The following is a 1,137,546-nucleotide window of genomic DNA, read 5'->3' on the forward strand; positions in this document are numbered from 1 at the left end:
TTTATTATACATTTTAATGTGCTGTACTCTTTTATATATGTATGGTATGTGCGTATGGTTTACAAGATTGTAAACAAACATTTCCGTTAAATATTATGTATCTATGGACGTTGCAAACTATAGCTATTTTTTCTATTGCTAGAGAGAGTCTTTCTTAGTATTAAAACCTAATAAAGTATATACAATACCCTATTGAGCAAAAAATATTTCGTAAATATGGAATAGCTTTACTTACCTGCTTTCATTTTAGCCTACTCTTTGAAAATTATATCAAGATATGTAAGACTTGAAAGTGCCACAAATTTTTAAAGCACAGGGTTTTGAATCTATGAAGCTAAAATAAAATTTACTGGAGACTGAATTTAGAAGTAAAAAATTGTAAACGTTGTTTTAATTTTTATCATTTTCACTAAATGAGTACCCACACATTTCTATTTTTGCATTTTAACTTATGATAAACTAAAAATAATTAATAATTTTACATACATTTGTTTGAATGAAACTGCTTTTTTAATAATTCAATTAGTTAAAAGTAAATGTAAAAACTTGGTCCAAATAAACTTACTATAAGACGATTTACAACAAAAAAGAGTGTAATTCACTATGGTATTTTGTTTTATTTTCATAAAAAAAAAAGCATTCTATAAAAAGTTCAAAAGAATTCGAAAAAACTAGACATAATTTTTTATGAAGTATTTCATTGTTAAGGTTTTTAAAGTAATGTTTACGTGGTACAATACATATTTACTTACTTCTAATGAATAAAATAAAATTTTGATCTCATAATTTCAATCTTCTATAATTCGATCGACGCGAGTTGATAAAATTTAGTGGAAATTTTTAACATGTTAAAAGTTTGTGATGTCTTCAAATAGACACGGTATACAGCGCGTGAGACCTACGACCTATTTATGTATTTTAAAAAAAGTGTGCTTCATATTGTTGAGTAATTTCTGTAAATCCGAGCTTATAGGTTACTAATAACAATAGGTAAAAGTTTTTAGTTAAATTTAGCCTCAAAACAATGGAATCCAGTAGAAGATAAAAATGCTAATAATTTTATGCGATTATACAATACTACTACAATAATATTCTTGGTAAAGAAATAAGGGTTATCTTTTAGATGACTTATGCTATGTCAAATTAGGTAACTTATTGTATAATGGTATCTTTAAAGTGAATGAATTCAGAAGAAAATACAGTATAATAATTCGATGCATAAACAAACTGTTCATATGAATGCGGCCCTTATGGTTAACATCATAAACTTCCTAGATAACAAATAAATATTGATATTCATTATTTTTTTATAACAAAGATATGTATGTAGCTTAGTGACTAAGCACATGTTTTGGATGCAAGAACTCCTAAGATCAATACCTGACCCGTGCAAAAATATTTTGTTCAAATTGAATTTTTATTCAATTGTTATTAATACTTTGTCCTGACTATGAAACGTAAAGATATGTTGAAAATTTTTATTTAATTTTTCGGATTCATTTTCCCTATGGGGACGTATTTGGAAGGTTTTCAAATAGTTGTAGCCAATTTTAAGTTTTGCTGTTGGTATTTAAGAAAATTTAATTTTCTATTTATCAAATTTAAAATAGATATTTTTTTAAGAATACCATGTCAGTTGGATTGGAATCTTGATTATTATCAAAATGTCTGACGAAAGTTATTTACCTAAGTTAAAAATTTTATCTTACTTAGGAAAAAACTATGTTTGGATTGTGGTTTTGGGAATGGGAAGACCGCAAATAAACAATTAAGTTTTGTACTTATTTATAGACAGATGATCAAAAAATCAGTTTACTTTTTGTGCCTCCTAAAAATTGCTTCACTGGAAACGTCGGAAATAGAAAAAAAGTAAATGGCGACAAAATTATCGTTTTATATTCGGAGAAATATGGGTACAGTTAGCACTGCATTTACAGAGAGCATCCATTAAACATTTTGAAATCAACATTTTGTAAATTAGTTGATACCCTGACCCAGTTGATTTTCGCCCGAGGCAAATTATGTTTCTATTTTGTCTTGTTGCTACATTGTTATTAAATATAAGTGTCAGCTAGGAATTTTTCTGTGATGAGAAGGGACTCCTCTACTGATGAAAAGGGCAAGTATATTATCATTTCAGGTTCAGAGTAGGGGAGCTATAGTGCCCTAAGTCGTTATGATTTTCTTATCTCGATTAGTGATTTTCATATTATTAAATAAAAAGTTACCAGGATGTCATTCTGCCGATTTCTTAAATTATAATAGATAATTCGAATACCTTGAACGTTTTTCTATTGAAGCGTTGAATGTAAAAGGATTTTTTAATCATCTGTATAATCTTTAAAGAATGGAAATTTCTTTTTTAACGTAGCTAATTGATTAATCAAAAATTCACTTTGCTGTATATACAGAGAATGTGTCATACATTTTTTTTTTGGGGATTGTTGGCCTAAATAAGTTTAAGGTCCAATAGATTTAGCTAATGAATAATTAAGATAAAATTACAATAATAATAATTTGTGTACAGATGTAAATTACAATATTAGGGTATGTAATCAAGGGTTTTCCATTATGAATGATAAAATTTTAATCTTAAACAAATGCGTATAAATTATCATAAAAAGTGTTCTTATTTGAAAGAATATTTTATGGCGATTTGTGTATAAACTTTACGCTCAGATAGGCGCGTTCGATAGTATTAAATGTGTTTAATTTTAAGAACACTCAATCAAACCTCACGTATCGATGACGTTCGCATGTTGTTAGATTATTTACTGAATCAGTTGATTTAATATTACTTATCAAACGATGAAAAACCGAGTCATATTAATGATATGCTACAATTATAAATACGGTACTGCGATTACCATTTGCCGGATGGCACATATTCCACCAACTGCCATAAACTCTTTCAAATGAAATATAAATATTAAGATATTTTATTCAGGGGCGTCGCCAGTCAATAGGCCATAGGAGGGCAGCTTGAAAGATACAGAAAATGAATTTTAAGAAAAAAAATTTTAAATGGACATTTTGCTAAAATTTCTAAAAAGGGCAAAACAGAATTTTTGCGCTTTTTTGCGTATGTGACTTCATTTGACATATATTTCTTCATTATCTTAAGCAAAACGACCCTCAATAGCCGCGTATTCCGATTACAGTCACGGACCAACCGACTGTTTTTATTCTGCAAAACTTTCTAAAACTTCAATTATTGCTTTTAGGTCGCGAAATAATTTTTACAGTAGAATTTTGATATATTTGAAGGGTGAAAGGTGTTTTATTTCATATAATCAGAGAATCAAATATTAAGAAACATATATTAAGGACATGAAACCTCCTATGCCAAGCTATAGACGGGGCCTAGTCATCGGTCGTTGCGTACTCTGTACTACGTATCAGGCTGTCTAAGTGATTGAAAACAATTGAAATTGTTCATTTGATTGAAAACAAAAGACAAAAATTGAAAACAAAAGGCATACTGATGCGCAGTTCAAAGTACGCAACGACAGACTCGCCCAGATAGGCGCCTTTTTTCCTGCTACCCTCTATACTCAAGTTTTACGTCCTTAATATGTATATATGTTCTTGAGACTAACAAATCTTTAATTAATATTTTGAAAAATTATACAAGTTCAAATATAATTTAGAGAAAAAACGCAAAAATAGTAGTGTTTTAATATTAGACCTATTTTATCATTAACTTACCCGAAATTTGATCGATGAAAATGAAAAATTGAATTCAGTAGAATATTACATTATTAAATCAAATCAGGAGACTTTGAATCATTTTTTGGAAATCTCTAGAGAGAGGCAGCAGCCCCCCTGGCGAAGACCTTGATCTTATTCAAAGCTTGTTTAATTCGAGTTTATGTTCTATCATTCTTAGTGGGAAACCCTTTATAATAATACACTACTGGTACTAAAAAGATTTAACGATTAAACTATCAGATTTAGCCTTCATATAATTAATAAAATATTAATAAACACCTTTATTAAACATAATTTTGAGTAATATTTATGCACACATATCCAATGTAATAAAATATAAACACATATAATATTATGACGGCGTCATAATTGAAGTAATTTACGTATGTAATTATTACAACTATTGAATATAATCGAGGTCACTCACATTATTAATTTTTTTTTCTCAACTATTACATATGTTCTGTTGCCCAAATATTTATTTACCTTTGGATTTTTTTCTTAAAATTGTGCGTTTTTTGTTGTCGTATGGTCGTGAGGAAAAGATGCTTTTAAAAAAATGATTTATTTAATAAATTTTATTTTCAACAAATATCTGCAGAGTCGTAGCCAGAAATTTGATTTAGGGGGAGTCTAAAACAGAAAACAAAATGTCCCCCCCCCAATAATTTTAATGAAAAAAGTCTTCAAATATCTAACACTGCAAAAACAAATAGCATACCCATTCAAATGTAGCATGTTCTTTCTACAAATTATATGGGTAGGTATTAGACCTGTTTCTTAATATTAAGTAGACTAGTTAAAACAAATCAATCCGTCTATGTCGACTAGACTCCATCTGAGTCGAAATTTAACAATTTTGTGAGTAGGTTTTGAGATATCACCTGAAAAAATACTCATTTAATTGTCCAATGAATTCTGCCGTACCAATGTCGACTGAAGATTGCTCCGAGGTATCGTACCTATATTGACTGAAGATTGCTCCGAGGTATCGTACCTATATCGACTGAAGATCGTTCCGAGGTATCACTCTCATATACGTACGTTTTTAGTCAATATCTCAGTAACTATATTCATCCAATCGACAATGTGGCTTGATTTTTATATTTTTGGATTAAAATTACTCTTCTTAATCAATCTCATATTAATTAATTTTAAACATAAATATTGATTTTCAAAAAAATTTTTCACATTATACATGAAATAAATATTTAAGCAATTAACTGCATTACAATAATTAAGATATTAAGGCGTTGAAATTTTGTGTATCAATTACTTCTGTATTTTCAAGTCGATTCTTTACATACAGCATGAAGAAGTCGTAATAAATGTTGGTTTTTAATCATTAAGTGCTTTTAATAATGTTGCCCTTTACATAAAAAAAACTTTTATGAATATTCCTCAAGTCTAAAGCTTTATTATAATCATACCAAGATTAAGAACTTTTTCAGTCTTATTATTTAATAATTTAAATAAAACTGTGCATAAAATTGAAAATTCGATTTAAACTCATTTAAAAATAAACGCAAAACTTAAACCCATTCTAAGTGTTATTACTATAATATTACACGTGATTCACATATAATGGTATAGTTATGATACTTAGAATGGTAATACACCTGATTTTTTTTTTTTTTTATAATGGTTGATATTGAAAAAAATATCAAAAATTTTAATTTTTATTTATCAATTAATAATCCTTTTATTGATCTTTTGTGAAAGATTCATATAGATTCTATCGATATGAATTTTTCACAAAAGACATATAAAAGAGTGATTAATTGACAAATAAAATTTAAAATTTTTGATATCATTTTCATTTTTACGTCATTGAGTACCTTAAGCTATAAATTAATTATGAAGTCAATTTAGAATTTAATTAAAATCAAAAATTGATTAAAAACACTCATATAGCCTCCATGCACTTACCTAATACAGGTTAATCCATTCCTTTTTATGCAAGTATGTTACATTCTCCGTCGACACCACACGAGACAAGTATGCTCGTACAAGCGACTGCTTTCTCCAGAATTACAATAATCTCGAATAGCCATGTGCTTACTTCAACTTTTGCCTTGTCCAGAGGAACAAGAAGATGCATGATTTGTAGGGTAAAAACTGTTAATGAAAAGAAAAACCTATTCTCTTATTGTCTTTCTTAATGAATACTAGATATATCCGCATGATTCACAATAATCTTTTGTCTTAAATTTTGAAAATTGTTTCATTTTCATAAACTATTTCAAATTTTCTTCGAAAACAGTGTTGAGTGTCATGGCGTCTTGAATGATATCACCCTTTGGCTTACAATCATTTTTATGTATGCAAGTTGTTAGCAGCAAATGTAATGTTGTTTACATAGCGCTTGTCATGACGTGAAGTAATTATTTCTGATAAATTCTCAAATGCCTTGCAGCTCAGTTTGAAGAAAAAAAGAATTGAAATGTTCAATTTCATTCAAAAGATGGTTCGTTTCCATAATTTTTTTGATCAAAAATAAAATTTTTTATTCATTTTCATTCTGGGGTAATTTTACCAGGAAGAGATGAAGTTTAGTTTGCATGTAGAGGTAACAAAAACTACCTACATCGTAATATTCTTTTTTCTTTAATTATTTGACATTTAAAATTTATTTATACAAAAATTAAGGAAATAAATATTACAAGAATCTATTTATTTATTTCTACAAAAAATAATGTCCTTCTAAAATTATTAAAAAATTATAATTATTATGAAATACGTACGTTCCAAATAATTAGTAAAATATGTTAAACGCTAATGATTTATTTGTATTTATCATACAAATTAAAACCAACTCAATTTTTTATGTACAAATTTCTAAAAAAACTAATGATCGATGTAGTCACAAGCTAGCGTTAAATTTCTTCACGCGAGTGTAATGCGTGTTTGTGCATATTTGTTTACTATTTTATTAGAATGAGCTAGAATCAATTTTCCAAACTTGTTTTTTTTGTTAATCAAATGGAAACATTTCGCAAATTGCATAAAATTGAGTCATTAAAGTTTAAATTGTTATCAAGCTAACGTGTAATTAGGTACAGCGTATAATTAATTAAAGACCACTTTGTTGCATGGAATTTTAATCAACATTTAAATGTGCCGTATATAAAAGAAAGTCGTTTGAAGGTTAATGATCTTAATAAAATCTTATATTTAAACTCATATTTTTTAAATTCAGAATTTTTTTCTAATCAGTATTTCAAGTCAAATCGAAATTGTGTTAATTTAATAAATTAAGGTTCAATGGGCACTAACTCGTGGCATCAGATTTTTTTAATGAGAATGCCTTAAAAAATTTTTTTTCATTATTTTAATAAGTTATAGAGATTTTTCATACAATTCAATTAATTAAAATTATAATAATAAATAATCGGATTTAACCACTATTTTTCAGATATCCATTAATAACAGAGACCACCCACATCCTTATTTTTAATCTTTATTTTATCTAAAACTGCATCAATATATACAACTAACTTTATGATCTTGTGGGAGTCGGTTACTTGTCCAAGCGACGAAAGCGTGATCAATTTACCGTCCCATTAATTATAACTATAATTGATCAGATTGCCCCAGCCTATATTCGAACCCGCAACCTCCCAGTCAGTAGTCAAACGAGTAAAGTTGATCGCGCTTTAACTCGCACAGCCATTAAACCGGTTCAAATAATTAAAATTTAAATACAATATTGTTGTGATCACGTATGACATGTCATTTGTAGTAAAATAAATTTTATCTAGTTGGCATTTTGCAATAAAAACAGTATTGCCTTTGGAAATATGTAATTCGCATGAGTATTATCTCCAAGCGTATTCGTTGTGTGCGTAGTCATGGTAGGGACAATAAAATTGATGCCAGCGCTTGAAGTGAAAAATTTTGGAGTTAAAGGGTGCTGTTATGACTAATTTGCAATTCTTTACATGTTAATGTAATAGAAATGTCAAATTAAAATTATTGAAAAAAACGAATTAATTAAACTTAATGCATTAAAAATTGTGAAAATAAGAAATCAAATTGAACAAATATTATCTTTCAAATGTAAATTATCATAATTATTTATTTAAATTTGTGAAACAAGAATATTAAATTTTAAATGTAAGTCTTAAATGCAATCCATACAATTATATATGCATCCATACAATTCTATAATTAGAGTAGTGTATCGTTACCATAGAAACGAAACTCACGCACGGAGCGAATATCATACTTCCAATATTTGGAAGAACGAAATACTACATATGCACTTCCTCCTTCAAAATGAAAAAATTCTTATTAATTTTGAGAAGTTTATTGAACTCAAGTTACCAAAATTACACATTCAAAAATCACAGATTTTAAACAAAAGCTAAAAAAACAAAATTACTAACACGCTCTGTTAGAATCATTTGTTGCATCTTTCGAAATTATATAGTTTTTTCGGTTTTTTTCGAAATACATATAAAATTTGATACTAATAGTAAAAATGCTAGTACTAAAATGCATAACCAATTGCCTATATTTTAGAAGTTATCTTTTCTTGATATTTAGAAAATTTGTGTTAACCCATTATGGCTCGTATTTCAAGAAGTTCGTATCACAAATCGATTATATTTTACCATTTCATATTAGGCTCCCATGTCATGTATCCTTAGTGCTCTTCCTTCAGGTACAAAGATTTTATTTCACAAAGTCTTGTGAATCCCTTCATTCAGTATTGGACAAAAGTTATTCCTAATAAAAAGACTAATAACTTTTGCTCGAATTATTTTTTTAATCCCGGTTCAGATTGAACTAAAATTGGCAATAAACGTTTAATAATAATAACATTAAATACTTCTAAATATAAAGAAGAGAGTTCAAAACTCAGACAAAGGAGAATGCAAATGGTTTCCCCATCATTGACAAGAAAAAAAAGTGGAAACAATGTCACTAAACATACAAACATACACGGGAAGTATAAATTGATTGACAAATGTGTTTATTTAGTTAAATACAAAGTAAGCAAAAATAAAATGCATATTAATGAGCCATTGTCCTTCGCACAGTGGGTTGTCTATCCATCAAAAACCTTTCAATTTCATTGTTTGATAAGACTTCTTGTTTATTGTTCTAAAGCTATTTTTAAACTAAGAATATTTTACTTATATGCTAAAAATATTTTCATTTTAAAAATAACCAGAAAAAAAAAATATTCTACGCATTTATTACAAAAAAAATTTGAATGCTTTTGTTAAAATTGAATAGAAACAACCATTTATCGTAACAAAAAATCAATCTCCTTTTTTTTGTGTGACTATCATGTATTTACGTCATCAAGTCATACAATTGCATCCAAAAAAAATATTAATTAAGATTCAATGAATGATCAAATAAAATTCAAAATCTTATTTAACACTCAAACTCCCAATAAAATGCTGTAGAGAAGAAAAAGAAGTAGTGGTAGATTTTAATATTTTACATGAGTTTAAACTTCAGCAAAAATATAGCAGTCTGACATTGCTATTCAACGTGTATTGACATAAGGTTATGAAAATGGTACATTATTTATGACACAAATCAGTCACATTCATTGACGTGGTGTGAAGTGAAAATTAAGTGATGAGGATGTTCTTTGAAAATTAATTTTTTCACGTGTGTTTTCATTTAAATAAGTAATTTTTTTACCTAGGTACGTACAAAAAATTCACTTTTAATTTTATTTTTGAGGTTATATAATTTAAAAAAATCAAATTTAAAAACCGGGGCTGATTTGGATTATGCAACTCGTTTTTTAAAAAATTTCTCTGTTAATTTTTGACCTCAATTCACCTGGATGGTATACACTTTCTAAAAAAAAAAACCAAGAACAGTATAAGTAATATTTATTTTAATGTAATTATTAATCTCCTTGACACACTGATTGAATAAATTAAATACTTTTCGATGCATTTTTCTTTCCCATTCATGATCACAGTTCTCCTGTGTCTCGCGTACAGCATTTTTTTAGAGCTGTGAGTCGTCACGATCCCCACATGTTATTATTATTATTATTATTGGACGTCCGAGTGAAAGTGATTTTAAAAAATTGCTTTGTATGATTGTCATACTCCAATGTGTTATTAAAAAAAATTTCATTTTCAATTCTCTGACATAAAAGTTATAACATTAAATATTGTGTGGAGTGGTAACCCATCGTAATTTTTTAAGTTGTTTATTTTTGATAAATTTAGTAACAAAATTTGTTGTGTAAAGATTACATCACTTTTTTAATTATTTTGTGGTCAAATTCAAATTCCTGTTTATATGTGTAAGTTCTATTATAAATCAACAATTTTTATGCTATATTTTTATTTTGAGCGTGGGTAAAATTTAATAGTTTCTAATTTTCCATAGAAATTGCATCATTGAAAACTCTCAATTAGTCACTTTTCGTTTTTGAAAAAAATAGAAGAAATAAAGTTTAGGAAGTGTCTATTTACATGCTAACGTTTCAACAATTTTCAAAATATAACGAATCAAAATTTTCACCAGTACAATATGTTTGTGTGTATCGAAAATAATAAGCCTTTATGTTCAAATTTTTAGTGTAAATTTTTATGTAACTAATTATCTATAATTAATAAATTCAAGGTTCCTGAGATTAAAAATTAATTGTTATATAAGATAAACAATTCAATTATTTTTAAAAAGCTTGTGTCCGTCTCAGTATTTTTTTAGAAATCGCTTTGGTCAACTATTTCTACTTCATGAATCGGGATAAAGAAGATATGCCAAAGAAAATTATTGTGTATTATAAGACCTACTGGCTGAGAATACAGGGTGAAAATCGTTTGGCATTTGATTTTTGTCCAGCTCAGCTTTAAATAATGCCAGGATTCTTATTACCATTCTCTTCACTGGTAGCGATTTTAGGAATCTTTTCATTTTCCCTAGATTTTTATGTTTTCTATAGTTCTTAAAACTTCCTTCACGGTTTATCCTACCTAGCAACAATTTTAGCAAAAAATAAAGAAAAGCTAGGTCAATGTCACAGACGAGCGTAATTTTATGACCTTGGCAGTTTAATTTATTTTAAGATACTTAGGTGTCCGTCGTGTTCTATAGTACTTTTCTAGTAATTTTTCGATTAATATAACATAAATTCTCTGTAAATAAGTCATTTTCGACGAGAATGAATAGGGTAAAATGATTTTTGTCTTGTATTTGGTTCTTTGCCGCCGTTTTATTGAATCAATTTATATATATTTTTCTACTTAACAAAGTAAATCTGTAGAAATTGAATATAATTTTCTCCAACGTTTAAACAATTTTTAAAAGCGTTAACTTGTAAATAGACATATCGTAAAAATTATTGTAATATTGTTTGCATGTTCGATTGATTGTCTACAGCCTTCTTAAAAAATTTGTTGTAACCAAGTATTACTTAAGAGTTGAATGAAGCATTAAAATATTCTCTTGGGTCACGGTCATCTTCTAATTGAATTGTATCTGCTTAGAAAGTTGAAATTTTGTCATAGATTTTTGTTGTTGTAGAGTTTGACAACTCAAAATGTTATATAAATGTTTTAAATTTGTGTATTTTTAAGGGATGATCTAATAAAATTAATAAAACCAAACTAGACGATAAAAATTGTGTTTGCTTATCAATAAAATGGAATGGAATGGAATTTAGAAACGATTGATATCAGTTTGTGGTTCTGAGAAATTAGCTTAAATAATTCATTTCTCTTTAATTAAATTATAATTGTTTTCATTTAAATTTATATTAAACCCTTTCCAACTCAGTGTAGTCATATGGCAACAAGTTTTCTAACCTAAAAATAAAAAATATTATAAAATTTTGATTCCCTCAGATCACATTAGCTCCAAGTATTCAGGCAAAAGTTTTTATCTGACTGTGATTGGTAAAATTTAAACTTTATCTTCGTTTAAGAGATAGTAGATTTTTACACATTTTGGCTATAGAATTGAACCCTGACTTTTTTGATTTCGGATTGAGTAACTTACAAATTGCATTGTAAGGATGTTATTCTAAAGAAATAGATTTTTTTATAGACTGCCAAGTTTCGGGCAGAAAAAAAAATCAATTTTCTTACATTCTGCCAATGATAGAGAGCATATATACAGGAACAAGCAACAGACAAATGTTTAAAATAACAATCGGAACAGAAAGGGTGCTTTGTAAAATGATTAATATATATTTGAAATTTTGCGAGTGTCTTCCTTTTGACGAGCCTACCAAAATTCTCTGTCCGACTTTTTTCGAAAGCGCTGCGTTTTCAAACGAGCACGATGACGCCATATATAACTATGGATCTGGTAAAACGCAATAGGGAATTTGTCGGACACTATGACAACTTGATAACATTAATAATTTTTTAACAATTTAGCTAAAATGAACTACTTAAGCACGGCATGTTCGAGGTCGTAGACAAGCGCATGGGTGAAGTATTTTTGTCGGACAAAATATTTTGTTTAATAATAATTAATGTTATCATAGTGTCCAAGAATTTACCTGCTGCATTTTTCAAACCCATAGCTTTAGTATGACAACATCGTGCTCATTTGTGAATACAGCGCTTTCGAAAAAAGTCTTATTGTTGAAATTTCAAGTATGTATTAATCATTTTACAAAGCACCTTTTCTGTCCCACGGTTTATATATCCACAGCAAAAACAAACAAATACGAGCAAAATTTGAATTTTTAGATTTACTCTTCGGCACTTGATAAAATTTAAAAAAATTGCCATAAAAAATCATGACACCGAATTATAATCAGTGAATATTTGATATGTTGAATTTATATATTTTTCTCCTATTTAATATAATCCAATAGTTGCCATTTTTAGTCAAAACATTAAATATGGAGGTTAGAGATAAGGAGAACCATCTTGTATGGGAAACAAATCAAAAAAGTATTCAGCGTTAAGCATCAAATTGTAACTAAAAAATCCACCAACATAGCGCTGGGGTAGCAAAAGGTCTTTGATGTAAACTTCTCTATCCTTCTCTAACAACTTGTTTAAATCTTTACCTTATTCTTATTACTTTGTGTTTGATGTAAACTTCTGTATCGTTTTCTAACAACTTCTTTAGATCTTTATCTCACTTATATTACTTTCTTTTAAAACTTACACTTTTGCTACAGCAGCACCATCTTTTTGCTGTTTCCAATGTAAACTTTTTATATACAGAGATGGTCCTCTTTTAGTCTACCCTATATAGCATTATTTAATCACGTGATCTCCTTTTGACCAATCAGTTACAGATCAGCTGTTTTTGACAGTTAATTTTGATTATGACTAAACTAAAAGTGCAAACATATGTTTACATTTTTTCTGTGCACTCTTACACATCTAGGCTAAAAATGTAATAATAATAAAAAAATAAATGTAATAATAAATTATCATAAATATTATATCGATGGTATAATTAATTTAAATAAATTTTTCATTATACTCTTAGGTGTAAGTTGTTGTAATAGAAAATATTTTTGAAAAAGAAATTATAATTTATGATTTCTAATTTTATTTTTTTAAAATATTAATAAATAATAATTTCTTTCACTTTATATTCTTCTGAAATGTCTAGGTTGAATAATATGTACGATTTTTATTATTTAAAAGTTACTTTCTGTTTGTGGTATTGTTATTTATGTTAAAATTTTTCCCTCGTTTTATTAAAGGTTCTGTAGTTACAAATTTTTTAGACTCTACTTTATTCTGGTCCTGATCTTCCCTTTTTGCGAGACGAGATTAGTTAGACAATTTAGTTCTTTTTTTGATTTTCTAAAGTAATATGGATCCAAAAGTAACGAAAATCCACATCATTTCATTAGTGATCGTATAGAGAGATTGCTTTTGGTATGACCCATCCAAACGTCTATGCTTTTGGCGTAGAGAGATTTGGGTGGTGCAAACGAACTCAATGTTTTAATTTTGGATCAAAATTACTTATGTAGGAAGTTTTATCAAATTCCGAAATAAGAAGTTATTTTGTAATTTTTTCAACTTTTTCTGTCTCCAATTTCGATCAAACTTATGTTCATTTAGTTCATATGATGGTGTGATGGGTAGTTTTGGAGATATTGACCAAAATTCAATTCGAAGAGTGATTTTCTCCGATAGTACTAAAAAGTTACCTCTTAAAGAGAAAAAGAATCAGATTAAGCTAAAATTGTAAAAATCATAAAAATTTAGTTTTCCAATTGGAAAAAAATCAGTATCAAATATATTTAGCACCTATAAAACTTGATCTTTTTTTTAAAGAATTAGAGAAAAGTATGAAGAATTGTAACGGAAAATCGGGATTTATTAACGCTTTTTGAAAGTTGATTATTGTAAGATAATCAATAGTTCTGTAAACATAATTTTCTCCATTATTACCTATTATTTTTTTTTGTTTTAACAACTACGGAACCCTCGTTTTTTGCGTATATTATATAAGTGACGACATTTTGCGAATTTTTTTAGTTATTTATCATAATACATAGTTATTACTTTCTTAAAATTTTTTTATTAATAATAATTAAATGTTGAATCACTTTTCCGTAAATAATTCAATTTAATATCTATTGTAATATTTGAGTGCTGGACACTCTGGGAAAAAATTAAATGTTTAAACGTGAGGGCTCAGTGGCGTATTTAAGAGAAGTGCTGCTATTCTGTAATTGAAAATTGAACTACAGAGAATAATATTGTTTAGTGTTGGATAAACGTCTCTCTGTATAACAAACATTCTACATTTACTATGAAGTTATATCGCACGAACGGTAGGCTGTAGGCAGAACGTACTACTATACACTACGGTATGGAAACGCATACATGTACAATATTTATTGGTCCTCTCACAAGTGGTACGATGAATGTTGTATTATAAATACTATTATTTTAGTATCAATACTTCGTGCCTTAAACTAATGAGTAAGGAAAATATTGAGTCATGGTAACGCTTGACTCCACCTAGTACTATTGTCTAGGACTTACCAATTTTTGTAGAGGTCCAGGTCGTCCTCTAGAGTGGTCTATCTACTTTATAGACTATTCGAGTGATAGCGATCTGCCTCAGTAAAGTAATTTAAAATGCTGTATTTAGGCAGATGTGCTCGCATAGAAAATTTAATGATGTTCTAAATCGATGAAATGCTCGAGATATCGGATTTGAAACCGATTTTCGAAGTTTTCCCAAATCGAGTGCTGTTTCTCTATCATTACTAAAGATTTGTTTAAATAGCTCCCATGCATTCCCTTATCAATATGGCAAAAATTAAAAGAAAACGATGAGAATTTGTAACATAAATTCCGAAATCCAATCCAATTGATAGTATAAATGTTGTCTCCAGGAGTGGCATACAATCACTTGTGCGCTTCCTTAACTATTCGAGGTCAAAGATCGCAAAAATCAATTTTTGGAGAATATTTTCTTTTGCCTTCAATCATTTTTACATTTATTATAAAAGTTGTACAGGATAAAATTTTCTATAGGATTTAATGCAGAGGAAACGAAATATTCTCAAAAAAAATATCTGAGGACACGCACACGTAGTCATATGTGAATTTTGGTACAACATTTGTACTATCAAAATAAAAGTGTTTGTACAAATATACAGCTTATTCTGTTAGTTTCCGAGATGAAACCCTAAGATGATTGGACTAATTGTTTTCAGTATGTATTCACTACAAGTATGATTAAATTTCTAAATTCACACACTTTCTAGATTTTGCATATTTCGTTCCAGCACTTAGACTAAAGTGTTTCACGGAACTATTAAAACTATTTAAAAACCTAGGGATTATTGTGAAGCCCTCACATACTCTAATAATTACCTTGAATATTCAGTTATTATATCAATGATAAGAGCGTGTTAATCAAATTGTTGACATTGTAATTTGATTATTAACATTGAAAAAATGACGGCGTTTCCATTTATTAATTCGAAACGGTACAAAGTGCACTTATTGTTGGTTGATTTCAGTACTTACGAACCTACATCAATATTTCATCGACGTTTCATACACTAAACTATAATGTCAGTGGGAATAAAACATGGCCCAAGGAGAACTATTATTCCAATTTTGTGGATTTTTATCCATATTTCTTTAAAAAAAATGTTGCTTATTTATTAAAATATGTTTTAATCACAATGAAAATATTCTTCAAAACATTCTTTTTTAAATCGCTCTAATATTTTTTTGCACGATGCCATACGACATTTTGTAATTATCTTTTAATCCTTCAGCACTCGTGCCAACCTTCGGGAATCTTTAGACGCGTGATTAGATATTTGACACGTGTTCTGCACATGCGTCAAATATTTCGCGTGTTAACTTTGAAAATCGTAACCTCATAATACATAATTTTGTATAAATTTATTTTTTCATGTCCTAGCTAATTAAAAATAATTTAATTACGCGATTATTGATATTTGAGGGAGTAAATATTAGAGTAGAGAAATAATCTAAATAATTAAATTCATTTTAACTAATTTCATCATATTTCTATCACCAACTAACATTAATTTCTTTCTATCATTAAACTAACGAAAGTACACAAACAGATCCGAAAATTTCCGAAGTTAATATTTGTTTGCTTACACGTTTACTCTCGTGATGAGAGAAATTCTCCACATTTATCACAAGAATTGAAAATATATATTTAAAAAAGCTGTAGATACGTTGAAAAATTCATTCTTCGAAAATAGATAAATTTATATGAAGTTAGAAAAGTTTCAACTACAAAAAAATTATAAATTATTTATATTTTAAATCGAGTGTGTTATATTTAACAGAATCAGGTTCTGAAGTTCCCTGAAGAAATCAGGGTCTGCCGAATTTTACCGTAAAAATTTTCTAGAATGAAACATTATGAATTTTTGAGAATAATTAGCTTGAAACCTACAAAGATATACAAATCCCATTCATTTGGCGACTAGATGAGTAGATTTCGAAAGATCGTCGAAAATCTTTCCAAAATATGGGATTACATATATGACTTTGAACGATACTATAAAAAATACTCGTCTAAGAAATTGCTAAATGAATCCAATTTTTGTATATTTGCGTAAATATTAGTTACCCTATGTATACCGAATTTTTTCAAATTCATAAACAAAAGTTTATATTTTTCGTTGATTTTTAAAGGAGTGGGATTGTTTATAAAAATTTAACTTTGAAACAATTTTTCGTAAACATCTGTGTCTTCTCCCGAGGAGGCAAATTAATGAAAAACTTAAGTGTCCATTCTCTCCAAAAATATAAAAGAAAAGATAGTTTTCTAAAAAATACTTCGACAAATTTTCGAAAACTAGTACAAATGGCGACCGGAAAGCAAGATAAAGCTGCTTTTTTGGTATGTTTTTTGGATCCCTTAGAGTAGTGTGAACAACGTTTGGTAAGCAAAATAAAGTTGTACTATCTGCGTAATAGGTGAACAACTGAAAAAAGTCCGAAAATTTGGAGCAAACTTTTTTTTTGCTCGCAAAACTTAGTTTCACACTCCCCTAAGGGATCGATAGGTCTATATAACAAATCTTAAAAGTAGTTTTACATTAAGTCTTGCCTGAAGCATTTTAAGTTACTGAATCCTAATAAAAATTGAAATAATAATATTATGATATGAATTATTTATTTTAAAAATATAATCAATGATGTTTGTAAAGATGAAATGAAAAATATCCGTTTAACCATACAAAAATAAATAATACGTTGTAAAAATCTTTATTATTTTATTGAATAATATATTAAACATATTTTTGTATATATTTGTAATTTTATTAATTATAAATGAAAATTATAAATAGAACAATTTATTATTATAGTCACAGATCAAATGAAATTGAATGAATAAATTTGCAAAAATCTGAATCCGTGTGTGAGGATGGGGGGCTACCTTTTAGGAGCAAAAATTTTTTATGTTAATATTTAAAAAAAAATTTTTTTTTTAACTTGATCTCCACGGATGTTAGAGGAAAAAAAAAGTTTATTTTGTTGCGCTTAATTTGTATATGTCAACGTAATTTGGTAAACTGGTTACCAAAAGTCACTCCAATTAGCGCTATTCAACATCTTCAACCGAAAATTAATTCATTTCGTTATGTTTAGTTGGTTCCAGTCAAGATAGCACGGGTTGGGGTGATTTACAACCTTTTTCTGGAAGCTAAATTTATCATTTAAATATTTATTTTGAAATTACGATCTTACGTTTTAATTTTTTTGATTTGTATATGAAAAAAAAAAAAAAAAAATGGTTATCCAATTATTAATAATGGACAAAAAAATATCAGTGAAATAAATACTTTAAGAGAAAAATTTCCGATTTTTAGATTTCTATAGAAATATCTATTTTGAATATCCCTGAATTCATTTTATCTATTTTATTAGCTAACAAGAAAAGTATAAAGTGCTCACAATAAATTTTTTTAAATGCCGTGGTAAACTGCATATTCTCATTTACAACCCTCTTCTAATTGACGTTACTTTTTAGTTCCAATTATTTGCGACTATTTAGATTTTAGATACTAAATGAATGCAAATTATTTGAAATTCGAAGAAATACAGATAATTACAAGATTTTTATTGTACCCAAACGAAAAAAAGGCTCGGGAATCCCCATGATGCAAATGTGTGATTTAATTATACAAATTATGATATTAAAATTTTGTTATTTTTTGTATCAAACCATTTATTTTTATAAAGTTCATAATTATGAACAGTAAAAATTCATTTCAAGGTCCTATTTTGTTCGTGATTCAACTTTAAGCTTAGGTCATAGAAATAGTATCTTAAGTTGAAATAAAACTCTAAAAATAGATTTAGGGTTTTCTTTTATTAATTCTTTTAATAATTTAAGCTAAAAATTGTAAAATTCTTATTTTTTTGAGTACTCGGTAGGGAAAAATCTGGCGATTCTTATTGATCTTATACAAGGTCAATTAGATCCATAGCTATACGTACCATCTCGCATATATCATTTTGGTTTCGCTAACAACCAATTACCCTTAGAAAGTGGACTTCAAACATTAACCAAGTTGCTTTAATTTTTTATCAACGTATTCATCATCGGATTTAGGAAAAAATAGACCGAAAACAATTTTTGTTATAGTGTCCCATTTTTGAACACAAGGGCTAAAAACTTTAGAACCCAAACAACTCCTCTATAGTCGACAAGCTCAAACCAACCAACTCGTAATTACAACAATACTTTGGGTGTATAAAATTTCGGTATATTTTTATGGTCAATTTTTTCCGGATATATTTTTTCCGATTACCTTCATGTCATCATTTGTAGGAACAACATTTAACAGGACTACCATTTTTCGATTGTTCTCCTTCAAAACCCCTAAATAACTAATTGCGTTAACTGTGTATTAAAAATCAATTAACCTTTTTTTAATCTGCGCCTTAAGACAATTCTATGTTATAATAGATGCTACAAAGAAACGTTTGAATGAAGCAGTATACTTAATAAGTTAATATACAATGCGGATGGGGTTATTGTGTTACAATTTCAGCGTTTTTGGGAAAATTATTCGTAATTTAACCTTTTTCACCTCAGGGTTTTGAGAATTTCATACTCTTAAATTGATAAAAGTATAAATTGAATGAATTTTTCAAAGAATTAATTATGATAAATATGACTTAATCAATCAAAAATATGTCTAAAATATTCCCAATATTCGCTTTTCAGGAATACAATATTGAGTCATTTTTATTTATATTTTAGTCACTGTTTATAAAAATTAAAGTAATTGTTTTGCATTATGTTATAATAAATAATAATTGAATAGGAAATCATTTACTTACAGTCTATGTGACTAGACTTAATGAAGCATTTCATAAAATTTATTACTTCTGTTGAATACATACAACATCTGGGAATACCACTTTTTTTAAAATTTACTAATTTTGTAGACATTTTGGTGATATATAAATCTATTAATTCCTCGAAATGATAATTTTTTTTGCATCTTAAATTGAGGTAGGTAATCTGTATAAAAAATGAAACAGTTTTCTTATAGCTTTCTTTGTGTTAAGATCTCTTTATTATTGTTAGTGAATATTTTATGTTAATTTTAAATCAGTGAATGAATTAAAAAAATGTAAGTGGTTTTTTTGGATACACTTATGATTAAAATAATAGGGTAGCCCCTATATTACTTAAATAACATATTTCAATTCTAAATTATAGCCTCAGTGCCTGTCAGCATAAATTCTTATTATTATGGAGTAGTTAAGTACATCTCTAGCAATTTTTATGTGTTTTAATTTTGCTTAAGGTAGTACGAGCGCCATGGTAAGTTTAGACTTGTGGTTGAAATTATTTGTACCTTATTTTCAATTTTGATGATGAATTTTGTTATAACTTCATGAATGTACACGAAAAATAAGAACACAATTTTTCGATATCTGTCTTGGTTTTCGAAATATCGAAAGTTAAATAATTAAACAAAATTTTCAATTTTCGATATTTTGAAAATTACTCCAGATATCGAAAAATTTTATTTATACTTTTCGTCTTATATTGTCAAGTTATAACATAATTCACCAGCAAAATTGAAAAAATATATTTGTTTAAATTTGTGTCCACTACCGCAGTCATACATTCTTAATTATTCGGGCACAAAGGGTTTATTTTTTCAATTATTTATTAAGGTTTTAACTTTAATTTAAATAGTTTTTTTTTAATTTCCACCGACTAGTTTTGGAGAAATCTATGAAAACATATCATCCATCTACAGTTTTCCCATAAGACCAATGTTAAATATGCATCTTTTAGAAGTCATTTATTTATTTACATAATCAGGCAACTCCCTCTCCCCCTAAAATTTTCAGAATTGATTGATACTTAGTCCAATTTCATATTTAAAAAAAATAAAGACTTTTATCCAAAATTGACTTGGTGCTTGTACATCCTTAACCAAGAATTTTTATTCAATGGTTATTCTCAGTAGAACGACGCCTGACATTAGACAAAATAAAACGTATTTTTTAGAAAATTAAAATTTTCAAGTAATTGGACAAAGGGCAACACGTTTTCATCGATTAAAATAATTTATTATTTAATTTTAATCATCTGATAAAGAATACCCCACTGATGACTATTCTCGTATCGGAAAATGTTATTGGGCTATGCATAATTAAACGACAATAATTTCTAGAGCCATGTTTATTAGTGAGTGTATCTCGACTCTTAGTCTATAACGTATATTAAAATTGAGCATATTAAAATTTATATTTAGAAATATTTTTAATATTTATAGATTTAAAAAAAAATTTAATTTATTCACTTTTGTTGGCTAAATTATTGGAATTCTTGAATAATTTTTTAATTAGTGTTGTAAAAACTATTTTCTTTTAATTTTTTTAATATTTCTTTGAAATACTTTAGAGAAACTCCGTTTTGTCACATGAGATTGGCTAAAAGTACTTTTATCATTCAAGTTAGGAATAAACAATTCACTCGGGTTCATAACGCTATTTTTATATTCCGTATATGAAATATATCAGAGTATATTAAGTTTAGTCCCAAGTTTGTAACGCTTAGAAATATTGATGCTACAAACAAAGTTTTGGTATAGCTCTTCATAAAATCACCTAATTAGACCATTTTCGTTAGTCCGTCTGTCTGTTCGCCCGTGAGTATCATAACACAAAAACGAAAGGAGATATCGAGCTGCATTGTTTTTGCGTACATAGGACATAAGAAGCGAAATTTAGTTCGTAAACGAGTAACATAGGACTATTAGATCCATCTTTTAAGCCATGGGAGAAAAAAATAATTAAAAATATCAAAAATGTTCCATATGTCAAAGTATACAACTTTTTTCGTCAAAATTTTTGCGAAACTTAGCTTTCTTTTTTTTTTCAAAAACTATTCAAAGTTGAAGTTTGTAGATAGCTTCCAATAGTAAGTCTATTGATTTTAAGTTCATGCTAAACCCATCCGATAATTCAAAGGGGTCAATTTTTTATTAAAATTCGTTTCAGAGCATGTAGATTCCAAAAATTCTAAATAGATTTCTTGAAAATTTTCTGGAAAAAATGGCCGTTATTTTGTCCTACATGAATTTTTTTTTAAATTTATCTTATTATTAAAAGGAGGGTTGTAGTATTTTAGAAATTTTTTTTTTTTTTAAAATTTCGATTTTGAATTTGTTGAAACTAACAATGATATCTAATCAAATATTTAATTGAAAAAATCAATTTTTGAATGATTTTTAATTTGTATTTTTTCTAAAAAGGGAAGTTGGAAACATATTATTTTTAAATTTCGACCTTGAATTTGATGAAACTTAAACAATGATATCTAATCAAATTTTTAATTGAAAAAAATCAATTTTTGAATGACTTGAATGCCAATAAACTTTCTGCTAGAAACTATTAAACACACTTAAAAAAAGTATGGGAACGCCACAAAACCTCTAGATACGACTTCAAGTCTGTACCCATGAGTATAAGATAGAGAAGCTCCCATAACTAGCAATTTTAAGAAAGAGTATAGGAATTTCAATGTCTGTGGCTCCTTCGGAACTACAAGCATCAACACTTCATGCCCCATTTCGTATTTGTAGATATTTTTATGAGAATCATCTAGGGTAAATTCATCGTCTGATCTCTGATAGAGTGTTCACACGCTCAAACAAATCAATATTTCTTTGAAAGTAGATTTTCGATTTTGAATTTTCAAAACAATTTTTATAGCTTCATACTATATTCTATATATGGAGATCAAAATTAATATCGTCCTCATAATCATTGTCTCTTATATGATGCTCTGCCACGTGAATTTAATGTGATATAATAAATAATTTTTGACAATTTTAAATTATGTAAATATTTTTTGAATAGGGTCGGATTCAATCAAAAAACTATTTAATGTTTAACTTTATCAAAACAAGTGAAAAGAAACAATTGACTGAGTTAATTGTTGAAATGCCATGCATAGTCAGTGTTGATTTCTTTATCACATAGCACATACAAAAATGTATAGACAGTGTTGATGCGCAATCGTTTGTTTTTTTGACGTCACGTAAATAACAAAAGATATTCACTTTTAAATAGACACACACACAACTGATATTCCTATATTAATACATACTATAAAATTTGCACCTAATTAACGCCCTCGTGGGTAAACAGTGATGTTTAGAAAAAAATGTTTCAAACAAAAGTTTTTTATTATTTTATAAGGAACATTTTTTACATTTAAACTTTTGTTCTATCTCTAACGGTTTACAAGATGGGTCCTACGGACCCAAGACCAAATTGACCTATGATGCTCATTTACGAACTTGACCTCACTTTTTACGTCCTGAGTACGCTGTAAAAATTTCAGCTCGATATCTTTTTTCGTTTTTGAGTCATCGTGTCCACAGACGGACGGACGGACGGACAACCGGAAATGGACTAATTAGGTGATTTTATGAACAGCTATGACAAAATTTTTTTCCTAGCATCATTATTTTTAAGCGTTACAAACTTGGGACTAAACTTAATATACTATGTATATTTCATATATGCATGGTATAAAAATTAAAGTTCTTTGATATTCATATTTAAGATAATGTGCGAGCACCAAGGAAATTTGAAATAAAAAGCTTAAGTTTAAATCAATTCTGAAAACTAGGGGGGGGGGGTGTTGCTCGATTATGTAAATAAATCAATGACTTCAAAAGTAGGCATGTTTAAAATTGGTTTTATGGTACAACGGGAGATGGATGATTTCTCCAAAACTAGTCGGTGGAAATTAAAAAGAAAACTATTTAAATTAAAGTTAAAACCTTAATAAATTATTAAAAACAAAGAAAATCCATTTTGCCCGACTAATTAAGGATGTCTAAGCACGGAAGTGGGAAAACAAGTTTAAAAAAATATATATTTTCAATTTTGCTGGTGAATTATGTTAAATTTGACAATATAAGACGAAAATAACAAAATTTTTCAATATCTGGAGTAATTTTAAAAATATCGAAAATTGAAAATTTTGTTTAATTATTTAGCTTTCGATATTTCGAAAACCAAGGCAGGTATCGAAAAATTTTATTGAAAATAAGATACAAATAATTTCAACCCTAAATGTAAAATTGCCTTGGTGCTAAACAAAGGTTTACCCATTGAACAATTCTACCTGGAATCTGCGTCCTCTTTAGTTTGCTCAAGCAAAACGGTAAAAGAAGTTTTGGAAGCGTAAAAAAATTTGATCGAAAGACATTTTCCATGATAAAATCCTCTCGATATTTTTAAGGATATTTAACCTTACTTCAAGATATTAATGGGTGAAGAAAATTAGAGTTGAATAGTTATTAAGAAAAATTAGCGAAGTATAAAAAATATTAATCTAGTAGAAATCAAACCCTGAATCTGTTCTTTGAAGCATGGAAATATGAAAAAATTAATAACCGATTATTTTACGATTATGCTAATATAAAATATTTAGTGTGGAAAACTTAAAAAAATCTGTTTGACATTTGTCACATTTGAACCGGATTTCTTTATACAATGCACATAAAACTATAAGCAGATGAATAGTTTGTGAATATAAAAGGAAGTTATATTAAAAATTTTGTCCTTCAAATTTTTTTAAGAAGAATTTGCTAATAATTATTCATTTATTATAATTTATATTAATATTTGTATAGAATATATTTAAGAGTGTCAACAAATAAGTACTTTTTAATTATACATTCAGGATGAAAAAGTTTTTATTTAAAATTCTTTTAGAAGTTGAAAATCTTTTTTATAAAGACGATGATTTTTTATTTCTTTTAAATTTTGATTTATTGCCTAAATTTTGGCAGATCGTAATTAGCTTAATGAATTCGTAGGGTCTATAAAACTTTGAAAAACATGAAAAAATTGTTGAATTTATTTAAGACTAGCTTAATACCCGCCCGCTTCGCTGGATTTAAAAGTAAATTCAGGTAAAGACCACCGTGTTATAGCCTTCACCTCCTTTGCTCTCACTTATCCCCCGTCCATAGCACTCGAAAATAGGGATATGGATTGTTTTACTTAGGTAAAATATGTGTACAGTTTTCAATTTTTTTAATTCAATGTAAAATAGTCATAACTCATTGATTATATCAGAACAGATTACCATCAATTGTATTTTTACCATTTTTACAGAAATCTTTAATTTATGGTTTAAAATGATGGCATCTATGAGCACAATGACATTGCAGACTAAATTTAATTAATTTTTTTCGTAATATATCTTTATAAATTATAATTATAGCTCATGTGTTAGTCTGATATATATTATTGTATAGTTTCAATCAAATTCGTTGAGTAGTTCTTGCGCGTAGCGTCACAAACAAACAACCTTACTTTATCATTTATATTATATAGGGCAAGGGCTAGAGAAGAGAAGGACAGAAAAAATTAAAACAAGTCTGTATTTTAACTCTTTTTAAAATTGTTTCATGCATTATTCATTGTAACTTTTTCTCATAGATTTTAACTAACTAAATTCAAATCGGACATTAAAGTTCCACCGTCACGTCTAGTTTTCAAGGAACTCTATCTTTAATATAAGTGTTTGCTGGATAAGGGTTTGCTGGGTAAAGCTTTCATTCTTAAGTTTGATACGTTTAATACTTTTATCGGAAATTCTTATTTTCGTCTGAGGCACAATTTTTTTTTAATGTTGTTGAAATAGTTGAACAATTTATGGCAATTTCAGTTCACGCTCACCATACAAGGATGAATTTCTCTGATACCAAATTAACTAGGATCAAAAACTGATTGAAAAGCAAAATGATGATAATTTGTGGATCAGAATTCGGGGCGGTGTGCGTCTGACCCAAAACACCATCGCAAACTTCTTATTTATCGCTGGGTTTTCACAATTTTTAAGCACATAAAGAATATATGTATAATATGAATTTATACCTAGTCTTCGAATTTTAGCGATACGTAAAAACCCCAATCTAAATAGTTAACTAAAAATATTGACAATATTTCTGTTTATTTATTCTTGAGCGAATTACGTCATATTTGTACGAACTTCTCTCAAAGCAACACGTGCATGTTTAATGAATAAAGATGCTGTTTCATTTCGATGTTAGTTGATTAAATTTAAATAATTGATAAAAAACAGATATTCTAAGATTTCTTATGACGACAACAACGATGATGATGTTTTTAATTTTCGAGGGTAAATGAAAAGAAAAATTTCCAAGAAATAATAATTAATGAAATAAACTTCTGTTCATGAATCTATTTCGTGTTCAATAATAATTATAACGTGAACTTTAAAATTTTCTCGACGTTTCTAGAAAATATATTATAAGTTACGATTAACACCACGTTCTCCCGATGGGTGAATCGTGTTTCTAAAATCGAAAATCAAAATTTTTATAATAAAGGTTTTTTGTCCTACATACATACTTACTTTTGGATGGAGTCGGTTACTTCGTTCTTACCCTTAAATAAAGATTAAAACATAATGATGTGGGTGGCCTCTGTTAGAGACATAAATGTCTGATAAACGGAGGTAAAACCCCCATTATTATTATATACTTACTTTTGCTGAATTTTTCTTATTAGTCGAGAATAATTAACTTCTATCGAATCGAAAAAAAACTTCTAAGAATTTTTCCATTTAGAATTGTATAATCATTACTGTGCTGTAAGAATGCGATCATTGTGGGGCACTCTATATACCTGGTTAAATAAACTGATACCTGTATAAATTGATAGTATTCATTTTAGATTTTCTCTTTTGTATTAATAAAAACTAAGTAAAAACTGTGTCGTAGACATAGTAAAATATAAATAATGACTTCATCAAGATAAAACAAGTGAAAAAAAACAGTTGACTGAGTTAATTGTTGAAATATCCTGTATAGAAAGTGTTGAATGTCAGTGCTTGCACTATTTTCAATGAATAAGAAGGGTTTAAAAACCAACAGAATTTGGTTTTCGAAATTTTCGAAAGTATTTTCTAGAATCTCTCACAACATCACTAGTTAAAGCTAGCTGCAAATTTTCAACTCTCTCTCTCTTTTATAGTTTTGGAGAAAATGAACACCAACCATGATGTAATGTTTCCATCAAAACTTGTTTATTTAATTATAAAGAATATTTTTTATATTTAAAGGTTTAATTTAATTATATTGCTCATTTACGAACTCAAACTCACCTTTTTACGTTTACACCTATACCAAAACTTTGTTTGTAGCATCAATATTTCTAAGCATAACAAATTTGGGACTAAAATTAATATACTTTGATATTTATTTCATATATACCGGGACATTGTAACAGGGTATAAAAATAAGGTTAATAGGCGGCCGATTTTTTTTGCTGGCAATTAATACGTCCAAATTACTGAACCTTATCGTTTTAATTACGGAAGCTTGTTTTAAATTATAGTAAAATTATGCATTTCCTATTATTAAACTGAAACATTAAGAAAAAACATTAGAAAAGTTAAATATTATTAAATAATTTAATTGTACGAATGGCAATGTACATCCCCAGATATACGGATTAAATCTGGTATGAAATCACTAGATTTAAAGCATAAAGGGTTCACCTAAAAATTCAAAAGTTTCGAGTTCCTGTTCTCAGGTTGTTACACCTCGATATCTTCAGTAATTTTTGGGTGATACGCAAAGATACGAAGCGAGAGTTACATTTTTGAGGTGGTCATATTTCTACGCAGTATAGTAATTAAGAACTTTGGACTTAACTAAATATCAAAGTTTTCGCTGATATACTGCTTAAAAGTTTCTTTAGCAACAAATTAATGAAGAAGTGGGCATTTAATTTTTGACAATTCCATCTCTGTATTGTGTAAATTTATCGAGATCTGACTATCATTTATCTCTTGTCTATATTTGGAGAGGCATTCGAAAATTTATAAACCTATCAATTATAAATTATTTTCAATTAATTATAAATTTGGCAATTATTATTTTAAGCATCTCACTGTTTCTTAAAGTGTATGTCTGTCAATTCGGTCATTTAAAAAATAAATTTTTTTTATATTGTTTAATGCGTTATTGTTTTTTTAAATGAACCTATCGGTTAAGTACATTTTTTAATTTACACTTTGATGTCAGTACAGTAGAGTCCCGATAATCTGTATTCAATAAAAACCAATTTGGATTGTAAGGACGGACAAAAGGTGTTCGTATTACTGGACGTTTCTGATTATCGAGTGTTTGGATTATTGAGAGTAGAGTATTAATTCCATTTCGGTTAAATCGCTTTTTTAAAAGAAAATTTTGTGTAAGTTTCTTAAGCGAGACATGCTTTTTCCAACTTTTAAAAAGTGATTTTAAACCTTAATTTTAATGAAATATTTGTGTATAAATTTCATCTAGTTATTTTTTATTTTTTTAAACAAGTGTTTGCGCTATGCAATACGATAGTTGCCTGATGTCGAATTTGCTATTATACGAATAGAAATATAAAACTAGATTTGATACCATGACAAAATTTGAAAGTGAAATTAAGATTGATTAAAAAACGAAGAAGTTGTAAGCATTTAAAGATTGTTGCCCATCTCCTTTTAGCAAAACAAAGTTTTATATGTATTTTATTTATTTATTATGACGTCACTAACCTATATCTTCTTTGTTTAATTAAGAATTTTCAATGTTCATATTTTGTGTATTTCTAAAGTTTTCAAAAACCAACTTCACTTTTCTGCCCATGCAGTGAGAATTCTTCACCTGAAGTGATAAAAAAAAATTAATTAACAAGCCTATTATACCCATAACCTTATTGTATGTCATGCCAAGCAGACAAGTTTAAAAACAATATCTCGAATTATTTATCTTCAAAATAAACGAAACACTTTTTTAATATTTAAAAAATTACTAAAATTTTTTTATTTTTATTTACAGAATAATGGCAACTCAACTATTCCGAAGTTATGGTGAATTTTGTGCTTCTCATCCATGGGAAGTAATCGTTGGCACATTAACACTTACAGCATGCATGCTAACATTAGATAATCAACAGACAGTAACATCATCCTCATCAGCCACAACGAATGCAGCTTGTCGCGGATGTTTTTGGTTACAAGATACAACAAATAGCGGTAGCAGTAGTCTATCATCCGATCAACATAATGCTGCCGATTTAATTGTAATGACAGCGATACGATGCCTCGCTGTACTTTACAGCTACTATCAGTTTTGTTCATTACATAAATTAGGCTCAAAGTATATCTTAGGTGTAGCGGGTTTATTTACAGTATTCTCAAGTTTTGTATTTACGTCAACAATCATGAATTTCTTCCGTAGCGATGTAGCTGATTTAAAAGATGCGTTATTCTTCTTTTTATTATTAATCGATATCTCTAAAATAGCAGCGTTAGCTCAGTTCGCGATGAGTGCTAAAAGTCAAGATGAAATTAAGAGTAATATATCACGAGGAATGGGTTTGCTCGGTCCATCGATTACGCTAGATACGCTTGTTGAGACTTTAGTGATTGGAGTTGGTACACTTTCTGGAGTACGTCGATTAGAAACTTTATGCTATTTCGCTTGCTTGTCAGTGTTAGTTAATTATCTTGTATTTATGACTCTTTATCCAGCATGTTTATCGTTAATATTAGAGTTATCGTCGGGAACTGATTATTCTTACCTGTATAATGATGTCAGCCGATCTCTGTTTTCAACTGTACGGGAAGAGAATCAAAAACCAAATTTGGTTGCACAACGAATTAAGCTAATAATGTCAGCTGGTCTTATGTTAGTACACGTCCATAGTCGGTGGCTGTTAGTAAATGAACCTGCCACTGATAAGACAACAATTAACACCGAATCAATTGAAATATTAAATCAAAACACCACCGAGGAAGTGGTATCAATGCAGAATTGTATTATGAAATGGTTGACAATGAGTGCGGATCACATTGTCATACTAATACTCTTACTTGCATTGGTCGTTAAATTTATATTGTTCGAGGCTAAAGATAGTATCGAAACTAGTATACGAACATCTGTTAGCGATGCATCGATTAAGTCTCATAAATTAGTTCAAACTGATGAAGAAATTCGAACCAATAATGATAGCGTTGTAGAAGAAATATCAACTTCGTCAGAAGAGGAGGTGATTCCGACTCCTCCAGAAAATACGGAGGTCAGAGAATTAAATGAATGTATTAGTATTTATAAATCAGGTAAACATTATGAATTAAGTGACGAGGAAATTATACTCTTAGTTGAAAATAAAATAATATTATTACATAAAATTGAAGATTGTATAAAAAATTATGAACGTTGTGTAAAAATACGCCGGTTAATTTTAACCAAAAAGTTACCAGGTAGTACCCAAAGTGATGTTTTAAAAGGTTTACCATATCAACATTACGATTATTCACAAGTACATGGTGTATGCTGTGAAAATGTTATCGGATACATGCCAATACCAATTGGATTTGCTGGACCCTTAAAATTAGACAATCAAACCTTCCATGTGCCAATGGGGACCACTGAAGGATGTTTAGTTGCAAGTACAAATCGTGGATGTCGTGCTGTTTTCAAAAATGGTATTACTAGTCGTGTGGTTGCCGATGGAATGACTCGAGGACCAGTAATACGTTTCCCAAATTTATCCCGTGCTAGTGATGCAATGGCCTGGATGGAAAATATCCAAAATTTTGAGTTAATCAAAGAAAAATTTAATTCAACTAGTCGATTTGCTCGGCTTATGAAAATACATATACGTATTGCTGGAAGATATTTGTTTGTAAGATTTGTAGCTCGAACTGGAGATGCCATGGGAATGAATATGATTTCAAAAGCTACGGAAACAGCTATTTTATATATTAAACAACAATATTTCCCTGATTTGGAATTATTAAGTTTGAGTGGTAATTTTTGTTCTGATAAAAAACCTGCTGCAGTTAATTGGATTGAAGGACGTGGTAAATCCGTGGTATGCGAGGCTGTTGTGCCCGGTGCAGTCGTTAAATCTGTATTAAAAACTTCGGTACAAGCGTTAATCGATGTAAACATATCAAAAAATATGGTGGGCTCAGCAATTGCTGGAAGTATTGGAGGCTTTAACGCACATGCTGCAAATATAGTGACTGCTATTTATATAGCAACTGGACAAGATCCTGCACAAAATGTAGGCAGTAGTAATTGTATGACGCTAATGGAACCATGGGGTGAGGAAGATTTATACGTTTCATGTTCGATGCCCTCAATTGAGATTGGTACGGTGGGTGGAGGTACCGGTTTAACAGCACAATCATCTTGTTTAGATATGTTAGGTGTAAAAGGTCCCAACATTGAGAATGTTGGAGAGAATGCTAATCAATTAGCACGTATTGTGTGTGGTACAGTTCTAGCTGGAGAATTATCATTGATGTCAGCGTTGAGTGCTGGACATCTCGTAAATAGTCATTTAAAACTAAATAGGAGTAGTACAACAACTAGTACAACAGAGAATTGCTAATATTTATTTGAATAGTTTAATTATTGATTAGTATTTATGTGCGTTTTATAGACACTTATAACGTTTGTTAATTACTTAAAAACTAATTTCTTGTTCTGTTGTCAAATCAATTAAGTGTTATCTATTGTTTTATATTAAAAAGAGAAAAAAAAGAAATATTCATTGTGAACTGAATTTTATTAAAATGACTAATGAAGAAAAAAAAGTGGTGTTGTAAATTTATTTATTTTCTTCAGCTATGTTTGTTTCTTAAAAAAATCGTAAATAAATAATGAATGCACGTTTAAGTGCATTTAAAAAAGAGTCCTTGAATTATTTTATTTCGAACCGAATTACTCTTTTTATCGTCAAATAACAAGACCATACAAAAGTTTCTGTATTCCATCGGAGTGAAATTAATGATTCACCAAATTGACAAAGATATAGCGTGATCGTGACCATTTTTTTTCTCAATCGAACTGGTGAGACAGATACAACAAACTCAGTTTATGGTTTTTTTTACAAGTCGGATATATTTTGTACTCTTGATACATTCATTTGAACTAATAAAACCTTTAAAATACTAGAAATATTAAGGACCTGTACTTCCAAAATATTTAAGTAGACTGAGAAAATCTTCTGGTTTTCTGCGAATACAAGAATAAACGGCAAAGCAAATGATAATGGTGTCCTATGATACAAGCTTATCAAAATCATGCAACAGAGAAGCAGTCATGTTATTTGAGGGTAAAATAGGCTAGTTAGTAAGGTAAATCGAGTGCTCTACTACTTTAAGATGGGTAGGTATAGTTATTTATAAAAATTAAAGAAACAAAAAATTTCATCAATAACTAGACAAAAAATTATTCTAATTTTACAATGAGATATGTTTATCAGATAATACGTAATTTAATTATTATTATGAAGTGTTGCATATTAATCAGAATTCAACCTTGGTTCTTTCCCGTCATTTTCTATTATTCCAAGCAATAATGATAATAATCAGAGAGGTTTTCTGTAGGGTCGTTTCAGTTCAGAGATAATTGTTTGTATGCATTATACCAATTTAATTTCAAAGATTCATAGCAAATATACAGCATTGCGCTTTTTAATTAGGCACAAATCGGCGGCTCTTCGAAATATATTTTTTCAAACTGAAAAAGAAGGTACTCTTTTTACAAAGAAAAAATTGACCCAGGTAATTACATTTTAATGAATAATTTCACTAATAATCTTCCGAAATACTTTTGGACTAAGTGCACCGCTTAAAATTTCATGGCCAAAATAATTTCAATAATTATTTTTGAAATATTCAATAATAATATTTCGTATTAGTTCAAGTATTGAGTATAAATATAGGTACTTTCACAAAAAGAGTGAAAGTTAATTTTCAACTTTCTTAAGAAATTAAAGATTAGAAAGAGAATGAGTTTTCGTTTTATTTATTTACTAAGAAACTGTAAGTATAGGTAAGTAAATAGGTGAGTATCAAATCATATTTTCCGAGGTATTAAAATAATATATTCTAGCATCATACAGACAGAAAATTTGTATTTTTAGCTTTTCAACTTAATTTTTCCCTTCCTACATTCCTTTTTCCCATACCATGACTTAGTGACATTGAAAGTGAACTCTCCCAGTGAATTATTAGTCTTTGGGAAACTATCTCAAGAACATTGTAATCATAAACTGGGAATTGCGCCTAATCTGGAAACAGCATGTTTCATTGTGCCATTCATTTTCAAATCACATCAGGAATCCCGAAAAAATTCTAAACGAACTGCACGGTGTTTTATCTCTTTTAGTTGGACTGAGTTTATCTCTTGAGGTTTATTTTTATTCACTTTATAGATTAATTTTTTCCTAAATTTTTGCAGTTGTTGTAACATTTGAGTTCTGTGAAAATAATGATTTTCTTATAATTTTTAGCCCGTGAAATTTTCAAAAAAATTTTGTAGAACAGCCTAGAAAAATTAAATGATAAACCCACAGGTAACATTAACGCTAAAACTTTTACAAAAATTTTCTTATACAACTTTACAAGGATGGCGGAAGGACGTAAATGATTATTAATTTAATTTTTTTTTAAAGTATGTAGTAATGTTTAGTAAACGTATTTTTACTTAAGAGCGAGGGGGGTAGGGTCAAATAGCATGGCAAAAAAGGATTGCGTGGTTTATGGACACTCCCTAAAAACAGAGCATATAATATGAACCAGATTACCGTAGTTGCCTGATGTCGAATTTGCCATATTGGATATAAAAATGTAAAACTAGACTTGATACCAAGACAAAATTTGAGAGTGAAATTAAAAAACCAAGAGTTATAAGCGCATTCAAAGATTGTTGCCCATTTCCTTTTCGCAAAACAAAGTTTTATATGTGATATCGGGCAATGACGTAATTAACTCATATCTTCCTTTATGTTTAATTAGGAATTTTAAACTTTCATATTTTGCGTACTTCTAAAAATTTTCAAAGATCAACTTCACTTTTCTGATCGTGCAGTGAGAATTCTTCACCTGAAGTGATAAATTTATTCAACATATTATTAGTAAGTAAAAAATAATCCCAAATCTAATAAAATAAAAAAATTATACAATGTTATTTTAAACGTTGAATTTTAATAGGTATGAAAATTAAATAATTCAACAACAAATTATACCAATTTTTTTCTCCTTTAGAAAATTTTGAAAGCATTTTTATTCAAACAATTTAAATAATGAAATAGAGTTGCACAATTTTTTTTTATAGTAATTTCTTAAAATAAAAATATATATATATTTTTTTTGTATTTATTTTTTAAATAATAAAGTCAGTTCCTTAAAAATTAAAAAAAATAATAATAATTCGTAAAAAACAAAGTTGTAATTTAATAATAATATGGAAGTTTTTCGAGACGTGAATTTAGGTATTTTCAATAACTATATTTTGTAATTTTCCTGAAAGTACTCGTTCTAGATGACTACCATCCCAATACACTTTTTTACAACTTTTACAGACGTAAAATAATGGTACTCGATGTAGAATTTCTTCTGGTACTTGCTTCAAATGGGAAAGAAGTTTATCGTCACGGACTGAAAGATATTATTGAGATTATTTGATTTGTTTTAAATATAATTGTAGGAAATTACATACCTGATGAATATTGTTTTGAGTTTAGTGGGGGTCTACAGCCTTCATCGTATGCATAACTGTCTTCGTCACTAGAAAAACCAGTTGCTTCGTCTAACCATTGTGAATCATCGTCGTATCCTTCTGGAGCTAAGTGTTGATTTTGTGAATTACAATAATTCTTTTCTTGTTCTAATTCTTCTAATAAATCTTTTTGTTCAATAAACAGAAAATCGGAAGTGTTGCACATCTAAACAGAATAGGCTGACATTATAATTTTTATTAAATGACAGCAGATACGTAATAGAATTGTTTTTAATCAAATTTCCGATTACATTACACCAAGAATTATCCTCTTTTTGCCTTTTTTTTCTTTTCACGGAAAAAATTAACACCCGAATCAATTCTTCCAATGCTAACTTGCCAACTAAATACTCAAACTAGAAAAGCTTTAATGGCGTTAAGTTCAAAACGTCATTGCATGCAAGAAAATTATTGGTAGAAGTTTTTATTTAAAAATTATTTTTGACTTTTATAGCAACATAAAAAATCTTTTTCAATGATTTTTGAATAACTTACTTGGCATCTTGAGAAAATATCCTTTTTTTCAACTTTAATTCGATAAAAATTTACAACTTCCTTCAACTGTTCATCTATGTTATCCGATTGAATTTGATAACAATGTCCTTCTGGTACATATTGTCGTAACTACACCAAAAAAGCAAGTTTTTTAATTTTCCCACTACTTCCCTTTAAAAGAAAATTATAAATATCAAACCTTATGATAAACAGTTCCTCGTGTTAGAATGTAACGATTTTCCTTATTTGCGATTTTCACACACTCATCGTGATGTGTATACGAATTTAAAATAATCGTATCAATGCCACATTGGCGTAATGATTTCCCAAGACCTTGTACCATTGTATCACAGACAAATCGTATTGTTTTAACTGTATGTAAAGGCATTGATGTGTCTGCCTCATTTACTGGTTGATTCACTACTTTTGATGCAACCGTTTTAATAGCAGAATTTTTTTTTGTCTTTTTCTTAATTTTGATATCGTGCATTAATTTATTACAGATATCATCGAATGGTATATTTTGTTTATGACATTGTTCTTGCAATATGTCGTATATTTCTATTAAACAGTAGGCATCGATAGAAGCATAAACTAATTGTGTTGTACGTAACGGTCGATTTTCCCAATTTGAAAATTGTTCCGATTTATCTAATTTACCACCTAAACATAATTCAACCATACAACTGAGACTACTTCCTCCAGATGTATTATTGTCTAGAAAAAAGTACAATAATTTTAGCATTAAAATGTGCTATGATTGATTGATTGGGACTATTTAGGATTTAAGTCTACCATGGTGTCGCGTGGTCATCGCTGAAAGTCTCGAAACAGATAGATTGGGATAAAGTTACTCAAAGGAGAGTTAAGATAATGACACCATTTTCAACTAAAGGTAATATAAAAACTACAGCCAATCATAGACGTATGATCAGTTTGTTATAGATTGTCAAGTCAAAAATGGAATTATATTTGCTTAACTCTGCTTTGAGTAAATTTAAATTAGGATGAAGAGCAGTGCAACTGAACTTAAATATTTAGAAAACGAATTTAACCATTTTAAAAGGTAGGAGATTTTGTATTCTTACTTGGAAAAGGAAATTGAAACACTTTAGTCTTAATCAATTCTTTCCATAAAATTAATAAATCGATGTAACCAGCTCCTTGCATATAAACATTCGATAAATATGGCAAGCTTTGCTGCAACATACAAATATCAGCTGTTAAGCCGAAACCTAAAAAGCAAACATTTTTAATATTAATTTATTTTTAAATTTATCACTCAATGAATACAATTTTGTTAATTTTCCAGTAAAGTTTAAAAAATAATAAATTTCCTAATAACATGGATCGTACAATTTAAACATTTTCAATGTTTATATTTTGCGGGCAAAATATCCATATAATTAAGCCATTAAGTTACATAGACTGAGCGTCAAACGATTTTAAGCGTGCCAACAGCTGAGGTAATTGCTTGGGTCAAATCCATCATGGCGGCGATGTAGAAATGTCAAAACAAAGTGTTGTTGTCATACTTGCCATTGTAGATTCGTAAGAAAAATTTAAAGCGATACGTGATAAGAACAAGCGAAAACAAACAATTGACTAAGTTAATTGTTGAAATATCATGTATAGGTAGTATAGACAGTTTTGATGACGCAATCGTTTTTTTTTTGACGTCACGTAAATAAAGAAAGATTTCCACTCTTAAATAGCCACACACACATAACTGATATTCCTACTAAAATCCATATTAATACATATTAAAAAATTTTCACCTAATTAGCGCCCTCGTGGGTAAACAGTGATGTTTACAAGAAAATGTTTCAAACAAAAGTTGTTTATTTTTTTATAACATTTTTTATATTTAAACATTTGTTCTATCTGTAACGGTTTACAAGATGGGTCCTACGGACCCAAGACCCCATTAACCTATGTTGCTCCTTTACGAACTCGACCTCACTTTTTACGTCTTAAGCACTCTATAAAAATTTCAGCTTGATTTATCTTCGTTTTTGAGTAATCGTGATGACAGACGGACAGACGACAGACAGACATACGGAAATGGACTAATTAGGTGATTCTATGAACACCTAAACAAAAATTTTTTTCGTAGTATCAATATTTTTAAGCGTTACTAACTTGAGACTAAACTTAATATACTATGTATATTTCATATACATGGTATAAAAAGTTGAGTGAAATCACGATGTTTTATGTAAAACATTTTATGATATGAAATTTTGACATTCAATGTATGTTTTTTGATAAATGTCCCTATATTCTCTTGATAAATGTCTCTGGCTGACCCAAGTTACCTCAGATGTAGGCACACCTCTCATTGTACGGAAAGATAAACAATACTCAGTCTATGTATTTAATGGTCTAATATAATTAACTAGCCTATAACGAAATCAAATTTGTGGACAAAACCTGTATTTACCTAATTTTAAAATATTCACGTTGTTAAATAATTCCGTTGCCAAACGTCTCCATAAATGAGGCACTTGAGATCCTAATATAATTACATCCAAAATAAATACTAAATGTTTTGTAGCAATTTGTACTAATGATAGGGCAGTTTGTGTTAAACCAAAATTTGGTTTCCATTCACAGTCAATTCCAACGGTGGTTATTCCCTGTAAAATAAAATAAATTCAGTTTCTACAGTTCTATTTTTTTAGATAAAAAAAATCCAAAATAATAAAGGAACTTGAACTTGAAATGATAGCATATTTAATAATTTGTCAGCCAGTCTGATTACAGTTATCTCTATTATAAAAATTGAAGTAGGGGTCGTCATTCGGTCGAGTTTTATTATTATTATTATTTTTTTTTTATAACTATTTATTATACTATGAACTTATTCGTGTTGACCTCAAGGGGTACACCAGACCCTACCCACGGCTTGTTTATATAAAATATTTATCATTTGAAATAGATTCAACTCTCATACAACTGTTTTGGAAGAGAATGCAGCCAATGCATTTAGATCATTTTGACTAACAAAAAACTATTGGCAATGGTGGCATCTGTGAATTAATATTTTGAAGATCCATCACAGCATTATTTCCGTTTATACGCGTTTCAACTCGTTGACATGTCTCTATTTCATTGGTACATTAAAAAAAAAATTAAAAAATATTATACAATGAAAAACTAAAAGACTTGAAATTTTTAATTTTGTTTTCTATTTTTTTTACTTAAACTAAAAGAATATTATTATAAACAAACCATTAATCCATTATCCAAAAAATTTTGGAATAATACTTCATCATTAATCAACACAATATTCGAATTAGGTAATGAGAATCCATGAAATGGTGTTGTTGTTGGCGATAAATTCCAACTTTCATCAATTTCATTTTCCGGTTTATTATTAAAATCAACGTGATCTTCTACATGTGCTCTACTTCTACTTGATCCGCTAAAATCGTGAAATAATTTCAAACAGAAATTAAAAATTCAGATAAATAATAAAAATATGAACCTAGATTCAGAATTTTTCTCATATTCACGAAGATTAAATGGCCAAAATTGTCGATCTACTTGAAAGTATAATGCCCAATGTAAGGCATCCTGAATATCATGAAGACTAACAGCATAAACTAATTCTTTTTGTAAATTTGGATTTCCATTGACAGCTTCACAAACCATTTCTGACCAACTTTCATCACCTGTTACAAAAAAAAAAACACTGTACCCAATCTTTTAACAATTAGAGAAAGTAGAAAAATAGTTTACCTAAAGATTGATCAACGAATCGTTTATGAATTAAAAAGTTAATTAATCCTTGAACACGTTTTTGATTCATATTTGGGGCCATATTATCAGGTATTTTGTACATTTTTAATAATCTTGACAGTAATTTACCCATTGGTTTTGGATACAATTTTTCATATTTAACATCTGTGATATTTCTAGATCTGAAAAATAAAATAAGTTTATTTATATCTCAGTCAATCATTAACCGGAACACAGAGTACCATGTTGACTATGCAGAATATATTTTTGAATAGGTATAAAGGTAAGTGGAATTTGATCAAGAATGAAATTTGAAATAAATATTCAGCTAAATCATGCATAAAACAGAAATAAAGTTAGTTTTTAGTTAAATTTAAAAAATATAACAACGTAATTAATTAAAACTTGTTATGCCAATTGACACGATATGATGTCATCAATTTACATTGGATAAATATGGATTGATGACATTATATCACACCAATTGTCATAGTTAGCTTGCTGCCTAGTTAACTGTTCCTATTATATATAAAAAAATAATTTCGATTAAGAATTTACCTAATAAATGATTCCAACATACTATGAACACTTGATTTTCGATTTAGAGTGTTATCCAAATATTGTACCGTTTCAATTTGATAGCGCTTATTACTTTGCATATATTCTTCTACTAATACTAATTTGTCTTGTAATATTAATGGTATTATAAAATCTTCAACAGTAAATTCGTCATTTAATTTTAAAACAATGGCCATTTGACAAGCCTAAAAAACAATAAAATTTATGTCAGTAAATTAAAATAAGATTTGGTGAGAATTTAGTTCGGCATGGTTTTCCGATGCAACCATGTCGGATAAATCACCTCAGATTTATGTCAATTATAGGGATTTATATCTTGGCTCTGATTGGGGAAGGAGATTTAGTCTTGACTCAAAATGGAAGACAGGATGGATTTTTCTCGTACACCTTCCGGGCTAATAAATAGCATGAATATTAAAATTTGATAAAATCTTTCTACTTTATAAATATTATCAAAGATAATAAAGGAGAACTCGGATATTTCTAGTTTAGTAAACAAATTTCAATCTTACTAATATTAATTGAGAAATACTCAAATTAAAAAACTCAATGACCGCAAGAACGATGACCTTAAGTTTTTATATGATTCAATTTTTTATTTATTTTTGTAACCCTTAGATAATTTTTATTTGCATTACTTTTAAGTATAAATAGCGTAAATAATAAAATTTTTACACTAAAAAGTTATATTTAGGTGAACGATTTCGTTTGTACAAACTGCATTTTAGTATTCTGCAAAATTTATCAAAATGAAGTCACCCAAAATGATTCTACAAAAATGGGTGAGTTTTAAAAATAATTTTCATTTATTGTTTGTAATAGATTAGTCCTTAGCCCGTAAAATGGACCGAAATAGGGAATATTCATGAAATTTAAATTTGGTTCAAATATTTTTCTGCCGTAACTTTAATGACTGGACATTTCAACTAAACCATTATTTTAGTACTTAATATCTTTTTAATTACTTAAAATTAATTAATAAAAGTACAAATTCAGTGATGGCATTTAAAAATTTCTAAAACGGATATTCAAACTTTTATACGGACGTGACATCATAGTACAGGCTTGTCAAATTTATTGACATACTGTATGATATTAATTACTTAAATTTTATATAGCATTTCATTAAATTATACTATTCAACGACTTTTTATTAGAAAGTTTAATAATAACGAGTATAAATTCTGTGTTGTAAATTCATTTTTTAAATGTAAATTAAACATTGATCTGTCACCAATTGATAGATCACGTACTTATACGTCATCAACAGACACCGCCAAAAAACTGCGTTTAAATATCTCAAAATTATTCTGTATTTTAAATATTTTATTACACTTAAATACAGCATTTTTAAGCAGTATTTATATATTTTACTTTATTATAACGGTGTAAACAATGAATTAAAAATATAAAAAAAAAATACATGAAAATTCCCTTTTGAGACAACTTTTTCATTTACATCATACTGCGTATTATGTTACTTATATCATTTTTTCATAAAAAACCCATTTCCGATTTAGTGCTTTGAAAAATTTAAAAATACAAAATTTATTTTTACCTCTTTAAAATTATTTATAGATATTAAATATTTAATCGCATCCAATAATTCACTCTTGATACTTTCTAACTGATAAATGCCAGCTAATAATTTAATTAATACAAAATTTTTATTCGCATAAATAATATTGAAACAAGTAAATTTTATTTCTAGTGTCAGTGAGTCTGCAAGTTTTGAGCTCGTTTGTGTTTTTAACCATTTTTCAAATAATTCTAATATAGTATTAAGTAAATTCTTTGTTTTTGAACCTTTACTCTCTGCATAATTATTAACAATTTTTAAAATAGTTAAATATGAATTTGGAACACTAATTAAATAATCATTTAATAATTTTTCAATATGTTGAGGTTGTTTCCCTAAAAGAAAACGATGCAATTTAAGATTTTTGGAGACGTATTGTTTTTTGGGATATACTCTTACATAATGCTAAAGTCTTTTCTAACGTTTTGTACCAATTTTCAATTTCCTCATTTAATTTTAAATCAACTAAAATATTCATACAACTTGGTTTTTCTAATGGTTCTCTAGTTGTAGTTAATATTTTTGAATTTGATACAGAATTTGCATTCCAATTGCCTCGACCTCTGCCATGACGTCTTTGTAGAAAATAGTTGTTATCGACACCCCTTCCTCTGCCACGATTTTTATTTGTATTGGACATTTTATTTTAACAATTTGATGAAAATAATTTAAGCTAAAATATCAATATTGGATCATAAATAGAATTTTAATGTCTAGTTAAAATGAAAAAGTTTTACTTTAGTCCAGTTAATCTGATCGTTTGAAAGTACGGGGTAGTTTGACAGACTTGTTTATGATGTTGATCCAATGAATAATATCAAGTTTGTAATCTCGAACGCGCAACGCAACTTTGTCATAAGTCGAAAAAAAAATCGTAAAAATTTCGGCTTTTTTTATATTTTGGCAGTTATAACTCTAAAGGACTAGTTTTGGATAGTACCTTTTCAGTTTTTTTTTTCAAGTAGACTAAATTGGATACAATATGAGACTAGAAATGTCTCTGTTGACCCAACAGTTGTCGAGATAAAGCCTTTCAAAATTTATTATTTTTTTTGCGAACAACGATTTTATTAGTAATATTCTGTCATTTTGAATGAATTTTGTCCGATTCTTTGTAATTTTCTTTGAGATTTACGAGGTGTTACGAAATATTAGGTTCGAAATTCATTCAGAACGACAACATATTGTAAAAAATTGCGAACGTACAGAAAATTAAAAACTTTGAAAGTCTTTATTTCGGAAACAGCCACCTCGCAAACTATTGGGTCTACAGAAATCGTTCTAAGTCTCATATTGTAGCAAAGTTAGTCTACTTTAAGTACATTCTGAAAAGGTACCAAGAAAAATTAGTCTTTTAGGGTTTTATAATCACCAAAATGTGAAAAAAGTCAAAATTTATACGGTTTTTCGATTTTATACAAAGTTGCGTTCGGCGCTCGAGGTCAAAAAATTTATTGGGCCAACATTATAAACAAGTTTGCGAAAAATTAAAACTATCGGATTTGATGCAGACTGTAATGTATAAAGTTACTGGACTACTTACAATTTTTGTAGATGTGTTTTGATTTATGAAATGATAATCGCTTTTATCCATATTATAATTTGTTTACGATTTTATCACTTTTATATGTTTTGTTGGCTAACATTTTGAGTGTTATCATTTTTGCGGTTTTACACTGAATATATTTTTAACCATCATCGTATGTTTTAATTTTGATATGAATGTTTAACTTTACGTTTCTTTTTTGACTTTCTAGTTGATTTTTGACTGTTCATAAAGTTGGTAGAACGTCAATATTTAATTTTTATGTTTTGGTACAACTGTTTTGCATATACAGATTGTATTTTTTGGAACTGTATATAGAAAATAGGCATAAGTTTGATGCTGGCTATCTTAAACTATCTGAAAAAGTTGAATAATTCGAGAAAAACAATTTGTTTTGAAATGGGAAAAATATTTTGGACAACATAGAAATCTTAAATGGACACCCCAATCATTTGTTATTGATTCGGATGCTCCAATAATAATTTTAATTTATTCGATAAAAAATAATTCTTTATTCGAATAAGTTTTTTTATTCGCGTTAGGAGATAGAATTTTAGGAGAAATTCTATGGAGAGATGAAACTTGATCAAATTTATTCAATTACTTTAAAATTGAATTACTTCAAGCCTGAATTCGGAATTTTTAGGATAGGAAAATGTTGACACTGGCACTGAATCCTATGTTTTCTTGCAAAAAACTTTTATTTTGCGATTGAATCACATAAGTTTCTAGGTTTCAAATTAAAAAACTTGCTCCATGATATCTTTCGTATATTATTTTAGTTGATTTTCAGAAACTACTCGTCTAATTGACAAAGGGGCTCGATTTTTATATTTTTTATGGGTAAAAATCTATCAAATTTATTTAATGACACTTGGTTTATTGGGTAATTTTGAGTAATCTAAAATATACAATATGTTATAAATTAACTGGATGTTAATGTTTTATGGTTTTTTTAACCTAAATAACCAAAAGCCACGAAAGTCTGATTTTTCGATCGAAGTCTCTGAGGAGATCACCTAGAGTTCCGAAAGAAAGAGACACAAAAATTTACTCGATTTTTTGTCATTTTCCTAATAGAAAGGGCACTCTTATCTGACTGTTTTATTTATAGGCTACAAGTTATTTGCAAAATCCATATTATAGTAGACTTCTTTACTTTTCAATGATGTTATGCTTAAGAAAAGCGGGGAAATCGAGTGGCATCAATTTGGAATCATAATGGTAACTCTCACTTCTTGCCTTGTTACATAAAACTTTTCAAAATTTTAATATCTATTTTAAGCAGATTATTTTTATACACATAAATACTTTTCAAAATAGAAAATCGTGTTGGTATATCTAATGCGTCAACTTTTACTTTCGTTTTTGAAATTTTAAATTAATATTATGATAATTGCTTTGATTTGCAATAAAAACACAAGAATATAGCAAGGCAAGGACTATTAAGGTAACATAATAATACTGAGTCAACTTGAGTGTCATATTTTTTTTTTTTTTTTTTAATTAAAATGTAATTATTTTGTATTCACAAATAATTAATCAATTTAACTGTCAAATTAAAATGCTTTTATTAATAATACAAACAAGTTTTTTTTTTTTGCAAAATTTTATTTAATATGTGATAAACTAGGTTCTATATGGTTCGGTGGAATCTTTGTTAGTGATTTTCGTTTCGTTTCTATATTAATGCCATGATAATGATGGCCTTTTTTTTTAAAGATTATGATAATCAAATAGTAAATACATAGATTGGAAATGCTAAATTGTGCTGGGCAGCTTTCTGGCATTAATAAATGAATGAAATAAATTAAATAATTAGATGTATCTGGGCTAATTCAGCTCTTGGTCTAGGGAGGGGAAAATTAGAAATTTATGGTAAAAAATTTAATAAAATAAAAAGTATTTCGGCTTAAACACGTACTTAGCCATCTAAAACAATTTGCATAATAGGGGTGACTTGTCCTTCCCTAGGTAAACCTATTTTTCCATATTTCATCATTTAATTCATATCATTTCCATATTTCTATGTTGTTGTGGAACACCCTTCAGAACACATATTTGAGCCACGTAAGGAAAAACGATAAATTTACTTGCTACTCCCTCCTCTTTAGGTTTTAAATTCTTCATTTAACTCTCCTTAGAAATTTTTAAAATTTAAAAATTTATTTATTTACTAATTACTTCAAAAGTCATTGTACTTTTAAGTGATTAACACTTCTTTAGTGATAACTCATTGAAAAATAATATTTATTAACAATTTTTTTTCTTTTGTTTTTATTATAATCGAATTTGTACATTAATTAATAAAAATTTGTTGCGTCATTAGTTTAAATCGATAAATAGGAAATTGTTGTGCAAAAAATACCAATTACTAAAAAATAAATGATAATTTTTTTATGATAGATACATTTTATCAAAAATTTCTTAATGAAGACCATTATATTGTTTGTTTTTTATGAGAATTTTTAATTTTTATTTAACTGGTTTAATTTAACAATCCTGCCTTTTTTTACTTTTAGTTCTCCTCAAATTTTCTTTAAACTGCCAGGATATCCTTAACCCTAGGGCTGATAGATTATAGAATATTTTAGGAGTTGCAATTTTATATTTTTGTTCTTAATTAGGATAATAATAAGTATTGTAAAGCTTTGCTAATTTACTCCACTTCCTTTCTTCCTTCTTTCCGAATATCTTGTTATGAATGGTGGCGTTATTGTTATTTAGCACTAGTGTCCTTTACAGCTTTTAAATTATCAGACTTTTACGTAGTTCAACACAGAAAATTTCAAAAGTGTGATAAAATTATCATTAATACAATGGAAAATTTTAATAGTCAGATAAAATTATTATTAATAAAAATGTATACCTATGCCATTACATTTTCTAGTTTTTACAAGTAGAATGGACTGTACTATTATAGGCTATCTATTTCTACTACTTGCATTGAGATTAACAACAAGTTCTTTTCCTAATTTTCAAAAGAATTTTAGGAGCTCCACAAATCGAAAGTGGAACTGCACAAAAAAGTCTGGTATTCCTATACTTATGTGAAAAATAATGATAAATTGGTTTTTTCAAATGTAGGCAATCGATTTTACATTATTGCAATAAAATTTACAAGTATCACATAATTAATAGAAGTTCTACAACAAAATAAGTTAATCAAATTTTCTATTTAATTTTACTATGTCTTTTTGATGACGTAAATAAACTAATTTTTTTTTTAGAATCATAGCATGTTGAAAAATTTGTAAATATTCAATTTAAAGATTATTTTATATTTGTGAAAATAATACCATAAATGATCCCATGTAGGTATTTATGCTTCTTGCAGTTTATGAAATCGTTGTAAAATAACAATGAACATGGGAAAAAAAACCCTTAAAACCAAAGCATTCAAGTTAATTTTGCTTAATTTTTACTATTATTTTGGGTTAATTTAATTACCCTTAAAAGGTAACTTACGAAAAGAGATGTTAATTTAATTTATTTTTTAAAGAATTTAATTTAAGAGAGGTACTTTATTTATTTTAATAATTGTAGATAAGACAAAATTTTTGTGTTTATAATTAATTTAAAATTAAAAAATAAAAATTATTTGGACAGACTTATTATTACCTACAAACTCTTAAAATTAATAATTCCTTATTTTTATGAATATTTTAAAGAAAAAACAAATCTTAAAACACTTTCCTGAGTCCTTGAAAATTAAATTAAATTAACATATTTACTAATAATTATTCTATATTTACAAAATTATTGGTTTCGTATCACTAATAGTTAAAAATAATAATTTGATACAATGAAATATAATTTTCTTTCGAGGTCTTTGGGGTATCTAAATATGATAATTTTAATTTGTTGAGAAACTCGAATTAAAAATATCGAAATAAAAAATAATTTCAAGATAGGTTCTCAGTCCCGCATTTAGGGAGGGGGGCAAATCAGGACACATTCCCCGGAAATCGTAATATAATGTGCTTGAAAAAATATTTGAAAACGCCTATAACCGAGTTATTTTGGAGAGGCCAGTCTTGAAAAAAACAAAATATGTTTTTAAAGCAAACAGTTTAATTTAACTGGTTCGATCTTTTAATATTCTGCTTTAAAATAATGTATATTTAGCAAAATTATAAAGAATCAATTAATTGTACTACTAGGCTCGAAAGACACAGTATGAAGTTTTCAAGGTTGACCTCTCTAAAATAAACTGGGTATAGTTGGTTTATGAAAGTATCAGGTTGGATCCAAAGATCAGCATAGATAAATAGAGCCGATCTTACACGAAAATATTCAAAAGACTTGAATACAATTCATTTTTCTCAAGAACTTGTCGTATTTAAAGAGCTGGCAGAGAATATATCGGTAAAGTGATACAGTCTCTGGAGCTAGTAATCGATATTAATGAAAAAAAGTGTAATCGATCTGTTACAAAATCTACGCAAAAATGAATTTCCAGAAGGGTTTCATATTGTTAGTATAGCTATAAGAATATGCTGCACACTAACAACGACATCTGCAAGCTGTGCGCCAAGCTTCAGCAAGCTGAAAATAATAAGCTTTTGTCCTAAATTTGAAAAATTAGTTTATACGCTACTTTAGTATTGATTTACAACAAAAAAGTACCTATTATTAAAAAAAAAAATTATTTTCCTTATGTATTTTCAATTTTGCATTTAAAAAAATCAATTCCTTACTTCTAAAATAGCGTAGAGTTTCATGGCGTTCTGAATGACATCAAACCGTGACATAAAATCATATTTGTATATGCAAGTTTACATGTTTTTTTATTTGTAAGTTTATATAGCCTTTCATATAGCGTGAAGTAGTGCACCTGATTGGTGTTTGCTGTCACGTGACCGGATGTATAATTTTAAAGAATTTATTAAAAAAAATAATAATAATCCTTATATTTTATAAAAATTAATTTTGTGTTTTGTTATCTAGGATTAATCATTATAAACTTTTATCCAACCGATTTATTCTTAATGGACAATAGCCTATTAAAAGTAAAACCTTTCTGCGTTCAACATTGACTAAGGAACGTCTATCTGGCACCCGCGATCCTAGTCATTAAATATAAAACTGCCTTTGAGACGCATTTTGATGAGCTATTAGATACTTTAGCAGAGACGAAAGCACGTCGTGAGAGAGGACAAAATGGCGAATCTTAAAGATTCAGGTAATGTCTTGGTTATCAGTTGTTTTTCCGAGTTATTTACTTCTTATATTTAATTTTATGTCAGATAAATTTAAATTAATATCTAATCGATAATAAAGAGTGCTAATTTATTAAATGGTTTTATTTTCTCGTAAAAAATGCCACCCAATATTATAATTGTGAGATTTGTAAACAATTTATATATCAAACGTTGGAGAGAGGGGTCACCACTATCAAGATCCCGTCCTGGTTAAAAAAATACGTAGATCCGGAACTATAAATGCTTACTATGATTTTCAAATAGATACCTACATTTTTATACTCTTTTTTCATTAATGATATTTTACATTTTAAGTTCGACCCTGGTTAAAATTTAAACATTATAAACTCAATTTAATTATGTTCTAAATTACATATAATTGTAGGAAGTTTTTAGATTGACATTAATACCTAACATGTTCTAAATAAGACAAGTTTACCACAGAAGAGCGTGCGCAAGCCAAAATAAAACCCCTTTTACAATCATATAAAGTAAAAAATTTGTAAATTAAAAACTGTATAAATATTTCATTTTATTAATATTAATTGAGATATTATAAAAATTAAACAACTCAAGGCTACATCGCATCGAAAAAATCGATGATCGTATTGAATTCCACAAAGTTGTTTATTAGAATTTCAATTTTACTGAGGGTTTTTTTCATTTTTTGTCATGTTTTCCGATCAAAGAAATTTAAAGAAACTCGTTAATTGTTATCATAAAAAAATACCGGTTTTTAGTGTGCCACATTTCATAGACAGCTTTATCTTATAATTTATTAATTTTTTCTAAGGTTTTTTTTTTATACCTTTTAATTTCTCTTCTTAGTGAGAAAATTCTGGGAAAAATGCAAATAGTTATGTCATAAATATCGATATTTTCATGCTTTTCATGTTTTCTCTTGTTATAAACTGTAATAAATTTTATTCAAATTAATAAATTATTTTAATTCAATATGAATCACCGATTTTAGTTTATTATTATTATTTGGAATAAACTATTGTAATTGGGTTGTTAAATAAAAAATAATAATCAAATTTTGTATTTCAATTTTTTATCATTTTTCGCCCAGAAAAATTTGTTAAAAGCTATGTATAAATAATAAAAACTGTATATAAGTGAATAAAAATGAATAAAAATGAATAAAATATACAAAAGAATTCGCAGATTACAAACGTTATTTGGGCATAGTGTGTTGAGAAGTAGAAATGTTAAAACACAAAAGCCTATGCACAAATATATACATACGTTGATTAACGAAAATTTTTTCTTGGGGTGTTTTCGTTTCCTTTAGAAAAGTTTTTTATAACTGTATGTAACTTTCAAATTATTATGAAAAAATAAAAACAGTTTTGTTATAAAACCTATAAGCTTATTAGCTTAAGTAAGGTAATATATATTTATGTGAAACAAGGCTGCAAAATGAAATAATTATAATAATATCATGAGATAAATAATAATTAACAGCAATGAAAAGTTATTACAATAAAAAATTATAATTTATTATTTCTATTTATCATTAAATGAAAGAATATTTTTTTCAAACCACCATTCATAATCACTATCATCACTATCACTGCTTTCAGTCAATGGGTATCTGTGTTTCAAAACTGAACCACCATTGTGGGTTTTCAAATTTTTGAAGTTTTGATTAGGATTCAGTAACTTCGAAAACCTCCAGAATAATAATATTTTCTTGATTTTGTTTTAATCGAGTAATTTCAAAAATTCAATTTTCCGGCCGCTATTTTGTCATTTTTTGACCAGATTCGAATTTAGCGATCCGAAAAGCTCCGCGAATATTATTTTCATCCTCATTTATTTTTTAAATTACGTTTCGAGAACTCTGGGGTATATAAGTCGAATTTACGACAAAGCGAGTAGGGAAAAATCACAAACTAATTTAAAGAGCTTATTTTCTTTAATGCAATTGCGAAAAAAATGAGCCGTATTAGATCAAAATCGGTTCATTATCAAAAAAATTAGTTAGCCGACTTTATGAACACCGTTCTTATATCAACAATTTTTCTTTGAAGTTTTGTCCTGTCCACAAACTCTAAGATTCTTTACGATTTCCAAGATTTTCGATGTCCACCGATGAATTAGTATCTTTTTTTGATGTGCTTGTTTTAAAAACAAAGTTCTTAAAACAACGATCCAATTGCCATGGAAGATTAACTTGCATTAACAAATAATTACTTTGTTATTAAGTTGCACTTTCGATTTCATGATTACCAAATAACAAGATGTTATAATTGAAATTACTTAAATAAACAATTTCCCATGGCAGATGTTTAACCTTTTTTTTTTGTCATGGTCACTCTATTATTGTATGAAGGGCCTAAAACTCTTAACCAACCAATTCATTAAATGTTGTATTAAACGTTACGACTGAATATCATTCAGACCACTACTAGTTGAATGGTGCCGTTTAGTAAACAGGCTAGGCTTTTAGTTGAACGGCTTTAAGCCAATTGGCTGCGACATATATATTATTTGCAGGTGTATATATCGCAGATTCCGCAATTGGAGTACGTTTTTTCTATAGCTGAAACAAGGTCTTCTACAAATCCAGTGGTATAAATCGAGAAGCTGTATTTTGTTTAATTTTCAATAAACACATGGGTAGGAGGTATACGCTAATTTGTTCGATCAAACCGTATACCCTCCATTGCAGCAACTAGATAAATCTATAGCATAAACTTTTGTAGAATCATTTGTAAAATTTTATTATAAATAATTACTATAATTTACATTTCTGGTTTTTGTATAATATCTCACAATAATATTTTAATAAATATCTTTATAAGAAAGATTTTAAATAAATTTTTATTTTTATATAAACAACAGTTTCTTATAGTTCTGTTTACCGTCAACAACAACACAATGTAATTTAATTAACTTTAATTACGCATAATTATTAATTATTGTGATTAATATTGATTTCATTCTTGAGGGTATCTTTCAGAGTTAAGTTTACAATTCAAGTTCATTAATCATTATTTATATAAATAATTTTGTTCCTCGGAGTTTTAATAATTAGTTTTAAAAGTTATTTGAATATTTTAAGTAATTGCATCAAAATTATATCGTAAGTAAGAATTTGTGTATTATTTGGAGTGGTAATCGAAATTATAAATGTGAAAAAATAAGTGGTGAATCTGTATAGAACATCCACCTACAAATTTTGATTATAAATTTTATTTTTAATAAACCAAAGAAGTTCTTAAAATTTTATTTAAAAAAAAAAATTGAAATTAAAATCCTTAACAGTCCTAGTATAGATGAAATTAGGAATAGATGAATTTAAAATTGAAGAATATTTCAATTACCTGTAATAGGTAGTACCTATGCGTACTATTAAAGGTAACTGAAATGATAATTCTCGTTAATTATAATATTCAATTTTTCTCATAATTTTACGATTAATATTGAAAATCTTATTTCAAGCAATATTACATATAGAAAATAAAATTTACTACAATATCATTGTAGTAAAGTTAGTTACTACAAAATTCATATAATATTTTGTATGAATTTTGTTTGGGTAGTACTATCGATAATAGACTTTGCATTCAGAATTTAATGAAACTTGTCATAGTTGTCCATTATTATATCATACTTAACCAGTTAAATTTTTAGGGGCCTTCAAAGAACTGAAAAAAAAAATATTTTAACATTGATACTTATGGGAAATCACAGATTTTATTTTATTTCACAAAACTGGACGTTCATATTTTGCCTTCTCTGAAGGCCCCTAAAAATTTAACTGGTTAATAATGGACAACTATGCCAAGTTTCATTAAATTCTGAATGCAAAGTCTATTATCGATAGTACTATAAAATTATTATTTCAAGAAACAAAATTATGGAATCATTAAGGAAAAATTAAGAAATTTTAAAAATATTATTCAGATTTCGATAAATTTTTTATAAAATGTACAAATTTCTCTAAGCGTATAAAACGTAAAAAAAAGTTAGGATTACTGTGTCCGTTCAAAATCTATGGGAATATTTCATCACAATTATTAGAACAATTTTAAATGGGTTCAGAAAACTTATTTTAATTTGTTTTTTTTAAGGTGGGAATGAATATTCTTTAAAATCACATCTCTTATTGAAAATATTAATAATTTTATTAAAAAAATTAAACAAAAATAAGTAAACAACTAAGTATTTTTTAACAAAGGTTTTTTCCGTAATTTGTTTCCGTCATTTTTAAACAATTAATATTTTTGAACGATTTATCATTTTTAAACGATTTATCATTATTTTATCATTTACCACGCGCGTTCTTAAAGGTGATGCAAAAAAAATTGGTAGTATGTAATTTGTTATATAAATGAAAAATATTTTTTAACTAAATTATGTTTTTCCGTGAAATAAATAAAAAGTTTTCCCATATTATTTCCGTTTTTTCCGTGGTGATTTTATTGTTTTAAGAATACAAATTTTACTACACTAATACTAATTTTATACATTCCCTATGTATGCTAATATTATAGAAGTGACTGTCAGTTTGATTGTTTATTTATGTTTGTTTGATTGTCTTTATTTGTTTGTTTATGAATTTGTCTTTCATATCGAAAGCGAGCAAAACATTTAATGTTGAAATTTTTTCTAATTTCAGAGAATGAAATATCCAATAGCAGCATTTTTTCTTATTGTAACAGAATTTTGTGAACGATTCACCTACTATGGTATACGAAGTAAGTAATTTTGGTTGTATTTCGATACCCTTTTAAATACTTGGACCCCTAATGAAGTGAAATTTCCATCAAACTTTTTGTTTCTCTTTTAAGAATTGGTAATGATAAGTTTGGCAATAATGAAAATAAATAAATCCTGGACTGTGGTTCAAGTGCCCAAATTTACCTTTAATAATACCCAAAAAGACAAACGAAAAGTATCATGGAAACGATTTATTACTGATACATTACACTCATAGTCTGATAGTTATCTGTATATTAAAAACTTACTTAGAAGTTCTAATCTCAAAATATATTTGAACGTTAAAGTACATCTTCAAAAAATCCATTCTAGAAACGAAAATATGGATTCCTTTAAAAAAAAAAAGGTCTTCCAGAGTATTATTAAAAATCGACTTATTTTTTGCAGCAATCCTTCCAATATATTTAACGACAAAATTAGCATTCGATAGTAATGTGGCGACAACAATTTTCCACTCGTTTTGTATGGTTGTATATTTTTTCCCAATCATTGGTGCTATGATATCAGACAGTTGGTTTGGAAAATATAAAACTATTTTTTATTTTTTGATTGTTTACTTAATTGGAAGTTCTATACTATTTGGAAGTTCATTAATAGTATTTCAATATGAATGGAGGTATGTATACACTTTCTAATATAGACTAAGAAACAGTGAATTTTTGGGCTGTAAAGTTTCTAATGGCCGCAAGTACAAGCCCCATCTAACCCCAATGTTGATAGAAATGACATTTCTCTCAGAAGATTACTATTCCAAAGTTATTAAATGTATCTATCGCTCCTTACAAGTTATCGGATATACCTAAGTAGATTTCCCCGGAGTTTTAGGTCCTACAATTATGTTTTAATCTTGACTATATTGCAACAATTGCAGTGTTGCCAACATAGAAGTTTAAAAAAAAATTGAATCCGGATTTTTTAAGGGGGAAATGTTAATGGTTTTTTAGAGGATAAAAATATTTTAATAAATACAGAAAAAATAGTTGATATTTAACAATTTTAATATTTTTAGAAAATATTTTAAATATTTAAAAATATTACATAAAACAAGTCCTATTAAATTATTTCTATGCATTTTACAAGTATTTACTTTCTAAATATTATTAATTCACATTATCAAAGATACACTAAAAGTGTGGGCGTGCGATGATTTAGAAGTTTTTAGGGGATTTTGACCTTACTCTTAAGGAAATACAAGTTTAAGTGTTGACAACACCGAATAATTGCAATCCAGTAAATTGCTGCTTATAAAAAGGTAAACATCTCCAAAAACTTAATATTTCCAACAGAAACAGAATCGCGTTTGTATTATTTATATAAATTCATTGATTAAATGTCATGGTCAATATTGGAATTCACATACCTTTGACTCTTTGATTATGAAAAACTTGTATTAATTGAGTTACTATCAAGGTCGTTATCCATAAGAAAGAAAAATATGTTTATGAGATTGAGCTAATTTTCCATTATTTTTCGTGTCCAATTCAATTATTAGATGACGATGTTTATTAAATAATTAATAATAATTAAAAAAAAATGCGTATAGTATAATTAATTTATCAAATCAAGTATGCAAATGAAGGCAAATTAAATTCCTTAAACATTGCATTTATAAATTATACAGTGTGTCCACGTGTAAGTTGACAGAAAGAAAAAAAATTTATTTTTTATATCAATATCTGTAAAAAATTCCTAAACAAATTCTCAGAAAACTAATTTATCTTTTTTTAGTAATAAAGGTGAAAAAAATTTGGTATATCACAATAAAATAATAAAAATGGAATTATTAATTTAGATTAAGTATTGCTTTAAAAATATTTTTGTAAAAAAGAAACAAAATTTATTTTTTAAATCAATACCTGTAAAATATTCCTAAACAAATTTTCTTTAGAAACTTTGTAAATGATTTCTAAAACCTTTTCTCAAATACTATTTGGTTTCTATATTCACCGCTGCAATATGATCGCAATATATAAAGCTACACTTCTCCTAGGATCTATAGCTTAAAAGAACGGTGTCGTTGTATAAAGGCAGAAGAAAAACTGTAACAAATGCCATAGAGCTAAAAAGTATTATGTTTTATTTATGCAAGGCCATCTGAAACTACTATTGGATCGTGTTACCGTTAGGCCATAACTCAATAACATCAAGCTTCCTAATAATTTGCAACCTTCGAACTTTATAGTTTCGGAAAAATCTCTTGATAATTGTTTTGAAAAATAATTTCTATGAATTTTAAAGGTTAATTAACATAAAACCAAGGTGAACCTATTTTAGACCGAATCGAATCAATTTTCGAGAAAGCTACTCCATCTCCCTCTATCACAAAGCCATTGAATTCTTGAAAGAAAAATTCTCGAACTATCTGGTTACAGCGTGACCGAAGGCCAACAATGCGGCCAAAATTCGAAAATTTAAGTCGTGGTCTTATCGACCCTCCTATGGTAAAATATCATGTATTATTTATTATAGTCGAGTTGCATATGGCTTTCGAGAGTTTAAAGATCGCTGATTACAAATTTTATGTCAAGTGTACAGAAATTCACCCCCTTCACCCCTTATAGACCATCCCTGCACAAAAATTTGAAAGGCGGCCAAAATTCGAAAATTTAATTAGATCAGTTCAAAATTGAATCTCAGTGGTTTTTGTGGACGTTGATTACAAATTTTATGCCAAACTTACGGAAATTTACCCCCTTCAATTCTTATCAATCACCCCCTGGGGTAAATATCAAATTCAAGTAGCAGATACTAGTCGCTGAATTTTGTTTTAATCAATAGTTAATACTTTTCTCAGTAACCTCCAATAGGTTTAAAACAGCATCCAACAGCGTGTTATTACTGTTTCAATTAACAACTTGAATTTGTTAAAAAAAAAATTAAAAAAAAACTGTACAATATTGATATTTGTTTACGTATTTCACTAACCTTCCGACGTAGATTACATTTGGTTTTGTTGGATTTCCTTTACTTAAAGCACTTTCACACGATAATGACTTTTCCCTTTATATCTACAATATTGTTGTAAATGAGCGAAGGCCACAATCCGACTGAAAGTAAAGAGGAGAATTAGAAACTCTTTTTTTTCTTCCAATTTTGGCCGGATTTTGGCTTTTGGCCGCACTGTGAGTGTATGCTATTCGGATTTTTTTATCGGATCTACGAGACTACTTTGATTGAAGTTTCAAACCTCAAACTTTCAAACTTTGAAATTTCAAACTTTATGGACACCCTATATATTGTAAAGAAGTGATAAACATAAATCACTTCCTTATATAGGTATATGTCATATTATAATGTTTTTTATAGTTAATCTCTACAACGAAAATAATTATGCCGTCATATGGAAATTTTGTTTGTTGTCATTTGACTAATGATGTTGTCCAAATTTTTGTTTGTCGTGTACTACCAATGATGCCATGACTTTATCGATCTATTTAACGGTGTATACTAGGTTAACTCGGGTTTGAAACAATTACGATATAAAAATAACACCCAGGTACTGCAGAAAAATAAGAAAAAGTACCTGGCTGTGAACAATGAAAATTGGAAAAATTAACAGATTTTTCGAACAATAAAAGTGCCCAGGGCTGGTAGAATATGAATACCTATAATATATCCAAATTTCAAAATCGATAGAGTAAAGTGTACAATCGCAGTGCTTGAAATTCAAATGCAACTTTAACCATTTTTATCTGAAAAACCGCTTTTCTTTATAAACCTCTAGAAGATTCTATCTATCGATTTGAATTGAAATATGTTTATAAGTTGCTTTATAGACATAGAATGCTATATAGATAGACGGCTTGGCCATAATTATGATTATTAATTATACGCTATTTATAATGATTATTTACGATTAAATGGATTAGGTTGTCTAAATTTGGATATATTATTCTTGAATGCTTTAACAACCGAAATTTTTTTTGAAAATCAAATCAAATTCCTTTAAATAGAATATAATAATAGTAATATCAAAAGTGTTTTTAAAACACAAGCAAAACACGCAAAATTTAAAATTTCAAAATTTATTAAAAAAAAAACGCACAACGCGATTAAAGTTAAAGAAAAAATATTTCAAAAATCAACAACACAGGAGAGCAATATTTTTAAATAACGAAAGGAAGCAGCAGTCAAAACTCAAAAGCACGCTTTAAACATATTACAAAATTTCTAAAGAATAAGACCTAATAAAAAGTTTATTTTTTTACCATCGTGGCGCTGAGATCTTAAAAATATACTCGGGTAGACATATTTCCAAGCAAGGGCTTTAAAAGAGAAAATAGTTAAAAATCAAATTTTCTGAAAAAAAAATAAATTTTTAATAAATAATAATTTCTTTATATTCTTTTAGTCGGGTTGCAACTGTTATTGGATTAGTATTAATTGCAATGGGAACTGGAACAATGAAACCATGTTATATCGCTTTGGCTGGTGATCAATTTACTGCACAACAAAGTGTAGAACGTGCACAATTTTATTCATATTTATATTTAAGCGTGACCGCTGGTAGCTTATTATCGAAATTCATAACACCCATTCTACGAAAAGATGCATCATGTTTTCATGAATTGGATTGTTATCCCTTAGCGTTTGGCACAACCGGGATTTTATTAATATTTGCATTTGGTAAGTAAAATTATCTTTTATCCAGGAAATTATCTTGCTTTAGATAAATATTATAAGAAAGAGAATACAAAACATGGAATAGAATTTAGCCTTATTTTCAAACTTCTGAAAAACTTTTGCGAAATATTTGCACATTTAATTCTTATAACATACAGAATGTGTTTTTAAGTTGGCATATACTTGAAACTCGATAAATAATTTTTATCGATAAAAATGTTTCAAGTGAAAAATGTTGGGTGTGTAGGCGCACATCTAACGCAGACATTAAACTTGACCTAGTTTTTCAAGCTCAATGAAAAGCTTACTCTACTCCATAACTGTGGTAATCGATAGATGAACACTTTAAATTATAAAATTTTTATTGATTAAAAAAGTAACATTTTTTGTTTGAAACATTTTTTCGCAAATCTTAAATCTAGGCTCTGTTCGAAAAAAAATTTCTAATAAATCCAATAAAAGTGGTTTGTTTTTCTATAAAGATCATTTTTGTTCAAATTGAATGGACAAACGCACAAAAAGGTAGATTTTTGCTTTCAATTACTGTTTAAACTATTCGGTTTACAAAAAAATGTTTCAAACAAAAAATGCTCGCGTAATTATAAAGAACAACTTTCTAATTTAAAGCGTTCATCTAATATTTGTTAGCTATGAATCAGAGTGAGGTTTTAATTTTTCCTGAAAACTTAAATCGAATTCAATGCCGGTAAAGGATGTGTAATTTTGAAACTAACATTTTTCGTTTGAAGTTAGACGATACTAGTCGAAAACCGAAAGGGTTTTACTCATTCATTTTGTTTCATAGGGTGATGTTTTGAATCAAAATTGGGAAATAAAATTTGTATTTGTATATTTTAGTGATATTTTTAAGTGGAAGTAGTCGATATGTCAAGAAACAACCAAATAAAAAGAAGCCAGTGATATTTGAATTCATAAAATGTGTTAAGGTAATTATTCTTTATGTGTCAGTTTTTAAAAAGGAAATAAAAATTTTAATAAAAATTAACTTAAAATTCGTACCTTCTGCCCAACAAGAAATAATATATGTACTTCTAAGCTATTCCATAAAATTGAAAACCTGGTTTGGATTAAGGGGGTATTCTGGTCTCGAAGCCTAAATTGTAGACATTTTTCAAACTGAAATTATAAAAAAATGAAAAACATTTTTATAGCCATTTTTTCATATGATATTTATTGACATTTTAAATTTAAAAATAAAAAATAGTAACTATTAGTCTAGACCTCAGCCAAAAAAATTTATTTATTTATTTATTTAAAAATATTCAAAATTGAAATTTTTTTAAATCCATGGTTCGGACGATAAAGTGATTTATAAAGAAGATTTCAACAAAATTTCAAAGGAATCGGTTGAGTAGAACTTGAGATATCACGTCAACCATCTCGAAAAAACGCGTTTTAAGTTTGAGAGACAGTTCCGGCAGAGTAACACGGATTATAATATTATTCACTTTGGATTAATCGCCGAACTCAGATCCAAACATTGGACCGTCTTCTACTTCATATGCAAGATTTTGTAAAATTATTTATGCTAATCGAGCTGTTTTGTTTTCTTTTGAAGCAGCAGAAGCTTGTAGTACAAAATAATTCGAATTTTTAAAAATTCGTTTAAGGACATATTCTTAAGAGTCGAACCTTTAAAAATATGCAAAAAAAAATCGATGTCTTCAAACTTCCCTGGTCAAAGACCAGAAAAGTGCCTTAAGGCTAATATGAAGCATGAGTAGGTACTCAAAATACTCAAACCTAATATAGTTGTATTCAAGTACTCAAACGTCGACCCTGAGATCCGAATACCAAAAAATTTTATTGACATGATCAAAAATATTTATATAAAATTTCTATTTTTTAGCATGCCTCAATACAAAAAAAGTTGCATAGCAGTACAGTAGCAAAAGATCACTGGCTAGATTATGCTGATGATAAATACGATAAAGAATTTATCAATAGTGTTAAAATGGTGATACGAATATTTGTTTTATATATCCCATTGCCAGTATTTGCTGCGTTACACGACCAACAAGGATCTCGATGGACGTTTCAAGCAACACAAATGAATGGTGATTTAGGTTTTATCGAATTAAAACCTGATCAAATGCAAGTGGTTACACCAATATTAGTATTTATATTAGTTCCAATATTTAATAAAATTATTTATCCAATGTGTGCGAAAATTAATTTATTAAAACGTCCATTATCGAAAATGTTGATTGGTGGTATTTTAGCTGCGTTTGCATTTATTATATCTGGATGGGTACAGTTGGCATTAGAGGTAATACAAAAAATTGATTCTTTTAAAAATTACTTTTTTTATTTTAAACGCAATTTTCACTATATACTTATATGCAGTTAATTTTAAACGCAATTTTCACTATATATATGCAGTTAAACCATGGTGAAAAAAATGTTTGAAGAAAGAATAAGTCTTAATAAGTCTTAGAAAACTCTGAAATAGTCTTAAGAACTCTGAATAACTCTGAATTAGACTAATCCAAGAACGTTGCGAAATTCATAGTTATTCCTAATACTTTTTCAGAAATTCAAAGAGTTTTCTAAGACTTATTAAGGCTTATTCTTTTTTCAAATATTTTTTACGCCAGGGAGCTAGAAAAATGATCTACATAGGACAAAAAAAATAAGCATTCTGTTTAATTGGTTCATATAAAAATTTTCCATTATATACTTGTAAAAATCCAGGTAAAATAAATAAAATTTTAAAAAATAACAAAATTGAAATGTTGGAAAAATGTATTTCAAAAACAAGTTTCATAGTTTTACTGAATTTAAGAATTGCTGAACTGCTAAAAAAATTATGAATTTCTGTTTAAAAAATGATGCAATATAATTGTTTAAAAGTATAAATATTTAAAAGCATAAGTCTATCAGAGAAGGAAAATGTTAAAGCAGGTTTTTATTAAAATACCATGTTGAAATACAATGTAAAGACAGAGTTGAGCACGCAATCGTTTGTTTTTTTACATACACACTTAACTGATATTCCTCTATAATACAAACTATATAATTTACACCTAATTTTCGCTCTCACGGGTAAATAATGATGCTTACGAAAAAATGTTTCAAACAAAAGTAGTTTATTTTTTCGTGTCAATTGAGTTTACATTTAAACTTTTTCTATCTCCTACGGTTTACAAAATGGGTCCCACGGACCCAAGACCCAATGACCTATGTTGATCATTTACGAACTCGACCTCACTTTTTGTGTCATGAGCATGCTATAAAAATTTTAGATTGATATCTTTCGTTTTTGAGTTATCGTATTGACAGACAGACGGACAGACCGAAAATGAATTAATTAGCTGATTTTATGAAATCCTATACCAAATTTTTTTTCGTTGCGTTAATATTTTCGAGCGTTACAAACTTGGGACTAAACTTAGTATACCTTGTATATTTCATATACATGGTATAAAAAGTAGAAATATATTGAAATAGAAACATTTCACGTAGAGCTAATTAAAAGTAGTTATTGAAATAAATACCACGATACTCGAAATAAAATTGTATATTAAGAAATTCTATTTAAAAAATATATTTAAAAAATATAAAACATATTTAGATCTCACTAAATAAAGATATTTCGATTGCAACCATCGTCAGTAGCTAAAGTTATTCAAATAACACATTACTAGCATTCTTTCAACAATTATAGTAGCACAAAAATAAAATAAAAATACAAAATTTGTCCCAAAATTGAATAAAAAAATTTTTTAAGATCCCCAAACATTTTCCCCAAACAGTTCACAAAAAATTATTTTGTGGGTTTGAAAAATTCTTTTATCGACCGTAATTTATATCTATGAGTTGGATTTTAAATTTAGAATAATTTTTATACCATCTTGGAGATGCTAAGTTCACAGGTCTCAAATATTATTTCTTTTCAGAAAAATTACGTACCACCTAATGCAAATTCTCCAGAATTAAAAATTTACAATGGCTATAGTTGTCCGTTAAACATTCATTTGGAAAATTATAACCAGAGTGAAATTGAAATTAATCCATACGATATGTATGTTTTTAAAGATTTTGAAAAATTACAACCTATTGTTAACTATCAAATTGAAGAATCCGCATGTAATGAGGAAACTAATGGAACTTTTAAGCTGAAAGAAGGGATATCATATTTTTGGCGACAAAATTTCATATTGAATACATCAGAAATGATTGAATTCCGGAATACACTTATGTCTATGAAACATTATTCAAAAATCAAGTAAGTAATATATAGGCGTCATATTCCTAATGTAGACTTATTATTTTTATTGGGATAAATCTACCGGATTTCGATAATCAATTCGGAAAGTTTTGGAAGAAGGATAATTTTTTTAAGTCGGTTTTTTTCGTTGTAAAAAATAGAGAAAAATTTTTTCCGATTTCGGAACGTTCCGCACACCCCTTCGGCACGCTATTTTGGAAAAATTTATCTCCACATTGTTTTCTTTGGTGACGTTCATGAATGTCTCTGCTTCGGATTCTATTGATCGGATTGAGGCCAATATTGTTTGTTTTGAATTTTTGCATATCCTCAAAATCTCAAAACGCAGTAACATCATATTTTCGTTTTTCTCTGATAACTTTTCGAAAATGATGGAATTGAGTCGAAAATTTTGCAAAAAGGTGTAACTTATGATCATAAAAAAGTGTGGTAAATTTTAGCCCAATATATAATCTCAATTTTGAGAAAAACGAATTTTGCTGAAAAATTTCAACAGCTCGCGCAGTTCAGGGAAATCACTCCTGACTCCATTCCTCCCAATTCCCTCTCTGTGTACACGGTCCTGTATTAATGGGTCACTATACTATTGAGGAAATTACTAAAGACGTCCAGTATTGAATTTGGCAATCATAGGCAGTCGTAAATCTTAAAAAAATAGGACAAAAAATAGGCAATTTTCATTTCATTAAAAATAACAATAGACAATAGACATTTCATTAACAAATAACAAAAATAAACTAACCGCAAAAGTTCCGAAAATTTTGTGTCAATTTCTCTAACTCTAATAAATATAAGTTCCTAAATGTTTTAATTTATATTTTAGTGCTTTAATAAATGCTGATAATGGTAATCATTCAATACAAATCTATGAAGGATTAGATTTAAAGATTGTTATTGATTTGGAAAATATAATTTTTGAAACTTTTTTAAAACCAAATACTTATGATTTGGTAATAGACGGAGAGCGTATAAGAAAGTTTGATTTAAAGTCTGATGAAGAATATGTGATAATTATTAATTTTATTGATGCTACTGAGAAATATGTGAGTGCAATAAAATCAAAATTTTATATATACCAAAAGTCTGTTACCAAAGGCATAGAGAATGAACTGTGTGCTCCCTATTCAACCGTATAGTAAATACGGGCATGAAACTATGGGAAAGATAAAGCAAATGTACGGCCAGTAGTTGTCTTTTTCTAGAATTTCTATAGAGCTATCAAAAACCCAGGTATCAGCCGCACAGTCGCTTTGCCTGTTACTAAGATCAAAGAAGTTCAAATTCGTAGATGCTACCGTGGTACAATTAGACAAGGCATGTTCTTGCGCTAATTCACACTCTTACTCATGATTGTTCTCTCTCGTGCTCTTCTCACCAGCCTCCGACATATTGGCGGAAGTTTTATTATTTAAATCTATCAGTGCACATTTCTCTATTTTTAATATGTTACATTGAGTTGAAAAGTGAGTTGTGGGAACTATACTAAAACGTGTCCGTGTCATTAATATACCTTGTCTAATTGTATCATGGGTGCTACCACTTATAGAAGGGAAATAACAAACGGACTTATATTGTTCAGCATTAAGTTAAACTAATAAATAAAGACCAGCCCATTCTTAAATTAACATCGAAATATAACATTGCGATCGTTTTAAGCTTGGGTGCCAAATAATTGGTTCAAGCTTGGGTAACCAGTCTTCCTAAACCTGAGTGCAAGAAAAAAAAATTTTACTGAACTGGATCAATCCTCTAATAAACTGATGGTTTTTCATTAGCTTTAGCCAAGGCTTGAGCAAGGGCTGACAAACCCTTAAGATTGTCATGTCGCTTACTCCCTTTCTGATCTTTTTCTAATTTTTGTTCTCTCTTTCTCTTTCTCTGATTTTGAATTTATTTTTTTCAAGGACATTAAACTACTCAATATATCTAAACCGAATAAGAAAATGCATATTTTATGGTTATTACCACAATTTTTGGTAATGGCCATATCTGAAGTAATGTTTGCAATTACTGGCTATGATTTTTCATATTCACAAGCACCAGAAAATATGAAATCCGTTGTGCAAGCTGGATGGTTATTGAAAAGTTCTTTTGGTAACTTAATTGTAGTTTTCATCGCTGGCATTCGACTTTCAAATGTACAGGTATGCATCGTCGTTTAGAAATAGGAAATTGGATCAAATGATTTTATTTTCAAAAAAAGACCGTAAAAAGCTATTCAAGTTTTAAGAAACCTTCTATTTTTTTACTTTATTTATATTTTGTAATCATAGCAAAAGGGTGTAATAGAAAGGACTTAAATGGCTTGCCTCAGTGTTTTTACTTAAAATAAAATTATTTGAAATCACTTACTTTTCCAATAAGTTCTAGTAAAAGATTAAAAGTTAAAAAATTTGTATTTTTGTTTCAGTCTAACGAATTCTTTATATTTGCAAGTTTAATGTTGTTGTCAATGATATTGTTCTATTTTCTAATCAGAAATTATACATACGTCGAACAAGGCAAAACGAATCATGACGATGTTACTGTTCAAGAAACTTTATTACCCCAGATCGATCCTGGAAAAAATAAGAAGCCTGTAATTTTATAAATTCTTGTACCTAAATAAATTTTTATTTTTTTATTTATTAATTTTATTAAATTTTTTTATTTATTAAATTCCTCATTCTTACCATACTTTTTAACTATAGAAAATTTCAAATTTCATTTTTTAGGTATCTCTTATCTTAAATATTTGAGGAGTGCGCGAGTTTTTTTGAAATCTCTCCAGAGTCGTGCGTTAAGTTAATACGAATTAGTATTTTTTGAGTCAAAATTACCTACTTATCGTAAACAACGTGAACATGGAAAAAAACAAACAACGTACAACGCAAAAAAACATGAACAATGGAAATAACGAACAACGCGAATAACGAACATCGATTACATGAATATTTTTCGAACAGAATTTTAGGCGATATTTCAAAAACTATTTATTCATTCCTGAAATTGTGTCTCTCAAAATCTTATGCGAATTAGTCGATATGTTAGAGATTTATCGAGGGATTTGTTTATACGGGGAATGCCTTTTTTAAGTTGGTACATGCTTGAAACTCTACGAATAAATTTAATCGAGGAAAATGCTTCTAACGAAAAATGTTTCAAAGGCACACATCTGTATACCGGTATCGAATTTGATCTAAGTTTTCAGGTTCAATTCAAACTTAACTCTGATTCATAACTGGCTAACATTAGACGAAAATTTTTTTGTAAACCGAATAGTTTAGACAGCAATTGATAGCAATAATCTATAGGTTTATGTGCGTTTGTTCATTCAATTTGAACAAAAATGGTCTTTATAGAAAAACAAACCACTTTGATTGGATATATTGGAAATTTTTTTTCGAAGACTGCCTAGATTTCGCCGAAAAAATTTTGATAGGTACGTAAAAACAATTGCCGGTAAAACTTTTCAGTCTGCTTTTGCCTAAACTGTATGGTTTGCGGAAAAATGTTTCGAATAAAAATGTTACTTTTTTAATCAATAACAACTTTCTAATTTAAAGTGTTCATCTACCGATTACCAGTTATGGAGTATAGTTAGCTTTTCATTGAGCTTGCAAATCTAGGTCAAGTTTAATGCCTGTTTAAGATGTGAACCAACACACCTAACATTTTTTGCTTTAAGCATTTTTATCGATAAAACTTATTTTTCAAGCATATGCCAACTTAAAAAAAGCACCCTGAACATCGAGATGAACAGTATTTATGTCAAGTAAAAATAGGGATGGTGTCATTACTAAACTAAAAAGTAAAAGCTTGCAAAGTATAGATAAAGTTGTAAATTACTCAAAAAATAAATTGATATGTAATAAAAATCATTATAAATTTCATAGTTACTATATATAAAAAAAACACGCAGATAATATAGGATTAAAGTAAATGTTAGGATTTGTTTGATTTTAAATTATAATTAATCCACTTCCTTTAGAAGTTATTAATCCATTACTAATCCTTAACCCGCTGCATAATTTAATCCGTGCTTATCGTAAGTGCAATCGTATAAAATACACAAGTTTCATAACAAAAAAACAGATATAGGTTTTTAATATTTCCTGCAGACAGTAAAATTTCTATTAAAGAAATACATTCCGAATAAAAAATTAAAAACTTAAGTAATCAAAATTATGATAATTTGTATCTATTAAAATTAATAATAAGTCTTCATGATTGATTGTATGTTATGAAAATTTCAGTAGTAAAAGCGGCGCCGTCCAAAATATTTTCGACGAAATATAATGTGTTGGGCTTCGTAATTCATGATCATAGTTTTATTATTTTAGTCATGTGAGTTATCACGTTGCTAACTTACTTTAATTTGAATATTAATTTAAAAGCAAGTGAAAACAAACAATTGACTGAGTTACTTGTTGAAATACCATGCATAGATGCCAGTGTTGATTACTCTATCACATTACACATACATGTATGTCAAAAATAGATAACTGATATTCCCATATAATATATACTATAGTATACAATTTACGCCTAATTTGCGCCCTCACGGGTAAACAGTGATGTTTACGAAAAATGTCTCAAACAAAAGTTGGTTATTTTTTATAAGGAATATTTTTTATATTTAAACTTTTGTTCTATCTTTAACGGTTTAGGTATAAGATGGGTCCTACAGACCCAAGACCCAACTGACCTATGCTCATTTACGAACTCGACCTCACTTTTTACGTCCTGAGTACGCTGTAAAAATTTCAGCTTGATATCTTTTTTTTGTTTTTGAGTTATCGTGTTGACAGACAGACGGACAGACGGACAGACAACCGAAAATGCACTAATTAAGTGATTTCATAAACACCTGTACCAAAATTTTATTCATAGCATCAATATTTTTAAGCGTTACAAACTTGGGACTAAACTTAATATACCTTGCATATTACATATATGCATGGTATAATAATATCTCTTATAGTTATAATTTATAAATACTTTACATTCCTATATAGATCTCATCGATTAAATCAATACAATTTAATTATGATATACCTAAATTATATAAACAATAATTTATTTAATGCTTTACAAGAATTATTTCTAATTAATTTGTTATTTACTGATTAATATAATTATTACAAATTGAAATTATTAAGCATTTAATTAACAATTTATGAAAAATTTAAATAAGCATAAATTGAAATTGTTCAAGTATATTCTCAATCAAATAAATTGATCTTATCCGAATTTAAAAAAAAGTAAGAATCATCCAAACTTATTTGCTGCTCTTGGACATAGTGCCTGGCATGAGAAAATGGAGATTTGTTGTTATAGGCTTAAAAATTTTGGACTTATTTGCAACAAGTTTTATATTTGTGTGAGCGTAATTCTAAAGTAATCTAATCGCACAAATCGTAAGGGAGATATTAAAATCGCTATGCCCTTTTTAAGTTATGGGGCTTTTTATAATCTATGAATAATAATTAAGAATGAATATTGATTTTTAATTTTATTTTAATAGGAAGATCGTACGATTTTTTGAATTTTTTAAATTAGTGAAAAAAACAATGAAATTTTTGTTTGTTTTGTTTGAAAGTTCGTTGAATTTGATCTGAATCTGTAAGAGTATTGTAATTTATTATAGTATATTATTCTAATTAAAATTTAAAAATATTTATATAAAATAACACAGAAAAATTCTTAATTAAAAATAATTTAAATAATTAATTAAGACAAAATGTCGAGCATAATTTCTTTGTTCAAAATAATATATACAGAGGCGTATTAAATAATGAGCACGCCTTAGCTAATAGACACCTCATCGGCATTCCTTTAGCGGTCATATATTATAAATTTTAACTAATATTTATATAATAACTAGCTAAATTTAAACTTTTATGATTAAAAGCTACATAAAAATAATTTTTTCAATTTTTTTTACCATTGTTGTTTAAAAACTTGTTATAAACAAATACATTGTTTATGAGTAAATCGAAATTTTTTTTTTTGCAATACCTGTCTCGCTTCCTCCTCTATGAGCAATGCCGACTTGGATAAAGAGACACACAATAAAGTTTATAGCACACCATAAAGTTATAACAATTGTGACTTTAACTTAAAATAACTCGCCCATGCCTGAATTCTAATATGCCAATAAATTGTACAAAACATTTTTATAAAACATTCAGATACTAATTAAAATCACTCTGTATTAAACTTTAGCTTTCGTATGTTTGTGGCCGCAAAAATAGAAAATTAGTCGCTATAATAACTTGAAATTTTGGCAGATCGTTGCATTTTTAGCCAGATTCTCACTGTAACAGAAAATTAATTCATTATTAAAGCGATTTGTATCCGTTTCCACACTACCCTTGAGGTAGGATACATCAGCGCGTTTTTTTTACGTGGTATCCCCTATAGGCCTAGTCCACGATCTTTTTCTTCTGTTCAAGTGCATCCGGGTACATTTAAACAGAAGAAACAGATAGATAATTATCCAATTTGTCATGACCGGAACATGAAAAATTGGATAACATTGTTGCAATTCCTAAAAAAAAAACTATATATCACAATTCCTAAATAGTATCAACCTAAATTCGACATCGTCGCTTAATATAATTCACAGGATAGATATTCTTAAAATATAAGAAATAGAAGAAAAATTTAAATATCTCTGGAGAAAAAGTTCGTTTATTTCAAAAAGAAAAGTAATACATACAAATTGCTTAATTTACAATAATCTTTATGCATAAATATTTACTGAGGGTCCATTTGAACTTATACAAATGGATGTATCTGACAAATATAGTACCCAATAATTTCGACGGAATATTCCCTGAAAAGCATCAGACTATCCTTAGTTAGTCGACGTCGCTTCTCAGTATATGGGGCACATCGATTTTACAAATTTAAATTAATATATTTAAAAGGGAAAATAAAAAAAAATTATAATATATTCGTTAATTTACCAACCCAGTTATAAGTAGACTAACCCCAGAAATGAAACTAATCCAATTTGTCATAGGCTGTAACACATGCGAAAAATCGATGTAATCTTTTCTGAAATGCATCAGTCTAAGATAAGTTAGTTAACGTCGCCTTTACAGATAATTTTTTCCATACATTATCTGTCTATATATACCCAACTCATTTCAACAAAGTTGTGATGACTGCGCACTTTGCAAATCCCGTCTCACCATCATCATGAGTTGGATACAGACCCCTATCGAGGTGCTTTCGCTTGAAGACAGTTATTGAAAAAAATTTGATTTTTGACTACACAATTTATCATAGGTTATAACACATGCGGCAAATCGAACGAGTCTTTCCTGAGAAACATCATACTAACCTTAGCTAGTCAACGTCGCTTCTCAGGATATGGGGCAGTCCGATTTTACAAATATTCTTAAAGTCGCCAACCATAAGAATATGTTAAAAATAAAATGATCTTTAAAATTATAAATGAAAGGATATTTAAAGTAAAACTAAGCAAAACATCTAAAAATATATCTGGGCAAAAAAAAGGTTAACAATTGCTTAATTTACAATAACATTTATGCATAAAAAATATATAACAGATTACATATAATATAGAATTTTAAAAAACACAAAAAAAGAATTCCAGAATTACATCGATTCTCCCTAAATAGTATCAACCTAAATTCGACATCGTCGGTTAATATAATTCACAGGACAGATATTCCTAAAATATAAGAAATAGAAGAAAAATTTAAATATCTCTGGAGAAAAAGTTCGTTTATTTCAAAAAGAAAAGTAATACATACAAATTGCTTAATTTACAATAATCTTTATGCATAAATATTTACTGAGGGTCCATTTGAACTTATACAAATGGATGTATCTGACAAATATAGTACCCAATAATTTCTAAATCCGAATAGGGTATTTGCATTTATATAAGAGAAAAGTACATGGTACAAAAAATCCGATTTTCCGAAGTCGATGAAAATTTTTAATATAGGGAATGGTTATAGGACGCCTATAGAATTTACAAGAATAGTATCAAGGATCCTGTATCCTTAAACTCAGGAGAAATATGAACAGTGGAAAATAAGCATAAAAAAATCGGTTTTACACACGTAAACAAAAAAAATGAATTTTTTTAAAAAGAAAAAGTTTCATACAAAAGTACCAAAATGTAGCTGACGTAATTCTGAAAATTTTTATTTTTTATTCATCTTTGTTATATCAATGTCGCTAAGCCTATAAATAGTAATGTGCTATTAAATAATAATTAATTCAACATTTATTATAATAGGTATAATGGGCATATCCACGCGTAATTAAACAATGTATTGATATACTGTCTCCCCTACGCATCCATGGTCGCTTAGTAGATCATAAGCTCATAATGAAATGAAATATCTAAGACTTTTTTTTGTCTGCCATTTGTAGGACTAATAATAGTTGATAATAAAGAATGTGAGTTTCTATAATTGTCGCTCGTGTGTAGAATCGTAGTTCAATCGTTGTTTATTTATTATTTATTAAACAAATATTTGTTATTAAGTCAGCCCCCCATAATATTGATTTCCACTTTTTCCTCTTTATTTAATGTATTTTAAGGAGTTATTGATTGTTCGTTTATGTTGGATAATAAATATTTCACATTAATTAATTTTTTAATTAGGTAATTCAATTCCTTCTCAGGTATATAACTTCTTAACAATCAATTATATTAAATCACATTCTTTCTTTGATATTATATTATTAAAACAAAATTCCGTTCTGTATGATTTGATAGAGCAATTATCAAAGTCGTAGACAAAAAGCTCATAAGCATTTTGCTTTATTATGGACTTACGGTCTATAATGGTTGGCTCTTGTATGTTCATAATGTCATTTAAAAAAATAAGCACGAAGGGAATTAATATTATGTACAATTGACAACAAAAATTGAACAAGTGCAATTGAGTATTACATGTAGGTAATATTAGCTGTGTCAGGGACTTCGCTTGCGTGGATTACAATATTATAGAATAGGGAATATTCATGTATTTTTTTAAATATTTTTAATTCATTGTTTACACCGTTATAACAAACTAAAAAATATAAATATTGCTTAAAAATGCTGTATTTAAGTGTAAAAAAATATTTAAAATACATTAAAATTTTGAGATATTTAAACGCAGTTTTTTGGCGCTCTCTGTTGATGACGTATAAGTACGTGATCTGTCAATTGGTGATAGTTCAATGTATAATTTATACTTAAAATGAATTTAGAACACAGTATTTACACTCGTTATTATTAAGTTTTCTAATAAAAAGCCGTAGAATAGTATAATTTAAGGAAATGCCATATAAAATTTAAGTAATTAATATCATACGGTATTTCAACAAATTTGACAAGCCCGTATTATGATGTCACGTCCGTTTAAAAATTTGAATTTTCCGTTTTAGAAATTTTGAATTTTTCTCACTGAATTTGTACTGTGAATTGTCTTTGGATATCAATTAAATTGATGAAACAAATATAATTTTAATTTTTATCATAATTAATTTATTTCCTAATCATAATTAAGTTTTTAGAGTTTCACAAATGGGACTATGATGGCGGACAGCTTTCAATACGCCTGTAGCTAGAAGCCTTAAACTAAAGCTTCTTTATATAATTGTGTAACAAAGAGAGACTAACTGTAGTTTTTAATGCGAATATATGTATAAATTTAATTTTAAATTGATTTTTTATCCACACTGCCACAATTAAGTTGCCTCATTTTCAAATTAACTTCATAAACCCTATATAGGAAAGAACATAATTTTAAATCTCAAAGTGAAATTTTGAGGAAAAAGTTATAAAATTTTTCGCGTGATTTCCATGTCAAATTTTTACTATCAATATTATGAGGAAACTCATTATTGCGGAAATTGGCTCGAGGAAAGAAAATTTGTTTTAAAATTTGTACAATTTTTACAGATATCAAGAATATAAACTTGAGCTCGCCTCAAATCTCTTTAAACTTTAAAAAACCACTATATGAATCAACGCTTAGAAGCCAAATCTAATGTTTAGAAAAATAAATCTACTTAAACGTTTTCTCTTGTGTTTGAAGTTTACAAAAATGGCCAAATGAATAAGTACCTAATCGTTTGCAATTTTTCTGTTTTTGTAAAAGATATATATAAAAGTGATTTTTTAAACTAAGGTGTTTTGTGTATATTAATCATGGTTTTAACAGTTCAAGGTATGTTCGGTTTAATTTGATTTAAAATTAACTAAAATTTTTTAACACTATTATTAAACCTTTCAACCTTCGTTAATCCACCACTTGTCCCTTTTATCGGCACCCTTATCAATAACTTTTTTTAACGCTAAGCCATCATGGCTCGCTGGGGACCTAGCGAGTATATGCGAGGACTGTACCACTACTGAAATATATTATCACAAAATAAGCAAATTGTTAGACGCCAGACCACCATATTAGTTTGAGTGGATCAAATTCGAAAAAAAGTGTCGTATTTAGTTTTAAAAAATGTCATAAGCACATGCCAAATATAAAAAACAATAAAAAAAAGAGGTGTCGCGAACACTCGGTAGGAACTATGTTCCTTTCACTATAAATTATGTATTTTTAATTTAATTTTAATGTTTTGAACTGACAACCTTCTGCAAGAGGACCCTAGATACACGACTATAAATTCTTTGAGAATACTAATAATATTTCAAGATAAAATAATATAAAAAAAGTGTCAGTAGTTTTTTTTTTATCTTGCTCCATCTGTCAAACGCGGGATAAAGAACACAGTTCCAATAAATATTATAAGCTGAAAACAAAATAAAGTATTAAATTACAAGAAATAATTTTGTCCAGTTAGATTGGTTATTTAATCCGCTGTGGGTCATGGCCTCTAATAAGCTCATAAATTGAAGCAGTCTTCGATCATTCAGTTATTGTTAATCCAATATCGGCCAATCTACATGAATTTTTTCTAAACTTGATGACATTGTACAAGACACGTACACTGATGTTATATTACAGTAATTTTCTGATATTTTATTGAAATCCCATTTGCAGGACTTCCACCGACTATTTGTGGGACTTTTTCGTTATCACTATTACAATTTAATTGAAATGCAGAAGTATTATATTTTAAAAAAATAATTAGATTTTTTTTACAATGCATAAAATAAAGCACATGTTTTAATTTTGAAAAACATTAAGTCATATATACAAAAATTATTATTTTGTTATTTATAACAAAAAATAAAATAAATATTAATATTAATATTAAATAAATAATATTATTGAAATTATAATTTGCAAAATTAAATAAAATTATTAAAATAATAATAATTATTCCACTTGATATATTTGAATAGGTTTGAAAAAAAATTAGTCACCAGAAAGTTTTGTATGCATAACATAACTGATTAATAATAATATCAATTTGTATTATAGGTACATGAAATTATTTGAAAAGAAAAATTTTGGATACTTTTAATAAATGTTGTTAATCGAATCAAAATTTATAATATAAATATTTAAAATTAATTTTGTTATAATAATAATGTCGATGGTTAAGTTTATAAATTCAATTTAATTATTAATACAAATTATTTGGAAATAGTTATGTGCGATTGTCAAAATGTTTATAATACAAATCATAATAACAATAATAATCAAATATCAACAATAATATTTAATGAAAATATGTTTAAAATATCAACAAAATCAAATCTTCAACAACCACAATCGGCTAATTGTAGACAAATTTGTTTAAAAAATGATAAAGGTTAGTGTTGATTTTAATTAATAAATTTATAAATATTTTCTTTTTATTTAATTATATCATCGTCTACGAATTTTTTGTTAGAATGCTAATTTTTGTTTTTGTTATCTTTAAAAAAAATTTTAAAAAGTTACGTGCTTTTATATTAAAATTTCTTTTTATTTTTGGACAATTTGCATGGACATAAATAATTTTTATAAAAAATATAATTATTTAAAAAAATTATTAATAATAGTAGAGGATCTTTTTTTGTTTCGATCCGTGAAGATAATGCAATCTGTGTATGTATGTTAAAGAGACCAAAAAAGTATTTAAAACTTCAAAAATTTATTAACATTAAGAGAAAAAAAAAATTTTAAATACATATAGAAAAATTATTCAGGAAAAACAGGTGCTAGCTTATTAAAATATTATCGAGGACTGACTTTTTTTGTTGCTTGGAAAAATCAATTCATTCAATTCTTACTTTTGAAAAGTAATTGTTTATACGTTAATTTTAATGTTGATTACGAGATAAAATATTTAAATAATTGTAATTATAAATTAAATATTGATTGTAGTATAGGCAAGCTTTCACTCGCATCAATTGTTAAAATCTTTCTAAAATAAATAATTATTTCTAGTCTACTACGATCATTTTTATTTCCGTTTACTTTGAAATATAACGATTTAAAATTTTGTCATCATGTGCTTTCTTTGTGTCCGTTACATATTCCTTGGACTATTGAGAGTTTGCTGATCATTTTTATTAAAATTTGCCTTTTTGGCAGAAATTATATGAATTGAATGACTGTCACACATTTTAATAACAGTACAAATGTCGATATCAACGATCTGCAATTTTGAATTTTATCAAAAATCCATCAAATTACATTCCTAATTTTTGTATTCATATTTTTACTTTATTATATTATAAATATAATAAAGTATGACGATCGAAAAAAAATCGATATCGGGGTTTCAACGGAAATACACGTTTTGAGGGTCCTTGATTCCAAAAAAGTGGTTTTTAAAATATATTGCGTCCGTCGGTATGTCGGTATATCGGTATGTCGGTATGTCTGTTACCAAGTTTGAGCCTTCAATTTTCAACCGATTTTTCTCAAACTCGGTACATAGGTTCAGTTTGGTCATAATTCCAGACGATTTTTTCTTTTTTCCCGAGGCCTTTTTTCAAGGGTACTTTTCTCTAGGACAGGATTTTTGGGGTTTTCTCAAAAACGGCTCTAACGTTTTCGATTAATCTTGGCACAAGGCTAGACCTTAAGGTGTTCCTAGGATTGATATAAGCTACATATCCGGGAAAATTCGAGAAGGCCCACACCCTAAGGAAAACCTTTCTAAATACAAGAAAATGAAATTTTTTAGGGAGAGGCGGAGGGGACAGCAGTGAAACTTCGTATCAGAGTTTATATCAACAAGGTCCTAGGTTTGATATAACTTCCCTCTGGGACCCCTCTCCCTGTAAAATCGTCAAAAGTGGTCAAATCAACCCTACCCGAAATTGATCAAATATTATCTAAAATGTCTTTTTAAGTAGCTTTTGTAACTTGGTAATCTTTGCTTAACTTCACCCTTACCAAACTTCATCCTTCTAAATATTATATTAAATCCAATAAATACCTAAGCCTGTTCCTCATTACCGTATGATTCAAAATATATACCGCTATGCTTGTATCATTATTCAAATTGTTCACATAATAAAATAAATCAAGTAAAAAAATAAATAAAACTTAATTAAGCCAAATTAATGAAGTTAAGAAACTGAAGCTTTTCCTTGTTTTTAAATAATTCTTACAATTGGCTGCTTTCAATAAAAATATTACAAGAATAGTATATCAATTTTATAATATAATAAAGTCTTGTCCGATATGTTTTGGACCGTTTATTATGAGAATCACTCACAATTAAGTATTTACGGATTTTTAAACATATTAGTAGGTAACCAGAAATAAAGAAGAATAAGAAAATAAATTTTTTTAACCTTCAGTCTTAATCGATTTCAAAACAATATACCGTTTATTAAAATGATTTACAATTAAAAAATTTTTAAAATTAAATATTTAATGATACAAATTTTGACTTATTTCAATTATATATTTTTTTTTATTTAAATGTTTTTGAAAAATTGATTATATTCTGTGAAATAAAATTTTATTTAATAGAAATTTATGCAAGATAAAGAGATAATTCAAATTTTTCTTGGAATTACATGTATTTATATAACAAGTTGACTAATTTTACGATGTAATAAAAAAATTATATTAATATTAGATATTAATTATATTGCAAAATAAAAGCTGTCTTCTAAAAGCTGTTAAAAGTTATATTTTATTGAATACAACAAATATCTTAAAGGAAAAAAGTGTTTAATTTTTGAAATTTTCCACAATTGTTTATTAGGTAGTAAAAACTTTGTACCAAAAAAAAAGACCTCTCAGGGAGGAGGTCTAACAACCTTTTTTGGGGAATAGTTGGGGGGTTTTAATCAGTTTTTTACAAATTACAAAAAACTATGTATCAAATAAAAAAATAGTAAAAAAGTTCTAGCTGATATTACTGTGCATATTTTTTTTTACTTTCCAACTTCAAAAGTGACCGAGATGTGCCACTTTTAAAATGGTGCATTTTTGCTCAATCAAATGAAAAAGAATCCGTCTTGTAAACTGTTACAGATAGAACAAAAGTTGAATTGTAAAAGTTATTTCTTATAAAAACATTAACAACTTTTGTTTGAAACATTTTTTAGTAAACATCACTGTTTATTCGTGAGAGCACAAATTGGGAAAAAACTTTGCAGGTGTCCATTTTCTTCAAAACAGATAGGAGTTGAAAATTTACAAGCAGCTTCAACTAATAGTGGTCTCGTGAAACATTCTCCAAGAACAAAAAAAATTCTAGAAATTACTTTCGAAAATTTGGAAAATATTTTTTAGAATTTTTTTCTTATTTAATCAATTTTTATAGGTACAGTCGATTAATTTTTCTAGGATTTTGCAATGATAAAATAACAAACAAATAATTGCAATGTCACGGGCTATTTAAAATAATAATAAATAGGTTTTTTGAACCCATAAACATCAACAATTGTCATTTCTTTTTTGTCACGTGTATAAATTTTTTCACGTGGCAATTTAATAACATCAAAAAACCTTGAAAATAGTGGATAGAATTTTAGGTTTATTCCATCATATTTATAAAAGAAGTATTAAATTTCATATTTTATTATAGTTATAAAAATTTAATAGGATGAATTTATTTTCAGTAACATTAATTGATCATTATTTTCATTAATAAAATTAATTTTTTGAATAATTATTTTTAAAGTGAGTTCAATCATTAGATTGAGTACTATTTGTTAGAAGCGAATATTTTATTGCATATTGCTATTATTTAAAAAATTATATCGCTGGTAGTCTTAGTACTAATGCTTGATACATGTGCAGCCTCGGAAGAACACATTTTGGGCTTTTTAAAAAATAGAAAGTTCTTACCTTAGAATGATCCTAGCTCCGATGCTGGTCATTTCGAGATACATACATTCTATGTATCTTCACTATAGGTTGAAGTATTGTATTTTACTTAAATGTCAAATGAATTAACCGGAGCATTGATTTAAGCTTCAAGCACCAGCTATAGTGGTACGAAAGCTTGTAACGCTTTCAACAGTTTACTTTAAGACACCTTTTTTCATTTTAAGACGGTTGAATTTCGGATGTCTTTCCTTATTGACCTTAGGTAAGGATGAAGCAGGTACGTCTCGCATCAGACGTGTTAAAAATGTGTTAAAAACGCTGGATTTGCGCTAGTGAAGCACACGAATTCTCCCTGGGAAAATAAAATTACGTTCTTTAACTATAAAAGTAAACTACAGCGAAACTTAAATGATTCGAAAACTTTTATCATTAAATATTAGAATGAGGACACGAAAAATGAATCACAAAAACTGTCTAAAAATGGTTTTAGAACCAGTAATTTTCACAGCTTTTTTCAGGGTTGCGCATTAGTAAACGGCGTAATCGCAAAAGCTCTCAGATGATAGACGTATAATCTCTACCTTTACTTTCAATAAAAAATAAATATCTATAACCCAGCCGATCATTATACAGGGTGGACCATTTTATTCTATAATGGCTCGTGTTTTAGTAAACCAATAAAAAAATAGCTTTAAAAAAAGTTGCAGATTTCTCCAGGGTGTTTTAATAATCTATTTAGATCCTAAAATGTAAAAGATAAGAATAACTCTTTAAATTAGAAAGTTGATCGTCATTAAAAAGTTAACGTTTTTTATTTAAAATATTTTTTCGAAAATCGTTAACTTTCGGAGAAAATGTGACTTAAAAATTATTTCATTTAATTGAAAGTAAATACGCTAGCTTTAGAAAAATTGTTTTAAACAAAAATTGTCAAGAGCAATATATGACATTGGTGTCCATAACTTTCATCTGACTTTTTGTTTCAACCTTGACATTAAAATGATTCTGAAAATTTTCCTGGGCTAAAAAGTTATTAACACAAACTATTCGACCTTTATTGTCCTTGATAACTTTTGTCTAAAACAGTAATCACATATTTTTAAGCCGAAATGTCCTCCATCAAACTCTGCAACTTTTGTTTAAATTATTTTTTGATTGGTTAAGTACAAAACGAGTTATAGAAATAGTAAAATGGTCCGCCCTGTACACGCGTAAAAGTTGACAAATTAATTTTATAAAATTATTTGCATATCCAAGGTCTAGACTTAATTTGCTATTACCAAAACACCAGTTAAACTATTTTCTTTTAGTGAAAAAATAATTAATGTAAAATATTGTCGGAAATTATTTATACAAACAAAAAGTTGTTTATTTTTCTTATTAGTTTTAAAAAATGTCCTATAATTGTTTCACGGTCTAGAGTCTAGATCTAATCAAATAATAACATAAAAATAATAATAAGCAAACAAAAATGATAAAAAAAGAGTCCACCTAAACGGTGGAACATCAAGTGTAAAAGTAGATGAGTAAGAACCACGCAAGTATTCACGAGAATGTGGTGATGAAGCTCGCCTGTATTCGTCTGGGTGCTTCGTGCTGTCTTGGATATAAAAAAAAACACATTTTTAGCGAAAAAAACTACTTATCAATATCCCTGCTAAGGGTTGCCTAGAAAAACGAAAGATCTTTAGTAAAAATACCAAGAGTAAAATTTTTTTAAATTTTTCGCCGACTGGTTAACGACTTTTGGTCAACTCGAAAGAAAAAAACATAAAGAATTTGCAGAAGTTGAGCTACGTGCCTCTTTTCGTTCACTATTATCGCATAATACAGGATATATCAGGATACAAGATATATCCTTGTTTAATCAATTAAAAAATAAAATCATAAGACGAAAAGTCCTCTTCTATTTTTTTGATCCGATGAACGGACAATAAGCTATTGATTAAAATAGGCAGCCAATAGGCAGCCAATCGGAAGCGAATTACAGCGCAAGACAGTGGGTGGGGTGGGGAAATAGTAAGAAACTGCGAGAATGGAGCGCGACAGCTTCAACGTTACGCTTGCGAGTACGTATGCATACGTGTGAATGTGTAGGAAGGGACGTGTGTAAGAGCATCGGATCAAAAAATGGAAGAGGACTTTTTGTCTTAGAATTTTAATTTCTACCTGATGCAACAAGGGCGCCCGTTACCCGTGGGACACCGTGTATTTGTTGATAATGGTAATTAACGCCCATCTTTGTTAATATGATTGAATTGCATATCAAAATAAAGAAAATTTTATTGCAAATACGAAGGTATATGATTATCCCAGAAATATCGATAAAAAATGATGTTTACAAATTTTTGGAGTTTTGATATTTTCATTCAAAGTAGTCTTGACCAAATTCTTTAGGCAACTCATTACAGGGATATTTGTTAACATTTTACATAACATAGAAAAATACTTTCATTCAACAAAAATGGATGAAGATTGATCCCAATTCGACTCCTGTACTAAATTGTCTATACTTACTTAAATTTTTCAAAACGTTAATAAACAATATTATTATCAGCTATATTAATCCGAAACAAGTATCGAAAAAGTCACAAATTAAAAATTCTACAATAGATTCCGCAAAAACACATTTTTAAGAAAATTAAACAAAAAACCTTTTTTGCTGTATAGAAAAGAAATAGTTTATAGCAAATACCCATTCATTTTTAAGGACTCTTCCCCGTATTAATAGGGCTGTACGGAACCATAAAAGAATTAAAATAATAAAGCATAATAATAATAATTAATAATTATAAAAATAATATTTAATAATAACATGTATAAATATTATTTAACTATAGCTACTGTATCATAGATACTCAGTGTTGACAATATTATACAATAAATCATATATTATTGGTATAAGATTCTAAGAAAAATGCTTTATAATAAAATTGTACAATTTATAATAAACGCCACTGTTTATTTTAATTCAATTTTGTATTATTTTATATTTATTTACATTATTTTCTTCAATTAACGCTTATTCTGTTAAAATTTTATATTATTATTATTTTGTTTTCATAACAATACAAAAGTTGAATTTTTATCCGGTATGCCATTTTATACATGTTGTTTGTATTCGTATGAATAGCTATGCAAAATTTTTAAAACATTATGATTATGTTTATATCAAATTGACTTTTCGTTATTTGTTCGATGTGCAGTGTTCTTTTCATAACTCAATTACTGGAGGAACTTATGGCAAGCGTTTGGTTAGGTGGAATGGCCTGGTTGGCAGTGTCAACTCACTCGAAATTCTTAGACCAAATGTGGTGCCAATGTTAACCTATTGATGGGCTATTCTGGTCTAGAAACCTAAATTGTAGATTTTTTTCAAACTAAGATTATAAAAATATGAAGAATATTTTTGTGCATGTTAGTTTAAAAAAAAAAAAAAAAAAACTATTGAACGCTTCATTCTTGAGATATAGTCACTCAAAGTTATTTAAATTATTTGTATAACAGAAACAATTATATTTAAAGTGTAAGTAGTGTAAGAGAGATGTCTATTATATACAGAATTACAGATGTTTATTATCATGCTATTTTCATACAGAATACGTGATAAATGGGCAGTCGAGTTAAAGGCATGTTAAAATTCATACTTATTTGAGTGTGCTAAGTATATCCATACGTACATGCCACTGCTGTATGATGTAGTACACTATTTTTACAATATTGTACAAAGACAAATACCTTTAAAAAAATTACGATTCTTTGAACTACAGGCCGGTGAAGTGGGAGCTACAAAAAAACACGTTACCCTGGTTGATACCATTCCAGCCCTTGTAGTAACCCGAAATAAAAAAATTAGAAAAATTCTTAATGAATTTTTTTTTTAAATCCAAGATTCAGAAGATAGAGAGATTTATAAGAAGATTCCCACCAAATTTCAAAGGAATCGGTCGAGTAGAACTTGATATATCATGTCAACCACCTCGAAAAATGTAGTTTCAAGAAAAACGCGTTTTAAGTTTGAGAGAATATTCCAGTAGAGTAACTCGAATAATAATATTACTCACTTTGGATTAATCGGCGATCTCATATCCATACATTGAGCCTTCTTCTATTTCTAATGTCTTGCTAAACTTGCTAAAGTTATTTCTGCTTACCGAGTTGTTTTGCCTTTTGACGTAACAGAATCTCGCAGTACAGAGTGATCAATTCCAACTTCATTTACAAAAAAATTCACTGTATCTCCGAAAATAATTAAAGGAACCTAATCTTTAAAAATGCAACAAAAAAAAATCAATTTCTTTAAATTTCTAGACCAGAATACTGCCTTAATATCTCTTAGTTATTCGCCTTGAAGTAAAAATGCTTTTTTAAAAATTTATAAAAGCTCATTTTTTCTCATCTTCCCCGCTTTCATTAAGATTTGCCGGTAAGAATAGCTGCATCAGATTTCTCTATGATAACTCTAGTAGTCATAGCTCTAGAGTCTAGAGTTATCATAGAGTGTACGTTATTGCCCTAGTAAAAATTCCCTTAAATTGAGTCGTTTTCGAGTAATGATCCAAAACTACCTATGGGGAGAGCCAAGTCACCGAGTTGAAAGGATTTTGCAACAGGTTTTTTACTTTTATTTTCGATTATAATTTAATTAACCACATAAAGATATTATGTTCTTATCATAAATTTAAATTATATATAAATTATTATTATCAATTATACATTTGAAATTTAAACTACAAAACAAAATTAAAATTGTTTGATAACAATAAACGATGATAATTGAATATATTGTTCAAAACAAATTTCTAAGGTTTTCGGTTAGGCCGGCCAGGAAGTGGCAGTGTTAAGTGGCCTATTTAGATCACTTAAGACCACTACCATAATTTCTGATAAGAAATTCTGACAATTTCTGAATGTCAATTTACTTGAATTTTCTGAATAAAAAATAAAATGAATGAATAAAATATATTAAATTTTAAAGGAAATATATAAATATTTTGAGATTAAAAGTATGGCTATCAATCAATTACAACAAATATTTGCCAAATCCCAGATTAATATTACGGTTAATAAATGTTAATCTGTAAATATTTTATAATACACTTAAAATTCTGCTTTATTTTTATAAGCTTGTCTTTTTTTTTTTGTTATTATACTATATGTTTAACTAATTCCTATCCCTATCCCTATACATTATAAATGCGAAAGTAAGAATGTTTGTTTGTTTGTTTGTTTGCTACGCTATCACGCAAAAACTAGCGAATGGTTTTTAATGAAACTGTTCAGCAATATAGCTCATAACAACAGCAACAGAAAAACAAAAAAAAACGATAATGAACGAATTTGTATCTCCACACTTAAGAATTATTCATCCTCTCTTGTCAATATCACCCTTCTCTTATAAATCGTTAGTTTTGAGAATCCTATATGTGTATGTTTGTCATAAGTAATATCTTGAAATCTCTCTCCTAGGTACTAGGGAATATTCATCTATTTTTTTTATATTTTTAATCATTTTTTTTACACCGTTTTTACAAGGTAAAAAAATAAATACTGCTTAAAAATCCTATATTTAAGTGTAAAAAAATATTTAAAATGCATTATAATTTTGAGATATTTAAACGCAGTTTTTTTGGCGCACTCTGTTGATGACGTATTAGTACATGATCTGCCAATTGGTGACAGTTCAATATATAATTTACACTTTAAAAAAATGAATTTACAACACAGAATTTACACTCGTTAAGTTTTCTAATAAAAAGCTGTAGAAAAGAATAGTTTAATGAAATACCATATAAAATGTAAGTAATTAATATCATACAGTATGTCAACAAATTTGACAAGTCCGTACTATGATGTCACGTCCGTATAAAAATTGAAATTTCCGTTTTAGAAATTTTTAAATGCCTTCACTAAAATTGTACTTCTATTAATTAATTTTAAGTAATTAAAAAGATATTAATTACTAAAATAATGGTTTAGTTGAAATGTCCAGTCGTTAAAGTTACGGAAGAAAAATATTTGAACCAAATTTAAATTTCATGAATATTCCCTATTTCCCTTTTTGGAAATTTGCATAGATCACAGAGATTTGAAAATTTTCCGGATTAGATACTATCTCAATTAGAAACACAGACTATTGATAATATTGATCCTATTATACCTATAAAAAAATTTATCAAAAATATTTTATGACTTTATAATTAAATTAAAAACAAAATTTAAAGTTTCATAAGATGATCATAAAAATTGATTGTTTAAAAATATTATTATATATAAAGGATCGCCCAAAATTAACGCAAAATTTAAATGTTTGCCCATTTGCATGGTATTACCACCGGGTGACAGCTGGTACTGAAGGGTTTTTTAAAATGAAAGCTCGTTGAAAAAAAAAAAAAAACGTTTTCAATGTTGGGCAAAATTAATAATAATAAAATTTAAGCAGCTACATCCCACGATTTTCGTATAAACTATGATTGTATGCTAATTCAAGCGATAATCGATCGTTCTCTCCTCAAATTGTTATTATAAAATACGTTTTACGTTGGTTTGCAGTTGATTATACGTAATTATGACGACTAAACGTTTATTTGATTTTAACAATAACATCACATTTAATAAATATGATTTTCACCAGAGGTGTATTTAATGGAGCCTGGGTCGTTTCCAAGAAGCTTCCCTTTGATTTTTAACACGCTTTTTTTCAAAAGGACATTTAGTTTTTACCTAAAATACAGACAATTGTATGAGAAAAAATAGATTTAATTATTATTTATCATGCAAACACCAATTAACGATAGTCTAATCCTGACTACGGCATTTTATTTCGTGTTGTGGCAGCCGCGTATTTCAAGTTTTTTGGGTTGTAAGTAGCATTTTCGATAGGAATTATTAACATTAATATTCCCTAATAAAATGCATAGGGAAACTTGTTTATAAAAAAATTACACGTTGAAGGATAATACGATGATCGAATTTGGTTAAATTTTGACAGAGTTATACCAGTTTAAAATTAGTCTAATATTCCCGATTTAGTCTAAAATTCCCAAAAACATATTTGGCCTACTCTATCTTCGAAATATATGTGCTTAATTAATGGCGTATAAATTAGTCACTTTAAATTAAATTTACAACGGATCTCAAAAAGAGTCGGAAATTTATTACAAAAACTTTATTCGTTCTAAAACATAAAGAAATTCCGACGCCAATTTTCAATTATAATTCAGTTAAATTTATCGTTGATAGAAACGGTCAATTTTCGAATAAAATCCATCAACTGAAGTGATTTGAATCAGTGTAACAGCTCGGATAATTATGTAATTATAATTATGAAATTTCAATGTTTTTTTAAACATATTTGATTTTCAAATTTTAATAGCATTTTGCTACCCATTTCTAAAAGATAGATCATGATGAGCTTACACACCTGAATCCACCTCTGTATTTTACCGTATTGTGACAATATAAAACAATTAATAATTAATATTATCAATTCATTTAAAATATAATCATTGTTCATAAAATGATAACACACATGAAGTTTAATTATCAAATTTATTAATTAGTTAAGATTAATAATTATGATTATTTTTTAAAACAAAATAAAAAAGAATAAAACCAAATTTATTGGCAACACGAGTGACACGAGTGTGGAGTTCGTTAAGTGGCCGTTAAATTTTTTTTTTGTCTTTTTTGAAGTGGATAAAAGTGACATAAAATCCAAGAGAGTGTGTTTATATTTTACATTACAAAAATGATATCAATATCTTGATATTCAGACAAGACATTTTATTTATTTATTTACAAAAATTATTTAACGAATTCGTGAGTGAAATAATGACTTTAAATCGTATGTATTGGAATATATTTTTTACAAATCTTTAACTTTTTAAGAATTTATTGTGAGAATCGTTTATTTAGCGACATCATTAAATACGTTAGGGCAAATTATCCACAAAATTCGTTGAGATCCTTTTTTTTTCAATATAATACCAAGAATATATTTATTTTAAAGAAATTATTTTGATTGAAATATTTTAGAAATATTTTTTTATAATTATTATTTTGACTGTTAATTTTTAATTAAATATAATCACATTTAGACTATTCATCAAAAATTTATCGTTTAGTTCTAATTATAAAATTTTCATAAACAGTTAAATTTTTTCGAAATAAAGTATTTATCGATTAATATTTTGAGTTGAATACAATGTTTTTATTTAATCGATTAAGAGAGAATTTCTGATTTCAAAAAAACAATTTTGCTTATTATTGTCGCATGTAATTAATACAACCGTATTTTTATTTGCATGGTAAATTAAAATTACATCCAGTACAGTTAAAGATGTTAAAAATAAAGGAAAATGAAAGAAACCGCTCGCATTTGTATAAAACCCCATGGAATGTGTTTCTTAAGTGTCAAATATCATTAGTAACGAATGAGTTAGTGGTTCAAATGTTTATATTTGTTAATAAACAATAAATTGTTAATTCAATGGAACGGTTAATGTTGACTTACAAAATTAATAAATAGGCAACTTGAATTACGTATACGTTATGCATGTATAGTAATAGTTTTGCGATTATTTGACAAACACTTAACATTTACGCCATACAAGTTGCCTAATTACTAATTTTTTATGTGAACTTTATCATTGATCGTTTCATAAAATTTGTTAATTAGCAAAATGGCAACATTCGCGCCACTAACTCATGCGTTACTTATAATATTTGACACTTAAGAAACACATTCCATGAGGTTTTATCGAAATGCGACCGGTTTCTTTCATTTTCCTTTATTAGCCGATTTTTTTACCATCTTTTACTGTACTAATACTTTACTTACATAAAACTTAACCATATACGTGTGCAATTCATAGGAAAAACACATTCCCAGAATTCTATGATTGTTGGTCGATGCGCCATTTGGGAATGTATTTTTTTTCTGCTAAATACACAAACTATACTATTTCACCTGAAATATTGAATTTTGTATGTCAGCCTTGATATATCATATTTATCTAAATAATTAAAAAGTGCATCAGACTGTAAAAACAATATTAATTAGTTTGATCTCATCGTCTATCAAATTTTTACAACGATTGAATACATTTTACAAGCTTTTGTTTAGTTTCATCTGTCCGTTGTTTGTAATCAAATATTGCAAATTAAATTCCCGTTACCGATTGAAGAAAGCAATGCATATTTATGGTATTGTGTGACCTAGTTTTCCCATCGCTTCTACCATATTGTTTTAAATAAAAATAATTTTTAGAAAAATTTTCTTATTGTACTAAAAACTAAAAAATAAGTATTTCTGTGAGTCATTTATGACTATTTGTAAAAAGTTGAAGGTGTTCCGAATTCCCGTTTTTATATATAGCCATGTATGAGTGACTCAGAGAATAAATTATTTTCTACTCTTTAGTACAATAAAATCCTTTACCTAAAAAAACTACCTTTTTTGAAAACACACGTATTTTACTCAATTATGATTCTTAGTATATAAAATTATACGATTAATTTGGTTTATTTCTGCTACGATTCGCTACATTTTGCATTTAAAAAAAAAAACTCTAATCGATACAACTAAAAATTTTTTGTTTTTCATTTTAGACACAAACAAAAATAATGAAAAATATGCAGCAAATAATGATAAAACAGTTCAGGTTCGTAAAAGCTTTAACAAATTCGAATTATCATAACCATATTTTCGATGAAAATCATAATAACGGGCCCATAGTCAAGTTTTTAAAAAGCCCAACACCAGTCGTTTGTAGCTAATGATAGCTAATTCGAAGATTCACGTTTTAAGGTATTTCCAGCATGGTATTTGGAGTTCCTATGCTTAAACTATGGTAAAACCCACTTTTAACGATTTTAACGACATAATTTAACGAATTTTTTTTCACAGAGTAAGAATAAAAAGTTCCCAATTTTTAAAATTTACGTCAAAATTAATATCTCGAAAACAAAACAACGTTTTGCTTTTTTTTTTTTAATTCTAAAATCCTTCCTTTCAACTCTTCTACTTTTTTTCAATTTTGTCGAGAGAATTTTTTAATATCGTATAATAGCTGGGAGGACAGTGAATTTTACATCCTTTGACTCTCAAAATCGCAAACTTTCCACCTGATTATCTCCCGATCTACACGACCAAAAATTTTGCAACTTTAGGATCTCACAGCCAATATTATTCCGAGTCTGTGAAAAAAATAGACCAAATCTGTCAACAAGTACTTTCATGCTGGAAATATCTTTAAGGAAATTAATATTCGTTTAATTAATATCATTGGGTCAATATTATTATTAATATTGTCCCAATCGGTATTAAAAAAAATTATTAGCAGGAGGTCTAATTTCATAATTTCATCAGGTTGAAATAGTTTTAGAAATATTATTTTTAAATTTTAATAAATATATATATTTATTTCATTTCAGACAATACCGTATCCGAGGGGTGTTTATTTTATAGTCATAAATCAATTATTTGAAAATTTTTCATATTATGGATTACGTGGTAAGTATTTTATTAGAGAAAAACATTTTTGCAAATATAATTATTTCCAAAATTTTTTTTTATAGCAATACTTACAATTTATATTACGGAAAAATTATTTATGGATGATAATACAGCAACAATCGTATATCATGCATTCACAATGTGCGTATATTTTTCACCAATTTTCACAGGAATTATTGCCGACAGTTGGTTTGGAAAATTTAAAATAATTATTTATTTAATATTTATTAATTTATTTGGAAATCTGGCAGTATTTGGCTCATCGTTTCCAGTATTTAATCTTAATGATAGGTAAAAAATAATTTTTATTTTTTAAATTAGTGTCTCGGTTCCATACAAAAATAGCTCTTGGTAGACGCCACCACAGGTTGAACGCAAGGGCCAAGAAATTCGCTGGTCCGTGCTTACTCGACCCCCGTAGAGGTATGGCCAATCCACAGATCACAGGATGGATGCCATCACAGGGTAAACGTAAGGGCCAAATAACTCGAAAAACCCGTGATAATTCGATCTCATTAGAAAATTTCCAACTCGCAGATCACAGAGTGAACGCGAGGGACAAAAACTTGCAGACTGGTGCGCTCACCTTTCCTATGGTTGTTAGTTTTCTTAATGTATTTTTATGTAATTGATTACAATATAATTAAAAGTTAAAAGTTTTAAAAGCTTTACTTGAAAATACAATTTAAATACTTTTTTATGTATTTTAAGATGATAAAAAAATAATTTGGAAAATGGTTTTTTTATGGGTTTTTGCTACACAGCATTTTCAAATTCACACTTTTCTGTCTACTCGATATGTGAATTATAATTGCTTATAATTAAAATTATTTTTTTTGAGAAAAAAATTGCTTATATAATGTAATTATTGAGTTATTGCTTATATTAATAATTGATATTGCACATGCACATATGTAGATGTATTAAAATTAAAAAATAATTGGGCCCACGCGTTGTAGTTGACATTCATTTCAGAATGGCTTTGAAAAGAGAGGCTATTTTCAAGGTAGTGCCTAAAAACTGTTTCATTCAACAAAGCAGATTATCCGTCGCCCGGGAGCTTGAAAATGCATTGTTAAGGTATCGGATTGTGGCATTTTGTTCTGTCGAGTGTCATATAAATGATTTTTGCATTCAATTATCTTGTAATTTGCAGCATTTATTAATTTTTTTAAAGTCCTAGTCCTAGTGTCTGTAATACATCTTGAAAGTTAAAGATGACCCCCTTCCTGGTTGAGTTGATGACAATGCATTTTCGAGTAAGCATGCCCCGATTTTCCCATTACTTATATTTGATATATATATATACGTTATCGAGTTTTGAATAATTTTTAACAGACAAGCTATTATTGTATAATAAACTAGAAATTAATTATTTCCATAAGTCACTCATACATAACTATCTGTAAAACCTAGAGGCGCTCCCAATCATCTTTGATATTTTAACTTGAGCATCTCACGCTTTTACAAATAGTCGTGTATGAGTGCCTCATAGAAAAAATTATTTTCTTCTTTTAAATACAATAAAAGCTTGTTTCTTAAATAATATATTACACATCTAGAGAGCGAAAGTAAACAATGTCTCAGATATCATGTTCAATGTTGCTCCAAGCCAAGAGTGACAAACATGAGATCTGAGACATTTTTTACTTGCTCCCGTGGTGTCCATGTTATTTTTTCAGCGGACCGAAAGTTGACACTTTCATCGCGAAGGGGAGAAAAATTATTTTTTATATCCCAAGCCGATGGCCTACTTGATTTTCTTTTTTTCTTAATCAATCTATAAGGGTTAAAATACAAGTAACTATGCCAGAATAAAAACAAAATGAGACAAAGCTTTGGTGTCTAAGAGTAGCGGATAAAATGGGTGTTTGCATTCCATACCACCTTTGGGTTGTATAGAGACCCAAATGCACGGGGGAACAGTTCAGTTGTATTGTGTGTTGACATTTGTTTATAAAGCTAGAGTTGTCCAGATAAATGGACCTGTAATGACTAAGTTAAAATATAATTTTCTTATTGTTTCAGTAAAATAATAACATTATTTGGATTACTTATGATATCAATTGGTTTTGGTGGTACAAAACCATGTATTGCCGCATTCGGTGGTGATCAATTTCAATTACCCGAACAAGAACAACACCTAACACAATATTTTTCATTATATTATTTTACAATGAATTGTGGTAGTTTAATTGCAAAATTAGTTGCACCAAATTGTCGTGAGGATATACATTGTTTTGGTGAAGATAATTGTTATCCGGCTGTTTTTGGTGGTTTTACTGCTTTCGTTATATTTTCATTTGGTAACTATTATTGTTTATTTTTTTAAGCATTTTTATCGAAATATTTTCTGTCTTCGTTCCTATCACATGTGAAAATTCTAGAATCTTTAAATCTTTAAGTAACATCATTTTTGCAGACACATATTATTAATCTAATCTCTGATTGTAGGCCAGTTAATAAGGGACACTTGCTAAAAAAATTACCCAAAAAATTATTTTCATTATAATTAAAGCAAAAGTTGTCCATTTTTTCAAAAAAAAAATCGTTTTGAACATAGTGAAAACGTTTCAACCGGCTAAATGACCGTGAAAATAAAACAAAAAATCGTGTCTATTTGTCTCGCGTGTATATATTGTTCCAAAATTTTAAAATCTTTAATAAAATATTATTCCTTTTTAGCATTTTTTGTACTTGGATATGCATACTATATTATTAAAAAACCAACGGAAAATTTATTTGTAGAAGTTACATCTTGTATAAAAGTAAGTATTTACAAATAATAATACCTTAATCGTATAAAAATCATTCAAATCTAATCAATCCAAACATTTGACAAAAAAAATTCTGTGATTTTCCTTCGACATTATAAAATAAACATACTAAGATTAAATATTTTTAGCGTCTATCGTCAAAAAAAAGGAAAAAATAATATACACTGTATAGATAATAAAATTTTTAAATAACATACGATTTTTAATTTGACTAGTATCTATCAAGAGGTCTTGTGGCGCAACGGATAACGCGTCTGACTACGGATCAGAAGATTCCAGGTTCGAATCCTGGCAAGATCGAATTTTTTTTTTAAAAGTTTATTTTATTTATATTATTAAGATTATTTTCCTTTATTTATTTTTTTTATTAAGCATTTTTTTAACAATAATGGAGATTATTTAACATTTTTTTCAAAAAAGACGATTTTTATGCTATATTGTTATACCAAAGAAATGATAAAAAATTTAACATTGACAAGTGAAAACAAGCAATTGACTGAGTTAATTGTTGAAATACCATGTATAGACAGTGTTAATTACTCTGTCACATAACACATACATACGTGTCACACATATATAACTGATACAGCCATAACATACATATTATACAATTTGCGCATAATTTGCGCTCTCACGGGTAAACAGTGATGTTTACGAAAAAATGTTTCAAACAAAAGTTGTTTAATTTTTAATAAGGAACATTTAAACTTTTTTTTAGCATTTAAACTTTTGTTCTATCTCTAACGGTTTACAAGATGGGTCCTACGGACCCAAGACCCAATTGACCTCACTTTGTAAATGTTGCTCATTTACGAACTTGAACTCACTTGATATCTCATTTCGTTTTTGAGTAATCGTGATGACAGACAGACAGACGACAGACGACAGACAGACAGACAGACAGACAGACAACCAGAAATGGACTAATTAGGTGATTATATGAACACCTATATCAAAATTTTGTTCGTAGCATCAATATTTTTAAACGTTACAAATCAGATTCGGATATTTATTTTTTGAGTACCTAATATGTCCGCAGAAATTTAAAAACTTATCTTATATTGTCTGTTCATGCCTTTGAACACATGAAATATTTACATAAAAGAGCGAAATGTCGACCGGAGTAGTCGAAACTAACTCCCCTCCTTGATAGTCACCTAAAAATTTTCAACTCTCTAGCGCAATTTGGAAAGGGATACAATTTCACAAAGACATAAAAACGTCGAAAACGGAATTTTCCCCTGGAATTTTATACAAAATTTCAGATACAACCGCTGCTTATTTTAAACAGTTTTTATTTTATTTTTAGCATGCATGTGTACGTAAGCGTCAATCGAAAAAAAAAGAACAACGTGATCATTGGCTAGATTATGCTGACGATCAATATGATATTAAATTTATTGAAAATGTAAAAATTGTTTTACGAATATTAGTTTTGTATATACCGTTAACGGTCTTTGCTGCCTTATTCGATCAACAAGGATCTCGATGGACTTTACAAGCGACACATATGAATGGTGAAATATTTAATGGATATTTTACAATAAAACCAGATCAAATGCAAGTTGCCAATCCAATAATGGTGTTTATGTTAATACCAATTTATGATAAAATCATTTATCCATTATGTGCGAAAATTAATGTATTGACTGATCCATTAAAACGAATATTTTTTGGTGGATTATTAGCGTCCATAGCATTTGTTGTATCGGGATTACTTCAATTAGCAATTGAGGTATGTATTCAAAAGGAAGCGTTATCCCTGATCAAGGATAGAATATTTGGTATCGAGTTAGATTCGAATTCAATTTGACTTTAAACTTCCAGTCTATTTTAGTTTTTAGGGTCTTATCACAGTAGAGGTCTTTAGGAAATCTGTAGAAATATAATAATTGTTTAATTTCTGTACATAGGCAACTTTTAATACATGTATACAGTTGTCTACTAGAATAAAATAATAAATTATGAAAAAAACGTACTTATGATCTGATCCAAACGAAATTTTTTTTAAATTATTGTCTTTTACTAATCAGTCGTATGTATTTAATTTTTGCATTAAATTTTACTATTGGTAATGGGTTGATAATGGGATCTCTAATATTTAATGGGTTATTGCAACATGATTCCTTATTTCATAAAGGCGTCGACTATTCTTTCTCTGTGCTGATGTCCCCAATGGTGGCTGACTTTGGCAAGTAACAGGTAGCAAAAGTATATAAAATTGAAACTTACCTTCGTCAAAGTATAAAAGCTGAATTTTATATATGGTACCTGGGTATCTACCAAAAGATGTTTCTCATAGTATCTGATCATTTCGATGGTTCAACCATACATATCAATTTTATACATGTTAGAAAGATGGCGTTTTCACCATTCGATCCTATATAAAGAAAAAAAACACAGAATACATGGAAAAAATTAATTATCTACATCGCAATGCCCCGAAAATGTGAAAAAAAACAGGGCGTTGCGAACTTGAGAAATGTTAGAAAGTTAGGATTTTTCCCATTTTACGTGAAACAGGTTTTTGGGGTGGTTTTCCCATTTTCGAAGGGTGGTCAGAAAAGATAACGTTTTCCAAATGCTCCTGTTATTCTGAACCTGTTACACGTTAAATGGAAAAAAACCCGAACTTTCAAAAACTAATAGAAATGAAAAGGGTAATTTATCACATTTTCCAGGCGTTGCGATGTAAGTAATGGAATTTTTCGAAGTATTCTGTTAATTTGACTTTATTTGGGGTCAAATGGTGAAAACGCCATTTTACTAGCTTGAATAAACCGAAATTTATGGGGTAAGGTGTCTGGTAGCAAACCTTCAAGGTTGTTGTTCCCCAAGTAAAATAGATAAAATTCAGCTTTTATACTATGACGAAGATAAGGTCAAATTTTATATACGTTTGTTACCTGTTTGTTACTTGCTAAAGCCACATCCAAACTTCATAATCGGGAATCGTTCTTACCTGTTTTAAGAACAGCCAGTGGCGGATTTAGCGAAATAGGCCCAGTGGGCAAAATCTATAAATGGAGCTTTGATGGTGTCCTTCCATAAAAATTCTTTTCCCCCGTTAGTCTTCGTTAATGCATTGCGAGCCCCCTATTTCGTGGGTCTAAACCCTAAAACTCTAAATCCACCACTGGGACATACACAGGCAAACTTTCAGCTTTTATAAAATAACGGCGGTTAGGTCGTCGCGGGCTCTTTGTCCAAAATACCACTCAATCAAATTTAAGAATTAATTTAAGTTTTGAAGTGAAATTTCTTGAAAAGGGCCAAACTTTTAAATTTTCCAACTTTAGAGATAGCGGTTTTCAAGTACCAATAGGAAAATTTAGCCTACTCTAAATATTTCCTAATGCGTAAGCCCCAGGTACTGTCCTATTAAATACTAAATATTTAGGCAATTTATAATTTCGTCAATAAATAATAATACGTAATTTATAATTTCGATAAAAAGAAAGAATTGATAGATAACGTTAATGAAGACAGTTTAAAAAGTTAAAAAGTCAGTCAATTTTGGAATATTCGTAAAAAATACCTTTACCATTTATTATTTCCATTAAATATATTGTTTAATTTAAATACCTGTTTTATGATATTCCAGAGAAATTTCTTAATGGAAGGTAATGTTGAAGTTAAAAGTGTAAATATGTTATGGCAATTACCACAATATTTATTAATGTCGACAGCGGAAGTTATGTTTAGCGTAACAGGTTTACAATTTTCATATTCACAAGCGCCAAGTAGTATGAAATCTGTATTACAAGCATGTTGGCTATTACGAATTGGCTTTGGTAATTTATTAGTAATTATAATTACTGGAATCAACATAATGGATTCGCAGGTATGTTGTTATTTTATTACTCGCTTCTTTTAGTTTAATAATTTCTGCCCAAAAAACTCGCCCAGTCTGTTTTAGGGGTTATAATACCATTACATCGTGAAGAGGAACACATAGACTCTCTATGGTTCGTCTATGGCCAGTAAAATCGTGTACCGTTGATGTATTACGCTTGTGATATACTCGTTTTTGACACTATTACAACAATCTAAAAATGGCGAGAGTGGAAATTTTTCATTGGAAATTTCCACCTCTTTAAGTTTTATTATTTTTTTAATATCTTAAATATTAATATTTTATGAAATATTGGCGAAAAGCAAAATACCTTTTTTCGTCTTTAATTGTTTATAACTTTTACAACTATATCACACGCATTTTTTGAATCAAAATTTGTGTATTTCACCAATTTGAGCTTGTTGACTAGACTCATTGCTCCTTAACATAGTCTAATATACAATGTGATGATTTCAAACATGTCGATTAAGATATCGAGGGGGAAGTTCAAAAATGGTACTGGAGAATTTTAGGTCTTATCCCCCGACCACCAGATACCCCGATTTTGAAATTTCAAATAATACTACCTCCTACCTTGTGAAACCTCATTTGAAAGGGCATACAATTCTCTCTTTAAACATGATAAAAAAATTAAATTGGTCGATTAGTTCTTAAGATAGACTACACAGAAGACGGAATTCATATCATCAATCTTCTGTGCGGCCTATCTTAAGAATCAATCGATCGATTTCATTTTTTTATCATGGTTTAATAGAGAATTTTATGCTCTTTCAAATGAGGTATAACAAGGTAGGGAGTGCTATTTGAAATTCCAAAGTTAAGGTAGCTGGGGGTCAGGAGAAAAACCTAAAATTCTCTAGGCACCATTTTTCAACTTCTCGCTCGATATTTATATCGACGTGTTTTCACACAAAACAATAATCATAGCAAGTCAAGAGTTATTAAGAGTGGATACTTTTGAAATGATCACACAGTATAAACAAAATAAATATACCTTTGTGATTTTAAATATAACATAATTTTTTTTTTGTTTCAGGCTAATGAATTTTTCTTTTTTGCGATTTTATTAACAACGACAATGTTTATATTTTTATATCTTGCTCATAATTACAAAAAGGATCAAACTACTAAATGCTCTACAAATGATGAAATAACAGAAAAGAGAAATTGTGATATTAAAGTTTAAGTTAAATAAATTATTTTTTTAAATTTTTAATTAAAAATATTCGTAACTTTATTATCTAACCTAACCTAATCTTACCTTAAATAGCCTAACGCTATGCTATATGTTTCTTTATGAATATAAAATTCGTAATTTTTTTTCTAGTATACCAAGAAATTAAAATATATACTTACCAAGTTTTATCAGATGATCTTTGAGTTTTTTCTGTGCTCATTTTGATAATTATTAATGTGCGTCTGGAAGAAAAATATGATAATAAGCATAAGCAAACAGCATATTTATGACAAAGTACAATTATTAGATCATTTTCTGCAATCGTGCTTTTTTAGGATCTGACTTTCATCGGGTATTACCGGTTATTATAATTTTTGGAATAATTATTATTATTGTACTATTGCTTAATAAATTATTGATCATATTATTGGATAGAAACTTGAAATTCCGGTTAAAAATGACATTTAAAAATATTTTGCAATGTGCCGTAAATGATTGATTAATCGACAATTCAAAATGTAAAACTTTTGCAATATCTGAAAGCCGGTGGCCAAACATAAATCAATTTTGTGCATTTAGTACTTTTTTTAATATCAAAACTAAAATTTCAATTTTTCAACGAATTAGTAGAGAGGGCACGATTATTGCCTTCTGAATATTCTCTAATCTTCCTTAGTTTTCGAGATGTCGAAGCTTGAAATTGAAAAAAGTAACTATTTACGCTAGCATCATCTAAAATATTGTTATAATAAAGAATCAAGAGTTAAAAATTTAAAAAAAAAGAAGATAAAACCTAACTTAGCGACAAGAGAATATGGTATTTGTCATACGTGAGGTACCTAGCTCTTTGCCTCTATCCGCAAGGTCAGAGAGCGCCATGTACTGCCCACGAAGGCCCAAAGGCCACTAGGATACGCCCAGTTAGCGCGCCAAAACTTCTAGTGTCTTCCGTCTTGGCTATGAAAGTCCCTAGCAGGTCAGGACTGATACCTTGGTGAGGTTCGCACCCCTTCTAACAGCACTTCAAGTTCTGCATTACTGCCAACCGAGTTGAGTTTAGATGCAATTACACACTCCGCAGAAGTGTGCAGAGCTATACTGAGTTAAAGCTATTCTTAGCTATTAAGGGAGTTGAACTCAAAAGCGATGAGCCAGAGCAGCTTAAACTTCCCAGTCACTCTTGCCATCCCGCTAGCCCGCGATATTGGGCTTACCACTGCCACTACAAAGCCATCGCCAAACTTTGCTTGCAACGAATCGAATATACCTGTATCGGGTTATCGTCGCATGGCGGACCTGGACACACCCAACAGGACAACAATCCAAATAAGCTAGATTAGTTTATGACTTTATAGTAAAAAAAAACTCTATTGTTAGACTTCAATACTTCAAGAAAATCGATTCTCGCCGAGTTCTTTTTTGTTTTTTTGAGAAAAACCCGAAATCGAAATTTTCCCTTATGAATGTAATTACAATATCCGTTGGAATACTGGAATTGGTTCGACAATATTGTCCTACTAACGTTTAAAACGCCTCTACTCCGATTAATACAAAATTTCTTCATGTAATTTTAGAAATAACGGCAAAAATAAAAAATAAAATTACGATTTAACAATTATTATTAGATAAACACTCAAGAAAGATTGACTCAAGAAACATTGACAATACACCATGTTCAAGAAAGTCAAGAAAGACACTTTTTAACGGCATATTTTTTGTGTCAAATAGTTGCAGATAAATTTTGCTACGCGTGATAAATGAACAGAAAAATATTTAGGAGCCCGTTAGTTGCTCTTGCTAGTTTTACGATTTTGGTACGGACTTGTAAAATAAAATATGTCTAGCTTTTAAGTTCATTTTACAATCATTCCTTTGAAACTTTTAATAACAATTTTTTTATTACATTGATAAAATTCCCATTAATTTATTACGTCACTGAAAAATAAACTTATCGATCATATGACTTAATTTTCTGATATTTAATTTTATTCACGTTGCAACAAAGCTGGTATAAATGCCTATAAAAATATTTATATAGTTATTATGTAGATTTGCAGAAAAAATATTTTTTAAATATACTGAATAATGTCAGTTTTTCATATCTTAAGTCAAAAGATATGAAAAATATTTTTTAATTTCTGTTGGGCAGAGACTCAAGAAGTGTCACATAAAATATTATTGCATCATGTTGATACGATTTACAGACTTTTACAAGCGGGGGGTATACTGTATTATCCGGGAAAAGGATGTTGCGATAAATTTGCAATGAACACAAGATGTATCTTATTTGCGAAATAAAACTACAGAGTATCGGTGTACCACAATACCAAGTCGACTCATACTATGTCTTTGTTGAGCTTTCAATTTTATAAACAAGAAAACATAACATTCTTTAATGAAGCCGCCTATGAAGAAAAATGTTTCTAATTCCGCCACTGAAATTCTATTTTAATTAAATAAAAATTGAGGAGTCTATATGTCTGGTAAAAACTTTTTTATCATAAAGAAAGTATTACAAATTATCATTCAGAATATAGAATATGAAATCGCCTTTAGTATTATTCTTATCACAAAATAATTTCAGATGTTTGCAAAAATTATGACGCAAAGATGATGAAACAATCGCCAGAATATTTCAAAATAGGAATTTGCTAGAATCCTTCCTGATAAGTCTAAAGTTAAGTAATACCTAAAGCTGGCAATCATACATCTCATAGTTTTAAATTAAAGCAAATCAAACCTACCATACGCCGCCTTTATGTTATTCATCAAACGAAGCCTTCGCAGATAACGAATTCTAAAGTTGAGAGATATACACTGAATTTGTTGATGATCAGGACATTCACGACGGTTCGTTATCCACAATAAATTATGCCTTTTTTGTTTTGAAATAAAACTTTTTTGCAATAATGTACGTTTCAAACTTTGTGGGCATAACCAGTAAAAAACAAGGCTTAACATGATTTAACAAGACTTAAGGTAAATTTTTCACGAAGATGACATATATTTCGTCAGCCACGAATTTTGTTTTGACAAGATGCCTGTTTGAATAATGGCAGATTTCCGCTGGAATACGATTTCTGCAGTAAACATGATAAATTTAAAAGGAAATTTGCTTTAGGTCGCCAAAGAACAAGTTATTGGCTATCATTTCTACAGCCAGGTTGACTGCAGATTAAAACTATTTCATCTCCATGAAATATGATTAAAATTTATTAAAACTCACGTTTCATGAATAATTAATAATGTAGGTACACAATGTATTATTGAATATTAATATATGAATTAATTAATTTTTGTATTAGAATTCAGTACCAAAAATTTGATAAGCGATTAGACTAGCGATCAGGTTAAAAAATTTAAAAAAATTAATTAATAAAACTAAATAACCATACGTCCATTTTTTTTTTTTTTGCTAGGATATACTGGAATAATCAGGTTTAGAAGTGGGATTGTCAACCGCAAAAGCACTTCAAGATTTATTCATTTAGAGAGAATTTGAGTTATTTTATAGTATAAGAGATAATAAGAACGGAACGAAAAAGTTGTTTCTAGGCGGCTAGATTTTTGAATTTTTTTTAGCAATGTAAATTATTTTAATCGTCTGAAGAATGTAATTTCAATTTGTCATACAGAAATTCGGTTGGTTTACTAGCGCGAATTCATCGATAATTATCGCAACCGCTCTCAGATGCAAGATGTACTTCATCCCTTTCTAATTACAATAAAGAAAGAAATATCCAAAATTCAGCCATCCTAAAATAAACTCAATGTCGTTAAATTAAAACAGAAAGATTCCTTGTGTTTTGGAAATTCTAGTATTCCCTCATATTTGTAAAATGTGTGATTGAATAAATCTGGGACAAAGACACTCCTAATAAATTATTTGCACTAGCCTAAAGCATTTATTACACACTAAATTTTTTATAAACTTGACCAATTTTTTTCAAAATTTGTCTGTTAATAATTTGAAGGCTACATTCATTTCCAGTTTTAAAAAATTTCTCTTATCAGTGTCTCTTATCGAATGCTCATGTGAAATTGTGATAAACACTTCAATACAATCTCCATTTTGGATTACACATACTTAAGTTTTACTACAAGAATCCATCATATTAAAAAATTCGCAGTATTTTATTACACTTATCTTAATTTTAAGTAATTTCTTCAGTCAACAAATTTAAGTACGCATGTTTTAATTTGCCGATAAAAATATAATTTCCAGGATTTGATAACTATAACTACATACAATTTGTAGGGATTTCCAAGGGTGATAAGCCTGAAAAAGTGAAAACCTTATCTACTGTTGGTTTTCAATTATTGTTGTTACTAGCTAGTAAATTTAAGCAAGGTTGGAACCAACTTGTGATGAAGGGGCAAGCGAAGCATTCCAGGCTACCATATAAAATAATGAGTATTGACTGATAGACCCGGCAAATCCATTCCGAAGCATTCCAGTCATTGGGCATGAATAATTTTCGCATGAAAAATTTTTGCAGTATCCTGTTTAAAAAATGCTCCTGAACGTAAATGTGCAGGCTGCCGGTAAGTAACCCGGAAGGAATGGACCGAATCGCCTCGGAAAATTTATTTTATCATATAATTTTCTTCAAAATTAACAAAAAATGTTATTTTTTCTTAATTTTTTTCTTACATTTTTATCTAAATCCTCCAGTTATCGAGTAAAGTTAAATACACCCAAAAATAAAGATTTTCTGTTGGATAAAAATAAGATTTTCACCGATTAACTCGAAATAAAGTCAAATTAACAAAAAGGTTCGAAAAATTTTAATTTCCACAACGCAACCCCCGAAAAATCGAAAAAACCGTTATTAGTTTTTTCTTTAAATAAGGATAATGTTTTTGTATAGATGTTGATACCTCGCTTTCAAGTGAAACAGCCCTTTTTGATATTGATTTTTGAAATGTTACAAAATCTACTCCTTCACATTTATAAAGATGCTTCTTCAAGATGGAATAATACAATGACAATAATTGCTGATAACTATTAAGACGGAATAAAGACCTACATGGAAAGAAGAAGAAACGAGAAAGCAATATGCTATCTGCAATACTGATGAAATCATTATAGTTTTATTTACATAAAAATGAATCATCCTTATTTCTACCATCTTCCATGAAGTTCACAAAAATGAGGCATGTCAAAACAAATTAGCTTATCATCATAATAAATCTTGTCCCCTTGAAAAACAAAAAAAGTCTGATTGGATAATTTATTATTATAATATTTGAAATAGTATTTATTAGCTTAAATTTGACTTTTCTCTGTACACCTGTAAATAGACCTTTGAACATTTACAATTGTTTTAAAAATCCCCTCTTGCTGAACTTTTTACTATCAAATCAAGGATTCCGCAGTAGTCTTTAATGTTTTAAAAAGATAGGCTATAAGATGAGGCGAATAGTATTGCAAAATTTAAAATCATTTTAAGACAATTTTTATCAAATTATTTTTCATGCCTATGTAAAAACACTTTCAAGTAGTATAAGCAATTATCATGAGCTAAAAATCAGTAAATTTCACTTATAGTTTAATTTCCATTACCTTGAGTGTTAATGATGTTAAACTGATTAACTAATACTTATTTATTAATATTGTTTGCAGTTAGAATTAGCACGGAAATGCATTTAGAGTATACTGCGGTGTAAGATAACTAAAACCATATAACTACTTTTAGCGTTCGAGTCAATACAATTAGCGTTCTTTTTATTAAAAAAATTGCAAGTAACGATAATTACAATAATTATTAGGTAAATCGACATATTTTTCTTCGCTATAGTGAATTACTTCGCTTCAGACACGTTTATAATGATTTATTCTTATTTTAGTCTAGTCAAGAACTTCAAATTGATGAAATATAGAAATAATGATCGTAAAATACGTTTGATAGTTCGTTGAATTCGGATGTCTAAAAAAATGTGCCGGAAGCGTTTTTTAGCACATAAAGATATAAACAATTAAAGATGAAAAAAAGTTATTTCGTTTTTTTCCAATATTTCATAAAATATTAATATTAATGACAAAAAAAAAAAGATTTTTAAAAAGGAGGGAATATCCAATAAGAAACATCCAGTTTCGGAAGTCTACCCCCATTATTTATCATTTTAACTTAACGCTGAAAATAGGTCTTTTTACGTCCTTTTTAGATTGTTGTAATAGCGTCAAAAATCTCACATTAAATAATTTTTTTTAGGTATAAAATAACAATTTAAAAATTTATAAAAATTATTTTGTATTCTGAACTTGGTAATTTATATTTAAGTTAATTTTTCAGCAAATAGGACAATTGTTAATTAGCAACACTTTCTCGAATTTTCATCCGGCACATTTTTCTGGACATCATTCCAGATCCAACGAGCCATCTCACGTATTTTTAGTTTCTTACGACAATTTTTATTTTACCCATTTGAACTTGTCGACTAGACTATTTGTTTATTCTAATCTGCGAGCTCTGTTACTAGAGACGATATGAGCGAAAAAGGTACCCAAAAATTATGGTATCAGAACCGAAAAAATTACATTTGCTTATAAAAAATAGTTTGAGGTTTGATTTTTGAAAGTGTAGCATTCTGAGTTCGGAATCAACGGGTCAAAATACTAAGAAAACCTTGAAATCTTTGGTCGCTGTAGTAAATCATATTCTTTCAGAACCCTGTTCAAATAAAACAGCAAACCACTTAACCGACAACTATTTTAATAAAAACGCTTTATTTACAAAGTTTTCACTATTCAAAAATGATAAAAAAAAAAAGGTTTTTATCAACAAAATTCAAAAGAGATTACCACAGCTATTAGTATTGTCTGCATTGAACTAGTAAATACCTACCCAGTATTATATTTTTCTCCTCCAAATCTCACTCCAATATTTCAATATAAATTTTGCATTAGACAACAAACAACACGATACGATATATTTTTCAATAAAAAAAAAAGAAATTATGACCTCACTTTTTTAATTAAAATATTCTCAATACCACATAATATTAAAAATTTTGTATACCAACCCATAATAATAATTACAAACTTTATCGCTAATAAACCAGTTTATACAAATTAAAAATATAAATTAATATAAAAATTTGTTTTCCCTTAACAATCGTATTTATTTATTATATATGTCTTGAATTAAACTAATTCATATTTATTTTATTAATATTAATTGTGTTTTTACCATACTTATTAATTAACTGTATTTGTTTTGTAAAACTTAATTAATTTCAATTAAATTGTTTCTTTTAATTTAAAAGAAACAATTTTAACTGTTTGTGGCAGCTTTGGTGAGTTCATATAATATCCTTACATTGTTAATAAACTCATTTGTTTATTATTGTCAGAGACTCTCTGATATCTATATAGATATAGAATATAGATACGTATTTATTACATTTTTCAATAATGATTCAGTAAATTTATTTTTGTGTTAAAACATATTTTTCTTTGTTAAAAAACTTTTCGTATGCATCGAACAAATTTACGTTTAAAATTTTCTTTAAATTTAAGTGCTTTAAAAATTTGTGTATAGTGTTTGTATAGTGAATTTAGTGCCTTCACTGAATAGTTTACCTGTAAGTATATTTTAATAATGAAATCGATTTATTTCTTCTATTCTTTTATCACTTATAGTTGGTTTACTCTTAAAGTCTAAATGGAAATAAAATAAATAAATACAATATTTGAGACTAATCGAATATTATAAGGTCTGGTTCATTATAGTTTACAGCAAATTTCAAATTATTAATTATACAATTACATATTAATCGTTCAAAATCAAACTGCAGATTTTAAGTGCCGTAACTGTGTATTATAATAGTAATAATAATAACGGGGTTGAACCTCCGATTCTAAGCCTATCCTCCACATCATTATTTATTTTAAACTACATTCGAATATATATATACAATATATTAAATTTATGATGTGGGTGGAGTCGATTACTTCGTCCTTATCAAAGCGACGACAGTGTGACCAATTTACCGCCCCATTAATTATAATTAAGCAGACTGCCGCTGCCTGGAACCCACAACCCCCCAATTCCAAGTAATTGAACAGGTACACGTGATTATGCCTTTACTCGCTCGGCTACTAAGCCAGTCGTAACTGTTTATAGATATATCTTCCAAACTTGACAAATTCTAGATAGGTCCCATTTGTAGACTATATTTTGTACATAGAACTTCTTTATATTCAGCTGGTTCATGGTTCGAATTTGCCTAATTATGCGGAGTTTTCCGATTTTTGTCTTTTAGAATTTAATTTTTTTCCACGGGCTTGATATATTTGTAGATCTTGCTATTAGTAGAATTACTCATTCTTCTCAATATATTCGTTCGTGATTAGGTGAATAGAATTTCGAATCGCCTGTGTATTTTGAGACTCCCAGAGCTTGTTGTAATCCAATTAGACGTAGGTTTTCAGAATAGTAACCTAATTATATTTTACCTTATTATTTGGACTATTATCTAATTTCAAAAGATTTTAAATTAGTCTTTAAATTTTCAAATAATATTATCTTATGATTTTAGCATCGCGCATAAATTGGTGAATAATTTATTATAACAAGTGCTAGTTCTCGAAATTTTCATCACGTGCTGGACTTCTTGCTTTTTTATAAATCGATAAGTGATGCGTGATAAATTATACACAATTTTTAATTTATTCGGATTACATACAATTTTATATATTTTTTTCGCGTAAACTTTTTAAAATGTGATTAAATTCTTTAATACATTTACATTCGTAAATTTGTTTTCATCTTAAGTACGTACGTCTTAAATTCTCTTACACATATTTATAAAGAATTTAAATATGTGTAATCCTGATTGAACATCATTACCTGTATCTCTATCAATATTGAAGTTCGAATCAAATTTTATGACACCTTGTTCAAATATAATTATCCAGCGTGATCTGGTTTAATCTGGTTCTTTAGTGCAAGGTAGTCAGACATCACATTCACGTGTTTGTTAGAATGTTAGAATTTATTAACATTGAACCTTTCCATTGTTATTTTGATTGATTTTCCTACTTGTGGTAGGCTAGTCAAGGAATGTAAGTAAGAATTAATTTTTTTTTTCATATATTCTACTCTTTTTTATTCATTTATTGCTGATACACATTGTACTTTAATACTTGTTATAGCTATTATCCAATATATTCATGTAAAAGTCCTGGGTTTATAATAATTAGCAGTTCGCAAATAGACAAAAATATATGAAGATATCAGAAAAATTGACCGTTAAGCTTATACTTCATATTTTTCTGTGTTTGTATTATGTCATTGTTGTCAATATGCTGTGAACTCATTTCTCGAGATTTTGCACCTTTTTTCTTTTTTTAAATCAAATGATTTTTTGCAAAAAAGTAAATAATGTTTTCTATTTTTCTGCTGTTATTGGCAAAATTAAAACCTTTGGTTTACGTAAAAATAGTGTTCTTAGGATCGTCAAATTCCTTTATATAATCGCTTCAGAACTATATTCCTTATGTAAAGGGCAAAGAAATGATAGACGAATCTTGGAAGCTTTCATGCTTTGCAATTTACTGCATTTATGTTTGCAGTTTTCAAGCACTGTTTTACTGTGCTAGTCTATGGATCTCAAGTTTCAACACTAACTACAAAAAAGGACTATAAAAAACTTCCCTCATACCAGCTTGCGAAAGAACGAGCCATGCTGAGTATTAAAAGGTCGCAAAAAATTCCTTCAACATAAGAAATGAGAGCAAAATAAAAATGCTTACAACGTTTAAATTTGCAGTTTTGAAAAAGACTATAAAAAACTTCGCTCATGCCAGCATGCGAAAAAGCGAGACATGCTTAATATTAAAAGGTCGATAAAACCCCTTTTTGATAAAAATAAGAATTAAGAGCAAAATAAAAAAATATATCGAGGCTGGAGAATACGAGCTGGACTAATAAAACGATTACACGGACACCCTATAATTGCAGAAGAAAAAGGAGACGCCAGATAAATCGCTGGAGAGATGAAATTGTTAAATGTAAAGAATGTCTGAGAATTCGTAAGGCAAAAAATAGGGAAATTGGAAGCTGTTAGGGGAGGCCTTTACCCAACCAGTGGGCTGAATTAGGCTTATTATTATTATTATTATATATATATATATAAGGCTTGTTAATCTAATAAAAGAAATTTTTATAGCGAATAAATTCTAAAAATATTAATTTTCAACAATTAATATGAATACTGTTTATATTTTAGTAAATTCCAATTAACGGGGCGTATTTATTTAAAATTAAATGCATTAAATTTTTACATCTATATATATACTACTAAATGATTCATTTGGAGGTACTGTGGTGCTAAACTACATTTTCATAATGATTAGACAGTCCAAAAATTCAGACGTATTTCAACTGTACCTAACATTCTCCAACACTTTGGTCTTAATATGATCTTTTTATTCAATATAAATGACTGATTACATTCGGCGTTATGATGAGTCTCATTTCTGTTGTAATCCCCAATTTAAGTCTAGTACATAATTCTCATGATGATCAAAGTATTAGTTTAATATTTATTTGCTCGATTTGGACATTTCGTTTTCTATCGATTTCTAAGTTATAGGACTAGGAGTCTATGAAACTATTTCACGATAGTCGAACTTGTCTCTAAGTATGCTAAATCTGCATTTGTCTTTGTTGTTCTGTTTGTGTAATCACACCATCTTAACAATTCCAAATTCTTGCTCGATTTTAACATTTCGTTTTCTATCGATTTCTAAATTATAGAAATTGGAGCCTATGAGACTATTTCACGGTATTCGGACTCGTCTCTAAGACATGCGAATCTTCTTTTTATATATCGATTCAAAAGCGTTCATTTTATGACGATCTAACGATTGGTTTAATATCTTCCATTGTTCTCTGTTTGTTGTGCGTGAAATGCACGTTACTGGTAGCAATTCTTGCACGACTAAGACGAGTTTTGTTTCTTTCTATATCTGTTTTTTTTTTTTTTTAATGTTTAAACACTACCTTTATCTTTCAAGGTCAAATTTTTATATTCATCAACAACAAAAGATGCAGGGTGAAATGAGTTTAAACATTAATCACTACGTGTGTATAGAGGTCGTATGATTCGTTTCACATTTTCAAAAGTTTTATAGTAGTCACACTCCATTTATAAATAAAATTTACCTTCGAGAGCATACAAATACTCAGAATTCAGTTCTTTCTTATCAATTTACAGTGGTAAATATATAATACAGTTATAAAAACTGCGTATAAAAAACATCATCAGTAGATACCATATTAACGAATCGTTTTACGCACTCAAGTAACCTTGATAGTTAAAATATTATTTATTGTTAAAACGTGTGTTTAAAAAATACGGTCAAGTGTAAAATAAATCTTTACATGGTCGTTTAAATTTATAAATTCACAATAAAGAGTTCGGTTTGAAGTCATATGGTTTTGTTTATTTACATTCACGTTTTGACGCTTAAATATTTTGATATTGAATATGCTTTGTTTATATTTTTTCCAGATAATTCCAGTTATTTCTAGACTTAAGTTTATAAGCAGTAATGTAAATATTAACAATCAGTGTGTTTTTGTGGTAAATTCCAAATTTTGTGGAAAATAAAATATGGAGAATAAACAAGAATCAAAATTATTACCTGCTGAAGAAGCATTAATACCAAAAGTTGTTCCAGAAAAAAATAATAGTGTAGCACTTTCCAAAAGCAAAGGTAAGGAGTACAATGAAGGATGAAAACCCTTTGTTGCATTGAAAATAATTAATGTAAACTAACCTTGAATTCTAAAACTTAAATGTTGTGTTTTTTTACAAATCTACAATTTTATGACAAGTTGAAAAGGTCAAGTCAGTATTATTTGACTTTTACATTCGGTTTGAGAAAGATGTAAACATAATTTATACAACAAAAAATGACAAACAAAATTTTGGAAAAACGTACTCACATAAAATTAACATTTGATTTGTTTACTACATTCTAAATAATTAGACATTCGACAAACATGCGCAAAATTAATTTATTTCGGCGCCAATTTTTTTAAAAATGTTTTGCATACGCAAATTAATATCTAGGGAGGAAATGCGTTTTTCCGATATTATTTAATCAGACTCACAGAGTTATATTATTTCTGAATGTACATAGCTCCGTTAAAATAAAGTATATTGAAATAAAATACTTAGCAAAATTAAAAACTTTCCAACTTTTGATCTCTGTTATCAATTTTTTTTTTTAATCTTCTTTAAAATGCCTTTATCGAAGTCAATAACCTTCTACAATTCTACATCGTTTATCATTACGTAATTGGCATTGACATTTGTAAAAAAAAAATTGAGTACACATTAAATATTTACAAATTTTAAAAATTATTAGGTGTAATAAAATATATTAAGTTTGTAAAATATTTCGACGAGATTAGCAATTTCCACTTGAATTTAATCTAGAATAAAATAGGTACTCATAATGTATGCCAAAGATCTCTTGACCTAAATTTTTCAAAATGATTTTATTTATGCTACTCGTATTATTTGTTAAGTTTATCAAAATCAGTGCGGAAACTTCTAAACAAATATGGTCGGTAAACTTTGCGCTAATTTCAAGGTTTCTGACTTGGAAATGACCTTACTGTTTATCAAAATGAATTTTGGTTTATCATTACTTTTTCAAAATACAATGTAATCATGATTTTATTTTCAGATGCCAAAAAAGAAACGCAAATATTACCTAAAAATGATTCGGAAAAACAGTTAGAAGAGGTAAGTAGGTATATAAATTCTCAAATAATTGAGGAACTCAATTTTTAAGAACTTTTGTACAAAATGAGGTCAAAAATAACATGTGAAATTTTTTTTACTAAAGCCCTTTCTTCTCCAACGATCTCGGCTCTTGGGTAGGATGATAATATGTGGCCAATCGATTCAATCTCCCTCCCTTTTTGCTTTCTTGAGGCTTCATCTTCATTTCAAAAACTGGCAGCAATTTTAAATCTTGCTTTTCTGGCATTATTTTTGTTTCAACATATTTTCAGCATGCTCAATCCAATTGCCATTTTGTGCAGATTGTTCTCCATTCGAATTTCCCCTGTTCTCTTCTACAACTTCTCGTTGAAGACAAGTTGTGGACACCAGTTCGTAATTTATCAAACAAATGTTGTTGAATAACCACAGACAAGAACAGTGAACTTAATGCACTATCTGCCCGAGTATTTTTTGTGGATTACTTATTATTTATTTATTTTTTTTTAAATTTCAGCCAGTAAACTATCCAAAATCAGTATTTTTTATTCTTCCATTTACAATATCCGAAAGATATTCATTCCATGCGATTCGAAGTAAGTTAGAATTTTTCTCCATAGCTCAATATCGATTAAGATTCATTTTGTACAATTCATTTTTTCAGCACTTTTGACCATCTACTTATGTGATAAATTTGGAATGGACAATGATGGTGCTACAACTATTTTTCATTCATTCACAATGTTCGCGTATTTTTTCCCAATATTTGGTGCCATGATTGCGGATAGTTGGCTTGGAAAATTCAAGACAATATTTTTTAGTTCTCTCATTTATATAGTAGGAGTATTAACGGTTTCGACAGGGAGTCTACCAGTATTATTTAATGTTCAATCTAGGTAAGTAGCAACCAGTATTTTTACATTTACTGTATTGGATTTTAACGCTAAGATATCAGCGCCACGAGTATCAAAATGCTTTACTATATATGCTTTACTATACATTTTAATGTGCTGTGCTATATTTGGCGTTCTGACAAAAGTTCTTTTTTCTATCACTAGATAGAGTCTTAGCATTAAAATCCAATACTCGACGACGAGACCATTCGAGCGAAATATTAAACTAACAAAATTTTTTTGCAGTTTAATCGTCACAATAATAGGATTATTATTAGTGGCAATGGGTACAGGCGGTATTGTACCATGTATATCGGCATTTGGTGGCGACCAATTTATCGTACCACAACAAGAGCGACAACTTGTTGAATTCTTTTCAATATTTTTTGTATTTGTAAATATTGGTGTACTGGTATCACGTTTTATATCACCAGTATTGCGTGGTGATGTACATTGTTTTGGGGAAGATAGTTGTTATACATTAGCGTTTTCTGTACCAGCAATTCTTATGGGTATATCATCTGGTAAGTCCTAATATCTAGATGTTAATAGGGTGTAAGCATGTTTAAATCAATTTTGTTCAATAGTGTTATTGTTTGTTTTCAGTGTTTTATTTGTTTGCACGAAATAGATATATTATCAAACAACCGCAAGGAAATATGGTTGTTCAAGTATTCAAATGTATTAAGGTTAGTAAATTTTATTTTAAATTCTAAGCAAAATATATTAGAGTTAGTTAATCGATAAGAGAGTGAGTCAGATTTTTTATAAATATGAATTTTTTTCAATTGCACTAAAAATAAATGTTTGCACTTGTTGGTTGTTTCAAAAGTAGGCGCCCCCCGTAATAAGAATCTAGCAATAATATATTTACGTATCTTCACTACTTCTACTTGCTCTATTTTGATCTTCTTCAGTTTTCCAATTGATCAAATTTCTTAAAAACGAAAATTTATTGTAAGAACTTCTGAACGCTTCTCCTTCTCGTTTCTTTTGAAGTTCAACCACAAGTCTGTCTATAATTTCCATGATATACAGTCACTCTGAATATTTAGCGATCAGATAATGAAGAAGTAATATCTTTGGCAGATTAATCTGCTCTGAGCGTTCTCTTCCGCCTCTTTATGTCCCTTTTATAATCTTTAACTATTGAGAGTTCCAAGGCTTGCTGTTCATATTTATTAAAATTTTCCCTTTCTGCAGAAATTGTGTGAATTAGACTGTCAACCATTTGTTCATGTGAACCAAAATCAAACCCGTGAACACGATCATGAAAGTAGTTTCTAGTCGTTATAGGTATTTTATTCTGGCTTGAAATCTATTGTAAATATCTTACATATTTGTTAACTATTTTATATTAATTAATTTTAATTTTTTTTGTTTAAAATGTCTAATTTGCCATGTGGATAACCTGCCTCTGATTAACCCATGTGGGAGGTACGCTATTTGTGGGTTTATACCACAGTTTAAATTCAGAAGAATTCCCAATGAAATGAAATTAATTAATTTTCATTGATTGCAATAATAATTGTTAACTCTGTTTCACACAAAATATAAGAAACATTTAATAATAGTAAATATATCAAGAAGTAATAGCCGGTCATGAATCCAATATAGATTAAATTGTTCAAATTGTTAGACAGGGATCAAAATTAGATTAAAAAAATCGCTAATGTTTTCATCAATATGTTTTTCTAATAACAATTTTTGTTATAGTATGCAATATCACGTAAAAAGTTAATGAAAAAGTACAAACGTAAAAATCATTGGTTGGATTATGCCGATGATAAATACGACAAACCATTTATTGATGGTGTAAAAACAGTGTTACAAGTTCTAGTATTATATATACCGTTACCAATATTTTGGGCATTATTCGATCAAGAAGGTTCACGTTGGACTTTACAAGCAAAACAAATGAATGGACAAATTGGTAGTTTTACAATAAAACCAGATCAAATGCAAACATTAAATCCACTATTCTGTTTAATTCTAATTCCATTATTTGATAAAGTTATTTATCCAGCATTTGCGAAATATAATTTATTGAAACGTCCATTAAAACGAATCTTTTTTGGTGGATTATTAGCGGCATGTGCGTTTATTATTTCTGGTACTGTGGAAATTGCATTACAGGTAAGTTTTTTATATTTTTTATTTCAAATATATTACTGATAGAAAATAATTGTTTTTGGTTTCAAATTAAAGAGTTTAAAACAATGAAAGGTTGATTATCGAAGTGGAATGCTTCGTTGTAATCTATGTGTTTTCTATACTATTAATTTGAATATACATGGTGTCTTTTTAAGTTGACATATACTTCAAACTTGATAAATATAATCGAGAAAAATGCTTCAAACGAAAAATGTTAGTTTCAAAGGCACACATCTTATACCGGCATCGAATTCGATCTAACTTTTCCGGTTCAATTAAAACCTCTCGTTGATTCATAACTAACAAACATTAGATGAAAATGAATTTTATAAACCGAATATTTTAGAGAGTAATATGATAGCAAAAATCTAGCTTTTTGTGCGTTTGTTCATTTAATTTCAACAAAAATTCTCTTTATAGACAAACAAACTACTTTTATTGTGTCTAGATTTTGTAGAAACAATAATACAAAATTACAATTTTGATACGAAAAAACAGGTAAAACTTGTCAGTCTGTTTTTGCCTAAACTGTAAAAATGTTTTGAACAAAAAATATTACTTTTTTTAATCAATAACATCTTTCTAATTTAAAGTCTTCATCTATCGATTACCAGTTATAAGTAGAATGAGCTTTTTATTGAGCTTGAAAACTTAAGGTCAAGCTTAAGATGTGCGCCCACACATCCAAGGAATAATAAATTTATTTAAAAACATTGAATATAGCATAATAAGAGGAATGTTTTGGTCCCGGGACAATAAAAAGTCTAAAATAAAATAAATAATTTAAAAAAAAACAAAAAAAAAAACGGCTGTGTTAAACAAAATCTGAAAAGAAAGAAAAAAGCCCGATGTTTATATAGCGACTTTAACAGTCGAGGCTCATTAATATCTAGACCGGCTCAAATCTTCCCAATGATGGGCACCGACTGTTAAAGTCGCTATATAAAATACTGGATTTGTTTCTTTATTTTCAAATTTTATTTAACATAGTCGGGTTTTTCATTTTTTAAATTATTTTCTGAAGTAATATCGTTAATTTATTTTTCAGAGAACCTACAATAAATTACCAGGAGATGGTTTAAGTGAATTACGAATTTACAATGGATACGATTGCCCATTAAATGTGTCCTTCCATAAAAATGGAACTAATATTATTATAAATAATTTAGATTCATACGTTTTAAAAGATATTCAATATTCAAGACATACATGGCGTAATAAAATACCATATAGTGTGGAATGTGATTGTTGCGGAAAATTTGAAAATGAACACAATTTTAAAACATTTAATGAAGATCAATCGTCGTTCTTCTTTAAACAAGGTGCGGAAAATGATACTTCAGAAATGGTTTATTTCCATGATAATACCGATGAAGCAAAAGCACATGGAATGCCACAATTAAGGTTGGTCTATAGTTTGTTTTTCAATCCCTGGTGGAAAAAATATTTGAAGAATGAAGAATAAGTCTTAATAAGTCTTAAAAACTCTGAAAAAGTCTTAGGAACTTTGAATAACTCCGAATTTCTCAAAGTTTTTGGTCTGTCTAATTCAGAGTTATACAGACTAATTAAGTCTGAATTAGACAGTTCAAAAACGTTAAGAAATTCAGAGTTCCTAAGACTTTTTCAGAGTTTCTAAGACTTATTATGACTTATTCTTTCTTCAAATATTTTTTCCACCAGGGATCTTTGACAATTTTAAATTATTTAGAAGGATTTAAGTCATTAGGACTCTCGCACAGTACGCGAGTTAAGTAGTTTCAAAATCCTATCTTTTTAGATTTAATTAATTTTTTAAAAACCTCCGACTATTTTGTTTCAGAGTTCTTGTAAATTCACTAGAAGATTACGATATTCAAATTCGTAAACACCATGATACTTTACATAAGTTTAATTCAAAAAATTTCGATAATCAGCATGTATTTCTACCAGATCAATACGAATTATATATAAATGAGGAAAAAGTCAAAGATTTAGATCTGATACTTGGCGAAGTGTATACATTAATCATTGATCCAGACGAAGAATCCGGCGCCTTTGTAAGTGTAGTTTTATTTATGTTTTCTAAATGTCCAACTTCTTTACTAGACTTGTAATTCCATTTTAAACTCTTTTTTTTTCTTCCAAATCTTATCCTTTCTTTAGTCTAGGTACTAGGTAAACTAAGGATTTTAAGTTAAGTATACAAATATTTAATATAAAAAATACTTTTTAAGGCAATGAATATGGTAAAAGAAGATAAACCAGAAACACTACATATGTTATGGTTATTACCGCAATATTTGGTTATGGCTGTTGGTGAAGTAATGTTCTCTGTAACTGGTTTAGAATTTTCATATTCACAAGCTCCAGCCAGTATGAAATCTGTATTACAAGCTTTCTGGTTACTCACAACGGCGTTTGGTAATATGATTGTTGTTATCATAGCTGGTGTTAAAATTTCTGAGTCTCAAGTAAGTAAAAATATTTACAAAATGAACACGAAAATGAAATTTTTAAACATTATATCCTTTTCTTTTGCAGTCGATTGAATTTTTCTTCTTTGCTGCATTAATGTTTTTGACAATGATTATTTTCTTTATATTATCACGATCGTTTAAGTATGCTGATAAAGAAAAGAAACAAAATGTTGTTAATGAGTATCAATCATGGATGGAACTTTCACAAATGAAATAAATACAAAAACGCAATTCAATAAAATTAATATTTGTACATTTTTTTTAATAAAATTTTTAAATCGAAATTCTTCTCACATGTTTTTATTTTTGAACAAACAAAATGACCAAATCTTATTTGAATTTTTTATTGTGAATAATTTAGATTTTGTCAACCATTAGGCCAAAGAGGAAAGCTTTTCCAACCATCTCCACTTTATGAATCTTTCGTACCACTTTCAATCTTGCCCATTCGGCTCCTATTTCTAATGGAAGTGTAAATCTGATTTTCCGATGCACAGGGTATAAAAGAACCCGTTAGAATATTCGAAACCATTGAATTCATTACGATCACTCAATTAGGTAAAATCTTCATGATAATCTCAACTGTGATACTTGACATCTACACTAACTTTGATGACATGTTAGAGATATCATTTTGATCGTATTTTATCTCTAAAAAGCGTAATGACTGACCGATTCTGGGCTCGTCTGGTTTAACCCTATGTGATTTTTCTAATGTTATCTGACTGTGATTTAAACCCTAATAAAATACGGTAAGCAATCTCCAATGTCACGGTCGCTATGCTTGAAACAGTGAACATTAATTTCCAAAATTGAATGCATAATGTCAGTGGAATTCGATTAGCATTAATATCTGTATTTTCAAGTAAAACGACCGCCAGATTATGCAGTTACAAAATTCCTTAAAAAAATTAACACCGTAATTGTGTACAGAACTTGCTTGTCGTTACACTCAATGTAAGCAATAGAAAAACATAGTGTTATTATAACATTATAATAGCTTTAGCCTTTTCTAGTTTCTACCTACTTACAAAATTTTCTGTTTTATTTAAAGTTGTCGGGCTGTTTGAACTAGTACGGTGAATGTTCATTTTTTTGCGGTAACTGATATTTCATATCATAGTCCCTTGATCACAACAAACACAGTTTTTGGGCCTCTTGCGGGGCTAAATTTTGAATTATTTTATTTTAAAATTGTGATTTTTAACACAGTACATTATGGAAGAACTCACAATAGTTGTTAATTGTATACAAATTTACCGGTTATTGAGCTTCTAAAAGTTTTTATCATAAAGAAAATTTATCACACTCTGTTTATTGGTTTTGACGCTTTTACGATATTTATAGAGCATTTTATTACAATTACGTCGTAAAATTGCCTAGTTTACGATATTTTTAGACCATTTTATTACATTTACAAATTGCCTAGTTGACTACACAACAGTCAGACTAATAATAATTATACCATTTATATGAAATATACCAAGGTATACTAAGTTTAGTGCCAAGTTTATAACGCTTAAAAATATTGATACTAGGAACAAAATTTTGGTATAGGTGTTCATAAAATCACCTGATTAGTCCATTTCCGGTAGTCTGTCTGTCTGTCGTCTGTCCGTCTATCATCACGATTACTCGAAAGTGAAAAGAGATATCAAGCTGAAATTTTTATGGCGTGTTTAGGACGTAAAAAGTGAGGTCGACTTCGTAAATGAGCAACATAGGTCAATTGGGTCTTGAGTCCGTAGGATCTTGTAAACCGTTAGTGATAGAACAAAAGTTTAAATGTAAAAAATGTTCCTTATAAAAAAATAAACAACTTTTGTTTGAAACATTTTTTCGTAAATATCACATTTTACTCGTGAGAGCGCAAATAGTATAGTATGTATTAAATGGGAATATCTGGTATATATGTGTTACATGTATGTATATGTAATGTGACAGAGTAATCAACACTGTCTATACATGGTATTTCCACAATTAACTCAGTCAATTGTTTGTTTTCACTTGTTTTAGTTCACTTTTAAAATTTTCTGTGTATAACTGCAACTATGAGACATAAAGTATTTTCCCTTCGCCATTGTACGATTAGAAAAGCAGTAGACTAAAGAAATTAAAGCGAGTAAAAAAAAAACTTCTATTAAAATTTTTTGCATAGACCATGGCTTAGAGAGACTTAAAATGATCACTGGATTTTAGATGCAGACATATTAAAAAAGTTGTATTCTTCTTGAATAAAGTTACATTTATAAAGTAAATAGCCTGGATTGGAGATATTATATGGTTTGTTGCAAAGCAGTACAAAATATTTAAACGGTAAACTGTTTTCAAGAGTCGCTTTACCACTTCAAGTGATAATGTTTCTTATATTAATTTTACAAACATACTTGACCTAGTTTCTTGACGGTATCATCGAAGGTTTTAAAAAATTTATTGACTTTAAATTAAATTAAATTAATGCCAATTCTGAGCACAATTGCTCAGAATTGGCACTATAGTCAGTTAATTTATGGACTACTTTGAAAACTTATTAATTATTGTTATTAATATATGTATTATTATTTGCCACCATTTTATTTATTTATAACACATTCGTTTAATTAAATAAAATTATTATCTCAGGCTGACCTAGAAAATTAAATTGAATTTAAATAAAATAATAAATGCATATTTATAATTCATTTTGATTTAGAATAATTAATATCCATTTTATATAAATTAGTTCTTCGAAAAAGTAAAAAAGTACTTGAAAACAAGAGGCTTTTTTAAAATAAAATCTGTGCCAATGCGTTTTTCAGCGATCATTTCCAGCTATTTTTAATAATAATTATATGATAAAAAAAAATGATTCAAATTCGAAAAAGAATAAGTCGTTTGAGAAATAATATAGGCCATTATTATTACATTAATGTAATCATTTTAAGCTGAAAATGAACATAATTACATTGTAAAATAATTAAAAAAATAGAAGATCCGAGTCAGTTAAATTAAAACTGAACTTAACATAGCGACTTTAACAGTCGGGGCCCATGAAAATCTAGACCAGCTCAAATTTTCCCAATAATGCGTGAAATAGTTGTTAACTATCAAAATGTTGGATTTACTTTTACCATGAATAATGTGTAAGAAATGTTTTAAAATTATATCATATCCAATTTGTTTCAATGGACACTTTGTCAAAGCCTTCGATTCTTGAAGAGATTTTATTCATTGTTATATTCCAATGCCATTATAAATATTTAATACTCTCATAAATTGTTTATTACTAGTGATATCACCATAAAATAATATAGGTATTAATGAATGTTATTGTTAATTCAAGCCACATGTGTATAACAAATGTTGTATGCTAATTATCAATGGGAAATATTTCATTAAGCATTTAATTTGTTATGTAGCAAAGAAAGACACTTTCTATTTTTAGTAAGGCCTTTGGCAAAGGGCGATCTCTGGGAAAATATCTTTTCGAGATGGCAGCGTCAAGATTTTAATACCAGTCAAAGTTATCGACTTACGTATCGTTTTACACTTAGCGTTTTACTTAAAATCGTAAGCTCCAAAGTGAAATAATTCCGGAGATAGTTTTTTCAACAAGTCTAGTGCAACAGACTTTGCACTAAACTTCGTTCGTCTAATTTCATGAAACTCATGTGTGATACGTATATTTCCAATACGATTGAAGGAAAATGGGAGAAGTTTAGTGAAAATTGGTAAACTCTGCCCATGTTTCGATATTCATTCTTGTCGAAAAAGCCTCTCCGGAATTATTATTAGGATATATAGCACTAGTGGTGGGACAAATATTGTATTTTATACATTCGCCAACGCAAATGCCAATGTTTATCTCCAATATTCCCGAAGCGCTCGCCAATTGTTATGTATTAACTTAATACATATAGTTTTCCGAAATGTTTATCAATATACTGGCCAGCGAATATTCGTCACATCCTTATCCTTAATATGTAATTATTAAGACGTAAAACCCTTTTTCTCAAAATTTCTCGAAATGTTTACTAAAATACTTAAAATTAAAATTCAATTTGACATAGGATTTATCTCATCATTCAGTGACAGTAAATGTAAATATTATTGTCACTGACAGTCAAAAAATGGTTGTTCGTTAGTTCGAACATTCAAAACGGTATCCTTTTATTTTTGGTTTTTTTTTTTATTGAAATTTATCGTGTGTTTGTACAAGGTAATTTTTCTTATATTTTATAACTTTTATGCTACAAGTTTCGTTACTCATGCCCTTTCTTAAATTTGTATTAGCGTATAAAAATATCCATTCAAAAATTTCTTAAATTAAATTGTTTTTATGAAATTTTTCAGTTGTATTTATGAAATTTTTCAACCAAAAATTGCTGATTAACCCACCCCCTGCTCTAATCAAAATATTAATGATTTCTCCCCGCCTTTAATTTTGGTTTTATAGCTCCGCAGTTTAATTCCAAGAATAATTTTTTTGCTTTAATTTCGTGAAATTTTCAACTATAAACTCGCTCTTGAAATCCAGATAAAAACACTCTTCATTAAATTACCTACAATTCAAAAAAAAAAAAAAAAAAAAATCAAAATCGGTTCATCTGTTTATGAGCTACAATGCCACAGATTGGCAGACAGAGAGAAAGACACACTCATACACATGGCAGTGAAATTTATTTAAAACCCCCCTTTTGGTTCGGGGCCTGAAAATTGATTATAGAGTTCAAATTTTATGTATTTATGATAAGCTTGTAATTCCTAATTTTTCTCTTTGCACAGTTTTTTCTTTCTAAAAATAGGACAAATTCATAATAATAATTAGATTTTATTGCGTTTTAGATTTTATTTGTTTTAGGTTTTTAATACATAAATAATTATCTTAATAATTTATAATAATAATAGTAATTGGTTATAATTATTATGTTATAACGCTACCAATTAATTTTATTTCATCGAAATTAAAAATATGGAATTATTTTTTATGCTAATAATAGTCGTTAAATTACAAATATATGTCATATCAAATTTTAGATCGAGAGCCGATTAATAATTATATTTTATACGATTGAGCTAATTCTTTAACAAAAAAAATACATCGTGATCCGAAAGATTTTGAGAAATTAGTGATAATTATCAATTGTCAATATTCATTGGCTTTAATTTAATTAATTATTGATTCATCGATCTTGTAAACTCGTTTTAAATGCAATGTCTTTGCTAGGTTATTATTCTTTTAGGACTCATGGTCAGGGACCGATTAAGCCTAGGTGAGGCCTGGTGCTTGAAGAGCAAAGACCTTTTAAGTGCAGAAAAATTATTAAACCTAACTTATTGACAAAAATTGTATTATTATATGTATTTTTTTCTGGACTTTACTTCAGCGAATTCTGAAATTATGTCATTAAAATCATCGTAAAAGATCTCGTTCAATGCTGAATATTGATAAATTTGTGTTATTTTTCGATAAACAGGGGTGGTGTCCTACGCCTTTTGTTGCCTTGCTAGGTATAAAAACAAGTGAAAACAAACAATTGACTGAGTTAATTGTTGAAATGCCATGTATAGAAAATACATCCACTCTTAAAAAGCCACACACATGTGACTGATATTTCCATACTAATACATACTATAAAATTTACACCTAATTTGCGCCTTCGTGGGTAAACAGTGATATTTACAAAAAAAAATGTTTAAAAAAAAAGTTGTTTATTTTTTAATAAGGAACATTTTTTACATTTAAACTTTTATTCTATCTCTAACGGTTTACAAAACCCAATTAAACTCTGTTGATCATTTACGAACTCGACCTCACTTTTTACGTCCTAAGCACGCTATAAAAAATTCAGATTGAAATCCCTTTTCGTTTTTGAGTTATCGTACTTACGGACAGACAGACGGACAGATAACCGGAAATGGACTAATTAGACGATTCTATGAACACCTATACCAAAATTTTGTTCGTAGCATCAATATTTTTCAGCGTTATAAACTTGGGACTAAATTTAATATACTATGATACATTTCATATATACATGGTATAAAACGAAAGCCCTGGTTGACTTAATTGTATCTAATTAAGTACTGTAGAAAACATGTGGTGTCGAGATGCACTGCAGTTTTTTAAATTAAAAAATTTAAAGCTGCATATTTTTACTACATTCATAATAGATATTTAAAAAAGTATTATAAACAATTTTAGTTTAATTATATGAAAACACTAATGATAAGAAAATTCCCCTTTCAAAATCGATAAAGAAATATTTCGCATATCTAATAAATTAAATTTCATGACCACAATTATTAGATTTCATGACCACAACCATTTCAAAGTAATAATGATGTCACAATCAATAGAGTTATTAAGAAAGCTCTCCAGCTTAAAGTACTTGTTTTTTTTTCTAATTCTACTATAGAAAATAACCAACTCTCCAAAACGGTCTACTTTGTGAAAGTGACGATATACAAGCATGCCGCTTCACAAATTTTAATCTGGCGGGGTAATCAAAAATTTGCCGGATTCTTACTTAAAAAAGGGTAGCTCCCTTAATACTACCCTTGCCTAGAGTTATTATACTATTTAAAAAATATGACCGCACAAATTTTTGACTTGTTGCATAAAAGTGAAAAAAATTTACGCTATCTGTATACCTCTAATTTGAATTAATGCTTGGAACACAATATTTTAATGTCCGTAGTCTTGTTTCTTGATAAAAGCTAGACATTAAAATATTTTCTCGGTTAAAGACAGATAAGATATACTTATAAAGCGTATACCGTTACACGAAGGAAATAGCTTTTGTCCAAAAAATCCAAATATTAGAGTGTTATGGGCACTATTGAATTTAACCAAGAAAGTAAAGACATTTTTGAGTCAAGCAGTTTAATTTTTTATTAATTAAAAAGTTTTCTTCGTACACTACTAAAGTTTTAAAATGTAAAAGTTGATTACATCGACTATAAAAAAAGAAACGTCGACCCTATGCCTGGTAGCCCTATCCGCAAATACTTATGCCCCATGAATAGTATTACGTATGTCCTAGAAGTCCTTTAATATCCTCTTATGAGGCCTTTCTTCTAAGATCAATCAAATACAGAAAAATGTTTCAAACAAAAATTGTTCGTATGAAAGGTGAGCATCTATTATAGTGTAGTAAATAAGCCGGAAAATACCATAAAATGTGGAAAAGTGGTGGAACAGCTCCGATTTAAAAAATTCGATTTAGAGCATTCCAAATAGTAACAGAGAAAACAAATCAATATTTCTACTCGTAAATCGTCTCTCGAAGGTTTTTGAGGTCGCTGATCATGAATTCAATGGTTTAAAAGCAACTGAATACAGTTGCAATCCCACTAAAACTACCCCTAGAAGTGATAAACAAAAACTCTACTATATTCAAAATTTTGCTTCAGAAATCGTCTCTTGTGGAGCTTTAAGGTTCGCTGTTCATTAATTTAAGGTCAAAAAGGAATTAAGGATGGTATCAACCCCATTTAAACTACCCCTAGAAGTGTCAATGATAAAAAAAAAATGAAAATTCTGAATTTCACATCAGAAATTGTCTCTCTATGGTTCTTGAAACCTATTAGTGATAGGTTAATTTTGACCACAAATTTGAAAAGTATGGCCCAAATTTAGTAGAATTACATACTTGGTTTGTCAAAATTGGATAAAATTTCGATGTAATAGAGCAAAATTAAATATTTTGAATTTTCATGACGTCATCAAGTTCAAAAATTCGATTTTTTTAATAACACAGGCAATTATGATCCGATCTTATTGGAATTTTTTTGAAACCCACTAATTTTAAGTCATTCTTTTCAGCTGTGATGTCAGTTTTTCGCTAGTTATCACTTATGTGCTTAATTCCGGGACCAGACCTCAACATTCTTGAAATCTAATAGAGCTAGGTTATTTTTGATCATAAATTTGAAAAATATGGCCTAAATTTAGTAGGATTACATACTTGGTTTGTCAAAATTGGATAAAATTTCGATGTAATAGAGCAAAATTAAATATTTTGAATTTCCATGACGTCATCAAGTTCAAAAATTCGATTTTTTTAATAACACAGGCAATTTTGATCCGATTTTATTGGAATTTTTTTTGAAACCCACTAATTTTAAGTCATTCTTTTCAGCTGTGATGTCAGTTTTCGCTAGTTATCACTTGTGTGTTTAATTCCGGGACCAGACCTCAACATTCTTGAAATCTAATAGAGCTAGGTAAATTTTGACCACAAATTTGAAAAGTATGGCCCAAATTAAGTAGGATTACATACTTGGTTTATCAAAATTGGATAAAATTTCGATGTAATAGAGCAAAATTAAATATTTTGAATTTTCATGACGTCATCAAGTTCAAAAATTCGATTTTTTTAATAACACAGGCAATTATGATCCGATCTTATTGGAATTTTTTTGAAACCCACTAATTTTAAGTCATTCTTTTCAGCTGTGATGTCAGTTTTTCGCTAGTTATCACTTATGTGTTTAATTCCGGGACCAGACCTCAACATTCTTGAAATCTAATAGAGCTAGGTTATTTTTGATCATAAATTTGAAAAATATGGCCTAAATTTAGTAGGATTACATACTTGGTTTGTCAAAATTGGATAAAATTTCGATGTAATAGAGCAAAATTAAATATTTTGAATTTCCATGACGTCATCAAGTTCAAAAATTCGATTTTTTTAATAACACAGGCAATTTTGATCCGATTTTATTGGAATTTTTTTTGAAACCCACTAATTTTAAGTCATTCTTTTCAGCTGTGATGTCAGTTTTCGCTAGTTATCACTTGTGTGTTTAATTCCGGGACCAGACCTCAACATTCTTGAAATCTAATAGAGCTAGGTAAATTTTGACCACAAATTTGAAAAGTATGGCCCAAATTAAGTAGGATTACATACTTGGTTTATCAAAATTGGATAAAATTTCGATGTAATAGAGCAAAGTTAAATATTTTGAATTTTGATGACGTCATCAAGTTCAAAAATTCGATTTTTTTAATAACACAGGCAATTTTGATCCGATCTTATTGGAATTTTTTTTGAAACCCACTAATTTTGGGTCATTCTTTTCAGCTGTGATGTCTTTTTCGCTAGTTATCACTTGTGTGTTTAATTCCGGGACCAGACCTCCACATTCTTGAAACCTAATAGAGCTAGGTAAATTTTGACCACAAATTTGAAAAGTATGGCCCAAATTAAGTAGGATTACATACTTGGTTTATCAAAATTGGATAAAATTTCGATGTAATAGAGCAAAGTTAAATATTTTGAATTTTGATGACGTCATCAAGTTCAAAAATTCGATTTTTTTAATAACACAGGCAATTTTGATCCGATCTTATTGGAATTTTTTTTGAAACCCACTAATTTTGGGTCATTCTTTTCAGCTGTGATGTCTTTTTCGCTAGTTATCACTTGTGTGTTTAATTCCGGGACCAGACCTCCACATTCTTGAAACCTAATAGAGCTAGGTTAATTTTGACCACAAATTTGAAAAGTATGGCCCAAATTTAGTAGAATTACATACTTGGTTTATCAAAATTGGATAAAATTTCGATGTAATAGAGCAAAGTTAAATATTTTGAATTTTAATGACGTCATCAAGTTCAAAAATTCGATTTTCTTAATAACACAGGCAATTTTGATCCGATTTTATTGGAATTTTTTTTGAAACCCACTAATTTTAGGTCATTCTTTTCAGCTGTGATGTCAGTTTTTCGCTAGTTATCACTTATGTGCTTAATTCCGGGACCAGGCCTCCACATTCTTGAAACCTAATAGAGCTAGGTTAATTTTGACCACAAATTCGAAAAGTATGGCCCAAATTAAGTAGAATTACATACTTGGTTTATCAAAATTGGATAAAATTTCGATGTAATAGAGCAAAGTTAAATATTTTGAATTTTAATGACGTCATCAAGTTCAAAAATTCGATTTTCTTAATAACACAGGCAATTTTGATCCGATTTTATTGGAATTTTTTTTGAAACCCACTAATTTTAGGTCATTCTTTTCAGCTGTGATGTCAGTTTTTCGCTAGTTATCACTTATGTGCTTAATTCCGGGACCAGGCCTCCACATTCTTGAAACCTAATAGAGCTAGGTTAATTTTGACCACAAATTCGAAAAGTATGGCCCAAATTTAGTAGAATTACATACTTGGTTTGTCAAAATTGGATAAAATTTCGATGTAATAGAGCAAAGTTAAATATTTTGAATTTTGATGACGTCATCAAGTTCAAAAATTCGATTTTTTTAATAACACAGGCAATTTTGATCCGATCTTATTGGAATTTTTTTTGAAAGCCACTAATTTTGGGTCATTCTTTTCAGCTGTGATGTCAGTTTTTCGCTAGTTATCACTTGTGTGTTTAATTCCGGGACCAGACCTCAACATTCTTGAAATCTAATAGAGCTAGGTTAATTTTGACCACAAATTTGAAAAGTATGGCCCAAATTAAGTAGGATTACATACTTGGTTTATCAAAATTGGATAAAATTTCGATGTAATAGAGCAAAGTTAAATATTTTGAATTTTGATGACGTCATCAAGTTCAAAAATTCGATTTTTTCGAATAACACAGGCAATTTTGATCCGATTTTATTGGAATTTTTTTTGAAACCCACTAATTTTAGGTCATTCTTTTCAGCTGTGATGTCAGTTTTTCGCTAGTTATCACTTATGTGCTTAATTCCGGGACCAGGCCTCCACATTCTTGAAACCTAATAGAGCTAAGTTAATTTTGACCACAAATTCGAAAAGTATGGCCCAAATTTAGTAGAATTACATACTTGGTTTGTCAAAATTGGATAAAATTTCGATGTAATAGAGCAAAATTAAATATTTTGAATTTCCATGACGTCATCAAGTTCAAAAATTCGATTTTTTTAATAACACAGGCAATTTTGATCCGATCTTATTGGAATTTTTTTTGAAACCCACTAATTTTGGGTCATTCTTTTCAGCTGTGATGTCAGTTTTTCGCTAGTTATCACTTGTGTGTTTAATTCCGGGACCAGACCTCAACATTCTTGAAATCTAATAGAGCTAGGTTAATTTTGACCACAAATTTGAAAAGTATGGCCCAAATTTAGTAGAATTACATACTTGGTTTATCAAAATTGGATAAAATTTCGATGTAATAGAGCAAAGTTAAATATTTTGAATTTTGATGACGTCATCAAGTTCAAAAATTCGATTTTTTCGAATAACACAGGCAATTTTGATCCGATTTTATTGGAATTTTTTTTGAAACCCACTAATTTTAGGTCATTCTTTTCAGCTGTGATGTCAGTTTTTCGCTAGTTATCACTTATGTGCTTAATTCCGGGACCAGGCCTCCACATTCTTGAAACCTAATAGAGCTAAGTTAATTTTGACCACAAATTCGAAAAGTATGGCCCAAATTTAGTAGAATTACATACTTGGTTTATCAAAATTGGATAAAATTTCGATGTAATAGAGCAAAGTTAAATATTTTGAATTTTAATGACGTCATCAAGTTCAAAAATTCGATTTTCTTAATAACACAGGCAATTTTGATCCGATTTTATTGGAATTTTTTTTGAAACCCACTAATTTTAGGTCTTTCTTTTCAGCTGTGATGTCAGTTTTTCGCTAGTTATCACTTATGTGCTTAATTCCGGGACCAGGCCTCCACATTCTTGAAACCTAATAGAGCTAGGTTAATTTTGACCACAAATTCGAAAAGTATGGCCCAAATTTAGTAGAATTACATACTTGGTTTGTCAAAATTGGATAAAATTTCGATGTAATAGAGCTAAGTTAAATATTTTGAATTTTGATGACGTCATCAAGTTCAAAAATTCGATTTTTTTAATAACACAGGCAATTTTGATCCGATCTTATTGGAATTTTTTTTGAAAGCCACTAATTTTGGGTCATTCTTTTCAGCTGTGATGTCAGTTTTTCGCTAGTTATCACTTGTGTGTTTAATTCCGGGACCAGACCTCAACATTCTTGAAATCTAATAGAGCTAGGTTAATTTTGACCACAAATTTGAAAAGTATGGCCCAAATTAAGTAGGATTACATACTTGGTTTATCAAAATTGGATAAAATTTCGATGTAATAGAGCAAAGTTAAATATTTTGAATTTTGATGACGTCATCAAGTTCAAAAATTCGATTTTTTCGAATAACACAGGCAACTTTGATCCGATCTTATTGTGTGACATTCAGTTGCATTTTAACTTTAAATTCAAGATCATCCACTCCGAAAACCGCAAAGACAATTTCTGAGGTGAAATTCAAAAATTTGTTTATTGACACTACTAGGGGTAGTTTTTATGGGGATCCAACCATCCAAGTTACTTTTTGACCTTGGCTTCGTGATCAGCGACCCCAAAATCCCTCCAAAAGACGATATTCAAGGCAAAATTTTTAATATTTTCTCTGTCACTTTTAGGGGTGGCTATTAGGGGTGGCTTGGAGCTACATTGAGTTGCTTCTTGCCCTTAAAATCATTATGAACGACTTCAAAAACCGACGAGAGACTATTTCTGAGGCAAATTTTTGAATTAAATAAATTTTTTGTCTCTGTCACTTTAAGGGTAGTTTTAGTGGGGTTGCAACCGTATTCAGTTGATTTTTAACCTTAAATTCATGATCAGCGACCTCAAAAACCCTCAAGAGATGATCTTCGAGTTTAAATATTGATTTATTTTCTCTGTTACTATTTGGAATGCTCTGGGAATGAGAAAACTACCCTAATTTCCTCAATTTTTTCTGTTATGCCAAGGTTAGTGCGGCTAAATGTTCCTAAAGGTCTAAGGAACACGTACACAAAAAAATTTTTGAAATAGGAGCTGTTCCACCACTTTTCCACATTTTCCGGCTTATTTATTGTACTATTAGGCACCTTTGACATTGAAGGACACTCAAGTCAATTAAATTTTGGAATCAAATTTAATTGACAATTATCGTCTTGATCCAATTCAGGAACTACTATAGGATGCCCCCCTTTGACCCATATAACCTTTGTTTGAAACATTTTTCTTTATCTGACTTGCCTTTGAAGAAAGACCTCATTAAAAGCTAAGGACTTTTGAGACATATTGACTTTTTTACATTAGCATTTTAAATATTTACCTTCTTCTTTAAATCGATGTATTTAAAACATGGACAGATAATAAACGGACCTCTCACACTAAACTCATTATCTAATTAATATTCAGTACAAACACCTTTTCCTACAAGAAATAATGTGGGGCATATCGAAATCATTTTTCACAATAAATTCGAGAAAAACGCAAGCTGACTGTAAAACCATACATGCTTACAACTCCGTAATTCTCGTGTAGAAAACTTTTATTTTATCAAAATTGCTGAGAATAAAACAATTTTTTACGATAGGTAAATCATACTTATCGTAACTAAGAACCCTGCAAAAATATCCCATGACATGAATAATAGAAATATTCCCCCCAAAATATGTCATTATATCAATAAAACCTCATGTCAACTCTAGGCAGGTATCATGGTATACAATTTTTTTACCTTTAAGTTAATTTTATAATTACGTTCATCACTAGTGCTATGCAATGCCTTTAATGATGTCGATCTAAATTTTCATGAATTTTTTGACCGGATGTCCGGTTTTTCAACGACACGATGTTATAAATCCATTTACTTACGTCCATAATATAAAATTCAACAAAAATCATCACATTATAATCAATAAATGATTAAATTGAAGAATTTCTGAATTCTTTTTTTAGAGATATTTTCTACGAAAATATAGACTTGTGTACTGTATCGAAGGTCAGCAGATGAAGAGTAGAGGTAGGTTATAAATTAGTTACATGAAGTCCTGAACATATTTTATCGGCTTTTGGAAATGTCTGATATATACATATATTTTCTCCCGAAGGTTTGACCCCCTTTAGTTAAAATGATCTGAAATTCGGTACAAAGGGTTGTGTATAAGTTTGATTGATGTTATGGCGCTCGATTCATAAATTTGAAGGGGATAGCTTTGAGCTTCAATCCTTCAATGCAGCCTCCCCAAATTGTGCTAGAGGAATAAATCCTATTTCTAGTAAAAAATACTTTTTAGGGGCAAGTTTTATTGTAGGTTCTGAAAAGTAGGTAATCATAACATGATTATTAATAGTCATGTATGTAAGTGGTCCATAAGAAAATTTATTTTCTACTTTTTAGTACAATAAAAGTTTGTCCCTAAACAAGTATTTAAATTTTTATTTGAAAACTGAAAAACATATGTATCAAATATGGTGGAAGCGATAGGAAAATAAAAGCTTATAATAAAAAGAACCTTTAAAAAGAAATATATAATCTGAGGGAAATATGACTCTAGTGATGCAGACTGTTTTGTTCTGCGAGTTTTTTTTCGATGCAAACCTTTAAAGTTAATATATTTTGTGACGTCTCATTTCAACAAAAACAAATTTTATTTTAAAATTTTTTGTTGAAACATAAAATACGTTTAATAGTGGCGTTACGACGTACATAGAATTTTAAGTAATCTTCATCATTGTTATATTTTGAATTTGATTAGGTAGCAGGTCTTTTTTATGAAAATTACAAAAAGCAACAAAATTGATTCAAAATTAACTGCCAACTTTTAATTCAAAATTACATGGATGAAATAAATAAAACTTTATTTTTAAAAATCAAGATTTCTACAAGACTTTTTTTGAATTGCTCTTTGGCATCAACTTTAAATTTTTACAGAAATTATTCTTTGTGCCATGTTCTTTGTGCGGCGTCAAATTAAAAAAATCGTAAACTTATCACCACATAAACAATATAACTTTGATGTGAAGTTTGTGTATTTTCTAATACGACCATTCGTAACAACACTACAACATAATAATTTTAGGTTAATTATCAACATTTATGAACCGGTTTTCCCATCTTCAAACAACAAAATCAAATTTTTTTTGTTATTGTCTTGTTATTTGACTTGAATAATTCAATAAATTGTCAAAATAATGAAATTAAATAATGCTCACATTGATATTAAAAATTATTAATTACAATTTTTACTGTAAAATCTTTAATTGATTTAAAAAAAATGGAAATTTCCTCAATAGGACAACTAATCGTTTGTTGAATTAATAAATGATAGCCAAAAGATATAATATTTACCGGTCTCAAACAGTGACTTTTAGTAATGATGATTTTTTACAATTCTTTGATAACTTATTTAAATACAACAACCAATAATCGATTGGGTGATTTTAACAACAAAATACAATGGCTGAAAACAGCCTGCCCTTTTGAATACACAAAATCGTGATAGTTATTAATGCCGAATTTTATGCTGTCTTTATGGGTCTTACGTAGTGCAGGGTACTGAAACTGGCTTATATTCGAAGCTGGTTAGAGATACAGGAAATTTTATGTTGTAACATTCTGGTTGTACAGCAACGAAAAACTTTTGTACTAAACTTTTCTTCCATAAGGGGTATAAACTCGAATACTTTAATATAATACCTGTATACATATATGAAATATATAAAGGTATACTAAGTTTAACGATTAATGATGAGTTAATGATTAAACTTTAATCCCAAGTTTATAACGCCTTAAAATATAGATGCTGCTAGCAAAACCTTGGTACAGGTGTTCATACAATCACCTAATTAGTCCATTTTCGGTTGTCTGTCTACCCGTCTGTCTATCGACGCGATAATTCAAAAACGAAAAGAGATATCAAGCTGAAATTTTTGGGTCTCGTAAACCGATAGAGATAGAAGAAAAGTTTAAATGTAAAAAATGTTCCTTATAAAAAAATAAAACAACTTTTGTTTGAAAGATTTTTTCGTTAACATCACTGTTTACCCGCGAGGTTGAAAATTAGATGTAAAATTTATAGTATGTATTACATGGGAATATTAGTTATGTATATGTGTGACTATCTAAAATTTGTAAAAATATTATTTACAAATAAAACCTTGAGAAAATGTCGGGCATAAACAAATAAAATAAATGACTGAAATATATTTAGACTGTAAAATGACTTCATACAGTTTTGATTGGGTATGGTGATAAAAATTTGGAGTAGACATTAATCAAAAGTTTGTCATAGTAAACAAGAAAATTCCATTTTATTAGATGAGATCAATAAACCAAAAAATTCCGAAACATTTGGGGTGCAGTGAAATATTTTTTTTAAATCACACTTTTCGTTATCCAGGGGAAAAAAGAGAGTTTTTATGATGTGTTAGACGTCTTTGCCTGCTTGTGGCAACGTTACTCTAAATCGGATGAACCCAATTTCAATGCGATTTAAAAAAATTAAAACTCCTAATTAATTGCAATGGTCTTTTAATTTCTCGTTAAATTTTGCCGAAAACAAATTTTATCATAGAGGTAGCATATAGAAACTGCAAAGACCTAGATACCTTAAGTTCTAATATTTTCTTGTGACATTCCAGCTGTCAAGGTTCGATTATATTATCTAAACATTCCAAAATAGCAACATGACTTCACTTCCTAGTATGATAATTATTATCACAATGTTTAAATAATTGTAAAACATTGATAGATAAATCTATTAATTTATTATTTTATAAAAATAGCTTCTGACTTTTGAAGAACATTGTACTATTTATGATATTTGAAATGTACCACTTGGTAGGTAAAATTAAAACTAATTAAATTCGGTAATACAGACTCACTCAAACAGTTTACAAAACAAATTTAACGCCCTTAGGCATCACAGACATTTCACATGATCCCCCCAAAAAATAAAAATCAATTCACAATATTGAATGTGGATGGACGGAGTGCATTGATCGATGGAATTTTTTTTATTGTTTTTGAGAATTCTAGTGAACTTGTTTTAACGGCAACAACAAAAACACATGCAATTTGTTTTTTAAATTTGCATATTTGTCTACAAACAATTTGACTTAAGTCATCAAACTAAATCAACAATATAACTTAAGTAGGAATTTGTGTTCAATTGATGGGAGGTTGTTTGACTTTGATTTGTTTAATGTTTGATGCATAAACAGACAACAATGATGCTCTATTGACGATATAAACAAACTTTCTATTATTAATCTAATTTCATATGAATTATGATGCGTCTTAATCGGTTATAATCGGATAATTCCGTAGCCATTATTATATATTATTATTAAAAAAACGGTATTTAGACCAGAACAGGTACGTACTTCGAGTATGGTTTCAAATTACATGTATCAAGTTACATTTTTAAGAGATCCAGATTTATAGGTCCAATTTTGATTGATTGATGGTTGATGTGAAAGCTTCTAATATCTTCTGATTATGTTCTTTACATATGCAATTAATCAAAATTTTATGGCATAAATTAATTAAACCTAAACATTTGCTGGAAGCTCCATCGAATTTTCGGAAGAAAAACATTATCTTTATGTCTTATATATTAAAATGAGCAACTCTTGTATATTTATATATATATCTGATATATCGGAAACTGCTCTAACGATTTCTATGAAATCTAGTATACAGGTGGTTTTTGGGGCGAAAAATTGATCTAGCTAGGTTTCATTTTTATAAAATGTCGTTTTATCCGTGTTTTCAGGAAAAACTGAAACATATGAACAAACTGAAAAATATGATTCTTCCTACCATCTATTGGACAGTAGTAATACCATTATTATTTTTCATTAGGAGCAATTAAGTTTTAATTGGGAGCAAGTTCGGCCATCCAGGTACCGGCTATTTATGGTAAAAATTTTACCATATTAGCCCATTAATATCCATAATAACACAAACAAATTTTTAATGTTTATAAAAACCTTAAGTAACAACATTCTGTATAAAAATCTATTAGGAAAAAATTATTCCTTTTAAAATTTCGCCTTACAGAACCCTTTCTTGGATAATTAGTTATATAAATTGATAACAAATGAATCCAAATCGAACTAGAGGTACATAGGGAATAGTGAAATAACCGTAAAATTTGTATCGTATTTTAAGAAAATTTCGAAGTTAATTGCACAAAAAATTAGTCATTCTGTGTATTTCGTTACGAAATTTTTTTGAAATAAGTTACAGGTATTACGCTTGTCTCACCCTGCCCAAGTTTAAATGTAAAATTAGACTTGCTACGAAAACAAAATTTGAAAGTTAAATTAAAATTAAATAAAAAACAAAGAAGTTTTAAGCAATCAAAGATTGTTGTCCGTTTCTTTCAGGAAAAACAGCCTGTTATATGTAATTTCTTTGGTGGTACTGTGCAATGCCGTCACTAATCTACCTATATCTTCCTGTTTGTTTAATTAGAAAATTTAAACTAATTCTTATATTTTTGCATACTTCTAAAGATTTTCAAAAACAAATTTTATGTTTCTACCCTTCCTGTGATAATTCTTCACCTGAACTGATAAACAAAATTTACTCATCATCCCCATTGACGTTCAAAGTTCAAAAGTTAATTTTTTGCACCAAAAAGGTGATATAAAGTCCACTTTTAATAAGCTTACTGATTATATCAACGTTGAGAATTTGTATACGTGTTCTTTATGCCCTGTTGGATAAAAATCGGAGCGTTCGTTATTTAGCTGCAAATTGATGGTTATTTGTTTTTTCAAGAAACTTTTTTTGCCAGAAGTTAATTTAATAATAACTCTCGCTTCAAGAAGACCTGTGTAGTGTAGAGTTTGGTTTCAAATTATTTAATTCCATGATACTTAATTGATCTCACAGAAAAAACTGGAATAGTAGGTATAGATACTAATAGTAATAGGAAAAACTTTAAATGAAACTGCAGGGTGACATCGCAAATTTGCACGCACGTGTAAGAGAATAACGTACGAAAAATACAAAGAAATATTTAATAATATTTCTATTTACAATTTTTAATCAAATAATTATGGAATTATGTTTATATTTTTCAAATAAAAATATGATTTAATATAAATAATAGAATTATTCATTTTTCTAAGCATTGTTTAGTTAATTTTTTTTTTTAAATTTACGTGCATATTTAGGTCTAAAAAACAAAATATTTATTACGAGTATATTTTGCATTTCTTTGATAAGAATTTAATAACAAAGGATTCAAAAGAATGCAAAAACCTAGTTCATTTGTTAACCAGGTGAATCAAACAAAAATTTTATTGTTTTTATCATTTGATAAGATATCAAGATTTCATAATTGCTATTTCCTAATTAGCTAGGGATCTTATTTTAATTTCATTGAATCTGTACAGTGCTGACTTTAGGTGGCAGCAAACTAAGTAAAATGATATATACTATACCTCAACGGGTGTTAGGTGTTCCTTTATTATTTATACTTGGATTCTTATGTGTCTATTGTTACAAATTAAAAAAAAAAAATCACTTTTCTCTTATTTTTAAGTAAAGACTTCTTAAAAAATTGATATACGTAAATTGATATAAAAAATTGAGTGTATTTGGAGATAAAAAATCATTTTTATTTCTTGGCAGATTTTTAACCTCCGATCCCAAAAGAAGGGTGTGTGTCTGCGTATCTGTAGCATCGTAGCTCTTAAACAGATAGACTTTTTTGTTTTCTTTGAAAGGTAATTTAATGTAAAATGTTCTTAGCTATGTTTCAAGTGGGAGTTATCTTCTTTGTACCCGAAACATACGTCGGGGGTTTTTAAAATTTTGTAAATTTCACTTGCTATAACTGGACATTGATAGTTCTTGAACCATCGAACTTCGCAAATCCAAAACACTAATATGCACATACCACCTCCTTATAATCCGTATTTACGTATACAAGAATTGCAGTGCCGACGAGTATTAAGCAGGTCCATCTCTTGACAATTATTTTCCTAGAGATCAAATACACTAAAGTCACAGTATTCTGTCTGGTTACTACAACTAAAAAAAGCTGAGGCCATTTCCCTGCAAGAATTGTTTAACAGAAGCTTAAACATCATATACGGTATAGGAGAAATCAAATTCGATAACTTGAAATAACTTCATGATTACTAATTTTCTTCCAGTAATGGTGTCGCCTGCCATTGTGTAGGTGGGAACAGGTGCGGGATGGTGAACAAAAAATGTATAGTTATAAAAGGTTAAACTAAAAAAAAATTTTATAAATAAAGAAATCAAATTCAAATGATTTCCGAAGGCAAAATATGGTGCGGTGTCCCGCAGACTTTGAAAGTGTCCCGAAATTTTTTTGAGCTTGAATCATAAATTAAATTAAAGTTTTGGCAATTGTCCTTCTCTTTTGGGGACGTCCTTGCTTTGCAGTCTATGGATGATTCAAAAATAATGGATTTTCATACAAACTTTCATCCCCGTTTTCACAATCTTGGCTGACACATCACGAAATCTCTAAAATTATACACGCGGTTTGAAATTTAGCATTGTTACTCATTTCGCGATGTAGATTTTCACGAAGAATGGAATTTTGGAAATTTAACTCCTAAGGTGAAAAAAAAGGAGGTGAAAGTTTGAAAAAAAATCCGTCATTTTTGAATCCTCTCGTTGTCAGTAATTACCATGTACTGTATTTTATTTTTAAAAAAAATAAAGTTCAAGGATTGTGAACAAAAGAGGAGTAAGGAGTAAGTGAAGGTTGTAACGCAAGTTGAAATTGCTTATCGACGCGGGTGGATAAATGCTAGTCTGTACCTATATACAAGGAAAACCAAGTTCTTTGCCTGTAATATAAAAACAAACTTTTACATAATATACCCAAAAAAAATTTGCCAAAATATTATGGTAATGTTCATTGATTTAAAATCATATAAATAAAACAAGCAAAAAAACAATTTTTAGAAAGTAAAAATCAACAAAATTGTGCAACTCATAACATATTAATTACATCTATATCCTACATCCACCTCTGGAGTTTTATGAATGTATTTATTATAAGTTCGCTTATGCTACTCTCACAACTACTATTATTTATTTATTGTTAAATGAAATACAATGCAATAAATACCGCTGAAAAATTTAACTCAATTGTAAAAATTATTTATGTTGTCTTTATAAAAAAAATGTGTCTTTTAAAAAAAATCAGTCTTAACTTGTGCGTTTGTGTACTATAAACTGTAATACTTTTTAACTAAAAAGTCGTGCTGAGCGTGTTTTAATCTGTATATTTATCGATAACGAACATGAATTGAAATTGTTAAATGTGTTATCGATAATTTATTGAGCATCTGATAAATGATTAAAACAAAAATGAAAAATTATTTTTTTATTAATCATTTTGATAATTTTTAATCTATTAATCCTAAATACCTAATCAATTTTTTTTATTTTAAATAACAATTATTTAGTGGTAAAAAATGTTTTTATGAACTGAAAATTTGATTGTTCTATTTTATTTATTGTTAGTGATTTGATTACTACACAAGGGTCGGAAAGAGGTGTATGTGATATAGGATTCGGAAAATATATTTTTTGCATCAACAATTATGGATACTACAAATGAAAAATCAAATGGGGATGAAGAATTTCGACCGGTTGTTTTACCTTTAACAAGCACGCATGATGGATTATTTAAAGGTAAGCAAAAAATCTTATTTTTTTTAAATAAAAATTTTTTTTAAATAAGAATTTTTTTTAAATTTATATTTGTGGAAAGTTACTAAAATAAAATTGAATTTTTTTGTCATGTTTATTATACAAATATTTTTGTTTTTTAAATGCCATATTTTTAACTAATTTTCGTTTTTTTATTAACCGGATAAGTTTTATCAAAAATGTTAGCTCAATATTACATGTTCTGGTTTTATGGCGTAAGATTACTTTGGCTGACAGGTGTTTTTTATACACGTGTTCAATTTTATTGAATTAATTAGTGTAGTTTTTTTTTTTTTTTTTTTTTGAAAGTGGATGTTTTTGAATAAAAATATTCTCTTTTAATTTAATTACTACAAAATTGATCGACAAAAATGGTTTTTTAAAGCATGCATTTAAAATTTGTATCCGACATAACCACTTTTATATCATTTTAATTTGTTTTTTAATATTACAATATTTACAACAATGTGTTTTGGTGAGTTTCACTTATATTTACAGTGGCACAATATAGACGTGATATGAATATTTTATCTTTTTTTTTTTAATTAGAGCAATAATCAATAATTACCATTTTTATATTAATTTTTGGTATTTCGTCAAAGAAAAACGGTAAACCGAAACTAATTTGAAAAATGGCACGTAGTACTTTATATAGCAACAAAGAAAACAACAATTTTAAAACCGACGGTCACTTGCCCCAATTAAAATTACTTTTGCGTAAAATTAAAGTAATGCGTTTGCTAAAATATCCCAAAACAGACCAAAAAATCTTATGATTGGGAGTTAGATAGCATATCGTTGTTGGTTCCAATTGCCAAATTGAGACGTGCACGGACGAGACCGTAAATTTTTGAATATACATACCTACACGAATTGTTTAGATTTTGATAGTTATTTTTATTGCACTATGTTCGAAATTTAAAAAGTTTAACCTTAAAAATCAAGGCCTTATCACCAAACCTCGATATGGAAGAAGGATGTAAGAGAGAAAACATCGTAATTATAAAGGAAAAAAATCCTTATATTGCGGAATAATTTAAAAAATTTCTAAAATAATTCAAATGTGAGTAACATCATTTATGCACCTAGCACCAATTTCTAGTACGGGACACCGATTATGCAAGTACGACTTATATAATTGTATTTCTTACGCCATCGCATCGTTTTATCAAACGAGAGATGCCGTGAGTCACCCGGTAAGAACTATGTTCCTATCGTATCTTCGTATATTATAAATGAAGCGCTTACTTTTTTACTCAGATTTGCTTTGATTTTTTGCTGGTTTGAATGATTGATTATGCACTTGTTCAATTTTGTAAGATCATTTTTTGCTTTTTTCTTCTGTCTATATTTTTTTAATTATTAAGTGCGACTTGCAGTCTGAATATTTTCTATAAAAAAAAGCTACTTTAAATTATCTACATTATCTTTAACTTCTGATAACTCACAAATCATTTTTTTGAATGGAAAAACATAAATTTTGGACAAAAAATACAAATGATTGTAAAATATTTTTGTATATTCTCAAAATTCATGACAAGCTGAATCGATTAAAAAAGTTTTAGTTTCCTAGGTAACCTACTTGTCGTTTTTTGAGGTCTTTTTTATTTGTTGCATTTTTTTGGTTTAACCTCCCAACCTGCAAACAAATTAGAACGTGCGATAAGGAACATAGTTTCAAAAAAAAAGGAATACAAAATTGTCTTTATTATTAATAAATATACAAGTTTAAAGTCACACGCGCCGTGCATATAGGTGACGATTTGTTTTAATGTATAGAACAATCGTACAACAATCGTGACAATTAAAAAAAAAATGAACAATGTCGTACGTACACAATAATAAAGTACGCATACTAATATTATTATCCGCTGAAATGCGCTGCTATTGTATCATTTTTTAAGCAATAGAATTGTTAAAAATGTAATAAAATGTAGATAAGAAAAGTTTGTAAAAAATATATTTTGCGATAATTTCCTTGTTAATTAGTTGCAGTTTAAATGGAATGTTAATTAAGAAAATTACTTTACTCACAAATTTATAGATTATATAATAGAAATTAAAAAAAATTGTATTGTCTATTTTTGCAGTATGGGTCCTTAAAAATGTAATCGATATTACCAATATTATAAAAGTCATCAAATTGAATCGACAAACTTTCACATTGCGCTTTATTCGAACAGTGCTCTTCAAGGTAGACTATACTCTTTAAAATACATTTCCATATGAGCTTTGATTGAATTACTCAAATTTTCAAGGTAAATTTAATTACTATGATTTTAAACTGTTGTTTCTTCTAAAATGGAACAATCGCAAACAAATCGATCAGACAAAATTCAAAAGCTGATTGTATTTTTTCAAACGTTTACATTTGATTTTGAAAAAAATATTTTGTTATTTTCATTATTTACAAAGTGAAATTACCCTACAAAGTAAATAAACATTTCTTATAACCTTGAAAGCTTCAGTAGGTATTATTTTAATCGCTTAGTAGGTCGTACAACCTACAATTAAAATAAACAAGTGAAAACAAACAATTGATGAGTTAATTGTTGAAATACTCTGTATAGAAAGCGTTGTATATCAGTGCTTGCATTATTTTTATAAATTAGAAGAGTTTAAAAAACCAACACAACTATTTATATGGTTTACGAAAATATCGGAAATTTTCGAAAGTATTTGCTATAATTTTTTTTGGGAATGTTTCACAATACCACTGGTTGAAGCTAACTTCAAATATCCAACTCTCTATCTTTTATAGTTTCGGAGAAAATTAAGACCAAAGTTGTGTCCTAATTTGCGCCTTCATGGATAAACAGTGACGTTTACGAAAAAATGTTTCAAACAAAGGTTGATTATTTTTTTATAAGGAACATTTTTTACATTTAAACTTTTGTTCTATCTCTAACGGTTTACAAGACCCAGTTGGCCTATGTTGATCTTAGCCTCATGCCTGATAGATATCTCATTTCATTTTCGAGTTATCGTGTCCACAGGCAGATTTGCAAACAAGCAGACAGGATATTAAAATCAATCTATAGTCTTACTGACATGACGTTTCGAAGAGTAGAAGTTCTTTCATTTGAACAACGAATTTTCAATCCCATGTCTTATTGAAGACTTTTTTGGAATTACCTTACCAATACATTTAGCAAAACATTGATTGTTGCATAAATGAAGTTGTAATTTCCTTCCTTCTAATATAAACCCATTTCAAATGAAGCCCCATAACTGGCTTAATGGATTATTGTTTTTTTTTTTTTTCAAAATAGTAAAACTTTTTCACCCTCGTAATCTACCTGTAAAGTATTCTAACTGAATGGTAATACGCGTCAATTATTATTTAATTGATAATTGAAAACCAAAAAAATGATAAAATTTTAAGTATTCATTGTATTATAGAACAATAAATTTGTGTTTTCGATAAAAATTTAGATCGAGTATTTCAGTTACATAGAGCATATACGTAAGTACAAGTTACTTAAGTTAGAACAAATTATTAAGACAGTATTGACGCAAGCAATATATTAATTTCTCGTAAATCGTACAGAGAATCGACTAGAAATACCAACTATACCGAAGGCGTTTTAAATACTCAATAATTGATACATTAAATTTCAGTTATTTGGTAACACTTTCGTTTTGGTATCGAAACATCTTAAGGTAATTCTTAATTCTATTATATTATCTTAAAAATTAAAAAAATATTTTTTGAGGTATATCGTCTACTAACGGAGATAATTATTATCCCAGTAAAAAATGTATACCTACGTGGGAATTTTAAAATAAATAATTGAACTTCAATCGTTTATCATAGAAATTATCATGGATTTCCTTGAAATGAAAAAGTTTTATCAATTACAAATATTTAAGATATTTATTTTAATAAAACGGAATTCAAGGATTAGGTTTTCGAGCCATAAATGTCTTTGTAAATAAGTTATAAGTATAAATATTAAATGCAGATTACGTAAATAACTGTATTTTTTATTATTATTAAAACAATTAATTTATTTAAAATGTGTAATTATTGTCTATATTTCTATTAAAATAAATAAAAGCTAATAATAATTAGAATCTATTTGAACAAAAAAAACCTTTGGCAATTTAAAGATAATGATTCTCAGAAAAAATTGAGTAAATTACAAAAAAAAAAATATATTTCTAAAATCTAATCAAAAACAGTTATTTCTCGGCACTTACATGATTCTCAGAAAAAATTGAGTAAATTACAAAAAAAAAAATAAAAGTTTTTTTTTTATTTTGTGATTTTTAGTGAATCTGAAGTAACTAATTTGTCACTAAAAAAGAATCATCGAAATCGGTTGGCGTGATATTGAGTTATTCGTCCTCTTGTCGTGTATACTTAATGCAAATTTAAGACTCTTATGGTTTTCTCATAGATGCCGTTGCCAGAACTTAACCAAAATTAAATGGGACTACACGGGAAGCACCAGCTTTCAAATAGATAAAGAATCATAAAAATCGGTTCACCCAGTCGAAAGTTCTGAGGTAAACAAATAATAATACAGTCAAATTTATAACTCCTCCTTTTTTGTTTGAAGTCGGTTAAAAATCGAATATCACTTACACAGCACTAAAAAAATTTGTATTCAACAACCAAACAGAAACATCCCATAATTTTGGTTTTTATTTGTGGAATTTTTTTTGTACACAATTACTTTCTATTATTTTGCTGGCGGTGAATGGAACGTACCTTCTCCTTCACAAATTTTCATATAAGAAAATACCCAAATAAAAAGAATTTATTATAAATCAGTATATTTTATTTATATTTGCAATAGGTTCTTCACACCTACTGCAATTAACACATTTGGATATGCAGATTTTTACTTGAAAAGAATCATACACAGCAAAGCGGGCAAGGCCATGTTTATTTACAATATGTTGGCTGGTATCAGGTTATAAAACAAATTACACAATTAATAATGTTTATTATTAAGTAATAGCCGTTAACTATTGAGTAATACTTGCAAAAATAATTTTTTATTCAATTTAATTCAACCGTAAAATCTTTTTAAACACAATTAATGAATTTTTATTTTTATTAAATTTATTTTAAATAAATATTTTTAATCATTATTTCATTAAAATTATTTTATAATTATAAAAAGATAATATTTTGTTTAATAATAATTGTTCATTATTAAGGTAGTCCTCAACCTTGACTACGTACCATTATGAACCAAACGCAAAATAAGGTACCTAGTACCTACATCCAAATTTTTCAGTTTTTTTCAAACTCGTATAATATTCACTCATACATTTTCACCGTTGATATTGATTTTTCTATCTAAACAATTTCAGTATGATCAATTTTAAGATTGTGAGGAGATTAAAAATTTTCGGAGTCCCGCAGGACTCATTCAATTTATTTTTTCAAACATTCAATTTTTTAGAATTTTTTCAAATAAAAACAATTAATTATACTCTCATCATAACGAAATGGTGATCAATAAAACTATCAATAATTGAAATTGGATAAGAAGATCTGATCGATTGCCCTGAATGGGTTATTTGACCTCATATGAGTACCGGGCGATAGAGCTAATTAAGAGTGTGTACCATTTGTGAGCTGCAAGCTACTCCTGTATGAAACAGCCCTAGAAAGGAAAATATTACGTGGGGAGAGGAACGTACTTGTAGTATTTCAGGACTCTTGCGCTCAAAGAAAAACTGCAAGCTTTTTGAAAGTATCATCTTCCTTCCACGGGACTGTATATACGTAATATTATAGCGACTATTATAAGACACTGACTGGAAATAAATCTGATGACGTCAAAACTTTTTTGCTTTTGCTGAAAAGCTCAAAATGGCTCAAGGAATAGAAGCTTCCTAAAAAGGGATGGGGAGTTTCAAGTATCACAACAAGCCCTACGCCGCAGTCGCGGCCACTAAATATGTACTGTCATCTAGATCTAGAAAGCATATACAATACCAAGAAGATATAATGATCAAATAAGGGGACTTTTGTCAAATGATTCATTGAAGATTTAAATCCGGCCTTGAGTCTAATGACATTTTTAATTTATATAAACAATTTTTCTGTACATGAAAAATGATTAATTATTGCATAATAACTGGATAGTTTACGATTTGTCATTAATAAATGACTAGCAGATTTACTTTATCTATAAAACTGACAATTTTACAATCTCGTAAAAAAACTCGAGTTATATACAACGTGTGCTGTTAGAGCAACAAAAAAACTCTTTTCCAAATTTGGATTTGAGGCTTAATTTGGAAGATACGGGTATGGCAAAAATTGATACATTTGTTCATTCACTGACTATCATTCGATAACGTGTAGCCACTGATAATCAGTAGATATTAGTAAGTTTCACTTAATAATGGAAGGGATTTTAAAAAAAGTATAAAATTAAATAATTGAATTTGGACAAACTGTCCCATTTTTTATATTTTTATTCTATTATTGCGAAAAAATAATATAAACATTTTATCATTGGACATAAAAAACAAACCACGCCGATTATGGTATGTTTTTTTTTTTTTTTGCTTTTGATGAGCTTATTTTCAGAAGATAGGTTTCTGCAGTCAATAACAGAGCACGTTGTATATCACATTATAGTTCTTTACAAATATTAAACAAAAAGTAACAAAATGAAATCATGTCAAATGAAATTAATAAAAAAAAGTCTGTTTCTAGATTATTGAGTGAATTTTAAATAAAAGAAGTTGGTCACTCAGTGAAAATAAAAGGGAGTTTCAAATCATTTCGCCTACTACTCTACCATAACTCTACCACACGTTTAAATCATGTTCGATTTTGCATAACATACATTTTACTGTATAGGTCATTTACTTTTATTAAAAAGAATTATGTATTTTATTATATGGTTATTAATAAATATTTATAAGATATAAGATACATACGACATTTGAAGGTAATCATATAAACATAATTAGCCGAGAAACGTTTTATACATTGTTATCATTTTTAAATTAATTACTATACAATCTTTTTTACCGAATTTCCGGAGTAAATAAAGCTATTGCTTTTGTACTAATGAAGGAATTTTGAATTTTTTTTGAAAAAATTGTAACCTCTCTAACGATCGCAATTTAAGTTTGATTTGAATAAAATTTGGTATCAAGAAGGGTTTTGTTATTGAAAAGTATAGTTCGTTAAATAGAAAAATCGATAGACAAATAAGTGGGGGAGGGGTTGAGGTTTGTGCACAAAATACCAGATTTTGAATTTTTTCAAATAGAAAAATATTTTTGTATTTTTGACCAATTTTAAGCAAAATAATACTCGTGTGATTTTTTATCTAGACGCTTAGTTTTCGAAATAAAAATTATTGAAAAATTAAAAATACAATATTCGATTTTAAGAAAAATGTGTTATTTTTTCAGTCTTTGAAGAAATTCGCTTAGTTAATGCAGCTCCTGCACTACGGTTTTTTTTTTTTTTAGTAAGGTATGCTGTAGGTAATTTATGAGTATTTAAACTAAATTTTTTAAGCATTTTATGTTGTTTGGAAATAATTATTTTTTATAAACCCCAGAATTGCCTCATACAGATTAGACTATTGGGAAATAGCTATTTACGAAACAAGTGTACTAAGATCGTTATTAACGTACACATGCGAAATTTACACAACGAGTGCAAATCGCAGACGAGTTATAAAATCACAGACAAGTTGGGCAATCACAGACATCCGTTAATAATACGTTATCACACGTATATCGTATAAAACATTATCTACTTCGCCTCTAAAATGTGTAAAAAATTCGTAGTCAGGAGCTGCGTTGGCTCAGCGAATTCACTCAGAGAATGAAAAAATAACACATTTTTCTAGAATTTTATTTCGAAAACTAAGTGTCTGGAGAAAAAAATCACATGAGTAATTTTTTACTTTTTGCTTTATTTTGAAAATATTCAAAATTTTGCCTTTACCTAGCCATTTTTATCTTTTTCTTCTTCCGATTTTCTATCTCCCTCTTCCATAAAAATTCCCGACTAAAATTCCTCATTCTTGTCATTTCCTCCAGAAAACAATTGATATGTAAGCTATTTCTCTGTGGAAATATAATACCCAGCCAGGATGCAGTCAGAATTTCAAAACAACAATTATTATTTTGTTGCACCTAGTATTTAAATCATATCTAGAATAAACTTTCCTATTAAATAATAATATTTGTGTGGGCTTTGCTTTATTATTCATTGAAAATCTTCAATTTGTATTAATTAAACAATTTAGAGTAATTTAATTTTTTTTAACAATACCGTTGCGAGCGCATATCATTTAAAATTTAAAAATAAATAAATTATTAATTATAATTTTATAGCTCTATACTGTTTATATGTTCTTGACAAATTCCTTCTTCTTTAATTGAGTTCTAAGGTTAAAATTTAAAAATGTTAAGTCACTTTAGAATTAATTAGTTTACAATTTAAAACATATTAACATTGAACCGCATACATTTCGTTTGATGAGAATAGTTTAAATGAAATATACTGAGTTCGAGGTAATTCATGAGAGATTTCATAAACCCCATGCTCATAGCTTCATGTTATTCTGAACATATAACCGTCCGAATTAGCGTTCGGTCACTTCACGTTCAAAACGTGTGGGGAGTTTAAATTATCAAAATTAATTTAATATGTGCGGTAATAGTACCCATCCACGCGTGCAATTAAATAATATGTTATTTTTGATTTTAACTCTAATGAATTTGTCATAGTAAATACTGTGTACCAAGTGCTATGTTAATATAGATATCTCTCTTCAACTACCAATACTCTAACAATAATCGTTTCTGTTCAACAATAAAATTTATTGACTTTGCATTATTATATGTTAATAATGAAACGGTCAATAATTTTGTTTTTTTTTAAACTCAGAACAAATACATCAAGGTTCAGTTAGTTTTTTGAAAATATGTGAAGGTTAGTTTTTTTTCTGGAATTAAAAAACTTGTTAGAAACAAAACTTCTCCTATGCTCTCCATGTTAATTATATCCGAACTTTAATTAAGTTTATCTCGAGTTGGAGATGGTCAATCGATTTCAAATATTTTTGGTAATTGTATAATATCCAAAAAAAATTTCTTATTGTTTGACTCTATGCCTCTAGCGAGACAACAGCCTTAAAGATTCATTAATTAACAAAGAAAAACATGAAACAATCTATAAATAACATAATATGTGATTGATTAATGGGATTTTTCTTTTGCGAACAAATAATTTCCAAGCAAATACCAATTATCTAATTTACCAAGTAAAAACAATAGAAATCTACAAACAGAGTCGTTGTAATTTATTAAAAATTTTATTGCAATTACCTTCAACCTCCAAAAAAAAATATCCTCGTATATTAACATGCAATTATGAAAACAATCTATTGAAATTCAAAATAAAACATGTCTTAAACTATGGCGATAAAAGATTTAGCCCCCACATTTCATAAATATGGGCATTTGTATACTGTAGCAATTTAACCCGGCCCTGATTACTATATGTATGATTTTTTTTTTACAAAACCGTGTAACCTTGTAATAGTTAATTTTATCCATAGCATATGTGTAAAATGAATATAAAAAATTATAATAAAAGCTTAATAACGATCGTGACTAAAATTTTTTATAGCTCTTTTGAAAAAAAATCATAATTTTTAAAAATTAAACATTTTTTAATGGCTTAATTTGGATATAAATGAAGATGAAATAATCAAATAACAATTTTTTTGTATTCGTATATACAAGGTTTGTCGAAAAATTTAAATTTTGCCCAAAAGTAGCTTTATTTTTTACATTATCGGCCTTATTTATTAAGAAAAGTTGATCGTAATTGAAAACTACGATCAGATATTATCCAATATAATCCATCTACCATGAAAAAAATAGATTTTTTTATTTTTACTAAAACTTTTCTCTATATTAGCACTGATAATTTATGTCTACAAGTCAGTGCAATCCTGGATTAAATGTCGATCTGTACTACACAGATTCTGTAGATATAAATTATCACTATGAATCTGTTTTTTCATGGTAAATAGAGATTTCTGAGGTATCAGTGATAATGTTGAATTTCTGAGGTTTCAGTGAAAAGCATGGAAATATATTTATAAAAAATCATATTCCCGGCGACTGCATAATTTTTACGCTTCCATTTTATTTACAGTCAAACCTGGATAAGCGAGAGTTCAAGGGAGCGCAATCTTATTCTCGCTTATAGAGGTTTCTCACTTAGCCGAGTTTCTCGCTAATGCAGGTACATGGGTATAGCGTTTCTCTCTTATAGAGGTACGCAGCAATAACAAGTCACAGCAAGTGCATTCTTGTCTGCTTAAAATAATAATATAATGTTATATTAATTCATTGATATTATTAATGAATGAATATAACAAAAGTTTTTAAAACGTAATATGTAGTTAGTCGTAATGTTTAAAGCACGTAAAATCAACAAAATACGTTTAAGGGCATACATTCTTGAGACTTTTTAATAAACAAATTTAAAATATTATGCAACAGTTTAAATAATTTTAAAAAAACTAATGGGCAAATGGAAAATGGAATATGTAAATCGATATTTCTCAAAAATAATATCAATATATTTGAAACTTTTACCAATTAATAATTATAAACTTTTGCAGAATTTCAAATTATTTTCAATTTTCTATTAATTTAAATGAACGTACTTAAGTGGTTTAAAATAACTTTAATAGATAACTCGATTAGAGTATAAAATACATGACCTTAAAAACTACTAATTTTAAAGCTTGACAAACTTTTAATAAGACCTTCGCAACTGTACCTATAAAAACTTGATGAAATTATATAATTCCAAAATTACATTACATTTTTGAGCATGCAATCAATACAAGAATAATATTTCGTGGAATTATAAAAATTTCATTAATATTACTGCAGCTTAATTTCTAATCTTAACTGACTAAAGTTTATCATATATAGCATTAATTAATATAAATAAGCACAGTCTACGTCAATTAAATTTTATCAAAATCTAGTTTTAATACAAAAAAACTCAGAAGACAACATGAACTTGCATAAAAAGCACTTGATTTTGAATAAATTCATTAATGAATTTTCTTTCTTTTAATTTACAGATAAAAAAGATACAAACAGTGCTGTCGTGGAATCACAACAAAAGGTAAGAAGAATTTTAAAAAAATTACATAGAAAATACTTTTTAAGGAACAAGCTTTTATTGTACTAAAACGTAAAAAATAATTTTTCCAATGAGTCACTCATACTTGGCTATTTATAAAAGCTGGAGGCGCTCAATTAAAAATTTCAAGGATGATTCGGAGCCCCTCAGCCATTTACATATAGGAAAATTAATTTTTAACGTTTTAATACAATAAAAGCTTGTTCCTTAAAAATCATATTTTTATTAAAATTTTTAATTTAAAGCTAAAAAACTCATGCTTACATTAAATATGCAGTGTCATCCGATTTACATTTCTGCAAAATTAGAAACCGGGTCTGGGTCCAGGAAATGGGTCTAATTTTGATTGCAAAATTAAAGTGCATGCATACAAGTGAAGTTAAATAAAAACTTTTAAAAATCGTAAAATTTTTATATTCTTCGTAGAGTTTTTTCGCACCTCGACACTTCTACAGAGCATTCAAATATAAGCATGTTATCTTGTTACAATATTTTCAAAACGTATGGAATTTTTATCTATACTGTGTCATTAAACAGATTCTCATAGAATATAAAGTGTAGGAGGATTTGTTTAAAATTCTGCTAATATAGTTATTCCTCGTCAACCACAAGAATAATTTTGTCTGTTCAACAATAACAATTTTTAACTTATTAATTTATCTCAACAATTTCAACAAATACATCAATGAACAGTTACTTTTTAAGAAATTTTTGACAGAATTAAAAAACTTGTTAAACTTGTCCTTTTAGAATTAAAAATTTTGATTTTTGAATTAAACAAGTGAAAACAAACAATTGACTGTCACATTACACATACATACATGTCACAGGTAAATAACTGATATGCCCATATAATACGTATACTATACAATATGCGCCTAATTTGCGCTCTCACGGGTAAACAGTGATGTTTACGAAAAAATGTTTCAAACAAAAGTTGGTTATTTTTTTATAAAAAACATTTTATACATTTAAACTTTTGTTCTATCTCTAACGGTTTACAAGATGGGTCCTACTGACCCAAGACCCAACAGACGACAGACACAGACGACCGACGACAGACAGACAGACAACCGAAAATGGACTAATTAGGTGATTCCATGAACACCTATACCAAATTTTTTTTCGTAGTATCAATATTTTTAAGCGTTACAAACTTTGGATTAAACTTAGTATACCTTGATATATTTCATATACATTGTATAAAAACACAACCTCTACTATTCTCTCCATGTTAATGATTCGAATTTTAATTAAGTTTATCTCGAGTTAGAGACGATCAATCGACTTAAACATTTGATTGCATTAAAATATCCTTAACCAGTATAAAAAATTTAGAATTTTCTGACAATTAGCCCATAGTAAGACAACATCCTTAATTAAAGAAAGGTTCGAAAATTTGTGTGTGAATTGAGTTAGAGCTGCGAAAATGTCTTTTGATGGTCTCATTTTTTCTAACTTTCAACTTTTATATTTATGCACTTCAATATAAATTTAAAACATGAAGGTAAAAATGACTTTTGTGATAATGCAATTCTAAAACGTCTATAATCACAAAGATAAGCTGTTGTGCAAGATTGTAAACACCATGGAAACTGAATTAGTCATTATTTTTCACCTAGGTATATTAATCGCTTGGATGCCTATACTTTATTATATTGAAAAGTAAATTGTTATTTGTAATAGAATCGTGATTTTTTCTCATGACTTTGAACTATTGTTTGGAAGCTAATTAATTTTAAAAAAAATTTTGTTTATCTCATAAGATGAAACTTAAACAAAATGGATTAAAAGGAATTAAGAAGTAAATAATATTATAAAGATGGCATTGAATCTTAAAACAATTATCTCACAATTGAATTGTATACACATCAGTGAAATGAAAACTAACTACTAATTTTGAATAATTGTCCAATTTATTCTTTTATTAGGATTTCCCAAGATTTCAATTTCTAACCAATAATAATACTCAATCCGTCATAAAATTAATAAACTTACAATTAAATTAATTTTTGGCATTCAAATTTAAAATAGTTTTTAATTTTACTCATTGATTAAAAAGTAAAATTAATCAAACTCGTTGATACAACACAAAAGTTAAATTTAATTGTTTAGACACAGGAAAAATGATAATAATCTTAAAAGGAAATACACATTTTATTAAAGTATGAAAACAAATAAATGATTTTTTATATTTATTTTATTAAAAAATTTATCAAAATCTAGACTTTATTACTATCATACTATACGTATACTCAATAAAGTTTTAAAAAATTTCCTCTATTAAGTGTTTACATACAATTATTTTATAAATTTACTTACTTTGGTATATATTTTCATTATCTACAAGAAAATTTTTACCTATATTTATACCAAACAAGTGAAAACAAACAAATGACTGAGTTAATTGTTGAAATACCATGTATATACTGTGTTGATTACACTCTCACATTACACATACATACATGTCACACATATACATATAACTGATATACCCATATAATAACAGACCAACCCTACCTAAAATATACAAAAATCTCTATTATTGATATAAAAAATGTCAATCTGATGTCATTACCGATTTAAAAGAAACAATCGTTATTTCTCAGAGCGGAGAAAATATGAAAATTATAAGAATAGTTTTGAAAAGTTTTCTAAATACTTTGGGCTAAATACTGTTCTATACCAAATTTTTAATCGCTTTATTCCATCTATTTTACATCCACAAAAACTGACAATATTCTTGATAGTGTAAGTGGCCCAATACATATAGTTTTCTTCTCATTTTTAAACAGTAGGTGAATTTATATTGCCCAGAAATTTACTATGTATTGGGGGTACACAGGGCGTTGTTTGGAATGTCTAATGTCTTTAACCTTGATATATTCAGTGCGTCATTTTTATGTTTTGCATAAAAATAATGACTTAAATGCTATAGAAGTAGATTAATGGCCAGCAGGACTCCAAATACTATATATTCTTTTTCTTGGTCTAAGTATTAACTTTCCCTACTTCGTAAATTTTATAAAAGAAATGTAATTAATTTTTCGTGTTCTGTTGGATGTTTAAAACGCCACTTAAAATCACATTTGGGTCATAACATAACTGTCCTCCTTGAAACTAGTGTAGTTGAAAATCGGTATTTTGAGTAGAAATTGCATGATTGAATTATCATCAACAAATATCCATTCATGAATTAATCCAGGAAATCAGGTACAGGATGTTTAGGTTAAACCAAGTACGCATCTGCCTTGATAGGTCTGAGAGATAAACATTCTGAATGGTTTCTTTCAAGTATCTATCTCACAAAAAAACGAATCATGTGGATCTTAAAGAACATATTTTTTTGTTTAATTTCAAAAGATAAGTCACTTATTTTTACCTTATCGCTTTACTTATGGTCTTATACAAAGAGCCCCCCCCCCCTATCAGGACTAAATTAGTATTCATATCTATATGTATGTATCTATGTAATTATTGCAGAGCTATGGAATGCTATGATTATAAAAAATAATCTATAATTCAATATTTTAATATTAATTATTAACAAATTCGATACGATACTACAAAATTAATCATATTTTTCTTAATACAAAATTATTTAAAAAAAAGTATGTACTTGAACAGGAAATACGTAATTTCGTCATTGTATCACATAAAAGTTAATACCTAGCTGGGTACACTGCATGTTTATCAGTGATTAATAGATAATTATTGTACGTAATTATTATTATTCATAAATAGAAAACAAACACATGTGTAGTATAGTCAAAACTTACAAAAACATTATTTATGTGGAAAAAGATATTTTTTTTTTAAAGAAAAGTAGAAAAAATTAAAAAATTAAACTCCAATTGTTTTTAGAATTGCCTTCTTAAATCGAGAACACGTGTCAATATCTATTTAACGAAAATCATAAAAGAAAGATAATGCTATCACTTATTATTTTAACAGAAAATTTTTTAAAGAACAAGTCTATTGAAAACTTAAATAAACTTAACTTCCTTAAAAGTTTTTCGTAGAATAATAAATGATAGTACATATACTTATTACTTACATATAAAACGTGCTGGCAATTTGGAAATGCAATTCTAAAAATAAGAGCTTTAATTTATAACCTTTTTCTACGTTACTATACTCGAAAAAGTCACTTGTTTCAGATTCTTCCAGATAATTTGTTTCTTTTGTCAGTTTTGACTACACTATTATCTATTAGTACTTATAATTATCAAAATAGAAATTTAGAACAAGTAGGTATCCGTGCATTTTTTATTATTTCAAATTAATTTTTTTTAATTATATGTTATTTAAAATGTGTAATTTAAATATTTGATAAATAAAATTTCAATAATTCTGTAGTAACTTAATGTTAAATACATATATACATATATGTTAAATACATATATGTTATAAATTACTTAAAATGTGTAATTTAAATATTTGATAAATAAAATTTCAACAATTAAACAAGTCTCTGTAGTAACTTAATGTTAAATACGTCTGTCGGGTCAGCTAGCTGACCCTTAATTATGAATATTGAGTTCGATATCGATACCTCTAGATGACCCGATGAACTTCGTTTCACCTACAATTTATTTAATTTTAACTATTGATCAGCGATTATTAATCTTCATAAACATGCAGCTCTAATACATTAATAGCTATACTATGCTTAGCTCGCCCGCTAAGCCCGTTAAGCCCACCTTTAAGCCCCCTCCCTGCTTAGCCCGCCCGCTCAACACAAATTTTACTACTGTCTCTTGGACAGGCCGTCAGCCGTTGGCTTAGATGAAGCCTTCGGTAGTCTCGCATATAGCTCTAATACATATCTATTGACAATACCTGAATAATAATAAATAATATATACTCAATACCTACTATTCAAATACCTGTTCACAATTCTAGATAAATATGGTGGGAGCGCAAATAAATACTTAAGCACATTATAAGATAATATAATGCATTACTTATATGCGTTTCCACCATTTGTTGCATTTAATATTTTTTCTTAAATTTTCTAAAGTTCTGCTAAACTTCCTTAATCTTTTCTTTCATACAAACTTTCTTCTGATAATAATTAACACAACAAAAATAATTTTTTGGGTAAATCTTTAGATTTGATATTGTTAACAAAAGTGGAAACTTTTTAAGCCTATCTCGAATTACTTTTTGGATATATAATTGTTTAACGAAAAAAGACACGTTTACAGGGAAATTTTTCGGAAGGAAAAGAAATCAAAATACTCAACTTCAAAATACACTCTTGTTGTCATTCCAAAAGTTTCTTCGAAAATTTTGCCTGCCTGATTAAAAATTCTGAGAGATTCTCAAATTGATTTTTGAATTTTTTATCCCAATTTCTTCTTTTTATAATAACACCAAAAACGGTGGACATTTTAAACATTTTTTTAACACCTCATTTAATTTTCTTAACGAAAACTTAAATAAATCATACAAGAATTTCAAGAGATGTTTTTATCAATGCCAGCATATGGTGATGGACATCCAGACTATGCACAAATTGATTTTGACAAAATTTAATATTACTTTAAAAAGTATCAGTTATTGCATTATGTCAATGGAAATTTTAATTAATCGCCTCTTGAAAATGCAATAACTTTTGTACGTACAATGTACGTATCAGCCGATTGTTTACCATTTTACATTATAAACATCTATTGTGATAGTTCCGCGATGTATATAGCAATTTTTTTTTTTTTTTAAATTATAATCTATAATGTTTATTGTATGAGTTGATCTATTAACGTTATAAACTTTTAAAGTAGTTGTTTCAATCACAGACAACATAAAAAAGATATTTGCCTTTCCTATATCAAGGCAGAGCCTCTATGATTTTTTCCGCCTGTGTGCAATAATAAGTTACTCGCACCCTAAAACCGCTTCTTATGAATGAATAAAATTTCAAAAGTCCACATTGAGCACAAAAATAAAATTTATTTTAAACCGTCAATTATTTTAAACTAAAATGGCGATAACACTGATAGCTAGAATTGCTTGAAAGAATTTTTTTACAATTCTCTTCATTATACCATGTACATATGAAATATGTACATGGTTCATTGTATTTTAAAAATGCATTACATATATCAAGCATAATGGATCACACTATAATAAACTCTTAACAAAATAAATTGAGACTTTTCTAAATATTAATTTTTGTTATCAAAAATTAATTAATAAATATGCAACATTATTGCAAAATTAATACAATCTCGTGTAACAAACCCGTGCGACAATATTAAGCATATTAATGGGGGTCAACAGGAAACTTAATTCAATTTTTAAAAATCAAGTAAATGATTCTTCTACTATATTTGGGTCATTTTTCTTACATAGTGTATTAAATTTGACTACATTTTCTAAAAAAATTGACTCTTGTGTGCTTGGTGACGTCAAATCATTCTACATAATTTTTCTCTAACCCACGCAAATTTACTGAAATAACGAAATTTGAAAATTATTTATTTTTGGCTATATTTTATTTTCTTTAGTGCATTTTAAAAATTCTTTTTAAATGGAATTCGATAATTCTTGATTATAAATGCCTTAAAATTTTTCGTTTTTCTATTCCATTAAAACGTATTTTTCGCATATAATATACAAAGAATTAGATGAATGAGTTATCCAGTTAATTACATTTAAAATACGTTAGCTAATTAGCTAATTCTATGCTGTTTAACCCTAATAATATAAGCATAAGAAACTTTGATATCAGCTAAAATTTTAAATAATAAATATTTAGACTAATTAGAATTATCTCTTTTGTTCTAGCCCATAAAATATCCGAAATCAGTATTTTTTGTTCTATCAAATGAATTATGTGAACGTTTCTCATACTATGGAAATCGAAGTAAGTTTTTCTTAAAATGCTCATTGACAAAGTGTTTTAAATAATAATGTAACGTATTTATTACCTGTATTAATATCAAGCTTTTATTTTTCAGCTATACTTATATTTTTCCTAACGGAGCAATTAAAACTAGGAGATGATTTAGCCACGACAATATTTCATGCTTATACCATGATGGTATATTTTTTTCCAATTTTTGGTGCAATGCTTGCCGATAGTTGGTTAGGAAAATTTAAAACTATTTTTTATTTATCTGTTGTTTATGCAATCGGCAATGCAACCTTATCAGCAGCGTCTTTTCCAGCATTTGGTGTTGAACCAAGGTAAAATATTTGTCAATATTAAAATTTCGAAAAGGAAATTTCATAAGTGGTAAAAAATTAAATTTCCAATCAAGTTTACGATCGATTATAAATACGAAGCATGAAATGATATTTAAAGAACCAGAGACTGAAAACTGCAATTATTTGTTATTTCACCACTCCTCAAGAGAAGCTAAAAATTTTTTTTTGCCAAATAGAAACACGGAAAAAGGTCGACAAGTTATCAAGAGAAGCCAATACTGGATCTCCGTTTCTTTCAAACCGGGGCACAAATTGCATAGTGGCACCTCTTCTCTCCAGCGTTTGAGATAAATTTTTAGAAAACTCACTCAAATATAATAATTGTGCCATTTTTATTTAATAAGTAATATTATCTATTAGGTAATAATTTTACTTTTTATGACATAAAACTAAACATAGGAAACATCAAGGAAAGACAACTGACAACCAAGACTTTCCGTTAATTTTCAGGACACGGCATTTTTCTCCCAATCTTGCTACAGCTTTACACGGCGTGGTTTCGTCTCTGCGAAAGCATTTATTAGATTATCAGAAGTCCGTCTCAAAGCTAGTTTTATAGTCAATTTGCTGAAACTTAGCTCACAGCTTGCAGATGTAGTTGAAAAGGTCTTGTAAATTTTTAAAGCAACAATAGGTAACAATTCACAGATTTCGTTACAAGTCAAATGCACTTGATTTTTCACTAATTTCGGATACCAGCTCTTTAATTACGGCAAGTTCTAGGCAAAAATAAACTGCATTCAAATCTTTTGAATGTTTTGTTTCTATAGGCTCCATTTTTCTGCAGATCCTTGGATTCAACAATTTAAAATCTTTTTTCAAACCCGGTTTGCACCCCCCTCCCATAGCTTCATGGTTGAGATAAGTTGGCGCAGGTGGAAAATTACTAATGCTATTAATAATTTTCAATAGAGATATGGACAACAAAAAATACGTGCAGAGAAAGGCGGCAAAGTTTTAATTAATTTCAGATTTTTAAGAGATATTGCCTAAGAAATTAAGATACTCGAATACTGTCAAGTAATTTTTTGTGGTTGATTATCAACCATTATAAATTTTATAAACTTATGAAATATCTTTTTCTTTTAACGAAAAATTATATATGTTTCTATAATTTACCTATCTTTGTTATTTCAGTCGATATATTACGTTTTTCGCTTTATTATTTATTGCAATTGGTTCTGGTGGTATAAAACCCTGTGTGGCATCTTTTGGTGGTGATCAGTTTATATTGCCACAGCAAGAAAGACAGTTGGCGCAATTTTTCTCAATATTTTATTTTAGTATCAATGTTGGAAGTTTAATTTCCACATTTCTAACACCAATTTTCCGTGAAGATGTTCATTGTTTTGGGGAACAAAATTGCTATCCTTTAGCGTTTGGTGTACCTGGTATTTTAATGGTTACTTCTCTAGGTAAGCTTTGCCAACTATTTATCACTAATTCGGTTTGTAACTTAGAAATATAGGAAAAGAGTGATGTGATTTGTAAACAGGAACACAAGAACACAGCCAGGTTTGAGAACTAAAGCAGAGAGTGATCCAAACGCCACCCCCCCCCCTTTAAACCTTTAATTGCGAAGCTAGATTCTTCGAAATTTTTTAATTAATAACTACCTACGACAAGCCGAGCAAGTAATTCTATTTTAATGCATAGGCCAGATCGAATTATGTATTACCACAGCTAAAATATTATACAGTTATCTTTTAAAATTAACTTGGAATGAAGGCGGAGGTTGAAAAGGGTAGTGATATTCTATCAAAATATCACTCAAAATCGAAAATTGAAGAGAAATTTTTCACAGCCCCACATGTGGTGTGTTTGGATAGTATTAGGTAGAAACCGTTCGATACTCCAGCAGACAGGCTAAAAAATCAGCAGCTCATAGACGTAAATCAATACCAAAATGATCTTAAGTAAATTTTCCTCCGTTATTTTACACCAATTTGAAATATTTTTCCTAAGAAATCGATCCAATTTACCATTTCTATATTTTCTCTTTTAGTAATATTTCTGGTTGGACGACCCTTGTACATAATGAAAGATCCCACTGGAAATGTCGTTTTACAAGTTTTTAAATGTATGGGAGTAAGTAAAAAACTAATTATATAATACTTAGCTGTATTTTTTTTTTGTACTTTGAAAATAAGTCACATATTTCATCAACAATTTTATTGATAATCTTGATTTTTTTAGCATGCAATCTCTCGGCGTGGCTCGGTAAAAAAGTCACAACCAAGAGATAATTGGTTAGATTATGCAGATGATAAATATGATCAAAAATTTATCGAAGATGTCAAAGTTGTTTTACGGGTATTGGTATTGTTTGTTCCATTGCCAATATTTTGGGCATTATTTGATCAACAAGGATCACGTTGGACGCTACAAGCAGCAAATATGAATGGTGCTCTGGGTGAATCGTTTGTGATAAAACCTGATCAAATGCAAGTGATTAATCCATTTTTAATATTGTCATTAGTACCGTTATTCGATCGTATTATATATCCTGCATTTTCTAAATGTAATTTACTTACAAAACCTTTAACAAGAATGTTAGTGGGTGGTTTATTGGCTGCATTGGCATTTATTATTTCTGGAACTTTGGAACTAGCAATACAGGTAACTATTTTTCTTATGTCACTGTTGTTTGTAGATTATACTGGTTGTTTAATTTACATCTTGTAAATTGTTTGTATGTATACATTAAACAATGCGAATAAGAAAGAGCTATTATAGACAAGTTTTTTTGCTATGAGTTGAATGTAGCTTCGATACGTGTTGAGTTGTACACAGCACACATAACAACAGTAGAATCATCGAACAGCTTAAAGGAAACCGAAGCTACAACACTTGCAAGAAACATATAACGCCTCTTTCTTACACGCATTGCTTAACGCATGTACTCTGTTATATTCGTGGGAGATGCCCATACCAAGATGTAAATTAAACACATGGTATAAAAACTCTTATTTAGTTGGAGATACATGTTAAGATGAAAACACATCATTTCCCGGTTCTTATCTAATAGGCTCTGTTAAAGAGAACACACCGCTACCGCGAATTATCTGTTGTAAGAAGTTGTACAACAGAACAGGACATAAAGAACACCAATAAAAAGTCTCAACGGTTAAATAATCGAAAGAATTTTAGACACGAGTCTGCGGCCTATTATTTGATTCCATCTCTCAGCTAAAATATTTTGGAGATAATATGCAATATTCGTTCATTTCAGAAACAATACGTTTATAAACCAAGCGCTGGATTTAGTGAATTACGTATTTATAATGGCTACAATTGCCCAATTAATTTAAAATTAAATGGCACTATTACAGCAAATATTGAAAAACTAGATTATTATACATTAAAAGATATAGAAGTATCAGCCTTAGGTTCATCATTCGATTGTACAATAGAATGTGATTGCTGTGAAACAAAAAAACTCGAGACGAGCTTATTTGCTTTTTCGAAAAGTCAATCATCATATTTCTATGAACGTAATCGGTTTGGAAATACGTCGGATGCGATGTACTTTGATGATGATACAACTAATTTAAAAGGTGAAACAAAACTCAGGTAAGAAAACAGAAGTGAATATTTCTTAAAACTAAAAATCCAAATTAAACTCTTAATTAAAGAGATTATGTTCGATATCGTTTCAAATAACAGTTTGTGTAGAAAGAATATACAAAATGAGATTAGAAACGCTAGCTAGTAAACTAAATGAAATAATGTTGAAGTTATATACGATGTATTTATAAGCCGAAATAAACCCGCCGAAATAACTGCGAAAAGCCTTAGAAAAATACCTCGAACGAATAAACTGTTGCAGAAGGTTTAGATGCTATTTGGCTGACATAATTTTTCTTATTAAATGGAAAATATAACTATGATAATAATATCATGTCGGTTTCTACTAAACGAACAAAAAAAACAATATTCAAAATAATTTAACTTTTCGGAAACCTTTTTAATATTGGCGTGTTTTTTGACCGTGGAAAAACTCATATTTGATTTTTTATTATTATTATTATTATCCAACTGTCGCAATTAAAGCGCACCAGTCTTCAAAAAGTTTGCGAAAAGGTGAGTTATTATTTGAGTTTGTGTTTTGTTTTTGTTTGCCGTTTAGTAAAAAACCGGCATTACATTTTAATGAAAAACTTTTGGAAATTCGGTTGATATACAGAGTTAAAAAAATATCTTATACAAATCGAATACCAATCAAATTTTATAGTTTTACCTATAATTCGGTAAAATATTTGGTAACATCTCTCAATTATCAAAATCTACGATTCGGGAAATAGAACGAATATTTATCATAACTGAATTTTTAGGGTACTTTTAAATTCTAATAAAGAGCATAATATAACAGTCAAGCATGGAGATAGTGTTTTTGCTCCTGAAAAGGAAGAAGATTATGGATCGTATAATTTATCAATGCAAGTATCATTACCAGTAAATAGGTATGATATTTACGTAGATACCGAGCGTGTTGTAACAAACGTAAAATTTGAAGCTGGTGGAGTTTATGTAGCTAATATCTACCATGACGTCGATTCTAATAAATTTGTAAGTGTCTTCATACACATATATCATGCCGCCATAGGACAACTTCAAGATACTAAAGATTTGATGTTTTAGGTATCCAAAATACTGGAAGTAAAGACGCACAATGAAGTACATATGTTATGGTTACTTCCTCAATACATATGTATAACAACAGCCGAAGTTATGTTTTCAGTAACTGGTTTAGAATTTGCATATTCACAAGCTCCAGTATCAATGAAAGCTTTGTTACAAGGATTTTGGTCACTAACGGTTGCATTTGGTAATTTAATTGTAGTCATAATTGCTGGTGCTAAAATTTCTGATTCTCAAGTGAGTATGCTCTTTTTTATTAATTCTTTTTTCTCTAAAATTATCTTTACGAACCCTCTGTTTACAAACCTACAGTTAAATTTTACGTTTAAAATTTGGAACTTACTTATAACTATTATTAAGAGATTAAGGCAGGTAATAATTAAGGCAGTTTTGTGGTCTAGGAATTTGAAGAAATCAACTTTTATTTGTATATTTTAAAATTGACTAAAGAATATTTAATTCAGCGGATTTTCTGGTATCGAAGTTCGAATTGATCGCTCCCTTTTGGGGTGGTTGACATGATATCTCAAGGTCTAATTGACCGATTCCTTTGAAATTTGGTGGATATCTTTATAAATCTCTCTATAGTTTGAACCCGACTTTAGAAAATTTAAATTTTGGGTATTTAAAAAAAATTTGTAAAGGTCAAAAAGGGATCAAAACAAAACTTTTTTTCACGCCATTTTGTGAATTTTTTTTTTTTGCTGAGGTCTAGACGATAGCGACATCTTTACTAATTAACATTTTTTGTTTCGGATCACTCCAAGGGCTGGAATCGTGTCAAACCAGAGTGCCGTGTCTTTTTTGTAGCCCTACCGTAATTCGAATAATTTTTAGGCTTCCAGACCGGAATACCTCCTTAAGGAACATCAAAAATTGGCAATAAATTATTTTTATGTTATCTTTTCAAAAAAAAAAATTATAAATATAACCGAGTAATAAATTCGTGAAGAATCAACGAACTACGAGACCCTTCTGCTAATGCAATAATTATAATAAATTTTATTTTTCATTATTTTTAGGCGGTGGAATTTTTCTTCTTCGCATCGTTAATGATAATTACAATGATTGTATTCTTTTTCCTTGGCCGTGCATACAAATATATTGAATTTGATCAAGTACCTACTGAAGATGATTTACATAACGAAAAGAAAATATCGGGTATTGATAATGTGAATTTTAAAGATGATCATCTGTAGTAATCAATCAATCAAGTTTTTAAACATCCCATCATTTTTAAATATCATTACTGTTCAAGAACATAATTCATACGTTTATTTTATTTTATTTTTTAAAAGTACGTTTTAACTAATTTTATAGTATTGTTTATATATTTTTACAAATAATAAAAGACAAAAAACATTCCTACACAAATTGTTTCTTTAAAATTAGCTAATATTAAGGTAGGTAGTATTGGTTAGAGCGTAATAAATTCCGTCTGCGGTATGCCTAGGGTAGCGGGTTCGATTCCCGCCGTCACAACAAAAAATAATTTAATTAATGGTTGTGAAGGGCTGTTGTAGTGCATGGTATATGCATGACGGAAGTGTACTCAGCGTCTAAAAATAATAGAGGCGGTGATAAATGAAGATATTATCAGCGGAAAAGGTGGTAAAACGCACATATGGTATCACAGCGTGTAGTATGTCCTGAGTTTGTCTCTCGTGGACAGCCAATATAACCTAACCTAACCTTAGGTAGATAGTACAAAGAGACTCGACCCATTTTGCGAACTAAATACCGAGGTATAAATTCTCAAATTCCACAAAATTGAGAAAAAACTTTCTCTTGTAAACCGTTAAAGATAGAACAAAAGTTTAAAAGTAAAAAATGTTCCTTATCAAAAATTAAACAACTTTTGTTTGAAACATTTTTTCGTAAACATCACTGTTTACCCGTGAGGGCGCCAATTAGGCGGAAATTTTATATGTACTATACTTGATTATCAGTTATATATGTGTCACATGTTTGTATGTGTTATGTGATAAAGAAATCAACACTGACTATGCATGGTATTTCAACAATTAACTCAGTCAATTGTGTGCTTTCATTTAGCATGTAATTAACCCACCATATCTTAATCTGACGCGCTCGAGTTACTACACAAATCCACTCTTGGGCTCCCTTATTATAAGTAATAATTATCCCGTATTAAATAATAATCGAACAGAAAAATAGTATACACACCACGGGGGCAAGTAAAGAATGCTTTCTTTTGCTCCCTAGATGTGTAATGTACTACTACAAATAGGAATTTTTAGTACAATTTTTAGTCTCAAATTTTAATACAAAACGGGGATAAAAAATGGTTGTGTGGGATCATTTGCAGTGTTTTTACTTGGATAAGTAAAATATTTTTATTTTATTTAACAATTTATATATATGTTACTGTAAGATTGTACTGTATACTTTCCAAATCTTAACGGTAACAAATACATCATACATAGCAATTTTATTATAATACAAAATTTAATTAACATTTTTGTGAATACGTTTATTAATTAAGAATTCAATAAAAGCCACAAAAACAGCAAATCCCATTCCAATCAGAAGAATATGAAATGCAGCCACAATATCAGATAAACCAACACTAGAAAATGTACTCCCAGTGCCTAAACATTCCGGTTTTTTTGTATAATACCTTCTTAATTCACGAGATTGTAATCCTCGTTCATGAAGTTTTTTTAACCTGTTATAAATTAAATTTTTGTTTATTTAATAGCGAATTCAGGTGTAGTAGCGCTTGGAGGTCCCAAATCCTTCGAAACATATCGTGGATATTAATAAATAAATTGTATATATCATCGTACGTTCGAAATGATTCAGGTCATTTTGGTATAACGGACATAATATTTGCGAATAAATTTGATCACTTACTCAATTTTAAATATTTCCAAATAAGGTGTATTTTTTCGAACGGATAGCCATGGATCAATTACTTGTAAAAATTCAATTTCCATTAAACCACATTTTTCATTTTCCATAAATGCTTCACCAATCACTTTATATAGTGGACCCAATTCAGCATGAAATGCAAAAAGACCTTGTCGTATACGTTTTACACCCTCCTCCATTTCTAGAAAATGTTCTTTTTCACCTGGTGGTGCAATTTTTTTCTCATATATTGCTTTGCGAACTGGTTCTGTAGCTGTCTATACAAGTTGCAAGGTTAAAGAACTTCCTTGAAATCTTTTGGAAATGGCACCCAGTCAAATTCTCTGAATTTTTATGAAAGAATCTTGGAGTCCTGATCAAGAGTCTCAATGGACACGATGATCCAAATGCAAGCATTCCTGAACTAGGAGTGTTGGTATATGTCCATAAAATTGTGAGCGTAAGTGTTTAAGACCAAAAATATTTTTTTCAACATTGAGATGGTATTCCTTAGCTCCGCTCGTAAATTAATGGAATTCATTCCAATTTCACTGTAAAAAAACTTCAAGCGATTAGTTTCGCACTGTAATCCTGCGGGTCCGGACATCGCGACTCAAGCGCACAGCTATATCACTTCAAACACAGTATTGGAATTCCACGTTTGCGTCTAAATTCAATTCAAAATATTAAATTCGTCATTATATTAAATAATTTAGGCATGAGGCTTTCATAACTCTAGAATTATAACCTATCCTGGACTACTTGTAACTTTTGATCAGGTATGCATTAACGAAACACTTCGACTCAAATAACTGCAACCCCAAATTCAGATATTTTGACTGTGAGCCAACTTCCAAAAAAAGGGCCTTGTTAAAATTTAGTGCAGAATTATTACCTTAAAGTAATAATGATTGTATATAACATCTTGTGCCCCTAATTTCAGTTTCGAATTAAGTAAATCTGATAAGGTTCTAATTTCGTTGCTCGACGATTGTAATAAGGCAACAATGTTCGCTGAATAAGATGTATATAAAAACATTAAGGTAATGAATAATATTATCATCGTAATTCGTCCTGGACCACCTCTTGGAACTACCGTCGAACCTTGTTGACAAATAGCACCCATTGTTAAAATTATAACATCACTGGATCTAGCTTCTAAGTGTAAATTGGTGTCATCAAGATCTGCCTACAATATTTATTTAATTCGTTAAAAAAAGCTATTAATTGTAATAAAATATTATAGTTTATGGTCGAAATTCTAGCCCCTCTTCGATTCCTCCACCGCGTGCCTCTGGTCCTCTTTCACTTCGAAGACGCCCTTTGGCCTCAAACAAGTATCGTTTTGTATGTGGACCACTTTACTTTTTACACCTTGTATATATGTAATATATATCAAGGTATACTAAGTTTAGTCCCAAGTTTGTAACGCTTAAGAATATTGATGCTACAAACAAAATTTTGGTATAGGTATTCATAAAATCACTTGAAGAGTCCATTTCCCGTTGTCCACCTGCCTGTCTGTGTACACGATAACTCAAAAACGAAAAGAGATATAAGCTGCAATTTTATAGCTTGCTTAGGACGTAAAAAGTGAGGCTAAGTTCGTTAATAAGCAACATAGATCAATGAAGTCTTAGGTCCGTAGGAACAACTTTTGACAAACCGAGTGAAATATTTGTCGAGTGCCTTCAAGGACAAAGAGGTAATACCACGAACAAATGGGTCACTATTTATGCTTCAGTCTACATTTCGAAACACTTAATATTCCTCATGTGGGAGGGGGAAGATAACCCCTGAACTACAATTCCTAGTTATAATAGAAAACAGCAGCGAAAATTAATTCGACCCGACAAAAATGAATGCAAAACATACTTTTGATCCAATAATTTTCTTTTTTTCCCATTTTAACATAATATATAAAATTCCAGTTATGAAAATTACTAAACATGCCTCTGTTACCCATACTAATTTTGTAAATGGTAAAGTGTAAACATTTGATGTATATGAAAGTGGAGGCTGTCGAAATACAAATTTAGCTCTTGTTGGAGTTGTTGGAGCTATATAATCGATTACCTTCAAACGATCCATAGTAAAAAATAATGCCGTTCCTGTAATACAATAAAATTTAGTTCTAATATTACCATATAAGAGAATTTTAAGAATGTTCATTACAATTAGTAGAATAAAAGCTTCGAGATCGTATAAATAGTCATTATAGTATAGTAAAAGATGTTATACAAAAATCAGCTAGTAAAGAAAATGAAAGAAACCGCTCGCATTTTGCTAAATCTCACGGAATGTATTTCTTAGATGTCAAATATCATTAGTAAGGCATGGGTTAGTTGCCCAAATGTTTTTATTTGTTAACAAACAATTTTTTTATTGAATGAAACGGTCAATGCCAAAGGTTAAAAAAAATTAATAAATAGGCAACTTGTATCAAGTTAATGTATAACAGTTTTTCGATTATTTGACAAACACAAACATATATGTATTACAAATTGCCTATTTATTAATTATTAAGTCAACTTTTGCATTGACCGTTTCTTTTTTTTCTTTTTTTTATATAAGGTCGCTTTTAACGTCTAGATCATTAGCGACCGCAGAGATTTGTACATTAATTAAAAATTTATTGTTTATTAACAAATAGAAACATTTAAGCAACTAAAACTCATGCCTTACTAATGATATTTTACACCTAAGAAACACATTCCATGAGGTTTTAGCAAAATGCAACCGGTTTCTTTCATTTTCCTTTATTTGTAACATCTTTAACTGTAATATTATATATCACCTACGTTCTGCTATACATATCCAGACGCATATCAGACGTTGCCGGATTTTAAGAATATGTGGTTTTTTTTATAAGAATAAGTAGCAGAGGATTCTGAAACTTTAGTGACATGTGATTTTAATTATAAGATCTGTTGTTTATAAAGTTAATTTTTTAATCACAATTTAAAGAAATTTATGTTCTAATAAACATTTATACAAAGTTTCAAAAAATTTTATTGAAATTTCTATGTGTATGAATTTCTATGTGCAATGAACGTTCTTAATTAATATAGGATTAGACCTCCAATATCAGCTACATTCTTTTCAAGTTCACCAATCATGCCTGTGTAAGGTCCCGTTTTATTTTCTTGATAACCCCATGAAGACACGTAATAGAATTCACGCGTTGCATTTATCGAATCCAGTAAGTAATTCACAAAAAAGTAATTTACTTTCATAATTGTATCAATATGCCGATATCTGAAATTCAATTCAATACGATTTTAATCTTGATTCGTCTAAAAAAAAATGCTTCATATCGAATTTTGAGCGAAAATGCACAACCAATCGTCAAATATATTTGATTTTTATATACTTATTTTGGATCAAAATTACGCTTAACACCAAGTTTTATCAAAAAATTCCGAAACTCCGAAAAATTCCGTTTTTAGGGTGAATAAAAAACATGGAACTCACGTCATCGGTGTTTGTAATTGAAACCCTTCTAAACGGATGGACCGATTTTGATGAAATTTTTTGTATGTGTTCAAGTGAATGCGAGAATGGTTTAGATTCACAATTCGATCCACTACAAAAAATTTTTGAGGGTTCCATATCAAAAAATTAAAACCCATGAAATAAATGGTGGAAACGCATATAAATATATTAAATTACATCTTTCTATGTATTCAAATGTATTTACTTGCGTTCCCACCATATTTATCTAGAATTGTGAACAGATAACCAATGACTTACTTTGAGTATGTATGATTTATAAAACAATATGCAAAGCTTGTAAATAAACAATCAAAAGAATCAAAATGTTTACTTTTTACGCAAACAAATTTTATTTTTAATTTACCCGAAAATAAAACCTATTGAAAACTTGTCTTTTACTTACTTACATTCTGATATAATATCCTAATTTCAATACAACTGCCGTCCAGTGAATATCAATATCTGCCGAATACTACAGAATGATTCAAGGTACATTTGACTCTAGGTACACTACATCTTCCCCTTGACTTTAAATTCGTACTATTTACTTACTTAAAACGATTTAAATGTGTCATTGAATCATTATTTGTAACAACCAAAGGTACTCTCATCATAAGTCCTTGTAAATTTTTACGTCGGCGAGCTATACCAAACTCTAAACGTTTATCAACTATACCGTTTTCTATATTCCATTCCCCGTAGTTTTCTTCTATCAAGCTTGTATTTTTTGAAATTTTGTAAGGTTGTTTTAATTCCCAATTATGGTCGTCATTAATTTGTATAAATATTACGTTGCTATCAATTAACATTTCCAAAGTTTCATTCTCGAATTGAGAATTATTGGATTTAAATATTAACCATTTTTGTGGTGCCGCAAAACAATTTGAGCTTTGACACTAAAATAATAAATATTTAATTTCTGCTTTAAATGATTTTTCTTATATTCATTCATTGTCACTAGACCAAACAGAAACTGTGAATTTCCTTACGAAATTCTACGAAGAAAATTCGTTTAACAGTCTAAACAGACTCTTAACATTCTGAACCGCTGTCTTTATCTAAGGTAAACACAATAATTAATAGCGAAAAGAGATATCAAGCTGAAATGTTTATAGCTTGCTCAGGACGTAAAAAGTGAGGTCGAGCAAGTATATGAGCAACCTAGATCAAGGTCTTGGGTCAGAAGGACCAATCTTGTAAAAGTTTAAATGTAAAAAATGTTCCTTATAAACAACTTTTGTCTGAAACATTTTTTTGTAAACATCACTGTTTACCCATGAGACGCAAATTAGCTTAGAAACATTATATAGTATGTATATACAGGTACCTATTGTTTATACCTACTTTAAAATATATTGCATATATTATGTATGTGTTTGTTTGTTTGTTTATCGTTCTTTATTTACGTGACGTAAAAAAGCAAACGAATGCGTAATCAACACTGTCTATACATGGTATTTCAATAATTAACTCAGTCAATTGTTTGTTTTCAGTTGCTAACTATAAATTTCTCTACTATAATATTAAGAGAAAGTAAATTTTTAATAAAGTAAAGTTGTAACAAATAAAGTTTAAAGCCTCAAGTTTTTATACTTAGTTACACATATTTTTGTAAAATTATAGAAAAAATTGGTTACTTTTTAGCTCATTAAAATAAAAGAATGATAATGCCCTTAAAAGGTTTTCTTTTTTTATTTCATACAATTCTTAAGAAAAGTTAATTTTTTAAGATCTAAGTAAGAATATATTTTACCTCTTGCAAAAATTTGGGAACATTTTCACAATCAAAATCAGTTATATAAAAATTATTAGCAATATTCTTTTTCGATGTTTGAAATGAATTATAAAATGTAAAATTATTTATTGTTATTTGAAAGTTTTCTTTACTCATTTCTTTAACCAACTTAATCAAATCACCTACAAATAAGTACATAAATCAATATGTCACCTGCAAGTATTACCTAAGACGTTGTATTCTAAAAACTTGAGTCTATTTTTTGTGGTAGCTTTTTTATTTTAATGTAATTCTATCAGTTTTATCACTTAATGGTGGTACACACTTAGACCATAAAGCCAAAGTGGTACCTGAAACCCATTCCGATACATGAAACAGGAGGATCGTTTCAGAAAAGATCACTATTCCTTGAATCATTTAGAGCTATTCAAGAACATCAGAAGGAATTTGACGCCTGTCAGTTTCAACTCCGAATTCCAAAAAGACAGCAAGACTGCTTTGACATCAACTGACTTCAAGCCGGAGAGGTTGTCATAGAGAAGCTGACTCAAATGATTCCAATTGGAGTTAACTCCTCATGGCAAGTCGAAGAAGATTGAACAGTCGTTCACCGCCAAGCCAATATGACTAAGCAGATAATATTGGCATTTCTGAGGATGGTTTCATTCCGAAATTGCTTACATTTCTCAAATGGTACATTTGGTTATTCAGTAGTGCACATTTCGAATTTAAGATTTTCTGTAATGCCCCAATGACACAGTTTGTTCATCGAGAATCAACAGTCTTCTACCACTACAAAAGATAGATATAACGATCTTAGGAACTTTATCGTTTCTGTGCTGTCGAGGAGTAGGTAGTTGGCTGCGATAACGTGCCGCGGATTACTTTCAATTAAACAGAACATCATAGGAAACCTATCAATTTCGGAAAGAATTAGTTTGCGAAACCCCTCTTCTTTTTCTTCTCTCTTCGGAGATATAATCTATCACACGTTCTATTTCGCCATTTTTGACTTGCAGCTCCCTTTGTAATGCTGCGCGTCACAGTCCTTGCGACTTCCCTATAAATATTAAATCGCGAAAGCTTACCCCCTCCCCACAAATAGTTCATTTCCACTACTAGTAAGCACAAAATTATTGATATTTAAGAATATTTCTTATTTCAATAAGACAATAAATATCTAAAATATTACGAAAATGAATAAGTTTTTTATTTAATATCAGCAATCCAAGAAGTTTTCTTCAAATGCCCAGCAATACCTATCTAAAATCTGCACTGAATCTCCTTCTTCTACATTTACGAAGCATCCGTTGACTTCATCTTCATCTATCCACGTTTGATACACTGCGAAGAGAATGTGCGAAGGCGAACTAACTTTACATTTCCTTATACCCCCGCCTCCTCTTGTAATATCTTGTCACAGTAAGAAATTCAACCAAACCCCCTTCCCCGTATTAGCGAACGGCCCCTTATTTATTATTTATGTTATTGCAATTCATACTTACCGTTTGGCCAACAAATGAAGCCTGTTAAAAAGTAGGCAGATGAATTTAACGATGCAATAAAATCTTTAATAAAATGAATTTTATGATTATTAACAACATGCTTAGCATCAATACATGTGATTACATAAAATATTACAAATAAAATTTTTAAATAGTTTGTGTTTGTACTATAATAACAAATCGGCATTTTGTTAATATTAATAAATTCACAACTTTGTTTTTACAAAGTAGGTACGTTTATATTCCCAATAATGATGAAGAAGCTTTTGTAATCATGTACTTATTCAATTATTCATGAATTATTTTGATATAATAAGTAGGTACTTTTTTACCAATAATAATATACAAGGCTTCTTGCAAGAAGGACGAATCCGCCAATTTGCTAATTTTGAGATATTTTGCCAGTGTGTTCCATTTCTTAAGTAGTGTTTAGTACCTACACACGAGTCTAATATAAAATTTAAGCGTAGCTGAATTAGAAATGTTCCGGAACTAATTGGCAATTACTAATAAATCATTAACTTTAATTAATAATGAATTGTAAATATAAGAGTGTTACTACAACAAGCACAATTTAATTTGCTTCACTTCAATCGGCTGCCTTGAAAAGTTATGTTTTGGCGAATATGCCAATATAGCATGAAGCCCTCAATGTATAAGCACGCTTATTTAAGAGGAATAGGAATATATGAATACTATCCGTTACCCGCGCACGTTTCGCTGATGATTTCAACTTGTTTCAAACATAATTTTCAAAACTATGGTTGAGATTGATAATACGATTGAAATACTACATAACAAAAAAACATTTTTCTCTGTCCTCGATCCCCTAATTCTATACATATTGCATATAGTATTCTCTGCCCCTTTAACTGTCTTAAGCTTCACAAACCACCCTTTCATCCCATTCCCACTATTCCCTCTTAATTCCTAAGAAGGCTCTTGTCATTGTGACTCACTTTACTCTCTTACATCTCTATCTCTATCTCTATCTCTATCTCTATCTCTGTCTCTGTACAGCTGTACAGCAATATACTTCATACTTCAGAATAACACATGAGGTATGAGGTTGGGAGTCAACACATGCATATAATACATCTCACTTAGATGCATTGCTTAACGCATGTATTCTGTCATATTCGTGATATTTATATGCCTAGATGTAGATCGAACTAGTGGTATATTTTAAGTAGCTTGACTGATAAGCCCTTCTTAAAAGCTTCCACTCTTATACAACTAAAACAGGCCAACAGCACATAACAATTGCAATTTTTTTTAATTAAATTTTTGATAACTTCCCGTGATCCTATCTTAATAAAAGCGATCAGTGCATCATACGAAGAAAATATGTATTTGATAGCTATGTTGATAGCTATGGCCTTTTTCTAGTGATGGCGGCACATAGTAAAAAGCCCTTATCATTTCATAATGATATACAATATAGATATATATATATAATAGATAATGATTGTTTATTAATTACATTGAATGAATTTATTTTTAATAATATGGTTATTAAAGAATGGAATCACAACTTAATCAATTATTTATTTAGATAATTACAAATAATTATTACTAAATAAAAATCTGGATTCGTTTTATTTTATTAAATATGCATTAATATTTTTATACAGGGTGGGGTAGAAAAGTTTACGATTTTGAAAAACTATAAAAAATGGTTTTCAATTTGTTCAAATTATCTTTTAACCACATTAAAGTACATAAAAAAAGACAAGTGAAATTTTCAAAATTTAAAAACACCCCAACTAGAAACGTATCTAAGAACCCTCTCCATTAAATTACCTTTTTCCTAGAGACTTCTCCAATCCGAACCGATTGTGAAGATCTTCGCTTGTTTTTAAGTTGTTTCGGGTAGAGAACCCTAAACTCGCTTCTAATAGAGAGTCTTTCGATGGAACACACCTCTAACTCGGCAGGAGTTACGTTTTAACCCCTTTAAATGTTGAGTGAGGATTTAAAATTATTCTAAGTCGAATATAATAGTTTTTCATTATCCTTTTGTTTTTCCTAAAACGAGAATGATAAACCAAAAAGCTTGTATCGTATTGGTTAAAAGTTGATTTTAAAAAATATTTCTTATGCCATGTTATTAATATTTTGAATTCTCTAAAACAAAATTTGTCTAGAATTAAGAGCTTTTCTTCGGTCTGAAACGCTGAAAAAACTTAAAAATAGATAACTTATAACGAAGAGTGAAAATGTTAATAAAATAAAAACCATATCAATTTCAATTAAATGTGCTTATATTTATTTCGAAGCTGTTTAAAAATTATACAACGCTTTTTTTTTAAAACTTAAACTAATAAAATATTTTCATATAAATTAACAAAATATCGCTACATATTTTTTTGTTTTGTTTTGTTTTTTTAATTAGTTATGTTGGTTTTTTTAAATTGATATGCGGGCATGAGCAATTTTTTTTTTCTTAATGCTCTAAAAACTTTTTTTTTGCCAATTTTTATATTAAGTTAAACTTTTTTTAAACAATATTTTTTATATTATATTAAAATGTAACAATGCCATAACCCCAACAAAATCAATTTTGGTTTTTTATTTTTTTATTTTGAATATAATTAATTCTATATTCAGAGTTTAACATAATCCACCTTCTTCGTCTTCGTTATCGCTCGCTGGTTGTTGAGCATTGTCGCCGGATGAACCAGAAGCTATTGCACCGCCATCACTCTGTTGAAATTTTAAAGTGTGTTAGAAAGAAAATAAATAAGTCGGGATAAATATTATTTATAAAAGAAAATAGTAAAATCGAGAAACTACTTCTGTTAAATGAAATGGCGTTATGACAGGTTAGATTTTTACTGTGGCTATCGTAAACTGTGACAAGCTTAGACTGCTTAGGCAATAAGATCCACTCAAATGTAAAAGGTGACCTGTTTTGAACAGTTTAACGCCAAAAAATGACTGATTCAAAAGGTTGAGGCTTCTCAGAACAATAGCTGAACAGAGAAAAACATCATTAATCCTCCTGTTGTATCCGATAGCTTTTATATCACTTTGTGGTTCAGTTTGGGATTTGTTGGAACTCATCTGAAGAATAAAGGGCTGTGCTATCATTGGAAAAAACAAATTTACGAGAACGGAAATTTTAACACCCTTTAAGCTTATAAAAGTACATTTGTAAGAACTTTCTTTTTCAAGAAACTAAATTAAATGCCAATGTTCTAAAAAATTACCCATAAATAAATTTGTTAACAGCTAAAACGGAGAAAATCTGTGATTTTTGTCAAAATTACTTATTGCGATAATTTTGGAATACCCTTTAGGTTAGGGTAGGTTATATTATGTCCACTAGAGATACACTTAAGCCATAGGGCCCATTGAGATACCTTATATGTTTTTTACCACCTTTACTGCTGATAATTTCATTTATCATCTACACAATTATTTTCAGAGGCTGAGTGCATCTCCTTCATGCATATGCACTACATAAGCCCATCACAACCATTAATTACCATTGGATTACTAATTGAATTACTAGGGTTGGCATCAATATCCTTTACATATCAATACTTACTTCAATCGTAGCCGAAGTCACAGAATGAGGTGAAACATATGATGGTGCAGCATTTTCACGAACACTAGTAGTTTTTGGAATTGCTATTTCACCTTGTGGTAGAGGTAAAGTACGTGCTAATTTTGCATATTCAATATCCATATGTTTAATAAATGGTGAATTTAATGCATGTTGAGCAGCTTCAGCATCCTCATCATCGTAGGCCTGTAAAAGACTCTCCAAAGTTTGTACTTCGGGTGCTTCACAACAATTTCCCCATTCTTTAAATGCCTTCTCAGCTGCAACAACATCACCACGTGCTAATTGTACTAAAACTAATGCAACAATCAGCCGACCAGTAGCATTATATCGTTCTAATTGTTGTTGTAGACCTATTTCACGACGGAGAGCATCAGCTGCTTGATCGTACATTTGTAATCGTACCATTAAACGACCGATTTTATTTATATATTCCGTAGCTTGACTGGAACTATCTTCTAACTGCAAAAATCAAATTTTTAAATTATAAAACAGTTATTACTTAATTCGTGTCGAGTTTACCATTTTCGAAAGATCAAAAAAGATCTAGAGCCAGGCTTAATATTTCACATTTCAAAATAGCTGGAAATTTAAGAGGATGATCTTAAAAAAAGTTGTGTCTAATAATTGCGGACGATATTCAAATAAAAAAATAATGGAATAAAATTAACCTTGCGGCAAAATTAAAATTTTCTAGGGCTCCTAAAAGAGAAACCCTCAGCTATATAAATTTTTACGGAGAAAATGTTCTTGACTCAAATTTTTTACATGTTTAAATGATTATCAAATACTACACCTGGCTCTAAACTAAAATATATTAATTTTGCATAATTTACCAAAACTACATCTGCAGCACGTTGATATAACTGTAAAGCAATTTCAGGATAATTTGCTTCCAATATTTTTGCAGCTTTTTCCAGTACAGATGCTCCAGCATCAGGACTACCATGTGTTTGGTACATGTTACATGCTCTATCAGCAAGATGTTGTACTTCCCTCATATCTCCTAACTCTTTGCATACTAAAATTGCTTGTTCAACACTTCTTGCTGCATGAAATAATCTGGATAAAATTTAGTTAAAGAAATACGAACATTGCAATTAAAAGAATCTAAAAATTAATTCCAAAAAGTTACAGTACAGAATGTTCCAGGATAATTGATTTCTAGTTGTGGCAGGCGAAGCTCGATATTTGATCATACAAATCGTTATATTTCCAAATTATTTTCAGTGTACACTTTCGCGTATAAAATATGAATCCACTTTAACATCTCCACTACTTTTGAAATTTTGTAAGAATTATTCTTAAATAATCCAATAGAAATTGTCTCCTTTAGGGTATTTGTTCTTGCAGAATTTGAAACCTTCTTAAAAATGATATTTCTCTTTAAAATGGCAGAATTATTAGGTAAAAGAAAAAACAAATTTTTGAAAGGATACGATCTATTTTGTTTATGACATTCTGCTGCTTTCATCAAGCAATCCTTACTCTGTTCAAAAGACTTGGCATTTCGATAACATGTAGCTAAAATAAAAACATCATTTTCCTTTTAAGTTACTGTAATATTTTACAACAAAAAGAAAGTAGAATCATAAAGGAAATTGCTTTTAAAATTTTACTTAAAAAAAATCGCACCTGCTTTACTGTATTCATCTGCAGCAACTTCATAATCGGGCCTCCACTTCAAAAGTGAAGTTTTCATACTAAAATACAAAATTTCCAAATTACACTTTTAATTGTTTTAATCGAAATTAATAAAACATACCCTTTTTCAGCTTGCCGAACATGCTCTAATGCATCATCCAAAAATTTATTTTTATTCATTTCAAAATAAGAAACTCAAATTTTGACAATACTCAAATTTTTTTTTTATATTCTTTATTTAAAAATATTGTTGACTAATATTTGATTTAAATACGAACTATTAATTTAAATTTCACCTAATTCAATAACAATAAACAATCTTATGAATTATTTTTATTTAACTCTAATATTATTTTGGGTGGAACATTTCTTCATAGTACTCTCGTAAAAAAATACATGAAGATATGAATTACGAGTGGAATTAGTAATCAATAACCTGAATGGAGGCGGATAAGTTGACAACAAAGCCACATTCAAAAATAGGTCATTTTTGCTGTTTATTTTTTTTTAAATATTTAAGTTTGTTTTTAAATTTTCTCCAAAAAATTATGATTTAACAGGATTTAACACATTAACTTTTTTTTAATATTACATTTTAACATTATCTAAATATTAACCACATAAAACTACAAACGAAAAATTATTTTATTTTAACTAGTTTAAAATTTTAATTATATTTAATTATACTAACACTCATTTATGATAAAAAGTGGTATAAAATTAATGCTATCACTTTTAATTTAATTTAATCTTTAATTAGATTTTTAGATTTAAATTTTGCGCCTTATAATTAATACATGTGTTTCTTGAAAATTTTCTCAATTTGACAGCACTGCAGTATTTCTTTTTGTAAAAAGTTCCATTCAGCTGACTATAAGCTTTGACTAATAATTAAGGAGATTCGGTATTGAAATTATTATTATAAATGTTTGAAGTAATTTATTTTGATACCATAAATGTTTTATAAGCAATATGTACCGACGTAAATGAAAATATACTTCCAATCAAATCCAAGTTGGTTCCATCAGGCTCATCGTGGATGCGAACGATATCTACCATCAGAGACCAGAGTCATCAAACTTCACGGTTCTTTCTTGATTAAATATAATTTATTTACAACATCATATGTAAAGTTGAGCATATATCAAGAAAATGGAACATATTTTCCTGAATTAAAGAAAAACTAAGTTTTTCGCTATTTCCGCCAACGGATTCGTAATCTACGTAAAGAAAATGAAATTGTTTTTTTCCTGCTGCTCTAGGATTATTTTTAAGAAAAGTGCCTAAACTGAACTTTTACCAAAATAAACCAGCTTCGCTTAAATAAATATAATATTTATTCTTCATAAAACAAAATCCTTATTTTTATTACAATAGTTTATTAAATTTTAAGTTATAATATTTTATTTATGAATATTGAAGCTAAAATAGGCGCATTTGTTGAATATGTTGGATGTGGTGAAATTTCCCTAACCTCCTTAATAGTACTAACACAGCTCTTGATTTTTAAATATACCTCAGTTCAGTGAACATTCTACTCCCAGCAAAAATAATAAATGTGACAAGTGTTTAATTTGGCGGTAAACTCGTTAGATACATCTGTCCAAGTTTAAATTTCGAAAAAACTTAATTTAGTATATTTAAAGCTTTGTTATAATTTCAACCTGTGATTATTGTGTACAAAATAAACTTAAAAAACTATGGCTGAAAAATTGGACGATTTAAATTTACCAAACGCTGTTGTGGTTCGAATAATAAAAGAATCAATTCCTGATAACCAAAATGCTATAATCAGTAAAGAAGCAAGGATAGCTTTAGGAAAAGCAGCGTCTGTATTTATATTATATGTTACATCGGCTGCAACAAATGTTGCTAAGAAAAGTTCACGAAAAACTTTAGCGGCCACTGATGTTATAGAAGCCATGTCGGATTTGGAATTTGAAAATTTTGTAGAACCTTTAAAAGAAGCCTATGAAAGTATGTAAACCTTTAGAAATGAGGAGATAAATTTTAAACTTCACAGAACCTTCATTTGTTAACAAAATATATTTTTGTTTCAGATTTTAAACAAAATAAAAACGAGAAAAAAGAAGCTACTAAGCAGAAAAAACAAAATAAACCTGATGAAACCATTGAAACGGATCCCTTGGAAATTAATTAATTAAAATTAATTATAAGTGTAAGCGATTAAATTATGTAACAATTTTTTATATTGTAAATAAATTTTTTTTAACAAAATGTAAATTTTTTAGGGTTAATAATATAATTGTTAATTTATAAATCAATTTTAGGAACCTAAACAGTGGTTTTTATTCTAAATTTCAAATTTTCGAACCGAAGAATAACGATATTTAGTTCTTACTCTTAAAAACCATTCATGATACGGGTTCATGTAGAAAATGTAATATTTTTCCTAAAATTTTTTATAAAATTCTTTTCACGATACTAACTTATTGAAAAAACAAATGAAAACAAACAATTGACTGAGTTAACTGTTGAAATACCATGTATAGACAGTTTTTATGACGCAATCGTTTGTTTTTTGACGTCACTTAAATAAAGAAAGATTTCCACTCTTAAATAGCCACACACAACTGATATTCCCATATTAATACATGCTACAAAATTTTCAACTAATTAGCGCCCTCGTGGGTAAACAGTGATGTTTACAAGAAAATGTTTCAAACAAAAGTTGTTTATTTTTTTATAAGGAATATTTTTTACATTTTAACATTTGTTCTATTTCTAACGGTTTACAAGATGGTTTACAAGACTCAATTGACCTATGTTGCTCATTTACGAACTCGACCACACTTTTTACGTTTTAAGCACACTATAAAAATTTCAGCTTGATATATCTTTTCGTTTTTGAGTAATCGTGATGACAGACGGACAGACGACAGACAGACATACGGAAATGGACTAATTAGGTGATTCTATGAACACCTAAACCAAATTTTTTTTTGTGGCATCAATATTTTTAAGCGTTACAAACTTGAGACTTAACTTAATATACTATGTATATTTCATATATACATGGTATAAAAATCAGGCGGTAGCATATGTGATCTAAACACATAATTGTCATGAATTTGCTTTAAAAATATCAACAAAAACTCATTTAAGGGTTTCATAGGATATTGTTCATTATTTGTCAAAAATTGTCTGATATGACGAATGTGGATCTTAACTCAGATTCAAAGGCATTCGAAAAATTTCGAATCGTAATTCAAAACACAAATATTAAATTCACTAATTTCGAGGTAAATAAGTAAGGACAAATTTTTTCAAGGTTTTTTTTAAAAGGATACAAATAAAACATAGGTATTAACATTTTTAAAATATTTTATTCAAATAAAGAAAATTTTGTTTAATAAAATTCTGTGTAAATAAACAATTTTCATTTTAAATATATATTTCAATAACCAATTCAACTTGATAAATTTTCTCGTGTTTAATTATCAATTTTCAAACAAAATTGATTTTTCATATATACACGAAAATATGTTTTTATAACAACAAACGCTTGTGTTTAACACAAAAGCCAATAGACTAATTTTCAAAAATAAAATTACGCCATTAGTGGAAATTTTGCTTGCTATCTCTTTAAATTTTTAATGGTCTGTAATTCGAGTAATTGCCCAGTACTTCAGCAGACATCAAGCAAAACCCCGTTTTTTTTTTCTATGACCAAACTTTTTTAATGCATAGATAATGTGTTTCTGTTTTAAAATTAAATATTTTCTTCGATATTTCGTAATTATAATGGATTTAAGTATTGTTAAATTAAAGAAAGAAAAATTGAAAATTAGTCCATTAAATTATCGCCAAAATTGTTAAAATCATTTTTTAGAATACGTATATAAAAGTGTAGAAAATTTTTATTTATTATCCAAATATTTTTAATATTCAGTGAAAAATTTGACTAAAATTATTAAAATCAACAATTTTTGTTCGATTATTTTCTATTCTCGTTAATTTCCAAGCCCGGAAAAAGATATTTTGCTTGAAAAAACTGAAATGTGTCGTTAATTAGATTTATTATATATATAAAAGATTTTCTATTAAGAATGTCCGAATTTTAAACTTAAACAATTACGAGATAATATATATTTTTGTACGAGATAATCTATTTTTTTTATTTGAAGGAGTATTTCATAGAAAATCATCGTGCAATATCGAACAATGCATTTGAACATTTATTGGTCATTTTATCAAAATAAGTAGTAGTTGGTGAGGTCTGATACCGAAGAACTGTAATTTTCACATAATGCCAAGCAAAGCTGTGATTGCTAATTGACAGTTTAAATTTAAATTTCGAACACTTGTAATGGAAAACCGTTTATTTCAGTACTAATAAGAAAATATAAGAACTTTCATCTTGGAAAAATTTTCAAATTTATTGATCCAAGTCAAAAATTAAATAATTATATCAATTTGATATTGTTTAATTTTTATTTTGATAATATTCCAAAATAAATATTTTTAACAAAAAAAAAAAAGAAAATTAGAAATGAATTTAAATTTTCTTTTGAACATAATGATTAGATTGGAATAATATCAATATAAAAAGTTTCACTATTTTAACTAAACTATCGACATATACTAAGGACGTAGCATGTAGTGTCAAAGCACCCCGGTTCACTATGAGAGGTAGTGAATCGAAAACATTTACATGCTTCTCTCTGACCGCCACAATAGTTTACATCTATTTCGAAATTATTACGTCCATTTTATATTTCGATAAATTGAACAATTTTATAAAATCTAACAAAATGACTAGATATATCATGGCTTACTACTAGAAAAGAAATTCGCTTAAAATCGATAACGATCATAACGCGTTCAAATTTAACAATTTTATATATATATATATATATATATTATATTAAAATTTCAAATTATCCACCCACACAAAATTAGTGTACTCACTTAAAAAATTTGTGTGTCGGTTAAATGAATCACAGTGCGCACTTTATTTGTAATTTATTAGTAAATATTCAAAAAAAATTGTGTTTTGTGTTTCACACAGATCATTTTGTAATCAATTCATGGTGCATGCATCTTAACCCGTTTTAAAATTTCTGCTCTACATATTGGACAAATTTCGACACTTGTTGAACACAACAAACATGTACAAATATGTCCACATGGAATAAAAACCACTTCGCACTGAAAAAGAAAACCTTTTTAAAATGATGTTTTTCATCTAAGAAAAAGTACCAACGATCATATAATCTCTAAGATTTTAAGTCCGATTGATTGGTGAACGATTGCAGTGTAATATGCACAATAAGACAAGCATTCAGACCTATAGACAAAAGTTACAGATCATCCGAAAATGTCATAAATACTGGCATTCCTTGCTGTCTTTACGTCAGGTTTTTAGTTATTGAAATGTAAAAATAATCATGGATATCAGACTCGTGAATCTAGAAGTGGGAAAGCATTTTGTGACTCTTTTCTGCCACTGACTGTGCAAGAATTCAGGACGTACCGATGATATTATTATCTGTCCTCTAAATTGAGACCGTTCGTTCAACATTACGTTCGGACTCCTTGTATATATATACTTCGTGATTCAGGTCTAAAGAATCGACGCTTTGAATTTTCTACAAAAATAATGGCTTTGCTAACAAATTGGAAGTGTTACAAAGCAGCTTGATGTGGAATTATATATTTCTTCCGATTTTACGATGAGTTACCAGAGGTCAGATGATAATTTTAAATAAATTTTTTTAAGTTAGTATTTTTGAAAATCAATTTTGATGAAACTCGATGTATATTATTATTCTGTTATAAAAATATAATAAACTTACAAAACTATCCATGCAGATAACACACTCAACGTCAGCAAAACCAGTTCCAGATTGTTGTGGAGGCGCTGTAGGTTCTGCAGCAATAGGCGGTGCAGTTGCACTCACTGAAGGAGTCACCGGTTTACTAGCCGGTAAACTACTAGTTGGTGAACTAGGCTGCAACAATCCTTTGTTAGTATAATTCGCAAGTAATCCTAAAATAGTTTTACGTTCTGCTTTTTTTGAAATACCCGCTCTTGATAAATCACCATCCGTCACTTTTGCTAATGCATACTTTGAGTGTGCCCATGGTGCTAAAAATGGTAGGCAATGTATTACACCATTCATAACCATTTCTTGTACAAATTGTGGTTCCAAATTACGCTGTAAATTTTTTATTAGTTGTGGTTGTTTATCTACTAATCGTTGATATTGTAATAGCCAAAAATCAGTATCTTTATCAATACGATTATCCATGTCTTGTAATTCTGCTAAAAGATACGACTGTCGTTTATCTTTTTTGTCTAATAGATCCATTAATTGAGCACAAAGTTCCGAACGTTTCTCAGCTAAATCATTCATATGTTCATCAATTTTTAATTTTCTTTTATCTAATTCGATAGATGTTAAGTTAGCTAATTGATTACTAACGAAATTTACAAGTTGTAGCAAAGCCCAGGATCGAGCGTCACTACGCTCTAAAAGCTTACCAACAGCCATCTTTTGTAATTCATTATCTTGAAGCAATTGGTCTGTTAAATGTTGATTATTTTCTAATTTTTGTTTAATAGTCTGGTCCATATTCGCACATGAATGCACTTCATCAAGTAATACAGTGTGTACTGTTTGATCCTTAAGTTTATTGTAGTCTTCGAATCGTTCCTTTTCTTTTTCAAGCACAGTTTTCATTCCTTCAAGAATTTCATCACGTTTTAATTTATCACTCTTTTTAACATCTTCAAATAATCGAGTATGTTCGCGCCGATCAAAGTCAAGTTGTTGTGATGCTTGGGTTTTGCTCAACTTGGTTTGTTCCATAAATTTACATATTGCCTTTTCAGATTCATGCTCTTCTGTAATAAAGAAAAAAATAAAACAATGTTAATAAACTATCAGATTGAATATATATTTGAGGCGACAAATTAGTTGCCATAATTTATCGCAAAATTCTTCCATTAAAAAGAATTGCACGGGAATTCTACGTAGCCATGGCTACATGAGAGTTCTTCGCGTCAGTTCTAGGAGCTAACAAGGTGGATCAAGATTAATATTAAATACGCGAGGCTTACAGTAATTTCACAAATTGGAACTTTGGGACTGATTAATTGGCTGGTTCGTGTAAAACCCGTATGAAACAGTAAACGCGGATGGATAATACGAAAAAAAAACTGAAAATAACCAACGTTGGGCATTGCCATTCCAATATTTCATTAATTAAGTTGTGTGAAATCTAAAAGTTGAGTATTTTTGAAAATTTCAAAAACAATTTTGCCATTTCTAAAAAAAATATTAGCTCTTAGCATAGACAGACACTTAAAGACAATGCAATATGAATAAAGTTATTGGAAACAAACGTACGCTAGCGATATTATTGAAGGTTACACAAATTCAAAATTTTGATGATGTCATTTTAAAAAATTTTAATGGATTAACTAAGATTTGAATCAACTATCTTCAGAAGAACAATCCGATGATATAACAGCTCGGCTATGTAAGGTATATATGGAACAGTCAAATAAGATTATCTATTAACTTCAAAATAGTTCCTGTAACCCTCAAGAGATACGCTAGTGTCACTCATTTACATTCCACAAACCTTTTCATTTCAATTATGGTTCATTATTGTTTCAGACAGACAGATACAAGATATTGTTATTCATTTTATCACATTAGTTTTTTAACAAACTGTCCAAAACAAAAGGTAAACACTTTTTAAAATGAAAAGGTCTGTTAATATGATTGAATCGTCTTATTAATGTTTGTTTATGGCTCTTACAGTAATAAATTTATAAGTTTACTTTAAAAATTATAGATGACATCTTAAAAAACAACAAATAAATTATAATAATGAGGCAAAAAAGAAAAATTAAATACAATGATCATTTAATGATGCTGTAAGAATTTTTTCCTGTTAGGGAAACATTACATGTAAGCTGTTGACATAGTTTGCGTGCAGACTCGAGCTTAACTACAGGCGGTATTTCCAATGGGAATATAATATCTCCTACGAATAAAAGAACCAATTGTTATTCTAATTTTTTTTTATTAAATGCCTTTTAATGTGTTATTACTGAGTGAAATAAATCTAAAACTAAGAGACGTCACTAACTTGCTTTTAACTCATTTACAAATTTCTTTTTCTCAAAATCTTTATCTTGTTGTATTTCACTGAGTCTTGCATCAATTTTCCCTTGGTCGAGTGTAACATCCTCCAGTAGCTGAAAAAAAAACAGCCTATCAATATCAATACTTTAAAAATATGAACCATTTTATTTTACCCTCTTTTGATTCTGCCGTTTTTCTTCTTGAAATTTCACCTCCTGTTGTCTCATTGCTTCTCTCTCTTCTTCAACTCTCAACATTACAGATTGCTTATCTCTCTAAAATATAATTAAAATTAATTAGTTAAAATTCGGTAATAAAAAATCAATAAAACATTAGAAAATTCTCGAAATTCCGTTTAAATAATCGATATTAAAATTAACCTCCTCCATCCTAAAACACATATTTTTGTATATGGGATGTTTTTTTTGGAAATTATTACAGCTTAATATCCCAAGAAAAATACGAATTATATATTGGGGGAGGGGAGAATAGTAAGGACGATAGTTGACTTTCAACTATTGTCCAACTGACTTTGGGTATTCAGTAGTGAGTATAAACTCTATAAAATGGATGTATCCCATTATGTATTTATGTATCCCATTCAACTGATTTAGAAGGATTAAATCCATTAAAGACGGTGTGAAGCACATTTTACCCTCTCTCTCAGACTCGCTGAATTTTGGATGAATAATATTTATGTTTTTATTTTCCATAATTTGAAATGATATAAAAGCACGGATAATTAGAATTGAATATAACTCAACTTATTTGATTGTCCAGAGGAGCTATAGGAGTCTTATTATCGGCAGAAAACGAAATCATTAATATAATATACAAAGTTAATAGGTCTACGTATAAAACACTGTGGATTTAGCGCTACTGATGTGTTTACTTTAAAAAGGATAAAACATGGGATCTTTCGGGTTTGTTTAACGTATCTTCACAGAAAAAGTGCTAAAAAAATTTTAATTAAAAAAAAAAAAAAAGTGATTTTTTGAGAAAATAAAATAAAAATAGAAAACAAATATCTAAAAAAAAACGCTTACTAACATAATCTATTGTTAAATACCTAAAATGTAACACTAAAAATTAAAATGCTAAAAACTCTACTGGGATGGCATTATTCTAAGCATTTTTTTTTTCTTTCTAGAATTAGTTAAAATTTTGAAATTTTATAGCTTAAAAGAGCTATACAATTGCGAACTTAACTTTATTTTCACGTTTGGAGACGGGTATATTTACCTATTTTGGAAAAAAACCATGGCCTCAGGCAGCAGTTTTCGGGGTACGGCAATTGTTTTTTAATAATTATATTGCAAGGCAGAAAATGCAGGAAGTTCGATTTTAATTTCATTACCATCAATAACTATTATTTGTCTATTTTTTTGAGTTTTGTGATTACTGAAAAATAAGAATAGTTATTCTGAGATACCGTGTATATGAAATTAGAAGAGCATCGATTATTTTAACGGACAAAGTCAAGAATTTCCTATTATTCAGAAATTAAAAAAAAAAAAGCTTAAGCTTTAATAATGAAAAACTACGTATAATAAATAAAAATCTAAGTAACATTTAAACATGCCTTTTGTTTCTCAATCTCAGCAATTTTTTCCTAAAATGTAAAACAAAAAATAAAGCCTCTTATTAATAAAAGTGAAGGATTGGTTTTTACATTGATACATTGCTAAAATATAATTTAAAAAATATATATACTTCAAAATTCTGTGTTGTTGGATCTACACTTGATTTTCGTGGATCGAAATCTTCGCTTGATCTACGAGCATGTAAATTTTCATAGGGTATACCAATATCTAAAAAGTTTTAAAATTTATTTTTAATTATAATCGTATTCTTCTGAATGAATTCCTAAACTATTCAACATATTTCTAGAATATAAATTCTCTGAGCTACATTGGAAAAGTCTTGGTGTGCTAATCGACGGTGTTAGACTCTCTTACTTGCGTATTACAGATGATATAGTTTATCTTACGGAATTCCCTGATCATGAATCGAAGCAAAACCAAGGTTATGTCGAATACCCAACAGATACCGATTCTCTTGAAGAGAATAGTTCTTGAGTATATGTCGATCAATTTAAATATTTAAAAATCGTTTTAATAAAATTAACGCCAGGGTGGATGATTAGTGGAAAAAGTTTTAGTCGTTAAAATATATACTCATAGGTGAAATTCCACTAAGTTTGAAAAGAGGAAGGTTTGTATGTACTACCGATGCTGGTCTATGGATTTCAAGTTTCGGCAATAACTAATTACAAAAAACTTCAATCATGCTAGACCGTGCGCAGGAACGATCCGCGTTAAGTATTAAGTAATTAAGTTCGTAAAAAATCCCTTCTGTAAATATAAATAACAAGACCAAAATAAAAGATGTGGTCGTGTACATTAAACGACTAAAATGGCAATGGGCGGTGTATGTGACGTGGCTTGAAAATACGCGCTGGAGTAATTAAACAACTGCATTGACGCCCTGTAATTGCAACAGATAAAGCGTTGGAGAGACGAAATTGTTTAATGTACAATTGAACGCTGTTAAACGGGGCCTTTGCCTAACCAGTGGGCTGAATTAGACTTATTATTATTATCGCATATTAACCATATTAAGAGTAAAAAATTAACTAAAGCTAGCCTGGTATGAGTACTAGAGAGGTTAGTGATACTAAACCTCAAATTTTTCCGTGCGGACATGTACAAAGTACATGTTTTATGTTTTAATTAAGAACTATTGTCACGAGGTAATGCATCTTCTATTTCAATAAACAATACTTGAAAGAAAATATCTCCGAAAATAAGTAAAATGCAAAAGTTGTATTTTCAACAGGAATCGAGCAGAGGAATTCTTGTTAGTTTGATTTTGATATTTACTATATTCGATGGCTTCTTCTGAATCAAGAATTCTTTCATTTTGAAGGAAATGTATTTCTATATCAATTTCTAAGGACTGATACTAATGTAGTATGATATACAAAAAATAAATTTGCCTCTCTAAATAACTGCAATTAGTCAGGATGATTCACGCGCCAGTATCCATCAAATCAGAAACTTTCGTTTTACGATTATCGATGTCTTTATTCATTCACATTTATTACCACAAATCATCACGAATTTACGTTACCTTTGTGTGGCCATCAGAGCTTTTGAGCAAGACTTTATATTCACGGATTCTTTATTCTAAACACGAGTACTGTACGGTCCAATAAATGAAGATTAAATTGAGAAATACTTACCATCAACAATGAAGTCAATAATAATTTCAATACCAGCTCGACAAATCTCTTTTGGTGGATACAAAAATTGGTCAGGATCAAAGGTTAAATTCTCCAAGCAACGAAGTCCACAAAACGATATAGGCAGTTTTCTTAATTTAGAATTACCCTTTATTGATAACGTATGTAATTTACTCAAATTTCCAATTGATTCTGGTAATATTACTAAGTAGTTATCTGATACATCTAAAACCGTTAATTTTCCGAGTAATCCTACAGAATCTGGTAGCTTTTGTAATTGATTGTCTTGTAAATAAAGTTCCTATAAAAGAAAATAAATTTTAAAACTAAACGATATAATTTCTAACGCATTTGATTTGTTTTCGAGATATCATACTTCGTAATTAGGATATAATTATAACAAAATGTATTAATTTCCAAAGAACTTTAAATATTAAAAAATTAATTAACTACATGTATAAAGGCTCGAGGCGCTCAGGTTTTAGGAATTATTACAGTTGTATCTAAAAATTATCCATATGTATTGGTATCGCATCAACGGTTCATTGGAGCAGTAAAATCTGCTTTTGGAAATAGGTAGTAAAAATTATAAAAAAAGTTTACCCTGAGATTTCCAAGAAATTTAATATCCTCTGTTATTGTATCAAATTTATTATTACGTAAGTCCAAAACCATAAGGTTTTTTAAATCTGACAATGACCCTCCATGTTGTAAAGTAGTTAAACGATTCACACCGAGATTTAAAACGTCTTTTAAAAATACTCGACACAACGAATAGATTCCCGTAGGAACTTGTTTTAAATCACAATCGCTTAAATCAAAAACTGGTTCTGGACTTTCTCTAGCCTGTAAAAAAAAGTCATTTTTATTGTATAAAATTTAGTATTAATATATCATTTTAACTTGCTTATTTAGAACCGTGAAAAGCTTGGGGTCGTTCGTTATAGCCGAGAACTATTTTAATCTGACACTTTTTAGAAATTTCCAGTAACTTTACTACCGTCTTGCAAAACGGAATACATAGTAAATATAGGTATGTTTACAGCAGAGCTTATTTAAGAAGTTTTATTGTATGAGTGAGATAAAATATATATTTTTAAAATGAATTTATAAAAATTTCACGCATTAAATACATGTATGTTTATAGCACAGCTATCTACGGTTAATTTCGAAATATGATATAGATAACAATACTTTCAATTCAAATCGTTTGTATTAAAATAAAGTAAATACTAAACGTTATATAGCAGGTATGCAAATAAAAGAAGTAAAATTTTTAGCCCGCATTAAGTAAGTTTTACCGGGTAAGTCTTCTCTTATATCTACGCTCTTTAAATTCAAGGCATGTTCCCAGGAAGCAAAGGAAATTCGCCAAATGTATTTTATTGAAAAATTAATTAATTAAACGCTTTCGACTTTTGAATTCGAACGACGCAAAAAGCTTAAGTTTTTTAGCAGGTTGAAAATTTACGGACTTTATGAAAACGCTATATATATAGCGATTAAAAGAGTAAAGCTTGACGAACGCAAGCTCTTAAATCACAAAAATGTTAAAAAAAAATTTTGAGTTTCATAATTATATAAACAAGCTTACCAAGTACAATTTATGCTCCAACTTCTTCTTATACTCTACTTTATCCTTTTCCCTATCTTTTTTCCCAGACATGTTTTTCTGGCGTATTCTTTACTTTGTCAAATAATCATAAAAAGGCACTATAATTTTTAATATAAAATAGCTAGAATTTATATTCGTACCATAATATTAGCAGTTTATTTAGCGTTATAAAGAAATCCTAAATAAATAACAATAAAAACTTGGTTAATTTTTTAAAACTTCATTCTCAATTTATTCGTATGTTTTCGGTTTTTTTCCTCGGAATTTTTGCAATTTATTTATTCATCAATTCAAATAAAAAGTAAGTAATTGCACTGTGCATTTTTAAATTATTGAACAAAAAATTTTATCACAGTAATTTATTTATGATGTTGTTACAAAAATTTATTAATATATAAAAATGTTCCCAAGTTTTAATTGACTTTAAATGCTAAAGAAAAAATGACGTCTGTTTTGACATTTTAGAATTATACGCAATGGGTTGTATTCAGGAAAATTTTTTTAATATAAATTTTTCCTTATAAGCCTAAAATTTGTTTTCATATATGAGAACAGAGTACCCGTTTAATTTTACGTCTTTAAACGGAACATATGAAAAACAAATGGTTATTATTCATTGAAAGTTTTATTTTTTCATTCACTGTAAGTAAAAAAAGTAGCAAAATGAAGGAAATTCGCTTTTTGAATTGCTAGGTTATTGTCTATTGGTAACTGATAATTGCAACCCGCGCCAATTGGTGATAATAATTCGTACCAATTAAAACAGGAAGTGAACCCTTTTTCGGTAATTTCAATGTATACTACACCAGATGACAATTTTGTTACTTACCATTTTTAAAGGCCAATCAAAATATGCAAATCAAATAAATACCACCAACTTGCGTTAATAATTCGTACTAATTAAAACAGGAAGTGGACCCGATTTCAGTAGTTCCAATTTAGACTACCAGGTTACTTACCATTTTTCAATAGAATGTCTGTTGAAAAATTGAAGGAAATTTGTCGTTAAACTGTCACCTGAAGTACTGCGTAGTTCAAGATAGGGCCCTTTATTTATAAATGTGAGGAGTGCCACTAAAAGTTTTGTGTAAGAAATTCACCAAAACCAAAAACTTGTTTACGTAACTTGTATTGTATTTGAAGTAACTTATTATGTTAACTATTACTTTATTTCTCTATGGTTTCAATAACCGCACAGAGACACGATATTATAATATCGGATAATCAGTTTATACTATTTCCTGTAAGGCGGACTATTTTTTCGACTAAACTTGATAATAGAAAGTCAAAGCTGTTGGTATTGATAAATGATCAATCATATATGCCGCAGATGTAACTTAGTTGCAAGATATTAACAGAAAAACAAAAACAAATGTAATAAAAACTTTATTTTTTATTTGCAGTCAATGGAGTTCATTTACAAATTCAAAATAAGAGCATCATTGTTTTATTAATTAATAAAATTATTTATTATCCATAATAGCGCTTTTATATTTTAGGCACAATGCATTTATGTCATTGAATAGTTAGTATTCTATTCTATTCTTTTTATGTGTTAACAAAAACTGAAGCACCATTTTTGGGTGACGAAACAAATGCCAACCCTTCAAGTTTAAACACATTGCGTTCTTCGTAAAAACATTTTCTTAATTTTTCTATAAACTCATCAACTTTCTCCGGCTTAACAAGACTAACTGAGCAACCTCCCCACCTGCCAAAAAAAAAAAAAAAATAAATAATAATAATAATCAAAATTTTTACTTAAATGGAGAAGAGTAATAGAATATTTAAAAAAAATACAGACCCTGCACCTGTTAAACGCGAGCCGAGAGCAACAGTTCTTGATATTTGTACAATTTCATCCAAATTTTCATGACTACATTCGTAGAGTTTTTGTAAACTATCATGACTCTCATTCATTAATTTTCCAAGTTGAACTAACGTATCCGAATTGTTAGCTGTACCTAATCGTACTTGTTCACAGAGATTGTAAAAGGTGGTTACACGTAAGGCCTCTGAAAAAAAATTGTATACTACGGTAGCAAAAACGAGAATTGGTTTAAAGTGGTGGCTTACCTTCGTAAACATGTAGCGATCTTTGTTTCAGGTAAAAAGTAGTTAAATGTTTCGTATTATGACTTAGAATGGACTCAAATTTCTCATTACTTATGTTAAATTCGGAACATAACTCGGTTTTTGTGTACGGTTCGTCATGTAATAATGCATTTACTAATCCAGGCATTTTTTCCAAGGATAAATTTAGCATAGTTTGTACTTGTTTTAAAATCGATACGGTTTCCCATTCTAAATTTTTCTTGTGAGCTAAAAGCTAATAGAGAGAAAATTATTAATTAATAAACGTATACTGTTTTCGTATATATCCGTTTGATTTCATAGTTAATTTATTAGGAGTTCAAATATAGATGTCACTACTTGTACTAGTTCTATATTGAACCGATACTAGAATATTGAACCGATATACTTGAACTAATTCTATATTGGACCGATATAATGTTTCATTAAATTATTTTTACCTTCGCAGCTAATTTACATTCCATAACACGACAATTGAAATCCGATGTTGCAGCTTTATTTAATTCCGATAAACTATGTGATATAATAAATGTAGCACCTTTGGGTAAGTAAACATCTTGGCATCGTAAAGGTGAAAAGTTGATTAATTTTGCACATCCTAAAAGAGTAAAAACAATGAAATTTATTCATGATTAGCAACGGTTCTTATAGTGGTTAAAAATATAAGCAGCTATGAGTGGGAATGCTTTAAAAATTTTTTCAAATACCTTCAGATGCTAAAAATGCTATAGCTTGATCCATTCCGCCACCCTGAGTTCCAATATACCTTTCACATGATGCACTAATATTTGCTAGTTCTTCTTTGTTTAAATTTAACTAAAATTTCCATTATTTATAAGTCTTAAATTTTTTGTTGAAAGCAAAGCGTTAAATATTATTATAAATAATCAAATTGCTACCATGCAAAAATATTAAACTAACCAACCTTTTTAGCGTAAGCTAAGGCCAAAACGGATGCGCTTACTAAGGCACTAGAACTTGACAATCCAGAACCAGGTGGTATATTACCGGTGACGGCCACATTTAATCCAAATCCAAAATCAACTCCACCGACATCTTGTATACCTTTTACACCACACAAAAAATAATTATACCATTTTGGAGCTTTTTCGTTTTCTATGTCGATACTACAAATAAATTTGAATATTAGGAACAATTTTGAAGTTAGATAAAATAAGTCACAAACCTAAAATTAGTAAGACTGCAAATATGTTCCCCATATTTTGGATCCACATTATTAATTTTTAAAGTATTTGAATCTGGAATAATTTTTACTGCTACTATAATGTCTTGATCCAAAGCCATCGGACAAACTCCATATCCGCAATAATCAATATGCTCCCCAATTAAATTAACTCTAAAATAGAGCAATAATAAGTTAACTGTAAAATTCAGCTCTTGTCATCAGTTGAAATTTCTTCCATGTGTTCTGATACTTATTACTTAAGCAAAACCTTATTCAAAACAGTTACACCTAAGTTATGATTGGGTGAGTAGACAATATGGCGCTCATTAGGCCAAACACATTATTGGCTATTCATGTTTGATACTTAGTGCGGACCTGGCCTCAGTTAATATTATTTTTAATGAGGCTTTACTGTTTTCGATTAAAAGTTGAGAAAATATTTGTTTTTAATGATTTTTCCCTTCAATTTAAATAAATATGATACTGTCTTATCCAATTTATCTGCTAATTAGTGCAGTCATAAGGTGTGGCGAACTAACAATATGTTCAAATGTCTCCCTCCACAAAGTAATTATTTTTAAGACAGTTAATTAAAAACACAGTTATTGTTTTTATGTACATTTTATTGACTTAAGATATAAAGCTTTAAAATTTGTTTTAATTTACTCATAACTAACTTTGGGCATTTTTGTTTGGATAGTTTCCAAATTCGGATGTTGTCTTCAGTTTATATACATAATTTTGGGTAATAAATAAAATTATTTAAAAACGATTGTTAACAAACCTTCCTGGTATTCGCACAAAATAATCAGGTTCAGAGTTATATTTTTTCACAAAATAAGTACGTAAATTATTGAATCGTTCATTATTTTTTGGTAATGATAATATTGGAACAGAATCATTTTTGTCACACATTTTTTTGAACACGTCTACAAATTTGTGAACGCTCTTCTTAATTTAAATAAATTTACTACTGACATAGATTTAAATACTTGAATTTGTTTGTAAACATCCTACGTATTTCAAAAACCGGCACAATTTTATTATCAGCAGAGCATAACCTTATCTTTTAAAGTAGTAGATAAGAAAATATCTAACTTAGAAATGTCTAGAGATTCATAATAATTATTTGTATAAACAAAAATGTTTATAAATATTTATAATTTAAAGCAATTATAATTAATCACGTATATATATACCTACAATATGTAACAATATTAACGTTAAAAAATAAGAGAGAATATTGATTTGTTTTCATATTGTGAACTGAATTGCAACTTCAACTAATCGGTTTCGTTTTTGGAAAAAAAATTTCAAACAAAAGTTGCTTGAAGTCTTTATATCGATAGCAAGTTTTTAATATTTTTATCTCTAATTAGAGTTTTTCAAACAAGATCCTCTATGTCATAAAAAATTTCTAAACTCTGCAAAATCATTGAATTATGGTTTATAAAAATTATTTGTAAGCGTTACTAAATGGGACCAAAAAGTCAATCTTTTTGAGTCTGTTTTCATAGACAAAACAGTATCGAATTTTTCGACCCAAAAATGTTGCTCACATAGTAGTGCTGTAAAAATGTTCGAGATAATCAATTAATTTTATTGTTGAAGTAGGGACGTGCTAATTTATGAGGAAAAACACTATTAAAAGTAATTGAAAAAAAATAATTAACGACTTACGTTGAAATATGTAAATGGCTTTCATTTTATTGAGTTGTTTTGCAGGGTGATACAAATTGAACACCGTATTTTAAATCCGTGGTAATTCTTCACTTCAATTTCAAAAAGATCGAAATTAATTACTGAAACTTATTTAAACTAGGTCGAATTCGTTCAACTATGAACTTCTGTTACCCGATGTGGAAAGAACTCAAATCCCGCCTCAAATCATCACTCTTCTCCGGTTACTGATGCACATCAAAATTTTCTTAATTGAGTGCAATTTGGGATTAGAGACAAAAAATAAAACAAATTTTTGATTAATATTTGATATATTTCTTAAAGTCTATAAAGATAATACTAGAGTTGTCAATTGTTTACATAATCATTAAAACTCCACAAAAATTCAAAATTATTGAGTTCGTTCTTATTTCAGTTAATACTTTACAGACACCCAGTCAATAATTAAATACAAATACGTTAATAATACTAAATTTAAATAATTAAAACATTTTACAAAACAATCATCAATAAGAAACAATGGCTAGTTTCATGAATAACGGTGGCAGTAAAATTGTACATAAAAAGTTAGCAACAAATTTGAATTAGAATTACAACACCAGAAGTTGATATTTTTAAGGACAGCAAAGCTAAGCGAAATAATATGAATAAAGCAAAATAAGGAAAAACAATTGAAAATAGCGCTTAAATAAACGTGGATTAGCACGAATATTGAAGAGCCGAAGAAACTAGCCACAGCGTTATTATAATAATACAAAAAATTAACTTATTTCGAGTACTAAAAAACTATGTACGGGTTTATTGATTGTATGCAATTCTAGACGATCATTTATTAGTTGATTACTTATCTTCAAAGTAAAAGGAAATTGATTTACCTACAGATTAAACTATATTAGATTAAAATAGATAAACGTATTTTGGCAAATAGTGTCATTAACTTTTGTAAACAAAATATTATAAAAATCTAAACTTATTAAAAGATATAAATTGTTTCTTAAAATCCAATTTATCGATTTAAATTGTGAAACTTTTTGGCTTAATTTGTGATGTACAATGTTATATGAAAAGCTAAAAGCAACAAGATATTCAAATTTTTATTATAACTTGATTATTTCAAATTTCGGGTTTCATTTGTAGGAAAACGTTTCGTTAACTGAAAATCAATTTAATACGATTTAAAAAAGGCTTTTACATACTTTTTTTATATGCAGCGGATTCAGAATTTTCAAAGCGATGCAATGGCAGTGAAATGAAATAAAAATTATTTAAAAATTTAAACACGGCTTTTGAACTTATTATTATTAACTATTATTTTCATCTCCAACAAAAAAGCCCTGATTTTCGTTACTCAAACCTTAATATTTGAAGTGGGCTAAAATTAAATTACCTTCCCGCTTTTAGTTTCTCTTAATTTCATTGGTCCAGCTTTCAACCTAAATATAATTCTTTATAACAAAAGTTTAGGTTTTGGTAAATTATAAATTTTATTAAAACCGTCCTAATTTAAAAATTAACGTCAGTGAAAGTTTTAAAATTAGACATAATAATTATAAAAAAAAAAAAATTATTTGTCTCACATTGCTTAAAATACATCCGTTTTTATCAAAAGCGTTTATTCGAAATAAAATTTTCAATCAATTAGTTCAATAGTATATCATCATGTATTCGGGCAGGAATTTTTCATTCAGAGAAGTACTCGACGAACAAAGCCGCGTCTTTGAAGATTAACGAAACACGAATGTGTATACTAAAATCCGAATATTTACCCTTTTCTGTACCTTGGATATAAAAAAGGTCCCATTAATCGACATACATTTGATTAATTTTAGTTGATATTATAGGAAAGCTTTTATCCAAGTAATATTTAAGCACAGTTGGAACATTGATTTCAATTACTTGGAATATGTTAACGATGGCGTTATTGGATCTTTTTCTGCTAATATAATTGATACAACTGAATATTGGTCTTTTTTCTACCAAGGTTCATTCATTAGTTTCACACGAATTAATTAAATAAAAAAATGTGATGTAAATCTTTCTTCAATTTTTAGTCGAAACTTTCTAAACATATTTTCACAACATTAAGATAACTAAGCTAAAAATAAAACCTACCGAATATTTTCTACGGACAAAAACTCAAACAACGAGTCTAAAATAATATCCACAACTATTTTTGTGATGAAACATTTTATACTTCCAAAATAAAATGTCAACGTTGGAAGCAGTTAACATTTGAAAAATTTTGATGATTATATATTTTATTATCTAATGTTATAGGCAACTTATTTGTTTATTTGTATTATGTTTTTATAATCAATTGGTCATTTTCCAGACCATCGAATAATCACTTCGTAGTTTAAACACTTAAATTTATTGCAGTGGGTTCACTCATTGTTTCCAACATTCTAGATTAAAGTCATGGATTTTATTGAGTTATAAATATTTTTTTAATAATAAAACTAGATTTAAGACCTTGAACGAGCATTTTGACATGCAGCGTGGCAATAAAAGTTGATATTAATTAAAAAATACAAATAGTATTTGCTTGGCGAGATATCAATTTCGAAAAATCCGAGCGTATGCATCGTTTCGTCTAAAGACCTTTTCATTTAAAAAAATGATTCTTTTTTTATTTCGGACAGATGTCAAAAAAGTGTTAAAGACAAATCAAAACTTTCTATCTTTGCCAAAAAGCGCTGTTTGATAAAGGTAAAAGATATTTATTTTCTTTACTTGGAAAAGTTTTTGGGCAACTGTCCGAAACAATAACAAATAGATGAAAAGGCCTATTAAGACATATTAAATGAAACGACCTCATCGAATCAGTATCTATCGTAGATCTGTTTCCAAATACAAGCCGTCATGTAGCCCATCACGGTTTGTCTTGTTATTCCTATATATTTAACATAAGAATGGCAGGGACAAAACGGTGATGGGCAGCATTATAGCAAGTATTTTGGTCTAGACGCTATATATTTCTCATACATGTCGATATAGTGCTTTGCTCTTAACGCCATCTTATTTTAATAGTAACTTAACAACTTATAGCGAAGATCACTATTATGGAGTGTAGAGGGAAGGAGCACAATCTCTATGTTTAAAAAGTGACCCTAAAATTGCACTAAATTAAGATGACATTGGTGTTCCAGAGGGCCATGCGTATAGATCATAGACATAGGAGAAGTAGGGACGGAGTATGAAGTTGTATAATATTCTCTCACTGTCTGGTACAATTATACTCCTTTGTTTTCCTTTGTCTATGATATACATATTCTTCGCTACACGAGTGCCACTATTTAATGGTAATTTGTGTACACTTTTTGATTCAAACAGCCATTTAAGATTCCCTCTACTCTTCATAATCACTCTGTTAAGACTAAAACGCAAGCACGTACCCATTGAGATCACAATTGTTTTAAAATTAAAAAGTATTTAATAGAACCCAAGACTTAGGATTATTTTTTTGAAATCCCTGTAATAATTAAATGAATGTTAAAATATTATTTTAGAGAAAATTATTAATCTAGTTTTTGTATGTTGACATTATTAACTATAAGCGTATTGATATTTATTTTGAAATTTGATGTCTACCTCCTTATAAGTTACTACCAACAAAGAATGAATATTTGCTTAAAACAATGTTTTTCAAATGATTTGTAAAAACTGTGACCCGATTTTTCAAATCTTACACATTAAAATTAACAAAATATAATTAAACCAGGTCTTAAAAAGATTTAGAATAAAAAAAATTTTTCTTAAATTAATAATTATACAATTTTTAATATTCGAGATGAAAAAAATTCCAGTAGAATTTTTATCTTGTTATTAAAATTTGAACTTTTCTTTAACCTTCAGAAAATTCTAAATTGAATAATTTGTTTATTATTGACAGAAAATCAATTATATTGTAACCAGAGCTTGAAACTGTCAGGGGAGAAGTTAAGAATTAGAATCTCGAAAATAATGGTAGAATTTTTGAACTGAAGGTGCCATGCAAAGTGATATCCTTCCTTCAACGCAATTCAATTATGAATTTTCTTTTTGAAATGTTGTTAGTTCCTTTTTCCATTTGATCAAGCTCATAAATAAAATTTTTGGAAAGTATAACCTCTTTCAGAAAGCGCCTAAAAGTATTTCAAAGACGCGAAAAAACCTTAGCGTAAAATGAACGAAAATTTTCTGTTTTATTTTAATATTCCGGTACTTTCTGGAGCAAAATAATTGCCGATATAAAAATGAGGGACGGATGTTATGGTTTATAATTTAAGGTATTAGTTTCAAATTCTGCTTACACTAATTTTTGGAAAACTTTAGCGACCTGAATGAAATTGAATAAATTAAAAAACCATCGAATTGGAAATGATAATAAATACGATGAAGGACGATTAACGAGAATAAATATTAAATGAGATCAAAGTCGAAATATCCTAATAATTAATAATACATTCGAAACAAAACAAAAAAAAATTGATTGGAATAAAAACTATTCCAAAAAAAAAAAATTCGGCAAGATTACGAAATCTTAAAAAACTACTATACAGTCTTTAATAATAATAATTAAAAAAATAGAGATATATCATTTTTGCTATCGTTTTCTCGTCCGTTTTTTTCGATATCCTTTACCAAACCAACCTGGTTGTACTTTAACATTTGACGTAACTAAAATATCATTTGAATTTTCTATATTATACCCATCTTGAGTATCAATACTATCCTCTTCTGCTAATTTAGTTTTCTTTAACGTGTCCGTATCTTCAGCCTCCGATTCACTTGTATAATCGCAACATTCACAATATACATCCTTACTCTCTTGTGAACTTTTGCAATACCTCTGGACTGGTTTTATAAAAATAGGTTCATATTTTTTGTAAAACAAACAACTATACGATTGATAACTATCAAAACAAAAATCGCATGTAGGAACTTGTTTTTCCGGCACTACAGTTTCTGGTTCTTGTAAATTTTTTGAATCATGAAAATCGTAATTGAAAAATGGCATAGGATTGATTATGCTATGTAAGCCGGAATAAAGAAAACTAGTTTGATATGGATACCAAGACGCGTTTAGTAATGCTAATGGATTTTGACCTAATGAACTATAACATGAAACTAACGTATTAAATGAATCGATTGGAATTAATGGAAAGAAATTTTGAGAATTTGATGAACTAGGTGGGGCAAATCTTTCCATATTTAATTGTCTTTTACTTTTACTATCCGCAAGTAAGTTATCCATTGCATAAATACTATCCTTTATTGGCGATCGCTTTATATCAATTTCGATGTCACTATCTGTTAAATCTATTACATCATCATCACACACTCCGATATCTGTTTTGATTTCTTCGATTTCCAGCTTAATTTCTCCTATTTCCGGTTTAATATCATCATCTTTTTTAATTTCAATTTTTTCGTCCTGTTTTAATTCTTTAACAACACTTTCTTTCATAATTTCAATTTTGTCCTCCCGTTTTAGTTCTTTAACAACATCTTCTATCTTAACTTCAATTTTTTCCTCCTTCATCTCCCGTTTCAATTCTGGTTGTGATGTTGTGTGATCTTCTGATTCCGTTATACTAGTTGCATGAACGAAAATTGGATCGGTTTCCCGTCTATAATCTAACACATCAATTCCCAACTCTTCCATGACTAGCTTCATAACTGCATCACATTTCCCGTTAATTTTTAGGGTTGCTTGATCGTCCTTCGGAGTCCATTGCAAATTAACAATAAATAAATTAGAACGTTTTTTCACTGGTTTATCCATTTGCCATAGCCATGGATATTTTTTTAAAACTTTTAAACTAGATCCTAGACATATGATTGTATCGGCTTGATCAGCATTCTTACATGCACCAGACCAATTTAATGGCCATTGTAACGTTCCACGTTCACCGAAATGTACGATTGTATCCACTAACGCGTTATTGCATTCATAACACTTGCGCATTGTTTTATGTGAATATCGTGCAGTGTTCTCGGTTACATCGAACAATCGCCAATATTCACGACTTGGTTTACAATGTTTGCAAACTTCTATTGCCATGTTACCGTGTAGTTCACTTAACACGTTACGGGGAAGACCTGAGCGTAAATGTAAACCGTCACAGTTTTGTGAAACGACATATTTTAGAATTCCTCGATGATATAACGTTGATAATGCCATGTGAGTGTATGTTGGGTCAGCTAAGCTTAAATCATGTGTCCTGAAACATTTAAAAATGGGAAGGTTTCAGAATCTACAGATTTAATAATAAACAAATAAAATTATAACACAATTTCACTTTTTAGATGGGATTTTTCTTTAATTCTTAAGGTGTCTTCAAAATTTCTTCAAAGCTGACTTAATATTCAGTTTATTTTATTCCTTTAGATCTTCTTTTGATCCTTAGGTTTGGATGTCAAGTATAGCTGCTATATATGTTGACCACAAGAATCAAATTATTTCCGAATTTTTCACTATTATTCATCATACTTTTTCCTGAATTTTTGAAAATTCACACAGTTTAAAGCCGCATTGAAGCTCTGTATATAACAAATATTCAAATAGAATATAGACACGAAGAAAATTTGTTCAGTCTGAAAAGATTCCAGAGTCATTTGAAGATTCTAATCCATACAGCCCTTCCAAATCGAGATAGAGCGTTGAGAACTTGTAGGTAAATTAAGAAAATACCTGTACCTATTGAGGATGCCAATTACCCCTCATCCCCACCTTTCTTTTGTATCGCTCTCCACATGGAATTTTGGACAATATCGCTTAATTAATTAATAAATTTTAAATCAGCTTCTAAGAAATTTTGCAAAACTACCTGATAGTAAAGGGTAGTTTTGCAGGTTACAATAGAAAATAACTAAAAAATTATCTTAAGAAAGCTCAATCACTTCAGCAGCTTAGGTGAGAATAAGAGAGATGAATTGAATATACTGTAACTTCGAAATTCTGACACAATATAATCGATTCGATAAAAAATTGAATTGAGAGAAACTTTCAATTGAAACAATTAAAATATTGCTTTAGTTAAATGATTTCTGCGTTGTGGCTGGCTGAGAATACATAGGCGTGGCTGCAGATTAGGTCAGGAAATCATTTAATTGTAGTTGAATTATCAATCTTTATCTTACTTTAAATTTTGATATTAATTACGACAAATGTTTGGATTAAAAGCTCTATCTGCTAATCTATAGCCATGTTGGAAGATTACAACTCAATAAATGAAAGATCATATTTACATTATTTAATTAGTGAAATTACGATTCTTCCTACCAAGGGATTTTTTGTTAAAACAAAAATTAGGAGCCTATAAAGTTATCTTACAAAGCAAAAACTTCCACAGCTATTAAAAACAACTTTCAAAAAACAATAATTTTCGAAGAAAACATCTAAAAATGTTGATCATATTCAAGAAAATTATATTTTAGATGTTAAAACAAAAATTAGGAGCCAATAAAGTTATCTTACAAAGCAAAAAATTCCACCACCATTAAAAACTACTTTACAAAAACAATATCCTTCGAAGAAAACATCAGATTTACATTTGTATTTTAAAAATCAACAAAATAGGAACTACTTACAAAAGTAAAAAAAATAATAAAATATGGAATCCAAAAACCAAAGTGTTGAAATGTGATGTGTTATAAAAAGTGAAGAGTATAATATACTATACCCAATATCTTTTCCCTGTTGTAATCTAGTCCATATTCCATTCGTTCCGCGATAATCTGGTATCCTAGCAGCAGTACTAATACCCGCTCCCGTGTATATAACCAAATGTTTGGAATCTCTGATACTTTGTGCTAACATTTTACATTTTAACCTTAGTTCATCTTTAGGTTCCTCAATCTCTAACAAACGTTGTTTTACAATTGATCGTTTTTGTAATCGTCGTTTAACCTCCTTAACAATATCTGCATACGATAACAACAATTCGAGTTCATCGTCTGATCGAATATTGTCTGGTTTTTGTAAAATTGCCGCAATCTTTTTAATTGATGCATTTCTTTCATCTTTGGCACAAATTTGGGTTGCTACTTGAGTTGATTTTCGTCGTGATATCCTTGAATGTTTATTGGTTACTTCCATTTTTCTTAAACTTAAATGGTGCTACGAAAATATGGATAAGAAACTTTCATTATTGATGTCAATATATATAAAAAAATCTTTAATTTCTCTATTTCTTCACAATTTCTCCATTGACATCAACAATCAACACCAATCAACATTGAGGTAAAATTATTAAGTATACCAACATAAAAATTCTTTACGATTTCTTAATTAATTTTAGAGTGTGGTCCATTTACTGAGGGGAAAGGGGTTGTCGAATGCATAAACAGAACAATGACATGGATGTTTTCCAATACCCCTTGTAGTGCTTGACTGTGTTGCATGTTAAATACCACTAGCACAAAATGATCACATCTTTTCTCTGTGTCGAAATTCGTGCTCTCTTGTATAATCGATAATTATTGTCATTTCTTTTTAATGAAATTGACAGTTTAGAAAATAAAAACGTAATTTTTTTATAAATTCGTTAGAAAGATAATATTAATTTAAAGGTAATATTTCTTCGTCCTGCAATAATGGTTCACGAAAGCTCGTTTCAATCTCTGCTTGAGTGAAAAAAAAGAGGTTTAGTTAGATTACTATTCATATAAGTTCAGTTTTATTATTTTCATTTGTTTCTTTTCGGATTTTTGTATATCGTTTTTAGCTAAATTCGCTAAACTGAACTTATATTTTTTCTAGACATTTGGTAATTTAATAAACATATTTGCTATTATCTATGTACAAATACACAGAGAGGCGGATTAAATGTCTAGGAGTGCCCTAGACAAGCTCCTCATCGTCGCCCCGCTAGAGACCATATATTATAAATTTTAACTAGATTTAATTAATTTGCTTTGCCTAGTTTGCTTTGGATATAATTCACGACATATACATGTAAAATAGCTTCGAGATTAAGATTGACTGGTGGATAAAGTGTAGTCTAAGCAGCTGAAAATATAGACTTCTAATTTGGAATATAGTTCACTGCAAGACGTTGAAATGCTCTAAGAATTTTTCGATAGCTAATCAACATATAATAGGATGGTTAAAGGATTAAATGAAGGAGTTAAAATATCAACTTTCCAAATACAATATTATTGCTAAAATTTGAGAAGAGAGTTAATTTTTACACTATAAATTTTGATCAAATTAAAATAAATATAGTATACAATTTCTGTAAATTATTTTCGTATGTGGAGGTTGCGTGGGTCACATTTGTTCACACCAAATTTTTCTTAAATTTTACTTCTAAAATCTTAAAATTTCAACTATGAATGCTTGACAATATTTGTTATATCAATTTCAAAGGCTTATTATAAAAAAATAAAATAAAAAATACACCAAAAATATTTTATTTCCAAATAAAATAAAAATTTCCATGTTTTATTGAAGGTAGATTAATTACAGGGATGATTAATGTACAAAAAATTACCTAACATAAAAAAATAAAATATTTTGATTCAAAATTTTTTAAAAACTGTAAAGTATAAATTATTTTAAAAATATTTAAAAAAAGCAATTCATATTACTTTGAAAATTAACTTGGAAAAGTGAAAACTTAATTTTTTCAGAGATATTTAGAAAATTTTACAAGCCCTGTGATTGGGTTTGATGCTTGTGCATTTTATTACATCACAAATTAGCCTCAAAGGTAAGGTTATTTTGAAATTTTATATTTCAAAAAATAAAATATTATTTTTAATTAACTTGTAATTTTTTATTTTATTAGAAGTCCAATGACTGATGGACCCATAGAACAAATTAAAAAGTTTGTATTCAAAAGCCGTTCACGTGTTAATGGTGATACGCAAGGCGAAACATTAGAGATTTTTATACCTGAGGTAAGTGACACAGCCTACGATAAAAAATTTTATATTAAATTCCAACTTTCTCTCGATTTTAGTTATTACAAGCTAGTTATTCGTTCTATACTTGGCCGTCAGCATCGGTGTTAGCTTGGTTTTTATGGGAACATCGACACGAATTACCTAGGAAACGAATTTTAGAACTAGGTTCAGGAACATCTTTACCTGGAATAATAGCAGCAAAATCTGGTGCAGAAGTAACTTTAACTGATTCAGCTACTTTACCCAAAAGCCTTCAGCACATTCATCGCTGTTTGGAAGTTAACAATCTAGTGCCAGGAAAAGACGTTCGTGTATTAGGATTAACCTGGGGTCTATTCTTACATGAAATCGCATTACTTGGTCCAATTGATCTGTTAATCGCATCCGATTGTTTTTACGAACCATCACTTTTCGAAGATATTCTAGTTACCGTAAGTTATATTCTCGAACAGAACACGTCCGCAAAATTTGTGTTCACCTATCAAGAAAGAAGTTCTGATTGGTCTATCGAACATCTTTTAACCAAGTGGGATCTAAAGTGTTGTATTTTAAACACAAATAGCTCTGATTCTGATTTTAACGTTAGCGAAATCTCCGGCGACCACTCCATACATTTATTTGAAATCACTCGCATCTAAATTATGGGAATCCGGAAGGTAGCAACCGCTGCTAAAGCCTTAAATCGTGTTTTTGTAGGTAATTTACCGTGGACAATAAGTAATCGTGAATTAAAACAGTATTTTTCACAATTTGGACTTGTTTCCCAAGTGAATGTAGTATTTGATAAGAAAAACGGATTTTCTAAAGGTTATGGTTTTGTACAATTTGCTAAAAAAGAAAGTATTCAATTACTTTCAGAGACACCAAACCATAAATTAGAAGGAAACGTTCTTACAATTCAACCAGCAACATTTTAACTTTTAATAATAAAATGGCGTCGTACGTAGATAGGTATTCAGATATAGAAAGCGATACAGAAGAGGATGAATTAACAATTCAATTTAATTCTGCTTCGAAACACTTACAAAAATTAGTATCCACCAGTAAAATCGATGATTCTTTGTTATTATCTTTGTATGGATTGTATAAAACTGCGACTGTTGGTAAATGTGACGTCTCTAGACCCAGCTGGTATGAACTTAAAGCGAAACAAAAATGGGATGCTTGGTCTCAAGTTGATGATCTACCAAAAGAGGAAGCCAAAGACAAATATGTTACCCTTATTAAAAAAATTGATCCAAGTTGGGAACCATATACCTGCACATCTGATGTAAATACAGAGAGTTGGGTCAATGTTTCCAGTATGGTTAATACTGAAGAAGAGCTTAATGAAAGCGATAAAACCATTTTTGATATGGTCAAAGAAGGCAATGTTGAAAAATTTAAAGAACTTTTAGAAAATAACACAATTGATATAAATTCATTGGATGAAAATGGTTTGGGTCTAATTCATTGGGTTTGTGATCGAGGTAATGACGCTTTATTGGAGATAATATTGGAAAATAACGGCAATGTTAATTTACAAGCTGAAGATGGTCAAACTGGTTTACATTATGCTGCAAGCTGCGGTCATGTTAAATGTGTTGAAACACTGTTGAAATATGGCGTGGATCGTAATCTACTTGATGAAGATGGAATGACGGCCTCAGAAGTTGCTAGTGATTCAATAATTGCAAATATAATAACAAATTTTAATAATTAGATAGATTTATAAGAAATATTATTACATAATAATAAACAAATTTTTTTTTGTTAAAGTAATTTGTGATTATACCATTTTTACACATTTCCAATTCTAATAAGGAATTTTTCCAAGTTTAACCTTTTGGAGATGCTGAGGATCCAATGTATTTCATTCAAATTTGGATTACAATCACAAAAATTTTAATTTAGCACTCGCCTTATAACTTGTTTTTAGTTGAAACACTGACGACCCGGCCATTCTATGCGAACAACCCGAGTGCTTAATATGGTAGGGACAGTAGAACTTATGTACCTATTGCTAGCTTTAGTTATCGCTGAATGCACAGAGAACTATCATATGTGATTGACATAATTCTGATAAAGAATCGAAAATCCAATTTTTAGAATCATCTACCGTTCAATGTGCCAAAGGACCATCAAGAAATTCAAATCATTGTCAAAGATTTGAATATAGAAAGACTTATGCCTGCCAGCATGTAACGTTGAGCGGATGTTTAGAACTTATTTGGAAAGGGGCAGAAATTTTCTACAAATTTTATTCGCTTCATTTCCACCCCCCTCATATCTCAAAAATGACCGCTCTGCCATATATATATATATATACAGAACCAAAGTATTAAAGGAAAATTTTTTTAACACCAAATTTATCCGAAAAATCATCGAATTTGGAACAACTGTAGCTCGTTTGAAAACTTATCATCATCCCTCATCCCTTGCCGATTTGCAGGGATGGCGGGAAGGGTAAGAAATGTTATCACTAAATTTTGTTGTTTTTTTAGAAACAAAATTTTTAAAACTACTCCAAAACTTGTTTATTTTTCTTGAAAACTGAAACTACCTTCTTGCAAACCCTTACTTAAACCATATTGTGTTGTAAAAAAATTTTACCACTCTCCTAATTTTCGTTTTTTTTTTATTATATAAAAAATTTTCCTTTAATACTATGGTTCTGTATATATGTTATGAGATAAAAGGCTCCCCCTCGACTCAGGAACATATTTATTACTTGGTAGAAAGTTAGGTTTCATAGATTTTTTGGTGAGCCATATCCTTAACTGGTAGACCATCATAATGATACTACATGGTGGCCATATTACTTAAAAATCTAGAAAACCTGAAAAAGTCAGGAAATTTTTTCATTTTCGTTCATGTTTCTATTCGAATTAGGCCAATCCTTTTTCGGTATCACAACGGACCCTATGGTCTAAGTGTGTCCCACCCCAGGACAGCCACTCTAACGTAACCTAACCAGTTCGAATTATTTAAAAAAATGGCGCATATGATCGTAATATCTTGAGTCCACTTTCTTTCAAAGCAATTTAAAAATACTAATTTAGTTAGGGAATTTCAATTTGGAAAAACAGTGCCCACCGTGTACTAACAGTTGGAAGCGATGAAATGGGTTAATCATTTTAAAATTAACAATTTTTAGGATCTAGTTCTAAAATCAATGTCTTCGATTCTTGCTTTCCAATCCTAAATTCGTTGTGGAAAAGATAGGTAAAAAAAAATATATAAATAATTTTTTGGTATATATTTTTAAATTATTACAATTTTCTTGAGTAATATAATACAGTAATTCTATTGAACTTTTATATATATATATATATATATATATATAATTGTGCACAATTGTTCAGTTGCACACATGGCAATGTAAAAATATTTTATAACAAATGCTTGAACCAAAAACCAAAATTTGAAAATGGTACAAAGTGTTTTTATAAGAATTTCCCATATGGACATGTTAATTTCCTGTTTTATGAGATATAAATTGTGAAAATTAAAGATATAAAGGGGGAAAATCAAAATATCACAGTAATAAAAATATATTAATCATGTAATCTTTTTGTGACCAATGACTTGAGTAAAAGTTCTAATAAAGGAAATTTTATATCTCAAAAAAAGGATTTCATTTAACTTAAATGCAAACTAAGATTAAAAATTGTCTATTGTTAGCGATTTTTTATAGTCGAATAAGGCCTCGTAGAAAAATCTAGAAGATAATAGATAATAAATATGGGTATTGATAATTTCTTGCTGTACCTTCAGAATTAAACAGGATTGAGTACATTCACCACTTCTGATGTATCTTGGTTATGTTTCGGAATTTCTGGACTCTTTTCTAGGTTCATGTAAGAATATAAAAGCACAAACATGGTGTTTAAAATGTTTTTTTAGTTTAGTTTTATAGACCTAAAATTATTGAATTGATTTAAAAGCATGAAAATAATAAAAATTCGGGAAATTATTTCAATTTGAAGTATTTGTAGTTCAGACTGGTTAAAAATTAACATGAACTCGAAACATGGCTACGAATAGTTTCACAGATTCAAAGACCTAAATTCTTTATATTTGATAGATATTAGAACTTATATTTCAATTTGTGAAACTACTTGAATCGAACTTCACCTGCATTCTAATTTTCAATCAGCAGATCCAACAACTAATTCAAATTCAGAGAATAACTTTAGACCCATATCCGATCTTTATGCTTATAGAAGTCTCTTATTAAAAGGCTTAAACTTCAAACATATCTCAAAGCATAGACGGATTATCTATAAGGCAAAGTAGACACAAGCCTACAGGCGTGAATTTACAAAGGGGCGTTTTTAAGGTACAACAATATAACTGTCACCCAGTAACAACTTTTCTTGTATAGTAAAATTTCAATGAATAATCTTAGTTAAATTATTTTTCGTTTATTCAACCAACTGACAACTATTGATATCTTCATTGTTTTCAGCTAGGATATACCAAGACACCGATAGTTGTGATATGTATTCGATATACATTGAATAAAAGAAAAATTATTTTTTTCCTTAAAGTCTAAATGTGCACGTAAATAAATAAAATTTGTTTTTTAATTATTCAAAGTGAAAGTAAGTAATAAAACTAATATGTACTGCAAAAATATCATTAACGAATAATTCTAAATTTATTTAAGGGCTTTTTCACAAAGGATACCATCTGTCGTTGTTGCTAAAGATCGTGAAATCGTTGTGATATCCATTAAGAAGTAAATGAATTTATAATTTGAATCAAATTATATTATCACAGTGATACTACGATCAACCTGACAGATCCTTCCTCATGCTCTTCAGCCTTTCATTTATTTTATTTGAGTGAAATTGATCAGCTAGTGTTACAGCTAAATTTATCTGAGAAACTAATGGTTTCACAAAATATCTAATAAAAATTGTACGTTTTTAGCGGGAGGTTGTAGCAGCATTTGGAATCAGCCAGGTCAAAAAAAAAAAAAGTTTTGTTTTTTAATGTTATGTTATCTAAAATTGGTTAGAAAATTAACAGGAAGATGTTCAAGTATTATGTAAGTAGATTTAGCGCGCGAGGAAATTCAATTTTTGCTTACTTTATTTTTTGCTTATTTTACTGTGAAAATCGCATCCCTAACCACGATATTAAAATTACTAAATATTTGTAAGTTCGAGGTTCATTGAGAGACTGAACATCTAATATAATAAATTAAAAATAATTTTCCTGGGATTCCGTTACGCTTTTACTTACATAAACTAACTACAATGCAGTTTTGTTGATCTTAAACTTCTAAACTTCTGGAATTATAAAACTTTTATACTTTTTGTAAGACCAATAGTTTTTCAAATTAACATGTGTAACGCTATACGTGAAACAACTGGTATATTACTAAATATGAATAAATTACTTCATTCAAAGTTTGTTCTTTTACAAACACTATTTACATTCGGTGTAAGTGAAAAAAATAAATGGTCTCATAACACTATCCTTTTTTATTTGCACCGATTGTAAATAATTGTATGCAAAAAAAAACCTATCATTTTTTTTTTTGCTTACTTGTTGTTTACAAATAATTTTTTTTAGCAAACTAAGACAGCAAAAAATGTCAAAACATTCATTTTCTTAGCTTTTCAATATTGATTTTTTCTTTTATTAACAGAACAATGAATTTTATTTAACAATTTTCATTAATCTCCATAATGGTATATTTTTAATCAATCAATAATCAAAGCGCTAGAAAAATTATTTTTGTGATCTCAATTTTATACATAAAAAAATTCATAGTTCAAAATAAAATAACATTTTGTTTTGAATACAAAATTATATTATAATTTATAAATGTAAATTTAATAATAAATATAATGAATTAATAAATGTAAATTTAATTAATTAACAACATAATTAATTTTAATTAATAAGAAAAATACATTATTTAGAATAATATTTACACAAATACAAATCGAATTTGATTTTTGCATTAATTATAACCCAATGGCAATTATCTTGACTAATTAAAGATTCTTTCGAAATATTTAACTATAATTTACGTTACCTGAAAAATGCGAACGGAGAATTTTCGTCAATCCCATCGAAAGATTGTTCTGGAGGTATTTGCACCTTGTTAGTATGAATATCTTCGGTATCCCAGGGATACAATTTTTTGTCAGTAGGAACTTCCTTTGTAATCCACTTAGGTACAAAAAAAAATTTTCCTCAATATACGAAAAAATGCTGACTTACGACCACAGATTTTATAAGAACCATTGTTCGATTCCAACCTCCGTTCATATTAAATAAATAAAAAAATAAATGGTTCTATTAGAAAATTATAAATGATCATCATTGGATTTAAAAAAAAACACTCGTGGTTCTGTGAGCGTTTATAGATATGAGCACACGATAAAGTCAGCCAAATTTGATAACAATTAAAAAAAAAGACAACATTGAAATGACGACAGTTTTTATGAGTTTTTTCATTTTATTACTAAATTTTAAGCACTTTTTGAGTTTTAAAGAACAATTAATTCAAAACACACACATTTTTTTAGTGTTACAATAAACTTTTATCTAAAAAACACAACTAAAACAATTTTCAATTAACCATAAAATATGTCTTCTATATTAACTAAATATGGCCCATATATAATAATTAGATATGTTTTTTTTTGTTTGTTTGTTTAATAATAATAAAAAGTACAAAAATACATTTATTATTGTCTTGTTAAAATTTTATAATTTTTAATGATAGATCAATAAAAATATAAATTTGTTTTATTTTTTGGGGATGAAACGATATTTCAGGTTGATTCGTTTATATTAATTAGGTTTCTTTCTCTTTATTGCACGATTTTTCAATTTAATTTTCATTTTTCCCATTATTTACTTAAATATTTTAATTTTAGTGATCAATTTAAAACAGTATTTCCTAATAGTTAATTGAATTTTTTTTATAGTGAAACTTCTCTCAGCTAATATTAAACTGGCAACTCATATTCGCTAGCCTGAGAGAATTTTCAATAAATTCTTCGAATATTTTAATACCTAAAAAAACTATAAATTTCGATTGATAGCGTCTTAGTTTGATTGCCGTCGTGCAAACTCAGGCGCACTCAAATTTAAATGTAAAATGTATGGCTCGATTGATGGTTGTAGAGACCTTGCGCAGAATTTTTCGTTTTGGATTGATGCTAAGAATATTCTCAGTGTGTTTCGTCTTTTTCTTTCAAATTCACTGCTTTGCAGGAAAATTGTCATACCTCGCAATTTTTGTCTTAAAGAATAATGAATATATGAAAAAAAGTAATACAATTTTTAGTAATTTTATTTTTTATATTCGCAGACCTGTTGTAATCGCAATGCGATATTGCGATCTAATAATTGTATATTATTTTGTTGTTTCATCTTATTACTTTTTCTAACCTTATTAGCATTCAAGTTCTTTTTCTACAAACAAATAATATTTATTTTGAGGCTATAAAAGGTGTTTTTTTCAAAGCAGCAATAGGAGAAAATAAGAAAATTTGAACGTAAGATCATAAGAAGGATTTATGGTGCAATTCGAGTGAGCGAGGAAGAATGGCGCATCCGAATCAACATAGATATCCAGAAGATCGTGAAAGGAAGATATTGTGAAGTTCATAAAATCACAGAGGCTCAGATGGTTCGGACATGTGCAAATAATTGAGGAAGGAAGTATGTCCAAGAGAATATTGCATGCCAAAGTTTACGCCACACGAAGAAGAGCCAGGCTTCGACTCAGATGGTTGGGCCAAGTTATCGACGACCTGAAGGTGATGCGAGTCATTGGACGGAGGTCCGCTGTCAAGAACTGAACAATCTGGAGGAGAATGTTCGAAGAGGCCAAAGTCCAATCCGGGCTGTAGCACCTATTGGCTTGGATTGAAATTTTAATATTTTTTAATAGATAGTATCATAGAGATAGATAATACTGCGTTTCTATACTCTTCGTAAAATGGCACAATAATCATATAATTTGTTGACATTAGAAACTATCTATTTGCCTAGAAATATCCAACCCTGTTTATTTCTCTTGACATTCGATGGATATGCATTATTAAATTAATTTCAAAAATAAATATTTATAAAAAGTCACTTCTTACTTTGTGTCGTGATATAATCCAATCGCTTCAACAATTTATTGTACAATGCCATAGAGCGATATATTTGTCTGATGATAATGGATTTTAAGGAGGTTTTAGACACCTTTTATGTATAGGATCCCAATTTTTGAGACATCTTTCACTATTCATTATTAAAAATACACAAAATAACATCCAGAATCTATTCACCGATAAGATTAATAGTTTACTAACGTTAATGATGAACCCTAAGAAGAAAAATTCAATAAGAAGTTATAGAATCTCAGTAAAACATTTTCAATTCATTTACCCATTCATTTAACCGTTTGAATCGCATACCTTACGTTTCGAGGTAATACTATTTTTCTGAGGAGAATACATACATCCCTGGCATTTTCCTTATTCCTATTAAAAATATGAACTTAATTATTAATAGTACGGAAAAAAATAAAACTAAAAATGAATTATTTAATAGGAAATGCTGCTTTAATCGATATATTTGACCTTAAAAGAATGGTTCCATTAATAGTTAATACTTAAATAATTAAAGTTCAAAGTTCATTTGTGTATATACAAACATTAACGTTGGATTATCTTAAGAAATAGTTGTTTTTGAAGTCACTATTAGTGTAACCATTTTCTTAATAAGAAATTGAAGAAAAATCAGTCAGAAATTTCAGTTAAATTCTCGATACAAATAAAAACTTTCCTTTTTTCTGGATTAAAATTATACATTTATTTAGTGAAACAGTAGTGACGTTTGTTGTGTTGTTTGCAATTGAGGACTTGTTTGAATCTGTGTTACTGGAACATTAGCTAATTGTGGAAAAACGGATACGTTCATTGGAACGTTTACACCGATTGGTTGTACTATTCCCATTGCAGGCATTGGTCGAATACCCTGCTGTAAAAATAAAAATTTTTAAACTAATTATACAATTTTCTTAGGAAAGTGTATAATTAATACTTACGATATTGATTTGCGGTTGATACGGAGATGGAGTTAATGTTGACACTGGAGTTGTAGCCATACCTTGACCCTAAAATTTAAATATACGAAAGTTATTTAATAAAAAATTTCTCGATTGATATTTTTAAATTTTTCTACTTACCATAGGTTTATATCCGGTACCATTTGTAGCAGCCATAGGTTGTGGTGACCAATTAGCGCCCATTTTCCCAGAATGTTTAGGAGAATTCCATTGTACACTTCTAAATAATAAACAAATTGTATTAAAAATTTCCATTCATTAAAGTTCTTAAAAACAAAAGTAGTACATACTTTGGTGGAATTGGACGATTGTTTATACTTAAATTTTCCGCTAATGATGCTAAACTACTTTCCAAATCACCAGTTAAAATACCACTTCCTGCTTGTTGATTTGTTGAATTCGATTTACTTGTGGGTGAAATTGTATTCGTTAATGCTGTTTCATTATTTCCAACTGAATCGAAATCTTAAGAAAAAGAGAAATTAAATTAATTAATTTCTTTATTTTTAAATATTTAGCGGAAGTTTATGTTAAATATCATATATTTCACGTATATTTTCTTTGTAAATATACAGCATGTTCCAGTGAAAATGTTATAAACGAAACCTCCAAGAGGGGTGTATTTCAGATACAAATATTCTCGAGGATAGTTTCAAAAACAGTCTGTATCCAGGTCAGAATTTACCATGCAAAGTAGGCACGTGTCTAGGACGGTAAGAACTGAAGGATACTGGATAGCAAATTTAATTTTTATCACTTAAAAAACTGACATAAAAATGACGAAAACAAATTGTGAAAAAAGTGAGATTCTAGATATTTAGTTTCTAGACTAGATATTTGTCTTCACTTCAATAATTTTTTGAACGAAAAAAATATCAATTTTAACATAGTGCTTTGCTTTTTTTATTTTCTAAACCCACCCCCGACATTTGGTTTTTAGAGAGGGCGGCAGTTTTCACAACTACCTAGGGACGGTAAATTAAACCCGGACCTGTCTGTTGCCGAAGACATCTCTCTACTAGAGTTTTTATTGTTAAGTTAAGATTAGATAGAAGATTTTTGAATGCTCGCCATTTTTTATCCAAGTATCTATAATCAGTTATAACTACAGTTTTTCGAAATTCTTTGGATGTAATTACCAAATTTCAAATACAAAATCAATTGTAAGGACCTTCCTCTTTTCAATATCCCATTTTTTAATAGAGAGAATTTCAATAAGGCAGAAAGAATAAAAATAGTTCTTATTAAACTTGCACTAATTAATACTTATATGTTTCAACCAATTAGAGCAGCTTCTCCATATTCGATATGTAAAAATATATAACTGGTGTAATCTGACTAAAGAGTTTTATCTCTTAAGGAAGTTCCCTCGGCAATAATAGAAAAAATAAATTAGTAGATAAGGATCCGAATTTTTAGTATGTTATAGTTCACGAAATATATTATTATATAAAACAAAAATTTGGGTACCTTGTCGATCAATTAAGAGAGTAATTCTTAATTAAAAATACACTAAATAACATAACCATCCTCATAACAGGTTATGTTATTTAGTGTATTTTTAATTAATTAATTCCTCTCTTAATTGATCGATAAGATACCCAAATTTTTGTTTTATACAATAACACATTTCGTTAACTATAACATACTAAAAATTCAGAGCATTATCTACTAATTTATTTTTTTCTATTACTGGCGAGTCACCCTCCTTAACGCATATTTTACTCTATAGTCTCAAGCTAAAGAGTCAGAGCTTTCTAGAACGACTCTATGGGGCGAATGTTTCCAAACTTTTTTTTCACTGAAACTCAATGCTCTATATTAATCCATGCATAAAAACTCAATAAACACACTAATTTTGAAAAACAGCGGAAATTATCCAAATGCTCCTAATTAGCATTCCGTACTCCTCAAATTTGATTAGATAATTTTTTACGTAATAGCTTCATAGAGACGAAGAAGAGCAGAGCAGTCTTTACGTGGGGGTACGTAGTTTTGGAGAGACCTAACCGATTGGGCAACAATATTGTTGTTATTTAAGAAAGTATAATTTTGTGGAAGAAGGGAAAAAAGACAAATTTGTATAAGAAGGGCGCTTTAAAGAGGTTGATTTACCAAGCGCCAGGTTGATTTACCAAGCCAAAAAAAAAAAAAAATAACGGCACTGTCTTATTTTAGCACCCCGGCGCCTAATATGGCTAAGACGGCCCTGAAGAAAATTTTTGATATTCAGATAAAAGTGGTGGCAATCAATTTAAGTACGGAATGCACTTTTAAATTTTATAAAAAAAACTAAAAATTTTCTAATTTAAAAACAGTTTAAAAATTTAAACATTCTAGAAATAATTTTAAAGCATTTTGAATTTAAAAATACGAAATCAAAGTATTATACTGAAAAAATAAAAGAAAAACAACACACAAAATTTTGAAAAATAATTGAAACTGCTTAAATATTTTTAAGAAATCAATAATTGTACTTATTTTCATGCTTTACATTAAATACAACACTTGCTCAATTTAACATTTTTCACCTGTCATATACGTTCCAGTTATCATGGAAGGGGAAGGAGTTGTTGAAAAATTTGTTGATGGATTTTTAGAATCATTTATATCATCCGAGAGAATATCAAAAGATGATATCGTGGTGGGATTTTGGATGGAAGTTATGGAAGTATCTATAGTAGGTTCAAACTCTCCAAGTAAATCGTTAACAATCGGTTGATTATTGATTATATCGTTCGTTAAATTAATATGTTCATCAATATTTACTTCAGATTGAATTGGCAAACGTTTACTAGGCATTGATGGGCGTGGAGGTAAATCTATTTTCTTTAAAGATGGTTGTAAAGGCTGCGGTAAAGAAATCTTTTTCACTTCAGGGATAAAATTACTTTTTTCTTCCATTTTAATTATTTCCGTATTTATTTCATTTGATTCGAATATCTCTTGACCGATTTCATCACATTTTTTTTCAATACTAATTTGATTATCTAGTGTGTTATTTGTGATAGAATTATTTTGAGGAATGATTTCAGGATCAACATAATTTAGGTTTTCGGGTTCGGAATCGAACATAAAAGGGTTAGTATTTAATCCAAAATCATGTTCATTTGCTGCTTGCACAAAAAATATGTAACCTTATTACAAAAAAGTGCATTTTTATTATTAATAAAGAAAAAAAGGAGGCGTTCAATGATCTATGAATATAAATGTAGAAAATTACTTACTGCTTTGATTCGTGGTACCATTATTTCCAAATACTGAAGAAAATGCTGAATCTGGTACAAATTCTGATATGCTATTGTTATTACTGTTGCTTTGTTGTTGGATAATTGGAGCCATATAACCTTTAAATGGAAACATTCAAGATAAATAAAAGATAAGAAGAATAGACCCTTATTATCTAGACTTATTGATTCTATGAACCTGTTTAAAAGTATATCGATTTCTAGATTCAAAGAAGTTTCGAGTTTTGTTAGAAACAAATGAAGATACATAATTGTATCAAGGTTACCTATAGCGATTAGCTTTTCTGTCTGCGTTTCCCTCACAGGTTCAGATTACATGATTGGGGATTTCGAATTACATGACTAGAAATCCATAGTGGTGGTGGTCATGTTTTGGCGTATATCAAGTATTTTATCGAAAGCAATTTAAACGATTCCAACTGTGCCCATTGAGGCTACTGATTCATTTCACTTTAGGGTACATAGAAGAAATTAGTCAATTACCTAAATATTGGAGTAAAAAAATGAAGTTTCTAATCGTAAAAAAAAGATTTGCACCTAGTTTAGTCTAAGCCCTTTTAGGGATTATTGTGAGATCACTGTCATTGATTCTTGATATGAAACTTACCACTATTCATCCAAAGATTTGACTGGAATAATACATTATTGCTTTGTAAGGCCGATTCTATTCTTTGAGTTTGTGGTTGTTCGAATGCATCTGCGAATGGATTATTTAATTGTAATAAATCGTGTGACGCCTTATTTGTATTTGTTGTGGGTGTAGTCGTTGAAAATAAACTGTCACTCGATCCAAAACTAGCTGTTGATTGTGGATTACTAATCTTTTCACTGGGTGGTGTCGATAAAAATGGATTATTAACATTATTGTTCGATGTCGAAGATCCAGTCGACGGTGATTGTACTTTCGCCTAAAAAAAAATTGATAAAATTTTATATTTCCGACAAAGACATAAGATAATTTTTTTCATTCCCCGTTAAGTAATCTTTTAGTATCCACATTAGTCTGATTTTCTGAGAAGTTTTATTTAATGACTTTTAGTTCAAAAACAGCACCAACATGTTCTAAATGAGTCAATAACAAACCATCAATAAAAATAAAATACACACTTACTTTATATTGATTTAAAACTGCTTCCTCTTCTGCAAGTGCCCGCTGACGTAATTGTTCATCAATAACTGATTGTCCAAACCCTTCCGCTTCTGAATTTGTGGCAGCTGTACCGAATGCAGTACTTGTTGACGATAACATTGTAACAGCACTTTTAACATTTTTAGCATTTGTAGCCGCTTGATGAACAGCGGTGCCATTACTTAAAGTACTCTTTTTGCCTTCTATACTAAGTAAATGTTGTTCTAATGCATCTAGTAGACTGCTTGGTGCTTTAGTTAAATCTGGTATATCACCTTTATCGATACCAACGTTCTCTGCTACTTTTAAAAATTCACTTACACGATCCATTCTTATTAAAAATTTCTTATATAAATCTAAGGCTTCACGGCATTGTTTTTTATTCATGTCGAAAAACTTTTCTGTAATAACAAAAAAATTTACTTTGATAATTTTTATTAATGGGGATGATGACTTAATTTTTTATCACTTTAGGTGAAGAATTCTCACTGTACGGACAGAAAAGTGAAGTTGGTTTTTTAAAATCTTTAGAAGTCCGCAAAATATGAACGTTTAAAACTTCTAATTAAACAAAGAGGAAGATACTTAAAAGTGACGTTATTGTTGAGTCAATTTCCTAGATCAATTTTTGTATTATATAAATAAGTATTTCGACTACCAAGTAGTCATCATCGTTATTAATAAGTTATTCATAATTACTCTCATAAATAGCGTATGTTACTCGTTGCTTATTTGGTGACTGGCATTTTAGTGTGTGTACATTTTATACATTCTAAGTATCTGACAAATTGTGACAACCAATTAGCTTTGATTAGCTTATTTGTGTTTGGCCAATGAGTATGGATCGCGTAATTATTTTTTGGCCAATGATATTCAAATATTTTATCATCTGATTTGGACAATTAAAATAATCAATTTCAAAATCCATTATTAATTCTAAAAATTTTTTTTAAATTTGAAAATTTGTATTAAATCTAAATTTGGAATGAGTCCTTTAACCAAGTTCATTGTTTTATAGCTCCGTTTTTGAATGTAGATACTTTCGTTGGCATTTAATTCGGTAGAATTTGGTACTGAATTTAAAAGTTTTGATTAGATTTGTCGATTTCATAATTGTTTTCGATAACGTGCCCGGCCACATATGACTTTTCTTCTATTCTACCATATTTTAAGTTAAATTGTGCGCATACCACGTTACCAAATAAGCTACGAATAATATACGCTTATAAGAGTAATAACGACTACTCTTACAAAGTCATATTGATGATGACCACTTGGTAGTCGAAAGACATATTTATACAATACAAAGATTGAAACTTATTTTGAAAAATTCTAGAGTTATTATTTATTATTTTTAATAATAATTAATGTCTGTTTTGCAAGAAAGAGGCGGATAACAATCTTTGAATGCTTATAACTTCTTTGTTTTTTAATAAATCTTAATTTAACTTTCAAACTAGCCATGCCACTCATAGAGTAGATAGATAAAATTTAAACACTCAAGTAAAACATCTTGATCGTAAAATGTTATTAGTGAAAATGAGGCTTTACATTTTCGAATGATAAAAAAATACTGACCTAATAAATTAATAATTGCATCATTATAACATGCAAATAAACGTATTAAATCTCTAAAAAGTAACATGAAACAAACATTTATCACACTATTTGTGAGGTCATTAGCCGAACAATCAAAATCTAATAATGCATCCAATTGTGCTTGTAATGCTGGTAATGTTTTTAATAAACGATCTGTTCCCATTGTTCTTAAAGTTCCATCATCTTTCCTACAAAAAAAAAAAAAAAATAATTACGTTAGTCAAAAGTTACATCGAAGTTTTTTTTTCGAATTTAGCTTACCCTCTTTTTACTTTGCAAAAATCGAATGCAACAGTTCTGTAAGAAATAGCTTTTTCATTTAAATATCTTGCGTATCGTCTAATAAATGGTGACATATCATATCCTAAAATATATCAGAAAAATTTAATAAAATCTTTAAAAAATAGAAAATATTATAAACAATTATTGATTATTTAAATATACGTATTTTAATAATAGTAAACGTTTTTATACATTTAAACTTTTGTTCTGTCTCTTACGGTTTGATACCCAATTGACCTGTGTTGCTCATTTACGAACTCAAACCCATTTACGGAAATGGGCTAATGAGGTGATTTTTTTAGATTTAAACTTTTGTTCTGTCTCTTACGGTTTAGTACCCAATTGACCTGTGTTGCTCATTTGCAAACGAACTCAAGCTCATTTACGGAAATGGGCTAATGAGGTAATTTTATGAACACCTATACCAAAATTTTGTTCGTATCATCAATATTTCAAAGCGTTACAAATTGGGACTAAAATTAGTATAGCTTGATATATATTTCATATATACAGGGTATAAGAAGGGAGAAATTTAAAAAATTTTAACATTGTAACTCAACTTAAGAGACTCTAAAAAGGTTTACAAAGGCCTAAAATCGTTGAACAAATTTTTCCCCTCAGAGTATTATCTAAATTACAGAAATTTAACACTTGATAAATGAAATTTATTTGATTTCTTTTTAAACTTTGCCTATTTAAAATAAAAAGTTGAAGTCTCAAAAATCGAAGCGTTAAATAGATAAAAGAAAACAAAAGTTGGAGTCCGAAAGATTCTCCACAACTCTCATTTATAAAACATTTTGTAACATTAACGAGTTTTGTACAGAGAAAGGGTGCAAATTAATTTATTTGGGAAAATAATTTTCATTCCTTTTGATACATTTCAAAGCTTCTTCTAATTTTGAACTAATCGCTACATCATCGTGTAGATAAAATTAAGCCGAATTTTCAAATTTTCCCTGTATTTCTATTTGATTTGGTTTTTGTGCTTCGCTAATTTTTTTTATAGAAACATAACAAAATTAATTATAGTATATATTTTACTTTTATCATTAATATAATCAAAATTTCTTTTTAGGAATTAAAAAATGCTTAATTTATTTAATGTAAATTTGACCTAAGTCGTTGGGACCTCGGACTACCTTAAAATAAACAAACTAATATTTTGTATTTTATATAAATATTATTTTATAAATATTGTTATATTTATTTAAAAATTTTAAATAATAAGTTTATTTATAATAATAATTATAATTATTATAAATTATAATGTTACTATCAGTAAATATAAATAAGATTGTCAAGGATTTCCAGTGCATTAGGTTTAATATAAATAATATTTTTATATAAACAAAACAGGTTGTGTAATTATAAATAAGGCTTATATTCTTTAAAAATTTGGGAAAAATGTGGTAAGCATCTAGCTTGAATGAAATATTTGACAAATTTTTCTGAGGATTTTTCAAAGGGTAACATGGATTTAGATAAAATCATTGTCTAGAGTAACTTAGACCCAAAAAATAAATCGGATTGCTTTGACGATTGGATGAGTACGAGGTTCTTTAGTCGATAACTCAGAAACTTTTTCCTACCTAAAAAAATCCAGTTCGAGGTACACGGTTTTAGGCGCTATTCCAAAAACTACTCACCCAATCGTTAAATGAATTTTTTTTGTATTTTTTTCGGTTAAAATAATCTTATAACTAAGTTTCATCAAATTCTGATTTTTCGATGTCCTGGATGTAGAAAAGCATTGGATTGTTCAAAATGAAAGAATAGTATTTGTTAAAAATTAATTAAAAAATAAATTTTAAACGTCTTTTTATCCAATAATTATTTAATTAAAAATTATTACTAAACGAAGATAAAACGTCTTACGTGAATATTATTCAATAACCAATATTTTTTTCCGATAAAAATTTGCGTACGTATATTTAAATAATGACGAATACATTGATATTAAGTTTTAATAACATTTTTTTTCATAGTCCAGTAATTTCAACTTTTAAATCAGAATTTTTCAATTCTGTTGAATTTTTACTGGACTATGAGCTAAATCAAATAAGTTAGTTTAATAGTGATGTTAGAGTCTAATAGTCTAATTACTAATGAAAAGAAGAATTTTAATTACAACTAATTAAAGAACTACAAGAAAAAAATAATTAGTAAAAGTACTCACCAGCTCGACCACTCAACACACCTGGCATTTTTGCATAAAAGAAGCAAGAAAATTTTGTTAATTTTGAGTATTAATAAAAATAATGATAGAGAATGCAATAATAATTAAGTGTAAAATTATGGAAAAATATGAATTTTTGACTATATTTTATCAATTTGGATCTTATTTAAATGATATGCTACATATTTTGTGGCATTATTGGGTTTTCCATGTGTTTCCCTTTAAGAGACTTTGATATTATTATCTTATTTAATATCTTTGATATATTCTTATTTATCTTGAATGATATTATCTTATTTAAATGATATGCTACATATTTTGTGGCATTATTGGGTTTTCCATGTGTTTCCCTTTAAGAGACTTTGATATTATTATCTTATTTAATATCTTTGATATATTCTTATTTATCTTGAATGATATTATCTTATTTAAATGATATGCTACATATTTTGTGGCATTATTGGGTTTTCCATGTGTTTCCCTTTAAGAGACTTTGATATTATTATCTTATTTAATATCTTTGATATATTCTTATTTATCTTGAATGATATTATCTTATTTAAATGATATGCTACATATTTTGTGGCATTATTGGGTTTTCCATGTGTTTCCCTTTAAGAGACTTTGATATTATTATCTTATTTAATATCTTTGATATATTCTTATTTATCTTGAATGATATTATCTTATTTAAATGATATGCTACATATTTTGTGGCATTATTGGGTTTTCCATGTGTTTCCCTTTGAGAGACTTTGATCTTGAATGTGAATTTTACATATGAAGTAGTTGTTTGACCTCGAAAGTGACCCTTCTTCAAAGTACTAGGGTAAAAAAAAATTAACATTTCCAGTCCGGTGCTTTTTGAAGACTACATGAGTCCAAAATTTCTATAGGATTTTTCATTTAGAATGACCGAACTGTAAACTTAAAGAACTTGTGTATGAGCTACCCTGAAATTTTCCAATTACTGGATTCGTTTCGATATCATCGACGGTACTGTTTTTGCTTTCTTTAGAATCTTAAGTTTTGACGATGATCGCGGGTTTTTTACTGAACCAGATGATTTAAAATTTGTAGCAAACGATAAAAAATCGACTTATAGTGAGGATATGAGTGATTCAAAATCATGTTGTATACAGTAAATAGCTCGAACTGAACACTCGATTTAATAAAAAAAAGTTCAATAATTAACAGGTATTGTTGCATGATGCTTTTTCAAAATTAGTTATTTTGCTCTACCCATTGAAGGTGCGACTCCCACTTGAATGGTCTCATATATCACACAAATTATCATAAAATACTCTCTCTCAAAAAAGTTCGGTCATTCTTAAATAAAAACATTTTATTCCCGGTATAATTAAAAATTTAATGAAATAGTTCCACTAAATAGAACACAAAAAAAATATCTGAACGTTTTTAATCAAAAATAGGATAAACAAGCTATGGATAGAGTCTGTTGCGAGCCTTGAGGTTCACACAAATAAATAACTTCCCAGCATAATAAATAGTTATAAAAAATAAAAACTCGACCGACTCGAACGAATATTATGAAATTATTTTCGGATCAAATTGCTGTTAATACACTTCATTTTTATTATTTTTTAATCCAAATTACCACAGACGTACGCACACACGTACACACACATATTTCTTCTCCAAATTGTTGTTATGGCCTGATATACTCAATGAATAATTACTATTATACATTAAAAAAAAAATAGAAAACCATACATATATTTTAGCTGTGTAAAACAATCCTTAGCATTATTTCGAGTGTTACAGAAAGGGGATAAGCGAGAGCAATCTTTATCAATCTTTACTTTTAAACCCAGCGAAGCGAATGGATATCACTCGAGTATTATATATATTCGTTGGCATTAAAACACAAATTAAATAATGTGTATGTACCACCAAATATATCTGATTGTGTTGCAATTTTATTGTCCGCAAGTATACATAAGTATACATAAAAGTTCATCGACTAAAGAATATTTCTCCATAATTTTAGACACTTAACTACTGAAAATAAAAAATTTCCTAAAAATTTGTAATAAAAGCAAAAGCATTATAATATCTACTATTGAAGATTTGAATTTGTAAAAATAAAAAGATGCATTCATTTATGAAGGTCTTAGGAAGAGGTTGTCAGATTTATACCTTGAACACCACTTTTATCCAAAAAATTACTAAGTTGAAATGTACTATTGCTGGACGCCATAAATTGTGTAAAGCGTTCATTTCCATAGCACATTAAATGATGTGTTGTGATTAGTGCCTTGTAAACTACCACCCAGTTAGCATGTTGTGATCGTTCCACTAATAATGTTGCCATTTGAGGTATTGATATGTTTGGTTCATTTGTACAATGTATTAAATCTGTAATAAAAAAAAAAAAACAATTTTTATTTCAAAGAAGTCAAGCAAAGCTAAAATTAGATTGCTGTGTGGCGGAGTTCCAAAAGGGAAAGGTAAAATTTTTCGATTTTCAGGTCAATTTTAAGAGGGATGTTATAAGTCTGACCGCTAGGTGTCTGCCTGTCTGTGGCATCGCAATTCATAAACGGATTAACCGATTTTGTTTTGTTTTTTTGAAAGGGAACTTAATCGAGAGTGTTTTTAGCTATGTTTCAACAATGGATACAATTTTCAAAGACCAAAAAAAGATGATTCAATCGAAAAACATGAGATCTGAAAACTCTGCTACCAATCATTAGACTTTTAAGATTTTTGTATACAAATGCATGTCAGCTCTTTATTTCTAGCTTTCAAGTCGTTAAAGAAATGAAGAAACAAATTTTAGAATTTGAAGAAATTTACAAAAAAAAAACGTGGATTTTTTATCAGCACATGCATATACAAATGAAAAATTCACGTGGCCAGTGATGGTGGCAAACCACAGTTATACAGTAAAACAATTTTTCCTCTTATATATAAATATTAAAATTTAAACTCATTTTGTTTATTCATTAATTTCCAAAGAAAACAAAGGGAAAAATAGTTTCCTTTACGTCAAACTAACAATAATAGATAAATAGCAGTAGCGCATTAAACTTTAAAAAAATGTTTTGAGAAATATTTTCTATTTTTACGATATTTTATAAATAAAACACTAATACATGCATATATGAATACTCTATCGTAAACAACGATAGAGTATTCATTAGTTTTCGATTCTTAAAAAATGTTTTAATATGTAATTAAATATTACAAGATGGAATTATGTCTTTTCAGGCATTAATAATTGTAAAATTCAAAAATTGAATTTTTCAGGAGATGCAAACTATGCGTTTTATTATATCTTGACAGTACAATAAATGAATTTTTTGATTCTTACGATAAATTAAACATTTTGATTGAAAATTCAAGATTAACGACCCCAAAAACCCCTTTATACGTTAATATAAGTCTTAATTTGCAAAAAAATATATTTATTTTTTTTATTTCGGGGGTCCACTTAGGTAATTGAATCAATTTGATCATAAATTCAAAATTAGAAATTTTAAAAACCCCCTTACATGCCTTAAAAAGGCTCAAATTTTCAAAAAAATGAAGAAAGGGGGTAACAAATTAAACATTTTGGCTGAAAATTCGAAATTAGCGACCGCAAAAACTCCCTTATACGTCATTAAAAGTCTTAATTTGCAAAAGATAATCATTAAGTCTTTAAGCCTCCCGAAAGAGAGAGGGGGGATATATGAAGGAGTTTATTTATAAAAATATATTAAATTTCGGGTTAAATAGCATTTTGACTTTTTTAAAATCTTTTAAAAGTTATTATATTCTATCTGATTTAATTTATGATTTGAACCTTTTTCCCCCCATTGGCGCGGGATTAAAATTAAAAAGTAGACTTTTTTTTAGGATAACTTTCCGAAGCCAATGGAAAAAATCGCAAGTCAATATACTCAGCAAACAATTTTTTCGTAAAAAAAGGTTCGTTTACTAAACATTTATAAAGTATTAGTCAGCTACGATTGGCAATTCATTTTTATTGACTGCATTCTCTTATCGACATCTTTGACTTTTCCAAATAAATAGTAGATTTTAAAATCCTTGATACAAAAATTTCATCCCGTATCTTCAATACGAACCCCTCTCTACCTTGATCTTAAAAGAGCTCAAAAATCTTAATGCAATTTCATAAGGATTCCTGAAAATAAACCCTAAAATAAATTAATATTATTATTCAAAATCTAAAACCAAAATATTCAAATCGACATTTAATGTCTTCATTATCAATTTTGTTTGAAAACAGGATGTTTGTTCTGTAGTATGACAACGACGATGTCTATGTCCCTTCATAATTTTTTTTTTTTTTGAAAATAAAAATTTATCAGTGAATTTGAGATTATTCGAATGTGGTACATCATACACTAACAAGTATAATTTTACACTTAACAGTTATATTGTTAAGTGAATACAAACCAGCGATGGTGATGGATATGATCCTTGGAGACCACACCAATAATTTATTCAGAAAACTAACTGCCACGTGAACTTCGTTGCATTTACAATAAATTTAAACTTGCCACTGTACACTGCCGGTTTTGAACTTTATACATAGTATCTGGATGTACCTCGGTATTTTTTTATTTAAAAAGACACAAATTTTATCACTAATATAAGAATCTTTTAAAATGTCTCCATGCAAATGTCAATTTGAATGTCCCGGTAATGTACTTTATTTCGTTAACTACGATACACACCAATATATGTCAGGAAGAATCATATTTTGCAGTGTATGTTTCAGTTTTTTCTGAAAACACGGATAAAACGACGTTTTTACAAAAATGAAACCTAGCTAGATCGACTTTTCGCTCCAAAAAATCCCTGCATACTCATTTTCACGAAAATCGTTGAAGCCATTTCCGAGATCGTTGATTTAATGAATTTTGTCCTTCTAAAACCTTTATATATCGTTCCCACCAATATAGGACCATCAATCCCTTAGCATGTGATTAATATCGCGACATATTCTAACACGTTTTTTTCGTAAAACAAGAGTTGTTGGTTGATAGAAAGTTATGTAAACACTGCCGGTCGTCACTACTGTTAAAAATCCAAGTTGTAATGGCTCAGAAACGTAAAAGTTGTTCTTTATCAGTCGCAAAAAAGCGTATTACTTATTCCCTTCCGATTTGTTATATCGAGGTTGCACTGTATATTTTATAATTTACATTACTAGATAAAATATTGATTTAAGTTTCCGATTTTCGATTTATAAAGAAACATTCCACTACTTGTGAGAAGAATAATTAGAATTCTCTTTTGTAAATATCATAAACGACATGAAGTTAAAAAAACCTTTTAACTTTGACATTTTAGCAAACAATGATCCATATTTTATCCATAAAATTATTAACATGGGACTTTCATATACAAACTATCATTCCCTTTTTCACTACCTTAGAGTAGGAGGGTAAAAAATATTTTACAACGCATTCTCATACATACCGAAAGTATAAAAAAAATTTCAATAAAATCGGTCAAGCCATTTCGAAAGTGACAGGAAATTTTTATATTTTAGAAGATGTATGCGTTGATAAAACTTCAAAATATTTTTTCCTATTGATTCTGATTTTTCAATCCCTATTGATCCTGATTTTTTTTTTAATGAGAACAATAAACAATTGTTATTGGGGTAAGGAAAAAATTGTACGAAAATTCCGCCCGACGAAAGCATGATATAAGAAATATAACTACGATTCAGCTTTTAAAAATAGCTTCATACGCTAGCATTCATTAGGTTGTGTAATTTTATGGCAACTCTAAATAATAATTTTGCCAAGAAGTAATTTTCCAAAAATGATTGGATCTTAATAGTAATGACTGATTTTTATTTTGAACTTTAAAATTATTGAATTTGATTTTTGGGATGAATATAATATTTTGTTATCAGGAAATGAATAATTTCACATCGCAACAAGAAATCTCATTATAAAAAAAAATTTCGTAAACAATTGTAAAAAAAAAATACGCCTACCATAATATTTAATATTTAAATTGATAACGCAAATAATTATTAGTTTTGACTTTGAATTTGATCCGTTTCATAACTAATCCACCCATTTTTTAGTTAGTTCCATATAAGATACCAAAAATATATTTATATTTTAACTGAAGTTTACCAATTATTTGTAGGTGGATTATATTTATATATAATTTGTTGTTTAAAAATATATTTAGACTGATAGTATAAAATTTCATTAATTTTGAATTTGTTTTTCTCATTAACTTTTAACTTACACAAGAAAACTAAGACTTCGAATTATCAAGGTTAATTTAGTCTTTTTAAATTATTAAAGCAACCCGAAGAACTAGGTCCAATCTGATGTCAGAACATGATGTCCCCCCATCAAACTCTGCAACTTTTGTTTAAGTTATATTTTGATTGGTTAATTAAAATACTAAATATTAGCTTTTATAGATTACAAGTGAAAATTAAAAACCCCCGACAAATTTTTCGGGTACGGAACCCTAAACTAGCACTTGAAACATAGCTAAGAATATTCTCCATTAAATTGCCTTTCAAACGAAACAAAAACAAATTAAAATAGGTTCGTCCGTTTAAGCACTGCGATGCCACAAGCAGACAGACAGATTATAATATTCCTTTTTTTTGGTGCGGGAGTTAAAAATGACCCATCCAGTATACAGAAAAGATTGCCTACCCTGTATACAGAAAAGATACAGACTCACTTTTTGTGTCAGAGAGTATTAACGAGATGATGTATAAAAAAATATCTCATTTTTCTGCAACGAATTATCAAATTAGAATTTAGTTTACTCAGGATAAATTTTTCGACTTAATTAGGGTGCAATGTCATTGCCGCATGTTGTTTCATTTTTCGTATTTTGATATTAATCAGAATACTTTGATAGTTGTTAACTAGAATTTCTTTCAATGTTCAATTGAATCTAATTAAATTTTATAAAGTTAATAAAAGAAATGCAATACTAATACTTCATAATTTTGGGGCTAGAACTAAATCAAGGAACTTTAAAACTCCTAAATTTTGATGTCCACAGGTAACAATAACAATAATTTTTAAAACTACGACACATTAGAGTAACCTCAGTAATTTTCAGATTACATCATTGTCTCACATTTATCCTTAGCGAAGAAAAGAATTTTGAAAAAAAAAAACGTATTTTGTATTACATAATTGCAATTTTTAGAATAAAAAAAGATGTATTTAATCAATTTTTTAATGAAAGATTAAATTCTAGAATAATTTTTATTCGAATAATATTAATTGACATGCAATCGCTTTACCTCAACGTATACTTTGGAGGGAGAGGGGATATAAAGACAGTCCAGTAGTTCATGTACGTTCTAATTGACAGTTCTAAAGTATAATTTTTAATAACATTAAAATTTTTAATCAATATGTATATGTATAGTGTGTAACAAAAAAAAAATGTGTAAGTATAAATTCAGGTCAACTGCCTGGTAGAGCAGGCGCTGGATAGAGTTGAGTGTGCAAAAGTCGGGGAACGCATTTTGTCAAATAATTCTTGTTCAGAAAAGCTTATAGATTAATATTCCGCATGTTACTCGAAACAATATTGGCCCAATTTTTGTATATAAGTCCTTCTTCATAGAAACTGCCAAATTTTTTGAACCAAATAATCCTACCCGAGGGTTTTTGGGTAATTTTACATCAAAAAGGCTCCTTGTGATTTTTACTGAAGTTCACCGTTTTTGAGTTATTAACAATTTAATGTTTGGAAAAAGTCCAAAAGATTATTTTCAAAGCTGAAAATTAATGCAAATAAATTAAATTTTTGATCTTTTCAAAATATTAAAATCATCTTTGAACATCTCTACATATTATAAATGTGAAAGTAAGAATGTTTGTTTGTTTGTTTGTTACGCTTTCACGCTAAAATTAGCGAATGGTTTTTAATGAAACTGTACAGCAATATAGCTGATATATGAACTATAATTTATAAAGATATATTTAAAAAAAAATAAATAAATTTAATTTAATTTGACATTTACCACTTTTTAAATTTTTACAGAAATCTTTAATTTATGGTTCCAATCTATGATCATCATTTTTTAAATTAAAGAATTCTGTAAAAATTTAAAATAGTAAATGACAAACACATCTTGGCCAACTATTCTGATATACTCAATGAATGACTATTTTACATTTAACAAAATTGAAAACTGTATATATCAAGAGAGGGTGGAGGATATAAAGCGGTGTTTTTTATTTTTAAGCTCAGTGAAGTGGGCGGGTATCAATCTATTCTTTTATAAAGTTCGGAAGAGTAATTGATTCTAAAGCCTAAAATTTTAAAATATTAAAAATTGTTTAGTTGTCGAAAAAATTTTAGAAAATACTTTCGAAAATCAAAACAAAAGGCCGCCAAAATTGTGTTGGTTTTTTCAAGTCTAATTTATTAAAAATAATGCAAGCACTGACATTCAACACTTTCTATACAGAGTATTTCAACAGTTAACTCAGTCAGTTATTTATTTTCACTTGTTTTCTCACCCTATACATATGCATGGCTCAGCCAATATAATTTTTATAAATAAATTAATTAACTAATCGTTTGAATTGATTTCAATTAAGTTTATTTATTTATGACAGTTCTCGTTAGCTAAGTAAAGTATACGAGTATATGCTTGAAGTTTTTTATTTTATTTTTAGTTTTATAAGATTCAAATTGGTTTTATTATTTTATAAAAATGTGTGTACAATAGCTTATATATTATAAACTATATTATAGTAAAAAATAATTTAGTCCTTGTAATGGATATTTAACTTTTGACCCCATCTCCACTGCCTATTATCAATAACAGTACTTCAGTAACCAGGCAACATTCGGTGCAATGCATTTTATAAACATTTATTATTATAAATTTTATTATTATTCATAGAAATATTAGGCAAAGATTTAGACATTTTTGTACTTTATTACGTCAACCATAGTAGTTCAGTTGGTTATGGCGTAACCAAATCCGTACGCGGTATGCCTAGGGTAGCATGTTAGATTCCCGTCATCAAAACAAAGAATTAGTTTAATTTTTACTTAGCCTCTCAAAATAATTAGGAAGTTATGAAATTATCAGCGGAAAAGGTGGTAAAATACTCTTGGGCAGCCAATGTAATCTAACCTAACATACTCTAAGACGAGAAAGTATTGAAAGTATTACGTCACGCCATAACAAACGCAATGTAAACAACATTACATTTTAAAAGAACGAAGCAGGTTAAGTTGCTTACAACTGCTTCAACTTGCATTCACAAAAATGCGTGTATGTCAAGTCGTGATGTCATTCAAGACACCATGACACTCCTCTACATGGTTTTCGTAGTAAATAATCGGTTTTTGAAAATTACAAAATATAAAATGCAAATAGCGTTTGTTTAAAAAATAATATTTTTTTGGTGTAAATTAGATAGCCACGTAACGTGTAAACCAATTTTTCGAATTTAGGACAAAAGCCTATTCTCGATACTTAAAATAGTACATCGAATATTTCGTTAGTAAACTTTCCATCTCAGTATTTGAGAAATTTAATTAATTTAAAAGAAAAGGCACAATGAGTTATCCAATTCCTCTATTTGGTTTAATTTTTGAAATAGAAAGTTTATAAAGAATCGTTAGAGATGGGAAGTTTATGATATGACACCCAGTACATACATATAACAATGGCTTATTTTCAGCCACTCTATAAATAAAATAAATTCAAAATCATAATGAGTAATCAAGTAATAAGTAATGTTTGTTTACATCTGTAAATTTTCATAATTAACGGTGAATTCAACTGAAAAAGTCAACTTTATGTACACAACCTATCTATACTGTTAAGTTGTTTGACAAGATCAATCTTCATATTTCATTCAAGCAATATATAATATCTACACGGACGTAGTTAGAGGAGGTTTATCGGATTGCACAAGCCTTCAAATATACAAAAAATATTATAAAATATCTCGCTCCGGCTTCAGACGGGTGCAATGCTGATACTAAATATACTACAGAATGTCTTTATATACAAAAATAAGTTGATTTACGACATCACATTAGAAACCTCTAAAATTATCAGTGTTTATCAGAGGGTTTATACAAATAAACCCTCCTTTTGAGTCACTCTATCTATTAAAAAACCGCATCAAAATTTGAGTAGTTTTAAAGATCTAAGCATACATAGGAACAAACAGCGGGATAATATAAATTATATCCCGCTGATTGTATAAAGACTATCTCTATATATTATAAATGCGAAAGTAAGCATGTATGTTTGTTTGTTTGTTACGCTTTTACGCTTAAACTAGCGAATGGTTTTTAATGAAACTGTACAGCAATATAACTCATACTTCAGAATAACACATGAACTATAATTTATAAAGGTATATTAAAAAAAAATAAAAAAATTTAATTTAATTTCACATTTGAAATTATCATAAATTACAGATTTCTGTAAAAACAGTCAATATAAAATGCCTGTGTAAAACAATCCCCATCATTATTTCGAGTGTTATAGAAAAGGGATAAGCGGGAGCAATCTTTATCATTCTTTACTTTTAAACTCAGCGAAGCGGGTGCATAGTATAATATAAAGCGACTTTGCTTTATATTATGTAGTGATAGTGAAGTGAAACACAATTATATTTAAATAAATAAGAATTTTTCAATTAAAAATTAAAACGACTAGACTATTAGTTTCAGAGTATGTATCTGAATAGATAAAAATGTATTCCTCTACGCTACCCCTCAACCCTTTTAGTAAACATTGTCAGTAATTTTTTTATTTAAAAAAAAATAATTAAAAATGTTACATTTATTGTATCGATGCAAATAATTCTTTTTTCAAGGAACGTACTTTAAATATCCTCATTTTATAATTTAATTATACCGTAAGGGAGAGGATACAGCCTGCGATACATTTACATTTGTGTTTTTTAAAGCCAACCTATTAAAGAAATCTTAATCCTTCAAATTCTTTTATAGGTATCCTATTTTTTGAGAGTCCAGTAACAGCCAACTAACTATTTTTATTGGCTAGAGGGTAAATATGAATTCTTTTTTATAGTTGCTAAGCTAACCTATATAAAGGGTTTTTCAGCACCGCTAGTCTAAGGCGTTTTTTTAAGGAGAAGTCATAAGATAAGAGAAAACTGTATTTTTAATAATGTATAAAAAAACAAATTATTCACGAAATAGTTACCTTGTATAAACATGAAATTTGTTTTTTACACATTCCAATGTTAATATATTATTAAAAATCTAGTTTTATTTTATCCTATGACTCCTCTTTATGACGCCTTATACTAGCTATGCTGGAAAACCCTGTATATATATGATGCAGCCAACTAGCTTTTTTGATGCAGCGGCTTGAACGATATTCAACCATTCAATCAAACAGCTAGTCAAATGACTTGAATCGATAATCGAACTACTTGCCTAGCCTGTTCGTTTAAATTTATCTCCACTTTCTGTCATTTGTCGGTGAAACCCACATACTGTCACTGGGGCGTCGGTAATTAACAATATTGTTAGTATATCTCACAGTATGTAAATATACAATTTCTAATTATAAATATTTCACCTATCTTTGCCAATTGGTCACCCCATTGTATGAATGCCCTACGACTTTTCATATAATTGCTGTCTTATAGTAATACAAATACCTTTGAAGGAACTAAAAATGATTTAAATTATAAAGGGTCCAAGGTACTACACATTATCCTATGGATAGAGAATGGAAATAATGATAATAAAAAATAAAAAGGGAGAAGACTTCTATTTTATTTATTCGACCTCTTCTGTAATTAAATTCAATGAATATTATTACGATTGGAATTGGAAATATATAACACGACACATTCAATATCAATATTATCATCAATTATTATTTCTCATTATCAGTTTTTTTTAAATGCAGAATTCAACGCGAATTTTATTATTAATAAAAAAAAGGTAATGCAATATTGATGGAAAATGGAAAATATTGTTTTATATTTAAAACATTACATTAGATAGGTAGTATGTAGAAAGCAATACTTAACAGTGCAATACTTGAATACTTAGCAGTTCAATATTTACAATGGAAATAAATGGGTATTTCGATTACATAACTGAAGAGTCATTATATTTTCATAAATATTAAACTGGAAAAACTTATTTGACAAATCGCATTGGATAAGTTTTTGGAATATTTTTAAAATACCCAATATCACTGGGGTTCGCATTTAATTACTTTTCGGGCCAAATACATAATAATTTGTAACAAGACCGACAAACTTTTAGAGGTCACAGTGAACAAAAACAAAGATATGTAGATAAAATTGTAGGAACCGTAATGGTAGGCAAATTAATTTTTGCCTACCATTACAAAAAAACAACAATTAAAAATTTAAAGGAAACCTTGATATAAAATCAGGTCTGACTGAATCGTCTGGGGGTATCGTAGCTCCTAGAGGGATGAACCAATTTTGTTTTTGTTTTTTTGTTTTTTTGTTTTTGATAGGTGATTTATTGAAGAGTGTTCTTAGCCCTTTTTAAAGAAAATTTGCTCAGCCGTTATAAGACAATCACCTTTTTCTAGTTGTTTCAGGTACGGAACACTAATATTGCACCTTACACATGGCTATAAACTCTCTCCATCAAATTACCTTTCGAACGAACAAAAAATCAGAATAGGTTCATTCGTTTAGGAGCTACGATTCCACAGAGAGGCACACAGATACACCTACAAATAAACATATGATCAAAGATTTTAAAATTTTATAATCGAATATGAAAAATCTTCTGTATATCGATAACAAAGCGTTTTGGTACCTATTATAATAATAATAATTTTTATATTAATTGCACAGGTAATTAATCTGATGTTTATTTACTATTTTTAATTATTAAAAAATATTTTTGAGTGTAATAAGTAAATAATAATTTTGGTAATATTTTTATCATCATTGTAAAGTCCTTGAAATGTATTTATAGATCAGTGATACTGAAAATTTTAATTAACATAAATATTGTGATGATATTAAAATGTTTGATTAAAAGTAACAGGATTGAGGCGAGATGACAAAATATCTCATTAATATAATTATTATGTAAATTTAATTAATACTTTATGCCAACATATAGAGTGTCTTAAAAGTTATGGAGAATAGAAAAAGGATAGCTGAGTTTGAAATTTCAAGATTAAAAGTACTTTGCTGTTTTCCGCTTTAACCCATTTTAACAAGGTAGAGTTTCATATTTTTATTATGAAATAAAATTTTAAATTTGTTCCAAATTTTTGTGTACTTGTGTATATAAATCAAAGTCCTTCATACATGATACTTTTAATAGCTTTTTCTATCTCAACATATTATACCACTTAGAGAAAATCTTCTCAGCAATTTATATATTTTGTTTGATCAGCACGATGAAAATTTGAAAAATAATTTTCCGACATAAAAAACATTGATATAAATATTCTTAATGTAAGTCACACCCAAATGACAATAATTTATATTTTTTTGATAAAAATATTTTTTTTCCCAAAGCAGCACTTTAGTACTGTTTAAAAATATACCACATACTTAATGACATTCAAAAATTTGGTGTGAACCAAGCACACAGCCTCCATATACAAATTATGTTTATAACGAGTTTACTATTAACGACGAGATAAATAAATTGGGTCGAAATATCATGATTTTGCGCTGTTTTTTTTTTTTTTTTTTTTGAAGATATGTGCGCCTTCACAGACTTTTTAAATTAAGCTACAAGGTTGAAAATTTGTATGTAGCCCACTTCTCCTCATTTTTATGTCGAGAAATAATCAATTTTAGCGATTTTTAAAGCTTTGCGCATTTTCAAAACTCTCCCAAATTGAGCCAGAGGGTTGAAAATTTACCTGAGGATTGTGTTAATGTTAAGAAAGATAATTTTATTAGTGTGGACTTTATACTCGGTCACTTTATAATTCTTGTATACAGGGGTGTGCCAGAAGTAACGGAAGTCCTTGTTGCAGACAGAAAATATAATTCTAAGTTTATTTTATTTTTTGATTCGATGCACAGATACTCACTCCTTTCAACAAGTGCAGCTAAATATTTGTATTTAAAATAGAATGGAATTGAATTTAAAATATGAATTCATTGATACAAAAGTACTGAAGTTATAAACAAAATCATTACTTCTATGAAAGAGATTGATTTCAGTTTAAGTAGCATTGGTTACTACGAACATATATCTGTCATGCCTAGTTAATGTGCGGTTGTGTCAACTAGATGAAGATTGTTGTTACTAATTTACAGAGAGATTGAAATAAACTTATTGATAATTTATATAATATACAACATATTTTTATATATAACAACCATCGGTAGCCCAGTTGGTACATCGGACGACACTAAAAGCATTAGTAGTTCAAAGGTCGTTGGTTTAAGTTCGACAAGAAATATTATTATTATTTAAATAAACCCAATAAATCTGCTTATGCGGTTGTGCCAATCACATCACTACTTTGTTATAATGTTTATAAGTGATAGAAGCATTTATAAATTTCATTTCAATAAAAAACTTTAAATAGTAGAAAGCATATAATTAGGAGGAAATATGACTTTAGTGTTAACTTCAAGTCAATGTAGTCATGTTCTAAGAGCTGAGTGAGTGGCTTTTTTTAGTGCATATTTGAGGCACATTCAAAATATTAAAGTTGATAACTTGCGAATGTGTGGATAGTGAAATCGACAAACTGGCTGGGAGGTTGTGAGGGCGTTAGTGACCTATGCAATTTTTAATTTGCAATTTTTCCTATGCAAAAAATGTTCTTGAGGCACTTTGAAACTTACACCATTTTAAAGTCTTATATTGAATCAAACGAAATATCATCGCCTGGCATGATTTGGTGGAGATTTGGATTTACACATTCGCAAGTTATAAACTTTAATATTTTCAATGTGCCTCAAATATGTACTCCAGCTATCATAATCAGTACTAATTTTAATCGTAATTATACTTCAAACAGATATGTTATCGTCAATAATTTGATGACTGTTTCACGTCTTCTTATTTGTCAGAATATAGAGGTTAAAATATAAAAATGTAACAGCATGTGTGGCCTTGCTAAAAATGTGATACTGTTTATGATTACACCATTATATAGATTAAAATGCAATAAACCATATGTTTGAAAATTGAAGAAAAAAAAATTATGATTATTACCATGCAATCTTAAAATGTAACCAGTTATGTATTCATTCAATTCATACAGCGCACAGCGATGGCGTGGCATGACGCGACGTTGCAATTGCATGACATTTATATTATTCACGTGAATATACAACTCAGGTATAAAATGAAACTCTACGTTTATTTATTATTTTTAGAAAATTTGATAAGAGATCTATTTTGAGACGCTACACTTTGTAAATAAGAAAATTTAATTTTTATTATCCGTGATGAAAATCAATACTGAAAATTGATAAGAAAAATTAGGAAAAGTATGTAATGGCTAGAATAGTAAGCATAATTCAAGGCCTATGGAAAATTTATCATCACCGAGATTGACACGTGCGAAATGGTAAGCAATTTACCAGGTTCGACTGTTACCCTAAATTTCACCATTTTCCACTCTTAGTGGATTTAAGTTTTCTAAAAAAACTAAACATTGTACGGATAGAGCAGTCGTCAAAGCTATGAAGCGCCAACGTGGCTATTTTTTAAATTGCTATTAACGCCTGCAATATCTTTAGCTAAAATATATGTTCGACTTTTTAAACATTTTAAAAATCTCTCATTCTTACTTAAATAAACAAGAAACTGGTTTAAGGACTTTGTTCAAATGTTTATCGAAGTGGAAATTAACGAATTAAGTATACATTGACAAATATTGCAAAAACCTTCATTATAATACCTATTCCTTCTCCGTTCTCCGCGCTTCCCTCAGAAGAACATCAATATTAATTTCATTGAAAAAAGTATGTAAAATTGTTATTTTTTTAGCAAAAGATTAAAGGTAAAGTAATTTTTAGTGTAATTAATTTCTCTTAAATAACAATTTATTTTTATAATTAATTATAAACAATTTATTTATATAAAAATGTAAATGAATATTTTGACCTCCATATCTAGGTAATTATAATAGAAGGATATTGTATTGGTTGCGTGCAGAATCGAATTGAGCCCCACACACGAAAATATTTATAAGTTCTGTTATCTTATAATTAATATATTTTCATTATATAATTAATATATAAATTTTCACACAAGCTGTGCTTAAAGCGCTAAATTCGCCCGAAGTAAACTCCAAAATGGTTTTTTAGTGCATCAAATCACTAAAAATTTTTTATAAACATAACAAAGTCATTATTGGCTGAAGTCGCGGACATTTAGGAATCGATGGGAACGAAGAAGTTGACAAATTAGCCAAAATGATTAATTGAACGTATAGACCAATAGAATAACGGAAAAAGATATGATTTACGTGTTGTTGTCGGTTACAGGTCAGAAGTGGTTTTAATTTATGGAGGGGGGATACTCACATAATGCACCTGTCGAGTCCGCTCGCCCGAAACTTGGGGAATAGAGTTAATAAGCAAATTCGGCTAAAAAATTTTATTTGCTTTCTTGTAAGCGATGTAACTCGTTAATGATGCACTTTAGGATACTGGTGCTGTGGAACTTTTTGTTCCTTAGATGTTGTTCTAGAACTTCGAATGAAAAAAAAAATCAAAAACAAATTTATTGTTGCAAATTTTTGGGAAAAAATTCGAAAAAATGTCGAGAAAACACTATTTTTCAAATGAATTTGTTTGCAAATTTAAAAAAAATTTACCCCTATCTTGTACCTGATATTCTCAAAGAACAAAATTAACTTTAAAACGTTTCATTTGATTTAATAGTTTTTGCACAGTTCCATTTTGCACTAGGTGTCTGAAAAAAAGTGATTGACTTTGAGCAGGACGCAAGGTTTGAGTTTTTATCCGATTGCAATCTCAATGGCGGGAATCGAAAGAACAAAATGTCAATTTTATTTAACAATTTTGTTGCCTATACCCATATTCAATAGTAACTACAGTTACAGCGTTTAAAAAAAATAGCGAAAATTCGTTAGTTGCAAAATTAATATTTCAATAAATATTCAACTTTACGAGATGCGGTTTTAAAATTTGCTTCGATTTAAACGTTCTACTAAAGAGGTCCCTAACATTTTTTCCACTTATATAACCATTTAAAAGATATTGAATAAAAGACTTTTAAGAATTAAGGAAAATTATTATTTCTTCTTAATTTTAAATTTGCTAATTAATAAAACTAATAAAATGAGAAAAGCATATTTTTGCACAATTAACTAATCTAACAAGTTCAATTTTTTCAGTGTGTTTTCTTTTCCGATAGGGAGGTGCAAGTGCACCTCTTTGCACACTTGCCGGCGCCCATGATCAGTAATTTGTTTAAGTCTGACATTTTAAACATAGAGGTCGTTTGATGGTTGATGTATTTAATTTTAAATAGAAATTGAAAAAGAGAAAAAAATTAGTGTGTAGAAGAATATAATGAAAAAATAAATAAGAATAAATTAAACAATTTTTTCACACCGTTTTCATATAAATAACAATTATTCATAATTTATTAAATGTATTGTTGTACCTATCAAAATAAATACCATATTTATATTCACATATTATATAAAATATAAATCATTAGCTTTTATATTATCAGTTGAAACAATTCACGCGAGCGTAGCTGCACAATTTTATCATCTGTTTAATTGTTTATTAAAATCTCTTCCGTGTTTATGTATTTTACCTATCAATTTAACTTTCTTTAATTTGATATATGTACAAAACATAGAATTTAATTGTTGAAAAAATAAAAGTTTTATCGTTCAAGATGTATTTTGTGTAAAATTTTTAATTCGCGTTTTTTTTGCTATGAAAAGTACTTTACAAACAAAACTAGATATAATTTAAATATATAAATATTATCAAAGATAATAAATGAGATTCCTAGGATATTTGCCAATAAATTTCGATTTTTGCCATAATTTCCTAGATCAATTTTTGTATAATATAAATACATATTTCGACTACCAAGTAGTCATCATCAGTATGAATTAGTTAATAGTAACTACTCCTATTGTGTATGTTACTCGTTGCTAATTTGGTGACGTTCTACACAAGCATTGTTTTTTGTACCTACAATAGAGTATTCTACTATGTTTGAAAAAGTACTTCAAAATGTTGATTTTCCTATACAAAGCCACAAAAAAATATATTTCGGCAAAATAAACACGCTTTCTTGCAATAAAATTGAATTAAATTTTAAACCTTTATTATTCTCACAAAAACGCTGTCAGCCATTTTGGTGACGTAATATTGGTAAAAACAACAGTTATTATATGTACTAGCTGATTCCCGCCCGCTTCGCTGGGCACACTAACCATTTGGATGTGAATCTATTCTTCTTTTAATACTTGTTCACAAATCTCCTCTGTAATTAACATTCTTCGTTCGTTTATCTGGTTGTAGAACGATGAGATCATCAGGTCACGAAAGAAGTAAGTATGCGAAATTTGAAGTTAATCGAAACGATAGTTTCGGAGATTTCGTGATGAGACAATCAGTGGTAAATCGCTTATATATATATAGATAGCATTTACCCACCCACTTCGCTAGGCAATTGCAATTTTATATATAAAGACTATTTCGTTATAAACTTAACTTCACTTTCCGTCACTTCTAACTTCACTGGAAATCACTTTGGCTTCAGCCAATCAGCTTCGACCACGTGCAAGTGCTTGACCAATGACACGATTTTTATAGGCCAATGATATTCCAGTATTTTATCACCTGATTTTGACATTTAAAATAAAAATCAAAATTACAAATCAAAAATAAATCATGAAGTAAATAATATTTCCTTTTGAAAAGGAAGCTAGGTGTCTACAGGGGGGCGGTAAGGCTTAATTAAGGATTAATTTAAGATTAATCAATTTGCACATATTAAGAAGTGGGCGGTAGACGAAATAAGTTTGAGGTACTCAAACAAGTTTGAGTTGTAGAGTAGGATTAGATACATAGAATAATAATCAGCAAAAATTAATTTTGCAAATTGTTCAAAACAAAACATTAAATATTTCTGCTTAGTGAACTCAAAATTTCCATTAAAAAACCCAGAAACATAAAATTCATGGCAGTTATCGGAGAGAAGGGGAATTATTTAAGAAACTTGATTCATAATTAAAATACACCCGGTAAAAACAGGTAAAAACATTGTCTATTAATATTAAATGAATTCCAAAAATTTATCATGGCTGTATCTTTTCCATTGAAAATGCACACATATTTTTATAAAATTAAAATAAACATGTGAGTTTGTTTTAGTTAAGTTTGTAGTACCTATTTCCTTGAGATATTAAAATATTTAAAAGAAATGTACATATAAGGTATATGTTCTTTTTGTACCCTAATGTATAAATTATTTCCATTGGGTGAAAAAGTAGAAAAGAATAGTCTAATAGGACTGTAATAGTTCTGTCTTTTTTACTTACACTCGGTGTACTACACTGTAGCAAAAAATAAAACAATTGTATAATGTATGTTTACAGGTTGTGTCTTGTACTCATATGTATTGTATTGTTTTTAATCATACACATGAGTCAAATGTGACTTTCATATGAAGATTATAATCACATAAAATAAAATAGATGACTCATTCGCATAGCCCTCCGTTCAGATACACTTAAAAGCAAATATATTGAATTATCTAATTCTAATAAAAAAGGTCTATCAAATCTAAATCAATTCTGAAAAGTTTAGGGACGCATGATGTGCCGGATTATTTAAATAAATAAACAACTTCAAATGTAGGCTGCATATTTATACCATGTATATGAAATATACATAATATATTAAGTTTAGTCCCATGTTTGTAACGCTTAAAAATAATGATGCTAGGAAAAAAATTTTGTCATAGGTGTTCATAAAATAACCTAATTAGTCCATTTCCGGTTGTCCGTCCGTCCGTCTGTGGTCACGATAACTCAAAAACGAAAAAAGATATCGAGCTGAAATTTTTACAGCGTACTCAGGACGTAAAAAGAGAGGTCAAGTTCGTAAATGAACATCATAGGTCAATTGGGTCTTGGGTCCGTAGGACCCATCTTGTAAACCGTTAGAGATAGAACAAAAGTTTAAAAAATGTTCCTTATCAAAAATTAAACAACTTTTGTTTGAAACATTTTTTCGTAAACATCACTGTTTTACCCGTGAGGGCGCCAATTAGGCGGAAATTTTATAATATGTGTACAAACTATACACTAAATGTCGGTCGGTAATGCAGAAACCTATAAAGTCATTTACACATGTACTATGGCTTGATTATTAGTTATGTTTGTGTCACATGTTTGTATGTGTTATGCGATAAAGAAACCAACACTGACTATGCATGGTATTTCAACAATTAACTCAGTCAATTGTTTGTTTTCACTTGTTAACATTAGTTTTATGGTAAAAAACGGTAGAGGGATGATATGTTTTCATAAATTTCTCTATAGTCGGTAGAAATCAAAAGAAAAACTATTTAAATTTAAGTTAAAACCTTAATTAATTATTGAAAAAAAATAAATAAATTCGTTGTGCATGACTTAAGGATGTACAAGCACGGCAGTGGGCAAATAATTAAAAAAAATATATTTTTTCAATTTTGGTGATGAATTATGTTATAACTTGACAATCTTGAAATTGAAAATTTTGTTTAAATTATTTAGCTTTTGATATTTCGAAAATAAAAAAAAAAATTCATAAATTTTCAAAAAATAAGAAATTTCAATAATTTGCAAGCGTTACACTGGCGTATGTCTATTCATTATGAAACGACAAAAAAAACTAAACACAAAGCAATTGGTCTACTGTCAAATCGGTTATCAAACAAAAAAGTGTTGCCACCTTAGAAAACGATTCTTTCTAAAAGCCAAAGCTGTCAACTTTACGCCGGAAAAATTAATAAAAAATGGGTATTTCACAGGAAATGTCCTGGATAAAACTTCGGGAAATATAATTTTTGGAATATCTTATTCAATTTCTGACTTCCAACAGTTACGTTCCGTCCAACGTATCAATTTGAATATCTTCAAATTGATCAATAGCTCAATGCATGTTCTCAGAGAAAATTTATTCTTAATGAAAACTATCTTAGTTTTCGAGTTTAATCCTTGGCTTTACTCTCCAGTGCCACAAAACTACTTCTCAGTAGGACAAATATGTGGTTCTGCATCAAAAATATTGCATTCGAGTGTACATTTAATAAATACATTCATACTACTTTGCGTGTTCGTTTTTTTAACAACACTTTTTATTATTCTCAATAAAAAGTGAAGTCTCTTACTCAGTGTCAGTTAAAATTTAAGGATCGGTGTAAACCCGACTTCCCCTGTGTTAAACTATAAAAAAAAAAAGATGATAGTTTAAGGTAGTATAGCATTGTCGAGGTTCATAGTTAACTTTTGTAAAATAATGGAAAAATTAAATGTTGATGAATTTAAACAACAGCTGATCATCGAATTTAACATTTAAATTTTAGTCAACTTAGTTTTTAAAACTGTTTTAATGATTTTTACTAATTATTAATACGTATTAAATTTGATCAATAAATTATTATATTGTGTTATTTTTTAATTTATTACAAATTTGTTTGTATTGTTAGTTGTAAAAAACAACTCAAAAATGATTTTTAAAATCTGTGTAATTTGGAATGAAGTTCATCGTATACGTTTGTATTGGAATCAAAAGAGAAAAACAACAGTTTCCAAGATACGTCCTCTTGGCACATGCTGTCAAGCGAAAAGATATGGTTTTTGTGTGTTCATTTAGCCTCACCAATTTTATCCAAATTTTATGCATCTTTTTTAAGATACTTGGAGAAAAAATAATCAACCAAAAATTCTTTAAGCCCTTAATTTTGAATTCTTTAAGCCCTTATTATAGAAATACGTATTTCAACTAACAACTAGTCATCAATCATCATCAGTATGAATTAGCTTATCGTAATTACTAACAATTTGCCAATTAGCAAAAAAATTGATCTAAGAAATTAAGGTAAAAAATAGAAACTTATTTCGAAATATCCTAGAAACCTCATTTATTATCTTTGATAATATTTATATTATCTTAATTTGGATGAAACCTCTGTAATCATAATTTAACTCGGAAACTATATATGTATAAAGTAGGAAAATTAAAAGTCAAATTTTAAAGTGGTGTGCTGTTTGAGAAAAATTCAAGAGCAAACAAAATTCAAGTGATGAGGGGGTTCACAATATGGCGCCTAAAAAAAAATTCAATATCCGGTTTAATTTCCATTCAAACCAGTATGCTTAAAGTATCAACATCATATTAAAAATTTGTTTTAAGCAGCATACGTGGACAGAATTTAGAATTTACACTCACTCAATTAAATCCTTGAACTGATTGAATCATAAAATTTTAAGAGACAATTTGTGAACTTCAAACGTTGAGACAAAATAAAGGTTGTCTACTTTTTTTTAAAGATCCGTAGATAAAATTTAATGAACCCTCACTAACATTTAACATTTTAACGTAGAAAAATTACAAAAATATATTTTAGTATTTGGACTTGATTATGGAAAAAGCGTAAACGGAAAATTTTCATATAATTCATGTTTGTTCATCACATTTTAATTTATAAATATGGTATTTGTTGGGTACGAGCTCTTAATAGGCACTGTAAAAATTTTCTTTATTATTTTTTTATTCAAAAAGTTGGTTTTTTTGATTTCTTCTGGCTACTTTTTTTGCTTTAAAAATAATTTCTATAAAATCTTTCTGTTAAAATAAGTTTTTAGGACAATTTATGAATATATATCACTATACCTACATCATGGCCAATTTTACCCGGCTAGCAACCGAACTTGTTAAGGCGTCTTAACTTGCTTTAACTACTAGCTGGGAGGTTGCGGGCTCGAATCCAGGCTGCGGCAGTGTGAACAATAAAGTTAATGGGGCGGTAAATTGATCACAATGTCGTCGCTTGGATAAGAACGAAGTGACCGAATCCACCCACATCTTAAATTGTATATTCGAATATAATTTAAGAAATACATAAAGATTAAAAATAATGATGTGAGTGGCCTCTGTTATAGACGTGGTCTGAGAAACGAAGGTTAAACCCCATAATTATTTTATAAAAGCCAATTTTCTTAAAAACTTATTTCATTTATTTGGGAATTGCCTAAACAAATCATCGAGGAAACTTTTATGAAGTAGTAATTTCAATTAATATATAAACCTAGTTTTTTCGATTTTTAATACTACAGCCATTAACATAATATGTTTATTGCAAAATTGCATAAATATCCTGAAAGCTTTATATTAAAAATACTCCAATCTTTTTATTTATATTTTTAGAAGAAAACAGTAATTGTTTTAAAAATATTTAAATTTGTACCTAAATGGAATAAATTCATTTGAAAAACTTATTTTAATTATTAAAATGAATAATAATAATATTTATAAATAAAATAAATTCATGGGAAATAATTGTATATCATAAATAATTTTAAAAATAAACAAACATAAAACTAATTGGATGTATCGAATTGTGTAATCATAAATATTGACAAATTTTAATCACAAAAGTATGTTGTATTTTACTATTATTATAAATTCGTTAAGTACTTATGACAGATTTATTTTGAATAATTATTTGATGACTAATTATAAAAACCCATTGAAAAATCATCGAGAATCGTACTTTTTTAACTTTGTGATGAAGTAGTTGAAAAGCTACATTTTTACACAAATAACACCTGGTATCTGTATCTACAGATCCTTCGATCATTCAATTCAATTTATCCCTTCTTTTTTTTTAATAATAAAAATGTTGCACAGAACATGTCATAAAAAGAGACAGGGAAAATGAAAGGTATTGAAAAGAAAGTGTAACTTAGAAGCAGAGTTTTTCTGGAGTATTATAAGCAAATGCAATTACAAAATACTGTTAAGATTCGAGGTAACTCAGAAATCCCATAGTTTTTCTATCGATACCTTCAGACTTTACTTGTAGGCTCTCTGCTCTCATTGAGAGAGCGTGGCACCTAAAGGCAGAGTTTTCTTCTGGAGAAAAGTTCTAAGTTAATACATACAACCACAATATTCTTTGAAGGTTAGAAACAACTGAAGAAATTTCACAGCTTCCCTGCCCACACTTCTAAAGAAGCAAATCGTCTGACATCATCAGATGGTGAAGTTATTTTACTGTCGAGACTTATCAAAAGAACCACGGCCTGACTTTAGTTGAGCATAGTTAAATGATCTTACTGGGACATCATATTCGGGATCTTGCGATAAGACTAACAAGCTAAGACAAGAGATTTTGACCTCGTAATCCGATACCATATCAAACTGACTGAGCTATCCGTAAGGTTCAGATAGAAACCTCTAAACTAAATTTACAAAAGAACATTGTACTTTCAATAAAATAATATATTCTGATAATTTTATAATTTATAATGCTTCTTTAAGACTAATACAATATTCGAAAAACCGAACTAAATAGTAATAATGAACTCGGAAATATTTGTTATTACATAAAATTATTAAAAATATTAACACAAATGTGTACAATTGTGTAAATAAAAATCGTCAGTCGTGAAAAATATGACATGAATGTTTGATGATATTTGAAGGTTTTATGAGAGCCTTGAGTAACGTGCTAACGTCAATTTGGTTCAAGAACTCTTTTATTTAGACGTGTGGGCTAATCTAAGTGTATATATATGCAAAAATTAATACCTTTTTAAAATAGAAGTCTTTATATTAATGAAATCATGTAAAAAAGGAAATAAATTTTTATTTGTAAATTGAAAATATTTAAGTTTTTATCAAATCAAATTACCATGTATTTATGTATTGAAAATCCATCAATATTTTGCAGACACGATCAATAATACTATCAATAGACCAATATTAACAAAATATATTGATCGTATGAACGCCGATAAGATATTGAAATGAGATGTTACATTTGAACATTTGCAAAATTAAAAAAGGTTAAATAAAAATACTTTTTAAGAAGCAAGCTTTTCTTGTATTCAAAAATCAAAAATAATAATTTTCGTAAATCACTCATACAAGAGTATGTAAAAGCTGGAGGCGTTAAAACATATTAACGATGATTTGGAACACTTTTCTAATTTGCACTTTTTAGTACAATAAGATCTTAATCCTTAAAAAGTATTTTTTATTTAAGACTAAAAAGCTTATACATATCAAATATGGTGGAAGCGACGAGAAATTCAGGTAACGCTTACCAAAAAAATTCATTGTCAGCCGATTTAGTCAACCATGCAATATTTCAGCTAAATCCGAAATCGAGAAGTGGATCAAATTTAACTTGCAGGAATCTGATTAAAAGATTGTAAAAATTGCGTTTCTCCTCCTATGTATTTTTTATAATTCATAAAGTTTTCAGGAAATAAAATTTAAATTTAATTATTAATTACTTTATGTAAATGAGAAAAAAATAATAAGATTTACACCTGTACAAAAATATGCTAAAATCTTTTTAGTGTTATATAAACAAGGTTATCGAGAAATAAAATCTAAGGTTAAGAACCTTGTTATCATAAATATTTCTTTCTAGATATAAGCAAAACTAAAACATTTTTGACCCGCATAATTTTAAGTAAATTAATGTCAAAAGCAAAGAACAAAATTGAACAAAAGTATTAATGATCTTTGGCTGAGACAATGAGACCATTGTAATATTGCAGACGTAAAAATTCAGGCCATAGGACTGTTGTAATTACAAAAATTTTATAATTAAAATGTAGCCGTAAAAAATGAGCCGTAATAAAAAATCTAATAAAAATAATGTTTTATTCCGAATTAAACTCAATATCAGAGGTCCTATAATTGAAGTAATCTGATAATATTTTACATTGAGAACAATTCTCCAACGTTAACCTTATAAAGAAAATTAAAAGGACTACAGCAACCAACCAACCCACTAAATACAATAAGAAACCAACCTTTTATCAAACCTTTGACCAGGAAAATAAATCAGACCTTGGCTTCTTAAGTCTCGGAATGGCTAATAAAGTTTTGGTTTGCCACGAGTTTTAAATGTATAAAAATTCACTTTTGCCACGATTCAACACTTCAACACTTTTTGCCACGATAAGCGAAGAAGGTATATTTTTTCAGGCAGGCAAAACTCGAAAGATTTAAATTATTGTTTGTATTTTATATACATCTCACTCTCCTCTCAATTTGTTTTCCGAATTATTAAATTACCTGATTTTTCTATTTTATGGATACTGCAATCGGATTTTATTAAACTACGTACCTTTTATGTAATTTTTTTTTTACTATATGCATTATAAATTTCAGTCTCCTTAACCTTAATCTCGCCGTGCGTTGTTTATTATGTCCATTGTCCGGTATTTACATTGCAATTTTTAATATAAGCAATGTTATTATCTTTTATACCTTATACTCCAGTCGCTAGCAATATTTCTATGGCAACGACAAGATTGACAAGATATTTAGATCCCATTCCTATGTTTTTTTACTAGTATAATCGATTTTGGTTTCAGGCACGTCCGCCTGGTTAGTTTTTCTATCATTTTGGAAGGGTGGGGGGTATTTGCATAAGTATTCTTCATCCGATTGATCTAAGAAGTCGTATATGTAATCTCTGTTATTTAAGTCAACAGTTCCTAGAAAATTTTTTCTCTTAATTGAACTGTTTTCAGATATCGCAGCGTTGTTAAACTTTTCGAGTTATGCATTTCTTCGGGGCTTAACACATTTCTTTCCAAGGCTTAGCAAAGGTTCAGTGAATGTTGATGAACGAGTCATAAACCATTAAAAAACCGATTATACGAGTCAAAACAAACATAGAAAATGATCTAAATACATATCTTGGCAATGCTTTCATGATCACAGAATCCTTGCTAGCGACTGGAGTATATCTAACACTTTACTTCTCGTGTGCAGTGAACAGTTTAAAAATATACCTAGTCATAGTTTTGTACTCTTTACTTGAATAATGAATTTTTAATTAAGTTCTTTTATGTAAAAGAGTTACTAAGTGACCTAAAAAGTTTTCATTATATTGACTACCTTCTAACACGGGGGTTGTTTTTTATTGCGTCCTACATACCGACAATAAAGTAAACATTGAAACTTATTAAATTTAATCCTTAGAGAATTTTTCTTCAAAATTAATTTTCTTCTATTCTAATAAAATGTTTCTAAATATAGCAAGTAGAACGCTTTTAAACAACATTGTTTAACATTTTCATTGCTATTTTATAAGTCTCAAAATTATGCTAAAAATACAGAAATTTTCTTTGTATAAAAAGTTAATTGTAACCCAAAACCAAAATTTTGTGAAATATTAAAAAAAAAATATTTCAAAGATCAGAATCTCAGAATCAAATTCGCATATCGTAGTTTAAGCAATGTATCTGAACTAGCACTTAAAAAAAAACAAAAAGTCATGCTCATTTGAAAACGCAGCACCTTCGAAAAAAGTTGTGAGGAAGCCACTCACGAAGTGTCAAGTATGTATTAATTATTTAACAAAAAGGGGATTGTCCCTTTCGTAATCAAAAATAAAATCTTATAGATGTCTTTATTTACAATCGATAGTTTACGAAACAATTAAGCATCTGAATCGATTTTGGTAGTCCGCCCAGTACAATTAATATAGAATTATTTATTATAGATATATAGAGTACACGAGCCTCATAAAATATACTAAGAGAATTAAATCACAACTACGAGACGGTAAAGTATAGTAGTATAACCCCTTATCAGCGTAGAATTATTACCACGATAGCTGCAAGGTATAAAAACACGAACATGTGTATGTACCAGGTGTCTCAGAAGGCCGGTACTTAATTGAAATTCGTATTGAAAGTATTTTAACGAGTCTGGTATCTTGTGTGGCTGTGAAAGTTTCTAGAAGACAAGGATTTAAGTCTGACATCTAAGGTGGCTGTGCGAATAACAAAAACGTACATGGTTTCCATGGAAACAACTTATATGCTAAGCATAGTGTTAAAGTAGTTGTTTAAGTTGTTGAATGCGATGCAATATATTGATTGTGAATATATTTGAAAATCTATATTGTAAATTGATTTTCTGTAACAGTTAATATACTTTTGTGTTAAACATTAAAGTATAGCAAAGTTTTCAAAGTTTACAGTATTTAGATATTAATGTGAAAATTGGGAGCCCAATATAATGAAGTGAAAATTCTAAAATTAAATGACCTTCGTGCCTTGAATCAGCAATTAATAAACCAGCAGAGTTAGTTCGTAAGGCAGGCTGTAAAAATAAATTTTATAAAGTTTATCCTACATTTTAAGTCGTATGTATAAAAAAATTAAATCGATCGATTAGTCTTCAAGAGAGACTTCACAGAAAATGGATGGTATACACCCTTAAGAAATGAAACCTAAAATTTTCTAGGAACCATTTTTAATCACATCAGGTCAAGAGTTATTAAGGGTGGATACTTTTGAAATGATGTCACTGTAGAGTCTTATCAGATACTTTTTGAGAATCTGTCCCTGTATCATATCAGCATTGTTAATAAATGCCATGAATTTTTTTAATCGTAATGATCTGGTAACCCTGAGTGTAACACCCTGTAAAATTACCGCTGTAAAGAATCACTTTTTAGCCCCGTATATGCAGTATAGTATGAATGAACCAATATTGAATATATGCAGTAAGTTGGTGTTGTCAAGGTATACGACTTGAAAACTGTATGATTTCCACATCATACAATAAACAAATTATTGCACATTTTAATATTATTAAACTATATTTGTAAATTTTGTACGCCTTTGTAATGTAGGTATGTTGAAATACTAGTCTAGAAGCTGAGCGTCATCTTTGTGTAACAATTCTAATCGTCTGCTTTCTGATCATATGATAAGACTTATTTCCTCTACACATAACCGTTTTTGATTTATTCAGCCTTGACCTGCTGGTAAACTTATAACACCCCTTTTTTGGTTAAAAAAGGGCTGGTGGTAGAAGTTAATGTTATAGTTATTTTCTGATAATCTGGTAAGAAGTTTATTGAGTATAGATTAAGACTAGAAGGGGTTAAAATTCCTATTTTAATCCTTTCCAGCATAGCCACTGAAATTATTATATGAAACTGTGCTGCCCGAATCAACATTACAAAAATCAGCGATCTAAAATTTTGGAACAAGGTCTTCTTAATGGTTTAGAAGAAACGTCAAAAATGGGCATCGACAAAATAATGAGCTTTGTAAAAAATTTGGAAATGTTTCAATGTGAAAATAATGAAGAGCCTCACCCTTTTGAGTGAGTGTTGAAAATGCCAAGCAGGCCCTTCTACCTAACCTAACAGCTTCTAGGTCCTCCCTCTAAGAGAGAAGTTCCCAGTACGAAAATTTTCGAAGTTGTCAGATATAACTTTGACAATAGACTCTCAAATTTACAATCGTTATAAAATGACTGTCAAATATCACGACTGGCTCTAGGCTTATTACGATTTTTACATAATATTATGTCAGCTCCTAGACTATTTCTGTATGTTATTTATGTTTGGTCACTGGTATTAGTCCACACAATCCACGTGCTTAGTTAGTTTGTTTTATTGCAATTAAAAATATTGAATACATATGTGTTTTGTAAAATTATATGGGCTATTGCAAAATTTATTATTGATTTATTTATTTGATTACAATGCATTTATCTAATTTAATATGTATTTATCAAAATTATTACAGGGTTGTATTTGTGGGGTTAATTAGATGTTAATGAGTGCTTCTCAAGAATTTATATCTCCGAAATGTGCTTTTTTTACAGCTACATGTAAATTACTTTTAGTCTCATATCAATAGATATACTTTAATTCTATTCTTCTAGAAATGACTTTCACAGTTACAATGTGAACTATTTATAATTCTTTAAGAAAAAATATTTTCCGGGTTCGAGCCCTGGTTCGAGTGTATTTTTTTCAATTCTCTTTAATTAAGATTACTACACAAGATATTTGTCAATATTTAGTTTACGCTGTATGTATCATATTAAAAATAATCAATTATAATCGAGAGACCATGATGTCAATAAATATCGTATACATGATTAAAAGTAAACAAAAAGTAATAATAATAAATAAGTGATTAAAAAAAGTAAAAATAAAAATTCAATGAGTTGAAAAAATTGCACTCTGTGTCTAGAACTCGAATGGTCTAATTGGTAGGGCGCTTGACATGAATCCAAGGAGTCCAGGTTCGAGTCCTGGTTCGACTGTATTTTTTTCAAATCTCTTTAATTAAGATTACTAGACAACATATTTGTCATTATTTAGTTTACACTGTATGTATCATATTAAAAATTATCAATTATAATCGAGAGATCATGATGTAAATAAATATCGAAAAACAAAAAGTAATAAAAAATATTTTCCCTAATATTTTAATTACCAAGGGATGCGTGATATATTAATAACTTTTATGATTTCTAGGTAGTTAATATATTATTTACAAAATAGTGTGATCAAAATTTAACATAATTCAACCCTGTTAATTAACATATGAAATCAATATGCCTACTAATACCAAACTTGATTAATAAAAAATGATATAATGCATATTTTTAAGCAAATTAATTTTTTTAAATCTAAATTAACGGTTTAATAAAAAAAAATCACCTATACTAAAATTTTGCTAACCGTTTCACAATTAGAGCCAACCGCTCTTACAAGAATGATATTTATATAGATCAAGAAGGTTGAATTTTTGTGGTATTTAATTTCTGAGAATTTTAGCTTACCCCATTTGCGGTTGGATGAGAAATATTGTCAATAAAATATTGATAATTGGCAAGAGCATGTTGCATATATTTAATATTTTATCTATTCATTCATTTCCGTTTGTTTGTCAATCATTCTGTGTACATGCATTGCTCCAACCATATCCGCAGTGTCTACTCAGTTTAATTCAATGACACATAGTAATTAAAATCTTAATCAAAAAGCATATATATATTTTACAAAATTCCCCTTTTCCTTAGTCTTTAATTAGAAAAAATTTTTAAATTCCTTTTATACGGATTGTCCTATATTTATTGGTAATCGAGAAAAATAGACCCGGAAAAAATAGACCGAAAATTTTATAGACCTGGAGTTGGTTAGGTTGTGAAAGAAAATAGTCCTTGCGTTCCAAAATGGGACACTATTACAGAAATTTTTTTCGTTATATTTTTTCCGGGTCTATTTTTTCCTAAATCAATAAATATTAATTCCTTCCTTTAACAAGTATCTCACAAGATTAAATTTTAAGTTCCTTGATGTTTCCAGATTTTTCATTATGATTTGACAATAATTTCCTTGGATTTATTTGAGAATTCATAAATATCTGGCTAGATAAAATCTATTTTCGAATTTTTTCTAATAGAATTTCAGATAATATCCTGAAAACTGTAAGGTAAATCATGTTTTTGGCGAACTAAATACAAATTACCTTTAAGTAATAATCGACGATTATTAAATCGACTTCTATTAGAATTTCAGATGATACCCTGAAAACTGTAAGTTAAATCGTGTTTTTGGCGTACTAAATACTAATTACCTTTAATAATCGCCGATTATTAAATCGACTTTTTAACTGTACTCACTTATTCCATTTTCACGAGTAAGTAGAATCCAAAAGTAACGAAAATTCGATCTATTTACTAAAAAGTTGTCTTAAATCGATCCGTGGGCATCTAATGATCAAATGTACCCAATTTAGTATATTTTGTGAATTAAAATTATGTTAAGAACAATTTTTTTTAATTGTTGACAAAATTATGACTTCGAATCCCATAAAACTCGGTATATATGATCATTTTTACTCAAAAAAATACAATAATTGTGTTCATTTGACGGTGGGTAGAATACTTTTTATGATATGAGTCGAAATTTTATGTGGACTCGCTATCCATACATTTTGGACAGATTTTCACCGGTATTTCGAGAACTACACATTTAACCGTCAAATGAACTGAATTGTTGTCTTCATCACATAAAATTCAGTATAGACATATCTAGGATACCTAGAGGTCCAGGGTTCGATACCCGACATTATGTAATTTTATCGCTTCTTTCTAATTTGTTTAAATGAATAAGCGCCTATTTTCTAAACAATCGAATAATTAAACATATCGGTTTAAAATACCATCCGTTATTTTACATAAATAATTTATTAATTCGAAGAAAAATATTTGTATAATTTATTTCTCATAATTAAAAAAATTACACGAAAAGCTATACATAGATTTTTTAATCGATTTATTTTTATTTTAATAAAAAACACGATAAGTAATTATGTCACGAGAATAATAAAACTCTTGATAAATATAAATAATAAATTATCTTCTAATTATGATGAGGCATTTCAAATACAGTACCTATGCATACTAAAACACTGACTTAACTTATTTAAAAGTTCACAGACACTTGAAGCAGATGAAATTCTTGGAAATTCATATAAAATTCATAGGAAAAGTTTAGAAAATTTGAATACATGAATCAAATAATGTAAATCCATTTATTGATCACAATTACTTAATATGTTTATTAAATATTTAAAAAGCATTTTACCATATTGTTTTTCTACAATTATGGAGAATATTAGGGGATATATAAACGTATCATGAACATTACGCAATGACTTAAACAACCAATCAGGTTTTTAATATCAAAACACCTGTCTGTCTCATCACGGCAAATTATTATAAAATACCTGTATTTACTGCTTAATTAAAGTTTTACCTCCAAAAAAAAAATTTTCTTAATAAATTCAAAAACCAAGAAAAATAATCGAAAAAAAGTTTTGCTTACAATCTAAATGTTTTCGTTTAGGTCCAATCATTTCTTCTGTTGTTGCTTTACAAACAGCTTTTGCTAATCCTTGACCGGCAATACTATGCCGTGCAGCCAAAAATCGATCATTTATTGTTTGACCAGCCATTTTTTGTCACTTATTCATGCATCACCTTTTAAAAAAATTCTAAGTTATCAAAAAAAAACTTCAGTTTTTTCCGAAACAATTTGCTCACACATACAACACACTCCTTTATGGTAGTCACTAAACTGACAGCAAATAACATTCCAATGAATCGACTTGTGGACTCTTGTCTGTTCTGTCGGTTTACACAACAATTGTAAGGCACTCTGTTGACTAAGTTTGTGAACTAAATGGAAAGATATCAAATTTAAATTATTAGAAATGTTGAGCAATCGAGGATATTGAACTCAAACGTAGAGTTGTTATGAAAATTTTAATTATTTGGAATCACTTTTAATTACTCCATAAATTGTTTATTGAATTTAATTAGTTTTTTCTATTGTAATATGAATTTCTAGAAATGTCTTCATGAATCTAACCTTCAAATTGTTAACATGTTATCAAATATTTGCTCACATTTATTTAAAAGGGTACGAAAATTTTGTTTTATATTTGAATTCCTTCTTCAATAGTTTATTTTCATTTTAAAATCATGACATGAAATTTATCTTTTAAAAAATTATGTTTGTTTTTCAAAATTGCAACTAGCTTTGATCTGTGATGTGCAATTTTCTCAAGTAATATACGCTTCGAAAACTTTTGAATGCTCCTAAAAGATTACTACACCCATAATCGCAAAATGAATCCGATTTTTGCATTATTTGGGTCAAAATTTCTCTAAAAAATGATTTTTATCTAAATCGGAGGTAAAAGAAATTTTCCGATTTCTTGCAATTTTCTTAAGGAGTACCCCTTTGAAAAAATTGAGAAAAACAGGAAACATTTTTGCTTCGGAATTCGATGAAACTTGGTGTATTGAATAATTATGATCAAAAAAATAAAAAAATTTGATTCATTTAAAGATTGAGTGAGTAACCCTTGAGATATCGCGTAAAATCCTTTACGAAAAGCTTTTAATAAATAATATATTCGTTAAATGAGCTGCGTTCTTTTGTTTTTGGAACACAATTAACCTAACTGATCCAAAGATAAAGTTTGCTGCTTGCTCAAACATTAAATGAACCCATTATTTGTAAATTTTGGGACAATTTGTTCTATAAGGGAACTGTTGGTCCGATTTCTCCTCTTTAGATTCGTGTTTGTGATATTTGGCACATTCGCACATCATACTTTAATACGTTTTGTTATGTAGCGTTTTCTTTTTCGAAGATAAGAGTCGTTCGAGAAATTTTATAATTTATATTAGAGAATCGAGAAAATTTTTTTATTTAAAAGGCCGGTTTTCTCAGTCGAAATTGAAACAAACCAGAAACTAAAATTGGGATTGACTTTCTAACATTAAAATGATCTCTTATGATTTTAGTTCAAAGTGGAAGGATTTAGTCCAGGTCCAGTAATAACGAACTATGCAATTGATTTCACAAATGATAGAATAAAATTAAGTTTACCAAAAGATTTTATATCCAATAAGAAATTAGAACTAGATAGCATAAAAAATTTTAAATCCGACAATATAATACAAAACATAGAAATTAAATCAAAAGATTTCGTACTTGAAGTAAACAAAAACATATTTATCGAAGATGTATTAAAAGTACCAAATTTGAAAGAAATTCTACGATACAATGAAAAATTAGTTGTTGACTTCAGTTCACCAAATATTGCAAAACCATTCCATCTTGGAAATTTGCGATCAACAATAATTGGAAATTTTATTTCAAATTTAAACACTTATTTAGGAAATTCAGTCACACGATTAAATTATTTAGGCGATTGGGGTACACAATTTGGATTTTTAAATGTTGGCTTAGATATTTTAAACTTACAAAATGAGGAACTTGCAAAGGATCCCATAAATTTACTTTATAAGGCGTATGTAACAGCTCATAATTTATCTAAAACAAATCCAGAAATTGTTGATAAAGCACGAAATATATTTTCTGATTTAGAAAATGGGAAAGATTTGGAACGATGGAAATTATTAAAAGAATTTACTACGAATGAATTAGAACTTACATACAATCGATTAGGGGTTAAATTTGATCATTATGACTGGGAATCGATGTATGGCTCCCAAAAGTTTCAAACCGTTGTCGATGTATTAAAGACGAACGATTTATTAAAAACAGATTATCAAGGGAGGCAAATAATTGAGTTTGGTGATCGAAATATTCCAATTTTGAAAAGTGATCAATCATCGCTGTATATTTCACGAGACATTTTAGCAGCGATTGATCGTTATGAAAGATTCAAATTTGATCGAATGTTGTATGTAGTTGATAATTCTCAAACAGATCATTTTGATTCGTTAAAATTTATTATAAAACAAATGAATTTTGATTGGTTTGATAGGATAGGTCATGTAAAATTTGGGCGAGTACGTGGAATGAGTACACGCAAGGGTTCAGCTGTTTTTTTAAATGATATTTTGGATGAAGCTAAAGATTTAATGTTAAAGAAGCAAATTGAATCATCGAGTAAGATTTATTTAATTTTTTCATAAGTTTTCGTTATATTTTTTTTAACATTTGCAACCCTAAAATCTACTTAAGGTATCAAGATATATAATCGCAAGGGCCATGGAGACTATACAAGGAGACTGAACTCAAGCGGCAGAATTGACGAAATTTGTCAACAATTTTAGATCTCCATTATTTTTTTATTACCCTCTCGTTAATTCCGAATTTTATCAGCTGTCTTCAAAATCGAATTTTATGTTCATCTCGAACATCATATGATAAACAGAGCGATTTCCTCCGAATCTAGTGTTTGGTTTTTGATTTGGTTTACATTTTCAAGCCAACTAATAAGTCATTTTATTTGAATTTTAGCTACAAAAGTATCGATAAATAATTCAGAAATTACCGATAGCTTAGGAATTAGTTGCGTGATTATTAATGATTTAAAACAAAGGCGACAAAGAGATTATGAATTTAATTGGGAAAAAGTGCTACAGGTAGAAAAAACTGGAAATAAATAATGTATTGTTTTTAAATATTTTCTGTTTCGTAGGTCAAAGGTGATTCTGGATCAAAATTACAGTACACTCATTGTCGCTTATATAGTTTACTAAATAATAACTCCAATATCAAATTACCAGAAAAATGTGATCCAGAAATTTTATCATCCAACATTGAAGCACTTAATTTAATTATTCATTTATCAAAATTTTATTCAATATTACATAAATCGCATTTGGAAATGGAAGCTTGTATTTTAGTCAATTATTTATTTATTTTATGGTAAGAAAGTTTTCTATTTTAACCAAACGAGATCTTAAAATAATTTTATTTTTCCAGTAATTTAATAAGTCGAGCACTTAAAGTACTTCGGGTGAAAAATGAGCAACCTTCGATTGCATCACAAAGACTGCTTTTATTTTATATTTCTAAGCATGTATTATACGATGGAATGGTAATTCTAGGTTTGAAACCTTTAAATGAAATGTAATATTTTAATAAATTTTATTACAAACCTTATTATTACAAAAAGTTCGCTTTGTCAATTTTTTTTAATGTCCAAATTCAATGTTCCGAAGTTTTTCGTCTCTGGTCTTTGGTTTTGCACCTTTTTTTAAAAATTTACTTTTGTTGTTAGGGGTAATTGTTAACAACATAATGTTTTGTTTATCTTCTTTAAGAATCAAATTCGATCCCCTAACTTTTTTTATTAAATACAAAATCGGTTTTAATCGTTTAAAATATGCAAAGAGGAAAGTGGTTTGTTATCATTTTTGCGCTTTTAAAAATCTTACATCTTAGATTGCAGTATGAATTTTCCAAGTCATCTAGAAACGTAAGTCATCTTTTATCTCAAACGAGAGTATCTCTCTTGCAAAACTGGGAATGGCCGGAGAATATGATTTACTGGGTCAATCATATTCCTATTTAATTATCCAGATTTGTATTCAAATCAAGAATACAATAGTTTATTACCTGTTTTTTCGAATTTTATCAGTACGCTTAACAAGTCTCTGTTTTGGAATATAAAAGATAAAGAAGGCCTACAAAACAAAAAAATTCAGTTCCTTTGGCGCACAGATGAGTAGCTGTAGAGCTAGCGTTGAAAATCTGCCGAAAAATATAGGGCTTCTACGATTATTTTATATTCAGAGGAAAATAAAATTTATAAATATTTACAACATTCTTTATTATTTATCAAATGTTCCTAAATTCAAGTAATTACAAAATATTTTAACGTTTCTTCCATGTGAACTTTCGTCTAGCTTTCATTTGTCCAGGCTTCTTTCTTTCACGTGTTCGATAGTCACGTTGAAGTAATCCAGCTGAAAAAAAAAAACATAGAAGTTAAATTTATAAATCGAAATTGGAATTTTAAGAAAAGTAGCTTGTTTAATGAGAAATCATTTAACTTCTTAAAGAAAAGTTGGATAAATGTAATGAAAAAAATCTACTTTCGAATAAAAATTACTCAATAAATAGTTCCAAGTTTTATTAACGGGAAATATTTTATAAAAAATAGATACTCAAGACTCAAAAACATTTTGACGTTAAAATATGGAAATATTAAAAAATAGAAGTTAATTGATTTTTTTTTTGTGATCTTACCAATTTGCATTTTTTGTATCATATCATCATCGACAAAATTTCTTAAACACATTGCGATTCCCCATCGAAGTGCACCCGCTTGGCCTGATGGTCCACCACCTTCAACATGAGCTTCAATATCTACATTTTTGGTCATGTTTGTAAATTCTAGCGGAAACAGTAACTGAGAAGAAAATTTAAATCAAAATTTGGCGAAAATTAGCAAATAATATTAAGTTTTGAATTTATAAACTTTAGAAATTTTGTTTGTATTTGTATGCATCGAGTGCTGAGTAAAATATTTATTATTAGTAACTCTAACATTCCTAATGTCTATTTTTTTCCACTACGCAGGTGTGAAAGGTGTTTTTGCCATTTAAATTTGTTTTTTTGCTTTTACATATTTTTTTCAATTTGAATTAAAAGGCGGAGGGATCGGAATAATCGGTAATTAATTCCAGTTTTTTTAAATCCTTTATTTGCGCTTTTTCGAATCCGATAAAATTCTGAATTCTATTTTCCGGAATACCTTCTTAGTTAAATTATTTTCGATTATTGTTAAGATAAGCTGGCTGGATTTTTATTTTCAAATATTTTTTTAAATTAAAATGGAATTAATATTAATAAAAAAGAAAATTGTCATAATTAACATTTACAAATAATTTATTCTCAAATTTAACAGAAAAAAAATTAACAAACTATACTTATATAAATATATATAGAGGTGTTTTTTATTAATTAAAAGTATACACATTTTATTTATAATAATTATTTGTTTAAAAAAATATTTTTATTTAAAATTAATAATATAACTTAACAATTAAAAAATATTTTCTATTTATTTATTTACAATTTTTAAAAATTATTATTTTTTACTGTGAATTTGTATAGAATATATTACTAAAACATAACTTTGTTGTTCCTAGAAAATTCAGTATTCTAAAATTCTGTACTTGAAAACTCACGAATTCTATTTTAAATCTTCAAAACTAATAATCCAAAAGGTAAAAAGTATTGGAATGATCAGAAATCTACCGTAATATTAGTATTATAATACTGTGTAAGAAATTTGTATATCATATCAACTTCTTATTTACAAGATGGAAACATAAACGCGGAACTCATTTTGTAAATGGTTAGTTTCTTGTATAAAATAACAAGTGTTTATTATTTTAAGATAAATATGTAAATGAAATGTCGGTTATATTTGATTTTTTAACAAAAGAACGGATAATTAGGAAATTAAAATCTGTTTTCAAATGCAGAATTTTAAACTCAAAATTAACTTGGTACAAAGTCGTTATATATTTTATCACATAAAACCTATAAGGCATTTTATATCACATTATGGTTAGGTAATTTTAGTTTGTGTTGATTAAATTTATCTAAATTTATCAAATTGATCACACCGATAAATGTTGCGTTAAAAATGTCGTTACGAATAAATTAATCGTATTTTCTATTTGAAAATAACTTGCAATCAAAAATATATTCAGGAAATCCTAATCCTCTCGGTCGTTGCGTACTTTGCACTGCGCAATAGGCTTTGTCTTTTGTTTTAAATTTTTTTTCTTTTTAAATCAATTGAAAGTGATTGAAAACATGTTTTCAATCACTTAGACAGCATTATGCGCAGTACAAGGCACGCAACGACTTACGACTAGATCCCGGTCAGATAGGCACCTTAAATTCAGTCACGGGCTTATAAGCTTAGGAAGTTTCATGTCCTTATTACATATGTTCTTGCTTGCAATATTTGTAAATAAAAAAAGGCGTATCCCGCAGACTTATATTAAATATAGACTGATAAAAAAAAATTAAATCCAGGTTTAGCAAGTTAATAAAAATTCGAAATCGTTTTATAGGTCAATAACAAGGTAGCTTAAATACTATATCTATATTTAATATTAGGTCTGTCGCTTAGCTGTTTTAAAGCATAAAACTTTCAATTTATAAGGCAACAATTATTAGCTCAACAAGTAGACTGCAAATGCTTCATTTATTAAAATTTTAGCATGATTATTATAAAGTATTAATAATAGCAATAGTACGGCCTATATAACTATTTAGAATAAAAATTCGAGTGAGTTTCAGAAAATATGTTTACTAAAATACTGTATTGGGTTTAACAAAACGGCAAAATTTTATAAATCGTTTATTGGACGGAATAAAAAACATTTATTTTACATCAAAAATTTTGATAGAAAATCTTTTAGTTGGAAAAACTAAAGGTCTCTTCATAAACTCAATAAAAAATGTGCTTTGGCATATATTTCGAAAAATTTACCATCCTGTCATCACGAGTAGGAAGCTCATGATAGAGTGTGGTCTAAACTCTGATTAGTTTTTTTCATAAACACTAGCGGTTTGGCGTTTTTGTTCTAAATATGAAAACCACATTTCAATCGAACTTTTTCATTGGTTTTGAGAAAAATCCTTTTCGTCAATTGTGCTGAATTTATTAGAGTTTAAGGCGCAAACTATCTAAAGAAGACTTTGTTACTATAAAGAAGACTTTTCTTCTATACAATGTGGTCCGTTTTTCAAATCATTAGCTTTTATTTGCTTTAAAAATAATCGTTGATACCTCTAAATAATCTTTATAATATTTTGAAAGTTAATCCATCAAGACTACGTTTTCAAAGACCAATCTGTATAATTTGTTATAAATTATGTGTATAATGAGTAATCTTTGAAATTACCTAATTGGAATAATCTACAAAATTTATTTTCTTTATTGATTCGAAATCGATTATCAATATTTTTTATTGATTTAATTATCTCAAAAATATATATCGTCACTACTTATTTACTAATTACTAATAAATTAATTAAAATAATACGAAATATTTATTAGAATATAATAATACTTAGCCACCTAATTGTTTTTTTTAAATAAAAAAAAACGATTATTTTTTAATCAGCCTTTTTCAACTCCTTTCTAAAAATTACAAAATTTACTTATCAACATTCCGTACTACTATTTTTTCTATTTTGTGCTTGCTTTTGTGTCATAGACATCATTAATAGACTTTTTAATTCACGTATTTCAGTTGTTAAATGTTCAATTTGTTCAGAGCTTTTATCAATTTTCATTTGTAGTGTACTAATCAAATCTGTATTATTATTATGGGCTTTACGTTGGTATGTTGTAGACACAGAACCATGCGAGGATACAGTTTGCCCATAATTTTTCCTTCGCTTCGCAATCTCATGTGCTGCCTGTAATATGTCTTTGGGTAAGCGTTTTTCACGTGGATTTAATGGTTTCACATTTAATACAACCCGATACGCTTTTGGAGATACTAACGCTGTCCAATGTAGTAAATTTAACAGATATTTTGGCAAATATCCGTTGAATAAAGCTAATTCCATGTAGGAAATTAATTTTGTTTGGCGGACAAGTTTTGATAATCCTGCGGTTTTTTGTAATCCTTGGATATCATGAACCGCTATACCGACTAGCAAATTCATTAGCATAACTGTGACAAATAACAAGAATAAAATATAAGTTACTTGAGCGCTGATTTCCAGTAGAAAAGGTGGATCTTCTGGGTCGTCATCAAGTAATAGATCCAAATTTAACTCCCCAGTCATCATAACTAAAACTGTTATAAATCCAAGAAATGGATTTGCAAAAGAATTTGAATCGGGAAATATAACACAGAAACTAATCGTGAAACCAATTAATAAGCATGAATAAGCCAAAAGTAATTTTGCAAATTCACCCTGTACTCGAGTGTACATTGCAACATACGATCCAAAAACCGGCAATTGACCTATCATTAACATTAAATTAGTCCATCCAAAAAGCACCGCGAATGCTCCAACATGATTCTGCCACATATATGTCCGACCGGTGTAAATAAATGAAATTACAAAGACGCTGGCGATTACCGACCATTCGATAATATTTTCTGGTTGGGATAAATATTGTTTAATCGAAGGATACCCAGCGATTCCATAAATTTTTCGTAAAATTTCACAAACTGTTATACCGACCAAGACAAACCATTGCATTTCAATAACAAATGGATTATTCCGTAACATATTACCCATAATGGATTTTTTCTGACATAATTCATATTCCTTTGTATTCTCCGATTCGTAAGGTGGATACAAGTGTTTGCCTTGGTTATAACAATTATGAGCTAATGCTGTTAAAACGTATAATGATAAACATAATACAAATATTAAACAAAATAAAATTCGAGCAATATAATATTTACGTATTTTCTCCCATTTTAAATGTAAAAATGCGGAGCACAATGGATGTAATAAAATTTCTTTCTGCCCTTCGTCGACAAACGTATTTAGAAAGCTAATTTCACGTGGATGACAATGTTGTAAAATACTTCTGAAATCTAATCGTAATTCCACTTCGCGATTTGATGCTTCTGGATGATGATGTAATGTGATTGCACAATCTAATTTTTGGTGTACCATCGCCAAAGAAGCTGGAGTTTTACGCGTGATTATACCTAATGCAGACATACCAAACTTTGATTTTGCTGTTACATCAGCTCCATGAAATATTAACGTTTCTACACATTGGGAGAGTTCGTTTAAAGCTGCAATGTGTAAGGGTGTATAACCGTATTGGTCTTTACTATTGACATCTGCACCCCAACTTATTAAAGTTTCAATTATATCAAAACTTTGAGCTGCTTTTCCAACTGCCGCATGTAATGGAGTTCGTTTATCTAGATCACCTGCATTTGGGTCAGAACCACCTTTTCTTAATAATATTTCCACACAATCTATAGCTTGTGATCGTGCAGCTAAATGTAAAGCTGTTTGTCCTCGATAATTTCTCACTTTTGGATCAGCTCCTTTACTTAAAAGTAATTCAATACAATCTGCGTAGCCACTTTCAGCTGCCAAATGTAAAGGAGTTGCCTCTTTTTCTCGTTTTCGTATATTTGGATCAGCAAATTTTGATTCTAACATAATTTTTAAGCATTGAAACTGTCCTAAATCTGCAGCCAAATGTAAAGGTGATATACCAGAAGGTTCTACCATACTAACATCCGCACCTTCGGCTGTAAATAAGCGTACACAAGCTATAGCGTTTGCTCGAACTGCACAATGTAGGACACCTTCGTGGCAATTGTTTGGACTATTTGTTAAGGCATGCACTTCAGCACCATTATTTAGTAAAAGCATAGCTGTATCAGGAGAATCACCGAATGCCGCACAATGTAAAGGACTATAACATTTTGGACATAGATTTACATTGCATCCTTTTGCAATTAAATACTGACAACTGGGTATACAACCACTAAAGGCACTTAAATGTAACGCACTTAATCCCTGATTTGGTTCACAATATTGTAGCTCAGCACCGGCGGTTAATAAACCTTCTAATAGATCCCATCGCTTTAAAAATGCTGACCATAAAAATGCAATGTTTATTTCAGTTTTGGTAGCACCAGCAAATGCGCTCACAACATTTTCACCTTTTGTTTTGTCCGTTTCAATATCTTCAAGTAAATGTATCCGACCCGTAGCCGATTTCATATGCTCAATTAAATTGAGCTTAATTGTATCGCTACATATTTGTACGGTTAATTCTTGACTAGAAAATTCTTCGAAACTTTCATATAAATTAGGGGTTGAATCTGCGGGAGGTGATGGTCCACATTCCATACATTCATATTCATCCGATGCGTATTCCTCTTCAAGGATATCTTCAGGATCTCCCGCGTTACTCCGTCGCCATCGTAACAACATTTTTGGATTTGTTGTATGATATTTATTAGATGTTAAACTTAGTGGAACTGATTCACCTTCCACATTTACACTCACTGTTCGTCCTAATTTTCTTGGGGATGAATCAATGAATGCTGGATTATCCATGCTCATATAATGAGTCTTGTTTCGAGTAAATCTACAAAAGTATAAATTTTACATTAGAAAAAGTCTTGTTTGTGCTTTTAAATAAAAACTTGTATGTGATTTTTCGAAAAGCTTTCATGGAAGCAATCGATTAAGTCATTAATGAATATCGTAAAAATGTTTTGTTTATAAAAATCGTTTGTTTTGCTTTCAAGAATTGTTATGTTTTCAAGAATTTTACAGAAAAAAAAATTACGTAAGTATCGTGCAATTCAAGATTACAAATGTTTTTAAAACTACATTACGCCTTGAAATGAATTCGATATCAAATATTGTAAATATTTTTACTAATGAAAACATCTAAATTTTTTAAATCAATTTTAAAATAATTGATTTAATTTAAATTTTGTTACGTTTGGGTAATTATTTAAAATAATTTTTCATGATAGAATATAAAATAGGTGACAGGAAAAAAATTTCATTATAAACATAAATCCAGAAAATATTTTAGAGAGGAGTCATGTGAACTTATCACGAGTATTTTTTGAGTAATTAATAATTTTTGTTATTTGGAAGGAAAAACTCGGTTGCTAAGAGGTAGCTATTGAGAGAATTGCTCCGGGATATCAGCCTTCGTACACGATTATAGTTTATATCTTTGAAACTACGCGTTCTATCAAGAAATATATCCAATTTTTGTATTTTTGGGTTAAAGTTACTCTAAATAATATTTTTTTTATTCAAAATCAGACAAAATCGTTTTACAATTTTTTTCCCGATTTTACAATCTTCAAGAAAAAGATTGAACCATTTGAAAAAATTGAGTAAATCACAAAAAAATTTTGTTTGGGAATTTGATAAAACTTGGTATATCGGGTAATTTTGACCCAAAAAAACTCAAAAATCGAGAAAGCAGATTTTGAGAATATTGCCTAAAAGCCTGTATGAAAAACTTTTATTACTGAGCCATATCAGGAGATATATCGGATAATTCACATTTACTTATCAAATGAACCCAGATTTGATTTTATGCTTCAGGGACTCAATAACTCTTAGTAAAGACAACAATATCTGTTTATTTTGCGGTTGGGTTGATATCTTAGAAACAGCGGGTTCAATCATCAATGAGATTCGGTTTTTAGGTCAAAATTACTGTAAAAAAAATGATTTTTATCTAACTCGGGGAGAACAAAATCAAACTTTTTTTCGGAATATCACCCTCTTTCTTATATGCAATTTTAGTTAATATTTCAGTTACTACTCGTGTAAAGTTCATCTAAAGTATTTTCTTAGGACACTCAAACATCTTGAGAAGATTCAAATTTTCCAACATAATTCCGATAACGTATATATTTTCGAGTCTTTATTTATATATTTTTGAATGTTAAATTTATATTGAACACAAAATTGACTAAATAGGAAATGTTTGAATCAACGACCTTTCTTATTCACTTGGCAATTGTAAATATCATAATCACATTACACGTACGTACAATGTTATTAATGTAACACATTTTATGTAGTACCAAGAAGTAAGAAGTAAGCAATTATATGATATCAATATAAATATATTTATTTGTGCGTTTTAAATCTGTAAATCTTGACCTTGTTGCAATCATATCGGTTAACTTAATTATTATTCATATAAATATTTTAAAAAGGGGAAGTAATATAGACAAATTTATCCAAACAATTCATCTAAAAAGTGATTTAAACGAATCATTTTTCAGTTTTCTATCAGCTGAGGGCAAATAACAAAAGGTGTAATAGACTAAAGCCCATGCTAAAAATTTTCGGTTGAAATAACCCACCAGGAATATTGAAAAAGATGCTCCTATATTTAAGCCCGACGTGATTTATTTCTGTACGGCATTCTGATGATTCCTTGTGGGTCATTTCACCCGAAAAATTTCAGCATGTGGTTGTAGTCTATTTGGTGGTTAGTAAAGCAACAACCGCAAAACGGAGAAAATCTGTGTTTTCAGCTCAAAATGAATGGGTTCTATTCACTTTAAATTGTTTAAAAGGTTTTATACTGTTTGGTACATTTAATGCTCGCTAGTTATGTGTCTGGCCGTAATTTGACCAAAAATTCAAAATTTATTCCTTCAAAATTGACCAAAAAGAATAATTAGAAATAAAGGTTATCAGAATATGTAATGAAGGCAAACTATCCGAAAGTACAAAAATATTAAAATATAGAAATAAGTAATAGAACATAATTCCGTGATGGAGAACTAAAGCGTCTCAATCAGCTACAGAAAAAAAGAAGTAAAGAAAATTATAAAATGGATTTTCATGAGATAACTACTACTATCTCATTTATTAATAAACGGAAATTGATCTTAGGCAAGTAAATAGTTTCTGGTAGAAAGATAAAAGAGTACTTACTACCGCATTTCAAATAAACCTCTCAGTTAGCGTAAAACAGTATTCGTGATTCATGCTCAATGCTGGTATACGTATGAATACAGAAACAGCGAATCAAGGGAACAGTTTTCAAAGAGTATTGTGATTATCACAATTATGTTATGATTGGAATATCGAACTGTTTTTTTTTTGGAGGTAAATATAGGATGGGAAATAAGTACAAAGTATTTTTTTATCAGAAAGTAGTCAGACTTTTCTAATTTTTAGAAGCAGAAATTTTCGTAGTACTTAATAATAATAAAAAACTTAAGAGGGATACCGCAAGTGGGCCCTAGCACCAAGAGCAAGATATTCTCTGGGCCTTCTTTGAGAACAAACTGTCAACAGTTGCTATTAAAAATAGATGAAGCTACAGGATTCTGTCGAGGCCAAACGCCACGCAGGCAGCCCACCGCTTCTCTCCCAGGATTGATGGATACCACTACCCTTCTCAACTGTGGTTATACATAGTTTGAACTGTCGCATGCACTGTACAAAGTTCGTCGTAGTACTTACTAACAGTGTCTGCAAAAATAAGTAATTCTTAAATTTCTACCAAAGGTAGCTAACTACCCTACCATATCTGGTTTTGTCCCGTATATAACTCTTTTATAAGAAAAGTGTTTAATTTTAAATTAACCTGCAGTTCTATATAGACGACATCTCTACTAAAAAGATATGCAAGTTGCCTATATAATGAAAAATAAATGATCATTTTCATAATTAAACAGCAGTCGTTAAATAGTATAAAAAAACTGGATACACGTGATAAAGTCGCAATAAATAATAAAGTGTATTTGGAGATAGTATTTTTACACCAAAATTAAGTGAGCATAAAGTTAAAATGATTGCAATAAAACACATGAATGCATATAAATATTTTTATAGATGTTGTGTACTTAATATTTATATCACGGTCATGGTCAATAGTGACCATGTCAAGTCAAGTAGCCATCATTATTAGCAGAATAAGTAGTCAAGCAGCCACTAAGTAGTTTTAGTATGTTAAATTTATATAGATAGTGTATAGTCCATAGGGTAATATATAGTACCCCTGATACAATATACCTTGAATCACTATATTTTCCCGACAGATATTGTCATCTTTCAGATAGTAACCAATGAGCATAAGATAGAGGAAAAGGTCGCGTATACAGGTAGGAATTAGTACATGTTATTACAATATTATTAAACAGAGTAGAATGGCGCAGTGAAAACGTACTGGTCTTTCAACCCAGAGATCCGTAGATTGAAACTACGCTCTGCTAACAGAATTTTTTTTAAACAAAATTATGGAGGTAAATTACATACGTTTATGACTGGACCCAAACTCGTATACTGTTTTTTAACATTGCTAGTAATGGGAGCATTCTGCTCCATCTTACGCTATTTGGTAGCAACTATATGAAGATCAAGTTTCTATACTGGAATATAATCAACCGACATGATGATTACCCTAGCGTATTTATAGTAAAATATAAATAACATTTTCTCAGTTCTTCAAAGAAAAATATTTTGTTGTTATTGTTCATTTATTTACAAACTGTGTCATACATTCATTCTACCAAAAGTAACTCTCATTGGTGCGTATTTTGTTATGTCATATTTCAGTTTTAGACATAACAAAACATGTTGAGAACGCAAAGTTCGAAAAGATATACTGTTATGTAAATTGAATCAAACAACCTATTATACCGTTAATACATGATAACTGGTACTTAATTTTACAGAAAATGTAATTTTTTCAATGTTTCAAACACATAAATTTTATTATGGTGTTCGTGTAGATTGAACTATAAAGTTTAAATGTTGAATTGAAGGTGATTCAAGGTACATTATGGTATGCTCCATAGTACATAATGATCATGTGCAATTGATCACATATCTTGTGTCATGGATTACAGGTTTTTATCAATAACTAATTTAATATCTGTGATATAAGAAGAAACTATTTCCATTTTTTGATCTCTGGAACTACACTCTTCCCCGTATAGTTTGTGTAGTACCACCTATTTAATAATAAGTAGTATTGCGAATTTGTGATGATGATCTAGTAACACATTATTATTTGTTTGTACTTGTACCATTACCATGCCATCATATCTTGATGATAAGCATCGTCATTCGTCCATTTTTATCAGTTATGTGTGTAGTAGTGGATAGTAAGTCAGCCAATTTTTACTACATACCTACCCACACACACACAATATACAGGCCGTCCTTATAAGTAACGAACAGCACAGGACAAAATATAAAATTCTGATACGAAAAGTTCTTTGGCGTTTTTCGATCTGATGCACCGTGAACGAGTTAGAGCTTCGTTAATATCATTTATGATTTTAAGCATTTCTTAATTTCTTAGGAAATGTTTATAATAAGAAAATGTACTATTACCTAATAGTTGTAGGTCCTTCTAATACTTGAAAATATTCTTTCAGAATATTTCCTGTGTAGAATTAAAATTTCAGAATATTATATATAAAAAAATTGCTCCTGAAATACTCCTTCAGAATATATAATTGCTCCAGTTAAATAATTAATAGTTAATTAGTTATTCATTATTAGAAATAAATGACGTATTTTTTAAAAATTAACGATTGATTCAAGTTCGAAATAGAGACAATCGGGAATTTAAAATTAATTATTAATTACAAATAACTAATTATCTAAAAATTATTTAAGAGGAGCAATTGTATATTCTGGAACATTTCAGGAGCAATTTTTTAATATATAATATTTTTTCAAATATTAATTTTTGGCGCTTACAAGTTTATAGTCTGACATACTGACTTACTCAAAGTACCAATAGTGTATAAAAAATTGTGTTAAAAAACTATCTCATTTTTCTGTCAAGAAATATTAAAAATTAGCATTTAGCTTACCTTGGATAAGCTTTTCGACTTAATTAGTGTGCTAACTAGATAATTATTCACTATCATTGACCATTTCGTCTCATTTTACGTATTTTAATACTTGACAAATCGAATTTCTTAAAGAATGTTCAATTGAACATAATTCAACTATATACCTAGTGTTCAGTTTACATCTAGTCATTCTAGTCATAAGTTTACTACGAGTATGATAGAATACATGCGTTAAGTAATGCATCTAAGAGACGTGTTATAGACATGTGTTGAAGCTTCGATACGCGTTGAGTTACTTGTAAGACTTAACGCATGTAAACTGAACGATTAGTATAAAATCAATAAAAGAAACATAATTCTACTACTTCAAAAGTTTGGGGATAGAAACTTCGAAAATCACATTGCAATTCAATTATTTTGTCATTGAATCCTTAATGCGTAGAATAGAACGACGTCTGTACCTAAAAAATGCTCTTTTTGAAGATAGGTCAGGGCCCTAGTCAATCACGGAGCCCTAGCCAATTAAGAGAGGCTTTTTAAAGGTAATTCCAATGAAATAAATGAGTTTGTTTTGAACGACCTATAATTCGTATGTGAGTCATTCTGTATATAGACTTAGAAATACTAAATATCTAATTAATGATTATCCAGTCCATGCCATCTATCCAATACATGTTTTGTCCATATAATAATAGAATATAGAAACTAAACTAAACTTGTACAACGGTTGATAGGACTGACTAACGACTGACTATTCATTTTAGTAATCTACTAGATTCAATTACTATAATATTATATGTATATATACAGATTTGTGTTTGTATTGTTATATAAAGTGACTCACGAAAACTTTGTTATTGCCATTTTATAAATAACATTATGAAATTATAAATAAAATAAGATACTTAAAATAAAAATAAAGCTCGATCGCATATTTTGGTCCTCGGGAGGGACCAAAAAAAATCTTGTTTACTCTTGTTTAACATATTATAGGAAACTCGAATTTTCGAAAACTTTTCAAACTATTTCTAGATTGGCACAAGTAAGACAAAATGTATGGTGATAAGCAAACAAAATCCAAATGCGAATTAAGAATGCATAACACCATGGTGGAACAAGTTAACCAATATGTATACTTTGGAGCTCTTATAGTTAGTTGAAGAAAGTAAATGTGCACATAAGATCAAATGGCTTGTGATCCTCGTAAAGATGCTTTTAATAAATCAGGTCGTTACTGGTAAACAAAAACATTTCTAAAAGAAGAAGGAATTGGGTGCTAAAGCGTTATGTGTGGCCTGTTTTATTGTATATATGCAAATCGTGAACTATGATAAAAAGAAGTGTGATTTTATTGACGAATTGAACGTATTTACTGTACATTTATTTAATAGGGAATAATCATGTATTTTTTTTTATATTTTTAATTCATTGTTTATACCGTTATAACAAAATAAAAAATATAAATACTGCTTAAAAATGCTGTATTTAAGTGTAAAAAATATTTAAAATACATTATAATTTTGAGATATTTAAACGCAGTTTTTTGGCGCTCTCTGTTGATGACGTATAAGTACGTGATCTGTCAATTGATGACAGTTCAATGTATAATTTACACTTTAAAAAAATGAATTTACAACACAGAATTTACACTCGTTATTATTAAATTTTCTAATAAAAAGCCGTAGAATAGAATAATTTAATCAAATACCATATAAAATGTAAGTAATTAATACCATACAGTATGTCAACAAATTTGACAAGCCCGTACTATGATGTCACGTCCGCATAAAAATTTGAATTTCCGTTTTAGAAATTTTTAAATGCCCTCACTGAATTTGTACTTTTATTAATTAATTTTAAGTAATTAAAAAGATATTAATTACTTAAATAATGGTTTAGTTGAAATGTCCAGTCATTAAAGTTACGGAAGAAAAATATTTGAACCAAATGTAAATTTCATGAATATTACCTATTGTGAGACATGCATTTTTTCGTATGGGACTAAGGTGGAAAAGAGTAGATGAGGACAATGAATTTTTAATCATTTTCTATTTTTCTTCAAAGTAGGGGGGTGCATGTATACTTTCCCTTGGCACGCATGCTAGCCATAGATATGTGAAACACAAATATCCTCCGTTTGTCGATTAAAAACGTGATAAATGATAGGAAAACATGACCTGATGATTTTCAAAACAATTTATCTGATACACTTAATTGACTTAAAAACACAATTGATTTTTACTATTATTTAAATATTTTAAATGCTTTTTTATGTAGTTTGAGTAGTAAAAATCTAATTTTTGTGACTTGCCTGTAATTTTTAACACCCATAATTCGAGATTTGTCACATATTTTCTTAAAACTATAATATGACTTGCCAAATAAATATGCACAGTTGTTTCTAAGTTAGTTTATAAATATTTATCAACAATCGTAATAAACACTAAGTAATAAAGTACAACAACACAGATAGAATGAATAATAAAAAATATTTTTTACAAATGTTTTGTAAAATTAAAAAAAAAAAAATATTTGAATTAAATCTACTGTTTGAATATTAAATGCGTAAAAACAATGCAAGTTTGTTATCAGTTTCACAGTTTGTTTGACACTCTATATAATATGATAATGCGAATCGTATAAATAGGTATAATATTATTGAGCATCTTTGATTTGGTTGATTAAGATTAATGATATGATATTCAAATATAAACAAAGCAGTCATTCATGTCAAACACTTAACAAAATTCTTTCTTTTAAATATCAAAATATTCGTTTTAGAGGACTCTGCAGAATTTTTTCGAAAATCGGTTCTGAACGAAATGTAGTATCATCTTCTTTGTGCCTTTCTAAGCAAAAGTTAGTTTTTTTTTAGATACATCATATTAAGACATCTAACGTTTGACCGACGACTGAAAATTGAAAAAAACGGTTTCTGTGATGTTTATCGTTAAGTTGGATATTTCGCGATATATAAATGTATAATCCTCTTTGTGCTTTTCTGACCAAAACAAAAAAATTATTGCTTTTTGCACCATTTATAAGACAGCCAACACCTTTGACCGATGATAGAAAATTGAATAAAAAGCTTTCTATGACTAGAGAGATGAAAGTGAGATGAAAAAGTAGGCTTTCTACATATATATAAATTTTACCTTTAGTAAGAAGTTTGAAGAACTTTTTTTTAAATTTTTTTAAAATAAGTTAATTTATATTATACTAATCAAAATTTAGGTTTCAAAAAGGCAAATCGAATGATTCAGTTAGCAAATTTAAAATAAACATGCCATTGTTGAGACAATGGAAAAATCCCAAAAAATTTCCATAGATCTTAATTGAAATGAAAACTCATTAACGTTGTAATGACTGAAATTGTTTTTCCTGCTTATATTAACTTTTGTTTAGAGAGATTTGGAACATAAATAAAACTTCTTTAATTACAAAATATCAAAAAAACAAATCACATAAAGTTTATTTATTAATGTCATAAAACGCAAAATAGTACTTTATCGCAAATGTAAAATTCAATAATTTTTTACCCAATTGTCAAGAAGGGTTAATGTTTTTCGCGCGAACCTTGTATGTATATATGAATGTGTGTGTATTTGTTTGTATTTCGACAGTAAAGGTACCGTTATATTGGTCTTCAAAACCCAAGTATCTTTAGAATATGTTCGAAAAATATACAAAATGGCAGATTTTGGGCACGAAATAGTAATACAAACAAATCTATTGAGTAGGATATCAAAATAAACAAGTGAAAACAAACAATTGACTGAGTTAATTGTTGAAATACCATGTATAGACAGTGTTGATGAAGCAATCGTTTGTTTTTTGACGGCACGTTAATAAAAAAAGATATCCACTTTTAAATAGCTACACACACACTGATATTCCCATATTATAAAATATGGGAATGCATATTATAAAATTTGCACCTAATAAGCGCCCTCGTGGGTAAACAGTGAAGTTTACAAAAAAATTTTTCAAACAGAAGTTGTTTATTTTTTTATAAAAAACATTTTTTATATTTAAACTTTTGTTCTATCTCTAACGGTTTACAAGATGGGTCCTACGGACCCAAGATCCAATTGACCCATATTGCTCATTTACGAACTTGACCTCAGTTTTTAGGTCCTGAGTACGCTATAAAAATTTCATCTTGATATCTCTTTTCGTTTTTGAGTTATCGTGTCCACAGACGGACGGACGGACGGACGGACGGACAACCGGAAATGGACTAATTAGGTGATTCTATGAACACCTATACCAAAATTTTTTTCGTAGCATGAATATTTTTAGGCGTTACAAACTTTGGACTAAACTTAATATACTATGTATATTTCATATATACATGGTATAAAAAGGGTTTACAAAAATATATACATTATATGTTTAAAAATTAGGAATACTAAATTGGTTTAAAAGTTCTAATATAGCAAAATAAGAGGGTTTTTTTTAGTGCCGGGACACTAAAAATCTAAAATAAAATAAATAATTTAAAAAAATAAAAAACCCGACTGCGTTAAATAACATCTAAAAAGTAAAAAACAAGTCCAGTAGTTTACATAGCGACTTTAACAGTCGAGATCCATTAAAATCTACACCGGTTCAAATCTTCTCAATAATTGACCCCGACTGTTAAAGTTGCTATGTACACTACTTTACTTGTTAAAAAAAATAGTTTTAATTAATTTGAAAATAGTTTTTATTACTTAATATCATCATTTAAAACAGAATGACTTTAAATTCTCGAAACATCTTTCCTAGATAATGAAAAAATATTTACTCTTTAAACAAATAATAAAGCAGTTGGTTGTTATTGTTGACAAATGAAATTAATTTTTACGTAATATTCAAAAGTAATAAAATACGCGCTACATTGAATAAAAATACTCGGAAAGAAAAAATTAAATATTAATTTTTATCCATTCATAAAATCGATCATGAATGAATGAAAATTACATAAATACAGACTTAAAAATAAATTAATAATTAATTACTTTAATTTATAAATAATTATTAAACACACGTAAGTACGTACATACCGTTCAAATATGCAATGACAAAAATATCTAATGATTTCTGTCATTTTAATAATTATTCAATTAACTGGTTTTATTCACAATAATTAGTTCGATTTTTTTTTAAATTCACACACTTTTTGTAAAAAAAAATGGCTCAGCCAAAAACAAATTTTTTTCAGGTATGAACAAGATGATATGTATATTATTTAAAAAAAGATGTGTAGAAAATTTTAATAAATTATTATTATACTTCGTCTCCTGTTTTAATTATTATTTACAATATTTATTTAAAACAGTGGTCCTCAAACAACTTACTTGAATATCAAAATGCACTGAAATTAACTAATGCATTACACTTAATAATCAATATAAAACATTTGGACGGAATATTATAAGATAATTTTGTAATATTATTTGAAATTTGATTAAAATTGATTCATTAAATAAATATGATAGATATTTTTTATCATTTGATGTTAAGATGGAAATTTACAAAATTTATATAATATAGCTTATTCCATTTTATTCTTGATTTGTAAATAAATCTTGGAATTTTTGGGGTTTGTTATTGTGTTTTTATTTATGTAATTACAATGAAATACTTATGTAAATAAATTAAAATTAAAGTAATATGTCCTCTTAACAAGAATCTCTTATCTGTATCAGTTTAAGTCCAATGTGCCCAGCGAAATTAAAGGTAAAATTCAAAGAAAATTTATTCTTATTATCTCAAAGTCATGGAATCGATGATTCTCTTCATTTCTTATTTCGTAACATATAAACAAATTTTATAACTTGCTTTAGATTATCTTATCGATTTGAAATATTGAAAAAATGTGGCATTCTGAAGATAGCTTAAGAGGAAGGTGTCCTATAATGACCACCCTAAGAAAAAAATGTACTTTTTAGCCAAACTATTCGAGGTATGTATAACGTCAAAATATTTTTGGTTTCTTAATTCAAGTATTGCAATATTGGTATGCCAATTTTTCTTTTAGTTGTTCTAATTTTTAGAACTATTACAGTGGATAAAATGATCCCATTGCGTTTTTTACCAAACAGTTCACATAAAATATTAATTGTTCATATTCGCATTACATCAACAATTATTTTGAATACAAAAATCAATGGTAAAATCATCTAAATCAACTCATTACATGATGGGGAACCATTTTACCTTTTACAATTTTACACACAAAATAGGGATCATTTTAACCTATATAAAGGAGATCATTTTACCCGTAACGATATATTTGTCGTAATAGAAACTCATCTGAAAATTTATTATACGCCTATCGACATGTGTTGCCAAGAGTAAAACAATTATCCGGCGAAAAATAATACAAAATAAGAAATTTTAAATTGACATTTGTCTTACCATAGATCAAAAGCAGTAAAATTAAAATTTTTGCTACGAAACACCAAATAGCTTTGACATCGCCATAAGTATTTGTTTAAGAACCTAAAAACTGATTGACAATTTTAGATAAAAATACTAGCCCTCTATCTGCTGGTTAGTTAGTTTCAAGATACTGGATCTATACAAATAAGAGAAAAAAAAAACTTCCTAACGTCAAGAACTAATCGGTAAGTCCTATGTGCACTATTACAACAGCATATAATTTCTTTGGTATTTATCCCCTATATTCCTTACTTCCTTATTTTGTCTTGGTTATGAAACAGGATTATTATGCCATATATTCCTTACTTTCTTATTTTGTCTTGGTTATGAAACAGGATTATTATGCCAGAAATTACTGAAACAGTTAAGGAAAAATCACAGTAATTCCGATAATTGTTAATGTATCGTTAATAGGAAGAAAATTGACTTGGTTGGAATTATGAATTGGATTTTCGAGCGGCAATTAAGAGTAAATTAAATAAAATTAAATGTGGATTTTTTTTAGCTACTGGTTTAATCGTATGCAGTAATTAAAATATGTCAATATTTGAGATCAAACTTTATAAAATTAAGTTGAAAGTGTAATGGCTGACTAGGATATCAATGTTGATAATAATTTATAATATAATTTTTTATTATCCCATATGTCTGTTTAAATTTAAAAGGATATACAAATAAAATGATTAACCTTCAATACTGATACATCAAAAATAATTTCCTTTTAAAAATTTTAAGGAATTATTTAAGCAAAGGAATATCAATTCAAGCGACGATCCAAAAAATTTGATGCAGATAATAAAAATAATTAAAAAATATGAACTTTCATTGTATATGTTTTGATGAATTAATAATTTAATAAATTTCATATCCTTACTTTTTAGTTTAGACCTTTTGTTTACTTCAAGCAAACAAAAATTTTTCGAAAATCGTTTGATTTAGCGATTGAACAATAGCACCTGTCGTATACGATATCTTAGAAACTAATCGTCCAATCGTCAAAGGAATCCTGAGTAGTGAGGAGCAAGACCAAGACCATAGTTATTTTGATATTTCGGTCTTGGTCTGGACGATTGAATCTTGATATTGGTCTTGTAGAGTTGAGCCTGGGTCTTGCAAAAATAACCTCAGTCTTGGTCTTATTATTTCTCTGGCTTTACTTAAAATGCGAAAGAAAAATTTAGTTTGCAAAATTCTTTATAGAGTTCATCAATGATTTCCAATAAAAAGTTTGGTAAAAGTTATGAGTCTTGGTTTGGCGCAGATAAATCTTGGTCTTGCAGAAATAGATATTGGTATTGCAGAGTTGGATCGTGATCTTCATCTTAATTCATACAGATTGGGTCTTGGTACTGGTCTTGTCGAAATGTTACTAAATTGGTCTTGGTCTTGAAAAATTTGCAAGACCAAGACTGCAAGACTGAGAATAATTTTGCTCTTCATTTAAATTACTCTAGAAGGTGATTTTGATCCAAATCCTCTTAAAACAATTAAGAAACATTATTTTTGTATTGGAATTTTATATTATAAAGTCATATCTCGAAAAATACTCAATTTCAAATAAACTGGGTTTTCTGGTTCTATTTACTCCTTATATTCCACGAAAATTTGGTTGATTTGGTTCTATTTACCCTTAATTTACGACGAGTATCTGAGACACTAACTTTTATAAAATGATTGTTTTGTGACGTGCCTTTAAATAAGACTCTGTACTGAATAATGCGTTATTTACGAATAAACTTTATCAATAATTCACAAATTATAATTTGAGAGAATTGTAAACATAGACGAATATATTCAATAAATAAATACGTCATTAAAATGTCTCAAATTTCTTGTTTTTAAATATATTTATTTCAACAGTTTAGTAATCAATGCTTTAAATAAATAATTAATTACAAATTTAAAGTTAATATACTTTTTATCTATTAAAGATAAGTATACATTTTTATAACATATTTTATATTGTTATTAATATCCACCATTACACCTATTTAAGATTAAGTATTATTTACATATTCTCTTCTCTGAGAATTTGAAAAAAAACCACTGATCTTTGAATCTAAGTTTAAGGTAATGCGATCACTGTACTTGGTAGGGATTGATAACATACTCAAGATGTAAAAATACTAATAAACCGGTTTAAAAGTAATCTGATACGCAGGAATTGAGTAGTGTTTAGTTATTTTTTTTAAAATGTGAAGAGCTTACAACAATATGTTCATGCATTTTTGGAAAATTGTGAAAAATGTTATGAACAAGTGCAAAATTTCGAAGTTAGAGAAAGATGAATCCATTATGCTATTCAGGTGAATTACTATGCATTATCCTATTACTAATTTTATGTAAATTAATTAGTTTTCAAATAGTTAAACTTTTTTTAAACTAGTTTTAAAAATGTTTACAGTTTGACCCAACCCAATTCAATACATATATACTCGATAGTGAAAGTTGCACGCTGGAATCTTTTGGTGAAATAGTTTGCTGAAGTAATTCTATGCAAAGGAGGTGTAGGTGTCTAAAATAACTTGCACGCTAGAATATAAATACTATTTAGTGCAGTAAATACGTAAGAAAACACCTTAGATTTTAAAATGATTCTCCCGTTCAGTTTTTCAACGCGATATTTAAGAGACAAATAGTTGTTTTTAAGAAAATACTATAGAAAAAATCGGTGTGTAGGAAGTTGTTTAAAAGAAACGAAAAAGTGCGAAAAACAGGTTACTTGTAAAAAGAAAAAAGAATTTTCATTAAAAACAGAAAGTTCTAGAGGCATTTCACCTTTTACGACTAGCAAATAATTCGTTGTCGTCTGAAACTTTATTTTGAATAGTATTTTTTATAAAAACATTTCGTTGAAAACTAATATAAGGTTTCAAAAAAATGCAAAAATAGGTGCTTTGTGTTATAATATAAAATGTTATACATCAGTTTGTAAATTTTGTAGAGGTTTTGTTTTAGGGCAACTCTTAACGGAGAAAAAAAACTAGATCGAACGAGCACGGCTTTTCCGAAGCACCTATTTTTTACATTTTCGCAAATTATGAGAAAATGCTGTATTAATTTGCAATAAAATTTCTTTTACAAAAAAATACCATTAAAAGCTTAATTTGAGATCAGACAGGATTTCCTGCGTCATACAAGCCGAGAAAATAAATGTCGAAAAATGCGATATTTTCGCGATAAAACCGTGTTTTCTCGTAAGGTTTCATCCTTTTCCTTTTTTTTTAGTTCTAGAACCCTTAATTTTTTTTATCAAAGTCCTTTTTCCATGTATATTTTTACAAAAAAACGTGTTTATCGCACCTTTCCGATTTTTTCCAAAGTATATTTCCTTAAACACTATTATTTTTCTCCTAATTATCCTATTGAAAAACCAGACATATTAATTATTTAAAATTTTAAACTCTTTTGTTTATACTAATTGTTATATTCGTTGTTATGTTGCAAAGCTTCTCATCGCTCCCACCATTATGTTAAAAAAACCCAATAGGAAAGTATTTGTATTCTTGCATCTGCATATTCATACCTGGTAAAATTCAATAAGTAGGGTCGAATTACAAATTATTGAAGGGTTCTCAAAAAATTTCCCAACCCATTTTTCTAATCAAAAACTAGTTCATAAAAGTAAAAAAAAAAGATTTGTTTTGTAGACAATGAAAATTTTAAACAAAATTAAAAAATTTCCGTGATCGTACTCTCTTAATGAAATTTCTTTAAAATAACGTCAAAAGATCCGAGTCCGGTTTGATATCCGTAAGAAGCATTCCAATAAAAACCAAATTCTATATTTCAATAGATAATTTTAAGCATTATTTTAACTACAATTCATGATTTTGTTGAATTAATGTAAATATTTTCACGTGCAGAATGGCGTGTTTGCTTAAATTTTTATTCTGTGATGATTAATAAATTTTTATTTTTTCAATGTTATAAACAATGTTCATTGTTTATCACAAGGAGAGGGGAAAACATTTGTAGTGATATTGCTTTAAATGACGTGCAAAAATACGATTATGACACATTAAAGGTGCAAGTTAGGCCCTCGGTAAGAGGGCCTATAATAAACCAGATAGCCGTAAAAAGAGAAAAACAGTTTTTCATTTTGTGATTGTGTTTTAAAGTTAAAAAGTTTATTGTGCAAAATCGGTTTTCACAAAAATTGATTATTTAAGACAATTTTATTTCATAAATAATCCTAGATATTATTAATTTTTCTTTCGCTGAATTTCACAATTTGTTTGTTTGTCTACAGTCAAATCTTGCATAAGCTTTTCAAGTCACCTGTCCAATATATGAATAATTTTATTATAAAAACTTGTCACCCGCAAGAATTTTATTATAAAAACTTGTCACCTGCAAGTTATATGAACTATGTTAAACGACGATTCCAATTTGCAGAACATTTTAAAACACTGTCTCTTTACACTGTCATACATAGGTGTGTCAGGAAAAAAGCTTGCACTATTTTTATACCATGTATGTTAAAAATATTGATGCTATGAACAAAATTTTGGTATAGGTGTTCATAAAATCACCTAATTAGCCCATTTCCGGTTGTCTGTCTGTCCGTCTATCAGCACAAAAATGAAAAGAGATCAACCTAAAATTTTTATAGCGTGCTGAGGACGTAAAAAGGTGGGGTCGAATTCGTAAATGGGCAACATAGGTCACTTGGGTCTTAAACTCAAAAAAATAGTTATAGAAAAAAATAGAAATAGAACAAAAGTTTAAATGAAAAAATCAGTTATGTATGTATGACATGTATGTATGTGTAATGTGACAGAGTAATCAACACTGTCTATACATGGTATTTCAACAATCAATTCAGTTAATTGTTTGTTTTCACTTGTTTGTTAAAATTTTTGTAACAATAATACATTTTTCTTTAGATGATAAAAATATTGTTTTGTTGTTAATAAAATTACAATGATATCACAATGACTAAATAAGAATGCCAATTCTAGGGCCCATAAAAATTGCATCCTTACAAAGTTGTTATTACTAGTTTGTACTGGAGTCTTAAATTATATATTAAGTTTTATAAAGAACTATCTTGATACCCACTCGCTTCCCTGGACTAAAAAGTCAAGAGCACCGCGTTAGAGCCTCCTCCTCTCTTGCTCTTACTTATCTCCCTTCCATAACACTAGGAAATAGGGGTAGAGATTGTTTTACACATGTAAAATAAATGTACAGGTCTTAAATTTTTATTAAATGTCATATAATCTTGATTCATTGAGTACCATTTTTTTATAGAAATCTTTATGGTTTAAAATGATGCTCATAGTTGGCGAGGGGAAATTTCATAGACTAAATAAAATTTTTACTATAACAAACAAACAAACAAACCTTATTCTCAAAATTATAATATACTAGAGTGATACCCACCCGCTCATAAAGATTGCTCTCGATTATCCCCTTTCTATAACACTCGAAATAATGGTAAGGATTGTTTTACACAGGTAAACTATATGTATGGTTTTCTATTTTTTTAAATGTATAATACTCGTAATTATTCATTGAATATATTAGAAAAGATGGCTGTGAAATATTTTATATTGACTATTTTTACAGAAATCTGCAATTTATGGTAATGTCAAATGTCAAATTTAATTAATTTTTAAATTTTTTTATATTCTTTATTAATATATCTTTATAAATTATATCTCATGTGTTATTCTGAAGTATTAGCTATATTGCTGTACAGTTTAATTAAAAACCATTCGCTAGTTTTAGCCTGAAAGCGAAACAAACAAACAAACAAACATGCTTACTTTCGCATTTATAATATATAGAGATAGGGATTGTACTCTTGGATTTAGCCACGGTATATTAAATAGCCCAAATTAATTAATGAATATTTCTTATGCCAGAAGAAATGCAGTGATTTATGAAACTGCCTTTAATTAAAAAAATCTAATTAATATGTAAAGTTATTTTAATAAAGTTACCAAATTAATATATATATAATATATCCAATCTTTTATATCATGACCTTGTTTAATGGATAATAGACCTATAGTCTGTGATGAAACTATTTTTAGATTAATTATTTAGCAGACAAAAAAAAGCTCTAATTTTTGGAAATTAAAAACAAACTAATTTATTATGATAAATTTTATACTTTTAAATGATTTTTATATCTTACAAGAAATTATATTTATACAGGTTGCTTCAAAAGCGTTATTTTGAAACTACCAAACTAAAAATTAATTAGCGCAGTTTAACAAATTACAAATATTGTATATTTATCAGAGAAATGTCGATAAATTATGAATAAAGGCATGGAAGTTTTTGAAGACTCTATAATTGTTCGACAGATAAAATAAAAATAATTAATTTTATTATGGTTGCAAAAAAATATTTATTAGGAAATTTTCATCGAATTTTGCCAAGTTATATAATTACCGACGTCAATTGAGATTTTTTAATATTATAATTATAGGAAACAAAAAAAGATTCTAATTGATTTATAAACGAGAACTTGATAAATAATACAAGGCAATATTTTAGCCCTTAAGCATCACATTATTATCCTAATTAAATTAAGATTAAATTTTATTATTATTAAAAATCTGTATGTTGAATTGTTGTACTTTATTGCTTTTGATAGCTCTTCGTGAATAACATAATTTTCGAGAAGGTAAAACTCGCTGAACCTAATCAACTTCGGCAACTTCGATAATTTTCATTCACGTTTACTTCGAAATATAACGATTTAAAATTATGTTTCTCAATTATTTAAAGCGCCATTTATATCAGTACAAAGTGGGTATAATAGATTATGGATGTTAGTATTATAAAATATGAAGACTGTCTTTCCACCCGTTTATAAATTGAGTTTAAAGAAATGAATCTCAATGCAGGTTTTGTAATTTGAGGGGTTAATTTCATTCGAATAGTTTGTTTGGTCAGCTAAATTGGATAAAATTGAGTTAGTCTTTTGAAAATCGTTAATTCCTTTTCTAATTTAATAAAGACCAAAGAATCATTCGAAATAACGCGCTGATGGGATGGGAAAAATATTTGAATTTCTATATTTGTTATTATTATCGACGGAATGCGTCTTTTTAGAAATTGCTAGAAGTCCTTCTGGAAATCTGGAAATCTAAGATCTCAGTTTATACTTAAAAACATGTTTATTTTTATTATATATTTAATCAATACTAGCTGACCCGGCGAACTTCGTACCGGCTAACAGTCGATTCCGTTTTTTTTAAATACTTAGGTATTGTGCTATTTGGGACACTAGGTCAGCTATTATAGATTAAAAAAGATACTTACGTCACTCAATTGTTTTGATTTCCCGGAACCTCTCTACTAACACTTAAACTTTATGGTATGGTATTAAAGTTAAAATTGTCTTTTAATTATTATTATGAATCTTCTGTATGGGAAAATATAAAAGTGTTGTTTTTAGACTTTTTCAGACAATTTTTCTCTCCGTAAAAACCATCCTCGTACTTCAAGGACTATTATAAAAAAAGAATAATCGGTTCAGTTGCTCTCGACATTTGCGCTTAGCAACACATTCAGCGATTCATTTTTATATTATAGATTAAAACTTGAATAAAATAAATATAATAATAATTATAATTACTGAAGCATGTAGGTACAATCGTATTTACTTAATTTAAGTAGTATTATTAATCAGTATTAATAATCGAACATGAATTACACGTGATTATATTATTTATATTCTATATAACTACATAGTTTACGGAAATATTAAATTTTATTATAAAAATCTTCTAATGAATCTTCTTGTAAAGAAGATAAGTAAACTATTATAGAAGCCACTTCGTAACATACTTAAATATTATTAAATAAATTTACATGATTTAAGTAAATTTTATATTAATTACATAATATTTATTATATGTTTTTTAATTTTCAATGTCATTCATGCTAATTACAATTTTATGCTATCAAATAATTAAGTGGAATTTGGTATTGTTATACCTTTCTAATATCATCTTTATATTCATTACATGTTCTCAATAGGAAATCTGTTCACTTTGCTGTAAATAGTACGATTCCAAAAAAGAAGCGTCTATATTTTAGTAAGCAAGTTAAAGGACCCCGCACCAATTTTATGGTAAATGGATCTCGGTTAACTTTGCTCATATTGCAAGATTTTGTAGATCTTAGTATTCTGGATCAAAATCTCAATGGGCTTGATGGGCTAATTTACTATCCAAATGCAAACGGTTTTGAGAATAAATGAAAATAAATGTGGATAAGTAAAAATAGCTTATTAAAAGAAAGCTACCATCAAGAAGTTTGATAAACGAAGAAGTTGAAAACTTAAAAATTAAAATTAATGTTTTTCTTTATAAGTGTAAATGTTTTCTTTATAAGTAAAAATTTTTCTTTTTAATTAGAAAAGTGTCCTTAAAGCAATATTTTCAATCCTGCAAATCCTTGAAATGTCCTTAAATTTTAAGTTCCAAATTGGCTAAACACTCTGTAATATCAATTTTCCGAAAATGTGAAAGATTGCTTAACAACTTAGTCAAAGTATTTTTTCTTTAAAACGCAGTGTTAAGGAAAAATTTTATAAATCACTAAAAATACGGAAAATTGAATATTGATGTAGATGAGAATATAAAAAAAAAGTTTATTCTATAAATCGATCGAAAATTTTTAGTCGATAAGTTTGAACTGACCCCTTGTTTCTCTAAAATGCATAGTTTTCGAGTCAATTGCCAAAAAATATGGAAAATATTTGATTTTTCCGAAATTATACTTTTTTTCTGCGAAATTTTTATACTACAGGTAAAAAGCTAAAAATTGGGATAGATAACATTGCTGTACCCAAAACTGCCGCACACAAACATTGAATTTATAAAGGGGTCAGGGTGATTTCTATGACTTGTTCGCTGGACAGTGTTGATTACACTGTCACATTACACATACCTACATGTCACATATATATAACTGATATTCCCACATAATACATACAAAACAATTTGCGCATAATGAAAAAATTTACGTTTCAAATAAAAGTTGTTAATTTTTTTATAAGCAACATTTTTTACATTTAAACTTTTATTCTATCTCTAACGGTTTACAAGACCCAATTAATCTAAGTTGCTCATTTACGAACTCGACCTCACTTTTTACGTCCTAAGCACGCTATACAAATTTCAGCTTGATATCTCTTTTCGTTTTTGAGTAATCGTGATGACAGACAACCAGAAAAGGACTAATTAGGTGATTTTATGAACACCTATACCAAACTTTTGCTCATAGTATCAATATTTTTAAGCGTTACAAACTTGGGACTAAATTTTGGTATATTTCATATATACATGGTATAAAAATGCTATTAGTGCTAAAATTAGTAAATCAGCAAATCTTTTAAGATTTCATGGTGCTTGGACATAAGTAATGAATTTACACTTTGTAATTTAAACCGTCCAAAAAGTGTGCGTATAAAAAATTATTTAATTTTATAATAAAAATATGATAATTATAAATTGTTCAGATTCAGATTCGTATAAATATTTATTAGATGTACCCTTGAAAATTTTATTTTGTACTTAGTTTTGTAAGTATATTTCGTAAGTCATTCAACCACATAGAATAGGTATACTAATAATTGTTATATAAATTTCACAATATTTATAAAAATAATTACTGTTTTCTGGGAACTAATATTGTTAAAAGTTACATACTTGTTTATAATCGAGAATTTGTTATTATTTGATTATTATAACAAACAAGGGTTGTTTGAATCAACTATTTCAATGAGTAAATTGGTAAACCAAAACCTTGGAAAGTGTAAATTTAAATCATCGGATTATTTACGCTATTTAAATGACTTTCAGTATTAGTAGGTAATACGTAGAATTCACAATTTATATTTATGAGTTTTTAAAACCTAGCAATAAAGAATTACAATATAGATTGGCTCGGTTTATTCGTTCGTTACGTGCAAAGTAGTTGGAGGGGACTACTGAATCGATAACAGCGCTCTTATGAAATTTGCAGTAAATCGAAATAATTGCAATTGTTTACATTTAATAAAAACATGTATAATTATTATAATTATTTACATGTAATTGATAAAGAAATAATGTTAAATACGAATTATTAAATAATAACAAGTAATTAAACTTTTTGCATATTTTCTGAACAATTTTGATGCTGAGGGTATTTTTTGATGCTTTACCCTACCCAACAATAGCATACTTCTAACTACTTTACTCAACAATATCTTTACTCTATTGGTTAAATTCAATAGTGCCTTTAACTCCTTAACAATTGGGTTTTAGACGAAAGTCCAAAAGGCACTTTTGACTTAAAATTGTTTAGAGAATACACTCTTAAGCTATGACTATCGAGTCACGAGACACCTTGTATATGCCGTTCCATAAAATTATATTTAACAAAATAATGTATCATTACCATGGAGACTTCTGAAATCAAACTTATGCACGGTGCGAAAAGCATTATGTAATTCATTTCGAGAATTTAAATATTGATCAAGTATCGATAAAAACGTATGTTAATTATGGCTAAGTGAAGTGTGATCCAAGGTACAATATCATGATGTGCAATGAAACATTATATACATACACAATATCAATTCAGTTCACTATAAGGCACAGCATCATAGAATGTGTGTTATTGAAACATTGAAAAATCTACGTGATTATCTTACAGGCAGGCGTCTACTTTTCTGAGAGTCCAGAAACGTTTGTACTTGTATTCTGCCATCAATACTTCTAAGCGTTACTAACTTTAGATTTTTAGGTAAAGGATTTATGTAGGGTGAAATAAGAGTATTAGTTTTTAAGTAATTTAAAATTCAGGACGGTAGCCGGGTCTACTTAACAAGGTCTAATGAAGATTTAAACTATCATCTCATCATCTATATCTGATGTCAAAATTTCTGTTTACTCCCATTCCTAGATGAAGTATCTATTTTGAATAACAAACACGTTTTTAAAAAAGTCATCACCATGAACTAACTATAGCCAATCGTAATAAATCTTGAAGAATAAATCGTAGTTTAAAATTCAGGACCTGAGCTTAGCCGGATCTACTTAACAAGGTCTAACGAAGAGTTAAACTATCATCTCATCATTCATTTCTGATGTCAAAATTTCTGTTTACTCCAATTCCTAGATAAAGTATCTATTTTGAATAACAAACACGTTTTTAAAAAAGTCATCACCATGAACAAACTATAGCTAATCGTAATAAATCTTGAAGAAGATATATGATTATTGCCAAATTGTATACAATTAAGTATTTTTTGGCATATTTTTTCCTCAATTTGTACACAAAATAATTGTACATATATTTAGTTTGATGTATAATTGACATCCGTTGTGAAAATAATGATTTGGGGTTTTTTTCTAACCTTTTTGCCCATGTAATGATTAACTTTAATTTTAAATTCAAGTCATAAACTTGTTGTTATGAATGTGTGATCCATGCGTCATATTGTGGATTTTTGGTATTTAACCTACAATTACTTCTTGTAGTTGTATAATTTTATTACTTTTATTCACTTGCAAAGTTTGAATATGTATGTAATTATTAAACGTAAACAAATCATTGCTTAATTTGAAGATTTTTTCTCATATCTTTCCTTACTACCGTCATATTTCGATTTCTAAATTTATTTTAAAAATTCATAATTAAATTCGAAAGTTTATTTATTTTTTTGTGAAGTCGTAGGTTATTTTTTCTATTCAAACCCAAGTCTTCATTTGATATATCTATGGATCAGTGGTTCTCATAGATTTGCGAACCAAATTTGTGTTTAAAACAACTTTTGTTTTACGCATTTTATTATTAACTCTTTGGATTCACCACAATTTCAGCTCAAACTTAGTATATTTTGTTTGATTTTATAAATAGTTTAAACATTGGTGCTAATAAAGCATATACAGGATATTTAAACAATTAATTCTTCTAGTTGTTTCCCTCTTTTATTATGTACAAACGTTTGAAATTATTAGTATTGTTTGTCTTTATTATGGCTAACAATATTCAAAGGTAAGGTCAAGATCCTATTGCATGATCTTTAGAAACAAAGATAATAAAACAAACAAATATAATGTGAATCAAAGATATTTATATTTCTTGTGGGTGATTTTAAAATTAAAGGTGAATAAACCTTGTTATATTCGCAAAATAAAATTAGAATTTTTAAAGAATATACTTCGTTACAAATTATAAAATACATAAAATATCAAAAGATGCGCCACTTTTGTAGTTTAATTTACGAAATGAAAATTGTCAAAGATACATTTTTAACATGTAACTAGACGCGCCTTTGAAACTTCTTAAATAATAGAAAACTAACGTCTCAATGGCGACAAAAAATAAATAAAATGATAATCTTTAAAAAAAATTGTATCAAACTTACAATCCCTGCCTGCTCTTTGAAAAAATAACATTACTTACTAAATTATAACCATTATAGATATAAGGTTTAGAAATTAAAAAACGGCAAAAGAAAATTATTAAAAACGATACAATTATAGAAGAAATTAATATGTATTATTATTTATTATTTTAGAAAAAATTTTAAAGAAACTAATTTGTTTAATTTTTTTTTTATATAAATTCAGGGAATAAATTCAAAATGTGTTTTAAGTTTTGAACAGATTGATTTTTTGAAAAATTTTCTCTATAAAAATATTAAAAAACGGTGGTTTTATCATATTTTTATTTATTTATAATACCTTGTAGTCTGATCAACAATTTGAATGCGGTAACGATTTTTTTCCATACAAAGCGGAATTGATAAACATTTTTGAAATTTACGGACACTTTTTACGTAGATTATTTTTTATTTTTGAAATATTAATATTATCCTCAGCGAGGTCATGGTCTTGTGGTTAGGATGCCCGTTCTTCATTAGTTCAAAACCCACCCCGCAACAGATTGTTTTAAAATTTTTAATATTAAAAATATAGAATTTATAACAAAAATAATCAATTACTTAGGTATGCTTTTTGAATAATTAATTGATAAGCTTCCTCGGAGTTTCTGCTAGGAATTATATTCCCTATGCCATTAAATTGTCTTAACGGAACACCTTTTATACACAGTGTAAAAACTTTAGAATTGCATTGAACAGTTTTTTTATTTTGATTTTATTAATAAATTGTTTTCTTATAAATTTAAATACTACTATTCCAGGAATGAATCAACATATATTACATATATTACTTAAGCATAAATGTTTATTTATTAATTATTAAATAATAAAGTCTTTAAAACAATATAATATCAATTACCAGTTAGGTATTTAATTTAATATTATGTTTAATTATTTACATAGGAATTAAATATGTTTTAACACTTTTCCTTGATGTTATTTAACACTATAAATGTATTTAGGTTATAAGGTCCTCTTTTGAAAATGTATTCTCAGAAAATTACAAATTATTTCCATTAATTCATTAAAAATTCTGGTAAATAATTTTACTATATCGTTTTCCCAAGAAAAGTTTTCCGTATTTTAATTTCAAACATTTGAGATGAAAAGGCGATGAACCGTGATATATATAAAACTATAAATATTTTAATTTTATACAAAGAAGTTAACAAAAAAGATACTAACGTAAAATCTGCCATATAAAGATTATTGGATTTAATTGGTGGGAGCGCAAGTCAATGCTTTAGTTTAAACATATCTATTTATTCAGCGTTTCCACCAAAAATAAATTTTATTTGGCATTCATTCGATCTTCTGTAGATGTTTAAGCATCTACAGTAAAGTTGAGTAAAATTGACTGTTTTGTAATATACGCGTGTAAGCTGAATGATTAGAGAAATTATTTTCAACAAAATCTTCGTTAGACAAAATATTATTTTTGTTTTTTACATGTATTTAATAGGAAAAATCAGATAGATAAAGATAGATAATGTACCATGACAAAATTAATAACGTTTTCGTATAAAGATACAATTTTGATAAACAGGAAATTGTATTGAACAAAACTTTTTGAGTTGAAATTTTTTTAATGCGGACATGTTGCCTAAAAACTTTTTGGTCTATCAGTGTGGTCATTTTTTGCAGACCCAGTTTATTTTTTGCTTTTAGCGAGGTAAAAATTTTACCTGAAGGTAGTAGTTTGCTGTCTATCAGCACCGAACAAAAATTTTAAGTTCCTGAATGGTATAAATTAGTCATTCCCTTTCTTGACAAAATAATATTGTCGCATTATTATTTTGTACTCAGGAGATGCAAATATCAATACATTTTTTTGTTAATAATCATATTAGCTGTATAAACAATAATATTATGAATACAATAATATTAAAAAAATTTTTATTATTACAGTTAAAGTTAGCAAGGCCATCAATAAAAATATGCAACATTTCAGTTAATAAAATAAGTTAAATCATATTTTTATTAAATATTACCATTGAAAATAAAAACAAAAAATTTTTAACTATTTAATGTTTTTTATATTTCAGTCCTAAGTTGACGTTTCTTTGCCTGTAACTTAAACAGGAAAACAGAGCAGGCCTAAAGGCCCGCTTCCATTCCAACATTTAAGACCTTGACGCATCCGATTGACTCATTTTAAGATTTGGAAGTGTGTGATTCGAAAATACTATTATATCATTAATAGGCTTGTTGACTAAATTTTTTTTTATCACTTCAAGAATTTTCACTACACAGACGGAAAAGTTGGTTTTTGAAAATTAATGACGTCATTGTCTAATATCACCAGAGAGATACATACAAAAATTTTTTTGTTTTGCTAAATAGAGATGGGCAATAATCTTTGAATGCTTATAACTTCTTCGTTTTTCAATCAATTTAAATTCCACTTTCAAAATTTGTCATAGTATCAAGTCTAGTTTTACATTTTTATGCGTAAAATATGGCAAATTCTACATCAGGCAACTACCGCGTTGTTTTCTGTTCTTATTAATTGTTTTTCGACAAAACATGATACAAAGATGCAAGTAGCAATATTCGCTTTTTCAATTTTCTTTAAATGAATGGGCAACGTATCCGTTTATCATTTTTACACAAAATATGAAGTTAGTCCCTTCCAAATAAACGATTTAAACAATGAATTAAATGTAACTCGATAAAACTTTAAGACAGCTTTAGGCTAAGTTTAATAAGAGAATAGAGTTGTGTGAAAGAAGTTACGCGTAAATATTTGTAAACAAATGTAGGAAAACAATTTTCACCAAATAAAGAGTATCGTACCGCTTGAAAATACATCAGAAAATAGAAAAATCTTGATAGTTCTGAGAAAAAAGAGAAATTAAAACAGAGATTAGAAACTTCTCAAATATATTCTAAGAATTTTGTAAGAATAAAAAATTCAACATAAATTTGAAATATGTTGATGGCTCAGGGAAATAAAAGAAACTATAAATAGCTTTATTGAATTTTAAAAATAATTTTAAAGTTTATAAAAAACAAATTTTTATTAATATATTAATAAAAGCATAATGAATAGCCAAAAATAGCTCTATAATAATTGTAAAGGCGTGGAGTGTTCTAATCATACATCAAAGAAAAATAACTAGAAACCGCTTCAAGCATTAAGTAATTTTTTACGTTTCTTTGCATTCACCAAATAATCATTCATATAATTCACATTTATTTATTATAAACATTTTTCTATTTTAGGATTTTGCGAAAACGTAGATTTCAATCATAATTCAACCATTGCAAAAGTTGTTGTAAAATATCAAGTTAAAGCTTTAAAAACTTTTAGATAAACTTTTATCAAATTCTAATTTTAATAGAAGTATACTTCAAACAGAGAAAACTTTGTTTATAGTTTTAAAAACATCAAAATAATAGTAATTTAAAAAATTTAATTTGGTCAAAATGTTATCAAATTTTAATGGACAATAAAATATTAACTCAGGGAAATAAAAATCAAAAAAATAATATCTAAAAACAAACATAATTCATTATCAAAAAATAAATATCCAAAATTTCAAAATACCACATACAAGTTTAGAAAAAAAAATACATAAATTTAAACTTACCTTCAAATAATTATTCGAAACAACACACTCAAAAATAAATTTCAAAATGACCACGTGATGGACGCACGTGTTAATGTTTTTGGATACGTTGGTAATGATTCTAATAGATTTAATTTGTCGCCGACGGTCATCTTCTTTAATCGTTTAATAACACAAATATCTCTTAAATCAAATGTTATGGTGCCCCCGTTATTGTACCACCAACCCCAAAATAAAGCACACTTATCAGATCATGAAGAAATAAAAAAAAAGTTTCACGATATATCGAATACACAAGACCAAAACACACAAGTTATAAAAATAATCTATTAAGGAACCATTTTTTATCATTTATGATGAGTTGATTAATGATTAAGTGTACCGCGCGAGATGAGACGTGATATGCGGGCAGAGCACCTTTTATAAATTTAATAATCACTTATATTGAAGCTGAGATGTGTCCGACACTTTACTTTTTATATTCTAATTCGAGAGAGTATTTGTCAATCAATTTGTTAGTGACGTCAAACATCATATTTTTAATTAAAAATTTCGCTTTTATTTTTCCTTCCAAAATAAACTAAAATTCACCCCCTACAATTAATTTTGTTACGTCTTATTTTAATCCAATTTTCGTAGCACTTTCTTTAATTTGATTGTCGCAACTTTTTTTTTTTTTTTGAAAACCAGTATCACAAATTACCGTTATTTTTCACAAGCACTTGTAAGATTCACACTATGAAGAAGAGTATGGTATTTTTTTGGTACGATTTCTGAGCGTGTTTTTATTTTTCAAATATGCCGATTATAGTAGTAATGTATGTGATATGTATAGTATAAAAATTTTAACTCTGTTATAATCCGCGAACTCGCAGAACCTACGGTGGTGTTTCAGTTTAAACTGTAGTAATGTGTTTAGCTAGATTATAGTTTAGCATATTATAAGCCATGTATGTAATGATGTATTAAAATAATCAACTTCTTCAGAATGAATTTACTTTTGTTGTGTGTTCATATAATGTTATACCAGGCGGGGATTATTATTCATTTTAGTACATGTGTACTTTTTAAATAAATGTATTCTATTTGTTATTATGTCCAGTTTTGTATATATCAATGAATTTTCTAGAAAATTGTAGTAAAAACTTTTAGAACATTGCTTATATTTAGAAAAAAATCTAAAAAGCATTAGTTCCACTGAATATGATCCTAAAACTAATCTAGACTTAGACGACAGCCGGGTAAGAAAGGCCTCTTCAAAAGAACTTTAAGCAATTCTATTGCGAGCTAAATGAGTCCAATTTCTTTTGGTAAATTTTGGAAATCGTCACTTCATATTAATAGAGGATTTTCTTTTTTTAACCCACGTGTCGATATAACGTAATAACTATCACGACACGCGCGAAATTCTTAATTACGCCTTTAGCATAAAATAATTAATGAATTAAAAATATCAGATCAATTTGGTATTATAATAAAAAGGTAACAGAATACCAAAATGGAAAATTATTCGACAAATGGCAAACTACCCAAAACAAACTAACCAAAAATTAAAACTTTTTGGAACAAGAAATTTTGGGTTATTGGTAAAAGAAATCGACGCATTTTTATGAATTTTCAATTTATTAAATAAAAATTTTTCCCAAAGTTTCGAAAAAATTGCAATTTTATACAAAATTACAAACATTCTCGAAATAACAAATTTATGGATCAAATAAGAACATTTTTCGGGATTAATAAAAGAGGGCTATTATGTTTTTTTTTTCAGGAAGGGGATTTACTTTGTTCAATTTAAATATAGCCCATTTGAATCGCCTAATTTATCTTTTTTTTTTAAGTTTCTTCTGATTGTTCCTACTATTAGATATTGGTAACAATTTCCTTCTCACTGGCAATTTTTTTCTAATATTCTTCTAAATATTCTTGCGTGTAAGAATTGTGTGACAAACTCGAGTTGCATCACAAGTTTATATAGACCTCAAGAATCGCATTATATATCTTTTTTTATGATTTGTTAATGAAATTAGAATTCAATTTAGAAAAAAAGTGAATTAATTGAAAAGAATTTAATAATGTTATCGTATCATTCATATATTATTATTAATAGTAATTATATAATAACTGCAATGAAATAGAAAATTTTAATTTTATACTAAATTCCTAAGTTACAATAAAAAAATCACTAATTAATAATTAATTTTTTTTTATCTAAACGTAATTTCTTTGTCTTTGCATTCTACAAGGTCGTCAAACATTAATGCAAAAAAATTCATATATAAATTAATTTCTTATATTGCCCGTGGATAAAGCTAGAGACGCTCCCTTTAACATTTAAGTGCATTTTAAAATACTTAATTCATGATTTATGAAACAAAAGTTAAATAATTTACAAAAAAAAAGGAAATGGTGATTTGAAAATTTATAAAATTATGAAACAAAAGTTAAATCATTCTTTGCAAGAATTATTTAAAACATGTGGATATTCTGCAAAAAATACATAAAATTCAAAAATTTGCAGAAAAGTTCCATAATATTCTCAAATGTTCCAGATTGTTCGAGAATGATCTAGAATGTTTCAAAATTTTCCAAGAATGGCATGGAATATTTCAGAATATTAAAAAGTATTAGAAATATGACGGAAGCGCTGAAAAATAACTTAATTTTGTATTGTAAGCTTTTAGAAATTTAAGTGTTAAATATTTTTTAAAGACTTTTATATGACTACTAAGAAAAATATTTAAGAAAATATTTTTTCTAAAGTTAAGTGTCTTTCTAAAATACTTTGTAAATAAACAACTTCAGAAATTTCTAGATGAAATTATCAAATTGTATTATTCAAAATTAATTAAAATCATAATTATTTTGTTTGTAATTTTACAAACATAAAAAGCTGACTTATGTTATTTTGTTATTTATTATTTAATAAATTAAAAATTAGCCAAAATAATCTAAATAATGTATGTAAATAAATTTTATAATAACATTTCATGTCAAAATAATAATTGTGGTTTGAATTTATTTTTTACTTTTTGGCAATGATAATAAAAAAATATTTATAATAATAATTAAAACTAGAATAAACGAAAAATTAAATTTGAATGAAAATTTTAAAAAAATTGTTTTTTTTTTTTCTAAAAGAATGTATGTTCCAATTCGTGTACATCTAAATCATATTTAACAGTGAATTTTTTATCACAACTATCGCAAGGAATATTATTTTCTCCAGTATGGGTTATCTCGTCTTCCGACTATTTTCAACCCATGAAAATTATTCTTCAATTTTAAACTTTACAATAAAGGCTAACCATAAAGAGTTACCCCACATATCATGATATAAGATCGGTTTTTTAAATTAAAACTTGGAATTCCACTTCAAAAACGACAAATTTTCGATATTTGCTCGATTATTATTTGCTTAACTTTTTTATTTTAAAAACAGCTAAAAATATTCAAAAAACGTAAAAGGTACGTGTTTATACTTTTTAAATAAATTATTTGGTAGTTTCCAATTAAAGTACTTTTTTCTTTGATAGCATAGCAACTTGTGCAACTATCAAATAGTTCTTATGCATTTTCAATATTTTATCATATATCAGGTACAAAGACAATTTCATTTTGTATTTTCGAAATCATCAATTAAGATTTTTCAAGGTCTACTTTTCTCGGCTTTAGAATTATTGTGGATTCAAATATAAAAAATTCTTATCTGTATTGGGAAACAGAATAAAAACTGCGGAGATATATTTGAATTTCAAAATTACTCCGACCTTCGGAATTTGAAATATCTGGAGGTCACTAACATCAATTGTTAGAATACTTTCAAAAAACATTTCTAGTATTCTTCGATAATTTTCATTCCCGTTTACTTCGAAATGTAACAATTGATTGTTTTTCTTAAATGTTAGCGCCTTTTATATCAATACAAAACTGAAAGTTTTTGATAAATCGCAAATGAGTTAGTTATTTAACTTAAATTGAAAATAGATTCGAAAAAGGGCTCAGAACTTGATAAACATACTTAAGAGTCTTGACTTTTACTTAAGAGTCTTTATCGCCCTAAATATATATAAACGGCACTATATAAACAATAATATATAAACGGCACTAAGTTCCAATTTGGGTAGCAATAAAACAACCGTTATTTTTTGAAGTAACGCAAATGATAATTTCCTTTTAAAGAAACTCTAACAATTAATTTGAATGGTCTCTAAATGTGAATGGAATCATGATCCATTTTTCCAGCTAGAGACTGATATATTACGATACAAGTATTAGCAAAAATACACTACGAATGGAAAGTTTCGATCGGGTACGAGTTGGAAATCTCTCTGTTATTAACCGTTAAAACTAAAGACTTTTGGCATTTTTAAAATTCAAATTAAATTAATAGGCAAGGCAACCTTGAATGATTTCATGATTTAATTTCATAAAATAATTCCTGCTTTCTATTAAACTTGAGTGCAGTGTAAATGCAGACGAGTTTAAAAAAACTGTAAAAATGAAAACATTTGTCAATTTGATTATAATTTTATGCAAGTAACAAAGTAATTTACTTATAAATAAATAATAAACACGTAATATTTATTTATTCGATTGGAATGTACAACTAATAATAATATGATATTAATGTATAGTCATAACCGTCAACTGAATACATAACTGTTAAAAGTAGCAAACATATTATACAGCCTACACACTCATAGTACATTATCATTTACAGTTTAAGACAAATATAGAGTTCTGAAAACAAATTAACTATACTTGCGACTGACTTAGAAAGAAAAGGCGATTTAATTATAATAGAAACAATTTGCGCAATAAAGTTTTAATGGAATAACAAGTTTAAAAAAAAAATATTGATCTCGTTTTTTGAATGTTGTAAGTAACTGAGACTCGAATATCTAGTTCCTTTGTCTATTAGCAAGTATTTTTTAAGAAATTGTATAAAATCGATCCGAGAAATCACTTTTCGTATGATATTTTGGACGATATCTCAAAAAGTAAGTTCAATCATTAAATAATGTCAACTTAAATTAATTTTACTGTAATTTTTGGGTAAAATTATCACATGTACTAAGTTTTAAGACGCCGCTTAGCGGTACGATACCGCTTTAAAAAAAAAAAAATTTAATAAAACTCGGTATATAGGAAGCCAAAAAACCCCAAAGAACTTTTTGTTTGAGAATTTAATAAAACTCGATGTACAGGGTATCTTTTTAACTTGACCATTTGAAAAAAATAAAAATGAAATAATAAGTCAGATACAAAAAATTGTTTCAAGTATAAGTTTGATCTTTTTTAGGTGGGTAGGTTCTAAGTTAAGTGGCGATCGGTCAATTTATAGGAGAAGAAAGATCCGTGCAAAAAATAACAGATATTTTCATTGACTTCTTATGCGAGAACTGTGTTTTTTTACGATAATTAGTAAAATGTGAAGAAGTATATTTTATTTGAACGCGGAACCATTGAGAATTTTTTCAATTTCTACATTTCAATTCATACATTTTTTGCAAATGTCCAGTTAAAAAGACTATTTTTTGTGTAGTTGTTTTGATCGAATTTGGAAAATTTTTTGGCATTAACTGGAAAACTACTGATGTAGTCGTCAAGTGAACAGGATTTTGATTTCTTTAGGTTTTTTAGAGTGGTAATCTGAAAAAATAGACCGAAAATTTTATAAACCCAGAGTATTGTTGTAATTCGAGTTGGTTGGGTTGAGTTTGTCGACTATAGAGGAGTTGGTTGGATTCTGAATTTTTTAGCCGTTGCGTTCAAAAGTAGAACAACAGAAATTTTTTTCGGGTCTTTTTTTTTTCATAAATCCTTCTAGACAAATTGAGATCCAAAAATTATGGAAATCTAGTTCATTTATGTGTTTTTTGGGTCTTCTTTACTCTACATACTGTAGAAACAAACACAATTTTATTTTCTTAATATCCTTTTACGCACAGCTAAAATTCCGAAATCAAGCATTAGTAAAATCGAAAGAATGATTACAAACTTGCTTACGATTTAGATAAAAATTATTTTCCAAGTTAATTAAAACTAAAAACACATACAAATCCATTTTACTGTTGTATATTGTGATTTTTAATAGTTTATAGATTTCAATAACACTTCCCCGATCAATCATTTTCTCAACTTTCCGAGTTTGTAGGCTATCATGTGGATGTTATAGTTGACGTGAACTGTATATACTAAAAAATCATATTGTATATAATTTTGTTAAAAAGTCATCAAAAAGTACAAGAAGAATTCACAATATAGTTGAGTTAACTGAGCTAAGTATTTGTAAAGTAAAACAACCTACATATTAATAATATTCCAACAATTAGGTATACTTAAATAGAAGGAATTATTATTATCTATACACATTATTATTTACTTTATTTGTACATTCCTAAAGCTACTCTTTATACTTCATTTAATTATTAACAAATTTAAGAATATCATTAAGAAATCTATTTATTATCATATTTTATATTTTAATTTTCCTGAACATCCTCCAATCGATATTCTTTCAAATCTAAAACAACAATTTGATTTCACAGACTTAAGTGTTGTAAACACTCAATGTAAAGCGATACGACAAAACCAATATGAATTTGATTTTTGAAAAGTTGTTTGTTTTTAATACAATTAAAAATTAACAAAATTTAAAAAACCCCAATATTTTTTGGGTACATAACCCTAAACTTGCATTTGAAACATATTTAAGGACACTCTCCATTAAATTAACTTTTTTCTTAGAGCCTTCTCCAAATTGAACCTATTTTGAAAATCAACGCAAATTTTTTAGTTGTTTCGAGTACGGAACCCTAACATCGCACTTGAAATATAGCTAAAAACACTTTCCATTAAATTACCTTTCAAACAAAACAAGAAAAATCAAAATCGGTTCATCCGTTTAGCCACAGACAGACAAACAGACACACACACACACACACACACATCTAGCGGTCAATCTTATAACACCCCTTTTTTGGTTCGGGGATTAAAAACTATAAAGGGCCTTGAATCACTGTATATGGAAAATGACTTTCGGTCAAATGTCGCCAGAATTTGGGAAAATATTCTTCTTGCCATTCTGCACAAGTGTCTGAATGGGTAAAATCTCAATAACGAGCGGTTTTCGAGATATTCCATGTCAATATTCCCGATTATCATTGAATTTCAAGCGGTGCTTTATCATATGTAATCGCATATAATTTACGCCTGAAACGATGATAGGAATGAATTGGTTTCAGCCAAAATTACACATGAGGTTACCTAACATTCTCAGAGATTGGTCAGAATGACCAGAAGAATATTTCCACAAATTCTGGTGAAGTTGAAGTTTTATTAAGTCTCTACCATTTCAAAAATAAATGTTTTTATGGCAGTACGAACTTTTCATCTATATTTTTTGAGTAATTAATAATTTTAGGTTTTTCATGAATTTTCAAGTTTTTTTTCGTCGTCTATTAGAAAATCTGGTTCATTATGCGATTAACCGATAAGTTCCTGAGATATCATAAATCATGAAGATTTTGGTCGAGATCAAAGGACCCGATTTTGTATTTTTTGGGCCAAAAATTCCATTATTTTAGACAATGATTTGTATTGGGATGTGGAGCACAGTGGAACACTAGGCACAATGGAACAGCCGTAATAATTGAACCGAATTCCAAGAAAATTATTAAGTCTGGTTACCTTAATAATTCTGCCTAATTTATTCGGAAATTTTCTTGGAATAAGGTACAAATATTACGGTTATCCCATTGCGCCCCATGTTCCACCGTGTCCCTACTCCTTATATTCAAATCTTAGAAACTATTCGTTCAACTTGTTAAAATTCGAACAAGATTGTTAAATTATAGTCGGACCTAAACACAGAGTATGAATCCTGAGGAAAATTAACAACTAAATGTTGCAGCAAACCATTAGCAGATGAAGCGATTATTGTATTTTTCAACGGGTATTTCTCCAGTTTATACATATATTTATTTAAGAACACGTGGATTATAAATTTATAAATTTTATCCTTTTATTTATAGAAACAAATCACATTTTTATACTTTTCTTCATATGAAAATTATTTAATTGGCCATAATTGGCGTCGTTATTTTAAAATATGCGTTAAAAAAACGAGTCTGAGACTGCAGTCTGGCAGACAATGATTGTTTTAGGTGCATGGTATTTTTATTTTAAATCAGAAATGGTATATACATTTTTCAAAAAAATATTTTTTTTTTCAAACTTCAGAAACCAGTTTTTTAATTTATATATTTAAAGAAATTTTCATATTTTCATATAATATGAAATATAAAAATAATTGATAAATAATGATTAAATATATGGATATGATGATAGACTTAAATTTCCCTGGTATTTCCATGATAATTCTCGGGCGAAACATATTCCCTGATAAGTTTTCCAGATTTATGGTCTTGCTCCAAATATGAAAAATCACTCCTATGTTTTAATATTGATAATCAATTCACAATTTTTTTTTTTTTTTTGGAAATGAAAAAAAGCTCAAAAAGTAACCAGTTTCAAGAAGCCTTTTGAAAAATTGGCAAGACATTGGATAAAATAGACCAATTAGGGATATTTGGATAAAAAATGGCCGAAAATGTGAAATCATCTCATATCGAATATTAAAATCAGTAATGGTCGGGTGATTTTAATTAACTATTTTGGTCATAAAATTGTTTTGAAATTGATGGCGTCATAGAAATGTAAAAATTAGTTTTTTTCTTGGTAGAACTAGACATTTTTTGCATACCATAATCAATTTTTATCCGATTTAATGAAAGAAGAGTTTTTTTGCCAAGACTGTTTCTCGATAAATGAGTTAGCTATTATTTTTAGTTTGTGGAAGTGTTGCCATGATGCTATCATCAATCAACCATCATCTTCGATAACCAGCTGTTTTTTTTTTCTTCTGCTCAAGTAAATTAGTTTTACCGAAGATCAAATAGCAGTTTTTTATCAAATTATAATTTTTGCACCATAGAAAAAAATATCAGAAATTGAAAATTATTATTATTAATTTATGTCAAATAATTATTTTTTTCTAACTTTTGACAGTTCAAACAGTAACTTTTTTATGTTTGAAATCTTATAATTAGATCAGGGCTAAATGAAAAAAAAAATGAAGAGAACCTGGAGAAAGTTCTGGAAGTGGGGTGGTGGAGAGTTTAATTGTCGTTTTGACGGATTTTTACGATTTCCGGCTAAACTGCACCTGCTATTGGAAAATGTTAAACATAATAGTACTAGATAATCAAAATATCTACAACTTTTATTTACCAACTTCCAGCATAATCTCAAATTAATGAAGAAAATACAAAAATTTGGTTTTTTTGTTTTTCCGATTTCAATGAATCACTGAATATACAACTTTCTATGTGCTTTACAAGCAGTTTTTGAAGCGAAATATCTATTTTTGTATTTTTTACGAGTTGGAAATCTCATTTTTTTCTTTAAAATTCTAAAATATCGATGAATAAAAAAGTTTTTTGTGTTTTTCTGCATAAAGAGAGTTATGCTGGAAGTTGGTAAATATAAAAGTTGTAGATATTTTGATTATCAAGAACTTTTATGTTTGATATTTTCCAATAGCAGGTATAGTTTAGCCGGAAATCGTAAAAATCCGTCAAAACGACAGTTAACTTCTCCCCCGCCGTTCTTCCGGGACTCTCTCCAGGTTCCCTTCATTTTTTTTTCATTTACTTATAAATTATGCTAAATTTTCCCACCAACCATATACTGCTAAGAATTTTTTTGCTCTCAAATAGGTTTGGCCCTGAACTAAATATTCTATGTCTATAAAGTAACCTGTAAAAGATTCCAATTAAAATCGATAAATAGATTATTCCTTAGCAGGCTTGTGGAATACCACGTAAGTGTCTAAATACTACTGAAGTGTATTAATGTTGCGAACATCAAGTTGCTTATCGACGATGTTTGTTCTTATTAAAAACGTTAGATAGAGTATCTCCTAGCTGGATAAATAAAAATTTCGCACATCCTGTATCCTCATTCGAAACACACAGTACATAATAAATCACGATTTTTTTGTTAAATAAAAGTATTGAAAATCGATCAACAAAAGAGGATAATGAATGATGATTTATACATGATTATTTAAAATCACTGATACCTATATGTCCTATGTGAAATAATCATTTAACAGAGATAATTGATCTTGAATACATATTATTGGAGCTTGGATAACAAAAACGATGGGAGACTGAGTTTATAGATGAATGAATTTTCATAATGATCAAGGTTATTAATATATAACTAATAAATTTTTTTTATCAACTATAAGTAATTCCGGATATCTATTATTTATTTTTCCCATTTTATTTCATATTATTCTATTTAGTTAAAAATTGTTATTGTTTTTCACTTGTTCACATGGTTAATTTCAGTGTGAGCTGTGACTAACGCTAAAATAAGTGTTCAGACGTCATGAAAATTTATTTTATGAATGGAAAATGAATTACAGTGCAACTTCTAGAATATTCCAAAAATAAATTGGATGATGTTAAGCTAGGAAGGAATATCTTTAAAAAATTTGATGAGATTATTTCCATTTTTTTCATGAAAATTTATTTTATGAATGGAAAATGAATTACAGTGCAACTTCTAGAATATTCCAAAAATAAATTGGATGATGTTAAGCTAGGAAGGAATATCTTTAAAAAATTTGATGAGATTATTTCCATTTTTTCAAAGGAGTACCGTTAAAAAAAATACTTTTCTACTCTAATTTTTATAACTTTAGATTTAGATAAAAATCATCTTCTAGAATAATTTTGACCCAGGCACAGATCCAAATTAAGCCTGCCTAGGGGCCCTTGATGGTGCAACAGACCCTTTTTAATAGTACTCGAGAATCCACCGTCGCCCACTTTCACAAAAACTTGTCTAGACCGTTTATCTTTTTTTTTTGTAGTCAACGAGTCTAACCACTATTTTTTAATCTTTTAACCTTTGTTAATTCACTGCCTGTCCTTTTAATCAGCGATCGATTATTTAAGTTTAATTTAAAATAATAATAAATTGCAAAAAATTGATAAATTTTTCCATTTTTTATTTGCATATAAATCAGTATCTAGAGTATTTTCGACCCAGAATCTACAAAAATTGGGTACATCTGATAAATAAATGAGTAGATTCTGAGATATAGGTAAAATAGTATATGAAGGGTATTATTCTGCAGCAATTTCATCAATCGATACCTCACAATCTCTTCGTTCAAACTCAAAGCCAACCAAATCATGTTTATGGATTATTTAAGGTAAATAGGAGCCAAAAAGAGAAAACTCGGCTTATTTGACAATTAGTTGAGTTTGTTTCGAGATAGCTCCGAAATAAAAATTTTTCGTACAATATTTTATGCGATATCTTGGAACTTACTTACCAAATCGTTAAAAGATCCCAATTTTTGAATTTTTTTGTGGTCAAAATATCTCTGATTTGGGTAAAAAAAAACATATTCTAGAGCAGTTTTTACCCAGGAAAAATAAAAATCGGATTCAATTAAGGTTTGAACGAGTAGTTTCTGAGATATCGACTAAACCATGTTCGATACCCTTCTCCATCAAGGGAATTGTTTCTGAGATACCTATCAATTGAAATCCCATACAAAAAGCGATTTTGTAGACTTACTACTTCATCGTCATTCTTCTACTATATCCGTTTTCATAAAACGCCTAAGACTAATTATACACATAGCTGAATATAAATACATGTTTCAAACCTTTGATATTACAAAGAAGATAAAATTATTTTCTCCAGATATTTCTACCAGAGTGAGAGAAAACGTGATATCTTAGATAGAGAAAAAATATAGTTCTCTAGATAGTAGTTGTATTAGTGCAGTAAATTTGTAAACAATACAACGAATACTTTTATGTATTGCTCAACTTTACACACAGTATAGCAAGCAGGACATGGTCACAGCACATAGGTAAATTGAACAACGTTGCCACTTGTACAATTCACTTCTGGATTACACTAAATATTCGTCAATTACATCCTATTTAGGCTCAAAGCTACTTTCTGTAGCAAAAAATCCCCCACAATTTTTTTTTCACAACTGTATGTCGTTGAAAATTACTTCTTTCCAAAGTTTTGTGGAAAATTTCTCACAAAATATATATTTTTTTTAAATTGTGTAATTTTTTTATAAACACAATTCGTGTCAAATACCACCTCTTCATAATGATCTATAAGTGCATACTTTTTAAAATAGAATTACATGCCCACATTTGTATGACCACATATTTATTACCTATTCAGAGAGAAAGTTGCTGACAATCAAATTATTTATATCTTCAATTAATGAGAAAAACATCTTAGGTACATTTTATGACATTATTAACATACCATTATTGTATAAAGCCATACACCATACAAACAAAATTTCCCAATAATTGGCTAATCAATAATTAAAATATATTATTATCTATTAATTATATATTTGTTCTATCAACAATAATTTAAGCCTTGTTTACATTGATCATGTTCAGAGTGATTAATTGGTGACCATAAAATAATTAAATTGCAGCAGAGGATACTTTAAAGAGCAAAAAGGCAGTTGAGATGTTGATATTCCACAAAAGACTTACTTCCTTAATACTATCTCAATTCGCATACAAATTTTCAAATCTATCACTCAAATTCGAGAGGTTTTGAAGGTGTGTAAAGATATTTCTACATAAAAAAGAGGAAAGTGAGTCTGAGAAATTGACACATCTCCAAAACTCACTTTATTGATTTCGTTGACTAACTCAATCTACATACAATTTTTCAGTCCTTTAAATAAATTCGGAAGTGCTGTAGAGATGCGCAAAGCGGTTTCTCTTGCATGGGATAGTAGAAGCGTCAAAAGTTTCCAAAATCATTCTTGCGTAATTAATGAATGGTCCAATCCCCCTCACTACACTTATGTAAGAGTACAAAAGATTTCTCAACCCCCTTCCGCCTTCCCTCTTCTTACGCAAGATTCTGTCTCGCTTTAATTGAAATAAGATTAATACGCGGGAAGAATGTATAAAAATACACACATATAAGATTTTAAAACTTTAATACAAATTTGTAAAATAAGGTATAAATTGAAGTGTATATTATAGAATAAAGAAAACTATTCGGTACGCGAACTGCAACTAGATTTCTAATATTAAATTTCGATTTACAAAATATTACGTAATAATAGGTTTTACCCTCTCCCGTCCAAGATAAGGGCATGATGAGATTTTTTAACTACCCCCTACTCCTCCGCGGTTACGACATCTGCGGTTACGACTACCGTTATCAATTTTGATTCATTTATTTTTTTCGATTTATTTTCCTAATGTAAACAAAGCTTAAAATATTTAATACCAATTATTATTGGTAATAAAATCAGCACATTAATTTTTAATTATATTTTCAATAAAAAAATTTTAATTATATACCTTTGTTTGAAAATAAATAAGTAAATATAACAATTTAATAGACACTTACCTGTTCACGTGGCTGCAAATCTTTAAAATAATTTATATCTTGTCCATTGATTGTTATCTTTCCCGTTCCTGGTGAATACATTGTAACATGACCTCGAGCTGTTTTTCTCAAGCATTCTACCGAAACAAAACAAAAAAGAAACATCTTAATACATTTTGAATAAAATGAGGAAAAATAATAATTTATATATTTTAATTTATTTGTGGGAATAATAAACTTTAGAAATCCGAAAATCACAGGAATCTACTTGGTTGAAACCCATTTTGTATCAAACGCAATTAGTATATTTAACAAGCGGACGTTACGTTATCGATTAAATATTTTATTTTTATAAAAAAATTTAGGAATTTTTGCTGTGGGAGTGGTTTTTTATGGTGATCAAAAATGCACAATTTTTAAAAAATACCATTAAAAAGCAAATTTAAAGAAAATGTTGCCTTGTTTTTGGTGAATTTATACGGAAATACATACATATTTACTTTATTTGACGGCTGGATTGATAGTCTTCAAAATATTGTGAGAAATCTCTGCAAGGTGTCGTTCTCAAACAATATTTCAGGTAACATCTCTAAAACTACTCGTCCAAGGGAACCAATTTGTATTTTTTGGTTTAAATTATCGTATAAATTAAACATTATTATTGATTCAAAAAATTAAACAATCGTATTCATTTGTTGAATATATTAATAATTTCCGATATATCGGCTGAAATCGTATACGAGACCGATAACTTTGAACGATTTCAGACAATAACTCGAAACTATTTATCCAGCATCAAATGATCTAAATTATTGTATTTTTTTAGTAAAATGCCGCAAAATGAACAAAATTTTTGAAATATTACCATAAGTTGTAACAAAAGCTCGTCCATTTTCATCATATTGTAATTTTGGAACGGCATATTTGGAAGTTTGGGCCATCAAAGTTCTTCGATAATTTTGAATAAAATCGTTAATACGGTAAGCATATGGATGTGATGCTAGTCGATCAAAAGCCATAACAAATTGCTCATAATCGCGATCATCAACAGGTTCTAAAAGTATTTTACTCAATTCATCTTTTGATACCCAAGTTGAACCAGCAAGTTGCCTAGAAAATAATTAATTACCGAAATTAGTGGAAAAATTACATTGTAACAATTTAATTAAGATTAGAACTTACACAGATCTCGTAGAATCTGGCCGGGTTCCCTTTCTATTTGCAGCATCTTCAAATTTATTTAAATCTTGAATATTATTCACGATATCCTGATGCAGTATAATTTAAAATTAGTGCAAAACTTAGTTTTTTCACATTTTTATACTTACGTGTAGTAGTTGATAATAATTCGGTTTTCCGGTAAAAAATAAGAAATGATACGGTCGCCCAATTTCATCGAATTCAGCTGCTTTTCTTTGTGGGAATATCTCTTCGGGATGTTTCATGCAGGGTCGAGCTTTTGGATCATAAATTCCAGATGGAAATAGATATTCAATTGCATTCTAAAAATAAAATTGCGTTATTTAATCTGACAAAATAATACAATGGGAAAATCTGAAAGCCATAAATCGATAAATGTTTAGAAGTTAAACCGGTTCAAGTTTTCACGAACATAAATTGTTAAATAATGAGATCAATGACTGAAATTTCAATTCCTAAAAACTTATCTATATAAAATTTTTGTGGTTATATTTAACAGATTACTTCATTTCGAAAAAATAAATCATATTAAAATTTATTATCCCGAATAACGTTATCTTGTGAACGTAAGCAATTCATTGTCGATTCTTACATCAATATCATCTTGAGTAAATGTTTCTGGATCTTCACCCATCATGTTAGCCAAATGACGTTTACCAATTTGATATTCGGTATTTTGTTGTTGCATAAATTCATCATGTTCTTTGGCACGTTCCAAATATGCTTTCATTGCTTTACTGGTTTTTTTCTGTGGTACACTTGTAGAAACTACCGCGGTTTTATCAGTGTCTGACGAAACAGTTCCATATTTGGCTCCATTAACGTTGAAATTCATCTAAACAAATATTATAAATTAATTTCCTTCAGTTTGCGAAAAGATTTTGCGTGACAGTATCGACCACCACAAATTAAAATACTCACAAATTGATTACAAACTGATGAAATCATGTCACTCGAACATGCTAAGGGTTTCAACCCAGTTTTGTACAGTGAAAAAAGTCTTAACGAAGTTAACATCTTGTTCTTTTAAACTTATTTTAAAATTTTAAGTAACAAAATTTATTAAAAAAAAAAACCTTAATTTGTATTTGAATTAAGCGCTCATTTCAACAATCAAATCCTGTAGTATTTCATGACATAACCTAAAAAGTATTAAATTTTAGTAATTTAATAAATAAAAGAAACAAAAACTTAGAACTTAAGTTCTAAATAAATAAATTGCAGTAAATAATTTTACATTTTCCTTAGTTTAATTATAATAAATTCAAAAAAAGAGCTTATATTACCTATAAAAAAATAAACTTCTTGCCCTCATATGAATTTTTCACGATCACTGATCTAAATAATTCATGGATTGCGAAATGAATAACTTCTGAACTTTTCAAGTTTATATTTTTATTGGCCTCTCATTGGTTTTATATGAAATTCCTAGTTTTGTTATGGGGTAGTATGTAGTTTTAAATTGAGTTAATTATTTGAAGTCAATTTTTTTTAGTTAATTAAATAAACTTTATTTACCCTAGTTTTCCTAGTTTTGGTATGGGGTAGTGTGTAGTTTTAAATTGAGTTAATTATTTGAAGTCAATTTTTTTTTAGTTAGTGAAATAAACTTTATTTACCAAAAAATTGCAAGGTGTTTCCAAAAAGGGGAAGTATTCAGTTGCTGTTTGCAAAGAACTTAAGTTTCGTGAATATTCAATGATAATAGTTTATAATAGAATGTCTAGAAACCATCTAGAAACTATATTGAAATTTTGTGATTTAATTTTTCTTTATATTATATGCTCATCGCTCACAATCACAAGTAACGATCCAGTAATATTTACATCAGTGAATAGATTCTGATATCAAGAGGTAAATACCAGTTAATTTTAAATTTGTATTACAAAAATATTAAAATAAAATTAATTATATATAAAAATGCCTTCATACGAGTTAATGGTACTCTTGCGAATCATGCCCAAAGTAAGTTTCTTTTCAAACGATGTATTTACAAAAGTTCAATAAATTTTTGTAAACATAACCTAATATTAATATTTTAAAAATTGTAACATTTTAGGGTGAAATTGTATCAACTTTACGAAGAACAGCAGATGCAATTTTTGAAAAAGGTGGTTTTATACGAAAATTAGAAAATTTGGGTACAAATCCCATACCATATAAAACGAGTTCACATGGACTTGTACATACTAAAGCAAGGTAAATTATAAGCATTTTACAAACTTTTTACTTTAACTTCACAAGCTCGTATTTGTGTTTTAGTTATTTCTTATTTGAATTTGATTCACCACCGAGTACGATAGCCGATTTATATGAGTTTTATGGTCGAGACATTGACATCATTAGACGTAGAATTTATAAATTACCAGAACCTATGGAAGAACAAATTGAAGAATGTACGCTACATGATGAAATACAACCACCAGCATATAGGAAGTCTGTCCAAGAAATGGTTGCTCTTGGGCAAAAACAAGCAAATAAAAATAAATTTAAATATAATTCAGGATTAGATTATTATCCGTTTCAAAAATAATTTTCTATTTATTGTTATTAGTCGAATAGTAATTTTTTGTAAATAATAAGGTTTGATTTTTAAGTAAATTACGTACATAAATGATATTGGATACGTTGGAATTTTTTATTTCACTTCATTATATTGTTTTTTGGTTTTATTTTTTTCGAGTATCAAGGCATTTTTTTCAATGTCTCACATTCTTTCATATTCATTTTATCGTTTCTTATAAATTTATTCATTTGATGTTAAACTATTTATTTATAATTGATAGTAAAGAATTAAGCTTCGTTACACTGCCGAGTAAATTTAAAATAGTCGAAAAATTTTTAACAAATTTTCTACTTTTTTTTACATAGCAACTTTCATATCATTCATGTAATAACGATTGCATATCATATTGTAATATATCTATAATAGAAGTAAATAATCGTTATTTTAACATTTTGTATTCAGGAGAAGAAAATAATTCCAAATTTTACTCTGCTTTTCTCAGAGTTTTTCGTAGATAGTTTACCTCTTATAAATACGGTAAATTTCAGATTCCAAAGTTTATTTCTGGGGAAGTACAGATACTTGAGTTGGAATGATCATTTGCTGCGGAAAAAAATTTCTGAAAAATTCAACAAGCACTTGGTGCGTAATTATTATAGACCGGCAGCTATTAACAGAATTTAGAACCTAAACTTATTATTCAATTTTTGCCGGTGACAATATAGTGCATACTTAAACGAAAATTTTAGGGAATTGATAACTCTCATAACAATTGATAAATCATTTTCATTTTTCTTAAAATTTCAAACGATTTTTAAATCATTTTTAAGAATGCTTCAATCATATTTATTAGGACACAAAATTTTTTGCCGTATTTCTTCAATATTATTTCACATTCCGCATAGTGAGTATTGATTGAATAGTTGTTCCAATCAAACTGATTATAAAACGAAAATCCCATTAAAATATAAATAATAAATTTATTAAAATACAAATCAATGTAATATCATTTAAGTTCAATTTTGAATGTAAGTATATTGCGCCAATGTTAATATTTTTCAAATAAAAACAGAAGCATAATAGATCGGGCATTATAACAAAAAATAAATATTACCTAACGGAAGGAGCTAAAAGATAGTCTCATGTTCGTAACTTACTTATTACTGATAAAAGATAAAAACAAGTTTATCTTGTAAAAGAACTAACAACATAATCCAGTAACCTTGTCGCCTGAAAAAATTATGAAAATTTTTATTATTTTTATTTTGGCGATTATAATCCCAAAGGATTTGTTTTTGATAGTACTTTTTCAGGATTTTTAAAGTAAACTAAATTCGCTATAATATGAAACTAGAATTGCCTCTGTAGACAGAATAGTTTCCGAGATAAAGAACTTCACAATTTTTTGCAATATTCTGTCGTTTTGAATGAATTTGGTTCTGAATCTTCGTAGCCTCTCGTAAATATGAAAAAAAGCCGAAGTTTTCTTGATTCTATAAAAAATCAGACTACCAGATTTGACGCAAGCTCTGATATACAAAGTTACTAGACTAACACTTGTACGAAACATTTTTCTTTAAACTAATTCGGCAGAAATTGAATGAATTACAATAACAAGATCCACGTCGTATATCTGTTTTAAGTATTCACAAGCGAAATTTACATAATTTTAAAAACCTCCGACTGAGACGGTTTCTTCCCTTAAAAAAAATCAGAATCTGTTCATCTGTTTTGGAGCTACGAAGCTACAGACAGGCACACATAGCGATCAAACACTCAAACTTATAACATCCCTCTTTTTGTGTCGGAACCGGTTAAAAAGTCAGATGTTTTCTGTCATTCCATTTTTCCTATTAAAATAGCCCGATCTATAACGACTAAAGATTTTCAACTAAAAGTGTTTTATAGTTTTGTTTACTACATTTCATATCGGAATTAGTGAGTGGGGGATAAAATATGATAAACCATAATATTAAAAAATATATAATAAATAAAAACAATTTTAATGAATGAACGCATTTTACTCAAAAGGAACACTTTGAGCCAATTACGTCAACCTATTTATAGTCCAGTTAAAAGCTGCAGATATTTGTTATATAAAATATGACACAATATGATGATATTAAGTAATATTTGAGAACAAAACGTATTGTATTCTAGTAGAACATTACAATATATTATAATATGTAGTGACCTGGTGACTGGAGTAATGACATCATCATGAACAGTATGGACGTCTTGGCGCCTCTATCTAGTGTCGACCGCATCACCCAATATTCGTTTATATCCGTAAACGTCCGGGTTTTTCGTTATATATAAACCAACGACTGTAAAAAAATATTCGAGTATAGAATGTTCTTTTATATTTTCATGAAAAACACATTGAAAATACCTTTAAAATTTTCTGACACTATGCGCACAGCGAGGCAATAACCTTAATGCACTTTGTGGGTTCATAAAGCAATATAAGAAGTCGACTTTGATCCACCTTTAACTGTCTTATAAATAATATGAATCATGAAGAATTTGCATCTTGTTATCGAAGTGTTTTCATTATTGTAATTTCTTCCATTATTGTGTCAGAAGAAAGGAAAGGTTGTGATCCGATTTGATTCAAGTCCTGAGAATTCCCGAGAATGAATTTTCCAAGACATTATTTTCATTTTAGCAAATTTCTTAGTTGACTTGTTAATTTTCGAAAAGAAATGTGTGGACTACATGTTTGAACTGTTTGTATATATCTGTCTATGACATTGCAGCATTTCTCTTTTGAAAGGTGGCTTACTTTAGATGTTTCATCGTAAAAATTTCGGTTTTTTTTTTATAGATTTTGGCGATTATAACCCAAAGAAACTAGTTTTTTATAGTACCTTTTCAGTATGTTTTTAAAGTTGCTATTAAGACTAAATTTTCCACAATATGAGACCATAATTGTCCCTGTAGATACAATAATTTCCGAGATAAAGCCTGACAAAGGTTATTATATTTGCGAACCTCACAATTTTTGGCAATATTCTGTCGTTCTGAATGAAATTTGACTCTGATTCTTCACAACCCTTCGTATCTGAAAAAACGGAAATTTTCACGGTTTTTTCGGATTTGGACACATTTGCGTTCAGCGCTCTAAGTCAAAGAAACTTGATATTGACGAAAATCTACGCTATTTGAAGATTATCATATTTTTTTGTAGTTCAGCAAATGAGTAGAATGGTGGAAGCGCACGGAAGCGTGAAAAATTTCAATTTTTACATAGATAATTTTAAAATATAAAATTTCCCAGCGCTTCCATAATAAAAATCATAATTTTTTTTTTAATATTGAAATAATTTCCCTGGTTAAAATTTCTATCGAAAATTATATTGATTGAATATTGTTATTAAATAACTTTCAACTGTTCCCTATTTTTATAAAATACAATACTAAATTATTAGTGAACATCGTTGGAAAATGGACTCATGAATCGATACAGTCCGTCTGTGAACTACCCCATCTACAATAATAAAGGATAACAATAGAACTATATTGTTCTCACTCTTATACATATAATATTCTATCGCAGTTGCACGCTCACAAAATATATATATATACACTAAAACATTTTCACCGTAAAATTTATATCACATATATGTGTGTATATGAAAATAGTATATAAAATATACTAATTTTTTTCGATGTACAATTTTTCCTTTATTTTTTTATTAAACGGGACTGCTTAAATCGTGAAAAATAAAGTGTTTATTAAATAAATAATGTTGAATTTTAATTATATTTACAATAATTTTTTTAATGTGTACGAATTTTCATTAATAGAATGGGAATTTTCATTTTTTCAGTGATAACAATTTGACATTTAACGCCGGTAGTTAGATATATCGTTGTATTATTATATAGCATTTTTTTTTCTACATGCGTTATTATTTTTTTTGTTGGTAAAATTTTTAGTGAATGTGACCGTTTTTTGAAATAATTGTTGTAATTTGAATTGTTGTTAATTTTTTTATGAAATGGTGTGACCACTTTTAATGTGGATTTAGAGAATTGTTGTAAAAAAAGTGTGATGTCGTGTTTTTTGATTATAAATAATTGATCAGTAGTACCGCAAATCTTTACAAGAGTGTGTTTTCATTCACAAAAGTGCTATTAAGGGAAATTGAGACGTTCGTATTTTAAGCGAACAATAACCTTACTATATTATAAATAGAAAATACATACATCTTTATTTTTGCCCAGAATTGCTGTGTTTTTATATTTTTTCTTAAAAAAAATTTGCCTTCATCAGGATTATATTTATTCGACATATTGATTGGGTAAGTACTTTTTACAAAGAAAATTTGTTTTTCCTGTAATTATTTTAAGGTTACCTAAGTTACGCCGACAATAGGTGTACAAATATCCCCACCCCATCGTGAAAACCTTATATATTATTTCTCTAGCGTGTTTTTTCCAGTCCACGCGAGATCTTCTTTATTTCTTTAGCAAATTCCATGATTTATTCCTCATTTTAAAGCTTATCGTGCTGACTAATGATAGAAATTAGACTCACGGTCTAAAAATGTACCGCTTAGGAAAAAACAGACTAGAAAAAAAGTATTTAGATTTAATTTTGTTTATTGTGTGATTTGTTTAGCATATTTGTAATAAAATTGCCTATAAATAAAAAGAAAGTAAATTAATCACTTATAGTTTTTAGCAACGGGTGCCGCACTGCGGAATTCTGCACGGGTCGAGCTTTTAATATCTGGAAATATTTTCCCTTTTACTACAATTGGGTGGTATTGTTTAGCGAAATATTTTTTTGAACTATTGCGTGCAATATTCGGGAAGTTTTAAATTGATCACCCACTTTACTTTTGTCATATTTGTTTTATATATTTAGGAATCTACTTTAAATCTAGAATTTGCTTTCGGAAAGGAACGAAATGGCTAGACCGAAAAGGTGAATAATCTATACTTTTTCAGCTATTTTCAATTATCGATTAATTGGTCTTATTGGGCCCATTATGGAAATCATATCTTTTTTAAATAGCAATTTTCTTAAAATCACTTCTCTTTGATTTGTCGAAGGGGGAGGTCGATTTGTTACTCCTTTTTCACCAGAGATACGTGCCAGTTATTGATACTTTTTAAAACTCTTAACTAAAATGGAACTTAAATTAAAGAGCCTAAAAATTTGTTATCTTACTTAAACTTATTTTTCCTATATTCATCTACCTATGAAGGGAGTTGTTTTGAAACAGAAGAAGATGTGGTGGATTATCCGATACACCACTTTCGGTAGACATTTTTAAGTGGAATCTCTCAGGGGAGTCATTATAATGTTACATATATTATTTTGTTACCACCATGCTTTAAATGTTTCGTTTATTTTTTCGGCAGATTTTTCTACCTTTTGTTTAAAAATAATTCTTACATACATTTTACTTTATAGACAAACTAGCATGATACTCGCCCGTTTCGTTGGGCAGTTTATATTTAAAAAAGAAAGAGAACCTTCATTAATCCTCGAACTACTTTTTATTATGAATTCAAACTATTTAGTCTTTGCTATTAAAATAGAAATTATCCAGCGAAGCGGCGAGAAACTGCTATCTTTATAAATTATAGGTAATGTGTTATTCTGATGTATGAGATATATTATTGTAAAGTTTCATTTAAATACATTCAGTAGTTTTTGCATGAAAGCGTAACAAATAAATAAACAAACAAATTTAGTGTAGCTATGGTGGAGGCGCAGGTAAAATTCAATTTTGTGATGAACGTATTTGTTTAATATACTGCTTTTCGCCCACGTTCACAAGAGTTTCAAACCAACAATTTTTTGTTGGTAATTAAAAATGTGGATTATTTTCTTTTAACAATTCTTGCGAACCTGGATGGGTTAAATCTGAATGCATGATACCAAAATCCATATCTTTTACGTGTATTTATGAAACTGTGAAATATTAGTCTTAAGTTTTCAAAAATATATTGAAGGGCAACTTATGCGAGGACTTCCCTAGCTCTTATCAGGCAGTTGAATTTAAATTTGACTCTAAAAATGTCGTTATTTGCTTTTGAGAGAACCATACCCTACTATTTGAAAATAATCTATCCCTAAAATGTATACAATTTTTACTGGTCAATGGTACTAAAAAGTATACCTTATTTACATATACTTTAGATGAATATATCTTTAGGTATATTTGAAGGTGGAAATTTTCTTTATCCATTGGAATGAAAAATATGATTTATCATTTGAATGAATTTTCCATATTTACCCATATAAAAATTTATGTGGTTTTGAATAATATATAGATAAGAGTATATAGTTTATTTTCTAACTCCTAAATCTTGTCAATTTCAAACTCTGTTTGATCGTAAAATTAGTCTATAAATAGAGTTATCTTAGGGTAAATAAAAAATATAACACTTTTATGTTTTAAATTGAAAATTATTACTGTACACTTACATTCACTAAAATTGAACTAACTTGCTAATAATCTTGTAAGCAAGCTATATCTCTTTTTAAAAGTTGTTTGTGATTTAATTAAACAACAATTAATTACTTTTTTATTTGATATTTGGATACTGTCTATAAATATGTTTATGGATTTAATATGTAAGGATAAGGGCGTCACCAAGGAGACAGGTAGGGGCAACTCTCTGATAATACTTCTCTTGCATGAGTAGAAAACTTCCTCGTTTTTTGTCTTTTGTTAGCAACCAGAGATTCTTAATTTTTTGCCTTATAATTCATATTCTGTGTCTTTCATCTTGCTTTCCTCTGGTTCATGGGCTGGGAAAGTCTTTATTTAAGGATACAAACTTTTCCATTTCCACATATGTTGATAATAAAAAATCTTAAAAATAAGAACATATATTTAGGGTAAATGTGACGACTCCCTCTAAATGTTATCTATAAAAAATTGTATTATATACGTTTTGATTTTTCTTTTAAATTGGTTCTACATGACTTCAATTTTTTTGATTGTGAGTGTATAATTTTTATTTGACCAATAATTTTTAAAACTAAAACATATTTCTTTTTATTTGTTAATAAAATCAACGGGTAATGTTTTGGTAAAACGTAATTATTTCTTAGCCTCACAATTATATGGAATTAGAGCGAATTTTATTTTAACAAGTACTTTAGCAAAATTTTATCAAAGTATAATTTTACATAATAATTCTTAACGATAACATTCATTGATATCAACCAAGGCTTTTGATAACGAATATCGAACATGCAAGGGCTTTGAGATATGAAGGTAATGTTGCCTTTAGGTCAAATCATAAACGGTTACGTAACCACTTGCGCCATGTTCATTAAATAATAAATATTATGAATAACCAACAATGTTACAGCTATTGGTTCGAGAGATATGAGGGAAAAATTGGTTCGAGATGCCTGTGACGAGATTTTATTATGATTCAAAGATGTCGTCCTGTCTACATAAACCCCTAAAATTGAAGTAATTCCGGATATACTTTTTCGAAAAAAGGTAGCAGTGAATCTATCTTTTTGGACAGAAATCAAATTTTGCATATTTCATGGTGAAACCATATTATACTAAGGTCCCAGGAATTATTTCAAATTAGGGAACTTATACCTCCCTCCGATTGGAGCCATGACATCGAGTCTTGGTGATAAACAGTAAATAGGTCAACATCTTTGATTATTGCCACTAAAATTTCGAAGCAGCTATCCCGCACGAATTTAGTCTGCATATCTTCTGGATCCAATGGTTATTTTGAATGGTTAAAGTGGATTATTCAGAGCTTTGTCCATTTCTAAAATAAATGTTTCGTATTTATATGAGAATAAGTTTAAATCTGGACGTCAGAATTATTCATAATCTTTCATTATCTTCTATAATTGACCAATAGATATTTTAAATTTGTAGTTAAATTCGTTGAAAAATTGGCATTCCCAATTTACGCAGAACGTCAGATCTGCCTTTAAAATTTTATGTTTTCGAATATAATATTTGAAATTTAGACTTTTACCTGTGTATACACATTTTTTTCGATAGAAAATTAGGATGGTACCGCTTTTAAACAATTATTAAATATTAGCAAAATTAGAGAGACTATTATATTTACAATTAAATACTTAGGAAAAATTTTATCAAAGCAGATTTTGCATGTCAATATTTTATTGCGATAACACTGATATTGAACATAAGGTTTATGATAACGGTATATCGATTTTACGAGGGTTATAAAATACAGATGCCTTTATGTCTGACAGTATCAAGCTAATAATTCTGCAGTAGCTGCAGCCAATCCTACTTTTAAATAGTTTTATTACATCAATGTGGAACATTAATGCATATATAATAAATACAGCAACCAGAAATACGTTAACTATAGTAGACTGGTACTTAGCTCGAAAAATTAGTAGAGACTAATGTTATTTGGACACCAATGGCATCAATTTTATTAAATTTCTTTCAAAAAACATTTCAACCTACTACGATAATTCTCAATCACGGCTACTTCCAAAAATAAAGAATTCACGATTGAGAGTTTATGTTAAGACTTAATTTTGGACATTTCTATACCGAAAATTAGTTATTGTTTTTTCTTTATTTTTCTGGTTTTAAAGAAACGTAAATGTATTAGAATTTAAATACGCAATGTTCTTAACTATTTTGTGTCATTGAAAATAAATTTTTTGAAGAAAACTTATTGGAAATTATAAAAAAATTATTTGAGAAATTATTTTAATACATTGAAATGTAATAATTTACTTATTAAGTTCTTTAAATATTTGTTAGAATTTAAAAAAAGGAAGGATTAAATTGCTTATTTTAGTGCATAAAATATTCAGATTTATTAGAATATTGGAAGTTAAAAAAATTAAAATTTATTTTATTGTAATATTTAATTATATTTTTTAGAATTTAGAATTATTTTCAACAATAAGTTTGGTAAAAGTTTTGCAGAGTTGGGTCTTTGTCTTGTCGAAGTGATAACTATATCGGTCTTGGATTTGGTCTTTTGTCAACTGGTAAAAAGAGAGTTTATCAAAAAGAAAAAATAGTGATTCCAAATTTTTGGCTACCCTGTACATTATTTACAAATTTTAAATGTGACTAAATACTTTTTAGAATAAGCAAAATTTTTCATAAAACATGACTTTTTTCTTAAAATGTAAAATAAGAAAAATTTTCAGGTATAGTTGCCTCTATCCGTGGACTTTCTATATATAAATAACCATAAGTATATGCAACATTTCTAACATTTCTCTGAGTTTATAGTTGCCTTATTGATGAATTTTCGATGAGTTATTATAAAATTTGATACCAGGTAGCACACTTAAAATAAAAAATTTTATTTGATATTGAAAACATGCACTTTTCTAAAACACTAAATACACAAATAATTTTCAAAGAAAAAAAGAATTTTGTGATAACATTATATTTATCCGATAATAAGTTTTTATTGATACATTAAAATCAATATTTATTGATTTCCAACATAAACACAATGTTTGAAGTCACGTATGCAATCAAATAAATAATAATATATTTTATTTTTAAAAGGTAAAATTTTTAAAATGTGATAGAATTTTATTTGCACTACTGGTAAAATTTATTTAAAATTCTGTTTAAAAATTATAAAAACATTTATTTGGTCTTTGGTTAAACACAGTCAAATTTCTATGATAGAAAAACGCAAATTCATTAAGTTTCTAGTATTGACGATGCTACTTGAAATTCTTATGTATATCATTTTTGGATCAGGTCGGATAAAATGGTAACGTTTCTTTAAAAAAAAAAATTAACCCTCGTTCTCTTCAAAATAAGATGACTGAAAAATGGAATACGATAGTTTTCAATCTGTTATCTTCATAGTTTTCTCGCAAACGTCTTGTTTTAATAAATATTGGATAATTTTCTCTATCGTAGAGTAAAAGACAAAAGTCCACATATAAAGAAAATGAAAGAAACCGCTCGCATTTTGCTAAAACCTCTTGGAATGTGTTTCTTAGATGTCAAATATTATTAGTAAGGCATGATTTAATGGTGCAAAAGTTTCTTTTTATTATTAAACAACAAATTTGTAATTCAGTGAAATTATCAATGTTAAAGTTGGCTTTATAAATTATTAAATAGGCATTTTGTATAACGTAAATGTTTAGTTTATTATACATGTATAACGTATACGTAATTCAAGTTGCCTATTAATTTTGTCAGTGAACTTTAACATTTATCGTTTCATAGAATTGACAATTTATTGTTTATTAACAAATAGAAACATTTGCATCACTAACTCATGCCTTGCTAATGATATTTGATATCTAACAATAAGAAACACATTTCATGAGGTTTAATCAAAATGCGAGCGGTTTCTTTTATTTGTAAATTATTTTACTGTACTACTAATATTAGCAGTGACAGATATTTTTCAGCCCTGCGATAAGCAAAAAAATGGATCCTATAAACATGTCAACATCTAACGGTCAATTTATTGCCATCAAGTGTATTGAATTTTGTTAATGATTGGCAGTAAGTAACCAGCCCATAAAAATATCCAAAATAAAATAATAAATATTGTTGCTATATTGACCTAATTGAGAACATATTTAAAAAAAAAATTTATTTTTGTTGCTTTTGTTTTTGCAAATTAAAGCTTATCATTCTGCTGGATTTTATTTGAATTGTAATCTTATCAATATTTTACAATATTATACAATTTTTTTTTTGGCATTAACTTTTTTGAAGTGCCCACTATAATATTTAATTTAATTTATATTTAATTTTAAATGTTTAAAAATTTAAATTTAGTGCAATTTGTTTATGTTGTGTAAAAAGTGTGTTGATATTCTTGTGAATGATTAACTGTGTAATTGGTTTTCTGTGAAATTCACTTACTGTAAAATTATTTTTAATTATTTCGTTATATTTATATGTTGATAACATTGTTTTATTATTTATAACTAGCTATCCCCTGCCACGCTTTACTACGGCACATTATGGTTGCATGGAAATAGATATGAAGTTTAACAGCTATGAAAATTTGATAAAATTTGATAGACTTTTGACAAAAGAGTATGCAACTTTTAAACATTTGAACTGACATTTGTGTAATGTACACGTGATGCCCTTTTATTTTAAATCTCATTTCAGTATATTTAAACATATTTGATTGTTCTTCCCTAGTTCAACCTCCATATCTCACTTGCGCCGGTTGTTAACACAAACGAACATAACATATTTATATAGGTACAGGGTGGACCATTTTGATATATTATGGATAATAGTTCGTTTTGTAGTTAATCAATCAAAAATGGCAAGCTTTGATGGGAGATTTTATGTTTTGACATCAGATTAGACCAAATTCTCTCGGTTGCTTTAATAGTCAAATTAGATCCTAAAAAGTAATTTTGGACTTAAGACTGCTATATCTACGTATATTAAGTTTAGCCCCAAGTTTGTAACGGTTAAAAATAATGCTGTTACGAACATAATTTGGGTATAGGCATTTCTGGTTGGCGGCCCTTCCGTAATCACGAAAATTCAAAAACAAAAAGAGATATCAAGCTGAAATTTTTATAGCGTGCTCAGGACATAAAAGTGAGATTGAGTTCGTAAATGAGCAACATGTATAAATTGGTACTTGGTTTCGTAGGACCCATCTTGTAAACCGTTAGAGATAGAACAAAAGTGTAAAAAATGTTTCTTATAAAAAAATAAACAACTTTTGTTTGAAACATTTTCTTATAAACATCTCTGTTTACCCGTGAGGTCACAAATTAAGAAACAAAACTTTGCTGCCCATTTTCTCTTAAACTATAAAAGATAGGCAGTTGAAAATTTACAGGTAGCTTCAACTAGTGGTTTTGTGAAATATTCTCGAAAAACTAAAAAAATTCTAGAGAAAACTTTCAAAAATTATAACTTTAAATTATGTCGGTTTTCTAAAAATACTAATATTCCACACTTTCTATACAGGGTATTGCAACAATTAACTCAGTCAATTTTTTGCTTTCGTTCGAATTGTCTCGAAATCACTTTTCTTCATGAATTATTTTTCGCAGATTTTTTTTCCTAAGAACTGAATGTCTGTAACCGATTTTCCAGTATAGTTTAAGAATACAGCGATACTGTTTTGATGACGAAATTGCTAATTCAATAGCTATACCGTGTTCAGACAACTCTAAAACAATAGCCACCTAATTAAATCGGTTTATTAATTAATATATAATTAATATTTTTTGTTTTCCATTTTAAGATTCACATCATATTTTTCTACACAAATCATTCACATAATACCAACATAACAATAATAATTTAAACAAAAACATTTGCAAAATATTAATAATAATAATAGTACAAGTTTGAGTGTGATAAAGAATATAAAAAGTGTGTAATATGTATATGTACTGACAAAGACAGATGATATATTGATTGATTGATTGATTGATTGATAGTGTATATTATGTAATTAATAGAAGTGGTTCATGTTTTTGACATCTTATAACAGACTACTCCTATATATCTATATACGTTGTATTGTATTGTTGTTAGAGCGTAAATCGTTTAATATATCATACGAGTTACAAGAGCACGTTCTATTGTTGGAGAGATGATATTATATATTTGAAATATGTATGTGTATATTTGAGGAATATTAGGTATTAAGGATGTTGTTGAGGATGATCTATTTAGTTGCCTCTACAAATTCTACTTCTTCGGTTTAATTGTAAATACTTATCTGTGCGTTAAATCCCTTAAATGATCTAAAAAATTTGAAATTTTTTTTATCGATTAATCATCCTTTTATACATCTTTTGTGAAAAATTCATATCGATTCTCTTTACGGTTTAAGAGCAATTAACTATCAAAGTCAGTGTTTTTACCGAAGTTTTCATTTTTATGCACAGTTCTTAATTTTGTAATGATTTTAAAGCTTTTTATGTAAATGTTAAAATATTTTAAAAGCTCTTATTGACTCAAAAAACAACAATTATAACGACTTCTTCATATACCACCATGTAAAAAGGGTTGTTTTTAATAATTAATTTATCGTAAGCCGTACAGAGAATCGACTTGAAATTTATACAGAAGATGTATTAAATACTCATTAATTGGCAAACAAAATTTCAGTTTTTGGTAATACTTTCGTTTTGATATCGAAACACCTTAAGAAAATTGCAAAAAATCGGGAAATTATTTTTTCTTCTATTTGGATAAAAATCATATTCTAGAAATTTGACACAAAAATACAACCAGCAGGTTCCAATGAAGATATTTGGCGATATTTCAAAATCGATCAATTATCCCGATTTTATTCTTTGGGTCAAAATTACTCTGTATTCCTCGAAAAATATGTTTTATCGATAAAAATGCTTTAAACAAAAAATTTTGAGTCTATAGGCTCACATCATACGCAGACATTTAACTCGACCTAGGTTTTCAAGCTCAATGAAAAGCTCAGTACACTCCATAACTGGATAAGATAGATTAACACTTATTAAAAAGTTGTGGTTGATTAAAAAAGTAACATTTTTTGTTCGAAACATTTTTCCGCAAACTGTATAGTTTAGTCCAAAACAGACTGAAAATTTTTCCACAAAAATTGTTTTTCGTAAATATTCTGCGGAATCTAGGCACTCTTCGAAAAAAAATTTTCCAATAAAAGTGATATGTTTTTCTATAAAGACCATTTTTGTTCAAATTGAATGAAGAAAGGCGCAAAAAACTATAATATGTAGTTTTTTATAGTCTTATAAGATATTTTTCTATCAATTACTGTATAACCTATTCGGTTTCCAAAAAAATGTTTCAAACAAAAAATGTTTGCGCTTTAATAATGAAGAACTTTGTAATTTAAAGTGTTCGTCTAATGTTAATAATTCCAGTTAATAATTAGAGGGACTTTTTAATTCAAAACTAACTCGTATAAGATATGTGCCTTTAAAATTAACATTTTTCGATTGAACTTATTTTTTAGTTTCACGCAAACGTCAAGTTAAAAAACACGCTGTATAATTAATTATGTAATGAAATTTGCTAGGTAACTTTCTATAAACACTACTGTGCTTCTTCACAACATCCTTAATACATATATATTACAAATCGAGGATATATTTCATGTTTCACTTGTTAAGAGATTAAGAGAAAAATTAACAATAATATTTTGAGCAAATAATAGAAAACCCTCGAACGAAACATCACATACCGAAGGGTGATTTTGACCATCATCAACGTGACATTTTTAACTTTATCAATTGAATGAAATGGGTATTTGGAAATTTATACGAAAAATAGGTAAGTTGTGATATTTTAATTTTATTTAATACGAAAAACGAATCATTAGGTTTTCTTTTTGTATATTTCTATATTACTTTATTCTTCAACCTTTTTGAAGTGAATATTATCCATCAATACAGGGTGCTTTTTTAAGTTGACATATGCTTGAGCCCCGATAAATAAATTTAATCGAGAAAAATATTTCAAACGAAAAATGTTAGTTGAAAGGTACACTCATATACCTGCATCGAATTCGATCTAATTTTTCAGATTCAATTAAAACCTCCTCTAATTCATAACTGACAAACATTGAAACGCTTTAAATTACAAAGTTGTTCCTTATAATACGCAAACATTTTTTTTGTATAGCGAATAATTTAGAAAGTAATTAATAGCAAAAATGTAGCTTTTTGTGTTCATTCAATTTTTAACCGACTTCAAACAAAAAAGGAGGAGGGGTTTATCAATTCGAATGTATTTTTTTTAATGTTTCTTACCTCAGAATTTTTGGATGGGTGAATCGATTTTGATGATCTATTTGAAAGCTGGTGCTTCCCGTGTGGTCCCATTTCAATTGGATCCAGTTCTGACAACGGCATCCATGAGAAAACCATAAAAGTCTTATATTAGCATTAAGTATGCACGACAAGAGGACGAATAACTCAATATCACACCAACTGATTTCCATGAATCTTTTTTAGTGAAAAATTAGTTAGTGTATTTCAGACTCACTAAAATAAAAAAATTAAAAAAATAAAAACTTTTAACAAAAAGAAAACCAGCTTCAAAAGAAAAACTTTTCTGAAACAAATTAATTATGTGCACTAAATTAATATGTACTAAAAAGTAAAAACATAACGATAATATAATGTAGTTAAAATAATTGTTATTTTTGGAGTCGGTGTCAGCCAAGCTAATATAGCAAACTGTTCCGTCAGAGTTGTTTCCTTGACTGACACCGATTTCAAAAATAACAATAATTTGAACTACATTATATTATCGTAATGATTGTTACTTTTTAGTGCATATTAATTTGTTTTGGAAAGTTTTACTTTTGAAGTCGGTTTTCTTTTTGTTAAAAGTTTTTTTTTATAACAAAAATGGTCTTCATAGAGAAACATACCACTTTTATTGGATTTATTGGAAAATTAATAGTATCGAAATAATTAATGCTTGAGCCTGAATGCAAGGTTGAGCCTGATGAAGATTTTAATAAGGTTTAGAGGAATTATTTGCAAAGTTATTAATATTGATATTAAAATTTAAAGTAAAATATTATTTAAAGATATTTTCTACAAAATAAATGAATTAAATGATACAAATTCTAATTAAATATAGTACTTTATAACATATATGTTCATGAAAATAAAATAGATCTAAATAAATAGAAAAAACATCTGCTCTTAAATCAATAGATCGACATTGTTTTCATTTACAACTTTACATGAAAAGGCCACAAGTAAATGAATATAATTTTTTTATTTATTTATAATAAATATTTAATTAGCACTTATCATCATCTGTTTAATGTATATAATTTTACATATAATTATTTATCATTATCATTATCAATAAATAATTATTAATTATATATTTAGCAATTATTTTAAAATAATACAGTGAAAATTGTTTTTAATTAATTAACTTGAAAATATTGATTTAGAATTAAAACTAAATTATATTAATAATAATACTAATTTATATTTTTTATCAAAACTGGTGGAAACTTTCATAAGAGGAGCATCTCTTTGTCCCACCTGGAAACTTTTTATTTTTCGACAAGCTGAATTTTAACATAGTATGTGCAGTTTAGAGGCTAAACACACGCTTTGTAGTCATATAGTTATCAGATCAACACCCGATAACTAAAAATAATTTTATTTTTATTTTTAGCTATTCTAATGATTCTCTTGTCTTGCTCTTTTATACAAATTCACCTTTTCCCCCTCCTTTTTTGTCTCCCTTAATGCACTTGGTGTCCCCTTGTCGTGCTTTTTTTTTATACAAATTCGTCTTTTTCCTTTTTTTATTAGTCTTCGTAAATGCTCTTGGGGCCTCTCATGGAGACCTATTTCGGGACCCAGTGGCCCACTGCTCATTTCCCACCCCTTAAATTTGACACTGCAATTAAGGCCATAGGCTTTAAATTGCTTTATGCTTTCATATTATTCAGTTGGCGTCAGCAAAATAGTGCAGCTTTAATTCAGGAAATTTATGTATGAGATTTTACTGTACCGTATAAAATGTTCGTGTGGTCTGTTAAGGTGGGTGGTAAATGTGTAATGACCGTTCATTCAAGGTGAGACAGAGAAGAGTGCGATTTTGAAAACGCTGTAAAAATTCATTCTTTCAAATTATCTTTTTACTACCTTGAACTACTTAAAAAAATATTTAAGTAAATTAAGTTATGAAGAAAATTTGTGCAAGTATTAAATGTATCGTGTTTTTAAGTCAATATTGTTAATTTATACAGGTATTTAATTGAGAAAACTTTGAGTAAGTCGTATACTTTATCAAAAATACATATAAAGTATTAAAAAAACTAAAAATAAATTTTTGAATTTTTTAAGTATTATAAATATTTTTTTTAAATATTTTATTTTTTAATATTTTTTTTGATATTTGATTCATCCAAATATCTTGAGAACTATTGAATAACTAAAACTGCTATAAGTTAATAGTTTATGGGACATTTGAAAAAAAAACCTATTTTCGCGACCTTTGATCTTGAATATTATTTTTTGTGCACATGATTTTGCATTGGACTTTTCATAAGTCATTTTTTACATCCAAATAAAGATCATCCCGGTGAAAAAGCTTCACTTGCATTAAGCAGATCGACTTTATTGCCTTATTTTTCTGCGCTATAATAAGAAAAAGTAAATTGTTAATTTGTTGTTATAGCTTTTTCAAAATCGCACTTTCCTTTATCTCACCTTGTTTGTATATCCGTATACGATGCATAGCAATAATAATTTTCAATCAAAATAGTGAATTATATTGTATTGATTTGTCGGTATAAGGTTTTTTGAAAATTTATTTGATATTTGATTTGTTTATGTATAACAACAGTATTGTTAATGGCAGGCAGCATGGATGCAATAGCGTGATAATGATGGACGTTAGTGATCCATAATAAAATATTCAAAAAAAATTTTATTATACAAATCATTATTATATATTTATATTATTTATATTTAGTATTGTGGGTGAATTTATATGCTCTAAAAATTTTTATGTTTGCATGTCTAATAGAGTTTTATTTTTAATCGAATTTGTTCTTTTAAAGTCAATAATAAAATTTGTAAACACCCAATTCTACATTTTAGTAAAATAAAATAATGTCGTAATGTGTCTGGTTTTTGTGGTAGTTTGTCACATATTAAATAAAAACTTTTATGGTTTTTAGTTAGAGAACAAATATTTGTTTTTGGTATTTTTCATCATAACTCAATAAACCCAGCGTTGCCCACTGGTATGCTCCGCTAGTCAGTTACTGGATACAATCTTGAGACGGTTATCTACACAAGCACTGCGATTATACTCTTTACTCTATCGTTTTGAAATTTGGATATGTTATAGGTACTCATATGCCCTGGTTACTTATTTTTCGAAATCCTGTAAATTTTCCCAATTTTCATTATTTACGTACAGATATAGTGGAATAAGAAAAAGTACCTAAGTGTGAACAATGAAAATTGTGAAAATTAACAGGATTTTCGAAAAATAAAAGTAACTAGGGCAGATTGAATATGAGTACCTATAACATATACAAATTTCAAATCGATATAATAAAGGGTATAATCGAAGTGCTTGAAATTCAATTGTAAGAGTCTTAAAAAAATTATAAAATTTCACACCAATCAAATAATGATTTCACGCCATTGTAAAATTTGTATAGAACCGTCCTAAATACATTTTTAGACTTCTCTGAAAAATCAATGATTTCAAAACAAATCTTCACTCTCTTCCTCATGCAAAAAAACTGCAAAACATTCTTATTATGAAAGTCTAGGATCTATTTACGGCCATAGCCACCGGACAGGGAAAGGAAGACCCTGTGTTTGAGAGTCCATAGTTGATAGACTCTGATTTTTAATGAATGAAACTTAAAACGTTTAGCTGAATATTTATTCAATAAAGCGTTTTTAAGAAAAGTCGAGTGGAAAATTTGCTGTTTATACTTTAAAAAATAATTTATGCTCATAACTAATAAAGATACCTACTTTTTAATTAGAGTTATATTTCATGAAATTAGGTACTATTAACCTCGAGCTACAATAGTATAAAAAAAAACATAATTTGGGAATTATGCTTGCTTTTACATTCGCTTTCTGCGGAATCTAGCTGACTTTAGGTTCCAGGAAAAGTGAGTTTTTTCTCTACCTTTTACTGTTACCAAAATTGAAACATATTTTTGATTGAGTACAGAACCTGAATTGAATTCAAAATGTACTTCGAATTTGGAGATCCAATTCAAGGTCATCCTTATGTTATCTCTTCCTAGAACAGTGGCTTTAGTTCGGGCAATTTTTGCGAAAAGCCTTTCGTTGAAGAATCATTCAGCTAGATAATTTAAATTTACTCTACTGGTATCCTGATTTTTATTGAATTTGATGATTTCTTTTTCTTTATATACTATAATGAATTTTGCCCCACACTAGTTGGAGGACATTCTGTATACGGAATAATATATTCAAATTTATATTACAAAAAAAAAAAAAAACAATAAGAATAATCATATCATAACCATAATAATATACAAAAATGAGGCTTAAAGGCGGATTTTTGATTAAATTGTTTTTATTTTGATGAAAAATATGCCATAACTTTCAATTTCCCCTTTTTTGTTTAAGAGAAATTATGAATATTTAAGACATCTTTAATGACTTTTCTTTCTATAAATTTGAATGTTCTTATAAATGTTTGATTTGACTACAAAAGCGCATTTCTCAAAATATCCATATAGTCATATACTTCAACAGGGAGGTACTAAAACGAATTGTCATGGAAATTAAGGATCAAAATTATTGGAAAATTCACTAATTACGTCAAGTATTGGAAACATAGCATTGGTTTACGGAATGATTGAACCATTCAAACCTATTTTCTATTTGACAGTTTATTCATATATTTGCACAGTATCGTTGTAAATTACTATGGTTTCTTAATATGCATCTATATTTATCCAACTTCTAGTGAAGCCACGTTTTAAGCCTGTTATCACAATTCTATTTTAAAGTAGTACAAGCGCCAAGGCAATTTTAGACTTAATAATTTATTAAAGTTTTAACTTTAATTTAAATAGTTTTTGTTTTTATTTCCGCCGACTTGTTTTGGAGAAATTTCATTATAACATATCATCCATCTATCGTTTTCCCATAAGACCATTGGTAAATATGCCTACTTTGGAAGTCATTTATTTATTTAAATAATCGGGCGATAACATTTATATAAAAAATCAAACTTTTTATCCAAAATTGCACTGGCGCTCGTACATCGTTAAACCACCGGCTGTTGCCACAATTTTAACTTTTGAAACATTTAATGAACTTATTATCAAAATCGGATAAAAATTGTATTTTTATTATTAAATTTTATAAATTCGTCATTCGTTATAAATTCGTATTTCTACATTCAAGAAAATAGTTTCAGTTTACCTAGAAAATAGTTTTATATACAAAGAACCCAATATTTTTCAACTTAGTGGCGGAACATATTTTTTTCCTGTGTCGCAATCATACTTACCCATTCTAATTGAAAAATTTTCAATTATTTGTTATCATATTATTAAAATTAATGGAGATGAAACTCACCTTAAATACAATCTTAAAATCCAGATCAACAAATATTTGTTAAAAATTATCCATCCGAACTGAATATACATGATTATATTTATTTGATGTGCAACTGTGCGCCCTTGCCATAGAAGTATACAAAAATAAGTTGATTTTTTGATTGCATTTGGTATTATAACATTGCATTTGGATTGTAACATAACATGTATTAGGAGTCAGTCAGAAGTGCTTCATTTTAATATTTTATTCCGAACCATAAAGTAAATGAGTTTTATACTGGTTTTATACTGATGTTATTTAATATATATCTATTCTATCTAATATAAACAAATGTATTTATATCTATGTACTATTACTAAGTCGTTTTTATTTGTGTACATAGTACGCCAGTCAAATTTTGCATTAAAATCGCAAAACGCGATGTAAAGCTGCTTTTTTGGCATGTTATTTGAACCCTTTAGGAAAGTGTGAAACTGCATTTTGCAAGCAAAATAAAGCATCATTGTGCTCCAAATCTTCTAATTTTTTCAATTATATCCATCTATCTTTTATATTATTGGAGAAAAAGTTTTGCCTAAATTTTGTCCCCTCACGAGAAAACAATGATGCTTCGAAAAATTTTTATGAACAAAAGTTGTTAATTTTTTATAAGGAAAATTTTAACGTTTAAACTTTTGTTATCGCTATTGGTTTAAAATAACCAAAACTAAAAATTTCTGAAAACCATGTTTATTTCAAAATGGTAGTAGCTACTTATGTTAAAAGATCATTGTTTGAAAATAGTTTTTGCAGTTTTTCACGGATTACGTAGGTAGCACAACTTTTGCTTGCAAAACGTAGTTTCACACTCTTCTAAGGGGTCCAAATAACATCTTCACCAAAAGTAGCTTCACATCGGGATATGCGATTTTAGTTTTTTTTTTGTAAGATTTTACTGGCGTATCGTTATAATAGTCCATTGGAATGTTATTGTCTATTACTGGTTCCACAACGCTGTAAAACCCTAAAAAATACATTAATAAAATTTAAAAAAAGTTCGGAATGAGAATTATTGAATGAAAACTCCTCTATCAAACTGGCATGTGATTTTTTTGAAAAAAAGTTAAAAGAATTTTTTTTTAAAGGAAAAGTTAAAGAAAATTTCTCCTCTAATTTTTATCTATTTTCTTTAATAATTTTGTGACTTTTGGATTTACAACTAAAAGTTACAGTTACTTTACACCAACTTGCTCTTGACAACCAAAAAATAAAATTGCGCTCACTGACTTTTGCAACCCCAAATTTAACTTTTAACAGGACTATAGTCATTATTATAGAAGGGATTTTCTACCATACCATATATCCTTCGTTTGAAATAAAAGTCTATGTTTATTTATAAAACTAGATACTGTGTGTCATAATTTATTTCTAGACAATTTTCATGTTTGTCGATTATTTAGGGTAATAATGGTTTCTAAAAACAGTAGTCCATTTGATGTATTTTTATGGGTCAAAATTATCCCAATAAATACTTATGAAATATAGAAATCGGGTTCATTCGACGATTGGAATACTAATTTCTAAGCTATGTTGTCACTCTATCGCAAATCAACTGGATTTTCATATGTGTGAAATTGTGGATTACCTATTAGGAATAATTAGGACTCAAACAAATATGAAAATTGAGTTTATATGATAACGAATGAGTATTTTCGAGATCTCTAGATAATAGGTCCGAAACAAAAGCTTTTCGTGGAAGACTTTTGGAGACATATTAAAAATAATTCGTTAAGTGAACCAAATGTTTAAGTTATCCCAAAGAGTATAAGATAGAAGAGAAGGTTCTTATTACTGGCAGTGTTAAAAAAGAGTATTTGACTTTCATCGTCTCTGGTGATTATGTCCAGTTATAAACGCTCTTTACCTCCATAACTTTTATAAAAAAAAACCTATTAGCAGAGCGTAGTTTCGATCTACGGACCTCTGGGTTATGGGCCCAGCACGCTTCCACTGCGCCACTCTGCTCTGTGTATTACTCTTCTATCTTATAGCTGATTGATAGAGAACCAGGAACAATGATGATACCAGGACCAAACTATGGCGATAAATTTCCTTGGAACCCAAATAAAAAAATAAGAAGTTGATGATCGCATATAATAGTCTATAAATTTTATAAATTTATTTTATATGCTTTTTAATTATAGGTATCAGATTCGAATAATCCGGGTATAAAAAAATTTATCTCATAAAAAATACAAAAATCTTCAACAAAAGAATTTATAATATTTTTTTTTTATAATTTGCATACTACACCTTTTCAATTGAAAAGAATTTCATACCAAAAAGGAATATTTTTAATTGTTCCTATTAAATACGAAAATTTATTGGTCCTATAAATGTAGATAAAAACTTTTTATTTCTTTTAAACTTTGTAAGCGAACATAATCAAATGTAGGGATTCGTTATCGTTGATATTATATTATTATACAGCTGGAGCCGCAATAACATTGATCTTTGATTTGTAGATAAAATATTTATTTTCGTTTCTTATACTCGCTATAAAGAATACCGCATTACATTGTATATATTTCATGCTATATGACCTTCGGCTTTCGAAATATAAAAAAAAAATTCAACCTTTAATTGCAAATATCAAAGACTTAAATAGCGCAAAGTCAAGGCCAGAAAGTATTATTTTTGTTCAGATTAAAATTTTGTTTTAATTATTTTAAAATTTATAATAATTTTCTTAATAAATTTGTTTCAACAGTCACAAACGTTAATGAATGTTTTCGCGCGATTTTCTTTCCACAAATATATTAATTTTAATATAACTACTACTTGATCTGTGAATTTAAAAAGTTTAAGAAGTTTAAGAACATCTTCAAATTCCTTTTTTGATTGGAATCATAATTGTTTTCTTTGGGCCCCAAATAAGTTAAACAGTGTGACAAAATATCAATCCACATAATACTAAAGAAAAAAAGATTGAGATGTATCGTGAGCACCCGGTAGGAACTATATTCCTTTCGTATCATGGTACATTATAAATGTAGTGATTACTTTTTTATTTACAAGATATTTTCCTAAAAATTATCTATATAAATTATCTCTGTTTTCTTTAACTTTTGATAACTTTGACAACTCGATTTTTTTAAATGATAAAATTTTTTTAAAATTTTTACAAAAACACAAAATTCATGGCAACCTTTTTCAAAATTCATGACAACCTGAATCAATTGAAAAATTTTTAGTTTCTCAGGTAACCTAAATGTCTGTTTTTAGTATCTGTTGCAGTTTCCTTGGTTTTAACTCCCAACCAGCAAACAAATATTGTGCGATAAGGAACATAGTTCCAAAAATACTCTCTTAAACTACGCTTAATCTACGTTCACTTAGAATACGCTCTTAAAGTATGGTTATCGAGCCACGGGACACGCTGTATATTCGTGATTCAGTGGGAAAAATTATTTACTACTTCTTACTTCATCTTAGGTATTTAAAGTTTGCTTTCAAAAGAATTTTTTCTAAATACAAATAAATGAAAATGATTTTAAATTTTAGAACTGTGAAACGATCCTCTATATCCCTTTTAGTCAGATTATTCCAGTATTGTTTGCCAAATAAATTTTACCTTTGAATAATAATTTCAACTTCAATTTGTTTGATAATAAGGTATATTTTATCCAATCGCATTTATGTATGTGGGTCAAATTTATTTGTGCATATATGCTAAAGGTTATCAATTAGCATTCATATTATTGATATATACAGAGTTTAACCTTCATAATTAATTTATTACATTTTTCAAAAAAAAAAAAAAAAATTTCCTACACAATCTTTCTTTGAAACTCAGTCAATCACTTCCATTTGCATTTCTTATCTAGAACAAAGTCCCTTTCAGGTTTTACAAAATCATTTTTTGTTGTTTTATTAAAATTTAATTACCGTAAAACTTTTTCTGGCTTAATTGTTATAACAGTTACAGAAACATTACCTCAGAAAAAATTTTAAGTCTGTCTCCTCAAAGGCAGGTGGTACTTTTAACTAACTTATTAATTCGAATCAATTAAATTTTAATACTAGGCTCGAAAACGAAGGGAATCTCTTACTCTTCTTTATACATTCTTCATTGCGCTCCCACCATATTTCTACTCCATGGTTTGAATTCTATAAGAAGAAACCATTGACTTGATAATATGGTCAAATAAATGATAATTGACTTATAATAATTTTTGACTGTTTATCCTAAAAATATTTGCATTTATTAAGAATCTGAGCGATTTCATTCAAACTTAGTTTGTCATAAAACATTTAGTGTGCTTTATATCATATATGTGGATGGAAATATATCAAGGCATACGTCTCAAAGTTTGTAACGCTTAGAAATATTGATTCTACGAACAATTTGATTAGGTGTTCATAAAGTGACCTAATTAGCCCATTTAGGGTTGAACGTCTGTCTGTCTGTCTGTCTGTCTGGTGATATTTTTCATCTATGATGTTAGTTTTACGCTACCATTCATCTATGAGCTAAAAACCTGTACCAGGATCCCTCAATCTTGAAACTTATAAGGACTAGGTTAAATTTTACCACAAGTTAAAAAACTATGACCCAAATTTAGTAGAATTTCGTACTCGGTTTTTCAAAATTGTATAGAATTTGGATGGGATAGAGCAAAATTAAAATTTTTTGATTTTGATAACGTCATCAAGTTCAAAAAATCAATTTTTTTGGTAACACTAAACCATACCATATTTCGAATGAAGGGACTTCTGACGCTGAAGACCGAAATCAGGTTGTAAGTTTGTTTGGGTCTAAAAGATCGATGTCAAGGAGGTCTTATGCGGAACGACAAAACCCAGTCCAACGAAGTGGATGAGAAACTGTTAGTTTATTATAATACAAAACCGAAAAACGCATAATACACAAATATTTAAACAGCTCTTGACATCCCCGTTCGAATAACATAATACAGTGCAACCTCGTAAAGTAAATAATCAGTAATTGTTGTATCAAGTAATTCGTTAGACTCGTTAGAAGTTTGTTATATTGAGGTTAGGATGGTCTAAAATTTATTATAAAGAGGTAATTAATGATGTGTCATGTGTTTTCTGAACCATTGCAGCTTGGATCTTTAACAATAGCGACCAGTAGCAGTGTTTACATTACTTTCCATCAAACATCAATGATATTTTTTGAAAAAAAGTCTCGGAACCTGTCGGGTCATGAATCACATAATATTTGATTAACGGTCATATATATTGGTGAGAACGTTATATAAAGGTTTTGGGTTGACAAAATTCGTTAATTAGAGGTATTTACACTTTTTTTTGAGAGTTGAAAATTCGTTATAAAGAGGTTGTTGTCAAAAAATGTGCGCAATGTAAAGGTATATTTCACGTTGACTCTGATGGATAATTCAAGCGAATTACGAAGAATTTGTTAAATCGAGGAAGTCGTTATATTGACGAACGTTATATTAAGGTTGCACTGTATATCATATCTCCTCCGAAAACCTCCCGAAAAACCATACGAATTGTGTGTACGTACGTATGGTTTAGACGAGACGAAACAATATTTATATTCTCTCTCTGTGCCGTACATTCAAAATTGTTTTAATATTTTCGTGTAATATAGCACTGCCATCTCCGTATACGGCATAGAACTAAACACCATACACATACAACTGTTTAATATCCAGCAGTTGTCGTTCAGCTGTTGTGCATGCAAGTCAGTGTGTATAAAATTCTGTGTTTTTATTATGGTGTGTGTTTGACTTGAATGTTGTTTCTCTTGGATACTGTTTTTTTTTGCTCTGGTGGCGTCTATTTACTTCTTCTTCCATAAAGAGACAAAATATTCTAACCTAAATGAAAACTTACAGTGGATCTTAAAAAAAAAATATGACCCAAAACATTTTGTGTGATTGTATTTAGTTGTTTTTTTTGGTTTCGTGGTTTTTTTTTTTGATTACTTTACGTAATTGTTTTTGTGGATTGTGCGTGTGTGTGTGTGTTGTTTCTGGTGGGTGGATTATTATTAAGATTTTCGAGGTTTTGGATTGATATGCGGAAAATAAGTGGTAATGAAATGTTTAATTTCTCTGCTTACTAGTTTACCGGCTTTTTTATTTCAAATGCAAACAGTTGTTTTTAATCGCTGTTATTCAATTGATGTCATGCCAGTCATGTGTTCTTTGAATGTAATTATGGTGTATTTTGTATAGAGTGAATGTTATGCAATTTACGATTTGGTGGAAGCGCAGGGAAACATTTAAAAGTATATATTGCATACTTTTAATATTATGTCCACATTACTCGACACTTCCTCCAAATTCATATTAATATTTTAAAATCACGATACAATATTTGATATATTTTTGATAATATTTCTCAGAACTGTCACCAAATTTTCATTGCTATTTTGAATTTTTCGTACTTCTAACATTTTTATCAGGATTATCAATTGGGTATTTTCGATTTTTATTGTTTATTTCGTATAAAAAGGAAATTATGCAATTTTATTGTCTTTAACAAGATATTTAAAACTGTTTAATTAGTTGTAAAAAAAAATGTGGGTTGTTTTTGAAATCGTTGAGAAAATTATTTGCTTTTCGGCATTCTAGAATAATGCAGAAGTTTGTATAATTTTGTAATTTTTACTATGAGGGAGATAATATTTTCGGAATGCAAGGCAGTTTAATAAATTGATATTTGGAAAAATTTTTATAAATAAGCAAGGATTGTTATGCCCCTTCCCAAATAGAAAGGGTGGGGGGATATTGTCCAAGTGTAGCGTATTTTACTTGCTTAAATGTATTTGACTCTGTATGGAAGGAGTTGAAAACAAACTTAAGAATAGTCCAACCATCTTAGGGTTTCACCCCGGAATCTAACGGAATAAGCTGAAATGTACAAGTCAATGCCAAGGTCAAAGGTTACAACAATTAGTTTTTTGAGAATATCTCGTTTCCTTTGCCTTCAATCGCATTTACAATTGTTATAAAAGTTGTAGGGGATAAAATTTTCTATAATTTTTGTCTGTAACTTTTTTAAAACGTTGAATCGTTAATCGGTCAGATATACGTACCTTAGTTCATGCACAATATTTATAAATTCATTCTGAAGATGCCTTTTGTTAAAAGCTACCTATAGTGGTTGTATATTTAAAAATTTCAGATTCATTTTATACGAAAAAAAATTTTTTTAAGAACAAAAAAAAGTTTTTATTTTTTTCTTGAAATGCAGATTGCAGTTATTTCTTTCATGACGCTCGCTCTGTTATACATAAAACACTTTTTAAAAGTTTTTTTTTCGCCGTATTATAATATTATTTGTAAGCTGCCACATTAAGTGCATGAGTTTTTTGAAACACCTACAGTTTTTTTTATATTATTACACCTTATAATAATAATTTGCGTGCCACCTGGCTAGGCATTCTCATTTATTATTCATTTGTGCAAAAATATTAATAATTACGTAATAATAATAAATATTATGTATGCTGTTTAGTGTGTAATAATTAAAAACGACTACAGTTTTTGAAAGTAGGTTTAAGTTAGGGTTATATCATAGAGTAAGTATGCACATAGAGAACAATACATTAAGGGCATTATAATAATTTATAATTAAATTGGAGTGTTAGTACCAAACTAGAGATCCTTCATTTATTACGTAGGGTTGAATTTGGTGATTTTTGCCCCCCTTCTCTTGTAAGAGTAAATAAGATTTATTGCCTCCCCTCTTCTTACGTAAGATTCGATTTAGTTTTTCAGGATGTTGTTAGATAAAGATCAGTTACACTAGCCAAATTGCTCTATAGTACATCGTATTTTTGGGGGGAAGCTCGACTTTTTGGCTACGGCCAAGATGGTCAAAGACAAGTTTAGACCCGAAAAGTTTATTATTTATTAAATAATAATGGGGTTTAGTCAAGATAAGGTCATGTAGATTTTTTCAATCCTCTTCCCTTGGGGACCCTTACGTAATTAATGAGTTCCCCCTAGCTGATAAACGAGACTGAAGAGGTTCAAAAGAGCATCGTACGGTTAGTTACAGTTTGAAATTAACTTTCAGGATAATTTTCAAGTAAATAATGGATAATAACTGATACAAAATTGAAGAAATTTTACAATTTTAAAATGATATTCATTTTGTTAGTTATGTGTAATATTTACTAATTGTAATGATTTCCTAAAGTGGGGGCTTTTTGTTTTGCTGTTAATTGGGCTACATCTCTCTTCAGTGTATGCAAAATTAATTCTGGCTTGAAAGTATCGACATATCGGCCACAATATCTTACAAGCCAATAAAGTGTAGGCTTGAATAGTTTGATAAACATTTGTTGGTCGAAACTTTTATGATGTGTATTCTTTTCAGGCTGTTATAAGTTTGATCGTTATGTGTGTCTGTCTGTCTGTCTGTGGCATCGTAGTGCCTAAACGGACGGACGTATAGGCAGTCCTTGCATAGATTATGAATTATTGCATTACTAGCGCAATGAAGGAATAGTAATACAATTGTATATTAAAAAAAAACTACTAACGTGGATGGGTTTCGACCAAACGAACTTCCACATGAAGCTTCGGACAGATTTTAGTCTAGCCCTCATTCGCTAAACACGCGTTAAAAAGCATAGTTCCAAAAATAAATAAAAAATTGAACTGTTCTGTTAAGTAATTCAGTTTACAATAAAGAATAAGAGTTTATAGAGCCTAGTGAGATAATTGTCAGATAGGTAGGCACTGACTAAGAAATTTCATATCTATGTTGTATATTTTGTATATGGTATTTATAACTAATATGTTTATAAATATAATCGAAGGTGTTAGGAGTATATTTTAGGTTTTATCAAAGTTAAGATAAAAACCACATACTTTTTTAACGGTTTAAATGTTTTATTAAAAAGCTTATTGTAAAGTCAAATTTATTTACATTTCCGTTAATTTATATTTTGCGGTAGAAATTAAAAGATTTTTATATTTTTAATGTCTACACGAAGTTTAATAATTTTGTATGCATTTTTTGACATAATCGATAATTTATTGAATAAAAAATTTTATTTATTTGGTAGGGGTATTTTCATAATATTTGGGTACAATCTACTTTCCATAGTGTGATTTTGATCGGAATCGATGACTAAGAATTTTATGGCTTTTTTAAATATTTTTGAATGACTGTTTTTTTGAAAAAAATGCAAAATTGAGGAAAAATTTCAAATGTATGGAAAAATTTCATTATACTTATTTAAAAATACTATAGTTCTCATAAATTGAATCCGTGTTTTTATGCATCCTCCTCTCAAAAGATTCGAACAAATTTAACCAAATGCCAGATTTGTATTGTCTGATTTATAATTCCCGCTAGAAGAATCAAATGTAGTAAGTTTGTGAAATTTATGTTAAAACTATAAATTTTAGTTGTTCTACATCCTACCCCCACTTTCCTGGCCCACAGGCTGGCGACGCTCATGCGTATAATCAAATAAGTACAACAGAAAATTTTTTTTATCTATGAAAAAACAAATTTTTTAAAATGTTTTGACTTTCTGAGTGAATTTTTTTTCAAAATTTAATGCTCTATGTTTTTGGTGAAATAATAAATAGGGTTTATATATAATTTGATATATTAAAGAGACCCTTATTAAAAGCTGTTTAAACGCCAGGTGTTAGTATTAAAATATCAAACTCTCTAACTAAAAACTTAAAACCCTTATTTTTGTGTTGTTTGATGAATTGAAAAATATAATAGGCATATCCGTTGTCCGCGGGCTATATGGTGTTATTATTGCTATTGCCAGCATGCTATTACAATAACAATTAGTGATTGCGTTAAAATTAGACTTTTGTCTTTTTACTGCTAATATTTTTTTAGGGGTTAGTGTTAATTGTAATTACTTAAAAGTCACTACAAAAAGTAAATTGGTTTAAAACAAAACGTTTAATACCTAGATTAGCCTTTTAAGGATATGAATTACAGTTCAATTTGGCCTTGAAACGGATGTTTTTGTCTGATTTAATTCTATTTTTAAATTTAGAATGGTTTCGAATTTTTAAAAAGGGCTCTAAAATATAAAAAGGGCTCTAAAAAATTCATATTTTGTGTGAAGTAATCTGAATAGTTAGTATTTTCCGGGATAAATTACTGATTTTATTGTTATGTTCAAATATTAAGTTTTAATTTTGTTGGGGCATATTAGCTGTATCAGATACATTATATTTGCGATTAAATTAAGTATGAGGGATGATTAAAGAAATTATTAGTAAAATAAACTTTCTATAATATATTTCTAATAAGCAAAGTTGTAAAAAAATTTTTCGAGGTTGAAAGTATGGTTTTTCAAGGGTAAGACGACACACTAATCTTTATATTACATAGGTCAAGGCAAACATCTTTCTGGCCGTCGGTAGAAGCCACAAAATTTTCATTCCTGGAGTTAAATGTTTCCGAGAAAACGCACTTTAGGTTAGGGTGTAAATACATACTTTTCTAGAATTAAATTTGTCGACTCTTCACAACTGTTCACTGCCCTGACAAAATGAAATACGGGTATTTCATGGTTTTGGTGGATTATAGGTTGGTAGTATCTGAGCTTGGTTGGGCGTAAGTGATGTACATCTTTTCCTTAACAAAATTATGAAAACGTTGGGAAGTGAAATAAGTTAATCGTAAATTTAATTTTGTAATTAATAAAAGAGTAAGATTTCAAAAATTCGAAATAATACAATAAGACTCATTCGAAACTTAAAAGGTCAAAACATGGTTGATGGAAGATAAAAAAAAAGACTCGATTGAAAAAGACCAAGATAGAGATTATTTTTCTTAGACCGAGACTCAACACTGCAAGATCAACGCTCCACTGTGAAAGACGAAGACATATTTATGCACGAATAAGCTCCAACTAAATCTAAAATGCAAGACCAATATCAAGATATAATTGTCAAGACCAAGATAACTATGGTCTTGGTATTGATTTTGGTCTCGTTCATCACTAATGAAAATGAATAGAATAATTTTCGAGAAACTTCAATAGCGAAAGACAACAATACTTATGACGGAACAAAGAGGATAATATCTACAGGCCCCAACAGAATATATCAATTCAATTAAATCCACCCAGCAACGCCGGGCAATAACACCTTGTCTAAAAATAAAACAGGAACTTTTTTATTTGGTACCCTTCAAAATTAAATGGTTTGTACGTAATAAATGGAACGGAATGCTATAAATAACGAATAAAACAAAGTTGTGTGTAATATAAAATTGTTCCAAGTACTTTTACACATCTATAACATACAGTCGTAGTACAGAGTCAGTGTATGCCATTAAATCATTTCTAGCTCATCCCTACCACATCCCTTGAGTTGCTGATAAAACATAACCAAACATACATAACGTAAATAATAAGTACACACATAACACAATCTCAAAATATTTTTATCTAAACAATAAAATTCACTGTGATAAAATTTCAGTCAACCAATAATGTTTTAACTTATTTTTTATATACTGGGCGAACTTCGCTTTATAAAACAAGCTAATGTCAATTATTAAAAAGCTTCTGTAGTCTGTAAACTGTTTGGATGAAGAGTCAGACCAAAAAAACTTCGTTGAATTTACTAAAGCTGATAATTTGAGGAATGGTTATAGTAGTTGTGTACACACACATACTACGGTCAGTCAAACGAACGATAGATCAGGGGTCAGATATATACTATCGAAACGATGCAGTTTTACGTGGTACTAAAATGAATTTATTAAAGCCGCAAATTGTTTCGAGACAAATTTTTGTGCAAATTTTTTTGATTTTCTTTTTGATAACATTTCGAACCCATCCCCCATAGGCACGAAGTGTGTACCTCAAAAAAGTCCAAATAAGAAGGGGACTGAATTATACTTGCTCTCGTGGTATGTATACAATTTTTCCGCTTGAGTCAGGCGAAAAGCGGAAATTTCGCTTAGCACAGTGAGAAATTTGATATTGACCACCCGGATGGGAGAAAAAAAATTGGCAGTCATAGGGACAGCCGATAAAAGTGAAAACTTAGAACTTTTAGTATAAAAATTTGAAATTTTATAATATTTGAATTAAAATTATCAACATCAATCTGGTTTTCACATTATTGACATGAGCATGTCGGCGCGCGCACAGCATGTCGATAACGCGAACCCATAACATTTTCCCCTATCAAAAGTGCCCAACATCGCTAAAGAAACTTCTTTCAAAAAGTTTGTATCTTCCCTTGTAGAACTGAGAGTGACACTCTGTACTTATATTTTATTATATGGAGTAGACAAACATTTACACACAAACGAACAGTGTGTATCGTAAAATTCTGATTACATATATTATCGAATAGCAAATCGTATTTTTTTTTATTTAACAAAAGTATAAAAAAAATTATCCACCAATGTGTACACCGGGGCACTTGACCTTCTTCTTCCACGTTGTGTTTTTTATTATTGTATTTCGAGGTTTTTTGTATTAGTGTTTTGTTTTTATTTTATTTTTTTTTGTGTTTTTGGTTCGGTTTGAGAGATGCACAATGATCAATGTTTTCTCAAAGAATATATACGGAGTACAAGATTATATAGCTTTTTTTATAACTGGTTTGTTTTGTTTTGTTTTCTTTAAGCCTATTAAAATCTTAGAGGGTCATAAAAAAGTCTTAAAAGAATACATTCGAAAATTTTAAAACTACAGTCAAAATCGTTTATACAGTCAATTGTATTGTTTTTAAGCTACAGACCTACGTTTTTTTAACCAGGACAGGAACTTTATATTGGAACCCCCTCTATCCAGCGTTTTATAATTGTTAAAAACAACTCACAAATATAATAATGGGCGTTATTTTTGTGGGAAAATAAAATCCTTTTAATAAATTAGCACCCTTTATTAATCTTGCTACAGCTTCACACGGCGTGCTTTCGTCCCTGCGAAAGAATCTATTAGTTCATTAAAATTCGTCTCAAAGAAGATTTTTATATCTAAAGTCTAGGAAGTCATGCTTGCACAGATGTTGTCGAATGCAAATTACGGTAAGCTCTTGGCAAAAGTCAACTTCCTTCAAGTCTTGGGAATATTTTTGCGCTAGATCGATTCTATTTATTTTCAGATCTTTGAATTCAACGTGGCATATGTTCATGAATCCCCATATATTTAGAGCTGTGGTTTTGGATCGAGTGAAGATGCGCTACAAAAATGCTCATTGCAAACCATAAAATTCGTTTCACAAGAGTTGTATAAATTAAACGAATTCCTCTATAGGATAATTAAAGATAAAATGGTCTCTATTAAAAAAGAAGAGATCACTATTAAGTGTCGAGTATTTCATGTTTTCATTAGTGCTTTTTTGCAACAGTTTTCACTGTATATATAGCTCGGTTACCCATTGAATCATGTCATCGAAAATGCAATAAAAGAAAAAGGTAAAATTTTATTTTGAAAAAACTTTATTTTATCAATTGCTTAGTGACCTTTGCATTTAATAATGCAAAAGCAAAAAACTATTTGATTAAAAATTAACCTTCAACGTTGCCAGTTAACCCACTATTTAATTTATCGGCACATTAAACCGGGATATCCTGTTATTGAATTTCATTTGATTAAAAAAAAAACTACACTTTCCTACGTCAAAATTGTGAACGTGGCACCTGAAAAATCATTTATCATCTCATCGTTGGTTATTGAACATTTTTGTATTTTTTAAATTGAAAATATTTGAAATAATTTATAAATTTACGGTGGAATAAAGAAGTTATGAAACTGTTATTGAAATGCACTTAAGCAGGTAAAATGCGTCCAAAAAAACATTAATCCTGTTTTGATTTGGTTATTCTTGAATTTGCTAAATTAGTCACATTGTGGTTTATGATTTCAATAAGTTAATTTCAAAGTTTTATATATGCTGACGAGAAAACTTTGTTTTATAGTGATGGAATTTTGAAATTTCCATGCTCTTGATCTTTTTCAAAAATAAGTTCTACTTTTGAAATTTTAGTTAAAATAAAGCCCGTAGTGTGAGGCGCCTAGATATTTCAATTAAAACTCATTAAGTAAGTTGTATAAATGACACAATTTTTGTATATAGGCAGCCTTTTTGTATAGAAAACTTGTTTTCGCAATGGATTACTCTGATCTTAATCTAAAAGTTAATTTTTATTATGGCTTAAAAGTGTTACGTTAAAACAAACAATATTAAATGGTACTGATGAATCTATATGACCAGCGGCTCTAAAAATGTACCTTCAATCATCTCAATTATCTATCATCACTAAAACAATTACGTTGTATCGGTGTGTAATTACTGTGCGTTTAGTATGAAATTCTGAAAGTAGCATCTTTTATACACAGAAAGTTTTTATTGACATATGATGATTAAACAGCCATATATGGAGACGTATTTAAATCATCCAACATTTTTATTATCAGTTCCGGTTTTTAGCCGTCTCTTATATGGTTATTGTTTTTGTTGAAAGACAACAACACCAAAATATGATCATACATATGTCCTACTTAGAGGTAGGTATGATTTATTGATTATAATTTCGATAAATAACAGATACAAAATGTGCCCATAGTATTCAAATTGTTGGTCTATCTACATTTTTGTTTTAATGTTATACGAGTGAAATTAGCCAATTTTAAAGCGCTTGAACTTTAACCGCTATAAAATGGATATAATCATAACCCAGATTTAATAATATATTACGCGTCATAGTGCCTTCAATTGTCCTATAGATTAGGACAGAGGTGGCGAACTTTTATGTATAAAAGTACTATTTTTCTAAAGTAATGGTTAATAAAGCCATAGATGTGCCGGCAAATAATTTTGATTTTTAAAAAAAGCTAAACGTGCAGATTCAGTGACGTCAGTGCTTTCGTTAAGACGTAGCGATATTATAGGAGCGGAGTAAATGTCAATTTTTTGTTGATCTGTTACATTTCCAGCCAGTTTTAAGATTGATGCGCCGGGTTATCTTGTGAAGGGTAAAAGACAAAAAGTGAAGGCACGCATGCTAACCAAGCTTCCATCAAAAACTCTCCCTCTTGAAATGGTTTGCTATGCTGAGCATTTTTGCCATTATATTTAATCATAGACGTCGACTGGTTATTTCTGTTTTTATTGCACTTGGAATTAATTTCTTTGGCTCTGGTTCGCTTTTTTTGATTAACGGATTTGTGATTTGGTTAAAAATGCCAATTTTAGTCAACGATATAACTACAATAATAAATAAAAGAGCGCGGTTTCTTAGCATCCCTCGCGTTCGTTCGTAATATAATACTTCTTAGTGAACTTTGTGTTCGATGGCGTGGCCAAAATATTGTGTCGCGTGAGATTGGTTCGACATCCCTGGAATATTGATAATATTGCCTTTTTTCTATATATAGTCTGTCCCATGTTGTCGAATCGATTATAGTTCCCTCGGCGGTTTGTCGTAATTCAAAGTTGCATTTTTTTCCCTTTTGCATGTATCGACTGGTTTTTCCTGCTAGTGTAAAAATATCATTTTCCAAGTTCTTAATAATACAAAAATGTAATTGGCAGAAATTTACTTCAAGAAATATACTACTGTTTTCCAGATGGAGATATTTTTACACACATTACCGACTTTAAATCTATATTATTACTAAAAGAGAATCGATTAATTCCAGGAATTGTCTAAAAAACTGCCATGCAAAACCAAATAATAAAATGTACATGGTAAGAAATGCATGGCGTTTACTACAATGCTGGTATGGTATAGAGACAGATACTATGTTAGCATAGTAATATTTAGGTGTTGAATATTGCAATCATCAAAAGTATTGTGGGTATCGCCAACCAGTATGGTCCTGATGCTCATACTGCATTAACTCGTCCGTCGTAACTATTGCTAATGCTACTATCCCTTCAATACAGTATACAGTATGTCGTTCATACCGAAACTGGCATAGTGGTATCCACAAAAAATTTTTTACTGTGTCGATATATTGATGAAAAAACAGACATGCCTATAAAATATTTCAAGTCTTTTTGGTGTTTCTAGCCTATATTCAAATCAATTTGGGAACTGCATACCAGCAAGGGTTTACTTGTGCAGGCAAAAAGTTGGCGCCTGCGCTTCGGTACAGTGCGGTGCAATTATACCGAAACGATTTGCCTGTTATCTATACAGATGTCTGATTTAGGTGAACATGAGCCAACAAAATATTTGCAAATTCATTATCTTCCTTCGAATAAGCAACGTACAAGTGTATAAATCTTGTCAGATTAACTGTTAAAAAAAAGAATTGATTTACAAAAAACTTACTTTATTAAATGGGTTGGTTTTTCTTAAGCTACTATAGACATTAGATGTATGTTTATAGTTACATAACTGTCAGAAGCTTTGATAAATTCTTTACATACTTAAGTATAAGTAAGTTAATGTATTTAAGTAAGTAATACATGCGTGTAATGAACAATACTCATCAATGTCAATAAAGAATATATACTTTGAAGGCATCGTTAACCATTTTAAATTAACTTTATTGTGAATGAGATATATAACTATAACAGCGAACGACTAACGATGAACACAACTAGAGCATAAACAAATAATTATTACTTACAACATCAACTATTAAAGCGTAACGCCATCACATTGTACAGAGTGGACACTTCAGAAAATCTAGAAACAAAAGTATATGCGTGAAAAATATTTTAAAAATTATTTACATTTTTTTCACACGTTTGTAATCGATGTACATCGGAGTAATCTTGTCAGCTATGGCGCTATTTGGCTCATCGGCGTTTAAACATCACATAATGTATTGACATGTAGATTCGTTTCAGGATTAAGTTAAGAAATAATTTAAAAAATTACTTTTAATTGTTTTTAAATTATTTTGTTTATTAATTTTTACCATTATGTAAAAGAATTTGCGAAAATATTTGGAAAAAATGTAAATATTTTATTATAAATTACAGAAGACAAAACCTTGGACGGCAAAATGAAAAACTGAAAATTACATCATTTAAAAAAACAATGAAAATTTGAGAAACTGAAAATTTACAGCAATTTTTTCGAGAGTTTTACATGTAATAAATGCAAATTAATTTGCTGTAAACCATCCAGTATTTAAATTTATCAATTTTTGTTGTTGTTTATTTGGAAGAGTGATCACTTTATTTATATTTAAAAATAAAAAATTATTAATAATCAATGAATTTATGATTTTATTTATATTTTTTTCATTGGTATTTAACAATTATTTATTATTTATTATTAATATTTATCAGAATTTACTTTTGAATTATGATGCTTCTGAATGTGTTGTATTTTTGTGCCCTAATTAACTAAGACAAATAATTATTTTTTTACGTGACGGTTACTAAACAGAGGTACACACTTTTTCGTTATTTAATTATTATTACATCAAATTTTTTTTTTTTGGAGAATTGTAGGTTTTTACTTCACATCAGTAATTTTTTTAACTGTCTATTTGTTTCAATGTATCTGAAACTTGATGAAATCATTCATTGATGTAAGATCTTTTTTGAATGGACTGCCTGGCATGTTTTGGCTTGGTTTGTTGAGCGTTTTCGAGAAAGAATGGACAAACCTTCGCTTATAGTAAGTCAGACACTTCAACCTGTTGTGTTTTTATGACTTACTTTATTTTTAGTCTTTGCCAAGGTTCAAAGCTTGTTGGATAACAACAAAAACGTGGATCTTGAGATATCGCCTAAAATTGCTACGGAATTTTGCCCTTCTTATATGATTTAAATGGCATCTCAAAAATTATATTCGTCAAAAGAACTCAGTTTTTGTTCTAACTAGTTTAACATTAGCCCAAAAAATTATTTCTTCTTCATATTGTAGACTAAAATTTTTCCCGTTTTTCTCAAAATTTGTTAGAATTCCTTGTAAAAACTTCGAGAAATACACCATAGTTTTTGGTTTCGGTAAAACTTGATATAGCGGCTACTTAGTTATTTGCTATTTACCCAAAATAGTTTCTCAACCATTTTCTTCTCTTTGGATTTGTGCTTTTAAGTAAGACATTAGCCATAGCTGACTCATGAAGCTAGACATTTTTAAATTTCTGGTAATACGATACAACCTTTTGGAACGCAGTTAATGACGGTTGTATTAAATTTTTATGTTTAGTATGTTTACTTTTAATATCATGTTATGATAAAAAATATTCAATGTTAAAAATTTTTTCTTTGTAACAGGGAATTTTTGTTTTATCATAAAAAATGTAAATAAAATTACCCTTTCACTCTGGTACTGCAATGTGTACTCAAGTACGTAATCAAAACATTGACTGCTGTACTCTGATGTAATAATTATTTTTAAAAATTATAAAATTATTATGATAATATTTTTTAATAATTAAACAAAAAAAATATAAAAATGAATAAAAGTCAAAGTTGAGTACATTTTAGTTCGGAATGTTTGTAATTATTATAAAATATTAAAATAAAAAGATAATAATAATTATTTTCCATCAACTAATTATGATTTGATTATTATAAAGCCGCTCCCATACTGTCTGGTTGTTCATTTCAAGTGTTGTAGGACGGAAATGAGATTATTAAATTTTCATAGAAATTTGACTTGTTATAAACTCGATTTTATTTAAATTTTGTAGGTATAGTCTCGGTAATACGAACATTCGATAATGCTAAACGTCTAGTAATCCGAACACCTTTCACCCGGCCTTTCCACATCATTTCGTGGTGCCCGACCTTGATCTTCAAATGATTTTGAAAATTTACCTGTGCTTAAAAGTTATCAACACAAGCGAATGAATTTTTGTCCTTGGTAACTTTTGTCTTAAAAAATTTTCGAAAGCTGGAGTATTTGCGATTAAATGCAATAATGACATAGTTTTAAGTAGTATTTACTCCAAAAGGTTATGATTTTCGAAAAAAATGTTTTAAATAAAAAATGTTAGTTTTTTATGAGGATCAACTTTAGAAAACAACAACCCGATTGTGAAGTATACTTCATTTTTTGTTTTTTATTTGGGTCAAAATTACTCTAGAAAATGAGTTTTATCTAAACCGTAGATTTTGGAGATATTTTTTTAAGAGCACATATCCCTTTAAAAAAATAAATCGGAAATTGGTGAAACTTAACATATAGAGAAATTTTGAGCCAAGAAGTACTAAATTCGGATTAATTTAACGATGTGGTGAGTAGTTGAGATATCGCCTAAAATCTTCTAGGAAAAGCTTTCGTTTCGGGATAATCATCTTAATATCCCGAAAAATACTCATCGAATCGATAAGAGCACTGAGTTTTTGTACATTTTTGGGTTCTTTATAGATAATATAAATAATGCTTTACAATTTATACCCCATAATCTCTGAGAAAATAAATATTCCATTTATTTAATAAAATTTCGTCATATATCCTTACAGGTATTAATCGATCAGCAGATTGCAAATAATAATAATAAAAAAATAAACAATCGATATTCTTTATTATTAAGTAGACAACGAGTTTGTCGTGATTTACAAAAGGTATATTTTTATGTAAACGATTAAGAGAAGTATGATTTTACCGGGAACTAAATAGCTAATTTTTTTTTTTATTAATAAATCTCTCATATTTATTATTTTACTTATTACCCAATAATAATAATAATAATATGTATTTCTTGTGTGTTGTGTGGTGATGAGGTAATGTTGTTTTCCATATTTATTTTAAATACTCATAGAAAGATTTATTTTCATTTATTTAGCATACCGTATCAAAGCTACAAATAGGAACGGTAACGGAATTCAATAAGAATTTAAAGGAATGGAGTTTAATAATACAATAGTAACCGCCTGTGAAATAGGGAATACAAACTTATGATAGCGTGGTTACAAAAATTAATAGTTAAACCAAGGTTAATTTCACAGTTTCTATTTTGTTTAATTAATTTATAAATTGAGTAAACCAATACCTCCTCAAGAGTTGGGAATGGGAACACGCATACAATTAATTGGGAGTTTACCTAGTGGGGTACAGCAATTGGAAATTTCCATTTTTTACGAATACGTTTTTTTTTCTCCAAAACCTCACAAAAAATAAAAATTTTCAATTATTGTACCTTGTAATGATGCAAATCTGGATTTTTTCGAGTTTTTTGATTTTTGTTTTGTAATGTTTCGGCTCAATTTTGATTCAAAAATTATGAAATTCGATTCTTTCAAAAAGCATGGAATTCAATCAATATAGGGAAAAACTTGTGTTGTTTGAGAACTTTTTGACAACAAAGACATGGAATTCAATCAATGTAGGGAAAAACTTGTGTTGTTTGAGAGCCTTTTTACAACAAAGATATATTTCTATTAAAAAATCGTATCCAAGCAAGAGTAAGTTTTTAAAAAATACAAAATTCGAGTCCTTACTACCTCATACCCGAATTATCATTTTATAATAATTCTAATATTTTAAATTGCAATTTTTATATTCCAGAAGCACTTTGTTCGTTGTGTATGCAAAAAAGTTTTATTTCAAGTGAACATTCTTTTGAACTAATCTAACATTGTGATAACGAGACTAACACTTCCGTACTTCCATCCTCAACAAATAAGCTATGAATGCCAATTCAATAGTTTCAAAATTCAATAAATTATGATTCCTGTTAAAGTAGAAAGTCTGAATCCACGTAGAAGTTTGTATAAAATTAACAATAGTATTATAAAGAAGCCGTTAAATGAGCATTTGAGCCATTCAAATCAACAGTGTATGATTAGCTCATGCTTTGTTATTGATACTGTTTCAAATATTTTTTTTTGAAAGTAATATACATCGTAATATGTTATTGTATATCAACCATATAAATATATATGGTTATGTACCTCAGGTATACCACAAAAAAATTGCATAATGCAGAAATAAATAAAAAATAATAATTATTCAGCATTTAATTTTTCATTTTTTTGCAATGTAGTTCAAGAAGTAAATCAATACTTAGTCAATAAAAAAAATGATGGGTAGTTACTCTTATTTATGAAAAACAGAATTCTATGTACATTGATATTTCTAGTAACGAATCTAGTAATTTCAAAAAAAATTATTAAATCGAGTCAAGATTGAATATTCAAAATTCCTTTTATTGAGGATCTACCACTTGCAGTTTGGGTCCAGCAAAACAGATGATAGTTCCGTCTTTCCCATCATGGCATATATCGATCGCATTTTAACGTCAAAAAATTTTAGTATTAAAAATTAAATTATCTAATTTTTCAACATATTTTAAATATTTAAATAGTATTATTAAATTGGATGTTCCGTAATTATAGATACTTTAGAAAAATTTTTGTGGAAAACCATCTCTGAAATTCGTTGAAATAAAATCTTAAACCATAACATAAGCAAATTCGAGTTGTATAAAATATTTGTGGAAATAACTCCCAATCGAACCGATTCCAAGAAAAAATATTCAATTAAAAAAATTTGTGTCTCACCTCTTAAATAGGAGTTATCGAGTATCAATTTAAACTATAACCACGCTCTAAGATAAAAATTTTAATTTGAACTTCAATTCAGGGATTTGTTGGGTATTGAAAAAAAGACTGATGGAAAAAATTATCGAGGAATACAGATTTCTAAGAGTTATTATATTTTATACTGGATGTAATGAGAAGGCAGAAATAAATTTACAGATTAGAATTTCGAATCGAAAAAGAATTATTTAATTACTAGCTACCAATAATGATATCTTGATATTGGGCAGCTTACTATCTAATATACAAACGAAGCTTAAACGACGGTTGTTGGGTTCAAAATGGGTTCGAATAAGTCAAAATACAGAGTCGTTTAAATATGACTTTGAATTATCCAGAATATGGTAGTTGCCTGATGTCGAATTAGCCATATTACCGATAAAAATGTAAAACAAGACTTAATTCCATTACAAAATTTGAAAGTGAAATTACAATTAATAGAAAGACGTTATAAGCATTCAACGATTGTTATCCCATCTCCTTTTAGCAAAAAGTTTTGTATGTAAGCTCTATGGTGATACGGTCAATGGCATCACTAAACTATATCTTCCTCTTTGAAAGCATTCAAAGATTGTTGTCCATCTCCTGTTAGCAAAAAGTTTTATATGCAATCTCTATGGCGATACCGATCAAAAACATCACTAAACTAAATCATCCTCTCTGTTTAATTAGGAATTTCAATTGTTCATATGTTGTATACTACTAAAGATTTTCAAAAACCGATTTCACTTTTCTGTCCATGCGGTTAGAATTCTTCACCTGAAGTGATAAAAAAATTTACTAATCATACTTTAAATTAAAAAAAGCTAACTTCCTTGTTGGAAAAATTTGTTGAATTGTGACCATTTCCCAAAAGTCTAATGAACTTTAATAATTAAAGAAATCTATTCTTGACTTACTTAATTTATTTTCCATCTAAAATATTATTATCATAAATGTTTAGATTAAAAAATATCATATTCTTGTTTGGCCTTAAGTTATAATTTAACAACACAATCGATCGAAACACTTGACGCTTGGACTATAAAAAGTAAGATGGTAAGTTAAAATATCAAGTAAAGTAAATGAATACTCAAAACCAGTTTGTCTTTGTATAAATAATAATAATAATAATTTTTTTGTTTATTTTATGAATCTATATAATATATTATTTATTGATCAATATAATATTTCTGTCTTCTTAAATCTAGCCAATAAATGGATTTTAAAATTAATAATAATTAATAAGTTATCAAATGAATAAATCTATAATTTTATTATATTCACATATTTTTATTATATACACTGAATTATTATTAATCTACAATGGCATAATTAATTTATTATGCAAAAAATCATTACTACATCCGTTTCCAAGTAAAAACAGCCAAAGTATTATTCATGGTAGCTCAATATTGGGCAAATCTTAGCTCTAAATACTGCCAATCGGTGTATCACTGAGAATAATCTAACCAGCCTACCCCTTCAATTTTTGTGAAAAATTTCATGGTAAAACTTTACGATTATAGATCACGGATAATTGGTATATCTGGGATTTAATTCATTCAAGGTTCATTTGTTAGAAAATTGGTTCAGTTTTTATATTTATAACCCGTTTTTTGTATTTTCAATTTTAACCCCTAACATAATTGCAGGTTTTAACCTATTATATCTTACCTTAGAGCATGTTTTTTTTATCAGCATCGCTATTTAGAATCATCCAGATAAATTTTGATCTATTCGATTTTCCAATTTAGAGATCACATGTTCGATAAAGAGTCCTTGTAAATATTTGTTAAAAAAAAAAATTATTTGAGATAAATCCCCATACAGTTATTAATGTGAAAGTGAGTTTGTTTATTTGTTTATTATGCTTTTACGCAAAAACTAATAAATGGATTTGAATGAAACTTTACAATAATATACCTCATATATCGGAATAACACATTTTTATTTCGAGTGTAATGGAAGGGGGATAAGTGAGAGCAAGGGAGGCAAAGACTTAAACGTGCTGGTCTATATTTTTAAATCCAGCGAAGCGGGCGGATATTATGCTAGTTAATAATAATTTTCAATTAGTTATTTTTTTAAAATATTGTGTTAAAAATATATTTTATTAAAAAAACTGATGTTTAATTTTAAATAAAATGAATTCGAAAAAATGGTTTATTTGAGTAGACGCAAAAAATGTTTGTGTAAAAAAAACTGGTGTTTTATCGGAGATGATGGTTGATATTTGTGACATTACGGTGATGAAATCTTCATTGTAAAAAACAAATAGGAATTCATAAGCCAGAGCAAATCTTAACATAGTACCAAATTCCTTGAATTTTGAAAAAAGTTGATTGGAATCGTATGATGCGGTAATTTTGGAATTCCCTGTAAATACATTGTATTATATTTGGTATAAGGCATAAGGTTCAATATCTATTGAATTCAAGGATCAATCGTCATCACATAAGTCAATTTTATTATAATACTTGCATACAATATTGAGATGAGTGATAAATAGATACAACAGATGATATGTGTTGATTATAATCGTTACATCTCACGTGGTTTTATTCAAATTGATTGACTACCGATCAATGCATACAAAGTATACATGATACCACCTATATCTATTGTAATAAAAATTATATTACGGTGACTGAATATTAATAGTAGCCGTCATTCAATTCAATAAGTTGGCTATACAATTTGTAGAATTAAGGATGTTTTTCTTTTTGATTACATGTATGGTAAGAGTATATGAGCTTGTAGTGAAATGAGGTATAACTATTTTCTAATACTATACGAGCGGACGCCTCACAGATACAATATTCAGTGTGTGATCAGTTGTTTACAATACTTCTACTATAGTTGTTTCTGTTACAGCCACAATACTTTTAAAATTGTCAAGAAAATATGAGTTCACTTTGAATCAAAAGAATTCATTCTAAATGTTTGCCAATAGTTTTGCTCTACTTTATGTTTTCATTGGTATGCTCATCAGGGTCGTCTTTAGCCTTTTGAAGGTCTAGGGCACACAAGGATCACGGGGCCGCTGTGTAGATAAGGGTAAATAGGTAAAGTTCTAAAATTATTCAACAATTGTTATACCTTGTATTTATGTAATATAATTCAAGGTATACTAAGTTTAGTCCCAAGTTTGTCACGCCTAAAAATATTGATGCTACGACCGAAATTTTGAGTTATCAAAACGAAAAGAGATATCAAAATGAAATTTTTATAGTGTTTATAACGTAAATAGGGAGGTCGAATTTGCAAGGTCTTGGATTCGTAGAATCCATTTTAAAACCCATCGTAAACCGTTAAAGAACAAAAGGTTAAGTTTAAAAATGTTCCTTATAAAAATATAAACAACTTTTGTAAGAAACGAAGGCGTAAATTAGGTTAGAAACATTATATAGTATGTGTACAGGTATTGTGTATATTTTAAATTTATATGTTCCATATATTATGTATGTGTTTGTACAATTGTTCAAGCATGAACAATATTCACAAGGAAGTGACTAGGTACTATTATTACTTTGTGTATAAGAGTGGCTATCTTTCTTTATTTATATGACGTAAAAAACAACCAGCTGCGTATTCAACACCGTACATGGTTTTTCAACAATGAACTCAATCAATTGTTAGTTTTCACTTGTTTTTATTTCTTTTCAATCACAATAATTGAGTAGATAGTTGTAATATGTTTTGGAAAAGTTACACGATTATTAAGTCGATCGCGAGGCGGGCTGGAATGCCCGGTGGAAAGGGGGGCCTGATATTAATTGAAGTAAAAGATATAAAAACCGTGTTGTCGGTTTTCATTTTCATCGTATCAAGTAATGAATTTGATTCAAGTGAATAAATAATAACAAATTTTTGATTTTGTTGATTTAAAAAAAAAAAAAAAAAATTGTAAAACTACTAACTTTTGTGTAATGATATGCTTTTTCGAGCACATTATATACAAACTCGCCAAATTATTGTGCAAATACAACAACAAAAATGGGGCTTATTTTTAACAATACCTTTTATCGTTACACAAATAAGACCATTATTTTTTTATATCAAATATCCTACAATATAAATATCGCATTACTTATACACATACTTTTCAATATTCATCAATATTTTTCGTAAATATACAGAAAATAAAGACCAAAAAGTATTCTAGAATTACCAAACATATTGAATCTCTCGTTTATACTGTGCGTATAATAATGTTAATATCGATTTCAACGTTTTTATAATTGTTCAAACGAACAACTCGTGCGCCATATTGTTATAAAGTTTGTCGACCGCACAGCATTACTATTATACGAAGATAATAATAAAAAATTTTTAAATAATAAAACAAAATTGAACGGTGTATCATTTTTAAAATTGGACATAAAATTTTTACAATACTTTGGATGGATGATGAAAAATAAATCATGTTAGAGGTGATAAATATTATTCTGGTCGTAAATATGGCAATAAAATATAAAATAAATCTTTTTATATGATAGACGTATATATTATATCGGGTGTCCTATGAATTTGATTACAAAAATATCAATTTTGTTAAATTTAGAAAATTTAGAATAATTATTTTTCAAAGCGATGGTGGAAGCGTGGGTAAGCTATAAAATAGACTTCTTCCAAACATAGTATTTATGTCTAAGTAGAAATGAGCGAATATCTCATCTATCATATTGGTTTTTCACAAGAAGCCTCAAAATTATTAAATATCAGCTTCAAAATTATCACATAAAAGTTTCAAAATATTTTATTCCATTAAGTTTTAGAGCTTATTTGATAGAAGGTTACGAAGGCAATATGGAGACTTGGACAACAAAAAATTTTTTAAAGAGCATTCTAAATTTCCACGGATTACCTTGGGCTTTGTAATGAATCGCCACGGAGAATAAGAATTTAATTTAATAATAAGAGTGCAAATAATATCGTCTCCATTAGTCTATCTGCAAAGTTTCAGCTCGATCGCGGTTTTAAGGGAAAAGAGTTAAAAATCGATTTAAAGTTTTTTCGGAAGACAAGCAGACATGAGACACTACGAGTTATAAGAAAGGAAATAAAAATATATAAACTTCTGATTATAATTTACAGAGGAACTAAAAAAAGAAAAATTTGCAGCATATTCAAACCCAATTTTTTCATATTTTATTTTGTCATATTTTTATAAATATGAAAATATTTTTATGAAGAAAATGCATCTGAAACTAAAATTTTGAGACACTTGATATATTATTTCAGTCCAGTTATACATTATTATGTGACAATTGAATGTAACACAATCGGTCCATATTATTGTTTTTAATAATTTTTATTTTTGCTATGTTGTATCAAATTTTTTATACAAAACTATTTTAAACGAAACAATTGGAAAAATACTTGACCTAGTTTTTACTTTTTGGATATCAAATATTTGTTACAAATGTGTATTTTTGCAAAGGATATTCTTACAGCTATTATTTTGCGATTCAAAAATTAAGATTTAGAATTATAAACATCAAAATAGGATAATCATATATTAGCTGAAAATTTGCATGTATATTAGCTGAAAACTTTAGAAGTCAAATTTGAATTTCTCATAGCGCCTTTATGACATTAAAAGATGTAATGAAAAATAAATTTTTTACATTCCCCCTTTAATTTTTTTTCCAATGTCATTCATTCCTATGAAACTCTTCAAAATCACTAAATACAGCGAAGATTAAAAATTAAAAAATAGCTTTGCCATACTTGTTATTCTTTAGCTATTTAACCCCGAAAATATATACCTTGTGCACTTTTTCGAGACACCTTGTATATTGGAAGCTATTTTTGATTCAAAATATTTGCCTACGAAACAATTGAAAAATCTTTTAACTCAATTTTCGTTTTAAGACCAAATACTTTAGCAAATACGCGCATTCTTATGGAAGGTATTTACTTATTTCATTAGTAAACTGCATTATTATGAAATCACAATATTAAACCATCACTGATATTGATTGATTGCCGGTATTCAAATTAATGACTTATTGAAAAAAGATGATTACCGATTAACAAAGAATTGTGTGCATAATAGTCAACAAAAAAAAAACTTCACTAAACAATACCGCAAAGATCTTTGGCGCCTTGTTATTCTGCCTGTAACCAATCTAAAATTGACTGCAACATAAAAAGCCGCGCAATTGCAGAAAGTTATTTCATAATTGAATACAAAGAAGTTTTTTTTGTCCTTAAAAGATTTATGCTTAGAATATAGTTAATTATCTGGTCTAATTATATTTTGATCTTGTACTATTAAGTTCAAAAAATTGGATCTGCTTCTACTTCTTGCATTTTGATTTCAATTTAACACTAGAATTAATTCACGAATTTTTCCAAAGTTGTTTTATCTGAAGGTGGTTATTACAGGACACATTATATGACGATTGTAACACCATTGTGGTCTAAGTATTATGTTTCTTAAAAAAAGGTTTTCTAATGTAAGCACGAATAAAACATAATTCCTTACATTTCTTCCATGCCGCACATATTTCTTTTTTTTCTACTAGCTAGGGAAAATAAAAAAGAACGATAGGTGCCTTTGGACACCCGGTAGGAACTATATTCCTTTCGTATCTTGGTGCATTATAAATGTAGCACTTACTTTTTTTTATTTACAAGATGTTTTTCTGAAAATTTTAGGTATTAATTTTAGAAGTTAATAAAGTATTACTAAATTGATTCTTTAAGAATTTAATTTTATAGCTACTTTTAGTTTCTACTCAATGCATTATTAGTTTAAAAAAGACAAAATGATTTAGTATTCAACCCAATATGTGCGCACATTACGTTGGTTGTAATCAGGATATTTATAATGACATAACATAAAATTTTTTTGTACCTACTTACTTTAAATTATCTCTACTACCCTTAACTTCTGATAACTTTCACAACTCAATTTTTGTAAATGACAAAACATAAAATTTTGATAAAAAATACAAATTGACAAATTTTAAAAATATTATCTCAAATTTATGGCAAGCTAAATCGATTGAAAAAATTTTAGTTTCTTAGATAACCTAGATGAAAATGGTCGATTTTTGGTTCACAACGATAACGTGCAATAAGGAACATAGTTCAAATTAATTTCCTTGAAATATTTTTTTCACAAATATCAAAATATTACTTGGATCACTATAGTTTTAACGACCCTTTATTTCTCTACAAGATTGTAGAGAAACCACCGCTTTATAGCCTCCACCCTCTCTTGATATACACAGTTTTCAATTTTGTTAAATGTAAAATAGTCATAATTCATTGAGTATATCAGAATAGTTGGCAATGATTTGTTTGACATTTACTATTTAAAATTTTTACAGAATTCTTTAGTTTGTAAAAAATGGTAAATGTTAAATTAAATTAAATTTTTTTATTTTAAATATATCTTTATAAATTATAGCTCATGTGTTATTATGATATATCAGCTATATTGCTGTACAAACAAATAAACAAACAAAAATGTTTACTTTCACATTTATAATATATAGGGATACTAATTAAAATATGAAATAACGAAAATAAACATTAATGATTCATTTTCATGAGAAGCCTTTTTTTATATTTACTCAATTTGATTCCGTTAAATTGAACGTAATTGTACCTAAAATGTTAAAACTAATAATTACACATAATGACAAGTACTTTATTAAATATTAATATTAATATTTGTAGAGAGTAATTAATAATTAATTAATGATTAGAAATAGATGTAAGTAAAGTAAGTAAGTAATAAGTAATATAATAAGTATGTCATTTAATAGTATTTACTATTTATTATTAAAAATATTTCCTTATTTGCATATATGATATTAAAATTGTTAATTTAAATATTCATAATAATTAATCAAATATTTAATTTTTAAATTGAATGCTTGACCAAAACGATTTTTTTTATTTATTTTATTTATCGTTTTTAATTTCAAAATTTTACTTCAATTATAAAATCGATTTGTTTTGATGTCTATAAGATTTAAAAATTGCATTTTAATTTTAACATTGATAATAAATGCGCTGATTCGGGGTCAAATTTATTCGATGTTAGTGGATATCTCAAAAAATATTCGTAAAATCGTCAAAGTGGTAGGATTTTTGGCTCAAAATTACTCTAGAAAATGACTATAAATAAATAAGTTTTTGAAAAAATTGAAGAAAAAAAAGTTTCCCGATTTCTTGCAATATTTGCAACAGACTAAAAAATCGAGAAAATCACAAAAAAAAAAATGTTTCAGAATTTGATAAATCCTACGATATAGGGTAATTATGATCCAAAAAATACAAAAATGGGGTTCATTTAACGATTGGGTGGGTAGTTTTTGAGATATTTCCTTGAATTCTCTACGAAAAGCTTTTATTTCGAAGCGATTCAGGAAGTATCTCAAAATACTCAATTTTTTTAAAAGGACTAATTATTTGGTTTTTTTTTTAAATTTCCTTAAACAATCATTAGACATGAAAATTTGGTAAATTTGGCGATTGTATGACCAATGTTTGAGTGATCGGGTGAAGAAATAGGTGTTTGTTTTGGGGTCAAAATTACTCTTTGCAATGATTTTTATTCAAATTGCGCCAGTTTCATTGATATTAAAAATATTTTTCTTTGTTTTATTCTTACCATGTATATATGCAACATATCAAGGTATACTAAGTTTAGCCTCAAATTGGTAACGCTTAAACATATTGATGCTACGTACAAAATTTTGGTATAGGTGTTCAACACGATAACTCAAAAACTAAAAGAGCTCTTATAGCGTGTCCAGGACGTAAAAAGTGAGGCATAGTTCGTAAATGTCAATTGAATTTTGTAAACCGTTAGAGATAGAACAAAAGTTTAAATGTAAAAATTGTTCCTTATAAAAAAATTAAATCAAATTGTTTGAAACATTTTTTCGTCAACATCACTGTTTACCCGTGAGGGTGCAAAGTAGGTTAGAGCATTATATATTTTGACTGAGGAAGTGAGAAGAAAGATATTCTTATTACTTTGTGTGCAAGAGTGATTACCTTTCTTTAACCACATGGCGTGAACAGCTAAGGATTGCGTAATCAACACTGTCTATACATGATATTTCAACAATTAACTCAGCAAATTGTTTGTCTTCGCTTGTTTTAATTTAAAATGTGAATCTCTTTAAAAATATGAAAAGTCGTTCTATTTAATTTTACTGTTATGTGCGAAAAAATGTGTGTGGATAAAAGTCATTGATTATAATAACTTCACTATGGAAGTCATTTGAATTTACATAATAGCTAATCGTAATCGTATTTATGCCAGAAGTCAAACACAAATAATAAATAATATATTACCAATATGTAAATTTGTTTTAAATTCAATTTTATAATGTGTGTTTTTTTATTTTGTATACCTCTACTCTGACTTGACTGTTGACATAAAATGAAGTCGACAGTGATAAATTCATTCTATGAATAAATTAGATTTGTTATCTAATATAATTATTAAATATATATACCTACATATACACAAAGGTATATAGAGACACGAATGTATGAAACAAACGGTCACTCATTTGGCGCCTATTGTCACTATAAAGGTATGCCATGCAATTTTGTAACCGACCTTAGACAATGAGAACGGAATTTTCTTTATGTCATATGCAAATTTCCACTTTACATATTCATTTGGCGCCTATTGTCATTATAAAATTATGCTGGGCAGAATTTGTAAACGACCTTAGAAAAAGAGTACCTACGGCATTTTCTTTGAAAGGCCACATGCAAATTTTGCATACATGAAAAACTTTAATATCCATAATAAAATAAGTGATATTTACAAAATTTATAAATCACAGGCATAAACCAATAAATATTTTAAGCGTAGACAGATAAAACCCTTATGATATTTTTACTTGGGGCAGTTTAAGATTTTCAAGATCGTTAGGGACCCTTCATTAGTTACGTAAGGGTCCCAAGCGGGAGGGGATATATGCCATTATCTTGACAGGGGAGCGTTAAACCCATTCTTACATAATATGTTGTAAGCCGAAATTTAATATTAGATATCTAATTCCATTTCGGATGCCGAATGTACATTTCGATTTACATCTTATTTTACGAAATTTTAAGCATTTGTTAAAATTTAAAAATCTTAAATGTGTTCAATTTTATCCATTTTAAATTTTATAAATAATAAACTTTATAATTTTTCTAAAAACATTTTATTATTCTACTATACGAGATAGAATTTTACGTAAGAAGAGTAAGAGAAGATTTTCGAGAAATTTTATGTACTTTTATGTGTGGGTAGGGGGAATCAAAAAATGGACAAAATCATCCTTACGTAAATAATTAATGATCCCTTAAGGCAACTGATTGTCCTTCAAATTACAAACAAAGTTATTTTGATTATATTCGATTTCTATATTTTTATGAAAAATGAGTGAATTTATCGAAAAATTTTGTTAAAAAATAGAAGATAATTGAGAGACATAAAAGTTATTTTTCCGGTTGAATAACTAGTTTACAACATTTTTCTCACAGGGTTTGAAAGAGTATTTCGGACCACTAATTTTTTTTCGATTTTTGCAAAGTACCCCTTAAAAATGCAAAAAATTCGAGAAAAAAGGTTTTATTTCTTTTAAACTCGATAAAATTGTGCTTAAAAGGTGGTTTTGATAAAAAAATATACAAAAATTGTGTGAAATTTGACAACTGAAATAATTGTAGTATTCTACATATTATCTGAAATTAGTCCCAGATGTCGCTTTCATATATGATTTTTGGCGATATCTCAGAAACTACGAGCTTAGCCGTCAAACGAACCCGATTTTAGTATTTAAAGGGTCCAATTTTTCTTGTCATACTGAGTTTTATCCAATTCTAATGAAAAATTTTCCAATGGATTCTTAAAAAATTCAGAAAACTTTTTTTATCTATATGGAATTATGAAAAGAAAAAAAAAATCTGGTTTAATTAGACAATTGGGCCAGTTGTTTGCAATATATCGCCTTGAAATCGTATACGAAAGAGATTAGATATCTTGTAGCGATTTCAGACTTTCTTGAAAACAGTCTAGACGTCAACCGGACTTTTTTGTGTTTTCTGAATCGAAATTTCTTTGGGGATTTTACGTAGTGTCATAATTTAAGAATTACCCAGAATGCTTCTTTGAAGTCAGTTATTTTTGTTTTGATAACATTTTTTTGTAATATTATTTTTAATAATTAATAAACTGATTTTTATTTATTTATTTATATTATAAAATAGAACCAAGTGGTAATATCCTTGTTTTTTTGATTGATTGTAATGTCATAACATTTTAATATTTATTTTTAGTATTTGAATGCTGTGCTGTGTGTAAATTAATGTAAATATGATTATCGATTAGCGAGTTTAAGTAGATGTGATTGGTATCATGCTGAGTTTAAAATCAACATGTTTTTATTAAGTGATATGACGTGGTCACTCGCAATGTATCTAGTAATTTGAACGACAACAAAAAATTTGTTTTAATTTTTTAGACCTTCTCGAATTAGACATACTTCGTTAGTTTTATATAAACCCAAAAGATGAGGAAATATTGATTCTACACATAGAGGTAATTATATTCGCCATGGAAACTGATTCTAGCGCTGTTTAGTGGTAGAAAATAGAAGCTGTCGATGACAAGTCAAATTTGCATGGCTATGATTGAATTGTTTATTTATTTTGATAATGAATGAAAAAAAAAAAAAAAATTATTTAAACTTTTGACACGTTCGTACTCTTATTTCTGTTGAAATTTGACTTGTCATAGACAGCTTCTATTTTCTATCATCAGACAGCGCTAGAATCAGTTTCCATGGCGAATAGAGCCGAAAAGTCGCCTTCAAACGGTTGATAGCAATAAAGACAGTTAAAGTAGTCGCGTATATCTGTCTTCGTCTCTTTCTCTATGATATTATCTCTATAGCTCTACAGGATTTCGAACAAGCGAATATCAATCAATGGAATAGAGACTAGAAGTGAGTTTGCGATTAAACTGCGTCGATAACATGCCGAAAAATAAATATCCGTTTTTCAACCTATGTTTGTGCGCCTTACGATATCCACTTTCATAATTTCGATTGGCATATCAATCCTTTTACCACTTTTAACACCTATGTCAAATGTTGCCCGATATATCATAAAGGCCGACTGAATTAAAGCTATTTCTAGCAAAAGAAAACGAATTTTTCGATATATACTAGTCACACATATACCTCGAAATTTTTCCCTCATTATGATCTGAGCTTACAATTTTCTAAACCTTCTGAGATAGATCAACATGCGGATTAAATATTTTGGATGAGAGCCACGATCGAAATGCCAGACATTGTCGGCTCAATCGCCAATGGGGTATGTATATTCCTTTATTTTTGAAGTGATACAAAAACTGTTGTAACTTTTGCCATACTATTTATTTCAAAGTAAGGCCTAGGCACCTCCGTTATTAAAGGTGTCCCATTGTAGGAACTGTACTATTTATGAGTGGATAGAATTATTTTGAAAAAATAATAATTATCGGCAAGGAACATTCGATCTAGATGGCAAGGAAAGTTTATGCATATATACAAATGAATTAGAATTTCTATGAAAATGTGGAATAAAAATACGATAAAGTACATGCGTATCATTTTATTCCATGGTTTGAAATTTATTCATTTCTAAACTACGTGCTTTTTTCGTAGCGCAGTTTTGTTCAAATTATTATGTTTAATTATCAACTTATTTACATTGGAAATTTTATTAGGCATGCTACTGTGGCGCCTTTGATTACATAAGAGGTTGAAAATTATTACAAAATATAGTAATAATAATAAACCGTTAACTATTAGAAAATATTTAATATTCTCTGCCATTTATATAACTAAATCCTCATTTTATTATTCAAATGTATATAAATAAACAATAAATATCATTCATAAATTTTTTGTTAAGCGATTGAATTCTTGGAATCATGAATAATTCGTTAATATTTTTTGAAATGTTAAGTGTGCAATAAACTTTAGAAGTGACTAAGTTATGATAAGATTAACTTCTTGTTTGCAATTTTTAATTTTCTTACATTTTTTTAATATGAATGGGATAAAAAATAAATGGTCATGTCTGCTTTGACTCCAACGCATCTTGGTGTTCTTTACATGTTTGGTTTATGAAATAAATAAGAATCCCCTTGATTCAAAGGTCTAAATGTATCCTTGCTTGTACCACACACCCTGTTTCTAGGAGCACACAATGGGAGATTCGGGAAACGTAATGGTTATTAAATAATTTTATCATTTTACGACAGTTCGATATATTTTCATCCCACATCGGACTCGGTCGTTTTTTATTGCTTTAAATCAAAAACATTTTTTTTAAATTCCAATTTCATCACAAAGTTTTCTGATGAAATATGATTCCATTTCATATAAAAATTTAAAATAAAAACTCATAAAATATAAAAAATTTTCATTCATAATAACTACACCAGGGAGTGTAATAATAATTTAAATTATAATAAAGGGACTTCCTTTAAGAGTGATAGAATTTGAAATTTAAATTATACAATTTATGTATGATTTCTTGTGTTTTTTGTACGGAATGAGTATATTATGACAATTTGTGTAATACAGAATTTTTTGATAAAATATTACCACGTAAATTGGAGACATATTGTACAAAACGATGTTTCCACTTAAATATAAGAGCACAATGCCCAAAAAAAATCCCACTAAATGGGGGGGCATGTATTATAAGAACGTAAGAGTAATAGATACTCATAGTGGATAAAAAAAGCCTTATTTACAGAATTTTTCGATAAAATGTTACCATGTAAATTGGAGACATATTGTCCAAAACGATGTTACTGCTACAAAGGGGGTACATGTATTAGGGGATACATAGAACATAATATAAGAATAGTGGATACTCAAATTGGAAAAAAAAAGCCTTTTTCACGTAAATTTTGTGATAAAACATTTACTACAAATAAAATTATGGGTACCTAGAAGGATATTTTCATGTTCTTAAGATCCGTTGCACAAAAATCCTTGATTCTAGCAAAAAAACTTGCTACCATTAAATAATCTCTCGTAGGCAAGTTATAATTACTTACTTTGATGAATCTAGCCTCCATTGTGATAAAAATTGTAAAATATTATTATTTTTGTTAAAAATTGTAAAAATTATGTTGTTGTAATAAATTATCGAAAGAAATTATGTTATGGCAGGTTATATAATTATAACAGATTTCTTAGTTTGTTAATCGGTCAATGACACACTGGGTGATAATGGGTAATAAATAACGCAATTTAAATCAATTTTACTTAATTTAAGACGAATAATTACGTTCTTAAAATATTATTTTATGCTTTTTTTTAAAACTGTAAAATATAACTTTACAATTTACATGAATTTGTAATATGTTAAAGCATCTCTATTGTCATAAAATTCTAATAATTATTATGGTAAGTTCTATCACTCTTAATGAAAAACTTTGTATAATGTTATGTCGGTATATGTGAGTCGGTAAAGTAAAATCATTGATGTTTTTATTATTATTATTATTATTACTATTATAAAGCATCACTCAGCGTTTGGTTGGTTGCATTTATAAAAACAAAAATAACGCATTTATTTATATTTTGATATGGATGAGAAATATATTTAAAACAGCTGATTTACTTCCGTTCGAACAAAAATAACTAACATTAATTTTATTATAGTAAAATATGAATGAATAAATATAATAAGTACCTTTTTAACTCTATCGAATTAAAGTCTGTTTTACACTAATAAGTGAGTAAATAGGAATAAAAACCAGTTTTCAATTGGCCGGCAAGTTTGATTTTCCATTTTCTTAATAGTGAAAGTTTTTGCTGAGGTTGAATGCAATACTCTTAAAAGTCATAAATCTAACGTGGATTTATTTCAAGCCATAAATTTTATTAGTTTTCTACCCGAATAGCTCAGTTGATTAAAGCTTAACCTATTCCGTATGCCTAGAGTAGGGGATTCGATTCCCGTCATCATCAAAAATATAATTTAATCAATGCTTGTGATGGCCAGGTGTTTTGATGGGCATGTTTTGTCTCCTCAAAATAATGAGGAGGTAAAACATGAAATTATCAGCGAAATAGGTCGTAAAACACATATACGGTATCTATCACAATGGGCCCTATGGTCTAAGTGTCCTAAAACAGCCAGTATAAAATAACCTAACCTAAAGGAGTCCAACAGCATTGTGCAATGGCTTTATAGAAGTATTAAGAGAGATTCGCTTATAAGCACAGATCTTGGGAAGTCTTTAATTGTGCTATTGTCGTGTTCATAGCATGACCCTCTCAAAATTGCAATTTTAGGATGCCTGATTTCATACAATCGTTCTGTCCCGGGTGGTTAATATGGCTTTGCATTTGCTTTTAATTTATCATTTTATTAAAGTAAAAAAAGAATATTCATCAATATTAAAAGATTGGTTAAATAATATTAAAAAAAAATCTCAATAACTCTAGGCTCTCTCAATAACGTCTATCTTTAAATTTGTTTGTAAGTAATTTCAAAATTTCAAAAAAACTACGACTAATATTTAATGCCCAAGAAAGCGTAGTTTGTCAAAAAGCGATTGTATTAAAGTTTTGTTGCAAACAGAGTAAATTTGTGTGTCGATTCGCTAAAAATATTATGTTAGATTTATGGTTAATCAATGTGATTAAAATAATACGGACTGTGTGCGTGTTATTGAGGCTTTATTTTAATTGTATTAATTAATTATGTTAAAAGTAGAATTGTCCGAACATAAAATTTTATGATAATGTGGATTATAGTTGCATTTTATGTAAATAAATTGCATTAATTTTAGTATCGTAAAATTGTTTAATGTTTTATACATTTTATATTTCGAGATGGAAAAAAAACTATAAAATAATTTAAAAATTTAATTTTATACGTCCAATAATCGTTATCCAGAAATTTTTGAATTTTAAAAGCAGAAAAAATTAAACCTATAAAAGATTAAAAAAAAAAAGATTAGAGATTAAAATTAGTCTTCACGAAAAGATAACTTTTAGCCTATTGACTAAAATTCGTTACGGTTCCAAGGTATCAGTTTCACAAAACTTATTCTGCCTCTCTTAGTGTCGTATTGATTCATCTGTTTATGGTGATCATTGTTCAGTAAAAAAAGTCAATATAAGAAAATGATATCGGTAAAAAAGTTTTAGCCTTGAATTAATTTTTATCGTACTTAATAAAAGATTTGTTTAAAACAATAAATATTGCAAGCAATATGTTCCTTGATAAGCAGAAACATTTTTAAATTATTTACAAAATTATCACTAATAAAATATTTTTAAAAAATTGCTTAAGATTACAAGGAAAATTATCAAATAAAGTATTTGAAACATTACACTTATTGTTAATAAAATACCCAACCTGTCTGTCTGATTAAGATAGTAAATAAAATCATTCACTTTATATATTTACTGTAAAATAAGTGAAATTTACAAAATTTAAAAAACTCCCAACAAATGTGATTTTTCTACTCCAAACTGAACTGATTTTCTTGAAACAGATAGCTAAGAATACTTTATTAAATTACCTTTCAAATAAAGAAACAAAAATCAAAATCGATTCACTCGTTTAAGAGCTACGGTACTACAGACAGACTGATTCACACACAAAGCGGTCAAACTTATACCACCCCTCTTTTTGCGTCAGCTGTTAAAAAGTACTAGTTCCAAGAAAAATATGTTTTCTAAATGGTAGCAAGTAAACAATTTCTTGCTCAAGAAAATTTTAAATCAGTCAAATACTTATGGACTCCCGAACACAAAATAGGGATGTTAAAAGTTTGCGTGTCTGTCTGTCTGTCTGTCTGTTGCATCCTCCAACAGTTGAACCAATCTAGTATTTTAGTTTTGTTTGAAAGACAATTTTATGGAGAGTGTTCTTATTGCTCCGTACTCGAAACAATTATCGGAGGCTTTTAAATTTTGTTTTCACTTATTTTCTTGAATTAAGAACGTAGATCGTTGACTATTTAAATCTTTAATTGTTATAAGAATATCAACAGGCAACTTTTTTACTTCAATTCAGTGTTTTTTAACTGTTTCACAATAATAAATCGTAAAAATACTCGTCGTAGAAACTCAATTGGTACTATGTGTTATTAAAACCATCCAAACGGATAAGTAATTCGAAAATCTTCTTAGAAATTGAAATTTGAATGGTGGAAGTTTTGGAAGTTAGTTTGCGTAAAGCAGCTTGTTTAGTTAAATTAAACATGTTTAATACATGTTAGGTTAGATTTAGCGTTGATGTTAAGTCTAAGTGAGAATCATATTTTCAATTTTCGAATGTGAATCTAAGAGAAACAAAACTAGGTTAGGTTAGGTTAGAGTAGTTGTCCTGGGGTGGAACACACTTAGACCATAGGGCCCGTTGTGATATCGAAAAAGGGCTGGCCCATCCATGGCCACTACTATATGAACTATTTGGAGCTGTTTAAGAACAGCAGACGGGCTTAAGGTCGGAAAGGTCGTCAAAGAGAGGCTGGTTCATGTAAGTCCATCTTCTCATGACAAGAGTTGGGCAGTGACAGAGAAGATGAGAGAGACATTGTCTTCTTCTCCTATCCACTATGACAGCTCCTGCAGCAGTTGTGATACATTGCCAGGCCCAGGCGTTCAGCATGCCTGGGTCTGGCATAGTGTCCAGTGTCCATTTGATTCTCACCAAAAATAACATATGAAATACTTCAAAAAAAGATTCCAAACCTATTATTTCCTTTCTATATCGTGCCCAATGTTTATAATTAATACTGGAAAAACAGCTTTGAAGCCGCAAGCATTTAAAAACATTGTTTATTTTAAAATTAACATTTTCATCATAATATTCACAGAGATGAATTTAAAAATCATTTTTAATTAGATGGTCCAGACCACATCGGACAAGTCCGTATGTGAAATGATTTTATTTTTCAAATTAAAATAACATTGTTAATTGGTATTTCCGGGATGAATAAAATTTTTGTTTGATATTTTATTTTATGGAAACTAGTTTGGATGCTACTATTACCATCTCATCTGAACATAAAACTTATAAAATATTCATAAAGCAATATATTTGTTGAAATATTACAAGTACAGTTCAACCTCTATAAACGCAATGATATTATTGACATTAATTGTGAAGAAATTTGACGTTTTGTATGTCACAGAATAAATGACAAAACTTTGACAAACCTGATTATATATGTCTATATCTATATAGGGTATATTATAAACTGTTTAACTTCCAATTTTAATGCAGTTCCCTATAATCTTAAGGCTAATTTTTCTACTTTTTGTTTTTGTCACATTTCATTAAAAGTTATTTAACGATCATTTCTTTCAACTTTACTTACTGTGCGAGGATCTGATAAATAAAAATATGAAGTACTGGGAAGTATTAGATACGACGCTTCATTATTAAAATGTTATCATTTAAGGAAAAAGTTCTAGACTATTTAATAAACAAATTTCTTAATTTTCTGCGAATTAATTTTTTTCGGATAACAATGTTGTTTTCGCTTTCTCGTATTTGATACAACGTTTCTAAGGCTGTATTTTTTCTGTGATTATTGTTCAAAAGCTGCTTGTCCGATTTAGAAGACAAGATTTTATTTGAAACAATGAATTAGAATATGCTATATTGTGCAACAAGTTAGAAAATGGTTCTTTGATTTAGAGATTGATGCTGTGTTTGTTCTGAATTTGAAAGTACTCTCTTTGCGCACACTTTTTTTTTGCATGCAAAATCACATAACTCATATAAGATTTCTTTCATCAAATTTCTTGACTCATGCCATGCAACTTACCATTTTCCACGTAGAAAAGCGCATGGCAAGTCCAAAGTTTTTTCGCAGTTCATATTAAAATAATTTTGAATTACCTACTTTGATTTGGTTCAGAATAGAAAAAAAAGATAGTTAGCTTTGGGGACTGTCGGTGGAAGTGAAAACTTAAAAACTTTGGAATAACTGGCCTTCGGCATGGTTGGAGCTTTCGGCAGTGTAGGTCGCTGCTATCCCATATAGCTCTTATAAATACCTATTCACAATACCTGAATAATAATAAAATATCTGGATGACCGAGCTTCGCTCGGTTATTCGCCAATAGATGTCAGCAAGAGTCATATTTTTCACTTTAGACTACTCAAACGCCTCCTTTTTGTTATGTTATAATTTGCATTGTATTTCATTAACTACGTTATACACCAATAGATGTCTGATGAATTTTTCATGAAAAGACGGATAAAACGACATTTCTGATAAATGAAACCTAGCTAGATCGACTTATCGCCCCAAAAAACCCCTACATACTCATTTTCATGAAAATCGTTGGAGCCATTTCCAAGATCGTTGATATATATATATTATATATATATATATATATATATATATATATATATATATATATATATATATATATATATATATATATATATATATATATTTATATATATATATAATATATATATATAAGAATTGCTCGTTTAAATATATAAGATAATACCTCAATACTATTCAAATAGATAGCTGTTTAAAATTCTAAATAAATACGGTGGGAGCGCAAATAAATACATTTGAATAGTACGATAGTAGTAATGTAATATATTATTTATATGCATTTCCACCTTTTATTTCATGGTTTTTAATTTTTTCCCGCGAGACCCTCAAAAACATTTTGTATTGTACCGAATTTAAACCATCCTGGTATCCTCTTGAACACACCAAAATTTATCAAAATCGGTCCATCCGTTTAGTAGCAGTTAAATTTCAAACACCGATGGCGCGCGTTTCATGATTTTGACTCAAAAAAAGAGTTTATAAAAAGCTTTGTTCAGTTTGTTTATCAATTTTTAGATTTAAACATTGAGTTAAAGGAACCTCACTTTCCTGCTGCGTTCCAATTGAGTGGCTGATACTCAGAGAGAAATTCTTTTCTCCAGTTTGGCTCATGTAAATTTGACATTCGAGCGAAGTAGGTGTGAGGGACTATTTGAAAGCGGGGTTTTGGCGATGTGGATGTGAGGTACCTAGGGTTCAACAAGATAATGTAATGACTTTTTATCCAAAACGTTATAATATTTGCGCTTATTGAACAGAGTTTAACTGCAGTAATTATATTTATTATAATTATAACATTTAAAAATGATATAAATACATACATACACACTCATAAACATACATGTACAATATTTAAAAGAAAGTTTATCCATCGATGTAACTAAAGTGATTAGTTTTAATTACAACATGCAGAACTATTCACTTCCTAAATAATGATATATATTTTATAAAATTGTTCCATATATGTCATTGTTTGTTGTATAAACACAATATTATAATAATATATTATTTAAAAATACTCGTAAGCAGCCAGGTGCCATCACTAAGGTTATACTTTCCCCTTAGGTTCTCCTTATTATTAGATGGGTTTTATTGAAACGAGATTTTTTCCTATTTAGGTTTTTGAAAAAAAGAAATTTTATAAATTAAAATATTAGAGTAAGATATTCACGCAACGAAAAGACACTTCTTAAACATTAACCCAATTCTCATAGGTACAGACTTTGAATCCTTAGAGGATCCCTTAAAAAGCTTCAAAAAAAAATAAGCAATGTCGATTTAAAAAAAAGGGGGGAGTGATGAAAAGATATGAAAATAGTACTGGAAAGTTGATTTTTCTAATAGGCGCTTCTTTTGAACTAACTCAACACACATACAAATTTTCAACTCTTAAGGAGATAAACAAAGATTGAATAATACTAGGGATTTCAATATAACTTTATAAATACATTTTTTGATTAACAAAGTTTCCAAAAATCACAAAAAATTCCTAGGTCATCCAGTCATCATGTCGATGATATAACAACAAAATTTTAATTTAATTATGACTCCATCGAAGAACCATCATTTGATGTACAGAGACGACTATAGTTAGAGTATTGATGATTGAAGAGAGATATCTATATTATCAAATTTATAAGCAGCACTTGCACACAATATATTATATATTTTTGTAGTTGCGTGGTATTGTAAAGCTGTAAATAACACATTATTTGACTACAAAGCATGTATTTGGTTTATATGTATGTACCATGCAATAAACCAAAACTTTTTTACAATATTGTAGGAAAACAATCCTCCTGAGCCTTAAAATCGTAAAAAAAGATGATATTTCGATATTAAAAATAAGAAATGGTGTTTGGAAAGTTGATGTGCTTGAAAGTCACTGTTTTTGTAGCTATATGAATCTGTATAAAAATTTTCAATTCTCCAGTTCAAGTTTGTTTAAGAACTGTACAGATGCCTTTGAAATCTCAAGAAAGTGGTTTTTCCCTTGAGAAATTCTTCCGAGTTGGTGAAATCAAATACCAACCGCCCTTTGATCTTTACCTTCGATACAGTGCTTAAGTCTATACTTTCGGAGTAAATATGTCTAAAAGTATATAATTTTAAACAATTTCAACCAATTACTTGAGTGTCAGTCATGTCAGTTAAGTTGAGTTCAGTTATAACTGTTACAAGTCAGTCTATAGTCACTCAAATACAAGATTTTAAAATTGGTTGACATTTAAAGATTGTTCTCTTATTGTAAAAATAAAAATAAAAATATTGTTGTATTATATTTTATAATATTAAAAACACAAGACATGATCTAAATATTTTTATTATTATTTTATATATGCAAAATTTATTTTTGATTTACTTTAAATATGAATAATTTTATATAGAGTGTTCTTTGTGGATTTAATTAATAATAATTTTCGTGAATCTATTCTCCGCATGTGACGAGGTTTTATTGCTATCACAATAACAACCTTCTTAATCTGAAATGGTTCTTCAGTTTTTATTTTCTTTAAATATGCAAGTGATTCATAGCTGAACAAATAATTGCTAATTTATAAATTTTCAAAGAATATTTTCAAATTTTTTTAAGCATTGCGTATCAAGTCTATATTTATCAATCTCTTAACTGCTTTCTATTCAGATTTACATAAATATTGTGTCCCACAAAATTTAAGCAACTTTGGGAATATTCGCATTTATTAACAAATTTTGGAACTATGTTCCTTATCGCACGATATTTGTTTGCTAGTTGGGCGTTAAAACCAAAAAAAACTGCAACAGACACCAAAATCCGGCATCTAGGTTACCGAGGAAACTTAATCATTTTCAGTCGATTCAGATTGCCATGTATTTTGAGAAAATGCAAAAATCATTTTATAATAACTATCAATTTACTTTTTTTGTTAAAATTTTTACCATTTAAAAAAAAATTGAGTTTTGAAAGTTATCAGAAGTCAAATAAAACAGAAAATTTAAAGTAAGTACAATGTAATTTTTATGTTGTGTCATAATAAAGATCCTAATCAAACCAAACGTTAAGTACTCCCATATTGGGTTGACTACTAAATCAGAACTATGTCTTTTTTAAACTAATACTACAATTATTAGCAGTAGCTATACAATCAAATGCTTTAAAGAATTAAAAAAGTATTTGATTTCTCAAATTTATTCCTTTAAATTTCCAAAAAAAATATCTTGAAACTTAAAAAAGTAAGCGTTACATTTATAATGTGCCAGGGTACTAAAGGAATATATTTCTTACCGAATGTCCCATGATACTTCTCGGAATTTTTAAATATTAAAAATTCTTCAACCCCACACATTCTAATAAAAATCTTGAAAACATTCCAATTTTTATCGTATTTATACACTTTTCGAATCATTCTTCAGACGGACATGTAGATCAAAATTTAACCGGCTCAGTGGTGTGAACAATTATAATTATTGGGGGTGCAGAATTGATCACATTGTCGTCGCTTGGATAAGAACGAAATGGCCGTATCCACCCACATCAAAATGTACATTTAAATATGTATGTAGTTAAATAAATAAAGATTAACAAATAATGATGTGGGTGGCCTCTGTTATAAGGCTTATATACCAGAGAAACGGAGGTTAAACTCCATTATTATTTTTCAAATTCAATGTTTTGAGTACATAAGTTTGTATTTGCAATATTTGCATCGACAACACTTATTTTATAAGTAATTGGGTTGTGTCAAGAGAAACAAACATTCAGTATACACAAATTTCCATAAAATTTTATTACATACGACACTTGTGACTTACATTCAATGTTGTCATTTCTCTTATTCGTTATCATCAATAATAAATAAATTCCCACGGATGTAATACGTTCATTTTAAGAATCAAACCAAAACCAGTAATAAAAATGATTTGTCTTCAATATCAATACATATTATATTATGTATATTTTAAATTTGTGTACATTTTGAAAGATTGTAGTATTATGTATAAACTATAAACTATAAAGTATACTGCACCAATATAAATTATGTGTTATGTATACATAAATATATTGAAAAAGATATACAACACTAGTTTTTGAATATATTAATATATTGTACAAATGCTAGTATTGTTGTTTCAAAAATATCTACGGATTTATTTTAAATTTCAATGAAATTAAATAATTATAAAGAACTGGGTTTTACCTCTGGTATTCATTCGAAATAAAATATTACAACTGAATCTTGAATTAGGTAATTCGATGAATGACTGATCGCTAACATGCAGAATCCATTATTCTGTTTGTATACATAATTAATATTTGACGTCTTGATCATTTTTATTAGACCTTGTATATATGTATACTATGTTTAGTCTCAAGTTTGTAACGCTTAAAAAAATTGATGCTACGAACAAAATTTTGGTGTAGGTGTTCATAAAATCACCTAATAGTTTATTTTCGGTTGATTGTCCGGCTGTCTGTGCCTCTGTGCGTCTTTGATCACGAACGTCAAAAGAGAAGCTAAGTTCGTAAATGACCAACATAGGCCAATTGGGTCTAAAACCGTTAGAGATAGAACCAACTTTAAATATATAAAATGTTCCTCATAAAAAAATAAAAACTTTTGTTTGAAACATTTTTTAGTAAACGTGTTTCCGTGAGGGCGTAAACTAAGACAAAAAGTCCTTTTTCTCGGAAACTATAAAAGATAAGGAGTTAAAAATTTGCAGGCAGCTTCAACTAGTGGTCTTGTGAAATGTTATCGAAAAACGAAAAGGTTGCGGCTATAATTGTATTGGTTTTTTAAACTCTTCTAATTTATAAAAAATAATGCAAGTACTGATATTCAACACTTTCTATATAGGCTTTTTCAACAAGTAACTTAGTCAATTATTTGTTTTCACTTGTTTTAAGTCAAATTTGTTTCATAAAATTTGATGAAAGCAAATAAATTAATTCTTTAAAACAGAATTATGAAGCAAATTTGAGTCAGAATTACTCCAGCAGACGATTTAATCCACTTCGGGCTTCATAAAATTTTCTTTCTTAATTGTAGTGTAATTTTAAACTATAATCTCTGTACTAAAATCTTTCTTTCTTGTCCATTTCTGGAGAAATCTCGAATAATACTAGACTACAATTTATTTACTAATTACTTAAATTTGTTGACTTCCCTACTTTTTGGAGGTGACAAATTACCTCAAGTCCATTTCTCTGGATTTGGTTTTGACCTTAAAATAATCATTTGGAATGAATACGACGGTATTATTGAAAGAGCTATAGATGTTTGATAAGTTATGTAGTATGGAAATTGATTTAAATTTGATGTTAAACATACTAAAAATAAATATTCAATTATTTAAAAACTTAACAAATTAACCTTTAATTAAATTTAATAAATGTATTCAGATAAAGATCTTTATAATTCGTAAACATGCGTTTATTTTAAAATATTATGTTTTTAAATTTAATCTATATTTTATGACAATTTTATACTTAATTTTTAATGATTTTATTTAAATTGTCTTACTAAATATTCGTCATTTAATTAATAAAATTATTGATTGATTTAAGGAATGAAGAACAAATATTTTTGTTTTTTATTTTTTCACACAAATAACCAAGAAACTTGCTTAAGAACATTATGTGCCTTTTAATTATTTATAATCATTTTTTATAGTCATTAGTATACCTTTTGTATAAAAATTTAGCTTCCATATGTTTATGGTCGTAAAACTCGATACGAAGTCGATGGATTGACTTTTAACAAGTTTGCTGATTCACGCCCAAAAGTGTTTATAGGTACTTTGCGTCTCCTAGGTTTTCACGGGGACTAATATTCAAAAATAACTGAAAAAGCGATGCAAACAATATATATAAGCCAAATGTGCTTATAATTTTATTTAATATCAAACAAAGTCACAATGAAACGTGACCGGGTTTAGATGGTATGTTAATAATTTTAATTTTCAAATTATGAAATTGTAATCATTCGTACTAAGTTCACAGTTATTCCAAACTTTTAAGTTTTCACTTCTGTCGGAAGTCCCCATAACTCCATATCATATTTTTTTGTTGTAAAATAGAATGTGAGACACTTAAGATACATCAAAACATAAAAATATAATAAACTTATGCATTTCGATTCGAGATTTTGGTTTCGGAGTGAAAATAATAACTTTGCCTATCTAGGAAAGTGAATTTTGTTCGTACACGATATATGGTGTTATAGGATTTTATTATAATAATTAGGTTGATAACCGCTAGCTTTGCTGGGTTTAAAAATGAAAACCACCGCGTTATAGCGTCCACGTCTCTTGCTTTCGCTTTATTCCCTTTCCATAACACTCGAAATATGGGTAGGGATTGTTTTACTTAGGTAAAATATATGTACAGATTTCAATTTTTTTGAATTATACGGATATATTCTTGATTTATTGAGTGCTTCAGAAAAGCTGGCCATGAATTGTATCTAGTTCAGCATTTTTACAGAATTCTTTAATTTATGGTTCGAATTGATGCTCATAGATGGCGTAGTGAAATGCCATAGACTGATTTAAAAAAAAATATATCTTTATAAATTATAGTTTATGTGTTATTCTGACGTATGAGCTATATTATTGTTAAGTTCCATTCAAATCCATTCGTTAGTTTTTGCTTGAAAGCGTAACAAACACACAAACAAACAAACAAACATCCTTACTTTCGCATTTATAATATTATATAGAGATATTTTGAACATTTGAACTTTATAAAATATTTTAAAACACAAATTAACGCTATATGAATCTGATTATGATATCTAATGCGTGGCACATTTTTAAAATTTTATTCTTATTTTTGTTTATGTTAATCATAAAATTTTTAATATATGCAAATATAAAAAATACACCGCTGTGTTTTATGATTATTTCCGTATAATTTTTTGTAAAATAACTAACAAATATTTATGATGATTGTTCGATTCGCTACTACATTTATAATTAGTGTTTAGGGGCTTAAAAATAAATAATAACAAGTGAAAACAAACAATTGACTGAGTTAATTGTTGAAATACCATGTATAGGCAGTGTTGATAACTCTGTCACATTTCACATACATACATATCTGACATATTTAACTGATATTCTCATATAATGCTTAAGTGTTGATGCGCAATTGTTTTTTTTGACGTCACGTAAATAACAAAAGATATTCACTTTGATATTCCTATATTAATACATACTATAAAATTTGCACCCAATTAACGCCCTCGTGGGTAAACAGTGATGTTTACAAAAAAATGTTTCAAACAAAAGTTTTTTATTTTTTTATAAGCAACATTTTTTACATTTAAACTTTTGTTCTATCTCTAACGGTTTACAAGATGGGTCCTACGGATCCAAGACCCAATTGACCTATGATGCTCATTTACGAACTTGACCTGACTTTTTACGTCCTGAGTACGCTGTAAAAATTTCAAATCGATATCTTTTTTCGTTTTTGAGTTATCGTGTCCACAGACGGACGTACGGACGGACGGACGGACGGGCGGACGGACGGACGGACAACCGGAAATGGATTAATTAGGTGATTCTATGAACACCTATACCAAAATTTTGTTCGTGGCATCAATATTTTTAAGCGTTACAAACTTGGGACGAAACTTAATATACTATGTATATTTCATATATACATGGTATAAAAATTGATCATAGGTGTACCGTGTTTACATTTGAATATATAATTGTATTTTATTAAAAATTTATTATAATTATATGTATGAGGTTAAAAAGAAACAGACCTTTAATTCACTTGCAATGCTGTTTATGTTTGTTCCCACGGCGCTAAATATTATGTACTAAAAAATAACACTCTCGTAAATATTGTAATTCTTGATAATAGACTAAACCAGGAAATGTTAAATCATAACAAATCGAGTCAATTAATTTCGATAATAGAAAAATATCTTAGAACACAAATTCGATAAAGTTTGTTTATCTTTAATTTTGTTAAAACTTTGTTTTTTAACTATTTTGGACCAGACGAAAACTATGTCATTGGGTAAAATACTATTCAACTTAAGGTTTTCATAATAATAAATAGCTTGAAGATCTAATATCTTGGACTTGGAGACTTTAAGTCAGACGTTTAAAAGACTGATTTTCATAAAGTTTGCGTCAAATTACCCTAGAAAGTGACTTTCATTAAAATCTGTCAAACTTAAGGTTTTCATTGAAACTCTCTCATAAGCCAGAAATGAGAGTTAGGTTTATTAAGCAGTCCAAAGTATATACTGATTAAAAGTATTACAGAAACAGAGTTTATTAATATGCGTTTAATTTATTAGTTAGTTTCCACAGCAGTTTACAATTTCTACTAGTTAAATTTTTGAAAAAGTTTTGAAAAAGCGCGAATAATGATTAATAATAGAACCTACTTAATTTTGCCAGTATGTAGTTTTTATACTTTACAGGTTGGCTGATTAGTCCCCGGTCTGACACATAGATGGCGTCGCTAGTATTAAATGCATATTATTTTTATATAGTACCAACCTTCAAATGATTCGTGTCAAAATTTGACGTCTGTAAGTCAATTAGTTTGTGAGATAGAGCGTCTTTTGTGAAGCAACTTTTGTTATTGTGAAAAAAATGGAAAAAATGGAATTTCGTGTTTTGATAAAATACTGTTTTCTGAAGGGAAAAAATACAGAGTCCGGAAACTCATTATCAAGCCAAGTTTTTGCTTCCACTGTATTTTTTCCCTTCAGAAAACAGTATTTTATCAAAACACGAAATTCCTTTTTTTCCATTTTTTTCACAATAACAAAAGTTGCTTCACAAAAGACGCTCTATCTCACAAACTAATTGACTTACAGACGTCAAATTTTGACACGAATCATTTGAAGGTTGGTACTATATAAAAATAATATGCATTTAATACTAGCGACGCCATCTATGTGTCAGACCGGGGACTTATCAGCCAACCTATTATTGCTTTAACTAATAATCATTTTTTTGTTTCAGGTAAGCGAACTTAACAAATTTATTAACATCGTCAAAACCTATCAGATCGAAATTCGAGGTTTCAAAAAGCGTAAGTCAAAGATTTCGTAGCAATTATTCAAAATACTTACTTTAACAAATAATTCTACGGATATGAGCTATATTTGTCATAATTTCACAATACTTGGAAATTTCAGAGCCTTGGTAATGTCTCGCGTAACAACTTTACAACTTTTTTGTCCATAAAAATTTCAGAAAAATTTTTGACCTAAATTGATTTCTAAGAAATTAAAAATATGTAATTGAAGGAATTCGCTTTGGTAACGTAGCTTCTACGTTACGAATTTTTTTTAGTGTTTCATTTCTGCGACTAGGAGTAGGCTGTAGGTACTAGCATTATAACATAATCACATTAATTATAATGGAACAACTGTCCATTTATAATCGTTGTAGTCCCAGGTTACAAATTAGTATAGATATTACATACACGATATACCGTCCACGTGCCACTTAATCAATATCATTCGTATGGTATACGTGTATTAATATTTTTGAAACATATTTCGCACCTGTCAAAGGTATTACTTATTATGTATCTATTTTAAGTTACGTAACATGTATCTATTTTGTTAAAGGTAATTTTTTTTATACAAAGAAATTCTTGTTGTAGGTATTGATAACATTTTTAGTTCAATTATTTATAAAAATTCTTAGGAGCCATAAGATTAGTAGTATGCTTGAAAAAAAGGCATCCGATACACATTTAATATTTAAAAACCACGATTGTGCAAATAATTACTAACTTAAACAAAGGAATTCGTTTGACCAAATCACGCTCATATTGGGTACACTGTTTCGATTCTCGATATTAAAATTTAAAACCGAAAAATTTGCTGATTATAGATTGGCGATCTGACAATATATATATTTAGACTAATTAAAATAAAAAATTAATGAAAAAACACGATTCTCCTTGTAATTTTGATAGTATCCGTTAAAATTATAAAATGTACTGGGTGGACCATTTAAATCTACGCACCTAAGTATCACGTTTTGTAGTTAACCAATCAAAAAAGGACTAGCACAAAAGTTGCAGAGTTTAATGGAGGTCATCATGCTCTGACATTAGATAGAGCCTAGTTCTTCGGGTATTATGAATAGCCAATTTACATCTTAAAAGTAAGAGATAGAATAAAACTTTAAATTAGAAAGTTGATATTCCGCTAACTACGGAAAAATGCTTTAGAAAAAAGTTGTCAAGGGAAATAGAAGACATTTACCTGTGCCCATGACTTTGACCTACAATCATTGATATACTTTAAGCGTTTTCTCTTTCAATTAAAGGCAATAATGATATAATATTTTTAACAAAAATTGTTAGTTTTTTTATGAGGATCAACTTTCTAATTTAAAGTGTTATTCTATCTCTTACCGTTTAGGATCTAGATTGGCTATTAAAAAACCCCGAAGAACTTGGTCCCATCTAATGTCAGAACACGATGCCTTTCAACCAACTATGCAACTTTTTAAAAGTTATTTTTTGATTGGCTCACTACAAAACGAGATATTTATGTGTATAGATTAAAATGGCACACTCAGTATATTAATCTTTCGAACTCTGAAAATTTGAATTAAATTTTGGTTACGTAACATAGACAGCTCCTAAATTCAGTTCAAAACGAAAAGTTATCTTGCAATTATATTGAAAGAATCTCTACCTTGAAAGGCTGTTCTTAACATTTCTGATGAATGAACTTAATCAGGTATGAATATATCGAGAAGTAACGATCCAATATTAATAATTAGACATTTTTCGACGTAAATATTATTTGTTATTTTGTTTTTCTAATATGCACATTCATCATTTTTTTTTATATACGTTATGTGTATGGTTAACTTTAAATAAAAGTAATTTAAAGTTATGACATTCGTTTCATAAATTTTTTTCCGTTTGTACTATATTTTATGTCCTTGTTAAAGAAGTTTTGGTTTGTGGTCATTACTACTTTTTGGGTGATCTCTGTTCAATAATACAAATGTTGAAATAAAAAAAATAAAATGAAATCTTTAAACCAGTTTTAAAGGGTTATAAATTATAAAATTAACTAGTTGATTATCGAAATATGTGGGAATGTATACAATTTTTTTAAGTTAAGAATTGAAATTAAAGATGTTGAACTAAAATGAATCTATCTAGGGTGTCCAGAGACATGGAAATTCTTTGAAGCCAAGTTTCTTCAACGGAAAAGATTTTCCATCGTAATGCATTAAGTTTTAAATACATTATCTTAATCTTGAGCATCAGGTTGACAAATATCATTATAACCACCCTAAAAAAATTATATCATTTTAACCACCCTAAAAAAATCCTATAAGATATTTGGCTGATTTTTCAATTGAAGGCATTCTCTTAAATATCAGCTAAAGAAACTTCTTCGTAAGATCGCCCCTTGTAAATGATTATGGTCGATATTACAGAAAATAGACGTCAAACCTTAAAATGGACCTTCTATTGGTCATAATTACTCTAAAAAATCGAAGGCAAAATAATTTTTCCATTTTTTTGGAATTTTGTTAATGGGGAATTACTTCAAAAGAATCGAGAAAATATTAAACTTTGCAGAAAAGTTAATATTGACACAAAAATGGTAATCTTGACAACGAAAATCGATTAGTTTAAATGATGGGAACGTTTTTTGTGACATTGTCTAAAATTTTTTATGAAAAGCTTCTATTTCAAAGCAAGTCTGAGTATATTACAAAAAATACTCAACAAATAATCAAAAGAGCCAGAAGTTTTGTTTTTCGGTCCTATTTACTTCAAGCGATTGATAACAAGTTTTTCAGGTATAAACTGAATATTTTGCTCCGACAGCTACTTGAAATAAAAGAGTTGAAATCTTTATTTTTTTGAGAGGCAATGGTATCGATAACCACCTTGTCGATCGGTGAAAATAATAATTTTATCGGTGCCCTAAGGAAGGTCTTGAAAATATACTTTACAGTGTCTTATTCTTGCATAAGGCATTCAATCATGAAATGCCTTTCATGGGAATTTAATAAAATTGAAATGTATGATGAACAAAAGTATTCAGTATTTAATAAAACTGGAGGTAAACCAAATGTAAAAAAAAAAGATTTCTATCGTGGGACCTCTGTTAGGAACGAAGTTCCTTTCGAAATCTGCTCATAAACTAAATGCAGACTTATCTACAATTTTATTAACTTTTGTAAATATGTATTATACATATAATCTGTTTCTGATTGCTCACCTAAATAAAGTTATAAACTAATTAGTTATAATAATTTGTTAAATAATTGTAAATTGATTATTGATTGAACTGCTAACAGAATAGTAATGAATTTGGGTAATGGTAAGTAGGTAGTGTTCTCAGACTCACATAATAGTATTACACGAATTTTGCTATTTTTTACAGTTGTGTGTAAGTACTAAGTATATGCATCGATGCATTGTCTTAGTATTATACACTGTTGTCACGAAAAATCCACGAATATAAGAGCATGTTTTTATGGACAATAACGATTGTAGATTGTACTACCATTAGATGATAAAAACACAAAGACTGTTGATAATCTGGTTAAAATGTTTCTCGGTTATAAATAAATAATTTATTATTATACAATCAAAAGTGATCTAATTATTGTTCAAAGGTTATATAATATTTACTCTTTTTTTTTTATAAATTAAGTATATCAGATTAGTTTACTTTACTAAATGGTATTGATTCAGATATAAATTAGTCTGTGTTGTATTTATTTGTATGTCCATTATTAATTTATCTTTATTAAAATCTAAAATGTTAATAGTGCAGTAAGCACACATAGCACTGTCTATTTCATAATAGCTGTTGTTCTGTTCTGTGTCTGTAGCAAAATAAACTTTATACTTAGTTAACCTATATAATATAACTTATCATAGGGTTGACCATCAAAACCAGAATCTTGTACTGAATTCAATAGGTTTCTACACACATTTCGTTTTTAACCTCCGACCGAAAAAGAATGGTAGTACAAGTTTGACCTCTTTGTGTGTCTTTATGTCTGTCTGTCTGTGGGATCGTAGCTTTTAAACGGGTGAACCGATTTTGATTGTCTTTATTTTGTTTGGAAGGTAATTTAATGGAGAGTTTTGTTAGCTGTCTTTTAATTGTAACGTTAGGGTTCTGTATTCGAAACAACTAAAAAAGAGGCGATCTTCAAAATCGGTTCAGTTTGGAGAAGACTGTAAGGAAAAAAATAAATATAGTAGAGAATCTTCTTAGATATGTTTCAAGTGTGGGTTTAGGGTTCCGTACCGGAAACATTTGTTAGAGGTTTTTAAAATCTGGTAAATTTTATTTTTAAAATTAATACTTTGTATCTCAGAGAAAAGTTCTTTCTATTTTTCTTATATTTTTTTAATATTTTTGTCGGTATTTTTTTTAATCCAAAGCCTTCTTTCCGATCTTTTTTCTATACTAAAAGTAAAGAAAAATACGCTCAGAATGTGCGTCGAAATTACAAATCTAAAGACAACATATTTCACAATAATATATTTAATGGATGAGGAGTATATAAATTAATTAATTAAGGCTGTGATGCTAAAAGTATTGATAATATAAAATTTTGGTACAGTTGGTTATTAAATCACAGGTTAAGTCCATTTTCATACATTAAACAGTGAAAATTAAAATGATGTACCGCGGACAAATTTTGACACATTCTTTTATATTATGCAAACGATAAAATGAGACACGGAATAGAATTCGCTGTCCAACATTATAAAAATGTTGGAAATACTTGAATACTGGAAAAAGGAACACTGAAAAAAACATCCTGTTTAAAATGATTAAGTGAATTTTAGCTTTTGTTCCTCAATTATCTTAATATCTTCTATAATTCTATGCTTCTATAGATGAATAAAAAAGATGTGAAATTAAGTTTTTCAAAGTATGTAACACACTCAATGATTTTGAACATTATTAAGTGACAAATTGTAACACATCCAATAATTTTGTAAACCATTTTATTTAAATAAAACTTCAATTAATATTTTCATATTGTCTTAAGAAAAATGAAAAAATTTATATACTTTTGTTCTCTTCAATCCAACAAATGAATTGTGTAAAAATATCATAATCAATAAATGGGAATTTAAGCAATTGTCATTCTTATTTTATACCAAGACCTACCTCTACATTTTGTTAATTTTTAATTAATTTATATTTATTTAAAATAGAGATGAGCTAATCTAAAACTTAATTATATATATATGTACAAAAATTACCATAATATAATTGAATTTGTTCAACCCTGCGATATAGATGCATCAAACATATAACTATAATATTAGCTTTTATATAAATGCATTGCATTTATATACTTATAAGTACATACAGTTTGTATTGTCTAGAACCTTGTATACGCTTGAAAAATAATTTTTATGTGATTATGGAGGAAAAATAGGAGATAAATCTAACCGCACCAACACAATTGCCTGAAAGCGACTCAAAAATTGTGGATTTACACATAAATTAAGTTATTGAATTTTTTTGTTTTCTGTACCCAGCTTCAGTACCTTCAGTATATTTGTAGCTAAATTGAATTACACGTTTATTATCAGTTTCTAAAACCTGAAACAATATTATATTGTCATATTTTTAGAATAGCTACGTTAATAATAACGCACTTTTTGGGCAACAAAATAGAATTGAAAAAAGATAGTCAGTCATGGGGACTGTCGACTGAAGTGAAAACTTTGGAATAACTGGCCTTCGGCCTGGTTGAAACTTTCAGCAATGTAGGTCGTTGCGCACCCATATAAGATGTAATGTAATATGTTATTTATATGCGTTTCCACCATTTATTCCATTTAATTTTTTGGTGCAGAATCCTCAAAGACATTTTGTAGTGTTCCATTGTGAATCTAAACCATCCTCGCATTCACTTGCGCATACACACACAAAATTTCATCAAAATCTGTTCATCCGTTTAGGAGGAGCTCTACACCATTCAACCGTTGCAATTACACATTAATATTTCAGGATAATATTATTAAAGTAATAAAGATAATATTATCGATTCTGGTGATCCTAGTCAGCATACTACGATAAAATTATTAAATTATTGAAAAGTCATTGGTCCTTCTTAATATGTGGACAAATTTTGAAGTTAATCGGACAATTAGAAGTTGGTTCAGTTTGACCTCCAATATTTTACTGCATTGGTACTGACAAGTTAAGTTGATATAAGCTACTAATAAAAACATGGCCTTACGGAGGATATAAAGCTGTCTAGATCCAGATCGCCCAAGAGAGTGAATATAAAAGCGATTTATACATGTTTCGATGGATAAATTTGGTTACAAGTATGATTTCTTTCGCGGCAGAAGAATAGGCCTAGTTGTGATGGGCTAGTGTAGTGCATGGTATTTGCATGAAAAAGGTGCTCTCAGGCTTTGAAAATAATTGAGAAGGTTAATGAAATTATTATCGGAAAAGGTGGTAAAACACATATATGGTATCACAATGGGCTCTGTGGCCTAAGTGTGTCCGTCCTGGACAGTCAATATAACCTTACCTAACCTAAAGAACAGGCAGTTATGAATAACAAGCAGTTTATGTGAAAAAATCCGTCAAAAATATCCAGAAGTGTAGAACAATAGCTCATGAATTTGGTGTGAGGATCTTTGCAAAACTCAGCAGAAATTATGACTGAATTTAAAATTGACAGTTCGTGGTATTCGAGTTAAGCGTTCGTAAATTCGACGACTAAACTGCTCATATTTCGATAAGTGTCTCTAAAATCTTTGTAAAAGTTCGAAAAAGCGTTGCATAAATATGTTACATTCAAATAAAGTTGCATAAATATTTTCGCAGATATTTTTCATCTCTACTAAACTATGAATCAGAAAAGGTCAAACTAATACAGCTTCGGGTATATTTGTGAGGATATTTTATCTAAGATATACAGGTTAGGCCACCATCGATATACAGCTCTAAGAAATACAATCTGTACATAGACTTAACGATAAGTAGGTCGTATAATAATAATTTGTTCATCTATGAAATAAGGCATATCGAAGTTAAGTCAACCAAAACTTATTGAATTACTCTCTCATAATATACACAAGATATAATATAGACTTTTATATTATATTATACTGCATACAATACAGCAACAAACAGTCAAAGTGTATTATGTATGCATGATATCTATCTAGTATAGATGTACTTATAATATAAAACTAACTTTGTTATATTATTATTGACTATGACCAATAATATGGTCATTATTTTGTAATCAAATGTATACTTGAATATGGCAAAGTATACGTTTTGTATTTATCAGATAATAATCAATAAACAAAGGATTTAGGATTGTTTCTTAAGCGTAAATAAAGTAAACGTTATCCTGTATGAGGTAAGAAGAATTAATGCACCAAACTCTGAAATAGTATTTAACGTAAAATAAAACATTTGACTAAAAATTGACCTAAGGAAAAATCTGTTACAATTGGCTTAAGATTGTTTTATTGCGAAAACAAAGTAAACGTTTAATGATATGATAGACAAAATATGCATCAAACTCTGAATACTTACCTCTATATGAATTTGTAGAGTTTTTTGTCATGAAATTTCATCATAAAAGATGATGAAGGTAAGTAAATACTAAAGGCTTACACGAAAAGAATAAAATGTAAAAGTGACAAAATCATTAGTATACTCAGAGCTTCAACAGTTTTCTGGAACCAAAATCGACGGTATTTTTATTATTACAATAACGTAGTATATTAGTTAAAGCTCACAATTCAAGAAGAAATTTTAAAATTCGAGGGTCTGGGTTTTTTGAGTTATATAGAAATCAAAGTAATCCGAGTCCTAAATAATCAAAGTTTTATGCCGAACTCTGATCATGGGGGCAGAATTTCAAGCAATTTACCTAATGATATAAAAAATCTTTAAGTTTCCGCAATTTTTAAAATCTAAAAACTCAATATGTATAAACAAAGTTCCTATTACAATAATGATTGCATAGAAAACTGAAATTGAATTCAATATATAGGAATTCTTAATTCAATTCAATGTAGTTACTAGCATTTATTTGCGCTTCCAGTATATTTATAAACTAAATTTTTTCAGAGAAACATTATTTGCCACACGGCCGATTCATGGAAGCTAAATAAAAGTTAGTACTCGAATAAAAGTAGTTTGCATAAAACTTATGAGAAATTGTTTTAGTCTTCTCCAGAATTCTAGAAACAGTATTCTGCAAAATATTTGCTTCAAAAGGCATACAAGTGAACACCTACAAAGTGAACAACAAGTGAACACCTACACAAGTGAACAACAAGTGAAATTTACATAATTTAAAAAACCTCCGACAAATTTTTCGGGTACGGAATCCTAAACTCGCACTTGAAACATATATAAAAGAGCACTCTCCATTAAAATACCTTTTTCCTTAAAGCATTTTGAAGATTGTCGCCAATTTTTTTAGTATTTTTGGGTGCGGAAACCTAAACTTGCACTTAAAACAGCTAAGAACACTCTCTGTAAATTACCTTTCAAACGAAACCAAAAAAATTAAAATCGGTTCATCCGTTTAGGCGCTACGATGCCACAGACAGACGCACACACAGACACACTCATAGCGGTCAAACTTATAGCCCCCGTTTTCTTAGTTCGGGGGTTAAAAATAAAGATTTCCACCCCCCCCCCCCACCCACTTTTATAGATTAAATTTTTCATGGATTATTGATATTTTACTGAACATTATTTTCACGCAACCTCATCGCAAAGGTTATTGAAAATACAAATACAAAAATTAAAAATAGGTGAATATTGAGAAGAGATCAGCTACCGAAGTATGTTTTTCGGAATGAGTGGCCATTCAATTTTCATCATGGTCTTATCAGTTTACTGGAGCTATATTGAAATCCACCTAAAGTATTTTCACATACGGCTCAGTTCTTTTACAAATTTTCTTGGTAACCTGTTGAGCTACATTTTGTCTACCGTACAATAATATTTTTAGTGCTGCGGTATTATTTTACATCGCCGCTAAAACTATTACTTTCTTAATAAAAATGTTGAATATAAACAAACCAACCGTATGGATAAAAACTATCAGTCAGATAGACAGACAATGTTTGTATATTATGATTATGAGACAGATAGTACTGTCGAGTAGCTGTATCTGTAGCTTGGCTTTTAACCTACTTTAATTATTGTGTCAATTTTATAATACAATATGACTTTTATAAAACATCAAAGTGCTGAAGTAATAAAATATGGTTTAGTTGGGTGGATGTATGGATGCATGGACGGGTGGATGCATCATGAATGTTTATCTTTGTATAAGACAAGAATATTACATTGTGAATATGTTGGACTTATAGTCAAAACACGATTTTCGACTTTGAAACACGATGCGGTTCTCTTTCCGTTTTGAGGACCGAATAATTTCTTTATAATAAGAAGTGGTTGTGGTGAAATCAATATTTGAACCAGAAGTCAGATTAGTTTATTATCCGATCCTTCATTGTAACGGGCAAGCTTTTTAAAAGTTCAACACTTTAAATTAAAGATAATACAAATTGTTTTATATATCAATGGAACTGACTTAACTGTAAATACCATTTTATGCCATTAATCTTTGAATATAATACGGCATCTGTTGTCGTCCAAGTAATCAACTGTTTCTGATTGATCAGCCATACATATCCTTAAATAGTCTAATGGGCTTAGATCGCATGATCTTAGAGGCCAATTAATAGGTAGATCACGTGAAATTAATAAAAAATTAATGCAATAGAAGACGATGGAATGAGCAATATACGTCAATTGGGTCTTGTAAAAAGAAACAAAAACTTTTGTTGAAAAAAATAGACAACTTTTGTTTGAAACATTTTTTCATAAACATCACTGTTTACCTGTGGGAGCGCAAATTAAATGACGTAAAAAAAAACCAATGCGTATTCTAGACTGTCTATATATGGTATTTCAACAATTAACTCAGTCAATTTTTGTTTTCACTTGCTTTGATATTAAGTTTATTGGTTAGGTTAGGTTAGTTATATTGGCTGTCCACGATTGATAAACTTAGGCTATAGAACCCATTGTGATACCATCTATGTGTTTTACCACCTTTTCCGCTGATAATTTCATTTATCAGCTCCTCAATTTCAGAGGTTGAGTGCACCTCTTTCATGCATATACCATGCACTACACCAGCCAATCACAACTATTAATTAAATAAACTTTTGTTGCGTCGGCGGGAATCGAACCTACTACCCTGGGAATACCGTGGACGGAATTCGTTAAGCCTTAACCAACTGAGCTACCAGGGCGACATCAAGTTTATTAATAGAGATAAAAAAACTGAATGGCATTCCATGACATTTTATTATTATGAAACAGATACTAAAAACGATATGCTTGAATAATTTTTCCCTATCAAATTATCTCGTATAAATTAATTATGTCAAAACAGTGTAAAAATTATTATTAACTAACAATTAATTTTAAATTGTTGACTTACCTGAATTTATTGCCGGATTTCGTACTTTGAGGTTTAAACAGATGCATTAAAAGTGAATCATAAATTTTCATATAATATTACACAAACTTTCAATAAAATATGAATCGTGCTCTAATAGCGTATGGTAAAATGTTATAAAAATTGTTTTACGTTTGTCAAAATTACTTTATAACTTTATCGTGAAACCTTATTTTTGTTTGTATTTTTATCCCATTATACTTAGAACAAAAAAAGGATGGCTTTTGATCTGTAAATAAAGTTTTGGTTGAGGATACTACTTTGGCAATATACTCTTAAATTGGAACCCCGCATGTCAGATAGAAAAATTAGATAGGAAAATGTTTTTTGGGTTATTCTGATCGAAAACTCTCACGGCTATAAAAATTTTTAACGAGTAATTTTTGAGCTACGGTTGATCAAAGCTACACATACATTAAAGTTATATAGCCTTAGCTCGAAAACTACCCGTTAAAAAGTTTTTGGCCGTGAGAGTTTTTGATCAGAGCCCTCTGAAAAAGTTTTTGGGTTCGGTTTGAAAAGTTTCACAGAAAGCCATTTGCCTAGTCGTTTACCAAAACTATAATATATTCAAAGCTTTGATTGCCCGTAGCCCGTTTTTGATCAGAATGATCCAAAGAATATTGTAAGAAGGGTAAAAAAAATTTTCACAGAAAGCCATTTTCCTATCAAATCTTGCGGGGCCCTTTCTGTTCTTGTTAAAATAAAATACTGAAATATTACTATAATGACACTAATGACTGTCGTATTAATAAACAAACAATTGACTAAGTTAATTGTTGAAATACCATGTATAAACAGTGTTGATTACTCTATCACATGTCACACATACATAACTCATAATCCCATATTAAAACATACCATAAATTTTACATATAATGTGTACTATCGTGAGTAAACAGTGATGTTTACAAAAAAATGTTTCAAGCAAAAGTTGTTTATTTTTTGATAAGGAAATTTTTTATATTTAAACTTTTGTTCTATCTCTAACGGTTTACAAGATAGATTCTACGAACCTAAGACCCAATTGACCTATGTTACACATTTACGAACTCTTAAAACGAACTTTTTACGCCCTGAGTGCGCTGTAAGAAATTTCAGCTTGATATCTTTTTTCGTTTTTGAGTTATCGTGTTCACAGACGGACGGACAACCTAAAATGGATTAAATAGATGATTCTATGAACACCGACACCAAAATTTTTTTCGTCGTATCAATATTTTCAAGCGTTACAACTTGGAACTAAATTTAATATACTATGTATATTTCATATATAAATGGTATATAAATTGAAATAATGACACTGCGATTATTTCATTTAAAAAGATATTCTATTTCTAATTTTTATGCTGATTTCAATTTAATATACTTACAAAATACAAATCAATACAATAAGTAGTATTATTGATGACAATGTCCAATTTATAAAAAAAAATTTGCTTATAGTAACGTGAGTATAATTACACTATGTATGTTTGTTAAACTTGTCTACGGCGCTTAATTTATTTCTTAGAATTAGAAATAAAATAGGTTAAAAATCATAAAATAACAATTTTATTGAACTTAAAAAAGCTACTTCCAAACATTTACCACAAACAAATTTAATAATAAAACATGTCTGTTTGAATACAAAAGATATAAATTTTTAGTAACTCTATTCATTTATCATTAAACTTTTAAATGTTACACCAAAAATGAAGGGAAAATCCATACAGTTAATGATAATTATTACTCTAAAAACGTAAAATAAATATAAACATTGCATGTTCAATACACATTTATAAAATATTTGAATATATACCTTACAAGAACAACAAAACAAAACAAAAAAAAACCATCGTAATAGCCCATATAAAGGTAAACAGGCAACAAAAACCCGTTGAAAAATCAAAGAATAAAGATAGTAGTATATATATTATTGATTATTTTTAACCTAAAATATGGACGCTGTTCTTTTAAAAGAACCTCATATACTGAGGTCTATGGATTCCAAAAATACACCTGATTGGCATATCATTAACTATAACAAGTAGTTGCATAAACTTTACAAATAAAAGTTTACATACGAATTATTATGTATTAAAATAGTATAAAAAAATAAACATGAGAAATTAAACGTGCTAACATTTGAGCCATTTTCCAACGAAAATGAGAAATTTTATTTATTTTTATTAATATATTTACTCACGTAAATCTCAGGAATTTAATTTTAAAGAGGAATCGTTGCTTTCAGGTGAAAAAAATTGTTTTTATATGAAAGTCGATATATATTTATTATTCCTTAAAAATGTTTTATCAAACCTTCACATTAATCATTTATTCAACAACCCCTTATAATTTGCATTTTTATTGCTTGCAATATTTTTGAAACTAATTACGGCTAAGCATATACGAGCGCCAGGGTAATGTTGCATAAAAGGCATGGTTTTTTTTTATATGTAGTTGGATTAAGTCTAACTCTATCCTGAAAATTTTAGAGGGGATTGCCCGATTATTTAAATAAATAAATGACTTCAAAAATAGGCATATTTAACATTGGTCTTATGGGAAAAAGAAAGATAGATGATATTTTTTATAGATTTCTTCAAAACTAGTCTGTGGAAATTAAAAGAAAACTATTTAAATTAAAGTTAAAAATAATTCAAAATAAAAAAATCCGTGGTGGCCGACTAATTAAGGATGTATGAGCACGGAAGTGGAGACAAAAATTTAAAAAAATAAATTAAAAAAAATATAAGATGAAAACTAGGGATAAAGTTTTTCGATATTTGAAATAATTTTCAAAATATCGAAAGTTGAAAATTTGTTTTAATTATTTAGCTTTCGATATTTCGAAAATCAAGGCAGATACCGAAAATTTTTATTATTATATTTCGTCTACATTCATGAAGTTATAACAAAATTCATTATCAAAGTTGAAAATAAGATACAAAAAATTTAAACCACTAGTCTAAGCTTGCCTTGCCGCTCGTACTACCTTAATAAAGAAAAATTTCAACTTATAAGGATTTTAGCATTAAAAATATTTTCAGAGGGAGATATCGAATTGAGGATATGCCAGCAAATTGTATATAAAGCTAGTACCTAGTCATTTCACTTAAGTAAAATAACTGCAAATTTTTAATTTCCTTAAAAGGTTTTCTCTCTTTGCATGTTACAACTTAATTTTTACACCGCCTTTTACCTAACTAAACGATTGTGTTATTAGATTCATCAAATTTTACCTTTTAAATACAGTGTAGTTATAATTGTTAACGTTACACATATTGGATGGATACGAAGAATTTATACGTATTCATCTTCACTAATGACAATAGGTAGAAAAGATTCCAAAGATTATATCGCGGGGGTGACACTTTATGGAATGTGTGGAATGTGTGGAATGCGTGGAATTAATCAAATAATTAACATGAGCTTTTTAGAACGAACCATGTTTCATCGCTTCCAAATTTGAAAACCACTGAAAAATCTTATTCGAAATTTCTACATTGTTTCGATTATTTTGTTACATCTAAAAGTCTAAGTTAACCTTCTACATTTTGCACGTCTCTTCTTGAAATAATGGTATGGACGCATATTATGGTATTAAATATCTATTTGTGATAAAGCTTAGTAGTTAGCTTTCTTCACAATTAAATATCTCTAATGTGTGCATCAAAACACGTGGACAGATTATTGATTAACGTTTATATAAATAAAAAAGCATTACGAAATAAATCTACGTTCTTTCTGGTACATGCGGTATATATTTTTGAGGTGTAAAGTCAAACAAAAAATGGTATATTTTATTAACATTCTTTTCATGTTTTAGAACAACAATTTTCACTTTTATTTAGATTAATTAGTGTAAGAGATTTTATTGTCGTACTACAGTATAAAAGTAATGAAAATTATAAGTTTTTCATACGACTATTTGTCACAAAAAAGGTCGTGAAGAAAGCTAATGTAATGACAATATTATTCTATAATTTTTTATGTGCTTATAAATAATCCTATAATCCTAATTTTAAATTGCGATATTTCACAATATCAGCTTTTTTCTTTAAAAAAGCATACAATACACACTAGGCTAGGCTAGGGTAGCTGTCCTGAGATAGAACTATAGAGGTAATACCTTAGAGATGCTAAGTCGCGGCCCAAATGGTTGATCGCAGTAGAGAGAGAGACTAGATAGGATAGGCGCGCATAGCTGTATTCGTCTCTCTTATACGTGCTATAACCACAATAGTTTATACAAAACATGTATTGTTGTCCTGCCCCAGCTATAACAATAACAGTATATACAAAACATTTAAAACACTACCAGACAGTGAGGGAAGAACGTCTATCAGTTCTATTTCTGTTTCTTATGTCTTGACAGCTCTATGGATGGGACCCACTGATACCAAAGTTTCCGTTGTGAAATCGAAAAAGGGTTGACTCATCTCCGGCAGATACTATATGAACCATTTGGATTTTTTTAAGAACAGCAGGAGGGTCATCAAAGAGAGACTGGAGCAAGTGCATCCATCTCCTCATGGAAAGAGCTGGATAGTGACATAGATAAGATATGGTTTCTTCCTTTTCCCACTGTGACAGCTCCTACAATAATCGTGATACACTGCCAAGCCTAGGCGCTCAGTGTGCCCGTATACTACCCAGTGTCCTGTAATAACCGTAACAATTTTACTTATGTGATCCTTTGAAACGATATAAGATTTTCATAACGCCTACGATTGGGCTCATACTACATCTGTCTTGTAGTACCACAAATGGGTCTCACTTAAGATATCTTCATGCAGGAGCTGCTTGCAGTTCGCAAACGGAAATCTAAGATGCCTGTTGATGCTTGTATCCGGAAATTTTGTGCCATTTCTAGCAAACTCACTGACTTCGCAATTCTCTGGAAAGTCCTTTTGCCTCGATACGCATACCAGGTTTATACATTCATTTGTTCTTCCAGCTCATTTAAAGATGCGTGACAGTCCTGCTACCTTTGATAAAACACACATCATGGTTGTACAATTTTTTTAACAAAATCTCTTTTTTATTTGTTGGGAAAATAGTAAATTTTATTAAGTATTACATGTTATTTTTACCAATAAGAATTATCAGGTTAGTTAACAATATTTCTTTGTATTGGTTTTCTGCATGAGATTTGAATTTTTAACTCAAAATGAATTTTTCTGCACCTTAATATCCACTCAATATATGTTTTCACTTTTTACTTTATTAATTAATTCTATATTTTATTTGTGAAATTTAGAGAATAAACTAATTTACCTGAATCAGATTTTCTATCAAAATAAGTCAAAATAATTAGAAAACATTGCTTCAACAATAAAATGTCGTAATATTTAACATTTTATGTAACAAATCTCATAACAATAAGATATCTTTAAATGTAAGTACTTGAACAAATTAATCAAATTAGATACTTACACTGCAAATATAAGCGTTTAATTTTTTCAAGTATATTCTTAAAATTAAAAAAAGTGGACATTAATTTTTTTTATAAAATTCTTATATTTTATGAAATAATTTTTATTTGCTTTTAAAATACAATAAAATTACTTACGTAAGGAAATATTTTCAATACAAGTATTTGTGTTAGCGTCATTTATTAATTATGAAATATTTATCATCTATGAGAACAGTACTCAATACTAACATGTACACTAAATTATTGTTTACAATTCAAATGTTTATTTCTAAATAATTTATAGTTTACAGATGACAATATCCTCAGTTTCCCGCATTACTTTAGTTTATATCAATTTGTTGTATTTAAATACAAAAAAATACATTTGTGCGCAACGAAAAATCAGAAACCTTATATATTGATCTTTTTATAAAATATCTAGCTATATATCTTAAATCCTCAAACAATCAACACAAAAATATTAATTGAATTTATATTAGGTTTTTGGTAGTACATACTATTAAATAATAAATAATTAAAATAATAAAAAATAATTTTATTATTAGTGTATGACTACAAATCTTTTTATTTGATCTGAAAATTTTTCGAACTTGCGTTCATTCTCAAGAGATTTAATTTATTAAAAATATTGTTCAAATTACTATATTATTTGTTGAATTGAGTTGTTGAACAAAATTGTTTTTTGACAAATATGGAAAGGTCGCATATAAGTTTTATAACAAAATTGTTTTTATTTTTTCATAATAATTTGAACATTGTTTTAAAGAACTTTTCAAAAGAGAAACGAAAACGCCCAAACGAAAAATTTTCGTAAAACATCGTTGAGACGTAATAATTTATATATATTTTTATACAAAGGCTTTTATATTTTAACATTACTACGTCACGATCATAGCACACTGTGTCAAAAAACGTTTGTTATCTGTGAATTCTTTTTTATATTTTTTTGTTAGGATATTCTGTTTTTCAATTTGTGTAACAAAACTTCGAAGAGCTGCTAATGATTTAAATAATTTATTGTTGGACTTTAATTCTGCGTTGTATAATCAATCAATAAGCGATTAATGTTGAATTTGATGTGACAATACACTTCTTCAAAATCCACAATAAATTTTTTTAAAGTAAACGCCATGTCTGAAACTTTTAAGTGGGCTTTTATTGATTTTCCAATCAAGTTTAAGTCCTGAAGCTTCAAGCGAAGAGAAACAAAAATTTTTTACATGTTAAACATAAATTGAAGGGTTAATGGTCGGCAATGAACCTACTAGAATACTAATCAATACAAAAGTGAATACAGAAAACCTTAACATTGACAGATTCGGGGAAGAAAATGAGTAATAATTTTTAAACATTTTAATTTTTGGCTAAAGTCTAGGCAGAAACACTCAGATTTTTACTGCGTGCTGTCGTGAGGTGAGATGTAACTCATTTTCTGATGCATGTGAAATGGAATTTTTAATTTAGTATACGTACTCTTACTTTTTTAAAGCAAGTAATTGTGCTTCGAATCTCTAAGGAAGGGCAGCGACAGTGTCTACCTGCACTCATACCGCCAAGATTACCGCCATCGCTTGTTGAAAATGATAAATTTGCATATTCGCTCCGTGCGTGAGTTTCGTTTCCATGGTAACGATACACTACTTTAATTATAGAATTGTATGGGGATGCATATATAATTGTATGGATTGCATTTAAGATTTACATTGAAAATTTAATATTTTTGTCTCACAAATTTAAATAAATAATTATAATAATTTATATTATTAAGTTTAATTAATTCGTGTTTTTCAATAATTTAAATTTGACATTTATATAACATTAACATGTAAAGAACTGCAAATTAGTCATAACAGCCCCCTTTAACGCCAAAATTTTTCACTGGAAGCGCTGGCATCGATTTTATTGTCCCTACCATGACTACGCACATAACGAATAACTTAAACACGGTTTTAATAAATAATATAGCTCTTTTCAAAATCAAAAAGTAAAACCTTTCTGGTAAATAGAATTAAATTATAAAAATCACATTCATTAACATAACGAAAACTTTGGTATTTCAAATTAAATAAAAAAAATACAAAACTTTGTCCATGTTTGTCTTTTTTCTACCCATGATATATAAATGACGAAATGATCGCCCTTGGATGACAGTAGAAAAAAAATGATAGCACATTTGTATGTGAAGTTTGTTTACTAAATAAAACACCAGATGTGTATGCATTATAATATTTATTTTATCATTTCTAATGGTGTGCTGTGTAGTATAAAAATTTATATATTTTTTATGTACGGTTTAATTAAAAAACATCTCTACATATAATTTGCACAACGTTGTCAATTTCACTCGAATCATTTTATGAAAAATGGTTCAAAACCAAAACAAGTTAAGATCGAACGCTGTGACATTAAGTTGTGATCAATAGTTCTGGTATACAAGGCTCCACGCTCCAATTACATCTTGCAACTCATGTTTCTTACACGTATATAGTTATCGAATATGGTCCGCTATGGTTTGTATCCACATATGAATTAAACACTAAAAACTTCACGGTAAGAAATTTTTTGTGGATATCAATGAGGCAGTATCGGTGTGAACGCCATATTGAATGACAACCTGGCAACCAGTATGGGCATCATGGTCATACTGTTTGGCAATACCCTCAAAACTTCTGGTGGGTAGCCCTATTACTGTAATATTACTTATACTATCATCGATACTATAGTATCTGTCTCTATACCTTATGAGTATTGTAGTAAACGTCAAGCATTTCTTACCGTGTAGATACTTGAAATTTGGTGAAAGTCGTGGGAAAAAATTAAAAATTTTTATCGTTTGAAGATGGAATTTAATATTTAAAAATAAAATATAAAAAAGCAGTTGATCATTATTTATTCTGTGTCACAGAATCTCGGTTGCATCGAATTGTCTCAGTTAACACGAGTATAAACGACGTAGACTTGAAAAATTCACTCGAGTCACTCGAGTAAGTACCTGGTATCTAGGTACAAATATATGTTTGAGTTGGAAAGTAAAAATCTCGAATAACTCAAAAACCATAAGTGGATTGCTAAAATTAGGATTTTCAAGGATTTAGGACTTTTATAACATTATATTTTAGGTTCAATTTACATTCAGTTTCATTCAAATTATTACCGAAAAAATTTTTAAAGCCTTTAAAAAAATTATAAATTTAATTTTTTGATTTGGGAAGGGTTTGACTCTGACTTTACCTATTTGTGAACAAATAGTTGTCTTTTGTAAAATATGGAATCTAAATTGAATTTAAGCACATTTCACATCCCCTACGGTGTTTCATACACCCAATTTAACCGAATTTAAACGAATTTTTTGTGTATATTTGTTTTTTTTTATATATATTTGTTTAATATAACGAATATACTTCTTGTATAAATGAGAAAGTCGAAATAAAAACACTGTATAATATTTGCATAAACATTTTATTTACTAGATGTTTATTTTTATTTTACGAAAAACTTATGTGTGAGTGCGACGTCTAAAAAGACAAATAAGAAATGGAATGGGAAACTTTTTATAAGCGTACGGATCTACAGAGGGGCAATCGAAGCTATTGTAAGAGTATGGAAGACATCAGGGGATAATCCTGTTGTCGAATTGGCCATTTTACCCATAAAAATGTAAAACTAGACTTGATATCATGAAAAAACTTTAAGATGAGATTAAAATTGATTAAAAAACGAAGAAACTAAGCAATTAAAGATTGCAATCAAAGGTTGCCCATCTCCTTTTTGCAAAACAAAATTTTATAATGTAATGCCTATGATGATACTCACGTATGACGTCACACGTGGATATCTTCCTCTTTGTTTAATTAGGAATTTTAAACATTCATATCTTGCATACTAGTAAATATTTTTAAAAACCAACTTCACTTTTCTGCACGTCCAGATGATTTTTTCCAGAACTGCGAAATAAACACTTTTTGTATAGAGTTTAATATGATATCTCAAAACTTACCCAATCGTTAAATAACCTGGATTTATTTTTTCATTAGGTCCAAATTACCCTGTATTCCAAGGTTTATGAAATTCCAGAGGCGAAGGAATATCCCTTCATATAATTGTAAAAATGCGGGACAATTTTTTAACTGATTTTAAATAATTTGTCCCAAAAAATATAAAAAACTGGTCACTTTGGTGATTGAACATGCAGTTTTTGAAATGCTTTATAAAAAAATTATATGACTGCAAGCGATATTCTCGAAATTCAACGCACTAATCACAAACTCTTCTATTTTTATTTCTACGACCTATTTATTTTTGCAACTCAAAAATATCTTGTATCCAAAGTTTTTCCGAAATAATAAATGTTTTGTGATTTTATCGATTTTTTTCATGAGCTATTGCCCCTCCCCCCTTCATAAAACTTTCTAGATACGTCCTTGTTTTTTATTTATTCAAATAGTATACAAAGGAATTGTTTCGATTATCTTTATTTTTTATACATACAGAACAATTGGAAAATTGGAAAATCTACCATCATTTTTTAATAAAAATTTATTTTTCGTTTTTTCTTCCATTCAGACAGACAAAAGTAATATAATTTCATTATAATTATGCTGTATTTAATATTTATCTTATAGTAAGTTTTTTTTCTATATTTTACGAAGGGGATGTTACGTCAGTTATTTTATTTGTTAGCGTTGAAAGAGCTGAAGTGTAAAAGTTAATTTCCTTTTTAGAAAAATATAATTTTTTTTTTTAATTTAACACAAGAAGGAATAAACAACAGTTCCTATTTGGTTATTATTCAATTTTCATATTTTATAATAATGTTTAATAGCCATTTTAAAATGACTATGGTTTGCATGATTAAAAAAGCACTTATGTGAACGACTTATAAATTCTAGGTGCCGTATTCAAAATCACAGCAATGGGCACCAACGATGAATTTTAGCAAAGTTTTTAAGATTATGTGCCTAGTTTTACAATATCACTACAATATTTATAATAATGGGGTTTAACCTTCGTTTCTCTGGCATACGCCTATAACAAAGGCCACCCACATCACTATTTATTAATTTATTTAACTACATCCATATATTACAATTACATTTTTGATGTGGGTGAAGTCGGTTACTTCGTTCTTATCCAAGCGACGACAATGTTATCAATTTTACCACCCAATAAGTAAGTCTAAGTAGACAAACGATCAAAGACTAACGCCTTAGACGCTCGACCATTTAGGCTCTTCAACATCACACAATATTAGGGATCGTATCTTTGAGATCTAAGAAGAGTTGGGGTGAAATTTCACAGGTATAACTCTTTTTTCTGATAATACTGCGATAGTAATTCAATACCATTACGGTTACTATTTAAAAATTTTCTCTATTCAATTAATTTTTATCCAAAAAAAGTGTAGCTTTGAGAGGTATAGCCCATCTTGTAATTTGTTCTTATTAACCAATCGATTTTTTAAACATCCTAAGTTAATATTACAAATTTTAAAAAATAATTAAAATTGATTTATATATGAAAATTTTTATTTCATTTTAGAAGTTATTAATTATGTTTAATTTGTCAATATTTATCAAATAAAAAAATTATTTATTTCAGAAAAAATAACTTATTTTAAATAATTTTTGTTTCTATTTCGTTTATTTTAATAGATTGTATGACCTAAAAAAATTAGTTTATCAATTTTTATTTCAAATCAAAGTTTAATAACAGTAATTTTTATGTCTTTATAAAAATAATATTTATCTAAAAAAATTTAGATGGGCATTCATGATATACGATATTCATCTGGTAGAATTAATTTGATGCTTTTATCAAATCCATATCATTATTTAAGTTTTAATACCTGTTGATTTAAAATGCACTTGCGAAAAAATGAAATGCGAAATTCGAACTCGTTTGGTGATTTGGTATTTGATTTACGAAATAAAACGTAAATAAAATATTTCATTTAAAGAAAACCCCGACAAAAAATTAGATTTGATTGATTTGTCTGTTTCATCATAAATCCTGAACTGATTAACCGATTTTGATTTTGTTCTTTGTTTGAAACGTGCTTTAATCAAAAATATTGTTTGATATGCTTCAAGAAATCTGATTTGTCATTTGAAGATCATCACCCGTTAAGAAGCTGCGATGCCACAGGCAGGCACACAGATACACAGACACATAGTCACGCCAAACCAATAACACCCCCTCATTTACAATATCTGGCTTATTGATTTATCAACAAACAAATATGAGTTTTGGTTCTTTTGTGACCTAATATCTAAATAGTGATATTAATTTGCGCTTAATAATTGTAAGGCTTGTTTGACGACTAAACGAGCAATATTAATTCAGTTTTACAATAATATTCAGTTCTTGTACAATAATTATAAAAATAATAATAATGCATCCACATCTTTATTTATTCTATAAACTAAACTTTATGATGTGAGTGGTGTCGGTTACTTCATTCTTATCCAAGCGACGATAGTGTGATCAATTTACCGCTCTATCAAATATAAATGATCAAACTACCACTGCCTGGATTCGAACCCGCAACCTCTTAGTCAATAGTCAAACGGTTAAAGGTGATAGCTTCTTTACTCGCCCAGCCACTGAAAAAAATTTTGCAATTATACAATATAGGATCAATATTATTGTTTAAGAATGTATTTACGTACATAAAGTCATTATTTATCTCTCAAATTTACGATTGTTTGATCATATAAGTAATAAATAACACCAACACGAATCTAAGTCTAAACATATCACACAAAATTCACAGAATCCAACTCACACATATACAAACTACTTACTCAAAAAAATGATTTATTAAAAATTTTATAGATAACTTATTACTAAACATATATTTTATAAATTCCTTAATAAATATTTCAACATGCATATTTTTATTCAACACATCGAATTTTATTAATTGTGAATGGTATGATAATAAAATATCATACTTTATGATGGAATCATACATCACAGGTGAGTGTAAGTCGTATATCAGAACGTTAATAGAATATATCGAAATATGTGTCATTTTGGGATTTGTTGGTTGAAGAGTTAGGTTGGCATTTGTTTTAGTTGCTAGGTGTGTTAAAAATTTGTTTTTAAACGCTGTTATTTAACTTCACCCGGATTTTTATACGATGTATATGAAATATATCTTAGTATATTAAGTTTAGTCTCAAGTTTGTAACGCTTAAAAATATTGATGCTACGATCAAAATTTTGGTATAGGTGTTCATAAATCATAATTAGTCCATTTTCGGTTGTCTGTCCGTCTGGCTGTCAACACGATAACTCAAAAACGAAAAATGATTTCAAGCTGAAATTTTTACAGCGAGTGTAGGACATAAAAAATGAGGTCTAGTTCGTAAATGGGCAACATAGGCTGATTGGGTCTTGGATCCATTTTGTAAACCGTTAGAGATAGAACAAAAGTTTAAACATATAAAATATTCCTTATTTAAAAATAAACATCTTTTGTTTGAAGCATTTTTTTGTAAACATCACTGTTTACCCGTGAGAGCGCAAATTATGCGCAAATTTTATAGTATGTATTATATGGGAATATGAGTTATGTATGTGTGTAATGTGACACTAAAATCGACACAGTCAATGCATGGAATTTCAACAATTAACTCAGTCAATTGTTTGTTTTCACTTGTTTAGTGTAGCATTTTATAGGTGAAAGAATTTTTAACATCGGTTAAGTAGTGAACTCAAAAATGATAATTTCAATAGTAAATGGATTTTAACTATTGTTGCACACCCTATTTTTTTTTGAAAATAAAATACTGCCCATGTTGTTTGCTAATAATGTATAGCTTTCTTTAGATTGGGGAATTTTTTAAATCGGTTAAGTAGTGAAATCAAAAATGACAGTTTGCTTATATTTTCACACAAACTTTCATCTCCATTTCACCTCGTTAGTTGAATTTCGAAAAATATTTCCTTAAATGACATTTTAAGTATAAAATCAATAACTCGAAATTTCAAACTTCTATCATTAACGATTCACAATGGGCGTTGATATCTCAATCGGGACACTGTCATTTCCCTCCTCAGATTACTTCCCCCCTCTGAAAGGTTTCTTATTTTAAATAATATATAAAAAGAAACATTTAAAAAAATTTATTCTAATCGGAGCTGCAATTGAAGACTTTCTAAGAATGGCTATTTTAAGTGTTCCTTGATGCAGGTCTGTATAAAAAATTGCATGGCGATTAGAACTATCTATATATTTAAAAGTTCAGTTTTTAAGTAAATTACCTATTTTAAGGCTTTATTTGGACTTTTTGAGTATTCTTAGTAATTTAACGACACCATTTATAACCAGGTTAAAAATCTATTTTCACTAATAAACTAAAATCACTTATTTTAAGTTCAATATTTACTTTTACGAACTGTATGTGTGTCGTTAAATAACAATTTTTTCTACGCCAGTTATTTTTGAACTAAAACTAAAAATTCATAGTGATTAAAAAGTACTAATTAGACTTCATTTATTTTTGAAAAGCGGACTGGAACCAATGTTTTTAAAATAAATATTGTATTTTTGTAACGTATCTAAACGATTGGGCTTACTACTTACATAATATGTATAAAATCATTAAATATTCATAAAATAGGAAATATTACAATTACAAAAAGTGATAGTTTAGTAATAATCATATCCATAATTTTATTAAACATCCGATGATAAACGTCTGATGCCCAAAATTATCTCACAATAAATAGTAGGAGGATAGCTGATCACAGTAAACTCTCTCTGTCTTTTAGTCGTTTTGAAATCGAATTTCCCTCCCAAAAAATCAATTCCTGAATTTCATTTTTATACCATATATGAAATATTATGAGGTATATTAAGTTTAGTCCCAAGTTTGTAATGCTTAAAAATATTGATGCTACGAAAAAAAATTTGGTATAGATGTTCATAGAATCATCTAATTAGTCCATCTTCGGTTGTCCGTCCGTCCGTCTGTCAACAAGATAACTCAAAAACGAAAAAAGGTATCAAGCTGAAATTTTTACAGTGCACTCAGGACGTAAAAAGTGGGACCGAGTTCGTAAATGAGCAACTTAGGTGAATTGGGTCTTGGGCCCGTAGGACCCATCTTGTAAACTGTTAGAGGTAGAACAAAAGTTTAACCAACATTTTTTCGTAAACACCACTGCTTACCCGTGAGGCGCAAAATATATGGTATATATTATATAGGAATATCAGTTATATGTGTGTGACATGTATGTGTAATGTGATAGAGTAATCAACATTGTCTATACATGGTATTTCAACAATAAACTCAGTCAATTGTTTGTTTTCACTTGTTTAAATTTAAATATAACATTTTACTACCAGAATATACAATGCTGCCTGCCTGTTTGGAAGTAGATTGACGTTTAGAATTATTGATTTTTCATTCAAATATTTGGTTAGTTAGTTTATGACAAAAATTGTTTGATAAATAAGACCCAAGGATTTTTAGGATTAAAATGAAATTACTTTTTATCATATCTCATTTCTTAGGAATTATTCTTATTTTTGAAGCATCAAAAACGTTGTCAACATGTTTTCTGTCTCGTTATAAAAATATAATTATTGATCGATAGTGCCTCCAGTTCACCTACGCATTAGCTATTTTAAATTGTATTAAGTAATAAAATTTGTATGGAAAAAAACTTATCAAAAGTTGAAAAATATAAAATATTGTTATAAATATATTATTTATATTTTATGAAAAATTATTTTTAATATTTTATTAAATATGAATATTTTATGTCTATAGAAATAGATTAGGTACAGTTGAGATAAAAAATACTTGAGCATATTAATGACAATTACATCGTAGTAAGAAGTTTGGTCGGAGTAGATTAAATCAGATATTTTTTCAATTTTATCCATTATTAAAAATTGGGTTCCTTTAAACTACTTTTGATTTCGATGAGAGAAAGATAACTGAAGCGTTAATATCTCTAGGTATGAATGATAATTTTCCTAACTTTTAGCGCTGAACCAAATCATTTTACGATGGCGCATTGTGATTTTTGAAACAGCTTGTATGAAAAATTTAGTTAGGTAAAAAAATGAATGATAGCTGTTTCCGCTTAGATTGGTTCAATTTTTTTTCAATTGTAGTGTACATGTGAGGTAAAGTCTGTTTGACACGTAAAATACTTATGTTTATTAATTACTTTCGATATCCTTGATAACATATCAGGAATTTCTCATTAGACTATTTGTATTACAAACTTAAACTTTTTGATATCGTATCAACGTTTTTATAATGCTTTATTTCAAGTTTATACTTTTTTCAAACTAAATTTAAAATGGTTTCTGAATTTGGTTATATATATACTTATACTTTGGTTATAATTTGGTATACATATAGTGTCTTAGTATTGTACACTGTTGTAACAAATAGTACACGAATATAAGGACATTGTTCTTAAATGATCTTATGCGAAAATATTGAATCGAAGAGTTTAGCAGGTATCAATTATTTTGCACTCAGCAAATTTATCCACGATTTAGTATTCAACAGACGACAGTTTGAAAAAACAGGAAAAATTTTTGGTGAGTTTTGGAAAAACCTTGTATATAATTATACCATGTATATAAAATATACAAAGGTATATTTAGTCCCAAGTTTGTAACGCTTAAAAATATTGATGCTATGAACAAAATTTTGGTATAGGTTTGCCATTTCCGGTTGTCTGTCTGTCCGTCTGTCATCACGATTACTCAAAAACGAAAAGAGATACGTAAAAAGTGAGGTCAAATTCGTAAATGAGCAACATAGGTCAATTGAGTCTTGGTTCCGAAGGACTCATCTTGTAAACCGTTAGAGATAGAACAAAAGTTTAAATGTAAAAAATGTTCCAAATGTTAAAACAATAAACAACTTCTGTTTGAAACATTTTTTCGTAAACATCACTGTTTATCCGTGAGAGCACAAATTATTCGCAAATTGTTATGTATTATATGGGTATATCAGTTATATGTATATGTGTGATATGTATGTATGTGTAATGTGACAGTGTAATCAACACTGTTTATACATGGTATTTCAACAATTAATTCAATCAATCACTCAGTCAATTGTTTGTTTTCACTTGTTTTTTGTTTTGTTTTAGGTTTATAATCCAGATATTCATTTTTTGTTACATTCTGTATAGAATTAAATCGATTCAAGCCAGTCAATTTATCGATTGTTGATTCAATTGTAATAATAATAATGTATTTGTTTTATCTATACAACAAGTACCTCTAACAGATATTACAACCAATGCATACAATACTTTACTATAAAAGAGTTAATCAACAATAAAATAGTTTTCAAATCAACTTCAATAGATGGCATTCAGTCATCGATATCAACATAAATAATAGCGTTACATTCTTTCTTAGTATAAACTATCATTATTTTATTATATATTTATTGGTCAAAAAGTTTAGTGCCACGCGTGGTATTTGATAGGCATTTCGGGAGGAAACTGAAGAGGCTGTTAATATATAAGCTGAAAAATTGTCAATTACGCGACAAGCTAACGATTGATTAACAAAAAGAAGATATTTGGATATTTGACTGGTTTCTGGAAACCATCTCTGATTATTAGATGGTATTTATAGAGCCCATAAAAAGTGTTTACTTTTTATCTAGTAAAATATATGAAAACGTTATGTTCGTTTGTGTATTGCTTATGAATTCAAAAAGTTCCGCATCGATTGAGCTCAAATTTTTACTCATTATAGATGATGAAATTTCGTGTATGGAAACTCTATTAAAGTGAAAGCTATATGGCTTAACTCTTCTTTGAACAATTCTAATATTTAGTAATTTTTTATTTTCGAAAACAAGCTAACCAATAATAATAAATTTGTTATTTTTGCTATCAGGTATCACTAATAATGAAAATATTTTTCCTACTGTCAAGTATCTAATTAAAAACAAATGCAAAATTTATTTTGTCCGACTCTCAAAAGAAAAGGATGTCCGTCATTCGATAGTTTGAAAATTGCAAACGACAATGGATGTATTTTTTTCGGGTGTCAGACAAAATAAGTCTTTTTATTTAATAATTTTCTTTCTTTATATCGTTCTCAATGAATTTTCATCAATTTTCGTAGAGAGAAAAGTTGACAAAAGTCCTTTAAATTTCCAGTCATTCTGAAATGAATGTCAAATACTACATACGCCTGATCCTAGACCAATTATATATTGTTATTCATTTGATTTGCTCTTAAATAGTTTCAATTTCAATAAAATCTTTATTTAATTAGTTCTATTTCCGTTCCAAGTAAAACTAATAAATCAAATGTGCATGAAATCTTATTTTAAACAATGAATATGTAATGAGTAAAGTCTGCTTAAACTTGAATGTGTTTCTTTGTGCGTGAATAGTGCGAAAATCAGTACAGTTTTTCAAGATAAAGAATTTAAGATAAAGAATAAGAGAGTATCAACAAAATTCAGTAACAATTACGCAAAACGGTAATGCATGGTTTCGACAAAAAATGTGTCAGCAAAGCCTGATTACAATTTTTTATGATTTTGATTAAAATAACTTCTTGCGTTAATATTGGGCCATTTTTTATTGTTCACACCTAAAAAAAACACACAAAATGTTTAATAAGCTCTTATTTGTATTCCACATTTTATTCACGTGAGACCAATAACGTTTAAAAGTATTATCGTGTAAGTATACAAATACTATTCAATCCAATTTTAATGTCCCACGTTTAAATCGTCAGAAGTCTAAAGACAGACACTGACTTTGTTCAAAGACAAAAGATTCTTATACAAAACTTTTTTCACATTTTTTGTTTTTATGCAAAACGACATTGGTTGATTTTGTTTTGAATTGTTTCTATTATATATAGGGTTAAGTTAACCAATCAAAAAAGAGTTGAGTGGAGTATATTATGTTCTGACATTAGATTGGAGTTTCTTTAATAGCCAGGTTCTAAACGGTTAGAGATAGAATAACACAAATTAGAAAATTGATCCTCATTAAAAAAAATTTAACCCCCAAAAATTTTTTGTTAAAAACATGCGACTTAATCATTATAGCATTTAAATAAAAGAAAATGCGCTTAAAGTTTATTATTATTAGTAGGTCAAATTCATAGTCACAGCTGAATATCCTCTATTGCCCTTGACAACTTTTGCCTAAAGCATTTTTCCGTTGTTAGCGTGTTTTCTTTCGATTAAATGCTATAATGACTGAATGAATCCATTGAAAAATTAAATTTCAAAAAATATTATAATAAAATTTTCACTTGGAAAGCTGTATGTTTCTATATAAAGCTTATTTACGCGTCATGAAACCGTTTGACTAAAAACTCACTTCAATAATAATTAGAATATACAACCAAACATTCTATTACTTTATGTGTCATTGCAACGCATGCCGGGTACAGCTACTTATTCAATAAAAAGTGCTAAATGGTTTTTTCATCCTTCGTTTTTATGTTTTTATAAAAATTAAATTATCCTTCATATGTGCAATTACTATTTATGTGTGTGTGTTTGTTAGTTTTGTAGCCTGCAGTCTTCAATTTGTTTATTAAAACACTGCAGGAAGTTTGCTTCGTCTGGTTATTTTTTTTATATAATACACTAATTGAATACGTCACATTAATACATAAACTCTGTTTGTCATTTTGACTTTAAACTTATAATAAAAGTATTATTAAAATTCTTAACGGTTAATTTTTTTTAAATTTAATTAGGAGCCTGTAGTCTTAAATATTTAGACTTTACCAGTATCAGTGCTTTTTGGAATAGATTACCGAGGTATTTCTTTCGGAAACGGTTTCGATCCAACATTACTCTTCGATAGGGATGTTGACTAAATTGTTTTTATCACTTAGGTGAATAATTCTCACTGCACGAGTAGAAAACGTTAAAAAATTCCTAATTAAACAAAGAGGAAGATGTAGTTTAGGGACGTCATTGTACGGTATCATCAAAGAGATTACATACAAAACTTTGTTATGCTGAAAGGAGATAGGCAACAATTTTTGAATTCTTTTAACTCCTTCGATTTTAAATCAATTTTAATTTCACTTTTAAATTTTGTATCAAGTCTAGTTTTACATTTTTATGGGTAATATGGCAAATTCGATATCAGGGAACTATCGTATTCGCCTATCGAAAAATACTTTGTGTGTTCTGTTTAGAGAAATCTTTTGATGGTTCTTCATAATATTCTAGACTGTGCTTTCTTTTGCAAACCTACTACGCACACAAGTAATTGTGAGTCGCGGTGGTACATCCAGTTAAAGCTCCGTCAGTGTATACCTTTTTTGAGGCTCTCCGAAGACAAAGTCATTGTATACAAAATTCAAAGTTACTGATACTTTCTTACCCTTTGATGAATAAATTTTCATACTTAACTGATTTAATTATTAGTTTTAATTTCGGCTTTTTCATTTTAAATAAACAAAATCTTGTGTTGATTTTAATTAAAGAACTCCATACTTATCTTTGCTCTCTGGACATTGTAAATATATTCAATTACATACATCATTTGTTAATTCTTCTCTACACTTGGTGATTGCTGTGATGATGTTTTTAAAAGATGTTCACAACAGAGTTTATATTAAAACTCTACACATGTCCATCTTGCGGCATAACATACTATCAATCATATAAAGTTCAAGATTCTGAATGTCCGCTGTTCTGTTATATTAAAAAAAACCGGACGCAATTCATTGGTTAAGTACGAGTGGGACTTGCACACGAAAGTTTCTGTACTACCGTAAAAGTTATATCACTAAGTACTGTTTATTAAATACATAGGAAGAACGAAGGCCTTCGAGTACGGAGGGCTTAAACGTAAGGTTTAAACTCGCTCTTAACAGGCTTTTTATTATTTAATACTATGTACTTTTTATTCTTTTGTAAAGGAAAGCCATTTATGATTATAGACAGAAACTGTCATTTAAATACAACTATTATTTCCTTCTATGATTATCGACAAATACTATTTTTGTAATTTCATTTATTATTATAAACTAATCAAATATTTTAATTTTTCCGATTTTCCATTATAAATTTATAATTTTTTCTTATTTTTTCACACTCTTCGTCAAAATATCAGCTGTTATGAGATACAGTTCGATGACTGATAGGCAGATGCAGTCTTAGTAATTGAAAAATAGAGAATTTTTTTTAAAATTTGATTTGAAAATGAAAATGATTTTAGGGTAACTTCGAATCAAAAACTACAAAAATTGGTTTCGTTTAATGGTTGAATGTGTAGTTTTTTTTAGGTATTGCCGAAAATGCTGAATGAACTTTCATTGATGCGTTTTTGGTTATATTTCCAAAAATGGTCATGTACTAATCCTCAAATGATCTGGTTTTTCAGGTTTTTGGGTCTATTTTATAAACCTAATCCATCCAGACTCGAAAATAAGGTTGATATTGCTCTGGGAAATCCTCGAAAATAATTTTAGTCGATATCTCAGAAAATACTCGCCCATTCGTTAAAGGAATCTAATTTATGGGTTGAAATTAATATAGACAAGTGAAAACAAACAATTTACTGAACTAATTGTTGAAATATCATGTATAGACAGTGTTGATGACCCAATCGTTTGTTATTTTTACGCCATGTAAATAAAGAAAGATATCTTAGATAGCCACAAACATGTAACTGATATTGCTATAGAATACATACTAAAAAATTTTAAAAATTTGCACCAAATTTGCGCTCTCGCGGGTAAATAGGGATATTTACGAAAAAATGTTTCAAACAAAAGTTGTTTATTTTTTTATAAGAAAAATTTTTAATATTTAAACTTTTGTTATATCTTTAACGGTTTACAAGATGAGTCCTACAGATCAATTGGGTGAACAATGTTGCTCATTAACGAACTCAACCTTACTTTTTACGTCCTAAGCACGCTATAAAAATTTGATATCTCTTTTCGTTTTTGAGTTATTGTGTTGACAGACAGACGGACAGACAACCGGATACGGACTAATTATTATATGAACACCTTATACTAATCATTTTATGAACACCTGTACCAAAATTTTGTTGGTTGCATCAATATTTTCAAGCGTTACAAACTTGGGACTTAACCTTATATACCTTGTATATATTTCATATACATGGTATAAAAATGGTTTTAATCCAAATTGGAGAAAATAAAGTATTCCCGGTTTTCGTAAATTTTTCTTCTGGAATTTGATGGTATATTAGCTATAACTTTGACCCAAAAAATACTCAACTCGAGTTCATTTAACGATTAAGAGAAAAGTTTTTGAAAAATCTACTAAAATCTTGTACGAAAGGCCATTATTTTGGAGCGATTCTTGAATGATGTATCGATAAATATTCATCTAATCGTCAAATAATCGAGTGTTTTAGGCTGTATTTACCTTAACTAATTCATTTATTTGAATATTTATTGTCATCTCTTGATCGTTATACTTTTTGGATCAAAATTATTCTAAAAAATAAAGTTTTATTTCAATATAGATCATCTGTTATTATATCGCCGTTCTCTCTGTATTGATACGCGTGAAGCGTGAAATCTTTAATTTTTCAACGAGTTTATCGCTTTGAGAATAATTATATTGTCATAACTGTTATCTATGATTAATAAATATCAAAAGAAATTATTTAATTACTTTTATAAAAAAAAAGAAAAAAAAAAAAGAGTTTGGCGCCATATGTATGTTTGGAACGTGTTCATTTATAATTGTATGTGTACCCTAAAATAGAAGTAACCTAGACATCATCTTCATGACTATGAATATTCTATTATAGTTAAACACGTGTAAATGTTAGACAATTATGCTTTTGAATATACAAGCGTTTTAAATGCTTGTAATTAGCTATCGTTATTACCTACGTACTGTGTTGATGTTAAAACTGTTGAATGGAATTTAATTTTTTTAATTTGGAATATAATTAAAAAGAATTTCATTTGTTTCAAAATTGGATTGATTTATTTATTATTGTTTTTTAAATTGGTTTAAGCGTACCGAAAATTTTTGTATGTATAGTGGAATCGTTTTAAGAGATATGAGAGATATGAAATATCCATATTCGCCTTTTCATTTTACACGAATTCGTAAATCCTATTTGAAGGTTATTTCATATTTTGAAATAGCCAAATGTGTAAGGACTTAAATTAGTTTGTATAATTAATATTTCTTAAACTTTTAACATTAAAAGCAAGACATTATTAAAATATTTAATTTCACGGATACCGCCCATGATATACAAAAACATATACAATAATATTATATTAATTAAATTGCAACAAAGTAAATCCAATAATACTAATATAGAACACAACATCATAGGTCTAGGATCAGGGATATTATTTGAGGGTTACCTCTGAACTGATAGACATTTCAAGGTTTTTGTTGTGTCTAATAAGTTAATCTTTTACAAAAATTTTCATTACCGAGTACTTCTCTTTAGAAAAAAAAATTTTTTTCAAACATAACCGAAAAAAAAGATAGTCAGCCAGGGGGTTGTCGGCGGAAGTGAAAACTTTAAACTTTGAAATAACTGACCTTTGGTCCAACTATTGGCCTGGCTGGAACCTTCGGTAGTAGAGCTCGCTGTTGCTCGCATAGGGCTATAATAAATACCTATTCATAATACCTGAATAATAACAAATAATCCCTCAATACTATTCAAATGAATGTTCACAATTCAGGGCAAATATGGTGAGAGCGCAAATAAGTACATTTGAATAGTAAGATGTAATGCAATATATTATTTATATGCGTTTCCAATATTTATTTCATGGGTTTTAATTTTTTGATGCGAAACTCTCAAATACATTTGGTAGTGGGCTGAATTGTGAATCTTATCCGTGCTAACGCAACGTGCTAAAAGAAGTTTTCGCTACAAAACTGCAAACATCATTTTGTACTGACAGAAGTTAAAGTCTTAATTATTCGTTCCCGTAAGAACTTCGGTGTGCAAATTATTTGTAAATACTTTTGGGTATAAATGCAACGACTTTTTAAAATCTTTAAATCAATCCATCGACTTCTTTTCGAGTTTTGTGACCATAAGCATACGGAAGGTAAATTTTATATATAAGATCTACAATGGGAAACTATTATAAATAATAAAAAGGCTACATCACAAACCAGTGCTTTCAACGTGGTATGTATGTCACTTTTGAGGTGACGATCTAAACTTTGGTGACCACCAAACTAGACTTTTCCCCCTTTAAAAAAAACTATAATGATAAAATCGTTCAACGGCGGCTAAAGAAGTTTTCACTTAAAAAATAATAGTTACGATTTGCCATTTTTATTCAATGATTTTCATATTTAAATAATGGCTGTAATAAATATTTTCTGCTTTGTGCGTATTGAAATTTTTCAGACCCACTGAAAGAAGAGGCCATTGTTAAATACTACACAAGACCCTAGTCCTCTTAGGATTATATCAGAACATAACCCCTTTTGTAAAATATAATGAGATGGAGAATCATATCATCTTGTTCATAATAATATAATGAATTTGTCTACTTTATAAATAGAATTTTAATTATTTATCTACATTATATGAATGAACTAACTAAACTTACAATTACTACTAAATGTAGAAGGAGTAGATATGGTCTAGGTACGTAGTGGAAGGTACTTCTAAGATGTAGGAACGATATACTACTACAATATTAATATACAGATTCAGTAGTAATAGGTAATATTACGTTGTATACCAGTATAACTCAGCCAGCTAAGACACTTTACTACAGTTTAAGGTAAAAATAATGTTTTTATACCATGTATATGTATATGAAATATACATAGTATTATAAGTTTAGTCCCAAGTTTGTAACTCCTAAAAATATTGATGCTACAAAAAAAAATTGGTATAGGTGTTCATAAAATCACCTAATTAATCCATTTCCGGTTGTCCGTCCGTCTGTCCGTCCGGCCGTCCGTCTGTGGTCACGATTACTCAAAAACGAAAAGAGATATCAAGCTGAAATTTTTTACAGCGCAAGCAATCAGGACGTAAAAAGTGAGGTCAAGTTCGTAAATGAGCAACATGGGTCAGTTGGGTCATGGGTCCGTAGTACCCATCTTGTAAACCGTTAGAGATAGAATAAAAGTTTAAATGTAAAAAATGTACCTTACAAAAAAATAAACAACTTTTGCTTGAAACATTTTTTTGTAAACATCACTGTTTACCCACGAGGGCGTTAATTAGGTACAAATTTTATAGTATGTATTAATATAGGAATATCAAAGTGAATATCTTTTGTTATTTACATGACGTCAAAAAAAACAAACGATTGCGCATCAACACTTGCGCATTATATGAGAATATCAGTTAAATATGTCAAATATGTATGTATGTGAAATGTGACAGAGTTATCAACACTGCCTATACATGGTATTTCAACAATTAACTCAGTCAATTGTTTGTTTTCACTTGTTATTGATGTAGATTGTAGACGGTAGATGTTGACAAGTCAAGGTTCTTAAAAAATGAGGAGAAATTAATGGAAGAAGGAGGGGGGACTTAAAAATAATTTTACTGACTAAAATGAGGGGAAATTTGGATTTAGCAATGGGGATAACATATTTCGAAATCGATTCTAGTAAAATTAATAAAAACAGCAATATTTAACGTAAAGATTTTTTTCGACAACTAAACAAGCCTACTTGATTTGTTTAATTTCTTGATAGGGATTTGTTAAACACATAATGTAGATTTTTTTTTGTATAAAAATTTTTGGAATTGATATTTGTTTCTATCCATTGTGATAAATCTTCTGCCAGCCTTAGATTCGACAAAATCGATTAAGAATTTTACTGATAATTATTGATTCTCCATCTCAAAAGTATGTATTATTGAAACCCCATCTTTTTTATAAGTCTATTCTTCGTGTTTTGTAGGAATATACATTTGAACAATTATTTTATTATAAAAATTGACGCTTCAAAGTCTCGTTTTTTAGACAGAGAGTAGAAATATTTCAGGTCTATATTTCCACTCTTTCTAGCAAAAATAAGGCAGTGATTTTTGAAGGATTTAGAATCGTACTGTATATTTTAATTATTTTCTCGATAGATAGTCAAAATATTGAAAATATATACAAATATGAAAATATGGTATGTTAAGATTTTCAAGTTCTGTATCAATTTAGCTTTGATTGACTTTTCAATATTTTAGAGGAAAATGGAAACGAAAATGGCAACTAGAAATCCATTTTGGAAAATATAGTTAATAATACTTTTTATTTTTTTATTAAAAGTGTGTTCTTATATAACGTTTCTTAAAGTTTAGGCTTTCTCGGAATCGTAAAAATTTCTCGAGCCAGATGTTGAAAAAGATACTGCTGGATGTAAAACACGAAAATACATTAACACATTAACTCTGCATAAGTATTCTAAGCGAATTACAAAAATCTACAGAAATAAATCACGTAGATCTTCGGAAACTGACGGGAGGTCAAAATTTTTTTTTAACTTCCGGTACTGAAGTTACCGGATTTATTTCTGTATGGCGTTTATGTAATTTGCTTCAAAAACCAATGTAGAGTTTGTATTCACCAACGCTGTGCATATTTGCTGGTGCAGGGGTGAAATACCAAGGGACATGATATCCATATTTTATATTCATCTGTACCTCGCAAAGCTAACTCCTTGGTGCTTTAATTGACTTTTACATAGTGGAGCATCTTTTTTAACATGATTCCTGGTGGACCATTTCACCCAGGAAATTTCAGCATGGGCTTGCGGTCTATTGATCTAATTAATCTATTTATATTAATTGTATACGGATAATATTGTTCCGATAATACTAAATCAAAGCCTCAAAATTTTAAATGTGTAATAATAACTTTAAATTATTACTTTTTGTTTTTGTTTACTTTTAATCATGCATACGATATTTTATTTACATCATGGTCTCTCGATTATAATTGATGTTTTAATATGATACATACAGGCTTAAACTTAATATTGACAAATATCTTGTCTAGTAATCTTAATTAAAGAGAATTGAAAAAACAAAAAGTAATAATAATAAATAAGTGGATAAACAAAGTAAAAAATTCAATGAGTTGAAAAGATTACACTCTGTGTCTCGAATATCCCTCGAATAGCCTAATTAGTAAGACGCTTGACATGAATCAAAGAAGTCCGGGTTCGAGTGTATTTTTTTCAATTCTCTTTAAATAACTTTAAAGATATCTTACTCTATATTATAATATATATTATTATACCTAATGGCCTAATGTTAATGTATGTATAATGTAATGTACCAAAACATAATGAGCGTTGAACGAACGGAAGTCTAGACTACCTATATATGCCGGAAATGAGCTCTTCATAGTTATTATTTTAGTATATATATTATATATATTAATATACGTACTATATACAGACGCTAGCTGGCTGCTTAAATATGAAGTTTTCCATCTGTTGGGAGGTGTAATCATAGGCGGTATACTCGTTACTCCTGTGGCAATCGACGACACACGGGATGGAACTTATTTAAACAAACAAACAAACAAAAAACCTAATATACTTTCTCCAATAAAAAAAAGAGCTTCAAGCGTGTTTTATAAAAATATGAAATTGTTCTTGATTTTTAATACATCTTGGCTTTCGTTTGATTCACAGTTCGTTAGAGAAAATATTTTGTTACAGATTTCTGAGTGTCTTCGAGTAAAACTTTTGTGAAACCATTTATTATTTTTTGCATATTTACGGGATTAAATCTGAGATATCTTCTGGTTTGGACTTTTCTGTTGATTTATTTCGAGCTGATTGTTGAAAATCCCATCTTTTTATTATATATAGAACTGAAAAAAGTATTTTTGGGGCTTAAAAAAGTAATTTTGTCTTTATTTCGTGTCGATTAGTGAAAATCCCGCCTTTCTACCATGTGTAGAAAAGAAAAGCGTTTTTGAAGGGGTTTGTATGTATACAACTGAGAAGTTCTTCCGATTTTTCGAGGAGTTGCGATATGAATCATTCAAGTTTTCAAAGTGTTCTGATAATTTGACTTTTTCTACCATACATAGAAAATAAAAACGTATCTTAGTTAAAAATAAATTTAATTAAATAAAAACGATTTCCGGGGGGGGGGGGGTAAAAATGAAAAGTTGAAGTTTGAACGAAGACCGCATCTGTCTAACATACCAACTCCCTCAAAATTTGTATAGATGATTTGTATAGAGTGTGTGAGCCTCAAATTCAGGGTTATATTGTATTTTAGATTTGGAGGAATTATTTAGTTTTATTTATTTAGATACGTTAATTTTGAATAAAGCCTGTCCATAAAATAACCAATTTCAATGGATGAATCAGTCCTACCTTTTAATGTGGTAAGAATTTTATATAAGTTTTATTGCGGTTTCTAAAATCTTTATTATTAAAATTATAGATATTATTAATTTGGAGAATTTTAAGGTAATTTTTCTGTTTTCTTTGTTTTTAGGTGAGTACAATTTTCCTTCATGTGATTAGTGTAATTCTTGTAAGTATAAAGAATCAAATTTTTTTTTTGACAAATTATGACACAGTTTAGAATGATTACGTAGTTGAATATTTATGGCATCTCTGTCCTAAGCGATTTTTGCCAATTTCAATCTGTTTTAAAATTTGAGATTATTTTGTTAATCTTAATTTCACTTGCAAATCATTTTTGATATACCATTAATAAAAAATAGAAAACTTAAAGATGATTGTTCTGATAAACGCATCAATAAAAATCTATTCCAAATAAATATAAAAATAATATTTAAAAAAAAAAAACATAAAACACTGCACATAAAAATTGTGAATTGTTGGAATTTTTTGATTTATAGTGTTGGTAATTGCATAGTTTGAATTGAAAGCAGATTTCTATCACGTTTTAAATCGTCAATATATGCCATATAATATTGTGTGAAAAAATTGTTGTAACTCATACTTTTTGACTTGTTTATTTATACTGTGTGTGTAGTCAATTATCAGGCATATTGTTCATACTATAAATTAATTGATTCAATAGCATTTTCAAAATCAAGTAAAATCAGAAAATGTTAGCAGACTTAAAGAGAAAGAAAAAAAAAACGTTTTGCTGTAAAATTTCTTTTAGCTGAGTTTATTTTGATAAATGTACACAAAAATTTTGACAAAAGTTTTGGTTGACGATGATTTGATCGATTTTTTTAGGGATGCATTAAGTTGAGTTGAATCCACGAGATGTTTGTTTGATAGGAGAATATTTATGGTTGTCATTTTTACTTACATTTTCTCCAGGAAAAAAATAACATTGTATGATTTAGGCAAAGTACCATTTTTTTGATAACACAGGCAAATTTGATCCGATCTTATTGGAATTTTTTTTGAAACCCATTAACTTTGGGTCATTCTTTTCAGCTGATGTCAGTATCTCACTATCTATAGTTTATGTCTTTAATTACGGGACCTGGACTCAAGATTCTTGAAATCTATTATGGCTAAGTTAATTTTTTAAGACCGCAAATTTGAAAAGTGTGACTCAAATTTAGTAGGATTACATACTTGGTTTATTAAAATTGGATAAAATTTGAATGTGATAAAGCAAAATTAAATTTTTTGGATTTTGATGACGTCATAAAGTTAAAAAATTTGTTTGATAACGCAGGCAAATTTGATCCGATCTTATTGTAATTTTGGGTAATTTTTTTGAAACCCACTAATTTTGGGTAATTTTTTTTCAGCTTAGATGTCAGTTTTTCGCTAGTTTTCACTTATGTGCTTAATTCCAAAACCAGAACTCCACATTCTTGAAATCTATTACTGCTAAGTTAATGTTTGTCGCAAATTTAAAAAGTATATCCCTAATATAGTAGGATTACGTACTTGGTTTATCAAAATTGGATAAAATTTGGGTGTGATAGATCAAAATTAAATTTTTCGGATCCTGATGACGTCATTAAGTTAAAAAATTCGATTTTTTTTTTATTACACAGACAAATTTAATCCGATTTTATTGGATTTTTTTTTTTGAAATTCACTAATGGATCGTTCTTTTCAGCTGTAATGTCTGTTTTTTGTCATATCAGATTAAGAATGATGTCACCGCCATATCACATTTAGAATGATATCACCGTCTTATCAGATTTAGAATCACGTATTGTCGTCCAAAATAAAAATGTTTGCAAAATTTCAGCTCAATCGATTGAGGATAATTGATTTAAAATGTAGTTGCACTTGACCCAACCACTCATATACTCGATGTCAAAAAAAATGCTCGTTTTAAAACATTCTAAGTGTTACTATTATAACGTAGAAACATTGCAAGCTTAATGCAATACGTATGTTATCTGCGTAATCAATTATCAAGGTAAATATCAAGATAAAAAAGTATCAATTATCAAGATAAAAAAAGGATCAATTATCAAGATAAATTTGTATTTCTTTTGATTTTTAAACAGTTTGCGTTGGATTCTTTTTTAAATACTTTTTTTAGTTAATATTTAATATCGCAAACCTAATTTTGAATTACTCACCTTGTAAAACAAACTGCACATAAAATAACATAATGTATATAAAATAACGATATATTTCAAAAAAAATTAATCCTCTCAATAAATATAATGTCGATTCATATAATAATATAATAAAAAATAAAATATGAAATCGATTTGATGCTTTTATATATGATATAAATAATAATAATAAAATAATAACTTGCTTGCTTTTTTGATATTAACAACTATCTAATCATTTTATTTTTATTAAATTTAATAAATTTAATATCATCTATCTAGGTATCTATCTCTAAATAAAAGTCTAGTACAAAAACACTAATCACTTGTTATTATTATTATGATTTTATTATTAAATTTATTATTGTTTTTATCTAAAAAAATCTTTAAATTTTTCATACTTATAATAATTTTGATGTTTGTCCAATGTTCGATATACTCACTGCTGTATAATATGCGTTTTAAAAATCTGTATATATATATTTAGATACTGAGTTTCTAGATAATTTATAGAAATCCACAAAGTAGATAACTCTTTTAATATATCCATAATTAGATTCCTAGATTTAAAAAAAAATATAAGTAAAAGAGGTTATGCTATGAATAGTTGACTCCTATAAAAGATACCTCTTAAATATGTCTCGATATAGATATTTGAAGTAAGGGGATTTCTAAATATTATAGTATCTAGACTTTAGAAGAGTCTAGAAAACTTAACAAACTACATTTTCACAATAGGTTTGTGGAATTACTTTTTTATCACTTCAAGTGCAGAAAAGTGAAGTTGGTTTTTGAAAATCTTTAGAAGTACGCAAAATGTGCACGTTTGTAATTCCTAATTGAACAAAGAGGACGGTTTATATCGCCATTGTCTGATATCACCATAGAGATAAACATATAAAATACATGTAGAACTTTGTTTTGCTAAAAGGAGATGGGAAAACAATCTTTGAATGCCTATAACTTTTTCGTTTTTTAATCAATTTTAATTTCACTTTCAAATTTTGACATGATATCAAGTTTTACATTATTTTGCGAAATATGGCAAAGTTGATATCAGGCAACTGCTGTTTTGATATTAAACTTTAAATTTTCTAGGTCAAGATATTTAGATCGAAAATTAAATCGTAAAAGTTGAAAGATAAAAATGATCTGTTTGTCAAAAAGAAATGACTTTTTTGTAAAATGAGAACATTTTTTTGGAATGGATTTTGTATTTTTTAGAGAAATTAATAATAATATTTATGCTATTTTTTGTGATATATGATACATGATTAGCAACTTCGCTGGGCAACTTTTTGTGAAATGAGATTCAGTTATAATACTTCGGTGGTTCGATCACCTAGATCGGCTTGGTTATTATTGAAAGTATTGTTTGTGCCTACGTTTAAAGGCACTCGACCAGACCTCTCGTGTCGATAACGTTCACAATTTGTATGATTAGTTACCGACTCATGTTGACGATATTAATTAATGAAAATGAAAGGTATATGAATACTCATTTTAAACAAAAGTTCAATAATTTGCATATTCAACACTGCATCTAATGTTGGATAATGATTTTCTCAATATTAACCACACCAAGATGTCGATGTCATTTGACTGGTAATATATATTACACAAAATGGCCTGAAATATTCTTTCAAGTAAAACTTTTTTTTACAGATCTCTAATACACAACTTGTTTGAAGGTCGGACAATCTAAATAGATAGATAGCGATTACATGTTATCCTTAAGTATTATTTGATACCGTAATCTGGTGTATTAAGTCTGTTACATTTGAATTAAAAAATTAAATTTTTGCTTTTAATCAAAGTGTAGAAAATTGTTTCAACGGGTTTTCCACCTTATTTTATAATAAATATCAAAATTACACTATTTTTTATATTTATTATAATTTAATTATATTCGTTAGATATAATATGAATGTGTCCTATAAGGTTATGGCGTCCTAAATAATACTATAGAGAAATTTCTTTCTATAAAATAATTTATTATTAAAACTAAATAATACTATACGACTTTGTTTAACGGAATTGTAACTGTTATCGTAATTTTGTGTAAATCTAACCTTTGACTTCTTCTCTCTAACTGAGAAAATATTGTGAAAGCAAATTGGTAAAAATATAATTAGTTGAGTTTTAATTAATGGACAATATATTTGTAACTATTAATGATCTAACAGAACTTTAAATTTTGAATAAAGGTACTCATGACCTTTTCGTATGTATCGTAGATGAGTTTATTTCCACAATTTGAAAAATTAATCACCAAAAGACGAAAGAGTTTAAGTGACGGTCCTATTTTACTTCCTTCGTAAGTCACTGAGAATAAAATAAAGTTCAAAAACTAAAACCCCAACGACTACAAAATCACGCTCTAAAAAGTATGAAAATTAGAAAATATGTTCTAATTTTTACATTTTTTGAAATTGTTATGATAAGCAAATCCATCATTACTGTCAGGAGACCTCTTTTCCGTCCTGTGGTGTACTTAATCCTCTTAATCTTAGACGCCTCCCGACTGTAATGACTTTTATTTATAATAACAATTTCAGATGAAAAATTTGCTTGTGTTCTTTCTTTGTATAACTTAATTTTTAGTCATTGGGGTTTAAGTCTTTATTTTACTTACGCTTTTTTGCGGCTATAATTTCGTGATCAAGTATAACAATATACCTATACATATATGTTAATTATGTCCTTTCATTGGATATCTAACACGGTATCATTAAAATAAACTTTGTTTTTAGTTCATGTCTTTATATCTTCTAGAGTGGGTCATATTCAATTTAATGTAACGTCACATAATCTATAAGTGGACGATCAAGACGCTTTCAATGATACTTTATTTGTCAAATTATGATAAGTTGCTTAGAAGTTATTAGGGAACATACAGTCCTCGCCATCGGCGGGGTAAAAATAGACATAAAACTCTTTCGTGTAAAGAAAAATAAAATTATTTCTCTCAATAGCTTACTTTAAAAGTACTGTTTTTAGTATAAAAAACATAGTTTGACACATGAAACTTGGAGAATAAATCGTTTAAAGTTCGGTGTCAATTGTAATTTGATCTTGTTAAAGTAATTATACGTGAAGGTCGTCGAATGTTTTTGAATGTGACTTTTTGATTTATAGCTTTTAGTAAAAAAAAAAAAATAAAATAAAATCAATGGGACATATATGAAAAACATAGACATTATAGGTGGGTGTTTTAAATAAAAATATAAAAAAATATATAATAATGACTTTCTAGAAACATTTATTTAACTCTATTACATCAATAAAAAAAATAATAACAATATAATATTATTACCTAAACAGAACAGCACACCATGACAGGGTGGGTGATATAATAAATATGAGATTCGTGGAACAATATTTAAATAATAATTATTTTTTGTTATGTTTTAAAATATCTTGTGAATATGAATGTTTTTGTTTAACATTGTGGCAAGAAAAACTTTTAATCTGGCGCTTTATAAATTGCTTCTATGTAGAAGCATTAGGTACCTACTGTTATTAAAAACTGATACCGGATCGTTTTCGATTTTGAACTGTGGTATTAACAAACAACCCGACGATATATTCATTCAACAATGGACAATTCTAAAAAGAAATAAACGATATCGTTTTATATTACTTAAACAAAGAAAACAAATACAAGTAAAATATATGCAATAAAACATACGTGACAGTTCTAGAATTTGCCAGATTGTACGGTAAAAATTCTACACAGACTCTTTTAAGTCAACTGCAGAAGGAGTCAAGTTTTATCATCGATCAGAATAACATTAAAATAAAAGTATTGTGAACTATATTGTAATTGTATGTAGTAACAAAAACTTAACAATAAAAATTCATATAAGTATTTGAGTATAGATAGTTCATTTTTTCATTACACAAATTTGATTACGTTAAGCCCGTTACGAAACATTGAGCTCCAATTCAAACACCCCCGAAACACAATCATCGGGAACTCTTCTTCTTGAATTCAGCTATAAGTTCTACAGATTTAGGTATATTTATGTTTGACGCTTAACTTCATGCGGAATGAATTTCGGTATTGAAGCCTATACCCTAAGGCAGTTACAAACACTATCAAATCACAAACTATTGACAATTCGTAACCCTTAATTTATTGACTTAAGATCAAATAGAGCTAAAGATTTTTGATTCTTTTGATGAGGTTTATGAAAATATTGTACTTTGTTAGAGCGAAGTAATTTTTATTATGCAAATCATGTTCTAGATTTTTCTACTACTATTTTAGTAACAAAAACTGCATTCCAAGTATCGGTTACTGGAAATACAAAACAAAATTACCTTAAATTTAAATTTTTTACTTCAGTTTTTTTTTTCGCTTTTCTAGATTATTAGCTCAAGTAGAACTTTTTGGGTGAAAGAGATAAAACTAAGAATAAAGTTCAAAGTATATGTGGTGACTTCTAATTTGTTTCAAAAAAATGACCTTATGGCCATTTTCCTTCCATAAAATAAGAACTGTTAACTTCGGATTATAAATGCCATCAGAATTATTTTAATCTGCCCGTATCCGTTCATAATATAAATTATTGAACACGGTAAGAAATGTATGGCTTTTACAATGCTGGTATGGTATAGAGACAGATACTACAGTATCTATGTTAGCATAAGTAATATTACAGTATTAAATAGGGTTATCCACAAGAAGTGTTGTGATATCGCCAACCAGTATGGGCGTGAGGCCTGTAGCGATATACTTGTTCACCGACCCCAAAAACCCCCAAGTAACGAGCGTGGATTGATTATATAACAAATTTTCCGAAAACTAGAGACAACTCTGATACCGTTCACCCTGGGAACCAGATACCATATTCGTGTTCAGCCAACCTAAAAACCTTCGAGTAACAAGTTTAGAATCATTTTCATCACTATTAACCGAATTGTGAATTTAGTATATCTACGGTAAAAAAATGCAGTTATAAAATGCATATTATTTATGCAAATTGCATTTATTCATTTTCTTTTAAATCAATAAACCGCATTCAAATCTGTCTTACTGTTTCAAATTTTGATCTTCATTGATTCGTTTCCGCGTCTACCTACAAATTTTCTGATAAACTGAATGAATTATTACTATTTTACATTTAACAAAATGGAAAACTGTGCTCATCAAGAGAGGTGGAGGCTACAATGCGGTGTTATTTACTTTTAAGACCAGTGAAACGGGCGGGTATCAGTCTAGTATCTCATAAAAAACGTCTGGACAATTTACAAAATGTTTAAATTTAATAATACTTGCTACAAAACGAACAGATTTATACATTCGAATATATTGTTTTTATTATAATAGGTATACAGTACCGCCCGACCTACGACCGTTCTTACATACATACATAGGTATAACCGCCAATTTTTAATTCATTTATTTAAAGTCACGTTCAATTTTTAACGGTAGCATATTATTTTTTTGTGTTTTCAATATTATTCTTTTTAGATTTTAGTTGTGCCCGTTCAATCTCTTTTAACATTTATATTAAACGTTATAACAAGGTAATAAATATATTTATTATTATTTTAATTCTTTTCAAAACCGCATCTAAAAAAAATTATTCTTTGTTTTGTACAGCAGAAAATCTTTTAGAAGTATTATTATGATTTTAAACAGACATAACAAGGCTATTGTTCTTCAAATATTGTAAATAAAATTTGTTTTCATTAATATTTTTACAATCATTATTTTTTACTTAATATTTTAGTGGAATTTAAACAGAGATAAAATTTTGAACAGTTTTTGAATCCTTTTTTAATAGGGTCTACTATGAGTTTACTCTTTAAAAATATTTAAAAGTTGGTAAAATTAAAAAAATGAATTAATTTCAGAAATTTTTTGGAATTATGTTCCTTATCGCACGCTATTTGTTTGTTGGTTGGGAGTTAACAGCAAAAAAACTGCGACAGACTCCAAAAACCGACATTTAGATTACCAAGGAAACTAAAACTTTTGCAATCTATTCAGGTTGCCATGAATTTTGAGAAAATGCAAATATTTCTTATAGCTGTCAAAAATTTCTTATAGCTGTCAAATTGAGTTGTGAAAGTTTAAGCATACAGAGATAATGTAATTTTCAAAAGAAAGAAATTGAAACAAATCGATAAAACTTTTTGTCTCTGATTTAGATAAAAATCAATCCCTAAAGTAATTTCGACCAAAAATTAAAAAATTTGGGTACTTTTGACGATAAAATATTTTAAATATCCATTAAAATCATAAACGAGTGATTATATAATATAGTAATTTCTTCACCCCATGCCTCAGAAACTCCTGAACACATTTAAATTTTTGCCTTTGAACTATGATAATTAGATACTAAACAAGAGAAAACAAACAATTGACTGAGTTAACTGTCGAAATACCATGTATGGAAAGTGTTGATTACTCTGTCTGATACTATTGTAACTGATATAACCATAATATACATACTATACAATTTTGTGCTCTCACGGGTATACAGTGATGTTTACGAAAAAATGTTGTTTAATATTTTATAAGGAACATTTATTACATTTAAATTTTTGTTCTATCTCTAACGGTTTACAAGATAGGCCCTACGCAGCAAAGACCCAAATGACTCCTTCGAAAATTCGAAAAAATCGTCAAAAATTATTTGTTTCGGAATTTGATGAGACTCAGTTTATAAGATAATTTTGACCCAAGAAATTCAAAAATCGAGTTTATTTAGCGATTGGCCGAGTAATTTTCGAAAAAAACGATATTTCGGATCGATTTCCGGTATTATCTCGAGAATTATTCGCCCAATCGTTAAATGAAACCGATTTTTGTATTTTTTGGGTCAAAATTACCTTATATACAGAGTTTTATCGAAATTGGAGACGATAAATTTGTATCGATTTTTTGCAATTTTTTCAAGGGGTACCCCTTAGAAAAATTCGAAAAAATCGTCAAAAATTATTTGTTTCGGAATTTGATGAGACTCAGTTTATAAGGTAATTTTGACCCAAGAAATTCAAAAATCGAGTTTATTTAGCGATTGGCCGAGTAATTTTCGAAAAAAACGATATTTCGGATCGATTTCCGGTATTATCTCGAGAATTATTCGCCCAATCGTTAAATGAACCCGATTTTTGTATTTTTTGGGTCAAAATTACCTTATATACAGAGTTTTATCGAAATTGGAGACGATAAATTTGTATCGATTTTTTGCAATTTTTTCAAGGGGTACCCCTTAGAAAAATTCGAAAAAATCGTCAAAAATTATTTGTTTCGGAATTTGATGAAACTCAGTTTATAAGGTAATTTTGACCCAAGAAATTCAAAAATCGAGTTTATTTAGCGATTGGCCGAGTAATTTTCGAAAAAAACGATATTTCGGATCGATTTCCGGTATTATCTCGAGAATTATTCGCCCAATCGTTAAATCAAACCGATTTTTGTATTGTTTGGGTCAAAATTACCTTATATACAGAGTTTTATCGAAATTGGAGACGATAAATTTGTATCGATTTTTTGCAATTTTTTCAAGGGGTACCCCTTAGAAAAATTCGAAAAAATCGTCAAAAATTATTTGTTTCGGAATTTGATGAAACTCAGTTTATAAGGTAATTTTGACCCAAGAAATTCAAAAATCGGTTTCATTTAACGATTGGGCGAATAATTCTCGAGATAATACCGGAAATCGAATCAATAATACATCAATTTTAAAGTATTATGTTTTTATACCATGTATATATGAAATATACATAGTATATTAAGTTTAGTCCCAAGTTTGTAACGTTTAAAAATAAAAATTACTCGGCCAATCGCTAAATAAACTCGATTTTTGAATTTCTTGGGTTTTTATTTAGCGATTGGCCGAGTAATTTTTATTTTTAAACGTTACAAACTTGGGACTAAACTTAATATACTATGTAAATTTCATATATACATGGTATAAAAACATAATACTTTAAAATTGATGTAAAGAATATTCATACTAGTTAAATACTCATCTTTACCAACAAAGTGTTGCAATAAAAACCAGAAGCAGATTCTTTACGTACACAATTCCTGTTTTATGTTCCCGCGTCTAGTCAGTCAACACGTTAACAACACACACATTTGATAAACACACATTCAATCAAAAATGGAGTAATAAATCAAATATATGAATATGTACATAAACGTAATGTTTTTTGATGATGAATGCATACATAAATGTTATAAATCATATTTTATCATCAAATTTTATTTATTGGATCAATTCTTTTGAAATGTATATCTTTATATCAAGCAACATTACCGCATCGCGAACCAATCAAATCAACATGTAACATACATATACACTAAATTTATTTATGTTTGTAATTTTGTTGTTTATCCGCTGTAGAATGTCCAAAAATACCTCGAAGTTTGTAATTGAGAAAGAAGAAAGTAATTGAGCCGAAAAGTTGACTTTATCGCAAGAGAGTTCATTTTTAACGAAAACAGGCTTTGAGGCAACATTTAACCTGCCTGTACACTCTCAAGCGGTCGCAATTGAGGTCCGATTTGGTATTTGAAGGGAAAATTTCGTTAATTAGAAAAATCAACAGATAAACTAGAGGTAGCGGGATAGTTTAGGTTAGGTTATATTGGCTGTCCACGAAGTTCATTGTGATACCACATATGTGTTTTACCACCTTTCCGCCGATAATTTCATTTATCAGCTCCTAAATATCAGAGGCTGAGTGCACCTCCTTTATGCATATAACATGCACTACATCAGCCCATCACAACTATTAATTAAATTAATTTTGTTGCGACGGCGGGAATCGAGCCCGCTATTGCGGATGGAATTGATTTCGCCTTAATCAACTGAGCTAATAGAGCGAGCGACGAGGTAGAGGGATGCGCGCAAAATACAAAATGTATGTATAATAATTTATTTGTAGGTGACACAAATCCTCGATTTCGGATACGCCAAAAAATCCAAATATCTGTCCAGGGATCCGTATTATACTATCATTAACAGTTTTGTTGTGGTTTTGAATTTTTCAACAGGCCTTTCGTTTCTTATACTTTATATCATTTTTGTACATGCATATTTTTTCGAACAACAAACATTATTTTGTTATATAAATGTTATTTCCTGGTGTACATATCATATATACAACATACATATAACACATATTTATGTACATTATTATTATAACAATATGAATGTCAATAAAAATCAAATGACCTACAATCAGTGGCGGATCAAAAAGGTCATTTATAGAGAAGAATAGTCCATTATATTTTATACTTTTATTGTGAATTCATATTGTAATCGTGAAGTTTGATATACCTTTTTTTTTACGTTTTGAAAGTATAGTATCGAATTTAAAAAAAAAAACTGTATCGTTATGGTATTATCATACACGGCATGACATCGAAAGATGTAATTAATGGAGATATATTGAAAATATGATAGATAAGAGAACAAAGTTGAATAAACCGTCCTCGATTATATTGAAAGAGTGCTTAAAAACGTTTCATTTGAAAAGTGTGCGACTTTGTTGCAGAAAATATCAGAAAGAAAAAAAATTGTACCTATACGAAAAAGCCCTTTATACTACAGACCATTGTTCCTTCGTTTGCCTTAAAATTATCTTTTTTAGAAACTTGTGCACTTTTAATTGTTATTTTTGTATTTGTATTTATATATCACCGTAGAGCCCTGAATAAGTCAGCAAAGTTGGCGAAACGATGGCGATAAATAAAAAAGCTTTACATCAGATCTTTTTCTCCATCCATCCCATTAAACTACTTGTCGCAGAAACGAAGCAATGAAGTTCGAGCATCAGGAAATTTTGTGACGTAAATTGATTTATAAGAATTTAAAAATATGCAATTTGCATAAAAAATATACATTTTAAATTAACCGTAAATATTCTAAATTCACAAGTCGGTTAATATTGATGAAAATGATTCCAAATTTGTTACTCGGGCATTTCTGGGGTAGCTGAACATGAATATCGACAGAATTGGTCTCCGAGATATCTGGTGCCTAGAGTAACCGATATCCCCGTCGTCCCCTGAAGTTTTCGGGGAATGTGTTATTTAATCGGCCGAAACCAGTTACTCAAGTACGAATTATAGTGCGAATATTGCGACAGTATTTATCTCTGAGGTACCGATTCCGTCCCAAAAACCCCAGAGTAACAAGTTTGGAATCATTTTTTATCACTATTAACCGAATTGTGAACTTAGTATATTTACGGTTAATTTAAAATGCAATTATAAAATGCATATTATTTATGAAAATTGCATATTTTTAATTTCTTATAAAACAATTTATGTCACAGACTTATGTCCTAACGCTCTATAACGAATCGAATGTCGAAAACTGCATTCAAATCCGACTTACTGTTCCAATTTTTGTTAACTTAACGTTTTTAGTGTTTCGTATTTGCGACTATACACGTGTATTAAAAAAATGTTTTTGCAACTGCTAAGTTTTTACGTTTGATCCCCGTACACATCTGCGAAAAGATTCATTCAATACGTCACATAAACGACTTATTATTCTTAAAATTCTCCCCAGTCAAAATTATTTTTCAAGGATTTTCTTTCCGATATTAATTACAAACAATTTAAGAGTAAATGGATTGTAAGAGATTATCTTGATTATAAATATTATCTACGTAAATATGCACATAAATGATAAAATAATCCTAAACAAAAAATAATGGATATTAAATAAATTAACTTAAATTATACAGTTTATTAAACATATATTATAAAGTTTACCTCAAATGAATTATTACTTAAGTAATAATCATTAATTAAACACACTTAAGTAAATCAAAGTTAAAAACATGAAATCAAATAAAAAAATCAAAACTATACCTGTAATATTATTAACTGTTAATTATTAATAATATTAAAATAATATAAATTATTCTGCTTAAACTCACACAAACACACACACATACATTCACTCCTTCATTTTTCTACATATTTTATGTTGGCGCCATATCACATCAAATGTTAACCAATGTAATCTTTTTAAAATATATTACCATAGATACTCAATATGTTGTATTTAGTTATGTTCGAATAAAAGTCGTCTTTAAATATTTATGCATGATTATAGAGGCTTTTTAAAAATGATTAAACATTTATCTTAATTTAATCGTATTGCAAAATCAAAGCTAATTCATATTGACGCTGTAATAAAAGTCGTAAAAGTTTCATTTTTCTCATTTCCTACTCTTCAGTGGCGCTCGTTTACTAACATTAACAATAGTTCTATTTCCAATTCCCAGATAGCGCTCGTGTACTTAAATTTTACAATTGTTCTATTTCATCTCTCACAGAATTTATAAAATTGAAACGAGCGAAGTTTCTTCTTCTAACGTGGGTCTTTTTTTGACTTTTTTCCGTTTTTATATTATTCAAATAATACGAAATATTACTTGAATATAATAATATAATATTTAAAAAAAAAATAAATAAAAAATATTACGAAAACACGAATTTTTAGGCATTACTTTTTTCTTACTTATGTATCCACTCGGAGTTAATACGAACCGCGTAACACCCAGGAGTTAACGCAAAGCACAACTTTAAATATCATATTGTAATGATTTAATAGAGTAATTTCGGAATATTCCAGAAATCTTCTTCTTCGCTTCAATGAACTCGCTTTCATTATTGATTTGCTTAAATAACATCAGTTTTTGTATACGAAATCAAAGAAAATATTTCTTTTGCTCAGTTCACAAAAAATGCATTAAAAAATTTGTTTTTAGATAAAAGTTATCTTTTTTTTCCCATAAAATACGAATTACCTTCAAAATGTAGGGTTTAATTTGAAAAAATTGAAATTCACCACCATTTAACATAGAGCTTATCCGCCTAGAAATAAACATGCATTTGGAATTGATCGAGGCTTTCAAATGATTTGATCTGTTGTTTGAAACAATTCTTTGTATCTGTTTTATCTTTCAATTTTTTTGCAAATATCAAGTTACAAAAGACGGCCTTGTATAATAGTTTTCATATTCAAAGATACCATTGAGGAGAAATCGTTCACATAATTTTACAAATTAGCTTTGATTAGATTATTTCCATGATATAAAATTTCAGTTACTTTTTGATACAAATTAAAAAATATTTTATCTTACACATTCGAAAAAATTTTGCTGGTAGTTTTGAATCAACTATAATTTGTATATTTTGATTCTTTATACCTTTCAATAAATAGTGAGCTAATCAAGTGAACTAAACCTACGCAACAAATTGATTACAAAGAGAAATAGCGCGCGATTAATAATAATATCAGGTATATAAAAAAAGTGTTTATATAATACAGATCAGTTCATATATTTTATTATATTATACGAATATTAAAAACACAAAACTTACAATAATTAATTAACAAATATTTTAAATAAAATTTATTTTATAATTTTATATTGGTAATTAATTATTATTTTTAATAGATTTTATTTACATATTTTATATGAAAAATTATATTCTCTTTAAATACATGAATGCATGAAGGTATATGCTTGCGCTGTTTTAATTATAAAATTATTAATTTATGCATAAAGATTTTTAATTTTTGAAATTTTTATTTCTTGTTTAATATTTTATACGCTTGTGTAGCCGCACTCAATTATTATTTTATGGGTTTTTTTGTTTGGTTTATTTTCAGGAGATTTTAGTATTTACAAATTTTTAACAAATTTTCTATCAAAAAGTTTGATATTTTTGAAATTAAGTTGGAAATACTTTGCCTCTCTCTGAAAATACCTTGTACGAAAATTTTAATATATAAGATTCTCGACGATTTTAGAAAATTACTTATCAAAATAATTCGATGTTTGTGTTTTTGGAAAATAATTTTTCTTAAAAAGTTTCTTTGAGAAATCAAAAAAACAAATCTTTTTGGATTTTTTGAAAAATTTCTAGGCCCATTTATGGGTTTCATTGAGATGTTTTAGAGAATTAGAACTCAGTAAATACAAAACTCCAGTTTATTTGAATAATGTTACATTAATCAACAAGTATACAATTTATATTGTGAAAAATTGTTCAAAAATGGTAACATTTGTTGACAGTCTTATAAGAAAGTAACACTCTACCAACTTTGAATTATACTACCAGTATCGAATAGATGGAGTGAAAAAGAAAATTAGTTTTTCGAATTATTTAAGTTTTTGCACTATAATGTATATATTACCGTAAAAATTAAAAATAAATAATAAACTGAAAAAAATACTAACAAAAAATTTGTTCTTAAAGTAGCCAGTAAATACTTTGATTAAAGACAATATTTTCTTGCTATGCTTTAATTTTTAAGCAGTCAAATACTTAATTTATTGAAGTAAGGAGGCCCTTACACCGTCAATGTTAATTTTAAAAACAAATGCACTATTTTACTCCAGCTTGTGCACAAGTCTTCGATTTGTTTTGATGATTTAATATTTATTATCAAATAAGCTCTACTGATGAAGTTTTTATGAGATATCATTGTTAGCCATTATCAAGTGGTCAACTTGGCCCTTTCAATAAATAAAAATATAGGTTAGGGATATTGAGAATTTTTCGTTTTTCTTATATTTATTAAATTTGACTTCTTACATTAATTTATTTCTTTTTTTGTTTCAGGTAAGAATTTTTTTCTATTCCACACTTTCAAAGTTTAAAACCTTACTGACAAAACAAAATCGTAAGTATCGGATTTTTATATGACGGATGTTTTAATTAATAATTTAAAAATACTTCCTATTAAGTTAAGATTCTATTTAGATAAATAAAATCGTTCCTGTTTAATTAAATATAATTTTAGGATTAATTATATGCAAATTATGTCTTTAATTATGATACCTACACTCGTATTATTTTACCTCTAATAAGCTGATAAGTTAATTAGTAATCTTTCATATCTTTATAATTTATAATTAAAATTATTCGAAGCAATTTTTTAATATTAACTAGTTGACTTTAAATGGTTTCATTTCATTTTATTTTTATCAAGAGTTAATTATAAAACTTTCAGATATTGCGTTTTAACTTTTTAGAAAAATTGTAATAATTCATTTAAAAAATAAATAAAACTTTGAACTAAATTTATTATTTAAATTTATACATTTCATGTAATTGTCAATCAAATGTGTGCCATGTCGTATGTCGAAATATATTTGATAAGTTTATTGAAATATATTATTTATAAATACACTGCCGAATCAAAAATTTATTATCTAAACAGAAAAAAATTGATTTGAATTTATTGAAACATTAGTTATTTTCCAAAACAAGTACAATTTTGAAAATCCATTTTTGTCTTGTTGTTCTAGAACAAAGTTAAAGACGGGAAAATTTATGAGATTGTCTCGATTTTCTTAGACAAATCATATCCGAATGTAGTACCTAAATATATACATTTGGAGATGGCAAAAAATCACCAGTTGTATCGTTTTTATGTTTTGAATTTTAGTCTGAAATCGGTCAATTATTTTATTGGTATACATTTTTTTAAATTCTAAATCGATTCAGTATTTTTTAAGTCAAGTGTACCTATCATAGAAATATTTATTGAAAAGGAAATAAACAATTATTTTTATTATTTTCATACATAATTTTTAATAATAAATTCGCATATAAAGTATTTTTATTAATTTAATTACTGGAGCTACTACATATAAGAAATATATCAATTTATCAAAAATTGTTTTTGATAAGCATATTACTAGTATGTTAAGTATGTCAAGTACCAAAGTTTTTTTTACATATTTTGACAAATGGAACCCAAATACATATTATTTTAATGATCAAAATATATAAAAGCTAGGACACTTTTTTGAAATTAGTTACATCTAGCTAGTTGGAAACTTTTGTTGGATTAATGACTTAGGTTAGCGTAGCTAAAACATCTAACATTAATAAATATCTGGATGACCGAGCTTTGCTCGGTATTCTTAAAAGACACAAATTTTATCACTAATAGAAGACCGTTTTAAATGTCTCCACACAAATACCAATTTGAATCATTAACTACGATATACACCAATAGATGTCAGGAAGAGTTATAATTTGCATTGTATTTCATTAACTACGATATACACCAATAGATGTCAGGAAGAGTCATATTTTGCGATGTATGTTTCAGTTTTTCATGAAAAAACGAATAAAACGACGTTAAAATGAAACCTTGTTAGATCGACTTATCGCCCCAAAAAACTCCTACATACTCATTTTCATCGTTGGAGCCATTTCCAAGATCGTTATATATATATATATATATATACAAGAATTGCTCGTTTAAATATATAAGATTTGGATTATAATAATTCATCGTTAATTTGTGCAAAACGGTATCGATTGAAATAATTTTACCCTTCATCTTATCCAATACAAATATAATAACGATCAATTTATATGCAAGAATCGAGTTAAAAATTTTGCAGGCATAATTCGTTAGGTTATAGATACCCAACAGCATAATATTCAACGATTTTTTCTGTAGTAAGTATTCTCGAAGATTTAAAATATTTAAATTATCCCTTATAAGTTACTTCGTCTGTTCTCCCAAATCAAAACTGAACCGATAACGAATAAAATATAATTACAAATTCAAATCGAAAATTAAATCAGAATTCCATTTTTTAAATCTGTTCAGCATAAGGGTTAGCAAAATTTAAAAGTTTAAAGAGTTCATTTTTCTCAATAGACTATTAAGTCATAATCTCCATTACCACCCCAAACAATGTAGCAATACGAGACCTCTATTATTGAAAAGAAAAAATAAATTTACTTTATAAAAAGTAGTGAAAATAAAAAATTAAATATTTATTTTTATAAAAATAGAATAAATATATTTTTCTTGATTAACAATTATTTATTGTCAATTTATATTAAGACAAAAAAGTTAAACGTCCGAATTTGATTGCAAGGTTTCTAATAAATTAATGTTACATGATCTTTTTACATCAAAAAGTGTCATACTTTGATTTTAAAAATTGAGTCATTTTTAAAAATTGCTGACTCTTTTAGGCCACGCATTTAGTAATAGAAGATGTTTTTCTCTTTCTTATGTCCCAATGGATAGACCTGCCAAATACTCTATTAGAAATAGTATTTAAAAGATACTACCGAGTTGCTTTTTAAATTTCGTTTTCTTTTCGCATGATGAAGTGGGATAACTTCAAGAACTTTTTGAAACAATCGTTACCCTTAAAAGAAGGTTGCGTAGTTTTTTTTTTTATTTTTAAGGTCTCTGACAATTTTCCTTAGGAAAATTTGTGGCTTTTTTTTTGAGGTGATGAGTTATTGATTTAAATTTGTATTATTACAACGTATCATATAGATCTCTTGTAATGTGTTTCTTGTCTTCAATTCAATAAGATTACACACATACATTCATCAGATAAAAGATGCCAATGACCTAACGATAACTACTAAGTAAGTACTTATACAATGTTTTGAAATGCATCCAATAAATTAGTTGCCTTTTAACTCATAAAGCAGAGTTTTCATCACCAAGAAAATCAAAATAAACAATTAATATTGCTTTGTGTTGGGAAAATCACTTCTGACGCCATGTAGTTCAAAAAAAGTTCAGAATTTAGAAAACAAAATAACCTAATTATTGTTGCTCTCAAATGTGACATGTTTGTATATGTTTAATTAAAAAAAGTCAATCTGAACAATTTACGAATATTAAAAACCTAATCCGATAAATCAATTGTAAAAAATAATCAAAACAAATTGAATATAAAACTCTAAGAGAGTTGATAATCGAATCGAATTTACGAAAAATGCTTTCAGTCAAAGCTACCGACGGTTGCATAAACAATTTTTTTATATTGTTGCAAAACTAAACAGTTTTAATTGAACAAATTTCTTCAATTGAAACAAATATTTTTTGAAATCAATAATACTAATAATCAAACTAAATTAATAATTATTAGGATGGACTGCTATTAACGTATCTCAATATTGACCTGCCAACTGCGTCAGGGAATTGTGTAAGCGCCTATGCGGGCTTCGCCGTACCCAACTCCGCCGCGCAGTTGAGAAAATAAAAAATCGTTTGACTCAAAATATCGTTTTTCTCAGTGTATAATTGAAGGTTATCCACCAAAAACGTAAAACTGACAAATATCCTAGTATTTAACTCGATTTATTTTAACCATTGTACCATTAGGCGAAACGATTTAACACTAAAAACGCTTTCTCGATTTTTTTCGGGCAAGAAAGATCGACATGCTGTTTTTTTGCATTCAATTCAGGAAGTAAATTATATACGATGCAGTTTGAATGAACATTTAACTTAATTATAATTAACTTATGTTTTTAAAAGTTGTTTTCATTATGATTTTGTGTCAATGTAAACTAGACTTAATTACTCAGTATAACATATAATAGTAGATTTTTTTAAGTCTCCATTATTATAGTGAAGAATTGCATTTACCATTGTTGACAGCCGCAGCGGTAAAAGATATCATATCATATTGCTTAATGCATTATGCAACACAATATATAGAAACACATCTTCCGTATATCCTTCTACATGATTAAATTTATAGTAAAATTTCTATAGTCTGAACTCATAGTAATATGAACAGTCTGTACCTTGGACAATTTACAAATATATGTAGTTTCAGTTTATAAAATAAACTTTAAAGTTTTTGAAATATTGTTAAACTACAATGATCAAATTTACTATTACTCCAATCATTTTAGAGTTTCACTTCGGAATCTAACGGAATAAGCTGAATTTTTGTACAAACCTTTATTTTGATAGTGAGAAAGGTCTCGAAAATCAGTTTTTTTAAATATCTTGTTTCTTTTGCCTTCAATCGTATTAACATTTACCATTTAAGTTGTAGAAGTTAAAATTTTCTACAAATATTGTTTGAAACTTTTTTTTGTATGTTGAACCGTTTTTGAAATATAGGACGCAGATGGTGCGTTCAGCTGAACGTAATTTGGGTCACTATTTATAAATATAAGGTATTAAATAATTATTTAAGTAATACTTAATGAAAAATTAAGAAAAAAAACCGCATAATAGACTGGGATTCACTATGGCCCCGTCTATGATACTTTTGAGACCATATTTGCACTATCAAAATAAAGGTTTGTACAAAAATTCAGCTTATTCCGTCAGATTCCGAGGTTGATCACTTATTTTGACTAAGATAATCGGGTTATTTAAAATTCATTCAATTCATAATAAACACCTACAATTTTGATAAAAAATTAACCCTATGAAAAATTCAATTTTTAGTCCATGTATATTTTTACTGGATTTCATTGATTTTATAGAATTTGAACAGATTTTTTATTAAAGAATACATATTACTAGTGATGGGCCACCCCAATATTAAGACCAAGATTATAGTTAGGTCTTGGTCTTGATCTTGACGATTGCATCTTGGTATTAGTTTTGCATTATTAGTTGCAAAAATAATCTCAATATTTGTTCTAGTCAATCGAGTTTTCTTTTTGATCTTGCATCAACAATGATTTGAACTTTTAAGTTTCGATTAAGTTTTATTGTCAGAATTTTTGGAGTCTTACTTTTAATAACAATTTCAAAATTATTCAATTATCTACATATATATTATATATATAAAATGATGAGAATAGATAATTAAAGTCTGTCATCCTAACTGTGTTAGTATATTTTGAGAACATCTCAGAATCGTTGCGAAATAAAAAAGTAAATACTGTTTTAAATCACCTTAAATTCCAAGCTATCAAAACTTTTTTCATTTTTATTTGAGAAAAGTTTGAGTACCAGAATTCTACAGTCTCTCTTTAACCTATTAAGACTTAAGTCATTATTTTAAAGTAAATAAAATAAAATGATGAGAACAGATAATCAAAGTCTATCATCCTAACTGTGTTAGTATATTTTGAGAACATCTCGGAATCTTTGCGAAATAAAAACTTTGCATATACTGTTTTAAATCACCCTAAATTCCAAGCTATCAAAAGTTTTTTTTTTTTTAATTTGAGAAAAGTACCTGAATTCTACAATCTCTCTTTAACCTATTAAGACTTAAGTCATTATTTTAAAGTATTAAATGATATTTTTTGAATTGAATTATTATTATAACTATAAATTTTTTGAAAAAGAATGATAATTATTTATAACATTTAAAACTCATTACCTAAATGCAAGAAATATTTATCAGACGTACCACCATAGGTATATTTATAAATGTATTTATAATATCCATTATATATGTTTATTACAGTTTAATTACCTACAAATACAGTTTATTGTACCTATTTAGTGTCTACTAAATACAGGGTGTATTATTATACAAGACCAGATCTAGAAAATATTTCCAAGGGAGCAATATGAACTTATCATAAGCTTTGTTTTATTAATTAATAATTTTATACTTTTCATGTTCTTACTTTTTGGTTTGCTCCATTGCAAACTGGACTTGTTAGAATAAACTTGTTTTTGTAATTGTTTTGAATATTTTAAATTTAGATTAATTTACAAGCGAATCTGTTTTTAGAACTGAATTGTCTGAAGATAGCCGTACAGGCCGAAACAATTGTTATGAAGATATCTTTTATTTAATTATAAATATCATAAAAAAATTAGTGGCATTTTGAAAATTATTTTCTGTTTTAATTTTATACTGAAACTTTTCGGTTTATTTGAGGAAAACAGGAAATTTTTGGTTTGTATGATAAATTTCTGCAATAAAGTATTGATTTCAGTTGCTCCAGGACATATTTCTTTCGTACAATTTTAGGAAAGATATCGGAAAACACTCGCCCATTTATACATCGCCGATTTTTCCATTTTTTTGGTAAGAATGCTCACATAAATGTATTTTTATCCTAATCAGAGGCAAAAAACTGTTTCCGATTTTTTGTAAGTTTCTCCCGGAATTTGAAATTTGATTAAACTTGTATGGTTATTTGCCCACAAAATATACAAAATCGGGTTCATTCAACGATAAAGTGAGTTTGAGATATCGTCTAACATCGTATATGAAAAGCTTTTATTTTGGATCATTGCTGGATATATCCCAAAAATATATTCTTTTCGACAAATGTGTTTTACTAAAGAAATTTGTCGGGGATATTGCCCCTCGTTTAATCCATAATTAATACGTCCAATGAGAAGTAAAGAATATCCCAGTGAATTATCTTATTCAACTGTACTCTTTTTTTTAAAGGGAGTGGAAATTTATTTGTTAATTAATTATAATAATTGACTTCCTTACTTTTTTAAAGGAAGCAATCGTCCCAATTTTACTTCCCTAGATTTGCACATTTCATTGTAAACAGGCTAAGTCTTTCATAACAAATTATAAAATACCTTTTTTTGAAATAGGTGTAATTTAAAAAAATGCAAAAGGACATTTTTAAACGAACAACATTAAATGCATTGATGGTATGAAAGCGCAGCTTACAAATAAATCTTGAAATTTTTTATTTAAATAGGAAACATTTTCATATCTTGCATGTTCTTATTATAAGTTTTTTATTACTAGCGCGAACGAGCGTACATACTCCTTTACCAGACATCGTAGTAGCATCACTTCACTTCAATTTCCCATTATAATATTCTAATCGAATTTTATTACATGTACGAGAAACCATATTATTTTTCTTTGCGACCATATATGTCTGGATCGATATTAGTGCCTAAAATAATATAACAAAGATGGAATAGAACAGGACATGTAAAAAAATTTGTAATGAATACTGTATGACCTCTATGTACAAACTCAAGTATTTTAAAGTTTTAATAATTTAAAATTATTGTCGGTTTTTGAGAAGTTAATTTTGTTTAGTTGTTCCTTCTTGAAATCATTTTAAACCATTGTTCATTCACATATTTGCGTAATTGTCAGATTTTCTCACATATGGTGTTTTTTTTTTAACAAATGTTACTGGAAATTTCGAGCAACATTATTCGGTTTACCCATTTTTCGAAAAAATCCCATAAATGTATTTTTAGCGAAACTTCTGAAAAAAATTAAGCCAATGATGTTATATCTATGATGGAATTGCATTTAAGTTAATATAATATAACAATAATTTGGTTTTACCTCCGTTTTTCGCCAATAACAGAGGCCACACACATCATTATTTTGTTAATTTTTATTTATTTAATTACATTCATATTTTACAATTACATTTATGATGTGGGTGGCATCGGTTACTTCGTTCTGATCCAAGCGACGACAATGTGATCAATTCTACTGCCCCCATTAATTATAATTGTTCTCACTACCGCTGCCTGGATCCGAACCCGCAACCTAAGTCTAAGTAGTCAGACGGTCAAAGACTAACGCCCTAGACCGGTCGGCCATTTAGGCTCTATTTAAGTTTACTAGGAAAAACTAAATGATTTTTATCTTTATTCACAAATAATGAATGAAATAATTTTGTTCAATAATGATATATTGATACTATATTCCTTATCGCACGTTATCGTTCTGATTTGTTTGCTGGTTGGCAGGTATAACCAAAACAAGTGCAACAAAAAAAAAAAAAAAAAAAAAAAGACACAAAAAATCGACTATTTTCACATTGGTTATCTAGGAAAAACAATCGATTCAGCTTGCCGAGAATTTAAAAAAAAATTAAAAAATGCAAAAATATTATAATAATTGCCAATTTGTATTTTTTGTCAAAATTTTATGTATTATCATTTAAAAAAGTTGTTAAAAGCTCAGAAGTTAATCTAACAAAGATAATTTAAAGTAAGTACAATGAAATTTTTATATTATATGTCATAATAAATTTCCTGATAAATTAAACGTAATGTACACACATGTTGGGTTGAATACTAAATCAGAAGTATATCTTTTTTAAACTTATATCTTACAATTAATTCGTACAGTAAAAACTAAAAGTAGCTAAAAATAAAAAAGTAAGCGCCACATTTATAATGTACCTATGACACCTCTCGTTTCTTTTTTTAAGTAGCATTTCCTGCGAAAGCTATCGATTATAAAAAAAATGTTTTAAATAAAAATGTTAATATTTTTAGAAAGACCAACTAAAAAAAACAAACGCTTTATTATACTAAAAAGTGGATAATACCTAATAAAGACCAAAAAATAGTCTAAACAAGTGAAAGCAAACAATTGACTGAGTTAATTGTTGAAATACCATGCATAGACAGCATTGATGACTCTATCACATTACACATACATACATGTCACACATACATAACTGATATTCCCATAATTACATACTATACAATTTACGCCTAATTTGCGTCCTCACGGGTAAACAGTGATGTTAGGAAAAATGTTTCAGAAAATGTTGGTTATTTTTTTATAAGGACTATTTTTTACATTTAAACTTTTGTTCTATCTCTAACGGTTTACAAGATGGATCCTACGGACCGAAGACCCAATTGACCTATGTTGCTCATTTACGAATTTCACTTTTTACGTCCTCAGTACGCTATAAAAATTTCAGCTTGATATCTCTTTTCGTTTTTGAGTAATCGTGATGACAGACGACAGTCAGGCAGACAACCGGAAATGAACTAATTAGGTGATTTGATGAACACCTAAACCAAAATTTTGTTCATAGCATCAATATTTTTAAGCGTTACAAACTTGGAACTAAACTTAGTATACCTTGCATATTATATATATGTATGGTATAAAAATTCATGATGATATCAAAGTTAAGCACTTTGGTGAAAATTCAATATAGCATTTCGAGTTTGTAACTACATTTATAGTCTCTATTTAGTTTAGTTAAAAACGAGAAAACGTTTAGTTAAAAAAAACGAATAATACATATGGATGAATAGATAAATAAACAAATGAACGACAAGGTTGAATGCAGTGATTCAGATAAAAACTGGCGCCAATATCTATAATATAGTAAATGTTTTATTTAATGTTTTATAATGTCGTTTTTAAAATAAAACACTGTACAGTGTATGTATGTAATGTAGATAGGCAGTATAGAGTACAGGATTGTTGTGTACAAACAGCAGCTGGTTACATTATTTTATTTGAAAAAAATGCATTATATTTTTTTTAATTTTATATAAAACTTACTACATATGTGTATATAGTCATTGCGGATTGCTGTACAAGTGTATTCTGCTATACATGTACCAAACATTTTGTTTGGTATGAAAGAATGAGTTTTTTGAGAATACTCCCAAATACTCGAATATCCCGAATATGTCTCCCAAAAATCTCTCAAATATATATCTTCCAAATATCCCAAATACTTACTTGAGCCCAAAGTTTTTCGTGCAAGATTTTCGGTAATATGGTAGGAAATATTCACCTTGTATTTAAATGAATCTGATTTTCGTATTTTTTTGATCAAAGTTACCTTATATAGGATGTCCCAGAATTAACGGATGCTCTTGTTACATCAGGTAGAAAATAGAATTGATCCCTAAGTTTTTCGTGCAGGATTTTCGGTAATATGGTAGAAAATATTCACCCACTATTTAAATGAACCTGATTTTCGTATTTACCTTATATAGGGTGTCCCAGAATTAACGGATGCTCTTGTTACATCAGGTAGACTTAGTAGTCAAACGGTCATATGTTAACGCCTTAGACCACTCGGCCATATAGGCTACAAAAAAATTGTCGTTCAATCACAAAAAGAACCCGATGTATTTTCTGTACTTAATACAAAGTTGTCATCAAATTGTAAAAAAGTAAAAAAAATAAATTTTTGCGTTTTTCTCAATATTTCTTGAACAGGCCAATCGCAAAATGTACCAGAATTTCTGTTTTTTTTTTAATAACTGTCAGTAAGTTACAAAAAAAAAAACCTGTAAAATGTTTCGGAATTGGCGCTTGGTAATTCTCTGAAGTATACGCTATTTACACGTCTTCTAAAATATACGGTCTCTATATAATAATGATTCTTCTTCTTACATTCAATAACAATAATAGTAAAGCAGTCAGTATCAGTGTTGTAGTAAAGTTATACGAATGTTTGTATGTTTGTATGTATGTAATAAGTAGCCTGAATAAATTTCAATTGACATTTATAATATTTCTATTTATCTTTTATAATAATGTGTTTATTGGCTTCTAAATAATAATAAATGATTTTTAATAAAATAAAATAAAAACTATTTAATTATATCAAGTTGATTTACCCACACACTTGAATTCTTTTTAAAAATATCGATTGGATTGGATCACTTGTGTACTTTTATCTATCTATAGAAGAAAAAAGTAAAGTACCATGGATCAAAATTTACTTTTATGTGGTTTTTAAATCCATGCAGTAAAATATATCAATGGAAATGGCCTCCGCTTAAAGCGCTTACATTTCTACACATATTTTGTATTATTTTTGTTTTTTAGAATTTAAATATTATACTGCTATCGAGAAAAACTTCTGATCCATGGTCATAATGTACCATGGTGCACACTTTAACGTACTTAGGATCATTCTCAACGATTTTACTTAAAGTGTTCAACATGTACTCTTTACTGTAATGTACGCAATTAAAACAATTGAAACAAGATTCGACAACTTTGGGCGTCCAAGAAATATCTTCAATATGTTTTTTAGTCACTCGAGGATGCATAGTACTTTTTTTCTACCACTTTTTTACGCTTACCTATAGAAGAAAATAACTATAAACACTAACAAACACCTATTTAGGTAGAATGTGATAAAAACACAAAACACATTGTAAATAAATGAAAAGAGACGCAAAATTTTATAATTGGGAACACTAAAGAAGTTATTCCTATTTTATTTTAAAACAAAAGCACATGAATAATTATTCTTTCGATTGCTTACCTTTTAGTAAAGGAACTTGTTCTTCGTATAATTGCTATCTCAGTAATAGCCCATATCTGTCAAGATTGTATAAAGTGATTTAAAGTACATTATAATCAAGGTACTACACTTAACCCTTGTACGTACATTCAGAGATACACCTTACTTAAAAGACATGTTCTTTATTTAAAAGATATTAAATGGGTGTAGGACTAACTTGTCCTTTTTATAAATAATCATGTCAATAACACATTGTTATTGATAAAAATTTAATATTTATTAATGTGAATATGTAGGATATGTAGGATAAAATACCTACCTATACAGGATCTATTAAGATAATTATTTTTATATCTTAGTGTGCTGTAGCTAAGATTACAAAAATATTGGAGAAACTTGTCTCTAGAAGTATTCTAGAATATATGCGTGGTTTGGAATGTTTTCATTTATTGCTGTTATTTTTAGATATATTCGATATATTTATAGATATTGGAGGCAAACAAGAAATTATTATAAGAAAATTATAGATAAGATATTTACCATCCCAATTATTGATTTATATATCGGGAGGTATGAGCCTTATAAAAAAACTTTTCGTATCTCAACAACAGGACTCTACAAGTAAGAGGTAATAATTCTAATAACGTAAGTAAATTTATACATTTTCAAAGTTTCATTTACGAAATGTAAGAAACTGAGGGCATGATTATTGAGTTCGCCTAAATAGTTTAATATACGACATTTTACTAGCGAAGTTTGAAACAAGTAAAAACAAACAATGGACTGAGTTGATTGTTTAAATACCATGTATAGACAGTGTCGATTACTCTATCACATACATACATGTTACACATATATAACTGATATTCTCATATAACACATAACTATACAATTTGCGCCCTCACGGATAAACAGTGATGTTTACGAAAAAATGTTTCAAACAAAAGTTGTTTATTTTTGTATAAGGAACATTTACATTTAAACTTTTGTTATATCTCGAACGGTTTACAAGATGGCTCCTACGGACTCAAGTGTTCACAGACGGGTGGACAACCGAAAATGGACTAATTAGGTGATTTTATGAACACTTATATCAAAATCTTGTTCATAGCATCCTTATTTTTAAGCGTTACAAACTTGGAACCAAACTTAGCATACCTTGATGTATATTACATATATACATGATAAAATCATGATGTACAGATTGACATATTCGACTTAATTTGTCGTTGATGGTGATTTTTTGAATAATAATTTCCTCTCCGAGTAGCCCGAAACTTTGCCGGTAATAGATATTAAATCTTACCACGGATGAGTTTTAAAAAGCCCTAAGCAATTATATATCGCCGAAATACAGTCGTTTATCAATTTTAGGCTACGGACGCGAAGGATCAAAGTATTTCGTTATTAAAAACAGCTATAACTTTGATTTTTAAACTGCTGCATATTACGTGTCACGAGACGGGATGCAGGAATTTATTTAAGTTATTTATATTTGATGCATGAGATAATTAGACACGTTAGAATATAAATTCCAGGTATTCCAAACGAAATTAGATGTCCAATGTTTAACTCATAAAGTGACACTAATTGTTATATAATTATCCGTTCGATAGTCATCTTTTAATAGATAAATGATAAATTCTTTTAGTTACAGACCACAAAAAAATTCAATAATTTGAAGGAAACGCTGATCTTAATTATAAACAAAATGCCAATCAAAGTTAAACACAATTCTTGAAATTGGTTTCTGTGAACAAAGTACTAGACATTAAATTATATACTGAAAAATTGCTCCAAGACAGCTTCATCTATTTTTATGGTAGTTCCCTCGGGACAGTCATCACCAAAAATATTTGACTGTATGTTAACTGTTATCAGCTTCTTTGTACATACAAAGGTGAATTCAAGAAATTTTCATCACTACAAGGCCCACAATTTGTCTTTTTGAAAATAATAACCCTTTTGAAAAATATAAAAATAATGTAAAAATTAAGATTTTCGTTACCTATTTTACGATATAACGTTGTCTGTTAATATGACTTCATTACTGCAAAGCTGATATTAAAAGAAAAATAAGTCGAAACGAATTTTAGCCTGATGCAAAGTTTCCTTAAAATATTAAATTAAATAATATTACATTTAGAGTATTATTTTTAATGAAGAGTTGTATGTGCAGTGTATTAATTTTATTATATTTGATTGCAGTAGTGTACTCTACAGTAAGCAGTATAAATTTAGTTATATGCAGTGTAGTTGTTTAGCTATGTATATACGTATAGAATGGGTAATAATTTTACACTGGATTGTAGGGAAAGAACTACCTTAATTGGAAAATCTTTGAAAATATGTGGAAATCTGGATGAAAAAATTACGAAAGTTGGATTTATTTGATTGTATTGGCTGTCTTTCAATATATCATGCCATTGCTTATGGAATTTAATTTTAAGCTTTATGAGATCAACATCCCCTGAAATATATTTCGAAACCGATTTGAGCCAGTAGTCGTTTTATCTTAGAAATAATTTTAAAATATTTATGAAACTTTTTTCTTGTGTAAGTGTACTAAGTGATGAATAAATTTCTTTCATTGATAATCTTTGAATAATTTAAAAAGAATTAAATGCAGAGCTCTTTCAACTTAATACCATTTATTAAAATTTTATCAAATTTTTAAAAGCCAAACTACCTTTAAAATAATTCTGACATTAATTCGACCCCCACGCGTCAATTAATGAACACATAGATACATTTTTTACCTTCCAGCAAAATTATTTTACATTTAAATTATCGAATGAAATTGATACGACGCTATAATTAATAACTTATCAGTTTTAAAGTTTTTTAATATAAAGAATGTTTTAACATTAAATATATTTTTATTGTAAAAATAGAATACAAAGTTGAAATTGTAATAAAAGTGAAACCTACTTTGTATCGTAAAACGTTTATGAATTAATTTAAAAGCTTACCATTTTCGTCGTAATTTTTTATAAATATTTTTTAATATGTAGGCAGAGATGTTGTCTCTTCGTTGTGTGTGTACAAAGAATTTTTTGAGGCTAAAGATTTAATTGCGAATAGATAAAAGCTTGATGATTTCTTTTAAGTGAATCGATATACGATTTACATGTTTGTTTATAAATTATTGAACAAATGTATTATTCAGAAATATTCAAAATATACATTAGATTGGTCGAAAAATTTTGAGTTGCTGTTAGGAAGTATAAAAGCAGTGCATACCTAGTTGTAAAACGACCCAAAATAAATAAAAAAATGTGAAAAAATTATTTTCAAGATTAATTTGAGATACCCACTAACAGTCATAAACAGTCACAAGTGAAAATAACAAAATTTAATAATCCCCGACAAATTTTTTGGATACAGAACCATAAACTCGCACTTGAAAATATCTAAGAACACTCCATTAAATTATCTTTATCCGTTAAGCCTTTTAGAAACTGAACCGATTTTGAAGATCATCGCCTATTTTTTAATCTTTTCAAGTACGACCTAAACTCGCACTTGAAACATAGCTAAGACCGCTCTCCATTAAATTATCTATCAAACGAAACAAAAATATCAAAATCGGTTCATCTGCTTAAGCGCTACGATGCCACAGGCAGATATACAGACAGGCACACATAGAGGTCAAACTTATAACATTTCTGTTTTTAGTTCTGGGGGTTAAAAATGGAAAACTCTTTGTAGTACATCCCAATTAGATTAAATAGTATCCATGTTTGGAAAGCCCATTGTGTTTTAATATTATTTTTTTAATCTTTTTCGAAAAAAAACAATATTTTGTCTACTGAAATTAGAAAAAACACAAAAATATCGTTACTTTTGCGATTGATTGGCAATTTTCTTATATATTGATTGAAGTTGCTTCAGAGTAGATCGTTTGTAGGTACAGGACATTCTACAAATTACATATTCAATTGGTCTCAATTTTTTCATTTTCTGTGTTAAATTACTTTAGAAAATGTTTTTTTATCCAAACCGAACCCAAAAATATTTTTCTCGATTTTTTCCAAATTTTTTAAACTTTTTGAAAAAAGTTGAAAAAAACACAAATTATTTTTTTCGAATTTTGAAGAACGTTGGTAAATGGGATAATTTTAGATCGCCGATTAACAAAATCAGAGTCATTTAACGATCGGATAAGTAGTTTTTGAGATATATACAAAAGTTCGTTATGAAAAGATTTTATTTCGGAACAGTTTTGAATATACTTATCCAATTATTATTTGAAATATTTGACTTCCATACTTTTTAAAGTTGGATATTTCAACGTTTGGGACTCTCGGGAACTACGTTTGAGCTTAAGCTATTAGATGAGGCTTATGTGCTATTAAATCAAAGCCCAGTTAAAAAAGTTAAAAACTCAAATATCTCGAGAACTGGTCATTCATACCCCCAGCTAAATGCACAGATTTGTTTCAAATGTTGAATTTTTTCCAATTTTAAGTGAATTAAATTAAATTCAATATCTAAACACCCTGTAAACATTTTGCAATAAAAGAGCCTTTGTCATTACACATAAATATTGTATTAGCAAATAAATTAAAAATAATTTTTATGTAATAAATAAGCCAACAACAAAAACAAAAAAGTATGCACACACTTGTTTATAAATAAATATAAACACATAACATTTATAAATATATTTATATTTATTTTGATTACAATCCAGATAAATAATTATTTTATTGAATGCATAAAACTTTTTACACAAATACTAAAATACTACTTTTATTTACTTCATTTTCAAAATATAATAATTACTTATTCGTCGCCTTCATAATCATAAATTTATTTTTGAGTTGTTTAGGTTCTTTTATTTTATACGAACGGACGGCTATTTGTGTGGAAGTGTGTTTGAAAACTGGAAACATTGTGTGTTGTAATTGCATCTTTAAATTAGTGTTGGGTTTAATCAATTTAATTCGGAAATTGGTTCATTGGTTAAATCCAAATGTTTTCGATAGTTATGAGGAAATAAAGAATCATCATACGATAAATATACTTCTTAAATTATCAAATTCGAAATTGTAAAATTTATAATTGTCTAAAAAATAATTAAGGAGTATAAATGCTTCACAAAATTTCAGAAGTTCATCACTCTTCCGAATCCGAATTTGAAATATACTTAATTCGAAATTGTAAGGGAATAATTATTTAATCCTGAATGAATTATTTAGTATAAATCATTTTACTCCTTAAATTCATATCTTCCTGCTCTTCCTTCCTGTAAAACATAAAAAACTGCCTTAATTATGTTCCAGAAAATGCTAAAACTTTCTGTGAAAGCTGTACCTAAATCGGATTGAAAGCTGCAAACAGTCACAGCAGTTCAGTGCCATTAATCTCGATGAAATATGAAATAACCATTTATAAAATTATAAAAATTATTTTGCAGCACACAATTAGGAATTTGGTTCACTGGTTAAAATTCGTAAATCAAAATGTTTTCGACAAGAAAAAAAAAAGAATCTTAAAAATTGGGATTCTAAAAAATAATTACTGGAAAACTTCGATGATTTTTCGCAGAGATACAGCTGTTTGAAATTATAATAAATTTTTTAGTAAAAACTGTTGGTTGTGTGTTCCAAAATTCTTTTGAGCACACAAATGCTAGAAGCGTCAATAAATTATGCAATATTTCAGTTCTTATAAGAATGTTGCATTTCTTTGCGCTTCCACCATATTTGTTAAAATGATGTTCAAGTTAAAACAAAATTGAATTTTTTAAATTTAACTTTAACATTTAAGAAAGTTTTTGACAACCAACCCCTCCGAGCACAATACGTTCGTTATTTAACAAAACCATCGGATAGTGTTTATGGATCAGGCATTGTTCCATTTCTACTTTGAAGTAGGAGTTAATAATTATATCATTATTAACTAACTAAAATGTTTTACTAAGATATTTTGAACTAAGATATTTCGAACTAAGATATTTCTAACATGTTTATTTTATAGTTTTATAGAACTTATAGCTTTATAGAACTAAGATGTTTCTAATTTTATAGAACCAAACACTGGAAAACAGGACCCAAAAATGTTGTGATAAGTGATCAAAAAAACCCATAACATTCTTAAAGGTAATGCAAGAGTACTATAAAATTCGAGCTCTTATACTTTTAAGTTGAGACGAGTCTAAGTCGAGATTTACTTCGATTACGATCTGTCTATTTTTTTGAATAGTCGACAATTTAATGAATCTCTTTTGTTGAAATTTTATTTAACGTGAAAACAAAATACCCGCATATTCGTTTAGTATAATGAGATTCTTAAATTTGTTTCGTAAAATCATGAATACCAAATGAATCTTTGATAAATATAAAAATATAACTCCAGTTTAGAACAAGAAACAATCAATATTTCAATCTTCGCTGAATTTAAATTTGTTAGCCCAACACTACTTGGAACATGTAATTACAACGAAAAATTATTATTAAATAAATTGTGTCTACAATTGCAAAATGTAGTTACATCAATTGTAATGCATTTGTTGTTTGACTGTAAAAATATTGTAATACGATTTATTTATTGCGTATGTAAGTACTCGTAAGTACTATGTTGTAGAAGTACCTGAAGCTATAATCGTAGACTGTCTGTAAAGTAATAACAACTTAAAAAAAAAAACACCAAGTGTAATGTGAATTTTTAATTAAAACATGATATAAATAAATTAAATCTTTTATTAATAATTTAATAAATTATTTAATTCAATGTAATGTAATTATATTCATTTATTCAGGCTAATATTTATATAATTAAAAACAATTGTAAAAAATTGGTTGTATTTCATTAAATATTACATGATCTGCACTGTTGTTATTCAATGAATTTTATATTGCAATCTAAATTGTGTCTCAATAAGTTATCATTATATTAATTAATAATTCAAAATCTGTGTTCTTCATTCATTGAATTTTTATTGCGATCTAAATTTTATCTTAATCACTTTTTAATATTATTAATTAATGGATGTTTCTACAGAAAAATTTCCGGTGATATTTTTTTGATATCTGGTATTCTTTTTGCGTTGCATTTTACTAAAAATACATTATTGAAAAGATTGGGAGCATAAAACATGAAAACGTCTTATGGAAGAGCTTATAAAACATAGCTGAAATGCAGATCTTCCAAGTAAAATTTTTTAACCTTACCGTAAAAGATTTCATGGCTCTAATTTGGATTTAAACTTCTATTTTACCTTTAAAAGAAGGATATTTATGAGAAGCTTTTATAGATAAAAAGTGATGTAACTAACAGTTTACGAATTAGTTTGAATATTTTAAACTTTTTCGTTCCAGAGATCTCCTGAAAATATCTATTTCGGGGGCCTGATATCATATACGTAAAAAAAATGGCTGAAACGAATATTCTCACGATATAATTTCATAAAACTAACACTCTATGAAATGTTTGGATTTTTTCAACTTTTTCGTTCCTGGAATCTTCTAAAAATATCTTTTTTCGGAGCCTGATATCATTTAAGTACAAAAAATGGCTTAAACCAAAATGCTCACGATGTAATTTCATAACATTATGTACATTTTTTGTGATAATATTCCATTAAATAACCAGAATAAAAACTTGCAAGGCCAGAATGTTCAAATTCGGCTTCAAAATATATTTTCCCGTTTTAAAGAGGAGTACAGATATATGAAAGTTTTTTTGAAATAAAATGGAATACGAGATGCTTAGATCTTGTTTACCACCTTATTCTTCGATCTCCTCAATCTCATAGAACCACACTTAAAAATCTTTGTGACTACTTCACCATTACTTCATCATTGGATCATTCTCTCGTTCACAAGGCTCGGTTTTTGAACACATTGAAAATTGCATCTTTTGGTATCGATCAAACGACCTCGTATTTGAGCAAATTTCGGAAAAAATTGTTATGTGATGATATTCCTGTCAGAAGAACATAAAATTTAAAAGTTTGCTTTCGTAATTAAAAATTTTGCAACCTCTGGAAGGGGAATAAAAGATCACTTATAATAAGTAATATTTTAAAAAAACACGCTTTTATTACTAGCTGAATTATTCAAAAAAATTAATTTTACCGTAAAAAAGCTTGGTGTGCTAAATTTCAATTGTTGTAAATATTTTATAGACAGATGTTGGTAAAAGTAAAGTCATTATAAAATATCTCAAAAAGCAACCTACGCTTTTTTACGATAAAATGATTTATTTCAATTTATAGAAATTATTTTCTACCTTTTAGTTAAGCTGGTTTCAAAAGCGTATTTCTTAGTTTTTTTTACACTATTACTTATTTTGTGTTTTTTAGACTATTATTTATTTCTCAAAAACTCAGTATAACTATGGTGGAAGCGCAAATAAATTTATATATTTACAGATATGAAAATCTTTAATCCTGAAAATCCTGACCATGGTTTTCAAATAAACTTATTAAATTATTGTATTGTCATCTATTCCTGACAATTATGCCAAATTTCGAGTTCATTCGACGTTTTGAAGGGGGTGAAAATCATGTTCAAAGATTTCGTTACATAATAACATACTGAAATACTGACATACGTATCAAGCTAATAAAAGAATGTTATCAAATGTGAGATAGTTACAAAGTTTTGAAAGTATACTATAACGTAATATTTAAAAAAATAAATTAACATTTTAAAATAAAATGTCGATTTACAAGTCAATCAATCAATTTAAAATATTAAACACCCGGTATAAAGTCACTTTTATCTATTTAATTTTAAAAAAAATATAACTGATTATAAAAACTAAAATAAAATATAAAAAATAGATAGCTCATGAAACGAAGTGAAATCATATATTTTATTTCTAAATAATAATAATAAAATAATTTTTTGATTTTGATTCATTATTACAGATCGGTATTTAAATTGAAATATTTATACATCTATCTATTATTATAACCATTAATAGGATTTTAAACATAATGACTGTTATATTTCTCACTTCTATTCTTACAGCGGGTGGTCAGCAGCTTATGCTTAGTTAGCTTATGTTCTTCTATTCTTAAATAGCCAGTTGTTGGTTAGTATTGATCGAGGGCCATGTGTATTATTTGATAGCCAGTTCAATACGGTTGAAAATTTGAGAAACTATTGTCTTGAGAGTTGCATTTATTCTGAGTTTGCGTTAGTAAAGCAACCGAATTGCTGAATATGTGTAGTAATACGAATTAGAATAATATCTGGCGCTGTGTTAGCAACTCTGGGGTTACCATTTATATCCCAAAAAGAAAAAATCGTCTACAAGCGATTTTAAAATCAGTAATTTTCGTAGATTTTTTCATGGATGCGTTTATTAAAAATAAATGCAACCAATCTTATATGCTAGGCGTGCTTCATTCCTAGAAAATTTTAATAAAAAAAGAAATGTCCAATATTCAGACCCTTTGACATTAACTTTTTCGTTACGTTGCTAGTCGTAGTGACGTCTTATAATAATAATGATGGGGTTTAACCTCCTTTTTTCAGACCATCCATCTATAACAGAGACCACTCACATCATTATTTTTAATTATTTATTTATTTTTAGACTACATTCGATTAAATTTATGAAGTGGGTGAAGTCGGTTACTTCGTTCTTATCCAAGCGACGACAGTGTGGTCAATTTACCGCTCCATTTATTATAACTGATGATAAGATTGCCGCTGTCTGGATTCAAATCTGCCATCTTCTAGTCAGTAGTCAAACCTTTGCGCCTTTACTCGCACACGCTCTTGCCACTCCAATTTTTAGATGTCGTGAAAGAAATGTCAAATACTACATCGAGTCCTAGACCTAGTTGGACTATCACTTTATATTTTATTATTGTTATGATATACAACATAAAATTAAGCAATGATGGACTGTTTTGTTCACATATCAATTGGTTTAATCATTTGTTGTTTAAAAACACACTGTGTTACAGAATTCTTTTAACCCTTTTCCAAGTTATCATATTTGTTAAGCACCGACATAAACATGGGGGTGTTTTATTTAGTTTCAAAAGGGATGAGATAAATGAATAATTATTTGGAATGTGATTTTTTAAATAACGCAAGCCATAATATATATTTTTGAGTTAAAATATCTAACTAAAGGCGAAAAAATGCCAAGCTATTTCATTAAGTTTCAAAGTCAGTATTTTTACCAAAAAAACGGAGGCACATTTCTCATAAACCGTACAGAGAATCGATATGAATTTTTCACAAAAGATCAAAACAAGGGTGATTTATTGATAAATAAAATTTTAAATTTTTGTTTTCATTTCCATTTAAACTCTTTAAGGTATTTCGATACCGTAAATTCAAAATGATACCAAAGATTTCAATTTTTATTTCAAATAATCATCCTTTTATATGTCTTTGAAGTTATCAAAGTCAGTGTTTTTACTATAAAAATTTCATTTTTTAGGGACAGTTCTTTATTTTGGTAGGATTTTAAAGCTTAAAACTTGAAGAATATTGATAAAAGTTGTTTATGTAAATGGTAACTTTTTTAAAAGCACTTGTTGAGTAAAAAACCGACATACATTGGGACTTCTTCATATACCATCATGTAAAAAGGCTGTTTCTAATAATTAATTTATCGTAAACCGTATCGGGAATCGACTTGAAATTTATCCAGAAGGCGTATTAAATCTTATATATTTAAACGAGCAATTCTTGTATATATATTTATATATACATATATATATATATACAACATTTTGGTATATCGAAACGTCTCAAACATTTTACATCTTTAAGCAGTTAAAACATTACTAGGAGAGTATGAATTTTTGTTTGCCATGAAACTCAGAATATTTTTTCTATTTAAAATAAAAAGAAAGTGTTCCATCGTATATCGTAGTAATCACTGAGGCTTCTTCTCCGCTTCTGTATTCATAAATGAGAAAAGAGTGTATTATTTTCACTGTACATCGAAAAATAAATAACTTAGCAAACAAAAAAAATTTCTCTCACTTTCACAATATATCTAAAGTTAGGGGTAAGGGGGTGTAAATGAAAGAGAATAGCTTTTCTTTCAGAAACACATCTGATTTCAAAGTGATTACTGAAGGGGTTGAATCAATTTTGATGAAACTTCACACGAATATCATTCCCTAGTAAAAGATACTTTTGTTTATAGAAGAAAGTGTTTTTTGTTTCCTGTAGAATAAATTATGTGAGTGTGTTGTCTACAGAAATCCTTTTGTAACATGCAATGCGTATTTTTAGTCACCTGGGACTATTTTTTTCTTCCTTTGCATTCAATAATTATTACATAGAAACATCTGCGTACATTTACATTACAATTAAATCATATCCTTTTCCTTCAAAAGGACCATGTTTTTTTTCTTTTTACCTATGAGGAGTGCATTTTTTTAAATATTAATAAAGTAACAAAAAAACTGATCAAATTACTGTAGTCCTGTAATAAAAAACATGCACCCAATTACAATATTCCATTGTAATATTGTAATTTGAAATAATATATTTTTAGTTTGAATGATGGGAAAAAACCTGTTGAAAAATCAACGACCACAGTGTGGTCAAAGGTCAAAACGCGACCAAAATTCGAAAAAAAATTTTGAAGATAGGTCTTTTTCATTTCAGAAATGAAAACTGTTTACTGAAACGTCCTGTACCCTTATTTTCCGCTTTACTATCAGTCGTAATGTGGCCTTCGCCCAAGTAGTAACATTATTTTAGATTCTAAGCGAAAAGTCAAACTTGTGAATGTACTTCGAGAAAAAGAAATCCAACTAAACTAATAATTGGAATCTACTCTCTGATAGTGAAATCAGTAAAATTTTTTGTTAATATCAATATTGCTACAAAAAATTCGTTGAAATAGAAATATAAAGTTCTTTAACAAAATTCAGTTGTAATTAATAGAAGCAGTTCCTAATAACACGCCGCTGTTGGATGCTATCTTTAAACCTATTGAAGGTTACTGAGACAAGTATTAGCTATTGACAAAAACAAAATTCGGCTGCTATTATCTGCTACTTAATATTTTACCGCAGGGGGTGGTCGATAGGGTTGAAGGGGGTAAATTTCCGAAAATTTGACATCAAATTTGTAATCAGTGATTTCAAAACCCTTTCAATTCATTTTTGGAGTGAATTACTTAAATTTTCGAATTTTGGTGCAGTGGGTGGTCGATGAGGGATGAACATAAAATACATTTGATTTGTAATCAGCAACCCTAAAATCCTCGAAAACGATGTTACTCGATTATAATATATAATACATGACATTTTACCCCAGAGAGTGATCGATGAGGGGTGCAGGAGATGAATTTATCTTTTATTAGAGCTTTCTCCAAACAGAACCAACTTTGAGAACCATCGCCAATTTTTAGTTGTTTCGGGTACCGAACTCGAAACTCGCTCTTGAAACATGGTTAAGAACACTCTCCATTAAATTACTTTTCAAACGAAATCAATATCTAAATCGATTTATCCGTTTAGGATGATACAGGCAGGCATACAGACCGAAACACTTAGCGGTGAAGCTTTTAACATCCTTTTTTTTGGTGCGGGGGTTAAAAATGGCTCCAATTTTAGTATTTTAGTAGATAAGTGGAAACATTGGACATTCAAAGAAACGATACAGACGTATATGATAATAATTTTGTTTTTTGAATTATGATAATTCAGACATGTATAATAAATATAATATATTAAAATATTCAAATAAAATAAACGTAGTTCCATATAATTTTGAAATACATTGTATTGTAATGAGGTCACTATCAAAGATGGTTGATCTATCTATAATATTTTTAATAATAATATAAGTCATATTATTATCATCATACATAAATATGAAGCGTCAAATGCTATTAGTAAATAATATATAATGTTCTTAGACCGTCAGCCCATAATCAAGTGAATTTTCTATGATTCTAGTGTTGAATTTATGAATGTTGAGTTATGGCAATTTTGTTTAAACTCTCGTATTTATTAAGGGTGTACGAATGTACGATTGCCAGGGCAATTTTGGATAAAAAGCTTTGATTTTTTTTTATATAAATTTGGACTAAGTCTAAATCAATTATGAACATTCTAGAGGGGAGGGAGTTGTCCCATTACCAATTATTTAAATAAATAAATGACTTCAAAAATAGGCATACCTAGCACTGATCTTATGGAAAAACGGTAGATGGATGATACATATGTTTTCATAGATTTCTCTAAAACTAGTCGGTGGAAATTAAAAAAAAAATTAAATTAAAGTTAAAACCTAAATAAATTATAGCAAATAAAAAAACCCGTTGTGTCCGACTAACTAAGGGTATGTGAGCACGGAAGCGGAAAAGTAAGAATAAAATTTTTCGATATCTGGAGTAATTTTCAAAATATCGAAAATTGAAAATTTTGTTTAATTATTCAGCTTTCGATATTTCGAAAAAACCAAGGCAGGTATCGAAAAATTTTATTCCCATTTTTCGTCTACATTCATAAAGTTCATAATCAAAGTAGATTACCTTAAAAGAAAGTTGTACTTAATAAAATGGTACGAAGTTTGTAATTATCGAAATAGTTGAAAATATGGAGTGTAAATTTTCAAACTTACGAAACAATTCTTTCTAAACTCTTTCGACACTTCCCGTCACAAATTTATATTTATCGACTGTCTTAATAGTGGACAAAAAGATTAATAGAAATTTCATTTCATTGTAGACCCATGGTCTATCTGCTCCATGTGCATGCTGAATAATAACAAAGCTGACATTTATAATAAGAGAGTTTTTCTCTTTAAAAGAGTTCATCTATGAACGCTTGCTGCAGCTCTAAAAGATGATGCATGTCGATTGTGTATGCAAGTGTTATTAAATATATGTTTTCATCCTCTTAAGATGTCCATTTATTTAAAAGTGGCTTTGTATTTCATAATTTTGTATATCCGTATAGCCGCAATACTCGCATACTTATTATACCATGTATAGGTATATGAAATATACATAGTATATTAAGTTTAGTCCCAAGTTTGTAACGCTTAAAAATAATGAAACTAGGAAAAAAATTTTATCATATGTGTTCATAAAATCACCTAATTAGTCCATTTCCGGTTGTTCGTCCGTCCGTCTGTGGACACGATAACTCAAAAACGAAAAAAGATATCGAGCTGAAATTTTACAGCGTACTCAGGACGTAAAAAGTGAGGTCAAGTTCGTAAATGAGTATCATAGGTCAATTGGGTCTTGGGTCCGTAGGACCCATCTTGTAAACCGTTAGAGATAGAACAAAAGTTTAAATGTAAAAAATGTTCCTTATCAAAAATTAAACAACTTTTGTTTGAAACATTTTTTCGTAAACATCACTGTTTACCCGTGAGGGCGCCAATTAGGCGGAAATTTTATAATATGTACTATACTTGATTATCAGTTATGTGACACTGACTATGCATGGTATTTCAACAATTAACTCAGTCAATTGTTTGTTTTCACTTGTTTTTATTATTAGTTGCATCCGTGTTGAATTTAACGACCAACTGCTAGACTTGCTAAATTTCAATTTAGCGTAGGGCTTCTTGGATGTGTATAGGTATATCAAATAAGGGAATTTTTTTTTCAGATATTTTATTTTAAGGAGTACAACTACGGGAACTAGAAACGTTTTCGAGAATTAATTTTAGGACGACTGAATTTCGGATGTTGTCCTCATTAAACTTATACAAGGGATTTATAGATAAGTGCAATGAAAAATTATATAAAAATATTGCCTTAAAATGGTTTTAATATCAGCAATTTTTGATGCAGATGTGCACAAATCGAGAATACACATCTTTTTTTAATGAAGAAGTTCTTATATATTTCTGGTAAAATTAGTCTAATTATTTGGAACCTTGATCCTATCGTTTTGTGAAATTTCGATAATTCTCTTTGTCTGATTTTTTGTAAATTTATCATAATTAAAGTGATGGAACTTTAATTATGAAAAATTAATAAGGAAAATAGTGGTTTTATCCTTGACTCGCCTTTATGTTCGACTATATGGATATCAAAATTTTTGATTTTCGTATGTTCAAACACATCGCTTGTGCTGATGTTAAGATCTAATATCTCACGGATAAAAGTTCATGGGAATTTTCTAATTAAAAGCATTAGTAATCTATTAGTAATCTTTTCGTAACGTATTAATAATCATTTAATACGCCCAAATTCAGTTGTTGACTTGGAGAAAAATTAACAATAATCTCGTCGTAAACTGAATGACCATGACCGGTATCCATATTTACGCCTTCTATAAATTTTAGCTGTTAAAAATTTGAAACTTATTTTTCTGCTAATATTTATTATTTGATCTATTTCATTTATTAATTTGTTTTTTGCTTTGTTTCAGGTAAGAAATTTGTGTATCCTGCATTTTTGAAATACGAAATTAGAAGTTTGATTTACAACAGTAAGTACATGAGTTCCTAAATATCGCAAAGCATACCCCCAGGGACCATGCGTTTCATATGACAGACATTTTTTGTGTAATATTTCGGTTTCTTTTCAATTGCGTATCACATAAAATCGGGAAAAATGATAACTGTTCACTTTCAATTGCTGAAAAGAGAGAATGAGTAATGTAAGCTTTTAAACAGCGTCTTTGTCATTCATTAATTGATTTTTGGATCAAATTAATCTTTCTTTTCAAACGCTAAATTTATGTTTTTTTTTTTTCGAAATAAAGTCAAATAAGGAATAGGTATATCGTTCGACTCGAAGAAACAATGAAAAAACCTTCGACTTTGTGTATAAGATATAGAAGATCCCTTTCTAACCAGAGTAAATACATTCATGTAAGGGGTTAAACACCCTTTAAAAACTATTTTTAATTAATTACTCAGGATCCACCCTCAAATATTGTACTTCTTAAATAAATGCAGTGTCATAATACTAAGTAACTCCAGTAATAAATTGTAATTAAATAATGTTTTTATGGTACATCGTTAAGGTTTTGTTATTTCTACAGCATCATCTTCGTGGCTGCTGTGCATATTTGTACCGTCAACCAATCATCTTGGTTTCTTATTCTTTTGTCTTTCATGTTATGTTTAAAAAAGAATAAAACTGTTAAAAAAATGGTTATTTATTAAATAATGTTGGTAATGTCGAAGAAATGAAAATTAACCATGTAGGCATTCATTAACAATTTTATACTTTCCATATGAAATTTTTATAAATAATAACAATAATAAAACAATGGATAGATATTATTTAAACAATTTTATTTATTAGGCTTTGTTATTGTTCACTATTATAAATTATGGACGTACAAAATGACACAGGCTTTATTGGCTAAAGATTGAGTTATGGATGTTACTAAAATTCCTAGAAATGAAATTTTGAACTGTAAACAACAAAAATTTTAAAACTTAAAGATTGCAAATTATTTTCAAATTTCTAAGATTTATTTCTACAATTTTTCAATCAACCATACCAATTACATGTTTTCAGACAGTCAACTTGAAGGTAGTTCGTTTGAGTAAGTCCATCAGCACTCACTCTTCGGTAATCTTTCTGCTCATGTTTTCTGCTCATGCGTCAAATATTTTGCGAGTTAAATATTCTTTAAGTTTGTAAATCATAATCTCTAAGCACTGGCTGATTAAAAATAGTTCGATTACGTGATTATTGAATGGTGTTGGAGAGTGTAGAGTACGACTTATATTAAACAAACGAGTTAGTACACAAACAGGCCCGAAAATTTCCGAAGTTAATATTTTTTGCACATACCTTTACTCTCGTGATTAGAGAAATTCACACAACTTCTGAATGACTTATAAAAATATAAAAAATATATTTAAAAAAAATTGTAGGTAGAAAATATCAGAAAAATGCATAATTCGAAAATAGATAAAACTGTATGAAAATAGAAATCGTTTCATGCATATATGCCATTTGAAAAATGAAAGTTATTTATGTTTAAATCGAACGTGAACAAAATGCTCAAAACGCGAGTGCTGACGGGTTAAGCAACCAAAATTGCAAAAAATAAACAATTTACCAAGGATTATCAATTATAATCGAGAGACCATGATGTAAATAAATATCGTATACATGATTAAAAGTAAACAAAAACAAAAAGTAATAATAATATACAAACATTTGTAAGAAATAATTTGTACATTATTTTATTAGAGTTTGTAATAAATACCGATATTTAAAATTTCAGCTTGCGAATGAAAATTGATTGCATCTGTAACATCCTGTAAAAAAATACTAAATACAATGAAAATGATCTGACACGTGCTGATATTACCAAAAAAATATGATTTATTTACGGGTGGTAATGTTATTGTTTAAATAAAATGTGTTTACATGTTCCGATAATTTTATTAATGATGTATTTTAGTTGGCAGATATACTTTCTCTCTTAAACACAGAAAAAAAAATGTAATGTGAACGTCTTTACAACAAATTTTCATTAATTTTTTTATATAAATATTTTATCTATATTATTTATTTTTAAACAGTTGATAATAAAAGATTTTTTATAATCTCTATCTCTACATATTATAAATGCGACTTTTCCAAAAAAAAACTTTTCCAAAACAAATATGCACTAAAAAGTAAAAAAATTACGAAAATATAATGTAGTTAACATTATTATTATTTTTGGAGTCGGTGTCAGCCAAGCTAATGTAGCAAACTGTTCTGTCAGAGTTGTTTCCTTGGCTGACACCGACTCCAAAAATAACAATAATGTTAACTACATTATATTATCGTTATGTTGTTACTTTTTAGTGCATATTAATTTGTTTTGGAAAAGTTTTTCTTTTGTTAAAAGTTTTTTTATTTGTTAAAAGTTTTTTTATTTGTTAAAAGTTTTTTTATTTGTTAAAAGTTTTTTTATTTTATGGTTTTTAGTGAATTTAAAGGACACTAACTAATTTTTCACTAAAAAAAGAATCATCGAAATCGGTTGACGTGATTCGTTCATTTGTCGTGCACATACTTAATGCAAATTTAAGACTTACATGGTTTTCACATGGATGTTGTTGTCAGAACTAGACCATATTGAAATGAGAACACACGGGAAGCACCAGCATTCAAATAGATAAAGAATCATCAAAATCGGTTCACCCAGACAAAAGTTCTGAGGTAAAAAACATTAAAAAAAAACAGTCGAATTGAGAACCTCCTTTTTTTTTTTTGAAGTCGGTTAAAAAACGAATTAAATCTTTTTACATTCTCAAAATAAAGGAACAATTACTTCAAATATGGATCTTACAATTCATAGTTGTACGTAGTAGGTAATAAATATTAGACTCTAAAACATAAAAGATTTTTTCATGCTTCGATTAATACTACCCTAGACATTTAATTGAGTTTTCATGAAAAACAAAATATAAACTGGTATGTGAAGAAAAGGAGCTATGTGTGTCAAAGACAAGTGTTTCTCGGTCCATGCTTATGATATGTGCTAACTTTTTTTTTCATCTTTTGTTATTTGATATAAATTGCGATACATTTTTGTATTCCCTTTTTAATAAACATCAAAGAGTTTTCGAATCATTTCATTCCTAAAATTATTACACCTTTTGTAAATAAATTTTCTTCCAGTCTTTTATATATTATCAAGTTTTCCATATCTTTAGTGAAATAACAACATCTTAATTTAAATATTGTAGAATATATATAAGAGTCTAGTGTTTAAGTAATAATTAATTGGTATAGATATAAGTAATATTTAATCTTAATCCTACAAAATAATCTTACAAACATTATTATAGTGTTGGCGATAATGATCATTACAAAGACGATTAGCTGAGAGAAGTAACACGTTCCTAGACGTCTGCGAACACTACATATATAAGTTTTTATAATCTTGCTTATAATTCTGGACACCAATAAAAAGTACTCCTTAAGTTCGGTTACAAAGTATCACCCTCAATTACCATTTAGTTTTTTAGTGATTAATATGGAAACATGATGAAATTTTCAACAGTCAAGACGAAATTGAGATTTTGAATATCGAATAAAATAACACGATACGATATCTAAAAAACGAAAAGAGATATCAATCTGAAATTTTTATAATGATCAGGTCGTAAAAAGTGATTTTGATTGCGTAAATGAGCAACATAGGCCAAGGTCTTCGGTCCCTTAGAGATATCTTGTTTAGAGATAGAACAAAAGTTTTATTTGAAATATTTTTTCGTAAACATCACTGCTTACCCGTGAGAGTTCAAATTAGGTTAAAAACATATAGTATGTACTGTGTATATATTTTTAATTTATACGTTACATATATTATGTATGTATTTGTATTTTCATAGCATATACTATATCTACTGAGGAAGTGAGAGGAAATATACTCTTTTTTGTTAGTGTGTAAGAGTGGCTATCTTTCTTACCTTACATTATGTAAAAAAACAAACGATTGCGTAATCAACACCATATAGTTCAACAGACATGGTAGTTCAACAACTAACTCAGTCAATTGTTTTTTTCACTTGTTTTCTCATACATTTATTTTTACCATAGTGCATTCACTTAAACCTCTACCAACACTTATGCAAACTCAAGCCTATAATGTTTTTGGGCAGAACAAATGGATATCTTGTTTTATAGACAAGATAAATGTCTGTTCTTGAAGCCAGTTTGGTTTCGTTACAAGCTTATATTCAAATTTTAAAAATATTATTGCTGATTTTATTGTAAAAAATGAGAGAAAGGTCTAGATATTTATGATATTTTTCTTTGTCATTAGAGAACTTTTTCTTCACAATTCTTTCATTCATTCTTTCGTAAGGTTTTCAGTTAAGCGCCTTGTAATATTCTATGTTAAATCAAGGAAGTTTAGAAACTTCAAAACCTTGGAAATTGAAATTGTTAATGCAAAAAAATGTTTTTTGACAAATAAGATCTATGCCATTGTTGCTATAAAACAAATATAAACAGAAAAGGCAAACCACGATATCTTGTATGCTTATTCATTAATTTTTCCAAAACTTTGTATGATTCGGAATTATTGGCATGAACATAAACTAACAAAGTAAATGAGTGTATGTCTGTGGTGTGTTGATGATTCTAAAAAATTACATTATGTGCATAAAGTGATTGCTGCGTACTAAATCGGGAAAAAAAATCACCAGTGATAATTTTATACATTTACATACATTCACTTGCACTGTGCAGTAAAAAGATGTAGGTGTCATTGGTGCAGCGACTGACTAGTCACTATATTCACTAGTTCTAGTATTGAGTGGGAATTATTTGAAATGAATAATAATATTAATATATATCAACACATATGTCTTTGTTTTATAAAATATTATATTCATTTATTTATTTATCTTTCTTTCATATCGTGTGTTCATTACTTTACACTTCATATATTTAATCATATGTAAGTTATCAGTTTTTTGCAGTACTAAATCGTTGATTTTTTTTTAAATTGAAACAGGAAGAAGAAAGTGTAATATTTTATACTTTTCCTTCCTAAATTCGTCACAAAATGCAAATAAATTCATCTTTACTTTCTTATAATGGTATGCTTGTTTATACGCTCATACAATTTTCACCAATCGAAATTTGTACAAAGCAGAAATTTTCATGAAATTGGAGTATTTGAGCGAACATATAAACGAGAAAAATTTCAGCTTAATGGACTAGAAATTAATCACATTTTGTTTGTGAAGTGATTATTTTCCTTCTTTTCCACTTTTACTTATAATGCTAGTGATTTTACATGTTCCAAACGACCGGGTATCCAAATTTAGGTTTTTTGAAAATTACTTGAAAAGTTACCCACTTACTAGTTAGTTAGGATACCAGGGTATTTAGGAAATTCTACGACAAGAAATCCACCACTTGACACTTCATGAGACGGGCACCTTACATGTTCGGGTACTGAAGTGGCCATAATTTTTAAAATTGAGCAATTATGACCCATTTATAAAAAAAGGGCCTTTGAGAAATATCACCACTACTTGAGAGACAGATAAGATATCTATATCTTATTTTTTAAAAACATTTACCTAATTTAAAAAATCATTAAAAATAAACACCATATCAAATAATATTAATCAAAATTATTTACAAGAAAAAGAGTTATTCGGGTTTAATCGAACCAATAGCGTAACTTTGATAGATAAATAAATTATAAAATTTTATACAACAATTTTATAATTTTATGGCAAGAAAGAGTATTTATTTTGATGAAATATATTTTTTTGTGGTTTTTTATTAGGAGAATCAAAATTTGAAGTACTTTTTCACACATAGTAGAATACCCTATTGAAACCTATTTTGTCATAGAAAAACTTCGAAAATTGCTAGAACAAGTAAAGGCTGTACGAAAATTCAGTTCATTTGCACCAATTTGAATGCACTGTGCAAATTTTACCCTCTAAAATTAAATTAGTGAAATTTTCACTAATTCAGCTAGTGAAATTTTTTTCACTGTAAAATGAGTGATTTTACTAGATTAATCAGTGAAACATTCACTATCTCAATTAGTGATTTCAATTTTCACTAATTCAATAGTAGTTTTCATCAATTAGCAGTTGCTTTGTCACTAACTGTATTAGTCAGTTTAGAATTCACTAATTATGCAGTTATTTTTACTTGGTTATCAGTGATTTTATGACTAATTGCATTGGTGGCTTTGATTTTCACTAATTTATCAGTGATTGTTTCCCCTTTTTATTTAAAGTATGCTCTTTATTTACTTGTACGAACGGAGACATATAACATACTTGTATGAACCAAGACATAACAGTATAATAAAAGAATATTTTAGTTTTATGACCTATGATTCTTTCATTACTTCAACAGTTTCAATTGATCTTTCGTGCAAAGAAGACTGTCGAATTTTGATTTAAAAATTTTGATCCAGAGTAAGTGAAGTTTTTTCTCTTGTTATTAGTTACATTGCAATGTTTTAATCATAGCACCGGCACACAAAAAAAAAAGTAAGTGGAATGTGCATTTGACCGGACCTAATGTGATTTTTCAAAGTCTTTGGATCTAAACACGTACTTAATGTATACAAAAATACAAGAAACGTAAGTAAGTAAACGTAAGTTCTACTCTTTTTAAGTGTATAATAGTAAAATATAAATTTTTAATCCAACAGTTATTTTATATGTTTCTAGGAAGGGAGGTATTTGAAAAATTTTTTCGAAGAAGTAACTGCGAACTCCAAAGAAAGCATTCAACCCTACATAATAATAGAATCGAGACAATCTGGAAACAGTTCATTTATTCAAGGCGATGGAAGTAGGCAAAAAACTGGAACCAATATTTGCATTTGATTGACTATACAGATGTTATTATGTATTAAAGGAGTATCTAAAGGAATTAATTAATTTTTATAATTTAATCGATTATTTTATTTTTAAAATGGGAGTAAAACCCAAAAATATTGTATCAGCTATTCATATAACTATGTAATTCATTAAAATCAATAATGAAATTCATAATAGTTCTAACAATGAAAAATGTACTTTTGCAGTAACCGATAACTTTCTTTCTAGTGCTTCAACTTGAAAATTTATAATATATGATGAACAAAGACAATAAAATTTTTATTAAATGAACATATTTTTTCCTTTTCCTAGTAAAAAATTATTTTACTTACAAGTACCCAATTGAATAGAATAGTATTTTTAACTGATAAATTAGTGAATTTTGCTAATTCACAACAATAAAGGAATTAGTAAATTCTGTTAATTTAATTGGCGATTTTCACTAATAGACCGTTTGATGTAACTAATGGATTAGTGAAAAGTACTGTCACCATTAAATTAGTTATTTTCACTCACAAATTAGTGATTTAAATTTTCACTTATAAATTAGTGAAATATATTTCCATTTATCAATTAGTGAATTTTATTTTCACTGATGAATTAGTGATTTATTTTTTCACTGAATCATTCAGTGAATTTTCACTAATTCTAAGTTGCTGGATTTCAACTAAAAAAATTAGTGAAATTTCACTGTGAATTAGTGAAATTTCACTAATTTAATTTTAGAGAGTATGAACATGTAAACGTAGCATTACTCTAGGCAAAAGTAAAAGAATCTTGTATTTTTTAAGTGGCTGTGGTACCTTTTGTACCACCTGGTTAATAAATAAAACGAGATTTATTGATCTAGAAAGTCAAAGAAAAGAGGAAGTATTCAATAAATTCAGATAGTTAATGCTATAACTTATACATCTAATGTACGTAATTTGTAAAAGTATATTAATGTTTTTTTGTAAAATAAACAACCTATACTCACAAAGATAGATAGATTGGTATATATAAAATTTATAATAATTATGATATAATAAGTTTTTAAATAATGTTTGACAGTTTATGATAATAATTCATATAACTTGCAGTGCGTACAATGTAGGTACATATTAAGAGCCTCATACCAAAAGGTATGTAGCCGCCAATTTGCTGATTTGTAGATAGTTTGCAAGTTCATTTCATTTGTTAGAGAGTATATTGTACCAATAAAATTTTGGAACTAAATATAACGTACGTGCAGAAAAAGTAGCGAATCCGAAGGACATATTTGCAAACATTCTAAGGATTCGCAAATTAATAATATAATTACAAATTACAGTGTGTCGTATTTAAGTCCAAGGCACGTTCATATTTGAGGACACGAAGACACGTGAACAAAGAAATCTTTGATGGCTTTTATCTTGATTTTTATTATAGTTATTCGAAACATAATTTTTTTCTGCTGTTTGTTACACGAATATGATTTTATTAAAAAAAAAAAACAAACTGGCATAGTCAATGGGACTGCCGATAGAAGTGAAAAGTTAGAACTCTTAAAAATTAGAAATTTCATAATATTTGAATTAAAATTATCAACACCAATCTGGTTTTCACATCTGTTGACACTTCGAGCAACAATTATATGCAAGTTTATAGGGTTTTTTATTATTTAAATATATTACGGGCTGTACAAGATTATGACAAAATATAAATACAATTCAATTGAAATAACAATTAATATACAATCATATGATTTGTGAATAGTATTTGTATTTACATAAATTTCAATGTACTTGTTATATACGCAGCACTAATGTTACACAATACGTCAGTTTACCCCTACCAAACATTGTCTACCTACCAAAAAATGCCCAACGTCGCTAAAGAAGTTTTCATTTAAAAAAAACTATCGCTATTTAAAATTTCTGTTCTATTTCTAACACTTCAACCAGCTGTCCTGAAAAGTTATATTTTGGCGAATATACCCTTCTGACATGAAGTCCTTCATAAAATACAAACTAAAAAATCTATCAATAATAACGTTGAACACATAACATTTATATATTAGTTATAGTTAGTTAACAGTATTTGTTTTTATATTATAAAATTAATAAATGATAAATTGAACAACAATCGATAACATATTGAAATAACTACCTACATATATAATCAATACATTATATAGTTATTTATATATATGTGGTATGGTAACTTACTATAAATAAATCATTACGAATGTGTACCTATATGTTTTTATTTTTTATATTAAAATCATTTCTATAAATAATAATGAAAAAAAAAAATATGTAAAAACAAAACTAGTTTAATTATTAGTTTTTGTAATTTATGAAAATAATGAGAGAATGGAAAAGTAATTTTCATCAATAATTTACTGGATTAAGTTAATGAAATTAGATATTTTCAGTGAATGTTCCATGTTAAGCGTAAATAAAACTATATAATAAAATTAAAATCAAATATTCACTATTACTTTCAGAGTTAGAAGCTCAAGATAAGAAGCGCCATAGAAAGGTTGACGCAATGACAAAAAAATGGTAGGCGGTCATGGGAATCTGAAATCTTTGGATAACTGAATTTTTTAATTAATTATTCATATTATATATATATATATATATATATATATATATATGAAAAATTATTATTTTAAAATTAAATTATAATTTTTCTAATTTGGAAATTAATAACATACTAGCTTAACCTGACCACGTTTCGCTGTGGCTTCGTCTGATATTAATTACTAGAAGCGTAAATAAAAATAGTCTAGGTATACATACAGAAATACAATTATGCGACTTTTATCCCTTCAGGATGCAATAATGTAATTTCCAATTAGATCCCATTCATGTTCTATTGGATTAAATCGGAATTCAATCGGAATGAATTGGAAATTTTTTTCCTTTTGAACCCGATTCATTTCAATTAAATTTCGATTCAAAATTTCCATTGGTTTCAATTGAAATGAATCGGAATTAATCAAAACTTGTTTAACAATTGAATCCTATTCATTTTGTTTGGTTAAATTGGAAATTTCCGATTAATAAATCGGATTTTTTTTATCAAATATCTCGTATATGGGAGAGATACATTCTACAAGAATATGTGACCAACCAAATTGTTAAAGAATAATATATAATTTAAAATTACTTCGTACTCATTTAAGTGGTAACATCTTTTTGAACAATATGTTTCTTTCATTTACGTGGTATACGTAAATGAAAGAGTCCCTTATATACACCTCATTAAAGAGTCCGATATTTATATACTTTCATATAATACAGTACCTATTTCGCAAGATGTTTAATAGTTGCCGCTGATTGCGGTTTATAGTTCAGTAATAGGACTTCTCTAGCAATTAGAGAAGTCCTATTATCGATTTCAGAATACTCATAAAAAAGTTAAAACTTCGTTGAAAATAAACAATTTCGGAGAAAATGAATTCAAAGTAAAAATTTTAACTATCTGTTTGTTAATCTCCAAAATCTTGTCAATTTGTTTTTAAACATTTAAATCAAAATGTCAAAAAAAAATCAATTTCGAATAAAAATAAAATTGATCATTACATTAAAAATAATCGACAATCGTAAAACATTGAAAACAATAAGTATTAAAATTCTGTATAGTTAAAAAACAATTTAAAATGAAAAATCGATGTTCTTGAATAAGCACGAGTCAGAATATGTTTGCATATATAAAACAAAATGAATCATTGCCCTCACAACGTCATATTATTATTATTAAAGGAACTATAGTACATGCCTTTGAGGTGTGATTCATCGATAAAAGATTACATTATTTATATTGTTATATACAATCATTTATTTTATTTGTATGAATCTCCATAAAAAGGATAAGTATTAAAACATATTGATTCAATTACCTCCTGGAGTAAATGAACTTTGTCTTTGTACGATTTACTTGAATTTTCATAAATAGTATACTTCAAAAGTGGAATAATAAATCAACAAGGACAATCAATGAATCAATCATAAATATTTGTGATCAGAATATTTTCACGTCTTCCAGGCAGTTTTGCATGATTCTTTCAGATTTTATCGAATAATTCATAGATTTGTATACCCAATGTCTTGTTTTAAAATATGCAAGTGATTATTGTTGCTTCACGGGGGATATTTCTAGTTAGCAAAAAAAGTTATAACTTACATTTTCCTACGCTTCTATCATGATGTAGTGTTAAATATGTAAACTTTAATCGCAATTGGCCATTGTCCTATTGTCGATTTCTATGTATCTTTCGTTATTTGAAAATGTCGGGAAACGACAAGATCTGAAATTAAAATTAAAATCGTTAAACATAAAAGATTAATAATTTTAAAGCAATTAAATAAGTTTTTCTATCTTATTCTTGCAAAACAACTTTTGATATGTAGTCACTATGGCAATTGCAGGTTATGACGTCACCAAGTGTTATTTTCCTTTCTTTCCATTTGTGAATTTAAATTCTTCATATTTTCGTAGTTTGTTATCCAAAAATTGATTTCAGACGATTGGCTTGATAACGAACGTCTTTTGAAGCAAAATTTGTGCCAAAATTCCATTATCTCATGAATGGTGGGGTAAATGTCCTTCAAATTTAAAAAAAAGTGTCTATTGTGCATGTACTTACTACTTTTCCAAATTTTGGAAATTTCTTATTACACTGAAATAGCGGAACAACTCCCTCAATATTCACTTTGCACTAATTTAATTAGACTTTTTGATAATTCATGGATTATGATGAAAAGTTCTTCTTTTATATAGGAAAGATTCAGTCAATTCGTTCAGGCCTTAATAATTCTCAGTATTTCTAATTTTAGACTACAAACGATGGATAAATCTAATTTAGTATTTTCAAGTTTTTCTTGTAACTTGTTAGTCATGGTATTAAAAAAAATATAGGTTGGGTACTTTTAATCGAATTTACAATCCAATTTTCTACACTCCATAAATTCAAACTAATAATTTTTTTTCCCTGTATACCTACAAACAAACCACTGTATTTATTGTGGACGTTCGTTTGTTCTTTTTTTTTTTTTGTAAATATAGAAATCATTTCGGACACACCCGTATATATCCATATGCATATAAAATACATATGTTACATTATCCAGCATCCAGTTTTTAATATTTTACACACAAATTGCAACAACGTCCAGAGAATGGTGTATAAATACCCACATATTAAATGTTGAGCTACTGTAGGGATGTTTGTAGTACCTTGGCTAGTTTGTACTTTGAATCAGTATTCGTTTTTTGAAAGAGATTCCTATTTATGAAACAGCAACTATATAAAGACAAATTTTACTACCAGAGAAGACAAGATAAAAAGAGAATGAGTATCTATTTATGTACTTTTGTTTAAAATTCAAATAGTAACAAAATTGTTTACTGTATAAAAATTAAAAATTTTATTTTTAGTGTTTATTGAAAAGTTAACATTTTTGCTTCTTGGTAAATATTTTGATATGTCCTTTTTCAGTTTTGTTATTATTGTTATTATTATTGCTAGGTTATTGCCTTTATTGTTAGGACTAAACTAAAAACTTATAATATGACTAAAATTTTTAAAAATTTATACTTAACATTTTAAATTTTAACAATCTCAACCATTTTTCTTTTTGATGCCTGTGGCACATAGGCCTCGCCCAACTGTTTAAAGTCCTTTCTTTTATTAGCTTTTATTAGCTTTTCTTACCCAATTCGAATGGTGGTTGCCATTTTGTAATGATACATGACTCTCTCTTGCATATGTCCTGTCCATCTTCATTATAACTCTCTTATTTTCTTTATTATATCATCCACTCTTGTTATGGGCCTTATGCCTTTTGCTCTATTTTAATCCTTTTTTATCTCTTCAATTTTAAGTATAGAGAAATTTTTGAAGAGGTGAAGTTTCAAACGGTGCACTTTCATGTACCTTGAATCAAATTACATACAGTACTAATGATAATGGTTATCCTGGTACAAATAAAAAAACGAGTATTACTGCACGTTCAAGAGGATGTATGTAAGAGAAGTTGTGTTAAAAAGTTTGATTATAGAATGCTATTCCCTTGAACGAACTATAAAGTTAACATCTTAAAGAGAGCTCCATTATTTACTTACAATCGGTGGAGGTTTGTCTAGGTACATTAGGATGTGATTTATGGTACATTATAATCGTATGTCATGGGTCACAAGTTTCGGCCAATAACTGTTTGATGATATTTAACATCTCAAAAAACCTCATATAGTGGATAAGAATAAAAGTGTTAAATATAAATAACACACAAATATACAGTTTCATCCCAGGGTCTACACTCTTCCCTACATAAAGTTCAATTGCAATAAACTATCAAGTTTGTTACAAATGAATTATGAAATTAGATACAATCATTATAACTATTATTATTATTGTCTACACATGTGTCTCCATCTATCTATGTAACTATGTAATACCTGTAAATATGTAACGCTGTGGCTGGTCACAGGTGAGAGTTACATAATTTATTCAGTCTTCGATGTATGTGTTTGTATGGCGATTATCAATTATCATCAATTAAAAATTAATAACACTAACCATCGCTTGGTTTGCAAGGTCATTTCGTTCAAAAATCGATTGAAAAGGCGAAACTTAGAACCTGTAAAATCGTGATGGTTGTTCGGGCCAGTTTTCCGGAAATGGATACATTTATCAAAAAAAAAACATTTTTTTAAGTCACCAGAATACATCGTTCCTAACCACTGTTCCAAATTGCTTCTAAACGAAAATTTACCGTAGAAATTGCTGTGAAATTATCGCCTCTTTTGAAATTCAGCCATAATAATTAGATATACAGTTACTCCGCATGTTTCCCAGAGAGGTATTCAAAAAAAAGCCTTCCACAGATTCATCTGATGATTGTGTCTTTTTCGTATTCTTTGACTATTGAGAGTTCTAAGGCTTGCTGTTTATTTCATTAAAATTTTCCCGTTCTGCAGTAATCATCCATTTAAATAACTGTACAAATATCAATATCAACGTACTGTAATTTTTACATACTTACTTATACATTAAATTTTATTTTGGTTTAAAAATTTCCACACGTGCGCTCTTTTGTCACCTTGCGCTTCCAAGCACTATTTCCAGTTTCTTGCCAATATCTGTCTACCACGTTTTTAAAATGATTTTAAAATAAAGATTTCGCAATATCCTAAAATATCGATTTCAGACAATTTCTTAAAAGATTTTTGTGTTCTAATTACTTAAGTCATTGCTTCCCAGCATATTTATTTGAGCTCCTGTATTTTTAACTCCTTTTTAGGGTTGTTATAAGTTTGACCGCTATGTGTGTGTGTCTGTATGTTTGTCTGTCTGTGGCATCGTAGCGCCTAAATGATGAAGCGATTTTAATTGTTTGGTATCATTTGAATGGTTATTTAACGGAGAGTGTTCTTAGCTATGTTTTAAGTGCGAGCTAAGGTTTTCGTACCCGAAAAAACTAAAAAATTGGCGATAATATTCAAAATGGATTCAGTTTGGAAAAAGCATGACATTTAAATGAATAATTACTATGGAAATGAATGAACAAATAAACCTGGTGCAATTCATTTCGAAAAGTGAAATGGTAAAATAAGTAGGTAATTTATAACAATAATTCAAAAGCACAAAGTCAACTCAAATATTTCAATTTCAATTAAAATAGTTCCAAAAAATTGTCCCAAAAAATGATAGCTCTCTAAGTATCCTTTTCATCTCATCTGATGTCCTTGATCATCACTTTGATATTGACTTAAGAAGGAGTGTTATAAGTTTAAAGTGTTTATCTGTGCGTCTGTGGGTTACTCAGTGGCATCGTAGCCTCTAAATGGTCTAACCGACTCGATTGAGAACATTTTATAGCAAAGTTTGAAAAAATCGGTTTTCATGGAATAAATCACTAAATTTTGTAAATTTTACTTGTTCCAAAAATTTCACCAATCATGATCGATACCCACATCATTTGACTTTTAATTCGTAATTTGAACTGCAATAAGTTGAACTGCACATTGCCCATTGCACATTGTTAATCCTTTAACGTGAGTGTAAAAACCTCTTGCTAACGCTATCATGTGATTGGTACCTTTAGCTTCTGAGCTTTGTGTTACCTATTTTAGTAATTACATATGAAATGTGCTATGTTTTATCAATATGTTGTATCAATATTCACGTACATTGTTGTATTACTACTACGCTATCTATTGTCAATTTATATGTACTATAATGTTAATGTTAATGTTGTTTATTTTTATGATACAAGCATGTTTTATTTGTCATAAAACATGTTGGTTTTTTTAACGATTGATTTTGACGATTAAAAAATATACTTTACATTACTTTTATTTACACTACACTGCCCTGCTGCACTGGTTGTAGGAGTAACAGTTTGTAAGTACAGTCAAAATCAGTCATAACGACATTGAAGGTAATAACAAATTTCGATGTTATAACCGATAGTTGTTATAAGGGTTGTGCACATTTGTATATTAAAGAAAACTAACTGACTGACTAACTGACATTGGAACTTTGAGTTCCAATGGAAACTGATCATTACAACCGATATATGAGTAAATAATATGCAAAATAAGGTTCATAAAGCTAAAAATTAAGTTTACAGCGTGAATGTAATATATAAAAATTTTGATACCATGTATATGAAATAAATCAAGGTATACTAAGTTTTGGTATAGGTGTTCATAAAATCACCTAATAACTCCATTTTGGTTGTCTGTCAACACGATTGCTCAAAAACGACACTATTAAAGCTTAAAAAGTAAAAGTTTATATATCTCATAATTTCTCCTGAACACAACAATTATCTAAAAAGTTAAATTAAGGAAGTAACATTTTTTACAAGAATTTTAGTATAATAAAGTTCAAACATAATATCGGAAAATTAGATTTCCTCTTTTCAAAAATTAGGAATGAATTACAGCACAAAACTTTGATAATGATTCTTTCTTTTATATGCAAAAAGTTTAAATGGAAAAAATACTAAATAGAAAAACATCAAATTATTTCCTTAATTGGTAATTGAATTTGTAAATGAATCTCTAAAGTTCCACAAAAAATAATGAAAAAGGTGTGTTAACTATACCTATATTGCAAAATAAATATAATAATAAAAACAAAAACAATCGGTGAAGTAGGTAGGTTATGTAATAGTTGTTAATTACGGAAGAGATTACACACACAAAGTGGTGACTGGTAACTGGTGACTTGATGGTACACAACAATCACACATTAGAGAGACTATTATTATTGGAATCGAAGAAGAAAGGTCAAGTGAAATAAAGCTAAACTAAGCCAAGCCACACATAATATGACAATACAACCCGTGGTAGATAGGACTCTTTGAAGGCAGATGAACCATGTCAAGATTAGAGCAAATTCTTGTAGAATTGATTCAATTATGCAAAGTCTGGAACGATTGTATGCTGAACTAGAGTTGACCAAAACTGTAGAAAGGGTTCGTTCGCACAGAACGTAGCGACTGTCCGTGCAGCCCTTGGTTTTTTGCTGGCTAGATTATTTTCCAAGCGAAAATTGAAATAAGGTCTCACAACACACAATGAGTAACGGGATACGGTTTCCTTGGGGATTTTTACCGTGCTGTGAAGTGAATTCTCTATCGATCTTAATGTTTCACGTTAGTCTGCACCTCATTTGCTGATTGGTGCCCCTCACACCCTTTTCAGTCAAATTTTTTTTTTTAGGGGACAAGCTTTTATTGTACTAAAAAGAAGAAAATAATTTTTTTTTATGCGATTGTTTGTAAAAGTTGAAAGTGCTTAATTTAAAATATCAAGAGCGCCTCAAACTGTTACGAATAGTCGTGTATGACTGACTCATAGAAAAAAAAAAATTTCTTACTTTTTATTACAATCAAAACGTGTCCCTCAAAAATTATTTTTGATTAAAAAATTTAGTTCAAAAAAAAAAAAACAAATGTATATATATCAAATATTGTGGAAAGGATAGGAAAATCAGGTAATGCTTACCATAAAAATGTATTGTCATTGAACACAAAATTTAAGCTGAATCGGTTGAAGAAATCTGCTTCAAAATTGAATGGCAGAATTCCATCCGAACAAACATAATTACATAAATTGCAAGTTGAATAAAGCTTGTAAAAGCGATGGATAATTAACTCAAAATTCTACAGAGGAACTTTGCTTGGCTAGTGAAAGCAGTCCAGTCTATCTAAGTTCGATTTCCAATAGTTGTAAACTTTTTCTGTATAATCATTGTTACAGTTAAACGAATATTTAAGAATTTTGCTAAACATAAATAAATCTTTAAAGAGTTGAAATGAAAATGATATCAAAAATTTAAAATTTTATTTATCAATTAATCACCATTGTAAAGGTCTATTGTGAAAAATTCATATGGATTCTTCTGTACGATTTATGAGAAATATCCCCGTTTTTGGTAAAAATACTGACTTTGATATAGTTAATTTCTCATAAACCGTACAGAGAATCGATATGAATTTTTCACAAAAGGCGTATACCTTCAGTAATATGCAATTTTTAAGGTTGTGATTTGTCAATCTCTAAACATTGACATCAAAGTCTCTTGGAATCAGCTATGTTCTCCAAATTTCAAATCGATCCTCGAACAATCATTCGGAAGGCTAACCAACAAAAGGCTATACACTCATGAAATTTTCCAAGAAAATCATGATAAGCAACTTAAAATGAAGATATATCGTTAAATTGTTTATTTTGATTTTTGGAGTGAATATAATAATATTCCTATTAGAAAATTAATAATATGGGAACAACCAAATAGGAAGAAAATATATCTATTAATGTGGTTACGAGTACGTATGTGTAATCCAATATGCAATAGCCAGTATTTCATTGAAATGATAATAATAATAATAATGATGCTGCTGATGAGAAGAATAAGAGGAAAACAAGAATTGTGTATAACAAACGGATAAAAAAACACAACAAAATGCCTTCTAAACGAACGTTTGTTAGCTTTGGTTGCTATATTATAACTATCTGGTCATGTTATTTTGTGGGATCCGTAGATCATTTGTAGTTGTGTTTAATTGAATTTGAAAAACTTTCTTCATTACGGCAGAACTTTATTTTCTTAGTTTAAATAACTTCCTGGAGAATTATTCACTGGTGAAGCAACCTTAAGGATGAACAGTCAGGTCATATCCACAAAAAGAACTAACAATCATGTTCAAATTGTATTCAGGCTCATCAATTTCGAGATAATAGAAAAAATATCAGTTTTGGTCTTATCATTATCGGAAGTTACGGCCCTAATCACTATTGGAAATCGCGTTAGAATCTACAACCTCACTCTTAAATATTGTATTAGGTAGGACGTGGTTTTTTCAAAAAATGTGATCCAATATGACAATTTATCGGGTAAAATTTTCGTTCAGGATATTTCGCGTTAATTTTTTTTTTGTGTTGATTTAGTTAGTACGATATGCATATCTTGGGTTGCAGATTCGATTCCTGCCATCGAATTAATCCGCAAAAGAACTATCACAATGGTATTATAGCCCTGATACCATATCGATCAGCCTAACCAAACCTTGTTATTACGATATTTTAATCTGATAGTTTTGTCAGGAGCTCCACAGAAGCGCAATTATAACAGTGGGTTAAGCCTGTGTAGCAGGGAAAATTTTTTACAGAAATGAGACATCCTTGGCTACCGAGAATTTAGAAATTCTTTACCAACTTTAATGTTTGAGAATTGATATTTTCGGATCTTAAAACATCCTTGAATTATAAAAATAATTCGGGAAATCGATGCTGGATAACTCTTGTCTTACTTCAACAAGAGAAATTTGCCCCTCATAATAGATAACGAGAATGTATCCACCAAGCTACAGCTTTTAAGCTTGCCACGATCATTCCCAACTAATATTATAGATATAAATATAATCATTTAATGGTCAATAATAGCTCATGCTTGACAGAACGATTATTATTATTCTGTCATCGCATCACAAGATATACTTAGATGGGTATTTTTAAGAATCAAGTTGTTTAGTTGTGTTAACAGTGGTTTTTGTTAGTATTACAGACAGAGTCTCAGAGTCACAGTCGTCGATTAAGTAAGTACTGATTCTATAAGACTGGATATTATAGTACTTTTTAGTACTTACCTATAGTTATAAAACTGTAAATATAAGTATAATGAAGAAGTTTAAAATTGACTGACTGTATCAATGAATTTATACTATATTCTAAAATTCTACTTTTAATTTGTCTTAAATTAATGCAGTAGCATTTATGAATGATTCAAACGATTTGAGTCATTATTAGAAACCACAGTTTGAAAAGTTTGTAAAACGCTCTTTACGATTTAAAGGGCGATATTTCTTTGGAAAGGTGAGCAATTTGCGGTGGTTGTTAGTTATGTTAAATGAAAGTTCGTTTAGTCGCTTGAAAGTTATTAGTTCTTTTCCTACTAATCTAGAGATCTTAAACATGTTAAAAAATGATAATCTTAACTTTCTGCACTTTCATTGAGAAAAACTTTTTTATCACTAAAATAACTTTTTGTATATACATTCATTACAAAAAGAAAGATTCAAATACAGGCCATTTATGAATTTTTTGTACTAAAATTTAATAGAAGGACTTCTCTAGAATTTAAACTCTACGGTCGATGTCCAAATAGCTTAACAATGAGGCAAACGTCTTAAGAATATTTGAGCATAAAACATAAATTAAATAGTGATATACCTTAGCCTATATTTAAATAACTAGTATAGCTTTGGGGCCATCGGTGAGCCATTTGGAGAGTTGTATTTGTGGAACCGACTTCTTCTAGTGTGGCGTCTCCAATTTTTCAATTTTATACTTAGAAATATTTAAATTAAAACAGCAGTTTCAAAAATTTTTTAAGCTTCAATAACCTTTAATAAAGTTTACAAAATTTCAAATATTTTAGAAAAACTTCCCTCCTGATCTTTGCCACATTTCGTTGACCCCCTTCCCTTAACGTGCGACATAATTTATGGATAGTCCCCTTGGAGATAATAAAAATTTGAAGTTATTTTTAACAAGTATAACGATCATTTATTTGTCAAATCACGTAAATATTGAAAATTAAGTGATAGTCACAGCTCTGGTCGCCAGATCGTAATCGCAGTACGATTTAAGGAAACTGTAACAAACTATTTTAACCATTAAACCAGTCCATTGTTTCATCCTACAATAATTACGTAATTATATGCATCAATGGCTTGAAACTTTTTGCCAGCAGCAGTCATTCTGAGAAATATTTCAATAGTAAATCATAATAATTTACTTTTTTCTAGAGAATCTTGCAATTATGCTCTGCTTTAAATTGTTAACAAACAAATTATGAACATTTTGAAATAGGATATTACTATTTATGTACAAAATATTTACACTTGTTTTCTTTTACTACAAATAGAAATAATATGAAAGATGGATGGATGCCTTTACATTCCATTTAAAATGAACTTAGAAATATACGCACATCAAAAGTAAGTAATATGTGTTGTCTATGTATATATGATAAACAAATTAAATTATATATGAATGAGAACAGTTTCTATAAATCATATCCTAGATACTAATATATTTGCATTGTGAAAGTGTGAAAATTAAATATTTATCTATGTTTGAATCCGATATCATCCCGGAATTAATATATTTATGGCAGAATTGTTTTTAAAATACCTTGTAAATGTTTATTTTAAAATAAGTATATTCGGTTTTCATTACTTACCAATAGAAATTTGAAGGAAAATAGCTGTAAGGCGACAGTTTAAATCACAATGTAATCTTGTTTTCCCAAATGTAACCACATTTTCAATAGCTCGTCCTCTTTGATGAGAATTGCTTTTGTAACATGCCTGGTTTGTGCTTTTATCTTTGGTCGAATTTGACTTTCGTGCTTCTTCAGAAATTTCCGATTTCAAATCTTTAAATTTACAAAAAATTTCAGATTAACAAGTTTAATTTATAAAATTTAAAAATCTCCTGACAAATGTTATTTATTCCTTGTAAACCGATTGTTGGAAACTTAGCTATAAAATGTTCTGAATCAAGTCGGTTCGACCGTTTAGGGGCAAGGATGCCACTGAGAAACACACAGATAAAAACTTCTTAAACTATAACACTTCTTCTTAAATCAATACCAAGGTGATGGTCAAGGACATCAGATGAGATGAAAAGGATATTGAGAGCTATCATTTATTGGGAAATATTTTTGGAAATATTTTAATTGAAATATTTGAGTTGACTTTGTTGTTTTGAATTATTGTTTTGTATAACCTAATTATTTTACCATTTCACTTTTCGAAATGAATTAAGCCAGGTTTATTTGACCATTCATTTCCATATTAATTATTTATATGTTAAAATTATGTGTCATGCCTTTTCCAAACTGAATCGATTTTGAAGATCATCGCCAATTTTTTAGTTTTTTCGGGTACTTTACTCTAAGCTCGCACTTGGAACATAGCTAAGAACACTCTCCGTTAAATTATCTTTGAAATGAATCCAAAAATCGGTTCATCCGTTTAGGCGCTACAATGGCACAAGCAGACACACACACATAGCGGTCAAACTTATGACACCCCTTTTGTTGGTTCGGGGATTAAAAATAAAAATTCAAACATTTTTTGATAAGATTATTTACGAATAATATTCACTTTCATAGAGAAAATTATGTCATTAAGCTCAAGAAAATATCTTTATTTCGAATATTATTTCAATATTCAATAAAATTTTCCCTGAAATTTTATAATTTTAATCCGTTGTTTTACTGTCGTCCTAGCGAGATAAGTACTTTAAAGTACAAAAAGTTTGACTTTAATTTAATTTTAAATCTATCATTTCTAGCAGACTTAGTTTTATAATCAACAAATTTTTAACCAAGATAAACGTTATTCTTGAAAATTCATGAATTTTTTTGTAATTTTCTCAAGCTGCCCTATAAAAAAACAAAATTTGATATTTTCATAGTCATAGTACAGAGACAGTATCTGGGATTTTAATACATACAAAAAACAGAAATTTACATAAGAAATTTAGTGGTAAAATTCGTTTTCACCGTTGTTGATTATAATAAAATGCTAAATAATTTCAAAGTAGAGAAAAAGAAAAAATTTTAACGAAACACTTTTACCTTACACGCAGAAGAAGTGTTGTTCTTAAATATCTACACAAGTTTATCACACTTTTTCCTAATATCACTTTTTTTTTAATTTTCTGGTAGAAAGTTATCGAATTTGTCCCGAAAGTTCATAATATCTTGTGTTAGAGATGTTGATAACGTTAATAAAGCATTAAAAAAGTACTTATGAATTGATCCCCATTAGATTTGCTCACATTGCGATATGACAAACGGAAACTTAAAGAAATAAGGACGAAAAAAATTTCCAGCTCTAAAGTAGAAAAATTTCCAGCTCTAAAATTTATCATCTGCAAATACAAAATATTCTAAGATACCTATTTGTGATACAAAATTTGGAATTATTTGAAGGCTATTGAGCAGGCTTATATAACTCATATCCAAAGCTTGTTTTTTCTTATGCTTTGCTACAAAGGAAAAAAATTGTCTGTTACACTGACGAAAAAATGTAATAGTAAAGTTGACAATTTTTTTGAATAACATCTCAACACAAAACGTATTTTTAATGAAAAAACATGTGACGACATGTGAATCTAACGAAGAGAGATATATTGAAGGGAAATGTAAAGCAAAAAAAGCATTTCATAAGGACTTAAGGTGTGACTGTGTATGCTTAGAGAGGAGATGACAATGTTCAACGATGGCTTATACCTTTACTATCTTATCTCTTATAAATATGAACGCAATATCATCTCTTTATTACTAAAAGTTTCACCAATATTCAAGGTGTAAAGGAATTTTTTTTGAAAATTAATGTACACACAATAGGCATGGATAGAGTCACACACAACTTTAAAATATGTGTAACAGTATGGCGACTTCTCTTCGTTATTTTATATTTTTAGGAAAAGCTTTCCATTTCCTTCTGTCAAAAAGAAAAACCATCATTCCGACGATTGACGATTTCGACGATTTCAAATAGCCATTAATTGCTGTAAATATGTCAACTTTGATAGTCAACTTTGAATTAGTCTACTATGCTCTTTCTAATAGTCACTACCCCGTAGATTATTTTTTAAGCTTATAAAAAAAAATTAGAGTGTGGTCATGGGACCCCCGTTAGGAACGAATTTCCTTACGAAATATGTACAAAAACAAGTGTTGCTTTGTCAATCTGTATTATACATATAATCCGTTTTTGATTGCTCACCTATAAATATTAAATAAATATTAATTATTTAATAAGTTAGCTATAATAATTTATTGAATAATTAACGTTTATAAGTTGTTCGTTTGACAGTAAACAGGATGGTAATGAAATTGAATATGATTAGTGTCGGGTAGGTGAACATATAGTGATTGCCATGGATACGACACACACATACGTAATTCTCCATCGCGGGAGTGAACTAGCGGCTTTGTTCTCCGTACTCTGGTGATTGTATAAACATGTTACTACAAGAACAAGTTATCAAAAAAAGAAATCACAAGTGAAATTTACAAAATTCAAAAAACCCCGACAAATGCGATTTATTCCTTGTAAGCCGATTTTTGGAAACTGAGCTATAAAATATTCTCAATCGAGTCAGTTGGAACGCTTAGGGGCCACGATGCCACTGAGAAACACACAGACGCACAGATAAACACTTTAAACTTATAATACTCCTTCCTAAAGCAATATCAAAGTGATGGTCAATGACATTAGATGAGATGAAAAGGATACTTATTGAGCTATCATTTTTTTGGACAAATTTCTGGAAATATTTTAATGTAATTGAAATATTTGAGTTGACTTTGTTTTTTTGAATTATTGTTTTGAATTACCTAATTATTTTACCATTTCACTTTTCTAAATGAATTGAGTCAGGTTTATTTAACCATTCAATTCCATAGTAATTATTTTTATATTAAAATTAAATGTCATGCCTTTCCAAAATGAACCGATTTTGAAGATCATCGCCAATTCTGTAGTATTTTCTGGTACGAAATCCTAAGCTCGCACTTGAAACATAGCTAAGCGCAGTCTCCGTTAAACTACCTTTCAAATTCGTTCATCACATATAGCGGTCAAACTTATAACACCCCTTTTTTTTTTACTTCCGGGGTTAAAAAATGAAGTCAAAATCATTATAACATGGAAATTTTGTATACTCAAGAGAAGCACGCATAACAGCTTTACATCCAACATTTCAAATGAGTATGTCTAAAACATTTTCCAAACTCTTGGTATAACGAAGACTGAACAAAACGCACTATACTAGTAAAAGCCAGAAGTATAGTGAGTATGTTGGTTTTTGTTGGTTGCTAAGCAACATTAACGACATTCGAATGGATGATTCTGAGTCTGTTGTGTTACACACGTTAGATACGTATAGATAGAGATACCTTCTTTTTCTTCTTCATATTGTATGATGATGTCTATCGTTTTGTATGTATAGAAATGTAAAAACAGTCACTTTGTTCAAACAAGTAACGTGCATTATTATTTAATGTTGTTGAAATATAACGCAAACATTCACTATAAGGTATAACAGACAACGAACGACACTGTATGATGATTTAGAATGTGAAGATATTTTTGTAGCAAAATAGTTGTAATAGGTAGTTTTTTTTTTTATAATTTGTTGAACACGTTTTTCAATTAGATATTTAAACGTTCAGAAATTGATTTGTTCAATTAATTTTGTTCGTGAGATCATAACTTTGACAGTATTCACATTCTTCTTCGATTTAAATAATATTTCGATGTTTACTTTATACTTTTCTAATATCGATTTGCTGGAAAATACCCATCAAATAGTAATATGATAGCAACAAACTGAAAATCTATACATATAAAATGCTTTGTCCTGAATGACTTGGAGGATGTGTTCTTTTTATGACCTAATGGGGTGTAATCGGAGCAAATTTTGTATGGGAAAACGTGATTCCATGATCCAATCTACTTCAAATTTTGTATTTCCATTCTTTAACAGAATTGATGGAAGACGTGTTGAGTGTTGATAAAATTTCCTTACATTTTTGTTTATCGCAAATTATTAAAAAAATCATCTTCTAAAAAAATATCTTTAATGATATTTTCTGATAGGTTAGATTAGGTTACAGTGGCCGTCCTGAGGGTGGGACACACATAGATCATAGGGTCCGTTGTGATACCGAAAGAGGGAAAGTCCATCCCCGACTACTACTTCATGAACCATTTGGAGCTGTTTGGAAACAAAAGGAGTGCTTTGACGTCAACGGACTTTTGGTCGGAGAGATCGTCAAAGAAAGCCTGGCTCAAGTGAGCGACAGAGAAGAGGACACATCATTTCTTCCTCCTCACTGTGACAGCCCCTGGAGTAGGACCGATACACTGTCAGTTCAGCGTGTCTGCCACCTAGTCAGTGTCCTATAGTAGCCACAACAATTTTGCTAATAGAGGCTCTTGGAAGTGATATAAAATCTTCGGAAAGCCTGCGATTGTACACAGACTATGTCTGTCTTGTAGTACCACAAGTACGATCCTCCCTCCATCTAAGATTGACCTTTTTTAAGATATCGTCTTTGAGGAGCAACATACAGTTGGCAAATGGAACTTTCGGATGTCTATTGATGCTTCTGTCCGATACCATTGTGCCATTTCTAGCAAGCTCGCCCGCTTCAGAATTTCCCGGAATGTCCCTGTTATTTTGTGATAGTATTTTTCATATTCTGATACAGACTCTTCAAAGTTTGTGTGTATTCATGTCAGTGAAAAAATTTGGACCAAATTTCGATTAACAGAAAAGGTAAAAATGATTTTTGAAAATTACATATTTTAATGAGTACTAAGCCATGATTGTACAATGCTAATCTGATTTTTTTTTAGGAATAGCATCGAGTATTTTCTTTCTTACGCTTTTGATAATTTATATTTTAAAGTAAATTCATGTTTAGATTATTTTTTTAAAATTGTAAAATATGATAATCATTTTGGAAAATTGTCAAATACATACTGAAATAAAATTTTCTATCAAGTGTGTCAAATGAAAAAGTACGAGACTCCTAGATACAGTCAACAATATTGTTCTTTATATTTTTCTACAAAGTATAAGAGAATGAAAAAACAAGAAAAATAAAAAAAGAAAGTAAAAAGAATTGAGAAAACACAAGACTTGTGTGTGTTATTATCGTCAAGTACAAAACATAAAATTATTTATACAGTTTCCACGAAGGATTTCCATTTTTATCTCAACATCCTTCTGTTTGTATGTCTACTAATATTTGTATTAGGTGAATTTTAGTATCTTTAGATGTATTCGTTTTATAGAATAAAGTTTTCTAAAATGGATTTATATTTTTCAATTAGTTTTGAGTCGAATTTAAGTTTAAGCCTCAACATTTTTCGTTTATGCGATATTGAGGTATCTGGCATACATTATTACCAACTATGATAGAACTTATACCGATAAAAACTGGCCAAGAAGGTTGAAATAAGGTTCTGATTTTGAAAGAAGAAATGTGTGATTCTATATGTGACTGACGCTACATTTGATTAAAAATGCGTTTTATTTTGGTCATTTTCGAATAATATTATGTTAACGGTTTTAGTTCTAGCATCTATCTAAATTTATTAGAAAACACAAATACATAACTGATATTACCATATAATACATACTATACAAGTTACGCCAAATTTGTGCCCTAACGGGTAAACAGTGATGTTTACGAAAACATGTTTCAAACAAAAGTTGTTTATTTGAAAAGGACGTTTTAACATTTAAACTTTTATTTTATCTCTAACGGTTTACAAGATGGGTCTTACAGACCCAAGACCCAATTGACGTATGTTGTTCATTTACGAACTCGACTTTTTACGCCCCGAGTACGCTGTAAAAATTTCAGCTTGATATCTTTTTTCGTTTTTGAGTTATCGTGTTTACAGGCGGACGGGCGGGCAACCGGACTAATTAGGTCCCGTTGTCCGTATATCGTGATTTACAGTACAGACTAAACACGTGACTGACACTGCCATCACTTTGAATTGCAAAAAAAGTTATAATTTGAGTTGTATTTTAAAATAAACTTTAGAAATTAACATTACAAGACACAAAATAAGAACTTCAAAACCATTTTAGAGATATATAAGTGTACTAAAAGGTTATTTTTGAATACAATTAATAAGAATAAAGAAATTACTGATAAAAGAAAAGGGAAATTACATTCTTTAAACATAAATAATGAAATTTTAATGAAAGTTTAATATGATACTGAAAGCTAAAAGAAACACAGTGTTGGTACCATACTAAAGTATTTTTATCATCAAAAACAGTAATAGTTTCAATCGAAGGGGGTATAAGAACTATTTTCATACTTTTCACCATAAACAACGTTATATGTTGATACTTTTCATTTCGATATTGTAAATTTAAATACAAAATACAAATAATTTTCAAATATAAAACAAATCGGTGTTTCCCAAATATTTTTACTTTAATTTTCTTTCGTTTGCTTAAAACGTAAAATTCATAAACAAAAATATTTTTACATTATGTATATTTTACAACAAAACAATATTCTTTATATTATTTAAGGAATTTTTTCAAGATGAATATAATCCAATATGGATTCTTTTTCCCTGAACAAAACATGTTCACGAATTGTTACAAAAAATGCATATCAATGAGCAAATGTATGAGTATGAGTATATGAGTATTGTTTTTGTATGCGCAATATTGCAGATAATATAATATACAATATATTTAATGTACCGAATGTTTAGTTAAAATTTTATTCTTATTATTATTTTGAACAAAATAAAAGACTTAAATTAACTTTTTTATCAAACTGGCGTAAATAACTACGTGTGCGTTTTTCGGAGCATTTTTTAAATATTTTTCGAAAATGTGAATTTGTCCGCTACAATACTTTTATAATATATCAATATCTGGGTGACCGCTTTGCTCGTTATTTTTTTAGTTAAAAAGACACAAATGTTATCACAATTGTTTCAGTTTTTCATGAAAAGATGGATAAAACGTTGTTTTTTATGCACGGTCAAGCTAGGTATCTTTATGCACGGTTTCTGCAACACTCAATTGTTTTTAATGTTAGAATGTATTCGCTTACTGAAGAAATGAAGAAATAGTTTCAAAATTTTCTTATTTCGTTGGAGCATTTTCTTCTATACGATGTCGCATGCAGAGCACAACAAGCAGTCAAATTTTCCTATAAAAAAATTAGTTCGTTCATTATGAGAATTTCTTTTTACTGTAGTAAACGAAGCTAAAAATGGAAAATTTATAAAATTCTGATCAAAGTCGGAAAAAATGTAAATTTATCGTAAAATGAGCGTTTTTTAATGAAACAAAATTACATTTTCCATTCTATTTCATTATAATTGCAGCTTTGCCTCTAATTTTTTTGAAAGACTAGCACATATGTCTATCATTTTTATTCTCTTTATTATCTCGATAATTTTCCTTTTTTTTAGAATGATGACACAAAAATTTATTTAAAATTATATTTTCGAAAAACGGATATAACATTCTGAATATGATGTGACTTATCTTATTATTTGTATCGTTATTACAAAATAGTCACATAAAATACCAAAATATTGTTTATATTTTACTATTAAAACAGATAATGTATGTAAAACAGATATAGGTATAAATAACAAAAATCATGAGACACGGAAATTTGTTTCCTTTTTTCATTTCCTGTGAAATATCACAATGAATGTGGATGGCAACATATTTTGAGGAGTTGAAATTTTCAATGTAAAGATGGGACGTATGTATATGTTTGTTCAAATAACGTTTGCAATCTGTGAATTCTTTTCTTAAATTTATTTAATTTAAATTAGTTTATAATTAACTATAGATAACTTTTTAAAAAATTCTCTTATCGAAGATCAATAATATTTATTATAAAGAATTGAAATAAAATACAAAAATTGATTATTATTTTTTATTCACACAACAACAACAACACCTAAAATATTTTCAACCAAAAAATACAAAAATCTTTTTATTTATTAAAGGATTGTGCACGATACTCACTTGTGAATAGTTATTTATTTTTATTTATATAAACTTAATATATTAAATTTTTTTTTTGGCATGTTGTAAGTAAAAATGTTCGCTAATTGTATGAATTAATAAATTGTGCTTTAAGGTAGTACGAGCAACATGGAAATTTTAGATTTAGAATTTTTTGTTCCATATTTTCAACTTTGATGATAAACTTCATGAATGTAGACGAAAAATGAGAATAAAGTTTTTCGATGCCTGCCTTGGTTTTCGAAATATTGAAAATTCCAGATATCGAAAAATTTTATTCTTACATTTTGTCTTATATTGTCAAGTTAGAACATCAAAACTGAAAAAGACACTTTTTTAAATTTGTGTCCCCACTACTGTGCTCATACATCCTTAATTAGTTAGGTACAGCGGTTTGTTTTTTGCCAATGATGTATTAAGGTTTTAAAATCAATTTATACAGGATTTTTTCAATTTCCACCGATTAGTTGGAGAAGTTAAAACGTTAAATATGCCTACCATTGAGGTCATTTATTTATTTCAGTAAACGGACAACACCTCCTCCCCTCCCCTAAAACTTTCAGAATTGATTTAGACTTTATCCAATTTCATTTAGAAAAATCAAGCTTTTTATTTAAAAATTGTCTTAAAAGATGCTCGTATATCCTAAATACAAACAATTTTGTATGAAATAGTATATATGATTTTCAACGGATTTTTCAATCATGCATAATCATGAAAATGATTTGTGTTTGAAGAAAATCAAAGAAGCCAATGTTAAAGTCTGCCACTCTTTATTAAGATAATTGAATCAATCGTTTATTGCTGAAAAGCACCATGAATATGTCGAAATTTTGTTATTTAGTTATATTACCGATAAAACACTGTATATATTCAAAATATTGAATTTGAAAGCATTGTCTCCACAGACTATCTCTATAAAACAAGACAGCAAGTTTTCAGTGAGAATGTGTTAGTAATCTTTGATATAATAAATAAATGTATGCAATGCGTACCATACCGTTGTTCGTTGTATATGAAATGCATTTCAACATTACACATTACACATTACACATTACCAATGCCATTGCCAATGTATTATTATCATTATAACAATTCATGTGTATTTGTGTAAGTGTATGTGTGTATGATGTGGTGTGCTATACGATCATGGGTTTTCTATTAAGATTGTCCAAACTAATCTTGTAAGAGCTAGCAATGTCACCAAAAAGTTAATAAATTTTAAAATATTAACATTTAAAAAAAAATAAAATAAATAATTAACAAAATAAAAAATCCGACTGTGTTAAATAAAATCTGAAAATAAAAAGACAAAGTCCAGTAGTTTACATATGTTACTTAAGCAGTCAGAGCCCATTATTGAGAAAATCGATATTGGAAGTTGGTCTAGATTTTAATGATCCCTGGCTGTTTAAGTCGCTTTGTAAACTACTGGACTTGTTTCTATCTTTTCAGATTTTATTTAACGCAGTCGGTTTTTTCTTTTAGTACTCCAGCACTTAAAAAACTTCTTATACTTTATACAAACTTTAAAGCCCATTTATTATTACTAATTCAATTTAAACATACGACTTACATTTTTGTAGTTCCCTTTAAATTTCCTTTATTTTTATTCCCTATTCGATGGGTTTTGTTAATTTTTTTGATTAACGTATTGCTATTTCGCTCCAAAAATCCGCCATTTTGTTTTGTTTTTTCAAACACCAATCTAAGAACACTTGGGTTTTTAATACAAATATATTGATTCCTTAAATGTCCAAATCCAACCATATTGCCGTTTGGAAGAGGTAATCAAATTTACAAACAAATACAAGATACGCGCGAAAAACATAACCATTTCTTTACAGCAGGGTAAAAGTAACAGTTAGAACAGAATCACCCATCTATCATTATGAGTCGACTATTTTTCCTTTGGTAGATCTTTTTTAATCAACTAGCTCAGTAAATAATCAACAACACGTAAATGATCGTAAAACATGAGATCGTACCGAGTACTTACTCTAAAATGCATTCCAGGCAATATTGTTAATAATATAATAACACGGTCCATGTTGCCAAGTCACCGAAGAATTGTATTTTTCGGAAAAATATTATTATTTTAAATAAGTGAAATTTAAACCCACGGCAAATTTTTCGGGTACGGAACCCTAAACTCGCACTTGAAACATAGTTAAGAACACTCTCCATTAAATTACCTTTCAAACGAAACAACAACAAAACTCAAAATCGTTTCGTCCTTTCAAGCGCTTCGATGCCACAGACCTTCAGACAGATACACATAACGGTCAAACTCCTTTTTTTGGTTCGGAAGTTAAAAACCAGAATATTTCATGTTCAACTTGTATATGTAATACAATCAAATTTAGACATTTTTAATGGCAAACCGTTTAAAAACTTACGTATTATATAATAATATAGAGTATAAATACACCCATAAGACTCATCCGTGTAGTATGGTATTCTTCAAAGGTCTGGTCTCAGGTTACATTAACAAATGAACCATGTATTAGATAGGGATTGAAGTATTTTGTCAAGTTTATAAGCAAGCAGGAGCAGGAGCTACCTACCAACCATATACCAACCACATACTATCATACCATCTTGTCTGCACAGCAATATATATACGAAAATATGTTTATATATATCAACGTAATAATCATATTTCTAGTCCAGTCATCAGGGAAATATTACAATTGAAAGTGGATAAAAACTATCTTAGAATGTGATAAATGAGTATCCAATGAAAAAATACATCTAGCAAAGGCTTTACTTAAAATTTGGAGTCTTTCAAAAAAAAAAAATTTATTTTACCAAAGCTCCTTTGCACCTTCTAGAAGAGTACGTGATTTTGATATTAATTTTTTAAGGATGTACGAGCACCAAGGCAATTTTAAATAAAAAACTTGATTTTTTGTATATGAAATTGGACTAAGTCTAATTCAGTTTTGAAAATTTTAGATTTAGTCGGATAAACGAATACATAAAATAGCCATTCTTAGGGAGTTCTCAATAACAGCTCCGATTTTGGTGATTTTTTTTTCAAGATGATTCTTTTTGTATATTCTTTAAAATCAGAAATATTTCAAAGGGGGGAAGTAACCTGGAGGATGAATAGGTAATGTTACGGCTGATATATCGACGCCCAGCCTAAATCGCTAATGATAGAACTTTAAAACTTCGAGAAGATTTCGAAAAACTTTATTCTTATTTCTCGTCTACATTCATGTAGTTATAATAAAATTCATCATCAAAGTTAAAAATAAGGTAAAAATAATTTCAACTGTAGGTCTAAAATTGCCTTAAAACTCGTTCTACCTTAGATGAATGTTTAAATTAAGGAGTTGGGATTTGATTATTTTCATTCTAGAGTGTTCTTACAAAACTTCAAGTTAATTGACTCAAAATGACACCTACTCTAGACAAACTTTCAACCATTATTTAACTTACTTATTATTTTCAAATTTCCATATTGCGTCCATTCTAGGTTCAGTGGTTTCGTATCCACGCTTATGAGTCAGTCAGTAAGGTTGTCTCTTTATATAATAGTATAGATTTAAAAATATTTTAACTACACTAGACTGATTTTATATAACTGGAGTATAAAATAGTATTAAATATTGTATGATATGCACACATTTGTTGTATGATCATTGATCCTACACCGCTCCACAATGTTATTCACTATGTTATGTTGGTACACACATATAGCACTCCAATCTACATGTTTATAATACAGACGAATATATGAATTAAATCCATAATATACATAACAATATTATACATACTTCATATATTTATAATACGTTATAGTTATACAAATAATAATACTTGCATTCAATTATACATCTGTAACTGTATTATTTCTGTAATTGTATGTGCATACAATATTGTGAATCGTTTGTGACAGTACACCTCCTAATTATTTTGTTTCATATTTGTTGGAAATAGTATATTTAAACAAATCTCAAAAACAATCGTTTAATAAATGGTTAAAAAAAAACATGCGAGGCAGTCTTCTTAAATACACATATAAACACAGTATAAATATGGTGGGAGCGCAAATAAATACATTTGAATAGGAAGATGTAATGTAATATATTATTTATATGCGTTTCCACATTTATTTCAAGAGTTTTAATTTTTGGTTGCAGAATCCTCAAATACATTTTGTAATGGAGCGAGTTGAAAATCTAAACCAACCTCGCAAACCAAATTTCATTAAAATCGGACCATCCGTTTAGGGGGAGTTCCGTGATACCAGTTCCATGATTTTTGTTCACCCAAAAAGTACTCAACGTGCCAAAAGAAGTTTTCATTTCAAATATAAATTTTTATTCATATTACTCAGCCCTGATTGCCCTCAAATAATGAATAAACAGCGCGGGGTTCTCAATATTTGTAACATAGACTTATTATGGGAATGGGTACATCACCGTGTTTTGTAACATTAAATAGTATTACAGCTAATTATATTGTACTATTTAGTGTATGTTTCAACTAAGCGTGTCTTCATATTCATTTAAAAGTTGCATTTTTTAATTTGATCCTTAACCGAGCACTTATTTAACCAGAAATATGATTTTCCTGTTATTTCTACCATTAAAATTTTTTGTTCATTTTTTTTTCAGTTTCTCTATGATAATTAAAGATCTTCAAAATTTTAAATACGATTTAGACGTGCTGAGTTGGCGAAAATTAAATTGAACAATAACAATACTTTTGTACATACAACTCAAGCTTAGAAAAATGTGATAAAAGATATTTTTGTTTGATCAAAGAGGATGCTTTTTATTATTTTAAACTTGTATTTTCTTTTAATTTTCTTTTAACGTTCTGTTCTGTTATCCTACACTCGTGTGCGTAAATCCCTTAAGGTATCTGTTTATATAATTCAGAGGCAGACTATGGACTACGCTTACAACGCCATGGTGTAAGGGTGGTAGATAAAAAGAAGTGGCAAATTTTTTATGAAAGGGCACCCGTGTGGAGAATCCCAGGTAGATTTCTAACACTAAAAAAAGGACAAGTGTACAAATAGAAGAAAAGTAGAAGAAAGCAAAGTTTTGGTTAGGTATATTTACGAAGAATCCACCTCCGATTTTATCCTTGTATTAAATATACACCATAATCATGGTATGGTATCACTTGAAATTTCACAATAAAGAAGCATTCTTGGAAATTCATTCCCTAATGGGTAAATAAAGGCTTAAAGTTTGTTTTAACTTCAATTTTGAAGTTAGAAATATAAAAACTGAAAGTTTACTGTATCGCTTTTTTGAAAATTCATTCTTTCAGAGGATAAAGTAGGTGATAAAATTTTATATAAAACTTCATCATATTTTAAGTACCTACTTGTATGTGTTTAAAATTGAAGTTACCCAGCAAAGTGGGTAGGTAACTAATAGTTAAAAAGCTTGCATAATTAAAAAAAATTCCTTATAATAGCGCCTAAACTAATTTTCATTCACTCTGATAAGCATGGTAAGTGTTTAACATGACAATTTGAATTTATAATAATTTTTAAGATTTTAATGAAATTTCTCTTTGGAAAATCATCCATTTTTTTTTCTGCCCTTAATTACAAAAATATTATCACCAATTTTATAGTTGAAAATTAGGCCTAAAACAAAATACAATTCACCTAAATAACTAATTTCTAACGATTTCAACAGTTTTTTTAGTTTCTGATCGAGTTTATTATTTGATAACCCAATGTAATAGATCATTATATTTAACTGGCTACTGTTTAATTTATTTTTATTTATAAATAAAATAACCTTAAGAAAGACAACAATTGTGTTTGTATAGAAGTATCTAAAATGTACCTTATAGGAGAAAGTACGTTTCAGTAATTAAGAAGAATGTTTATTTGTGTGTGGTCAATCATGTTTTTATAAACGCGTGGTTCTTACCTTCAGTTTACGATATACTTTGATTACTCTAAATATACTTATACTATGATGGTGTGCGGTCAAATTAAATGTGGTATGTCTATTTCATTTGGTTCGTGTTTTTAAATATTTTGTGATGCAATAACAAAAACATAACAATACAACACTACTGATTGTTCTAAATACTGTTTGTGTAACGAATCATTAGATCTAAATCTGATATTGTAATTTTATATCTTGATTTGTTTGTGTACAGCAAAAACTGTTAACTAGCGTTTACGCGAGAGATCGATTCTATTTTTATTGCTCTCGTATCGGACTCGTCGAATGTAAAACTGTTAAAAAAAACGCTGAGAATAAGTCGAAACGAGACGGTGTCAATAGGCGAGGTTCAGCGAGCTTCGAGAGATGTTTTTATGTCAGTTTTCCCCCGAAATAAGACCGTGATAGGGAAGGATTTTTCTACAAATCTCGTTTTTTGTCATTTTATGTTAAGTATTGTTATCAGTCCTATTAATAACAAGTGAAATTTACAAAATTTTAAAAACCTCAGACATTTTTTTCGGGTACGTAACCTTAAACTCGCTCTTGAAACATAGCTAAGAACCCCCTCCCCCTTAAATTACTTTTCAAACTATTCAAAAAAAGTTAACATCGATTCATCCGGCTAGGTGGTACGATGCCACGGACAGACAGACAAACACACAGACACACACAAACACACTCACGTAGTAGTTAAACTCATAACATCCACTTTTTAGTTTGGGGTTAAAAATATAATTTTTTGATAGAATAACTATTCAGATGACTGCAATAAAATAGTTAATTTCTTCATTCTTGAAGCATAACTTACTAACCACGATATATTTTGTTAATTAAAAAGTGGCGAAAAAACTATCTATCTAAAACGTTGTTATTAGTTTAACGTATCTATGTATCTATGTGCCTGTCTGTGATATCGTAGCTCTTAAACGGGTGAATCGCTTTTAATTTTTTTGCTTGAAAAGTAATTTGATCGAAAGTCTTTAAACGGCAGAGCATATCTGTAGCTAAGAACTATCTCGATCAAATAACTTATCAAACAAAAAAATGGTTCATCCGTTAGCACGAACGATGACACAGACAGGTACACATATCCACCGAAATGTTAACTCAACTTTTCGTCACTTTTTAATTAACTGCAGAATATTTCGTGGTAATCTTTTACGAAATTAACAATTTTATTGAATTTTATGACACATCAATAAGATCGAATTTCTGTTATTTAGGTTAAAAATCTGCTAATTTCATTGGTTCATAATGTGCTAATGCAAACAATTTTCATGAATATCAGCGTTTTCATATTTTTGCTTTTCAAAATGTAAAGTAATTATTATAATAGCAACAAAATACGGTGTTGAATTTTTAAACGAACATTTTAAGCATTTCTGAATGCATTTTGTTAATTGATCCTACCACCTTTAGCACCAAAAAGGGGTACAAAACACCATTTTTTTTTATACAGAGGTAGGTACCCATTACCCCCGGTACGCACATGTATAAGCTTATAAAGTTACTAGCGGCCCCGACGGACGTTGTCCCGTAAAAACGTAACTCCAATTCATGAATACCTATACTACGTTTAGCCTGTCCGCTAAACCCATCCCGCTAAACCCCAATTTAACTCCTATTTATTGGAGTGGCCTGACCTTTGATAGTAGAGCTCGCTGCGCTCGCATATGGCTCTAATAACTGCCTATTGACAATACCTGAATACTATTAAAAATACATAGTACACATAGTATACATAATGTGATATGATTTATATGCGCTCCCACCATTTAATGAAATTTCATTTTTTTGGTACGGAGCCCTCAAAAACAGTTGTACTGGACCAAATTGTAAATCTAAACCATTCTCGAATCTCCACGAACACACACAAAAAATTTCATCAAAATCGGTCCAGCCGTCTAGGAGGAGTTCAATTACATACACACGCACACAAGAAATATATATATTAAGATAAGATGCCCACGTCTGATTCTTTAGTATTCAAAAGTTATATTTTAAAATATCAATCGAAAATTGGCAAAAAACCAATCTATGGTTTGCAAAAAACAAATTTTGAGTGCAAGATCAAAACTTTTGTCATTTAGATCTTATTCTAACTTTCCAATTGTGTTATAAACATTTACATTTTATTTATAATAATCGAATAATTTTGATTTTTATACATTTTCTTTGAAAATTTTACAGAAAACATGTTCAGGCATGTTTGAATTAAGTTTTTGTGAGAGCTTAATAGCACTAAAGTTCTTATGAGCATATTAGAATAAATCCAAATTTGGTCGGTATATTTTAACAGTACTGATTTGGCAAACACTACGGTCACGATATTGAAATAACTCTAAAACGGTTATAAAATCTACACGTAGTGAATGAGTAATTAACTCTGTGGCTATGGAGTACCTCAACAGAGAGTGGATAAGACCCAACACATTTACCAGATAACAATATTCGATTTGAAGTATACTGAAAATCACATATCTTCATATGCAGATAGAAACAGGTTTTATGTAATAATATACTATAATCTATATATATACACTAACATTATTATTGTCGGCTATATATGGTCAACCGCTTACTTTTGTTGCTTTGGTTAATAAAACGAACTCTAACGGAAATTCCAAATTAATATTGGGATTGTTCACAGAAGAAAAAAAAACATTTTTAAATGTTTTAAAAAGTAATTTTGTTTCTTTTTAAAGAATAAAAAGACTTTCTTCTTTATTTTTAGACAAAGTCCATTTCCAAAAATTTATTTGCTTGTTATAACATCAAGCAATTTGTGGCAAAAATATAAAAGTGAAAAATATTTTGATAGTTACAATAGTAATTATTTCAGGGTATTCACTTGTATTTAAAATAAACCACAAGTTGCGTGACTTAACTCAACCAGATGTTTTACGGGATTTTGTATAGCTGATAAGTTGAGAATTGAATTATAATACCTCGACGTTTTTACTGAAACTTAAACGTCTGGATTGATTTTAATTAAGATGTTATTTAGAACAGTCCTTGCAGTCTGCAGCTGGTTAACGAAAATTTGGTTTGAAACCATCAGTTAAACAAATTAATTTCGCAAACTTTAAAATTTTTTTATCAAATGTTGTATAATGCTTATTTGCCTGAAGTCATCATTTCAATATAAATTCAAAATATAACCTCTCTTTAGTGCCAAAATTGAAATTGGTAATTATTTGTGAGAACTTCGCAAGAAATAAATAAATAGTATCAAAGTTAACCTGTGAGACTCTTGAAAATATTGCAAATAAAATTGTTCAGATTCCAAGCAAAAAAAAATTATTAAAACGTCTGCAAAATTCTGATGAGAAAAGATTAGTTTTAATTAATTCAAAAATTGTAGACACTACTCAACAAATGTATAAATTATTTTATACAACTCGTTATAATTTCAATTACACATTCCATAAAGAATTCCAAAAAAATCATTACCATCTTCTTTACTCTAAACCAAATTTGGTTTTGTGATACACATAATAGACCTTGAGCTCATAGTTGGTGCCAGATTTGTATGGTTCTTATTACCTACCATTTAGAGGATTCAAGAAGATAAGTTTGATAACAAAGGTGAGATATGAGTTTTGTTCGTATTTGTGGAATTCAAGTTTTTCGATTTTTGGGCTACGATTTTTGCTAATTTCAACTAATTTTTTATGTTTGCCTTTCATATTAAAAGTTAATAATTGAGACCAAAATATGCGGAAGTAAATAACAGATAGTTTAAAATTTCCTAAGGGGTTTAAAAATGGAGCGTTATTTTTGATTTTCGAAATGATTTTTTAAACTTTCAATGGTTGCAAACTTCCTGCGATTTTTTCTAGAAACTGTGTTAGCAATGATTAACTTTTAATATAAACGGTAGACCAAAAAAAATATTAAAAACGAAAATCATAGGCCAAAAATAGAAAAATTTGATTATCATAAATTTTAATTAGTTTATAAAGTACTTATATTTATCAATCCTTCAAATGGTAGACTAGGAGAATCATAGAATTTTCGATCCATTGTGCGCTCACGGTTATATAATTTTCGAACTATTACTCAGTCAGCCATATGGATTGGATGGAGTCATAAAAATCAATACACCATAAATTCTATTTAACACAATATTTTTGACTTGTAATATTTTAACAATTTTAACACACAACTCAGTAACAGAAACCAAATTTGTGTCTATCTCACTCATGCATCAGGTGACTTGTATCTCATGGCAGGTGTAAGGTAAAAGCTGAGTTATTATTAAAAAATATCAAAATCAGATTCCTTTGTACGACGACGATTTGACGGGTAATTTCTGAGGTATCAACAAATATGATTTCGATTTGCGTTTTTTTAGTCATTGGTGGCCATGCATTAATTAAGTAAGCATAATTCTGACGATTTTTGATCCCTCCACTCCTCCCTTGTAAGCATACATAAGATTTCTCGAAGTACCTACCCCCTTTATTACTTAAGATTCAATCTCGTTTTGTCGTATAATAAAACATTGTTAGAAAAGGATCAGTTACACTAAAACTTACAGTTTGACGTATATAAAAGATTTTAATTCTTTAGTACAGAGACTATAGTTTGCTATGTACATAAATTATTTCTAATATTAAATTTCCAGTCATAAAATCTTACGTAAGAAGGTATTTTTCCAGCTTCTGAGATTATTTAAAATAATCTTAGATTAATTTCACAATAAATATAAAAATTCAGCTTATTTGACAACTATGTCAGATTTTTTTTAGGTATTTTTAGAGAGTAACATTGAAAAAAAATAAAAGTTATGTAAAAAAGCAATGGAGAAGTTGTAGATATTCTTTTATCTGTTTCTTTTTTTCATCAAACAAAAATTTTTTAATTTTTCGATGAAAATGAAATCGTTCCACAATCCGAAGATTTCGTCTCGTAAACCAATAAAAGAAGTATATTTTTTATGTTTTAGCTAGAGTTATTGAAGCTAGACCAGTTTAACCATATATTGTTAACATATTCAACCATTGTTTGTACATATAAAAATGTCAACAAAAAATTGTCATTGTCAACGCTTCTTAATATACCAATGATACCTTGAACCACCAAAAAAATTAAAAAAAAAAAAAACAGTATTAGCTCAATGACATCGCTTTCAAGTAACGGTACTTCACTAAATATTTTATTGTTTTTAAAATACATTATTTTTATTCAGTGTATGATACTGTAGATATGTTATTTATTGGGCGTTATCCTGTTCGATTTTTATTAATTCTATACTTTAAGGGAGAGAGTGTAGTGCCTGGGCTTTGAATTAACATTAATGTGTTTTTAGAGCCACTCATTAAATATAAACATTAAAATAACTGTACTATACGTTTTGTTTAAAAATAAGATGTAGCCCAACGATTTAAAACACAATAATCAACATTAAAGGCAACATTTTTAGAAAAAATAAAATATTACATTCCATTTTACTTGAAAACAAAAGTTCTTACTTGGATAACAATTTTCTCGGTTGTTTGTCTTCAAGAAAGTAAACTTTGTCTTCATGAAGTTATTACTATCCATATAGATAGGCATATCTTTCAAGAAACTAAGAATTATCCAAGGTATAAATGACCTTTGGTACTACATATTACCCTATAATGGGCTTCGATTGATGCGAGGTGAATATATCCATTTGTAATATTACCAGTTTATTATCATTATTATTATATATAAAGTTAAACTCATGCTGTGTTAACTAATTGTATAATTTCTCAATACAAACCCTTATTATTTAACTCTAATTTCTTTCTCAAATAATCGTAAATATAAATTGTGTATTGTTTTATTAATTTATAATTTCGAAAAAAACAGACGCTAAATACGTTTTTATTATCAATAAACTAAAAAGGAAAAAGTAATTATATTGATTAAAAACTTGCGTAGTTCTGAATTTTTAGATAACGGCGATGGTAACTTATTCTTGTTTTCCTATAAAAGTTGAATATACAAAGTTTTAGATGGAAAAAAATAATTTGAAGAGTGTTTCACAATAGAGTCGTGTCTCTACATTTCAAAATAGACAATAAGGGATATCATTGGCAGCTATGATACAAAAGCTCTCGGTCAGTAAAATATGCATTTTTTTTTTTTTAAATTGTAAAAAATTATCGGTACTCCTTTGTTTTCGAAGAAACAAAATGAGATTCTTTAACCTGGAATATAATGCAAAAAAAAAAAAATTATATCTGCTTATTTCATTTTGCGTTTCAGACCTAGAACTATTTTTCAGGAATAACCGTTTTTCATAAAACAAATTATAAATACGTTTTTCGTATGATAACGACTTAATTAGACACACTGTATATACTACATAGCGTGGCGTCTAGACGAAAATGGTATTTTGGCAAATCGTTATGTAAATCATGCCAATTTTTTTCCATTAGAAATGCAAATTTGATAAATGAGAAATGAGAACTAACATAGTTTTTTTTACATTGACTTAATAGTATCAATTATTCACATAGACGAGGAAATTTAATACAAAAAACGTCCACACCGCGAGAATTTCTAAAGAAAGATGGATCGAGAAGCGATTTTTGCATTTGTTTCTAGAAGATATTTATAAACTTTGTGAGCATTGCAGATTGTCAGGAGATAATTTCCCTCAATTCATTCTTAATTTGCTAATTAAGTGAATCCAGTTGCTTATCTTGAAAATATAACTTTTTTTTTGAAAAGTTCATTACTTTATTCACTAATTCTAAAATCTGAAGTATTGCTAAAAAGAAACCCCTAGAAAATGATAAATAATTTTATTATAACGATACAGATAGCTGTATCGTTAATTCATATGAGGCTTTTTGAACCGCGCATGAGTTTTTTTTCAGGTGTTTCTATGGTAATTACAAACTACTTTATTAATAAAATTATACGGATGGACATGTAAGTTTATGGTTTGAATGATACATATGGTTTATATTCAAACTTTTCTGATAAATTTAAGTCAGTTATTATGCTAATTGGCATTTAAAAAATATTATTTGTGAATTTCGTCTTTTATTTTCTCAATTTCTAATGCAACATGATTATTAAATGGTTATTGTTCAATAATTTTTAGTTAACATTTACTACGCCAACTACATATAAACAATTGAAATATAATCATATTTTAAATAAAACGTGGAATTTATTGCAAAATCGATTCAGTTATCCCACCTCCACCTATTTTGTACACAACGCATAGGCGGCCAACATTGTCGGTATAATTACAAAACGATTTTGTAAAATCAAAGATTATGGGAAAATTTTCAGCAAATTATTATTATTCATCTATTATAAATAGGTTTATTAATTACCATATATTAAGTGTCGTATAATTAATATTAATCTATTAATCAATTTTATTGGTGTATTTATAATTGCTATTATAGTATATTGATTAAGTTGAGATCAATGTTATTAAAAGAGCTCCAATATAAATTTATACCTTAATATAATAAACTCACATATCGACCGTGATCTCATAAATATGTAAAATTTCTTCGATTTGTTTTGCCTGCTTATTAAGGATTAATAAAAGTCTGTTGATTAAAAATAAATATTATTTTTGGCTGCGGATTGAAAACTGCAAAATTGACATCGCAGTACGCAAAAACAAACGGCAGTCGACTCTAAAGAGGGGTTTACCTGTGCATCTGTGTGTTTGCTTGTGGCAGCTCTTAAACGGATGAATCAACTTTGATTATTTGTTTCTTAAAAGATTATTTGATCGAGAGTGTTCTTAGCTATGTTTCAAATGTGTGTTCCGTACTTGAAACAACTAAAAAAGAGTCGATGAACTTAGACTTAGGCTGAGTAGATTTTCTTGAAACATAGCTAAGAACACTCTCGATAAAACAACCTTTCAACCAAATAAAAAATCAAGATCAATTAATCCGTTTCGGAGCTACCACAATTGAATTGATCAGACCCGGTTTTTTGTCAGGGATTTTTAAAAATCTTTAACTACCTTGCCGAGAAAGTTTCCGATGTATGAATACGTATAAAATATTGACAGGTAACAAAAAATCGTACAATTCGATTTCCACAAATTAAACAATGAGCCTCGGTTAAAATCTAAAGTTGTTTTATTTCCTCCCGAAAACAGAATTATAGAAATTTCACTTCATTATAGGCTCACGATCTTCACAAGTTTGAACCTCTAATAAAATAACTACATATGTATATTGTGTAGGTATTGGAGTATATGTTATCAGTAAATTTCCAGATTATAAATCATAATTAAAGTATGTGTACACACCTCTTTGTAGTATCGAACCGACCTTAACTACCACTTTTACTCTAATATACACTGCACAATTTGTAATAATTACTAGTTTCAACTTGAATATTACATATCTGTATTTATACAGGTTATACAAAATGTTCGAAGTAAATTCGATTTCAAGGTTACAATAGCCTATTTCATGATTTTTATTACGATGAGAAACTTTTAAGCTTATGATGAACTGAAAATTCTATAATTAACTTGCCTCATTAAGGACTGAAAGAGGTAAGCATTTTTAAATAAAGCTTTAATCTTGGCTCGTGTGAGCATTGATTTTTTAGCGCAACAACTTCCATAATACTTCATTTTGTAGAGTTAAAACACAATATACATCATTTTTGAGAGTTTGAAGTGTTGGGGTAGTCAGTTAGATTGGAGATCTTGATAAAAATTTCCATTGAAACTTCGAACATAATTTCCAAAAATAGTGGCAATCGAGAATGCAATTTGGGAAGATTGATGATCTCAAAGATGTATATCTGATATTTATTTATTCGGTCAATTGAGCTATTCTAGAGTAATATTGTTACCATTCTTTGCGCATTATTGCCAAATGTTTTTTTAGGTTTTCCTATTTGTGTTGGCAACACTCTTTTGTTTGATAACAGATTTGATAGAAATCGGAAAACTCTTTTGACAGAAATCGAAAAACCCCGGAAAATCGGACCCCCAAATCACGTCTTTTAGCTCTATTACTTTTTTGTAAGTACTTTTTTAAAGTTTTTTATGGGACTTAAGGGAGAACCCTTTTCCGAGCCAAGTAAGTTAACTTGTTTAAGGGCAAATTCTATTTTAATTTATTAAACTATGTTTACTGGACCACACAGTATGAAAACAGTCAACGACTTTAGTTAACACATTTACACAAGTGTTGGCTTTATTGATAGGTAAATGCGCTTGTAATACTTACAATTTATTATGTATTTACACTAATTATATAATTAATAATTACTATATTTTAATCCAAATTCTGGTTATTATCGATAACGTAGCTTCGTTCTAATGCTATTTATTAAATACAACAAATACGATGCTGCTGTAACAGAAGTCATAAAGTATGTTTTGTGGCCATATTTTACGATACTTAAAATAGAAACAAGTTTTAATAATTTATTAGTGTTTTTTATTAGAGATAATCTCGCTTTCAGTAAAATGAACTAAAATTTAATTAAAAAATTGTTTATAGAAGAAATTTACGTTCATAAATATTTAAAAAGTAAAAAATTATAGTAAAGAATCAGAACAGAAAATCTTTATACAGTTAAACAGATTTCCATCAAAGATACAATCCGTTAACCCTACTTTGTCACCCTGGATTCATAATAATCTATTGTACTTACTTGCGTTTGTGCTGTAAAGGTCCGATAATACTAAGGTAACAAAGAAAATTGAGATTTTTAACCTACGATTTGTTAGATAATTCTTTATCTGCCGTATAAATGAAAAGAAAATCATTCACAACCCAAAATCCAATACCATTTGCAAATATCGAAATAGTTAAAAAATTTTGAAACAATAATTTGTTGTTGTTGTTATTTTGTCTCGAGAGGGGAAAATCAGAAAGCCAAGTAGGATGAGGACAACTGGGGTAAGCTCATTCGCAAAAGTTACAGAGGATATAGATATAAATTAATTATATTGGTGGCGCCGTTTATCTTGTGGCAATTAGATAGTTTTAATATGGAGATCCCTTCGCTATCCAGAGAAAGACAGCTCTAGCATGTGACTATGTGAGCCTAAACGTTTTTAATGATACTTCAATTAATTAAATGTGCCTTAAAATTTATCAATTCATTTTGAAGCTATCGTGCATTAGACAAGTTTACAGAGACACATGAGCTTCAAATAACATTTTTATGCGGGGGATTAAAAAATCAATTTATGCAAATATGATGGAATTTTCTTCTAACTAAATTTAATAAACTACACCCTAATTTTTTCCAGTAATAAAATTTAACCTATATATTTAACCGTATGTGATAGGCTAATGTGTATTCATATTCATGTACAAAGGTATGCATATTTGCTATGTTAATGTAATTTGAATATTTTTATTGATAACATCACATATGTAAATATAGTACAAGCGCTTTGTACAGTCATTACATCCAGTGCAAATGTAGAAGTCTGTGATGGGCCTTTGTTCTAAAATTTATTTATTGCTTCAAAAGACGTTGGTTATCGAGCCAAAACATCGTGTGAAATAAATTTTTTGGTGACATCAATAAGTACGAAAAATATGAAGAATTTAAATGTACAAATAGAAAGAAAGAAAAATAACACTTGGTGACGTCATAACCAACAATTATCATAGAAGCTTCATATCAAAAGTTGTTTTGAAAGAACAAGATATAAAAAATTATTTATATTATTGTTTATATTTTTCATGTTTATCAATCGATTTTAATTTTGATTTCAGATCTTGTCATTTATTCTCGCAAATTATAAAATTTTAACGAAAGGTACATTGAAATTGACAACAGGGCAAAGACCTAATTCACACTTTCTATAAATATTTTAATCAAAGTCAACTGTATTGGTAATTTCAAACTTTTCTTCAAAATTATCCACTGTTCCGAATCATAATTATGGGAGTAAATAACCCTGAATCTCAAATTAATAACAAGAGAAAATTAACAAAAGTTTTTGTTGCGAAATTTAATGAAACTTTGTGTATTAAATACTATTGGCCCATTTGTACCAAAATGAGGCGCATTCTACGATTAAGTGCTATCTTATTGGGAAAAAAGTTCTTGAATAGAGAATAATGATAATTTTTTTCGCATTTCTAAACAAAATATCAAATACCGTTAAAAGAGATGACAAAAGTGAAATTAAAATTAAAATTGACCAAGAAATACGGATGATATAAGAATTTTAATTTACTTATATTAGCCATAAAAAATTCCAAGCGAATTTCTGTTTTGTTAGAAAGAATACAAAAAACTTTAATCTCTGATACCTTGGTTGTTTTGATAGCCAACAAATAACTTTCTCTGGCGTTTGTTACATTCATGAGGTTATATTAAAGAAATAAAATCATCAATATTCCCTATTATCAAATGATATGAATTTCTATGTCAATTGGATCTTAGGTTAGGTTAGAGTGGTTGTCCTGGGGTGGGACACACTTAGACCATAGGGTACGTTGTGATGCCGAAAAAGGGTCCCCGGCTACTACTCCATGAACCATTTGGAGCTGTTTAAGAACAGCAGGAGAGCTTTGACGTCGACGGACTCCAGGTCGGAGAGGTCGTCAAAGAGAGGCTGGCTCGAGTAAGTCCATCTCCTCATGACAAGAGCTGGGCAGTGATAGAGAAGATGAGACATTGTCTCCTCCTCCTCATCACTGTGACAGCTCCTGCAGTGATACACTGCCAGGCGTTCAGCATGCCTGCCACCCAACCAGTGTCCTCAATTGGATCTTAATTAGCAAATCTATCTCTAGGATGTCATCCGGCGTATATGGTTTTCGTAGATATCTTGAAAACCCCAATCTTCAAAGAAATCCATTTTGTACATTTTATGTGTCACTCTAGATATGAGTTTTATCCAAATTGGAGTTTTAGGGATAACACAGAATAATTTTCGCTTAAAATAAATTCCAAAAATTGGGTTTATTTAATAATTGGAATAGTTTTTGAGATGTCACTAAAAATCCTATTTGAAAAGCTATTTATTTTGTAGCGTAAAGTCTTGGATAGGTATACATGCGCCTGAACTATATATAACTCATATCCCTACCTTTATTTGTCATGTAAACTGTTAAAACATTTTAAATAATGTCAAATGACTTTTTAGCAATAATTGTGTGTGATATACATGACATGGACACTATAAATATATATACATAGACAATGCGAATCATGGTAAATATATATCTATCTATGTCCATTATAAAATAATAAATACGTTTTAGATGCATAGACACGATCATTTTATATTTATACCTTGTGTCATTTGAATCAATCCATTTAAAATAGAAATTTAAAGGTATGATTTTAAGAAGTAAGTATTTCTCAAAAGTAGGAGTTGTCTTTCCTGAACAGTAAATACCTTCAAACTAAAGAAGGTCAAATTCTTGACATCTGATTTATTTTGCACAGAGAAAATCATTTTGCCTGAGAAAATTATTTTGCTACGGAGCAACCATTTTGGTTTGCAACGATGATGTTTAAAATAATAATATTAAATTAAAAATTTAAAGAAACTCCCGACATAAAATCTGATCGGATCGATTCGTTTGAGGCATCATAGCTCCAAAATAGGTTGAGCCGATTTGGATTTTATTTTTGTTTGAAAGGTAATTTGATCGAGATCTATGTTTCAAGAAAATCTCGGCCGTTTGAAGATTATCTTGCTCTTCTTTAGCTGTTTCGGGTACGGAACCCTAAACTCGCACTTGAAACATACCTAGAACACTCTGGATCACATTATCTTTAAAAAAAAAGAAATACAAAATGGTTCGTTCATCCGTTTAGGGGCTACGGTGTCACAGGCAGACCCACAGATACACGGGCACGTCAAACTTATAACACTCACTTTTTTTCTCCTAGAGATTAAAAAAACTTCCCTCTTTTAATATTCTAGTTATGGAATGACCGTTGCTAGTTTTTTATTTAGGTCGGTTTATGATTGTCATATTGACTGCTTGACGTATTTAGTGTTTTTCTCAGTACTTTAAACTGAGAGCAAAATAATAATGTTAATATTATTACCCCGCTCATTGCACGCTTTGGCAGATTTTTCAATACAAGAATTTATATTTTTGCAGAAAACTTATCAGTTATGTTTGTATTTCATGTGTTCGTTAACTTAATTGTGTAGATCTAAAACTATTTGTTTTATTAATTTTTAAATCAATCTGAAATATGGTTTTAATACCAAAATGTAAAATTTCAAAATTAATAAATATTTGGCTATAAATTACAAATTTTTAATATGAATTTTGAATAATAATCATAAATTAATAATATTAAACAACAATAAATTATTCAAAATTCTATTATTGAAGTTTTTTTTTTTTTTTTTTTTTTCTTAATCATTTCTTCCTATACAATGCATATATATATATAGTATATATATGCATTGCAGGCATACAACTTCCCTTGTATGCCTGAAATCCCTATGTTAACATTTATTTAACTAATCACTCTTAAACAGCTAAATAGATTTTCATAAATTAAACCTAAATACCATCCTGATTGTTTCCTACTACAAATAAAAAATGATGCTGCATTGATTATAAAACATAAAAAAACTAATTGACCATTAATCACTAATTTTTAATGAGAACTTTGAGAAACCGTAAATTAATCATATTAACAATTTTTGCAAGTTTAACGTTCTTGGTTATTCTTGGATAAAAGCGAGCTACATTAATTATGAATAAAATCGTTGATTCATAAACAACTGATCAAATGTCATTAATGTAAATCAATCAAAAATAAATTATACATTGAGTATTCAGTATTTTTAATAATAGACAATTCAATATTAATCAAAATTTGCTTATTTTTATTATTTAATAAACATTTTTGTTAATAAATTTATTTTTATTTGTTTCAGGTGAGTGCGGATAAAAAACATTCTGCAAATAATTAATTCACGATTATATAAGAATTAGAACTAGTTGGGTATTGTATCTTTATTATTCATACTATTTCGAAACGAAAGGTCCGCTTATTCGTAGTTATATTTAAGTGTTGGAAAAATAATTATTCCAAGAAATAGAAAGGGAACCATTTCTTTAATTTTTGTAATTCATATTATATTTAAAAAATTTAATCATTTTTATTACATAATTTACAATATAATTAAAAATTTGGTGACTATCTATGGTCGTTGTAAAAAATTTTCATCTGATAAAAGTCATAAAGTTGCTATTTCTGCTTTACTGCTTCGGCAAAGTTCCTACTTCACCTTGATTCGAAAAAAAAAGTATTAGAATCATTAACTGACGTTGAAAGGTCGATAATAGATTATGTTTATTTTATAAGGTCATGTTGAAAAGGGAATTTCCATTCACGTGATAACAATAATAAATACCCGAGATTATTTTACTTAGTTAATATTTCTTATAAATAATTTCATTCTTTAACATTTGAACAAAAAATAATGTAAAAAGCAATTTTTAATATGAAGGTTTTATTCGCAATTTTTTCTGGGATCTGTCATCATCACATTATTTTCTTTCCATACGCAAATCAAAGTTCTCACTCAAATAAAACTTTTCAAAATTATGTAAGCTTATACATACAAATTGAGTATCTATGAAGTTTGTTTTTCAAAAATCTAGTACGTCAAAAATCGTATTCGTTTGCTGCCAACACTAATGTTTAGTACAATAAAATATTTTACAAAAATCAGCAAATAAAGGAAAATGAAAGGAGCCGCTCGCATTTTGCTAAAACTTCATGGAATGTGTTTCTTAGGTGTCAAATATCATTAGTATCTAAGGCATGAGTGAGATACGATCAATGTTAAAATTCACTAATAAAATTAGTAAATAGGGAACTTGTATGACGTATAAGTGTTTGTCAAATAATCGAAAAGTATTATACATGTATAACGTATACGTTATTCAAGTTGCCTATTTATTAATTTTGTAAGTTAACGTTAACATTGATCGTTTCATTGACTTGACAATTTATTGTTTATTAACAAATAGAAACATTTGCACCATTAACTCATGCCTTACTTATGATATTTGACACCTTAGAAACACATTCCATGAAGTTTTAGCAAAATGCGAGTGGTTTCTTTCATTTTCCTTTATTTGTAACATCTTTTACTGTACTAATTGCTTTTCGAATCCTATTCAATGAGACCAATGTAACCGATATTTAATATTTTACTCTTAATTTAATTCCATCATTTCTATAAACAACAAGAAATATACACTAATTATATTTTTCTTATTATTTCATTAAATTAAGTGTAAAAAAACAAGATTTTTATTTAAGTTTTCTTGTTGTTTACTAAATAACTACTGTAATAAAGCAACCACTTCTACCACTTTTAATATCATAAATTAATTGAACCGATATAATATCATACATGTAATAATAAACACAGTATCGATTTGTCAATAATTGAGTTAAATACTCACACCCAGCATTATAACAAGGTATTTAATGTTTAAATACATAAATAATTAATTTATATCAAAATGCAATTAATAATAAAATATAAATCAATATATTAAATTTAATATTGTGTGTATGGATTTGATTTAATGTGTATACGCATTATTAATCTATGTACGGCTTGTGTTTTTAATTATTAGATGTTATATTAGTAATAGGGGTTATTAAACCCAGATTTTACTTAATTTTGCGTTTCTTTTATTTTTATGGCGATTCCTTCAATGCAGAATTAATGATTTTAGACGACTTAAAAAATTGTTGGTCATATAGCCACTAAGTGTATTTACATATTTTAGAATTATTTGTATTGAAAATACAAAATTTTCATAGATAATACCAAAAAGAGAAAACGCGCACTGTAGAAAGCTGTGCATTTTAGGGACCTCATAAGCTCTAAAATTTATGGTATTTTTAATATGCTACACGTATTTATGTATTTTAGATTTTAGATTAGAACTTCTCATTGATTTTACGTACCCCTACGGTTGCTCTAAGTTTAATATTAGGTTATACCTAGGGTTGCTTCGTTCCAAAGTTTGTTCGAGCCCACCTTAGTTGATAACAGACTAATACCAATATGTGTTGGAATATCGTTTCGGCAACTATAATTTGCCGAATTCTTTGATCAAGTAACACTGTGCTCTTAAATAAATGACAATCGACCTGTTCTTGAAATAATTTGTACTTTATTTTCAATTTTGATTATGAATTTTATTTCATAACTTCGTAAATGTAGACGAAAAATATGGATAAAATATTTCGATATCTGCCTTGGTTTTCGAAATATCGAAAGCAAAATAATTTTAAAATATTTCCTATTTTCGATATTTTGAAAATTACTCCAGATATCGAAAAATTTTATTCTTACTTTTCGTCTTATATTGTCAAGTTATAAAATAATTCACCATCAAAATTGAAAATATTTTTTTTTAAATTTATTTCCCCACTACGGTGCTTATATTTTTTTTTAATTTCCACTGACTGGTTTTGCAGAAATCTATGAAAACATATAATCCATCCGCCGTTTACCATAAAACCAATGTTAAATGTGTCTACTTTTGAAGTCATTTATTTATTTAAATAAGCGAGCAGCGTCCAGCCCCACCCCTAAAACTCAAGAATTGATTTAGACTTCATATAAAAAAAAATCGAGCCTTTTATCCAAAATTACCCTGGCGCATATGGATCCTTAATTGTGAGGACTGGCAAATAAAATCTGCGAAATACAAGATTTTCATAAATTTAAAGATTGTGCCATATTTTAATTTTCCATTTTTATACCATGTATATATGAAATATACATAGTATATTAAGTTTAGTCCCAAGTTTGTAACGCTTAAAAATATTGATGCTACGAAAAAAATTTTGGTATAGGTAAATCGATCGGAAATCGATCCGAAATATCGTTTTTTTCGAAAATTACTCGGCCAAATAATTTTTTACGATTTTTTCTAAGGGGTACCCCTTGAAAAAATTGCAAAAAATCGATACAAATTTATCGTCTCCAATTTTGATAAAACTCTGTAAATAAGGTAATTTTGACCCAAAAAATACAAAAATCGGTTTCATTTAACGATTGGGTGAATAATTCTCGAGATAATATCGGAAATCGATCCGAAATATCGTTTTTTTCGAAAATTTCTCGGCCAATCGCCAAATAAACTCGATTTTTGAATTTCTTGGGTCAAAATTACCTTATAAACTGAGTTTCATCAAATTCCGAAACAAATAATTTTTTACGATTTTTTCGAATTTTTCTAAGGGGTACCCCTTGAAAAAATTGCAAAAAATCGATACAAATTTATCGTCTCCAATTTCGATAAAACTCTGTAAATAAGGTAATTTTGACCCAAAAAATACAAAAATCGGTTTCATTTAACGATTGGGTGAATAATTCTCGAGATAATATCGGAAATCGATCCGAAATATCGTTTTTTTCGTAAATTTCTCGGCCAATCGCCAAATAAACTCGATTTTTGAATTTCTTGGGTCAAAATTACCTTATAAACTGAGTTTCATCAAATTCCGAAACAAATAATTTTTTACGATTTTTTCGAATTTTTCTAAGGGGTACCCCTTGAAAAAATTGCAAAAAATCGATACAAATTTATCGTCTCCAATTTCGATAAAACTCTGTAAATAAGGTAATTTTGACCCAAAAAATACAAAAATCGGTTTCATTTAACGATTGGGTGAATAATTCTCGAGATAATATCGGAAATCGATCCGAAATATCGTTTTTTTCGAAAATTTCTCGGCCAATCGCCAAATAAACTCGATTTTTGAATTTCTTGGGTCAAAATTACCTTATAAACTGAGTTTCATCAAATTCCGAAACAAATAATTTTTTACGATTTTTTCGAATTTTTCTAAGGGGTACCCCTTGAAAAAATTGCAAAAAATCGATACAAATTTATCGTCTCCAATTTCGATAAAACTCTGTAAATAAGGTAATTTTGACCCAAAAAATACAAAAATCGGTTTCATTTAACGATTGGGTGAATAATTCTCGAGATAATATCGGAAATCGATCCGAAATATCGTTTTTTTTCGAAAATTTCTCGGCCAATCGCCAAATAAACTCGATTTTTGAATTTCTTGGGTCAAAATTACCTTATAAACTGAGTTTCATCAAATTCCGAAACAAATAATTTTTTACGATTTTTTCGAATTTTTCTAAGGGGTACCCCTTGAAAAAATTGCAAAAAATCGATACAAATTTATCGTCTCCAATTTCGATAAAACTCTGTAAATAAGGTAATTTTGACCCAAAAAATACAAAAATCGGTTTCATTTAACGATTGGGTGAATAATTCTCGAGATAATATCGGAAATCGATCCGAAATATCGTTTTTTTCGTAAATTTCTCGGCCAATCGCCAAATAAACTCCATTTTTAAATTTCTTGGGTCAAAATTACCTTATAAACTGAGTTTCATCAAATTCCGAAACAAATAATTTTTTACGATTTTTTCGAATTTTTCTAAGGGGTACCCCTTGAAAAAATTGCAAAAAATCGATACAAATTTATCGTCTCCAATTTCGATAAAACTCTGTAAATAAGGTAATTTTGACCCAAAAAATACAAAAATCGGTTTCATTTAACGATTGGGTGAATAATTCTCGAGATAATATCGGAAATCGATCCGAAATATCGTTTTTTTCGAAAATTTCTCGGCCAATCGCCAAATAAACTCGATTTTTGAATTTCTTGGGTCAAAATTACCTTATAAACTGAGTTTCATCAAATTCCGAAACAAATAATTTTTTACGATTTTTTCGAATTTTTCTAAGGGGTACCCCTTGAAAAAATTGCAAAAAATCGATACAAATTTATCGTCTCCAATTTCGATAAAACTCTGTAAATAAGGTAATTTTGACCCAAAAAATACAAAAATCGGTTTCATTTAACGATTGGGTGAATAATTCTCGAGATAATATCGGAAATCGATCCGAAATATCGTTTTTTTTCGAAAATTTCTCGGCCAATCGCCAAATAAACTCGATTTTTGAATTTCTTGGGTCAAAATTACCTTATAAACTGAGTTTCATCAAATTCCGAAACAAATAATTTTTTACGATTTTTTCGAATTTTTCTAAGGGGTACCCCTTGAAAAAATTGCAAAAAATCGATACAAATTTATCGTCTCCAATTTCGATAAAACTCTGTAAATAAGGTAATTTTGACCCAAAAAATACAAAAATCGGTTTCATTTAACGATTGGGTGAATAATTCTCGAGATAATATCGGAAATCGATCCGAAATATCGTTTTTTTTCGAAAATTTCTCGGCCAATCGCCAAATAAATTCGATTTTTCAATTTCTTGGGTCAAAATTACCTTATAAACTGAGTTTCATCATATATTCATATAAAGGAGTCATAAGGTCATTTGGGTCTTTGCTACGTAGGACTTATCTTGTAAACCGTTAGAGATAGAACAAAAATTTAAATGTAAAAAATGTTCCTTATAAAATATTAAACAACATTTTTTCGTAAACATCACTGTATACCCGTGAGAGCACAAAATTGTATAGTATGTATGTTATGGTTATATCAGTTATAGTATCAGACAGAGTAATCAACACTGTCCATACATGGTATTTCGACAATTAACTCAGTCAATTGTTTGTTTTCTCTTGTATGAATATTATCTTCAACCAATTCTTGAAATCGTAGATAAAATCCTTAAATAATATTATAAATTCTAATGTCTCTCCGTCTGCCTGTCTGTTACATTTCCACGCCTAAACCGCTTTATCAATTTTGATGGCTTCCAGTATAGAAAGAGATAGGACGTTGGAACAAGACATGGGTACATTTGTCGCCAAAATAGTTCTGGAAGGGAGTACAATAGCAGATGAAAGTTTGTACGAGCCATAACACTTTAATTTTGGCATTTCTTTTAATTTCGTTTAATATTTATAGATGACTCTGTATGTATTGGATCATAACTTTATATGATATAAACTATCATGGAAGTGCAAGAATGTGCATATGTACAACACCCTATAAACTTATGCCCAGCGAAGTGGGTGGGTACGGCTAGTAAAAATATAAATTTCACTTCAATACGAATTTTCTTTGCTACCATGAGCTTTGTCTTATCACTTCATTCTCTTCTTCATAAACTTTTATGCTGTAATGACACGATAAGGTCCAATTATTCAGTATACAGTCAGTAAATGAATAGGTAGATGGTAATAAATTTAGCATACATAGATCATTGTATAACATTAACAACGCATCTCTTATCTATTGTTGTTTTGATAATTACAATTAATTTTATTAATGGCATATTAAATATGAAACACTATGTATCTACAGCTATATTATACATACACACATAATACACACATATAATGTAATAAATATATTATAAACTGTAAATTAATGATAGGTTTATTATATTATATATGTTTTATTATATTATTTTATTTTTTAGAATATATGTATACAGTACTAAATAGTAGATAAATAAATATAACCACAGCTAGCACCACACCTTTTATTAAAAAATTAATATAAATATGATTAAATTTTGTTGATAGATGTTATTGTAATAAATAATATTTAAAATATGTTCTAAAAATTAAAAATAAATTTGTGAAATTATCGAAAACGTATTTTTATGTATTTTTAAACGGCCATGTAAAAGTTGATTAGTAAATTTTCAACAAATAACTGAGCGCTGTACTTACTTACTTACTGTTTTTTTGCCGCACATTAAAATTTTATTTATGCCCCAGGAGGAAAGTGAAGATTTTGTTTGGACACATCCGTGTTTCTAGGGAATTATAGCTTTCAGTTTTTCCTGCTTAATGTGTTTAATTTTCAATAAAATACGAATTAAAGAGCGAAAGGTGTCGTGGGACTCCCGGTAGGACTTATGTTATTTTCATTGTATATTATGTCTAGAAAACCAAATATTTTGTCGCGCTAAAAATGTATTTCACGAACTTTTACAAATCCCTTTAAAAAACATGGTTTCTGTATGCTATCCCACAGGAACCATGCATTTTTCCGGTATAAAATTTATATGTCATTTTCTGACCCCTAAACTACCTATGCAAACAATTATGTCGAATCCTTGCTCTATGAAAAATTAAAACAAATCTATCCCATGGGAATCATACATTTTACTGGGATAAAACGTTGGCTATTCCAGACTATAATCTATCTCTGTGCACAAATTTCATGCAGATCCGTTCACGATTATAATATATATTATCAGATTTGAAATATTTATATTAATAACAAATATTTTACGGGCTTGATATGTTGTAGGTAACATTCTGTATTTATTGATATTTATTATCAAACACATAAACCTTGAAAAATTTTTGTTTGATGCAAGTTTTTTCAAACCTTGACTAACTAAAACTCATTAAAACTGCATAGAAACAAAAGCAAAACTATTTTATCTATAGATTTGTTCATATTGATTACACAACAAAAATCGTTGATTGTCCTTGAAATAAAATTAGAAAAATCTAATTATGTTAAATTTTCTATTATTTATTGGGTAGTCGATAAGAAAATTAGTAATGATAATAAGTGTGCACTTTTCCAAACACATTTTTAATTAAAGGGTATTTCCAATTTTTTCGAAATTTCAAAAAAAAATCTTGCTCTCTAGATAATTAAGATTCGCGTATTTTTATTACAATTTTAATTTAAAAAAATATAAATGTAAGTGGAATTTGAACGCGTTTTATATCAGCCATAAAGAATAAGAAAGTGAAACAAAATTGATAAGTAGTTAGTGTCCGAATTTTTATAAATTTAAATATTAAGGGTCAAGCGACGTTATTTTTGAGAAAATGCAAATCGATTATTTTGAATTAAAATGTGGTGGCATAAATTTTTCATTTTCCCTTTCCTTTGTGCTTTTTTTTTGGGCTAAATACCAATCTCTAAAGAAAATGGTAGTGCCAGAAAAATATTTTTGAAAATAAATATTAAATATTAATTAATTTTTTTCAATTCTCTTAAGATTACTAGACAAGATATTTGTCAATATTTAGTTTACGCTGTATGTACCATATTAAAAATCAACAATTATAAGCGAATATGATGTAAATAAATATCGTATACATGATTAAAAAAGTAAACAAAAACAAAAAAGAAATAAAATAATTATTTAACAAAAAATTTTTATGTTACTTATTGTATATTTACAAAAACGATACAATAAAAATTAAAATATTTTTGTATAATATTATTTACATAAAATTATGTTATTTTTAAGCAGCAATTTATATGAATTTTGAAGTTTTCTGACCCCTTAGTTGTGTAAATAAATATTCATTCATTTCTTCATTTAATATATACAAAAATATTTTTAATTATTTATTTATTACTTTTAAATTATGTATTTTTAAAAAGAATTCTTCCATACATATTTTATTTGTTTATAATTTTGTATTTTCAACATTTATTGGAAATGAGGTTGTTAACATTTTTTAATACTTATAGAGATGAAGGAAGTCAGTGCCGTTTTTGCCAATAAATTTTTGTTGCAAATAATAATAAGCATGTAAATTCTAGATAATGTATTTAAGATGACTTATCTTAACCATTTTGGAATAATTGGATGTGTTAAGAAAAGTATTACAGATGTTTATCTAAAACTGTTATGTTCTATAAAAAAATATTACATATAAAAAAGTTTGCATGGTATGAAGACGCGGACGAACGAACGGTAGATGTAGTGAATTTTTTTAAATTAAAAATTTAGTAATGTGGTCTGAAAAAAGTTTAAATCTGGTACAGAATGATGTAGATTTAGAAAATTTATCGAACCATTTTCATGATTTTTCATGACCATTTTTCTGGTTCTTTGTAGTCATTTCGGCGAAAATCAAATACATTTTAAGGTTCTGAGGTTTCAACTAGGTACCATTGTACCTAGAATACGAAATTTTTGTATGCGATTTCAGGTAATATCTTAAAAATTACAAGTCTAACTGTGAAAAAGATCCAATTTTTGTATTGTTTGCGTGAAAAGTAAACTAGAAAATGTCAAATATCATTATATGTTTTATACTATAAAAATTTTAATTTTTAGCTAGATCTTAAAAGAGTAATACTTGATTTTGTGGGTGGAATCTTGGCCTACAAATTATCTTATTTCACACCATATTATGTAAATTTTTTTCTAAAAACTAATTTAAAAAAACATCTTTTATCAATAAATTTTGTTAATTCACTTAAATTAGTCATTTAAATCTATGATTTATTTCATATTAATAGTAAATGTTTATTGATTAGATAAAAAAAAAGTATTTTAAAACTAATTTTAACTGGTTTTTGCATTTAATTTAATGTGTGTATCAGCCATAAAATAATAATAACTTCATTCTAAGAACAATATAAATATGTGGGCGATAGTTATTTCATAGAAAGCATTTCCGTTTACAATTTCCACCCAAATTTGACCTGTGGATTTAAAAGCAAGACACTAGATTTTAACTCTATCAAGAGAAGTCATTTAAAGGTTTTTTGATTCTATGTATTTTAATTTCATTCTTTTGCACTAAATATTTAATATTTTTGACTTGCTCATAGTCGATGCCTGATATTTATAGGTGATGATAAAAGCTTTCGTCGTGGATAAATTGAAGATATAAGGCCAATTATGCTAAATGAACACTAGATTGCCCAAACAGAAGTTTTTATTTCTGAATGATTGGCCCAAATGTTCCAATCTTCTCATGGTAAGACTATAAAGAAGGTTCCTGTAATGAGTGCTACTTAATTGCTTGTTGAGTTCTTCGGAAGGAAGATAATAATTTTGAAATGACAATGTCAAAAGTACCTTGGCCTCTCCCCTTAATATTGGCTTTTCTTGGAATGTTTTCCTTCAGGTGAGTTTGCAATTCGATAAATTATGTTTAATAATGTTAAGGTGTGCGATTTTTAGAAAGTTCATCAGATTTCACATTTCTAGGAATCGCATTGTGACCCGGCACCCAAACAAAACTGAAGTAAAGAATACTGCCTTGCCGATAGCTTGAAAATAATTAAGGACTATCCTCATTTTTTTCTACATTACTCTACATTTTCTATTTGCATTTACAACATTCTTTAACAACGACACCTACTTTAAGGCCGATTAAATACGCAACAAAAAAAGTTTCTTTAAAAACAATGGCAAATATTTGTGCATAAATTTTACAAGACAATATCGTTATAATTGTTTCGTTAACTAGCTGACATATTGTAGGTTGAAACAAAAAAGGTATTTTAATTGAGCTGTATTGAAATAATAAAAACAGATTTTGCGACATGAAACAATTCCACCTATAATAATAATAATAATAATTGCCATATTTTTCTTTCATATCACAATCTTTATGTAAAATCATGAAATTTTAACGAACCTTTCTTTCTTTGATGATACTTGAAAACCGTGGTCAGCCGTGTAACATGAACCAGAATTTCAATTGTGTAAAATAAATTTGTACTTATAATTTGTAAATTACTGTGTATATCAAAAGTGTATTTATTTATACATACTGTGTTTCTCAAAATTTTTTTTAATACATTTTATTTAATTTGATGTTTAATCAAAGTCTCTTAAACAAAGCATTTCTCCATCTGCATTGCTCTTTGATTCATCTCAGCTTGTTCACCTTCTTAATCTTTTGTTTACTACACGATAATTCGAAAATCTGGTTGATTATACGATTGAACGATATAATAGGATTTTAGCCAATATCTCAGAACCTATCCAACCAATCGTCAAAGGGGTCTAATTTTGGTATTTTTTGGGTTAAAATTAGAAATTTTTTTGATATTTTGTGGGACATAAAGGATGCTTTGTTAAATTATTAATATATACTCGAAATTTCGTGTGTGGTTTCGGCTTCTTTTTGGCGAGTTTAGCATACTTTCTACGACTTTTTTTTGGAAGTGTTGTCTTTTCAGATGAGCATGATAACTAAGTTATCGGTCTGAAAAAACGCGGCGGGGAATTTTTCGGGCACTATAACCTCTTGATTATATTAATAATTATTAAAAAATTCAGCAAAAAGTGAACAATGTATGTATTGAAAATTGGTACAGTATTTTTGTCGGATAAAATATGTTATTGTTAAATAATTATTAATGTTATCAAGCGGTCCTGATACGACATTATCATTTGAAAACGCAGCACTTTCGCAAAAAATCGCGGAGAGAAAGTTTGCTAGACTCTCCAAAAGAAAGCCACTTATGAAGTTTCAAATATGTATTTATCATTTAACAAAGCATCTTTGCTGTTTCACGGTCTATTATTTTTTTTCTTTGAAAGAATCTAGAGGTCACAAAAAATTGTTTTGGAATTTTATGGAGTACTGAGTAATTTTGACACAGCAAAATAAAAGAATCGGGTTCATTTAGCGATTGGGTAAACAGTTTTTAATGTATCACCTGAATCTAGGTAGTACGAAAAGCTTTTATTTTGGAGTTATTTTAATGGTTCGAAAATTTTCGTCTAATGAAATATTCAAATTGCTCTGGAATATCACAACTGGGACACGATTTTAGTCGAAACTTCAGAAACTACTGCCCAATCGTCAATGAAATCCAATTTTTGTTTTTTTTTCTGGATCAAATTACACAATAAATTTATATCAAAGTTTCCAAATATCTTTTAAATATTCCATTCAAAATAGCTTCAGTTATTAGTTAAACCTAAAAATAGTTGATAAATTTTGGAGATGACACTTGCCTTTCGATCCGCATTTCTATTCGTTACCAACTATTTCTATGCAAATTAGAATATAGACCAGGCATGGGAAAACGTGACTTACAGAAGTCCCTCGAACCCCTAACCTAACATACGAGTGAAGCAGTGACAACCTAAAATACGAGTAAGACAGAGAGACAACATTTTTTTTTCTAACTATATAATTACTATTAGAGAAACTGAGATAGGTAGAAGAGTCGTATATCCGTCTCGCTTCCTCCTCTATCAGCAATGCGGACTTGGATAGAGTCGCACAATAAAGTTATAATAATGGTGACTTCAACTTAAAATAACTCGCCCATGCCTGATATAGACGTTTAATGTTTATATTACTTTAATATCCGAGCTACCTATATAAAATTTTAATTTAGAAGAAGAATTGTAATTTATAAAAGCGATTTAATATATTTATACTAAAAGTTTATTATTTTATATTTAAAAATTTTATAATTAGTTTTAACAAAAACGTGTTAGTTTTTAATTAAATTATTTAAATTGAATAGCTGTACTTTTTTACGGTTGTATAATGTACTATGTAACTCTATTATATATGTGTACTATCATAAAAATTGTCAATGTATCTTCTTCTTCCATTAAGTCAATCATCTCAAAGAATAAAAAAAATAAATATTTGAAATTAATTTAAAATCATTTTATGACTTAATTATTATAATCAGAGGAACAACGGTCAAAACAATAAACTTAATAATAAAGATCTAAATGTGTTAAAATACAAAAAATGTCTATACATTTATATTTATTGGTTTGATTCAGTTTAGTTCAGTCTAGTCAGAGTAAAAGGTTTAATATAAAAAAAACTTTTAGTAAAAAGAAAACCGACTTCAAAAGAAAAACTTTTCCAAAACAAATTAATATGCACTAAAAAGTAAAAAAATAACGATTATATAATGTAGTTAAAATTATTGTTATTTTTGGAGTCAGTGTCAGCCAAGGAAACAACGTTGACAGAACAGTTTCCTAAATTAGCTTTGTATTATCGTTATTTTTTTACTTTTTAGTGCATATTTCAGTACACTAACTAATTTGTCACTAAAAAAATAATCATCGAAATCGGTTGGCGTGATATTGAGTTATTCGTCCTCTTGTCGTGCATACTTAATGCAAATTAACACTATTATGGGTTTCTTATGGGTGCCGTTTTCAGAACTGGACCAAAATGAAACGGGACCAAAAGAAAAGAACCAACGAATAGATAAAGATCGGTTCACCCATCAAAATCGGTTCACCCAGCCAAAAGTTCTGAGCCTCCTCCTTTTTTCATTCATTGAGCTGCTGGCTTCTTGTTCTTCAGTGTGAAATGTTTCCAGCTGTTTTCAGAGCTTATTTTTTGTTTTATGTTTTGCACTACCCGCAGCAGACGTAATTGACTCCTGCTTTTCTTAGATGTAATTTTTTTTTTCATATTAGTTCTACTGTCATTAATTTTCTACTTGCATTCACCCATACATATGCAGGGTTAATCTCGTTATTCGATACTAAAATTAAGGCTAACCTTTTTTATTTTAAGAAAATTTTCTTTATAAGATAGATAAAGCCTTATTGGCTCTACATTTTAAAATTATTTTCGTAGTGTATAGGATGTGTTGTATATTATTATATTTCCAGGTTCTATGCTCAAAATAATATGAGCTTCAACCAGGTTTAACTCTCTTAAAATTAGACGTTCTTAAAATATTCTCCATGTTATAAAATGTAGTAGCTATTTTAACGTATAAATTCTGAAAGCTTATATACGTTTTTCAAACCAAATGAGGAGTCTACAAATCGATAGAGCTTTTTGTCGCAATTGTGAAGAATTGAAATACGTAAGCAGGTTGTCCCAAAATTATGACAAAAGCCTTTTCAAGTTTTAAACAGTAATCATTTCTTCAACTTAAGTTGAATCTGTATTTTATTATAACAGCAGATGTAAAATGTAATTCTTTATCAAATACCATCAACTTTCCTATAGATTACTGTTTACGTTTCAATGAAAATTTTTAGCGAAGTGATTTTAATAAATTTGATATGCATAAAGTCACCTTTGGATGATTCAATAGGCCTGTCACTATTGTTCATATGCTTGGCTGCCTTGTTTGTTCCTAGCGCTGCTGTTATTTGACGTACTATCCCTGGCGTATTATTCTAGAGATTTTTTAACAATTTTTAAATAATTTTTTTTAAATTTTAGTATGTGTTTGTGTCTTGAATGTTAAAATAATATTTAAGGTGCCAAGTTATGTGCTTTTTGCCTCTCAAGTTGTTGGAAATTTTTTCCACAATTATTGAAAGGTCGTACTCGTCTATCCAATCACCCAGGCTTCTTCAAAATATGTTAAAATGCTTTAAAAGGTTTTGAATGTTTTTTTTTTTTTTTTTAAATTCTTTTATTTGGTTTCCAGTGTGCATTTTATTTATAGTTGTTGTTATATGTATATTGAATGTAAGTGTTCACGGACGGTCGCGGCTGCGGCGTCGACTCAAGTATTAATTACTACAATGAATTGCTTAAAAATTATTTATGCTTTGTATATAATGTAATGTTAGTTAGTTGTTTAATTGACGGATAGATTGGTGGGTTTTGTTTCAACTTGTTTTTGTTTTAACATACAGAGAAAATATACAGTGCAATTGCTTTTTTTTAGATACGATTTTCGAAATAATTCGATTCGATAATACTCTTTTTATAAATTGAAATAGATGTTTGAAAATTAATGTATGTATATTAAATGTGGGTCGAAATCAGGTTTCTCTCCGTAAAACAAATTTCGATCTTGATAATTAACGAAAATGTGGTACACTTTTTAGGTATTAATTGGTAACATAGTTTTTTTAATATTTTGAGGTATTCATTGAGGATTGTGAATTATTGAATTATCGATGTAATAAATTGGATTAAATTCGGTTTCACAAGGCATATGTCTAACCCGACGTCGGCATTCCTATTCCAGTATTCAGTAGTATGTCTGTAAGTTTTAAACGTTTTTACCCGACTGTCAATCAGTGATTATGTTTTTCGCGCCTTATCTCGTGAATGAAACATCGAATCCAAACCAAAACACTAAAATTTTATTCTCCATCTAATTGATATCACGGCTCTACACTCTAAATATTGCATTTCTTAACTTTTCGAATAAATATTTTTCTGAGAAAATATATGAAAATGAAGTGTCTCAACATAAAGAATTTTGAAAAACATTTGGATATTTTGCTTATTGTTTTTCCTAGTACGAGCTCGACCCGTTCAAAATTCTGCTTCCGTGACTAGTGTAACCGGTGGTACACTGTACCCGTGGATAAAAAGAACAATAAATTTCGTCGAAACAATCAGAAGTTCTTAATTAGTATTAGGAAAACATGTTTTATAAATATTTCTTATGATATATATGTACAGTGCTGTTACTTTTTAATGATGTCTTCGGTATTAGGAGAACATCTATAAATACCGTTACATTCGAATCATCTTTGTCTAATACATTTATTATTTTAATTTATTTAAGATTTAATTTTTCCTTAAAATTTATTCATTTCTCTAGCCTGTTTTTTCTTCCTCAACAGTACATTTTTCAGAAGCTAACATGATAAGTTTGAAAATGAGGCGCGACTCGTGGAATTTGATAAACGAATAAGGAAGATAAAGTATGGACAGAAATACCATGGTACCATGGGACCATGTCTTGATCCTTCATTATGGAGTCTCGGATTTATATATGGCATGTTAAGGTACGCTGTGAATTTATGATCATAGACTCCGTGTCTATCTACAACTTAGATAACACCTTGAGTACCTACCTATTCAACCATGAAATTTGATCCACATTCTTCATATACAATTAAAATTCTTAAGAAGACAATTAATTGTATTAATGAATTAAAATGTTTTACTGTATTTAAAATAATAAATAAATGAATATTATAAAATAATTTTTATAGAATTAATTGAAGGACATTTTAATAATGAATTAGCAAAATTCCTGCATAATATTAACATAAAAATAAAATATAATGTTTAGTAGCAACAAAACAACAAACTCTTAACGAATGTATTCGTTCTGTTCGTTCACATGTCATGTCAAAATACTTCTTCTTACATTTTGAATGTCAGTCAAAAGTGTATTCTTAACTTACCTTGTGTGTGTGTGTGTGAATTTATTTGTCTTTGTGCAGTATAAATATTATATATCATCTGTTATATTTTAATCATTTTATCATTGCACATAATTTGCATTATGCATTTCATTTTGATTGTTAGAAATTTTGAAGGACTTTTCCTCGCTATACTAAAATCAGATTATTTTTTAACCCCCGAACTAAAAAAACGGGTGTTATAAGTTTGACCGCTATGTGTGTGTGTGTGTGTGGGTGTTTGTCTGTCTGTGGCATTGTAGCGCCTGAACGGATGAACCGATTTTAATTTTTTTTCTGCTTCAAGTGCAAGCTTAGTTTTCCGTACCCGAAAAAACTAAAAAATTGGCAATGATTTTCAAAATCGATTCAGTTTGGAAAAGGCATGGCATATAATTATTTACTATGGAAATGAATGGTCAAATGAACCTGGTCCAATTCATTTCGAAAAATGAAATGGAAAAATAATTAGGTAATTCAAAACAATAATTCTAAAGAACAAAGACAATATTTCAATTTCAATTAAAATATTTCCAAAAATTTGTCAAAAAAATAATAGCTCTCTAAGTATCCTTTTCATCTAATCTGATGTCGTTGACCATCACACTTTGTCAACTGCCACTGCATAACCCTACCGACCAATTCTATTGATACCCAAAGTTTAATAAAATCGAATTTAATAATAAATTATATAAGCATTCATTTCTAAATGCCTGTTGGTCCGTACAGTATATTAAATTTCATGAGATCAATACGATTTAAACTTTGTGGAAAGTATTCATTTAGTAAAGCCCAAGAAAAAGTTGTATTAGAAAATTAAATTTTCTATTTGAGTCGTTCTCAAGTAAATGGGTTTCATATATGGTGGGAGCACAATTAAATGTGTTTAAACATGGTAAGAGAGATTGCACAACTTAATTGCTCTTCATCATTAATTTGCAGCACCACAAAACATGTCGGTGATACCAATAGGCTACCAACAACAAAAAACAGCAAAAAAATTTAAATAATTGGTATAAAACCAATTTTGTAGTTCTTATTCAATTTTGAATTGAATGTTTTGTGTAAGATTGATGTAGGACTTTAATTATATTAACTTTATAAAATTTGGATAAAAAAACTTTGCATATCGTATGTTAAATAAATTAAATTCGTATCCTACAGGTACCTATTACTTTTGTCTGTATCCTACAGGTATTACCCTGTGCACATTATTCCCAAAATATTCTATAAAAGAAGCATTTTAATTAATTTAATGACTAACTAAACTTAATTGTTCAGATTTTATGAAATAGAAAAGAATACTTATAAGCAGTGTATGTATGCATGAAGTTTTTAATTTAAATGAAATAATTTCATCTGACATCGGAGGGCATCATTTATTAATTTAAATGTAAAGTCTGACCAGTAATTATATTCACTTATTTATGTTAAACACGTTTATTCAACATAAAAAATTATGTTTATTAAAATATTTTGCCATTTATTTTATCATTTATTTTATAACTTATTTGCAGTGATTACTAATTATACAAAAATTTATTATTAATATTGTTTTTGTAGCAAGCAGATGGTACCCATTTTCATGACTGAAATGAAACAGGAGCTTTAGTATTTAAAATTTCTAAAATGAAATATGTGGAACTTTTCATGGTATTTCTGGTAAATTTATGTGATTTTGATAGAAATTGGCGTATCAAAAAAAGTTTTTTCCAAAAACTTTAATTATTTCACTATCTCTCACAATTCGTATCAAAATGTCTTGGAAACTGTTTACGCCGAATCTAAATTTTGCTATGCTTAAAAAGCACTTATGTAAATATCTCCAAATTTGTGTGTAATGTGAATAAGGACATTTTTGGGCGAATGTTGTTTTTTCTTCTTTTATTATGTCGATTTCTAAAATAAGTTGTTGTTGTTTTAATTTTATGCTTATATAAAAAAAACGCAAGAAAATAAAAAAAGCAACTTTGGGTGAGACCGTGGATCTATGAAAGACACGAAGAAGGGGTTCACTCGCCAAATTAGAAATTGTATTCGATAGGAAGTCGGATTAATTCACACCTGTATTCTGTATTTAGAATACTCATATTGAATAGAGCAAAATAAATCTAGACCTTTCGACTTTTATGTAGATATATATACAGAGCTCTATGTCCTACAGTTAGCTTTGCGAGAGCAACTACTGTTCTAGCTAGAGGAGGTTAAAAATAACATACCGTCTTAACTAGGCGTTAGATGTGACAGGTGTTAAACTAAATAATAACTCGTTCAAATATAGAAGACAATTTTTATAACACCTGAAAAGTTTACCTTGAAAAGTATATCGATAAAACCACCTTCTTAAATTTGTTAACAATTCTTGAAAACTTTATAGTATATGAACACCGTATGTACCACGATGGTATTGTTACATAGAATAGAGGATAGAGCACATAAAAAATATGTATTTTACTGAATATTAAATGATTTGCCATGTCGTTATCTATTGTACAGGTAAAGTTACTTACTGGTTTCAAACAAAATGTTATATAAAGTATATAAGTAGGATGCGATTGTTACCTTTATTATGCATAGTGTTTAAAAATTATGTTACATCTAAATCGAATTCAACTTAAAATTAGATTTTTTGGCGGATCCGAGGTTCAACGGAATCGCTATCGCTTAGTGAGGCGAAATGTGAAAAATGACAAGACAAAAAAGTTCTTAGAATGGTCCAAAATATATATTTCAATAGTTTTAAAATCGAATATTTGTTCAAAATCGTTAATTGTCAATTTTGATGATGATAAATTTTTTTTATAACGCTTCTCAAAAACGAAAAAGAGAGGTGAAAAGAGTCAAGAGACAAAGATGGTTTAAAATCATCCAAAATATGAAATATAATAAGTTTCAAGTCAAATATTTGATCGAAACCACACAATAATCGTTAATATCAACAATATTAAATTTTCATCAAAATAAGGATTTGTTTTTTTTCAATCACTTGCATCTCAAAATGAGAGTTTTAAAAAAAAGGTCACGAAACAAAAAATAATAACACTTAAAATACTTCAAAATATAAGGCACAATACTATTTTCTCAAATTTCTTGATTTTTCAATAGAATTAGCTTCAGCGAACTTTTAAGACCGCACGCGCTTACGCATAGTTCAAGCATATTTTCTAATAAATATGACTTTGTTCTACACACTCATATGACCATTTTGAGCCAAGTTCCATAAAAAGTTATACTCCATAGAATATTCGATAGAATTGCAATCTTTTGACTTTTTTCCGGCTTATTGATGCTGTAATTTTGTTAAGTTCGTGAAAGTAGATGAAAAATATTAATACAATTTTTGGTTTTCGAAAAATTGAAAGCTAAATAATTATAAACAAAGTTTTTTTTATTTTTCGATATTTTTTAAATTTCAATTGACTGGTTTTGGAGAAATCTATTAGAAAATACCATCCATCTACTGTTTTCCCATAAGAACAATGTTAAATATACCTACTTTTGAAGTCATTTATTTATTTAAATAATAAATTTATTTAAACACCCCCCCCCCCCTTAAATTTTCATAATTTATTTAGACTTGGTTCATATAAAAGAGAATAAAGCCTTTTATCCAAAATTGAATTGGCGCTCGTTCACCCTTAATTGACTATTTTTAAAATTAGGCTTCAAATCCTTTAAGGAACTCATCGTCTCTAAAAATTTTCCTAAGAAAAAAAGTTACTGACTAACAAATACCACGCTTGTTTTTAGATCTTTTGTTTCTAATGTTTCTCACATTATTCTTCAAATAAATTTTTCAATACATTGTATGTGTGGACAATATAAATAAATAAATAAATAAATAAAATAATACACTTAGATATTGTTTGTTTGGTCAGTACCAGCTAACAAGTAAAGTAGTCGACAACTGTACAGAGTAACGTATCACTAAAAACAATTCTCAGAATCTTTGAGAAAACAAGTCACATAGATTTACTTATGGATAAAACATTTACTCTATACCAGTATACCAGAGTATTATACACTTTATACACACACCCAACGAGAACATATCGTAAACTTACTTAACTCAAACCAATCCACTCTATATGAAGAATTCTTTATAGTACGACAATTGGTAACTATCATGTTTTATTATTGAGTTTATTACTGCAACCAACAGATTATCATGTTTTAGAGAAGAAAATGGAAACTTGTTGTTGTAAATAAACTTCTGGTCTGAAAAAAAAATGTATTGTAATAAAATATATTTGTTTGTCTTATGTTAAAAGTATTTTCCTGTTTTTAGAGCACTCCTTGAAATTTATAATTGTTTATTCAAATTTGGAAGCTTAGTTTTTAAGATTATATTTGCAATTTTAAGTTATATTTTCTTCTACCCTATATTTTTTTTAATAGATTCAAATAAAGCTGCTTGGAATAATAATAAAACTGTGATACTATTATTAATTAAAACGTTTCGATAATTAAATTATTAGCTTCTTCAGTATCTAATAATTTATAAATAAATTTATGAATAATAATTATTGAATGGTATTTAAGTTATTTATCTAAACAAATTGATACTTGACGTTCTCAGTATTGGGAGCTATTGTGCTCCAAAAATTCACTATCAACAAGTGAAAACAAACAATTGACTGAGTTAATTGTTGAAATACTATGTATAGACAGTGCTGATTACTCTGTCACATTACACGTACATGCATGTCACACATACATAACTGATATTCCCATATAATTCATACTATAAAATTTTGCGCATAATTTGCGCTCTCACGGGTAAATAGTGAAGTTAACGAAAAAATGTTTCAGACAAAAGTTGTTCATTTTTTTATAAGAAACATTTTTTACATTTAAACTTTTATTCTATCTCTAACGGTTTACAAGATAGGTCCTTCGGACGCAAGACCCAATTGACCTATGTTACTCATTTACGAACTCGACCTCACTATTTACGTCCTAAGCACGCTTTAAAAATTTCAGCTTGATATCTCTTTTCGTTTTTGAGTAATCGTGAAGACAGATGGACAGAAAGACGACAGACAACCAGAAATGGACTAATTAGGTGATTTTATGAATACTTATACCAAAATTTTGTTCATAGTATCAATATATTTAAGCGTTATAAACTTGGGACTAAACTTGGGAGTATATCTTGGTATATTTCATATACATGGTATAATAATGATACATCCTTTAAATTGAATTCCTTAACTAACATAATTAGATGAAGGAGACCATCACCAAAAAAAGAATATTTAAGTCAATTATATTTCGTTTAATTCTAAACTATATATGTGGTTCTTCTAAAGAGGTTTTGGTTATAATTTATATTGGAGTAACACCCACCATTTCATATATCATGATATACCAAATTTTATACATAGAAACATAGCTATAAAGTCTACATATTTTTTGTAATTATTTACAGAAAATCGACGAAAAACATTCACCAAGTATCCACTGTTTATAAAGTTTTTTTTACTCTTTCTGGACTCCCGGCCAATAGGAAGTGAGCATGTTTCAACTTACTGCACAAATGCTATAATTTTTAATCGGTGAAACAATTTAATCGCTAAAAGTAAGTGTCTGAATTTGGTTTTGGGTTTATTATTATTAATAATATAGTCAAAAATGAACCCACTTTTTGGTTGTTATTGGGTAATACAACTAAACCTTAGCATAAATCTAGAAATGGTTACAAGCATTTAGTTGCAAGCAGAGTATTTCAGATACCATTGAGAAATGATCCAAAGAAATTACAGTTTGGACTACGTCTATTAAGGGTAATAACAGCTTTGCAATACCACTTAAATGTTGATTTCAAGGTGGCTTTCTTCTAAAATATTCTGATTTTTCTGAAAATATTATCATTTTAAGGTATATTGCGAACTATAGTATCGCCATCTCTGAGTGACGAAGCTATCAGAAATCTTAGTCGGTAATCTTAAAATATTTTCCAATATTTTATTAAAATATAACAATTTTTAAACGCGAGAATTTTTTCTAAGTAGGATCAAAAAATTTCTGAATTTCTTAAGTTCTTATAAATTCCGATATGCGGGGTCGAGGGTAGCGGGTTCGATTCCCGCCGTCACAACAAAAATTATTTTAATTAATAGTTGTGACGTTCTGGTGTAGTGCATGGTATATGCATGAAGAAAGTGCACTTAGAAAAATAATTGAAGAGGTGATTAATGAAATTACTAGCGGAAGAGGTGGTAAAACACATATATATGGTATTACTTTATAGCCCATTGTGTCCTTCGTGGACAGCCAAAATAACCTAACCTAACCTTACTTTTTAAAATAAGCTAGATTTATCAATTGTAATTTTTCGATTTCTATACGCATCCCGTGTTAACTAATGCAACGTTCTTAGGAGTGATATGAACTTCAACCTTACCCTAGTTCAATGACGAAAGAAATATTACAAATTTAGCCAATAAATTTAGTTAAAATAAGCTTGAAAAACTGTTAACAAAAATTATCGAAATTTTACACTTGTTGAAAATGATTTCAAACCATGTCTGACTGGCTGTATGACTAAAAGTAATTAATATAATGACGATAAACACTTGTATATGTATCCAAATTCTCTAGTGTTCCATACATTATATTTAAAACCTTTAAACTAATATTATAAAACGATAATAAATAAAGCAGTAGACCTTATATTACTACTTAAATTCTAAAGTATTAATTATTTAACAACAACAGAGTACAATTATAAGTTTTTATGTTAACTATTATACTACAGACCATTCAGACCATACAGACCATACAGACCATTCATATAGACAAGAACAGACCAACAAGTATTTATTTACTCTGTTAAAGACAAGGGTGAAATTAATAAACGATATAGTTGGGCTTCATTTATTACTATGAAAGTTTAAACATTATTATTAAAACTAAGCATATAATAGTTATTATTGGAGTAGATAGAGTTTAATACGAAACGAATTATAATTGTGGTATATTTGTCATAAATGGGATTCATTAACAAGTTGGGACACAAAGGACCCAGCAAAATCAGATAGGAAAATAGCTTTCTGTGAAACTGTTTCTATTATAACTCAATGTTCTTAAAATGTTCTTTGGATCATTCTGATCAAAAGATCTTACGACCACAAAATTTTTTGAGTAGTTTTCGAGCTACTATTTTTGTGACCGTGAGAGCTACTGATCAGAATGAGCCAAAGAATGTGTGCGGATGGGTTAGAAAAAGTGTCACAGAAAGTCATTTTCTAAAAAATTGAAAAGGCAATACTATTCTATTCATAAGCATCTAACCGTGGACCTTTGATTTACTTGAAATGAACACGAAAATCGATCCCTTTTGATATTGTATCTGTCCATGTATGGGATTTTTGTCGAAATCTAAGAAAATACTCGCCATATCGTCAAAAATCGGATGTTTTTAGTTTTTTCGTCAGATTTAATTCTAGACACAGACTTTATCTATATCAAAGATTGATTTTGTTTCCCGATTTTTTGGAATTTTTTAACGGTTAGGTATCCTTTTTAGAAATCAAAATACTTTTTTTTGTTTCGGAAATTTTCGAAACCGATCACAAATGGTAATTTAGATCCAGAAAATACAAAATAGGGTAAATTAAAGAAATTGGGTGAGTGGTTTTGAGATACAGTATGGAATCCTGTACAAAAAGCTTTTATTTCGAAGCGATTCTGGAATTTTGAAAAATACTAATTTAATCGTAAATAAGCCAAATTGTGACATTTTTTGAGACCTATTCCTCTAAATAGTTCCTACACATGAAAATAGGTTCATTTTGAAGTTTAACGGCAAGTTTCTTTAATATCGACCAAAATGGTGCATCTAGAAATCTTTGTAATAATTGCTCAATTGTCACAAGAACCATAGTTTGTAGTTTTTTCCTCCAACTTACTTTAGAAATCAATTTGTATCCAAATTAGAAATTGAGGGATATCCCCATAAAATCAATCGAGAAATTGCTTATCTTTTGCGAAATTTATTGAAACTTGGTGTGTAAGGTACTTTTACCTAAAAAATACAAAAATCGGGTACATTTAACGATTAAGTAGTAATTTTTAAAGTACTTCTCAGGCATAATAAAAAAGCACAAAGAAAAATTCTCAAAGGGATTCATTTATGGTTTTCATCAATAGGTTTGATAACAGTTTTGTTATGAATTTTGGTCCTGTGCAAATAACTCTTGGTCTTGCAAAGTTGGGTCTTGGTCTTCATCTTAACTCATATAGTCTTGTCGAAGTTGGGTCTTGTCGAAGTGATACTATATTGGTCTTGGTCAATTTGCAAGACCTAAAGCAAGAAATAAGACCGAGTTTATAATATAGTTGATATATTTGCTTGTGATTCCAATGAATATTGGTTTATAGCCGGCATGTCGTTATAACTGATAGCCGATACATTCATGTGTTTAAATAGGGATTCATCTGGGATTTTTCGTTTTCGTCTTTATACTCTATCTAGATATAAACAATGTTAGCTTGAACTGTTTATACATATAACTGGAAAACATAATAGTTAACAACAATTTACATTATATTATACATAAATGTTTATACATTTATGCATTATGTAATAATAATACATATACTTGAAAACTTTTACGCCTATTTAGTTGTAAACAGTAATACCGTATTACGTACCAACCACACATAAAGGACAACACAATTCATAGTGTTTAGTGTTGTTGTTTTGTGTCCCTTTTAATTCTTTGTAAATTATAACTTTTGTGTTATATAACACTATACACGGGCAAACATTACACCAACAATCTTTACTTAATTGTTTTATTTAATTATATAATAAATCGGAATGGAAAGCGAGAATAATAATAGGTTTACACATATCCATGTTTGTGACGATACTGGTGTTTCTTGTTTTTCAAATATTTGTGAATTTCTTTTTCTTATAAATTCAATTTTAAATTTGTTATTTGAAATATAAAGCTTAAAAACCCCAAAGCAAACAATTTTAAACCTTTAAAAAGCAAATAAGAGTGAGAAGTGTCGGTATGATCTGTGTTCTTCTCGCTACAATTTATAAATTTTTAATTTTTGTTCGAGCTGAAAAAATTTTCAATATTTTTTAAATTAAAAAAGGTCTTAAAATGTAGAATGGTTTACAACTGACTTTTCAACTTTTCGTCCGAAAAAGGAACCGTAACCAGAAGACCATGGCCTCATTGAGAATACTGTTAACATTTCATACTAATAAACTATTAGTATCAGTTTGTGTCACTCTTTTTAGTCCAGTCCAGCTTTTTTTGTGCGAAAGTACAAAATTTTGAATTTTTTCAAAATAGCAATTATTTTTATATTTTTTGATCATTTTTAAGTAAAAAACTACTGTGATTTGTTATCTAGACGCTTAGCTTTCGAAATAATATTCTTGAAAATTAAAAATGTAATATTCGATTTTCAGAAAAAAGTTTTATTTTTTCAATTTTTGAGGCAATTCGCTTAGTTAACGCAGCGCTACGATTTTTTTAAATGTAAAAACTAATATTTTGTGTTTTTTTTTTTCAGGTAAGCTATACTGTTTATCTTTTTGACATTAATCTGGAGTTTGAAGTAATCTTGCAGTAAGTACAAATTTCCTAACTTTCGCGAACACTAGATATTATTCTTATCTTTCATATTCATATAAATATTATACTGAAATTAACAATGTAAAAGAAACCGTTGGCGTGATGTATAACTAAAAAGCGTGGTAGGCGTGATATATAACGCAAAATCTTTATAGCGGGTGAATTTGTACTACCCCGATTGTGCAAAATTGATTAAAAAAAAATCATAAATATAATAATTATATGATAATACTTTCATCATTCATTCAACGATTTATTTAAACCTCTAAATAATATCACGATATATTTTTGTTAGTCCTCAGTCCCGCAGCACATTATTTTTTGTATCTCTTCGTAGTCCAATAACGCTAAACGAAAGCTTTCTACTGAGAAATCTATTCTCGTTAAAGTTCTGATAACCTACTGAATATTTCTATTGCTCTATTGTCATGTAGCAGTAAATGCTTGATTATACCATTGAATTACTATTTTATCAAATAAGATAAAGTAGAGTAAAGTAGTCTACCGAACAATGACTTTTTCATTTCCACCCAAAAACTTTAAAAATGATATATAATTATTATTAATAGAAAATAGGAGTTTTTCGCTTGCGCTGTTTTTTTCAAAATTAGAATGTGATTAGAAAATAATAGTGTTATAAGACAAATATTTTTTGCTACTATGGTAATGGTTTTTGGATTATTGTAAAAAGTAGATAATTTAAACTCAACCCATTAACCAGGTGTAACTGTAACAAACCGTATGTACCGAATACGTCACTCACGAATTTATCTCGTTACTCGCATTTTTCTTATCCAAATTTTATATTTAGAATATATACACTTTGATCAATGTGTATCAAAAGTAACGAGTTACGTACGGATACTCAATTTCTCGTTACTTTTACAACTTTACCTGCTTTACACGTCTTTTTAATTGCATCGTTTATCTATTCTTGAAGCAAACAATTCAAAAAAATTTCGCTAGCCTTTTGACTATTATTTAACACTTTAAAAATATATTTTATTAAAGACGACTTACAAAATCATAAAAGATGAAACTTAAATCACAAAAAAAATGCGTTCATATAATACAAATTATTATGTAGATCTATAAACACACATAAACACTTATTTTATAGAACCCATAATATTTAATAATCTGATATGCATGCCTTTGGCAAATAAAATTTAATAATGTAGTATGATTATTTGTGAACATATATAAAATTTAACCAAAAAAGATTTATATCAAAACTGACCAAAAGAGATATAGCAGAGTGAGTGTATACTCACTGATTATTACTTTACAAATTTATTATATAGTTCATAAAATATATTTAACACTTATCATGTAAGAAGACAACACTAAAATTATGCTATAAAAAATGTATTATTAAATTATTTAAGGTAGTTCATGCACAGTTTTTTGAAGAATTTAATGAAATTTCAGCGATATTAGTGTCTTTTATTTGCGTCACATTTTCTGAGAACATTCAAATGCAATGAAAACAAAGATTAACCCTTCATCAATCAAGTTTATATTATACTAAACGCCAATCAATTAGAAAGAAGAGATTTATTATTTAGAAATTTCCTAAAAATTGGAAATTTAGCCTCTTTATATCACAATGCCTTTCATTTTTCAATTCGTGGTAAAAGTTGCACGTCAATTTTCACGTCAGTTGTGATTGATTAAAATTAGTTGAAAATTAGTTGAAAATTTGATTGAGTGACGGATTTGGTTACGTCCTAGACCGGATATCTAGAGGGACCTGATTCGAGCCCCCGCTTCTGTGTTTTTTCGTTTCTTTTTGTTTGTTCGAAAGGTATTTATCAGTCTGTTATTAGATTCACAACGACACTGATGATCTAAGAGTGTTTCAGCCTGAGACAGCCGCTGAAACCGATTATTACTGTTGTATCGCTCGTAAACTGCTCACATTAAAAAATTGTACATAATAATCAAAGAAATTTGTAAATTGGTAATAGTAACTTTTTAATTTTTTTAAGACTCCTCTTAAACATTTGTTGTTCGAAAAAATGTTTATAAAGAAAAGCGGTTTTCCAGATAAGAATGGTTTAAGCTACAATTGAATTTTATGCACTGCGATTATACTCTTTACTCTATCGATTTGAAATTTGGCTATGTTATAGGTACTCATATTTTATCTGCCCTGGTTACTTTTATTTTTCGAAAATCCTGTTAATTTTCTCAATTTTCATTGTTCACACTTAGGTACTTTTTCGTATTCCACTATATCTGGATGTTAACAATGCCAATCGGGAAAATTAACAGGATTTTTGAAAAGTAAATGTAACTCTAACCAATCTTATATGGAAAACCGCTTTTCTTTATAAATATTTTTTTCCACCAATGAATATTTAAGGGGAGTCTTAAAAAAATTATAAAAGTTTCACGCCAATAAAAAAATTATTTCACGCCATTGAAAAATATGTATAGAACCGTCTTAAATAAAAAATATTTAAAAAAAATTGAATAGAATTAAAGTAACACGGACTTTGTGAACTTATAATAAATACATCAAACATAATAGTAATAATCAATATTCTTGTATTGAATTCCATAAAAATAATTAAACATAATAAGAATTAAAACAAGAAAATTATACTTTACTAAGTTATAAAATATGTTTTATATAAGTAAGCAACTAAACTATAGAAAACTAACTTTACTTATTAGTTAGTAACTATACGGGGCGACAATCGATATGCGGTTAAGGCAGGACAACTAACAAATAACTCAGTACTCCGTTCAATTCAGCTTCTATTATATAAGAAAAATATTTTTATCTATTATCAATACAAATCACGTTTGAAAACAGCATATTTCTCATAGAATAATATAATACATTTGAACTCTAGAAGAAGTCCGTATTTCTTAAATAACTTTAACGTACTATATTCATAGATATCTGGGTTAAGTAGATTGCTAACTTTGTCAGCATTGCTACAAAAACAATAGAGCTCCCGTATACAATCAAACAGTATCTTGCTTTTGAAAACAATTTGGTGGATATAGTCGAAGAAATAAAGCAATGAACTGTTTATTTTGTGTATTCATTACAAGGATAACGCTTGAGGTATCTGGTGCCCAGGGCAGATAATATTCATGTCGTCTCTAGGAGTTTTAGGAAAATATGTAATATATTTCGTCTCTGGGCGCACCCCTTTCGTTTGCCCTGCTCACAATATAGCTCGGGGACCACGTGATATTCTTGTTCAGCGACCTCGAAAAGCCCCTGAGTTACGAGTTTCGACGAAATACGTTTCATATTCTCGTAAAATCCCCGAGTAACAAATTTTTACTCATTTCCATCAATTTTTAGTTTCCAGTTTTTCCAATTTTTACAATTTTTCCTTCATACTTTTGTCTATTTAAAAATTATCAAACTATTGTTCCATAGCCCTGTTTGTGTCGAGAATTTAATGATTTACAGGAAAGATTTTAGAAACTTTTGCAAACGTCTTTGAATTTTGTGGTTTTTTCAAAAAAAGATAAGGATAAGCCATGTTTCTTATATACATTCCAGTACCGCTTAATCAAGTAATGCCGTATTGTGTAATAAAAATTATGTGATAATAACGATCCACTGCACCGTAAGCTTGGCTTAAGTTCTTACGTAAAATCCATATGGTCAAAAGGACTCATTTTAAGATTCTAAATGACTTCTTCCTTTACTATGCAAGAATTATAAAAATTGATCCTTTACAAAAGACAAAATGACGATTCGCCGTTTCTTAGCTGTTGGCTATTTTCATTTTTTCTTAGTGTACTAGATGAAAATAATGAAACGGGAAATCCTGTTTGATGCATTCATTCAATCGATATAAGTGAACGCGATCTAAATTTTATTAGCGATATCTGTGATTTACCTTATTGTAGTTGGATATTAAAAACAACTAAAGAATTAAATACACTACCTTATTCAACTTCTTTTCCTAACAGTCAAAAGCTATTTATGGGCATTCATCGATCAATTCTTTTTCTATTCAAGATCTAGTTGTATTTATTGTGTATAATAATATAATGTTGTGTTCGATTCCAAGGTCATTGAATTCATGTAACGTTCTCGATACGTACACGTAAAAAGAATGATTTATACGCATGCGTATGCTCATGTCTATTTTATATGTTATAATAAGCCTATTTTATATTTTATATTATTGTAAAAATATATAATCGTTTTCTTATTGCAATATAATTTTAAAAGTTTCCTGTAGACTAGAGCTAGGCATAGTATTTGACATCCGACAGTTGGCACTACAAAACTGCTTCAAATTTAAGTAGCCTTACAAAAGTTTTATCTTCAAAGTAGAATGTCTATCATTCAACTCCAAGAAAATTGCAATTTTAATGGAAATTTTTTTCTGGCGTGTCAGATGCTGTGAATATCTGACTGGTCCCGAAAATTCATTTTCAAATTTAAAAACCTACAACTTTTCGTTGAAAATTGAGAATTCTTATTCCTATCAGAATTTACATAACCAAATATTTTAAATTTACGACAACCTCTCAAATATCCAGTAGTTCCGAAATTACTTTTCAAATGCCTCGCATGACTCCAGGCTTCCCATGAATTATTTACAAATAAATATTTTTTACCTAAATTAGATAGCTTTAGAATATTGTATGCTTTTTCTTTTCTTATTGTAATTTCTTCTCTGAACATTTAGCATTTGCATTTTATTTGTTAAGCAAAATTGTTTAAGTTAATTTACTGCAACATTACACGTATTTTTTTACATTTAATGTTAAATTTATTATTTACATTCTTTGAATAATATTCAAGAAATCGCCATTTATGAAGAAAGTAGGCTTTTTACAGTAAATAATGGCTTCGAACCATTATTATTGAGAACTTACATTCAACTAGAAAAGATTATTGAAGATATTCTATCTTTTGGAATAAATGATTGGTACTGGGCTTGATTTTAATAATTAGGTATTCAATTAAACAAATTATGGATTACTTGAAATATCACATGTAGATGGTATTCACTCTCAAATTTAGAAACAAGCAACTTTATACTTTCGTAAACAATACGTACGAACAGTAAAATCGCATATTTTGACAAAATTGATTAAAAGAAATTTACTGATAGTGTCTGTCTGTACTGTAATGAAATGTTCCACACGGAGCAGGTTGTCATTGAATTGAGCACTTTGGCTACGAATTCTCGTTTGTATTAAGAGCTACCATAAATCCTTTGCGTTTTAGTGCACAGAAGTTCATATAAGATTGAATGAATGTATAAAATTTTATAATATTTTCCCAGAAATTTTTACGAGTTCAGTAAATTTATAAAAAACGATATTGAATATAGAATTTCTCTGACAACCACATTAAAAACGAATGTAATGACCATATCGTAATATCGTAATGACCATATCGTAATATACTTAAAAAAGCGGCTTTTGTCGACACTTAATCTGAATTTCTTTTATTTCTCAATAATATTTTTATATAAAACCTTTTTTTCTTCAATATTGCAAAATTAAAAATCACTGAAGTACGAATCAAGTATTTTGTAAATTTATATGCACAGAAAATAATGTATAAATACAAACAGGGTGTACAAGCAATTTTATTGATTTATACTTGATTAATCTTGCAGTAAATTGGTCGATATTTCTGTAAAAATAGTCAATATAAATATTTCACAGCCATCTTTCTGATATACTCAATGAATAATTAACTATTAACTATTATACTTTAAAAAAAATAGAAAACCGCGTACATATATTTTAGCTGTGTAAAACAATTCTTACCATTATTTCGAGTGTTATAGAAAGGGGATAAGCGAGAGCAATCTTTATCAATCTTTGCTTTTAAACCCAGCGAGGCGGGTGGGAATCACTCTAGTATGTTAATAAATTAGTCTCCAAATACTAGAAAAATCAAATCTGTTTTAAGATTTATTGAGTTTTTTTCTGATTTATCGTTTGCAATTCTGTACGATGATGTCATACCTCCGTAAATACCCATAATATCGTCAAATGAGCATCTTAAAAACATATAAAACGTTATCTACGTCACATTCTGTATGTTTATTGCCTATAATGAAATGTGATTTTAATAATGTAATATCGAGGTCACGACACTTCAGGTAAAATAATACATAAATATTATTATCAATACTCATATATTTTAAGTGTATTTTAAATGGTGAAGGCGTCATAAAAAACGTTATATTTTTTTATTATTTTTAAAGAAAACATTAACGATTTCCAATATTACAACTTGTGTAATATAGTACATAATAATAAAATCATCTCATACCAGCAGAATAACACACTATTATGCAAGTTTAAATGAATGCAAGTGTGAGTTAAAGGAAATCATTCTTTTATAAAATGTCTAACCCAAGTTTGCTTTGTCTATTACTATAGTCTTTGATAGCTAGCAAATCTATGATGATAGATTTTAAAACCATATAACTAAGAGAAGTCAAATATGTTTTATGCGAAAAAAATTACTGGTAATACAGAAAAGTTTAATTGTAGCCCCGTGATCCTTAATTTTAAACGTGTTACCAAAAAACTGAAATTTTGTGTGTATAATTATTTAATACGCCTTTTGTAAAAATTTCAAGTGGTTTCTCTACGATTAATGATAAATTAATTATGAAAAACAGCTTTTTTTTACATGGTGGTATATTAAGTCGTAATAAATGTTGGTTTTTAGAATATTTTAAATGAAATCCAGGAAAATAATCAGACAGCAAGCGTTCATAGTTGGTTTTTTTTAAAATCACTTATTGATTTTAATAATGTACATAAAATACTTTTATCAATATTATTCAAGTTTTAAGCTTTATAATCATACTAAAATTAAGAACTGTACATAAAAACGAAAGACTTTTTTGGTAAAAGTACTGACTTTGATAATTAATTTCTGATAAAATGTACAGAGAATCGAAATGAACTTTTCCAAAGAACGTATAAAAATATGATTAATTGATAAATAAAATTTAAAATTATTTGATATCATTTTCAATTTACGGTATCGAAATACCTTAAAGAGTTCAAATTAAAATGAAAACAAAAATCATCTTTGTATAGGTCTTTTGTGAAAAATCTCTGTACGGTTTATGAGAGATGTGTCGTGATGAAAACTTTAGATTCAGATACAAAATTATACCTAACATTTTGATCTTTCACAGCGAACAAAAGCTTTGTTCTGAATGTACATATACCTGATTGTTGACAATGAATCCGAGTATGAAACACAGTTTTTATTTAGTCAAAACTGAAATTTCCTGCTAATAGCTTCAATTTTTGTGTGCCAACGACCATATCCAAATCCCAAACTGTTGCTCTTCTTACTTTGGGAAAATCTGTGTGTTGCACTGACTTTTTTTCATTCGCCATAACTTTATGGAGCTTAAGGTGGCAATATTAATAAACTATCATTCTTTCATGGTTTTGCCAGTCTAATACCGTATACGTTTGTGAAGTTATGCAGACTACGTATGATTTAATGAAAAATCGGTGTGATTTGTATCCTCTAAATTGTAAATAACTTTCATTTTAGGCTTGAAAGTCTCCAATTCTTCAATAAAGCAAATTTTATACGTATCAAGGACAGAATCGATTTGAATTAAAAATTCATTGAAAAGAAAAAAATTAAGGTGGGTGAAATAAATTGTACGATTGTTTTGAAATTTCCTACTTTTTAATGTTTTCAATGGTTCTAATTTCTATTTTTGTTAACAAGCAACAGCTTTAGAAAAAGGTGTAGAAAGCCTAGGATTGTATGTTGAATATGAACCATCCACTTGTACATCTTATGCAACATATTTAAAGACATATACCTGAAGTATTTAGCTATTAAAATGTCGATGACGAAGAAATACCTTTATAAAGTTTACCCATCTACATCAATACTTACTCCACTAAGGTACACACATAATAATATAATAATACATACCTTTTTACTTGCTACGTATGTTCGTATGTTCGTATATTTGAATGGCGACAGTTTTCTTCTAATACTTGTTCCGTTTTTATATTATTAGTCGTTTTTTTATATATTTATTTTATATTCCAATAAATGTCATTAAACTAACTGACGTGTGGTTATAGTTTTTTTTTTTTTTAAATTCTATTTTTAATATAAAAATAAAATGTTGTGGTAAGTGTGAATCATAAAAATCAGCTCCGTGATTTGCTGTAATCAATTGGTAATAGAGACATTTATTTCGTACAATCAGCACGTCAGAAGTATACAAGGATTTTTCATTAACAATGATCAAACTTAAAACACACATATGCATGAAATTATAAAACATTTTTTATTTTAACGAGTATTTTATGGCATTTTGTCTACACGGTAAGAAATGAATGGCGTTGATTACAATGCGGGTATGGTATATTGTCGTAAGATCCACAGCTATGGATGTTACGGAAATATTATATAGAATATTTTCAAATATTTCTGAGTATCTGTCCCTATAGCATTGCAATAAACATCATGAATTCTTACCGTGTCGTGAATGATATCAAATAAGTTCAACCCGCAGTTACCTGGAGAATAAAAAGTACAGTTTTTTTATTTCTCGATCGTATAGATTCGATTCGATATGAAATTAAGCCTCCCGTTAGAACTATGATCGCTTGCTGTCTGATTATTTTCCTGGATTTCATTTAAAATATTCTATCAAGCGATGAATAATCAACTTATACTGACGATACTATCCAATGAAAATCATATAGGTGTTTCGCGGTAAGTAACTCGAACTGTTCACTCATTTTCATCAAAATGTTCAATAATTTTATCTAGCAATTACCTATAGAGCAATTACCTAACAGTACGAAAAGACTGTTTGATCCTGATGTCAATTTCTGAAGCTACGCACGTCATTCGTTAATGATTCTCTCCCTCTCGCTCTAAAGCTTTTTTTCAATACCCAATGAACCTGTTCAGTCTAAAGGGATAGGAGTCTCATCGATCCAACAATCATTCAAAATTTCAAGCTGATCAATCAAATCAATTTTCCCAACCAAGTATTTGCCGAAATACATAATTTAAAACATAAATTGATCAAAAAGATTTCAGGATAAAAATTGGAATCTCCACCTCCTCTCAGAAACTTTAAAATGTATAAATTGTACTATAAATAATTGACATTTTGTAGTGTTTTTATACCATGTATATATGAAATATACATAGTATTATAAGTTTAGTCCCAAGTTTGTAACGCCTAAAAATATTGATGCTACAAAAAAAAAATTGGTATAGGTGTTCATAAAATCACCTAATTAATCCATTTCCAGTTGTCCGTCCGTCCGGCTGTCCGGCCGTCCGTCTGTGGTCACGATTACTCAAAAACGAAAAGAGATATCAAGCTGAAATTTTTACAGCGTGCTTAGGACGTAAAAAGTGAGGTCAAGTTCGTAAATGAGCAACATGGGTCAATTGGGTCATGAGTCCGTAGTACCCATCTTGTAAACCGTTAGAGATAGAATAAAAGTTTAAATGTAAAAAATGTTCCTTACAAAAAAATAAATAACTTTTGTTTGAAACATTTTTTTGTAAACATCACTGTTTACCCACGAGGGCGTTAATTAGGTACAAATTTTATAGTATGTAATTAATATAGGAATATCAAAGTGAATATCTTTTGTTATTTACATGACGTCAAAAAAAACAAACGACTGCGCATCAACACTTGCGCATTATATGAGAATATCAGTTAAATATGTCAGATATGTATGTATGTGAAATGTGACAGAGTTATCAACACTGCCTATACATGGTATTTCAACAATTAACTCAGTCAATTGTTTGTTTTCACTTGTTTTTAAATAAATATTTATGTGCATTTTATTATATTTATAACTCACTTAAGTTATGTGCACTTAAATGCTGGAGGTTATGATCAGAGGATGATATAATTATTATGTAGTAAATTCTTTTACAATATAATACAATAGTTATTGAATTGTGATGTATGTGCAATATAGTAATAACTTCTTAGAATAATGGAACTCTATGAACGAATGTTTATTTATTTATGATTAGCCAGGAATCGATAAAACTATTCCATGAAAACATATTTACCACCAAAGGATAATAATTTCGTAGAATAGAGAAATAAACATCTTAAAGTTATCTGAGTGTTCGTTTAATAATAACTAATCTTTGTTTCATAGTTTCACACCCATTTAAAATAAATATAAGCGCGGAACCAGAGAACATAAAAATTTAACTCATCCAATGATTGGATGCGTATTTTCGATGTATCTCTAGAATCGCTTCGATATAGAAACTTTCGAAATGGATTTAAGTTGAGAACTCAAAAATGTATTATGTCACCTCAAGAGAGAAACTTCAAAAAAATAAAAAAATTGGATTACTGTGGCGATTGGAGATGTAGTTTCTTAGATATTGACTAAAATCTTAAGTGATAGATGATATCCCGAAAAAATTTCTTCAGTCAATTTCTCTGAAACTCATAGCCCAATTGCAAAATCAACCATATTTTGGTGTCTTTGGATTATTTACGGCAATTGAAGCCAAAAAATATAATAATCCAGCTTGTTTGACTCTTTGATGAGTTTTCAGACTTCCCAGTCGGTCTGTAATAAAAGCTCGAACAAGATTTAAGATTTCTTTAAAATTACTCACCGAATTATGTATGTATTAGACAACCAGCATGAATTTGATTTTGGTACTTTTCAGGTCAAAATTACCATATGTATCAAGATGTATCAAGATTTTCAATAGGATTCTTTGAACTTTACCTATAATAATATTTTTTTAAGGATTCTGTATCAAATGAGAGTAGGCATTCCATGAAGACTGTTTTCAGAAAAAAAAAATTATTTTTTTAGGAATCCTTTATCAAATGAGAATAGGCCGACAGAAGTGAAAACAATTTTATCCCACAGTTATTACCTAAAATATGTATTAAATTATTAATTTTCAGATTGTCAGCTGTTATAAGATATTAAAAGAAAAAAAAAACCCTTTTAAATTCCATGTCCTCTTTAAAATATAACATAATTTAAGAAATCATTATACAAGATAATTAGTCGATGAAATTTATGTAATACTTTAGGTTATTGAATAAATTTAATAAATAATTCCTATTTAATAAAAAATTGAACACCACAAAATTATCATATAAATGTTTAAATTATAAACATGTACTCAAAGGTCTAGATCCAGACGTAGAATTGGACATATTATTTCAGATCCTCAAAAAATTTGAGAATCTTTTCATGAGGACAATCAATTTTTTGTCAATAAAAATTTTCATAGATGTATATTTCTCTTTGTTGACAATATTTAAAATAAATGAAGATAAATTACAAAATCCGTTTTTCTGAAAAAATTACTATTCGAAAATCGTGTTGGACGATGGAAACAAAATGAGTATTTTTTATTGAGTCTTCTTATTTTTAAGCCTCGAATTAAAAAAAGGGGTGTAAGTTTGACCGCTATGTGTGTGTGTTTGTCTGTCTGTGGCATCGTAGCGCCTAAACGGATGAACCGATTTTAATTTTTTTAGTTTCATTTGAAAGGTAATTTAACGGAGAGTGTTCGTATCTATGTTTCCAGTGCGAGCTTAGAGTTCCGTTCTCAAAAAAACTAAAAAATTGGCGATGATCTTCAAAATCGATTCAGTTTGGAAAAAGCATGACGTATGATTTAACATAATAAATAATTACTATGGAAATGAATGGTCAAATAAACTTTGCTCAATTCATTTTGAAAAGTGAAATGGTAAAATACTTTGGTAATTCAAAACAATAATTCAAAAGAACAAACTCAACTCGAATATTTCAATTTCAATTAAAATATTTCCAAAAATTTATCCAAAAAAATGAATGCTCTCTAAGTATCCTTTTCATCTCATCTGATGTCCTTGACCATCACTTTGATAATGAGTTAAGAAGGAGTGTTATAAGTTTAAAGTGTTCTGTATGTCTGTGTGTTTCACAGTGGCATCGTAGCCCCTAAACGGTCGAACCGCCTTGATTGACAACATTTTATAGCTTCCAAAAATCGGCTTACAAGGAATAAATCGCATTTGTCGGGGGTTTTTAAATTTTGTAAATTTCACTTGTAATACTTTAATAAATATTAAAATTTAATCACCCAATTTTCGTAGATGAAAAAGATTCTTATACATCATTTTGACAACCTTTTAAATTTTCAGCCGTCAATTACTACAACTAGTTCTAGGCCGATTAAATTACAAATATATGCACTCAATAAAAATATTTTTTAATAAAGAGTAATTCAATAGTATGTATAAAGAGTAACTAATTAGTTGATTAAAATAATACCAAAAAGAACCGTAAGTATATTTATAAATGGATGATGATGCTACCGGTTTTTTTATACTAAAATGATTTTAAATAAAAATCAATAAATATTTCTACAATTAAATGATAATAATAATAATGATTCATATTACAGCCTCTGTTTTTTTTTATATTTAAAATAAAAGTATCTCTTATATAATTATATATAAAAAATCATAAATACTTTCATCCGGTTATTAACTTGACTACATTTTACTAGAATGGGCGCTAGTTGGTGAGTATGTAAATGTTGTTGAATATAATGCTGCCCATAAGGAGAAGACAAAGCGAAAATAGCTTATCTCTTTTGTTTTTTTGTTTCTACAGTTCAAGATGTTGAAAAATTTTTAGTTAAAAAAATTATAGTTTTAAAAAACGAAGAAAAGACCATTACAAACAAATGGACTAAATGATACAAAATAATTTTAACTGTTCAATTTACACTGTCAATTGTTCATGTGTTAGGAAGGCTTGTAAAGTCGAGAAATGTACATTCTTCAAACAGGGCTCTTACTTCTCCCGAGCAATACAATTTCATCTTCCATCCAAAATATCACAAACACACACAGTCCGATCTCTGTGTGTCTTACATTATTACACAGCCTTACATTATGCGCAAAATTTGAATGTTGGCGGTGGCAGGCATAAACCGATTAATCCATAGCAACCTTTGAATCGTCCCTCAGACTTCTGTAACTAACATACGAGTAAGACAGAAATAACCTAATCAGTGACAACAAAAAATACGAGTAATACAGAGAGACAACTTTTTTTCCTATACATTAATATTGGAGAAACTGAAATAGTTAGCAGAATCGTATACCCGTCTCGCTTTCTTCTCTATGAGCATTGCGGACTTGGATAAAGAGACACACAATAAAGTTTATGGCACACAAAGTTATAACAATAGTGACTTCGACTTAAAATAACTCGCCTACAGGGGTTAATAATTTATTTCAATTTTTAGGAAAAACTTAATTTTCTACGACAGATTTGTTGAAGTTCCCGAAAAAAAATGCATTGCACTGTGCTAAGTTACTTTGAAAGACATAGTAAAAAGCGAAAAAAAGTCCAGATTTTGGTAAATTCTCTATATAATAGAAACTTAAAAAAAAAACCGGGTCGATCATTTGTGGACAAATTTTGCTCTGCTTCAAAACTGTCATTGTCAGAGGGTAAGATTTCTTCAACTATAGTAAAAAGCATTTCAAAGAAGTCATCCAAAATATCTACTCACTAACTTTTGTATATCCAATTTCAGATAGTGCCCTCTTCATATATAACCCGAAAGAAAGATTTTTTTTAAAAACATAAAAATACATAAAATGTAACGCGAACGACCTTGAGATACAACAACAGTTTCATGTGATATGTAATTATGATATTCATGTTTTTATAAATAATTTTATGCGACTTAGTTCTTTTTAAAGTTTAAATAAAAGTCGTGATTCATTTTAATATTAAATATTATATTTATTATTTTTAGTTTGAAGATGAGAGCAAGATGTTTGTTATTACATATTTTAATATCATATTTAATTAATATACGTATACCAGATATAATATTTACTTTATACGTACAGTTTTTTACAATAAAGTCTAACTTTCAACTGGAGGCTACTTTTAAAATATAAATCGTGTGTTTTTTTAGGCAAAGGCAGGTCGATGGGTTGATCTATGGGAAATTGATGGGAAATAATATTCAAATTTGATTGACAGAAAATTGATTAGATAATTCAATCCTGGATTTTAGAAGATTCTATTTAATTTTAACTTGTTTTCGAAATAAAGCTTTTTATTGTTTGATTGACAATATAATTAAAGCAAGAGAAACAAGCAAGTTTTACTTATGAGCAGATACGTTTATTTGCAGAAAATGAAGATTCAAGGTTATTCAAACAAATGCCGGAACACCAGCCAGGTAACCGGGGTCAGTAGGTTTAAGTGGAGAGACAAATATGCAAAAAAAACATTTGCAACGACGAGATATTTGGCTAATATTTTGACAGAATGTTAAAAATTATTTGCCAAAACATCAGCTAGAAATCCAGAGATACCTGCGATTCAAGGCACCCCCCAAATGGAAGGGTTGATTGCATAAAAGCAATTGTCTGATACATGGCTCTTGTTTTTACATTACGTTCAGAAAAGCATTTTAGTAATTCGGTGAAAATAACCTGTCACACAAGTTCATCCATAGCTTCTTTTGTCTTCGGCTCTTGAACTCAATAATATTTGTTTGAGTCATTTTTCCCGGAAAAGCTTTTTTCGTGCTACTGCAAGTTAAAATACACCCCTGGTATGTAAAAATTAATCTTTGATTTGATATATTCAATTTGCTGATAATTTCTAAGCTTTGGTATCAAAGTGTTCTAACACCCACAAAATAGCACAATTTAATTCTAAAAGCTTATTTTTGAAAGGTATTTTAAATAGCTGCTAAAAATATTTACCGAACAAATATAATACAGCAGAACCCTGTGAACCTTATCATCGTTTACCGGCTGTCTGCAATATCGTTTATAAGAATCGATACTCGTATAAATACACCTTTTAAAATTCAAATATCTGTTCTAGAATACTCGATGATTTTTATGAATTTTTTTAATTAAATTTAATATTAAAAAAGGGATAGGTTTTATTATAGAAAAAATTGTATCGATCATAAATGTTAAACGTGTGAACGTAATAATCTTCCAATAATCTGTTTTATTTTTAAATTAGCTTAATTTGAAGATGTTCCAATTATGGATTCAATATATTGATTTTTTTTATTAGGAAAAAATAATCTCAGGTAAAATAAAAAAATAAACATCTCATATGTGTTAAATAATGGTTACTTAATATAATTTTAATAATAAATTTTTATAATATTACAGAGTCTACAAAGAGGATTAACGAAACAGATGACTCAAAAAGTGTGACTTACATATACCAAGATTTTCTTTAAAATTGACGAAAAAATATTATTCGAAGGTAAAAATTTAAAGGTGAAAAAGTCTATTGAGGGACAACTGGAAAAATCTCAAATTTTTCCATTTTAGGATTTTATAAAATATTTTTTTTTTTTTAGCTGAGGGAAAATCAATAGCACTTATAGGAGCCTAAAATTTCGCGGACTAATCTTGAATTGCTTTTTTGAATACATAAGTTTTTTAAAATACAAATTCTACCATTGTATAAGATAGTGCTTTAAAGGCCAAAATTAATACTCGGTAAGCTTAAAGTAATGCTTTAAAAGAGCATTTTTATTATTAGTATCACGAATTCAAATTTGAACATTGTTGAATGCGATTTTTTGTCACACATTCTGAGAGCACGAAGTATAAGAATCTTATAGATCTTTTGTATAGGAACCATCATACATCGAATCTTAAAAATTAGCAATGATTTGTTTATTAAAAATTTGATGTCAGATTCCATTGTAGATGCTTGCTTTATTTATAAGACATATATTTAAGGATATTGACGCAATAATGAAGTGTTAAACTTGAAAATAAGATTGAAGAAGCGTACAAGGTAAGAAATGCATGGAATGCTGGTATGATATAAACATACGTTGGTATAAGTAGTATTACAGTATTGAATAGGGCTATCCATCAGAAGTATTGTGGGTATCACCAATCAGTATGGACTTAACGCCTATATTGCATTTACTCAATACTGTGCACAGTATGTCGTTCACGCCGATACTGACATAATGATATCCACAAAAAATATCTTACCGTATCTATATACTCAATTTGATATCTCAATGATTTTACCATATGAGTAGAGTTTGAGTTCGTAATATACACAACATAAATGTGAAAATAAACGTTTTGATAGATTTCATTACCTGTAACACTCATTATCTTTTATATGTTTATTTATAAATATAAAATAATAATTTTTTTCAACATTTAATAAGCCTTTTATGAATACAATAAATATAAAAGGCGCTGTTCATTTATATAATAAATGCCCTGCTGTATAAATATCTAGTTTTTTTAAATTATTATTATATTTTTATTATAATAATATTGTATACTTTCACTTCACTTTGTTATGTTTATTAATTGGATCAATTATTGTACTATTTATGTCTAATTTAAGAATAGAAATTATATACCGCACCAGTTTGTCTGTCAACTTCAATGTCATTCATTCTACCTACCTATGAATATGAAATATATTCTTTAAAATGAAAACTATTGTTTTTTTTATTTTATTTATTTTTAAATTTAGGGTGAGTGTAATGGTTTGTGAATTGTTTTAACCTTCACTTAATTTACTTAATTTGGAAAACAAAAGTAAGAATAAAATGAAAACACCTGATCGTTAATTGATATGAAAATATGGTTGTCAATAAGTTAAAAATTAGATTTATTGCTAAACAACGTTTAAATTGAATTGGACCAATAATAAAAATTTAATTCGACTGGCATAGATATTGTAGTTCTAAAACTTTTTTGACAAATCGAGCCATGGTGAATTTTCGTTTGTCATTTTTGTAATAAATGTAATATATTTAATCGTTTTTCTATAATTGTTGTGAAGTAATTTCTATTACAAGTAATTTCTTCTGATTAAAGAAATTAATTAACGCCGTTATATTAAAGGAAATCAATGTATTGCAATCTGATTATGGTGGGAGCGCCTTGCACAACTTTGGTACATACAGAATAATTTCGATAATTTTAAACGTCTAGTATTCGGAACACTTTCTGTCCACCTGCATTTTCCATACTGTTCTACCAATCATTCAAAAAGGATATTGTTTGTTTGTGTATATATTTAATATGATTTATTGCTATCATTACAATAACACGTGTTTAAACCTCTGTGTTCAGTCTAGCTTATATATAAATTCCAATACTGTTTTTATATTGCTCTATTTTATTTATAATGAATTTTTCCATGCAATCCCAATAATCGAAACTACCCTAGTTTTTAATGAGTCCCGATTAACACGTTAACACTCCCGTTATTAGCATTTTGCTCACGCTTGATTTAAAACATCTTTTTAAAATAACTTTTATTTTTCAAATGGTATATGGGGTTGAAATTTTTTCTATCTGCATATAATTTTATCTATTTTCAAATTATGAATTTTTCAGATTTTTTCAACCTATCTAAAATTTTTTTTAAATATTTTTTTTCTAGCCTTTCAGAAATTGTGAGACTCTCTCGCATCACAAAACTAACGCTGTAAATTAAAAAAATATTTCGAAATTGTTCGTGTACTTTCGTTAGTTTACGAATATTCGGCTCTGGTGTATAAATCGTTAAAATTTGTTTGTCAAAAATATTGCAATGCCATAACTTTAATTGTGTAATAATTTTAGTGGTAATAATTGTGATAGTAAATAATAATTATAAATTAATTTTAGTACCTAATATGTTTAATAAATGCAGATGACATTTTTGTAAGTAACATTTTTGATGATTTATTTGTATTATAATTTTTATTGAAAGCATTCTAACTGGTACATAATCTGTGAGTATATTTATTTTCTAATGTGAATGTGATTATGATTATTTTATAAAAGTAAAATATTTTACACATGTGCAGAACGCGTGAGCAAATCTCTCATCACGGAACTTAAGATTACCGAACGGTGGACGGCAGTGCTAATAGTTAAAGAGACTACTGCATTGATCTGCACTTCCATCTATTTAATAGGAGTCTCTGACATACAATTCCAGCAATATACAACATGTAGGGAAAAAATGATATAACGACAAATTTTCGGAAAACAGAATACAGATTGTCGAAAGACGGTATATTTAACCCGATTAAAATGGCATTAAAATAAAGAAAACCGTATTGAAATTGATCAATCCGTTGCCGAACTATGATATCGCAAGCAGAAACATTAACATTCCCTTTGTACTCTTTTCTGGAGCTTATAAAGATTGATTTATACAGTTCGATACTATAAAAGTTTGTTGAATATTATTTCTGCATTTATTTCCAACAATTTATAAAGAATTCTTCCATTAAATAAATTTTCTCTTACTTTTAGGGTCAATAGCTCTATATATGTACTTTGCAAACAAAACTTTAATTTCACCACTAAATTAAAAAAAAAATGGATTTATCAGTCTGATGAACAAAATTAATACGATTTTCGGTGGTTTAACATTGAACCGTGACCTTTTCAACATTTCTTTTTGTATACAACCTTTAAGGAAGAGATTAATCAAACACCTAATTAGTTCCAATGAATGCATCTGTATCAACAAGTATAATGTATATCATTTGATAATTTATTTCGTCCCATTTTTTTGTATTTATTTCTTATTCTTTTTTTTTTTTCTTCAAAATTACATGTTTTTTAACAAAAAAAACAACGTATATTTTTGTTTGGACGAAGTAAATGTAATAATGCACGCACATGATATATCCAAACACGATCAAAATAAGTAATATTTCGCTTTCTTTGTTGTTACTTAAATTATCAAGAACTTCAAAAAATAAAACTCTTTAAAAAAGCTTTTTATTTTTAATAAACGTTACATGTAAAACAATTTCGTCTATTCATAATGTGACAAGCGTTTTTCGAAAGACAAAAAGAAGTATACGATGAGGTCCTGGTATTGTGGTTACGGTGCTTGTTCTCTGTGCTGATGGTCGTCAAGTCGAAATCCATTAATGTCAATAGATTGTTTTTATATTTAAAGTTGCAAATTTTTTTTTATTATAAAGTGGTCATATATAAAATGCATCACATTAAAATTTACTTTTTTAACCCCTTCCCTCCTGTTGTTTCTTCTCTCGCTGTGTCACACTTTTTGTGACCTCTCTTTAAATATTCCGTCAAAAAAACTAAGACTCCTCAATCTGAGTAAATTTATACTAATAATTAACACTAATACAAAATGAATGAGTTCCTATGTATCTTGACAAAAATTTTAAAAAACGATGAACGTCACGTTTCTGTAGTTCCCCCGCCCCTTATCACATCTTGTCACACTCAGAAAAATCACTCCCCTCCCTTGTGGGCGAACGTATTTTATGAACAGCCCCTAAACAACAATTAATTTTCTCAACATTCAAACATTGAGTCATTTTAAAAAGAAGAAGGCGTTAATCTTACTTTATTAAGCAAAAATCATAAACTTAAGATAACAATAAAATTCAAAATAGAGTATTTCTTTCCTTTTTATTAAAAACGTTCTTTGGTATCTTTCAATGTACGCCTTGTTTTCTGAAAATCAGATTTCTCCATTAAATTCTTCTTCTTTTCTTATGCGAGTAAGAATAGAAGTGTTTCCCAATCAAACTGAAAACACTGTAAATGAAAATCGTTTTTTAAATACTCTTTTGTAAAAAGTAAGATTTTAAAACTAATTTCGATTTTTTCTCATTAACTTCCATAAAGGTATATCTCATGTGCTGCTTAAATGGCCACTTTTATTTGGTGACTATTTATTTGAGAATATTATCAATTTTAAAAATCTGCAATGCGTTCGTTTTTTTTAATTGTGCTTAGGAAATAAATTGATATAAATTGTGTGAAATTATTTATTTAAACATTAATTATTGTGGTATGTGTTTGGTTGGCGCCATCACTTTGTATTGTTGCACTAAAGATAGATTTCTTATCATAAAGAATGTGATTTTTCAAACACTTTGTATGTAGATTTGTTAGTACAGATATATAGCGTGTGATTCGTGATATGTAGATAATACATATCTATGTATTTGTAATATAGATGATATATCTGTAGATATAAATACTACTGACTGAGTAATAATACCTATATGTTAAGTATTTAACCCTTTAATTACGATACTTGAAATTTATCTTAAAGTTAATTTTTCAATAAGTCAACGAAATTGTTTATTAGTTTACAATGGAAACGAAAATTCGAGAAAATTTTGTTGATAAACATTTGTCTAACTTGCTGAACAATATCAAAAACTGCAAAAGATGCATTTGCATGTTTTTCACACGGAAAAAACTAAAGGTCGTGTTGTTGGATTGACTGAATCGTTTGATGGTTATTAAAATTTGAAGCTGATTGTAATTGGGGTGAACATTTCTCATATACAACAATGGAAAATATGAGTTTTCTGTATAAAAAAAATGAGGAAATAATTTCGCTTAATCAAATTGCCCAAGTTTTAGATATATTATGATAGACTTACTGCACTCTCTCCGAAAATAAACGGTTTTTCGCTCTTATCAATCGTTTCACATCTTGCTCCCTTAACAATTGGCAACTAAGCACGTAAAATGCAACAAGGCCAAATCTTTGTTGTTGAGTAAGCTTTCCACTATAAATAAAAATTTTATACATATTAAAAAAATTGATTTGTTCGTACACTTTTTCACGTTTTTGCAAATTTAACAAATTTTTTTTGTCGAAAACTAAAAAGTTTAAAGAATAATGTCTCAGAACATATTTTGTTAATTTTGACTCCAATTAGAATTTTGAAAAAAAAAAATGTTTTTATTTCATGAAAAAATATTTTAAAAAAAAGTTATACTGATTATAGTTTGTCAAATTCCCGGTCATACACTTCTGAAGACCATAACATGGAAAATTTATAACAAGTAAAATTTACAAAACTTAAAGAATCCCCGACAAATGTTTGGGTATGGAATCCTAAACTCGCATTTGAAACATAGCTAAGACAATTCTCCAATAAACTGCCATTTCCCTTCAAGTCATCATCAAAGCCTCTTTTTTAGTTGTTTCGGGTACAGAACTCTAACCTCGTGCTTGATACATTACTAAGAACACTCTCCATAAAATTATTTTTCAAACAAAAAACCAAAAAAAAAATTTTAGATGCCACAGACACACAGACTGACACACACACATATCGGTCAAACTTATAACACCCCACTTTTTCGTACGGAGGTTAAAAATAAATCTAAATTTCAATACACAGAGTTTTCCGTATCGCGAATTCCTTAATACTAGGAATTGTGATGCGGTCTAGTGTATTTTTTAATTAACATGCTTTGCAAGAAAGTTCTTTAAGACTTTCTTTATTAACCACTTCAAAAAGTGTACAAAGGGTTAAAGTAAACTATCTGAGTACGTAAAGTAGTACTTAAGTAAGTAATACACTGTATAATGTATCTCATGAGATGACTCATTATAATTGTATGGTGTGGTATATAATATATTACATATTATATACAAATAATATTTATATATCTTTCCTTTTACAGGGTGTGCAATAAATAAAGCAGGGCCTATAAATTTCAGACCATTTTTTAATCATAAAAAAATTAAACATTCATATAAGTGATCAAATACTTAACTGGTGTTGCGAAACCTATCATACCATAATAAATTGGTTAGAAACATCGGTGTCTACTTTTAGCTTTTCTTTATTTAAAAACAATTAGAATTTATTTCAATTTGTTGAATTTTGAAAACTGGGTCAACTACTATCGCTACATAGCTTAAATAATCAACTATCGCTAAACAGTTTACAATGGGCTTAATTATTAATTTTTTTTAGCAAAATGTTAATCGAAACCAATATGAATACAAAAAGTTTTGCCATTTTGAAGGCTGATTTTGGATAAATATTAAAGGATCCTGTAATATTAGAAAAATGACTTTCTGAGAAACTTTTTCTAACCCACCCTAAAATGTTTTTTGAATTGTTCTGATCAAAAGCTCTCACGGCCACAAAAACTTTTAACGAATATTTTTCTAGCGACAGGCGATAGTAACTACGAATATAATATTGTTTAAGTGTATGTCTAGGAAATTGGGTTTCTGTGAAAGATATTCTTCAGATCGTTCTGATCAAAAACTCTCATGCCACAAAAATTTTTAACGTGTAGTTTTCGAGGTACGTGGGATCAAAGCTACACATAAACTAAAGTTATAGAGCCCGTAGTTCTAAAATCACCCGTTATAAAAATTTATGGCCATGATAGCTTTTGGTCAGATCGGCTCGAACTAAATTTTATGGTGATTTGAAAAAGTTTCACAGAAAGCCATTTTCCTAGTCATATAGGATCTACCAAAGATCAGAATCAGTTATTTAACAAAGTAGAACTTAAAAATTGAAAAGAATAAAAATAGAATGAAAATTTCATTAATCTTTCAAGTCAATAATAAAAGTGTGGACGGAAACTTTTTTTTATCTAGCCACCGTCCGTTCAACTCGCGATAAGAAACACGGTTTCAAAAACCTCTTTGTGACACCGTGTATACATATACCATAACATGCATATTTTAAAAATAACCTACAGCTTCTACTTTGTACTTCTTTTTATATGCACTATTGCAATTACAATTGTAAAAGTACTTACCTTACCACCTACTTGGGTAACTTTCGTAACTTCACTCTTCTTAACATGTGAATTTTATGTTGTTATTTTTTTTTTTTTTTTGTAGGGCAAAGTAAAACCATAATTACTATATTATTGTCAGAAGAATATTGTTTAATTGTCGAAATACAATTGATTGATTATACTGATCATCAAGCCAAAAAGTTGGTTTTTATTTTTTCATGAGAAAATGCTTAAAGAAATCACCACAGATATTTAAAGTCTAAAAATGCATGAAACAAGGTCATTTAATATTATTATACATGACAAAATGATGACATTTTTGCTCATGAAATCTTTTAATAGGGGATAATCCTGATGTCGACTTGGCCTTATTACCCGTAAATGTAAAACTAGACTTGATCACAAAATTTGAAAGTGAAATTCAATTGATCAAAAAACGAAGAAGCTATAAGCAATCAAAGATTGCACTCAAAGGTTGAATATCTCCTTTTAGCAAAACAAAGTTTTATATGTAATCTCATATGGCGACTCCCACTTAGGACGTCGCTAGTGGATATCTTCCTGTTTGTTTAATTAAGAATTTTTAACGTTCATATCTTGCATACTAGTAAAGATTTTTAAAAGCCAACTACACTTTTGTATTCGTGAAGTGAAAATTCTTCATCTGAAGTATATCTGAAGTATATTATTAACCTGCACATGAGTCAATTTTACTTATACTGTAATTAAATTAACAATTAAGAGCAGAGTGAAATATTTTTGGAAGAATCAAGAAGAACTTTTCATCTACTTTTTTGAGTAATTTATTCATAATTTTACACTTTTAGTGCTCTTACCTTTTGGTTTCTTGCCAGTTCTTCTGATGCTCCCAACTGTCTCTATCACTAACGAAAATTTATCAAAAACTTTTTGCTTCTCAATGGGATAAGACAGACTCAGTAATTTAGCAATACTTTCCATCGAAAATCAAAGAGCATTTCAGATTAACTTCAATAAAATAATAAATAAATTTTCCACCGTGAGAAATATTAGTTGTAAACTTGTAAATATTGCGAATATTATCATAAATGTTGTCCGTGAGAGCTATTGATCAGAACGATCTAAAGAACATTTTGGTGACGATTGGAAAAAGTTTCACAGAAACTCATTTTCCTATCTAACCGTGTGAGGTCCTTTAAAATCGTATTTATATGAGGAAATAATGTGTTTGGTCCGGTTTTTTTACAATTAGTTCAATTTAAAGAGTCATTTTTCAAATTTCCTCCATAAATATGCAAAACAATATATTACTCGTAATAAATGTTTCAAAATGTAAATATAAATGAAACATTATTATAGTTTTTTATATTATTTTTTTTGTTAGTATTTATTCATCACTAATAGCTTTCATAAATTACTAGTTAATAACATTGCAAATAGATTAACAACATTGATGTATGTATGTTTGTTTGTTTGCATGTATATAGTAATGTATGCAGTTTACAAACTAACATAATATAATCGTGCTAAAACACTTATGGAAATCGTCAATTATCTATATGTGTCTATCTTGTTTTATGTATGTTAGTGTCATATACCGAAAATAATCATTCAATTTATAAAAATTTACTAAACCGTCCTGATTTCTAGTAAAAAATTCGTAAAATTTGAAAACACGATTTTTGTGATTTTTACGATTTTCATTCCTCAAAATGTGTATGAAAATTTGACTTTATTTCGGGTCGATTAGTGAAAATCCCATCTTTCTAGCATGAATAGAACAGAAAATTGTTATTTTTGATAGGTTTTTCGCTTGCTCTCTTACCAAATAACAAAGTACTTAAAATGCAACTAGGCCCAAAATTTTTGCGAGATGTTGTTGAGTAAACTTTCCACTACGGATAAAAGAAAAACCTGATTTTTTCATACATTTTTCATTTTTACTCGAAAACTGGATGGTTTTGAGAAAAATGGACCAGTTTTTGTTGATTTTGACTCCAATCATATGATAAAAGTTATTTCCAAGCGATTCGGTCAATATTACTTATTTAAAAAAAAAATTGCTTATACAACGAAGTTGTACAAATCTGCATTTTTATATTCAGGAGCTTTTTTTAACGGAATCCTGTAAAAATTTTCCATCCGAAAATTATTCACGCTCAATGACGGATTTTACCGGGTCTATTCTTCACCATACCGTATTTTTATACCATATATATGAAATATATCAAGGTATACCAGGCTTAGTCCCTAGTTTGTAGCGCTTAAAAATATTGACGCTACGAACAAAATGTTGGTATAGGTGTTCATAAAATCACCTAATTAGTCCATGTTCGGTTGTCTGTCCGTCTATCTGTCTGTCAACACGGTAGCTAAAAAACGATATCAATCTGAAATTTTTAAAGCGTGCTCAGAACATAAAAAGAGAGGTTGAATTCGTAAATAAGCAACATAGGTCAATTGGGTGTTGCGTCCGTAAGACCCATCTTGTGAGCCGTTAGAGATAGAACCAAAGTTTTAATGTAAAAAAAAACAACTTTTGTTTGAAACATTTTTTGGTAAACAACAGTGTTTACCCGTGGGAGCGCAAATTGTATAGTACGTATTATATGGGAATATCAGTTAGTCTGATATATATTGGAATATCAGTTTTTTTTATTTTGGTAATATCATTTAGGTGTGTGTGACATGTATGTATGCATGTATGGCTATCTTTCTTTACTTATATGATGTAAAAAACAAACGATTTGCGTAATCAACACTGTCTTTACATGGTATTTCAACAAATAACTCAGTAAACTGTTTGTTTTCACTTGTAATTAGATAATTTAATTTTTTCAATTTTGATTAATATTATTTTGTTAACGAACCATGGTTATTTCTATTAGTTAATGATTGTTTTCGATTTGTGGTCTCAAAGATAATATACATACTGTTTGTTTTATTTTTTAATACATATTTTATATATTGTTTATATGAATGTAGAATTGTTTATATGTTTTGAATTATTATGTATAGCTAGCTGCATGGTTCAGTCGTAATGTAATCTGCCTGCATATTTTAATATCGGTTAATATAAAAGCTGCAATGCGGATAAATTATGGTTAAAATATATTCAAATTTTTAGGTCTTCCAAAACAAACAAAAATCAGAGGAAGTTAATGTAATGGGGCCGAAAATGTCCAGTTTTACATATTTTCGCGGTTTCAAGGCCGCAATATCCGAATCAAAACTTTTCAATGTGATGGCTGTGTGTGTGTGTGTGTACATGTGCGTATGTGCGTATTGACATTAACACGTGACTGGACTTATTCGACGCGTAATCGCACATTTAAGAACTGAAAGAGTTTTCAGAAGAATTAGTTGAGCCGTTTTTAAATAGTAATAAAAAACTGGAAAAAACTGAATAAACAGAATCTGAAAAGTGGATAAAACATATCATTTATCTATGGAGATAATGCAGTACATGTTCGAAGAATAATCTATGAAGGCTAACAAGACCTTTTTTTTAATGTCTTTCACCCTCTGGAAAGTTAATCGCGTGGAGTACAGGGGTCGTACTCACACGACTTCAGTACCACACCGACTATGTACTGCCAATTTTTTTAGATGTACATCTAGATTTGATTTGTTCATTGGTGATACAGTTCATTCATATCTTAGAAGAGGCCGACAATCCGGCTTTTGTAATTTTTGGATCAAAATGATATTAATATATAATTTGCATCAAAACTGACAACAGAAACTTTTTTCCATTTTTTCAAAAAATTTTTTTTAGTTCTTTCCACTTTTAAAAATATTTAAAATGCGATTGAAAATTATGGCTACAGATCGTCATTTAATTTAGGATGCACTGACAATTTTTGTTTAGTATCAATTTGTTTATACGTCGACAGTTAATCTAGAAGAGCTAGAAAAAATAACAAAATCTTTTTTTTTATGGTAGAAAATAATTTTGAATATATTCTGACCATAGTTTTCAATTAGAATCAACTTTTTGCAGTTAATATTCTCCATAGTGTAAAAATAACGGAACTTTGGTTTTTTGCAAAATTTACATTTTTCGGTAAAGCTCGAATGCGAATATAAAAAATTGATATCTGATTATTACATATTGCGTTCTAGACCATGCTGGACTTTTTAACAAAAATAACTTTTTTTTCAAAAAAAAAATAATAAAAAAATTTTTCATATGTAGTCGATATGTAAAAATAAATTGGGACACACTGTATAATTTGCATCGATGTATTTTGATAAATTATACTAAAAAATTATTTATTCCTCCCTATTCAGCTGTATAGTAAACGATAAAGCGAATTTACGGCCAGTAGATGTCTCTTTCTAGAATTTCTAGAGACCTATACAAAAGAGACATTTATTTATCGTACAGTCACTTTGTTTGTTTCTATACGCCTTTGGTTTTTTCATAGTAGTTTGGCCACTAATTTTTTTATTGACATGTTGCCTTAAGATAAAAAAAATGTCTTGTTTTCTTTAATAATTGAAAAAAATAATATTACCAAACAGTTATAAATAGATTTATTTATAAAATTTTTAGAAAAAAAAGTCACACCGATGATCTAATTTAGGTGAAGTCACAAATCGTTCCGGTTAACATATTCTTAATTCATAATCCGTCTCAGTTAAGCTAATGATTATTTGTGTTTCGGATAATAATGTTAATCTATTTTTTTTTAAATATATTTTTAAGTGGGGTTTTTCAAATGCAGCTTACATTTTGTCTTAATTTTATAAAAAAAATTATCATCTATTTCAACTAATCTGATATTTTTTATATTACAAAGAGCTCTGTCGAGTAGTGTTATACTGTTGCAGTCGGTTATAAATAGTTTAAAGCTTGTTGATTGGCCATTTTCCCTTTAGAAATATGAAATGTAGACTTGAATTCGATTACAGAGCATAGTATTAATAGCCAATTTGAATTAAAGAGAGTACAAAACCCTAAAAATTCTGTATAATTATCTTGAGTCATATCTTAGCTACTAAATATACAAAATAAAAATCTCAAAAACTACTCTCCCCAGCCAATTCGTACAAGGGCTAGGATGGTAATTGCTAACCCGCGGAATTCATAATTTCATTTATTATTTAAAGTGTATACATTTATTATTTTAAGTGTAAATTTTTAAGGGTTTACGATACCAAAACGAAAGTGTTACCAAAATTTACTGTTTGTCAATTTATAAGTATTTAATACGTCTTCTGTATAAACGGTGTACAGGAAAACAATTAAAAACAGCCCCTTTTACATTTTTACACTCGGTCAAATATAAGCGCAGAAGTTAAACCATTCTAAGTGCTATGACCATAACATTAAATGCGATTCGCATTTGCAGAATTGTAAAACACGTTCATTTTTTAAGAGTGAAATAAAAATCTTAAGAAAAATTAAAAAAATTTATCTTAACAAAAATTATGAGAAATGGTTCTTTTTTTATTAAAACACTGGCTTTGATAGTTAATTTCTCATAAACCGCACAGAAAATCGATATGAAGTTTTCACAAAAGACGTAGAAAAGGTTGAATAATTTATAAATAAAATTAAAAATTTTTTGTTTCATTTTCAGTTTTACTCTATCCAAATACTTTGAAAAGGAAGGATTGCCAAAAACTAAATAGATTCAATATAAACTGTAAAAATTGAGGCAATACTTTCAACTTTATCCGCTCTAACACTAGAAGCTAACTACTGATTACATTAAATTATGCCTTCCGAAATTATTTTATGATTTAAAATTTGAATCGTAATAATATTCCAATTTCTTTCTGTTTTTAATTCTCTGTAATTTAAAATCTTTACTGCGTGTAAATTCAACCCGGTAAGTTTTTTTCTAATTTATATTTTTCTGATTAAAATATTTTATAGTCAAATTACTTACCTTTAATTTAAAAATTAACTTTTTTTTTAAAACTTAATTATGCTATTAAATAATAGAAATTCTGAGTATTTTTGAAAGTAAAAATTATAATGAAATTGTCTTACTTCATTAATAAAAACCAATGATTTCATTCAAATTTCCAAAAACTAATTATTATTTATACCTCCATGTTGATTATTGATTATTAAAGAAAGTTAATTCAAGTTTAAGTTACAATTAATTATGTCAAACTTTTCAAGTCTAGTTTTTTATTTACTTTAATCATTAGACGTTATTTTATTTATTTTATGTTGTGTTCCATCGCTTCCACTAAATGGGTATTAATAAATTATTATGTTTATAAATTTAGACTCGTTTTGCTCGGAAGGGAGTTCCCCCGGGACAACCTTCGCCCTTGGCTCCACGTTACAGAAAAAATCAATAAATGAAAAATTCAAAACACCGCATCTTACCGCAGACACCGCAGTAAAAAAGAGGTAATTATGGGGATATTTTTTCCATTTTTAGAGAGTAGAGAGTGGATTTCGGATCGATTGGTGAAAATTCTATATTTCTAGCAAGTATAGAACAGAAACACATAGTTATAGAGATGTTTTTTCGATTTTCTGAGAGAATTCCGCGCGGAATGTCGCATCTTTTTAGCACGTCTAGCAAGTGTCTTAGAATTTGTATCGAAAAAAAGTCAGCGTCAGGAGGGGCTTTATAGTAAGTCAGTTGGGGTTTTAGGCTTTTGAGGCATTACTTTATCTTAAATTAGTTTTTAATTTATCATCTATTTTATGGGATAATCTTGGCACGGCAAATAATCCTCTTTCTAGTTTTAATCTCTTATTTTAATGTTTACTCCGACTTTATTTTAATGACCACTCATTAATTTCAGGTTCCTTTCCAGTTGCTTACCCTGGCCACGCCATCACTGCCTTTGAAGTACTTTTGAATGTTAAGCAGCTTTAAGTAGACTAATACGCTTGATCCTGTCTATTATACAGAAGTATTAGTGTATACTGATGTCCTTTAGTCTTCAATTAGTGAAGCTACTTTCCAATTTTTTCGTTGAAATTATTTATATGTTGACATTTTCCTCAGTATAATGTCTACTATGGAGAGCTTTCAATTGAGATTGTATTTAATATTTTTAAAACATAGTTCAAACTTCATTGAAAATTAAAAAATATTTTTATATCAATAAAATTTCATAATATATTTTCACAAATTTATTTATCATCATAAAATTTTTCATTCAATATTTTTATAAATATTTTATTACAAGAAAGGTTGTTCGCTTGTTTGTTTAGTTCTTATTATTATTATATACCTTTTCTGGATAAAGTTATGTATGTATAAGGGAAGACGGGAACTATATATAATGCATAACCTCACTTCGTTTCTTTTTTTCTGTCTATCATTAAAAAAGTATTATTCATCATTCTTGAAAATATTTGTTAACAAGCAATAATAAACTGGTTGACTGTAGGTAGTCAGGTTACCTTGACTCCACTTAGTGTATACTTGATTGTGGGGCAAAGCCCTCGAGGGCTGTTTGTTCATAGTCATCACATCCATACGACTACTGCATTTTGATTCGTTGTATTGTGTTTATACCTATGTTGGTTGCATCAAGTGGAGTTTTTTTTTTCGTATACAGTGTGTTGAAAATTCTTTGGGATAAATTTTTATGTTGGTAATTTGCAGTTTTTCGATCTTTGAAAAGTTCGAACAAGTTTTTGTTATTCATGAAAACTTACTTGTATCGTCTTAGAAAATACCGACCACACTTCGAGGTGTGATAAAAATGTGTAACGGTTGATTTCCCATTCTTCTTTTCGTTTTTTTGCCCTTTTTCTGTATAAACGGATTTAGAAAAAAAAAGAAAGAAAAAAAATCGCTGTAATAGTGTCCCATTTTGGAACTTAAGGACTTGAAACTTTCCAACTCAAACAACTCCTCTATAGTCGACAAACTCAACCCAACCAACTCGTAATTAGAACAAAATCCAGGATATATAAAATTTTCGGTATATTTTTTGGGTCTATTATTTCCCATTACCTTTCAAAATAGTACAATAATATATTGACACTCAATCAAATCTCCATAATTTACAAATAGAGAAGTTATTATCAATAGTGGGCCAACAAGTGAAATTTTCAAAATTTAAAATATCCCGGACAAATTTTTCGGGTACGGAAACCTCGCTCGCACTTGAAACATAAGATCATTCTCCATTAAATTACCTTTTTCGGGGGTAAACACCCCTTCTTTTAGTTCGGGGGTAAAAAACCAATTTTATCGGTGTATCGGAAAATTATTACCCGCCTAATAAGATTTATGGTTTTACAACATAAAAGTAAGCATGAAAAAGGAGAGAAGCAAGATTTCGTAAAAATCATCGATGGAGTTTAGTGACATATATGTAAGTTTGAGCAAGCTCAAATAGGAGTTGTAGACATCAGGACTTGGAGATTGGATAATGTTCTTTAAACTGAGATACGAAACTGGAAAGGATATACAATAAACTTAGAAACCTAATCGTCCTAGAAGGTCAAACCATTAAATCCTCTTCTATTTCAATGGTTCTTTCACTAAGCCGTTTCTTTACCGCTGTACTCTTGTGGTCTTTCGCTGTAGCATCAATCCTTATATTTCTATAGATGTTTCCGCCACGACTTCGTCCACGATTATTCGATCATCTCCTTTTTTAAGGCTAATGATGTTGACCGTTATTTGGGCGTCTTTTATTCATTTTATGTGCAATGCTTACTCAGTTGACAGCTTCCTAATTTTTATTAGATTGAAGTCTAGAAATCTGTAGACAAAGGTTCAAATACGCAATTATCACACGGTAGAATTTTCTATGTTGTAAATATAACAGAAGAAATGTATCGTATATTTGAGATACATCGTAAGACGAGAAGTTGGTACACAAAAGCTCACTGACTCCCTGAATTTTTTTTGTAGCTAAGAATAAAAGCTGTATATAATAATATATTTTGAAAATAACGTCATTATTTTAATTACTTGTAAAAGGTTATTTAATTTCTTTCATATTCTTCAAATTTCATTTTTAATTATAAAATTTTGTGTTTCTTTTTTTTTTACAATTCAATTAACAAATTTTGTTTTGTGTTTTATACTTTTTTTGTTTTTCCAAATAAATAATTTTATGTTGTTTGCAATTATTATTCGCAAAAAGACAAAATGAAGTGGTTGTTTGAATTTTATAGTAACCATAAATTCAATTTTAAAAGATACAATATATTGTCAAATTGTGGGTTTAAAATATTTTAATAAATATGACTATAGTCATTAAATATTTTATGATGTTTTTATGTTTTGTAAACTTATTTGAATTCCAGACAATTAAATTTTGTAATTTTTTGTGTGACGAATAACTATAATCAATTCAAAAATTATTAGAAATTCTTTTTATAACTCGTCCACAAAGACATAAATCAAACAACAGCGAAAAAAGGCAAGAAAAGTGCGCGCGCCATTTTTTTTCCAATCAAGGTGAGGCGAGGCTAGTCAACGTTCTACCTCGTTCGATGAGGCGAGATGAGGGTTATATATAAAAATGGATGCGAGCCGAAGTGATACGTGAAACACTAAGCAAAAATCAAATAATCAAATGATTTATTTGATGTATAATGTTCGCCTTCGTGGATACCTGCAGCATAAGAATAGCGATTAAAACTGATATTATTTAATTTTGTAGCATTTTAGCATGTTTTTCCAGAAAAATAAATATAATTCAGACTCGTCATAATATGAAGCCACATACTTTCAAATAGTTATATGTGCTTATCAATGAAAACTATCACTTATGCTGCAAAGTCTTTGCGAAATCTTGAAAATAATAAATATGAAATTATTGAAAGTGAATCATGATGATGAAATAATCATTTACATCCTTTTCAAGTAAAAATTTTCCGTTACTTAATATAAATTACGATATTAATTTACATGTACTTTTAACAAATAATAATAACTTACTGCATAACTTTTAAAAGAATAATAATAATTTTTAAAACACTTATTAAAATGTCACTCATTTCCGCAACTATTAAATAGGTTTACGTAAAAGGTTAGCGTATATTTGAGGAATTATTGAAAACGAGTTAAAAAATTTAATGAACATAGTCCTCAAATAGTACAACAACTCTAAGCAAGGTATAATTGAGCCACTTTTTTTAAGTTTCATATACAGTACATCTTTAATTTCAACGACAGCGTAAAATTTGAATCAAATGTGTTTGTTGTTTCTAACTTTGAGAAATAGATTAATAAGAAACAAATCCAAAAAGATTTTTAAAGATTTTTGCCTTTGTTTTTATCTTCTTTATATTAGGATAAGAAAAATAAATTATTCAATGTTAAGTTGGCGATGTAATACGGTAGGAACCTGATGTTGAATTTGCCAAATTACGCATAAAAATGTAAAACTTGATACCATGACCAAATTTGAAAATTAAATTAAAATTGACTAAAAAATAAAGAAGTTACAAGCATTCAAAGATTATTGCCCATCTCCTGTTAGCAAAACAAAGTTTTATATATATTTTATATGTATCTCTATGGTGATATCGGACACTGACGTCATTAACCTATATCTTATATATCCTCTTTGTTTAATTAGTAATTTTAAACAGAAGAATTAAAAAACAGACCTCACTTTTCTGTCCGTGCTATTAGAATTCTTCGCCTGAAGTGATAAAAAAATTTAGTCAACAATCCTATTAAAAACTTGTCGGGGTCGAAAATTAAGAAGTGTGGCTCATTGGATAATGAGCGTGATAGATTTATATTAAGTTGCACATTCTATGCAAAAAGGGCATCGGTTATTAAAAAGTCAAAAATACAGCATCTCAGATACTAAAGTATACCTTAAAAATAGCAGTTTACTTCGAAAAAAAAAAAACAATATAAAATGAAATACTAGGATACCATTAGCTATAAAAAAATAGAACACCAAAATAGTGAAATCCAGTGCTGATTATTGAACTACTTAAGATCTTCTAAGATGGTAAATTATTTTGCTTTGTTGTAAACAATTCCAAAAAATATACATTAGCTTTGTTATAATCCCTTGTCCAAGTTTATTGTTTCATTACCCAGTTTTTGAATGTAGATGATTTCATAAGCGTCTAATTCGCTAGGATGGGGTACTGATTTTAGAAGTTTTAACTTTAAACTTACGCCGACTTAGGCTGACGTCACTGACATTACAATTTGACAGATACTCGGAAAAGTATAAATTGTAGTTACACGAAAAAAGTTCGTCACCAAATTAACAACGAGTAACATACACAATAAGAGTAATTACGATTAGCTAATTCATACTGATGATGATCTAGAAAATGGGAGCAAAAATCGAAAGTTATTTCGAAATATCCTAGAGTTCTTATTTATTATATTTGATAATATTTATATTAGCTTTGAATGTAATAGAAAGGATAAATAACTATGTATGATTATTGTCACAAATCACAAATATATTAAATAAAATAGTAATAATTTGATGATTATTTCAAACAAATAATAATAATAATCAGTTAAGAATTCACATTTCTCATTAACATATTATTTAAATTGCAAATCTATGTAATATTTTTTAATAAATAAAATAACTTTTTATATACTTAAAGGAAGTTGGTGTAATAATTCGAAAATATCCTCTTAATTTATAAGTAATACGAAGATAATAAACAAATATGTAAGACATAGAATTTTAAATTACAAAATATATTTTCCAAAATAAATTACGAAACGATGAATAGGAATTAGAAATTACAATCATATTTAAAAATAAAATTTTCCTCTAGTTTGTCCTCTTTTTTTAAGCTTTACTCATCAAGCATAATTTAATGCTTGTTCGTTAAAATACTATAATATAAGAGACGGTATAGGGTCGATTTTCACTCATCTGATAACCAGGTGAGACATATTTTTTAACCCGCGAACTAAAAAAAGGGGATGTTATAAGTTTGACCGCTACGTGTGTTTGTCTGCCCTTCAATGCAAGCCTATACCATTATTTTAGTAATTAAATTATTTTTCTTCTTCTGATACCAATTTCGATTGGTTAACTGATCGGTGTAGATCTGTTCAAACCATGTGTACAGGTAAGCCAATATAGTCACCGATCTGATAACCAATCAAAATTGATTTCAGGAGAAATATTATTTAATTTCGAAAATAACGGTATAGGCTTGTTTGAAAAAAATTGATTAAAATAAATTAAATTAAAAATAGCCATGAACACTTTTCGATGGCAAAAACTATGATAGGTATGTTTAAAAATCAATGAAATTTCATAAAAAATATGTTTCGTCTGGTTATCAGATGGGTGAAGATCGATTTTATACCGTCTCTTAGACTACTACGTCTGGCGCTTGCACCAACCACCTTAAAAATGATATATAGTCATAAGTAAGTGAGTAATAATGATGATTGTATTTATTTTAATTTATAAAATATTATAAAATGACATTATTAATGTTTGACCTTTAATGTTTTGTAAATGCAATAAACATTTCTCTCTGATATCCTGAATAATAATAATAATAATAATAAATATTATTATTATTATTATTATTATATTCATATGGAATTTCACATATGTTGTGTAAATATGCAATGTGTGGCTGTTGTTAGCATGTTAGTTGTGCATGTAATGTACTACAGGAATTGTTGTAAGTTTTAGTTTAAATGGATTAAATAGAGGAAATGTGAGAAAATAGGTTTTTTAATTGAAGTTTATATGTAAATTTAAGGAATATATTCGTAGACACATATAAATACAAACTCGTGAGACGCGTTCTTCCTCTTGCATTAAATTCATTCAAATTATTCAAAATTATAATAATTGTTGAAAATTCTCGTTATCCTGGAATGTTGTAGAGAATTTTTAACACTTTCATATAAAATCATTCTTTCGAAAAAAAAAACTGATAAAAGTATATTTTAATCGTACAGAAGTTTAATCGTGGCACAGAGATAGCTTATAGTCTGGAATACTACCCACTGGGATTAAAAGCAGCCTGGGGATGGGATTTTTGCATAGATAGTAGTAATGATATAGGCTAATTTTTATCCCGAAAAAATGCACGCTTCCTATGGGATGGGATACAGGAGTCGTTTTGTAAAAGTGCGTGAAATAGATATTCAGCGCATCTCAAGAAGGTTTGTTGTAACACAATAACGATAAAAACTCTCAAAATATCTTTTAATAGCGGGTAATATAGTGGGCGCAGCTAGTATTTAATAATATTCAATGACATTCCGGAATACCACTCCAATTTCTAGAACTTTTTGTACAATTCTAATATATCATTGTTACTTGCTGACTTACTAAACTCTTTCGAAATATTTTGACGCTATTCATATGATATACATTTTCGAATTTTCGAGAACATTCTAAATCATTCTCGAATATTTCAAAAGATTCATGAAAAATTTATATAATTCTAAAACTTTCTAGATAACTCATAATCAATCAGGAAAATTTAAGAACAATTTAAAACTTCTGTAATACTTTTACAAATTCTAGAACTTTCTTGGAAAATTCGTATATATCATTGTAATTCTCCGACTGACTTAATGACTATAATTGTTTCTGGAAACTTCGCTACTTAAAATGGTATGACCAACAATATTTTCAAGATAATTCTTAATTAAAAAGCAAAGATTCGTAATCTCATTGATAGTTTCTGCTAAAATAATCAAATGCAGAATAATAGTAAATATTCAACATAATCCAATAGCCTTCATGCTTTTGAACCTAAAGAAACACTGAACAAACAAAATGAATAAATTTCCTGCTTTAGGTTGATTGAAAGTATTTCTAAGTATTTATCCCATATTACCCTTATTTGTTGTATGTATTTTCTATATAACATGCTAATAACTTTTATAAATAAATATAGTGATACCAAGAAACATAAATACTTATATACCACACACAAAACGAAATATTTTATGTACATCATCGCCTTAAGTTTTTGGTATGGGCGAGCCTTTTTTGTTTGTTTAAATGTTTGTGTACATATTATGACGGTGATTTTGGATACCATTATTTATTATAAGAATTTTGATTTTTCTTTTCTACATGAATAGGGGAGACTATGGCCATACTCGCCATGCTTAAAAATTATAAACTAGTAAAAGTTTAAAGTATACCGATCTTATTTTTGAGAAATATCCTTTTATATTTTCCATTTAGTCCCTATATATTATAAATGAGAAAGTAAGGATGTTTGTTTGTTACGCTTTTACGCCAAAACTAGCGAATGGTTTTTAATGAAACTGTACAACAATATAGCTCATACATCAGAATAACACATGAGCTATAAATTATAAAGATATAGATATTTAATAAAAAAAATTAAACTTATTATTTTATATCACAGATGAAACAGAATGATCATCATTTTGAACCATAAATTAAAGATTTCTGTAAAAAATTAAAACAATAAATTTCAAACGATTCATGACCACCTTTTCTGATATACTCAATGAATTATGATTATTTTACAATTTAAAAAATTGAAAACTGTGCATATCTTTTAGCTGCGTAAAACAATCCCTTCAAGTTTTATGGAAGAGGAATAAGTGAGATCAAGAGGGTGGAGGCTATAAAGCGGTGGTTTTTTCTTTTAAGCCCAGTGAAGCGGGCGGGTATCAAGCTAATAATTATATAAAACAGAATATTTATATAAAATTATAAATTTTCTATATATTTATATAGAAAATGAGTATGATATTGATCTTATGATATATTAAAATGCTATCATGATAAAATCAGTATGGTATCTAAGAGCTAAATGTTAAAATGTTATAACAAACTTATCTTTGTATGAGTTTTTGGCGCCTTTATTTTTACATTTAATCATCATATAAAACTGCAAATTTTTTCTAAATTATCCAGTTTTCTTTAATTTACCGGTTTACAAATTAGGGTACGTAATAGGCTTCTCTCCTCTAAATATTAATTATAAATAATTTATTTCTTGAAAATTTAAAAATAGCAAAAAAAACTTACGAAAAAAGTAGATAAAATGTTAATTTAAAATAACTTAAAGCTTACCTTATTTTTTCCTATTTGCTTCTAGGTTTTCTGGTAATCAAACAACAATGAATTTTATGGATACGGATTTCTCTTCTCTTAGATTTGAGATTTTTAAAAATTCGATCATATTTTATCTATTGAGAATATAACAAGGAATACACTGTCATCCATTCACAATTGTCAGATATACAAGTACCAAGTTTTAGTGCTTAGGATCATTTTTAAGAATCAATTTTCAATTAACTATTTGAAGCATTTGACAAATAAACCTGCTTCAAAATAAAAATAAACCACGCATTGCACTCACTTTACTAGTTGTAAGTGGATAGAAACCCTGTGTATGAATATATTATAGACGACATCATATTTACAAAGTCATGTACAATAATTATTATTTATATTTTGTGATTTATTTGTTAAGTTATTGATGTTTATGAAATTTTCTGATAGAAAGTTGCTGTGCTTGTCGAAAATTGAGGGTAAAAACTCCATATTTATCCTATTTTGCACCGACAATTTCTTTTAAAAAAAACTCTTAAAAAAAAAAAATTCCCGTAATGTGTGTTACATTTTTGGCATGTTTGATTATTTGCGAACAAATGATACATCAATCCAAGTATAGAAATGCAATTTTTTCGTGATCATAGTTACTCACAGGACTCTATTGGCTTTCTAGACGAGGCGATATTTATAGAAAAACATGAGAGGAACAAGAAGGTGGAGGTGAAGGTGATAACTGTGGTGTCTCGCCTGTTCCCATCTTGCCTTATCCGACTTCGCAAAAAGACGGGTTTTTTTATAAGAGTTAAAGGCAACACAAGACACTTAGACGAGTCACGCTCGCCTGGGTTGCGACCTGCATTTCCACATTCTCGTGATTACCTGTGGGGTTTGATAGCTATTTTGGGTTACACAAAACATTTTTGTGTTATTGCTAACAGCAAATTTATTAAAAATCGTTTTTTCAATTACTGCAACAGGTGTTGTCGCTTCGATTGCAGCCATAGCAATGAGATACTTGCGAAGTAAAATGAGAGAATAATAGTAAGTGCATCACTTAAGCTAAGTAGGAAGATACTTGGTGAGGATATTCCTCGCGATTGTGGATGGGGGCTTAAGGTTGGTTATGCAACAACGACTTTTAAAGGCTCGAAGAAAATTAATTGTCTACGTTGTCTACGATTTAGTCTTTAACTTGTCTCTCTTTTTGTATACAATATGATATTGAGATAAGGCAAAGGTAAGTATCAATCCAATGCCATGCATTATTTGGTTATTTTTTATGTGCACTAGAAGTCATACTTACCACGATTTACTTGTGAAGATATTTATTTTCATATATTTCTACATTTTCCGTTCATTGCATAACTATGCTGCACTTACGTTAAGAGGCTTTTGATTGAAATCTTAGCCAGGCCATGTAGTTAATATATTTTAACTTATTATAAACATATGCAAACAGGAATTGACTTTGAGGTGAGTTACGTGTGTAAGTCTGTCACCAATGGAATTCCTCCACAATAGCTAGGTTATGTTTGTTATAATATGATAAATAAATAATTCTTAACTTTAAAATATTCAAATTTTCTTGTAAGTGGAATTTATTTTCTAATTGTCCTTAGTACGGTATGTGTAATAAATATTAAGGTGTTGATTGAAATATCATCCTGTGTTGATGATTACACGAAATGTTGTAAGCTACTATAAATATCGCGTGTGAGCAACGACAGAAAAAAACTCGCTTTAAACAAGAATAACTCAACTAGTTGCCTTGTAATAGTCCCATCAAGTTAGGTAAAATTTACTGAAGTTTTGGGTGCAGCAATGCGACCTTTTTTTCAGCAATGTCCATTTTAAGGCTTTTACCCGTAGAATAAAAATTTTCATATGCGAAGAAAAAAAAGGGTGATTTCGAAAAAATCAACGATTTTTCACAATTTCTTATTCTATTTACTCGCAAACTATGTATTTTAAAGAAAAAAAATCTGTCCTAAGTTATCGGGCGTAAATTTACAGTCGATTTGTATGTATAAACTTTTTCTTATCTTTCAAATTTTCTAAAAAATCTACATCAATGTGTAATTTTCCCGGTTCTTGATATAGTTTGATAAATTTTTTCAAAACTTGCATTTTAGGGAAAAAACTCTTTAAATAAAACTTGTTAAGCATGCAATTTCGAGCCGATCTGTATATTTTGATTGTTCCCAATATAATAAATTTTCGGAAAAATCGACATTACACAAACTCAAGTCTATACTTCTCTTCGTGGGCTTGCCTGTTGGAATGATTCACTAACAAATTGGTTTGTTTGCTTTTCGTGTTGATGCTTAAAATTTAGTTTTTCTAATGAAATTTTTTTCTTGTTTCAGGTGAGTACGGAGATTTTAACGAAGTAATAGTTCTGAAGAATAGAAAATAATTTGGGTATGGTATTTTTATGTATTATAGTTTTCTTTTTTCATGATTTTATCTTTTATATATTGTTTAATAATAGAACCCAGAAAGTTCAGGAATACAAAACCCAGGAACCAAGGTAAAAATAAGTTAGTAAAGATTTTCTTCCGAAAAAAATCTTTTAAAGCGAGTATTCATGTTTCATGAAATTCCAATCATTTAATATTAAAATTCTAAAATGCCACATTTACTCATTCTTAACTTACTTAGGCTACCATTGACGATTCATCATGATTAAAATGATTGAATGCCTTCAACTTCAAAATAATTTTATTTCAATTTCAAAATAATTTAATTTAATTATATTCATATTTAATTATTTTATCTTTTATTTACTCAGTACATTAGCTCAAAAGGTAATGTCCTAAATCGTTGTAACATCTCGGCAGTTTTACAGTATATGTAACGAATCATTGCACATGCAATATTGTCTAAATCTTTGAATAGGCAGAGGATCTTTAAATCGGTCTAATGATTAAAGATACACACTATATTATGTTAAACTTACTGGAACAAAATTATTGTGGGACGAAATAAAATGCAAAATACCATATGTACGTAGTTTATTTTTATTTATTTTTTTCTTAATGATTAAAGTCTGTAAGTGAGGCTGGGCAGGGCATAAATGATCATTATAATTGATTGGCATTTATGGTAAACAGCCTACTAGAAGGTATCATTAAAAAATTTTCTATTAAATGTAAAATATTCTATTTTAATTAATATTTTGTGAAATTTTTTGAATAACTTAAAAGTTGATCTTGCCATTCAGTTTTTATAAACAATTTATTGAAAAAACAAATTCGTAAAAAATTGATTAAAACGATCGATATCAAATCAGCAAACATTTAAACTGTACTTATTTTGATATCTACCAGACACACTAAAAGATATCAATCTAGAAATACTTGGATCGCCCATATTTTATGCTTTTCTAATCCCACATATAACATCATAGTAGAGACAAGAACAAAGCTATATTCCAATATCATTTTAATTGTACCTTTTTTATAAATGGTTTATTTTTGTAAATTGTATAAAATTAATTTTTGTAAAAAAAAACTCAATTTTTTGACAAAATTATTTTGTATTAATTAAATCCAATTATATTAAAAAAAAAAATTTTTTTAAACTATAATAAACAGAATTTTTTATTCAATTTCTGCCAAATTCTGTTCATTTTCTTAAAATAAATTGAATCTAAATTGAAGTAATTCTTATTAGCATGTATTGATCAAAATGGTTAAGCTAGTACAATTCCGAATTTCGTTTATCCATTCGAACTCAATTACAACTACCCGAAATATTAATTGCGCAATATTTAAGGAAGAAAATACCAAGTTAGTTAAAATAAAACTATTGTAACAAGTCTCGTATCGGGGGTGTGAAGGTCATTTCCAGAACAATGCCAAATAAGTGTGATATCCAAGGTGGCTGTGCGAGTAATAAATAAAGTAATAAATATTTCATGGTTTCCATGGAAACGGCTTATATGTAAAAAAAAGTGTAAATATGGATACTATAAAATAACAAGTCAGTCGGTATGGAGAGTTCAGAATGAATAGTCTATATGAAAAGTTATTTACGGACAGTCATTGTGGATAGTTGAAACACAATGCTGTGTGAGCGGTTGAACTATTGATAAATACCTATAATATACCTTTGTATTCAACATTAATGGCACAATGCTACCGGACACAAGCATCAATAGACTTCCAGGAGTTCCATTTGCAAACTGCAAGCTGCTCCTTAAAGAAGATGTCTTAAAAAAGGCCAATCTTAGATGGAGGAAGGAACGTACTTGTAGTACTACAAGACAGATATGGTCTGAGTACAATAGTAGGCGCTCCGAAGACCTTATATCACTTCCAAGGGTCTCTGTTAGCAAAGTTGTTGTGGCTATTACAGGACACTGGTTGGGTAGCAGGCATGTATCTCTAGCTGCCACAGCGGGGAGGAGGAGGAAACTTAATCTCATCTTCTCTGCCCCTGTCCAGCCCTTGCCATGAGGAGATGGACCTATCTGTGCCAACTTCTTTTTGGCTACCTCTTCGACATGAAGTCAGTTGACATCAAAGCAATCTTGTGCGGATAATGGAGTACTGGCCGGGGATGGAACAACCCCACCTCTGGACAGCCACTCTAACCTAACCTAACCATTAAACAATAAAGTATCGTTTTTAAAATTTAGAGGATTCAACTAGTGGTGTTTTATTGTATCAAACCTGCGAGGCGTTGAATGTTACAAAACGAAGAAAAATCATAATACACCTTACGGAACTAATCTCAACAACAAAAATAAAAATTAAAAACTATAATTAAACATGATATAAAACAGAAATTAAACATGAGAATTGACATGAACTTTATAAATAGAATATAAATAAATAATTGATTTCAAAGCACCCATCATGTGTAGTATTAAAAAGGTATGCGCATAACATACATTCATACATAATAAATATATGTAACAATTCACCTTGTACTTGACCGTATCACAATTACTATTTACCATCATTTAGTTTAGTTAGTGTACATTGTACACATCATATGTAATACCTACATGAATGTATTCAGGGTCGTATTTAAAAATAAAGTTCTAAAAAAAAACTATATACATTTTACAAACAAAGATGTGATGATGTTTAATTATTTATTATTATGTTGAAGTTCTCATAACTGTTTTACACTATTTATTAAATTGTTTCAAGTAGTTCGGCTGTCACATGACTAGTCAAGTTTGCCAACAATTTATATTCCTTGTTTTTAAATCTAAGTTGTGAATAAAATTAATGCTATGAACAAAATGATGAATAAAAATAATATTTGTATCACGATAATTTCAATTTTAAAAACGATTCTAAAAGATGCCTCCCTCCACGAAAATCCTTCGGGAATAAAATTCAACGCAGCCTAAACTATACCTAAAAATGACTCGCCGGAAGTTCTTAATAAAACGAGTTAAACGAATGACTAAGCGTCGTGTAAAAACGAAAATCATACTACTTTTTTCTAGCTTTCTAAAATTCGATAATATTAAGAGTCAAAGTTTCTTTCGAATCAAACTTTTCTTTAGCGTTTCTTATCATGCTCAAGCAATTGTTTAGTCTCATATATGGGGTGGGCCAAGAAAGAATGCGATTTTGAAAACGCAGTAAAACGAATTTCCTCCAATTTTCCTCCAATTTTCCTTAAATATCTTTTTTCCAGCTAAAATAACATATAAAATCATTAAGTTCTGAAAATTGTGATTTTAAGTTTTTAAGTATTGTTAATTAGACAAATTGTATTGAAAATCAGAAGGTCCTGCTTTTCTTTCCACTAACATGTTTGTCCCATCATTCATTTATTGACAATAGAGTGGTGGATCAAAACGATATTAAAGCACTGAAAAAGCGACACAGACAAAAATAAGTTCAAATTCCACTGTTAATTTTGCCGCATGTATTGAATTACTTCAATACTCACTTGCTAAATGTCTAGGCCTAGGCATCTTCTTAGAGTTAAAATTAATTAATATGAAATTAACTACATTAATTTAATTTACTTAAAAACACAATCTTTTTTCTTAATACTGCATTTTCTTAAATGATTTGTTGTGTAGTTTATAATGTCGGAAAAAAAATAATTTTCCAAAATTGGTGGGCTATATTTTTTCAGCGTTTTCAAAATCGTGGAATTCTCTCCCCCACCTTATTCGTTAAAATCTTTGTTTGTGATTACTGAATTTTTTTGTGTTAGCATTATTTTTATTCAAGAATCCCAGAATATTACGTGTACCTAGTGCAAAACAGCCACTACACATAATTATTATAAAATTCATTTATGTTATGTTATGTTAAATATACAGTGTAACCTCTTCAAAATACATAAATATTCACTTCCTATTTATAAGCTAATAATAATATATTATGCATGAGAACTAATTAGTGTCAATTATATATTAAAGAGTGTACCTGCCTTTTTAAAAGAGTACCTATATATATTTTATATTTGCATATGTAATTTTATTTAAAACGTAGTACATTGATGTACTGTTTATATTATTATACCATTATGCTATATTAGCTAATATTCTTCTATTTTATTTATATAAATAATATATTCTATATTTTAAACGTATTAGTAATTTTAATTACAGTTTAATGATAAGTCGTTTTAGAAAGAAAAATAACAGGCTTTCAATGTTTAAATATAAGTAGTTAATTCATAAAAAAGTGGGGCTTCTATGACGTAACTTTTATTGGATAAATTATTTTCTTAATATTGTATCGTTTTACTCCCGTAGATTGGATACAATAAAAACACAAATGGGTCAATCCTTCTTGAAAATTTTGATGTTTTATTTTTTTATTTTTGTTAAAGATTGATTAATTTTTCAACACAAAAATCAATTTATTCATTAGAAAATGGTTTGAAAGTATTTTTTCTTTATTTCAAAATGAAACGCCCAATTTCGGGATGAGGTTGTCATTATTTTAATTTTTTTTTTCATTGTAAAGGTTACTGTTAAGCTTACCGTACAATTAAAAACTACCTTGTTTTAAAAATTTTCGTATAGGAAGAAATTGTTTGACGACCCAAATTACATCCTCTCAAATTTCAAGTCATAAATAATCTAATTCGAAACACTGATTATACCATGTATCTATGAAATATATCAGAGTACATTAAGTTTAGTCCCAGGTTTATAACGCTTAAAAATATTGATGCTACGACCAAAATTTTGGTATAGGTGTTCATAAAATCACCTAATTAGTCCATTTTCGGTTGTCTGTCCGTCAGTCCGTCTGTCTGTCAACACGATAATTCAAAAACGACAAATGATATCAAGCAGAAATTTACAGCGTGTTCAAGACATAAAATGTGAGGTCGAGTTCGTAAATGGGCAACATAGGTTAATTGGGTCACCCATTTTGTAAACCGTTAGAGATAGAACAATAGTTTAAATGTAATAAATGTGCCTTATAAAAAAATAAACAACTTTTGGTTGAAACATTTTTTCGTAAACATCAGTTTATCCGTGAGAGCACAAATTAGGCGCAAATTATAGTATAAATTATGTGGGAATATCAGTTATGTATGTGTGATATGTACGTATTTGTAATGTGACAGTGTAATCAACACAGTCTATACATGGTATTTCAACAACTAACTCAGTCAATTGTTTGTTTTCACTTATTTCATTATGATGTTACTCCATCGAAGAATATAAAGTTTTTATGGGTGGATATTATAGAACATTAAGTTATACTGTTGGATATTTGTCAAAAAGTGACTTCCGGTAGAAAATATAAAAAACAAACGTTATATAATCGCAACTTATAAAATTCATTCAAACTTATGTCAATAATTAATAATAATAGATATTTAAAATGCATTACAGAACATTTCATTATATTTATTTATTAAATACATTTAGTGTTAATTAACTTGTTTATTAATCAACTCAACACATGAGTAAAGACGGTATATACGTATGCAGGTAATACAGTAGAATCTCGATAACTTAAACCTCGGTAACATAAAAATCTCTGTTACTTCAAAAAATACTATGTTCCCTTCCCATCAGAGCCCAAAACCTCTATAACTTAAAATACGCAACCTCTATAACTTAAATAAATAATCTCTGTATAGGCCCTCAGTAACTACATAGAAACATGTACATACCTCTATATTAACTAGCGTACATAGAAACATGTGCATACCTCTATATTAACCTTTACCTAACATAGACACTTGATAACTTAAAACCTCTATAACTTAAAATATTTTGTGTTTCCCTTGGACTTTAACTTATCGAGATTCTACTGTAATAATAATATTAAATAAATGTTTTTAAATGTTTTTTTAAAATTTTAGTTACATTACTGATTACAACAAGTAACAAGTAACAACAATAATAATAAATAATATATTGTTACATTATATACGACGTGTGCTGTACCTATGTAACGATCATTTTATAAAGATGTGTTAAAGACGTTTTATATAATATTAATAAAGTGTATACAAAAGTTAACTAAATGTATTGTTGTAGAAAAGTACAGAATGTGTAATTAATTATTATTGAATAATCAATTAAAATATAAGCTATGAAAATACAAAGCTTAAAAATTATCCTTGAAAAAATTTTCACGAAAAAAAGATTCGTTTCGAAATATTTACAAATTGTGTTTATAGATTGATATGCTTTTTGCCGGGAATACTTTTTCCACAGGAATTTTTTACAGATGTTGTTATATAAAAGAATATTTAAGACTAGGAAATTATTTTCAAATAATTGTTAAAATTGACAATGAGATTTTATTTTTTATTTCGATTTTGTAAACTAAAAATGCTCGTTTCTATTGTCATATATTTTTTATTTCATCGTGATTTATTGTACACCAAACGCTTTTTGCAATGGCAATCCAGCTTTATATTCAGTAATTCATCTGCCAAATATATATATTTTGCTATAGACTTTAAGATTAAAGTCTGTAGTCGAGCTACATGCATTCACATTTTCAAAAAAATTTAAAACTATTTTTAGATAATACTAGATTACCCAATGAACTACGTTTCGCCTGCAATTTATTAATTGTAACTATTGATTAGCGATTATTAATCTTAATAAACCTGCAGTTCCAATTCATTATAAGCTTTACTATGCTTAGCCCGTTCGCTAAATCCGTTAAGATCATCTGCAAGCCCATCCCTGGACAGGCCTCCGGCCTTCAGCCTGGTTGAAGCTTTTGGCACTGGAGATCGCTGCGTCCTCATAAGGCTCTAATAAATAACTATTCACAATTCTAGATCAATATGGTGGGAGGGCAAATAAATATCTAAGTACATAGAAAGGTAATATTTGTATGCATTTCCACCATTTATTGCATTAAATATTTTGTCTTAAATTTTCTGTTTTATCTTAAATGTCCCGCTCAACTACCCAAATTTTTTCTTTCATAAGAACCTTCTCTTTGTAATAATTAATACAACAAAATAGAATTAGCGAAATTATTCCATCCGTTCTGAAGTTATATCGTGGCCAGTAGAATAGGAGTTAATTTATATATACAATCACAGATTTTGATAATAATCCATAAATGAGGTCTTGAAAAGTCGTAACTAGATAGAAGAAATCAAAATTTAAAATGACTAGATCAATTTTTTTTAAATAGATTTCTTATTTGATGACCTGATGTCATGACTTTTGTATTCCCTAAAACTGTTTAAAACTTCAAACCAAAAATACTTAGAAAAAAGCAAAATATGTTCGTTTAAAAATCTTAGTTAGACAAGTCTCTAATAGAAGTGAAAACGTGTCTATGGGTTGTCATATAGATTTCATATAAAATAGAGTTTCACAAAATAAATTCGGACTATAATCTTTGAGAGTCTATTTTTTTCTTCGTTTTTTAATCAATTTTGATTTAATTTTTTACATTTTACACACTAACACGTATGTTAGCCGCAGTTTAAATACACAACTTTTGTTATAATACATATATACTTATGTAGTTTTACGGTTTTATGTGTAGTGTAAATTCAGCATCAGTCATCTACATAATGTGTGTGTTAGCCCCTCAGTTTAAATACATAACCTGTATAAGATATTAAATGCATACGTGTATATCATTTTACAATCATGTTTAACACCACCGCTTACAAATAATAATTAAACAAGTTAAGAGAGCTTTTATTGTCATTATAACACAACACACTGGTCTTCAGCATTCACTATTAATCATAGCATTGTATTTACTACAGGCATTTTGTAGGTAAATTTAATGTATTTTTTATGTGTAAGAAATAATTAAGTCCATTACCATCGTACACCATGTCCAATTGTCCATCGTATTGATGATGATGTACGATTACATATTAGTTAAAACAGAAATAGTTTATATAACTAAAGCAAATTGTGGTGAAAATGGCTTTTAGGAATTTAACCAATTACTTTCTGAATACAATCTTGCCTATAATGAATAGACTCTGCAACAAAATTAATCCAAATCTGTCTCAATATTCAAAAATTTTCTAAAGCATTGAGTAAATACGCTAGAAAGTGTAAAAAACCTATCGAACGGCATCGACTTCAAAAAATTCTCTTTGCTACCTGTTCCTCAAATCATTAGGAACATTCACCGCCACTAGCCTCGCTATTCATTGAAGAGTTTCAGTCTCCCAAACCACTCCAGATTTAAAACCTCTGATTATTACTCCCTAATTTGTTAGCGAAACATTAAATTTGAAAGCCTATGCGATCAGAAGCATAGCACTCACAAATTTCTTCAATTGCATGTTAAGCCCAGGTATACTTCGTAGGTGATGATAAATAGTCCACAGGACAGCATCCTTTTTGGTAAATGATCAATACATACTTGAAATTTCTTGAGCGAGTATACCAAACTTTCTCTCTTCGACTATTTTCGAAAGTGGTACGTTTTCAAATGAACATGATTTCGTTATATTTAAGATATCGGTATGAAAAAACGCAAACAGAAATTTGTCGTATACTGTGACCACTTGATTACATTTATAATTATTAAACAATTCATCAAAAGTAAAGCATACATCTTTGGAAAAACAAAACTACTTAAGTACAGTATGTTTAAGGTGGTAGACAAGCTAATCGGTGCAGTATTAGTTGCCGACAAATTTCCTGCAGCGGTTTTTCTGACCAATAGTTTCAATATTACGTTAACATGATCATTTTAAAATGCAGAACTTTCGAAAAAACTCGAGAGATAGAGAGAAAATTTGGTAGACTCACTAAAAGGAAGGAATTTCAAGTATGTATGAATTATTTAACAAAAAAGGGTGCTGTTCTACGAAATAAAATAAAATTTCATTAATTGAAATTTTAGTTTTCGAAATGGTATCAATAGCTTTCTTTTAAAAAAATACTGTCAACCTACCACACGTTTCATTTACAAATACAAATAATCTATCGTATTCATCATTACTTTAACTCTGAAGGTAATTAAAATATGCACATTAGCTAAAATACGTAAACGTTTTGTTTAATAGTATTTACAAATAAACTGGTCGTAATGAGAAGATTGTTTTATTTTTATTTTTAAAATTCGTGAAATGTATTTTTTTATTTAATCGTATGATATGTCCGTGACTTTTAAGTAAACGTTTTTAAGATAAAATGAAAGTTTAAGGTTACATTCTAGAATTACCGATTTTTGTTATTAACATGTTGTGTACAAAAGTGGAATAAATCTTACATGGGATACGAAAGATGCGATTTTTAAGTAATCGAGAGACCTATTCAAAATAACTAAATAACTTATTTTAACCAGTCAGTATTCGCGTCAATCGGTCGGTAAACTTTATTCACGTGATGAGAGATTTGCTCACACGTGCTGTGCATGCGTCAAATATTTCGCGCGTTAAATATTATTTAACTTTGTAAATCATAACCTCTACATAATTTTAAATAAATTTATTTTTAACGCGCTAGCTAATTAAAAATAGTTTGATTACGTGATTATTGAATGATGTTTGAAAGTGAAAATATTAGAGAAGAGAAATAATCTGAATATTTAAAATAATTATAACTAATTTCACTATATTTCTCTCTCATACACGAACAGGTCCCAAAATTTTCAAAATTAATAATCTTTGCTTGCATTTTTACTCTCGTGATAAGATAAATTTTCAAAATTTCTGATGTACTTGACAAAAAAAAAATTTTCAAACTGTAGATAGGTTGGTAAAATCTGCAAAATTTTTAACTCGAAAATAGATCAAATTATATGATAAAATAGATAAAATAGAAAAAGTTTTTAAAGTATTTATGTTTTAAACCGAGTGTGGGCAAAATACTCCTAATAAGAGTGTTGATGGGTTAGAAACAAAGTTATAGGATACTAAATTTTATGAAAAGCATTACACGTAAATGACAGTAAGTAATGAAAGAAGAAAGTCAAGAACAAATGTTTAACTAATAAAGTTTTATCGAAAAAAACTAATATAAATGAAACGCTGCTTTAATAAATATGGTGGAAAAGCAGGTAAATGCTTAATTATGATATGAAAGTTTTTTTAGAAGGAAATAAAATTTTTCAAACTTCACTTCTTTAACATTTAACATTATGTGAGTGAAATATTTCAAAATATCTTCTAACAAGTAGCAATTTACTTGTGAATCAAGATTTTTATTTTTCAGTAAAAATTTTTAACTTATCAATCTATAAAACAAAAGCACGTGTACAACCATTCTGTAGGTTGCTTGCATCATGATAAGTAAACTGTAACATCTTATAGTTTCCGCGTCATATTTTATCCTATACATTTTCTTCTATTAAATTTCATAAAACTTGTTTTTTCATTTTAACTTCAATCGACATCTAAAATTACCACCCTAGTTTCAGCTTTTCATAATTATACTATAGGACAATCCCTATTTCTTGCACAGCTGCATAAGGAAACAATGAATCTAAAATGCATAAACCTGAAATTTTTTCATCTTGACTTGAATCAAATTCAAAAAATTACCACTCTTGTTTCCGATAATTTTATAATATCGCGATTCTTATTTCTTGTGACAGCTCTATAAGGAAACAATTAAATCCCAAAGTGAAATTACAAGTTTCACTTATCATCTTGTAAAAAAAAAAAAGAAACAAAAGTCAAAGATAATTTCTATTGTACTTTGTTTAATTTATATTGTCAAGGTTATTTTTATTCGCTATGCATATAATTAAGAAACATTACAAGAAGTGTAAATAAAAATTGATAAAAATCATCTTTAGTACCTATTTGTTGGTGACAATTTGTTATGATTGTAAATTGTGAGAAAGTTTTTATTAAAAATCTCACATTGTATTGTTATCATAATAGTATTGTCATATGTCATAATTATCCTAAATGTTCGCAGGCCGATGTTTCAAACGTCATTTCAGAAAATTATTTGAGGGTGGTGCATATAAACATCTCATAAAGAGTTGTTGAATAATGAATAGTTTTTTACTTTCATGATCTTACTGTAAGTTTGTTTCTTGAAATTCTCTGGTTTATTGTCCGATTAAAATACAAGTTTCTGAGATATCGAATGAAGTTCCTGAGGTATCTAAAAATACTATTCTTCTAATCGACTAATGGACTCAGGTTTTGCGTTTTATGAATCAAAATTACTCCAGAAAATGATTTTCATCAAAATCGGATTTATGAAAATTTTCTTAATTTTTTACAATTTTCTTAATATGATATCTTTAAAAAAAATCAAGAAAAATGAGGGAACAAAGTTTCCGAATTTGATGAAACTTGAGAAATATGGTAATTTGGATCCCAAATAATTCAAAAATCGAGTTCTTATGACGATGAAATGAGTGATTTTTGTAATATAGACTAAAATCCTTTAAGAAAAGCGCTACTTCGGAGTGATTTTTGCGAGTCTGGAGATATTTTGAAGAATGCGCATCTGATCATCAAATGAGCTGTATGTTTATATTTTTAGGGTCCTAATTACCCTTAACAATCTAAATACATGAAAAATTGGCTCATTAAGAGATTTAACAACAAATTAAAATGCATATAGTACAGAAACTACTTTTGGATATCATTCATAATTTACGATTTGAGGCGACATCTGAGAAAATGCATGCCCAATCTTCCAATAAACCCGATTTTTTCATTTTATAGATCAAAATTACTCTAGAGAATCATTTTTATTAGAATCGAAGACATTAAATTTTTCCCATTTCTTTAATATTTTCTTAAGAAGTAAAAGACCGTTTTGAAAAAATCGAAAAAAATTTGTTTCGAAATTTGATAAAACTTGGTACCTTTATATGGTACCATATTACCTAAACTCCTCCATGAAGGTTTATGTCGAACCCATTCTAGAGATAGTTTGAAGGATACTCATCCAATTCTAAAGTAAGCTGATAATTTATGTTTTTGTGTCTGTACTATCCTAAATTATTCAAAGACATGCAAATTTGATTGAGTTTGTAATTGGTTCACTCCTCTTTTGTGATTTTAGCCAATATCTCTGAAACTTCACTTATAATGGTTATAGAGGCCTTACAAAAAATCTATTAAGTTTTTCAATTTACAGGATTTCAGCTAAATATTGTCACAAATATCAACCATCTATAATAAAACAGCTTTTTTTGTTTACACAAATTGTTTGGAAACTATATTTTTAATACTATAAAAACAAAATTTAAAAAAAAAAAATTATTATTAATTTATATGAAATAATTATTTAATTTTAGACAGTTTTAAACAACTCTTTCGAAAAAACAATACAATTTTCATTCCTTGGAAATAAAAAATAACAAACATTAAAAATGTTTGTGTCTAAAAACAATTGATGATTATTGATGTTATTGTGAACAACAGATTGTTTAACGAAGATTTGGATTCTTATTAAAAACACTAGGTAGAATATCTTCTAGCAGGAAAGCCCAATATTTTATGAAATTGTATTTCAACTGGATTCTTAATTTCATGTAATGTATAAAATGTTTTAAAATTAATGTTGCATACATCCAAGTATTGTAAAAATTTACAGTTGTATAAATGAAGAGATAATATTTTGAAATGACTTGACTGAGTAAAGTGAGTGTTAAATAAATATATATATATATAAAAACGTTGATTGAAGTTAAGTGTATGTATAGTTATACTAAATGTTTAAAATGGTATTTACATTGGACATTTTTATGTTCATATTCACATTCGTTAATTCTTCTGTGATGTGTGTTCTGTGTTCCTTGTGACAATTTGTTTATTTAATAAATAATTTCACGTCTTTGTGTCATGAAAAGAAGAAGATGTACACTTACCACATCAATTATCTTAATAAATATTGGATAGAAAACTTTTATGATAAATTTCTAATAAGCTGTACCATTTTGAGATTTTTTTTAAATCTTCATCCAAAAAATTTAATGTTTTTGCATACATAATGTTTTTGAAGCAAAAACTTCTTTATTTGAGTTGAACTATTGTATTATAATAGTTTTTTAGTAGGGGGTGAAAATTCCAATTTGGTGGTCCCCCTGACTTAGATCGTCACCTCGAAAGCGATATGCATACCACGTAATATGGGTACCTCGTTGAAACATTGCTGGATTCATGACCAATCACTGAAATTAAGGAATATTGGATATAAGGAATAATGCAAGCACCGATTTGACAGGAGTTCATAATTTTTCCCCATTTTTTGAAGAACATCAACTTTTCAAAATTATAAATGAAAAGAACGAATAAAATTGATGGCAAAAACCACAAATATTTAACTTTAATCTTAAAACAGGTCAAAGCATTCCATTGTTTTAGTCCAAAAGTTTTGATTACACAAAAAGCATTGAATTTTGAAACACTTACTTAAGATAAAAATAAACAAAAGTATATACTCTAATAGTTTTATTTACATTTAACCTATTTGTATGAAATTTTATAACAATAACGTCCTTGACGAATAATAAATAATACCCATAACATTCCATCCAAAATTTTATTGTGAAAATATATCAAGTTTATGACTTTGTTACAGAATAAACATACATCAAGTGTTCTTTTATTATTTTTATTTTCTATTGTATGCTTTTTGTTTTTGAACCTCTATATCCTAGGCGTAAAATAAAATATTTAAAAAAATTTGAGCAAAAAGAATTTCCTTTACACGATTTTTTGTTGGGTATTTCTGTTGGGTATTTCAGTACAAATTAAACATCAATAAAAACTTGATCCATGGATCAATCACTATAGATTGATCCATGGTGATTTTTGGTACAAAATTCAAACATATGATGCGCTAATTTTAAATCAAATTTTTATACGCTAATTTTATTCAGCCAACCTTCACCAATTTTCCCTGAAGGCACTAGTTTCAAACTGTTATATGAACGCAAAACATAATTTAATTGCTTGGAACATTAAAAACTCTAGAAGTCCTCCACTCTAAGCAACCGGTGGCTAGGTCAATTGCTTTTTTATTGGCGTACTATAGGTCAAATATGACTTCTTTTGCCTCTTGTACTATGCTAATCCATACACGGAAACCTACAATAATGGAGAAAATAATTGTTGTAAATTAATAATTGATCAGTGAGTACGTTGTTTGATCCAAGGTGTACAGTACAAGGTAGGTACTCCTCAACAGCTGAAGTTATTTTTAAAATTATCCAATCAGCGGTGATTTAGACATAATATAATTTAAAACACAAATAATTATTTGTAAATAAGTGGACAATGGGAAAAAATGGTCCCGGATAAATTGGACCGAAAAAATAGACCGAACATTTAATAAACCCGGAGTATTGTTGTAATTAGGATTGGGTTGCGTTTGTCGACTATAGAAGAGCTGGTTGTGCTGTGAAGTTTATAGTCCTTGCGTTCTAAAATAGATTGACACACTAAAAACTTGAATTTCCATTTTACTTTAAAACTTTAAATTCTCACGGACAGTCATTCTTTCTGTTTCTTTCCGTCTGATAAGTAAAATTTATCTTAGGTCTATCTTCGCTTTCGTATATTCCAAATTTTTATTACAGAAGTGACGTGAGAATTTCGCACCATATTTTTAATTTGTATTTGTAATTTTTTGTATGTATATACGTATGACGAGTACGTGCTAATTGGCACTACATACAAATAAATACTACGAAACATATGAATATGAATAAAATATACATCTCTTAACTAACCGAGTTGTTGGTAAGTAAATAAAATACTTTTGCAAAATCTTAGTTTTCTTTTTTATTTTAAATTTTATATTTGTACATATTTTGTGTACATAAAAATATTATGTTTTGTACCTGTGAGAAAATATCATATTTTTAAACAAATTTTAGAAAATTGTACTGGTTGTACAAAATATGTTTATTATTAGGCATAGGTACTTGATTGCCAATTGCATACATAATTGTTTTTATTGTACCAATTATTAAGTAAAATAGGTCTTTATTGGATCTAGGTACTTAATATTTATTGTACCAATTATTAGACGAATCAATTTTATTTTAACCTTACCTTGTCGGTTCTTTAAGTTTTAATAATTTAAAAAAGGCTGGTAAAAATACTAAAAAATTGCCAAATAACAGTTTATTCGCAAAATCATTTTATCTTAATCTTAATATTTTAAGGTGATTGTAAACCTACAGTATTGTAAAAAAGTTTTGGTTTTTGCACGGTACATACATATAAACATCCATTGGGAAACGTGGCTTAGAGAAGCCACTCAGATTTCTGTATCTAACATACAAGTAAGACAGTGATACCCTAACCAGTGCTGCCAATAATACGAGTCAGACAGGGATACAACATTTTTTTTCTATCAATTTCATTACTATTTGAGAAACTGAGATAGGTATGTTAGAAGATTCTATGAGCAATGCGGCCTTGCATAAAGAGGCACACAATAAACTTTATGGCACGCAATAAACTTATAACAATGGTGGCTTTGACTTAAAATAACTCGACCACGCCTGATATAAAGTATAAACCAAATACATGCTTTTTAGTCAATTAATGAGTTATTTTTAGCTTTACAATTATTACCACGCAATTACAAAAATATATAATATATTGTATGTAAGTGCTGCTTATAAATTTGATAATATAGATATCGCTTTTCAATAACCAATTCTCTAACTATAGTCGTCTCTGTTCATCAAATGATGGATCTTCGATGAACTCATAATTAAATTAATATTTGATTTTTATATCATAGGCAACCTTATATTTTTATGGTATAATTATAAACTGCAAGATTGTCTAAATATTTTAGATAGTTTTTTATCACACTCTCTAGATTTTTTGATATAGAAATATTAAATTGAAAAGGAAAACCTATATTATATGATTCATCATTTTTTCAGCCAACTTTGAACGATAAAATAATAAAAATCCCGATGACCTACGAATTTTTTGTGACTTTTGGGAACTTTGTTAATAAAAAAATGATTTATATAGTTTTATTGAAACCCCTAGTATTATTCAATCCTTGCATAGCTGGGCAGGTTTTGACTTTGTTTTACTCTTTTAACAAAAAAGGTATGTTCCGAAGTGTTAAAAATAGTTTAAATACAGAGTGTCTATTTGTTTAAAAACAGAAAATAGTTTACTGTTGTTAAAAGTATTAAACGAGGAAGTTGATTTACTATACACATGTAAATGACAAGGTTTGGGGTTGGGAATAATGTTTTTGGGGATAATTTTGTTTGGTTATTCATTCATCTCTGAATTTCTTCGAGGGTTACTTCGAATTGAAAAAGTAAGAAGTTTTTTTTTTAAGTTATTTTAATAATGGAAAATATCATTGCTTTTCAGTCTATAAAACAATTAAAATTTAAAAATTTTTTTTTTATTTAAAAAAAAAAACATAATTGGTAGGATACTCTGTATTTACACTGAGTGAATCTGACCTCAGAACATACCTCGCTTGCTTAGTTGCTTACTCTCATTGGAGAATACGAAAACTACTTAGAGAACTTTCAGAGTAAGAAGAGTAACCGGTGCCCAAAAGTGGTACAATGTATTAGGATGATAAAAGCTTTTAAAATACTAAGTATAAGCGATTTTTGACATATATAAAGCACACGAAAATTTTTAACAAATGTAAAAATGTTTTCAAAATGAAATTATGATTTATATTTGCAGATTGTAGGCAATTTGTTTAATAAGATAAGTTTTGGAATAAACATTAAATAATGAAAAGTAAACAGTTAATCACGAAATTTTTTAATTTAGATCTAACACTTAAAACACTAACACTAGCTTAACAAGAAATTGGATAGGTCTGTTGTTCACATAATTATGTACAACTACGAAACCTCAGGTCAAAATAAGTCCCCCAGACATTTACATCTTTCAAAATACAATATTATTATTATTTAAATACAAAAAGAGGTAGTTAATGAAAATTTCTTTGAAATTCATAATTTACACTCCAGAAAAAAAATGACGAATGCAAATATTCAATATTTGCAGAAACAAAGTAAAGTTTCATAAATATATACAGATAGAAAGAATAAATCTATTATCTAACTATGCAAATGCAAAGTTATTTACTCACTCAGTATATTTGTGTATAAACTGACTAATGGGTAGATAATATTTATTATTCACGGGTAAACACTTTTAATTAATTTCATTTATTTTTTGTGGCTTTTTAATTTACTTATATTTACTTCTTATTTTAACAGTGTATTTTGTTTTCCGGGAAATAATAAATACATTACATTTTTTTAACCTCTATATAAAAGACTGTCGTTCAATTTACATTCTTATTGATAAATAAACTTCTTGAAATTAGTGTATGGCTTAAATATTTCACGGTAAATTTTTGATTTTGCACAGATGGAAAATTGGACTGGACAACGGACATCTTCTTCAATTAAAACGTGTCGGAAAAAACAACTTTTTCATTTATTACTCAAATATCTTCCTGTTAGAACAATTAAATAACGGATATAAGATTATTACAAAATGTCCTCGCAAAGTAAATTGATTATTATATTTACCGATAGCTGGTTTCTGAATGATCAAATTATTCGTTGAACAAAGACTTTTGGCAATGTTAAAGTTAATTGGTGTTTCATAGCAAAAATATTAATTTTATTATTGTCTTCTGTTGACTTTTAATAATATCCTGAAATGCGTATAATGAATTTTGAGATTAGTTTTTGACACGATATTCAACTATGTCACGATCACTATTTTGTGTGTATAATTATAAAAGATGTAATGATTCCGCATCATGTGGCGGGTTTTGAATGTGTTGATTTAGATAATTTTTGATTGATTTTTATGTTTATATAAATCGTTGATGCAACGTAAAAGAACAATTCATATTTTATGTGAGCTGTTTGATGTAACTGATCATTTTACCCACCTATTCTTACACGGTAGGTTAAACGATCCCTTTTGATATAATAGTTCTAAAACAAATTGGAACAAATCAAACGAAATTTTCATAAGAATAACGCAACATTTGAATAAATAAATCAAAAATATTTCGACGTTACACATATCTCGAATATTTGGCCTTTGGACATCTTCTTCTACGCCAATATGAAAGAGAACGCCCCTTTTTCAAGACTTTTCGTCTTCCAGCAAGCATAATTAAGTTACAAACCAATTTCTAGAACTGTATTTATCAATGTTAATGTATGCTGATGGCCACCTATCTAACAGAACTGCAACGGTCGTGTTTCAATGTCAAAAATTCGTCTAGATTAAACGATTCGCTCCGGGTGAATCGTGCCAATTTCGAAAATCAATTTGGAAAAGTAAGCAGGACCCTGCTTACTTTACCAGCGACGAATTTCCTGGTAATTAACCTTCAAGTTAAGCATTTAATAAGCTAAAATGCACTATTTGCTCATCTAAAATATGCCACTGAGAATGGAAAACGCTATGATATTTAAGTCTAATAACATTTTTATATTGTATGTTTAAACGACCGTTTTTTTTAAATGCAGCTTATCTGATTTTTCAAATTTGACTTTGGTATTTATAAAATACTTTTTGTGTTAAAAGATTTATTTTGAGAAAGCACAATAGGCATCAACTGCATAAAATGACGTAAATTTCCAAGCAAAATTTTATTATTTTAAGGATAAATATTCTAGAATTCGTCTTAATATAGAGGCTATGTGGCGAGTTCATACCAGTATTCTTTTTTTTAACTTTATCTTATATATTTGTTGTACCTACAACAGAGTTTAAAATTACATTTAAATATAAAATATAATTAATTATTACGCGTCTTTTCAATAATTGTTTAGATATAACCTTCAAGTTTCATTTTTTTTTTTTTTTTTGTTAATTAATTTTATTTTATTTGGCCTCACCACAATGATTTACTTAATTTAATTTTTTTATATTTAAGTAACTTTGAACAGTACAGTGGTAGTAAATTTCAATTGTATTGGTATGTGGGCTTAATACTTACCAAACAATTTTTATTTACAAAGTTTTATTACAACTTTTTTAGTATTTTATTGTATAAATAGGTTTTCACAAGTCATTAAGACAATCGAAATTTGTGTAGATCCTAATAAACCGTACATTGTATGAAATTAAGCTTGTGTAAATATAAAATATTAATATAAAAGATGAAAACAAACAATTGAATGAGTAAATTGTTGTAAATTCATGAATGTAGATGAAAAGTAATAATAAAATTTTTCGATATCTGCCTTTTCGATTTTTTGAAAATTACTCCAGGTATCGAAAAATTTTATTTTAACTTTTCGTCTTATATTGTCAAGTTATAACATAATTCACCATCAAAATTGAATATATATTTTTCTTTAAATGTGTTTCCTCACTACTGTGCCCATACATCAACTTTAATTCAAACAGTTTTTTTTTTAATTTCCACTGACTAGTTTTGGAGAAATCTATGAAAACATATCATCCATCTACTGTTTTTCCATAAAACCAATGTTAAATATATCTACTTTTGAATTTATTTATTTAAACAATTGGACAACCTCCCCTAAAATTTTCTGAATTGATTTAGACTTAATCCAACTTCATTTAAAAAAATCAAGTGTTTCTTAAAAATTTGGCTAATTTTCTAAACTACAAACTTTTTCTAAATATTCGAATAAATAAAATTTACGAGGTTATTGTGAAATGTAATCATTATTGTACGAGGTAATTCTTGTAATTTTTGTTTCTTAGTTTTTTATGCACTCTCCATATTTATTTGAATAAGAAATTTCGAAATATGTGCAGAAAAAAAATTTTTTTAAATAAGGGACTATACAATACTTTTCATCTTAAATTTTTGATTGCTAAATATTTGTATTACAAAAATGCAAGTGGAGACAACGTATTCAGCACGGAAATAATATAAATATATGAACCTTCGTGATATATTTATATAATTTTTGTGTGAGATATATAGCGGACGGGCGGATGAATTAAAAATACATAAATACATTATCAAGATTTCTAGATAAACATCCTGACAACAACGATTAAATAATTCTCATATCATCATTTAAGCCACATAATATTCTAAATAAACAGGTAAAAAGTATTAATGTCAGCAACTATTTATTATGTTCATAAATAAAGTAACATCTTAATAATAAAATAATAATTTTAGTTCCCCACCTTTTTACATCATACTACTACATACAATTAGTTGTGAATATCACTTTGAGAAATCAGACCAAAATGGGTCGGGGGTCTAGTCTGAATATCATGCAAAATTGTCAGTGTCCACGTCAATTATCGGGGTGCCTTGAATTTCCTTCCAAAAAGACATCTATTTAGGTGGTACCAAAATGAAAGTGTTTTCAAAAATTTAATGTGTCAATTAAAGAGTATTTAATACGCCTTCTATATAAATTTCAAGTTGATTCTCTGTACGGTTTACGATAAATGAGTTATTAAAAACAGTCCTATTTTTCATGGTGGTCAATGAAGAAATCGTAATAAATGTTGGTTTTTTAGTCAATAAGTGCTTTTAAAAATGTTTTACCACTTACCTAAAAAACTTATCAATATTCATCAAGTGTTAAGCTATAAAGTCATACCAAAATGAAGAACTGTGCATAAAAAAGAACACCTTTTATCGGTAAATCACTGACTTTGATAGTTAATTTCTTCGAAACTGTACACTGTAGAGATATGAATTTTTCTCAGAAGAATTATAAAAGGATGATTAATTGATAAATACAAATTCAAATTTTTTTGGATTATTTTCAATTTACGATATCGAAATCCCTTAAAGAGTAGAAATGAAAATGATAACAAAAATTTTAAATTTTACTTTCACCTAATGATTATTTGATTAATAAAATTACAAATCTTTGGTATAATTTCCAATTTACGGTATCGAAACACCTTAAAGAGAAACACCCATTTCATGCATACGTCTTTTGTGAAAAACTCATATCGATTCGCTGTACGGTTTAGGAGAAATGTGCCCTTTTTTTGGTAAAAAAACTGTCGTTAATTTCAAAATTTTACTCAAACAAAATCAGTATAGCAACTTTAACTGGCAGGTAAATATTTGGGTTGAAAGAGACCTCTTTTGCCATTTATCTAAAATTTAGTGCAAAAATAATATCATGAATGAAGAATGGTGCATTCATTATGCTAGATTCGAAATACATCACGTGAAACTTTACCTCCTCGTAATTTAACGTTTCGTTTAAAATTGGAATATGTAACAACTTTCATCAACAATCAATATTTGCGTTGAGTATGGTTTTTGTGCAATGATCACCATGTAAATAGATAGTCAGAATTGAATTTTTAGTTTATTCGAAAACAAAACCACATTGACAACCAGTTTACAGCCTATCAGCATTTTAATAAATTATTCTCATTTCAATACATATCCTATACAGAAATAGCACTATTTTTTCAGAAATTACATAATCATTTAGGGTACATTGGACTTTAGGTAATAGATCTTATTCTATTGGCGTATTTGTAAAAAAAATGATTAGTTTAACGATTTTCGAGTCGAATATAAAAACTTCTCTATCAGAAAAGTAATAATTTAATAAATGATTTGATATCTAAACTAAAATAATATACCGTTAAAAATATTAGTGATGTTTTAATAATATTATTTTATTATTACATCTTATCACGATTTACATTTAATTACACTATCAATAATTACAATTAACAGTTTGTTGCTTGCAATGCTAGCTAGTTGATGTTGTTGTTGTTGTTTGTTTGGTTGTAAACAATATTCTTTGCTTACTCTTTTTATTTGCTAGATTTGATATAATTACAACGTTTTACTTTACAATATTTTAAAAGTGCAATTATAGAGTTTTATTATAAAATACATTGATTTTTAAAACTGTATGTAACAATTTTAATTTTTATGTATTTGCAGTTTGTTAAATTGTATTGATATAGTTATGTAACGAGGATACTGTCGTTATTAGTTAAAAACAAATTTTCTTAAACTTATAATTGAGTCTTTTTGAAGAAAAAATTGTTTTATATTCATCCAAGATATTTTATAGTATCACAAAAAGAGTAATTTGAGCCCAAAAATACAAAAATTGGATACATTTGGCGACTACTCTAGTGTTATATATGGTATCGCAAGAGATTCCATATAAAATCCAACCATTTGGAAAAATATTTGACGGTATCTCGAATTTGAGGATCATAGATTTTTTTATATTCTTTAACCCGCCTGCACTCGGGCTTTAAGAATTTTGTTCACGCGCGATTTAAAAAATAAATAACTTTTATTTCTTTTTATTTTCGAGCTTTTTCAATCTGTCTACAATGTTGTTGTTCGTGTACTTTCATTAATTTAATGTAAGTCGTACTCAGTAAATTAAAAAAACTTGATAGAAATATTTTGAAATTAGTTAAAAGGAATTTAATTGCTTAGATTATGCCCCTTGCTCTAATATTTTCACTCTCAAACATTATTCAATAATCACGTAGTCAAACTATTTTTAATAAGGTAGTGAATTAAAAATAAATTTAGTATAAATATTTATACTGATATACTATACTAATATTTAGAAATATGGTGGGAGCGCAAGTAAATGCATATATTTTCTGATACGGAAATCGTCAATCCTGCAAATCCTAACCAGGATAATCAAATAAATTTATTAAATTATTGTATTGTCATCCATCGTTGATAAGTATACCAAATTTTGAGTTAATCCGTTTTGAAGGGGGTAAAAATCATGTTCAAAGTTTCCGTTAAACACTAACATACTTATGATGCTTATAAAAGCGTGTTAAAAAATAAAATATTTACACAATATATAATGGCAAGTTGAGACACCAAATATGGTAGTAAGAAAAAGTATAAAAAAAAGCATGAGGTAAATCTACCCTGGTTACTATGTATGTACTTTCATGTGTATTTGTTACATCACTAATAAAATAAATACGTGTAGTTATCTTGTAATGAACATGTTCTGGATATTTTTACAGTGAACATATCATACTTTTTTAATATCCAATATAGTGCTTTCTTATATTCGTATATGTTTATGTACAGTAAATGTGATGTAGATTAGAATCAAATAACCTATCATTTTAAAGTTAAGTTCTAATAAAATACATAAAGTAGTTATTTAAGTATTATCAAAATAATTAATAAGTAGTTATACTTCAATTACTTTTGAACGTACTATTTATCTTATTAAATTGTATAATTTATTGTAATTAATTATGATATACGTCACATTAATTGATAAGATTATTATTATTTTAACTTGCAATATTAGAAACAAGTCTAATTAAATTAAAACAGTATTTAATAATGAAAGGTTTAAAAGTTGTTTTGGTTTATGCAAAATAGTTATTTTTTAGTTCATGGTTGAGCAAAACTTTAGCCAAATGTATGGACAATTAAGATAAAAAGCAGATAAGCGTTCAGTGATAGATGTGGCTTTTGGTTGCGTTATTGGCTTGTTAACATTACCGTCAAATTAAAAAATCCCGAAGTAAAAAATCCAATCAAATATATCTCATTAGTTTATAGATCTTATAGTCTAATTTCCGTGAATTTTAAAAATTTATTTCTTTGCACTAAATTATGTTAAACTTGCACAAACAAACAAAGTACTCCACACATTTCTATTTTCGTTGCAATTATGGGTTACTTCATTGGAAAGGTTTTATTATTGATTAATTTTGTGCCATTAATGTTTCAATATGATTTCGATCATGTGATCGAACAGAACCATTATTTTGATAAAAAAAATTTCAACATTTTACAAGTATTACTCTGGCGTGAATCTATTTTTATTCAAAATTTTTTAGTCGATTTTTTTTGTTAAAAGTTTTTTCTTTTGTGATTTTAGTGAATTTGAAGTACACTAACTAATTTGTCACTACAAAAAGAATCATTGAAATCATTTGGCGTGGTATTGAGTTATTCGTCCTCTTGTCTTGCATACTTAATCGCAAATTTAAGACTTTTATGTTTTTCTCATGGATGCCGTTGTCAGAACTGAAATGGAAATGGAACAACATGGGAAAGACCAGCTTTCAAATATATAAAGAATCATCAAAATCGGTTCACCCAATCGAAAGTTCTGAGGTAACACACATAAAAAAAATACAGTCGAATTGATAACCTCCTCCTTTTTTGGTTAAAAGATTTTTTAGTTCATGGTTAGGCAAAACTTAGGCCAAATGAATACAAATTTGATTATAAATTAAATAATTTAGAAAATTTGGCGATCAGGTATTTTTCGTTTTTCGTACAGGATTATAAGCGATATCTCAACAATCCGATTTTTCTATTTTTTGGGTTAAAATTAATTTGTTGTCACCAGATTTTTTATCAGAAAATGAAAAAATCGAATCCATTCAACGATTGGACGTGTAATTTCTGAGATTCACCCAAAACCATGCATACAAGTATAAAATTATTAAAATCTCAAAAAATTTGTAAACCTAATAGCGAAACCGATATTTCAAAGTTTTTTTGATGTAGTGTTATACTTCTTTCTTATCGTGATGCACGACCTTGTTAAAATATTCCCGCCAAATTGAATAGAAACTTCACAATTCCCAAACGTATTAATGATTTACCAAAATTCACCTGTTTGTGAAAAAAACCCATTTTTTAAATGCCAAAAATGTTTGATAAATTATTGATAATCCAAAACACTTTTTCAAAAAGAAATCTCTCATACGTGAATTTATGTGACTATTGAAATTTGTCATAAAAAATTATAACCTTTAAAGATTAAGAAGGGATGGCCAGTTACATGAACACACAACACTTACAAAATACCATATAAATCTTTTTTTTTTGTATCCAAAACCAATAACGTTTTTGAAAAAAAAAAAAAAATTGACAAGCGTGAATAGATACTTTCACAAGTGTTCCATCTTTTTAAGGGGGTGTAATCCAAACAATCTTCAGTGTATATTAAATTTTTTCATATTATTTTAGGAACCGAATCTTAAATTTATGGGATTTTTTTAGAAATAACAATACATCTTGATAAATTTGAATAAGCGTAGCTTGAACACAAAAAATATTATTATTAAACTATCTACATTCTTTTGATCTAGGATCAGGGTAACAAATTCATTAGATTTGCAGCGATTATAGGGCTAATTTTCTTAGGGCAAACTATTTTATTGTTCACTCGTATATATATTTTTTACGGGCCCTGACTTTTTTCGAGTTATTTTTGATTTTTAGAAATCAACAATCACTAAGATTCTTGTTAGTTTTAAATTCGTTATGAGTGTTTTGGAATAATTCACATCTTTAACGCTTTCCTGGGCTTAGACATTTTTATAATCAGGAGTCAAATATACAGGGTGGCTATTTTAATCTATAAGGGTTAATAGCTCGTTTTGCAATTAACCAATAAAAAAATAACTTAAACAAACATTATAGGGTGTGATGGGAAAACATCATTTTCTGACATCAGATTGGACCGAGTTCTTTGGGGTGCCTTAATAGCCAATTTAGATTCTAAACCGTAAGATATAGAACAACACTTTAAATTAGAAGGTTGATAACCATCAACTTAAGTTGACTTTTTAGTTGATAATCAAAAAACTTAAAAGTTTTTAAAGAACATTTTGCCGAAAACTTTAGCTTTCGAAGGATATGCAACTTAAATATATGCCATTATTGCATTTAATCGAACGAAAATACACTAAAAGTTTATCGATAATTGTAAGTCAAAGTCAAGGACACAGGTAATTGTCCTCCATTGCCCTTGACAACTTTTGACTAAAGCATTTTTCCGTAGTTAGCGTGTTTCACACTATATGTCAATTTCAACCTTGAAAACTACCCTACTTTGGACAAATTTGCAGGCAGCATGAATGAATAAATATTTTTTCTAGCATTCCCGAACCACAAAAGAAATTGTCTTGGAATGTTACTGGGTGGTATCGAACAAAATATTGTTCACTCAATTTTAAGGGCAAATTGTCATTTAATTCTTTCAAAAGTTAAAAACTGAACACGTCGAAGTCGATAATTTACTCAATGCTTGATAGTTCTGCGCCCATACCAAAACAAAAATAAAATACTACTTTTTTAATAAGAAAAGAATTTCATTTACCACAAGAGATATTGAAGGTATTTTTATCCAAAACAAAAGAAAACTTATTTACAATCGGATAAAGGTTTAAAAGATTTACACCCTTTTAATAAAAAAAGTTCAATCACCCTTTAAAGTTAGGTAATCTTAAAGACTTTATTTTGTATTTGAGGTATTTTTTTGGTACAGTACACTAAAAAAATTTGATACGAACAGGTAGTTCTTCAGAAGTTTAAATGTATAAAGTGCTCCAGTGAAAAAGAATAATAGAAAAAATATATATATTTATTTTTATATACATTTTAATACACAAAAACTTGTTCTTTTTGGCTTGGTGTAGTGTAACTAGAAAAAAATAATAATTAACTGATTATTGGTAGTCTAAAGTATACTAAAAGAATACTACCTTTTCGTACTTACACTTTGGGTAAAGAGTGTATACATTATTGTACAAAAAGAACAGATTTATACACTTACAATACATATTATTACTTTTTCTGCATTTTATTATAGTTCTGGATAATATAACATTTGAAATTAAATGAAACCACAAAGTCTGGTCGAATGTTTCTTTTTAATGGATATAATATGTACGCAAGAATTACTATGGAGAGTGTATGTAATATTCGAAATTTAACTCTATTACTACGGTACGGTTAAAAGTTGAAAAAAGTTTCAAATCCAAATCAATTAAACTTTTGAATATCAATTTGACAAACGCTGTTTGAGCGATATCAATTCTGATTTTCTTTTTGAAAACTGTTTATTAGCCAAGTTTCATGAAAGTTTACTATTGTTTAACAATACGGTAGTTGCCCATTGTCGAATTTGCCATATTAAACATAAAAATTTAAAACTAGACATGATACCATGACTGAAAGTGAAACTAAAACTGATTAAAAAACGAAGCAGTTATAAGCATTCAAAGATTGTTGCACGTCTCCTTTTAGCGAAACAAAGTTTTATATCTATCTCTATAGTGATATTGGACAATGACGTCTCTAAACTATATCTTCCTCTTTGTTTAATTAGGAATTTTAAACGTTCATATTTTGCGTACTCCTAAACTTCACTTTTCTGCTCGTGCAGTGATAATTCTCTTGAATTTAGTAAACATGCCTATTCTTTTTTTTTGGTGGAAGCGCATGTCAGGACACTAAACATATCTTAATGTAATGAAATTAACTGTTCCATGCGTTTCCACCAAAAATGGTATTAAATCAAGAATAAAATTTAAAAGTAAAAATATAGTGAGTAGCGATTGAAATGTCGCTTAAAATCCTGTATGAATCGAATTTTTTCAGAGTAATTGTCGAGATATCTCGAAAAACTAGTGATGAGCGAGACCAAGGTCAAGACCATAGTTATCTTGGTGTTGGTCTTAATCTTTGCGATTGAATCTTGGTATTAGGTCTTGCATTATTAGTTTGAGTCTTGGTCTTACATATATAATCTTAGTCTTGAGTTAATCAAATTTTGTTTTTGATTCTGCTTCAACCATGTTATGAACTTTTAAGTTTCGATTGAGTCTTATTGTTATATTTCTGAATTTTTGGAGTATTACTTTTAATTTACTCAGGTATAATGAAAAAGCACATTCTCTAGGGAGCCAATTTTCTAGGAGGTTCATTAATTATTTTCAACAATAAGTTTGACAAAAGTCTTGTTATGAGTCTTGGTTTTGCAGAGTTAGATCTTGGTCTTGCATAGTTGGTTGTTGGTCTTGATTTCAATTCATATAGATAGGATCTTGGTATTGGTCTTGCTTGTCGAAGTGGTACTATATTTGTCTCGGTCTTGATCTTGAAAAATTTCGCAAGACTAACTGCAAGACCGAGCCTTATTTTTATCATCACTATTTTATTTGAATATTTTGTGGCCTGGAATAATAATTTTTCTGGAGTCTCGATTGAAGAAAATCAAGATATAAGTATTGATAGAGGCGATCGAAAAATGGAGGTGTTGTGTACTATAAACTCGACCAAATAATTTTTACAATTCATTCTTATTTCCTTTTTCAAAGTTTTTAAGGTCATTGGGTACCAAATTTATATTTGGCAATAACAAAAACAAATTTGTATTATATTGAAAATATTACTTTTCTGTAAAAGATATTGTGAACTTATAGAATAGGTACAATTTTTATATATTGAACCGAATAAGAATATAATAAAAAAAAAGAAGTTAACTGAACTTAATACTACCTAGAATGTGTTTTTAAAATGTACATATCTATTGTAAAACAGGTAAAAGAAATTTCCTATATATCTAAAAAAAAAAAACTTAACAAAGATGGAATACCATATTGGTATGCATTTTAAAAAACCACAAACTACATCCATCTTTGTTTGTCATATTTTATTTCTGTTATTTGTTCTCATAGAACACAACATACATACATAAAATCTATCCCGATACCTTGTACCATAGATATATACGTTATATATAGATTTAACATTATCTAGATTTTGCGGACAAAAATAAAAATTTATTGCAAAAATTACATGTGCAGTTGTCTTAAATATACGCTGTCTAATATCAAACAATCTTTCAAAAACTATAAGGACTACGAAACTAAAATTTGAGCTCTATTACTCATTAATATTTCAGAGTATTCTCGCTAATGCTAGGAGATCCGTTTCTGTTAGCTGCTGAAATATAGCGTTAAATTTAGCAACTATACAAGATGGTCCAACTGTTAATGCCAGAACTTCATTAAATAACAAATAACGTTAAAATAATTTTAGTTTCTCAATACAATTATAGCCGGTTAACCGTTCTTTTCAGGGTGTTTGAGTGTTGAAATTTTGGAAGAAAAAGAACATTTTTGTAAGTATTGCCGCCGTCTGTTTAGAAAAAATTGGAAATTTGACTATATGAATTAAAGATTCTTCGTAATTTAGGACCTATGGTGACAAATTACGAAAACCAGCAATAGACATAAAGGTGTGCAATGACCCGGTTCGAGAAAAAATTTCTAGCGCCTCTAACTTTATTGCAGATAAAATCCGTCATACGATGTCCCATGTTTGAGATCTTTAAGGTAAAAGTTTCAATTTTGCGAGGCATAAAATCAATTTTTACTTAAATTTCTATACTCCTCATCTTGAAAAAAAACGCTTTCCCAGCTCTCGATTTATTAAGAAGTTGTCATTATTTGCCATTTATTGAATAGTATATTACTATGTCCTACTATAATAACTTGGACCATCCTGTATAGAATTATATAGAAATATTATCTACCTTCTCAAGGCATTTTTTCGCTGCTTTATAACACCACCGCTCTCCTAGGATACTAAAAGTTTCAAAGTTTTCGCTAAAATGTTTTGTAAAATAACCGCCTATCCTTTCTCAATGGAATGGATCCAAAACAAACTGCCCAGTTTTAATGAGGATTCAGGCCTGGTTAATGAGGCCTTTTTTAATTGGTGAAAGTTGTGTTTTTATTTATAGAATATGTCGAAAGTTATAAAATACCTCAACAATGTGTGCTGTTCTTTTTTCAACGTGTTTTCTGCCTTGTTTAAACAATTAGATATTCATCAATTTTGCACAGACCAATGCTTCTAGGTATGGCTGATGTAAGAATCAATTTAGAACAATAATGATTGATCAATTGTTATTTTTATCTTGATTACACTACTTTGTAGGTGACATATTCAATTATGACAAATCTTCAAGCAGTAATCAATCATTATTTTTCTGCTCTTAATTCTAAAACATACTTCAAATATAAAATATGACCTCATATTTTGAAACCATTTTTTTCATAATTATTAATCTTATTTGAAAATCGGAAGTTTACAGGAAGGGAAATATGACTTTATTTGGGCGACTAAACAGAATGAGGTTTTCCCTTTGATAAATTTTGGGAAATAATAGTTCATAGCAATGTCATAAGAACGTAAGTTGGATACTGATAAAATATTAACTAGTAAATTTGTTGGAGGCTCTGTGAAACAAAGAAAATGTTCATTTTTAAACATTTAATTTTTTTAGCTCGAATGTTATTTTTCTTCACAAAAATTAATGATTTTGTATATAAATTTGTATGATGAATCAATTGCTAGCATCTGCCTCTCATAGTGAAACAAAACATCCCACATAGCCACTGTAAAATTGATAATAATTGAAAATTATTTGAATACGATTCACAAAAATTTTATCAAACATAAATGACTTTCATTAAATTTCAAATTGATAAGACTGCTATCAACAGCAGATATGATATTTTTGATGATTTATTGTAATACGTGTATTTTAACGCATAAGTTTCATAAAAATCTACGCAAGCATTTTGAGAATAAAATATTTTAAAATTGTATACTTTTTAAAGTATCTAAAATATTCATCAAGAGCAAGAGTGTATAGTTCTAAAACTAGGGTCCATTTTATAGAATTATTTGCATAATAAAATTGAATGGACTTTTCAAAGCATTGATATTGCCAAATTAGATAAATTTTGATGAATAGCTGTGACCTGAGTACTACTTTATGCGCGGAAAAAAATATTTCATTTTTTGTAACTTTGAAGAAAAAGTATATGTTTTAGGAGAAATCAAAAAGAAATATTATCTTATCGTTGCAAATACGCTTCTTATAAACAAAATTCAAAGAATATTAGAGTTGAAAGGTTGGCAAAACAAAATTTTTGTTATCATTACTTTCAAATGTTAATTAAAACACTTGTGTTGTTTTCAATATAATTATTTACTATATGATGCAATTTACAATTATACGCCGATTTCAATTATTCCTGTTTTAATATCCAGCGATTCCTAAATAATTGAAGATTCGTACTATTGTTGGAAAATATACAAGTTGTAGCTGCCTTAAATATAAAATATAGCCTCATATTTTGAAACATTTTTTTTTTTTTTTTTTGCGCAATTGTTATTAATCTTATTTCATAGTGCGATTAACTAACAGAATGAGAAATATGACTTTAGTTTTTTACGTGATTCTCCTTTTGGTAAATTTTATCCAGTAATAATTGATCCCAATGTCATAAGAACATTGCCTGGATACTGATAAAATAAATTTGGTGGAGGCTCTATGAAGCAAAGAAAATAACTTTAAAATTAAAACTAGTTTTGAAAAACATTAATTTGTTCTAATAAAATTCATTTAATTTGCACGATTTCACAACTTTCAGGTAATATGATATTAATACATTCTGAATTATAAATGAGGCATAACAATTTTAACAACTATGTGCTAATTTAAAAATTGATTCGAAGGCTAACCTACCTGTTTGAATATTAAATATCAAATAAAAATTCCATTTTCCAGGAGTGAAGGTCAAAATTGGTATAAATTCATTTATTAAACAATTTAAAACCTATTTGAATGATTCGTTTGAGGCATTTTTTTTTATTTATAGCTAGTATAAAATAAATACCGACTAATAGAAGGCTGCTATCGGGAGCAATTTTTGTCTCCAAAAACTAGGAATATTGGTGTATTGGTTGATACACTAGGCGGATAGATTGGTTGATACACTAGGCGGATGATAAAAGCAAGACTGATTTTAGAAATTCGGGTATGATTCCTTTGAGAAAAAATGCTTTTTTCGACATTTCTAAGATAAAGACCGTCACTCAGTCTCTCCAAATTAAGCTTAAGGGTTGACAATTGGTATGCAGTTTTGGTTAATGTCTAAGATGTACCTATTGGAGGGGTTTTGAATACCTGTGAAGCCTCTCTCAAATAAAGTATAAGATTGGCTATCAGTATGTAGGTTGGGTTAATGTAGAGGATATGCCTTTTGGGGGTGTCAATTTTCCATCTTCGTTCTCCCATTTTCTATGTCAAAATATTATATTTTTTTTGCGGTTTTATATCTATTCTCTTCAAATTGGTCTGGATTGAAATTCGGACCTTTGATTCAGATATTTCAAAATAAAAGAATTGTTTAATCGTTTAAAAAGAAATATATAATGAGGAGAAATTATAACTTTGACGACGAATTAATTTTTATACCATGTACATTCTGAAATTTATCGAGGTATACTAAGTTTAGACCCAAGTTTGTAACGCTTAAAAATATTGGTATTACGAACAAAATTTTGGTAAAGGTGTTCATAAAATCACCTAATTAAACCTTTTTCGGTTGTCCGCCTGTCAACACGATAACTCATAAACGAAAAGATATTTCAAGCTGAAAATTTTATAACGTGTTTAGGACGTAAAAAATGAGGTCAAGTTCGTAAACGAGCATCAAATGTCAATTGGGTCTTGAGTTCGTAGGACCCATCTTGTAAACCGTTGGAGATAGAACAAAAAGGTAAGTGTAGAAAATGTTTCTTATATAAAAGTAAACAACTTTTACTTGAAACATTTTTTCGTTTAACTTCACTATTTACCCGTGAGAGTGCAAATTAGGTTAGAAGCTAGCATATACAATATCCACTGCGGAAGTGAGAAGAAAAATACTCTTATTACTTTGTGGTGTAAGAGTGGCTATCTTTCCTTATTTATATGATGTTAAAAAAAAAACGATTAAGTAATCAACACAACGTCTTTACATGGTATTTCAACAATTAACTCTGTCAATTATTTGTCTTCACTTATTTATTTCGAATTTTAAATAAATTCTCCAAAATTGTTATAAGCCAACAAACTCTACATACTCAAACAATAGCTCTAACATCCATCCACTAAAGTTATAAAGTATACACACAACACATAAAACTTCTAAACCCAATACATTTTAGTATTGTATATTGTATGAACGATGTGGTCAGTTAGTGTATATATGTTTTAGCTTGGTATTAGTTCGTATACGTATAACAACACAAGTTTGACTTTAAAAGGTTTAAAACTTTTTTTTCCATATACATACATAGATACATACATCGATAGATAGATACACAACACATATACATAACTTGTTTCACTGTATGCAGTGTATATGATGTGATTGTCGAGGTCGTTTCTCGTTCAAACATCATATCATCATCAAACCTATACCAGTGTAGTTCTACACAGTGTATCATAGTTAGGTAGTGTTGTATATGACTGACTGAGAGAGTAGTGCTTGTTGTGTTTGGGTAGTGTTGTACAATGGATCACTAATACAGATACAACGATACGTACGTAATAACTGGCGTATGATCTAATGAACATCATCTTTATTAAAAACTTTTGGTTGTTTTTATTTTAAAGAAATGTTGTATGTGTAGTGTGGTGTATTTCTGTTTATTATTTTTATTATTTCATCACAAATCATTCACTTCAATTGTGTTTTAAAACATCTTCAGTGTGTACAATTTATTTCATTCTTTTTCTTCTGTGATACATTTTTTTTTGATTAATTGTGGAAAAACTTGTGTGTGAATTTTATATTTTTCTTCCTGAAAATACACGTTTTTTTGGATTAATATATTGTGGAAAACTTGTTGTGAAGTTATAATATGTGAAATATTTTTGGATATATAAATTTGTGAGAATAATGAGTTATAAAATACATTTTTGTGACGTATAATAAAGGATATAATTTTTGTGGTTAGGTTATACTGTTTTTTGTGTGTATGTTAGTGGAGTTTTTTTGTTAAGTGAATTTTTTCGTTGATTAAATCACTCTTTACGTACGTATAATTTTTTGTTGCCATTTTTTTGCCTAATTTTTTACCATCGACAAAACAACAAGTTGTAGGTATCTGTCTAAATGGACATATGTGCCATATTTGGTGCAAATCTGTTCAATGTATAAATTTGGGCGGGAGCGCGGATAAATATAAATTGGAAAAAAATTTAGTTAAATCCTGTGCTCTAGAATCTTAGAACTGTACTAAAACGTTTATTAAGTCAGATTAATTGTTATTTCGTTAAGTTTGGCGATAATATTTTTGTTGCAACTCTGTTCATCCTTCGAATTTGGATGGGATCCCACATAAATGCAAAAATATTTAATTCGTTACAAAATTGAGTAACCAACGCCTTTTATGCAAAGGTTTTCTTTTCTCATAAAAATACAGACTTCGTAGTATTTGATGGAACTACAGCCAGAAACAAAGATTAATTTTGTCGTGTTATTTTTAAGTAAATAAGTAACTTTTTTTGTTCGAAATGATTGTTTTAATGGATAAAAAAAAATACAAAAGAAGGCAGGAAACTGAGCTTTATTTTACTGATAATCTTAATTGAAAATATTGTTTTTGTTTTGAAGAACGTTTAAGAGGATATTGAATAATTTTGTATTATATAATAGTTTACGCGCCTAATTTTTGTGATTATTTAAGAATGAAATCAGCTCTTTTGTTATAGATTTGATATTTAAGGGATAAAGAAATCTATTGTAAAAATGTTTAACAGACTCTGGGTATATTTTGTTAGGGTGTTAGACGCGCCTATTTTTGTTAATATTGTCAATATTTACTGTTAAATTTAAGCAAAAACTAATCGATAAACAGGGAAAAATTGTCCATAAATTTCAGGTTTGTTTTAAGGAAATTTATATGTAAAGTTTTGTGAGATTTAATGTAAAACAGTTTATTTATCGGTGTCAAAGGAAGTAGGAGAAAAATTTACCAGAAATATTTGAAATTTGTGATTTTGAAAATAAGTGTATCAAAAAATGGTGGGAGCGTCGATAAATCGTTATATAACGAGTACTTTAGAAGTGAATGTGATTTGAGAAAATCTACCAAAATATGTTGTTAATCAATGTGAATAAAATGACAATAGTAAAAAATTTTATTATTCTGAATAATTCAGTTTAGGCACTTTTTATGATATTTTGACCGTAATATTTTAGTTCTTGGGAACAGATTGCTGATACAAACATTCTAATCAATAACCGCTCGAACGATTTTTACGCTATCTTATTTCAAAATAGTTATTGCAAAAGAAAAACATTGTTTCGAGCAAGGACGTACGTTTTCATATATTAAATATTTTTGCACTATTGTAAAATATATTAACGTAATTATTAAGAAATAAAAGTTTCTAATAATTTCATTCCACATAATTTAAATAAATAAATATTGAATTAAAATTAGTTATTATTTTTAAAAATAAAATATTTTTCTTAAAAATTGATAATATTTTAAATACTGAATACAGTTGGTAATGTGTTTAAATATTTTTAAAATGGCGCTAAAATATAAATGTCATTTTAAATATATTAAATATTTATTGTAAAATTGCTTTAGGCTATTATTCATTCCTATTTAACATATTTAATAATAAATGAAACAAAATTTTAAATACATAAATATTAATAATATTTTAGGTCTGGGGGCCGATTTAATATTTTACCTTCTATTCGGAACGGCTTACTAGCCGGCATAGCCGAATTTCTCTTTCAGGGAAATCAAATTTTTAGTCTTCTTCACAATTTAAAATTTTCCAGTATTCCCAACAGCTTTTCAAAACTATAAAGCTATATTAGAATTACTATCAAATACTCCAGCCTGGCCCTAGACTTTGTCGCATTCATTTTGATTTTATAATGAATATTTTCTGAAACTAATAATGGTTTTTCATTTTAATAGTAAATATATTAATCAGAATAGATTAAGCGTATAAAAATGTCATTGGAATTTTATTTTTGTTTGGAATCAATAATCGATTATGTTATCGTTAGAATGTCATCGACTTTTATCAACAATTTAATTTTTATATTTTGATTAATTTTATTAAATAAAAGGACAGGAAGTACTACTCGTTTAGCGTTTAAAATTTGCATATGACAAAGAATTTTGAATGTGTGTTTTATTGTGACTCTTTTTTTATTTCTAAATAATTTTGCTTTTAATTAGTTTTGAATGATGCTACATAAATTGTTACTTGATTGTCATCAAGTAACATCACGATAAAGAAATTTTAATTTTGGTGGAAGCAGTGGAAAAAATATATTAAAGAGGAAGCGTTTACAATGTCATAAAATGTTTGGAGTCAATTTTAACATTCTTCAAATTGTCCGATTAACTTGCAAATTGTACACGTATCAAGGTCTGATGAGTGCAATAATTTTCTGACCAGGATCAGCAGGAATAGCTTTATCTTTATTACTTTAATAATATTATCTTAAAATATTATTATTAGTGTTAAGGAGGGCATGGTTTTGTATTTAGGGTACTCGCTTCTCATGCAAAAGATGAGGTGAGGTCGAAACCCATTCGCGACAAAAAATTTTTCTATTTCTTCTTCTGTCCAAAGAGTGTACAATTTTTAACGATTTAACATTTTTTTTAGGTTTTGTAAAATATAATTTATTAATTTTAAATCGCTTTGATTTAAGAAAATTTAAAACTACTCAAATTTTAGTAACTCTTATTGAGTAATATGTTTAATGAGGCCTCAGTGTATTTTAACTAGTTTTTTGATATCACAAATAAAAAATTGATATGCGCACACTTTTTATAAAAATTGCCCTATGCACTATGCTTATCAAAATCAAGTAAATTTGAAAGAAAACCTTGGTTTTTAATTATACATTAATTAAGTCAATTAAATTAAATAACTTAAATTTAATATTAATGTATTTTTTCATAAAGTATAAGTCTTTAAAACAGTTTTTACTATGACATCAGGCTTAATAATTATTAAATCGAATTTATTTATCAATGACAATAAATGACAAAACAAAAATTATAAAAAAATTATAACTTAAGTAAGTCTAAGTATATAGCATTTACTTTAAAACTAGTTTTTTCATATTTCTTTTAAATAAATTATAATTTCTAATTAGGTTTTATGTAAATGACGAAGTATTATTATTATGTCATTTGAATATCAATATGAAAAAAATATATAAATTACTGTCTGTAAGCGAAATTTAGATTAATTACATATAAACATACTTGGACACTTCGAGAAATGACTAAAACTGTTTTCCCATTTGAATATCATTAGCTTTAAAAAAAGTGATATTTTGTCTTAAAAATGATTAATTTAAAAGAATTTTATAGTTCTCACTAATTTGGACTCATGAAAAACCTTGTGAGTGTCAAATTACTGGATTTGTTCAGATTAGTGAGATTGTATGGAAAACTTTATGGAAATAAGATTTTTATATTACCTAAATAAAGATTTTCATATTACCTAAAGAGCAAAAAGTTTTCACAGAGAATAAAAAGTGTTCAGATTACTGGATGCATTTGACTACCGATTGCTCGGATTACTGAGACTCTACTGAATATGAAAAGTCTTCTTCTCTAAAATTGAATTATACGCTAAGGTTGAAATGAACTCTACTCTAAGGTTGGAATTTTGAACTCTACTATAAGGTTGAAATTGTGAACTCTATTGTAATATAAGATTAGAATTTGGATTATGCGTTAAAGTTGGAATAATATACAGTCCAACTGTCAAAAAACAGAAAAATTAAACATTTTTTGGTATATCCTTATATTTATTTTTTAATTTGATATATTATTTCTGTAGAATGAAAATTGCACCTAAAAATATTGCGAAATATTATATGGCAGCGTTTAACGAACATTTTTGAATTCAGCCTACGATAAAACCTTTTTTTGTGAAGGGAGGAGATATTTTGATTTATTAACTTAAAATTCGATAAAAAACAAATATCTTAATTAGCCTAGATCCAATTATTTATTATTCCCCTTCAAAACAACTAATAAGAGATATATTGAAAAGGAAACGAAAAAAGTAATTTTAAATTATTAAAACACATTTAGGGTTAGCCTAGAAGCTACTAACTAATCATTTGAGGTAAGCCAACCAAAAACAACCACATGTGGTTTTTTAAGACACCTTATATATATTCCTTACCAACTATAAAAACGTATTTGAAAGAAGGTCTGAGGTATGTGTGTGCAATCGTCCATAACCCACATGATATGATAACACATACGGTTTACTCTAAAAAAAAAGTATTTTATGTATGTGTACTGTTCAAATATTTTAGCATGAACACGTATTTAGTACGTATACTGATTATTCATTGACATTGGTCTTAATTTATGGGACCTACACAGTTCTGAAAAATCTACGAAGCCCTTTTAAAAGTCTAGCTAATGAACGATTAGGTTAAATTACTTTTTGTTTTTTTTTACTTTTAATCATGCATACGATATTTATCTACATCATGGTCTATTCGATTATATTTGATGTTTTTAATATGATACATACAACGTAAACTAAATAATGACAAATATATTGTCTGGTAATCTTAATTAAAGAGAATTGAAAAAAATACACTCGAACCAGGACTCGAACCCGGACTTCTTGGATTCATGTCAAGCGCCCTAGCAATGAATCCAAGAAGTCCGGGTTCGAGTGTAGTTTTTTCAATTCTCTTTTATAAAGATTAGGTTAGGTTATATTTTATCTTAAAAAACAAAAATGGCTGTAATTTAGAGAGAAAATTTATCACCTCATTGTCATTCAATCTGACTACTATTTTCCTAATGACTTCACTCAAAATATCTTAATTATACAAGTGAAATTTACAAAATTTAAAAAACTCCCGACAAATTTTTTGAGTACGGAACCTATAACTCGTGCTTGAAACATATCTAAGAACATGCTCTCTATTTAATTACCTCTTTTTTTAAAGCCTTTTTCAAACTGAACCGATTTTGAAGATCATCACAAATTTTTTGTTTTTTCGAGTACGGAATCCTAAACTCGTTCTTGAAATATAGCTAAAACACGATGCCACAGACAGATAGACTCACACATATAGTGGTCAAACTTAACACGAATGAAGAGATTGTGAAACTCTTTTTCTACAGAATACATATACAGTGGACCCCCGGTAATCCGACAAACGTTTTGCAAGGCAGTATTGGACTATCAAATTTGTCGGATTATAGAGTACTGCCTAAGACCCCCTATAGTCGGAATTTTTTTACAAAAGAGTACCTTGTAATCCGACAAATCACAAATGCAATTATAAGATTCTATATGTTGTAATCTGAAGTACAAAATCATACTTCAATACAAAAATAATAGTCGGATTACGGGGGGCGTCGGATTATCCAGGGACTGTATTACCAAGAGTACATACACTGTATTGCCATATTATAAATCTCTACTTTTGTCCATATTAAAATTTGTATACTGTATATACAGTACACATGTTTTTTACATATAAATAATTCATATATAAAATGCAAATAGTAAATAAATATTATTAAAAAAAATAAAAATGTATAACAATAATTTAATAATTTTACAGAGGTAAAAAGTATATAATAATACTTACTGACTTACCTTACCTATTGTAATTTTAGTTTATTGCAGATTCATTACATCACCATTAAAACAATACAACACATAATATTTTTACATCAAAATGGTGTAACTTTTTTTATATTTTAGTTAACATAAGAAACATAATTTTTAATTCGTTTAAACTATTGTTTAAAATGAATTTATAGCTTTGGAGCTAGAGTATATAAAACAAGTTTATTTCCGTAGCTTTACATGCGACTTTTTATAAAAAACTGGTGGTGTAACTTCAGATTTAATTTGTATTTTATAATTAAAGAGAATTGAAAAAAATACACTCGAACCAAGGCTTCTTGGATTCATGTCAAGCGCCCTACCAATTAGGCTATTCGAGTTCTAGACACGAATGCAATTTTTTCAACTCAATGAATTTTTTAATTTATTTATCCACTTATTTATTATTATTATTATTTATTGTTTTTTGTTTACTTTTAATCATGCATACGATATTTATTTACATCATGGTCTATTCGACTATATTTCGACTATATTGTATTTTATACTTCGTGTAATTTGTTGTCTTAATATAAATTCGAAATACAAAAGTACTGGCTAGAAAAATAATATATAAACTAATACAAAATATCAACAGTAATTTACTTTTTGTTTATTGTGTATAGGCAATTTTATTACAGATATGATATACAAATTACATACTGAACAAAATTATATCTTAATAACCAAATCGGTGCGATACATTTTTATACCGTGGGTCTTGTTTTCATCATTTGCCTCGATAAGTTTTAAAATGAGGGATAAGTCATGGAATTTGATAAAAGAAAGATCTCGCAAACCCATAGAAAATAGGTATGGCAAATAATATATAAGATAAGGAAGGTCGAAGGAGTGTGGAAGAAATTGATAAATTTTGTACTTCTGTTTTTGAAATTGACTTTAAATTTATTTTTCTAGCATGTATAGTCTCGGGTAAATCATTTTCAACATCAGATAAATCTTATTCCTACAGTAAAAAAAAATTGACGTCACGTTTTTCTGTTTTCTTTGTTTTCTAAATATAAGATCTAAAATTCTGATTAAAATGATTTAGTCCATCAGTATTTTAGAAATTTTAGGATTTCGTTAAATTTTGACTAGGGAAGCTCCAGAACTATAACACAAATAAAACTAGTTTTTGTTTTATTAATGTTGATAATACATGGTCTGTTTATTGTCGACAGTTTTGTAGCTTTAAATAATATTTTTTTCATATATAGCGTGTAATTTTAATAGCTACCTTATACGGTCGAGTCACATGCCATGCATTAAAATTGTTTATAGAAAAATCGTGCTAAATTTTCTATTTAGTATAATATATTTGACTACATGAATAAAAAAATATCTAGGTAGGGGCTAACGGGAGGAAATTGTGAAGTACGTCGCCCATACATTAATCCTCATTTTTAGCACAGACGTGACGTGACGCATTCAAAATTGAATTTTTGAGCACTCCGTTTTGTAGTTTGTTTAGATAAAGCTTTCAAAATAGAATAAATTGCTTCCAGTAAATTGTCTTTTATTTGCAATTTTGACCTCTAATTTCTCAAAAACTATTCATTTAAAAAATTCGATCCATTGACATTTTTTATTAACATTCCAAGAAAGATCTCCCAACAAATTTTTAGGTAATTTTGAACAAAAGGTCTTTGATTTGTGCAGGGTTCTTTAACATTAGATAAAGTATAGGACATTTACAATTTCTAGAGAAAAAATCGAAAATAATTAAAATACCTTTAAAACTTAATAAAACACATACTTTATTGTTCATTGTATTACCATCTTTATTGAACCCGTGCATCTAAACAACTTACAAAAATTAAACATTCATCACAATAAAATTAGCGTGAAATTAAATGCAAATATATTAAAAATAACTTATATGAAATGACTGACTAAAACCATTTTGATAAAAATCTAAAATAAGTATTTTGAATATTTAATTTGAAGATCTTAACTTTATTTTTGGTGAAATTGTTTTGGTATTATTATTGAACTGGTCCACTTTTTAAAAAGATTATAATTTATAATTATACAGGGTGTATTTTTAAAAGCTTTTATTTGACTTGCAATGTATGTAAGGATGTTACGGTGGATTCTTTGCACTCAATTTTGAAGTAGATATCTTCAATCGATTGAACTGAAATTTTGCATACACATATAATTTGGATGACAATGCATGGTAAGGTTGCGCCGTCCTGATTTTCCCATCGCTTCCACCATATTTTATATAAATGCATTTTTTTAGTCTTAAATTAAAAATTTTAATAAAAAATGCTTTTTAAGGGAAAAGCTTTTATTGTACTAAAAAGTAGAAAATAATTTTATCTATAAGTCACTCATACCCGACTATTTGTAAAAGCTTGAGGCGTTTAATATCAAGGATGAATCGAAAAGTAATTAGGCATGTGGAGTAGATGAGGCGTTTCATTTTTGATATTCTAAATTAATCGCCTCAAGCTTTTACAAATAGTATGAGTGACTTAGAGATAAAATTATTTTCTACTTTTTAGTACAATAGAAGCTTTTACCTTAAAAAGTATTTCAGGTTATTAAAATTTTCTTTAACTTAACAGAAGAAAAAAACATTTATCGATGCTTAAATAAAAAACAATTTTTCGAACAAAAGTAAATGATGAATCAAGGCATTTATGCTAACCATTGCCATGGATGCTTAATAGATAATTCAGTGTCAGAATTGACATGAAATTGTTTAATCAATTTGAAAGATGGATGAAAAAACGAATATTTTTATATAATTTTAAACCTTACAGATTCGGTAGAAACCTTACAGATTTGGTAGAAATGCAAGGTAAAAGTCCGTAAGATGAGTTTATTTTGCACTTGATCAAAGAAAGCATATCTATGATCTCCTCTTCAGCTGAGAGTGACAAACATGAGATCTGAGACTTTTATTTGCTCCTGCGGTGAATATAATCTTTTTCTGCTCAACGAGGGCGAATAGCAGCAACTTAGTCTAGCAAAGAAGGACGAAACTTGACACTTTCTGCCCAGAGAAGAGAAAAATTAATTGTACGAGCTTTTTACATTGATATTTATCGATAAAGCTGACGATACTGACTTTACACGAGTTCACAGATAGAAAAGAAATTTCTTTACGAATTATGTTGGTTTGTCGATAAAAAAATCGATCAAAATCAAGACTTAAGAAAATTATTTGTGGATTTTGAATTTCAGTCGATCCCCCATATATATATTAAATTATCAAAATTTGTATAAACAAGACATGTAAAAATACTGATATACATACATACATGAATACGTACATGTTACATGTGTAAGACATTTTCCTTTTTCTGGGGCAATGGGATAATAATCTTTCAATCTTTAAATTAAATATGCACAATATTTATTAAGATTAAATGATCCTTAGGCTAAAAATATAATCTTATTTAAATCCGGGTCTGTTGTCTAAATGCATAATAATTTGTTGAAAATATTTTCGTGTAGGCGTACTTAGATTGAAGAAGCGTTTTTTGTTATATGGTTAATTTGGCATATACTTATATTTAAATAAATTATACTTGATATAAAATGTATTCAGTGTTGAAGGTCAAATTTGTATTTCATTATTATATTTGATCATATAACCGGAAGTCATAACTTTTTATAGTAATTTATTATTTCTTATAGGTAGTCATTTCTGTCAGTCATTCACTTGACTCACATGTAAATGTTTATAGATAGGTATATTTTATTATGAATAGGATGTTTAGAATTATTAAGAATCAATTTTTATTTATTGAAAATCTATCGTCTATGCTATGTTCGATAGATACAAACAATAGTATTCGTGGTATTTACACAAAGAAAGTGGTTTTTCACGGTTTCTGATAAACCACATAAGAAATGCATAAAATAGTGTTTTTATTTTTAAATAAAATCTTTTTCATCGTGAGCGAATTTTAGCGTAACTGACAATTATTTCCATTTTCCATGATTTATTACTCTTTCAAGTGTTTTAACTATACTTCGCTTTGAGATAAACCACTTATAATTATAAAATTGAGATATCTGGAAAATTATACCACTTTGGGTTTTTGAAGTAAAAAAATTAGTAATCGGAAAACGTACATTTTCCTCAACTGTAATTTTGAATAATCTTTTCAATGTTACATGGAAATTTCAGCTCTTGTATAGCATTTCCAATTTGGATAAAATAAGAAATAAAGTGAAAAACATAAAATGATTAAACATAAAATTTTATTTGGTAAAATTATTGTCTTTCAGTGTGGGGATTTAGAAATTACTGATTGCGAATTGAAATCAACATTTGCAACCTTGCATTGCTATAAATCGCTATAAATTTTTATATTTTAAATATTCGAAGCATATGCTAGGAATATTTGCGTGTAGCTCATAAATAATTCTATCGGTGAAGTCAATAAAAACCATACACTTTAAAACTGATTTAATTGATTATTTCGTCATGCATCAAAAACTGTAAACCGCCATTGAATATGATACTATAATTTAAATATCACGAAATTTCTTGCGATAATTCAACAAATTTTGTTCGATTTTCCTTTTACCATTATTTTACAAACAGTAAAATAATTCGGCTATTAATAATATAATTCGTTAATTCAAGTAATTCCCCTAACATATTTGCTGTCGATTACCAAATTGAAATTAAATTTTAAGCGAGAAATTTAAGAGATTATGTGCTTTGGGGAATATTTGAAATATTGATTAATATGTTGATCAGAACCAACATTTTTTAATATTTCTTGCTTTTAAAGATCTATTATATTATTGGGATCTTCTGATGTCAAATTCACTTGTTGTACCCTGTATATAAAAAAATGTCTTGCAAAGTATACTAGTTTTAGCCACAATTTTGTAACGCTTAAAAATATTGATATGTACGAACAAAATTTTGGTATAAGTGTTAATAAAATCACTAAATGAGTCTATTTAGATATCAAGTTTAAATTTTTATAGCGAGCTCAGGACGTGAGTTTGATTCGTAAATGAGCAGCAAAAGTCAATTTGCCCTTGAATTTGTAGCACCCGCCTTATAAATCGTTAGAGATAGAATTCAAATAGATATATAACTCAAATAGATAGAATTCAAAGTAAAATGTTTCTTAGAAAAAAATAAAAATTTTGTTTGAAACATTTTTTTGTAAACATCTCTGTTTATCCGTGAAGGCACAATTTAGGACAAAATCTTGGTGTCCATTTTCTCCAAAACTTGAAATAAAAGGCATTTGAAAATTTGAAGGTAGTTCAAATAATAATCTTGTGAAAAATTCTTGAAAAATGAAAAAAATTCTTTCGAAAACCATAACAAATGGTGTTGGTCTATTAAAATTTTCTAATTTATAAAAAAAATGCAAATACTGACATTCAATACGTTCTATACAGGACATTTCAACAATTTACTCAGTCAATTGTTTGTTTCCACTTGTTAGTAGTACTAGTGTTCCGCAAACCAACCACGTCATCGAAGTCAAGCTTTGTACATATTGGGTGTATTGTCTTTTAAATCGACCAAGGTTATCTATGCATTGAACTTAAAATGTACAGATTAACACTACACAATTTATAGAAATTCATTCATTAATTATACCCACTGCTTTCAAACTAACTCTGTACCTTAACCTTGTCAAATGTTTTTGCACTTTTTGATAAAAATTCCAATCAAATTTTCCTAAACTAATTAATTATATTTAATTATTTACTAAAAATCAATTAGTAATATCTTAAAACTAAAAAATATACTAATTTTTTCCTTCTGTTTTTTTGCAGGTGAGTGATTTTTTCTGTTGCTGTAGATTTTATAAATGATTATGAAATCTAAAATTCGTCAATATTGTAAGTAGTAAAATTAACACTTAAAGCTAACTAATTTATTTATTTATTTTTTTTTTTGCATGAATAATAATTTTTTAATTAGCTTATAAATTTTAATTTGATAGAATTTTTTAACATATTAATATCAAATATATAAACAGATGTTAATTTTGTATGCGTTGATAGAGAATTCACACAAAAAACTATTTTATGAGTTTCCTGTAATTTTTTAGTCTTTAAAATACCGAAGATACCACTTTATGGTAGATTCACACCACTCAAACTTTTGTATGTACTTAAATAAATCAAGGTTAGAGGTCGCAGAAAGTGATTTCAAGAGTATTTATGTTTTCTTTTTATGAAGCTTCAGTGGCTCAATTGTGTCTCCAGGATATCATAAGTCACATTATTACTTCAACTGTCAAGATATTATAACCAAAAAGACATCGAAATAATTTTTTTATGGTCTATATTTCAATAAAGTTTGATATACCATATATATGAAATATACCAAGTTTATTCCCAAGTTTGTAACTAAGATTAGTCCCAAGTTTGTAACGCTTAAAAATATTGATACTATCACTTAATTAGTTCATTTCCGGTTGTCTGTCTGTCTGCCTGTCGTCTGCCCGTCTGTCATCACGATAACTCAAAAACGAAAAGAGATCTCAAGCTGAAATTTTATAGCGTGCTTAGGACTCGTAAATGAGCAACGTAGGTCAATTGGGTCATGGGTACGTAGGATCTATCTCGTAAACCGTTAGAGATAGAACAAAAGTTTAAATGTAAAAAAAGGTTCCTTATAAAAAATAAACAACTTTTGTTTGAAACATTTGTACGTAAAAGTAGTCGTTAATGACCGCGATGTTAAAAAGCGACTTTAAATAAATAAATTATAAGAATAAAAATTTTTACGTAAACATCATTGTTTACCCATGAGAGCGCAAATTAGGCGCAAATTGTATAGTATGTATTATATGGGAATATCAAAATATCAGTTATATATGTGTGACATGTATGGTAGTGTAATGTGACAATAATAATACAACACTGTCTATACATAGTATTTCAACAATAAACTCAGTCAATTGTTTGTTTTCACTTGTTTGTACATGAATTTTGTCCTGTAAAATTTTAACTCAATTCAATCATCTGGAAAGGCTCACGACTTAATATTCGAAACAAAAAGATAGCTAAATTTTTCTAATTTTGTGTAGAAAATCTGCCCATTGCGCGACGAAAATTGGCAAACCTTGATAAATAATCCAAAATTCAATCAAGGCTTTATATTCCGTACACAGTGAAGCAAAATTTATTATTTAAAAAAAAAATTTTATTACATTTTAATTTGTATTTTCAAACAATTTTGTTGTAGATTGGTATCTTTTTGATTAAACGAGTTAAATAAAAATAAATTTAATTAATTTCTTGACGGAAACAGTATCTGCTAAATTGATTATATTTTTTGTGATTTAAATATTTTCAGCTTGGATCTTATATTTCTTTGTAAATATTCACAAAAACATATTTGTACATAATTCGGCTTCATCAAAGTCCTGAAATCCCCTAATCCTTTTACAATACTAACATTTTTTTACCTTTTCTTAAAAATTGGGATTAAATAAATTCTAACAAAATGATTTAAAGACCTTGTAAGTCAATTTTTTTTTATAAAAATATGTAAACAAAATATCAAAATATTTTTTTAAATATGTTGTATAAATTACATCATAGAACATATTTATATTTTACCTTACATTTTATTACTTACATCGAAGTAATTTATTTAAAATAAGTAAATAATATTATTATTGAATAAAACCTTGTGATATTAGTTAATAAAACATTTATAATATAATTACCAAGTATAATAAGTAAAATTACATTTCAGTAGCTACTTATTTAAAAAAAAAAGTCTGTAGATAAAAAATAAGCACCATAAAATATAATATAACTACAGTGATACCCACCCGCTTCGCTTGGTTTAAAAGTAATGATTGATAAAGATTGTTTTCTTTTATCCCCTTTCTATAACACTCGAAATAATGGTAAGGATTGTTTTACACAGGTAAAATATATGTATGGTTTTCTATTTTTTTTAAATGTATAATAGTCGTAATTATTCAGAAAAGATGGCCGTGAAATATTTTATATTGACTATTTTTACAGAAATCTGTAACTTATGGTAATGTCAAATGTCTACTTTTACAGAAATCTGTAATTTATGGTAATGTCAAATTACATCAATTTTGTTCAAATTCGTATTTTAATGGATTAAAAAAACCAAAAAGGCAGATTTAATTTATCTTACTTTTTTATTTAATAATTTCTTACCTACTTAATTAATATTTTTCTTTACGAATATTCGATTTAATACGGAACAACTGTATATGCAGCACAGGTAATATTTTTTTTTTTTTTTTGTAAAGTGTCAGTCACTCATTTAGACAGACAGACTATTACGTCCGTAATGCGACGTGTATTTATTGACATGAGATGAAAAAAATAAAAATAAAATGACAACCTGTCATACATTTAATAATAATAATATAAATTTTAATAAATTGATTTATAAAAAGGGATACGAAGGTCTTCCTTTCCTATCCTAACCTTTTAAATAAAATATTGATTTAGGCTGGAAATATTAAAATTTTAAATATTTAAGGTGTTTCGGGAGTTTTACCAAGGACTCAATACGAAACTGAAACTTCAAGAACGTTTCTTATTGTTATTTCTTTTTAAAAATCAACCTGCCAGTAGATAGTTTCAAAAAATAATCAGTATATAGTTTCAAAAAATTAACCCCCCTCCCCTGTAATAAAAAACTGTCAATAAACACCTTTTCATTGGTTCATTAGTTTTATGTTCTTTATTTCTTAGAATTTGTAAAATCGCGTTGATTGTTCGGGGCAGTTGTCCTGCTCGATTTATCTTTGGTAAATAAGAATATAGATAGATAGATATTCTAAATCACCAGAATACATCACAAATTGCTTTAGAATATTTGATCTAAAAATTACTGTACAATTCTCGTCTCTTTTGAAGCTCAACCACAACTTTATAGGATTTACTGTCACTCTGAATGTTTCCCAACCAGATAACGTAGAAGTAATAGTTTAGAAAGATTAATCTACTTTTCATATTCTTGGACTGTTGAGAATTCCAAGGTTTGCTTTTCATTTTTATTAAAATTTTTCCTTTCTGCAGAAATTACATAAATTAGACTGTCATACATTTGAATAACTGTGCAAATGTCAATATGAACGGAATTTTTTGCAGACGCGTATAGTGGGTTTATCTGCCAACATCTTTGTACAAAATCTTAACCTAGCCGGCCAACTGCAAATCAATTTCTATTAAAATCTAAGATCTACTAAAAGCCCATAGCCACTCATCTCCTTAATAAATTGATTTAAAATTACTTGGGAACGATAGATTAATTTTATGGATAAAATATTATTTAAATGAATTTGAAAAATAATTTATTAAAAACCTAACTTTGTGTGTCAAATGAAATTTTATAACAAAAATAAAAAACAAACTTTGTACAGGATCCGATAAAAAAGAGTTTATTTATATCTACCTACAAACGTTGATGGTAGAAATAATATATGTTTGCTTAAAATATTTGAACTAGATTTTGTAAATCACTGACCAAAATATTGAAGATTGATGGAACCAATTTTAACTCTATTTTATTTTTTTTAAAGTTTCGAAGTTTATTGTTTCTTCTTCAACACCAGTTTAATTCCATTCAAATATATGGTACAAATTTTTAGACAATGATTTTCACAGGATATGCTTATGATTACGTGTATGTACGAAGGATATGCTTTTGACGGACGGTATGAAGGTTATACGGCTTTAAGAAGACTTGAGGAGTACCTGTATTTGTTTTTAAGATTGATTTTTTTACATCCAGTTTGTCGCGAAGTCACTCCGTCAAATTATTTTAATCCACAACGCTCGTTATTGAAAAATGTCAAGTTTGTACAAATTATGCTCAACTGCACAAAAGTTCTAGAAACCTTTTTATGTTACATTCTGTATAATTCAGGTTGAATAATTTTTATAACGTTGACACATTAATCAAAGTTTAAAAATGTATCCATTTTTATGCATCAATTCACTTTTGTAGAATTTATTCGATTTAAAAAGTAAAATGTTTGCTCATAGCTGAGGTATAAATTTCATGTTTAATTGACAAGTTACTATGTACTCCTCTTGAAGCCTATATTTTTGTTTATCTCTTCTTAAGAGAGTTGCGAATCTAATTTAAAATTTATTACTTTTCAAACTAAGTACTTTTTTATTTATTAGATTAATAAATAAAATTGTGTATTCATTTCTCAGATAATTTTTAAAGGAATATTAATTCGTTCGTTAAATGAATTTTTAATGAGATTTTATGCGTTTATTTTATATGAATTAATTGGAGTGGGGTATTCAAAACTACAAAATTTGATTTTTTTAAATTTTTAGGGAAAATTCCATTATAAAGAGTGTTTTTTTTAAGTATTCACATCTTTGAGTTGGCAATACTCTTTTGTTTTATTACCGATTTGAATAGACATCACGAATAGTGAATAGACTCACACCAGAGCAACGCTTGCAAATTGTTGAAATATTTTAGTTTTCATAAATATTTATTAAATTTTTTATTAATTTCACGTAATGGTGTTGTTAATTGTCCTTCAAGATGATACGATCTAACCCCATTATATTATTTTCTATAGGAATATATAAAGTTGTCTACGCTGATAAACCAGAAACGATTCGACACATAAACATTCAGTGAGTTATTAGCGAAATATGACCGTAATTGCTGCAAAAAAAAACCTCAAATATCGAAATACAGACTTAAATGCTTTTATTACATACATTATTTTAAGACAGGTATGGGCGAATTTAAGGCAGGTATGGGCGAAGTCGAAGTCACCATTGTTATAACTTTATTGTGTGTCATAAACTTTCTTGTGTGTCTCTTTATCCAAGTCCGCATTGCTCATAGAGGTGCAAGCGAGACTCTTCTACCTATCTTAGTTTCTCTTATAGTAATGAGATAGGTATACAAAAAATGTTGTCTCTCTGTCTTACTCGTATTTTTGATTGTCACTGGTTAGGCTATCACTGTCTTACTCGTAGATTAGATACAAAAGTATGAGGGACTTCTCTAAGCCACGTTTGCCCATGCCTGTTTTAAGGTGTGTTAAAACTTAAATTTTTGATTTTAAAAAGTTGCTGTATATTTATGTTTTATCTACCGACTAAAGTCGTTTTAGTTAATGTCTAAAAAAGGCGTGGCCCTTAGGTCAAGATTTTTATAATCATGTGAACATAAAAACCCATAATAAAACTGTAGGCAGTGTGGTTGTTATTCAGCAAAGTTTGACGTAGTAATCAATCATGTAATTAATTGATTGCTTATTTATTAAATTTCAATTAAATTAACCTTCACCCAATCGACAAATTCTCATAATTAACTTCTTGGTAACAAGTTTTTGAATTCATCCCGAAAATCGAAACAAAAAATTATATCTCTATAATGACTGCTCTGGATAAGGGTTGCTCTATAGCCAAACATCAGATGCACAAGCCATAGCTCTCAAATCAATTCAACGGAAATATGAATCCATTTTTAGGATCCCTCAATCCATTTTGACTAGTTTTGGCGTGACGTAAGTACGTACGTAGCATGTCGAAATTTTTCGATTTGAGACTGTTGTTACATTCAGTTTTTTTTTTGTACTTTCAACACGGTTATATTAAAAATTTTCGAGTTCATGGTTTCAATGGAAACGGCATATATAAAAATTTAGTTATGGGAATTGAAAATAACGTCAGTCGATATGGAGAGATCAGTGTGATATTATTTGAATTATTATACCATGTATATGAAATATACCAAGGTATACTAAGTTAAATCCCAAGTTTGTAACGCTTAAAAATATTGATGCCATGAACAAAATTTTAGTCCATTTCCGGTTGTCTGTCTGGCGTCTATCCTTCTGTCATCACGATCACTCAAAAACGAAAAAAGATATCAAGCTGAAATGAGCAACAATGGTCAATTGGGTCTTGGGTCCGTAGGACCTATCTTGTAAACCGTTAGAGATAGATCAAAAGTTTAAATGTAAAAAATGTTCTTTATAAAAAGGTAAACAACTTTTGTTTGCAACATTATTTCGTAAACATCACTGTTTACCTGTGAAAGCGCATATAATGCGCAAATTGTAGTATTATATGGGTATATCAGTTATATGTGTGTGACATGTATAGGTATATGTGTAATGTGATAGAGTAATCAACACTGTCTATACATGATATTTCAACAATTAACTCAGTCAATTGTTTGTTTTCACTTGTTTTTAAATATATTTTTTGTAAATGTGTTAGGAAATCAATACAATACAATTATCTGAAAATTATTGGTCTGATCTTTAACGATCGTGAAGTCGTCAAGACTTGTCTAATGTTGATATAAATGTTAAAATAGCCCCACAAAAGTCAAATACCTTTTTTTCTTTATCAAAAAGTATTTAGTGTTCATGTAATTTAGTTGTGTGTCGATGTTTGATTGTGAAACACAAAATGAACATTACACATTACATACAAACAAAACAAAAACACAAAACAAAAAAAAAGATGTTTTTATCAAAAAGTAACAACAAAACAGTTAGATTGGATTGAATAATGTTGGTTGTTGCTATAAAATAATACCTATATATGTGAGTGAAGTGTTCAGTTTATTGAACTGCTAATCATTGTTTTGTATGTATGACGTAAGGTATAGGTAATTAGTTACACTAAATTTAATAGGAAAATATTACTTATTTGAAACATTTATCTGTGTAACAAAAACCTATCTACGAGCACCATACAAAACCTCTATGCAAAAATCGAAATTGTTGGTAACTTTTACAGAAAATAAAATAAACAAAGATAGAATACTTCAAATTTATAACTTTCAGATTTTATGTTTTCAAGAAAATGTACATTAACCAACTATTTGAAGTTGGGTTACATTAAAAAAATGGGCAAGCAAATATCCTCTTTTCTACATTTATATTTTCATATTCATCGAAGAAATCGTATAAAAAAATATCAAACTGTCGATTCTCCTGTTCTCTTTACTATGTAATGACTTGGTGATTCTTATTTCTTTTTGATCGTATGCAAGATCAATGAGATCTATGGTTAACATCTCATATATATATTGGTTACACAAACAATCAATTGCTCTTAGAAAGTGGATTTGAAGACGTCAATTAGGCGTTATTATTTCTTCTCCGTATTTCAGCATTAAGGTAGTACCTACACGAAAGTGATATTCCAAGAATTTCTCAAAACTCAGAATATAAAATATTTAATTCATAATACACTTGCTGTTAAAATTAGAAGATGATTTACCATGCCATACATGAGATATTAGCAATTAAAAGTGACGCAATTTGTACGTGTACATGGGAGAAGTGTATAAAAATACACAAATTTACAAATATTATATTTATTTACCAATGAATGACGTCCACCATCTCTATGAAAAACTAATATAATGTAGAATACTATATTTAGAAAATATATAAATAAAAATAAAAATTATTTACCATATAGTTTCGATAAAAAACTTAAATAAATAACTCGTTTTAGCGATGATTTTTGTGGAAAAGATATGAAGACTAATGTTAAAGGCATATGTCATAGTGTGTGTGTTTATATGTATACTAGAAACAGTAGTGAGGAACTACAGTCTTGTGAAAATAATATATGGTATATGTATAATAGTCATAGCACAGTTAATGCACTGAATGATAGTATTAGTCCAAAACTTTTTGACTGGACGGTCGCGGAGGAACTACCTTAAATGTAAGAGCAACTTCTTACAACTAACTAATTAGCGAATTTTAGCGTGCATTTATTACATGAGTAATTATAAATTACTTAAAAAATGGTCATGAAATCTTTATATTGGCTGTAGTTGATCTATCGAATTTACATTGCATTAACTGCAGTTGTAGTGTATTCTTCTTCTTATTGCATTAACTGCAGTTGTAGTTTTCTACCTTCTGCAATAACTACAGACCTGTCATTCATTTAAAGGTCAACGCGATAGCTCAAAGCTTCCTGTAAAATCTGTAGAAATTGTCGCGATTATGTAATATCTTCTTCTATCAGCGGTAATGGCGACACACTTTTCACACGGTCTTTTCTCACCTCTGATTGTCCCGGTTTGTCATTTATCATATCCTTCTGATTTTTCCGTCACATATGCAGGATATCTTGGCTGAATTTACATTCAATCAAGATCATCCAAATAAATACAGGCATTCTCAAATGGCCTATCTGTATATGGAAGTTGAAAAATATATCCCAAAAAAAATACATATATACGATTTTATAATGATTTTAGAATGAGGTTTTATCTTTTTTTGAAAATAGTTTATCTCACAAAGACATGCCATAATTAGTGTATTTTTATTTTATTCTAGAGACACAAAAATTCATTATTATTTTAAGTGACAATTGGGTTTTTTTTAATCAGTTGAATGTGGTTTTTTTTAAGAATGAATAGCGGAAAAATGACACCTTCTGTTCAAGGTTTTTTTTTTAATGATTAATATTACAAAACATTTCTACCAATACAAGTTTTATTCATTCATCTTTATGTTATTGGATCTAAATTTTTATCATAATCTTGGTTTCCTGGTAATATGGTGTTTATGAATAATCACATAATTTTGTTCACATTTTTAAGTCACTTCAATGAAAAGTTAAAAGAGTATACACGTTATTTATTATAAATTTTTTTATATCAGAATAAGAGTGAACAAATTAGTACTAAAAAAATCCATGGGCTGTCACGCTTGCACGTTTGTATGCATTTTGCCTTCGAGTATATATTGAAAACTTTAATACAACAACATGGCTATTGCGACCCTTCTGATTTAACCCTTTTTAAAGAACTTATTTTAAATAAACCAAGAATTTACCTCTTAAAACAAGTGGCCGCACACGACCCTAGAAAAAGTAGACTAATCTTCACATTCCTAAATATTGTTTGTGAGTCAATAAAAGCTATTCATGCTGAGTAATAATCTTAAACGGTAGATCATAAATTTCCTTCCTTAGATATTGATTAATTTTTCTTATACAATCTGTGTTCGTTACATCTAGGCATATCAATATCACTAGTATGACAGAATACATGCGTTCAGCAATGCATCTAAGAAAGAGGTATTTTATACATATATGAAAATGAAGGGTCAAATAAACCTGGCTCCATTCATTTCAAAAAGTGAAATGGTAAAATAATTAAGTATTTCAAAACAATAATTCAAAACAAAGTCAACTCAAATATTGCAATTTCAATTAAAATATTTCCAAAAATTTGTCCCAAAAAATGATAGCTCTCCAAGTATCCTTTTCATCTCATCTGATGTCCTTGTCCATCACTTTGATATTGATTTCAGATGGAGTGTTATAAGTTTAAAGTGTTTATATGTGCGTCTGTGTGTTTCTCAGTGGCATCGTAGCTAAAAAAAAGAGTGTTATAAATTTGACTGCTATGTGTGTGTGCCTGTCTGTGTCATCGTAGCGCCTAAACGGATGAACCAATTTACAATTTTTTGGTTTCGTTTGAAAAGCAATTTAACGTAGAGTGTTTATAGCTATCTAGTGCGATTTAACACTTTCATACCCGAAAAAAATTAAAAAAGTGGCCACGATCTTCAAAATTCTCTAAGGAAAAGGTAATTTAATGGAGAGTGTTCTTATATATGTTTTAAGTGCGAGTTTAGGGTCCCTTAACCGAAAAATTTGTCGGTTTTTTTTTTTAATATTGTAAATTTCACTCGTATAGTTATCAATTATTTGATACAGTCCGGTTGCTATAACTTGAACCACTCTGAATTAAATACACCTTGTTATTTGAATTTGATTGATACAAAATTGATAATAATATTGATACGTAATATAAAATATTTTAATTTATCATTGTTTTAAAATCAAGTATGATACTTAAACTCATTAATTGTTGATATATTTATATTGTGATTAATGTACATATTTTGGTTGACATTATTATACATATACATTATAAATTCCATGGAAAATATTCCATTCATTCGTATTTTATTATTATTTATTGGTTTGGTCAATCATTGCAATACATTGCAATCAATTGTCTGTGTTGTTTTGTATTATTGATTAATTATTTATATATTAATTTAATTTACTTTTAAAACTATAATTATTAAATATTATTAAATTAAAATTACAAGTGGAATAAAAACAGCATATTTGTTAAAATAATTATTTTAAACAATTGAAATGTTATTATTATGTTTGTAATATAACAGTTCAAAGAATAAAAAAATGAAAAGAATAAAAAATATCTTTGAAATCGCTCCAAAATAGAAGCTCTCCGTACAGAGTTTTCAGCGAAATTTCAATAACGATCCAATCATCATATGAATACGATTTTTATACTTTTTGGATCAAGTTGCAAAGTACAGTTTTGTTTTCGTGATTTTCTCGATTTTTCGAAAGGCGTATCTGATTTTTGCATTTTTAGTTCAAATACGTATTCCTAAAGGAAATTGCAAAAAATCGGAAAAAATTTGTTTGTACCCGATTTGGATAAAAGTAACTTTTTAAAGCAATTTTTTCCAAAAAATATAAAAATCAGGCACCTATGACAATTGAGTGAATAATTTCTGAAATAACTAACTAAAATCGTATGCGGAGGGGGGGTATCCGAGGTAATGTCTTCAGTTGATATATCAAACGTTAAGAAGGCACTTTCATTCATAAAGGTGTTCCAGGAGTAATGGACGCCCTTTTTGAATTAGGTAGAAAATAAAATTCTAAAATGAAATCCACTTCCATTTTTTGATCAGATGCACGGATAATTAGCCAGTGTGGAGGGAGGGGAAATAGTTAGAAACTTCGAAAAAGTGAGACGCAAAAGCTTCAAAGTTACGCTAGAGTTTACGTATGCATTCGTGTGCAAGTGTATGAATATGTAAGAAAGGGCTGGTGTAAGGGTGTCGTATTAAAAATTGGAAGAAAACTTTTCAACTTAGAATTTTATTTTATACCTGATGCAATAAGGGCGTTCGTTACTCCTGGGACATTTAGTATAATAATAGAACTGCAAACTGCAGATAAAAAGTCCAACAAGAAACAGTTATGAAGAAATTTTATTTAAAAAACTTTTATTTATATTTTTAACAAACAAAACTAGATTTATTCTTTTTTTAAACAATAATCGGTTTAAAAACTAAATTATCCTAACTAGATATAATTTTTATAAATTTGTAAAAATGATCATCAAACAAAAATTCTTCATAGGTAGGTAGTTAGCTAACGAACGGAAGTTTTTAATAATCTTAACATACATGGATGAATTATAAATTTATTCAAACAATAAAAAAAAATTAACAAATATTCATTCGTTATTTTACATTTTAGCTAACTGTACGTTCCATTATATTTTATAGGCGGAAGATGCTTAAACGATTTACGACATGCAATCTTTAAGTATGGCAAGTAACTGAGAAATGTCGTCATATCGAGGGGAATAGTAATACAGTTTAAATATTTTAACGTGGGAAAAAGTATTATTGACATTTAATCGGAAACGGAATGTCTGTTAACCTTGATTGAACAGATGTGCATAAATTGTATCTCCTTCACCCTGTTTTATGAAAAGTCAAAACAATAAAATTTTTTTTTTCTCCTTAGGCAAGGCCTGGTTATTTACACACTTCAGTTTTCACTATTAAGGTGACGTAATTCATATTGGAAAAGGGTGGAAATATTACATATCATGAGTAGATTTTTACGCTCGTACTCCCACCCTCGCATCAGAAGTGTTATCCACCATTACCGAAAAAGTATCCTCACACACCCCCTTTATGTAATGACAACTACATTGGAAAGACTAAAGATCAAGAGCGAAACTCGGCTCTGCATCTTCGTCTATTAAATTTCCCTCGGACAACTATGTAGGCCAAGGTACTTATATTACTAATATATCCACATAGATATACATATTTTTTGTGGATTATTATTCAAATCGAGTATTTATTATTTTTTGAAAAAACTCATAAGATAATTAAAAGTGGTCACTTTTTATGGGTTCTATTGATATCATCTAATAATCTAAGATAGAATTCAGAAACTAGTCAAATACCCTATTATTCAAACTAGCTAGACGTCCTTCATAAATATCCAAAGTTTTCAATCATGGTCCTTGTGAATCTATGAATAAATTGATTAATTTATTAGTCTATTTTCATTTCTGAGTCCTGCATTGCTTCATTCAACACGTTTGCAAAGCAAAAATATTTTATTATGTAAATAACTGTACCTTTAAAAATGATAAATTGAAAGAAAAAAAAAAACAAAATATGACATAAAGGACGTCCTAAAGTTTTAATGCAAGCAAAGCAAAAGCAGTCAGTATTACATACACACATTTATACATATCAACATATACCTTCCTTCATCTTTTGACAGATGTCGCCAACACTTGTCGCAAAATATAATTGGATTCATATCCCTATCTCCGCTCCATGTATACTCTAGTTTGGTTTACAAAAATAAAAATATATTGTAAAAGTACCCATAATAATCCATATAGGAATTGCATTCATAATAATATCTATCATATGCATCACATATGTAGATTTATATAGAGTATATTTTACACGCATGCTTATTATGTTTTATACCGTATTGGAAATTAATTCTAATATTGCGAATATTTATTGATTGTATGTTATCTGTAATCCTTTCACTATATTGAGTCTTCCTACGACATCAAAGATTGTATATGCTACCGGAAAAATGTTTAATTGAATGTAGACATTCTATGGAAACTCCAGCTAATTATAACAAACTATTATTATAGATAAAAGTATAAAATATATTGTTTATGCAACTATTACACGATAAGTATTATATAACACCAAGGAATATGCAAATAGGGGTTCGGACTAAATTTTTTTATCACTTCAAATGAAGAATTCTCACTTCACGAATAGCAAAGTGAAATTGGTTTTTAAAAATCTTTACTAGTGTGCAAGATACGAACATTTAAAATTCCTAATTAAAAAAAAGAGGAAAATACCCACTATTGACGTCATACGTGGGTATCGCCAACTTTTTTCTTTTGCTAAAAGGAGGTAGGCAAACCTTTGAATGCAATCCTTGATTGCTTATAACTTCGTTTTTTAATCAATTTTAATTTCATTTTCAAATTTTATCATGGTATCAAGTCTAGTGTTATATTTTTATGGGTAACAAAGTCAATTCGACGTCTGGATTATCCCTTATTATAGATATAATTCGCCAGTAAAATTTTACAAAAAATGGAACTTAAATTTCTAAACGCGATATAAAACAGATTTTTTGATACCCCTCAAGAGAGTGTGAAACTACATTATGCAAGAATAACCTACTTGCAACCTACGTTATTTGTGAAAAACTGCAAAATTTTCGTACTTTTGTCAGTTTTGGCAATTTATTGCTAATATAAAAACTATTTGCTTTTGACATTAGTTCTCAAAAAAACTACCATTTGGAAAGTATAAAAATTTGTAGCCATTTAATCCAACGCACAGCTTTATTTGTCTATTAGTTTTTATACCCTGTATATATGAAATATATGTCAAGGTATACTAAGTTTAGTCCCAACATTGTTACGCTTAAAAATATTGATGCAACAAACCAAATTTTGGTAAATTAAGGTGTTTATAATTAAATCACCTAATTTGTCTATTCTCGGTTGTTCCACTGTACGTCTGTCTGAGGGCACGATAACTCAAAAACGAAAAAGATATCAAGATGCATTTTTTTAGATATGATGCCAGACAAATTTTCATGGTTTTCAGAAATGTTAAAATTTGCAATTTGGTTTTTGTTAAACCGTTACGAGATAGAACAATAGATAAAGTGTAAAAAATGCTCCTTAAAAAAATAAGCTACTTTTGTTCGAAACAATTCTTCATAAACATCATTGTTTTCTCGTGGGGAGATAAATTAGGGCAAAACTATGGTGTCCTTTTTCTCCATAAATATAAAGGATAGAGAGATGAAAATTTGTGGGTAGCTTCACCTAGTGAAGTTTTTAAAACTTTATAGTAAAAATGAAGAAAAAAAAATATTTCCAGAAAATACTTGGATGTAAAGCTCCTTTTTTGGTATGTTATTTCGATTTTTTCCTGATATCTATTTATTTATTCAACAGCTACTTAAAAACGCTTTTTTGGGTCTAAATATTATAATATAAATTTAATTTCTGTCACTTATCTTAGTTTCATTTGAGACGAACGTCAATTTGCAAAAGCGATTTCACAACATTGAATGAGATTTAGCTTGAAGCATATCTCAATTCAGTTTCCAATACTGTACATACCCATCTTTAGTACAAATGTAAATGATAAGTGGGTGGATGAATACAAGAAGGAAAGAAAAAAAAACAGATATTCACTTATATACAAAATCAAAACATAGAGAGTATTTTAGTGGAACAAAACAAAAAAAAAGATGGTTATATTTATTTGTGAAAAAAATTCTATTCATTTGTATATATGTATTGTATATCCATAATATAAAATACTTTATTCACTATTTACCTTCACAGAGCAGCAGAGAATCCTTTTCATGACATGACAAATATGAAAGATGAGACTACATCATCTCTTCGTCTCTTTCACTGTCTAAACACTATACATTTTGATATGATTGTCTCTTCTGCATATGTGAATATGTATGAATTTGTTTTTATTATAATATAAAATTCCTTCTTTTGTTAGATTTACTTAGAGTTGTAGATTCGTCAATATTGATTTAGATGTTCTGATGCACATCATTTATTGGCAAATTACTGTGGAATTAACAAAAATATGGGAAATTTGGAAATCAATTCTGGAATAAGTCAGATTTTGGCATCAAAAGTACCATTATTTAAGCAATCATAAGAACTAATTTAATATTCAAGTCTTTATTCGTTCTGTGCATTGTCTTTATTTCAGAGAGTTACCACAGTAACGACAGACTATTTTATTAATATAATTGTATAGATGGAAGTTTAGGGATTGTACATATGGTTTACATTGAACTTTACTTACTTTTTCAATTTCTAATGAAACATGTTTAATTGATTGTTATTTTTTAATAATTTTTATTTGACAATTACTATACCATTTTCATGTAAAAAACTGAAAATTATTCCTCTTCAACGCCAAAGTTATCCTCTGGTAGTGCTGGCGTCGGTTTGATTGTTATTAGCATGACTACGCATCCAAAGAATAGGTATAAAGATGTACATTTTTTGACTTGATTGAAAAATATTAAAAACTTGCATGAACGTAATTTTAGGTAGCGAAACAGCACTGAATGTAGGTAATATTGACAGAGCTGCCATTTTTAATTTTTGAGACCGAAAAATTTCGAATAGTCTCATTATCTTAAAATTTCCGTTTCTATAAACTCTTCGACACCATCGATTTTTCTCCGATACTAAATAAAGCAACGTGACAAAAGCCCCACATTTTGAAATTTGACATTTTAAAAGTATAGACATACCGATTTGTTGTGTGTCAGTGGAAAGTCGACAGTCTCTAGAAGGCGAATATATTTTTGTTAGGAATAAGAAAAAAGTATATAAACCTGAATTTTAAGCTGGCAGATCAATAAAAATTTTTCCGAGCTCATAACTTAAAAAGAGTAGCTCTCAATATAGCGCTTGTCAAGTTTTGTGGAACAAATAAGTCCAAAAAATGACTCCCATTTTTCATTTCTAGATTGGAGAAAGATCTATACGAAAATTATTTTTAATTTTTTACAAACTATTTTTACTCAATTTTCATGCTAGGGCACAATCTTAATTTCTAATCCCTATATATTATAAATGTGAAAGTAAGCATGTTTGTTTGTTTGTTGATGAAACTGTACAGCAATATAGCTGATATATCAGAATAACACATGAACTACAATTTATAAAGATATATTTAAAAAAAAAATTAAATTCAATTTGACATAAACCATTTTTAAAATTTTTACAGAAATCTTTAATTTATGGTTCAAAATGATGATTATAGATGGTGCAGATCATTATTTTGAACCATAAGTTAAAGAATTCTGTCAAGGTCAAACAAATCATGGCCAACTATCCTGATAACCTCAATGAATTATGACTATTTTACATTTAACAAAATTGAAAACTGTGTGTATCAAGAGAGGGTGAAGGCTATAAATCGGTTGTTTTTACTTTTAAGCCCAGTGAAGCGGACAGGAATCAATCTAGTTGTATTCTAATTTCAATTGATATTAAATATTGACCTCAGTAAGAATATAAGTATTAGTTTATACTCGTATGGAAATGAATTATTCTTTAAATTAAACAAGTTTCTCATAAGTTTTTCTAATTATACGGTTATTCAATTTTTTAACAATTCAAACACGACACTATTTAAGTCATAATAGTAAACCAATCAATTTTTATAAATTTTTTTAATTAAAACTCAGCTCATATTCTCAAGCTTTAAATTCAATGTTAAAACCTACTCAACTCACAATTTAATTATATTTTGTCAATATAATAACATTTATTAAAAATAATGTCTCATATAAGATAATTATTGTTGACTTAAGTTCAAGTTATAAATACCAGGTATCTAATAACTTATTTGTTGACCAACTAATAAATAAACAATATATGAATTTTTGTTTAATGTCCGATGTAAAATGATCATAATATGTAAGTTTCTACTGTCTTTTAGTACTCTACAAGCGACGTCACTGAGCTGAGCAACGTCTTTTAGTAAGACTACCGTCAATGCTTTCTGAAACTTTTTCTTTGAAACAAATATATAGTATAGAAAGTGTATCTAGCTATTTCTGTTGATTATTATATTATATAATTGATAAAGTAATAAATGATTGAATGTGTCTTATTTTCGTTTTTGGAACTATGTTCCTTATCGCACGATATTTGTTTGCTGGTTGGGAGTTAAAACCAAAAAAACTACAACAGACCCCAAAAATTGACATTTAGGTTACCTAGGAAACTAAAACTTTTTCAATCGATTCAGGCTGCCATGAGTTTAGAGAAAATGCAAAAATCTTTTTATGAATGTCAATTTGTATTTTTGTCAAAATTTTCTGTTTTATCATTTAAAAAAAATTGAGTTGTGAAAGTTATCAGAAGTTAAGGAAAGCAGATATCCTAATCAAACCAAATGTAATATACTCACATATTGGGTTGGCTACTAAATCAGAAGTATGTCCTTTTTAAACTAATACTACACTTATTTCATACAATAAAAAATAAAAGTAGCTATAAAATTAAATTCTTCAAACAATCAAACAAATATTTTACTTATAAAATGAATACTTTAAATTTTCAGAAAATTATCTTGTAAATAAAAAAAGTCAGCGCCACATATATAATGTACCGAGGAACGAAAGGAATATAGTTCCTACCGAGAGTCTCACGACACCTTTCGACCTTTTTTATTACTGTTCCTACCTGCCCCAATGGATGTTACAACAAACCTCAAGTACGGGATAAGCTGTAACATGGCCCTTTTTTAATGAAAATGTAATTGTGTTTTCCTATTTGTTTTTATATTTTTTATATGATTTTATCAATCCGCAGTTTTTGTTGATTTTTTCTACCCGTAGTTTCGATATTTTTCGAATTTGACTTAATAGAAAAATGCTTGAACTACCAATAAAAGTTTTGTTCGTGATAATTTAACCAATTCACTTCAAAATGTATTATTTTTTCTAAAAATTGTTACAACAAGCTCCTCGCTTCCGTATTCACAGTTTTAATTTTCAACATGTTTTCCTCCTGGTATAAATATAATATAATAACTAATAAATAATTATATTAAAACTAATAAATAAATAATAACAATCATAATTTAATATATAATAATAAAATATTAATTTATTATTTTATAATAGATAGGTATCTATTTATCATATAACTATTATATTTATTTAATCTATGCTAGAGTTAGGTAAATAATAATAATCATAATAATAATAATGATTATAATCTATGGTCGCTATAATATTACTTATTATCCATAGTTTGTTAGTTAATAGCTAATAATCAAAATATATTTTATATATCCTATTGTTTTAAATATAAATAATATATTTATAATTATGATTTTTTATTAGTAAAAAAAATAATGGACAGGTTTTACTGTGACCTTTATTTAATTAAATGAAAAAGATGATCAATTTATGATCTGTTTTATTTAATATACACGTCTTCTTCATCTTAATGGCATAAGGAACACACCTTAATTGTCGTCTATCTTGATGTCTTGGGAAGCCACTTTAGTTAGACGCCAGTCATTTTAAATAAATATTAAGATATGAAGGCATTGAAAATGCTGTTCCTGTTCCTAGTTCTTGTCAATTATTATTTCTAATTCTAAAGTGTCAATTTTCAAAAATTATTAACAACATTTGTATAGATTTTCCAAAAATCTCTTGAAGTTTATATTTCGTCAATTTTATCACTAATCTTTCATATAATGATTAAGCTTCTTTTGACTCAGAGATCTTAAAAACAATTATACCAAACAGTATGTTCATACCTTTCTGAAATCGATAATTGTAGGAATTTAGATTATTATATTACTATATTCAACTAAAATAACTTAAATAAATTAACAAACCTAACAAATTTTGTGTAACTATCACATCTTGCCCTTTCATGTTATTTAGTTTGTACATACTAATTTAATTTTATTGGGATACTTATTTTTTGAGTTATTCGTCTTCAAAAATGCTAAATTAACTAAGACTATTTTAATTATGGCAATGCAATTTCTAAGAATGGCCCATGTTTTGAGAAAGCACTTTAATTTTTATATTTTCATATTTAATTTTTAGCTTCAACACACATTTAACCATAGAGATAATACAGATAGAGAACGCCATATATACTTATTATACACGATAGTCAGTAAATCACGTATAAGCATAGGTATATTATACAAGGGCACGCGGAAACTTTCTGGCAATCTCCTCTCTCGCTACCCATTTCATATGTTTTAGCCCTTGCCGTGCTCTAAGTATTCATATCTCTATTCATTTAATTATTCAATATAACTCTCTGGTTTCAACTTTGTACAAAAATATCACCATTCCTCTCCACTGAAAACCTTGCCATACTTGTTTAATACACATGTACATTAATTGTTCCACATAAAATCAATTTAAAATTTTGATATCCAAATATATTCGCAATTAATATATTTCATAATAATTCAACAAAAACTTGAAGCATGAAATTGCACTGTGATAGTATCCGTTCCCAATGACTGTCCACAGAGATCTTAAGTATTTCAACAGCACCCATAACTACACATTTTCATATATGTCGCTTTCATGGAAACCACCTACCTTTTTTGTTATTTGCACAGCTATCGTGTAAACTTCATTGTATTCTTTTAGAAACGATCTTCACAGCTTAATTTTTGATTTCCCTAATAATTAACAAACAAAGAAAAAATTTGGTTATTTATCCATGAAAGGGGGCCGATTGTTTGTTTGTATTACAAATAATAAATTATGTTACAATCGTATTTATAATTGTATATAACAGAACATCAATTATTTTCTTTATAAAAATTGCAAGTTGATTATTATTTTTCAAGTAAAAAGTGCATGGTTACGTATCAAGTATTAACTTGATCTGTATAAGTACTCACTTTTTGATATAAACCAAATGTTACAGTTGTAATTATTATCAAAGAATGTAATTATGTGTTTCGAGTTTGGAAAGATTGATGTCGAATAATTGACCATACAATTATTAATTTTATTCTGTGTAATAAAAGCTTTGTTATTGTGAAGATACTCGCATTACTTTCGTATACAAAGAAGTTATTTTTATTCACATGAGCCAATAATTTCAATAGAATATTATCGAAAAAAGTATTATTCGGTTTCAATGGAGCCGTTTTCAATGTGTTCTTGAGGGTTGTTTCTAAAAGTTAACTTAAAATTTATATCTAATAAGAGATGAAAGAATTCACATTAGAAACTTGTTTTTATTTAAAATCGATCCTGCTTCTTGGATATGTTTTTTTTCGAAAATAGATTCGATGAAATTTAAATGCAAATGTGGACTTGGGATGATAGTATGAATAAACATATTCCTGAAAATATGTAAATGTCCATGAAAATTTGATTATTCTGACCGCAATCGAATTCTGTCACATTGGTGAATAATTAATTCACACTGATATGCACAGTCTCCAAATTTGCTCTTACCTATAAAAAGTATTTCTTATATTGATGAAGATATGCCCACATAATAAACTTCACTTAGAAAATTTTTTAACATTTTATACCTTTTACACTATCGATTTTTATTTGGATATGTTATAGGTATTCATATTTTACCTGCTCTGGGTACTTTTATTTTTCGGCAATCCTGTTAATTTTCACAATTTTTATTTTTCACACCCAGGTACAGTGGAATAAGAAAAGTTTTTATAGTCCCAAGGCAGGTAAAAATACCTACTTATTAAAATGGCGAAAGAAAAGTTTCAAAATTTTCTTTTGTTTGAGCGTAGTACTCTCATACGAACCTGGAAAACCGCGTTTCTTTATATTTATATATATTCTTTTTTTTCCACCAATGAATATTTTAGAGGATTCTTAGCAAAAGTTTCACGCCAAGCAAAGAATGTTCCACGCCAATCCAAAATTTGAACAAAACAGCCTTAATTTGATTACATGATTCAACCTTCACTTTGGTTTTACCTTTACACTTGGCTCTCGATTTTGAAGTAATAGGCAAGACTATATTTGATTACCTTTATCTTACACTTTTAGTTTCGTGAGTTTAACTTCTTTTCATCTCACATTAAATTACAATCTTGCAAGATAAGATAAAGGATGGTAAAATTGGTCTTGTTATTGATGTTGCTGCTTTGTTCTGCGTTTTGCTCATTTCTAATTAAATGTTAAGAGTGAAATTAAATTTGCTGCACCGGTAGGGTGAGTTTATGGACAAAATTTGTAAATTACACTCTTTTCATTGAAATAAAGATTAAAATATAGCTCTTGACAGTTGTTGCAGGAACGGGGGAGAAACGTAAGAAAAACATAAAATGATTAACCAAATATAAACGAGCTATATGCTGTCATATTGGGACATTCTGTATAAAAAATAAAACTTGCAATAAATTATTTGATTAAAAAAACATTCAAAATCAAAAATAACCATGTTCCATAAACAATTACAAATAAAAAAACAGTAATCACTCTTCTCGATACGTTTTTAGGTTGGTAAAAATGTTTTGATGGGTGCACACACAAAACTAAATATATAATTACCAAGATACAGGTACATACAAGTTGGAATGCAGTTAATTGCATAATGTGTATAATATGTATGTATTTCTTGTAATTTTGACAGTTAAATTTTTGATAAAACTTTTTAAAACTTTTGATTATTTGTGTTTTGTTATACATACCATAAACGTATGGATGGATGTACGAAGGACACTGACTTTTGAATGGATGCATTTAAACAATAGTGTTTGTATCAAAATGTCAAATACCCTTAAAAATCACAAACTATGTATGAACAATTGTTTAAGTTATTTATGATTATTTAATACTTACACAATGCATGTCAAAGTGTTTTGTGGTATCTACAATTTAATTCGACTTAATTTTCTACATGTCTCATCTTTAATAATTTTAGATGAAATGTAACAAAAAGTTTATACATTAACATAGATAATGTTAAATAAAAAGTCTTACAAAATATTATATAAACTTAACGAGTTAAAACATTATTACAACACTTCCATTATATTAATTCTACATCTATATATTAAACACTTTTTAATAATTCCCCATTTTTGAACATTTAAAAAAAAGAAGATATTTTTAACAATGGTTTATTTCGAAAAATTTCAATTTAATATGCGAGCTACCAGATTAAAATACCAACTAGTCTTATGAAGTCCAAGTTTTTACCATTAAAGTCCTCTATGGGAAAGTTTCCTGGAATACAAAGCTCCAGAAATTGAGATTCTTTAAATGCAGAAGGATGAAAGGTTCAAATAAGAGTAATTAAATACTTACCTAAAAGAACATTCGTCTAAAAAAAGAATCTCTTGCTTGTGAATAAATATGAGAATTTGTACGCTCAGATAACTGTTTCTGATTTGAGCTATGACCTCTCATATCTCAAAAATCTAAAGTTTTGATACTTGGTGTCTGAGAAGATCTGATCCAATATCAAAAACTTTACATTATTTTTAAGTATCCATTATTTTTACCGGGCCCACATTTTTGAATTGGAAACACTCTTTTTTTTTATAAACGATTTGACAGCAGACCGTTGCTTTGTGGTTAAACGGCTGAACCGATTTTAATTTTTTTGGTTTCATTTGAAAGGTAATTTAACGGAGAGTGTTCTTAGTTCCAAGTGCGAGATGAGTGTTTGGTACCCGAAAAAACTAAAAAATTGGCAATGATCTTCAAAATTGATTCAGTTTGGAAAAGGCATGACATATAATTCTTACATATAAATAATTACTATGGAAATTTATTATTATAGAGGTTTAAAAAAATAAAGACATATTTTATTTATCTAAAACTATATAAATAATATTATTAATAATATTAAATACACTAAATTTTTTTAAAGTTTTAGCGATGAATGAAGTATAACTACTAATACTAATAATTTTAATTGGAGTGCCTTTAAACTAATCTAAATTTTTTCTCATTAAAAATTTAATGCATATTTAACAATGTTTATTTTAAATATATGAATATAATACATGTAATATATGTTGATGTAATGTTACAAAAAAAAAAATTAAATAAAACCTTACAGGCAAATTATATCTTTTATATTATTTATAATATTCATAACTGAACTACAATGTGTTCATCATAATTGAGAATGATGCCCTTTTCTTGGTAGCTACCTGCCTACCATTTTTTTTGTATTAAACTTCAAACATATGTCAGTTTTTATTAAAATTTGATTTTGGAAATTTTTTTGTGATGACTCAAAAATTAATTAGTAATGTTTTGATTAGTTTTAACTTCTGATTAAATTTTTTATGGAATACCGAAACTTTGTTAAAAAAAATTATACTAAAAGTTTGTTAGTACAGTTAAAAATTTACTTACTTTTTAGGTATAAAGTTTTTGCTTCCTTTTCGCAAAAAAAAAAAATAAAAATGATGAAAACAAAATCATAAAAAAGCTTTATTGGGAAAAAAACTGATAGTAAATAATATTTTTTTTTAGTTTACAACCAAATTGTCGAATGTAATTGCTGGTTTAATTAACTCTGACGATTAAAAAAGATCCTCTAGATGGCAGGATATATTTGTGCCCCCCCTAGTGTTGCCACCTAGCGGTTTTTTTTAATCTTCAGAGGAAAAAGGCCTGGAATTATTAATTATTGTACGTCCGGATTTAATGATAATATGATAATGTTTATAATGAGAGCTTTTTTTGGGAACATATTGGTTTCTTTTGGGAAATATTTCAGAATAATATAAAATAATTTCAGTATATTAAAACTAAAAATATCGATGGGTCGGTGAAGTCGCTATAATAAATAAAGTTAAACTTTTGATGTTTTTGATCGAAGTTTTTTTAAATTTTTATAAATTTTATATTTTTATTCAAAACTATGTACATTATCTCAAAACAAACCAATTAAAAATATAATAGCGATACGCAGATAACGTATAATTACAAAACCATCAAAAAAATACCTTTCTAACTACAAATATGTAACATAAAAAAAATAAAAAATGCATATATAAAGAACTAAGTATCCAAAGTATTTAAAATAAAATAATTTTAAAATAATACACCAGAAGCCAGATTAATGCAATAACTTTTCTTGTATTTTCAAAGAACCCCGATTGAATCAAGAACTTAAATTATTGCTGTATCTTCAAAGTGTCTTCTTCGAAATATCATGGAATTCAAGAAGTTTCTAAGTGTGATCTGGAATTTTATAGAACAAAAACGATACACCAAGAAATTTATGAAATTTAATTTCGAATCTTGAATGCTGCATAATGTTTTACTAGCGTTATTTTGGACCTAGATGTAATGTTTTGAAGCGATTTTTATTTTATTTTTGAAAGTATTCTTCCCGATTAAGAATATAATTTTATTTCCTTCAAATGATTCTCTTGAGGTGATCCAGTTTTTCAGTAGGTAGGTTTCTATATTTTTACGCTTTGAATATTTCAAAGCCTCTATCTTCTCTGGATGATTAGTATAACGTTTGACGTTTACGGTTTGCCAATAATAATAACCCAAAAATTCGTAGCGCAGGAGCTGCGCTAGCGAAAATTCGCTCAGATATTGAAAAAATTACACATTTTTCTTAAAATCGAATATAGCATTTTTTTTCAAAATTTTTATTTCGAAAACTAAGCGTTTAGATAAAAATCACAAGAGTACTTTTTGCTTAACTGATCAAAAAATACAAAAATATGTTTTATTTTGAAAAAATTTTGTACATTATACAACTTCCTCCCAACCTTTGTTTATTTGTCGATTTTTCTCATTAACGAACTTGACCTTCCAAATACCAAAACCCTTCTTGATATCAAATTTTATTAAAATCGGACTTACAATGCTACCGCTAGAGAGGGTACAAGAAGCTCAGTATGATCAAAATTAATCATGCCTGGCTCTTGATCTATAGCAACGGTAGCTGATACAATCAAAAGAATATTTAGCTCCAAACATTGTTTTTATCATGATCGCACTGTATGCATACATAACCGTATTTGAACATTAAAAAACGTTATAACATATATTCAAAAATAAAAACAACATTGTATAAAGCTATCATAAATATTTGAATTTGACAATATATAATAAATAGATACACTTTTAGATATATTATTCAGATTCATCTAATATGTATTATTTGTGTTGTATTTATCAGGTATTACATAATATTAATTTATGTTTTTATGTATACATAATAATTATTTATGATTTTAATATTTAATTTACATAATTTTATATATAGATAGGTAACAAATAGCATCTCACTCATTTGTTAAAGTAAAGTAGATGAATTTTAATAATACGTAAACAGTAAAGCATGATGTATAAAGATTTTAGAAAAACAGCCAGATTTTGAATATATTATTGATATTTTTTATAGTGTTAAGTAATTGCTGTTAAAGACGCCTCTTGTGTGATAATTTATTTGAATATTTCTATAATTTTCCCAAAAATAAGTTGTGATATCAAGACTGGTAACCTCATAAAAAAAAGTTCCTGAAGTGTTAGTACCAGATGTACTTCATATAGGAATGAAGTACATCTGGTACTAACACAATTTTTATACCCTGTATATATGAAATCTATACTAAGTATACTTACTTTAATCCAAAGTTTGGATCGCTTAGAAATATTGATAATACAAATAAAATTTGGGAATAAGTGTTCATAAAATCACCTAATTAGTTCATTTCCGTTTATTCGCCCGTCCGTCAGTCAACACGATTACTCAAAAAAAAAAGATATCAACCTGAAATTTTTATAGCGGGCTAAAGACGTAAAAAGTGATTTTAAGTTCGTGAATTAGCAACATTGGTTAATTAGGGACCCATTTTATAAACTATCGGAATTAGAATAAAATGTTAATGTTCCTTATAAAAAAATAAACAATCTTTGTTTGAAACATTTTTTCGTAAACATCACGATGGTTTACCCGTTAAGATCCAAATTGGGACAAAACTTTGGTGTCCATTCTCTCCAAAACTGACGAAAAGGGCGTTGAAAATTTGCAGGTAGCTTCAACTAGTGGTGTTGTGAAAGATTCACGAAAAGTGAAGAAAATTTCATAATTGTTTTGGTTTTTAAATTTTAAGAATTTATTCAAAATAAGTACTCACATTCAACACTTTCTATATAGGGTATTTCAATAATTAACTCTGTCAATTGTTGGTTTTCACTTAAATTTTGTGAAGGCATTTTTTGTATTGTTCTTTTTGTAATATAAAGTGAAATTCCTAGACAATTTTACTTCAACCCTACCTAAGATCAATAAAAAAAGAAATATCCGTAATTCAGTATTAGAACTCGGTAAAAGCCTAGGTTTTAGAAGTTATCGACGCCTAAGGAGGAACGTATTTTTTTGAAGAAATATGTTATATAAAAGGAAAAACTCATACAATCAAAATAGTTTTCTAAATCGATTAGGTAGAAACGAAAACCGATTTTCCATTTGAATCCACACCTCATCGAAGTTTTTTAATTCAGCTATCATCTACTCCCGGTGTTTGGATAATCGTAAATTGTGAAATTTAATATAACAGTGAAATTCCAGAATACGATAAGAAAAAAAATTGGAATGGTGGAGGTGACGGAAAGACAAATCGTTAAAAAATTATAGACGCTTTATTGAAATGTGACCAAAAAATAAAAATAAAATAAAAGCTTAAAAATTTTAGCAGCACCTAAATTTTTCGTTTTTTTTTTAGGCCACATGTAAGTTCCAAAAAATATCCCAGGAGCCCTGACATTGAATTGATATTAATAAAATAAAAAATTTGTAATAAAATAAAATTTTTATATAAAATTTTTAATAAATTATTTAGTCAAATAATACTAACTTCATACTCATAAAGCATTCACCGTATTATTTATTATTAGTTCAGCTGTGAAAAATCACATACATTTCAAAACCACTGTTATACTACCAATGTTAAGTAGTATCGGTTTATACGGTTTGTTTACATACATACAAGGAAATACATATATCAAGAGTTTTTCATTCAGAGTGTCCAAACAACTTGGGCATGAGATAATCATAACAACTTTTTATGGAAAGATGTTCGTTGGTCTACAGTTTTCTTGAACGCCTATTGTGTGCGAATTGTCTAATTATTAATTTATTAAAATTTTGTCATTAAACGATGAATATTGGACTCCTATTAACAATATGAGGAAATAACAATCAGGTAGTACACAAGATAAATATCTCGTACTGAACGCACATTTTTATAAAAGAAAGTTTTCAATATCTATACTTTGACTTTGTAAGGACACGAAGAGGTTACATTTAATTTGTGTCACTCACATAGAACATTAGTGGCGGGGTTGGTAACGTTTAGATTGGACATTTAGAGGATCCAGGCTCGAGTCCCGACTTCTGTGTTATTTTTTCGTTGCTTTCTATTTTTTCAAATGAAAATGCGTAATGTCCGTTTCCCATTAAAGTGTACAATCTCACCCTCATGTAAATGTGTTGTGGTATAATGTGGTAAAATGTGTTGAGATAACAAAAACTATTAAAAGTATAATGTATCAGGGATTTTGACTTGTATCAAAATCCACAAAAATTTTAAATAAATGTAAAAATACTGTACCCGTGGTTAAAAAAAACAATGAACTAACTAATTTCGTAGAAAAATGGTGAATCAAAAGTACTTAAATTAATATTAGAAGAACATGTATTAAAAATAATAATTATATTTCTAGAATATTAGTAGAAAAACTGTAAAAACTAACATGTTTGTCTAATGATGTTTTGAGTATTATATGTCTAGAGAGCAATTGTAAAAACTAACATGTTTGTCTAATAAAATTATTATTTAAATTTATGATATTTTCGTTCAAATTATTTGTCTGGTGTGTTTTTTCCTAAGCGGTACATATTTAGACCGTAAGCATTCTACTTGTAAAACCTAGACATAATTGAACATGAGGGGTGAATCATGGAATTTGATAAAGGAATAAGGAAGATAAGGGTAAGGCAGAAAAAATTAGCCAGAGTAATAGTATATAAGATGATAATTTAATACTTCCCAAATATTAATTACATCGTAGTACTCCGCAATTGCCATTTCACATAATATCATAATATCAGACTTTCCATAAAATACTCTTTTAAATGAAAAATAGCAATCTCACAAAAAACTTGTTGAAGTTTAACGATCGGCCCTCTTCATGGAAAACCCAATACAATACATACGTACAAACACACACATAAATATGAAAGAACAAAATTTTCATTTTATTTGATTCAATATAATATTTATATTGTTTATTTTGTTTATGTGAAACATGTTATAAACAAATATTAACTTTTTTTTTAAACATATACTTTTCTTTATAATATTATTATTAATACTTTGAAATGAAAATTTATTCTTTGTTTATTTATTATTTGTTTCTTTATTTATCGTTGAAAAACAATCTTATATTATATAAATGCTATTATATAATCAATAGAATATTATGGTATAATCTCTAAACAATTTTAATTCAATGAAAGTAATGCTTAAAATACGAAAATAGTTTTAAAAAACGTATATTGATCGATACCTAGTTTTAAAATAGGCTCCGAACACAGTCCTTTTTTTAACCCCCGAACTAAAAAAGGGGTGTTATCAGTCTGTGGAATCGTAGCGCCTAAACGGATGAATCGTTTTTAATTTGTTTGGTTTCATTTGAAAGATAATCTAACGGAGAGTGTTCTTAGTTATGGTTCATGTGCGAGCTTAGAGCTTTGAACTCGAAAAAACTAAAAAATTAGCGATGATCTTCAAGATCGATTCAGTTTGAAAAGGCATGGCATATAAGTATCCTTTTCATCACATCTGATGTTCTTGACCATCACTTTGATATTGATTAAAGAAGGAATGTTATAAATTTAAAGTGTTTAAGAAAAAATCAGTTTAAGAAAATGAATCACATTTGTCGGGGGTTTTTAAATTTTGTAAATTTCACTTGTTAATCTTTAAAATTGTATATGCATCGGATTCATGCATCCAAAAGTGCATATTTTTCATTTTGCCACTAGAACTTATTTCATCATTAGATAAGTTCAGAAGATATGATCATGAGATTTAAAGTGATATCGGGGAATTTTTATCGATTTTGTGCCTTAATGGAACTCGATTTTTTTTATACTGTTCGAATTTACGTACATAACCAGTTAGATTAGAAAAATAGAACAGCATTTTTTTATTTTGCAATGACTTTTAAATCATATAATAAATATTGTACAGTTAGACATAAGGGATCTTTAAAAAAAGGTCAAAAATCAAAAAAATACAAATTAGATTTTCGTTAAAAAGCAACTTAAACCAATAATGTTTTACATACGTAATACATTCAAAACATCCTGTTATTATCCCGCTTGTTAAAATATCCTATTTCACTCAACCATAATCAACTTCTCCTTGATATATGTGTAATTTTACTTCCATATACAACATCATTAGCATAAATAAAAGATATTTTTATGTTTAGTTTGTGATTACAATATTTTGACTTGCTTTTCACATGCATTCTTTGTTTTGTTTATTTCAATCAACGTGTTCTAAAAAGAACACAAAATTGAAAACCGAAATCGAAATTATAGTAGGACATGCATGTAGAGATGAGCGAAAATTATTCTTTTCTGATTTAATAAAGTGTTATGTACAAAAACACTATTTTCTTTTCATTAAATTTTAATTTGATTTTTTTTCTGTTTCAGGTAAGTTTTCTTTCGTTTTACTCTAAAGAAAGATCCTGTTCAAAGGTAACAAACAATTTTCGTATTAAATTGGATTTTAATAACTATTTCTGAAATTCTAAATCCTAAAAAATTAGCACGATCATAAAGTTTTCAAAAAAGGGATTTTGATATGATATGGTAGCAAAAGTTGACAATGATACTCGGCTTGGATGCTAAGTGTTTATCTTGGGTAATATTTAAATGTGAAGAAAATTTGCTGGAACATTTTATTATTTTTTAAAGACCCATTCAACGATATTTTGTAAAACGGAATTTTGTTGTAAACAAACAAAAAGGAATATTAATTTTTTTCACTTATGAGAAGTAATGAGAAGTATTTTAGTGTTCTGGTAACTTTTCCCCTTAAACGAAAAATAATTTTGGTTAACGTTCTCAAAGGTGCATATTATTTGTATTAAAACCTTAGAATACTGAATATGGGAGGTCTATATTTTAGTTTATGCTCGCGCAAACTTTTTAATCGAGGAAATGAAATCGAAAGAACAGTCTCACCCAATACTCGACTCCCGCTAGTTATTTTTTATGGGAGATGATGGAAAATGTATGCCTGAGTGTACAGCAAATTATTTATATTTAACATTTAAACAAACTTATCAAGTATTCGGCTTATCCAGTAAAAATAATCCAAGAGGATCGTAGAAATTGATAGAGGATAATCATGCAGAGTCCTTTATGTACAGTATATAGACGAAGTTATGGCGTTCAGACAGGACATTCATTTCAATTCTAAGTGATTTTTTCGACATTTATTATTATTTTTCAAGAAAATAAAATATAATATACACAAACTAAATATTATTTTAAGAACGTCATCATAATAAATTTATCTGGAAACAGATTGTTTCCACGTGTATAAAACATTTCTTTACTGTATAGAATATTTCTTTCAAATTATATACGGTATCAATTTACTACAAAAGGTATCATTGAGATGGAATAAGCAACCCTTAAGGGTGTAACACACCCAAAAATCAAGGGAAATCATCACATACGTGTAACTATATACCGTGTGTACCAAAATAAATGGTCAATAATCTTGGGAATGATAAGGTATGAGGCACATGTGTCCCAAAACGCATCTCTGCAAGTAACGTCTATAAAGAAACGCTACTCTTTATAGACTTTAGATATAGTAGTTGTAATGGGTTTTCGAAAAGTTCTTTCAAACATCAATTGTTGATATTTTTATGATTATAGTGAACGACTGTTCATTAGCATTTTTAGCGATATCGCTCTAAAGCTGTTCAAGTTCACTCGTTCTATTCAAATCCATTCTTATTCTCGAACTATTTGTGACAACAGTGTACAATATTAAGACATTGTATCTATTCATATACTCAATACACACAAACTAAAAGATTATGATTTGTTTATTTTGCTCTTCTTTCCAACAAATCGGGCAAGATACATTGTCTTATAAGAAGATTTCAAATCGATATTTAAAGGATGCTCAGAATTTTTTTAAATGTCAAAATATCGACATTAAATTTTCTTCAACAAATCATTTTTTATTCAAGAAAATAGTGAAACTAAATAAAAATAAAATAGAATTTCGTCTATTTTGTCAATAATTAACCTATTTTAAATTTTTTTGCGCCTCTCTTACCTTATTTCGATTTTTTAATAAGCCAGCTTCATTAAAGTAAATAATAAGTTCGTTTATATTTATGTTCAGATGTCCATCGAAAAGACCTAAAGTAGGTAGGTACTCTACTTGGTAATTTGAAAAAATTCTAAACGATCTTTAAATATCAAAATATCGACTTGAAATTTTAAGGGTCTATCACATTTTACTGCAGAAAATAGTACCGCAACGAGAAAAAAAATGGAATTTTGGCGAGGCTTAAAAAAAATATTAATCTTAAAAATACGTCAACTTATTTTCTTTAAATATTATCTTTAAACAAATTTAATTGTGACTTCATACCATGCCTAAGAAAAATTTTTCAAAATTTTATGTTTTTATTCTATTTTCTTCTGTAGCGCCTAAATAACCATAATTTTAGTCTAAGCAATTTTTCAAAACCCAACACATCAGGCAGAAATGCGAAACGCAAGCAAAACTTCTAACCGTGCCTGCAGCTCTGAAGGAGAATGTTTTTGGACTCTTGTTTCTCTTACCAAAGGGTTTGTTTTTTATGTACCTTATCACCTCCTAGTTTATTGACCGTTATTTTGATATACCCGGTATATATAAATATGAGTGCGTTACTCGCCCACCCTTAGAGAATTCAATGAAGCAACGAGAAATGAACAATATTTACTAATAACATAGTTTTATATGGAACTGAATAAGTCTCTTCTTTTTCGTCAATTCGTTCTAGCTAAAAAAAAATAGTGAACAATAGAAGTTTTGGGGTGTATTTTTTTTTTTATTATATATTAATTTTTTTGTGATTTTTAACAATGGCCATAATCAAACCCACCTCAACCCTGTTTTTTAAATTTATTTGTTTTCATAAATGCGTCTTTTTATGACGGAATGATTGTACACTTTGATCAGTGAGATGACCTATGGTTTTATAGCTGTGTTTTGAACTATTAGTGGCTTCTAAATGTGTACCTGTTATGTGATTGTTTGTGGTTAGAATCATGGGTGGTTTCTTTTAATAATAATATACTTTATAAATAAAAGTTAAAGATCGTTTTAGTATTAGGTCAATAATGGTTTGTATTTGGCCGAGAATACATGTGCTGCTTAAGGTAGTACGAGCACCAAGGCAATTTTAGATTTAAAGCTGAAATTATTTGTACCTTTTTAAGTCGAGAAAAAAAAATGTTATAAACAAATTTTAAAGGAAAAGAATCAAAATATATGTTCTGCGATACGACTTCAACCCGGGCCCACTCGAACCAAAGTCTTTCACTATTACCACTCGGCCACGGTGTAACTTACTTGAAGATTGAATATTAAACAATTGACTTTAAAAGTATAATGTCTTTATTCTTGTGAATTGCAAAATGCTTGTAAATTAACTAACCTATCTTTTATCCCAATTTCTGTGTTAACGTTTATTTTAATCTTTTTTTTTTATACTTTGTTCATCAATAATTATTTCACAAATCAATACACGAATTGCACCAAACTGCACTTTTTTACAACAATGTTTTATAATACACAATTATATTTTATATTTAAAGTTATATTTTATATCAAATACACAATACTTGTCATCATCAAATGTACTCAAAAAACTCACTTTGTACCTTATTTTCTTTTTCAATCTTCGATATTTTGAAAATTACTCCAGAATTGAACAATTTTATTACTACCGTGCTCATACATCTTTAATTAGTTGGGCAAAACAATTTTTTCTTGTTTTTAATAGTTTATTAAGGTTTTCACTTTAATTTAAATAGGTTTTTTTTTCTTTAATTTCCACCGACTTGTTTTGGAGAAATCTGAAAACTTATCATCCATATATTTTTTTTGTCATAAAACCAAAGTTTAATATGCCTTCTTTGAAAGTCATTTATTTATTACATAATCGGACAAACAGTACAGCCACGATTCCTGTTTCATAATATCTGGGGAATAATTTGTAAAACCATAACTATTTAACTTAATAGAGATGGAAGTTAAACACGTATAACCCATAAATTGAAAATCGAAATATTCCGTATAATATTCTATCGTATAAATTTATGTTTATTAATCAATTTTGATTTCAAGTTGGTTTATATTTAACATGTAAACCCTTATACCATTTAAATAACTGTATTGATTTTTTTTTGTATTCAGAAGTACCCAATTAATTTATTTTCAAACTCTACATAATATACAATACAGAAAGCACTTTAGTTTTTATTTTATATTTATAACTGTCTTGAATATTGAAATTATCTGTTTAATAAATGTTTATTTTGTACAATATTGTTCAAAAAAGATGATATAAAAGTTAAATTTGGAGAGAAAATTGGTTTAATTTATTTATTTCATGTGCAGCTCTATTAGCTTGGTTAAGGCGTAACCATTTCCGTCCGCGGTATGCATAGGGTAGCGGGTTCGATTCTCGCAATCGCAACAAAATTAATTTAAGTAATACTTGTGATGGGCTTGTGTAGTGCATGGTATATGCATGAAGGAGGTGCACTCAACCTCTGATCAACCTCTCAACATCTGAATTGAGGAACTGATAAATGAAATAAGTGTGTCTTTCGTGGACAGCCAATATAACCTTACCTAACCTAACCTAGCCTAGGTATCATAAGAGGACGCTTTTTGAAAATTTCGCCACCTTAATTTTTTGTTGACTATTGAAATTGTGCCTTTCGATTTAATTACCTGGTTTATGTCATTTCAACTGAAATTGTTCCAGGATTTATCCTTATTTGCATACAATTTTGGACTATATATTAAAAATTACAACTCCAAACGTAAAATGGACTCGATATTTGTATTTTTCTCGATGTTTAACAATTTTCTTAACTCCTTTCTAAAATTGAGAATAACGTACAAAAATATTTGTTTCAGAATTTGATTTAACTTGGTATAGAGGGTAATTTTTACCCAAGAAATAAAAAAATTAGGTTCATTTAAAGGGTAAGTGAGGAGGTACTTCTAAGAGTCCTTTTCTAATAGTCGATATCCTAATTATTTTCCCACCTTCGTGCAGAAAGTGACAACTTTGCCCCACTGTGCAAAACGAAGTTGTCGCTTTCTGCCCCAGGCAGGGAGGGTGACAAACTTCTTTACTTTTGCTCCCTAAATGTGTAATAAACTATTTTTAATGCACTAGCTAATTAAAAATAGTTTGATTACGTGATTATTGAATGATGTTTGAGACTGAAAATATTAGAGCAGGGAAATAATATTAATAATTAAATTCATTTAAACTAATTGCATAACATTTCTATCACCAGAAATATTTTTTTAATTTACCGAGTATGATTTATATAAAACTAACGAAATTTTTATCTTAAATCGAGCGTGAGCTAAATACTCCTAACGCAAGTGCTGACGAGTTAAAACATATTTCATCATTAATTTTGATCATTAGTGTACTTTAACATACTAATGTTATGCATACAGCTATTATTAAAATTAATCATATAAACTCGAACTCAAGAAGTAACAGTAATGGCCTGCCATAGTAATATATAGAATGTATGTTAAGTAAAATTAGGCTGAGTAAAGTAATTGAATCAATTAGAATTTATATTTTATATTATTAGGCTTGTTTAGGGTGTTTTTATATTCTATTATCTATATGTATAACAACAGATATATATTAAAAGGTCAATAACTTTGTTTTATTTTTATTTTAATCATGTGTTGGGTACACTCTGTTTTACAGTAAACAATGTTTATTATACTTACATACCTAATGTCAATCAAACTAAAATAAATATAGTTCATTGTAGACTATGATAATAAAATGTTGAATTTTAACTAATATATTTAATTATTATAATTATGTGAAAGAAATACTCGTTGAAAAATTAATGATAAATGTATGCAAGAACTGGATATCTTTATATGAAAGAACTCGGTTCACTTACCATAAATTTTTTGTTAAAGGTTTCCCCACTAAGCATTTCTCAATCTTATATAATGACATATTCAATCAGTTATTCAGGGTAGGTTATCGATATTCCTAATTTTTTATCGTTTCTTATTCCCCGTTTTATGATTTAAAGAATTTTTCATTTTCCAATGCTTCTTCTAATATAATAAGGCTCACCCTGACACAGTTCCTAATGGTTCTCGTAAAAAATAGTGTATTATTTCATAATTGGCTTACCTTATAATAAAAGGCTAATCTTAAAAAGCTTTGAGATAAGAGCGCTAGCCTGGTAAGCTACAGCTCGATTCCTGATCGAGAGTAATTTGTTTCATATCTTAAATTGATGCTAAAACATAACACTCCGTTGATATATAAGTATCGTATAACAACGTAGGAGCCATATACTGACAATAAATAGAGAGACGATAGTTTCCAAATTAAAGATATTTATAACAGTTGAACCCAATATAGAGTCAAAATTTAAGACTTGAAGATAATAGAAGAATGTTAAACACAACTATTGTAAAATTTTGTATCTCAAAGGTTGTTGGTCCGATCATCTGCTCGAGTGTACTTTTCTTCATATCTAGAGAAAATCTTAATCCTATAATTCCAAAATCACTTAGTCTAACTTCACAGGACTGAAAATATCCGAAGTTTAAATTTTTTGCTTACACCTCGACTCTCGCAATGGTAGAAAATAGAAATTCACATAATTTATAAAAGACTTTAAAATTTATTTTTTAAAACTGTAGGTAGGCAGAACAAAATCTGAAAAATTCAAAAATAGATAAGAATAGATATAAGATATGAAGATAGAAAAAATTTCAATCACATATACCATTTTATAAATAAAAGTTATTTATGCCTAAATCCAACTTGAGCAAAATGCTGATAGCGCAAGTGCCGTTGGATTCAATTAGATTTCTAGTTCTTTGTGTGCCAGTCTTGAAAATAAAATTTGCAGGCCCAAAATATGTCAAAATATTTTGTCATTTTGATGTACACGGAGAGAGGGGATTTTTATACAAATATTTTGCCAGTTGAATAAATTAATGGAGCTATTTTATCAGATAATTTATTTAGATCAGATAATTAGATTTTAAAGTTTATATTTTTATTATATATAATTAATAATTTCTAAAAATGATCAATATACGTATATTTTATTTAATTATCAATATTTAATAATTCATTAATTATTTATTTATTTTTTAATTATAGCATATTTGGCGGTAATATATAAGTTTTGTATAAATAAAATAAATTACTATAATTTTAAAATCAATTATAATTTTATTAAATAATAATCATTATAATTTTAATGTCGACTTTAAAACTGGACCCTCAACCCATAATGATACAAAATCACTAAGATAGTTTTCGTAGAAATTTTTTCGTTCATGATTTCTTGGGAATGTAAGGTGATAACGAACATCTTGCGTCAATCGTTGCAAAATAACGTCGAGATATGATGAGAAAAGACTGACAAAAGCAACCCGTAGAAATTGACGCGATGAACAGGAGCTTGAACGCTTGAAAATATTCAATTATTTCGAAACTATAAATTTTGAAAATAAGTCAAGTTTTAGCAAATTAATCAAAGAATTCGTCGATATTAACAATATATTTTAACAAGTGCTGAGTATTGCAGTGTTTAAGGTACTTATGCTTATGAAAAGTTATTTTCATTATTTGGCAAGTTGATTCAACGGGCCATACATGAACAGCTTGTTTAAACATACCCTTTATACTTTTACATTTTCAATCCTTCAAACAAGAGACAAAAAGGATTATAGAAATTTTGCTTCGATATAGGCTCACGGTCTACAATAACAGCAGCTTAATAATAATTGAAATATTTTATGTAAAACTATTAAAACAATATTTATAATTTGTTAAATGAATGTGCTAATCTTCATATGTTTTTAAAATATTATTGGCATTCATTGTGTTTTGTGTTAATTGCAATACTCATTAAAATGCTTAATTTTTATTAAATAATATAATAATTAGTTATAATAATAATAATGCATTAAGAGGTAGGTATAATTAATTTTTTTTTAAATTATGGAATTCCAAGAAAAAATACCCGCCGAAAAATACATTGAAACGATAGACATTGAAATGCAGGGGACCGTTTTAATCGATCTCGGAAAAAATCTTGTAAGATATTTAAAATTTAGCAAAATCTTTCAAATAAAAATTCAGCGTAAAGACACGATATGTTTTGACACCTTGAATTTAATGTCGATTTACAGGATCATCTAAACGTCACTTCAGCTTGCCCTTGGGACGAGATACACGCACATCATGAAGACTGTTTTTCAATTTAAACATCCTTTATTCACAGGGTCATTTCAATTCAAGGTCATCTCAGGTCGCTTCTGGTATGATATACACAAACTCTATGATGTAGACAGTCTTTCTATTTAAAACATTGATGAAAGTATGCTTTTGGATTCAAATTCTGAAACAATTATGAGATACAGGATAGCTGTAACTAAAAGTGTTTGTAAGAAACGATCGAAGCTCGTTGGAAAGATTTTATCTCTGATAATAAACATCTGTAACTTCATAACGAAAATCTTCTCTTTTGTCGCAATAAATTTCTGATGAAACTATTTGATTAAGCGTTTCAAACAAAAGAAATTTGCAAAATTTATAAGCAAAAACTATTTTATTTAATATTTTCTTCTATCTCTTATCAGTAAGAAGCTGAAGCAGAAAATAATCTTGAAGATCACGGTCAAATTCAAGGTATCTTAAAATTGTTCATATTTGAATCCAACATTTTTTTCTGAAAAATTTTTCAATATCGCCGCTCCTCAGGCGAAAGGTAGTCAGGTCCAAACCCATCCACGTCAATAGTTAAATTTTGTTTAAATTTTGATATTCCTAATTTTAAAAAAAATTGTCATAAAAAATACATAATTTTTGAAAAAGGAACGCAGTCCCTTTTTCCTACCAGGTGTTCACGACTTCTACCTCGTTTTTTCTAAATTTTTCTAAATAATTTACTTAAAAATACAAAATTATTCTCAGATTTATACCTTGAGCTTTGTTGATCTTTTATTTTATGAAAATTGAATGAGTATTTAGGTCTTCATCATAATTAAATAATGACAAATATGACATATGACAAAAAAATGTGGAAGCACTAAAAGGTTTAATACCAATATACAAAATACAGAGGATATTCAACGAAATTACGTATACCTATATTGAAAAAAATTACATTTATGGGTAACGGTTTCATACTATAGCAAATTAAAAAATATATATATAGTCAATTATTATTATAGCTAACGATAAACTGAGTTTGCGGATATCACACCATTTAATTGCTCTTAAGATTCTTGTATCAAATAAAATTCACACAAATATTCGTTTGAAATGATACAAAAAAGCATAATTTTCTTTTAGTATGTAAAGTTCAATCTCAGTATTGAAAAGAAACGTATTAACATACGTTTAAGTACAAAAATCGATACATATGTAGAGAAAATATGGAAAGTAAGAAAAACTTTCATAATACAAGAAAAAAAGAAGAAAAAACTTGGAAATATCCCTAAGGAATATTTCAATGTATCGCTAAGAAGATGTTTTCTTTCAATAAGAGCTTTGTTGAAGGCAATCGTATGGGATTTTCTCGATTCATTTTACTTAATAAAAAAAAATGAAATGGTTTTTTTTTTATATATCTTTTCCATTTTTTTGTTGTATAAAGTTGGAAAAAAATTGTATGCCATTTAAAGATATCAACATATAATTTTTTTTTCCTCGAAAAACCTTCTGTTTTAGAGCTTTTCAACTAGTTAAAATCCAATTTAAAAGTTTAAAATTGTCTTACATTATTTTTTATAGAAATCATTTTGTTGAAAAATGAACCAAATCAAATTATTTAAGATTATTAATTTGATAACTTTTTAATATACTGATTGTAAATGATTGTATTCGTCTCGAAAATGGAATTGAAAAATTTTACAATTTTTGTACTTTATGAAATGTCTACCCCTAGCAATTATTCGTTGTGTGAATGTAGGTAGAGGGGAGCTGCTCTCTTATAAAATTGGTAATAAATCACACGTTTTATAAAAAATATGACTATTTGCAGTTGTTTAAATGAAATTGGTATAGTTAATATCAAATAAAAATTATTAAATAATAACAATTAATAAAAAAAAAAAGAACAAATTAAATTGAATCTCTTGAGAATGAACGCAAGTTCGAAAAATTTAAGATAAAATAAAAATTTGTAGTCATACACTAATAATAAAATTATTTTAATTATTTATTATAGTAAAGTATGTACTGCCGAAAACCTAATATAAATTCAATGAATTAATTAAACTTGTTGCATTAGAAAATGGAGAATATAAGACACGAAATTGCATAAATAATATTTTTTTTATTAAAAATTAACAGAATGACTTAATTTGTAACAAAATAGTATTAAATTTTCAATGTAATCCATGTATACAAACCATAGGCTTAATTGTCCATCCACAAAATAATAGTAATGTGTCATTATCATGAAAACTACTAACATAAAACACATGCATGGTGCGAATACCTCAAGAAATAGCAAAATCAAGAAACTCAACTTCAGAGTGCTCTCAGAAATTAACGAATAGAATTGAATCACGAATAAAACTTCAAATTGCTTTGTAATCAAACTTATCTTTAACGAATCTCCGAAAAGGCAGTCAATACGAATCTAAAATTTTTCGTTTCTAATCAGCTTACAATCCAAATGGAATTTAATTCAATAAATATAACTTAAGTATAAAATTATTGGTCTGACGTGTAAGAGTAATACTCATCACAGTTTGTTAATTACTATGTCGTGTTCTAAACTTATTAAATATTTTGCAGAGAAATAAGTGTTAAATATTAAAAATTTGTTATTAATTTATTCTTAAAAATTTGAATAACTAATTAAGAAGGTTTAACTTAAGTGGGTTTAAATAGAATCAAATTAAAACCTAAATGGCGTAATTAACTTCATTGGTAGGTGTGGTCATATTATTTTATTGTATTTTTAAAAATGTGAATCGGCAAACCTTTTTTTTTCTATAAGTGTTTAGTAAATTTTAGTGATATACTAAAATTTTATGCTTAATCAATGAACCCCCAAAGGTATTTTCTATTATTTTCTCGTGAGATTAATATAAGGATCAATAATTTATTATATTTTGTTGTATTTAGTTTGAGAATTTTCTATTTCTCATGAGTAATATGTCTTTTCATTTGAAACAAGGTTTAAATTTTATACTGCCCACATCTTACAAAAAATATTTACAAATAATATAAGAATAAAAGTAGATATGCACGCAAAGGATAACATATAAGAAACGGCATAAGATATAACTTCGCACATCCCATAACCATATGAGACATATTTTTTATGAAATTTTATTGATTTACACGCCTTTCAAAGTTCTTTTATCGAAAAGAGTTCATGGCTATTTTAGCTAAATTAATTTTAATTAATTTTTTCCATGAACGGTTTTTTGTATGCATGCTTATAGCATTATTTTCGTAATTATTTTATCTTTCTTCTGATACCAATTTCGATTGGTTATCAGATGGATGTAGATTTGTTCATTCCATATAAACAGATAAATCAATATAAGTAAGCATATCGACCTATTAACCAATCGAAATTGGTATCAGAAGAAAGATAGTTTAATTACGAAAATGATGATAAAGGCTTGCCTGTAAAATGATAAAGTCTTACCTACAAAATCAAAAACCGTTAATGGAAAAAATTGATTTAAATTGATTAAACTTAAAATAGCCATGAACATTTTCCGATAGAAAAACAATAATAGGCATGTTTATAAATCAATAAAATTTCATAAAAAAATATGTCTCATCTGGATATCAGTAAGTGAAGATCGACCTTATACCGTCTCTCAGTCTTAATCTCAAATATGTTAGAGTTGTGGAATCACTCTTTTGTCTGTATGTCCGTCGTTATAACCAATTTTCTTTGAATCTACTGTAGATAATTTAAATTTTATTTCGCGAGAGGTAGTGATCCAATTCAAATATTTAGCATCAATAAACTAATTTTGATCTTGAAAAATTCATTTTGTCAAGTAATTAAAGCAAATTAAAGTTACCGTAGTGGCGTTTTAAAAGTGCTCGCTATGAGAAATACACTTATATTTATTTAAAAATGCTTGATCTAAGATATATTTAAAAAAATTACAATAATCGAGTGTTTTAGCTACCGAAATTTTGAGATATTTAATTTTGAAAACATTCTGATCTTTTACTATGTTTCAAGAATTGTGCGTCAAAATTTCTTATTTATTCCTCATCAAGGGTTTCAAAACGTCATAGCGGTATTGACTACAAAAGACCAATGCCATGTTTTCAGGATAGAATTATAAAAATAATCTCCTATTTCAAAGAATATGCAAAATATTTAGAATTTAGGATGAGGGGTCAATGCACGAACAGATGTTATTCACCAACTTTTGAAATATCCAATTTTATTCAAAAACTTCAAAGAATTTTAGAGATAAAATTAAAATTACCTAAATGATTGAAATACATAATAAAAATATCAACAGGAATAAATCAATAAATTGAAATATTATTTGACACCTCTATGATAGTGGCATTACGATTAGGTATTATTTGGTCTAGGTCCAGATGTAGTAATTGACAGTCATTTTTAGAAAATTTGAAAATGAGGAGCTATTGTCAAAGTCGAGTATAACTTCTACAGAAATTTTCATAGCCAGGGACTTCTCCCTCGTCTTTTTTTACAAAGCAAAATTTCAGTTTTTAAGGCGTCAGACGAAGAGTATGTTGTTCTTTCGAATATCAGACAAAATAAATTTTGCATTTTTATTCAACAATCTTCTTATTTTAATACCACCCTCATTGAATCAAGTTAGTCAAGCTATTAAAAATCTTCCAGAACTCTTGAAAAAGAAGTCTTCAGCCAACCGATCTGAAATGTTTGTCAAATTCTACGGCAAACTCTACACTATGACCAACTACAGATAGAGATTTTAAATAAAAAGTGATTTTTTTTATTATTATTGAAAAATAAACATAGACCAAAAAAAAAATAAATATAATATTTATATTTATTTTTATGTTGGAACCAAATGTGTTAAAATAACATCTGGACGTAGTTATTAAATTTAGAAGGGGCCTAACAAATAAATATTAAATGCATTTAACTATCATGTAAGTTTTGAAGAGGAGTTACTCGTATACGCATCATATTTTGTTGTAGAAGCCACTTCAATTTACTTTTTAAGGTTGTTCGGACAGTAAACTGCAATTTTAGAATACACTAAAAAGTTTAAGCTGTTAATTAATTTTTCTAAATTTGGATAACATCTAACTTCACTACTAATTTATGTAATTGTTTAATTACTAAAAATAATAAATAATCGTCTTTTTACTCTGCAGTTTGATTTTATAAGCAGACTCATTATTTCTAGAGAGAAAACTTTAAGGAGACAATAAATTTTCCAACATAAATTTTCTCGAGTATCCTTCTCCAAGAGATTTCCAAATTACGAAGGTTATATGAGTGTTTCAGATTTTTTTTAAAGTAAATAATATAATTTTTATTGTAAATACAAAATTTGATAAAAACTGTTAATAACTATTTTTAGTACAGCCAAGTAAGTCTTTCTTTTTAAATTTCCACTGAACTGTCCCGCCTATAAAATATATAATGTATTCTTACATTTTAATACCATGTATATGAAATATACCAAGGTACCTATACTAAGTTTAGTCCCAAGTTTGTAACGCTTAAAAATATTGATACTATGAAAAAAATTTTGGTATAAGTGTTCATAAAATCACCTAATTAGTCCATTTCCGATTGTCTGTCTGTCTGTCGTCTGTTTGTCCGTCTGTCATCACGATTACTCAATATTGAAAAGAAATATCAAGCTGTAATTTTTATAGCGTGCTTATTACATAAAAAGTGAAGTCGAGTTCGTAAATGTGCAACATAGATCAATTAGGTCTTGGGTCTGTAGGACCCACGTTGTAAACCGTTAAAGGTAGAACATAGAAAATTTCATTGTAAACAAAAGTTCCGTATGATGAAAAAATTCAAACAACTTTTGTTTGAAATATTTTTTTTTTATAAACCACTGCTTACCCACGAGGGCGCAAATTAGGTATAAATTTTATGGTATGTATTATATGGGAATCCAGTTATGAATGTGTAGCCATCTAAAATTGAATATTTTTCTTTATTTACTTGACGTCGAAAAACATTGCGTCATCAACACTGTCTATACATGGTATTTCAGCAATTAACTCAGTAAATTGTTTTTTCCTCTTGTTTTATTGTTTTTTAGTATATACAAAAAGTCTTCTTCTAAATTTCCAGCAAACTGCCCCGCTTATACAATTTTTCTCTGTTTAGAATTATAATCGTCGTGTAAAATATCTACCAACACCGATCAATTCAGAAAAATAGAAATAAAAGTACTCAGAGTTATTAGTATACTTCATCGGTATTTTTAACGGAATCATTACTTCAACTCCGTGTTTAAAAGAAAAAAGGGAGTTAATTTTAATTACAAAAACAGACAGACCTGTTAATACATATAATTTCCAATTTCCCCTTTTACACTAAAATAAAAATGTTATTATAAAAAATCATTATTGATATAAGCGCGTATATTTTTTTTTTATATCCAAACACTTTGAAAGGGAGCAAAAAGCTTTAAAATAACTTACACTATTAATATCACTTTCACCCTTTGCATCACATTCATTTTGTTAAAAAAAAAAGTTGTTTTTATAGAAAAAAAAAAGTTTTGCAAGTTAATAAAAGTGTCTACTGTATACTATACGATAGTATTTTATATACAAAGCGTTCAAAAACTATTGGACCGGTTGTGTTTCTCAAATTAGAGGTTAGAAATCAAAAAATGATGCTTACAAAATTAGAAAAATAATTTCTTATATGTTTGATTTTAAATACACAAAATTGAGGTAAATTTTTCTGAACGTAAAATTTATTTCTGTTTAAAGATCCAGGGGCAAAAAGGATGCTCATTAAAAAGTTGAAAAATGTCAATCTAGTTTTGAAATAATCTTAAACTTTTGCTAGACTTTTTATACAATGCATATTTGTAATATGCAAGGTATACTAAGTTTAGTCCCAAGTTTGTAACGCTTAAAAATATTGATGCTACGAACAAAATTTTGGTATAGGTGTTCATAAAATCACCTAATTAGTCCACTTCCGGTTGTCCGTCCGTCCGTCTGTGGACACGATTACTCAAAAACGAAAAAAGATATCAAGCTGAAATAGCTTACTCAGGACGTAAAAAGTGAGGCCGAGTTCGTAAATAAGCAACATATGTCAATGTAAACCGTTAGAGATAAAACAAAAGTTTAAATGTAAAAAATATGCCTTATAAAAAAATAACCAACTTTTGTTTGAAACATTTTTTCGTAAACATCACTGTTTACCCGTGAGGGCGCAAATTAAGAGTAAATTGTATAGTATGTATTATATGGGAATATCAGTTATGTATGTGTGACATGTATGTATGTGTAATGTGATAGAGTAATCAACACTCCCTATGCATGGTATTTCAACAATTAACTCAGTCAATTGTTTGTTTTCACTTGCTTGATTGCTGATTTCTGTTCTAAAATCTGAAAGATTTTCGATATTTTTTTTTGAACTCTCTGTACATAGTACTAGATATAGTAGATATTATAAGGTGAGTAGATACGACTACAGTTTTTATTCAACACTGAACAAATTTATTTAAAATACTAAAATCATAAATTCTGCTTATTATTACGATATAAACAATTGTACCATATTTTATACATGTTTATAGTGGAAATTTTTTTTTATCAAAAAAAGATTTTTCTTTGGTTGTGTAATAGGATGGAAGAACCGTAATATTTACTAATATATTTATTTTCTTTAAGATTGTATTTTCGGGTTTTTGTCAAAACTTTGGTATTAAATATATTAACAAAGAAAAAATTTTATCTAAAAAAACTCATGAAAAAACAGTTTTTATTAAAATGATCTTGTAGGATTATCTTACTAAAAGCACAAAAATATGGAGTTTCCCAGCACTTTCAATGGTTTTTTTGCCCTTTTAGGCAATTTCCAGTCGAGCTATTAAGCGCTGAGGGACGGGATAATAGCTCATGCTCGTAGACGAGACAGAACCAAATGTATATTATAACGCTTTCATTTTAAAATAACAAACAAGTTTGGCTCGAGCCATTTGCATGTATTCATAATAAATTCGGTGAAAATTGAATGAAAAAACTTTTGACTGAAGATGTTGGTTTGGGAAAGCATTGCGTTTTATTTGCATATTTGCTTTAGAAATAAAAAGTTATTTTGTTAGTAATTTATCTCAAAGTGCTCCAAATCTTGTGCCTGGAATTAAAATGGTAAATAATATATTGTTAATTAATTCACATAGAAGTTAGCACTTTCACCATGATTAAATCCAAAGCCAATTAGAAGACATGCGCGGATCTTAAAACGAATACACGAAGACCTCCAATTACAAAAAAAATCTTCCTTTGAAATCTGACTGTATATAATAATAACAGGGTTCAACCTCTGTTCTTCAGACATAAGTCTATGACGGTGGCCACCCACATCATTATGTTATAATCTTTATTTGTTTTAACTATATCCGTGGATGTGGAGTCGGTTATTTCGTTCTTATACAAGCGACAACAATGTGATCAATTCACCGCCCCATTAATTATAATTAATCAGACTACTGCTGCTTGGATTCGAACCCACTGTCTCTCAGTCTAAGTAGTCAAACGGTTAAAGGCGATTGCACATTTACTCGCTCGGCCACTTTTCTAGTTGTAGCATGCCGTATGTTTACGTACATTTTGAGAAAAAAACCATAAAAAAATGTCATAGAAAATTTCTTGGCTATTGTTCAATCCGGCCCTGATTAGAACATTACCACTTAAACCTTAAGTAAATACAGTTCAATGTATTAAATCATCCCCAATTTTACCCCCTAAACATAAACATCATACCCTGTGTGTGATATATATATAAATTTTTACATAAATGAAATGCTGACTCAAATAATTATTATTGAATGACTTTTCTTTATACTTTACAACAACAAGCATTTATTGAAAAAAATTTACTTTTCACAGAAGACAAAAGCACTTGTTAAACAAGGAGCAAACATGCGGAATACAATGTAAAATCAACAAAGATAGTATGACAAATAATAATAATAATAATAGTAATAACACTTTTAAAGAATAATATTTTCACAATAGTTTTTATCAACCATTATTTTTTATTATTTAACATTATGTACATTGCACATTCGTTGACTGCTATCGTCATAACGTGTAACTAATACTCGTTGGCTATCCACCAACTTACGTTTAATAGACAAACTTATTCAAGAAAAATTGATCCAAATTTCAACAATTTTAATTAATTGTTAGGCCAGATAATATCAATGAAGTGTCGCCTAGAGATATGCTACAACTAACCAAGACAATAGACTCCTGTAACACCTTCAGAGGGAAACAAATATAATAGATCAAACACAGTTCTCTAAAAAATTATTTCTAACCCAATCTTATTTGTAGAGCGAAGCTATTACTGGGATTTCGCTGTCTGATGCAAGACCAGAATACTTTCTGATGGGAATTTCATAGAAAGTGCCGGATATAGTGGTGATTCCAGGATGGTAATTTCCCTTCAGGTATTTCCAGCATGAAAATTCACTTGTGGACAGATTTGGTCTATTTTTTCACAGATTCAGAATCAATTGCAAAGTTCGCGATTTCCCCATTCAAAACATGTAAAACTGACTGTCGTCCCGGATATTTTTTATAATATTAAAATATTTGCTCGACAGAATTGAAAAAAAAGTAGGAGAGTTGAAAGAAATGTTTTAAGAGTAAAATACGAAAAATTAAAATTAATTTTCGTTTTCGAGATATTAATCTTGAATTCTATCTCGTGTTTTAAACGGTTAAAGTTTATGAAACTTTGGAATTTAATAGTTAGCCTCCTTAAGTTTTTTAATTAATTTTCTCGTTAAATTTTGTCGAATTAAATTTTTGCCATAGCTTCAGCATAGGAACTGCAAATACCATGTTGGAAATACCTTCAATTGCACTTAGTACTGCAGTAGACTTTTCTAGTGCAGAGCAGTGTGTTTGCAGTGGCCTGAGATAAAAGTTATTGGACAGACAATAGAAATAAAATCGAAAGTAGATTTTTGTCTTGCCTCAGTTTATAACAGATTTCCAAAGGGAAGCCTTTTTTTATTTCCCTTCTTCTCTGCAAATATGATTTCCTCATTGACAGCTCTAATTTTATACGATCGATGTTCCTTTCTCTAACTGGCTCGTTTGGTACGTCACTTCATTCATGTGCCTAGTTTGGGTGTGTTAATTCTTTTAGTTTTACTGAAGACTTTGGTAAGAAATTGTAAGAAACTTTTTGTAGTTGTAAACTTTAAGACATTTCTACTAGATTGTTCGAATGCGTTTTGGCCAATGATTCTCTAAAATTAGAAGAGGAATAATTCTAGCAATTTTTCTTGTAGGTATAACGTTTTCCTTAAACAAACACTCTTACTTTTTTATTAATTTGTTTTTTTCCTCATTAAACACTCAAATTGTTGAACTAAAGCTAAAATGTTTTTTCTCGCTATCGGTTCTTTAAAAAAAGGTAAACTCACCCAAATAGAAAAAATGTGTTAAGGATTACGTTGATCAATTACAAATTCAAACTCGTATAGTTTTTAAATATTAAATATTTCTTACACATCGATGCTCAAATTTTTCGATCCCTTGTATATGATCCGTATCTGAAGTAAATTTTATACGAGGGAATGGAAAATGTGGTATATTTATTTGTCTGCTTACCTAATAATAATATTTTCAAAAAGGCGGTGTAGGTAAAAAGTATTTTATTTCACACGTATAACAATGTAATATAAAACTGTTATATGTATTTATACTAAAATTTTCAAATTTATTGGAAAACTTTTTACAAGAATATAAGTAAAATGGTAACAACATAATTATTGTCTTCTAAATTATTATTATTTTAACTTTTTAGAAGTACAAGATATATATTTTTATGAAAATTATTACTGTTATTTTATTTTTCAAAATGTAATAATCATATGTTTTCATATTATTGTGACATTATTGTAATGATTTTATACAAATGTGGAAAGAAAATACCTTTAAGGCTTTTATCGTTTCATCTTCTCATTAATTTGTAGATAAATGTAGACAACCATTGCATTAAATGTTTGTACTTTTTACTAATTTCAAGTAAACAGTCAAGATACTGTAAATTGATTCTTGAGATGATGTGATCAAATGAAAGAAGACAATTAAATAACATAAAATTGTTAGTGAGAAGTTCTTAACTTTTTTTAACCCCCGAACCAAAAAAGGGGTGTTAGAAATGTGAGCGCTATGTTTGTCTGTCTGTCTGTGGCATCGTCGCGTCTAAACGGATGAATCGGTTTGAATTTTTTATGTTTCGTTTGAAAGATAATTGAATGGTGAGTGTTCTTAGCTATGTTTCAAGTGCGAGTTTAGGGTTCCGTACCCAAAAAATTTCTCGGTGGTTTTTTAAATTTTGTAAATTTTATTTGTGTGTAATTTCGTTTACTTCATTTTTCACAGTTATCTCTCAAAATTTTTACTTTTGGATATATTGTAAACTTACGCTTTCTCCACACTTTTTTCCCATTCTTCATCGAGGGTTTTCGTTGAAAATGATAGAAAATTAAACTACTTGTGTATGAGATATCATGAAATTTTCTTTATTTAAGTATTTCATGTCAATTTGTATAATAGATAATACCAGTCAAATAATTCGCAGCTTCGCAGAGAGGCACTTGTATGCAAAAAATACTATTCTTCGATTATTTGACCACATAAATTCGTTTTGAAAACATCGATGGTATGGTATGTGTTTATTTTTAGGGATACTTCTCCTTTTGATCTTTTCGATGATTGATAAGGTTTTATAGGACTGAGATTTTAAGCTTTTCGATTTTCATATTTCGATTGCTGATATTGATATCTTAATTCATAAAAACAAGGACAGGAAGTTTGCAACTGTGGAAAGAGTTGAAACTTGATGAGTATCATGTTTTGTTATAACAATATTCACAACCGATTATCGTGACCATGATAAATTTTGATTGAACTTTAAAAAACGAAATATAATAAATAAGAGTATTTTATTTCATAACTGGAGTATTTCGAATCGGGTGTGAAATATGAATAAATTAATTTTATTCAAAAACAATAACAAATACCTGTTATATTCTACAAAAATGTGTGTAATAATCAGGTAACTTCCATCATAAAAACTAAATAAATTTATTTTTGAAGGCCTTAGAAGTAGTTCCTAATCCAAAATTATCTTCTATACATTCTTAGAGTAATCGAGACTCAAAACCAAAAATTCAGTTTATTTGATGACGAAATGAGTAGTTTCCATTATATCGCCAAAAATCGTTTCCAGATATGCTCTTCGCATAAGTTTTTAAGCAAATATTTTTGGTTTCGATTTCATTAAACTTGCCACTTTTCAAAAATTAACCCCATTGGACGATTGTTATGCCAATTTCCGCGATAATGCTTAAAAACCTGAGAGAAATCACTTACGGGACGATTTTAGGCGATATTTCAAAAACCTAATTTTTAATTCGGTTGTTTGTTCGAAGAAAAATTAGATTTGTTTGTGAAAGCTTTACTTCAGTTTAAATTGTTACTAGAAAGATAATTAACGGAAGTCACATGCTGTCAGAAATTGTATTCAAAAAATATTTTTATTATTCTTTTTTGTTTGAAGTATTATAAATGATTTACAACCAATTATAATGAAGTTCATTCGTATAAGTGTGTGTGCAATGTGCATTTGTTAATTTTATTTTTTGAAATGGTGCAACAAGTCTGTGAATTTCGACTGTAGGTGGACCAGTTCACTCTCAAACGAATAACTCGAAAATGAATATATAAAATAAAAAAAAAAGAGATTATATTTATGATTGTAATAAGTAGTAAAGTTATTTTACAATTTATTATATTATTTAACTTCAAAACACATATTTAAAGAAACTGCACCCATTTCTTTTTTTATTTTAAATATTATATTATTATAACACCATTTGTTTTTTTCTTTTATAATCTTTATTATTAGATTTTATTCTTATGGTTTTCATCAAGTTTTCATATTTTAAAAATAGAGTTTTTAAGATAGACATGCTCTGATATAATTTACTTGTAATTTACATATTACCGAGAGTTTATTAAAATATTGAAGACGAAATAGAAATAAAGAAAAAAATTCGTAGCGCGAAAATGGTCATTTTCGACATCCATGAGGTAGGATCGATGAACATTTGAAGAAATTTTTTCAAAATTCCATCATCATTATAGAAACAATAGCTCCATATCCTTCGACAAGTCGCTAAAATACAAATATCCTGGACCAGTAAATATTACATTTTCCTTTATAAAAAGAGATTTTAGCCTTGGAATTGAGGATTGGCTCTCCTGGGGCTTTAAACTCAACTTCTACACAAGATAAAAAGAGGCAGTTATTTGTATTCAAAGTCTTGCACATTACAGAAAAAATTGGAAACCCTACAATAAGTTTTTCGCAGTGGTTTATAAAATATATAAATCCTTTGAGTTTACAGAATGTATCCCAACTTTTTAAATTATAAATTGTTTCACTGTATTTTGCTAGTAATAAGTGCAAAATTTTGTTATCTTTTAAGAAAATAGTTACCTTGAAGCTTAACTACAAAATAGTGCAAAACACAGAATTTTTATTTCAGCCAAAGATCAATTGTTCCTGGCCTCGACCTTAACCATAAAACTATTTTTCGCCTTGAATTTGGGTTATTCTCACAAGGCCTATATCCCAGATTCTACACATGATCGAAGACTGTGATTTTTTACAAATATTACAGGAAAAATGCAAACTTCAATTTGTCGGAGCCTCATTTGTATTCAATTAATGATATTTACTCATTTTTGGTTAGATTTGTTTTTTACTCTTTTTGGAGTTGTAATTATGTTTATGATTTTTTGATCATGCCCTCTCTTTATCTAAAAGCAATAAATATATTTAAAATTCTAAAAATACGCCCAAGCGATTATGAAATCAATCTGGTAGTGGCTGACACTATAACGAAACCCAGGTGGTATTTTTTAAATCGGCTTCCAAGTCTATGAAATATAATGGGTGGTTTTACAACTTATATTAATAAAATTTTTGTTCTCACATGACCTCTATATACAAAATATACCATGGAAATTATGAAATTTAAAAAAAGTTTTTGGATTATTGGCCAAAATATATGTCCCAAATTTAACGTTTTAACGAAATTATATAGCATATTATTGTAGAAAAAAAAAGTTTTTAACTAAATGAACTATTTGCAATATCGTCAAACTCGGAAATCATTTCGAAAAATGACTTTTTGTAAAACAACTCGCATTTATCGATGTCTTGATTGGAAAACTTTCAGGAAAAATTATACATCCATCTTGTCAAATGTTTGTATTGCTTTGTTTAGAATTTAAAAGTGAAGTTGGTCTGTTAATTTCATAAGAGGCCCTTGCTTCGATCCTTTTGATTTTTTTCTTCACGTTCGGAAATAATATTATTTTTCATTACATCTGATTTTGATATTTACATTACATCCGAATTTCATGTGTGCTTCGTTATTTAACAATAAATGCTTCCAATTACAGAAAACGGACATCGCTATACAGATTTTTCACTGTATTTCTTTCTAGTTTCTACGCAGCTAGTTGAACATAGAGGTGGTAAAAATAGAAAATCCAATAATAAAAATATAATATTGAATTGAAAACCATATGTTTGTGTTACAATTTAAACATGTAAAACAACATTTTAGTTAAAAAAATAAATAAATAAATAAAATTCGTTGGTGGTCTAAAAACAGTGATTGTAGCAGTCTACCTGCCACTAGATGGTAACACTGTAGCCAGTCACTGCAGTGCGCGTAGTGTGTAGCAAGCGATTAAGGTGACAAATAACATAATATTAACCAATTTTAGTAATAAAAAATAACGGTGTAATTAGAATATTTATGTGGAGAATATTGCAGTTTAATAACTAAGAAAACTGGAATTGAAATTTGCATATTTATTTTTATGTGAACAATTATAAAATTATATAAATCAAGTTAATTTTTTGTAATTTATATTAATAAGAGACAGTACGGAAAGGCTTCTGGAATTATAAATTTGATGGATGTATATCTGCGGGTCTTTCTTTATTCTAGGAGAAAGTTTGACATCTTAGTTTAAATTATCATTAGTTATAGATTTTCACCTTCGATATAAAAATAAATTTGTACAGGGGAGTGCACGAGTAAATACACAGTTATATAAACTATTATTACGGGTTTTGTTGTAAATTATTAATTTTTGACATGTTTCTAATGACCTGTGAGCCGTGTGAATAAAGTCTCATTCTCATGATATTCGAGATCATAGTTTCATATTTTTAAACAATTTTCTAGTGAATTTTCCAGAAAATAATATTGTGCTTTTTTGGCATTTGCATGTCTGAAGCTTAATAATTGATTATAAAAAAAAAAGTTTGTGAGCCCATAATGAAACAATTGGCAGAAAGTTTGCAGTTATCGAAAGAATTGAAAAATGATTATTATTATATATTATTTCCCTTCTTTTTTCATCTTCTTCGAAAGTTGTATGTTTCCTACCTTTTTTTGCGAATTATGTTTGTAACAACATTTCATTCAACATAAACAACAGCCAAATAAAATAATCGGAAAACTGGATTTCCATAAATTCGATACACTAGTGACACTTAACAATTTATTTTTCTTTATCAACAAATTTAACTTAATCGATTATCCGAATGGCGGACAAAAAGAATCATAAATATTTCGCTTCATTATGGATTCACAATCTAAGTGTTGCTTTTTTTTCTTCAAGTGGAAACATAAAGTATTTTTTACATCCTTTGGAAAAATACAGTTAAAAATCTTGGATAAAATTCAAAAAGTGTAACGTTGATTGAACAAAACGTGAATGGCTTTCTAAGAAAGGATCATTTGAATATGTTATAACAAATTTCCCATAAAATTTAGTACGATTAACATGAATTAACAATAATATAAGAATGTAGGAAAAATTTCGTAAAGCCTTAGGAGGAATAACATAAAATTAAGACGTGCAATGTTATAACTAAGAATTATTTGGCTGATATCTGTCGCGACACACCTTGCTACTTGTAAAGAAGGTACATATACTCTTAAAATTACATTCATGATTAAATTTCAAGAAGGGTAAAACAAGGAATTATTACCAATATTACTACCGTATGTATACGTATATGTGTATGTTCAGAGCGGCGTAGAGAAATGTGCGATTTTGAAAAACGTTATAAAACGAAACTCATCAGTTTTTCCAAATTAAATTTTAACTAACCATCTTTAAAACCGTAAAAAATAAATTAAGAAAATGGCATACATTGTATTTTTAAGTAAAGTTATATTTAACAACTTGCATAGTTTTCTTGTAAATTTACCAGAAAAGAACAGTAGAGAGAAAAACTGTATCAGAATAACCTATCTGAATATCAGTTGAAGCACTAAAAGGACGGAATTAACGATAGGTGGTTCAAATCTTGAAAAATGTGATAAACAACTTGGTCGCCGGGAAGAAAATATTCGCTTGAATGGACGCCATCTTACCGAAATTATTTGTTAACTTTATTTAATTTCTTAATTTTCTGAAATGCTTTTTACTTTAATTAGTAATACAATTTATGCAATTTTCTTAAATGCTTTTCTATGTATTTTAAGATGATCACTTTTTTTTTAACTGATAGTTTTTTTGTTATACGGAATTTTCAAAGTCGCACACTTCTCTGCCCCACCCTGTATATGTGTATGTATATTCTTATTATTTTAATATGTTTGTCTTATTACTTTTCCATTCCATGCAAAAGTAGAAGTCGAGTTAGTTGAAGATGTGTGTTTTATTATTAATAATATTCGTACGCCCTCAAATGTACACGTTTTATTAAAAGCACAAGATAGTTTTCACGACCTTCGTATGCTCAATTTATGTATTTAGAAACAATCTAAGAAATTTAAGAATTTTGGTATCTTGCCATAATTCATATATAATTCATACTTGATCCATACAGATTGGTTAGAATATTTTCGAATTAAAGTCAGAAATTTTTATGTGAGCCTAGACATTTGAAACTTAAGAAAAATGAATGTGAACCAAGAAATTTTGTCCTCATTTCAGTGAAAATCATATGGCACGAATGTCTAATGCAAACCCATCATCGGCCAATATTGAAAAGAGAAATTAATGAAATGATCAAACGGGTTAGAAATCTAAATATTGAAATTGCCAATTTATTTTTTAGGTCAAAATATGAACATTAGTATCGTGTACGTATCGAAATATCGCTAACATGTAGGCACGAAATTTTGGGAATAAAAATACCATCGATGAAATTTCCTCAACATTTTCGTAATAGTGACAAGATTTGTTGAAAAAAATATAAAATACAACACCCATAACTAAATTTTGTTTGTTTAATTTTGATAAAATATAAATTTTTATCACAAACAGTTTATTTATTCGCACCGTGCGTGAGTTTTATTGGAAGCGTTTCCATGGTAACGATACACTACTTTAATTATAGAATTGTATGGATGCATATATATTTGTATGGATTGCATTTATGACTTACATTGAAAATTTAATATTATTGTCTCACAAATTTAAATAAATAATTATGATAATTTACATTTGAAAAATAATATTTGTGCAATTTGATTTCTTATTTTCACAATTTTTAATGCATTAAGTTTAATTAATTCGTGTTTTACAATAATTTTAATTTGACATTTCTATAACATTAATATTTAAAGAATTGCAAATTAGGCATAAAAGCCTCCTTTATCGCCAAAATTTTTCACTGGAAGCGTTGGCATCGATTTTATTGTCCCTACCATGACTACGCACACAATAAATAGACGAAAAAATAAGTATTTCTACACCTTAGTCTTTTATTATTTTGTTCTTACCTATGTTCTACCTAAAGTAACTGATAATCTGACGGTGTATACCATTAAGGGTCGCAACATATAACACACGTTATAATGAAACTAATTTTTTTGACATCTTTAATATATGTATTATATGCAAGTCGTTTGAGTATTTCAGTAAGCAGATTTTTATATTAAAATTGTCAGAAGTCATGGGTGTAGTTTATTATATTAAAACTGATACCACACCACCTATACTAAGAATTAATATCAAAGGTTGCCAACTGCCAAAAGAAGTTTTATTATTTCAATGTGTTCAACCAAGCACTTCATCAAAAATATTAAAAATATTTTTTGGAGTCTATATTTTTCTTATTATATATTTCATTTCAAAAACGTCATATTATCGTTGCCAAAATTTTATCATAAACATTAAACAAATATTAAATTCAAAGTGTTATCGATCATTGTTTAGTGGTTAATTATCAGTTATTACAAGCTTCCGGTTTCAAAGTTTGTTAAAATTTCCAGAGTCAGGAAAATTTGTTGTCCTTTGTAAAATCCTCGTTCTGTGGTAGAGAGAAACCGACGACTTCTGTGTTTCATACACAGGATTGATCAATTAGAAATTACGTAAATAGGAGACATTTTCTCCAAAAGTATGTTCCCATTCCAAATCTTATATTGAACAACTCTGTGTTTAATTTAATTACTATAAGCTGTAGTTTCAATTAAAGCTTCAATTTAATGGCAGCTCGATTGAATAAAACAATAAAAATCAATCAAATAAACAAACTTAAGTATAGAAATCGTTTATACTATCTACGACAAAAAAACAAACAAAAACACGACACTAATACTGAATAGAGATAGAACTAAATGTATATACATCTTTTTAACACTTATAAAGTATAATACTGTTAAGAAGATTATGCAAATTATGTACTTATTCAAGACTTAATTAAAGCAGACATTCATGATAATATATTATGTTGTATGTACACTTGTGGACACAAAAATTGAGCTTTACATTAGCAAGTAAGTAGTAAGAAAACTTATTTAAAATCAAATAAATTAATGAAGCATCTAAGGGAGTTTATTGTTAAAATATTTTCCATATATTCGCTCCGTGCGTGAGTTTCGTTTCCATGGTAACGATACACTACTTTAATTATAGAATTGTATGGATGCATATATAATTGTATGGATTGCATTTAAGACTTACATTGAAAATTTAATATTATTGTCTCACAAGTTTAAATAAATAATTATGATAATTTACATTTGAAAAATAATATTTGTGCAATTTGATTTCTTATTTTCACAATTTTTAATGCATTAAGTTTAATTAATTCGTGTTTTACAATAATTTTAATTTGACATTTCTATAACATTAACATGTAAAGAACTGCAAATTAGTAATAACAGCCCCCTTTAACGCCAAATTTTTTCACTGGAAGCGCTGGCATCGATTTTATTGTCCCTACCATGACTACGCACACAACGAATACCGAATTGGAGTTGTTAACATTATTAGAGTTTCTACTTTACAGTCCATGTGCGGTATATGTAATACGCTGTAAATTACGTGTGATATTCTGAGTTTGGTCTTGCTGAATGGAATTTCGAATTCATTATTTTTCAACTGAAAACGTATACAATTTTCAAAAAGAAAGAGTGGTGACGTGGGCCACCCGATAGGAACTATATTCCTTTCGTACATTAGTAGGAATTTACAAGATATTTTTCAAATACTTGTTTCATTATTTAAAAGATTTAATTTTATAGCTACATGTACTGTATGAAATAATTGTGGTATTAGTTTAAAAAATACATAATTCTGATTTAGTAGTCAACCCAATATATGAGTACATTAAGTTTGGCTTGATTAGGATATTTATTATATATAACATAAAAATTGCATTGTACTTACATTAAATAATCTTTGCTTTTTTTAACTTCTGATAACTTTCACAAATCAATTTTTCTAAATGATAAAACTTAAAATTTTGACAAGAAATACAAATTGACAGTTATAAAAATTTTTTTGCATTTTTCTCAAAATTAATAGCAATCTGAATTGATTGAAAAAGTTTTAGTTTCTTAGGTAACTTAGATGTCGATTTCTGGTGTCTGTTACAGTTTTTTTTGTTTTAACTCCCGACCAATAAAAAAAAAATCGTGCGATAAGGAACATATTTCCAAAGGTTTCAAACAAAAATCCAACGTTTTCTACGATTAATATGAGACGAATAAACCTGAACATCTTGCTATCAAATATAGCTAACTATCAAGATTGAATTAGCAACCCGAAGAACGAGGTCCAAGCCGATGTCAAAACATGATGTCTTCTGTCAAACTCTACAATTATTGTTTTCTAAACTCTACAGTTATTTTTTATTGGTTAGCTACAAAACGAGCTATTAACCATTATAGATTAAAATGACCCACTCTGTACATGTATCCTATGCTTTATCTTGATACATAAGCTATAATACTGTGAAGTTACATCAAAATCCATCTAGTAGTGAAATTATAATAGTAGTAGAATGATTCAACTTTTGAAAATAATAAGACCTTTTAAACAAAAATCAATGCGGATTAGTTCAATTTTTCATAAATCTAAATGTATTCTTCAAGCCCTCATAATACTTAATAATAGTACAGTTACACGTAAATATTATTTTAGAATTATATTAAAACAAAAGAAGAACAGGAGACACTCTAGTACCGTATAGAACTGTACTGTTCTGTAGTAGAATGAACAAAATGACACTGCGACACACAAATTTAAATATTCATTTCCTTGTTTTATGATCTTATCTTTTTACCTGTCACATATAACCTTAACCTTTAAAATGTAAATATTATTTTAACTTTGTATCTAGTAATTTGAATTTATTATTAAATTCCCAAAATATAATGTAAGTATATGATGCCTTCCCCTATGATAAAGTATCATCTTTTTAGATGGACATTTTGTCACAAGTGTCTTATTTTTATTTTCTGAGAACAGTTATTAAAATACCCGCATCATAGTCTTGTTATTAACATATTGGTGTCATCATGACTTATATTTGAAATAATTGATGATCTTTGTTTGTACTGACATTAAAAAAAATCATACAAAGACAGTACGCGATAACCTTCAGCTTAAAAACCTTAAATAGAAGCCTTTATTTTGAGTCTTCATGTAGTCATTATTTCCATCAATTTTTCAAATGTGAAACGGGAGCGGATTTTCTATTACGCATCGAATTGCAAAAACAATTGATCATTTTGCACTTGGTGCACAATATAAAAATACAAGATTGATACCCGCCCGCTGCACTGGGCTTAAATGTAAAAACCACCGTTTTATAGCCTCCACCCTCTCTTGATATACACAGTTTTCAATTTTGTTAAATGCAAAATAATACATTGAGTATATCAGAAAAGTTGGCCATGATTTGTTTGACATATACTATTATAAATTTTTTACAGAATTATTAAATTTATGGTTCAAAATGATGATCATAGATGGAGCAGATCTATGATTTAAATTAAAGATTTCTGTAAAAATTTAAAAAATGGTAAATGTCAAATTAAATTTAATTTTTTTAAATATATCTTTATAAATTATAGTTCATGTGTTATTCTGATACATCAGCTATATTGCTGTGCAGTTTCATAAAAAACCATTCGCTAGCGTGAAAACGTAACAAACAACTTTCACATTATAATATATAGGGATTGGGCATAATTTATATTAAATATATCAATTTATGAACAATAATTATTAATTTCGTTCTTTTTTGTTTCAGGTAAGTACCCATAAGATGTCCATAAGACTACTTCACATCAAAACCATGAAATTAGCAGCTCCCGTCATGGCCCTAAATTGTTCTAAAACAGATGAGTATTAAATAAATATTTCGAAAATCTTCAACTAATCATCAAACATGTAGTCTTTCAGAATGGATTAACAAATATTATAAAATTAATTTTAAGTGACCAACCTGTATCTTTGACGAAGTCCGAATGTTTGGATTTATTTTTATATAGTCGTATTGTGTTCATATATTCACAAAGAATATAAATAATAATTATTCATATAAATACATTTTTATTACTTTTGTTTGAAAATAAATAAAAAAATATTAAAATAAAATTAACAAAACGGGGTTTCACATTTAAAATGAAAGAAAAAGTTCAAAAATAAGGTGTTGCGATACCAAAACGAAAATATTACCAAAAAACTGAAAATTTGTGTGTCAATTAATAAGTATTTAATACGCCTTCTGTATAAATTTCAAGTCGATTCTCTGTACGGTTTACGAGAAATTAATTATAATTAATTTTAATAATTATTAAAGAAAGTCCTTTTTATGAAGTAGTTGTAATAAACGTTGGTTTTTTAGTCAAGTGCTTTTAAGAGTGTTTTACCGTTTACATAAAAAAATTTTATCTATATTTCACAAGTTTTAAGCTTTAAAATCATACCAAAATTAAGAACTGTGCAAAAAATGAAAAACTTTTTTCGGTAAAAACACTGCCTTTGATACTTAATTTCTCCTAAATCGTACAAAGAATCGTATGAATTTTTCACGAAAGACGTATATGAAACGATGATTAATTCGTAAATAGAATTTCAAATCTTTGGTATAATTTCCAATTTACGGTATCGAAATACCTTAAAGAGTGAAATGGAAATGATAAAAATTAATAATTTTATTTATCATTTAATTAATCACTCTTGTATAGGTCTTTTGTGAAAATTTCATATTGATTTTCCGATGATGTGTCCTTATTTTTAGTAAAAACACTGATTTTATTAGTTTATTTCTCATAAACTGTTTAGAGAATCGATATGAATTTTTTACAAAAGGATGATTAATTTATAAATAAAGTGTCAATTTTTTTGGATCATTTTCATGTTTTCGATATCGAAACACCTTAATTTAAGTTAAAATTATATTATTCTATAATTCTTAATGTTAAACCCTTTAAATACTACATAACCCATACTCAAAGAACAATAATCATTATTGTTTAACGTTTGTTGTTTGCTTCATAAAAAATTAATAATACAAAATTCACTTTTGAAAAATAAAAGAAAAAAAACAAAAATGAAAAAATTATTATAAAAAATATAAATATAATTTGTTTTTACCGTGTGTTTGAAAATGTATCCATCCATTTTCTTAGAAACTTGTTAACAAAATACGTCATGCCCAAATTAATTCGGTGTTGATTGTCCGCCTCTATGTCAAATAAAAAATTTTTAATTAAATATTAAAATTTTAACATTTTAAGCCTATGAAAGGTCGTTTTTTTTAATTTCAAAATACAAATGCATATAACAAAGTTGGGAGACCTTGATGAAATCTTTTATTCAATGAATGTATCAGAAATCGTTCAAACAAGATCAATCGAATTGCATACACACAATCGTGGATCCCTCAAAGAAAATAATCTAATGACATTTGATCACATGAACTTGGAAGCCAATTAACAGGTTCATTACATGAAATTAATAAAAAATTTCGAAAAATTTGTACAAAAGATTTAAAATAAATAAAAATAATTAGACACTCTAGCGCGTGTCCATATGAAGTGGTAAATCCAAACTCACATTGTAACATAAATATTACCGATCAACTGACAGTTTGGAGTGACGGTAATTACAAAGACCTCAAAGATGATTATTTAATTTTAACGGCTAGTGCACAGTCTATCATAAACTTGCCGAGAAAAAACATCAAAGAATTTAAAGGCAATATTCATAAATTTATCAATTTTATTACAGTAAAAAATCTTCATCAAAATATTCATAAATCACATGGTATAATAAAATGTGTATACAGAATTGTCCGCAATAATAATTTTCATATGTTGATGCTATAAAGATTCATATTTTAGGCAGTAGCTTTCGTTTCTATTTCTTTATTTTTTTCCATTTCTTAGCAGCATTATAGAATTTAAAAATACATTGTCAAGTACAAACAAGCGTACTTAACCAATTTTAAATCTAGTGAGGTAGGGGGAGTATATTTTGGTCTAGAGAAGGTCTCTTGCCTCGCGAAGGAGGCAAATTCGAAAGTTTTTGAACTAAGAATTTCATAAAGCCAGCAGTATTTTGACGTAAACACTATCTTAGCCAATTTAATTACTATTCAGATTGAACAGTTTGATTAGTTTTAGTCTCAGAGATCCTTTTAGTCTTTATTGTAAGCCAGTCGTTTATAAAAAAGATAAATAGTAAAAGATAAAAGACAAACATCAATTTAACAATAATTGATGGAGAAACGAGATCCACTTGGTATAATTTTATTTATATCAATGTTTTCACTGAAAAGTAAGTTTTCCAAATTAACCCTAAGAAAACGAGTGTTTTTGGAGGGAAACGATCTTAAAATCAGGATGACAAATACTAATAATCGAGGATAGAATAACTGATGGCCCACCCTGTATTGGGAAATATAAAATGTACATAGTATAAAATTGTCTTTGTAATATTATTGTTAAAGAACGAGCATATAATTTTACGATTTATATAAGATTACAATATTATTATTATTATCAATAGTAAAAAATATTTTTATAGTGATTGATAAATATGACATTTTTAAAATTTAGTTTCAATTTTGTTTTTATTTAGAGCTATTACAATTCTTTTTAAGAAGTATATGACATTATTTCAAATAACTTAAATCATTTTTTATTTTATAAAAGAAATTTTATGCAACCATCGAAGGTAACAGTTGGGGTTACTTGGAATATAATATTTTTGTATAAATAAATATAAAAATACTGTTACATTTGCCGGAGAACGTTGCATAGCTATTGTGTTTTTTTAATCGTATATGTATACTGACATTTCAATTATTTTGTTTTGAAAGATCTAAAGAAATAAAATTTTAAAAAATAAACAAAAATTAAACACAATTTCTATCTTGTATCACATTTATAATTTTCATTTTATATATTTTTTCATTTAATGTTTAACAAAATTAATAAATATTGTTAAATTATATAAACAAATCGCCAGAGAATTTAATGAAGTATATTTTCTACAAAAAACACGCTTTTTCCATAGATTTTCTAGTGTTTAAAAATAAACGAGAGGTATCGCGGGCACCCGGTAGGAACTGTATTCCTTTCATATCTTGCTACATTATAAAATAGTTTTCTGAAAATTGAAGGTATTAATTTTAAAAGTCAAATACTTCTTGATTCTTTAAATAATTTAATTTAATTTTTTTTAGTTTTTGTATGAATTTTAGTTTTTACTGTATGAATTAATTGCAGTATTAGATAAAAAAAGACATACTTCTGATTCAGTAATCAACCCAATATGTGCGAATACACTATGTTAGATTACGTTTGGTTTGATCAGAATATTTATTATGGCATAACATAAAAATTTTATTGTACTTACTTTAAATTATCTCTGTAAGCTTTAATTTCTGATAACTTTCACAACTCAATTTTTTGAAATGATAAAACATAAAAGTTTGATAAAAAATACAAATTGACTGTTATAAAAATATTTTTGTGTTCTCAAAAATCATGGCAAGCTGAATCAATTGAGAAAGTTTTAGTTTCCTATTGGCAACCTATATTTCGGTTTTTGGTGTCGTTTTTTTTGTTGCACTTTTTTTGGTTTCACCTACCAAAAACAAACAAATCAAAACAATAACGTGCAATAAGGAACATAGTTCTAACTAAAGAGGAGACGTTCTAGAAGTGGCAGTAATTGAGAGGTGTTCAATTCTCAGATAATTATCCCACAGATATTGTCTATTTTAAGATGCTCTCAGATGAATGATTAATTTATATTCAATAAAGGACATTATTTTGACGATTTTGATTTAAGACATCCTGTATTCATAATTTATCAATATAAACAGCATATATTACACATATGCGGTTTAACTGTAGAGAATAGTAAATGTATACATATTGTTATTATTCTATTGTTCAAAAAAAAAGAAATACTATAATAACAAAACCATAAAAAAATATTCCTATTTGATAGGTGCGCGGCGTGATGTGTATACATACATAGTTAGTGGTTGGTCGTATTACTTTTTATTTTTTAAAACCATAAAACATGAAAAAGGCATTTTAAATAACTATTATGGAACCATATAGCGAATACAAAAAACATATGCCTAAAGTTTATATGTTTCTTTCAATAATTTGTTTTTAAAACAAATAAATTAGTTTGTATTTTCAGGCCATTTCTGGGTATTTGTTGTGTTCATAGTCATGGTAGTGACAATATAATCGATGCCAGCGCTTCCAGTGATTAAAATTATTGAAAAACACTAATTAATTAAACTTAATGCAATAAAAATTGTGAAAATAAGAAATCAAATCACACAAATATTATTTTTCAAATGTAAATTATCATAATTTTTTATTTAAATTTGTGAGACAATAATATTAAATTTTCAATATCGGTCATAAATGCAATCCATACAATTATATATGCATCTATACAATTCTATAGTTAAAGTAGTGTATCGTTACCATGGAAACGCCTCCTATAAAACTCACGCACGGTGCGAATATTCTTTCTCCAGTCCTTGAAGATTCCACCTTTATTTTATAATAACTAAATATGACTCCCCAAAACTTACGCGATAATGTTTTTCTAATAGTAGCATCGACATTGAATTTTTGCAATGATTACATAAATTTCCATTTGAAAAATACTAGGAAATATTCTAGAATTTGCCAGCATTTGAATCTTGGCGATTCAAAGTATTAGCATCTAGTGTTTACTCAACAGAATTGTTAGAACATTCTTATCATATCCCATTTCGAAATTGGCCGTATTAAATTGTTGGGCTCAACTACAAATCTAAATCCTTTTATAGAACTGGGGATACTATTTTAACATTAAATACGATGGAGGAAGAAAGAGGTTTCAAAGAGGCTGAAATTGACCCGTAAAGTTTCAAGTGATTTCAACTAAACTCTTCGAATGTATTAGATTGAAAAGGTTAAGTCTTTTTCAAATACATTAACACAGTCTCGTACCCAAATAACTTTGAATATCATAAAAAATAAAATTAATTTCTTAAAATGACTTCTTTAAACATAAATGATATAACAGGTTTTCAATATTTTTTTTTGATGATAATTAAAATTTTGATATACTAATTAATAGTTAATTAATTACAATATAAATATCTATATAATTTATTGATCATTTACGATATTAAATACATCGGTAAAATTAATTGATATTATATTGTAAATTATATTATTAATTTATATCATTTAAAATATATGGAGTTTTGGGATGTAGGCATGAACGGATTGAATACATTATCAAACAATAAATAATGTTGAACTAGACAAACCAGCATAGTTACTTCGAAAATAATATTTAAAATAAATAATTGTTTAAAAAAACTAAGAAACACCCTTTTGGAACTAAAAGTGTCTTTTTAAATTCAAAAGAATCATTTTATCGTAAAAAAGCGTCGGTGCTTAATTTCAATTATTGTAAATATTTTATAGACAGATATTGGTAAAAGAAAAGTCATTATAAAATGGCTAAAATAGCACCCCACGTTTTTTTTACGATAAAATGATTTTTTTGAATTTAAAGAAATTATTTTCTACCATTTAGTTCAGCTAGATACAAAAGCGTGTTTTTTAGTTTTTTTAGACTTTGATTTATTTAGCAAAAATTCAGTATAAATATGGTGCGAGCGCAAATAAATGTATATATTTTCAGATATGGAGATCGTTAATCCTGAAAATCCTCATCAGGATAATCAAATAAACTTATTAAATTATTATATGACGTTTTGAAGTGGGTCAAAATCATGTTTAAATGTTCCGTTATATACTAACATTCTAAACTAATTCCTACAATTTGAATAATTATATGCATTTCTTTAGTTTTTCTTTGGCGTGTATTTACATATCAATCTACAATTTTCCATAAATATAAAAAAAAACATCTCTCATTACAAAATACCAGGTATTCTTCTTGGCCGTGACAAAAACAATTTCGATGATTTCTTAAGTTGCAAAAAAATGCATCAAATATCAAAAAAAATTCATGATTTTTTCTGGTTAATAGGTATTAAAATAAATTTTAATAATTATTTGATTAATAAAACAATATTTTCTTAAATTATTATTAAAAATCCTTCACGGAGGAAAAGGCTTGAGGAAAATGATGATCAATGGTACTTGGGAGAGTGTGGGAAATATGGGAAAAGGGAGTGTGGGAATATGGGAAAATCTTTATTTTAAGAGAAATGATACTTAGATCACTATGAGTCTACCATCTTCATATCATATTTACATTTTGTGGTTAGTTTTCAAACGAATAAACAGAAAGATGATTCAAATGCAGAGTTACAAATGTTATTTAAAATTCAATTATTTTTTATCGTATCAAATTATTATTTTTATGATTGTGAAATGAAAAAGGAAATGTCAGTTTAATTTTTATTTATATATTTTTAAAAGTATTTTAAATTAAATTACTTAATTTGTCCAGAAAAATTAATTTGATATTTAAATTATTATCAAAAATATTTAAGAAATGTTTGTAGGTATTATGTTAACAAATATTTAAACGTTTCCTCTCAGATATGATAAATCAGGATTTTTAATTAAGAAAGGAATTTTTTCTTTCTTAAATTATTCGATATACGATACGTTAATGTTTGAAAAAATACACAAGTGTTCTTTCTCAAGTTAATAATCCAAATTTTAACATCTTCACTTACTGAAATTAGATGGAATACAAGAATATAAAGAACCTCTAGAAACTTTTTTGTTTATAATAAAGTTTTTGTGAAACAAGTTTTTAAGTCGGAAGGACGATACTGTAGGGCGGCGATTAAATATACTTTTTCCTCCTCAACTTTTTGTCAATACCCAATTAATTAGTAACTACCCAATTCAAACGGCTGATATTTTAATAATTAAATTATAAATGAAAGTTTATATTAAATATGTGCGGGATATATATATTTCCAATTAGATAAAAGGAAGCCATTAATTTACTGAAATATTCTTAAAAATCACAATGAAAGTAAAAAAATTATTTAATAAAATCCGGCCAATATGAATTCCAATTTTTTTAATAGAAAGTAAATAATAATACTTCACAAAAATTAGTTGCAATGTTAAAAGTAAAACCTTTTTGCTAAATTTAATTTTGTCGAAAGTTGAATCAAATTATAAATTAACTAATTAAGTAAATCGAATTACTACCATTCTACCATAATTTGATATTATTAATTCTCAAAATTTTGAAAATATTAATTCAAGACATGAAATTTGATAACCTTCTTTTAGTAATAATTCATTTTTATTTACTTAAAAATTGTTAAGTTGATTAAAGAAACAATCAACAATCATGGTTCAAGAACGGGTCAGAAATGAGTACTAAATATTTAAATTTCATATTTTTTAAAGTATAAAGGCGGAATGTTGTTTTGTGTATTTCTGAAGAAAGTGTACAAATTACATAAAATAACAAAGAAAAGAAATATTCAAAATTTTAATTTTCAATAAATTTATCTTTTAAAATTATGCTTTCCAAAGGGAACTTTTTCCTGAGAGAAGTCGGTCGTATAATAACCAAACGTTAGAATCTTGGAGGGAGGAGTTAATATTAAAAGCACTTATGAATCAATTTCGGGCGATTAGTTACTGCGTCTTATCTAGAAAATTAGGGTATAAATATTGTCAAAGATAATAAATGAGAACTCGGCAATATATTTCGATTTTTTCCCCAATTACAAGATCAATATTTGTTATATAAATACATATTTTGATTACTATGGAGTCATCATCATCGATGATAATATTTACACCCTATTATGCTAGCTAAGACGCATCACTGATGATGAGTTCATGGTAGTCAAAAATCTTATTTATATAATACAAAAATTGATCTAGGAAATTGGGGAAAAATCGAAATTTATTTAGAATGATAGGGGGTCATTTAAAATAGGCTACGGAAAAATTGGAGAGTAATCATAAATATTGACATAATAGATTTACTCTGAAAAAGTTCACTTGAGATTATATCAAGTATGAGTTATGAATTTCAGCTTAAATACTTGGCTGCTAAACTATAACTTAGTGAACAATTTTTGCCAATTTCACGAAAACGGTTCATTGAATTGTTTTTTTTTTTTTCAACAACATGTAGATAGTTGAGCTAATGATAATATGCACTGACAAAAAGTAATTAATTTTACATACAAATACATTATATTACAATAATAATTATTATACTAAAATAATAACTATTTTCCATGATAAAATTATTAAACAAACATTACTATTTTTTATATTATTATCGCATAATAGGAAGCCCGTTGAAAAATTCATCACCTCTTACAATAAAAAAATAAATTAAAATTATAAAATTATTTTCTTAGTAAACGTAGTCTATATTCGTTTAGAGTTAATTTCTAAAACGTTACAAAAATCAGGGATCACGATGCCAGGATATAAGGCTCGTGGGAATAAGAAAGAAAACGCCATACCTACGGTGTGTTTGCAGTTTTTGGTAACACTCAAAATTTCAGGTGTTTGACTTCGCATGAAATGCGTTGTATGAAAAAAAAGGGCGTGAAAGGGAGTATGGAAATGCATATTTTCTTAAAATTATAATCTTTTAACCGTTGTGGTAGGGATATAGCTTAACTTTTTTTAAATGGCACCCTTATCTACAAATTTGATAGATCATTCTAATTTCAAAACATGTTTTGTAAAAAAAATTTTTTTATCTGAATACAGAATTGAGAAGTTAAATTTACGAATGATCAGGATCCAAGGCTTAATATTCTTTTTTCTATCATTTCCATCTTGGTTGTCAGATATTGGTCCAATCTTAGATTCAGATCTTCATACAAGAATGATGGTTTAACCGATACGACTATTCGTTCAACTACCATAACATCGAAAAACATAAATATGACTTAACAAACTTTGAAAAGCATGGCTTGATTTATTAACGTGGAACAAGATTCGGGCAAACAAAGACTAAATTTATTGGCCTTAGTCGAGGCTTAGGCAAGGGCTAGCAAACAAAAGCTTGATTTATTAGCATTTTCCAAATAACTGACAAGAGCTGACTAACTCATGAAATCCCGCTCTTAAATTTGAATGACAGAAACTAAGAGGCAGAGTATGTTTCAGAAAATTATAAGTACATTAAATACATGAAATATATCAATTCCTGATAAATAATTACATTTCTGTATTAGTAGAGTGAAATTACGCCTTGTGTATGGATTAAAAGTTCGAGCAGCGAAACTTTGGGGATTTTCTTTTCACATCAAAATAAGTATTTTTTGAAATTTTTTACTTTCCCGGAGTGGTGCAACATGTTTAAAAAACAAAATGGCGTCAAAAATGAAATTTTTTTCTGAAATTTTATCATTTTTATTTTATATTCGCAAAAGGAGGCATCGGTGCATATCCAAATTTGGTAGGTTTGTAGTCCATGTTAAGAACTACTCCTCATAATTTTTTGGTGGGGTTTCGTCCCTTCCCCTCCCAGTTATATATATATGTATACATACATATGGTAAAACAGTTCATTTGACTATAACTTGAAAAATATTCGATTGATTTTAATGAAACTAATATCAATAGTAGGTTTTATTACTTACAACTTTCGGTTAGAATTTTAGCGAAATCCGTTAAATAGTTCGGCCAAAATTTCCAATTTAGGGAATTGTTTAAAATGGCTGCCATTTTATGCCATTTTGTCCTACGAGGTTAAATTTTTTTTTAAATTGTAGCATTTTTTATTATCTTTCGATTTTATAATAAGTGGCTTACCCGTAAAATGATTCCTTGATCCATGTTTTTGCGAAAAACGGAAAATTTAACACTTTCTGGAAATAATTGTTTGGGGGGTGTATGGACTGGCTTTGGGGGGTGTTTTTTGCTTTGGCATGAGAAAACTATTTTTAAAAGAGGTCTTTATGGTTTAAAGCAAAATTTTTTAGTTTTAACCCCCGCGCTGTAAGGGGGAACGGGTGTATCAAATAAATGTATCTTAAAAGATTTTAAAAAGAGGTCAAAATAGTTTAAAATGCTAAAGTAACCCAAAATTTTAGATGCTTTTATTAATATAGCACTTTTTATAACATCCACCCCTTCCCCTCCCGCTTTCATATTTTTTGCAAATTCAAAATTTTTATGACGTATAAAGGGGTTTTGGGGGTCGCTGATCTCGAACTTTTGGCCCAAATAAGTACACCCCCTAAAAATATTACAATTGTTTTTGATAATCTATTGCAAAATTCGAGATCAGGGACCCCAAAAACCCCTTTATACGTCATAAAAATTTTGAATTTGCAAAAAATATGAAAGCGGGAGGGGAAGGGGTGGATGTTGTAAAAAGTGCTATATTAATAAAAGCATCTAAAATTTTGGGTTACTTTAGCATTTTAAACTATTTTGACCTCTTTTTAAAATCTTTTAAGATACATTTATTTGATACACCCGTTCCCCCTTACAGCGCGGGGGTTAAAACTAAAAAAATTTTGCTTTAAACCATATAGACCTCTTTTAAAAATAGTTTTCTCATGCCAAAGCAAAAAACACCCCCCAAAGCCAGTCCATACACCCCCCAAACAATTATTTCCAGAAAGTGTTAAATTTTCCGTTTTTCGCAAAAATATGGATCAAGGAATCATTTTACGGGTAAGCCACTTATTATAAAATCGAAAGATAATAAAAAATGCTACAATTTAAAAAAAAATTTAACCTCGTAGGACAAAATGGCATAAAATGGCAGCCATTTTAAACAATTCCCTAAATTGGAAATTTTGGCCGAACTATTTAACGGATTTCGCTAAAATTCTAACCGAAAGTTGTAAGTAATAAAACCTACTATTGATATTAGTTTCATTAAAATCAATCGAATATTTTTCAAGTTATAGTCAAATGAACTGTTTTACCATATGTATGTATACATATATATATAACTGGGAGGGGAAGGGACGAAACCCCACCAAAAAATTATGAGGAGTAGTTCTTAACATGGACTACAAACCTACCAAATTTGGATATGCACCGATGCCTCCTTTTGCGAATATAAAATAAAAATGATAAAATTTCAGAAAAAAATTTCATTTTTGACGCCATTTTGTTTTTTAAACATGTTGCACCACTCCGGGAAAGTAAAAAATTTCAAAAAATACTTATTTTGATGTGAAAAGAAAATCCCCAAAGTTTCGCTGCTCGAACTTTTAATCCATATAACAGCCTTTTTTTGCTTAGATTTACTCCAGTATATGAATTATTGTATTCTTGATTTTTTGTTGAAAAAAGAAATTTAATAGATTTTTAATGCGATTTTATTTCTTGGTAAAAAACTTTTTTTCTTTGCAATTTTATGTTATTTCGATATTTAATTTTAATGAGCAGTTTCATAATCAATATTTTTGAGGTTAATTTTTTTCCGCATTTTAATTAAAAGCATTTTATATTAAAGAAATTGTAATTATGATTTTTGAAAACAAGTAATTTTAATTTAATTTTTATTTTTTATTAAATATAGGTTTTACAAGTATTTAATCAAATAGTTAATCAGTAAAATTGATTAATGTCTTTTAGGTATCATTCACTTCCCTATTTGATAGTTTCTTTACTTTGCATACAGATAGGTTTTCCATTAACAGTGTCTGAACCATAGATAGGTAATAAATATTTATATTATACTAAAGGGCCGTTTCTCTGACACGATAGTCTTTTTTTTTCTATACTACAAAAACATGTGACCAGCGAACATTTTGGTTTAAATTATTTCTCATAATTATAACCATTTAAACTCATATTATATTTCTGTCTATAATTTTTGAACAAAATAATGAACAAATATTAAATCTAACTGTAAAATAAGATCAAATAATATATAATTTTGCTATACAAAAAAATTAATAACATAATAAAAAAACCTTCAAAAAAAACTATTATTACTAAAATAATATAATATTATTATTTTTTGCTTATTATAAAAACACTTTATATTAAAAAATTTATCAATAAATTCGCAAAAAAAGTATATGAAAAAAGAAAAAAAAAATTTTAAATTGTTATTAGCACAATTAAAATAATAATCAAAATTGAATAACGATATGGGATCAAAAACCTGTAATAATCACTCTACAGGTCATCCATTATTGTAAGTATACGATTTTGGTGTGAAAAAATGTAAAATTGTTTCATTTATTTATTTCTTAGAATCAATTTTTACAATTTGTAAATCAATGAATCAAGTTCATTGAAGACAGAGAGTTTGACACTAGAGAAATTACGGCCAGTCATCAAATAGTTAATAGATTCAATTTTTGCATATTCTAGCTCAAAACTACTTTAGAAAAAAACGAGTAACAAGAAATTTTGCCTGATCTTTGAAAGTTTCTTAAGTTTTCTTAACCGAGATATAAAAGAAAATTTTTTTCGAAATTGAAAAGATATAGATATCGTATTTCCTTGTATCGAGTAGTTTGTTCGGATATCGCTGGAAATGCTGCCCGAAAAGCAAGTTAGGTTAGGTTACAGTGGTTGTCCTGGGGTGGGACACACTTAGACCATAAGGTCCGTTGTGATACCGAAAAAGGGTTGGTCTATCCCCGGCTACTACTCCATGAACCATTTGGAGTTGTTTAAGAACATCAGGATTTGACGTCGACGGACTTTAGGTCGGAGAGGTTGTCAAAGAGAGACTGGCTCAAGTAAGTCCATCTCCTCATGACAAGAGCTGGGCAGTGACAGAGAAGACGAGACATTGTCTCCTCCTCCTCACCACTGTGACAGCTCCTGCAGTAGTCGTGATATATTGCCAGGCTCATGCGTCCTAATGCCTGCAAGCCAACCAGCGTCCTGTAGTAGCCGCAACAACTTTGCTAACAGAGGCCCTTGGAAGTGATATAAGATCTTCGGAACGCCTACTCAGATCATATCTCTCTTGTAGTGCCACAAATACGTCCCTCCATCCATTTAAGATTGGCCTTTTTTAAGATATCCTTTTTGAGGAGCAAATATAGCAAGCTTGTCGGTTTCACAATTTCCTTGAATATCCTAGTGTCACGGTACTGAAGTTTACCTTTATTTGTTCCGCTAGCTCATTTAATAGATAGTCTGATCTAAAGGATTTACGGGCTGTTTGGCTGTCGGTGAAGATTGTAATGTCCCTGCACTTAAATTTTGCCATAACCAGTAGAATAATTATATACAGACGGGTATTCCTATGTCTATATCATGTCTGGAATAGGATGTAGAAAAAATTGTTTCCAATCAATTTATGTACATAGAAAAGTAATCTAAATTATCTAACAGATTTTAATCAATCAGAGAAATAAATGAATGAATGATTTAATAAATGAATGGTTGACTAAGTATGACATTTAAATGTAGAAATCAAATAAGTATTAAAAGAATCTATAAATGTATCATGGTAGAACAGTGGTGGCTCTGCCTAAAAATTTAATAATATAAAATTAAAAATGTAAAGAATCTCCCGATACCAAATCAGGTCTTATCTATTCGTCTGTGGTATTTTGATATTTGTTTTTTTCTTTGAAAGATAATTTAATCGATCGTGTTCTTAGCTATGGTTCAAACAAATCTTCTCAGGCATTTGAAGATCATTAACTCTTTTCTAGTTGATGCAGATTTATACCTCTTCATCGATAATTCTAGAAAAGATAATGAAAAATGAAAATCGGATCATCCGCTTAAGAGTTACGATGCCCCAGATAGACACACAGATAAACCTATTCAACTTACAAGCACTCCTCATTGTTAGCTGGGAGTAAAAAATTCACCCACAATACAAGAAAATAACTCAACTTGCTATTTTTTTGTGAAAAAAATATTTTTAATAAGTGTAATTTAATTCTAAGAAAAATATTTTCTTTAAAGTTCTTCCTTTAGAGAATTAAGTCTAGAACAGCATCGGGTACTAATCTTCGGTGCTTTCTATAGCTTGGAACTTCAGCTTTCGGTACGTTTAAGATTGGTAATTTAGTAATTACAAGTGCCAAAGACACGGATTCATATCTAACAAAAAGTTGTAAAACCGCCCCTGATAGGAGCTAGGAATTCTAATACCTACAAATATGTTCTGTATACATTAAAAGAACAACAATAGGTAGTAGTTAGAGTTATGTTGATATAATTTTTCATTTGATTTGGACAATAGATGATTATATTTAGATGATTGGATCTGTGTGTCGTACACCGCACACGACATTCAATCTAACTTGATTCAATAATATACCCACATGCGTACAAGGTTTTTCAAAAGTATCAAATCTACTCTTTATTTTGGAAATAAAGGAAAATTTTGAAATTAGAAATGCTGTTACTCTTCAAAGTAGTTTTCTTTCTAGGGTCATAGTGTCAGAAAATTCTAAATTTTTGTATATTTATTAAGGATATTACCATCAAAAGTTGAAGTCGATTAATCGTTTCTAACTCAAAAAAATTTTAATTAAGGTTAATTAACACGGAAGGCATTGGAGAAGTCGTGTTATTGTAGACCGTCAGCTCGTAATAGAACAACATAATCAATTTTTTACAGTCCGTTTTTTCGTGTACAAGCTTTAACAAAAAAATATTTTTTTACTAATTACTATTAGTTATGTTAAAGTCTGTACACGAGAAAACCGTCTGTAAACCAATTTTTAGTGTATTGAACAATCTTCCCTTTTATACATGAATGGCAGACTGTATAAAGTTTTTCTTTGTGTTTTACAATGTTAATTTTTAACGCATTAATTCTTAATAAATGTTATTTTATATATTTTTTCTCCTCTATTGTTGACAGACTATAAAAACTTGATTATATTTCTCTGTTACGAGCTGACAGTCTATTAACAAGTTTTTAAATTCTAGAGAAAAAACTAACTTTCAGAAATTTTCAAAAATAATTGACAGAAAATTGATGAATTTGTCCTCAGTTTAAAAAGAAAAACAAAATTATCAACCGTTTCATTATCGAGATAAAATAACGCAAAGTTAAATCATTTTATTGTTGAACAGAAACAACTACTGTTAAAGTATTCTACATGTAACGAAAACAGCTATAGTAGAAGTATATGAAAACAGCTGGGCCTACAAAGTATTTCGACCATTTGTGTGGTATAGTTCTAGACAAAAATTATAACCTCATTTCACTACAAATTTATATACTTTTACTGCGAATATACAAATTTATATACTTATTAGAGAACTATATTACAAAACATCGAAGACCAACTTCGATGTTACAATTATAAACATAACATTGCTTTGAATTTCGGCCGTATCGATTTTCTAAAAAATGGTATCTTACAATATACGATTGTTTAAGGAATAAGTTTCTAATATAAAAATTTCATCTTTGTTTATCAGTTTTAAACATGATTGATACTTTTTGAAATCCCTGTATACATACTTACATACATCACATCACTTCATTGTGTTAAAACATATCACATGATATTTTATTTGAAACAAACATTGAATAAATTTAATATGTTATGGATGAGTTGTGTTCAAAAAACTATGAAATTTGTTATATATTATAATATTGTTGTAAGATTGTTGAAAACTTTAACATTCTTTTACACTTTTACAGAAATATGTAGTTTACTAACGATGTATTGAGTTTTTGTAATTAGGTGTAACACGTTATGAGTTTTATAACGTGAACAAATCACAATTAGTTTCTCTAGAGTATAAATATTTCAAATAATTCAATATAATAAATATAGTTAAAAAAACTAAAAGACACGCTTGTTGCTTGTTCTAAGTATAAATGTATAGTATGGTTATCGGTAGTATAATAAATGTATATAACTGATGATATCCTATGCATGGGTATGATATTAGAGAGCTATGTACAAACATACAAACATACATAAATAATATAAGCGTGTTAAAAAATTTAGTATATGAATACAGTAGAATTTCAATAATCGGAACACTATAATCGGAAACATCCAGTAATCGGACTACTTTTCTTCTTCAATTTCCCCACCATTCTCTACCAATCACACAAAATTACTATTGTTTTTTTGTATATACATCTAATATGATTCAATGTAATAATTCTAAAAACACAATAGCATCACAATAAATAACACAAGGAATTCCACAGTGTGATAACCGTGGCTAAAAACATGCTAGAAAACTATAATATAAGTATAGTAGTTTAGTTATTGAAATAAATACCACGATACTCGAAATAAAAATGAATAAAGCTCCTGAAGATGATTTTGTTGCAATCGAAATATCGCTTAGCGCAGTCTTTGTCTGTTTAATGTTTTTTAATAAAATTTTAGAGTATCGTGATATTTATTTCAATAACTATGTCTCAACTCGAAATCAACAAAAATTCATACTTATATAGTAGGTTACTTTCTTTTTATTTACAGGCAATTTGATTACAAATATGATATAAAAATTAAACAATGAACAAAATAAAATCTTATTATTATTTATCTAGCCTGCTTTTTCATAAACAGTACATTTTTAGACCGTCACCGTTTTTTGAAATAAACCAAAATAAAACTTATAGCCGTTGTTAGATTTTTTGTTTGTTTTATTTTGGTCCTAATTACTCAACAAATAATCCTAAAAGAGCGAAATTTGGATGATTTTGCAATAGAAATCTACGTTTCTGATATATTGACTGTAGAAATTTTTATGCGTCGATAATATAGAAAATACTTATTCGAATTAAGTAATTTGTTGGATTTGTAGAGCTTAAAATTAAGAATTAAATAGAGCTTATTAATAAATGTATCTACTATACATATTACATATAAAGTTTCAAGGATTTTGTGAATAATCCTAATTAATATTTCTATAATTGAGTATTAAAATTCATGAATTACTAGATCATTTCATAAAACAATTGATTGCATCAACAAACTCTTGCACACATATTTATAATTTTATGATTACATTTTTTCAAAAAGGTATGCCTTCAATATATTATTTTTTACATAACTCTGTCTCATCTTTTTCCCATATAATAATTTGATGCTATTTTACATATATAGGTTGTAATAATATTGAGTACGTTTATATAGGATAAATAGGTAGATTGGTAAGTTATGTAGGTGGGTGGGAACTGGGTAGTAATATGAATGAATGATGTTGAAGCCCATTAAGCGCTCCCATAGGAAATTGTCAATTACTTTATCAATATATAGAGATATAGTTCATTTTACGTATAAGCAGGTAATCATACATATTATAGGTAACTACTACGTATGGATGGCATATATAGACTATCTATCCATTGTGTTCGATGATATTTCTACAATATTGTGAATTGATGTGTGAAATTTCAATAGATATTACAATATGAAAACACAGTGACTACAATTTCAAACGATGTCTTGAGGTCTATTGGCTATGGGTAGAGCGTTTTTTTATACTCATTATATATAGCTATACAAGTTTTTACTGCTTACTGTAGTGTACGTTACTACAATCAAATACAATACAATTAATACATACATACACCCCTACATTAAAAATAATACTCTAAATTCAATATTTTAGCGAAACTGTATGGTGAATAATTTTATTTTTTATGAAGATTTCTTAAGATTTTGCTTAAATGGTCCGACGACCTTAAGGACATCGAAACAAACAAAAAATTAGTGTATAGCAATATTTGAGACTTTCGTTTCTAATTTTGCGATTGAATTTTGTTAGAACTTGGGAAAAATAGATGAAAATACAAGTTTTCGATATACAGTCAAACCTGGATAAGCGAGAGTTCAAGGGAGTACAATCCCATTATCGCTTAAAGAGGTTTCTCACTAACCCGAATATTTCTCTAATACTCTAAAGAACTTTTTCTTTCAAGTATCTGCTCAGGTTTGCTAAACTCACCCTAACTTGAAATGGAACTTCAATTTATTAAATCGAAATAAATATTCATTGCTGCATGAAGTCCCTATACACACTATAAAAACACACATACAAGTCTCTCTATATGCGTTTCTCATTTCTACCAATATGTTAAAATCAATATTTTCAAAAAACTAGCACAAAACTACTCAACATTTTATACTGATAAGTACCGGGAGGGTTCAACCTATATATAGATGATTTTCAACATCTAAGAAGGATATAAAAAAAAAAAAAAAAAAAACTATTTTACTAAGCAATTTCCATATACATGTACCGGAAAAAGGCGTTGTATGTAATGGAACATTTCAATGTTAATATTATTCAGCTAATAAAAATGTGGAAAGAACGTTAATGTAGGTTCGAAAACACTATAAAATCATGTACAGGGTAAATTTTTAAAAACGAAACTTGAATTCAGACCATTACTAAAATACAGTAGAATTCCGATAACTTGAATCTCAAGGGATATGCAAAAAATTTTGAGTAAGTTATTTTTCGCTTTAACAAGTAGTTTGAGATACATTATTTTGAACCTAATTTACTTTATTTTAGACCTCATAAACATTAAATCGGTTATAACGCATATATACAAATCATAAAGTCATATCTCTTAATATTATTATTGACAGAAACTACTGCAATTAATAATTAAAACTAACGTATCGTAAGTAACGTAAATGGTATCTTTGGATAAGAAATTATTTATTTTCACTATAATTTATGTATTTTTAATTTAACAATAACCCTTAATTTTTTTCTTTAAATAAAAAATTATTAAAAATATATTGACGTATATAGGTTTTGATCTAACTATCTTCCGTGTGATGAGCGGGCACTGTAAACACAAGACCACTACCTCTGTGAGAATACTATAATAATTTCCAGATAATTAATTAAGAGGTACAGGACAATTTTTTTTTGTCTAACACTCATCCGCCCAACACTCCTCTACGACCTACAAGAAAAGTTTATACAAAAAAGTTCCTTTAAAAAAATTTTTTTTAAATTGCCGTGTTCTATTTTATGTTTCAGTATAATATAGAGGTCATACGGAGCTCACACCACCTTTTTTTTTCTAACGTGTAAAAATAAATCAATTTAATATTTGTAAATCAAAGTTTGTATGATGACATATTTGAAAATTAGGTTAATAGCCTTGTTGATGAATGTTTCCTCGATAAAAGTTGTTTTCATTTAGATAAAGCTTGCTAACAAAAAGTATTTGATTTCATTATTCCAATTTTTATATTAGTTTATTAATAGTTCTTATATTTTCTTATTAATCTTGTTTTCGTAAAATTTTATCGATGAGAATTTTATGTTATTTGTTTACCAAGAAAATAACATTGCAATTTATATACAAATTTTAAAAATTTCAATAATTGTTTCTCATAAAATTTTCTCTATAAAGTTTGTGTTTATTCTTTACTAGGAAAAAAATATAAGAGGAAATTTTATGGAAAATAAAAAAACTAATATCAAATCTCTTGATAAAAAGCAAAGTTGATTTATTTTTCAAAAAAAATTTACATTTATTTGACATAAATTAATTTGTTTTTCTGTACTGGTAGCTTAAACCGCAAATAAATAGCTTGATCAGCTTTACGATATTGTTTCGAAAATAAATATTATTTTACCAAAAACAGTTGGTACAGGTTTCTTCGAGAATTTGAAATTTTATTGTTCTACCTTTTCATTTGTCTTACAGTTTTATTAATTAATTGTGTTTCACAAGCTTTTTATTATTTCCAGAAAAATATTAAATTGGCTAGGTCCAGGCATGGGCGAGTTATTTTAAGTTGAAGTCACCATTGTTGAAGTCACACAACTATATTGTGTGTCATAAACTTTATTGCGTGTCTCATTATCCAAGTCCGCATTGCTCATAGAGGAGGAAGCGAGACGGGTATACGACTCTTCTACTTATCTCAGTTTCTCTAATACTAATAAGAAAGGTAGAAAAAAAATATTTTATGCTGTTACTGGTTAGGTTGCCACTGTCTTACCAGTATGTTAAGTTAGGAGCTCGAAGGACTTCTGTAAGCCACGTTTGCCCATGTCTGAGCTATTTTCTTTGAGATTCATTCACATTCGGTCTGAATTCCATCAGAATTCTTCCAAACAACAGTTCTGCTCAACTCATTTTTTTCATTCATGCTTCCTTGAAGAAAAAAAGGCTTTTTGTTTCTTAAATTCACCGATCGCTGATTATATCAACGGAAAACAATATATAACTCTATCAATTGTGTATTTTAAACATATACAATGGAGAAATTCAAAAATCTATCCAGATCAGTCAGTCCCTATCCCTTAAAAAGTCGTTTCAAGATTAATTAATTTGCTCATCTTCTAGTAAAACTGATTAAAAATTTTCTGCAGTACTAAAACTCACTTTACTGCCAGCACATTTTTCGGGCTACTTATCGATCGATATTGAAAATTAAAAATGTTTCGTTAGGAAATAAGATACGTATGAGTCACAAAAATCAATCTGAACGGAACTACTTGAAATTCAAACTAAACAAATATTATATTTTAGCTCATATAAATTGATTGTCTAGTGCTAGCAATGTCATAGAAATTAATATCAATAATCGAAAGTATTAAAATATATCCGACATTTAATAAATTTAATAAAATAATATTTATTTGTAGTAATAAATTCGTATAGATGGCAGTGGATGCCATGAACACAATACGTAGAACCCTCTTCCAAGTACCGTAGAACAAGATATGATATTTAACTAATAATGTATTTTATGTGTATGTATAACCGTATATGGATGGTATGGTATATTAGGTCTAGGACCAAACATGATAATTGACAGTTATTTTCGATGACCTGAAAAATTGAAAGGTTGTTGCAAATTTCGTAATTTCATGCATAAAAAGTTTTTATCCTACGAAAATTTTCATAGCATTCTGACAATTCGTTAATTTTGACAAGACGATAATTGAATAGAAAATGCAATAATTATGTCTGCAAATCGAAAGAACGAATAGAGGGGTCCGTTGTTCGACTTAAAAATTGCAATTTTCAAAATGCCGATAGACACCTCGATTTTGATGAATATCGGGTAAAATTTTTAATGGCTTTATTAAATTAGCACCTTATTTGAACATCGCTTTCAATAAGTGTTTATTCATTAATTTTGATTTTTCATGTAGTTCAAACTGTGGTAGATTTGAAAATTGCAACATGTAAATTATAAATATTTCAATTGATTATGTAGAATGACAATAAATTGCCACCTGTCGATGAGAAACAGAACTATTGTTAAATTTTAGTACATGAACGCTGCCTATGAATAGGAAATAAAACTATTGTAAAATTTAGAACATGAGTGCTATCAGTGAATGGAAAATGAAGTTATTGTTTATATTAGACGGTCAATTTCGATTCATGCTATCTAACTGAGACGTCACACTTTTTTCCGTGATTTGATTATTTTCAGTGGCGTGCTTAAAGAAGTTTCACTTCAAGAACATAGGCCAAACCTTGGCAACAACCTCAAATATTTTCATTCGTTCTGAAATGACTTTCAAATACTACGTCTGGATCTGAACCTAATAGCCTTTTACTTTCTTTGACTCTTGCTGTTTTCTGCCTCCAACAATAACAACCTCCTAGTTACTATTATACTCATCTTCTTCTTCATCTGCTATAATATATCATTGTGTGTATAGAATGTGTGTATGTGAGTACTATATGGTACTACCGTCCGGGGTCAAGGATCAAACAGGGGTTCTAAGTACTTCACTTATTACTTTATACTACTAGTATGGTTGCTGTTACTGAACATGATATATTTTATGTACATACTTTTTTCTGTTCTTACCCCAAGTACGGGATGATCTAGCATTTTGGATCAAAATGGATTGACTAATTCGAAAAGTGTTGTACTCTATATAGATGTTTCTATAACAATTTATTTGCATTTTTCATTATGTGAAATTACTTTTGGGTGAGAAATGAGTTTTTGTAATTATGGATTCTGAAAATTCTTGATGATTAGATCAAAAGTTTTGAGAAATGGAGCTTAGAGGCCACTCATCTGAAGTAAATTTTTCATACTTGCCATCACTTCCACCAAATAAATTATGAACATTCAAGAGTTATTGAATATATCTGTTTTATAATATTATCAGAAAGACATGTATTTTATTTTGAACAGAATTGTAAATTGATTTTAAGTACATGTAAATCGACTTCACAGTTATATTTACAAATATATGTTTGAGTAGTATTCTATTTATAGAAGTTAAATTTTGTGTTTCAAAACAGAAACGGTATTTTCTTTAAAATAAGGGAAGAATATTGGTGATGAGATTTTCGGATATTTTCGTACAAAAATTTCATTTGATCACAGAAATAATAAATCTACCTTCGAAAAGAAATATCTTCCGTAAAATTTTCTTAATAAACACAAACTTAATAAAAATAAACTGCTTGGAAAGTTTATATACTTTTTTAAAAGACTTCTTCAATTTCGATAAAGTTTGAAGATTCTCAAGAGCACTTTTAATAAATCAGTTTAATTAATAGATGATATTAGATATTTCAGAATGTATGAGTATTATATTTTATTGAAAGAAAAATGTTTCGAGTATGTAAAAAGTTTAAAACTTTTAAAGTTATTAAATTTTTGTGTAATTGTAAATCAATTTTATTAATATTTTTTATTGAATTCAATCGGTCAAGTTTGTGTTTGTATAATTTTTTCGATGGTTCAGTACAAAAACAGTTTTGAAATTTTTATCTTCTACACAATAGATTAATAAATTATCCCGATTGTCTGTCTATACGTGTACCTGCTTGAACAAGCTGATCTAGTTGGTTGTAAAGCTACTTATATTCGATGGAATTCTGTTCGAATGTTAGCAATACGATTTTTCCTAGTTTATAGAATGGTTGGCGCTCCTTTTGTAAATCCTTTTATAAGTTACATGATTTTTAAAATAATCCTGCATTACATAGCATACATTTTCGAAAAACAGCTTAAAAAATTACGAAGCAATTTCAATTTTATCGATAAGCAGAACTCGCAATTGTCAGAAACATCCAGTAATTGGAATACTTTTCGCCAACCCCATTTTCACAACGCTCTACTTAAAAATGGTATTGTTTGTTTGTATACACATCTAATATGGTTCATTGTTAAGATAATATTTATATGTTTAATGCTGTACAGTCTCGCTTAAATATATACATACATTCCAATGCTGTTATTGTAGTGCTTTATTTATAATCCAGTAATTTGAATACCCCAAGTTTTTATTGAGTTTCGATTATCAAGTTTCATCTATATTTGATAAAATTGTATTAAGCTGTAAAAAATTACGTTTTCCTACGTTTACAGGACTTTTGGTATTGTTTTTATTTGTAACAAAAATAAATATTTACTAGCGCTGCCACTAAACAATGCCGAAAAAAACTTATGAAAACGACTAATTTTTTGAAAAGTAGTTGGTAAAGCTGCGAAGTTTAATTTTTTTTGTACTGTATCCTAAAATAACACTTGGCAAAGAAAATATGACAAATAAAAAATTCGTTCAAAGAATGAGTGACTTGTGACTACTACTTTCTAACTAGTAACTAGAAGACATAGAATAAGAGGTATACAAACTTATGACGATGATGTTGATGTTCATGATGATAGTACTATAGCCTACCTACCCAGTGCTTGCTAGGTAGATGGATGGATTCATTAATAACAAAGCTCTCTTTAAATAGATAGAAATATATGATAGTACTTTCTTCTTTCTTTTTATACTATACTACATAATATAAAACATTCATCGAGGAGTCATACACTACATATAGTAATACATACATATACAGGAGTCAGTCAGAGTTGCTATAGTAGCAAGTGCAATCAATGGTTTTTATGTGAAATCTAGTGCGAAATACTCACCAAACCTCTGTGTAACATAGTATTGAGATATCAAAATAGATCTGCAAGCTTAAAAGTAGTCAAAGTGGTTCTTATAAGTTAAAAATAACAAATATTATGGAACTCGAATCATCATAACAGTCCCCGTCATCGCGTGTGTCTGTAATTAAACTTTTCCTAAACAGACCGACTTTGATGAAATTTTGTGTGTGTGTTCGAGTAAATACGACGATGGTTTAGATTAGACTTAAAAAATGTTTTTGAGGATTCCACACCTAAAAATCCATTACATTAAATAGTGTTAACGCATATACATAATATATTACATTGCATCTAATTCACAAGTTAGTTAGTCTGCACTTCTATTGGTAGACTGCTCCGCATGCTTTTTTTATTGGCTGAGAATTTTAAAGAAAAGTTTACATTGTATTTCATGTTTTGAAAAATAATAACATATATCACCATAACTGAAGATATATAAAAAAAAACAATCATTTAGAGGATACTTAGGAACGTATGAATCCAATTTCAAAATAATTCTGAACTTTAAGAAATAAAAAAAAATCTTAATAACCATGTTGGTTAAAAGTAGTCTAAAGTGGTTTTTCTATCTTAACAATAAATTTTCCTTAATTTGATGAGAATTTCATATAAAAATTGACACTTTATTCTGTTTATTTAAAAAAAAAACCACATTATTGAAATAAATGGGGATCGACAAAAAATGAAAGTGTATAAGGATAACTTGGAACATAAACTGCAAATCCTCATCCGATTTCAAAAATATCCATCAAACTATCAAATTAACATACCTTTTGAATTTTTTTGCGCAGAATGCATCAAAAATGTCTTTACGACGCTCCACAATGTACAGAGTTTGTTATAAAATGTCGGACAAAATGATTTGTATTCAATTAAATTCTTAATTCATTAATTTACGTCTGAAAAATTGACTATAAAAATGTAGATTAAAGAGTTGCTTTTGACAATAACCTCTCAAACTGCCAGTCGTTCTAGAAGCTGTTTCTATGAGTTTAGTTTTAAAAGGAAACAGATAAATCGATTTACACTCCAATAACCTTATTTTACAAGTCTTTATAATTTGCTCCGAACTTTTAAATAAAAATTTGTAAAACAAACCTAACAACACAAGTCGCCCACTATTTTGTTTTTGGAAAAATTTACGATTATAGGTAAAACTTTTACATGTGTCATTACAATATTCCGCTATGAAACATCATTTTGGCTTTCTTTTGATCAGAATTTTCTAGAACTATTATGGTATATAGAAGTGAAATAAAATGAATAGGTAGATTGTTTACTTGGTTTTTATATGTGAGAGTAGTAAAACTTATTGTGTCTGCTTAAACATAGCCATGAAGAAGCTCTATATCTACCTGTGTTCTATTCTATCTACCCCTAGTTAGGTTCTTTTTTCTTTTCATAGTCACATAAAGGGTTTTCCATTAAGCACATCTGAAATTTGAATTAAACAACTTGATCATGAACTACTACACAATTTTTGTTTGTTTACAACAGTATTTCGAGTCATAAAAGCACATTTTTCTTTTATAATATTAAAATTAAAAATCGTAATTTTTAAACTGTTTATCACGTGACCTAAAACGCGGGCAAGCTCGGATGTGATGTCATATCGGTATGAACCATAGACCATCAGTTAGTTCAATGTAGACAGCTGGGAATATATATATCCATAGATAGTCAATATTTATATTTATTATAATTAGTTGTCTATGAATATATCTGTGTTATTTCGTATAATGGATACCGATATTACGTCACCAAATTGGATGCCCGCGTTTTTGACAGATTAAAAAAGGTTTAACATTTAATTTAAGCTTTTGGCAAGAAAGCGTGTGTATTTTTGGTGGCTTTTTATTAGCAAAATCAACATTTTGAAGTACTTTTTTCAAATATAGTAGAATAATCTATATATAGTAGATACTTTTGATGATATCAGACCGAACTTATATGGTAGACTAATCGAAAAAATAAACATGTCGCTGATATCATATAATACACAAATTTGAATACAAAATTCTCAATATTTTTATGATCTCTTTTAATGTTATTATTAAGTTTGTACACTCTTAATGATAAACCTTGTGAACATTGTCCTTCTCATCATCTCCGTGTAAAATATTTGTATGTGTATGTGATACTAAAAATATAATAAACGCATATTATCTGTATGAACAGCAATAAACAAAATTGTTGTATAACTTATGAAAATGATGATTTTGCATTTTTATTTTTCACTATGTGTATGCTGTTTTTTTTTTTCATCTCTTACTATGTACGAACGTTTGGTTCACGCAATATTTAATATTTTTTAATATAAAATTTATTTCATAATAATTTTATTTTGTCTTTTATTAGGGTAACGTACCTAAAAACGTCATAAAGTAGCTAAATTATGTATTTGTGGTCGTAATTTACAACAATAAAATAGTTCTAAGATATATTTATTTTTATCAAACTTCAAACTGTTTCTTGTAACGCTTTAGTCAAATTTTCAGAGGCAATACTTAAGGTGATTGTAAACCTACAGTATTGTAAACAAGTTTTGGTTGATTACACGGTACATATATATAAACCAAATACATTCTTTGGAGTCAAATAATGAGTTATTTTTGGCTTTACAATACCACGAAACTACAAAAATATATAATATATTGTGTGCAAATGATGCTTATAAATTCGATAATATAGATATCGCTCTTCAATCATCAATACTCTAACTATAGTCGTCTCTGTTCATCAAATGATGAATCTTCGATGAACTCACATTTAAATTAAAGTTTTGTTTTTATATCATCGGCAACCTTACTTATATTTTTCTGGTATTATTATAAACTACCACGATTGTCTAAATATTTTAGATAGTTTTTTATCACACTCTCTAGATTTTTTTATGTAGAAATATCCAATTGAAAAGGATAACCTATATGATTCATCATTTTTTCAGCCAACTTTGAACGATAAAATAATAATAAAAAGCCCGGTGACCTACGATTTTCAATCCTTGCATATCACCTTAATTGATTTAGGTAAATGATATCGATTTTTATATTTGGTATACATTCAATTAAATTCCATCAAGGACTAAAAACCCTTTTCGTGAATATTTAAATGAAGGTCTAGGTGTTTTCCATAATATTTCTTTTAAAATAAGACTTTTACCACTTTATCCATAATATTACCATTTAAGAATTAATTTTCAAGATAGCAAATGAGAACTGTAGATTTTTCGAAATAAATTTTCAATGCAAGTCCATACCGTCACCAAACTAGCAACGAGTAACATACGCATTATAAGAGCTAATCATGATTAGCTAATTCATACTGATGATAAGCTACTTGGTAGTCGAAATATGTATTTATATAATACCAAAACTGATCTGGGAAATTGTGACAAAAATCCAAATTTATTTATAATATTACCATTTTCGTATAATTATTAATTTTATCTCTTTTTTTGTTACAGGTAAGTACTCAAGGAGCTCTGCATCAAAAAATTCAATATTAGGAGCAACAGGTATCATTCATTACTCTCAGAGAAAGTCCTTTCTAGGATTATTAAGTTTGTACTACTTTCAAACATTTACCCCAAGTTTTAAATTTTTCCCAAAAATATATTAAAAGAGCTTTTTTATTTCTTTAAAAGTTTGCAAATTTTTTACTTACACGTAGGCTCAGAATCTCATCGTCTAGATGCAAAATAACAAAATTTTGTATAAGATTTTCAGATAATAAAAAAATGTCTTCGAAAGCTCATTGTAGTCAACCATATTACAAATGCATATACCAATGTTTAATCTTCAGAATCATTGTGTATAGCCAAATGTATTCTTTACACTTAATCGATTATTTTAAAATATGACTTTATTATTCATACGACATATCATATTCTTATCAGATAAAAGGTGAAAACCGTTCTTACGTGAATATGTTTGTGAAAAATTTTCTGTATAATTTTAGCTAATATTTTCTATAGAGATGAAATGCGTATAGATAAAACTCCTTTGATGATATAAAGAAAAAATTTGAAAAGAAAATAGCAATATGCTGTTTTATATTCAAAAATAAAAGTTCATCACGTTTAGTAATTGATAACGGTATCTCTTAAATAAAGTTAGTCAGTCTTACAATAAAAATGGATCATTCGTTAATTCATTTATTTTGATAATTAAAAATAAAATTAATTAATATCAAATTAATGAAAAAAGTTAAAAATAGTTTCGTACAAAACTTAGATTTTGTTTATAGTATTTTTATCTTATTTCAAAAGGAGATTTTTTCGTAATTTATTCATGTTTCAATTCAAGTGACTAAGCTCTAAAATAAGGCTTTGAATTTGTTAAAATATTCTTTTGAAAACAATGGATTCGATAAAATTAATTTTTTTATGCATTTGTAAAGTTTTTCGAAAAATAATTTTTGAAAAAATTCAAAAACCAAAAGCTTTCAACTGATTAAAATTTGTCAGTTCCCCCAATATGTGTCCTACTTACCTTTATAACTTTAATTGTATAAAATAATTTTATTCAAAATATATTTTTAGCTTCGATTTAACAACTACGCTCGTACAAAGTGCTCTCTCACGCCCGCCATTATCAACTGAATACACTTATTTTACCTTTAAAGAATGCATTTAAGAAGTACCTATTCTTACATAAATATCATTATCAAAGAACACCCACGATTCTAATAATTTAAAAATACATAAAGAATCATAATTTTCAAGACTAATTCAGATTCATGTTACAAGAAGCCTCAATAAATATCAGAAAACGTTCCTAAATTATAATTTAGTGTCATTTTAAAAATATAAGGACTTTTTTTATTTAGTAGAGTAATTTAAGTAACCTAAAAAAACGATACTCCAAATGAATATTAATGATTCCGCCGAGTAAATTATTGTCGAGTATAATTTTATATAAAATGTGCAAAATATTTAAAACATTTATACCATTTTAAAGTTTTCTTTTTGCTTCATTTCTAAGATAAAAAGTGAACCTTTTCTCAAAATTAAAATTTGAGAAGTAGAAAGGAATGTTCACCAGCTGCTTATTGCTTGAGCGGTGTGAAATTCTAGTTTAATAAAAATGGCGGAAGCGCGAATAAATGCATAGAATGAAAATAGGAAAAAAATAAATGTATAATTTCAATGTTATGCTTTCCTTCGATCGTCCGGTAATCTTTATTCCCGTGGTGATTATCTCACGCTTTGTGCACATGAGTCAAACATTTCGCTTGATAAATATTCTATAATAAACTAAGTACGAATTTGAATAAGTGAATAATTTTAGATCAAAATAATCATATTCAAATTGATTCATTTTATTGTAAATTTTTGTTAAATTAATTCTTTGCATATTAAAAATGACGATTGTATAGAGAAAATAAATACACTGATCGGTTATGTACCAGAAAGAATACTTTCAATAAAAATTAGAATATAAATAAATCATAAAAAAGGTACTTACAACTACGTCATTCGTATTTATTAGACTTATTATTAAAATTAGTTAGTTATTAATTATTATTATCACTAAAATTATTATACAACTAAATATTATCACATTGTAATATTTGTGACAAATAAATTTCAACGATTTTTTTCGTACAGTGCCGAATATCTGTAAAATTACACGAATAGACTCGAAAATTTCCGAAGGTAATATTTTTTGAATTCCATCTTTAGTCTCGTGATGAGGGAAATTTTAATAATTTCTGAAGGATTTGAAAAACATATGCGTTTAAAACTGTATTTAGGTTGAAAAACTCTGATAAATTCATAATTCGAAATAAAATACAATTATAAAATAATATGCTCATAACGGGAATGCTGACAGTTTAAGATGCAAAAATATTCTGTGAAAAAAATAACAACTTTTGAGATGAATTTTTTTCCAAAAATCCAATATTCGATACAAAGAGACTCACACTAAAATCCTAATTGCACTCTACTACATGATTAGTAGTATCTTTTAACAAATTTTTTGTATCTTTTGTATGTTCGTAAATTTGATTATAAAACCTTTAACCGCCCACACCGAATAAAATAAATGACCGTTTAAAAGTATTATTTTTACCATCTTTTACCTATAATTAAAAAGATAAATGGCATTTTAAACATTTATTTTATAAAAATCATTATATGTTTACCTGTACTGGGCTGTGTATGTGAATCGACTGATTATAATATACTGATAAGAAGTTTATTTGAAGATTTATTTTAGAAGATGCCATCATAAACAACACAAACAACCAAAAAATTTTTATACAATTTACACAATGATATATATCTATCGTTTGTTGGTTTCGTTCGCTTGCTTGAAACAAAAGTTTTTGTTGGTTAATGTAGACAGTTTTAAATTTATTTATAATATTATATTTCTTTAGATATAGGTGGATGTGTAAACAAACATTTTGGTTGTAGCCTTGAATGGCCTTGGAATAATAATTATCACTGGCATTATCAAATGAAGAAGTTTTTATGAGTTTTATTTAATATTTATATGTTAACAGCGAACTATTTGTTAGGTTATATTTATGAATATTAGGTTATATAATGAATGTATATATAATATTGCAACCAAAAAGGTAAATTTTTGTAATAAATTGATATATTATATGTAATAAATTTACCTTTTCGGTTGAAATCAAACTTTTAAAGAATTTAAAAAAAAGTGAATATCAATATAATATGAATATCCTCTTAAGTCTCACAGTACTTGGATCCTCCCATGAAACACCTCACTGATGTTTCTCCTTAGAGATTCTAGTATTCCCCGAATTTAGAAGTATTGTCAATTATACTTGTTTTCACGTTTGTTTGTTTGATTTTTTTTAAAGCTACAATCAAATTCACCTACGAAAAATTAAAATTCCTAAAAATGAAAATCTATTTTCGATTTTTCCGGAAAAGCGAATGAAAAAATTAAATTTCAATCTATGAATCTGTTCAATTCCACACAATTTTTCTAACCGTAATTTCAATCTAAGTCATAAATGCAATCCATACAATTATATATGCATCCATACAATTCTATAATTAAAGGATTCTTTATGTATAAAAATTTTGTATTTACTAATTATTGTAATGGGTCTGATTTTCGGAATCCAAATTTCCAACAAATCTTTACGTTTTATGGTCAGGACAAGTATGTGTGTGTACGTACGTTCGTGGCCACTTTTTTCCTGATCGATATTGAGCAAACCGAAAGTGGTATCAACTTCGTTGAGGTGTCCATCAAAGCGTATTGTCGGCAAAAGATCGGAAAGAAATTTCTTGACATTAGATCGAGTTTTTGTGTTTATTATTATTGTTATTATCTTTATAACTCTTTATAATACTAGGAATTTATTCGTGTGGACCTCATTAAGAGTCGCACCAACCACACTCCACGTTTTTAAACCATGCATATATGTGATATGCAAGGTAAACTAAGTTTAGTCCCAAGTTTGTAACGCTTAAAAATATTGATGCTACAAACAAAATTTTGGTATAGCTGTTCATAAAATGACCTAATTAGTCGATTTTCGGCTGACCGTCCATTCGTCCGCCTGTCAACTCGATAACTCAAAAACAAAAGAAGATATCAAGCTGAAACAGCGTACTCAGAACGTTAAAAGTAAGGCCATGTTCGTAAATGAGCAACATAGGTCAATTGGGTCTTGGGTTTCCATCTTGTACACCGTTAGAGATATATCAAAAGTATAAGTGTAAAAAATGTTCCTTAAAAAAAATAAGCAACTTTTGTTTGAAACATGTTTTCGTAAACATCACTGTTTATCCGTCAGAGCGCAAATTATGCGCAAATTGTATAGTATGTATTATATGGGAATATCAGTTATATGTGTGTGACATGTATGTATGTGTAATGTGAGTAATCAACACTGTCTATACATGGTATTTCAACAATTAACTCAGTCAATTTTTTGTTTTTCACTTGTTTTATTTATTATTATTATTATTTTAGTAACTCTTTATAATACTGGGAAGTTATTCGTGTAGACCTCATTAAGGCTCCACCCTACAGCTTGTTTTCTATTATAAATTAAGAGATTGTATCAAAGCACTTAAACAAATTTCCAACAAAATTAATTTGGATAATGTAGTAAATGGTAATTCTAAAAACATTGTGTTTATTTTTCATATATTTTCTATAAATTTATATAGACATTATTTGTTTTGTATTATTGATTTATAAGTATTGTTTGTCTGTCATGACTAAAGGAATGGCGTTGGCTACTAGTTTTATTTTGATGTTATACATTGTTGAACATTGTGTGATACATTCATATCCATGCACCTATATATATAGGTATACCTTCCACCTCTAAATCACGAACATTGAATGTATAGCAAACAAATAAAGACATTTATCATCAATACAAAACTATATAATATTATACAATTTTTCATCAATATGTCTGAATGATATCTCAGCGCCGTCGAAATTTTTTTATTTTATATATTTCGAGTAGAAAAAAAATGTATTTATCTTACGCGTCTATGAATTTCGAGATAATCTTAAGAAGTTTTTGATTGATGAGTGTCTAGACATTGACCTTATACCCTTTCTACTGAACCAACCTTAAAGTTCGAATTTAGTAGTATCAAATGCTATTCAAGTATTTTTAATAATAAGTATCTTTTGTACATTTCCATATTTTCAAGAAATCCATAATATTTTAGAAGAAGAAAATTTCGATAGAATTAATATGCAACCTACCTATTACGGTAGTACGAGCGCCAAGGCCTGTTTAGACTTGTGGTTGAAATTATTTGTACTTAATTTTCAACCTTGATTATGAATTTTGTTATATAACTTCATGAATGTAGACGAAAAATGAGAATGCAATCGATATCTGCTTTGGTTTTCGAAATACCGTAAACTAAATAATTAAATTTTTAATTTTTGATATTTTGAAAATTACTCCAAATATCGAAAAATTGTAAACTTACTTTTCGTCTTATATTGTCAAGTTATAACATAATTCACCATCGAAATTGAAAATAAAAAATATTTTTTAATTTATGGTAACATTACCGTGCTTATACATCCTTAGTTAGTTGGTCACAATGGTTTTTTATTATTTATCTACCGTTTTCCCATAACACTAATGTTAAATATACTTAATTTTGAAGTCATTTATTTAATTAAATAATCGGACAATCCCGCCTTCTTAAATTTTCAGAAATGATTTAGACTTAGTCCAACTTTATATTTAAAAAAAATTAGGCTTTTTATCCAAAATTGCCCTTGCGCTCGTACATTCTTAATTTGTTGTCGACCGACTCTTATGGCTATGTTGCTGTGTTTACAATATTCACCTCTCATGCGGACAGTCGTCAGGTTGAAACCCACCCACGCCAATAAACTTTTTTAAATTCTACTTTATTCAATAACTTCTGCTTACTGTTCTAAGATGACTTTTGACATAAAATTTGAAAAATATCTTTTGTTTTGATTATTATAAACAGTAAGTAATTACCACAAAATTATTCTTAGCTTTGGTCTATAGTTATAAATTGATAAACAAAAGAAAACTTGAAGAAAAAAACAATTATTAAATACATTTTTTTACCATTTCTTCATTCTGCTTGTTATTAAATAATACATAATTTATATCTTAAGAAACATACTTTCTACCGAATATTCCACGACACATTTCGTTCTTTGTTTACTGTTTCTAATTTTAAAATAGCAAAAGCATATTGCTAAATCTGAAATCTTGTTGAATTAATGGATTAATTTTGCAACGCTTATTTAAAGTAAAATCTAAATCAAGCTTTGACAAGGCTGGGACAAACAAACACAGATATACAACCAAGATGAATGATAGTAACTATAACTTTTGGGTTCTTTTTTATCAACTTCTTATTATTTAATTTTTGACATTTTAAAAATATGAGCACTTCCAATACCATTAAAATATTTTGGAGTTGTCTATCTGATACAATAACGGAATTCATAAAATAAATTACGAAATAGAAAATTCATGTAGGAAAACGGGCAAATGAAAAAGACTATTGTGGCTGTGAATTTTTTGTAACCATTTTCATCTTTGTTGTTAGTAATTGGATTCTACGAAACGGAAATGTTAAAATTTTTACAACAAAATTTCGCAAATATTATAAACTGACAATAAGATTGTGAAATATTTAACATGTACACATAAACCCTTGCTTCATCACCGTTTATTTTACTCGAATAAAATTTATTTGTGTATAATTATTATATTTAATTTAAAGCCTAACAAAAACAACAACCTATTTATTTACCTAAGTTAAAGAATTTATAATATGTTTTAAACTATATAAATAACAAAGCTTTTATACATGTAAAACTGGTACTATATACATAAATAGAACAATGTAGAAAGTATTTTATTACACATTTTGGCGGATGGTATTTTGGTTAACGCATTATGTAATAATATGTATATTAAACTGTTGTTATTTATTTCATATATGAAACGAAAACAAAAAACTAGTTGAAAAATAATACGTGTCCTTCGTTTATACAAATTTTCGTCGTGCTTTTATGAATCAATAAATATCGATTACCTAGACAGATGAAATGCATTATACGAAATAACAGTTCACAAACCGACCGTTTCAGATAATTCCTATGTCTTTAACCTTTAAGAAATTTTCATGAGAACTACCACCTCGGTCAGGTCTCTTGCCCAGCGCATTATGAAGATGGCGTTTGGGGGAGAGGAGAAGTATTGCAAAGAAGAATTCAAAAAAGTCCAATTTCGTCTTATTTAATTTATTTCAACTATATCAAAATTATAGTAATATAAATAGGTATAATAGAAATTTGCTCATTCTGACCATTATTTTGCACGAAAAGTACCAGTGAGTTTGTTTTGGTAATATTCCCATGCCAAGTATCTACCAACACTTAATCACAATTTACAGACATAAAAATTTTACACAGGCATGACTCGAACAAAACGAATTAACATGAAAATTCTGAACGAACGTGACTTAAATAGAACGAATATAAAAGTTTTACAGCTGACTTCTTATCGTGATACCAACAAAATAGTAGAAAGAAAAGTCCTATAAACAGTAAAATCATGAAAAAAACATTTCTCACTACTCTATAGTTGCAGAGGTCACTACCCTAGTTTCTGAAATCGTGGTGGTGATTCAGCAATCATAATGAGTAATTTTGCTTTTTACCCTGACCACGCGGTGGTCCGGCAAAATTTTCAAAATCCCAGCCGCCCGGCATGACCTTCTAAGTCCTTCACTACCGGGCGAGGCACGAGCAAGTGGCAATCCTTATGAGTGGATTGAAATTTTAAATTACAAAACCCATTCTTGACCGCTGCTTAAAGCGACAAGTGAAATCTTGCAGACACAAGAAGTTGTAGTCATAGTAAAACATTCATCAACAAACTCATTAGCCATATGAGCATCATCGCCCAAATAGAATTTCTCAAAGAAAATTCAGTGTTTTATTTTATGAAATGAATTCCGGGTTTAAAATGTTCTAGTGTCTTATCGGCCATGAATCTTTGAAATGATCCTAGATCAATGTGAACTTCTTATTTATGTGTCCTGGTTAACATGAAATCGTTTTATGTTTCGGTGTATATATTCTTTTTCAAAATTTAATAAAATTTTACGGTAAAATATAAAATGATAATTCAAAAAAAATGTAAAAATGTAATTACATGCATATTTACATAAAACTGCAGAGGTGAACAGGATTCAAGTAGTTATTATAAAAATTGAAGATCAACCGAAAAAATAATATACCAACCTTTAAACGAAATAAAAAACTGCTTAATTATAACTTTTATTTTTAACATAAAAAAATTATTACCACCCAAGCAAGGCAAGATATTACAAGCTATTAAAAAAATCATATAGTACGCTTGTCATTTTTTATTTTATACTTTTATAGTACTTACATTTCATTTTGCTTGTGTTATTATCTCATTTTTTTTGTTGATAATATGAAGCGAAAACGGACACAAAATTTATTATTGCAATTCGTGTTTATTTATTTTATTTTTTTAAATGACCATATCAATTTTATCAGCATGACGACCTTAAAAATATATGTCAACATATCATGTACCATGTTTTCCTGTTTATTACGTTTTATTTTTTGTACATTTTTATAAAATTGTCATAAACTTAAAGCTGCCTATGCAACTGTTTCCGCGTGGAGTTCAATTATTTTGATATAATCTAAGTATCTATGAAATGGAATTTTGCAATTTAATTTATATTCACTTTTTGAATGATTTGAAATTATGAAGACATTTATAGAACCGAAGAATATAATATCATCTAAAATTGCTCTGGGATATTGTCTTTTTTTACGATTTTGAACTCAAATTCGACAACTACAACTCCGACCACACGGTAAGAATTACCTGGCGTTTACTACATGGCAAGTTGCTGAGATATTGAGTGTAATCACTCCGGAAGATAACCCTTTTCATTTAGGCTCTTTATTCAATTGGCCTATCTTAGGAAGCCTCAACTTCAACCGTCACATCAACTCTATTTTTGTATTTTCCGGGTAAAAATCACTCTAGACATTGATTTTTTTTTTAAATCAATAAAATCATTAAAAAAATTATATTCTGCAATTTCACAAAACTTTGGAATTTGCTGGTCGGGCTGATCGTAGGAATCCAGCAACCAAGAATCATTGTAGTTCGGGAATGTGTTTTTCTTACGAAATGGCTATGCTATTTTCTGAAATTGTTAAATATAGTGACTTTCAAGTAGCGTTTTCACACTTGAAAACTTATCTGATATTTTAAATAGTTAAGAGCAATGAAACAAATAAGTACGAGAAAGTAAATTTTCCAGAAAAAAAAGCTACTTGAAAGTCGCTTTTGTTTAACAATTTCAAAAAATACTATTTTTTGTAACTACTTTTATCTATATTTTCTTAGGCTAAAAAAGTCTAAAAATAAATTTTAGTTGTAAAACACTGGACAAAGAAGAAACTCCTGAAGAATAAATAATGACCCATAAATAAACTATAAAACTTCTTTCAACATATAGAAGAAGGAAAAAAAATTGTTCTGAAAAACGGAAATCCATGCCATTTAAATTTTCAAATATAATAGTAACACAAATAATAAATAAAATTTATAGCTAATTATCTTATTTATTATTAAGCTATATAGAATAGTCATTAAAAATGATATGGGTGGAGACCTCACTTTAAAATGTATTACTTTCATTAAACATTAATTATATTATATTGCTTATACGCATTTTGTTTGAAATTATATTAAATAAAACTTGCAAAATATCGCCCTGATGCGTATTGAAATAAAATTATTTTGCGGTAAATTTTTATCCTCCGTGTATAGACTTACGCAATATAGAGTATTCTTGTAGTACTAGAGTCTATAAGTTTTAATGATTTTTTTGCCTGCTTTTTTGGGAATTGATAAACGTAAGTTTGATAATGAATTTGACGTGACTCGAGTATCGAATTTATGAAATTTTAAATATCTGAAAACAAACGGAAACAGAATATCCGAAAATTTATTACAAATACATGTAGTTTTGCTAAAATCCCTAGTTTCTAGACCAGATTCGTTGTAGGTACGTCCAGAATAGCAGCTATTGCAATCTTTTCGGCATTCTGAATCTTCATAGTGGATCTGAAAATTCATAGTGGATTTGACTTTTGGATTAAAAAAATTTCAGTTTTGATTAACCGTGATCCGGTGATGAATTTATGCCCTTAATTGGGTTGTGATCAAAGTACTTTAAGTAAGACAACACTTATAGTTATTCTTAATATCTTGAGATATAAAATTAAGGAGTATTGTATGTTCTGTTCCGATTCTTTACAAATTAGAAACTTGTAAAAATTGAAAAGTTTTCCCAAGTAAATTCGATACAATAGAACACTACTAGGTGAATTTTTTTGAAAGCTTTGCTATTTCTTATTTTTTTATTGCAGAGACACAATAATCAATTTAAAATTTTGATTTCCAATTACATTTAACAGTAATTCAACAACTACTGTTCACACTACACTGTATTCACAACCATCCACAATGACTGTCCATAGAGAACTGATTTATTTTTTCCGCTTTATACCTACACATTTTCAAATATGCCGTTTCCATGGAAACAATGTTATGTTTTTGATATTCACACAATCATCTATGATGTCAGGCTTAATCTTATTTTTCTAGAAACGACTTTTCCAGCCACTCACGATACCAGGCTCTTTACAATATGAAATACAAGTAAATACTGTAGATAGAGGCCAAGAGAATTTTAACACCATATTTTTTTTTTTCATTCAAATATGTTAACATCAAAGATTTATTGTATGCTAAAATACTTGAGTAAAAATTCTCTATAATATCGTTTCTCTGCTCATTCATAAGATATCGTAAAATTTATCGTTATTATATATAAAACGTATACGTATGTATGTATGCATGTATGTATGTGTTTTGGATATTTGCCAAATATATCTTTTCTACAATCGCGTACGATGACTCAAGAGTTTTCCTGTTTCGCTGAATTTATGAAGTATATGTGTATTGTATTCTTTTAATTCATAGTAATGTTTTGTTCATACGTAAAATTTTTACATACTACCGTTTACATTTTTGTATTTAAATAAAAAGAGTTATATCAGTTTCTTTTTTTGCTCTATTTGGTATATATTTTATTATAAATCAAAAATTCCTGTGCTTTTCAGCATTAGAAACATTTCCTACATGTGGTATATTTCAAAATTTTTTATGACTATGTATATGAATTAATTAAAGAAGAAGAGTCTTTTTTAGTAGAAAGCTATTTCGTAAATGAAAGAATACCTACATATGTATTACGGGAATCTTCAATCGAAAATAAGTGTAGGCGAATTAGTAGATTTTATCTACTCTTAAACTTCGAGGGGTGGGACTTGAAAATGGGGATGAAAAGTCTAATATTCTTAAATATATGCAAGTGGGGTATCAAATAAAAGCGTCTACAAAACTTTACCCAACCACAAAGGAGATATGGGTGCAGGGGATGACAGTGAGGACAGTGACGAAAAGGGTATGATATGTACATTAAAAAACTGTGAGTTACGTGAGTCAATTCAGCCGTTTAAAGGAGATTTTCAATATCGGCCCCATTACATTAACTTTCTCTGGGAAAAATCGACGAAATTGTGAACAAAAGGAGGATTAGTGACTATATATGAAGTGAATGTTTCACCACAATCATCTTTGTATTTCAAAGCGAAGCGGGTAGTTCACAGCTAATGAAGATATAAAACACAATTTTTTTTAAATCTTAATCGATCTTTAAATTGGAATCGATTCAATTCTTGGTTAGCATGGTCAGTGACCAAGCGAAGTGAATGGTCATAGTTTTCTCAATAATCCATTGGGTGATGCTGCAAATAACGCTAGTCTTAAATATTTATAAAAGCCAATGAATCATTGCCATATTTCCAGATGGACAGCCACAGCAAAAGTTTATTTAGACAAAAACAAACGTAGTTACTAAATATTTGTATTATACATTTTTAAAAAGAAATATCCGGAAGGAAGTCTTGTGCGTCTAACATAATAATAAAGTTTTTGTTAAATGTTTTTGAAGAAAATAATAGTCGATTTTTTCTCCGCCCAACAATACAATCGGGAAAAATTCTAAAGAAATAATAGAAAATAAAATAAAAACCATTAGAATATTTTATTTATACAATTGTAGTTATATGTACACAAAAATAGTCCTTTTATTGTATGAATTCGAACCGCATGATATGACGCCTTGGTGTCCTGATTTTCTCTACAAATGTAAATACAAAGTGGGGTGTAAATGTATATACAGTTGTGATAATTATTATTTGGAATTTTCAAATTGTTTCAAACCAATTTCAGATTTAAAAAAATTGGAAAAATTAAGCCTTCTTAGCATGGTTATGGTGATTGTAAACCTTCAGTATTGTAAAAAAGTTTTGTTTTATTACACGGTACATACATATAAAACAAATACATTCTTTGTAGTTAAATAATGTGTTATTTTTGGCTTTACCATACCACGAAACTACAAAAATATATAGTATATTGTGTGCAAGTGATGCTTATAAATTTGATAATATAGATATCGCTCTTCAATTATCAATACTCTAACTATAGTCATCTCTATTCATCCTATATGATTCATTTTTTTTTTCAGTCAACTTTGAACGATAAAATAATAATAAAAAGTTCGGTGACCAATGACTTTTTTGTGATTTTTGTAAACTTTGTTAATCAAAAAATGTCTTTATAAAATTTTATTGAAATTCCTAGTATTATTCAATCCTTGCATATCTCTTTAAATGTTACAAATAATTGACACCTATTTTAAGATGATCTGATTTTTAAATCGTCTTAAGGAAATAAATAATTAATACAAATTGTATATCAACATACACCTCATTCTGTATTAAGTAATACATACATGGTAACAATTTGTGTGAATCTAAATGTTAGAATGTAGCTTATATCTTTCGAATAGTTTCAGTATATCAACTTTATTACTATAGTTTTCAAGTTAAGTATTAGGGTACAAATGGGAATTTGCGGTATGTGATATTTTTTATTTATACATATACTTATTTCTTGACAATATAGAAATTTATTTCTAAGATTTTATATGTTTGTTGCATAAATTATCATACGATTTATTAAGCTGTGAAAATCTAGGTATCGTGCAATTTCTTAAGATGAAATATGAGATTCACTAAAGATGATAAAGACCCAGAATTTGTGGATTTCAAAAAAATAGATTTTTTGAACTTAAGGATGTCATCAAAACCCAAAAAAATGAATTTTGGTCTATCACATTTAAATTTAGATCATGCTTTTCAAATTTGTCGTCAAATTTAAGCTAGTCCTAATAGGTCTCAAGATTGTTGGGCCCTGGTCGTGATTTTTAGCTCATACATGAAAATTAACGAAAAACCAATATCACAGATGAAAAGTACAACCCAAAATTAGGAAGTTTCAAAAAAAAATTTCATTCAGATTGGATCAAATTTGCCTGGATAATTAAAAAAATTGTTTTTTGAACTTCATGACGTCATCAAAATCCAAAAATTTTAATTTTTCTTTATCGCATACTTTTCAAATTTAACCTAGCCCTTATAGGTTCTTAGATTGTGGAGTCCTGGTCCTGGTTTTTAGCTCATAGATGAATGTTAGCGAAAAACTAATATTACAGGTGAAAAGTACGACTCAAAAATAGTGGGTTTCAAAAAAAATTCCATTAAGATTGGATCAAATTTGCCTGTATTATAAAAAAATTGATTTTTTTCACTTAATGACGTCATCAAAATCCAAAATTTTTTTGCTCTATCACATCCAAATATATAGATGGGCATTATTTTTAATAAATTAAAAAAGTTTGAAAAATCAACACAATTATTCTTTATTATTATTATATAGCATTTTCTAGAATTTTTTTCGTTTATCGAGAATGTTCCTCATGACCCCTTACTGACGCTACCTGCATATTTTAAACTCTGTATCTCTTGGAGGAAATGGACACCAAACTTTTGTCCCAATTTGCGCCGTTACGCACAAACTTATACCTTATCTCTATGTTGCTCATATACCCAATCTCACTTTTTACGTGAGTTTGAGGAAGCTATCTCTTGCTATCTCTGTTTGTTTTCGAGTTATCGTGTTGATAGACCGACGGACCGGTGGACAATCCGGAAATGCACTAATTAAGTAATTTTAAGGACACCTATACCGTATCATTAATATTTATAACGTTACAAAGGGAATACAATTTGTATGTAGTGAAATATATTTTATATATACAGGATGTAAAAAAGTCTACTATTTTAATGGTCTATAAGTGATGGACTTGACGTCATAATGGTCCTAACAATCAATCAATTTGGGAAGAACGAAAAATATTGGAAAAAGAAAAGTTTTAGAATAATCATATTGTCTGTATATTTTTCAATGGATACATGCGTTTACTTCGTTATAAATCCAACGCTTTTTTTTTTTTTTTGTTCAGTGTCCTACAAGATATCAACCAAGGTTTATGAAATCATTTAAATCAGATATGTTTAAACCTTAGATCATATTTCCCCTATATTTATGATATATGTTATGAATCATATATAAAACTTTCTAAAATATTTGATAATACCGAATCCGATACGATAGAAAAATGTCGATATTCGAAGATATAAATGTACACACACAAAATCACTAAATTTATGATGCATAATAGAAATAAAATGTACAAAAAAAAAAAAAACGAAAAAGAAAACTTAATATCTTGTTCACAAAATCAAGTGATGATATTCAAGTACACGTCAAATCCGTATAATTTTATAGATGTTCTTCTTAGTATAAACAAAAGATATATTGGAAAGATGTTTTAGAATGTTTATTTAATACATATCTTGTGTTGAATTTACAATCACAAAACTATGGCTTTGAAAAACTTTAGTGCTACAATGATGTTCATAAAAAATGATATACATTTTTTATGTATAATGATGTACATAAAAAATGAATACTTGAGTATTATATACATATTACTCCTTTTCAACTTTATACTAAAATTTTTGATCAAGCTAGTGTCAAGGAAGTAGGGTTGCCAACTATGCTTTATAATAATGTATCCTACTTTATTTTCGATAAATATACTTTATACGTTTGCATAAAAATAAAATAAATATATGCAAAAATACTTTATTTCTGTTGTGGTTAAAACTTTTTGAGGATAATTTTTCAGTTATCAATATGAATTTAAGTGCAAAATTAGCTCGATTGTAGCGCAGACAACTGGCTTTCAAAACTTTCTAGTATATCTATGAAAAGGGAATTGCGAAAACCAAATTACAAAGACTGTCAGCTCATAATATAAAAATATTTTCAATTGTTTACAGCCTGCCAATGAAAGAAGACATTTATGCAACCACAAGCAACATAAAAATGTATAAAATAACATTCATAACGAATTAACGCATAGTTAAAAATTAACTTTTGTTTGTAAACACACAGAGAAAATTTTTTTATAGTCTACCATTAATTTGAATAAAAGGTAAGATTGTTTTATAACTAAAAATTGATTGGCAGACAGTTTTATCATGTACAAACTTTAACATAACCAGTGTTAGTTTGTAAAAAAAATATTGTTAAGTTAAAGTTTGTACACCGTCTGGAAATCCGTCTGCCAATCAAGTTTTAGTGCATTAAGCAATCTTGCCTTTTATTCAAATGAATGGCAGACTATAAAAAGATTTTCTTTGTGTTTTAATTAAATAAAAAAATGATAAGCATTCATAGGGAGGGAATTACCTATGGTTAATAATTGTAAATTGTCATTTCAAAATCTAATTATAAAAAATGTACAATATTTATTATAAAAATTAATTATCTTAACTGTATTTTGTATTATATTTTGTTATTAGAAAAACTCCACAACCTGTGTATGGATATGTTAAAATGTATAACTTGAAACAAAAAGAATTAATTAAGATAGAAATATATTAAGTGTTTAACGGTGTAAACTAATATCTATATTCATGTTAAAAATTTAATTATAATTTTATATTTTATTTAAAAAAATCTTTATTATTGAACTATATTTTATTAACATAATATAACATGTATCATAAAAGAAATCTTATGAATCCCCGGAAATAAAATAAGAACTGTCTTCAAAATCGCACTAGGCAAATTTATTTTAGATTCGGTTATATTGGCTGCCCATGAAGGACACACTTAGGCTATAGAGCAGATTGTAATAGACCATATATGTGTTTTACCACAATCTCCGCTGATAATTTATCAGCTACTCAATTATTTTTGAAAGGCTGAGTGCATCTTCTTCATGTGCACACCAGTCCATCACAACTATTAATTAAATTAATTTTTGTTTTGAAGGCGGGAATGGAACCCGCTATGCTAGACATACCGCGAACAAAATTGGTTACGCTTTAACCAACTGGGCTTCTAGGGTTGACTCGCACTAGGCAAGCTAATTCAAATTTGTCACTATGATTGTGCTATTTCAATAGAATTTGGCCAAAATTTGTTGAGTTTAATTTTCGTAACAATAAAAATTTGTTTCACTTTTTCGATTCATATTTATCATTTTTGGGAATAGAATTTGGACATGGATTAAACAAAAATTGTTTACTTACCAGATTCAAGTAACATTTTCAAGAGTTTTCTTTTTTATCCAAGAAGTTGAACTTTCTAGGCTTGGTGTATGCTAGATTCAATGAATCAACACCATAAATTTTTTTCCATCAAAACCCATATGAAGTTGTCTTTGTCGATATGTAATTATCTTTTAAATAAACACATACATGTTCTTGAGTAGTAACTACCTAACTGTGAGAAATAAAATGCGAAATGAGTGATTTTTTTTAATACCTTTTAAAAAGAAAAACTGTTATTGGCATGACATTTTTTTTGTAATAAGCTGTAAGTGATAACTGGTGTGTTATTTTATCACTTATCGCATATTATCTTCTTGATGTAGTGTGTAGTAAAAACACTATTTTATTAGGTAATAAAATTAATTTAATTTCCTCTTTTTTCTGTTTCAGGTAAGTTCATCTCATTTTGCTCATAATAAAATTTATACTAAAAGGTAAAATAAGCAACTTAAATTATTTTATTATTAAAATTATTATTAATTAAATTTATATAAGCCTTGTTTAGTGTTTGAAAAATCACTGACAAAAATTTTATAAAAAATATAATAGTTACAGAGCTTTCCAGTTTAATAAAAATCTGATAAGAAGTTTCATCTTGGAAAATAAGTCTAGCTATTTTTTCTAAAGCTGATACTTAGCTATACTTTCGAACTATAAGCTCCAAGATGGGGAAAACGGACGACTAGAAAAATATTTTATTAAAATAGCAAAATATTTTAATTTCTATAGACGTTATTTTAAAATATAGATAGATTTTTCTTTCGTTTTATTTATAAAAATATTTTGTGTTCCGAAAATTCACAAGTATTTTAAGTATATTTAACATGGAGGCCTCTTTAAATTTGAAATTTTCATAAGCTTAGCTTTATTGTTATTGCTTTATCAAAAATTTTGAATATTTTCATTGGGCACGATGAGTACTTGAATAAGAGACTTCCTGAGAACATTGTGGGCTGTTGCTTTTTTATTATTACTGATAGTTTTTATATCCGCTGTTGATTTATAAAAATTTAGCTTCCATATGTTTATACCTAGAAAACTCGAAAAGTACACAATAGACTGACTTCACTTTGTAAACCGACGCCCACCCGGGAACCAATATTTAAAAATAACTGAAATAGGCATGAATTTCTAATAAGTCCAATGTGTTTCCAGCTTTCCCCATAACTGCCTATTTGTTTCATAAATGATCTTTTATAGGCTAAGGCTGTAGACTGTTAGCAGATGCGTTTAGGAAGTACAATTGAAGAATATTTTAGAAATATTATTAATAAATAGTTGGTATTGATTGCATCGTTAATAACATATTATGAAATATTTTATGATCTAAGTATTCATAAAAACGTTAATTCTCAGAAATTTATTTTCTTCATTAAGTTTTAAACTGCAGCTAAGGTAAATAAACAATTCTATAAAACCATAGGAAGATAGATTTTATTTAACAAAGCACACCACGTGATTATCTCATCTAGATTTTAATAAAAAAGATATTAACATAAAAATAATTGGAATAATTAGAAGATTATGACAATAATCTTCTAATTATTCCAATTACTATTAATATGGCATAATTATGAATTAAACTTTACTAAATAGTGAAAAAAGTATAAACATTTTTAAATACTTTAAGAATGAAGGTAATTTCCAGTCTAAATGATTAGACCAAGGAATAATTTGAATCTCATTTTTGATGTGTACTTTTGAGGGGGAAAAATTAAAAACGAATGTTTTAGTAAACGTTTTTGCTAAATAATTTTATTGGTGGTTTTTTTTCTATTCCCCTAAGAAAAGAATTCATTTTATTGTATCCCGAATCTATTTTTGTGTATTTCAAATATAAAATTAAATTATTTTCTGGAGAATTGAATTTGCAAGTATAACGTAAAATTAGTTAAAGACGGAAAAAAGTTATTGGAAAATTATATAAACAAGTTATTAAAACGATATTTTAGTTGAAATCATATTTTTTTAAATTCGCGTGCAGTAAGAGATAACATTCTTCAAAAATAACTTTTAAATCAGTGAAGTAATTAATTTGAATCAAATATCGATTAACTTAGGTATATATCCAAAATAAATTCAATGAATTAAATTTTGATAAAATAAACATAAATTTGTTAAATTAAAATTATGTGAAACAAAATAATATTAATTTAATGTTTGTATTAGAATGTTTGATACAAAAAAAGATTATAAGCTAATCGATAGCCACGAGCATTCATATATTATGTGGACAACATTGACCATAATAATTATTCGTCATTTACCGATATTCCAATGACATGACTAAAAAATGTATCTAAGAAAAATTAGAATAAGACATACGTTCACTGACAAAGAAAAAACTCTTATTTGTCATCTGACTTCGCCGTTTTCTAACAGAAATCATTATAAAAAATTGGAAACCGCCACAATCAATATTCTCGCATGCTTATTTTGAAAATTACCTTAAGCAAATATTTGTGATTTTAATGCACTTTTTCGATAATGAGTCGATATAAGATTTTTTTTTGCGATATTGTATAATCAAATAATAGTCCCGCCAGTATATATTATTGAAAATATACCGAAAAAAATTTCTTTAATTGTGTTCGTTTCAAAGGCTTAAAACTTCAGAACCCAACTAACTCTTTTATTGTCGGCAAACTCAACCCAACCAACTCGTAATTACAACAATACTTAGGGCCTACAAAATTTTCCGTCTATTTTTTTCGAGTCTATTTTTTCCGATTACCTTTATTACCGATACATATAAGTTCTAGAAATTGGTGAGAAAATTAATATTAACCCTGGGAGACCTGCTGCGGACATTGGTACGAGCTGGTGCGAAAATTCAACTTGGTCCTCACTTGGATTTTCAAAGTTTGTGGGAATGATCTAGCGGCATTGAAAAGATTATGCTTTCGTAATCTATACCCTATCTTTCTGCTAGAGAATTCCAGAGTACCTGACTACTAGATCTTCCGACAACGTCTCCAAGCCATGTTAGGTTACCCTGAGGAACTTTTTGAATACATATATAAATAAAAAATAAATATAAATATATATTTTTATAAATATATATATATATATATATATATAAAGCATATCGCTTTCGCTACCAGGTATTGGAAAATCAACCAATTTCCCGCAAAGTATATTGCAAATAATATTTTATATAAAAACACAATATGTTATGTAAGCTTTCACCTAGGGCTTAGAATCGACTGACTCATGTACATCAACTGTTGACATGAAATCCTTATCCACTTCAGTCCTTTAGATTGCCACTAGTGGGGCGTTCTTTATCGCGTGGCTCAAAAAGTTAGAGATTATACGGACAAACGCAAAACAATTTGTACATTTGTTATTCGATTATCTTCCCATTAAATTGACAATAAAACTTTCAGGGTTGTGACAAAAAAACGCGTTGATAGGCTAAGCATAATTAATCCTTATTAATAATTTCTTGACTCTTATCAATGATGACGTATCTTGAAGGATATCGGAACTATAATGTTATATTGTGAACGGAATTTAAGAAAAGTCGCTAAAATTACTCCTTAGTAATGAAGATAATACTTTCGTTTTTCAGTAGTTAGTTATGAATTTTATTTGCAAGGGTCTATTCATGAATTTTTTTATTGAATCAATAATAAATATGAATATTCTTTAATTTGTTTGACGGAATAAATTAAAATGTCGAATTTCATTTAAAACCTACAACATTTCATACATAATATCAATAGATTACATATTGAACAACTAACTATATAAGCAAGCATAACGATAAAATAATCTAGAATGTTTATAATATTTTGTATGTTTAAGTTAAATCATTTTTTTTAAATATATTTTTATTGAAATTTCTACATAATATCAAAGTCACGTATTAATGTTTTAACGATTTTCAAAACATTTACGAATAAATTAAATAAATATAATATATTTTAACAGTATTGCTAATATTATAAACAATATTTACGTATGCATCAAGTACTAGTCATGCATTGTAAGATAGCCATGCGTGTGATGATTGAACATCCTCTTCATAATAATTCGATAAAACTTGCTAAGCTAGACATTTGCATATTTGCAACGAGTAAATGTTAGAGTAAGGCTTAACAAATTGCTATTTCTTCCTGAATAAATTACAACCAATTTAAACAAGTTAAAACAAACAATTGACTGAGTTAGTTGTTGAAATACCATGTATAGACAGTGTTGATTATTCTGTCACATTGCACATATAATCTATGTCATTAAAAACGCTCGAATTAAAACATTCTAAGTGTTACTATTATAATATAACATATGATGAGTACGCTTAGAATGTTTTAACTGTTGTGATTTTTATGGAATCAAGTATACATGTCACACACACATAAATGATAATCCCATATTAATACATACTATAAAATTTGCATCTAATGTGTGTCCTCGTGACGTCTGAGTGCGCTGTAAAAATTTCAACTTGATATCTTTTTTTGTTGTTGAGTATTCAGGTTCACACACTGACGGGCGGACAACCGAAAATGGACTAATTAGATGATTCTATGAACACCTATAACAAAATTTCGTTGGTAACATCAATATTTTTAAGCGTTACAAACTTGGGACTAAACTTAATATACTATGCATATTTCATATATACATGGTATAAAAATAGTCTGAAATAGATACTTATAATTCTGTTTTTAAAGATTAAGTATGATAAAACGCGTCTATTTGGCCCTGTTCTCATCACTTGGCTTCTCAACTAAGCCTCTTGGTTACTTGGGAAAGAAAATAGGAAAATGTAATTTATTTTGTAATTAAATGACAAATTTTTGAGATCGTCTAAAATTCATATACTATTTTGATCAAAGTGTCAGCAGTTACTCGTCAAGTTGTAAAAAATGGATTCCCAATTTTTGATCAAAATTACGCTGAAAATAATGATTCTCGATTCTTTTGAAGTTTTTGAGCCCCTTTCTAAAATACTATGAGAAAGCTTTTATTACCTAAGGTTCGTGAGGTGACTTGAAATAAGTTTCTGTAGCTGACGTGACGTTCGTGACCTCACACCCGCGGCTCTACTGAAACCACTAACCTCCATATACAGAAATTCACGTCAAATCCCACAATTTGTGATTGGTCGAAATAGCTCAATTCAGATGTCTCTTTAAAAATTTAATTTTTTTTTTAATGTTTCACTGTCACACTTAAACATTTTATCATTATTGCAGTCACCATATTAGCTCAATTGGTTAAGGCGTAACCCATTCCGTCCACGGTATGCTTAGGTAGCGGGTTTGATTCTCGCCGTCGCAACAAATTTAATTTAATTAATAGTTGTGATGGGCTGGTGTAGTTCGTGGTACATGCATGAAGGAGGTGCACTCAGCCTCTGAAATTGAGGAGCTGATAAATGAAATTATCAGCGGAAAGGTGGTAAAACACATATATGGTATCACAATGGGTTCTATAGCCCAAATGTGTCCTTCGTGGACAGCCAATATAACCTAACCTAACCTAACCTAACCTAACCTAACCTAACCTAACCTAACCTAATCTACCATTCTTCTAACAGGTAGATATTTTTACCGGCGTTTTTAAAGATAGCCTAAGCTATAATATTTAAGCTATACATTCCAAATATTTGAATATTTGCACAAATGAATATATTATTAAAATATAATAATTATTATTGATAATAATGTGTGAAACATATTCTGTGTTAATTTGCTTTAAACATGTTGTTAAAAACATTTCATTAATACGAAAAAAAAAATATATATGAATATTTACATATATATAATATTGAGTTGAGTAATTTATATAAATTGATTAATTTTATTAGCTCGTTGCTGATATTTTATTAGCTCATTAAGTTCCGTTGTATTTTTACGAATCTAATACTTGATTGGATTTTATTAGTTCGTTAAAGTTCCGTTGTAAATTACAAGAAATGTTTTTGTAATGGCGCCAATCAAATTGATGAGTCTGTTCGTTCGTAGTCGTTAGATATGCAATCGTAGGTGAATTTATTTATTACGAGATGAAACGAATCGAGAATGTGGTTTATATGGTATCTTGTCATTTATAAATTTTACGCGGTAAAGGCAACTGTTATTTTAATGTTACTTTTACATTGGAGTTGAAACACTCTTTTCATGTAAGAGAAACAAAAATCCTTATTGACAAGTGAAATTTACAAAATTTAAAAAACCCCCGACAAATGCGATTTATTTGTTGTAAACCGATTTTTGGAAACTATAAAATGTTCTCAATCAAGTCGGTTCGACCATTTAAAGACCTATGATGTCACTGAAAAACAAACAGACGCGCAGATAAACACTTTAAACTTATAACACTTACATAGCTAAGAACACTTTCCGTTAAATTACCTTTCAAATGAAACCTTAAAAATTAAAAACGGTTCATCCGTTTAAGCGCTACGATGCCACAGACAGACAAACACGCAGACACATACACATAGCGACCAAACTTATAACACTCATTTTTTTAGTTCGGCTGTTAATTGTTAAGTTTATTGTTACAACAATCTAACAAACTATCCGGCTACGTTGCCCTGTGCCTTTGTCTGATATTGATTATTAGGAGAGTAAATAAAAATATTCTAGGAACACATTTAGTATTTATGTCATTTCACCTCTTTTTCAATCATTTGAAGTATTCGTTCCGTTCCCTCAAAAAAGAAGGAATAAACATTCTTGGCTATAAATGCAATGACCAGGGAAAATTTCAAGTCAATCCCTCGATTACTTTTCGATATTTGCGATCATAAACAACCGGAAGTAAATTTTAATATATAAGATATACAATGAGTATAAAAAACTATAATAAATAATAAACAGGCAACAACACACAATGTTCTCTCATCCAAGTACTGTCCAATGTTGCTTCTTCTCCAACTTCAATGATGTGTCGTGAATCAATGTTTCAACGTAGTATGTCAATTTTGGTGAAACGATCTAAACCATGGTGAAAACCACATCAGAATTTTAATTTTTTTAATTTTAATATGAATCATAAGCAAGACATACAATTTATCAATGAATACAATATTTAATAAAAGAAGTATTGATCTGATCTCTAAGACACAACACGTTAAATTTACTAGACTTTGAAAATGACTAATCAATGAAAAATTAAAAATAAAATATTCCAAATTTAATTAAATCAATAATAAAATTTTAATTTTTCGACTAAAAAGTAAACACATGAGTAGACATTTTTTATCATCGTTTGAATAAAAGTATTGATTTTAGATGAGACATTCAGAATGCATCATCGATTCATATTAATATTTTTATTAATGATAATGGTGAAATTGTAATGTAAATATTATACATTTGATATATGTTTGATTAATTATGATGAGTTTTTTTTTTCCTTTTATTTCCAAGAAGATAACCCACATCTTAATTCAGAAAAATACAGTTTGCATGTACCATGCAATTTCTTAGAAACAATAAATTTAATGATTTTATTCAATACATTTACTATAATTATAAATTAATATATCTCAGTTTTCAAAATGTAAGCAGCTTTATGTTTTCAAACAACTTTTTAAAAAAAATATTTTTTCTTATATAATTTTAGACGACACTTTTAACATTACGTTAGAAAGTAATTTTTATGAAAATCGAAGACAAACAAAATTTCTTTACAAGTTTCTTAAGGGTACTTTGCTTTTCCCTTTTAAAAATCGAACAAATGATGAAAAAATTTTTGTTTCTGAATTTACTTAAATTTGTATAGAGTAATTATGACTCAAAAAATTCTAAAATCGAGCTAACCTAATGGTTAGGTAGTTGCTTTTTGAGATATTATCTAAAATTCTGTACGAAAAACTATTCGAAGCGATTTCGAAACGAAATTTCGAAGCGATTCATCAGTAAATATATCGAAAATTACTCATCTTGACGTCAAATTGGCTAAACTTCTATGAATAAACACTCTCTTCGAATAATCGAAAGACAATAAAACCTGGTTGATTTTGCGATTGAACGATAACTTTCTTTCGTCAATATCATCGATTGACGAAATTGTCCCCGAATATTACACACGGAAAGGGATTTTAGGCAACACCACAGAAACTACGTGACTAATCGTAAAATACATTCTTTTATTGGGCCAAAAGTACTCTAGAAAATGGTTTTTGTTGAAATAAGAGAGAAAAAAATTCCCACGATTTTTTAAGGGGAAAAATTCCTATGAAAAAATAGAGAAAATCTAGAACAAATTTTTATCTCGGAACTTGATGAAACTTGGTACATTTTGATCCAAAATCTGGTTCATATTGTAATTGGAGAATTCGTTTTTGAGACATTGCCTAAAATCCTATAGGGCAAGCATTTATTTCGTATAATCGATACGAAATAAATATGATATATCTAAAAATACTCGTCTTATGATTAATTTGTTGTATTTTTATATTTTTTGTTTCTAATTACTCTAAATAATTCAAGAACAATCCAAGATGTTTGATTTGGCGATTGTACGACAAATTTCTGACCTAATCTATCGAAAAGTAATTATAAAATTGGTTTCTACTATTTTACTAGACAATTCAAAATGTACAGAAGAGTAGATATGTGCCAAATTGATCCAATTTGTCTTCGAAGAAAATTTATAAAAATCATAATGATAAGTCTATTTTCTAATTAGGTAGCATTTATCTGCAAAACTTCTTCGAAAATCAAAAATATTCAGCAGATATGATTGGTAAAATTTATTAAAATTAGATGATGAACTATTTACACTAGGTTATAGAACACACTTAGGCTATAGAGCCCATTGTGATACCATATATGTGTTTTACCACCTTTCCGCTGATAATTTCATTTATCAACTCCTCAATTTCAGAGGCTGAGTGCACCTCCTTCATGCATATACCATGCACTACACCAGCCCATCACAACTATTAATTAAATTAATTTTGTTGCGACGGCGGGAATCGAACCCACTACCCTAAGATAAAGCCGGGGGGTAATTGGTCCCGCCTTAACCAACTGAGCTAACAGGGCGACTAACTAATAACACTAAATTTTTCCGTAATTCCATCAGATACATCTTCACGCGTGTGATAATTCATAAATCATACAAACAACTAGTTTGTCTCATATTGAAGACACTTCACAGACTAATGATGATGAAGGATGTATTATAATATTTAAATAAATAGTGTTTGTTTTGTTATCAATTTAGAATGTAGGTATTTATAAATAAAGTAAATATACCGACAAACTAATAAGAACACCTTCAAATAACGTTCAATTCTTATCATTTGTGTTCGTCCGTCTGTTTGTGTCTGTGTTAGATATTGAACTGACTTGACTATATATATATCTAAGTGTTAAAAACCTTTATGATTTACATTTAAAATCAGCAGCTTTATACGAACGACATACTTCATTTCAGACTCTTATCTATCTATTTTCACTGAAATATTTATTTGTTATGTTGCACTAGATATAACATAATAATATTATGAACAATATCTGTCAACCATGAATAGTGTTGAAATATAAAGGGTTCTTTCTTTTTTAAAGCATTCATGTTTCATCAATCACTGACAATACTCAGGAACTGTTTGAAAATTGCAATAACTGTTAAGAAATCATTAAATGATTCAAGGTACAATGTACTCTAGCTACCACATCTAACCCTTATTATGATAAGAAAACAATTTCTAAATTTGTACCAGATATTCAAACCTATAAATAACAAGTGAAAATAAACGATTGATATAGTTAATTGTTAAAATAGTCTGTAAATAAAATTAGATAAGTTTAAAAAAACTAAAACAAATTATGTATGGTGATCTTCTGGACGCCCTTCGAAATTTCGAAAAATTTACTATTTGCTCTCCTCACATTATCCGACCGGCTTGGTGTGAAATTATAATCAATAGACTAGATATTTGAAGCTGCCCACAAACTTTCAACCTTCTATCTTATATAGTTGTGGACAAAATGGAATCTTATTTTTTAGCCAAATTTGCGCCCGGGTGAACAATTATCTTTACGAAAAAGTGTTTTAAAGAATAGTTGTTAATTTTTTTATTTTGGGAAAAATCTTTACATTTAAGCTTACGGCTTACAAGTTGGGTCTTACGGACACAAGACCCAAGTGGCTTACGCTGATGATTTACGAATTCAACCTCAATTTTTACGTTTTGAGCACACTTTAAAAATTGGAGCTCGATATGTCTTTTCGTTTTTGAATTATCATGCTCACAGACAGATTAACGAACAGACGGAAATGGATTAATTAATTATTTGATTTTATAAACCGCCTTTACCAAAAATTTGTTCGTAGCATCAATATATTTAACCGTTACAAACTTGGGACTAAACTTAGTATACCTTATTATATATTTTATATATACAGCGTGTGAAAATCTTTTTAGAGAGATTATAAATTACTTTTATTTGATACGGAATACTAAAAAAATTTGAATACTTAACAAGATGACTAGTTATAAAAAAATTTTTACAATCGAAATGTATTATTATTATTTGTGATAAAATATAACTGATAATGTTACACCGTTCTTATACCATAACATTTTTTTATTTATTGAAAAATATACGACTATAATGTATAAGAAAGGTGGATGGATTTATATATTTTAAAATGGATTTTTAATTTGTTTAACATCACACAAAGTAAACCAGTTAGTTACCTTACTTACCTTAGCACAGCACATCATATCACATCACATCACATAAGTGGGCGACGATTCAATTTTTAATTTTGTTTTTATCCAATAAAAAAAAATCAGTCCACTACCTAAGTATAAGTACCTTGTTACCTTGCACATTTACAACGAACATCATCTGTACAGTCAATTGGCTGTGATGGCTCGAATATGTGATTACGGATTTTTATATCTTGATTTATGTAGTAAAATCCATCCAATTTTGTAACTTTGGCAAGTATGATTGTGATCAATATATGTCTGACATTGATTTGGTATTACATGTATTGCAAATTAATGAAAAATGTTATATATACCCACATAAATTTTATTTGTTGTTTATATGCAACTTCAAACAAGTGGAAATTATCAGCTAATGCTAACAAAATGATAAATATTGGTTACGGACAATGAACAGGTTCGATATTTAAAAAAAACTCCTTGTTTTCATTTAGGATGAAAATCTGAAAAGATTTGACAAGAATAGAATTGTCATTTCGGGAAATATTTTTCTTGAGGTCGTCTTTAAATCATGTATATGAATTCTCATTAATGTCCTTTATACACAGGTAATTTTTTTAATACCCCTTCAAGTTTTTTGATTTAAGCTGTTAAAGTTTGCGTTTTTAATATGTATATTTTATTTTTTCATACTAATTTGGAAAATCTTTATTTTCCTAATATATTGATACCCGCCCGCTTCTCTGGGCTTAAAAGTAAAAACCACCGCTTTATAGCCTCCAGCCTCTCTTGATATACACAGTTTTTAATTTTGTTAAATGTAAAATAGTCATAATTCATTGAGTATATCAGAATAGTTGGCCATGAATTGTTTGACATTTAGTATTTTAAATTTTTACAGAATTCCATTATTTATGGTTCAAAACGATGATCATAGATCCTGGCTCCGTCTATAATCATCATTTTGAACCAAAAACTAAAGATTTCTGTAAAAATTTAAAAACAGGTAAATGTTAAATTAAATTAAATTTTTTTATTTTTTTTTAAATATATTTTTATAATTTATAGGTCATGTGTTATTCTGATATATCAGCTATATATTGCTGTACAGTTTCTGTACTAGTTTTAGCGAGAAAGCGTAACAAACAATCAAACAAACATGCTTTCAAATTTATAATATATAGGGATAGGGAATGGGGATACAGAAAATTATAGTCTTCTATAAGTGATTTTCTCTAAATTTTTAGGCATCAATATTTCAAAAACTATTGTATATATCGAAAAATGATACTCTTAATTATCGTGTAATTTTTCCAAGTTCTAGCTGAATATACCTTGAAAATAGTTTTATACTTAATATTTTCATCACTTAGCCGAGTATCCTTAATAAAAAAGTTCAATACATCTATCAAAATGTATTTGTACAATTTCATTTTATTTCTAATTATTTATTTTCCTCTTATTTCTTTTATGCATATTTTATAATTAAATTAAGAAATTTTAATCATGAATATTTTTCGAAACCTCTGTTTATTGTAATTTTTTAAGTGCTGCTTTACATTACAAAAGAATTAACTTTGAAAAGAAATAAGCCTACAAATAATTAAATAAGATAAAATAATAATTAATAAAAACCCCCATCTCTTATACAAAGAGGAGGAGAGTAATATGTAATTATGAAAAAGCTTTATAAAAATCAATTTTTTCATAAATATTCATTAAAATAGATAAAAAAGAATCGATGAGAGTTATCTATTCCGGTTGTCTATCTGTCGTCTTCCGTCAGTCATTACCACTACTCAAAAAACGAAAAGAGATATCAAGCTGAAATTTTCATAACATGCTTAGGACGTAAAAAATGAGGTCGAGTTCGTAAATGAGCAACATAGGTCAATTTGACCTTGGATCCGTAGAACCCATCTGGCAAACCGTTAGAGATATAACAAAAGTTTAAACGTAAAAAATGTTCCTTGTAATAAAATAAACAACTTTTGTATCATTTTTTCGTAAACAAATTGTATGGTATGTATTATATGGGAATATCAGTTATATATGTGTGACATGTATGTATTTGTAATGTGACAGATTAATCAACACTGTCTTTATTATTTCAACAATTAACTCAGTCAATTGTTTGTTTTCACTTTTATTTTTATGAAATTTAAATATACAATTAACTTAATTAACCCAAAAATACAGTTCATGTAGTTTCCTTTAATGATTTTTTATGTATTTGATACTGTCTTCTCAAAATCACTCATTATTCTGCCCCTTTATTCAAAGACACAATGTAAAATCTAAAATATTAATTAATTACATTAAAAATAATATTAATAAAATATATTAATATAATAATATAATATTTTTGTATTCAATAATATTATAATAAATCTATAACCATTTAAATTCAAATGAATAAATAATATAATAATTAAATAATATTTTTTAATATACAATATTTTATTTTTTTCTATAACTCTTCTCTAAAATAAATAAATATATTTATAAATATAAATATATTTATATACAAACAAACAAGAACGCATTTTATTAATTAATTTATACTCATTTATTTTAATTACCAATTAATCTTGTTTTTTTTTTTCTCTGTATTTTACTACTTTGTTACTTTGTATTTAAATAGAACTTCGTTTTGAAAGAAAAGAAGTCACTTTTTTTTATACATATAATGTTAAGGAGTAACTTTATAATATATTTAATTACTTTTAAATAAAATGTAACGTATAAGAATTAGCTAGTTATAATAGTACGGGAATCGATTATCGATACATTGTAACACAACTTTTTAGTACGCTTTTGTGACACTTCCTTGTATAGTATCAAAGAAAACAGACATACATTAGAAAAATTTTGGATTCTTTAGGTTTAATCTAGATATTTCTGGGCTATGAATAGAAAAAAGCAAGAGTATGGTACACCCGATAGGAACTATGTTATTTTGTCTATAACTTATGTGTATTTTTAAATGAAATATTTAAAAAAATGTATCGACATGGATGGGTTTCGACCTCATAAGGACCTGATGGAGACCTGGTGGACCTCATAAGTACCTGATGTTGGTCGGACACTTTTTTTTGCCTAGCACCCATCCTCCGAGCACATGATAAGGAATATACTTCCAAAAATATTCCATTTTTTTTAACGATTTCAGTAAGATTTTACAAACGAATACTTTGTTGTTTTAACTCTTAGGTTGCTAAAACTCTATTAATAAGAATATTTAAATTCAATGGCTAAAAATAAGATGTATTTTTTTGTAGAGTAGAAATGTGTTAACTATATTTTTATGATGGAAAGGTAGAATAGAAAATTTATTAATTTATTTTCTATTCTTTCATTTTAAAAACCACTTGAAACATAGCTAAGTACACTCTTCATTTAACTACATTTTTCCTTATGGCTCTCTCCAAACTGAACCGATTTGGAAGAACATCGCCTTATTTTAGTTATTTCGAGTACGGAATCCTAAACTCGTACCTAAAACATAGCTAAGAACACTCTCCGTTAAATTACCTTTCAAACAAACAAAAAATCAATATCAGTTCATCCGTTTCAACACATATAGCGGTCAAACATATAACACCTATCTTTTTGGTTCGAGAGTTAGTAAAAAAGAAATACAAAACATTCTTAGAATCGTAATCTTTTAGGAATAGTTTAATAACCTTGGGGAATTTTAATCGGAATCAATCTTTGAGGTTGATCCAATTCTCGATAGACAGAAAGCAAAAATAATGACTGATAGTTTAATTTCCCCGGCACTTCCATTTTTTTATTGTATCTAGTTTGAATGGTTTGTTTAAATATATTCAAGAAGATAAAATAAATTATAGACTAATCAAAATTACATCTTATCATTACCTATTGCTTAAACCAAATTTACGTCTCTTTCTTGTGATGAACTGGAACGAAATAAATTTTAGGACATGATTTTCCTGAAATATATTACGTTCCAGTTCATCACAGAGAAGAAACTGACTCCTATGCTAGAAATAAATATCTTATTTTGTGTATTATTTATTTAAACAGACTAAAGAATCAATTCAGGTAGTGGCGAGAGGGGTTGCCAATTGTAAGTAGAAAAAAATTATTAATTAAATCAACAAATCGGCAAATCTTTGATTATTTTGATACGGCGCCAGTTTGTTCAATGTTCCCCGTGGCTATACGTATGTATGAAGTATGAGTAGTTTGTATTTTATCCTGCTCGTTAGTAGGTACTGAAGATATTATTAAACAAGTTTTTTAATTTATTTAAGTAAAAAAACTCGACTTTGAAATAGATATACATACAATACAAAGTATAAATGATATAAATTTTGCATAAACTTATTAAGGCATTATCCACAAAGTTTTGGGAACTTTTTTGTCGTTTATATCATTTATACTGTCTTTTTTGTAATAAAGATAAAACCATGGTTTATATTTTGGAATAATTTGTAACAAATCAAAATTTGTTATGGACGTTATTCATCCACAAGGTAATGCGAAAATACTGAGATATTTAATTGTGTCGCAAGCTTAAAATTCTATTCAGAAAAAAATGGAAATATCTTTTGTCTGAGACTCGACATAAGCGCCGTGTTGTAAGTCCGTGTTTTGGCTGCCCAAAAATTGGGTTGTCATAGTGTCGGTCAATGAATTTCGTTTTTATCGTCGAACAAAATAATTTTTGCTTTTCTTTTTGAATTATTCTTTTGTTTAAAAGAACGAAAATTTGATATACATCACTTTTAGTCTCGTAGTGAAATTAAATATTTACTGGCCATGTACTTAAAGAGGCTTTCTCAATAGTGGTGTTGTTTAGTAAGATTTCCTAAGAGAGATATACAGACTTATACCATGCATATATGTAATATGCAAGGTATACTAAGCTTAGTCCCAAGTTTGTAACGCTTAAAAATCTAAAAACAAAATTTTTGTATAGGTGTTCATAAAATCACGTAATTAGTCCATTTTCGGTTGCCCGTCCGTCCGTCTGTCTGTGGACACGACAACTCAAAAACGAAAAAAGATATCAAACTGAAATTTTTACAGCGTGCTCAGGACGTAAAAAGTGAGGATCAGTTCGTAAATGAGCAACATAGGTCAATTGGGTCTTGTGTCCGTAGGACCCATCTTGTAAACCGCCAGAGAAAGAACAAAACTTTAAATATAAAAATAAGATGCAAATTTTATAGTATGTATTAATATGGGATTATCAGTTATGTGTGTGTGACATGTATGTATATATAATGTGGTAGAGTAATCAACACTGTCTATGTATGGTATTTCAACAATTTACTCAGTCAATTGTTTGTTTTTCACTTGTTGCAAATAATTTAAAAAAATGTGCGTTTGTTTTTTACATAAACTATTTTATTGCGGAGTTAAAATTATTCAACTAAAGTTCATTTATCAAAATCGATTCAGATGTTTAATTTGGACACTAACACACTAAATTATTAACACCATTGAAAAAGCAGATGTCAATGCTCCAATAAAGCAATGAATGAAATTTGTATTATTAACGTTTTATTAAAATAGTGACCCCAAAAAACTATTTTGCATAAACCACTTAAAATAATTTAGATAACATTACTAGTTTTTCCCCTTCTGTTTTTTGTTAATTTTACCGACCGACTACTAAAATATGGGTTTTTTTTATTGTGAGAATTAAATATTTGAAATATTCACATTTACCATTATCTGTAGCGGAAGTTATAAAAATAATTAAAAATTTATTTCAATCAAAAATTGATTTTTTTTTTTTTTGTAATTCAATTAAATTGAAGTTTATTATTTTTAATAAAAATAACAATGTTTTTTATTTTATTGAAAGTGCTATTATTATAATATAGCCTTGACCATGCAGAACAAATTTACAAAGTCAATATTGATAAAAACAAAGATCAATTATTATTATTATTATTTACTAACTTATTTATAGAAAAGTTTGTATGCAACTTTTACAAAAAAAATGGCGTCATCAAAATCCAAAATCCAAGTATATAATCGATATAAACAATGAAGTTCTTTTTAACCGACTTCAAACAAAAACGAAGGAGGTTATCAATTCGACTGTATTTTTTTTTTTAATGTGTGTTACCTCAGAACTTTCGAGTGGGTGAACTAATTTTGATGATTCTTTATCTATTTGAAAGCTGGTGCTTCTAGTGTGGTCCAGTTCTGACAACGACATCCATGAGAAAACCATAAAAGTCTTAAATTGGCATTAAGTATGCACGACAAGGGGGCGAATAACTCAATATCACGCCAACCGATTTCAATGATTCTTTTTTTAGTGACAAATTAGTTATTGTACTTAGATTCACTAAAAATCACAAAATAAAAAAAAAAACCTTTAACAAAAAGAAAACCGACTTCAAAAGAAAAACTTTCCCAAAATAAATTAATATGCACTAAAAAGTAATAAAATAACGATAATATAATGTAGAATGTAGTTAAAATTATTGTTATTTTTGGAGTCGTTGTCAGCCAAGCTAATGTAGCAAACTGTTCTGTCAGAGTTGTTTCCTTGGCTGACACCGACTCCAAAAATAACAATAATTTTAATTACATGATATTATCGTTAATTTTTTACTTTATAGTGCATATTTATTTGTTTTGGAAAAGTTTTTCTTTTGAAGTCGATTTTCTTTTTGTTAAAAGTTTTTTTATTTAGTGCAAGCATTAAAATTTTCTTGAAAACAAAATACCTTCTTCGTCTTGGAAAGAATAATAGACAAACAGATATTTGAAATCTCACAAATATTCTTAAAATTATTATCAGCAATTTTTTTTTGTGTATAAATTTTCTCTAAAATTCATTTTTCAGCTTTTGTAGATTTGCCGTTCCAATAAGCCGTCGTCTTTTTGCAATTATAAAATATAAAAATTGATTTTTCTCAAATATAGAACATTTTGATTTAAATATTTCAGTAATGATTTAATGATTTAATTGATAATCAGACAAGATAAAAAGTGAAATGGTTTTCACATGAGAAAGTTAAATTATAAAGTTGTTTATTATTTTTTTGTCCAAAGCATTTAATAAAAGATGGATGTGTAGCTATTAGCAATCAATATCGTTTGAGTATCAATAACAAGTTAATTAATTTAAATGATATATAAATTGAAGATCGCGGTATACTTTTAATAATCAACACGACCCAAAATTAAAAACAAAAAATGTATCTTAATTGATTGCCTGTCTGTCCATCTAAAACTACTGTGTTTGAGATGTTATAAAAAATATTTAAATAATAAGAATAATTAACATTGAAAGTAAATTGATTTTTTTTGAAACAGCTTCATTGGAAGTTTCGAAGGTCGAGGATTTGAAACGTATTTCTTGCTCGAATTATTTTGAATATTACAAAAAAAAAAACTTACATTATTCATTTACGTACTGGTTTATTGGGTCAGCCAGGTTCTTTGTCTCATACACTATGGCAACAGGCAGAGACGGGCATAAAGGATGACGTAGAAACAATTTTAGTCTATTGAATTTCTCATTACTTCCATCATCTGTCTGTTAGATCAATGAACATTTTTGTTTCTTTTAATAAAACTCTATGTTAAATAGATTTTTATTTTTTAGTTACTGGTAAAGTCACTCTTCAATTTGTTTTCTTGAAAAATTTTATCTGATAATCCCGTTAAAATTATTTAGACAAAACCAGAAGATAAATATTTCGTACTTTGATTATTTCTAGACAATACTAAATTTAAACTATGACAAATATAATTTTTTATATTATTTTGATTATTATGTCCTTAACGAACACTTAACCTTAATCAACAAACCATCCATATTATATATTTTATTTTTATCTGAATCTATTGAAAATTAAAAGTATTGACAATTCCCTGACTCACTATATAAGAACACACTATAACGAATCACATATATCTGAACTAATTCCTTTAATAAATAAATAAAAAATTACACCAAACACGATATATTGTCTGACTTCTTTAATATTTATTTAAATTAGTGCTGAACTGCGCAAGTCTGATTATCAAGAATTTTTATACGATTTTGGATAAAATTTAACTTTTGAGAAATTTTTTTATTCAATTTCTATAGAATTAATTTTTAAGGTAACCGTAAATCAAAATACTAAAAGAAATTTTTTCGCTTATATGAATCTTTTTCTAATAATATTTGTTAAGGTAACATTTTTTAATTTATTCTTGTTAAATGAAATTTTTGGAATTTTACATCTAACAATATGTTTTGTATGTTTTATGAAAAAATGTTTTATGAATTTCAACGGGAAAATGCATAAACAAATTCCGCATAATTTTATTTTGAGTGATAATTGATTTTTATTTTATCACTTTTACATAAGTCAATAAAATTAATTAAATTTCTTTTTTTTTTTCTGTTTCAGGTAAGTTCCTGTTTTTCTTGTAGCAAAATTTAAATTTAAAGGTAACAAATAGATATGTTTCATTTAAAGATAGCAATATTGTCTGTATAATTCCAAAAGCACAAACGTTTAAATGTCGAAAATGTTCTTAATTAGTTCTCTTTAAGGCTTTTTTCGTTCCTCGAACACCAAAAAAGCATCTAAGGTCAAATAGTGGTCTATTATATTTCATATTTGGTCATAAAAACACACGGGAAACAAAATATGGTATAAATAAAATCAATCAAAATGTTCTTTTGACATACGACCTTTTGGAATTACAATGACGATATATTATCCAATGTCGTTTCAACAAGAAATTTTCATCATTGAAAAACCTAGCCTAAGATTATAGAATAGTCAATTTTAACGTGCGTTTTTTGAAGTACGTTATTTAAATGCAATTTTTTTGAGACCCTCATGTAGGTAAATGAAACTCTAACATGTCGTTAAACTTGCGCCGTTGCGTCAAATGTATTGCTAAAACGCTTTTACGTTGCTAAAACAGGTTTTTGTCTAGCAGGCCCTCTAAATACATAAAATTGATGTCTAAACTAAAGGATTATAATTATTCTTTGTCTTCAATTCCTGAATCAACGTAACTCATTCCAACACTATTAAATAAAAATCTTGATCTTTGTTCATCGTATGTATCAGTTTATGATTATAATAATTAGCTGATGAATTGTGTGACTGAGGAAAGATGGAAGAAAAAGAAATAATAAATAAGATGATGGATCGTTGGACCACACCATGCACACCAAGCTGCATCATGCCACACCATGCTACGTTAATACAACCACGCTACAATCGACCGCGACGAGTCATCATCTTTGAACATAGAGTCACATCAATAATATTATAATATTCATTTCTTCTCCTTAAGGTTGTTGGTGTAGTACATTCTTACTTATCCCATTAAAATTTTAATGCATAAAGAAGTACCGACCTCACCGACCTCACATGAGACGACAAGTTTTTTATACCTTGTATATATGAAATATATATCAATGTATACTAATTTTAGTCTCAAGTTTGTAATGCTTAGATAAATATTTTGATAATACTAATAAAATTTTGGTATAGGTGTTAAAAAATCACTTAATTAGTCCATTTCCCCATATCTATCCGCCCACGTTAACGCGATAACTCAAAAACGAAGGGAGATATCAAGCTGAAATTTGATATCTCCTTGAAATACATTTCAATCGTAGAGCAACTACCTTAAACTCTTCAAATGCACCCATCGCCTTAAATACAAAAAAAGTTCATTTTACATATAAAATAAGTCTGACACAGTACATATAGTTTGGAGCGTTTGAGTCGTGTGTATGTTGTATATGCTTATTACACACACCGCTACGCTGTTTTCAATCTACATAAATAATAATGATTTACTTAAAAATACTGTGAGTTTCAAAACTATAAAACCGAAACCAAATGTAGAATATACCTACTAAAAGCTTACCTTAGATTCATTTGGACACACGGTTTGAGCAGTTTTAGCGCGAATACTCCAAAATCAGTTTTAAAAAGATAAATTTTTATGAAGAAAAGTTTGAATCCATTTTGCCCTTTATAAATGTCCCTGGAAGATTAGATAAGAAAATAAGTATCTGTGAAACCTTTTCTAACCCACCTTAAAATGTTCTTTTGATCAGAACGATCCGAAGAACATTTTGGAATCGGTTTAAAAAAGTTTCACTGAAAGCCATTTTCTAGCCATATAGGTACTATAAATAAAATATATATGTAACTTTGATCTTGCGGGGTTCTTTATGTTTCCTTTTAAATTTAACACGGAGGAAAAATTCTTTAACTGTTTTTAAGGCTTAGATTTGAAATTTTATGTTATACCAGTTGAACTGGTACATACCAGTTGAATTTAACTTCGATTGGAATTTTTTTAAGTTGATTGAGGCTTTCATTGCTCGAAAATTTTATATTAAACATTTGCTTGTATCAAATCTTTTACCAGCGAACGTTTCTTATAATTAATCAGACTGAGAAAATATAACACAGCTTGATATATACATATACTAACATCAAAGCTACAAAAGCTTGATTTCAGCTATATTTTGTATAGAAATATGTTAATTCTTACGAAATTTAAAAAATTATATTTAAAATGTAAAGAATTTAGTATAGGCATTTTTCGAGTAATTATTCATACGTTTTCCAATATTTAACCATTTTAAATAATATTGATTGTTAGAAAATAGGAAATAAGAAAATTTTTAATATTTTTTGAGAAAATCACCTGGTTTTGAGAAAATCTCTTATGATGTCAAGCATTCAATAAAGAAGCCATAGTCAGACTTAAATCTTTGGAATGAAGAAGGCTATGACCATAAAAAACATGGGCTATATTTTATTAGAAAATTCATTCATAACCTTGAACAGTTTTGCTGTAATTACTATGTTTTCTTAATTTCCATCTATTTATTAACGCCAGGTAAAAACACTTCAAGCTTCTTATATTTACTTTATTTTAAGCCACCAGTTATCAATCGCATGATGATTTTCCCAATGGTGGACTCAACGAAAAACAAACACAAAAATTGTAATCGCCAATTTTAATATGAAATAGAGAAATGATTTTCATGTGGTCGAAATCACAACGGTGTGCTTATTATCGTCGATTTTGTACAAATAAAGACTTTTTCATAAACTAATATTCAAATCAAGTGGATTATGGTATAAAAATCTTCAATTTAATCTTATGACTATAATTTTTTAGCGAAAATACAATGTGATTAGTTTTCGTCTGCTGAAACAATTTCTAAAAAAATCGATCAAGTTCATAGAAGAAAATTCATAATTGAATTTTTGTCTCTCTTAAAGTTAATTTAACAATTATGGTGGGAGCGCAAATAAATACATGATATATTATAATAATGGATATGTTGCATCATTTCCTTGCGTTTCCACCATTTAGTTACTGCATACATAAAATATAATTTAACTATCTGTTTATAATATAAGTAACATTGAACTTATTTGAACCATGAAATAAATAACCTTGACAAATTTATTCTTCCTAAACATTTAATTGCATACAATTATCACTTCTTACTTTTATAACAGAATGGATAAAAAAATACCAGACAGGTAAATCTCCATATAAAAATTCCTTTAAACGTTTTTTTTTTAATCCTACAATTCATACAAAAATCACGATCCAAAAACAATAATATTTTTGAAATACTCAGTTGTCCACGATACCGTCGTCATGATCGCATATCATTATACACATCTACACTTTGTATATTTGTATGTATGTATATATATATATATATATATATATATATATATATATAGTTGAGGAGCGCCTCATTGCGTCCTCCTTAGTTAGCTTAAGCACTAAGTCTCGATCAAAAATACTCACACATATACAATCGTTTCGACTCCTCTCTGTTGCGTTCAACTAATAAAATGCTCTTAAATGCAAGTTAAAGTTATCTTCTCTTAGAGATGATGATTACTTTAAAACTCTGCGTTAAACTTTTTTAGTCACTTAGTGTCGTAGCTATAGAGTGGTATGGATGGATACATCGCTCTGCAGCTCCCTCAAACTTTGTACAACAACAAACCAACACCCAAAAAACAAACTTTTTGTTTATAATAATGTTTTTTTTTTTTGTTTATAATTAAAAGTAGTATCAACAATGTTTTTGTTTGTTTACTAAAATATTACTAGTGGTGTTTATGTGTTTTATTTTAACGTTTTTTTTTTGTCAGTGGGTGGAAGTGACGTGTATTATTTTTGCATTTTAAAAATATGATGTGTTTTTTTTTTATATTAATTATCATGAGATTATAATCAGTTGAAAATTTTTTTTATAAATAATTTTATGGTTAATTAATTTTTTTAAATTAATTTTTTAAATGTTATTCGTGTTATTAATTAAATTGTGGTTTTTTTAAATTGTCTGTGTGAAATATTTTTCAAAAAATAATTATGTTTCATTTTCTTGCGTGAAAATCAACAGGTGAAAATTCATTTTACTTTTTTATTCATTATTATTTTTACTTTTTTTAGTCATTGTTACTTAATAAGATCATGCTGGGTGATTTTCTAATTAATAATTTTTTATGTTTAATTAAAATTTTTCTATTTATCAAAGAAAATTATTGTTATTCTTAATTGAAACTACAACTGAAAACAAAATATTTAATGGTTGAATTAATCAAAATTTTTTCTATCATAGCAAAACTGTCAGTTTTCCAAAGTTCAAGTTATCAATTTGATTAATTTTTTTAAATATTTTACCAATTTTTTATGGGAAAATATTTCACTTTAGATTTGTCATTCATGCAATAAGTTATGGTTCGTTTAATTATGACTCTCAAATTGTCTCCATTTGACCTATGTATATATTTTTACAGTCCTAACAAGATCTGTCAAATACCTAGTTATGCTTCGTTAAGGCAGGCTTTGGATACCTATATTTGAGTTGTTTTATTGAGGAAAAAAATTTTTTAATTTTTGAACTTTAAAGTGTGTTTTTGAGCCTAATAGTATAATTCAATTGATTCGAATTTATATTTTTGCTTAATTTATTTTAGTTAAATTAAACTGTGTGCTTTAAAAATGGACTTTTCTTTAAATGTTGGCCTCAATAAAACAACTCAAGTATATATTTAGTTCATCAGATATTTTCATAATGTTTTTAAAACTTGGACCATTGTTTTTTTTTTATAAATTCGAAGGGTCGAAGTGAAAAAAAAAAAAACAAATTAATCAATAGATAGAAACTATCCAAATAAATTAATTTATTTCGGATTTACGAATTAATTACCAATTTAATTAATTTTTATTTTTATTTTATTATCGAATTACAGTTGTAATATATAATGATATAACATTTCAAAATCCCAATTAGAATTCACAAAAAATTCGATAAAAAGCGTTTGCGAGATACGAGAAAAAGAAAACTGGGCATTAAGAATATTTCAAAAAAAAATTGTATACTCCCCGAATTATATTTTGGAAACTTTTAATTTTTATACCTTTTGTATTTTTTTATCTTGCGAATTATCTATTATTCTCCAAAAACTATTCTCCGCAACTCTTTTGTTCTGAAATTTTTGAAACTTTTCTAAATTTCTGAAAGTTTAGTTATTTTTTTAATGATTTTTTTTTCTTCAAATTTCATGTAATTAAGGATAAACACTATTTCCTGACTCTCGAACATTTTAATTAATAATAATTACAGTAGGTAATGCATGATAGTTTTGACAGTAAATCAATCAACTTTATAGTATAAAATTGAACATTAAGTGTATTTCAATTACCACCTTTAAAACATGATTTTTTTTAGATCTAATCTCATTAGATGATTAATCAGCACTTTACTGTAAGTTTATTAAAAGTGATTATCATCGTTAAGAAACAACATAAATTCTTTTCTTAATACTCTTAAGTGTTTGATATTATATCTTCATTAGGATTTTTTTCGATTAGAGTTAAAAATGTTTTAATTAAAACTTTAAAATAAAATTTTTCATTCTAGTTTCTATTGAATAATAAGGCTTGAACAATAACAAATACTTTCGCATAAAGCTTTCGCTTAAGTAGTCGGATATATATTTCAATTAGATTCGATAACATAAAGAATAATTTTGATACCTGATTTACATGAAACTCATCAATATATGACAACACAAGAATTTCAAAAAATACATTGATTCAATAATTATGTTTGTCAATTGCATAATAACTCCCAAAATGAGCTTTTTTCATTCAAAAGCTATAGATTTTCGCAGATTTGATCGGGAGTGCGAACTAGTAAGCGCAGTTCACACAATCGCTCTTACTTTCCTTATTTTAATAAGAAAGGAAATATCATAAATTCAGACTTTTAGGGCGTTATTAGCTCTTATACCATTAAAACTCGATCCTCGAATTTTAGTTATTAAATCATTTTTGAAATTAATATGTCAATCATTAAAGAAATAATACATTTAAAAAAAAAAATAGAAAATCACCCATGGCATGATTTTAGAGTCAATGACTGCGTTTATGTATGAGTAAAAACTATAAAATTTTCTTCCTGGTCTATTAAATACTAATTCCAATAAACACAATACATGATTATTTCCGTATGAAAAAGTAAGTAATATTGGTTTTTTTTTCAACTTTAATGTAAGTACAAAAAACAAATGTCGTATGCATTAAGTATTGTATACATAAAAAGTTGTACGCAAATCGAACATATTCACAACTAAAACTTAATACTTACATCTCTTGTATTGTAAATAAAACATAGAATTTTAATGGCTACTTGTTATTAGAGTGTTAAAGAAATTGTGATAAAACATGTATATTATTTATTTATTTATTTAAAAAAAAATAAAAAAGGTCTTTTATTTGGTGGTAATTCAAAAATTTATTCTTTATTTTAATGAGGTGTCAAAGCGAATATCACATTTTTAGAATTTATTAAAATATTTATTTACATTACGGTAATACCGACGCAATTGTAGTATTTCCGACTCTGTCATCGTTGCTCCTTAATTTCTCGTTTAATTCGGATGTCATTGTTTCATGAAGATCTTTAAAGAAAGAATATGTCTTCTAGAATACGTCTGAAAAGACATTATTGGCTTAGTTATTGTAGACGGAATTATTTGGATGGGAGCGCAGGTAAATTGAATAAATAATATATTCGTTGTGTGCGTGGTCATGGTAGGGACAATAAAATCGATGCCAGTGCTTCCAGTGAAAAATTTTGGCGATAAACGGGGCTGATATGACGAATTTGCAATTCATTCATTCAAATTGCACAAATATTATTTTTCAAATGTAAATTATCATAATTATTTATTTAAATTTGTGAGACAATAATAATAAATTTTCAATGTAAGTCATACATGCAATCCATACAATTATATATGCATTACAATTCTATAATTAAAGTAGTGTATCGTTACCATGGAAACGCCTCCAAAAAAACTCACGCACGGTGTGAATACTTATTTCATAAAATTAAATTTAATACACCTTGGTTCCATTTTGGGGGACTAATAAAAGTAAGTTTTGTATGAATTCACAATAGTTTTTAACCTGCTGTATTTTCCAACTGAAAGTCATTGCCAAACTGTCAAAGGTATTAAAAAATCTTCCTAAACCTTTTTCAATCCTTTCGATAGCTTTGCCAAAAACTTTTTTTTTCATAAGTACTTTGCTGTCGTTGACATTCTGAAACAAATCCCAACTTCAAAAAAATTTCTATAAATTCTATGATTATCCTTTTTCTTTGTTTTATTGCTTGACTAATGCTACAAATAGTAGACAAAAAAAAATCGAAATTTTTCTTCATTATGGGCTATAAAATGAATGTGCAGAATATCTTTTCAGCACATTTCTTAGTTTCCTGTATAATTTAGATTTTTATTTATTTTGAAAATTTTTTTGGAATATATACAACTAACCCGTACAGTTTCCCTAATGTCTGTTATAGTTTTTATAATAATATCCGTTATAGAAATATTTTGAATAAAAACTAAATCGACCACGTGAAATGACTGTTTTAAATTGATAAAATTTTATGTTGCTATATAATAAAAATATATAGTTCAATAGTTCATAATAATTTATTTAAAAATATGTACATACTGGAATGATATGCTTAGTCAACTTATTTTAATTGAACTAATGTTTGTTTTTTAAATTTATATAAATATTAGGAGGGAATTTTGTTTGAGAATCATTTTTAGCTGATCTTTTTTTTTTCTCATATGATAAAACTAATAATTTAGATAGTTTATAGTTTAAAGATAGCTATTTAATAAATTTGAATAAAGTATGCATGAAAATTATCTATAATAGATAAAATTAACTATAAAATTTCTTGTAGATATGAAAATCATAATCTTTTTTTTTCTTTTGGATGAAAATCGAAACTAGGTTCAATGTTTTTCTCAAAATTTCTAACCTTATCCTCATCAGTACTCATGACAATCATATTATATTAATATCGAAACATTATTTTCTCAATGTTCATTTATTTCATCAAAAAGGTTTCCTAAATGGGAGCAAGAAGGAAATCTGGGAACAGAAGTCCCAAAAAAGCTTTCATTGTTGATAAATTCGGTTAAAAAGATAAATTGAAAGATAAAAACGATGATTAAACATATCGTAGAAACTGTCTCCGCTTATTATAATTTTCTTTATAAAAAAATATTTGTCATATTTTTAAATAATGTTATCTTTCCAAAATAATGTTAAGAAAATTACTCTTTTTAACCGACTTCAAACAAAAAAGGAGGAGGTTATCAATTCGACTCTATTTTTTTATGTGTGTTACCTCAAAACTTTCGACTGGATGAATCGATTTTGATGATTCTTTATCTATTAGAAAACTGGTGCTTCCCGTGTGGTTCCACTTTATTTTGGCCCAGTTCCGACAACGACGTTCATGAGAAAACCATGAAAGTTTTAAATTTGCATTAAGTATGCACGGCAAGAGGACGAATATCTCAATATCACGCCAACCGATTTCGACGATTCTTTTTTTAGTGACAAATTAGTTAGTGTACTTTAGATACACTAAAAATCACAAAATAAATAAAAACTTTTAACAAAAAGAAAACCGATTTCAAATGAAAAACTTTTCCAAAATAAATTAATAGACACAAAAAGGTAAAAACATAACGATAATATAATATTGTTAAAATGATTGTTTTTTTTTAGAGTTGGTGTCAGCCAAGATAATGTAGCAAACTGTTCCAAGATAATGTTGTAGACTCCAAAAATGACAATAATTTTTACTACATTATATTATAGTTATTTTTTTTATTTTTTAGTACATATTAATTTATTTTGGAAAAGTTTTTCTTTTGAAATCGGTTTTCTTTTTGTTAAGAGTTTTTTTTATTGTTGTTGTTTTTTTTTAATAGTCACTATATATTTATTTAAATCCATATGCATATTATGTAAAAATACACAAAATAAAATATTATCCAAATAAACATGTAGACATTTTTAAAATAAAAACATATTTTAAATATAAAAGTTATTAATAAATATGATTATAAATTGTTATTATTTTTAAATTTATTTGCAAATAACAATTGATTATATTATATTTTTGTGAATTATTTATTATAGGACGTATTCACAACACATATATACATGTATGTGTATAAAATTTAAATATTATAAATTTTTATTGTGTACATTTAATTTATATTAATATGATCGTTTGTTTGAAGCTGATATTTATTGAAAATAATAAAAAATATTATTGAATATCGGTTTTAAATAATGTCTAGAAAAATTGAATTGAAGATAATATAATAATATCATCTTTATAAAATTGATTTCATAAATTTTAGAATGTTTGGTCCTAAACCTATTTATTTTGGACTTAAAGCTCCTTATTATCTTTAAAACTTAAGTGAAAATATACAATAACTTAATTGTTGAAATACCATGTATAGACAGTTTAGATGGCGCAATCATTTGTTTTTTGAGGTCATGTAAGTAAATAAAGATATCCACTCTTAGGTAGCCACACATTCATAACTGATTTTCTCATATAATACAAGGTAAAAAATCTGCACCTAATTTGTTCCCTCGTGTGTAATTGTTTACAAAATGTTATGTTTACAAAAAAATGTTTCGAACAAAAGGTTTATTATGAGGAACATTTTTTATATTTAAACTTTTGCTCTATCTCTAACGGTTTACAAAAAGGGTCCAAGGCCTAATTGACCTGTTGTTATGTTGCTCATTAACGAACTTAGCCTCACTTTTCACGACCTGACGGACAACCGGAATTGGACTAATCAAGTGATTTTATGAACTCCTATACCAAAATTTAAAAACTTGGAACTAAACTTAACACACTGTGATATATTTCATACAGAAATGGTATAATAACGCACTTGTTTTGAGGAGGTGTATTATTTATTTTTGAATGTCATTTTAATATTATTTTCATTTTTAATGGATATATTTTTCGATTTGAAACAGTTTTCCTCTATAAATTTTAATTTTTTTGAATTTTTAACAAGAGACAAAAAAAAAAATAATTATTTTTGATAACAGTTATCGAAGGTGTTTTTGAATATCACTAGACGGACATTCAACCGAATGATAAATAATTAATATGAATGAAAAATGAGATAACCATATGATAAATATTTAAAACAATACCTATAATATATATTAATATTTTATTAAATAAATAAAACATTTATTATTTGTTCATTATTATTATTATTAATAATATTGAAAAAAAAATTTCACTTTTTATTAATTAATATTAATTGTTTAATTAATATTTTATTTAAAGAAAGTATTTTTATAATTGTTTTATCATTATTCTTGTATTTTAATTACTTAGAGATATGTATTTCAATTTATTTATGGACGTCGAGATGATATTGATTTATTTAATCAACTTTTGAAAACTGAATCCAAAAAATAACTGGTATATGACTTCAGATTTTTTTTTTAATTCCAAATTTCTTGTCATATAATTTAATTTAAATCAGTGAGTGCCTGTACTTGTTCGAAGAGTGCCTGGTATAATTCTTGTTTCGGGTTTTTCAATTTGCCCAGGGGCGAATTTTCTCATTAAACGTGAATCGTTCAAAAATAAGGTCACTAGTTTAACAAAAATCTTAAGAAATCTTCAAAACATTTAATATAGGTAATTAAAAGCGTAATACACACGTTGTTAAATTTTAAAGACAATTTACATGATAATTGCAATTAAATATGACATTTTTAACACACGTAGCATAGGAGAAGCGTTTGAAAAAACCTTTTTAATTTTTTCCAGTGAAGGTAGGTTACCTTTTTGACAAAAAACTAATATTGGTAGAATATTATAATTAGGAGCATTAAAAATAAATGGGCAGTACATAGTCGGTGTGGTACTGAAGTCGTGTGAGTGCGACATCTGTAGTCCACACGACTAACTTCCCGGAGGGGGAAAAAACATTAGAGAAAAGGTCTTGTTAGCCTTCATAGATTATTCTTCGAACATGTACTGCATCTTATGCTGGAACGATCATTATCTCCATAGATAAATTATGTGTTTTATCCACTTTTCAAATTCTGTTTATTCAGTTTTTTTTATTACCATTAAAAAACGTCTCAACTAATTCTACTGAATACTCTTTCAGTTCTTAAATACGCGATTACGCGTCGAATAAACCCAGTCACGTGTTAATGTCATAACTAATTCGCAAGATAATCGAGGCGAAAGAATCTGAACGAACATGCGAACATACGCACATAAGTACACACACAAACACACACAGGCATCACATTGAAAAGGTTTGATTCGGATATTGGGGACTTGAAACCGCGGAAATATGTAAAACTGGAGATTTTCAAAATCGACCCCATTACATTAACTTCCTGTGGGAAGTTAATAAAATTATTCATCGTTTAGTTTCCCTAAAATATTAAATTAAATATTTCATTTAGAGTATTATTTTTAATGGAGGGGTGAATGTCTGTATGAGTATTGTATTCGATTGTAGTAGTGTACAATACAGTAAGCAGTAAAAAACTTAATTGTATGCAGTGTAGTTGCATAGCTATAGAATGGATAATAAGCCAATAATTTTATACTGGATTGTATTGAAAGAACTACCTTAAGAAAAACCATTTCATTTCAAACCGTTTTATGAATTTATTTAAATTATTTTTTAATGAACAATAATAACAATATATTTTTGTTTCTTTCTTAATTTATTATATATTACAACAATAATATAATTCTTTTAAACAAAAACACAATATACATACATAAATAAATAAATACAAACGTTAACGTGGTACGTACGGACGTACGTTCTACGTCCAAACCAAGCTTAAAAACTTTGTATATATGGTGTGTGCTAATGCTTAGTAAAGTCTAAAACGACAACCATATGGCTATGACACATGCAACAAGGGCACTAAACTCATAAAGGACATAGTTAGTTATATAGTTAACTTTATGCTATACAAAATACATATTGTAATGGGTTTCCCATGGAGAGTGATGCGTAGTTAGGACTTTAAATCTAAACAATTTGTGTGCGAAATAGCAGGTGAAAAAATTTGAAAGAGTGTTTTATGCATTTTAAGGAGTGATACATGATACCAATCAAATAAAAACGCAATTGAGAGTAGTAATTAATATAAAGATGATTAAAAATTAAAAATCTTTTGTGGTATCGTAGTTCCTAAACGGTCTTAGCTAAGTTTCAAGAAAATCTGCCCACTTGTTGAGAATCGTTAACTCTTTCCTAGTTGTTATCGGGTACGGGACTCTAGCCTTGAAACGTACTCATGCTCAAATTACCTTTAAAAAGAAAAATCGGTTCATCCGTTTAGGAACTACAGCTAGACACACACAGAGATCCACAGATACACAGACACATTAAAGTTATAACATCCCTCTTTGTCAGTGGGGGTTAGAAAACATCCTGCAACAAGATGTTGGTAACTATCTCCATACAAACTATTGAGTCTTGTTATCAAAATAAGTATTCAGTTTGATTATATCGTCAATATCGAATTTTCATCGTTTAGTTAGAAATTTTAAATCAATTGATTCAGTAAAAAGATCAAACAAAACAGAAAGGTCGTCCAAACATGAAGTTACTAAATCGTAATATTGTATACGGTTGAGTAATCAAAAAATTGTATCGATACTGTTAGATTCATTTAGCTTGTATCATCACAAAAATTGGCATGAATAGTAATTACACTCCTGGGGAGCAAAATTGACGAATGTCTCAGATCTCACATTCATTATTTTCTAAGGTGAAACCAAGGGAGACTAACATGGCTTCTTTACTAGCTCTGGTGGTATGTGTACTAGTTTTCCTGCCGCTGTGAGGAGGCAATGTTACCTCCGTTTCGCGTAGCTGGACGGAAATAACTGCTTTCACCTCGCATGCACTTTTATAGTATTTCATACACAAGTTATTTAATTTACGTTAAAAATTCTACCATTCTTAATGGAAAACATTTTTTATACATATTACCTAAAGAGATTTTTGTGCTGAATTCAGAATTGTATACTTTCATTATATTTGTAGGTATATAATACACATATAATATATGCATGGTATCATATATGGGTATATAAGAGCTAAATCTTGATTTTTAAATAATGTCTATGCGGTTTGAATAGGATTGCTTTTATTTGTATACAAGTTTCATCAAATATTAATGCCTCAATGTCTTCGTCCGAGAAATGCGTCGAAAAATTTGAATGAGATATTAAATACCATTCTATCCACTGTTTTTCATCAAGGCTCGATTTCATAGCTCTAAAAAGTGGAAGATATAATAATAATTCCGGGAAGAGTTTATAAACATAATTGCATCGTGAAACATGGGCAGAGAGGTAGAGACCAATCAACGTCTTTGGAGAAAATTTTGTTGACTCTTCTATTTGAAATTGGGTAGACGAAATTTGGTTGTAAAATGGTTACATATCGTCGCGATATAACTTTATAATCAGATTGAATGATTAATAGCTCACTCCTGATAGGGATTGCGAGACTGAATCTTGATGTACAAAAGGAACCTTTGGCTTGAGTTTAAAATATCTTCGTAGTCATCTCACTCGGTTTTTTTACTTGATTTTCCCGGACTTAAAGGATCAAATTTAAAAGAATTAACTATACGAAAAAAAATCAGAAAACAGTGTGGTATATAAATTTATGAATATACACCATAGTGTTTTAGCTCGTGCCATTATAAAAATGGTTATTGTTTGTACAGTATTTTGTTATAATTCACAAGTTTATGTAAAATACAAAAAAGAACAATATAATTTGAATAATTTAAACAGAATAATTTGTATAATTTATTCTATTTAGTCTGTAATTTTAATCGTATAATGTACTTGTTCAAATGTACCTTATCGAATTGTTGTTATACTCGTATCTATAATAAAATACTTAACGTTAAAAAAAATTATTTCCAATTCTCTCTGAAACACTTTTTTGCCACACTTTTCTCAAGAATGTGAAATTTGTGAAATGAAGTAAGTGAGCAGAAAAAAATAAAGTTCAAACTTCACTGACTGACAAAATCATGTTCTTTAGGATGTATGAGCATGACAAAAATGTTTAATTTTAAGGCTCAAAATTTTTTATCGATAGACTTTTAATCAAATAATATGTTAAATTTCAGCTTAGATATTCATGCAAATTTTTAAGAAAAGAAATCATTGAAAATCGATATAAAATACATTGCTCTTATGCAGAAATCTCAAAAAAATGACATATTTTGAAAGATTTTGATAATTTTCACTTGGAACGAATTAATACAAATAGAAAAAAACTTTTTTAATAGAAATTAATTTAATAAACAAGAAAAAAACAAAGTGTCTTTATCGATATATAATGGTATATATAGTACGAACAGGGTAATATAATGGTGGAAGTTATTTTTATCTTTTTTTCAACTTTGATGATAAATTTTGTTATAACTTTCGATATCTGTCTTGGTTTTCGAAATATCGAAAGATGAATAATTTAAAACAATTTTCAATTTTCAATATTTTGAAAATAACGCCAGATATCGAAAAATTTTTCTTTTAGTCTTATATCGTCAAGTTATATAACATATATTACCATCGAAATTAAAAAAATTTATTTTTTTAAAGTTGTGTCCACACTCATACACCATGCTCATACATCCTTAAAAGTATGAAAACAAGAAAATATTTTCATCTGAAATTGTTATAAGTATCGTTATTACAGTCGGGGGACCTCTTTTACATATCATGGAAAACTTGTTAATCTTAGAGGTACCCCGAATGTAATGACGATTTTACTTATCATAACAATTTTAGAAGAAAATATTTTCTTGTTTTCATATTTTTAAGAGTATTACTTCTACTAATGAATACAATACAAGTTAGAAATGCACTTATATACTAGGATGAATACACACATGCATGCACCCCTCCATTAAAATGGCATTTATCAATACGGCAACTCTCCTTCACTGGATAAAATTAAAAAATTGTCATTTTCGCACTCTTTCCCTTTGCTACGGATGTTAGAAATGTCATTTTAATTGTAATTATATCATGTTGGACGAAGTAAATTGTCTTTGAAAACAGCGTGTGTATAAGGCTTTTAATTACTTATATTATAAGTTTTGATGATTTCTTAATATTACGTGACCCAACTACCTTCATTCGTCAATACATATAGAAAATTAATCGAATTAACGATTTTGGTAATAAAGAATTAATACGTTGAATATATTTGCTAAATATCACGTATCTCCTTTATGAGGGCCTCTTATTATTACAATCCAAAACAATAATATTTTACAATGAAAGAAAAATAAATCATTTTTAAAAAAGAACTTTAGTTTATACAATGGCCACAAAATATTTTAAAATATTTATTAAACGTTTTTTATAAATTATAAAATGTGTTGACTTCTTATATACAAATGTTTTTTTCTTTTTTAATCCGCTATTTAAGCATTCATAAATTTATTTTTTTGATTAATTGATATAAGACAAGAAAAAAAAAATAAGAAAAAAAATTCACCAACGATTCTCTCAAGTGTTTTGAAAAAATTCCCAGTAAAAAAAACTACTAAACTATAAAAGAATAATATTAAAAAAAAAAAAATAACTTTTTTTAAGCAGACATTTAAAATAGACGATCACAAATCATTATTTAGGACAAGGGTTTTTAGTTTTTATAGCTAAATGGATAACGTAAAGGTTATAGAGAGCAAACAACACTATTCGGTGTTGAATGTGCAAAATTTTTAAGCAGATTTTTATATCTACTTGTAAGTTAAAAGTACCCAAAATTTAACTTGATCTAAAATCAATAGACTTACTATTTTCAACTGTTCTGCTTATTTTCAAATAAGAAACATTTTTTACATTTAAACTTTTGTTATATCTCTTACAGTTCACATTTACGTATTCAAATTGATTTTTTACTCCCTAAGCACGCTATAAAATTTTAATTCGATATATCTTCTTTTGTTTTTAACTTGAGAAACGAAAATGGTTTAATTAAATGATTTTATGTACATCCATCAGTGCTGGGTTTAGGCTTAGGCCCGGGCCTTGGGTGGCACAATTTTAGAGGCGGCAGAATTTTCGAAAGTTTTAAAGGCGAACCAATTCAGGAGCAATCCGAAATTTTGCAATAAAATGTATTGAATAATCCATTGATGGAATTTACTTTTTAATTTACCTTGGGTTATAAACTTGGGACTAATCCTAGCATATTCTGATATATTTCTTATAATTATACTTTCACGTGGAGTTAGATTTTGACAATCAATAAATCTGAATCCTTTGTTTTATCTAAAAATGTGCTAGATAGATCTTCGAAATTTTAGCTTTATTTTGCACTCCAGTAAGTGATCGTACTATTGACTGCGAACTTATTGGCTCATAACTCTCGCATAATCAACGTCGACTAGTTGTTCTAGTTTTCAAAATGAAATATAAAAAAGGCTTACATTTATTTATTATTCGCGCTATTTAATAAAACACACATGCAAATTCGCCATATGTTTAATTTCATATTTTTTTATACGTCAAAAATTTTTATTTTTATAATATATTTCTTTCAAAATATTTGAGGATAGTTTTAGAAATATGTTAGGGTTTAATATTGGATGTTGTTTTTTGGTTGAATAATTCTCTGAAATGAAAAGAGTTATGAGAGAGTTGGCTAAATTTGCATTAAAATCGTACTATCTTTTGATTTTGCTCAAAATAAGGTGTCATTGAAATAAATTGTTTAGTGTTACTAGCTTATTAGTTTAGAAAAATAGTCTTTTGTGGTGGAAAATCTGAATAGTACTTTAAATGGCGATTTTTCTGAGATGGGAAGAAAGATTTATCTACGAGTCGCTCAAAATTGATATTTAAATAGTAAATTTTGAAAAATATTTGCGTTTTAAAGAAAATGAATTGTGGTTTAGTGTAAATCTCAAAGTAGCCCGCTGCAGATATTGTAATTTGAAATAGTTAACTTTTTCTACATGAAATAATTGGAACGCCATAACTATAAAATAATTCTAGTAAGTACATTTTATTACCGCATTCGTTTATAATGTAAATGATCCAATTAGAGCTGTTACATTTTTTAGATTTTATAGTCATAAATATTGATGACATCAATTGAAAATAATATTAATATTTAACCTGACCTGAATGTACTTAATAATAAAATGCTCCTGCCCCTCATTTATTTATTAGTAACATCATCACAAACACACTTAATTGAAGACATCATCGACTTAAATTATATGATGAAATTCAATAGTACAAGAAATTTAATGAAAATTTTTATTTATATGACAATAAAATGGAAAACCTGTCGAAAAAATACCTGAGAAATAATCAATATTTTGTATTCATTTTATCATTGTGTACAGAACAAGTTTTTGTATATTAGGAAAAATTCATGTATTTTTTTTAAATATTTTTAATGCATTGTTTGCAACCGTTATAACAAAGTAAAAAATATAAATACTGCTTAAAAATGCTGTAGTCAAGTGTAAAAAAATATTTAAAATATATCATAATTTTGAGATATTTAAACGCATCTGTCAATTGGCGACAGTTCAATGTAGAATTTACACTTTAAAAAAATGAATTTACAACATAATATTTACAGTCATTATCATTAAGTTTTCTAATAAAAAGCCGTAGAATAATATAAATTAATGTAATATCATACCAAATGTAAGTAATTAATGCCATATAGTATGTATAGTACGTTCGTTTAAAAATTTGAAATTCCCGTTTTAGAAATTTTGAATTTTTCTCACTGAATTTTTACTTTTATTAATTAATTTTAAGTAATTTAAAAGAATTTAAAAGTAATTAATTACGAAAATAATGGTTTAGTTGAATTGTCCAGCCAATAAATTTACGGAAAAAAAAATTTGAACCAAATTTCAATTTCATGAATATTCCCTTTCGTCATTTTTATGTAGGCGTATGAAACCTGCTGTCATCTATGGATTTATTAACTGAACCATATTTTGATTGAAGAAGTCATTATTTGCATACAAAAACATCAATATTGATATTTAAGATATTTTTCTAATTTTTGAGCTTGTAATGAAATTTATTTCTTGTTTATCTTTTGCCAGTTTATATAAATTGGCTTAAGTCAAGGAAAACCCAACGCCTTCTAGACGCAAATTCTATACCTAAATGCTTATTTTGATATACTCTATCACGCCTTAGATTCTTGACAATTCATTCTGATACATCTGATATCAATAAATATTGTACAGAGCATATTCAATAAAATTGTGTATGATAATTCTATTTAGAAAGTAGATGAAGCGGTATTGCGTCTATATGTGTCTCCTCTCTGGTAATAAAGTACATATGTTTGTCATTTTAGTTTGTAAATTAAGTGAAAACTAATGAAAATTAAATCATTGTGTGCTCAGTTTAGTAAAAAAAAAAACAAGTAAATTAAATTCTGTTTTACTTATTAAAAAAATGTTTCAATACCTTTTTTTAAGTTGGTTAATTTGTTCAAAGTAAATCGGCGTGTTTTTTTTGTTAATAGAAACATTTTTAGGGTTCTGTATAAATAAAACTTCATGAGTATTTTAAATGTGACTAATAAATAAACTACCTAAACTACCTAAATTTTTCACATTGGGTATTCAAAGATTATATTCAACAAAGTTTGAAGATTCTAGAATTAATTTTAAAGCAATATTTGTTTGAGAAAAAAACATTAAAAAAATTGTATTTTCTTGAAAATCATTCAACTATGGAACCTCAATTTCAACTGTGAGATCGACTTGCATCTTAATTGAATTTTTTAAATGTTATACTTAATTAAAATCGTATTGACTTTATTAAATAATTGTATTTAGAATATTTAATTTGCATAAAATTTTAAATTACAATCAAAACAAGAAACTATTCTTAGTCATTCATGATTGGCTTTGCTTTAGATGGAAAATAAAATTAATGCACTATTTTTAAAATGTGAATGATTTAATAATTTCATTCAAATAAGGTTTTTATTAACATGATATTTTTTAAATATATAAAATTCATATTAAAAGTCACGTCTTTCAAAAACAGAAGCAAAACCAAGTTGTTTTCAAAAATAAGAATACTCAAAAACTTACTAGAAAAATTAGCAAATTTACCAACTATTTATAGAGAAAGTATATCAATATTTACAATTTGTTTTTAAGAATTTTAAAGCAAATTGTTGAAAGAATTTTATATTTTTATATATTTTTCCAAACTTTGTATTTTTACTAGGCCGTTTTGCGTTAGTAAAAATCTTACGTAGTTTTACTTGCTAAACGGCTACGCCGTTGCTAACGTCACGAATTTTTTCGTCAGCAGAGGCTGAATATTAGGCTTTACAACAACAAAGCTGTAAACTTCATAATACTTGCAAAAATAAATTACGCAGTTTGAGCAATATTTCAAAATAATCTCTCATAAATACATAAAACACGGATATTTTGAAAAAAGTCGTAAACAAATTTTATTACTGAAAAACTAATTGACCCAAAATTTATGATTTACAAATATGATTTATATTTTATAGTAAAAAATAAATCCAAACATTTTATTTGTAAATATTATAAATTCGACATAAACTTTTTTACACATAAAAATCAGAAAATATAGGTACTTTTAAATCGTACATTTTGGTTATGGATCCCACGCGTATATACACATACCAAAGTGATAAAAGCAAAACTATAAAAACTAAAATTATTGTAAAACGAGACTGTAAAAATTTAAGCTGAACGATTAAGTGATTTAATTTAAAATTTATATCTTATAATCATTTATAAGAATGTTAAAGGCACAAGTAGTAAAAAGTTTTGTAACTTTAAAGAATCTCTTTTCCAAGAATTTAACTTTTAAGTGTCAATGTAATAAAAAATCGTTTAAAACTCAACAAATTATTGTCAATTAAAAAATCCATCATCATTTTGGCAACAGACATTTTTTATAGCTGTATTCAGAATTTATGCGAAATAATATTAAAATGGAATGAATACAAGAACCATTTTCAGTTGATAAATTGACGATCCCATTCTTGATTTTTTTACTTAAAGACCACTAACAGGTACATACTCAATAAAGGTTTAAGTCGAAATACCACTAGATTTTTACATTAAATAGGCACACCGTTTTCTTTTTTTAAATTTTAAATGATTATTTATTTGAAAAACTAGATTTTTGTGGGAAAATGATGGAAAAAACTACCTTTTGAGTTTAACGTAAAAAAAAAAAAAATCGGATTTTCAAAATTATTTCTTCCTGTTGAAAAACAGTAATAGGTTCCCCTAAAATTGATTCTATTCAAACACCTTCTAGGAATTTAGCACTCAAACGTATTTTTGTGATATTCATTATTGGAAAATAATGAATAAATTTTTTACTGAAAATTACTTAAATATGGGAGATTCAGATAAAAATTCCAATCTCATTTTCTTCAAGCTTAACGATACTTACTTATAAACTTTTTGTTGACTAAAAAAGCAACCCAGAGAACTATCTGATGTGAGAGCATAAATATTTGTCCCCCATCAAACTCTGCAACTTGTGTTAAAGTTATTTTCCGATTGTTTAACTACAAAACGAGCTTTTAGCCATCATTTTAGGGGTGGACCATTTTAATTAATTTAAATGGTCCATTTTGTATATATATATATAACTGGTCGCCACTAAAATTATATAAAAATGCCGGCGCCGGCAAAAGAATCACTTGCATAATTTATAACATACAAAAACTCTAAAAAGTCCAACGAACTTAACATAATATTAGCAGTACTCATTTATATTGATAATAAATTTGGTCAAGGTAATTAGCAGACGAATAATTAAAAAAAAAAAAATTTTTCAATTTATCCATATAAACTTTTATAATTATTATAAATAAAATAAAACAAACTAATAATTTTGTATATTTATTACAATCGAACCATTAATAAATAAATTGATTTTTGTCAACACAGATGCAATTTTATTATTATGAGAGAGATATTTTATTAAAATTATTTATAATAATTTCGTTTTATTTATTATAACATAAAGTTAAGTGTTTTATATTTTATAATTTAACGACCTTGATATTTTCTTGTTCGTCTTTTTATAACGTTTGTCTTTATCTTTCTTGTATAGCAGAGTATCTCTATATATATTTTATTGTTGTAACATGCAACAAAACACGGTCAACATTGGGAAAAGACAATAATATTACCTTACCTTTCAGTTTATCTTAGTTTTTGTTTTTAAACAAACATGAAAAAAAATAAATACATATCGTCGTCTTCATTGAGTTCCCGTCCTATAAGTTTTATTTATTTATATATTGTGTCTGTGCCTTGTATATAAAATAAGGTTGGCCAATATTATCAGCCCCATTGGTCCTATTTTACAAGCTTTATTTAACTTGCAATGTATGTAACTATATGTTTGTTCGGGTCTAATCTAACAACTCAATTTTGAAGCATATATCTTCAATCGATTGAGCTGAAATTTTGTATACACGTTTAATTTAGATGACAATACAATTTTATGGTAAACCTAATTTGAGTTTTTACAACGAAACTTTAAACAAATGTCAAATATTATAACGTGGTAGTCCATTTTACGGCCAGTCGTTTTTGAACTATATAAGAAACATACGTAAGGAAATCACGCCGAAACTAACGAAATAGACGTAGGGTTGTTAAAAATATATATTTCTGTTGAAATATGAACACTTTTTTCTGCAATTACAATAGCAAAACGTACTAAAATCTATAAAAGATAAAGGCGACATAATGTAGGCATAAGGTGTTCAAAAATGCTGATTGGAATTACTGGCGGAGAACACGTACCAATTCTCACGATTTTTAATTTATACACCGGTCAAGTTTGTTTTGTAAATGGACACACAGTAGCCACATTTTGGACAATCCTATTTATTTATATAAATGTATATAATAATATAATATTATTATAAATATAAAATGTTGTTTATATATACCTACAGGTGGGCGCCACAATCAACGCCCTCTGTTACCCACAACAGTCAGAGCTCTAACAATCTCTCTGGTGTGGTATAATACACACACAACACACATAGTGTAATCCACATTTTACAATAGTAGTTCTCAATAATAATACAAGCGATCGAGCACTCCTTTTGATATTTTTAAAAAAACATTTTCAAAAAAAATATTATATTTATGAGTTATATTTTATTATTATTAAATTATATTGTAAACTTATCATATTCTTTATAAAGTTTATTTTTCTATAGAAAATACAGTGAAAAACGTTTAAAGCGATAATGATTTGTATTACAACATGTCTGATAAATTAATTAAATTTTGTGTCTGGGTCCTATATAACTTCCTCTCAACGATTCTTACTATATAAAATTATACCAAAGTGAAGCTTAGTAAAAAAAAAGGGTTATTAGGAATAATTATTAATTTTAAATATAGTGCAATCAATAAAGTCTAATACTAACAGATTATATTTTTAATAAACACAATATCTGGCAACATTCGTGTCTTACTCGCCATACTCACATAAGGGCAGAAAACTATTTTCTTAATATTATTAATTCACTAATCCGGTACCTATCAATTTTGTAATTTATTTTGGCAAATATTTATTGCATTCGATAGTTAAACTTCCAAGTTTCAAAATATTTATGTACTAGATGACCCAGTGGACTTCGTTTCACCTACAATTTATTTAATTGTAACTATTGATCAGCGCTTATTAATCTTAATTAACCTATAGTTCCAATTCTTTAATAGCTATACCATGCTTACCGCAAAGTCCATTAAAATCACAAGATTGCCCTTTCTTGCTAAACCCGCTCGCTAAACACAAATTTTACTACTATCTCTTGGACAGGCCATCGGTCTTTAGCCTGACTGCAACCTTCGAAAGTAGAGCTTACTGCGCTCGAATATAGTTCTGATAAATACTTATTCACAATACATGAATAATAATAAATACTTCCTCAATACTATTCAAATATCTGTTCACAATTCTAGATAAATATGGTGGGAGTGCAAAAAAAGTACCTAGTAAGGTAATATAATACATTATTTATATGCATTTCCACCATTTATTGTATTTAATATTTTTTCTTTATTTTTTTATGTTAAGCTCAACTTTCTTAATTTTTTCTTTCATAAGAACAATAATTTGTTCCATCCGTTCTCAAACTATAGTCTAACCAGGATAAATGGGGGTTCATAACCCTTCTATATATATATATATATATTAAATTTAGAAATAAAAATCTAACAGAAAATATATTCGTGTTTCAAAAACTTAATAGAAAATATTATAACTAATTAAATTTTTCGTCTTATGTTCACTTTTAAATTCACACGCAAATGACGCTGTATAATTTTCAAATATACAAAATAACGCGATATTTTCAGAAAAAGTTTTATAATAAATTTACTGCAATAGAATGATTATTTCTATAATTCAATTATACTTCCATTAAAACAGTCTCTCTGTATTTTACAACTGATATTCTGTTAAGCATTATTAAATTATCATATTCTCATATTTATTGTATTTATAGAAATAAATATTATATTTACTATAGTACCTACTTGTGCTAAAATATAAATGATTTTCTTCTTTACAACAGTAGCTGCTTGGTAACTTCTTGTAAAGAATTATTTTTCATTTTAATTCTTACCATATTATTTGCAAAATTATTTTATATATTAAAATATATAAAACATCGATTCTTAATAAAAGAAAAAATATTGTTAAATCTGTAATAATTGTAATAGAAAATTTATTTTATGATGGAGAATTTTCAATTATATAGTTTAATTGAAATTACTTTTATTTGAAATATATAATGTAATGTCGTTTGATTTCTTTATGTTAGTTAATAAAAATAAATTGTATTATTTATTGAAGATATTCTTTTATCACTGATGTTTATTACTTAACCTAAATCATACTTTCTTGAAAGTATGTCACATGGAATTTCTTCTTTTCTCATACGTCCGCTGCAAGCTAACTCTTTTTGCGAAAATAAACAAGATTCATTCGTTTTCAATTTAGAAGTATTATTCGATTAAAAAAGGTGTGAGTAATCTTCATTCTTAGAAAACCAAATATCTTTTCTTTATCCAAAACGTACTTTTTTTAACTATCTAGGTCAGGACGAAGAGATTCAGGGATCCAGAAAATTTTCTCATATTGTTTATCTGGTTTTTCTAGAAGGGTCTTAAGTTGCTTTTTGCCAGAACGATAAATTTTCGCATTGTAATATTTTTTACTTAAGTCAGTCAGAAGTTCAAAGAGAAATTTTTAAGGAAATTGAATTGATTTCTTTATAATGTTTTCGAGTAATAAGTTTGTGAATAAAGCAGAATGACCGAGCAATTTCTGATTTATAAAAAGAAAAAAGAAAAGTGTGAATTTACTTTGGTTAACTTAAAAAAAATCTTAATTGCAAAAAAGTCTCAAATTTGACAGAAGTACCGACAATTTTCTAGCAATAAGTTGCTTCCATTTGACTTCGAAATTGTTGAACAAAGTGGACTGTATGGCGACAGAAACAATACCAATAATATGCGCAAATAAAGAACACCAGAATGCAAAATCACCGATTTTTTTTATCTCCACGTGGCTTCGATTGTTTACCGTCTCCTAAAAATTTACTAAAACTTGGGATAATTTTAGGAAATGGCGACGGTTGAAAACATGAATAGGAGCACTTAATCACACAACGTATTTTTACACGATATCCTAGAATATTTTACACATATCTTTCTATCTGTGCAAAAGACTACTCGTATATCTTTTCCTCTTGGAGGTCAAAAATGTGTCGAACTTGCTTATACAAAATTGCATAATCTGTTTTTTTTTATGTAAAAAATAGTTATAAACAAGATTCAATTATTTGAATTATGAGTCAGTGACGTCACCAAAAATACAATCGGAAAAATAACAAATATGGCAGTTGCCTGATGTCCAATTTTCCATATTACGCATAAAAATGTAAAACTAGACTTGAGACCATGACAAAATTTGATAGTGAAATTAAAATTGATTAAAAAACAAAGAAGTTATAAGCATTCAAAGATTGTTGCCCATCTCCTTTTAGCAAAACAAAGTTTTATATGCATTTTGTATGTATCTCTATAGTGATATCGGACAATTGCGTCACTAACTTATATCTTCCTCTTTGTTTAAAAAGGAATTTTATACGTTTATATTTTACGTACTTTTAAAGCTTTTCAAAAATCAACTTACTTTTTTCAGGTGAAAAAAATTTAATCAAAAAGTCTATTGGTGAAAAATGGAATTGTCTCAATGCTTAAGTTTAGAAAGGGTTAAACAAATATTTATATACCGGAATGCATATCACGTCCGAGTGAGAATCAGGAAGTAAAATTCTGACTCCTTTAAAACAATTTTACTCTAGTATATATCTTTTGATTTGCAAATAGTTTATTATTTCAGAGATGATAGTACTTTTTCATTAGAATCATGAGTAAAGTGTTACATCTTCAAAACGATTTCTAGCAGACAAAGTTTGTTTGTTAGTTTTTTATTTTCAAAATAAACTTCTTAAGTAGATACATTTGATATTATAAATAAATACACTTACAATGTAAAGACAGACGACGACTGACTACTCTCTAAGATTATTACAAACAAAAAAACTTCAAACATAATTAAAGTTTTTATATGAAATATTAAACTAAAAAATAATATAATAACTAATAAAAAAAGTATTCTATTATATATAAAATATATTAGACTGAATGCTGTGTTTTCTCATTAGGAAGTGTCATATATGTATGCATTCAAATACCTAAGAGGTATGTTTTTTTTTTTTTTTTTGAAATATCACATGGAGGGTTTTTAATAGTAACATAATATTAAAATAAATGATTTCGTATTTATAAAAATGTCTTACACACAAAAATAAAACAAACTTTAAATAATAACGGATTGTTATTTATGTTTCACAAAAATATAAATAAGTAAATAAACTTTTTATTTTGGTTATTAATTGCTTGTAAATTATCCTCAAACATTCATTTGTATATGTCTGAAACTGTTTTGGAATTTGTAAAGCAATTTTTCAGATTGGTGAAGAACTACTTCAGTTAAAATATATAAGAATTATTTTTGTATTTCATTTAAAGGTATACTAATTTTAGTCCCCTGTTTGTAACGCTTAGATATATTGACGATAGGAACATTTTTTTAGTATAGGTGGTCATAAAATCACCTACTTCGTCCATTTCCGTTTGTTTATTTATCCTGTCAACACGATAACTCTAAAACAAAAAGAAATATCAAGCTGAGCAACATATATTTATTTCAACATTTAACTCAGTCAATTGTTGGTTTTCACTTGTTATTTAAAAGTTTTGATGTATAAATTGAAAGTCTCATAAAAATTTAATTTGAACAGACGAATTTAAATGTTAGTAATAAACCATGATCTCTTCGATTTTAATTGATGTATTTATATTTAATATGATGCATACAGGCGTAAACTAAATATTGAGAAATATCTTGTCTAGTAATCTTAATTAAAGAGAGTTGAAAAAAAAATGTAACTAAATATCGTAGGTATGCATGATTAAAAAGTAAACAAAAACAAAAAGAGTAATAATAATAAGTGGATAAACAAATTGAAAAATTCAATGAGTTGAAAAAATTGCATTCGTGTCTAGGACTCGAATAGCCTAATTGGTAGGGCGCTTGACATGAATTCAAGAAGTCCGGTTTCGAGTACTGGTTCGAGTGTTTTTTTTTTAAATTCTCTTTAATTTATTAATAAAATTGAATGATAAAATTTCTTTTACGCAGGTAAAAAATCATATCTTCGATATGATAAATGACTTCATTTAAAAAAATATAAACGCGATTTTTTAATTAACTTCCTACAAATCTAATTAAATTTTATACTCAATTTAAAGTTTGTTATCCCGTCATCAAATTTAATTTATTATTCCAATATGAATAAATAATTTATATATCTTTAAATATTATATTCACGCATACGCACTTTTGTGCATGGTTGCAGATGATTCATATTATATTTTAAAATAAAATAAGATGATCATATTTAAATAACAAATTTATCTTTGTCAAATCTATTATAAATTTATGAATTTTAATTGATACTTTTTATAAACGACGCATATTCTTTATACTTTGAATAGATGTCATTCATGATTGAATACAGGGTGTCGTTTTTAAGTTGACATGCTTGAAACTTGAAAAAAATTCTTATATCGATAAAAATTCTTCAAGTGAAAAATGTTTGGTTTGAAGGCGCACATCTTACGCAGACATTTAAATTGACCCAGGTTTTCAAGCTCAATGAAAAGCTCACTCTCCTCCATAGCTGGTAGTCGATAGATTAACACTTTATATTAGAAAGTTCCGGTTAAATCAGCCGGGTGGCTGTGTGGGTATAGCACTTGCCTATGAAACCAAGATACGCTGGTTCGTATCCTGGTGTGGTTAACATTTTTAGCCTAATTGTCCAAGCGGTCAAAGGCGTTAGTCTTTGACCGTTTGTCTGTCTACTTAGACTTAGATTGCCTTGAAGAAAATGCGACAAAAGCAATTCGTTGCCAACCTTTAACTTTTGTTTGAGCTTGCCTTTGTAAATTTTCGATTATTTAGGAGGTCGAGAAATAGTGTCGTTATATGTAATTGTGGCAGAGGAATAGCAGAAAATAAAATTCAGCGTTCAAAAAGTGAAAGTTTTGTTTGACCTATTTTTGGAGTTAATTTTAACAATAAACGTTCTCAAAGTTTACCAATTTTGCCTTCATTGTTGTGTTTACGGATGATGTTTTTAGCCCCTTTCCGTTAATGTATACCCATTTGTATAACGTAATATGTAGACGATTACCGCAATAGAAACTAAAGTTTAAATGGAGTTACAATGATCAGTCCAGGTCCGCATTCATCGATTTTCGATAATAAATGCCTTCATTCGCCCACATAGCTTTATTTGAATCACTATCAAATGAAGAGAACACAGATCGAATATGATAAGGATAAGCGTTTTACAAAATGATTAACAAAATTTTTTCTGTACACTGTATTTTTACATTAAGGCCTTCTATAATGGAATAATTTAATTAGAATTATTAATTTAAGAATTCATTAATAGTATAAATCATATTTTTTAAATATATCACACACATACACAACACATTCAAAGAACTTGAATGCATCAAGAATGAATAATTTATAATCAAAAATAAAATCAAATGTAAAAAGATCAAATTACAATGATTATAATACCTTAGCCATTTATATAAAATAATCATTGTAAAATTAGTAATAAATAATCATAATTTTTAATAGTTCTATACACACTTACAAAGAACTATAGTTAATAATTTATTAGGTATAAATTTTTTTTAAAGTATATTAGTTGTTATAACTTCTATAAATATATTAATTTTCAATTATATTATATTCATATATTTGCATAAAAGGTATTTTTTATGTAGGTGCTACGTTTTTAAAATTATATATATCATTTGAAAAAAATCTTAAAAATATAAAATATTATTGATCAAGTGTAGATGAAATTGTCAATACTAAACCATTAAAGATCTGTAATAATGAACATTCATGGTAAAATAATGTTATTATCCTCATTTGATATTACAAGAGTATAGAACTTTGTAGAAGTTCGAATCTTGCAAAGTAACTACAGAAAAAAGTGATTTTCCACCCCCGAGCAGAAAGTGTCGAGTTTCTACTCAGTGTGCAAAACGAAGTTGCCGCTTTCCGCCTCCGCCGGGGAGAAAAATAGTATACACACCACGGAAACGAGTAAAGAATGTTTCAGATCTCATGTTTAGTGAACATGAGACATTCTTTACTTTTGCTCCTTAGGTGTGTAATATACTATTAATTTTAGAGAATGAAAAAAGTTTTCCAGATCGGTATTAGATATCTGGACATGAAGTCGAAATTCAATACCTTGAACTGTGTCCATAAAGAATGGAAACGATCGAATACCGCAAACAATTTAGACACTAATTTTAAAAAAATACATCTAATGAAATCTAGTTTCTCTACTGTTTTCTATTCGCGTTATATAACGCACTAAATGCAAAAAGAGTTCAGTTTATAGTCCAGTTGCTTAATAAATCAATGGTTAATTTCGATTTTTTGTCTAATTTCCTAGATCAATTTCTGTATTACATAAAGATGTATTTCGACTACCAAGTAGTCATCATCAGTATGAATTAGCTTTTCATAATTACTCTTATTGTGTATGGTACTCGTTGCTAATTAAGTGACGGACTACACGGAGACTAATTCATATTGATAATGACTACTTGGTAGTCGAAATACATCTTGAATAATACAAAAATTGATTTAAGAAATTGAGACAATAATCGAAATATCCTAGTGATCTCTTTCATTATCTATTATAATAATTATAAATCATTGGTGCTTGATAATGCCACTTTCATCTAAATCCACTTTCATGGAAAGGGACGCAGCTTCCATGAACCCACATTTATTTTAAAATCCTCCGATCAAATGTAATACAGATTCTGAAACCTACTCCAAATTCAGAAAAATTATAATTCGATATCGATTTCAAGTTCCATGTCTTCATTTCTTAACCCGCTTGAACGCTGAAAGATGATGTTAAAGATCAGTTTAATAACTATACGGAATCCTGCAAAATCTGGGATGTGTGATAAAAAAATGTATATTCTCTCTCTATCTAACACATTCAAATCTTCTATATGGTTAATACCTAAACTAAAATAATAACATTTACATATCACATATTAAAGTAGTAAAGTTTATGTATGTATTAAAAGGAGAATATTGAAGGCACTTTCGCCCACAATGGTATACAACACTTACATACACGTATATATGAAATGGATAAATGGATTGCCATTTTTTAAAATGATAATCTGACTTGAGAGAAATTAATGGTTTGTTTTTTTTTCTTCTCTTATCCTTGTTCTACATATATATATGAGAAGTTTTATCAAAATGATTTTTGTTTCTTTTTTAAAATTTTGATTGAGAATTTCTGTTTTCATCCCGAAAATCGAAATCAAATACCTTTGATTTCTTTACGTCTTGACATATTTATAGTGGTTTTACATACTTTTGGCAATTTTTATATTGCAACCCTGCAGAAAAATGCCGAGTAGGTTATGTTGAGGCGTATCGCCTATTAGCTGAGTTGGTAAAAGCATAACTAATTCCGTCCGCGGTATGCTTAGGGTAGCGGGTTCGATTCCCGCTGTCGCAACAAAATTAATTTAATTAATAGTTGTGATGTGCTTAAGTAGTGCATGGTATATGCATGAAGGAGGTGCAGTCAGCTTCTGAAATTGAGGAGCAGATAAATGAAATTATCAGCAGAAAGGTAATTTATCATCGGATTTAGGAGAAATTTTCACAGAAAAAAAAGCAATGTTGTAAAAAACGAATTTTCAGCAAATACTGAAAGTCATTGGTGTGTCCACTCAAAGTCGTATCAATCACGTCTCACTTTTATATTATTATTACAAATGTAATAATTTCCAATGGTCATAAAGTGTTTTGTGTTTTGACATTGAAACATATTTTTTGATAGATAAAAACGAAACAACACTAAAAATATTTAAGTGCTTTTAAACAACAACACAAAAACGAAAAATCATAATAAGCAATTTCGTTCTTTTTTATTTTTTATTTATCTCTGGTGTTGTTTAAGTAACCGAAGAATGTAATACATGTTTTTTTTTTTTGCATAAAAAAAGATGACTTTTGACATAAACATTATGTACTCTCGTGGTAACTATTGATTATAAGATTGTCTGTATGTGCCACATGACGCTATTTAGTGCAATATGGGCTACGTCAAGATTTTATCTGAAAAAATGGAAAAGTTTAGCCGTTTAGTAAGCTCTCATAATAATACGTACTTATTTCTATAATTCAGCATATAATCATTAAGGTAATCAAGCGCCAAGGCAATTTTAGACTTAGGGTTGAAATTATTTGTACCTTATTTTCAACTTTGATGATAAATTTTGTTATAACTTCATGAATATAGACGAAAAATAAGAAAACAAATTTTTCGATTATTTCCTTGGTTTTCGAAATATCGAAAAGTAAATAATTAAACAAAATTTTCAATTTTCGATATTTTAAACATTATTCCAGGTATCGAACAATTTTATTCTTACTTTTCGCTTTATATTATCTAGTTATAACATAATTCTCCATCAAAATTGGATAAAAATATTTTTTTTTTTCAATTTATGTGCCCACTACCGTGCTCATACATCCTTAATTAGTTGGGCACAACGTGTTTTTTAGGTTTTCAATAATTTATTAAGGTTTAAACTTTGATTTAAATGATTTATTTTAATTTCCACTAGTTTTGGAGTAATCTATGAAAACACATCATCCATCTACCGTTTTCCCATATGTTAAATATGCCTACTTTTGAAGTTATTTATTTATTTAAATAATCTGACAACCCCCTCCCCCCTAAAAATTCCAGAATTGATTTTGACTTAGTCCAACTTCATATAAAGAAAATCAAGAATTTTATCAAAAATTGTCCTGGCCCTCGTACATTCTTAAATACACATGTAAAGGATCGTTAATTTATTACAAACAATTTAGGTAACAAAATTCTAAAAATTTATGAAAAAACATGTTCCTCTGGTATATTTTTTCAGAATTGTAATTTTCTGAGTAAATTTTTTCATTTTTTCCAAAATGTTTCTATCCAATCGTTCTGTACTGTTGCCAAAATAATTCGGGCAAACCTAGTATTTCATATTGATATTTTATATTGAAACCATCTTTAATGTATTTCTGTTTATTATCTATGGCGGATAACTTCTTAGAAACAAGTAGACACAATCTTCATATTAAAAGCTGTGTCATTTTAAACCTGTCTGTTATACCTGGAATTGTAAGTAGGCTGACAATGATGACGCTTCTTTTTAACTTGTGCATACATAATTATATAAAATCATAATATGACATCAAAATTGTTTTATCTTAATAGAATCGGAACAAATTATGTTTTAGAACTTTTTTTTGGATCCAATTAATATTATGACAACTGTGATGCATTTTTGTACGGACATTACTATAAGAAAGTTTCTAAAAGAAGAATTAATCAGTGGTATAGGACGTTGTTTTAGTCCAAGGAACATGACGGTGTGAATCTTTCTAAACTTTACCTCTTCAACATTTTACTTTATGTTTAAAACTGAAAAGCATAACAAAGCATATCGTTCAAAAAGTATTGATTTGGGAATATGATTTAAAACACAAAACAAATTTACCAACTTGTAAAAATTTGTTTTTTAAAATTTATTTCCCCCACAAATCCTTACATACATCCTTAATTAGTCGGACACAACGGTTTTTTTTTGTTTTCAATAATTTATTAAGTTTTTAACTTTCATTAAATGGTTTTCTTAATTTTCACTGCATAGACTTAGCTCTTTATTTAAAATTTTCCATGGTGTTCGTACATCCTTAAAAATACATATAGAGAATCATTCCCTTAGTTGCTTGTTTTCTGGAAATTAAAAAACAAAGCTGATTCAAGGTCTCTAAACGTAATGTGTTTCTCATTTCTCAAGTATTAGTGATGTGACGAATATTCGCATTCGCTTCCAAGAATATTCGTATAGTTTTTTAACATTCGCATTTGACAAAAAAATGAATATATGTACGGATTTTTAATTAAAAAAGAGTTTTCTGCATCAAAAATTGCGTCACTGGTACGTGCTTTACTCATAGTTTTATAACACTTTTTAATCACAGTTTAATTTGACTGTTAGACAAATATAATAATAGCAAACTAACCTCAAATCAAAACAAACTGAATTTTGCTTTTTATGAACTTACAATTTCTTTTTAATTGACTTTACGACAGATTCTTTTACGCTAATGAATAAAAAGTTAACATTTGTGTTCGGGAATGTACAAAATACGACATTCGTCCCATCACTAAGAAGTATAGGCAACTGCATTTAAAAGTAACTTAAGGCAGTCCATTAATTGAAAGGTCATTTACATTAATCCCACAAATCAAACTAAACAAATTTTCGAACAGTAGCTATTAATAACTAACCACTTTTTAGCTAATATTTAACTCTAGATAGTAATAAATAAATACACTTGTAGCTAATAAATTAAAATTTTGATTTGGTTTCGCCTGTATATTATATTATTTCATACATATAATTCCACACGCTTGGCCTGTAACAAACACACGACACTAGAGACAGACCATAACATATCATTTATAATATAGACAGTTTTTTAAAATTATCTCTTTTTTATTTTATTTTGTGGTATGGAGTTAAAGTGTATGGATGAAGTGCGCCTACTGATGAATTTTTTAACGTGGGCTATCTCTCATAATATATCTGGTAACACTCACACATATATAGGTATATATATAATATACTGCAGGTCTTATGACGACGAGTGAACGAGCGAAAAAACATGTTACCTTGCTTAATTCATTTTTATTTTTATTATTTCTCTTTTTTTAAACATATTAATCTGTATGCATATGAGATTTAATAAATAATACCAAGGCACAACCTACGACACACATAGTTTTACTAATGCCAGTTTTGTGTTGTTTGTGACATGCGCATTCAAATTTATGGTAATTTTTTTGTTTGTAAAAAAAAAATTTTTATTATCCAAGGATGATATAAAAATTCATTTTTATTGTTCTTTAAATGTTGGGGAGTAGTAGAGAATTTGCAAGGTCTTTTGTTCAATAATCAACGAGACTTCCTCATTCTTTATTTAGCGTTTGCACCTCTCCAGATTTTATCGAGAGACTCCCGAAATCGTGAAGTCTCTCCTGACTCCTGATTTCAACATAAATTCTCCAGAGATCAGTAAAAAATGTTTTTTTTTATTTGTTGGAGAATAATTGGATTAATTTCACTACCTCCCGATTTTCCGTTTATCTCCCGACATCCCGGGGCTTTGAGGTTGCAACCGTATTCTTGAGTCTTTCGGGCACAAAGTGGCACAATTTTTGTTATATAAGCAGAAATACAAACAAGCGCATGAAGTTGAAAAGATTTCGGAACATATACCTTTGATTCATTTAGAATACTTCGAATTTTTTCACCCCTCAAAAATTACGAAAAATAAAATAAATTTCATCATAACATCTGGATCAGTTTCATTAAGTTTGTACACGATAAGAAATGTATGACGTTTATTACAATGCTGATATGGTATATGGCGGTATTTACAATACGCTATGACGTTATTTACAATAACATGTTTTGATTTACAATTTTCTAGTAAATAATGCCATAGTGTATTGTAAATAAGGCACATATTATTGTAAATAACGCAACAGTGTATTTTGCAAATAACGTCATATACCATACCTGCATTGTAAGCATACGTCTTTGTTAAACGCAATATTTCCTTCGATTCAACAGCATATATCTCTTAAAAGATAGCTTTGAGATATGGCATACAAACTTTTAAAGTTTTAACACTAAAGTTCCTCCGATTTTTGAACACAAAAAACATGGTAAAAGAAGAACTATTTCACCTCTTATTGACATCGGATTGGATAGCCAAGAAATTAGGATTAATTCGACACAAATATTAAAGTAACTCTCTACGATTTAGGGCTACAGAAATCAAGAAACTCTTCTTTATGACAAGGCCAATATTATTTCTACTTTCTTCATGTATTATTACTTTCTTTAAAAAATTTGATAAATTTCTCCAAGTAATTTCATTTTCCATAAAAACCATTATTTCAAAAACACTTTCTTTCAAAATCATAGTCCTGTTCCACGCCCTATTAAAAAGACGTTCCATTTTCATATATAATTGTAAATACATATTACAAATTCCATAAAACTTCTTTAATAATTGAAAGTAAATCATTATTTAAAAAATGCAATACAAATTTAGATATTGATCTCATATTATTATAATAAAACAGCAGTTCAACATTTTGAGAAAGTGTATAAATAAATCTATTTTGGACTATCCCCTGCCATCATAATTTATCCTTTATTAGGTATTGATAAAAATGTTGAAAACAATATATATCCCACCAAACTCCCCAGAAACAAAAACCTATACTGTATACATATTGTATCGATACAATATGTTATAGTACCGGAGAAGCGAAACAATCTGTCTGTTTTAAATGAAATAATGAAATCGAGTCGTTATCGAGCTACGGGTGATCAAAGCTACCAATATATTATAGTTTTATTATATGGTAAGGAAAATGGCTTTCTATGAACCTTTTTCTAACCGCCTCCAAAATGTTCTTCAGATCGTCCTGATCGAAAACTCTCACGGCCACAAAACTATAAACCGAGTAGTTTTCAAGCTACGGGCGAACAAAGCTACACATACATTATAGTTATATCGCCCGTATCTTGAAAACTTCTTAGTAAAAAATTTTGTTAGCGTGAGAGTTTTTGATCAGATTTTTGTTTCGAAGAACATTTTGGAGGCGAATAAAAAAATTTTCACAGAAATCCATTTTCCTAGTAAATTACTAAACCCATAGCATATTCGTACGAAACTCTGATCGCCCGTAGCTCGAAATCTACTAGTTGAAAATTTTGTGGTCGTGATAGCACTTGATCAGAATGATCCAAAGAACATGGCTAGAAACAATCTCACAGAAAGGCATTTTCCTATCTAATCTTGCGGGGTCCGTTTGTATTAGCTTCGAAGGATGCAATTGTATCCACTGCTCCTTCTTCAGATTCGGTTCTGTATTGTACTCACTAACTTTTACTTAAAAATGAGTATAATTGAACGGTTTTTAAAGATTTTTTGTGGTTTCGATTGAATTTAACTTAATGGTTCTGATCATTTAGGTATATCGCGGCTGTACTATAAGAATATTGTTATAAAACAAGACACCAATAATAAAATTGATAAAATAATAAAGTGGTACATACTCATACAATAATAATAACAATATTTTTTTTACAACTGGTATTCCACCAAATACCATTTATGTATATTGAGTTCTTACCAGCCACACAGCCAATCTGTTCTATATGGTAGGTGTACTTTAAAACTAAACTTAAATAACTTTTATACTATACACATAGATAGTTAAGTTAGTTTGCTGAAATCAGTTTATATTTATTTATTAAATTTTATTATACCTTTTTTAATATATAATAATATCTAGTGTTGTTTTTAATAATAATAATAATCTGTGTCATTTTTATCTGCTTTTTTAAACGGTTTCGCATCCATAAGAGAAGTTGGTTGGTGTCTGTGTTGTTATTGTTGATTTGATTTTAAATTGTGATTAAATATTTAAATTTTTTTGTATAAAGTGATGTTGATTTTTATATTAAAAAGATGTAAATGAATTAATTTAAAAAAAAGTGTGTGTGTAATTTGTTGTTTTATATATTATGAATGTTTTTTTAATAACTGTATCATAAAAGAACCGATTTTTATTTTAAATGTGGCGCTAGGTATAATGTTTTTTGTCGTTCTTTCATTTTTGGTGAAAATAAGTGGGCTTCGGGTGAACAAGAGACACTTAATTTTTGTCTACTTTCATAATTTCTAAAATAGTTGAATTATTGAATTGTTCTTGACAAAGAGCTTTTTATATCTTGTGTGTAATGAAATATATATATCAAGGTATACGAATTTTAATCTCAGGTTTGTAACGCTTGGAAATATTGACGTTACAAACAAAATTTTGGTATAGGTGTTCATGAAATCGCCTAAAAAGTCCATTATTTGATATCAAGCTGAAATTATAGCCCGCTCAGGACGTAAAAAAGTGATTTTGAATTCGCAAATGAACAACATAAGACAGTTGCATATTGAGTCCGTAGTATCCACGTAAACCCTTAGAGAAAGAAAAAGATTTTAAATATAAAAATGTTTCTTATAAAAAAATAAACAACTTTTATGTGAAACTTTTTTTTATATATATCATCATTATTTTCCCGTGAGGAAGTAAATTAGGGGAAAACTTGGATGTTCATTTTACCCAAAACTATAAAAAATAGAGAGTTGGAAATTTGTTAGCTATCTGAAAAATATGAAATCACAGAAAGCTCAAAAATGTTAAAATTTGTTATATGATTTCATTAAAATTTATTGAGTCGCTTAGTTGAGTATTTGTTACTCTTTGTGAATTTTTATTTCAAATTAACACATGATAAATTAATAGAAGAAATGAAGAAACGATAATATTGATTTATTATCAGAAATTTTATTTGATTTTAAGAGTTATTACCTATTTGCTTTGATCTTAATAAGAGTTTCGAAATCAGAGTTCGAAGAGTAACAGGAATCAACAGTTTGATTATAGATATATATCTGTGTGATTATAGATATTCTGTTTTTCAAAGTTTAGCATAAAAATTGATGATGGTAGAACCATCTGGATCTAAATATCATTTTGCATGAATAAAAATTTTTGCATATTAGTACAAAAAAATTGTAATTCTTCATAACTTTGCCATGTACCATTTGTCATCATATTTTCGAGAGAAATCCCATCTTCTTTCTTCATGAAGAATATGATATATGTTTTAATAAATATAATATTATAAAATTTTGTTTTTCCATTATTCTGACAGTATTCAATTTATAAATATTAAACAATAAAAATCATTGATTCCTTTCAAGTTACAAACATATTGTCTCCTTATATATCAAAATGTCACTTGGATCTCTATGGTTGTACCGTTTTCAATTGTAAAAAAGTAAAGTATTGATACTCTACCCAGTAAAACCTGGAAAATAAATTGTCTCTATAAACTGTTCGTCTCCATTCCATAACTTATATTAAACTAATTTTAATTCTAGAACAAGTGAAAACAAACAATTGATTGAGTTAATTGTTGAAATACCATGTATAGACAGTGTTGATTACTCTATACATGTCACACATACATAACTGATAAACCCATATTAATTCATACTATAAAATTTGCATCTAATGTGTGCCCTCGTGAGCAAACAGTGAAGCTTACAAAAAAATGTTTCAAAATGTTTAACAAGATAAATCCTACGGACACAGGACCCAATTGACCTATGTTGCTCATTTACGAACTCGACCTCACTTTTTACGTCCTGAGTGCACTGTAAAAATTTCAGCTTGATATATTTTTTCCATTTTTGAGTTGTCGTGTTGACAGACGGACGGACGGACGGACGGACAACCAAAAATGAACTAATTAGATGATTCTTTGAACACCTATACCAAAATTTTACAAACTTCGGACTAAACTTAGTATACCTTATTTCATATACATGGTATAATAAATTACGCATTTTACAACTTTCCAAAAAACATACGCAAATAATTTGGAATACTTTATTCTCCAAACGAAAAGAAACCAGTTTAACTTTACATTTAAACGATATAAAATAATAATATTTATCCCAAATAAAAAAAAAAAATTGTTTTGTCGAAAAATAAAACATATTTTACATACGTTTATATAAAAAATAATATAATAATCAAAATATGTAAATAAAATAAATAAACATATTTTTCCTACAAATTGTGCAAAGTGGGTGGTTTAAATTTTTTTTTTTGGATTAAAATATGAAATGTAGGAAGAACAAATGAATATTTATTTTTTCTTTTTTTCAAAAGTTAATTTATTCGAAATTTCATAATAACCTTCTCGCATTAATCTTTTTGAATGTGTGCGTTCTGTTAGATTCGACGTGTGGCATACATGACGATAATCGTATATCATTTTTATTGAATGTGCAATGTGCAATATGAGTAACATAAGAAAAAAATACGTTGAAAAATTTTATATTAAGGTAGTACGAGCGCCAAGGCAAGTTTAGATAGATTTCTGGTTGAAATTATTTGTACCTTTTTTTCAACTTTGTTGATGAATTTTGTTATAACTTCATGAATGTAGACGGAAAATGAGAATAAAGTTTTTCAATATCTGCCATACTTTTCGAAATATCTAAAGATAATAAAAAAATTATCAATTTTCGATATTTGGAAAATTACTACAAATATTGAAAACTTATATTCTTACTTTTCGTCTTATATTATCAGGCCATAACATAATTCACCATGAAAATTGAAAATATTTTTCTTTTTTAAATTTTGTGTTCCCATTACGGTGATTATACATCCGTAATTAATCGAGTACAACGGGTTTCTTTGCTTTCAATAATTTATTAAAGTTTTAATTTAATAGTTTTTTTTTTATTTCCACCGACTAGTTTTGAATAAATCTTTTCCTATAAGGCCAATGTTAAATATGCCGACTTTTGCAGTCATTTAGTCATTTTCAAATAGTCGGGTGTCCGCCCCTCCTAAAATTTTCAGAATTGATTTAAACTTAGTCCAATTTCATATTTAAAAAATCAAACCAAAATTTCTCTGGCGCTCGTACATCCTTCATTGGTTATATCGCTTTTTTTAATTTCAATATTTTCGTTTATCGCTACCTTTATGTCTTAATTCACGATGCTAGCTGGCATGTAGAAAAGTTTGTCTGGAAGAATTTCAATTTTAAGGATTAATATTCCTTCCTGATTAGGGCTACAAAACCGTATGTTGATACAACCAACTCTAACGGAATTATTGAATCACTAACAATTATTATATTAATTTATCAGTAAGGCAAAAACAGGGATGTTAAATGCAAAGTTGACTGCTATGTGTATCTATATGTGTCACCGTAGCTCTTAAACGAGTGAAGCGATTTGAAAACCGATTAAGAAATTCTAAAAAGGGTTAATTGTGGGTTTTTTATTTTTTGAGGATGCACATGGACAATCATGCTCTGAGTTTCTTACTTTCTGCTAAGTAATCTTTATTTTTATTTATTTGCTGTTACAATATCTTTCAAAAAACTAAAAATGCTTACTCTACATTATTTTCTTACAATGCAATAAAATCCAAAAAGTGTACCTTCGAAATTTCAACGAGTGTTATAGTGAAGTAATCGGTAAATAATTTGTTGATGATAATTATACATATGTTGTGTGTTATCATTATATATCACCTACGTACAATACTCTACTCATATTAGAGGTATGAAAGTGTACAGTTCATGTCATAAATAATCAACTATGATTATAGTAATTTCCAAACAACTGAAAACTTATCATTTTAATGCCCACATTAATAATTTTCGTCACTAATTACATAGACATAAGTTTTGAAAACAAACACATATAGGTGTTCATTTCTAGGTGTTTCATACTTTTAGTTGTGTGATAAATTATTCTTTTTTTACTTCTTATTTTATAAATATTACCTTTAAATACTTTTGTTCTGTTATTCTATTAAGTTAACATATATTTTGTTAATGATGTACCGTTTTACAAAAAATATTATTTTACATTAAATAAACGAAACTTATTATTTTAACTACATTAACTACAAACGAAGCAGTTCTAATTTTGCTGCACTGCTGTCTTCGAAATACAAATTCTTTCAATAAATATTTTTCAACAGATAGTTGTTTTGAATTTTAAACGCACACTTTACATTCTATTTATGCATTCTAATATAAGTTCGAATAATATTTTTCATACACGTGTATAATGAGCTAGTATAATGCAAGTCACGAATAAAAACTTAGATTTTACCTTAAATAGGTAATAAACGGATGTTATTATTTGGGTGAGTCTATGAAATATTATATGCAATTTTTCATGTTTACATTTTATGGCATATAGAAAATAAAGCCTAATTAAGTGTTTGAAACTGTAATAAATACAATAGGTACGTTTATTACAATATTTGTGATTACGATTTGCAGGTTTCTTGACAAAATCTGTAAGAAATCAATAAAATTTTTAAAGAACATGTCAGCAAATTAAAAACAAATAAATCTAAAAAGACCAACCATTTTTATTTGTCGTACGGATCAAAATCAGTCCAAGTAAAATCATACAATCATTAACCGATTTCATGCTCGAAATTACATGCCGCGGTCTTAAAAATTTGAGGAAGCCTCTTGTTTTTATGAAGAATTTTAGTAATTTTCAATTGTGCAAATATCTCAACTTTTTTAGTAATAGGGCTTAGCAAAAACTTAAAATCTTAAATATTTAGTGATGAAGTGTAATATTTTAATAAAATTTCAGGGAACTTTGCAAAATTCACATTAAAATTCTTTGAAACTACTTAAAACAAGATAAAACAAACAATTGACTGAGTTATTTGTTGAAACACCATGTATAGACAGTGTTGATTACGCAATCGTTTGTTTTTTTTTTTTCGTCATGTTTGTAAACAAAGTCACTCAGTTATATGTCACACACATATAACTGATATTCCCAGTCCACTTTTTTTATGAGAAACATTTTTTTATATTTAACCTTTTGTTCTATCTCTAACGGTTTACAAGACGGATCCTACGGACCCAAGACCCAATTGATCTATGGTGCTCATGTAAACCTCACTTTTTTAAAATTTCAGCGTCATATCTCTTTTCGATATTGAGTTATCGTGCATCCAGACAGACGTCCAGACAAACAACCGAAAATGGACTAATTTAGTGATTTTATGAACACCTTTATGAAGGTTTTGTTTGTAGTATCAATATTTTTAAGCGTTACAAACATGGAACTAAACTTAGTATACCTTGATATATATTTCTTATATATAGGGTATAAAAAGATATATATGTTTATTTTGCTACTAATACGGAAAATAATAGGAAGTTTGTAGTGAAAGTTACAAAATATGGTCCTTCTTGCAATATTATGGCCCTAATTAAAGACAGCCCATTATTTTGGCTTGGCAAATAAAAAACATAAAAGTCCTTGATCTCCTCAAATCAAATATGACAGCGTGCGGCGTGATAATATCATGCTTTTGTCTAAAATAAAAGTTTTAATAAAACATCCTTCTGAAAGAGATTTTCTCATTTAAAATATAATGCTCTCAACATGAAAAGATAATAATTAACAAAATTTCACTTTCATTTCAATTTTCCTTTTCAATACCATTCCCCAACTCCTACAAATTCTACTATAATAATAATTACTAATTGAACACAAAGATAGATATAGATAATTCTTATTCTAAAACAAATTTTATTCTTTATTTTAAAACAAACATTTCTAATTGAATACATAATAAATATCAAATATAATATTCACAAAGTTTTAAATTATAATTTTTAATTACATACATCATTATTTCTAATTACCATACATAACATGTGTTATATAAATGTACTTACTATTTATACAATTAAAATATTTATCTTCTCTTATTACAAACATTTTTTAAATAAAAATATAATTTCACCCTTATAATGAATGTATGAATGATATAATACTTGAATATGTAATATTGTAACAACGCAACGTAACGTAGAGATGTAATACTTTGATGTTTATTGTATGGTGTATGTTTAGAATTCATATTTAAAATGTGTTTTCCAAAACTAAATCCTATATAATACAATCATGATCAATAAAACTGAATCAATATATGTATATTGTGCAACAACTTTGCTTAGAAAGATGTCAATTTACCTCAAAAACCGACTGAAAAGAGAACTGATATCGAATTGATCATTTCTGGCCAAATAAGACTTGATACCGTAACATTTAAAAGTGAAATTAAAGTTGATCCAAAAACGAAGAAGTTATAACAAATCAAAGATTTTATGTCAATAGAGGGTTCCTTTTTCTGAGTGATTGTCATAACTGTTATCTATATGCAATTTACAAGCGGTATAACAATTTTTAGCTTTAATAAATTCATTTAAATACCACGGAAATCATAAATGAATCTTATCTAGCCATTGTTCATAAATAAGGGCTGACTGACCAGCGCTGTTTTAACGTTTTACTGACTGACTATCATTAATGTTATCTATTTGTAATATACAAGCTGCATAACAATTTTTAGCTTTAGTAAATTCGATAGCATATATCTGAGCTATGTTCTATCGTTCGTTTGACTGACCGCAGTATCTGTGTGTACAAAACTACTATAACCAAACCTCAAATGATCAGCTTTATTAAATTCAACGAATTTTTTTGGTCTGGCTCTTCCATTATAATAATAATAATAAGCATAGAATTTAAGGTGTTAGAAATCCTAAATTTTTCCAAATTGAAATAGTTTCATTATTTTGGAGCAAGTCTATACAAATTTATCACTTCCATAGTATATAACATTTTATTAAAAAATGTATAAAAATAGTATAATTTGACATCAAAAGTATTCAACACATAAATATTACATTCTTCACATTTAAAATAATTATTTGAAAGAAAAATTAGCGTCGAATATATAATTCTTTTTAAGTTCTTTATGCAGTCGAATTTAAAAAAAAAAAAAGAACTCACGATACTTAAATACTTATTACGTGCAGTGTTGCCAACTTTCAACTCTACGTCCCACTAAACAGGCGATAGAAAACCACTAAAAAACAACAAGAGAGCAATAATATTGCCAGAAATGATATTAAAATATTAAATTATTTAAATTATTTTACCACTAAAGGTAGAAAAATAGTAGAAAAAAACCACTAGTTTTAGTGGTAAAACTACTAAGTTGACAACACTGATTACGTGTTATGTATATGTAATATGTATTATATTATTATAATATTACTTGAATACTTATAAACACAACACATGAATACTAAAAATAATTTAAATGCTTAGCATTCATACTTAAATGAATACGTGAAATATATTACTTTTTTTTTAAGTTTAAACGAAATAATATAATTAGATATAATACTTGTTGCCACTAGAGTGGAAAATTCGATACTTTTATTAAGTTATTATATTGGATTCGTGATTCTAAGTGCTAGGGAAAATCAACGTCAGCAGCGAAGCTTTTTTTATTTATATGTTGTTTTATTAGTTGAGATGCCAAAATTAATAACTCAAAAATTGAGCATTTTGATAACCAATTAACACTGAACTGTGCAATTTGACTTAAGACTGGAATTATTGTGGTCAAAATTCACGTGAACGCTTCATTTAAAGAAAAGAAATTTTGTGAATGTGATACCATATATGTGTTTTACCACCTTTCCGCTGATAATTTCATTTAACAGCTGCTCAATTTCAGAAGCTGAGTGCACTTCCTTCATGCATATACCACGAACTACACCAGCCCATCACAACTATCAATTAAATTAATTTTGTTGCAACGGCGGGAATCGAACCCTAAGCATACCGCGGACGGAATTGCTTACGCCCTAACCAGGGAGCTAATAGGGCGACACCGGGTTAATTTCATCGAAAATATCGACCGCGATATTAATGTCTATGAAAATCAGTCCTAGTTTAGATTTGAATGACACCTTTTTTCATATATAAGATTGATGTTCAAATTAAAATCATAGTCCTGAAATGAACTCATTTCAAAAAGATTACATAAGCCGCAAAATACGGTTCATATTTTTATATTTGAAATAAATATTATATAAATTTGATCAACAGTGTCTACGGCAATTAAAAACATATTGAAAATCAGGTTATTAAAGACGACGGTACTCGTATAACCTTAAACAAACAAAAAATATTAAGTAACTTTTTAGAAAAAAAAAAGTTTAAAACTTTATCCTTCCTGACTAAATAAAACCTTGAAAAATATTGGGAAGTAAAATTGTGACATAAACGCCTATACATGTTTTTTTTTCTTAATACCAAAGTTTTTATGTAAAGAATTAACGTTTACAAAAAATAAAAAATAAAAAATAAACATAAAATATTTTTAAATAAACAGCTTACAGCATGTGTGTTGACATCATCTATCTCATCCTTCTAAGTAAAAAACATTTATTACATAAAAATAAAGTTAATCTGTAAAAGATACATTTATACAGATAATATTTAAATATGACAAAGATAACTTTATATTGCTTATAAAAGTATTTGTAGAAAATACGAAATGAAAAACCAGTTGAAAAATCACCAAGAACTTTTTAGAGTCTAAATTTTCTAAATGGACCTTTTTATAGGCATAATTTCGATCAATTAATTACTACAAGTGAAATTTACAAAATTTAAAAAAACCCCGACAAATACGATTTATTCCTTGTAAACTGATATTTGGAAACGTAACTATAAATTGTTCTCAATCAAGTCGGTTTGAGCGTTTAGGGGCACTGAAAATCACACAGACGCACAGATAAACACTTTAAACTTATAGCACTTCTTCTTAAATCAATATCAAATTGTAGTAGAGGACATCAGTTGAGATGAAAAGGATGCTTAGAGAGCTGTCATTTTTTGGGATAAGTTTTTGAAAACATTTTAATTAAAATTGAAATATTTGAGTTAACTTTGTTGTTTTGAATTATTGTTTTGAATTACCTAATTATTTTACCATTTCATTTTTCGAAATGAATTGAGCCAGGTTTATTTGACCATTCATTTCCATAGTAATTATTCATATGTTAAAATTATATGTCATGTTTTTAGTTTAGTTTTTTCAGCTATGGAAACCTGACCTCGCACTTGAAACATTCTCCATTAAATTACTTTTCAAATGAAACAAAAAAATTAAAATCGGTTCATCCGTTCAGGCACTACGATGCCACAGACAGACACACACACATAGCGGTCAATCTTATAACATCCCTTTTTTTAGTTCGGGGGTAAAAAGGAGTGGCATTTCATTTTTGGTAGTTTCTGTAAAAATCGTAATTTCTTCAGTTCATAAATCAGAATCGTTCAATGCTAAAATCAACTATATTTTCGTATTTTTTGATGTTTTAAGGTAACTCCAAAAAAGGGTATACGTACGGCGTACGTACGGAGTAAAAGCATCTTATACCGGGTATAAGATGTTTTCTTCTCCGATTTAGACAAAATTCATTAATTAAAATAATTTTGACACAAAAATAACAAAGATCGAGTTCTCTTAACAGCAAGACGAGTTTTTAAAAAATCGTATACGAGGATTGATACCCTTGGATTGAGCATCTTTCGCAGTCGGTATCTCCGAAAAGCTACGGAAGAAACGTAAGGGTAAAGGCATGATACGTATAAATTATTTTAAAATGAACCATTTTGTATATCCCCCTTTAAAAAATGTTCTGTGTATTCGCGCTTTCTATAACTTTTCTTTAAAAAATTAAAAAAAGACCCGCAAGTCTTTGAATCCAAATTTATTACCCTAATAGTTTAGTATAGGAGGGCTTTGAACACTGGACAACAGATATTCATTATAACTACATTAAAGATATTCTTAAATACTAGAGAATATAATTAATTTTCATTGAACGTTTTTTATTATTTAAAAAAAAAATTTGTAACATAAACATATGTTACAAATTACAGAACATAAGATAATGGATGAATGTTAATACGTTTTGAATTAGAATATTTCATTTTGTACATATCACAAGTCAGTAGATTCACAAGTCAGACTCAGTAAGTAGTACCAAACCAGATAGTTAAAGTCATTTAATGTTACAATAATGATTAGATATAATTAATTTTAATAAATACTTTTCATGTTATTATCTGTAATAATAGGTTTGTAAACGGGAAAATTAATATAAATACTATGTGTGCATTTTTAAAAGATTAAAACTTATTTTAATCTTATTTACGGATTATTTTTATTTGAGATTGCAGAAGGGTAAATTTTAATAAATTAATGTTTTTATAGTTAAAAAAATTAAAATAAAAAATTATAGACGAAAAGACACCACCAGAAAAAATTTATGCTTACATGCTTACATTTAATATTTTTATAAATATTCTGAAAAGGGCTTAAAAGTGGTTCTTTCGGAATTTCTCAAGAATAGAAAACCAATCATTTTTTACTTCTACACGATACTATGGTATGTTGCCGTAACATCCATAGCTATGGCGTTATTTACAATACAGTATTGTAGTTATGGGTCTAACGACAATATTATACCGAGTATTATCAGATAGTTTTTGAATATCTGTTCCTATAGCATACCAGCATTGTAATAAACGCCATGGATTTCTTACCATGTAAGTCTAAGATTCTTCATAGTTATTAACTTTTGCAACTACGAAAATTTCTATACTCGAGGAATTCTCTTTTGGAAAATCGGGAAAATTTTTAATTGTGCAGCAAGCTTAAAACTAATGGATATTCATTGAAAACGTCGAGAAAGTTAATTGCCCAACACCTTAAAAATTGAAAATTTTAAGGTGTCGGATAATATAATTTGATGTCGGATGAATCATTAAAAGCTTGCGGCACAGTTAAAAAATTCCTGAAATTTTTAAAGGGGACACTTTCTTAACATTTCCGTGTCAACAGCTGCACAAATTTCCAGACATTTTGAAATGACTGTTTAATAATACACCAGATCGTGATTTTTTAAGCTATAAGAAAGGATTGTGATCGCGAAAAAATTCGACATTTTCAATAGAAATTTCCATTTTTATCTGTATCGTAATTTATTTTAATTTATTCAGGTAAGGTTAACAATTTAAATCGAAAATGTGCAATATGTTGAGATAATAGACTTTTCTAACTAAAAATTATGGTTTTAAATATCATATGAGAACAAAAAAGCTTATTTTTTATATATAATTTAAAAAACAAAAATCAAAATGGCAACAATATGTTTTGGGCCACCTCCATTACCACCAAATAAAAGACCTTCGTTAGTTGTACAATTAAATAATACAATAAATGCATCAAACAGTGCAATATATTACAATAATACCAACAATAATAAAAATTACAACAATCAAATGAAAATACGTAAATTAGCAAAACAATTAAACACAACAATGGCATCTCAAACCTATCAAAGTTTTCGAGATCAAATCGATCAAGATGAAATGTGTTATATTATGAAAAAATCAAACGAGAATAATAACAATAATAATAAAGAGTTATGTTTAATCCGAAAATGTGATTGTCGAAAAAGTTTTCATCGTAAAAAATGTTCGAAATGTGATAAACGTATACGAAAATTATCATTCGATGGTTCTAGTGATAAAATCATTGATAATATATTGTGCTTTGATGATGAACCAAAATGTTTAAAAAAGTATAAAAATTTCGAAAATATCGATCAACAAATTGAAAACGAATCAACATCGTTATCGCCGACAAGACGATGTTTAAAACATACAAAATCAGTGTGTTATCGTAAATTTAGTGCAACAAATTCTTTAAATCGTAGTGCAATTAATAATTGGGGTGGTAATAATACAATTGGACGTTATAGTATGTATGGCTTAATACGAAGTCATTCCGATGGGAATTTAGCGAAAAAATCAACGTGTTCATCACATGTGATTGATTTACCACCATCAAATACGTTTAATAAATGTTTAAAAGCTTTAAGTGGTAGTTGGAAAAATCTTCTTCATTGTAAGTATATTTTGGAAAAGCCATCAATTATAATAAATATTAACTCTTTTTTGGACAAGTTTTTTCTTCCTGAAGTTTTCTATTACTTTACTTAACTTATTTTTTCACAATCATGACAATTTCATCCGAAGAGAATTCTTCGACTTTTACACGATTAATAAGCATTAAATATTTTTACTCTTCACTGAAATTTCATTTTTCTTATGATTATTAAATAATAATGATATATACTGTATTTAAATCGACAATGATAAGTATTAAATTTGATATTTTCATCTTTTACGCTTTGTCAAATTTCTTTTTTGCTAAAACTGCAACTTCATCTAGTAAACTTCTTTAAATGATTCGTATTTTTTTATTTTAATTTAGTTTTAGTATTATCATACATTTCTGAGATCCCAATCTTCCAATCTGGTAGTAATTTTTATAAAATAAGAAAAAACCTTCATAATAACAATAAATTTTAGAAGTTTCTGTGATAACAGTATATTATGTAACGAGAGCTTTAAATTTCTCAATTACAAAAATGGCAATTTTGCTACTCGAGTGTCAAAATCGTCTTGAAAACTTTCTTGAAAACGTTTTTAATTTGCAATTCGAAGTAATCGAATAATTTCATCCATTTTATATTGGATAATATAAAAAGATATAACTTTTAACTCCTATACAGTTTGTATTCCTATGCAAACTTTGGAAATGGAAAAAAGTAAAAACTAAGAATTTCGAAAAATATTTCGAAGCATTATGAAATATGATTAGATAGCGTTATTGAGAAAAGCATTTTTCCATACAAAAACCGTTGCGTCAAAATAAAATTACGCTAACACGTTTAAACCGAGTTTAATCAGGCATTGAGTAAATAAATACAGATTAAGTAACCTTTGTAACTTACAACAATACTGTTCTAGTGTTTGAATGATTTGTCTAATAAATAATTCTGGTCATTATTATAATGGTATAGTAATTCCATAGACCACTGTTGTTTTTTTAAGATTAGAGCCAGTTAATGACTGCTATATGGATGGACTTCTTGACGTCATTAGTTACCCCATAATAGTACAAACCTTAAACCAATAGATGCAATATTTTTCGTCGAACAGTCGCAGAATATATTGAGTTCGATTGTAAAATCAAAAGTTTATTTAGATCAATTCCATAAATGTTTTAAGTTTTTAAACTTATTTCACAGATCCTATTGACCAAATTTCCCTTTGTAAATCATAAATAAATAAATTAAAAAAATATGTATTGACGAATAAAGAAAAACAAGTTAACAACTTTCATTTGAAACCAGGTCATCATTTACAACACATATTTTTAATTTACAACAAAAAAAAGAAACATTGTTTTTCATTTAAAAAAATTCACATACCAAAATGGAAATTTAAAAAAATGTTGTACGCAAACCGATTTTCAAGTCAAAACAATATTTAAAAATTGATGGTGGATATAACTGAAAATGTCAGTTCAATAATTTTTCGTTTAAATTGTAGTGGGCTTAACGTAATCAAATGTAATAAAAATAAAAATTGAACTGTCTAATACTTACAATTTTACGAATTTTTATTGTTAAGCTTTTTTTACTACATACAAATATAATACAATTCACAACACTTTTATTTTAATGGTATTAGGATAGATGAGTTCTTCACTTCACTCGTTCTGTAGTTAATATGAAGCGTCTGTATTGTAGTCTCCTCTATTGTAATCTGTCTTGACGGTATCGCGAGACTTTCAGACCATCAATTTTCACGAATTATTCATTTTCATTAGATGTAATATGCGTGGGTGGAGTGTATGAGAAAAACTTTTTTCCACATTGGTTTCTTGTGAGAGAGAGAAGTTCCCAAACATTTCAGAATATTTGGGATACTCTCACTATCTGAGAGGCGAACTACACCACTGGGTGATTAAAAAGAACGAACCTAATACAATTCTAGAATGTTTTTCAACTGTCGAGGAACTTTCAAGAGTGAATCATAAATAATAAATAATACTTGAAGGTTCAGCAAGCAAATCCGAAATTCGATGAATGAATGACAGAATGGCTTAGAATGGTATTACAACTAGTTTATAATAAAACTAGATTGATACCAGCCCGCTTCGCTGGGCTTAAAAGTAAAAACCACCGCTTTATAGTCTCCACCCTCTCTTGATATACACAATTTTCAATTTTGTTAAATGTAAAATAGTCATAATTCATTGAATATATCAGAATAGTTGGCCATGATTTGTTTGACATTTACTTTTTTAAATTTTTATAGACTTATTTAATTTATGGTTCAAAATGATGATTATAGATCTGCTCCATCTATAATCATCATTTTGAACCATAAATTAAAGATTTCTGTCTTAATATCTAGTTCTAGCTTGAAAGCGTAACAACAAACAAACAAACAAACATGCTTTTTCACATTTATAATATATAGGGATAGGTATTCAGATTTTCGAGATAAAAATAGAAACTTCCTATTATAAAATTTAAAAAAAAAAATGAAAAACCAATTTTCAAGTCAAAACACTATTTAAAAATCGTTAAAAAAAAACTGATGAAAAAAAGGAAAATAAACAAAACATAAAGAAGTAAAAAAAAAAAACAATAAATTTTTTTTAGGATGCCATAAATCACTGAAAAACTAATACATGAAGTCGAAAAGCATAAAGAATATCTTCTCGTTTTGAATTACATTATCTTTTTTTTTGTGTGTGTGTTTGTTCATTTGAATATTTTGTGTTTACATTTTTTTATAAAAATATAAATAAAAATAAATCTTATTTGGTTGATTCTTCTCTGTTTACTGTACATGACATGTTGTTAAGGCGATTCGATTCGGTTTTGATTACCAAATTTTAATATCGATTACATTTGGAAAAGAATAAAAACTTATTATTCGATACTTATTTAAAAAATAATAAGGTTTGATAGCTACTAAACAACTACTTTGTGCCGATATTAACTTGAAGGACTGATTCTCGCCGCATCTTCGTACTGTTACATCTTCTTCCTCAAAGAATTCATCACAATAGTTGAAATTTGTGTCAGTTCGAGTAATAATTTCACTAATTATGCACACTAGATTCTTCTTATGATTCAGGTCATCTCGGTTCTGCTATATCTTCCTTCTCCTGGTTCATAATTGCATCAGTCAGATCCACACTGCCAATTTTCGCTGAAAGGGTTGCCAATCTCGGCTCTCTGGGTAAATTATAAAATGCTTGGGTATAAGATCACTCTTGCATGTGGAGCTTGACTATCACTTATTACGTAGAAACAATTACGTCGTGCTATTGAATTCCTGAGTAGGTATCTTCAACAACCACCGTTGAGTCAGAGGCATCGGTATATATTATACAGGTACATTGAAATTATCCTGAAGATTATTTTTGGCAAACAATTCCTTCCGCTGGTGTCATCAAAGAATTTGAATCTTGCAAGCCCAGCATCATATTATCTCACCTGAATTTCTGATAGCACTACGGACATAATCTTCTTCTCCACACGAACAAATAAATAAAACAAACATAATTTTTCGCAATATAAGAAGAGTAAAAAGATTATAGACTTGCACTTTTAATAACATATCCTGCATGTAAACCGGCAGACACAATAATAACGACACTGACTGGTTATTATAGTTAAGGAGATGACATTAACTTTTATGTAAAACCGTCTGATGGTTGATATTTGGTAATAATAAGGCAAGACCTGATTTCACTAAATTAAAAATTTTTGTGTGAAATTTAACTGAGTGTTATAAACATACGGTCAGAAAACAATTTTAAAAATATTATAAAAAAGTCGCTGGGAAGGATTAAAATCAAGATTTATGCCTGAAAACAGGATCAGACAGGCATGAATGTCAGACAATACATTTTTAATTAAACTTCTTTCAACAGCTTCAGATCCTATATCTCATAATGGTTGGATTTCCGAAGCAAGGGTGGAAGAAACCAAAGTCATATTACCAATTATATCTTCTCACCAACTATTAGTCGATCCTAGGACCTTACGACAGAAATGAAATTTCACTCGCTTTATATTAATCGCTATAAATTGTCATCTGTAAAAGACGAAATACAACTATTATTAAATTTTAGTAAACAGGCGCCAATTGTGATTGGGGAAAATACCTATTCTAAATTTTAGAACGTACGAACGTCTCCTGTGAACGAGAAATGAGAAGAAACCAAACGCAAGTTTCGTTGAATTCCAATGTGATTTGCTACTTAAAAAAGTAGCTTTGTTACTTAAAAAAGTTTTACTTCAAAATGCATGTCAATTCCTATATTATTGGTATTTTTTACGTGGTTGTAATTTTATTCAAGATAACAAACAAATCATTGAATGAATTATTACCAATCTGTTTTGTTCAGCCAGCACACATTAAGAACACATATCTCTACACACAAAATAAAACTCCCCTCAAGCATAAAAAATACCCAGCTAATTATCTCTCTGTACATATAAATGTATATTATTATTAATTTTTATATATTGATGAATAATATATGATTATAAATTTGACTGATTGACTTGAGACTAAAATAAAGTGTTTGCAATGTACAGAATGTTTTAGGGAAAGTGTTTTTGCAAGAAATCGGACGTAGAATAAATCTTTAGTTACGCAACTTTCCGTATTTTATTTGATTTTTCATCAGGCTCTTAGACAGTAGGTTTTTAATCGAATTCCTTTGTGATAAGCAATTTTTATTATTTATTAGGTAGATATCTCCTAAAATGAAACATTTTCACTATTTTTGAGATAAAATTTAACACGACCATACTCTTGTAATCTTGTATCGAAAACTTGTGTAAACATTGCGCTCAAGTTGTCCGACAGCATTAAACAAGTGATCTTTGTAGAAAGCAACGTGAAAATTTTTATTATTATATACTTATATGAAGTAAATCAAAGTTCAATCATTATTCTGTGTCAATAATAGTTGTTAGATTGTCACTTTGTAAGTTACAGCGGTTGCGCGGTTGATGTATTCCTTGAATTGAGGAACTGGGTGCACTAAGGGCGTAAGTACGCTAATAAAGATAAAAAAGATATTTAAAGTTTTTGTTATCAATTTTCTACCTTAAAATAATTCTATTCAAATTCCCATACTTAAAATTTTTCCTTTTTTCAATTCTGTTAAAATCCCCTCTTCCATAAATATAAATTAAACACATTGGCGTAGTTAAAAAGTACCCATTTCTAGCAAAATTTGTTCTCGGATCCGAACGTCTTCGGCTTTTTGATGATTTATAAAAACATTAAAATATTAACAAAATCGTTTGAAATATTTTTTTAATTTTAAACAAATTGAACTGAGTAATATATTTTCTATGTAATTTGATGACTTCATCACTGATACTCGAATAAAAAATATAAAAAAACCCGTTCGCGTACACTATTTTCTCTATTATAGCCCACAAATTTAATGTAAAACCGTTCAGATTTGTATATAAAGTCTTCCATTTAAGTTATATCGTAATGAAATTTTTATGGTAGTTAAATAACACTTCAAGAATCTGAACAAACCAATAGAATCAAATCCAATGAAATTTAAGAATAGCCAATCTAAAACATTCTGTACAGTAATAAATAAATAATATACACAGTTTTTGTGAAAGATATTTAAAACAGGTACTTTAATAAGTGTACTACACAAAGTCAATACAAAAGGTACATATAATACATTTAATGCTGAGAGATAGTTGTTTTAAGTTGAGAAGGCGCCAATGGTCTGTACACAGTGGGCGTCTTTGGCGACAGGTTTGGTAATTCACATAACAATTTAACACGTATGTTTTTTTTTCAAAAACATTTTATTGTGTATTTCGTTTTTATTTATCAAAAACCAATAATAATTCAATATATTAATTTATATATATTGGGTGTCCTTTTTTCGAAATTAATTAGTAATAAACAATGTTTACTTATAGCGTTTTCTTTTGAATACTCTCATGCACATCGAGAGCACTTTAAGTATAAACTATGCCTTTCTTCTTTTCATTACTGTTTCCACTTTTTAATAAATTTTGCAATGGCAGTAAATTTCATATATTAGTTTTATTATCTTTTAAAAATAAAGTCAGAAAAATAATCACACATTTGTGAATAGTTGCGTCAATTCATTTAATCGACCTGTAAAATAAGATTAAATAACAAAAAGAAAATTAGTGATTAATTATGAAAAATTTTTAAGAATATAAACCAGAGCTTAAGTAGTTTTCTAATATCAGTTTCAGCTCTTTTGGCCATCTATATCAAAGAAAAACATTTTTTGAATTATAAATTAAAATTTGAGTAGTATTAAACTTTGCCATTAAACTCTAAAGTGTATATAACGCTTTTTTACGTCAATTTATTGTTAATAATTATTGATTTTTATTATTTGTTTTTACATTTTTACAACTATAATGGCCAATAATGATTCTAGTTTACTGGATGAAAACAACTAAAACCATTATGATTATTTGATTTACGATTTTTTCTCTTTAATTTTCTTATCAGATTACGATAAAATTATTTAATTAAAATTAATATAATATTAATGTTATTGTTGTGTATTTTAAAAACAAAGCTATTCTTTTTTAATTTTGCCATATATTTTTAATCAATTTAATTTAAATCGATAACATACAAAACTCGATAAAACTTAAAGATATCTTTATTCCAAGTTAGTACAAATTTTGTGCATATGAGCCCAAACCCATATTATACGCAATACGTGTTGATATAAACAACCTTTTAGATGGTTTAAAAAGTTTGACTATCCATATTTCTAAGCCTAACTCAACAGACAAGAATACTTTAATAATAAAAACTTGTGCAATTGAAGTATGCTAAAAATTAATCATTTTTTAAAAAGTGAATACAATTTTTGTCGATTCATTTTTAAGTGGTCTTAAAAACTACTTCAAAAATTTTCTAAATCAATTTATTGTTTAGATTATTATATAATGGATTTTTAATTGTTTTATATATTTTAAAATGTTTCAATTTATAGACAAATATATCTAGGGGCATTATATTCTTAACGAGACTGTTAACCCGTTGAAAAATCAATGGGGACTGTGATTTCGACTGTCGACGGAGAAGTGATTATTTAAAATTTGGATTAACTGTTTTTTTTTTTTTTTTAATTAATAATAGTATGAATAATTAAAATTTCATATTTTGTAAATTGAAATTATTGAAGTGTGTATAAAAAACTATTTAACTATTATCATTATAAAAATATAAACAAATGATAAAATTAATCTTTTTTTTCAAATTTTATAGCAAATCCATCCATGAACAGTAATCAGAAGTTATCAAAGATCGGAATCACTTAGTTAATAGTTAATTGTACATCTTTAATTATTATAACATAGGTATCGTTTTTCGATTAAAAAAAATTTAATTTCCTAGGTTACCGTGTTATATCTGTAGCTATATTCAAAGCATGTTGCTGACGCGAAACCTTAACATTTTACCCTACCAAATATTATTTATTATGCTTATATTACATATCGTCTAACTATAGAAGTTTTCACTTCAATAAAATTTACATTTTAACAAAATCAAATTGTTTCGAGATCTAGGAATTTTAAACAAACATTAAAAACTCGTGGATATTTATTCTAAATTCCTAAGCTCTGTAGAACACAATGTATTCCCCCATAAGAGCTTTTTCCCTTTAAGATGTCTGTATCATTTTTAGTCAACATCAACATTCATATAAATTTCATTTTCCTGCATTTTTATGAATATTATATGAGTGTATATCCCACATTGGAATTAGGATATTTAAGACAATTGTTCATATAAGATATTGTTAATGATTACAACTAAACATAAGTCTTGCTTGCGTGTTTGTTTGTCTAAGATGATTTATAATGTGTAAATGAGTTTTGCAATTTATTAAGAACGATTTATTTGAAACAGATACGAAACATTAATAATTATAATATTTAAATAAAGACATTTTGATCGGCTGTTTTGAGCAATAATTATAAGTATAAAAAATAATAGTATAATTTATGATTGTTTTGCTTAAAATATTCAAATTTAATTAGCTTTAGAGAAACATAATATGGCTTAAGTTTCTAGTAGAAGCTGCAACTATTTATCAATTTGTATATCACGAACACACCATTCGTGTTGTAATATTTTTAATTAGACTTTAGAATAAATCATAAACAACTTGAGTGTTGTACGTGCAGATTTCAATCAAAACACTTCAAATGAAGATGAATTATGGAGATGAGTTTGGCGTCAATGGTACCTAAAGGCACGATTCTTATCTTTAGATTGCTGCAATTTAATTTAATATTGCAGAAAGAAGAGACTCTTCAAAAATATTACAAAAAAACATAATTGTTGAAACGACCTTAGCTGTAATACAAAAGGCCTTGAGTTATTTTATGGTTTAGATTTCAATAGGCAGATAGATATATTTTATTTCTAATTTGAATAAAAATTTTGAAAGAATGTTTTTTTAAATTATTTTTTTATTGTTTACAGTGGGCGGAATGTCGCGGCCCCCAAAGCCCGCGCCTACCGCCAAAAAAGTGGCACCACCAGCTGTACCGCATGAATTTCGTCACTCAGGCAGTTCATTTGGCAGTGCGGGATATGCATCGTCTGAAGATGGTGTATTTATTTCATCGGGTGATGCACCCGGAATACCAAGAGGTAAAATTTTATTTCATCTAATTAAAATTTATTGAAATTAGTTTTTCTTGAAATTTTTTCTTTTGATTTTTACGAATTATTGTTCGAAATTTTGGGAGTGGGCAAAGGTTTTGCAATTCTGGGGCATCCCATTTAATATTGAAGCGCATCCATCACTTTTCCCGATGAATTTGCTCAGTCGAATTCAGTTGTTTATCAGGTTGTAAAACTTTGCACCGAAAAATCGACTACTCAATTTTTTTACAAATTACAAAAAAATATGCAAAAAATAAAAAGTTGGAGCTGAAATAATTGTGTACATTTCCGTTTTTATTCGACTTTCTAGCTTCAAAATACTGAATAAATTAATTTGAAAAAAAACTTAATGTCGATTTGACAATTTTTTAAATTTTTAGTAACCTTATACACCATTTTTTTTCTTACCCCACTAAGAAATTTTTTAAACATATATAAAACATTTCAGAATTTATCTATTATATTTTGTCATTAAAAAATCGTAGAAAGAAGTCGAATCAAAAACGAAAATGTCCACAATTACTTCAGCTACCTACTTCTTTTATTTGAATTTTTTATTTATTTGTTTCACAGCTTTTTAATTCGTAAAAAACTGCTCTAGGGGGAAGGAAGTGTAAACACCAAAAAGGGGGATTAACCCTCCCTTTGGGCAGTCGATTTTTCGATACGAAGTTTTTACAATTTAATCGACCTCTGTGGAAAATTGCAAAAACGCAACAATTTTTCCCTTAGATATTTAATTTTATTGTACTATTGTAATATTATTCTTTATAATTTTGGAAAATTTTCTGTAGATGATCATTCCGACTATGGAAGTACAGTAAGTGGTGTCAGCTCTGGAAAAAGTCCAGGACCATGCTCGGGAGTATTAAGTGGATATGGCGGGGGTGTTCCACCATCAGCATTTCCATTTCCAGCTGGGCAATTACCTCCAGGACAAATGCTCAGTCACAAAGCAGCCGTATACTATCATCACCAATTAAGTTTACAAGAAGATCAAGGAATCGATATGACTCAGGTATGATCCATTAGAATAAAAATTATTGGAATATTTTACTAATTTAATGTGGTTAAATTACAGTCTCCTGGAAGAGATAGTCCCGGATCGTCTAGTGGGAGCGCTGGTTCTGGATCACGACATAGTACAGCTTCTTTGGATAGTGGTCGAGCCTCAGCATATCATCCATTGAGTAGTTTGGGGGTTGGTCCATCAAGATGTGGACCCGGAACATCTGGCAGTGGTGGCAGTCCTAGATGTAGTTTAAGTTCCTGTTCGATTGGTTCTGAAGGAAAAATTGAACGTCTCATAGCTCAAGGAGTGCCGGTAATTAAAAAAACAATCTTAGCCATTTAATAAAGATTCAATTTTGGATTTAATTTTTTAATGCGGAAAATTTTATTTGCAGGATCAAGATATAATTCACGCATGGCTACAAGAATTACATTTTGAAGAATATTCGCCATTATTTATTAATGCAGGGTATGATCTACCGACAATTTGTAGGATGACACCAGAAGATCTCACTGCAATTGGTATTAAAAAACCTAATCATCGTAAAAGACTGAAAGCAGAAATTGGACAGCTTAACTTGCCAGATAATTTACCCGATTACATTCCGGTAAATAAATTTTAAATTTTATAATAAAATTAAACAAAAATTTTACTTAAAAATATTATTTTACATAGGGATCCGTTGAAGAATGGCTAAGATTATTACGATTAGAAGAATATGCACCGGCTTTACATGCACAAGGATATCGCACCGTTGAAGATGTAACGCAATTAACATGGGAGGATTTAGAAGACATTGGTATTGTGAAACTTGGACATCAAAAGAAAGTAATACTTGCAATCAAACGAGTAAAAGATATACGAGCTGGAAAACGTTTTCATGCACCACCTCCCGCATCTTTGGATGTTGGACAAGGACAGGTTTGTTTTTATTTTTTATAAATTTTCATTAACCTTAATTAATAGCTTTACACTGCAAAAATTAGATTAAAAAATCGATGATTTTTTAAAACTTTATGAATTACAAATTCAAGGAAATTTTTATATAAATATTTTCCTTGCATTTTATTTAATGTGGAGAACGGATTTGCAGCTTCCATTTTTTTAATTGATAATCTGTGAATATGTGGCATGTTTCGGTTTTCAGCATTATTTTCAAAATGTTTGAAAATGATTCTTTAAATTGAAATAAACCATGGATTGATTATCAAACTAAAGGGTTTTACATTAAAAATTATAGAACTTTAAACTTAATTTAAACAACTTTTGTATGAGAGGTCAGGAATTTTTTTTAATAAGTACTTTCATAGCAATGTGTGTGATTGGAGATACCAGCTGAATGTATCTTCTCACAGCTTCGCTGGGCTGCGCGATGTAACTCATATTGAGAAATTTATACTGTTAAAATTCTAAAATTAACTGAATCGAGTGTCCTCAGGTTAGGTTATATTGTCTGTCCACGACAGACACTTAGGCCATAGGGTCCATTATGATACCACATATGTTTTTTACCACCTTTTCCGCCGATAAATTCATTTATCGGCTACTCTATTATTTTGAGAGGCTGAGTGTACCTCCTATGCACTACAACAGCCCATCGCAACCATTAATTAAATTGATTTAATGTTATGACGGCGGGAATCGAATCCGCTACCCTAGGCATACCGCGAACGGAATTGGTTACGTTTTAACCAATGAGCTATTAATTTAATTATATTAAATTAATTAAATTCTCTTTCACACAAAATAAATTTTCTTTAAGATATCTATTTCACATAAAAGTTGTTTAATTTATTTAAGTTTAAAGTTCTATCAATCCTTATGGAAAACTCGGTATAAAATGAAATGAATAGCATACAGTTTTGGAAAATATAATTTTTCCAAACTTATCAAATAAAATATAAAAAGAAATTCTACAAAAAAAAGCTCCAAATAACAAATTTCCTTGCATTTATAAGAAATGTCATCTAAAAACAATAAAATGCATGTTAAATGTTTTATTTATAAATAAATGTCCCCATTTTATTTATATTTTTCAAATGTATGTGCTGAAATTTTTATTTCTTCATTTTATCATTTCTGAAAAATGTTTTAGTTTTTTATATTTTTTTTTGCTGATAACAAATGTTTAAAATGGAAACTTTTTTCAATTTTAATGATGAATTAAACACTTTAAACACACTGATAAAAGCGTTTGTAAAAGTATGACTTTGTAAAATATAGAAAATCGATAATCAATAAAATAATTCCACTTAGAAGTTATAAAATTGGAAGACATACATATTTATAGAGCTTAATCTATCAAAAAAATCATTATCTCCTTCAGGTCTGATTGAAACGATCTGCATCGCATACATTTGCAAATATTTACAAAGATCGCGAAAATCACAGATTGGCAATGAGCTTACTCTTTTCGTTGCTTCCTCCAGTTATACCTAGTTGTTGGTTTTAATATTTTTAGATTTTAGAAATGCAAGTTCTTAGACGTCCGTAAAATTTGTTGATAGTCTTTTTTTCACACATTTTCTCTTCCATTTTGCTTGGCGAAGCGTTTTTTCTGAAAGCGAAGAGAATAAGACACGTAAACTCTTGTGGTAGAGAAAACTACTCAATATGTTTCATTTAGGGACCATTCATTAATCACGTAAGGATGATTTTGGCAATTTTTGGCCCCCCCCTTTCTCCCTTTAAGTGTACATAAGATTTCTCGAATCCCCCTCCCCTCTATTTACGTAAGATTTTATCTCACAGAGTTTTTCAGAATTATAAAATGTTGTTAGAAAAAGATCGATTTATAGAATGAAGAATCGCTCCACTGCCCCAGACGAGGGCATGTAGAGATTTTTAAACCCCCTTACCTCTAGGACCCTTATTTAATGAATGGCCCCCTACTTGATTGTGGCTCCTTCCACATCCATCTTTCTCTCCCTGCCATGCTTCCTTCTGTGTAACCTTATTTTATTCTTATTCAGATTGTTCTTTTGGCAGATCTTTCTTATTCAGATTGTTCTTTTGGTAAATCCAGGAATTTTGAATCCAAAGAATGGTCTACCAGAAAAGTTCACAATTGCATATGGTAGTCGAAAAATAATCACAAAATTTTGGCTTCTAGATCATAAAAAGTCTTTTAGCACTACTGCTTACGTTTTTCAAAAAACGCCATTAATTAAGACTTTATGAAAAATAAAAAACAATCAATGAAAAATAAGGATATCTTAAAAATAGTAAATTCTATTAATCACTTTAAGGAAAACTTTATAAAAATTCAAAGAATTACCAATAATTTGTTAAGAAAACTCGGGATTTCTAAAGAGAAACACAAATCATACGAACATAGGAATTAGCCTTCTAAAAAATCGTATAATTCTCTTCCTTTGGAGAGGTAAAATATTTTTAATATTTAATTGAAAAATATTTTTTGAAAAAAGAATTACGTTTGATTTTCTGACTTTACGAAATGAATACATTTATAAACGCTTAAAAATTTGCTCACAAACACACAGATATGAAAACATTTTAGAAAACACTGTAATGTTTAACATTGCATTTTCAAATTCAATAAATTTTCTTTTAATATTTCTCTTAAAAATTACTGCATGTGTGAACCAAAGAAAATCCACTTTTAAATATAGAAGACTAATATGAAAAAATAAAATATATATCAAATTCCTTTTATAATTTTTTATTAATTTTCCTCTTTATTTTCGTTTCGTTTGTTTTTATATTATTTGTGTTTTTTATTTGTATTTTTCTTATCACAATCAAAAAAAAAAATTCCAACCAATGAAGGATCACATTTTGATAACATCACCATTGATACATGCACCGCCACCATCCCATCAGCAGGGGGTCGTCGATACAGATATCACAGATTCGTCTACAGCACCTGTACCCCCTGTTCACACAACATTCCGTGCATTCCATCAGCCCTGGGAAGTTGATCAAACACGTCAAATGACTGCCAGTTGTTATCCAGCCCTGCATCATACCCACCAACAAATCTACTATCAACCTATTTACTGCACTGATATTGTCCCTATCAAGGTAAGTAACCAAACCAAAAAAAAAACACTTCTTTTTCTTTTCTCGAAATTTTCTCTCAATGTCTTTGGATTGTATATTTTCTTCTGAATGTCACTTAAACCACACACCTCACATCTTAAATGTTTTTTATGCACCTCACTAGCACCTTGGATGAAGTTTTTTGCATTTTGCATGAGAATAGGATTATTTGGATTGCACTTTTTTAACTTCCAAACAGAGCATGCGTTGTTCTTGCTTTGATGTATTGGATGTTTTTTTAATTTTAAGTTCAATAAAAATCGCTTTAATGCACATTTTAAAACGGCTTATTCCTCTCTCTTAAATAATTACCATTTAAGAATTAAAAGTAATAAATTGAAGTATATTTAATGCTTTTTTGTTCGGGATTAAATTTCAAGATATCACGAATTTTCACTCTGAAGGACTGGTAGAATAAATTTGTTATGTCTATGAAACAGTTTAAAGTTGTGACCACGATCCCTTACATTTAATCAATCTCAATTTGGAGGTCATGGCATGAGAGCACCCCAAATAGAACACCCACAAATAAAGTTGTCAAGGAGAAAGAAACTGTTGGTAAAAATCGACAAATGTAGGCAAATTTTTTTACATTTTAAGTTAGTATTGAGGTGGGAGACAGTTTTATCAAATCAGTTTAATCATTTAAATTATTTTTTTACAACTAATGATACCAAAAAAAAAATGATACAAAACAACTAATGATACAAAAAAACATTTAAAAAAACTGAGGTGACTAAAATTCAACTGTCAAATGATCAGCTATTGTTTAAATTTATAACCATAATGTCAAAATTTCCTGAAATGATAATGAAGTCTAAATTAAATCAAAACTATACGGTTAATCATTTTCCCGCGTACGTTAGAGATAAGTGAAAGATTTTTTATTGTACTTGACAAATTATTGTGGATGTTAAGTGAGAGATGTTCTCATGCTATCTATGATGGGATTTTAGACCATAATATCATCAAGAATAATAGCGCTTATTACATTAGTTCAGAAAATTATTATGCTTTGGTTAAACATGTTAAAGTTCAGCTAAATTTCGCTATTAAAGAATGGCAGAGTTTGACAAGTTTGCCTGTCAACTTCGATAAGAAATCAATACTTCCACCATCAAGTCTATATAACCAGAAGTTAAATTCAAAACTGGTGGTTCATTTTTCCAGCTATCGGTAATCCTATTGAGAGTAATACTCAAGTGTAGCGACAAAAGTATTTTGAAAAATCATTTCTGCCGTAATTGTATATATTTGGATTCCAAACCAACAATCAAGGAATTCGATTGTAAATTTTGTGTAATTTTTGTAATATGTAAGGTCAATTTGGTATAAATCGTATTTTTGACTTGCTTTGAGAAAAAAATTTTAGGAAAACTTTTATAAATTTTAACTTTAAAAAATTATATCTCTGTTTCTAGATTCGAGGTGGTCGTGGAAAATCATTAGAAAGTTTGGAAGATCCAAATGAACGTTCAACACATCATACATTTAGCTCAGAAAATACACAAACCTTTTATTATCAACCAGCTGCTGGAGGTTGGCGACCTAGATCTTATGACGATGGCGACATAACACCAACAAATGAAGTAGCTGCATTAATTTATGAAGGAGGTGGTGGAACTTTACCACGACCACGTGGATTAGTTCGACCACGGCCTATTGCAAAAATTCCACCAGCTAAATGTCGTGAAACTACTGCAATATTCCATGATTACGATCATTGCCATCAACAACAAAAATGTTTTACTGGAACGCAATATAAAAGTTTGCCACGAGACTTCTTGGAGAAGTATCATCAATTTGGTATAAATACAAGTCCGTTGAAAAAGATGCCACCCTCACCGCCAAAACGGCAATCTAGTAATACAACATTAGCTGAAAATACTAATGAACAAACTACATGTGTGGAAATCCATGTACAATCTAGCCCGTTGCCATTACCAGCATATCCTAGTTCAGATAGTTTGAGTATATCATTAGAAAGTGGTGGAGATTTACCTTTACCACCTCCACCAGCGCCGGCAACACCACCTGGATCAGCACCACATCGTTTGCTTCCTTCAAAATCATGGGGTGGATCAGGTGAAGAACAAGAATTAATTGCTGCTTTAGCAATGCAACATAGAAACGGTTCTGATGCCAGTTTTAAAGTAAGTTTTTTTTTTACAAAATATTAAATAAATTAAAAAACAAATCGATTATAAAATAAAATTTTGGTTTTTTGTTACAGTCAAGTTCAAGTACTGAATCTGATTCACTTCCATTTGCCAACGAGAATGCTGGTACAATAAAAACACGAGCTGGTAGTGTTGTACAACGACCACCATCTCGATCTGGACTTCCGCCACACTCATCACCATCACCCTTAACATTTACATCACATTCAGCATCACCATCACCTTTATCATTGCCACAACATAGCAACCCCAATAATACGTCATCGACGTCAGTACAATCATCGCCGTTAAATGTGGCTCGACCACGATCACAACCGGTCGATGTGCTTAACGATATTGGCAACATGTTAGCCAATTTAACAGACGAATTAGATGCAATGTTAGAAGAAGAGAAACGTCAAGGTTTAACTGATGTTCAGTAGTGAATTTAAACCATTTTGTATTTTTACAAAATTTAAAAAAATATAATAAATAAACAGACATTTTGAATAATTTATATTAACAATTTTCTAGAAATTCTTATATTAATAATTCTTTTTTATACAACCTGTGTATGTATGGGTTTAGAACAACATGATTTAGAGAAAAACATGTGAATTTGTGTTTTCATATCGATTCGTTCGTACGTGTATAGAAAAATCGATATTGTGTTATAAACAGTACTTCGATGTATATTTTTTAAATTTAGGTAAATAAAATTTTATTTAAAATAATTTACTAAAAAAAAAGTTTTTTAGCCATATATCACGGAATCGAGTCGCGGGATGAGGCACAACACGAAAACAAGAAGATCGTATTAACAAAGAATTCGAAAAATAAATAGGCTGGTTACAATAATTTATCGATAACCAATGTCATAAAAGGGAACAATGGGCATTTTATTTACTAGTTTCTAGCCATTTGATGTAATCGATTATCTACGAATTAAAGTTCGTCACATTGAAAAAAGCTTCGACTTTATAGTAGAGAGGTACGTCAAATTCTCAGTTAATGTCGTTGAACTTTCGTTTAATATCGTAGAGTTTTCTCGAATTGTCGAATTTGTTGTATACTCGTATATTTCGAAATAGAAATATATAAAAATTCGATAAAATAAAAACAATTTCCCATCTGTCTTTTCGACCAAAATTTTAAAACGTATTTTTTTTTATAAACGTTTCTTTCTATCGCTCTTGCGTCCGTGTCTTTCGCCTCAGAATTAGAGCATCCCTGTGATATTCGTATGATATGTGGATAAAAATTTTTTTGGGTAAATATTTTATTATATTTTTTTTCAAAATATGTTAACTATTTTGTTGCAATATTTATAAAATTGTTTTCATTTTTAAATATTGTCATATTTCTTTTTTTTCTAATTAATTAAATTAACAATTTTTTGCATCAGCGATAATATAATTTTCAATTAATTGTTTTAACGGTGCATAATAATTTTGTACATAAAGGACTGAGAAAATATGTTTTTATTCAACAACTTTAATTTCTAGATTGTACAAATTCTAGATATCAAATTCTTCAAAAATAAATTGTTTTCCTAAATTATTTATAGGTATACAAAATAAAAAAGACGTAATTAAAAATTGTTAATTATTTGTTTAAAAAAAAACTCAGTCTATTACGAAAGCTGCCATATTTTTACATAAGTGTACGTTTTCCCCGAATATGGAGAAACAAAAAAAGCCTTTTTTAAATAATTTTCCTATACGCTAGGGTGCACTAGTCAAAACTTAATTTGTTTGTTTTTATTGCTCTACTTAATTAATATTAATTATTGTCTCATATAATAATATTAAAGGTTAAATAATATATTCTTTTAATTTTTTTTTTTAAATTAAAAACTCATTTATCTTATGTTTACAAAAAAATCATTTGAAATTTAAAACAAAAAATGGTCCCAATTGTAAATATTTAATTTTTATAATGGTGGATGTTTTTAATATTTCCGTTGATCTAGTTAAAATTTTGCACAGTTCTGGAAACAAAGGGATGGGTCTAAATACGGTAGAATAAAAATAGTATTTATTGCTAATTTGGTTTTACATTCAATCACACTTTTCATCATTCCAGGCCCGTGTTTTTGATAAATTTGAACCACCATGACCCTTTTTGCATATTTTTAAGCAAGCTATTGTACGTAACTCTCGTCGCTATACAAAACTTGAGGCACACTCTGTTCAGTTAATAAAGGTACAGAAAAATTTAACTCACCACGCGAGAGCACTGATTTAAGAACTAGCTTTTAGCAAACTGGCAAGCTACTAACCCACGAAAAAAAAATTTTTTAATTATAGAATACTATTTAGTGTGAAATTAGTAGCCTCCGTTAGTAAAATAAAACTTTGTATATAACATCCTACCAACAATGAATGGAAAAATATTTGTTTATAAAAAAAATTACTTAATGATATGAAGGGAAGATCTTCTAACCTCGAGGTTAAAGAGGTTCACTTCGGTCGACAGTTCCCATGACTGACTATCTTTTTCTATATGTTTTCTATAGCATATTTCATTTCATACTTTTTTGCTATGTTAGTGTCATTTCGGTTGGTTTAGGAATTCTTATTTTCTGCATTATTATTATTATTATTATTATTATTATTACTTTTTCAGTTAAAAACCCATGTGAGTCGGTTCTCCTTACCCTCTATCTTTTAACTGAATTATTTTCCAAAACTTCCACCATTATAAAAATAAAATAAATAAACAAAAAATTTTAAAATAGTGATATTATTTGAAAATACTTGTAAATATTATAACATATATATTTTTTAGTTGCCAAATTATTTATATAATAAAATTTAATATTCTTTTTTAATTCAATAATTTTAATCGAAAGATTTGGTTTTAAAGTTTTTATTATTATTATTATTTTTTAATTCATCGTTGTACAGTTTTTAATTATATTAATAACAACCGACAAAAAAACTATAGACGCGTCCCTATTTTTAAGGACACAACATAATAAATATTTATGTATAATATTATTAATTATATTCAAAAGTACTTTCAAATTGTCACTAACAATGGTGAGAAATAAGAAGAAAACACACGAGAAAAATTTCAAAAAAATAATATTTAGCTTTAAAAAAAATTTAATAACGAGAATCAAAACAAAAAAAATTGTATTATAGCCTTTTTTTAGTATGTAGAAATTTTGTAATATAGATAAATAAAAATTGATATGCTGTATTTAATCTACAAAACACAGGGTTGATTTTTTATTTGCTGATAAAAACATCCCTGTACATTGTAAAATGGCAACATTTAATTATGGAAAAAAAATAGTAAATAGGTTTATATAAAAATATATGTGTAGGGCAAAATAATAAATCTTTTTGTAACTTTTGGATACAAATTAATTAAAATCTTAGATATTATTTTAGAGGAAATTAAAAAATATATATATTAAAAAAAACTATTTAATAAATACATTTAAAATTATTACAATTCGTTTTTTAAATTAATGACATGTTCATTAGATACCGACCATAAAATTATGCATGGAACCTAATTGGGATGATGGTTAAATTTTTGGAGTGAAAATTTCTTTAGTCGCATTGATCCATTTTATTATAAAAGAGAAAGTTTATAACTTCTTCGTTTTTCTATCGATTTTAATTTCATTTTCAAGTTTTGTTATGGGTTTAAGTCTTGTTTTACATTTGTAGTGAATGTACTATCAGATAACTTCCCAATTAAATCTATTTTTGTGAGGAAATCATTTAATTTTCAAGTTCTCATCTAAAACTAATCTTCGAAATATTCTAATATCACATCGATATTAAATAATAAAATAAAGCCGTTTAAATTATGCAAATTTTTATTCACCTGACTTATTTTCTTGAAACAATTTTGGTGCTATAGTCAAATCACTACAAAATGCTCAGTAAAACGGTGAGACATCAACTTGTTTCCAATAAAATGTTTGTGTCTTAATAAAACACAAAATTTCCGTTTAATAATAACATTTATTTTCTCGCCTTAATAGTGAACCCCATTTAACACAATAAACTTAAACCAGTGTTTTTTTTCACACTTCGAAAAAATTTTTTTTGACGCTTTTGGGTAGCCTTCAACAAGTTTTATTTTATGGATATTTTTGAGTCAAAATGGATCATACAGAGTTGTAATTTTATTTTTGCTTAAATAAGGAAAATTCTCGGCGTTTTTTTGGCATTCAATGCAGAAGTACAATTTTAATTACACAATCTGTTCGAATAATGAATTTATAAGACTATAATTTCATTAATTTAAAAAATGAATTTCCTCCTTTTAAAATCAAATTCTAAAACTTCATTTTTGTAGTTTTCAACACAACATATTGTACAAAGTCCTTTTTAGATGTATACGGATATTGTTGAAGAAATTCAAAGATAAAATAATAATGATGGAAACAAAAACATTTGCGCAAAATTGTATGTGATGAAATTGAAAATGTGTATTTTTCGAATTAAGCTGTGGTTACACGAACGTCGATTTAAACGAACGTTTGTTTCAATATTGATGCTATAAATAACATTGTGTAAACATTAAACGCACAGTGAAAACGCTTGTAATTTTTAATGCTCGTGTGAATTCAGCCTTATTGGGTTTTTCAATTAAGTTTTCAGTGCCATAATGACACAAATATCAACCATCATTTTCGATAGATCAGCTATTTATTATTTACAAAATTTTTTGAGTTTGACCAAGTAAAAATTTTTTTCTAATTTTTGACAGTTATTAATTTTGATTCCTTGGAAACAAAAAATAAGAAATATTATAATTTTTTAAATCGACGATTTGGGTTCTTATTAAAAACGCTAGATATAGATAGTATCTCTTAGCTGGAAAACCCAATAGTTTTGAAAATACATTCTTCCAATTTTATTGAATGTGTTTAAAAAAAATAAGACTGGTAGTTTAAAAAAATAATATTTTGGATTAATTTTCAGAAAGTTTAGAAACGTTATATCTTGGTAGAGATACGCATTAAAAAAAAATTCTTTAAATAATTAGATAACTAGATAAAAAAAATAATTTCTCTGTCCGTTTCTCCAATCATTCTTGTAAATATCGATATCTCTCTCTTTACACGTAAGATAAAGATAAAGATACCGGATAAAAACGATGATTGAATAAACGAAGATTTAGATGTATTAAAAAAAACAAATACTAATTAATTAATAAATAAAAGAAACTTTACGGAGGTCCATTTGCACACATTTTATTAATTAAACGTACTAAGAATTAAAAATAATATATAGATAAAATTCAAAATGCCATGTCCATTTTATAAATAAATAAGGTAACTGTTAGTTTTTTCTCCTCTTGTATTATAATATTGTTCAATTTTTTAACAAATTATGTTTACAATTATTATGAGTTTTTTTTTAATTAAATTTATATTTTAATCTCAGATTATTTTTTTATTATTTATTGAAGTGACATTTTTCTATGCCAGAACGGAAAAAACTTCTCATCTATGGCGTTAAGAAAGAAAACTGTGAAAGTGTCCAGGACGTAAATACCTGTAATAGCTCCCGTAACAACGAAATAGATTGGCTAAGAACATAAAAGTCATCATATTTTAATAGTTTTTAGATCCGCGGTGCGTACACTCCATGGATAAGAAACATTATAGTTGCCTTCCTTCAGTGTTCTTGATTACTTTGAGCTTTTATTTCTATACTTTATGCCTAACATGTTATTTGTTTCTTTGAAATGAATTGCAGAATCGATTGTATTTATTTTTTCTATACTTTTCCTTAATTAAATTGAAAAAGAAACTTTTTTAATTTAGCATAAAAGTTTTTTATCACTCTCGAATTCTGGGTAACGAACCACTCTGGCTTTAAAAGGAATGAAACAGCAAACTCATTGGCACTAGAGAATCCGTCTCAAACCTTTCTTTGTCTTGAGCCTGTCATTCCCATAGTAAGTTGATCCATAATTTATCGAATCAAGGAATGGCTACGACAAGAAGTGTATAACCACAGCTAGGTCATTCGACTTTGCTCGCCTGAAATTCTCTAAAGCACAGTTGGGTAGGGTGGTGGAACTATTGACAGGACGTTGTTGATTGAACTACAACCTTAATTACATGAGGATCATGTAATTCAGCATCTAAACGATGCTTTATATTAAATTCCTTCTTTTTAATTAAACCTGCCCGATAATGTAACTTTCTAACCCCCGGAAAACTTTATATACCTCTTGGTGGTAGTATGAATAAATTCAGGAGATTATCGGTGGTTAGAAATTTCCGAAAAATGACACTTGATTCAAAAACCGTGCTAAATTCTTAAGATCATGGCCTCTCCATATCTAAGGAACTTGATGCTAGGTATTTGTAAGAATATTAGCACAAACGTATTTTTATCGTGAATCTGCTAAATCACTAGGTACACGTTTGTGACCTAAACAGCGACTAAAGAATAGCTACGACTTAAAGAATGGGTATCAGATACTGGAGATCCCTGGTGGAAATATTACTGAATTTAATCTCTTCAGAATTATTCAGAGAAACAAAAAAATGTGTTTTAGAGTTATTAAGAGTTTTTTGGAAAAAAAACTCTGGAGTAACAAATATGGACAAAAATTCATAATAAATCTAAAATAAAACAAAAGTTTGATTTTTCTAACTCATCTGCTAATGCTCTTATTAATTTTATATTCCAGAAAAAATTTTTAATCGAAAACATTTCAAATTTTGTGAAAAGTCTTAAAAAATCAACAACAAAAAATAAACGCATTTTTCTTAATTTTTCTTAATAGTTAATTAAAATTATTTATGATATCTAAAGTTATTTATGTTTGAATTTTTTCGAAGGGTGTATAAATAAAATCAATTGTAATTTTCAATAATTAATTAATTCAATTAATTTGTTTTCCTCTAAAGCAATTGAAGTCAATGCGTCCATAACTGTTAATTATTATTTTATATATTATATAAATATTTACATATAATTTACAAGCATTATGTATTTGATTGAATGGTTAACAATATTTAGATAGATAAATAAAAAAAAATAATAAAGTGAACTTATATTAAAATTTATCGTTTTTGTAATTTTTTATTACTGCCTGTCAGACTCCGTTGTTTAATTTAAATTTAATTTGAGTTATAATATGTGTAAGTATACTCTCACAATAGGAGGTCAGTGAGTGGAAATCTGAGCAACGGCCACCTAACAAATTCGATACCTTCATAGTTTGTGTCCCTTTGGCGATTCGACGAATAGTTTTACAGATAAGGACTAAAATGATAAATTAGGGTTGGTATTCCGGAGCAATTTCGTCAACCGATATCTCCAAAACTTGACTTTCAAATGAGTCGTATTTTTGTGTGCATGGATTTTTTAGCGCAATAGTTGGATAAATCTACCGGATTTTAATAATAAATTCGATAAATTTTGGCAAATGGCAAATTTTTTTAAATAGATTTCTTTCGTTGTAAAAAATTCAGACATGGAGAAAATACAGAAAACCTGCACGCGGTTCCTATCTCGACATTGGTTTCTTTGGTTACGTTTTCTTGAATATCTCTGATTCTATTGATCGAATTGAGACGAATAAAAAAAAAAGAATTGTTTTTTAAGAATTTCTGCACCGACCTTGCTTGCTATCGAATATTTTGAACTTTCTCTGATAACTTTTCGAAATATGAAGCCATTGAGTTTTAATTCTGGAAAAAGATTATGGAAAGTAAATTATGATAATAAGAAAGGGTGATAAATTTTTGCCCGATATATAACCTCAATTTTTCTGAAAAATTTCAACATCTCGTACAGTTCAAATCATCAGATTTTAACTCTTTTTTATTAAATTGCTGGTTTTTCTGTACTTTCGGATCGTGCCAACGGGCTTTCTTTCAAAACCTGATTATGAGCCGAAACATTTTAAAACAAAAATGTAAAAAACTCGAAAGAATTCAGATTTACACCATTACAAGGTACAACAATTGGAAATTTTCTAAAAATTTTTGCTTTGTAATGTTTCGACTTGTAATCAAGTTTTGAAAAAAAAAAAAAAAAAACAAAAAACATTACTTTATATACCAAGTTTTATCAAATTTCAAAATAAAATTTTAAAGAAAATTACCAAAAATTTGGAATATTTTTTTGCAGGGCCGGATTTAAATTTCTGCCGCCCTGGGGCACTTTAGAAAATGCCGCCCTATGACTGAAATTTTATTTTAATAGTTTTGATACCTTATTTTTTTTAAATTAGAATAACTAATTAATTGCAGAAAATTTATTATGTATTACATATTATTATTACTGTTCTTTTAAATTAAAATTAATTAGTATTATTTGATAATTCTCCAATTTTAGGAAAATTCATTGATCAATTAAAGTTTCTGTTATCAAAAAGACATACATAATTTGAAAATATTTTTAATTCTTCAAAAAAACTATATTAATTTATCAATTCCAGAAAATAAAAATATCAAATTTTATTTTTGCAAACCTTTATGGAAATAAATTAGTTAAACTATTTTAATAGTTTTCACTTAAATTTCCTATATTATAATATACAAAATTTTGATTTGATACATAATGCATAAATTATATTTCTTGAAAAATAAAATGTTTATTTAAAAGAATTAGTTAATTATATATTGTATAGAAAATATTTTCTCACATTCCAAATTTTGCCGCCCTAGAAAATTTGCCGCCCTGGGCACTAGCCCCGACTGACCCTAGTGTAAATCCACCACTGGCCGATGATTTGGATAAATATCTTTTGCAAGAGTAATTTATATCCAAGTACAAAAGTCGGATCTGTTTGAAGATTAGATGAGTATTTTTCGAATTACATGCTTATTTGAATGAATAAATTAAATTTTGTAAATTATTATATTTTCTTGCAATAACTTATATGGGCCCCTTAATGGGATATTATCCCATATTTAAAGAATACAAAACGTTGCATGCAACAGGTATATTAGTAGAGACCCCCCATAAATTTTGCATTGAAAATACACCAACAAACACGAATTTCGCCTTGATCATATATTACAATTGTAAATTGTTGCAAAGTTCAACAGAATTATTTATCAATAGATTTGTTTTTCGATTTAAAACGTGCTTAATGAAAATGTTGAAGTTAAATAAAATTTTTTTTCTGGTAAAAAACTATTACAAATATGATAGCCGTAATTAAATTGTTCTTCTCTTTTAATTTGATAGCCATAATTAAATTGAATTGTTTTTATTTTTATGGCAACAAAAGTCTCATAAAATATGGTTAGTTATTACAATCAATTTACTTTTTAAACAGTCAAAGTAGTCACAAACACGAGATATATACAAATATTTAATAGCTTAATAAAATATACGGTAATCAATGCAATGGTGGAGAGTAGACATTATTTTTATTGTGTGGGTTTATGCAGCAGACATTTAAGTGCAATAAAAATAAATTCTTAGGCACAAAATGTGTCACTCATATTGCAAATTTTAATTTTGGAGGACTGTTACCTATATATACATGCATTTTTATAAGTTTGAAAATAAGATAGTTTCAATTGAATCATGAATTGAAAAGAATATGATGTAGGCCCCAAATTACTTCCTTGCACACTTATAAAAAATAGATTAAGTTATAAGAGTGCCACATTTACCATTTCTGGTAAATTCAATCTGGGCGGCTGTCTAAGAGCCTCCAATAAAAATCAAAAGGCTCTCGAGGAAGGCTCCAGGTAAATGTACGAGGACTAAAAAAAGAGAAAGTGGATCGAAGTAGGCAAATTTTTAGTAAAAGGGATCGAATGGGGGGCTTTAGGTAGATTTACAAAGACAAAAAAAAGGGCCTCCACCAAAAATCCACCTAGGGGCTACAACAGATGTAAATGCGGGCGGCACTGATAGTCAAAATCGAAAAGAAAAAAATGGTCAGACGATAAATAAAGAAAGTTTATAATCTATAGCTTTGTTTATTATTAAAAATTCAAATAGTGGAGCAATTAAAAAAAATGTTTTATGCCCTATCTTAATCAAAAACGGCGCGGGCGTTTCCATTGAAAACTCGGCAAAGAAATTTTTCACTATTACAATGCTTTCTTTGCTTAAAGTACAAGGAAGTAAAAGAACAGCTACATGAAATATTTGTTTGTTTATTTAATTTTTTGAGGTAAATAAACAAAAAGGTGTTTGTTATTGATTTTCCATTTTTGAATTTCTACGAGACCAGAAACTGAATATATTTTAAGCAAGTATTTTTTCTAAAGAACAATTATTATTCTTATTAATACGCTGCTCAGACCAAAACTCCTCCCTTCATCTACAAAAATAATATGCGTCGTGATTTATGTGCCAGGCAATGGGAAGTTTTTAAAAAATATATTGGAGCCCCTTGAAAAAAAAGGTTTTTTTGAATTTAAATAAAAATCGAGTATAAGGCTAATTTCGGACAAAAAATTTCGTAATATGCATTTTAATTTTGAACTCTGCAAAGCTGATATTTTGAAAAACAGAATTTGGAACGAATTTTAGCTGTTAACATTGTTTTTCGACATGTTCAAATCAGCTCTAAAACGATGATTATATGAAATTTGTAGAAAAATATTTATATCCTAGTCTCCAAGCATATTGTTAAATTTTCTTCAATTCAAATTTTAATATTTTACTGGTTTTGTGGATGTCTAAACTGTTATCGATGAAAATAAGTCGAGATATGACATGACCTTGTACATACAGCGGTGATAAGTAGATGCTGGTACTTAAAGGTACAGAACGAATATCCTTGGGGGTAATATTTAAATCATTGGCAGTGTAATGTTTTAAAATAGATCGTTGAGCGTTACTTCTAATTCCACAAGCATCGAAAAAAAATTTAATGACTCAGTGCTTAACATAATAAAATTAAATACAAAATTTAAAAAAACCTCCTAAAAAATCAGGTCTGATCGATTAGTTTGAGGAATCGTAGCTCCTAAATGAACCAACAAAAAAAACATTTTTCGATCGCATAGTGTGATTATTTGTTTTATTATTTTTATAGTCAAAGCTATCGAAAAGTTTTAGAGCTAATATTATCTATTAGGTATTGTACTTTCATTAAGTTCAATCTAGAAAATTTTTACACCTACTTGTTAAAATTTAACTCTCTGCAGAGATTTCAAATAGAACCATGGTTAATCTTTTTTCATTTCAAATAGAACCATGGTTCTATTTGAAATGAAAAAAGATTTTACAGGGATAATATTTTACTTGGCAGACGTCTAAATGCTTTTTCGAACTTAATAATAATAGTTCGTAAGTAATATACTCCTTTCTTTTTGTATGGGTCTTTTGTATGGGAATTCGCCATCTGGAATCAGGAATTAACGGCCAAACATTTTTTTCCCTTTTCCTACATATTTAATGTACACTTTATTAATCCGTGCCCAAAAAATGAAAAGTATACCTTTCTTTTTTATACTCTTTTGAATATTTTAATAAAATTTTATGTAAAAATCGATTTTGTAGATATTTCTCTATCATTAAATGTCCCAAACTTATTCAATGTACACTAAGTAATTACCCTCTGCCCCCTAAAATTCTTTTAGAAATAAACAATTATTATTAAAGGGATTTGGCAACAAACCAATTATCCAAGTCTACAATCGTTGCTTAATTTAGAATGAACATTATATTTCATTATGTTTTTTTACCCTATTTTCTTAAATATTTCATAATTTTTTATTTTACCCAGAACTAATTTGTTTTAGTTTTTATTTTTATTTTTTTTTGTTTTACAAAAATATTTTGAAATATTTATTAAAAACATGTTATTAATAATATTTTTGTATTCATACTATTCTTGAATAACAAATGCAAGCATGCCTGGCACTGGAAGTATCGCAGTATGTTTTAAATATTGTGGATTCCAAAGAGCGCAAAAGAAAACTTCGAATAAATAAAAGGCGAAGTATTATAAAATAAAAAAAACTCAGAAACGTGTGTTATAAATATACATTAGGAGTCATACAAATACATCATAACACATGAATATGTGTTTTGGAAGAATATTGTAAAATTTGGAATTTGATAAAAACACTGCGAAAATTTGTTTATCATACTTAACACTGTGTTACAATATTGTCCAAAGTTGGACTTGCATAAAAACTAGCCTAGCCTATCTAATAATACATTCACTCAGAAAAAATTTACAAAATTATTAGCAACTGAGTGTTTTACCAAAATTTATGTTTCATGGCCGGAAAACAAATTTGTTTGAGGAAAATGAGAACTCAAATTGTGTTCGAAAAATGAGAAGCGCCGCAACTAAATTTGTTTGCGAGAAACTAGAACTCAAATTTGAATTCGAAAAATGAGAAAAATATCCGTGGTGGATAAAATAAAGAAAATAGAAAAATGTCAACCCTTGAGAGTTTTAAGAAACTTTATCCCTCAGGACCAGTGAAAATATTCATCAAAGAAGGAATGTAGAGATGTATATAGAGAGAGCGATATATTGATACAAATAAATAAAAAAATCTCTTGGAATGAATTTGAACTCGGAAAATGACAAAATTGTATAAAAAATATATTGCAATTTTATTTGATTAATAAAATTCTTTTAGTCAAAAAATATTCTAACTTAGTTTCTGAAACATCTGAATTGGACATACTATAATCAAAATTATCGATCAAAAACTTGATAAGAGTCAAAAATCAGTAACTCTTAGAAGATCCCAGTCTGTAAGGTAACTTCACAAAATGATAGGTACTCGTTTAAAAATTGAAATACGGTTACTCAAATTCTCTTATTGGAAACGAGATTTAAAAAAATGGACTTCACCTTTCGAATGTGCATCTTAAAAAATCTTTGTGCCGATTTCAAAAACCCTGTCTATAATCGGCGGTCGTGGTTATATGGGCTTATGTTTTTCTTGTATAGATATACACAATGAGCCTATTTAAATGAAATTTAACTGATTTAAAAATAAAAGCAATGTATTAACGTGCGTTAGTTTTTACTCTTTTTAAAAGTAAAAAATTTGGCCCATGGGATGATCGAACTCACGACCTTCGCGTTATTAGCACGACGCTCTAACCAACTGAGCTAATGGGCCACTTGTTCACATTATTCCTTAAAAATTAATCTGTTCTAATCATAATATGGCCAGGTTAATCTCTGTATTTTTGTGATATATGGAGGCCCAAAACGTTAAATACTACAGCTAGGCTTGAAGTCTTAATTTTAGTTTTGATAACTATGAGAAAGAGAACACACTTTATAGCAGCAAAAACTTAAAACTATAAAATAATTTTTTGTATTGTAAAACTTATAGTCGGGTCAACCAACTTTAACAAAGTGTAAAATTTGGCCAATCTAAAAGTTCTAAAATTTATAATCGAGCATGTTGGGCCGTGGCCTATTCTAACAACGTGTAAAATTTTGTCCAATCTTTAAAATTTCTATCCTCAAAAGCTTTTTCGAGGTTCCGCAAGTTAGCTCAGAAGTTGAATTGATCAAACGTACAATGGAAAGTAAGTATTTTTTGGTTATATTGGCCTAAATCTACAAGATCTATTTTGATTTTTTTCAATAACCGCACTTTCGACCTAAAAACTCAATTTTACGATTTTTCGGAAATGGTAGGTTTGGCGCTGGAAGTAGCAATATTAAAAAAAACACAAATTCGAGGTGAAACAGCATAAAAACCACTTTCTAGCCTAGCATACACATATTTTTTTTAGACTCAACCTCCTACTCTAAAAAAATCATTCAAAAAACGGTCAAAATGGGCATAAGGGGATATATCTGAGCCTCATGACTTTATTTAAATGACTTTAGGTAAATTGTCCGTATGTAGGTACTCTAGCGATATTTTTTGTCTGCAAACTTTTTCGATCTGACCCTTCTGTACAGAGGCAAAGCTAGAATCAAGAGAAACTAAATTTCCATTTTCAATTTTACTTTCGCGTTTAAAAATAACCATATCTTTTTTCCTTATCTCGGGCAGCAAAAAGATCTAAAAATTCGAGATCAGTGCGCTACATTTTATTAAAATAATTTTAAAATAAAATAATTTGGCCCATGGGAGGATCGAACTCACGACCTTCGCGTTATTAGCACGACGCTCTAACCAACTGAGCTAATGGGCCACTTAATCGAATTAAGTCATTTTGCAATCTAGATATCGGTCTATTTTTGTTTAAAATAGACCGATATCTAAATGTTTAAAAACTAAAGCACAATTTTACAACCTGAGCTTAACAATCTTCTCGCCATTAAGGTATACACGCATACCATATACATTAGCGAAGTACATACACATTTAATACCATTATACAAACTATTGAAGTACCATCATCTTTTACACACTGGCTGTTCTCTGGTGGCTACTGAAGATACGCAGAAATTCTATTTGTTGTACAACAAATATAGAATGCACATTTCGCATCCATCGTCATCATCATCAACGGCTGACTCCTTTAAGAATACGAAAGACTTCTTCATTGAATTCATTAATCATTAAGACTTTGCTGAGAGATAACCTGGTGATCAAAACCGCTTCGTTAGTGTGTATACAGTGTTTTAAACTTAGATTAAATATAAATGAATAAAACGTGTTTTGTTCACACATATTTTGTTTTTTTTTTTTTTAAATTCTTGATTTGTTTGCAATTTTTATCATTTTTCTCTTAGTAGAAAAAAATTTATTTTAATTTATTAAAACACTTTAAATAAAATAATTATGATTAAAATTTCTTTTAGTTCAAAAATTTCAATCTTTTGATCGCACGTTTATTTTTTGTTTGAGATAAAATTCTAAATTAATAAAAAAATGATTGTAATTATTAATTATTAAATAATATTTACTAGTTTTTTATCATTTAAAAAGAAAAAAAAAAACGTTTTTAATATAGAAATTTTTTAATAATTTTTAATTACTTTAAACGATTTTTTCTCTCTAATAAAAATTTTAATTAATCTTCATATATGTGTTTGAAGCGGGGTCAATAAATTAATAATATTATTTTAATGATAAAAAAACAAATTATGAAATTATCAATACTCTATAATTAATGCAAACAATACAATTAGAGTGTTTTCATTTCTTAATTTTTTTTTAGTTTAAAGGCATTTAAGGCATAATTATTTTAACAAGGTCGTGTACCTTTTTGCGTTGTAAGACCAAATTTGGGTACATTAAAAAAAAAGAAACTGTATACTTTGTTTAAATTATAAGTTATTAAAAATTTTATTGGGAAAAAAATGAAGAAACTGTTAGTGTTTTTTGTGTTAAGTTACGTTTTAATAACAATGGCAAGACGACATCATCATGAACATTATCATTCGGCTAGAATTGAAGCGTTGCAACAACAGCAGCCAGTTCAACAAACGCCGGGTATTCGCCAACAATTAGTAACGGAAAAATCAACAAATTTAAATTATCAAATTGTTGAAGCGGATTTTACACCGTATAATAAGCATGCTCCTGGGTATGTAGTAATTCTTTCAAAATTTATTGTATTTAATTATATTATACCTTAAAATTTTTAGTTTGTACTTTTTTTAAATTAAAATAATTTAAAAAAAAAAAGTTATAGCAGAAAATTATGATGGTAAAAATCAAAATATTTTCATTATTTAATTTTTTTTTTAGAATTGTAGCGGAACGGAATTTTATTTCATATTTTATTTCAAGTCAATTCTAATTTTTTTCTTAATATTTAAAATTATTTAACTGAATATTGACATTTTTTTCGGTCTACCAAATTTATAAATGCCTGGGAATCTACATTTGGATTCAATTTCGAAGATTCAATCTATCTTACATTTTTTAACTCTGATGGCTATAAATAATAAAGATAGAGGATTTTCGGGTTTTCAATATTATCGTTCTTGTTCCCACATAATATATTTGTATATTGGTTTTCAGATGCCATATTAGCACCATCGTTTTCGTTTCGAATCTGTGATTCGAATATTTCGAATAATTAAGAATATTTCCATTGTTTCTTACCACACATAGATTAAATAAAAATTTTGAAAAAATTAAGCTCCTTACTTTTCGTTAGAGGCTATTGGTTACCTGTCTTGGTCCAGACATTTCTAGTAGCCCAAAGTGGGTCTTGTTTTCCAATATTCATCATTAATCTCTTAAAGTTTGCTTCGGTACTTAGATTTCTTTCGTTACTCGATATTCCGGCTTAACTGTCAGTCACCACAATCACTCCAAAACGAAAAAAGATATCGAGCTAAAACAGAAGTTTAAATGTAAAAGTTGTCCCTTCTAAAAAAAAAATAATTTTTGTAAAGTTTGAATCATTTTTTCGTAAATATCATTGTTTCTCCATGAGAGCGCAAATTAGAACAAAACTTTGGTGTCCATTTTCTCCAAGACTATAAAATATAATTAGTTGAAAACTAATTAGGTAGCTTCAACTAATGGTCTTGTAAAAGATTTTCGAAAAAAAATTATAGAAATTATTTTCGAAAATTGTAAAAAAAATGTGTATATAATTGAGTAGTTTTTAAACTTTTCTAATTTATTAAAAATAATGCAAGTACTCATATTCAACATTGTTTATACAGGGTATATCAACAATCGACTCTGTTAATTGTTTGTATTGTAAAATTTAATTTTAAAAAAAATACTCCCTGCAATTTTATAATTAGACTACCTAAAAGATATCGAGCGCCCCACGCTTTTGAATTTTATATTACTATAATAATTATTTTGTACTTTCTAGACCACATTTCAATAAAATATTTAGTTTAAAGTACTGTAAGAATAAATTTTTTCGAATTGCATCTAATGGAGTACTAAGCCAGCTCTGTACAGAATAAAAAACTGTTATATACTATTAAAATTTATTCATTGATAGAATTTTCTGAATAATATTGAATATTTTTTTAAATGAATAAAAAACTCATAAAGGATATAAGCTTACAAACTAGAATTGATTACAGCATATCGATTTCATCAATAATAAATCTTTATATTTATCATATGGAAACGTTAATAAAAAGTAATTGATATGCCAATACCATCGATATATATTGAAATCCGACATTCCAATATGTCGTTTGTGTTTGTTTATTTGTTTGTTCGTTATGTCTTTTACCATTGATGATCGACTCCAACCCAATTACTAAAATGAAATCATGAAATCATGTACAAGTTATCGGGAGAACGCATCTTCACGTATTTTATCACGAATCAATGATGAGAAAATTAAATATAAATGTCTCTTGAATCGTTACTAACAAACTATGTGATGGATATGATTTTTAGAAACCAGAATAATATTTTTTTTTTTGTAAATAATTATTTCCTAAATAAATAAGTTAGTATCTTAAATAATTAAATAAAATTATTCATTCATAAATTATAGAAAAGTTTATTTTCTGAAACTTTGTTACTTATAAATTTTTCGCTTTTTTGTTAATATTAAGCGAGAAAAAGTGATGTTATAACTTTTCCGATTTGGAATATGTTATAAGGTAATTTTGACCCATTCTTTTAGATCAGACCATACCAAACGGCACTACAGCCCTGGGTGGGTCTTGACCTCCTCAACAATTGACCTCCATAGCATTCTGTTTTTCGTCATGGGACACCATACTGTAATCTTCATAATTCGAAGATCACTTGTGACATTGTCCATCTAACTCATTTTACCATTTATTTGGTACTTTCATAGGCATTCGGGAGCCGTTCATGCGTTGTATGTGGCCAAATCGAACAATGCTCTCACTCTGCCGTAGATATATCTTCGTGATTATCTTCCTTTCGAATCTTCTCAATCGTTCCTTATCATCTCGGTCAGCATCCATGTTTCCTCACCTTATGCCACTACTGGGTGAATTAGTGCAGTGTAGATTTGCATCTTTGCAGTGTAATTCAATTGTTTGTTTTTAAGGAGATTTATATTTGCATGGCAGACCTTAAATCCAGCTTGTAGTCGTTTTTTGGAGGACGTTGAACATTGTACATCGTTATCGATTAAATTTCCAAGCACTTGAAGGATGTTCAGTTATTTGTGAAGAAATAACGTCAAAATTCCGAGATATCATCTTTCTCCGAAATTACCAGCCAAATTAACCCGATTTGCTAATTTTTTGGGATAAAATTGCCTGATTATTTATTTTAACTTCCCAATATAAATATAATGTGTTCAAAAAGTCCAAATTTTCAACGTAATATGAAGTTTTATGGTGAGGTTCGAATTAATGTGTGTGAAATTTTTGTATGGTTTGAAATCTCGTGAATCTCTTAGACATGAGGGGCTAACTAGAAACATAAAACTGGAACTATTTTTCGATAGATATTGGCAATATGTAGCTACTAGAAGAAAATAAATTTTATTAAATTCCATGTTTTGTGTTTCCTCCTAAAATAGGGAACTTGTGAATAATTAAACTTTTTTATGATAATAAATATTTTCGAATATAAAAAAATTCCACTTGGTAGTCTTTCCCTATGAACTCTTATTACTTAACATCTAAATTTGAATGCAAATCCAGGTATCTAAATCTCAATAAAATAAAGATAAGTCTCACTATAAGTCAAAAGTTTAAGCTGATCGTCTAGTTTTTAAGCTGATCTTCTAGTTGATTCGTCTAGTGACAAAACACTGATCACCGTCACATATAAAATAAAATTTTATTTTTTCGATTTTCGAGATAAATATATTAACTTTTTATCAGAAAATGAATAAATATTTATTTTATGTATGTATTATTATTTGTCTACCGGTGATTATATTATTAACCTAGCTGTACCCTGTGGGTAAGTACGCGTGAAATTAGTATATTATCGTTTTTACACGTTTTAGTACTTGTAATATGTATACGATTTAATGCTACTTAAATGCTATATTTTTGGTGTATTAAATATAACAATTTCTTAGAAGTTTTTTTTTACAGCTGTCAAGATTTAAAAATATTGTATAAATTGTATCTTTACCGTGTTTGTGAAAAATTTGTTTGTGAAAAATTGATTATTTCTTATTGAGCCGTCTCAAATTGTTTAATCGTGCCGTGCCGTCTCAATCTAGCAGGGCATTTTAAATACAGGGAGAAAATAAATAAAGTACTTACTGATAAACAAAAAAACGAAAATATTTTTGAGAACTGGTCCCGAGAGAATCTTTAAAGAAATCAATATAGAATGTAATATGATAAAGTTATGTTGACAAATAGATTTTTTAGAAAAATTGAAATAAATAGCACGATACTCGAAATAAAATTTTATTTAAAAAATATAATTAAAAAACATACAACAAGTAGACTTACATTTCGCTAAATATCGATATTTCGATTGCAACGCAGCCATCGTCAGGAGCTAAATTTATTCATATAACTCATTACAAACATTTTTTTATAGTTAAAAATAAGTACAGTAACACAAAAATAAATCCCAGATTAGAGTCTAATTGCCCGATGTGTGGATTAAAATGCTTTCGTAAGCCTCTAAACTATTGTGAAATCTAACAGATTTAACGAACTATCCGAAAAGAATTTTGTGTTACGAACTTAAATCGTGGTCTGTTATGCAAGATTTTTCAATTCGATAATTCTTGAAATTGCTTTTATGTTCCTTTTCGCGAATTGTCATTTGGTATTTTATCGGTCCGAGCTTAAATTTATCACAATTTGAATAAGAAATTTGGCTTTCGATTTCTGCGAGTCCAGAATTGACTCACAGAAAAAACTATCGGTACTGGGGTGTTTTATGGCGGTTGGAAAATAGCGGATTGCGCCTCGAAGTTTTAAATTTATGACTATATGAAATTTGTTATCCTAAAAAGAATATTTTAAATAATAAATCAAGGTTTCGTTGACTAACAATTTCAATTTGAATCCCTTGAAAAGAAACGTCCCGCTAGGGAAAATTTGTGTGTGTAAAAAGTCCACAAAAGTCCAACAAGAAATAAAGAACACACATATATATAGTCACCGTGGGGATGTTATCGCAGTAAAACGTTTTACGCGAGGGCTTGAAATCTAAGTAAAGCTTAATGCAAAATGATTTTTTAATGTACATTCCTGGGGCTCGAATCTTCCGGTTTTTAATTGGATGCTATGAATATTAAGCTAAAAGTTCAGCGATGTAAATTTTTAATGAATATGACGGTGGAGTCATCCAACCGAAAGAAGTGTGTCAAATCACATCTAATACGTGTTCATCGATATGTAATTCAAGATCTCTTACAACTTTTTACCGGCGAATTGAATTTTCGCTAACATTGGTCGAAAAAGACTGTATGTTTACGATGTTTTCGTGATGCAAATCATTGTATGTTTTCGTTTGACACAAATGAAGGAAAAAATGGAGATACTCTAAATAACCAAGCAGGAGCTAAGGGGTGTCTGTTTCTTAGAATTTATCCAATCTTATGTATAAACAAGAATTTCAAAACTATTTTTTAATAATTTATATGTTTTTAGTTTTAGATTTATTTCGATATCAGAAACAAGAATTTCAATGCCAATAAATTTATGGCTTTAAACTTTTTGTATTAGAATTTTTCAATGAAATAAGCAAACGATTTATGATTATTCACGATTAGGTATTCCTTTTTAAAACAGTGTGAAGGATACGATAATAATTCATTTTCGATTTATAGATCAGTATCAATTTATTAATCATTGGCATGATTACGTAATTATTATTTTATGATTGGAATCAAAAGTGCAAGGATAAAATTGTCATTATGGTATATTTAAAAAAAAAAAATTTTAAAACATGAGATTAGAAAAATATAAATTTCACTCTAACGTTCACCTAATCTTTAGGGTTTCATAATACATTGTCCAAAGTGGTAATAATCATAAAAATCCGGAATGGACGCTGCACAATTTCTGTGTTCCTTATCGCGTTTGGTAAATGGGGACTAGACAAAATAAAGTTTCCGATATTAGTAGTATCCTCGATGAGACCATGGTCTTGTGGTTACAGTGCCCGCTCCTCATGCGGGAAGCCATTTGATCAAAACTCATCCACGTTAATACATTTTATTTTTATTTTTCAACTTAAAAAAATGAAAAATACTTAATTTATAAAGAAACGTACATAGTTCCTAAATGTATTCAATATAAACCTCTACAGACTTTTGTTGAATAAAATGAATATGTATTCAAGTCGGTTAATGAATCTACTAATCGATTGATTCAATTGAATTGAATTGAAACCTTTTTAGAATACATTAAAAATACGTGTATATTAATAAATTGACATATTTATATTACGAATTCAAAACAAAGAAACGTTTGAGTATTATAAATAAACTGTAAATACAGAGTGTTCAGTCATTTTTACTTAAAAGTTTGGGTCCATTGACGTAAATTTTCGTATTGGTTTTGAATTTTTCATCGGTAATGCCTTAAACTTTAAATCATTATTTTAAGGCATTACTTTATGGCATATTACTGTAATTCTTTAAAATTTAAAGAATTATAGTATTACAGTATGTCCCAAGAGTTTTCACTGAGATCTTTCTTCTATGGTAAGCCAGATACAGAAATATGTTTCAAGCAAAATTTACCGAAAGGGGGCATATCAAATGTACCTTGCATAGATTAAAGAGCCACTAGTTTTCGTTACAGGTACGAGATAAAAGACTCCTTAAATTGGAAACATTTTTTATTTGAATATTTTATCAAAATGTAAATAGATTTGACAAAAATTGAATGTAAAAATCTATCTAAGTATATCTATCTATATACATCAAAATTCCTTGGAATTCAGTATCTCTGTTTGGTTACAAGAATAGGCTTCTTGGAGTCCTCTTTTAAATGTGAAACTGTGATTTATCTTAAACATCCACAAAATTAAAATTTAGGCCAAAATTTTAATCAAACAAAATTTTTCAATAAACTTCTGAAAATTGAAATAACTGAGTGAAGAGATAAAGTTTTCGATATTTCTTTTAAAATATTAATCGAAAATTCGACATGAATTAACTCTCTTTAGGAATATAACACGAAATCGAAATATCAGTGTTGCTTCTTTGATGTGTATTAAAATCATTTTTTCTTGTAAGCCAAATATAAAATGATTTTGGCAAATGAGAATTCGAGCCTATTCAGATTTGAAAGAAACATTCTGTACTATTGCAAAATCTTTTGCAAACAATGAAAAGCAAGCCATTGAATTGTTTCCAATGAACTGTTAACGATAAAAATACAGTTTTAAAGAGTTAAAAATACATTTTTTTACACCTTGTTTATAATTTAAAAATTGTTTTTAATAATGTATAAAAATTAATAATTATAGAATAGATAAAAATATAATACATAATAATTTATATTAATTTGATATGTGATTAATAGATGTTATTTAGATATAATGACGTGGTTTAATTTCATACACTACCATATACGTTTAGTATGGAATATATTTATACTATATTTGTAAGTATTCATTATTATATTATAAATATGATAAAACAAAAACCCGTTGAAAAATTCAACAGAAAATTAAAATATCTTCAATCAAATTTCATATATCAACATTTCATTGTACTAGTGATAGTTTTTATTGAATAAATACTCACTTTTGAAACTTTATATGTAAAATATTATGATGATACGAAAAAATAGCTACGTTTGTTTTCTCGAAGCCTGTAAAAATAATTCTGCTGTGTGCATAGAGACATTAAGAATATAGATTTTTTTTTTATTAGATAAAACATGTCAAAAACAACAATTGACTGAGTTAATTGTTAAAATACCATGCATAGAACAGTGTGGATTACTCTATCACATTACACATACATACACTCACTGTCAAAAAAAGTGCCACAGTTAAAACATTCTAAGCGTACTCATCATATGTTATGTTATAATAGTAACACTTAGAATGTTTGAAAACGAGCATTTTTTGTGACATTGAGTATACATGTCACACATACATAACTGATATTCCCATATAATACATACTATACAATTTACTTATAATTTTCGCCCTCACGGGTAAACAGTAGCGTTAACAAAAAAATGTTTCAAACAAAAGTTGTTTATTTTTTACATTTAAACTTTTGTTCTATCTCTAACCGTTTTCAAGATGGGTCTACGGACCCAAGACCAAATTGACGTATGTTGCTCATTTGTTGCTCACCTATGTTGCGAACTTGACCTCACTTTTTACGTCCTGAGTACGCTGTAAAAATTTCAGCTACATATCTTTTTTCGTTTTTGATTTATCATGCTCACAGACGGACGGACGGACAATGGGAAATAAGCTAATTAGGTGATTTTATGAACACCTATACCAAAATTATGTTCGTAGCATCAATATTTTTAAGCGTTACAAACTTGAGACTAAACTTAGTAAACCTTGCATATTACATATATGCGTGGTATAAAAATAATGAAAACACAAATGAAATATTCATTTGGTAAGACAAATAATAGAACGGAGTTGTTCATGGTACAACACCCTTGAAAATTACAATTTTCCCGAATATCAGAAAAGAGACTTCTGTATTTGATAAACACAAGGAAATTAGGTTCTTGTTTAATTATCTTCACTAGTTATTATTTCGTTGAGATGCACTAGTGTGACCAACAATTTTTCTTCCGCACACTGAAATCTTCCACACACTTAAATGTAAAAATTTTTTGGTAAACATCACTGTTTATCCATTAGGGCGGTCAGAAGGCCACCATAATTGTATTGATTTTGTAAACTTTTCTAATTTATTAAAATAATGTAAGCACTGATATTCAACACTTTCTTTACAGAGTATTTCAACAATTAACTCTGTCAATTGTTTGTTTTCACTTCTTTTGCTTTTTAGTATGTACAAGTTCCATATTTCAAGCTGCAAAATTATTTTTAAGCAAACTTCCCTGTACCAATATTTCAAATGACTATCATTCATTATATCCAATTGCAATAATGCATTCCTTGAAGATAAGATCCATGGCCGTCCAAGAAGGCGTCTTCTCAGGCGCTATTAATAGCGTATTATGTATAGTACATTGCCTACGAAGACGCATCGAATATTCAAGATTCTTATTCTCATATTATTATGATAAATATGATAGCTGCTATTTAATAATATTGAATTGTTTATATGAAAAGATAAAGACATTGAGGTGTATATTATATCGTTTTACAATTTGCATAAAAATTATTTTTAAAAATTATTTTACCAAGAGATGAATAGCTTGTTTTTGTTGTTTAGTTGTACTACGTAAAAATAAATCATATATAAATATTTAAAAAAAATATATATATTTCGAAAAAGGTAATATGTAATTTCATTGTCTATTTTTATAACAGACGGTTTTATGATCCTTCGAACTGAGAGTTAAATCAGAGGGTAATGACTTCTTCCATTAAAGACACTGATTCTTGTATACTTAAAGGTGGTAAATGTCCTTTACTGTTTTAAGTTATTATGCGAAGAAAAATAAATTTTGGCAGCTTTGAAAAACCCTAAACGTAATTTTTTATAATGAAATCAAACTAACTTACATTTTTAGATACTTTTTATAAGTTGAGGTTTCACAAGATGATCTTTTCAGCTTTTTCTATATTAAACTCATTACATCTTTTTATTTGTGTAGCCAAGACTGCACATAATGTTTTCCAATTTTTTAAAATAAAGAGAAAAATGACCGGGAATCGGACCCGGATCTTTTAGATTAGTTTGATCGAATTGATTCGATTTATGATTCCAAATGAAGGTTTGAAATATTTTAAAGAAAGTCAAAAGGGGAAATAAAATTAGAAAAAATTCAGAAAGATTTCTGGTCCTTACCAAATAAGCTCCCTAATAATCGCACAAACGTACGTTTTGCTGGCAAAATTTCAACCCTTTCCCTCTTCCCAAATGGCCGAAAAAAGATAACATGGTTTGTTTGATATTAGTCGGGAAGGGAAGGAGGATATGTTTTTACTCATTTTATTTTCAACTTCCCCTCTATCTCGAAAATGGCCGCTCCGTCATATATATCTTCTATGAGAGAAAATGCAAAACATCGACTGAGGAACTTATTTACCATGCGGCAGAAGGTTAGGATTCATGAATTTTTGTACCTCCCATATCTTAGAATAGAAGTAAAGAATATGAGTATTAGAATATGCGTTTAACGTAATTATGATGGAAGCGTTGAAATTCAAGTTTTGTGAAAAACAAGAAGAAATATACAATGCTAATCTGCGGTTTAACGAATATCAACACAAATTAAGGAAGAATTGATGCCCCTTTAGGGACTAATGATATTTATATCAGACATACCAAAAATTTTGAAGTTCGTGTCAAAGCCTTAAGCCTACGGAAAATCTGGACCTTTATAATGAAGGCATAAAATGACAACAAACTTAAATTAAGTTTATATATTTTTGAGACTCTAGACAAACCTACACATTCTTTGCAATCTTCTTAACTGTAATTTGGAGAAAAAACACACTTAACAGCCTAGAAATTTAATTAATGGATATTTCAGTCAGCAAATTTTGTAAAATATATTGATATTGACAAATTGTAAGATCAATTTCAAATGATAATAAAGTCCTGTTTTTTTATTGTTTCAATTACAAGATTTATTCAAAAGAATAAAACAAACAATATCATTATTATGTAATCACAATGGCAATAAATTATTGTATAAAATAAAATACAATAATATGTATTTTTATAGCCTGTGGGATTGCATATGTTACGATAATAATTTAACAGAAACAGTTGAAAAGAATACATTTTAATTTGATAATTGTTTTTTAATCACGACATATATGCAAAAAAAAAAAAAAAAATGTTGGGTTATTAAAACCGGTCAAGCGCGTGTTGGGTCACGTATATTTTAAGGCTCCGTTCGAAATGCGAAAAGGATATTGGGCAAAGAATTACCCACGGCAGATATATATTAAATATAGCAGGATTTGTAGCTTATGATTGATTTTTATATTGAACTAGTACAAATTCAGTTACACTACTAAAGTGCTGATAACTAATTTATGGGCGACTCCTATGGATTTATCGAAAAATATTTATATGTAATTTCAGAATTCTCTTCGGACAGGAACTTACAATAACTAATGGTACGATAAAACCCACTAATTATTCTTTTACTAAAATCCGGAATCCTAAAAATACAAAATTATTATTTTGCCCTTAGATAGATGAGCAATAAATATTTCATCACCTTTCGTTTTCCTTGAAATATATCATTGATTGAGTTTTTCAAAAATTCATTTAATAATTACAATATCGATTATTCATATAATATGGTCACGATTTTTAATCGAACTCTTTTGTTTGGAGTTTTGTAAAAATTGACAAACTATAATTTTGGGTCATTTGCCTCATTATTTTTTAAATGATACCATTGTATGTTTTTGGGTGTAAATTAATAAAAATAATGAGTTACACAGAAATAAGATAATTATATATGTCTCTAAGTATGAATTTAATAAAACTTAATCGAGATTGAAATTTTAGATTCAAAAGTCATATGAATAATTTAAAATGTAATCTTATAATTTTGATGCTAAAAAGATACAGTGTCTAGATGCCAAATAAAATTTTGTGTGTTCTCCACAAAAGTTTAAACAAGTGAAATTTTCGAAATAATTAAATAATAGTGGAACTATTTTATCACGTCAGGTTAAAAATTATGGTATTCTATGTTTTGTGAAAGTTTGAGAATCCTTTTATTCTAGTGGTAATCAGGAAATAACGTATATACCTTTCATACCTTTCATTTCGTCCACCAATGTTATGGAGAGAGGATCTATTTTTAGTAAAATAAATTAATATTTCTAAAACCAGACATGATAGATTTTGTTTACATGGATAACTATTGTCTAAATAAACAATATAATTAACAATTATTATTTTTTGTGTTGTGTACTTTTAAGCATGTATACGATATTTATTTACATCAAAATCTTTCGATTATAATTGACGATTTTAATATGATTCATACAGCGTAAACTAAATATTTACAAATATCTTGTCTAGTAGTCTTAATTATAGAGAATTGAAAAAAATGCACTCGAACCAGGACTCGAACCTCGACTTCATGCCAAGCGCCCTACCAATTGGACCATTCGAGCTCTAGACACTGTGTCTATTAATAATTAACAACTTTTAGTTAGGGTATAAAAACCTTGTTTACTAGTGTTATACCTTTTTTATATTATTATGGAGGAAGCGCAAGGAAGTAGTATACTTTATAGTTATCAATGTAAAAATTACTATATTATATTTTTCCCGGCGCTTCCACAAAATCAAATCTTTTAAATCATCAAATTTGTCAGATGTTAAAAGATAGATATATAAATCTTTCTCTTTTTTCTGCTTCATTTTGATCTATATTTTTAGAGAGCTTATTGCAAAATAAATAAATTATATAATATAATAATATATTTAAGGAAAAATTCCGGAATTTAATACCAAGAAAGCCAATATGTATTTTATTAGTCACAAACTGTAAATCAGCAGGCATGTTTATTAATATCATAAATTCTGAATTGCATTAAGATATTTTATTATATCCGATGACTAAAGTCTTTAGACCACTATTTTCTTTGTCTAACTACTTACACGATCATGTAGTATTTTTTGAGATATTTAAACGCAATTTTTTGGCGCTTTCTGTTGATGACGTATAAGTACGTGATCTGTCAATTGGTGACAGTTCAATGAATAATTTACACTTTAAAAAAATTAATTTACAACATAGAATTTACACTCGTTTTCATTATGTTTTCTAATAAAAAGCTGTAGAATAATAGAAATTAATGTAATATCATACCAAATGTAAGTAATGAATGTCATAGAGTATGTCAACAAATTTGACAAGCGATTTTTTAGAAATTTTGAATTTTTCTAACTGAATTTGTAATTTTATTAATTAATTTTAAGTTATTTAAAAGTAATTAATTACTAAAATAATGGTTTAGTTGAATTGTCCAGCCAATAAAGTTGCGGAAAAAACTATTTGAACCAAATTTAAATTTCATGAATATTCCGTATTATTTATTATTCCATAAATTTCACGGTAACATACCTATATATTTTAGTGCAAAAACTGAAACCTGAATATTTCGAAAAACTTATTTTTAGTTTTTTTTGGAATGATTGAAACTTCACTATACTATAAATAAAGACTTAAACTATTATAAAAAATTGTCCTTGTTATCTAATATTTATTAATTAACGTGTGAGGCCAAAGAATCCCCTTAATTGACTCCGTTACTCTGAGCCTACTCACAAAGAGCAATCAATACTGTTGGTCACATAGTTTTTAGAGTAAAGTAAGTATCTATTACCAAACATCCTGTAAAAAGAAAATATAGTTTTATGACCCTTCCCGCATTACGAGTAATATCTTACAACATAATTTTGTTTAGTGCAGGGCAATAACTTTTAAACAGCATCGTTGTAGTCATAGAGAGGTAATATACCTGTGTTGTTTTAAAGTATATATAATACTTTTTTTTCGAAATAAAATTCATAGCACAGCTGGAATTCGCGAGTAGGTTGTGTTATTTGCGTTTGTGTGAAGTTGTTGATAGTTAAGTTTTCTCCTTCAGTTCATTGTTTTTATTTTATATTATTTCTTCTTAATATTTTTTTTTTGTATCAAGTAGTGACTGTATAAAGTCTAGAGCCAAGCGAGGTATTTGATAGACTTTCCAAAACGACGGGCGGTGATTCTTCTCTTTCAGAGGCCCTGGGAAATTTAAGCTTAAAATTGATGAAAAATCATTTTATATCAGCTTCAAGAAAACAGGGTCCATTCGATGTACTTTTCCTTTAAAATTGTAAATTTTTTTGAAAGGTACAAAGAATATCTCGTCCTTTGAAGGTATTTCTAACAACATGAGAGAGCTCGCAATATCTTAGAAAGAGAAAAATTTAGTTCTCTAAATTGTAATTGTATTAGCGCTATAAATCCGTCAACGCCTCAACGAATACACTAACATATTTCTCATATATGTACAAAGTATAGCAAGCAGCACAATGATCACAGCACATAAGCTACTTGTACAACATTGCCACTTGTACAACGGGCTTGTGAATTGGACTAAATATTCGTCAAAAATCAATCTTTATTTATTGTTTTTTCGTGAGCTAAATGGCCAATTACATCCTATTTAGGTTCAAAGTATCCCTAATCAGGTTATTTACATATATCTAATTTTATTCGCAAAGTTACTTTTTATGAACGTGAACTAAAAATGTCATCTAAATAGTATGGATTATCTACAAGCCTTTACGTGTTAAATATCGATCAAATTTTTTTAGGGGTTAAGCATTTTGCATGCTCTCTGAAAAAAATTCCCCGTCTATGAAAATCTTCGTAGAGGAAAACATTGTTAGACGCAGTTTCTCAAATATCCAGCCAATCTAAAAATGTCTGTTGAAGGATTAAATCTTTTTATTTAAGTACTCTTAAAAAGGATACAAAGTTTACAAAATTTGAGTAAGTACAGCCGTACAGGAAATAGTCCTTAGATCTGTTCCTACGTTTGTCCCTAGACTATGAATATATATATTTGTTTGTAAAGTGATGACAATAAAACAAGTGCGAATCCAGATTTCATAAACATGATATGAAAATTAAATGTTTACAATAATAATTTACAATAACACTGTGAGGTGAGTTTGTGAAATAAATATTAGTCACACATAAATAACATACGGTAATACATAAGTATAGTCATCAGGCCTGGACCCAAAGAGGGGGATTTGGGCCAGTTGATCTCTCCAAAAATTATTATATAATTAGTAAATAACTCTGCTATTAGTCCTTTTTCCAGCTAATATAAACATATTATGGACAACGACATTTTCAAGAGCAATTGTGACCAAAAGAATGCAGAAAACCCTTGTTGATTGGATGAATAATTTGTATGATTTCCCGGCGTAAAGCAGATTTTATGTCTAGAAGGCTTTCAAGTATTGCATGAAAACTTTCTATGACCTAAAATACCCCCTTCCCCTGTATAAATTAAAGTAAGAAAATTGATAACACCCCCTGCCCTAGATGATAAGAAATATGCATCAAAAAGTTTTGATATAACGCTGGGTGATTATTATTATTTTGTGAAATTATTACCACATTAAAAACTTAGGAACAAAAAAATATATAAATTTAACATCGCACGACACTTTTCAATTATACACAATTTAGAAATTAATTATTACTTTTAAAATTTCATATTATAATTGTTATTTGAACTAAAAAAAATTCAAGAACCCTAAACTCGCACTTGAAACATACCTAAGAATACTCTCCATTAAATTACCTTTTTCCTTAGGGTCTTCTCCAAACTGAAGCGATTTTGAAGATCATCACCTATCTTTGAGTTGTTTCGAGTACGGAACGGTAAACTCGCACTTGAAACACAGCTAAGAACACTTTCGATTAAATTACCTTTCAAATGAAGCAAAAAAAAAAAATCAAAATCGGTTCACCCGCCAGACAGACAGACACAAGCACATAGCGATCAAACTTATAACACCCCTGTTTTTGGTTCGGGGATTAAAAACAGTCGATACACAATGTCATATTTGAACAATATTTTTTTTTAATTACCGGGAATTCTCAAATTGAAGAGCAAAATTATTTCTCGGAAAACTCAATTATTTATTTTTTGTAAAAGAAAAAAATATGAAAAATGATTCGGGAAATCTAAATTAAACTTTAATAAAATAATAAAGACGATTTAAATTATTAATAGAATTTTTATAATTTTTTTATTTTACGTAAGAGATATTTTAGCCCCCCACCCCGTTATTGAGCAAAAATCAAAAACAAATTGAACCCTAAGCCTGTTTACGGTAATACTTGGATGAACTTCTAGCAGTTATTTAGACTAACAAAGATCCAAAAGATAAAATAATTAGAATCAAAAGATAAAATCAGCTTGTATAACGATGGGGCTGAGTATTTTTGGAGATATGTCTAGAATCGCTCGGGCGCATTTCAAGCGTTACCCAAGTTCGGGTCTGTGTATCAAATTTCATCAAACTCCGTAATAAATAAATTTTTTCTTCTGTGGTTTTCTCGATTTGTTGGATGGGGTATCTTTTTTTCTTAAAGAAATTAAAAGATATACCATAAAATTTAGTTGGTACTTCAAGTTTGAACTTTGGTTCGAAAAAACGAAACAATCGATTTATATGTTTTACAAATAAACCAAAAAAAATTTCTGTAATAGTATCCCATTTTTGAACGCAAGAGCTAAAAACTTCAGAACCCTACCAACTCCTCTATGGTCGACAAACTCAACCCAACCAACTCGTAATTACAACAATAATCCGGGCCTATACAATTTTTGGTCTATGTTTTCGGTCTATGTTTTCCGGGTCTATTTTTTCCGAGGCAATTTTTCTGAATACCAAATTAGTGCTTGTGTTAATCGTTATTGAAACAAAAATTTGCTTTTAAAATTGTATACTTTACTGTAAACTTTTAATCAAAGGATGATTACACTTAAAAGGTTTTTTAAATGTTCAATATAATTTACATAAGTTTTTAAAGATTAAATAACAATATTTAAAATATATTGATATTTGATATAATCAATATATAAAATAAATCGGATAAATTGGATGAATATAAAAATTTATTAAACATATGTATGACAAGAATACAGTAAAACTGTATTCGATGACATCATATATGAAGTATAAAGTAATTAAATTCTTATAGATTTAAATTACTGATAGCCATTCTTTGATGAAGAACAATACAAATAAATAAATAAGTTTATTTTTTTTGTAATTGTAATATGTGCGTATGAAAGATATGTATATTTCATGTTAACTCAGCAATAAATATACGATTCTCATCTGGCATTTAAATTTTAAATCTTGCCAACTCATTAAAACACAGTTTGTAATAAATCTGTACTAAGACTATTTAATGGGTATAAGACATATTCTTTTAGATTTGACATAAAAAGGGTGGTAACTTAGCTACCCACAAGTTAGATGTTATTAAGGTATCATTAAAGGCTTTTAGGTATTACAGATCATTCAGTTAAAATATGCAATTTTTTTTTAACATTCAAAGTTATTAAACAAATTTATTTTATTTAATATGCAGGTTGGCTTTATCTCATCTTGGTACTCTTTATTTGCGTCGGTTATATCATGTTTTAGCCAAGAATAGATCACCTCTTGAATCAAATTCGTTTTTTATTATGTTACAAAAAAAGATTGTATATTATGGTATTACGGCATATTCGCTTTTTCTAAAAATTGGTATCATAACATTTTATATGGGACAAACAAATCAAAAATCTCAAAAACACTATAATATTATCAAGCATACAATAATCTAACGAAAATCGAAATCCAGGAAAATCCATGCTGTGCTTGTGCTCTCGACTTTCGAAAAATAGTTGATTGCTCCGACTTAACTCCCTATGAAGCCAATACTGACATGGGCGCCGCCAAGATTACATTCAGAGAGATGCATCTGTATCTACGCGAGAGTGGGTCAAAACAAACGACTATTTTGGATTTACTTAAAAATTACTTACTATGCACCTCTATAAAATCTATCTCCAAATCTGAGCTTTTAATATTAATATATCTTACCATTAATTGAACGTACAGCAAATCTCAATATCACATAAGGGAAGGTGTTATATAATGACCCCTGAGGGGAAAATGATCTCTCGTTTATTTAAGTGAATCATTAAAGCCATGGATATTTATCGATAGGTGTCGTCCACGTGATCAAATTAATCGTTCAACAAGGACTTATGGCGATGTATAAGCTTTTTGCGTTTCGTAGCAAAAATACAAATTTTACTGCTTATAATCTATGGTAAGCTAAATTTCAACATAAAATATTTTTTCTGTTAGTTTCGCCGGCTATTTGATTTACTCTTGGCTTCTGTTGACTTTTGATATTATTATGAGAAATTTTGATAGGTGTATAATAAATTTTAAGGTCAGTTTTTATGGCGATATTCAAATAATGTCGTTACGGGTAAAATAATTCCCTTTTTATACATTAAAATCATCCCTATTTTGTGTGTAAAATTATAATAGGTAAAATGATCCCCCATTATGTGACGGGTCTTGATTGAATGTGTTGATCAACGATTTTGGTTTTCATATTAAGCGTTGATGAAATATAAAAGAACAATTAATATTTTATGTGAACTGTTAAAAAATGTAATTGGATCATTTTACCCATCTATTCTTGCAAGATCGGCAAAACGATTCGTTTTAAGGAATATTGAATAGTTGTAAAAATTTGAACAAATCAAAAGAAATTGTCATCCTAATATTGCAACACTTGAATGAAGAAACCAAAAATATTTCGACGTTATACAAATCTCAAATAGTTTGACTATAAATTATATTTTTTCTTAGAGGGATTATTATAGGACACCAATTCCCCTTTTTTCACTCTTATACTTTTGCCAGTAATCTAACCATTTAAAAGATATTGAAGGTCAAGAACATGGAAAATTAAGTGATCTATTAAAATGACCTCTTTTGTTTAATAGATTACTGTAAGTTTGAAAGGTATGCGTAGCAAAAATTTAACGCATACCGTTTTTTTAGATTTGAATAATGGACAGTAATCCAAATGACTTGTGTTTTTATTCAAACGGTGACTTAATAAAAAATAACTCTTAATATTTTTCAGTGTATTTTCTTTCCCAGCAGCGATTGCGAGCTCACCCTCTTGCATCCTCCTCTCGGCGCCCATGAATACCATTAACATGTAATTCAATTTTTAAGTGATCACCTCTAAAGTTTCTTGTATAAACCAGTGAATTAGAATAAAGAAAAAAATAAATAGTGTTCATAAATTATACAACTGAAAAATTAGTCTTAACATTGAGGATTTATTGAATCCGATTTAATTGTTATCACAGATATCCCAAAGACAAAACTTGTAGCAGTTTTCAATAATATTATCTTAACTAATTAATTTATAAACAAGTGAATCTACAGGGTACGTCAATGTGCATCAATCCTAAGAAAACATGTACAATGTATAATAATTTCCGTGTAATCAATAGATATGTGTCAATTTCAATGTGAAAACACGTCCTGATATATCGAAGTTTTACTATATTTAAACTCAAACTGCAGACAAAATTCATACCATTAGCGTTTGTGTGAATATTATTAATACCTGTATGTATGTGTTTCATTAAATGCATTTCATTAAAATGCACTTTTTTTTTTCTTTATACTTGCGTTTATATTTGTTTAGTCTGCATTTCTTTTGCATATTATATTCAAGGGTATGGACAAAAAAACAGAGATTGACTAAACTGTATTTTGAGAAAAACGCAATTTAAAATACTCTTTAACCGTTTTCATTATTCCATTTTTTAGAGTAAAAGGTAATTATCAGACAGTGATAAGAATATCCCATTAATTCTAATCGAAAAACTTTAACTTTTTAGTTGTAGAATATATTATTGAGTAGAATTTTTCTATTAATAATACCTAATTTTTCTTCTTTCGCTAAATTCACCTAAAATTGAAATTAAATTCTGTATTTTTTAGCAAAACTTTGTATAAATAAGTCTCAGTTAAATTAATCTTGTGGGTTTTGTCGAAACCGACCAACTTTTATTGATTGTTTTTTAGACAAATTAGTGACCCAAAAAAAAAAAAACAAAATTTAATTTCAATTTTTAATGAATTAAACTTATTGCTTTTGACCAGAAATATTTGAACCATTTTTAATATAACTTGAAAGATCATATGCAAAAAAAAAAAAAATTGTTACCATATTTGAGTCATAGAGCGCAGTATCAATTTTTTCTCATTCTCAAAATATCTTGAAGTAGGCTACCAAATAGGCGAATAAATATGAAGAAAGTGCAAATAAAAACAGCTCGTTATTTTTGTATAGCTAGGCAATTAGTTACTAACAAAAATTTTGCGTTAATTGTGTGTAATACCTGCAAGGTTCTCTATTATTATTTAAAGGTTTTGATTATTGGTTGCAGTATATTAAGTATACAAACCTTGGAATCCAGTGATGCTTACGAAAAAATGTTTAGCCGTGAGGTTGCAAATTAGGCGCAAATTTTATAGTATTTATTATATGGAAATATATAGCAGTTATGTATGTGTGACATGTATGTATGTGTATTGTGATAGTCATCAATTCTTTCTAAACACGGTGTTTCAACAATTAACTCAATAGTTTGTTTTCACTTGTTTTTGAAAAAAATTCTAAACTATTTTCGAAAAATATAGAAAAGTACCTATTTATTTTTACCTCCAGCCTGTTAATTATGTACATTTTGATTAAAATATCTCATTTCAAAGACGGCGTATATCTAATTTCCCGTAAGCCATACAGGGAATCGATATAAATTTTTCTCAAAAGACGAATACAAGGAGGATTAATTGATAAATAAAATTGCTAATCTTTGGTATCATTTTCAATTTACGGTATCGAAATACCTCAAAGAGTTGAAATGAAAATGAAAATTTAAAATTTTATTTATTAATTAAACACCCTTGTATGGTCATTTGTGAAAAATTCATATCGAATAAACCATTCAGAGAATCGATATGAATTTTGCACAAAAGACGTATAAAAAGCTGATTAATTGATAAATAAAATTTGCAATTTTTTGGATCATTTTCATTTTTTCGTATCGAAATACTTTATGGACGCTCCCAAAATTTGAATCGTGCTTATGCATTCTCTAATGCCCTTTAGAAGCAGGTGAATTTTTTACACCCCTTATAGCGTTAAATTTATAGATTTCAACTGTTAAATCTTGCGTTTTTAACATGAAAATTCTATATTAAAGTGTTTTATGATTTATTATGTAATAAGGCTAATCTTTTTAAGATTGATTTGGAAAACTAATATTCATATAAAATATTAAGTTAAAAGCATGAGAAATATTTTCCTATAAAGAAAATTATAACAAAAGTCACTCGTTTTTCCATAAAATACATTTAAGGTAATGAAATGAAAGACATTGTGTGATATTTCTTCTATAAGTTATTTCCTCTTTGGGCATTCATATTTCAAAAACTATGGTATATATTGAAAAATTCCACTCCTAATTTTCGTCTAAGTTTCCCAAGATATAACAGAACTCACGCTCAAAATTTGAAACGTAAGTCTCAAATATTTTTATACACTCCTTTTTTTATAACGTCCCTAAAGCAGTATTATTCCCACATACTTTATATTTTTTTGGAATCTGAAGATTTCACTGCTATCGAAAAAAAAAACATTTTCATATTTTATTGATATGTGATCTATGGTAGATCAAGATAGTGAAGTATCTTGAATCACGTCCTAGAATATCTTGGACCATCCCCACTGATTGTAACTGATGCCCCTGTATTCATCACATAATATTTGTTCACTCTTATGAGATCCAGATCACTAAGGATATTTGCAACTTTATCTCCTCAAAACATAAAACACAACAGTCAACTTTTTGCAATAAATTTCTCTCAGTTGCGTGATTTCAGGGAGTAAACTTTGTGCTACACTTGTTCAAAGATGAATTTTTTCAAGAAACTGAAGGATAATTCAAGCTACATCGTCTCCAAGATCATGGCACATCACTTTACCCTATTATAAGTTGACTCGATACGACGACTTAGTGGGTGGCCTTCGTATATGAAATTGGTTTTTTTGATGAGACGAAACTGATCTGTGTATTATACCTGCCTTAAAATAATCCAATTAATTATAGGGTTTGTTGTTTCGTTGATGAAATCAAAGGATCTGTGTTTTGCATAATACATTTTTTTTAATGGTTTTATTTACAAAATATCTAGAGCCCCTGTAGCTAATATTTTAGAATACTTTTTAAAAAGCTCTTATACGGCTGAGTTTAAAACATTAAGTATATTACGAATAAGAATTATTTCTGACATTTTTCCTGTAAAGTTAATAATTGAATTACGAAAAAGTAAAAATTAATAGTTTTAATCCATCAAGTAAGTATTTTAATACAGCAATACTGTCGGAAGAAAATCAAGATTTCAGTTCCCTTTTTAACCCCCTAACAAAGCTAACAAAGAGGGGTGGCATCAGGAAGTTTAACGTGTTTGTGTATGTGTCTGTCTGTGTTATCGCAGCTCCCAAATGGATGAACCGATTTTGTTGTTTTTTTGTTTGTTTGAAAGGTAATCTGATCGTTTAAAGGACGTAAAAACTAAGTTTGAGTTTGTAAATGAGCATATGTCAATTGGGTTTTGGGTACGTTGGACCCATCTTGTAAACCGTAAGAGATGTGGATTATGCAAAAAGAAACAACTTTTGTTTGAAACGTTTTTTGTAAGCATCATTATTTATCGTGAGGGCGCAGATTAGAGTAAAAGTTGAATAATTGTAGCTTAGAAAATATTTCAAAATTTTCCAGAAATTCTCGAAATTTGAACAAATGGCCGCTATTTGGAGGGGTCGCCATAATAATGTGTTAGTTTTTAAAACTTTTCTAATTTGTTAAAAATAATGCAAACACTGAAATTCAACATTGTCTATAAAGGATATTGCTTATTTTAACTTGTTAAAAGAATAACCGAGTGCTTTTATTTGTCTCTTAATTATTTTCCATTCACGATTTATCAGGCTATTGTTAAAATCACTGTCAAGAAGTCAATATGTACACATTAAGAATATTGTTGTAAATTACGATGGTTTCTTAATATATGTAATCTATTCAACGATTGCTCAAATAATGTATTAAGCCTGTTAACGTAATTGTATTTTAAGCGACCAAATGTAACATGGAAAAATGATGACCAAGTGAAATAGTAAAGAATCACAAACGATACACAAATTATTCACTACATTTGTAAATATTTATCATGTGAGATGAGACGGATTTAAAATAAGAAATTAAAAAAAATACCAATTGTTATTTTTGCACTTATTTTAAAACATTAAAAGAACTTTACAAAATGTATAAAATATTATTCAATTTAAATAAATCTGAAATGATTAAAATATATGAGTATGTAAGTATATTTATGTCCATTTATTAAGGATTTACATATATTATTGTTGTTGTTATAATATTATTAGTAAAAATAATATTAAAAGGTTTTTAATTTAAATTTATTTACTTATAATTAAGTATTTTAAATCAACTTTGTGGTACTTACCAAAAAATTATTATGTATACTCACATACCTTCTCATATAATAAATAAATTGCACAAATAATCTTTTTTAATATAATAAATCTTTGTTTGTAATTTACATATGCATATATATGAAAGGTACAAGACAAAAACCAGGAATGTGACTCTTATTTAAGGGTGTTTCAACAATTAACTCAATAGTTTGTTTTCACTTGTTTTTGAAAAAAATTCTAAACTATTTTCGAAAAATATAGAAAAGTACCTATTTATTTTTACCTCCAGCCTGTTAATTATGTACATTTTGATTAAAATATCTCATTTCAAAGACGGCGAAAAAAAATTTTTTATTACTAAATACAGAATACTTAATAGTAATTTTATATTTCAATTTTATTGAATCCCCAAGAAACGCCATTTGACGAGTTTAATCGTTAAACTCGTCAAATGGCGTTTCTTGGGGATTCAATAAAATTGAAATATAAAATTACTATTAAGTATTCTGTATTTAGTAATAAAAAATTTTTTTTCGCCGTCTTTGAAATGAGATATTTTAATCAAAATGTACATAATTAACAGGCTGGAGGTAAAAATAAATAGGTACTTTTCTATATTTTTCGAAAATAGTTTAGAATTTTTTTCAAAAACAAGTGAAAACAAACTATTGAGTTAATTGTTGAAACACCCTTAAATAAGAGTCACATTCCTGGTTTTTGTCTTGTACCTTTCATATATATGCATATGTAAATTACAAACAAAGATTTATTATATTAAAAAAGATTATTTGTGCAATTTATTTATTATATGAGAAGGTATGTGAGTATACATAATAATTTTTTGGTAAGTACCACAAAGTTGATTTAAAATACTTAATTATAAGTAAATAAATTTAAATTAAAAACCTTTTAATATTATTTTTACTAATAATATTATAACAACAACAATAATATATGTAAATCCTTAATAAATGGACATAAATATACTTACATACTCATATATTTTAATCATTTCAGATTTATTTAAATTGAATAATATTTTATACATTTTGTAAAGTTCTTTTAATGTTTTAAAATAAGTGCAAAAATAACAATTGGTATTTTTTTTAATTTCTTATTTTAAATCCGTCTCATCTCACATGATAAATATTTACAAATGTAGTGAATAATTTGTGTATCGTTTGTGATTCTTTACTATTTCACTTGGTCATCATTTTTCCATGTTACATTTGGTCGCTTAAAATACAATTACGTTAACAGGCTTAATACATTATTTGAGCAATCGTTGAATAGATTACATATATTAAGAAACCATCGTAATTTACAACAATATTCTTAATGTGTACATATTGACTTCTTGACAGTGATTTTAACAATAGCCTGATAAATCGTGAATGGAAAATAATTAAGAGACAAATAAAAGCACTCGGTTATTCTTTTAACAAGTTAAAATAAGCAATATCCTTTATAGACAATGTTGAATTTCAGTGTTTGCATTATTTTTAACAAATTAGAAAAGTTTTAAAAACTAACACATTATTATGGCGACCCCTCCAAATAGCGGCCATTTGTTCAAATTTCGAGAATTTCTGGAAAATTTTGAAATATTTTCTAAGCTACAATTATTCAACTTTTACTCTAATCTGCGCCCTCACGATAAATAATGATGCTTACAAAAAACGTTTCAAACAAAAGTTGTTTCTTTTTGCATAATCCACATCTCTTACGGTTTACAAGATGGGTCCAACGTACCCAAAACCCAATTGACATATGCTCATTTACAAACTCAAACTTAGTTTTTACGTCCTTTAAACGATCAGATTACCTTTCAAACAAACAAAAAAACAACAAAATCGGTTCATCCATTTGGGAGCTGCGATAACACAGACAGACACATACACAAACACGTTAAACTTCCTGATGCCACCCCTCTTTGTTAGCTTTGTTAGGGGGTTAAAAAGGGAACTGAAATCTTGATTTTCTTCCGACAGTATTGCTGTATTAAAATACTTACTTGATGGATTAAAACTATTAATTTTTACTTTTTCGTAATTCAATTATTAACTTTACAGGAAAAATGTCAGAAATAATTCTTATTCGTAATATACTTAATGTTTTAAACTCAGCCGTATAAGAGCTTTTTAAAAAGTATTCTAAAATATTAGCTACAGGGGCTCTAGATATTTTGTAAATAAAACCATTAAAAAAAATGTATTATGCAAAACACAGATCCTTTGATTTCATCAACGAAACAACAAACCCTATAATTAATTGGATTATTTTAAGGCAGGTATAATACACAGATCAGTTTCGTCTCATCAAAAAAACCAATTTCATATACGAAGGCCACCCACTAAGTCGTCGTATCGAGTCAACTTATAATAGGGTAAAGTGATGTGCCATGATCTTGGAGACGATGTAGCTTGAATTATCCTTCAGTTTCTTGAAAAAATTCATCTTTGAACAAGTGTAGCACAAAGTTTACTCCCTGAAATCACGCAACTGAGAGAAATTTATTGCAAAAAGTTGACTGTTGTGTTTTATGTTTTGAGGAGATAAAGTTGCAAATATCCTTAGTGATCTGGATCTCATAAGAGTGAACAAATATTATGTGATGAATACAGGGGCATCAGTTACAATCAGTGGGGATGGTCCAAGATATTCTAGGACGTGATTCAAGATACTTCACTATCTTGATCTACCATAGATCACATATCAATAAAATATGAAAATGTTTTTTTTTTCGATAGCAGTGAAATCTTCAGATTCCAAAAAAATATAAAGTATGTGGGAATAATACTGCTTTAGGGACGTTATAAAAAAAGGAGTGTATAAAAATATTTGAGACTTACGTTTCAAATTTTGAGCGTGAGTTCTGTTATATCTTGGGAAACTTAGACGAAAATTAGGAGTGGAATTTTTCAATATATACCATAGTTTTTGAAATATGAATGCCCAAAGAGGAAATAACTTATAGAAGAAATATCACACAATGTCTTTCATTTCATTACCTTAAATGTATTTTATGGAAAAACGAGTGACTTTTGTTATAATTTTCTTTATAGGAAAATATTTCTCATGCTTTTAACTTAATATTTTATATGAATATTAGTTTTCCAAATCAATCTTAAAAAGATTAGCCTTATTACATAATAAATCATAAAACACTTTAATATAGAATTTTCATGTTAAAAACGCAAGATTTAACAGTTGAAATCTATAAATTTAACGCTATAAGGGGTGTAAAAAATTCACCTGCTTCTAAAGGGCATTAGAGAATGCATAAGCACGATTCAAATTTTGGGAGCGTCCATAAAGTATTTCGATACGAAAAAATGAAAATGATCCAAAAAATTGCAAATTTTATTTATCAATTAATCAGCTTTTTATACGTCTTTTGTGCAAAATTCATATCGATTCTCTGAATGGTTTATTCGATATGAATTTTTCACAAATGACCATACAAGGGTGTTTAATTAATAAATAAAATTTTAAATTTTCATTTTCATTTCAACTCTTTGAGGTATTTCGATACCGTAAATTGAAAATGATACCAAAGATTAGCAATTTTATTTATCAATTAATCCTCCTTGTATTCGTCTTTTGAGAAAAATTTATATCGATTCCCTGTATGGCTTACGGGAAATTAACTACCAAAGTCACTGTTTTAACCGAAAAAAATTTTCATTTTTATGTTCATTCTTCATATACCATAATCTAAAAAGGGCTGCTTTTAATAATTAATTTATCATAAACCGTACAGAGAATCAACTTGAAATTTATACATGAGGCGTATTAAATAATCATTAATTGAAGAAACACCTCAAAGAGCTATTACCTATTTCTATTATTAAATTTTAATAAACGGCTTTAAAAAACATATACTTAAATGTAAATTTTGATCTAAGGTACGACAATCTCCCATAATATTTTTGATATTTGTGATCCTGAATTGCTGCTAATTTAAAATTTTTAAAAATATGTTTTGCCAATAAGACACTTCATATTTAATAATAATAATACCTACAAGATTGTTAATGGATAAATATTATGGGATCCACATTTCTGTATATAAACGGCTTGTTATACAAACTGACATTATGTTTTATTGAGCTTGACAGAAGTGTTTGCAGATTGTAGCCTTACTATAATATTTTAGTATATTCGAAACACATGTCATTAATTTTTAAAATGTCTTATACAAGAAGCTAATTTAAAAAAGTATAATACTTCACTTAAAGTTAGAAGTCGAATAAATTACCTATTATAAATTTTAATCCTTTGATGTTTTAAGGAAACATACATTATAGCACATATACAGAGAACCTAAAAAATTATAAATTTCGCGGCGAGCTTTTAAAATTTACAAATTTTTTGAGTAACGACATTCAAGAAGATATAAATATTATCAAAGATAATAAATAATATCTCCATAGAATTTATTTTAAATTTATTCAAGAAGATAATTAAAAAATAATAATATTTTATCCTTTACTCGAAAGAACGCAAGGTAGATTTTCCGCCATCATGCTTTGTTGAATGTCCAACAAAAGCGATTTTTTCATTTTCTACACGATTGGCCAAACATAAAAAACGTTTCATTGATTTACCCTTCGGGCACAGAAACGTTAACGGAGTGTAATGTTTTCGGGATTAATGTATGTGAGTTTCGTTATTCCACCATATAACTTCTAAATGCCTGAACAGACTTGGATGTATGGGGTATCGTTAGAGTCCTTACAACATCCCGACACTGTCTTCAAATTTTTTGAAAATAATTCAGTATGAAATATAATTAATCGATAAACTTAATGGTAGTTTACTTATAATGCATACTTGTAGTGTGTGTTGCATAAGTGGGCAATTATTTTACGTTTGATTAATTGTATGATGATAAATATTATTTATACATGGGCTGGCCTGTTTTAAAATAAAACTTCCCACTAAAACATATCAAATAAAAATAAATAATTCAAAAAATTAAAATACACAAGTGTTCTTCCGAAAAAATAACCTAAAAAGTAAAAAAACAAGTAATATTAGTTTAAAATTGTCTTTGAATCGGGAGACGTCTCAGAGAAAAAGTATTCCACAGAACGCTACCCCGATTGCAATGATAATTTTGATTAACACATGTCTTGTTTTTTAATTTTGCAATTATTTATTTTGCTGATTATTCATCTGGGTCCCCTGAAAATGAAATTTCCTGCTATGAAAATTTTCGTGAAATTGTTAGACATGATCTTAAAAACAATTGTGGATGACAGGACATTCAAACGCTTGACCGTGGCAAATTACCAACAATTAATATTAAGAAAGTGGTAAATTGAATTCGATTATGAGAGAACCAAAACAAACATATCGTTCTGTAATACAAAGCTGGACATTGGACTACCATACATTTTAGGGCATCAGTGTATGAAATCTTTCTAATTTATTTACCAAAATTAAAATGACAGTTCAATTATAATTTTTACCGCTCTAAGCGGCATTTTGAAACAATTGCGGGCATTTATAAATAGATTCTTCTGCATATATAGTACATACAGTAAAGATCAAAATTTGGAAATCCTATGCTTTTATGAAAAAATGAATTTCGACGTATTTTATTATTATCTGTACGTATGTTTAAACATAAACACATTCTTAGTCGGCTAAATTTACGCTTGTAGGAATTATTAAATAAAAAAGTCTTAAATATGTAGATAAATAATTGTAATTTAGATTTGAATTAACAATAATTATACGGATTACAAAAAAATTTAAAATTTCTCGGTTAATAATAATAAAATAGAATTTTAATGATCTACATGATTTTGAAGGAATTTTGCTGTTTTAATGATCTACGTAAAATTTAAAAAGGCTAATATAAGTAAAATAGAAAACTTTATCTTATTCGCCTTACTTTTTTTACAAAAATCAATAAATCTACATAAGGGCTTTCAACTTTTGGTCGATACTGTAAGCATATTGTGATTCATTTCTCAATATATTCATATATAATATATAAATCAAAGAAAATAAATTACCTTATAGTTACGATCGGTTCGAACTGAAATGAACAGTATTAGATTTCTTAAAGAGACCATCTTTTTTCTACATCTTCTGCTGTAGAATCAAAAATAAATAATAACAAACAAAAAAACGAAACTTGAAAAAGAAATATTTCAAAAAGAATGCGAAAAGAATGAAAACTGTCAGTCAGTTAGATAAATAACATCTTACAATTAGATATTATATGAGAAAGTTGTCAAGGTTGAACATACTTTTCACTTTTGACTGGAAAGAATCAAAGCATATTTCTGCTAAGATTTGGGAAAAAGATTTAAATTATTAAAATTTAGAAATTTACTTAAAAGTGGTCTTTACTGCCTAAATTGGCTCATCGCTGAAAATCAACCATAACAAATAATTGAAAATGTGGAAAATGAATTAAGTCTAAACATCTAAATTTGTTATGCAAAATTTATATTCATCTATCCAGAAAATCAAACTAATTTATCCAAGTTTCGCCATAAAGTAGTTCATGGCCGATTTTGACTTACCGTTACTCCTCAATCTAACCAAATACATTATGGGATTCAATTTTCCGCAGGGTTTGTTTTATTTAAACATGAACCCTACCACACTAGAGTTCATGTTTAAATTAAAATTTCCTAATTTATATGCTATTGTAAAACCCATGTTATCATTGCCAAGACTTTCCAAATTTTAAATGGAAGGAAAAGACCTGAGTGGTAATTGACGCAATACATATATTGGAACATAATTGAGAATGGCATGGAACCGAGGAGTTCATTATCTTCGGAAATAATAAACACAAACAAATTTCGTAAAATTTAATCGGGAAAAAAAAATTGCAGTGAGCCTTCCTAGACAGTCTTCCCCTTTATATACAAAATATTATTATACAAACAAAAGTCTGTGTAAGTCTTTTTAAACGAATTGAAATTTATGTGACATGTTTTGAAAAAAGACCGATGTGATATTTGTTGCATGGCTATTATTATGCGCAATGTTATTGCGTTGGTTTTGTTGCGAAGAAACTAGATTAGCATATTTAACAAATATATTCCATGGCATTTACAACTGCAATGAAGTAATGGTAATGGTTTTTTTTAAACAAATAATGTAAATTGTAAATGTTTTGAATTTACATTAAGGAGACTGAACGCACTTTAGGTCCAGCCTAAGAAGATGAGCTACGGAAGAAATTAAATGGTAGCTACTCGGCCGTTTAAAAGAACTTGGTTTCACATTAAATAATGTAAAATGTAAACGTTTTTAATTTACATTAAAGAGATTGTAAGCACTTTGGGTGCAAAGGCACATGTGGTTGTCCAGTAAAATGTATGCTATGGGGGAGGCTTAAGGATGTACGTGCGCTAGCGCAATTTTGGATAAAAGGCTTGATTTTTTTTATATGAAGTTTAAATCAATTCTTAAAATTATAAGGTGGGAGGGGGTTTACCCGATTATTTAAATAAATAAATGACTTGAAAGGTAGGCATATTTTACATTGGTCTTATGGGACCAATGGGAAAATGGTAAATGGATGATATGTTGTCATAGATTTCTCCAAAGCTAGTCGGTGGAAATTAATGAAAAAACTATTTAAATTAAAGCTAAAACTAATAAATTATTGAAAACAAAAAACCCGTTGTGTTCGACTAATTAAGGATGTATGAGCATAGTAGTGGGGACACAAATTAAAAAAAAAATATTTTCAATTTTGAATTATGTTATAACTTCTACAAAAATCTACATAAATGTTTGAAAGGTCTTGACCTTGCGTATGACATTGCTCCTTTGTTTTACATTGCCAAGAACATTTAAAGAAGATTGCGCGCAATGATTCTGGGCACCAGGAAACTGGCCTATCGATAATCAGATTTATTTTACGATATATGCTCTGATTTTTAAGAAGCTCTACAGAGCCCGGTTTATATTCTACTCTAAGACGGTTTTTATTCTACTAAAAATGTTTAAAGCAAATTTAATCTAAAAATAATACCCACATGTTAGCAAATTTTTCTAGGCAAAAAAAGCGTTTACAATAAATGACCAAAGAAATACAGGTCGCTTTCAAAGAGCATAGAAGCGCACTGTTGAAAGAGAATCCAGAATCATACTACCCAGAATAAATAAGACAGGTTTGAAGATATTTATATTGGCTCTATGTACCGTCCGGAAGTGAATAAGTTATTTGACTTCAAAAAAAATACCACTCTGGTCAGGTATGATTTTTAGACACGGGTTGCACCTTGAATTCGAAAATAAAAACGATAATTCTGTTTCTCGAGTAATCATTAGTTTAAACCTTTTACGTCCATGACTATCTTGGAGATGTGTATCCTTTACAGTATCCTGAAAGACTGAAATAAGTTTAAAAAGTTTTACAATTTACATTAAATAATTCTTATATTGCTCCTTCTTTGTTTTATAATTCCAGAACGAATACGTAATAAGTCAATACTTATTCTATGAGTACTATAATAAAACCATACAGTATGTGCTATAATAAGCTCTTGAAAAAAACTTCTTTCATAAGTTTAATGACTTTTTGTATCAATAAAATAAAAATAAAAAAAACTTCAAGATTTATTGTATATTGTTAATAAATCAAAATTTAAATAAGCAAAATTATTATTCTTTTCATCGAATTTACTGTTATTAATCGATCAGAATCATGAATAGAATCGTTAGGTTCTCCAAACTCAAACATCTTGTAGACGAGGAGACAACATAGGATAATATTTAAACAATACTCAACAACGTTGATTCTTTTTAGTACATCGAACATATGAATACAAAAATAAGGAGGAAGTGTCGTGTAATAATGCTATCAGAAACTACAATTGTGTTGTCTACCGTGGGTTCCTTGAAGGTTCTGCACAACCAAGGTCATTCTGACGTAGACAAGTAGATAAAATCGGTAAGGAGGTCGTTTAATTGACATGTTTTCCGCTTTCCAAATTGAAAACGCTAAGATTGTAGATTACACTGAAAAGAAGCCACTCACAAAGTTTCGTAAGAGTGTTATTCACGAAACCATACCCCCCGCTCTCTGTACTGTAATAGCTGCGTGAATAAATAGGCTCGGAAGCCGAAATTTGAAATCAGTGCCAGTTGGGACTTTCAGAGCTCGTTAGCTGTAATTTTTAGATATCTCAATGGCTACAACATATCTTTACCAATTTTATCACATTCCCATATCTATGATATGCTATTAATTATTACTTATACTTTGAAACAGGCCCGAATGCTCTGCTGCAAATTGATCGAAAGGTGAAAATATTTTTGCGTAGGTACATACATATGAATTTTATCTTAAGCATGACGAAAAATGTTTTAAAAAAAAAAAATGAAAAATGCTCTTTGTGTTTATCCGACCCTGCTTTGAAAGCTGAATGTTGACCGTGTGAATGAGGTTTAAATGATACGAATGGAATAAAATATATGTATTATGATATCTGCCCATTTTACAAGTAGTAAATCTATTATGACAAACAGTACAGTATTAAAAAAGACGACAGCGGTTTAATACACATTAATACACCAACTTTAATTGTAATTTATATGATGTCTTGAAGCTGTATTTTTTATCGTCATTTAAATGGCATCAAGAAAGAAAAGAACTCATATTTCCCACTTACTAAGTAGACGCACATTAATTACTTACAGCTCAGTACTACATAAAGGTGCCTTGACATGTCTGAGTCTACTAAGTGGGTTCAGATTTTAAGGAAGAACATATATTGAATACGATAAAAAGAAGGCATGTAATATAGTTGCTTCCATTATAGTCGAATTAATAAGCCAGGATATGTTGAAAATCTGTCGTACAGCACCGAAAACAAAATCAATTTTTTCTGTGTTCTTTAGATCTTTAGAAACATTTAACATCACTAACCCTGTATGCGTGATCATCGACTGAAATTTCCCGGGTAAAAAATTAAAAAATGTTTATATTTCATTTTTCGCCCAAAAAAGTTATTTTTAGGATCACATAATTTACAAAACGTAAAACTCAGCAATATTCAGCAATAACATCGATTTTGAAATATGTTCCACATACAACTGTGTCCAAATTTCTGCGAAAAAACCCTTTTCTACTACGGGTATAACAAATTATTTAATAGCAAAACATTCGATGCGTCTCTTGAAGATCTACTTTTAATAAATATAAACCTTTGATATTTTTTTATTCTTTCTTATTTTATTTTCACATTTCGCTTTTTACTTTTACAGTTTAAAAGATATTTTGCTGGGAAAACACTTCGAAAATTTATATTTATTTGAGTTTCCTTTTAATATTTATATTTTGATTGATAATTAAAATTTCGGATAACTCGAACATTAATACTTTATTTACCTTATGCTCAAAATGTTTTTTTAAACGAATATTAATCTAAATTTAATCGAATTCCCGACGCTTCCACCATATTCTCAAAAATAATTTACACTAGGTACGATACTGTTACCAAACTTATTATTAATGTAAAATCATGGGAAACCACCCACCCAGCAAAACTGTAAGTCAGAATGGTACAAAAACTTGACTCTTACAATATTGTATTGATTTTCTGAATTGTAATCGATATCAGTTTTGGGAAATCATTTATGACGTCAAGCAGTCAAGCAGTCAATATAGCAATCAAAAACTGGCTTAGATCTTAAAAAAATAGCAGTGGTCTGTGGAATGACAAGAACATTAGAACAGTAGGCTTTTGTTAGACAATTAATTTGAATAGTTTTTATATAAATTACTATGGTTTCTTAATATACATCTATTTATTTAACATCCACTGAAACCCAGTTTAAGCTTGTTATCGTAGCTCTATTTTAAGGCACCGATTGTCGCATTGCAAAAATGCCTTTCCCAATAATGCATGTAGTTAAGAATATTTATTATTTTATTAATTGGTATCAAGTGAAGTGATATATGCGTCGAAGAATTTTAGCAAATCAAATAATAAATCTAATTGGAACTAATCGTTAAAATTATTATGATTTACTTTTATTGATGTCAGATTTAATGATTTTTTATTTTAAATTATGAGGTTCTTTGCATAAATTTACACATAATTTAATCAACAATGCGTTTATATTTATTATTGACGCAACTAGTTGGTAAAAAGTATACAACGATGAATCATGCATTTTTTTTACTTTCGAAAAGTTTAAAAGTATCTAATTCTTGAAAAGTATTGAATTAAACCAGTCTATTAAAATTCAATCACGATAAAAATTTTGAAAAACTTTACAAAGAAAAATTACACACTCCAAAACACAACCCAGAGAAGAGTTAAACAATTTCCAACATGATCTATTCATATATAAAATGCTTTGTCCTAAATGACTGACTGGCGGATCAACTCACAGCCTAAACCGCTGATCTTAGAGACCGGAAGCTTGGAGGGTGTGAAATTAGTAATCGTCTAACAACGAACTAATTTTCATCAAACATAGCTAAGACTGAAAAAACTCCTCTAGATAAAACCAACATTAAAGATATCTCGTACGACATATGATACCACAAGCAAGCACAAAGCTTCAAGAGTCTTTTGTAAACTTACTCTTATGTCTTTTGTAAACTCGATACCGATTAGTGACTTATTTTTTATACATTTATACAAAAGTTCAAGTTCAAATAATATTTTAAATTAAATGATTATTTTCCATCGATATTTTACCCGTCGATATATCAAATTAAACCTATATACCTACACGCAATTTCAACACATCGGCGGGTAATAATGGACCTGAAAATTGATTGCCCGTCTGAATGGAAATGTATTCTACTCAATTTTTGCAAGTTTCGAAAAAAATGGCTCGACTAATTGATAATAAATCGTCCAAAATGTTAACAAAAAGAATCACATAATTTTTACTTTATTATGGGTTTAAGGTTTCTTAATTTTGAAAATCAATACTTTATCATTATAAATCGATATTCACTCATCCATACTCATTTGCAATTTTATATTTGTGGATTTTTTTTTGCATTAGTGGATGAAGTATCGTTCCAGGAATACAAAAATATCCTAATGAGTACGAAATCTCTCATCACGCACCTAAAGATTACCGACTGGTTGACGTGTGTACTGGCGGGATGTACAGAGTTGGCCATTTTAATCTATACACCTAAATATCTCGTTTTGCAGTTACCCAATCTAAAAATAACTTGAACAGACGTTGCACAGTTTGATATGGGGGACATTATGTTCTGATATCAGATTGGACCTAGTTCTTCGGGTATCTTTAATAGCCAATTTAGATCCTAAACAGTAAAAGCATAGATAAAAGATTTAGCTATAGTAAAAGATAGAACTTTTGTTTAAGTTATTTTGTGAATGGTTAGCTACAAAACGAGATATTTAGGTGTATAGATTAAAATGGCCCAATCTGTATATAACTTTTAATCATATTCCTTGTGCATTTTATTGCAAACGAAATTCATAAAATTAAAATCTTTTGAAAATTAAAATACGCTTAAAATCATTGCCTCCCGTTTCACCTTTCACCTTTGCAATATACCACAAACATATTTAATCTATTTTAAAGTCAAAGTAAAATTTTTTATTGAAAAAAAAGAATATATATATAGGTATATATATTTGTGGTATTGAAGACATTAATTTTTATATCTGCTTCTGGACATTAAAATTAATACTTACTTTTTTAATATTTTTCAGACGGCATGTGTGTACATCCCAACGTGCAGTCTCAGAGCCAGTGAAAACAATAGAAGCATGGTGTAAGCCAACACAAAAGCGTTTTAACCAATTGTGCCATAATAATCAAATTTGCCATGGTGTAAGGTATGCTTTATCTTTTATGGTTTCGTACTCGAAGGGTAACTAACAGGGATTTGTAAAACTACGCTATCCGTTTGTCTGTCAGTATATCAGAAACCGCAATAGTTAGACATTTGAAATTTTGGCAGGGTGTTTAACTTTTGCCGCTATAAAAGCAAAACATTTGTTGAGCAGAATTTTAGCTAAGCATAAATGAGTGAAAATAACACACTTTTCTTAAAATCGAATATTGCATTTGTAGTTTTTCAAGAATTTTTATTTCGAAAACTAAGCGTCTAGAGAAAAAATCACACGAATATCTTTTTGGTTAAAACTGATATATTTTTTTATTTTGAAGAAATTCAAAATTTTGTACTATTTATAACGTTTGGCTCACTACTTCGCCGTAACTTCCTATTAGTACTCACTTTTACCACGCAAAACTGACACCATGGTGCTTAAACTTACTTCTACATATAAGGGAGAGAAATTTTAGGTGGTCTAATAGAGATTATAAGCTTGCGCCAATAAAATTTCATTTTATTTTTCAAGCATTCAAAAAATAGTTCGATTTTTCAGACTAAAATATAGATATCGTGTTTCGAAATTAATCCGTTCAGTCGTAGATAAATATTTTTTTGCATTTTTTTAATACCTCAAAAATAAATAATAATTTCTTGTTTTCAGATTAGTGTACGAAACTGCATATCGTGATGTTATGAAAACAAAAACCACACATAAAACCACATATGTTTGTTGTCCAGGATGGGTACAACACAATAAGCAAAGCTTTGGGTGTCATAAACGTAAGAATTGGTGCCAGGAATAAAGATCCCGGAAAAAATATCTGTCGAAAAAGATTCGTAAAAACATACTCTAGAGTCTAGATGAAAAAACTCGATTAAAAAATTACTCTCAACTCGATTAATCTTTCTCAACTTATGAGATAGATTGACTTTTTTGTTTGCTCAAATTAGAAATTAGTTGACATCAGTGATTTTTTTCTTTAAGAACATTGTTTTCCCCAGATTTTTTGTTCGAAATAATTTTTTCATGGTCTGTAGTCCTGTAACCATTGAATTGAACCACCAACCGAAGCATTTTCCTAAAATATTAATTTAAAAAAACATAATTTTCTAGCAATATGCACAAAGATTTGTGAAAATGGAGGAACATGTGTTAAACCAAATATTTGCAGCTGTAAAAAAGGATTTCGTGGTAAACGTTGTGAAATTGATGTCAACGAATGTAAGGATCAAAAACCGTGTGATCAAATTTGCCATAATACACATGGAAGTTATTTTTGTGAATGTAGGGAAAATTTTATTCTTCAACCGAATAAACACTCTTGTAAAAAAGAAGGTATAAAAAAGTTGAAGTTCTTTAATTTTTGAAATATTTTAGTTCCTTTTGTTTTGTAGGAATAGAAGGACCAGCTTTGGAAGCTAAAGACTTAGAGTTTGATGATTTATCACATCGAATTTATAAATTGGAAAAAGTTAGTAGTTTAAAATGTTGGAAAGAATTGCTTGGATTTTAAACCATTTTAATTTTTCAGCTTATCGGAAGCGATACATTTCTTGCAAACGAGACTGAAGTTCTACACACTGTACAGAAATCAATTCAATACTTAACAAATCAAATTAAATATTTACAAAATCAAATTGAAGTTATGGTAAGCGAAAAGTATAAGATCCTTACATAGTGAGATTTTGGCCAAAAGTATACATTTTTAGACTAAAATTTTGCATAAATTGCGATTTTATTTAAAAATTACAATTATCGAACCTAATTACATTAAAGTGAAGTTTCGTTGTTTGTTAAATAAATGTACTTTAGCCAAAGTCTCGCTTTTTGAATTATAATCTGTTTTTGAATTATCTAATTAAAATTTTAAAATTTTTTAGCAGAATACAAACAGTGTGAATATGAAAAAATTCGAAGAAAGATTATTTTTATTGGAGCAACGAACAAATCGAATTCTTGGACGAAATATTAATACTAATATGATTTTTTCATAAAACGTTATTTATCTAAAATCTTAAATTTTTATATTCTGTGATAAAATATTGTAAGAATGAAGTTGAAATGTATTCTGGGAATACGAATTCCTAAATAAAGCGCCTGTTTTTTTTAACAAAATTGATTAAAATAATTTGTTTCTTTATTTTAAACCTGCACCCCTAAAAACAAACCCAAAACAACCTTAGGCCATATTTAGAGGTTGTGGGTTCTTGCATAGCATTGGTACTTTGTACCCCCTATTTTACGCCCTTAGTGGGGAAATTTAGAAAAATCCTTTATTTAAAGGGCGCCTACATAATAAACGCAAATTATATTCTAAATTACATGTTTTTTTCTTGAACGGTATAACTTGTGGAGTAGGTAATATATCCATTTCCAAGAAGATAGAAGCTGAAAAGTGGGTAATTTCAAATTGTTGGTTTATTGATTCTAATTTTATCAATGACTAATTCAGGCCAAAAATATGAAGGGGTCATCGCCGTGCCTATGTCCGGAATTTTGCTAGTATGCTCCAATTTTGTAATGTCCGAAGTTTTGTAAGTAGGCGCCAATTTAAAAACAAAAAACTACGATGACATTTTTTCAAAATTTTTACAGTTTTTCAATGAACAGAATATCATTTCACAATAAAATGAGCTGACGCAAATGGTAATTCCATCCCCACCCTTGGTAATTAACTATTCAATTAAACATTTATTTATAATCCGATTATTCTATTTGAAAGTTCTTTAAAGGCTAAATAATCGTGAAATACTCGGATCGAAAGTTTTAAGTCAGTTTAATTAATCATTTCAAAGTTGTAAGAATAATTTTTTTTCTTTTTTAGAGCTAACTGTTAAAATGAGTCGTCAACCTTACCCAACGGGCTCAGGTGGATATCAACAGCAGCAGGGTGCTTCTCCATCACTACTAATTGACTTTAAGGTTCCACCATTAGATTCTAAACTATCCTATGAAACACAGGAGTCAATTAAACCACTAGGTATAACCATTTTAATTGCCATAATTTTAAACCAGTTCAAATACAGAGTATTTTTGACTTCAGGCGATCTATCTCCAAAGTCCCAAATTTTACAATAAATAAGAAAACCAAATTTCTTTATCCGCATGAAATTTTTATTTTTCAAATGTTTTTGATATGTTAAAGTTATATCTTGTCTGTTGGTAACATTAATATAATTAATTTAAAAAAAATTAATTTAGGCCCAATGATCTAAAACTGTAATAAAGACCAATATAAATTTCGAAATTATTGTTTTCGTTACAATAAAATATTATTTAAAAAATGAACCGAATAATCTATAATATACTACTTTTAAAGTATTTGTGTAAAACAATTGCCTATACTTCAAAAATTTTGGATGTAGAAAATTATCTGTACATACAAAATTCTATAAACGAAAATTCCAGCTAGTTAAAAACCCACCCATTACTCTCAAATTCGTCTTTGGGATAAGTCGTCACGACAAGTTTTAACAATAAAAGCAAACGATGAACACTCAGTGAATATTTTTCAAAATTGTCATATTTATGTCTAATATAAGACTATCCCGTGATCATTCCATTCTTTACTAAATAAGCTACATTTTCTTACGCTAGTTTCTTAGCCTATATTCAATAAATGTAAATTTTGTTAAAAATACAATTTTTTTAAAATTTTAGTGTTCATACATTTTAATTTTATTTTGATTAAAATGCTATTATTTCCAAAAAAAAGTTACTTCACATTCAATTTTATTTTATTTTTAGAAACTTCCAACATATATGGACCTCATGGAGCTGGTAAGTATCTTAGTAGTATTTTTAATTTTTATAATACATCTAACCTTTTTTAACACATTCTTTACCTTGTGGATCTTACGACATCATTGGTCAAAACTCATACTTTGGATTGGCAGCAACCCTTAAAAACAGAACATTGTTGTTTTCTTACAAAACACGTTCTTATTTTAACTCAAATAGATTCTATCAAAGAATCATTCAGTGTTAGAAATTACAAAAAAGATGAAACTTTATATTTCAAATGAAAAGACAAAGAACAGTACTTGACCGAACCAGTGATCAGAACTGTGGCAAATTCTGTCAAAATATTTATTAATTATTGGATAGCAAGGGATCGTCGATTATTATCTTTATTCTTTTTCTTTATTAATATTTTTGCATTTTTTAGAAAATATACAAGATTTATCCCACCAATCGACGGTGCAATGGTGTCCAACATGTGGTAGAACTGTTAAAACCACAGTAAAATATAAAGCGTCTATTTTTACGTTTTGTTGGTTCCTTGTACTTTGTCTTACGTAAGTTAGACTATTTAACGGTATAAAAAATAATGTTATAATTGCGTTTTGACTCCAGAAAATCTTTTTTCCGATATTTTAAATGGTTGCGGGAATATAATTTTCCATTCTTGACCAGAATAGTAATCCTTCCGTACCGTTTTTCCACATATGATTATTATGAATAACATATTTGATAATTTACCTAAAGACCTAAGTAAGAGTATACTAAATACCTTACTAAGAGGTATTCGGAAAAAATATAGCGTATGCATTTCACAGGAAAAGCACATTCTCCGAACTTCTATGGTTCCAGTAAATTCCATTATCGACCGGGAGTATTTACTTTTCCTACTTAATACACAAACTACTATTTTTTCAACTTTTCAATCACAATTTTCTCAAAAAAGCTGTCAGATACGAAAAAAATACAGAGGACATTTTTTGTAATAATAACCCTTGTAAAATTTTGATACCCATACCATGGTTTTTGAGATATCTACAAAAATATGAATTTTTAGATTAAAACACCCTTTTAAGGCAGAAGCCCCCCCCCCCCACTTTGACGGATTTTTATAGTTTCATGAAGTAGTAACTGCCCTAAAATTCTATGAAAAAAGAAATTATGTTCCAAATTTGAGACAGCTAGCTAGTTTCAGCAAAATGACTATAGAAGCTATTACTTCATAATTACAAATATGTACAATTTTAATGGACTATTTAAATTAAAATAACTTTTATGTATTTGTTATTTTTCAATTTTATATTTTAGCCTTGTTTTGTGTTGGATACCATCCGTCATTAATAAGTGCAAAAATGCAAATCACTATTGTCCAGAATGTGGAGCTATGATTGGAACACATGACGGAAGTTGCTGTTAAATTGTTGTATCATGGTACAGTGGCGTAACTAGAAACATGTATACAACTAAGCAAAAAATTTGTAAACAAAACAAAATTCTAAAAACCATTCGCTATATTTACAAAGGTGTGTTCAGATTTTTTTGGCTGAAAGTTAACCGTAGTGCGCTAATACCAAATTCATTTCGGTCAATGCAGTTTATAGAACACAATTTTATTGCTTACTGATATTGTATTCCAGACAGTATAGAGAGCTTGGCTTAAGCGAGTTACGCCACTGACCCAATACTCACACTGTTGTTTGTATAATGAAATAAAAAGTACCAAAAGCTTTTATAGCATTGTTAAATTTTAACACGTTTATTTAAATTATTACCTAATTATCTGATATCCGAATTCCAACTTCTACTATTCCCTTTTAAAAAGTACTATAATCCCGATTCGGGACTTTCCAAATCAATCAATCGATATGAATAGGAAATTTAATTTCTTATTAATTCCGATTAATACAAAAGTTAATGATACAAAGATAATTTCACGAAATAGTTGATTTCAAATGGGCTGGATTTTGGATATTTCTTTCTTATGGCCAATCTGCCCAAGGCAATAAGAAAATCTGCCCACTTCCCGTTTAACAAAATAAAGCCGTAACTAAAAAAGTCCCTGCGAATTGATTGAAGATTGGGTAGAAGAAAAAGATACCCTGGAATTGTAGATTAAGTACACCAAAATATCATCACGGTTATGTAGGATCATCTCCCACTTGTATTACCTACAACTACACCCGTGTTGAAAATTTGTCAAATTATGGGCATCAAAAAATTGTAAAAATTATTTTAAAAATTTGTAACGGTAAGGCTAATGGCATCTATACGTAGAATATAAAACTACAACAACTCCATCTTGTTTTGTACACCATACGTCATACATGAAAGTCCTTGTGAAGTTGTGGATGTCATTAAACATTTGTTAGCAAATTTTTTTTTCAAATCAATTTGAATGTGTTTAAAAAAATGTGTTTGTGTTATACATAAATTATTGTGTAAATTTTATACAAATATTTTATATGGACTGTCATAATATGTTATTCAAATATCATTATGGCATCTTTAAAAATAACCGTGCAAGACAAGAAAGAATTGGACAAGTTTACAAAATTTTTAGCATTAAAAGCTGCACAAATAATAGTTCAATCAAGACTTGGTGAAAAAATACAAACACAGGGAAAACCTTATACATCAGGAGCTGATTGGGTTAGCATTATGTTTTTTCTTTTTCATAAAATTTTCACGTAAGCATGTGAGAAATGATTAATGTTTTTTGATAATTCTCATGTGATACATTGTTTAATTAGTTTAGTTTTGTCAATAATTTCAAGTTTGATTCATCAGTTTGACCTTTAATTTTTAAAATATTATTTGTTTTTAAATTCAATATGATAAGTACTTATTTTCAAAATTTTCATGGTCAATCTAAAAATACATGGCAGTAATAAGTTAGTGACATTATATAAACTCTACCCATGACAATCACATGCCTAAGGGTAAATCAAATTAAATTTTTGTTTGGCATATCTTAATCGAATTTTCATGTATTGATAGAAAAATATATTATTCGCTTCCAACGACCTGTTTATATATAGATTTTTGTCGTAGGCATGTAAATTTGCAGCTCTAAAATAAATCATTCGTCGCGAAAACTTGTTATTAATACCTTAAATTTAATAGGAAATAATAATGAAAATACACAAAATTTTTCTAAAATTAACAAGGAAATAGCGATTATTTTATAAAATTAATCCGTTTAATAAAACTTCAAAATAATAAAACCTATGTCATTTAATTTAATAAGAAATTTGAATTAAAATCTGAATAAACTAGAATGTGGTAAATTACGAAATTGACAAGAGCAAATGGTTGTAATGTTAATGTACCAGTCCCAATATCTGAGAATCAAATAAGTCAAGCTAAATACTAAAAATTATAGTACTGTAATAAATCAATCCACCCAGATTTTTAATAAAATTTTGGGCTAAATTATGATTTTGAGAACAATGTTTTTTTAAACTCGGTAAGCGAGGCAAAAATTAACCGCGCCTGAATAATATAGACATACCGGGTGAGTTTTTGTTTATCTTGAGACATCAAAATATCTCGATAACTGATTCCGCCGCAATTTGAGACTGAGGCGTCAGTAACTTTAAAATCCCTATTTTTTTTTTATAGCGAATCGAGATAGATTTTTCTCTCTCAAATAATAATTATGCCATAGCCATTTGTTTGAACAGTTTATTAAAAAAATATTTCGATGTTACAAGATAGAAAGCAAACGCGATATTTGAATTATTATAACCTGTTTATCACCCATTCAAAAATCAAAATCGCATTCATCCACGATAAGACGATTGTGCGCCTCTGCCATTTTAATTCAATTTTAACAAAATTTATGTTTTTATTTTTAGTTTAATTTGGCAATAAAAGATTTGCCAGATGTGTTGGCTGAAGCAAAACAAGCAATATCAAGTGAATTAGGGACCACACGTTTACCGCTATGTGTAGAAATATCATTACGTACTGCAGAAGGTGACACAATGGTTTTGGAGACCTGGTGTTTAAGTTCATTACACGAACAATATGACCCAGGCACAAGAGCCACATATACTGTATATAATCGTATGGGAATACTATTAAAATCATTAGTGTCAGTAACAAGAGTAACACCAGCGTATAAATTATCTAGAAGGCAGAGCCCCGATTCATATGTTATATGTTATCGTATTTATATGGGTGAACCACAATTTCATAATTTAGGTGATGGCTATAAACAAGTACGAGTTGGACAAATTTGTACACCAATTGGTACGTTACATTTGTCAGTGGCGTATCGTACAAAAATGACTATTTCCCCAACACAGACTGGTAGTAATAATTCAATTATGCTCAAAAGTGATCATTTTAAAACAGAGACTGATGATAAAAATACAAAGAATGATGAGTAAGTATTGAATTTTTAGAATTTTTACTAGATTGAGAACATATGTATTCTTGATTCATAAAAACCACATAGACAATGAAATAAATGCGTTTTAATTCAAAATATAAAGTACAGTGGACCCGCGGTAATCCGACAAACGTTTTGCAAGGTGGTGTCGAATTACCGAATTTGTCGGACTATAGAGTACTGCCACAAACCCCTGTAACCCAGAACTTTTCGAAAAAGAATACATTGTAATGTTGTAATCCGACAAATTACAAATCAAAGTGATAAGATTTCAACCATTTTCTAATTTCAGCCACTAAGATTTTATTATTTATAATAAATCTGCATTGTAATTACCGTTATAGCTATGTCGGATTAGACAGGGGCTGCATTACCGCGGATCTATTGTAAACAGCAATCTAACCAATACTCGTATAGTGTATACAAGTATTACCCATATAGTAGAAGCATTATTGCACAGAAAAGTGAACCATAACCTAACCACAGTGGTGGCTGATATGGTACTCGCAACTAGATCGAGTAACAAAAGTATCCAGCCCAGACTCTCAACCACTGTGTAATATTTTTGTTTCTTTCTATTTAGAAATAAAAGGAAATATACGGTAGTCCATTGGAATGTACAATCTCGTTTACTTATTTAATGATGTGTTAATGTAACAAAAGTTTAAAAAAACACATTTATGTACTCTTGATTTACAAAAAGCACATAAATAATGATGCAAATACGTTTTGTTTCAAAATAAAAAGTAAAACAAACTATATTTTTGTTTCTTTTAAATTTCAGTGACAATTATGTTGTTATCATGAATAAACCATTAAAACGTGGTGCTTTTATTGAACCTGAATGTGTAAATTTTCCTCCAATCAGTCCGAAACCTTTTGAAAAATTATTTGAAAAGTATAATAATGGTAAACAATCTGTGGAAATTCAAACACCGAAACCAATCACTAAACCTTTAAGTATAAATATTTCGAAGAAAAAGGAGAGTAGTTTGGAAGAATTACGACCTTTGGTAAGTATATTATAGTTTTTTTTTTCTTTTTTTATAAATTATTTTTATAATTAGAGAATCTATTTGCCTTATAAAAGATTGAATTTTGAAACTCACTCGTTAATTTAAAAAAAAAAAAAAAAAGGTAGATTTCAATAAATCTCCGTGTACAAGATATTTTAGACCTAAAAATAGAAAAATTTGATTTTAAAAAGGGTTTAGGGACTAGTTTTTACCCAAAAAATCTGGGTTCTTTTATCGCTAAGACAAGTAGTTTTCGAAATATCGTGTGAAATAGCACGAACTGGCTCTTTCGCGCAAGTTTAGGCGACACTTATAAAAACACTATCCTAAGTGTTAAATAAACACAATTTTTGTATTTTTCGGGTCAAAAATACCTTATATAGTACCTATATTGAGCTTTATTAAGGAGGAAAGTTTTTCTCCGATTTTATGCATTTTTTAAGAAGTTAAAATGGGGTTCAAATTAGAAAAAAAATTATTTCAATTTTCTTGCTGTGAAAAGTACAAAAATCAGGTAGGTTTATTAAACGCTTGAACGTGCATCTTCTGATATATGGCCTGAAATCGCTCTAAGGTATCGGTTATTCGAATATGATTTCAGACGATATCTAAACAATAAAAATAGTTCATGTTCGGACGTTAATTTTGATTTTTTTCCTTTTCAGAAAGTACCATTTGCACAATCCGATAAAGACGATATAGCAAAAGTAACAAATCTCTATTGGTATTTTAAAGAAGCACCCACATTAGAATCATTTGAGAATGGTCCAACAATTGGCGAACAAGATTTATTAGGTGAAATAGAAAAACATCAAAAACAACTACAAACCTACAATACATTAGTAAAAGAATTATTGCGATCATCAAAAGGTGATGATGACACGGATCCCGAAAATGAGATCGAAAAGAAAAAATCCAAATCGAAAAAAGATAAAGCAAACAAGAAACAACAACAATCGTCAACCATTAATAAAGAAAATATTGAATCGAATAATTCGTGTACACCATCCTCAACGAATTTAATTACAAATAAAATCATATTAAATGATTCAAATGAAAATAGTAGTGGGGATAATATTTTACCAGCACCTCCACAGAAAGTGAATAATGATAATCCCAAAAGTGAAGACGATAATAATAATAATTAGAATTAAATATTGAGAAAAAACTTTTATTTTTGGATGTTACCTGAAAAGACTGATTGATTCACAAATGAAAGAAAACTTTTTAAAATTTATTATTTAATTTTTTTGAAGTGATAACGAAGCGAAGAAAAGAAGTGGTTTAAGAATACAAAAACGCTATGAGATTATTTATTTTATTTAAGGTAGTGCAAAAATTATTTTTGAATAAGAAAATACCGAGAATCCGAGAAAAAGCAGAGAAATTGATAAAAATATTAAGAGACTCTTAACGTATCAAGATTATCCTGGAAAACATGAAACTGGCAGAGAGTTCCTAGATTCTGGAAAAATTAGAGAATTCCAATCTCAGGCAGGGAAATTAATAAATACATGGTTTGATCTAAAGAGAAATATTGCCTTAAGAACTTTTTCCGTGGAAGCCTGTAATTTCCATAACAAATTACTCTACGAATATATCAAGAAGACAAGAAGTTTAGTTTCTAGAAAAGGAAAGCCTTTAAAAAAGGGGTTCGTCTAAATTATCATCGCTTCCGATCAAGTCTATCATTTCTGCAGTAAAATTCGCGATGATGTTTCTTATTAAAATTAAAGTCTCTCGGAAACTTTGAGATTCTGATTGAAATTGATATCGACTGTTTTGGCAATTTAACGCCATTTAACTGTTTTTTGTTAGGGTTAACTGGAGTGCAATTGAGAAAAGCGATAAATCTTTTGACTTTATTGTCTAAACTTTTCATCACCTTCATATTTTGAGGGTCTCCAATCTTCCTACTTATAGATGTGCAAGGTGATGCCAGGAAGGATCGGGAAATTCTATTTCTCACAGATTGATTAACTTGAACTGCCTTCGGTCTAAAAATTATCGTTTAAATAGAAAAGAAAAATCATTTTCAATATATTTGAATATAAAAAGCTTCGATTCGTCGCCAGTGATTTAAAGGTGAAAGCTTCACTTCAATCGTGTGATATTCCTAAAATCACACTTTTATTTTAATAAAATTTACATTGAAGTAAATGTAAGTCGTAAAAATTAGGTCAATTTTTATTTTTATTTTTTCATCTTTATTTTTATTTAAAATATATTTACAGACATCGATCGGTCATACATTAGCGCAGCGTGAATGAAAACAAAAAGCATTGGTTTGCGGGTAAAATTGCACAAAATTAGAGAATAAAATCAGGTAAAATGAATTTTTTTAGTTATTTATAAGCTTCCAATAATTTGCCAATTTTTGAAAATAATTTTTTATGGTTACTTGTATTAAATTTGTATCTGTATTTTATGAATTTTTAATAGGATTGTGCCAAATTCTAAATATTTTATCCATCAGGCAAAAATTGCAAATAGTTGTAAAAGGAAAATGCATAATTTTAATTGGAAATACAGCAGTTTATCAATTTTTGCTATACTTTCCTTGAATGGATTAAAATAAAAATAAATTAATTGAAGCTATCGCAATTATTTGACTCACTAAATATTATCGATTACCCCTTCTATAATTGGGTTTGATTCAAAGATCGTATGTTTGTGCTTTATACCTGTAACATCCTAAAAGCTGTACAAAAGTTTTTCCCCGGAAAATTAGGAAAAAATCTCCGATAATAGGCTGTTATATTCAAAAAAACTTCAAAAAGAGAACCGATGATTTACAGGTCTAGAAAATATTCGGGATCCAAATGCGATATTTTTATCGTATAATTTTTATCAGGAAAATGACAAATATCGATCAGCTTCGATCTTACGGGAGTAATGTAAATGGTGTCTATTTTAGAAAGTTGGAAGAAGGCAATAATTTGATATTGCTGCAGAAGCCTTCAATTTTTTTTTCAATTAATTTTCAGTAAATACTCTTGTATATTCAAAAGAAAAAATTATCATAAAAGATAATTCGAAGAAAATCAAATGTTCACGTAAATTATCGCCAAATTTTTGCAAACCATAGCTTAAATTTGATCATGTTGTTGGGTGATTCGTTTTTATATAATTATAGTAAAGGAGCCGATTGTATTAAACCTTCTCTCATAACATTAAAGTTTAATTTTATTTTTTCGTAATGCTTTAAAGAAAAACGATTTTAACTTTTCTAGAAGTCGAAAAAAATCTTAAACAAGCGTTGAATTTTTGTTTTAAAGATAATCTTTTAAGTAATAAAAAGACAGGTTCAATAAACAAAATTTGCCAACAAAAACTTTTAGCATTATTCGATTTCCATAATTTTTGCCTTTTTATGATGCATAATAAAATGTATTTATTTATTTAAAAAATGAATAAAACTTAAGTGTTATCAGGGAAGGGCTTGTACCTTCGAATCCTGGATCATATTACAGTTATATGAATTATTTTGCGCATTGTTCTTTCTATTCTTTACAAAAACTTTCTTGTTTTTTTTTTTGTTGTTATTTAAAGTGGCATTAATTAATGAGATGTAATTTCATTATTATTATTTTTATTATTTAAAAATAATATTGTACATTTGTGCCTTTGTGCTTATTATATAATTATTATTATTATTAATATTATTGAAAAGAAAATAGTATAGAAAAATTATTTATATTATGTAAATAAGAAAACAGAAAAATTTTATTGCAATCATCATGTGTAAATGTGGCCTCATTCATTCATTTCATTCAAAATAAAAAGAGCTATTCATCATTACTTACTTGTTGGTCAGTTTCTATTCATTCTTTACAAATTTTGATCCTGTCCTAGTCCTAAAAAGAGTGACTCAACTTCGATGCATGCTGTAGCAGCCTAAACGGATTGATGGATTTATTATTTGCGAATACGAGCAAAATCGTAATGGCGATATTTGAGGCAACTAATAAAAGTTGCATTTTTTTAACAGGCGTTTCAACAAGAACTCCATTTTAAATTATGTGATTTTTATAATTACCAAATTTGCAACTGATATTTTTTAACATTTGAGTGGTAAAAATCATGTTTATGATTAATGAAAATAGAAAAATATATACTAAGCATTGAAATATATACTAAGCATTGAAATAGTGAAAGTTCACGATAAAAATATGAAAACTTTGATCGACCAATCTACAAAAAATATTGCTGCCTTGGCAGTGATGGATTACCGCCTAGGCCCGTGAGGCCCGGGCCTAGGGCGGCACAATTTGGGGGGCGGCAAATTTTTCAGAATGTCAAAATTTTAAATCTGATATAATGTAACGACAATACATTTTAAGGATCTATTCGAATTTTTTTTTATATAAATTTACAAATAAATTTCTATGAAATAGAATGGAATTTATTTTCTGATTAACTTTTTTATTTGTGAGTGCAATACTGATAAAGTATTGCACTCACATTGAGTTTGGGTAACACAGTGAGAACGTTACATATATAATATATTTACAGAAAACAAGAGCGCTGCGCGTAGCATGTAATTATGTTGTTACTATTTATTTGTATTGTTCAACAATTTATTGTATTTTTATGAAATAAATATTATATCTAAATAATATAAACGGATTCAAAAAAATAAAATTTCATCTTTTAAAAAGGGCGGCTAATCAGACAGGGCCTAGGGCGGCAAAATACTTAATCCGCCACTGTGCCTTGGGATGTTGCTGGAAGTTCTTGTTTGTCCATTATAAGACTTTCGTACGATGAAATAATCAGATAAATTATTGGAGAATATTTAAATTCAAAATAAAACAATTGTCAAAATATTAGTAAAATGAAGTAAAATTGGAGCAGAGAAAAGTAATTGAATTAAATTTTCTACGATTTGTAATGTTAGGTGGTGCCTAATGTGTTATTTAGAAAACTGATCGTGTCATTTTCGAAGAACGAAAAGTTAATTAAGACATTGCATTAGAAATAAATTTTTCACCATATTTGAAAAAATGATATACTTTTATCTGTTAAACACATCAACAAGAAAAAAATTTGCCCACACATTTATATAAATGTGTCTATCCAAAGCTACTGGAGACTGGACACAAACATTTTACTTACACTACTGACTAAGATTTCTAATAGTTTACTTCGTATAATTTACTCACAGATGGCGAGACTATAGTTCGCAATAAACCTTAAGCTGATAAATAATGTATTGTTGCTAGGAGTTTTGAGTTAATTTCGACTTTATCAACGCAACGTTGGATTTAGGTTAACTGTCTCTGTTAAGGTTTTTGTATTGTGAGTACAAATTATACTGTGGTGCATTTGCTATATCGCTCTTAGACTATTTCTTTCTGTAAACAGTTAACTATTCCTTTGAGCTTATATTTTCATTAGAGGAAAATCGTTTAAGCTCGTTGTTTGGATAACCGTTTTCAAAATAATGTCTGTAAAATTGTCTCTTCAGCATTTTCTTTTTTAATAAAGGAACAAATAGTTGCAACACTCATTTTGTACCTTGTATTTTTTTATAGGAAAATTGAAGAAATTATGTGTTTATTTCAACAAATAAGTAAATAGATTAATGAAATCAATTCAAAATATAATTTTATGATTTAGAAGTAGGTACATAAAATATATCAACTGTCACAACTTCGACCTCCTTAAATTAATTACTATTTAATCCAGTAGTTAGCGTATTGATGTCGAGTTTCATATAGAATGTTAATGATTTTAAAACATTGGAATTTCCTATAAAAAATGTATACAAAAGTATAATTAGAATTTTTCATTACAGAGAGAACGAGAAGTACAGTTTTAATAATTTAAAATTCCAACAGATGGATAAAATCGTAACAATAATAATAATATAAAGCTCTTTGTCTTCAATTCTCTAGAGAAACTCATGCCAGGGAGTGGCAAAATACTGCAGCAGGTGTGTGATTGATCGACGTCATATTGTTGTAGGCTGTTTTGTTGTTCTTTGTGCTAGTTCAAATCATAATTCAAATATGTATTTTTTTTCTAACTTTCAACAAGTCAATAATTAACGAAAAAACCGTCTTCAAACAATTCGATACTTAGAAAAATATTTCAACTCAATTTTTAAAGCAGACTTAATTCGAAGAAAAATGTCGATTATTAAATAATTATTAGAAATCGCATCTAATATTTATAGTTTTTTTTTTTTTTTTTTGTTAAAAAAATCTAATTATGCGCAGTAACAATCTTAACATAGCGCATAATACTAACCGAGTGTTTTAAATGGTTGAAACCATATTTTTCTCAAATACCGGGTGTGTTTGAATGGTGGCAATTCTAGGTGGCAGGGAAACATATTCATATAAGCAACGGAATAAGTGTCCGTAAACTTCCTCCTCAGAACGCTGCGGGTGACGAAACCTTCGTGCATCGTTTCAAATTCGTCTCGAAACGATTTTTTTTTTAAGTCGATTTTTTAGCCAAAATATAGCGCTTTTATAGCATTTAGAGTGATAACATAGCAAGTACTCTACTAATCGTCAAATTACTCCGATTTTTGTATTTTTTGGGTTAAAAAAAAAGTTGCTGGTAATTTTTTGGAAAAATTTGTGTCCAATTTCGGTAAACTCTCTACTACAATGGAACTTTGACCCAAAAAATACAAAAATTGAGTTCATTTAATGATTGAATACATAGTTTCTGATAAATCGCATATGAATTTAAGACAATTTCTTATTAATTATTTGTCAAATAGTCAAATAAACTGGATTTTCGGGACTTATGGATATTAATTATTCAAACCAATTACAAAACCTAGGCAAAACATTGTATTTTTTTGCATTTTAAATTATACTGGAAAATTTGGAAATCGTCAGAGAATTAAAAATTTTATTTTTGTGATCATCTTGTATTCGAAAATTGTTCAAGAGCGAGTAAAAACTTACCAACAAGGTTTGTTCGAAACATTAAACATACTTTCGAAATCTCAACGTAGTAGTTTTAAGTCCTGTAGCTCCGAAGAAACTCGTAATCGAATGCATGTTTCTTTAACCAATATGCTTGTTTGAAAATACTTTACTACTCCTTAAAATTATAACCATTCATGCGAAAACTCCCAGAAGAATGAGCTTCTGTTGATATTGTTCTAAATTAGTACTATCATTGGTTTCTGATCTTTCAGTACTTCTAAAATATAAGCATTTTATTATTGTGTAACAAAGATAGATAGATCCGTAATAGAAACTGCTTTTACATCATGAGTTATTAACAAATAAAACTATTATATAAATTAAAATGATGAAAGAAATCCAAGAACATTTTTTCTTGACTATCTACTAAATACATCTTTTTTAAAGGCTTCATTCAGTTAGACGAGTTCTTGAAAACTTTTCTTAAGAACTATTTTTAAGTCATAATTGATCATGCTGTTTTGGGGAACTTTTTCAGAAGATTAACTCTGGCCTAGTATCTGCCCGACAGAGTGCTGGATTAAGTCTTGGTGGGGCCTTGATCTTGAAGGAAAATGGCCTTCTTTAGGGGAAAAAAGGACATTTTATTTTAAATAACATGGTAGATTACCAATATCGAATAGCATGTGAGGCCTGCTGGGCCCGGGGCAATAATTCCGCTAGCCCCCTGGTTAATTCGGCGCTGTTTATTCGGCTTATGTTTAAGGTATCTGTAAAGTTTTCGTCTGTTTGGAAATCGTCGAAATAGCTCGAGTAAAGAGCATGAACTTTGTTAGATTGACGACCGCTGTGCTGTTTCTCGATTGCGTGCCTGATTTTCAAATTGCGATCCAGTTTAAGCATCTTAAACTAAGAGATTAAAATAACGTAAAATTATTTAATTTTTAATCTCATGCATAAATAGATCTGCTAATATTTGACTCAAGGTCAAGGCTAAATCATCAAATACCTTAATATTGTTTGCTTCACTTTTGATTAAAAATATGTTTATAATATTATTTAATTTTAATAAAAAACTGGTGTGAATCACTCGCATAACTTCTATATACAAATGTCATAGAACATTTTTTTAAATTATGTTTACATGAACTTGATTTTCAGTTCGAACTGTCGATCGTTTTTAAATTTTTTTTATTGTTTTTATACATATTATGACAAGCAGGCTTTAAACCAAAAGGAAAATGAAAACAGCATCGTATATGTTTTGTCTATTTCAGGTGTTTTGTTTGAAAATTTATTGCTAAAAATGTAAAAATTGCTCACTTTATTTGTGTATGTTCTGCCAAAAAATTTAAAAAGTTTGATGGATTTATTATTTATTTGAAATGCTTTGATATTATATTCTCAAATTAGTGTAGGGTTGAGCAAAATAATTAGATAAAAAAAACTCAATTGCACATACATGAAATAAAATTTTAAAGAAATCCCTGGTACAAAATCAGGTCTGAGCGATTTATTTGTGGCATAGTAGCCCCTAAATGGATGAACCGGTTTTGATTTTTTTTGTTTTTTTGAAAGTTAATTTGTTCGAGAATATTCTTATCTTTCAAGAAAATCTGCTCAGCCGTTTCAAGATCATCACTTTTTTCTAGTCGTTATCGAGTATGGAACCGTAAACTCAAACTTGAAACATAGCTAAGAAAACTCTTGATTAAATTACCTTTCAAACACAGATTCACAGGCACGTTAAACTCATAATCCCTCTTTGTTAGTCGGATCTAATTGAGAACTAAGCTTATAACACTCCTCTTTGTTAGTAGGGGATTAATAAATTCGTTTCATGATTTCTTTGAATAGGGAGTGAGATCCAGGTCTAATTAAAAACACTCTTTAGGAGTTTTCATGTGTTATACTCTCACACGTTAAACTTTTAATAACCCTCTTTGTTAGCCGGGGGTTAATAAATCCGTTTAATTGAGAAAATTCTTTAGGTTGTTTATTTTCTACCGAATCACTGCTTTTCCGCCTCTACGCTAAAATTGACATTGACATTACTTTGATGAGTTATTCTCTCCATTTTGGAATCTCTCCCATTAAAGGAATTTATTACTCTTCAGCATTCGTTATTCCCCATTTCTTAAAGTCGAGGTTATTCTCATCTTCCGATCTCAACTCCATACTTTACGAGTGCCCCGCAGTTTTCGATTGTGAAGTCATTCTTAGCGTACCTGAAAATAATCGCTGCCTTTTAATATTTGTTTTTGTGAGCTTTTGGCCAGTTAACTCATATCTTAAATGAATCAATGAACTGGAACTGTTTCAATCTATCACAATTGATATTCATACATTTTTGTAACATTCGTTTCTGCTTTTACATTCCATATACGTTTTTTTCTACATCAATCCATTTTATTATAAAATTGCATGAGACTTTTATTATACTTGCAATAAATTTTAAATCTAGCATGCAATTTTTATATAAAAATATTATTCAACTGTTGTTTTGTGTTGATGTTTTTTTTTTCTGCTTATGTAAAAAAAAACATTTCAAGGTCAAAGTCTGAAATTTATTTGAGAAAAATACCTGCAGTTTATATCACAAAAAATAAATTATTTGGTAAAAAAAAAAATACAAAGGTCTTTTATAATAAATAATAAGGGGCTATTTAATTTTAATTTCTTATTATTTAATCTTTTCTGTGAATCGCATGAGGTGACGATTAATAATGAATATAAATGGAGAATAAATAACATATTACGTCATTGATTACGTATGCTATGTAAATAATGTATATGATTTTTCGTTTTATAAAGGAATGTTTTAAAATATGTTATGAGAAAATTTATTTTTCACGTTTTGGAAACATTCCAGTATTTTTTTCTTTCGGCGGTAGAATTTGGTGTAAACATTAGTCTCTTGTACTATCTTCTTCCAAGTGAGCCGATCCCTTATTTTATGCTTCCGCAATAAGATCAACATCTTAGTTATATGTCCATTTTATTAGTCCAGCAATTTATCTTGAAGTCTTCTGATCTCCATTTCGGCTCGACAGGATTTTAGGTATTTTGATATTCTTTCTTCTTACAATGAATAAGTTTTATTTTAGCAAAATGTGTTTGGTTTCATAAAGCTTTTCTCCTTTTTGTTAAATAAATTGATAAAGCACATTAAAAAAAAAAAAACGAGAGGTGTCGTGGGACACCCGATAGGAACTATATTTATTTCGTACCTTGGTACATTATGTAAGTATATACATTATAATATTGGATTTTTTAAAGAATTTAATTTTATAGCTACTTTTAGTTTTACTGTATGAAAATGAATTAATTATAGTATTAGTTTAAAAAAGACAGTTCTGATTTAGTAGTCAATCCAATATGTGCGTACATTACGTTTGGTTTGATTGGAGTATTTATTATGGCATAACATAAAAATTTCCTTGTACATACTTTAAATTATCTCTGTTCGCTTTAACTTCTGATAATTTTCACAACTCAATTTTATTTTAATGATAAAACATTAAATTTTGAAATAGGTACAAGTTGACAAATTATAAAAATTATTTTTGCTTTTTCTCAAAATTCATGGCAAGCTGCTGAATCGATTGACTTTTAGTTTCCTAGGTGGTTTGTCAGAGGTGGTATAAGGATAATTTTCTAGTCCTAAAAGATTGCTTGATTGAGAAAAATTTAATTGTCAAATTATTTCCTTTTTCTTGCTGCGACATAAATTGTCTGTACCTACAATTTCTCATACCTATCTTATACTTATAAATTCGAAATAAAATTTATTAAACATTAAAATGGCCGGGAAAATGCTATAAACATTCAGCCACCGATATACCTAATAAAAGAATAACATGTTACCTGATGGAAAGAACAGGGGGGAGGTATGACGAAATGTAGGGAACCAACGTGATAGTGTATTTCTCCACGGAATTAAAAAGTATATTATGTTGTAAATTATAACTGATAAATTAACGCTCATTGATTAATTTTAACAAATATAATGCCAAAATGAATAAATACCTAGTTTACAACTCGAAACATCTCGAATTGGTTCTACATATATACGGTATGACGACGGTATAGTATTTCGTAAATATTTTATAATAAAAAGTTTGGTTTAGACGCCGCACAAGATCCATATACAGACAATAGTTTGAAAAGTTGTGTAACACTCGTCATTCGAGTAGGCAGAGATTTTCTTTGTAGGAAGTTCAAGGATGCTACCGGAAAAAGTAATCCTCCCAGGAAGGTTATAGCTTAGTCTCCTTCAGTAATTACAAGAACTGGAGAAAATATAACGATAGTATCTTCCTGATTTTCACTCTGAGATTCTGCAGTGTCCTGTGAGAAAATTCACTACTAGTGGTAGATCACTTCGTCGGTTTAAATTTACTAGGAAATTTGAATATTTCTTTTTTAATAACCCCAGATACATTGGAAGTGTCAATAGTACACTTATGAGATTATTATTAAAATATATAACATATGAGTTTATTATTGCTGTCTCGGTAAATTTCAGTATTGTTTCGACGGTATCTTAGCGAATATTGTCACAAAAACCCAAAAAGGAAGCAACCTCGGCATTTTTCAAGAAATAGTCGACATTCCTCGAAGCTGTAAATAAATTGAGCTTGATCTTTTTGATATATCTTATCTATCTTGATCTTTTTCATCTATCTTATGATCTAACAATAAGTCTATCTTACGAGTATCTTCTATTTCGTTCCAAAAATAACCAATCACCATAACTTTGACTGTTATAATTTTACTTTTTCCTTTCTGAAAAGAGTGAGAATTCTAGACGTCCCCTTGTCCATAATGGTCGTTTGTGGGACAAATTAGATATAACAATAAATTTTTAACTGACACCACGAGCGGGCATATTAAGTATAAATAATTTTGCCATGCGACTCAGACCGAAATTGGGTTTCAGTAGGTTTTGAATAAATAGATGTATATTAAGAAACTATATCAATTTACAAGGTAGTGTCCATAAACTACTTGGCTCAATTCTAGCCTCTTTAGAACCCATACCCTCCCCCAAGTGGGCTATCGCAGACTTTACTATGATCCTCCCCCTCGGGTGGATCGTAGTTTTTTTATTATCAAGTCAAGAAGATATTTTATATTTTCTGAAACATACTGGTATTACGGAGTTGCAAGAATTTGACGATCATAAAATATAAAAGTACTCAATATTTGAAATTATTAGGAAAATTGCATATCTTGACTTTATTGATACCCACCCCCGACTTAGCGTGCGTAGTTTTTGAACTTATCCCTTACCCTTCTTAACCGAGCCACGTGGTTTATATGAATGCTCTTAAACTATACTTTTGAAATGTGTGAATGAATGCAAAATATCCTAATTTTCTAATGGTTCAGTCCGCAGGCCACTGCTGTTTTTTAAGATTTAATCCCTATATGACTGCCATACTGGCAACTTGGCGTTAGTGATATTCCTAATATTACATAAACCGTCATTGCATTGTGTATACATAGAGGTTAAAAAAAGGCCTACAACAGTATGACGGAACAGGAGAAATATTATGGTTGTAATCGAATAAGGAAGAAAACGGCCTATATACATATATACCGTACCGTACGGGTTATATATCTATACTCTACTATTACACATAAAATACTATAACGTCTGCAATGCGTGTAACATAATTTAAGGTGTCACTGTGTTTGTCGGCCACGAGAGGCGTTGCCAAGCAACGATATGCTTAGCCCGGCCTATTTTAGGCGCTGTATTGATCAGAACAGGTCAAAGAGGTTAGGTCATTCAACAACCGAATATTACTCTATATGAATGTATACAATCCTTACACATTTTTATTTTTCATATATTTATTACAAATTTTGACTAGAAAAATGTTTTTTATTTTTTTTAATGCGCTAACTTTGTTGCTTTCTAATAAAAATTGACTTTTTTTTAGAAAAATTGTTTTGATTTTTTTTTTACAGTATTTAAATTATATGAATATTTTTTATATGGTTATTTAATATTATGACCGGAACTCATTTTCAAGATCTTTTATACAAGTCTGGAAAAAGAAACTACTCGGTTTCAAGTAAACCAAAGCTGATGAATGGAATTTAGCTTTTATTCATATACATAACATTTGAAATTAACTTTTTTGGTGGAAACGCAAGGAAGTAATTATAAAATAGGCTTTCTGACTAAATTTTTTTTATCACTTTAGTGTTCATGTGAAGAATTCTTGCTGCACGGGCAGAAAAGTGAAGTTGTTTTTGAAAATCTTTAGAAGTACAGTTAATTAAACAAAGAGGAAGGTATAGGTTAGTGACGTCATTGTCCGATATCACTATAGAGTTTGATGAGAGACATAATGTTCTGACATCAGACTGTACTAAGTTCTCTAGGTTGCTTTAAAAGTCCATTTAGACCCTAAAAGGTAAGAGATAGAATGACACTTTAAATTAGAAGGTTGATTCTCATAAAAAAATAACATTTTTTTAAAAAACATTTTTTGGAAAATCGTTAGCTTTCGGAGGTAATATGAAAAATATGTCATAATAGTGAAAATTTTTTATTCAATTATTACCGTAAGATATTTTTAATGTTTTTGAGTTTAAATAAATATCCCAGTACCTAATATCAATTAATCGATTATACAATATGTAAGACTATTGATTTCATCATCTGTTTAAAATAAACTATAAATACGCCCCATAAGTGCTTAGCTTAAGTTACAATTATTATAATTTTAAATAAAACGTTCTAATCTCCAGATGATTACAAACTATTTATTAATATTTTTTGAGTTGCAATTTTTTCTGCTAGAGAAAAAATACAGAAAGTGGTTGAAGAAAAAATACTGAAAATTTTCAATTAACAATTAAATGAGAAATTTTCCCGGTCTCCAACTTTTGATTTCGGCTGTACCACCGAACTGAATTTGAAATTGTAGATGCTAATTTGACGCAGAATTCAATCCTCTTTAATATTGAGTGGAATGACAATTTCCGTCGGATGTACCGTTTTCGAACTACAAGAAAAAAACCGAAAAATTTCGCAGTTAATTGGTTCCCTAAAGTTATGCATACCACTTAAAACGATTTCCAGCTTTGCTGGGTATTTATTCTTCAAAAAATTTTTATTTGATTGGCCTATGGTTTTTCCGAATACACCTTCATATATACGTTTAATATTGAACTAAGAATATGTTTAGCTTCCTTCTCGCTTAACTATAAAAGCTTAACATTTGCATATTTTAGTAATAATTTATCTGCATTAATAAATCGTATTAAAAAAACTAAGATCAATCGTGGCAAGAAATACAGGAAGCTATGAAAAAAATGAACCAGTATTTTTATCAGGTTTATTCAAGGTTACAATATTTGTAATAAAAAATATTCTACAAAAATATTGAGTGGGAACTTTTATGCTATCAATTTCACCAGGAAATTGTAGATTTTACAGGATAAAAAATATTTTTACAACTGCAAACACAAACGTGTAAAGATTGCATTAATCTTATCATAAAGTTCGGCAAAAAATGTACAGGGTCGGCTATTTTAATCCATACGCCTGAATATCTTGTTTTATAGTTAAGAAAATATGCTTAAAGTTTATCGATAATTGTAGGTCAAAGTCATGGACACAGTCGAATATCCTCTAATGACCTTGACAACTTTTGAGTAAAGCATTTTTCCGTAATTAGCGTGTTTTCTTGCGATTAAATGCAATAATGACATATTTTTAGCTCGTATTTCCTCCGAAACCTAACGATTTTCGAAAAAATTTCTTGTGTTTTATTAGGACCAACTTTCTAAATTAAAGTGATATTCAATCTCTTACCGTTAAGGATCGAACTCCAAAGAACTAGGTTCAATCTGATGTCAGAACATGATATCCCAGATCAAATTCTGCAACTTTTTTTAAAGTTAATATTTGTTTGGTTAACTACAAAACAAGATATAAAGGTTGTATATTTTAAAATTGCCCACCCATTATATGTTGATAATGAGCAAATTTGATGGCAGAAAATACTATTTAATTAAGGACATAATATTAATTTCGTCGAATTATTTACGATTTTATCTAAGATTTATAATATTATAATTATGATGGGTTTGGTAGCTATTTTTACTTCCTAATCATTTTTTAAACATTTGGAAAATTCTGAAGTTTATCAAAAGATATGAGGCTTTTAAAATTCTTGAAATTTCATCGTATTGTCATAATTTCTTTCAAAAGATAATTAAACAAACAACTAATTACTTCTGAAGATTTATTTTTGACCTTTTGAAAATTACAGAAATTAAAATGATATACATAATTAAAAAAAACTAAATTCTGAACAGCCATTATTTAAAAATAGTTTTAAATGGTACCTGAAGGCTAAAAGAGCCCGTCAAGTCGTTGAATTGTATTTGAATACTTAGTCTCAACAAAATATACAACGAAATCTTAGATATCCTACATTATAAGTATATGTTGTAGGCAACGAGAAATTGAGGCAAATAGCCGATGGACTAGCCAGAATCATTATTTAATACCGTGAATTTTGCACCAGACAAAATCAAAATATAACTTAAACAAAAGCTGCAAAATATAAGTTTTCGTTTATTAGTTAGGCAATTCTCGATCCTGACCGTTTAGCACTTAATAAGCACCTAATTGTGTTTCCTTAACATTCATTTTTTCATTATTGTTGCGTTTCTAGTCATTACATAATGCTAGCAACGCAAGTTTGAGTATTGAATTGCGGTATAAGCTACAGAGCATCTAATTTCTGACTTTGGTGTCTAAGTAGCAACTGAAAAGTACCTAATTTTGACATTTTTTAAATGCGATTTCCGTAATTTGCGTCGCTGGCGTAACAGACCTAACCGTAGTCCGTTCTACATAGAAATCTCCCTTGTCTAGTTTGAATCTATACAATCCTTGCTTCTCTGAGTAAATAGATATGAATGAGATTTCTCGAATCTTCTTACCAAATCATATCGAGTTTCAGCATAAAAGCTATTTTTTTTGTGTCAGTCATTGCGCTGAGTTGCTTGAAGTGTAGGGGTAGGTGTTCTATAATGATCCCCCTAAGAAACAATGTAATTTATAATAAACTATTCGAGATCTGTATAACGTCGAAATATTTTTGGTTTCTTTAATTTAAGTGTTGCAATATTGGCATGCCAATTTCTCTTGATTTGTTCAAATTTTTAGAACTTTTCAATATTTCTCAAAATGGATCATTTTATTGACCTTGTAAGAATAGGTCGGTAAAATGATCCCATTGCATTTTTTACCAGACAGTTCCCATAAAATATTAATTGTACTTTTACATTGCATCAACAATTAGTATGAAAACAAAAATGACTGGTAAAATCATCTAAATCCACACATTCAAGATCTGCCACATGATGGGGGATCATTTTACCTATTATTATTTCACACACACACTAAATGGGGATCATTTTACTGTATATAAAGGGGATCATTTTACCTGTACCGACATATTTGAATATCGTCATAAAAACTTACTTTAAAATTGTATTATACGCCTATCAAAATGTGTTTTAATATTATAAAAAGTCAACAGAAGTCAAGAGTAAAGCAAGTAGCTGGCGAAAATTAACACAAAAAAAGATATTTCATCTTGAACTTTGTCTTACCATCGATCATAAGCAGTAAAATTAATATTTTTGCTACGAAACACAAAACAGATTATACATCGCCACAAGTCTTTGTTGAACGATTAATTTGATCACGTGGGAGCCATTTATCGATAAATATACTAGATGGCTTTAACGGTTCATTTAAATAAAACAACGAGGGATCATTTTACCCTGAGGGATCGTTATAGAGCATTTTCCACTAGAAGTGTAGATAGGAAGAGTATATTCCGTCCGTAAGAGTGTAGATTGGAAGAGAAGTTTCCCAAGATAAGCAAGAGGTAAATACATAAATTTGGAAAGAAGTTTGAAATATGTCTAGTCAAATATTTATTTTGCGTGAAGCTACTTATGACCGACCTCTATCTACACATATATATGTATATTAGTTCTGCGTATATAAATCATTTGATTTGCCAACAGATATTTTTATGTACCTCGATTTAAAGCTATTTCCGTTTCATAATTTGAGGAGCAGTTGTAGATGTTTCTGCTGTATGATGTGTATATGTGTTTTTTTTTAATAAATTTGTAGAGTCAGTTTCTTTCTTATCCTCGTCGCTACCAACCTGCTGCTGTTGCTGTTCTAAGTCACTCTGCCACCACTGCGTCAGTCGATCTGTTCCATGTTCTTCTGTTTGGTTGACTTTTTGTTACTAACAAAAGTAAAATATATTATTTGAATAAATATTTCCTTTATAGTTTACTTGACCTATATTTTGATATACACTGTATTTTGTTAACCTATCTAAATAATATAAAAATTAAAAATATTTTTAGTTCTTATAATTTTTGAGTTTTAAAACACTTTTTATTTAGTAATTTTAATTTTCGACGATAATATTCATTGAATTTTGGATTTAGAACCGTGATTCATAATGTAAGGCACCTTCTCATTTTGAGATTTGCTTCCTTCTACCGGCAGCGACATTATTTTGTAACACTTATTAATGGTAAAAAGTCAACTACGAACATGATCTTTTCAAAATAATGGTCGTAAAAATACAATAAAATGTGCCAGAAGCATTTTTCAGCACATAAAAATTGAAAAGTCATAAACAATTAAAGATAAAAAAAGAAGTTATTTCGTTTTTCACCAATATTTCATAAATAGTTAATATTTAAGAAATTAAAAAAAAAAAAGATTCTTAAAGAGTAGGTAATTTCCAATAAGAAAATCCCAATCCCGGAAGTTTATCTCCATTATTTATAATTTTAATTAAACGGTGAAAACATGTCTTTTTACGACATTTTTAGATTGTTGTAATAGCGTCAAAAATGAGTATTTCACACTAAATAATTTTTTTAAGTTATTAAATATTAATTAAAAAATTTGAAAAAATGATGGTGTATTCTAAACTAAACATTTTAAAGAATTTATTACCGCTAGAAATTTATCTTAATATTAATTTTTCAACAAGTTAAACAGTTGTTTATTAAAAAAATTTTCTCGAATTTTCGTAGTAAACCAAAAAAAATGTTTGAATAATTGGCGTCAAATTTTTGGGTCTCGCGTGGCCCTTCTATAGTATATATATAATACTTAACAAAATCCCGTCAAAAGAGTTTAAAACATTTTAATACTTTGCGTTTTAATAATTTTTTTAAGTTAACCAAAAATGCATAATTACGTCTCAAAAAGTCAAAACGCATAAAGATCAATTCGCCTGAGATATTTTGTTTGTGCTTGTTTACTTTGGAATATTTGGAATATCCATATAGGTATTTATTTTCAAGAAAGGTAGGTACCTACCTTTTCTTTGACGTAAAACATTTTCTTCAGATTCCTAATATAATACAGTGCAACCTCGATATAACAAATCTGAAGGGAACCAGTAAATATTCGTTATATCAAGTAATTCATTAAACTGAGGTTTGTAATATTGAGGTTAAGTTGGTCTAAAATTCGTTATAAAGAGGAAAAAAGTGTCGGAACCTCTCGCGACATGAATTACATACTATGGAGCATACTAACTGTCATATATTGGTGGGACTTTATACGTTATATAAAGGTTTTGAATTGACGAATTTCGTTATTTAGAGGTATTTAAATTTTTTATTATAGTTGAAAATTCGTTATAAAGAGACTGTTCGCAAAAAATATTCGAAATGTAGAGGTATATTTTATATTGACTCTTATGGACAATTCAAGGGGATTGCGAAAAATTTGTTAAATCGAGGAATTCGTTATATTGAGGTTCGTTATATTAAGGTTGCACTGTATTGATATAAGATACAATATCAAATTATTTTTAATTTTTACAGTATTTTAAGTATTATACATTTTTTTTTTAAATTTAATGTTTCGCATAAAAATGCATATTTCAGAATTGCAGAATAATCTAAATAAATTAAAGGAAATGCAAAAAATAAAAACGTGTTAAATTTTGCAAGTTTTTATAATTATTCTTTTTTTTTTAATAAAACCGGATGGTTCACAAAATGTGGCATATTTTTTATCTGTTTTTGAAGTTTTTTCCATATAAAAAAAATTTGCATGAATAAAATTTCATGGCAAGTTCCCTCCTTATCTACTTAGAGTTTTCTCCTTATCTACTTACGACATAAAAACAATCGTAGCGCAGGAGCTGCGTTACCTAAGCGAATTCCCACAGAGATTGAAAAATAAAACATTTTTCTTAAAATCGAATATTATTACAATTTTAGATTTTCAAGAATTTTTATTTCGAAAACTAAGCGTTTAGAGAAAAAATCACAAGAGTATTTTTTTGCTTAAAAGTGATAAAAAAATATATAAATATTTTTTATTTTGAAAAAATTCAAAATTTTGTACTTTGTCCGTCCTTTGTTTATCTGTCGATTTGTTTCATTAACGAACTATTTATATATAAACTTTAACGATGGTCATTTTTGACACCTATTAGGTAGGATCGATGAACATTTGAAGAAATTTTTTTCAAAATTCCATCGTTAGTACAAAAGCAATAACTCCATTTCCTTCGGCAATATATGAATATTTTTTTTTTATAAAAGGATTCCTGTAATCGCATTTTACAGACCAATTTGTAAAATTAAACGGAGACGGATATGGTAAATTACCTACATTGTATAATTACCCACATAACATAATGTTTTTGGTTTGCAAATTTTTGATTCCATAATGGATTACTTTAGTGTAAGTAAGTAATATTCAAATGAGGCCTTTTTTTTTCTTGCTTCACTGTGTCTTAGCAAAAATTGCTTGTCTGAGTGTACTCAACAAAGTCATATTCATGTGTGCTTTTGCTTTATTGATTTACGCCCATACGATGGGGTTGAAGTACCCTACTTCCGGACACCACATTCTGTTTATTGAACATTTACAAAAAACTATTGAATTTCACATTTTGGACAATTCTCATCATTTTTGGATCCCTGACTTTTTTATCTAACTTCACCGTTTTCGAGATATAAACATTTGAAAAAAAGGGGGATTTTCGCTGGAAACTCGATTGACGTAAATAAAGATCATTTTGTGGATCCGGTCAAGAATTTAATTTGAAATCAATTAAAAGTTATACTTTGGCCAGTTCTCAGTATTTTTGATTCGTGAAAATTTTCACCAATTCTCACCGTTTTTGGTATATAAGTGTTAAAAAAATTAAAGCATGAATTTTTTGTCGAAAATTCGTTGTGGACGAAAATAAAAAATATTTTCTGTTTCTAGTCAAAAATGCGAATAGAAAACCATAAGATATTAAATTTCGGACCATTCTAAACACTTCTTGCCTCGTGACATTTTTTATCTTACCTCACCTTTTTCGATATAAATATGCGTTTGAAAAAAAAGTATGAGCTTTTGCCGAAAATTTGTGTTATTCCTGGGTTATACAGTTTTTTCGGTTTTATTTCTTCGATTTAATTTATTTTATTGCTGAGTAGTTTCACAGATTTTTTGATACTTTTTATATTTCTGTGATTTCCATACCATAAATTATATATTCCTTGAAAATTCCTGATTTTCCGTTTGTGGTCTCTCTGTTCTTGTTTTATATTTTGACCTATACTTTCATCTTATTATCGTATTAATTCCCACAGGGGCTTAGCTCAAATCCTGCATGGAAATCGTTAAATATTCATCTAGTTCGACGAAAAAAAAAATTGCGTTTAAGTATTTTAATCATCACGAATGAAAGTGCGAATTGTTAAAAAATGTATTTATTTAACAAATTTTTTATTATCACAATGTAAACATTTGTATATCAGACCAACCTAAATATTTTTTTTTTTTTTGTGAATTTAAGATAACAAAATTTTTAATCGCCTCGATAAAAATAAATATCGTAGTTGGTGTTAATGCGAATTTTTATACACAAAAATTATGTTTGGGTTAAAATTTTATATTTTATAAAACTTCACAATAAAATAGGATACATTTTGGCCTTCCATTTCCAAGTGAAGTTTACAAAATTTAAGAAAGCCTTATTGTACACTCTAAAAAAAATACTATACATATATATATATAGTTAGCAGAAAATATGTTCTTAATATTTCCTAAGTCCATGAAAATATTTATTTGCTTCATTTAAACTTTTTAGCATGCAAATACTTATTTGCTTGAATTAAATATTGAGTTCTTGGATTCAAGAAATATTTAATAGTTTTAAGAGCATCCAACAGCCAAGTAAACTTGTTTATTTTACTCCAGAAAGTTGTTTTATAAAAATTTTAATGTTTTTTTTGTCTTCACTTTTGCGACAAATAGATACAATATTTATTGCACTTACCTGCACTTCCACCATAATAAAATCTTATAAATTATAAAGGAGTGATACTCATAATGCTAATTTTTTACCCCCAGCTAAAAAAACGGGTGTGGTAAGTTTAACTTACCTGAGTATCTGTGTGCTCTCTGTAGCATCGAAGCTCCTAAACGGGTAAATCAATTTTGATTTTTTTTTTATAAAAAGTAATTGGTTCGAGGGTTTTTTTTAGCTATGTTTCAGGTTCCAATTTAGGGTTCCTTTCCCGATAACACAGAAAAGAAAGGAGACCTGATTTTGTGTCGGAGGTTTCTTTAATTAGTTTTTCATTTTTGTGTTATGAACTACTCAGCATAGATTGGAATGAAATTTTTTTAATTTGATTTTATTGAATGAAGCATATATAGTCACTATTTACACAACCATCATTTACATAAGTCAATCGTTTATATATATTTTTTCTAAGCGGAACTAATAAAGTGCGTGTCTACAAAATAATTTTTTTTCCATATTAATTAAAAACATTTTAATGAATAAAAACCTTCAATCTTTTAGGTTTTTGTGTTTCCCTATTTCTTAGTTCCCTAATAAGGCGGTATTCTGGCCTAGAAATTTGAAAAAAATCAAAAAAAGTTTAGACCTTTAAGAAAATAGAAGAAAATAGAAATTATAATTATTTTTGTAGATACAGTCGAATTGTGCTGCGGCATCTAAGAACAGCAGATGTTGTCGGACGACTTGAAGACTCGTTGCTTCCAGGAACTCCTGTAGAAGAAAATCCAATGTGTGGATCTGGAATCACCGATTAATCCAAAGCGAGTATTAGAAATTATTATCCGAGCTACTCTGCCCGAATTGTCTCTCAAACTTAAAACGTGTTTCGTTCGAAACTACTTTTTTCGAGGTGGTTGACATAATATCTCAAGTTCTACCTCACCGATTCCTTTGAAATTTCGTGGGAATTTTCTTTATAAAGCTCATCATCGGTCCGGTTTTAGATTTATAAAAATTTCAATTTTCGGTAATTTTTAAAAATTCATAAAAGTAAAAAAAAAAATTTTTTTCATGTCGAAGTTATTTTGTGAATTTTTTTGAAATGCCATTAAACATCATATGAAAAAATGGCTTCTAGACCAGAATACCTCCTTAATATGACTTGCTTTATCAGGATATCGAAAGATTAAATTATATCTAAATTTTAGGATAAAATTGTGGTCTAAAAATTTTTTGGTGGGTACAGCAGGCGAACGCATACCTGTTGTTTGGTGTTTACCTAATAATAAATTATTTTGTTTAGTTTGTGAATACTTACTTTTCAAATATTTTTCTATTATTTATTTAGAGAGAAACCTGCGTTCATCTTTCTCTCTGTTGTTAAATAAAATTTTGTTTAAATTAAAAAATAAATTTTTTTAAACATAATTATTTCTGCTTGATCTCATCATTATCATGCAAAAAGAATAATAATTTTATTTATTATTATTTCATGTTGTTGCTGTAACGGTTAACTGACGAAAAAAAAAATCATTCCGGAATATATAGGGTGTCTCAAAATTGTACGGTACTATTATGGGTGCGCGATCTATAGTTTAAAATTAACAAAAAGTTCATGTCAACATATTTCCGAAAATAATTTATTTCTAAGAAATTGAAGCAAAAATATATTTATTTAATTCATGATAGTTGTTGGATTTATCACTTCTAGCGGCTTTTGGGGGTGGGCGATCGGGGCGCCAGATTTCTCAACTTATGCACTTAATTTGAATACCCACATATCGATCTAAAGGAAAACTAAATTCAGCAATTAAGTTGCTGTAACAAAACAAACTATTGTAACAGCAACTTAATTAGCATCCAAACTTCATAAGCAGCCATTTTTCAAACCGTAAGCGCGCTTAAGACACAACATAAACCGGCCGACAAGTCTACTGATGAACCAATAACTCCGATTTCATCAGATGCAAGACTTTTCAGATAAAATTACTATGATAAAATTTTAAGTTTTCAACACTATCTCCAAGACAGTCAGGCAACTATTCGAAATATTAAACTTTTTCAAAAAGCACAATCTTCAAGAGTTATAACCCAACATCTGGATATGACTGCATATTCTGTTAACAATACCAGTGACTGTTACAAGTAGAGAACGCAGTTTTTCTAAAAACTGGATAAAAGAGTATGTACTTGCGGTCTACAATATCTCAACCAAGATTAAGTAGTTTGGCCGCGCTGTTCATTGAAAATCATGTTCATTGAAAATCAAGTTCCATAAAACCTAGATTTTGCCAGTCCTATCAGAATGTTTGCTGAAAAAAAGCTAGAAAAAGTAAAGTTTTAATTTATTATGTGTTTAAAGTTTTTCTGCAACTTGTGGCCTTATGTACCCATGTTGAAGGACATCGACCCCCACCCCCCGTAAATAAATAAGAAAATCTAGCCGTAGAAGAAAATGCGGGATTACAATTTTAACCTTAATTCTGATTCAGCGTCAAGTCGATTTCTGTATTTCGTTTTTATCATGACCAGGTGTGGCAGCCTACTCTCAGAGAATAACTACCTATGTTGTTGCGAAGGGTAAAAGAAAATACATCCCTTTCACGTGAGAGTTCAGGAAATTCTCCCTGCCTAACTGCCCAATCAATTAAAGACATACTTTTTCAATCAGCTTGAAGAGTTGCATTTGGTGATATTTCCAGTAATGACTCCTATTGCTTAATACTCAAAACAAAATTTATGTTCCTGGCTGTGACCATAAATGGATTTCGAATCCAGTCATCCAATTGTACCAACCACCCAGCCCCGTTATTACATAGATCTTATCGCAAATCCATTACCGTCCAATGGTGAGCACATAAGAGATGTAATCCTAAACAAAATAACATGCACCTAAAATAGTGTCGTACAATTTTGAAACACTTTGTATAAAATAAAAACATTACACAACACTATCAACCAACCAGCGGATACTCTCACGGCGAATATTTATTATGTATAATATGTGTGTATGAGTAAGTGTATAACGGTTTTCATACAAAAATTTTTTGACAACATTTCTTTTTTTTTAATGTTCCATTAAATATACAAATTTTATGAAATTGATTGATTTTTTTGTATTGTTTTGTACAAATGATTTTTACCTCCTCTATAACACTAGTATAGCCTTAAACACAAGGCTAAATTGGCTATATAGTACCGATACGTTTTAAATGGATGGGGTGAAAATAAGTTTTAAAAAATATCAATTTTAGCCATTGGTTTGTGTAATGGAGGGAAGTTCCAAATGTAAATAAATAGATCTTAGAAGCTTGGTTTACCCCAAAGATTTGCTCCCTATTACACATCCTCCCGTGGTGTGTAATATACTTTTTCCAGTCGAAAAAGGGGTCCACTCGACCTGGATTCGAGCCTCTATTTCTTGTATAAATTTAAATAATACAAATTATTAAGAAGACAAATCGAAAAATATGTATTTTTAATATATCAACTATCAAGTACTATTTTCGGGAAAATTTGAAAAAAGGCCTGGAAAAGCCTTTGGGAGCAAACCAAACTTCCAAGATCTATTCATCTTTACCTTAAAACACGATATTTGTGTTCAGCGACCCCAAAAACCCCCGATTAACAAGTTTGGAATCATTTTTATCATTATTAACTGAATTGTGAATTTAGTATATTTATGGTTAATTTAAAATGCAATTATAAAATGCCTATTATTTATGCAAATTGCATATTTTTAATTTTTTATAAATCAATTTAGTTCACAAAATTCCCTGAGGGTCTAACGAATCGAGTGTACAAAAACGAATTGAAAATTTCGAACTTCAGTGCTTCCTTCCAGGGATTCTTGCTTGAAAAGGACATTATTGAGAATACATATACGCGATTTAAAGATGATCCTAAGAAAACGTGACTTTCTTGGGAACGTTCTACAAGTAAATTCAGTTTTCTTGTGATGATGGGAATGGAACTTTAGGCATAGGTACCACCGTATAGAATTGATTACTCTTTAACTATATTTTTAAATAATATTTATTAATCAATAATATTTTAACGTGTTTCAAACAGTTTCAAATTATCTAAAACGTATAAAAAATTCGGTTTTATAAAAAATATGCTTAAAATTTTTTTTTTAAATAAATATTACTACAGAATTAAATAGCATGACTGGTACCCATTAAAAATTTTTAGAAATTATTTGTAAAAAAAAGTTTTTAATTAAAATTAGGTATTATCCACAAATATCAAAATATTTTTTTTATTATTAAAAACGCACGACGTATCCGTATGCTAGCTATAGAGTAGTTATAGTTAGTTATATTTTGTACGTTAAATAATATTTATTATGAACTCATGAACGTGAAGTCAACGACATTTAAAATAAAATCGAAAGTGGTATACTCTCTCTGTAGTATTATATAGCATTACCTACGTATTTAGGGGTCTAGGGTCAAACGTAATATTTGATAGTCATTTTAGAACGGCTCAAAATTTAATTTTTTCAATTTCGAGAATGTTTGCAAAAAATTTAATAGTTTAAAATTGATGAATATTTATTGAAGACTATATTTGAATATCTATTGGGTGCCGGCTATCCTACCAATGGTTTTCTAAACCATCCATTGCTGCAAACTCTCCTTTCCCTCTTTTGTCCTATACGATTATTATGACATGTTTTGTACAATATTTGACAATATTTGTAGGAGAAAAAGCTCATCGCACTCCTTAAAATATAACAACTTTAAACGTAGCCAGTGCATCAATCTGATTTAATTATTTAAAAAAATAGTATAATAGTACAATAGTACACATCTAGGGAGCAAAAGTAAACAATGTCTCAAAAGTTTATTGTAGGCCGCAATTTATTTGGTTTTCGAAATTTTCGGAAGTATTTTCTAGAATTTTTTTCGTTTTGCGAGAATGTTTCACAAGACCATTAGTTGGAGCTACTTGAACATAATCAACTACCTATCTTTTATAGTTTTGGATAAAATGAACGCTAAAGTTTTGTCCTAATTTGCGCCCTCACGGGTAAACAGTGATGCTTACAAAAAAAATTTTCAAACAAAGGTTATTTATCTCTAATGGTTTACAAAATGGGTTCTACAGACCCATGACTCAATTAACCTATGTTGCTCATTCACGGACTCAAACTCCTTTTTATGCCCTGTTATCTCTTTTCGTTTTTGAGTTATCGTTTGAAAAGACAGGCGAGCCAACCGCATATGGACAACTGGAAATGGGGTAATTGGGTGATTTTATAAACACTTATACCAAAATTTTGTTCGTACCATTACTATACTTCTAAGCGTTACAAACTTGGGACTTAAATTAGTTTGAAAGAGAAGTCCCATGCTGTTAACATTTTCGAGGAAAATGTTATGAAACATGATCTGAACAACAGCCTCTCGAATTTCTGTCCATTTTGAAATGAATGTCAAATACGACGCTTGGCTCTAAACTTAGGTACGTATAATGTTAAATAATATAAAAGATCATCTCCTTCAAATCCAAGGTGAATCGTTTCAAATATGTATTATTATTATTATTTTATAAGCTTGAATAACTGAGAGATGCTTAATTTTAAATTGAATTTTAAGGAGATCCTCCCGCTATACATGTGTGTACTTACTAGATTCTATCTAATCGTAATCATCCAAATATTATTTGCCTTAAAATAAAGATTTAGGAGCCATTTGTCATCATTTTCCTCAAGAAATACCAACCTCTTACCGACCAATAAACAAAAAACAGTACCAGAAAGTAAATTCACTACGGGAAAATTTACTTTCCATACTACTTGAAAGTTGTTATTTTTAACAATTTCAGAAAAAATAACATGTACATTCACTAATTCCATAGCCGTCCGGGAATGTATTGCTTTACCTACTAAATACACAAGCAACTATAATTAAATTATAGTTGCTTGCTCATATACGACTATTTGAAAAAGCTTGAGGCGTTCAATATCAAGAATGAATCGAAAAATAAGTATATCAAATATGGTGGAAGCGATAGGAAAATCAGGACGCCATACCTTACCATGCATTGTCATCCAAACTAAGCGTACATACAAACTTTTAGCTCAATCGGTTGACGATAACTGTTTCAAAATTGAGTTGCAAAATTCCACCCGACAAGCATACATACATATACATACATTCATTGCAAGTTAACGATGTTCCAGCATGGTATTTGCAGTTTCTATGTTAAAGCAATGGTACAATTTTTTTTTCGACAGAATTTAACGAAAAATTAAATTTAAGAATTTAATAATGCTTACTATTAATTCCCAAAGTTTCAGAAATTTTGACCGTTTAAAATGGGAAATAATTATGCCAACGTCCCAATTTCGATCAATTTACGTCAAAATTAATATCTCGAAAGTGAAAATTAATTTCTAAATTTTTTTTTTAGAATTGTATTGTATAAACATTTTTTTCTACTTTTTCTTCAATATATAATAATATCATAAAAAATAGTTGGAGAGACCGGACATTTTACATGCTTTAAATGGGACATGACCCTCAAAATCGCGAACTTTGTCTTTAAATATCTCGCGATCTAAACGGTCAAAAATTATGAAATTTTAGGAATTCATAAATAAAGCTATTATAAATCCGAGAAAAAAAATTCGGCCAAATCTGTCGAAAAGTGATTTCATGCTGGTACTACCTTAAATAAAAGTTTCTAAAAAACATCACAAACATCAAAAAATTACTTGGATCACTATAATCATAGAGTCCCCAATTTTTGCACACTCGGGTTATAGCATTTAGAATTACTAGGGCTCGACTATGTCAAAGGTGCTGTAATTTTTTTTCGAATTTATTAATTCGATAATTATTCTTCTATTGACCATGCACGGAGATCTCCTTATATTTTTAATTTTAAGTATGATACCTATGGGTGAACATTTAGGTCACATCCGAAAGATGGAATAACACTTGGCAAGTAGACAGGCAGTTACTTACAAAAAATTTATGTAGATCTAATCAAGTAAGTCCCTCAGGATTTTTATTATTTTTTAAGATTGACGCCTCTGTATATTCAGGGTTAAAAAACAACGTGAATACTATTTTTTAATGATAATAATTTTCAATTGAGTAAACGAACTTTTAAATATTTGTACAATTGTATGAATGTAAGTATGTGTGTACCTACGTATATGGATATGTTCTTTTTGTACCTGGTACAATCTCGTGCGCAGGAATTATCCAAGAGAGGGGTTCAAACCTTTGTTCGCCATGCTAGGTCATAAAGTCAATAAAAACAAGAAATTCTTATTTTCGAGTAAGAGAACACTTACTTAATAAGGTCAAAATGTGAAATTCAGTCACTATTTTTCAATAAGTGAATTCTGCGAGGGACAGCAAAAAACTGTTCCAAAACTCTGTGTGCATCGACCTCCACATCGCGATGTATATTGAACGAGGACTAAACTGCTTAGCCGATTTTCAGACATTGTCAATCTAAGGTATGTTTTGAGACGACGCAAGGTTGAAAAGAAGCGTTGATTCGTCGCTGTTGTCACAGACAAAACAACCAGAACACAAAGCATTTAGTTAGCGGAAACGCATCTTTATTGCAAATATAAAGTGCTTCGAGTGAATTTTTGGCACCCCGTCCTGCAATGTGTTTTTGCCACAGGTAAATTTCCGTCTATCCAGATGTCACGGGAATCATGGTGCAAAATTGAATATTCTAGTTCAAAAAGTCGACCAATAGCTTTCATAAAAATTTTTCATTTTATTGAGAAAGAGACAAGCCAAATTTGATAAAATTTTGCGATGATTCAAAATTCAATCTATAATCTTCAACTGAATCAGTCTGTATATTCGAGCATTGAGTCTGTTATGATGCGATTATTGGCTTCCGCAATTCTATGTCGTATTCATCACAGATTTTAAAATTTTCCTGAACTCTTATCGAACGATTTCTCTTCTTTCAAACAAAATATGTTTTGCATCAGTTAGTTCGATAGCCTCGCCAAGATCCAGGTTTTCTGTTTGAAGTACTCGACTCAAAGACAAAGTCAAAGAATGTACCGAACAAAATATGTATGGATATTTTACTCATCAGTGGAAATGAGTCTCATAAATGGGTGCATTTACAGGACTATATTGTTAGTTCAATATTTATGTGGACAGATTCTCAATGGGAGGGGTTTTGACCCCCAAAACCCCTCCCTTGCCTGACCTTGATTATGTCGCATCCAATTTTAATTCGCCACTCAATTAACAGCCTAGCATTTTACTAAAACCAGCGGCCTGAACGATAGTCAGTCATTCAATCAAACAGCTAGTCAAATGACTTGAATCGATAACGTATAACTACTTGCCTATCCTAGTCATTTTAATTTAGTCCACTTTCCTGCCACCTGATGTTGAAGCCCCCTTACCCACATTGTGTCAATATGGCGTCGGTAAGGAACAATATTGTTGGTGTCTCTCACAGTTTGATTTGATTTTCGTTGGCCAGGAATTCCAAAAATGTAGTTGTAAGCTTACTGTGAATCAGTGTTGCAATAATAGATGTGCTAGTTTAAAAAACCAAGTTCTTTGCGGATCTAAATGCCATAGAAGTTTAACTTTCGTTAACCAATAATATTTCGATTACTTATATGTGTATCTTTGTAGTTGAGTTGCGCTAGTTGATCTCATGATTACAAAATAACATTATGTTTTATTTCGTAATAAACAATTTCTTATGTTATAGATATTTTATCTTTTTTTGTCAAATGAACACTCTATTGTATGAATGGCCTAAACATCAGCCAGCCAGTTCATTAAAAGTTGTATTGAGAGCTATGGTTGAATATCATTCAGGCTGCTGGTTGAATGGTGCTGTTTAGTTAAAACGCTAGAATGTTAACTGAACCATTCGATTTGGATATTCTGACCTATTAGCATGATAAACCCTCTTCGCTAGATATTCTGTTATAGAATGTTTATTCAAAATTTGAAGTAGATTGGACCAAAGAATCACGTTGTCCCATACAAATTTGTCCCCGTTTTTCACCCCCTTAGGGGTAGAATTTCGGACAATCTTTTCCTAACGAATGCCTATTTAATACAAAGAACACACTCTCCAAGTTTTAACTCTCTACGATCAGCGTTTTAGGCTGTGCGTTGTTCGGTCAGTCAGTCATTCAGGAAAAAAACATTTTATATGTATAGATTACATGAACTCCCCTAGGAAGTTAAAATGATAAGTTTTATGACTTTGTAAATGCACCACTACCTTCTTCTACACTTTCAATGAGTGTACTACACCGAGATAAAAAGGACAAACTCAATGTAAGTATGTATTGAAATGTTTCTCAGCTAACTTTTTATCAACAAAACATAAATTCATTACAATTTACATTTCTTTTTTTTTTTTAGTAAAATATATAATTTTGTTGTTGAAAAAAAAATTAGGATCAGTTAGTTGTTAAATGATGATAACTTTTGTAAATACTACGACGATTTTATACGAACTTATATTGAAATAGAAACGCGATTGGTACCGATCGACTAACTTCAATGCGGACGGGAAGATTTTCACAATTTATTACTGATGTTGTTATGTGTTTAATGAATTTTTTTTGACGCATATTTAAACAAAAAATTGATTTTTTTCAGTATATAAAGGTACAATGTCTTCACTCGGCGGCAATATTGCTAGTACTTTGATAATGTGCTGCTTGTTGTACTGTGTGCACACTTTCTTTCTCAAGTTCTAAGATATCACATTCTCACTCATTTCAATAGAAATAATTTAAATTAGTTATTTCATAGACCATTTAGTAGTGGAAAAAAACAGTCCAAGTTCGAAAAATTTGAACAGTGCGACGGATTTGAATGCTGTTTCCTGCATTGGATTCAATAGAGCGTGATGAAATTTTGTATCCTAAATTGATATACTAAATTCACAATTCGGTTAATAGTGATGAAAATAATTCCAAACTTGTTACTCGGGGGGTTTTTGGCGTCGCTGAACTCGAATATCACGACAAAGTATTGGCCTCCGAAGTACCTGGCGCCCAGGGTAGACGATGGTATCTTCGTTTTCTTCTGGAATTTACGGGAAATTCGTTATATAATAGATCCTAACTCCTTACTCAGGGGATATATGGGGTCGCTGTACACGAATATCGCGATAGAATCGGACACCAGGTACCTCGGAGGACCGATTATATAACGAGTTTCTCGGAAACTCCGAGAGACGAAAGGAATGCCGTTCACTCCGAGCTCCAGATACCTCGGAGACCAATTCTGGACAATACCCCCGAGTAACAAGTTTGGAATCATTTTCACCACTATTAACCGAATTGTTAACGGATAATTTAAAATGCAATTATAAAATGCATATTATTTCTGGAAATTGCATATTTTTAATTTTTAATAAATCAAGTTAGATCACAAAATTTTCTCACGATCTAACGGGTTCGATTGCAGAAAACCGCATTCAAATCCATCTTATTGTTTAAATTTTCGAACTTCAGTGCTTCGTTTCTGCGACTAGTTGCCGTTTTTTAAATCTACTTATGACTGTCATATTCACTGATTGACGTCACTAATTATTTTCCCAATAAGACACCATACTTTAGTACATCCTATATACATTCTTTTTATTTGAAAAATACTAGATATTATACTTACATTTTATGTATATATGGCTGTTATATTAAAGCCCATGGCATTCGCTCGTATACATACAAATTACCTATATACAGTATGTCTTTTTTAAGTTGACATATGCTTGAAACTCGATTAATAAATTTAATCTAGGAAAATGCTTCAAACGAAGTTAGTTTCGAAAGTTTTCATGTTCGATTAAAACCTCACTCTGATTCATAACTGACAAACATTAGTTGAACGCTATGAATTAGAAAGTTGTTCTTTATAAATGCACAAACATTTTTTGTTTGAAACATTTTTTTATAAACTGTATAGTTAAGACCAGACATGGGCAAACGTGGCTTAGAGAAGTCCTTCATTCTTTTGTATCTAAAATACGAGTAAGACAGTGACAACTTAACCAGTGACAACCAGAAATCAGAGTAAGACAGAGAGACAACTTTTTTATCTCATAACTATAAGAGAAACTGAAGTAGATAGAAGATTCGTATATTAACTTCTTCCTCTATGAGCAATGCGGACTTGGATTAAGAGACACACAATAGAGTTTATGACACACAATAAAGTTATAACAATGGTAACTTCGACTTGAAATAACTCGCCCATGCCTGGTTTAGACAGTCATTGATAAGAAAAATCTAGCTTTTTGTGCATTTGTTCATTCAATTTGTACAAAAAATAATCTTTATAGAAAAACAAACTATTTTTATTGGATTTATTGGAAAAAATTTTTTCGAAGAGGGCCTAGATTTCGCAGAAAAAATTACACGAAGTAACAATTTTGATACGAAAAAAGAATTTTGGATATAACTTTTCAGTCCGTTTTTGGCTGAACTGTACAGTTTACGAAAAAATATTTTGTACAAAAAATGTTTCTTTTTTAATCCAATAGCACCTTTCTAATTTTAAAGTGTTCATCTACGATTACCAGTTTTGGAGTATAGAGAGCTTCTCATTGAGCTTTAAAATCTAAGTCGAGTTTAATGTATGCGTAAGATATGCGTCTACACACCCAACATTTTTGGCTTGAAGGATTTTTATCGATACAAGTTATTTTTCGAGTTTCAAGTAAATGTTAACCTAAAAAAAGTCACCTGTATATTTTTTTTTTGCTATATTTCTAAATTTACATAAAGAATTTATGCAACTTGGAAGTTATAATAGAAATATCTTCTCGTGTTTTTTTTTCCGTCAAAACATATTTAGGCGTGTTGGTCGTTCTCTATCTACTTTGCGTTCGGTCTCTATGTATACATATTCTCTATATATGTTTTTATTAAAAATTTTTTGCAGCTGCCACCTAATATGTGGATATTAGAAGAGAGTATGTTTTTTAGTAGTATATAGTCAGTCTACATCTGTTTTAGTTCGGTTTTTTTTAGCCAGTTCAGATAAGAAGAATTAGATATAAATATTCCTACAATAAAATATACATATCAGGGGCGGAGTTCTAAACAAAAAGCTTATTGCAAAACGTAACAATATGAATCCATTTTGTGTCATAATTATTACTGTGACCATATTTTACAGTAATCATAACCCCCGCCCGGCACAAACTGAGGAGTGCTATATAATCGATCGCTATGTGTGTCTGTGTGTCTGTGGCATCGTTGCTCTTAAACGAAAAAACGGATTTTATTTTATATTTGTTTGAAAGGTAATTTAATGAAGAATGTTCTTAACTATGTTTAAAAAAAAAAACAAACAGTTCAGTTCAGAGAGAAAATTCAGTTCATGGGGTTAGTTTTATATTTTGTAAGTTTCACTTGTTATTTGTAAAAGAAGGAAACGTTTTTCTTTTCTTTTTTCTTGTTTGTCAATAAAAAAAGAAATTTTTTTAATTATCCTGGAAACAGTACAACATGATCTGGTACGAATGAATGCTGGAATTGTTTTCGAAAGTTTATTTAAAAAATGTCTAAATTTCGGATATTTCTTCTCTTATTAAACGTAGAGATGAACTGCGGCTTCTATCAGAGACTGGTTCCGTTAATTTACGCTGGATACGCGCTAGGAAAGCAACCTAATTTCAGTTTAGCACATTAAAATAACCTACAATCTTTAATTTTATAAAACTAAATCATATTAAAATTACATCCATTTTAAATGATTTCAATACGTTTTCTTTTACTATTTGAATAAGTCGCGCAGTAGCCCGAAACAGTCTGGCAATTAGAATTTATAAATGTTGCCCCAAAATTAACGCAAGAAGTAATTTTGATAGAAAACACAGGTTTATAATTAAAAGTCGAAATTTTGTATTAATTCATAAAGTTCGCAGTATAGGGGTATAATATACAGGGTGTCCCAGGAGTAACGGACGCTCTTGTTGCATCTGGTAGAATATAAAATTCTAAGACGAAAAGTTCTCTTCCATTTTTCGATCCGATGCACGGATAATTAGCTGTTAATTAAAATAGGTAGCCAATTAAAAGCACGCTATGGCGGCTAGACAGTAGGGTTAGGGGAAATAGCTCCTATAGACGATCTTCCAAAGAAGTTGTATGGTGGTGAACACGATATCTCTGGTTTGGACTATCAAAATAAAAAAATCAAAACGATTCTGTTAGTGGATAAGTGAATCTAAGTATTGATTTTGATTTTTGGCAAAATAATTATCGAAATCAATGAATAATATATTTCAGAAGCTTATGTTAAAATTTCATACCAATATAAACGCTCTTAAAACGTCCGTATACAAACAGGCGTGAATTTCCAAGAATATATACCGTATAAACCCGAAATTTTCAGAGAATACACTCAAATATATGTATATACATTCAAAAATGCATTAAAAAAACAATTTTTTTTTTAAATTTCTACCTTATAATCCCTTAAAAAATTGAATATCTATAAGTGTTTCTTCTAAATGATTGTTATCTGCAATTGCACCTGTAAAAAATACGAATCTTCTAGCCTTAATATCGTTAATATCATAAAATAAATTATTCATGCTGGAAAATTAATAGTAAAAATGCAAGGCATTTAACAAAATGCTTTATCATTTATGTATTTTCTATACATACTTAAGGATGTACAAGCGCAAAGACCATTTTGCATAAAAGGCTTGATTTTTTTTATTTATGAAGTTAGAAGTCTTAAGCAATCCTGAAAATTTTAGGTGGAGTTGCCCGATTATTTATATAAATAAATGACTTACAAAAGTAGGCATATTTAACATTGGTCTTATGGGAAAACGGTAGATGGATGATATGTTTTCAAAGATTTCTCTAAAGCTAGTCCGTAGAAATTAAAAAAAAAAAATATTTAAATTAAAGTTAAAACCTTAATAAATTATTGAAAACAAAAAAAATAACCCTTTTTGCCCGATTAATTAAGGATATATGAGCACGGTAGTGTGGCCAAAAATTTAAAAAAAATATATATTTTCAACTTTAGCTTTCGATATTTCGAAAATCAACGCAAATATCGAAAAAATTTATTCTAATTTTTCGTCTGCATTAACGAAGTTATAACAAAATTAATCATCAAATTTGAAAATAAGATACAAATAATTTCAACCAAAAGTCTAAACTTCCGTTGGCGCTCGTACTACCTTAATATGTAGGTATTATATAATATATTTGCAAAAATAAGACATTTTTGAGGAAATAGCAGCAGGAGATAAAATAAATTATAAATATTTACCTACAAGTAAAAATTTTAATCACTTTTTAATTACATTGTACTTATATTTATATTTATGCTATGATGCTAAGCTATGGAAGGAAAAGCAGAATTATAATATTTACACAATACTTACCCAATAATAATTATGATTATTACACATTTTCTAACCATATGTTTTCAAGGTTCTTGTCAATGTTTTATGATATTTTCTGTTTTTACTTTACTTATAGGAATTTATGGATGTATCACACCGAAGATTTCGGAATTTTAGTTCGATTAGAAGTGAAAATTGTTGTCTAGTAACAGAAATGGTAAAGTTAGGACTAAAAAGCATTGACTTTATAGTTTTATATAACTTTTATAAACTTAAGCATCGAGTATCTTTCCGTACAGTGAGAAGAACTTTCTATACGTGAAAGTACTTTTAAAATCGGTTAAGTAATGAACTCAAAAATGACCGGTTATATGTATTTTCATACAAACTTTCATCCCTTATTTCACCCTTTTAGGGAATGAATTTCGAAAAATCCTTTCTTATGTGACACCTACAGTATAAAATCAATATCTTCTCGAAATTTCAATCTTCTATCATAAGCGATTCAGGTTGTGCGTCGATACATCAGTTGCGACATTGCATATTCCCCCTCCAGATTATTACCCCATCTGAAATGTTTCCGATTTTAAATAATATACAAAAAGAATCATTTTGAAAAAAAAATAATCAAAATCGGAGCTGTCATTGTGGACTCCCGACTAAAAACATTCCTTGATGCGACCAATACATTGAATGTCAAATTTTCATATCACAAAATGTTTTACATAAAACATTGTGATTTCACTGAACCTTTTCGCTTTTTGACTTAAAAAATTACTTATAACGTATCACTTTACATTTTTTCGTATGAATCTACAATGGTTGGACCTAAGCAATTACCTCAGTTGTTGGCACACCTAAAATCGTTTGACACTCAGTCTATGTAACTCTAACGTCAATGCTCAAAAGTCACGAAATGCCAGGAGGGATATTTAGCAAGTCACAAACACCCAACATTTTTTTAATTTTATAGTAATTTGTAGCTTTTAGATTTAGTACACAAACAATTTACATTTTACCATAGACAATTTGTTTTTGAGTAGGTAATGTTACAATAGTATAAATATTGATAAATATGGACATTAATATTTATACGATACTAACGTCACTCAATTGTTTTGCTTTCCCAGAACCCCTCTACTAACACTTAAACTTTATAGTATGGTAGGTATTAAAGTTCAAATTGACTTTTAATTATTATTATGAATCTTCTGTAATGGGAATATAGAAAAGTATTGTTTTTCGACTTTTTCAGGCAATTTTGTCAATTTTTCTCTCCGTAAGAACCATCCTCGTACTTCAAGGAAAATTATAAAAAAATAATTAGCGAAATAAGTTCAGCTGCTTTCGAGATTTGCGTTTAGATTTAACACATTCAGCGATTCATTTTTATATTATAGATAATACATTTCATAACGGTACAATACAACCTTAAAATATTTATAAAGTTTTGTAAAATTGTATTTTTTGAAGCAAATAAATATTTAGTTAATGACAATTAATAATTTCATATTATTATTATCACAAATATAAATTATAAATTTATATAAATATAAATTTAAAAAATTCATTTTATTTATGATTATTTTAAAAAGTATTTTAGATAATTTTTTGATTTAAAAATGAGAAAAAAGCAAAAAATAAATAAATAATAATAATGATACAAATAAACTATATTTAAATGAATATGAATGGAATAATGAAACCATTTCATGATTTATCATAATGCATGATATCATTTTTTTTTAGTTAGGTACATAGGTATGTACGGTAATAATTTACCGTGTGTTTCAAAAATCTTTTACCTTAATAAAATTAAAAAACAAGTGAAAACAAACAATTGACTGAGTTAATTGTTGAAATACCATGTATAGACAGTGTTGATTACTCTATCACATTACACATACATACATGTCACACACATATAACTGATAATCCTATATTAATACATACTATAAAATTTGCATCTAATGTGTGCCCTCGCCTCGTGAGTAAACAGTAATGTTTATGAAAAAATGTTTCAAACAAAAGTTGGCTATTTTTTTATAAGGAACATTTTTAACATTTAAACTTTTGTTCTATCTCTAATGGTTTTCAAGATGGGTCCTACGGACCCAAGGCCCAATTGACCTATGTTGCTCATTTACGAACTCACTTTTTACGTCCTGAGTGCGCTGTAAAAATTTCAGCTTGATATCTTTTTTCTTTTTGAGTTATCGTGTCCACAGACGGACGGACGGACAACCGAAAATGGACTAATTAGATGATTCTATGAACACCTATATAAAAATTTTGTTCGTAGAATCAATATTTGTAAGCATTACAAACTTGGGACTAAACTTAATATACTATGTATATACATGGTATAATACTAAGTATATTTCATATATACATGGTATAATTAATAATGTTTTAAAACTAGTGTACTATGGAATGTAAAAACTGGACAAATTGATAATTTAATATTGTTATGTATTCAAATATTTCAATAAACTTGTAATATTTTTGACTGTTGACCAAAATAATAAAAAAATTAAAAATGCGAATTTTGTCATGAAAATTCTATCTACTATCATCTCTGACGCTTAGCAAAATATTAAGAATCGGCTCTATTTTTGAAATTGTAGCAGGCTGAATTTAAAGTTCTGAGTTCTTAGAAAGGTATTAAGTATCTTAAAAAAAATATGACTTATCACTCTGTATGACTGTATAAAATTTCAAATCGATATTCTTATAAATAACGAAAATATGAGGGTTTCTTCATTTTAAATGCGATACACTGTATATACTTATAAAAAGAATAATTTATTAGGCATAAGAAAAACTAATTGGGTTTTCCAAATGAAAAATATTATTCTAAAATACAAACTTTATTCAAGGAAAATGTGCTTACTTTTTATGGGAATACCATGCGAATTATAAAAATTATTTTCTAAATTCTTTAAAAGTTTGTATAGTCAAAATCGATTATAGCGACATTGATATGTTTTTTTATACTAAATTGTAAGTACCTATGTGTTCATGTACATATGTTGGCGTATGTACACATTATTACTGACTAATTTTAATGACGATTTGGTCGCTATAACCGAAGTATGAATTCATAAGGTCCAAAATAAAGTTAATAAGGCATAAAATAAAGTTTATAATGTAATAGTATTAAGATAATGTTTTGTTTTACTGAAAAAGTATGTTACATGTATAAAAAAGTATTTTTAGATGCGTTGGTTGTTATAATCGATATATTTGTTTATAATTTCAATGAATATTGATCCCTATAGACGATGTATGTCTTTATTACCGATGTCTTTATAGCCGATACATTCATGTATGTGTTTAAAAGGAATTTAGTGAGAATTTTTTATATTCTTCGCTATAAGCTGTTCGTCGTTTTAACAGAATTTGTCTGTATAATTTACACCAAGTGATTTTTTTACACCATGTATATATTATACACGATGTTCCAATTTAATAATCCCAGCTGAATATTTCAAAAATATTGTTTTCTGATAAAAATATCCAGAGTAAAACCAGTTCAAATGGGCATATTGGCATATCGTACGATGACCTTGAATATGATCCTAGTTACAGAATTATTTATACCATATAGCGGAACTTCTTATTCTCTGATAATTCACCATTTTGTGGCCGCAATCTCAAGCTATAATGATAACTTTTGAAACACTTTGTATTCAATGAAAATTACATTATAAAATGTATATGTCGCAGCCAACTAACTTAATAAGCCGTTTAGTTAACTGCCTAGCCTTTTTACTAAACGGCTCCGTTCAACTAGTGACCTGAATAATATTCAGTCTTACCGTCTAATACAACATTTAGGCCATTCGTAATAGGACGACCATTTGACAAATAAAGATGAAATTTCTGACATTAGAAATTGTTATTTGGTAATCATGAGATGAAATAACGCAATTTTAAACCAAAGAACATATGTAAGAAATTAAAATATTATTGATTAACATAAGTTAAACTCCCATGGCATTTGAATCCAGAAAGAACTTTGTTTTTAAAGCAAGCACATCTATTATTGCAATACTGATTCACAGTAGGCTTAAAACTTCATAGTAGGCCAACATTTTTAGAATCCCAGGCCACCAAAAGATGATTGATATGCCACATTATTTCTCAAAGAAATTGAAATTTCTGAAATTTCGTCGCTATAGTTTGTATCTGAGTATTGCAACTCTAGCTATGAAAACCAGTCACTAGACTCTTCCATTGTACTTCTTTTTCCGTCAACGCAATCAATCTGTGAGAAACACGAACAATATTGTTGCTTGTGGACACCATATTGATAGTGTGTGAGTTTCAGCGCCAGGTGGCAAAAAGTGGGATTAAATTTAAATGACTTGAATAGGCAAGTAGTTAAAAGTTATCGATTCAAGTCATTTGATTAAATGGCTGAAAACGATTATTGGGCCGCATTTAATAAAAGGCTAGGCTGTTAAATGAACGGCTAATTAAGCTAGTTAGCTGCGACATATATGTATATGGTGTATTGTTTAATACATTATACACAGTATATTCACATTTTGTACATGTACACATATTATAAAATGAACTATTCTAAACTAACAACATACAATATTGAAACGCGAATGGCAAATACGACAGGAAATCGTAACTATTCGTCAGTAAAATTTATTTAAAAAAAACTCTAACATATACTCAATATACACATATGAGAGTATTAGTCTGGGTGCCAGCCTATCTCTAGAAATTATTGTGTATTTTATTTATTATGCTAAGTCAATAACTTTTTCTTCTATGAAAATTCTTGAAAGTGTAGAAAGATACCTTTTATTGTAATTCTAACACTTTGAAAATTGCAATCAAACATTATTCGAGCTGTCTGAAAAACATGATTCCATTAACAATTTTTTTTCTTTCTAATGTAATTTTTTTTATTTTATGAATTATTCTGAAAATTTGATTAATTTTATTCCCAAGATGTTCTTTCACAAACTTTGGATTCAAATGATGATGAAATAAATTAGTTTCTAAATTAAAAAAAATTCACTAAAGAAAGGTTCACTTTTGTTGGTTTTTTTTAAAAAGTAGTAGTTATTTTTGCCGGGAAAAGTTTCTATAAAGGCCCACCACACGAGTTCCCAATCTGGCCCACCAAAAATGTAAAGAAAAAAAATTTGTGTTAATTTGCAAAATTGTTCTTGTTTTCATTTTACAAAAATTGTTAGAATCAGATTAAAAAATGTTGTTAATTGATTTTTTTAGGAAATTTTTGTTTCGAAGGTAGATTAAGTTTTTCGAAGCCTAAGATATCTCACTGTACAATTATAACAAAAAACAGCCATTGTATATCAGTCTCATTACCCAAGAAATTCATGTTTTAGGTTATCAATATGACACTTCTCCCCCTCTTTGGGAATTTATGACTTATCCTTTTTTTGTAAAAAAAAAATTAGTTTAAGCAATATCATATTGGATTATCCATCGGCAAGCTGCACTTTTACGTTCAGGAGTATTTTTTAAACGGAATCCTGCAAACATTTTCCATGCGAAAATTATTAATTCTCAATGACGGATTTTACCGGATCTAAATGTATGCTAACAGGCTCCCAGATTAATACTCTCATATGTAGTATGTACATACACACACGAACACTAATAACACACAGTGTTGTGTTGTGTATACATTTGTGTTGAAATTACATTATAGTTATTACATGAAACAATGGCATACACGAAATTATTATACAGTAGAATCTCGATAAGTTAAAGTCCAAGGGAAACAAAAAATATTTTAAGTTATAGAGGTTTTTAGTTATCAAGGGTCTATGTATTTTGCTCCATATCAGCTATCATTTTTCTAACAACTTCTTTTCTGTATAATGTTTTAAAATTTTTAATTATTCCCTGATCCAAAGGTTGAAGTTGTGATGTTGTGTTTGGTGGAAGAAATTGGACTTTGTTTGATTTAGATAAAGCAAACAATAGGTAATGTTATTGTTTACGTTAACAAGTAAAAACGTGCAAGCAATAAATATCGAAACCATTTGTTTTGACACTCTTTCAAAATGACTCATTCACACAATTTTATGTTATAGAGGTTGTGGAAACATTTCTTTTAGTTACTGAGGGCCTAACAGAAATTATTTATTTAAGTTATAGAGGTTGCGTATTTTAAGCTATAGAGGTTTTGGGCTCTGATGGGAAGGGAACGTAGTATTTTTTGAAGTAACTAAGGTTTTTATGTTACCGAGGTTTAACTTATCGAGATTCTACTGTATTACATAATCTATTATATTTTATATACATTATATATACAATACTTATATTTAATTGATTATTTTATTACTTAATATTTATTAAAGGTATTATAGTGTATGACATGCACATTAGTACTTACCAACCTAGAATTCTATTCGAATTTATCGATCGATCTTATCTATAGAGTATAATCGACAGGAAACAAAAGTTACTTTGTCACCGAACTTCTTGACACAAAGCATAATCAATGGGCATTATACTTTCTATGTTGAAATGACTATGGATAATTTTTTAAACCCTACATATAGGGTGTTCCGCAAGGACCGCGTTCAAAAGATTGAAAAATGTCTTTAAAAAGCCCATTATATTTTCAGAGAATTATTCCCATCCATATTTCATAAGCAGCAGATGGAATCGATAACCATTGATGTATTTGTGCGAAATGCAGGAATGTTTCGGAGAAAATTACATCTTTTCTTGAGCTCATATTTCGATGATGAAAATACAACCATTCATAAAAATTTATCTAATCTTAACGAGCGAGAAAATCAATGAAAAATGGTAGTTTTTGAAGATGGCAGACTTTTACTATTAAGTGTGTACGGCCGCCAAGGGTATTTTAGATAAAAAGCTTGCTTTTTTTTATATATAAAGTTGGGCTAAGTCTAAAACAATTCTGAAAATTTTAGGGAAGGTTGTCCGATTTAAATAAATAAATGACTTCAAAAGTAGGCATATTAAACATTGGTCTTATGGTAAAACGGTAGATGGATGATATGTTTTCGTAGATTTCTCCAAAACTAGTTAAAGTTAAAACCTTAATAAATTATTAAAAACACGTCCAACTAATTATAACCCGATCATCTTAGACAAAATAAGTGGCTAACTTCGGAATTATTAAGTATTAAAAAATTATTTAAGTAATATTTAATCGATAATTAAGTGAAAAAACTGTATAAGAGACAAGGTCAATCGTGAATACCAGTCCATTTTGCGGTTTTGTTCTATAATTATTCATTAAATACTACTTAAATAATTATTTAATACCACATATTTATAAATATTGACCCAGCACTCAAGTACGTTAAGCTGAGCGCAACACCTTCTATTTCTGCGCCCTCTATTTCAAAAACGGTTCAACATACAAAAAAAAGTTTCAGGCAAAATTTGTAGGTAATTTTATATTCTACAACTTTTGTAATAAATGTTAATACGATGGAGGGCAAAAGAAACGAGATATTCAGAAAAAACTGATTTTCGAGATCTTTGACCTTGAATGTATAAGGACGCGCACGCGTGACCATATGTGACTTTTGAGACAGCATTTGTACTATCAAAAGAAAGATTTGTACAAAAATTCAGCTTATTCCGTTAGATTTCGAGGTGAAATAATAAGATGATTGGAGTATTAAGGATGTATGAGCGCGGCAATAGGAACACAAATTTTTTTAAATGTATATTTTGATGTTGAATTATGTTATAACTTGACAATATAAAACGAAAAGTAAGAATACATTTTTCGATATCTGGAGTAATTTTTAAAATATCGAAAATTGAAAAATTTATTTAATTATTTAGCTTTCGATATTTCGAAAACCAAGGGAGATGGCTACATCTAAATCTAAAATTGTCTTGGTGCTCGTACTACCTTAAATCGCGATCAGATATTTAAACTATATGTTTAAAATTGAACTGAACGCGGTTTTAAACCATCTTTTGAATTTTTTTAAGTTAGAGTGAAACTTTTAGGGTTAAACAACATTATTTAAAAAGTATCTGTTTTTTTTAACCGACTTGAAACAAAAAACGAGGAAGTTATTAATTCGACTGTATTTTTTTTTAATGTGTGTTACCTCAGAACTTTTGACTGGGTGGATCGATTTTGATAATCTTTATCTATTTGAAAGCTGATGCTTCCCGTGTGGTCCCATTTCATTTTGGTCCAGTTCTGACAACGGCATACATGCGAAAACCATAAAAGTTTTAAATTTGCATTAAGTATGCACGGCAAGAAGGCGAATAACCCAATATCACGCCAGCCGATTTCGATGATTTTTTTTTAGTGACAAATTAGTTAGTGTACTTCAGGTTCACTAAAAATCACAAAATAAAAAAAAACTTTTAACAAAAAGAAAACCGACTTCAAAAAAAAAACTTTTCCAAAACAAATTAATATGCACTAACAAGTAAAAAATAACGAAAATAATGTCGTTAAAATTATTGTTATTCTTGGAGTCAGTGTCAGCCAAGCTGATGTAGCAACGATTCTGTCAGAGTTGTTTTCTTGGCTGACACCAACTCCAAAAATAACAATAATTTTAACTACATTATATTATCCTTATTTTTTTACTTTTTAATGCATATTAATTTGTTTTGGAAAAGTTTTGCTTGTGAAGTCGGTTTTCTTTTTGTTAAAAGTTTTTTTTTATTCAATCAATTTTGTTTGTTTTTTAAATGTATTTATCACTTTAGTCGGATTATGCAGTGTATTCAAATTCATACAGCTGGTCCCCATACCCTTCCCCTTTGTATTTTGCATATGAAACCGCATGTCCGAATTTGAATGATAGACTGCTGCTAGGAGATAGTTTTTTTTTGTCATTCTTTGTGGATTTGAATTTTGTTGTTTGATAAAATGTTTTATAATTTTATAGATATTTAAAAAAAAAAAAAAAAAAAAAAAAAACAGGATGCTACATTCATCAACGTCATGTCCTTAGGGATAATCCATTTGTTGGTTAATTTTTTCATTTAACAATTTAATTGGAAAATTATGAAAAATATTGAATAAAAATTTTATTATACCATGCATATATGAAATATATACAAGGTATACTAAGTTTAGTCCTAAGCTTGTAACGCTTAAAAATATTGATTAAAAATATTGATGATCAAAATTTTGGTATAGGTGTTTATAAAATCACCTAATTAGTCCATTTCCGTATGTCTGTCTGTCGTTTGTCCGTTTATCATCACGATTACTCAAAAACGAAAAGAGATATCTAGCTGAAATATTATTAGGGTGCTTAGGACGTAAAAAGTGAGGTTAGGGTGCTTAGGACGTAAATGAGAAACAGAGGTCAATTGGGTCTTGTGTCCGTAGGACCCATATTGTAAACCGTTAGAGATAGAACAAAAGTTTAAATGTAAAAAATGTTCCTTTTAAAAAAATAACTTTTGTTTCAAACATTTTTTCGTAAACAATACTGTTTATCCGTGAGAGCGCAAATTGTATAGTATGTATTATATGGGCATCAGATATATATGTATATGTAATGTGACAGTGTAATCAACACTGTTTATGCATAGTATTTCAACAATTAACTCAGTCAATTATTTTTTTTCACTCGTTTTAACCCTATATATGATTCTAAGAAAATATTTTTGAAAATTTAACTGTTAAGGTGGTAAAATTAGGACTCCGCACCAAAAAGTTAAAACCAACGGGGACAATAGATGGATAAATTGCCCTTAAATATGGATGGATAAATTTCCCTTTTCTAGACTTTTAATCATAAAATTTTATCGAATTTCATCGATTTTACCACTTTGCACAGGTAGCTATGAAGACAATTTTTAACAATATTCTATATTTGATCATTACAAAAAATATGAACTCAGATTGACAACAAAGTTTTTGTTTCTCTCAAGCGTATATATAGCAAGTAGCAAATAAAACACTCTTTCTAATAAACAAACCATATCAAATATCATGTTGATTAAAAATTTCCTTAATGCAGAAAAATAGTATTAATTAAGTTTTATTAAATTAAATGATATATCCGCCCTAGTTTTTTATGATATGTGTGTTGTTTCAATTATTACGATTCGACTCAAAGAATCACGAATGATGTTTTTTTTTTTTTAATATGACGAAAAAAAAACATCTATTGTTTAGAATTGGATTTTCGCACCTGCACGTCAATTATTTTTAAGGCAGTTCATGGAATCGTGTTCGGTCTAAACACAACCCCATTGTGTGTAATATTGACTAATTAGGAAAAAGTTCGTTATAAAGAATGACCCAATTTTAATTTCCTATGTTTGCAATTCTGTTAATTAGAATGCTGTGAATATTTTCGCTTGTTTCAAACGTCAAATGTTAGTTTGAAATATTCCATTTCTCAACGTTGAAATTGTTCATTAGTTCTACCAAAATAACAACTGTGATTTACAACACAACACTCTATAAGAACTGTGTACAGACTTTTCCGAGAATATTATGGTCAATTTAATCTTCCTAGCGAGCGAACAATTCGCTTATCATTGTGCAAAAGTTCGAGGAAACGGAATTGTATTGGCCTTACCTTGCGTGTTTATCATTGCAGCGTGCATTCAGTCAATAACACACCATTGGATTTCTAGTTCACCTAAAAGCTAACATCCACCAAATTATAGCCAAAATATCCTCCTGAAACTTGCAAAAATTCATAGAAAATTACCTTGAACGAATAAACTGTTGTAGACGACCATTTGACTGTCACATTTTTAACCCCCGAACTAAAAGTCTGTGGCATTGTAGCGCCTAAAGGGATGAATCGATTTTAATTTTGGTTTCATTTGAAAAGTAATTTAACGGAGAGTGTTTTAAGTGCAAACTTAGAGTTCCGTACCCCAAAAAACTAAAAAATTAGCGATGATCTTCAAAATCGATTCAGTTTGGAAAAGGCATGACGAATAAATTATTACTATGGAAATGAATGGTCAAATAAACCTGGCGCAATTCATTTCGAAAAGTGAAATGGTAAAATAATTAGGTAAAAATTTATAGCCTACTCCGATCATTCTCATCCACGTTTACTTCCAGTCCAAAACATCCAGTCCAGGTATGTATTGTTGGTGTTTCTAACTAAATTATTCACTTTATTATTGAAGTGGAAGATAAAAAAAGTGTAGAGCAGGACACTGAACAGATGCCATAATTTTATTCAAATCGTGGCTTGATTAAAAAAATTGTTGATCTTTTTCTTTCCCGGCGTATTTTCTTGATCGGAAAGGGGATGCACTATCTCTTCTCCCGGCGTCCATGTTTGGCAGAACAATATATCAAATATTGCCCAATTACAAATTTTTTCTAATTTGCAAATTTGTACAAGTAATTAGAAATTGGATCTCAAATCGATCTCAAAATTTGAAAAAACTAACATGGCGGATACAAGTTAAATTAACTAAAAATCTTTAAATAGAAAAAAAAAAACTAAAATTGCCATTATCTCACGTAAAAAGAATTCGAAACGTGTCTTTTAGCAATTGATAATTTAAAAATTTTACTGCTTATATTACAAAAAAAAAATATTATCTACATTTTTTGATAAGGCATAAAACATAATTTCAAAACTGTTTAAATGGTAGTTCACTCGTCACAATTCAAGAAAAAACCAAGAAAAAATTATTACGTATACCTACACTATTTTCACAGTGCCGCACTTACAACTGTTGTAATCCATAGGCGGTTTGTGATGGAGATCCATCCCCTTATTGGTGAAGGTCGCTTTTTCGTAGAGGCCCCAAGACAGCCTAGGATACTTTTAGGGAAAATGCGCCACTGATTGTTTACGAAAAGTGACTTTCCGATGGAACTACCTTAAAGTAATTTTTCACACTTATTAAAAATAAATCAACTGATTTAAAAAAAAATATTCTTACAAAAAAAAAATGTTATTTTTATTTTTTTTAAAAATACACATAAATCTATTTAAAACAATAGATTAATTAAATTTTATTTATAAACTGTAAAATAATCATTAAAAACATAAAGGTAACCAACTGATAAGTCAGCAAATTTGTCTATCATTTCATACATGATATGTAAGTATAAAATTCATTAATATTTAGTTTTGATTAATGACCATGTTGTACGATTTGTCTTCAAACATATGTTGCAACATTGTGTATTTAAATCGTTGTCAATAAATTTAATTCGTATAAAAATACCTCACAGATTTTCACGCCTCCATTTTAAAACAAAAAACTTAGCGCAGGAACTGCGTTAGCTCAGCGAATTCCCTGATATTAAAAAAAAATCACATCTTTCTTAAAGTCGAATATTGCATTTTTAATTCTTCAAGAATTTTTATTTCGAAAGCTAAGCGTCTAGAGAAAAAACCACAATAGTACTTTTATACCATGCATATATGTTTAGTCCCAAGTTTGTAACGTTTAAAAATATTGATGCTATGAACAAAATTTTGGTATAGGTGTTCATAAAATCACCTAATTAGTCCATTTTCGGTTGTCTGTCCGTCTGTCTGTCATCACGATTACTCAAAAACGAAAAGAGATATCAAGCTGAATTTGAACAGCGTACTCAGGACGTAAAAAGTGAGGTCAAGTTCGTAAATGAGCAACAGAGGTCAATTGGTTCTTGGGTCCGTTGGACCCCTATTGTAAATCGTTAGAGATAGAACAACAAAAGTTTAAATGTAAAAAATATTCCTTATAAAAAAATAACCAACTTTTGTTTGAAACATTTTTTCCTAAGCATCACTTTTTACCCGTGATGTCGCAAATTAGGCGTAAATTGTATAGTATGTATTATATGGGGATATCAGTTATGTATGTGTGGCATGTATATATGTGTAATGTGATAGAGTAATCAACACTATCTATGCATGGTATTTCAAACAATCAAGTCAGTCAATTATTTGTTTTCACTTGTTTAAAACTAATCAAAAAATACAATATTTTTAAATTTAAAACATTTTAAATTTTGTACTTTGTGCAACCCACTCCCACCCCTCGTTTATCTGTCGATTTTTCTCATTAACGAACTTGATCTTTCAAATACCAAAACTTCTTGATACCAAATTTTGTTCAAATCTGGCTTAAATTGTGACCGCAAGTCATTTTTGACATCTATAAGGTAGGATCGATGAACATTTGAAGCAATTTTTCGAAAATTCCATCATCAGTTCAAAAGCAATAACTCCATTTCCTTCGACAATTTGCTAATTATAAAATAATTTTTCGTAAATGAAGTCATTTTTGAAAACAGTCGATTTGTAGTTTTAGGCTAAAATTAACCCACTGTAAAAACAAATATACCTCAGTAGTTTTAATCAAAAATCACAAAGATAGTCCCCCCTATTTTTCATGTATTTTCCAGTCATAAATACAAAACTTTTCATATGTCTTTTTTAGGTTAGTTTTTGTTCAAAAACAAATTCTATAAGGGCTCCGATTATAAATTTCATCTCAGTATAAATGCTTGACCAATTTTTTAAAACCCAAAGGAGAATAAACGGATCTATATTTTAAAAAGAACCATAATTAAGGAAATTATATGCATATTTGACCTTGACAGAAATAAATTTTCGATATTCGAATATCAACGGCCATTTCCGAGGTGATTACCTTCACTACAAATCAAGCCACGCCGTCGGGTTTGCTTTATTTGCTTTTCTACTACGAATTCATAATGCCAACGGAATGGCATTCCGTTGAAAACCACAAAAAAATATATAATAAAAATTGAACTGAAACGCCAAGAAAACTGGGTTGAATCCCCTGTAACTTGGAACTTTTTCTTTTGTAGCAACAATTACCTCATGATACAAATAAAAAATAAAAAAAAAAAACAAAAAGAAAACCGACTTCAAAAGAAAAACTTTTCCAAAACAAATCAATATGCACTAAAAAGTAAAGAAATAACGCTGATATAATGTGGTTAAAATTATTGTTATTTTTAGAGTCGGTGTCAGCCAAGGAAACAACTATGACAGAACAGTTTGCTACATTAGCTTGGCTGACACCGACTCCAAAAAGAACAATAATTAACTACATTATATCATCGTTATTTCTTTACTTTTTAGTGCATATTGATTTGTTTTGGAAAAGTTTTTCTTTTGAAGTCGGTTTTCTTTTTGTTGAGTTTTTTGTTTATTTTGTAATTTTTAGTGAATCTGAAGTACAATAACTAATTTGTTACTATAAAAAGAATCATCGAAATCGGTTGGCGTGATATTGAGTTATTCGTTCTCTTGTCGAGCATACTTAATACAAATTTAAGACTTATATGGTTTTCTCATGGATGTCGTTGTCAGAACTCGACCAAAATAAAACGGGACCACATGGGAAGCACTAGCTTTCAAAGAGAGAATCATCAAAATCGGTTCACCCAGCCGAAAGTTATGAGGTAACACACATAAAAAAAATACAGTCGAATTGATAGCCTCCTCCTTTTTTGTTTGAAGTCGGTTAAATATTTTTAGAGAGTTCATTGAAATCGGGAACAAAATTTCACTTTAGAATCAATTTCAAAATAATTTTTCCTAATTCAGAGTTTGCGAAAATATGTACTTCGGTACAATATGTTTCAACATAAAAATTATTCAATTTTTAAACCTTACATGTAAATGCAAATTAAACAATTATTTTAAATAATTATCATTTCCGAAAAACAATTAAAAATTAATTCATATTCATGAACGAGTTCCGTTAATTAAAATTTTATGCAGAAAACATGAAAAATCTATACGAAAAAATACTTCATCAAGCGACGCAGGGAATTTCCAATCATAATAATTTTAAGGTTAAATGTTTATCTCAGAAAAAATATTATCAAAGATTATCTCATAGTACGCAAAAAAAAATTCTCCAATAATTTTATAAACATATTTGAATTGAACTACGAATTTTTCTTGGAAAAGGTTACTTGAAAACAGTGACTCATCGGATAAACACGTGTAAATTTAAAAAATATTTGATAAAATTTCAACCATATTTGTTATATGAAATTTAAATACGGGAAATATTCTAAATAAATTAGAAATATATAAGAATAATTAATACAAATTAATTGCGCTCAATTCTTAGAATAATTAAAATTAATTAACACAAGAAATTGTTTTCAATCAAGAAATTAATTAAACACGATCTAGTTTTTTTTCTCCCCCAAAAAAAAATCACCTTTCACATTGCACCAAAAATTTAATTTAGTACACAACTGTACCTAAAAAACAAATTCAAATTCAAAAAAACAATTTTTTTGTGTAAAAAACGAATGAATAAATTTAATAAATTATGACGTGCTGGACTAAAATGCAGTGTTGAATTATGCGCAATGGGTTCTGCTCACTGTGTCGCTATGGAAAGTTTTGGCAGTTATTTCAACGGTAATGTAGTAGGAGGGAGTGCCAGTAACTAGATGACAGGGCCGATTCCTTATTGGTTAAACACAACAGTATAACAAGAAGTTATAAGAGTAGTGGGGGGGCAGAGCGCGCGGATAGAAACGAAACTTCCTGAAATAACGAACGTTCATTAATTTTTTTTTCTGACAATTTTTTAAAAACTAGTATTCCAAAAAAAAAAATATTTTAGTCAAATAAATCATCCAACAAACAAAAAAATTTATCCCTTCCTTTATTTGGAAATAAAACTATCATAAGGGATCAAAATTGACCTTGATAAATAAGTACCCTTCAACATTTAAAAAAAAAAAAAAGACCAACCCCTTTTAGTAAAGCCAAACCCCGAATAAAATTAACCCTCCTACAAAAAAAATTAATATACTGTACAGTAAAACTGTCAGCAATTTCAAAGCTTGTTAATTAAACAGCTACTGAAATTTCTGTTTTCACTGCCAAAGTTTTTTAAAATCACAATAAGAAAAAAACATTTAAAATTTTCTTTTAATTTAGGATGAATTTCCAACTTATAAATAGGAGAGAGAAAAAGACTGACTGTTAGAAAAAATTGCCATAGCCCATTCCCCTCTCCGATACATAAGTCAGGATTTTGAGTAAAAAAAATAAATCTGGAAAAAAATTCACTTTGTAATCTGAAATAAAAAAGTATTTTTTGAAACACTTATCACAAAAAATAGCTGAAAATATTTTAAAACCATATTTTTAACTTCAATATTAATTGAAATAAATTAACTACGTGGAATGTATGAAGTTTCCATGTTGTAAAATAATTAGCACAGAAAAATTAAAATTAAATTGAAACACAACTGAAAATTAATCGAAAAAAACTTCGACTAATTTAAAAAAAAATATTTTATACTCGATTAACATAACACGGAAATAAAACAATTTTTTTTATTTAAAAAAAAAAAACGACAAGTTATCATTTAACAAAAGATACTACATAAATGCGTCACAAAGTACGATAGTTACCCGTTGGCACTACAAGATGGCGTCGATTGAGCAATGCGGAAGTCGAACAGTATATAAAATATCTAGGTCGGTTGGCAAAAAATTTTCAACACAAAAAATTCGACCCAAAATGCACCAAAAAAAAAAAAACAAAAAAACTATCTTGTATGAGAAAAACAATCTTACCACTTTTTCAAAAATAATTTTCTTTATTTAAAAACGATAAAATTTTAACAAATAAAAATTTTGAAAAAAAAAACTTTGATATTAAAATTTAACAAGCAAGTGAGTTCTATCACTACGTCGATCCAACTGTGTTCAGCAAATGATTGTAGTACGCGCCTTTGCAGCAGATTGGGATGTATGGTCCCCCTTGCCCTGCTCTACGTCCCATGACGATCACTATATACTTCTACGTAATAGCCGCGCATGCGTATTACAAGTATATATGTATATATCTATGTATATGCCTCGCAGCTCCGCGCACTCATGTACTCTGTAATACTTATTATATGGCATTTGTTCATCGTGCTCGCGCGATGACGCAATCATCCAACATTGAACAAAATAGAATCGACCATAGAGTAAGTAAAATGTGTCAAACTAAAGAGTAGTTTTCATAGAGAATATAATACTATATATATTTAATCCAATCCTATAAACACTCTCTTTGGCAATAGACTTTTTAGAATAGAGTATGAGTTATAAATACAGAGTGTAACCATTGAAATCAACAGAAACTTTCTTGAAACAAATAAATATTCGAAAAAGCTCAGTTGCCGTTACTTGTAGAAGTATCTAAAACTCAATTTGTTCCAAGTATTCCATGATGAGGATTTAGAAAAAATAAACTGAAAAAACTTCTGTAATAGTGTCCATTTTTGAACGGAAGTTCTAAAAACTTCAGAAGCCAACTAACTATTCTATAGTCAACAAACTCAACCCAACCAACTCGTAATTACAACAATACTCCGAGTAACATTTTCGGTCTATTTTTTCCGATAGACCATTTTGGGTTCGACATAATGGTTGATATTTCTAATTAGTGGAGCGTTTCTAATAATTTTAATGAGTTCCTACATAATATTGAACTTTCGATTTTTAAATAGGAATTCACTGGAAATATTTTTATTATTAACGATTAATTTAAATCGGTTCACTTATCAACATTCTTGTGTGATACTAAATACGCGCCTGTGAGTTTATGTTGAAGTAAGTACGTATTAATCGTTTGATATAAGTGATACAGAATATTATTTTTAATAACAATAACAATGAATTAATAACTTCTTTTTTTTTTTAAATAACTCCTTTGAAGTTAATCTCAACAGAATCATTGATATGTTCTAAGAAGGAACATTTTGATTTCGAACTCATTCGAAACCTAAAAGAAATAAATAAGGGGCCATCCATAAATTACGTCATACCCATTTTAAGATTTTTAACAAACCGTACTCCCACCCCTTTGTCACAGATTATGACATTTTTTAAACAAATTTTTTTATTTTTAATAAAATCAACATCAAGACAAATAATTTAAATAGTAGACAAAAGATTAATTAAGAACCATATACGATTCATTACATTAATAAAATTTCAAGACTTAGTCATGTTTCTAAATTTTTTTGTTTATACATATAAATTTTGCGTTTATATTTTAAATTTTAATATGTGACGTCACAAAGCTTTTTTCCCCTCCTAACGTGTAACGTAATTAATGGATAGTCCCTAATACAATTTGACAGCATTTATAATTAATTTCTAATCATTAAGAAATCATGGAAGTATCAAAGAGCTATCTCTTTCTTGATTGTTGAAGTAACTCAAAATATCGAATAAAAAGCAATAACCTTAAAAGCTGATAACAAGAAAATATTCGAAATTTACGTAAAATAATTGATAGAAAGATCAAAACACCTTCATATGTAATAAAAACAAAAAATATTAAAATTCTAAGTGCAAATTATACTTGCACTGTTAATTTTACGTGTTTTGTTTCTCGAAAAAAACATAATCTTACACTTCATTTCGAAAATGCACATATATATTTTTTTTTTATAGGCAACTTGTTTTACATACTCGTTTGCTATACAGTTTACAATATCGTGCATACGAACGTCAACGTCAGTAAAATTTAATAAGTTCGTGTGATTCTGTTGTTAAAATTCATAACTAATCACCTTTGTCGAAAAAAAATACTTTTGAACTTCACTCTTGCGATGATAATCTACACGCAATAATATTTGATCACTGCACAATCTTTTTAAAAAATATTAGGAATGTAATTTATGAAAAATAATTGTTTGATTAACAAGTCAAAAAGCTTGAGCAACACTGATCTTCACTAGTTCACAGTTCAAAATATTTTTCATGATGATTTTATCGATTTGATTTTTGTAGATGTGCGCAGCGCCACTCTGTATATGTTATGCATTGTCAATTCTTCGTTGATAGTAGTTTTTTTTTTGTTCAACTATCTTTCTCTCTCTCTCTCTGCTGTGGTACTATACGCACGCACTTTATTATACTCTCGCAGTCACACACACACATATACACACACTTAGAATGTGAAACTACTGTAGTAACAAAATAATTATGTCACACAAAAACGAATATCATACAGTACACACACAAAATATGGTGGAAGGGGCCACGTGTTTGTTAACAGGGGGTTACTGAACTAATGTTATCTCTCTCTATGACACGTGCATTTTGGGAATGGGTCGATGACCTGATTCCACGTGTCAGACCTCCATTTCTTTGTGTAGAGAGGCTCTCTTTGCTTGCTTCTGTATGTGTATTTTCTCAATTGATTTATATGATGTTGCGTAATTTTTTTTTTGGTTTTACAGTGAGAGAATCTTTTTCTTGGTTTTTATCTTCCTTTATGTTATTGAAATACACACACAGGGCCTCTTTAACTAAAATTACCCAGAGAGAGTATAGAGAATCTAATTACAGCTGAGTTGAGTGTGTTATTCACTTGTTTTTTAGGTAATAATTTACAATTTATTGAACTTTTCAAAATGTGATTTTGTAATCACTTGAAAAGAGAAAGTTTTTTTTTTTCTATTCCACAACTATTTTTTTTTGTTGTTAGATAAATTTAATAGTTTTTTTTCCTGAAGTAATTAGATTGTGTAATATACACTAAAATTTATTACATTATTTGGAAATTCCTGAGGCAATTTTTATTTAACGAAAAAATATGTAGACACTCATAATTTAGATATCATTAATTTCAATATTTTTCATGTTTTTGTGTAGTTTTTGTTTATTTCCTACTAGAGTGATACCCACCCGCTTCGCTGGGTTTAAAAGTAAAGATCAATAAAGATTGCTCTCGCTTATCCCCTTTCTATAACACTCGAAATAATGGTAAGGATTGTTTTACACAGGTAAAATATATGTATGGTTTTCTATTTTTTTAAATGTATAATAGTCGTAATTATTCATTGAGTATATCAGAAAATATGGCCGCGAAATATTTTATATTGACTATTTTTACAGAAATCTGTAATTTATATTTTTTAGTGTTTTTAAAAATCAATCTGCTAATTAAAAAAAAAATCTTGTTACGAAACGAAACGACGAAACAACGAAATGAAACAACTATTCTTTTTTGTGAACTGCAGTTTCGGAAACACAATTCCGCCTTTTTTTAAACAAAAATAATGATTAAATGAATCATCCATTCGAAGCTATACTTGATTTATTTTACCGAGACCAACATTAAAAAAAAAAAAAACAAAATACGTTTTTAAAGCTCACAGTTTAATTAAAGTGATTCGATCCTTTAATTCTGATTTAAAATAACTTATATTTACAAAAATATAAATTCGAATCAATTATAAATTGATTAAATAGGCTCGAAAGTACACTTTAAAGTTAAAAAAGGTTGGATTCGGTAAAATAACTCAAGTAAAGGTTCATGAATTTCTAAAACCTGTTATGGGAAGAAAAAGATTAAGAGTTCAGCTTCGAAAACTTGGAAAATTAACAGTAGTGTGCGCTTTCTATATATGTAACATGCTAAGCATGAAATGTGTTTTGCTCTTTTTATTTTTTAAATTCGAGTTTTGTAGGAATTCCTGTTTATTCTTGATGGCATTTCTTATAAAATAAACGTCATTTGCCTTCTAAATAGTATATTTCTAGAGTGATTTAAGAATTTGGTCCAATTTCGGAAGCTTTAACAGAATTCACGATCGCAAATTTTCTCTTCAATCGTCAATATTAATAATAAGGACCTTCTTTGTTCCTTCAGAACTTATTCTAGAATCTAAGAAACAGTGCAGTTGTAATAATATGGAATATTCATATGAAAAAGCAAAACTTTTCGAAAACATTACATTTATTTCGATGTTCAAATAGAAAGATTTATGAATTGAAAATAAAGAAGTTTTTTAAAGACTATTAGAATAGCTACTCCCCGATTGGTGTAAAATGAAACAAAGAAAAATAATTTTCTAAAAAATTGATTCAATTTCCTTTTTAAAAAAATCGATTTAAGAACTTTGGTCGCTATATAAAATAACAAACATACTTTTATATTTAAATTCCGATTGACCTTTCTTTAATAAAACTTCCGCGCCGTTTTGATTTCCTACATCAAACGATAACCTGTTATATTATAATCGGTACCTACGGAAGTTTAGACATATAAATTAACTAACAAAACATTGATAACAGTATATTTACATTAAAAAATTTCCATTATGCAAATGATATGTTCTCCCCTTTTTAAAAATCTATTCGTAATTCTGAAAATTACAGCGCATCATGGAATTCAAATAATATGAGTACTATGAATCTGAAATATATAATTTCCCCCCGGAAAAGAAAAAATAAATGTACTTTTTTTAAAAATATTTACAAAAATTCCCTCCAAATTTTCTAAATACCCTGTATAAATTGTAAAACTATGTTAATAGTTCAAAAAGTATTAAAATATTTTAAAATAGTAATAAAATTGGAAAGTAAAATTCTCTAAAGTAAAATATTTTATAATAGATAAATAATAAATAATTATAATATGTAGTCGTAACACAAATAAAATTTCATAATAATAATTATTATTTTCATAATAATAATTTCAGTGAAAGCTGTTTCAATATTTTATAGATAAATATATAAGCATAATTTATTATTTTAGAAATAAAATATTACACTCACAAAACAAAATGTATCTTTTTATATACACACACAAAAAAGTTAGTATAAGCGCGCGGTATTGATCAGCTGCAGTACAACGGTATTCGTTTAGATTCGTTCAACATCGTTTCTATTCAAACCGAACTCTATCTACACAACTAGGTCATCGAGCGAGGCTACACGTGTCGAATGATCAAGTCAGAGTTCGGCCTTGGCTCACTTGTATTAGAGCACAACAGCACCAAAACGATCGACTCACCAACAACCGAACACTCAAACTCAACAGCACTCTAAAACAAACTAACATACACATACACACAAAAAATCCGCCATGTAAGAGAAAGGAATTTTTTTTTGTGTGTTAGATAAATTATTATGCAATACAATAAAAAATAGGCAACTTATTTAACATTCCTATTATAACATTTGCATATATTTCAATTAATATTGCGCGCAGTCGCATATTTATTTCAATAATTTTTATTAATTCTTTTTATTGATAAAACAAATAATTTAATTAATAAAAAAAATACATACCTTTGGTTTTTTTTTGTAAAGTTCCATTGAAAATAGTAAGAAAACATAAAAATAAAAAGTAAATTAAATACACCAGAAATAAAAATTTAAAAAAAAAACTAAAAAAATTGTACCACTTTTTTATCATGCAAATTATTAAAAAAAAAAAAAAAACAAAATTATAAATACAAATAAATATTACTACAATAGCACATTTAAATCGTATAAAAGTTGTATAATGCTTCTTGTTCAACGTTATGTTAACGTATGGTAAATATTTAACTTGATGAGCAAAGCCAAGCACTCTCTCATATAAAAAAAAAATAACAACTCTCCCAATGCACATCGTAAATGTTGTTGTATTTGAAACAACACAGAGAGTGTAATGGTGAAATGGAAAAACTATATAATATTATGGATGAATTTTGGTTGTATATAGGAATACAACAACACAATATTATTAATATATAAAGTAATATGCGCACGCAACTTCTCTAATTCTTTTTAATATATTATACAACTCTATAGAGAGTATTATTTTGTATATGTGAGTTGTATACGTCATAATATTTTTTTAATATACAGTGTGTTTTCATAAAATCGGTTAATCTGACAACGATAGTTACTAGTACACTGTTGCGACATCACTTTTACATGAAACTGCATCCCTAAATATCTAGTTCGATACAATCGATATATCCTATACAACTTCCTTATATGTGTCTCCCCTACTGGTGAGACAAATATACTTCCTAATAACAAATTTGAATAGGTGGCAGATGTAACTACAGCTTATCTGCAGGTAAACTCTTAATCTAGGTAATAGAAAAACTCGTAACTTTTGCCCATAATGCACTAAATTACAGGAGCTATTTTTTTTTTAAATTTAAATAGTTTCGGTATCACATACTGAATGTGGTAAAATAAAAAAATAGGTCCTGCAAGAAAAAATTATCTATAGTCTGTATTATTTCTTACAGGTTTGTATTTGAAGCTACAAGATCCTATAGAAGAAATAGCGTTTCAAAAAATTTAAACTACTCTTTTTAAGATTTGTTGTCACTGTCAGGCTGTTCTTTGTACCGGATCACTCTGGCGTTAAAGGGAATGAAGCAGCAAACTCGTTGAGGGTTCGTCTTAAACGCCCCTTTCAGTTAAGCCTGTCATTCCCATAGCAAGATGCTCCGTAATTTACCGAATCAAGGAATGGCTACGACAAGCCCATCTTGAGTACAAGGACTTTGCGCAGGTCATGATACAGGTTAACCTGTGTATAACCTGTGCTCGTCTGAAACTTACTAGAGCATAGTTGAGAAGGGGGATGGGACTCTTGAGAGGACATTCCTTATTTAAACTACCACCTTCAGAACATGGGGATCTCTAGGCGTTCTACTTGTAGAGCCTGTATGGAGGATAAAAAATCCTCCATACATGTTATTTGCAAATGCAGAAATCTGCAGGGCGTCAGATTCAGAATGTTCGGTTCCGAAATCTTGGATCCATAAATCCTGGGAGAAATCCGGACGGGTAAGCTGCGGCTCCTACAGCTTTATCTGATTTTAATAGCTCTTCTTACCTGAAGACGTCTCGTCTTTGCGTGACAAGGCCATCTCATGGAGGGCACAGAGGACTCTTGGTCTAGATGCTAGGGACCCCCCCTGCGGTACCCCTCTCTTTTTTTTATTAAAGTTTTTGGCAATAATGACAGTTTGACCTTTTGGCACGTTTAGACACAGCTACGATTTCTAACCTTATAATGTCGGTCGCAGCATTTCTTGAGCATATGGTATTTATTTTATTTTATCCATACAATTGTATGTATTTTTAATTATAAATCGACTTATCGATCAATTCACAATAGTATATATTTTATTTACGAATATGTACCTAGAATTATTGTATTTTATAACAATAAATATCTATAATGTAATAGGTAATTCATTTGTCCTTATTATTTCATAATCTAAAACCTTGACCATAATATTTCTACTATCTTTTTTAAAACATTGTATTTTAAAGAATAAAACTTATTTCTTAAATTTAAGATGTTTAGCACTTGTGAAAATAGTACTACAATTAATTCGATGAAGACATTTTAAACAGTATATACCTACTCGTTCTTAAAGCACTCAATATGCACTATCTTTTAATTTTTAGGCCAGTTTTAGAGTCATTATCAATAAGTTAATCCTAAAAATTCTATAGAGAGTTCTATTACTCGCTAATTTGATGACATTTTGGCGGCGATTTTGACAAGATTGTCCATTTCTTATAAGAACATAATCAGCCAAATAAACGCGTTTACTTCAACCCCGTAATTTTTCTGTGTAGTTGACTTGTGTCAGTGTTATTCTATCTCTTACCGTTTATAATCTAAACTGGCTATATATTGGCCATGTCCCCATCAAACTTTGCACTTTTGGTTTAAATTATTTTTGATTTGTTAGCTAAAAAAAAGACATTTAGGTGTATAGATTAAAATGGCCCACACCGTATAAAAGAAGAAACTGACTAACAGACTGACTGATCGATCAAAACACAGCTTAAACCGCTTACTCTAGAAGCATAAAATTTTACAAAAATGTTACTTAAATGACGTAAGCGTGCACCAGGAAGGAATTTATCGAAATTAAATCCGTAAGGGGTTCAAATGATGGTTGAAAGTTTGTATGAAACTTGGTCAATTTTTATGTTAGAAATGTTAAAAATGATATGAGTTTAAAACAAAAATTTACTGTATGGCCATTATCAAAAAATTCATTCTTCAAGAGGGTAAAATAGGGGATTAAAGTTTTTACCAACTTTGCAATTTTTCAATATAGAAATGTAAAAATATGAGCAAATGGTTTGAGGCAAAAGTTTACTATATCACATTTTTATGAAAATTCCTTAAGGGGGGAAAAAGAGGATGCATTCATTTTTTAAGTACACACTTGTATGTTTTTAAAATTGTTAAAAGTTATCCAGCGAAGCGATTGGCTAACTGATAGTTCTCCATATATCGCACTTCCATAATATGTGGATTGTATAACAATTTACAACTACATATTACCTATATACATAATATTTTACAAAAAAGTAATATTAAAAAAATGGATTTATTTATGAGTCACTAATTACTACACACACTAAACACTGCCCACATATAGTTTTTTCTTTTTTTTTTTTTAGTGACGATTGAAAGTTATCGGAAATGAAAGTTGATGTCATCCACAATAAATGGCTGACTCATATCTATAAATGGAAAACAATATGCGAATGTGTGTAAGTTGGTGTAAGTACTGTACATAGAAACACAAAAGTTACTTTTTTAGTGGCATTAATTTTATGAATATATAGTTGGTATATATTTCTATAAATAACAAGTGAAAACAAACTGACTGAGTTAATTGTTGAAATACCATGTATGACAGTATTGATTACGGAAGCATGACTGATATTTCCATATAATACATACTATATAATTTTTGCCTAATTTGCTCACTTGCGAGTAAACAGCGATGTGTACGAAAAAATGTTTGAAACAAAAGTTATTTGTTTTTATATAAGGAAAATTGTTTACATTGAAACTTGTTTTATCTCTAATGGTTTACTAGATGGGTCCTATGGACCCAAGATCTAATTAACGTATGTTGCTCATTTTCAAACTCGACCTCAGTCTTTACGTCCTAAGCACGCTATAAAAATTTAAGCTGAATATCTCTTTTTGTTTTTGAGTTATCGTGTTGACAGACGGGCAATTGGACAAGGAGTAATTAGGTGATTTTATGAACACCTTTAGTAAAATTTTGTTCGTAACATCAATATTGTTATTTTTATTTCAAGTGTTAGATCTTGGGAATAAACTTAGTATACTTTGATATCTATTACATATATACATGGTATAAAAATAATCGCTAAGTATAGAAAAATATAGTTATATGGAAAATTGTCTGATGAAACTACGGAAAATTTATTGAATTCTTGAACAATGACTAAGTAAATTTTAAAAAACTTATCACTACCGGAATACATAGAAGCGAATTTTCTAAGAAAGCTGATGAGTGTTATTATAGTTTGTAATCGTATTTGGTCTGGGGACAGAGTAAAATTTTTAATACTTAGTTTGATAGATGTTCGAAAGATCGCGTTACAACTTTAACGACTAAGAAAATTGTTACATAGGGATTTTATATGATAAATTTTTCGCTTCGAGTTTAAATTTAGTGCATATTATATTCATTCAGAACGATATAAAAATTGGTCGATATATTAGTTGTATAAATCTACCCGATTTTGATAATTAATTTGTAAAATTTCGGAAAATGTCAAATTTTTTTAAATAGATTTCTTTTGCTGTAAAAAACAGAGAATGCATGACCTTCTGCACGCGAATTTTATCTCTACATTGTTTCTTTTGGTGACGTTTTCTTGAAAATCTCTGCTTCTATTGATTGGATTGAAGCGAATAAAAAAAAAGAATTATTTGTTATAAATTTCTGCATCGGCATTGCCTGCTATCGGACCCTAAACATAGCAAAATAACTTCAAAAACTCAAGAAAACCGCATTATTTTCAATTTTCTCTGATAACTTATCGAAAAATGAAGAAATTGAGTTGAAATTCTGGAAAAAGATGTAACTTATGATCATAAAAAGTGTGATAAATTTAAGCCCGATACATAACCTCATTTTTGAGAAAAAACTAATTTTTCTGAAAAATTTTAACAGCTCATACAGCTTAGGCAAATCCTCGGATTTTAAGTTTTTTTTTAAATTGCAGATTTTTTTATGTGCTTTCGGATAGTGCCAAAGGTTTTTTTTCAAAACCTGATTATGAGCCGCAACATTACAAAATAAAAATGCAAAATACTCGAAAAAATCCAGATTTGCATCAATACAGGGTACAACAATTGGAAATTTCCAATTTTGTTCAGGTTTTGAATACGGTTTTATTTTTCATCATATTAATATTATCAGAAGTAATACATATGGCTTCAAAAAATTGTTATTTCCTCCAGTACAATTCATTTACTTATTTTTAATGAATAAAGTCATGAACCAATTTTTCTGGACAAGCTTATTGAAACCACAAAATAAAATTGACAAAAATATTTGGAAATAATGGTCTAGTCTTTGAATAAAATATAATGTGATTTTAATATCTAATACAATAATAATAATAATAAAAATAATAAAAACTTTCTCTTAAAGTGAATTACAAATGTAATTAAAATATTATAATAATCTGTATATTTATTGTATGTAAACATGAATCTATGTTTAATGTTAGTTATTCGAGTGGGTAATCGACACTCCACTCTTAATGATTCTAATGTAAATATTAAAATTGTTATTGCACATAGTTTTTTATCCCATTTCCATTTCATTAAAAATAATAATTCATTTAGTGAATATAAAGAAACTTTTCATTCGAGTAGATATAGGGGTTAAGACACAAATCGTGCGTGTTTGGAATTAGAATAAGGTTACGAGTTCGAATCCCAGCAGCGGCAGTTTGTCAATTATTATTATTAAAGTTATTATCAGAGAAGATTACTTAAGATAGTACGTGCGCCAAAGCAAGTTTAGACTTGTGGTTGAAATTATTTGTACCTTATTTTCAACTTTGATGATGAATTTTGTTATAACTTCAGGGATGTACATGAAAAATTTGGAATAAAATTTTTCGATATATGCCTTGGTCGAAATATTGAAAGCTAAATAATTAACAAAATTTTCAATTTTCGATATTTTAAAAATTACTGGAGATATCGAAAATTTTATATTCTTACTTTTTGCCTTATATTGTCAAATTATAACATAATTCACCAACTAAATTGAAAATATATTTTTTTAAATTCGTGTCGCCACTACCGTGCTCATACATACTTAATTAGTCGGGCACACCGACTACTAATAATTTCCACCGACTACTAATTGGAGAAATCTATAATGAAAACATATCATCCATCTACCGTTTTCCTATAAGATTAATGTTAAATATGCCTACTTTTGAAGTCATTTATATTTGGGGCAACCTCCCGTAAAGTTTTCAGAATTGATTTAGACTTAGTACAACTTCATTTTAAAAAAATCAAGCCTTTTTCCAAAATTGCCCTTTTGCTGGTACATCCTTAATTAAATTGTTATGTTATTAATATTTTCAAATACTTTTTCTAAATTTTCACCAAGATATAATAAATATTTCGTTTGTAAAAATTCGTCTGGTCTGCAGATGGTGACGAATTCATATCCGTGTGAATCATATTAGTTTTTTTTTTTAAATATCTACGATTTTAAACGATTTCTTAGACTTAGACGATAATATATAATTAGACAGTTAGTTTTCATAAAAATTTCATTTTCCGTGATTTCACAGTAAATTCTATTTTTGTTGGAATAATGCCAATATGGCTCGTAGACATAAAATTCTCTGTATATTATACAATTTTAATAACAGCAGTAATATATCTACTTAAAATTAGGAAGTCGAAAATGAAACATTTTCCGCATTATATACATACAAAACTAAATAAAACATGCTATGAAGGTTTTGCAAACACGAGACGGCAGTCGCATGGTAGTCAAAATCGAGTTCGTTTCGAAAATGCGAATGGCTGAAAGTACTTTTCTAAGGGGTTATTTTGTGTGCTGATCACGTATTTTTGGGTCATTTTGCTTCCCGAGGTGAGGAAATTTAAATTTAGGATTCTTGAGTCTAGCTTTAAGCAGAGGGGTCACCTTAAAAAGTTTTCAGACAAAAGTTGTTACTAGAGCACATACGCATCAATTTTCAATATGGCTCACTTTGCCCATTTTTACCGTTTTTCTAAATTATTTTTTTCGAATTGGAGGTTGATTCTATAAAAATGTGTATGCTTGGAAAGATAATGGTTTTTATGTTGTTTCACCATGATTTTGTTTTTTTTCTTGATTATCTATAAGATTGACTTTTTAGGTCGAAAAATGCAGTTATTGAAAAAAATCAATATAGGTTTTGTAGGTTAAGGTCAATATAAGCTAAAAATACCATTTATTGTATTTTTAGTGAATATACCGACTATTGAGATAAAAATTAATACCTATAAAAAATTTTTAAGATTAGAATTATTTTATGTTGGCTTTACATCTTGTTAGAGTAGCTCATGGCCCAACTTTTACCGTCACCCGATTTGTTTTATCTCATCTAGAACCGGAGAAATTGATCAAAATGTGTTTGCTTTTTCCTTGAGACCAAATTTGGCTCTAGGAAAAAATCAAAAGGTGGGTAATAAATTGGGATACTTCGTTTAAATCCAAATTTGTGGCTTCTTGGTTATCAATATAAAAAAATTCTACAGTGCTTTGAAGATCAAAAAAGCTGCGCACACATCACTAAACTGCCATCTTTTTTTATCTTCAAAGCACTGTAGAATTTTTTTTCGACAGAAGTACATTTTTTTTAGTACAAAAACTAAAATATTATTGAGTATTATATTGCGACTTATTTAAAGTTTGAAAAGACTCACTGTCATAGAACTTGAATCAAAACAACGTCTTGTATCAGTAATCAATTAACATAGATACGCTTCAGTCTTTTTTAATATTTCTGAATTTTTTTTTTTTTTTTTTTCATAAGAACTTCAAGAACTTCGTATCAAATCATACTTTGATGGTAACGTGTTCGTACATCCTTAAACTATTGGTAAGCAGTAAAAACGTATTCCGCATAGAAATAATATTATACCGCCTAAAATAAATACCATTTTATGTGTTATTGTATTGTATTGTATAGTATAATAATAATAATTATTGTTATTATCATATTTTGCATATTTTAAAGACGCAAAAGGGATATATAAATGCTTAGAGTATATATTATTATACATTATAACATTATAACATTATACAAAAACAAAAACACATTCACGCACGTAAATCGGTTTTGGTTTTTATACAAATATATTTTAGACTGTGAAGATATTGTGTTATATGAGATAATCTTATTAGGTATCTATATATGTATGATAAAGATAAAAATAAATTTGACAAACATCGCACAATCTATGTGTGTGTAATGTGTGTATATATTAGACTAGGAGAATGTGGCGTTTTATTATTGCTTGGCAATTTTTTTTTTGAAAAAAGCGTTCTTAGTATCATGAGCATATCAGATAGAAAATCCGATTTGTACAGTTCCAAAAAATTCCTTTAAAAAACACTGTAACTATGATTGTGTACAGAACTTGTTATTACTCTCAGTGCAGTAGAAAAAGATCACCATCCTAAAAGACGCACTAACCTTTCCTAGTTTTCTACTTACAGTGAGTGCCAGGAGTGTAAACTTTTCTATTCTGTTCGCTTATGCTCGCTTTGGTTGCAAGAGGGTTCCCCCCTTGACCCCGTGGCAGCCTTCAGTTTTGGCTCCATGTTATACAAAATAATATTCCATGAATTGTAATATAGTAAAAATTTTCCACAAAAAATTCCCCTCCAATATCCACCAAAAAATTTAAGGGGGATGAGTGAAAACCGCATCTTTCTAGCATGTATAGAACTGAAAAACGTAATTTTTTGGTGCTATGAACTGTGGCATATATAGAAGAAAAGGCATTTGAGCGGTGTTTTCCAATTTTCCGGGGGGTTGCGATGTGGATAATTCAAATTACTTTTGAGATTTTATCATTTTATTATTATTTTTATTAAAATAAAAAAATAAATTCAAAATTTTTATTGTATCTCCAATGTTGTTAAGTAATATATAAGGAAAAAAGGACCAAAAAATTCAAAAATAAAATTCATTGACGATTATATGAGTAATTTTCAAGAAATCTCCGAAAATCTCTCCAAAATATAGTGCTTAATATAGGATTTCGGGCAATCTCATAGAAAATACACGGTCAATAAACAAATAAACTCGATTCCAGTATTTTTGGGTCAAAATTATTCATGATTTTTTCGATTTTGCAAAAGAAAAGTTCAAAAAATTGAACAAATTTTTTTGTCTCAAATTTCGAGAAAACTCTGTAAATAAGGTAATTTTGATCGAAAATTTACAGTTACAGAATTAATTTATTAATGAAATGAATAGTGTCCGAGATCAAGAATCATAGGTAAAGAACGATTTCTTGAATCGATTTTAGGAAATTTCATAAAAAATATTTATTTACTGAATTTTTGTGACGTTATAATTAATTCCATCGTGTCTTAATTACTTTAGAAAAAAAATCGAGATGCACATTTAAATGGTAAAAATTGCCAAAAAGTTAATTTTTAATTTGGATAAAGTATGATAAATAAAACCGAATTATTGAGGAATTTTGAAAATTGATTTTAGTAACCACTCTGTTAACTTTATGTCTTATACGACTAGTTCCATAAACTGAGCGTCAAACGATTTTAAGCGTGCCAAAATCATGGCGACGGTGTAGAAATTTCAAAACAAAGTGTTGTTGTCATACTTGTCATTGTAGATTCCTAAGAAAAAATGTTAAGTGATATGTGATAAGTATTTTTTTAAGTCAAAAAGCGAAAAAGTTCAAAAAAAATAAATAACTAATAGAGACTTTTGATAAATGTCTCTAGCTGACCCAAGCAATTACCTCAGATGTTGGCACATTGCATTGTATGGAAAGATAGGCGATGCTCAGTCTATGTACTTAATGGTCTAAGCTTATGTATTATTTCTTACACACCGGAAATGAAACTTCATTGCAATTTTCTCCAATATTTTCAAAGATTATCCGCTACTATCTCCTATGCATTACTAATCTTTATTATATTATTTCATACTATATTTTTTTTTTGTCTATTTCATTCTTTCTTATTATAAATTATTATATGAGTCTTTGTTTGTGAGTACATGTAAGTTTATATCTATGTATTTGTGAATAAACTCTCCTAAAAATCTAACCAAAAAGTAGGTCGCATAATAATAGTACTTATAAGAGTATTTTATAATATTACATCTAATGTTTTATGAACATTGAGTTCTTGTTCTTTTTAGCTTGGTGTAGTAATCTAAATGGAAGAAAGAGAAAGATAATCTTATTACACTGCAAAACACTTTCTTTATCACTTACACTAAGTGTATGACACTGAGCTAAAAAAGAACAGAAGAAAATGTGTAGTTGATAATAATATTATTAAATACTTTAAACATTCCAATCTATTTAAAATTTAAAATATTATTAATATGACGACTGACTTTTTAAGATTGAGATATTAATATTTGCTATATTAAAAGACTTTTAAATTAATATAAATATTTTTTGTATTAAGTTTATTCGATCACTAGAACAAAGAGGAATGATCTAAATATTTAAATAGATGCATAATTACATTTGTTCCTAACAAAAATTTATATTACTTAAAAACTTAATTTTTACATTTCCCTACGATTCGCCAATGTTTATAACTATTACACATATGTTCATATTATACTACTAGCTATTACTCGTGGCTTTGCACGTGTTTTTGTCCTTAAATAACTGGCAAAGATCATTAAAAAGTAAATAAAATAAAATGAAACAAGTGAAAACAATCAATTGACTGAGTTAATTGTTGAAATATCATGTATTCGCTCCGAGCGTGAATTTCGTTTCCATGACAACGATACACTACTTTAATTATAGAATTAATGGATGCATATATAATTGTGTGGATTGCATTGAAAACTTACATTTAAAATTTAATATTCTTGTTTCACAAATTTAAATAAATAATTACGATAATTAACATTTGAAAAATAATATTTGTACAATTTGATTTCTTATTTTCACAATTTTTAATGCATTAAGTTTAATTAATTAGTGTTTTTCAATCATTTTAATTTGACAGTTTCTATATCATTAACATGTAAAGAATTGCAAATTAGTCATAACAGCCCACTTTATCTCCAAAATTTTTCACTTAAAGCGCTGGCATCGATTTTATTATCCCTACCATGACTACGCACACAACGAATAGTCAGTGTTGATTTCTTTATCACATTACACATACAAACATGTGACACATACAAACATGTGACACATACATAACTGATAATCAAGTAAAGTACATATTATAAAATTTCCGCCTAATTGGCGCCCTCACGGGTAAACAGTGATGTTTACGAAAAAATGTTTCAAACAAAAGTTGTTTAATTTTTGATAAGGAACATTTTTTACATTTAAACTTTTGTTCTATCTCTAACGGTTTACAAGATGGGTCCTACGGACCCAAGACCCCATTGACCTATGATGCTCATTTACGAACTTGACCTCACTTTTTACGTCCTGAGTACGCTGTTAAAATTTCAGCTCGATGTCTTTTTTCGTTTTTGAGTTATCGTGTCCACAGACGGACAGACGGACGGACGGACAACCGGAAATGGACTAATTAGGTGATTTTATGAACACCTATGGCAAAATTTTTTTCCTAGCATCATTATTTTTAAGCGTTACAAACTATGTATATTTCATATATACATGGTATAACAAACAGGGTGAAGGAGTACAATTTATGGACATCTGTTTAACCAAGATTATTAGACATATTTCTTACAAAAAAATTAATTCGTTTAGAACCATATTAACTATTGCTTTAAAAATAGAAATAAATAAAGAGAAAATAGGATTAAAACTAACCGTTAAACAAACAATTATTTTTTGTAATTTGTAAAAATGATTATTTCTTTTAAACTACTTCTTTTCAATAAATATGCAATAATCAAAAGTACACTTCTTCGATTGTTTTACACAAGTAAAAGTATATCTATCAAAAAATCATTTTTCAATTTTTATACCATGTATATGAAATATACATAGTATATTAAGTTTAGTCCCAAGTTTGTAACGCTTAAAAATATTCATGCTACGAAAAACATTTTGGTATAGGTGTTCATAGAATCACCTAATTAGTCCATTTCCTTATGTCTGTCTGTCTGTCGTCTGTCCGTCTGTCACCACGATTACTCAAAAAAGAAAAGAGATATCAAGCTGCAATTTTATAGTGTGCTTAAGACGTAAAAAGTGAGGTCGAGTTCGTAAATGAGCAACATAGGTCAATTGGATCTTAGGTCCGTAGGACCCATCTTGCAAACTGTTAGAGATAGAACAAATGTTTAAATGTAAAAAATGTTCCTTATAAAATAAACAACTTTTGTTTGAAACATTTTCTTGTAAATATCACTGTGGGCGCTAATTAGGTGAAAATTTTGTAGTATGTATTAATATGGGAATGTCAGTTATGTGTGTGTGGCTATTTAAGAGTGGAAATCTTTCTTTATTTACGTGACGGCAAAAAACAAACGATTGCGTCATCAAAACTGTCTATACATGGTACTTCAACAATTAACTCAGTCAACTGTTTGTTTTCACTTGTTTTTTTTTTTAAAGTAAATGAAGTATGTCTGATTATCTTCTTGTTTCGTCGACTATTTTTCAGTTTTTCATTATTTAGGTAGATCCCCTGCCACGCAATGCCGGATTAAGACGCAGGACGCGTCACAAATTGTATAAGTTGACCAATTTTTTTTTCTAGTACTCGTGAATCTTTCCTTACAACAAAAAAATTTACTCGCATCATTTTCCTTTTTTTTTTCGTCAACTAGTACTATTTTTTACCTTTTAATATTCGTTCTAAGGCCGGCCGTTTAAGGAGTGTTTCGAAGTACGGGTAGTTCAATCTTCTACTTGGTAACAGTAACAATTAACGTAAAATGCCTTCCGTAATCATATTATTGTATTACATGTAAAAAAGCTCATACATTCGTTTAATAAAACAAATTTCAGCGTATTTCCGGACTTGTTTAAGGGTTACTATGAACCGATATGTTTCTTTAATAGTGTAGAGATCGTGTGAGTGGTTTCCATAAGATTTTTATTTATTTTTGATCTGGTTTTATACATATATTATAAAAGTGTTTAGTGACCTTGGTGTCAGTTGGTTTCGTTGTGTTAGACAAAAAAAAATAAAGCACTAAAAACGGGTCAACTATGGATCTCGTGATCAGTAAGACGGATCGGGAAGCGATTATTTTGTATTCGATTCGTGAGGGCGTCTACAAATTTTATGAACAAAAGTGATGAATGAGAAATTAAAAAGTGGAAAAACGTGAAAAACTGGAAACTAAATATCGACGGAAATCAGTCCAATTTTGTTACTCGGGAGTTTTTGAGATCGCTGAATTCAAATATCACGACGAAAATGGCTCTCGAAGTACTTGGTATCCAGGACGGATAGTACATATCTCGCCTCTCTTTCTGTTTACAGAATATGTAACATATTTCGTCCCTCGGTGTCCCCTTTTCGCCCACCTTTTGGAACACTGGTTTTAGTAGTTCAGCGGCCCCGAAAATTTACCGAGTAATGAGTTTTGAAGAAATATGTTAAATATTCTCGTAAAACTTCAAGTGACGAGGTATATACTACCCGGCCTGTGCAGCAAGTACCTCGGGGGCCATTTTTGTTATAATATTCAAGTTTAGTGGCTCGAAAAACCCCCGAGCAACAAAATTAGACTCATTTTCATCAATATTAGTTTCCAGTTTTTCATTTCTCCTTCGTCCTTTTTGTTCACAAAGTTTGTAGACACCCTCACGAATCGAATCCAAAAAACCCCATCCTGATCCGTCTTACTACTCAAAAGATCAACAGTTCATTGCTTTATTTCTTCGACTATGTATATTTTATAATAAATTAATTTTTTAAACATGTAGTATTAAGTATTAATATCAAATAAAATTATAGTTATGTTTTAAAAAGAAGCTTTGACATGCATCGCGATTTCTTGCTTCCTGGGCTTCCTCGGAAAGCTGCCCAATTGGAAGAAGATTTAGAGTCTACGTAATAAGCCAAAGCTCCGTCTGCAGTTAACTGCCTACTTTCCTCACAGCTCGTGTTATTTTTTGAGCTTTCGCTGACTTTTTTTATTTGCTGAGCAATACTTCGGTGCCCTTCTTTTCTGGAGGCTAATTCGGCAGCTGTAATTAGCTCATTTGCAGAACGAGTTTCCAACAAATCTTCGACCCTTCGTCTCTTTGTTTTTATTGATAGGTCATCAAATGAATTTTTTGGTCGGCCTACATTCTGACCTCCTGAGGACGTTGAAGGGCACGGCTGGTTTACACATACTGTCAATTCCATATCGCAACCATCCAACCAATTTTTATGTTTCATTAAAAACATTTCCTTGTTGCATTTTGATGATGCCCACTTTTCGCTAAATTTCGCGGAAAGACTTGAAATTTTCATTTTAAGTTTTCGTGTAGATTCTTCAGACATTTCATTTAGCCTATGTTTTTCACATAAAACATCAAAAATGCGATGAATTCTATCATTTTTTTCATGTTTTAGCCATTCGTCGAAAAAATCCGATTTCGTCATAGTTATGACTCGTTCTGAAAAAAGGACAATATTTTTACTTGCGGGCATTTTCGGGCGTTAAAATTTACATGAATCTATTCTTAAATGTTGTAAATATAACATACAGAAAAATCTAGCTGGATACATGTGGATACAAAAAGTTGCAACCCTTTAAAGTTTAAATTTAGCAAAAAAAATTAATTATTTCTATCATATTACTCTTAGCCATGGTACACGGAAAATATGAGTAATTGAATAAAAAAAAAAACATAAAAATAGAGTACATACCTTCAACAAAATAATCCATCACGAAAATCACTTAACACTAAACCAGAAATTTAAAGAGATGCTATCGTAAGTGTGCGAAAAATTCAACTGATTTGCAAATACAAAACTACCTTTGTTATCACTGTACTTTGAACACAAACACCTACCTGGGTGGGTGGTTTAGCCCAATGATATTTTCGAATTTGGTACCTACAAAGGGTTGTTTACAACATGGCCTTATCATTTTTTTGAAATTGCGTCATGACTTTTGTCCCGCTAGATAGCATTAAACGAAACACTGTGCATCGTGTTGTATGTGTGTTTTTTATAATGTTTGTTTTAGAATAATTAATTTTCTTTATTTGCTGTTATATTTGAAAAAAAAAAGTTCCCGCCATCTTTTATTTCAAGGTTAAATTCAATGACTATTTTTTTTCTTCTAAATATCTATCTAAAACCTTTATTAAAGTTTGTTATAATTTACGCTCTATTAATTTGGTTTTATAACAGATGCTTAATTATATGTAAAAGCGGGAAACAAATTTGAATAAATCAAAGACGTTAAACTAAAACCGTTACAACTTTTAAAATTTTGGCATCCCTCTTTTGGGATTTTAAGTATTTCAAGTATTTACTTCGATAGATTGCTAACTGTGCGGCAAGGATTTGACTTCTGATTGGCTGCTTATTTTAATTAATAACTAATTATCCGTGTATCGGATCAAAAAAGGAAGAGGACTTTTCGTCTTAGAATTTTATTTCTACTTGATGCAACAAAGACGTCCGTTTCGTCTAGGACACACTGTATATCAATAAATTAGATGTGATTTTCCTCGGTTCACAGTTCTGTTACGATACTGTCCATAAATAAATCCATACGATACCGTTGAAAACAGTACAAGGCAGTCGAGTATGTATATGGCGAAAGACGAAAGAAACAGAAATCCTTAAAGTAGAGAGTTGCCCTGATAATTAAAGCTGTGCCCTTTTCTGTAGATAAAGTTTGCTAATGGTATCTTTCCCAAGCTTAATAGGAGTGTTGACTAAATTTTGTTTATCACTTCAGGTGAAGAATTTTCACTGCACGGGTAAAAAAGTGAAGTTGGTTTTTTAAAATCTTTAGAAGTACACAAAGTATGAACGTTTAAAATTCCTAATTAAACAAAAAGAAAAATAAAGGTAAGTGACGTCAATTCCGATATCACCATAGAGATATATTTAAAATACATATAAAACTTTGTTTTGCTAAAAGGAGATGGGCAATAATCCTTGAATGCTTGAACTTCTCATTTTTTAATCAATTTTACTTTTAATTTTACTTTTAATTTTACCTTGTCATGGTATCTAGTTTTACATTTTTATGCGTAATATGGCACATTCGACATCAGGCAACTACCGTATAGTATTAATGCCTATGTATTATGTAGTGTGAAATTGCTTTGTTTTTCGAGGAATTCTTTAACAACGATCAAGAGTGAGTATTTTGACAAAAAAAAGTTTATAAAGCTATATACCTGTCATGGATAAAGGTAAAGATGTTTTTCCTATAAGCGGGCAGAAGTTGTAATTCTACAGGATAAAAACGCCACGAGCTGCTGTCTAAATGATTTGGTCCACGTTAATTTCATAGTTTTCACTCTCAAAAGGAAAAATGTTGGTATAATGGCGGACGTGGAAGCAACTTTTATTCTCACAAGATTAGCGCAACGTGAAGAGTAGAATTCAAAATTCATGGAAAATATATCTTCAAGAATGAAAACCAGAAAACAACAAGTGAAAACAAACAATTGACTGAGTTAATTGTTGAAAGACCATGTATAGACAGTGTTGATCACTCTGTCACATTACACATACATACATGTCACACATATATAACTGATATTCCCATATAATACATACTATACAATTTGCGCATAGGTTGCGCTCTCACGGGTAAACAGTGATGTTTAAAGTTTTTTGTAAGGAACGTTTTTGTTATTTAAACTTTTGTTCTATGTCTAACGGTTTACAAGATGGGTCCTACGAAACCAAGATCCAATTGACCTATGTTGTTCATTTACGAACTTGACCTCACTTTTTACGTCCTAAGCACGCAAGTTTCAGCTTGATATCTCTTTTCGTTTTTGAGTAATCGTGATGATAGACGGACAGACAAACGACAGACAACCAAAAATAGACTAATTAGGTGATTTTATGAACACCTATAACAAAATTTTGTTCATAGTATCAATATTTTTAAGCGTTACAAACTTGGGACTAAACTAGGTATAAATATACCTACCTAGGTATATTTCATATACCTACATGGTATAAAAACCATATAAACACAAATCGAAATATGTATGATAGTTTTTATAGTGGATTTTTGGACTCAAGAATTTTTTTCCAATATTCGTTATAAGTAATGAAAAGTAAAATACAAAATTTAATTATAAATTTTAATGATAATTAAATAAATTTTCAAACATAAAAACAACTTTTGTATCTCATCAACATATATTTTATAGGTTACAAAACACACAACTGCAACACAAATTTAAAGTAAATATTGATTTTAGTAACAAAAGCTTTATATATATTAAAGCGAATCAAAACATGCTGTGCTTTCCTTTCTTCCTGATATACATCATATAGCAGATATAAAAGCTATACTCTTTTGTTCGTTGTACAAAATATGCTTTGCTTATATTCATTCTTTGGACCTGCAATATACAGGACGTGGTTTTGTAAGAAATAAAAAACAAAATTTAAAAAGCTTCCGAAGTAAGACAATTTTTTATACTTGTAGGAAAGAGTGGCCATTATCAAACTCCTTAACTTTAAAGATTCAGTGCATCATCAATCTGATTTACTTTTTACATTTTTTTAAAAATCAAATGATAGAGTGATTGATTTGTTTTTACGTTTTCGAGTAAGCTATTTATTATCAATTGTTATGAGGTAAAATTTTCGCTATTTATTAAAATCCATCAAAAAGCATCTAAACATAAGCAACCATTGTTCTCCAAAACCAAACTTTTCTTGCTTATAGTCAAATAAAGTTAATAATTCAATTAATCATGAATTAAATTTAATAAAAAATGAATAAAAAGTCATATGTGGGCCAAATTTTTTTTGCAAAACTCATTTTAATAAAAAATTGTCATCTATTAACTATTTTTGGTAGGTGAATTCAAATCTGATGTCAGATTATACAGATTCTGTCACGTATTCCAAAAAATCGGGCCATTTTTGACAGGAAATTCTACTTTTTGGCACAAAAACGCCAAACTAAGTATTTACCGTCCAGACTGTAAGAGGTATTTTTAGACGCTGATTACGAATCATATGTCAGATCACACGGATTCTATCACGTCTTTCGAAATTCGTGCCATTTTTTGGCAAGAATTTAATTTTTTTGGCTCATAAAAAGTCAACTAGGTATTTATCTTCCAAACTGGTTCTGGTGGCATTTTTTGTCGCTGATTACGAATCCGATATCAGATTATGCGAATTCTGTCACACCTTCCGAAAATCATTCCATTTTGCATAGTCTCTAGAAACTAGTAATACCTTGATATAATTATGCAAATGTAAAATTTAGTATTTAGTATTGTACAGTTTTTGTGCCAAAAAAGTGAAATTCTTGGCCGAAAATAGGTTGATTATCGGAAGACCGGGCAGAATCCGTGATATTGGGCATCGGATTCGTAAACAGCAAAAAGGGGTAATTTCGGTCAAAAATGGTACGATTTTTGACCGAAAAAATGGTATGCCCCTTAATGACTAAGTTAAGCTGGCTGAATGTTCCTTGGGGTCCAACTTTTCCCCTATCGACACGTTTTTCTGGCTTATTCATTGTATTAAGGGGAAATAAAGAAAGTTTTATGTCGATAACTTAACATTAACTACTGTAATGAAAATTTGTATTAGTTATTTTTAATTGTCTTATAAGATAATTTCCATCTCCTCCGATTTTCTATGTAAGCGCTTCTTGTAAACTTACACATTTGAAGCTTATTAATAACTTAATTAATAAACTTTCTTCTAAGCATCCGGTATATTTAATTTTGTATTAAAACTTCATATTCGATAAATCCCTCATCATCAAGAATATAAAAGTTGATCGAATAGATTAGAATATAGGAATTAAACATGCTGTTATGAATAAGGTCTTTGAGAGGCAGACCAATAAAAAAAAGAGACCCACTCGTGGCTAGACTTCTGGTCATTTGATGCCCCAATTAAGTAAATTATCCATCTATTTCATTTTATATAGAAAATCTAAATAAATATCTTTGTAAATTTCGCCACGCTAAGAGGTTCCCAGGTCTGTAGTACGAAAGTTTACAGTGGAGCACATATCATGGGGCATCTTCTCAGATAATTTCAGGCCGCATTTCTGGCCCTTGAGGCGTAAAAGTTCTAATCGAGGATAGTCTATGAATGCTTCGAGGTATTACACCATCTGGCACTGAACAAAGTCAGATTGACCTGGGTACCGGCCCACCCTGGCGTTAAAGGAAACGAAGCAGTGGACTCGGTGGCACGAGCTTTTCTCAAACACCACTTTCATACGACATTGTGACCAAGCTGTGCATAACCATAGTTAGGCCATTTAACTGGGCTTGGATGAAACTTACTAGCATACAGTTGAGATTCTTGGTGATGCGATTCTTGACAATACAATGTCGGTTGAACTACCATATCTTCATAACTCAGGGATCTCCGTTTATCCTACTTGCAGGCTTGTATGGAGATCGATGAAATTTCTTAAATGTTATTTGCACCTGCTGAACTCTGCAGGGTGTCAGGTATAGAATGTTTGTGTCGAAACCGTTGGATCCATTAATTCTGGTAGCAATCCCGACGCGAAAGTTGTGGAATTTGTGTCCTTAAATAACTGGCAAAGATCATTAAAAAGTAAATAAAATAATATGAAACAAACAGGGTGAAGGAGATACAATTTATGGATATCTATTTAACCAAGGTTATCAGACATATTTTTTACAAAAAATTAATTCGTTTAGCCATAATTAACCATAATTTAACCATATTAACTATTCCTTAAAAAATAGAAATAAATAAAGAGATAATAGGATAAAAGCTAACCGTTAATTTAGCTAACCGTTCTTTTAAAACTACTTTTCAATAAATATGCAATAATCTAAACTACACTTCTTCGATTGTTTTACACAGATAAAAGTATATGTGCCAATAGATGTCCATAAATTGTATCTCCTTCATCCTGTTTTATGAAATGTCAATACAATAAATATAATTTTTTATTTATTTAATATATCTTTATAAATTTTAGCTCATGTGTTATTCTGATGTATGAGCATATTATTGTTTTCATTCAAATCCATTCACTAGTCTTTGCTTGAAAGATAAACAAACAAACAAATAAGTAAACAACGTTACTTTTATATTTATAATATATAGTGATTGGGATAGGGATGGGGATATTGCTAAAAGGATATGGAAAATGTTTTTTTTTATATTGTCGTTTTTACAATTTCATTAAAAAAACAAATATCCAAAATTCAGCTGTCTAAAAATCGTGACGATGCTACCATACTTTTTATATCATAATGAATAAATTTTAATCAATTCTTCTTAGAGTGCCTACCTCAGTTCTTAATTGATAGAATATAGTTATTTCGTGCGATAAAAATTTTGTTCCCCTATTTTCGGTATGAGTCCAACAACTTTCTTATCAGGAAGTTAATATTATTCTAATAGTTAAATTTAACTAGTTAAATACAATATCTGTAAATAATATCAGTATCTATATTCAATTCAGTATCAATTGATAAGGGTTTTCTTTAACGGGATACCCTTATTGATATACTAACGATCTACTTATTACGTACCTATATCTTAAGTATGTATACATATATCGTATCAATAATGTTATGGGGTTTGTTCTTTTTAGTTGGTTGTAATAAAGTAAGTGTAACTAGGAAAAGATAAATTTCATTAACCTTGTTATAACCCCATCGTTTTTTACTTACACATAAGTGTATTTCATCGAGGTAAAAAACAGATGCAAGTATGTTGTGATAAAATTGAAAGTGAGAAAAACAGAAATAGGTATATATTTTTGAAAGGATCGTTGTTGTTTGAGTGTTTATGTTATCTGGTAATAAGGATAAAAATTGCAAATTTTATAATGATAAAAAAAGTATCCAAAGTGGCTTTATTGTTGTATAGGATCTTTTTATAAAAGGGGGAATTTTATAAGAATGACTACTTTGTCTGCCTGGGTCGTTGTTTCTTTCAAACCATTTTATTTCACTAAGACTTATTTTTGGAAGGCAGGTAGATTTAATCGACGATGTTTTTACCCGACTGTCGAGGAGTGGTTGTGGTTTTCGCGCGTATTTTCTATGGTTTGTAAATTTCTTTATTACCTCCTAGCTTCCAAACGATTCGATGAATTTCGACACTTAAGGTACTTTTATATTCGTCTTGAAAACCCAAATGTCCTTAGATCATTAGATAGGTGTTTGAAAAAAATGGCGGATTTTTAGCGCAAATAAGTAATACGTTAATAAAAAAATTAACCAAGCCTATCAGTATGGTATCGAAATAAAGGAAAGTAAAAGGGATTAAAATACATATATGCTATAAGTTTAAATTTAATTAGTAGTAATGAATTGGTTTAAAAGTTTTAATATAGTATAATAAGAGAGTTTTTTTTAGTGCCGGAACACCCGACTGCATTAAATAAAATCTGAAACGAAAAAAACAAGTTAAGTAGTTTTCATAGCGACCTTAACAGTCGGGGACCATTAAAATCTACACCAACTCAAATCTTCCCAAAAATGGGTCCGACTGTTAAAGTCCCTTTGTAAACTACTGAATTTGTTTCTTTCTTTTCAGATTTTATTTAACGCAGTCGGGTTTTTTATTTTTTTTAAATTATTTATTTTTAGTTTAAGCAAATTTAATTAAAAGAAAATTAATCCGTTTAAGTAATATCAGATTTTTCCTTTTGAATACAAAGATCTTCATTTATTGAGCATGATGCAAAATAGAATAATCGGCAAGGGATATGCAGTGCTGTAACCGAGGGAAAGGTAAATTCTTTGAAGGTCGAAAATTTAAAGATTTTTCACAAGCTTTAGTGGTTACTTGGTTCTAGCAGTTTAAATACTGAACTTTTTCTGCGTCTTTAACTAAAATTGACAAATTGTCACAGGCGTGATTCAAATCGATATATTCTCGAATTTCAAAGCACAAAAAATTTGTTTTTTATTTTTCCACCTATACTCGCTCGTCTAGAAATTAAAACTATTATTATTGCTATTGCAATTTTCAATATAATTAACTTCAATGAATGTTGATTTGAATTTATCGCTTTATAAACATTTATAAATCGTAAAAATAAATTATGATATAATTAAAATTTCATATCTATAGAAAGAATATTAAAATTGTCTATATTAATTAAGAATTTATTTTAATAAAAATTAAAATTAGAAATTTTGAAAAATATTTTTTTACGGGATTCGAACCAGTAATCCACAAGCTTTATTCTCTCACTTTCTCGGCAGGTTTAAAAACTATTATCATTGTGGCGTGTAATTTTCTATACAATAAATTTTAATAGATTTGATTTAAATATATTTTTATTGTAAATGGTTTTATAAACTTTAATAAATCGTAAAGTTATTTCATGGTGTAATAAAATTCTCATGAAGAGAGAAATATAAAATTGTATAGTTTAATGCAAATAAATTGCAATATATATATAACATTCAATAAAATAGATATTTTGAAGAACCTACGCTACTGGGATTCGAACCAGTATCCTCACATTTTTAATCATTCTAGATTTGTGTTTTAATCTTGTACCTACTCAACTGATCTAGAAACATGAATTATTATTATTATTGCCGAGTGTGATTTTCAAAACAATAAATTTAAACAGATTTTGATTTGAATTTATTTTATTATAAATTAATGACATTATAAACTTCTATAAATCGTTAAACTAAATCATAATGCAATTAAAATATCATATCTACAATGAGAATATTAAAATTGTTTAGATTATTAATAATAACTTGCAATAAAAATTAAAATTCAATAAATAGAGATTTTGACAAACTATTATTGCTATTATTATTTTTATATTTACAAAAATTTGTATTATTTTTTATTTCTATGAAATTTTTCTGTTATGTTATATTTTTTTAATATATTTTAGTTTTAGTTTTATAGCATGCGTAAATATGACCTAGTTCTTTTTCACTTTGTGTTGAAAACAAAAAACTATTAAAATATGTGTTGTGGAAGTTGTTGTTTTAATTTGATAGTTTTTTTAAGCATTCCGTACCTATCACTATTTATTTAACATTTAATTGGGTACCTTACGCACCATGTTATAGATTTATGAGTTGTGAAATTAACAAACAACAATCTCATAAATTAAATTAACAACAATACGGTAGTTTTCTGATATCGAATTTGACATATTTTGCATAAAAATGTAACACTAGACTTGTATCAAAATATGAAAGTGAAATTAAAATTGATTAAAAAACGAACAAGTTATCATTCAATGATTGTAGCCCATTTCCCAGTATATGTGTCTTTAATTCATACCTTTTGATTGATGTTCTTTTTAACAATTCTGACATCACATTTCTGATGACCAGGTACGGCGAAACAAATATACAAAAACTGAGGACGCGAAGATTATCAATTGTCCAAAAAATTTTTATATTGAATATTGACTGAAAATTTGAATATGAGAAAACCGCGAGCAAGATTAGTACCGCGTAGCCCATAATGGAACTATAATGGTCCATAAAGGCTCAAAAATAAGCGTCGCGAGGGTCTTTGTGTTTTGAGTTCTAGTGATATTCAAGGGTACTTAAAGCCGATTTTTTGTGTCAATTTATAACCATGAGTCTATCTTTATCCTCCCGCGACAAATAAATAATCAAAACATTGAACAAAAAGAGGAGAATGAATTTAAAAAAAGCAAACACACTTCATGTCGTTAGTGCCACTTTCGTGGAATGCATGTAGAACTTTTTTCATTAATTATTTCAAAAAAGCAAGAACATGTGATCTTTCTTTTTCTCAATTTTTTCAATATATTATTATAGATTTGAAAAAAACTATCGAAGCTATTGACAGTGCCGGATTAACCCATGTTCGGGGCCCCTAGGCAATGCGAAAATCAGACAGCTTCGTGTTATTTTAGCTTTCGTAGATAACTTTGTTCCCCCTTTTGTGCGGCCCTTGTCATAAGAATTTTCCTTTTTAATCTTTTTTAGCCTTCGCCAATTATCTTGGCACCCTTCTCGTACAATTTTGTCTTTTCCTCTTTTGACGTTTCCCCGGAGTTACTAGCAGATGGGGAGCCTATAGGCAGTTAATACGCCTAAAGGTTATTCCGTTTTTGGCTATTAAACTGTATCGGATTAACAGCAGAATATGTTAAAGAGAGAAATATAATAATTATTCCTCAATTTTTTAATGTTTTCTTGTAAAGTCAGGTACTTCAGACTGTGTAGGCGATACTAAACCCATGAATTACTTGCCATTCCCACACTTAACTATGTAGTTTTGTTGTATTTTGTGGGTATTATAATACCTAATATCCTACATATTATAAAAATATGTAATACGTATCGTATGTATGTATGTAGAATTTATAAACATTATTTAACTAATATAAGTTTAGTTTCGTACTAAAATAAAATAAAAATATATTTAAAATAAAAAAAAACGAGGTCAAACTAATATTATTATTTATTACTATTTACATATTAAGCAATTTATTTATATACAAAATAGTACATGGCACTTACACTTACACACACACACACACATACACACACACATAAGTATGGGAAGGTTGTCAAGATTGACGATAGCTTTGACTCGTGCCCTTTAATTTTATTACGACACGGAAAAATTGAGGATTCGACATACAAAAATCTGAACACGCGCATACGATTTTCTTCCGTAGATTTGCTATATAACCATTTATTATTGTACCTATGATGGCCCTATTCCTAAAGTGTTCACGTTTCAAAATCTCATAATTTTAAATATTCGAATAAGTTTAAGTGGCATATTTAAAAATGTAATTTCATATCAATGGTAGATAACCGCCATCGCAAAAAAATAATTCAAATAGTACCTAATTCCCGATTATAATTTATTACATAAATAAATAGACAACTCTACTGAACATGAAATGTTGTCCAGAAAGCCCCCCGGAGTAAGACACTTACAGTGAACTATTTTTTTAAATGGCGGGAATTAGGTACTATTTGAATGAAAATTCTATTCAGTTTATCATTTTTTTAAATTTTGTATTGTATTTTTTTGTCTTCTAATAAAATAAAGTGAATTTTTATTAAATAAAATAACAAGTATTAGTAAAATACTAATTTATTAAGGTAATCAACATGATTAACAAGACCTAAACACTAAAATAAACTGAGATCGTACCATAAAAAAAAATCAGAAAATAATATAAACACACCTAAAACGACCTAAACACTTAAATAAAGTCACTACACAAATGATCCACAAAATGTTAATAAACGCAATCAATTGAGAATACATACAAAGAAATTTAACGAATTTTAATGACATGCAAACGAATTTTGAAAGATGTATTATTGCTAATTTACTTAAATTTAAAAACAGAAAAACTATCTCTTTTATCTTTATTAGAGTTTTTCTCAAAATACAATTTGCAAACTTACGCTCTTATTTCATCCATAATCTCAATTTTCGTTTAAGAAAGAATTTGGGCAATCCAATTATATCAGAGCAATGATCTGAAGAAAAGAACTGATTTTAATATATTGCAAATTGATTGAAAATAGGAAATGACAAAATATATGCAATGTAAAAAATACAAAAAATTAAATCAAATTGGGTTCTTAGCGTCTAGGTTTGCTAATCGCTACAAAACGACGAACCTAGACTACTTTCCCGCTACATACAAATACAAACGGACATATACTTATAGTATACACATAATTATATTTTATGTGAAGTCAATTGTGCATATGTTTTCATTTTTGGACATAAATAAACCCACCTACGAGTTATCTAAACTGCATGGTTTTAAAATAAACTAACCAACCAACCATACGCGGTTTAATATTTTGTTATTAATTAACACTCTATACAAATGCGGATACACAAAATTTTTTTATGGGGACAATATGAACTCTTCAGAGCCTCTTTTGTACATTTCCTTTCTAGGCCCATAGAGTTACGAATTGAAGGTGTTGTTGTCGGTTGTTACAGACGGTCAGAAGTGTTTGTAACCTCTAGGGAAGGGCACTCCAATCGCTCACTATTTTCTCTCGGCTATGGAAGAGCCCCATTCCAATGCCCCCTCAGGATACATGCCTGATTTGAAAATTTATTTGTTAAATCATCAAAATGGTTCAATGGTTATATAAAATAATATTAACCATTATATTATATTTCATTAAAATGTTATAACTATAAACGGAGATCTTTTACACTATGAGGCAAATAAATTCTACACAAACTACAAGTGAAATTTACAAAATTTAAAAAAACCCCGACAAATGCGATTTATTCTTTGTAAACCGATTTTTGGAAACTTAGCTATAAAATGTTCTCAATCAAGGCGGTTCGACTGTTTTGGGGCTACGATGCCACTGAGAAATACACAGACGCACAGATAAACACTTTAAACTTATAACACTCCTTCTTAAATCATTATCAAAGTGATGGTCAAAGACATCAGATGAGATGAAAAGGATGCAAAGAGAGTTATCATTTGGAAATCAGGAAATATTTTAATTGAAATTGAAAAATTTGAGTTGAGTTTGTTCTTTTGAATTATTGTTTTGAATTACCTAATTATTTTACCATTTCACTTTTCAAAATGGATTGAGTCAGATTTATTTGACCATTCATTTCCATAGTAATTATTACTTATATGTTAAAATTATACGTCATGCCTTTTCCAAACTGAATCGATTTTGAAGCTCTTCGCCAAATTTTTAGTTTTTTCGAAAATGGAACTCTTGAACTTGAAACATCGCTAAGAACACTCTCCGTTAAATTCATGTTATATTATCTTTTCTCCTTACGATGGCGTTACGAAAGCGAGGTGTTGACGTCACTGCCTTTTGAGTTTATGACTTAGAAAATCATTTTCAATTGTGAATTTTTTTTTCTCTGAACAATTTTAGTAATCTTTCGAAGAAAAAAAAAACACATGCAACTACGATATTTTTACTTGCCTAGATACATTAGAAATAATTCTCCGTGTATTTGTATAATATAATATTTTACAAATTATGATAAATAGTGTATATTGTCAGTTATTTATAATAATTATAATACCTAACGTATAAATTTCTTCCATGGATGACCTAAATTTTGAAAATAAATATTTGGGTAAATTATATTAATTTATGTTATAATAATACCTACAGTGGAACCTGGATAACTGTGATCTCAACGGGTCTAAGATTCTGTAATACTTAAAAATACTTTTCATTCATTATCACTAAAAAGTTCTTCTTACTCACTATTCCAAATAGCCAGGGTTGGTGCGGAAAAACTATACCATTTGTAAAATAAACCTGTTACAACCTACCTTAACAGGTTATTGAGTAAAAAAATCAAAACTAGGTATAGAGCTGTAAACGTCGCAAAAATCGAAATAATAATTTCTAAGTTTTAAAGGTTTAATTATTCTCAGTAACAGAGGTATTTTTAATGCAAAAGGGATGTCAATGTAATTATCCAAAAGTAGAAGTTTCGCAAATATCCAGGGCTCACTTAACCAGGTTTTACTGTAATAATAATAATAATAATAATAATAAGTAACTTTATCATTAATAGTTATCGTTATTATGTTTTGAAAAAAACTGAAAAGTAATGAGGGGACCCAATTCCTTACCTCTTTTCTAATCATTTTAGAGTGCGGATATGTAATAAGTCTAAAAAAGTCTTGAAAAACTTATCAAACTAAGCAAGGATTATTAAAACTAAATATCGTCTTCATCCAACGGAAGTACATACTGATTTGTAACCCTATAGCTCATTTTGGAAGGGCAGTATAGATGTTTAAAGCCATTAAAACTGCGTAAAAAAACATAATAACTCGACATAAAAGGGGGAAAAGAGGCTACGAAATTGGCACCTACCAAATCCTTAAAAAATCCATAAAAACCATGGAAAATATAATAGTTCGACATAAAAATCTGCGAGCCAAGATGGGAAATTTGAACCCACTAAAAGGTACATTCTTGGCGCTAACTCAACCTCCATATCGATTTTCAACGCTCTAACAAAATTGTAGAGGCTGTACTGAGGTTCAAGGATAAAACCGCCATAAAAACCGCGAAAAACATAATAATTCGACAAAGAAAAAGGTGATGGGTGCTGGGAAATGGAAACTCACCAAACAGAACATCATTGACACTAGCCCTACCTAAGTATCGATTAACAACTTTCTAGCTCAATTTTATAAAAACTATAAAAATACCTACATAATAATTCGACATAAATACCTCATTCCCGTTGTAAGCTTTAGTAGTCAGTAAATTAAAAAAACTTGGGGGAATTATGGTGAAATTAGTTAAAATGAATTTAACTATTTAAATCATTTCTCTGCTCTAATGTTTTCACTCAATAATCACGTAATCAAACAATTTTTAATTAATATTAAATTTAAAAATAAATTTATATGAAATAATGTAGAGGTTATGATTTACAAAGTTAAAGAATATTGAACGCTCTCAATATTTGAAGCATGTGCAGAATGCGTTAGCAAATCTCTCATCACGCGACTAAAGATTACCGGAACATTGACACGAGTTCTGCCGGGATAAGCACGACGGGGGCTGTCAAAAGTTTTTATTAAAGAAATGTACCCTGAAATGTGATTGGTAAACTTTTTAATTTCAGGTATCAAATAATATTGCACAGAAACACCATAAATTCTTGAATACTCCATTTTAAGGATGCTGTTTGAAAAAGGGCCTACAATATAGCAGCGTTAACAAATAATGAATAATCTTTTATTTTTAACCTATGACGTAAGGGTCCAATTCGATTATTTTTTACCTGAGTGTCAAAATTATTATTTAAGAACCTTTTTTTTTATTACCTAACTTAATATAAATCTAAAAATATGCATTTACCAATAGACTTAGTCAGGTTTTAAAACTGGAAGTGCATCTTTTATTGAATAGAAAAAACTACAATAGAAAATAGTCAAAATATGATTGGGTCAAAAGATCGGATAATAATTATAACTTTTACTGCCACCCTTGTGTTATGCACCATTGCAATAACAAAAAAAAAATAGATACAAATCATCCCTCAAAGTAAGTAGGGGTGGCTTATGTAATTTTTTAACCTATATGTTATTTTGCAATCATAATGGCTATGTTTTGATACTCTGTGGGGAGAGATGTAGTACCTGAAATAAAAATTCACATTATTTCTCAATTTAAATATGAAACAACAATTCATAAAAAATGTGAACCATGGTACATTACCATAATACCATAATATACCATAAGGGACACACTCGAATTTGACTAGGATTATCCTACCAGTCCACTCTTAGAAACAGGATCATAGAATGTTTATAATAGGTTCAGATTTCGAGTTCAAAGTATGTTTTTTTTAACACGCTTTTATTAGCTTTATACATATGTTAGGATGTAACGGAAACTTTGAGCATGGTTTTGTCCCCCTTAAAAACGTCGGAGTAACTCGAAATTTGGCATACTTATCAAGGATCAATGGCAATACAATAATTTAATAAGTAACTTGATAATACTGATCAGGATTTTTAGGAACAACGATTTCCATATCTAAAAATGTATACATTTATTTGCGCTTCCACCATATTTATACTGAATTTTTGATGAATAAATAATAGTTTAAAAAACTAAAAAAGACAAATTAAAAAATAATTCAAATTCAATTTTAAAAAAAATCATTTTATCGTTAAAAGCGTGGGGTGCTTTTTAAGATATTTTATAATGACTTTACTTTTACCAATATCTGTCTAAAAAATATTTATAATAATTGAAATTTAGCACCTCACGCTTTTTTACGATAAGATGATTTTTTTGAATTTGAAGAAATTATTTTCTACCTTTTGGTTCAGCTAGTTACAAAAACGTATTTTAAGTTTTTTTTAAAAGTATTATTTTGTTTAATTTGAAATTGTGCACGAATAGATGACAAGATCTAAAATAAAAATTGAAATCGATTGATAAACAATTAATATAAACAATTAAATAATCTTTTTCTTGCAAATCAAGTTTTTATCTATGACAGTCGCAAGTTATGACCAAGTGCTATTTTTTTCTCTTTCTATTTGTAGAAATGTTCATAAATTTGTACATTTAAATCCACAAATCATATTTTTGTAGCTTTTGATGTTATCCAAAAATAGATTTCAGACCATTTTTTGGCTCGATAACGAACGTCGATTGATTTTTAGGACAAAGGCCTATGTTAATAGCTTCAATTGGTATTTTTAATGATTCGCGGAGTGAATGAGACTTTGTTTTCTCACTTAATCCATTTCCTATACTTGGTGTCCCATTAAAAACAAGAATATAATTGTAAAATTTAGTAAATATATATTACTGTGTACCAATGGTAAATTATGTTGTTTGATTCAAGGTGAATCACTTTGCGTATTTGAAACTTCCTAAAAAATTTAACGTCATGTATAAAACTGGAACATAGTATAACAGGTTAGTCATCAATAATTCAGTTAGGGGCTAATTCCAGTTGGATATCAAATTTTTAAAATCGATCAACAGAATCTTAAAATTAAATAAATGTCCTAAATGTATATGTTTTTTATATTTACATAAAGTAAATGGTCTTCCCAAAAAAAAACTTGTAAAAAACGTGTTTTTTGCGCTTTCTTATGGATATCACCCCTTAAGTATGATTTATAAACAATATGCAACGGTCACATTGACAACTAACCCGCAGCCTACCTGCATTCTATATATAATTCTCTCATTTCAATAAAAATGCTGTCTAATTCAGGGCACCAAATTTTTTTAATCGTTTGTAATACATTATCATTTCCTTTGTTTAAAAAATAACTTAGTTTGATTTATTTTATAAACATTTTTTTTCTAAATAAAATTATGACACAAATATGTTTGAATTTTTTTAGAGACAATTTTGGAATAATATATAAAAAAAACAGAATCGTGACACAAATATTTTTGTTTGTCATTAGTATAGAGTTTAGATAGATGATGGTTTATATACATCATGACATAGATGTCGCCTATATATAAAATACATAGAGTACAAAACTTGCTTTGCACATCGATTGACCTAGTGACCTCATTTCAATAAAATTACGTAAGCAGTTGTATTATAGTATAGAGTACTCCATTCTAGTACATAGAATTATATTAGGTACGAATATTCTTTTTGTAACATTGCAGTGTTTACACTGTAGAGAGGGATAGTCTTAAGTACATTGCAATAGCGGCATCTTTAAGTTCCAAAACTTAAATCAATACACCGTGACAAAAAGAACAAACTGTTATATACATATATAGTCAAGTTTATTATATTAATACTGCGATATTTCACTCCTCTATGAGAAATATTTAATTTACGCAGTCGAAGTCGATAATACGACTCCACAAAAACATTATATTATCTGCATTAAGAATCATAAAATTAATATACTACACTTCAGAGTTTAGAATCTCTATGGTATAAGAAGAGCTGGCAACATCACGAAAAACATGATTTTAAGACTTAGATTTTTTCCTTATTGAAATTGGGTTGAAATTAATTAGGGCAGGGCGTTCCAAAATAATCCCCCTATGAGAAAAAAAGTAATTTATAACCAAACTAATCGAGATATTTGTAATGTCGAAATATTTTTGGTTTCTTTATTCAAGTACATTATAATGCCAATTTCTTTTGATTAGTTCAAATTATTAGAATTATTCAATTTTTCTCAAAAGTGATCGTTTTTCAGAGTATCTTGTAAGAGTAGGTGAGTAAAAAATTATCATTGCGATTTTTACCAAACAGCTCACAAAAAATATTAAAATATATATTAAAAGCTATTTGATGTTTCGTAGCAAAAATATTAATTTTATTGCTTCTGATCTATATGATAGGCACCTAAGTAAAAAAAGTTCAAGGTAAAATTTCTTTGTTTGTGTTGGTTTTCGCCGGCTGTTTGTTTTATTCTTGGCTTCTGTTGACTTTTAATAATATACAAACAAACTTTGATAATATACAAACAAACTTTAAGCGTATAAAGAATTTTAAAGCCAAATTTTATGACGAAATTAGTTTTTGTCGATACGGGTAAAATGATCCCTTTTATACAGGCTAAAATGATCCCTATTTTGTGTGTAAAATTATAATAGGTAAAATCTCCCATCATGTGGCGGGTCTTCAATGTGTTAATTTAGATAATGTTACCAGTGAGTTTTGTGTTTATACACAAAATAGTGTAAAAAAATTAATTCTCGGAAACGTTACCAGCTTTCGTATCATTATGTATAAAATGCTTAAAAATTTTATTCTATCTTATATAGAATCTAAGAGTTAATTATTTTTAATTGGAAAAATAGTCATACTTTATTGCACAAGTTGTTGTAATGCAGGGTTTTTCCAATGAAAGTTGTTGAAAAGTATCAGTTTAGTATAAAGGAATATTGAAATTATATCTTATACATATAATTTTTTTTATATGAAGTTGAACTAATTCTAAATCAATTTTGAAAACTTTAAGGGGTCCTGTCCGATTATTTAAATATAAATGACTTCAAAAGTAGGCATTTAACATTGGTTTTATGGTAAAACGGTAGATGGGTGATATATTTTCATAGATTTCTTCAAAACTAGTCGGTAGAAATTAAAAAAAACTATGAAAAGTTAAAACCTTAATTAATTATTGAAAACAAAAAAACCCATTGTGCCCGACTAATTAACGATGTATGAGTAATTTAGTAGGGACACAAATTTAAAGGAAATATATTTTCTATTTTGATGGTGAATTATGTTATAACTTGACAATATAAGACGAAAAGTAAGAATAAAATTTTTCGATAGCTAGAGTAATTTTCAAAATATCGAAAATTGAAAATATTTGTTAATTACATATTTAGTGTTTATAATAAATTGATATTGCTCAGCACGTCAACGAATACGAACATCCTGTCTGTGGTTGCTATTCCTCAAATTTTCGAAAAGTCGAGAAATAAACCAAAAAGTCAGAAGTGAAATTAATCTAATTATATTTCCGAATTACAATAGGTACTGGACGATATTTTTGGAGTTTTGTATATTTTTTTCATAATTAACAAATTTAAATAAATTTCCATCAAATAATTTAAATCAAATATATCGAATATGAAACAAATAATCAAAAAATATCTTTATTTACTGAACCTAACAGTCGGAACCTGGCGGTTCCATGTTGATATCGGTAGTCGGGAGAAACTTAACTGGAGTTTCCTGATTAAATCTGAAAATAATGTAATCCTGTCTCAAAAAACAGTTTAGGAAATACTCTTCGAATCGTTAAATAAACTCGATTTTACAGAGTTTTATTTTTCGATAAAAATTATGCATTTGTCGTTTTTTCAATAAAGGTAATTCTCAAGAATTCAGTTCGTTTGATGTTTGATGATGATTATATATTGTTTTTGAGATATAGTCGAGTATTTGTCTGATAATAAAATTAACCAAATTTTCGTGCCTTTTGGGTGTTAATTACTTCCAAAACCAAGGCAAATAAAACCAAAACTTAAATTTTTGTAATATTACTGAATAATTCGAAAAAATCACAAAATTATTGTTTTTGATTTGAATATAACACAATATTCAGACGTGATTTCGATAATATCGATATTTAACGATAGTATTTTTTCCCGTTGCTCTTATAACATTTTCATAATTTTGGAGCATTTGTTTCCGTTGTGCGGATTTTAAAATTTAGTTGTTAGTTTCGTGTAATATTTGATAATTTTAACCCAAAATTGATTACAATTAAAGTAAATTTCTTAAATTAAATTCCAACACGTCCATTAAAAACGAAAATTTAATAAATGGCGTTGGAAATATTGAATAATTTTTTTAATCATTTTGGCTTTAAATTTTAGGTTAAACCTTCTAAATCTAATTATACAAGGCATAAAATCACTTAATAAGCAAAAATACCCATTTTTTGTGTGTTTTTTTGTGTGTGTATATAATGATAATTTAGGGGAGGCTTTTCTGAACCCCCTAAATGGTGAAATGGAAACAACCATTAGTAAATATATATAGACTTATGTATATATATACATATACACAATACATACATATATAGACGAATTGGGTCAGGACTGATATTGATCCAGCCGTAATATTACACAAACACATCCATACAGTCAGTACCCATACAGTCATACACATACATGTATGGTATACACAATAAAATGAAGCAAATGTTCTCTCTAAAACACAGTGGTGAAGCAACCAAGCACCACTACAGTGTTATATAGTAGCACCAAAAGCGATGTGCTTTATGGTTTAATACTGTCTATGTACAGTGAAATCTGTTTATAATAGTATAAAAAGGATAATCAACCGTTCGTTACTTTCGATAGTTATGGTACAGTAAAAGATCTTGCAAAAATCAGCCAATAAAGGAAAATGAAAGAAACCGCTCGCATTTTGCTAAAACTGCATGGAATGTGTTCCTTACGTTTCAAATATCCTTAGTAAGGCATGAGTTAGTGATGCAAATGTTGAAATGAAACGATCAATGTTAAAGTCCACTTAAAAAATTTGTAATTAGGCAACTTGTGTGACGGAAGTTATGCATGTATAACCTATACGTAATTCAAGTTGCCTATTTATTAATTTTGTAAATCAACCTTAAGCTTAACTGTTTCATTGAATTAATAATTTTTTATTTATTAAGAAATAGAAACATTTGCGCCACTAACTCATATGTTACTAATGATATTTGACACCTAAGAAATTCCAAATTTTGATAACCATTCTAAATGTCTTACAGAAAAGGTAGTTATCAGTAAGTTCTAGTTAAACTTCTTATAATCCAAATTCTTTTTTGTTGATAATAAAACAAAGTCATTAATTTAAGACTGTTATGTACCAATTTTTGATTGGCATCAAACATTCCTTGATTGGCGTGAAACTTAATAATTTTTTTAAAGAAAATATGAAGAATTTAATTTTTTTTATAATGCACAAATAGAAGGAAAGGAAAATAACACTTGGTGACGTCATAACTTGCAATTGCCACGGAGACTGCATATCAAAAGTTGTTTTGCAAGAATAAGAAATTATTTAAGTATCTTTTGTCATTTCTTTTAATGAAAGATACATTGAAATCGGCAACAGGAAAAGGCCTATTCAGGATAACGTTATTTAAACATGTTTCACTGTAATTGGTATTATTATTGTATTATATAGGCATACTGTAATACTACAGTCATTCAGTCAGTCAGTCGGTCCGTATATATGTATATATAGTGTGTATTAATAAAATAGGTCAATACATTCGTATATTTTGTGCTCATATATTATTTAGGGGGAAATTTAACATACATTTTTTATTATTATCATGATGAAATGATAACCCTTATAATACACATACATACATACATACACATACTGCATTATTACAAAAATATACGTATTTGTAGTCGAGCTTTTTTTTACTTGTATGTATCTTTTTGTATGGTCATATATTATGTTGTTGAATGGAAAATTTTTAAATTTTATAAAATCATTTTGCTTATAATCCCATTTTAATCTATGAAAATTAAAAATCAACTTGAATAAAATAATTTGTATCAATTTTATTATATAAGCTTTTTAATTTAACTTTCTCCGTTATAGAATATAGCTCCTATGGACGGTATTTAACCGAACAGTACTCTCATAGAGCTAATGGTTTTTATTCGAAATCTGACGATTAATTCATAAACTATCTAAGTCATAAATAAATAATAATCTATACACAAAACTGCAGTTTTCTATGACGATTATACAGTAATTTTCAAAATATCGAAAATTGAATTTTTTTTAAAATTACTTAGCTTTCTATATTTCGAAAACCAAGGCAGATATCGAAAAGTTTTAAACTTATTTTTCATCTACATTCATGAAGTTATAACAAAATTCATCATCGAACTTGAAAATAAGGTACAAATAATTTCAACCCAAGTCTAAAATCTTTGAACCATGTTTCCTAAATAGTACCAATACAGAGTGCCTAAAATCGTACATTTATATGTATACAAATTTTGTTTATTCACAGTGAAGTATTTCTTGACAATCTTTTCGTGAATAGACAATAAGTGAAGATTCAGAAGATAAAATGTAAGCATACATTGATGCTGCAGTATTGGATTTGTGTTTGATTGACCTGCTCTAATTCAGAGAATTATTCATTGATTGGGGTCAATAAAATAAGTCGTGTCATTTCTTCAATTCCTTTATTTTTATATACATATAAGGTGTCCTATAATGACCTCATTTAGTCCAAACAGTGACATAGTTAAATGAATAAATTATTGAAAAAAAAAAAAACCCGACTAATTAAAAATGTATGAGCATGGTAGTGGTGACACAAATTAAAAAAAATTTTTTTTTTTTAAATTTTGTTGGTGAATTATATTATAATCTGACAATATAAGACGAAAAGTATGAATAAAATTTTTCGATATCTGGAGTAATTTTCAAAATAACGAAAATTGAAAATTTTGTTTAATTATTTAGCTTTCGATATTTCAAAAACCAAAGCAGATATCAAAAAATGTTATTATTATTTTTCATCTACGTTCATGAAGTTATAACAAAATTTATCATGAAAGTTGAAAATAAGGTACAAATAATTTCAACCCCTAGTCTAAACCTGCCTATTCGCTCCTAGTATCTTAAATAAATAATTATTTTTAAACTTTGTCAAGACTTTGGATAATACTAGCATAGCTTTTAAGCATTTATGCTCCATTTATCTTAACTTTTCTGAAGTATAGCACAGCTTTTAAGCATTTATGCTTCATTTTTCCAAACCTTCTGAAAGATACTGCGACCGGGCCATATAAGTTGATTATTACTGGTCTATTTTAAGATATAATAGAGACAAATGCTGATCTATTGTAAAAGACACAAACAAGTCCAATAAAAACGGCGATTCATTGTTAATTTTTTTTAAATATTATTGTATTATATTGATGCACTGGCTTTTTAAAGTTAAGGGATTCGATTATGGCCACTCTTTCTTATTTGTAGCACTCAGCTAGACAGTTTCTATTTTTTAACTTTTTTTTTAAGTATCTCATAATCCATAAAATACCTGTCTCTTTAAAATCAGAAATAGGAAACAATTTATAAAAAATTCGTATATGATATACCTATCTATACTTAAACTTTAATAAAAAACTTTAAAAATTTATTTCAAAGTTTCGCTAACGTATACAAGAAGCATTTATTATGTCTGTAGTATCAACATACTTCTGTTGAATCGAATTATGTTAAACTCATTAAACTACAGCAATATTAGTTATACAATTTATATATCTAAAACACACACAAAAAGTTTGCTACAAAACGCTCATATAACGTCTATGTAATAATTTAAAGAAATATGACCGTTTCAGATAGCTATGGCACAAATATATCGAAAATATTCAATAAATTGATGATTGTTCAATCATTCAATTTGAGGATTTCAAAGGAGTGAACAAAGGAGAGATATGACTCACGCCAAAAACGTTATGGCGTAAGGAAGAATAGACGAATAGAAAAGTGAAGTTGGTTTTTTAAAATCTTTACTAGTATGCAAGATATGAACGTTTAAAATTCCTAATTAAACAAAATAAAATACACACTAGGGACGTCCTAAGTGGGTATCGCCATAGAGATTACATACAAAATTTTGTTTTGCTAAAACCAGATGGGCAATCATTGATTTCTTACAACTTCTTCATTTTTTAATCAATTTTATTTTCACTTTCAAATTTTGTGCTGGTATCAAGTCTAGTTTTACATTTTATGTGGGTAATATAGCCAATCCTACATCAGGATTATCCCCTATTGTTTGCTGGGAAAACTATAGCGTACTGGCCCAAAATATCTTAAAAACAACATTTTTCTCTGAGTATGGAGGTCATAAAAATATCTGGCATGTATTATTGTAGGTATTATAATGGTTTACAATAATAAATGTTTAGGTTGTATATAAGTGAAAGTGGCCTTTTACAATATTTTTAGGACGTTCTAAACATTATAATCATTAGCGTACTATTTTTATTTCTATTAAATTATTATTAAATAAAATTAAAAAATACACTCATCAGAAATGTATGGCGTTTGCTACAATGCTGATATGGTATAGAGACAGATACATTTAGTAACTATGTTAGCATAAGTAATATTACAGTATTGAATAGGGCAATCCACCAGAATTATTGTGCCAACCAATATGAGCCTGACGCCTATACTGCATTGACTCGTCCGCCATAACTAATGTAACTATCCCTTCAATGTGCTATCCACATAAAAAATTTCTTACTGTGTAACTTATTTGAACCCTAGTGGCTCAGTTGGTTAAGGCGTAACCAATTCCGTTCGCGGTATGCCTAGGATAGCGGATTCGATTCCCTCCGTCACAACAAAAATTAATTTAATTAATGGTTGTGATGGGATATTGTAGTCCATGGTATATGCATGAAGGAGGTGCACTCAGACTCTGAAAATAATTGAGGAGCTGATAATTATCAGCGGAAAAGGTGGTAAAACACATATATGGTATCACAATGGACTCTCTAGCCTAAGTGTGCCCTTCGTAGACAGCCAATATAACCTAATCTAACCTATTAAAAAAAACAACAACAACAAAAAACTTGTGAGCACAAGAGCTCCATTCCTAAGGTCGTATTTCCCTCTCATTAGATACTTCTTATTATTAGATTAGATTTTTATTGAAATGGAATTTTTGACTTTTCTCACAATTATAATCGCTCAAACTTGTTTAAGCTCAATAAATTTTCATCATATTTTATGTAATTATTGGTAGGTATATTAATTTTACTCTACAATTACAAAATGAATTTGTTATTTAGGAAAAATAATTGTCAATTGTTTTCTTTTATTTATAATAGGTAGGTTTGTCCACTTAAAAAATAATGAGAGAAGAATGTAAATGTATTTGAAAATACAGTAAAATCTATATCTTGTCGTAATAAAGTTAAAAAATACAGGCTTATTGTAAAAAAATTAGGTATTTATTAGGTTTTTCAGTTGAGATTTTACTGCCGTTATAACACAAATTTCAACCGTATTTGCGATTAACACTGGTTTTTATCGAATTCATTTTTGAAGGTCATTTTCGAAGACCAAATAGTAGATTTTTATCACAATATATTTCAAAACTAGAGAAATAATAATTGAAAATTATTATTAATTTATGTCAAATAATAATTTTTTTCTAATTTTGACCAGTTCAAAACGTCACATTTTTATTTTAGAAATTTTTTAACAAATATTTAGAAAATTAAAAAAATTTTACAATTCTGATTCCCTGGAAACAAACAATAACAAACACTGAACGAAATTTTAAAAACCGTTTTTGAAAATCTTTAAAAGTATGCAAAATATGAACGTTTAAACTCTTAATTAAACAAAGAGAAAGTTCTAAATATCTGTTTTGCAAGAACGAAACGTGCAAAAATCTTAGAATGCTTATAACTTCTTCGTTTTTTAATTTAACTTTCAAATTTTGTTATGGTATCAAGGCTACTTTTACATTTTTATGGGGAATGTGTCATATTCGATATCAGTCATCTACCCCCTTACTAGGAAAGGTTGGCATTTTTTAAATGTTTTTTAGGGATTTTTTAAAATCTGAATCTATATCTTTATATTTTGAACGATTTAATTCTCGGTTTAGTGCTTAATTAGTCAAGAAAATGACCGATAGTAACTGAGTATAATCCAAGTACTAACCAATTTGGCTATTGAATACAAGTGCATCTCGTTATTATTCCAGGGTCAATGCAACGATTTACTAGGTCTGAATTTGTTTTCAGAAATTCAGTTACATTCCTTTACGAATAGTAAAAAATCAAAAATAACAAGATGAGTTTTTGTATTCATCATAAAAATTTGAACGATTATCACAATTTGTCTTCGAAAAGTAGGCTAAATTTAAAACATAAAATGTGCTTTTTTGTTCATCTTACAAATGGGAGGAACTAGCAAATGAAAATTGAACAGATTTCACTGTAAAATAAAATATTCATAATAATAATTATGTTTGTGTGTCAATTTAAATAAAATAATTTGAAAAGAAAATAATTTGATATTTTTAAGGTATGTTTTATTATTGATTTTATTTTAATTTTGTTAATGAATACAAACGAAAAAATTGTGTTTTTTCTTTACAAAACCTTCAACCTCCCCGCATAACAAAAAATCGTTAAATTAACAAACAATAACAAGAATTAATCTTGTTAAACCATTTTACTACGGAATTTATTTCCACTTCCGCATTACCAAAAATTCTATTAATTACTCAAGTAAAAAAAAATCATTGAAGTAAACGTAAGACAAAAATTGTTAATAAAAAAGGAAGAAGGAAGGCGTGAACTAGTCTTATTTTGCTACTGAATTTATTCCATTTCCGGATGACCAGAAATTTTATTAATATTCTTAGTAAAGTCAAATCATTGATAAAAAAAAAGTAGAACAATTAATTTCTATTTTAATAGAATTTTGTATAATAATTTGTATAAAATAAATTAAAGCGCGCGTAAAATATTAAAAATAAATCGATAACATAATTGACTTTCTAATTTATGATATAATAATAATAATAATAATAACAATCCTATTGTACAATAAATATATTAATGTATAAAATGAGCATTAATATTCAGTTAAGCCCATTTCATATTCAATCTAGGTTAGATCTATACAGAGTGTCTCAGAAATTCAGTTCAAAATCTTACGAAAATTAACAAATTTTAATTTTTTTAACTGAGTCAGTTAATCAAAGTTTTTAGGGGAGAATAATCGTACTTCTTAGATTTAAAGAGCCAGTGCAGTAATCAGATATAACTTTTTAAATCAAATTAGTACTTACCAGTTTCCTTCCTAAATGACTCTGCCGTATTTTACATAAGAAACGCTTTGGTCTCTAAAATAAAAATGATTTTGTTTATTTCAAAAATTAAATTAATTATTCAGTTTTAAAAAAAATAACTATAATATTATGGATATTTATTACTGGATAAAAGTACCCACGAAAAAAATTGTAAAAATAATACATTATCACTCAAACCCTTTTAGGTAATTTTGAAAATACAGTAGTCCAGCGATAATCCGGTCCCTGTTTAATCCGACACTCCTTGTAATCGGACATAACTATAACGGTAATTACAATGCAGATTTATTTGAATTCTTTGAGGCTGAAATTAGAAAATGATTGAAATCTTATCACTTTGATATGTAATTTATCGGATTACAAGGTATTCTTTTTCAAAAAGTTCCGGACTACAGAGGATTTGTGGCAGTACTCTATAGTCCGACAAATTCGATAATTCGACACCACATTTTTTAAAAAAAGGAACCCGAGGTTACCGCATGTTAAAAGAGTATCATAAAATGGACAATATTACATGTATAAATTTAATCGCAATTCATTCCCCAAAATTAAAGTCAAATTAATCTTAGTTTTAATCTAATTTCTACACCATATCCCAACAGTAAATTTACATAATTGTTTATTAGATAAAAATTAAGAAAAAATTGAACACAAATCTATATAATTTTTATGTTTTGTATAGAAATTTAAATGTATACATTTTCAGCAGCTCTGTATTGGTACCATTTAAAAAACATGGTACAATTAAAAAAAAAAATTAAAAATAACCTGAAATTATCGCTGCAATGTTTGAAATTTAGATTTCTGGTTCTTTCTGTAAAATAATAATTACTCTTAAAAGTGAAAGGATTTATCAGGCATGGGGAATTTCAATATACAATTCTCATTACACTTTTATTAATATTTATCCTAGTTTTGTTCTAAATGTCAACATTATAAAATTTTCTTTTCATGGAGATCAAAACATAAAACTCTTTCGTAGCACAAGGTCTACTCCAAAGAGCTAATCGGATCACCAAAAGTCATGATTTGATCCAGAAAAGGGATTTAAAGAAAAAAAGAATTTTCATGCAAGGAACTCGAATTTCAATGGTTATTTCCGGATGTGAATTTTATATTATTTTCTTCTTAGTGACAAAAGTTAACTCTTTCGCCGATTTCTCTTTACGTGTTGTTAAAACTTAAGTTGTTCCAATTTCTACTACATCTAAGAAAATTCCCTATAGCGACTACGTTCTTGTAAGGTAAACTGTTTTCTTATCCGAATTTAATTCGGTAATTCAATTATTAAAATATACTAATACTGCGTGTAAAAAATATCTAAGTATATAATTTAATAATATTTTCTATATATTGATCGGGAAGAGAAAAAGGAAAGCTATAATAAATTTGTTTTTTTTTTTTTTTTGTGTCTAAAAGATAAAGATGGAACTATCAAACGTAAATAACTATATACACATCAACGCATCGAATTTTTTTCATCGAAAAATATATGTGTATACATGTAAAAAAGAAAACCGCATTAAATTCTTTTTCATATAGTACCTCGAAAAGAAATTGTAAAGAATATCACGCACGCATAATGGCGGTGAACTCGTTGTTAAACTGCGCATTACTTCACTATCGACCGAGGAAAGGGTACAATGGTACATATACAATATCGACGTCATATCCAGAGAGGGGCTCTATCTGTATGCTTTAGTTAAAGCTTTATACCTTCATGTGTCTGTTCTTTTACTACAATCATTCTGGCTTTTCATCTCTCAAGAAATACAAGTTAGCTAAAATAGAGAATAGAAGTGTTTCTTGCTCCTGGATCAGAAAGGGTAAGAAGTATACCGGTGTTGATTATAAAGGGGAAATTTTGAAAGTGAACTGCGTGGATAACATACACTTTCACACTTTCGAGTGATAGACCGCTTCAAAAATATTTTTTTCTTAGAAAATTCCTTATTTCTACATTTTTGCCACCTAATTTGTCATAATTGATTTACTTTTTATCCCCTTTCGGGGAAGAAGCGAAAAAATGTGCCTAGACCTATCATCAGCTTACAGTCAAAAGAATTCAATAAAAACAAGTGAAAATAAACAATTGACTGAGCTAATTGTTGAAATACCCTGTATTGAAAATATCTTCCGGCTACCTTCTGAACTTTTTTTTCATTTTTCAAAAATCTATCACAAGACTCAATATTTGAAACTACCTACAAATTTTCAACTTTCTATCTTTTAGAAAAATAAAGATATTTACGAAAATATGTTTCATACAAAACTTGTTTATATTTGTACCAGGAACCATTTTTACATATAAACTTTTTTCCACCTTTTATAGTTTACAAAATGGCTTCTACGGACTCAAGATTCAATTGACCTACGTTGCTCATTTACGAACTCAACTCACTTTTTACGTCCTGAGCACGATATCTCACCTCCATATCTCTTTTCGTTCTTGAGTTATCGTGCTTTCGTGCTAGAGTGGTAGATGATTAGGTGATTTGATGATCACCTTTAATTACCAAAATTTTATTCGTATCATTAATATTTCTAAGCGTTACAAACTTGGGACTAAAATTAGTACACCTTGATATATTTCATATACACAACACAGTGTGTACAAATTTGCAACCTGCAAAGTTGTAACATAAACATTTGAGGCTTTTATGCCCCGAAAAAATGTTAGTTGCAATTATCTCCGAAATACTTCCGATTTAAAGTTGTTGGTTTGTGGCTTCTCTCATTAAAATACTGGCGAGGTAAATCGGAGGTTACCGTTCATTATGGTGTAGGTACTTTCCTTTATATCAGCTATCATTTAGCCCAGTTGATTCAAGCACTGGTCTGGAAAGAGAAAGGTTGTGGGTTCGATACCCGTTCTGATATTTTCTACTTCATATCTATCATTGGTGTCCAACACGTAATTATTGAATTTTATTGTTTCAAATTTTTTGATAGGTTAAAAATGACTATAGTACTTGACCTAAAACAGCCTAAAATTACTGCAATTGTGACGTATACAGCACCGTACTATTTTCCTTTAATTCGAATAGATTTCCATAATAATGTGAAAACTCACTAAAAAGGGATAGGAATATGATTTGTGTAGTTTAATTAAAAAATATATAAATTTTTTATCTCACATCCTTTTCTAATATTTACGATAGATATAACTTAATTTTTTTAAATAAAAAAATTAGTACGCCACTGTGTAGTAAAATGATGCAATTGAATTTGACCTAGTTTAATTTCTTTGACACGTGTAGGAAAAGTTAGGACGTATTTCAAACACAAAACAGTGTTTATGGTAGCTGTTCTATTGTAATAAAAACTTGGTTTATGAAACTTTGATTACAAACAAAAAAGAAATCATTTTTGATTGTATGAATTCGATATGAAGATTCTCTTTTAAAATATTCTCATAATTACAATTAAAATTAATTGTTTTGTGAACACACATATTGTTTTGAATTTTTAATTGCTTTGATATGAAATATCGTTTATATACCTACTACTTTTTTACGATCATTTTTATGTTTTTTTCTTTTAAATAATATGAAAATAACTAACGACTACTTAAATAAAAATTATATTTTATGGTTTACTAGAGTCAATGAAAATACTTAATTTTAGATGGTAATAATTAAAATATGATTTGCCTTTTAATTAAAATTAATCGAGGTCATTTGCCATCTGTTTAAATATCTAAACTATCTATTTCATTTCAAATGTTTTTATTTTCGCTGTTGGTGACATCTATCGTCGGTTATAATTACTATTTTATTTTAAACTGCCGGTAACTTATTTAACTGTTGGTTAAATAAGTATAAAACTCAGTGCACATGCTCAGTTGTTAAAAATTGAAATGTAATAAATAATCAACTGAAGCTAATTGGCTTCTATTTTTTTCTTAATAAATTTTGTAGAATATGTAAAACTTTGACTTATTTTTTTTTAAATAGAAAAATTTGATTCATGTCACGATTGGGCTATTTCGAAAGATCGCTCTTATCCGCTTTGAAATATCGCTCTCGTATACGATTTGTGGAGATATCTAAGAAAGCATTCGATAAATCTTTGAATGAATCCAACTTTTGTATTTTTTGAGTCAAAATAATTACCAAATACAGGCTTATTCACGTTATTCGGCAGGGAAAGTTAAGGCTAAACTGCTTGATTTGAAGAATATTTTGTTCCAGGGATAGATGGAGGCTTTTTGAGTGTACATATTAACATATAGGATGTCCGAAACAACTACCGGACAAATTATTTTAGAATTATTGGGTCTCTATTATCCAAAAGTAATAAAAATCAAAAAAGAAAATACAAAAATTTTGTTCATGATACTAAAATTATGAAAAATGTATACTTTTGTGTAAATCACGGATAATATTTTGACTCATAAAGTAAAACTGTAAATTTTTAATTTTATAGGAATGAAAAAAAATTGAATTAAGATTATATTTTCTAATAAATCTATTTTTATTTCTTTTCACAACATTTCATTAAAAAAATTCTATTCGAGCTTTCATTTTTAAGTACTACTAAAAATACAAATATTTTTTACCCATTTTCTTCTTTGTAAAAATAAATATCTTTTATTTTAGTTATTATTGATATGCTACCAAAAAAGAAGCATTTTGTGGTAAAAATATTGCGTTTATTTGTCTTATCACAGATCAATTATTATGCTTTAGTATGGTATGTAAAGTGATTTATATGATGATTTATTGATTTGCGGTGAGAGTTTCAACGTGCTGTTTATCCTCTAAGTCTCTACCATTTTCCATTATATGCAGAACAGTTTTCTTTTGATTATATCTAAAATTATAAGAAAATCCATAAATTTTAATAAATTCATTTACAAAGTAAATTTTGAGCGAGCTAAATAAATTTTCTGCTAGTTAAATGAATAAAATAATATATTTATATTCATTAATATTAAAATAATGTATGAAGAAAGTAGTAGTATGAAAGATTATATTTTTGAGAAAAAGGCTATTATCTTTACAATTAATAGAGATAAATACTTTAGAATAATCAATATTCATCGTTTACGTAAAAAATGCGCTGACTTTATAGAAATAATAATATAATTTTGTTTTTCAAATAATTAACTTGAATAGAATACATTACCTGGCACGACATTTCTTAACGAAAAATAATAACATAAGTGGGAATGGTGTCATAACTGCTACGGCCACAGGAACAACTAAAAATTTTGAATTTTTTTTTATTAATTATTTAATCAAATTTATTTTTGTTAGCAATACCTCCTGTTGTTTCAAAGCACATTTTGTTTTCAATAGTTGAAAACCTCTCTGAATAGTATCTGGGTCGTATTTATACAAATTTTAGAGTCGAATTTTAATATTGCTCACATCTGCTTAACAATTGAGCTTTACTCTTAAAGTCCGCTTATTTATATACAAAACTTGGGTTTATTTCTGATGTAATAGTAATGCTTGCTTGCAATTAGCACAATTTTACTTTCTGAACTCGTCGCTAATTTTTTGTGCTTTTTATTTATTAAAAATATTTACTATATTTACTATTTCTATATATCGCGTAAATAAATTTATGTGTTTAATATTGAAGCTTTAACAACTAAACGGATGGGAACTAAATGAAAACATTGTGCCAAGTATAAATTTGTTACGATTTCATACGAAGTATAAATCTGTTAAACATGCGCTAGCGTCGTTTATTTTTTTTAGTTCAATCCACTCATTTAAAGGCGCTAGTTTATACTTCAAACTTGATCAATTTCAATAGATCAGTGTTCATTCTGCAGGTTTTGTTAATTGTTAACTAAAGTCAAAAATAGAGGCCACTACTGTTAAAATTTTTAATTGTAAATATTTTTGTTCAACGATTTCGGTATCGCATTGAAAAAGAATATGCTAGCAGCAAACGAATTGGAAATTTAATCTGATTCAATACTGTTTTTGAGACCATTTTCCAATTAAAAAGTATTAAAACGAATTCACAACAGTTATAAGTATTAGTCGGGAAATGAAGTAATTCAGAGTTGTCCAAAAAGATGAATTGGGACAAATTGAAAAAATCATTCTCGAAGTAAAAAATAATAATAATATAAAGAAGGGCGCGAAACCAAGTTTGAATTTAAAAAAGAAAGTTTCAATAAAACTTTTATTTTTAAATCTGGTTTGACCCATTCTCGGCTATTCTAGAACCCGATCAGAGAACATATATAAGAAATAAAACAGAAATCTCATAAGTCAGAGAAGTGATTTCAGAGGTCATTTTAACACTATTACAGCTTATCGTTCTGATGAATATAAACCTACCTGTTGTTAAATCTGCTTCTGGTTGTTGCAAGGTAATTCGTAACAAGAATATCGCAATTCCTGTATTCTGGATTCCTGTTTCAATAGATATGGCTAATACATCCTTGGCATTTTGTTTCAATATAATCGCACTTACCATTCCTAATAAATATCCTAACCAGGGCAGACCTAACCCGGCCACCACCATCTAAAAACAAAGAAATTCAATAAATAAAATTATTTCAAAAATTCTACCCTGACGTTAATAATTTTAAAGAATGATGTAGATTTTTATGATTTACATAAAAATTTAATCGATCCCATTTCAATTATTTTCCCCCCGATTTTTGAACTTACTCGCCAAGAAAACAGATCAAATAAATATGTATTTGTAACAACAGCAAATATAATTATAAACAATAACAAAAATGATGCTAACGGTTTTAAAATTCGAACCATAATTTTACAGAAGTTTGGCGCATACTTTTGTATTAAATAACCAATAGCAAGTGGTACCACTAATGCAAAAGCAAATTGTCCGATTTTCATATATGGTACTTTTAATGAATCTGATGAATTGAATATAACACGCCCAAGTGTGAAAATCCATAATGGCATCATCCCTAAAAATATAAAATATTTCTCGTAATGGAAGGCAATCATCAAAATTTAAATATTTTTAATGGTCAGGTAATATCGTTGACAAAAAATAGTCATGACCAAATACAATCTTTGCAGTTTTAAGTGTCCGCGAAATTTCGTCATTGCGTCTGATGCAAAACTCGTAGTAGTTCGCACATTAGACAGGCAAAAATCTTCGGTAGCCAGTAGAATCTGTATAATAGGGTATTTTCCAGCGTTTTCTTGTAAAATTTAAATGCATTTTTAAGGAACTTATCATCTATTGAATAAAAATTCATTTTTTTAGTGGTTTATTAGCAATATAGAATGCAATTGAGGCACTTTTAAAAAATGGGTGTAATATTCTATCGCAAGGCAGAAAAAAGGCCACAATCAAATAAACAAAAAGTGTTCTTAAAATAGTAGCTAGCTGTTATTACAGCGGGCTCAATTTTCATACTGAAAAAAGGCGATGCAGCACAACAAACGCAAGCAAAAGGAAATATTGTACAAAAATTTAGCCTCTATTAAGTCTTGACTATTTTTTGACCACGATCTTCTGGAAAAAATACCTACCAAACGCTGCAAATGTACTTATTGTAGTCATAGCAATTGATAAATTTATATTTCCTCCTAAAATATACGTCCATATATTCGATGCCCCGCCAGCTGGTGAAACTCCAGTAAAAAACATTCCTAATTGCAATGCTGGAGAATCAGGGAATAATGAGCGTCCCAAAACAAAACTTAACTGAAAAAATACGAAAAGAAATGTATTGTTATTAAGTACAACATTAGTCGGAAAAAACTTTTATTTCCGAATTGGCCCCTTCTCATTTTCTGAAATTAAATTGTTATCTTGCTAACAAAACAGTCTTCGAAATATTTAGCGGAACAGTTCGTAATAGCAATCATCATAGAAAACAAACCTTTGAAATAAATAAATGCTAAAACGCAGAATCGAAGTCGTTGACATTCCTTTGTCGGGACCCTTCGGTCCCTTGGGATTAAGTAACTCAGTTAACTACTAATCCAGTTAGGTGAAAGGAAGTTACCCACGATTTATAGATATCCACAAATTTATATGTCAGTACCAAAATGATTAAAATGCTTTCGTGACTTTTGACATATCGGCGAATTTAAAAAGAAATCTTATAAAACACAGAACTTACCACAGGCATGATTAAAAATTGTCCAAAAAATCCAATAACAGGTCCAATTGGTTTTTTAATAGTTTCTTTTAAATAAGACCAGTCTAATGCACAACCAAAATTTATATAAAGAATACTGACAAGTGTTATAACGGATCCAGTGAAAATATGATCGATAACACGATCTTTTCGAATGACTGTTGCTGGTAATGTTTTAGTAATATTAATTTTTTCATTTTTTTGGTTTATTGCTTGAATAAATACTTCTGTTTTGCCTGAAACATGTCAAATCGTATTTGTATTCAAATTGGTTTCATACGTGTATTAAAACTTTTTTTTTATTAACAAGCGCTATTTCAGAAAGGGGTAAAAGAAGGCCCCTCCGGAAAGTAATTAAAGTAATCGATAAAATCGGGTCGCTATAGTAATCGATAAAAGAATTCGATTTTTGCATATTGGCTTAAAGTAAATTTTAAATCTTTACTAATATTATAAATACAAAAATAACTCTATCTGTCTGCCTGTGTTACGTAATCACGCCTAAACGACGAGATATTCTAGAGCCTGAGAAAGGACATAGGCTACTTTTTAAACTTATAAAAATATTTTGTCCAAAAAAGGGCTGTAAGGGGTTGAAATAGAGAATGAAAGTTTGTATGGAAATTACGTCATTTTTAAAGCTTAAAGCTTGAAACTTATTGTTTAGGATTTTGATTAAATATAAATAAATACGACATTCAAAGTTTGTGAAAGTTTACCCTAAAGGGTGTTTTTATCATTTTATCTCAAAGTTTTAATTCGTTGCAGCTCTGTACTGTTTTTGTTGAAATTTATTTCAAGTTATACAGCTAAAACAAACAAAAAATTGTCGGATTCTTACCTAGCCATACGCCTGTTGCATTGAAACTACTATTCAAATAATTCATATCATAATTTGCATCATCAAACACAATTTGTCTTTCAACTTTTAAAATATCTGGATCTTTACTAAGTATATTTATCGATGATATTGAATTCTCTTTTAAATTATTTATTTGAAAATTCACTTCTTTTGCTTTATCCATTTCAACGGTAATATTTTCAAATTCATATTGGACACTTAATTTTGGTAATTCATATGCTAAGACACATGTGAATAGCCACAATGGCCATAAAAGTATTAAATACATTAAAATATATTGTAACGGATATAATGGACACATTTTTGGAAGATTTTTGATTTTATACTGAAACAAAAAACCAATTAAAATTAATTATAATTTCTTAAATAGTTTTTTTATATACTAACAAATAATAAGTAGGTCTAATGTTATTATTATTGGAGAATGTATATCATTACGTTAAATATATTATGCTGCGGTCAGACACGAAGGCGAACACCAAACAACAACGAAAATATTCAAGTATCAAATGGGAAATTGGCACTTGTTGTTTATTTTCTTTGCTTTTTGGTGTTGGTCTTTGCGTCTGATCGGGGCTTTATAAATAAGAACAAACGAGATCTGAGACATTCTTTACTTGCTCCCTTGGTGTGCATACTGTTTTTCTCCCCGACAGAGGCAGAAGGCGACAACTTCGTTTTACACAGCGCGAAGAAATTCATATAATTTGATAACGAATATTTTATTATGAAATTAATAAAAATTAAATTGAAAATTAAATACCGCCATTAAATTGATGACATCATATACCCAATAGATCACAGAAACAAACCACTCTGTAATAATTTATATTTTGATCACTAGAGGTCAGGAGATATTTCAAAATTCCATAAAACTTTTTTCATTACAATTTTTTTGAGAGCTTTTGATGTGCACTTTAAATAATATACTTCAACAGCTCTCAACAATAAAATACAAAATTTGATAACGAATAAATTTTTTAAATAAATTAAAAGATTATTTTCAAGTTCACCAAATTATTTTTAAAAAAATTTTTACTCGAAAGCCTTAATTTTTATATAATTAATATGAAGAAACTTTTGCTTGAAATTATGATTAATTACTAAAGACTGTTAATGTAGTAATCTAGTTTTTCCAGATTACTTATTTTGTAATCAGGAAGTCAAATACTCTAAATTTAAGAAAATGTATTTTGAATAAATTTTGATGAATTTAGATAATATTGAACTTTGATTTTTTTTTATACTAGTGTTCAAGGAAAATTTAAATAAAATCATCTCTGTGACGGACTCTGTTTACCAGTAATAAATATTTATTTGGAACTCATAATGTAAATTTTTTACATAATTTTATTACCTGAATAATTGCCTATTTGAATAATTTCCAAACAAAAAAACAATGCTAAACGTTAAAATGCTTTTTAACGACAAAAAACCTTTTTAGAAATTTTCAACATTCCCAACATAGGCGGATTAAGAATGTTTCAAAAAAATGCGTTAATAATTCTTAGAATAAATTCAGTAATCTCAAATAAAAACCCTTATTGGAATATTTTCCGTTTTCCTGTTTTGCGGTATAAAAGACATATTGGGAAAGTCCAAAACTATAAAATTTGTCGCTTTTTATATTTATTTTAATTTATATCTTATCAAAATAATTTAATTTGATATAGGTACAGTTTAATTATTTTATTATTATTTTAGTTTTGTTAATCATAAATGATTTGAAAAATTTTAGATGATTCTGCAAAAGATCTACTTTTAAAATGTAAACAATCTGCATGACATCATTAAGATAAATAATTGGCCATTTTAACGTACTTATCAATGATTTGCAAATTAATTACTATAACAAGTGAAATTTTCATTTAAAAAATCCCCGGCGTAAAACAGCAATATACACGGATCTTATTATGATCTTTATTACAATTTTAAAATTGTTTACTTTGTAATTAGGGTAGAGTAACCTATTGCGTACCGATGTTTTTATTTATTTATTTTTCTAAAGTTGATTTTATTTGTTTTAAATTGATTTTTCATGTATATTTTACAATTGAAAATGGTTTTACTAAACTATAAATTCAAACGGCAGTGTCAACACATCGATTTTGTAACGTTACCGCACGCAGAAATAATAAAAGAACATTAGTAATGATAAATGGTTTGTCTCTCAGCTGGATTTTACTATATTATAACGTAATTTTCCATAGAAACAAGCCGAAAAACGTGAATTTAGAATGATTCCAACGGGTGTAAAAATTACTTAAATATACTTTAGATGAATTAATCTTTCATTTATATATGAATTTGTTGCAAAAAAAAATTAATGTAACTTCTTTATTCATACTAGGCGGTTTTGTCATAACTTGCCGTTTTTATGCGAAATTTGTCAATTCAAAAACTAAACGATAAATCTGTAATCTAGAAAAAAAATGGTAATTTAATATAGCGGTTAAATTTACAGAATAAAGGCGTCAAAAACTCAGTTAAGTTTATTATAATATTTTGGCATGTTTATTAAGTTGCTAGAAAATTATGATGTTTTAACTATCAGGATTAATTTCATGTTTCCTAATATTAATTTCCTAATCACCAAAACTTATAAAACTAAGAAAAGAGCTTATCAAGGAGGAAACAATATTCAAAATGTCGAATAGAGTGAAAAATGAAAAGTTTGTCAAAAAACAAGACATGGATTAAAGGAGACCTTTTGAAAATTATTTTAGTTGACTATAAAAATAACGCCTATGCTCCTATGCTCTATACAATTGATCTAAGTCTCTAAAAAATTTAATATTTATAAATCGGGTAACTAAATAATGAAGGATCGTGCAACAGTACTCAAATTAACAGCCAGGAATACCAAGGCTACGATTTAATTTCAAAATATTTTATGAAGTTACGATGAGAATTTTATCATTAGAATTATAATTAATACGTTTAGAGCAATCATTTAATACACGAATATAGACAAAGTTATTGATCATTTGAAGGTCTTATATGTATGAAAACCCATATTTAGCGCATGTTAACAATTGATTACAAAGTAATATTCTTGATTAAAACAAGAAAATCATAAGTGATTTTTCAACTATGTTAATTACTTCTAATTTATAAAATAATAAACATTTTTGCGTGACTTTAAACATTTGTATTTGATTTTATTTAGATATTCAAAAATACAGTAAAATCTCATAACTCACTCCTCGAATACGTTAAGGCCTCTAATAAATATTTAAAACAGATAAAATGTTATTTTTCCCCTGGTAGCCTGAAAATTCCTTTATTAAAATACAAAACTTCTAGAAATAGTTTAGGCCTCTGATCATTTGTCCTCGATAACTCAATATACGGATAAACCCAGTATCTTCTATTGACGAATTAACTAAGTACATTAAATACATATTTGAATCTTTAAACTTACTTAACTTAAAGCGTTTCGATACCAAAACTATAGTTTTACTAAAAATCTGATATTTTTTGTGTCATGAGTATATAATACGTCTTCTGTAAAAGATTTACGAGATATTAACTATTAAAAACATCCCTTTTTACATAGTGGTATATGGATAAGCCGTACTAAATGTTGGTTTTTAGTCAATAAGTGCTTTTAAAAATTTTAAAGTATAAATAAAAAACTTTTATCGATATTCCTCAAGCTTTAAGCTTTATAATCATTCTAAAATTTCAACTTTTTTAGCCTCATTATATAATATTTATAATTTAAATAAAATTGTTCACAAAAATGAAAAACCGATATATACTCAGTCAAAATAAACACAAAACTTAAACCATTCTAAGTGTTATTACTATAACATTAAATGTGATATTGTGAACAATTCTTATCGATTCTCTGTTTATCAGAAATGTGTACCGAGAATCGATATGAATTTTTCACAAAGACGTATAAAAGGGTGATTAATTGATAAATAAAATTTAAATTTTTGGTATCATTTTCATTTTTACGGTATCGAAATACATTAAGCATTTTTTAAGTTAAAAACTTGAATGGACTAAATCTTTATCTTGAACTTGAACTTATCGAGGTTTAACTGTATTTAATACTTAGTAATAAAATGAATTACATTGTTTTTAACAGATCACTTTCTCTTTTTCTGTATAATATTCGCTTGGTCTAAATTTGAATACGAAGAAAAAATAAGAATCTTATATATTAGTACTCTAGCAAGTTTTTTTCTGTCTTACCCTTATCTTCCTAATTCCTTTATCAAACTCCATGATTCACCCTTCATTTCAAGCTTATTATGTCTATGTTTGAAGAAAATTATACTCACGGTCAAAAATTGTACCGCTTAGGAAAAATCACGCTGGTCAAATAATTTGAACGAAAAAATATCTCATAAGCTTAAATAATAAGCTTATTAGCCAAACATGTTATTTTTTACAGATGTTCTCCTAATACTCAAGATTACTATTTTTAATACAATTACAAATCAATAATTACTATTTTTAATACATGTTCTCCTTATATTAATTTTTGATTGTTTTCACTACTTTTCGACGAAATTTGTTGTATGTTGCTTTTAGCCACGGGTACAGGGTAGCCACGGGTTACGGTAACTACGGGAGCGGAATTCCGCACGAGTCGAGCTAGTATACCTATATTTAAGACCCCTATAATCATTATTTCAAACAAGTTAAGAAAATTGCAAAATCAATAATATCTATTTAACTAGCCATTAATATTTCAATTCTTTGTGTGATTTTTTAAATCGGGATAAACCTTAAGGTTATTCGAGTAATTTGTAAGAACAAATAAAAAAGAAAAAATTTTATGAAGAATTAATTCAAATATTTGTGATTTTTGGACTCTTTGGTTGTTTTCTGAAATAAATGTGTTTTAAGCCGCCAAAAAATACTATTCGAACAACAATAGAAAGTTTCAATAATTATTAGTTAGTATCTTTCTTTGTTATCAATTTTTTGTAAAAATTCCAAAGAATTCGGAAAAAATAATCGCATACCAATGTACTTAGCAATATAACAGTCGCAGGGTATAATTATTTTTGTACAATTTTTGAAATTCATACAGAAAAAATAAATAAAAACTGCATTAAAAGCCGGCTTTTAACAAAAAATTTCTCATTGCGAAACTTTTAAATAAATTCATATTTTCATTTTTCAAAGAAGACCAAAATATTTCATTATAACAAATGCAGTTGCGTAAATTTTTTATATTCTATGGGAAAAATTTTTTAAGAATTCTGAGAAAAAACAATTACGAAATACTTTAAACGTATTGCATACTTCAGTTCTCATTATTAAATATAATTTTAGTTATATAATTAATTTTTTTTTAAATAATTATCGTCCTTCATAAAATATACCTTTGAAAATTGTTTACTAAAAAAGCATGCAATTTTTTTTATTTACAAAATTGATAAGGAAATTATAGATGAGTAATTGATCCACATGCGGATCTATTTTTAAGAATATATAAATCAAAAGATTTACCTTTACTGTGTAACAATCCTTATTTGTTGTAAATTATTATGGCAGTTGCTTCACTCAATGAACAATACGTAATAAGCACATGGATTATATTTTATATAATAAATAAAATTTTATTTTAACAAACATTGATTAAAACTAATTAAAATGTTGCACTTATTCTTATTAATGTCGGTAATTTCAAACATGTTCATCAATTATATTAATATATTTTATATTATTCATTATTATATATTATTGCTATTTTACTTTATTATAATATATAAATAGTAAAAGACAGTAGACATGTAATAGTACTTTTCAAGTAGTTTTTCAACAGTTACACCATTCGGTACAATCCGATTTTACACGAATTACCTTTCACTCTTCGACGAATAAATTTACCGCGACACTTTTATTTTTTGTAAAATGTAAATGCATTTACAATAATTTAAAATTATAAGTAGAATATTTATTTTTAAATAAAATTGAAAAATAAATATTATTTGAATAAATATTGACTTTTTAGCGATATAAAAGATCTATTTATTTTATAAGTATTTAATATACTTTTGCGTAGCAAAAAGGCACTTTAAAATTACTTTATAGTTTTAAAATAGTACACCTATAGATATTTGAGTTTATTGGCCTAAAATTAGAAAGGCCATCAATCTAAATTTACTAGTACGCTTGTTGTGTATTGAACTGAAAATTAAAAAGACCTTGTATATTCGAAAGTAAATAATTAATCAAAGGAGATTTAGGAAAATATAGACCGGAAAAAATAAACACGGAAAACATCAACCGATTTTTGAATGGAAGAGCTAAAAACTTCAGAACCCAATCAACTCCTCTAAAACTAACAAACTCATTTCAACCAATTCGTAATTACAACAATATTCCGGGTCTCTAAAATTGTTTGTCTATTTTTTGTGATTACCAATTAATGGGTAAATAAAGAGTGAATCAGTAGAGGTATTAATAAATCACTAAACATTTTCTTGAATTGAAAGTTTCTGCTCTTTGCCAAATAAGTTCCCTAACGACCGCACCAATGGATATATCCCTCCATTTCTTCTCGACTACTATCAATTAAACCATGTTACTCCTTTTCGGGTCTTTGGGAGGAGCGAGAGGGGGGAAATATCTGCCAGCAGTATGAAACGTTTGTGCGATCTTTGAGGTGCGATCTGATAGGTTCTTTGGTAGAAGGCAGAAATTTTTTTCTCAATTTTTACTAATTTTATTTTAACGCCTCCCTCTCTATCTCGAAAATGGCCGCTCTGCCATATATGTTCTACGGAAGAAAATGTACCACATGGACACAGGAGCTTATTGGCCATGCGGCAGTAAGTTAGGATTCATGGATTTTTTCACACGCCATATCCTAAACTAAAAGACCAGGCTATTTTTATTAGACAGTGATTGTGCGACTATTCATACATTCGAGCAGTACCCATTATTGTAAATTATTATGGTTTCTTAATATTTATCAACACAACGACTTCTGAAACCCAGTTGAAGCTTGTTTTCGTAATTCTAATTAAGACACCGGGTGTCGAATGGAAATCTAATTTTCCCAATAATGGATTAATACATTTGGATGCTTTAATGTTATCTTTCCAATCAATTTCCCATGTTAATAGTCACATAGGTACCCAGCAGTATGTCAAGAAACGCATTTAATTTGCTTGTGAACATTCCAAACGTCCAAAATTTATTCAAATTTTGATTTTAAACATCTAAACATTTATTGGGAACATTCCAATGAAAATAACTTGATTAATTTTTAATTAACAATAAGATTATATAACCATTTCGTTGTCTTTGTTCAATGAAGACTATCAAGGTCCCCATCATAATAGGTCATGAACATTGTATGAATAGGGTCAACAAACGATTGTAATAAATGGTAGGGGCATCGGTGTTATTTTTAATGGAGACATAATATCGAAAATTCAAGAAATTTGAAAATTAGGATGATTGATTATTCGAAAATTATATGTTTGAAATATGAAGTTGAAGTTTTCTCATAGAAGGAATAAAAAATACAAAATAATTACATATTTATAATTTATATTATAAAAATATTTCTTAACTTATTATTATCACAGATTTTTATTTTACAATATTAGATTTCAAGTTAATAAAAACTGAAATTTATGTACTTAAAATATAATAATTGTATTTAAAGTAATCATAAAAAAGGAATATTTTAAACTTATTTACAAATATATACATTTAAGTTTAAATTTATAGGCTGTGCTTTCAAAAATTCAAATAATTTTAGTTATTTTACCGATTTTATGATAGAATAAATTCAGTTTTAACAATCAATGATAGGCAACTTATTTTGCTTACATGACGAGTTTGTAGTCATAAAGTTAAAAAAAAGTTATTAGAAGATTGTGATTGACAAATATTCTGAAAATTAATAAATGAATAACTATTCTACGATTTTTTTCGATCCTATTTAAGAATTTTCACAAAATGAAAATTTGTGGTATCCATTATTTCCCAAAATTTTTAGACGGAAACGAAAAATATCTAGATACATGTTTGTATCATATTTCTTTGAAGAATTCTACCATTTTTCAAAGTTTGATTAGTTATTTTCTTTACATGGTTTTCATTTTAGTAAATTTTTTGGAGAATTTTAATATCATTTTATTTTAAATGATCACAGAGCTAATTAAACCAAATTTAAAAAAGCATCAGAATACATATTGCCTATGCTGTATAAGAAATCATAAGCATGCTTAAGGTAGTACGAGCGCCAGGGCAAGTTTAGACTTAGGGTTGAAATTATTTTTATCTTATTTTCAACTTTGATTATGAATTTTATATTATAACTTCATGGATGTATATATGTTTATTAAGGTTTTAACTTTAATTTAAATAATTGGACAAGCTCTCTAAAATTTTCAGAATTGATTAAAGCTTAGTCCAGCTTCATATAAAAAAACTCAAGTCTTTTATCCAAAATACCCTTGGCTCTCGTACATCCTTAAGAACACCATAAAATTATATTATTTTATTCTTTTTTAGTAAAGAAAAAATTAAAAAATGGTAGCAAAACATTGTTCTATTATTCGGGAGCAGTTTTTTATTTTCATGATAATATGAAGTGTGATGAAAATTTCAACTAAGAATTGAGACAATTTCATATTTTTTAACACAAGCTAGTGGTGTAAAAAAATTAATCCATATTATGGTTCCATCCAGGATCGAACTGGAGACCTTCTGCGTGTAAAGCAGACGTGATAACCGCTACACTATGGAACCTATGAATATAACATCAAAATTTTTGATTCAATTGAACACCTTCTTTTATGTTTATAAAAAACTATTACGTCAATATATTGCGTAATATTAAAATATAACAATCACTCTGTATTATTTATTAATTACATTTTAATAATAGTTGTATTTATTACCAAGGTCTCCATACGTTTTTATTTTCATTTATTTTGATTGAATTGTTATTATTGACTTTTTTTAATGAATTTTGTGTTGTTTGTGTATTATTAGGTATAATAAACGCTAAATCCCCATTGGGTAGCTTTCCTAAAGGTATACCAAACTGAGTGATTTTAATTGGTTGAATACTCTGTAATCTTATATTATTATTATTATTATTATTTGATGAAACTGTCGAAGATATTATTGGTACAGTAAAACTTTGCGAACAAACAATTTGTGAAAATTCTTGTGAATTTTGCATACATACAAATTGCGTATCATTTTTCACCGGGGTTAATCGATTATTTCCCGTATGCTGGAATGGAACGGGACTTGTTTCTCGTGAATGACTTTGAACTGTTGTAGATGAAATAGACGAATTTGAATCACTCGAGTAAAATTCTTCTGATTTTGGTAAAATTGGAACACATTTTGTTGATTTTTCACTTATTTTTGGTGGTATGTTTATCGGTGTAGAAGATTTGGTTGTTCCATATCGTTGATGTAAATCTTGTAAATATCGTACGGTCATTTCGAGAATATCGGCTTTTTCAAGTTTCGCTGGACGATTGTTCGAATTTTTAGTGGTTGTTTGTGGAATATTTGTTGTTGATTCGAGTAACATTTGTTTTAACGCTTCTAAGCTGTCATTGATTCGTGCACGGCGTTTTTTCTCCATTAAAGGTTTCCGAATCTGTTAAAATAAAAAATAAAACATATTTAGTAATCGGTTATTGTGCTATCGAAAATGAATATAAATTTTCATGAAAAATAAATTTCATTTACATTATTTTGAAAAATATCCAATTCAGAACATGCCCTTTTCAAAAATTATATTAAAAAACTGTTGCTTCTTCTTAAAGATTTTCGATTACAGTACGGATAAGGGAAGGAGGGTGCCGTAGTACATAAAAAGGATAGCCCTAGTCATGTAGTATTTGCTGATTTTAATTAAATTGTCGGTAATATCTTCATTGGTATAGGATATTTTCATTCTCTTAATTTTCCTTTGTTGCAATCATCGCACGTACGGTTGCTTTATTATCGACTAATTAAGATAGCCTCGAGTTGTTTACAGAAAATATTTTATTGCGGTTAAAAATTTTCCTTGATAAAAAAAATAAACTTTTCCTTTACTTTTTTTCTTTACTCTGTGTACGTGATTACCCATACAGCTCCCAATTTGAGACCGATATTGTAGTAGGTAAATTGTTTCTATTGACTTGTAAACTATCTTATTAAAGCCCTATTCATTTTTATGAAGATCGAAATTAATCCTTTCCCTATGTGATAAGAATGTGAAAATAAGGTTGTTTGTTTGTAACGCTTTCACCGAAAAACTACTCAATAGATTTGAATCAAACTTTACAATGATACAGCTCATACATTAGACTATAACACATGAGCTATAATTTATAACATGCTGCGCAATCTATTAACATCATTTTAAAGCTAAATTAAAGATTTCTGTAAAAATGGTGAACGAAATAGAATTTATGGCCATTTGTTCTGATATACTTAATGAACTATGACTATTTTACATTTAAAAAGAAATTGAAAACTGTATATATATTTTGCCTGTGTAAATCAATCTCTATCCCTATTTCTAGTGTTATCGGAAGGGAATGAGTAAGAGCAAGGGAGGTGAAAGCTATAATACTGTGGTCTTTACTTTTAAGGACAGCGAAGTGGGTATTAAGCTAGTATTTAATATTTACAAACAATTTTTTTTAGAAATATGACTGTTGGTGTTGGCGCAGGGAAGAAAAAAGAGTTTTAAAAACGTATTTCATTTATGTTGCAGTATTTATTTTGCTAAGGATAATTTTTTTTTTTTTTTTTGGTATAAGTCGAAATTCTTAGAACACTCTAATAATTCGAAAAGTAAAAATTTCTTCGAAATAAATTAAAATTTATGCCATGAATGCAATTTTTAAAGTCAATTTTTAACATTACCTAATCTCCGTGTTAACATTTCTCCTTTACAAATGTACAAAATTTACCGTTTTGAAATTTTCCCGAAAATTTTCTTAAAAATTAAAAAAAAAACGTACCTTTCTGCTTTCGGACATCTTATATGGTGTTGTTGATTTCGCAACCATTTTCAGATGAAAATTGGAAAAAAATTAAACCAAAAAAATTTCAGAGAAAATCACTAATTATAAAAACTTTTTCCCAAAAATGAACTACTGTATTGTTGTCACTGAAGAATAATAACACTTAAGTCAAGAAGAACTTGAGGACAACTTAAGGACACAACCTTCAACTGTGAGATACACGTGATAACTGATTGATAAACGATAAACTAGAAGATCGTTCATACATCCCAGTCATACTTTTTTGTAGATCATTTAACCCCCACCTAAACTATTGGTTGTATTTTTTTTTTACCCTAATTGTATATTGTAGATCATGTTTATGTTACCTGAGACTCGTGTATATGACATATATTTATCCATAATGATAAATATATTATGTACACAGGTAAATCTTTGTATAAGTTTATCTTTGTCTAATCTGTATAATTTGCTGTTAGGAATCTTATTAAAGATGCAGGTTACATAAAATAGATATATAATTTTTTCATTTCCTTTAAATAATTTGGATAATTATTACTTTTATTGTATAAAAATTGTAATATTTGTTTATTTAGGTAAAGGGCTTAAATTATCTGAAGACTTCTGTATTAGATAATCGGTATGACCATCAACATATATCACGTAGAGATAATTTTTATTTTTATATATTTTTAGCTACGAATCGCTACATCGATAAAATTTTAAATAAGTATTGCCCAAATTTTGAAAACTCGCACTATTTCGTCTTCCAAATGAAGAGAAAAACTTGTTCTACATTCATCAAAAACACACAGATCTTATCGAATTTAATAAAATTATTACGTCAATACATCAGCGCAAAGTACAAAATTTTGATTTTTTTCAAAATAACAATTTTTTAATTTTTCTATTTTTTTATCAGTTTTAAGCATAAAAGTACTCTTGCGATTTTTCTCTAGACGCTTAGTTTTCGAGATAAAAACTTTTGGAAAACTAAATATGTAATACTCGATCTTAAGAAAAATATGATCTTTTTTAAATCTCTGAGAGAATTCCCTTACCTAACGCAGCTCCTGCGCTACGTTTTTTTTTATTATTCGGTCATATTTACTTTAGAAAATGACTTTATCTAAATCAATTTTTTTCATATATTTTCGAAGCGTCAAACTACTTAAAAAAAAATTAAGTCTGTAAATTTCACTAAAGCTTTTGTTAAAACTTAATTTTCCCCTAGTGAAGAAAATGTCGCTGATTCAAAGTTGATTTTATTTATGACTAATAAAATATCGAATTCGAAATTGAAAAAGGTTTGACGACTTGATTTTTTGAATAAAGATACCGCAAATTTGATAATAAATGAAATTCGAAAACTTTTCAATTAGTGTGCTTACTTTATTAAAAATGCAATTATGTAATTATGATGAAAAGGCTGAATTTCGTTACAAATAAAGGATTTTCGTTAATAAAAAATCCATTGCTACTCTTGATCGAATGAAGTGTTAGGAAGTTCTCTATAGTATAAATTCCTTGAATCCGAAAACTTAGATCAAATTCGATGCCGGTATAAGATGTATGACTTTGAAACTAATGAAGTTCTAAATATATATGAAGTTCTGTATACTAGGAAAGAACATATAATCTTCAAATGCCGATGGGTCTTTCACTATACACAACAAAAAGACACCCCGAAATTACCCTATAATAGTAGTGTAAAAGAGAAACTCCCACCGCTCTCAAACAATATCTGATAGTAGTAAAATCAAAATTACCAATTTAAGAAATAAATATCCCGGAAAAGGGTAGTTTTCTGTATTAAAATTTAATAAACAAAAAAAAGTTTAGTAAACAATACTTTGACATGAAAAAATAATTAACACAGAATATGTATACATCTATACATCATAATATATGATGATTTCAGTTATGGTTGAGTAGATCCTTTCACAGGAAAGACCCGTCACGTTTATTATTTAATCCAATCCTAATTACTACATCATACCTGTAATATTTTTATACATTTTATATAAATATCCTGTTCTTAATTAAGATTAAAAAATATACATCATTATTATTTTAAATCTTTTTATTTTTTATTTTTATTTACTAAAAGAAGAAAAGAGATGGACATGGATTTTTGATTCTTGAAGGTACAAGATAATTATTGAAAAGTAATTTATTTACGGTTCAGTGTTGGATATCAATAGAAAAGGAGTTGAATTACATCCAATACTTGATTTAATATAACCCCGAAGTTAAAATTAGTCGAAGTTATTATTTTTCTTCCAAAGATCGTAAAAAAGAAAAATTATCTTATTCGGTTATCAGTTCTTTTGAGGTAAACAGTTTTGCCATTTTTAAAGTCTTATGCAAGACAAAATGAAAATTTAAAGCTAACTTTTAACGATGCTGATAAGATCACGGAAAAGAATGTAGATAACGTGTATCTGTATTTAATTTTATATTATTAAATATAGTTAATATGATGTAATTCTGGTGGAAGCGCAAGGTACATTATTTTTTATATCGAATAGATATGCTTAATAAATTTATCTGCGCTTCCGCCTATTTGGAGATTTATAATAAAATTTGAAGACAATAATTGGACAAAAGCTGGTAATTTTTTTTACAAATATACACTATGTGTGTTTTCAAGAGTGTCCAATAAAAACAGTATAAACTACGAAACATATAGTGGTTTTGCGGTGAAAATTTCTATAGGACGACATGTACGTTAGACGACATGTAATATACAGAATGGATCATTTAAATATATAATGGCTAAAAGCTCGTTTTGTAGTTACCCAATCAATAGGTAACTTTAACAAAAGTTGGAGAGATTGATGGCGAACATCATGTTCGTACATCAGATTGGACCTAGTGTTTCGGATTTCTTAAAGAACCAATTTCGATTGTAATCGGTAAGAGATATAATAACACTTTAAATTAGAAAGTTGATCCTCATAAATAACTAACAATTTTTGTTTAAAACATTTGTTCCAAAAACGTTAGCTTTCGTAGACTTAAAAATATGCCATTATTGCATTTAATCGAAAGAAAAAACTGCTATCTACGAAAAAATGCTTTAGCCAAAAGTTACCAAGGGCAATAGAGGACATTCGCCGGTGTCCATGATTTTGACCTACAATTATCGATAAAATTTAAGCGTATTTGCTTTCGATTAAATGCATTAATGACATATTTTTAAGTTTCATTTTCTCCGAAAGCTAATGTTTTTATTACAATTAGTACTAGAAATAGAAGTTCTACATCATTGATTTCGTATATGTGCTTAAGGAAATTAAGGCAGAGTTTCTAAAGCTGTTTTTTAGTTGGTAGCTTTTCGGCGAATTACTGAAAGTAGATAATCATCACGTGTTTCCATCTTATGATACAACATCCTAACAATAAACATGACGCCAGTTATAATCGTAATGATTTACGCGGACTCTCAGATTTTTTTCCTTCAATTTTTAAATCCATTAACCACAAATCGTTTTTCTATGTTTTATGATGAGAATTCAAGAGATGCATTTTAATAATAATGATAAAATAATATTTTTTTATTCATAATTAACATTAAAATCATTCAACCACAACCAAATGATTATGTAGCACCCTCCGTGTTCTGTCCGTCGCGTTCGTGGTCATCACACATTGGAGTGTGCCCATTCGACCTCAAACTGTGCGAGACTACATGCTCGCTCATTATTATTTGATAGGTCTTTGATTGTTTGTTTGTTTTTGTCTCGATAGTTTTTTTATAAAATCCCATGTTATCAATGAAATTTGTATAGAGGGTGGTTTTAAATTAATTTAATGTTTGGAAGTAGTTTACAATTTTACTTACAATTATCTTCGAAAGCTCTGCTGACATGAATTGGCATTTTTGAATACAGTAGATCCGCTGTAATCCAGCCATTTCAAATCCAGGACCCCTTGTAATCCGACATAGCTATAACGGTAATTACAAGGCAGATTTATTATAAATAGATGAATTATTCGCGGCTGACATTAGAAAATGATTAAAATCTTATCACTTTGATATGTAATTTGTCGGATTACAATTTATTCTTTTTCAAAAGGTTTCGAACTACAGGAGGTTTGTGGCAGTACTCTATAGTCCAACCAATTCGACAATTCCACACCACTCCGCAAAACGTTTGTCGGAGTACCGAGTCTACTGCAAATAAATATTTAAAAAAATAATTAAATGATTAATAACATTTTCTCGATATGATATAAACGTTTTTTTCTCATTCCTCATTTCGCTTACGGCTTATGCTGCGATCGATCCATTTGTCAGCATCACCTGCCATGTTATATTCACAATACAATGTTGAAACAAGTGTTTTATTATATGGCAAAGTTTATTTTCTTAACATTTGATAGAAAGACCATAAGATTTGTAATTCATTAATTGACATTGCAAAAATTTTTCTATAAAATAAATTATAGAAATCGCTATTCGTTTTTTTCGTGAAACTTTTTGAAAATAAGATTTCATTTTCTATCAAAATTATCCACGAAAAAAGGTAATGAGATTTCCATTCGTGAATGTTTGCTTAGAAAGTTATTTTCATTAAATTAATGTGATTTAGGCCATATAAATAATGAATTTCTTGGGTGATTTCTTCTATACAGCAATTTCTTCTAGATACTTAGTTTCACTTGTTTGTTGTTTGTAGGCAAAATTAAAATGCATTTTTATGGTAAGGATGACATGATTTTCCCATCGCTTTCACCATATTTCAAATACATACGTTTTTAAGTTTTTAAATAAACTATTTGTAAAAGCCTGTGGTGCTGCGAATCATCTTTTGTATTTTAATTGAGCGCGTTTAGCTTTTACAAATGGTCAATGTGATGAGTGACTCATCAGAAAAATTATATTCTTCTTTTGAATATAATCAAAGTTTCTCCCTAAAAAAGTACTTTTTATAGAAATTTTTTTAATCTTTTAACTTTATGCTATATTAATAAGTTTCAATATTTCGAAAAGTAAACCTTGGAAAATTTTTTTATTACTTCTCATTCCTAATCGAATTTAATTCCTCATCAAAATTAGAATGTTTTCCAATGAACTTATTTTATTAGAAAGTTTAACTTGAAAACTTTGTAGACTTAGTCTTAAAATAAGTTCTTCGATTGACGTTACAGATTTTTCAGTCCAAAACATATATTTAATGATCATCCTATAAATCGATAATGTTAAAACAATAGGCACCAAAAAATTATATTATTTATGATGTATAAAGTGATGATTTCGATTTTAAAAAAAAAAAATAAAAAAAATGATTGGTCATTGAAGCGAACAATTTTAGTTTGTTGCATAAAGTTTGTTTGTTTTTTACCTTCTTATTGATTATAGGATGGACATATCATTATTTCACCACATCGCCCTCATAATAATTACTAAGATATAACGTACTCATGTTCTTTTTGTACAATAGTGTATATGTTGCAGCCAACTGGCATAATTAGCCGTTCAGTTAACAATCTCAGCGCCGTTCAACTAGCGGCCTGAACGATATTCAGCCGTTGTGTTTATAGGTCGTCCAAACCAAAGTGGCACCAAACAAGAGGGAGTGTAGATGTATCAGTATGTGCACTTATATCCCCACTCTTTCTTGCTCGTTGCCACTTTAGTTTGAACGACCTGTATACAACGTTTAATGAACTGGCTGGCAGAAGCGTAGGCCACTCAAACAATAGGATGACCATTTGACAAAAAAGATGAAATATCTGACATTAGAAATTGTTTATTTACGCAATTTACAATACAAAATATTATTATTTGGTAATCATGAGATCAAATAACGTAACCTAATACGTATGTAAGTAAATAAAACATTATTGTTTGTCCGCAAAGAACTTTGTATTTAAAACAAGCACATCTCTTATTCACCACTGATTCACAGTAAGCATCCAGCTACATTTTTGGAATCTCTGGCCATCGAAAAGGTGACTGGCTTACCATAGCTTCTCTCAAAGGAATACAACTTTCTGAAATTTCGTCGCCATAGCTTGTAGCTGAACACTGGAACTGTTTCCTTAAAAAACAGTATCTTACTTAGTTCTAACTTTTTATCACTACACTCTTCCATTGTACTTTTTTGCGTAAACGCATTCAAACTGGTAGAAACAATATTGTTGCTTACCGATGCCATATTGACCATATTGACAGTGTGTGGGTTTCAACGCCCGGTGGCAGAAAGTGGAACTAAATTTAAATGGCTAGTCTAGTAGTTAAACATCATCGATCCAAGTCATTTGACTATCTGTTTGATTGAATGCCTGAATATCATTCAGGCCGCTAGTTGAACGACGCCGTTTAGTAAAAACGCTAGTCTGTTAATTGAACGGTTAAATAAGCTAGTTGGCTGCGGCATATACACTACACATGCACACTAAATGCAAGCAAAAAAAGGATAATCGGATAGTCTTATTACACTATAATGACATCATTCTTTTCTACTTACACTTAGTGTACTACACCGATGCAAAAAGAACAACTTTAGCTACTTTATTTGTTTGTAATCAATTAAAAAATATATAGTTTTAATAATATATTGTGAGAACTTAATTTAAAAAAATAATGATTTGAAGGATTTTTGCTTGCATCATGAGTAATGACCATCCAGTACCTACCTCAAACAATTTTTGATTATTTTTTAATTAAGTTTAAATTAATTATTTTATTACCTTTCTGGTAGAAAAATCAATCCTAAAATAAATTCATTAGGTAAAAAGATCTTCATTCATTGATCTTAATATCCAAGTGCGTAGAGAAGGCGTTATACTGGAGAAGAAATAAACATGATTGCCACGATTTTATCGTACATTTCTTGTGTATATAAGGTATCAATGCTGATGGAAGTACGATTTAACTCATGAAGATGATTTCCCAGATAAACCAAATGGTCAATAATATATAAAAGTGTAGTAATTTAAATTCGAAATATTTTGATAACTAAATCACAATATTCATTGAAATAACAGATAAATTAAAAATTTAAAGAAATCCACGAAAAAGTTCTTGGCTATGCTTCAAGAAAATCTGTCCAGCCGTTCGAAGATTATCCCCCCTTGGTTAGTTATTATTGTTTGTATTAAGAATAGTTATTATTAAGAATATCAATCACATTAACTTTCAAACAAACAAATTTTTAATCTGGTCTTTCGTTTAGGAGCTACCATAGACAGACACGTTAAACTTATAACACTCCTTCTTGTTAGTTTAGGGTTAATATAGTGAAGATTTATAAATGAATCTAGATAATAATTCACTTGAATAAAATTCTCCTTGTAATTCTATGATTTTTTCCTCTGAAACTTTGCCGCTTATGGTGAGAAATTTTACATTTATGAGATTTCCCCAATTTTTTTAGAAGTGGTGATAATCATAGACAACTAATTATAATATAGATAAGAAACTTGAACTGTTTTTACCATGTGAGTTCCAAAAACTTCATCACTCTGTTCAACAGATTTCACTACTGTAGATCAAGTTCTTAATTTATACAGTATAGGCAATGAATATTACAAAAACGTTGTATGTATCACATAAACTTTCTAAATTTCTACAATCATTTTGATCATAGTTGCCTGATCAAATTTGACAGACTAATACAAAAATTTATCTGAAATAGTGTCAAATAAAATATTAATTAAAAATTAAATAAATATTAAGATGGTTTTTCATTGTTGTGTGAAAGGTTGTGTAAAAACACAGAAGGATATTAGTTTACATGTGATTCCTAAGAATTTTGAGGTAAGTACAAAAATTGTTAACTTGAATAGAAATGTTCTTGAAAGACTTAATTTTTCAGAAGTTTAAAAATTGGACAATAGCGATTGGTCGAACGGACATCGAATACTCGAAACGTGAAAACTATCGTGTCTGCGATTTACATTTCGCCGACGAAACTCCAGGCTTCAACAGGAAAATTGCGAACTAACTTAAAGCCTAATTCTTTTCCTAGCCTCCACTTAAGTAGTAAGTTAAAATCCTTATGTAACTAACACGTATGTTTAATTTATTATTGTATGTAGGTCTTATAGAGGAACCACGAATGTAGACACAATTTGATTATAAGGTAATTTTTATTTATTTTAGGTTCACAATTTTTACATGCAGAGACCTCGAACATAAATTTGAACAAAACTGCATCAAAACGACCTGGTGAGTGAATTTAATTGTTAGATACTAACAATTATAATTTAAAAAGTAAATATAAAAATATAGTTATGAGAAAAAAAAAAGAGATATTAAATATTCATTAATGAATTTTTTAACTTATTATGTCTACTGAATAAATCGCCATGAAACACAAGTTTATTTCCTTAAACGCTTGGAAAATTTAGCTTTTATTAGCGTTCATTTTAAAGGAGAACTTTTGATAGCGAACCACCATTGATTCTGTATGATTTTTCATGAGAAGGCATATTTTGTGCTCATTTACAATCTGTTTGGATTCAATTATACTTTATTAAATCACAAAAAATGGAATTGTTATTGAAATTTAGGAACTTTTGTACTTTTTCACTATTTGACACCTAAAATCATAATATTATGTATATAGACCATGGTTTTTTTAATTGTTGTTCAAAAAATTTTTAATTAATTTTTATCAATAACGGCAAATTTAAATGAAATCAATTTTTAGGATCGCCTATTGCTTCTACGAGTTGAAAGATTATGGCCATAAATATCGAAGAAGAACAAATTCGACCTGCGTTTCAAATAGGTTTGTTGCCAACCTTGTTTCTTTTTTTTCTATTTTATCAAATATCTATATTTTATTTTCATAGATTTGAAGAAAAAAATGTATTTACTAAAAGAAGGAAATGTGAGAAATGATGAAAAATGCAAACACGGATGCAAACAAACATTTATTAGTTTTAATTTTAGTTGTAAGAAACACGATTTAAAAATTTTCTTTGTAAATAGAATGTTTTTATTTTATACAAGGGTTTGGGTTCGGAATGTAAATAATATTTTGAGGGGAATAGATTTAAGATTTGCTACTGCCAGGATTAAAAAATTAGCTTTACGTAAATATAAGAAATATAAAATTAGACATAAAAATATAAACAAAAATAAAAGATTAGTTGTTTAATAAATTTATTTTATAATTTAAAAGCGTTTTTTTTTCTTTAAAATATTTATTTTTTGTTTTACTGTTTTAAGCATGATTTGGAAAATAGACATTTGATAGCATTTCAAATAAAAATTTGATACCAAAACATGCTCTAAAACAGTAAAACAAAAAAAAAGTAAAAATTTAAATTGTATTTAAAATTTGGCATTGAGTATTTTAAAAAAGGCGGTCAATTGATTGAAGCGCTGTCTGGTGAACAGAGTGAGAACTAAATCTCAAGTTTCCTTGGTGATGATAGAGATGCCTATCTATAGTATAATATAAATATTTATTATCTATGGGTGATAATAATTACACTACAATTTACAAGGCTACCTACTATTTCTCGTTTTCATCAGTTTTGCATAAATTGCTATCATAGGTACTCGGCTTAGTTTAGTGCACACTTCCAAAACTTCCAAAGATTTTAACGGTAAATTATTTTGAGATTACTGGAAATTTCCATGAGTTGAAATTCAAGAATCACAAACTAAATCGATAAAACGGTTGAATATGACAATTTACTACTACTAAATGAATAAAATGTTAAAAAACATTCATTACGTTAAGAAATAATTTAAAAAATTTTTTATTTAAAAAATTACTCTATTCAGAAAAATAAATTATCGAAAGAAAGTTATATGAAAAAAACTTCCGGCACGCGTCAACAAAAAAACATTCTTTTTACATCACCTTGATACCGACAAAAATCCATATTTTACAACAATAGTCACAATTAGAAAATGCAGGAAATAAAAACGTACTCCACTCTTAAGTTCCTATTTGAAGTACTCTCACGTACCGGAAATACAGTCAATTATCGAACACTTAAAATCAATGAGTGGATATTTTTACATGAAAAAGAAAACACATAAGTACTCAAAAACCAAGCAATCAATAGTGCGTATGAACCTTAGCTGATAAATCAGTTACTTTCTGATAAGCTATGTATTTTATTGATGATTGGTATTAAAATTTATTTTCTACCGTATTTTTCATTTACAAATAATTCCATTTTGCAAAAATTAACCGAGGAATTTCAAACTTTGTGTTTTAGAACATTAAAATAATAAATATCTTTGCAAATCTTAGAGATTAAATAGTGATATTCTATGCACAATTACCTGTAAAGTCAGTGGCGTAAATACCAGAGTTCAATTTCATGTTACAAGAGCCCCGATTCTTTTTATTTATAGGCAATGTTACTACAAATATGGTTTACAAATCACATACTGAACAAAATTAAATCTTTTCTCTAGCCTGTTTTTTTCTAAGCGGTACATTTTGAGACCGTGTGTCTACTTTTCGTCAAATGAAGGATAAATCATGGACTTTATGAGGAATAAGGAAGATATCGCGTACGCAAGAAAAACCAGGCTAAGATAAATAAAATTCAGCGCAAAAAATATTCGACATTTTTTCTTGTTGCAAAATTGACGGAGAGATCTATAGAGGAAAGGGGACCATTTTCCTCAATAGAACACAACTAAATCGATAGGAGCTACGCCAGTGTGTAAAGCACTTAAATTTTTTATCAAAAAAGTGTAAATGATTGTGATTTTTTATTTGTGTGAAGATACATAAAAAGGGGTTGGATCAGGAAATTTATTCTCTCTGGCTGAAGCTTTGTACAGCTTTTCATAATCCTTACTATTTCAAATTTAGTTTTAAAACATAAAATTGTTATCCTCTGTAAATAGTATCTAAACTTGCAGAAATAATTGTTGATTTCGAATTTCGAGGTAATAGCAATAACTTCCTATATGAGGAAGTTAAAAGTTAAATTCATTCAATAAATTTTGTGTGTGTTCTTTACAAATTTTTATCAATAAAAATAATAAATATTGTAGAACCCAACACAAAAATTTACTGGATGGTTACTTTTCTGGACATCATGTGAAGTTATTATTTTTGTTTTCATTCACATTTATGGGTTGTTCATTTCAATACGCTATTTGAAGTGTATGGATATATGTACGTATTTACTTTCAAGAATTATTATTGTCCTGTTTTACTGATTTTTGTTCTTCTTGTGAATATAAGAGAAAAAAGTAAGAATTCTTTAATTTTTTTTTACGTATATAAAGTGTATAGTCGAGCGTTTCAAATTACAAGTTACCGCCCAACAGGAAGTTTACTATTATTTCGTATTTAAAATGTACTATATAGATTACTTAAATATTACACTCTTTTTGCTGAAACGGTTATTTTTTAGGAAGTATTTCTAAATATTTAGAAGTTTTCGTCATCATAAAAATGTACTAATATTATTAAATTGAAAGTATGTTTATTCGTTAATTTATTCTTCAAAGTTTCGATTATCCCATCTAAATGGAAAAATAGATTGATTTAATTTTGCAGAGATTAGCTGTTACGGTAAAAAATTTCGACAAAACTTTTATCTAAATTAAAATGTGTGTATAATTTTAAACATGAAATAAAGAGCTTGAAAGTTATATACCTGTGACCACTTAGACCTTCTTTCACGCTTACTAAGCCTATAGATTAAACTTCCCATTGCTTCCACCATCAAAAGTTAATACGACAATCATAAGCAGGCTTATTAACTGCTAGATGTTGTAAATTACTATGGAACAATTATGTTGTAAATTACTATGGTTTCTTAATATCTATCTATTTATTAATCTCCTTCTGAAACGCAGTTTAAGTCTATAATGGTAATTCTATTTTAAGCTACCAGTTGCCCGTGGCTTAGAAGCTTGTGAGCCGCAACTCTTGCGAAAACTGATGATTCGTTTTGCTTGTCTTTTGGCGAATTGATGCAAATAAAATTTGGTAATAAAGAAAATTGAGATTAAAGCGTCGATAAAATATTGAAGCTACGAAAAAAAATGTTGGTATAGATGTTCATAGAATCATCTAATTAGTCCATTTTCGGTTGTCCATCCGTCCGTCCGTGAACACGATAACTCAAAAACAAAAAAAGATATCAAACTGAAGCGCGCTGAAGACGTAAAAAGTGAGGTCGAGTTCATAAATGAGCAACAAAGGTCAATTAGGTCTTGGATACGGACCCATCTTGTAAACCGTTAGAGATAGGACAAAAGTTTAAGTGTAAAAAATGTTCCTTATTATAAAATAAACAACTTCTGTTTGAAACATTTTTTTTCATCACTGTTTACTCACGAGAGCACACATTAGATGTAAATTTTATAATATGTATTAATATGGGATTATAAGTTATGTATGTGCGACATGTATGTATGTGTAATGTGATAAAGTAATCAACACTGGCTATACATGGTATTTTAAGAATTAACTCAGTCACTTGTTTGTTTTCACTTGTTAAAACTATTTTCAATTTTGTTCAATTCAAACATATTCCATTCAGTATAAAGATGCTTGCGAAAACCTCTAAATAACAAAAATAAACTATATACCCTCAAAAAATAATACCAAAATAATTCTCCAAAAAAAATGATAAATAAATGTAAAGTGATTTTTCAAAAACTATTTTTATTATTATAATAGAAATAATTTTTACATTGAATCTAGAATTCTGTTGTGTAAAAAAAGACTAATAAATGAATAGTTTAAAAGAATCGAATATACTCTAGGTATGTACCTGTGGAGAATTTTACTATAATACCTTGAGGGTGTACCTTTTTTTTTTGATTCATTCAAAAAAAAAAAAGGAACCTTACAATACTTGAACTTCAAGTGCATACAACAGTGCATTATTATCCGACTTTTTTTTTCATTTATTCATAAATTTTTTGGAGAGTTTACAGCAAATTTTTCAAATGAAATTAACTGTTAATAATTAAAATGGTAATATATGAATTATTTGTCTGATTATTAACCAAGCCTACGGTTGGGATTTGGTATGTTTGTTTAGTGTGGTGGAGGTGAAAAATATTTTAAAAGGTACTTCAAAAATCAACCAAATTTTTCAGTCTTCTTTTCTGTAGTAGATAATATGTAGTAAACACGATTTTATAACTAATAAGTACAAAATTACTATTAAATGTATGCAATATTCACATTCTGATGAATAATCAGTGATCAAATTTTAAGGCTCTTGTCTTGCTATGGGCATAGTGTCAAAAAATTAATACAATTACCAGTAAGAGTTAAAGTCGATTGACCGTCTCTAACTCGAGATAAACTTATTAAAAGTTTGGATCATTAACACGGACCGCAAAGGTGAGGTTGTATTTTTCACAAATTTTTTAATTCTAGCAGAATTAAAAACTGTCATAAATTTTCAAAAAACTAACTGAACATTGATGTATTTGTTCTGAGATATAATGCATATAGTTAAAAAATTTTATTGTTGAGAAAAGAAATAACTATATTAACAGAATTTTAAACAACTCATCTTACATTGTATATTGTATGCAGTGGTACAATATGGATAAAAATTATACATTATTTCACTACAAGCTTATTTACTCTTACCGTGCATATAATCCAACTTTTTTGGCAATCTTGTAACAAGGCAGCAGGCTTAAACAAACGTAGGTATATAGAATATCCCATTTATTACAACATTTAAAAATTGGTTTGTACTTTTCTTATTCAAAACTTAGTAAAAGCATGTTTTTCACTTAAAAAAATTTGTTTTTTTAAATAGTAGGTTTTTAAGACTTATTAGTAGTTAATATAATTTTTCGGGAATTCACTTTCCAATCGCTTCCACCAAAATGATGTCGTATTTGCGAGCTGCATTTCAAATTGAGTAGATTTAAAAAGAACTACAAGAGAGGCTCATTACATCCTGCTTATTATTTAAAATTAATGTTACTGGCACATTAAAAGTTTCAAATTTTTTTAATTTTAAGTTTCAATTTAGAGCACGAGGAGATTTTCAGGAAACATACATAAAAAGTTGACTCAATACTTTCAAAGTTTCAATTAAATTTTAATAAAAAATAAATAAACCTTTAAAAAATCAATTTTTTAAAAATAATTTGTATATTATTTAACCGACTTCAAAAAAGGAGAAAAGTACTATTCAAAAATATATTCATTCATGTTCAAAGCCATACAATATATTTGAATTTGATGATTTTTGTGTTTAAATTAAAATAATATGGAAAAAAGAAAAAAAATTTATAAATTCAATTTGAAACTCAAACTTCCCTTATATTCCCTATCTTGAAGCGTTGTATTTAATATGCGAATGCAAAGTACAAAGCCTGTTTAAGCTGATTTCCCAATAATAGAGACGTAAATAAAATCGTAAGGGCTGACAGACTTGCAAGAGGAAAGTACTTTGTGGCTTCTTTGGACTCTTCGTTGCACCCAATGAAATCACCAACAATAATATCGATTGAAAATTAAACAAAGTAAACGGAAGGAGATACATAGGTTAGAATTGAAATAATTGAGTTATTATTCGAAACTTTCAGCCGAAGATTGATAGTAATAAGACTTATAAGAAGCACTTAGTCTGCGTAAACACTGCAGCTATAACAGAAAATTGTACTTTCAAGATTGAATTCCAAAATATGAGAAATCATAAATCATTGCGGGTAATTCGATGAGAAAGAAGGAGAACGTTTTCTGGAAAACCGGTATTTTCCAAACCATTTTTATAAATGGTTAGGAAAATGTAGTGGAAATGAAATGAGAAAAACTTTAAAAGCTTCAAAGCGAAGGTTTAAGTGAGTCAATACGCTAGGCTGAGATTCCCAACTAAGGCAGAAACTTTTGAAGTTGATTCCAATTTTTATTTGTTAAAAGTTTTTGATATATATTTTTTTAATATCCTGTGTTTTTTCCATAATATTGAACATCTCTTGTACAAGTCATTAAATATAATAAGCAGATTAATGACTTTGAAAAGGGTATTTTTATTTATTTATATATATGTTTATTTTTTAATGTTGATAAAATATTTGTTTAAGAATCAATCATAAATTGTTTATTTACATGTCTTACGTTGTTTGACCATAGTTATTAAACTAATTATATATCTTTACAAAACTTCGATACCTTTAACATTAGAAAAAAACAAGTGAAAACAAACAATTGACCGAATTAATTGTTGAAATACCATGTAAAGACAGTGTTGATTACTCTATCACATTACACCTACATTCATGTCACACATGCCTAATTGATATTCTCATATATTTGCCCATAATTTGCGCCCTCACGGGTAAACACTGATGTTTACGAAAAAATGTTTCAAACAAAAGTTGTTTGTCTCTAACGGTTTACAAGCTGGATCTTAAGTACCCAAGACCCAATTGACCTATGTTGCTCATTTAAGAACTCGACCTCAATTTTTACGTACTAAACACGCTTTAAAAATTTCAGCTTGATATATCTTTTCGTTTTTGAGTTATCGTGTTGACGGACAGACGGACAGACAACCGAAAATGGACTAATTAGGTGATTTTATGAACACCTATTCCAAAATTTTGTTCGTAGCATCAATATTTTTAGGCATTACAAGATTGGGACTAAACTTAGTATACCTTGATATATTTCATATATACATGGTATAAAAACTCCGTGGTTATATCGTCAACAAGGAGATATATTGGTTACTTATGTTTGTTCAAGTGAATTGATATCGATATACAAAGAATATATGGATTATTTTTTATACCAATTGACCACAAAATCATTTAAAACTTTTAGTGATCAATAAAATCTGATGATAGCCCATGGTAAGGTTTAGTGGTTTACTATGTGATTATTTTCATGTTTATATAGGAAAGTTGATTAACTTTATTGGAACTAGTTTAAGAAGAAATTGCGAATGAATCTTGTAGAAACTTCGAATTTCTTTTTACCCGACTGTCAAAGAGTTGTTATGTTTTTCGCGCGTATCTTGTATGTATGTATGTATAAGTATATTTGTTTGTAAACTTCTTTCTCTTACCTTGTATCTTCCAAACGGCTCAATGGATTTTTACAGTTAAGGTATCGTTATATTCGTCTTAAAAACTCTTAACTAGGTATTTGGAAAAAAATCAAAATTCCGGATTTTTGGCGCTTAATAATAATACGTTACTTAAAAAAATTAAAAAAATCCAAATCAATAGGTATCAAAATAAAGAAAATTAAAAGTCGATTACAAAAATATGTATAAGTTATATGTTTAAATTTAATTAGGAATAATAAATTGGTTTAAAATGTTTTAATATAGTATAATAAGAGGGTTTTCTTAGTGCTGGGACACTAAAAGATCTAAAATAAAATTAATAATTAATAAAATATAAACCCGACTGCGTTCAATAAAGTCTAAAAAGAGAGAATTATGTCCAGTAGTTTACATAGCGACTTTAACTGTCTAGGCCCATTAAAATCTAAACTTGCTCAAATCTTCCCAATTTTGAGCCACGACTGTTAAAGTCGCTATGTAAACTATTGGACTTGTTTCTTTGTTTTCAGATTTTATTTAACGCAGTCGGGTTTTTTATTTTATTTATCAACTATTTTACAGATCAATGCAACATGCCTATTACAGACCAATGTTAAATATACCTACTTTTAAAGTCATTTATATATTTAAATAATCGGACAACCCCACTAAAATTTTCAGAATTGATTTAGACTTAGTAAACTTCATATAAAAAAAAATCAAGCTTTTTATTTAAAATTGCCTTGGTGATCGTACATCCTTAAACCTGCCTGTTTTGTTAAAATAACCAAAAAGTTTTATACAACTCATCAAAAATAATTTCAAAATCGGCGATGACACGCGTTTGTGACTATCACTCACCGAGATTTAATGTTGTTCTACGAGAGTGCAAACATTCCGTTAATTTTCTGTTAATTTTCTGAAGTGTGTATGAGCATGGGAACGTAATTATGTATTATAAATTTAGTTGGGTACTTTCTCGTTGCGTTATCGTATCGACCAGTGTAAAAACGCCCATAAAGAGTTTTATAACGATTGAATTGGTTACATCTCATAAATCGCTCGTTTTACATACGCATTAAAATATTCATAATTTTAATGCGTATACAGTAATAAAATCTTTTAAATATTACTGGAAAAAAAAACAGATTTTTTTCTTCATTTTATAATGTAACGAACTTTCTTGAATTGAACAATATCATCATATCTTTTTAACGGAAAGGAAATCTTTTCATACATTTAAAGTATTGAATCGTCTTTAAGGAATAAAATATACATTTATAAAAAAATAAATAAAACATAGTATTCTCACGATTCATGAATAAAGAATGACACTAAATAGTTCATGGCCTTGTTAATATTCAAACGTCTTACACGAAAACCAAATTATATCATCATCTACATATTTATATATTTATTATAACGAATTTTTAACGTGCGGTTTAAGGATACGTAGATATATAGCCAGAAATTTTGCGAAAAATCCTTTAACCGGTCAACACTCGCGTCAACTGTCCGGTAATCTTAAATCGCTTAATGAGAACTTTGCTCACGCGTTCTACACATGCGTCAAATATTCTTTAACTTTGTAAATCATAACCTCTACATAATTAAACTATGCTAAGTAAAAATAGTTTGATTACGTGATTATTGGATGATATTTGGAGTGAAAATATTAGAGCAGAGAAATGATCTAAATATCTAATTAAATTCATTATAACTAATTTTAACATAGTTCTATCACAAGTTTTTTTAATTTACTAAGTACGACTTACATTATATAATAAACTAACGAAAGTACAGGCCAGAAAATTTCCGTAGTTAATATTTTTTTTCTTACACCTTTTTTGCTTACATAATTTCAGAAGGACTTAAAAAAAAATTTTTTTTTAAACTGTGGTTAAGTCGAATAAATCTGAAAAATTCAATATTCGAAAATAGATAAAATTTTTGGAAGATAGGAAAAGTCAACCACAAATACCATTTGAAAAATAAAAGTTATTTAAGTTTTAAAAGTTATTTAAGATTAAAATTAGTTTTTTTTTTCTCGAAAATATATGGTTGTGTTTCTAGTTATTAATGTATAGGGAAATCTCGATAAAATACTTACCTAGAAATCTTTTCTTGATAAATATTCTTCTCTGGGCCTTTCTAATTTAAATGATCTATATAATTTTAATCGTCCTTTCGTCCTAAATTTTTTAGAAAGAAATTTTTGCTCCCTTATATTTTCTCTTTGTTGATGAGAAAAGCAGCTACAGTAGCTACTTAACTGAGGGAAATATGCCTAAACCTTCATAAATGAGAAAAAGTGAAAAGCTCCACAAACGAAACAAAATTCCGAGCTCATCAATCTCTTTTAGAACACTATTTCCCCCTCATCGAAAATCATCGAAAATTAACTTCACTTTTTATCAATGCCATTCAATATCGCATTCACGCAATTCATTATGGGTATTACTAGAAAAGCTCAATTATTCAACCTAATCCTTTAGATTTTTATTACACTGCACACTTGACGAATTTTTCAATCGAATTTATTTAAATCGAAAACGAAAGTATAATCAAGTTTATAAAAATTGAAGGCGTGAATCCTTTATAAAACTTCAAACACCTACATTTCCTGGACTTATATGTAAATTCGTTACCCGATCTTCAATATATTAATATAATAGTTTCGTATAAAAAACGGATATGAATTAGTATGAAATTATAGATTATTAAAAGATATGTATAAACGTAAATGATTTTTATCAAACGCGATTAAAAAGGTATGGTTAGATCAGTCTTGTGTCAAAGGGAAAGTATCACAATAGTTACTCTATATCATCTAGGTTTCAAGAAATGAAAATCTTGACTGATGAGATCCACAGTTTCTGTTTCTTATAAAACGTTTTTACCTTCCAAGATCAACAATTTCATAAATGGCTTGAATTTCAGCAATCAATTTAAGACCACTCGAGCGCAAATTGACTTGGGTCGTCATAGATGATTCGTACGTTCATAGAAATTAAGTTTTTTGTCGCAACTAGAAACAGTAAAATGATCCCTCGTTGTTTTAAGTGAACCATTAAAGCCATCTAGTATATTTATCGATAGATGGCTTCAACGTGATCAAATACATCGTTAAACAAAGACTTACGACGGTGTAAAAGCTATTTTGTGGTTCGTAGCAAAAATATTAATTTTACTGCTTATGATCTATGGTAACTCAAATTTCAACATAAAATTCCTATTTTTGTGTTAGCTGTCCCCAGCTGTTTGTTTTACTCTTCTGTTGACTTTAAATAATATTATAACAAACTTTGACAGGCGTATAATAAATTTTAAGGTCAGTTTTTATGACGATATTCAAATATGTCGTTACAGGTAAAATGATCCTCTTTATATAAGTTAAAATGATCCCTATTTTCAGTGGCGGATTTACCAGCAGGCTGAGTAGGCTGGAGCCTAGGGCGGCAAATTTTAAGGGGCGGCAAATTTAGTTCATAAATTTTTTATTTCGATTGACAAAATTTAGAAAAAATTATAATACACACACAAAATACGAATTGGGCTGCAGGGCGGCAAAAGTTTTTGCCGTCAGTGGGACATAAAGCTGAAGAAATGTTTTCTGCTATTACTTCCGAACTCGAAACACTGGGCATAAATATTGAAGACTGCCGTGGACAATCATATGATAATGCCGCGAATATGTCTGGCATGTACAATGGCTTGCAAGCAAAAATTCAAGACCTAGCCCCCTTCGCCTTTTATGTGCCATGTTCTGCCCATTCTTTGAATTTAGTAGCAACTGCGGCTGCTGAATCGTCTACCGAAGCGTGTCGTTTTTTCATGTTGCTACAGGAAATCTATGTTTTTTTTGTGAACTCCACACAACGCTGGCAAAAATTAATGACTGAAATCGGAAAAGGAAAAAGCGTTAAAAGGGTAAATCTGACACGTTGGTCAGCTAGAGAGGATGCATGTAAAAGTTTGAAAGAATCTTGGCCGGAAGTTCTTAAAACATTGCAATCAATCAACGATGATTGTACCGAAAGGCCTGTAACACGACAGGAAGCGGCGGGAATACTTTTGAATTTAGAAAAACTGGAAACGGCGGTAATGGTTGTTGTATGGGATGTTTTTTTGGAGAGAATAAACAAAGTAAATGTTCAAATTCAGACTTCAAACATAGATTTAATCACCGTTGCTGATCTTTACGAATCACTCCGTAAGTTTTTCATAGCTGAACGAGAGAATTTCAAGTACTTCGAAGAAAAGGCGATCGAGTTAAGCGTATCAAAAGAATATACAAGAGAGAAGAAAAAAAGACAACCAAAAAGAAAACAAAGATTCGATGAAACACCCGATGAAGATATTGGAATAGCTGCGAGTGATTACTTCAGGGTTAACACATTTCTCGTTGTCATAGACAGACTCATATCCGAGTTAGCAAAACGACAAGAGGCTTATCACGGATTTAACGAGAAATTTTCATTTCTTACCAAAATAAGTGAGTTGTTACCATCAGTTCTGACGGAAAAAGCCAGTTTTTTAGAAAAAATGTATCCTAATGATTTAGAAACAGACTTAGTTCAGGAATGCGTACACTTTCAAAGCTACCTTTCATCTGAAAGAATTTCAATAAAACCAATTTCTGGATCATTAAAAAGTCTGTCTTTATTCCTGCGAGATCAGAATCTAGGAAGCATTTATCCAAACTTGGATATAGTACTTCGTATGGCTCTTTGTACACCAGCGACAAATTGTTCAGGTGAAAGAAGCTTCTCTTGCTTGAAGAGAGTAAAGAACTACCTCCAATCGACTTTAAGTCAAGGAAAGCTAAACGCTTTAGCTCTCTTGTGCATAGAGTCAGAGCTAATAAACAAGATTTCGTACGACGATATAATAAATGATTTTGCGAATTCAAAGTGTCGCAAAATAGTATTGTAATGCTTTTATAATTTGACTTGAATTATAATACTAACAAATAATTAAGAAAGGATATATTTATTGTGTTGTTTTGTAACTGTAAGTGTAATAATAAATATTTATCAACGTTCGCCAAATCTAAATTTTTTGTGTAAGCTTTATTCCTATTACATAAGTATTGTATAGTTTTAACACATACCTTAACTTACTTTAAAATTGGTACATGTTTGAGATATTTTTTGCATAAAATATTGTTTTTTGATAATTCTTTGCTATAAAAATAATCAAGGATCTAACACGGTACCATAGTTCTCGATGATACTAACCATACGGGAAAAGTTGATGTAATGAGGATAATGGAGCACAAATCATAAAGTTGCAATTTTATTGATAGATAATTGATATGATTGTGAACTAAGATATCAAAATTTAGAGGCGGCAAAAATTGAATAGCCTACGGGCGGCAAATCTCTAAATCCGCCACTGCCTATTTTGTATGGAAATGAAAATGATGTGGCGGGTCTGGAATGTGTTGATTTAGATGATTTTACGAGTGATTTTTGTTTTCGTACTAATCTTTGATGCAATGTAAAAAAACAATTAATATTTTATGCGAACTGTGAAATTCAATGGGATCATTTTATCCACCCATTCTTACAAGGTCGATAAAACGAACCCTTTTGAGCAATATTGAATAGTTTTAAAAATTTGAAGAAATCAAACGAAATTGACATGTCAATATTTCAAATTTGAATAAAGTAAAAATATTTCGATCTTATACATATATCTCGAATAGTTTGGCTTTAAATTACATTTTTTCTTAGGGGTATCATTATAGGACACCTTTCCCTACAACTATTTACACTGACCATTTTGAAAGATAGTCCACATTCCCCTGAAATGATATATCTAATTTACTCACTTATGAAATGTTTATTCAAAACCAGAATAAATAATGAATTATTTACTATAAAGAATAAACGAATCTTACCGGAAACTATTAGTGTAAATTAGAGATGACCATTTGACCATTTGTACACTTTTAATGGATCATATTTCATATGGATCCCAATTAAATTCTATCCAACTGTGACTATCATGAAACCCATTAATTTATTTTATTGATTACATTTTTTTTTTAAATATGGAAGCAAAAAAGGCTTAAATTTATAATTAATCAAAACCCAACGTATAGGTACCTGTTTTTTAAATAATCTAACGGTTTTTGTATCTTAAAACAGTTTGACCTATTTTACATCATGACATAAATATTTTAATAAAGATATTTTGAAAATAAAAAGTGCAACGGCGCTTTTAATATTTAATAAAGAATATTCACTTGTGTATATTTTTTTTCATAATATCCTAAAAATGGAGGTATTAACTGTAACGCCCTTATAACCGCGCCTCTGTATACAAATTATATTTGTTATATTGACGATTAAGTTGCATGTTTATACATGTGTTGGATATATAAGAATTTGTGTCAACGACTTTACGGGAAATATCGATTTACACATTTAAACTCTTTCTGGGAAAAAATTATTTGAAAGGATACTATTAACCTACTAAAGAATAATAGGAGAATAAATAGGAAAAATAGGAGAATATACTATTCACCTGTTGTGGAGGGAATCTTTTTCTTAATATACACGGCACTAACGAAGATGTTGTACTTGTCGCTCAATTACCGGTGGAAATTCTAAAAAGAATAGTGGTACACGGTAAGAAATGTATGGCGTTTACTAGAATGCTGGTATGATATAGAGACATACTATAGTATGTTTGTTAACATAGCAAGTAATATTACAAAATTGAATGGAGCTATCCAGAAGAAGTATAGGCCTGACGCCCAAATTGCATTGACGTTACGGTTAAACAAAGAATAGCTTTGCAATAAGATGTTTAGTAAAATTTAGCCACAAGTTATAAATTATGTACAGTAACACATTAAACTCTTCTGTGCCAATTTCTGAAGTTTTTCTATTTTGATCCAAATGTCTTGATTTATACAAGTTCGGCGTTTTTTCTAATTCAAATCTTTTTCCAATCTTGTAGCATAGAATGTGGTATACCTGGATGACACCCTCTCCAAATATTGTTACTGAATGGTAAGTCATTTCTTCGGCTATTTTTGTCAAAGAAGCAAAATTTAGTTAACAGCTATTCATTAGTAGGTCTCATCTTGAAAGGAAATGTTACAATATTATAAAATCCAGGTATTAATATTTTAGCAGCTAATAAAAATAGAAATAGGTACATTTTGTTTCAAACTGTCATGAAATCTTAATATTTGTTACAAATCTTCAAATTTTTTACTGAACTCAAGTTGAAAAATTTCGACACAGGCTCTTGAAGCAACGAAAACATGCCTACAAGCAACTGTTAATGGCGGTGAAAATTTCTCTCACCACCTTGTTAGCTCCTACGTCACTTCCCTCCGATCGTATACTTCATGGCTTGAAATTAAACGATTTTAAACTGAACTGCTTTTAGGTAAGGGTAAGTGATTTAAAAAATAACAAAGCCCTCGCCTATTACAAATGGCAACATTTTAACTACTTTTTATGTCTACTTTTTTACAAACAAGGCTTAAAAAATACTTAAAACGACGCGCGAACGTTAATATTCTCTTATACTTAATTTGCCATGAACCATAAAAAGTTGTATCAATAGCATCATACTGAATAAAACCCCATTTCAAATTATGCATACAGGGTAGATCATTTTTATCTATTACGATTAATAGCCTTAAACAAAAGTTGCAAAGTCTGATGGGGGATATCATGTTCTGGCACCAGATTGGACTTATAGTTTCCCGGGTTGCTTTAATAGTCAATTTAGATCCTAAAAGGTAAGAAATAGAATAATAACACTTTAAATTAGAAAGTTGTTCACCACAAAAAAATGAATATTTTTTATTAAAAATATTTTTTAAGCCGAAAATCGTTAGCTTTTGTAGGAAATTCGACTTAAAAATATGTCATTAGTGCATTTAATCGAAAGAAAATACGCTATATTTAGAAAAAAAAATTTGGACAAAAGTTATCAAGGACAATAAGGGCCATTCGACTGTGTTAATAACTTTCAATCTTAGGAACATTTTCAAGATCAGTGCTGGATTACCCATTAGGCCGGACTAGGCCATGGCCTAGGGCCTCCGACGGGCAGGGGCCCCCACGAAAATCTAATATGATTATTTTTGAACAAAAATTTTCAATTTCAAGTTTTTTTTTTCAAATTTCGAAATGAGGCTTATTATAAAGTTTATGATTCAATATTTTGTTCATTTTATTTCGTTTATAACCTTGGAATGATATGAATAGGCTGTACGAATGCTATGAATACACAAATAACGATTAATTTTACAATTATTCAAAAAAGGGGGGCCCCAAAATTTTATTGGCCTAGGGCCCCCGATGGGCTTAATCCGGCACTGTTCAAGATCATTCGAAGATCAAGGTCAAATGACCTGTAAACTAGAATTCAGGTCAAAGACACATGTCTTCTATTGCTCTTAACTTTTGGCTAAAGGATTTTTCTATAGCTAGCGTGTTTTCTTTCGATTAAATGCAATTATGACATATTTTTCTGAAAGATAACGATTTTCGAAAAATGTTTTTTTTTTTAAATGTTAGTTTTTTTATGAGGATCAACTTTCTAATTTAAAGTGTTATTCTATCGCTTACCTTTTTTAGGATCTAAAGTGACTATTAAAGCAACCCGGGGAACTATGTCCAATCTGATGTCAGAATATGATGTTCCCCATCAGACTCTGTAACTTTACTTTTTTAAAGTTATTTTTTGATTGGTTAACTAACTACAAAACAAGCTATTTGCCGAAATAAATTAAAATTGTCCACCCTGTATATTTTATAGTACATTTGCAAAATTTTATCACAAAGAATAAAGTTTTTATGTAAAAATAATATGCTTATAAAGTAGTTAATATTTCTTTTTTTGTATTTTTCAAATACATTTTTCTTTTCTCCCAAAAAAAGAAGTAAAAGAAGTATGATATTTAATAGGCACTTAATAAATGACTCTTATAGGTGTCAAATAAAAATTCACAACAAAAGTTGTGATTATTTGTGGGGTGGTCAAATTGTTATGTGTATTTATGAATGCAATATTGTATTTATTATATTATTAGAAAAGAATTTTGCACAAATTTTAAAGAATAATTTTGAATTAATATTCTTGTATGAATATAATTGTAGGTGTATGTATAAAAGTTTTGAATCATAAAATTGCCACCTTTCAGAAACTTCAAATATCTCGAGAAATGATTAACAACGAATACTCATACCATGTTTGGCTACTAACAAAGTGTGTATGCTGTAGAATAAAGCCGTGCCTAGTTGAGTCGAATCAACTCCGGAATACAAATTAGGTAATGTATAATTGAAACATCACTGATAATCTGAATTTGGATTAGCGGAGAGGATATAGACAGTTGCGTATCCAAACGGGGGGGGGGGGGTTGGAATAAGTCACACTATACTAAACTATTTCAAATAGTAAATCTAACGCTATTCTTGCTGGAGATTTGTGGACCATCATTTCTGATCTGCATATAAAACAATCCACGGGCAAAGCAAACCAACACTTTCCTGAAAGGTAACAGGTGGCATGTGATTGATTTTACAATTTAACGGAGCTTTTAACAATGTCAAAAAATCTTTAAGCTAATCACTAGTCTCTATTGATGGGAAAATTTACTCAGCCTGTCTAAATGTATATTGAACAAGCTGGAAAACAGACTTATTAACTCTGAAATATGAAAAATTTCTGCAAGAAAATGAACTGATGGCATATATAAATTTATTCTACCACAAATGAAAGTCCTCGCAAAATACTTGGGAAGTAAAATTTTAATAACTACTTTTTATTCTTTAAAATCTCTTCTCCAAAAAATGGTGGCCAACTAACTTTAAACTTTTTATGTGTGTGTAAAATTCGAATTCAAATTGGTTTTAATAGAAAACAAAAAAATTGGGAGTACGTAAATCATTTAGAAGGCCAAGGAAATGTTTGAGTTGGCCACCCCTAGATGAATTTAGGCCAAAGCAACAAAGGATAAACCATGAGCTAGCTATAAGCGACAGAACTTGCAGGAGGACAGGACTTGAGGAATTACGGAAATCAACAAAAGAAAAATGTAATTTAAATAAACAAATAATTGTAATGCGTAAACAAATGAAATGTACGAAGATTGAAAAATCTGCCACTTAATCACGATTGCCATATAGTTCATTGGAAATTGTAGTTCATCGCCTGTCATTCTGGTTATAATTCGCCCTTAGACGATACTTATCCGAAACATTGAACAAATTTTCAAATATATTGATTTTAAAAAAATTCCATTAATTTCTCTTATTTCTTCAATGAACAACAAATTCTTTACGATAGTTAAATGTAACATGAAACTAAAAATATCGAATGCTTTTACGGAGACTGATTTTATGACATTAGGCGTCAAATGGTCTAGCAAAAACCAAATGTCTGTCTTTTAGAATTATTATTTTTTTCCTATTATAACACACAACTTCTTATTATTACTAATAATACCTATCATGAACTCTAATATTGAATAGTGTTAAAATTTATAACATTTTTTTGAGTATATATAAGTTTAGACACTTCTGTTATGAAAAAGTAATTGACTAATACCGAACAATGGCACAGCTGGACCAAAAAGAGCAAAAAACATCATTTAAAATTACTTATTATTGACAAATAACTTTTAAGTGACTCTAAATATTGCTAACTATTGTTATTAACAATAAATTAAGTATATTATTTGTAACTTTACAAAAAAAAGTATCCAGGTGCATTAATAATATATAATAATAATTCGGTTTTTATAATATTTTTACAAATAAATATGAAAAGGACTTTAGTAGCTGAGTTCGTAAGATTCAAAGTGCTTGAGTGAAAGAGGTGATAAATTTCGAATCAATTTGATATCTAAACATTGAATTCTGCTTTAATTTTTACCTTTATTGAAGAATCGTACAATTTAATTTTTACGTGTGTACAAAATAGTCATGCAAAAATTTATAAAGCAAACAAAAAATATGGCTAATTTTTTACGGATAAGCAAGCATATTTTGATAGCACAGTCATTTAATCTCATTTCTGCAGTAAACAGCTTGGTGCGCTAAGTCTGAGCTAAAATGTGAACATATGTGCAGGGCTGCTTTTCTTTGGGAGAAAATAACCCTTGCAATCCTACAGAAAAGCGTGTACATACGTTTATTAGACACAGCACAGCACACGCAAATTTTTCATAAGTTCATTTTTCGAGTGATTTGCAAATACATTTTGGTAAATAGCCTCGGATTTCATGCTAATTTCGTTGGCATATTAGTTTCCCATACAACAACATTCAAACGAAAGCACCTGATGAGCCAAGTCTAAACATTTATGGATATCAACACACCCTTACCTTTCTGAAAGTAGAAAATATAGGGCATAATTCTGTAGGAAAGGGTGTACGATTATGGTCACATAGCACAGCACGGCAAATTATTGCTTTCAATTTCACAGAAAGCCGTTACTCTGATTTTTTTAACGAAAACCTTGTTCAAAATAAAAAAGTTATCCTTAAATTAAAATATCTAGATATTGCCAGCCGGTGACCAGAAACTTAACATTTACCGAAAACGATAATAAAATTAAAAAATAAAAATTATCCAAAAAAGTAATCATGTAAAAATTTACAAAATTAAAAAAATCCCCGAAAAATATATCGCATACGGAACTCTAACCTCGCACTTGAAGATCATCACCTCTACTTAGTCGTTTCGGAAAACCGAAACCAGCACTTGAAACACAGCTATGATGCCATAGACACACCGCGTTCAAACTTAGAACACCCCTCTTTTTGGTTGGGGCTTAAAAATAAAAAATATTTCAGTGAGCGTTGATTTTATAATATTATTATTTGGAATAACAAATTCGAATCACACTATGAACAGAAAGTGTTCGAAAAAGAAATTATTAGCAAAAAAAAATTTAGGGATTATTATCTCAAATTATTTAATTTAATTTATAACTCCATAATTCGTACTTAAAATATATTGTACAAAAAAATTCATCACCATCATTAATGTGACTCCCGTGAAAATATTTTTTTGGCAAAACAAAAATTAAATAAAAGAACTACCGAAAAATGGGAATGTATGTTAAATGGTCATGGCTACTGTATATGGCAACTGCCATGTGGTCGGCTCTTATTATAAACGATTGGAATAATGATTTCCAAAATGGTAATGTCCAAGAGTTTATTAATGATTCAGGTAATAATTAAACAGAATATTGACGAAACGAATTGCAGTGAAGGAATGTCCATTGGCATTAATCAAATGTTAAAAAGGAGCATTTGTGATGACAACAACAAAATAAACAGTCTCTATTCCACAAGAATTTTTGATATTCTAAAAAGATGTTAATATTGTGCCAAACTGAGTTTATATATAATAATAATACTGTTTGCTCCGCCAGAGCAACCCGAAGATTTTCCTTGCCAAGGAAAACTGTACTTATATCTTTGTATACTGGTTGATTGCAGTACTAAGTTCAAACACTTAGAAATTATCATAGTTTGTATGTTATCGGCGGAGTTTTTTTGAAACAAAACGCAACTTTTTTCGAAACATTCATATTTTTGAAACAATGGTACCTAAAAGGGTTTATTTATTTTCTAATTGATTAATTTCAAGTATTGAAGCAGTTAGACGTAATAAAACATAACTTTTTACCTAGCACTTCCCATTCAATAATTGAATTTTCAGATATCAAAATCGGGTGTTTTGTGCCAAAAAAATTGACTCGGTTTCCTCATATAAAGTCAACATTTACAAATAACTTATATTTTATATTTATTAGTTGAAGAAACTATCAATGTTTCAAAAATTCAACCACAACCAATAATGGAAAGTCAAGAAATTAAAGAAGAGCCAATAATTCAAGAACCGTATAAATTAGTTAAAAAAACTATTTTAAAAGAAGACTTAAAATTTGTAGAACCAGTTTCGATTGTAAATGATACACCAACATCGAATATCTTAGACGAAAAACATGATGCAGTGGAAACTTCACCATCGTTCGAAATTATCGAAGATTTAAATTTGATTTTAAATTTACTCGATAGTTCGAAAACATGGTGGAATTTTAATTGGTATTGGAATTGTATAGCTTTTATTGTGTTAACGCTTATTTATATTGTTGGAAGAATAATTTGGAAATATGGGTAAATATGAAACATTAAGATATTTTTTTACTCTGGAATTATATCTAATGAAAATATTATAATTTTCTGAATTTAGAGGAAAAAAACATGCAACTTTATGAAACATATTGAACTGATTTGGTTTTGAACTTTTAAGCGGAAAGATTAGAAAGAAGTTAGGTTTACCGGAACAAAACCAACATCTTCGAGATTGGCAACGGATTCTTTTCTGAGCCTAAACAATGTTTCTCTATCTTGTTTTTAAGCATCTTGTCAGCTCCTTCAATTGCAGTATTTTTTTTCTAAAGATAAAAATCAATGCTATTGCATCAATAGAAAGGGGGGAAGTTTTAGAAGCCAAACCCTTTTGTTTATGAATAGGACGTTAGTGAATGTAATCAGGATAAACCTCACACTCGTGACATCTAGATCGACTACCACTTAGTGTTTTCACTCAAAACTTTAATCACATCAGGTCAAAAGTTATAACGGTGGATGTCTTCCATCTTCTGTGTAGTCTTTTCTCAAGAACCAGTGTAATAAGGGTGAAGGAATGAAATCTAAATTCTCCAGGTACCATTTTTTAACTTCCCCCTCAATACCTAAATCGACGTGTTTTCACTCAAAACAATAATCACATCAGGCCAAGAGTTCTTAAGAGTGGATACTTTTGAAATGAACACACACTTTATGAAGTTCACTTGTTCACCCATAAGTTTTTATGATCGATTAGGAAATTTAATACACATCTAGTTGACTTAAGATGCTTTTTGGGTGTTCGAAGAAAGATCAGCGTTAAATAGAACCAAAAAACATATACGGAATTACAGTGACAATATGTGGCTAAAGACCACACAAGAAACTTTTAAGAAGGGAAAAACTTCATAATATCGTTTTTAATATTATAAACAAATAAAGTATAGCTTTATTTTAGACAAAATAAAGTTCCGAAAAAAGAAGAAGAAGAACCATCTGAGGAGAAACCAGCAGCAATAATAAATATTACCAGTTCATTGACGCAACAAAAAAAATTAATCAGTAAAATTCCCACTTACAAATTTAAACATTCCATATCTGATATGGCCGTATCATCTACAAATCATCAAACAAATACCGGTGAATTCGCCAATTTAGATACTTCAAATCTTACGGATGTCACATTAAAAAATAATCACTTCATACAAGAAATTAATGACTATAAGAAAAAACTTAACGATGAAGAAGAAATGTGTTTTAATTTACGCCAAGAATTAATTCATATTCATGATGACCATGAACGCGACCGTGAGAATTTAAATCGCAAACTTGAAGCAGTCACAATTGAAAAGAAAGAATTGAGTAAACAATTAGCAAGTGTCTTAAAAGAAAACCAAACTTTACGCACTGATTTGGATCAAATTACATTATCCAGAGATAATACAACGCGGAAATTGAGTCGTATCAAAGAGGAATTACGGAAATCAACAAAAGAAAAATGTAATTTAAATAAGCAAATAATTGTAATGCGTAAACAAAATGTTAGTTTACATCAAACTTTGGAACGATGTCGACGTGAAATGAAACAACATCAAGAAAAAGTTAGCGAATTAGAACGAGAAATATTACAATTAAAAACACGTTTACAATGTGCAACGGTTAGTAGAGAGCTATTACGTTTTAATCGAAAAATTTAGGATAAAAAATTTGTCGAATTTAAAATATTTTTTTGTTAAAATCTTACTTCTTCTCGCCCTTTAAGTATAGTAAGGCCACAACAAAAAGTTTTCCTAGTTTAAAAAAAGGTCAATGCTAAGAGATATATATCATCGTAAAAATTAGCACAATAAATTTTGCCATAAATATTATACGCCGATATTTCTGTTGAAAATATATCCCGTTTAATTAAAACTATTCTAAGGCCTTCCAGCAATGGCAGCCTCACATCAAATCTTCTTAGGTTACTTTCTTTAATGTCCATCTGCAAATCAATTTAGCAACAAAATTTCTTTTCAGATTTACGAATTATAGAGCGCTTAGATTCGTGATAACTTCGGATGAATAAATATTGATTCTTCTTAGCCAACTGAACATATTTCTAATTCATGGTAGTTCATCTGATTTTTACGAATACAAAAATACTAGCTCAACCCGAACGGAATTCCGTATTGCGGTACTCGTGGCTAAAAATAGGCCATAGAAATAATATAATATCTATAGTTATTTACTTTGTTTTTATTTATAGGCAATTTTATTACAGATATGACATACAAATTACGTAATGAACAAAATTAAATGTTAAAATTATTTCTCTAACCTGTTTTTTCCTAAGTGATGCATTTTTAAATCGTGAATTAATTTTGTCAGGACCCAGCACGATAAGTTTGAAAATGAGGGATAAATCATGAAATTTGATTAAGGAATAAGGAAGATATCACATGGACAGGAAAAAACAGGCTAATTTATGTTTCAAATCACCAAGGGCAGGGCTTGAGCACAGGAAAATAATTTTCTTCAACGCGCTTCCTAAAAAAAAAATCGAGCCATTAACTGTTTAAAACAAAAGAAATTTTCATTCATTAAACTTTTATTTGTTAAATTTTATCAATATTATAAAGTAACTATTAGGAAAGTGTTTCTTTTTTTAACCTTTTTTCCTACTTTCCCTTAAATTGGAGTAGTTTTCAATCCATTTTATCTGTTATTTTTATGTCTTTATTTTTCTTTCGATAGATAATAAATAAAAGAAATTCTACGATGAAAGAACATTCAGAAGACTTATTAAAACCAACAAAAGGCATGAGCCACATGAATACTGTAACTCCTGAAAAATTGAGCCCAACAAAATTATCCAAATTTGATATCTATTCAGATGTAAAAAGTCGTATTAAGAATTTAGAGAATGATATTGTCAATTGGGAAACCAAAAATAGTGATCAAATATTAATAAGGTATTTTCATTTCTTTTATTGGTCGCGTTTTCAGAAGGGCAACATTCTTAGTTAGCCACTTTTTATTCTAAAAGAGTAGGTACAAAGAGCTTTTTAAGAACTTTCTTATTCTGCACACGCACGCCGTCTTAATTCCTTTTCCGATTTAAACTTATATAATAAATTTAGAAAATCAAAAAAAAAAATACAATTGCGGTAAATAAAACCGCCATATCCAAATTTTCCACTTCATAAATTATCATATTTGTGTTGGCATTTTGATCTAAGCCGGCTCCAGTAGCGACTAGCCGGTGAGGTTCTGCATAAGTGTGATTACTAAATTCTTAGTCTAATGATTTAGGATTCTAGGCAAATAGTGACTTCCTTCGATGTATTTTTACCCTTGGAAGTTTTTTTTTATAGTGATCAAATCATAAAAGCCCAACAAGATGATTTACAAATATCAGAAATATTTCATACATGTTGTGATAATTCAAATGATGATAGCTCTGAGTATGGTTTAACAACAGATGCTGTTTATTCGGATCATATTGTTACATTTTATCGTGAAGAAGAGTTTCAAGCTGCATTTACAGATTCTACCTCCACGACTACAACATCTGATGATGTTACAACAAATGGAAAACGAAGTAATTCAGATGAATTAATTAATATTAATGATCCAGCATTTGAAATGAATTTTAATGAAGAGTATAATCGTTTAATGGAGAAATTCCAACATTCTGAAACATCAGAATCAAAGGGCATTATTACGAAGCAAACAACGTTTTTAAAAAAATATTTCCAAGATACAAGGTATATATTTTTTATAAATGAGAAGCTCAATGGAATAAAAGCATTGAAGTGACCTTATGCCTTTTTTGCTCCGATTGTGTTTTTTTTTTTAATTTTAATTAAGTTGAAATTCTGGAAATTAAGATGTAACTTATGATTATAAAAATAGGTGGTAAATTTTAGCCTGATACACTATCTCAATTTTGAGAAAAACTAATTTTTCTGAAAAATTTCGCCAGCTCGTGCATTTCAGTCAATCATCGGACTTTAACTTCTTTTTTTTTTTAATTGGAAGTTTTTGTGTATTCTTTCGGATAGTGCGAAGTATTTTTTTTCAAAGCCTGATTATGAGCCGAAACATTGCAAAACAAAAATGCAAAAAACTCGTAAAAATACAAATTATGCATTTTTGTTTTGCGCTATTAAAGTTGGAAAATGTATTTATTTTTGTATATGTCTATGTGTGTATAGGCAAATACATATACAGATATGTATAACTAGATGCATACGTGTGATTTTTAATGTAAAGGTGTTGTTTTTTAATTATTGTTTTTTTGAAGAATATGTTACGAAATTAAAAGAAAAAGCAGTGTTAAATGTTCAGTGGATCAATAATATGAATTGTTAAGATCAATATTTTCAGCTACATATATACGTACATGATTTTTGACAATTAAATTACAATAATATTTTTTATATAAATGAGTACATATTCCAATTGTAATTTAGCGATTTAACTTGAAATCCTGTCATTTTTATGACTTGTGACCATGGGAATTTTTATTCAAAATGACTTCAACTTCAACTATCATTTCACAAAATTTGAATAAATTTGACCGAAATGCAGATTACATATAATTTGTGCCAGGTCTTTTATCGAATTTATTATCAAAATCCGCTAGATTTATCCAACCAATAATTAAGTATAAAAATTTGAATATAATTATTTTGAGATCAAATAGCTGCCTAAAGCCTCAAATTATAATAAATTTTAAGCATTAGATATCCTTGAAAAACATAAAATGGATCAAAATGTATTTTTTATTTTGATTATTGTTTTCCTCAAAATACACTTTGTGAACTTATTCCCTTATTCCATTCCATAATATTCCATTCCAATTTATTTTAATTTGTGTTTTTGTGTGTGTGTAAATTTTTCAGCAATATCCAAGACGGCTTCAACTATTTCAGTAACGATATTGAAAGTATATTAAATAACAAGAATAACGGAGCGATTTTGTCAAGTAAAAAATGTTGTTTATCCGTTCATGTATGCCCAGAAAAATCGAATAACATAAACAATAATCAACAAGATAATATATTACAAAATTCATTGGCGTACAAACTATTATCAACTTTTGATCCATCTTGGCAAGCTGGACCCAAAAATACACAGAATTCTTCACCAAAATCATGTAGTGATAAGTGTGATGATAATAATAGTGATTTATGTTCATTAGATTAGAAAATGGAGGTTAATATAATGGGTGAATTAAGATGTTTTTGGTTACTAATGGTCGGAATCAAAATATGATACATACTCAAAATTACTAAATTTTTGAAGCATTGGACAACAGACCAGAAAAAACTGATATTTATGTACAATTAGTATCTGCAAATAAGTTTCAAGAATGTATATAAGCCTCAAACATTTTTCTACTCTTTTCTGAGTTTAAGCTGGAACATACGTGTCTCCTCTTTGGTAACGATTATGAAGCTTCTTTGAGTTAATTAATTTTTTGTACAGTTTAATTTAATAATTTGTTATTGTATTCAAAATATAATTACACATTTTTATCATTTTTTTCATGTTATTTAAGTTATTATATATTTTCAGTGTTAACTGTTATTCACTCTTCAATATTGGGTCTTCGCAATGGGCACATATACTTATCCAACTATAACAAAACAGGTATTTTTGGTTTATATATGGGGCAAACCAAATATTTCTGGCCTACAAATTCCATAAAGTTAATAGTATTTTAGCATAAACACATAAATTTTTAATTAACAAAATCAATGAGAAATCTAGGTCCAGGGAGATCAGCTGTCCTGACCTACCCCCGGTGTCCTTTCGGTAGGCCCATGGAATTGGGCTTAAAAGATGAGCGCTACAGTGGCAAAAATATAAACCAATGTTGATAAACAAACACCTGTTGTCAGTGACATTATTTCCAACTAAATTTGACTTATAAACAAACGATTGGTATTTTTTTGTTCGAAATATTTAACATTTTTATCGAAAGCTAACGTAATTTAGCGCCCCACAAATTTTTTTTCGGATTAATTAATTATAAATGTTTTTTAATCCATTGTTAGTCGTTTGTTCTTCATTGTGTGATCATTTAAATTATATGTTCGATCGTTGTTTATTTATTATTTATTAAACAATTATTTGTCATTAAGTTAGCCCCCCATACTATTGATTTCCACTTTTTGCTTCGTTAATGTATTTTAAGAAATTATAGACCTTTTTCATGAGAAACAAAAATGCTTTTTGATAATTTTTATGAAAATACAGGTCGAGTAGAGCCTGTAACTCAAAAATTACGCATTTTTAACAATAAAAACACTATGAAAAAATTGTTAAAAAGTCACAATATTTGAAATATTTTAAAACGATTTTTTTTGACTCCACCGCACACGTGATCTGTGAATGTGATATCAATTTTGTGTCATCGCCAATGTTTACGTTAGCTTGTATCGAAATACTTAATTAAAAACCATATAAAAACCGTGATTGAATTCCGTCCGTCGATAGTTTCATATGAACTTACCGATAATTCCAAGCGTTTATTATAAAGGTTAAATGTATAAACCACTTGAAAAAGAAATAAATAAATTTACTAACAAAAATTGATAATGCTGATTAATAAATGTTCACGGCTTTGGTGTTAAAAAAGGCGCTATATTTATATACGTTATAGTGATGGGGGCGAATAATGTATTTTATAGATTCGCGAATGCGATTGTTTATTTCCAATGTTCGTGAATGGTAGCTTTTAAATGAAGCGATTCTTCATGAGCGTAAAAGAGTTCCTCACATAAGTATATAAAATACAACGGTGTACAAACCGTATAGTCTAAGATCCCAATTAGGATCGACCTTCACCCATCTGTTTACCGGATGAAAGTTATTTTTTATGAAATATAAAATGTTAACAAATATCCCTGCAATGGGTTGCCTAAAAAAATGTGGTCCAGACTACTTTTAGTGAAAATATCAAGAGTAAAATTTTTAGAAATTTTTCACTGACTTGCATATCTTACGAATTTTGATCTACTCGAAAGTAAAAGCCATAAAGAATATGCAGCAGCTATGTTGTTTGCCTTTTTTCGTTCACTATTATCGCATTTATACAAGTTGAAAATAGTATATACGTGCATCTGTTAATTCATTGACTCGCATATCTAAATAAAGATAATTTTGTTACAATTACGGTGGCATATGATTGGCCACAAAATATTGGTCAAAAATAATGTTTACAAGCTTTCCAAGTTTTGATATTTATATTAAAAATGGTCTGGACCATATTTTTAAAGGCAACCCGTTACAGGAATATTTGTTAATATTTTACATTTCATAAAAAATAACTTTCATTCGGTAAACAGATGGGTGAAGGTCGACCCTAATTCGGATCTTGTACTAGTATAACCGTCCATAGAAACACACCATGTGAGCCCATTAAAAGAAAAATTCAGTTTGTTTTGATTTGAGGTTCTATAATTGCATTTGTCAAACTTTGAATATTAGAAGTTTTTTTTTTATTTTTAATAAATAATTGTTAAAAAATTATCTTTTTTTTATCCAAATATAAATAAGTAAAAGATATAAATCTTATTGTTAAAAAATTATCTTTTTTTTATACAAATATAAATAAGTAAAATATATAAATCTTATTACTTGTTTTTTCATTACGTATCCGTATTTATTTTCAGTTTCTTTATTTTTCAAATGTTAAAAAATATGTGAATCACGAACGCGAATATTCGTCACATCACTAATATGTTGCAAAAAAAAACCGTTTTTAACGGATATTGTAAGTTGGCAATAAATTTAAATATTATCCATTGGCTAACCTGTTAAAACTCAACACCATCAAAATATTGAATATTTAAAATTATTGAGTGTGAATTTTTTTAAATAAAATTTTATAAAACATGTCGAACTTTAATATTGAAGATTTAACATCTGCTTTAGCAGATACAAAAGTGAGTCAAAGTGGAGTGAGCTTTCAGGGTAGATCTTTAAAACTAGATACAGCAGAAAGTGGTATGTAAACTTTTTATAGGTTATAATAAATTGTTGATGGCCGTGCATTTTATAAATTATATATCCTTTTATGTTTATATAGCAAAAGAAATTATTGATGCCATTAATAATTGTTCAAAATTAGAATATTTAAATTTAGAAGGAAATACATTAGGAGTAGAGGCTGCTAAAGCAATTGCAAAAGCATTGGAAACACGATCTGAATTAAAACGAGCATTATGGAAAGATATGTTTACTGGACGAATGAAATCCGAAATTCCACTTGCATTGGTACGTATTCAAAGCAAATTAATGTGTAAACAAATTAGTTTACTTAATTTATTCATATAGGAACATCTTGGAAAAGCTTTAGTCACAGCCGGCGCACGATTAACCGAACTAGATTTAAGTGACAATGCATTTGGACCTATTGGTGTGGAAGGTTTAGCATCCTTGTTACGAAGTTCCTCTTGTTATAATTTACAAGAATTACGCTTAAATAATAATGGCCTAGGAATTACTGGTGGAAAATTATTAGCAAAAGCTTTGATGGATTGTTATAATAATAGTAAAACTTCCGGTTCACCACTTGCTTTGAAAGTCTTTATCGCTGGACGAAATCGACTTGAAAATGACGGAGCTACTGCCTTAGCGGAAGTTTTTAAGGTAAATATTTTAAAAGAGCAGTTTCTGAAAAGTAAAAAAAAAACTTTTTGTATCAAAAGATCCAATTTCTACAAAAAAATATTAAATAATTTTTTTAGACTATTGGAACTTTGGAAGAAATCGCAATGCCTCAAAATGGAATATACCATGTTGGAATCACTGCCTTATCGGATTCATTTACACATAATAAAAATTTACAAATATTAAATTTAAATGATAACACAATTGGGCCTATTGGATCTACAGCAATTGCTAAAGTATTACCACAATTACAAAATTTACGACAAATTAATTTTGGTGATTGTTTATTAAAAACACAAGGCGCCATATCGATTGCAAACGCTTTAAAAAACGAGCACACGAAATTAGAGAATTTAACATTGGATTCGAATGAAATTCGTACAAAAGGAGGTGTTGCTTTGGCAAAAGCAATGCATAATAAAACAAATTTAAAAACGTTTATTGTTGATGCAAATCAATTTGGTGAGGAAGGGTGTGAAGAGCTACGAAATGCCTTAAAATCTTCGGGAAGATCTTCAACATTAGGTATGTCTTATAATCTCTTATAATTTAAAATCTGCTCTAATTTTTAAATCAATAGGGAATATTTATGAAATTTAAATTTGGTTCAAATATTTTTCTTCCATAACTTTAATGACTGGACATTTCAACTAAACCATTATTTTAGTAATTAATATCTTTTTAATTACATAAAATTAATTAATTAAAGTACAAATTCAGTGAGGGCATTTAAAAATTTCTAAAACGGAAATTCAAATTTTTATACGGACGTGACATCAAAGTACGGGCTTGTCAAATTTGTTGACATACTGTATGATATTAATTACTTGCATTTTATATAATATTGGATTAAATTATACTATTCTACGGCTTTTTATTAGAAAACTTAATAATAACGAGTGTAAATTCTGTGTTGTAAATTAATTTTTTTAAAGTGTAAATTATACATTGAACTGTCAAAAATTGACAGATCACGTACTTATACGTCATCAACATAGAGCGCCAAAAAACTGCTTTTAAATATCTTAAAATTATAATATATTTTAAATATTTTTTTACACTCAAATACAACATTTTTAAGCAGTATTTATATTTTTTACTTTGTTATAACGGTGTAAACAATGAATTAAAAATAAATAAAAAAATGCATTAATATGATCCCTATTTTCGTATCATAAAACTCGCCCATCAATGAAAATTCAGTTCAATATAAAGAAAAATTAAAAAAAAATGGGTAAATTTGCTGAATGGCTGCATAGTTATCTATAATTTCTTAGAAAATATTTGTCTAATAGTGAATTAAAATAGATTTCCGTAACTTATGGCTTCTAATTAGTTTAGAAAAAAAAAAACCGAGCGAATTATATTAATTTTCTTCATAATTTAATTTTAGGTACTTTGGATGATGACGAAGAACCTGATTCAGAGGATGATAGCGATGATGAAGAAAATTGTAAAGAAGAGGATGAAAAAAGTGACGATGAAGAGCACAATGCAAGCAAAATTAGTTTGGATACATCAATTATAAATGGTAATGCAAAATCGGAAATACAAGAGCCATCACAAATACTCAAAGAATTTTTGGATAAAACAAGTGAAGATGCATTTTTAAAATTAGGAAATGATCGGAATTTATTAATTGTTAATGAAATAAAAGTAAGTTGGTTTTTAAGTTATCAAATGTGATCTTGAGTGATAAATACATCGCCTGTCCCTCTAAGAGTCTGATCAAAAATTGTATCCCTTTTTCAGAAACATATCAATGAACCATCCGATGTATTTATAGATAATGCTCTACCAATTTTAATGAAAGTAGCATCGTTAAGTAACAGTAAGAATGCAGAAGTTGTAAAATTCTCATTAGAGTTGACACATTCAATCTTGGAAATACTCTTTGGTTGGTGTACACAGCCAGAAAAATTATTAGTTCTAAACAATGCGATAATTGTTCATTTGGGTCTTTTAAAAGGTGAAGATAAAAAATTTAAAATTACATGGAACTTAAATGGTTGTGCTTTGGCCTTGGAATCTGCTGTGAAAAAGAATTATTTTCATCCATCTACGAAAGAAACATTAAAAATGTTTATGCAAAGGTAAGTAAATTATATTTGTCTAGAAATTGAAAAATTAATGTAATTTTTTATATATTTTTTTTTTTTTTTTTTGTTATTGCAGATTTGATAATGTGAACACAGTGGAAAAATCCACAATCAAAAAATTAGAAGCCGCTTTATAAAAAACGCATGCTGGAATTTCCTTATTTATTTTAATCATAAAATTATTGGGATTGTGATTTTATTCGTTTTTCGTTTCAATAAAATTATATGATATTTTTATTAAAAAAAATTGTTTATTTTTGGCATTTCCATGATATTTATTTTAAGGTATTTCCAAATTATTATTACGTTTGTGAAGAACTTCAAGAAATACACAATTTTAGCAAAATGAATCCTCAAAAATCAGCTGAATTATTTTGAGGATTTTTCACCATGGTGTTTTTGAGAAAATCGTTACGTAAGTTGGAGAAATTTAACTTGCATCTTCGTAAGCATGATAAAATAAAATACACGGTTCCGGCGGTTTTTCTTCGAACTCTCTTAATATAATCACGGTTGTTCTGAAATTCGACGCATACATTCCTCAAATCCTTGGAAATATTTTTCTTTAAAATTTTGGGAGAATCACCATCGGGTTCTAAAGTTTTTTGATAAAATACGCGTGAAAATGTTTGAAAGTCGTTTGATATTATCAATGCCGTGCATACATTTACTAAGTAGATAGATCAGTCTTTCTCAAAGTGGGCGATTACACCAAAAAATGTAATTTGCAATTGAAACCTATCTACTACACTACATCGAACATCGAAAAGGTCATTTCGATTTAAAAGAACGTTAGTTTGGAAATTTTTGTATCGATATAACTAAGATGGTAAGTTTAAAGTGAAAAAGAGGACTCAAATAAATTAAAAAAACAAAAATATATTATTATATAAACGTTTTTTTATTTTAAGCTCAATAGAGAATAATATTTTAAGTATTTTTTAACACTACAAGAAAAAATTCACAGCACAGTTGAGTCTCTAAATTCGACAAAAATTGTAATAAACATTTACAGTGTGACAATCGAGTGAAAGAGTATTATTATTTATACACTTTTGTCATAAAGTAAATACTGCATACAATATACTATTATACAGTGAGATATGTTTATCGTAATTAATATTTCTTTAAATATAGAATGGACAATTATGATTGTTAGTACAGTAAAACGTTATGTTTTAATTTTATATGCATGCGGTATGTATTTTTTAGAACTATATAGTCTAGGTCTGGGTGTAATATTTCATAGTTATTTCGGAACGACTGGAAATTTTTTCTTAACTGGAGACTTGAATGAATAGAATAAAAAGAAGATAAAACGAATAAAAAATCAATTTGTCCGACGATCAAAAAGCAAAGAGTTCATCGTCCGATTGCAATTTGGAAGGTGTCGTTCAACAGAAAGTCCATTGTTGATTGTCGAACCCCTGATCGTGTGGATAAGTCTGTCGTAAATTACAGCCCTAAATAGTTCTAAAAAATAAAACCTGTAAATTTATTTATTATATGGAAGTAGTGCAAGTGTTTCTTAATAGCATTTCTTCATCCAAAAAAAACTTTTGTAAATAAGGACACATTTCAAATTTTAAGAGTTGGGATAATCAGTTTCTTAATTTATACTCAAAAATTAAATACCATCCATTAAATTTTATATAAAAATACAAATCGCGATAAGTTATACAACTCGTCAACTCTTCAAGTTAATTAATTAATTTTGAATCAAAGAAAACAAAAAATAAAATAAACACAATCAAATATACTGCATATTAGAAGGCACGATAATCGAATTTATTACATTTTAAATAACGTAACTTTACGTAAATGACTTTTTTAACGTTGTAAACTATTTACGACGCATGATTACCCAACCCTAAATTCGTATGATTTTTAGTCTCTGAGTTTCTTTTGATTAATAAGCAGTTTTTAGCGTCAAATAATCATTTGGGTAAATTCATTGTGATCTAAATAATCTAATTTTAAAGCCAGTGTCGGAATTAATTAAAAACATCTCTAATGGTAATCATAATAAAGTTCAATTCATTTAACGCCAAAAACTATTTTACTAAGTTAGGAAAAAATTTGTTTAACCAAATATTCAGTTCACCATATACACCGAATTATCAGATACAGTTTTGGCACATAAAAACGAAAAAAAACATATTCACAATAAAAAAAATACGACTTAAACCTAGAAGAATTACGAACTTAAAAAAGACTTATAAAGGCATACAAAACGAAAAAGTATATTATATAGGGTGTATACGGTTAACTAAATTTGTGAGCAGGCTATAAAATACTACTGTATTTGTGTCTAGATACAATTTTAGTACTTTTAGAACCTGAATTTGTATTTAGACACACTTTTAAATGTTTAATTGCATACAAAAGATACTTTGAAATTTATATCGTGTTTAATTTATATTTTATATTAAAAACTTATTTAGACAATAAAATTACACTAATATGCTAGTAATTGCGCCTGCGCCTCAGCTTTAGTATCGGTAACGTCCTCCGATTAATTTGACAATATTTATTCAAAGCACAGATTATAATTTTTAATTTAAAAAATAAACTATAATCTGTGATTCAGAGTATCTTTCATAACACTGATGAAAATAGATTTAAATATTTTATTGAGCATTTTTCATAACATATAAATAAAACTTTATTTAAACTGAATGTGAATTTCAACTGTAAATAAAAAGTATAATAATTTTTCTTTGATAAAAATATTTAACATAAAAAAAGTATAATAATTTAAAATTAAAAATGTCTTATAAAAACAATATTTCAAATATAATATAATCATTATTTGGATTATATTTCGTTCCCCCCGCCTTTATAATTATTAAATAGTTCATTATAATTAAACACATATAATTATACAAATTGTGTATTTTTTTAGCTGTTCGTAAAACCGACGCTTTGTACAATACTTACGAACAGTATTAAAATATACAAATTTTATAATAAAAACTTATTTTGTACCACATAAGAAGCACATGCTTTAATTTTTTGTAAATAATAATTCTTTTAGACGACGCAGCAGCGTTGTATCGAAGACTATAGCCGTCCATAATTGACCAAATCAAAAATAATTTGATGTGTGCTTGAAATTTACTTTTTCGTTTGTCGTGATAATCCATGACTACATATTTGTGCAATTTCAGTGACATCACGACCTTTGGTTTCTGGTAAATATACTCTGAAAAAAAAAGGATTTTATTATTAAAATTTTTGTAAATTCTAAATAAGAAGATCCTATAGAAGATAAATAAAATATCAAATCCATCCTAAATCGATTTGAATTATCTTCATCAATCTTTGACTCAAGAGTCATCTGTTGATCGAACGCTATTAATTTAGACCGGATAATAGTAAATAACCAGACTCGAATAAAGTCATATGAAATTCTTACACAAAAAACGGTTCGCGATTTTTCTGCTTTTAATAAGACCATTAAGTACCATCGAATTTATAGGACTTTACGTATCGTACTTAATGATTAATTTGATAAAATCGCATCCGTTTTAGGGTTTGCCTACTGCTGGACATATTTAGAGAAACGTTTAATAAACATAACATTTTTCTCTGTTCCGGAAAGTCTACCTGGAAAAAACCTGAATGTAACTTTCGGTAGGTTCGAATAAAGGATTCTGCAATCTAAGATAATTAGAAAATTTTAAAATTTTCAGTTTTTATTACGGAAAAAAGAATTTAAAAAGATTCCTTATAAAAAAAGTACAATGAATACAAATTTTAATAATTTTGAGCGTTATTTTTTTTGTTTAAGGTAAAAAAATGAAATGTTCGGTACTTCGTGTTCCCCCCTCTTGCTTTTATTACACATTCTGGTCTTCTTGGCATACTTTCTGATACAGAGAAAAATTATTTTTTTTAAAGTTCCTCTAAATATGTACAGCAGTATAGATAAAAAAATAAAACTTACCGTAAAAATAAAAATAGTAGAACACAAACGCCAGCAAAGATTAGAAATGAATAAGCACCAATAAAACTAGATAATAATGGGAAAAATAATCCAACTAAAAAGTTTCCAGCCCAATTACACATGCTACCCAATGCCATAGCTGCAGGCCGTGGACCAACATCAAATAATTCTGATCCAATAAAATATGGAATGGGACCCAATCCAAATCCATAGAAGAAAACATATGATAATAAAGCTATTATACATACAAATGGCATCCATGGTGTGAAAGTCTTAAAAGAAAAAACAATATTATTATTTTTGAAGTTTTTCTAAAGTTTACAGCTTGTATTTATTAGAACTCTAGTACATACGTTTTACATGCGGAATACGCATGTGCAAATGTACTTTATTTATTTTATAGAGTCCTAAAAAAGACAATCTGTAGAAAAGTAAAAATTTTTACTTACAATATAGGTAATCGAAAATGAAAGTATGATAAGACAAATCGCAGCTGTAATACAGCTGAATAAAGCTAAAGTTCTTCGACCGGTACAACTCATTATTGGAATAACTATGAATGAAATTGCGAAATTCATTATGCCTGCGCCAATATTAGCATACGCAGCTTGTTGTGGATTTAATCCAGCACTTTTGAATACGGATACGGAATAATAAAATACCGCATTGATTCCACTACATTGTTGGCCACCTTGTAATGCGCACACCAATAATATTGGTAATAAAAGAGATCTATCTTTTAAAACAGTTGCAATTGTCCATTCAGAATCGCATTGTTCGGCGAGATGTTTTGAGGTTTTTAGTAATTCGATTTCTTCAGCTAATTCATGTGCGGGAACGCCTCGTAGTTTGGTTAATTCTGAAATCAATTAATTTCATTAGATTTTACAATTTTATAAATGACGAAAAAATATTCTTATGCGATATTTTTACGATATTATAATTATAGAATGAATCCTATGTATTGACAGCATACCGCATGCAACTTTACTATGGTTAAAATTTTAACCGCTAGGCGTCATGATCAAAGTTGTCAGTTGTCAACAGAGGAAAAATTAATTTTTTTGGAACTTTGGGTAACTTGTGGAATACAATTACCATACCTTGAATAGCATACTGAGGCTCATCACGTATAACAAATAAATATTTTGGACTTTCTGGTAAAAAGGGTAACGCTGCCAATCCAATCACAAGCAATACTGCATAAAATGAGATTAAATAATGCCATGTAGTTGGTAAACCCAATATGAAATCTAAGCCTAATATCTGACTAATTAACAATCCAGTCGTTAATCCTAACGGACACAATACACCCATGGCACCACGTTGTTGAATTGTTGCTAATTCTGTTAAATACATTGGCATTACACTGGTGGTCAAGCCTAGAGACAAACAAAAACAAATTAGTTTTTAATAACAGAAACATAAAAAGTTAAATATCTTACCTCCAGATATTCCAAGAAGCAATCGTCCCAAAAGTAATAATTCCACGGATTGAAACGATTTACTGAACATAAAGCCTGTTGCAGCAAGTAATGCTAATATGTATGCACAGACTAGTGCTCCTTTTCGCCCAACTCGATTTGCAATACATGCTCCAGATAATGAACCAGTGACACCACCCACAATAAAAATTGACACAATACATGACCATAAAAAGTTTAAACCACCTTCGGAAAGTGTTACATCATACTGTTGATAAATACTGTCGTTACAAAATTGTTTGATAATCTGGAAGCGAAAAATTTATTAATGATTAGTAACCATTGATTACGTAGCCAAAAGAATCAAAGTTTAGGGCAGCAACGAAACAATTTAATATTTAGATATCAATCAGTGATGGGACGAATGTTGTATTTTGTACATTCGCGAATGTGAACTTTCAAATGAAGCGCTCGCAAATTTTAATGTATTAATACATATAATTCTTCATTAGTGTAAAAGAGTCATTCGTATATGTCCATTAAAAACAGACCGTATAAGTACATTAAAAATACACCGAATAAGTCTATTAAAAACTTCAGCTTGTTTTGAGTGAGGGGTTAGTTGGCTATAATTGCATTTTTCCAACGGTCAAATTTAACTGTGATTAAAAAGTTATACAAAAATGTGAGTAAAGCACATATTAGTGAACTTTGGACTTATTTTTCCGACTTATTTTATATGTCGAAAATGTAAAATTCTAAAGTCGTGTGGTAAAAAATATAAATATTATTATTTTTATCCCATGTATATGAAATATACATAGTATATTAAGTTTAGTCCCAAGTTTGTAACGCTTAAAAACATTGATACTACGAAAAAAAAATTGATATAGGTATAGAATCACCTAATTAGTCCATTTCCGGTTGTCTGTCTTGCTGTCTGTCGTCTGTCCGTCTGTCATCACGATTACTAAAGAACGAAAAGAGATATCAAGTTGAAATTTTTATAGCGTGCTGAGGACGTAAAAAGTGAGGTCGAGTTCGTAAATGAGCAACATAGGTCAATTGGGTCTTGAGTCCGTAGGACCCATCTTGTAAACCGTTAGTGATAGAACAACAGTTTAAATGTAAAAAATGTTCATTATAAAAAAATAAACAACTTTTGTTTGAAACATTTTTTCGTAAACATCATTTTTTACCCGTGAGAGCCCAAATTATGCGCAAATTGTAGAGTATGTATGTTATGGCTTATGGCTATATCAGTTATGTGTTACGTGATAGAGTAATGACACTGTCTTTACATGGTATTTAAACAATTAACAATTGTTTGTTTTCACTTGTTTTAATTATATATCGTTTCTTGCGAATGTTAAAAAAATAAGCCAATATTTGCAAATGCGAATGGGAATATTTGTCACATCACTAAATAACGAATATTAATACCGACAAAATTTTATGTTATAAGGTAAGGTTTTTTTTCTTCAGGATTGTAAAAAATGAGTAAATTGATGGGAAATTTTTTTTCAAATGCATCATTGTGTTCGTTCATATCGTTCAATCGACATATCGTTCAACCAGATATAAGTTCTCAAAATATTTCAGTGAATCCCATTCTGTTTCCAATTAACGTATCATGTTCGAAATAATTTTGGTGTAAAGTTTTTATCCAGTACTACAATCGACTACTTTTTCCCAGATTTCCAAATCACAAGGTTTAAAGTTACAGGGGAGTGCACAACCTTTTTCGTTTTTTTGGAGCTTCATAATGTCTGGCGTTTTGTTTATTTGGGGAGAAGAATCATTTGTAACTTTTTATTCTTCTCTGAATGGGCTATCCAATAATACCAAAGTTACCAAAATTTAACAGCGGATGGTAAAGTAATAACGATGCTCAATTTTTGAAACACAGAAAGAAATTTTGACCATTCACAATGGAATCCTAAAAACGGGTGAAAAAAGATAAAGATAAATATTACTTACATCAGCCGGGGCATTCATCACACCAATACCCCATCCACAACTCATGGCTAAGCCGACCATTGTGGAGAAACCAGAAAGGAGTAATACAAAACTCCATTTTGCAGTTGGATATTCTTGATTTAGATTTAAACTGCTCGCTGTACGCTGTAAAAAATTTAACTGTTATAAATTTTGTCACAATAAAAATGGTAAAAATTTCAAAAATTCACAATTTTTCCAAAAAATTATTTGAATAAAAAAACTAATACCTGTAAAAAAATTTTGGCAGTAAGAATTTTTGAATACCCAAAAAATAAAATCAAAACAATTTATAATAGAAAGAAAAAAATGCTTTTTTTTAAATTTGGAACTAAATTTTCCGTCTACAATGGAAAATGACGATGCAAGCATATGAAAAATGAAAATGACAAAAAAAAATAATTTATTAAAATGAAAACGATAATTATTAACCAAAAAATGATAATACAAAAAATATGATTTGGGGTTTTTTTCAAAACAGCCAAAATATTACACACATTACTTTTATCATTTCGTGTTTGACTTGAACTTCTTTGGAAAATACTTTTCAACAATTATTTATTTATTGAGTATTTAATTAATTGAGACTAATTTTTGTTAATAATAGACAATTGCAAGTCATAAAATCGAAAAAAATTATGAATGTATTATTTTGTTATTGCCAATAAACGTGTTTTTTAACTATGTGTGTTTATATCAACTCTGCACGAAATCACGAATAATTGTAATATACATACACACTGAAAATAGATCAATAAAGTCCGGCGAACATGGGCGTCAATAGTGTGTCTAGGATCAGACGTAGTATATGACAGTCATTTGAGAACGGTTTTGGAATGCTATTAATCGTGTCTAACAACTTTTACTCATACAGCTGGGAGAAAAAGATATCTGAACACGTCATGGTAGAAAAGATTCGGTTCACTAACCAATTCTTTTCTTTGTCTTATATGCAAGGCACGAATTTAGAAATTTGGCGGCACTAGGCAGTTTAAAAAGTTACTCGTCTTACATTACAAAAATCTGTCAATAAAGACTTAGAGCTTTTAGTCGTTGAGCCTACCGTGTACCTTTTGTCGTTAATCGAGGTCCCTTGAGAAAAAATTGACAGCATTATTTACCCTTTCTTTGAGTATTTCACTACTATTTTTTACCCTTGGTTAATTCATCAAAAACTTTTTTACGATGTATTCGCGAGGCTGTAGTTTTCGAATTTTGACACTATTGTCAAGTTTCTGACTTTGGCACGTGCCCACAATGCTTGTGCGGTAATTCCGAACTTACATAACTTAAATACAACATACTATGGTTCGGAAGTGGTTTTCACAGTCGTTTGGTCTGTGTTTTTGGATTTTTTTAGAGTAAATACGATAAAAAAAGCTTATTCATTTTATGCCTGGATTAAAATAATATTTGAGATATTTCCTGAAGCTACTCAATTCGAAGATAGTACTCTTCCATTCGTTAAAAGAACCAAATTTTTGTAATTTTTGGGTCAAAATTACTTTTTATTTTCTGAGTTTTATACATAGAGATAATATTATAGAGCTGCGAAGTTGCCGCCCAACGGTTGATAGCAGTATAGAGACAGATAAAGAAGGCACGTATAGCTTCGTCTTCGTCTCTCTCATACCTTTCTTCTGTCTCTATTTACCTCTCTCACTGCGGTCAAAATTCACTTATTGTTTTTCCTATGTCCATACAGCTCTATGGTAATATCTCTATGGTTTTATAGATATTCCATGAAAAATTTGATAGATAAAATCACGAACAAATTTTTGCTTTGAAATTTAATAAAACTCCGTATATAGAGTAAGTTTGACCTAAAAAGTACAAAATTTGTTTTAATTCATATAATTCGTCATTAAATGATTTGGACTTTTATAGAAAATCCATAAAATTATCCAAAAATTTTGTACGTTGTTCTTTTGTATTTGAGTATCGATAGCTCGCAAATATTTCAGTTGGGAAAAACTAATATTTCAATATTATTGGATGTGCAACATTGTAAAATGGTAATATAAAATCCTCTTTCAAATTATTATATGGACGCCCATGATATAAACTTCGTTTAAAATCGAGCTTTCGAAAACGTCTATAAACAATTTCTATCTTTGTTTTACTTTATTCATTTTCTATATTATATTTATCCCATTTAAATAAATTGTATGATTTTCACTTTGTGTCAGTCACTTGACCTCACTTTTCTAGAAATGCATTGCGGTAATTGAATTTAATCAAGAATTCGAATAAATATAGAATTTTCCAGTATCTATAAGTTATTTCAAATAAGAACTTTCTAAAATTCATAAGTTATTTCCAATTAATCTAGAATATTCTAATAAATGCTTGTTTTATATTCTTCTGTGGTTATAAATATAATTTTACGTTATTTTAAGTTGGTCACTAACGAAAAGTATGATCTCTCATTGGCCTATAATCAAGAATAATTTTTTTAGAGGTTTCATTTGATTGAAAAATCGAAAGGTTTCTTCTATTAGAAAATAAAGATTTTTGGTAAATACGAAATGATTCAGTTTTGTAATTTAATTATCTAGCAATATTGTATATAAAAACAGTTCTATCCGAACCGGAAGTACGAAAGATTAGCGTTTGTTCATAAAAATGATTCTGTTTTGTAAACAAAATAACTATCGACTTGCATACAAAAACATTTCTATCAAATCCGGAAATACGAAAGATTAATATTTATTAATAGAAATTACCTATACTAAAACGGCATTAACTTACGTTATTTGAAACATATCAAGAAATTTCGAAAAACATAGTGTTCCCTACGTTAAATTCTATCTATGCACGTTAAAAAAGTTGCAAATAAGGATAATTAAAAGGTACATTAGATTAGTACTTTACATTAGTATCTGATTTACACCAAAAAAGTATTATTTACTTCATTGTAGAGTGCCATGGCGTCTTGAATGACATCACGGATTGGCATACAATCTTTTTTGTTATGCAAGTTGTAAGCAGTTTGTGTATGACAATATGTTAAGTAACCTGCTTCGTTCTATTAAAATGTATACAACATTAATAGCGATTGCCGTGGCGTGACGAAATACTTTTTGATTGGTGTCTGCTGTCATGTGACTGAATGCCAAATTTTACTAATTTTGTGTTCTAAAAATAAAAATATATTTTGTTGTCTACATAATTATCATGAAGAGCCTAAGTGGCCGAGCGGTCTAAGGCATTAGTTATAGACCGTTAGTTTACTTAGACTTAGGTTGCGGGTTCGAATCCAGGCAGCGGCAGTGTGAACAATTATAATTAATGGGAGTGCAGAATTGATCACACTGTCGTCGCTTGGATAAGAACGTAGTAACCGACTCCACCCACATCAAAAATGTAATTGTAAATATAATTTGTAATTAAATAAATAAAGATTCACAAATAATGATGTGGGTGGCCTCTGTTATAGGCGTATATGTCAGAGAAACGGAGGTTAAACCCCATTATTATTATTTTTATTAATTATCATGATTAATCATTAGAAACAAACGCCTATTAGACCTCGGTAAATTGACACATTTTAATTTAATTATTCATTTTTCTCGAGAGACGTTTAATAGTAATTTATTTAAGCTCTCGTAAAAAAAAATGAGTGGTCATGCAAACCGCTAACTTTAGCAGATAAGTGAAAAAGTGGGCGTAATGGGGTGACGTGACATGCATGACATTTATTTCACAATAGGCTTTTAATCTAATAAAGATTTTTGAAAAATTTGAAATATGTCTGGTTCTTATTGAAATACCTATCAATATTTTATCTCAAAATTTTACTAGCAAACTCGAAAATATGAAAAAATTGCATTTGTGATAAAATCAAAAATTGGAATCAGTGCGCGAGTCAAGATACTATGAAAAAGCTAGGTCACTATCCTAAATTTCTAAAACTTTAAATAGTGATTATCTCTATTAATCTATTATTATCAAAAAAGCATTACTTAATATTTTTGATAAATACTTACAGAACAATTTAAAATATTTGGCATTTTCATATTAAAAAAATATATTATAAATTGATTATTCATCAATAAATAATGCATTTAACTACGAAGTTGTTGCAACAAATGTAACATTTTTTACAACTGATAAGACAGGTATTTAATAAATAAACAATTTTATTACACATGAATATAAATATCTTGAAAGAATGCAAGATTATGAAATATAGTGTGAAATGGTCAAAAACTCACACCACCTATATGTAAAGATATATTGAAGGTCTTCATTCTATGAAAATTGCCAATTAAGAAAATAATATCGATCAAATATTCACCACGACTTGTTTGAAGGAGCATCAGGGCAGGACATCATTTCTTGGTGCAATACCTAGTTTACCTCGAATAGTAGTAGCGCCATTTAATCTAAATTCGTACCCGACATAGGACTTGTGTTGTTGCCCTATTAGCTCAGTTGGTTAAGGCGTATGGTCTGGTGTTGTGCATGGTACATGCATGAAGGAGGTGCACTCAGCCCCTGAAATTGAGGAGCTGATAAATGAAATTATCAGCGGAACAAAGGCTCTATAGCCTAAGTGTGTCCTTCGTGGATAATAAATATAACCTAACCTAACCTAGGACTTGTGTTAAACTAACATCTGAAGTGACCAATTATTATGATCAACGTACACATTATGTATTTTGAGTTCTTTCAAAGCAGTGCTATTTTGCTTAGCTTTCTCTAAGATTTAAAAAAAAAACCGAGTTAACCCGAGTAGTAGACTAGTTTCTAGCGTATCGCAAGAACTATTGAACTAGAGCGCTATATTTATACTCATACAATCATCACCGTTTATCAAAAAATCGCTTTCATTTCAAGATAATTAATAGAAACTTAAGGCTGTTATATACAAATTTTTTATTGGCGTGAAATCATTCTTTGACTGGCGTGAAACTTTATAATTTTTTCAGAATCCTCTTAAATATTCATTGATGGAAAAAGAAATTTATAAAGAAAAGCGGCTTTGCAGATAAGAATGGTTAAAGTAACAATTGAATTTCAAGCACTGCAATTATACCCTTTACTCTATTGATTTGAAATTTGGTTCTGCCATAGATATTCATATTCTACCTGCCCTGGGTATTTTTATTTCTCGAAAATCCTGTTAATTATCTGCTCTATCGATTTTAAATTTGGATATTTTATAGATATTCATATTCTACCTGCCCTGGGTACTTTTATTTTTCGAAAATCCTGTTAATTTTCCTAATTTTTATTGTTCACAACCAGGTATAGTGGAATAAGAAAAAGTATCTGGGTGTGAACAATCAAAATTGGGAACATTAACAGAATTTTCTAAATATAAAAGTTACCAGGGCAGGTAGAATATGAATACCTATAACATTCAAATTTCAAATCGATAGAAAAGGATATAATCGCAGTGCTTGAAATTCAATTGTAATTATAACCATTCTTATCTAGAAAATCGGTTTTCTTTATAAATTTTGTTTCCACCAATGGATATTTAAGAAGATTCTTAAAAAAAATTATAAAGTTTCACGCCAATCAAAGAATGATTTCACGTCAATCAAAAATTTATACATAACAGCCTTACTAGAGTATTCATACATTTTTACCATAATGGAAACAAGTTTTATCTTCAAAACTTAAAACTTGTACATCCATTTTTCGAATAAAACACATTACCTGTATATAGAAGTCGCATATTACTCAATATATAGGTAACTAATGTATAGCCTCTTTGTATGAAGTAATTAGTAAATTGTTAATTATGGTGCTGTGTTTATAAATCAATTTTTTCTAAACTGAAATTAGGACTCAAATAGAAAATAAATTGGTTTCATGATGTAGAAAATTTAGAGAAATTTTATACGAATAAAATTTATCTTGGTAACTAATCGTCTGATCATCAAATTAACCTAATTTTTTTAAATGAAAAGAGAAGCAAATAAAATTCACTTAAAATTGAAAATTAATAGTTCAATTGAGGCTTAATCTTTCCCTGAGAAACGAAATTTTTTTTCAGAATATAGTGTAAGAGATCTAAGGAAGTGGCTTCGTATGAAAATTAATTTGTAATAAGCTTGCTAACATAAATTTATCAATGTTTATGTATAGATAGAAACATTTATATGAATGTGTGTGTAAAAATAAATATGTATATGCATACTTTTTTGAGTGATTTTTTTTTTTTAATTTATTAGATTTTATTTAAAAGACAAATAAGCTAATCTTTGAATAATTTGAATAAAATACCTTAAGACGCATAATATCCAACAACTTGTAGAACAGATTTTCTCCAATTGGTGTTTTGAGTTACAAATATAGTAAAATATTTAAAACAACACACACTTTTTTACATGAAACTGTCTTTTTTAGAATAAATTAAATAATTTCAAATTTAAGCAAAATAAAATAAATATTCTAGAATCAAAATACTACATCAAAATGTTTTTTTACAATAAAATAATAATAACTTTGTCTGGTTTTCCAAATATTACGAAACCGCTAAGTTAATAATCACCTAACTTGGTCAATACCTTGAGTAAATTAGCGAAACAACTATAAACAAATAATTTGTTTATTTTTTTAAGCTTAATTGTGCTAAAAAATTTTAATTGGATCAGTTTTTGTAAATAAAAATCATTTAAGGTGATTGTAACTTTACAGTATTGTAAAAAAGTTTTTATTTATTGCACGGTACATACATATAAACCAAATACATGTTTGTAGTCAAGTAATGAGTTATTTTTGGCTTTACAATACCACGCAACTACAAAAATATATAATATATTGTGTGCAAGTGATTCATTTTCTTTTCAGCCAACTTTGAACGATAAAATAACAATAAAAAGCCCGGTGACTTAGGAATTTTTTGTGATTTTTGGAAACTTTGTTAATCAAAAAATGTATTTATAAAGTTTTATTGAAATCCCTAGTATTATTCAATCCTTGCATATCTCCTTAACATTATGAAGGTGATTTTCACTTTTAAGGTTCAAAATTTAACAAATTTTTTTAATTATGTATAATTGAGTTTTGATGAATTACTTCTTTTTAAAAGACTGTGCTTCTCTTCTACGACATATTCTTCCACTTCTTCCACAGAAAATGGTAATATCACAAACTTGAAGTTCTCGAAAACACGATAATACGAGAAAATACCTAAGTTTATACTAAGCATCTTATTGAACTCCAAAATTTTTTTTCACTTGTGTGTAATCCACTTCATGGTGTTGAATTTTAATTTGTGTGTAATCTACTTCATTAAAAAAAATTAATTACAATAATTAATTAGAGACTAGTTTCGAAGTATTTCTTCACAATCGTATTAAATTGATAAATTAGTACGATTATGAAGAAAAACTTTCAAACTAGTCACTAATTAATTTTTGTAGGAATTTTTTTTGAATAAAGTGATTAAGCGTGTGCGAGCACCAGGGCAATTATGGTTAAGAAGGAAGGAAGTGGGATTAAGTCGAAATCAATTCTGAAAATTGTACGGAGGAGTGGGGATGCTGCTCGATTATTTAAATAAATAAATAAATGACTTATTTAATACTGGTCTAATGGGAAAACGGTAGATGGATGATATGTTTTCATATATTTCTCCAAAACTCGATGAAATTAAAAAAAAAAAAAAAAAAACTATTTTAATTAAAGCTAAAACCTTCGTAAATTATTGGAAAAAAAAAACCGCTATGCCCGACTAATTATGGATGTATAAGCACGGTAATGGTGATACAAATTTAAATAATTTATTTTTTCAGTTTTCATGGTGAATTATGTTATAACTTGACAACAATATAAGACGAAAAGTAAGAGTAAAATTTTTCGGTGTCTGGAGTAATTATCAAAATACCGAAAATTGAAAAGTTTTGTTCAATTATTTGGCTTTCGATATTTCGAAAACCAAATCAGATATTGAAAAATTTTATTCTTATTTTTCATCTACATTCATGAAGTAAAACAAAATTCATTATCAAAGTTGAAAATAAGGTATAAACAATTTCAACCACAAATCTAAGCTTGCCTTGGCGCTCGTACTACCTTAAATTACTATTTATTAAAAATATATTTTAATTAATATTTTTTGATTAAAATTGGTACCAAAACAACTGGTTAATAACAAAAAATTTTGTTGTGCTCTTTTTTGATGAAAATTTACTTACATCCTTTAGCATAACCTTCTCCTGTTGTGTGTTGTAATTTGCCATATTCCGTGAAATGTACAAACACAATAAATCACAAAATATATCATTTGATTATAAAACTCTCAATTTTAAGATCACTGCAAATTGTTGCACTTATTTTGACTAAAATAATCTCAGGCTTATCACGTCATATATATAGAGATATTATCCATCATTTTATATGATTATATTCGCGAAAAATCTCTTTGACTTTTTGAACTTTATGTATGGCTTGCGTTTTATGACATTACATTATTTTTAATAAACTACAAAAAAATTTCTTACTAACACACCAAATACTATAAAAAAATAATTGTCAATAGTATATTTTTACATAATTTATGTATATTTATATAAATTTTATGGTAATATAACAAAAGTCAAGGATCCTTATCAGTTAAATCCAAGCTAATACTGTTTTTTTTTTTTTTTTTTGTGTGTGTGTCTTTGGCCACTAATATTATTTAATAATTTTTCAACAAAAGATTATTTGATAATAATTTTTGGGTAATATTTTATGTAATACTAGATTTAAAATATCTAAAAGAGATTTTCATAGGCCCGGGTATTTTAAATAGCATAAGTTCCTATCCCAAAGTTATACATGCAAATAATATGTAATGCCTTAACTCCCCTGGTGGAAAAAATATTTAAAAAAATAGTCTTAATAAGTCTTAGGAAACTCTGAAAAAGTCTTAGAAGAAAAAAGTATTAAGAACTCTGAATAACTCTGAATTAGACTAGTCCGAAAACGTTGAGTAATTCAAAGTTCCTAAGACTTTTTCAGAATTTCTTATTCTTTCTTCAAATATTTTTTCCACCAGGGTCCGCCTTAGGTAACTGCTTATGCCAGTCCCAAGCCTGGGTAAAGGAGGAAGGTTTACCTAGGGCTAGCTACCCGACTGCGTAAAACGAACTTCGGTTCATATCAGGTACGAAACCCGACAATAAGCCTCGGAACGAACTGTCTCGGCAACGAACTCGGTAGGATGGGGTTCCAAGTCAAAAGATAGAACGCAATGGATTTCGATTGTTGAGGAGACCAAGGCCCACACAGAGCTGTAGAGCCGTTGGATCGATCGAATATGTAATACAAATACTATTTAAAAAGTCCAGGGTGCTAAGTCCAGGATGAACCATTTTAATCTATACACCTAAATATCTCGTTTTGTAGTTAACCAATCAAAAAAAAACTTCGGATTTCTTTAATAGCCAATTTAGATCCTAAAAGGTAAGAGAGATAGAATAACACTTTAAATTAGAAAGTTGATCCTCATAAAAAAATTAACAATTTTAGCTTTAAAACATTTTTTCGAAAAACGTTAGCTTTCGGAGGAAATGCGACTTAAAAATATTTCATTGTTGCACTTAATCGAAAGAAAACACACTAACAAAGGAAAAATGCTTCAGCCAAAAGTTGTCAAAGACAATAGAGGACATATTCCTGTGTCCATGACTTTGACCTATAGTTATCGATAAACTTTAAGCGCATTTTCTTTCGATTAAATGCAAAAATGACGAATTTTTAAGTCGCATTTTACAAGAAAGCTAACGTTTTAAAAAAAAAAAAAAAAAGTTTAAACAAAAATTGTTAGTTTTTTTATGTGGATCAACTTTCTAATTTTAAGTGTTATTATATCTCTTACCGGTTAGAATCTAAATTGGCTACTAAAGAAACTTGAAGAACTAGGTCCAATGTGATATCAGAACATTATGTCCTCCATGAAGCTCTGTAACTTTTAAGTTATTTTTTATTGGATATTCACAAAACGAGATATGTAGGTGTATAGATTAAAACGTTCAAACATTAGTTTTTCTTAATTTGCATCACCTCCAGGAGGTCTAAATAATGGTTAAAAATTGATTAATATTGGTTGATGACGATATTCAATTATCTTATTATAATTTTCTAGACACCCTGAAAGAGAGAAAGGACCGAGAATTTTCGTAAGTGAAAAAATGTTTGTGACAAAAGTCACTTAAAATTGTGCTCTTCATAAAATAGCGCTAGACTTACTATGCTGGGACCAAAATGGTTTATGTTAGCGTTCTTTCAATGAGATTAGAGAAATGCCGCCATATTCAGCCAAAAAGCTTAACTCTTATTGAAATTTACTTAATACAGTATGAAACCAATTATTTGAAATGGAGTCTGTTATAACATAACTATTTTGAATGGTTCCACAGTTCTCACTTAAAAAGGAGGTTATTTTAGCACAAGTTTTGGTGTGTTTGACCCATTAGTAAAAAAAAAAAGGGAAATTGAATCATCTCGATATCTTTAAACATCTTTTAATGATTTCAACTACTGATTAATAAGTATTAAAAATTAGTTAGGTACAACTTAATTCAAAATTTTGTAAAAAAAGATAATGATACTTTAAAAGTTTCCTAAATCTCGGAATTACTGAATTGTCAACTGAATCTTAATTTACATACAAACTTACACTTGACGTGTATTAAAAAAATGCATTAATTATATTATTTTATTAAATATTTTTTTTCAAAAAAATTTTAATTATACAATTTTATTCTTTTATCTACGCAAACAAACACACATTATTTAATGAGATTTTGTAATCATGGAAAAATTGATTTATCTCATTGAACAGCCTAGTGGAATGATAAAAAAGTTTTTTTTTTCTCTTATTTACATTTATTATAAATAAAATCTGAATATTTATTCTAATTTAAAAAAAGATTTACTATCAGTTTATTTGTTTATAAATACGCGCGATTAACGTTGTGTTATAATTGATCTTGAAAACATTTATTCAATGTTAATAATTGTGGAAAATTACTAAAATGATACAAATTTTGAGAACTTTTAAAAAAGATTTATGTTAAATAAGGTCGTAAATTTCATCTTAATTTATTTAAAGATTTAAAAGGTTTAAACATTGATCAAAATTTGATAAACCGAGTTATATATATATACCGAGTTTCAGATAATTTGTATCAAATAGAGAAATTTTCTTATTTCGCGATTTTACGCTAACAACAATAAGACAATTTTTTTACATTACAACGCAAAGAAAAAAATGTAAAAAAAATAATTTTGACCCTAAAAAAGTAGAAAATAATTTTTTTTATGGGTCACTCAAAGTCATGTATTGAAAATTCGGAGCACCTCAACCTTTTAAAAATACTCAAGTATGAGTCATTCATAAGAAAAATTATTTTACATTTTTTAGTACAATAAAAGCTGTTCCGAAATTAGTAATTTTATTAAAATTTTGAATTTAAATCTAAAAAAATGTACGTGAATCAAGTACGACAGAAGCGATGAGAAAATCAGATTATACTTACCATAATAATGCATTGTCATTCGATCAAAATTTCAGCTCAACCTAACTCAAAATCGATTCAGTTTGGAGAAGGCTCTTAGAAAAAGGGAAATGTAGACGGAATTTGCATGCGCATGTGTTCTGAAACAGGTTTTAAATGCGAATTTAGGGTTCCGCACCCGAAAAATTTGTCAGAGGTTTTTTAAATTTTATAAATTTCACTTGTGACAACTTTTGACGTAAAAACATTAATCCGTGAAACTTATGATAATTTTTAGTCTACACCTAAAAAGTAGTCTATGAATTGAATCGTTTGTATTAAATTTCATTAATTAAATTTTATAACTTCATGTAAAATTTTATCTATACATGATTTTTATTATTGAGACGAAATATGATTTTTAATCACTCAATAAAAATGATGGTACAATGATATGGGCAATTTAACACAAATACAATATAACGCCTTTATTAAAAACTTGGTATTAAAAATTTTTTGGAAATAATTATGTACATTGTATTCCAATAAAATCATTAAAGTGATAAAACTAATTAAGTCCATATTTTTGGGCCAATTTTTATATGGTGGGTTTTCCATTAAGATTGCCCGAATCTTAAACAAGTTGCGGGTGGGTATATATTAAAAAAAAAATTATATTTGAAAGATTACTTTTTCTCATTTTGATTGACTAAATAATAGATAAAAGCCTTTTGTCCTAGAGGGCAATTGGTTTATACGTTACATTAGGATCTGATTTATCATGTATTTTACATTTTCAAAAACCAATTCAAATTTATTTCGAAAACAGTGTAGAATGTCATGGCGCCTTGAATGACATCAATCCTTGCATACAATCATTTTTTTGTATTCAAGTTATAAGCCGTTATAACCAAGTGACTTGCTTCGTTCTGTTAAAATGTAATGTTGTTTGCATAGCGTTTCCCATGTCGTAACGTAACACTTTTACAATACATCTGATTGGTGTTGGCTGTCACGTGACCAGATGCATAATTTTACTAATATCATTTTCTAAAAATAATAATAATCCTTATTCTTTCCAAAAAATAATTTTGTTTTGTTATCTACATATCATGATTAATCATTAGAAACTTTTGTCCAATCGATTTATTCTTAGTGGACAAAAGCCTGTACCAGCGCAATGTATTTAATTTGAGAAAATGATCATTCAAGACAATTAGGTGTAATGTTGCAACAACGCATACAAATTATTGAATTGTTTTTATTCAAATGAGTGTTAAGTTCGAATTACTTACAGCATACTACTTGACTTTTATTGCCTTATATCGTTAATAATGACACAACTTTCGAACGTCGTTAAAACATCTTTCGATGATATCGAACTACATCTAAGTTATCGAATTTAAAAAAAAAGTGTATTTTTATAGTTTCTATTGGACTGTTATCTGTTTCTACGTATCACACAAAGCGGCATGAAACATATAACTCACATACAACTTGTTTAATTGAAATTAAAAGTTCTCAGACACTCTTTGTGGAAACCACTTTAAATGGCCATAAAAAATTATCATTATTTACAAGGGGATTTGTAAAATAATTTTTAAATAAAAATTTTCGATTATCTTTTTGAAGTTTAAGCGGCCTGAAAATTCATAAAAATACCTCAAATTCAACTTTTATATTTATTAGTAATAAATGTCCACGATTTGAACTGAATAGTTTAATAATCTTCTACAATACCAACCTAAAATAAATTCTAAAAATTCAGACAATTACTAAAAAAATGCTAAGACAAATTTGATTGCGATGAAACTGGATATAATTATGATGAAAAAACTGAAAGGTTTTTTCAGCGCAGCAAAAATTTTCATTATGAAATCTTAGTTAGTTTTAGAAATAAATACTATTTGGTGCATTTAAAAAAAATTGTTCGCTTTTTATTAGAAAAATATTAATAGTACAAAATTACGAATTTTTATCAATTTGGGACGGAAAAACATTTCATTATGACTTAGAGTTTAGTTATTGACTAAAACATAGATTTTCTATCAGTGCATAGCAATCAATTAATGCTGGCACACATGAAAAGGCACCGAAAATCCACCAATACCATCCACAATACCAACCATCCAAAATAAAGTATGTTAGCAAAATGGTCGCACTACCATGTCCAATAATAGCTGTTAATTTTTATTAAGGATATTAAAGTTCAGATATTTATTTTTTGAATTACGAGTTAATTACAATTACAATTAATTAAGAGTTTTTCAACGTGAAAGGTATCAGTGCTTGCAAAGTGCAATATCAAATTAAATCAAAGAAAATAATACAGTGCGGTATTAGAAACATAAGAGTGCAAAATTCATAAAAATATTTGTGAATTTGTGAATGTCATGCGCCATGCTAAGTCTAAATTTTGAGGATTCTTTTTTTAAATAATTGGAATCAGATATACTTAAAAATTCATCTTTATATGAAATCAAATTTTTAACAGATTTTGAATAATGCTGTAAAAGTAACAAGAAATTGAGTACCCGTATGTGTTCGTTACTAAAATAATCAGTACCCGTTACTACCGTATTGTTACGTTACTCTTTACTTTTGATACATATTACCTAAAAAAATTTGAATTGGTAAGATTATAAATAAAAATTTGAGTAACAAAAAATGCGAGTAACGAGATAAATTCGTGAGTAACGTTTCAGTACTCGGTACTAAATGGCGTGCCCGTTTCTCAGTATTCGATATATACGGCTTTTTACTTGACTGAAATAATTTTTAAAAAAATCGTCTATTCATCGAAACTTAGTTTATTCAGAGTTAATACAATTTTTTGTGATTTTCCAAAAAATATTTTTTCTCGGCTTTTAGACCTTCTAGGGTGATTAGGACCCAAAAATCATTAAAATACAGTTCATTTTCAGAAATCGCTCTTTGTATGGGATTTTGGAGGATATCTCAGAAACCATGCATCCAATCAACAAATGAATCCGATTTTTGTATTTTAAGGTCAAAATTACCTTATTTGAAGTTGGACATAGACTTTTTTTCTCGAGTAATTTTTTGTTTCAGATTTTGATAAAAGTCGATATCTAGAGTATTTTTGATACAAAAAATTATTTTCATTTGGTGTTTGGACGAATATTTTCTATAATATCACCGGAAATGCTTTACTTAGCCTTATATTTTGTAGAAATTTTCAGAGGTATCTCGAGAATTTCTAATTTAGTCATCAAATGAACTTCCTTTTTATAGTTTTTGAGTCAGTCTTCTTTACCCTATATATATTTCAAAAACAGAGACACACAAATTTCGAATTTCTTAGTAAATTTTTTATTTAAGGTTTATTAGTCTTGCCATCTGGGAGTAAATTATACGACGATATCATAAATCTTAGTCGGTAATGTAAGCAAAAAGAAATGTTTGTATATAGATAGACACATTTATATGAATGTGTGGATACAAATAGTTTTTTAAATATAAAAATTCTCAAATGCGAGAATTTTTCTAATTAGTATCAAAAAATTCTTCAATTTCTTACTCACAATAAGCAATTTCTTACTAAAAAAGCAAAACAGTTTTGACAATACTGATGCAAAAGCCTGAAAATGTCAACGTCCGAGGATCCTTAACTTATGATTTACGTAAATATAATTACATGCAATAATAAATATTTAGATAATTTGAAAAGTGACATATGAAGTAATCTAATCAACCGCTTAGAAAATAAACAGTAAATTTGTAGGCTAAATCAAATATAAATATTTAAATATTAATTCAATTAATGCTTAATTAAACATTTTAATACAATCTAATTTCGATAAAATTAATCGTAAAAAAAAACGTACGCTATAAAAATTTCAGCTTGATATCTCTTTTCGTTTTTGAGTTATCGTGTTGGCAGACAGATGGGCAGACGGACAGACAGACAGGCGAACAGGCGGACAAGCGGACTGACAAGCGGAAATGTACTAATTAGGTGATTCTATGAACAGCTATACCAAAATTTTTTCGTAGTATCAATATTTTTAAGCGTAACAAACTTGGGACTAAATTTGGTATACCTTGCATATTACATATATATATGGTATAAAAATTAAATTAATTTTATATCGCTATGAAAATATTGTATACTTAATTAAAAGGTGATGATAATAGTCTATAAAAATGTGGCATTTTTAATCAAATGTGATATAAACGTGTTTATGTTGCACAATTTTCATTTTGCATAAATTTCATACTGAATATGAGATAAGCTGTTTGATAAAAAAATTTGCTAATAACTAACTTTTGATTTTTATTAATTACAGAAAAATAGTAGCTCATAAGACGGATTTACGCGGGCCACAGTTTTCCCAGCGTAATATTTTCTTCAAAATCGTCATTGCAAATATTATTTATTGCAAATCGTTAAAAAGGCGACGAATTGGTGATATAAATTTCAGTCAATATTTAAAAAAAAAACAAAAACATGGGTAAACAACGTGAATACGGCCCAATAAAATTTGTAATATGAATTATTAAATTAATTAATTCAATTAATTATCTAGGCCAGTGGGGGTTAAAGTATATCAATATTTTATCTCCCGTAATAAAAAAGGTTTTTAAATCAAAAAAAAATATTCTTAATTAGAAACCAATAAAGTCAAGTAATTGTGACAAGTTGAACTATCGACTTCGTCTTAGGTGAGATTAAATATACAAATTATTAGGAAAGATCATAATGATTCCCTAGTAAAAAAAATTACCATGATTAAAAGTATTGAGTTTCAAGTTTGAAGATGTATATTGGTGAATGTTTAATATATTTTTCGCAGCATTTTTACTACCACTAGTGCTGCCTCTAGCGGATCTTTTATAAGTACACATGTAAGTAATTAAAATATTATTTGTTAACGCAAGTTAAACTTCCATGGCATTTGTATCAACAAAGAAATTTGTTTTTTAAAACAAGCACAAGTCTTTTATTACAACACTGGTTCCCAGCAAGGTTTAAAACTGTTTTTTTTAAATCTCTGCCCACAGAAGAAGTTGGACTTTCTGAAATTTCGTCGCCATATTTTATATTAGAGTATTATAGAGTATTGTAATTCGGCAATTCTTGCCATGAAATCCAGTTTTTAATAGGGCCATACATAGTTCCAACTTTTTGTCATTACACTCTTTCATCGTACTAATTTTTGAGTAAAAACAATCAAACTTGGAGAAACATCAACAATATCGTTGCTTGCCGACGCCATATTGACATTGCGTGGGTTTAAACGCCAGGTGGCAGAAAGTGAAACTAAATTTAAATGGCTAGGCTAGGCAAGTAGTTAAACGTTTTCTATCCAAGTTATTTATCGAGCTTTTTGATTAAATGGTTATATATCCTCCAGGTTGCTAGTTGGACGGAGGCGTTTAGTAAAAAGGCTAAATTGTTAATTAAACGGCTAATTAAGATAGACAGACAGACAACCGGAAATGGGCTAATTAGGTGATTTTATGAACACCTATACCAAAATTTTGTTCATTGTATCAATATTTTTAAGCGTTACAAACTTGGGACTAAACTTAGTATACCTTGGTATATTCATACACATGGTATAAAAAGCAAACAATTTCAAATGATGCCATTTCAATATAAAATATTGTAGTCACTTTATAAAACGTTTAAGTGTCGAATTACATGTCATATATTTTATAAATTATGATATGCATTCGTAATATTATTTCATTTTTAAAATATAATATACGAGAAATGTTTTCGAATTGAGTCAAATCATAGATAATAAATATAGGACACGTGATCAAAAACTCACGTGTATTAATAAATGCATCCATATTATATTTAATAAATAATTTTTAATTTAATCAATGTCGTTGACTAAAGTTTTGTAACACAATATTATGGCCATATTATTTAATAAATAATAATTATTTAAATGAATATATAATATTAACATGATTTGATAAACATGTGAGCGAATTTAGAAATAATATTGCGTCATATAAGGAGTTACTTGTCTGTACAATGTCCTTTTCTCCAATTTTGAAAAGTACGATTAACTGATGTATTATAGATCGTATTAGAGAGATTACATTATTGAAATATAGAGTGTTTTTTGTGAATGTTGTACGTTTAAGGAATGATTTTTTCGACCATTTTATGACTGTTTCTAGTGCATTAAATATTATTTATAATAATAGTGGTTTTCCTCAAATCTTTATCTAGCTTAGAACATTAACAAACTAAAACAAAGTAAATATTCTCAAATCGTTGAAAAATAAAGTATATACAAGTGAAATTTACAAAATGTCAAAAAAGCCCGACAAATTTTCCGGTTATGGAGCCCTAAACTCGCACTTGAAACATATCTTAAGATCATTCTCTATTAAATTACCTTTTTTCTTAAAGCCTTCTCCAAACTGAACCGATTTTGAAGATCATCGCCTATTTTTTTAGTTGTTTCGGGTAAGGAACCTTAAACTCGTACTTACACTCAAAAACAATAGCTAAGAACACTCTCCAATAAATTACTTTTCAAACGAAAAAAAAAATTAAAATCGGTTCATCCATTTAGGGGCTACGATGCCACAGACAGACAGACATAGCGATCGAAATTATAACACCCTTTTTTTGGTTTGGGTGTTAAAACGTAACGGGATATCGCACGAATTTTGCCTATATTAAACACAATCACATTCCGATTACGATTTCTGACAGCGACTAAATTAAAATTCTATAAAACCCTTAGCTCTGAAAACTTGAATCATATAGATATTGATGCCACGCAATTAAGAATATTCGATAGAAAAATAACCCGCAGGGTTTAGGGAACATCATTAAAACGGCGCGGCATGTAAAGACGAAAGAAGCCAATTTTCAAAAACTTCGGCAACACATCAAGATAAACAAATTATCTACCTAAGCTTTATACTACAACAAGAGACTAAAGCTTACAGAAAGCTGTAACGTCAGAAGAAGAGATCTGAACAATTTTTATGGTATATTTCTTGTTTTCATGGGCCTTCCAAAATCTTTCATAATTCTCGAGAAAAATAGTTTTATCTCTCAGAACCTAAGCATGATGAAAACTGTTTCCGACCAAATAAGATCCGAAATATCAGCGAGAACAATATAAAAGCGAGAAAGTGAGTGTTTACTTTCTAATAAAGTCTGTTCTTAATGCAGTGCTCTAGTCAAGAAACTCTTCAGGATGACCTAGTCAATAATCCTTACACCAGGATAGTGGATGCCAGCTAAAAAATTCGTAAATCGTCGTAAGTTAGGTTCACAGAATTGAAAGAATGAAATTCATTATTCCTGCTTCGAAAACACCCTGAAACAGCAATCTACCCTAACTAAAGTAAACGCTGTGTATAACTTTGCCATTGATTAGTATTATCAATTTAAATCATCCTCCCTCTCTCTTTTGTATGTTGTAATTATTATAAACTGATTAATTGTTTATATTATTTTAAAATAAATAATTTATTTTGAAAACGTGACTATCGAATTATAATATTATTGACTGTGGTGTTAACTTTGTGCCGTTATTAGCATATACAATGAATTATAAATGTTATTCATGGAATTTACAAAATATTACCAATATTGATGATTAATAAAAGTCACATGACTTTTTATTCAAAATATAAACAATTTTATTTATATATTTTTTATTTATTTAAATTAATTGTATCAATTATTTTTTAATTTTTAATCGATTATTTTTAGATTTCAAGAATATTTATGTTTATTAGATTTAATAAGATATATCATTAATAGAGGCTCTGTCTGTATTCATCTCATTTTTTATAGCAAATATGTATTGCCATCTATCAAAAATTAATAGAACGGAACTAAATTGTATTTCAAATATCCGACCCGATATTTAAAACAAAAGCATTCCTTCATCGGTGGGGTTAGGAGGCTTAGCCCGAAGTTTCAGTTAGCTGCTTAGGTTTGTTCCTACGCTTTTCTCTAGTGACCATATTCTGTTAGTGAGTTGACTAAGATCAGAAATATACGAAGCGGATATGATTTCCGAGGCTTCTAGCGGCTTTAACACTGAGGGTTAATCTATACGCTAGTAAAGTAGGTCGCCATCTCGTGTTTTATTTTGTATACAGTGTTTTATTTTGTATACAGTGGTTTTGTTTTCTCTCTATCTCGAAAGAATATCCAGGAAACACAACACTTTCGATTCGATCGTTTTTTACTAATTTTATTGAATCGTTATTTAATTCCACTTGTAACATATGACAATGACGTTGTAACCCGAGAGCTGGTAGTTATCTTTCGGTAGGTGTTTGAGGCATTCTGAAAATTCGTCAGATACTTCTCCCATTATATCCAAATCCAAAAATGCAAACCTAGCTGGAGCATACACCTACGCAAAAATGTCTACCAACTCTACTACTGTTTCTGCTAAACCACAAAAAATTAAATACGAGATTGCGCAGAGGCCTTCCGTCAAAAATACTTTACTAGTGTAGTGTAAAGGTATCCCTGTAGGTATTTCTTTCTTTTTTGTAAATAACTTCAGTCCAATTCTAAGTTTAACAAAGATTCAATATGCGTTGTTACGCGCAGATCGTCGATTCTACGCCTCATCTTGCCCCTTTCTCTTTATTTTTTTTTAAAGTAGACTATGTTATGTTAAATACCAATTATCAATTAATTAACAACAGTCAAAATAAAAAACCAAATGAACTGATAACAAGTGATTAGATAATTAATAAAATAATTGGAATTCCATACAATTAAAAATAAAATAAATTCATTTGAAAGAATTTACTCGTGTGTATTGAAATTTGAAAATAATATTAAAACAGCACATGCCTAATTATATTCATACTTGATAAAAATTGTTATAATAATTAACCAAAAGATAAAAAACTGAACAAATAGATGAATATTTCTAGTATCTCTCTCAAGAGAGTTCTGTTAGTTCTGTCATTTGAGTAAAAGCCTTGATTTAAGATGCACGTAAAATATGCTGCACCAAATCCTACACATAGAAACAAATTAAAACTATCCTTAAATAAAAGTGTTCTAAGAAATAAAAATTTAATAACACTTACGGTTATATTTTGTGATGTAAAATTGTGCAAAAATTACAAAATAAATAATAATCTACGTGATTTATAAAATAAAACAAAAAATAAAAATTTGTAATACTTACGTCTGTAAACAATTAGTTTAGGAGTAAGATATTTATAATTCGGATATCCTTCAAGAATCGAGTAAGATGAATCAGAATGTGTTGAATATGATAATTTTTACATAAAAGGATACAGACCAATGAAGATGTTGAATGGAACATTGTGATACCAGATAGGAACACCAACATTTCAAAAGCGATTAATCCTAGTGCCACACTCAAGCCAACCATCAGTCTAAATCAAACATACATTCTTTCATTTTTAAAATATATTTCTTCTAAATGTTCCTGAATACGGTCGTTTCACGTGATCACCACAAACAAATCAATAACGTGCATACCAATCATTTAATAATCGATAATCAAATATTCCTTTTTGTGGGGATCTCGCTTTAAAATTAGTGCGTCCGATAAAGCGAAAAAATAAGCATAATAGCTCATGCAGGAATAGTACTCTATTTTCACATGCCTTTCCGACAAACAGCCAATAGGCTTTTGTCCTAAATTTGAAAAATTGGTTAATACGTTAAGTTAGTATCTGATTTACACCAAAAAAGTATTATTCAAAAAATCAATTCAAATTTGCTTCGAAAATAATGTTGAGTGTCATGACGTATTGAATGACATCACGTCTTGGCACACAAGCATTTTTGTGTAATAGCAAGTTTATGAAGTTTTAATCAACTAACCTGCTTCGTTTTATTAAAATGTAATGTTGTTTACATTGCGTTTGTTATGGCGTGACGTAATACTTTCAATACTTTCTGATTATAAAAATAATAATAATCCTTATTTTTTATAAAAATAATTTTGTTTTTTGTGCATCATGTGCTTTGTGTATAAACATTGACAAATTTGCACTTTTTTATATCCCTCAATGAAATTGGAATTTTTTGGCTTATCGAACGGACTAAATATATTAAGTAGCATACATAAAATCACAATAATAAAAGATAATTCCTATAAACGGGTCAGGTTCTATGTAGTCTGATTTGAATTAGGTGAAAGAGTGTGGGTGAACTCGAACTAAAAATGGAAATTCCTACTCGAACGAAGTAATCTTCAGGTTTGTAGAAGATGTCACTAGAAGTGAAGAGAATGGTAATTTTGTTTGAAGTGTTCGCTAAATATCGGTAATAGTACCTTTGAGTATCGTTCATTATTTCTAAAGATGTTTTTTGAAGTACTCGCTGAAATTTTTAAGGATATACAAGCAAAGCAGCACAGATTCGCAATTCAATACAATGCTAATACATTCTTAATTTCAAAAAGTAAATTTTAGAAATCTTTTTAAGTAATATGGTAACAGATGGGGTATAAATTTATTATCATTAGCGATTCTAAACTTTTAAACAGTGCAAGAATTATAATAATAGAAATCGATTAACGATAACTATCAACAGTTTTTTGGTTTCCTTTAGCGGTTACGATAAACTATCGATATTTAACGAGCACTAATTTTACGGTTAGTTTAAAAATTATGGATAAAAATAATCTGTGATGTGGGGAATAATTCTGATACCATTATACTGTTTCAAAGACTTTTTGGATTTTGGGACTATCTGAATAAAATCTTGCCCACAATGCACAAACATTTTTGGAGCGTTAAAGCATCTCAATTCCGCGAATTTAAGAACAAATTCAATTTTGCTTCGAACACATTTAAATAAAATCAAAAAATGTGCATTGTAAGCGAATTTTTTCTTTGAGAGATAAATAGGTAATTTTACTTACCATTAACTCATCATGAGAAGACACAATTTTGTTTTAAAGCCACAAAATATTTTTATTTTTAGACACATTTTCAAAAATAAATAAAAAAAACTAAATAGTCTCTTAAACTTTTTTGTTTCTCTTTAAAATAATTTTATAATCAAGTAAGGACAATGAAATTGAAATTGGCAAGTCTTTAAGGAAATAAAAAAATTGTCGATATTTTTGAAGTTTTGCGCTTAATTAAAATTTTCGCCTATTGAGATATTTTTCAATCTATAGGTTTGTGAGATTTTAAATAAAATTTTTTATTAGAGCCGTAAATTTTTTATGGCAATAAGAATAATAAACAAATTATTTTGTAATGACTTTTAAAAATTTTTAGAATTTCCAAAATTTAAAAATCATTATTCAAAAGAATTTGACGTCATAATTTGTAATGATATTCGCATGATAATTAAGATTTCTACGCGGCAATATTAACGAGTGTAATCGTTTTAAAAAAACTTTTAGGCACAAAACAAAGATTTAAGTCTCCAAACAGAATGAATATGAGATCTTCCAATCGATAGTACAATGTAATGGATCAACATCTTGCACAGAAATTTGTTAAAGTAATTTTTGTAATTCAAATTTCGGTAAAAATATAGTACAAACAAAAATTATTCATTTGAATTCATGATAAGCAGAAGTCAATTTTCTGAGCTACAAACGTATGCTAGACAAAAGAAATCTCCAATACTCATCTTTTTTTAAATACAAATAGTCTTTATAGCCAGTCGAATCGAGACAACTTTTCCATCCTGCTTTTGAGGCAATTGTAAAATTGCATGTTATGTGGAAATAGTGTCTAGGAACGATTGACACATCTGTAAGTATCCGTCTCTTAGACTAATTCATACAATTATCATTTTAGAATATAGCAGTAATGTAATACATGGATTTTTAGTTGGCTTAATCCACGGAGTTTCGAAAAATTTGAATTAATGACGTCAACATTCTTGAATTCGCTTAAAGGTATTTGAAGTTTACAAACTTGAAAAATAAGTAGAAAGGAGTTTTAAACCAAAGATAACGGATATAAAGACGCTTGATTAAGCCATGATGTTTCTTTTTTAGATAAGCGCTTTTAGAATGAGACAACAGAAGCTAGATACAAACGAAAATTAATTAATATTTTTTTAAGATTCTCGCGCTGAAATACAATTTAAACTTTTGTTAACAAGTTAAATCGAAGTTAATCTGAGTTGAGTTTAATTAATGAACGCAGCCATAATGTATTTTTTTTTTAAGGAACGTCCTATTGTAGACTTAGATTAACCAAAATTTAATTTTCCGGTCAATCGAATGTGTTTCTGAGCGCAGCTATGTTGTTGCTCTTTAAAGTCGTTAAAAAGAAATATAAAAGTGCATAAACTAAACTAAATTTGAATTAACTTCGATTAACTTAATTCTTAAGTCGTACTGTAACTTTTTAAGTTAATTTGAGTAGACTTCAACAATTTTATTCTTGAACGCAACAAAAAATTTTCTTTTTGAGAAACTCTTAAAAAGAAACTGCAGAATTGCATTTAAAAGTTCGTCGATATTCCAGATAACTTCAATTTAATTCATTTAGATAATACCATAAAGCTGTAAATTCGCTGCCAAACTATTTGATCGCAGTAGAGAGAGACAGATAGGCTCGCCTAGCTGTCTTCGCCTCGCTTATACGTGCTTTAACCATATTAGTATTAATACAATACAAGACATGTGTTATCATTTGCTCGCTTGATTATAATTGCGATTATTATAGGCTGCGAGACAAAGAGGGTAGAACATCTACAATTTTTGTCTCTTTCTACTTGACCAAGAATTCACTTATTGCGTTTTCTATGTTTCTACAGCTCTAGGGTATTATCTCAATGATTTAAATCGATGTTAGTGATAAACAGAACTTAATTCATTTTAATTGAATTATTAAATCTAATCAAAACTAACAACGAATTGCAAAAGCTAGTCTAAATTATTTTACAAGTTTTATGAACTTGGATTCAAAAGAATTTAGATAATGTGTGATATATTGAGAATTTAAAATATTTTAAATTCTTTCGGAAAATTCGAATTTTTACACAAGTATAAATCGAAAATCCTTTCTACAGATTCTTCGTGATTAAAAGAAAAATTAGTTACATTCCCAAAATAAAAGAAACTTTAAAATGGAATAGATTTTACGACCCAATTTATATGATGATAAAAAAAAACAAACTAGAAAAAAAAATTTATACGAAAATTTGAAAATCATCTAACTTACTGAGTTTGTTGAGCTTGTTGAATTTGTTGGAGTTGTGCTTGGTGTTGGTATGGGTACATATGCTTGTAGTGGTGACAAAACATCGATGATGTCTCTTTTATGCTCCATAATAAATTAATTAGCACACACAAATGAGCGATTAATGTTAAAAAACGTGTTGGTATTACACCACTCGCGTTAAACATGCCCTCCAAAACGATCTATATTTAGTTTTTATAGAGAGTTGCGTTGATTTTTTTTTCTTAAAAAAATATCTGCAAAGACAATAATTTATTATTTAATATTTGTGATTTATTTTTTGAAAATAAATATTTATTATTATTTTGACGTATTTATACGAATACAATGGAATTGTACTACAATGAATGAATAAAAAAATCGTTGCGTATAAGTTGCGTAAACTAAGCGAAATTCCTTTCTAAGAATAATTAAAAACAAAATTGTTACTTATTGAGAAATTCTAAAAATTAAATATTATAATTAACGAAAGCTTATTCCGTTAATTGTATGTTAGATTCCAATTTTACTAATACACAATCGAGAAATTAAAATTTATATTTCATTTTCCTGTTTTATTCGTTCCGATTTTACTCGTGAGCGCACCTAGATTTTTCAAAAGCATCTAAAGGATGTACAAGCACCAAGGCAATTTTAAATAAAAAGTTTGATTTTTTTTATATGAAGTTGGGCTAAGTCTAAATCAATTCTGAAAATTTTAGGGTAAGTTGCCCGATTATTTAAATAACTAAATGACTTCAAAATTAGGCGTATTATTTAACATTTGTCTTATGGGAAACGATAGATGGATGATATGTTTTCAAAAAAAAAAAAAAAAAAACTATTTAAGTTAAAGTTAAATAAATTCAAACCTTAATCTAAAATTGCCTTGGTGCTTTTACTACCTTAAATTTCATTCTGTTCGGACAATATTCGAATCACAATCTAATGTGAATTACATTTGAGAACATTTTTTTTTGAAAATTCCGGCATCGCGTCACTACGAAACCAATAACTTATTTTTCTTAGAAAGTAAATTCGCTAAAAAAAGTATATTAGAGACTATGATTATGAAACTGAAAAATTGTGATTTATTATGTTAATATGAAAGATTTACAAGAGTCAGGATGATTGTTCTACATATAAATATATCTACATTGAATTTTATGTTGAGTTGGTCGCGTGTCTTCAATTCACATTTTTTGAATTTAAAGCTTAGACAAGAGCCGACAAACCAACACAGTACGGGATAGATAAGACAAGGAACCTTTTTGACCAGAATAAAATAAATGAGAGTGAAACGAAACTTTATTATAAATTAAAACTATATTTGTGGAATTCGAAGTTTACGAATCTTGTAGCTTGAAAAAAGGCAGAAATGTAGTCTCTTAGAGTTATAAACTTTCAATATTTTCAATTCCAAGAATATTCTTTCGAATAGTTAGAAACATTGATATTAGTTACACCACGCATATACCAAAATTTTGTTCGTAGCATCAATATTTTTAAGCTTTACCAACTTGGGACTAAACTTGGAATCCCTTGATATATATCATATCATAATTTAAAAAGAGCGTGGCATAATTTCATAGTTACAAGTTGAATGAACTTCTGGTTCTAATCTGACAAAATACGGGATCCTCTATTAACACATACAGATGTTGTAATTAAAAAAATTAATTCAATGTTAATTTCCTTTGCCCTATTTACAGATAATTACAGCAACTTAAGTTCAATTTCTCTGCCTATTTCGGACCCACAAAGTTTATAAAGCAAATAAAAAGTAATTCTAAATTTAGTTAATATTTAAAAAATAAATATTAAACAATAAATAAAATTAAAGATTATCTTTTGTTTAAACTTTCATAAATATTGTTTTAATCCTGGAATTATAAATTCCATGACATTATCTAATAAATTTTTTGGACATAAAATTGATAAGAGGCAAAATCAATAAAGTTTTAAAACGTGATGCAGTTTAAAACGTGATGAACTATTTATTCAAATTAGTAATAAACATATGATATAAAGTGAGTTGAGAAACTTTTGATAAGCAGGATATGAAAACAAAGAACATTAAACTTTGAAAAAAGTATCTAAGACCATGACATAGAAACATACTTTTTAACTAATTGTAAAACAAATAGAAAATTTTGAAAAGTTAGAAAATTAAATAAGAAAATCTTACATATGAAAAAAAAAAACACCCGAACTGAATTTTTGTAATCACAGAAAACACAATTTTTTTTGAATTCACCAAATAATTATTCTTTCCAACTGAATAATATCAAATGTCGAATAAGGAATAAATTCTTCTAATTTATATCAAATTCAAATTACTGTCCCTTTATAATAATAATATATTTTATTTTATAATAAACTCATGTGTTGAGAGGTGGCAGGAGAAGCAATTCGATTTAATTTAATTGAATATTTAATAAAGCAATGTTTTATTAACCATTTATTGTTTTATTTACTATTTAACAAAAAAAATACAATTAATCAATTAGTCTTTTAATAAACTGTTCAAAGTTTTCGTTTTTCATTTCTGTTGCGTTACATGACATTTGTTTGTATTGTGTTGCCCTTATATACCTTTGCACATGCGCTTTAGTGTTTGTTTTTAAATAATTTTATATTTTTCTTGAATAATTAAAACTCTTTAAAATATCTTTGAATTAATTAAATAATAAATAAATTTTTAATTGCGTTTCATTTTTTATAATCTTTCATTTAGAAGAAAATAAAAACAATAAAAAAAAAACACAAAATTTCGATACATCATATGACTTCCATTTTCTTACCTTTGATTTTGAACATGTTTAATTCCTTTGATTATAATAGGTCTCCGTTTGGTCAAACATGATAGTGAATAAGTGAAAACAAATTGACTGAGTTAACTGTTGAAATACCATGCATAGTGTTGATTACTCTATCAAATTGCACATACATATACAATTTATACAATACATACTATACAATTTACGCCTAATTTGCGCCTTCACGGGTAAACAGTGACGTTTACGAAGTTGTTTATTTTTTGATAGGGAACATTTTTTACATTTAAACTTTTGTTCTATCTCTAACGGCTTACAAAATGGGTCCTACTGACCCATAGGTCAAGACCCAATTGACCTATGCTGCTCATTTACGAACTCGACCTCACTTTTTACGTTCTGAGTGCGCTGTTTTCAGCTTGATATTTTTTTTCGTTTTTGAGTTATCGTGCCCACAGACGGACGGACAACCGGAAATGGACTAATTAGGTGATTTTATGAACACCTATACCAAAATTTTGTTGGTAGCATCAATATGTTTAAGCCTTACAAACTTGGGACTAAACTTAGTATACCTTGCATATTACATATATGCAAGGTATAATAAATGTATTTAATCTGAAAATAATGATAAAAACATACCAAAAACTAAAAATTAATTGACAGCACTAGTTCTAGAATATTTTCAGAAGCCCATTATACATTCCTAACCCCATTCGTTACACACTCACTCGGAGTGTAAATTACACATGCGTACGTTAATAATATGTTCTTATCCACGTGTTTCTTAAATAAGTAAATAATAAAACTAATTTTTATTTTGTTTAAAAGTATATCTGACGTCTGTGAATAGACCTTTTCATTTCAATTACGATTCATTATTGTTTCGGACAGACAGTAATTAATTGAACAAAAACACAAGATATTTGTTATTCATTTTATCACATTAGTTTTTTAACAAACTGTCCGAAACAAAAGGTAATCACTTTTTAAAATGAAACGGTCTATTTATCATGATTAGTGGTTAACATAACCTGCATTCCAGTTATAAAAGCAATCTTGGATAAGTAAATAGGTTTTATAGAAAATAATTAACATAAAAAAAAAAGGCAAATAATTCATTTCTTGATACAAATAATCATTTGTTTATCTATGAAGAAAATATTAAACTTGAAAAAGAATTGCATACAGAATTAATTATGAATCAAAGTGAAACATTAGAGGACAATGTTACAATAGAAGAGGGGCGAATTAAAAATGAAATAAAAGAAGAAGGAATCAATGATTTAGAACCTGTTCATGAAAATGTTAAACAATTGTGCACAATTAATTACGAAAATATTAAACTTGAAAAAGAATTACATACAGAACTAATTATTAAAGAAGAAATATTAAATGAAACTGTTTTAGGAGAAAAATCATTTTCGTGTGATATTTGTAATAAATCATTTACTTATCAATGTAGTTTAGCTAGACATAAACGAATTCATAATGAAGAAAGATCATTTTCGTGCGATATTTGTAATAAAAGATTTAATCAGAAAAGGTATTTAGTTGAACATAAACGGATTCATAGTGGAGAAAAACCATTTTCCTGTGATATTTGTAATAAAACATATACGCGTCAACATAATTTAGTTCTACATAAACGGATTCATAGTGGAGAAAAACCATTTTCATGTGATATTTGTAATAAAAGATTTTATCAGCTAGATGATTTAGTTCGACATAAACGGATTCATATCGAAGAAAAACCATTTTCATGTGATATTTGTTATAAAAAATTCAGTCAACAAAGTTATTTAGTTCAACATAAAAGGATTCACAGTGGAGAAAAACGATTTTTATGTGATATTTGTAATAAAACATTTCTTTTTCAACATACTTTAGTTAGACATAAAAGGATTCATAGTGGAGAAAAACCATTTCGATGTGATATTTGTAATAAAACATTTGCTTTTCAACATAATTTAGTTCTACATAAACGGATACATAGTGGAGAAAAGCCATTTCCATGTGATATTTGTAATAAAACATTTGCTTTTCAACCTAATTTAGTTCGACATAAATGGACACATAGTGATGAAAAACCATTTTCATGTGATATTTGTAATAAAACATTTAGTTCCCAAAGTGCTTTAGTTCGGCATAAACGGATTCATAATAGTGGATAAAGGTTGATAAGCATCACAAATTTGTAACATAATAAAATCTCCGTGGTAGGATTTTATCATTTGTGAACTAAGCGAATATTGATATAAAAACGCATTTGTACAAAAAAAAATCATAAAATCCTCTCCACATGGACACAAATTTTGGTTGGGAAATATATATTTTTTTTATAATTAATAAATTTGCCAATAAAAATGATATTTATGCAAATAACCCATAGTGATAATTTCATAGAGCTGTATAGGTATAGGAAACGCAATAAATGAATTCTTGATCGCAGCGGAAGAGGTAGAAAGAATCAGAAATTGTAGGTGTGTAAGAGAGACTAAGGCAACTATACGCCCCTACTTTATCTGTTTCTCTTAATTGCGATTAACCGTTTGGCGGCGACTATGCATCTTTATGGTATTATCTCTATGCAATAATCACAAGTTGGCGAGCTTAAAAATATTGAATTTCGATTAGGTGAAAATTAGGAACTTTTAAGGTGCAATTTAAGTGCGTAAACGAAATTAAGTGCACAAACAATTTTTTAACAATTGAAAAAAGAAAGGTTTGTTACGATTTAGTAACCTAGCAGACCGTCGTGAATGCTTTTGAAAATCTCGAAAATGTGCTTAAAAAGAGAATTTATTAAAAAAAAAACTAATCTAATGTCAACATAGGAATTTTTTGAGTATATGATAAAAAATTTGGTCATACACATATAATGAATAATTTTACACAATATACGTGTAAAAATCTAGAAAAATATACTAAAAAAAAAAAACAAAATTCATTATTAAATTTAATAATTTAATTACATATATTACATGGAGTGTATGCCACCACAGGGTGAACACGAGGGCTAAAATCCTTGGATGACAAGGTGGACGGCATCACAGGGTGGACGCACGTGGGAAAAAATTCGCAGAGTGGTGTGTTCCCCTACGATTGCATCCATCCTGTGACCCACGAATTGGTCGTGTCTTTAATGGGGTCGAGTTAGCACGAGCCTTGCGGTTTTGTAGTCCGTTGCGTTCACTCTGTGAACCGCGGTTCGGTCAAGCCTTTAATGGGGTCGAGCTAGCACGAGTCATGTTTATCAGGCATCCACCCTGATAATGTCCATTCCATGTAATATATATGTAACCGATCACCAAAGAATGTAGAGATACACAACCTGTATTCTTTGATATCACACACTCAAACCAATTTCTATGTTGACATTTAATCACTTTTTTTTTTTTTAATAACTTATCTTTTTAAAATAAATTTCTAGGCTTTCGGAAGCACTCAATTAGCACTTAAATGTTACTACTAGGAAAAAGAAAATATCATATTTTATAGGACGGACTGCTTGTTATTAAACCCTGACAAACCTTTCTTTTTTTTATCAATGATTGGAAAATCGTTAGCGCACCTAATTTATCGTTTGCGCACCTAAATAGCTCCTAACTGCCAGTTAGTAAAAATTGAATATTTTATGTTGGGTTCGCCAATTTTATGGACCCCTATTGAACATAATATGATGGCGATGGATATGTAATTGTTTTCATCAGCTTATCGATAAAAAATTTGAAATACCGCAACAATATCGTGTATACTATGTAGTGGCTTGTTTGTAATTTTTAAAAAATATAACAATATAAATAAATTGAAATAACATAAAAATTTCATTATTTTTGAATTCCTAAACGAATCATCTCTCTTCTCACTTGGTTAGATTATACAACAGTATAGTTTTTTAGTTTTAAAAAACATACTTGTTATTCATTAAAAATAATTTTTTAAGTTATGTCAGCCATACTCCTTCATTGTTCATATTTATGAGAATCCTGAAATGATGCCACATAAAGTGTGGAGAATAGACTCACAGTACTATTACCATAGACCTTGATATTCACAATTTAAAAAAAATGTTCCTCATTTTTCACTAGACTTCTCCCTTTAGTTTTGAAAACTGGGCATGTTTAGGGAGATGGGGGCATAACCCCCCAAAAGAAAAATTTTAAAAAGATATTTAAAAAAAAAATTTAGATTTAGTCTATAACATTTCAATACACCATCTACAAGCACCATTTTGAGCCTTGAAGATTTCTGTAAAGTTGTGAACGATATACAATTCAAAGCCACCTGTTCTTATACAATGAATCAAGACTATTATAACATATAAAAAAATCGAATTCTGTACATATCATGCGTTTAATTTACATCTTGGCATAGGTATCTCCCACCAGTATGACATATGCATTAAGTAATGAGTGTAAGAAAGAGGTGTTATATGTTTCTTGCAAGTGTCATAAATATTGATTTTTTCTAATCGGTCCTAAAGAAAATCTTTACATTCAATGCCAAGTAAATTAAAGTTTAAAAGATGAAAACACAATTGCGACTCTTGAAAATATACTAACTGGAATTGGCAACAGAGTGAGAACCACCTCTTCAAGATGATTGAGAAAGATAATAAATGCTGAAGCATGATTATTAATGCGCATGTCTAAATATACAATATATTATCCTGGCGCGTATTTACAACATAATAATTGCCATTGAATAAATATTATTTAATAATTAAACTTTACTACCCTGTGATACATGTCTACTTTAAAATATTCCTTGCAAATAAAACAATATCTAACCATTTTTTAGGACATTTATACAGAATTAATCAAACTAAAAGTAACTATTGAAGCAACTTATTTCCGTCAATACGATCATGCGCATTGAATACCATGCTCTGGTATTGTATTTCTCTGTCAGCTATTTATTGTATCGTTGTCTTTGTTAATCTTCTCTGTGTAGCAAAAATATACATACTTGTTAGTAATAGATGATCTAATGTATTACCTACCTACCTACATAAAATATAAGTCTGTGACAACGTCAGAAATCAGAAATGTCATGTTGTCATAAAAATTTCATGTTTTATAAAGTTTCAGTATTTAACCTTAAAATTATTTATTGTAAATTAATATATTAAATATTTTATTTCCTATGAATTTATTTATAATATGTTTTTTAATTTTAACACACGTCAGTTGTAATTACTGTTGGGATAACGATGATCTGGAAATATTTGACTTGGTCGAAGAAATAAACACCAATTTTTACACGTTACTAGGAATTCCACAGGTTACTGAAATTTTTACCTACTTTTAAAGTTTATATTTTGAAAATTTGTTTTTTTTATTTAATGTAGGATGCAAACGCGACAGCAATTCGGAAAGCGTTTCGATCGCTTTCATTACAATTACATCCCGACAAGAATTCAGCGCCAGATGCTGAAGAAAAATTTCGTCAGTTAGTATCCGTTTATGATGTGATAAAAGAACCGAGTAAACGTGAGAAATATGATGAAGTTCTAAAGAATGGATTACCGAATTGGAAATCAGCTGTGTATTATTACAGACATGTTCGAAAAGTTGGACTCATTGAAATGTTTTGTATTCTGTTTGTTTTGGTATCAATAGGACAGTATGTTGTTGGATGGGCGTCATACATTGAGCAAAAGTTTAATATTGTAAGTTGTTTTAAAGTAATTTTTATCATTCATATTTGTTTCTAATGTTTAAGCCTTAGGATATAAACGTTAAAAAGAATCAAATCTATTCTTTTTGAACCATTTAAAATTCCAAAATACTTCAATCTTTTACGAGTTTTTTAAAGCCTAGTTTTGGGTTTGTTGAAATTATACTTTCGGTTTAAATCCGCAGAGTTAATCTCTGTCTAGGGACAAGGCTTGATAACAGGCCTCGACAAGGTGGTAGTTTCAATTATGAAAAAGAGGGACTTTTATTTTGAATCTATTGAATACTAGACAATTTTTGAGGAAAAAGCTAGAATCATTCCGTTTCTCTAGTATTTACTTTTACCTTCTTTGTGTACCTATTTCGAAATTTCAAATCATTATTCATCGATGTGATAAAATTTGTTTGTTTGTTTGTTTTTTTTTTTTTTCAAAATTTAAATTTATGACCTTAGGAATCCATGAAAAAAACCAAAGAGAAAAAGCTTCGAAAAGCTGCAAAAGGAAAAGCTCCAACAGATCCAATACAACAGTGGGTTGACGAGATCCCAAAGCCTAGTGTTTTAAATACATTACCTGTACAAATTCCAAAATTATTATGGTCAATGACTATTAATCTACCCACAACTATATCGTGTGTTGTCCGAATGATATCAGAAGCCATTGAACAAAGAAAACTGCAAAAAGAAGCGTAAGTCTATTTGGAATATCACAATACGACGATGCGATAAATTTTTGTAGTAATCTTCGAAGTATGATGAAAATAAAGAGAGAGTTAATTTTACGACTGGATGAATAACTGTGATTGAAATATTGCCGAAAATCTCTCCAATATATAGAGATTTGGGTTAAAGAATTTTGGGCGATATTATAGAAAATATTCGACCAATCTTAAAATGAACCCGATTTTTGTCTCTTTTGGGTCAAAACCATATAAATCGAGTGACTGAACGGAATTGTTTGAAGTTATATGTTCATGGGTGTCCCGAAAATTTAAACCCTAAATTTGATGTTCTACAAATTCCTCAATCATTAATTATATATTTGCCATTAACCACATTAAAAAAAGTTTGAGGTGCTGAAGCTCCCACCCCGCCCCGCCAACTTGGGTTTAAATTCGTGGCAAACTCCTGAACATATTCCAACAAGAAAATCCGTTCCGTTAAAAATTGCATTATGTATATTTTTGCTCTGGTTATTGGGGTACCGTGTAAAATCTTAAAAATCACAAAAATTTATTGCCAAAAATACTTGTTTAAAAAGTGTCAAATTATTTTTATACGATTTTTTCTTTATTTTTTGTTTTCATTAGCGAATTGGCTCAAATGGAGGAGGAATATCAACCAGAATTAAAGGAAGATAAACCTAAACGAAGGAAAAAAATACCTTTTGTGCCTCAAGAACGACAGTTTGAAGAAAATTCTTGTTTATTAGATCCAGTCGAAGATGTTTCACCTGTGATAGAAAAATACCGACCAGCTCCAGTAGCTGGTGGATTTTGGAGTGATGATGACCTTGCTGACTTAGCTAGATTAGCAAATAAATATCCTCCTGGTACTCCAGATCGTTGGGAAAAAATCGCTGATATAATGAATCGGTTAGAGAATTTACAAAATATTTTTCTAAAAACATTTAAGAACTATTTGTTTTCTGTTTAGCTGTATACCCGAAGTAACACATATGGCATTAAAAATTAAAGATAATCCTCATCTTTTTTTAAAAAGTAGCGAAGAAAGTAATACAGTTGTAGACGATAGTCCGAAAAAAGTAAAAACGAAAGCCGAATCCAAAATAGAAATAGATGAAAATGCATCATGGAGTCAGTTACAACAGAAAGCATTCGAAAACGCTTTACAAAAATATCCTAAAGGTTCGGTTTCAGATCGATGGGAGAAAATTTCTAAATCTGTTCCTAATAAAACAAAGGTAAACTTTTTATTTAAATAAAAGAAATCTTCCCTACATCAATAATAATTTTCTGGAATTTTTTTCCTAGGAGGAGTGTATACAACGATATAAATATTTAGTGGAATTATTAAAAAAACAAAAAAGTAAATCAGGTGGGACTGAGGCTGTGGATGAAACATCTGAGCAAATATAAATCTTTTAAATAAAATTATAATTATTATATTTCTGTAGTTTCTTTTCAGCCCTTTTCGTCTTTCAGAATTTTTCTTTTAGTTTAAACTATAAAAACTAAACTCCTACGAGACCGACGTGTTTATCAGGGGTTAAAATCACACCTTGGAATAACAAGAGCGAATCCTATTGGCTTAGATGAGACCATTCTACCAATGCTGGTAAATTACATAAAAATACTTGATTAATATTGATTTTTAAATAAAAATGCTCTTCCGCTCAATATGAGCGCCAATTTTTATGTCATGCTATTAAAGTTAATAAGCTGGACGCGTCCTGGTAGGATTGATAATTAACTGAGTGCTCGCGTCGACAAGATAAATCGTTAACAGCGCTCCAGTAATAATAAAGATTGATGTTTCTCAAAGAAAAGTGTATTATAAAATTCCAGAGATTGATAACGGCTAGCTAAATTTTTTTGACCGAGTTAATAATTTGGTAAATTGGAAAGGAATGCGCTTTCGATGTTTTAGAACTTGAAGAACAGTTTCTTGAAATTACACATCAGAGAAAGAATTCAAACTTAATGAAGGGTAATGCAAAGGACAAGTTTTTAGGTAGTCGTATTAGTTTCTATTCGATGTTCCTTTCGTAACAATATTCACGAAAATGTCCTGAGACTATTATTGGAGTTTAATTTTTTTAAATCGAAATCGATGTTCGATTAAAGAAAATAAATAGTAATCCAGATGATTTGAACCTTCTTGAATCCCTTGAAAATTTTTTAGAACAAGCTATATAACAATGGGAGTAGTTTGATCATATAAATTCTTATAAATTTTCATATAGGCAATTTACATTACTTATATGCCATGTAACTTGTGTATATTTAAGAATTTACAAATTAAATTCATTGTCGATTTTGTAAAAAAAATTTTATTTTGATAACTATGTAAAAAAGGATTTATTTAGGCAATGAACTAATTATTCCAAAAAATTTTGAACACTACTCATGACAATAACCTAAAAAAATATAATATATAATATATAGGTCATGAATGTCGTCACATTTAGCGTCGCGACGTTGAAGGCATCATTTGTTATCAATATGTGAAGTACTCTTAACAATATAAAAAAGCGTTTATAGTGTTTTTTGTTCAATTTCGTTTAAAATAAAATGGAAATAATGAATTAATTGTTAAAAAAATAATGTTTACAATAATGTGTACAATAAAAAATTGTAGTTTTTTAATATTAAGTTTCGTATTTTTGGAAAGTAAGGTAAGGGAAATCTTATTTGATGACTAAATGGTTTTTTTGTAATGAGGATATGTCAAAGTCACATTTCGATTACAAAGAAAATTTAATAATTTTTTATTAGTCATTCGAATTTAATTGATAAATTAATACTCTAGTAGAATTTCGTATACAAGAAATTTAAAAAAAATTGTAATACAATTTTTTATTATTGAAATAAAATTTTTCAATAAAATTTAACCTCAGTAATTACTGAATATTGATTTTTAAAATTTTTATTTCATATTTATAATTTTTTGTAAAAAAAATTGACATGCATATAAATTCAAGGCAACTTGCATTCTAAACACGATATGTGTATTGCTTTTGTTTATATAAACCAATGCCAATGTAAATATCAATAATAATTCATTGTTTATCGTAAACAATATTAAAAATTAAAATTAAAAATTAATTATAATAATTTTCTTTAACAAACTTTATATAGAGATTATTTTTTTGTATAGGCAACTTTAATTACGTGTAAGTAGGTAGTTTGTATATATTTAATATATTTATTGTTTTTTTTTATATTTTCTCAAATATTTATTGTTAACAAAGAAGCGTAGTAGGTAGATTTAGTAGCATTTGGTGGCAACATCGTGAGCGAGGGAATTTTGAAAACTTTATTTGAAGCCTTTCTAGGTTAAAGGGTTAATTTTAGTGAAGAAAATATAAAATTCAATGATCACAAAAATGTCGAATTGTAAAGTTTATTATCAAATATATGATTTGAGCCTCTAAAATACAAAAATCTTATGACTTTTATCTTTAAGAAACAAATTGCCGCTTGTGTCTTGAAGATCCATTAAAAATTCAGCGTTTGTTTATTATAGACGTAACAATCGGCCAAGTGTAAGAAATTTCACAATTACAATTAATTATCTGTATCTCCGGTTCTGTCCTTGCATTCAAATGATTAAATGTAGTGTACTTCCGATCATAGAAAAATTTAATTTATGCTTCCTATTAATTTTGCGATAGAAATGCATTATTTTTCGTTCTACTTCGATTATTTTATAGATGTTATAGTCCAAGTAAAAAAAGAATTTAGTTCAAACCAGTTAAGATCGGTTAAGAATTTGGTAAATTTAGAGTTTGATTTGGACAAGCTTTTTACAAGCAAAATAATTTAGTAGAAAACACACATCCCTATTAGCACCATTTTCCACTTTTTAGTACCAAAAAAGTTTGAATAGTTAATATTATGAATGACTCCTACAAAATGATTTTCTACTTTTTAGTACAAGAAAAACTTGTCGTTTAGAAAATATGTTTTTTTAAATTTTTTAATTTAAAATTAGAAAAAGGTATGTGTATCAAATATGGAGGAAGCGATGGGAAAATCTGGTCATGCTTACCATAAAATGTATTCTTATCCAAATTAAACGTGTATACAAAATTTCAGAGCAATCGGTTGAAGATATCTGCTTCAAAACCGAGTAGCAACATTCTACTAATTGTTGTTTAAACTAATTTTTTTTAAATAAATATATAATATTGACCGAATTGCTTCGGAAAAACTGTTTTTTTTTTCCATTTTTTGGGAGGTTTCGTGGTGGAAGTTGAAATTTTGGAACTTTTCTGTTAATTTTATATTATTTCGAATCGATTGTTGAAAATTCCGTCTTTCTAGCATGTATAGAACAGAAAATTGTTATTTTTTGGTGTTTTTTCGTGAGCTCTCATAACAATTAACAATCAAGCACTTAAAATGCAATTAGGTCAAAAATAAATTTGCGGGATATTGTTGAGTAAGCTTTGCACTGCAAATAATAATTTTATAAATATTAAAAATCTGATTCTTTCATACACTATTTGAGGGATGAAAATCGTAAAAATCGCCTTTTTAAAAATTCTTGGAATTGTTTTAGGTATTCAAAAACTGGAGGGTCTAGACAAAAATGTCTAAGATCATTTTTTGTTAGTTTTGACCCTAGTAAAATTTACGAATTCGAAGCGATTCGGTCAATATGTTTTATTTGTTAAAAAAAATTAGTTTAAACAATTTTTTAAACGGGATCCTGCATAAATTTCCACCCGAAAATTATTCATACTCAATGACAGATTTTACCGGGTCAAACTGCAGTTTTTCTATCCTGATAATTTTCTTCAAATAAGGTTATTGTTACAAATTTTAGACTTTTAAACAAATTTATAACGACAGTAAGTCATAAAAAACAGAATTTTTGGTACGATATCCTAATATTGTTATCATTAATAATATTAAAAGCGTATCCACTTCATTATGCATTGTGTATTGGCGGGACGGAAATTTAAGAACGTCAATTCTAAGTGAATATTATTATAATAATAATGCTTATAATATATAAACTGTTATATTATATGGAGTAGCGTAGAAGAGAAAATGAGACGTCGTTATATAATGTATACATAATATACGTATTATACAAAAGGAGGCGTCCTGACTGGCGCCGATAAATAATTTTTTATATTATATACACAGCATCTCTTCTCAATACACTATTGTTGATGTATTCATAAGATTAAATAAACAAAGACGTGTATTATATAATCTGTGTCAATATGTACACTATAGCTTAGTTTTTATATTTATATAATTCCCATCTTTGAATATTAAGAGAAATTACTTGTAAAACCCACCGCGTTGGCCCTGACAATTTTCTTCAAATGAGGTTATATAGATAGTCATGGACAATCACGGGGATAATCACAGCTACAACTTTTCTAACCATTACAAATTTGAGAGTTAGAACAATTTTATAAAGAAAACTAGCTTACCACGTGAACTCCCTTTCACCTATAAGTAATTTATTTGATTATAGCTTTTGATTAGCGATTATTGATTCTAAATTAACACCTGCAGGTCTAATTTTTCAATAATAGTACACCCGCTAGTTTAAATTATACTTACATAGTACCTATATACAGAATGTTCGATTTACATCTAGGCATATAAATATCACGAGTATGACAGAGTACATACGTTAAGCAATGCATCTAAGTAAGAGGTATTATGGGTGTTATATGAAATTGCAAAAGTGACTTGTATCGTGGCTTATCCGTTTTAGTTCATCTATTCATCTATTCAACTAAGAAACTCCCACTCTCCAAGCGTCTTACAACTCTCTCAACGCATATCAAAGCTTCAACACATTTATATAATACCTCTCACTTAGATACATTGCTTAACGCATGTATTCTGTCATACTCGTGATATTTATATGCCTAGATGTAAATCGAACATTCTGTATATATATTTTTTTTCAATAACTGTGCCCATTGTTTATAATATTTTACAATTTACAATTTATTTACAACTAGCTTGATGTCCGCCCGCTTCACTGGACTTAAAAGTAAAAATCACTGATTTATAGCCACCACCTCTATTAATCTCACTTATCCCCGCTTCCACTCGAAGGGATTGTTTTATACAGCTAAAATATATGCAGTTTTCAATATTTTTAAGTTAGTTGAGTTAAGTTTTTTTAAAATAGTCATAATTCATTGAGTATATCAGAAAAGATGGCCATTAATTGTTTTACAATTAATATTTAAAATTTTTATGAGACTGTTCCATCTATGATGTTCATAGATGGAGCAGTAAATTGTCAGATTAAATTTAATTTTTTCTTTTTAATAAATCTTTATAAATTATAGCTCATGTGTTATGCTGATGTATGAGCTATTATTGTTGTGTAGTTTCATTCAAATCCGTTCTTTAGTTTTTGCGTGAAAGCGTAACAAACAAACAAACAAACATCCTTACTTTCACATTTATAATATATTTGGATTTACAATAATAGATAAAATGTGTATTTCAGTTTCCGATGTTTGATTTATAAAGAAACGTTCTTAACGTATTGCTTGTGAGAATAATAATTCGAATTCTCTTTTGTAAATATTGTAAACTACATGAAGTTAAGAAAACATTGGTAACAACATGGAAATTTTAGCAAACATTGATCTGACCATATTTGTTCATAAAATTATTTATGGACATTACATTCATTACTATCATTCCATTTTTCACCACCTTAGAATGAGGTAGGAGAGTGAGAAATTCCTGTCTTATGTTTCGTAATTACATATTTTCCGAAACAATTAGGGATTTAACGTAGGGACAAACAAACATAGGGATTTAACGAAAAATTCTGATAAGTTTCATCAAAATAATCCGACCCTGAATACACAGTTAATCATAACCTGATTATTTTATATAAATTTCACAAAAAAATGAATAAAAACTCTAAATAAAATTTGTAAAATGTTTAGTATAGATATTTAAATGTACGTTGTCGGCAGATCTGTATTGGTACGAATTAGGAAACTTGGTATTTTAAACAAGTCAAGACAAACTTCTTAAATCAAAATATTGTTTGGAATTGATCTTTAAAACTTTTAGAAAAATATCAGTATGATATTCCAGTTCAATAATATTTAAAAACAGTTAAATAATATTTTTCCACATTAAACTACAACTTTTTGTTAGCGTTACCGATATTTTATTTAGTTTATGAATTAATCGTCAGATTCCGTATAAAATCCGTCAGTCGCCTATATTTATATGACGTATTACACGAGTTTTGTTCAATTCTCTTTAATTTAGATTACTTGACAAGTATAAATAAGATTACTTCACAATAAACATCGAAACATTACCGAAAGGCTTTGACGTTTACAAATATTGTATATAAGATCTAGTAAAGAAAACATAAATAATAAATAAAAAAGTCAATGTTGTCATACAAATAAAATCTGTGTCTCGAGCTCGTGTGGCAGAATTGGCTAAGACGCTTGGCATGAATCCAAGAGGTCCGAGTTCGAATAGTCTGGGGAGTGATTTTTTCAATTCTCTTCAATTATTACCCGAGTATTTTATGTCGGTATAATAAAAATGGTTAAATTTGAAATACTACCAATATAAAAAATATACTATATCTTAGTACAATCTTTGTTTTTAAATTAGATTATATCATTAACATGGGTATTTTACAAGTTTTCAATCAATTTAAAATTCATTAAACAGCTAATCGATATATATAATTGAAAATAACATGCTTCTTCTACCACATTATAAAAAAAAACTTTTTAAGAAAATGAAACTAACATAAAGTTCCACTCCACCTATAAAGAATATTTTTCATATGAATTAACGCTTATGGGCATAGTATCAAAAAATTCTAAATTTGTGTATATACTTACTATGGATATTATAATATAATGACCATAAAATCAGATTAAAAATCGGACTTCATAGGAGAGGTTGTTTTAACAAGTTTTTTAATTCTAGAAAAAAACTAATCTTAAGATATTTTCAAAAAACTAACTGAACATAGTTCTGAGTTAAAAAAACAAAATTATTGACCATTTAATTGTTGAGATATAATAACGCAAACTTAATTAATTTTATTGTTGAACTAAAGTTATAGTATCGGTGGTTGAAGAGAAATATCTATATTAACAAAATTGTAGACAGCACTTGTACACAATATATAGTATGTTTTTATAGTAGAAAAAAGCTAACAATTTTTGAAAAAATGTTTTAAATAAAAAATGTTAGTTTTTTACGGGGATCAATTTTCTAATTCAAAGTGTTATTCTATCTCTTACCTTTGAGGTTCTAAATTGAACATTAAAGCAACCCGGATTCTAATTTGATCATGAAAGCAATCTGATGTCGGAACATGATGCCACCGATCAAATTCTGCAAATTTGTGTTTGCTATTTTTTGACTGATTAACTACAAAACGAGCTGTTAGCCATAATAGATTAAAATGGTCCATCCTGTACCTCCTTCTTTTTTTAGCATCGGTTAAAAAAATAATTTTGTTTGTTTTTGAGTTTAGTTAATTAAGGGTAGCTATAAGATTTTAGTTAAAACCAGTAAATCAATTTATATATAGATATATAATATAACACGAAATTTGATATTTAGGTTACAGCAAAAATATGTGATGGTGGTCATTCGTGTTCTGGACCTATGACATGCTGCAATAAAGGATGCTGTTACACAAATCAAGGACCTGGTACAATGATTTCTGGTGCGGGTACATCACGTGTATATACTGGCATTGGACCACAATTATTAATGCCCGTACATTGGTATTTTTGGGCATTATTAGCTGCATGTTTAGCAGCAATTATATGCTTATGCGCACTTTGGCGACGTAGAACTGTATGGTCATGTTGTCGTGATTCTGGACAAGATCGACGTTCGGAACCGGATTCAAATGGATCATTATATGCACCGCCACATTATAGCAGGTAATATTTTTGCAGGATTTAGAGTGGGGATATAAAAAGCCTTTGGAAGCTTTTTATAAGATAATTTACGAAAATGTGAAATATATTATCAAAATTTGGTAAAACTAATAGTAGATAATATTCAACATGGACAAGAAAGAGTCTTTTTGGATAATCTAAAAATTTGACGCTAGTTTGTATTTTGCTTTGAGTTTTCGCTTTTTTTCTTTTGCAGATGTAGTTCATTCCATCACGCGCCTCCACCCCCATATACTGAGGTAGCTACCAAACCAGACATGTATCCATTGGTGATAGGATATGGTTTAGGATGTGAGAATAATTTTAAAGCACCCACGACCAATTATCTAATGGTTCAATATTTTCATAATTATATATTTCAACCAACTACAGGTAAAATTCTTAAATTTGGTGAGCTTCCGCTAGTCCTTGGGATTAACTCTAATTTCTTTATTTTGTTTTAGGGTCTATATCTGCCACAAGTACTGTGGATTCACTTAGTTCTGCATTTATTTGTACATCTAATAATGACGTAAGTTCTTTTTCCAATATTTGCCTAGTTCACTAGCAAACTTTTTCGTCGCTCTAGATCTGCAGTTAACTGCAAATTCCAAAGTTCAGGGCATTTTGATCTGCTAGCTTTACAGGATCGCACACTGATGCTGATGTAATCTATACATATAAAATGGTTTGTTGTGAATGACTGACTGACGGATCAACGCACAGCCTAAACCGCTGATTATGGAGGCCTGAAACTTGGAGGGTGTGTTCTCTGTGTGACGTTGGCATTCAATATGAAAGTAATCTTTTTTCCATATTCTACCCTTAAACACGTGAAAAACAGAGGTAAATTTGTATGGGACAACGTATTCCTTGGTCCAATATACTTCAAATTTTGCATAATAGATCTTTAACAGAATTGATGGAAGAAATGTTTCGCATTTTATTGAAACTCACCGACTAACAGGGTTTAAAAAAGGTAGAAAGCTATTTTGGGGATCATTTGCATCGAAGTAAATATCAATACTCCTAGGTTTTTTTATAAATTATAATTTTTTTAAGAAAGGTGAAAGCCATTACGCGGTGGTCTTTAATTTGAAGCCCAGAGAAGCGGGTGGGTATAAAGCTGATACTTCATATTAAGTTTTCTTAGTTCCCGTTTTGCGAAGAAAAATCTTGATTATGCGTTTTCCTAGATTCGTTTAAGAAGGTGTGACTATTCTACTATTAATTGATTTTTAAATACCTTTTTTTAGACAAATATTATACCACCACCGTATTCGTGTACTGGAAGTATTGAAGAATGTAATTCAATGCCAAATGATCCAGCACCGAGTGTTCGAGAAGAAACTGGCGTATCAACAAACACAACGCAAGCAACTTACACATATTGTGACATGATGGGTAACGAAATTCGACCAACAAGTGTCGTATCAAATTACACAAACAACAATTTAATAACGCATCAACATCAAACGCAACAACATTCGGAAGTGTTAGACACTTCATATCATGTACAATCATCATCTTCAAGTGCTGTAGTAAATCGTAATAATATTCGAAGTGAAGATAATCAAACAATGTACATACCAACAAATCAATATAATTTTAATAATAATTCCGAAATGCCTAATAATTTAAACAATAATAATAATATTAGTGATAATAGCGCTGCCTCATGGGGCAGACAAAATGATGATCGAGAATTTGAGAATCCAGAATTAGTTTTAGATCAAACGTATAGTGTTGCAAATAGTATAACCGGTTCGGATATAAGTAGCCTAACAAATTTAGGTACACCAGATTCACCGCCACGAGCTACAAGTCCCACTGTGGAAATACGTGAAATATTAAATAAAATTCAACAGTTGCCTCAACAAAAAAGTCCTATACCTATAGTGGAACAAAATGATATGCCTTCATCATCCACCACAGCGACATCCAAATCTCCACCGCTAATGATGCCACCGATTAAAACACAAACCTTTTTAAGAACTAAACGTTGTTTTACACGCAATAAAATTAAAACGTTATATGTGCCTCTTACGAAACAATCAAAAACAATGAATTTATATGATGCGTCAAAAAGTTGTAGTACAAAACGTTGGTTGTCACGTTCGGCGCCAACAACACCGTGTTCAGCAATGTTACCTACATTTCCATCACAACGAAAAAGTTCAGCAAATGGTAGCCGACGTGGTAGTAAAAATGGCGATGGAAGTCCACTGTTGTTGGAACAAGAGTCTTCGGATGATGAAACACGTAAATCCGAACATGTTTAACATTAATTTTTTTGTGTGATGTTGTTCCAGTTAGTTTTATAAAATGAACTTTTTCTTTTTTCATTGAAAATGACAACAAGGCTTATACCTGATAAAGGACTTGGTAATACCAAATGCGAGTTCAGAGAAGGCCTACCGGGCAATTGCCCCTTCTATAAAATTAAGGAAAACTATTTAAAGTAATTAGAAAATTACTTGCAGCCAGAAGCTCTAATAAATTACACAGTCGGCTAGCCGCACAGCCGAAGTTTCAATTTTTTTATACTTTGTTATTTTATTTTTCAAAGGAGATTTCCGTAAGGAAATTGCAATAAATCAGGAATTCTTTTTAGAATTGGGTGAACAGTGTCTGAGATATTGTTAAAAATCGTATAGGTACTGGGATCATATCCCGGCACAATTTCTTCAATCGATCTCCGAATTGTTAATTGTCTCCGATGAATTATTAATATGTAAATAAGATCGAAAAAAATAAAAATCCGGTATTTCCTGAGATATTTTCTGAATTGCTCCGTAATAGAAGTTTTTCGTACTGAATTTTGACGAAGATATCTCAAACAATAATCGACTCGACTTTTGGGTTAGGTCAAATTACAAAGAATCTGTTGCAATTGAAATCGAAAAAAATCATACAAATTTTCATGATATTTACTTTTTTCTTTTTAGACTTTTTAGACAATGGCAGTTTAATCTGAATGTTATTTCATTTTATTTTATTTTATTTTTTTTTTTAAATCAGAAAAAATGTTAAATTATACATAAAAATTGGGAATTATTGAGTATTTTTGAAAATTGATTCTTGTGGCCACCCTGATAGTATATCGGGGAAATTATCTTGTCTCCGATTTAGATAGAAATATTGGGTTCCATTTGTCGCCCAAAATCATTTCCAAAGGGAAATATCCTGGAGCAAATTACCTAAAAATTAAGATAATGAAATGTACAGAATGTAACAAAGGAAGTTTGTGACTTTGAAAAAACCATCTTAAAATACATTAAAAAAAGCATTTAAGAAAATTACATTTCTTGAATTTTTAAGAAAATTGAAAAATTGTATTTTTAACAAAATAAAGTTATTAAAGCAAGTTTTAAGTTAGTTATGGACTATAACTTGCAACTTTTTCTTGAACACGTGATAAGAAGAGTATCAGGGGTAATTTTTACCAGAATGACCAAAAACCAACATTTGAAGAGCTATAAAGATCGAAACTGAAATAGGGGGTTCAAATTCTGTGGAATTTGATGAATAATTTGGTCGCTTGTAAGAATGTATTATATAACCTAACCTAACCTAACCTAAGAATGTATTACGCCTAAATACATATGATCTTCCTGGCGTTATTTTTGAACTCAGTTATATTTTACTTAATCTTCGTGATTGCTGTTTTATGTAACTTAACAGTTTAAACTTTTAAAAATAAATTTACTTAACAATTTATAAAATACTTGAATATACATTTTATATAATTTTATTAAATGCTTTTTAAAATTGATGGATTTTTATTTTACAGAGTTTTTAAAATCGCACATTTTTTTGTCTCACGCTGCGTTAGTTAAAGTCAGTTATAAAGCTTCTTAAGGTTGTTTTTTATGAAAGAAGAATAAAATTTCTTGTATATAATATAAATTGTAATTAATATATTCTATGCCAAAATTGATCTAAGTTCAAATGAAATTACCAATTTTGATTTTTGTAATTGGCATAAATATATATGGACAATTTACATAAATTTTGGAGAAAAGTTAAACAAACACATCTTATTAGCTGCATCTGGTGGCTCTCTCAAGACAAATAAATTTATAATATTTAATAAAAAAATAGATACTAAAAAAAAAACTGCTTAAAACGAAAGCTATGGACAATCAAATAAATCATTTTCTTCATAGTACACTACTCATAAATTAATATGGCGCCTATATCAAGGTTGCATAGCTTTACTGCCAGACATTTTTTATAGTAAATAATATCTCTTTTCTCCAATATATGTATGTCTTTTCTCCAAATTTATTAAATATTCGACTGAGAGATGATTGCAGATTTCAATCGATGATTGCCTCGTTTATGCCTCCGAAAATACTAAAAGTTATTTAAAAATTAGTAGGTAGGTACAAAGAATTATACACGGTGTACTGCAGATCGTCGGCCTACAGAATAAGCTCATAAAGACGAAGGAAAAAATCATTTACCAATTTTGGATTTGAGCCCTAGTTTGGGCGCTACAGGTAATTTCATTTAATAATATTCAACTAAAGAAGAGATATGAACTGATTTCAATTGGATTATATTATTTTGAAAAAACATTAAAAAAAAGTATTTGATTGGTTTGGTTAAATCCTACTTTTTTTATTTTTATTATATTTTTGCAAGAAAACATTAGATTATTAGTAAAAAAAACAAATTACGTCATAAAAGGCGTTTTTTTAATTTAACGTACGTCTTTTTACGTCTATTTTAGGGCTTTGCGGCTTTGCGCTACTTACGTAACTCTTAGAGATAGATTAAAGACTCAGCAGACTTCGATATTTGAATGTAAAATTAGAAGCGAAATTTTCATTAATACTCCTACTTTTTACATATCTTTTTTTATTCTCGGAAGCATAAGTAAAAAAATAATTGAGCCAAATCTGCTACCATTTTTCATTCTGTGTATTGTTTTTGAAGCTATTTTAAACAATTTATTTAAACAAAGGGATTATGCCTATAGTTTTATTTTTTAACAAAAATGTGAATTGCATTTTGGTTAGATAAATTGATACTTATAGCGTTAAATACATTCCAAAACTTTGAAAATATTGTTATCATTCTGTTGAGAAAATCGATAAAATGTCGGGACTCTTAATAACGGTAATTAGGTAAAGCAAGTGGCGGAAAAACGATAAAAATTCGCATTAAGAGATGGATTTTATATGACAACCTACATCTAAATACAAAAATCGTTAGACATTATTACGAAAAGTTGTAAACTATTTGAAATAATATATATTCTTGCCATTTTTCGCTGATACAGACATGAAAGATAGAACCATTTTTCTTTATATACAGAAATGAATACGATAATTTCCTTAAATAATAAATACCATGAGCGCTTTTAATCTAATAATGAAAATGTGATTATAATCTGTAAGTAAAGTATCTATAGAAATATTTTTAATTTAAGGCTCTAATTTCAATGGGCTTGTGTTGTACTATTTTCTTTCTACACCTACATTATTTTAAGCTGATTTGAGATTTTGGTTTATAAAGTGGCCTATAGTTGAATTATTTTTTAAAAATAGTCCCCAAAAATTTGCTACGAAAAAAGATAAATCAAGTTATGGCCTACTCAAAACAATTAAAAGTTCGTATAAATAAGCCCAATATACCATTAAATAAATGAATAATTTTTAGATGACAATATGTAGATTTTTTTTCTTAATTAATACCAGAAATTAAAAACTACCTCCTAATTTAGTTTCAAAAAAAATTTTGAAGAAAAAATTTAATTTAACTAAAAACAACACAATTACCTAAAATTATTCAATTTTTGAATAGCTTTTCGAGCCATTTTTCCACCAGTATTAATATTTTGTGCTAAATAACAGCTAAATAAATGCAGCCATAGAGTTTCTAGATAGTAGAATTCAAATTTAAATAATGTAAAATAAAATGTAGTGAAATTTAAACATGAGATTTGTATCCAATTTGACGGAAGTGTAAAAGCGCTCTTGGTTTAAGAAATTTGAGATAACATGAAAATATTTGATAAATTTTCTAATATTTAAAAATAAGAAACATATACCTACCTACCTAAATCGAACTAATAACTCAAAGCAATCTTTTAAATTCTAAAAAAAAACTACGTCGATGTATTAATTATTTCTGTAATGTAATTATGAGTTTTCATCCATGAATTTATTGTTATTATATCCATAAATATTATTGATTAATCATTTAATCAAAATAATTAAAAATTATACATTTTTAAATTGGAATAAAAAAAAAGAGAGTTATACATTTTTAAATTGGAATAAAAACATGTGAAAACAAACAATTAACTGAGTTAATTGCTGAAATGCCCTGTATAGAAAGTGTTGAATGTCAGTGCTTGCATTATTTTTATAAATTAGAAGAGTTTAAAAAACCAACACAATTATGGCGATCTTTCGGCCGCCATTTATTATATTCAGTCGCCATTTACTTTACTAGTTGAAGCTACCTGCAAATTTTCAACTCCCTATCGTTTATAACTTTGGAGAAAATGGACACCAAAGTTTTGTCCTAAAAGTTGTTTATTTTTTATTTACATTTGAAATTTTGTTCTTTCTCTAACGGTTTAGATACAAGAGACGTTCTACGTACCCCAAATCCAATCGACGAATGTTGCTCAAACTCACCTTTTACGTCCTGAGCACACTATGAAATTTCAGCTCGATATCTCTTTTCGTTTTTTTTCGAGTTATTGTGTCGACGAACAGACAGGCGGATAGACGAACGAACAACTGGAAATAGACCAATTAGGTAATTTTATGAACACCTATACTGACACTTTGTTTGTGTTATCAATATTTCTAAGTATAAGATATCTGTATGGTTTTTAAAAATATTTGACTTTGTTTAAGAAATATGGATGTAAACATTATGGATCATGGCATTTTTACTTAAAAATGATTTTATGTAAATAAACTACCTCTTCGAGGTATATGGATTTTTTGTTAAATGAATTCATAAATAAGCAAAATTGATGTTTTGGAGTTAAGAATGATGTTTACCTACACTAACAAAAATTAACGATTTGGTGTGATTTGAAATTCATATATGAAATTACTTTTAAATGAAAATGCCACAATCCATTATCTAAAATTACGAAGAAATCATATTAATATCTCATACCGTTTTGTTTTTATTTCAAATTAAAAATGGATAAATTCAATTTGATTACCCTATAAGTACATTTCTTGTGAAGATAATTAGTAGAGTTAAAGATGTTACAAATAAAGGAAAATGAAAGAAACCGCTCGCATTTTGCTAAAACTTCATGGCATGTGTTTCTTAGGTGTCAAATATTATTAGTAACGCATGAGTTAGTGGCGTAAATGTTTCTATTTATTAATAAACAATAAGTTTTTAATTCAATGAAACGGTTAAGCTTAAGGTTGACTTACAAAATTAATAAATAGGCAACTTAAATTACGTATACGTTATACATGTATAATAGTTTTCAATTTGACAGACACTTGACATGTATGTCATACAAGTTGCCTAATTACAAATTTTTAAGTGAACTTTAACATTGATCATTACATTGAATTAAAAATTTATTGTTTATTAACAAATAGAAACATTTGCATCACCAACTCAAGCGTTACTAATGATATTTGACAACTAAGAAACACATTCCATTAGGTTTTAGCAAAATGGGAGCGGTTTCATTCATTTTCCTTTATTAGCCGATTTTTTTTGTAACATCATTTACTGTACTAAATGTGATAAAGTGTGCATTGGACAAACATGAAAAATATTTTAAATTTTAATTTTTACTAATGTAGAGCTGATTATTGATATAATCCAAAATCATGTAATCCAGTTGGCTCATACATTTTTCTCGGTGTATAAACTCGGAATTTCTTACATCGAATTTACAAAACCTCTCGATAGTTCAGTTTTCAATACCCATTGAATGTAAATACGTTTGATGATGAGTTAAAATGTAAATTTTGAATATTTTTGTACTTATCTCAAAGGAAAAAAAAAAACACAATAAAAATAAATTCTCTTCACCAATTTTGTGTGATTTAATAAAAAAAATTTATTCTAAAAAAATAGGCTCTAAGTAAAAAAATAATTATAAAATGTAATTATTATAAAATATAGTTTGAAAAACGAATTCATTGAAAATATATTATAATAATAATTAAAAGAAAAAACGATTTATTAGTTTAAATTGAAAAAAAAATTTGAACAAATGAAAATAAAATAAAAATTACGTACAGTTTTTGCATTTATTTATTTTAAATTTATATAATAATATATATAATATATTTTTATTTAAATAATAATTTCAAAATAAAAAAAATTATAGAAAAATAAATTTGTGTCTTTTCTATTTTTCGCCTTTATTGAAAAATATTTACTAATACCATCACAGAGATTGGAAATTATAATAAAAAGTTTATTTTATTGAAAAATAGGAAAAATGGAAACCATTGAAATTACTGGTGGGTTGAAATTGAATACTTTTGGTGTTGTGTTAAGGATACTTATTTTCGTATACTGTTTGCTACATCTTAGTTTTTAACTCTGATAAATGAATATCGTAATAATTTTTAAAGCTTATGAAATTGTTATAAAAGTTGTAACACTTTTGCAAAAATTCCCTTTACAAAGTTTATGTTTAAAAAATATTAAAGCTTTTTTTTCATCTAAAATAGGATCTACTCAAAGATTTTTTGTGTATATTGTAATATAAAATATATTGGGCAAACATGGAGTCGATGGAACTCGAGAATTCGACTCAAAATGTGTTAAATTAAAAAAATTTAGTCAATTTCGACATTGCTAGTAAATTATTGTGTTATACCCAGGCTTTGTAACTGATTATGACAGATTTCAAATCGAAATACTGATAAAAATAAAAAGGGACCTTGTATAAATAATGTATTAATGCAACATTTTCAGTCTGATTGTCGCAGCCGTTTAAAATTATTATTACTGAGTAACTTTAAGATTTTAGAAAGATATTTTTATATTTTTAGGATTTACTCAACAAGGTTTCTTAAACGGCGACGTGTTTTGGCATATAGGAAAAATTTCTTACACATTGTGAAAGATTTAGTTTTAATTTATCGTTCGTTTTGGTCTTCGATTTTTGTTTTTGCTGTTAAATAGCTTTTACATATTTGGAAGACTTAGTTCTGAGCAATGGGTAAAATATAAATTTTCAAACTTTTAAATGGATAAGAAAAATTCATTTCTCCACAAACAGTATGCGATAATAACCCAAATGATTGTTGACCATAAATTTTCAAGAAGCAAAATAAAATGTGTATTCATTCCACTGAATGAAAAATGAAATGGAAACATTTGATAGCAAACCATATGACCCACAAATATTATCGTCACATTTGTACCTGGATATAAAAATGGTCGACCAGACCATAATTTGAGCACATCAATTAAGTAATAGCAAAATGCAAATAGGAAGTACGCCAGCGAAGATGTAACAAGTACAAATGATAACGACCTGTGGAGAAAAATAGGCTTAGCTTAAAAATATTTTGGATAAAAACTTAAAAACTTACCATAAATTTTTATTAATTGGAATCCACCCATCTTCAATTTTGAATTGACATAAAATTCCACCCACAATACCAGTTATTACTCCCCATATTATCCATCGATTAATACGACCATATTTTGATTTATGAGTACGTAAGGTAACTCCTGCTTGGACACCCAGAAAAACTTGGAATATTGATGTTAAGCATCCTAAAATAATACATTTTTTTAAGTTAAAGAATTATTTTTTATTCTTGTTTGACATACCCAGAATATTTTCTGGATCAAAGGTAGGAGCTTTATAGATCGTTATTATTTCTGGCCATTGATACATATGATCTTTTCCTAAGAGGAATTCATCAATGTATCTAGTTATACCACCGGTGCAATTAAAGTATTCACCATTCTCATGAAATCCACCAGGCCCTAAATATCCTCTGAAAAAATAATACATTTATTTATTTCTTTTAATAAAAAAGATTTTGTGGAGAGATTATGGAAAATCGAAAGATTATTAGCTAAAATATTATACTTTTTGAAAAAAAAATTACTTACTGTGATTGTAACCAATCATAAATTAATCAGCCGATATATTCATCCCAATTTTCTAAGAAAACTATTAAAAAAAACAAACTTACTTGGGGCATCCTGGAAATTCAATCAGAAAAATGACGCACGTATGTACGGCGACCAAAATACCAATAACAATCCATTGTGGCAAAATTTTTAGAATATCTTCACATGTCTCGGCTAATGTTGACTAGAAAAATAAATCTTTGCTCAAGCTAAAGAAATGTTAATTTATATTGTACTTACTTTTGGCGGACCATAATCACGTCTTGTAAATATAACCATAATTACACCCACAACAAAATAGCAAACTGCAAAACGTTGATATACACCACAAATACGAATTGTTTCCACATTGGCTCCACTTGCTACCGTATTTAGTCCAAGTCCAATAATAAATAATGTAATTGATCGCTGAAGAAAATTTAATAAGTTAAATTTATTAGAAGCAAATTCTAATAGGCCCTACGGAAAGTAATTTTCAAGGGAATTTGAATTCCCATCAAAGGAAAATGCATTTATTTAGGACTAGCTGCACCCCGCGATGTTTCTCGTGATTAAAAGAGAGAGGTGTTACCTGCGATTAAAGAGATTTTGAGATTTTTTATCGTTACTGTGTGAATTAATCAAGAACTTTTACAAAACCCTTTAAAAACACGATTCCTGTAAATTTAGAAATCCCTGAATTTATGTAAAAACGTAATTACCTGTAAGATTTGAGCAAATATCTGAAAACGATTAACACGTTTTTTTAATTGCGATTGAATGGAAATTGGTATACAAAATCCCATTATCCACATAAACCATGGAAATATAACGTCAGCAAATTGTAGACCATTCCAAACAGCATGTTCCAAAAATCGATAGGCTCCAGCGCCATCGTTTACAAAAATCATCATAACTATACATATTCTAGAAAAATAGAAACATATCGATATTGAGCTGTCGTACAATATTGCTTGAAAGTACTTACCCTCGAAATGTATCAATCGCTGTCACACGTTTCGATTTAGTTTTCTGTACACTCGTTGGTGGTTCGGAATCTTTCTTTCTTAATAATTCTCTCAGTGATGTATAAGCGAATGGAATAAAGATACTTAGAAATAATAGAATTGGAATTGCAAATAAAGCTGTAAATTTTAATGAATATGTTAGGTCTTGTAAAAAGTTTGCATTGAAAAATGACTTGTTTCTAATTTCATTTCAAATATTAGCCCCTTTTTATTCATTTTTCTACGTACATTTTCTAATTAAACGTCAGTCTATTCCATAAGTCTTACAAAAAAAGAAATTTAAAATGATTTGATATTCAGGGTGAGCCATCATGTTTCGACATTAGATTGGACCTAGTTCTTCGAGTTTCTTTAATAGCCAATTTGGATCCTAAACGATAAGAGGTAGAATAACACTTTAGATTAGAAAGTTGATTGACCCGAAGAAGTATCCTACTCTGCAACTTTTGATTAAGTTATTTTTTGATTGGTTAACTACAAACCGAGATATTTAGGTGCATAGATTAAAAGGGACACCCTGTATATCTATCGGGTACACTGAGGTTTATTTAATTCAAGTCACCTGTGAGTAGAAGAAAAAGTGGCAAAATTCTGCCTGGGAAATTAATACTTTGATCATAACAACTGCTGCATACAGAGCGGCCGTAACTGTGAAGAAACTCCACTGATCAACGGCCAGCTGATTGATTTAGTCATTTAATGCACAAAATTTGTAATATACTTACGGTAATAAATGTTGACTGGCTGTTTTAAAGTTTTAAAATGACAACTGGTAGCATTTGAAATTTGTAATTCATATTCACCAAATTCACCTAAATTTGGTGTTATGTTACAAATTATCGATTCATTTGTGGCAAATCGTATTTTCCATCTTCGATTGGGCACTATTTTGTATATAAATGCCGAAGATTGTGATAATGTTTTGAAATGTTCGTATTCAGAGCACTGGAAATTAGATTAACATTAGATTAAAATTGTCGTCTGTTTGTCTAACATTATCGGATTAATTAACTGACATTGAAGACAAGTTAACTGCTTGAGGATTGATATAGGCTTTTGTTGGCATGGCTTAGGCAGTTAGAGCCTGTTACATTTGACACAAACAAACAAACAAGTATTTATTAGAAATAATAAATCCATAAATGTCCTAGTAAAATCTAATTTGAATGAATTTTAATATGTTAGAATGCGATTCTGTAACCTGTGCGATTAACATACCTGTTATGCAATGTAAGTTTAAGTTTATGGTAACGTCCCCCCATCTGGCACAAGAATGCATGGAAGCGAATTTTACCACAGAAAAGAGTAAAATGTATGTAATGTATCGATTACAAAATATTTAATCTAAAGTTATTTATGTAATTGTCTGTTTTCAAAATTCTTTAAAATTTAAGTAAACAGAAATGGCATTTGAACGGTATGTAGTTTTAAAATAATTACATAGGAATGTACTAACGTATAACATTAGTACATTTTATAAATTATTTTTTATCAAAAGAAAGATAGCAAAAATAATGCCATTGTCCACTTTCATTATCCACATTCTTATGAAATATATATCAAGATATACTAATGTAAGTCCCAAGTTCGTAAGGCTTAGAAATATTGATGACACGAACAAAATTTCAAAATTTTGGTAAAGATATTCATAAAATTACTTAATAAGTCCATTTCCTACTGTTCTCCCGTCTGTTCGTCTGTCTATCAAGACGATAAATCAAAAACGAAAAGCGAAAAGAGGTATCATGCTCAAATTTTTATGGTATACTCAATACGTAAAAAGTGAGTTTGAGTTCGGTGAGTTTGAGTTCGTAAAAGAGCAACATAGGTCAATTTGGTGGTAATATCGTTAAACCCTTGTAAACCGTTAGAGATAAAACAAAAGTTTAAATGTAAAAAATATTCCTTATAAAAAAATAAACAACTTTTGTTTAAATTATCTATTATATAAAAAAAAAAAAATTGTGTACGCAGTGACGTCATGAAATCCATAAAACAATGAATATACTCAAAGTTTATCCCATTTTAGTAAGAATCTAAAAAGAATTCATCAAAAAATTTTTATTTGTATGATGTAAGTTTAATAGGATTACATATTTGGTATTTCAAAATCGCGTGGTAGAGCAAAATCAATTTTTTTTGGATTTTGATGTCACTAAGTACAAAAAAATTGTGACCATCCAATTCGATTAAATTTGAATTATATTTTCAAGGACTTTAGTGAATTTTGAAAATTTGTTATTGCGATTTGGTAAAACTATGGTTTGATAAACAAACTATTCAAACCGAGTAGATAAGCATATAATTGGAAAAGCAAAGAGATTTGCCATTTATAGTTGGCAAGATTGACTAATTGGGTACAACAAAGTAATATCTAGATGATGCTTGTTGTATTATGAAATGCAAATTTAGTATTTTGAGGTCTGTAGAGTTTAAGAGGCGGTCATCTAGAAGTCATTTACTTTTAATAAATATAGGATTGGTCTCTTATAATAATTTTAATTTTAATTTTTGTTTTTAGACGATTTTTTTTGTGGATCGGTCGATCACTTACCTACAATGACATCAAATTTCTTGTTTTTTACCAGGGTCAAAGATAAAATTTATAAAATACCAAGTAACAATAACAAAATAGCCGTAGGGGATCTGATCTTAATCTTCTAAAATATTTATTAAAGTAGTCCGGTTTTTTTTTTAGTTCCTTGATCACAATAGACAAAGTTTTGGGGCCACTTGCGGGGCAAAATTTTGAACTATTTCATTTTAAAATTGTGATTTTCAACACAGTACCTTATGGAAGAACTCACAATAATGCTAATTGTACAAAAACTAATCGGTGATTGAGCTTCTAAAAGAGTTTGAGTTTTCATTATGAAGAAAATTTATCATAGATTCTGTTTACGCAAAATAAACATTACCTTACTGCGCTTTCCAGAAAGAAAACATAAAAAACTTTGGTTTTTGACGCTTTTACGACATTTTTAGAGCATTTTATTACATTTACGTCATACAAATTGCCTAGTTTACGATACTTTTAGTACATTTTATTACATTTACGTCATACAAATAGCCTAGTTGACTACCCAACAGCCGGACTACTTTAACAGATATGTATTAACTTACATGATAACATTCTTTATATATCGAAAATATATTTAAGTCTTCAGTTCCATTATAAGTAATTAAACATTCATCCACATTTAGGTCGTTGGATGATGTATGTTCTAGAAATCGTTCAAAATATTCCATACTGTTGGCTTAACATTTATGTTTGTATCTTAATTGGACAATGACCGTTTATTCTGTAAATTATAAAACAAACATTATAACCAGCTAGACTTTATACTCCAGTAAAATCTTATTATTAAGTTATTTGGACCTTTTTAGGAGAGAGCAGAAAAAAGTTGTTGACTTTTTTTAGTTTTTGCAGTTCAATTCAAAAACTATGAGCTTTTGACATTAATTGCTACTATCATTTTGAAACAATTGAAGACAACTCACAGCTCCGAATATATCTAATAGTTTTTGAGATATGATGCTTGTAAAATTTATATGGTTTTCATAGATGTTAAAGCCTTTGTTGGCTACAATTTTTTGTAAATATCATTGTTTTCTCGTGAAGCGGCAACTTAGGGCAAAACTTTGGTGTCCACTTTCTCCAAAATTATAAAAGATACAGTGATGAAAATTTGTAGGTAACTTCAAATATTAGTGAACCTTATGAAAAATTTTAGAAATAAAACGGAAGCAAAAAAAGGTACCTGTGTAGTAGGTGAAAAAACATAGGACTCTTAAGGGCTATAAATAACATACCAAAAAAGCAGCTTTTCATCGCGTTTTGCGATTTTATTATAGAATTGACTGGCGTATTTAAGGATGAATACACATTTGCCTAGATTTCTCAAAATCGATTCTTCAAAAATTTTTTGTTTGTATACGATTTCTTTTATAATTCTTTGAATCTTTATAGAAAAAAACTTCCAAATTGGCGGCCGGGTGGAAGTCTAAATTGAAACTTAGGTGCTTGATATTTTGCAATAAAATTGTCTTTCTTTATGTGAAGCTACAGTGGTTACTCTTTCAGAGCACGATTGTTAAGTAATTACCTACATACACTTCATTTACTAGGCGCATTTAAATAAATAAAATTTTGAGCGTAAAATAAAAATGTTAGCTTTAATCAAACTTTACCCTATTTTTGCTACTTCCAGGTGTAAGTGCCCGTTTAAAAGAAATCATTCGATATCTGTAATTTACAGAAAATTTTGCGGTCTAAAAATAATTTTTTTTTCCGACTTTAGTGGTTGAATAAAGTGTAATTGTCTAGCATGCATTTTTTTACGGATAGATTTTTGTGAGGAATTGGTTCAGGTTGTCATCAATGACTGAAAAATAGAAAAATAATGCAGGACTTAAAATAACATGCAAAAAATACAGCAAAATTCACATAATTCAATTTTTTGATCAGGAAAAGCATTACAATTTTCAAGTATGGAAAAAATTGATACTTTTTAACTCTATCTTTCCTGTACCACAAAAAGGAACATGTTTACACAACAGGTTATCCAGTCTCGAGATTGAGTCATACTTAAAGCGGTTTCAGTACGATTATGAGACTGTTCCCTAAAACTCTCCTCCGTTCAGATGAATCTATTTTGTCAGGGAAACACAATAACAAACCGTTTTTTTTTAACTTCTGAACTTCTGAATGTTATTGACGGATTTTGTAGCTTTTTTATCGATAAGTATCTTGCATCAACAAAGGCTCCGTTTTTTCCCTAAAAACTTGTGGTTTAATTTCTTAATTATAGGCGATAGCTTCAGAATTACTTTGCCCAAAATACAAAGAGTTTACAACATATTTTGAAAATTTACGTTCACTTACCAAAACAGTTCAATTCTCGTAAAGACACAAAGATTTTTCACACTGATTAAAAAAAACACAAACACATCTCAGATTTCACATATCACAAACCAAATTTTTTTTTTAATACTAATTAAAAACCAAAATTAAAGGTAATTTCTTTTTCTTCAATCTGTGGTATCTAATAATTTTTTTTGTTTGTATTAAATCAAAAAAATAACTAGATTAATATGTTAAAACAGTTAAGCAAGAATAAAAAAAAATACTTTAATATTATCAATTCAACATTATAAAAATCACTGAGGTATTAACACCGAACACTTAAACACAATTATAATTATTATAAAAAAATATTATTATAAATATTAAAAAAATTAATTATTATATTAATTGATGTGTAATCTAATCACCAGTAAGTAGGTAATTAATACAGTGGAATAACTATATAGACTAAAGTATAATTATTAATATTATTTACTTGTGCGTTCGTAATAATAACTGTTTGAATTGCTATTTAAAATAAATTATTAAATATTTGATATTGGGGATAAAAATATTTTTTATAAATATTATGAATTTTATAGGCTGTCTACTACTTGAGTGTAATAATTTGCATCTGTGATAATGTGTGTACTCTTTTTATTGAGCATTGGTGTTGTTTTAAACATTAGCGGTTTAATTAAAAATGCGCTAAAGAAGAGAGGGATATGTATTTATAAAGTTTTGTAAATTATTTTATGTCGATCTTTTTTTATAACGACCATCTTACCTTAGAATCGCCACCTTCTCATGTAATGATAATAGACTACAAGGCCATGCTAAAATTTTTCGGGCAAAATGACCCACAAGGAATTATGTTGAAAGAGATACTCCTGTATGTATAAGTAAGTTTAAGCACCATGGTGTCAGTTTTGCGCAATACAGGTGAGAACAGGTGGGAATATGAATGCCACTGCCCTTAGTGTTTCACACGGTCTTTACACTTACTTTTTCATATAGAAGCATCTTTTATAACATGATTCCTGATGAATCATTTCACTCGAAAATATTTAGCATGGGCTTGTATTCTATAAACTGTATCACCATTCTTGCCGTTTGTGCGTGTACGCAGAGCCTCTGAGAGAAAATCTTTTCGAAGCTGTTTGTGGTTTGAAAATGTTGGTGAGCATTAGTTATATAAACTAATGCTCACCAATTCTGCCATGCATCTTGTATGCATTGTCCAAAGACTATGAGATGCTAAATCAGTAGATAATCTTAAAATCACTTTTCTTAAAAAGATTAATCAAATAACTGGTTCGACCAAAAAAATTATTTAGAAAAACTTATTTTCCCATTTAACAGAACAGTAAAGAAGTGAAATTTGCAAAAAATGTCCCCATTCTAATACACTCATACTTCCCAGTCCCTCCACCATTTTCTCATATTCATGAGAATTTTCTCTACACACTGTGGGAAAGACTTGGTGATCTTCAAATAGCTGAACAGACTTTCTTTAAACATAACCGAGATACAAATCGATAAAATTAACCATCAAATAAAAAAGTAAATTGAAAACGGAACATGGATTTGAGAGCTACAATGCAAAACGCAGAAGACAAACTCGTAAAACCATTCTTCCTTTGCCGGAATTAAGAAAATATCGAACAATTTTCGTATTTCTTAAAAAACTTCAGGTGTTAATGAATTTATGGATTTCAAAAATCTTCTTTTTTATCAAATTTTTAGCAATTATAATATATGAGCGAGTGCTTTGATAATAATAAAAAAACACTTCTGAATTATGTATTTTTTGAGCGTTCCATTTTTATTAATAACTGGGAACTTCAACCCGCCAACAGGCGATAATAATTCGTACTATTTAAAATAGGAAGTGGACCCGTTTTCAGTAGTTTCGATTTAGACTACCGGTTATCAATATTCAAATTCAAATCAGAAAAATGGCGACATTGGCGACTGACGATAAAAATTCGTATTAATTAAAATAGAAAGTGGACCGCTTTGTTAGTAATTCCAATTAAGACTACCAGATTACTTACCCTTTATCAATAAAGATTACAATTTTAGCCAAAGCAATACTTTTGTTTTTTCCTACGAGAAATATTGGTAGATTTCTGTTGCTCACAGGTCTGTTTAGAATCGCATTGTACCAAGCACTAACTTACGTATGAAATCTTCAATGAGCTATTTTCGTGTCATTTTCTGTTCATTATGCGAATATGTTCGTAAATTGTCTTAGTAGCTAGTTATATTCAAATAATTTTCGTTTCGAAATTGGCTTAATCGTGGATTTGATGTCAATATTTCCTCAAGACAGATGATAAAGTGATAATAATTTTCTTTCTGAAAAGACCTGCAGATTGGGAATTATCCGAATAAGTAAACGTGCATCAGTTGATATTATGTTTTTCCTTAAAACTGTGGAAAACTGTGTTTTTTTTAAATTTTTTAATTAACTATAGTTTAAATAATAAAAATTTTATAATTTGTAAATTGAAATTATTAACGTTTGCATAAAAAACTATTATGAATAATAAAAAAAGCAACAACAAACAATATTTTCAAGCGGTCACTCATCCTAGAACTAAATGTGCACAATGTTCCTCAATTTCAGTGATCGGGCGAGAACCGCTGTTCAATGTGATATGCTTGGAGCAATGACGCATGACGATTAATGATTATGACGCGAGTTCCATGATTTTTGTTCCATCCAAAAAAGTGCTCAACGCTCCTAATGAAGTTTTCACTTCAAAAATTAGTCAACATTTAACAGAAGAACTTAATTTAAAGCCGCCACTGTTGAATATGACAATGTATACCTGTTTTGTCAGTACAAACACACATGCCTACCTGATAGACATTAAGACATGTGCCAATAACACTTTCACTAAACTATGCGTGGTACATTTTTTTGCAGATCATAAATTTTGGATAACAATACAACATTACATGGTTTTTGATCGATCGATTAAAAATTGGAAATTCAATAATAAGTATTTCATGATTTCTAGATAAAGTTTTTTATGCTCTGTGAACCGATTTATATGTGCATGTGGAAATATCATGTTACACGAGGGTGAAACGACTTTTATTTTAACTGGTTGCGTTAACAATAGAAAATATATTATGTTACAATACTTTAACCTTTAGAAAATGAGAATGTTCTGATAAAATGTTGACGACAGTGCGACTTCAATGTAAAATTCTGGTATCTAGACCGAAAAAATTGAGTCAAAGTTCTGCTTTTCATACTACCAATCAATTGCTGGGTTTTCTTCAAACAAAAGTTCTACTCTCGTAAAAGATTTAATAATTGTCTTAGAATAAGACACGGAGATAAGATTGTTGTAACAAAATCCAAACGAGAATAACTAAGAAAAATTATTTGATATTATAATGTAACAACATAATTGTTTTTAACCGACTTCAAACAAAAAAGGAGAAGGTTATCAATGCGACTGCTTTTTTTTAATGTATGTTACCTCAGCACTTTTGACAGGGTGAACCGATTTTGATGATCCTTTATCTATTTGAAAGCTGGTACCTACGTCCCGTGTGGTCCCATTTCATTTTGGTCCATTTGACATGACAACGGCATCCATGAGAAACCCATAAAAGTCTTAAAATTGCATTAAGTATGCACGACAAGAGGACGAATAACTCAATACAACGCCAACCGATTTCGATGATTCTTTTTTAGTGACAAAATAGTTAGTGTACTTCAGATTCACTAAAAATCACAAAATAAAAATAAAAAACTTTTAACAAAAAGAAAACCGACTTCAAAAGATAAACTTTTCCAAAACAAATTAATATGCACAAAAAAGTAAAAAAATAACGATAATATAATGTAGTTAAAATTATTGTTATTTTTGGAGTCGGTGTCAGCCAAGCTAATGTAGCAAACTGTTCTGTCAGAGTTGTTTCCTTGGCTGACACCGACTCCAAAAATAACAATAATTTTAACCACATTATATTATTGTTATTTTTTTACTTTTTAGTGCAAATTAATTTGTTTTGGAAAAGTTTATCTTTTGAAGTCGGTTTTCTTTTTAAAAATCAAAAATAAATATGAATGAATAATAATGGCATTTTTATACAGTATAAAATCAATTTTCCGGATAACGTTTTCATTTTTTCTAAATTAATATAAATAAATAAAAATCGTTATAAATTTTAAATTTTGTTTTTATTTTTTAAATTTTCTATGCTATTTTTTATTTCAGAACAAAATAATTAATTAATAAATAATTTAGTAGAGGTAAGTATTGAGATAATTCTTATGCTTATTCATAGGCCAGTTAGCTGTGTGGATATGTACTTGCCTATGAAGCCAGAGAACCCTGGTTCGTATCCTGGTGAGGATAATATTTTTACTTTTCAATAATTGAATTTTTCCTGTTGTTTTCCACTCTTTTTATAGTTAAACCCTACCCTCTTGTCATAAATCATGTCAATTATAAATATGTCATAAATCATTATTCTTTCAGGGGGTGGGAACTTTTATAATCATAAATATTCTTTAAAATCATAAATCATTTTTGAATAGGAAAACATGTAATAAGGTTTATCTCACTCATATTCTCCTATTACAATATATTAAAATTGTAGTACTAAAATTAAAAAATAGCTTGCTTACGCTAAAATTTGAAACTTTTTAATAGGAGAACATGTCATATAGCTAACCTCCATCATATTCTCCTATTACAAAATATTAAAAAAATACTTATTTTGCTTGCTTTTTGTTGTTTGTTAAAATTTTATTCTTGTTGAATGAAATTTTATAAGATTTTGTAATAGGAGAACATGATATTTCAAAATAAAGAAATTATTTTAGTCCCATTTTCTCAATTATATCATAAATCACTCTTCTGTCAGGGGTGGAAATTAAAATAATATAAATCTTACTTATTTGTCGCTTATGGTTCACCATAACAATTATCTAAAAAAGTGACAATTTCTCGGTATAATATCTATTTAATTAAAATATTATTCAAGACCATATTAGCTACGAACCGAGGTACTCTGTAACCAAAGCCGACTGAGCTAACCACTACCCCAACTTGGACATAATAAACTTAGTTTCTTAAACTTACATATGACTGAATAATTGTTATTTCATAAAATAAGAAAAAAATTAATTGTGTTAGTTCCACCTTCCTACTTATGTCATAAATCAATCTTCTGTCAAGGGGTGGGAATTAAAATAACATAAAATATACTCTCTTACTTAATTAATAAAAAAAGTTTCGGTACAATGCTAGATACCAACCGACGTGCTTTGTAACCGGAGACGACTGAGCTAGCCACTACTCCACTTAGGACACATGATGTTTATCAATAACGTACTATATATAACTTTTACTCACCGTTTTACTATAAACTTATTTTCTTAAACTTAGTATTTATTTTTCTTTTACAAACCTTTTTTCATTTAACTCATATTAAACTTACCCATTATCAATTTCTTTTTGCTCACCTTTTTTTCAATAAACTTACCTATAAATGAATATTTGTAGTAATATTTTGTTAAAAATGTAGGCTCTGTTTAATATTCCTGAAATTAATGTAAAGGATAAAGGATAAAGGTAGGTATAATATTGAATAAGAATAATTAAACCAGAAATATTGATAAAAACGATATTTTATTTTATTAATTTGTACATATTTCACCTAAAATAAGTATAAATGATTAATAATGATTATTTTATACAATATAAACTCAATTTTCGGGATAATTTCGGGACTTTTTCATTTTTTCTAAATTAATATAAATTTTAAATATTTTTTAAAAAGTTAAATTACCTCGGAACATAATTGATTTAATTAAAAAATAATCGGGACAATGCTAGATACGAATAAAGGTACTCTGTAACCGGAGCCGACTGGGCTAGCCACTACTCCGCTTTTGACATATGTTACACATCAATAATGTAATATATATACCTTTTACTCACCTATTTTCAATAAATTTCTTTTTTTGATATTATATTTTTAAAACAAAATTCTGTTCTGTATGATTTGATAGAGCAGCAATAATTATCTTTTTTTTTTCATGAAAATAAGAAATGCTCAAATGTTTTTGATCTGTTATAAAATCAGAAATTTTTATATAATTTTAATTTATTAAAAAATAGATATTTTAATAATTTTTTTTCTTTTTAAAAGTTTTTTTATTTATTGAATCATGATCCCATTTGGTTTTTTGAAAAATATTTAAAAAAAGTGAAAACAAATTGAGTTAATTGTTGAAATACTCTATTTAGAAAGTGTTGATTGTGTTTGAATTTTTTTGTTGTAGTTGTATAGAATGGGTGAGTTTAAAAGACCAATACAGTTATGATGGCAATTCGGCTGCTATTTATTTGGTTTTCGAAGGTATTATTCGATTTTGAATTATCGTGGTGGATAGAGAACCAAAAATGGACTAATTAAGTGATTTTATGAGCACCAGTACCAATTTTTTTTTCGTATATATCTATATTTCTAAGCGTTATACATTTAGGGCTAAAATTAATATACCTTAATATATATATCATATATACAGGGTATAAAAGCGGATAAAATTTTCCTCCAGCAAAAATGAATATCATCATTTATATTGCATTTTTATGCACTGACGACAATCTGTAAGTGCATTGGTTCAGATGTTTATGTTCCCACAATTTTAACGATAAGGAATATAAAACTCAAACAAAATCAATAAATGAAATTCGGATTCTTTATGTACATACATAATTGTAGGTAAGATAAATACCTATGTTTTTATACCATGTATATGAAATATACATAGTATATAAAGTTTAGTCCCAAGTTTATGACGGTTAAAAATATTGATGCTACGAAAAATTTTGGTATAGGTGTTCATAGAATCATCTAATTAGTCCATCTTCGGTTGCCCGTCCGTCCGCGCGTGCCGCCGTCTGTCAACACGATAACTCAAAAACGAAAAACGATATCATGACGTCAAAAGTTAGATCGAGTTCGTAAATGAGCAACATAGTTCAATTGGGTCTTGGGTCCGTAGGACCCATTTTGTAAACTGTTAGAGAACAACTTTTATTTGAAACATTTTTTTGTAAACATCACTGTTAATTCAGGAGGGCACACATTAGATGCAAATTTTATAGTATGTATTAATATGGGATTATCAGTTATGTATGTGTGACATGTATAGGTAAATGTGTAATGGGATAGAGTAATCAATTCTGTCTATACATGGTATTTCAACAATTAACTCAGTCAATTGTTTGTTTTCACTTATTTTGATAAGAGTATAAGAAATTTATTGGAATATTTCGAATTGTAGTTTGAAAGAGAAAGAAAATTATATTATAATATTCTTAATAAAATTATAAAAAAATTCGAATTTTCTGACACTATGCCCATATCGAGACAACAGGTTCTGATAATTTTGAACGATAAAATTGGGTCAATTACCTTGCCATTTGCAACGAAATAGATTCGAAGGTGTAAATGATCATTGCAAGAGTTGTTATACCTACAACAAATTTTACACAATATTAAATAAAGGTGAATAAAATTAAGGTATTTCAAGGCTAATCAACTATGTAGTAATACTTTTATGATCAATAAACACTATTTATCATAATTAGAATGTTACTTTATTTTAATTATTTCTTCATTCATGTTGAACTGTTAAAAATAAATGCATGCAAAATATCAAGCTGCGATGAATATGATATTTAGTGGTTAGACTAATAGACTTTCTGATCTTGCTTCTTAATTTAATTGATAAATTATAGAATAATTCATTTTACCAATACAATTAAGTCTCGATAGTTGGGGCTAATATAAACTAGGGGTATGTTCTCGCCTGTCATTTGTTCACCTATAAGTTTATCCAAATATATAATGGTATTTAAGTGCAGTCGCCAAGGACCTGGCTTGTCAGATCCACTAAATAAACACCAAAAAAAAACTAGGGGTGTTTCTATCACTGGGATTGTATGGAATAATTCATTATAAATAAACTAAAACATTTTAAAAATAGTATTGGAGTGTATGTATTTAAGCAAACCTAGGCGCACTGAAATAAATGTATGGCGTTTAATACAATGCTGGTATGGTATAGAGACAGATACTATAGTATCTATGTTAGATTAGGTAATATTACAGAAGTACTGTGGGTATCGCCAACCAGTATGGGTCTGACACCCATACTGTATTGAATAGTCCGCCATAACTATTGCTAATGTTACTATTCCCTCAATGGTCAAAAGCACGGATGAACGAATATATTCCGATTATCGAGAGATTTTTATTTTGATAATATAAACCTAGAAATTCCAAATTTTTTGTTTTCTTAATTGATTGAAGATCGAAATAATTTGAATGGAAATTCTTTATTTATGTAGTTTGTTTTATGTTTAAAGGCAAGATCTCTTGAAAATTACCAATTTTCAATCTCTATCTTTTAAAAAATTACAGAGCAGTCATGTTGAGAGATGAATTTGGAGTATTTTTCAATATCGGTATAATTGTCTCTAGCAAGCTGAATTTCTTTAAACAAAAAATTTTATTCATGTGAAACTATACGAAAAAGGCCAAAAACAATCGCTTTCTTTCTTGGAAATAATTGAATTTAAAGAGTTTTAGTCTTTAATAGCCTTTACTTATATGATTGCTGATCGTCATATACCTAGAGTTTCTTATTTATTTACAACAAGGAAATAACTAAATAAAACCAAGTGATTTCGTTAACTTTGACTATTTTAAGGACTGAACTCCAAAGAAATCGTGTTTAGGCAGCTTTGATCATTACAATTTTTTATCAAGAGGGCAGTATTTACGTAAAATTAATGTATATATGAGATCATGGATGAGTTATTTTCTTTTAAAATTTTCTTTATAAGTTCTCAATTTAAACCTCCAATTTGATCGAAAAATTAATTGAAGAAGTTTGAATTTTCTTTAGACCCTTAGTTACCAAAAATTTAAATTAATTTCGTAATTTTTTGTGTGAGTAATTGCCAGGTTATGACGATATAGAAAAAAAAAATATTTTGAAAAAGATATTATTTTTTATTTCGTTTTTTCGGGCTAATACAATAATTTCCTATTAAAAATTAAAAATCCATTCATGATAGTTAATTAAATATGATTAATAAATACATTAATTATGAATTTTCACCCTTAATTAAAAACAATAGTATAAATAGTTTAAAAGTAATATAAGAGAAAATAACATAACTGATAAGAAAAGATTTATATATTTTTATTTCTATTTTATTATTATTTTTTAAATAAAATATAGTGATTTCATTGTATTTTTACTCTTCAGAAATTTCACCTAGATATTTCATTCTTTTATGTCTTTTGTTTTCTTGAAGATAACGATCAAGATTTGTAATTATTTTTATATGAATGTGTTGAGAAGGGTGAAATGTTAGAAATGTAAAGAATTTCTTCGATTTAAAGACATTCTCTTCATTTTTAATATTTCTTCCTTAGTTTAACCTGTAACTTTTTCGTAACATACTTACTTTCTTAAGTCGCCCTATTAGCTCAGTTGGTTAAGGCGTAACCAATTCATGCATGATGGAGGTGAAAATAAATGAAATTATTAGCGGAAAGGAAGTAAAACACATATATGGTATCACAATGGGCTCTATAGCCCTAAGTTTGTTCTTCGAGGACAGCCAATATAACCTAACCGAATCTTTACCTACTTTCTTAAGACTGTTATTAAATCTTCACTTTTGCGAATAAAAATATATCAAATGCTAACAAGATAGGAAAAAAATGAGAAATTTTGCGATTGAACGATAAGTTACTGAGCTATTGACTAAAGAAATTCCTACGGGATATCATTCCTCATAATTTTAGTCGATATTTCAAATGATATTTGATTAATCGTCAAAATGACCCTATTTTTTATGTTAGCATATCAAATTTACTCTAGAAAATGATATTTATTCAAATATGGAGACTGGATTTATTCAAATATTGAGAGATTGGAGTTTATTCCAATTTTTTTCAGTTTTGCTAAGAGTCCTTTAAAAAATTTTGAAAATCACAAAAAAAAATTTACTTTTCGGAAATGGATTTCTTGAAATTGTCTGAATGTAAAATTGGAAATCTTAGTGTATTTTACATGAAAATATTACAAATTTGCAGCAAAAAAGTTATCACTTTTTAAAATTCTGTCGGAGCCCTTAAAATTTCATAATTTTGGGAACTTTTGAATTTCGTGAAAGCTTCATATACACCAAACTCTTATTGTGGCAACCTAGATTTATCAGTTAAGGATATTTCAAATTAGTGTTCTCTGCATCAAGTATCATTTCAAAGCCAATAATTTGAAAGAAGGAAATTAAATATGCTTGAAAAAAAATCGGAAACATCATAAAAGCATAGAGAACAATAGTGTAATATTAAATAAAATAATTAAATTTCCTCTAGATTTTATTTTAATCAATTTATACTTGAAACATTTTTTTTTTTGATTGAAATAAAATTGGAAAAATTAGAGAAAGAGGGTGAACCCACCAATATAATGCATAAAATTAACTAAAACTAAATCTATTTTAGGTTGGTCTATTCTCATGTAAGTTGGTAAGTAAAATGTTTGTTTTGTATATACAAACCTTTATAATAATTGATTTGTTTTTGCCTTTTAAAATTATGGTGAATATTAGTCACGCTAAAAAGTGATTTTATTATAAACAGTGTATATATCATATACTTTGTACTGTTATATACATAGTGGGTAATAGTCATGAGCGTGATTTTATAATTTGAATTAAGGATGCTACTCCGCTACAATATTGTGGAAAAGTTTATTATTATATACAAGGTAAGAGTATATGAAGGGAAATGAGGTATAATTTTTGTTAAATACTGTACCACGGAGGTTTCACACAAACAGTACTCAGCGTGTGATTAGTTGTTTACAATACTTCTACTGTATTTGTTTCTGTTACAACCATAATACTCTACTATAGTTATCTGGTCACACAATTCTTACCGTACCACAGTTCCCCTCCCCCTAGAATCAATTATCGTTTAAATGGGTGATGTTTGATTATTCATTGAATCATTATATTCAATTTTCTTACACTTATTTTAAACATATATTTCTAGTAGATATTATTTTTTCATAAAAAAATGATATTTCTACTAAGCAAAAAAAAAAAAAAAATTATATTCTCATGCTGAACTTGCAAATATGTCAATTTTAATTGAAATCATCCCATGAAAGCTGTGATCAGTGCGTTTATCTCATAAATCTTCTTAATTTTTTAATATATTGCAATAGCGGAACAACTACCTAAAAGGAATGGTCTCCCTCTCTCCTCGAAAATCTACCTGGATCAAAGTGACTTTCTCTCCTGCCTTAAAAAGGGCTGAAAACGATACCAGTTTTGATTTGAATGGTAAAAAACTGCCGAAGTTTTCGAGTAATAAACAATGCTAAAAATTCAGCTGAATTTTATAATAAAACTTAAGGTAACAAAGCAAAAGGACTACTATTAAAAGGCAAAAGGATTACTAATTTTATAAGGAAATATGTGTCAATTGCTGAGTTTATTTTGAAGTATTTGTGAAATATCCTGTCAATCGAAAGTACGACAGTGGCCTGAATTCTTCGAATGGTTTAGTAAGATTAAGCGCCCAAAAAAGGAACGAATTTGTTGTTGAACAATGAAATAATTTTCTGTTACACTTGAGCCATTAGCGTGAAATTGAAGTTTCCAAATCTGCTACTCTGGTATGATTTATTAATTATATTACATCAAGTAATTAATTATATTACATCGCAGCTGGTTTTATAAATGTAAAATACCTGCAAGTTCCAGGCGTATTTACAAAGTTTTTGGGGACCTTCGAGGAGAACCTCTAACAGAAGTACTGCTAGCAGTTCTCCTCGCTAGCTTCCTTGTAAAATTGGCCTTGTTCGTAACTAATTTATTGTATATGAATCAGTTGCTCAACTAAGGACCAGCTAACCTTAGTAATGCAAAAAACTAGAAATTTGAAACTCACATGTAAATTATTTTGAGAGCTCTTCAAACTTGTACGCCGGTATGTATTTTCATTCTAATTTTCATTTAAATTTAACAGAATATTGGTGAATTTTGTAGAATATGGTAATTGCGAAATCCAGTAACTAGTGGCTTCCCAGGCTACGTTAAAGTTTCCGGGTATATATGTACATATTCGCGTACCTTTAAGAGAGCTGCTTCTAGCAGAATCATTTTCAGACGTGCATCTGTTTTGTTTTATTGTAATTAATCAGTAGCTAACTTATACTATACTAGCGGCCCCGACGGACGTTGTCCCGTAAAAACGTAACTCCAATTCATGAATACCTATACTACGTTTAGCCTGTCCGCTAAATCCATCCCGCTAAACCCCAATTTAACTCCTATTTATTGGAGTGGCCTGACCTTCGACCTTTGGCCTGACCTTTGATAGTAGAGCTCGCTGCGCTCGCATATGGCTCTAATAAATGCCTATTGACAATACCTGAATACTATTAAAAATACATAGTACACATAGTATACATAATGTGATATGATTTATATGCGCTCCCACCATTTAATGAAATTTCATTTTTTTGGTACGGAGCCCTCAAAAACAGTTGTACTGGACCAAATTGTAAATCTAAACCATCCTCGAATCCCCTTGAACTCACACAAAAAATTTCATCAAAATCGGTCCAGCCGTCTAGGAGGAGTTCAGTCACATACACACGAACACAAGAAATATATATATTAAGATAGTGACGCTCCTGATTAATTACTAATAATTCTTAATAAGTACTTGATATTGTTCTTTGAAATTACTCGACTAGAAGAAAGTAAATCACATAGGTATACTTTTTTTTTTAGTAGAGCAACATTTTTATCAACAAACCACAGGTTTTTCAAATAGCTTCTGAGGTATTTATATTTTTATTGAAACATATTAGTTTTTTTTTTCTCTTCTTACACGCAATATTTACAATATTATATTTAGTATCAAATATTTTCTTGTTGAGTAAACACTTTGTTTTACCGAAATTTTCAAATACCTGACATACATTAGTTGGTAAAAAGTAGATAGTTACTTAAAATATAGGTCAGCAAAAAAATAAGAAGTAAAGATTATTTTTGCGATTGCTAGAATTGTTTGAACATACATTTTGTATCCATAGATAGATGACTGGTAGAGAAGCCGGAGAAAATTTAAAGAAAGGACCCACAATTCTAAAATTTTAAATTTAACGCGATACTTGTTTAATCCAAGGCGTTTTGTTTAAGCGGTCTTCCGTGTAGTTTAAAAGACAACGCAAATCGTAGAAAAGTTAAGTTTGTATTTTTCGCTTCTTTTAAGAATTAAAAAATTCTCGAAAAACACGAAAATGAAAATACTTGGTTTCCATAAACTCGGCATTCGGTAACCACAGCTAAAATTTCAATTTACCTTATCGCCAAGCTTACAGCTTTTCAAGCCTTCGCTTCAATAGGGTCTCACAGATTGATTTTATGGTTTTAGTTTTAAGGCATTAACTTGGCATCAAAAACATAAGTAAATTATTTTTTTTAAATTTAATTTAATTTTAGTTTTAAATCAAAATTTCGGTAAATCCAAATCAACAGAAATAAGTTGAATGAACTGTTTAAATAACCATTTAAATACAAAACATTTAAATAATGAAATTAGGTAAATTGGCTGATACAGATTATTAAAATTTATATATTAAAATTATATACATATTTTTTTATAAGTTTAGTTTGGTGGTCAGTAGAGAAAATTGAGGACCCTTTGTGTCAAACTTTTGGTTGCCATATTTTGTCATTAATCTACTGATACTCGGGAGAACTGTAAAATTAAGACCAATTGGCTAAGATTCCATCAGTAGCTGTGTTATTAAAAAAACTTTTAACAAAAAGAAAACCGACTTCAAAAGAAAAACTTTTCCGAAACAAATTAATATGCACTAAAAAGTAAAAAAAATAACGATAATATAATGTAGTTGAAATTATTGTTATTTTTGGAGTCGGTGTCAACTCAGACAGAACACTTTGCTACATTAGCTTTGCTGACACCGACTCCAAAAATAACAATAATTTTAACTACATTATATTATAGTTTTTTCTTTTTTTAACTTTTAAGTGCATATTAATTTGTTTTGGAAAAGTTTTCTGTTTTTTTATTTTGTGATTTTTAGTGAATCTGAAGTACACTTACTAATTTGTCACTAAAAAAAGGATCATCGAAATCGGTTGGCGTGATATTGAGTTATTCGTCCTTTTGTCGTGCATAATTAATGCAAATTAAAGACTTTATGGTTTTCCCATGGATGCCGTTGTCAGAACTGGTTCACCCAGCCGAAAGTTTTGAGGTAACAAACTGAGGTTTTTGTTTGAAGTCGGTTAGAAATAAGATTTCCAACTTATACCAGGATGTCATTTAAACAAAAACTACAGTCCAAGATAAAGACCATATTGCAAGATTTTTCGGAGATTAAGATAATTTGTGTTTCGTTTTTATTTCTGTTTATGCTTAGACCATCAAGATTTTGATACCGTATACATCAGGAGTTTAAGGATCGTTCCGGTTCCCCACGCAGGAAAAGTAATTTGTTCCATAATTAAAAATTAAAATTAAATTCATCATTATCAATCCTTTATCGTTAAGAAAAACACTTGAGATGTCACTCAGTCAATATGACAGTCATAGGCAAGCTCGTACCTTAAAAAAAAGTAACGGTAGTCAATGGAATGACTAGACTATTAAAAGAGAGGGGTATCCCCTCTATATCTTAGGGGTATTTTTATACCATGTATATATGAAATGAATCAAGGTATACTAAGCTTAGTCTCAAGTTTGTAACGCTTAAAAAGATTGATTCTACGAACAAAATTTTGGTATAGGAGTTCATAAAATCGATTTCCAGTTGTCCCTCAGAATGTCTATCTGTCCGTCTGTTTGTCCGTAAGTCCGATAACTCAAAAACAAAAAGAGTTTTCAAATTGAAATTTGTTGAGTTCATAAATTAACAACATAAGTCAATTGAATCTTTGGTCCGCAGGACCCATCTTGTAAACCGTTAAAGATAGCACAAAAGTTATGTAAAAAATGTTCCTTGTAAAAAAATAAACAACTTTTGTTTGAAATATTTTTACGTAAACATCACTGTTTATCCGTGAGTGCGCAAATTAGGTTAGAACATGATTAGCATGCATGAGAATATCATTTATATGTGGCTATCTAAGAGTAAAAACAAACGATTGCGTAAATAAACTTGTCTTTACATGGTATTTTAACAAGTAACTCAATCAATTGTTTGTTTTCACTTGTTTATTAGGCTTCATTTATACCTTTTGAATAGATTTGTTGTAAGTTACTATGGTTCCCATTATATACAATTAAAACCCAGTTTAAGCCTGTTATCGAAGTTCTATTTGAATGTATCGGTTGTCGCATGGAAAAATGATTTTCCCAATATATACCTATGCTAATAATTATATTAATTATTTTAGTCGGTAAGTATATATTATTATAATATAATAACACTTAAAGAATATATTAATGTCGCATGCAGACTTTTTAAAAAATAATATTTATAGTCCACACAAAACTTTTAATATTATTATGGCTGTCACCATTTTTACAACTTAACTATAAAAATACAAAATTTATAATACATTTAATTGCTATTGTTGTAGCGTTAATATGTTTTTTGTAAAGATTTATGTGCAAAATTTATAATTAAAAAAAGTTAAGTATGTACCATGACCTAGAAAATAGATGTGAAATATCTCTTACGTGTGCTTAACATCAGAATATTGTAATACATTATACACAAGCCTAAGTTTTCCTCCAAAATTTTTAACCGATATTCACCATTCATAATATCTTTAATAGTTTTTTTCCTCGTAATGGACCTTACGAAATGAAAAATGCTATGATTTCAGCGATTAATTATGCTTTGAATTTAATGTAAATATTCAAACTAGCAAATCTTGTCAATCATTTACTTCATATGTCGAGTTAATCCGTGAAATGTGAAATTACTTGCACCTTGATCACAAGAAGAATTTTGTCTGCTAGTATCTTGCAAACTTGTAATTTGAAGCTCCTTGGATTTATTAACACTTTTGCTAAGCATGCTAAGAATTATCGTTTTTCCCATTTGGCCAAACGCCATTTTCTACTAATAATTCTGCAGGATTTTCTACTAATAATTCTGTAGGAATTTCTACTAATAATTCTGCCGGATTCAATTCGTAAAATCTGTTTTATTCGTTAAGTTACCTTTGAAACTTTTGAAAAATGTTTTTGTTTTTAAAACGTTAATTTATGTGTCTAATGGATGTAGCTTTTACCTTTTATGTGTCTAATGGATGTAGCTTTTACCTAATCTTTTGTAACCGGTATAAAAAAGAAGTGCTTATAATAATAATTCAAATTTTGATTAGATTATTTTGAATGAAAGATTTGAACCGCGTTGCTCTTCATTATACATCCAGCACAGATTCTATTGCGATTAAACCAGAATAATGTGGTGCTTCTGTTTTTAGCTATTAAAACATTTGTACTTATTACGATTGATATTTATCAAGAATTAATATTTTAAAGAAGTTTTTTTGAAAGCGTCGTTTTCAAACTCCAAATTTTCCAATTTTTAACAGATTCAACCTTTTTTTGGAAAATACAAGTCCGTGTATTATTATAATTGCACATTTTAGAAATTTATTAACCGATTGACTAGTTTTTTCGATTCGTAAACTACCCGAAATGGTTTTCAAATGACCTTTTACTTTTATAGTATAAAAAAATTCTTCTTTAGAAGTTGTAGAGATAATGATTGGCGTATTTAGATTTTTTGCTCATCCCTTTCTTTGCCAATTTTAATTTTAAAGTTCCCATAAAAGTCGGTCAAGTCGTTTTTAGTCGATGAAGTTTAATTTTTTTAATCGCTATTGCGAGAACAAGTGTCGAAGAAAGCGTATTATCGGCAATATGAGTAGAGTTTTTATTTTAACTCTTGATTATACTGGGAAATTATTCGTGTGGACCTCAAGAGTAGCCTCAAGTGGACCTCAAATGGAATAATCAGTATATGCAGTTTTCATTTTAACAGCGGGCTTGTTTCTGGATAATGAATCCAAAATATGAACATTACTTTTAATTCATTTATTTCAGTTTTTAAGCTAAAACGAATAGAAAAGCTTCATTTAAATATAAATTTATATTAGCTCGAATTGTTTTTAATTCAAGTGTACAATCAACACAATAAAAAAATATTATAACTTATTTAAGCTTTCTTAAAATTATTGTTTTCCATATTCCGATTCCTGTTAAAATCTCACAATAGTAATTATTTTAATTTTGAATTTGTAAAATATAATTAATTTTGTATGTAAATGAATAATAATAGTAATCATATGGTTCATATTTCTGTAATTTTAATTATAAAGTTGGATGTAGTATTTTTAACAATGGTCCGGGAGAAGCTCGAAAAAATTCCGTGATTTTAATACCAGTTAAAAATGTCGTCCATTTTGTACCAAAGCTCGATTAGAGGGAACATACAAACCCCCAAGATGAAATAATTCTGAGGAGGCTTTTTCAACATGGCTGCAACACGGGACATGTGACAGATGAATCGCAATGGACCTGCCTGTTACTTTGCAGCAACTTTTTTCCAAATTCCTCCTGATATTGGGATAAATTTGAGGACGTATATTTTTCTTTCTGTGGAAGGTCGATGGACGAAATTTGGTGCAAAGTTACGTATAAGTCCATCCTTTTCAAACTGTGCATGTTTCTCGATGAAGCCTCCAAGAAATTATTTTAATTTTGGGAGCAAAACGAGCGATAAGAAGACTTGTTTGGTTGTTATTAAAATTTCAATTTAGCCATTTTATACGAACTTTTCCCGTACATCTCACGAACCATTATTAATATTTTGTATGTATTTTCGAATTGTAGATTTAGTACCAGATTATTAAGTATAAATAAAATATTATTAAAAATTTTGAGTCTTTTCGTACATGTTTCTTTAAAAGATTATTATGTGTTTCAATGACCAAATAAAAAACAACGCACTTATTCGTTCAATAACATTTATTATATACAAAAAACCGTGATGACCGAAAAAAGTAGGTGAAATATTTTCACGAAATAACTTTCTGTTATTGCGTAATACCTACTTATTGAAGTCTTTAAAATCGGATTTCGTACAAAATTATACTTTTGTAGAAATTTTGTTTATTAGACTAGCATTTTAGACGCCTTCAACGAAGGCTTTAACTAGCTTTACTTTGCAATCGTCGTTACATATGTTTTGGCCTTCGTATTTTCCAAGTGCCATTTCAGTCTATGTGGGTTGCTGTTTATTGCCATCCGTGTGATATTAGTAGGTGATATTCACAGGGAAAAGCTAATGAAATTGCACTTTTTAAGAGCAATACTATGGATATAAAATGTACTCCCGTGCTGGCTAAAGTGGGAGGAAATGCTATGTTTGCTAAACTTTTGCAAGAGACATGGATTAAAACAAGACTGATTTTGCAAATAAACCAATTTTAGATGTTTTTAAAGTTTCTAAGAATCGAAAATGTGACAGGATATCATGAGGCCAACAAAAATTATTATCATAGGGTCTGCAAATGGCCAAGAAAGATTGATGGCATGAAAATGAGATTGAGGGAATTGTAATCTTCCATCATCTTACAACTACAGATTATAACTTTTACGCGATTTTGACGAGTTTTGTCATTGTTATATTGTCATGGTGTCATGGATGGTAAAAGGCTGTCGGGCACAAGCATCAATAGACATCCGGGAGTTTCGTTTAAGTAAGATGCGTCTGAATGAGGATATTTGAAAAAAAGTCAATCTAAGATGGAGGGTGGATCATACTTGTGGTACTATAAGGCAGATCTGGTATGAGTACAATGGTAGGTGTTTTGAAGATCTTATATCGCTTCAAAGGGCCTTACTACTGACTAAGTGATAGACACGCTGAACGACTGGGCCTACTAGTGCATCGCGATCACGATTATTGAAGGAATTTTCACATCGGAGAGTAGGTGGAAACGATGTCTCATCTTCTTGCCACTGTCTTGAGTAGGTTCTGAAATGAGGAAATGGCCTCATTAGACTCAGCTTTTCTTTGATGACCTATTCGACCTAAAGCCCGTTGACGTTAAAGCACACTTGCTGTTTTAATCAGCACCAAATGGTTCATGGAATAGTGGGTGGGGATGGAACTACCATCTTTTCGGTATTTCCATCCCAGAACAGCCACTCTGACCTAACCTAAATATACTGTAAACTATCTGAATAGAGCTAAAATTTAATATTTACAAATAAGTTCGTTGCACGTTTTCTAGAAACAGTGTGTGCCTGTTGATGTTGGTACAAGACAGTACATGAAGTTTTCTTCCAGTAATTGAAATATATTTCATTCGAGGTATGTAGTTTAAGTTTGTGAGTGATATTTCATTTATTACGAAAAACTGGTGATACAAATTTCACAACCATAATAAACGCGTGTATGAGGAAAACTGTTACACGCAATAATGGTTTCTTTAACTTAGGTAGCAAGGTTCACTTAACGTATATATCACACAGTCATGATCACACACCCACCCATATATACTGTGAAATAAATTCGAGAGAAAAAAAAATTATATACATCATGTTAGCGTGATTTTTGGAGTATTTTTTGTGTGTTTCGTTTTACTAAGGTTATCCAACTTTTTTTTGGTGTTTTTTAATAAGTAGAACAAATTATACATATGAATATGTAAATTCCAAAAAACTTAAAAAATATGTATGATTAATAATAATTGGCTTTTTACCACCGAATACTACTTGGTGTGTGTCTTGCGTACGACATGCTAGAAATATGATTGTTCGTGAATGCAACTTTTCTATATGAAATCTGAATCAAATTAAAAACGCTTTTTAATTTTTTGTAAAATCATTTGATAAAGTTTTGAAAAATGGATGAGATAAGCAAATTTTAATTTTCGTTAATGGCACTTTGGTCATTCGAGGAGTCATAAAATAAAATGAGACAGCAATAAAATTACATTGATTTTACTATTGAAACAATCTCTCTATATAGGGTGCTCCAGAAATAGGATCTAGGATCTGTAATTAAATAACACGTTCAAAAACATCCTATCTTGTGTCTCAAATTCGAGGTTGAGGGATTGATGGTTTTTAAATGGACGATCAGATTATCTTGAAACATAGCTAAGAAGACTCTCGATCAAATTAACTTTCAAACAGAACGAAAGTAAAAATCGATTCATCTGTTAAGGAGCTACGATGCCACAAACGAATTAACCAGATCTGATTTTCGGGATTTCTTTACATTTTTAATTTAAGTTATTGTCCTGATTTGTATCTATCCATACGGAAAATTTTCAAGGCCTCACTTTACTAAAAATCCATGAGCCATATAATGTTGAAATTTTGCATTATTTAGGATTTCTATAATATGTAGTTACACACCTCTCATTACTTCTTTGCACCTAGCGATATCGACAGATTTTTCCAGGTTATTGACATAATATTTCTGAATCCATTTTATCCATTTAATTTTTCACTGACGAAAATGGGGAGAACGTTCTTAAGTCAATCCATATATATATATAGATGTATATTTTTTTGGCTTTCGACCTGTAAATTAATAAAGAGTAGGCCAATTTCCATAATTCTTGTTTATTTAACAGGTTTTTATTGAAAATGGTATACTACAAAGTTAGATAGAAAGAAAATTCGTAAAGGATAGATTCCTAGGTGGTCCCATAATTGTTTCATCAAAGTTCAGTAGATTTTAAGATATGTACTAATACGTGGAGCTGATTTTAAAAAGTACAATATAGAATTTTGTTGCAAAAAATAGAACCGACAAGAAATGCACAAAAAAGTAAAAAATAATTTTACTTTTAGGGACCGACTCTACTACTCAATAATTTCTTTTTGAGCTTTGAAATCGACGCTAACCATATGTACTTTCTGTCAAAAATCGATTCATTGCGAATTTTTTGTGTGTTTATTTTTAGTTGGTTCTATTTTTTGCCAAATTTTTTTATTTATTTCTCTACAGTAGTCACTGATTATCGGTTGACATTACACCTTTAAAAAAAGAAATTTTTTATCAGACAAATTATGTTTATACAAGACGGTAAAAGCTTAATTAAAAAACTAAATTACGTCGTAAATTTTAATTTTTATTACATTTACGACATGCGTTGGCATTTACCTATATGCGTATAGGTATGTTGTACTACTCCTTGATTTTAATGGTTTTCATGATATTATCTACAAATATAGGTTTTTTTAAAGAGTTAAACTTGTAAAAATTTAAATTTAAATACATTAAGATTAGAATTTCGCGCGAGATTTTTTTTATTATGCCATAAACATAAACAGCAGATTCTTTTGTAAGACGAAATATCTAAGCATTAAACATTTGAGATATAATGTCCATCTATATATACTTACAATATTTTCGACAACAGATAGGTAACTGTACGTAATACTTATACATCATATGTATATGTATACAAATTTTACACGCACATAGCTGTACATTTAGGAATCGATTTTTGTGTTAATCTTTTTAACAAGACAGGCAATAACCGTTTTCTTGATACCAAAAAAATCGTTATAAATTCATGATTTATAAATTGTATTTGAAAAAATTTGTAGAAAAGTTTTTAAAATATGGTTATACTCGTTAGTTCATACAAAAAGTTTTAAATTTGATAGCGAACATTTTTTATATTTGACGGGTAAAAATTTTAGCAATTCTCAAGAGGGTGGCTATTCTTAACATTTACTAAAAATTTTATATCATTTTGTTAAAAAGTGGGTTTAAGGACATTCTGTGTTAACCCGTCAGCACTCGCATCAACCGTTCGATAATCTTTAATCGCGTGATGAGAGATTTGGTCACATGTTCCGCAAGCGTCTTATATTTGTAAATCATAGCCTCTACATAATTTTATATATATTTATTATTTAATGCACAAGCTTATTAAAAAAGTTTGATTACGTGATTATTGAATGATTTTGGTTTTGGTTTGTGAGAGAAAATATTAAAGGAGATAAATAATCTAAATAATTAAATTCATTTTAACTAATTTCATCATATAACAAGCTTTATTAATTTACTGAATACAACTTATATTAAAATAACGAAAGTACACGAACAGGCCCGAAAATTTTCAAAGTGAATTTGCTTATACTTTTAATCTCGTGATGAGAGAAATTTACACAATTTTGAAGGACTTGAGAAAAATATATTTTTTAAAACAGTAGATATGTTAAAAAAATCTGAAAAATTCATAATTCGAAAATAGATAAAATTTTATGAAGATAGAAAAAGTTGCATATTCTATTTTAAAAATATAAAAAATGTATTACTTTTTGTTTTTGTTTACTTTTAATCATGTATACGATAGTTATTTACATCATGGTCTCTCGTTCTCATCATGGTCTTATAATTGATGTTTTTAATATGATACATACAGCGTAAACTAAATATTGACTAATCTCTTGTCTAGTTATCTTAATTAAAGAGAATTGAAAAAAATATACTCGAACCCGGACTTCTTGGATTCATGTCAAGCGCCCTACCAATTAATTAAGATTACTAGATAAGATATTTGTCATTATTCAGTTTACGCTGTATGTATCATATTAAAAATCATCAATTATAATCAAGAGACCATGATGTAAATAAATATCGTATACATGATTAAAGTAAACAAAAACAAAAAGTAATAATAATAAGTAAGTGAATAAACAAAATAAAAATAAATATTCAATGATTTGAAAAAATTGCACTCTGTGCCTAGAACTCGAATGGCCTGATTCGTAGTGTATTTTTTTCAATTCTCTATAATTTAAAAAAAAATGTATGTTTTTAGTCGAGCGTGATTAAAAAGAACATAGCGCGAGTGCTGACTGGTTAAGTGTGTAAAAAATTTGCTTTTTAAAATACTTCCCTGTAACAAATTGAACTGACTTATAACCTTTTATTAATTTTTTGCTAAATTATTTGTGTAACCAATCATCAGAGGTATCTTTTTTGATGATTAGGTTTTTACGGCTATTTTTCTAAAACTCTAACACAAAGATATCAATTTCTCGTTCTAAAAGGATCAATATTAGAAAATTAAAGTTTTGTCAACGTATTTTATAAATAAAGTTTTCTAAAATTAGAATTGTTATTCAAATTTGTAAATTTTATATTCAAACGTTGTAATACCATTACATGATTATATTACAATATATTTATAAACAAATATTGAAATAAAACATAAATTGTATTTGTAATAAACGACATCTAATGTAAATGGTTTAGGTATATATCTATTCTAAATAAATATATGCTGCTGACCCAGATAGGATTATCATTAGGTCATGTCATTCTAAAAGGGTACAGCTAATATTTTTAATAGTCAATTAAGTTAGCCCCAAGTAGGAAAAATTCCATGGGTCTTTAGAAAATTTTGAACGATTCATAATGGTAAGAAAACTATATCCTGAATTTTCCTTATTAGAAAATAATTTTTTAATTTTTAATTTTTCAGGAATACGGTAAAAGAAAAACTCTTGCCTCAATACTTAGACATTACAGTCCATGTGTGGACACTATTAGAGCGAATATTAAGTGTCAAACTTTTTTGTTTTTGTAAGTTCATTTTAGGGGAGAAAACATTTTTTAAATTCATTTTAGGGTTGTCATATGGCAACGCTGGGTTGGAAAGATTTGTAGCTGGAAGAGCCTGAAATAGAACCTATTGAGTCTTAAAGCCTGAGCTATAAAACAGAGAAATTCAGGGGATGTATCTATTTTGGGTAGGTTTCAGGAAGTCCTGCCTCAATCTTTCGAGAAGTCGGGATATAAACTAGAAAGTCGGGAGATAATAAAATTAATCTAATTATATCACCGAATCATGTTTGAATCCTTTGAAAAAACCCCCGACATTTTTTCCGGATACGGAAATCTAAACTCGCGCTTGAAACATACCTAAGGACACAGGTTTTCATTAAATTACCTCTTTCCTTAGAGCCTTCTCCAAACTGAACCGATTTTGAGGCTCATCTCCTTTTTTTTAGTTGTTCCGATTTCGTTGACAGACAAACAGACAGACACACACACACATAGCGGTTAAACTTACACACCCCTTTTTTTGGTTCGGATGTTAAAAATAAGTGCTCGTCAGAATTTTCGAATTTACCGGAATATGAAAATAAATAATCAAAAAATTTATTGAGCTCTGGAAGATCTATGTTGATATCATGAGTTGTGAGAAACTAAACGATTTTTAAGTTTTCCAATCAAATCTGGGGAAGTGATAGAGTGGAATTAACTTTAAAATGTTGAAATTTAGGTTTAGGTTATTTGGATAGTTGTTGTAACATCAAGTTTTGCATAATTTCCTTTTGTTTTTTTTGTAAGAGCTTAGCCTTACATATAAATGCTAAACGTGAAGAGAAAATAAAAACAACTTGTTTGATGCCTTGAAGTCCATTTTCCGAGAATAATTGGTTATTAACGTAACGAAAGTAATAAATGCGAGATAGTAACCATGGATCTCATTGATCTTGTATAAAATCAAAAGAAAATAAAAATCACCAGGTCGTTACGCGTTCAAGGATTTTAACAAAGGCTGTGTTGCATTTATTGACTTTTTTCAAACTAATATACAATCAGTGTTACAGGTCCTCGTTTGTCCATTTTATTTCTGCTAAATTATGGTTCATATCATATAACATACCTAATATAATTATATTACAATCATATTATTAAAATTGTTTGGTTTAGTTATTTCTAGAAATCATATTTAATATCCTGTGGTCTTTATGTTTGTAATTTTTATGAAAATTAAATAAATTCACACGAAATCTAAACATCAACACCCATTTTTTTTGTACATGCCTTGCAATTGCTCCAGGTTGTTAGAGCAACATATTACATACTACTTAAATAAATTGAAAAATTTAATTTGAAAGCTTTTTATTCAATAATTCAAGAAAAATTATCTGTTGGAAAGTTTTGATGCATTAATTTGTTTCTCAAACACGCCTTAACAAATGGAGGACATTTATTTAAACCCAGCGTTTTCCCACCATTTTTTGTTTAGAATGCATCGAGAGTTTTGCTCCATAAAAATGTTGTTCTAATTTTGCCAATCTTTAGTTTCTTCATTTAGAATTTGTGTACAAGTAAAATTTACGGAATTAAATAAACCTCCGACTAATTTTTCGGGTGCACAACCCTAAACTCGCACTTGAAACATATTTAAGAACACTCTCTATTAAATTACCCCTTTCCTTAAAGCCTTTTCCAAATTGAACTGATTTTGAAGATCATCGCCAATTTTTTCGTGTACGGAACCCTAAACTCGCACTTGATACATAGCTAAGAACACTCTCCATTAAGTTATCTATCAAACGAAACAAAACAAAAATAAAAATCGGTTCATCCGTTTAGGCGCTACGATGCCACAGACAGACAGATAGCGATCAAACATATAGCCCCTATTCTTTGTAGTTTTTTAATAAATGCAAAGAATAAGAAGAAATATTGCATGATATCTTAAAACTTGAATAATTTCTCAACAACAATTGATAGCTGACTTTAACCGATATGCAGGGTACTTAGAGTAGACCGCTCAGTTTGCTTATTGAGCCTTGCATCGGATTGAGTTCGGATTGAATTGAAAATTTTCAGGCTTTCATACCCATAGGTCCCTACAAAATTTTTGAGACATAGAACTTCAAAAAGATAATTCCAGCTTCGTTGCCGTCACGAAAATATTAATCTACGAGTTTTATTTGCTACAAAAGGAGACTCAGAAGGGAGACTCTGAATTTTAAATCCTATGAAGTTGATATATTCGACAAATTTTAATATTGAATGAATTTGAATGCCCGAGAATTTTTACTACAAAATTATGAAAAACCCGTTAAAAATTTAGAAAACGTTCCCTTTCAATAATACTCTCAAATTAAATTGCATTTTATGAAGACATGAAATAAATGGAGTGAAAATTTTAAAAATTAAAAAGTATTTGAGTTATATGATTAAAATTTTCCAAAATAATTCTAATAAGCCCATAAATCATTGTACAATGATATTCATGTTATAAAAAAAATTAAATTTTCTTGATATCATTTTCTTCGAATAAATACAGTTTATATAAAAAAATATTATTTTTTCTAAATATGAGTCATTTTGAAATAAATACGACATGCAATGTAATTTCAGTTATATACCTAATCAAGAAATTGTTATGGAATTGGTTAATGTCGTATGAATGTTAACACAATGTAAACTTTCTTAGATAATTCTAACTTTATGAAACTCTGAATCAGTAGTTTATTGAATTTTGCGTAGGTGCTATTAAAATGATCGAGTCATACATATGTACGGTGAACCAATGTGCAGAAAAGTTCGTCATTATTAAAATTAAATTTGCTAATTTGAATTCTTCGTAAAATTTTTATAACTTGTTAAATTTACTGTCATTACAAAGGGATATGATGTAATAGTTTGAAAAAATTTGACTAATTGTATAATTGTAGCTTAAAGAAATTGATTTTCGACAAAGACAACTTCTTTTCGATCCTCTACGGTAATAACTAAATACAACTTACTATTTCTACTCAACTAGTTTATTGTTTGAATTTGGATATTTTGACAAAATATCGATTTTACCCGCTCATTTTTTATTATTCAAAGTTGGTTCATATCACTTGATCCGAGTGTCAAGCTCGAAATCGAGCTTTTCGACAAATTTTCTAATGCCGACCATAAAACTTCAGAAAAAGTCACTGGCAACACAATACGTAAAAAGAATGACAGGATGGCAGAAGTTTTTGAGCATGGAATGAATTACAAAAGGTTTCTTATTTCTCATATGCTCCCCATTTTTGGTCTTTTTTGATCAAATAAATAATAAATCCATCCATATTTTTAAATCCAAGTATTATTGCAATTGTTTTAAAATGCATTTTAAAAAAATGGTGGAAGCGCAAGTCAATCGTATCTTATTTTATTTATAATATGTTCACAGACATCTTCAAACATTTTTTTATCCAAAAATTTTTTAACGCCAATTCAAATAATAATTATTTTTTTTGTAATTATTTATTATTAAAATAATTTTATTATTATTGTTATTATGTTGAATATTTAAACACAAAATGAATAAATTACCATTAAATTTTAATTAATTATAGTTAAAAAAATGAATTACTAAATAATTATATTTTTATTAGTTTTCACATATACAAATAATATAAAAAGTAATTCTTACAAATGTCCTAATTAGTTCTTAAACGTGTTGACATTTAATTTAAATTAAATGATATTTATCATTAAAAATACTTAAAGTACAAAAAATAATTTAGTCGAAATATTACTCAAATAAATTTAAGTTTTTTTTACTAATTATTTTAGTACGAAATATTATTTATGTATCTTTTAGAAATAAGAAAGCAAAAAATATCAAGTCTGCTTTAAAAAGTTGATTGACTCTAGACCCTACCAGTTACCTAAGTTCTTTCAGTTACCTAATAAACTCGACAATATCAGAATTATAATTTTCATCAAATTTTTTTATATTTATTGAGAAAATAATATTGCCATGTGAGAACCGGTCGCTTAAACTAGTACTATGATTCTCAACAAAATTAAACTGGATTTCAGTAGGTGTTGAATAAATAGGTAGATCATAATAAATTTAGAAACCAGAGTAAAAGAAACTTACAACAATACTGTTCAAAAGTATGAATAAGCTACCTAATAAAAAAACTGACTCTGTCAATGGTATATAAACCTGCTTATAATTGCTATGCTGCCTGCTTGATGTCATTAATTATTTTCCTAATACCAAATGTATTTTTAAGTATTATTAAAAAGCGCACTATAATGTCAAAATCTCTGCCTAACTGGATACTGGAAAGATAAGCTATATTTAATTTTTTGGTTGTGTGATGGTTGGGTATATATAGATAAAAGTACTTACCAAATCGTTAAATACACCAACTTTTGGCTAATTTGGGTAAAAATTACCTTACAAACACAACGCCTATAATGAAATAGAAAATATAATATTTTTATCGAATTTTTTCAATGTTTTGAAAGAACACCTCAAAAAAGTCCAAAATGTTTTTTTGTTTCCGATCTAGTTCATGTAGTGATTGTACGGATAGATTTTTCCCAATAGCTAAAGAATAATTGAAGTCAGGCAGCTCCATTTTTTGGTAATTTTGAGTTAAGAATCAATTTTAGTATTTTAAAAAAAGACGAGACAAGGCGGAATTAAGCAAGAGACATGCTACTCTTGTCTCTTTACGTCTTGCAGCAGCACCAACAGGTAGGAGATGGGAAGGAGAACGACTGGTAGACAGTGAGACGGCAGACAAATAGACAGACAGACAAACGATAATAAAGTTTAATTATTGGCTTTCAATTTTTTTTCAGATTTTAATGGAAGTGATTTATAAATTACATATGAAATAATAATTACTTGCGAAAAAGAAACCGATTAAAATAATTATACATTAAATTAATTGATCCATTCATCCACAATTCTAATTAGATTTTAATGACAAATCATATTAAAGGTATGACATTGTGACATTGAAATTGAAATGAAAATCGTCATGGGGGTGAACTAGTGTAATATATATATATTACCAAAGGATGAATTGACATGACAACTACCGTAAATAAATATTATGATAGGCCGGAAACGATTCACCAATCATTTTCTATTAGACATGTAATAATAAATGAAAATGAGAACATACAGGGTAAATAGGGAAAATTTTTGTTGATAAAGGCGTGGCATACATTTATATTAAACGAGAATTGGTTGGTCAGTGACATTACTACAAACTGTAACATAGTTTTTTTCCATGTATATAATATATATAGCAACAATGTTGTCAAATTACTATGACTAAAAGTCAATATTGTTAGCGTTCTAATGCAACAAGTAGTTAATCTGCATGCTAATATGGCAACAGTGTAATTGATATATTATTCTATAATATTGTTTTGGGGTTTATCCGATGTACGATGTGCTTTTATGTCACCAATAAATAGGCTTTTGCCCACAAAAATTAATTTTTATAAAATATAAGGATCATTATTATTTAAAAAAAATAAATTCTTTAAAATTATACATTCGGTCACGTGATAGCAAACGCCAATCAGATATACTTTGAAGGTACTACGTCACGCTATATAAAAGGTTATGTAAGCTAACAAAAACAGAAACATGTAAAGTTGCAAATACTTGTAAACTTGCTTATACAAAAATTTATGTATGTCACAGTTTGATGTCATTCAAGACGACATGACACTCTTCACTGCTTTAAAAGTAAATTTGAATTGAATTTAAAGCAAAATACATTAAATAGTAAATAGTATTTTTTTTTTTTTAAATAATATTTTCTTGGTATAAATCAGATACTAATGTAACGTCTAAGCTAATTTTTCAAAATTTTGAAATTTAGTACAAAAGCCTATTAGGGGTTAATACTAACTTAAAAAAGATCAGAGTTCAAAAACTTGTATAATTTTTCTGTCTGGAATACCTGGAAAATAATAGTTTCTACCTAATTAACAATTGTTTTCGACTAGGAGCTAAAGCCTGAGGACGCGAAGTTCATTAAGTTTCAGAGTGGTTAATGAACAAGCATATAGATCAGAAGCACCGGATTGGTTACCTGACTTAGAAATTCCTGACTTGTTCCCAAAAGACATATACTGGCTTTGATATATCACTAAAAAGTAAAAAATATTACGAGGACGGATGAGCTTAATAGTTAGCTTTTTTGCTGCTGTTTTGTAAATTATCTGAAAAGGGGATATTTTAAAGACAAACTATGCAAATTGAAAAACGTAAATTTGCTCATTCGATTATAATGAATTGAAGGTTTCTTAAGCCCAGATGGGGTTCATTGAAAGGTTTTTCAACGAGCTTATAATCTCGTATTATAATATTATTATTGTTAAAAAGCATACCATTTATAAAGCACAATATATGTATAAACCTAATATATGTTATACAATAGAAGTTTGAAAAAGCGTCTCTCATTCCTATTTTATCAACATAAGTTGAAAGTTGATTATTATCATTAAAGCTCTACTGTTTATTGTTGAAAATATTAATTTTTTTTTTTTTTGTAAAAACTTTTTAAGAAAAGTTGATTGTATAAAAAGCAAGGAAGATTTAAAATAAAGTTTGATTATTGTTGTTAATAATAAATTTTAGTGGTGCGTTTTTGTGGTGAATTTTTGGAGCTTTATGTTAAATTATATGAATTCAAAAAATGGTAAGAATTTAGATTATTTGTTATTCAATTTGTTTTTAGTTGGGATTGAGTTATGAAAATATAACGAGGTTTTTTAATCCTACCAATTTTCGAACGATATCTGTTTTAATTATACATCATAATTTACAATCAAACCGGTCTTCCCAAACAAAGCATTTTTCAAATATAATGCTGTAAGCGCCTCTTTATCGAAAATTATTTTTGATTAGGGTATGTATACACGTACTGACAAAACTAATTTCTTTTTAAATTACTATAAATATTTTGTAGTTTTGACGAAAAATAGGATTTTTATTTTTATTTTTTCCGGGTTCAATAATTTTTATGATAAAGCTGACTTCAATTTAATTCTTTAACACATTTCAAAGTTTTTCTACATTTACTTCCGGCATATTTTCTGTTACTCGGTTCGAAATGCATGTGCCGCTTCTAAACTACTAGATGAAGACTTATTCAAAGAAAAATTTATTGCAGGATTTAGGCCTATAAAAATGAAATTGGAAAATAAATTTCAATTCCAAAGCCGGCGAAAAATATCCATCTTATATTGTTTATGTAGCCAGAAAAGGTTACATTAATGAATTATTTTTCGGTTTCCAAATTGTTAGAAAGTTTAGAATGTTTTTATATTAATTAATCTAACCTAAGCATAATATTTTTGCTTGAAAGTTAAAAGTACATTTTATAAACCTGAGAAATCACAATTTTTCAGAAAATTTTAAATCCTTTAGGATGCAAAATTAGGCAGTTTTAGTGGCTAATTTAAGCACAAAAGGAAAACCCAATTAAGCTGCATCTAAATAAATTTGGTCGTTGAGATATTTTTTTGATCACTTTACGCGGATATTTGATATAAGATCTCCAAAAGAGGTTATGACTTATGAAAATCTTTGCGTCTGCCACCGGCTTTATGTTTAAGGAGTATACCTAAAATTTATATTTCAGAACATCCCCACAATTGTGTTCTTCTAGTCCAAGTAATTTAGGCTAAACTTAAAATTAATTAATTAACCACGCCGTCGTTGTAGGCAAACTGTCCTTGGCATAAATGACTAGAACCTTTTTTACTTTAGCGCTATGATTAGTTGCGAATTTCCTTAAAATATTCAATTTATCGTATGCGTCACTGATACTATTAAATGATAATTAAATGAATGTCCTTTTTGATACTGTTTAATAAAGTGTAAAACCATAAATTATAATCTTTTTGTTGTAAAATAAAACACTTGATCAATGCGGCTGTATAATAAGACATTATTTTAATATATACTAGTAATAAGAGATCGGGAACCTACAATGAAGTAAAAAGCCTGTAATTCTATTTATCTGCCTTTTAGTGAATTGATGAACATATGAGTTATAAAGAAGGTTGAGAAAAGTAAACCATGGTATCTCGATGATCTTCTTTGTTGGTCAAAAAAGTTGAAAGAAAATATATAACACAATATGTGAAAAATGCTAGGTAGTTGGCCAGTATCAATAAGAATGAAAAATGGAATGTGCAGGATGCCTTTTTAAGTTTTTAAGACATATGCTTGAAATTCGAGAAAAATGTTAGTTTCAAAGGCACCCATCTTATACCGGCATCGAATTCAATATAAGATTTCGGGTTCAATTAAAGCCTAACTCTTATTCATAACTGACAAACATTTAAGACGAACGGTTTAAATTCGAAAGTTGTTTTTTATAAATACGCAAAACACTTGTAAACCAAATAGTTTATATAGTAATTGATAGCAAAAATGTAACTTTTTGTGCTTTTAGTTCATTCAGTTTGAACAAAAATGATCTTTAAAGAAAAACAAACTACTTTTATTGGAAATATTTAAAAATTTTCTCAAGAGTTCCTTGATTTTTCAGAAAAAATTATACAGTTCGTTTTTCAGAAAAATGTTTCGGACAAAAAATATTACTTTTTTAATCAATAGAAACTTTTTGATTTCATGTGCTTTGATTTTTCGATTGTTAGTTATGGAGTAGAGTGGCTTTTCATGAGCTTAAAAGAATAGGTCAACTTAAATGTATGCTTATTATGTGTGTCTCTACACTCAATATTTTTTGCTTGAAGCATTTTTATCGATAAAACTTATTTTTTGAGTTTCAAGGATACAACAAATTAAAAAAAGAAACACTCTGTTGTATACTTACAATCTAAAGCATTTTTGCTTTTCTAGTCAACTTCCTCATATTTATATAAAAGAACGTATCAAAAGAAAAGCGAACAACCTTGCTAAGCCTTTAATAGATATATTATTTTTAAGTTTCTCTGAATGTATTTTGAAAAATTTCGACATAGATTAGGCCGATGTAATATCTAGCTGTACAGATTTCTATTTTTACTCCTTTGTACGTTACATTATAAAAATTATCGATTCTCAGATTTCATTTGAAATATCTATTTTAAGCGTAAATGTTTCATATGGCGCACACTTAAATATTTGCGTGACACTACAGCCACGGTTAAAACTTACTTTATTACATTTCAGTCATCAATGTTACCAAAGCTTGACAAAACGAACCATAGAAGTTTTATTTTATTATGAGCACACGGTCTCCAATATACACTTAAGAATAAGTTGTATAGTGAACTAACACACACGACTGGACTCTGTAGTGGTTATAAAATCGATATTTTCTACAAAAAAATTTACATAAAGTTCAATGAAACTTTCATTCATAATATTAAAAATTATATTTCCCAGTACATTATACAATTTTTTGGAAATACTGTCATTTATATTTATATTTTCGAAACTTTCGAATAACACTATCACTTCTACTTTAATTGTAGAAAATATTAAGACTATTGATTTTTATTTACCACTTTTATAAAAAAATTAAAATTGCATGACTGATTTTATTACCCAAGCAATTTTTTTTTCTGTAGTGCCATTGAAAATAAGTTTTTATGAAATATGGTAGTATAGTGTTGTTAGAATATAAGTATTTTTTTTTGTTCGAGAATTTCTCGATTATAAACAAACAATTTTTTGTTATTTTATATATGTTTAATGTTTATATTTTATTCATACAGTAAACTTAGACACTTCTGGATCCATTCAAATGTAGGTCACATTGGTAACTTTCCTTCTTTTAGGCTCTAAACGGTTCTAACTAAAAAAGTTTAATTAATTGAATTTATTTTAGGTTTTTGGTAGGACATAAATAAATAAAATAATAAAAAATAATTTTAATTATTAGTGTACGGCAACAAGTTTTTTTATTTGATCTCAAAATTTTTCGAACTTGCTTTCATTCTCAAGAGATTCAATCTAATTTATACAAAATTTGTTTATAACAAATATAACAAAATGAATCAAAACAAGTTTGTTTAGTTAGAATCATTCCACAAATCTTTACAGTGGCGGAAATGCAGGTTTGTGCATTATATACATCAAAATTTTAATCATGTATATCCCTGCGAAAATAATCGAATTTGTATCTCAATAGATCATTTGAAAAAAATTTACTTTCTAGTTTTGCAATCTAGTGCTCAAAACATGTTATCATCTTTTTATACTGAAGGTTGAAAGGGATAGAAATGTTATCCCTAAATTTAAGATCAAGACCACTCAAAGATTTGTTTATGTTTCTTGAAAATAAGATATAAAAAGTTTCCTTTGATCCACTTTGAGAACTTTTAAAATTGAATTGGGCCTTAATTTCGACGTTAAAATCTACAAATTTCATAAAAAATTTAAGTTTAATGCAGATAACATCAAATTAAAAATTGAATCATCCTATAATACAAGTCGTTTCGTAGTTTTTTTTTTTACAATCTCATAAATTTCCACAACAAAACATCAATGTAGTATACACGAATGTGGAAAAATGAATGTCCTTGATGAAAATTTGTGAACATCATATTAAACATATAGTCCAATCATATTAGGATTTCACCTCGGAATCAAACGGAATAAGCTGAATACTTATACAAACCTTTATTTTGATAGTGCAAATGTTGTCTCAAAAATCACTTATGGTCACGTGTCAGCGTCCTTAGATATTCAAGCTCAATGGTGGCAAAAATCAGTTTTTTGAGAATATCTCGTTTTCTTTGCCTTCAATCGTATAGTCTATTATACTTCATGATCTAAAAACCCTAAACATTTCGTTCATTGCTTGTGGGACTTTTTCCAGTTTGGTGAATCTTTCTTACTGTAAACGGTGCTGTATTTTATTTCAGAAGCAAGCAAGTCATTCAGAATATCCAATCTTTTACAAGTACTCCCAAAATATCGATCGTTCTTCTGCTCTATTTCAAAAACAGTACAACGTATAAAAAAAGGTTTCAGACAATATTTGTAGAAAATTTTATCCTCGACCATTTTCATAATAAATATAAATACGAATGAAAGCAAAAGAAATGAGATATTCTCAAAAAACTGATTTATGCGTCTTTCACCTTAAATATCCATTGACTATATATGGTTTTTGAAACAATATTGACCATCAAAATAAAGGTTTATATAAATATTCAGCTTATTCCTGTATATTCCGAGGTTATCCCTTTTTTTTTGACTAAGATGAGTGGATTAATAGTGAAAGTATTTACCTATAGTAAATGTAATTTTCATGATAACTAGGTGATTGTTTGGGTTTTTTTTTTTTTTTTAATATTCACGGCTTACCATAGAGTAAACATTTATAAATATTTTTATTACATATTTTGAAAAAGGTTGTTGTTGCTGTTACTTTTTTGTGTAAAAATCAATAAATGACCCACATTTCGTAAATTTTAATAATATTTGATACGCATAATATTTATGTGTTTATTTTTAATATCCTGCTGCTTCGTATATGTGTGATTGATATGTTTCAAAAGTATAAGGAAGAGATGATGATATACGCTACTGAATTTGAAGTATCTGGAAAGCATTTTTATTTTTATTATATCCTGTTCTAGAGCTGTCATCACATAGTTCCTGGAAGTCAGGTGATAGTGAAATTAATCGAATTAAAACACCGATCATAAAACCTATACTGTAATAATAATTAAAAAGAATTAAAGAAAATACACTCACACCAGGACTTGAATCCGGACCTCTTTGATTCATGCCCAGTGCCTTATCCAGTTAGGCTATACGAGCTCTAGACTATTTGTCTATGTATGTTTACGCTATTGTATCATAAATAAACATCAAAAAACTGTATACAAATCTCGTTGACAAAACATAAATAATAAATATTCTTCAAATAATTTTAAATAAAATATGCTCAAAACTGTCAAATTTACTTGAAGATAAAATAAAAAATAAAAAAATCTCTGTACTGAATACTGAATACTGGGTATGTTTATATTGGCGGGAAATATTACACAATTTCCCGATCAAATTAGAAAAGTTGCAAATTCTACCCTGTACTTAATTAAAGTGTACTACCCTGTTATTAATTAAAGAATCTATAAGGATATCCAATGTTTGTAATGGATAGAAATGTTGAATGCAGCAATATATTTTAGCTCATTTTCACCTATTCATTTTTCGTGCGTCCGTTTTTTTGGTACATTTTTAAGTACCTATCTGTCCACATGTCTAAGATACAATATCTAAAAAATTGAAATTTTTTGATTCATTCTAGTAAAAGTTCAAAAAAAATGAATTTGCTTGATTTGACATTATTTCAGATAGCTTTTCTAGTGATAAAGTTACAGCTAGTTTTTTAATTTCTGTTGCTCCTGTATGACTATTGCTTCGTTCTTACTTTTGAAGCAACAGAAACGTTACCCTCAAAAAAAAAATTATAGAGGGGAACAGGCATTTATTTAAATTTTTTCAAAGTTTGTTTCTTAAAATAAACCATTTTAGAAAAATTTGTCATATCTTCGTTCTGTACCAGGGTAAAGAATTCTGATATATACTGTTAGATCGATTTGATGAAACCATTTTCTGGTATTTTTTCTTTACTTGAATTTCAGAGAACATTGCAGCTTGAATACACTATCACATAAAAATTAGTGTAATATTTCATAAAAATAATTCTTTTTCATAAAAGTTAGTGTAATATTAATGAACAATAGGTATAACATAATATTTGAAAAATATGATTAATTGATTAAACTCAGGTGAGAAGCTCATATTTCACAAACGCAAACAATTGGCACATATACGACTCTATGGTAGTCCAATTTTTCTTTTTTTTTTGATAATGATTTCTAATTTGTAATGCAATATTTGATTTGATTTATAATCTGACCAGACTTTGGTTAACCTTCTTTATAAAAATAAATTTTAATATTTTACTCGTCGATACCCGCCCGGTTCGCGAAATAACAAAAACTGTAAAAACAAATACCGTCATATAATATCATCCTCAGAGCACGCTTCGTCCGTTTTAAATTGTAGACATTTGGCTAAGTATAAGCATGAATAAATCCAATACAAAAATCGGCCCAGTAATTTTTGTTCCTCGTAGTGATTAGATGTGGATATTTGGTTTAGTACTAGTATTGTTGTATGATTGTATCGTTATACCTTCGATTTCCGTCATTTAAACTTACTTAAAATATATTCCAGTTTCTAAGTCTAATAATAGGTTTTAAAACCATTTAAATTTTTAAAAAATGTCGACAAACTAGCCGACAAACAGTTTTATAATAGTGAAAAAAAATTGATTTTAAAAGCTTAAACGAAATTTTATTGGAGGTTGTTACTACTATAAAAGTGATTTAATTAAAATAATTGTTTAAATTTCTTTTATCGTTAATCAGGAAAACATAAGAATACTTCGTAATCGAAAAACTATGTTTTGCAAAGATTTTTAAAGTTTTTTTGCGATATTGCATGCGTTAATCTTTCTATATAAAAATTATTTGAAATGCTTTTGTAATTTGAAACGGGACCAAGGCTAGAATTTTAAAAGATTGAATAATTTGATTATTTACGTTTAAAAACACACGTCTTTTTTTAAATATTAATTTAGTTATACATACTGCGGGATAATTATTAAAATATTAATTCAATGCAAATAGAAAATAATAAATCATTATAAAATTTTTTAAATACATTGACAAATTCATAGATCATGTTATTATTTTCTATGGACAAATTTCTAGAAATGTTATATTTGATAAAATATTATTACATTTAACAAATCAACACGATATCATAGGTTTGTTTTATCTTATTATGAAAAGAAGATAAAAATATAAGAATTATTGTGAAATTAATTTAGCACATTCGACAGCCGGTACCCTAAAACTTAACTCCGATAAAAATTGGCCCTAAGAGAGAAAAATGTGAAGAGAGAAGGGGTTGGGCCCGAGCCCTGCAAAAACGCCCATAAATCGTAGACACGTTTACTATAAAATACAAGTGGTTTGGAATTTTCCTGATGGGTGTGTTGACCTTCGTGTATTTTGCACTATACCTGTAACTTTCGCTTGTGCTGAATGTTCTTTCAGTGTTGCTTGCTCGAATAAAAAACTTTCATCGGTCGTGCTCCACACAAGAGCGAGTTTTAATACTTGACCCTCTTTGCTTAAAGGCAAGTTACCTTAACAGTTGGATTTTTGTACACTTATAAAAAATTTGGCAGTCCAGAAAGCAAGAAAAACGCATCTCTTATATGAGCGCCTGGGTGCATAAATTCATTTTCACTGTGAGTGATGATTTTATCAAGGATTCAATAAAAAAAAACAAAGCCTAAAAATTTTGATAACATTGTCCCTCATAAATAAACAAATATTATGTGTCATATTATACATTTGTTTTTTTCAAAGGATTAGGAGTAGGGGGCGGATTTTATTCTTCATCCGGACCCGAATTTTCCCTCAGCATCCCTGGATAACACTGGGTCTTAAACTGGGTTTCAGCAGGTGTTGAATAAATTGACAGATATTAAGAAACATTATTTATTATTTATGGATAAAAAAAACCGTCGTTAATATAGGAACTAATCAAATACGACAAAACCATACTGCTGCTAAATTTAGCGCGTAAATTGTTAAATTAGAAATTTTCACATTCAATTGAATCGTTTCATTCTACCCATGGTTTCTTTTTTGAAATAAAGTTTTAATTTTTTAAGATTTTAGTTTTAAGTAATAATAGCTTCACGCTCGTTAATTTGAAATAAAATATAAATTTTTACGAAATTAATAATATAATAATCAAATAGAAACTAAATTGTGATTTATTAACTGTTCTATAAACTACATTAAACGGTACTTGACTGTCATAGTTCCATTACTTCAAGAAAAGCTCAAGCGCTAACACCAATTTTTTACTTTTAACTGGAAAATTGGAAAGTTCTTAAGGAATCACTAAATTCAAAACGAGGTGAAAACCTACTTTCCTTTTATATTGGTCATATCTATACACAAAACATGGCTCATGAATTCTAATACAACGTTATAAATGAGAAATTGGCATGCTGTAATATTATTTATTTTTGATTTACATAAGAATGTTATAATAATGAATATGTTAGGTACCTCCAACTAATATGTACATTTATATTTATATACAAAAAAAGCTTCTTAACAATATAATAAGTAGAACTTTTGATATATTAAAAATAATAATAAGATGTTTTAAGTTCTTACCTCCATATACATGCAGTATTTTTCTAGGTATAATCAAGTTAATTTAGTTTATTTTAAATCGGTGGAATAATAATAGCAAAGTATTGTGTTTTTTGATTTAATTAAAACATGTTCCACAAAGTAGAGCTCCAAACTATAAGAAATTAATTTAGGTTAGATAAGGTTATATTGGCTGTCCACGAAGGACACACTTAGGCTAGAGATCCCATTGTGATACCATATATGTGTTTTACCACCTTTCCGCTGATAATTTATGATCAGCTCCTCAATTTCATAGGCTGAGTGCACCTCTTTCATGCATATACTATGCACTACACCAGCCCATCACAACTATTAATTAAATTAATTTTGTTGCGACGGCGGGAATTGAACCCGCTACCCTAAGCATACCGCGGACGGAATTGGTTACGCCTTAACCAACTGAGCTAATAGGGCGAATTAATTTAGAATTAGGGAAAATTTTAATTTTGGCAGTTTCAGATCTTTTGATACTAAATGTATGAAATACCAGCCTTTCATTTTAGCAATTAAAAATTTAATGTTTATGATTAATATTTCACAAATCATTTTCAAATCATATGATCCTTTTAAGAAACTGGAGATCTTGTTCTACCTATTAATACTGACGTACGCATTAGGGGGAAATTATAGAAGCATTCGGTGTCAGAGTTATCGTGCTTGGTGTCTCTACTGGGCTATATTTTCGACCTGAATTTTTAGAGTTTGCTTTGCTCTTTAGCTTATACAAATATAGGGCAAAGGTTCAACGGAGATCCTAATATGGCAAATATACTAATTTCAATCAGTTAAAAATTCTACGATTGCAAATTGAATCAACAACGATTGTACATATTTGATGATACACAAGATTATGATGATAATTGTATTACAAAAATCAAATACTTCAGCTTATGTTGGTATGTATATGTGTGTGTAATTATATACACAATAAGAAATATATGACGTTTATTACAATGCTGGTATGATATAGAGACAGATACTCAAAATATATGATAATACTTTATATAGTATTGCTCAAGATCCATAGCTATGGCGTTATTTACAATACTGTATGGTATAAAATCGTTTGGCGCCACTTAAGTTAGTAGGAACAGTATTGCGTTTACGCCTATAGTTACATAGTGATATCGGCAAAAAAGTTTTTACCGTGTACGTAAAAGGCACACGTATCAATTTTAAAGCTCTAGAAACAAGCAAAAATAACATGAGAGGTTTTGGAGCAAGAAAGTAAATTTCATTCAGCGTGTGAAGTTTTGATTTTACCAATAATTCTCTCCTTATTTTTATAACAAGTGAAATTTACAAAAATTAAAAAACCATCGACATATGTTTTAGACCCACACACATAACGGTCAAACTTATAACACCCTTCTTTTTAGTTTGGGGGTTAAATATGAATAAATGACCTGTTTATCAATATTTTGTAAGTATAAACGTCACGAATGTACACGGGAATATGAAAAAAATTGAAGTTATTTAGAAACAAACATGTAATATAAGACTTTGTCCGTGTTAAATAACATATTGAAGTCTTAAATAAGATACCGTTACATTTGAGAATCAATTTTCCGCTGTGGTTTAGTTTTAAAGTAAAATGAATTTCGACTTCTTGACTGTATGGCTCTAAAGACCAATCTTTAATATTTTCATCGCCAACAGGAAATCATTATTTTTTATTACAAAATTTTCTGGCCATTTTCTCGTTTACATATCCGTGTTGTTGTTATTAATTTTATATTTAAAATATCTTTAGGTATCTTGCAAATTTTTTTTATCACCAAAATAATATTTTGTAAAAGGAATGCTCTTTGTATTTAACAACTAGGTTTATTTTGATTTTACTTTATCTTAATTAAATTAAAACTATTTATATTATATTTACACAAAAAACTTGTTGATAATAAAAAATATTTGAATACAAAGAAAAATGGAACGTACTAATAGTGTGAAAAAAGAATTTTCATTTAAGATTATTTTCGTCACACCACAATACAGAATGTAACATGAAAAAAGCTTCAAATTAAAATCTCACTCTTTTATAAATAAAAGACGAATTCTTCGAAATTTTAAAAATTTTATTAACTGTAGAATTGAATCCCTAAGTATGTAATTATATAAATTTTTACACCTTTCAGGGGGCTATTTTGAGCTTTTGGGGCTATGTTCCAACCAGATTTATTTTTATTTCTTAACATTTTCTTATTCTATAAAATATTTTGGATAATTCAAATTTAGTTTTGGGAAAATTTTAAAATTTGTAGTCTGAGTGACTGATTTTTATTTCCTATTGATTTGTAAACACCTGGATATCGGTTAAAAAATTTATTTTGGTTTGTTCAGATTTGACTTTTTCGCTTTGTAAGTTTCGAAATGTTTCTGAAAAGTTTTAGTTTAGACCGCTTGCATCCGGAGCTTTTATAAATAATTTATGAATACATAGGGTATTTCGTATTATTTGCCATTTTTTAGCTGTAATCCAAGTCTCCTACTTTATATTACTAACTAGATACCTTCCCGCTTTGCAGGGTTTAAAAACAAAGACCATCGCGTTATAATCTTCAAATCCCTTGCTCTCAATTATCTCCCTTCTATAACACTCGAAATAGGGATAGAGATTGTTTTACAAAGGTAAAATTATATGTACTATTTTCAACATTTTTGAAATATGGCATAATTCATTGAGTGTATTAGAACAGATGGCCATGAATTGATTCTTGTTCACAATTTTTACAGAAATTTGTAATTTATGCTCTAAAATGATGTTCATAAAGGGTGAAGCAAAATTTCAAGGAATAAATTTAAATTAAAGAGAATTGAAAAAAATACACTCGAACCAGGACTTCTTGGATTCATGTCGAGTGCCCTACCAATTAGGCTATTCGAGTTCTAGACACGAATGCATTTTTTCAACTCAATGAATTTTTTTAATTTGTTTATCCACTTATTTATAATTATTACTTATTGTTGTTGTTTACATTTAAATAAAAAAAGATGTCTTTATAAATTATTGCTCATGTGTTATTCTAGTGTACGAGTTATTGTAAAGTTTCATTCAAATTCATTCAGTAGTTTTTGCTTGAAAGCGTAACAACAATTAAACCAACAACCTTACTTTTGCATTTATAATATATAGGGTTTAGGGCTCATATTTTTCCATGACGTTTTCTTTATTGTTCCCTACTTGATTTTTACCATATATAAATTTTATTTGTTTGTACCTACATAAAGTTATTTCTGTGACATTCTGTTGTAAAAAAGAAAATTGGTATACTTTTCCAAAATTATAATATATTTAGGTCAATATTTTTATAAACAAATCTCTCATATTATATTTCCGTATTTACACTATTTGAATGGTAATAAGACCATAATTAGAAAATTCTCATATACGTTTTCACATGAAATATTATTTATTTTTTCATATATTCGTAATATTAAAATAACACGGAAATAAATAAACAGTTTATAAGTTATGATATTTTAAGTAGGCCATTTTGTTTTTAATTTATTTTTTCTTATATTAAGAATGTAAGAAAAAGCACAAAGCTTTCAGCGGTTTTTCAAATTGTATAGTTTATATGTTTATAAATAATAAAAATTAGTAATAATATTGTTAAAAAAACAATTGTATTTTGCATACGGTTCGTATAAAATGTCATTGGAGCTTTCAGTTTAAAATAAAAGTTGGTTAAGTGTATGAATAAACCGTTTTATATGAGACAATGATACGTTAAAAAAAAGATAAATTTTAAATAAAAAATTGTAGTTATAAAAGACCAAAAAACATGCTTTTATTGAAATATAAACTAAAAAGTACCACAAAATTTCTGAATGTTATATAGGTGCAATTTCGTTCTTCAAAAAAGCTAGCTGGAATTAAATATATAAACCAAATTGATATTTTCTCAGTATTTTTCAAAGATTAGACGTGTAATTTCGGATACATGGACTACAGACGTCTATTAAGAGAGATATTACGGAAGAATTGAATTTTTTTCAGTCCATGTCTCAGCTGCTCCACTGCTTCATTCAATCGCAAAATTAATCATTAATCAATTAATAAATAATCGATAAATTAATCAATTCTTATCTATGGATTATGTAGGGTATCTAATGATTACTCAAAAAACAAAAATCTACCACATTTTACGATAAAAGATGATTATTTATGAAAATGTTCCAGAATGCTTTTCGTACAGGACTACAGGGTTTTAGTTGACATCTCCAAAACTATTTTTAAAAGTGTTAAATGCGGGTTTTTGTATTTTTTTGTGGCAAAATTACCCTATATACAGAGTTTTATAATTTTTTTGTCTTTGATTTGGATAAAAATTGTTTTCTAGTGTAATTTTTTGAAAGTTAAAAATTTGGTCCATTTGATGATTGGGAGTGTAGTATATTCAGATATTGTTCAAAATATTATACGAAATGAGTGGATATATCAGAGAAATGTCAGTCGATATCATAGAAACTTGGCATTCAATCGCAAATTGGAAAATTTTGTGTTTTTTTATGTTTTTTATAATGCGCAAAAAAGGTATTATTGCTCCCTCAAACTAAAGATTTGAATTTTGTAAGGCAATCATTATTTTTCAATTTTTATGAAACCAATAAATAATATTCACCCACAAGTTCGACATTAAATAACATTGACCTCAGGAAATTTTCTATAAGTAATAAAAACATTGAAAAGATATGATTTAACATCTCCAAAATGGTACGAATATTTTATGTTTACGGATCCCTTGGCAATAAATATTCAAATTAATTTGAAAAAAATTTAAGTGTGGATTTTTCTATTATTAATATACTACTTATATGATGCATTCTCACGATATGCAGTTATTTTTAAGTAGATATTTTCTAAATGTTTTGACCTTACATGATAGAATTGTCCAGAAATAGGTTAAATGGAAATTGTCACAGAATCGTCATTAAATTATTATAAATATATTCTACAGTTTTAAAAAATGCTACATTATTCAAATGTTTCCTTTTTTTTTGTTAAAATTGCAAACAAAAAATTATTTTTCTAATAGATTTAATCTAAATGTTCGTGAAAATACTTATCTAGGCTAGTGGCGTATTTTTATTGCTTGTTAAAAGATTATAAGAATATTAAAAACTATTCCAGAGATTCCCTAAACACCTCATCCCTTAAAGGAATGTAAAGTATCAGTATCTGCATTCTTTGAAATATTAGAAAAGTGGGATCAATAGGTCCTTATGAGCATTAAGAGGACATATGCGGGTAGTTTTTTTTTATATAGTTGGAGTGGGCCAGTGAAATCGAGTAATAGCTAGTAGCATGTATTACAGGGTGGAACCTAAAACCCAAGTGTTATTTGATCGTTATCATCTAAATGAATGGCAGACAAAATTTAATGTTTGGGTAGTAATATTTGGCTCAATTGAGAAAAAAAATATCTTTTTTTTGAACATTAATAACCAGGCACAAGATTGTCAGACTGGAGCGGAGTCATTTCGATTTATATTGAATCTCTGACAAAACTCTAACTTTGCTGAAATCACCGACTAGGCACTCCGAACAAAACCATTGTTCTAGTGTCCACAATTATGAGAATTCTATGATGACAATTGAAAACAAGATGTTTTTAGATGCTTTTACAAACCACCTTTATCTAATGGCTCAGTAATTCAAATCAATTGAATTTCTATTTTCCCAAAAATCTGAAGTTTATTTTACCTTTAAGCTGAAAAAGATAAGTAAGAGAAGATTTAAGAGTTTAAGAAAAAATAGCACTTCGGCTTGTTTTGACCATGTTTTTTATTTATTTCCGAATTTACGACTTGCAGAAACAAAGCAATGCAATTGCATAAACAATAATTAAAATTATCATACAGGTATTTTATGTTGTATGTATTTTTTGTAAAATTGCATGTGAAAATGTGGTAATAAAACTTTATTTAAAATAGAAAAAAGATAAAATTTTCTTCAGAAATTAAATACCGATTAAAAAGGTTCTGACATTTTAAGCGTGGGTTTAATATAATTACAATATTTTTTCATATTTCATATAGATTGCTATTTTCATAAAAACTATAAATAATATTTGCGCTAACGGGTATATGTTTTTAGTAATTAGAAGGATGGGTTTTTTATCTTTACTTACTTATTTTATCTTTAATTATTTGTATACTAAAAAGGAAACAAAGAAGGTTAGTTTTGATGATATATTATATAGGCATTATTTTAATTATTGTGTTTCGAAAAACAAAGAGTACTATTTTTAGAAAGCTGAAAAATTTAATAATATTGTCACGACTTGATTGACCCTGAGTCCTGGTATACTAAAGTCCTTTTTTTTCTTTATATCGAATAATTACTTGTTTTGAGTATATTTGAATAGCCGTGGGCCTTTAACCGCCTCAAATTTTTATACCATGTATATATGAAATATACATAGTTATACCATGTATACATATATGAACTATACATAGTATATTAAGTTTAGTCCCAAGTTTGTAACGCTTAAAAATAATGATGCTAGGAAAAAAATTTTGTCATAGGTGTTCATAGAATCACCTAATTAGTCCATTTCCGGTTGTCCGTCCGTCCGTCCGTCCGTCTGTGGACACGATAACTCAAAAACGAAAAAAGATATCGAGCTGAAATTTTTACAGCGTACTCAGGACGTAAAAAGTGAGGTCGAGTTCGTAAATGAGCATCATAGGTCAATTGGGTCTTGGGTCCGTAGGACACATATACATAAAACTATATACATATACGTACAAGTGAAACTTCCGTAGTAATTAATTCGGGATAGTCTGTAGATTTTTCTTGATTTTTATTATAAATCATTTTTATTATAATTTCCAGTCAATTTTTCTTTGCTGCAATGTATTTTTTTGTACACTCATTGGCAGTTTTTGAATTACATAAAAAGTTTCACTTTTGACGCTGTAAAGTTTTGGACTGACGCATACATTTTTTGTATCTTCATTGACAATAACTGAGAATAAAAACAATATTAAATAAAGATCGACATATAAGATTTAAATGTAAGTAGGTTTGAACTATCCTTGTTTAATAAAAACGCTAGTGTCCCATAAAAAGTTTCACTTTAATAACATTTAATAAATAAAGATCGACATATAAGATTTAAATGTAAGTAGGTTTGAACTATCCTTGTTTAATAAATAAATGGTATATGTACAGTTATCAAGTCCCACGGCCTCTCTCACTCTGCTGGAGTAAATGGTAATAAGAAAGAGACAAGGAGTTTAACAGTTTTGTTAGCTCTACGAGTTAACTCTCATGACAAAACGTTCCATAAAAAGTTTCACTTTAATAAAATTTTTCGGTAAATAACAAAAACTAATTTCTTCACCTGCAAAAAAATTTTCTTTCGTATATATTAGTATTCAAAGTTTTTAATATTAGGATAATTTTTTTAAGGGAAATTTGATTTTAGGATAAAAGTATTTCGTTTTAGAATGTCTAAAACATGGAGTGGAATTAGAACCAACATAAATTTCAACATACTTCAATGCCAAATCAGATTTTGAGCTTTCTGGTATCATACAAATAATCGTGTTTTTTTGGTTTTTTAAACTACCTACTTATTATTTATTGATATTATGGAAATTTTATCTGCGCTCCCACCAGAGTTCTATGAATTATTTATATTATAAAATCGTTAATTCTGAAGCTTTTAAGATAACCGGACAAACTTAATTATTGTATTGTCATCGGTCATTGATAATTGTGTGAAGTTTATTTCAATCCGATATTTACTTAGATGCATATCAAGCTGACAAAAGCGTGATAAGAAAGTGTTTTTTTAGACAGATTATTTAACGCTTAAAAAGAATTTGAAAAATAGTTGGAGTTAGCGTTTTTGAAACTTTGACGACAGTAGATTGCTTATAGATGTTGAATTAATTGGATAAAAAACAAAAATGGAATAAATATTATTTAAGAATAATAAAAAAATTGCCGAAATTGGCCTTCTCTGTCTGGATGTGCATAATGAACTAAATGAAATAAGAATGAAAAAGCTGTTCATCGCCATATTTAAACGATACATTTTCCATGTATCACATTATTACATTACAGTCCATGCCGGAATTACGATTATGTTGAGTCATTCACCATCCTTTAGGATTCAAATAACATCCATTAAATTTTTGAAACTGATCGACTCATGTTTTCAAATATGAACTTCACTATACATTTACATTCACAATACTTGCCATGATGACTTCATGTTCATGTTTAATAAATGTTCTTTCTAAATTTGTATGGTAATAAATTTAAAGGCCAATTAAAATATTATTTGGCAATGAGACAGTGAGCATTCCTAGACAACTTTCCTCAAACAAACATGAGTGCGTTATAAACTTAAATAGGTTAATTCAAATAAATCATGATAAAAGCTATAGCCATTAATATTATAACTTCCAGATGTAATGAGGGTAGAAAAAAGAACTCTTTTATGAGTGTGTGTTTTTCTAGCTTACAAAAGGTTTATTTTAATTGTTTTATTGTTATTTATTCACAGTTTTAATGCTATGAACTATTGCAATGATTCGTAAGTGAACAAAGGAAATTAATAATTATTCATAAGTACTAAATAAAGCTGTGATTATATGACTTTCGACAGCTCGTTAATTGTTCAGTATACTTACTAATTTTCACGAGTCGTTTTATGTTCCTCTTTTGGATTTAGAACTGTTATAGTTTCGTAATCTGCTCTTACGAACTTTCTTGTATGCTCTGATATCGAACATTTTCAACTCTCGAATTTTAACAGAATGCAATTTGACTATCCCTGAATTATAATCAAATTTTTATGCAAGAAAGGTACCTACATAAACAAATATATCGGCTATAACAAAATCGGTTATACTGACATATCGGCTATAACGACTGGAATTATAGGTCAATATATCGGCTATAAAGACTAACACATGTGCATGCATACTTTTGTTACATGTACACACTATTTCATTTAAGGATGTTCCAGCATGGTATTTGCAGTTTCTATGTTAAAGCAATGGTACAATTTTTTTTTCGACAGAATTTAACGAAAAATTAAATTTAAGAATTTAATAATGCTTACTATTAATTCCCAAAGTTTCAGAAATTTTGACCGTTTAAAATGGGAAATAATTATGCCAACGTCCAAATTTCGATCAATTTACGTCAAAATTAATATCTCGAAAGTGAAAATTAATTTCTAAATTTTTTTTTTAGAATTGTATTGTATAAACATTTTTTTCTACTTTTTCTTCAATATATAATAATATCATAAAAAATAGTTGGAGAGACCGGACATTTTACATGCTTTAAATGGGACATGACCCTCAAAATCGCGAACTTTGTCTTTAAATATCTCGCGATCTAAACGGTCAAAAATTATGAAATTTTAGGAATTCATAAATAAAGCTATTATAAACCCGAGAAAAAAAATTCGGCCAAATCTGTCGAAAAGTGATTTCATGCTGGTACTACCTTAATTCCTGTGAAGTTATTAGTCATTTTCTAATATTGATTTTATAAATCAGATTATGTAAATATATTAGTGGCTATTAAATTTTCTGGTAATTGTTATTTGTCAAATGATTAATCGCTCTTTTTTCTATTAGTCGACATATACAGTGTGTCAATTAACCATATGTATAGAAATGACAGAAAAATCATAAAATTTGATGTTATTGAGAAAAACTAATTATTGAGATTATGATCAAGTTTCAAGCATATGATTTGGTAATTCATTCTATGTGTTTTAAAGATTTTTACGCCTTCTCATTGAAGCCCATCACGATAAGTGATAACATTCGATTAATGTTAGGTACCGAAAAAATTCTGAACTTGTCTCTATTCCGAAAGACAATTCATGATTGCAGTTGTTTTGGCTGTTCCCTTAAGATCTCCATTTAAAAAGCTCTAGTTCATTTCTTATTTGGTCATTTTCTGTCTTATGGCCCCATTCTCTCGGCTCCTTTCGTAAATGATGTAGAGGTTATAATTCTGACCATGATAATTAAATTTGATATGGCATTCCAAACTATTTTTTTATAAGATAAGTATTTTTATAGCGATTTTAAAACAATTGGATACGTTTTAAACGATTTCATAAAAAGTTGCTGAACAAAATTTTTCTTTTTGTAAAATTGAAAGATCGCATATAAGCTTAAAAAAAATATGTTCTTATTTTTTCGTTATAATTTGAAAGTTACAAGTTTTAAAAAAATTTTCCAAAGAGAAACGAAAAATCCTGAAACGCCAACACGATGTGTAGGAAGTGGCAATGACCCACATTTCAGTTACTGCCCAACACTTACTATGTTGGGCAGTAACTGAAATGTGGGTCATTGCCACTTCCTACACATCGTGTTGGCGTTTCAACGATTTACTTACTTGAGGGAGTAATTCTTGAAAGACCCCTTTCCCATTTTAAGTACGCTTCTATGTCACGAAAAACCTTAAACTGCACTTAAAGCTAACAATCGAATGATTAAATCCTGGTATATTTATACGTGGACAGATTATATAGCATAATCTGTAAGTAGTAACTCATTAAACTAAATTTTAATGTTTTGAATATGTATTACAACTCCTAATATATCTAATAACGTGTAACAATATAGTACAATAACCCTACCTACCCTATATGTATGGAATATATAATTTTACTCGACAAACTTACAACTTGTGATATTGATTTCAAAATTGTCTGCAAATAATTTATACAATGGTTTATTATGACAATCATCTTAGTGCTACGATTAACCAAAATTTTGAATACAGATCCAAATTTGAAAATTGTATTCAGGCAAATAGATCAGCTCCTAGCCTGGAAAATTGGTAAGTATGATTGAGAGAGTTTCTCCAAAAACCATTTTTTATCGACAATTTTCATTCATGTTTACTTCCAAATATAACGATTTCTTTTTATGCGCCATTAATTTCCATACAAAACTTAAAGTGATAAATCGGATATCGGATGTTAATTATTTAACTTTATTTTAAAACGGATTCGTAAAAGAGGGTGAGGGTTTAATTAGCGCAAAAATAACATAAAATCGTTTAATTATTATTTTTGAAATAAAAGCGTCCAGATCAGATTCACAATTTACTTTCGAGGTTTGTTGGTAACCCGCTGATATAACGGATTATAAGACGAAAACGGTACAACCACCGATGAAGCCTAATTCAATTTTGCTGTTTTTGAAAAAAAATTGCATACAAATTTTTTTTTACAAATTTTTATATTAAATTTTAGTATAATGGTTTATTATTTAATTTTTATAATAAACCAAAACTTACTCTACCATTAAAGACTATTTAAAAAGATTACAGTGTTGAGATTGGACATAATTACATAATTCATATACAAGGAATAAATACGCGTAAGTTTTATAAATTAGGTCAGCTGTTCAGTATAAAAATATCGGAGGCTTAATTATTGTTAAACATAAGTTAAAGATATGTTATTTAATATAAAGTTTCAGTTACGCATAATGGTTAACTAAAAGTTATAAGTTTTCCGGTTCTGGAACGTTCCGCACGACCTTCTTAACGCGGTTTTGGGTCAATTTATCTCTTCATTGTTTTCTTTGGAAAAATGCATTAACCTCATATTTTCAACTTTCTCTGATAACTTTTCCAAAAATGAAGGGATTAAGTTGAAATTCTGCAAAAGATGTAACTTACGATCATAAAAAAGTGTGGAAAGTTTTATCCCAATATATAACTTCACTTTTGAGAAAAGCGATTTTTTTTTTAAAACTTATAACAGCTCGTACGGCTTAGTCAAATCATCGGATTTTAATTTTTTTTAATTACTAGTTTTTTTTTTTTTTTTTTTTTTTTGAAAAGAATTCTTTTCTATACTCTGTCCAAATTTTAAAGAGCTCTAGAATTAAGCAATTGATCATATGGAACACAATTTCTTAAATTTTAGCTAAAATTCAACTTCCAACTAAAAAAAAACTGAATAAAATCGATTCATTTGAAAATTACGGTGCCACAGGCAGGCAAACAAATACGCACGTTAAACATCAGTAACACTTATATCTGGTCGGAGATTGAAAAATTAATTCATATTAGAAGAGATTTTTTTTATATAATTGAGATACTGAACCCTAAAAGTGATTTTAAATGAATATTTCAGATAAAAATTTACATTTGGGAGGATTATAAAATTTGTATGAACAATAGTACTACTTGTCTACTACAATCACAAAATATGTATAGTTTCGTGATTCATAAATTATCGTCTGACTCAATCTCAAACCAAAGAAAAGGGTGAAAACAACCCTTTTAAAGAAGGTAAAAACCCATTAAATCAAAGTTCTTAACTTTTTTAACAGGTATCAGTGGCACCATCTCGTACACCTAGTCGTATGCAACAGTATAACGATGAAGACGGCGATCGATCACCAGGTGGCGATGCTGATCGCCACAATGATGAAGTGCACGCTGAA

The 1,137,546-nt window shown here is 28.4% G+C and overlaps 32 protein-coding genes, 1 long non-coding RNA gene and 6 other non-coding genes across 56 annotated transcripts; 22 read left to right on the top strand and 17 right to left on the bottom strand.

The window, feature by feature from the left end:
- The first annotated feature begins 9,179 nt into the window (after nt 1–9,179).
- LOC123295005 (3-hydroxy-3-methylglutaryl-coenzyme A reductase) lies at nt 9,180–31,273 on the top strand. Of its 2 annotated transcripts, none has more exons than XM_044876200.1 (2): nt 9,180–9,379; nt 28,544–31,273. In XM_044876200.1, the coding sequence occupies exon 2, from the start codon at nt 28,548–28,550 to the stop codon at nt 31,107–31,109; it is 2,562 nt and encodes an 853-aa protein (XP_044732135.1). In that variant the 5' UTR covers nt 9,180–9,379; nt 28,544–28,547; the 3' UTR covers nt 31,110–31,273. The 2 variants fall into 2 exon arrangements, with proteins under 2 accessions (XP_044732135.1, XP_044732136.1); XM_044876201.1 differs by lacking the exon at nt 9,180–9,379 and adding an exon at nt 9,855–9,997.
- On the top strand, nt 14,596–14,755 carry LOC123297032. Its single transcript, XR_006535217.1, has one exon. It is a non-coding gene; the product is annotated as a U12 minor spliceosomal RNA (small nuclear RNA).
- A 2,676-nt stretch (nt 31,274–33,949) lies between the features above and the next one.
- LOC123294674 (exonuclease mut-7 homolog) lies at nt 33,950–42,433 on the bottom strand. Its single transcript, XM_044875780.1, has 13 exons — nt 42,226–42,433; nt 41,082–41,355; nt 40,662–41,017; nt 39,083–39,288; nt 38,525–38,706; nt 38,271–38,457; nt 38,015–38,207; nt 37,224–37,419; nt 35,869–36,015; nt 34,980–35,497; nt 34,781–34,909; nt 34,226–34,451; nt 33,950–34,164 (listed from the first exon to the last, which is right to left on the bottom strand). The coding sequence occupies exons 2-13, from the start codon at nt 41,320–41,322 to the stop codon at nt 33,995–33,997; spliced, it is 2,751 nt and encodes a 916-aa protein (XP_044731715.1). The 5' UTR covers nt 41,323–41,355; nt 42,226–42,433; the 3' UTR covers nt 33,950–33,994.
- Nucleotides 42,434–51,958: 9,525 nt separating this feature from the next.
- On the top strand, nt 51,959–63,666 carry LOC123294771 (peptide transporter family 1-like; the record flags this gene model as incomplete). Its single annotated transcript, XM_044875911.1, has 10 exons — nt 51,959–51,967; nt 52,063–52,141; nt 52,551–52,779; nt 56,515–56,789; nt 57,645–57,733; nt 58,657–59,076; nt 60,707–61,035; nt 61,862–62,081; nt 62,943–63,182; nt 63,449–63,666. Coding segments are annotated over 10 exons (2,070 nt in total), but the record flags the coding sequence as incomplete, so codon positions are not given.
- Nucleotides 63,667–86,706: 23,040 nt separating this feature from the next.
- Nucleotides 86,707–94,588, top strand: LOC123296188 (peptide transporter family 1-like). Its single transcript, XM_044877649.1, has 7 exons — nt 86,707–86,766; nt 86,832–87,060; nt 88,798–89,075; nt 89,455–89,537; nt 90,856–91,281; nt 93,151–93,390; nt 94,439–94,588. Exons 2-7 carry the CDS (start codon nt 86,867–86,869, stop codon nt 94,586–94,588), a joined length of 1,371 nt encoding a protein of 456 aa, XP_044733584.1. The 5' UTR covers nt 86,707–86,766; nt 86,832–86,866.
- On the top strand, nt 89,774–89,846 carry Trnar-acg. The gene has a single exon. It is a non-coding gene; the product is annotated as a tRNA-Arg (tRNA).
- Nucleotides 94,589–102,096: 7,508 nt separating the features above from the next.
- On the top strand, nt 102,097–113,055 carry LOC123294594 (solute carrier family 15 member 1-like). Its single transcript, XM_044875676.1, has 12 exons — nt 102,097–102,166; nt 106,103–106,307; nt 107,289–107,347; nt 107,844–107,922; nt 107,991–108,222; nt 108,466–108,743; nt 108,826–108,908; nt 109,936–110,355; nt 111,422–111,777; nt 112,196–112,412; nt 112,590–112,826; nt 112,897–113,055. Exons 2-12 carry the CDS (start codon nt 106,205–106,207, stop codon nt 113,047–113,049), a joined length of 2,217 nt encoding a protein of 738 aa, XP_044731611.1. The 5' UTR covers nt 102,097–102,166; nt 106,103–106,204; the 3' UTR covers nt 113,050–113,055.
- A 20,969-nt stretch (nt 113,056–134,024) lies between these two features.
- On the top strand, nt 134,025–158,637 carry LOC123296891 (peptide transporter family 1-like). Its single transcript, XM_044878588.1, has 11 exons — nt 134,025–134,307; nt 145,440–145,483; nt 152,294–152,372; nt 152,467–152,695; nt 153,854–154,131; nt 154,722–154,804; nt 154,913–155,335; nt 155,949–156,289; nt 157,051–157,285; nt 157,358–157,594; nt 158,380–158,637. Exons 1-11 carry the CDS (start codon nt 134,217–134,219, stop codon nt 158,554–158,556), a joined length of 2,217 nt encoding a protein of 738 aa, XP_044734523.1. The 5' UTR covers nt 134,025–134,216; the 3' UTR covers nt 158,557–158,637.
- Nucleotides 158,638–159,826: 1,189 nt separating this feature from the next.
- On the bottom strand, nt 159,827–168,761 carry LOC123296189 (ionotropic receptor 75a-like). Its single transcript, XM_044877650.1, has 9 exons — nt 168,728–168,761; nt 168,450–168,500; nt 167,202–167,245; nt 164,279–164,622; nt 163,311–163,489; nt 162,107–162,342; nt 161,127–161,420; nt 160,235–160,509; nt 159,827–160,046 (listed from the first exon to the last, which is right to left on the bottom strand). Exons 1-9 carry the CDS (start codon nt 168,759–168,761, stop codon nt 159,827–159,829), a joined length of 1,677 nt encoding a protein of 558 aa, XP_044733585.1.
- Nucleotides 168,762–169,488: 727 nt separating this feature from the next.
- LOC123296968 (gamma-soluble NSF attachment protein) lies at nt 169,489–172,434 on the bottom strand. Its single transcript, XM_044878703.1, has 6 exons — nt 172,303–172,434; nt 172,173–172,240; nt 171,977–172,061; nt 171,374–171,599; nt 170,520–170,999; nt 169,489–169,672 (listed from the first exon to the last, which is right to left on the bottom strand). The coding sequence occupies exons 1-6, from the start codon at nt 172,359–172,361 to the stop codon at nt 169,580–169,582; spliced, it is 1,011 nt and encodes a 336-aa protein (XP_044734638.1). The 5' UTR covers nt 172,362–172,434; the 3' UTR covers nt 169,489–169,579.
- A 1,304-nt stretch (nt 172,435–173,738) lies between these two features.
- LOC123295781 (DNA polymerase epsilon subunit 3) lies at nt 173,739–174,368 on the top strand. The gene is made up of 2 exons (XM_044877231.1): nt 173,739–174,158; nt 174,242–174,368. Exons 1-2 carry the CDS (start codon nt 173,882–173,884, stop codon nt 174,340–174,342), a joined length of 378 nt encoding a protein of 125 aa, XP_044733166.1. The 5' UTR covers nt 173,739–173,881; the 3' UTR covers nt 174,343–174,368.
- A 2,718-nt stretch (nt 174,369–177,086) lies between these two features.
- Nucleotides 177,087–185,428, bottom strand: LOC123294494 (E3 ubiquitin-protein ligase LRSAM1-like). Of its 2 annotated transcripts, XM_044875542.1 has the most exons (9): nt 185,143–185,428; nt 184,152–184,394; nt 183,549–183,849; nt 182,018–182,115; nt 181,887–181,916; nt 180,478–180,579; nt 180,309–180,417; nt 178,001–179,052; nt 177,088–177,353 (listed from the first exon to the last, which is right to left on the bottom strand). In XM_044875542.1, the coding sequence occupies exons 1-9, from the start codon at nt 185,212–185,214 to the stop codon at nt 177,231–177,233; spliced, it is 2,130 nt and encodes a 709-aa protein (XP_044731477.1). In that variant the 5' UTR covers nt 185,215–185,428; the 3' UTR covers nt 177,088–177,230. The 2 variants fall into 2 exon arrangements, with proteins under 2 accessions (XP_044731478.1, XP_044731477.1); XM_044875543.1 differs by lacking the exon at nt 181,887–181,916 and having other exon boundaries at nt 177,087–177,353.
- Nucleotides 185,429–186,579: 1,151 nt separating this feature from the next.
- LOC123294834 (N-acetylgalactosamine kinase) lies at nt 186,580–189,442 on the bottom strand. 2 transcript variants are annotated; one of them, XM_044876005.1, is made up of 8 exons: nt 189,228–189,442; nt 188,444–188,614; nt 188,183–188,384; nt 187,965–188,073; nt 187,698–187,855; nt 187,240–187,492; nt 186,968–187,178; nt 186,580–186,874 (listed from the first exon to the last, which is right to left on the bottom strand). In XM_044876005.1, the coding sequence occupies exons 1-8, from the start codon at nt 189,356–189,358 to the stop codon at nt 186,712–186,714; spliced, it is 1,398 nt and encodes a 465-aa protein (XP_044731940.1). In that variant the 5' UTR covers nt 189,359–189,442; the 3' UTR covers nt 186,580–186,711. The 2 variants fall into 2 exon arrangements, with proteins under 2 accessions (XP_044731940.1, XP_044731941.1); XM_044876006.1 differs by lacking the exon at nt 189,228–189,442 and adding an exon at nt 188,732–188,921 and having other exon boundaries at nt 186,581–186,874.
- Nucleotides 189,443–194,671: 5,229 nt separating this feature from the next.
- LOC123294833 (NAD-dependent protein deacetylase Sirt7) lies at nt 194,672–198,390 on the bottom strand. The gene is made up of 2 exons (XM_044876004.1): nt 197,791–198,390; nt 194,672–196,329 (listed from the first exon to the last, which is right to left on the bottom strand). Exons 1-2 carry the CDS (start codon nt 198,204–198,206, stop codon nt 194,709–194,711), a joined length of 2,037 nt encoding a protein of 678 aa, XP_044731939.1. The 5' UTR covers nt 198,207–198,390; the 3' UTR covers nt 194,672–194,708.
- Nucleotides 198,391–199,692: 1,302 nt separating this feature from the next.
- LOC123294661 (methyltransferase-like protein 23) lies at nt 199,693–200,655 on the top strand. The gene is made up of 3 exons (XM_044875762.1): nt 199,693–199,821; nt 199,900–200,011; nt 200,074–200,655. The coding sequence occupies exons 2-3, from the start codon at nt 199,907–199,909 to the stop codon at nt 200,653–200,655; spliced, it is 687 nt and encodes a 228-aa protein (XP_044731697.1). The 5' UTR covers nt 199,693–199,821; nt 199,900–199,906.
- Nucleotides 200,656–200,658: 3 nt separating this feature from the next.
- On the top strand, nt 200,659–200,934 carry LOC123294662 (SRA stem-loop-interacting RNA-binding protein, mitochondrial-like). The gene has a single exon (XM_044875763.1). The coding sequence runs from the start codon at nt 200,659–200,661 to the stop codon at nt 200,932–200,934; it is 276 nt and encodes a 91-aa protein (XP_044731698.1).
- Nucleotides 200,935–200,948: 14 nt separating this feature from the next.
- On the top strand, nt 200,949–201,730 carry LOC123294660 (acyl-CoA-binding domain-containing protein 6-like). Its single transcript, XM_044875761.1, has one exon. It carries the CDS (start codon nt 200,949–200,951, stop codon nt 201,717–201,719), a length of 771 nt encoding a protein of 256 aa, XP_044731696.1. The 3' UTR covers nt 201,720–201,730.
- A 6,947-nt stretch (nt 201,731–208,677) lies between these two features.
- LOC123296943 (phosphatidylinositol-binding clathrin assembly protein LAP-like) lies at nt 208,678–250,681 on the bottom strand. 5 transcript variants are annotated; one of them, XM_044878666.1, is made up of 13 exons: nt 250,617–250,675; nt 250,393–250,547; nt 219,688–219,906; nt 217,528–217,548; nt 215,328–215,430; nt 215,046–215,254; nt 213,450–213,868; nt 212,946–213,246; nt 212,318–212,437; nt 209,381–209,555; nt 209,211–209,310; nt 209,070–209,138; nt 208,678–209,002 (listed from the first exon to the last, which is right to left on the bottom strand). In XM_044878666.1, the coding sequence occupies exons 2-13, from the start codon at nt 250,520–250,522 to the stop codon at nt 208,838–208,840; spliced, it is 2,031 nt and encodes a 676-aa protein (XP_044734601.1). In that variant the 5' UTR covers nt 250,523–250,547; nt 250,617–250,675; the 3' UTR covers nt 208,678–208,837. The 5 variants fall into 5 exon arrangements, with proteins under 5 accessions (XP_044734601.1, XP_044734600.1, XP_044734602.1 ...); XM_044878665.1 differs by having other exon boundaries at nt 250,611–250,636; XM_044878667.1 differs by having other exon boundaries at nt 208,678–208,999; nt 250,393–250,681.
- A 95-nt stretch (nt 250,682–250,776) lies between these two features.
- Nucleotides 250,777–253,988, top strand: LOC123296944 (probable arginine--tRNA ligase, mitochondrial). Of its 2 annotated transcripts, XM_044878671.1 has the most exons (6): nt 250,777–250,989; nt 251,883–252,787; nt 252,872–252,996; nt 253,351–253,475; nt 253,532–253,761; nt 253,819–253,988. In XM_044878671.1, exons 1-6 carry the CDS (start codon nt 250,954–250,956, stop codon nt 253,967–253,969), a joined length of 1,572 nt encoding a protein of 523 aa, XP_044734606.1. In that variant the 5' UTR covers nt 250,777–250,953; the 3' UTR covers nt 253,970–253,988. The 2 variants fall into 2 exon arrangements, with proteins under 2 accessions (XP_044734606.1, XP_044734605.1); XM_044878670.1 differs by having other exon boundaries at nt 251,883–252,996.
- A 700-nt stretch (nt 253,989–254,688) lies between these two features.
- Nucleotides 254,689–304,574, bottom strand: LOC123294635 (28S ribosomal protein S9, mitochondrial). The gene is made up of 9 exons (XM_044875731.1): nt 304,553–304,574; nt 304,188–304,408; nt 303,859–304,101; nt 303,395–303,568; nt 303,249–303,334; nt 302,932–303,176; nt 302,088–302,203; nt 255,088–255,250; nt 254,689–254,804 (listed from the first exon to the last, which is right to left on the bottom strand). Exons 2-9 carry the CDS (start codon nt 304,281–304,283, stop codon nt 254,713–254,715), a joined length of 1,215 nt encoding a protein of 404 aa, XP_044731666.1. The 5' UTR covers nt 304,284–304,408; nt 304,553–304,574; the 3' UTR covers nt 254,689–254,712.
- Nucleotides 258,031–268,583, bottom strand: LOC123294638 (transient receptor potential channel pyrexia). The gene is made up of 2 exons (XM_044875734.1): nt 268,489–268,583; nt 258,031–260,956 (listed from the first exon to the last, which is right to left on the bottom strand). Exons 1-2 carry the CDS (start codon nt 268,506–268,508, stop codon nt 258,031–258,033), a joined length of 2,946 nt encoding a protein of 981 aa, XP_044731669.1. The 5' UTR covers nt 268,509–268,583.
- A 538-nt stretch (nt 304,575–305,112) lies between the features above and the next one.
- LOC123295807 (probable 28S ribosomal protein S6, mitochondrial) lies at nt 305,113–305,892 on the top strand. Its single transcript, XM_044877267.1, has 3 exons — nt 305,113–305,231; nt 305,326–305,465; nt 305,529–305,892. The coding sequence occupies exons 1-3, from the start codon at nt 305,187–305,189 to the stop codon at nt 305,797–305,799; spliced, it is 456 nt and encodes a 151-aa protein (XP_044733202.1). The 5' UTR covers nt 305,113–305,186; the 3' UTR covers nt 305,800–305,892.
- Nucleotides 305,893–319,906: 14,014 nt separating this feature from the next.
- Nucleotides 319,907–802,493, top strand: LOC123295208 (caskin-2). 4 transcript variants are annotated; one of them, XM_044876458.1, is made up of 10 exons: nt 603,863–603,996; nt 615,383–615,448; nt 794,581–794,751; nt 795,561–795,784; nt 795,848–796,090; nt 796,173–796,385; nt 796,454–796,699; nt 799,568–799,822; nt 801,262–801,993; nt 802,074–802,493. In XM_044876458.1, the coding sequence occupies exons 2-10, from the start codon at nt 615,418–615,420 to the stop codon at nt 802,440–802,442; spliced, it is 2,484 nt and encodes an 827-aa protein (XP_044732393.1). In that variant the 5' UTR covers nt 603,863–603,996; nt 615,383–615,417; the 3' UTR covers nt 802,443–802,493. The 4 variants fall into 4 exon arrangements, with proteins under 4 accessions (XP_044732394.1, XP_044732395.1, XP_044732393.1 ...); XM_044876459.1 differs by lacking the exons at nt 603,863–603,996; nt 615,383–615,448 and adding an exon at nt 319,907–320,030; XM_044876460.1 differs by lacking the exons at nt 603,863–603,996; nt 615,383–615,448 and adding an exon at nt 331,751–331,875.
- Nucleotides 327,743–327,814, bottom strand: Trnam-cau. The gene has a single exon. It is a non-coding gene; the product is annotated as a tRNA-Met (tRNA).
- LOC123295209 lies at nt 335,061–341,107 on the top strand. The gene is made up of 3 exons (XR_006535146.1): nt 335,061–335,071; nt 340,312–340,317; nt 341,048–341,107. It is a non-coding gene; the product is annotated as an uncharacterized LOC123295209 (long non-coding RNA).
- Nucleotides 802,494–814,985: 12,492 nt separating the features above from the next.
- Nucleotides 814,986–815,059, bottom strand: Trnai-aau. The gene has a single exon. It is a non-coding gene; the product is annotated as a tRNA-Ile (tRNA).
- A 962-nt stretch (nt 815,060–816,021) lies between these two features.
- Trnai-aau lies at nt 816,022–816,095 on the bottom strand. The gene has a single exon. It is a non-coding gene; the product is annotated as a tRNA-Ile (tRNA).
- A 1,117-nt stretch (nt 816,096–817,212) lies between these two features.
- Nucleotides 817,213–854,866, top strand: LOC123296481 (vacuolar-sorting receptor 4). The gene is made up of 7 exons (XM_044877960.1): nt 817,213–817,436; nt 852,720–852,845; nt 853,509–853,627; nt 853,962–854,183; nt 854,243–854,319; nt 854,380–854,496; nt 854,729–854,866. Exons 1-7 carry the CDS (start codon nt 817,258–817,260, stop codon nt 854,840–854,842), a joined length of 954 nt encoding a protein of 317 aa, XP_044733895.1. The 5' UTR covers nt 817,213–817,257; the 3' UTR covers nt 854,843–854,866.
- A 576-nt stretch (nt 854,867–855,442) lies between these two features.
- Nucleotides 855,443–858,272, top strand: LOC123296604 (cell death-inducing p53-target protein 1-like). Of its 2 annotated transcripts, XM_044878142.1 has the most exons (5): nt 855,443–855,515; nt 855,673–855,828; nt 856,596–856,628; nt 857,017–857,146; nt 857,898–858,272. In XM_044878142.1, exons 2-5 carry the CDS (start codon nt 855,687–855,689, stop codon nt 858,004–858,006), a joined length of 414 nt encoding a protein of 137 aa, XP_044734077.1. In that variant the 5' UTR covers nt 855,443–855,515; nt 855,673–855,686; the 3' UTR covers nt 858,007–858,272. The 2 variants fall into 2 exon arrangements, with proteins under 2 accessions (XP_044734077.1, XP_044734078.1); XM_044878143.1 differs by lacking the exon at nt 856,596–856,628.
- A 658-nt stretch (nt 858,273–858,930) lies between these two features.
- Nucleotides 858,931–864,380, top strand: LOC123294479 (autophagy-related protein 13 homolog). Of its 3 annotated transcripts, none has more exons than XR_006535101.1 (5): nt 858,931–859,238; nt 860,447–860,979; nt 861,770–861,998; nt 862,667–864,162; nt 864,236–864,380. XR_006535101.1 is itself a non-coding variant. In XM_044875525.1 (4 exons), the coding sequence occupies exons 1-4, from the start codon at nt 859,086–859,088 to the stop codon at nt 863,147–863,149; spliced, it is 1,398 nt and encodes a 465-aa protein (XP_044731460.1). In that variant the 5' UTR covers nt 858,931–859,085; the 3' UTR covers nt 863,150–864,380. The 3 variants fall into 3 exon arrangements, 1 of the variants encoding a protein (XP_044731460.1); XR_006535102.1 differs by having other exon boundaries at nt 862,667–863,328; XM_044875525.1 differs by having other exon boundaries at nt 862,667–864,380.
- Nucleotides 864,381–964,985: 100,605 nt separating this feature from the next.
- On the bottom strand, nt 964,986–974,871 carry LOC123295257 (ileal sodium/bile acid cotransporter-like). Its single transcript, XM_044876528.1, has 8 exons — nt 974,786–974,871; nt 969,290–969,635; nt 968,431–968,684; nt 967,835–968,009; nt 966,995–967,260; nt 966,659–966,845; nt 965,484–965,559; nt 964,986–965,168 (listed from the first exon to the last, which is right to left on the bottom strand). The coding sequence occupies exons 2-8, from the start codon at nt 969,609–969,611 to the stop codon at nt 965,075–965,077; spliced, it is 1,374 nt and encodes a 457-aa protein (XP_044732463.1). The 5' UTR covers nt 969,612–969,635; nt 974,786–974,871; the 3' UTR covers nt 964,986–965,074.
- Nucleotides 974,872–977,973: 3,102 nt separating this feature from the next.
- Nucleotides 977,974–978,046, bottom strand: Trnav-uac. Its single transcript has one exon. It is a non-coding gene; the product is annotated as a tRNA-Val (tRNA).
- Nucleotides 978,037–980,384, bottom strand: LOC123296190 (enhancer of split mgamma protein-like). The gene is made up of 3 exons (XM_044877651.1): nt 980,278–980,384; nt 978,255–978,917; nt 978,037–978,045 (listed from the first exon to the last, which is right to left on the bottom strand). Exons 1-3 carry the CDS (start codon nt 980,323–980,325, stop codon nt 978,037–978,039), a joined length of 720 nt encoding a protein of 239 aa, XP_044733586.1. The 5' UTR covers nt 980,326–980,384.
- Nucleotides 980,385–1,008,158: 27,774 nt separating this feature from the next.
- On the top strand, nt 1,008,159–1,014,812 carry LOC123295573 (protein PFC0760c-like). Of its 2 annotated transcripts, XM_044876974.1 has the most exons (6): nt 1,008,159–1,008,479; nt 1,009,069–1,009,432; nt 1,010,346–1,011,045; nt 1,012,121–1,012,338; nt 1,012,741–1,013,133; nt 1,014,274–1,014,812. In XM_044876974.1, the coding sequence occupies exons 1-6, from the start codon at nt 1,008,353–1,008,355 to the stop codon at nt 1,014,575–1,014,577; spliced, it is 2,106 nt and encodes a 701-aa protein (XP_044732909.1). In that variant the 5' UTR covers nt 1,008,159–1,008,352; the 3' UTR covers nt 1,014,578–1,014,812. The 2 variants fall into 2 exon arrangements, with proteins under 2 accessions (XP_044732909.1, XP_044732911.1); XM_044876976.1 differs by lacking the exon at nt 1,012,741–1,013,133.
- A 2,412-nt stretch (nt 1,014,813–1,017,224) lies between these two features.
- LOC123295170 (ran GTPase-activating protein 1) lies at nt 1,017,225–1,020,296 on the top strand. The gene is made up of 7 exons (XM_044876412.1): nt 1,017,225–1,017,385; nt 1,017,468–1,017,655; nt 1,017,716–1,018,030; nt 1,018,129–1,018,576; nt 1,019,445–1,019,707; nt 1,019,804–1,020,144; nt 1,020,227–1,020,296. The coding sequence occupies exons 1-7, from the start codon at nt 1,017,274–1,017,276 to the stop codon at nt 1,020,285–1,020,287; spliced, it is 1,728 nt and encodes a 575-aa protein (XP_044732347.1). The 5' UTR covers nt 1,017,225–1,017,273; the 3' UTR covers nt 1,020,288–1,020,296.
- Nucleotides 1,020,297–1,022,958: 2,662 nt separating this feature from the next.
- Nucleotides 1,022,959–1,054,346, bottom strand: LOC123295250 (solute carrier family 2, facilitated glucose transporter member 3-like). Of its 3 annotated transcripts, XM_044876520.1 has the most exons (8): nt 1,054,306–1,054,346; nt 1,052,121–1,052,374; nt 1,027,504–1,027,647; nt 1,025,545–1,025,830; nt 1,025,203–1,025,481; nt 1,024,549–1,024,958; nt 1,024,100–1,024,371; nt 1,022,959–1,023,355 (listed from the first exon to the last, which is right to left on the bottom strand). In XM_044876520.1, exons 2-8 carry the CDS (start codon nt 1,052,226–1,052,228, stop codon nt 1,023,268–1,023,270), a joined length of 1,587 nt encoding a protein of 528 aa, XP_044732455.1. In that variant the 5' UTR covers nt 1,052,229–1,052,374; nt 1,054,306–1,054,346; the 3' UTR covers nt 1,022,959–1,023,267. The 3 variants fall into 3 exon arrangements, with proteins under 3 accessions (XP_044732455.1, XP_044732456.1, XP_044732457.1); XM_044876521.1 differs by lacking the exons at nt 1,052,121–1,052,374; nt 1,054,306–1,054,346 and adding an exon at nt 1,035,678–1,035,878; XM_044876522.1 differs by lacking the exons at nt 1,052,121–1,052,374; nt 1,054,306–1,054,346 and adding an exon at nt 1,028,024–1,028,103.
- Nucleotides 1,054,347–1,059,976: 5,630 nt separating this feature from the next.
- On the top strand, nt 1,059,977–1,062,704 carry LOC123295302 (dnaJ homolog subfamily C member 1). The gene is made up of 6 exons (XM_044876597.1): nt 1,059,977–1,060,180; nt 1,060,248–1,060,568; nt 1,061,030–1,061,265; nt 1,061,887–1,062,171; nt 1,062,233–1,062,500; nt 1,062,571–1,062,704. Exons 1-6 carry the CDS (start codon nt 1,060,043–1,060,045, stop codon nt 1,062,673–1,062,675), a joined length of 1,353 nt encoding a protein of 450 aa, XP_044732532.1. The 5' UTR covers nt 1,059,977–1,060,042; the 3' UTR covers nt 1,062,676–1,062,704.
- Nucleotides 1,062,705–1,068,219: 5,515 nt separating this feature from the next.
- Nucleotides 1,068,220–1,072,477, top strand: LOC123296192 (probable serine/threonine-protein kinase DDB_G0268078). The gene is made up of 5 exons (XM_044877652.1): nt 1,068,220–1,068,246; nt 1,069,870–1,070,198; nt 1,070,413–1,070,588; nt 1,070,660–1,070,727; nt 1,071,452–1,072,477. The coding sequence occupies exons 1-5, from the start codon at nt 1,068,220–1,068,222 to the stop codon at nt 1,072,475–1,072,477; spliced, it is 1,626 nt and encodes a 541-aa protein (XP_044733587.1).
- Nucleotides 1,072,478–1,079,226: 6,749 nt separating this feature from the next.
- LOC123295811 (heparan-alpha-glucosaminide N-acetyltransferase) lies at nt 1,079,227–1,084,564 on the bottom strand. Its single transcript, XM_044877271.1, has 9 exons — nt 1,084,439–1,084,564; nt 1,082,041–1,082,260; nt 1,081,276–1,081,432; nt 1,081,010–1,081,214; nt 1,080,549–1,080,716; nt 1,080,371–1,080,492; nt 1,080,000–1,080,169; nt 1,079,756–1,079,942; nt 1,079,227–1,079,697 (listed from the first exon to the last, which is right to left on the bottom strand). Exons 1-9 carry the CDS (start codon nt 1,084,562–1,084,564, stop codon nt 1,079,403–1,079,405), a joined length of 1,650 nt encoding a protein of 549 aa, XP_044733206.1. The 3' UTR covers nt 1,079,227–1,079,402.
- Nucleotides 1,084,565–1,137,546: the final 52,982 nt, after the last annotated feature.

Source organism: Chrysoperla carnea, chromosome 3 (genome assembly GCF_905475395.1).
Source record: "Chrysoperla carnea chromosome 3, inChrCarn1.1, whole genome shotgun sequence".
Taxonomy (NCBI): Eukaryota; Metazoa; Arthropoda; class Insecta; order Neuroptera; family Chrysopidae; genus Chrysoperla; species Chrysoperla carnea.

Bases quoted from the DNA above. Each gene is read 5' to 3' on its own strand.
- LOC123296189 (XM_044877650.1), bottom strand. From the start codon at position 168,761: ATGGAGAGGGTTCTTAGATACGTTTCTAGTTGGG. The intron at 167,246-168,449 runs GTAATTAATAAA...TAATTGAATAAG, and splicing joins TAAAAATAAATTCATTCAAT to TACATGATTACAAAAGCTTC. The intron at 163,490-164,278 runs GTAAGTAAATAG...ATTGAATTTCAG, and splicing joins ACACATTTAAATCGTTTTAA to ATATCGGCATATTGATACAA.
- LOC123294660 (XM_044875761.1), top strand. From the start codon at position 200,949: ATGGCGTCGTACGTAGATAGGTATTCAGATATAGAAAGCGATACAGAA.
- LOC123294494 (XM_044875542.1), bottom strand. From the start codon at position 185,214: ATGTCTGGGAAAAAAGATAGGGAAAAGGATAAAGTAGAGTATAAGAAG. The intron at 180,580-181,886 runs GCATGTTTAAAT...ATTATATTTTAG, and splicing joins CTGAGATTGAGAAACAAAAG to AGAGATAAGCAATCTGTAAT. The intron at 180,418-180,477 runs GTAAAATAAAAT...TTTTTTTTTCAG, and splicing joins AACGGCAGAATCAAAAGAGG to CTACTGGAGGATGTTACACT.
- LOC123295005 (XM_044876200.1), top strand. From the start codon at position 28,548: ATGGCAACTCAACTATTCCGAAGTTATGGTGAATTTTGTGCTTCTCAT.
- LOC123294638 (XM_044875734.1), bottom strand. From the start codon at position 268,508: ATGGGTGTTAAAAATTACAG. The intron at 260,957-268,488 runs GCAAGTCACAAA...ATACTTTTGTAG, and splicing joins ATGGGTGTTAAAAATTACAG to ATTTACTCGAAACAAGACTC.
- LOC123296481 (XM_044877960.1), top strand. From the start codon at position 817,258: ATGGCAAGACGACATCATCATGAACATTATCATTCGGCTAGAATTGAA. The intron at 817,437-852,719 runs GTATGTAGTAAT...AATATTTTTCAG, and splicing joins TATAATAAGCATGCTCCTGG to ACGGCATGTGTGTACATCCC. The intron at 854,184-854,242 runs GTATAAAAAAGT...TTTGTTTTGTAG, and splicing joins ACACTCTTGTAAAAAAGAAG to GAATAGAAGGACCAGCTTTG.
- LOC123295302 (XM_044876597.1), top strand. From the start codon at position 1,060,043: ATGAATTTATTTATAATATGTTTTTTAATTTTAACACACGTCAGTTGT. The intron at 1,061,266-1,061,886 runs GTAAGTCTATTT...TGTTTTCATTAG, and splicing joins AGAAAACTGCAAAAAGAAGC to CGAATTGGCTCAAATGGAGG. The intron at 1,062,501-1,062,570 runs GTAAACTTTTTA...TTTTTTTCCTAG, and splicing joins CTGTTCCTAATAAAACAAAG to GAGGAGTGTATACAACGATA.
- LOC123296943 (XM_044878664.1), bottom strand. From the start codon at position 250,522: ATGGCTGGTCAAACAATAAATGATCGATTTTTGGCTGCACGGCATAGT. The intron at 215,431-217,527 runs GTGAGTACTTTT...GATATATTTTAG, and splicing joins TGTGTTGAGTGGTCGAGCTG to GATATGATATGTCACCATTT. The intron at 209,139-209,210 runs GTAAGTAGAAAA...TTTAAATTTTAG, and splicing joins GTACCGGATATAAACCTATG to GGTCAAGGTATGGCTACAAC.
- LOC123294674 (XM_044875780.1), bottom strand. From the start codon at position 41,322: ATGTCCAATACAAATAAAAATCGTGGCAGAGGAAGGGGTGTCGATAAC. The intron at 38,707-39,082 runs GTAAATTCTTAA...TTTATTTTTCAG, and splicing joins ATGTTGGAATCATTTATTAG to ATCTAGAAATATCACAGATG. The intron at 38,458-38,524 runs GTAAACTATTTT...TTTTTGTAACAG, and splicing joins ATTCGTTGATCAATCTTTAG to GTGATGAAAGTTGGTCAGAA.
- LOC123294833 (XM_044876004.1), bottom strand. From the start codon at position 198,206: ATGGAAGTAACCAATAAACATTCAAGGATATCACGACGAAAATCAACT. The intron at 196,330-197,790 runs GTATAGTATATT...TAAATGTTTCAG, and splicing joins CAACAGGGAAAAGATATTGG to GACACATGATTTAAGCTTAG.
- LOC123295807 (XM_044877267.1), top strand. From the start codon at position 305,187: ATGCCTTCATACGAGTTAATGGTACTCTTGCGAATCATGCCCAAA. The intron at 305,232-305,325 runs GTAAGTTTCTTT...GTAACATTTTAG, and splicing joins TCTTGCGAATCATGCCCAAA to GGTGAAATTGTATCAACTTT. The intron at 305,466-305,528 runs GTAAATTATAAG...TTTGTGTTTTAG, and splicing joins CTTGTACATACTAAAGCAAG to TTATTTCTTATTTGAATTTG.
- LOC123294635 (XM_044875731.1), bottom strand. From the start codon at position 304,283: ATGTTAACTTCGTTAAGACTTTTTTCACTGTACAAAACTGGGTTGAAA. The intron at 304,102-304,187 runs GTGAGTATTTTA...ATATTTGTTTAG, and splicing joins CATCAGTTTGTAATCAATTT to ATGAATTTCAACGTTAATGG. The intron at 303,335-303,394 runs GTAAGTATAAAA...ATACTGCATCAG, and splicing joins ATTATTATCAACTACTACAC to GATATCGTGAATAATATTCA.
- LOC123296944 (XM_044878670.1), top strand. From the start codon at position 250,954: ATGTTATCAAATATTTGCTCACATTTATTTAAAAGG. The intron at 252,997-253,350 runs GTAAGATTTATT...TTTGAATTTTAG, and splicing joins GAAGCAAATTGAATCATCGA to CTACAAAAGTATCGATAAAT. The intron at 253,762-253,818 runs GTAAGAAAGTTT...TTATTTTTCCAG, and splicing joins AATTATTTATTTATTTTATG to TAATTTAATAAGTCGAGCAC.
- LOC123295250 (XM_044876520.1), bottom strand. From the start codon at position 1,052,228: ATGGAGCATAAAAGAGACATCATCGATGTTTTGTCACCACTACAAGCA. The intron at 1,025,482-1,025,544 runs GTAAGATATTTA...GTTTGTCTCTAG, and splicing joins GCTTCTTGGAATATCTGGAG to GCTTGACCACCAGTGTAATG. The intron at 1,024,372-1,024,548 runs GTAAGTAAAAAT...TTTTCTTTTAAG, and splicing joins CATTTTCGATTACCTATATT to ACTTTCACACCATGGATGCC.
- LOC123295257 (XM_044876528.1), bottom strand. From the start codon at position 969,611: ATGTGTCCATTATATCCGTTACAATATATTTTAATGTATTTAATACTT. The intron at 968,010-968,430 runs GTAAGTTCTGTG...GTATTTTTTCAG, and splicing joins AATTTTTAATCATGCCTGTG to TTAAGTTTTGTTTTGGGACG. The intron at 965,560-966,658 runs GTAGGTTTATAT...CAAAATTTTTAG, and splicing joins AGAAGCAGATTTAACAACAG to TTGTTCCTGTGGCCGTAGCA.
- LOC123296891 (XM_044878588.1), top strand. From the start codon at position 134,217: ATGGATACTACAAATGAAAAATCAAATGGGGATGAAGAATTTCGACCG. The intron at 152,696-153,853 runs GTAAAATATTTG...TTGTTATTTCAG, and splicing joins GCATTTGGTGTTGAACCAAG to TCGATATATTACGTTTTTCG. The intron at 155,336-155,948 runs GTAACTATTTTT...CGTTCATTTCAG, and splicing joins CTTTGGAACTAGCAATACAG to AAACAATACGTTTATAAACC.
- LOC123295170 (XM_044876412.1), top strand. From the start codon at position 1,017,274: ATGTCGAACTTTAATATTGAAGATTTAACATCTGCTTTAGCAGATACA. The intron at 1,018,031-1,018,128 runs GTAAATATTTTA...TAATTTTTTTAG, and splicing joins CCTTAGCGGAAGTTTTTAAG to ACTATTGGAACTTTGGAAGA. The intron at 1,020,145-1,020,226 runs GTAAGTAAATTA...TTGTTATTGCAG, and splicing joins TTAAAAATGTTTATGCAAAG to ATTTGATAATGTGAACACAG.
- LOC123295811 (XM_044877271.1), bottom strand. From the start codon at position 1,084,564: ATGGAATATTTTGAACGATTTCTAGAACATACATCATCCAACGACCTA. The intron at 1,082,261-1,084,438 runs GTAAGTTAATAC...TCTAATTTCCAG, and splicing joins TATATAAAGAATGTTATCAT to TGCTCTGAATACGAACATTT. The intron at 1,081,215-1,081,275 runs GTAAGTACTTTC...CTATTTTTCTAG, and splicing joins GCGATTGATACATTTCGAGG to AATATGTATAGTTATGATGA.
- LOC123296190 (XM_044877651.1), bottom strand. From the start codon at position 980,325: ATGGTTGCGAAATCAACAACACCATATAAGATGTCCGAAAGCAGAAAG. The intron at 978,918-980,277 runs GTACGTTTTTTT...TTATTTTAACAG, and splicing joins AGATGTCCGAAAGCAGAAAG to ATTCGGAAACCTTTAATGGA.
- LOC123294662 (XM_044875763.1), top strand. From the start codon at position 200,659: ATGGGAATCCGGAAGGTAGCAACCGCTGCTAAAGCCTTAAATCGTGTT.
- LOC123296968 (XM_044878703.1), bottom strand. From the start codon at position 172,361: ATGAATAAAAATAAATTTTTGGATGATGCATTAGAGCATGTTCGGCAA. The intron at 171,600-171,976 runs GTATCCTTTCAA...AATTTTATCCAG, and splicing joins TGTCATAAACAAAATAGATC to ATTATTTCATGCAGCAAGAA. The intron at 169,673-170,519 runs GTAAGTATTGAT...AAATTTCAACAG, and splicing joins TGACTTCGGCTACGATTGAA to AGTGATGGCGGTGCAATAGC.
- LOC123294594 (XM_044875676.1), top strand. From the start codon at position 106,205: ATGGAGAATAAACAAGAATCAAAATTATTACCTGCTGAAGAAGCATTA. The intron at 107,348-107,843 runs GTAAGTAGGTAT...TTTAAATTTCAG, and splicing joins CGGAAAAACAGTTAGAAGAG to CCAGTAAACTATCCAAAATC. The intron at 112,827-112,896 runs GTAAGTAAAAAT...TTTCTTTTGCAG, and splicing joins TTAAAATTTCTGAGTCTCAA to TCGATTGAATTTTTCTTCTT.
- LOC123296192 (XM_044877652.1), top strand. From the start codon at position 1,068,220: ATGTACGTTGTCGGCAGATCTGTATTG. The intron at 1,070,199-1,070,412 runs GTAATATTTTTG...TTTCTTTTGCAG, and splicing joins GCACCGCCACATTATAGCAG to ATGTAGTTCATTCCATCACG. The intron at 1,070,589-1,070,659 runs GTAAAATTCTTA...ATTTTGTTTTAG, and splicing joins TATATTTCAACCAACTACAG to GGTCTATATCTGCCACAAGT.
- LOC123294479 (XM_044875525.1), top strand. From the start codon at position 859,086: ATGGCATCTTTAAAAATAACCGTGCAAGACAAGAAAGAATTGGACAAG. The intron at 859,239-860,446 runs GTTAGCATTATG...TTTTATTTTTAG, and splicing joins ATACATCAGGAGCTGATTGG to TTTAATTTGGCAATAAAAGA. The intron at 860,980-861,769 runs GTAAGTATTGAA...TTTAAATTTCAG, and splicing joins AAAAATACAAAGAATGATGA to TGACAATTATGTTGTTATCA.
- LOC123294661 (XM_044875762.1), top strand. From the start codon at position 199,907: ATGACTGATGGACCCATAGAACAAATTAAAAAGTTTGTATTCAAAAGC. The intron at 200,012-200,073 runs GTAAGTGACACA...TCTCGATTTTAG, and splicing joins TAGAGATTTTTATACCTGAG to TTATTACAAGCTAGTTATTC.
- LOC123296604 (XM_044878142.1), top strand. From the start codon at position 855,687: ATGAGTCGTCAACCTTACCCAACGGGCTCAGGTGGATATCAACAGCAG. The intron at 855,829-856,595 runs GTATAACCATTT...TTTTATTTTTAG, and splicing joins GGAGTCAATTAAACCACTAG to AAACTTCCAACATATATGGA. The intron at 856,629-857,016 runs GTAAGTATCTTA...TGCATTTTTTAG, and splicing joins ATATGGACCTCATGGAGCTG to AAAATATACAAGATTTATCC.
- LOC123295573 (XM_044876974.1), top strand. From the start codon at position 1,008,353: ATGGGAATGTATGTTAAATGGTCATGGCTACTGTATATGGCAACTGCC. The intron at 1,009,433-1,010,345 runs GTAAATATGAAA...GCTTTATTTTAG, and splicing joins AGAATAATTTGGAAATATGG to ACAAAATAAAGTTCCGAAAA. The intron at 1,013,134-1,014,273 runs GTATATATTTTT...TAAATTTTTCAG, and splicing joins AAATATTTCCAAGATACAAG to CAATATCCAAGACGGCTTCA.
- LOC123296188 (XM_044877649.1), top strand. From the start codon at position 86,867: ATGGATGATAATACAGCAACAATCGTATATCATGCATTCACAATGTGC. The intron at 89,076-89,454 runs GTAACTATTATT...ATTCCTTTTTAG, and splicing joins TTTCGTTATATTTTCATTTG to CATTTTTTGTACTTGGATAT. The intron at 93,391-94,438 runs GTATGTTGTTAT...TTTTTGTTTCAG, and splicing joins TCAACATAATGGATTCGCAG to GCTAATGAATTTTTCTTTTT.
- LOC123295781 (XM_044877231.1), top strand. From the start codon at position 173,882: ATGGCTGAAAAATTGGACGATTTAAATTTACCAAACGCTGTTGTGGTT. The intron at 174,159-174,241 runs GTATGTAAACCT...TTTTTGTTTCAG, and splicing joins TTTAAAAGAAGCCTATGAAA to ATTTTAAACAAAATAAAAAC.
- LOC123295208 (XM_044876459.1), top strand. From the start codon at position 320,000: ATGGGTATTTGGAAATTTATACGAAAAATAG. The intron at 320,031-794,580 runs GTAAGTTGTGAT...TATTGTTTACAG, and splicing joins GAAATTTATACGAAAAATAG to TGGGCGGAATGTCGCGGCCC. The intron at 794,752-795,560 runs GTAAAATTTTAT...AATTTTCTGTAG, and splicing joins TGCACCCGGAATACCAAGAG to ATGATCATTCCGACTATGGA.
- LOC123294834 (XM_044876005.1), bottom strand. From the start codon at position 189,358: ATGTGTGACAAAAATGATTCTGTTCCAATATTATCATTACCAAAAAAT. The intron at 188,074-188,182 runs GTTGGTTAGTTT...TGGAAATTTTAG, and splicing joins CCTTAGCTTACGCTAAAAAG to TTAAATTTAAACAAAGAAGA. The intron at 187,179-187,239 runs GTAAGCCACCAC...ATTTTTTTTCAG, and splicing joins ATCGCTACATGTTTACGAAG to AGGCCTTACGTGTAACCACC.